Genomic DNA, 1,136,223 nt, shown 5'->3' on the forward strand with positions numbered 1-1,136,223 from the left:
AATAACCTGGCAGTGGGGAGAGAGTATTGGAGCTGGTGCTGTGGGTGTGTGAGAGGAGGCAGCTCCAGCCGGCAGGAGAGCCAGGCCCAGCCTCTGCACAGCACCTCTGGGAGGACAAGCGCTTAGTGAAGCTCATTTGAATAAGGGACGCCAGGTGAATATGCTCTCCAAGAGCTGAAACTCATAACGTTAGCCAGTCTGCCCTGGCTGCCTTGTCTCCTTCCCTTCAAAGCGCTGGTCCATGTCTATAGTGGTATTGTCTCTCGATGCCGATTATCCAGCTTACTATTTGAATTGCTCACCTTTCTACCCACACTGACTGGACTGGACTGTTTTGCCTCTCTGGAGGAAATGTGCGTATCTGTAACCCACAGCACATACAGCACAATCAACGGGGGTTTGATATTGACATCCCTGATTTTAACTGATAACACCACACTCAATTTCATGTTTGGACAGTGCATTGAATCAATAGGTCATTACATGTGGCACTCATCAACATCTTAAACAGCACACATCCATATTGTTGCCCTGGGAAACTGTGACGACATGATTGTGCCAATAATTGTCGCAAAGCCACCATTTCCTGTCATATTAAAGGATGATTTTTTTTACTCAAATCAGCCTGTGTTGTCTTCCCTGATAATAAAACCCACGAGCACAGTATACAAAATGGCCGGTTTGAGACGAGCGCAGGGTTGAATAAAGAAAATAAAAATCATAAATTATCAGAGAGCTGAATAAATGTTTGAGGTGAAACCACCTGCCCAGATCCTTGGAGAGATCCGAGCAGAGGAATCAGCAGAGAAAACTTTTTTTCTGGCAGCAAACACATTCTGAGAGAGCGGCCAAGAAATGAGATCCGCTTTTGGATGCATTTTCAGAAGGTCGGTGACAACAACAAATGTGAAGAAAAGGTTTCTTTCCAATTTCAGTTCCACAATGAGATGAATGAGTTCCTCAGTCCCAGCTGTGGTGTAAAATCCTCGGCTGTGGCTGCAGCTGACAGAGTCAATCAGTTAGTCTGAAGCACTCGGAGCTGGCGCCTCCAGCTTCCTCCCACACCTGAGGTAATCCAGCTGTGCCAGTTAGCGGCGAGCATAATTGACGGCCCCCGCTTTGAGAGAAATTGCTTCGGAAGCAAGCCACAAGAACTACACAGGGAGAAAATGATGTCTGGCTTATTAATGTGGACTATAATCGCCTCTACAAGATGTTGTGATGTTTGTAAGTGAAATTGTTTGACAATAGCAATACATTCTATTTTGACAGACACGTGCACAAAACATTACATATCCTTCAACACAGAAATAATAATTTGTACTTGATACAGTTGCGGCAAACTCCAGGATTAACTGGCAGCATTGAAGTAAGACATTGTTCTATTAACTGCGGTTCGGCATGTGGATGGAGGAATGTTTTTATTTAATGCAAGCAGCCACACGGACAACTTTTTTTCCAGAAGTTGCGGAAAAAATCTTTGTGGGCGCTGCAATGCTGCACATTTGTGAAGTGCGATGTCGGGAAAAAAAAAGGGATTATGCTGTTCTTATGTGTCCTATTGAAATTACTTTCGTGTGACTTTGTGACACCTTAATGTTCAAGGAGCCGTTGTGACAATACAATAAAAAAAGACCTCAATACTGATCCTCTCAATGCCACTTTAAGCATATCCTTGCACCAGGGATTCATTCAAAAGAAAAAATGCAATTACACCTTAAACAGCAACCCTTCCAAAAAGGTCCTGTTACACTGAGCCTCAAACAAGAATCAGATTAAAGACACTGCATGGGAATTAAGGACCATACAGCAGATGTTGAGACCAGATTACAATAACTCAGAGAAAGGAACTACTTAAATGTAGTTACAGGTTTTGTTCAGACATGCAATGTCTCCAGTGGATAAGCCGATTGTCTCTGATGATCTCCTGACTTTTTCCTCTTGTGTCACCTTCAAGATAGTTTGTAAGAAAAGTTGTTTTATAAGTCTCATTCCCAACTCGTCAAATACGCTGTTTGTCGAGTTAGAAACGGAGTCAAAAATAAACATGTCCTTATCAGGATCAACTGTAAAAATGTCCAATAAAAAACTGGGATACCTAAACCAAGTACGTTACAAAGATTTCATAGCAATACATCCACATCCAAGTGCTGTCAAGACACCTGTTGTATGGCTAAACAAAAGTGTAGAGTGGTGAAGTGGCAGAGGAAAGAGGTAGAGATCACATTTTTGGTAGATCCTTTGGTATAAATAAACCAGCGTGCACTGTGAGCGATGCGAATGCGGAGAAGAAGTAAAAAGGCAAAAATCCAGACGCCAGCTTCCTTTGTGCCCGGGTGACAGCTGGAGATATTTAGGAAGAAGAAATCTTGGAAAGCAGTGGAGGAACGCATCAGACGGAGAGATATCAGTGTTCTGCCATCAAAGGCGCAGGAAATAGTGCGTTGGTAGTTTTTTGGATGAGCAGAAACTCTTGTGCAAAAAGAAGCCAAAGTAGAATTCTGTCTGTGTTAACCTATTTCAGTAAACCACAGCCGTGCATGAGCATAACTGGCTACTGGGTCTGGCTGAATTAAAGCAAGACAAGTGGAACAAACAGAGCAGAGAGCAGAATGCACCCTTGTGGTCAGTGAGCCACGGAGCAGAACACAATTCCAGGACATTGGTGAGTTCCAGCTTATTTCCATCCTAAATTCTCGGGGAAAGGGAAAGAATAGCTTTGGCGTTGTGATGCGGAGCAGGAGTCCACCAGCCGCAGTAACAAACTTTTCTTGGCCTGAACCCTCACTTTGAGTCTGAAGCCGATGATTACACGTCAAACTCTCCCTTTCTTGACCACAAGAGAGTTACAAAGGATTCTGTGCAACAGTGCAACAAAAGGCTCCACCTGCCGCTTTTTCAAACCAATCTACCCATGATGTTATCATACGTCTCTTACCAAGCATTTGTTAGGTAAGCTTGCCCAAACACACGGACAAGTCCTTTTAACAACATAGCACACCGTAAACACTGTAAACCAGTTAGACCTGAAGGCTTTACAGAAACAACTGACATCCAGGCTCACTTTAATGTCAAGAGCACCGACAACAGCAACATATCTGTGTCCGGACACGTGTGTGCACGGTAGACGTTTGACAGCGGGAAAAGAATGGAGCAAACAGAGTCTTCAGGCGTGTAAATGATTTTGTCCAACAGAACAAAACAAAAACAAAAAAAAAGGCTCGCAGGAGATTCTGGTTGTGTGTGAACTGGATTATGTCTTTTGGAAAGCATCACATTGTTTCTCTGCTTTGTAGCTTTTTTACTGATTTGCCTCTCTGGCAGATACTGAACCCAAACTGCTCCTGATGTGCTGGTCGGCACCTTGCATGGCAGCCACCTCCATCAGTGTATGAATTACTGTCAGTTGCTTTGGACAAAAGCATCTGCTAAATGCCCTAAACGCAAACGTAGTCCACTGCCCTGAGGTTCAGGTGTACAGATTAAACCTAACACAAAACAGATGCCGGTGTTCCATAGACATCGGGTTACATTCATCAGACTACATGATCGCTCAGCCCTTGAGACATTGACATTTCATTGACAACAGGAATTTCAGGAGAGAAACCTGATTCCTGAAGTTTGTGCCAACATGTCAGAGAAAACATTTTCCCATAGACGTCTTTGTCTGCATTATCAGCTTGAATGTTATGTTATTCATGATTTGTCGCATAAGAATGTGTGAATATAGCTGATGAACACAAATATGCAGTGTCACTGACACATCTGACAAATTTCTGTGCGTCCTCTCAATGATACAGCCGCCATTAATTACTGATATGTTGGCTTTTGACGGCAAGCATTCAGTGAGTGACTGAAATTAGCGCTGCAAAACTGCATTAAGAGCATAATAGCAATAATTCAGTGAGTTGAGCTATCAATCATGCCCCCACAATGTGCAGCACTTTGTCTTTCACGCAGCCTCATAACAACAAAATGATTTTGTCTCCTCTGATCCTTTGAACATGAGTTATGTGAGGACCTTCTCTAATCAATCAAGAGCATTTCAAGTATGACCGAAGGCCGTTCTGCTGGCACACAAAGTGCTGTTTGGCAATCAGCGAGTCTCTCGGCGCGCTGCTGTTGTGTGTGTATGTGTTTGGCTCTGAGCAGCGTAACCTGCTGTGTGACGAGGAGCTCCATCCATTGTTACTGTAGGAGGCTGGTGGGGGCACAATATCCCTCAGTATCCTCTTCATTCACATGCAGCTGACAACAGTGTTACTCTGGCATAGTTTAATTGGAGTGTGAGGATACGTAAATAGTAGGATCAGATGTGACTCTCAGAACTCAGACCAACACATTTCAAGTATATACGTATACATCCGATCAATCTTCACATGTTTTCATCAAAGATTCCTCACTTTGCAGCAGTTGCAACCTCAGAATCTGCTGTTTGGCACACTAGCTGTCAAGTAGCATGAGAAGATGCAACAGATTCACACTTGTAAGGGGATATCTACATGCTGGTGAAATGAACTACTCAGGCGGTAACTGGTATGTGAGCAAAATACCCAGCATGCTTTGCACCATGATTACCCAGACTTTTAATGTTCAGATGAAATTTAATACGGCTCGGTTCCTGCAGCAAAGAAAGAATATCAGTGGGTGTTGGTTCAGGACGCTGTACTTGATGGAATTTATGATTCACTTTTCACTTGTATTACCGGCTGCATCGGCCATGCATGGAACATCACCTCATGCATCTTGCAGAGAACTGCCCCTGCTGTGCAGCAGACGGTGCAACAAGTCAGGCCCATATTGTGAAATCTGTGCATGCCACCTTGTGAATTCTAGCTTTCAGAATAAACATTGTTCTGCATGTGACTCGTGGCTTGTATTTCAACAATGGATTCATTATTTGTGCAGAAACACACCTGAGTTCACCTGGTCAGCATGAACAGTAAACACTTTGCCATCATTGGATTCACCTGTAGCTAGTAAGAAGGGCTGACTAGAGAGCTGTTCGGCCAACTCATCCACTACGAAGGAGGCTACAGACTGCTGATGTCACTGTAATTCTGTCTGAAGGGTAATCTGGTGGTGGGGGAATTTGTTTCTTGGAGCAACAGGTGACCAGATTTGATCGACAGTGTGGTGCAGGGGACGATGCGCTTATTGGATCTGACCAACACCACCAGAGCATCTCATGGAAGTACCTCACGATGTAGCCACACCCTAAAGCGTACCATCCTTTACCATCTAGTTTACTCTACATGGGACCATAACTTGGAAAAGTTGTGTAACGCTCCAAAAACCTGTTTGGAAGTTCCCTCAGGTTAACAGGTTCATAGGTAACAGGTGATGAGTATCATGAATGGATATGAAAGGGGCACCTTCCAAAGAGTCAGTTGATCACAAGCAAGGACAGGGCGAGGTCCAGCGATTTGATGAAGGAATTTGGATAAGCAGTTGGTTGTTTGCTAATGATTGTGTTTTCTCTTTATTCACTTTTTACACAGCATTCAAACTTTTTTGAGATATGGGGTTGTTGCCTCTACTGGGGTAGGAGTTCACAACTAGTCGAATCTCCTGCCAGAGAGAGCAGCAGGAGAAAGGACTCTCTCTGCGTGACCCCAGACCTTTACCATCACCAGTACAGCACTGAATTGCAGGATTTCACAGAGCTAGTCACGACCAATTAATCAAAACAGATGCCCAAAATAAATAGTGGTGTTTCACTTGATCCAGAGAAATGACAGCCACAAATGAGAACAGATTATACCATCTGTCAAACATAAACACAAAATCCAAAGCATGTTTTATTCACTGTAGCCGCGACACATCTTAGTTGGTGTCCTATAAACATTAATCTGCACTAACGGTTTCTTGATTGCACAGCAGTTTCTGACATAAATGCAGAAATTTGAAGAGAAAATAGCTCTCCTGAGCGGAACTTTCACAGCATTTTTCCCACACCAACAGAAAATTAAATAATTTATCGTTTTTGTTAATATCTATTGGTAACAGATACAACTGCCCGAGGGCTGGGACGCCTTTAAGCTCAGTTGGTAGAGCGGGTGTCCCATATACAGCTGCGTCCTCGCAGCGGTGTGTGTACTTAAAAAAAAAAAAATTTAAAAAAAAAACTGTCTAAGGGTAGATACTAGACATTGTTTCATTTTCATTAACTAATATATTATATCAGTAATGATCCATTCTCAAACCAGGAAATGAAAATGAACAATGAGCTATTGAATTTTAATTTTGCCCATAATTATAAGCATAGATATTAGACAGGAAATTAGATACTAATTTGATTAAATCATTTCAAGTGCACTAAAGGAGGTGGTGACAGGCAGTAAGCAGCTGGAGTGTTTTGTGAATGTGACAGTATTGTACAGAGACCCATCTAATATTAAACATAAAGGCTACATGAGGCAGCGGCCTCCTTAGACGCACATCTAAAAAATATGTAAATGTGTTAATAAAGCCATGTTTTAAATTAACATTTCTGACACTAAGAGTCAAGATGAGAGTTGATTTTTAGACATCTCTTTTCATCATTTCAGAAATCTAAAAAGTCTGGTCAATACGCACACACACACAACTTGAATGAATGAAATATAAGCTGTGAATGATTTTTGAAAAAAACCTCTGAGTAAAAACTTGCAGAATATTTTACTTCTAGAAAGTTTGTCTAATGTCTCTGACGCTGATACTTCTGGTTAATAAAAAATAAATAGCTCAACCAAGAAAAAGAAAAAAAAAAGAACATGTCGGTAAATGCACTCAAAATATTATCAAGAGCAAATGAATTCACCAGGCTTTATCCTCTAATGTGAAAAGCGTGGCATTACCGCTGTCTCATGTCCAGGCTTGAGGAGGTGTTAGTTTATCCACAGAGGTGCACTTAGGTCAGAGCTATTCATCATTTATCAGGTGCCTCATGATGTCAGTTCGATGAGGATAGTTATTTAGCGTCAGACATCATTAGGCGTGTATTTTCTACATCAGTGTCATTTACACTGGGGACGCCGGGTGCTTAGGGGAAAGTGAATTTTGATGGTCCATTATGCAAAATCATTTTCCTGCCACAATTATCTCCTCTGACCTCCTGATTCTCACATCACATCGCCTGGAACCACATGTCGGCAAATTTTTTTTTTTCATCCGAGCCCTTATGTCCACTTTTCCACACAAAATAAGGCCCTTGATTCTTCTCTATCCATTATTCATGCTCACTCCCCTGCAGGACAGAACTAAGCCAAGCCTGTGGAACTGAGACGTACTTCAAAACATCATGTTCATTCTTGGGATTATTCTCATTTTACCCTCATGCTAATGTGCGAACTGAGTGGGTTACTGCTGGAGAGAGGCACTTATGAGGATTAATGTTTGTCAACAGGAGGAAAACAAATCAAGGACGTGTGGCATTCCAGCTGTGTCTGCCTCGATTCAGTGCGCAGTGGTCAGTGTGGGAAGCCAGTGAGGGTTCGTGGCCTTTGTGTCTGCAGGGGCTACTCCCACTGGCTGGGTTCAGAGCCTGTATGTGCTGTGGGAGGTTTGGGTCTGCGGGGGGTAGAAGCCTCAGCATGCTTCAAACACGAACATGTCCGACAAGCCGACGAGCATTCGAGTTCGTCTTCAAACCTTTTTGTTGTTGTTTTCATTCCTCACACAAACAACAGCGTCACTTTTTGGGTGGATAACCCCACCAGGGCATCGCTGTGAGTGCTTCTGACGAGAGACTTGACACAAGTGAGTTCCCTTAATGGACTCAAAAACAAACCAACACTGGGCTGCATTATTAGAGGTCTGTTGCTAATACCATGCAGAATAAATTCAAATACCACTTCAGTACATGTACTCCAAACTTGTAATGTATGTAAGGGGCTGCAGTGCTACTGTTGGTCTGAAAGCATCCCTACAGGTTATTATTTGCATCAGTAAAGCCAGAGAGTTCTTTGAGATATAATGGAGGACATGTGATTGTGCAGGAGGCCACAGGCAGCGCTTCGTCTCTCCCTCAAGTGCAGCCACTTAAAAGAGGAGCATGTATGTTTGCCTCGAGATGTGGCAACCAACACACCATTCAACCTTGCTTATTTCAAGGCTACTGAAGCCTCTTGAATTGGCAATAACTCCAGCGCAGAAGGAACTCAGCCTTAGACGGCGACGGAACAGGATAATAATGCAAACAGAGGACTGCGGGAGTTGACGCTGCCGCACAAAGACGGACTGTCACTTTGATGTCCTGCTCTCTAGTACGTAGTCCCAGCCGGAGGACAGTGTAGCTGGAAAGCACAAGTCTAAAAGAGGAAACCTAAAGAAACCTCATCCAGATCACCAATTGTAGCTACGACCTTTGTTTTTCATGATGGTGAGGCTGTAGGGGCTCTGGATGGAACACAACCAACACAGAGGGTACTGGATAAAAATGTCTTGTTTAGCAGTTTTTTTTTAATAAAACACGTGTTGTAGCCATACAATGTAATACAGCAACAAATACATACAGTATGTTTCAGTTAATTTATGCCCCCATACATGTTTATTTCAGAGGCCATGATGGTTTGGTCTAAAATTCCATCTATTTGTTTGCTTCTGTCCATTTAAATAGACGCCAATAGGACTGTGTGATCCACCAGTTATCTTGAGGAGACCTTCACAGATTTTATCCAGACAGAACCCGGATCTGGTCTGGACCCTTCCGTAGCAGATACGCAAGGCTTCAATTTCTTCCAGATGTTGGAGCAAGGTGCATCCATTCAGCCGAATTTTAGTCATTCAACATTAATTTCCATAATAAAACACTTGCTGTTGATGCCAGCCCAAAATTTCAAAAAAGAGACAAATACAAACACGTGTTCTAATCCTTCAGTTGGCAACACTTGCCTGAGGAGAACTCTGAATTTAAAATGTTCATTGTTGGAAAAAGTCCTAAAAGTTGTTTTATATTAACATCATCTTGAGGTTTTATTGATCAAATTGATTTTCTTACTGACTATTTTTTTCTTTTTTCCCCCCACATTTTAATTTGTATTTTTTTTGGTAATTACACTTTTTACTTTTACTTGAAATGCCTTCGTCCACATCTATTAATCACGCTTCAGTGTTGTAAAGCAACTTTGAAACTCTATCAAAACTATTGATTATTAAGTGAGCATTTGTACTAATAAACTAAGCATACATAGCACCTGTCTCGCTGTGTCTTTTCTGTACAAATTTTCATCTCCCCATTGCTTCCCAGTGAAACAAGTCTTTATTAATGTCATTGTAATTTTGCCACAGTGGGTTCACATCCCTTATGTGACAAAGTGTCGACATTGATTTGCTTTCAAGTTATGTTGTGAAATGTAAGTTCTGTAGCAACGCCTGTGAGGCTTAAATGTAATGAGAAGTTAATTACATGTTTCAAATAACTTTCCCCATACCCTGCACAAACAAGCCACAGGTAGAGATAGGGACCAGCAGTAGCAGTAGGCACTGCAAGTTTATTTACCAAGCAATGCAATTCAAATTCAGTGTAGTGCTCCTATTAAAAAAAACTGATTGAATTTGCACCTTAACATATAAAGTCGTTTTTCCATTACATCTGCCAGCCTGGCTCTTCTCGGTTTGAGCCTGGGATTTTACATTTCCACTGACAAAATGGCTCTGCTCATTCAGTTACAAACACATTTCATTCACTATAATTTCTGCACTATAAAAGCCCCCTTTATTCAGCAATTTAAAAGCTTTTTTTTTTATGATTCAGCCATACATGAAATGCTGTGTTTTCACCAGCAGTGACCTAACATGACTCCTGAAACAGCGGAAAGTGAACACAACGAAACAGCACAACACCACAGATGTTTGAAAGAACAAAGAGGACGAGAGGAGCGAAAGAGATTCAGTTAGAGGCTACAAAAGCACTGAGAGCTGAAACACACTACCTTTTAAAAATTTCCTGCACAGACGCGAGTTCAGTATCAATTTGAGGAGGAGACGGATGCTTGTTACAGGTTGACTGCAGTCGCGAGTCATCAACACATCCAGCCGGGCTCGGTGCTGTTGTGGAGCAGGTCTATCACCGGCACGGCTTGGCTCAGCTCAGCACAGTAAAAATGCTGCTGGAAAAGCAGATCAGCACGGCTTGTTTTGACCTGGCACTGCCAGAAGTGCCAGCGGGAAAACAGCACAAATGTATGTATAACTCTGCTCCAACTGGGAGTTCTGGATCACCTGAAAGAACATTTCTCTACATTAGCAATGAGAGGCAGCTGCTCACCTGTACCCTGTTTGGTGACATGGGTTTATTTAATTCTATTTTGGGATGGCGAGACTAGCTGTTGTTATGACCCTGGTCATACGGGTTGCTGTCAATCTCCCTCTAATCACCTCCGTGAGTGTGTGTGTGTGTGTGTGTGTGTGTGTGTGTGTGTTGTGAATCTGTCAGTAATAAGGAGCAACCCTGTTCTGGTGGTTTGGACAGTCTGATGAAAAGGTGATTAAAGTGCATTCTGTATACTGTAACTAAACTGTCTTGGGAGTGGGTAGAGTTGGGAGCTACAGCACTGTGTTCCCCTAGAACAGGGACGTAACACTCCTGTTGGTGTTGCAGCAGTATTTGATCGCCTTTGGCTGCTCACATTTATTACCTCCGTGTTCTGCAGACCAACATCCTCATCTTGCACACACATTCTCATGTCGTAATGTGTGATAAACTGGTTAAACAACACCGCTGCCTCCTCGTGCTTTAATGTGAGCCTCGGCGGAGAGATCCGCAGTGTACTGTAACCAGTAATTTTCATCAGCTTGCACCTTTTGATCTCACCGTTTACGTGAGCATGGTTTCATGCAGGTTAGATTTTAAACACTGTCATCTCCTGGAGTGTTGATTTAATTGGCGCTTGATGAAGATGTGATATGATGAATAGGCGATGATATCAAAATTATGATTCTCTGTTTGATTATTATTTTTTTTGTTTGACTTTTTTTTTTTTGCTGTTAGGTACAAAAAGAACACAGAGTTCTGTTGACGTGATAAACGATGAAACTTTATTAAATGCCATTAATCAGCCGTTCTGAGTTCACACAGGGATCGGTGTCAAGCTGATGTTTTCCTGCTTTTAGCTTATCAGAAACGCTTCACGAGAAGACGACAACGTGGTCACCTGCTCTGACTTGCAGCAGGAGCGGAGAACAGCCCGGGGAGCTACTGATCACGATAGCTGCTCGGAGGGAGCCGGGGTTGGGTGTCACAAAAGGTGAGTCACAGCTGGGCCGCTCAAGGAAAAGAAACTCCCTGTGACTTAATGCACCCGTTACTTAATCTACACACACCCAGACTGAAGACGCACAACTCAACAATGGTGCAGATATCTTGTTCTTCAAACTACCAGAGGTGTTTTCAGTCATATTAAAGGAGCAGAGATTCTGCATGTCCGTGTTACATATCACGCAGTGTATGACAGAATAATATGATGGCTTTAATGTAGTGTCCTGTTGTTCTTTTTGGGTCATATGGAGGACGAGGCCCAAAACGGAATCATTCATTGAGCTCAAAGCAACTATCCACTTTTGCTAATTAATTACTTATCTCCTTAGAATATTTATTATTCCTCAATTATCATATCATTATTATTATTATTATTATCTTTATCATTTAATTTCCTGACATTATCTCAGTGAGACCCAGAAGAAATTACCTCTCCTGTGTTTCTGACAGTCGTTTAGTGAAGTTGCTGTGGATGGATTTAATTACCGATAAGAAAGAAGAAGAAGAGAAACACACTCAAGAGACTTCATACTAGTCATTAGTCTGTGGAGCTGAATGAAAAAGATTCTGTCCGTTCACTCTGTTGGAGACTTAAAGGAATAGTTTGACATTTTGGGAAACAGTCTTATTGGCTTCATAAGTGGAAAGGAAATAAGAGGGCGGAGACCGCCTCACACATCAACACTCATTCATGGAGCTACAGGTAGAAGCCTGTAAGCTTAGCTTAGTTTAGCACAAAGACAACAGTGGGAAACAGCAAGCCTGACTTCTCAAAGATAACAAAATCACATCTTTGTTGTTTTTACGCTTCTGTATGGATTAAACAAATGTGATATACAGTGTTAAAGGTCCCATATTTTAGAAAGGGGTATTTGCATCTCTTTTTCAATTATAAAACAGGTTGCACTTTCCTTACCTTACTATTTAGGTCATATTAATAGGACTTCCGTAAGGTTGCAGTGTCTCAACCATACAGTCACCTTCTCCAGCATGGCCACGGTTCTAAGAACTCCCGGTAGACCTTATGTGGAAACATGGTGGGTGGTGCTTGCTCAGGCCTGTGAGACTGAGGCTGAATGGAAGTGCTGCAGCAACGGACAGTATGAGAATAATACAAATAATTAGAATAAAGCATGTGAAGTTTTTTTTTGAGGAAAAAAGTAAGAACTTGTAAACAAACATGATGTGAGAACTTTAATGAATGAGTTTGATAGGTGTTTTTGTTAAGCCCTGGTTTCCAGCTGCTGGCTGCGGTGTCATATTTCCAAATGTACAGAAAGAAACTATGTCGATGTTCTCATCTAACTCCAGGCAAGAGACAGTACAGTTGTGTTTCCCAAAATGAGTGTTTTTAATGGTTAAACAAGCTGATTTAGCTCTTTGTCGACCTGGAGTGACTGACTCATAATCACATAAGCACCTGTGCAGTGTGTATTTGCATATGCAGGTATTTGGTGGTGATGTCAGTGTGTGTGTGTGTGTGTGTGTGTGTGTGTGTGTGTGTGTGTGAGCATGTATGCTGCAGCCTGTGGGCACACGTGTTTTGTCACTCAGCCAAATGTTATTTAGAGCTTCTGGATCGTTTACATGCAAACCCCGACTGACCCAGAAATGCTCTGAGGCCGATTGAGATTCACTGATGACACCCAAACACTAAAGTTTCTCTACCACTGGAAGGCAGGAACACTCCTCTTGTCACCTAGCAGTGAGCGATGGTGTCTGATGAACTCTTTCAAGTGCTGAATTGAGAAAAAACACACATGCACACACGATGAAAAAAGAGATATAAAAACTCATGTATATAAATGATTGCTTGTTGTGAATCATTTATCACGTGTACTGTATTTAATTAAAATCATTGCACGGGCAAAAATTTGGCTTTCAACCCAAACTCTCACAATGTTGCCTTGAGCAAAGACAGTCAATAGCTTAATGTGTGCATACACACTGGAGTTAACATTTTCAGTTTAAGTGCAGAAAACAAACACGTCCGGTGGAATTGTTCACTTCATGTTATTGGATGTTCCCATTTGAACACAAAAGAAAAACCAAGCAAGACACAACTTTTGCAGCTGAAATCCATAATATTATTCCTGAATGTAAAGCACTGATAAGATGCAGATTGTGTTCTTGTAGAGGGGTGTCTGAGGGGTGGCAGTCGTTACAAAGGAATGTAATTGTACACATGCATATGTGAGTGTCAGCAGTGGAGATGTTTTCTGTAAGAATATGTGTTTTTTCAACACAAGAGACTATAAAGAAAACTGTGAAAGAAGCAAAAACTGTTATAAAAAAGTTGGCTTTTTTTTGTTCACAAAGCCTTGATACAATATTTCCTGTAGATAGAAAATGAATCAGACATCGTGACACAAACTTCCATCTGTCATTTTTTCCTTAAAAGCTGTTATTAAGAGCATTTTCTACAAAAAGACATCAAACATGTCTCAACAACAAAAGACTTTTCTATGTATGAAGATGTCTTATCAGCTATTGGACAAAGCCACGCATTGTTTGGCCCTTTAGCCTTGAAGGGAATAGTTGTTAAGTCCTGTTGAGATGGTGATTGCAGCCTTTCCTCCTCGAGAATACAGAACCTGCACGACGAGGCAGTTTGTTTTCAAGATGCTTGCTGAAAGCACAGGGCGAGGGATGACAAATATCGCCACTATGAACTCAATGAGGAGGAAGAAATGGAAGAAAACTCCCTAAATCTCCACTGTTGTCCAGATTTTTCACATCTAAAGTCAAAGTTCTTTTCACCCTACAGATGCAAGGACAGCTGTGTCCCCCACCACAGTTTGGACAGTCTCAATTTCTCAATTTTGTCTCAATTCGTCTTACAGCACTTTAAACACAAGGTTCCATTCATCAACGCCTCTTCATGTGCTTCATTATCTTGATTTTCACCGGTGTGAACTTTGTTCCTGAGGGGAGGAGGAGGGGAGTGTCTACGCGTCTCAAACAGGTTTATGGCTGCCTGTGAGCAAGTTTCGAGCCGGACCATTTTGCATGTCAAAACTAGAATCCACACCCTCCATCTGCAGACTGCTGATCATGTTGAGGCACCACCTTCTGCCTTTTGTCTCTTCCAGCCGGTGGACAGAAGCTCCCACCAAATGCTGACATGAACTGACATGAACACATAAATCCAAAGAGGGATATACTGGGAGCAGTGGAGAGGATTTACACTAAATGTAAGTTGCTGAGCGCTGGTTAATGGTGTTGTGACTAGCTAGCCGTGCGTTTGAAGCCTCTGTGAAGGGAGGAGAGGAGGCTCTGCTAGAATTTCAAACACCTCAGTGGAACTTTTTAAAAGGAACTCTCTGAACAGCTGGGGGGCTCGCGATAAAACTTGTAAATAAGTATGCTGTTTGTACACTTATGTGATGATATGCAGTGAAGGTTATCAGCAATATGCAGCTCAATGTTTCTTTTACAGTTTGACATATCTATTTAAATAAGACAGTGCAGAGTCAACATTGACCTCAAAGGATTACTGACACTTAAAACTTGGTTCCGAAAGTAAATGTATGGTGATAATCATCACAGCGTAGTCCATACAAGAGCTTATCTGAAAAGAGAGAGTAAAGGCTGGCTGCCCTTGGGCTTATTTACTGGCAGGGAAAGCTACGCTTTTCACCGGTAAGTGAAGCTCACCTGAAAGTGAAACGTTCACGCAAACTTTCAAAATTTCTGTTTGTTTTTCTTCTTACCAGACATTCAGATGTTTGATAAAAGACAGACAAAAAAAAAACAAAACAGAAAAGATCTCATCTCAAAAGTGAAAGGCTCCTGTCTAAAATTCCATAAAATGTCATCTGTCTGACTTCGGTGTATGCTTGCTCGCATCCAGTGAGGTTTCAGAAGGTTTATAATATCAAGCAAAATCACTTGTATAAAGGTGTTTTTAATAGAAGTAGAGAAAACAAAATCTCAGCACTGTCGCCTGCATTCAAAAAAGTTTAGGCTGGTGGCAAAGGTTTTATTCAGGACAGTTTAAAAGTTGCGTTATGTTGTTATGATGTACTAAAAAAACATCTTGCATTAATTATGTCAAAATCTGACTTTATTCCACAGTCATGCGGTTTCTGACAATAATTAGCTCAAATGTAAGCTCCTTACCGGTTTCATTTTTTTCTCACCTTAACTCTAAAGGACAGTACAGGTGCAGCAATAGCATTCACCCTCTGGGCATCGACTGCTAGTCATCTGCAGAGCCCTGTCTGTGAACAGGTTCAGCATCAGATATTAATGAGTCAGCTTTCAAGATGTGGCTTGTTTGAAGTTATTCTCATTTGTATCACAGACGTAACAGGTTCATTTCCATATTACAAATATGAGAATAAGAATACCAGAAGATAGAGGCCTCTTTGCTGCAGTGGAGACCACAATCACAATTTAAACAAACTCTACAAATAGGAGGAAACTGTTTGGCTACTAAGAAACAACTAACAACTGAAAAATGGCCTAAAATGAGCAAACCTATTACGTTATTCAGGAACACCGTTAATACGTTTGCTTATTTTGTGCCATTTTTTAGTTGTTTCCAGAGTTAAACGCAACACCTTACTGGCTAATGCTAACATTGCTAACACTAGTTAGCTAATGTTTATTTTGCCAATAACTAGCTAAACCCAGACTCTTGGTGCTGATGAGATAAAGATACCATGCAATAACAACCACGCCAAACTATCAGCTGACAAACGCTGATAACATCTGGAGCCACTCAAATTCTTGCGCAGACATAAACAAAACAATCATTTTGGACCCAACAAGCGTTTTTAAATGACTGATTCACAGTCCTGATCACGTTTTTTAAGGAAATTCCACACCTTTCCTCAGGATCTGTAGGTATTGGTATTCTTTTTTCTGTTACACAGAAATGTTATCAGTATGACCTGATCAGACTCACAGACGTCTGAAATGACAAGAGTTTTTATCTGCTCTCATCCAACGTCTCCTTATCTGCTGTAATGTCTGTGATTCAGCGTTGCTCAGAAACCGCTGGTTGGCTGTTCAATAATCAGCATGTGGATCTGGTTTTGTTTTTTTCTCAGGAACTTGTTCATCTCAAACTTCATGCCATAGAAGTACTGCTGTATTCGAATGTATTTTTAATGCCATGTCTTGGCATTCACATATTGTTTGCTCTGTCATGCAGTGGTAATCAACATAACCTTTCCACGTGTTGTGTCACAGCTTGATCACTTGTTCCCTTTTGTAGATTAACAATATGACCTTTCCATGTACTAAAAGTGCCTCATTAGACTTAACACCAGAGCCAGTCTTACAGCATTTTCCACCCACTTGTGTTTGTTTGCTGATCCTCTTACACAATGTCGATCCTTTTTATCTCCAACAGGTACAGCCGAAACCGTCCACAGTGATGGAGTCCCCAGAGTTTTCTCTGTTGTCGTCCTTGAGGGGAGAGTTTAAATCAGAGGATTACATCCAACCTCACTACAGGGAGCCCTATCGTCTGGCCATCGATTGCCTGGTGAAAGGCGGCAGAGACAGTTACCAGGAGTTCCTGAAGGCAGAACGTTTAGGGAGCTTCCTCTCAGAGGAAGAGCTTCTCTTCATCACTAAAAATGCAGAGCAGCTCCCACCTCAAAACCATTTGGAGGAAGTCAACGGTTCAGCTGACACCCAGTCGTCCTCAGGGACGTACTGGCCCCTCCACTCGGATGTGGAGACGCCAGATTTGGACTTGGGGTGGCCGGAGGTGATGCATGATAGACTGCAGACAAACATAGATCTGCTCTTTCATCCCGCAAGACAAAACAGCCCCACCATCAAGGAAGTGGTGCGGAAGAATATTCAGGAGGCAAGAAAGGTAATTAAAACTGCAGCTCTCAGTCAAATAAAGCTTTGTTACACATCACCAAATTGGCTGAGACGTTTCTCCATTGGAAGTTAATTTATACTCTCCTGTAGTGTGTCTCAAGAAGTTTTCCCCCTCAAGGTAGCTCCAGAGGGAGTGGCTGCCGGGGGCTGTTGAGGTCAGATCTGGTTTGGCAACGTGCGGACCGCACACAGTGCCATTATGAGGCCATATCATTCCCATAATGCCTCGTTTAGCTCACCAATTGTGTCATGATGAATCATGAACTAGTTTTGTGGCTCAAAATTGTGGTTGGCAATTAGTATTCTGTTTCCTTGTTACAGCTGCACAGGCTTTTAATCGAACATAAGCACACTGGGGGAAAAAAACAAAAACAAACTCTTTTTAAAGCTCACATAGAGCGAATGAGACCCCCCGTCCCCACCCTGTGATTGCAACCTGTGCAATTAAAATGAATTGCAGTGTAAAATGTCACGGGACACAACAGATGGAATGCTGAACACATTTGTTGGGCGATGCATACGTGATTAAGACTGACTAACACTTTTCAGCCTGAGACGCAGACATCTTAAACCTTCCCCACAACACAGAGGAGGGGGAATTTTTGTCTCAATAACATGTGAATATAGTCGGAAAATTAGATCATTAGGAGCTCATTTAATGCCGCTGAAACGTGGTACAATATTTATGCTTCATAAGATATCACATCATCTTTTTTGGTTCTGACGAACTGTCATTATCCATCACTGAGCCTAGAGTGAAATGAAACAGAGAGAAAAGCCACAAATATAGCAAAAGTGTTCCAGGAGTGACAGAAATATATTCGCCCCAGATTTCTCATTTTCTTCTCCGTATTGATCTCTGTGAAAGATCATATCGGCTGCTTTCCCCATCTGGAACTTTTTTTTGTTATTTGCATCACACTGAGGTTCGTTTCTAGCTGCCAGAACAACATGACTTGTGTTTATATTATAAATTATAACGGTGAACGGGCTCTTAAATGGGCCGTCCACAGCACTCTGGTCTTTCGTCACGTTGAACTGATCTTTTTATTTATTCACCTCGTCACTGCAGGTCGTTGCCATCGTGATGGACAAGTTCACCGATGTGGATATATTCAAAGAAGTTGTCGATGCCTCTATACGAGGAGTCCCCGTCTACGTGCTTTTGGATGATTTCCATCTGCAAGGTTTCCTCTCAATGGCCGAAAATCAAGATGTAAAAATTCAGCAACTCAGAGTGAGTATGTGATTTGGATTTTGTGCTTGTTGCAGCCACAACTTATTAAGTAATGTCTGACCGTGATGAAATACACTCATTTACCGTCTTCCTTTGAGCTGAGAAGATTGCTCCGACTCTCATGACCGTGCACCAAATATGAAGCTTCAGCCAGGAGATGGGGGGGGTTAGGGGGGTCAAACCACAGCATTTCATTTTTATATGCTACATTTTTGCGTGGACTAAACAGACAATATAAAAACATGTCCATTAGTGAACTTAAGAGCTGGTGATGTGCTCTTTCAGCACAGCCAGACAAAGCTAACCAAATGTAGCTTCATATTCAATGACATGTCAGAGGGCCCTCTGACCATCTCGTGTTACTGTGGCAAATCGGGAATTACTACAAAGCCATTATGTAGACAGAGAAGCACAGACACTTAGCATTCACTCACAATTTCACGCTATCAGTCAAGTCATCAAATAAAAAAAAAAAAGAACACTGCTTCATCACCTGGCTACTAGCAGGGCTTTGTAGGCTACATAGCAGCACTTCCACCCTGCCCGACTGCACCAGTCTGCTGGACAACTTCACTGCTTCACTGCTATTTTGGCCGTAATATGCCATTAAATGGGGGAAATGCAACATTGAAGTACATCAAAATGCTGTCATGCACAAATCAGCAATAACAATGTTAGCAACACATTAGCTGGCTAGTTTGCTACCGAGACATCAGCAAACTAGCTGCGATTATTTTATGCTCGTTGGTTTGAATTTTGTGGAGTCAACTGCTCAAAGTTTTTACATCAAATATAATGAAATGTCTGTAATAATTTAAGTGATACATGTCCATAGAACAATGTTGGATTTGGCTAACTAATAAAAGCCAGCAGTGGTTCTACATGAGCCCGCTGTTATTGCTGAGCTGAGTCACATGATCTGGGTCATTAAAGGGAGTTGGGATTCCCATCACACATACAAATGCTGGGTACAGTCTTTCTAAAATACACTCTGTGAGAACTTATTTCATAACCCTGTTGCTCCTGTTTTCTAGGTGGAGTCATAATTATCAATCTGGCAGATGCTAAAGATAAAAACACACCCTTTAAATTCCTGTTACTGTCAGCAGCAGCAGCAGCAGCAGCAGCAGCAACAACAAAGCAACAACTCTGAGACTCAGCACAGTTAACGCATTCGGGATGATGTGTGATGATCTGTGCAGTACATCTGTCCTCTGATGTTTTAAGATTGCCATGCCTTCTGATCACCTTCTGCTGTGAGATTTAACAGTGACACGTCTTTTGTGACATTTCCCTTGAATCTGACCACAGAACATGAGGGTGCGCACCGTGAGGGGCCAGAGTTACCTCTGCCGATCAGGAGCTAAATTTCACGGAGCGATGGAGCAGAAGTTCCTCTTAGTCGACTGCCACACGGCAATCTATGGCTCGTACAGGTAAATAAGACCGCGGCGCAAGAGGTGCTGTGACCGCTGAGGTGCAAACCGAATGCATTCACAAAGCAAAGCACCGCATATACTGTCACTCTCCTCAGAATTGCTGTAATTGTCTCATATTGATGTCTTTCGAAGCAGTTGGTGGCTAAACTGTGTTTATGTATGTGACCGACAGGTTTCTGGAAAATGTGACAGCTGTTGAAATGTAGACACAAAACAGCTCTACACACAAAGTTTTGAATCATTGTAGTGCTTTTGCTTTGTGCCTGTGGTTCTGTGCCATTGCTGGATAACAAGTAAATTTTAAACCTTTATACTTTTAAGAGTGAGGGGACAAAACAATCTTCTGGCAACAATGCGTGGAGCAGCGACAAAGATACCTGTATTAGAGTGTATCACATATTAGTCTGTTTTCTCCACATTAAATTAATCATTCATTCTGTGTTTTTTTGCAGCTTCACTTGGTCGTATGAGAAGATCCACCTGAGCATGGTGCAGGTCATCAAAGGACATCTGGTGAAGTGCTACGACGAGGAGTTTCGAACACTCTTTGCCAGGTCGAGTGTGCCGGCTGAACTGTGCCCCCCGGAGGGTTTGTTCCAACGCAACGGGCCAAACGGGCAACAGATTTTACCAAACTCTGCACCAAAAATTGAGCGCAGTGACCAGTTGAGGCACACTCTGGACACGGTCTACAGGAAGACTTGTGAGAGGAGACTGAGCACGAGAGACCCTGAGGAGAGGCTTTTTGAGGAGGACACTCACAAGCTGGGGGCCCTGGATGGATGGAGCGTTCATAAACAGATGTCCCCCCAGTTTCAGTCCACAGAAGCGATGAACTACTTGAAAAGGCACAGCTACGCTGGAGAGAGACAAGATGGATGTCTGCCGCAGAACATCAGGCCAAGAGCGAGCAACTGGAATATCTCTAAGGAAACAGGGATAGCCCCAAACAACTACCCCAGGGACAATTACTTCCAGATGGGACAGAACAGAGGTCAGAACATACATCAGACATACAATTGCAACGACATACAGGTTCAGTCCATGCAGCCGAACATGCCAACACTGGAGAATACTTCCAAGTCATTCATGCGCTCACTGAGAATTGAGTCCTACCTCAACAACCCCGACGTCTCATTCGGAAACTCTTGTGACTATTTAGACCAGTTTGACCCGCTGGACAAAGCTAGTACCTTCATGCAGGGAAGAATGAGGTCTTCCCTTGTTCTCAGGTCCACCATCCCAGAGCAAATGGAGCCAAACAGACACGGCCTCAACTCCTCGGGAGCACCGAACGCACCTTTGCACTACTCATCCATGCAGTGGAGTCCGACTGCAGCAGCTGAAAACAGAATGGGTAACGAGGAGTTCATGTTAAAGAGGCAAAGTCTCCAGATTTTGGATGATGGTCAGAATAACACAGGTTACAGTCCAGGTAGAAACTCTTACCAAGCTATGTACACTAGCCTGGGCAGACCTAAAGGTGGACACATGATGACAAACCCTGACATCCTGACAGATAGCTGGCAGAAAAGACACAGTGTGGCAGATCCGAGATCAAACACTGAGTACGCACATGACTCCCCAGGTCAGTTATATGGAGCGTATGCAAGGATGCATGTAAACAGAAGCACAGCGGGGATCAGTGCACAGAATGGAGGATTTGGGACGAATCTGAACGAAGATCAGAGGTCTGTCTCTCATTATGACGTCAAGAGCATCACGGGCCCAAAGAGCCCGAGTAGTCCCATCTGGCAGGAGCCACCAACCAGGACTGTGTCCACTGCAGCCCTGGTTGAAAATGACAAAGACCTGACAGCTAAATCAAGTCACGGGGGCTCTCAGCATTTCCTAAAAAAGAGTACGAAGAAAATCAAATCCCTACTGAACATACCGGAGAAAAAAGAGGATTCGGTTAGTGCCATGGAAGCATCAAGTATGAAGTCAAGCACCAGTACGGACACCCTAACAGCTGAGGATGAGGAGAGGACATCAGACAGGCGAGGAAATCTCTGCCAAAGAACAGCCATCACCGTCAGGTCTTCCTCAGAGCGCCTCAGGAACCGGATAGATGAGCACTACTTTCAATCTTCAAAACCTCGTTTCGGAATTGAGGAGCACCAAATTCCATTGCAGAGAAACACTGTGAAACCCAGCGCACTTGACCAAAGCCAGAGGCCCAGCATCGAAGCGGCAAGCAGGAGCAAAGATCGAGGCGGCGACAAACGCATTTACAGCAGATACGAGTCTTTGTACTCCAGTGAAAAGAAACAGCCCATACACCCGGCACGTAGCTTTGGATCCACGCGCTCTCAGGAGAAAACCACAGTCCTTCCCAAAGGTGAGGCATCTATTGAACACAATCTCACCCGGGCTGCACGAGGGCACCATGAAAATAAGCTGGAGAAATTCTTTCATAGGATGGGAAATCTCATAACCAAGACAAAGTAGAGACATCTGCATTAGCATGCCACCGATGCTACACAGATCACTTAGCTCACTTAGCACTGGTGCACATTTGACAGGGAATGTTTATATTTGCAGAGTTGGTCTTCATTTGAGTGTTAGGTTTGTTTGTTTTTTGGCAAATACTGTTTACATTTCTACTTCGGCTTATTTCATTGTGTACAAAAAGCACTGATGAACTCTCCACTAAAAGGAGATTTATTTTCTACGAATACGAGCAGCAGACCCTCAATGACAGAATTTTGAAATACCACGTTCAAGCTGCCTTTGTGTCTGTGTTCCACGGGCGTCATCCTGAAGCGATAAATCCGGACGCTGTCAACAAATGCTGCTGTTGCGCCAGGTTGTGTTCGCGACATGTCAGAGATGTATATCATGTATTGCTGTAGGCTGTAGGTGTGTGCACATGCCAAAGTGTTGTTGCTTGTATGTTCCCTGGAAGTCGTGGTGAATTGTTTTCATATGCGAGCCAACAACCACTCAAACGTGATGAAACACACACAAATACGTCAACATGTCTTATTTATGTTTCAGGCAGAAGATTTATGAACGCTGTGCGGGTTGCAATAGTTTTGTAAATAAATGTTGTGTCTCCAGAATACATTTTTGTGCCATTTTCAATTTCAGGAGAATCCAAGAACACGTCTCGGATTAATGTAAATCTTTCGCGAGCTGTGTGACTTCTTTTGAAAGAACATACAGTGGTGACTTTCCTCGGCGAACGGCTTCATCCATCACATGATGTTATGGATAGTTTGTAGTTTGTGGACAATTATTTTTAGCCAAAATGTGATTGCTTCCTAACCCTAACCAACTGGTTTCTGTACTCACACCTAAGCAGAGAGTAAGCACAGCACTGTCACAAGATACAAGTGAAAAAATGATAACATGAAATGATGTGTTTCTATATGACATCTATCTACCGATGAACCATGTAGATACCTACTTTCTAGTGGAGTTCAGCCAAAGCTTAGGACAATTCTAACGAATGGAAGTGACAAATAGCAAAGATGCAACAGATTTAAGAGCAATTTGCCATTCTTCCACTTTCAGGTAGTAATGGCACAAGGATTAATCTACAGCTACCAATGTTTGTGCCTGTGATGCAGTATTTAAATGAGTCATGATTTAGGTGGAACTGGCCATTTTGCCATTTAATTTTTTACTGAAAAATATATTCAAATTATGATGTAATTCTTCTGGGCTCTGTACCAAACAACCCTGATCCTCTTACTTCTGGAGAAATTAAAGATCTGTAGGTTCATTGTGTATATAATCATTTATAATAGTATGTTGTGACACACCACTATTTGGATATTGCATTAAGCCACATTGTGATTTAGACAATATTTTAATTAATTGTGGCACTCTATAGGGATGTCTATTTGCACTTCACAAGATATTAACACAATGGGATTTTTGATAAATAAAAAAATGGTAAAGTGGGCAGAAGTACAAAGTTGTTAAAGGTAAGTATTACACGAGTAGAGTCTGGTATGTTCAGTAAGAAAAAAAAAGTCATGGATCCTTTAAAACCAGGAAGAGATAAGAGATAAGAAAACAATCACTTTTATGATAACTATATAATATTGATATGCAGCGCAGCCCTCAGCTCCATAAACAATTTAAATGAAGACTACAGACAGAACACATACTCAGGCACAGATTTCTTTTTAAACTGTCAAAAACACACCAGAAAGATTTACATTAAAAAAACATTGACTTACAACAGGTCCTGCTCTGTGTACGGAACCGAGCCAAGATGGGAAAACTTGACTATAGGCTTAAAGAGAAGAAATATTTTATGCCACATCATGTGTTTCTTGATTTAGTAGCATCCTGCTAGGCAATAAGCGAGCTACAACATGTCCTTGTGTATGTTCCTATAATTGCCTTTAAATGTTTTGGGGGCAGCTGTGGCTCGGCAGGTGGAGCGTCCAGTAATTATAGGTCACTGGTTCAATTCCTTGCACGTTGAAGTATCCTTCTGCAAAACACTAAAGCCCAAATTGCTCCCGATGAGCAGGTCGCCAACGTGGATGACAGCCTCTGCCATCGGTGCTTACATGTGTGTGCTGATAGGCAAATGTCATAAGTGTTGTAAAGCACTTAGAGCGGTCAGTAGACTGGACAAGGGCTAAAGAAACGCAAATCAATTTGCCATGAGTCATAACTTAAATGTTACACATGTAAACATTCAAATAAAATAATAGTTATAGGGATGTAAACGGTAATGAAATAATTATTTGATCCAGACAAGAGCACTTAGCAGACACTTTTGTCCAACGCAAATTACAGTAATTTATACACTGACCAACTGATGGCCATGCCAGGCAAGGTGCCGAACAGAACATCAGGAGCAGTTTGGGGTTCAGTATCTTGCCCAAGGTCAAATGCAGACCAGGGGAAATCGAACCAGTGACCTCCTGATAACATGACGCTGGCTCTACCCCTGAGCCACAAAAATATACGTTTTATAGCTTGATTAGCAAAAGAATCCGAAAAAGTAGAATGAACACGATTCATTAAAAAAACCCAAAGAGCATGTAATGTGTACACTTACTCAGGTCACACTGAGTCCTGAGAGCGTTGCTTGCTGTGTCCAGGTTCGGCAATTATAAATACATTCACTCTGAAGCTTGGTTACAGGGAAACAACTATTCAAACACTAAATACCTGCCATCTGCGTTTGATCACAGCATGCAGACTTAAATTGCTCTGCAAATTACAGTGATCAAAGTGTATTAGTTTGCTTGTAATTAGTTTCCCCTCCATGTGGTTAAAGACAGCTGTTCAGCATCTTTGAAAGCAAGAATGCTCCTTTTTCACACCAGTCACGAGTGTGAGCGCAGACACCCCTCTGGAGGACCTCATCGTAAGCGAATGAGTCCTCGTACCCAGATGAACTACTGGGAACTGTCATCCAGCAGAATCTGAAATGGGGCAGCACCACGCCATTTATCTTCAGGAAAGACCAGCAGCGTACGTGCTTCTTGTGACAGCTGGAAAACTTCAGGCTGCTACAGGCTGTACTGCTCATGTTCAACACTGCAATCATGGAATCCATCATCACATCCTCAATGACAGTGTTGTTTGGCTCTGCAACATTGCTCTATAAGTGGAGGCTCCAGCTATTTGCGTGATGTGCAGAGCTCGATATCGTCTGCCCACTCCCCGCTTTCACACACTCGTACTCCTCCAGAATGGAAAACAGCACAAGAAAAATCATGGCTGACTTCTCCCACCCAGGTCATCCCTTTCCCAAAGTCTCTCCTCCCCCGGATGCACCACCCGTCACCTTCGTTCCTTCTTCCCTCAGGCCATAACCACCATCAACAAAGACACTTCAACACACCCCCCTCCGCTCTGCCATAGTTAAACACCCTCTCTGTCAATCACTTGTCAGGCTTGTTCTCTAATGTTGTGTAAACACCAGCAGAATCACAACAATGTGAAACTGAGCATGAAAAGAGGCAAAATAAAAAGACATAAATAAAAGTATTGCATCCAACACGTCACGTCTTTGACATTCATTTTATTTCATAAATACATTTTCTTCCTATTGGACCCAATATCCTGCCGCACTTCTTCTCCAATTTGTTTTTCGGTGGTCAGACTCACTGAGGCTAGACGTAGTCTTCTGAAAGTCCTTTTAACATCCTACTCTGACGGCAATTCTAAGGCTTTTATCTCCACGTCTTTTGCATGATATTGTACAAAGTATCATCCTAGTCAGTCTCTGACAAATGACGAAAAAGAAAAGAAAAGATAAATGTTATAATCAGCCGAGCCCATTCTGTGACACGCTCGGCTGCAGGTCACCTGCAATACTTTTTAACCTAAATTATGATGATGGATTGCACCTGTACGTCTTTTTATACGGAACATTTTTTTTGTATTCTTCATCCATGTCTATAATACATCTGATTTGTGTGTGTGTCCCTCGGGAATGAATGAAATAGGCCATTATTAAATCTCATCTCGTCCTCTCGTATTCTGTCTGTGCCAACTACCCCCCCATGCTTTATCAAAAATATAACTTTAGTCTGTTTTCTTCTTGCTATTTGATGTCCTTGCAGCACAGAATAAACATCTAGATCTATTTTTATGCTTCCAGTAAGGGTAACTAAGCACCAATTTGCATTTCCATTTAATCTGACCATGACCTCAGCTATACCCTAAACAGCAGCACAATGGGACACACTAAAACCTTCACATCAACAGCAACACATTCATTCCAAAGTGGTTTTGTTTCATTATGTATCCACATAAGCTAACCCAGCCCAGCTGCCTCAATGTGGGTCCATATAACGTGCCTTGCATGCACTACATGCACCAAAGGCCAGAATTGCATGCAGGTGATGCGCTAGTCCTTCCTGTCAAGTTCAGTTGGAACAGATGCTTCCAGACACCACCCATAAATACTGCACTGTGACGTAGTGCAGAGGTTATAACAACAGCTGCAAAGAACATAATGAGTGCAAAACCTACCTCAGGTATAAAAACATCAGCAGCAATAAAAGAAGAAAAAGGATGCGCGTGTGTGTACACACATTATACTGTACAAATACCATTTCAGTGAGATGGATGAGCCTGTGTGGTTCACAGTCTTGATGGTATCTGAGATAACCCGGCTCCAGGGCCAGATCCTGCGGCTCAACTGCTGACTCTGACTCCACTTCAGCATCAATTCGTCTGACCTGCCAGGGCCGGCGCTGCCTCCCGACTGCTTCTCTGACTTTGTAGCCATTTCAACATTCCACTCATCCACTCTGTCTGAATCCAACTCTGTGCCGGCTAACCTTAGCTTAACTAGTCTTGTCACGTTCACTTTCAGCACAGGTGAATTGTATTTTTCTAAATGTACAATATCCAAACAAATTACACCTAGTTTTTAACATGATGTGTGTACGTGTGTATATACACACACTGTATATAACTTTTCTCTGTAATAGAATCGAATTAAATTAGTTTATGTTTGTTTACTTATATTTATGTAAACTTAAGGTGGCCAGTTGCTAAAACTGCTTAGTTGTATGGCAGGTCACACCACGCCAACAGAACGCCACTGGGTTCAAGATCTTAGCTCACAAACTTTTAATCAATATCAATTTGACATTTTGCTCCGACATTTTCTGTCACAATATAATTTCTCAGGAGGAAATACATTGTAGCAATAGTTACACTGCACAGCCCAGCGGCTACCTGCCTTCCTGCTGCAGTCATGCTGTCTGTTATCGCCTGCTCCAAAGGTTTCCCCCCGTGGCAGTCTTCAGGCGAGGTTCATGGAGGATCACATCAGGGCAGTAAAGATGTCCACATATATGAGACACAAGTCAGACTCTTTGCTGCTCCTTCAAGTGACAGAATCTCTGCAGCACTGAGGCACAGACGGAGTTACGTGGCCAGTTATTATTACCAAAATGTCACAGCGATTTGATTTATCACTAATCCACTGAATTGCCTCTTCTTTATATATCACTGCTAAATAAAGAATAACTTTACTTGTGTACGCATCTTTCAGTCATACTGTATGCATAATTCAAAGACACACTAGGCCTTTGTATCTTTTTAATAACTTTGCACAACATGGGATCCGAGGAACCGGAAGTCATTTTCTTTCAAACAAATAATCTTAAACCAGTCATACGTCACGTAACGCAATCTTTTCCAAAGCCGAACGACTGTTGCCTGACAGCGGATCTGCTATCCACACAAGAAGATAGTTAATACTGGTGTGTCAGCTTCATTCAGAATTGGCGTGTGTGCACTGCATGCGTTTTGAAAGTGTAAAGCTTTGTTCTTGTAGCCTGATGGCGACTGTTTGACTCAGGAAACACATCCCCTCACCGTGCTGACTGAGTGACAGAATTACTGCAGGTAATGATTGCTGGATATAACAGTATTAGGTAGAGGGCATCGCTGTGGAGCTGAATGTTTAAGCGCTGCAGGCTTCTGCAGCTGTACGACCCGACAGCAGCTGCAGCACTTTTACATTATGTCAAAATATTAGAATGTAGCCTGAACTCTATGACCTCTGTCTATCAATCTTAGAGCAAGAAGAGATTAATCTGAGGTATATTCACCTACAATAACCTCAATAATGTGTGATGCAACGCAGCCACAAGACACCTCTCCCTCTCCCTCCTCCTCCTCCACCTCTTGCACTCTGTTTGATACAGATGCTCTCGCTTTGATTGCAATCTTGAGCTCGGTGCAAACTGTGACTTTAAAGACACACCTGAAGCACAACTTCTAGCTCCCGACTCTGAGTGTAACAATGCTGTCTGCGTTTCAGTGAGCCTCACTGGAATGTGGCTCGCTCCCATCTGTCTGCAACAGGGTTGAATATATGTGACACCATGTTGTATCTCCGCATAAGAGCAGGGAAAGAGGCTCTGCGGCCCCTCGACAGGCTCATTGTCTCCTTAACAATGGAGCGTTTGCCTCCTTTCATATCTGCTGAAAGGTGGACAGCGTTTATTTCCCCCACGCAACGCAAAAGTATGTTTTCATATATGTAGATCAAGTACATTTACTTTCCAGGTTGTTTTTCATTATTTGTCTCCATTTAACAGAGCTATGACACTACCTTCAACTCAAAATTATTTAGTGCACTGACATTAAAGGAGCAATTTTTAACATAGGGGCCGAATCTTTGTTTAAAACATTCCAAAAAAAAATGAGCATAATCAGCAGAATGAGAGGAAGAACAAAGCACTGAAGTTATGTCAAAGATGTCTACGCGAGATGTCCACTGAAGTTAGCATGCTAACCAGCTAGCCCAGGCCTGTCATGTCTCGTAACACCGCTCTGTGCCTTAAGATGGGAGTTTCATCTGAACAAGCTCTCTAAGCTTTAAGGCCAACCAATAACCAAAATAAACTCACAAAATGCAAAGAAAGGTGATACTCTATTATTCATACCAAACAGAAAAAAAAAAAGGCACAGCCAATCCCGGCAAACTAAGACGTCGTCACATAGTAAATAAATCCTGAATTCAGTGAGTAAGATGTGAAAATCTTCTGTATAAATTACGTTATATAACATACCCGTTGTGTCAGCCTGCAGCTGTTCCCCCCACCCGGCACTGAAAGCCTCTCCCCTCGCTGCCTGCAGTGTCATCTTGTCCCTGGCATCACAATCCTGATCAGAGTCTGCTGTAAATCACTTCAGCACTATAACGGCTGTCTTCATGCTGACATCTGTGGCTCTCAGAGACTGTGTTGAGTCACTGTTAGGTTTTTCTCAGTATATGTTGACATATGTGTGTTTCTATATTGCTGTGCTCTCTCCCCGCCATCTTTCTTTCATTATCTTACATTCCAGTAACATGAATAAGTTACGCACATTAGCACAGTTTATGAGCTCCTGCAACTTATTGACAGTTTTTTCTCTCTCTCTTTTTTTTTTTTTTTTTGGCCATTCCTCCTGATCAATTCATCCAGTCTCTGTCACCTTTCGCACGCAGCGTATTTGATCATTACAGCTCCGGCTCCCGCGGAGTTGTTGGGAATAGACAAAATGTTTCGCAGCGGTGCATAAAAGGAGCTGATAAAACAACCACAGATGTGACATTATCATTTTTACTTCAAACAAAGCCCCAACCTGACGTGTTGGAAGTTGGAGCTCCAAATGTGTCAGACCACACGGGAGCGTGCGCTCGGCAGCTCCACCTCCTGGTTGAAGGCTGCTCTGTTGCTTTCCGTTCATCCCAACCAGCTTTAACACGCATCGAATTACAGCTGCTTGAGTCATGGCTCCTCGGAAAATAATTGATTCAGTGATGAAATATTAAATACGACGTGCGAAGTAAAAAAACGCAGCTCGTTCACTATATGTATGTTGGATTACAGTGGGGGAAGTTGTGCAGTGTGCATACACTCCCTGACCGCTTTATTAGGAACACCTGTACAATCTCATGCTCAGGCATTAAATCCACTCTGTTGCGCTGTCATAGAGGTCTTATTTCAGTTATGTTTCAGCACTGAGCTGGTGATGTGCCGAGCTGCATTACATTCAGCAGGTTTTCTGATATTCTGACCCATGTGTATGTCAATGGGAAAAAAAATGTAAACATCACAACACCACCTTTAACTACCGCCTCAGTGATAAAAATGTGATTGAGTTGGAAATCTGAATCGTGTTAACATGTGAGCCTCTGCAGTGGGCACGGCCCGATGATGAAGGCTCAACTGGTCGCTAATAGCTGAATGTATGATTGCTATCTGGACCAGGATGTCTATAAGTCTAGAGGTAAGTGTTAAATGTGTCATCATGTAATAAAGGATCAACCCAGCATATTCATGTGTGGGCATGATCTGCGTGGTGAGTTTGAGTTTCATATTGTATCAGGGCACAGTGTGTGTGAAACTGTCTTTAATGATGAGGCTAAACTGAGCAGCTCTGACACTTCATGTAATAAAATCAAAAGGACCAGAGGGTGCAAGATCAAGTGTATTCAGGGATCAGTGAGTTACATGCACGTCAGAGCCTGCAGTGTGACCGAGTGTGTCAGACAACGCTGTGATGACTCGGCCATGCTGCAGAATTTACACAGAGCTTAGAGCTGTAGCAGACGGACATTTTTTTAATTTCTTTTTTTTTTTTCAAGGTGTACTTTAGAAAAGAAATGGAAAGGTAAGAAAGGAAAACAAAAGAAAAACCTTTCAACCGGAACACTGAAGCGATTTCGCAGTTTTTCAAGCGTGGTACCTCCAGCATGATTTCATCTCCAGGTTTCCAGGAATACAAAATGAGTTCCCTCATATCTCTTGTCGGAGCTGCAAGAGCTATTTCCTGTCACTTTCTTCCAGAGATTTGGTGTTTCAAATGCACAGACACTGTTTATCCCGTGGGGAACCAGAGCTGTGATTGGATAACTGATATCGATTTGGTTCATTCTCTACTCTTTTGGTGTCAATAAATAAGAAGAAATAATGGTATAAATGAAAAGCTTCAGGGGATTTCTTTATTGTTCATCATAAAGTGTGTGTTTTGAAGTTTTATCGCCTTGCTTCATGGGAGCTGATTTGGGATTTGAAGCCTCAGGACATTGTTCTAGGAGGCAGAAATAGAGTGCTGCTTATTTGCAATGACCTTTTAACGCTGGACTTGAGGAGAAAAGCTGCAAAAGTATAAACACCTGACTTCAGACCAATTTCTGTTATCTCATTCCAGTCTTCCATGATACTTGAGCCATGGCAGGCACAGTGGAAAAAACAAAGGATCATGGTGCCCAGGTGACATAACGTTTGTGAAGCTCTTCCATTACAGCTATTGTTTATATTGGATAGGCTATATTTATATTATAATAAATGGGACAAACAGAACAGAAAAGTTCCAATATTGATGGCAAAGTTTAAGAAAACAACTTGAGCTTGTCAAGGTGTTCAAATGAGGATGAAACGCTAAGGTGATGAAATCAATACTGGACCTGGTCTTCTCATACAAACCTGCCTGTGGTGTCATGGCAACTACGTAGCCTAACAATAAGTTCAATAAGCCTTTGAACCGGCTGGTCATTTTAAGAGCAACCCATTCTGCCCCACAAAGGCAGTCTGCAGTCACTGTGCTCACGATGAAACTGAGCAAAATGGCTTCAAAGTTGTTTTGACAGTTCAGCTTAATGTGTTATAGGTAACTTGGCAAAAAAAAAAGGTACAATTTAAAGGTGCACTATGTAGTTTTGGGGGAAGAAAAATAATCAGAAGAGAAAGATCTTCTTCTTCTTTTTAGATCAATTATACATTGAGCATTTTTCAGGGACAGGGAGGCAGCATTATAGTTGTGAATGATTCACATGGCACACAGTGGAGCTGCCCCCACTCGTGCTGACCCGCTAGTCAATTACATGACGAATCCAACACGGATCAATGAAGAGAAAACATCTTTTCTTAATAAAAAAAGAAGAAAAAGACCCAATAAATCAAAAACTAAACAAAAACAGAAATTCAAAACTTAAAAACAATATAGATAGACAGTTGAACAGACGTATGGTTTGTATGTTTAAAAAGTTGAAATAGATGGCCAATTTAGAAAAATCCAAGCAATTCTCAATAGTTATTTTTATTTACATTTTTTTAATTGAGATGGTTTGATATATTTTGTTTAATCGTCACATTTATCGAAAATGTTTTGAGATCGTTCAGTCCTAAATGAGAAACGACAGGAATGATAAGATAAAAAACAAAACACGTCTATAACAAAAAGACATCTACAAATCAAATTTGCTGTTAATATATATAGTAATCATGTTGCGCCACAACAAGTCAACAATATCCACTTCTCTTGTATTATGATAAATACTCAGTTCAAATTGTCAAAACAGCACTGTGAGAACATTGTGCTTTAATCCATCTTGACCTCAAATCTCAGCAGCCCTGTCAATGACAAAAATGACATTGTTCAGAAATCACAGTATTCTCTGTCAGACGCTGACCCGTGTCCTGAAATATATCCAGTATGCAGATTATTCATGGCTTAACTGCATCTGTTTTACTGGAGAATCATCCTTCACCTTGTAACAGTGGACACACCAAGGAAGTGAAAATAGTGACTCTCAATGGCAAGACTGAAACTAAAGCAGACTACATCATTGCTGTATAAGCCCTTGTCTTGACATGTCTCCAAGCTTTTAGTCAATATTCAGCAGTCTGTCGATATCAACCAGTTTGCCAGCATTCTGAGGTGTATTAGCCAATTTATTTCAATCAGAGTGTCTGCAGCATGTGCAATGTCATCATAGGGGTTAATGGCATAAGTGAAATTGTCTCAAGTCAACCACTGATTATTTATGCATCAGCTCCTTGTTTAGAGGCTCCTTGTGGAGGTGTGCACTGAATTCCAAATAGAAATAGCAGCTGCGAGTCAATATCCAGTCAGGCTGACTCCATTCACTGACATCACCTTGTCCATCACATGCAATGACTCTATAAAAGGATTGAAACATCAATATAATTTGAGTTTAATATATTATGCTTTACTCATATCCCATGGTACCACACTCAAATACAGATACAGATAACGAACTGATATAGATTGTAATAAATAACTGCACAGTATCCAAACTGGCTGATGTGTCTCTTGTTCTGTAGTAACACCAACAGTTAAATGAGCCCCACTATGCCTTTTTGTGTTTTTTTTTTCTTTCCTTCAGTGTTTTATATTGGATCATGTCCATGTAAAAGCTCTTGAAAGTAAAAAAAAAAAAAAAAAAGTTCAAAGTCTGCTCCAGAAGCTCCTCTCTCCCACAGAAAATACTGTGCCTGAAATGCCTCGTCAGAAGTCCCGCCTTAATTTTCGTCACACTGCATCACCATGTCACACATTTGCATAATGTGTGCCTCGCATTATTTATTTTATTAGCAGACTGGGTATTCAAGCTAAAACAAAGTGTTTCAGAGGAGGAATACAGCTCTGCAGCACTGGACAGTGTGAGAAAACTGATGTGTTTTTTGAGAAACTATTCTAGTAGTAACGCAAAATAAAATTATGAACCTGAAAAATTCTCCTTAAATGAGAATGTGATCCAGGAAAACATTTATCAGCTAAACAATGGGAGATGAGAATACAAGATATGAATTGTGTAGTGTGCAGGTGGAAATTTTATACCGAACATAACTTCAAAGAAGCGGAATAAAATTAATCCAATGCTGGCAGGACTGTGGAGAGAGAGGATCCTTAATACATACTGTATGTTACGGCACTGCCCAGAGATCATAACATTTCGAGAAATTGTCTGAAACATGCTATATTTGACATTAAATAAGGAGGTACCACAATGCCCAGAAGGGTGTTTGTTGGGAGGTAAAGTGGACTGTGTGAAACAGAGAGAAATAATGTGTTAGCTTTCCTTTCTGTGAGGCGGATCCTCCCAATGAGGTGGAAACTAAGGAACTTAAACTGTTTTTGCATGAATCACTGGCTGAAGGACTTTCGTAGAGCTCATAATAATTGGATGTGCAGCCTCAGGGCTGGGGCTTCACAGAGGTAATAGACCGTGCACACTCAGAAAAGAATAAACAGGGGGCCTATTATTTAGTCTAAGAACTTTTTTGAATGTTATAAGGTAAGCCATTACAATGAACAGGATTCTCAACCTTTTAAGCAGAAGTAAAAAAAAAAACAGTGATGTTGGAAGTCAGTCATAGCAAATTGTGCGCAACAGTCATTTTATTTTATTGAATGGCCAGTATAACTTATATCTAACAGTTATTCACACAAAAGTTTTGCATTACAGCAGAGAGCAAATTTCCACACCAGCATACTACAGGTGACACAAGGGGGTGAAGAGGGAGAGACATTCCCCAGACTCCCTTACAAAATCTAGCAATTTGGTGAGTGGTTGAGATAAGAGGAATTTAAACTTTGTGAAATGCCTTCTCTGAGGATTCTTAATACATGTTTTTGGATCTTCTTGTAAATTCGGCGAACGTTATACATGACAGGATTTCTTTCCATGTGTAAAACACATCCATAAACACAATTACTACAATAAGAACTAGTCTAATATATAAAAAAGAGAACACTTGCAGTGGCATATGAAATAAGAGCCTGGAATTATAATAATGCACCATAGATTCAGTATTATAAATAACATATATATCAGTATGGACACAACCAGGGGCAGGACAATGAGTTTATTTCCCCCCTCATCCCTCACTCAGTCTGTCCCCATCCATCACGCCCTCCCTCCTCCGTGTTTCCCACCTCTTCAAGTAGCTCTTGCTCGCTGCAGTTATCTGTGCTGTCGGTGTCTGACCCCGCTGTGGTCGCGCATGGAGGCAGAGGAGAAACCAGCGTCACACTGACGAGGTCTTGGAAGCGCGTCGTTATCGCGCTACAGTGCCGCGTCCTCGCCGGCAGTCTGCGCAGCAACCTGCGGCCACTGCAGACGCACGGAGAGCAGCGAGGAATTGCAACAGACGCGCAGACATCTGGGAGGATGTCCGGGATCACCGGGAATCTGGACTGCGAGGACTGTTTGTCTCCTGCACATGTGGCCAACAGCACGGAGTTACACCCGCACTCCACTTGGGATGACGACGAGGAACTTCTGAGATACATCTGGAGAGAGTACTTGCACCCCAAGCAGTACGAATGGGTTCTCATCGTGGCTTACATCATAGTATTCTTCGTTTCACTCATCGGAAACTCGCTGGGTAAGTTGAGTCTTTGGTGTAAAGTCCTTGCTCATCCGTGCGTAAAAGGAATCATCCAGCGGGAGTGCACTTTGGACAACTTTCCCGAGCACGAGATGAGATTGTTGCCGAGCGCAAAAGAGAACCAAGTGCCACAGTGACGACACAAATTGTAAAATAGTCCAGTTTATCCTTTGATGTTCAGTGGAAATCGCAGTGGCGCGTCTGCGCTGTCTCTCGGTGCGGCAGCGCGCCGCTCGGATTGATCACATTTGGACTCCCACAGATGCGTTTGAAGTGACAGACTGTAGGAGATGGGATCACTTATGGCACACTGTGAGCGCAGCATGGAATGTGGGAAAACAAGATCATAATATGCAGAGATTGGATTCTTGTTTTTCCCTCGATTGTTTTTGATCTGATGCATCTGAGAAAAAAAAAAAGAAGAACACTCAGTCGAAGATAATGACAAAACATGCTGAGAAAGTGTCCCCAAAGTTCTTTTCATTTTTATCGCCACTGCTTCAAATAGAGCAGCAATGTGTTTGCTTTTTAATTTGGCCAAAGATGTCAGGGTGTCAAAAAAGTTACATTTAAAAAGAAAAGTGCTCATGTCCCATTTGTAGCTTCAGTCTCAACTCTCAGTGGTGTTTTGTGCCAATTACTGTTGCCTGAATCCTCCCTCTTTTACCATCTGATGCGATTTCTATTCACTTGAACATTCTTTTTTCCCCCCTTTTTTCGTTTTTATCATCAACAGCATCACATTTTGGTCATAACCATCTCAGCCATTCAAAGCAGACTAAACGTGTCTCCATCCACTCAGAGAACAAGGACGCTGGTTAAAAGCTGCAGATAGTTGTTTTTTGTTGTTGTTGTGTGATCTCTCAAGGTGTACTGCAGTACCGCTCCTCATCTTGTGAAACTGAGTCCTGAGTACACTGAAGTTAAACAATGCAAGAAAATACTGTTATCTCCTCTGTTCACCCAGAACAACCAACTATAATGTATTTTCCAGTGAAATATGATAAATATTGGCCTAATATTTACGTTATCAGCTATTATATAATATCGGTGAAAGCATAGCGGATAAATGGAGCCAACAATTTGAAACAAAATTGCTCCCATTGACACTCCAATCGCAGAATCTGAACAGCTCGATACCGTAGTTGTCAGCGTGCGACTCTGAAGTCTGTCTGCAATCTGTCAATGAACACGTAGCAGGAGAAGAGAAGGAGGAAGATGAAGAGGAGCCTGCTGTCGTTCTACTAACGCTGAGCCATGCTGAGTAAAGTATGCAGAGGCAAATATTGTGCTGCTCTTGTGGACATTCGACAGTTTTAGAGGCACAGAACTGGATGTCGTTGGCAATAACACTGCAGGAGGAGAAAAAGTCTACAAGTCTGAACACAACACATCGCATTAATCCTAGCCGTTACCCTCAGGTGTGCACAAGCTACCAGCCTGGAACTTTATTCCAGTGTCATCAAATGTGTCATCTCATATCTGCCATGGCAAGCATGGAATTACTTGGAAAAGAGAATCAGTTTTGTGCACCCCTGATCCCCTAATCTCATGCGCAGTCCCGTTTGATTTGATTGTACATAGCTAGTTACCTTTAATCACTGTACATGAAGTAACTGCTGTGGGCAGGTGTGAGAAAAGCTTGCAGATAAAGGTATATATAGTTGAATGTTGCAGACAAACCCTCAGCAATAATTCATTCTGCCGTACGCCTGACTGGTTCTAATGTGCAGATAGACTGGGAGCAACGTCAGGCATGCACAAGTTGTGATTGCAGTAATCAGGCGCCACCACCGACCACTGCACCGTTTCTGAATGAATCGTTGTTTTATACCAACTCTGTAAAGTCAGCAGGCGATAGGTCTGCAACGTGGCCCTTAAAAACAAATTGAGGTAGAAATAAGCAGCAAGCCCGCCAATTAGACGGCGTGAAAGCTGCGAAAAGACTGCAAACACAACAGTCTTTTCACCTCTCTTCCACAGATGAAGAAAAAAGTATGCCTCATAATGTGTTTTACTCACCATGCAGTCATGTCTGTCCCCAGGATGCTGGATTCAATTGCTCCCGCAGTGCACAAACTCTGTGTCCCAGGGACACCACATACTTTTATTATTTTCCAGATAAATTTCCATCTGTTTGTCTACAAATCCAGGGAGTATTGGTGGGAGGACTGGCATATTTCATCAGGGGAGGCATTCGTTTCAGAGCCAGAGCTGACAGGTACTCATTAAACCTTAATTATCTCCTTCAGACATGGAAGCACGGCGGATACAATTGCAAAGCAACATGCAAGACTTTTAAAATGATCTCAGCTTCTCTTTCTTTGTGTCCATTCATGCCCCAGACTTTTTTGTCTATTGATTTTTGCTGCAGCTTCCTCACCCACAATAAACAGCATTACTGTCGCTGAAAGAAAATCCACAAAACGGATTTGAACTGAGACGCTGTGAGATTTTCAAGATGACCTTCATTGAACACGGTTAAACCTTCATAAGCTTCTCTAACACAGCCAGAAATGAGGCAAGCCACTGGTCCCCTTAAATACGCACAAGTAACAATGTGAACAATTTTTTATGTTAACTGTCTGAATAAACATTGTTACCCATCGGAATTTACGACAAAGAAATGAATGTATGTTTAATGAGCTCCGATGTTGGGCGTAGGGCTCATAATGCAGTCACTACCTCTGCCCCTATACGAGGAGGAAGTGTGTGTGCTGCTTCTTGACCTGCAAAATGTCCGTCCGTCTTCACAGCTCCTAATGGATATTGGACATGTTGTTAACAATTAACAATGGATCAATCACTGTATGTGATAGGAGTCCATCATAGTACAAATCCAGATAATTCTCATCCAGCCCTGTTAGGCATTCTAGCATCTTTCAGCTCATTGTTTTGGTTTGACTGCCTACAACTTTACTGTTTTTTTCCCCACTCTCATTATTTCCAGGCGCCCTGTTTTGTGTCCATACTTACATACATATGCCCCTTGTGTTCAACGCAGGTACTCAAAACATATTCCAGACCGCAAAATACAGTAACGCAGAAGGAAGAGTTTCGCAAACACATGAGCGTTCACAGAGGCTTCCGTAAGGATGAGTGGAATTTGGGTCGACGTGCATACAGACATAGAGCTATGTGGAAAGCAAGATGTTTTAAACCCCCTCTGTACCACCTGCCCAGGGCCAAACTGCACACAAACACAGTTTTGGACTGGCTGGTCAACAGCAAATGGCAGCAAATCAGTCAAATATTTCCCTCCAGAGCTGGTGGAGACCAAAAACAGCGCCTAAAGGAGAATGAATATCAGCTTTACATTCATCAAGTGGCCAAAAATATGACTGGTGTTGAATACTAATGTTGCTTTGTATCTATGTGTCTTTGTGCAATGTATAGTCAATCACGTCACCATCCAGCAGCATGTGTCAGCATAAGATTCATGCATTTAGGTTTGCTTTAGGTTCAGATCTAAATAGCATCCATTTAATTAGGACCAAATGAACAAGGAGATCATAAAGGGATTAGACTTTGAAGTGGGTGTACATAAGTGTTGCTGTGGTGGGCACCCACAGAACGCCAACGAGAGCCTCAAGTCGATAAAATTCAATTATTTCCCCAGATTGTAATGAATTCACGCTCAGACTCTACGCCTCGGTTCATTCTGTTTGTGTGTGCCGACAGCTGAGATCCTGCTTGCTAAGGGAGAATTTCATCTCCTGTTGTGTTGAAGCAGATAAAAAAGATAACTAATTCCCAACGGACCGACATGCATAATATGCTAATGTGCATAAGTAGACTTGACTGATGTGTAATAATTCTTATTCTCTTTGTAATATGAGATTAAATGCATCCGTTCAGTAAAATGTTGTCAATTATCAACGCTTGGACACACTTCAGTTGAGAATTAAGTTATTACAGGCTTAATTTTTAGCTAGTTGAACCTAATACAATAGTTATTCAGAATGCTATATATCATATGCGACTGGACTTGTTTCAGTGTCTTGAAGATGTTTCACCTCTCATCCAAGAGGCTTCTTCAATTCTACCTAACTGGAGGGGAGTTGCAGGCTTTTTACACTCAGCGTGGGAGTGTCCTCACAGAGTTGTTAAAGACAGATGTGGACTCAGAGTTTCAGAGTTGTTAGGGCCACTTGAGGGTTGTTTACCCAACCGCCCCTCATGTGGGTTGCTAGGGTTAGGTGAGCCCAGGTGTGAATAGCTGTTAAGCTTAACAATCACTCGTCTAACAACTCTGTTACTCTCACAAAGAGCTTAAAAGCCTTCAAACTCCCCTCCAGTTAGTTAGAACTAAAGAAGCCTCTTGGATGAGAGGTGAGACCTCTTCAAGAAACTGAAATAGTTGCCTATTAGTACTACCATAACCTAGAAGATTCAGATCCTTCATCGACATATAGTAAGGTTTTTATGAAGTGATGATGCTTAAATGTAAAAGTACAAGCATTTTGAATTAAAATGCAGCATGCCAGTGCAATCTTGAACAAGAGTCACTGCCTTGGCTTGAAGACACAATCTAAAACCTGGTGGAATGTGACAGAGAACTCTCTTCGTTAACCGCCATCACTGAATCTAACACGATTTATAATAACCTGTCTCACTAGGCAGCTTATCATGATTACATTCAAGATGCAGAGACCACTGCCAATTATGGAAGTATCAAGGGTGGAGTGAGTGGAATGTTGATATGTATGTGACTTCATCCTCCTGTTTTTTTATGTGCAAATTGAAAAAGCCCTCAAGTGAGGGAAAATTACTGCCACCAGCTGTTTCAATGTCGATGAACCAGCTAATTATAATCAGGTAACAGTGATGGGTGGAATTAACATTACTTTGCATTTTGTTTGACTATTCCAGAATAAAATTGGTCAAAATTGCACTCTAATTGCATGGTTATAATAATAATAATAATAATAATAATAATAATAATAATAATAATAATAATAATGTGGTAAAAGACATTGACACAATAGGAGGACAGTAAAATAATCAATAGAGCCAAACACAATATAATGATGTTATCGTAGCTCTAATAGGAATAATAATGTCACATATACATATTTAAAAAGAGTAACTAAAGGAAACAACTTAATCAACAGATGCATTGTAAAACTCTGCAATGAGCTGGCGACTTATCCAGGGAGCACCCTGCCCTCGCCCTGAGACAAGGCTGGGATTGGCTCCAGCAGCAACACTCCGTGACCCCATGGAAAGGGATAAGCGGTTACGGACAATGACATGACATGACATGCATTGTAAAACTATAAGTAGTAAAACTATAAAAAACCATGACCTGTACACTGAGAGCAAACCTGACCAGAGTCAAATTTCCTGGCTTGTGTACACACACTTTGCCAATTTTTCTGACAAATTGTGAACAAATCATATACGCTTCACACAGGCGCGAAACAGTCAACATGCTTATATCAAAAACGTAAAAAAAGCATCATAAAAACGTACAAGGTTTAACTTGACTGCAAGTGGTGTCGTAGAAAACAGGATGTCAAGATTTAACACAACCAACATAATTGGTTTTCTGAAAACTGTCGGCTCATGCGTGTCCATAAGATGCAGTAATGGAATATGAATAAAGTATAGCAGCACTATTCAGCACTATTAATATCCAACATTATATATGGCTAATTTCCTATACTGGCAGTGCACCACCTGCTGTTTGGTACAAGCTCTATTCTATAGCCAGGCTGGGATATTAATTATATTTCCAATCTAATGAATGTAATGAAACGCACTCTAAAGCACTCTCACATACATGTAAAGTGGTGTCTACTTTTGTCCATTGTGATGCTGTTCAACAGGTGTTCTATTTGTCCCTGCAGTTGACAGGCAGTTCATTCATGTGAAGCTTGAATGTAACATGAAGGATTGGTCTGCATTAGCATAAAGTAGCATGATGCAATAGTTTGATTTTGCACTTAAGCCACCCAATTATCGGATGTATGTGGGTGGTCCTGCTTGAAATAGGTGTTTTTCACATTGCAAGGAGAAGAGCCTGCCTCGCTGCAGTTTTTTTCCTTGTGTGTCGTGGTCGTCATCGCAAAGGCACCGGAACAAGCAGGGGAACAGTAGCTTAAAAAGCAGCAGATCATAAAGTTCACCCAGAAGACATTAAACTTCTTTGAAAAATCTTACTCAATCTATCTTGCTCCGTAGATAGAGCCTTTTTTTTACTGGGGGTCCAAGGATTTCTCCCCTTAGGCTAATAGCCGGGCTCTGGTAATATCAGTGACAGTCTATACACTGGAAAGAAATACACTGACGTTGACTTTGCAGTAAATTATTCTGACTCTGCCCATATATTGCCATGTAGGTCGGCTTCTGCGCAATTTGCACTGGTGACAATGTTGCATTTGTGGCTGCTGGCCTGTGGCATAGCACACTTGTGACTATTGTAGAATTAGTTAACATGGGCTCCAAAGTGCGTTATGCACATCTCGATTCAAGACAAAATGTTAGTGTTAGTGGTGTTTTTTTTTTCCAGTGTGAAAGGAGGAAGCTATAAGTGGGACTGAAAGGCCTGAAACAGTCCCATTGTTGGCTCGTAGCGAGCGCTAGCTGCTTCATGACAAACTGTCGTGCCCAACGTAAACATCCAAAATAAACAGAGCAATGTGTATGGTCAGTTGGATTGTGTTGTCTAGTATCACTTAAACATATGGATACAATACAGTTACCTTTGTCTCCAACCTTATGGCCGTCTATTTTTACTGGTGTTTGCCTGTTGTTTTTGTGTACAGGCTAGGGAAAGTTCTGATGAGGACACATCCTTTGGCATTTTCTGGAAAAAAAAAAAAAGAAAAGAAAAAGAAAACTTATTTTTTTCAAGACTGGAGCCTTTGATGCAGCTCCTGTAGAAGTGTTTTGGGGGATGTGCTCTCTCCACGATGCTTGTCCTGGACCTGAAAACGAAATTGCTTTGAGGGTGTAATTTTCCTCAGCGGTTTGACATGATTGGAAATGGGTGGAGCAGGATGTAACATTGAGAGGGACTTGATAAAAGAAGCAGGACAAAGACTGGTCAGAGAGGATTTATCAACTCCTCCGACAGAGGCAGAGGACAAAAAGTAATGTATGGGCCGCTGGCAGCAAAAGGAGCATGACTTGTTAATCACAGCAGAGCACAAAACTTAAAGCAAAAAAATGTTTGTATATTTGTTTGGTCACCCAGAATGCAAGAGGAGTCCTTAAATTGCCTTTACACCTGAAAGGAAGAGAAAACCTTTCATGTGTATACTGTGTAAGAAGTCTTCTCGAGGTGTTGTCAATGAAATCTAAAAGTGAGAAGAAGTTGTTGTGCAATCTTCTGCACAAACACATTCATAAAGAGTTCACCCAGAGATTTCAGTAGACTGCCTCAGGCCTAACAGAAAATAGCAGAAGGTAGTGTGTGTATTTTTTTTCATTCTTATATATATCAGGCTGTTTAATGTTGAGTAATCAAGCACACAACTTCCTGATAAAACAAACTATACGAGACTTCTCTGGAGACAGACAAAACTTTCCCTGAAGTCGATTTTGATTTGGCTTTTCAGCTCAAAACTTTCAGTGTAAAAGTTTTAGCAGCATTGTAAACTATACTAAAAACTAAACCAATTACTTCTTTGGTTGATTTCACATTGCGTGTGTGTGATCAAATCATACTGTGGTCTTGGAGGCATCTTTTGTAGCTGGAAATACCACAGAATCAATTTTGACTCAGAGACACGATGACCTACGTTGAAATAGTTTATACGAACATGGCCACGGAGGGAACAAAACGACAGCACAGCTGTACACACAGCGTACTGTCAAGTCAAACCTCCTGAACCTTTCTCTTGTTCCTGGTTATATCCTCTAAGGAACATGGGAGTCAGTCTGCAACTGCAGATCTGCTGAAGGCCATCCTATGAGTTTTACCTAAACGGCAGCCTTGGTTTGTCAGAGATCCGTTTTGTTTCCCTCGCTGTAGTAATTTTTGTCATTGTGTGTCACATTTGTCACCACAAAGGCACCGGAAAAGCAGGGGAACAGTATCATAAAGATCATAGAGTTCACCCAGAAGATGTTGAACTTGTTTTGAAAAATCCTAAAAATCCTAATAGATGAAAAAAATTCTGAATAAGACACATTTTTTTCCAGAGCGAGGAAGAGGTTGACATCTGACTTCTTTCTCATCGGCGGAGAGGGTTGCACATCCTGATCAGGCAGCTCACTGCTGACTGGAAACCACTAAGACCGGTCGCCAAACTCAGCACTGAATGAACGATGTTCAAGCGCCACTTAAAGTGTTGACAAGCCCACAGACTTGACTTCAACACACGTCATATCAACACATTTTTGTAAACATATGTACAGCAGCCTCGTGTTGCTTCGTTAACAAAGACCATGAGAGATATACACTCATAGATCAGAGGTCACTATGCCCTCAGCCATGCCTAATCGGGCCTAACCTTTATACAGGGTATGTACGGAATCGTATCCTGTGGGGCCAGAAAGTTGTGGGCCATAGATTTCTCTCCCACACATAATGATAAACAAGATATAATATGCTGTATCTATTTCATCAGTGAATGCATTTATTTGACAGCAGCAATGCAAATAGCCATAGTGCCTGACTACTGGGCCCACTACTTTAAGGTGCGATGCAGCACTACCACCATTAAAACACTGTAAAACACCAAAAGCACCCTGAGCTTGTAAATCAGCTCTGAAGCAACCCTCTGAAGTTTACCAGCGTGTCACTTTTCTTGAGACACAATGTCGTTATGCTGTCGATGGTAACAACAAGACCTGCGAAAGATCTCCCTTTATTTTTCCCAGGATCGGGGCAGCAGCACCTTAAAATGTCCGTGCGTGTTAGCTGTTCCCTAACCTTTGTCACCAAAGACATTCAAACTTGTCGCAACAGGTAAAGCACAGGTGTAACTCAATACAAAAGCAGAGGACACTGGGACACCTAGATGACATACAGCCTTAGTTAAACCTGTTTGACATCATTAAATACTCACTGACTGTAAATCTTAATGCCATTGACACATTACAATAAAACTCAACAAGCTGAAACGATCAATTTTACAGCTTTGCAAACCAGGCGATGCATTCAGGTTTATATTTTGAGGATGCTCGTGTTGGCAACGTTTTCTGCTTTCCATCCCAACGTTTTTCGCGGCACATGTTCGTTCTTTCTCTCCTTTGTTGCGTTATAGTTACAGTGTAAAAGTCTGTAGGCCTTGGTAAGATTCCAGGAATCCGTAACAACCCATTCATAGTGGGAAAATAATGAGTGCAAACCACACGAACCACAAGGACCAGATAACACAAATACAAAACACAGATCAAAGCAACAAACGGAGCAGTTCACCAACCCGAGGCTTTCTCCTTCTTAACTCTGATTGAATGGTGCCTGCCCTCACTTGTATAAATGTGGATCCAGCTGTGCTCCGGGGATTTACTGTAACATACCACTCATTATGTGCGGTTGTGAAAAATGATGTGTGATCTGGTTTGTCTCTAGTTTTTCTCAATGTGCCTGTAGCGCCTCAGTTAGCGTAGCAGCGCGGGGAGCTGTGAATGAGAGACTGGGGAGGATAAGGAGCTTACTCGTATCTTTCTCCCAGCAGAGACTAAACATGCGCATCCAGCGTCAGCAGCTTACTGTCACTCTTATTGTACAAGAAGATGAATGTGCAGCCATGATTGTTTGACGCTGAGGCAGTTTATTGCCCCTTTGCACTGTAGGTGAAATGATCAAACACGGACTAATTAATTAGGACAAATGTGTTGATTGGCTAAGACATTTTTATTATGACTTTTGATCATCATTGCAGTGTCAGAATCTCCTTTGTATAAGTTTCTGTTTCTGTAAATCGTCCACAAATACAGTTGGTGCAAAGGACCAAATTGCTAAATATTCTAAACTGCCTGGTAAAAATGATGTTCACAGTGCTGAGCAACAGCTCTCAGAACCCACCAAACGCGGTCCAAGGAAGGATCATGGGCATCTAAAGCTCACTGATGAATGTGAGGAGCCAAGGCCTGGCCTTCTAGTTGGAAATCCATATAGCAAACTTTTAATTTTTAAAAAGAAATGGATGCAGGCAATAGATGAATAGCAGTCAAGAGGAATTAAATAGTAGTGCTAATGTTTTTTTATTTCCAGCTAGGCATACTGAAGACACTGTTAAATTAGTGGCAGTGGTGTTTATTTCATGCAGGCCACTGGGATGTTATTTATGTTTTCTTCGCTTAGCGTCCTCAGTTTAGGGAGCCAATCGCCTCTTTCAGCACTCTGAAAAAAATGTTCAGGAATGGTCTGATAAAGCAAAGGTAGAAGGTCTCTTTAATCTGACAGCAGTCAACACCAAAGAGAGAGCACCGCATACACGGAGGACTCCATCCCTGTCTGACTCACCTAACTGTTCACCTAGGAGTCCACTGAGCGTCACATAATAGATATGAAAGGACAGAGCTTCAGTACCCTCTGCTCCTCTGCTTCACCCACTAATATCTGGACTGGAGTGCTGAGGGCTGAACAAACAGCACACAATTCATCAAGTCCACAAGAGCCCTTAAGAGTCCACCGGAATTTGCTCCTCAATCATCTCTGAGGAACAGAGCCAGATTCATTTTGTGTTATATAGTTCGCGTATTGATTTATATTGTTCATGTCCCATTGACAAGGGTCAGTTTCAACATTGCGCGTGATCCAGAGCCTGATGGTGTGCTATGTGGATGGCTAAAGCAGATGGCTCTGTGTAACATACCATCTGGTGAGTCAGGTTAGATGGTTCCCTCTTCATTTCAGTACATCAGTAGTTGCCTAATTAAATTGATGGCGTGTAGAGCAAGTAAAACACAACATGAACCAACAGCATTGTTAAGAGTAGAGATGAAAACGCACATTTCACATGACCTGTAGCGCCTGAAACCAAATGAGAAAGGTTATGCATGCCTACAGATGTGGCTCCTTCAAATGTATACATTAATGTTTTTTTTTTAAACTGTTTTCTTTAAGATTTTGGCGTTGTTGCTGAAACATTTCTTGACTGTGTTAGAAATAAATGATCAAAAGACTTTACGATGATTATCATCCACCCTGAAGCACCTGACCACATCAGGATTGGGAGGCATGCTAATCCTGCTTGGATTTAAAGCTAATTCTTGCTAATGCTCAGATGAAGGAAAATGACATGGACAAGAACAGACTAAGGCTGGTTTAGGGTGAAGATATTTACAGAATACTGTCTCCACCACAGCATCTCATATCAAGCTTTCAGTGTGATGAGGAGAGGTGGACTCTGTTGATTGATAGTATTTGATGGACTACTGAATTATTTCCTGGGTGTACATGTGTTCATGTGTATATGTTGAAAGAAAACTAGACGTGTTCTATTTCTGTGTAGCATGAATGAGCTACAAACTTTAATTTCATAACGCAACATTTGTCAGGATGAAATTCAAGTTTACCACAGCACCTTAACCATCAGCTGCTTTTGATATACTAGTGCATTGCCTGTAGGAAGTAGGTATTCCTATAGAAAAGTGGGAGGTTAAGTATCTTTTTCATGGATGGCCAAATGAGGCTGTGTTTGAAGGTGGGACATCAGGGATATAATTGGCCGTTTTTGACTACTTTTGAGTTTACCATTATATTTCACCATGAAAACTATTTATCTTGCCTCTTTGGTGTCATTATTTTTAGCACAACCTCACATGTGTGACTGTACAGTTATTTTTACATTTTGACATAGGCCTACTGTATTAACACAACGGACCTAAAATCACAAAAAAAACCCCATAAAATCAGAGTAGGAAAAAGTTAGATTTATTACTGTGAAAACAACTGTTTAACAAACCATTTTTATTACCTGTTCCTCAGCAACCAAATCACGTGGTTTGCCATATAATTTTGTGATTGGTTGGTGTGGTGCCTTTTTCCAAACACTTCGTGCTTGCGGACGCTTTTGTGACAAAAGCCCATTTTTACCATTTCTTCCTGCACCAGACACAAAGCAAACGTGACGGCAATGTTTGCGAAAAAGCGTGGCAGACACTATTTATCGTAAGGCCAGTTTTGGATGTGCCGGCGCGTCCGTCAACTCAGGAGATGGGCCGTGGGGGTGGGCTAACAGCTAGCTACACACAAACAGCCACAGATTCTGATTCCAGTTTCCAGCAAAATCCCGGTCCAGCTCGCACCGCTGCAGGTATAACCCCGTTTGTTTCTTAAGGTGTGTTGTGGGAATGGGCTCTGCAGTGATTGGCTCTGGTGCGCACGTGACTATGGTGGCTACGGTTAACAATGCTAGCGGAATTTGTAAAGCATTTATGAAATAATTTATTAACGGTATCATTGTAGTCCAAACAAATCCAACGTTGCACACCCTTAAACCATGCAGCAGCCATGTTGAAAATCTCATGTCAGTCTGATCCTGATCTGCAGAGATATTTGAGGCACACACACACACACACAGATCACACACACAGATTTCTTGCTTTTATAGAGAGATATAGAAATATATATATATATATATATATATTTGTATATTGGTATATATATATATATATATTTCTATGCAGAAAGTAAATTTCTCTACTTGCTACTTCAAAGCAACATATGGGTGCAGTCAGATGGAGCACTGCCCTTGAAGACAGCTGGATGGGGGAGTTATATTATCTGAAGCATACATTATTCAGTATACGGGTACATGAGTGGTAGAGAAATACATTGATGTAAGGGTAGAAAGCTTTCTTCTCCCATGTCTTTTGCATGCTGCAACACCTGGGACCCACTCTGGTCTTCTACCCATCTGCCCACCCGTGGTCCTCAATGTTCCAAATCCTCCACAACTCAGCTTTAGTGACTTTTAAGGGCTGTTCGCGCTGTAAACAAATTTAGAAAAACCACCTAAAGCACTTATTCCAAAAATGAAACTTGAATCACAGTAAAAAAAAAAATAACAAAAACACACACTCGCAAAAAACATATTGGCTTGATTTTAAGTTAATTTTAAGCTGTTCATCGAATTTGGATGCAATAATCCCCTCCTTACTTAAACATTTACGTTCCACAGCGATGTCAGTGTACTACCTGATTGCATTGCCTCCTGCAGATACATGGGTCATGGTCGAAAAAGCATTCCTGCTGCTTTTCAGAATGCATATGCAAGATTTTCCCACCCACCTTCGAAACCCCTCTGGTTATTTTGCGCATTGTCATTGCAGCACAGGTTACACTACCAGGGATCAATGTAGGGTAATGTCCCTCAAATTTGCTGGCAGGCTGTGTGCTTCACAGACAAGAAAACGATTTCATGCAAGACTTGTGTATAAATGTATAAGAATCTGGAGCCTGTCTTTTTGTGCTTTAAAATTCCAAGTGGCGTTAACAACTGGCACCGACCAATCCTAGGCAGTGCTTGGTCTGTTTTCAAGCAGCTAAAAAAATGTCTCCCATGTTTCTCACATTACAGCTAAACAGAGCACTAACGTGTGAGGGTTGAAATAGGCAGCGCTGTAACGGAATCTTCCTTCATATTTGTCAGCACGCTACCAACAGTCTGAAAGTGTTCGACAATTCGACGGACGTATAATCGATCAGAGCAGCGAAATGTTGTGACTCACTGGGTGCAAACCTGCTCCATGTTGGATAAATGATTGTGATTGACTCATTATGAACCATGGCGCAGAGCAATCTGTTTGACTTCGAGGTGCAGCAGGTGTATCTGCCGGAACAAGGCACATTAGCTCACAGATCTCTGTGGTTCCCAGGCGGATGATTTTCGATGCTGAGTTATTAGCAGGAAATGATGAGTCATACTGTCATACTGTCAGCTGTAAGTTAGACATCAAGGTATTGGCTCTTACTGCAGAGATCTGAAAGACGCAATAAGGTAGCAACTGCAAAGCAATACACTGTGGCTTGTTGGTATTGTTTTGAATGGACACATTGGATGCATTTTGAAGCCTCAAAATTGGATATGAAATTAGATGAATTTAGATTTCTTTCATGACTTTTAGACCATTATGTGTATCTGCCAATTATGAATTACTTGGAATTGCCATGTGATTTGTGCACAATGAAGTTCTGCTCGGGCGGTTGTTGATTGTGCCTTTTTTTCAGTTTGTTTTGCAGTTTGGAAAAACCGGCACATGCGCACCGTGACCAACTATTTCATCGTCAATCTCTCCTTTGCTGATGTGTTGGTCACCATCATCTGCCTGCCTGCAAGCCTTGTGGTAGACATCACAGAGACGTGGTTCTTTGGAAAAACTCTTTGCAAAGTTGTGCCTTATCTGCAGGTAAGAGATTAACTTTGACCTCTGCTTTTCAATTATGACATGAGAAATCGTGACTGGCCAAGTGCTCCATCTTTGTCATTCTTGGAATCTTCTTTTCTTTTTATTCATGAGGATAAAAAAATAATGTTTTCATCATCCCACGAGATGTGCAGTGTGTGAGAGCTTTAATGTTATCCCATCGTGACTAAATGCCTTGGGCAAATCTTTTGCCCTCTCCATTATTTACATTTCATTGCAGCATCGTCCCCACCATGCCAGCCACTTCTGCCAAAAGAAGATCATTTATTTTACATCATGTTGCAGGCCACTTTGATGTAGTGAAATGAAATCAGATTAGATTAGATTAGATTAGATAGGCTTTAGCTATCCCACAATGAGGAAAGTCACTTGTTACAACAGCTCAGGTTGCATCAAGTACAGGAAAAAGAATCAGACAGATACACATGAAGTTAAATAGAATGCAAGATATTTACAGTAGTGATAGTTTATTGTCAAGGTGAACACCCAGGTAATTATAGTTTGCCTCCATCTCTTGATTTTCACTGGTGTAATCTGTGGTGTTTTAAATCAGTTTAAATCATTATTTAGAATCCAACAAATCTGATCCAAAAAAATAATAAAAAATACAATTAAAGCAAGATTATACCAATTTTATATTAAACTAAGAGCGTCACAATCATTTTGATGGTACAGTGTTTTCTAAAAGGGTAAATGGTGTCTCTGTTGTGTCTCCGCCCCTCATCACTTGTTTCTGAACTGTGTGACTTTAGTGAGAGGGGCGCAGTGGCGCTTGTAAAGGGTGAGAAGTGTGGAAATGTTTATGGAGGTGAGGCCATGTTTATTAGGAATATAGTATTATTAATAATAAATTAATACTACTATTAACAATAATACATTAATAATGATAATAATAATCCCCTCTCAGGGATTACTTAAGCATTTTTTATGTTCTCTTTGCAGCGTTACATATATAGGCTCAGGGTGATTCCCTGATACGGTATGTTGAAAACCCAAAGAAATAATTGATACTTGGACAAATCTGAGGATACTAATGACTGCTGATCAATTAAACTGCAGCAGCACAGATTAAGTTCCTCAATTTGTAGATAATTTGCAGTAAATCAATGAATGAAACATGAGTGATTTGCTCAAAGCAGCACAAGAAAATCATATTAGACGCCGTGCTTGATGCTGCTGGTGTATCTTGCATTGAAGTTCTGTACCTTTAATGGTACAGAACTCAGGTAAATTCAGGTTTGTCTGCGACTTACATTTGAGAAGGTTTCCACTGACATTTAATGAATGTACATTTAAATGTCATTAAATGTTCACATTAGCATGAGGTGCCAATTATCTTGAATACTAGACAGTATATACTCTATACGTATTAAAGTATTAGTATTAGGGAAATGCAGACTGTGTAACAAAGGTTGAGGCATTTACTGCACCCCTTCTACACAGCATGAAGATCAGATCATCTCACCAACATGACGACTGGTGACTGGAGAGAATGTCTTGATGAGAATAAGGACATTTATGTCCAAGGTCCCCCCGCTCGAGTGCTACAGTGCACAGCTGTTTTAGGAAATAACCTTTGGTAACACTTCACTACTACTGTAAAGAATCAAAATTTTAAGATAGTTTGGTTTTTGTAGTTTTTTTAAAAATTATTTCTCAATGGAATTTTTGTTACAGTTTTGATGTCATCATTGTTATGTAAAAATAATGAAACTCAAGAAAACTTGTTGCGTCACTGCACTTTGGACTGGTAGTTGAATTGTGAAGGGTTTATTTTCATGCAACACATTCTTACTCCTAACTCATCAAATATGTCTGATTGGTCAGTGGCCTTAAGTTTCACTATGGCAATGTATGATGAGGTACCTCTATAGCATCAGTTTTCACATTGAAAGCTCTGCAGTCAAGTTAGCAATGATTCAATACATCAAATACAACGTTGCGTTAGACTTTCAAAATAAAGTGTGCTGACATTTTGCATATGATGATGTATGGCAACATATGACCTTTGGAATCTCATTAGCATTATCAAATGAACGCAGTTTAGTTAGTGTTATTAAAAAAAAAAAATGTACGGTTTGGAAAAGATCATACTTTGTGTTAAAATAACTTACATAAGTAACTTAAGTGATGTGCCTTTCATGCCTAGGCTAAAATGAATGCGTATACATATGAGTATGCATGTACAATATGTGCAAGTGCTTAGTACCAGTACATTTGTATGTGCCAGTGAAGTATGCCATTTTGGCCTAGGCGGCTTCTCATACATATTTTGTGTAGTTCGCCTACTGACTGTTCGATAAATTAGAAACAAGTCCCTTCAGACTCTCAATCACAAATAGGATGTGATTCCCAGTCGCCTGAGGTAAAACCTTATGAATTACCCACTCAGCCACCCCCTGCCTCAAACTTTCTTGAGTGCACTACAGGGGCGCTTCAAGAAGTGACACTACAAGAGCACCTACAGCATCAAACTTTGAAGCAGGTTGGGGTCTGTCAATCAAAGCAGTGAAAACAAAAGAAGTGGTTTGATTACATGGTGCAGAACTGTGGAATCATGGGAGTTTTTGTCTTAATGGGTAATGCATTAAAGTCCACAGTAGTTTGACAGGTGACAGGCGACCGAATGAAAAGCACCGCTACCTTAAAAATAACAGATTTCTCTGGGCTTGAACATTGCTGGAAAAATTTGGGATTATATAAGCACATGACTCAATGCAATGTATAACCAAGGTGTAGTTGTTTTTACACATTTCAGTGTAGTCATTTTACATATTTTGTATCTTGATTTTATTAGAAAATTGTGCACCCTGAAACCTCTGAAGTCTGATCCTGCAGCCTTGCTGCTGGGGAAAACGAGAGTGAGAAAGCGCAGGTGGTACTGGAGTATTGGCACTGCAGAAAATGAATGAATCCTCCTCGGCTACATTTTTCAATTAAAATTCTGTAATGTTGTACTGAGAGTGTATCACTGAAAATATCAGTTTGGCTCCAAAACAGTTCACATTGACCGTGAGGAGTTTCTGCTAAATAGATTCCGTGTTGAAATCGCCGTCATCCGTTATCCAGTGAAACGCTTCGTCAGCAGAACGTTTTTGGCAGAAAGTGCAAAAAAAAGAAATACTTTTAATTTTCTGACCATTTTTTTCAAGGTGAGATCCATTACTCAAGAATGGGGTCTATTCATTGCAGGAGCTGTGTGATATAATGCATTAATGGAGGTGTGAAGAGGACTATTCCCATTCAGTGGTAGAGGAACAAAGTCAGCACATGTAGAAAGGTGTCCTCTATTAACATGCCACCTCAGAGATTTTCAACACTATCCTTTTAAAGTTTCATCAAGGCTGTTAACAAATGTTCTTCCTGAACCCACTGAATAATTTTAAACTGACAGAGCTCTTTGTGGTTCAAAGGATCCCGTTTCCTATTTAATATTGTTATTTCCTGGAGACGGGCTGCATTTAGCAGCCATTATCTCACACAGGGCAATGTGACCTGGATCTTTTGTAGCTTAACCTCAGTATGCTGATACTTCAGCAATCCCTTGTTGATGAAGTAATAAATGCTTCTTCACATCCTCTCTGATAGTCTTTCTCTCAGGGGTTATGTGGGTTTCACACTTCTTAGCAAAGGGCAGCAGGGTCTTCAGATGCTGGATCAAACTTCAGGCTGATGGCTTTCAAGATTTCAGGGTCCATAACTGCATTAATATAAATTAATTAATTAATATACATTTCCACATAACATGACATTATATATTTTTTTGAGTTTTGTAGTTACATTCTCCAGAGAAATCCATAATGTCACTCAAGGTAAAGTTGCATTTCATTTGGTCGCCCTTTGATATAACCTCCGGTACTCATTCAAACTCCCCCCTCAAACCTTTTCAGATCCAGCAGGACTTGGCAGGCCAGGTTAAGATAAAAATGTACAAACTATGTCCAGGTGCTGGTCGGATTCGGTCACCTTAGTTGACATTGTGCCTTCAGGCCCCGTTAGTCAGAAATAAAGTGTTAAATAGGCTAAATTAAAAGTGTGTTTTCAACTCTGTCACTATAAACTGTAGCGTAAAAATGATTTATAAGCAGTTTAGAAATAAGGGATATTAAGTGATAGCTCATAATAAGTGATGGACCTAGAGGATATAAAGCTAAACTTTGGGAAGTTTAAAACTACTAACAACCAGGCAAGCGCCAGTGGCGATCCCTCCTCTGTTTTCAGGCCAACATTCCGAGGTCAATACACCTGTCAATGTACTATTTATTTCCTGTCAGGCAGAAGACAATTATGTGAGGATTTGTCTGTCTTTGCCTACAGGGAATGCTCTCTCCCCTCTGCAAATGAATGAAATTACAGTCGTCATCAAGATGTGATCTAGGATAACACTGGCATTCTTAAGCTAAGCATTTCAAAGTGATGGAGCTGAGTGTTTATTTCCCGGAGGAAATGAGCCCACCAGAGCCCACTTGAAAGTGATGGAATCCCCAACACTGGATCTCTCTCATGCATCAGCACGCCACATCTAATGTTGTCCGAATTTGATTTAGGTGACAATGCTTTGAACTCAGTACAGAGGCTACTTGTTGCTTTTCAGGCAGCAAAAGCAAAACCCAGGCTGAACAGGCAGACAGTAACCACGACAGCAACCGTGTGACAGGGCAGTACAAAGTCAGTGCTCCAGCTAACACTGACTGCATCACACTCAAGTCGGATTTGGATGTTGACAAAACGGGATGCTTGCCGCCATCTAGTCAGAAAGTTGGGGAAAAAGTCTGCAAACATGACTAGACATAACATAAAACTGTCATACGTTACCTCGACTGTAAAGATGATTTCATGTGTAAGTTAGCAGCAATGGTGGTTGTTTAACAATACAGACAACAACAACCACATCACAAAGTCATCAAACTGCACCCTTCGTTTGAATTGTTTTCATTGAGACACCCTTAAGCGGCAGAAATTACAAGGTGACCATGTTACATTTATCATTATTAAACAACACCAGGGCTGCATTGTTAATTTTAGTTTTTTTGGGGTTTTTTTTGTTGTTGTTGTTTCCTCATCTGTGATGTGGCCAAAAAGGGCTCAGGCTGTTTTGCATGGTGGAGTGTGGAGGATGAACTGAAGAGTCCCACAGGCTGAGGAATGAAGCTGTGTGGGTGACTTCTTTATCTCTTTCCAGATGGCATTTGTGGCTGTGCGTTTAACTGAAACTAGGTAGACTACCAGTTCAAATAAAAGCTATATGAATTTTTACTATTTTTAACATTTTCCACATTTTCAAACAACAAAAACATCAAAAGTGTGAAGTAATTCCAACAGAATTGTGCAGGGACAAAAAAAGATATTAGATATTTTAAAGTCTTTTATGTGGTCATAAAGTGTTGGCAAAAGATCCTCAAGGGCAGATTAACACACATTTGGTGCACTAGTGGGTATTAACACACACTCAATAAAAGAAAAATAGGATCAATTCTTTAGCTCTGTTAACTATAAGAGGATATGTAAAAAGACTTTGTGACACGGCTGTGGTTATGTTTGCATCATCTTTATTGTATGCATTTCAAGGTCATCATACCAAGCTTAACGTATTATTGATTTCCTGTCAGGCAGAGGACAATTATGTGAGGATTCATCTTTTTGTGCCTGAAGGTCAATGTTATCTCCCCTTTTTTACACAGCTTGTAAATGAATGAAATTAGTTAACAGACATGATAGAGTATACCACCGGCATCCTTAAGCATCCTTTAGATAACGTTTCAAAGTGATGGAGCGCAGCTTTTGTTGGCCGTAGGGAATGAATCCCCAACAACACCCAAGTTTATCTCCCGCAGACGAAATGGGTGAGAATGAGCTCGGCCCCAATACGGGAAGTTTCACATGCTTCAGTGCGCAGCAGCTAATGTTGGTCCAATTTCTCAGATCAATAATTCAAATTAGGCTTTATCTGGTAGGGCTCGGTCTCACCAGAGGTCCTCTTGAGAGCATGGCGGGTGAGTGATTCAGGGAGTGATGAGAGCGGACTGCCCTCCATCAAGATAAGGGGGAAAAAAGGTGGGGAGCATTGACTTCAACTCCCAGTGTCCTTTCAGACTAACTGAACCCTGCAAATGTGAACTCACACTAACCCTCAAACATTTTGATTACCATGAGGCCATTATCATCGCCTGATGAGGAACTCTGAACTACCTTAATGTGTGCTTGACCTTCACAGCATTTTCAAAGCTACTGTAGCCACTGTATTTCGGTGAATACAAATGATTACTCTACAGTTTTTCTTTTTTAAAGAAAAAAACATGGATAAAAACACTCATTATTATGGTGGGGCATTGACTTCCCTGATGCCATCAGCCAAGGCCAATTTTAGCATGTTGTACTGCAACATAACATGATGTTCTGCCATTCAGGCTTTAAAATACAGAATAACTCCTATCTGTTGGAACATGTTCTCATTGTAGACAAGATGCTTGATGATAAATTCACCTTTGCTACCAGAGAGCACACCCATTTAATCTTTTTGAGGAAACAGTACATGTATTTGATTCTTTGGTATGCGTCCGTGTCTCTCCAAACACCTGAGAACAGATTCCTCTCTGCTGCAACTGACAGAGCTGAAGTTACAAAGGCAGGCTGTCGGCTGCAGACACGGAACATTTTAGAGATGGAAAGCACATCCCCAGCAAGTACAAATTTTGTAACACCGTTGCACATTAATAGCACTAGTGCAGTGCCTGTTCAAAACATGCTGTTTTGCACTGATTATATGGTAATGCGAGGGGTATACAGATCCAGTCTTCAACCTTCTGCACTGCTCATAGACTAAACAGTGCTGCCCTGAAAATATTTACCACTATAAATAGTGTTTGATAGGCCATTTATATTCTAAAATCTGGATGATTACATTGGTACTTCCGAAGCTGGACCACAACACTCAGTGAGAGATTCAAATCACGCTGGAGTGTATAAAACCCACGCATCCAGACTCATTAACCTTCCGCTCTTGTTTTTCTCGCGCGCCGCAACGTAGTTGTTGCGCCAAGCTAATCTCCGTTGGGTTTACGTCTGCTTTCCCATGATATCATGCATGAGCCGAGTTACCTCCTGCAGAGCCGCTGAAGCCATGCCCCTGCTGAACGGTGTTTGCTGTTTAATGTCGCGTGACTAAATTGCACGAAATGCAACACAATACTTCCTTTTTACCTCTGAATCAAACCTCCCAAGTATGAGGCACATCAGATGGACAGTTACAGAGATATGATAATAACATAAGATTAAGAGATTCCTCATTTTATAATTACATTCATGTTTACAGTAATGCTTCACTTTAACGTCCTTGTAATACTCATGAGTAAATTGGTAAGAAGGCCCCCATAACTCCTTACAAGATGCTTATTATCATAAATAAGACTATTTAAGTGTTAATGATAACATAATAAACACATTTATTGTTAGATTATAAGACATTTATAAGCAGTTTGAGAAATGTGTCAGCAGTTGATTGAAGAATGATCCTAATTATTTTTCATATTTTTTATATATATATATATATATATATATATATATATATATATATATATATATATATATATATATATATATATATATATATATATTATTACAAACACATTTACTGAGTTAAACTAACTGTACTATAATATTAAACTGTTTCAAGATTCACATCTACTTTATACATTCATGTGAATGTCTCATGTGTCACAGTTATAAACCATTATTAAAACATGAAGCTATTGGATCTGTACTCTGGTTTCTGACACTATAGTAGGAAAATACTATTCCACATTACTCAAACTGGTGTTTCTGTTCTTTTTGTCTTCCAGACCATCTCCGTCTCTGTATCGGTCCTGACACTGAGCTGCATTGCCCAAGACCGCTGGTATGCTATCTGCCACCCGCTGATGTTCAAGAGCACAGCCAAGAGGGCTCGCAAGAGTATTGTCGGCATCTGGGTTGTGTCGTGCATCATCATGATCCCTCAGGCTATTGTAATGGAGTGCAGCAGCCTGCTGCCGGAACTAACAAACAAGACCAGCCTGTTCACAGTGTGTGATGAACACTGGGGAGGTTAGTTTTCTTATGAATCCCCCTCAAACACATGAAAACAGTGTGTGTGTGTGAGACGTTGCTCACTTGATGCCCGAAAAGTTAAACCGACAACGAATGATGACCTAAAGGACGCAGGAGGATAACTTGGAGTTGTATTTGCTGTTTTAAAGGGATACGACCCTCAAAGGAACATTAGTCACTCTGTGTTCTAAAATCAGTGCACGCACCTGATTCTATTTAGCTGGTGTTTGAATTAGAATTATGAAAGCACAGCGGCGTTCACGGGGTTGATAAGGACCATTAAAGAGGGACAAATTGCTTTTGCTTGAGTTCATATAAGACAGTCAGGGTTAGCGTCTGATTAAAGTCGTCGAAGAAACATTATAATCCACCTCACTTAAAAAGGTTACAGTACTTGAAGCAGCTATTCATTTGATACCTGTGAAACACTGATTGGTTACCCTACATGAAGGTGAAGGTCATGGAACAGATTACTTAAGTGCTATGTACATAGGAACTGCATTGTCAGGCTATCTCTCTGAGCAACGTTTTTGCTTTCTTTGAAGGCCTTTAACGAGTTTTTTTTTATTTTTATTTTAACCGTTTGCTAAAGTCTATGGGACATTCATGGATAAAACCAATAAAACCCAACAAATCTACATCGCATGACTTCTGATGAAGAAATGCCTCCAGAAAATGAAGGAACACAATTCAGAGAGTAGGTTAACAACGGATCTTTTAAAGGTTCCTACTCACAGAGTAATTGCAGTCTCATCAGCGGTATTTCGTTGGGCTGGCCCAGTGTGGTTGCAACATTATTAGCCCTATCAATCATTTGGGGAAAGAAAACAGTTGATAACCTACTCTCTGAAGTGTGGTATTTCATTTCCTGGAGGCGTTTATTCATTAGAAGTCATACGACGTAGACATGTTGGTTTTAGTGTGCCTCTCCATGGACCTCTCACTGACCTCAGTACAATATCTCATCTCTCTTTCTTAGGCTGCTTGGATAGGATTGGTCTGAAAGATGCAAGGTTTTCTTGTTATCTCTCAACAGGTCTCAAGGCAAACTCTTTGGTTAACCTTATCAATGTGTTATCAAGCCTTTCAGACAGTTAATAAGCAGCTGATGTATGGTCTTCATCACGTACTGTATTGATTTGTGTCCCCACTGTGTTATGTTATCCCCTCGTATATCAGCCAAGGTAAGCTTGACTCCGCTTCACACCGCTGAGCCAAAATAGCCCAAAATGAGCTGATAAAACCATGCTTCACAGATTTCCAGAAACAACAGTAGCCAGAGGTGTGTTTTTATTCCCTGCTTAGAATTGCATCACCTCAGGAGAGGTTTCAGGTGAGATGGACAGATGAAACTCAAGAGATGGATGCATTTTTCAGCAGAGCTTTTTTTTTTTTCCCCAGGGAGGTTGTTACGTGTTTGAACTTTCTCACCATCTGTGGTTAAAACCATGTCACTCTGAGGTTTATTGAGACAAAATGTCTGTTTGCAGTATTCTGTAGCTGGTTTTCCCTTCATTTTCGTTCAGTCGCTTGTTCACCAGTTGCCTCCAGTCGCCCTTGTCTTGACTCAATCACCTGGATCAGTCCCAGTATTTACAAAAGGCAGCTCACAGCGAGTGTTGGACAGATGCCAGATGTTGCATCTGTGACTCAGCCACTCCTTGGAATCTGTCTACCTGTCTCAATTATTATGTCTGTAATGTATAGCTGCGATCTGCCACGCTACCTGCTGCCAACTTTCCACTGTCTATCTCATTAACACAATTTTCTGCGTCAGTTCCTTAAGGGACGTTATTTTGACTGCAGCAAATCCTGCTCATTGATTTTTGTAATAAGTAAATGCTTTTAACTCAGCCAGGCGTGTCACGGTGTCTATATCTGGGTCATGTTGCCTCCATAGCAGACCTGTGACAGCAGGATAGAAATGTATTCCCTGTTATCTTTGGCCAGGGAGCTGTCAGATGCATCAAATTCAAACTGTTGACAACGTTTGATTTTCTGAGTGACTGTATAGGATTGGCAGACCAGTTGAGGAAGAACACACGGAAGATGTTATCGTCAACTGGCGATAACTAATGTTTTATTCACAGTTTACATCGCACAAACAAACACTCCAAGCTGGATTTTGAAAAAAAAAAAAAAAGTTTCAAAAGAGAACGAGGACATCCATCAGTTAGCTACCGAAGATTGAGCCCGTGGCGATTGGGGCAGCCGGCAGCAAGCTTCTGAGCAGATCTGCAGCCCAGCTGAACAAACTTTCAACTGTTTTTTGTTTGGTGTTTGGAGGTGGTTTGCATCCTAAATATTGTGTTCCCACCTACTAAAGAGGAGTTCTTCCCCTCCTCTCATCCCGTTCTCTATGAGCCATCCGACTCAGTGTTGGCTCCGAGAGGGCCCCTGCACTTCCTCGCTAGTAATCCCCATGATATCCAAAAACTTTCTCGCAGCGTCCACAATTCATGTTCTCTTTCCGATTTCCTTCCCGCCTCAGCAGCACAGTTAATCACCATGGCCAGAAATGCCAGGGACCTTATCTTGTCGGAGCAAAAGCAACACCCATCACACTTCCTACCTGACATATTCTCCCTCTCCCTTTCTTTCCTTTTTGTTTTCTCTTCCATCCCTTTCCTTCTTTTGGGACAGTCTGCTTGCTACGCTTCATGTGTCCCAGTCACATGTCCAGCCAAGTCAATTTATCTCTCTCTGTCACTCTCATTATCTGTTTTCTACTCTTGCATCCCTGATTTCTTCCCCCTCCTTGTTTGACACTTGCCCAACTCAATCTTCCCCTCTGGCCACCTGACACATGATCCATCATAAACTTTTAACTCCACCACTCGCTCATTTAGACCAGTGGCTCCTCCTACAGGCAAATATGTTCATCATCAACACAAAACATTCAAATAACATTCATGTCAAGACATTTTTGACATGATATAGGTTGTTTAGAGCACTTGGTTTGTTGACACACTGTACTCTACTCAAAATGGCACAGCCTGAGTTCCCTTGGACCTTATTCACATCGTCCTTCAACATTACGCTCATGGTTGGAAGCTTGAATGCTGGGATGATGTAACGCTGCTGGGTTCCAGGTTGCAAGTTGTAGAAATGAAAATAATCAGACAAAGTGACATTTTTCAGGGAATGTGAAGCCCATTCAGCCACACAATTTGATTACCCAGTATCTAATATTAGCATTGAACAACTTCCTCACTAACATCTGTTTGATTATGATATACAGTAATGTTAGCTAGAATGTGGCTGAATGCTAATGTAAGAGGTTGGCTAATGGAGGCTAATCTGTTGTCAAACCTGTGGTTTTACCTTGGAATATGGTCCAACGTACCACCGGATCAGGCTATCCATGTCTACAGTTTCATTCAGGAAGCAGTGAAATGATAATGATTTGTCAGATCATCCACGTTTATGTGACTTGCAGCCTCAAACACAGCAGTACGACATTTGAGCTTCCCACCCTGAGTGTGATGTCAGAGGAAAATGGCCGCTGTGTTAAGTTCCTGTTTGGGAGAAAGTAGAAATCATTCTATAATAAACTAGACAGTGCAGGCTACAGATCCAACCCACGCAGTGTCTGGGAGAAAATGAAAGAACAAAAACGGTGCACAGAATAATAGCATTCTGACTCTGATGTGTCAAGGCAGAATAGTTACAAAAAAAAAAAAAAACAAGAATAAAGAAACTCTATTCAAAAATCCCTTATTCATGAAAGCAAAACAGCTTTAAAAGACAATACTGACACCATCCTAATCACACAGGCACCGGAAACCTCAAACTTCAATCTGCTCTCCCTTCTCTTCACCGCCTGCCTCAGTACTTGTCACTTCCACTTGCCCTGAGCTGGAGTCACAATGATCCACAAATCAGGCTTTCAGACTGAATCACGGACGATTCATGCTCAAGTTTTTCACTCTCCCTCGCCACCTCTTTTATTACTGAATTCTGGTGTTCCACAGGGTGCAGTCCTCGCTCCACTCCCATTTCTTTTATACGCCTGACATGTCTCACAATTTCCCTTGTTACTGGACTCACTCCAAATCATTTGCACTTGTAGCAACAACAAACAAAAACTCCCAACGTGCATCACTGTAACAGAAACCTGCTCAAACAGGAGAAAGGGACTCAACCCCATCAAATTCCGCTCATGCTATCTGCCAGAAACCCCTGATCCCTCAAACTTATTATCCACCTCACCCTCCACAACAGTGCAGAGGCACTGAGTTCTTGTGAGTCACATTTCAAAGAATAATGCGCAGGTGACCCACATAAACAACCTGGAAGAAGGAGGCACGCAACACTTCACAGTTCAAAGCACTCGGACACAGACCAGGCACATATGAGATCAGCGTTTGAAGCAGCCTGAACCACAGCCTCACCACACCAACATCAGCCAGCAGATCATCCCAAACCAGACAATACGAATGCCATAAAGCCTCCAACTGGTACATAACATTTAGATTTCTATCTTAACTTTACCTTGATTTGAATTGTACCGTATGTACACTGACTATCAGCCACACTACTAGCACCTCTCCCTCAACATCCACACGTGTGTCACACATGCATTCATTTTTTTTTTTTTTTGTTCTTTTCTGTTGTAAAAATATCCCTTGGGTCTTTAAAGCCTTCCTCCCATGTTGCCTCCCAATATATCTATGAAATCAAATCATGGTTTGCTGAGCACACTTTGTAGGACATTTTGGCTGGACTGTGAATTTTAGAAAATCACCTCAGCTATAATCATACATCACTTTGAAGATAAAATATATTCTGCTGAATAACACATTCAACCCCAACCATCACTGAGGACGCTCACTGATTGAATTCGTAACGTTACATTAATTTTTCAGAATCTTAAAATATCATTTTTAGAGCCGCATTTTAGATTAACTGTCTGGCTTACTTAAAAGTTTGCTTTTTCTCCTGGATCTAACTGAACTGAATGCCCATCAAGCAGTCGCATAAAACAAGCTGGAAATAAGCTCACTTGTCACTCTACTTCACAATACCTAGGAAACAGCTGCACACAGTCAGTGCAAATGTCCCTGCAACATTACAAATGGCATGAAACAACTAGACCTCCAACCAAACTAAAAACACAGTCATAAAATGCTACATGTAAACTCAAGTACAGATATGATATGTTCTCACTGTGGTTTCATTCATTACACCAACAGGTAATCAAAGGGCAAAGACAGCACTCTGTAAGCTGGTAAATGATGGTAACGTTTTAATATTTATTCAGAGCTAATTTACTGATTAGCTACAGCTGCACACAAGCACAAAAAGGCACGCTGATTCCCATCAAATGACTGAGTCTCTTGATCTTTAATGAAACACTGATAACTGCAAAAGTCAGATCTTTTATCATCATTAATGACCCAGATGAGGAATATTATGTTGTTTTCAAACATTTTTTTTTTCTATTTTGTAAATCATTAAAAAGTCTTGAGGTTTTCACTGTAGTTGTGTTTGCTTGACCGCAACTGGCATGCAGTTCTGAGCCCCTGCTGTGTTGCTTGGCTGGTGTTCTTAAAAACTGGATAGGGTTATGTTGTAAGGAGTAACATTTTAATGACCAGTATATTTTCATTTATAATACTACAATACACTTCAATATTATGACTATGTGCTCTATACCTTGAAGTACATGAACAATTAACCCTATTCAAACGCCGGCCATTTTTCCTCTGACGTTGTGCTCAGGTTGAATGCTGGGGTAATGTTATGATGCTGCGTCGCAGGTTGAACAAACACAGAGATTATCATGTCATCACTTGCCGGCTGAGCAGGAAAAAGTTTTGGACAATACAAATCTGGAGAGAATTTAACTTCTGTTAGCCAGCAGCGAACATTACCATTCAACCACTTCTTTGCTAACTATTTGCATCCAGTGCGTTTCACTTCCAGGCTTGAAAAAATGAAATCCATGTAGTAATGTATTCCTTTCAAACAGAAATTTTAAGTAGGAAGTGGTTGAATGCTAATGTTCGCCGCTGGCTAACAACCGCCAACAAAAGTCATCTGCGAGAAATGAGCCTGCTTGTGTTTACTTCTGTGCGAAATAAAGAATTTTGCATTTGTGTAGTATCTGATGGACGAGTCAGTTTTCAGTCAAATTATGATGATGTCTTTATTCTTTCAACAGCTGAGATCTACCCAAAGGTGTATCACACCTGCTTCTTCATTGTCACATACTTTGCACCCTTATGTCTGATGGTCCTGGCGTATATCCAGATATGTCACAAGCTGTGGTTTCAACAGGTGTGTATTTGAGTCAGACATCAGCTCTTACAGGCCCATTTTAAATCAATGATCTGATTTTCTTTTGGCGAGTTTCAGCGATAAATGCACATATTTAATCAACAGATTCCTGGAAACACATCAGTCATGCAGAGGAAGTGGCGGTCCATGCAATGCTCAGCTCAGACTCAGGGGCTGGGGGAGGCCGTGAGGGTGAGGACCAGCACGGTCTGTGCTGAGATCAAACAGATGCGAGCACGGCGCAAGACGGCTCGCATGCTGATGGTGGTCCTCTTTGTTTTCGCCCTGTGCTACCTGCCGATCAGCGTGCTCAACGTCATGAAAAGGTAATTAATCGAGCACTGCTTCAGGGATGGGTTATGAGACCAGATAATAGACACTATGATAAATCAAGGCTCACGTTTTGATCACCTTTCCTGCAGGGTCTTTGGGACGTTCAAGAACACCAATGACAGAGAGACAGTGTACGCATGGTTCACGTTCTCACACTGGCTCATATATGCCAACAGTGCAGCAAACCCCATCATCTACAACTTCCTCAGCGGTAAGTATTTAACCTGCCTCACCACTTAGACCACTTATGTGGGCTCCTTACTGCCCTCTAATGGACAGTTTCATGAACAACAACACAACTCACTGATTTAATTTCCTCATCTGATTATTTATCTGATTATGTGCATATAACAAATATTAATGTTGAAAAAAGTTGAGTTAAAAGTGTTCATCACATTTGAAAGGCACCATGTGCTGAAAAAGTAATGAAAAGTGTTATTACTCCATCCAATTATAAAGAATCCAGATTCAATCAGATCTTCAGGACATTCATTTCTTATTAAAATGTTCAGTCATAATGCGACTGCTTTGGGTTCAGGACCTACAAAGAGCTCCAACTGAAGGGTTTCTGAGTGGATCACGTTTCTGTTCCCCTCTAGGTAAATTCCGTGAGGAGTTCAAAGCAGCCTTTTCTTGCCACTGTTATGGCCAAGGACAAAACCAAACGACTAGGACGAGGACCAGAGCGAGCACGGACAGCCGGAAATCCCTGTCAACTCAAGTACACACCATGGACAATGTGTCACGCATTTCAGATCAGGTAGTGTAGATGTGGGAGTTCCTTGGACAGCTCCATGCTTCAAAGGACATGCTCACCATCAAGGTAGATGTTCCGATGTTTATATATATATATATATTTAAAAAAAACGGACATTTGAATTATTGTTGAATGCTTTTCATTATTTTCACAAGGGCACTTTATAGAAACGAGAGCTTTAGATATGTTTTTTTCTGATCACCAGAAGAACATGACAACCACGAACCGTTTACAAAGAAATGCCAGTTTATTATCACAAGACACTATTTGAATGTTTAGTATTGAGTCAACACATGTGTTTCATGATACATGTGTTTTTGATTGTATATATGGTTTTAATCGCACATATATATTGTATTTTAAATGTACTGTTTTAACTGTATAACTTTTTTGATTTTGAGTATTTATGTCTTCATTTATTTATTTATTTATTTATTTATCTATTTATTTATTTATTCTTTCTTTCTTTCTTTCTTTCTTTCTTTCTTTCTTTCTTTCTTTCTTTCTTTCTTTCATTCAATTATTCATTTAATGGACTGTTTCAATACAGGAGCAGCCATAGAGAATATAGGGAAGAGAGGGTTCTAACTGTATAAACACATCAGTATTCAGCATGGTTCCTGTATGAATGTGTCCTGTCTGAGCTCATTGTGAGACCTCTTGCTCCCTCTCATCACTCTTATTGAATTGCTGGTGTGCTGAACATCAGCAGGGTGTTGCATTCTATACATAGCTTTTTTCAGAACCATGAGTCATAAAATCTATAGGTTTTGTTTACCAGAATAGATACATAGATTTTCAGTACTGTGTAGGAGCAACATTGAATCATTTAGAGGCAGAAGATTTTTAAAGGGTTCCATTTTGAAATGCACCGATATGCTTCTGTCAGTCACCTTTACTGACAGCTCCAGAGCCCAGGGGACACTGTCCTGTCGGGAAAACAGTGCATGTCATGAAAACTAATAAAACAGTAGGATATTTTTCTAACAACACTAATGCGAACTGATGAATGAGCAAACAAGTCCTGAAATGTGCTTCAGAGATGTGTTCATCTGTCATCAAGTGTTTATGTTAACAACAGTATTCCCTAATTAGGCCCCCGTCAGTTATTCTTATTAGCAATAACACCCTGTATCCTTGGTGGAGGCTTCATATTTATCTACAACATATATTTGTATTCAATGAAACATCAGGACAAACTTGTATGCATAAATGAGAAAAGTGTGCTCATCAGACTGCCGCAAGAAGTAAGTCCAATTTGGGAAAACGTCTCTTTTGTTCACATGCGGCCCAAGACTCCCTGACCCTACTTTACCCATCTTGCTGTTTATGACTGACCGCACTTTTGAACTCACATTCATACACCCCATTACTATAAAATTACTCAATTATTAGGTTGCTAATTGTCATTTTCAATGTCCAGCCCTCCAATCATCTCACTTAATGAATATAATTTTACTGAGGTCTGGAAATAAACAACATAATTGTCTCACGTAATTGACAGGAAATCAATTGTTCCCGGATTAATTTATTAATGAAGGCTTAGCAAGGTGTAAACAAGCTGTTACACAGGCATGGAGCTCCTCTGAGAGTAACCGCTCAGGTGTGAATAACAATTCACTGCAAACGTGGCTGCCAGTGAACCCCAGCGAGGAAAATGACTTATGCATTATATGTCATCTTCTTTTACTTTGATTCCTAATTATTTCTGGTAAAAGTCAAACAAACTCTGCCAGGAAAATCCCAGTGACATACATTCACACTCAAGGGGCATCCCTTTGCTCACAGTGAGGCAGATATAAGCACTGCTCTTTCACTTTCCCCCTCACAATCGATGCTGCTGGTGAATGGACAGCTTTCCGGTCCCGCTGCTTCTCTTTTCAACCCATGATTATTTTAGGAGGGACAGTTTCTCCTGCGCTCAGATGCTGGAGGGAAACTTGGGAGCTCCCCGTGAGAGCAGCAGAAGCACAACATCGCCACGAAAAGGGATACTTTACACATTTCTATTCACATATTATTCTCTTATTATTTACAAACAGTACGTATTTCTTAAATGTGTTTGCAGTTGATAAGCATTCATATGGGTGCAATCTTAAAGTTGAGTAAACCAAAGTGGGCAAAAAGTTTGGAACATGAACTCGTGAGGAACCTGCACACTGTGGCTAATTAGTCACTTGGATTCTGAGGAGCGCATGGTGTGTGTGCTGGCACAAATCAGAGCCCAGAACAATGAGAGAAAGAATATCAAAGTGGCTCCACCACACCGTGCAAATGTGGAAACAAAAACAAGCTCTCTGCCAGGAGCTCCTTTTCAATCGGGCGATTCACATACACAGTAAATCAGACTAGCAGTCAACCACTTTGAATCTATCAGCATGGGAAATGCCGCTCAACATAATAAACATAAAATGTAGATTGAGGAACATACAGCATGTTAAATAGTCAAGGGCAAAGCACATGAAAGCAAATGCTAAGAAACACACCAAATGTCATTGTAATCAGCAGTAAAAGGCCTCTGTTAAAGCCCTCCGACATTATGTAAAGGAACATAAATACTGTGAAAATCTCTCACTGAATCAAGATAATCAGTTAAATCTGTCTACCTGGAAAAGCAATCTGGAGAAGGCAGACCGGTAATGTGAAAGTGTTGCGCAAACAAGTAAACAAACCCGTTGTGTCAGAAAACATCGGCCAACAAATGTCAGCTCTTTTCAGTGTCTAAGTGTTTTATTTATGTATGAGAGTAAATTTGTAACTGAATAAGTCGTCTGAATAAAATGTAGGCAGTTACATGTTCACATTCGTACACGTCAGAGGCTACACACATACATGTTTTATGACCTGACGTTCACACAGGGAATTGATGGAGTAATAAAGTTTTAGAAAACAATTTCAAAATTAGTAAGCTTCACACTACCGGATGTTTCCAGCTGTGTGGCGTCAAGAGAACAAACCTAAATCTCTTATGGGAAGTCAGGGCATCTCCAGCCATGAATGTGGTGACCAAAGCAGGGATTTTAAGCCGAATGTCGATCTTTTCCTAAACCTAACCAGAGCATAAGCACAGTTGATAATTGAACATAAAGAAATGTAAAGTTTCTGCATAACCTACATAAAATGTACAGTGCCAACATTTATCAGGTTGGTTTCGATATTCATACCAATTGACATTTTTCTAAACCTTAAATTGCACATTAGCATCATTCAGGGCACAAGTGTGGTCCCCATGTGACTTCTGGTCAGGATCACTTTCATTCTCGGCTTGGATATTTAGTAATGTGTTGTGTGTATGTAAATTTTACATGTTTCCTGGCACCTCATACCCTCACTCAGTTAACTTATTTCAGTGTGTATTTGACTTCATTGTGGAGTGATTTGTGCTGATTTTAAATTCAGTTTAATGAATAAACTCGGGCTTTATCAATATGAGAGTTAATCCATGCTGACTGACGCTAATGTCTCTGTTTTAATATTTTTTTATTATATATATTTATTTATTATATTATATTATATTATTATTTTTTTTTTTCAGAAGCATTCCAGTTAAACTTTTTAAATTGGTGTTGAATTTGTTGGATTTCTCTTTAGAACTGTAATTAAACCAGTAACATTTAATCAGGGAAACTTTTTTTTTTTTTTTAAGTTTCCATTTTTTAACTCTGGATGGACCAGCAGTTGTTAGGATTCCCCACGTACACACAGTCACATGAAACCTCGAATACCAGTCCAAACTACCGAAAGGTTTCCAGTGCTTTGAAACATGGCACCAAGACTACTGTGATGTAATGCTTTTATTTATTCGATTCTGCACACATTTCTTTTATTTCTTTTTTTTTTTTAACAGTGGAAATCCATAAGTTTCTCCAATAACAAGGCAACAGTTTTTTGGTTTTTTTTTGTAATTTCCTTATTTATGCATCATACAACTCAATTTAATTTTGTGTTTTAAAAATGATTTCTGGTCATTTACTCTTTGATAGTGTTTTGTGATGATTTTGGCTATTCTGTAACAGGAACCTACTTCTGTTTTGTTTCAGCTTTCCATAGTCAGTGAATGTATCAAAATGACTATGCTGAAAGCTCATTTGATTCGGTGTATTCTTGCTAGGCCTCTTAATTAATGACAACATGACATGACATGGCTTTTGTTTTTTTTTTTTTGTTTTTTTTTTTTTTCAGAGTCATGCAGTCAATAAAGCAGCTAATTATAAATCCTGCACGGAAATGTGAAGATTGATTTCTGACGTCCTTTGTTCAAAGTTTGATCATCCATGACAGCTTGAACACACAGTTCAGTTGTTTCCACTAAATAAAAGAAAAACATTTCATTTCATTTTTTCATATATTGTCATTGAAGTTTAATATAATCGCTGGCAGCAGAACTTCTGTCTGCCAGCGGAGCAGCATGAAGACGTCCTACTAGAGTCAAACATGAGATGAAATCAAAATGGAACAGAACTGAAACATGACAAGAGTCAGGATATTGTTTCTGTGATGTCAGGCTCCTATGTTTAATTGTTCATGAATTCATTTATTTTGAAAACTGTTTAAAAAAAAAAATGTGACTCAGTTTGATTTCTTGTCTTGATGTTTCTGTTCCAGTGAGCATTCAGGGTGTATTAATTGGAAGTCAGTTTGTTGTTGTGTTTCTGCACATCTTTTGTTAATAAAGTAACTGCTTATATTGATTATTTTCTGCTGCCTCTCGTCTAGACAAGACTCTCACAAAAAAAGAAAAAAAAAAAAAAATCACACACAACTATGAATATTTGTAACAGGCCACCAAAATGGCCTGGAGTTTAGAGAACAAGTCTTATTACAGGAACACTGACAGAGAAAACTAGTGTTTCTGGTTATAAAAGGAATGAACAAAAAGGTCTTTGTCCTCAGGAGTCTAACTGGGATTTTGTCAGACACTTATTATAATAATAACTTCAGCCTTTCGGAGACAAGATGCACTTTTAGTGGACATAACTCTGACAGTCGGAGTTGCCCTTAAGGATTATATTGCAACCATGACACAGCTGCCATTGAGTCAATTACACACCAAAAAATATCAACATAGCACCCACATTTAAAAAAAAATACTACAATTTTCCCATATTATACAGTTTTTCATCAATTTTACACAGCTGACAGAGGTCCAACAACACTGTACTCGATATGTATTGCCCCAAACCCATCCATGGTCCTGAATTTCAGCTGTCTATAAGTTGCTCAAGTGAGCTCTACTGAGAGCAGGCTGTTTCTGTGCCTGTACCTTTAAATGCTAATGAGCTCCGTCTGTTAACGTCTACTTTCCTGCTGAGCTTCCCTCTCAGGAAGACAGTGCCTCTTAGTGGTAGCATGCGCTAATCTTATGGTGGATCTAACTTATCACTTTGGTTTGCGGAGATGCTTTTGTTCAACCATATCAGTTTGACCCAGAATCAGACCCAGAAGGAGAGGCTCCTGAAGAAGTACAGACTCTGCAGCTGCAGCAGTACGTTTCAGAATGGTTAGTGTGTCTGAATAATGTTAGTTTCTTCTATGTGTTGTTACAATTACTACCATGTAGCTAATGGCTAACGGTTAGCAAATGCTGTGTTTGTCTCCAACACAGTCTCCAAACTCTTGGACACTGTTTGCATCATCTCTGTCTCCAGTCTGCACGTTTCCAGACTTTTTACTGTGACAACCAAGCTCCATCGTAATATTATTAACATTAAACTCACTTTAAACGCCATTGCATTGCCGACTGAAAAGGAGCTAACTATTTAGCCAATTTCCAGCTAGGCAGCTGTAAATGCTATCAAACCGCGGCGACACTTACCTGTGGCTCGGGTGCAGTTGCTGGGTCCGGTATGGTTGGGACTGATCCTTTTACGAGGGTCAGTGTTGAGGCAAAGCCAGCTTGGTACTGACCCTCGTTACTGAAGCAGTCCAATGTGAAGTGGTTAGCACACACACACAAGCTAACGTGAACCGCAGCCGGCATGTTGTTGTTAAAAATTAAGCGCAACCACTGTCTCTTCTGTTGTTCTGTAGCTGGGACTGAATATAGGCACTGATGTAGATTTTTACAACCAACAACAGAACAATTTGCGTGTCTATCTCAGAGACATTGCAAAACACTGCTATCTTACTGCTGGACACACCGAACTTCACCTCTGGGATGAATGCCCCCCTCTCTGATATCTCCTATCACTGCGCAGAGGAGGCCAGCCTATGTAAATAACTCCTTTCGTTACATAACGAAAGGAGCTGAATCTGAACAGCCTGTAGGAGCGCCGTTTTACTAGTGGGTGGGCTGCAGAGACCATGCAGGAATCGCTTGTTTTCCTTATTCTGGGAGCTGGTAGACTCAGGGAGGACCAGCTTATATATGTATATGTATATAACGTGTTTTTCATTATATAATAATTTTTAATGAGAGCCATCAGACTGAAACAGAACTGCAAAGTTGCAGCCATATACCCAAATCCCATCTACGAGGGACCCCTTTTACAAAAATTAGTCATAATTGCCCATTGTTTCTGTAAAGATACTGATTACAGCCACTTAAAATCATTGATCCAAAAAATTTTTTTTAAAAATGAAATATTCAATCAAAACCTACTGACTCATATTTTATTTTCTGATTTTAAATCAGCAGCTCAGAGGGTCAGGAGCAGCTGTTTGTGATCTCCATTACACGCTGATGATACAGGGTATTATATGATACATCACCTTCACAAATCTGATATAGCAGCAAATTCCTCCTGGAGTCCTACCAAACAATACCCTTGAAGATAAGAAAAATAAGGCCCTCAGATGCAGCAGAGCCACACGCACACTCAGATAAAAGAAAAAAAAAGATTTGTTGTTATTCTCTCTTAAGCCTGTTGCATACGTCACGCAACTTCCAGTAAATGTGTTGCATCCTGTTGGCTGTGGGTGGTGTGTCCCGGCTTAAGTGCTGACACCCACCAGAGGGACAGATCAGCTGCAGGAGAGCCTCAGTCATCCACTCACAGCTCCACAGCAGCGATCATGCAACTGGTACGCCTGGATGCCGCGGTCATGCTCGGTGAGTCATCCGTCTCAACAAAATATCGAATTCTTGGCAGGCAAACTTAAAGTTGCTGCGTGTTTTCAGAAGAAACTTGCGCTTTTAGCCAGAGCTGCATGTCTTATAGCTCATAAAGTGAGAACAGTCAGGTGAAGCGTGGCTCTCTCCGTGAAGTGAACTCAAATCAATATCTCAGTTTCTATCAAAGCTTTTCTATCAAAGCTTGAGAAAATATCTCAGCTTCTATCAAAGCTTGAGAAAAATGCTTGAAACATTTAGATGCTGTGCAGAGCTTTCAAGACTGAATAAGTGATTGGCGTGTACTTGTATTTCCAGGGGTTGTTGTTCCACAGATAATCAGCATCAGCATGTTACCTCCACCCTCTGACTGCCTGGCTCGTGTTGATATCTGCATGTCAGAATTATGCACGGCTGAACAGGCATTTAACGACGGCGTCTGCAGAGGTAAAAATCACACTTTTCTCCTGTAAATTCACTGTTTTATGCCATGAGTGATTGTAACACGGTGCTGTCATTGTGTCAAATGTCGTGATTGCATTTCCCCAGGAGGCTCAGGACATGAAGCTATGTAATCAAATTGCCCCCGTTGCGGTTTGGCTGAAATGTAATAACTAAGGCGATAGCCCTGAGCAAAGTTTGCGGAAACGAAATAAACAGATAGTACATTTGACATTAGAATCCTGTATTTAGAAGAATTTGTGGCGTCATGCGCGTGTGCAACACCTGCCGCACGAACAAACACCCCACTGGCTTACTGTAAAATCCTGTTTTTCCTGCCTCCATCTTCTGTTATCCAAGACGAAGGTTGCCAAATAAAAGGCTTGGGGGCCTGTAACATGACCATCCAAACCGCACTGGACCAATTACCCTCTCTGCGAGGGTGTGTGTGTACCTGGAAGGAGGAGGGGCTCTGTGACTCCATGCGAATGCTGGCTGAACAATGCCGCCGAAGGCCAGGTGCAGTATTCTCAGTAATCTCTTAGATAAGCATTTACACGCAAAATTGCATTTTTTGTTTACCAAAGGCGATCTGGTGTGCCGTGTGAACGAGCGCTATTGTGCCACAGAGTGATAGTCGTGAGCAGCAGAGTGGCTTTAATGAGTGTTTGTTGGAGAATCATGTTTCTGTGTACTTTTGCAGCAGCTCAGCAGAAGAGGAGCACGGCGATGGACTGGCGGTCAAGCAGTTTAATAGGCTATGGTAATTATGTTCTATGGTAAAAAAATGTTTTAAAAGTGTTTTTCTCTGCAATCTCAAACCTCACTAAAAAGACATTTCTTCTCAGTGTACGATGGCGCGGGGTCCTGCTCGGATCGAATCGCAGTCTGTCTCAGTGATGCGGTTTGCAACAGGTACCTTGCACTTGTTCTCGGGGCCTGTAACGCAGCTAAGTGCAGCCATGACAGCTGTCAGCGACTCGCTCGGCAGTTCTACAGCAGCATGCCGCACAACATCGCTGAGATGCTGGTCATGTGTGAGTGCGAGGCTTCAGATGAGGACTGCGTGGGAATGAAAACTGCCCTGCACACCGGCACCTGTGGAGATGAGCTCCGGATGTGTCAAGATACGGTCGACCACTGTGTTAAGGACGGTGACTGCAGGTACGATGCTACACTGGCGCTGCAGAAGAAACAGAACAGTCGCCAGGATAAAACACTAGAAGGCAATATCAAACCACTAATGCATTTCACAGGCCTTCACACCATGTTGAAATTGCTACATGTCTACACATATCATGTTCTGTCATACTGGGAGGTCGTGGGGATGTTGATGGAGTTGCAAGCCAGTGACCGCATCTCAAGACTGCGTTTCAGAAGCACAGCTCTGTCACATTCAGAAATAAAAAGTTCGACACGAAGAAAGTTTCTGTACATCAGTGGTTTGCAGAAATGTGCATTGTTAACATTTATTCTGGTGTTTTGGTAGGAAGAAATAACTAAAGTAGAATTTCAGAAAAACAAGTTATCATACCGTTTGGGCGTGGACATTGATTCTTACCTCAAGATTATTAGAAAACTATCATGAAATGAATGATTTTGGTAAATAGGAAAATAGGGTCCTGGGAGAAAATAGTTCAATATCAGACTTAATGTAGAATTATCATTAAATCAAAGGTCAGTCACTGGATTTTAAAGATGATGAATGTGCTGTGTGTATTCTTCCCACAAAGTAAAGCAGCTAAAACAAGTTTTCTCTCATTTATCAGAGACCTGTTGAAAACTATGGTTACCAAATGCTGGAGCTCTGAGGACGCACAGTGTGCCGACAGTGACCTCCAAAAAGATGAATGCTTTACCCAAATGGACCCTGCTCGCATTCTTGGTGCAGATTCTGAATGTAAGACAGCCTTCTTGGCCACTCTGGGCACAACACTTCATCATCCTTGTATGTGCAGCGGAGTGAGCAATGATGATCTCCTGATGTGCAACATGATTCATGATGTTCTTCATAATAGATCCCATTTCTGTGAGTAGGTGGTGATTTATGAAGCAGGCATTTTCATAATTGAATGTGTTTATCGGAAACATTTCAAAGCATGTTTCATGTGTGTTTCAGTGACTTCTTGGGAAAACAGCAGTGGTCCTTCTAAACCTCCTGAAATGAATGAATCTGAGCAAGGTCATACATGGATACATGGTAAAATTTCTCATATCTTAAGTCGTTTACTGTCTTATAACAACACATCTCACCTCTGTTCAATCTTTTGGTGAGAGTTGCACATGCACATTTCTTCAGGATGTAGCCCGTCAGAAGAGGGCGGTTGATGATCTAAAATAACGCCGCTACAGCAGTAGCTACTGTATGTCTGCTGACCGGCTGGAGTGTATAAATTTTATAATAAATATATTTAACCAATATTTATCTAACGCCTGTTACATAATGATGCACAGAAGTTATGGAAGTAAAGGTTCATCCCAAAGTTTACTTAAGATCAAAAAAGTAAACATACTTTATCCCAAAAAAGCTTTTTTAGTTAGATATTTCAGACAGTTATTATGAAACAATGAAAAAAATTCATGTTTCACCAGCCATAATGCAATGCAATAAGACTTTGAAGAAATACCTTGGCACTAATCAATAGTCTCCCTTTTAATCTAGAGATGAGCAGATTCTAAAATGATCACACAAGCAAGTGTTCTGTGAAACGTCAATGCTGAGACAGTGTTTTAACTGGCTGAAAAGAAGGCGAAGAAAAGGACTTCAGACTAATCATCACCCGGTTTACAACAAAACACTGTCCTGTCATTCGTATCCTGAAGGTGTAAAAAAAAAAAAAAAGTGTGGCATGACACACAGAATGTTCTTAAAAGTGGTGTTCAATTTACGTATACTACATCCCATGATATCCCCCTTAAGGTGAAGTGGGGACTGAATGGCCGACTGTCTCAGCTCAGTGACTGGCTGAGGACCTGTCCACGGTGTACACCACCTTTATAACCCATGTCACCCAATGATACAGTGTGGCCCCACAGTGACCCTTGAGGGTGAGATGGGTGCAGCTCATGAATGGATGGATGGATCAGATGCAGTTTTTCACGAACTGACTGTTTTTATCTTCTCAGATTATCTTCTGTATGCCTTTGCGGCTGTGTTACTCGTCGTAGTTGTCGTATTGATGCCTCTGGCTGTTGTCAGCAAAATATGGTGAGTACATCAACGTTTGGTAGGCGCCAAACATGTCAGGTCTCTTTGATGTTAGAGAATGCAAATATAATTATTTCTTGTTTTCTTGCAGGATATTGAGAAGGAGAGACAAAACAAAATATCACCATCCACAGAAAAGCAATTGTGTTGTTCTTCTCTGATGATTTTCCATGTGTTAAATGTTTATCATTGAACCGTCTGGTCCTTTTAATCTCAAAACAAGACTTTAGATGATTCCATTTATGACATGCCTTTGAGTTGTTTTTATGTAACAACAACAAAAACATCTCTTATGTATTCTGCAGTCTATTTGTATTGTACTCCTTTATAACAGACAACAATGAAGTTATCATACAAATCTGTCTGAATGTCTTCATCTAAGAAAATTGATTTAAGAGGGGTGTTTCTGCAGTTATAAATATCCCACGTGTGATGCAGGCCCTCTGTTTTGATGAGATTGATCGCATATTGAGGTTTTTTAAGAGACTTTTTAATCAAAAAAAAAGAAACCTTTCTCTCGGCAGTCTCCTCAGGAGGTCTTTTTGTCTGTTTCACACCGTGTTCCAGCGATCTGATCTGACTGGCACATCTGACAATGCCTGACGTCTTTGATAATAAACATCAGTTTGAAAACCTTGAAGTGTAATTCATTTTCAGAAAGCTCTATAGTTTCTGAGGTTGACGTGCTATACGAGTTTTTTTTTTTCGTGCAGACAAAAAGCAGCTGTTAAAAACAAAAGCCTTTAGTTTATCATTTCAACTGTCTTAAAAAGAGAAAAAAATCTCAGAATCAAACCTTTTGTCCAAAGTTATAGAAAAACACTGAAAGCCGAAGCGGTCACTGGTAATAATAATAATTATAATAATGATACATTTTATTTATAAGCACCTTTCAGGTCACCCAAGGACACTTTACAGAAACATAAAAAAAAGAAAACAGCAGTCAAACAACAAAAGGAAGTATACAAATAAAGTACACATAAAACAAACAATGAAGGCATTACAAAACATCAGGAAAAGCAAATTTAAAAAAGTGAGTCTTCAGTTGTGATTTAAACTGTGGGGGAGATTCCACAGTGTGGGGCCAGCCGCACTGAAGGCCCTGTCACCCATCATGCGTAGTCTGGAGGGGGGAATGGAGAGGAGTGGAACGTAGTGAACGGGGTGGCATTTAGGGGTGAAGAAGACAGGATAGGTAGGGAGGTGCCAGGCCATGACGACATTTAAAAACCGGGAGAAGTGCTTTAAAAGTGATCCGATACTAGAGTGTTTTGATTGGGCACAAGTGTGCAAAAACATTGAGCTGAGAGCAGCAACAATAGAGCAGTAAACCATGGATTCAGTCCTTTTTCCTAATTTGCTCAACAATTACAGTGAAGCAGTCGTTCCCTCTAACAGACAATTCATAATGTGGCGGCTGCAGGAGGAGTTGTCTAGTAACTGGAAGGTCACTGGCTCCACCAGCAGCATGTCGAAGTGCCCTTTATACTGAAGATACTGCCTCTGCCATCTGTGTATAAATGTGTGTGCGAATGGGTGAACATGACAAGTGTTGTAAAGAGCTTTGAGCGGTCAGTGGACTGGATAATGCTGAAGAAATACAAGTCCATGTGAAAAAATGTCGAAATCATGTGATTTGAATGAAGTCAAACGCGAATTTAAGACATAAAATAGTGTAGCAGCTAAAATATAGGAACCCCAATCAGTGGACTACAGTTCAAGTCCCACCACAGGATATATTCAAGGACATGGATAGAGACATTTCGAGCAGGTCTCCAACTGTGATTGCGACCAAAACCAAAAAGAAGGACTATGATGCCTTCCAAACCCAAACCAGGGGGGCAGGGGTTCTGCAGGAACATACTTCCTGGCTACTGGATTGTTGTCCCGAGGTCTCCTTAAAAATATCCGGGTGCAATTAAAGTCCAACACAAGGGTTTTTCAAGTTGAAGTATGGAGAATAGCGAGGTATAAAGGCGGCAGGGGATGGGAATCCCAATCGCTACCTGATTTATATTTTTTACCAGACTTCAATTGTGAGTTGAGGAGTTGATAAAACACCACCATGAGAAGTTATCAGGGAGGATTAATGCTGAGGCACAAATCACATAGCTTTGGTTTTATCCTCGTTCTACCGTAGAGAGATTTACGCTCTGTTAGTTCCCTGGAATTATCAGGCAGGTGTGTTGTCAGCTTAACATCTAACCATCCGCCTCTCTTTTCGAACAACAACTTCCATCACACTTGAGTTTCACTTTCATATTGACACTCGGGGCCCTGTGATGAACTGTGAAGAAGTGGTGACTCATCAAGGGTGTCATCCACCATCGCCCAGTGTCAGCTGGGCCCTGAAAAGGCATAAACGCAACCCTGAAGAGGATGAGCGGCGTCAGATAATGGATGGATGGATGGATGGATGGACTGCCATCCTGGTTCAACCGCTGATGAAGACCCAGGCGCTTTTTTTTTCCATGTTCATCACGTGAAACCAAGAGGTCCTCTTGGCTCTGCGGAGCCCTTGAATCCCCAGAGGGTGCTTTTTTTTTTTTTTTTTTTTTAAATCTTGTGCAAGGGTTGCACAGTGGCCCAGTGGCTAGCACTGCTGCCTCACAGCTAGAAGATCGCCGGTTCGCGTCCCGGTTGGGACGCCTGGGATCTTTCTGTGTGGAGTTTGTATGTTCTCCCTGTGCAAGCGTGGGTTTTCACCGGGTACTCCGGCTTCCTCCCACAGTCCAAAAACATACTGAGGTTAATTGATCATTCTAAATTGTCCGTAGGTGTGAATGAGAGTGTGCTTGTTCGTCTCTATGTGTAGCCCTGTGATAGACTGGCGACCTGTCCAGGGTGTCCCCTGCCTTCGCCCTAAGTCAGCTGGGATAGGCTCCAGCCCCCCCGCGACCCTGCAGAGGATTAAGCGGCGTACATATAATGTGTACAGATGATGGATGGATCTTGTGCAAAATATTATCTTGCTTGCACCAGATATGTCGTGAACACAAGATTAAAAAACACACAAACAGATCTTTTGGGTATTGGTGGCTCCATATGGGTTTGTGCCTACCAGCCATATTACATAGATAAAAGAACAGAAACAGCAGGAGGCAGCGCTGCAATCACAGCGATAAACAGCATCAGACATTATATGATCGTATTGTTCCTGTATAGATAAAACTGAGGATTGCGATTAAGTGTTTTTATTTGTATGCTGATGAACTGTGACGCAAGATAGAGCAGACACGGAGGGAACTGTGAAATAAAACACAGGCTAACCACACAGAGAAAGGCGCCTGTTGAACTCTCCGGCTGTGAGGATGCATTGGTAGTCTCTGAACCAAGCATGCAGATGTAGGATGTGAATATGACGAAGGAAAAGTGGAGTGCTTTTTGCCCTTCCGTTTACTCTTTTCATCTTCCTCATCTGCTCCGCACCAGGCTCGTTCTCATTCTGACAGCTTCCCTTTGCTTTTTGATCAATGGAAAATGCTCTTTGTAACCTCTTATTTCTGTTTCATCTGTTTCTCCACCTTCCATCCCTCTCCGTGAGCCCGCTCTTCTCCAAAGGTCCTCTTGTCTCACTCACAAAAGCCACTCAAAGCTTTTTCTTTCGTAAGGTGGGTTTCAAATGTGCTGTGATCTTTGTCTTGCATTCTCCTCCCACAGGACGATGCTCTGAGAGGTTATGTTGTTGTGTGCTGCTTAAGATAGAAAAACAGCTTGTCTAAGTGCCCGAATTACATCTGGAAGGCCTCTGTGATGTTTACCCTCACTGCGATGGAGCACCACTTGGTCTTGTATGATGGCTGCTGCTGTCGGCACGAGGGCTGGTTTAGTATGTTCACGTATCCAGACATTTTAAAATAATGCTGATGTTAATATTAGCTCAAAGTACAGTCATGTGAAACCACTAGCACCACTGCCTTGTTTAAAATGTTAAGATACTAATTTACATTTTGGTTTTAGTAGTTTTAACTCAGTCAAATCCACCGTGAACAGTGCACACTACACAGTAATATAGTAGTATAGTATATGTACATTTTTCACACATGTAGTGCTCTATAAAGTTTCCCTGTATATCTGACACAGCATACACAGCATATCCATACAATTACAAACAATGTACTGCTATACTAGACATCCAACTTAACATAACATGGAAATCTGAAAATGTTCAATTTAAGGTTGGTAGTGTCATTTCATTTAAGAAAGGAGCACTGTGCAGCTTTGCAGAAAATGAAATCAAACTTTGAATAACCACAATATTAACGGGGTCATAAATATTGATCTTTTCCATGACTGAATAAACAAGCTGTTCTCAGAGACAAATTGGGTCCCCAGAACACTGTTTGAAGCTAGAAAGGCGGCAGGGTCCGCCACATGAACAAAGTGAAACTATACGAAATTGTGCTTGGTCAGTTTGTTCATTCAGTCATGAAAACAGGAGAGCTGTTTATTTAGTTTGTTTAGGCATAAAAAATATCTTTAGCTTCTGACTGAAATTTGAAATACAGCATTTTTGGTGCCCCCTGCTGCAACAATATTACCATCATTTCAACAATCTCTCTCTTTTTTTTTTTTTAACACAGTGTCGCTTTTCTGTTTCAGGATCTAATTTCCCCGTCAAGTCTGAAAATAAACCCCACCGCCAGAAATATTATGTCAAATGTTAATCCCCCACACAGACCACGGGTAAAAGTTTGTGAACTTTCGAAAAACTTTCTCAGCAGAAAGTAAGCATATTTAATTAAATGACACCATACTGAACAAGAATCAAATGAGGTGAGCAAGTATGCTTATTTAAAACTGTGGCAGACTTTCACCGCAGTGCCGTAAAACCAGTTTGTCTTCCACATGATTCATGCTGTTGACTGTTTGTTGGTTCATCTCCCAAAGTTCCACTCATTAGCTCGTTTGTTATTGGATTGTTTTCGTCTCATTTCCCTCTGTCTACAAACACAGCTTTCCCAAAAGAGTGTGTCTCTCAACATGTGAGATTGTATTTTAATATGTAATTTTCATGATGGAAAAGTGTTTGCATACTAATGAAGATGGACCTCGGCGAGTACGCAATTTTCACATTTTAATACACTGATGCAAATGTATCAGTTTCCCGCCTATTTTCTATTCATCAAAGAATTTCTTAGTCCCAGTGTGCAACCTGTCAGATGTCACTCCGGCATTCTAATTACCCTGATTATCTACGGGGATATGAGGTGATAGCCACAACAATTAGCTCGCTGGATATAAAGCAGGACAGAACAGACACCGCCTAATTAAATGTTTTTGGCCTTTTTTTCTTTATTTGGGTCATTTTCATCCCTATGGTGACGGATGAAGATGACATGAATAAAGAAAGAAGATGTGGGCATTTTTCTTTTTCAAGCACAACATATACGCATCATTTATCTTTTGCTATCTTGCTTTAAATAACATTACAATCCCAATCGTCCCATTTTGAATTGTTTTATTATATTTACAGAAAGCACAGAAGGATCTCAAAAGACATGAGAAAATGCAACCACATTTGGTTTTACACACACACAGACACACACAGACAATCCTCCTGTACAGTAGCTTATGTCAGGTTAAAAGTTTTGTTTTTTTTGTTGTTGTTTTTATTCAAGGACAAAAAAATGATTGAGGGGCACTTTTGCATTGATCTTTGGCAAAACCTGAGGCCGGGAATTCTTCAGAGACTCTTTTTAAACAGCTATTTTTGTGGTAGTTTGAGATTCATCTATTTATCTATTTATTTATTGTTCCAATTGCTATTCACCCAATATCAAAAAGCTGAAGAGGTCTTTGGAGAAGTAAAGTGCATTAAAATATATTCATATTCAAAAAGCAATATTTTTAAAATCAGTTTTCTCTGCTTTTCAATGTGGGTGTTTCTGAGGTGACAATAAATTGAGTTCAGCTGGTCTAGAGGACTAAACTCACTTTTGTACAGTATTATGCTGTAAGGCCACTGGGCTACACAAAGTAATAGAAGTGGCTGACCTTCACAGAGATTCAGTGTCAAAACCAAAACTAAATACGGGAAGGTTTTAAAATTGAGTATTGTTCAATACATCCGTCTTGGCTGTTAACTGCCTCTAGTTATTTCCAGGGAATATGACCTCTCGTTTGTAATGTCCAACCATACAGAGAAAAAAATAAGCCAACCACAAAGTTACAGATCCAGTCAATCATTCAGTCAGAAACAGACTCCACAATGTAGTAACTAACTGAAAGGGATGCAACTGAGCCTGAAAGAGCTGATTTTGGACCACAAAACAACACTAAATTGATGATTCTTCAGATTATTTGGATGAGATACCTCTGACGAAAACATGTCAAAAACTATGACCGACACGTCTCAAATACGGAAGCATAGGCAACAAATCGGAAGGCAGCAACAAGAGGGGAAGCACTTTAAAGGGAACAGAGTCAGACAGGTAAGTGTATTCCTTTGCAGAAATGAATCACAGTGTCCGGCCTTTTGCTCGGGCGACCTTGGAGTTTGTCTCGCGGCATAAAGCACTGCAGATGAAGTCGCCGGCCTCTATGACTTTGGCAATGTTCACACCCTGAAAGAAAGAAAAAACAAAATAAACTTTAATTGGACCTTTGCTCCAGTGAGCACAAAGAACATTTATCGGAAAGCAGCCGTTTGGTGTCAGACTCGACACAAAAACATCGTTTTACACAGTGACGCTCAAATATTCAACTGTAAGAAGAAGAAGCACACATTTTTTGAATGTACGGAGATTAGAAAATTCAATGTCTACAAGGTGATTTTTGCAATAATGAGGGTAAGACAAACAAAAGGAGTTCACTTAAAGGGCAGCTGCTCATGAATTTAAATGTATGTGTGCAACAGGTGAAACTGAACCGCAGTGACACTTCTCCACCAGCAGGGGTAGGGATTGTTAAATAAATTGTCCCTGAGACATGCGGGCTTGTGCGAGTTGTGTAAAACCACTGATATTATAAAATAAACATTGACAGAGCGGTATGTTTGCAGAGCCGTCTGTTTATGTAAATGAGCTCTGGAAGATTGTGCGCTCTCGGCCGATCTGCTGGGATTACGCAGACATAAAATACAGCTGGCGTGTCAAAGTGCACCGTGGAGACATGCTTACGGTTTCAATATCCATGCCATGGAGCATGTAGAGAACATCCTCTGTTGAAACGTTGCCGGATGAACCCTGAGCGTACGGGCAACCTCCCAGGCCGGCCACTGCCGAATCCACCACGCAGACCCCCATCTGCAAGGACACGCACAGCAGATACATTCAGCAGCTCCTCACACAGGCTCCTTCACCACAGATAAAACACAGGAACAAAGGTCCTTGTTTTGCTGGATTGTCCTGCCCGGTGCGGCGCGCCTTGCCAACGCTGCGGTCGTGTTTTACAGCTGTGTAGGAGAACTGTGGGCTTATGTCTAAAAGATGAGTGGGCCCAGAATGTCCCGCAGTATGGCTTAGTCATCCTCTTTGTCAGCCCGAACTACCAGCAACACATAATTACGGCCTTGTTCATGTGAGAGGAACATCATAAATGCTGAACAGGACGTTTCATGTGTTTCTGATTCTCCTGGTTACTCATGTTTGTGCAGCGCTGCTCTACCCTTTAACCATGGGGATTCACTTTTTTTGCCACACTGAGAAGACATTTCTTCCTTGACTGGATGGATGGTGTCCTCTTACGCCCTGCCACAATACAGGAATTGTAACATTACTTTTTTTCAAATGTGCAGTTGCTACAAATAATCAGGAATGTCACAACTGTTTTCATTGATGACGTGACCTAACAATATCACACCTGCAAGAGATACATTGAGTTTTTGTTTGTTTGTTTTATGTTTGACTCCATGGCTGCTTACAATCCACATAATTGTTAGAATTTGTGGGAAACTTTTATCTGTTTTTGTTTTGTTTTTTTTTCACTGACTACAGTACAAAGTGTCTGGCCTCCATATGAAACTTAATGATGCGTTTTAAGTTGTTTTTCTGTATTTAAACACTTTTGTTGGACCGCTTACAAAACAGCTTTAAATGCTGCTCACAGAAGTAACAGCTTAATGCTTTTGTTTTGTTGGTGTACTCTAAGATGAGTTTATGTATATGTCTTTTTTTGTTTTTTTTTTCCCCCAAATAATATAATTGAATGTTACATAAAAACACAAAACTGCAGTTGTTGCAGTGCAAGTTTACAGCCTAAAGATGAGAAGAAACTTTGTTTTCACACCAAAGAATGATGAAGCCAGACCCTCTTCAGAGTCATTACGGACAAAGGTCTCGGGATGTTTTCCACATGTCCCTGGGATCGTCATGAGAATATTAAAGATGTTTTCCAGCTTCCGTGGCGGAGCCAGATGTCAGAGGATCCCACAGTGAAACAAAATTAACACTCTGATCCTCTCAGTGGCATTGGGTCGTGGAGGACTTTCACCCCGTGGAGCAGAACCAAAGCAAGCTAAATTAAAAGAATCTCTATTACCCTCTTTTCTTTTCTTTTCTATTTTTTTTCAAACAATGCTGCTAATTGGTCGCTTTTCCTCCAGACAAGAACCTACTTCTTTCAGTGGCCGTCTGAGCCAGCCATAATTGCTGTTTGTGTTGGCAAGCGAAGAGGAGGAGGTGGGGTAGGAGGAGGAGGAGATCTACTCCGGTGTGTGCAGTGCACGAGATTTCCAGACCTTGGTTAAAGCCAGAGCAGGATATTGTACTAGGCAGGATTTTTTTGTAGTATAAACACAGAGTTGTAATCTGCCATGCCAGATTTCAGCTGCTAACCGTGTAAGGCCAGGGGTCTTCAGCATACTGTTTCTGAGAGGAACAAAACAGAGCCTTCAGCAGCGTGCCGTGTTCCTGTGGACGCTAATCACGCAGGAATCGGTGGTCAGCAGCTCGAGCTTGCCAATGCTCAGTTCGGCTTACACTGCCCAGAAACCAGATGTGCACTCAGTGTTAAAAAGCCATATTCAGTGAGCTGTGGCCATGTAAAAACAATACATTCCTGGGTAAAGGCACAGTGCATTTTCAACCTTGCATGAGTCGGGATAAGCTTGTTGACATTCTACACTCTGAGTGGACGAAGCTGAAGATGGACATGCTCCCATTTTGGGTTTCTAACTGCGTCAGAGCGAGAGAGAGGGAGAGAGAGTGTATTCACTGAAGGATATGAAGCAGTGATGCTTTGCCCACTGCTACATAAACTGGGAAGCTGAAAGAAACTGTCATAGATCCGCTGCTGACACACAGATCATGTCCTCCCAGGAACACATAAATAAGCCTACCACTGGAGAGCAGAGCCCAGATAGTGTAGGGCAGCTAGGAGATAGACAAAACAAACATATCAAGAATAAATAAATGACATTTTTACCTCGTGATTTATTGAGGTGTAAAAAATTCAGAACGATATAATCAAGTCATTCACCTCCCGTACGAACATTCTTCACGGACAGCTGAGCCTCATGAATGCAGAACAACCACGACAATCAGTCTATTTTACGTCTTTGCGTTCAGACAGAAGCTGGGTGGTTGGCAACAGGTAAAGAACACTATTAAGTTGAACTATATTTCAACTTTATTATAACCGAAAAAGAAAAAAAGGACATTTAAATTGTTGGACCTGCTACATAATGAAAATAAGGTCAGGAAAATAAAATAGTACAAAAACTTTTTATAGTAAAAACGATTTGAAGAGATGCATGTGTGCATTATTCATGTGTCCTTAGCATTTTTTTGAAAGATGATTTGATGATGATCATTTGTTGTTCTATGTGATGTTTAGTCTAGTACATGTCTGTTCTGTGAAGGTTATTACGTACAGCGCAGTATACCCTTTAAAATAACTCTTTTTTTGCTTTTAATGTGTCATATACACCTGCCCAGGGGGAAAGTTTGCCTTAAAGCCAAATCTGTAATATTACACATCACATTTATTGATTAATTTGTGTCCCTGATAAATAATTGATTAGATTGAAGTATAACTATGAAATATAGTGCAAAACCAAGATAATACAATTATATATAATACACTATATATGTATGAACTTACTATATACATTTTCTAATGTTATGATGTATTTTCTAGGTATTTAACTTCACTAGCTGGTCTTGTAGAACAGCTTTGAGTGTCTAAAAAGGCTCTTTCAATAACAACTGTCATTTTATTATCAATTTGAAGATAACATTGACTTTACTGATCTTACATTTGATTACATCAGGTTAAAGTCTATAATTATTCAATATTGTGTGCGTTTGTAAGGGTTTTTTCCTCTGAAAAACAGCATTTCACGATGATAAAGACCATGATGGCCATGATTATTTGCTTAGCAACACTTGCCCTATTTTGGTTTTTGGCGACAATTCTTCCAATATGAAAAAATCCAGGACTTTAACTTGTATAGCTTAGAACAAGGCCATGAATGTGATGTCACAGTGGGCAAAAATCGGCACATTTACAACCAATGAGGGGCAGTGAAACAACATGTGACAATATTGTTAACATTGCTGAAATCGATCAGCTTGCACGCTGGGGGAAAAAAACAAACAAAGACCACATCTAAAATATGAAAGAGCAGAGTTGATTTGCCTTGCTTCACATTATACACATCACAATGTTGATTCTCAAGCCAGATATTGTTCATGACATAATGATGTTTTGAGGTTTACGTGAACTAACCCTAACATCTGCCCAACATCTGATAAATATGAATACATGAAATCAAAACAATGTAGTGAAGTTATCAACACACTCACAGAGGTCTCTGGATGTTGGTAAAACAGAGTTACTGACTGTGATGCTTGAACATTTCCTGGACAGAGACAAAAGAAAACACTGAAGATGAATGTTATTGTTAGTGGAGAACTCGTGTGAGCACAAACAGGTTAGACTGTATTCCCCAGCTGCAGCTGTACACAATACACCAAAATTGCAGGTAAGAATAAATACATTTCCTTGCCAAGCCTGTGAAATCTAAGTACATACGTTGTCATTGTGAGACCTGCCAGGAGTAGGTTTGTAACAAAGCCCCCCCAGACCTCCTGAAAAAAAAAAGAAAAAAGGTACAAAGACTGAGGAATGTCTTTATCAGGAACAAAAGAGGTGACTCAGGGCTGACAGCGCTGGGGGAATTCATTTCTCTCCCAGTTGGTGGTGTGGACTTCTGGCAAACAGTAATGAAAAGCTATGATAAAATCTTTCATTTCCATCTTGTTTATGGGTGAGCAAATGGTAGGCTAAATATTCCCGGCTGCTATTATTTTCTGTGGTCACAGGGCAGCTGTGATGAATCATCCTACATATGATCCACAGAGGAATTTCACCGTCCCTCTGCGCTTTTTCACTCCGCCGTCCGCGGTCACAGCTAACTTTTTAAATATTTGCCGTTTTACACGTGGACGTTGTTGAGCAGTGTTGCAGATGAACAGCACCGGAGATAATCAAGATAAAAGCATCAGTATCAGAGTAAATCCAAACATAATTTTTGGGCGGTTATGGTGTCCTGACAGAGTCCACTTTGAAGAACGTTCTGGTCCAGCGAATTTCTGTTTAACATCTGAAAACTTTTAAAAAACACACACACAGTGAATGGTGTTTTTAGTTAGAGGGAAAGTATCTGCTATCTGTACTTATAACACTGTAAACTACCGTGTATTCATCCTTCATAATTCTTATCAATAAGGTGATTTTAATTCCTAACTTAATAGCTAAATAGAAATTAATTTAAAAGCTAAATGATAGAAGTAAAGTAAAACTACAAGTGCTATTACCAAAATGAATTGAAGGGTGAAAAGTAAAAGTAAGATGTGTGTTTAAATGTTCCCTGTCAGTGTTTTTGTATTACTGCTGCATTGAAGTGTGTGTTGCATTTTTACTGCTGTAGTTACAAGAAGTTTTTCTAATCTTAACTACTTTATATACTGTCAGGCCATCAAATCTACAGCAATGCATCATGTTCTATAAGGTTACTGCGTGCTCGTAGCGTGGCTGAGAACCACATATCTGTGAAAAATCAACTTTTCATGGTGTCAGAAAAACACCCACAAACCGTGAAAGAACACTTAATCCTCCTATTTTTTTTTCTTAGAAATGTTTCAAATGACCAATTTTGGGGATAAGAAGGGAAGAGGAAGAAAACTTATAATCTGAAAAATAACTAGTAACTACAGCTGTCACACAGTTGTAGTGGAATAAAAAATAACAATATCTGCCTCTCATATGTAGTTGAGAGGAAATATAAAGTTAAAAGTTAAAATAAGTGAAGTACAAGTACCTCATATTTGTACATTAGTCAGCTCAGAAATGAAATGTCAGGAGATGAATGTGTTGAATATAAAAAGCTTCATATGTCCACAACTTCTTAGTTCACTTACCAATGTTAATATTAAAGTGTTTTGTCTTCGGTGTGTGTGGAACTCTTAGCTGAAGTGGAAACAAACATCTCTAACGTTTCCAGGTGGTATTATTGTTGGCGCTGCTGTTGCAAACAAAACAGAATAGTTTCCTTTTTCCACAGAGTCGCTACCTAACTACCAACAACACAGTACAAAACTTTAGTTCGCCCATTCATTTGGTTTAAAATAGAGATTGTCTCCTTTTTTCCTGGGAGATTTTTTTTGCCCGGTGGCAGACAGAATTGCACAGTGAAAACGAAGTTTAAAATTATGCTGATGGTGTCAATATTCTTACATTCACCTTATTATGATAAGTAAAAGAATAAAAAAACTTGCCTTTCCCAGGTCATAAAACTAAGCCTTTGGTTATTCGTGCGTGAAACAGTAAATTAATTACATTGCTGCAGCAATTTTGGAATAAACTACTGTATAAGTCACAATGCACAACTATCTTCTGCCCGCAAGATATTTACAAGTGCTACCAAAGTTTCTAGACTTTGGTCTGCAGCTGCAGCACCATTCATCACGCGTTCGGCAGCGAGCGAATGAAAGGATCATTTTCCACTGGCCTTTAAGCGCAGCATTGTCAGAGAGTTCAACAGCCAAGCGACAGATGAGTTAGGAGCCCCCCAGGGCCCTTCTATCCACCTAGCTCTCAGTTGCTTTGTCCAACAGACACTGAATAGGTGAGCCTTTGTGCTGACCCCCCTCACATCTGCTGACCCACCCAGCCCCCAATGAGCTTCCTCCTCCGCAATGACAATGTGCTCCAGAGAACTGATACAGCCATATCTGTGTTACCTCTGCTTTATGTCTGGATTTATGTCAGTTTTACACTCGCTACGGGCAAAGTAGTAAAAAACACCCCAATGAGAGCTGTTCCACAGAGGTTTACAACCTAATTACAGCTTTGCAGCATATTAGTGTAACAGTCCATGAAGTTCGCTACAATAAATGTGTGCTGTGTTGGAAGGGCCCATTGGAAATATCTCATGTTCATTAAGATTCTGGGAATTTTTTTCTCAGTGTGCGAATCATCTTGCTTTGTGGGGAGGGCTCAGATCATGTTTCTTAATGCCCCTCTTCCTCGTTGACTGACGGCTCCTGGTTTCCCTCTGTGTCCCACTGTAACCTAAACATTTGTTTTGTCGTGTTCAATACTCGTCCAACAGAGGACACATTCATAATGTCGTCAACAGGACACGTTGTCATTAAAGCTCAGGGTTGATTCAGGTGTACAGTGAGTTTCAGAAAAGGTTTGGACAGCGACACACTGTTTCACATTCCATCTGAATACTCCAAAAGAGGACATTTGTTTCAGGGTGGAGGACGACAACAGTATGTTTGAGATTTTAATTTGCTGAACACATGTATGAGATTATATTTTTGTTGGGTCTAATTTTATATGATTTCAAGCAACCTTGAATGGCAAAAATACATGGCATTCAGCCTAAATGAAAATTTAGATGAGAATTTAATTTCCTTACACCTGATTCAAGTGAAAAATAAACACAACAAACCCTTTGCTCATTTCAAAAATGAAGAAAAGATTTTTCTGAATGCACCCCCCGCCCAAAAAAAAATAAAAAAAAAATAAAAAAAATATGGGTTGGGAGCAGCTCAGCATGTGATTATCCCCAGCAGGAATAATGATTTAAAGCCTCAGAAAAGACCTGTGATCTCAACAATGTTGGCAGTTGCTAGAGGAAGCTGAAAGATATCTTGGAGCGAGAATCGCCGATTGGACCTTGCTTCCACATCTGGCTGCTCCTCTTCATGTCATCGTGAGTAACAGCATTGATTGATGTACGGGCTGGGCCTTTATCCATAATCTCCACAAGGGTGTTCGTATTCATCATAAACTGAAGGATGTGCATGTGTGGGAGATGGTGCCCAAGAAAACACACGCCAAGCCACTGTGAGAGCAGAAAGTAAAGCTGTCGGACATACTTAGCATGGTAGGATGTGCGGGATCAAGAGGATGATGCATTACTGTCTTGTACTCATGCACAGGGGAATCTAAAGTAAATGGATTTCCTCTTCTATGTGTGATAGTGTTTGTCATCCCTCTACAGACCTCTACCTATGAAGAGAGCACTGACACTTTTCACATACCTCACAGAGAGGTTGGGATGTTTTTTCTTCACATAGGCGAGGTGTGTGTGACTCACACCTGTCATTCAGGGCCATCAGAGCTCCTGTCTTACTTTTCCCGGGAGAGACGTCAGACATTTCTCCTTCCTCAGAGATCCAACATCGCTTCACCAAATTTGCAGAGATCTCAGGTCTCGCCTTCACTTTATTTTCGAGGATCTGTTTGCCGTCTGCCAGGTTTTGAGAATTTTTCGAGCTCCCTCCTCGTTGTTTCCCAGAATTCACGGGTCCCTCCACCCAACTGCTGGAGCGGTGCTGAAGCCGTTCCCCTTCATTCAAAAAAAAAAAAAAAAACTTCCAGAAATGCCAGGTTCCTTGAGTGACTCTCATCCAGAATGAGGCAGCACAGTCATGGCAGAGAGAGTTGCACCTGCAGACTTTTGCACAGTTTCTTTTTCAAAGACGGGTCGATTGTTCAAGATCTGGATTTGGAGTCAAGCTCTTTTTTTTGTAATTTTTTAAGTAGTATTTTTTTCTGAAGGGTAAAGACTTATCGTTACCAGTGTTCCACTCTTTGGCCGTCATTGTTGATGATTAAGTCTTTGTGTTGCGGGGCCCTTCCGTTAATAAGACTTTGTATCCTTGAAGCATTATATAAATGTGTTTATCTTTATTATTATTATTATTTTCATAATCATCCTTTGCATAATTAAGCTGCTTACAGGCAGGACACTGAAGATACAGAAAATCAAATTAGAATACCTTTATGGAATTATGCGAAATACAGTAAATGTTTTGATGGATATTTTGGTCTATTCTTACCTCTCTTGTCAGAACAATACAGCGAGACACAAGTCCTTTTGGTAAGTCCTAACTAAATATTAAGAGCCATTTTCAGTTCTAATCCTAATACTACAATATTACCGAAGCACAGGACTTTCCTCTTTGATGGGTTCTTACCTGAAGTGCAGTCAGGATGTTGGGCAGCGCTTGCCCGTACGTGTCATGGCAGTGAACTGCTAGGGCGCTGGTGGGCACCTCCTTCATCACACTCTGCAGCATCTTAAACATGGAACCTGGCGTACCGACCCCGATGGTATCCCCCAAGGAAATCTCATAACAGCCCATTTCATACAACCGCTTTGCCACCTAAAGGATAGTGAAAACATGAGACTGCTTTTGTTAAATAGTAAATCTTGCTCATCAACAGTCATCATTTCATGTTTGGCAATGAAATGACAGGATATGAGTTCGAACTGAAACTCTTCATTACTTGTACGCGTGTATTCGTGTTTACAGTTGGAAAACAAAGAACTCAATCAACTCTCTTAATTGAAAAACAAAAGAGCACAGATCTGTTCTGCTCTCCACATGACAAGACCAGAAAATGAAGAGACAATAGACAAGGCTGTGAGTGTTTGAGCCATTCCACACCACTTCACCACTCTCTCCCCAGTAAATTATACACACTGCAGAGATAAGGGCTTGCTCTCCAGTAGATTAATGAAATGGGCATCGTCTCATAAACTGAGTGTGAAAAAATGCACTCCGCCATGACAGATTACAAGGAACAGGCGTGATTACAAAGGTGGCAGTGGTGATTGCTTAACTAATTTAATCTTCCCGTATGTCTACAAAACCTGCATTATGTTAACTTGTACCAATGTAGGTAACACATCTCAATATGACAGTTCATTAACATTTTCTCTACTGAATACATTTAGTAGACATGGATGTATAATTAGAATATACGGGTTTATCTCACCTCAGCAACTTTGGAAGGTTCAATGTGTCCCTCGTGGGGGCACCCAAGGGCACAAGAGACATATCTGAAGACAGGACAATGCTTGTGAGATCAAACATTCGGTAGCATTTTCATGTTATTGATTAGCCATGAAAAAAACTGCCTGTGAATGAAGCAGCAATATGCTGTAGCATGTAGAACATCAAGCTGCAGACCATCCCTGATTACAGGATTATATGTAGGACATATTCACAAATCTGTTCATTTTACAGTAGTGATCTGCTGCCATCAGGTGTTTATTCTCCTTTTTATTTTGCCGGTTTAATTGATTATTCTTGAGATATACCAAAAGACTGACTTAGATTTGGTGGGTGTGACATTTTGGAAAATTTCTCAGGGAGAAATGGTCCCTTTAAGCTGGCCTGTATCTATCAAGAGGATTCAAATATGTTTTATGTTATATTAGATTGGGCTTGATTGAATTAAAAGGAATGGTTAGGTATGCGCTCTACTGAGTGCCATTCTTGTTAATCATCAAACAGTATTTGGCACACAAATCCACTGCTGATGTGTTCCCAATGTCTTAACCCCTAATGGACAGATGAGGCTCATATTATTTAAGGAAACGTGTGTCATAGTTTCATTGCCTTGTTTTTCCACATATATCAAAAGGCACAACTATACTCAGCACCTCTCCCTGTTCGGTTTGCTTTAATGTCCATCTGGACTTCAGGTAATTCTTTCGAAATTGTGTTACTTATCTGACAGCAGCAGTCTCAATTTACATTCTCAATTTTCATTTGGAGCAAAGAAAATCTAAATAACATACGACAGCGAGTAAAAAGTGAGATTTGTGTTTCCACTCATTGTAAGCGAGTGAAAGTAATACAAGAAGTACCAACCCTCGCACTGGAATCTGTCGCTCTCTGGCAGCGTTAATGACTTCCTCAAACCTCAGCATGCTTTCATCAATCGAGCAGTTAATATTTTTTTTGCTGAAGGTCTCAGACGCTGACCCAAACACCGCCACCTCGGTAGCACCAGCTGCAACCTTGAAAGGAGGAGAGAAAAATGAACTCGTGAAGCGGTTTTGAACACTGCGTCGGAGTCACACTTACGTAAGTGCTGGAATTATGTGGCAGAAAAGATTGTGGCGCCAACAATTAACTCAAATTGACAAGCGTGGGTAAACAGTTATGGTTTTACAGCAGAGATCATCGTGCTGAATTAAAAATGAGTACTTACAGCGTCCTGGAAGCCTTGCAAGTTAGGTGTCAAAACAGGGTACTGGACATGAGGTGCTCTCTGAATTCCTCTGAGCACATCACTGTGGTCTGCCATCTTAATGAAAAGGGGGGGAAAAAACATATGATGTCGAAAAATAAACCTTTAACATCATCCTGCACAAATGTTTTCACATGCTTTAAGCAGCAGAGTCACACAGAATTACTTTTTCATGTCTCACATAAGCAACACGTGGGACGTGTTTCTTGTTTGCCCGGCTTTATGAAGTAAATAATGGTGGAATTTACGACGGGGAATGCGAGGTCGACTGCATGAAGAATATCTTAAAATGCTCTTTCCAAAAGGCATGTGTTAGAGGATACTTGAAGAGCAGATTTTCCTCGGCACTTATGAAGAGAAGAAAGGGAGCCTAATAAATCACTCGGCACTCTTTTGCCGTGCACAAAGAAGAGTTATTACCTGCGGTACCCACTTTGAAGAGACAAAGCTGGTGGCCTCGATCACAGGCAGGCCGGCCCCTGAGAGCATGTCTATCAGCTGGATTTTCACCCCTGTCGGAACAATTTCCTGGGGAACAATGAAAACTGAAACAGCTCTTTTCTGGATTTGATTCCGCACAAGACAAGGGGGTGGGGGGTACGACATGCAGATATCTGGCAGGTTGTTCCTTCTGCACAACCTGTCAGTCACGTTAACATCTATATTCACATTCTGTATCGCGCACTTGCTCGGTCACTTCAGAATACCCTCGTAATACACAGTATTTCTCATAATAACAGGCTGCGGTGAATAAAATCATTGCTGCATCCAGTACAATCTGTAAAGCTACAGGCGCGCAATAGGGAACTGATCAAGCAGTTGACAGGCTAAATAGGGTAAAATAAAGCCAGAGGCCGTGTCATCTCTCCTATTCAATTTCAAAGAAAATGTGAAACACATGGTCCCGGCAATTATGGCACACGAACCATGTGTTACGGATTGTTTTATGTACAAAAAATGCGGGGGAAAAAGTGGGAGTTTCCCGGCATTAGCATGTGCAGTAATCCAAAACAAGGGTGCCTATAAATATAAATGGGATTCGTGACTGGATTGACAGTGTAAATACCTTCTCATTTTGAAGTCCATCTCTTGGCCCCACTTCAACTATTTTGACAAACTTTGGATATGCATGTCCTGTAATGGTCTGGGGAACAATATCAAAGAGAAACAGAGGAGATGAATACCACTCAAGAGAACACTGAACACAGGCAGTCAGTCATCCTCCGGGCGTGGGATGCTCCGGGACATGTTGTTTCTAACATGAGCAACTGTCTGCCTCAAAGACAGATGGAACCCGAGAACCAAAACATAAGCCTTTGTCATGGCGCTCAGATGCAAATTTCGGGAGGTGTGTGAGAGAGAGGGGGGAAGACTGGGGAGGAAGGTGAGGGTAACTCCACACAAAACCACAACGGATGTATTCTGAGGATCAGGATGTTTTTTTTCAAGAATCAGATTTTTTTTCATGAGGAAAAAAACTTGTCCACTCAGTTACTCTGCAAAACAGAGATAAAAAAAAAAATATCTGACATAAAATTATTTTTAGCTAAATCAACTCCTCAACCTGACAAAACAATGACCAAAAACTGTTTACCTATTTCATCAAGTTTTGGAAGTAAGGAGCATAAAAACATCCATGGCAGTTTATTTAGCTGCTATGGCTAACAGTTAACGGTTAGCACACAAATTGTGTTGCCAGATCTTGCAAGAGAAACAGGCAAGTGGGCCTATGACAACAAGCCCAAAACAAGTGACTTCTCTGGTCATGGTAAAAAAAAAAAAAAAAAGATGTTACACTTTGCACCCTGAATCCAGAATTGTATTGCATTATATCATTATATTCATAATTGTTTTTATATGTTGTGACCCTTTTTTGTTTTAGTTCCAAGTTTTCTAAACAATGTGACACAACACAATAGGAGGAGGAAGGCACCAAATATAAAAACATATTCAACTACATTACAATTAGTTGAAAAAGAAGTTCTTAAATATCTTTTTAAAATATCTGAAACATATGTATTTACTTATAAACGACTTTACAGAGAATCAAGCCCAAAGTCGCTTATAAAAAGCGGACCTGGCAACTATTAGCACACAATAAAATTAGCTCCTTTCATAATTAGCTGACATGGAGCGTCGTTTTTACCAGTTTACCTGGCAAACGTAGGTCCAGCTTTCACAGCCATGTTGTCTCTTTTTTGATCTCCACCGACTCCTGAGAGAAGTACCGGTGCCTTTAGGTTGCCAGACATAACAATTTCTTCGCTAGCTGTTTGTGCTGAGCTAGCTTAAAGTAACAGTTGAGCAGCTGAAGAACGAACACTAACCAATAAACTGCATTTAGCCTCTAAACTAGCTAGCTGCTAGCCATTGTTGCTAATGTAATAAGTATTCGCACTTTACTAACGTTAGTTCCATTTTGTGGTAACGTTACTGCATACTTCAAGCTATTCAGAAACAGGTTCCATGCATCCTCAAAGATGCAGTCTCATGTGAAAGCAGAGCAGCGCTTCAGCTGCGGAGGACTGTTACATAAGCAGCATGCAGCATCAGCGTTGTCATCGGTGGCTCTGTCATGGGGGAGTCATGTGGCGGAGCATGTGCAAGCGGATTAGAAACAAGAAGAAGAAGAAACGACGCCCACCTTCTCCTCCAGCAGCAGCCAGCGTCTCAGCCACGGGTAGTCCTGGATGAGTTGCTCGTAGCTCAGGCAGTGCTTCACCGTAGTGGGTACGTTACCCATCCGAGCGGCTGCCGGTCAGCCCGATCTGCGATCAGTGACCCAGAACCTGCTCAGGCTCCTGCGGGACTGAGGATCGATACGCTAAACGCAAAGGCCCCGGGACGATGCTGCGCCGGAGAGCTGGCATCACAGGACGGCTGCGGAAGGTGGAGGATGATTCAGCAGTTGCCATGGCAGCCACATCCCTGCCATGGGAGGGGATGACAGAGAGGGAGATGGTGGGGGGGGGGAATAGTGTGAAGCAAAGTAGCAAATGGGGCGACATGGGAAATTAGTGTAGCACTTCAAACTGGGGATCTCTGGTGGAAGCAATGTGAGGAAAGTCATGATATATAATCATGCAAAGAAAGGGGGATTGCAGGTGCAGGGAGAATTAGGGAAAGACGAGTTTGTGCAAGTGAAAATGAGGCATAAACTGATTAAATACTGAGAGTTCACTTTCTGACCCCCCCCCAATCCCCATCTAACGCTTTATATTGATTGAACGACAGGATCAGATACACACTTGACTCTCCTGCTCCTGCGAGAATCGAACAGCTTTGGGGGGGGGAATCACGCCGCTTCATTGGAACTCCTGTGACCTGAACAGTTGAGGGGTTTCCATTGCCAGAAGTAACAGTGCTGCCAATGTCAAATGCGTGGTGTAATGAAATCCCTTGTGAAGCCAGGGCAACATTTACCAGAGAAAGAGCCATTCTTCTGAACCCAGATGTTAACAATAGAGGGGGGCTTAATGAAGTCCCAGCATACAACCATCTCACCATGCTAAACTGCTCTGTGATGAGAGACCTCTTGCCTCTCTCCCAGGGGGCGAGGGCAACTTGTACGACCCCCCCCCCCCCTGGAAATTTCCTTTTTTTTTTAACAGACTTCAAGGTTGATATCGATCAGTTGCTGCCCCCCAAAATGAAGCATTGCCTCTGATCACTAATTAATGGTCCTCTTAGGACTCAAGTGCAGCGGCATTAATGGTCAAATTTAACAGTATTGAATTTTCCAATCTAATTAGCAGCTTTCAGCAAATTTTATTCAGCGTTTTGAATTACACGAGAACAGTGCTGGTCATCATTTTTAAGCCCTAGCTGAATGCTTTTTATTCAACTGTTGTATTTCCCCCGAAAACAAGCATTTGTTTGTTTGAGATCATTTCATGGTGTTGGTGGTTTGTGTCATGCTTTCAGTTCCTTTCAGATGTGTGTAAATCGTTGCTTTTTAAAGGCATCAGAGCCTGGAAGTAATGAAAGCGCTGCTCTGCAGGGGTCAGAATAAGTGCATTTGATTTCTATAATAGGTCTACTCTAGCACACACGTTGTTACATACATCTCTTACATTTGGAAGCTTATAAACAGATATATTATTGGGCCTTTTTTCAATGTAGCGTAAGGGTGAGAGTGAGGATGAGATGATAAAGCATTAGTGTCATTTGTCATTCCTATTTCCTGTCTGTTCCCAGAAGGAATTTAACATTTCAAGGAAAAGCTTCTTTCTCAATGTTTCTTTTCAATCAGTGATAACTGCATAAGTCGATTAACTTTAACTGGCCTTTTAACATTTCTTCTTTCAAGGAAACTCGGCAGCGAAGGTTTATCTTGACGAATACCAGCTGCAGAAGGTCATTCTAAGGAACTGGCCTTCGGGGGCTTTACTGCTTTTAAGAATCAATGTAATGCAGGTGAGTTGAACATTTAAAGAGGGAGTTGGTGTGCAAGTAGAGAGAGAGAGTATCTTTTATAAAAGATAGGTGTATATAATCTATCTATCTATCTAATATATCCATCTGATACCTTTATGAGAATAAAAGGAGCTTTTTTGTCAGATATTAAGAGAAATATTTACGGTTTGCTGTGGTTTCAAGCCAACACAGATCAGTGAAACAATGGTAATAACCCCCTTCTGTAGAACACATAGCTTAACACAAATTACTTATTAATTGGGTCTCACAAAATGATTTATAATAAGTTTCCATTGTTTCCTGATTAATTAATTTGTTGTTTGGTCTGTAGATTTCAATAAATTATCAAAATGATTAGTCATCAATTAATTAAATAATTAACGACTGATGTATCAATCAATTAATTGTAATAACTCCAAAGTAGTCGCCCTTTAGCAGCTGTGATTTAATTTCAGAGGAAGAGGTTTTTTCAGAACTCTGTGTCACGAGTTAAACATTTTTTCAATCAAGTCAAATGGATTTTTGTGTCTTACCAGCAACAACACTGACCAATAAATCACTGAGGTATGAAGTGAAATGAAGTCAAACAAGCAGTTTAATTATCAGGCTGGTAACAAATAAAACTCCACCTTAAAGATTTTGCCGACCAGGAAACTATGTAATAGAACAATTGCCTTTTTTACTTTTGTATAGATTAGCCAAACAGATATTCCCTGACAGGAAAAAGGATGTCTTTGCCTTAGTTTGTAAGATGTCTCCTGAGAACAGTATATTTTTACACATGCGATTTTGGAGCCCAAGCATGTGATGAATGCCCCCCAAAATATTAAATAATTGTGCAAACGTCAGAGCATGTTTATTGGGCTGGAAAAAAGTTGCATAAAAGAAAGGGGCCATTCTCTTCTTTTGCACTAAGAAAGAAACAGATGTGAAAAACAGCACTTTATAGAGTACAGGTTTCGGCATGGCATGAAAGGGGTTTTAAGCTCTCAGATATACACTGAAAACAAAGTGGAAGAAAGAAAACAGGAACCAGATTAAATCAATTTTCATCCTCCATCCGTCTTCAATTTCAACATCATGGATTTGACTGAACTGTAAAAACAAGAGAGTCGTGGTGCGAAGCGCAATAGCACACTCATCACCACCCTGAAAGCAACAATCATGACATAGTCCTCCATACTTGAAGAAGATGGAAGGGTTCGTTCGATGTATAGTTAGAATAATTGCACCTATTCTTACAGCAGCAGACCACTTGATGGTGTATAATTGAAACTGAATCATGCTGCACAAAAGGAGCAAAGACAGAATACATATGATAAACCACCACTTCATCTCATATCCATTATATTCAGCTACGGACCAAGAGAGAAAAAAAAAAAGAAAAATGACCACAAGCGCTTTTCTTGAAATAAAATGTAAAGCCTTTATAAAAATAGCAGCAGCCTACCTTACAGTTTCTTCAGGAAGGCAGGCCGCCCCGAGCCAACTTTCCACAGCTCCCCTTAGAGACAGCATGTGTGTTACAGATTATCCACACAGTAATCACACTGCAGAGCGCCCTGTGGCTTTTAGTCACAAAAGCCACTGACCTGTGTGTTCAGTTTGTGTCCACACACGATTGTGACTGTTGAGCAATTTTTTTTCTGTCTCTGCACACACAGTTGGACTGGTGTACCCGCCTGTCCCGAATAGTGAACTTGTAATGAGAAGTGTGATAAAAAAAAAAAAAGAAAAAAAGGCAAATATCATTTGGCTGCAATAAAACCAGTATAAACCTTTTTATTTCTTCACAAAGGCACTTGTTAACACCACTTTGTCACAGATTACATCCAGGCGGCCGTTCCTAAGCAGCCAGATATTTATTGGTCAGAATTTTATATTATACCTTGGAGGACTTCATGGCTGGATTACGGCTTCGACTGGCTCATAAAGAATGGAGATTTCCTTCAGTGTATCCATATCGCTGGCGGGAGAGAAATTGGATTTCACAGCAAAATTTACGACAGCCTGAATGCCGGGCTAAGTGGTGGCTGCTGACATCTCTATTTGCTGTCTAAATTCCGACAGTAGCATGTTTTGTTCATTATTTTTACAGTGGTGTGAGAAGATGACAGGACAGATAAACGTAAACCTGGGGAAGTCATACACTTGGTGTAGGGCTGAGTGCCACTGACCAAAGTTGTGTAATGTTCAGTACTGTCTAAACACAAGCAGCCATACAAATAAACTCGATGTAAGGGTGTCGTTTTGGTAAAAATCTGATATTTCTCTCTACAAACTCCTTTTAGTTGGTACCAAGATATACTAAGGTTCGACGTAGCCACAGACAATACTAGACTGATGAGTCTGTTGTCTGTTGTGATGAGTCTAGTCTGTTGTGTCATCCACCTAGTCCTTTCTCCCAACACGCAGAAATTGCCTGAAAGATAACCTTTAAGTGGTGACACTGATATAGGGTTAAAAATATAACTCTGAATTCTGAACAGCTCAGGATCCACTGTTGTGAGACATCCATCCAATTTAAGTACAAGAAAACAATCTGAGGTTGCATTTTTTGGACATAGTCCTGATGTAGTGAAATACAGTATGTGATATTGTTTTTCTTTAATCAGCCGGAGAAAAGTCACTACGACACAGTGGCAGCTGCAGTTCTGCTGAGTACAACCTCCAATCTACAGTGTAAACACTACTAGACTTTAAATAGTCTTGGCTGCTGAAGGGATGATGATTTACTCAGAGTCAGTGATTTAAATTGAAAGATTTGGACAAAAGGCTTTTTGGAGTGTTTTCATTTTCAAAAACATCAGACCAGAAGGTTTTAATAAGGAGAGTTTACCTTTATAGAGTCAACCGCTGCTTTTGTTCTTTATTCCTTCCCTTACTTCATAATTGTGCCCAGATATGCACAGAGTCTTCTAATGTACCTTCTTTTGGCAGGGTATTAAAACATTGGTTTGAAGGCTCTGCGATACAGTAAATCAGCACCATTAATACAAGACATAGACTTCCCTGGCCTGAGAAAGGTTAATAGCCTGCGCATCTGCTTTGGTTTGTGTTTTTCCTTTAATACTTTTTTTTTTTTTTTAAATTGTACGTGTTCTTTGACATAAATTGTACAGTAGATGGGTGACAGGAGGAAATAACTAACCCGCACAAAGAAGACAGCAGACTGTTAGCATATCACGTCAGACGCTTTTATTTCTGCGGAAACAAAAACACAATTGTCATGGAAAATGTGTTTAATATAGGCGGCATGCAATGAAGAATGGAGATGGAAAGCCTAACAAGAATTTTAAAAACAACTGCGCGTAAATGTTTTGATTATACACAATGTAAACAAAGGGTTTAAATGTATGCTTTTAGTTTCTAAGCTGAATCATCTCAGAGAAGCACTGCAACATTACTGAATAATGAATTTCAGCTGATCCTCACATTTTAGTGCACATGTTAAGAATGCTCAACATTTCAAAATATATAAAGAGTGTAATGCACAGGTGCCATCTCTAATGGTAATGAGAAGTGACAGTGGAGTTCACAAACAGTCTGTTGTAGCTCCGAGAGCCCAGAAGCCCTCTTTCTTCTCAGGCTGGGGAAGCTAATGTGCATATGTGAATAACAAGCAAACACGCCAGTGTTTTCTGCGTTGCCCTCTGCCGGGACACATTCCTCGCCGGTCCTGCTGCAGCCTTGTCATACCAAACAACATGTAAAAATGTGACCCATATGGTCCCCCTTTTCTAGAGGGACTGATTGAGCTGTATGGAAGTCGTAGCCCACCCACAGAACGCAAATAAGGAGAACCATATGTGGGGAGATGAATTAGGTAAACTGCACAACATTTTTATTAGATACAATTTCACTTGCCTTGTGGATGGACTGCAAGGTGACACTCTGAAAATAAACTCTGAGCCACAGAAAGAAAGAGACCTCTCGTTAACAGAGGGCAAGTCAGTGAAACATGGAATTACTAAACCAAATGAACAATAACTATTATGTTTTGTAGTCGTATTGGACAGGCCAAAATGTGATCAAAACAAGCATCATGTCAATCATCTACGAAGTTTTCATTAGAGTTGACTGAGCAATAATAGGGCAAATTAATGCAACATTTTACTTTAGGTTTTTTTTTTTTTTTTTTAAACTACACCTGGCATGTTAAACTCCATGAAGACTGTGAACAAATGTTTAGTTTCACAGTTTATGGATGTTTGTGTAAAATCCAACTTTTTCTTTCACAGACTGTGACCACATTTCATTTTCACCTAGAAAACGAATGTTCTCATTCAGAGGACTTGTTTACAAAATGAAAAACAACTTAAAATAATTTAAATACACCATAAATAAATAAAGGGGCGTGTTCTACAAGGCTGGGAAGCCATAACGAGGTTTCAAAGAGGTTTATGTGCCATCAGCTACACATATGTGGAAAATATGGATGTTTTGTTTTTTTTTAAATTCTTGGTTGGCACTCAAAATAAGATGAAAAAGATACCTTGAACTTTAAATGTTTCCAAACCAATTTGGTTGCATGCTTCACATAATTAAGAACTGTTGCTAATTATCTTGAGTTACTTTGAATCTTGGAAGTTAAGAGCCTGTTAATGTGGAAGACTGAGGCAGGACAGTCTGCAAAATATTACATTTTCTTTGATTTAATCTTTTAGGACATCTCTGCGTGGACTCCAGCACGAACACCTCTGTCGGTGGTCCGACCAGATCAGTGGCTCGTTACGCCTGCTTTTTGTTTTTGTTTTGGAGCATTTGTCAACGTGTTTCCTGCTTGTGATGGTTTGGATTAGATTTTTTTTTTTTTTTTTTAAATGACCTGAATCACCAGGCATTTGCCACTCTTGACGGGCAGCCAGTCCCCGCATGCTAAAAGCTTCAAGATGATCCCTCCTCACTAAATTTATCACATTTGCTGAACAAAAGGATATGATCTTAACAGCCGCCCACATGGACACATCTGTTTTCTCAATCAGGTTAAGAGAATAAACATGTTTGTGGTAGAAAAAAAAAAAACGTAATATCAGCAACTGCAAACACATCCTGACATTATTTAACAATGTTTATGTAAAGCCAACAGTATGTTGTGACATATGCTATAAACCTGAAGAGCATGATGCATGAATAATTCACAAGAAACCCTTCATGAAAAGTAAACTGCAGTGGGTTGTGACCTTTTTGCAGCATGTTTCAGAAGTGGCCGGTGGAAGTGCTGATCTGATGAATGTCAAGGCACCTCTGACTCACTGCAGCCTGTTTTTGACCACGGGGGTCTCGGAGGAGAAGGGGCCACTATATTAATCTGCCCTGAGTATGGCAATTGTTAGCGTCTCCTTTCATGTGGTCGGGAGGTTGCTGTCGAGAGGGGCTGCGTAGTTTTGGGAGAACTTAAATAGGAGCTCATTCATAGCAGCTTACAGAAAAGGAAGAAATGTAGCTGAATTGGAAAGAATCCACGATATTAAACAGTAGATGGGATTGTGAAGTGCTAGGAGTAATCATGCCAGGCAACAGGCCGCAGGAATGCAAATCACCCCTCAAGCCAAGAGTTAAGTTAGCAGGTGGCCTCTTCTATTCACTGAATGTCAACACTCCTTTTAGATGGAGCCCACATAACATCTGGACAGACCAGCCACTGCTTTTAATTAAGTGAAATACAGTCACTCAATGTTCTGCCATGTCAGAGAGAAAAAAAAATGTTATAAAAGTCGGAGGGTAGGGGGAGAAAAAGTGCAACAGTACATATCCTGTGTTCAGTGAAGGTCAACACAGTTGTGTAAATAAATATTAATCCTTAACCTAATCCCTAGATTTCCAAGACCATTAAAAATACCTGCGTAACCAGAGCACTTCTCTGGAAATGGCACGTTCTCTCGCATTTTTCTAGAAATTCTGCTTAACCCGAATGAGGAGGAAATAAGAATAAATACAAACACTTGCTGAAGTTAGTTTATGGCCTCCACTTTGTTTCCAGGGGTGAAACTCAGCTCAGAGCAGATGACGACCAGGGTTCAAGACTAATGTCTCTTCGGGGGTCATAGAAAATGTGTTTGCTTTAAAAAGAGATCTTCCCTCAGAGGCCTCTAGGATAAGAGAGATTTTTGTGTGTAAGAATATGTCTATCAGTTAGCAAATGACAAACTGAACTGAGCGCTAACTACTACAGAGTGACTCCTCTCATCTGTTACTATAGTTACTATCACTTGCTAGCTACTCAGTGGGAAACCTAAGAAAAATATTACATTAAAATCCAAAAGGTAATGTATGTCATGGTAAATTCAGTGTTGACAGGGGGCACTCCCTATTGTTCCATGATTGTACCACATTGTGAACAACGCATATGTGTTTAATGTGGCAGGAGGAGCGCTAGACGTTAGTTTTCAGAAGATGATGGGCAGCAGAGTTCTGCGGTGTGTTTTGGTGAGCTTCCGAGCTAATAGAGCTAACAGCCAAACACACAGCGGGGTGAGAGTTTCTTCTCGAGGGCAAATTAAATATTAAATGTCAGTGAACAGCTGAAAATGTGACAAGACAGCAAGTTTACAGTAAAGACATTTACTTAAGTATTCAAACTGAGCAGTTTGGATGTAAAAATACTTTGAATGCTGATACAACTACAGATTAAAATAAAGCATAGACACATTTTGATTTTGGCTTTACATTTACTGTAAAATTGTTTTAGAAGACCGCTCTGGGACGGGGGTTAAAAAAACTGATGACAACTTCTAAAACATGAGTGCAAAGAATGCAAGCAAGCAAGCAGAGATGTGCCATACACATCATGTAAATCCGATGCTGGATGCTTTCTTTCCCCACAATCAGGAAGGGATTGCTTACAAAATGATATACCTTACTCCACTGGCAGCCTCATGATAATCACCCTTCCTGGCTGTCTTTGGAGGTCACAGCACTGAATTTCTGCGAGCGCTGTACCACTAGCATTACCACTCCCCAAGAGCATGTCAACAGGCTCCGTGGGTGGACCCCTAGTTTATATCATACTTGTCAAACATTTATAAATCTGAGACGGTAGTCCAGCAACAGTGTGTAAAACATCCGCAGAAGCCCAAACAGAAATACAAAAGGGCAACTTGAATTCGAAAAAGACTGGAGGACTTGCAGCTGGAGGAGGAGGAGGAGGAGGAGGAGGAGGGGAAAAAAGCTTGCCGATGAAATGCATAGTGGGTGATAAATGGATGAAGTAAAGGCAAACGATAAGAGTTTCTCAAGTGGTACATTTATTAAAATACACAACACTCTACATGAAGATATACTTTCCCGAAACACTTGCTAGAATTAGTGCGGAGGAGTGACATTTGCAGTCCGCAGAGGAATGAGAAAACAGTGTTCATTCCAGACTGACATAATCCCCTTCTGAGGACACACTCTCTTATAAAAAAAAAAAAAAAAAAAAAAAAGCTGGCGTGTAAAAGGTGAAACAGTATCAGTGCTGAAAGACGGTGACAGCTTGAAAATAGCTTTGGGCAGTTTGGTTTAGATTAGAGAACACTCACTACGTTTTCCTCCCAGCGAGCCAATTGGATTTTCAAAAAAGCCTGTTCGTGTTGTGATATTAAAGTTAACAGCATCACCTTGAGTTCTCCTTTGTTAAAATAACTTGTGTTGCTGCATTTGTAACATTATTCTCTTTGTATCAGTCATTTATTGGTCCATCACACAGAAAAAAAAAAAAAAAAACGTACAAAATTAACATAGAGGAAAACAAATCACGTACTGCAATCTCAGAGAGCATTTATAGCACAAGTGTACCGTGAAGGAGGATAAAACAAGCAGGAGGGGAAGCGATCTTATGTATCATGATGTCTCCAGTGAATAGTTATCTCATAAAAGTTATCATACAAACGGTAACTAAGAGAGTATATGCCAACGGACACAAAAGTTAAATGATAAATGTTGCAAAGTAAAAATCAACAATTTGTCCTAATCATTCAAATATTAAAATATTCAGTGCTATTTAAAAAAAAAGAAAATAAAATAAATTAGATAATAAAACTTTATATACATAATACTGTACATCACATCACACCTGCTGCAGATGTGTTTTCCAGCGATTCCTGTCCCAGATAGTATAAATTAAAAGTTACCCCCCCGCCACCCCCCCACCCCCCTGGCCACTAATGGCAGCCACAAGACCTAACTACCATATTTCTATATTTCTTGAGGATGACGTTCGAGCTGTCGTCGAAGTAGAGCACTGATATTGCGTTGAGCTTGGTCGGGGCGCAGCATGGCTTTGGCACATTGTCAGGAAACATTAAATGGACCTATAAATGAGAGCACAAAGTAGGTTTAAAAGAGGTGCAGCAGCAGTGAGCTTCAAATGAGTTATACCTGCCAAGAACATTATGGTAGCTTATAACGCCATTTTAATGCAGTACACATATGCAGCGCACTCTAAAGGATACTTACCAGGGTTTGGACGATGGCGTGATTTGTTGCGTTCATGTGTGCGTTGAGTGGAAAAGAGCATTCGCCGTCGCAGTAGAAAGCAGCGTAGCCCTCAGGCGCAATGATCCAATCCTTAACAAACAAAGAGCTTCTATTATTTATGACACATGTTGAGCTTTTGTAGTTTCACCTTACAGTCTTGATAAAAATGCACTGTTCTTTGTGTTATTGTCACTTAATGTTACACATAAATGTTTTGTTATATCAGAGGTAGTTTTGTCTTACCTGCCAGCCCAGGTCTCGAAAGCTTACATAAAGTTCATGCTTCTTGCAGGCTTGCTTCTGTTCGCTTGTGTTGTGATCTGAAAAAATAAAAATTCAAGTTTATTAAACATAACAGACACTAATGGTTGTTTATATCTTTTTGTTTGATTACTGTTGAAAAGCTTTAGAACAAATGCACCTGACAAACACATAAGCAGTCCACAAACACAGACTTTTGAGAGTACATGAATACATCCCAGAGCCATGTTAATCACCAATAAATTGGAAATATTTCCCGTAAATCTTAAGTTATTACAAAACAATGGATGTTTCAATTTGGGGTTACAGTTGTTTTCTTTCCCACATCAGTGTGTGAGGTGTGTCATGTATTTACACAACAGGCAAATTATCCATGAGGGTTGCAATAATCCCCAAACTTTTATTGGGCCATTAATGATTCCTTAAAATAATTCATGATTGATGAGACGTTAATGTAATTATAGGGCTGTGCCACTATCCATAATCTATCTCAGTCTCTCTCCATACTTTTACTTCACTTTAATATAATTTAAATTTAAAGGTGATTTATATATAAGATTTTTTTTTTTTTATTAAAATTATCCAAAGAATGGGAAGAAAACAGTTTACACTATGCATTTGTTGCAGAGATATCTTTTGAATTTAGCATGCTGACCAGCTAGCCCCAGGTTGGCACCAAAGGAGAAGAAGGAATAAGGTTGTATTATCAGAGGGTTTTAATCTCTGGGGCACACTGAGAGAGGTGCTCAGCAAATGTATTTAATTCAATTATTAATAAACAGTCTGTCTAGTGATTGTGGACGTGCCTTGCTGCAGGAAATTAAGCTGGTTATCCTGAAAAATAAATGGACAATATGATGGAACGATGGCCGGATGGTTTCTGTCTAATTTAGAGATCTGATATGTACGGGAAAACATAAATGATTAAAAGAACCATCATCACATCTCAACTGTGTCATAAAATTGCACTTACCTCCGGGTTTCGGTGCCCTAGATGATTCTTGTTGACTGGTTGATTTATTGCGATTGTGGTTCTTCTTCTTCCCCCCAGCAGCTCTGACAGAGCGAAGCAACACCCCGCTGGCCTTGAAGAAAGCAACCAGGAACGGCTGTTTGGACTGAGGCCCATTCCTCCCAATGATTCCAGCAGACTTTATGTTGATACTTCGTCCTTTCAAAAACGGGAGGTAAATAAAAGTCTCGAAATACAGTTTAAGAAAAATGGGATATTTTGACATTTTACGACTGCTTTAAAAGTGGAGTCAAGCACGTTTACGAAGGTCAAGCCTTGAATCTTTTTTGAGGATTTATTGGTTGTAAATAATAACAATACATGGACGATCAAATACACAAGTCCCATTAGTGTGAGGTCAATGAAAATATTAGATGTTTCTCAAAGGCAGACTTTATGGAATGTCACAGAAAAATTAACCTCCTGACTTTTTCTAGTTTTAAGTGTCTGGGAATGAAAACTGTAAAACTTCACTGACCATCAACAGTCTCCACACAGAGCTGCAGGCCCAAGTTCTGCTGTGGGTTCATCACCCAGTGGTTACTGGTGGCTGTGATGTCAAACACTAGCCAGCCCCCATCGGACGCCTGGACCTTTTTGGAGTCAAGCAAGAACGTCTCTGCGTCTCTAAAGGTAAGAAAACGATATGAACCAATCAATAAACCGCAGTTAAAATGCCTGCTCAAACAGCCTGTAGAGAGAAGAGAACGGCAACTGCTACAGTGATTATTATATCTCCATCCAGTGAAAGTTATTTGGATTTTCAGACTCTGTGGTTTTTAAGATTACGACTCGGTCAACCAGATGGTGAAATGAATGTGGTCACTTTACTGCTGCATTATAAACAAATTACAAAACCTCAGCGCTAAAGTGCGTTAAGCCCTAGAACAAATAAAAACTGACTGTGCATCTTAATGCTGCATAGCTCTAATAGGACACAAAAAAGAAACCATATGCTCCGTTGAGGGAATTCAAACTGAATCCAAGAGGTCTTAACCGGTTAGACAGGAACAGATAAACAAGGTATCACTGACTGATCACAAATGGATGCTTTAGCCCAAACTCTGTTGCAGAAGCCAAACTCTGAGTGGCTTTTATTAGTTTCTTCATCTCTTTATCCTTTTAAAAACAAAACCTTCTATAAAAAGGCCTTCAGTATTGAAAGCTGGTCATTTTGTCATTTCTGTATGTCAACTTTGAGCTGGAGATAAAAAAGAAAGCGGCACTGCTTTTGTTGAAGAAGCTGTCACTTAAACATGTGCCAAGATTTCAGCTATTTGATTGGCCAAACACTTCAGGAGTTATGAATCATGTATTTCGGCCCTTGTGTATTTTTAACATGAGTCTGACATAAGGCATCAATCAACCCCAAAGTTGAAAAAGCGGTGCTTCGCAATTTGCATTGGATTCCTTTCAAGTGGCAGATCGGATAAGGCAGCGCCTGTTCAGTTTTTTGTGGTTACATTGCTGGTTGGAGGGAACCAAGATTTTCCATGTGGCCCCAATAGTTCAGGAATTATTCATGTGTTTATTACAGGTGTAATAAAACTCAGCCTCATGTGGAATTTCACATGCGGTTAATCCTTATGAGTGACATACTGCTGACCTTGAAATGCACAATATTACACTTACATCCTGTGATAATTTAGTTTGGGCTGGTGAGTATTAACTATTCCCACAGTCATATCCAAGAGGAAAATGTTTATCCCGCCCCTTCATCTGTGATTACTGGATGTACTGTTCCACAGAGAGCGAGCTAAAGTGAGTGGATACCAGCAATAGACATGACTACTCTTTCTGGACTGTTCTGCCCCCTGAAAATGATGTTCATGTGCAACTATACCCCATTAGGAATTTATGTTCAGTAGCAAAGTTCAGTACCACTGCAGGACATGGCGTGACGTTGATGTAGTGGAGTGAATGGAGGTCAGGTTGGTGTGTGGGTGTCTGACTTTAAAGGGACCCTGTGGAGTTTTTGACCAGTACCACAGAAATATGAAGCAATATGTTTTTAAGAGGTCCTCGTTGTGTTAGTATCTTCTTCCGCTCATGTGCACAAGGACAATGGTTTCCCAGATCGACAGTTAGTGGCATAAAAAATGCTGCAGAGTGCCAACAAAGGCTGTAAAAGAGAAAACTGCTCGCAAACAAACATGGCTCTGGATTTGTCCTCAACCATGAGCACAATATGTTAAAATGGTAAACGTAACTGCAGGGACCTTTAACATCAGCTTTTGAGTTCAGTCTCATTCTCATGTTAGTAGTAAGTTAAGTGAATGGTTTACTTACCTAACATTGACTGTAGTATTTACTTAACTCCAAAAAAGGGATTTTTTTAACTGACACAAGGTGAAGGGGGAGAGGGGAACAAAAGTCCCTATAAGGAGGTTGCTACTAAGACATATGTGACTATCTTAACGCCTCTAAGACACCACAACAAAGCAGTTTTCATTTTCCAATAAACTTTACCATACTTAATCTTCTTTTGTGGAACTAACCGACTCAAAACATTGGTATGTGAAGTGACCGATATTTGTGCACAGTATTAACTTTCCGTCCGATATGTTGAAAGAAGACATGAATCAGTGTGTACTGCTTTCCAAACCAAGATTTTCACAGATTTCTCACATCAGGGAAAGAATTGTTCTTCTTTGTGAACGCTGACTAAAACACACTTTTCCCCCGTAAAGACATGTGTGAAAACTAAAACTGCGCAGTCTTCCCCTTTAAGATGGCAGAGTCCATTGACTTGGACCTTTTCAAAGCCCAGGAGGGCCATATCTCCCCTTCAATCACCCACACACATTTTTGGCAAGCAAATGTGGGCCCACTTTTAAGTACACCCTTGTGTATTCAGCTATGTCATGGTTTAAACTTCCGGAATATTGTTAAGACAGGCAGGTGGTGGGCATAACAGTGACCACGGGAGCACCCGAGGGAGCCCCCTCACCCCCCTCCTGAAAACATAGGCCCTCATGGTTTCATCTGGGACACGGCCAGCTTGGCAGGCAACACAAGACGAGTGATAACTGATGGAGCTTCCAAGCTCCGTAAGTGGCCAACTTGCTAATGGAGTTCTCTTTATCCGAGAACTATATTTGTAAGGCAGACATGGTGCGAATGAAGGAGAACAGAGTTGGAGATAGAAAGGCGTTCTGTGTGAGTGGAAAGTTTCAACCGTGCAAGACAATAGCTGCCGGATTGTTTGAACTATGAAATAAGATAACTGAATGGGATAAAAATGCAACACATTTGTCTAGTTTTAACCTTTATTTTAGTGGAGTAACAGCTATTTTTATCTTGTTTCATCCATTAGCAGTTGTGTCTGCTTTGTGTTTCACAGCATTTCAAATAACTGACAACTGGTTTGAGGCAGCTCCTTAGCCCGTATTCTATTTCATTTTCAATGAGGTAATGTTTTTGCATGTGTCCATTTGTTTGTTGGTCGGTTTGTCAGCAGGATTATAAAAAAAAATACTGAACGTATTTCCATGAAACTTGGATAGAAGCTAGGTCTCAGGCTAGAATAGACTCCATTAATCTTGGGTGCAGATCTGAAAAAAAGGGATGCATCCAAGAAACTTTTCTCACATATTTTTTCACTTTCTTTAATATAATTTCTCAGGGAATAAGGCATGGATCTTGATACAAAACAATCTGATGTGTGTGGTGTCTACAGTATAAGTGAGTAGTTTGATGCAGATCCAAATCAAAATTTGGATCTTTGGATTTAAATGTTTTATGTGACACATGATTTGCGGCTTGATTGAATTAAGGGCACTGTGGGCCTTGGTGAAAAAATGCACTCTACTGAATGCTATCATGATTTTTTAGATTTTTGATTCCTCCAGGACTGGCAGGTTATATTAGGGCAGACTGATTTTCTGTCAGCCTTGATCAATCAATGGTGCAAGAACTATTGAGAGGTTTTACTTAAGCAGAAGTAATAACAAAAATACTTAATAAAACGCACTTATTCCATAAGTGGAATTATGAGCAGCAAAATGTACATAATGTTTGAAAAGGCAAATTGGCCCTATCTAAGTGTTACTGAATTAAATGACTAATTTAGAAAGCAGCCTGGTTGAGCTGATTTGAACTATTTTATATATTAGTGGTAGTTTAATCTATAACAATGCATCACTTTTAGCAAGATGTCATTGTTCTGTATGTAAAATCTAAGTTTCAAAAGCAAGACAGTCAGATAAATGTAGTTGAGTGAAAAGAAGTACCTCGAATTTGTACTTAAATACGGTAGTTATAATCCGGCACTGCCTTCAATGTTTAGTTTCTGGTTGTCTAGATACTTACTTGTTTTGATATTCCTTGATGACTTGATATATGGAAACCTTCAGAGTGATATTGTCGTAGCGGGAATGACTGCGGTCCTTGTAGATCCGAAACTCTGCAGCAGTCACCGCCTCTCCGTCCGGGATCTGAGTCAGATCAAAACGGAACTCCTTGTAGTGTCGTCGCTGATGAGAAAAATCTTTATCTTTCTCGACTGGGAAAGAAAATATTTTGTGATGAATTTCATTTTTACTGGCAGCAAAGTTGATCAAAAAATACGACCTCAACTCCTGCGTCGCTGTGTGTGCTGCTCAAAGGAGGAAATATGCCGGCATTAACGCACAGAAAAAGAGTAATTTATCACATCTTCTTTTACATTCCAGGTCCAATCCAAACATTTTGACTACCAACAAAAGCACTTTCCAGTTCATTAAATCAGTCAACTGAATACAGGTAGCGGTTCCCAGACAGGCCCTCTACTGTGTGCCTAACTGCATTCTCCAGCCATGATGAATGGGCTGTCAGTTAAGAAAAACAGGCTGATTTCAATTAAAGACACTTTCGTCTGCTCCTCAAGTGAGAGAAAAGACCAGACAGGATTCTTCAACGTCATGTCAGCGTCTACCCTGACCTCATTTCTGACCTCATACTGACCTCCTGTAGGTTTCATACAATGAGTTAAGAGACTTTAATGACCTTTAACCTGTTAAACTAAATATTTCTAATATAATGAGTAACTGAACATGTCTTTAGTTTGACCTTGATTTTTTTTAAAAATGTTTAAAAACTCAAACCCTGTAAGATTATTTCAGATTTTTTCCAGCACGTAAATAAATAAAAAATATGCGCAGCACGATTTTCAGAGTGTTGCATCAAGGTTTTTTAGATAAAATAAGTGGAACGACTCTAATAACAGCATCAAAGAGCTTTAGTGTGTCAACATTAAGGGCGGGCTTTGACGCTACTTAAAAGTGACTGTCTCACACCCCAGAAAGAGAGGCATGTGGCTGAGGTCAGTGGACTTTCTGACATACGCAGTGATAACATGCAGTACGTTTGAATAATATTTTATCAGCAGAGAAGGACTGCGGTTACTTAGCACAAACAGGTCAGAGGTCAGCTCTGACTTTTACCCACTGAGAGTGTTCCATTATATTAGCCACGGGCAGTAATCTGAAGCAGAAGTGCCAACGAGAGCGCACCGCATTTAACTTTCAAATGGCTACAGATTAAATAGCAGTGGCTTTACTCCGAAGGTGAGTCGCGTGCATGTCCTACCCCAACAATGTTTTGTTAATATCGGAATGAGTTACTTTGACTGTTGCTTGACTACATGGTTTTTCAGCAGCTGACATCTTATTCACACTCTGAAAGCTGAAAGGTTACAGTAAACATACTAAACTGCACGAAAATGCCACAGAGACATTTCTGAAAACAGTTGAGGTCAGTAGCTATATTTGACTGTACTGTAATAAAGACAGAGCCCCATTGAACACTTCACTGACAGTCCCCAGAACGCGAGCGGAGCTTTCAAGGCTGACAGTGTACATGCCCTGCTATAGTGGTAAGTGGAAACAGATGGGCTCAGGCCAAGGTGAGGGATTATACTTCAAGGCAACTCTGCACAAATTCACTTTTACATGTTTTTTGCTGTATATTTAAGAAAATTAAATCCTTAACACTGCAATACCAACTTTATCCTAAGTTCACTTCTGGTTGTTTTTAATCATCATTCATTCGGGACCCTGCGAAAAGCTGCACCATGTTTCATTTCTGAGATCCTTTCCATGTGGTTTAATATTTTAATCGTCATAAAAGAAACAGAAATTCTGCAAATGACACCAAATATCAAGAATGGAGTTTCTGCTTTCTCCCGGTGACAGAGCCTCCAGATACACAGGCATCAGTCAATATCACAACCCTTTTAACAACAGGAAATAATTCAGACCAATTTTCTCAAGGTCAGACAGTCATCTGATAAGTCTCTCTGAACTGCTGGGTTAAGGGTCGTGGCTACTGAACAAACACAGCCATTATACCGATCAGCTGCCTTTTAATGGAAAGCAGCACAAATTGAGAGGGTCAAAATGTTGGGCCTAATTCTGTTAGATGCAAATATTTCACGCAAGGCCAGAACAGCTGAACACATTGACACATTTACATGTAGAAATGAAAAGAAAAATACAGCTGCCTGGGTGAGAGAGGAAGTCAGCAACTGTTAATCCTCACTCAGATAAGATCAGATCCTTTTTATAGCTCAACATAGCTCAGATTAATTTGACAAAATCATCATATGTCAAGTCATCTTGACAATTGTGATTAATTGCATTGCACGTCAAGGGGGCCAAGAAACATATGAATGGATCAGAACAGGCCTGATTCTCGCACCACACGGATGGAGGCTACGAGCTGCAGTATATTTAATACTTCTTTGTCTGCATGAACTGCATGAAAATTGAAATTTAAAGTGCGAAATATTTTCATCGAGCAAACTGATACAGCCGATCCAAATAAAAGTAGTTCATTGATTTACTTCAAAGTGGTTGGAGACAAACACGGCTTTTTCAAATACACTGTGAGACGTAGATTTGCGCGCTGGAGAATAATGATCGAACCCGGGCTCTCCCTGCGGTCTCATTTCGATTAGTAACATCATTTTGACTCAAGGAAGCCTTGGTGATAAATGAGCCCGCCGCAACGACACTTACCTAAATTGACAAAACTCATGACCATGTCGGCGTCGTTGAGAAAGTTGGTGTCGTGCGCTGAGGTGAGCGCGGGGCTGTGGCCTAACAGAGGGGCCGCGCGGTAAGGCTGCGCCACACGCGAGTACCCGGCATGCTGGGGGCTGTAGTACCCTTTCCTGGAGTGCCCTTGAGCCTTGGCACCGAAGCTCTTGCCCGCGCCCTGCTGCTGCTGCTGCTGCTGCTGCTGCTGCTGCACCCTCGCCACCTCCTCCTCCTCCTCCACGGCCATGGCGTTGTACAGGTCGAGCATGAAGAGCGGCGCGGAGGACGCCTGCTTCCCGGGAGAGAAGGGCCTCGGCCGGTGGGGCAAGCCCAGGATGGAGAGGATCTCTCTCTGGATCTCCCTGCGCTCGTGATTGCGCAACCTCCTGTAAATAAAACTGGAGTGCACATGGTTGTCACTTAACCCGCAATGAGCGCAGGACAGAAAACTCAGGCAGCTCCAGGCGAGTCCGAGCACAGCGCGGCTCAAAGGTGTAAGCGCTGTCATCTTGACAAGTAGTTCTCTCCGGGCCGTGGAGGTGAGCTACATCGCACTCTGTGGGGAAGAAAATGTATACCTCTGCCGATATGGAATCATAGACTTCCCATATCAAACAAGAGGCACCGCAAGGTGTTTGTTTTTTTCACGCGTTTTGCCGTTGTACGCCGCTCAGCCCCTCTCCTACAGATGAGGAATCAGCTTGCAGGAAAGTCGCCGCTCCTGTCCCGTGCGCGATGCTCCTCCGGCAGTATTTACTCCTCCAGGGTACATCCAAAGTCTCCGCGCGCACCAAGTATTTATGGAGATGTGACCCCGTCCCCTCACCTTACTCCTCTGTGATGCGGGACCACGTAGGTACGCCCATAACGTCCAGGGATCACCCGGAGTTTCCAGGAGTGGATGAAACGTGTTCAACTGTGTCAAAAATGAACAGAGAGCAGCTCTCGACTCATGCTCTCATTTTTCTTTTTCTTTTTCTTTTTTCTTTTTTCCTCCTCTCCCCCTTGAGAGTGGGGCTAGTTGCCCTCCGAGTCCATCCCACACTCAACCTTTTGTGTGTGTGTGTGTGTGTGTGTGTGTGTGTGTGTGTGTGTGTGTGTGTGTGTGTGTGTGTGTGTGTGTGTGTGTGTGCGTGCTTTTGCATCCACCTTTAGCTGCTGCAGTAAAACCTCAGGCCGGTCCCATGATGAATGTGGCGGCTCGGGAGTGTAAAAGGAGACACTTGAAATCCGAGAGGGCCGGTCTTAACGAGTGAAAGAATAATGACAGAGCCTTTTAATCACCTCAAGTTATTGAAGTCCGGGGTGTTTATGGGAGAGGGCTCCAGCTGCATTGAGCACCAACAACAGGGATCCTGTTTTAATTCTCTCAAGGTTGAACATGATCCCCCTTGGATGCAAAAAAAAAAACAAAAAAAAAAAAAAAAACATACTTTATTAAATGTTGGCAAACAAGTGCGCTGCACTTAAGACCTTACTACAGTAAATAATTCCAATTTAGGGGGGAAAAAAATGAATCCTCTACAATGATTTGACATGTCTTAATTACAAAAGCTCACTTTGGGTGCATATACATTATATAGTGAATTTAAAGCAAAGAGGCTTAATACAAAAATCCCCATTCTCAGAGGAGCTTTAAGTAAACAATGTGTTGAGGTTAGTATGCTGGGGTGACTAAAAACATAAACAGTGAGAGGTTTCCATGTGATGGGTGGCTCCTGTCCAAACTGGAAATAAAAAAAAAAAAAAAAAAAGGGAAGCTCCTGCTAAGATAATGTCGCTCCTTCACATTTCGGGATGTTACCACATAGCGCCATCTAGTGTGCAAAGCGGCGACACATCAGTCGTTATTTCTGAAGTCTCACTCTCGTACGCACGCACGCACACACCGCAACACCGCCCACAGACGCTTCCCTACAGCTGTGCCTCTATCCAAGTTTCCTAATGCTGCGTCCTCAGAGTCAGAGGAGGATGCGGGAGGTGATGATCTCTTCCTTTCTTTCCACGGCCGTCGCACCTCATCCGTTTTCCTTCGCTCACAGCTCACACCCCCCCCCCCCCCCCCCAAAAAAAGTCCAAAGACATTTTTCCAGGACAACAGATGAGATTGATGATGTGATGGAGTCCTGAAATCATGGAATGGCAGGGCTGCAGGACCCCCTAAAACAAAGCATTATATATATTTAAAAAAAAAAAAAAAGTTAATTGATCGTCCACATGATATAAAAACTTTATTTGATCACACAGCCTAATGTTAACTTAACAGTTCTGTGGTTTATCAGTCAAGTGTGTGAACTATACAGCAGACTGGTGTCTCTGTGACAAACAGCGAAAAAACTGCAGATCGGTGAAATATATGCTCCTCTCCTCTATGAAACGCCTGTATCGGACACAATATTTTTTACACAAGAAAAGAAAAAGCATCATTTACTTTAATTTCTCCTAACTTGACAACTCACAAAATGGATAAATTGTGTAACAGAGTCTGGGTAATTTCACCCCACCCCCCCTTGCTGTTGTTGACTGCAGTTGTTATGGCTGCTTTGACCTACAGCATGTTCGCGTTCACGTTTGCTGCCTGCTGTAATGCAAAACATTTTCAGATTTTTGCTAATAACTATTAGATAGAGGTTATCTTGGCCATTTGAATGAATACAAAACCATTAAAGGCAGACACCATTTACTACAGCATCATTATATAAACTGCCCTCTCAGCACCTCCAGCTGTCACTGACTTCCAGCATCTCTGCCTGAAAATCACCTCAAACTTTAAGGTCTGAAGCACAGAACAAAACTGAGTTCACAAATCTTTAAGATATTTTAATTCTAGTAAAAAAAAAAAAAAAAAAAAGGAAAGATTCATAAAAACGTCACCTTAACACATAATAACCCTAACATAATAACATTACAAAAGCTGTTTACGACATGTCATTGCTGAAATACACAGTTATGACTCTCTTATAAATAACAATAAAATACCTGCTACAGTAATGAAAGGTAAGCCTCTGGAACATAATTGACATACAATCTCGACTTACAATGTCAGCATGTTCTTAGATGGTGAAACATTTTCATCAGAATGAATGTGTATTGTAAAAGAGGGGAAATACTTTATCTCAGGTAATACACAATAGTAGCTGTTGCAAAGGGATGCCGTAAAGGGTTAAGGGCTTAACAAACTGAAGACTTTAAGGAACACGGGCTTACAGCAGCTCATAATCAGCTACAGGAAATCAAACTCACAGTCTTGTGCTAAACATGCCAATTTCAGACACACTTTATGGTGAAATAATTCACTGAACATGGAACTTTATGTATTCTTTTGAACGGAACATATAGCACCCAACCAATGTGCAGTGAAAAATGAGATGCAACAAAGCAACACAGGAAAATGTACCAGCCATACTGGCCAGAGGGAGATCCAGACATACATATGCAATAGTTCTAGGTGCTCAGATAAGAGGCCTTTTATTGAGCCAGTTATTATTCCTCTTAACACTATTAGAACCTCAAAGCAAGTTCAGAGACACATAAATAATAATACCAAACACCAACGGAGAAAATGTAAAGAGATCTAGTTCTGTTGACTTTCTGAGATCGCATAAAGGGTGCTAGCAGAGGTCCGTTTTGTTTCCACGACAGAGAGAAACTGTAAAGATGAGATCTTCCTGAGAATGGCTGTTTGTTCCACATCAGCTCCAGACTGGTGCCTGTAGTGACACTGCGTTACGTCAATAGTTTGGCCCTTTGCTGTAAGGATCCCGCCTCATCATGCTACCGTAGCACATGGATGGATCACACACCCCAGGCTGACCAGGGATGCCAGGATTACCATGTTTACCCTCTGCTCCGTTTAGACCAGGGGATCCAGGCTTACCTGGAGGACCTGGCCTACTGTACCCCGGAGGACCCATTGGACCTGTGGAGATGAAAATACTACTGAACAGCTCAAAGCAACAGTACTCAGAAGTAACAGGTGGCATTAAATAATAGACATCTTCGTGCCACAGCCAATCAGCTTCCACATTGTTTTCTGAAATGGAATAATGACCACAGGTGTCAAATTTACCTGGAGGCCCAGGAGGCCCTTGGTCTCCAATGGTGGTTCGACCAGGTTTACCCTTCTCACCATCAAGACCTGGCTCTCCTGTAAAGACAAGTGGACATTCTTGAGCATCCTGAAAAACAGATTTAAGAACATACTGTTGTCTCTGAAGCTGGTATTACCTTTGAGCCCATTAATGCCAGGGTGGCCTGGCCGACCAGGATGGCCCGGCTGCCCCATCGGGCCGCTCATTCCAGGAAGACCTCTGAGTCCCTGGGGCCCAGTTTGGCCTGGAGGACCAGGAGATCCAGGCCGAGTTTGACATCTGGTGCAGCCACCCTGCTGGTTGCCCAGCATTAATAAAGGCAGCTCCGCTAGGATGATTGACAAGAAAAAGACTTAAGATGTGTTTTGAAAATACACAGAAACACGTCATCAGCCTGTCTCTACTGTTACTCACACTGTAGAACCTCTCTGCAGATTTGCCGAATGTGATTGTCCGACATTATAGCTGCCTAGAATAAAAAAGTGATGGATCATGTGGATTTTCAGTGACCGTCTGCTCCATCATGTTAGTCAATATCAGATATAACATCATAGTGAATCATCAATCATCAGCATTAAAGCTGTCAGCACAATGTGTTGCACACATACAGATCTTCCTTCAGGTCCAGGTGGGCCAGGTGAACCCGTGTCCCCCGTCAGCCCTCGGGGGCCAGGTGGGCCTGACTGACCCGGCTGTCCAGGCATTCCCATCTGACCTTGTTGACCCCTCTGTCCCTGGTCCCCTGTTGACCCTTTCTGGCAAAAAAAACATCCCAGTTAGCAATACACACAGTGGTTAAATAGAGATACAGTGATCAATGCTTTTTAGCTAAACATACCTCTCCTTTTAGTCCCATTGGACCAATGGAGCCCTGTCGATGAAAATCAGGATCAGTCAATATACAAGTAAATATTCAGAGAGAACATACTTCCAACAAGGCTACACAATCCTTAAAAGGCAATGTGTAGAAATTTTGATATTTTATGTCAAATAAGCATTCAAGAACTTAACAAGTTATATTACAGTGAGCATCCTTACAGGGGTCATATAAGTATGTGTATACCAAACAGTAATTGGATAGGGAGTAATAAAAAAATCAACAATGAAATGTGAAGCAAAATGAAAATCGTCTATATAGATAAATTACATAAGTATTGCACCAAGGGCTTCAAGAAAATTTTTGTTGCTAAGTCACAGAGTTCAGAAGTTATGAGTGATGATTCAAAAATTTTAATAAATGACCACATGGTGGTGCTATCCACATTTAAAAGGAAGCACCGGTGACAAACATGGACCATTCTTAAATGGTGATATATTGTAAATTCCAGGTTTAGCTTAATTAGCACAACAATACAATAGTCTTCATTATACAACAAGGCTGATCAATGGCACTCACATGTTCCCCTGGCCGACCATGCTCTCCTTTTTCACCTTTGATTCCCTGGGAGAAAAATAATTAAATTGATGTCATGAAAGCATACAATTAATCAATGCTGCGTGTGCAGCCTATGGTATCAAAGGTAAATCAAAACATGACTATGGATGCATTTGGAGCTGTATTTAGGGGCGCTAATGTGTTCTAAATGCAGCACATTAACACCCGTTAGGTTTGATTACATAATTATGATGATCATGCTTTCCAAAGATGACTTTGTGTTCATGACTTGAAATTGATTCAGTTCAGCGTAATGGAGAAAACTCTGTTGGAAGTCATCAGAGAAGCAAACACCCAGTTATAATTCCAAAAGACAAAATACAACTGACACGATTATTTTCCAGACCCATAGTCAATATGATACCATTATTTCCACTGGATTCATTTTTAGATAGGGACACACACACACACATATATATGTATTTTTATGTTAAATTAATTGAGGAAAGTACAATTCACCAATGATCAAGGTGCGTTAAACTAAAACTCTTGCCAAAAAGCAACCTAGGCTTTATTTGTGAATGTATATGACTATAACATTGGTGTAAAAGCAAAACTGCGACGAAAGTATCTTTGCCGCGCCGCCGTCATGGCAGACAAAAAGTGTTGATCCCCGAGTGCGACCTAACAGGAAGTTCAAAAACCTTCTTTTTAGTAAACTCTTTGTACACAAACAATGTTCTCAATACTTGTGTTCATGTGTAAAGACCCTGGTGATACTACGAGTTTCATGTTGTGTCGAGCCTTCTTAGTGTTTTAAAAGTAGCGAAAACAAAACTATGGTAAATCTTAAAAGTGCCTCTTCCGTCGTAATTATGTTTTTACACCAAGGTTTGACTCATGTCCATTCACAAATCAAGCCTAGGTTGCTTTTTGGCGAGAGTTTCACTTTAAAGACAACTGTTTAAAGAGGTCACAATATGCTCTAGGGTTTTTGACGTTCCTTAAAGTGTTATGTAGCATCTTTGTGCATGTAAAAGGTCTGCAAAGTGAAAATGCCTAAAGTCCATGCCAAAGGGAGTTACTGTCTCGCACAGAAAAACACAACTCCTGCACTGCCTGAAACGCCTGATCTGGAGTCGAGCTTTACTTCCACACTTAATGTGCATCCCTGTGTAATAGGCGTTATTAAAATATATATATTTATGTATATGTTACAAAATATTTACGGCTGTAACACAGCCAAGGTTACCAGCTGTATCAGTGTTATTTTCGATCACACTACCTTGCTCGGCATGACCCACCCTACTCTGCCTCTGATTGGCTTGCCATCTTGCCTGTTAAGTAATGCGCATGTGCAACTCTCATCAAAGACTGAAGATTGAGGAAAGATCTCTCACTCAGGGGATAAAACGGAGTGTTCCAGACACAGTGTGTAATGGGATGCTGGAGCAAAAGAAATGAATGTGTTTTCTGAAAATTAAAATATGTAAACTTATTCTACAAGGACCCCCAAATAAAATTATGAAATTGAAACTATAATAATAATATGACCTCTTTAAATGGCAACTATTTGTGCCACTGTGTTCTCTTTTTGAATCAAACAAATAGATGGGAGTGATTTCTCCAGTGTATCTGAATCAGAAAACTGATGCTAATAAGTTACGCTTATTTTTTAATCGACATCTGGTGTCGTGTTGTAAATCTCTCAAATTGAGCTGATAGTTCAGATCAGTTTAACAAAGGTGAAAACAATCACATCATCGTATGCTTGCGTAAGTAAGCATTGATGAACTTCGTCTCTAATCTTACCATCTCTCCTTTGTCTCCTGTTGTTCCTCTTTGTCCCTGATAGAAAATAAAGATGTGGATTAAGATATTTTTGTATATTCAATGACGCAAGAACAATTTCGAAACAATATTACGAAAAGTAGTGCCAGAATGCATCCTTTGTAGTTTGTATCACACTGAAAACACCCCACATCTGACTTGTTTAAGTATCTTTTGCATAAATGTTCAAAAATAACACAGGGTAAGCAAAGTGTTGCAAAAAAACATCTAAAGTTCTTGCCTAAAATAAGGGGTTTGATGTTAGTCATGTTGCTAAATGAAAATGCTAAATGAAAGTAGGAGAGATGTCACTGTTACCTTACTGGTAGAGAAAGATTATTGTAGAAATACCTTGCTGCCCTTCAGGCCCGGCATGCCCGGGTGCCCCGGCTGACCTGCACTTCCTGGTTCTCCTGCAATCCCCTTTGATAATATTCAGTTTAAAATCAATCATTTAAAAAAAAAAACACTTTGTCCACCAGAGGGATTCATATTAGATTATTCAAATGGAAACATACCGCAGGCCCTGGTTTTCCTTGTATACCTGGACTTCCACCTTCGCCTTTATTACCCTTGATTAAGAAATAAAACACATCTTAGGTTACAAAAAAAACAACATCCAAACCACATCATACTGTATCTCTGACTGGACAGCATATTTTCATGAGGTCTTACAGCTTAATATTTAATTGTGTCTAGTCGTCTGCTTTCTTTTCCAGTTGAACAGGACTCAGTAATTGCAGTCTGAAGTTCAGCCATGAAATCAAAGTATTGCCTGTCCGTCCATAAACTAGCTTTTCACTTGTGTGCCATTTACCAATACACACTGGCTTGTTAAAGACAGATCAGCTAATGAAAAGTGATTAGGAGACAGAGCGTCCAGACCAGAAAAGCAAAGACTGCTTACATTTCCAGTAAAATTCCACTGACGAAAGCAGTAAGGCCCGCTCATCGCTTAATTTAGTATCGTTGTGCGGCCAGAAGATCGTCGTTTCTTGGGGTAAAGGGTATTTTCGAAATACAGTGACCAAACAAAACATGACGTGCAGCTGACCCAAGCTGCTTTCTATTGATTCCAATAGCCTCTGTGGTTAGAAAGCTTACAAGATTTTACTTTATCCAAACTGATGACACTGTGCAGTGAAGTTTTACATAAACTGGACAATAATGGGCTTGGGAGTCTACATGATATCATGTAAGATCAAGGCATTGTGATCTGTCGTACTTGTTAGCAGCTGTATAACTGTACAACACTGTGCTTGGACTCAACTTAAATCATGACTTGGCTCGCCCTTCTGCTTTTTCGGCTGCTAATGCCAGCTCGTGTGGATTGATACGCAGTATTGACTTTACTGGGTCACAGTCTGAGCTGGTGTGCTCACAGCCCCAGGGATGTGGAGAGGGATAAACTGGCTTTGTATTTATAGCACAGTTCATCCATTTTAAAGACTGTCTTAAATCTTTTTGATGTCTGTTGGTAAGATGAAAGTCAGTCTTTACTTCTATTAGCTCCATTGTAGCTTTGCACTGCAGCTGTATGAAGAAGCTCAAAGAACATTTTGTAACAAGGACAAAAGATTACCTTGGGTCCAATTGATCCTTTTAAACCAGGTGCACCAGGTAAACCCATCTCACCCTACAGGAAGAGAAAGAAACTGTTTGGGAACTCTTCAGATTCAATATGAACTGTTTGGCGTGCAGTGAACCTTTCCACAAGTAGTCCAACAATAATTAACTCACAGGTGCTCCAGTCGAGCCTTTGACGCCCCTGAGTCCAGGCAAACCAGCATCCCCCTTAAATGAGCATCATGTCAGAATGATCACACAGTGTTACAAGACCATTGATCCATTTAGTTTGTGCTTGTTACCTATAGGCAGGAGCTCACCTTTTGTCCATCCATGCCTGCACTTCCTGGCAATCCAGGAATACCCTGGGAGAAAGGAAACAGATTATACTTTATTGTAGATCAACATGTATGATAATGCCAAAAGAGAAAAAGAATAGCATGACGTGGAGTTGTTTGTAATGGTCCTGTGTGTTTATCAGTTCAGTTCTGACTAATGTGTCAAATACGCATTGACATTATATACTGCTTGGTGTTTACAATGTTCAATAGAAATATTGAAACCACATGTTTTCATATGCAGTGTTTCTGAACTGAGAGTGGAAACAAGTTCCAGTTTACTTCCTTTGACAGTGAAATAATTACTTCATCATGTCAGTAACCACTGTAGCCAACTGCTCAATAAAACCAACTGATTGAACTGACATATTGCACCCAGAAATGTCTAACAACATGTAACACTCCCCAGTTAGGGTTTTTCTGGTTGTAAGTAGGAAACATGGAGATACATGTTTTAGGGGCTTTTTGAGCCCAAATGATTATTAATAATTTTTCTAATATTATTACTCTGAAAAAAGAATCTTTCATTTCATGTCCTTCTTTCATTTAATACGCTATGTGAAGAAAGCTCCGCCAAACTGTAGGATCCTTGCATGAATCGTATGACCTGCACTTGAACTGTGCATGTTTTATTTGCTGATAAATGCAATAATAGAAAAAGTAGTTGTTGTTCAGTTTCCACTGAAAAAAAAAAAGAATGAAAGCCGATACAAATTAATAAATAATGGTTTAAAACATTGAAATGGTATGTGGTTTAACACTACCCTGGAAAGCCTCTTTAGTTTTTTGTTTTAGTTATTTCTTTCCGAGATAAATACTTGCAGATGCCTAGTGGTTGCCTCAGACTGAAGTTTGAGTAACATATGTGCATAGTGAATAGATTAGACCACAGGCATGCAGAGAGACAGAAATATAGATAGAGCCACCCAGGCACTCACACGTAACCTATAGATGAAGAAATTCCTGTAACACTCAAGTGTTAACTTCATCTTGTTTTAACTTGAGAAAGTACAGTACTAATCCTGTCTCCTTGGAGACATTGTGAACTCTATTGTTCTGGTGGGGGAAAATGGCTTACAGCCTTGTGGAGCAACTGACTCATCTTTGTGTAGACCCGTCACAAAGTTTTGGACCACACTTACAATCATGATCAGTGGGGTGGCTTCCCAGTTGAAACACTTTCTTCCTAAAACAGATTTGCCAGAGCACCATAGCATTCCCTCGACGGGTTACTTTCACTGCCTTCGATTATAGTCCGAGCCTGCTTGTTACATAACAGGGTTATCCTGGGATGAACTACAGGGGAAATACCCCTTATTCACTGGCTGTCAGGGGTTCTCTCTGTACTGCTGACAGAATGCGAATACACTGCAGTCTTACAACTCGAACAAACGTTTTGATGCAACACTGCGTGATCCATAAAGTTAGCTCTTGTACAGAATCTGAGTCCTCTGTAAGTTACAGTATTATTTCATGTCAGCTACAATTTGTCTGAGAAGAACATCGTAAACCATAATGGAAAGCACCACATGCATAAAGTGCTTTCATGCTTTCCTGAAAAGTTTAAATCTTGAATCAGTATGACAGTATGTTGTAAATTTCATTCATGCACGATTTGCATCAAATCCTCAAAAAGATGTAAAACAATAGTAATGGCTCAAATGACCAACAAAACAACAAAAACCAAACATTTACACTCACAGGATGGCCTTCCCTCCCATCGACACCAGGAATACCACTGGCCCCAGCTTCTCCCTGCATACATCAGGGAAACAAATACATAAATCTGTTTCATTTTCATCCAGACTCCTAGTGATGAGCCAACATACACATCGTTGTCTCTTTTTACATGTCATCTTGGACTTATTAAACAGACATCTATCTAAAGGATGAAAAATACCATTGATGTTAACAAAATATGTCAGATGTGGTTTGGAAAAAGACAAGGGTGTCCCCCGCTGTATGACTCCATTTCCATGGTTCCATCAACAACACAACTTCTGGTAACAGCAAAGCCTGTTCAGAATGCGCACCCTTAGCAAGCCTCATGCCTTTATTTTACTCCTAATCCTGAATGAGATATGTAATGTACTGCTCTGCGCTGTCAAAACAAACAGACCTTTTCACCGGGTCTCCCTGGAAATCCATCTTTTCCATCTCTCCCAGGTTGGCCCTGAAATCAGAGGGAAGGATGTTACACATGAATATAATGGCACAATATCCCTGGGATTTATTCTGAATTGTTTTGATACATACAGATTCGCCTGGATAACCAGGTGGCCCAGGAGGTCCCGCACTTCCTTTTTCACCCTGGAAATACCATACCATCAAGTTAAACGGGGTACATTGCTTTTGTCGTGGTCAATGACTGAACTTGTTTTTGGTTGCCTTACCACTTGACCAGCTTTTCCCGGTAACCCTGTGATTCCTTGGGATCCAGTTGAGCCCTGACATGAGAAGATTGAAGGATGATCATTGGATGCAATCTAAAACAAGTTCCTAAAGTCTGCGGTCTGACTGGCTTTTCTGAACTTTCAGACAGCGGTTTGACAGGATCATCTTCGTCAGTCAGATCAGGAGCCTCAGCTCATACAATGTGGAACAAGATCACTTCATATACCCAATGTTAAGTCTGCACAGTAAGAAATATGCAGCCAGTGTTTGGTATTAGTCAGCAGTAATCTAGTTCAGGGGGTAGACAATACATTTCGTAACTATTTGGACTGAAACTTCAGCGGGTGACGTGTTTCACTGCATCATTCTGTCTTTTAGAATTGCACTGTTGGACCTAGAAGTAGATGTTACTTACGCATCTGTGGAATATTGCCCAAAATTGAGGGAATGATGCGTCACTGTTTCATCAGATTTTCTGAATAAGAAACAGAATTTGGAACAAGGCGGGACATTACATCATTTATTTCTCTGCTTTTGCATAAAACAATATGCAAATTAGGTCATGAAGCAACAAATGACTGAGGCCAAATTACATATTTATCACTGGTAGGTTCAGAGACTTTGGTGAGTGACAGCATTTTTGCTGTGGCTTCATTTGAAACAGCAGACATTTTAGACAAAGTGTAGTCAGTTTCTTTAGTTCAGATTTAGCTGAAGTCAATATTCAGTGAACAAACAGGTGCCAGGATCATGTTTCCATGTTCCACCAATATCAAAACATATCTCATAAAAAAATTTATCCAGCTGTGGTTGCTACAGCTCTGTTTGCTAGTAGAATTCCAGTCCAAAACAAACAGCAAAAGGGATTTAAGAGGCTTACAGTGCCACTGACTGGAAGTGCTGTGGCAGTAAAGCGACAATCCTGGAAGACAACTGATAACCTTTGTGCTGAATTTGTCTTTGCAAATGACAATGTCGCACATGAAAACACGGGCAGTTGTTTACATAGGTAGTGTGACCAGTGCCAGCACATTTGAGGTATACAGGAAAGCCCACTTTCAGTATACAGTTGCAGTAAGAGGCTTTGCTCACTCCTGAAGTCGGTCTGTATGGATCAATGGCACAGACAGTGAATGAACACGTAATTAGTAATAAAACGTTTCGCTAAAGGTGATGGATGATTGTGGTCATGAACCAGTATCACAGACTGTGAATACACAAACATAGCTAATTTTCGGTCTTTCTTCTTCTTGTGTCCTTGAATTTTGTACTTCTGACTTAATTTAGCAGACATCTAGTGTTTCTGTTCTCTAGATCCTATGCCAGGAAAATGAGACTACACCCATGGGTGATCTTACAATATGGAAACAATTTGGAAAGGTAGATGTTAATGTGTTTATATCCAAAGTAAATCTCATTCTCTACGGGATTAGGATTCCCTCCAACTTTGCCTTGCTGCTAGTCGAAGACCTCAAGATCTTCAGCCATTGTTCTGTGGTGCATGGATCTTGGACTTCAGATCAATTTTACTTGGTTCCTACAAAGAATAATTTAAAGTTGTGTGGTGAATGACTCGAGTTTGAATTGTGGAGGAGCCAAATGCATCTGAGCTCTTGACTTTTACATATACAGGGGAATGTTTTACTTATGGAACAGCTTGATTCCGTTGATGATTGACTGGCTTTGCATCAGCAATGATCAGGTGAATGTTTTATTATGTCCACTATGTTGGTTTATGACCAAATATGATGCTTTTGGGCTCACCACCAGTCTAGTGGCTCACTGAATACCAAGAGAGGGTGTTGGCTTTTGACAATATGGGAATGCGACTCAACAGTCAAGAGCATTACTTGTCCACCTTTAACATTTGGCAGCTTGTTTTGCATTCAAAGAAGAGATGGAAAATTACACGTTGTGCACCGTCTGGACGCTCATCTCGTCATTCCTGATGCCTCAAACTCTTTCCACTAATTAGATGTCTTATTATGGGATTTTAATAGACCAGTAAAAGTCATGGTTCTTTCATGTTTAGATTATAACTGGAAATGAGATAAGATTAATTGTACAAGATACAATTAATCTTCAGTGGGGCAATTTCCCATTGTGTCTTTGTGTTAAACTAATCAACAAACTAGTAAAAACTTTCATATATCCTGGACATACTTAGTGAAGCTGGAATAATGGGACATATGGCGCAGGAATATTCGCTCCAGGTGCACACATGTGTCTGCAGACAGCTGTGACAATTTTCAAACACATGACTTTAACAACTTGCATTGTTCTCCACATCAGCCAACTGGCAGAACTTCCCTGTCAGCACGCCGATTACTAAGTGGGATGTAATGACAGAGGTGATGCAACCTAGAGAGGATGAATTACCTCACTGTACCTCAAAATAACACTCAATGCAAAATGTTGTTCAAATTAACCTCAAAGCGATCAAAGCCAAGAGAAAGTTCTGGATGAAGCTGCAGGACTGTCAGGCTCATGCTTAATGCTGCTGTGACTTAGGTTCAGGTCTAAAACCCGCTGAGCACCAACTGCTGGACTGTTATCGATTGTTGTCTCAATTTGCTCTGAGGGCTCATTGTGGCAGCTGACAGATTTAATCTCACAGGTGCTTCGTCCATATGCTTTTGCTGTCTTCCAAATTGTTATTCATCCTGAAAGCTGTTACTCCATACAGCATCAACTGCATGTATGTTTTTTTCTAGTCTGTGACTGAACAGCGTGAGAGACAGTTATCAAGCTAACTAGTTTGATCATGAACCAATAGATGATTAAAGCTGGGTCAATAAATCGAATGCTCTAAGAAAGAAAAAAGAAAAATCTGGTGCCTGTAGATGTTGCAGGTTTCTATTTTTGCCTGTCCAAGCGTTCTATTGAGTTCAAAAGAAATGTATGGCTGGCCTTTCTGCCTATATACCTACATACCTGACCTCATGTGTACACTCTGCCTGGCACTCATTCCGAATGACCAAAATCTTCCATAGAGCTCGGCTTGAGACATTTCTCTTCGTCTCACGACAGAGATTGCTAAAGCTAAGCGAGCTAGTTGCACAAAATGGCAGAGAAATTGCAGCCAAAATGACTCAATATTAACATCCTGTCTTAACAAGAGTGAGCACGATCACTAGCCATGTTAGTTGTCGACAATTATTCTGATAATGTTAGGTGTTTTCTGACATGTGAATGAGACTTGAGGCAATGTCTGAAATGTGTTGCACTCACAGTAGACTAACCCTGAGCCTGTCGTTCAGCAGCTAAATCCAGTTAGAAGAAAGCGGACAGCCACGGCAAAGAGTGTTAACAGCCTTTTTGGACTAAGTACATTCTATTTTGCTTGTGACTAACATTCACCTGAGTTGTTAATTTATGTATTTATGAGACCAAAAAAAACTGAGCTTGTTGAATGTAGTGAACTAGTCATCAACACACATATCCCAACTAACCACCTAAAACTCAAGTCTTGACGAGAGGAGGTGGGAGGTTTTGGTTGGATATTTGCGAAACGCAGCTTCCTCTTGCCGGTTTCTACAGTATTACCAACCCTAGCTTTAAGCACAAAGAGATAACAGGCAATCTCATCATCTCATTTGCTAGTAATGTTATCGGTCAGTGTTGTGATGCCAGTAAGGCAGATAAGATTAGCCTGCTCATCTCTGTAACTGACTGGGGATATGCTTCCCTTGAGCTTTGTGGAGGAACAAACTGATATCGTTTGTTGAGCCAAAGTACAATCCACCATCGCAGCAAACAACAGCGACTTGCACGTGCGTGGAGATGTACAGGATGAGGAAAGCACAGTGAAATGGATGGCTGAACTGCAAAGTGGTAGGTTTTACTACTGGCAGTGATGTTTAAGCTGTGTCACTGACTCTGCCTGCATTTTCACTTGGTTGCTTATTTTCAGGTTAGAGAAAAACAAGGCAGGAAGTGAAACATTCAACAAGACACATCTCTGGCTCCCTAAAAATAGCAAAGTACAACAACTTGAGCCTTCTAAGTTGCAGAACAAAAGTTAGGAAATATGAACAGATTTAAAAGCTCTCTGGTGACCTTCATGCTCCCTCTGCAAAGAGCTCTTGTCCCACAGTATAGAAGTTGTATTTTCTCCTCTCCCAGGGGATCTTGCTTTATATTCATAACATGTGGTTTCCAGAGTGATTGATGCAACGATGTTCAAACGGCTCAAGTTGATGTGTTTAGCAGGGATTTCCTGTTAATCCTACATTTGATCTCATAAAAACAAGATTTACCTTGACGATTTAAAGTGTGCTTTGTCCTTTTTAATGACCACTTGTTTTCCTACAGAAAGCAGCTTTCTCTCAGCTTTGGTCAGTCAGCAAGTTAAATTTTAGTTTTACTGTGTTGAACATCTTGACACCGTATTATCAAGCAGAGATGAAGTAACCGTGTTTGAATAATTAATCAGCACCTTCTCTCCTGGTTTTCCAGGCAGTCCTTGTAATCCAGGCATACCCCTCTCACCCTGAAAGAACAGACAGTCAACAAAAATGGCTTGTAATGATCACAAATTAGTGCTTCGGCACAATAATAAAACAGATGGAGCTGCAAATGTGCTATTGGACATTCCTACCGAAACACCAGGCCTCCCTTGCTCGCCTTTGTACCCATCTGGCCCACGTGGACCCTAACAGAAGTAAACAAAGGTTACAAAAGAAACCAGTTTAAAATTTCAATCCCTGATGATGACTTTAATGTACAAGTATATTAGGTGAAATTGTCTTTACCTCTACTCCTGGTGGACCGGGCAGCCCTGGGCTTCCTCTACTGCCAGGAATACCCTTCAAGTTAAAACAAAAAGACAGGAGATACACACATGTGGATAAACATTTGAATATGCGCATGTCCTCTAAGTGGTCTGAGGCTGCGGGGTGGATTCTTTCTCTGCATTTTTGATCATGCTGTACAACATGTGGTTCACTTTTGGATGCTTTTCATCACAGAAAATCACCACCGTGCTGCCACCAGTGGTAAAATCAGAGATGTTTGTTATTTACCCATTGGAAAAATAAGTAAATAAGTACATTTACCACTGTGTTTAACATTCCGAAGCAGTCTTGACCACATCAAATTAACAAGCAGACATGTTCATGACCTAATAGATACATTAACTCAATTGGTTTTTTGCGTTATCTCAGATGGTTATTGTGACTGCTGCTGTGATTTTGGCATTTTATGTTCTGTATGTTTGTATATTGAACTATGTAGTACTCACAGGCTTACCATCAGCACCAGTAGGTCCAGGCTGACCAGGTTTGCCAGCATTTCCCTGTTCCCCCTAAAGAAAATGGAAGGAAGTCTCTCAATCACGTGTACGTTTTTTGTATGTGTTCAGCAATTGCACCACCCAACATAAATCCATTTAAAACATCTCTGGTAACAATGTGTTTTCTCAGGCGGTGAGTGTTGATTTAATTATCCATAAACCATGCTGAGCAAGCTGGTTCATCTAATGTAAGATGCTCTTGGGCCCTCTGTGGGGTTATAAGGAACATCTGCAAGCCAGCAATGGTCCCAGCATTTTGGATCTATTAGTAACTGTAGTAAAAGCATAGCGGTGATCTTATAAACACAAACATGCCTGAACCCATGTAGGTTTTATTAACAAAGAGTTGTGTTGCTAAGGTAATATCTCTCTGAGGTCCTCGTGTAAATGCTTTTATGACCGGAGCTATTATTTGGTTGATGCCTTATGATCAATAAAGAGGGAGACGTAGGTTTTATTCCCTACTTTGGTCATTTTCCATTCTAGCCAGTGTTTATCTTAGTCAGAGGTCTGGTTTACTTTATGAAAACAGTACAGTACAACAGGGTCTAACAAGTCTCACCATAACTTACTTACTTGGCAATCAGCCTAACCTGAGAATAGATGCCCGTTGATGCATCCGTACTTTGTGAAACTTTTCAGCTGGTGACTGTATTTAAGAGGTAAGTGTGCTAAAACCCACAAAGCAGTGTTTGTGCCATTAAGGACATTCGTGTTTACAGGCTGTAATGAGTGTAGTTGGATTTGACCTATTGGTAAAGTGCAACCTCATGTGTCAGGGTTCACATAGTTTTCCAACACAGAGAGCCACATTTAGACATCACCAGGGAATTCAACACACATTTCCCCAAGGCTAAGCTATAAGAAAAGGGAAGCTTGTGCATTATCTCACAACAGAGGCCATTTAGTCTCTGTGTCATTCCTGAGTTTACACATAAACCAAAATTGCCAAAGATTAAGCAATTTTTCTATGTTTAAAGTAAATATTTAACTGACTGAACACAGAGGAACCGTTGAGTTCTGTGCCAAACCAGGAACAGACTCTATTATCAGATATCTCACAGTCTAGTGTGTGCTTGGAGGCTTGTTTTCAGCATTAAGTGCTGTATATACAAAAAAGACCAAAGAGTGAAAGTAAAAGATAATTTCAAGAGAAAACTTTCTTTTAAATAACTGACCTTTATTCCTGGAAGTCCAGGAGGTCCAGGAGGACAAGCACAAGGTTCTTGAGTTGGTTCGATGTAATCAGCAATGCTTGAACACTGTAATGAACACAAAGAAGCTCAAACAGATATTAGACAAGCATATGTATATATGTATATATGTGTATATATATTCAAGATTCAAGATTCAAGATTCAAGAAGACTTTATTTATCCCAAGGGAAATTGTCTTGCAACAATTGTAAAACAAAGTGAGAAAGGAATACAAAAGTAATAAATAATGGTAAAGTAATAAATAAACTAGTTACTAAGTACACAGAATGCAATCCAAATGTGTATATATATGTGTATATATGTATATGTATGTATGTATATACTGTATATATATATATATATATATGTATATATATATATATATATATATATATATATATATATATATATATGTGTGTATATATATATATATATATATATATATATATATATATATATATATATATATATATATATATATAGTTAGACAAGCAAGTGGAGATGTCACCTTGGACATGTTTCACCATTCTCTGACATTTAGAAAATGAGGAACCAAAATGGTGTAATATTTGTCAGTTTCACATAATCCAATACTGAAACCTGAAATGTTTTCAGGTAACATTTACCTTATTTCAGAAGAAACTATTTAGTTAGTTAATCTTTGTTTTACATCGAATAAGCAGGTCTTTTTCAAACGTACACTTTGAGCTGGGTATCTTTCTATTTTGTAATCAAACATTGTGACATTTTTTCCCAGAAAGGCATCTGATCCGCCAAACAACTGAGATTACATTGCGACCAAGCCATTTCAAAGTATACAGAGAGGAAAGAAGCAGTGGTAAATGACAAACATGTGTAATATTAAGCTACTCATCTTGTCTCTTGGTATTTTTATTTTACAGCACCACATTAGGAAAAGTAATTTGGCGCGATCCTTCTGGTTGTAGCAAATTCTAAGCCAGCAAAACAATGAACCACCGCTTCACAAACACATTTGGAGCCAGCAGAAGATGAAAAAAATACACTGAGCGCAGAATGTTTGAATCTGAGCCATCGGTCCTCCTCCAACAAATGATTTTATGCATAAACAGATGTGACTTAAACTGAATATGCTGAGTTTACACTTTCACAGCACAGTACTACAATAGACTGTACTGATAAAAAAGAAGGCTAGAATCATTTTATGCCATGCAGTGTGAGCTGTGGAGTTAACTGATGATGAAATTGCACAGTGCGTTTCAGAGGAGAAACAGATGTAGCTGGACAAGGTGCGAAGTAGGTGAGAAGGAGATTTATCTTTGTTGCTCGCCAAGCCGACTCTTATACTTACGATTCCAGGTATTTCACATGCAGTCTCTCGGTTGTTCTGCTCAGGGTCACAGTAAATGCGAAGTTTCTGTATTTCAAACTAAACATGAAGGGGGAAAAAGAGGATAAGAACCCTTTTGGTAGAAACACAACCTCTGCTGTTGGGAGACAACAAGCTATGAAAACAAACTAATTGTAACATGGGGGTGATTTTGCAACATTTAGTTGTTTTATCAGTGCTTTGTCACCAATGAATTGAAATGGCAATTGTAGAACTATAAAAGGAAAGGGCAGCTATGTTTTGCCAGACCCCCCTCAATGTTTGGAAGTGTTCTGCAGCTACATTACACTATTCTTCCATAATATGGTATTTTGTTGATGTTGGTGGTGAAATGGCTCCAGATTGTCCCATAGATTGTTTCAATTCAGCTACTATGTGAGCAGATGTATGATCCTCACATGTGAGTTGCTGCATTATCATTATTATTTCAAGCCTTCTGAAAACACAAGTACGGCTGCACGATTGGGCACATTAATCAGACTTAAACAATATGGTTTACATTTTAGTAATGGCAACGTGGCTTTAAACATGATAAGAATGTTTGATCTGGTCTCATGGTTCGTGCCCATTCTATGTTATTCAAAAAACTGCGTTGCGGTTGTTTCTGGTGTAGAATCTGTTTCCAATTATAAGTGTGTTTGTCCCGAAATGATAGTACATCAGCACACTCACTTTGTTAAATGGCTTCAGACTACATGATCTTTATAACAATGGATCAGTGCACACAATAACATTTACTTTCAAGCTGTGGCTCATGTTAATTTCCCCAGCTATAATGATGTGGCAACATACTGGCTGGCATAAGAGATGTAAATGTCATGAATTCATTTTGTCTATTGTTTCTTTCTTTTCAAACAAAGGATTGTTTCTTCCTCTCATAGTATTTCTTATGATACATAATGCTGTTAGTGATTAAATCATGCTTTTCTTTGTAGATATAATCACACGCAGCTAGTTGTGCGAAGGGTTTTAGTTTAGAAATGGCTGCCTTATTTGATTGTAATTTATTTTGCATGTATTTTATTTCATTGACCATCACTATGGCCAAAAATGTAACTATGCCAAACCTGCTTAATTGCTTACATGTGTTAAGGTGTTTTAAAAGGTCAGTTTGTGCTATTGTTTCATAATAAAAGGGGCGATCATCATAAGAATAAAAAGCATGCATTGTGCAGCAGTTACTCTTCCTTGCCATGTCATTATCATGACATTAAAATGTTGCTTTATGTTTGCTGGGAATTATTTGCATCCATGTCCAAGAAACTGCAATCTACATGGCTTTCTGCAGAGTCAATTACAGCACAGCACAATCATGATTTATAACAAATACAATTTTGGTGCAAAATGTGCCGACTGAGACAAATAAAACAAAGATTAATAAGACCGTGTGGAGAAAAAAAGCACATTTTTGCCAAGGATTTATTATCCAAGGAGTTAAGCATGTCTCACAGGAGGCCACAATAAACTGTTCAGTACTGTGTGATCCAGTTTAAAACATATATCAGAACTGAGTTTGCTCAGCTCCTCATTAAATACAACCGTTCCCTCTTTCTATAGTCAGTTGACGCACTGCTGGATAATTTCTCTGGGAACCAAACAACATGCATTTTATTAAAATACGGTTCTTAATAAACTTACTGGCACAGTTGTTTCCTTACTGACATATTTTCCAACTTGGGTTTTTCCATTGATGAAAATGCCAACAGGGGGCTCCAGGGACAGGGTTTCCAGTACCAGGTCATCAACATAAAGAGTCACATCCTCTTCAGTGACCAGCAGCCGCAGCTGGTGCCATTTCTCATCAAACAGCTGAATTGAGCAAAGATGAATAACAGGAAATAGTCATTAGTACCATGGTACATCAATACAGTGTGCTGTATAGACATTAAAAAACAACCAATAAGATAGTCTATCATTTGGAATGTGTTGTTCAACTCAATACTGATTAGGGCGGTTTGATGTGTTATAACCTGGACAATATAATATAAACAAGCCACAGTTGTGAAGCAGCCATGTGACTATACACTGACAGATAAGATCCTCATGGTCTTAAATATAGTTGTAAGTAGTCTTTAGTTTCCCTTGAGAAACAACAGTTTATGTAAATGCACTGCAGTCTTTCGCTGCATTAGAGAGAGTCTTTAGCCTGTCTAAAGGAGTGTAATTATATCTCACTTATTCAAGGGCAAGGACATAATATGACTATCATGCGCAATGGCTTCTACTTTTGTAAAGGTTAAACAGACTTCTGGAGCTCTACAGGCTGATACACGCCGTATGATGTGAGAATGTGAGGATTAGGGTTTATTGGTTACATAACAAGTATTATGTGGTTGAAAGAAAGAAAGAACCTTAGAGGTACATTGACATAAATAGTTTCTGTAAGAGTTGCACTACATGAAAAAAATAAAAGAAGAACTTAATAGCAGGCGACTTCTACACCTCAAAATGGGTAGCTGCCCTACCAAGATGTACACAATGTACTACAAGAATTCATACTGAGAATCTAGTGTATAAATGCATTAATCAGACTAGTAAAGGTGTACTCCATCACTTAAGCACTGCACTTTATTAAGGTTAGGAGACTCACAAGAGACAGATTCAAAATCAGATCAGTAGAGGCTGAGATATCCTAACTTACTCTTTATTGCAGGCCAAGCTCTAAAAATGCTGGATCGTACATTTCCCATTAGGCAACTCAGCAGTGTCTCTTATTTGACCCTCTCATCCTACAAAACCTTTGAAACTCCCTAGCCTTCTGTTTAAAACCCTCAAGCCCAGGCAAAGATAGCGACACGACCAGGGTTGTCTCAGACAAGACAGATCTCCTACACATCAACATGTTCTCATACCTAAGTGACTGAATACATCAATTTCCAATAACTCCCAAAGCAATAAATGTGACTATTACCTAAACGACATATATACAAATATGGGTCTTAATTTTCTTTTGCTGTGGATGAGCTCTACTGGATATGTGAGATTAGGTGATCACTTTGAGAATCAGTCTTGCCAGGCTTCAAGCAATATGGCCGACCCACATTCGCTCAGACCAGTCAGAGTTCTATGAGGAAATACTTGCAGCTACTTGTGAGATTCAGATGTTACGACAAACAAGAGAATCAGCTGTTAGTTTTGAAACCAACGACCATGGCTTCTAAAGATTTCAATGTAGATGCTGCTATAGCATCTGCTATTTAAGAACTTGAGAGTAGAACATCACCCTGCAAAGCTATTGACGGCCTCAGCAAGAGTTGGATTTACCAACAGGCTCTGCTGGTAGCTACTGTTGATCTGATTAGTTGAGGTTAGCCTGTGATCAATGTTGATAGACAGATTGTCCATCTAGTCACCTGCCAAGTATTTCACCTGCTCTTTTTCAGACAGTTTCCAAGGACAATTTCCAATTTCCCAGACCAAGGCTGTAAAGATCTAGAAAGGACATCATGGGCGTAGCAGTGCTCTCTTTGTACCCTATTAGGACTATGTCAAATAGGTGATAATGATACCATACCCTTGCTGTCTGCTGTGAAAATGTAACCGTTTGAGTTCCACTTGGTGCTTTACTGGTTGTGGTGAACATGACGGTGCGGTCCTGTCCATTTAGAGTCACCGCCATCTGTGGTCTTCCATCACGAGTCTGTATTCTCCACACGTCCCACTCTTCCATCGCCACTGATCCTTTATACCTCAGTGTAGCCACAAAAACATATGAGGGAGGCAGTCCATCAGGAAAAAGGTTCCTACGTGACCACATGTAGAAATCAGTCAACTTGTAATTACAGGGATGATGATCAAGAGGGAAAAGCAAGATGATTACCGTGTAGCGTCACTCAAGTCGACACGAGATGTCACCTCATAGGCCTTAGTGCCATAAAATGCGCCTTGTGTCTTCTTTGCTTTTTTGGCCAAATTGAGATGCATCAAAATATCGAAACCCTTCTCATCACGGGAATTAATAGGAATTCTTGTCGGACAAACGGTCTCTGCAATAGACAAACACAATGAACTAGAAAAAAAGACAAACATAATGGCAAAAAGAATCACAGGAGAATAATGGAGTCGTATGAGATGAGGGACACCAGTGATCCTGCAATGAGGGTAATATTTCACCTCAGAACAACACCTTTAGATCAACAATTGCTTACCTTCACACAGTTTTTGTCGTATGACCTGTATGATCCTTGAAATTGCTTTGTAGTCCTCAACAGAGAAGACATAAGTTGAAAATGGCTTGTTTGCAATGTCCTTTAACTCGGCCTCTTCTGTCTCGGATCCAACACCAATTGCAAACAGAATTACTCCTTTTTTCCTTGCTGCCTCTGCTGCTTTCAAAACCTCATCTTGAGACTTCCCATCTGTGAGGACAACAGCAATTCTGGAGACGCCTGCGGGGCCACGCTCAGAAAGGCCAAACAGTTTGTCTGTAGCAAACTTAATGGCTGTCCCTGTGTTCGTGTTTCCCCCCATGTACTCAATGTTCTCCATTGCTTTGATGAGGTCTTTGGTGGAGGAGTGTTTCCCCAGAGGTATCTCTAAAAAGGGGTCATCGCTGTACTGGACAACTCCAACCTGGGTAAACTTCTGTCCAATGTTGAAGCTTGTTGTTATGTTGACAAGCCATCGCTTCACTATCTCAAAATTGACATCTTCAACACTCCATGAGCCGTCTAGAATAAAGACCAAATCGCATGGTGCGGTCCTACAACCTGAGGCAGACAGGAAGTAAACATCAGTGGTGTAAAAGCACTAGTTAAATGGATCACATCACATACGTTGGAATAGGTAAAATTAATTTAGACTGTAGACATCAAAATCACCTTTGCCAGTTGTATGCATTTGACAGTTTTTTTAATGTATGGACAACAAGCATAACAAAGTGTGAGAAAATGAAGACAGAAGCACTCTTACTTCTTATGTCTTCATCTTGAGCGGCACTAAACAAATGGAGAAGCATGAAGCACAGGCATCTTAAGACACAATGCATGGATGTCGCTTTGTAACCCATTATGCAGCAGTACCAAGTTCCAATTGTGCACCTACAGGGAAAGGGAAAAACATGCTTTGTATTGCAGGGAAAAAGAAAAGGACAATGCAAGCATCTGTGACATGTGGTCCTTGTGTTATTCTTGCCTTGACAGACGGTAATGCCAGAGACCATTGTTCATTATTTAGCTTAGTTTCCATTAATCGAGATGTTAAGTTCCCATTTATTCTGGCTCATACTCTCCAAACGCTTTGAGGTTATAATCTTACAGCACGACTCAACTACCTTGACGTTCACACATAACTTATTGTAAAGGGTGTTTGCTATGTTAATTAATATTATCATTAGATTTTTTTGGCAGCATTTACATTTTAGTCAAATTATATTAATCTAAAAGCACAGACATTGACTACATACATTTACAATAACAAATTATTGCAGGGGATACTTTCCAGTGTAGGTAGCCACATGTAGGTGACATAAAACCTCCGAGCAAAATAATCACACAAGGCACTAGCCATGTTGAGGCCTGTTAAAGTGACAGCACTGGTTGTTAGCCACTATACCCTGGATATCACATAGTTGTATGTCACTGGGGCTAAAAACTGAAAATCCTTGACGGATATCCCGTTGAATATCAGCAAGAACGTTAAAAACACTGACAAGTGAAGTGAATAACAATAAGTGTCCTGTCACAATGCAGCATTGTGCCTGTAAACCTTGGTTCCTGGCATTCAGTGTGGATGCCACTTGACAAAACCCCCTACTCAAACACAGTCGCAGACCAAGTATACCCCCTGATGGCTACAGTGCTCCCTGATGGCCAGTCAAAGGATCTGCCACCAATGCCCTAGTGCAGGACACCACAAGATGATCCCAGAGGTCTCGTGACCATGCCTTGACAGGTCAGAGCCTTGTCTGATCCAGGATCAGGCCACTATGGATTGGACTTGTTCAGGGACATCTCACTAATTTTTGATCGGATTGGGTTCTGGGAGTTTGGAGGCCAGGCTGACAGCTTGAGCTCATGGTCAAGCTCCCTGGGCCATTCCTGAGCAGTTTTGCTGATGTGGCAGGGAGCTTTGTCGTGCTGGGGGGCCTCTGCCACCAGGGAACCATGGTGCCATAAGGGCGGGGCATTTGGTTTGCAGTAGTGTTTGGGTAGTGCATGTCAAGTATCATCCACATGAATGCCGGTACCCAAAGATTCTGTCAGTGGTTACAATGTTGTTGTTGATCAGTGTATGAATCCCTACCTCCCTCTGCTACAGACGCTACTATCCACAAATCCCTAATTCACTTACACGTTCCATTAGTTATTACTCTGAACTCTGCATCCAATCTTCATGCTGCACACTCTATCTTTCCAGTCCTGCTGCACAGACTCTACTGCCTCTGTACACCTAAGCATTTTCCTTTCAAGCCTCATCTACCACATCCTCACATGGCACTGTCAGCTTTACAGAATAAACAAGTCTCTGAACCTCTGACCACAACTCCCCTTAAACCAGTTCTCACCATTTCCTGTGGGATTATCAGCTGTTTCCTCAAATCTGTTGCCATTTGCCAATCTCTGCCCACCCTTGGCCCGAATACAACATGCATGCCCAGAAAAGCTTCACTCCTACACTTTTCCTCTCTCATCTCAAATTGTAATACCTTCCTTCCCATCCCCGGATGAAGTAATTTTAACCAGTTACTGTCACATGCTGCTAAAGCCATTGAGTAGTTGTGTCACCAGGTGTGTTATTCCTGGATTAAGATCATTTTACACCCTGTTAAAATGTTCCAAAACATTGGCAAGTCTGAACATAAGTGAAACCAACATTTTGGGAAGATGTTAGTAAAACAATTTGTACATGTGATTAATCTCTTTTGGTGTGCTTCCATACTTTTCATTTCCCTCCGGCTCTTCTTATTTACTCTGCTGACACAGCCTTGCTCTGATGTTTTGCCCTAAAACCATGCTTTATCTGACTGTTTCACCTGACTTGACTCAAACTGTAATGATTTCGTTGTGCCCAGCCCTAAGGCTCCAAATCCTACACCTGCACCGGCTGTGTGGCTTAGTGCTTACTGACATGCCTCTGCTACACTCCAAAATAACTTCAGTGTTATGTGATTGCCAGATTAAGTGGTTTTGTTCTGAAGCTCCTGAGGTATCTATCTTGCATTTAAGAACAAGTTCTCACACCCAAATGGCACAACATTTGTCATTATCCTCCAAAATATCCCATGAGAGAGTTCTGACACCGACGTCAGAAAACAAAAATACATTAGCAACTTTTGAATATTTTTTCATTAAGTGATAAAAATAACTTTATTAAAGTTAGGGGCAAAAGTGGTTGGGGTTTTCATGAAAGGATTCTGAAACTACTGGTTAGATTGCCATGAAATTTGGTACATAAACCCGTGGTGACCATGTATCCTGATGGATTCCTCATCAGTTCACAATTTCAGTTAGTATGATACTTTGTTTTCTGACCAAATGCCTGCAAAACTAATGACATTTGCCTACTTTGTGCTAATGCTCAGGAGTTTGTTGCAAATGCTAGCATGCTAATATGCCAAAATAAGATGGTGAACAGTAAAAATTATATCTGCTAAACATCATGTTAACATTGTCATTGTAGGCATGTTAGCGTGCTGACGTGAGCGTTTAACTAAAGAGGACCATTTTTTAGTCATTTGAACAAATTATGAAATCTGTTCTCATTAAAATCCCATCAGATTTTAATGAAGCAACATCAAGGCAAGTGCAACACATGACAAAATGCAGAGTTTGTCCTTTAACATCGAATTAATGTCAAATACAAAACAATGGCATGTTGCATGGCATGTTTATTTCAGTAACAGGTGAACACTTGTATCACTGCATGTGCTGCAAACAACATGTAGCATTATAGTGGGACAGTGATGGTTATGTTCATGCTCATGGAATTAGAGATGAAAATGAGATATTAAGAACCAGGTGAAACAATGAAAAGAGACGTTTACATTTGGTGATAATCAGCTGGAGGGTTGCGTGTGAGCAAACAGTATTTATGTTGTTTCTGTGGCTGCTCTATCAAATTAACTTATGCAGTAGTTTCCAACATGTGAAAGAAAGAAACTGCTGATATCCTAAAAGGAAGAGGTTGCAAATGAAGACCAGATATGCTGCATTCAATATAAGAAACAGGACTTGTGGAAGGAATTTGATAGGAAGGAAATGATCGTGCACCCTATTATTAGCAGTTTTCTGATTGCGACACGTGAAGGTCAACGAAACAGTGGCTGGGACATAACCCTTGGCCTCCCAAATGCTGTTATTCCTGTGCAGCCAATGAAGGGTCACACTCTTTAACATGACTGCCTTTTTCCACCATGTAAACTCAGTTACACAGTCTGAGGAGGCGTTAAGCTGCCATAGTTGTGCAAGCCGTTTTCTTCAGAATTTTTCCCCACTAGAGAGCTGGAGGAGTTTGTTGGAAAACCCCCTCACTGGCAGGGTCCAGCCAGGATGACTTTCCCCCCGACTGACTTTCCCCAAACTGAGTATTTCTACACCTCTGCTCGAGCCACATGGCATTCATTTACACCATCAGACAGTGAAATTCCGCCTGTGGGCTGTGACCAAACACATGTAGTCATGATGAAGGGAAGCTACCTTCATCCAGGAATAAAAAACGCAACATTACACGTGCTAAGCTATGATGCGTAGAGCTGGAATGCACACATAATGTAGCAGGAATAACAGGTGCACCCCTGTCGCAGTATCACACTCCATTAATCCCTGCTCTCATTGGGACAGCTCGGACTCTTTGTAGCTCTACGTTTTTGGTGATGGTGATTATAAAGTAAAACATGAACAAAAAAGACTTTGAAGAAGATGTCCTAGCTTCAGATAAGTACCACATGACGTTAATTCTCAATTGGGACCGTTGTTTGTTGCAATACTTTGCAAACACAATAAAAATTTATGTGAGAGTCAAGACACAATCGCACTTTGGTTCCAGCTGGATTTGCTGTTGAGGAAGCTGCTGAACAAATTTCTTCTCACATTTCAGCAGATAATGTTTCACTTGTTCAGGGTGGGCGACACTGAGTCATAACACAGACTTTAACCACGGTATCTGACCACAGATCTTCTGCTCAACAAGTTATAACCCCCTTCAAATACAATTACAATTCTTAAATTGACGAAACTATATTAAAAGATATTTTTCTGTTTGTTCTGTGCTCCGTAGTCTATGTAATGCAACCGCAGGCTTTAACTCCACCTGACCTAAAGTTTTCTGCTGTAAATTTGGCAAAAGGAAGTTGCTCCATTCCAGGAACAACAACTGCTGTTTAGCATGAACAGTTGCCAAGACCATGGGGATTTAAAGCTGCCAAATTCTCCAAGCAACAAGGGAAAGCAAAGCCCTATCAGTTGTACTTCCTAGAAATCTGTTCAACTAATCCCAACAGTCAAGTAATGTCTTGTAAAACACTAACGTGCATGGTGTCTCATCACTTTTCAGCCAACATGTCCAAGATGTGTTAAAGGTATTTACTTTTCTGGTCACAAAGATTATTATTTCTTCTCGTACATACAGTTCTCACTTCTGTTCTTCTGTTCAGTACAATACATGCAATGCCGTGCCGCACTGGGCAGTGTGCTGCACAGATTCAAGAAATATGAAAGAAATGTCCTTTTTTTTACGAGATGTGAAAATGGCCAGGAAAAATCTAGGGATGATTCCATTCATTCTTTGCATAACGGCAGCACAAACAAGGGACTGATAACTGAGCTTAATGTCTTCAATATGTAACTGCAGCAGCACAGGCTGGAGGACACTGGAATAAACGTTGACATAGTACTAAGTTATTACTAATCTGAACTGTGTTCCCACATCATAACACATGCCACACCTGAAAATAAATGAGATACACTAAAATCAGCCCAGCAGGTTCCCTTTAAGGATCATCAACAGCCTCTGCCGGTTCTAAATTGAGCTGTCTACTAATTAAAGACAGTTGCATCCGAAATTGAATTTATGAAATTCAGAAATACAGAATTTTACCTCACAAAAATGGAACAAAAACGAAGAAAAAGTTACCAGTAAGCATCTGATCCCTTGAGTGAATTCCTGTTAATCCTCTCATCGAGAGCCGGCGATCAATACTGCTCCCAGCCCTGGGTTTACGCAAACTGAATTTCAGGAGAAGTGCACATGTTTCTCTGCTGAATGAAAGCCTGCCCTTTCCAGCAAGTCTCTCTGTCTCCTCTGTTTCTGTCCTTCTTCCTCCTCTCCACCTCCCCCCTCACTCCGGACTTTTACTGGCCTTCAGCCACCCTCAATTACCATGGGTGGAAAGAGAAGCAGATAAGGAGAGCATGAAATAGTGAAGCAGACAGCCCATCTCTGACAGTCTTAAAGGAAAATAGTAGTAATGAGAGCAGTCTCCGTCCAAGTGTTGAGGGTTTGGATCGTGTGTGGGTTGCTAGGGGCATAACCAGAGAACATGGAGTTTTCTGGATGCACGACAAGCCAACGGATCAGCCAACAAGCCTTAGGGACACATTTACTATACTGTTCATGGTACCTTCGACAGGACCTGAGGCTCCAGCAACGCGTTAAACTACTCCTTTCTGAGTTCCACTTCATCACCTAAACGGACAGCAGATTATGTTCTACAAGTCAGCAGCGAACAAGGTGTGAAGAGCTACTGCTTTGCTTTTTTTCCTGCACGAACAGCTGGAAATCGTTAGAAATGCAGAGCTGAATATGCTATCTGTAGAGCAGGCAGATCTCAGTTTGATCCACTCTAACAAGTCCTATCATGTTTGTACTCAGTGGCAGCCTGCTCTGCATCAACTAAAGACAGCCTCAGTGTTTGTAGACTTAACTGCTCTCAAAGGCTTGATAGAGTGTCAAACCCAGTACGACTGCTTTATTTAGAAAAGAAAAGAAGGCTGTGTTGCTAACTGCAGTGGTGCGGACGAGAATGTTGGGTAGATTTTCCCAATTTTGACTGACAGAATTGTTCACTTATCATTATTATACATCCTACTCATCATGATCTGAGCAAAAAAAAAAAGGTTTTTTTTGGACAACAAATTCCATTCAATAAAGGATTGAATTAAAGCTTTTTCATGGGGAGTTTTCATTAAGCTTATATCCAGGGGTAGAAAGTGCATTCACTCATGTGCCATACTTAAGTATGATTTTGAGGTACATGTTATTCTTTTATAATTCAGCCATTGTGTACCTGTACTCCACTGCGCTGTAACTCTGACTGTAACTGACTCAAATTGAAATAGCCTGCAGACCTTAATGCATCAGCAGTAATAATCTAATACTATGAAATATATAATAATATAATACAACTGTGTAACAAGAACTTTTGTTTTTTAAACTTTAAATAGATTTTGTTGCTCTTACTTCTGTAGTATTTTCAACTGCAGGACTTTTATGTCTTGCTTCTTTCAGTAGAGCATACACTGTCTCGTATTTGGGGTAAAAAGGATAATATCCTCAAAAAAACGCTGGGATGAAAATGTCAGACGTCACCTTTTGCTGACATTGAGCAGCAGCGCTTCCCTCCTGACGGCCTGGTTGACCCTGAGCCTCAGCACACTCTGGTGGATCACGCATGCAAATACTGAGTTGTGTTTGGAGCCTGGGAGTGGCCAACCTGCTGGTGAGAGTAGACTTTCCAATACCGAGTAATCCACTGTCTCTGTGAACTGGTCTGTGGTTTGTAACCAACAGGAGGTGCACATGAAGGAAACCCCGGGGCAGAAAATCTGTGTGTTTATTGTGTTCTTCCAACAACAAGGACTTTAGTTTTCTTCTGAGGCCCATACAGTGATTAATATGTCTGTGGAGGATAGGGCTGTGGTCAAACTATGTGGAAATGTGATTGATTACATTTAGCAGAGCACTGACCAAGATTACATAATAACTATGTTTGGCTACATTTGGCCTCTGCCAGGAGAACAGGACACACAGTATTAACTGCCAAGAAAACTGTAGCAAATCTGTGTCTAAATGTATTTTTAACTGTATTGTAAGCAGGCAATGTCAATTAGAAGCTTGCTTATAAGACGAAATTAAGCTAATTGTATTAATTTACTGGAATAAGTTGAATAATTTGTTTGCGTAGCTGCATTTGCTTAGTAATAAAGTCAAATATCAAATATCAAATCCTAACAAAGCCATGAGCTCTATTTAATGTGTGTGCCACCCTGAACAGCAATTGTGTTGAGAGCACTATACACCAACCTTTCTTGACTTTGACTCCCTAATGAGATGCAAGGCCTAATTTAGATATCTTGTTACATTGTGCAGGTCTTTGAGGTTCGTGCACTCATGTCAAAAAAGTGAAAAGTATTTAACAGAAACCAAGCAAAGATTTGATTTTGTGTTGCAAAATCTTATTTTCTGCTCAGGTTATTGCAAACCCTTCGGTTCATCTGTCGACCTCTTGGGACTCGACAGACCCCCGGGTTGGGGACCACTTGCCAGATTTTCTTTCATATCATCATCATCATATCAGTTTGTGCATTCCACATGCCTTGTTTTGTGAATGGTGTGTAAAACAGGCACTCCTCTGGCAGGGACTGCCCATTTGTCCAGCAGCCTGTTAACTTGAAAACAAAAGCCTGATGCTCTGAATGCCTGTTTCTATGACACTTTTCCTGGAGCATTTTTTCCCTTAATAATAAGTCAGTGGCTTTAATCGTCATGTAACAATCGTAAACATGGCTAACGCTGTGAAACAACTACATTTTGGTTAGGTCAAAACTACTTAGTTAGGTTTAGGAAAAGATTTAGTTTGGGTTGAAAATATGTAGGTCATTTAGTTAGTAAGTTTGTAATGTCAGTTAAGTTACCAATGCAAGTTGGTGAAACCAGAGTGTGTATTTTTGAACAGGCCATCAGAGCACTGGGTGTTTGTTTTCTCATCACTGGTTGTTGGACAATGGGCCTTTGGTCCAATCGGAAACTGGCTGGATTATTGAGGTTTCGGAAACATTAGGCCATCAGACCACTGGCATGGCAGCCCTGTGGCGTACAGAGCAATACAATTAATGTAAAATGTGCACATTTATGAGGTTGATGCACACAGTAAAGTCATTTCGAACAGTCTGACCCCCGTTCAGAGACGTGGTGTTAAAGATCTTTCAAATGTTGCGGGAAATCCGCAGAACAGATAAAACACGTATCATTTTTGTTTGATGACAAGTTTGCCTTCAGGCAGTCATGTGGGAAAAGATAGATCAAAGACACTCTAATATCAGTTTAAAGCCTTTCTTTTCTATTTGGCAATTCATAACTGCAAGTCATTAACTGCCCCCACTGGAAGGCCCAACAGCCTCAGACAAAAGGATTAAAGGCCTGTTAACAGATTCTTACATTGCCCTCTAACTCCACACGCTCATCAAAGGGCTTTTTCTTTAAAACTGCCAGAATATTTATAGCAGTGAAAGAATTATCTCTACAACCAGTGAAATCTGTTAATTAGCTATGGATCAAACTATGAAATCAGACAACTATGAAATTGGAATGAGGAAATTGTACATACAAATAATGTGGAAGCAAATTAACCAGAAAATGTTTCGATAACCCACACGTGTGTGAAAACTTGTGAATGTGATGTGAACAAAAACAAGCGGTTAATAAAATCTGCAGTTGGGCCCAACAGCATTAGCCGTCTGCTCACTTTCACTTCTGCAAAATACAAAATAACAAACTTGGCTTATTACTTACATGAGCGAAACATTTACAGTGTCTGGCAGCTGCTCTGAAACTTTTCAAATTAATGCCCAAGGACAACATAAAACCTGCCTCTCTCTAACAACCTCTGATTCTGTGCCATCACTTTGAAGCTTAACTGTATTGGGTCGTTTTAATCAGCTCACAATGCATTAAGCCTTATTTATCAAGATGATCATGGTGTGCCGCAGAGATAAATAGTGAGCATGTCTGAAGCAAGTGGTTAAGCCCAGAAAGAAAACTCAGAGGATAATCGTGGATTAGTAATAGTTTCCATGACAGAGGTGGCCACAGCATCCAGAGCAGCATGGCACACATGATGCTGCAGTCACAAAGGGAGTGGACGATGACGATCTGGAAGTCGATGGTCTTCTTAAAGGATAATGTGAGCCAGGAAATGCACTCAAAAGAGCCACACGAAGACTCGCCTGGGAGTTTTTCCCTTTAGAAGTGTTTCTCCGTTAAATGGAAAACAATCATTGTCTTTCTCAACTCATTAAGTCTTTTCTGGGCTGCAGGATTTCTGGAGCCTCTTCCAGCATTCACTGATCGCAAAACAAGGAAATACCCCGGAAAGGGCGCCGGCCCATTGCTAATACAGATATACGACGCATTAGTCATATCCTCATCTTTATTCCACTTGACCAGCAGGATTTTTAAGCTGGAAAGTCCACACAGGCCAGGAATCAAACCAGCTCAGTGTTGCTGTGAAGCAACGGTTTCTGCTGAGCCACCATGTGTGAAGCACGGCTGTTTGTGTCACTGTTTGTTCTCATCACTACAACAACTGCTATGAAAAAAAAAGGTTGTAGATCATTAAACTTTCCTTTTGAGAGCTAAACCCAATAAGCATAATGAAGATTTGTAAGCACTTAAATTGTAAGCAGAAAGCATCAGAGAGAGGATTTCCAAACCTTCCACTTGGGGAGAGCTTTGTGAAATATGACGACTTAAAAATAGACAGTCTGATTCAAGTGTAGCACACAACTTCACCCTCAATCTCATCTGAGTATCTAGGGATAGTAGTATGTACTGTAAAAAAACAAAAACCATTCTGCAAACTTGTTGGGAATTGAGAAATCCTCTCTGGAACACTTGTTGCTTCCTAGCCGGTAACTGGAAACTGGTCGCTAACCAGGTGGAATTCATGCACCAATTTGGTCTGAATGAGGCCTTTGGAAAATTTGACACTGTAGTCCAGTATGGCGCCCAATTCACTGTGACGGAAGTTGCTCACTGGGTGAAGACACCAAAAAAGTTTTTTGATTCCTCCACATTTTATGAGCGGACGCACGCGAGCCACGCGAGCTGACTAACAAGCTAACCTCCCATGTGAATGGCATGAAAAAACTTACTGACACAGCTCATCTAGACTTTTCCAATTTTATTGTGCTGAATGGACTCAACTCTGTTAATACAAAGAGTTATTTCAGGGCCCTTTTGGCAAAATGTATTCAGCGTATCCAATGGTCGTCACGAGTGAAATAAAGGTCTTGTTGGGCAAGAATGCATCACATGATTCTGCAATACAGAAATGTGAGCGCTAAACCAAAATCACCTGACAGACCAGAAACAGGGTGCATCTCTGTCTGCCAAAGTGATGTGTAGTGCTACTACTGGGGGGCGCCAAAGCTGCAAGTTTTCATAATTAAGTAATTAAAACATGCTTACTTACTTACAGCTGTGATCACGGACGAGAATCAGTTTTTCACACAATGGTCTAAAAAACATCAATGTGATTTTTGTGTTTTTATTATAAAGAACAGACTTTTTAAGACAACTCAGACTTGTGAAATCAGTTTAAATAAAACTATCAAATGAAGACGGTCTTTTTATACAAATATATTTTGTTACCACTCTCCTTCAAATCACACAGGTGTTGTTGTCTTTGGTAACCTTGTAGATCAAACTGTTCCCATTTTCAGTTAAGATGCATATTTACATGAAAACTTAAATTTATTTGAACAAACATATTAACAAAACTTTCGACCATGTTTTCCTCCTTAAAGCTCGATATTCAATTATATTCAGTATTCACTGTAGCTTCCTCTATGGGCGATTCCTCAACCTCCGTGGTGCCGGCTGAGGTGTCCCACTGGTGGGGTTCGGATCAGCGCACCCAGAGGTGACACAAACACCTGGAGGTCCTCTGAGACCTGCATGGCCTCTGAGTCCAGGCCGGCCGACATGGCCCCTTTCACCTTGCTTCCCTGGCTGGCCGTTAAAGGCTCTGCCGGGACGTCCACGCTGACCTGTGATTGAGGCAAAAATGTTGTTTAGTCTTCAGGGCTCCCTGTCTGCGGGGTTAGCTGAGTAAGACTGTTTTCACAGACTCCATGAAGAGAGCATATACAGGGAAAATGATTTCTTCTTTGGCAAACAACACGTCTCTTCCCTTTCTTAGGATTTTGAAAGGCAGTCTCGACCAATTATAGCTTGGAAAATGATGCACAGACCCAGATGTGGATATCCATTAATGTCTCATTTTGAACAAGACCTCAAACAATAATTATTATTAAGTAAAGATGAATTTACCCTGAGATCCCTGGTCTCCAGTGTGGCCAGGCAGGCCGTAACCCTTGGCCCCTTTATCACCCTGCTCGCCTCTGTCACCTGCAAGCCAGACACAAACACACACCCACACACACACACACACACATTTGTCTCTTAGCAGGAATGACAATAGACAGGCCAAAATGCTATTCCCCCAAGACTGAGAACACTCAAGAGCACGCCGTTCATGTTGATTAAAGACCATATGTGTTACTGAGATCATTGTTAAAGAAATGTTTAAAACACCTTGTAAATATTCTTCGATTTCATTGGCTTGGCACGAGAATGTAGCATGAGTGTGACATCATGCTCAGGCCTCTAACCATAAATTAGAGCTGAGAATATACATGTTAGCAGACAGGTTTTACAGCGCTGTACAGGATTTGATTCAGCAGTTTCATACACTGCGGTTCATGATGAAAGGTAGTAGAGTACGTTTTTTTCCAGTGGTGGAAAGAAGTATATTTATTCAGAAATTGTACGAAAGAGTGGTTTTATTTCAGGTTTTTTTCACTTCATGTTCCTTTAGTCCTCTACTTCAGGACATTTCAGAGGGAAACACTGTACTTTTGGCTTCACTACAAATACGTGACAGTTATACTAACCTAGACATTGAAATTTTCTCGTCAGACATGCTTTTAAAGATCCCATATTCACAATTTTATTTTGAGTGTCTACTAGAATCTATTTATTGCACACTGTCCATTCCTGCAGCACCTCTGTTCGTCCTCAGTTGCATCATGGGTAGGAGGTGTCCACAATGGGTCAAACAGTGTTACAGGTATGCAGTGCTATACCAGTGGACTGCTTTTGAAAACCTGGTGGATAACCTGGTATAACATCAACCAAACAATTAAACATACCTCCATTTGTAAAATTGGTGGAGTTATCCTTTAGTTTTTAAGTTTTTTTGTGTATGGTGTCAGTTGTGTTTTGTCATCCCGCCTCAGTGAAGTGAACCCAGTCAAGTTATCAGTTAATACAGGTTTAAGTAAAGGAACCAAATTCTTTTTCCTTAAAAAACACAGCTGAATTATAGTCTTGTTGATCGCCATGATTCATAAATATGATCTGTCTGGTTTGCTTTGCGCACCTGTTTCTCCTTGGCGGCCCTGTTCTCCGGCTTCTCCATAGAATCCCGGCAGGCCCACTTCTCCAACAACACCGTCATTACCAGGGTCGCCCTGACAACATCATCAATAGGAAAATACATTGTTAATCTCTTGTGTGTTTTCAGTGTCAACTTTTCTTTTTTTCAATCTTACGTCAAGTCATGAATTTAGGTTTCATATTCATCTCTGACCTGCTCTGAGTGCAAAAAGTAAAAAGATTTATTATTATTTATTCAATACTTTGTTAGGAAAACATTGTTCGGTACTGGTACATCACTATTCAAGGTTTGGCATTAAACACCACAACATGAGGCTTATTGGCCATAATCTAATATAGTGGAATATTTTTATATAGTCATGGCTTCAAGTGCATTTATCAGCGTTGTGATTAAAGAAGTTGTGGAACATGAATCGGTTCTACAGTGTAATAATGTGGAAAAGGCTTTCCAATCCAAGGACAGCCTTGATACTCTCCAAAAACCATTCAACACAGACCAAGTGTCTAGTCTGTGACTCCTTATTTGTCCTCATGGAGACGTGGAAAATCGTAATGTTTTCATTCCAAGCTTTTCTGCCAAATATTTCAGCTCTTTTAGTCCAGTCCAGACCCTCACAATGTGTTTGCATTTTACTCAGGCAGGGAGGAAAAAAAACGAACAATGTATGGAGAACATGCTATAGCAGTTAATCTCAGCTAACGTTCTAATGGAGGTGACACCTAAAGCAATGATTTTGTCAAAAAAAAAATCTACGTGGGACACGTAAACCATAAACTCACAGGAGGTCCGGGGGATCCTTTCTGTCCGGGGGGACCAGGGGCACCCATGGGCACGTCCCCGTAGAGAGGACAAACTGCAGCACACGTCCTCTTCACAGAGTTGGCAAAGGCGGACATCTGCTCCCGAAACACCGCCTTACAAACCTCAATCACGTGTTCGGCAGGGAGCGTCGGGCCCTGTGTGACAAATCATTACCACATCCATCACTGGAGGGGACCCAAGCGTGGGACATGTAATGTGGAATATTACAGGACAGGACATGATGAAGAAAATGGCTACCTCTCAGAGAAAATGCAACAAACAAATGAAGCCAACAGGCTCATTATGGATTTATAGCCACACTAAATGAGACCCCTGCTGTGAGTCACTACTAACGACAGGCTAATGTGAAACTGTTTAAATATGTTCTTGACACCAAAGTTGTTACCAAACACAGCGTGTGTGCCAGTGTAAAGACTAGTGCAAATGATTACTCGGCTGTTTCCGTGCCATCGTTCACAAGTAGAGAAATGAAGTGCTGCACTTTTCAGAGTCTTGTATTTTACTTACTGGTGGACCCGGGGGCCCCTGAAAGCCATCTGGTCCTCCTTCACCTCGAACCCCCTTGACTCCGACAGAGCCCGAGCGTCCAGGTGGGCCGGCTGGGCCGCGCTTCCCCCGTCCTCCCTGAGGACCCTGCCCACCCCTGCCTCCAACCTACAGAGCAGGTTAACAGCATCAGCAGGACTGGATTACACAATACAATACAGTGCAGCGAATCAGCGGTGCATGAGCACACATCTTATTGAAAGCAGCAACAGCTTGAAGTGCTTATCATGTCACATGAATAGTAATAATAAACTTTTATGCAGTCAAACCAAATTTCAGCGGTAAAACTAAATATTAGCAGAACATTTTGAAAATGTGACCGGAACAAAATGAAAAATTGAAACGTGAGAAAACCACAAAACCCGCAATGGAAGTATGATACGTGAACACATAAACAAACCGACAGAGAGCTGCAGGAAAATGTGCGATATTCATTTTTGTGTGTGGGTGTTGCTGCCTTCATCACATCTACAGATGCTGTAAAAATGATTGGAATGTCATTTGGCGGATTTGTATTCAATTTCGAGGCGGTTTAGTTTGCAAACAGACAATGTGACGAATGTCTGCCAGGAATATCACAGTATTGTGAAACCTAAGTCTGCATGACTGCTCTTGTCAGTGTCGCAACTCACAACAGCCAACAGGTTATGATTTCTCTTGTGATTGCATTTAGAGGATTGGACTGATCTCGAGTAGTGCCTCATGTATCTATCTGCGCCCCATGGCTGCCATTTAAAGGCTTTTTTCAGTCACAGTGTTTTCTCAATTTACTTAGCCTGTAAACGTGCAAGTGTTGTAATTATCACTGCTATTATCACCATCAAACATGATTTGTTAATGAAGCTCTAACAGCCGCATCACGCTCACCTTTCCTTTTGGGCCCTTAACTCCTTTTTCCCCCTTTAAAATAAAAAGTAAAGATAAAGTCATGTTAAGAAGGAAACACGATGAAGATGTAATGAGCAGTACGTAGAGAGGAGAAGTATAAAAGGCAGTACCTCTGCACCTCCAGCTCCTTGAATTCCCTGGATTCCTGTGTCACCCTGCACGAGGCAAACGCAAAAAATGCGCTTGTTTAGAAACTTCTCTATGAATCAGTTTAATTCACTGATACACCACTTTTCTGACTGATTTTCATTATGTTATTGTGCTGTGAATGAAGTCCAGACAAAAAAGGACTTGCCGCAGACCATGTGTTGTGTGTGTCAAGCAGAAGGTTTTGGATTTCGACCTGTGCTCATATCTAGCAGTGACCTCAGAATAAGAATTTGAAGAGTTGCTCCACCAAAGCTGGTGGGGTAACAGAAAACATCTGCAGTTCATCACTTCATGATTTCATGACATACATGATTGTATATCGCTCGTGAACCAGTATATTGTAAATCAGTCATTCCTTAAATGGAGAATTGTGACATTAAATGGTGATTTTCCAGTCATTTCTGATTTCTAATGGGTAAAGGATGAGGATGTATTACCTTGGACCCTGGTTTTCCAGGCACACCCACGTGTCCCTGTGAAGACATGACATAGTTTAATGGTTTGAAGAAAATGAACTAGCGTTTGGAAGAGTTTAGAAAAATTCATCTGGAGGACTTACAGTAGGTCCTGGTGGGCCAATAAATCCAGGTCTTCCTGGCTTCCCTGCAGAGCCCTTGTAACCTCTTGGGCCCTCGGGAATAAAACATTTATTAAACCGACCTAAAGGGACTGCTTTATTTTTTGTCATTTTCCTTTAAGATGGCAAACTACTTTACGTACAAAATGCATAACGCGCTTGTCCGCAGTGACTGAAAGAGTGACTTACAGTTCGGCCCTGGGGACCCATTTCTCCTGCGGGCCCGAGGGTGCCTTTCTCTCCCTGTTACAGACACAAAACACAACAAAGGGATGAGCCAGAAACAACTCAATTTGACATTCATTTACAAAACCGAACAAGATCAGAGGCTTGCCTTCGTTCCACTTCGTCCGAGTTTCCCACTGAGACCTTGCGGTCCTTGATAAGCCTGTGAGCAACAGATGGGACTTAAAATGATACAAGCACACTGCTACTGAAATTCACGATTAAGACATCATTGTCAACAGAATATACCTCTATATAATATAATAGAATATATAATACCTCTATTCCGAGATCACCATCTCTGCCTGGTAAGCCCGGATCTCCAATAATGCCCTAGGGATACACTACCATTATTATCCAACAGACAAATTACTATCAAGTACAAGCGAGTACTCGGCTGTGACTCACCTTCGGCCCGATGGTGCCAGCTCTGCCACCAGGCCCTGGGATCCCCTGGTGTTCACAAGTTCAGACAAAAGATGATATCCATCAAAATCCGAAACAACACACTTAAAAAAAAAAACTTGTGACATTAGTTCATGTCCTCGTAATACTCACGGGCTGCCCCTTCTCTCCGGAGGTTCCCCTCTCTCCAGGATCTCCCACGATTCCCTGTCAAATCATGTCAAGCAACGTTTGTTAAAATTGTACGCATGTCATTCGGTGAGCAGCGCGGTGAGCCAGCGAGCCTTCCTTCATATACAATAGGTCGAGGCTCTTTTCTCCCACTGACTCACCAGATTATATCGATACAGTTCAGGCCCTCAGATTCCAGCCAAAATCCCGCCGCATGAACTAACGTTGTTTATGGAGACGGCACATAAGCCAAAAACATAGCTCTCCTCCCAGTGTTTTACCACATTAAATATGATTTACTGGCCCTCCACGCTCACATGACAGGATTTTGAAAGGTGTTTAGAGTGTCTTGTTGTGGATTATGGAACAGGGAATCCCACAACAACCCACCTGCTTTCCTCTGGACCCAGCCTTCCCTTCTCCACCAGTGGCCCCTTGTGCTCCCTAAATAGAAAAGCATGATGGAATTGACACGATTTCTAAATTAAATCACAATATCCAGAAGCAAATAAGATGGAGGGAGTAGAAAATGTGAATACCTTAACTCCTTGATACCCGGGAATCCCTTCATAGCCTTGTTCGCCTTTAGCACCCTTCAAGGAGGCCGAAATGTTAGTGAAACGCTAATTAGATAATGACTTGCAAATGAGCTTACCACAGTGCGTGAAAGGTTAACTCACAACTTCTCCCGGATTCCCAGTCTCCCCGATGTCTCCAGGTGGTCCACGAACTCCCTGTAATTACCGTCAAAATGCCGACATTAAACCCTCTGCATGATCTATAAAGCTGCACAACTCTGACAGTAAAGCCGCACAGAAATCCAATAAAGGGTCTGTAACTTCATTAGCTGACTACTTCCCTAATCAAACAGATCATGTTAAAGCCTGAAACCAGCGGAAGAGTTTACCTTGAAGCCTGCCGCTCCTTGTAATCCTTTCAGCCCTTTAGGACCTCTGTCTCCCTGTTAACGCACAGTTTCATGAGTTTGGATTTGTAACATTTCAGGGTAAAGAAATTGATAAATCAGAGTGAGATTAATTACCACTTGGCCCCAGAGTCCTCTCATTCCTTTCTCTCCTTTGATTCCTTCTTCACCCTGAGGACACGTGAGCGAGGTTTCATTAAGGCGTCTTGAGAACGAGCCAAACTGAAGTGCAGGCCTGACAGGGGCGTATTAGCGTGGATCTTACCTTCGGGCCTGACTCGCCGATGTTGCCGTAGTCTCCTGTGTTTCCCCTGATCCCCTGCATTGACAAGATTAACTTTAAACACAGTCAAGACTTGTGGGAGCCAATAGTTTGCGAATGGTTTGAGAAATAGAGCGTAAAATGGGAACGTTGGCGACTGTTTCCACTCAGAGGAAGTTTTTGATTTTTCTGCACTCATTACGGCAAGACTGACGTTCAATGAAGAGGGACACTTTAAAGGAATGTTTTGACATTTTGGGAAAGACAGAACAATACACCAGTACTGGTTTTCTTGCCAAGAGTTAGATGCACTCGCATGCCTTAATGGTAGACATTAAGTGCAGGCCAGGACAGTTCAGCTTAGCTTAGCACTGAGACTGGGAGCAGGGGAAAACAGCTAGTCTGCAAGCATACTTACAGCTCACTAACACATGATTGTTTGTTTAAGCAATACAAAAACCAAGTGTAACACTAAGAAAAAACGTGATGGCAAGATTGCAGGACATCATAGTGACATGGCAGGAAATAGTCCATCACATAACAACTGTAAAATCCAGAATCGTTAATTTACACAAAAAAACTAACAAGTTAGATAAAAGGTGTTAATTAATGAGCTTTACAGCTGCGAGTGAGAGCTGATAGTGTTTTACCTCAACTTAACTGTTTTCTGTACAGCATGTTAAAAACGCTCATTACAATGTCAGCAGCATGACATGTAGGTAGAAATTATACGTTACAGACATAATAATTAAAATATTCCCATGTGGACAAAGTAGAGATGCACCTAAGAAGCAGGTTAGCTAACTCTAACTTAGTTCTCAGTTAGCAAAGATAAATTCCTGTTGGCTGTAACATCTTATTTAACAGCCACACATGAGAGTGGTGTCTATCTGGTTATCTAAGTCTCGACAGAAAAATGTCACATCATTCCTTTAAATGTAAAGTTACAGCCAAGAGACAGTTAGCTTAGAACAAACATTAAAGCTACAAAGCTAGCTCCTTCCAAAGAAAAAAAACATTTGTTCCATCAGAGCTTCTAAAACAATCCTCGAAACCTCAATAATTAAAGCATATTTTGTTTAGTTGAAACGACAGTTTGAGGTTCATACATTGTGGCTAAGTGGAGGTTGTGAACCTCCTGGAGGTCCTGGTACTGTAGCTGTATTTCTGTACTCAACAGAGCCAGGCTAGCTGTTTCCCCATGCTTTGAGTCTTCATGCTAAGCTAAGCATCTCCTGGCTGCAGCTTCATATTTACCACACAGATGTGACAGTGGCACTGAAATGGGGATAATTAAGATTCAAACGTGAACATGGTGTGAACGTCACGTTGGTCACATCAGCAGAAAGTATACACAATTCTATTCAGCAGGAGGAAACATTAGTCATAAATACAACAAAATGGAGCGGTATTGTTTGAACAGATGCTGACTTCCTACGTAGTAGGAGGAAAAGTGTTTTCCAGTTGGCTCTGTTTCTCTGAGTCAACAAGCACAAGGACGCCTTCATGTTGTCAGTTTATTTGACCGTCTCACCCAATGCTCTTTTTAAGCAACTGGGCGGAGGTTCACCTCAGAGATGGCCGACAGTACGGCGAGGAGCATGACCGTGAACTTTACAACGTTTCGAAGGCCGTATAGCTCTGACCAGCAGAGGACGAGGACCACCCACCGCCCGAGATGGACAGTCCATATATCTGTGCCAGGAAATGCCCTCCTTGGATGCCAGCAGGGGAGGAGATAAACATGTTGGGGCTCTGCGATTCACAAGCTGGCAGGAGGTCAAAACTCTAACGAGTTACACAAGACAGATGTTTACCCCAGATGAGCCCCAGCTGCAATGCAGCACATCAATATGTAGCATGTACAGCTCTGGAAATGTGCTCTTAAACGTACGTGGGCCTACAGGCGTACATGTGTCTGCTCAGGCAGCATGGGGGATTTCCTTGAGTGCAAAGGGCATGTTAAATGCCAAACCATCACATACTTATAAAAAAAAAGTCTCCTGTCTTTAAACACATGTTCTCCCGACTCTCTGATCTGCTCCTACATAACTGACTGCTAAGCATCAAAGAGATTAACAAGTCATAAATTTAAAGTGGAAACAATCACGTCGGCTGCTCCCTGAAGGACACAAATGTGAGTGTATTTATCCTTTCACTGATGCATGCGTAACTGGCTCCTGCAGCAGAAAAAGAACTCTTCATTATAATCTCTCAGACCTTCGCTCTCTTTCGCAGTGTGATCGGTCCACGGTGAATTCAATTGGCCTTATCGACAAGAAAGAAAGTATCATTTCAAACATGAGAGAGATGTAACAACAGTTGAGCACGCTAATGCCACTCATTACCAGACACTCGGAGGGTACGCTGTTGCAGAACTGCCTGGTTTTCCTGTGTGTGTGGGATTCATTACATTTGGCTCGTATCGTCCAAATGGAAAAGCAAAACCATTAGGAAGCCTCTGATCGTTCGCCAGTTTGAGTTAAATCCTGTATTCTAAACCAGCAGAGCTCATGTTTTAAGATGCAAATGGCTATTTCAGAACGACAAAAACAAATTTATTGTCACATCCGTATTGGTTCGTGTTTATCTTGGCCTCCCCCCTGAATCTTGTGCAAAGCGGACATGAGTTTTTTAAGTATGAAAGGAGCCCCTATGTTTATTATCGCTAAGTGCTTCTGCTTCCAGATCTGTTTCCATCCTGTCGTGTCTCAGATGTGCTTCTATTGCCATTTTCCACAGCTTTGCTGCTGTCTCGCGAGTGAAAGTTTTATAACGTCACTTAACTACCGCTCAGTTTAACTCGTTATTGTGCTGTAACAGGAAAAGGATGCTGCTAAGAATACACTAAGCAAGCGTTCGTCCAACATATGAACGGTTCGATGTTCGCATGACTGAGAGACATATTGCGTATTTATTCACCCAGTTTCCTTGTCTTCCTGCGTCTCCAGGACTTCCCAGAAGACCTGTGTGACCCTGCAGCAGAATAATACAAATATGTTAACTCAGATTCAACATGTTTTATTCACATTTTCACATTTACATTCTACAGGTACATTCACCTTTGGCCCCGGAGGTCCCTGGATGCCGGGTTGTCCATTCATACATTTGCAAGATGCTTTTCCAGCAGTTAGACCGATCTCAGCATACCCTCCGCACTGCCTCGGACAGAGAGGTGAGAAAAAAAAAAAACACAGTTAAAACTTCACACACACATCTCCAACAGAGGGGTGGGAAACCATGTTGACTGGAGGCTGACTCACCACACCGGAGAGCTCACAGCAGCCCTCTGAATAAGCCTGCTCTGGGTCACATGACACCTGCATCTGCTGGAGGTCCACCTGGAGAGAAACCAGAGACAACATTAGAAAACTGAAGTTGTATCCCAAATCAAAGGATAGCGAAACGTTACTCTTCTGCACGTGAAAATCCAAGCTGTCGACGTACAGACACAGAGCGATCTCGTGCCGCCCGCTTGACGATGGACGTGTACCCTCGATGGATGACCGGCCTCGGCTCGTCAATGGACTCCGCGCTGACCTCTTCACAGTCTATCAGCAGCTTCACCTGGCTGCCCTTCACACTCAGCGCCAACTTGTGCCACTCTCCGTCAAACAGCTTTGTCGCGCCGTGGAAGGTCCTCAGCATCTGGCTCCCTCGGGGGCTGGTGTAGAAGAAGTCTAAAGAGCGCGTGTCGCCCTGGAAGCGCAGGCCGACTTGCTCTCGTCCGTTGGGGTCACTGACCTGCCACAGGTCCCAGGATTTCTTTGCCGCATCCTTGGTCACCTTGAAGGTCGCAATGACGGAGTAGTCGGAGGGCAGTCCGTCTGGATACACATCACTGTGGCAGGAGAGTGAGGTTTAGAGAGCTGGATCACATCAAAGAGGAGGCAGTTCGTTTCACACACACACACAAAAAAAACACACTCAGGGCTTTTGTAGGAACTTAATTGTGTTGGACCATAACTACCAGTAAGTAGAAACAGAGCTTCTCAAACATTACGCTTAAAATAAAATACGCTTTCTCTGAAACTTTTGGTGAAATCTCTTTTGATGACGCAGTGCTATGCAGACAATGATTCTTTGTTCCCTTTGATTCAAACAAAGCATGTTCTCACTCCACTCAGAGGGCAAGCTGGACTCAAGCACTGAGAGTTTAATAAAAACAAGACCAAGTCTACAGTGACTGGGGTGACCAGACATTCTGATAAATCTGGGATGGTCCCGAATTACAAGCAGTTGTCCCAGTTCCAGAATCTGGTCCTGTTTGTCCCAGACTAAATCTGAATTTTGATTAGTTGTAGCCTAAAACAACATTAGATAGTAATAAGGCGTGAAAGATGTTTCTGGTGTTGTCCCCAGACTGCCACTGCAGACACAATCACTGTAGAGTCACACTATGCAGCTTCCAACTTCTGTGCAGCTTTATTTCTGCCGTCATTTCCAGTTGTAAGTGTAACACCGTGCATAGTGGGCCGACCTTTCTGACATTTCTGTTGTGATTATATCATGCACTGTGTTGATTCCCTAAAATGTCTTTGATAAAACAAATACCCAACGACGACATCCCACCAACGGTCAGACTACCTACCAGTTTTGGGAAATTAAAGCTCTCATTTTGAAAAAATAAAATTCAAGTTAAAATGATAATTTACACGCTGTTGCTTACAACACTGTCACTGTGTCCCCTTTTTCTTAATGACAGACATGAGACTTTCAAGAAAAACAACTCATGTCAGCATAAAGCTTTGACTTTCAATCTTTTTTTTTTTTTTACTTTTAGTGAAAAATGATGATGTAATCAAGTAATCAAGCCACACCCACCACTGCAAAGTGACCGTGCCCACCCCTAACTCTCCTGTCCTGAATTTCTGGTGTTTAGCATTTTTACCAATTTACCATGTTTGCCATATTATCTTAGCATGTTTGCATGCTAATACAACCCATATAATAGTTGTGGAGATGTTTCAGTGTGAAACAAGGTGGTACAGACTGTAATCTGGACATGGCTAGATTTAAAACCAGGCGAGTACACTCCTGAGAGAGCCATTCATTTTGGAATGAGGAATTTCCACGTTTCCGATCATGCGACCAATGATTGATTGACTTTCAAGTATCAAATACACTGTTTGCATGTGGACATGGTATCAATGCTCAAAGCTTCAAAATCAGCTGTAGGGATGCACAGGTGTACTCTGGGAACTTTCCAGCCTCAAATGAGTTACCCTTTAAAGAGTTACCAAACACCCGGGAAGTCAGTTTCATTTGCTCACTGTCACTTATATATCCCTGCAGTCAGGTGTAAAGTTACTCTTTCGGGCAGTGTTAAGTTGTATTTTTAAAATAATTTTCCAGCTTTATTGGAATTAACCCGTACAGTACTGTACCTCATGGTCTTCCGCAGATGAATAGAGGGGTTGACGCGGTAGGCCACCGCCTCAGGTTGCGAGCCGTCCACCCTCCTCACTCCTCTCGATTCAGGCACACGAAACTCTTCCAGCAGATCAAAACCTCGCAGCACAAACACCGAGTTTAGTTTGACATCCCACCGATTCGGCATCAAAGGCGCTGGACTGCTTCTAAATCTGATGTCAGCGCTGATATCACGGATTTGTTAATCAGTCGCATTACTCACCGTCATTAATAATGTCATCTCCTCACCGGCACAATGAGGTAACTTATTAAACCCATCAACACGAAGAGGGCTGTTTATTTTCATTCATGGGTGGATTTGGCTACTGAATTCTAAACACTGCATGCATTGTGCTGCAAGATGAATGAGATCAGCGCGGCTGCAGTGAATCCTGTGAGGTTAAAACGTGCAGATGAAAGCTGGTGAAGATTACTGAGTAACCAAATGGTATGGTAGAAAAAGGAACTCAAAAATCCTGCTTTACAGTGACATTAACAAGTTACCCCTTTATGTCTTTTTACAGAATAAATACGCAGAGATAACTTCACCCTCTCTCTGTGACATAAATCTGCACGGACTCATCTTATTGTACTTATGGTTCACTGCCATCTGCTACAGTCAGTGGGCCGATAGTACAGCACTGCTCGTAATATTTCTGCTGACAGAGTGTTTTATGTGTGGGCAGGACACCATAGGGAGAAAAACAATGGTGTTAATTAGTTTAATTATGGTGACAGTGAGACTCAGCTGCAGGGCTTCAAATGTCCGTGTACAGAGCTTAACCCCGGGATGACCTCTTTGACCTCTCACTGTCCACGCAGCCGCTGACAGCAGGAAATACAATACCTGGTCGACTGCTGCCAGGCCAACAATGGGCCGTGAACTGACGAACACTGACACCCGCTGGTCCTGACGCGTTAGTACAGCGTTCGTCTTGGGTCAGAGCAGATCGTTAATGATGATATATGTGGTTGCTGTCAGTCATGTTTCATGTGATACCTGCCTTTATGTTAAAAAAAACAGCTCTTTAACAGAGGTGCTCTGACAAATATAGCAGCAACATGTTCAACAAGCCCAGACCCAGAGTTATTGCAGTTACTTGGAGTTGTTTTTATGCAATGGGAAATACACTGTAGTGATCACGTTAAGTACAAATAAATTCAACTTACTTGGCAACTTTTGACACTGGCCCTGTCCCAAGAAGGCAAAGAGTGCCGCAAACACCAGAAACCCCTCGTAGGCTGGCATTCTCAAATGTTTGAAGTCAGGGGCTATAAGTGCCTGTAGTACAGCAATTAAATGCATCAGTAATTCAGATTCCGATTTTTTATTGAGTATTAGATATATATAAATATGACTGCTAAATAAAAGACTGTCACTTAAAATTAAGATAATACACGATTGTGGGTGTGCATGAATACTAAGATTTAGAAAGAGTTAAGAAAAAACAAAGAAAACATGAAGTTTTACATTTCTTGACCCAGCCTAATGTGATATCAGCAAATAAAGGGATAGATTTCTTTCTTTGGAGTTCCTTCAGATATCAAATATTTATACTTATTTGATGCGATACAACTTCTTAGGCTCTATAATCATATAATATGATAACATTTTGATCCTTTAAAAGCAATAAATAGTTGTATCTGAATTGCTTTGTGCATGCAGAAATACTGGACACAGTTACACTAATCAGTACATTATCATGCACACCTAATTTAACTACACTGACCTTCTGATAAATAAGCAGGTACAGTAGACAACCCCAATTTATGTAATTTCCCACTGCCTTCATTTAAGGTAATTACAAATAAAAAGAAAAATAACAAAGAATTACTCACATAATTTTGAAAAAACAAAGTCCCAGGGCTCCTGCTGGTGGATCTTATCCAGTTTGTGATGTGAGGATGTATCCCGCTCTAAAGTGCCATCCCCAGGCCAGTGTGTGAGCTGAACAGGAGGACCATTCAGACTAGAAGCTGTGGGTCTCAGAGGAGCCTGACCCCTGAGCTCCAGTCCACCTTTGGTCCCCAGGGGATCTGTCTCCTCTCATAGGTCGGTTACACCTACAGCACAAGTCCAGTAAACTGAGTCATCACCTTAAGGACATGTAGATGAGCATACCAGCGCCTTTATGTAGGGGAGAGCTATTGAAAGAAGAAAATCACAATAATGTCGAAGAATGAATGTTCTGTCGGACGGGTCTCTCCAAAAAAAAGGTTCTGTGCGTTTTGCTGTGCGGAGCTTTAGTGCAGCTCTTTGCTCATTCACTGGTACAGTTAGGAAGAAGAAGCTTTTTTCGGCCGTTGTAGAAACGTATACTAAATGGCTTTAAAACGCAGTCACACAGGTTTCAGTGTATGTTCATTCAAGGCGGCGTTGAGGGAAAGATGTAGTATGTCACAGCTAAACACAAGATGCTCTGCAAACATTCCAGCCAGAGTCGACAGCACCTCCAGTCTAAACCACCTCACTGCATCCAACAACCAGGCTATAGGGAACTAGTAGAAAAAGACTGCAGGTCACACACACACACACACACACACACACACACACACAAACTGCTTCAAAATGTGGTTACTAAAAAGAAAAACAAGCTGATGTTTAGCACATGGTTTCTATATTCACAATCTTTGTCAACATGCTAACATCTCCTAATTAGCACTGATCACAAAGTTTAGCTGAGGCTCATGGGAAGGTCAGTAGTTTTCAAGGTATTTGGTCATAAACCAGAAGTTTAGACTTAGACCTGGTCTTTACATCCCAGTCAGGGATCGGTATGCTGTACAGAACTTTGTGCCGATCCAAGTCCAGATATGCTATACTAACTGTGATATGACACTGGATTTACATCTATATCTGTAGATAGGTAGATGAAATCAGACTATGTATGCATGATAACCAGTGTATTTTTTGCATTCAGTTAACATAACAATAGTGTGCCCTTATCCTATCACTAACTTACTCCAATTTTGTAATAATACACTTGTCAAGAAATTCTCTTTATATTAGCAATTTGTAATTTCTGCATACTTTTCATATTTCTGATACCCAGTGACAGATGACAAATGAGCATTGACAGTAACAGATAAAGACAGCTAGAAAGCTATCCTCTAAAAAATAACCCTTACCTATTAATCCTCTGGGGACCATGAATGTAACATTTCACGGCAATCCATCCAATAGTTGTTGAGCTATTTCATTCCAAACCAAAGCGGCAGACTACCTGACCAACCCAAAGACTGACTGACATCCCTGAAGCCATGCAGCTAGCATGGCTGATGAAAGGGGCCAAAACAAGCAAAGCAGAGACAATTCTGTGGTCCACACCAGGTTCTGGTGTTTTTCTGCAAGCAGGTTTATTACAAAGTAATGTTACAGTAACAATTTCAGCTCTACCGAAATTAACCATACATTGACATATATGCACAAGAGAATGTCTACATGGAGTGGCACCTCTTAAAGGTCAATGCGCACACTGCTGTGAAGTGGTCAAACAAAACAGGGATTGCAGCTGCTCACAAACAAACAGGACTTAAAAGCTTCATGATTACGAGGTTTCTGCTACTTGCCTTAAATAGTGTTTTTCAAAGGTTTCTGCAGTGCTTACTGGGGATTCATTGTTATAATATTGCATTGCCCTTTAAATGCATGTTGGCAGTATATCATAGCACTTAAATAGATAATTGCAGTGCCTCCAATGGTACCATAATGCACCATCTACTCCAAACTTCAGCAAACATAAATTACAGTACATTCAGTAACTCTCAGAGCGCTATCCTGCGTGTTGCCCTTCATTAGTGTGTTTAGAAATGTTAGCTAACCGTACAACATAGTCATTCCCAAGTTTTTCTAGTGTTCGTCAAACCTCTACAGGTTTTGCATCAATAAAATAAAATACAATAAAAACAATTTGACATTTTTCACAAAAAATAAAATACATTAAAAACAAATACACAAGGCCATTGACATTCCATTCTCACATAATATTAAACCATATTGCCTCTCAACTGAATATTTTACATCTTCGCAACGATTTAAATAACACTCAACACATTTGCAGTCTTTTAAGTTAGATATCTCCAGTGTCCGTTACGTGTTTGGGGTGCAACTAGCTCCTGGGTTGTGTGTTTTCAAGGCCACTGACTATCGCTTAGATCCCTTGGCCAGTTTGCTCGTGGGAGTGGTTCTTCTCTGAGGAGTGGGGATCTTAGAGGGTTTTCCTCCGCGCTGACGGGACGAAGAGCGCGGCGTCACTCGGGACGAGTCACCGACTGTCTCAGACGCATCCGAGCACACAGACTGGATGTCCGAGATGTCAAAGTCAGAGGCGTCGCTTCCTCTGCGACTGCTCCCTCTGCTCCCAGCTTTACTTCCAGGTCGGCTGGAATTTTTTCGCGACTCTAGATGGATAAAATCAAGGACAGAAATCAATGACAAGCATGTGAGTTAAGTCATTCAAGTCCCAAGTCGTTTTCTCTTAGGAAAGTCAAGTCAAGCTCCAACTTCCCAGTACAAGTTGAGTCTAGACTATCATAGTTTTTGTCAAGTCGAGTTAGAAGTCATCCAAACATTGACTTGAGTCGACTCTAGTTCAGTCACAATGACATGAGTCCACATCTCTGACTAATGAACTGCTGAGATTGAGCCAAAACAGTCGAAGCATCATTCTTTTGCCTTTTTCACATTTTACTCTATTTATGTTGTGGAGTTCATGTAAATGTTTAGTAGATTGGCTGTGGAGTTCATGTAAATGTTTAGTAGACTGGCTTAAAAACTGTGTTGTACTTCAGATTGAGATTTAATTTAGACTTTTAACCAGTGATACTTGATACGGTAGTAATTGTGTTTTATTTATGCTCATTTATATATGTTACAATTTCTCCATCAAATAGGAGTGACAGTATTCAGTATATGGTACTTTTTGAGAAAGGATGATGATAATGACGGAATGTATACTCTCAGTATCTAACACAATTTATCAACAGTTCATGTACAGAAACCAGTTAAAGCCTCAGAAACCACCCTGATACAGACGTATACCAAAGAACCAAATCTATGGTCAGTGTTTTGAAATTGCTTCTTTCAAATGCTATGGTTGGTTTCCCTTATTTTGAAGTTTTTATCTTATCTCAGATGCTTTGCCCATCATTCTCTAAAGACTAGAATCCCTTAAAAATGTTTTTGCAGTCTTTACATGCTCTGTTATTTAATTCAATATTTTTATTTCATTTCATTCACACACTTTATTCGAACAGCAGCAAGTCTGCCCCAAACAACATACTTTTTTCAAAACATATTGAAATAAGTCACTAAAGTCCACTCACCACCTAGTGTCTGTGTCCGAGCTTTCAGTACGGCAGCACTGATCAAGCTTCCCTCTTCACCCGACTGAAAGCCTTTTCCTGACAAGTACCCAGGAAGTCGTAATTTGCTGCCTTGAACTGGTGTGCCCTGCAAAACACAGAACTTTACTTTCGTGTGTAATCAAACGGTAGTTAACTGCTTAAGACAGCTTTTTAGAAAACAGTCCTTATCAGCTGAGGCGAACAACACATGGAACCAGACAACACAGCAAATACCATCGGGTTAGTTCTGGAAACCCCTTGAGAAGCCGTTAGTAAATACATGTTAAACCTGTAGTTAGTGAGCTAAACAACCACACATGCATAAATGACATACAAATGTGTTCACGTTATGATAGCTTGATTTAAGACGGACATTTTTGTCAGGCAAGAATCAAGCATACAGCCGCTTAGTAATCAAAGAGCTTAAAGCTTATAGACCCAATTGAAATCACATAACACTTTCCAACATCTTCAAAATATTTCACTGTTTTATTTTTCCAATTCATAATAAAAAAAACTGGAAATCAGCAAAAAATCGAAAATATAAACCAATACCAAATATGCCTTTTACAACTAGGAGCCTGTTTCTGGGCGTCATGTCTCTGTTACAATAATTACACAGTAGATTTCAGTTGGGTCATAAATCTGAAGTGTTCCACATCATGTGCTGTATAAGACTATACCTCTGACGATGAACCTTGGCTCCCAAAGGAGTCTGATGATTTAAGAGGAGTGGAGGGTTTGCTGTTTGTAAGCCAGGGCTTATCATAATTGCGGGTTATGTGTTGGGGAGTCTGGGAAACAATGGCAAATCAAAAAAAAAAACAAAACACATGGATTCACAAATCAAAAAACTACAAGAATCACTAGATGTAAGAAACAGGAAAAATTAACAAGAAAAAAATGATCAAATAATGTCAAAAGACTAAATTAAGGCAGATAAAATGGGAGGGAAATCATGGTGAGGAATGATCAATTTGTAGGTTGACGGACGACTAGACAACAACTGGCTCTCGCAGCAGAGTCGGGCCTCTCACCTTGGCAGTACTGGCCGCTGCTTGGTGAGACGGGACCGGACAGCTCTGACTGGAGGTGGATCTGTTGGGAGAAGCTCCTCTGGACGACGGCCGAGACCTCCGTCCTCGGTAGCGGAAGCTCGCCATCACCTGAGTGGTTCCCTCCGGGAGGATGAACTTCTCCCGCAGCTCCATGTTGGTCCTGCCTTTAGCTAAGAAAAGACACTCCAAATGAGCCACACTGCGTAATGACATAACTGTTTTTTTAAAATAGGATTTTCACGTTGTTGATGATGATGTGAGTTAACACTTTATTTTCCACTTGTAGTCCCCAATTTTCCAATAAAAACCTAGAGATATCTATGTAATTTGGTACTACCGTAATTATAAGTAAAAAAAAAGAGTAAAAATAGAAATATTAGCTAATGTTCTTCCTTCAGTAATCAATTAATATTACAAACTTCAACATATGTTTAATTGTATGATTGGCTGTTGAAAAATTCACAAAATGGAATTACCTCCACCATGGAGGTTATGTTTTCACCCGTATCCATTGGTTGGTTTGTCACACAAAAAATACTGAACGGATTTCCACAAAACTTGAATAGAGGATGGGTCTCTGAATAGGCCCTGTTCATTTTTGGTGAGGATCCACATAAAGGGACAAGTCCCTTCTTTTTTTAACATTGTGGGATAAGGTGTTTTTCCACATCTTCGAGTACAATCTGATGTGGATTTTAGATCTGGAAATCTTAATTCATGGTAAAAAATTGATGAGATTAGGTTTAATTGAATTAAAGGGGACTGTTTCCTTGGCGGAGGTATCCACTCTACTCAGTGCCAATCTAGTTTTAGATTTAATTGTGAATAATTAATTGGAAATGCTTCAGTCGAATGCAGTTTCTGTCTCCCCTGAAAATAAAATTACATTACATATATATTTCTAGGCAAACCTATTACATAATTTATTGGGAAATTATGAGGGAAATATGGACCTGTAAAATAAAGTGTTAAAATGATATGGTAGTTATAAATAAATCATAATATTGAATGAAATTTAAATTACATCTAAATAAATCATGAAAACACAAGACTCATGCAGTTTCAGATCTCAACCATACTTGTCCAACAAAAGTGATTACTGCTGCGACAGTAGCAGAATACACTTTTTGTTTCCCAACCGGCAACAGTTGTCTGTTTGCTTGGACTGTTAAACAAATGGTGAAAAGATTCAAATAAATCAAAGTGCGCCGAAACACTCCCACAACAGATCGGCCAAAATCAGAGGAATTACAAAAACCGAGGAAACATAAACCACCCCGCAGTAAACCAAACAGACGTCGCTCCAGCTGTGTTAAAAACAAACTGGCTGACATGCAGTTTTATTCACTGAGCCACACTTTCAAACGAAGTGAACAGACAAATAAATACTGCGTGTATACAGACAACTTGGTCATCTTTCTCAATGTTTCAGTTTCAGCTAAGCCTCCTCTTTAACCTTTCAAGGGGTTTTAAAATGTTTGATTGACTGTTTGATTGTCAAGCGAACCAGTAAACTGCAAAAGAAGCTGCGCCCAGAAAAGCTCGTTACATGCTGAGAGAGAAAGGAAAGAGCTAATTTGGCGCCTTGGGTCCCAGAGAAGTGCCTCAGAGAAAGTGACAGCACTCAACTGCATGCATGAAAACCAGCTGGAGGTGAATGACGGTTGATTGTGAGTGGAGCCGGTGGCTCATGAGGATGCCTCTCACACACACACACACAGCTACAGTAGAACACACCAAGCGGCACACACTCGGATGTGCAGACACACATACCACTGTCGGGTTCATGGAGCAAGGTGAGAAAGTGTGAGATTTGCCAACCTATAGGAGACTGAGTAATTGAAGAGTTTGATTCCGAGCGCAACATTTTGCTCCCATGGTGGTGAACTAGAAGAAATGGTGTCATGTTCAGCAGGAGGAAACAGGAAATTGGATCATTAATACAGAGGAAAGCAGAAACAAGTAGATAACATAAAGCATTTGCAGTAGACATAGCGACAGAGAGGACGCTTTTATACTTTGTAGGCGGCAGATTGGTGATCACACATTGTATTTTTACACCATTTTATGTTCTTACTGTTGGCATTAATTCCTAATTCTTTGTTTTTACCCTGTAATTTTTTCGGAGAGCTTTCTGTTATGTTGATATAGCAGAAAACAGACTTTAAGAAGAACGTACATAAGCATAGAAAGGGTTTTAAAACATAAAACAAGGACCGTACAAAGAGCAAAAGAATGCAAGACAGTCACAGTTGTTCTTTCCACTTATGTTCTCATTGAGGATTGTACTCTCAAACTTTCCATGGATAGATCTAGAACCGAGAAAATGCTGATAATCCCTTTAAAGTCAGTTATTCTGGATTTTTATGTTAAGTAATGAAAGACTTAGAATATTGACCATTTCATTGTGTTGAAAAAAATATTATTTCAACAGATCTGAGAAATGAATCAGCAGACTTCAAGTAATGTGCAGTATCCTTATTTAATTCTCATGTTGAATACTAAACAGTTCCCATTTAATTGTGCTTGGACACTATCATTTAGCATCCAATAAGGCTATAATGGTTCACACGGTATTGTCAGGCTTTATCTGTAAAAAGATTCCAATTAAAATGATCTTTATAATACCTCACCCATGTCTCAGCTTCCCCATGAGATACGCAAACTATAATGTTCATTTGTTCATACATTTGTCAGTATTCATCGGCCCTGTCTTGTGCCTTCCTGTGGTGAACTCTTGAACTCACCTCGACAGGGGTCGTTCTTCACCAAGAACTCATCCAGGGCCATCCAGCCTCCGCCCACTCGCACCATCACAGTGCTGCGTAAAATCCGTACAAGACGAAGCTGCTGAGAGTCTCCAAACTGCCGGGGGACGGGGGAGGGAAACAGAGGGAGGTCGTGTGAAAACACTGACTGGTATGAGCGTTCACTGAAGGCTACAAGCTGTGCAACACTGGAAACCAGACTGGTTTGGAAAGTCATGTTTATTTCAATTAATTGATTCATTATTTGTTTTTTGTTTTTTTGTGGAATTAGACGCCATCGATTTAAATACAAATATACCATGCACAATTTTAACAGATTCTTTGTGATTTCCTCGATTTCTGATTTTGTTTCCGTGTTGCACAGGTTTACACAAAACATGATTTTTAAAAATAAAAAATAACAAACAAAAGAGAAAACACAAAATTTTTAGTTTTTTAGATGTCAAGACATGAATTATACAAAAGTCAATCCAACTGGTTTTTACTATGAGAATGTGCTAGAGTATGATTACTATTTTTGATTCCTAAATGAATAAATAAGTTCTTTAAAGCAACACTTTTGAGCTTTGAACACTTTTTTTTCCCTAAGACTAACTTTTTTTTTTCCTGGAACTAACAGCTTCAAAAATTGGTACACTCCAGTAATAGTGTGAATGGTGTCTCAGCCACTACACCCGGCCGCCATTTGTTTCTGCACTATAACTTCAGTGAGAGGGTAGGATCACACTTAAAATTTCTGTGTACCTTGTAAACAGACAATCATTTGATGTTGAGCCTGACTCGTTTATTATTGGGTCAAAATGATCAGCTAGTATTAGATTGTTGCACCATGTTGGTGTGTGTGTGATTATGTCCAGATTAGAAACCAAATCACTAAACAGAATGTAAAAATTGTGTAAAGTTCCTAAATCCTAGAAAACTGGCTAATATAATATAATTAGATTTTATTCTGAAACAGCAAAATCAGCCCTGAAACTATAATATCAGTCAGGCTCTTACAGATTATTTAATTTCATGTCCTGTATTATATTTTACAGACACACAGCACAGTGGATGTTTTAAATTCTAATCATTTCAATTAACTTGTTGTTTCAGGTTGTAACGGCGTCTGTCAGCAATTTGCTGTCATTTACTGCAGGTTAAGCCTGTGAAAAAAACACATCAACTGAAGGCACGTTATTACACCACCAGGGGGCACTGGTGTATAATAATTTGCCTTCGTCTCACCAACCACACATACCAAACATTAAGAACACTGAGCATGTTATGGATGTGAATGGTTTATGAGGTGACGGGGGGAGTCAGCCAGTTGGATGTGACCATGAGCATTAGCACGAAAACATCATTCACAATCACAGCCGCATGCTTTTCTGTCAACGAAAACAATTTCACATCATGATCAAGCGGGACAAACAGCAATCTCCTGCAATCCAGCACTCTGTGGCACTTTTTCTACAACTACGACTCAAAAATACTCGGGATGCATTGACACGGATGCAGATCCAATGCAGCTAGCTCCAATGACACACTGGGAACAACATGAGGAATGGTTCAGATCGGTTCTGTCTAATCCACCACAGTGTGACACGCAGACATGACCAAACACTGATGACCCTCCGCTTAAGTGCCTACTATCTTATATGACATCTCTTTAACTGGTACAGAATCTTGCACTTATATGATTTAAGAATGATTTAATGCCACTGGTGAATTTAGTGATCAAATACATTAAAGGTGATGATGATCTGGAGGAAAAAAGAGGCACAAGACACATCTTAAGAATAACCATTTACCAGAATACAGCTTTCCAAAACCGCAACGTGTAGGTGGGGGGTAAGATTTTGATTTTCCCTGTTTGCTATTGTCTCATCGCCGATTAAGGAGTCATGTAAGCAGTGAACCAGACCAAACTGTCGAAAGAATTATTTCAATTCAATTGTTGTGTGAGACATGAAAACAAACTACTTCATAAACCACCACTGCAGCCCCTATCCCCTCTTACTAACACATCCCATTCTTAATCTAAATCCAACAAGCTGCACAAAGCACATGAGGCATATGAACCCATATCAGCAATGAATTTTTAAATTGCAACATGCACTTGGTCAAGACATGTTAGCTCAGTAGGTACAATGAAAATAAAAGTATTCATTGAAATCATCAAGGCTGCCCGACTATGAAAGTAACAGTAACACATAAGTATGTCAGCCAATGTTGAGGTAAATCATTCCCATGATACTGAAGCACCAAAAGGCAAGCACACAGAAAGCATTATTTTCCAAACTGCCCAGCAGATGAATTTATGCCCATGGACCAATAAAAATATGGGCTGAAATGGTGCTAGCACTTTAAAATTGTATTGTCTGAAACTCAAAAGCAGACACTTTAACATTTAATACACTCAATATCACCTGGAATTTCAAAACAAAACAGAACAATGAGGAAAAACACTATAAAACCTAAATACATTGGGCATTTAATGATTCTTTCGTTAGTCATCTTAAATCTGCTACCATAAAATTGTAAGATTTAAAAACACATCTCAGGCCAGTGTTCCTTAATGATTAAATCAAATGGCCGTGGATTTTTATTTCTACTTCTGAGTTTCAGTGTGTAAACATCAGCCAGGAATCTGGGCAGAGAGTGTTAATTGGAAAACAAACATGGTAAATGAAAAAGGTTTGATAAGGCACTGAACAATAAGGTTAATAAACAGAAGAGGACTTTCACATGTACCTGGTTTCCAAGGTAGAACTGGTGATGAAGAACAATAAAAAACATACAAAGTTAGAGTTTTTAGCATGCATTGAACTTTTCTGACAGCACATTCAGCACCTACCTTTTTTCATTAAAGTGAGCTTATTGTATTTCAAACAGTAATATGAATCATGGCATCGCTTGTGTTTGCTAAAACGTACTTTAATAAAAATGAGTTGAAAAGGTTGAAATGTTGTTTACCCGGTATTTGTTGGCACCAATTTGCTCCACTTGGAATCGTTTTGGACATTTGCATTTTGCTACTTGACGTGTAACCTAAAGAAAGAGGACATTTTATTGCACCACAGTTCCCGAAATATGTTTCCAAGTTTAGAAATTCTGGGCTTGAGAGTTTGTGTCACCTCATCCTCAATTTTGTCAGCATCTGTTAGTGGTTTGTAAGCGTCCTTGTTGGGATGAAGAGCTGCCACAAACTCATAGTAGTCAATGTAGCCGTCACCGTCTCTGTCAAATATGTCTGCCACAGCGCTCATCTCCAGACGACTGGTGGGGAATTCTATAGAAGTGCCGGTTAGAGTTAGAAAACAAGCATTCTGTAGGCTGGCAAAATGCTGTACAGTTGTAAGTTTGTGTGTTTGACACTTACTGGAGGAGAGAATGCCTTCTATAAACTCCTGTCGGGTCACCTTGCCATCTTGATCTTTGTCAATGCGGCGGAAGAAGTCCATAACGCGAGACTTTTTATGGTTCATCCAGCGCATGTAGCGCTTCCGCCACACATCGAAGTCAAAGTTGGCAAATTCTTTCAGCTGCACAGAAAATATACATGGCTGATTTAAACAAACAGGAAAGCAAGGAAACTACAATGATGAATATAACAAATCTTTCCAATCACATGAGAAGGTATCATCCAACTATCCAGTGGACCACACATTAGTTACCAGGCAAGCTTACTTGTATTTTTTTGTAGATAAAAAATAAATGCAAAACGTTTTTTGTTTTTTTTCACCAAGATGTTATTCAATATATTTTTTGATCAAATTACTAAATGTATTCAAAACCAAGCCATGTTTGCACAGCTCAGCTTTATTTATTAGCTTTAACATAATGGCTTTATCAAGATACTCTTCAAACTGGCATCATTATCACAATACATATTCTTTAAATGTTGATACTGATCAATATGGAAAATAGATATTTTTTCACCCAGCCATACTGAGAGCAGGTTTCTGCTTGATTACCTCCTCCAGCCTGTCCATGGCATCATTGAGCTTCCTCCTTCTGTCCAGAGCCAGCAGCCACACGTGTTGCCACTTGGTGACCAGCAGGTTAACCCGAGGGTTCTTGGTCTCAATGGGAGCTTGCGTTGCTGACGCATACATGGTTTGCGTGGGAGAACGTTTTCCTGTGAGGGAAAGACAAACACCTTTACCATGCAATCAGGAGGAAGAGATTAACAATGACATCATTCCAGGTGCTAAAATGGACAAGATGAGGATGTCGCGTCACCCTGCAGTGAATCAACACTAGGCCAGATGGCTGGGGTCACGCTCCATGAGGGGTAATAATTGTGGGATACATACTTCCTGTTCTTCCTTTGCCAAGCACGGGGATCTGCGACTGGTTTGGGGGCTCCACTGCAGCTTTTCTTTTGTGTGTCTTGGTGATTTTGTCAACATCGGGTTGCTTCCTGGTCATTTCCTCCATGAATGCCTGCACGGGAAAAAAAAGCAAGTATAATTCCAGTTCAGTCAACAGCTATAATCAGACGACCAGTTTAATTTAGATCAGAGCAGAATGGTTCCTCACTTGAAGAAAAATGATATAGATTACTTTTATCTGCAGTTTTTCTTTACCTGGTGTTCTGCTATGAGGCTTTTGACCTCCTCGATCTCCTGTGGCAGCGCCTCCTTGTCCTTATCGTTGAGGTTGGTCTCAGCCCACTGCAGCCAGGTGAGCAGATTCTCCAGCAGCTCCTGAATGGCTAGCAGCTCAGTGAGGGCCGTGGCCAGTCGCTGCTGGTGCTGCCTGGCCCAAGCCTGCACCTGTAATGGTTACATGACACACATCAGTCATACTATACAGAGGCAAAGCAATTTCATTTACAAGTGTTATGCTAAAACTACAATCCAAAAAACATAATCGCTGCAGCTTGAATCATCCAAACTGTGTAGTTCAGTCATACCTGTGGCTATGACAGAGCTGAAAGGCATGTATGCAAGCATGCAGCTGTGAACTGACCTCTTCGAACCGGGCCTTAATGATGGTGTTCCAGTGTTTGATGGTCGTGATAGAGTCTGGATGGCAGATGGTCAGAATAGCCTCTCCCATACTGGTTGCTTTATTTAGAGCCACTCGCTTTTCTTCCAGTTTCTTCATGAACTCCTTAAAAGTAGCAAATGGAAAAAGAGTTCAGATATAAAATTGGACTGTTTTCAGGGAACATAAAATTGAAGCATTCAACGCTGGAGCAAGGCAGAGCAATTTCAGTTAGATGAAATCATAGTTGAAAAAAGAATCTATAATGCTGCATATTTGGCCTAGAAGAAGACAGGCTGCAATCACAGAATCAATGTCTTAACTGTTTAACATGCCGGCATGTCACTTTTTTTTGGGGGGGGGGGCAAAAACAACCAAGATTGTCAGACTATGACACTTAATTATAAATGTAAAGTTTAGCACAAGAAAAAAAAACATTATTTGTATTTCTTGCCTTGTGTTGTTCGATAAGTGCCTGCAGAGCTTCCTCATCATCAGGCAGGCTGCCATGGAAACGCAAACTCTGCTCTGCCTCGGCCAGCCACTCCAGCAGGATGTGAACAGTCGAGTGAAACTCCTCAGCCTGCAGTCAGAGGACATCAGTCAGACTCACACAGACAGTTTTTTACCCTTCTATCTAACGACCACAGCAGAAACTATGGTACCTGACACAGCGCCTGCTCCAGCCGGGCCTGTTTGGACACAGACAGGTTGCACACCGTCTCCCAGCGAGTGCTCAGCTCCTGCATCTGGACTTTGACCCAGGACGAGTCATCGTGGCTGCTCTCAATCAGCTCCTTGGCTGAACGTTTGAGGGCCTGAACGCTTACGGTCCTCTTTCCCAGCTCTTTCTGGAAAACCTGCAGGGAGCAGTCAGCAAAGGAAACAGTCAAACATCACAAAGTAAGCTATTTACTCATGACTAGAAGAAGCACAAATAGGATTAGGGTTTTCCTGGAGCATTGTGACATTGATATGCAAGATTTGAGTCAGATTTGGTAATTATCATAATGACAGGATCAGTGTAACACTTTAGATATAATTTCAATAAAACAAAGGGCAATTTTACTTGTTGATTACAAAATACAATGCTCAACTTCAACAGCGTCACAGCTGTTGGTGCAACAATAACAAGATTACTGTGTTGCTGATGCAGAGCAGTTATTATGAATAATAACACAGGAAATGAGCAAACAGGACAGCATCAGTTTCCAGACATCTCTGCTGGACAGAAAACTTCAAAGATCTCGGAGTAGAAAGGTACCACAATAGTGGTTCTTCTGTTGTTTGAACAGACAATCCAACCCTGCCGTGGTTTAAGTGTCCTTTGTTTGCTATTGTAATAAGTAACAATCAGTGCGGCAAGGAAAGGGTTGTGTTGGTGCAGCAGTGAAAGATTTATGCTTTTGGTTTTGATGCTGCCTCTAAAGACTTTTCTGAAGACCAGCACTCATTTAGCATGTCAACAGTGGATTCTTGTAGCTTTACATCATGCTGTGGTGTGGTCTTGCTTTGATTCCTACCTTGTGGTTGTCTATCAGGTTGAGAACCAGGTCTATGTCTCCATGCACGGGCTGGTCCTCAGCCAGCTGAGGTTCCACTCTGTACAGCCAGTCAATGAGAGCCTGGAGAGCGTCTGTAAACTGGCCGGAAAACAACAGGGCCTCCTCTAGCTTGTTTTGTCTGCAGGAGAACACAAATTGTTACTACTAGTACTGCAAGACTAGTAGTTGACGGGGGTTAAAAACAACAACAACTACAACAACTGTGGCGAGACGAATCCTTACCTTTCCACTGACTTGCCACAGACAGTGTCCCATCTGTCCCTCAGTTCGCTCAGCATGTCGTCCAGCTTCTGATTATCATCCTGAAGGGAGGTTTTATCTTTAAGGGCCCGTCCCGTTCGTGTTGTGGTGTCATACACTGAGTGCTTGCTGCCCACAGCTTTTTGGAACTCCTGTGGATTAAAAACATTTCATCAGGCTCATCATTCAACCACTACTGCATTTATGACGAGCTGATTACAGTCTAGTGTGGTGGATTTCTTTACAGTGAACCATTTTAGAGGATTTTCTTCCATTACTCTCAGCATCCTAATCTGTGTTTGTGTGTGTTTTTGTGATTAATAAGACATTATTCTGTGGTGGGAAACTAAAAAAAAGAGGGTCAAGAGCCAGTCCTCCACAGAGATTAAAAGTATCCAAAAGCAAGGTCACCCCTAAAACATTTGGTCCATCCCGGGATTATGATAGGATTAGCACAACATCCTAGCATAACAGTGCTGGGACAACCAGAGGGGACTGGGTAGTCGGTAACTTGAGCAAATGCACGACTAATGCGTTCAGTAGATACTGTAATTCCCATAAATAGATTTCACTGCTGGGATTTCCTCCAACATTACACATTAAACATGGTGCTGTCTCATGATTCTGACACTGAGTTGTTTTATAAATGAGACTGTGCTGTAGATGCTGTCAAAGGTCCCTCGTTATATTAACTTGTGCGATAAGATAATGCTCGGTCACCTTGTGCTGCGCCAGCTGTGTCTTGATTTTGTCCGGGTCGTTGGCAATTTCCACTTCTGAGTCCAAAGTCTTCTCAGATTCGTCCAGCCATTCCATCAGTTTGTTCCAAGTTTCGTGGAACTAATGAAGGACAAAGAAACAAACACATTGTTTCAGAAAGGTATGACTTCACTTGATTTATCGCCGAGTCCTGTTAAACGTTTACATGATTAAGTTTTCAGGCCCGTGGACACATTAATGAAAAGGCTGTAATACGCTGCAGACAGAACAAGGAACAGGCTGCATATACTATTTCCACAGTGTTCCAATGATAATAAAAAGCCCCTAACAGCAGTTAACAATGCCTATTTCAAACCCAATTTAACATTTCACAGAAGAGTACCTGTTTGGCTCTCTTCCTGGCGTCGTCCAGCAGACGGCCTCGCTCGACGGAGCGCTGCACCAGCTTCTCCCAGCGGCCCTGCACACTGAGCAGCAGGTTCTTGATGAGGACCACATCCTGTTTCTGGCTGAAGTACTTCAAGTGTGTTCCTGTCTTGTCTAGTTCGATGATGTGGTCCCTGTGGGAGTTCACCTCTGTCACAAACATCTGGTGGAGAGATTGTTAGAGTAGGTGTTACTGTATTTAAAGGCAGCGACAGCGGAGGTAATTTAGTTCATGTGACTGATGTGGTAATGAGCGATGCACTGAATGACGAAACAGACGGAGTCATTAAGTCATTGTTGGCTCGACGGCAAAGCCGAACGGGGAATTAGCAAATGCAAACTCCTCTTTTTCAAATGAAACTGATATAATTTTCCACTCGCTAAAGAAATGACACAGCAGCTGGATAAAAGCATGGAATTGTATAAAAATGCCTTCAGGGGAAAAGTAAAAGCAATCACGCAGACACACGTTAAAAAAAAAAAAAAAAAGTTCCATTTGTCATCAGCATTTAATTTCATCTCAGAGGTTGTGTAACCCTCTGGACAAACATTACCTTATGCTCATCAATCTGAAACATGATGGTCTCCAGTATGAGCGAGGCGGGAGAAACCATGTTCAGTGTCTGCTCCGCTTGGGTTAACCAGTTGATGAAGTCCTGCAGCGAGTTGTGGAAATCTGTCGCCAGCGTCAAGGCTTCTTCCAGTTTCACCTATAAGACAAAGCATCATTGGATCCGGGAGCACAAACAATCCCGCTGTCTTTGTTTACAACCCTAATAGGGCCGAAGGATATCACAATTACATCATGAGTCATGCTTTTCATCGCCACTGACAAAAATATAAAAATATGATGTGAATTTTGCTGGAGTCTTTACCAAAAATAGCAATATCAAATAGCAATGCAGCTCCTGAGATTCGAACATTGCACTTGGCCATATTGCAGTCTCGATAATATTTTGATTAACTGTCCGGGCCTGACCTGTACCACACCATACACTGCTAAAAAAACAAACCGTTCAGTTGCTACAACACTAGGCGATGAGGGAGGAAGAAAAAAAACAAAACAATTACACTCCCATTGTGCCAAACATGACCTCTATTTACACAGAGGAAGTTAACATCTCTGGAGAGGCTGATGGAGAGGCAGAGAGGGAGGTGATGAGCTTTTAATTGAATGAGCGAAACATCCATTGCTGGAAAAAGATCAATTTGTTGGCTTGTCGCATGACCGCAAAACGCTGCGTTAATGACATTGCGAACCTGATGAGAGCTGTGGGTATTAATGTGTTTCTCTCAGACGCTGTGGGTCATGTTGAGGGTTTTGCTAAATATTGAAATGCATTTTATTTCTTATTTCTGGGGCTCGGCAACATGGTCTTAAAATAATACTATGATATCTTTAGACTGTATCACGATGCACAATACAGAACTCAATATTTTAAAAATCTCATCGTATCTCTCATCTCAAAGCACATCGTATTAGCATAAACGACTGGGCAGCAAAAGCAAATATAACGATTTTTGTTATCCCATGTGAAAATTTGATGACCACTGGTGCTTTCCAGTAACGACATGCAACTTAGTATATTTACTCAAGTGCTTTAAGGTGCAATACGTAAGAATTGGTCACCTTTCAAATTCATACTCAAAACAGAAAAAGGGCAGCATATCACCAGTCAACCACTATCTATAGCCGACATAAGCTAGTTTCCAGTTTCTGCTCCTTCATACTTCCACTCCACTACTTTTTTGAGGCAAATATTGTAGTCATCAGTAGTTATCAGCAGTAAGATTTAAAAAAAAAAAAAAAAAAGAAGAATGCTTTTTATAACACTGGCACTTTCAAAAAATACTAACCTAAATGGATTTTTGACAAATAATCATCAGTAATGTGGATATAACGACTAAGCGAGTAAAGGCGAGTATTAGAACAACTACAGCAGAATTCCTTTCTTTTCTTAGATAAAAAAAAGTGTACAGGAGAGTCACACTGCTGCAGAGAGTCTCGGCTGGCAGCTGCAACCCTGTGCCGCTCTAAGGTTTAGCAGACTTTGAATTCCTGGGAACAGGACCAAAGTAAATAGGAAGCAAAACGCTACAGCAAACTCTCCAGCAGCCACAATGAGGAGCTCCATATCTGGAGTGAGAGTGGTTGGGGAGGGATGATTTATTCTTTAGCTTCGTAGAATGATGAAGTTTATTTACTGGAGCCACAAAAGTGAGAAACTGTTGTTCCAAAGGAAAGGATTTCTCAAAAAACAACAACATGACTGATGAGCCTTTGTGTTGGCTCATACATTAGCCGAAGCTCTTTTATTTATTTTACACTCCTGTCAAGTGTTCACTATGGCAACTCTTGAGACAAACCACTGTTGTTTCTCGCTGACTCATCTGCTGTGATCTACAGTGTAACCACATCCTGTGTGTCCTTGCCAGCACTCTGTAGTTGTAAGCCTCTAATCCCGGTGCCGATAATGAATGGTGTAAGGACAGAGTCACGGCTCAAGTGTCTGTCAGAGGGCTCTCACTGGGGCTCGGAGCTGGAGTTGTGAATCATTAGGAGCAGCGTTGGTTGGCTGCTCACATACCTTTCTCTCAGCGACTTTCCCCTGCACGGCTCCCCATTTGTCCTTCAGGTTGGCGAGGTCCTGCTCCGTGTTGCTGTCTGGACCCTCGGGCGACACGGCGAGCAGCTGGTGACCCTTGTTCACCAGCTCCTGATACAGCTCCTCCTTGGCCTCGAAAGCAGAACACAACTCCTGCAAGACACAATGGCACGATGAGAGCAAACAGGCTACACTCCCGTTCGCTTTAGTTTTGGATGACAGTGTGTGAGTCTGCCGTGCCTGTAGTGACTGTGATGAATCTGTCAGTGCACTTTATTTTTATGTTAGGCCCAAAAATGGTGAAAGAATGAGCAGAGTGGTGGATGGTGGGACTCGTTTATAATGTTCTGATAAAATCGCATTTGGTTCAATAAGATGTCACTGATGAAGGTTCTGCGGGGAGAGTTTGCTGTGAAAGTATCTTGAGATTCTCCATTAGAGATGGAAGGAAAACAAAGGAAAACATTCCTAAATTCATTACAGTCTGACACGGTCCAATCAATTCGAAACGCTCTAAAGGCTTCTTTTGTCTTTTTGCTGCAGTAGTGTATATCTGCAGTGTCATTTAATTTTCACACTAGAGATAAAACACAGAAAAGACACGGCCGTCTCCTCGCGAGCCTGCCATCTGTATGCGGCCTCTCATATTGTTAAACACATACCAGATGGGCGTTAAGCTGCTCCCGGGCCGTGTCTGGTAAGCCTCCCACAGCCTTTGATGCCAACAGCTGACGCTCTGTGTCTTTCAGCCATTGCTGCATATCTTCTATCTCACCATGGAAACCTTGGGCCTGCAACACAATACAACCTGGGTCAGGACAAAAGGTGTCACACACACTCATTGTTTGCAACCTATGGTTCAGAGAAGAGGATGTGTGAGTTATTAATTCTTCGCATTCATTTAGATACCAAAACTGGCTGTCGGCTGTATAGACTAAAAAGCCTGAAAGGTTCTGAATTAAAGCCTTTTTCTTCGTAAATCGTAAACTGAATTGATTAAATTTCTTTTGGCACTTTTAAAACTCCAAAATCTCATCTGTGAAAACCCTCTCATCCTCGGACAGGTTATGTGTTTTTGGAGAAACCTTTCAAACTTGTCTTCATTATTTTGGCTTCTCATATCCCTCCTCACATCAAAATGTCAAAAGTTATTAATAGAAACTCCACAGGATGCAGAAGAAGTGGGGGAGGGAGAAAAGAATCTCCAGAAACAATTTATAACTGACATATTGGCTCCCCTCGGAGAATAGAATCAATCACATCTTATTAAAAAAAGAATCAACACAATTAAATTATTTTTCATACCTGAATCAGAGCACTCTCCAGTTGTTGCTTCCTCTGCGCTGTCTTCTCCAGGATACCTTTCCACCGCTGGTCCAGGTTCTCCAGTTTGCTCTTCAGACTGGAAGCTTCTTCTCCAGCGGTGGATTCCACCAGATCATTGCCGGCTTTATTAACCGTCTCAACTGTTGCCTTGTGAGCCAACACGTCATTTTGGAGAACCTGAGGAGACAAAAGCAGCCAGGGATGTTGAGTGGATGGATCTGAAGCACAAAAGGACTAAAGTGTACAGGGTAAAGGTTCATTGTGGAATAAAAGTGTGATCAACTTATGTCTTACATGATGCTTGGCGAGCTCTATCTCGATGGCTTTGGGGTCCCCTCCAGCCTTTCTCTGCTCAGCGAGAAGCTCCTCGGTGTGGCTCATCCAGGCCAGCAGCTCGTCCAGTGCGTGCTGGAACTGGCCCAGTGCCAGGAGGCCTCCCTCCAGTTTGTGCTAGATTAATGACAGATCAAAACATCAGATATCATGGCGGGCGAAAGCACTCAACCTGTGTTCAAAACAACACATCCCACTGCCTGTTTGATCACATTGTTGAGGATGTTTTCTAGACGATTTTTTTATGTCTAGATATGTTTTGACATGAACACGTTTCCCTCTCCTGACCTGTCGGCTGATGATCTTCTCATCCAGGTTCTCCCAGAGCATCTTGAGCTCAGACATTGGCTCCTGGATGGCGCAGCGATCTGCCTCCTCCGTCACCTTCTTCAGCAGGAGGCCTGACTGGTGGTTGAGGCGCTCCATTTCTATCTGCAGCTGGTAAGCCTCTCCTTTGAACTCCTGAAACACACACAGTGATACACCCAATCAGTCAACAGAGGTACAAAAGCCTTATGGACAATACACATTTAACTACTGTCGATGGCTTTTCAACACAAGATCTGTCTTTTTGTGAATCAAATACAAAGTGACGACCTTATGGAGCTCAAGCTTTTGTAACTGTACAAAACAGGCCAACTCTCGCCTTTTGACATTAACACAGCTGGTACATGACACAGCTTCTGTAACGGTGAATTCTGCAGTAATGTTAAGGAATTGAATTTAAAACAAGAAAACAGGACTGTACCTTGAGCTCGACAATCTGCTGCTTGACAGTTTCCAGGTCTGTGCCTACAGGTGACATTGAATCCAGTTTGCTCTCCAGAATATCCACCCAGTCAAACATACCCTGTGAACAAGGTGGGAAACCATTGTTAGTGGCAGAAAGCAAAGCTTAGTGCACAGGGAGTCAGGTTTCACACTTAGCGTCCCGTTGTGAAAAACAAGCCCTGAACGTAAATACCAAAAACCATTACCATCGTCCTTAAAGTGAGTTCATGTCAAGCAGCTGTGTGGAGGACCTTTTTCTTTTTTTGAGGAACTTTGAACACATGAGTCAAAGTTTGAACCAAATATAGCAAAGTGCTGTGGTTTGTGTTTATTGTTTCAAAATTATTTGCTCTCTTGTAAAATGTTGCATCACTTCAATTATGTGCAATAAAAAAGCGCCGTAATCTGTGGTTTTCAACTCAGGGCTGCTACAACTGTGTGTGTTTAACTTTCAATCATGTAAATGTCTTGATGAGCAAGCATATTCTATTATTAGTTGTACACAATAAAGCAGGGTTGTAAAAAGTACCCCAAAGTCATACATGAGTAGGGGTAAAGATATTCTGTTAAAATGTTACTTTGGTAACAGTGAAAGTCACACATATATATAGAACTTGAGTAAAAGTCTTAAATCATCTGAGAGTAAATTTTCTCATGTATCAAAGTATTATTTATAATTAAATGTATTCATATATCACACCAGTTGATGGGTTGGATCGAGCATTTTTTCTGGTGTTTTTTAGTAAACTCAGGTAAAATACAAGTACTTCAAACTTGCTCTCAGTACTTGAGTGTATGTACTATGTTACCTTACATCATTGCAATAAAGACAAAGAAAAAATAACAGTAATTGAAAAGTATATCATGATTTGGGGTAAGTTTAGGAAGAACTTTACCACAAAGATCTCACTATGTCACAATCGAAAAACATTCATATTAAATTGTGGAACTTAACATTCATTTTAATCCAGTCGACAATGTGTGTCTTTTTGTTCCTGCAGTTGAATGTTTGAGCTTCACTGTGTAGAGTGATGTCAGTGCAGAGTTGGTCTCATTTTAAGAGGCGGACATTATTTGTGACATCACAAATTGTTTGGCTCCAATCCTGGTCGAACATTTACCATACATAAATGTGGAAGTGGAAACTTGAAGCCTCCAGTGCCCATGCACTGAGAATGGACTTTACAGCGAGTTAGGGGACAATGTGTTTATTTGCATATTCATATATTCTGGAATTTTAATGAGGGAGAAGGAAAGGGTGCTATTTTAAGCAAAAACCAAGTCACACACACACTTTCTGGGCCTCATTACACGTATGGATGAGATCTTTAAATACAAAGAGGCAGCAATCAAATTACCTGCAGGCCATCCTGAAACTGCACAGCAGCCTGCATGGCTTCATCCAGTCTCTCTACTCTCTCCTTCCAGGTCTTATTGAGATTCTCCCACGCTGAATTCACCTGGGAACAAGACACAAGTACATCAACAGGAGCAGCTGAGAAAGATCAGCACAGACACTCCAAATAATCTAAAAGACAAATATTTCTGTGTGAAGATGGTTTTAAATGTCTTTTATTACCTCATCGATACTTTTCTTTATCACAGGTTTATCAGGCTCCCCGCAGGCGGTCATGAGCTCTGCACCCTGGTTTCGAACCACATCAAGCTCTTCCTGCAGCCCGTCGATCTCCTCCTTAAATCCCTGTACGAGTACAAAAACAGTGAAGTTTAAAACAAATCGCCTAGCTTCAGGTGATGAAGATGAAGATGTAGCTTCATCTTCTGTCTGACCTCCACAAACTCCTGCTGCTGTTTGACGACCGATGGGTCGACTCCGGGCTCCTCCAGCTCTCTCAGCAGGTCCTGGCTGTCTTTGATGGTGACGATGAGCGCACAGTGGTCGCACCAGAACTTGTCTGCCAGGTCCATCACATCCAGCAGCTTTGCCTCTCGCTCTTCCAGCAAGGCCTGGATGTCACTCCAGAGGAAGACCATCTGGTCCAGTTTGTCTTGTACAGCTTGGAAAACCACAAATTACAATCAGTATACAACGAATCAATTAACAGCATTAAATATGGAATACAAACACGAACTATCAGCATGTGTTGCTGCTTGTGCCAAATGGAACACATCCCGCACATCGCAGGTTTAATGAGACACTGTTTGGTATCCGTCTCATGCTTTAATTTTTCCTTCCTTCCTTTGCCTAAAAAAAGAATGGCATTCTAATAAAAGCCACACCTGGAGGAAAGCTTTTGCAGTCCAATGAGCAAAAACTTTGCCAAAACTCTTTAAGCCAAAAAATCTGAAGAATGGTTACACATGTGTTGATAGGGGAAGAAAAAAGAAAGGCCTTTTCTTCCTATTGACCTTTTATTAAGCAATTTGCCTTATTGACTCTGAGAATGATCCCAATGCCCCATTATGGTAAAACTCTCCTAACTGGATTCAGTTCTTTCAAAATAAAAGGGAATCAAATTGATCAAAAAAGAAAACAAAGATGATTTGACATTTACCTTTGGCTGATATGTCCTTGTCTGCTCCTTCAGAGCGCGCTATCATCTCCTCGCCTCGCTGCCTCAGTGTCTCGTAAGATGGCTGCAGTTTCTCCAGATCCACAGAGACGGCCTTATTTTCAGAGATCTGCTCCTTGATCTTGTCCACCTCCACTGAGATAGACGGAGGCTGCCGCAGGCGTTCAGCGATCCTCTCCAGGGACTCCAGCATCGGGTCAATTTTGTCATGGAACTAATGGAGGAGGAGGAAACACTTTACTCTCCTGTAGGAATATCACTCAAGAAGGCTCTCTTGTTGAAAAAATGTATGTATTTATAAGAAGAAACAACCCTACAATTACATTTTAAATGTTGACTTTACTTTTACAACTTAAAATTATTAGTCTCCTTTACCAGATGATTTTGAGGTAATGGATTCTTCAAAGTCACTTCAGCAGATTTTACAGTGTGTAAAAGTAATTTATATCTTGTAGAGACTGACTGATACATGTCGGCTATTTTATTGGCCAATATTGGCCATTCACAGATATATTAGTATATATTGCTGTCAGGTTATACGTTGTCCAGTATGCACAGATATGACAATGCAAAAATAACAAAGTCGCTTGAGTTTTAACTTTTAGACATTATCTTCTGTAAATAAATGCCTCATTGAAAAGTAAAGCAATTAGTCTATTAATCAATTCATCAGTTGACTATCTTGATATTTGATAACTGTTTAAATTAATGTTCAAGCTAGAATGCTTAACTCTTAGTTAAGACAGTTGTAATCTCTATTTCAGCTATCTGATTTATAAAAAAAATAATCCATTGTTTTGTTTCTTTATTAAATAAGTAAGTAAGCAAGTAGTTTTAATTACAATCAAACAATTTTAGTAGATCTTTAAAATGTTATCAGGGATGGACAGAACAAGCAGCCATTTCTTCCTTTTAACATAAAAGTGATATATAATAATAAGAAAAAAAAATAGCTGAGAAAAAAAAACACTTTGTGAACAACTGCTCCACACCTGAGTGGATTTGGAGATGGCCTCATCCAGAGTCGCAGCTCTCTGCTTGACGTCCGCCTTGAGTTTGGTGTACAGCTGGTCTGTGGCTGTGTACTTCTCTCTGATGGGCACTCCCTCCTCTGGGCTGAGTTCAAGCAACTGAGGCCCGGTCTTATTCATCTTGTCGATGTGCGGCTTGTGCTCAGCGATCAGCTCGCGCATTTGCTGCAGAGGAAGCGACATGTTACGTTTTTTTCAACACTTTAACAAAAGCACCGCGCTGAGCATCGGCTTCTGTCGCGCTCTTACCCTGAGCTCCTCCTGCTGCTGCCTGAGTGTTTCATACTCGATGGCGGGTGGAGGCAGCTGGCTGAAGCTGCTCACGGTTTCCTGAAGCCACGGCCACATCTCCTCGTAAGTCTCCCAGAACTGACTGGCCAGAGACTGGGCTCGCTCCAGCTGCAGAGAGCGCTCCGAGTTCAGCTGACTGACGATACCGTACTTCTCCAACAGAGTTTGAGTCTTGGCCTGAGGGAAAAGCAAGAGGACACTTTAACTTATGTGCATATTCTTCATGAGTAATTGTCTGTTTCAGTTATTTTCTGTAGTAAATTCTTTTAACCTTCAGGATTTCTTTCTCCTCTGGGTTTTTGCTGTTCATGATGGCCATTCCTGTTTTCACAATTTCATCCACTGCATCTTTGTGCCTCATAATGTCCATGGAGAAGATCTGAAAAACCGGTAGGGTGAGTTTGCATGTTACAAAACAAGCCGCTGTGTTTACTGTACTTTGTTTAAATGGAGGGACACACGCACACACACACACACACACACACACACACACACACACATTATGACAGGCTAACCTTCTGTGCTTGGAGCTGGGCTGTGGTTTGGTCCTGCTCCAGCCTGATTTCGCCCATCGACATCAACTTCCTCTCGGCGTCAGTCAGCCAGGCGAGCTCAGAGTCAGCAGCCTGCTCAAACTGGAAACAGACCGAAAACATTTTCCACTGCTGAAAATGTCTCAACTCCTAATTGGAATTACCAATAATAAGAAACAGATAGAAAAGCCTGATGAGCAAAGGCTGTGTATTAATTTCTGTGGTTTACCTGCTGTGATTTGAGTATGTCGGCGTTGATCTGGTCGACCTGCTGGGTGATGGTGTCGCTGACGGCTCTGTACCGCTCATTATCTTCAGTCACTAGCTTGTCCAGAGCCTCACGCGTGTGCCAGGGGATCAGATCCAGGAGAGAACTGCTCAACTCATTCAGCTTGTCCACCACTGGCTTCTGGTCTTTGGTTTCCTTCAACAAGGCCTGGACAAGATTACATGAGACACAGAAAACACCGGCTTAGGCATAACCAATCAGCCCATTGAGTCTTAGAGGTATTTTATGTTGGACATAAAATGAGGTATTTATTTCGTTAGGGGTGAATTACCTTCTGCCTGCTCTGTGCCTGTATTAGCTGCTCGCCCACTGGCTCCTGATCAGCAAACGTGCTGGTCTCAGACTCCACTTTCTCTAGCCAGGAGCTCAGATCCTCGTGGGTATGTTGCAGCTTGGTGGAGAGACTCAAAACCTGCTCCAGCTTCTTCAGAACGGTGTCGCTCATGGAGTTGATCTCGGCGTACTTTGTTTTTATTCCGTCCAGTTTGCCTTGGATAACAATCACCTCATCACCTATAAGCAGATAACAGATTATCTCTAATTAACTAAGGGAGTTTTGCATTTCAGCTTTTGGATAGTGGTGTAGGATGTGCTGCTTCAGGGAACTAGAGCGAGATTCACTTAAAGATTAAGATAAAGATGTTGTCTGAGGTCACGCATTTCAATTCTGATGGTACTTGCACCCTGTCATAAAACCCACTGACATATAAAGAAATACTTTGGCAATTTGGTAAATACAAGCTCTTGGCTTAGCTTAGCTCACTCATTTACATGTTATATCTTGTTTGTTTGATCCGTGGAAAAGATTTTACAGCGGTTTACGTGCTTATTGTTTGCCAAGTAAGGTCATTGGTGGAACATTCTCATCATACTCACGGCAAGAGAGCAACTTTCTGATGATGACAAACTGTTTTTTTAAACTAGATTTCAACACATTTTATTATTCATGATTGTGAGAGGGATTGAGTATTGAACTGCTCCCTAAAAGAGGCAGGAAACCTTACAATGTGTATGTGTACAGAGGCAATTGTTTTCTGTATGAATTGTGACAGTCAAAAATTTAGACATGCCTGTCGTTTGCTTCAGAAGCTCCATCCCGTTAGAGATGGCTTGGTCGACATTCTTCTTCCTCAACTCAATATCCCTTTGCAGTGCCTAAAAAGGAAAACAGACCCTTAGAAAGCCAGTGAGAGTGACAAAGACCTCTACTGTGAGCAATGGACGGCACACCAATAACTAAAGTCAACTGAAACATGACTGATGCAACTTAAAATGAAAGGACAACATAATGCTTGGCCTGAGGAGGAGTGTGTACCCGTTGTTCTGCCAGCTGCTTTTCAAGAACATCTATATTGTAGTCCTCCACGGACACTTCGTTCAGCCTGGTGTGCGCCTCGTTCAGCCAGTTCATGAGAGCCACTTCGTCCTCTCCGAACAGCTGGGCGTTTGCCAGAGCTTGCTGAAGCATCTCAGCTTTCCTCCTGCACCGCTCCTGGAGCTCGATGTAACTGCCCTGGGTGGCGTCCAGCTTTGACTGAACAAACTCCTTATCGTCCACTGAGCTCACAGTTCTTAGCATCTGACCCAGACTGACGGCCTGAAACAGGTCTTTACTGTGATTCATTATCTCCTCCTCTAAGGCCTGACCACGGGGGATGGGAAACGAACCAAGGAGACATGACACAAACACAAAACACAAACATAAAACAAAAATGTGAAACGGAAATTTTAATGAAAAACGGAATGGGAAATAATGAAAAGCACAAAACTTAAAGTTACGAGCAAGATGAATGAAACTGAAATCAGCTGTGTCGTAAAAACGCGTGGCAGCGATGTAAGGCGAAGGACGTTACCTTGTGCTGAGAGATCTGATCTTCCAGCTTGGACGTCTCGGTGCCGATGGGTTCGGAGTTGACGAGGTGTTTCTCTGTGGCCGCGAGCCACTCGCTCAGCGGCTCGAGTGTCTCGTGGAACTGCTGAGTCACCACTAAGATGCTCTCTAGCTGCTTGTGCCTGACACATTTATGCAGATAATAACAACAGTGGATTAGGACCAGAGGAAAGTCATGGACAGAGTGACAGGACAGTTTATTTCAACAAGGCCTATTAAAAGTATGTGAAACTGGGAAATGTTAGAAATACATTAATAATGTTTTACAGCCCTGTTTTGAACTAATCTGCTCTTGGAGGAAAGTGAGAGTTAATATAAATTCTTTAACCCCGACCCTTAAATTAAATTATTTTTCTTTTAAAATCACAACTCCTAACACATTTAGCAAGCTTTTCATTAGCAATATTTAAAGGAAAAGTTTATGGACATTTCTGGAAATGCCTTAATTGCTTTGTTGCAAAGAGTTAGGAGAAAAAACACATATCACTCTTACAGTATGTCTGTACAGTCATGTCACCTGAAGCTACAGCCAGGAGCTGCGTAGCTTAGCTTGGCCCAAACACTGAAAAATGGGGACAATGCTAGCTAGCTTTCAGTTTACTCGTTTCCTTGGCAGAAACAATTGGAACTGGAAACAGCTAGCTAGCGGACATGCTGTTTCCCTCTAGCTCACCTGGGATTTCCAGACTTTCTTAGTACAAACACTTGAAGCTAGTAACAGGAAAACAGCAAGCTAGCTAGCTAGCCCTTATCAAACCCATAAATTCACTTCTTCCTACTGAAGCTTAAATGAATAGTTCAACATTTTAAGGAATGCACTTCTTGAGAAAACAGACAACTTTACCACTCAGGAGATGTAGAGCAGGTAGTTAGCAGTTAGCTTAGCTTAGCTTAGCTTAGCACAAACACTGGAAAAAAAGGGAAACAGGAAGCAACCTGTATCAAGTGTTTGTGTTAAAGACACAAATGCTAAGCTAACCAGCTTCCTGCTTTATATTCACCTAACAAACATTATAAAGGTTAGTCTTGTCAAATAATATTCGTTGAGAAAGCGAATACGTGCATTTCAGAAAATACTGAACTTTTCCCTTAAAGCTTCAGTAGGAGGAGGGTGAGGGTGAAATTCAGGAGGTGGACATTTGTAGAAAGTTGTGAATACTGTCAAATCAAAATCTAGGCAAAAACACAAATTCAGTCATACTGCTTTAAATCTTGAAAAATTAATTTGCATCATTTATCTGAAGCACACAGTAGCCTTCCATTTGGAGGGTTGTTTAACACTACAGGTGTATATACAGACCTGCTTTCAGCCTTTTTGAGCAGAGCGTTCCACCTCTGCCCCAGGCATTCGATCTCTTTTGCAACCTTCTCCTTATCCACAGACTCTGCCAGTTCTGCAACCTTACCGCCCTCTTTCTTTATCAGCTCCACTGTTGGCTTTCGCTCATCCAGCAGTCTCTGTAAGAGCTGTCAAAGGCGAACAAAGGGGGGGAGAGTTATTGGGCGCCTTTAACATGCTCCAACCACGAGCATTGCCTGGTGATGAAAAACAGTAAATCTAACGGGCACAAATTAAGCGTCCATTAAACTGAAAGCTTTGTGTAACGCACTCACGTCTAACAATGGATGTCAATTAAATGAGATGAATGGCAAAGTCATAACATGGATTTTCTCGTGCCGAAGTGGAAAGGATTAAAATTGCGGGTGCGTATTTGCAGAGTGTGTTCATATGTTTGTGTCACTTAATGCCAGCTTACTTTCTGCTCTTGAATCTGAGCCTTGACCACTTTAAACTCTGCAGATGGAGGTTTTTGATTGGCCATGAGCTCCTCCGTGTCAGTCAACCAGCTGAGCAGTGACTCCAGAGCATCCTGGAACCTCCCACAGTGCAGCAGTGCTTCGTGCAGCTCGGCCGAACGCTCGGCGATCTGCAGAAACATGGTAAATATAGATGTCACCTGTTCAGACTGCACCCAGTAGCTCATCATAAGACAACAGATGATAAGAATGACTCATTACACAGCTGATATCTCTTTGTATTTGACATCAACCAGTTGTACCGGCATATCTCTTTATATTTGAGATCGACCAGTCATCCTGGCATGTGAAAAGCAAATAACCTTTTTATTGAGCGTATTCCACTTTGTGTTGACTGCCTCCAGGTCATCCTCAAGCTTCTTGGTGCTGGTGCCTTTGGCAGCGGTCTGTATCAGACCCTGGCCAAGCGTGTTGATGTCTTGGAGCTGCGCCTGCAATGGATCAATGTCGTCTTTCTGGAACGCCTAAAACGAAATGGAACAATTCAGCATTATTATTTTTGTGCTCAAATTACAATTGGATCACTCTTATTTGAAAGTTTGTTAAACTTCCTGGTTTACTGTCCTAACTTTGAAAAAAAGAGAGATTTTGATGATGCAGCAGTTTTACTAGATTTTTTTTGGGAAACAGCCCAAGTTAAGTGACTAATTCTGAAAAGTGTCCCTTTTATGGTGAGTTAAGTTGCTGTATCCCTCCCTGTCATGACTTCAAAAAATGGTTCTGTTCCGACAAATCAGATGTCTCAAACATCACAAGCGCATGAATTAAAAATGTCATTATTTAGATTGAGACATTTTTTAGGGAAAAGGTCTAGCATTTTTAACAAATCTCTGCACACCAAAATGTTTGACAGATGCGTTGGATAAAGGTGCAACTTAATAACAATGAGAAGAACTCGTGCACACTGTCTCCCTTCCTGCTTAAACATTTATGAACACGGCGATTCGGACTGTCCTGTCCTGATGGAGATTGGACAAGACTGAAATGTCGGGTTAATAAATATTTAAGCCGTAAGGGAGAAAAGTGTGTAGGCGTTTCTCTTATATGAAAAAGTCAGACCGAAGTGATGCCAGGAAGCTATTCTGAATCCAGAGACACCGCTGCCACGACATCGCCTTGTGTTTAAAATCCAGCTGACGTGAACAACTCTCTAACCAGTCGGCAGCTCCTACAAAAGCAGTAAACAGTAAAAGCACAGCTGTGCACAATCCGACTTCCAGCCTGAACTAGTGAGCAACACCTATTTCACTCATCGTGTAATTAGACATGAAAGAAAAACACCAAGTCAGCAATTCATCGAAAGAGGTGTATCATCTAGTGAAAAATGTGTTGGACCGGCTAAAAAGCAAAACTCAGATATGAGAGAGGAGGATATTTTCGGGGGCACCTGTGGGGAGAAATAACCCATCGAGTCCATTTCAGGACACGAGGCGATGACGTTCAGTAAGGCTTCTATCTCGTGCGCTCCTGCGTGTTGTAAACTTTTAGGCAGACAGGCCTCCACCGACTGTAGAAACTCCTCCAGCTCCTCCATGTTGTATTTGGACGCTCCTTGTTGCACAGTACATGGTTGTGTTGGCTGGGGGCTCTCTAAGGGTAGGGTTACAGAGTTTCCGTATGTCTCAGGCTGTGTCACCACCACACTAACCAGCTCACAGTCGTCCTGAGGTGAAACATCCTCTAACAGCTCAGCAGTGGAGAGTTCGTCATAGTCTGTTAGAGTCCTGGAACGCCAACCAGAGCTTTCGTTTTGAGTCCTGGAGCCTGACCCTAAGGATGACCGTCCCGTGGAGTATCTGTACTCTCCATTACTGATGGTATCCACCACACCAGATCCTGTTTGTCCTCGCTCCTGGACCAAGCTGCTACTGTGGTAGAGGCTCCGGCTGTCCCTCGCAGGTGTGAAAGGGAACTCCTCCTGCCCTGAGCTGAGTGACCGCCCAGTTCTCAGGTCCCCGGACATGTGCATCGCCTCTGAAGATGAGAGACTCCTTGTGCCCGGTCCCGGTCTTTTGTGGGATCTGTGAGCGTGTCGCTCCCTTTCCACAGTTGGACTGTACAGACCTGAGTCCTCTTCAGATGTCAGTGAGCTGGTCATACTCTGCCCTCTCCTGCCATTGACTAACCCAGGTCTCTCAACACTCCCGGACAGCAAGGTCCCACTGCGGCTCGCATACTCGCCCAAATTAGTTGGCGCGAAAGTCCGCCACGACCGCCGATGATGAGGGTGATCCTTCTTCTCTCCTCCCTGGAGACGGGACTTGGGCAGCACTGTATCAGTCACCCTGATCATGTGACCGTTGAGTTTAAGCCCATCAAAGACGGCACGCTCATCCAGCATGGCTGGTTTGCGGGTCCGGAGTTCAAATGAACTGGAAGTAGAGAGAGCTCCATTTCCACACAAGCTGCTGAGGTCCAACGTGCGGTGAGTGTAAGGTAAGGTGCCTGTGAAGTGCCGGGAAGAAAGGCTGCCTTTAGAGCCCGAGTCTATCTGCTCATTGAGCCGCACGGTGTCATAAATGGATCTCTGGGGCACGTAGCAGTCGTCAATGTTCAGGTCCTCCTCCTCCCCCTTCCCCACACAGGAAGGGTTTTGTCTGAGGCAATCTGGTCTGCTCAGCGGCTTGCCCATGCTAAAACAATTGTCACTACTCACAACAAAGAAAAGATTAAGGATGTAGTGAAATCCTTTGAGGTATACTGTTGTTTTAGTGCACACCGAGTCATTTAGAAAGGAGCACAATGTGAGAAGCAACCGTGTGCAAAATAATCATTTTTCTCTTCTTTTCAATCTTAACAAATAAATACTAAATTTTCAAAATAAAATCTACTAAAATTGCTCTTGGTGATTTTCCTTTAAAAATCATGGACACTACCACGTTGATTAAAAAATAAAGGCTTTAGAAATACAAACATGTCAAACAATATAAAAAAACCCTGTATAGCAGCTTCATGCTCTGTAATAAGAAAGCAAAATCCAGTCCCTCATTACAGCCACCTATCCCAAAAATATTCCTCCAGGCTGTTCTCCATGCATTGCCAAAACTTAATCACTATTCCTCCGGGCCAAAGTGCTTCTTTTCCCCCTGAAATCCGCGCAGCATCCACGCAAAGCCCGAGGAAAGTCTTCAGTGCAAAAGTGTAAAAATAATCCACAGACAAATCCAGAAGGGCTCCACCAAAAAACTGTGGGGCAGTTCTGAGGAGAGCTGGTACTCCTGGATAAACAAAAAAGCCTGCCCTCTCTCTCTCATCGCTCCCTCGCAATGACAGACACCCTCCTGGCAGAGGGTTTCATGCCCCGCCCCCGCTCATTATTCAGACAACATCTGCCACAACTCCATTTGTGCTCAGAGCCGCTCCGGCACATGTTGATTGGTGGACACATGACCCGTTTTTTTTTTTTTTTTTTTTTCCTCCACTTTCTAATTCCCCCTTATGTCAGCACAGCCCACATGACTTCACTTCTAAGCCATCTTCTGCATCCTGACACAATCACTCACTTTTTTTTGTCTTTTTTCTTTCTTTTTTTTTTCTTTCAGTGACTAGGAGAACGAGGAGGGGACGGGAGGGGTGGGGAGGGGAGGCGTATACACAGCTTTTCTACTACTTCACACACACAAAAAAAAAAAACTAGACCAGCAGGCAGCTCCCACTTTGATGACATCACACTATGCTGAAATAGATACACATTTTGCCTTTTTTCTCTCCGAGCCCTCTCTCTTTTTTTTTCTTCTCGTGGACTGTTGTTGTGGACCCTGCAGATATTCTTAATTACTGTGGAATGCTGAGGGAGGCACAGGTCCCAGGTAATTTAACACCGAGGGCTCTGCCAAGTGCATGAAGGCGCTTTTTATGTCCAGTGACCGGAGTAGGAGAAGAAAGGAGGATGGAGGAGATAATGAAAGGAATGTATTTCTGTTTCCTGGACTGTCTGCACCAAGTAGCTCAGTGAGGAGCCGAACAATCCAAACTTCTTTGTCCACTCCTGCACGCATGAGAGGAGTCGGAAAGAAAGACGCTGGCCGAGACAAATAAGTGGTTAAGATCTGGTGGGATTTCAGAAAAGGGTGTTCCGCCAATGAATACCACATGATTTTAAATATTTAAGCTTTCGAACGTGTGAATGCGCATTACTCCTCATGGCTGTGACCGGTGCCTTTGTCCCCACCGTCCCGTATAACTTTGATTCTTTCTGAACTTCACATAAATTGTAGCGTTGCATTTTATTCGAGCACTTCAGATTTAAAAGCTGAAGGTTTAAAATAGGACACATTTTTTATGCAAGCAACTGAAATATGCTTTTAAAATTGCATCTTTAATCAGCCTCTCCAAACAATGAGGCACAGAGGGGATTCTATGACAACTGCAACTAAGAGCAGAACTAAGAGAGTCACACGGGGGGAGAAACATGTGCTCTGTGTGTGGAAAATGTCTGAGCATGATCAAATCGGACGAGTGACAAACATCAGCTTTATATTAGATGTTTTGCTGCTGCTCTCTTTTTTTTTTTTTTTTTTTTTTTTAATCTGTATTAAACTGTAACCTTTAATGAAATAAACTAAAGAGAGCTTCTTGGACTACTCTGCATAAACTCAAATTCTCCAGTATTGATTAAAAGTGATGATTGTACTATTTTAATTGTTTGATCTAAAAAAAATATGTATAATATAGTGATGATAGGTCATCATAATTTTCTACAACCCGAGGTAATATATTTAAATAACAATACAAATCCAAAGATACTCAGTATACTGTAGTAGAAAACAAAAAAACAGTAAACATACTTTGCTGAACAACTTCTTTGATCAATTAGATAATACTTGTTAAAGGTACAATATGTAAGAATTATCTACCTGTCAACCCTACCTAACTCTGCTAACTGTGGCAGCTCATAGCTAATTAGCTTAATTAGCTGTGCAGCTAGCCTTCCTTATAGCTGACCCTGCCTGCACTGGGAGCTCAGAGCACTGGGGGGTTTGATAATGTTTAGGCTGCTAACACTGGGGCTTTGTACCGCTGAGAGAAGACTTTAGGGCCTGGGACCGGGTGGATGACCCAGGATGAGGAGCTGCGTTGGAATGGGCAATGGAACCCGAGCCGGGCCAGCTGGCAACACAGTTGGGCTGGGCACCCTCTCAGTGCAGTATATAGTACAGGTCAAACCGAATTCCAGCTCTGGTGATGACCATCCTCTGGAGGCCTGAGCTATACTAATGGACTGAAAGTGGTAATGCAGGTTCTGAAGCTAGCTGGTTAGCATGCTAACGTACGTAGACATCTCTGCATTACAATACATAAACAACTTTGACATGATGTCAAAATGGCTATTTCTACACATGCTGATGATTTCAATCAACTCCTGAGTGTTTCAAACTCATCAAAGTCTGACATGTTGCACCTTTAAGACTCAGTTGTTAACTCTCAAACTGAGCAGTCTGATGTCATTGTGTTTAAAATAAACAAAGGTAAAGTCAGCTTATCAACTGAGGCACCAGAGATCTAAATCAACATTCAACAGCTAATTAATGGATTTTTATTCCATTGTCACCAGTGTAATGTGGGAGTGTACAGAGCATTGTTTATGTTGAGCTGAGGAGTGCCTTAACACTTCAGATGTTGATCCACAATGGAAGAAACAACGCCTGATGAACAGAAAACCCAGCATAATCGCCTTACAGCAAAACAATATGCGCTAGCTTGTTCCAGTTTCATGTTTCACTTCAAGGCGAGTGTATCATTATTGCTGTGTAGCAGTGAGTAACCAGCACTACGTAGTCACGATGACTTTTTCCCCCCATCAACCTCAGTGAACCGGGTCAGCTTCGGTGTGATTCAGTCGGCAGAAATTCCTTTATGAATTGAAAGAGCCACTGATGTAATGTCTGCACAGCGAGGAAAGACACCCACGCCAACCTCCAGCGGCGTTGAGTCACTGGAGCTGCCCTTAAAGGTACACTTAAAGATATACAGTACGCACACCAGTCGAGCTCCTCCAAATCTCATGTGGAAAAACGGGGGTAAACACATGAAGTCAGACATGTCTCTTTCAAAACCCGACCTAAAATGGTAACAGCACATGAAAGAGACGGATCCGGGCGCTTGTCTTTCTCTGTTTATTTCTTTCTCACAGGCTGCCAACAAGGCCCACTTACCTACGGTAACAAGAGCCTGATCCGCTGAATGTAAAACGAAATATGACACAATCTCTCAAAGTTTTCGTGCTGCGCCTAAATGCAGAAACACACCGAAGCTGCGATGCTGCTTTTGCGAATAAACACAAAGGGGATTTTCCACCAGCAGCTGAGGCCGTGTGCGTGCCCTCTCAGCCCAGACTGGTGACAAGCACAAAGAGGGGGGGATGAGGACACGCACCGTGACCATGCTGCTCAGCAACAATTTGAATCAATCACTTCTTTAATAGTTACCCTGCGAGGCCTTTTAAAAAAGGGACTCCACACAGCAAACTGACACCCCCACCCTCCCCGTGATATTTTAATCCATGCAGTTCAACTGGAGGTTCGGGTGCAGCCCTCCTACGTGAGCCGAGCACCCCCTTAATTGAAAAGAAATCCTCTGACCTACATCTGAGGACAGATCCGTGCCATTTGCCTATACACATCTGTTTACATTGTTTTATTGTAATGCTATCTACATGAAGAAGTGCTTCATGATTTCCCTGGTTAATATAGGTTAATCCTCTTTTGGAGGACTCCACAGGAATTTACAGGCTTTTAAAATATTTTGCATCTGTTTGCGAATCTTGCTAATGGCTGCCCCGTCTTTTATCCCTCGCTGATATCAACAAAGGCCTCCGTGATTTTATAGACAATATGGAGATTTGATCTGATTGAAAACAGACCATTAGGACAACTAGGAAGCTACTAGTGCGCACTGATTCCTTGTCATTATCATCCCCTATCAAAAGCCAAGATAGAAGCAGAAAAAGCAGGATTACAAAGCTCCTAGTTTATCTAAATCATAAGGCTCCTTTTTGCGTTTTTAATGCTATATAATCACAGTAACCAAATTAACTGGTAGGTAAAACTTAATGGACACTTGGTCTGCCACTATCTACGATCAGGTTTCATTTAAATGATCTCCAACCATCACTTTACTATCTGGTGTCGAAGTAATCGAATTAACACCAGGCTGCTCTAAGTCGAGAGGCCCCGAAGGTTCAAATGTTAAAGAGCAATATCAGTGTGAAGAGATCGGGACGCAGGCCCAGCTTCATTATTGGGACCATTGAATCAAGTGACGCCCCGCTGGCGACCACCTGTCTGTGACGGTCCATCCCTCCTGCACCATCACTGCAAATGGGCCGCGGCTCTTTTGTTAACAGCAGATGCCCTTAATGAACCAGCAGTCCCCTGAGGGTTGTCGTGCTCGGCGAAGAGGCTGCTGCTTATCTGCCCCCAAATGCAAGGTTTTTACAGATAGACAGCATCTGAATTACTGAGTATACGTTTGTGTAATGAGAGCAATGTCAACATTTTGATGTGTGAAACCCAGGGGAGGGGATAGCTTTTAGCATATAGCTTTTGTGTAATTGTGTAATTCATGTTAATAGTAACGAAAGCGTTTGTCGTTAACTGCCTGGTTTGGAAACCAAAGGGAACATTTTTCACACTGATTACTGCTGATCGGGAATGATTTGAAAATATATATTCTATTATCTTATTTTACCAGGAATGCTTTGCAAGATAGGGCATTTATCGGCATTGATGTTAATGTCTCAGGGAATAATGGAGGGCAATATGATGCAGATCCAAATCACATCTGGCAGGTTTTGAGAATGTTTTTATTTGGTATTGGATTAGGCTTGATGGAATTAAAGGGGACCGTTGGGCCTGGGTGGAGGTACAGTATGTGCTCTACTGAGTCCACCGGAGTTTGTTAATATATCCCACTCTTAATCAAATTAATTTAATATTTATATTAGCTGAAATGATTTGTCCATTAATTAATGTACAACTTTTTAACTAATTTGTAAGTAAATAACTGAAACATTCTCTTGTTTAGGACAAAGCAACAGATATTCACATTTAAGAAGTTAAATCTGAATATAGCTTTTTCAATAAATGTAATATTTTTGGACACTTTTCAGACACAAACATTTGATGAACTTGTTCTAGAAAAAAGTCAGCAGACGAATCAGTCATTAGTTGCAGCTGCAATCTATATAACAAATATAGCTTATGAAAATAATAACAAAAACAAGTGCAACATTGCAATGAATAGTCTATAAACTGCCCTGAAAATAATAAATATCCAGCTTACTGGATGCAATCTGACTATATTTTGGCACTTATAATTCTTACTACACACACACAAAATTATCAAAAATTAATGTAAGAGCTCAATTTATTAGAAGTAGCAGTTTATGACTCATTACTCTACCAGGCAAATTAAACCAAACTATGTGTGTTTATGACCGTAGCGACATGAACCAATCCCTAGAGAGCATAAAACAAACACAGTGCAAATGCACCAGGGAGCTATAACCATTAAACTCCAATAACTGCTGCTGTGATTTCACGTCTGTTTCATCTTCTGTCATCCAACTCATTCACGTATTATTTAATCAGTTTAATCCAATGAAATTCCATATTTAGGCCTTAAAAAACAAAATACATTTTAAATTGAGGACAACATACCTTAAAGGCCTCCAGCTGTTGGTTGATGACGTCTGTCTCCATGCCGACTGCCTCCTGAGACGCCTCCTTGTCGACAGCTCTGCAGAGTTTTTCATCCGCCCGGTGCAGTTCCCCGTACAACTCCTCCAGTTTACTCAGAGTACTTTGCACCTGCACTTCTCTGCCTTTAGCCCGGTCCAACAGTTTACCACACTGCTTACTCAGAGTATCCAGATCTCTCTTCAGGCCCAACAGGTCAGGAGAGGTCTCAGTCTCTAGCATCTTCTTACAGCTGTCTCCAGCGTTGGCCGTGTTGGCCATCAGCTCTTGCAGCTTCGTCACGAAGCTCTGTATGCTCTCCTGTTGTTCTTTGAGCGTGGCCAGGTCGAGATCCACAGGAGCCATGCTGTCCAGTTCATCATCCAGGTCAGTGAAACGGGCGAACATCTCACGGATGCTGTTCTGGAACTGCCCGATGCCCTGCAGTTTACCCTCCAACACTTGGCACGTGTCCTCTAGTTTCTTGTTAAGGGTGCTGTAGTCTTTTTCTACGCTGTCGGCCTGCAGTAAGAGGTCTGTCACGCCGTCAGCATCAGGGACCTCCACCACGAGGTCCTTGGCTAAGTTCTTCATGTGTTCTACTTGGTTCTGCACCCCCTCTAAGCTCTTATGTTGGGCTTTCATGTTGGTCAGGTTCTTGTTGCTGTGCGCCTGCACTCCCTGTGATTCATAGGTGTCCACCTGCTTCTTAGCCCCCTCCAGCTGACCCTTTGCCTCTTTGTAAGCATCATTAAATTCCTTAACAGTGTGCGAGATCTTCTCCAGGCACTCCCTCTTGCTCAGCAAACCTTCTGCTACATTGTCCACCCTCTTGCCGATATTAGCCATCTCCTCTTTGACGGCTTCGGTGTCCGTGTTGGCCACCTCGAGAAGGCCATCTGCAGCCGTGTTGAGCTGCTCCACCATCCCTCTGTGCTTGTCGACATCCTTCTGGAGAGCCTTCACCTGAGAAATGGAGCTCTCCACAGCAACTGGATCCACCGTGAGTTTGACTCGGCCCTCGCTGGCTTCACACTCTTGAATCCAAGAGCTGAGTTTCTCTGCACTCTCCTGATACTTCAGAGATCTCTGCAGAGCAGTCTGGAGCTTGTCAGCCTGCTCCGCAGAGCTCCTCTTCACCTCATCCCAGTTGGAAGACAGTGTGGTGAGCTGTCCTTGTAGTGCCAGCTTTTCTGCACCATCAGTGTTCTGCAGCAGCGTCTCCCCTTCCCCGATGATTGTGTTGTAAGCTTCGTCCTGTTCACTCAGAGCCTTCTGGAGCTTACTGTGCTCCTCCAGGGCTTGTTGCAGGACATCCACTTTGGCCGAGATGAGCTGGGGCTTGGACTGTTCCTGGAGCTTCTCACCTAACCACGACTGGAAGTCTTTGGAGGTCTGATGGAACTGCTGAGAGCTGGCGAAGGTCGAGTTGAGCTGTTCGATCCGTTTCGCTACAACAAAGACATTTGACAATTAGTGGCTTAAGTGCTGCAACAGCCTAATGTAAACTTTAATTCTACATTTCTGATATAATTTAGTGGCCATTATTGTTGATTATTATCTGATTATTACAGACAGACTGGGCCAATACCGAGATTTGGGGCCAGTACCGACATTAGGGAGTAAACCAATATATTTGTGAAGGCCAATATCAGCAAATTCAATGGGCCGACAATATACCAGTCAGGCTCTAAGACCAGATGCCAAATATAAACTGAGCTGTAAATAAAGTTGACAGAAAATCAACCAGAATTCTCCACATGAGCGATTATGATTACACCAATTTAGTCTTCTGGGAAGTTGTTATCATAGAATAAATATATTAACTGTGACTCAACACACATAGAATGGTTCTTTCTCTCCAAGCATTACAACATGACATTATTAGGTTAAGTTAAAAGGCCAACCTGCTTTCTCTTCCAGCTGTTTGAAAGGCTTGCTGACACTCTCCAGCTGCCTGGCTAGGTCTGCTTTGAGGTAGTCCTCGGTCACCATGGCTGTGAGCTCTGCGTTGATGGCCTCGGCCTCCTTCAGCCTCTTCCTCTCCTCTCTCAGCTGACCTGAGATGTTCTGGACGTCCTCCAGCTGCTTCTTCACAGCATCGGGCTGAGTGCTCTGGCCCTGGTGGTTGGTGAGCTGATTCTCCAGCTGACTGGCGGTCTGACTGAGACTCCTCAGTAACTCCTGAAACTGACCTGTCTTCACCGCAGCCTGGTCGATGAGGCTGTCTCGCTGGTCCAGCTGTCCCGTGAGGCCTTGCCACTTCTGGGTGACGCCGGCGAGCTGCTCTCTTACCAGCTTCCCACTTGAGAGGTCCTGGTTGCCCGAAGAACTCAGGATGGCAGAGGCGGCCTCCTCGAGTTGCTCGTACTGAGGTTTACGGCTCTTGAATTCATTCTGGAGGATCTGGAGAAAGAAAAATGGGCCAGGATGAACATCCCTTCAAAGAAAATACTGATTCTTAAGAGATGCAGAGGCTTCTACAATATGCGCTGTGCCTACCTGAACTTGTTGCTTCTGCATTTTAAGCATGTTGGGGTCTATGGAGAGGGGGCCAAGGACACTCATCATCAGCTCTTTCTCTGAAAGCCACTGACCGAGCTGCTTCTCAGTCGTTTGGAAGATGTCCAGATTCTTGTTGGACTGCTCCAGGTGCTGCTTCCTCTCCTCTACAGAGCCGCTGATGTCAGCCCAGGCAGCATCTGAGCAGGAGGGCAGAACAATCACACCAGTCTGCATTAGTCAGCACAACAGCACCTTTCTATCCACCGTCCTACTGTTCTCTCCGCAAAACCTCCTGCTGTGCAGAACTTGGCACAACGGATGTGTTAATTCCATCGGTGAGGCAGGTACTGACACAGGCTCACCTTCTGTTAACATGCATGTATGGGGTGGGTAGATGACTGGATGAGCACTAGTATTGTAGCTGGTCTACTTTAAAAAGCCATAACTCAAATCCCAGTGCCGTAATGAGACACATTTTTCGTCAGTGGGATTCAACATGCCTCTGACAGATTCAGTGACATAAATTACCCTGGGCCATCTGGAGACAACACCTTGTGCATACCTATTTCAGCCAGCATCTGCTTCCACTTTGCTGCCTCGGGGGAGTTTGGATGAGTCTTAATCAAGTTGAGGAGCTTCTCTCTGAGCTTCTGGAGCTGCTCCTGCTTTTGCTTCATGTCATCCTCGAACACCTGAGGGAATAAAAAACAAGATAAAATTGCAGAGTCCTGTGATATGCAACTCACATTCCCAGCTGAGTAAAATCAGCAAGGATTGTGTGCAGATTCAGAGCATACTGTCATTTTGAAACAGTCTATTTGGTGAGCGACAACAACACTTGAGTACCTTCTGCTGTTCAAGCTGTGTTTTCACCGAGTCTTTCTCTGTGGCAGCTTTGTTCCAGGAAGCTGCAGTCTTTTTCATGTCTTTCAGCCATGTCATCATGTCGTCTGTCTCCTTTTGGGCTTCTTTGACCTCCTGCACCGAACTGCTCAGATCTGCTGCTCGGCTCTTCAGCGTTTCCCCGAGACTCGCGTATCCCTCGTTTACGAATGACATGTTCTGCTGTATTACCATCAGCTCTGAGGACATCGAATAATTCTGTCAGGTTTACCTACCAGGGTTTTATATTGAGAGTCAAATTGAGGTCACGATAACATCTGTTGAAAACTGTTAATAAGGTAGCCTTGTGGTACAGTATGTTCAGAAAATGAGTGAGGACAGTATCACCAACTCCCTGCAAATGGAATCGACACATTTGTGAAAAATGCGTGTGTGACTGCAAGCTTTACAATAAGTCATCACAGAAAAAAATTAACTTGTACAAAAATGTACAATTAATATTTTGCTCAGTGTGTCACTGTAATGTGCACATTGATTTTTTTTTCATTCTTTTTCATTAACAAACCAAAAAACATTTGACGCAATCACTCTCACCTTACGCTTATAACTAAATGCTGGGTGCTGAATCCTTAACGTAGTGAATGATCAAAAAAGAAAACTAAGGATAGTTCTCCCATTTGACCATTATAATCATCATTGCCACACTGATGTTCGTCAACATGTATTTTGGCAACTTCCCAATCAATATACACAGGTGAGGTAATTACAGGTAATCAAAATCAGCACAACAGGTGGAGCATTAAATGATAATAAACTCCATCTGTCTTCGCGTCTTCGTCCCGCAACTGTATTATTCATAATCTGAACATACTGTCACTGTAAGTTACATTCGTTACTGTATGTCTGGCACTGAGCCCCCGGAGCTGCAGCAGCGTTTTGAAAACCAGCCGTAACACCCACACAGCCCGCCGCAAACAATGTATTCCCACAGCAGCATGAACATACAGAGTTTATTACCTTTATTTGTTAGGTAGGAATGAGTCCCTGGACCACCACCATTAGTAAGAGCTGATGCAAAGACATAAGACAAAGCTTGTGTGAGGGACAGGCAGACTTGTTTATGACTGTTGGCTAAAGATCTTTCTGTGATCTCTAATTAGGTTAGTGATTATACAGAACCCAACACCATGCTTCTAATTTAGACATACGAGGTCAAGTGTGCTGATGTTTACCTGACTTATTAGGAGTCTTTGTCTTGGCAGGGGATGTGAGGAAGGTGATGAGGCTGCAGAGTTCTGATCCTTTACTGTTGAAGTCTTGGACAGCGGGGCCTTCTGATGTCCATTCATCTAATAATCCCTAATGATAGATGAATCAGACAGATTAATGGTACAGTATAAACAAGGCAGCAATGTCAAAAAAATGGTGGTGGAAGAATTCTCCTCTCAAAGCCTTTTTTTCACTGCTGATTTTCACACTAGATTCAGGATCTACTTGTGAAGAAAGTGGTCGTTCTGCTGGACAGTACTCCCTTGTAAACACATATCATCCGTGTGTCATTAGTTGGCAGAAACAGCAGGCTGGGATAGCAGGGAGTTTAGGGAGGACAGACCTATAATCTATTAAAAAGCACTCGCATCCATCTATTGCAAAACACATAGACTTCACTACTGAGCCAGATGCACAGTATGACATCAATTGCTTCTGTCCCAGCACTTTAAGTGCAGTGTGACTTTTTATTTATCGCCTGACTCACATTGACTATCTGCAGGTCCTTCTCCAGAGTTTTCTCGCTGCTGCTCGGCTGAACCGCAGGAACCTTCTCATTGGTCTGCTCTAGCCACTTGGTGAGAGCGCTGGCTGCAGATCTGAACTCTCCCAGCTGGTCGTGACAGGATGAAACCTCCTCTTCCCTGTGGTAGACAAGAATCAGTCATATTACACATCCATTTGTACATTACCAAGATATAGATAGAAGGAAATGGATGAATGAATAATCATTACAAATAGAAATACAATCCGTTCATATTTCCTGCACAAATGTTTGGCCCAAACTAACTTGTCCTAATTTTTTATCTTGCACATAATAAAAACAAAGTTCCCCAAAAAAACAACAAGTGGAAATACAAAGATCCCTTCCCTGTCCAAACTTACTTTTCTTTGACAGTGTCTTTGAAGGTGCTGAAAATATTTGAGAGATTGTCCATCTTGCTCTGGATCTGGGCTTTGTTTCCATCAGGGCTTATTTCAGACAGCTCCTTGGACAGAGTCTGAAGCTTCTCCAAATCACTGGCGTGTTCGGCCATCTCAGCTTTGGTATCCTGCAAGGCCATCATAACAGTCAGTCAATCTTTTCAGTATAAAGTTTTCTTTTTTTAAAGCTGCTACAAGAACTTTCATTGACTCCTGCGACCCCTGTGGAGGAGAGCGGTATGAGAACCTGCTAGAGTAGAGGTAGAGGTAGAGTTCGGCCATCATCATACTACAGTTATAAATCTTTCATACCCACAAGTAGATGGCTGGTGAAATGAAGTGAACTTTTTTCTGCCTTTATGACTTTCACGTTAGCCTGCATGTAGCCTACAGCAAACAGTTTCAGTTGCTCAGTAATAGTAATTTCCTTTGAGAAAGCTAAGGTTACCAATTCCTGATTAGTGCTATGATGTCGAGGGGATTCTGACCCGGTGACAGGCATCAGGAATAACTATAATAATGACACAGAAAGTGCCAATCTTCTCACTGATGGTCTTGTTTGCCTGTGTAGACCATTCAGAGGCATCAAATCAAGACCATTTCACAACTAGCTAAAATCCCCTTATTGTATATTTAATTAAATGTTACTGAAAGTCACCAAATGCATCCATTCACGCTTGTGAAGTGTATTTACCTGCATTAGCTGAGACAGTTCATTGAAAGTTTTCCCAGGCCCGTCCGTCTCGTGCAGGTCTTGTGAACGCTTCACAACGAACTGCTGAACTTTATCTGCGACACTCTCGAACTGCTCCACCTTGTCCTTCAGATGCTCCAGTTGGGAGACTTTCTGCTTGTGCTTGTCACAGGCATCGGAGAAGCGCTGGGAGAGAGCGTCCATCTTTGACTGCAGGAGGGCAGCAGCCGAGGGATCCGCCGTCTCCACGAACTTCTTCACCTTGGCTTTCATGGCTGAGATACTGCTCTGGCGACTTGCTATGTCCTGTTCTAACGCCTTTAATACACAGAAGGGACAGCAAAGTTTTATGAGCTTCATCAACATTAATGGCATCAAATAATAGATCTGTCATTTTAGTTACTGGACTGCCAAACTGATGACAAGGAGACATACGGCTTCTCTGCTGAGGATGTCTCCAATGGAGGCCGAGTCCAGGGGGATTGGCTCTTTCTCTTTCACACTGGCCTCCACTCCCTCCATCCATCCCATCATCTCATCCAAGCCATCCTGGACACTCATGGAGCGAGTGAGGGTGATCTGCAGCTTCTCATTTCGATCACTCACAGATTTGGACAGGTTGTCATAGCGCTCAACGATGTCATCTACAGAGCATGGGAACACAACCGGGCCATGTTTAAAACTGAGCATCATCTCACCGTTTGGGACACGCTGAGAGATAAACATTTTGAACAAAAGCAAGGTCTTATTTGACTTTTATACGTTTGTTATAATAAAGGATTAAAAGCATTTTTAAGTGTAAGCCAAGAAACCAATTATTGGGGAAAAGGAAAACAAAAGAGACGCTCCAAAAGCCATATTTCACTGATAACTTGTGTTAATATAAGGAATGGTGGACACTTTGGGCAATGTTGACATTTTAGCTTGCTAGCAACGGACTGTCTGCTTACTTCACAACCCACCTACTTAAAAGTAACAACCTAAAAGCATACTTTAACTTGCATATTTAAAGGCGAATTTCTTCCAGATATTACGTAGACAGTGCAAAATCTGCTCCCTGCGTTCAAATCTTCCCTCACCTACTGTCTCCTGGATCTCATCCGTGTTGCTCAGGAGGTCTCCTTCAGATGTTATCAAAGACTCAGCTATTTTGCGTAGTGTGTCGATAGCAGTCTGATGTCCCGTCATCTGACCTTGTAGGCCCTGTGGATCAGTAAATAAGAAGAGGTCAAAGAAAAATTACCCGTGTAAGTAGCACTTTACATTTCACTGCTTAGGAATAACATGGCAATAATGGAGTAATAGTTTGATAGGAGATAATTGTTGAGTAATACCATTTAATTACCCACTTATTTGGTGTAGTATTGACTTAATATATACAATGGGTATATCTGGGATATATTAGACTGAAATTTTGCATTTAGCATAGCAACAACGAGTGTTTCCTGGTCACAGCATAATACTATAATTTGCACAGTAATTACCAATTTTAACTCCCAGTAATATTCATGTCATTTTGAATGCAGTCTATATGATAGTAGCTCATAATATTGTGAGGAAAAACATCAACCTGTATTACCCTAATTAATATCAAGTTATTACCATGTTAACCACCATAGTACAATTTTTTTAAATTCTAAATATTGCTATATTGTTACCAAACTGCTTCTATGCTTTTACTAAATAGTTTTGCCTCATTGCTCTGTGTCTCCCTATTTTTAACCCTTTTTTTTTTTTACCTTATTACCATGTTGCATACATCTTAATATCACCCATAGTTACCTATTTTGATTCCAAGCTATTATCTGATTAACACTTACTTAAAGTTACTTAAAGTATGAAGTAATTAATACATCTTTATTATCAAACCTTATACCTCGATTACCATGTTACTACCAAGCTATAATGTTAAACACTTCCAGCGTTTCCACATCAATGCATTTCAGTGGTAGTGGCGGCCCGAAGATAAAGAATAACGAGTAAAGATGTGCAAGAACATCTGGATAATATCTATGGAAAATCCTGAGTCATCCCACATTTATATTTAGAAGTACCTGTCGGCCTCGACTCATACACTTACAGTAAGGCTTAGGATTCTTTGCAGTGATTTGCAACCAAAGCCAAAAGCACAGTGTTCCTCTGTTGGCCCACAGGCGCCTCTTATCTGGGTATATCTCTGCTGTAAGTCACTACCTCCCTGCAGAGAAATGTTTGAGCTGACTGCAGCCAAAAGCTCTGACAGAGGCGGCCTACTTTCTTATCCTCCTGTAGGAGTATGTACGCTACAAATAACCAGAGTCAAACTATTCGCATGTGGGTCTGTATTTGAACACAGAGCTAAAAATAACTCTTGTTGTACTTAAGTCAGTGGAAACACTGTATATGGTAACACGGGTCTATTGTGCTGTGACCCTGTAAACCAGTCAAGTGCTCCAGGTTCTCGCATGTCTATTTTCTAAAGTTCTTCATAACCTAACATCCGCAGAGTTGATGACAGCTGTGGCAAGGGCATCCCAACTTTCTTAAACGGTAAAGACTTTTTCATATGACCCTCTTGTGGGCCTCAAGATTGTGAGAGGCCTCGCAAAAACTATGAAAAATGTACTACAAGACGAAAAAAAAAGACCACAATCTAAAATAAATCTGAGGTTTTTCAATATAAGAGTCAGAGGTTCGAAACCGAGACAAGGCTTGGTCACCACAGCAGTTTTTCTTGCCTTGGTCTCCTCTAGCTGTTTCTGTAGTGTTTGTGGGTCAGCTGCTATGGCCTCCGACTGCTGTTTTCTAGCCTCCTCCTCTGAGCCGTTGAGCCAGTTCATAAGACTGGCGCTCGTGTCGTCGTATTTCTTGTATTTGTCGACCACATCTTTCAGGTTGTTGCCAAGCTGATTGCACTGAAACAAAGGAAACACAATTATACTGTCGGTGTGACAAGATATTCAGAAACCAGATAATTAAGAGAAATACACGACGATAACAATGGATATAAGAAGTAAAACTAACATTTTCTTGATGTTGACAGAAGATAATGTGACACCTTACTGAGGTATTAAACAGCTTCAATCAATGAAGGCAAATGCTCCCACCCAGTGGCAACAATAAGACATTACAACCCCTCGATAGCCATCTGTTAACTGCATATTTAAATACCTGTGAATGTAGCGTTTTGTATCTACTGGCTGCTGAATCCAACTTATCCTTGACGGCAGAACAAGTTCCTGAAGTATCGACGTCCAGAGAAGCATTCTTGGCCGCAGGATCACCCAGTCCGCAGGCTTTAGCCACATCCAGCACCTTCTGTCCCGAAATGGTGATGAAGCGAAGGTCCCCCTTGTGCGAGATCACATCCTCCGAGTAGCTTTTCTGTCTCTGGAGTTTGTCACTGAGGATATTGAGGGAGCCGGCGGGAGCTCCCAGCTCCTCCATCTCACCCTCGGCCTGGTCCAACCAGCCCTCGAACTCCTCGCAGTCGTCCTGGAACTTCTTCAGCTCCTCCTGGACGCACTGCACCAGCTTCATCTGCTGCTCGGCCTGGGTCAGCGAGGCCTCGTAGCGCCCCTTCAGCTCCTGGATGTTCTTCTGGAGTTTCTCCTTCTCCTGTGGCGACAGCACGTCGGCTTGCTTGTCGAGCAGAGCCTGAGCCGACTGCGTGGCCATGATGAGATCCTGCTGCTGGGAGAGGATCTCCTGATGACGGGCCTGCGGGAACAACGAGGTCTTGAGAATAAAATACCAATTCAAACAGCAGTAATTATTAGTCATATTTTAATTTTTTTCTCTTACTGTTTGTCTTCATGGTTTAAGAATATGTCATCTATTTTCCATTTCTTTAATTCAACTTTAATCTGCTTGATACTAATTGACATAACATTACATAACTTGTAGCTACATTTCACAATGTAATCTATCCCTTCATCTCAATCTCATCATCTGTCTCTTCAATTTAACCATGATGATCTGCTTTGTGATTGTTATTAACTTGTCTTGAAAGAAAGTCATCCCCTGCAAAAAAAATAAAAATAAAATAAACCTCCCACATGTAAACATGGATTACTGGAACAATCTGACTATACCTTGACCCTGTCGTACTGCTTATCGAGGTCCAGGGAGGCGTCGTTCTTGCCGCTTGTCTCTCTGCCAAAATCTTTCTCAGGGGTCTGCAAAGCATTTCCATTGGCATCGTCATCGTCCCCTATCAGTCCCTTGGCTGTGGTTTCCTCTGGCAGGTTTCCATTCTCTTTGCTTATATGGTCAGTTTGATCCAGACCGCTCTCGTTTTCATTCCCTATGTTAGATATCCAGTCCAGGAGGCCTTCGATTTTGTTCTTACTTTCTTCGAGGCGCTCAACAGCTGCTGCCTGAACAGACAGATAGATTACACGATGATAAATTGGGCAATAAATTAATTATAATCTAACTAAGCGATTACATTCTGAAGCATGACATAGTTGGCCATATGGAGGTAATCTGCACACAGACCTTTTCGCTCTCCTGTTTTATGGCTGTGGTAACGACCTTCTCCAGATCTTTCCTGGACTCCTCCGCCCGCTGGTTGATGAGCTTGGCTTTGCTTTTCGCCTCTTCCAGCTTGCTCTCAATCGCGGCTATTTGATCCGGAGTCAGCTTGCTCCGGTTTTCCTCCAGAAACTTTTTAGTGCTGCTGATGACCTCATTCAAGGCACTGGCGTTTGTCAGTACGTCTTTTTGCAGAGCCTTGAGATCAGAACAGGAGGGTCATGGAACAAAATGTATCTAAACTGATGAAAACGTACTCAAGATTCGTACAATAAAAGCAAAGCGAGCTGATTCCAAACCTGATGCTCCTGCTGGTACTGCTGCAGGTCTGTGACACTCTCTGCGTTTTCAGCCTGTTGCTGGTGACCAATCAGCTGGTTTTCTGTCAGGGTGAGGTTATCACACACTTCCTCCAACTTCTCTGAAAACTCCTTGTGTTTCGCCAGCAATGACTGCAGACCGAGAATAAAGACAAAGTGAGTTCCTGTTCACATCCGCAGCAATCAACAGGCAATATCAGGGAACACAAACATTGAAGCAAAGAGAGTTGACATGCAAAATATGTTTTAGTTTGCATTTCCCTTTGAAAATCTAGTATGCTGTAAACATGCTTTTTCGCCATTCGCCACAAGGGGACATCATGTCTGACATGTTAGCGGGTTTGTTGTGGGTGAAAGTGCTCCAACAGAGGAGTCGCACTTTGTCCTCTGGTGTCTTGAAGGCCTGCAGAACACAATCAGCACACAAATGTTAGTCTGCAGAAGAGGTCAAGCACTTGAGCATGCGATGTTGTTATTATCCCTGAGCAGTTATGCATTCACAGTTGAGGCTCCCAAATCTGAATCCTGGACACAAAAGCCACTAATTCACTTCAGAATTCACATGACAAACAAAGCAAACAGATTTTTTTAAAAGGCAGACACGTCATCAGCACCCAGACGTCTGTAGCCAATACAAACACTGATCGTTTCCCTGGACGTGATCCAGTAGTTTTGTTCCCTAAACCCTCACCGAACTGCAACTGATAGCTGATAATAAGTCATCTAAGCATAAAAAAAGTCCTAACCTTTGCTCACGGGGCCTACTATTCTATACATTCCATAATGCTGCATCACTCGGCTATGGGTGTTACTACGGTGTGACGCAAATATTCCAACACAGGGATGCTGCTTAATACCCTTTTCTTGTCAAGTCTAACTCTTAATTTAAATCCTCAATAAATCAACGTAAAGGTCAATATTTGCAAAGTAATTCAAGTATTTTCTCAAAGCTGATTGATCTGAGGTTGATGAGTCTCACTGCAATTTAAATACTGTGAAGCTACATATGTAATAAGCCTTGTTATAATCATTCTAATCCACAATTTATACAACCACACCAATGGTTGAAGGCGACCACTAACATAGTTAATACGGCTTACTCTACATGCTCTGTAAGCATTCATCATCTCATTTAGCGACTCAAACATGAACACACAGCTGGAAACATGGGAGATATTTTAAAATGTATCCCCAGGCAGACCTTCTCCTGGTCTTCCCTCTCTCTGTTGGCCAGTAGGACATGTAAGGCACTCCTCTGTGCAACCAGCCTCTCAGTCTGGTCCCTGAATGCTCGCTGAGTGGTGCTGAGGAACTTGAGAAGGTAGCTGCTCTGAGCCGGGGTCAAGAACTGAGCGTGCTCGGAAATAAAGCACTGGATGTCAAAAGTGGCGTCCTCTAATTTGAGCCTGGCTTCTTTCAGCAGGTTGTTCTCCGTGTCCTGGAAGAAGAGATGAAAATATGAGTATTTTGTCTGTAGTTACTGCAGCTGGATGTTTTGAATTGGACTTTAAAGATACCTTGTTCTGCTGAATCAAATGTTTCAGTGTGTCTGCGTCACACGTGTTCAAATCCGCGTCGCTCGTCTCAGAGCTGTTCTGGATGAGGCCTGCTAGTTCTTCAAGATCACCGAGATGTTTCTGGTACGTTGATTCCAACTGTTCCTAAAAATCACATTTTTGACTTGCTGACAGCTGATGCAACTGTGACACTACTGTATTTTAATTAAAGGGAAGGGAAAACACTGACCTTTCCCGTTTCCATCGCTTGAATCAGGGAGTGACTCCTTTCTGCGCACATTTGGGAAACAGCAGTAAAGTTTGGCTCCAGGTCCAGATATGTTGCAGCCAAATCTTGGTGGATTTGTACAGGAATGCCCTCATCAACAGAATTCAGGAGCTGTTTGGCTTTTTCCATATCTGCTGTCAGAACACCAGCCAGTCGAGAGAGTTGGGACTCAATAGTCTGGATAAAAGAGCACATCAGGACGTCAGGACTTGACTTTTGAAAAACTGCTTGATGGTAGTGTATACCCCGGATGACAAATTTGCTTCCGTCTTTTATTTCTAACCTGACATTCCTCTGCTTGGATCTGCATTTCCTCCATGCTGTTGCTCACTGGTGGCTGGACTGAAAGGTCTTTTCTGACATCGTCTAAAGCATCAGCGTGATCCTGCAGCCTCCCAACACACTCTAAATAATCCTGGATGGAGAACAGCTGTGGAGAGAGACACAATGAAAGTGTAGCACATGTTATTTATGTCTAAGACTATGAGAGAAGGTGACACCGAGACATGAACATACCTGATTTTTAACCTGCTCAACTTTACAGGCATCTGACTTGTCATCATCTCCATCCTCCCCCTCCGAGCTCTCCTCCTCGATGCTCTCCAGTACGTGCCGCCGCTCCTCCTGAGGGTCTCCACCCAGAGCAGAGTTCAGAGTCTCCATCACTTCCTGCAGCACTGAGAGGTCTTGGCTGGAGGAGACAGTCTTAAGCACCTGCAGCAGCTGCAGCTGGATGTTTGGAGCATCAGACTGATCCGACTTCTCACTGACTTTCTCCTCTTCCAGTATCAGTTCTGAGCTTCCTCTGTCGTCGTCGTTCAGACTGAGGACGTTTTGCTTCAGCAGATCCATAAGAAGGTCTGGGTGGCTGCTCTCCATGAGTCTGTGAGGAGTTTCTGTCTCGTGGGAAGCTTCTCTCTCTGAAGGCTGTGGAGGACTCTGTACTACAACGATAGTGCTTTCAAGATCTTGAGGTTGTGCCTTTTGTAAATCACTGACATCAGTCCCTTCTGTGGTTTCCCCCTGGTCGTCTACACGTGTCCTCACAGCGTCAGAAAACACTGATGGAGCTGGAGAGGAAACTTCAGGTCTGATGCTGCCATCTGACAGGAAATCAGTGACTAGCCGGGGATGTTCAGAAGCACCAAGATCTAATCTTTTTTCCTCTGACTCCTCTCCCATTACAGCTTCAGACTGTCCTTCATTCATTTCGCATGCTTTTCCACAAATATCTGCATTTTGTTCATCACTTGTCCTTGCATTTCTTGATGTAGGAAACTGCTCTGTATCACTGTCGTTTAGGAATACGTCCCTGTGTTGGCTCCCTGGGGACAGAACGTCAGTGCTTAACTCATCGTCTGAAACCGTAAAATCTTTATCAGCCACTACCGGTTCTAAAGAAACTCTTGTGTTAGTCGGAGTATATCGCTCTGAATCTTCTACATCCAGACATTTCCGACTGATGGTATTTGTTGCAGCGACTTCAAGGTCTGGGTGGCTGCTCTCCATGAGTCTGTGAGGAGTTTCTGTCTCATGGGAACCGTCTTTCTCTAAAGGCTGTGGAAGATTCTGAACTACAGTGATAGTTCTTTCAAGATCTTTAAGTTTTGCCTTTTGTAAATCACTGACATCAGTCCCTTCTGTGGTTTCCCCCTGGTCGTCTACACGTGTCCTCACAGCGTCAGAAAACACTGATGGAGCTGGAGAGGAAACTTCAGGTCTGATGCTGCCATCTGACAGGAAATCAGTGACTAGCCGGGGATGTTCAGAAGCACCAAGATCTAATCTTTTTTCCTCTGACTCTTCTCCAATTTCAGCTTCAGAATGTCCTTTGTTCATTTCGGATGCTTTTCCACAAATATCTGCATTTTGTTCATCACTTGTCCTTGCATATCTTGATGTAGGAAACTGCTCTGTATCACTGTTGTTTAGGAATACGTCCCTGTGTTGACTCTCTGTGGACAGAACGTCAGTGCTTAACTCATCGTCTGCACCGGACAAATCTTTATCAGCCACTACCGGTTCTAAAGAAACTCTTGTGTTAGTCGGAGTATATCGCTCTGAATCTTCTACATCCAGACATTTCTGACTGATGGTATTTGTTGCAGTGACTTCAAGCTCTGGGTGGCTGCTCTCCATGAGTCTGTGAGGAGTTTCTGTCTCATGGAAACTTCCTTTCTCTAAATGCTGTGGAGGATTCTGAACTACAGTGATCGTGCTTTCAAGATCTTGAGGTTGCACCTTTTGTAAGAGGGAGGAAACTTCAGGTCTGATGCTGCCATCTGACAGGAAATCAGTGACTAGGTGGGGATGTTCAGAAGTACCAAGATCTAATCTTTTTTCCTCTGACTCTTCTCCAATTTCCACTTCAGAACGTCCTTCGTTCATTTCAGATGCTTTTCCACAAATATCTGCCTTTTGCTCATCACTTATCTTACTTGTCCTTGCATTTCTTGATGGAGGAAACTGTTCTGTATTACTGGTGTTTAGGAATACGTCCTTTTGTTGGCTTTCTGGGGAAAGAACGTCAGTGCTTAACTCATCATCATCTGAGCCCGACAAATGTTTATCAGCCACTACCGGTTCACGAGAAACTCTTGTGTTAGTCGGAGCATATCGCTCTGAATCTTCTACGTCCGAACACTTCTGACCGACAGTATTTGTTGCAGCGCCTTCTTCTGTAACACCAGGCGACTGTGGAGATCTCTGACCGATGCGTGAGTTCTGAGAGCATCTACGCTCGGGTTCAACACTAAAACTACTCTCTGAGCTGTCATCTGCTGTGATGCTGTTGTCATAGTTACCATCACCCCTGGAATCAGACATAATGGCACTTTCAACCAAATCCCTGGGCGATGAGTCATCTCCACTCGGAGTTGGCCCGCTGCGCAGAGGTGACGGACCCGCACTCATTAATCGCTCATTAACCGCTCCGCTTTCCTCAGATGACACACTGCCATTTGATGAGGACATTTGTAGTTCACTCTCACTAACTGTCTGATTTCCAGCTTCTGCATCATATCCCGCAACGAAAAACTCTTCATAGAGGGGTGAGCTGTCAGATTTAGAGTAATTAGCTGAAGTGGAGTACTGAGTCTGGACCTCTGGATCGGTACTGATGCCCGAGGTTCTGTCACTCCGTGCGGTTGGAGCAGCGCTTTCTATCACAACTCTAAACACATCCTCTGCATCTGTCATCCGGCTCTCGATTACACCCTGTGAGTCATCGTCTTCTGCCAGTAAAGCGTGATGCACACTCTCTGCAGTAACCTGACTCCACGGGGAGGGTGAGATCATCAGAGACTCGTGGCCACCAACCGAGGGAGAGAAATGATAGAGGTAGTTACTCATCTTCCCCACATTCTCACCCTCCATCTCCCTGTTATCAGCCTCCTCGTCAGGCAGATCGAGCACCATGACAGCTACCTTCCTTTCAGACAGCTGCTGAGAGTTTCCAGCCTCATTAATGTTAATGAAGCCCAGATTATGATCACGGGAGATGGAGTGAGTGTAGCTTTCTTCGGGGTCTGAGTAGAGGATGTGTTCGTCTTTAACCAACCCAGACTGCACTGATTCCCTGATACTGATGGCGGTGCTAGACCTTGATAGGCTCTGCTGTTCCATTAAACAAAGAGCGAAATTCGAGGCTGCCGCCGACATTTCTGACGTTTCGCCCTCCTCATCACCAACAACACTTCCTGTTCCATCCGACTGCAGGTCAAGCAGTTTCAGCACCGTTCGCTCGTCAACCAGGCCCTTACTGAGAGCTGCCTCCAGGTCGTAACGTCTCCCTGAGGTGACGTCCAAAATACCTCCTTCCTCCATCTGCGCTTTCAGAAGATGAATGGCGTAGTCTTGCTCATTCTCATCGTCCATCAAGTCGTCAGAGCACAGATACTCAGCTTGGGTCACATATGCGTCTTCTGATTCACTATAAAGTGAGTCAGTATCGTAGCGTGGTGGTGTTGGATGACAGGAGTCAAACATACTTGGTGAGCCAACGTTTGTTCTGTTTATAGAACATGAGGAGGAAAAGACTGGTGGATGTGAGACGGCTGAAATATCAAGATGGTCACCATCACCACCTCCAACATCAAACTGTAAACTACTTCCACATTTTCCCTCTGCAAATTCACCTGCTTTTGTCCAATTTGTATTGTCCTGACACGTGCTTTTCTCCACTACACCAGCATCAGTTGTATCCATGTCAGTGTCACTATCTATAAAAACTTCCACGACAGGATCCTCGTCTAGAGCCGTGTCATTCGTTCTTTCATCAAAGGTAATCCTGCCGTTGACAGAGGAAACAAAACTGTGAGGATCACAGCTGTGTTGCGTCATCAGCTCCTCTGGTTCCTCATTTATGTGCAGCGGGCTCTCTAAGTCTACCTGTTCTGAAAGGTCACCAACATTCAAAGTCAGAGAGGTTACGTTTTTCTCAGAAAAAGTTGAGTCTTCGAGAAAGATTTTAATCATTTTTCTCAGCTCGCTATCGAGTATCAGGACCCTCTGTCCTGACTGAGGATCTATGTAGCTGTTTATCATGAGGTAGGAGATGAATAACTGCCTCGCCTCTGTGCGAGTCGGGAAGTTCTCAACTTGTAAGGAAGCAGCAGCATGATAGCATCCATCAACTATGAGTTTTTTATATATAAGCCACGATGAAAACTTTTCATTCAGGCGATCAACATCTGGGAACACGTCTGGAATTTCAATAGACTTTAAAATCTCTGCTGTGTAGCTGTCAATGAATCCATCTTGAATGGCAGAGTTGATGTCGACCACCTCTGAATTTTCCGGAATGTAAAAGGCTGCAATCTTTTCCCGATTGAGGAACAGTCTGCTGGTGAACTCATCGCTGGTGATCCGTTGGTCATACTGGAACGAGGTGGACACATTTTCCTCGAGCGTGGGCAACACGAGTCCAATGAACTGCTGCTGATTTCCGATCACAGTGAGCGTGCTGCTGGAGCTCATGAGATCGCACTGGACGGCTGCATCCACCTTTAGCTTATGGCCGACGTCCTCTGACGCCTCAGCGGCCTCCTGATCACTTGGGTCACCATGACAAGACCTCAGAGTGTGAACATCCCTCCCTGATGTCAGTGATTTATTCCTGCTGAGGCACTTCAATATCAGTGTATTGACCTCACATGGTTCAACCTCCTGCACAGGCTCTAACACATCCAGACCGGTCTTTTGCCTCTGAAGAATCTCTACATAGACAGATGCAGGTATTAAACCGCACTTCAACGCCCCCTCCAGTGTCAGCGTGTCCCCCGTGTAGGACACCGTCAATCCATCACTGCCTTGTTCGACCTCTATCATCTTGATGATCGGGTCTCCACACGCAGCCCCCTCTCTTGCTGCTGCTATGTCAGAGAGCGACACGGAGGAGACATGTGAACTCTCTATGCACTTGCTTGATTCATTCCACTCCTGCAGGTGGGCCTCTGGGAGAGTGTTTCGATCGATCAGGCCACTCGTGGATCCAGTCTCGAGCCCTGCTTCACTGCAGGATTTAAAATTCTAAAGAAAATGAAAATGATAACATTTAGTGTGTTTTTAGCATCAAAATGTGTATTATGTAATGTGTGTCAAATTTGCAATTAAAGGAACAGTTCACCCATAAATTACAAATTAAGTCAGTATTTACTTGCACCCTTGCTGATTGAAAGTCAGGTACAGGCACAAAAAGAAAAGAAAAAACATGAAATTGAATAAAATTGTTCCATACAGCTCATAAAAAGCATTTTTTTTTCTCATATTTGGGGCGGTATTGTTACGTTTTAAAATGAAGTAATCTACTTCTGTTATTCAGGAGAATTCTGCAACACTGTTTTGCTGCAAAGCTCCACAAATATTTAGTTGATTCTGAAACTTCCCTAAGTTGTTCCCCTTAACCAAATGCTCATTTTGGGTTGAACTGTTCCTTTTATGTATTCAGAAAGGTGGACAAAAGGTGTACTCACCACCAGACAAATACGGGCATGTTAAAACATCATGTGCACAAGTGCAAGACTGCATCGGAAGAGTGACTGAAAACACATTTAAAGCTTTCATGCATCTGGGAATGCAGTATCCAGCGTCTTGCAAAAAGAGGGTAGTTAGTCACATCACATACTGTAGATAAAGGGTTAGGCGTCATATTAATAATGGTGACATGTCAGACCAAAGCCGGGCGCAACGAAGCATGTTTACAGCATACTTAGATCTTCTGGGCTTGACGTTTAAAAAATCATGTTCTCTGTGCCTTATGATGAGGATAAGGATAAAAAGAGTGATGCAAAAGACAACTGCTCACACTGTGCTGGGAGGAAAAAGGTTAGTCATGCAGCTGAACATCAGGTGGCACTGTTCTCTGACACATCATAAGACACAAACACAGACAGGTTTCAAACCTCTTCCACAGAGGTCGTCTGATCTGAACAATGCCTGGAGAGTTCATTGTAGGCCTGGTTGAGCGCCTTCAGCTGCTCCTGGGCATTTTCTCTTTCCTCGTCTGTCATTCTGAAAGAGAAAACACAAGGAATGAGCCTCAGACTGTAAACGGTGGACAGCGGACAGCATTCAGCGTGTTGGTGACAGCAGGTCCACTCACTTGTCACTGTGTTTGTTCAGCATCATTTGTGTGGCCCTCAGTGCTTCTGCGATCTGTTCCTTCTTCGTGACCATTTCCTCCACTGACACCTAGAACATCATATGGCAACATATTAACACCGTATATTGAGTACAGTAAACCTTCTTTTCTATTATGTATATACACATATCATTTAAGACTTCTAAAATACTGCATTAGAACAGTTAGAAAATACACTGATTAAAAGAATAAAGATATACTTTACACTACAGTGACTGGATTCAAAATAAATCCCTGCACAAATGACAATGCAGTCCAATAGCAGCTATGCCACAATAATAACTTTACTCAATCTTTGTTTATAATGTGTCAAAGAGAGTTGACTCAATTCTACAGAGGCCGTCATTTGTGGTGTTATTGTGGTTTTACTGTATTATTTGAAACTGGCTTGCTTAGAGGGACAGACTGTTAATAGATTATGTTCAGAAATTAAATCTGGCACATAATTTGACAGAACAAAAAAGGAAGTCCAAAGCTGTCATTATTATAATGTCTACATACATTTGTGTGCATCAAATATTTAAAGAGTGCAAATAAAAGCAAAACAAACATGATATGTTCTAAAATTATCATTACTGAACTTGTACTATATGTACTCAAATCATAACAATTATTAATTAGTAAAAATTCAACTTTTCATTGATATAACTGAAGTTGTGGATGCAATATTTATAACTATATCTATATCCATGGCTTAAGTTTATTGATTTATTGTTTAAATTAATTCATTGGCATTGACCGTGCAGGCCAGACCTTTTCAACAACAAACAAAAAACAAAATAAAAAACTTGTGCTGAGGAGATTTAGATTTCCTATGTCTGGCCTGTCAAGATAGGAACTTAATGTGTGAGAACAATGCACTTCCAGTAAAAAATGTGCTATGTTTTTTTGGTTTTACAAAACTAAATATCATTTTATCAAAAGTGCAGAAATTGAACTTTTGAATCTTTCATGGTCAGTTTGACACAGCTAAATTCCCTCTGCTTAATAAAACCTGGGTTAAAACCTTTTAATGAAATAAGAGTATTTATGGGCTTGATAACATAAACAACTATATTTTAATTAGCTAAATTATAAAATGCTCAAAGGGCCAGAATTAGGCTGTTAAAGGGCCACATTTGACTCTCAGGCCACCAGTTGAATTGGTCCAGTATAAACACTCTGGACGAAATCTATTAAAACTGTTTCATGTATACACAGTTCAGCTCAACTGATTCCATGTTGAACTTAACCCTCTACTTAAATAGCAATGTGTAAAAATAAGTAAATTATCTCATTTCTGGCAAATTTGCATAGTAGATGTGTAACGATATTCTTTAATGCATACATCTATTTTCTTTTCTATTCCATCACGTTAGATCGTTTGAATCCTACAAAACCATCAAAAAACCCATTCAAACTGCTTCTCAGCACTAGTCCATCACAGTTAGGATGCTACTGTGATGCACCATAGGCACACATAAGAAACCTTTTTTATGTTCTTTCATATTTTAATTAAATAATGTCAGCTTTGGACAATATCTAAAGTATAATGCATGTTTCCAAAGATAAACAGGGATACAAATCTGAAATGTACTTATTATATTTTCTAAACCTGTTGGGGTCGGGGGTGCGTTACAGTGTGGTGATGATTATTTTTGGTCACTGAGGGTGCTCTGAAATGTGAGTGCTTGTGCAACATTGGGGGTTACTGAATCAGTCAGACACATAATCACACATCATCATCAAATATACCATCAAATCCATTATATTAATGATGTTTTGGTAGGCCAAGTGAACATGGGATGTGATACAGTAAGTACAACCTCTACCTAAAGTGTAATATTTATTGATTCAATGAATCAGAAAGTAGACTGTGTGTTTTTATTGGAAATCATACACCGTGATAGCAAAAGGCTGTGATATTTTGATGAGAAAAATACTCGTCACCGATAAACCAAAGCATGCTGTCATACACAACAAATGCGTGGCATCATATGAAAACAGGACATACTAAGAACACCACAAACAATACACATCATTTACCTGGGGCTTATTAGGAGCGTCTGTGTTGGCATTGCTATCTTTCAGAGCATTCCCACCATTGTTAGAGGTCTGTTTCACATTGGACATCCAGTGCAACAGTTTGCTAACTTTATCACCATGTTCCCTCTTCTCCTCATCAACAGATCTCTAGAATTCAAACAGATGGGTTTTTGACAAGATTGTTAACTTTGTTAGGAAAATTGGAAAAAAAAAAAAAAACACTTGAAGGGGGGGAATCTGAAAAGGGAGGATACCATAATCAGGCTAAAAGCACAAAAGCTCAAGAACCACTGTGAGCTGCATTGACCACATATGTGTGAACCGAAAAAAGAACATTAAACAGTAAAGTCAAGATAAACCAAAGGAAATCCTATTTGCAGGTTTTGCTGTTATGCTACTGACCAGCATATTTAAAAATGTTTATTACTTGTACGCCGAAACATAATGAAATGTTGATTTTGCGCCATAGCCATGAATCTTTGTTGCCTCCAGTAACCTCAACCCCGTGTGGCAGTCGTACACGCTCCTTTCAAGTGCCTCCCTGAACGTGATCCTCCTCTTGGTCTTTGGACAGGTGAGGCTCTTGGTGAGGAACTTCTCGTCTTTGAGAGCAGAGGCAGTGACTTTGTCCACAAGGCCGCTCTGAATAACTTCTTCCAGCGAGACCCTGTCGTGAGTGTCAGGGTTGATCAGTCCTCCGGTCAAGAGCTGGAATTCCATGCAGCGGTAGCCGGCATCCTTTGGGAGGAGATTTTCCTGAACAGCCTGGGGAACCGACAGGCTCTTTAAAGTCTTTGGGTGGACGATGCCATCGAATGCCTGCTCGAACTGCTGGAGCTGCTGATTCAGTGCCTCATCCAAAAGATTCCTTTTGAGAGCCTCGGAGATAGTGACTTTCTCTCCTGAAGAAGGGTCGCAAATACCTCCGGTGCAGGCCTGGGCCTCCAACAGGCGTAAAGCGGTGACTCTATCAGTGAAGCCCTGCTGAAAACCCTGAAGGACTGACAGCCTCTTCCTCCGAGTGACATCCCAGAAACCAGCGATGGGGCTGTTGACGTCTTCCACAACAACCATTCTTGAAAATATGATGTCTGCAATCTCATAGATACTAAGAAGCCCACTGCGGTAGCTTTCAAGCTCGGACGTTTCAAGGAATCTCTGACTCAGAGCAGACTCTAGACAAAGCTGGCGGCCACTTTTGACATCAGTAATGATGTGAAGCGGGCTCCCTCTGGCGTCAACTAAGGTCTTTTCTTGCCATTCACTTTCCTGCTGGGACAGAAACAGATACGTCCTCTTGTCGATGTGTCTCATCTTGAAAGCTTCGTACGCCGACATTTCGATGCCACGACTGCTGATGACGACGGACGCCCTGTGGGAACTCAGGGGAGAGGTGTTGGTAAGATTTCTCTCACCGAATGGGAAGAGAAACACCCCGCCATCAATGTCATAAAGGCATTTCTTCAGGATTTCAGAGTAGTATGCTTTCTGTCCAGTGTCGGGGTTGTGGAAACCTTTGGGGTTGCTAACTGGATCATGCAGACTCTGAAGAGTGTCCTTGTTCAAAAGACCCTGATCAACAGCAGTGCTCGTCGGTACCCTGACACCAGTCTCTGGGTTGATCAATCCTCCGGTGGCTACCTGGACCTCGAGGATCTTTTTGCCTTTGTATCTGTCAAGAACCCTTTCCTCCATTGCCCGAAACACAGACAGCTTTTTGCCTGCATGGATGTATCCACTAACTGCTTTCTGAGCCTCCATCAGTTTATCTTTCAGGCCTGTCTCTATGATACCTCTCTCCAAAGCCTCACCAACCGAGTGTGACTGGCCTGTGGTCAGATCTGTGAGGCTTCCTGTCACAGCCTGAGCCTCCAGAAACTCAAGAGCGTACGTCTTCGCTAAGAAACCTTTCTCAGCAGCTTCTAGGAAGGATATCTTTTTCTTACTTGACTCCACATAAATTCCAGCAATAGTTGTTGGTTTGTCGCCGTGCAGAGCAAGTGATGCCTGCATATCTTCTGCTGGGAGGAGACCCATGGTCGACTTGCACGAAACCTCCTCATTCAAGTACTTGAGTTTGATTAAGTTTTGGATACTTGTGCTGCCTTTGAGTTCTGGGAGCTTTTGGGAAGTTGAATACATCTCACTGAGTTTTCCCTCACCGTCCGTTCTCTCTGATGTGTCTAAGGTTTCATAGGTTTCGGTGATCCTATAAGTTCTTTTCTTGATGGTGCTATCTGTGTCTGCTAGCCCACACAGAGCCAGGTATCCACGTGTTGCCACAGACACGGGCTCATCAGGGTTGGTTGCGCTCACATTTTCTAAGTCTTTTTGTAGGAGGGTAGGGGTTTGATGAGTAGAGCTATTCAAAGCTTTCTTTGATGGTGAATCATGAAGACTTTGGCTTTGAATGACTTCCATTTTATCTTGTTTGACTTGTGTAAGTCCCTCAAGGATGTTTTCCTTCCCCATTGTTGACATCTGTAGATGTGAAGTAGAACGGAAGAACTTATAAGTTACACTGTTACAGATAACTATGACTGCTAAATAAATATTAGTAAGTATTGTAAAACTATTACGTTTAAATATTTGTTATTGTTAAAGGGTAACTCCACCAATTTGACACATTAAAATGTTTTTACAGCATTGCTGCACATGTTAAACAATAGTAAAGTATAAAGCTGTTTTTTTGCCTCCAGAGGAAGCTGCCTGTTATCTATTAAGATGCCTCCAGTGATATCACACATGCTGATGCATTGTGGGTAATGTAGGAGCCAGGTTTTGAAAAATTAGTCCACTAACCTAGCATTGCGTGACTTAAACACTGTTGGATTCATTATGAAAGTTTGAAAACAATCAAAACCCGCTGCCCGCATTACCCACAATGCAACGTAGCCACTGAGTGACATAACTGGAGGCAATTTATCAGTTTACCAGTAGCTTCCTCTGGAGCCACGGAATGCGTTATACTACTTTTTTTGACATATGCAGCTGCACTCACCAAGACCTGTAAACACACCCTAACGCGTCAAATTCATGGAGTTACCCTTTAATAAATATTATATTCAATTGCAGTCAATTGCTAAACTAACTTCATCCATACCTCTGAGGACACTTTGATTTTGGGCATCGTCCTCTGTGTCACTGTATGTTCCATCTTCAGCGGACCAGGCTCGTTGTCTCTGATGTAGTGACGACTGGTCTCAGTGACTTCCTGTTTGTTTGTCGTCTGGTTGTCAGTCTTCATCCTGACTCCTAGCGTCAGAAGCTTCTCCTGGAGAGTTTTAACCTCCCTGACGTACAACTCTATTTGGTCGCGAAGAGATTTCGCCTCGCCGTCCTTTACCGTCAGTTTCCACTCGCTCTCACTCAACAGCTGTTTGAGCTTCGCCGACTCGTTTGGCTGTTCACTGCGAAGGCTTTGCAAAGCGCTTATTGTTGAAGTGAGCCTGAGTTTGTCTTCCTCAAGTTGCACGATTTGAGATCTTGCCTTTGCCAGGTCATGCCCGAGCTGCGTTCTCTCTTGCTGCAGTTTGTCCAGTTTGATCTGCAGTTGCAGCTGTTGGTCCGTTTGTTGCTTTGACTCCACAGTAGTCTGATACATTGTCTTAATCTGCCTGACATCTTGTCTGAAATTCTTGTTGAGCATCTCTGCTAATTCTGCGCTATGTTTTGACTTCTCACCTTCACTTGAGTTTTCAGACAGGAGCACGATCAACTTTTTCTCTATTTCAGTCTGCACTAGCAACAACTGCCTCTCATAGCCCTCCTTCTGAAGCTCAAGCTTATTTTTCAACTCCTCCAGCATTTTCTTGCACTTGTCAAGCTGCTCCGCCATCTGCTGGGACGTCAGCTGAAGGACTGAGTTCTCTCTTTGCTTTTGGTCTGCCTCTGTTTGGGCACGCTGGAGTTTTTCCTTCAGCGTTCTGACTTCAGATCCCGACGACATGCTCTTCTCTAGCGCCTCAATTTTCTCCCTCTTCAGGATCATGTTTTCATGTTGGAGATTGGATCGGGACCTGTCAGAATTAGACGTTACGTCTTTCAATGCTGCTTTACTTTTCTCAAGCTCGTTTTCTAGCTGCAATATTTTGGATTCTTTGGCTTTTCTGTCTCTGGTTTCTTTAAACAACTCCTCTTTAGTTCTTTGGAGGGAAATGTTGAACTCTGACAGTTTTACATTCAGATTCTCTACTTTCCTCTCTGTTGCTTTCTTGTCGCTCTGAAGAGCGTACATCTCCTGCTTGAGGGTTTCCGTAACCCTCTCCGAGCTGCTGGATAACCCTTTCATACTGGCCTTGTATTTGAAAAGCTCATCTTCCAACGCCTTCACTTTACTGAGATGTTTCTGACTCTCAGCATTTTCTTTCTGTAGTTCTGCATTTTTTGTCTTTAGCAACACGTTCAAATCGCTAATTTCGGCGTTTTGCATGTGGATCTTTTGATTTGCGGAATTCCTCTCAGCAAACACCGCCTGCAGCTCCGACTTCAGAGTTGCTATTTCTTTCTCGTAGTTGGCGATGTTTGACTTCAGCGTTTTGATTTTCTGCTCCAGCTCGGTCATATTCCTCGCCTCCTCACTGTAATCCTGCAGCCTCATCTGAAGCTCATAGTAGGTCTGCGATTTCTTATTTAGCTCTTCCTCAATAATCCTGACCTGTGATTTGGTGCCCTCGGCTTGGGACTTGAAGATTTTGATTTGCTGATCCTTGCTGTCAATCTCCACCGTCACCTGATCAAGCTTAGCTCTGACGTTCTTCAGATTCTTTTCCATCTCCATATTCACCTGCTTTAACTCGTCTACTTTTTTCTGCAGCTGAGAAGCAACTAATTCACTCTTTTGGAGTTCTGCCTCAAGGCTTTTGCATTTGAGCTGCGACGCCTGCTCTACTGTCTTCATCAAGCTGTTTTCTTCCCTCGCTCCCTGAAGCTGCTGTTTCCAGCTCTCTAACTCGCTCTTTAAAGACTTGATCTTTTGCTCGGAGAACAATCTCTCCTTCTCTAATGACTCTGTTTGGATCTGAAGACCTCTGACGTCACCCTCAGACGAGACGTTTATCCTCGTTAGCTCAGTGCATTTAAACTTCAGCTGATCTATCACTGCCTGCTTGGAAGCGACCTCTTCCTCTAAGTTGCTAATCTTGTGATTATTGTCCTGCTCCATGGAGCTTTTCTTGTGCAGCTCTCCTTGAGTGATCTTCAGCTGCTCTTTAAGACCCTCAACCTCAGTGCTTTGGAAAAATGTGTTTTGTTCCAGCGAGGACTTTGCTCTATGGAGAGCTCTCATTTCCTCTTGAAGTTGACTGACAGATCTCCTCATGTTCGCCGCTTCCTGCTGGAGATCCTCCGATTTCTGTCTCATGCTGCTCCTCTCACTTTCCATGTCCATCTGCAGCTTCTTCAGTCTGTTGTTGCTGTCGTCCAACAGCTTCTTGTAACTTTGTGCTTTCTCCTCAGCCATGTCTGCTCTCTTCTGGACCAGGATTAGCTCGTCAACTTTCTGCTGCAGGGCTTCCGCCATCATGCTCTCAGTTTCTCTCACTGTAGATGACCCAGGCTCACTGTTGACTGTCGTCTGACTGTGAGATACCAAAGGCGCCTTAGCCTGGACTTGAATTTGAAGCTGCTCCTCTGTACCTTCCTCCACGTTCATCTTTCCCTGAAGTGCGGGGCTCTGTTTTTTCAGCTCTTGGTCTTCATTTATTTTCTTTGAGAGCTCTTCTACTCTCCTCTGAGCCAGAGACAGCTTGGCCTCTGACTGCTCAATTAGCAGTTTAGTGTGGCTTAATTCCTGCTCAGAGGCATCTTTGTCTTTCATCGCTATTTCTAACTTGGTGCCATACTGATGAATGTCGTGCTCCAGCTGCGATCTCTGGAAGGTGAGATCATCAATTGTCTTCTGTTGAGTTTCTACTTTTCCCTCCAGCTCTTCCAGCTGTGCTTGTCTCTCAACCAGCAACGCCTCCTGCTCCTGGAGCCGCTGCTTGAGTTGACTAATCTCTACCTCCCCTGCAGCCCTTTGGAGCTCCACGCTCTCTGTCGTTTTTGCGCTCTCGGCCTTGTCAAGAGCCTTTCTGCTCTATAATGCAAAAAAATAAGTCATCCACTGATTCATGTTTCATCGGGAATTATCAAATCAATTGCAGGGATATTTTCTGTCTTACCAGAATGCTGCAGGGACATTAAAGAATCTCTCCAGGAATTTGAAATTTCTAAGACTCATTGATATTTTTTTTTTTTGGTGAGCCATAAGTATTTTGGGTTAAAATATGAATATTGACATTTGACGAGAAAAAATACTTTACAGATTACTGCAATGATATTTGTCACTGATTTGTTTGTTGATAACACTTTATCATAACCCTCTAATAATTGTCAATAAATGTAAAATGTATGGTTTATTCAGCTTAAATTAAACAATTTTCTAAACCTAAATTTATTAAGAAATCGTGGAGTTGCAACTGATGTAAACAAAACAGTGATCAATAGTTTATTAATAGTGAAATTACCATTGCGTAAAGTTTAACGAATTATACATTTACCATTTATAAATAATAGGTATTAAAAGTGTTACCCCTCTGTCCTCTGACCCAAACTTGATCCACTCACGGTTTCAACAAAGAGGACTGAGAATACCTCTCAGTATAAGAATTTACAAAATGCTACACAAACTCCTGGAGAGGTTTCATTTTCCCACAGAACCGGCTCTTACATGAGAGAGGATTTTTTCATATAAAAAGTATAAAAATCTCTCTCGTCCCAGCAAGCCACCGTCACCAGCGATACCCGTGCATGCAGACATGCTCTGCATTTGCACATTTCCTTTGCTTCATCGGCGCAATGAAGCAAAGATCTTCATTCATCACGAGCCGTCAAGTGAAGAACTTAGAGCAGATAAGGAGTGGAAAAACACAGGTGTATTTGTTTAGTGCATCATTTTACTGTTTACTGCTTCAAAGTAAAGAAATGAAATACCTGCAAGCATGATAGGTTAAATATCTACAGTACAGTACATAGCCTCAGCAGTCTGAAAGGTGATGCAAAAGCCACTGTAAATGTAGAAAAGCCAGGGAGGTCTTAAAATATGAATGTCTCACCTCCTCGTCTTCAGTTCTCTTCAGAGTTTCACTGGCGAACTTCACATACTGTGTCATGAGAGTCACTAGAGCAGTGTAGCGGGTTCGGAGATCCATAAACTGTGTGAAAATGACAGAGAAAAGCGAGTCCATCGTTAAGATGTACTCTGCACAGAGCAGAGCTGGACTGGAACTTCAAGTTAAATCACTGTTTTACCTCCTGCTGGATGGCATCAGACGAGCTGTTCATCCTCCGTTTCTTGAGAGGGGATTTGTGTTGGGAGTCGACCATCGCTCTGAAGGTCATCAGCTGGAGTTCATAATCCTGACAGAGATTAATGGGATGGTTTACAGGGTTGTTTCTCTCTCAATGACAGCAGTTTTCACTCAGGATCTCCAATCAGCATTCACAAGAAAAAGGTGGGAAAGACCGCTAACTTCATATATCAAAGAGAGTTTGACAAAGATAAATAAATGGGCTGACTGGAACAGAAGTGATCGGGGTTACCTTGACGGCAGATGAGTACTGCTCTGAGTACTTCTGACACTCATCAATTCTGCTCTGTTTGTGTTCAATCTCCGCAACAAGGACCTGAAAAAGACATTCTTTTAATATGAATGTGCACATCCATGAATGTATCTTCCAGTGAGGAAGTGAACTGTTCTACCTTCTGTTTGTTCAGCAGCTCGGCCAGTGCTTTGCTGTCCTCGGGTTTGTTTTCTTGGGCCTTGAGCTGTGCTGCTTCCATTTCTCTGACCCATTCATCCAGACTACTGTAGGAGTCTCTGTAGTGTTTCAGAGATTTGCTGATACCATCCAGGTCACGAAGTCTGAAATTGAACGAGTATTATTAATGAGCAGCACTCACACTTTTAATACTTCACCCAGTCATCTGAGCAGTTATTAGGACGAACCTGCTGTCAATCTGAGAGTGAATGTTCTGCCATCTCTCGCTCAGCTGATCGGCCTTCTCTTTGTGCCAGTCGAGGTCGAAGTCGCGCTCGTTGTGCGTCTTGAACATGCGGTCGCTGATGACTCGTGCTTTCTGCAGCTCGTCCTCCATGTCGTGGAACACCTCCTGCTGCTCGTCGATCTCCGACCGCCATTGCTATAAACAGAAGGAGGACCCGTCACTCAAAATGAGCTGATGATGTCGCCGATGTTTCTGAAATGTAGAATCCTGCCATTTTGAGGTTTTACCTTAAGTGTTGATATGACCGACTCAATGGACTTGACGTCAGAGTTCATGGCGTCTTCCTCGTACAGTTTGGACTCGTAGGACTTAACGAGCGCCTCTGCACTCTGGCTGTGCTTCACCACCAAGCTCACTGTTTTCAGTCTGCAAAACACAGAGAACATGTATTTAATTCAGGTACTTTCAGTTCAAATAACTAACAAGGGTAATCAGGGTGTTTACAGGTGTCAGGCACTTATATTTAATGCTTCTCAGGACCTTTTGAATATAATTTCAAATTTAACAGTGATTTCTGGATTAATCATCTTCAAGCATATTCAAGCACTGCAGGTGAGTATAAAAGGTATGCAGCATGTTTGTAGTCTCATGCAGGGATTGATTTTATGCACAGTAGGAATATGGCAATATATTTAGTTGAGGGTTTAAAGTTTGCAGCATCAGAAATGTGGACTTTTGCAGAAGAGCTTGACTCGTTTTCACCAAGAGAAGAAAACGAAAAAACTAAAAGATGGATGAATGATATTAAATACAATGTTTATGGCCATTAAGACCAACTTAAATATATGTTTATTTATTAAATGAATCTGAGATATATTAAAACATTTATGGACCTATATGAACCCTGTAAGCGCCAGTACGATTACTTCTAGAAAAAGAGGGGATTGTCTTACTTGTCCATATAAATGGAGGACATGGAGTACACTTGGCTCATGCTCTGAACGAGGACGGTGAGTTCAGAGGAGAGCGTCGGCACAGAGGGAGAACCTGCAGCCTGTCTGAGGAACAGCTCGCACTTCTCCTTCATGACGTCAAGGTCCTCCTTCAGTTTGTTCAGCTCCGCTGTCTTCTTCTGCAAGACGACAGGTAGAAACCATCATGAACATGACATCACCATTGAGTCCTTGAAACAGATCATTGATCACTGATACCCGTATGTGTACCTCATGCTCTGCGATGCGCTGCAGACTCTGCTCCAGGTCGTCTCTCTCCAGCGGTGTGCGGAGCTGCCTGATCAGGTGCTCCTCGTGGGCCTCCAGGTGCATCCGGAAGTTGCGTATTTCTGAGATGTAATGATTGTAGACTGACTCCTCGTGTTCCTCTGTTCATGAGAAAGACGTAATTAGTACAAATAATCATATAAGAGCACACTACTCGACCAACATGTAGTCCAACACGTTGACCAACAGCTACACAAGTCTGCCTCTAGGTGGCAGCATCAGCACAGTATAAGGTCCTAGGACCTATTGCAGTGCAGTCAAATGCATGTACTCTGCCAAGGTGATGTCATACACAAATACGAAAAAATGGTTAAAATAAATATAATATGTGTGTCCCTGTTTATCTACACAAACGTGTGTAACATCACAACATAATACATCAAATGCTCCACCCTGCTTAAAACCCACAAGCTCACATTAAAAACAACCCAGTGTTTTCCTTTCACTCGCAGTGAAGCCAAACATCAGCTCATAATGTCTTCTTAATTCAGTCAAAAAAACCCAACATAATTCCAGAAGGCATTAACTTAAGGCTTAACAGGCTTATGGTGCCATGTGTTTCCCTCACGATGTTGTGTTCAATGTACACCAGCAGCTCTTTGTTGGAAGGGGAGGGGGGAGACAGGAGAGGAATGTGGGCCTTGCCTCTCTCTGCAGATCTCAGCAGTTCCTGGTAGTAGTCTTTGCAGGCCACGACGTCTCTCTCCAGCTGGTTACAGTCTGCCACCGTGAACACCTCGGACTCCTCGCTGTCTTCCAGGAACTCGTCGAAGTGGGACTGCAGGTTGCTCAAGACCTGCTGGTGCTCACCGGGTAACATGGTCTTTATCTGTAGTGGTTAGAGGGACAAAAGTGGAAATGAGACAAAAATGCACTTTGTATTTTGTCCTCACGCGATTATGAGCTGGTGCTGAAGAGTCTAACAAGGGGAAACACGATGATTCAAACCCACCGAGGACACATTCCAGTTGCGGATGGCTCGTATGTCGGCCATGAGATAATGCCACGACACCACGCTCTTCATGTTGATGTGGGAGTGGTGCCACAGCGCCAGGACGTTCTGGTACAACTGCTCAGTTCTGCAGGAGAAGGAAGAGACGTAAATAATTCATCCCAACAAGCTAAATCGTGTTACGTATTTGGTAAAAGCCATCTGAACTCCAAATAACGCTTCTTTTGAACGTTTCACTAAATGAAGCCTCACCTTGTAGCCATGTCAACGGCCTCTTTGTTGGGCGGGGGCACAGTGAAACACACGGAGGGCACCATGGCCTCGTTCCCTGCCGGGTTGATGACCTTCCACTTGGCTCGGTGAGAGTTATTGGCCAACACGCACTCGTCCTCTTTATAGATGGTAATCTGTTAACAGTTGTGATGGAGACACAGATCAGATTTACGATAAATCTTGAATAAATTGAGGGTAGAAACTACTGGCAGAATTTGCCTTCATAACATGTCCGTCCAAATTACACACCCAGGTGAGTATTACCCCCACCAGGGTGGTAATATTTTCACCAGTGTTCATTTGTTTGTTGGCTGGTTTGTCAGCAGGAAACTACTAGATGGATTTCCACAAAATCTGGATGGAGCACGTGTGGCGGCCCAGAACAGACCTCATTACCTTTCAGTGCAGCTCTTGAAAAAGGGATGGATCCAGGTGTTTTTTCTCACTTTCTTTAACATCATGAGAGGGCGTTTTTCAATATTTTCAATGATTTATCAGGGGACAATGCATGTTTATGCAGAGTTCAGCACTGGATGGCTTTTTGCACATGTTCTGCTGAAAGTGTACATGGTGTTACAAATGCTGGCTTTTTGTGTATGCCATGACAGATATGTGGAGGGGGACTCAAATGTGGTGCAGCGAGGCGCAGAGAACCTCGGCGTACCTCTATCTGACGATAATCGCAGATGGCTTTCACGGGGATGGAGGATCTCAGAGGGCTGTCCGGGTTCCTGGGCTTGAGCTGCACAATATTCTTGGCCCTGCCCACTAACCCAGCCACAGTGCTGCGGTACTGAAGAAGCTGCTCCTTCTCATCCTTGATAACAAAAGAAAAAAAATTGTTTTGTTCATTCTTTTTTTACAGCATCCACACCCACACCCACACGTCATATCTTCCTATCTGTTTACCATGGACTCCTGAATGAGATCCTCCAGCCTGTGTAGGCTGCTCGTACGATCACAGCTGTATTTTCTCTGAATGGCATCTTGCAGGCTCTTAAGGTAGTCTATTGACTCTTTGGCATCGCTGAAAAACTGCACAGGGGTAGAGAGGGGGAAGTTAGATGGGACAACTTCAGAAAAAATATATAAAATGCACCTCTGAGTGAAACACGGGCAGCAGCTCACCTCAAAGTAAACAGCGTTCTCCTTGAGATGCTGTTCTACACAGGAGCAGAGCTGCAGGATCCAGCTCCACTGAGTCTGCATGGCAGCTCTGTACGCCTACAGGAGAAACACAACAACACCCAGGTATGATTCTGGAAAATTACAAGACTTACCTGATCTTTTAATCATTGTGGGAGCTGAATGCAGGGTGGAGACACCAGCACATTATTATACTGACCGCAGAGCTGAGCATACAAAAAAAAAAAGAGCTTACTTCAATGGTGAGCCGGGCTGGGTGGCTCTTGATCATGAGGCGCTCTGCCTTGTCCTGCACAGACTTGATAGCCTCCTCCTTTTCATCCAGCTCCCTCATCAGGTCCTGTGTGGAGGACATAAAGCTGAGTATCTCTGGCATCCAGCGGTGGAAAAGCGCCAGTCGCTCCATCCTCTCACACAATCTCACATCCTGTCTCACAGCGCTCAGTATGAAACTAATCACTCGGGCAACAATACACAAATCCCTCAACTAGGAGTGTTGTTCCATGAAATGACGCCGCTGTAACGCAGCCAAACCTCAGCAACCAAAAAGTGTCTGAACAAGCCCCCGTCATTCTGTCTGCACTGTGGATTTCACTGTTTACAGCTCATTGAGGGGCTCACCGCGTGGTAGTCTCGTTTCTTGGAGATGCTGCTGTTGCGATCGCTCCAGTCGAAGGCCACCTCCTCTTCCTCCTTCTCGTTCAGCCAGATGAGCTCCTGCGTCGCCTGCGACACGAAGTCGTGCAGGCTCTCCAGGTGGCTCTGTCGCTCTCGTGAACAGCTCTGAAAGGAACGGGCGCCATTCATCAACACACATCGATCACTTAGAGAGTTTACGGCGGCAAAGTTTTAGATTACGGATCACTTACCAACAGCCGCTCGTACTGCTTTTCTAGTTTGTTGAGTTTGTCTGAGTAAGTTAGCTTCAGGGGCATGTTCATCTGAATCTGAGGGAGAAAAACATGTTTTGGTTCCTTTCATCTATTCAGAGAGTGAGAATAGGGTTAAGGCTGCAAAGAGGAGTCAAGCGAAAAATGTAGTGGCCAACTATTTTGATCAACGATTCATCATTTCAGTAATTTTTTCAATAAGTAACATTTTCTACATTCAAATGTAAATTCTGTTTTTCTTTGTAATTTGTAAAAGTCTTTGTGTTTTGAAATGTTGGTAAGACAAAGAAACCAAACTGAAGATGTCACAATTTTTGATGATGATTTTTCACATTCTTTTTGACGTTTTATAGACTACAAAATTAATTGTGAAAGCAATCTGTAGATTAATCGATGAAGAAAATAATCGGCAATTGCAGCCATCATTTCAGGCCAACATTTAGGTTTTAGATTATAAAACCAAACAGAGAGGAAACTCCTAAGCGCTTACCTCACTCAGTTTGGCATCTTTAAGACTCATCTGAAATTCTTCGATGGCTCTGTGCACGCTTTTGTGGTTCTCTAAATGCATTTCCACGCTCGGCAAATCTGATCCCCACTCTGAACGATCCAGCTGCAACTTTAAAATTACAAAAAAATAAATAAATAAATAAAATCTCGTACACACTCATTCAAGGCTACAGTGGATTTTACATGAACCGATGGCGACGTCTCACCTGCATCTCTTCCACCCAGTTCAGGAGGTCCTGAACAAACTTCATGTTGACCTCCTCCTCTGTCATGTTCTGGTCTGCCAGTGAGGATTTCAGTAAGGGCTTGCGGATCTGCATGTGTTTCAGTTGCCTGAGGCTGCCCGGGTCCATGCCGCCGCCGCCACCACCCATATAGCTCTGGACTGAAGTGGGTTGCATGCCGGGCGTCAAGGCAGGGGTCAAGGACGGGGTGAGGCACGGTGTAAGGCTAGAGGTGAATGTGGACCCAGGGGTGCCTAAACCCCCTGGGGTGAGTGCAGGAGTGAGGGCTGGTGTCAGGCTTGCGTTGATGTTCTGCGAGAAGCCGGAGTTCAGGCTTTGTGTGATGCCCGAGATCATCATTTTGGTTTGTTCCGTCGTCAGGGTGCGACCTTTGCTGTACACGGAGGAGCACTCGGCTCTCAGGGCGAGGAGGTCGTCCCGGAGCTTCGATACCCTGAAATCAAACAGGAACAACAATATGAGATGGATTGCCGCAAGGGAAAAATCCAATCTGTTGTATTTTCTAAAAAAATGTTATTAAATGTTCATTTATACTTATGCACACTTGGATTAAGAAACATACAATATCAACAATTGTAACATCATGAGCATCCACATAGATAAAACTTCTCTAAATAAAGAAATTAAAGTAAATAAAATAATCCAAACTATACAATCACAGGAGCTCATCGGGTTGAAAAGTATGTTCTTTTATATGCAGTTCAGCTGTTCTTTTCTCCACTGAGAACACGCTCATTAACCTGTTTTGTAATATATAGTGGGTGGCATGGTTTTGAGCCAAGATGAAGCTCTTTTTTTTGCCAGCAGTAACAGGATTCACAGGCTCCAGACTGTCACACAGGTTGCACAGGAAAACAGGGAAAACATAATGTGCAAATACATGTTTTTCTTCATTTCGCTTACACACAACGGGAAACTGTGACACCCCCAGTTCACAACCTCAATAAGATGAAAAAAAAAAAATCAGATGCATAGGCGGCATGTGCGACATAAATAGTCACACCCTGCGGTGAGAAAGCTTTCTCTTTTTCATAGATTCAGCTGGGATTGTTCCAATGAAATTAAAAAAAAATATATACAACAGGCCCCGTGGTACATCAGGGTTCGAAATGGAAAAGATTCCTGTATGTATCCCTCTCGAAGTATTACACATCTTTGAACAATTCTAAAAATGTGTCTGACCTCCAAATTGTCTATCTATAGCACAAATTTGTTTTTATTTGGTCATAATTTGCGAAAAGTAAAAAAAGAAAGTAAAAAAAACTCCATCTTCATTCCGTGCCACTGAGTTATTCAAGAGGATATCCTCTGTACCTTTGCACGAGTTGATCTGCGAAGGGGAATTTCCCATCCAGGAGAATCTGGATGTCCACCACCTGCTGTCTGAGGATGTTCTCACACTCCAGAAGGTAGCCGGCGATCTCGGCTTCATGTAGGAACTGAATACCAGACTCGAGGCGTTTTGCGTCCTTATCGGGGGAAACACAGAGGCCCAAGCTCAAGACAAATAATGAATAGTCCGTGCTGTTTGATCACCACTTAACATCAAGTAAAAACTCACAGACTGCAGTGCGATTCTTGCCAACGCCAGCTTGTCCTCTCCGTTCACGCAGTCCCGCTGGACCCTGTTGGCGATCTGCTGCAACATCTCAAGCCTGCAAAAAAACAAAAACGGTGGAACTGTTACTTCACAGCTGTTATCACTTTAAAAGAGACAAAAACCGAGCACACTGGAACATCACCTGGATCCGTAAGCAATGCTGTTATTGAGAAAGACTGAGCTGTTGATTTGCAAAGGCTCGGTGTCATTGGAGCACAAACTGTTGAAGCTGCTGTTGCTAATAGACGACATGCCGCTCAGATAGGCCATCTTACTTCGCTGCTGCTGCTGCTGCTACCTGCAGCACGCTCAAATAATCACTGTCACATTTCTCATCCTAATGGCCCCTCTGGAAGGGTCCCGGCCTCAAGCACGCCTAACTGAGGGAGCCGCCTTCGACTCGCCCATATTTATAGCAGAGCAGCCAGGTGGAGGGGCGTTGTAAACTGAATCCCACCCCGGAATAATGTGCTGCCTTCGGGGATGAAAATCAAACAGCAGGTTGAGACAGTACACCTTTATACCAGCTGACACTGTATAAAGCGCTGCCAAAAGGGCTGGATGGCTGTCTCTGAAAGTCTTCACCACACCCAACATTAATAACGCTGTGTTTATACACTGTGAAGGCAGGGATGGAGAAGTCCAAAAAAAAAAAAAAAAAAAAAAAGAAAGACATTTGAGCTTCCATAGCAATGAGATCAACTGCAAACAAACACACAGAGCACGAGCTAAAGGAGAAAAACTTGACCTAGCTTGCCATGAGAGAACAGTCGCTCTGTAATACATCACAAAATGTCTCTACTGAAGCATACAAAAATACTACTAAAGTCTGCCGTTTTTCTCCATGCCTCCACATGACTCTGTTCGAGGCAGGATATCGGCTGGATCTACTGCAGGAGTAATGGCAAGCACTAACCCCTACTATATATGTGCATGATGTGCATGGTGAGGAGGGCTGTAGTTAGGAGAAGTCAACAAAAGGTCAGAGAAGTGAGCTGACAGAGAGCAACAAGTGTTTGTTGTCTTTGTGCCAACGGTTTGATAAAACTGCTCCTGCTTTCTGTCCTAATGTGAATATTCAAGCTCACAGCGTGTCAGCGCCTAACCTCTGAATTTGACGAGTCATGCTCATCGGTGTGGTCTGATGACGAGAGACAGTAGGGACCACAATGTGCACGTGAAAAACAACTTCTCCCACCGTACTGTCCTCGTGTGACTGGAGAGACCTGGATGTGGTTCGCTCACACCTGACCTGTGGCGGCCTGTGATGGGAACCTCTGGGGACATCTGTTTTAGCGAATCCCTCGATTGTGCGCGAAAAGCAGGAACACAGCTCAGCCTTATCAAGTGCAACAGCGCGGTAAATCTGATCAAGAAATATTGAGCACACCAGCTCGTGAGTATGTCAATGAAAGTGAAATGGTGGCGTGCGACGCGCCTGTGAGGGGGTTTCTACCTCGACATCAAGACTGATCCCCATCTCCAGTTTCAGTGGAGACATTAGTCGGCTTGTAATACGATGCATGAGCGCTCCGCCTGCACCAACCTCAGACACTGTTATGCTGAGTCATGTCGCATATTTGCTCCTTTATCTGGCTGCCTTTTTGAAAAGCTCATGACAACAAAAATTTTTGCCAACCCTCACACGTTTTTTGTCATATAAAAACACCAGCTGAGCGTCTCATCAACGCTCTTGGTTAAATGGTGACATTTGGCTGAGGAGTAACCAGTAATATCAGGCAGTAAAAACTATAAAGATTAGACCTTAAAGCCCTTTACGCCGAGCCAGGCAGGACAAAGTATTAATACGCTCAGTGGCTGCACATACCTTTCCACCTCAGGCCTCAGGCTCTTCTCCCGCTCCAGCATGGCAACAATTAATTTACCCCATTCCTTATCCACGTCGTTTGGGTGGTGACCTGGGGGCAGCTGGATACGTCCGAACTCGATCCACATCTGTCGGCCAAACAGAGACTTGTTACCACTACAGTGTGGGGGACTAAAACTATCAGACCGACGGGCTCTCGTGTTGTGCATTCGCATACCTCGAGCATTTTATACAGATCTTTGATTTTTGTCTTCTCGTTCTCTTTCTGCGGGATTTCATGCTCTTTAAACTGCAGATACTGTGTGTAAAGTGCCTGTGAAAGGAAGCAGAGGTCAAGGTGAAAGACGCAGTTTCGGGTGAGATCTCTCTCGGCACACATCCGCACCCTCTCTTCATCTTTAAAACAGCTGCATAAAAGCAACTTCACCGATAACAGCTATCGACTTAACGCAGCAAATGGATGCCGCTGCACTCTCGAGCCCGTCAATACCTCCATGAGTATCGGTTACAGCAGACAGATGCTGCACGTGAGTTATCTAAAAGCGGATAGTTATCCGTCACCTCACCGACGATTTATGCTGTCTGTACAACGAGACAGCAGAAGCTCAACTCACGCAAAACAAAGCAAATAATAAAGATTCAAATCCCAGAGTACCTTGATTTCCACAGGGTTGTTGGGGAATGATCTGTCGGACATTATGGCCACATTGTGTTTGATCCACTGGCTGAGGTATTTGATCATGTTCTGGTACTCCACCCATTTGATATCAACATCCTGTTCAGATAGAGAGAGGGATCATCAGCAATAAAGCACTTCTCTGCACTTGGACTGGGTGGACCAACGTCGTCCACTTACATTAGGGCTGATTCCATCAACGCCGTCGGGTACTTTGGGGAAGGCATCGTACAGAGTTGAGACGTACGTGATGACTGATTTCTCATCCGGAGACTGAACGTCTACGTCTGCGGAGGGAGGTAAAAGCCGAAATGGTCACGAATGCAACACATGACAACCAGCTGCACAAAACCCGAGCTTCCCCTCCGCGTGATTTATAGCACAGGGAATGGGGCTCACCCTCGGGGTCCAGGAGTCGGGCCACACCCAGCTGCTCCGCTAAACCGAACGCGTGCTCCAAGTTTGATCTGTTGGTCTGCGTCGACACACGGCTCATGTCAACCATGTCCGGCCTGCACGAGAGAGAGAAAGAGAGACTATAAAGATACAAAAAAAAAAAAAAAAAGGAGTGACAACGAAAAAACACGCAGTTCCTTCAACGTTACAGTACCTGTACTTATGAATGATGGCGTTAAATAGCCTCCCATCCCTCCAGGAGGTTGTGAAGTTGTCACATCGTACACCTACGTAGCCCTCTGTTATCTGCTTGGACCAAAGCAGCAGCCTCTCCTTGGCTGTCATGTCCTCGGACTCCCCTGTCACGTGGATCTCCGAGATCTGTCACAATAACAAAAGACATTTAAGGTGTTAAATATAAGTAGCACCGACGTTAAATGTCCAGTTGTGGAGGCCTGAAAATCTAACCCACAAAGCTGTGACCGAAAACCCTGTGAGATCAGGCGTGGTAACAGCAACATCTTGAAACAGGGCTGTGCGACGTGACAATATATTTTACAGTCATAAGAGCAAACATCTGTCGTCTTATACTTACTGTGTATTTCATGTCGCAAATCACACTCTTCACACCAATATTCTTTGTCATTTTTGATGATGCTTTGAGGTATTTGAGACATGAATGTTTGCATTGTGTCTACGAAAATAAACATCAAGGAGAGTGAGCATGACAGAACTAGGTTATTCCAAAAAGCATGACTACAACAAGCCAGAACTAAAGGAGGTGCTAATATATAGATAGTCTGTGTATGTAGGAAGTACAGTACATATGCATGCACAACTAACTCTTTTTTTATTCACTTTATTAGTGCATGTGATGTTTTGCATCCTTATAATAAAGTATAAATAAAAGAAAATTATTTTTCATTGTTTTTACGTTTTATTCACTAATATTTAAGATTGTGTTATAACATGATATATGTAGTCATCTGGATATGAAACAACTGATTGCTTCATATCCAGATGATTGAGTTTGGCCCTATCGCACAGCCCCGCCTTGAAATACAATGCAGTCAAACGTAATGACACCACAAACTAAAATCTTTGTTGAAACAAAGACATCACAAAGATACTATTGACTGTAGAAAAGAATTACAAGAGTTCTTATAATAAGTGTATAATGCAGCGTGGGAACATCCTTTAGTAAGAGTCCCCGAAACGTATTCAATGTTTCCTGAAAGTTACTAAATAACCCTTCGAAGAACTCCACATCAAAACCCTCAGGAAACATTCTGGGAACTGTTTTTTTTTTTTTGGCTGGGAAGTATTTAATCTCATAACACTGAAGTGTGAATGAGGTAAAAGTTTCCTTATCTGGTTCACTAACAGCTCTGTTCGCACTTTAAACATGTGAAGCGGCAGCAGGCCGCAAGAGTGAGATAGAGATGTGTCATAAATAGCTTTACAACATTGCATTCTGACGATGGAGATGACGCTAAACAAACAATGCCACGTCACACGTTGAGCTCCACAGTGCTGTTGTAGCACAGGTAACCCTCGTTTCCCAACCAACCATTACAGACATAATTCTGCCAGAGAGCAAATGTAACACATGTCGAAACTTTCCATATCACTCAAAATGTTCTGCCACGACACGGTTTGAACAAAGAACGAGAACAGAGAAACACAGACAGTAGATTTCATGAGAAGAGCAGCAATCAATCATCCATCAATGAATCAATCAGTCTCTATTACAGCCTAAGGGGGAATTCACAGCCAGGCGCCCTCAGTCACAAAAACAACAGTGAAGAACAGAAACAGGCATACAGAACACAACAGCTCTACCCGGATCAGCACAGACACAAACATCACCATCCTCAAGGAAACAACTTCCAACCTCCGCACAGCCACAAACATTTATACAGCCCAGTCCAGGCAAGTATGGCCCGAGTTTAATGGGCATGCAGCCACCAAAACAAAGGGTGACTTCATCCTTTTAGTCCTGCTGGGACCCGAGAGAAAAGAATGATCTGGTCTCAAAAGAACACACTTAGTGATGCAATCAAAGAGCTGAACTTTACTGCATATGTGAAACTTAGAAATGCAGAAGGATGAAACTGATTCAATAAGATCAACAGCAACATCAAAAGATTTTAGGGTTTTTAAAAGGGAAAAAAAGGGAAAAAAGGCATTGCTTTGCTTTCTTATAGACAAAATTACGATTATCTGTCAATTACTGTCCAAAGACGCTCGCAGTTATCTATCAGACTGATGTCAGAGCGCTGCTACGTGACAGCTGATCTCAAAAGGAGGAAGCGATTTCCTCACATCAACAATCAACAGGGTAGGAACCTGTTCATCACTCCAAAAACTGACACATCTCACAGAAAGCTCTGAAATCTAAGACACATTTTTTTCTGATGCTGTTAAATACAATCTCTCGAGCAAAACAAAGCTTGTCTCACTTGGTTTCTGTTGAAAAAGCTGCTTTTCCATTACACATGTGAATGATTTCCTTGTTTAACCATCGCTTGGGCAATGACACACACTGTTCCCATCCCTGCATACAGATGAGCAGCACAAAAATTCTGATGATGCTGCCAAAGTACTTTTTACATTCTTTTATGCACAGGTCATGCTTGTGCTGTAGGAATGCATTCTGTAACACATGATTATTGAGTCAGTGGCTGCATCCACATGTCCGGACTTTACAGCTCTTGCCCCTCACAGACTTGACGTGATTATGCCACAGGACGTACAACTGAAGTCCACAAGTCCACAGGGTGGACATTTGGACTCGGCCACAGCGTCTCCAAGAATGACCGTGAACACCAGCAGAATGACGCCCCGATGATAACATAACGCTCTACACACAGTGGGCCATGCTGATGAGCACTTAATAATGGGGAGCAAGTTTTTAATGCCTAATGAAGACACGACTCAGGATAATTTAATGCATGGATAGCTACAGGATGTGTCATTAACTCCTATTGATGACAATGGACAAGCTTATTTCACTTTAGTTGATTCATTCACACTTAACATATAATCAGTTAAAGAATGTTAATCACACTGCAGAAAGCTCAAGCAGAAATACTAATTATAATTATTGATATGTCACCAAATCACCTGGATTAGAGTTACATAAAACTTTATTTCAGGCCCAATTATTGATTCAGCCTCTGTGAAAGCAGAATAGTATCTCTTCTCCGAGAAATTAGGGAAACACTGTATATATCAGATCAATTTTTGGAAAATATATATCATCGGCTATTTATGTACCAGTGAAATTACAGTCGATAACAGTCAACTTTCATTGACCTAATAAGCACAGTATTTACAAACTCAAATATAGTAGGTCGGTGTCTGAACCTTGAAAGTTGGTTTGCGATTAGCCAATAAACACAGAACAAAAAGAAGAGGAAGAAGAAGAAGAGGAAGAAGACGAGGACTGAGAAGAAGACGAAGAAGAGCACAAAGAAAGGGTAGACGAAGAAGAAGATAAAGGAGTTCGTCAAGGTCTTAACCGTCCTTATCCTCAGTTGTGCATAAACTTCTTTTTAAACTATAAAAATGTTAAATTGTCAGTTATCAGTCTTAGTATCAGCCTTGAGAAGTAGGTAATTATTGGTTACTGGTATTGGATGAAAAAAAAAAACATACTGTCCAATACTAGAATCAGCCTGGGAGCATCAGATGCCAATATTTACATTCTAAATAAATGCTGTCACATAAATGAAGTTTTATGAAACTGAAATCCAGGTAGCTTGTATATGTTTTAACTGTGATCACATAAAGTCAGAGACTGGAACATTTGATCATATTCAGCAAAAGGGATTAAAATGCCATGTATTGATTCAAACAGTCAATCATCATGAGTCATGTATTAGCTAATAACTACTCAAGCGTGTGACTTGTACCCTCATTATAAAGTGTGACTGCTGAATTACACCCCCGCACCTCTATAAATAACTGGTTATAAGTTTACCTCCCGTTGGGTGGAAATACACTTGGCAGGAGCCGGAAGATGTTCTCCGTAACCAGAGCAGGTGGAGGCCCTCCGTCTCCTCCTCCTGTGTGCCTGAGAGCCCCATATAATCTTGGCAAACGTTTCCTCACTCCCGGGTCTGTCATTACCCCTCAGAGTCCTCAGCATGTGCTCCACTGCTCCAAAGCTAACAGCCCTCCTTAACTGACGTCGAAGCAGCTTCTTCGCCAGCAGACCATCCTTAGCTGGGGCGCCTCTGGAGGTTGTGCCATGAAGCTTTGCTTCTACAGCGAACCGGTTTCTGTCACCGTCTGTCGGCTCTGAAAACCTTCCCGACCTGTAAACTAACCTCTTGCTGAGTTGATTACTGGGATCTCTAAGGATTAAAACTGGTACCTCTCCGACATAGACGCCCCTGCTGAGGCTCTCATGCCTGGATAGGTGTGTCTCCACCTGTGAAGGTTTTTCCAGCAGCACTTGGGGCTTCTCAGTGTTCCCATCTGGGCCATGTTGAGGCTCTGCACCACTGCAAATGTCCTCGCATGTAACAGCCTCACTTCCAGGACTCCTGGGAGATACAACAGGTTGAAAATCCGCTGATTTCCTCTTCTTCCTCTGAAAATAGCGGCGACCTTTGAGCTCTTTAGATTCAGGCCTCAGTGGAGCTTTCTTGGGATCGACATAGCATTCCTCTTTAGGTCCTCGAACACAGCCACAGATGTTTCCCATGGCCGACAGTCGTACACTCGCTTACCCATGGACTGTGCCGAGCTCCCAACAGCGAGCCTTTTTCAGTATCCAGTGACCTCCGCTCGGTCTGCCGAGTCACACTCCCAGAGACAGAAAGTCATTTTCAGACGGTGCAGTGGCAGACGACCCGGCAGCCGGAGATAAAGCTCCACTCAGATCAGAGATTTCCTTTCATTGACTCCCAGCTGAGAACTGGTCACACTCTGGCTCTCTCCCTCGCTGCATGTCTCTCTCCTCTGACACTGGAATCCTTTCTGACCTTTGAAACATTTCTCTTGCTTTGCTAATCCAGCACAAACGCCATAAATGCACACACAGACGTGGCCCACGTGCTTATAGCTCTCAGCTGAGCACGAGAGAAAAAAGACTTGTGGACAGACCTGTTTCAGGCTCGACAGACGGCTTCGTCTACACGGTAAACATGAGCACGTCAGAGCCACCTCCTAGGTTTCCTAATATTTCTGTGTCTGTAATGAGAGGGTGAAGGGAGGACAAAGGAAGGCCGGCTATTATGCTCAGAGAATCTTTGGCTCAGCACGTTTGGCGGCGTGAACTGGAGCGGAGTACCAGCCGGTGAGAAAGGCTTTAAAAACCAGAACAGCGTGGGTCAACAAGAGCGGCAGGAGCAGAGGCAAATCCGAGCTGGACAACAAAGTGCTTTCACTTTGTCTATTAATCAAGCTACGTACAATGGCGGGAACAGAGGTGGGGCTTGGAAGTCCAATGGTTTAAACAAACACCATTATCTGAGCAGATCACCACCAGCGCAGTTCACAGGGGGGCAAACGCTCTGACCAGGAAGTGATTCACCCTATAAAACCATTACAACAACTACAAGATAACACTGGATGACGCGTGATGAGTGTGCCGCAAGGCCACCGTGGAGAAATCCGTACTGTTATTACACTGCAGAGAGAGAAATAAGTCGCGTGTGAAAGAGTAAATGCGATGCCACCACGCACACAGCTCGACTAAAAATAACAGCGGGTCACTGTGAGAGCGCACAATATTCGAACGCCAGTGAAGTTTCCCTGAAGGTCAAAGTCACCTGACAGCCAGCACAGTTCAAACTGCAGAGTGCTGATTACCCCAAAGAGCTACTTAGAGCCATCTTATCATCAAACTACCAAATACTGCTATCATTCCTTATCAGATTACATTAAATTACATTAAAATGATGTTTTATAGCATTTATACGACGTATACTGGAGATGCCTTTTCTTTTGATTGACAGCAAGTTCATGCAGTCAGTGCAATGGATCATGAAACGTGTGAACATGTGAATGTACGCACAGAGACAGCAACATTCAATCAGGGCAAAACAAAAAGCCAAGCATAGAAACACCTGTCAGCAGTGTGCTGTCACGCCGGCCACCGGCTACCGGAAAATACAAACAAAATCTAGCGTGGCAACTTCGACAAAAAGGAAGCACAGCGGCTAAGTTCAAGGCGTAGGCGCACCGAGCCAAGGGCGTAGTATAAAAAACTTCATTAGTTAGGGCATGTCAGGGTCGCAGCTGGTTTCGACCCACAGAGGCTTCCTCAGGGCAAAGATGAGTCAACCAGAGGAAGACAGAGATTATTTACACAGAGAATTAGTGGCCGCGAGGCTGAACTACACCTGCATATCACACATTAAACATACCACAAATAGAAGTACATAGTAACAGTGATAATTATAACATGTTAACAATAATAACAACAATTCAAGCCAGTTCACAGAGAAGGTCTGAAATCTGTTTCCTGGATACATCAAAGCATCACATTTAAGAATACTATAATAATAGTAATACCACCTCTAACAGACTGCTCCACAAACTTAACATATTTCACTTTAAAAAGGCTGTTGTTGCCAATTATGGCAACAATGGAAATGGTATGCCATAGGGTAATATACATTATTGTTTTTATTGCATATTTGTTTCAAACGCTGCCTATAATGCCAAATGTAAATATATTCACACTGACAAGCGAGGCGGTGCACAACATATGTCGAGTTCCAGTTACTAAAATCCATATCTTTATATATCTCTCTTAAAAACTTTTTTTTGTGTATAATATTCAAGCAACGATAAGTCGGGTTAGGGTTTGCAAACATTTAAAAGTCCAGTCACAGTGGCAGCCATGTGTTACGATGTAATCAACTTCTTATCTGCACAGACATGACCAAACAATGGATGGTGTCTGGGCACCTTGACAAAAAGTCAGCAGTGAAAGCAGATAGAGAGGGCACACACCTTGTGTCAATTCATATCATTTAATGGTAAAAAAAAGAAAAAAAAAAGCCTGCAGCAAGAAGAAAAGCCCATAAAGTCTATGGCCCCTAAACAACCTCTGTCCTTAGACGAGATCAGATCCAGGACACATGAGTCCAAATCCTTTCATATAAAACGCATTTAACATAAAAACAGAGTTCTGTTCATACATGCTGATCTGCTGTCAGCCGTCCTTACATAATAAAGCCAAAAGGTGTGTAGCACAATGTTCTCCCCATAAGTGCCCTGCTATCCTTCATAATCAAGAAGAAACAGGCCCATCGCTGGCAGAGCCACTGCTCAAGGGCTTGCGTGAGACTGACAGCAGCAGGTGCTGGCATCATCACAGACGCTACCTGTCAGCGCGTTGGAGTCCAGGCGAAATCATATTAACTACTTTCCCATCATTATTTTCAATCAGGGCGTCAGTCACACAGATGCACCCTAGATCTAAAAGACCGATTCGAAGACTATTGGAATATTCCTGAGTCATGTCGCAAGTGCCAAAGACATTAATAATGCCACGCAGGACAGTCAGAGAAAAGGGGAGAGAGGGAGACGTGTTTAACGTATGATGTTTGTGCATGCTTTTGGATTTTTTTGGGATAGATACTGTGAATACTTCAGCGGACACCTGGATTTTCTGGCATGCACAAACAGACCAACCCACTTGACATTTATTATTCCCTGAGAGAACATTTTCTTGAGAACATTCGTTTCAGGGAGAAATAAAAACTGAGCCTAGAGCGCAAAATGAAAAACCGCTACAACGCTCTTCAAAAGTTTAATCGCACACTATTGCTGAGTTGTACTGATGTTAACAAGGCTGAAAGGCTGTAGTCAAAGTAGAATCTGGCTTTAATTAAACGTATTACACAGACAAAATAGAACAACTTCCACAGCCATTCACCACCTACATTCACATCCAATGCAAATTCAACACACAGCGCGAATGCCAGGACATTTTTGCTACCAGAGCCAACCTGTTACAACTCCATCTGAATCCCACAGGGACTACAGCGCCACGTCAACAGTTACATCACACGCATCAGTAACCTTCAGTAAGTCAGACAGCGAGCATCCAGCATGATGTACGCTGCACAACTTTGACACCTTGTGGTCGAAAAGCAGAAGGATCCACTGGATGAGAGTGTGAGCTTGTTTTTAAAAGCATTAATCTGGAGGGACTTTGACGAGCTATTACACAACACAGTCCCCATACGTGCCAGCGCTCTGTAAGGAGACGCTGTTGGAAATCCTTTGCATTAAAATGCCGACAATATTCAACAGATCAGCATGGAGCAGGGTGTGAAGATGCTGAACACAGTGATTACAAATTAACAGCCCATATCAGCATGTGCATGTTACATAATGAAATAAAAGGAATAGTATTCCAGTATGTTGGTAATAAATCATCTTAATTACTTGGCTGTTAAACCATGAGGTATAAACACTGACCTGAAAGTGCAGAATTATGGTCCAGATCAATCCCAGGGTCAGTTTTGGGTTACCGTCTGTGATGTCATCATTCCTGATATTTACAAGCTTGACCTGTTGCCAGAAAAACACAAGATTAGTATACTGAATATTGATAGTGTATAGTAAATGATGGCATTCACCTTCACATTGATTTGGTATATCAATAAACTACAAAATATGAGTTTGGGCTGCAAAATTAATGGAAATGTTACCGAAACTGCAGAGAGTTGAAGTGCAACATCAAGCAAAAAGCTGCAGTTCTTTAACTATAGAGGTAAACTGTGTGACAAAACAGCATCATAATGAAGGACTGCGGTGCTCAACAAATCAGTCTCCAAATTTAAGAACACATACAGCGTTTGTTTTAAACAGACGACAACAAACTTCACACCTGCATGATGATAGTAGTTAGTGTCTTTTTGTTCTATGAAAAACTGTGATATAAAAATGACCATTCCACTAATCCTAAATCATATGGTAATATCAGTCTGAACAATTGGAATATTATATTTCTTATCACAGCAAGCAGCCCTTATATGAGTTTAACTGTGTTTCGCCTATTTTTGACTCACATGCCTGTCATTCCACAAGCACCACAAGGTGGCACAACAGTCATTGTGTTATGTCAGAGAGCCCTGTTACTGTAATCAGTGGGTCTGACACAGAGAATGGATGCTGCTACTAATTAAATGCTATAAAACTGCTACGAATGTGTTGTCTACCATGCATCAGAGGGGGAAATAATGTGTATCTAATGTGTTAAAAAAGGGAGATCGTTTTCCATTTAATGACCTCAGTGGTCGCGTGGCTGTGTCTGGTATGTTCTGCAGCCAAAACAATAGAACAACTCATTTGTGACCATCTATGATTCCTTTGTCTCAAGCCTTACGTCACATCTGGCTGAGGCTCAGCGGGGCTGAGTTCTTCATCACATCCCGACTGTGGTGGGGGAGGGGAGGGCAATCATAGCTCTATGGAACCCCCACGGATGGGATTTGGAGTCAGCGCCTCCTTAAACGCTGCTATTACTGTTTGTGGCCACTGAGCGGTAATTTTCGTCAAGAAAGCTGGAAGGTGCCATGAGTCCAATTGGAGAACAGGCAGCTTTGAATTAATCACCACTGGGGCCGTCCCAGCTCAATTATATGTGTTCCTTCGCTTGCATTTGTTTGCCTTGGTGGTTACGAGGGAACACATCTCTCTCACTATGATGCAATGCCAACCAAACAATGTAGCCGCACATAGACTGATAGATTTATAATGTTTGCAAGTGTAAAAGCTCCCATTTAATTAGGTGGGCCGATGTGATGGGACAGGCAGAAGAATGTGTTTTGCTAAAATATCACTATGTGATGGATTTTTATCTTAAAGGAACAATTCACCCAAAAATTAAAACTCAGTCATTATTAATCACCTCCATGCTGTTTGAAAGTCAGGTTAAGTGTCTTAGCCCATAAAACATTTCTGGAGCTTCACAGCAAAACAGCATTGCAGCGTTCTCCTAAAAAACTGAGGTAGATGGCGACTTGTTTTAAAATGTAAACATTAAACATACAGCTCTGACAGAATCCAGGTCTCAAAGCCCCAAATCAATTTGGAAAGATGTTGATTTTTTTTTTCATAATTTTTTTTAAGCCCAAAATCTTCAGTAGTGGGCCATGTAGTTGCTAAGCTAAAAGCGTTTTTTTTTTTTTTTTTTTTTTTGGTTGTTCTGCTACTTTTTGGAACAGGTCCCCAGTTACAACATTTGTTTAAGAGAATACTTTATTGCTGTTTTGCTATCAAGCCCCAGTTGACTACAAATGTTCACCACGCGTATATAATAAATGGATTTTCATTTTTTGGGTGAACTCTCCCTTTAACTCTGACTGCACATTGACCTCTACTAGCTTCATCTATCTACATTATGACAGTAGACCATATTTACACACCAGCCATTTTGTTGTTGAATATAGAACATAGTACTGCTGTGTTCCATGTAAATATTATCATTTCACCACCTCCTGATTGATTAGGAGCTGAAAGGAAAATGGAAAGTCAAAATTTGGTAAGGCCTGGGCCATATTTCATGGCAAACAACTTTTTTGATCACCAATTCGCAGTTAATGTTAGCATAAAACCCCTCCCTAGCTATAATTACGGTTTAACAGATTTACACAATACAATAGGAAATATGCGAATTAATCCTTAAACATCAACACATGTCTTGGACACATTTATCTAAACCTGTAAGTAAAATGTGCAGAATGTTATCCAACAGTAACGTTAGGCAGGAAGTGGTTGAATGTTAACATTCAAATATGTTGTGTAACCTTGAAATATGACGCAGGTCCATCTAGATTCTCACTTTCAATTGGCTTTTTCAGGTTCTGATTGATCAGGCAGTTGTTAAGTGATAACGACTAGCAGGATTTGCTATATTCATACGATTTGGTGGACATCTGAGCTTCCCACCCTGAGTATGATGTCAGAAGAAAATGGCCGCTATGTGAATATGGTCTAAGGTGGCCTCGAATGTTGTGTGCGGTCAGATGATCGCCGTCAGATGATCAGTCTGGAGAGTGTGTTTGCATGGGTTCATACCTGCCGCCTCTTTAAATAATCCAGTGCTATTTGTACGTTCTGGAGCCTGTGGAAGCGCATCCTCCCCCTCTCCCGAGGCTGTGGACATAAAGCGGAAAGGGAGACCGTGAATGCTAATCAGGCTTTTCTCAACATCAGAGGACAGATTAAAAAATTTGATTAGTAGCATGGAGGACACAGGACATGCTTCCAGTTTCTTACCCGCTGATCTGGTGAGATAAAAAAAAAACAAAAAAACAAAACACACACACATCCAGAGTAGCCACATCTGCAGGCCCACTCAAAATCTGTGTATGTACAGAACATTTTCCACCATTTGCATCCTAAAAATAATTAGAAAATAACTCCCTCTAACTGCTAACATAAAGCACATTAACACATTTGGTTCGCAGATGTACATATTACAAATCAGATACATCAGAATGCTGCATTTACTGAACAAGTATCTAATCTCTTGTGGCACTTTGATGGTCAGAGGCCACAGCATGAGGTAATGAAATGGAAAATGCGATGAAGCCAGGGTGCAGCAGCAGCAGCGGCAAACGACTTGTGCTGCGTTCAGCCACGATTTCTTAGTCGGTAACAGCTGAGTGAAGAAATCCCGCTCATCTCAAAAGCAAAGCGACAACATTTTATAAATTCATTCAGTGAATCTCATTCACCTGTGAAGCCCTCTCGAGGCTTCAAACAAACAAAAGAAAAACGATAAATCAGAATACCCCAAAAGCAGCAGATGAAAAATGTCCTGGGTGCTCAGGTTGGATCTGAGCGATTTGATTGGGTGGCTCAATGATTGGCGAAGCTAATGAAATGGATATAAAGACCCGAGCTCTGCGGCCAATTGCATTCGTAATGAATGCATCTTTGTAATGCCTTTCGCAAGGTCAGCGTGCCAAATGTACTGGTTTGTGAGAGAGGATGCGTGGGTCTTTAGATCATGTGCACATTTCTCCACTTCATCACGTGTCATGTAACAAGGACTCAGACATTATTTCCTCATCAAAACAAATTGCATTATTAAAGAAAGTGCTGCACAGAAATCACAAATTTTCTAAAAAAAAATTGGGAGAAGGAAAATCTCTATCATAGACGAACTACAATACGTGCGAAAGGAATCATGTGAGACTACAAGAAGTCAAATCATACAGTGGGATTGTTTCTACACTCCTGGTTAACTGGTCACAACACGCTCTTAAATTAGTTGGTTAAAAAGGGGGAGGTGGGGAGGGGGCAAGCCACACGTACCCCCTTATCATCATCCACCGTGTCGCCATGCTGCTCAACCGCACATGCTTCTGTCCCACTCACCAACCGCAATGTCTTCAGAAAATCACGCTCCCTTGGCTTATCACCGAAAAGGCAACACATGGGGGGGAAGAAAGGAAGACATGGACACACATGGCGGCCAAATCAAAAGGACGTTAGACAATGGACAGGAACCAATTAAAGAGGGGGGAACAGAAGAAAGGGGGGAAAGTAGAGGGGGGTGGGGGACAGGATGTAAACAGAAAATAGATAAAAAAGCCACTTAGAGGATGAAAGTTAGTCACAGTGGAGAGGGAGTATAACAGCTGGGGCTCCTCACAGGACCTCATGCATTTTTAATACAGTAAGGGACATCACAGCATGATAACATTACTGAAATCAGGACTGTACAGCTAACATACTTCAATATAAAGGTGAAAGAATGACATGTTAACAGAGAAATGAAATAGTAACAGCCTGCTGGACAACATGCAGCCCTCCACTGTCTGAGGCCAAAGTACTACAGCTGCACGGAGCAGTTATGTGCTCTACATGTGGCGGACTGGACATACATACATATTCAAGTATACAGAGTTTGAGCTGAAAGTGAAAAAAGCTTTACTCTGCTATAACATGGCCACAAACATGAGAAATTCCTGTTTTTGATGCAATTTTGACATTGTTTACCGACAGTATTATAAGAAAAAACATCAGTTTTGCATTAAAGTTGTCAGAAAAAATAAGGTCCATCTATTAAGCTATTGCTACTCAAATTTATTAATATATAACAACTTTTAATTTAGCTTTTTTAACATCTCTAATTGGTTTCTAGGCTTTATTCTATAAGATGTAGTAAAAATTCCACATTTCCTTTTTCTGGCTCTTAGGCTGACCAACAGCTGTAGGTTTGTATTTCTCTAGCACTCAAAGTACACTGAGTTTACACAGTACATTGTCTTATTTGTTCTGGCAGCTACTCAAACTATTTCCACACATGGAAACAATCAGCTCGTGATTCATTTAATGGTCATTCTAAGTTTTGACAGAGTGGAAATTGATCACGCAGCTGTACAGTGTCCCCATAACAGTGGAGCTTCCTGTCATCAATAGAAATACTGCTCGTGGTTGTAATATTATTCCATCACAATGTAATTTCATTGTAACAGCGTCACATTTTTGCGCTGGCTGTGTGTCAGGTGCAGTGACGTTTGCGTTGATATTCGTGAGAGAGCATTCTCGACAAGACCAATCAGAGCTGGCAGTTAAATCAGATGATTTACTGTCTAAGTTTGATCAGATTGAACACTTAATAGCAATTTCACGGAAATGTTCTGCATTTCCTCCCTCTTCCATTACGATTTTAATTCTTTGGTTACACTTTTTGTCACACCCGCTCATTTTGTCAAGTGCTGATGAAAAACATGAAAAAAAGAAAGAAAGAATAAACGTGTATTCTCTCTGTTTTTTTCTTACAACCTAGTGTTCTGTTACTAATGCAAAGTGTCATTTGGGATAAGATGATACATTTCTTATGCTAAAAACAGTTTTTTGGTCATTGGTCAACTGAGCACTCATCATCGTGTTATAGACAGACCTCAGTCGGCTTTGCATTCCAAAAAGTCACTAGAACAAAAAAATGTATGAATCTCACAATAATATTAGCGTTGAAATGTTGTTACTTTGTTTATTTGCTTTTAAACGCTATCTGTGACAGTTTTTGTTTTCATTTATTTGCTTGTAGTGACTATCTTTTCCTTTGTAGAATCATTGAACTTATTTTTTTATAATCAGTTTGTTCATACTATATGATTTTCACTGAAGCTGCTTTCTTGTGCACAACTGGTGACAAGTCTGAGGTAGCTCATGTTGAAATAAAAAAACATGGGAGGCCTTTTGCAGTTAGTGCGTTAAAAAGGCAAGTTAGCAAGTTAAACTTTGTTAATGACCTGCTGTAAACTGATCAGTAGACTAATCTTTCCTTGAAATACTTCCTTCTTATACTGACTTAAACACAACAAACTTTTGTGTCTAATCGGTGTACGTACAAAGTGCCTGATTGATGTGTATAAAGCAAAGCACACCATACCAACAGATTTCATATTGCCTATTAACCCAGAAATGATAAGGAAAAAGAAACAAAAAAAAAAGAAAAATGTTGCACTGCAACCACTCCAGCATACCATTCACAACCATGACCTGACTTTATGAGTGGGTTTTGGTGGATTCAGAATCACAGCAGATCTGATTACAGACCATCAAATCCCAGGATTCCCTCCTACTATCAGTTACATAAGTACGAGGGAGGAGAGGTAACCGAGTCAGTCATGCATAGTAGTTGCTCTACAAGAAGAAAAGTAGACTTCTCATATTCCTCAGAGGTGTCCTATGACAATCTGAATGTCTTGTGATTTCGTAAGACTGATCTGAAAGGAAACTGCTCTCTCTAAGAACTCATAAGGATCACGAAACTCCCCTTATTTCACAAGGGCAAAAACATTGTCATCATTACTTTATTCGCAGTTTCTCTTTATCTCTTTAAGATACACAGTGAAAACAAAGATAACAGAAAAACTCACCAATGTGTCTCCGGACAAGACCTCCAGCAGTGAGATCAGGTTATGTCCATCTCGTAAGTCTTCGTACAGGTCATTTATATGCTTCCGTACCTACAGACGTGTGGGAGAAAGTGAAATGTGAACGAGCTGCGCATATCAACGGTTGCATTCAGATTGCAAGCCATAGTGCTCAAATCACAAGATTTATTTTTATTTTTTCTTGGCTGTGTGATCCTGTCACAGTCCTGAAATGACCTGCATGCCAAAAGAATGTCAACAAAGATGATACACTCAGCACGGTGCGGCATATGGAAACAAACATTGGGGTTGATGTGTAGTAGAGGTCACCAAACCTGTGAGCAGAGGACAACGAGGAAAACCTGGGAAATGTGTAACCATGGCGTTTTGTGGAGCAATGGCTGCTACTTCTGGACAGAGGTGTGTGTGGATGTGAAGTCGGAGCCAGGAGTGGTGGGATTATAACACGAATGGCTTCGAAGAAACAGGTGGAATTTCGCCCCAATACTCCCAATACTCTAACATCTTACTTTTCCTCCACTGAGTCTTCCAAGTATACCAAGTCTACCAAGCGACCCCATGCCAGTGCAGGATTGTTAAGATTGTCGAGGTAAAGTGACGTAATGTTGCATGAGTTCAGATATGACTGTTCAGCTGGAGTTCATATTGCATAAAACACAGAATTGTATCTTATTAAGGACCACATACATACAAATAATCCAACTCAGAAAACAGGTATGACTTCCATATGAGCAAAAACTGGACCATTGCAGTGTGCAGTCTGACACAGCACTATTGCTATCACACAACTGTTTATTGATAGCTGTTCGTTTTCAACAAGTGCACTTTGTTTGTACTTGAAATTTCTCACCCGCTTTCATTGAACCATATTCTCATTTTCTCAGGAACTGATCTTTGAGGATGATACCAGGAAAAGTCTCCCGCATCGACTCAACCGTCACCCCTGGTATTTCTTCCTCATGCCTTTCAAACTCCAAATGCTCCTGATTAACTTAAAATGCACGTTAGCATCAAACACTCTGAATGTTAGCTCAAGCAGGACATCATTGTGACACCTTATCTAAGCACTCAAGCGAGGCACTTCACGGCTTTCTCCTTCCAGCGGGCCCATCTCTCCTTCCTGTCCTACATACCGCACCTCTGAAATCACCCCGCTGCCCGTTGACCTGCTTTCACACAGGGCTTTCAGCACCGTAATCCCAGATAGCAGCCACAGCTGTGACGCCAAAATAGACCTGCACCCTTGTGTTATTGGGTCAGCTGAGCAGGTCCCCCCCACCGTTACACAGCACCTTCTCATGGACCATGTGCTGGACCTGCTGAAATCTGGCTGTCAAAGCATGAAGTAAAATGTTCCAAACATTCCAATCAAACGATTAGCGCAAGTTCAACACGCTGAAACATCTCTGCAGCTTAATTGCTTGTGTCTTTTTTTTATTGCAGTACCGTAGAGATGACATATTTTTGCTTTCTTCTGCCAAGGTTGTGACAAGGTTTACATAAAGTGTCTCTCATGAAACACTGCTTCCTGGAGGCAGAGCTGGAACCAGCAGCTCCTCAGGGCCTGAATACATCTTTGTAATGATTTTCTTACTGGAAGTAATAAATACTTTCTTGTCGACGAACATCACACACAGGCGATCATAAAACCCATCGTTAGCACTCCAATCTACGAGAAAAGCCTCATCTCCATCAAACAGAGATTGATCTAATCAACAGGACCCTGAACCAGACGCTTCAGGGTAGGTTTATAGCCCGCATCCACCCCCACACTATGACGATGATGATCAAAGAATGACAACCCCCCCCAGGAGGGAAACAATATATATAATCATAATCGAGGAGAAAAGAGCAGCCCACCAGTCATGTAATGATATAAGTGCCTCTTAGCTAGACAGCAACCATACAGCGCTGTTACAGGTTTTGCTCAAATAATAGCAGATAAAGTGCTGACATTAGCATGCTAGCCTGTTCACAGTGATAGTGCTAACACACCACATGTAATGTTCACCACATTTACCATCTTAGTTCAGTTAGCATTCTAGCATTTGATAATCAGCACTTAACACAAAGTAGAGCTGAGGCTGATTGAAATGTCAATATCACAATTCATCAATCCAATAGCTATTTCAGTTCAAGTGAGAGGATAAAGTCTGAGACGTAATTTATTGGGCTATAAACTCTGGTTGACTCACGGAATAATATAAAGATGACATCAATTAGGATTCAAAAGTATTTTCATGACAAGCGATATAGTCCGGCACTATGGCTCTCTGCCATCTAACCACCAACTAAATGATTTAAATCCCTAATTCAAAGGTCTGAAAGTAAAAAAGGTCAAAGTTCATACAGAAGCAACATGCGCTCCTCTCTCCCACAGAAAACACTGCTCCTGAAACGCCTCGTCATCATCCTTCCCTTTGATTCCGTAACTGTGTGACATCACACTACGTCACCATGTCCCACACTTGCACAATTTATGCACAGCGACTATTTTGGCAAGTGAGAACTAAATTAGCACAGCTGCTCTGTTGTTTTTAGAGGTGCCAGCTCTGGTGTGTGTGAGTTGACCAATCAGAGGAGACTGGGGTGGGGGGGCTTAAAGAGACAGGAGGAGGGGGAACACAGAGCTGCAGCACTGGACGGTTTGAGATTTTTTGAGCGTGAAAGCATGAAAACCTATTCTAGTAGAAAACCCATAGTAAAATGATCAACCTAAAAACGAGCATAAAATGTCTGCTTTAGGTTATACATATACATATATTACAGAATTGCATGTTTAATGCCTTACGTGACAGAAACGAGCATGATTTCTGATAGCAGTGATTGATGTGTCCCTGATGCATGAGCTACAATTAAATCATTACACATGTATCTCAGGTAGTGATTCTGTTGCACAAAGACATATTGGATGAGACATGCCAGCGCTTGTCTGTCTGCTAAAGTGTTTCATTAAATTCCACAGTAACGCCTCAGTGAGCGATTCAAAAATCCTGACTCAACAAAAGTGCAGCAGTGCAACAGCAAATGTCATGCTAAGTGACTTTTAACAAGCTTTAATATTATCTGAGGAATGTCAGCGTGTTCGAACCCACCATGGCGAGTGGTAATTGTTATTACTGCCAATACTTTTTAGAAGGGATTGTTTATGTTGGAGGAAAATGGTTTCCTGATTGCTGTGCGGGAAAACGTGGGAATTTTTACCATTATTTAGGTTCCGTCTCTGTGTTGATGAATGCAGTTTCCATATGAACACACAGGACACAGACGACCGACACTTTTCGGATCGGTTCTCACATGCAAAAAATTCCAACTTTGAGAAAGTGACGAGCGGCTGTCATCGCCCGTCTTACCTTCATCAGGTGCTGATTTATCCATTTTGTAAACGTCTTCTTCTGCACTCTGTCTCTTTCATCTGAGGTAGGGAGAGGGAAAAAAGAGAAAAGGCATCTTGTGAATCACAAAGCAATCACCATACAACACAAATGGCTTTTAACAGAGGTTGTAATTAGACAGGCCTGCTTTGTATGCGCCTGTTGTTACTTTGCTTCCCAGTGTCATGTTATGTCTGTATTTATAGTTTCAGTGAAAGTCTGGTAGGAAAGTAAAGACGTATGAAGACCACAAGTCCCGGTAGTTAAAAGCAGGATGTCATTTCCCAGAGGCTGAATGACATCACTCTCTCCTGGTCACTCTGGACCACGTTATGTTCTCTGTTTTCCTGTCAGTCACCATGGCAACCATACTTCCTGCAGCCAGAGACACAAGTGTTTAGTACACATACTAAAACTAGACTAAGAACTACATCTAGGTGTAAAAAATAGAACATTTTAGTAAACTGAAAGCAGAACGTCTCTCAGTTATCTGTGACATGTGTGTTCAATCTGTCACATTGTAACTCTCACAACAGTAAAGGTCCAGCAGGCAGAGAAGTAAACATGAACAAGTGAAATACCCCAACACGTGATAAGAAAGACATTTAGAGAAATGACATGACTAATGAATAAAAACATCGGCTTCACAGCTTCCATAAGTCACTCAAAGTCAGGTAATTGACCTGAAAATGAACTTGCTGTCTCTTTGAGTGTGCCACACATATGCGTATACAATCCCAACAGACTCAGAGCACTGTCTATTTAAGATTGTGGTTGTAAGAAGAGTTTGACACACCAGAGGATCTTCTCTTTCCAAGACTGAAGTGACACTTTCTAACACACCTGCATTTGAGTCTGTGATTAGTTCGGTTTATTGAAATATGTTAAACAATACTGTGTACTTGCAAAACTAAATAAAACTATAAAGGAAGTTACTTTAGTTTTATCCTCTGTCAGCTGGGTTAAATTTATTTGTTCAACACAAGAAGTGTGAGGAGGCATATATTCATTGAGGCTAAATGTCTCGATCTAATACCTAAACTAGTAAAGACGTCACTAAAACTCAACATTTTTAAACAATAAAAACTAAACTGAATGGAGCAGTGGAAATGCCCTGTGTTGAACTGAACTGACAACCAAAAAATGAGAAGAAAATGACTACAACACAAAAACTACAGTAACTGTCCAAGACACAAAGGGACACAAGGTTGCTGACATACATTTTCTCTAAATTGATCCGTTTCTAGGCAAAGTAGCAGTATAATTAAGTACTAAACTTGCATCAAAATGGTTTGCGTTGTATTTTTCCATGCTGTGCTTTCTCTTTTGCTTGTCCTCCATCCCTCTCTGCCGAGGCAGAGCGGGATTCTGTCCAGTCACCACAACCGTGACTCATTTCTCTGCTTCCACGTCTGCCAGACACAACTCCTCCAAATGCTCCTCGACACGAAAAAACCACTCTCATGCACAATCAGTAACGTTAACAGCAGTCCACAGGCAAGGTCACGTTTACTCCGCACACCGCAAGTATTTTCCTGAACTCTGACCACAGGGCTAACAACACAGATAACCTCCTCCCCTTAATAAGCCTCGGCAAAGATTCCAAAATTAGTTTTGCTCAAGGACATGTTAGTCATGAGCGAGCACAGACACGACTGATCGTTCAAGACGAAGCAGTTAGACTAATACTGACCCATGCAGCACATCAGAGTTACCAGGTGAGCTCTGTGCTCCCTCTCGGTGTTAAGCAGGAACTCCATCCTCTGCACCAGCTCCTGAGGGCCGTCTGCGGCGTCGTGGTTCAGGTAGACGGATGCCATGTGGACAAGCGACTGAGAGAGCAGTAACAGTCTCCGTCTCCTACGCCTGCCTGCCTGCCTGCCTGCCTGCCAGCCTCTAGGGCAGCCGTGACTCCCTTTTCTCATCAAGCATCCAGAACGAGTCCTGTCAGGTTTTCCATGGCTGCTCACTATTTTGGGTTTCCACGCGGTTCAGTGTTTATCTAGCAGCGGCGCTCATAGCCACAGAAGAAATCAGTGTTTCTTCTTTTTTTTTTTTTTTTTAAAAAAAAGGAAAAAGAAAAACAAGGTCCCTGTCGAAATGTTTCCGGATGGTTCCAGTTTACTTTGGCAGTGTGCATCCAGTTTACTTAAGCTGCAATTAAATTTTCTGATGAGAGCCTGAGTCACTTTATCTTCACAGATATCTCAGCAGAAATATCTTGAGCAATATAAATATGTTCAACCAAAGACACTTTTTCATTCATGGGTGTGCAAGTTTTTCAGGCAATCGGCTCTCTATTGTGAGGCTGCCAAGACTCACCACAATGTTTACATCAGCAGAAACAACTGAGGATCAAATCCAGGCAAATAACAACTAACGCCCATCAGCATACCACATGAGAAACACAGTAAAAGGACAAACAGTCCTTCCATGGAAGTTATCTATAAGTGTTTTCCTCGTATACTGCTCATATCACTTACATAAGACACTTAGATATAAAATAAAGTGCCCCTGTTCTTAGATATGGAACTTCAGCGAAGCATAATTTCACTTTTAAATCAGGTTTTCAGGATAGAGTAATATCCTCTTCCCACTCTTTCAAAATAAAGTGCTTGACATGTACGCAAGCTGAACAGGTGGCATTATTTCAGCTCTCAATGAGATTACATTGAATGCATTTGGAGTTTGTGGCATGAAAAAGCTCACATGGACTTTTAAATAATCCCAAAGCCTGTAAGATGCATTCCCAGGATAGCAGATGTACCTTACGAGCCCTGCGACTGTCCTCTCTGCAGAATCTTACATTTAGATCAACTAAAAATAGTGCACGAGTAAAAGCCACAGAGAATTGTTATGTGGGTTGAGCTGACAATTATTTTGCACGATGGTTCCGCCATCTAGATCAAGGACAGGCAGCCAAACGTCAAATAAAGGAAGTAACACATCAGCAATATGGAAGACTGAACCTCCCAAAAGGAGATATAAATAAAGAAATATATAAATGGCTATATAATAAATAAGCATGCCATTAAATGCAACAAAAAGAGATTTATATGCAATGAATTATTTACCTTTATATTAATTCAAATATGTATTTACTTTCTCTTTTTTTATTACTTTAATGTATTATTGTTTTTTTCATGTGTTTTGTATTAATCACAGATATATTTCTGTGATATCTACATTTGCATTTCTCCTCTATTTATTGCCACAAACCTATCTATACCAAGAAATATAGGAATAAATAAGTAAACGAGTTTGTGAAAATTGATAACTTATCAAATACCTTCGTCATTTATTATTTTATTTTAAAAAATGTGTTTATTCACCTATTTATTTCTGCCACATTTTAATTGGCATTTATTAATTATGTTAAGAAATGCAAATGCTTTATAATACAAAAACTGAAAAAAGTAAATACAAATAGAAATGCATTAATAAATAAAATATAAAATGAAATGGGAAATTAAATAAATACAATCAACACAAAAGGCAAATAAATAGACAAAAACAAAAATAGGCAATATCTATAATCACAATTTATAAATAAATGAGTGCCTTTTGGCAGGTTCAGTCCTCCATACAGAAGCAGTCGGTCTTTATATAGAAAATATGCGATGCAATGAGAAACATTAAGCAGCAGTGCTGCTGCTGCTGCTGCTGCTGCTGTGTCACTGTGTCCCTTTGACTCCACAGCTAAGAAATAAAGCAGTGCAGCCTGCAGTAAGGCACCAATTTGGCTTGTAATGCCATAATCTAAGCTCTTGGCTGCATAATATATAAACCTCTCCAGAGAAACTCATTAATATAGATTGGCTGAGGAAGTATTCCAGGAAACTCCAGCTCAAAGCACATACCAGGGAGCTGAACCAGCAATCAGACATGCTGCTTCACATATACTGCTCAGATTACTGATAACAGGCATATTCAGTGGACCAACGTCGGCCACTGTCAGATGGTGTGATAACAAGTGCTTTAATACTAGCAGTATAATGTTATTTCTGTACTTGTTCTTCCCCAAAATTAAGACGTGGTTAATAGTATGGTGCCCTCTTGAGGACCTCGTGAGAATTAAAAGCAAGCATGAACTCACTGACATTGAAAACTTTAAAATAGTAGTCGTACATACTTTTGTCCCGACATGAAAGCAGTAGTAAGGATCAGATATCAAACCCTGTGTTAATAACAATGACATAATGGCAGTTCAGATTTCACCATTCACCCACTCTCTTGCACACCTTTATCAGCTTAATCAACTTTAATTCTACATATCACATCACATCTAATAAATTCTATGCTTGCATAACTTGGAATTTCAAACCTTTTGACGCTTTCAATCATATTAGGTTTTCTTATGGAAAAATGCTCCAGTACAATACTACGAACGATCACGCGGACACATTTTATTTATCACTTCAAAGCTGCACCAGTATCTTGTCTCAATGTTTGGGTGCATTTCATACTCCTAAAAAATGCATTTCAAAGGAAGTCGCTGATTTGGTTTTGCCAACAAGCCTTGACAATGCCCCTGTGAGGAGGAAGTTAACTAAAGGTGTAACTCAAAACACATAACCATTATACTAAAATGAACCTTCAAACACAAAGGACCTGAATTATTAAAAAAAAAAATTGTCATCACACATCGAGCAAGTATCAATTTGTTTGGGTTTGAGGGGAAGGTCTCCATAAAGGCGCAGAGAATAGATATGGTCCCTAAGCAGCAAACTGCTAAGGGTGCAAATGAAACAGTGACTGAGTAACCAACTTTTTTAGGCTCTGGTGTGACACTCAGGGGGGAATTTATCTAATAATAACATTAACACTTGAGCTTATGCTTGATGGCACTAAATGTCTGATGTCCATTTCATTGATTTCAAGGTTTGTTTATGCTGTGAAAAACCTCCAGGCTGTGACAACTGACATACAGCGCGTGATTTCACTGTTGCTGCTTTTGCCTCAGTCACGGCCAGCAGACGTCTTCTGTTACAGTGGGAAAGCCCAGACAAGTCATGCACCACATCTTGGATGATTCATTTAATGTTGTCTTGTCATGAGAACAGGTGAAATGTTCACTGAGAGGTTTATCTGCCAATTTCTATAAAATATGGCAGCCATATCGTCTGATTCTTAATCCATGGATTTGTTTAAGTAAGCACCATGAACATCCCTCCTACTGAATTTTCCTCCCTGATTTTACATTTTTCCATTTTTCTCACTATATATTGATTTGGTTTAGTTTATTATTTTTTTCTTGTCTCTTATGAAAATTTGGAAACAATACTGGTTTCCAATAAAAATAGGAATCAATAATTATTTGAAATAAATTCACAATTTTGCTTTAAAGGGTGCAATATGAGAGATTTGGCCACCTGTCCAATGCATACTCCAAACAAGTAGGGGGCAGCATATCAACAGAGTAACCGCTAACTGCTGCTATCTGTAGCTGCTATTAGCTAGTATGCTAAGATAACCAAGCGTGCGTGTTTGCATGTACCTTCTATACATATCTCTTCACATTGAAAAAACATCAAAATAGTTATTTCTTCACATTCTGTTAATAATTTTAGTAAATGTTCAAACTTTCGAAACTACAATTCACACCTTTTAGTATTTGGGAATAACTTGTTGATGTTTTAGTATTCTGACTTTAAATCCAGGTAGTTCAGAGGTCCGGGAACGGCTCAGACATGTGTTAACCAGCAGCTTGTGAACTTTGGCTTCAGTGGCTTGATGTTTGAAGGATCCTGAAAGCCGGAATAACCACCTCATCTCTCTCACATTTCATTAGAACTTGCTGACATTTTAAACAGTAGCGTCTGATTGGGACGCTTACGCCTCACGACTGGTTAAACTGGTCATAATTAAGTGATAATTATTATTATTTAGATTTACAGTCCTCTGCAGTTCTTTGCAGACTATATGCACACACTATTACACACGGTAGCCATGCTTGAATCTGCGTCTGTCTGTGTGTGCACCACAGCATTCAAACGGACAGCCATAGAACTCCTGAGACACTTATTTGTAGACCTCAGCAAAGCACATGTGCCTGCCTATAAATAGCAACAGCCCTAAACCATGCAGCCCCTCCAACTGCAGGCCACATAATCTGTGCCCCTGAGGTGACCATCATTTCCTTACATACAGCAAAGATGACTGACTGCTAGTGGTAGAGTTGACTTTTATGCATTTGTGGATATGAAGTCTGTTTCCTTGTCTCATTTATTTCCTTGTCGATGTGGTTTGTCTATCCTAAAAGGAAAGTTTATAAGAAGTTAGGATATTTTTAGCCAGTATTGAATTTATGTTTTGAAAAAAAAACAGCGATTCAGGACATGACACTATCGGTGTGTCTGCATTGATTATATTAAACTGTGTCCAACAACACTAAAGCAGAACTTAAAGACAGTCCACAGCACCTCACTCCCTCAAAATTCTTTGTGCAGGAGAAGGGATAAAATCGCCGTTTTTCAGAGAATGTCTGGGACACGGGGGGGCCGGTGTCACCCTTTGGCATCTTGTTATGTCACGATGCCTAAAATATCCCCGCATTCTGAGCAGAACAGAGTCAAAAAGTCCTAGCAATCAAAATCCAGACTGTGTAATCCTCTTGACCTCGTACGGGGAAGGGAATTTAAAACAGACGTGAACGCTAAACTGAAAAGCCCTCAACCTCCGCGCCTCTGATGACAAGGACTCGCTAAACATTCTTGCTCAACAGCTCTCTTTTCACATCTCTTGTGTCACAACCAGCTCAGTGGCCAAAGGCATGTTTACCCTTGCGGTTTGTTTGTGTGTCGCATAGCAGTGTCGGGTCTATGTCACTGTGCGCTTTATCTTAGTTATCATCATATACCTGGCAATGACCTAATAACAAAGCTATACAAACAACAATGTCAGGAAATGATTCATTGGAACCATCAATTAGGTGACATGTCTCATGTCACATTTCATGGCAAAAAGGCCCAGTGTGTAGAATTTAGAAGCAGAAATGGAATGTAATCTTCATGATGTTTTCATGTGCATATGATCCCCTATGAGGAATTGCAGAAAGAGCCTTTTACACCTACAGAGGGAGCAGAGGCCGCCATGCTGCACTGCCATGTTTCTACAGTAGCCCAGAACGGACACAATGAAGTCTGCCTCCAGACATGGCCCTTTCTAGTTTTTCACATTTTTTTGAAGGGGAGGGTAAAGCAAGGGGTGTTCAGCTGCCACTAAATCCTGCACACAGGACCTTTCATGTACATTATAACAGGGGCCAGCAGGGGTGATGACTCAGCACAATAATAGCAACCTTGTGCCAATGCATTTAATGACCAAATTCAGAACATGAAATAGGTGGTGAACCAAAAGACAAACGCGAGGATGCTGGGGGGGGCACTTGATGGTGCATTGTTGTGATTCTTTGGAAGTGAGAAAATTACAGTCAGTCTGCACAGAGGGGCAGGGCAGCGTCTGAAATATGTGACTGGAACAGCTCAGTAATTGAAACAGGTTGCCAAGCCTTCAAAGCTGCCCTTCCACTCCCTGATTTTTAAAGTCTCCAGGTTTAAGACAAAACAAAGAAGAAACCAAGGAAAAGGCTACAGTGTTTGAGCGTCTGTGCAGAGATTATCATCTCATACATGGCTCATTTCTGCAAAGTGGGCAGTGTAATATAGTATACAGTGCAGTCTAGAGGTGTCTCCTTAAATGATAACATTACAGACATTTGTAATGTTACATATCAGGTTGTTAAGATGTATTACTCAATATGCTCATAAGTCAGGCTGGAGGATTGTCTGACCCCTGATGAAAAGCAAATGGAGGATGGAGGTGAAGCTGGCAAAGTGCCCTCAGGCATGAGCCATCACAGCACAACAGGCACTCAACAAAGTCAAGGAGAGGGAAAGAGGAAGCATTAATGTCAGCTAATGGGACATACATACACACTTACAAACATGAACGCACACACACACGCAGACAGAGTTGCTAACACTCCAACACCAGTGCCCATATGTGCAACAGCTGCAGCTGCCACATTTGAGTGAGCATTTGTGGATGTGAGGAAATCTGTTTTCCTCTCACTGGGATTATAGAGAATCCTTATCAAGACTTACAACTTAAAGTCTTAAAGTAATCCTGTGTACATTCTCAGTTGTGCTGCATTCATACAATTGTGACTCCACATTAACAGAATTCTGTTTGGAAAAGGACACAATAACATGGATTACTGCACGGAACACATGCATTTCACAGACTTTAACACAAACGTTATATATGAAGAAAGTTACATGAACGTTCATGATATTTTTCTCAATATTATCATACAACAACATCGAGCTATACCTATCAGACATGTTGAATTAATTTGGAGGTGTGTCACTCTTGAACACGCAGAACAAAAAAAGTAAAAGTAGTAAGATGGGCTGCTATGAGAATTCACAGGTTTCAGATGTAGATTAGATCAACAGCAGTCTTACATTTAGAGCCTTATTAGTCACGAAACAATGATGACAATCATATCATGAATCAGAATCGGATTTTGTGGTGGTTTCTGTGACCATTATTGCTCTAACGGAAGGATCATTTTCTTAAATCTGAACAGAGAGGCAACAAGTCAAAGGAAAAACCCAAAATCAAGTGTGTTCATAAGGTATTAAGCCGCTATGACTCGTCGGAACAGCTCGAGTGCTCTACAAGTCTCTTTAACTTTACCAAAGAGCTAACACTATCTGTCCAAAAGCTCTTCCAAGATTTGCTGCTTTGATGAAGGGTGTAGCTCTCTGAAGGTGAAGGCCACAGCATATACAGTAAATCACATCATTTCCATACTCATCAAACCATTAAGTGACTTGTCTTGCCCCTGTGTGGAGGCATTTATAAACATAATGTCTCATCTCCTATTCATCCAGGTTCATCATATATCTCTGTCACCCATCTGTATCATATCAGTATGCTCGGGCACCAGTGTGTCGTGTTGCTCTGCGATTATGCCGCCTAATCACGAGATGATGGTGGGGTTTCTCTGCCAGTGAGGGTTTTATTTGCGTACATTAAACAGTGGGGACTGAAGCGGATCAGATGATATTGGGTTTGGAACTAATAAATACTGAACACTGAAATTACTGCTATCAGAAAAGAGATAAGACAACAGATGAAGCAGAATCCCCAAAGACGAGTCGTCCTAAGGTACATATTCACGGACTTCCTGAGTTAACCTCTCCTTAATCTGATTGAGAAGAGGGAGCAGCCGGAACTGCGTGGAAGGTCACGCAATGCCACCGATCACAGCTGTTGCCACAGGAGGTGCGCATCCGACTATGGCACAGATCACAGCAAATGGTGCACAGCCCCCTCCTCGCCGACGATGTGACAAAATCACCGTCGGACTAATGATCTTTCTTCATACCACTTACGACCGATATCAGACAGGTCATGAGAGGACAGCCGTGATTTCCAGGCAATAGCTTAGACAATCAACAGTAAAACAGATGGAACCATTCATTTCTTGGCCTCCTATGACATAGCGGGGAAAAGGAAAGCTGTTTCCTGCTGCAGCTACGGGACTGCTTCCCAGCATCTGCTGCATTCAGGAGAGAAGGGTGGTGCTGCCCGAGCGAGAGAGGAGCGGCTACAGAGCATGAGTCAGGGGCGGGACGGCGAGGCACAAGATGATCTCATGTGAGAGGAGCTAAGGAAAGCCGTGGAATGAGTTTCTGTCATGCTGGTCTTCCCATCACCATGACAGCACATGCACACAAACAGAAATACATCACTCTCGAGGATATAAAGCACGGAACTGCTCTAAAGTTAGAGCTCATATAACTGAAAATACAATATGATAATAAAAACCAACGTGTTCCAGATGCACTGTCGATGTATATCTCTAAATTATTCAAATAAAAAATAAAAATAACATATGATTAACATATGATAAAGTAAAACGCAGATATATCGCTGTAGCTGAAGATGATGGAGCAGTAAAAAGCTTTCTGAGAGCTCTGCTGGTTCAGATTACACTGCCCATTTTAAATGAAGTCTATTGATTAGATCAATGAAGGGCTTGGCCACATGAACAATATTAGGTCTTAGCATCAGTAGATATGGAGTGCTGTGTATTTACCACGGAGGGATTTATCTTTTTACACTCTATTTCCACATAAATCCTTGTGAAAGTGATGGACAATTACGGCAAAACAATCTGATTTTACATTTCTTATTTTCACCACCAATACAATGGACAAACTGATTTGAGGAAAAAAAAAAAAACGCTGTAAAATGAAACCAAAAGCAGCTGGCATGCGGGCGAAAGCACTTCATGCTAGATGTTATTGTGAAATAAGAGAGCACCAAACCTGATCCAAAAATCTGAGGCACTTAATTGGCCATTAGCACTCAGGATTCTGGCCCCAGTAGCTGTGAAATTACCCTCGATAATCAGATATCCACTGTATGTTAGTTCCAACATGTAAGGCCCAGTCGTCCAGCGATCAAAGACACGATATGCCGAGCCGAATCTTTGACTGACCAGAAAAACCATGTATGATTTAAAATATTAAGCGCATTCCTTATTGAATGTGAGTTATATATCCTGGTGGGTTCGTGCTTTTTTGGGGGACTGCGGTGGGCGACGGTGCATGCACAATATTCAGTAAGGAATGTTAATCTGAAGGCTGAGCGAGGTGGGTAGATACCCCTTTCAATCTGCGCCTTCTTAATGTTTGATCTTAATGAAAAGCCACAACAAAAAAAAAAAAAAAAGAGAGAGAGAAAGTGTCACTACCATCAACTTGACACATGAACAAGTCTCTGGAACTTGGATGCTGCTCCCACAACAACAAAGTGTCTTTTGTACGGTGGCAGACAGTCTCCATAGAGGCAGCAGGCTGTGTGTGCATGTGTGTGTGCGCGTGTGTGTGTATGTGTGTGTGTGTGTGTGTGGGCCACTGAGGCCGTTTGAATGTGATGAGTGGGCTGTCGACATAGAGCAGAGGGGTTGGGCTGGGCACGGCCCAGGAGGATGGACAAAGGCAGTGACTGTGCAAAAAACACAATGCTCTCTCACTCGTCGCTGGGTTGGATCATGCAAGACAGTACATATAAAACAGCAGATGATGATAATCACACGTTTCCTTAATGTGTCCACAGAAATTTGTCTTGCAACGAAGGATTAACTCATAATGAGGACTGCAATGACTCACAGACAGAAGCAGACACTGGCAGACCACACCCTCCTATACAATATACACAACATACAGAGCTAGCATCCGAAAGACTGGTCCTGTGCTGCATATGGCTGTCAGCTTACACGTGATCAAAAGATCAAAAAATCCAGAATTTTCAGGGAATCAGTTCACTTTCACTAAAAGACTTTACTTATATTTGATTCAAGGAAGATTTCTACTGAAAAAAAGGATCATATCAATCATATTGTCGTAATATACAGGGGTGGAACTTCTGATGGTTTTAGATCAACATACATTTTTTAATGTCCTCTTACTTCTGTTTCCAAACTTTATATCAGCTCATTGACTAACGGATTGGTGCCTCATGAACAAACCAGTAGACTGATGGCGCCAATGAGATGGCTGTGCTGACTGTCGCAATACTTCACAAGGCTCGTCCTTAGGTGGCGTAAACGATGCAACACAAGTTATTGCAAATGGAGAAATTCATAGGCTTTTTACAGGGTATCTGTACATATTGCACCTATAAATAGATGGGAGATTACGTTTTAACCAGATCCCCTAACCCTTGTATCAAATCACACTCAGGAATTGAGCTTCATGAATGTTTTGATGTTGTGTGTGACTGAAGAGAAATAGATTTTTGGGTTAATATCTAATTTGCTTAAGTGCATATAACAGATTTAGCTTTAGCTAGTACTCTGTTTCATAAATCTTATTCATCCCTAGAATGTTTCTAAAGGGCAGTTTACAAGAAAGTCCTTTTTTGTCAATCTGTGCACAAACACTAAAAGGAGGTCAAAAACTCATGAACTCAGTAGAGTGCATACCTCGGCCTAGGCTCAATATTCCCCTTTAATTCAGTCACGTCTAATACAAGATCAATCTTTACAGCACCACATCAATCTAAATATTAAACCACTCATGAGCCCAATCAGATCTAGGATCACACTGTACCCACTCATAGACACAGGCCACATTAGTACACCAATTTTTACAACAAGGTCCATGCGTCATTCCCTAGGAAATTAACAAAGACGTTAAAAAAACCTCATCTCGTAATATTAAAGAAAGAGAGTAAGCATTTCCAGGATCTGACTCTTTATCTGGATCCATACCAAAAGTAAATGGGTCGTGTTCTGGCCCGAGATCCATCATCCATACCAAGTTTCGTGGAGATCCACTGAGTATTTCTTGTGCAGTCCTGCTGACAAATCAACCATCCAACCAACAAATTGACATGGGCGAAAACATAACCTCCTTGGCAGAGGATACATAAATGTTTTGTCCAGCTTGAATTCCAATTTCTCAATAAGCAAAACATGTTTACTCGGGGTCAACTCTAAAAATACACTGTACATTCAATCTAATGAAACTATTTCCACCATATGGCATCTTAAAAACAAAATGTACTGCAAGAAGAGCTGACCGAAGTCTTCCCTAGTGTCAGAGGACGATCAACTGTTGGAAACTAATGGCCCCTTCATGCTGACAGCCTACTGAGCAGGCTCTGCAGGAACAGCGTGATTCGGCAAGGCCACTGCCCAGTGCCATTAACTGTTGTGCGCGTCTTAAGAAACCATGTCTTTAACTCACTGCTCAGGTTTACAGTCTTTTGTAAAGCCTGCATTGAATTTCAGCCCGAACCAAAGGAATTCCTCCACTTGGTGTACTATTAGCTCTAATACCTAATTAGCGTGGCATTCTTACAGCCAGGGCAGTAAGAACTACACACACGCTCCCCTGTCGACGTTGCGCTGAGTCAGCAAAAATCTGAAACCTCTCATTCTCGTCACACACAGAGATCAGGACCTTGTGCAGAATTCCATTAATCTAGATATTTGTCTTCTTTTTTTTTCTCAAAAAGTCACACTGGCGGTGAACGAGCACAATGTGGCACATCATGTGGCGGTCACTCATTACGGGGAAGCCTGTACTGTATCATTTTCCATCAGTTTAACACTCTCAGATGGAGCTCGATGCCTCTGGAATTTAGCCAGGCAACAAGTGACAAGCACCTGCATAACCTGCACAGTTACACATACCGTGTCTTGACTTTGGCTGGACAAAGACAAATCTGTTTATCTGTTTATGATGTTCTGTTTACTGGTCTGTTTGTTTGGTTACTGTTGATGTGAAAATGTCTTTCTTTGATACTCGGCGCATCACATGGAGGGAAGCCCGGGGCTCTGGGTGATCGCTTCCTATCAACTGCAAATAAAAATAAAGGCAGGGACTTTTACAAGACGTGGCCGTCGCCCTATGGAAAAATGTCCCGTCTGTTTTTATGGAAACAATAAATACAGTGTGAAGCCATTTTAGTGTTCAAAGGTGCATTGTGAAGTTTTGGAGGAAAAGATGTTAATCAGAAGAGAAAAATGCCCCCTGACTGAAACAAACTGATTTTAAAGAACAACACAGTTTCATACTGTTTTACTTTGCTTACATTTGGCGGACCCTGCCACCTCTCTAGCTTCAGTGTTCTGTGGACCTTATTTCCCTCTGAGAACAGCCTGTTTATTCAGTTATGGAAAAGATTTTGTATTGTTTGTGTTTTTTCCTTATCAATATTTCAATTATTACATTTTTGAGTCTGACTTCTTTTCCCATATTACATAGTGAACATTTCAATTTCAGATTTACATTCAGAACAAAACTGTTTAAAGAAGGTATTTGGCACTAATTTAACGATTCTCCACCTTATTATCCAGTCACATACGCTCAGTTACACTTCTGCTTACAATGGTATTGGCTCTACAAACTCATTTGTTAAGGCTTTCCTCTCACATCTATTGTTTCAAACATGTTTCTTCTCACTTCTCAGATAATAACAGTCCACAACTTGTGAGAAAAAAAATGATAAATTTGACCATGTTTATTGCCATGTATCCTTAACTGATCCCTGGTGAATAAATGTTGGGTAATTCTTTGTTCTGGTTCAGCAGTCAGAGCTTTCCTGCCATGAGGAGACAGATGTAAACAAAGCGGGTGGAAAGAGGGCTGCAGATGAGTCTGCTAGAAGTAATGATTAGCCCACCAGCTGATCTCGAGTTTCAACCAAGATCACTCAATAACCAGATGTTTGTGAGCAGGAGAGCACTGATAGGAAAAGGGAAATGCAGCCAGTTTTACATAAAGGAAACCGTAAAGTGAGCGAAAGTGCAAATTAAAATCATTCGCTTCATCTTGAGGCTGCGAAACTTAAATTTTGTCGTGGCATGATCAAGAAAACAGCAAAGTAAATGCCTTACCCTTCCTTGTTGGGTTCATTGTCCTCGCAACAACCACGAGGAGTCCAGTAGCCCCAATAATCGATATATAACATGTAAAAAAAAAAACAATCGCTGACTGGTAGTTAGTGCTTGAAGAAGTCACGAAAGATAACTGAGCTCATTGTGAGTCACAACTCCTCTCCCTGCAGACAACAGCTACAGATTCCCAATGATGCCACATCATATGATCCCATTAGAGCCCAGTCAGGGCCTTTAAGCCATACACCACAGCTGACTGGCCCTGCCGACTGCAATACCCAAACAGCTGAGAGAGAACATGCTCACGGCGAGCGCCCAGCACAATAGTGCACAGTGTACATGCTGATTGTTGCTTTACTTTGGGTCCTTGTGTGGCGAGAGGAGACACAAAGAGTTAAAAGCGCTGCTGTCAGTTTGAATTCAGGCGCCCCCTCCCTCTGCACATGCAGGGCCGGGGCCTCAGACTGCATGTGGAGCTGGCTGTCAGTGGGACGCTGGATAACATGGAGCTCATATGTGTGATGGATTTACTCCAATTAATGAGATAGACCCGAAAGGAGCAGCTATGTGGAGTGACATGGGCTATGAGCTAACGCCTCACCCTGCCATGTCATTGTCCCCTCCGCCTCCAGACACCACACAGGACACATTAGCAGCATTCAGTCGCTCATACTCCTATATTATGAATTATAGAATAAAAGCTTTCATATTATGGTGGTATGGACCAATCAGATACAGCCTTGATTTACTCAGTTTAGACCTTTCAGTATGACAATGAGTGTCATTGCCTGGCTTGGAATGTTGTTTTTGTTTTTTTTTTACACACATATTCGAAGCTAAATATTCCAGTTTCACAGCCGAACCGGAGAAACAATCCAATAATCTAATCATCAACCGGGATCATAAAGACACCATAATACATCCTTTTGTCTTTGGCCACCACAAATCAGCCCGAATGTGATGTCATGCAGGAAATATTCCCACTTTTCCACTGCGGGGATAAAGACAGTAAGGGCAGCCAGTCACCACAGAGACAGAGACAGAGAGAGAGAGAGGGCAGGCTGACATTTATTGAACTGTCAGCCAGCAGTCACACACGTTTCCTCGCCCTGCCTCAAGACCGAAAAGAAAACAACAAAAAAACCCAATCTGATTTGCCCCTACCTTTGTATTTCTCCAAAACATCCTCATAGGCTTGAAGGTATTCCTGCTCGTCCGAGAGCGCACTAGCCTGCGGTGCGTGCTGAGCCATAACCCGGGCTCCTCAAACTGGACACTCACCAGCGGCGGCGGCGGCGGACAGGGACACAGCGTGTGTGAGAGTGTGTGTGCATGCGTGTGCATGCGCGTGTGTGTGTGTGTTTGTGTGCATGTGTGAGTGTGTGTGTGCGCCGAGGACTCAAGAGTGATCGGCGCTGTTGTTGTACCGAAGGAAACGCCCTACAGCCCTCCCTTGTCTGCGCCCCGTCCAATGGGCGACACTTCCTCTCCGGAGTTCACTGGATTGATAGGAAGGACTGACGGACGGGCTGCGCTGCAAGAAGTGACCGTCTTAACCAGCCGACTGACCCGAAACTGAGGCTTAAACGTTCCGAAAATCAAAGTTAGATGAGATGTTCTCAAAACGAGAGGTGAAGCCTCCCCATCCCTCACATAATGTGCATGAATTCTCACTGGCAGGTAGAACACGGCGTCCAAACCAGACTGAATGAGCTGCCCATTTTTTACAGCGTGTAATAATAAACGCTTTTCCTCGTCAGGCGCCTGGACACCGGCTCCTAACGCTCTCCCTTTTCGTCCACCTGCCAAACACTCCCAACTTTTAATCAGATTAACGAGACTACTGCTTGAAATGACTTTTTTTGTTGTTGTTGTCCGTCAGCTGTCAGTGATCCCTCACACCAGATTCCCATCAGGCGCAGGATCACTGTGGCAACTTCCACCCCGCGACAGTCCCCGTGTCGGGATCTGCCGTGTTGCACGTCTGTCAGGGGTTTTTACGACCTAAAATAGCGTCACAGTGTCATTATAAAACACTTAGGGGCTGTAAAACTTCAGTCTTCCAAGTCTGTTATAGGGGATGATGTCATTTCCTCTGCTTGAATCTACTTTCGTTGTCAACTTTTTTTTTTGGGGGGGGGGGGCACACATTTGATGCGTCCTAGTCATTCCATCTCGCCAGAAATATGAAATCATAATATGAAACGATTCGTTCAGATTAGTATTTAAGATGCCCATGAGAAGAAATGGCTCAAAGAAGCAGCGGAATAAATATCCTATAATGACTCCCTATCCCGACTGCCCTGTGGTTACATTTAAGGGCATCATATCCAGAATAAGAGCGCACCAAAATACCATCACATGCACCACAAATCCACAGCACTACACCCCGTGAATGACCCGAAATAAAAAATCAAAGGGACACCAAGAGCCTTAACAAGTCGCTATGAGCTCATCTAGCGGACCTTAAACGCACCATATTCGCGCATTGTTTTTGTCGTGGACAACAAGGAGACCGCTGCTCACCTGCGATCCTGAGCACGGCTCTCTCCGCCGGATCCAGCACGGATCCGCCGTGGATTTTCCTCTTGGATCGCTCATGTCTGGGCAGGTTCCAGGGTAAAGTATCCCCGGGTGCAGGTGATGCCGAGCCGGATTTTACACTGTAATCATCCTCGTCTGAGAAATCCGCCGAGGAAGACATGGAGCCGTGCAGGGAAGGGTTCCCCGAACTGGAGCTCTGTGAGACAAAAGAAAGAAAAAAAAACACGGGGGATCAAGAAAAAAAGAGAAGGAACAATGCTCGTCTTGGTTTCACCTCTAACGCGCACGGATCTCGCAATTTCTCACCGTCGAGGGTCAAAGTGCGTGACGCGAGCGCCGGTTAGGTGTGAGGACGCGGCGTGACACGAGCCGGCGGCTCGCAGGGATCCATAACAATAAAAGATTGAGCCAAAATACAGCCAATGTGAAATCAATAGTATCTGGCTCCCCCGCCAGGTCGACTGTAACACTTACCACTGTATACATGGAGACCTGTCAGCTGGGAGAAGAGGAGGGGAAAAACACACACACACACAATCCTGTTTTGCGCCTTATTAGCTCCCAGCCATCAGTCACACATCCCGTGCGTCAATATCCAAAAGGTGCCACGCCCTTTGAGGGATGCTCCGGCCACGAGTTCGTCCCTTAAGCATCCGAGCGCTAGAGAAGGGGTGTGGGGTGATGTCAGATCTCCAGAGGGCTGGCGGGGATGGTACGCTGCGTGCTGTCGAGGCAGAGCTGGACCGCGATGGTGAGGAGAGAGAGAGAGAGAGAGAGAGAGAGAGAGAGAGAGCAGACTGCATGTGTCTGTGCGCGTCATACCCAGCAGCCAACGGCAGCAGGGCTCCGGCAGTGTTAGAGCGCCATCCCCGCACAAAAGGTGCTGGCTGGCGACAAAAACACCAACAAGGCAAGCGGGGGTAACGAGAGGACAAGGGCTGCCACGGAATCACAACACGACCGCTGAGAGGACTTTGGACGCGGGTTGCATAAGAGCCTGTGGACGGGGTGTTCACCACGGAGGCTACAGTTGAGCTAATTACCCGAGAGAGCCAGAGAGAGGGAGAAAGAGGGAGAGAGAGAGCCAGAGAGAGGGAGAAAGGGGGGATTGCATTTGATTTGAGGGAGGTTTAACCAGGTTTACATTTAAGCCTGTTCCACCAGAAAAAGGAAAAAAACAAAAAATCTCATCAAAATCATTTGGAGGATTATCTCTAATTTGTGTTAGCCTTTGGCAGACTTAGTAACACATCGCTCATAAAAGAAAAATGATGAATGGGTGACCTTCTGCTGCAATTTCCTGCTGCGCCCCTGACACACCTGGAGATTGAGCAAGAGAACAAAAGGAGGTAAACACATCCTGATGGAGAAGGAAGGAGGTGGGGCGTACGGACGACTGACACAGTTCGATTAATGATTTAAAGAAAGCCTGAGTTAAAGGGGCACTGTGTAGCTTCGGAGGAGACATTGGAATTCAGAATATTAATAAGGTGATAATACGAACTCAGAAATATTAGTTTTTTCCACAACTGAGCAAACTCAGAGGAAAATAATGTCCTTAGAACACCACTGGGAGCCAGGAAGGTGGCAGGGTCCGCCACATATAAACAAAGCAAAACAGAATGTTGTCCTTAAAGTTCAGTTGACTTATTCAGCTTATACATTTGTTTGGCCGTTTAGTTCGTCTCTCTCCTCTGATTAAAATGTCCTCCTGAAAAAAAACTACATAGTGCACCTTTAAGTCTGCACGCAGGAACGTGCTTCAGCCTCTGGTAGTGTTTCTCAAAAAATAATCATCCCTGTCTTTAAATAGCAGCCATAGTGAGAATCTGCTCTCAGCGCTGGGTCACCGTCAAGCCTGCGGAGCTGACAGGAGCGACGTGCTGTTAATATTAGCAGCCGTTTCATCGCTGCATCCCTTTTCATCAGGATAAATGGCTTGGTGTTGCACACTTTTACCAGCTTCTACGCTTATTCATTATTCCTACCACTGAAAGGGGGTAAAAACGGGTTAATCGGGGAAATTTGATGCTCATTATCGTGAAGTAATTATTGGTCAGGATGCTGTAGGAGTGTGTGAATGTTCTCCTGAGTCAGTGTTTCCACTTTCTTTTGTATAAGGGGCAAACTGTGCAGGGGATAAGAATAGCTGGAAGTTTAGCGGCCCTCCCCTTCAGTGTGACTGAATGTACATTTTTTGGGTGAACTCATCCATTGATACCAAATATTCTCTGTTCAGGGGCTGTTACTGTTATTCTATTTTGTTAAAAAAATGCACATTAAGGACATCATCATCACCTTTTTGATGATGTTTGTCAGTATCAGTGTAATCGAGACCCCACAGTATATTCTAAATTGCCTGTTTGCCAAATGCACACTCCCTTTTCAATGACAGTAAAAAGAGGAGCACGCAGGTCCAGACGCATTTATAAAGCATTCACTGAGCTCAGATCTTTACAAAGCGTGAAGCCAAACGCTTGTGTATTCCCATGTTAGCGATGCACATTCTGTTTTTGAAATGAAAAACAGGACTGCGACCGCTTGGCCTGCTGTTTTCAAAAAAATATGTGAGGCAGTCAGTAAGTTCCCTGAAGACGCTATCAGTTCAAAACACACACAAATATGATTTCACCGAGACAAGTCGACCATTGTGGATTATTCATTTTGCATAGTTTAGTGCAGGCTGCACATGCAAATATATCATGAATGATGCATGGTGATGGCAGATCCAGGCCTGCAGTAGTTTGTGCAGTATTAGTATATATTAAAGTCGGCTCATGAACCCATAAATCTCCATGTTGATTTTCTTGTTGTGGTTCAAGTAGTATGTGAAGCACCTCCGCCTTTTGCACTGTCAGAATATAAACACTGGCAGACACAGGACTGTTTGTCTTTGGCTTGCTGTCGGGTTCAGCATTTCACCTGCACGACAGTTTGAATTGTGAAGTGGATTTTGGCCACGACATATTTGATTTAGAGCCATCAGGACAGACTGCTACATACTGGCTCCTCATGATCGTTGTCTCTGATCAAATTCATATGAATGTTGGCCGACAGAGGCAATAAGACAAGGCACAAAACTGTGTCTGCCATCGACAGCGCGAGCGGGGAGCCGCAGCAGCTTCACGCGGATCAATAGATGCCTCTGAACATGTCGGTTCAAACATCATTGCCATGTCAAGTCTTGTACCAAATCAGAGTTTTATGCAGCAGGAACAGCTTTAACCCTTTGCAGTACGGGTACAAGCTGTGAAGGACATTTTAAAGCCTGGATACAACAAATGACAACGAACATCAGACACATTCAAAAACACCCACAGGATTCTGTGATTTTGTTGAATGTGGGATGTGAATTCTTTTCTCTGAAGCAAGAAAAAGATCCTCAGAGAAGCAGCAAAGAAAGCCAGAAACAAACCAAAAGGAGCCGATGTGGTGGGTGCACATCTCCAGCTGAGGCTGTGAGTTTCTTCAGCCGTGTTTCCTTCTATGTTCACTTCCAAGAACTCATGGATCAATATATGGGTCAGGTGTTACGGTCTCTCTCCACACCTTACCTTTTAACTTGACTGTCTGAAACTGATAAAAGTATTGAACAGTGGAGAGCACACTCACTGTTGTTCGGAAGCTGTGGAGCTACTTCACAAACACACAGAAGTGAAACAGCACGAAGCCCTAAAACCGTGTTGAGTCGACAAAGAGCTGAGCTGTTAATCCATACGAGGAGACATGTTATGTTCCCATGCCAACATGGTGAATTGCTAAGAGACTCACAATGGATTAGAGCGGATGTGTACCAGCAAGTCAGTGAAGGTCTGCACAATGAGCAGATATCACAGAATGCATTAAAAATTGGAGGATCTTCGTTTGAAATTCAAATCAGAAATCAAAATCAGTCAAGAGCCGACACAATGACACACTGTATGTCTGTGCACCCCCTCAGCTGATGGCTGACTAGTGTGAATGATTCATAGATTAATCATTTTTAAATGAGTCAGTGTTCTGTAATCTGTACAGGTTAGATATTTATCACATCCTTTTGAACAAGAGGATTCCACACCTTTAGAAAATACAGTCTAATATAAAAACAGTTGAGCAAGGCTGCCCATAAAGGGGCCCCTGGGCTGAAGAAGCCCCTCCATCAGGTTTGATTTGACCCACCAGATGTTCCTAGTGAAAATTAATAATTAAATAAAATAATAAGTTGGCAAAAAAGGTAAAAATACTATTTTAAAATGTAGAATCCTTAATTGTCACTTAACTTTTGGAATCTCTCAGAACATTGTTTTACCTCTTAACGCTTTTGTAAACACGCTAAAGACAACAACATGGATCACACTGGTAAACATGGATAACCAGGTTTTTTTTCCCCCACTTGCCTTCAGGGCTTCCAAACTGTACCATGTTGTATATAAATGATATATAATGTAATAGGTGTTTGGGCACTGCTACTCCAAAGCCTGGTAGAACAATTTGAATATTGATTGTTTTACTAAAATGATTTAATCTGATTATAAATAATAATGTATTTTAAAATCAGATTACCTATTGGAGAAATGTTCAATTGTTCATGCTAAATCAGGATATAGAGACTCTGCCTTTAAAACAAACAATGTATAACAATTTGCGCTAAAAACATGCCTATTGTGTTGCAAAGATATCTACTAAACTTGGCCCGCTAACCAGCTAGCGAGACAGCATCTTGTCTCGTAATACCACCACTCCAAGCTGCACTGCTAATATAGCTAACTAGCTATTAGCAGCAGTTAGCGGTTACTGTGGTGATATGCCACCCCGTATTTTTGGGAGTTTACCTTAGACAGGTGGCCAGTTCTTAAATACTGCACCTTTAAAGGAGTCTTAAAATTAATTCGATACCTGTATTTTCTTTTGTGTTGAACCTGTTTTCTTTCTTATGTTTGCAGAGACCGACTGCATTTGGTTACAATTGTGATTGCATGACTCAAAATGCTTCTTTAGATCCATATTTGATATCTTAGCATTAATAACTAAACAATACATACAGGAGGTACAAGTTGACAACACGCAACCACACAAATTCTTCATTTCATAGGTCATGTTCAAAACGAACACCCTTGAAACGGAGGGTTCACACCCTGTGGACAAACACTTTCCTGTGTCCTTGAGCAAGTTACTGAATCCTTACCAGGTTCAAAGGCACACTGATGTCCCTGTGGAGGGGAGCAAGCACAAAATAGTATCAGTATTAATGATGGTTACATTTAAGGGAGGTACCTACAGGTTTGCGTGTGGGGGTGACTTGTACAGACTGGTAAAATTCTGGCAGGACTCTCTTCTTCACTTTGCGTTTCCTGAGCCCAGACGATGAATCGGGCTCGCTCTCAGGGATCTCGACCAGATTGGGCTTCTCCTCTGTCACTCGAGCATGTATGCTCCGTCTTGCATGACGTGGACTGTGCCTGAAGCCCTGGGAAACATGGACAACTGTCAAGCTGGCAACAGATTACACTCGCAGCAGAGGGAAATTAAAAGCTCTCACTGGATATGAAAAACAATTGTGGTGTGATTCAGGGTTATTAAGCTAGGGAGGGGCCGGTGTGGTGTTTGGCCTAGATTTCAGAATCAGTAGTGTCACAGAAAGATGAGACAGCAGCTTCATTCACAACAGCAGAATAGTCAACTTTTGAATGTAAGACTTCTATCACTTTCTTCTTTAGGTTGTCTCTTGAGTTGTTCTCAAGAGTTGTTTATTGCTGGACTTAATATGTTTGAAGGTAATGATCAATATTGAGGCTCAGCAACTGTCCGGCTGTTACGTCCTTGAACATGATACTGAGTCCCCACCAGCTACAGCACTGAGTCAGTATGGGCTCAGTGTCCTGTGGTTCAGTAACACAAGCTGCACAGGAAGGCAGCCTTTTGAAGCTTTCACATTGGGAACTTCAAAACCATGGAGAGACAAGAAAAAGGGCTCTATTTTTAGGTATAGCAGTGTACAAAATACAATGCAAGCTAAGCTTCCAGTAGTAAAACTGATGGGCCTATGTGGCACTTTCAATAAACTGTGTTTACAAGACTAATTGTGTAATGAGATATACCATAATAACTTAGTTTTGGTATCATTTAAATTGCAGACAAATCATGTATCAATTTATCAATCACTGGGATGAAGTTTTCTAATGATGTTTTCTAAGACAACTTTTGCTGATTTTCAGATTATGGTATGGAGTTTGAAGTTATTCTAGTGTGTTTTCATCCATTTAGTACAGACTTTTTCAATTCTGCTGTTTTATTTTGAAAGCGTGAAACGTGCGTAAAACGGAAACAGGTCGACCGAGATTCTACTTGACGCATTCGGGCATCAAACCTGAAGACAAATACGCTATGTCTTCTGTGTCATACCACGGAGGGGGTTCCTATCAGCGGACATATGTGACTTTGTTCGAGAGCATCCACTGTACAAAGTTTCAGTCCTGCTGAATGAATGAAACTGCAGAATCACCGACATTATTTATTGATAGCCTAACACATGCGCATTGCGCACATCATGATCCTTAAAATAGTGATGCAGTTCTGCAAAAGTCCAAAGAAACAGGCTTTTGGGTGAAGCATCTCCCGAGATTATCCTTCAAAGGCTAAAAAAGCTTATTATAAAGGGTTTTAGACATTGACTGCTTCATGTATAGATGTTAAATATCACAGAGGGCTGAATCAAAGACGTAATGAGAAAAGTTCATCCTACCTCTGATCGAAAATGATGTGATCGGAGGCCAACTACAGGACAGATAACAAGACGTTAGTGTGACACGTTGTGATTCGACACAAGACACAATGTCTGACAAGTCAGATATCAATGCTATACATTCACTTGATCAGTGATAACTCTAAATGTTTAAAAGACACAAACTAAGAACACCCTCTGGCTCACTCACTGCTCCACACTTACAAACGCCTACGTGAGTATGTCTGATTTCTCCAAGAGCTCATATTGAACATATGGGCAGGATAACATGAGTGACTCCTCTGGCCAGAGGACCAGAAGAGACATGACATGTGTGAGTGTGAAACATGCGCTGAGCATGACGCGGGGGGGGATGCGGCCGGCCTGCGCTACTCACCGCGGCTCTTGGTGCGTCCGGAGAGCACGGATTTTATTGGATGCTTTCCATTGCGAAGCCTGCGGTGCCAGCAGCAGAAAAACAAGATTGTCGCTATAGTCCCGAGCAAAAGCAGCAACAGCAGCAGCACACATTGAATGCTGTACGGCCGTAAGAGGACCAAAAACGCCGCAGCAATCATCATAAGGCGAGATGTAGGACAGATCCCGCAGCCTCAGACAGCTGGCTCCTGTCCTCTCCTCCTCTCTCCTCCTCTCTCCTCTCCTGCCGTTATGTCGCCGAGAGCTCAGGATGAGAATAAAGACGCTGACTGACACACGTGAAGCATCGCACAGCACACCGTGGAGAGCGTCCAGGCCCAGGGTGGACTGCCCACAATATTGCTATCATTATTGCGAGGTACAACGCATGACTCAGCAGAGGCGCGAGTTGTATTTATTTATATATTTATCCAGGGGCAGGGAGAGTCAGCAGATTCATCCGAGCATCGCGGTAATCTGCTGCAGTCCGCTGCCCAAAAGGATCCAGCTGTAACACTCATAACAATGTGCAGTTGTTATTATGAGATAGTATTGTGTGAAGGTCAACAGTCTAATGAGATAGTTCACAGGGGATATACGTCTTAATGCAATCCAACGCCTTACAGTATTACTAAGAGGGCCTGTGTGTTATTATGGCAACATTCATATTTGATGTATTGTAGCTATATCTTGCTGTGTAAGGTCCAGCATCCCTGTGAAATGTAGCCTGCTTTACTGTCAGGCTCTGAAACGAGGCAGAACGCCATGTACAGACACTCTCAGGATGAGGGATAAAAAAAAGAGAGAAACCAACTCTAATCATAATCCACCCGGGGTTATGTAATTTTTGGATGATGTTATATCATTTAAAGCGTTTTTGTCTTGCTTTTTTTTAAATTATCATTATCATTTCATTTTTTAGTTCAGCCAGATTAAAAGCTCAAACAAGTGTGAAGGGAGAAAAAATACATTTTACGTCCAATGTGGAAACAAAAAGACCAGACACCTACATCACTGGTATGTTAGGATGCCTCGACATAACATGCAAAAGCCATTGTTTGTGTATTTCAAGATGTGTCCAATAGAACTAGCACATTACAAATTGTATGTGTCAATCTAAATATTGCACATGTGGGCATAAAACTAAATTGTTATATATGTTACCTTACATATAAATGATTTGAATGTTTGTATTGCTATTGTTATATGCACAAGCTTTATGTTGACTTATGTGGCCTTACTAAGTAAAACACATGCATAAATTAGTCTTTTTGTCAACGTGTAGGTTCTTAACAGGGCATATGGTCAACAGCAAGCCAGAGCATATGTTCATGGAGTTGTGTCATGCATGTTAATACACTGTATGCAAATACAATTAACTACTGTGTCAAGTTAATTGTATTTACATAGCTCAGTGTCAGAGATTTGCCTCATGGGGCTTTATTATCTGCACAGCATATGACACCCTCTATCCTTGGTGGTAGTGGTGAGTTTTTCAGTGTGTCAAGTTGTCAACATGTGTGATTTGCAACAGATGTTCACATTTGATTATACATATCTTCTGTTTGTTTAAGGGAATTATACTTTGGACATGATTATTGTAATACAGGTAAAAAAAAAAAAAAAAAAAAAAGCCTGTGGAATCATTTGGGTACTCACATTTTCATTGGACACTGTGGTATTATTCAGTCCTTCTTCTTTCAGGTTGCTGGTTAAAAGTCATTTCTGCCCTCTGAGTCATTCTTCCTATGTTCAAATTTGTCCAAGAAGACTACGACTGCAGTCATTAGTCTAGGAGTTGGCACCTGTTAAACTAAATGCCAGCTATTTTAATAATGAACATTTGGTTAATTGGTTTGAGTATTTTGTTCACAAAAAGGGTAAACATTTCTCAGATTCTGGCTTCTCATATGTGCATATTGTCTTGTTTCTTTACACCTCTATGGCAGTAAACTGAATATCTTTGCGTAGACTAAACAACTAATCAATTAACCGAGAATATAATGGACGGAATAAGCGAGAATGAAAATAACAGTTGGTTGCAGCCCTATATAAGACCAGTGTTAGGGAGACTTAAACTACATGTAGTTGAACTATAGCTTAACTACAATATGTTGTAACTTGCTGGTAGTTAAACTACATTCATATTTTGTGCTGCATCAAGTACTTTTTGGGTCAGTTTTTAACTAGTTTAACTACTCAGTTTACAAACTACAATTTTGGCCAATAACATGACATATTTTTTTATTTAAAAAGAACTATATAACATAAATTTTAATTTTTCTTTGAAAAACACATGAAACATGTCGAAATACGTATTTCTTCTGGCATGTGAATTTTTTGTAGGCTATTATATTTTGTTTCACATACACCATATGTTGCTTTATTTCACACTGAGTTATAATGAGTATAAGTGGTTGCTAAAGCTACTTTTTTGGCTGTAGTTCAGGGGCAGAAATGTAGTTTTATTCAAACTACTGCCAGGCTGAACTACATGTAGTTCAGGATGAATGCTGAAGGTGCTATGTCTGCATAATCATAATGCATTTCTGTACAAACGACATTATTAAAACCTTTGTGCACTAACATATTACTAGTATATGGGCACAGTTTTCTCTTGCATAGACGTCACACAGATTATAAAGTAAATATCACGGTGATCATCAAATTAGTGTCACACACAATATGCTGCATGTGGTTTTTATTCTGTGGTGTCCACATGAGAGAGCAGGGTCCCGGGGAGCCCCCACGCCCCTCTGTGCACATTACTGATTCTATTATTTATCGTGATGTATCTTAGCAGATACATGAGTCTTATGTGTGTGTGATTTCTAAAGTGAGCGGTGCCATTAAGTTTCAGTCTATGTATAGCTCTTCATCCGAGGGGAAGAACTGATATTTATAGATTTGCAGTTAGTGACATTTCAAACTTCGGCCCGGACTGGTAATACCAGACGGGCGGGGTTTGAGCATTGCGTCTGTTGTAATTCAACAACTGTTAACCCCGTCCGCACGGCACACTCCGTCTAGAAAAGGAGCACTTCCGCTACACATGACGTCGCAGACCAGACTAACTTCCTTTGCTTTGAATTGGGGTGTTAAACTAGCTAGCTACCGCTCTGTCAACTGAGGAGCCAACAGGAGCAGTAGGTAATGTGATGTCCAGTTTAATTCATCTGACGGTTTTCAACCATGTCGGCTGAACGCAGAACTCAAGAGCAACTTTGTCGTGCATACTTTGCAGTGATTAAGGGCGTGAGCTAACGCTACAGGCGTTGCATGCGCAAACGTCAGAGCTAACGTTAGCTTAACTACAACCACGGCAAAAACACCGTTCTAGATGTCTGCCACGGTGGGGCATTTATTTCAAGATTTTGCTTCCAGTAAAGTTGCCGAAAAGATGTTGGTTGATAATGCAAAACCAAAGACCACCGGATTAATTTACCAGCGACAGATTAGGGTACTTCAAGTCGATGTCAGGCGCGTGTAAAGTTGCATAAAAAGGACACTTTAATGGATGAAGTGCAGCTACCTGCTCTGCAAAGCTAAACTCAACACCATAAATGTAAACGGCGTATGACATTTCCTCTGTGGCGCGTAACTTCTTCCTCGTTGGAGGGTAAAGGCACCTTTCCACAGTCCGGCATTCGGTGCTGCCCCCGGTGGCGAAGCGGTGCATTACAACAACACCGTGTTTTAAGAGCATGGGTCGCTGCAATTTACTCTCCACCCATTAGTGGCAGCACTTAAGAGAAGCCCTCTAGTGGGTAGGCAGTAAAGAAATTATACCCATGATGAATTTGTGATGGGCTAAATTGGGTTTAATGGAACTGACCTGCATCACACTGGAGTATTTTGCATTTGTGTTGCTTTATGCTATCCTCACATAGACGTGGAGTCTCCTGACATGCCGTTTTCAGCCAGATCATTGCGACCATTCACTGTAACCAAGCAATATTGATGTATTTTCATTCTGTTGCTAGAGGTTAGCCTATCTAGAGAATGATTAAGCTGTTAAGAGGTGTATTGAACATATCGGCGAAGGTTCATGGCGACATTTTTATTAAACCGGGCCAGCAGGCTTGTGGTGGTGGTGTTACAGTCAGAGCTGTCAGTGACACCTGTCTGCCTGGATGAGGTCAACTAGTTCACACCCCCTTCCTGTCACATGAGTGTTCAAGGTTTCAGTTGCAGCTTCACAGGTAACATTGAGTTTATAATGTTTTCCCCCAGAGAAATGTCTTCTCCAGTGCAGTCAGATGAAGATGAGGTGGAAGAAGTGGAGTTTGTATCAGTAAGTGACGTGTACACTGTAATCTTGTTTTTTTGTTTGTTTTTTTAAATCAATGGGTTCAAAGGATCACTTTAAAAAACATATTGTGCAACATTTCGATCTAGCATGACAATCAGACTGAATTTCCATTTCACTTCGTTCACAGTTGTATCTTAGAAAAGCCACTTTGTGATATAACAGGTTGTTCTATGTGTTGTTAGACTGTCGCTGATGATTCCAACATAGATCACTTCACCTTCTTCACGGGCACTCCCAAAGTCATTCATCATTTGTAATAAAGGGAGGTGTGTTTTACAACGCTAAATGACATGGTGCCTTGTACTTGCTTCAGGAGGGCCCTCTCAGACCAGTGTTGGACTGTATTGATCTACGTAGTGACAGTGAGGATGAGGGATGTTCATCATCAGCAGTCACTGTGAGTGGATGAATAGAACAGCTTTATTACCTGGCTAGGGTTTTCTAAAGAAATGAATAATGATCACCATTTTCTTCCCTTGCAGCTGGACGATAAAATCACCTGCCATAAAGCGCGTGTCACATCAACACTGGACAGGCTGGCACACCAGGTGGCTCTAGAGAAACAGGAAAGAGCAAATAAATGTAGAGCATTCAAGGTAAGACTGCTTATATTTCAGACCATTGCCATCAGTTGCTTTTTTTGATTTAGCATTTATTCCTTTTTCTGTCTTTCTCCTTTTTTTTATTAGAAAAGACAAAATTCCACTCTATTGCATACCTTATTAGTTCCTGCTTCCTAATTTTATGGTGTCAGTAATGCGACATCTGTATTCTACTCATGTTTCCATCTACAATGGCAAAAGAAAGGAGACACCCTATGTATTAAAATTATATGAGCACACTAACCATGCTTCTACATTATCGTTATGTAATATTTTATTTATTAACTGCTCCGCAAAAATAAGTTTGTGTCCATAGCCATTGAAAGCAGAGTCCAGTTTGTAGCTTCAGCACTGTCAAAACTTCCATAGCAATTTTGTAACCAGTTTTTGTTTGTGTCTCCTTTATTCAGTAAATGTAACTTTAATGCCCAAAAGAAATTGTCTTTAGTTTGTTGAGCTGGTATATGGTGTCAAATAATAGCTACAGTGCCACCTTGTGGACTGAATGGTTAGAAAACAAGTAACGGTGGCAAGCAGTGGCAGGGTCACTCCATACAGCAATATACTGGCTAACACTTGGAGAACTCGTATTAACACCATCAGTTTCCACTGATGTCTAAGAATAGAAAAATATGATAATGTGAAACATAATATGCTCTGTCATCTATTTATGTCTCCCTTTTTCAGGAGAAGCAAATTTCACAAAGAGCTCATAGACAGCAGGAGCTGGCTTTTAATCCAACAAATGGAGCTAATCGGGAGGCAAAGCGCTGTGTAGACATGTGGTTAAAGATGCCAGGTACATTTTCAGTCTGAATCAGAACATTGTCACTTGTAATTCTGAGATGACTCAAGCCTTTAGACTAACTTCTTCTGCCATTTACTTTCCGGTCATGCCACCTATTTATGTTTCATCAGGTGTTAAACCTGGAGTGATCAGTGCTGGTTTTGGAAGAAGGCGTGGACCTGTTTCTTTTCCCATGAATAGTTCAACCAGACACACTTGTCCAGTGATTAACTGTGGTCGAGTTTATGAGAATGCCTCCCTCCTCGAAGGGCATTTAAAAAGGTAATCCTCTTCTGTTAATTTCAGTGTTAGTTCACTACCTTTACCACCATTTTCCGACCACTAACATGGCATATTTTGTGATGAAATATCTCATGCGTAGGTTCGATCACTCCCCTTGTGACCCAACCATCAATCTGAAAGGCTGTCCGAATGAGCTGTTTGCCTGTGCTGCCTGTGGTCAGCATTTTCAGACTAAAGAAGCCTGGAGGAGACACGTTGAATCTAAGGTTGTTGCACTTCAATGACTGGACTATATATACTAATTACTTTGGGAAGAAACATGTTTTGAGTGACGGTGTTTGGGTTACTAGGTGTCCTCATCCGTTCCTGATGGTCACAGCGTCACTCAGACCTATCAGAGGATTGTGTGTTTCGCCTGTCCCGCCTGCTACCTCTTCTTCAACCTGCGAGATGAGTGTCTTCAACACATGTCAGCCAGAAACCACTTCACAGAGTCACTCTGCATGACTGGTAAGGTTTATTGAACATTTGTATTTTCTATACATCATACTCAAGATATTATGGGCAACATTACCTGTATCTTTCATTTTTCTTTTCTTAAAGAAACCAAAGGAAGAGCGCTGCCAGTACCCATCCCACAATATGTGAAGAATCGTCTCATCACTTTGTGCAAGGATGCAACGTTCAATGTCCGATGCTCTTTATGTCACAAAGTGCTGATCTCTCATCAGGCAGCTCAGGCTCACTTTAAGTGAGTATATTGTGATTTATTCAGTATGCCTGCCTATATTATACCATTAATCCAATACAAGTTTTTTCAACATGGGTGAACCCAGCAGAAATAAGTGACTGACTCCATTCCTGTTGCTGGCAGACAAATTAGCCTTTCTGCTTTATTTCTAGTGTGTCACATTCCACATTGCAAATGCGCTAGAAAACAGGGGACAGTAGAAAGAAGAGGATCATATACCTCACCAGACTACATCTGAGAGATATCGCACTTCTTTTACAAAGTCTGGATAACATTGCAAATTAGACATCAGTTTTTCTGGAACTGATGAAGGAATTTGCTCAGCACTGAGACATTTCGCCTCATTCTCATCTCTGTTTAGAGTTGCACGTACGCAGATGGATAGGGCAGCTGGCAAGGACTGAGTACTGATGGTGGGGCAGGTGATAATGCTACCATGGTTACTAAATATCTTTTACCTCAGTCTCTCTTCCCAGCTTAATGCCACCTAAAAAATATTGCTTGAACAGGGATGGATGGAAGGAAGACTATCTAAATGCCTGCATCCTTAACTTGAACACTTGTGTCATATTTCCATCACAGCCTGTCGGAGCTGGAGCCAGTAAACCTGGAAATTGATGCTAATTTTATGTTTTCTCACTGACGACAAAAGTCAGACGTATTAATATCTTTTGATATTCCATTTGCATTTAAAGGACGTGATTTTTGTTCAGGTATTCTCTGTGAAACTGAATTTTACCTTCTTTTTCCTTCTTCTATAGTGTGCAGTGCAGACAGGGCTGTGCAGTGGCCAAGGCTGATAAAACCGTAGTGCAGGTAATGAAACAGCTGCAAGTCCGAGGGCAGTGCTCCCTCTGCTGTAAAATCTTCCTCAGCCAGGCTGAAATTGAGAGACACAAGGAATCGACCGAGCACGACGTGGAGGTCAACCAGACAATGGAGAAAGCAGTCCTTCAGCACTGCAGGTTTAGTGAAATTCAACACACTCGCAGGGCCGCAGAGGCACGGGGGAAACGACAGTCCCCTGGCCTTGAAACGCCTTTTCAAAAGCGAACTAAGAAGAGGAGTGATTGCGAAGAATTTCCAGCCAAACGACAGCGACTAAGCCCAAGTGTGAATGGCAACTCGACAACAGCATGGTTCTGCGAGTGTGGCGCACAGTTCTCAGAGGAGGCTGCAGCCAGTAAGCATCTCTTGGCTGTGAACCAGATTTTCCATCAGTGCGGCGTGTGTGGCAAACACATGGGAGAGTCCTCAATTACCCGCCTGCATATGAGCCGCTTCCACGGGGGAGCCCATCTCTCCAACTTCCTCTTCTACTGCCGCAAGTGCAAAGTGGAAATGCCTCGCTACGAAGATATCTTGTCACACGTGTCGGACGCCCACAGCGGACACACCTACTTCGCCGAACAGGAAGTGCCCGAGGAGCTCGCCGCTGTCATCGACGCCAAGCCGTCCACCAGCGCCCACCACTCGTCTTCCGCAAAGTCCACAATCCAGCAGAACACAGTAGGGACGTCCTCCTTAAAAGCCGAGCAAACTTGGATGTGCAGAATGTGCGAGGACGTCTTTGACTCAGAGGAGGACGTCCACAAACACTGCAGCGACATGAACAGCCACAGCTATCAGAGATACATCTGTGGACACTGCCCCCAGAAGTTCTTCAAAGAGTCAACCGTACGCAGACATTGTGCGAACGAGCACGGCGGGCAGATAAAGAGCTCCCACTTCTGCGGCCTCTGTGACAGCATGCCATTTGAATCAGAGGCCGAGTTCCTGGAGCACTACAAGAGCCTTCACAGCAGGGATTACTATTGTATGGATGACGGTGCTCAGCCCGCCGTCGCCGAGAGCACCGGTCAGCTGACGTGCAGATGCATGGGTTCAGAAAAGAGCAAAGAGGAAACGAAGGCTATATACACGCAATGTATGCGAGACCTGGCCGATAAGGGGACGTGTCATTATGTGTGTGCGCCTTGCCGTGTGTCGGTGCCGTCCTACGCACAGATGAAGACTCACGTCCACATGAAGCACCCAGCTCTGAACCTGGACAAGACCTTCGACGTAGAATGCAAAGCCTGCCAGGAGAGCTTCACAGGCGTTCCAAGCTTCCATAAACACTATCACTCCCGACACTGTACAATGGAGCCGTGCATGAGCTCCAGGACCTGCAGTAAAGAAGGAAAAGCAGCCACTGTAAAAGTACTCAATGCTGTGGAGATCAAACCAGACACTAATGGTAAATCTGTTAAAAGCATTTTTCATTCATTATCAGTTTATCTTGCAGGCAGAGCTTAATTTTGTTTTCGTCTTGGCATTTCAGAGATAGAAGATGAGACACTGGTGAAGTTTTTGAACCAGGATCAGGCCAACCAAGAGATGCATGAAGTGCATGAAGGTACGCAATAAGCAATACATAACCACTGTGTAAATGGATAAGATGCAGTGTGTACATATGCAAACAGGAGCTTTATAAGAGACTGCATTTTAGTGTTTGTGTTATGATCAACTTTTAATTTCAAAGCTATCAAATGTGTCAGACATGGAGGATCTATGATTTCATCAAAGAGGAATCTGGCTCAAGCATTGATACAATTAAGTCTTGGCATATTGTTTTACATCCACTAATAGGAAGTTATGAAACACCTTCCTTGTAAAGCCTGTGCAGTTGTAATGCCTGACTGTTTTCAAAGGAATCGTATTCTGGTGTCGTAATATTGCTTTTAAATTAAAAGTTGCTCATGTGTTGTGTTCTCAATACTTGGATGCGTCTTTGGTACCATGTGTTTAAAAGAGCAACCAAAGGCTGCGGTGATATTGATATTACAACGCGTATGTGTTGTGTATCAGAGCTGTGTGCGGGTGGTTAATTTAAAAAAGAAAAAAAAAACATACCCTATTCAGAGTGCTTGAGATTTGTATTTCTTTTTGCCGTGGTATCAAAAGAGGTGTCAAGTAACTCCCTCTTTTTTCATCGAAGTTTATAATTCTGGTATTTTCACAACCTTCCTGTTCCAGATGAATCGGACGATGAGATGTCTGTGAGTGCCGAGCAGGCAAGAGAGTCAGCAGGTATGAGTCTGAGCATTTCGTCTTTATCCAGGCTGCGACTGAATTGTGAGGATCACAGATTTATTCCATCAGCTACATCTAGATTTGCGCATGTCTCTTTGTGCACTAGTTACTGTCTGATAACATTTTAGTAAAGAGAATTTAGTCTGATAAACACTCTTCTTCTATTGGCCTTAGTTGGTCAGGGAGATAGGATGCAGTTTAAAATGTACAGATATAATAAAGCACTATAGGCTAATGTAGTTTGTTTTGACATAGTGCAAATTTGATCCTTCATCTCTACCTTTTCCTGTTTTACAGAGTTGGAAGAGGCTCTTCAGCGAAGTCTTTTGGAGTTTTAAGGACGAGATGAAACTCATTCAGTTGTCACACAGTGTTCTTCAGACATCACGTGGAGATGTTTTGTACCAGGATATTTGTGTCCAGAACATATTCAATAAATGTTAGTTGCTATTTTTCTGTGTTTTAATCATTTTAAAATCGTACAGTAAAATCATTCCCATCACAGATCATCGTGTTCTCCGAGGGTTGCTTCGTGGCTGTAGATTTACACTCTGACCTCGGCTGTGAAGATTCTGGTGTGTCGAAACATGTGCTATAGATGGCATCGATGACACTGCAAAAATGCCGTGGCTGAACTTGTGACCACGTTGAGAACTGTGTCTCCAAACGCCATCTCGGGTTTCACTGCAGACTTGAAATCCAGTGTATTGAATGCACCGTAAGGAGTAGGGCCTCCCTTTGTATGTGGGAAAAGTTTCAGTCTTTCCTGTCATGCAGGTCCTGATCTCTATGGTAGCTCCCTCATGTAGTCTTCAAAATCATTAGTGAGCAACTTACAGATTCTGACACCCTGCAGATTTGCATTCAGATGTATTTTGTGCAGCTACCTTTTTGTAATTGTGATATACATGTATATAGGTTTCATTCACTTGTTTGCTTTAGTCACTTGTCCATTGCGAAATCTATTCTCAAAGTTAAGTTATAGGTCAAAGGGATAATGAATTAAACCTTTCAATATAGTCAAATAGTTTTGAGGTCGTAACCTTGGTAGTAAACAGTGAGTGCACATCTATGCAGTCATCGTGCAAGTTAATTGGGATTGGCCTCTCCTGGATGTAGAATTTATCAGCTACCATCTAAGTGCAGCTGCAGAGGTGACGTTGCCTGTGTGAATGTGGACAGGCTTGTGTCACCCACCGGTGAGGAAACCTCGCCTGATTCACATTTACAGGAACAATTAGCGTAACCTGAAAACATGACGGAGAAACAGTAACTGGTTTATTTAACATGCATAAAATATACAATTAGTGTAATGTTCTTATATGAAATATTCTTTACAATTACATGTTTGTTTGGTTTTTTTTTTAAACATACATTTTGTGTTCATTTCTGTCTGTATGATGTTGCCCTCATGGCAAGTGTCTTTGTCCTGACATCACTTTTTGCTCTTTCTTCTTATTTGCCAGTTACTGTGTGTTACAAATTAACCAGTTCAGACAAAAAGGAACCGTCTAAAGTCCACTTTTCATCAGGGTTCGCAAAAATGGTGACAATGAGTGCTGTGATAGAACTCCTATTATGAAAGCTCGCTCAAGGGTACTTGTCAAATGTGGAATTTAAAAGTGTCATCGGTAACATTCTGCCGCTAAACGTGGCATGATATCAGATCAGATCAGTTTGACTTATATAACCCAAAGTCACAATCACATTGCCTCATTCGGCTTTACAAACTGTACAGTGTACGACATCCCCTGTCCTTAGACCCTGGAGTCGAGTGAGGTGAAACCTGCCAAGTTAAGAGGAAAAAAACTTTGTAACAGGGACAGACTTTCTGATCCAACTGATGTAGAGTGAGTGGATCCAAGAGGACGACTAAACAGCCTGAGACATCGCCAAGTAGATCCCCCGGGCCAGACGACCTCCATCCCACATCCCCACTTCTGTTGCGTTCACGTCACAACACCTCTGTTGATCCGATCCACTTTGCATTGCTAACGCCAGCTAACATTAACAGTACTAACACTGGTCAGCTATTGTTAATGTTGCTAACGCTTGCTAAGGTTAATGCTGCTCGAACTCAATCATTCAGCCCCCCCCCCACACACACACACACACACACCCCACACACACACAACCTGGCAACCACCAAGACTTTCTGCTGACAAATAGGGATACACACTGACCCCCTGTTGGCTGAAAAACCTTGTTAGAAGCTAAAAGCAGCATTTTTTACACAGAGGTAAACAAAACAATGTGATCATGCCATAATGTAAAATATGAATTCACAATCAAAATGACCATTTTTACTTTGAAGAGGTATTAATAAACGGTTGTCTGCATGAAATCGCCATCTAAACTAATGCTAAAACTGACAGCATATCTGAAACTGTATTCCTGCGGACCCCCCTCGGCTCCGGGGGGGGGGTCCGCGGACCAGAGATTGCGACCCCACCGTTCTGGTCTCCTCGGGAAACTTCTGCGAGGAGCGAGTGGAGGAAGTCGCAGCCCATGTTAGGAAATGTTCTCCCAGGGGCGCTGCTGCAGCCGCGGCACAGTGCGCCGGACAGCTCAGGGTGGTGATCGCACACGGCCAGGAGGGATCTCTCTCAGACCGCATCCATAGTAAGAAGAAGAAGAAGAAGAAGAGGAGGAAACATTCAGCGACATGGCTCAAGCGAAAATACAGTCGAAAATGACCGAACCTCAGTGCGCCAAGTTCAGCCGGACGCTGTCCATGGCAGACCGGTCCGGACGACTTCTGGAAACTTTGGATCAGCTGGAAATGAGGTACGGTGAGGTGCCAGGCCTCAGCATGTGCGGGGCGGACAGTAACATACACCTTATATACTATAATATAGTATAGTAGTGTGATGCCGATGTAATTCTAACGGGATGAGGGGAATAAATGGTGGCTGCAGCTGGCTCTGTTGTGATTGATAATAAGTTTTGGGAGTTTGGTTCTTTTACCACACCAGTGACGTGGATTGGGAGTTCTCAGCCCTCTCCACTTTGTAGCAGCGGTGATTTGTGTGGGTGTAGATGAACCTCCGCCCATGTGTTGTTGTCTCTGGCCCTCCGTCAGGGTGGAGGCTCTACGCGAGGCAGCATCGGCCATGGAGCAGGAAAGGGAGTGCATCCTGGAAACGCTCCAGTCCATTCAGAACGGACAAGAAATGCGTAACATCTGCGCTGGTGAGTCTTCAAGGGAGTGAACGGCCATTACACTGTCTGATCCACCTTGTGTGTGTGTGTGTGTGAGTGTGTCTGCTCCGATCCCTCTGTTACATAGTGATCCAGTGAGGTTAGCCTTGGGGTTGCTGGGTTTTGTCATTCAAGAAACCTCATGGGAAGGAAGGCAACGTGATAGTTTCTTGCACTCCACCCAAAGAAATATTAAAAGTTTGCATGAGCCCGTGTTCATAGTTTGTTCATGTAGTAGGATCACATGCAAATCATGAAACGGAATGTGTCGATTGCCTGAATCACAATGTCCTCATTTCCCCAAATTGTATTATATTAATAGCCTAACTGTACAGTACTTTACACACAGGGGGTTGGAAATGTAATCCAGAACAATCCAGTGTAGTAATCCTGCTGCACAGACCACAGTTTTCAGTTCTTACAGTGTATTATGAATCCACTCTGCTCTCTGTTACACGGTATTTGTGTCACAGAGCCGACTCGACACCTTTCTGACAGTTTTAAAGGCATTTCTGTTCAGGCTCCGTCGGTTTCTGTATGGAAACTCACCATTCAAAGGGGGAAGATAGTTGACCCATTTCCAGCTTAGTTAAATACCGACACTTTGGGTTGGCAAAGGTGTTCTTATTTGATTTTATACATCTGCGATCTTTCTCCAAGATCGCGGGGAAACATCCCAAACACATCAAATTACTAAGGAAATGAGAAAACGCACCAAGTGGGCAAGATGTCTGCAGATACAGACGCCGCCACACGGGTTATGGATTATGTCTGCACAAGTTTATCCTTTTTTGTCGTTGTTTGGTGTTGTTTTGTAAAACCCTGCATGCCTTTTAAAGAAATGAACTTCGTACATTTCCTCTAAGTGTAGTAGATTTGCAGGGGCCGTCCTGTTGGATTACACTGCATCAGATCTGGCCTGGATCCACCCGGCAGTAATTCAGTCACATGCACCTGAGCTGCGCGTTCTCTGGGTGCTGGGAGGACCGCGGAGCAGGAGCAGGGATCTGGAAGCTGAATCTTGATTCAACCTATTGTGTTGTTATCGCTGTATCCAGAACCCAGTGCCGTTTACTGCTCCAGTGTTTGTGGTTCTATAAAGGTGCAGCACTGATATCCTACTTGTTTTATTGTTGTTTCCTAGGTGAGAAAGAAGAGTTAGAGCTTACTGCGAACCGTCTGATGGGCCGCACGCTGTCAGTGGAGATCTCTGTCGGCACCATCAGAAGCCCCATGCAGGAGGAGGCGCTGAACAAGGCCACCGCCATCATCGACGAGCTGGTGAAGAAGCTGCTGGACGACATGGAGTGCGGCCGCCAGCGGCTCCTGGCCCTGCACGCCGCCTGCGTGACCGAGGCCCCGCCGTGCCCCATCGACCAGAAGTTCCAGGCCATCGTGATCAGCTGCGCCCTGGAGGACCAGAAGAAGATCAAGCGGCGGCTGGAGACTCTGATGCGGAACGTGGAGAACGCCGAGAAGAACATCAAGATTATGGATCACCAGAAACTGGAGCAACCCAAAGCCAATGGCTGTTAATGAGATTCGTCACCAAGACATAGAAAAAAAAAACCAAAATGTCTTTAATACCACTAACCTCACCGACAACTGTTGTGCACCTGCTCTAACTCTGACAGCGATGTAGCAGCCAGCGAGTCCTTATGGGGTGAAATCACAGTGAGGCTGAAGCTGAGGGCCAATAATCCAGTAAAGCTACAAACGATTTTCACATTGATTTCTTGGCATAATCAAGTTTTACCTTTAAATGATTGCCATTTAGGCTGCATGACGTGTTTACCCGGTACACAGTGTGTGTTCACATGTGCACTTAAATAAGAAGGGAATGACACAACAGCATGCTCGACGAAGAATCCCGCGGTGAAGTATCTTACACGTCTCACCTTTTAAAATCGGGCACCTGGGAAGGATTTTAGATGCGCGCACACACACACACACACACACACACACACACACACACACACACACACACACACACACACACACTACCTCCTTGTGTGAAGGCGACACAAACCGCATGAAGCTGTGGATTTTAGTTCATATTTGCACAAAGCTGTTTTTATGTCAAAACGTGAATAAAAAGCACAATGTTTTTTGTCAGAGGTGACGTCATGGTGTAGTACATGGGAACACGACAGCGCACAAGTGCTTGTATTGAGCTGTCAGTTTTACAGGGTACCTCGTCTATTTAAGGTGCAAGAGCCCAAATGAACATCGGTCACACCATCATTAATAAATCACCCATAGTTCATCTTGATTTCACTGCAAACAATTAAATACTTACAAACCATTTATAAGGCAACTGTTTATTGTAAACAGATTTTTTATAAAACTGTAAATGGTGAACAAACACTGTGTATTTCATTTATAAACAGTATTTGGACGACCATTATTAAGTTGGAACTGAGCTTCACAAGCCTGTACAACTTTTGAATAAATGGTTTCAGAAGAATTGAATTGTTTGTTTACAGTAAAACAACTTTTACCTCAAGTTTGACGAACCATAAATTCACCATTTATCAGTGATGGCTGTTACAAAGTGCTAAAATGAAGCCCATGTGTCGTGTTTGCATCTAAGATACAGATAATACTTTACTGTATGAGGCTATACACAATTATATGCTATAGCCACTCAGCTTTCCTGCTCTAGCAAACCCTGTAAGTAGGGTACATATCTAGTAAAAACTTATATTAAACTTGAATCAAACATGACATTTCCATCGATGCAAAATTTACAATAACCACAGAAATGGACCTAAAAACATGAATGCTGTGCTTGAACTGCAGTGTAGTTGAGTAATTGATTTCCCCCTGGTTGTTATCTGTAATCGAAAAAGATCTATTTTGATGAAATGATATTTAATTATGTGGAATAACAAAATAAAGTAAGGCAGCATCTAAGTCAACTGGTGATGGAGAAGAAAAGCTGACCTGCCGCCAGAGATTTTATTTATTAAATAATCAGTCAAAAGAGACATCAAATGAAAGCACCACACCTGTTATCTGTGGGACAGTTTGCTGCTCAGCCTGCTTTTCTCAACTCTCAAACTAAGTCTTCACTCGAGGAATACCACTTTCCACCCGACACGCGTTCTTCCTCAGTGAATGCACTTTGAGCAAACTTTCATCTGCCGAGTCAAAGTGTGACAAGGGGTTGAAACATTTGGGAAAAGCTTGGAGGTGAACCGGAAGACTTTTTGATTTAGAACTTAACTTTTGCACCAGTCTTGTTACTTATTGAACTGTTAAGACTTTCATCACCATCACCATCTTTTAGCTACATCGCTCACACTTTATTAGGGATCATTTCTAGTCCATATTGGCTTTGTAAACTCTGACCAGACAACATTTTATGTCAAGTTTTGTTTACAGGGTCGTACCGGCAGAGGAGCATCTTAGTTTGAAATCATATACAGGATGCTGAGGTCAAAAGTAGAGTTTTATTCATGTCAGATTACCATCAATCCCACCCCCCCAAAGACATACAATCAGGTGTTGCCCACCTGAAGATGTGATACACTTTTAACCGTTAAAAACTAAAATCCAACAATGAGTGTTGTTTCTGTCAGACTGAAAGCATCTATCTGTCTATCTAAATGTGTAAAATCAATGTATGAAGTTTGAAAAAGAAGAGTAACAGTAAAACATAAAGATTATTACAACACCTGAGTGACAGCACATAAGTACGGTTAGTTTAGTCTTTAAATTATGTCGGATTATATGCCATTTTAATGGTAAAGTGCTCTCAATCCATTCAGTCAAAAAAAAGCAAGAAAAGGCAAAGTAAACACAACGTTAACAATAAGAGGAAGCTTGAGAAATAATTATTTACAGATTCACTGTGCAGGCAACTTTTAAACAAACAGCAGAGTAGGGATTCAAATGCTTACCGGTGGAGCATGTAAACATGGACAAGGCAGTGTGGCATGAGTCAGACATTCACTGATGTGGAGAAAAAAAAACATATGCTTGCATGCACAGTTACACCACACTTCCTTCTTTTTTTTTCTCTTTTCAAACAGCACTGTTTACGTACAACCAAATGACAAATGTTTGAAATATGACAGTCTTTGTAACAGTGGTGTAACTGGAACATATTTTAAAGCACCTCATGGGATTTTTCACAACAGACTATAACATGAAAACATGAATGAATTCTGTCCCATCTGAACATCTGAGAACTTTCTAAAAAGACAAGAAAACGAACATGCACATCTATTCCAAGATGATGTAGAAGTGTAACTATTTATAAGGAAGTTATGATCATCTCAGACAGGGGACTTTAATTTTCCACATATTTCTTTGTGCTTGGTAAACCGCTATCTTTCATATAATAAGTTCTGAAAGAAAAAAAAAGGCATAACGCAGACTAGGCAGTAATATAAAGTTCACAGGTAGTTGTAGTTGGGGGATCTTTTGTTGGAGTACCCTCATGTAGTGAGAAGAAACTGAATTTTCTGTCATATCCAGGCACACACGAGCAGAATATCTGGTCTCGGTGGGCAGGTTTTGTACCTTCGGAGAGAAAAAATTCGTACCACAGGGACAAACACCACTTAGCAGTGAGCTGTCAGTCTTCCGGAAACTTTCTGGCCTCACTCCTTCTTCTTATTTCTCCATCAGAAAGCAGCAGATTCATATTTACAAAATAGAAATGATTCTACGAAAGCCAAATCGAAAACATAATGTACCATGCCTTTGTGTTGTCAAATGTTAGAAATATAGTGACGTCTTCACTCTGAGGCTGATCTGTTAGTCAGAGCTGTACCAAAGTTAAAGTAAAGCACAGTTAAATGTAAACAACTGCAATCAAAAACATAGTGCTATAACTCACTGTGACTTGAGGTACTATGACTCAAAGAGCAAAGGACCATTACTCAACCTCTAGAATTTGTGAGAGTCTTATGATTTGGTTAACAGAGCTGTGAATAAGAGGAGTATAAGCAGAAATTACTGTTATAGATTATTGGTTATCTATATATTTGTTTATACATAGGAGCACATTCTACTAATTCCGTGTTAAATCAATATCACTGCAGCTTTAGTATTTAACTACAGCTCAGAAAGAGCTAATTTGGCACTATGTCAACACTTCAGTGAAAATATCACCCGACACTGCAGTGATTCATACAAAAATACTTCTGCGCAGAGAAATAACTCTGGATTCGATAGTGTTTTCATCCACGATAAACAGTATAGTTTGAACCATATTCTGTTGACAGCTATAAAAATATGGTACAAAATAATTTGTGTATCTTCTACAATACATGCAAACATATTGCACAGTCAAAATGCCAAAATCCGGACTGTAAAAACCATCTTTTTTTTCTGGGGTGTAATCAAATTTCTGGCAACAAACATGCAGTGTAGCTGCAACTGTTGCTGTTACTTAAGGCAACCACAAGGGGGAACCAAGCATGTGCAGGTATTGTGTGCAGATCATTGCTGGAGGCTGAATTAAAGGAAATTCAACCATCAGTGTGCAGAAACTACTCAGGATTCAGATTAAACATTAGGTTATTAATGCAGTGTAAAGTAGCATGTCCCAGTCTGAGTGGGCTTTGGTCTCTAAATGTGATTACAGAATACAACAATAACCAATGTAGTGTCAGAAATAATAGTCAGTCACTAGAATAAGATTTCATCTAAAGTAGGCTGCAGCTTCCAAAAGGATTTTTACTCTTCTTGGTCCTCTGTTTGTTTGGTCGCAGAGTGATGACTTCTCTGCCGTTGCTGGAGTTCTGGTTGCAGACATTACTACTCGTGGTATTAAAAACACCTGTGGAAAAACAAATGTATGAGTAATGTAAAACACTTAAACTTGCAACATGATGTACAGTAAGCTATCTTACCTATTTTATTGCTTGTTATATGGACCACCTCCGTCTCCTCTGCTGTTTGCTGTTTGAGTCGCTGAAGATACTTCTCAGCTAAGTACTTAAAAACTAAAAAGAGAAAAACCAGTGTTAAAAGTGTGAAGAAGGGAATATCAAGAATGAGACTGATTTGAGTAAATTAAACCAGCTGTCTACATAATCACCTTCGTTCACATTCAGATCCTCCTTTACTGAAGCTCGATAAAATCTCAGCTTCAGCCTTTTAGCCAAGGCTTCTGCCTCCTCGCTGCAAAGAAAATACAAAATGTCACAACAGTACAATTTGTCTTAAACTTTCAATTAATTTGACATAAAATAAACTAATACAAACTTTTTTATAACAGTGTCTTCCAGCAGGTCGATCTTGTTCTGCACTAGGACTGTGGGAATGTCTCCGACCTCTGCCTCCACCTTCTCCCTCCAGCTGTCGATAGCCTGATACGACTCCCTGTCTGTGGTGGAGAAGACTAGCACACATGCTTGGGCACCTGGAATGCAAGACAGCACACCAACTGGTCGTGTTTTCAAGCTGTTTATACTTTTAGAAATCAGATACATAACTGACATTGTAAAAACACTGCGTACACTCTTAAAGGAACCCTGCTGATGAGTCACAGTGCATGTGCTCTGGTTGAATAATGCACTGCAGGTCAACCAAAAAAATGTGTGACAAATAAAAAGGTAACCTCAGCGTTCAGGGAGGTCAGTGACCTAAAGCAGCAGTGGTATATCTGTCACAGTGGGGGGGGGGTCTTACCACGGTAGTAGGCCTTGGTAATAGCGTCAAACTCCTCCTGCCCTGCTGTGTCCCAGAGCATTAGTCGGACCTCCTCGTCATTCACACTAAAACAATGAGCATGTAAGGAGGGACAATTACATAAAACATCAGTCTAGTTGAGAAATTATAGGCACACAAACGACTAAACTATGGTACCTTGGAGCTCAGCAGTAGCTTTAATAAAAGCTATAACTGATATAGGAATGAGAACTAAACAACTGCTTACAGTATTTGCCTCTCCAGGAAGTCCACTCCGATGGTCTTTTTGTAGTCCTTGGTGAAGATGCCCTTGCAGTAACGCTGGATCATACTGGACTTGCCGACAGCTCCGTTACCGACTACGACCACCTTGATGGCCACTTCCATATCCTCCTCCAACATGGCGGTGACGTCTGGCTGGTTCTCTCTGTTCCACTCTGCCTGGGTAGTTTCAATGATGTGACACGCACACAAACACAAGCTGAAAGTGTGAAATAAATAAAACATGTGTGAGTGTGACACATGTTTAGATACTGTAAGTAAACACGAGTTCTCCTGTGATTTATCACATCTGAAGCCCTCATTTCAATGAGTTACATAGATTACTTGCTGGACTGATGCTGTTCATGATTGGTTTAGAATCAACTTTCTTCCCTCTGTTGGTGATAAAATACTTAATACCTCTTATGCTGATTCTCAGTTCAGACACAGAAAACTTTGTGTCTACCCAGTAGCTATGGCTACAATTATCACTAAGCTCCCTTTCCTCAGTAAATTAACAATCACATAAACAAACTATCTTCTTGCTTCTCTTTTTTAGAAACCAATATGAAACAACCTGAGAACACAAACTGATTAATCGATGGATGAGATCTGTGCATCTGCAAGACAGCTCAGATTTGCCTATTCAAAATACAAATTCTAAGCTGTGAATAAAAAATTGTTCCTATTGTCAAGCTTCATATCTAATTTCCCCCTGAAGGTAGTTCTGATTAGACTGGTCAGATAAAGCTGATTCGGTGTAGTCAAGTAGTTAACCTTTATTACATATTAGCATATAAATCTGTTCAATCCGGCAATAACATCAGGTAACTTTATAAGTTAATAGGGTTGCAACAAATGTTATGTTCACTATTGACTCATCTTTTTTTTCACTGGTCTTTTTGTATATGTCAACAATAATGACAAAATCTCATATTAACAGAGACTAAAGCATGTGTTTGGCTGACAATCACAACTAAAAAAGAAGAATTTAAATGGCTTTTATAGCTTTCAAATTTGAATTGTCATCCCTTTCAGCACTAACATTTATCTCAAAAATGTAACTGGGTAGGGGGTGCTTCACAGTGCACACACAACGACTGGAACTGTCCTTTAAATTATTGCGTGTGCTCACGCTGAACTCACTGCTATAAATTTTACCATGAACTTGCGCGGAGTGACTGTGTAATGTGTTTATTCTTCCATTAGCACAGAGAGCAGCAGACTCCACATAGCAACTGGCAACTCTTCCACCGTTTTATGTGTGTGGCTGCTGAGTGCAACGCTAAACAACATATTGTGGGAAAGCTGTTCCCAGTGGACGCTGACAACCTACTGTGTGACTGCTGTCCAAAAGCCAGACTGGATTTGAGTCACGATTTGTGCTGCAGATCGAGATGTTATTCATCAACTATAATTGAGGCGATGACGCAGCAGTTTTTTATATCATGCAGGCCAAAAAAAAAAAAAACATGGCTTAAAATAAACAGCCTGCTCATTGTTTGAACACTCACACTTTAATGTGATGTTTTACATTAGTTAACAAGACTTATACACTTTCACTTCTGCAACCTGAACATTCTGCTTTGGAACTATCACAGCTTTGTGTAAATGTGTGCTGATCTTTAGATAACTGCTAAATTCTATTTTGCATGGGACATAAATGGAAAATGACAATGCTCTTATTCTTTAGTAGTTACTACATTACTACTTTTATCTTGTATTCTGCACTTATGCAGCTCAGTCTTCCTGCTGCTAGCTGAATCTATCAAAACAAATAAAAAGACATTTGCTGAGCGTTGTGTGTGGAGGGCTGGGTGGACTGGAAGAGGAGGCATATGGATGAGAGAGTGGGGAGCAGAGCCAGACCTTCTGGAGGAATAAACACCCAGAGTCACATGTGATTCTGCTCTGAATCAGAGTCGTTTACTGTCAGGAGAGCTCAGAGATTACCTTTTGACTTTTGGGATTCAAATGTGGATCTATCTTCGCTCTGATTTATCAAACTGACTGCAGCAGTGACCCACAGAGGTTGGATGGCTGTGTTCTCTAACACTGACTGCCACCTGGAGCAGGAGGGGAAATGTGCTTTACTTCATTGATATGTTAGTGAGAGAAGGAAAAAGAACCAAGAGTGAGTGCTGAGTTTAGTGACTGACCTGACTTCCCTCACTCTCTGCCTCTACCCAGGAACTTATAGTGGCAAGCTATGAAAGGCACCATTACCTTAAGGAAACGTGTGGATTTCTCTGGCTGTAAGCACTGTTGGAAACATTCAGATAAATGTTTGTCCAAGACTTAGCTAAATATACAACAGAGGTCTAGTCATTTTTTGACATGTTAATGCAGAATTCTTAGATATTGTATCTTTCAGGGAAGACTCGAGAACCCGTCCTTTCTTCCAGCTTTGACTCATGAGCCACGTTACACATTACCATCTTTCTCAGCCCTTACTGTGATCATCTCTAGACGGAAAATTGGGGGATTATGAGGCTGCTTATGCACGCTCATGAGTCATACTATGTTTACACAATGACCCTCATTCAAATTAATTCAAATAATGTGCAGCTATCATAAACAACATTAGCAAAGGTAGTGGACAACCGATTAGTATCAATCACATATTGTCGACCACTGTAATCGTATTCCATACCTTGAATTTTCCATGCAAAATGCAGTAAAATATAAAGATATGAGTCAATGTACCAGACTTCTCCCACGACAAAGAATGTGCCAGAAATGGAAAGTTTCAGTTTGACTCCTCATCACCATCAACTCCAAGTCATCTTCCATACAGGGTCAGGTACTTTGATAATCTTTCACTACATACTGTTACTTACATATTTTAAAGACATAAGAAAGACTGACAAACATACTTATCTTTTACATGGCGTGGTAAGAGGGTATCTTATGCATTACAATGCTCACTTAAGTAAACTAAGTATGTAATAGACAGCACAACCCCCTCTCTAGACAGTGAATCATGTTCACAGACTCACAGTTATTCTGGCCAGGACTCAAAGCGAGACAAAATTTTAGGGTACAGTTTAAATATTATGCTGCTATATAATGCTATGAGATGCAACTACATCTTTCAGAGTAATACGTTTTCTGCTTGATTCCCTCAAATCAAAGTCCCTTGCCATGGTCTTGGTGTGACCTGTTGAACAGCTGTCTGGGTGGTGGGGGGTGTTCAGGTACCGACCAGCAGCTGATACTGTTAAAGGTAAGGAAGGAAGGACGAAAACCGCTGGAAAACTCGAAATATTAGCGGGGGGCGACTTGCTTACCTGTAAAAATCGCGTTTCAGGTCATCCAGTGTCCACCGACATCAGATAAGCTAACCAGCCAGCTAACCCACAATCACATATCTCCAGCCTCCCTCTGTTCTTCTCCGTGGCAAGAAGAGACGTTGGTGACTCCGCTGCTAAGGTTACTTAGCTAATGTTAGCCACTTTCCACAGAGAAAAGCACCCTCCGCTCCGCTAGTGAATGGTACCCAGCTAATGACTGCTCAAACCGAGAGCTCACCGCTTAAGTGCGGCACATAAAGTTCATTTAACGTCTACAACTGAGTAAAATATGTGGCATTTACGGGACGAAAATGCATTGCTATCTGTCTGCGAGCCTACGTTCCTGCTAACTACGTTGCGCATGAGAGTAGCTAACCGGGCTAGCTCGCCAATGTTTGTTGCTAGGCAGCAGGATCAAAGAGTGTACAAAGCAAGAGAATACGCTGTCTTGCTCACGCTCTTCTTCGTCGCCTCGTCCTCTTCTTCTCCTCTTTTTTTTCCGCTCCTTGTGCTCCTTCTTCTTCTTGAGGTTTTTACATTTTGGTAAATGATGACGCATTATCGCCACCAACTGATAAATGTTTACACTTAGACCCAGCTCAATTCAAGGTTAATAGTGAAATCACACAAAATCAGCTGGGCTAAAATATGTAATAATACATCTATAATGGCTCTTTTATATAAACACATGACGCCAGTCTGACATTAACTTTGTATGATGCATTACCAACTGTACATAAACAGTCAAACATGCAGTAAAACGTGCCACACCACCAGTGTCCGATAAAGGGGACGGCTGTATTGCTGCTTCTGTCACCTGACTTAAGTAACAAGTCAATCACCATTAAGAATAAGATAACGGTTGGAATGGATGTTTTGCATTCATTAGCGGTAGCCTGTGTGGGGGGTCTATTTTCATCAGTGTCGACCTCCTCCTGCAAGTGACACAACTCCTAAAGACGGATTTGGAAGGCGGTGCCGAAGTGGGAAATGATTTAACCCTTTGTTTTTTCCTCCTTCAACCTTAATATTGGTGCGTACATTTCAGCCATCGTTTCAGATTGGTATGGACGCGTCCATACGCAATTCTACGCCTGTGCATAGAGGCCACCGGGAGCAACGGGAGCGATCCGACGGGGCGGGCGGAACAACTAAACGAGCGCCCCGACGCTACGACGTGCTCTGTCTTCCTGGCTCGTCAAAAATCGTCACCGTTTACCCGCGTTCATTGAACAGCCCACTTTGTTTGGCGGGACCGAGCTCAGGAGCGGCCACTCTATCAAATAATCGGTGATATAACGACACAGTAAGCGTTTAGATGCAATTCTTGACGTGTTATAAGCTGCCGAGGTCGTTTTAGCTAACGTTAGTAAGGTGCGTGTTAGCTAGCAGCTTCCAACAAGTTGCTAGCTTGTGTTCAGGATGTGTGTTGTTGACTGAGGAAAGTCTTGTCTTTTTTGTTGCGAAGCTGTCTGTTGCAGGATGAAATTAAAATCTCCTTAAGGGATACAACTGTTTTTATATAGAAGGAGCAGTAACACTTAATTTTAAAGGGCTGCTGGACCCAATGTAACATAACAAATCGCTCTCTGGCTAGTTTCTTTAGGTCCGTTGTGTTTCTGGTGAGCTAACACAGCTGCCTTTGCCTGATTTTGTATCCCTGCTGGAATAAACTGTTCAGTGAAGCTGGTGGTCTTGCCATGTTACTGCAGTGAGACTTATATTTTGACAGGTGGCAAATGCTTTCTGCTTGAATAGCTACTTTATTCTTCTCATCTACGTGATACATGACATACCTATCATAGTTATTGAAGTGTAAGATCAGTTTACTATGTTATGTTAACTTAGGTCAAGTCATTCAAGGTGCCACTTCTTGGATGGTACAGTACAACCGAGGTTAGACAGTTATTTAATGTTTATTGTTGTTTCACAGCATCCCTGGACCAAATAGGATTGGATTGCCAAATGTTGTCAGTTATTGTTCATTAAGTCCAGGAGATTCACGTCACACTTTCTCCACTATACCTGTTTTAATTCTAAAAATACACCCTGGTGAAGACAAAATAGCTGAAGCTGCTTTAAACAAAAAAATAAATAAATTGTAATTTACAATTTGTATTAAATATGCCAGACGTGTCCACCAGTGATCTGCTATATGGTGATGCATTACTGTATTGTATTGAAAATGTCTTTCTTTTCCCCTACCATCAGACACAATGCAGTTTTCTAGCAGAAGAAGGAAGCCGGTCTCCAACCCTCAGATGGAGCTCTATGAACACTCTCTGCAGTTCTACGGGGAGCCTCCCCTTGAGAACATGTCTCTCGCTGAATTCGAGACATTCGCTGTGGACAGACTGAAATGTAAGGTGACATATAAGTGTTGAAAATGTCAGAAAGCAGTGTTAATGGACGTGATAGTTACATGTCGTCTTTTAATTCCACTGCAGTGTTGAAGACCATTGAGAATTTGGGAGTGAGCTACGTGAAACTGTCGGAGCCGTACGCAAAGAAACTGGAGTCCGAGTTTAAAAACCTGAGCTTTCCCTACAGACCAGAGGCTGTGAGTATGTTAAGCATGATACACATAACAAAAACTTCAAATTAATTTATCGTGAACATAATGATTTAACATGATTTAACAATAAAAATAATTTGTAGCAGGAAAAGGATTTAAAAATGGGCTGGATTGCTGTCATTGTTGGTACAAACCAGGATAAATTGTTTCTATTTTGAGATTTTAAGACATCAAATTAGCCAAAGACAATTACAACTACTGTATTGGGTTCTCTGGAATGATAATAATCCACAAGACAACAAAAACTTTATAAAAAGTAGTGAACAATAAAAAAAGCAAATGTCTCATTTAACCCATTAAGGATGACCGGAAACCTCAGAGTGGACCAAATGAATATGACAAACGAAGAAAGGACCACATCTCCCACTTCATCCTCAGACTTGCGTACTGCCAAACGTAAGTGTGTGTGGTTTCTGTAGAATGTTTGTTGTCAAATTAAAAGTAATTAAGAAGTGCAACTGAATAAATGTTTATATCCAACTGTGTCTTTTTAAGGGAGGACCTGAGACGGTGGTTTATACAACAGGAAGTTGATCTATTCCGCTACCGCTTCAATGAACTGCCTGCAAAACAAAAGCTTGAGTTTCTCCACAGAAATAATCTGCAATATGACACAGTAAGTTCTTAATTTAAGAGTTTTGAATGCCTGTTTCATACTTTAATGTGGACAAATACCAGAACTCATGAGGCTAAAATCTTGATCTATTTTATTGATATCCAAGGCTTACATACACATCTGACATTCTTGTTAGTTTACATCTGTCTGCATCTGTAAATGCTGAGGCCCAGAGACTGAACCTGCACAGGCCACTACTACGATCATATAAGCACATTTATATATATGTTACATGACTGACCACGAAGCTGAGACAGAATCCTGTGCATAAGTGGATAGTAGGATATGAGAAGATAAAAAAAAAAAAAGAAAAAGTCAAAGGGCTGAATGTGTGGTGTCTCCATTCACAAAATGTGTGCATTATTATGTCCACTAGATGGAGCTGTTCAATCACCCTACAGGACTTATGAATGTTAAAATTTCCTGGAATGGTGATCAAACATTTTAAATGTTGTTCTCTCTTTCATTTGTAAACCAAAGATGTACATGATACATAAAATGTACATAAATGCGATCCTTATCACTTGTGAATTATAACAGTTTTGATTAGATTCTCTTTTACTTTTAAGTGTATTTTTAAACCCACCTTAAGGAAGCACTGCAGCTTGATTCATAAAACGGCGTGAATACGACTAAGTATTTAATAATTCACCAACGCTTAATGTGTCAAGCAACAATGAAAATGTTATTCATCTGATAGATGGTCTCTGGTTTCCATGAGCCTCAACTTTTAATGTATTAACACAGACAGAGTGCCCCACACACTCACACTCACAGTGTTGCTTTTGCAGCTTCTCGCTAAACCTCATCTTCCTCGTCAATAACTTTTCAGATTAGTGTCGAGGAGAAGAAGTCTCTGCTGGATAAACTTGTCAACTCCAGTTACGCCGTCAGTGGAATCACTGTGGAGGATCAGGACTTCTACAAAGTGAGTTACTCATCTCTTGCTCTCCATTGAGACCACTAACAGAGTAAAGTGCTTATGCCTCCACAAAACAGTTTTTTGTTTGTTTGTTTTTAAAATACACACAGTAGATACTTAAATCTAGACATGTTAGCATACATGTGATGTTCTGTATCCTGGATGATGGAACCTCTTCCTAATGTCGTCATCTTAACAGAAGACTAGAAAATGTTCTAATGCTAAAATTATCCTCACCACTGTAATTATCTTCAAAGTGATTCTTCCATCTACTCTCAAAGGCTCCAATGTGAGGGAGTCCATTATAAGGGTACTTTAGGCTTTTTTTGTAATTTCAAGTTGTTAATGCTTAGTTTGACAAAAAAAGTGTCCAGTGTCTAGAACAACATGAGTAATATACTGTGTTTTTTCATGCTTAATGGGCACTCACCCAGTTTTGTCATGAAGTTAAGGGTAGTTGCAAAGATAACTGTAAAAACTCTCCACACATCAAAGCTGTGACATTTACCTTTTGGAGGAAGGACCAACAAAGGATACTAATGAGATGCATAATGGGAAATGTAAGAAATGTAAAGTGGATGGTAAGAAACATTTACCAGAGTCACATATTTTATTGTTGTTGTATCTTTGCTCCTCCCTTTCAATCAAACACAGCTGTCGTTTAATCATTTTGAGCGTTTCAATGTAAAACAACTTCTTCTGGTGTCGATGTTGCTCCCACATTATGCACGGAAGTCAGAAAAACAACTTCCATGGGGGAAGTGGACCATTCTGAGGAACTGGAGATGCTCTCCCAAATGGAAACTTCCCTCTCTGCATGTGTCATTTTGCTTTACTTCTAAAGAAATTTGACATTATGCTGTTGAATCACTAAATGTTCACCTCGTTGGGGAAATCTCTCAAATCTGCATGAATGGAGAGTGCAAAAGTAACTGGCTGATTGTCAGATCGTCAGCGTGGCCTTTCACAGTAGAATGGATCCAAGTCCACAGTTTGTCTGTTCACAAATGGAAAGGGGGGAAATGTCATGGTGTGCCACTTGACTTTAAATTTACATTTTAGCTTGTTGCTGACAGTCTTACTCCCTGAGAGAATGTAAATCATCCCTTTTTTATTGAACATCTCTGGAATATGTGTGAAATTATGAAGGGAAAGTGTTATCACTATCCAGACACTCAACATGCATGCATTTTTTTAATGGATTCATTGTTTTGATTTTATTTTGAAGGTCCCATTTCAAGATGCCCTGGATCTAGTGCGAACAAGGAAGGTGTACCTCAAAGCAGGCTACGTGTACATCCCTCACCAAGACATCGTCACCATTGTTCTGAATGATTTCCGAACCAGGCTTTCTAAAGCTCTCGCAGTAAGTGTTTGCAACTCTTCACTGTTCTTGCTAGATAATCAGCATTTCCTGGCAAAATGTCCATGTAACTGCGCCAGGGGTTGGGGGGTTAGATCGGGCCCTAGCCAACACTGACCTGACGACCTAGGGATGAGACTTAATGTTCAACAATCTCTCTCAAGAATCAATGTAAAAGTCTGCTGATGTGTTGGTACACCTGGGTCAAGTAAATATTATAGAATGTTACAGAAGGCTCAGAAAGAAATGAAAATTTTTGTTTGAGAGAAACATAATAACCTCAGCTGTAGTTCGAAGCAGTTCACTGCGTACAAACATAACACAATTTTACAGTTATTTATATTCAGGTATGTGCAAGAACTATGCTTTGAATCAGTGATGTAAACATCTTACTTGAATGTCTTATTTAAAAGAACTAAAAGAAATTCCACAGGTTTTTGATCAACACCTCGGTGACTCACTCCAGCACAGCTTCACTTTGCGTTATGTTGTACATGTAGTTTATGTAAATACGTTTTGTCTATGTGGTACGTCTGGTCCCATAAGGCAAATTGCAGCTGTGGTTGTTGCTTTCAGCGCCCCAAGGGAAAGTGGAGAAACGCAGGGTTCAAATGAGGGGAATAAGTATGCACACATGACATAAATTGTCTGGAGGGAGGACTGAGGACAGCTAGTCTGAAAGTGCTTACTGTCCCTGCAGGCATGAGGTTGTTTTTTTTTTTTAAACGGCTGTGGAAGGGCAGCCTGATATCTGCACACTCGTGCATTGCATTGAATGCCCTGAGGAATGTTGAACATGATGTTTTGGGGACCAGAGGCACTGTTTATAATACATGTGAGGAGACAACCGTGGTTCATTTACATCACGGTGAGGAACCAGGGAACAAGCACGCTCACCATCCATAAGCAGTGGCACTAAGTAATTTATGAATAGATTTGTTCTATTAATGAGGTGCAAGAAATCTATACTAGAAACTCGCCAATGTTAATACTTGCACATCATTACTGTTCTGATTGGAGTCCTAACCTTTCTACTCCGACTTTCTAGATTTTATTTGCTATCAGGCAGCAATTCCATACCTGAGGTAACTGTGTAAGAATAATCATTTTTTTTTGTGATTAAGATTAGTGATTATGGTGGTAAAGAGATCATAACAAGCACATCCCTACCCCAACCAGGGAGGTCATGTTTTATTTTGATTGTGTTCACTTTCTGCTCAAATGGGTCTCATTGTGTTCGGATGTTATACAGCCTTCATTTTTATAGCTGATCATTGAAAAGATGGTTTTATATTGGCATTCTACTGCAGGTTGTCAGTCACAGAGACACAGTTGAGACAATTTTTCTAAAGTGGAGCTGTCTGCTCTCAGGAATATTTAATAGATTTTATTACAGAAGCATGCATCACAGAAGTGAAGGGTTAATTTGTCCCGGTTTTCTGATCAGAGCAGTGGTCTTCAAATCAAACTTGTCTGACTTTTATTTCCATATGTAATATGTTCTCCCACAGAAAATGTGACAGTAGACTGTATATCCTCCTTCATGTTGGTTTTGTGTATTTGCCTATTTACGTATACAGAACTATTTTGTATTTGTATTATTGTTTTGTGGTAAAGCATTCAATAGACCAATCAAGTGTCAGACTGTAACATAGCAGTAGCTATCATTGGTGCCATAACAACTACAACTTAACTTTGCGGCAATGTGGAATAGAACCATACAACCAACCGCTACTAGTCACCAACTTCCATCTCATTTGCATTTATAACATATGCAAACAAACTTCATATGGATAACTTTTATTTCATTAGATTTAAATTCTAATTATATTGTTAATATTCTGTGAAAGTACCAATAGTCATCCCTATTGATTTTTTTTTTTTTCGGTCAAAAACATTACAATTTTGTTGTCATATAGATCAGCCCTCCCTCCAAAGTAGTTTGGCATTTCTGTGCTGCAATTTTTCTGTAATTTAAATGACATACAGTAAACACAGATGGATTTATCGGCAATAAGCTAATATAGGCCAATTATATATTGATCTATCTCTAATGGCTTTCAAAAATAACAGTTTGAGTCCATTACTTTGCACTGGAAATTCTTTGGCAGTTTGAAGAAAGGTCTTTTATGTTGTGTGCTTTTAAGTGTTTGCCCTTTGTGTTTAACTGAGTTGTCAGTTTTAGTCGGTGCATTTCCGGGTAATGCCTGTACCAGCCATGAGACAGAGTTGAGCTCCGTTCAAAAGTGAAATCTAAAATGCTTCATGAGAAATGGAAAGAGACACTAATGGCCAACTGGAATGTGTTTTATTACCAGAATTACAAAATAAGGGTTTCTGAGAGTAGTTTGGATGTAGTTTGATAATGTCAGAATGCATGCAGAATATCTTGGGCACCAAACCTTGACCTGCTGCTCCTATTATGTGCTTTTTTCAATTTCTCAGAAGCAAGTTATAGTTAGGTTAGGTGAAGAATCGGCACAGGACTACACCATCTGTGGAATCCACTCTGTGTTGTTCCCAGTGTAGTAAAATCATTGCCTCTGTATTACTGTTGGCATAGTACTTGTTTAACATGAACACATGGCTCCATCATGGGACAGGCAGGACCATCTTTTCAGTGCCATCCTTCCAATTCCTAGTAATTATTTGGACCACTAACTGTTGGAATGAAATAATGCTCCAAAAACTATTATTCTTGTATCCATGCCATGGTGACTGTTTCTGTGTTACTATAATGGTTATTCTCCTCCACTGGGGACGACGAGGGGACATTGCAGAAAATGTGCCATTAAAAAGGCATGAAATTGAAAGCTGCTTCTCCATATGACTCCAGTTATTGATACAATGTTTATTTTACAGGAAATAAGATAAATAAATCATATTAAGTGTATGTTTTTATGCATGTATAAGGCAGACCTTGAAATGAGCATTCATACAGTCATGTTTAGAAACCAATTAGACTAAATGGAGTGTTTTATGAAAAAGGGATGTTGATATATTTGTACAGTTGCTCCTAAATCAAACAAATCAAGCAGACTTAAAGCTGAAATAGTTCACATTTTGCTGAACTTTGTGTTTTAGACTGAGAGAGGGTGTGACAACAAACTGATGATCCAGGTGATTCTTTAAGACCTTACGATCTACACCTGACAGTTGAATGTGGATCTGAGCCAATAGAGGTCCTGTGTCAGATCTCTGGTCCTAGGATTCAGGTGGACCTGTGAAGACCTTCAGCGTTTACTTCCTTTGTTTTAAGTACTTAATCTATAAATGAACTAACTTGATTATTGTGCTGTGTAGTCCTTGAGCTTTGTTCAACTAATCTGCAATCTCAGGCTGTTGTAGTCCTTTGACCGGCGCTATTTACCATCACTCATGGGATGTCCATCTCCTCTGCAGCTGACAGCCCGCTCGTTACCAGCAGTGCATTCTGATGAACGGCTCCAACCGCTGCTTAACCACCTCAGGTAAGCTGAGAGATTAATAACTTCACCCCCTACTTTGCCAGGACTCAGACTCAGATTTAGCAGAATTGATCTGAGGCGCCAAAAATTGGACGATTGTTGCTGGTCTCAGTGAACCCAATCTGTCCCTGCCCAGATGTTGAATGACCTTGTGCTGATTGGCTCCATGTGTGCAGAATCTTCTATTGCTTTTGGTGCCAAAATCTGGGAATAATTAGTTCTCTTAATTGTTCTGTATTGTATGACTGTTCTGGTGGGAAACATTACTTATTCAGTGGTGGAAGCCACGTTTCTCTCCCGCAGAATATGTAACCGATTAATAATAGCCTAGGTTTCCCACAAAGATTCATAGAGATGAGCCAAATTCCAAATGTTTGGAATTTGTGTAAATCAGCATGAGTTTGCATTGTCAAGTAACTTAAAAGCAGCAGACATAGTTTCAGCTTCAGTAGAAAAGCAGAGCAGCTCAGAACACACTGAGGGTGTTTATCTTATTTGAGATAAAAGTAAGAACATGAGTATAGGGGTGGAAGAAGTCATGTTGCCTGATTGTTGATGGGGATTAGTGGGCAGGTTGTTGAGATTAGTGGGCAGGCCACTAAGCTCTATGGCAACGATGAACACAATGTGGGACTCGAGGGGTTGCCAAAGTCATCGTCTTAAAAATCTACTGATAGCAGCTTAGCTGATTGGAGTTTGTTTGGCGGGAGATCACAAGGGATGCATCATATTTCCTTTTCTAAAATTTGTTATGTCCAGTTTGTGTGTCTGCTCTTCATCTTATTTTCTGTCAAGAAGACCTTTATTAGATTAAAGAGAAATGTCGTTCGAAATATAATCATTTTTCACGGCAGCCCTGATTGCTTCTATAACACTTTTATTATTATTACTAAAGAAATTCAGTCTTATTTGTCACAGTCCTGTTCTGTTTTTTTTTAAATATGTGTATATATATATATATTTTTTTTTTCTTATTTTAGTCATGCCTATGTTGGCCAGGACTACAGCATCCAGAAGAATGTCGGGAAAATCTCCCTGGAACAAATTGATTCAGTAAGTTGTTTTGACCATTTTTATTATACTTGAAATGTCAAGTTCAAGGTGCCATTTTTGTTGGGTATGAATTGTAAGAAATGGAAAAAACTTAGGTTTGTGCCTTAATTCAGGTGGTAGAGCTAGGAATGAATAGAAATTGTGTTTAATGCCATTTAAAGATCACACTGTGTTTAACATGGACTCCACAGAAAAAATGATATATAAGACTGGAAACAAGAAGAAACATTTGATGAAAATAAGAACAGATATTTAGAGGTTCATCTTACAGTCGTCCTTTTGCATGTTAGTCATCAGTTGTCATCTGCCTCCAGCTTTCAGGAAAGTCATTCCCGCTCTGTATGAGGCAACTCCACCAGAGCCTCAGAGAGAACCACCACCTCCGTCACGGCGGTCGCATGCAGTACGGCCTCTTCCTCAAAGGCATCGGCCTCTCTCTGGAGCAAGCTTTGCAGTTCTGGAGGTCCGAGTTCATAAGAGGCAAAGTGGATGCAGACAAGGTAGTGTTGACAACATAAATGCCTTGTTTATTTTGAGATACATTTTCAAATAACCTCCCTGGATTCTTTAAAACAACGAGGGAAGAAATGCAGTTATCTCTCATAAGAAGATGAAGGGGCTCACACAACTCAGACTATCAAACTAATCAGTACCTACGTGTATACCTTGCTATTGTAATTCTGAGTCTAATGAGAGGTGTGGGCAGGAGGGGAGACGTCAGCCACTGTCCCCATCTCCAAAGACTCAAAAGTGAGGGTTGACGACTGCACTCGTCACAGGCCTGTGAAATGCTCCCTCACTGGTTTTTCATGCGTGGGTTTTGAGACCAGTTTAATGCCACAAAGGAGCTTCATTTTCCGCTCTCTTTTGGCTCTCTTCCATTAAGTTGTTGCAACATCACCTCCCTCCCAATACTGATTTTGGATGTCGATTACCATGGCAACAGCAGACAATTCCAATCATTTTAATCAGCCTTCTAGTAAACAAAATTAACTACATGTTAGACAAAGTAAAACTTGATAATTATGTGATGAATCTGTCCATATTATAAAAAACGTGAGTAAATTTAGATTATACACTTAACTTTATCTATTAAACTTTATTTATTTAACATGATATTCTAAATGATAAAAATGCTCTTCATTTTCAAAGGCTTTTACATGCTGACCTGATGAAATACGCAAAAGTCTTTTTTTTTTTTTTTTTAAATCAAGTTTATCCTTGATCACCAGATTGGTGTACTATAGGACAGAGTTCTGACGCCCCTCCCTCTCCAGAGTGCTGTTCAACACTTAAATGGGTTTTGCCGTTTCATTGGCGATAGAGTGACCCCATCAAAACTGTATTGATTGAAGTAGAGTTCACTGGCATCATTATTTGCGCGCAGTGTTGTGAAGTCTAATGAAGACTGAAGTGGTCATGAGTTCAGTTATTGTGGCTTTCAACAGAAGACCAAGACATAGCCAAGACACTGATGTTGTTCTCTGTGAAGAGAACCACAGCTCTTAGTGAGAATGGTGACGCTTGACTCCACATGATGGAAAAGTTTGAATAGAACAGACAGAATATCATACTGTGCTGTTCAGCATGAATTCATTATGTTGTGCATTCTTGTTTTAATGTGTTTTTTTTTTTTTTTTTTTTTTTTTAATACAAGCCTGAGCTACACCAACACTGATTTAACAGTTCTCACACAATTTCGTTGTTTGTATTTCTGACAGCAGCAGCTACAGCATTAGGTTTCATTTCCTTAATTAGGTCCTTAGACAGTTGCAGATTTGTTGTTACACAGTGTATCTAACTTTGATCAACTTCAGTACATGGTTCAAAAGTCTGACCTTATAAATGTTAATGCATTTCCGTATTGACTATGAAGAGAATAACTGCCTGTTGGATGGATAATTTCTTGAATTGTGGTACTTTGACAGATATTACTTCACTGTACACACTTAGGGCTGTTAGAACTTCCCTGAGTGCCTGGCCTTGGCTGGCCTTTTGAGTACTTTTTTATGCTTCGGTCTCAGAGTACCCACTTGGGAATTCGCTCTGAAGATATCATGACTCCTAAAAGAAACACTTTTAAGTATGTATGAACATGAATATGAAGTTTTGATCACTTTTATTCAGCTCCACGGTCTTATCTTGAGGTTGCCATTTTATAGAAATATTGATGAGAGCCAGGAGGAAAGCCATTCCCCTAGTTAGCAAAATGACCAATGACCATCCCTCGCCATCGCCACTGAGATCAATATCTGCTGTCTGGTGCCATAGCCAGACCTCCTCCTATCTTAACCAGGACTTACACCTGATACATCATTGAGAATTATTACATTATGATGAAGCATTTATGTTTAATCGCTATATTTGCATCACTTTACTGCACATGTAACCGAGGGAACTGACAAACCAGTTGCATGTGCTGTAAATTACTCATACATTACTCATGTATGTGTACTGGTCATTGCACTTACCATTGTGATTCGAGACAGACAGATGAACACACACGAAGAGATAAGCAAGAAACAACAGTTGTCTGTGAAACAACCCAATTTTGTCCTACAAACTGAAAAAACATTCATAACATGCAAGGTCAAATCACATAATTTTTAGAATATCTGTCTGTTAAAAAAATCACAAAAAGGTTGTCCTGAGATATTTTCCACTTTCGCCAGTTCATTCTATTTTCTTTCTCTGGCAGCACCCATAAATAGCTCAATCTCATCTAACAACAAGGTTGTTTTTTATTTTTATTTTTTAATGCTCGTCAGACAATGCAGTGTTAACAGGGTGCAAGGTGAGTGCCAAGAAATCCTTTATTTATCTTTGCTGAGCTGAAGAGACACTCAGTGCACCAACCTGGCACAGTGGTGCATGTGGTGTGGGCCTTGATCCCCGAGCCATGTTATCTTTTGAATAATGATTTGTTGTAGTAGATCATCTCGCCTGCCTGGCACCCCAGGTAGTCTGCACTCTTTCCAGTCCGCGGACATGTATTGCATCAGCCACACAAAGTGTCCAGGCATGTTGTTGGAATATGCTGAGCGTCTGTTTCCTGCTGGGGCCCCAGTTTCAGTAGTAATGGGTAGACACATCAAGGGATTCCGACCGTGAGGCTCAAAGATGCACACAGTCCCTCCTGATCTTCGCTGTTTGAAAATCAGCAACTCGTAAGGTTTTTCACACCTCTTTTCTGTGTGCAGAAGAACAACGAAAGGTGAAGAAAAGTCCTAAGTGGATAGAAACATAGTCAGGGGTTTGGTATTAACACTTTAAGTGTAACTCCACCAATGTTACACATTGAAGTGTGTTTACAGGTTTTGGGAAGTACTGCTACATACTGTATGTGGAAAAAGAAGTATAACGACTTGTGGCTACAGAGGAAGCTGGATGTAATCTGGCAAACTGCCTCCAGTTATGCCTTTAAGTGGCTAAGAGGCATTGTGGTTAATTTAGTCACCAGGTTTTGAAAACAAAGGGAAAAAAAAGTGGAATTAAAGACTGTGTCTGGGTCTGCTATGTAGAAGTGTATTATTTGTTTTTTTTTAAACAGTCCATAGTGAGTCCATCATCTTTTTAGGAGTGGACTGCTTTCAGAACTTTGGCAAGCCTAATGTTGCGCTTTATTCATCATTAAGAGAAATGAAAGCGTAAAAGCCACGAAAAAAAGCTAAATTGTGTCCAAAGCATTTAACAGTTTTTCATTAATTTAGGAGGGCAGCCCAGTGTGTTTTTCTTTTTCTTTCTTTTTTATTGGACCCACTGCTGCTCTGACAAAACAATTTCCCAGTCTGGGATCAATAAAGTAATTCTATTCTATTCCACTGAATATTTGTATTGTTGTAATCATTAGTGTCGTGCTGGTTAGCTGTTGATTACAATGAGCACCTTTATTTAAGAACAGGGTACATACTGATATGGGAAAAGACAAAAAGAATTCATGATTCTAATCTGAGATCTGAGAATAAACAATCTGTTTTTGTCTTGTTACAAAAACACAATTGCTGAATAAACAGCTAGCAACTAACATGTATTAATTATTATTATTATTAATATAATATGTAACATATTTGCATTGAGATGTCTTAAAAAAAAACATATAGCGTCATATTTTGCTGAGGCATTCACTTACATTTTTATTCAAGGTAATAATGCATTTCATTGGGTTGCCTGACACTTTAACTTCTGGGAGAGAGTCAAAGAGTAAGAAAGGAAGTCTTTGAACATAACATGAACATAACGTGAAGAAAATTCTAATCTATCGTTCGTGAACATTCTGCCAGAGTCATGTAGATAGAGTATCATCAGCAATGGTGGTTGTTTCACCATGAAGACAATAACTCCCTTGATCCCAGTCTTTTGTTTTAATTGAGTAGACCCTTATTACATTCCACCTGTTTAAAGCAAGTGTTTCGACTAATAAAGCAGAGTCCTGACTCGTGTCTGTTATTTGCCCTCAGTAAGAGACCGTTTGGGACTTCATTTCTGAGGTGGCTTGGCTCCCATCTACAAGCTCTGAGAGATAGCGTGATGGGATGTGCACAAAGTCCGACACTTGTTCTGCAGCAGGATGGTGCTGACCAGATCGCAGCTCTCACAATGATGTATGTGTTAAGTCAACGACTGCACTTTGTGGCAAGCTGCACAAAAGCCTGCTCATTAGTATGCGACAGGCACAGAGAAAAAGATGGGAGGCAGCGATGCCGAAAGGAAGGCCTGGAGGAAGAGGCAGTGTAATATTAGACTAGAGGGAGAGGGAAAATTGATGAAATCGACTTGATCTGTCCATTTTTCTTGCCACGACGTTAGCCTATTCATTTGCTGAAGTGCCCGTTTGTACCACATCTTGGTGTGTTTGTGTTGCCTTGGGGTAGGACCTCTTTTGAACGGCTTGTTTTTACAGACGTTAACTTCAGGTTAATTAATTTCCTCTAACTTACACCATTTTTCACTTTATAGGTTTGGTTTCCTCTGGGATCTTTTCCAAAAGCGGAAGAGATTCATTAGACAACACTTTATAAACTGCTCTCAAAAGTTTGGTTACAAATGTACACCGTGTTGTTTTTTTTCACCACTGGTATTTTCAGTACAAATGAAAGTCGGCCCCTGCTCCTCCTCTGTTACCTTGTACAAAGTTTTTAGGTTTTTTTTTTTTTTCGTGAAGGGATTCATAAGGGACTATTTTGCCTTTGTGGATTTTTGCTCTTTTCTTCATTATTAGAAAGTCCATTAAGTACAAGACGACATTCAACTAGATAGCGTGGTCATTCTTTTGAGTTCCATAGGGACTCCTACAATTAAAACAATCTATCTTATCTTCTGTGGTGAGGTGCTTGCAAAATAGTGCAACCATTCTAACAACATGAGTTAAATAAAAAGGGATAATGCCAATCCATTGTTATCTTACATAAATGACTTGAAAAGGAAAAAAAACTAGAGAATTTCACTGAATATGGAAGATTTCAAAGAGGCATTTGCTTTCACTGAGAAATGCACAGTAGAAGCAGTCAGACACATTGCTGATGTTCGCCTATTATGTATTCCATAGTTGTATGTGATGGCTGATCAGTAATGAGACCTTGCAGTACGGAAACACCAAAGATGTGTTTGAGGGAAGTTGTCGCCATATCTTTTTTTTTTTTTGTACCTGTGAGCACCAGCGTGCTAAAACAGGTGAAAAACGGATCCTTATTAAAGGTGTTTGTTAAAAAAAGTGCTATCAATCATAAAAATCTAGTTTGGTCAGGCCCTTTTCACAGCAGACTTTTTGACTTGTCGTAGTACTGCACACATATATCCAAGCCAAAAAGGGCAGGTGTTGAGTCAAAAACTGTCTTTAAGTGTAACATTATGCATATACATACACTCAAATCATATTGCACATAGTCCCAAATAGATTCAGCAGCCGATGTATGACAGTGAGATGACATTCAAAAAGCACAAGTGTTGTGAATGACATTTATCATGGCTCATTTCTATTCCTGCGTCCCAGTAAGCCGTGACAGTGAGCCAGCATGTACAATATTAGGACCCTGAAACCGAATCAGCTGAATGGAATTCAGCCACATTCATATTATTAATTACACCTGTACTTACCCCCCCCCCTTTTTTTTTTGGAATAACATGACAACACGTGTAATACTAATACATCCCCCCCAAAAAAGTTTGATTAATTTCTAGTGAGGTTTAACTCTTTGACTGTGACATTAGGTTTTGCGGTAACCTTGTCGCAGCTTGAAGGTCTTTTGTGGTTCTAATTTGTCTCAGTTGCCTTTTAGTTTAAAATTCTCCTTGTGCATTGTATGTAAACGACCTTTTAAAAAGTGTTCCTTTCTTGTCTGCAACACCAAACTTCTTGACTCGTGTGCACTTTCAGTGTTTTATAGTCCCTCACCTTTCACTGTTTATTGGCTCTGAAAAGCCCTGTAGTGGAGATTATAAAGGGAACTATTTTAATGGTATTACATACAAGAGGAATTGGAGCTACAGGCATATCAGTCACTATGGACTGAGCCTAAGAAGCCGTGCCAAGTTTACACACATGCACGCACACACCCGTACGTAATCCCTTTGATTGTGTCCTATTTCTCTGTCTCCATCGCCGCAGGTTTTTGTGAATGTGTCCTAGAGTGTGGGGGGATGTTATAGTGATGTAGCCCCACGAGCCAAGATGTGCACTAGAAGAGCTGTGGCTCTGCTCTTTTAATGCAGCTTTTGTGCTGCTGTGTAGACGCCGATTTTCCGAATTTTTGGAGGTCAGCTGTATTAGCATATATCCAGGATTATCTGAAGTGTAGGTTGAAGTGTAGGAACGCAGTAGGTGATTAGAAGAAACACTGAAAATATCATATTTATAGGCGTTTCATTCCATATAGAGTAAAATTGGGGCAACATTTGATTGCTGAGAGGAATCTGAATACTGCCAAATCTGCGTTTGGTGAAAAGGGCCGGTGTATAATCTGTTGGGTTTATGAAGTCATATCTTTAATCACATCATTCATAAGAAAAAAGAAGTCAGACCACCTCAGTCTCACTTAGAAGAAGTGAAAGTTTAATATCATCATTCCCAAAGTCTTTGTATCACTTTTTTCAGACCACATAGGACTTTTTTTTATTTCCTAATTATTTCACATAATACATATTAAACACACTTTAGTGCCAGTGGAGTTCCAAGATTCGTTTTAATAGAGTAGGGGGGTCTTAAATCAGGACGTGGCTTCTTGAATTCTTAGAAGATCTACATAATTAATATTTGATTTATTGTACTCAAAGAAGATTTTTATGGATTTTTAAATTGCCACTGCAGCTTGTCACATTAGCAAGTTCAAGGGTTTTATTGCAACATTAATGTGTTATGATGGGTGCAGTCATTGTGATTGTGTTCTGTCACTGTCGAAGCACTCTGTGTATTTTACCATTTGATTTTTAGAGGCAGGGTACCTGTAATTCATTTTTTATGGTCGCACATAAACATTGTACATATAAAATGGGTTCACTGTGGAGATTGACCCCCATCAAAAACTATTAAGCGTTTTTAGGTTTGGATAAACCTGGACAGAAGATTGTGTGGTGGCTTGCAGAAGTCTGGCACTTAAAAGTTTATTGATACGGTTCACTCGTGTCCTTGACTTTGATGTTCTTCTTTTTGGGAGATCATATAAAGATTTCCCAAGATATCAAATCAGTGACCCACATAGTTGGATTGAAATCAAACCCTCCTGCAACGTGGTCATACATACATATTACAAGATTAGGCAAGGTTCAGTTATATCCGACCATGAATGCAGCCTGTTTCGTCACTAATAACTTGGAGCCATGCTGCCAATGGAGAAAAAAAAATTACAGTGATAATACATATAAATCCAAATGTTCATGGGTAAGATCTTTTGTTTATTCAGCTTTAAATACAATACAGATCTTGTACAGGCAATCATTATTTTTGTCATCAGTTAATCTCATTGTGTCAGTCTATAAAATGTCAGAAAATGTTGATTAATACCCATAATAATGTTGTAAAACCACGTTTTTCTTGTTCTTTCCATTGAATGTTTATACTTCACCATGACTTATACAGTACAGTAAGTGGTTAAACTTTTTGGAGGATTTTAACAACATAAATTACTTGTCAAATGTCTTTTACTTACTTGTCAAATTTCAGCTCTATAACAGTTTGTCAGATGTAATGTAGATGCTAACTACAGACAAAACTCATAACATCATAACGATGTGATGTGTTGTAAACATGTACATAACGCTGTGATCCTACCCTCTCACTGAAGTTACATAGCCACTCTGCCCCTCCATCACTTGTTTCTTCACCGAGACAGACACCATTCACTCTGTTACAACACACTGAACCTTCAGCATGAAGCTGATATTTTAAGGTCCAATAGGTACAGAATGGCCCTTTTCAATTAAAGGTAATTCCCCTGCAGAAAAGGAAAATGCATTTAAGCAAGAGGTGGTAATTAACTCCACCAGTAAACCATAAACATTGAAGTGCTACATTTTCAATTAGAATGGTCGATGGTTTATTTAAATATACTCTTCATATTGTATCAACGTGCTCCTCAGGTTAAGCGATGAGAGAAAGATGGCCATATCACAGTATCCATAATTCAGCTATCTCGAGTGTGGCGACACCTCTACAGCAGGTTCCCTCTAATAGCTCTATATTTCATTGAGGAAAACACCCTGTCAAAACTGACATGATGTATGACAATGTCTCTTTTCACCCCAACCTTGTCCCTCTTACACTCTCATCCTCACTAATGCCTTCTCTTCCTCCCTGCCCTCTTCTCTCTCCCTCTCTGTAGTTTGACAAAGCATATGCCTACGGCATCCGCCACATGTTTGGCAAAGAAGGCAAGCGAGCAGACTACACCCCCTACAGTTGCATGAAGGTGATTTTATCAAACGCACCCAGCCAAGGCGACCATCATGGTGAGTCAACGGCTGTTGGAAGAAGCCATTAACCATGTGATAAGCCACTCGGCTGTCATTATCGGGCTTTTAACTTGAAGCTCTTGGATGGAAATAGCGATGCAACTGACTGTGGGCATTACCAAAATCTTTTTCACCTGCCAAGTTGCAGTATGCCATCTTAATTGTTTATTTATATAACCAATTATTTGAATTCATTTTATGTTTGTAGGATGTCCATTTCGACACAGTGACCCAGAGCTGCTGAAGCAAAAGCTTCAGTTCTACAAGGTGTCTCCCAGTGGAATCAGTCAGGTGGGTGCCGTCAGCTCTCTCAAATGGTTAAACAGCCATCCAACCACCATTATCTGCTTTTACCATCTGCTGCATTACATTATGTAGGGGTGCACAATCGACAGTGGAAAATGTTATTTTATTGGCCACCACAGAAAAGAATATTATTGCAGATAAATTCATCTGTCAATACAAAGTCATGATGGCTTTTTTTTGACTTGACAAGTGCAGCATCTACACACTTTAGCAGTGGTGGTATGAACCTTTTTTACAGTAGTTTTACGATCCACCAATACACACTGTGAAGAAAAATAACTGCAGTACATGCACTCCAGCACCTGGAACCATAATGTTATTGGAATTGGCCATGAGAGGCAGGTAATTTTTGAATAAATCTCTATCGTGCGTCTCCAATAACATTGCTCCCCTGATCTCATGAAACTCAGCAGATGTATATTGATTTTAGTCTACGGGTTTAAAAGAATCTGATAAACCATTTCAGAAACTGGCAAATGGTGTGACTTAGCAGGCTGTGAGTTACAGGATAAAAAAAATACAAACGTTCAAATCAGTGGCAGGACAGTCTTGGCACGAGCCACTGCAGGGCAGATGGAAGACACCAACATGTGACCGACTTCCTAAGAAGAATAAACGTGTTAACAGAGAGACACTGTGCTGCTCACATTGGTTTGACAGACTGAATACGACAGACTGATGAGACTAATGATCTACTGAGGCTCTACTTGCGTCTGGCCTTTTGAGCTAAATGCTAATTTCACCATGTTTACATGTGTAACATTTACCATCTTAATTCAGTGTGTCAGCAGCTAAACATATGCTGATTAGCACTAAACACTAAGTAAACTAGGTACAGCTGAGGCTGATAGGAATTGTCATAAAGTTTCAGCTATTTTATCATGAACCAAAATTTAGAAGAGTTTTAAAAACTGACCGGATGAGGGCACCAAATGAAAAGTTAGCTGATCACCAAAGTCATTATTTGAGGGGAAATTCAAAGCAATAGTTTTTGTGATCATGTCAACATCATGCCAATGCCAGAGGAAACTGTGTTTCACAAGATAAGTGATGCAAAGTCTGGATCACCAAAGTGATTAGGAATCAACCTTCCAAAATGTAATGGAAATCCATGTGTAGACACAAAAATAATAATCACAATGTTTTGCTCCACTTCACTTGTTTTCTTTTTGTCTTCTTTTGCAAGATATTTTTATTGAAAGCAGTGTTGGCTGGTGTAACAATGAGCATTCATATATAGATTTTAGACTTTCAAAGGGAAAAAAGACCCCAAAACAAATGACAAAGAAAACAACACCACCCAAACTGTACACATACGAGAGACAAATGATTTGAGGGTTTTCACAGGATGACGTCCGGCATCATCCCCCCATAGAGGGTTACATCTGAACCGCTTGAAAAATAAAGATAAGTGAGGTTGCAATATTACTTTCAAGTGACTGGCAGATGTTTGACATGTCGTTCCTCTAATCCCCACAGAACCTCCCAGGGTGAAGCTCATAAATAGGAGGTGTGATATTCACCCCCTTTGCATGAGAGAAGATAGAAATAAAACTCACAGCAGAGCTTGTGTTTACTTTTTATTATTATCTTTTGTGAACATTTTGCAAATGTTCCTGGTACACCATTAAACAAAATCATAAAAACTGCAATATCTGGCAGAGACTAAGAACAGCTCATGACTGATCTAATAGCAGCCCTGGCATTGAGCGTGCTCGTGGCAGTATCACGCTGGAGGCAGCCTTCAGGAATATGGGGAATAATGAACGAGCCAAATACAGGCACATTCAACAGCACAGTGTCTCTCTTAGCGACTGCTGAAGACCTTGAATTTATTTTTCAGCAGGTCAGTCACCCTGAGTATACAGTCATGCTAACACTGCAGTGGTTTCAGTACAGGAATGTGAGAGGTGTTATGTGACCAAAACCAAAGCCCGGGCTTTAAAGTATCTGATCACATCCTCACTTTCAACTTTAAAGAGTTTCTGAGAGAAAAGTAAGTAGGAGATGTACCAGAACTTGAAGGTGTAATCGTAGCCAACGGTTGTTCTACAAAGACTTGACTGAGGGCATGAATATCTAAATTAGCCCTCATAAATAAGCCTATGATCTGTTTTTATTACATTTTCCAACATTTCTTGAAGGATGCCGCTGTCATTATGATTAATGAAAAATGTTTGGAAGCAGTCGACCGAAGGCCAGTTGGAACAATTTTGAAAACAAGGCAGCAACAGCACAAAATGTTGAGAATATCCTCTGCACATGAGTGTCGGTATATGTCCTGGTCTCCTTCTTCATCCTCTTCATTTTCTTGTTTGCAGATCCTGGAGCTGGTTAAAGGAATGCACTATCAGCTGGCGTGCCAGAAATACTTTGAGCTGACGCACAATGTAAGTACAGATTTAATATGAAGCTGAGAGTAACTGGGGCTGGCTACCTGTGTCAGAGGCAGCAGCTTCGGTATTGCGTTTCATGCATGAAGGCTCAGGAGAGAGCCAGAACCGTCACACCTCCATCATTAGCTGGCTGTCATAACCACTTAACTTTTATGAGTTTATTATAGCATTCAGATCTATGTTATCCCCTGTGGATACTTATTTATTTTAATCTGTTTAAGTTGGATGCTTGAGTCATCATCCCTTTCAGTCACACTCAAGGTCTGCACTTTTTAAACTCAGAACATTTGTTTGTGACATTTGCTGCATGCCATCCAGTCGAGTTTGGCACACAGTTCAGATGTTTGATCAGGTTAATTCAAACTCAACATTTTGACTTGGCGTCAGTTTTTCAGAAGCATTAAAACAACATCAAAAACCAAACTGGAACACAACAGATTGAGCAAATGTAATCGTTTTGAAAATCAGATGCAGGTGCTGTTACAACTCTGATCAACAGTCTGTCAGACACACTATCAAGGGTCACCAAATATTGAACCAAACACAAACCAACACAACTTTAGGTTTTTTGGGGAGGTGGCTGAAACTGATTTCTGGACATGATGTGATGTAACTGTAGTGTTATTTATCCATCTAGATTGTTGTGGTGTGAGTTGAAGAGTTTTGTAGATGTCCTCCATAGAGATGTCTGCCTTCTCTTGTGTATAATGGAACTAGATGGCACTGGGCTCATCTCTTAGTAATGTCTCTTTCCAGAACTCATGACCCATTACTAATATCATCTACAGACCTTGTCTTGAGGAGTTTCATGTAAGAAACATTGTCTTTTCATACCACTGCACAGAGCGAAGCTTGCAATTACTCCTGGACTAGAGGCTAACTCACCAAGCTAGCTAAGCTATCTAGTGTTACAACTCAGCCAAGGAGGACACCATTAATGTTTACGTCCCGCACTGTACAGATGATACAGCCGTCAGGTGCAGTTTGGTTGAAAGAAAATAGTTCCAATATGAAACTGCTCATAACAAGATGTGTGGAAACATTACTGTTGAGTTTTTCAAACACCTTCAGTACCAGCACCTCTGAATTACTAGATTGTGTCTCATTGGTTTGGTTCTTAGCCAAACCTAAATGTAAAAACGACAGAGTTGACACTAAGTTATTCTTTTAAAGGAAGTTAAGGAGCTAGCTTACAAGACTATCCCACTCCTGGCTCCAGCTTAAGGTGCAGAAAAGATAATGTCGGTCTGCTCATCAAGGTTTTGGCCTAGCAACTAATAGCTTTTACTGAAATGTCAAACTTTTCCTTCCATTACTTTAACCCTCCTCTGGGGAATATTTAGTTTTATCCCTCAGCTACTTGTTCTCACTGGTTATTATCTTTAATCTAATGAATCTGCTGGAAAGATGCTGGGCTGCATGTGTTTGTTTACAGTCATTACACACAATCAAATAAGGAAGAAAAACAAGTTTTCTCCAGTGATGTGGAAAATGAATTGTCTTCGCAGCACAACTTATTCACATTGAATTCACATTCTTGTGAAGCAGCCAGCTGATAAAAAAAAAAACAAAAAAAAACAAAGATCTAACAGAAAGATGTGTGTGAGTGCAGGTGTGAAATCTCAGCAGCAGGAGATGCAGTCGGTATTGTTCAGCTACCTGCAGATACGTTATGTTTCCAGGAAGCATAACTGCCCATAAAATGTGTCAGGCTTTTTTTAGAAGATGTTTTTCTTCACTCGAGGGGCTCAACAGGTAGAAATAGCAGAGTGGAGTGTCCTCTTAGAGATCTTAATTTGGCACTTGGAAGACAATGATGCTGTTGTGCACAAATCCATCACAGCAAGTTAAAGCATTTGCTTATTCGGTATGAAATGCTTTCAGAACATCAATCACAATTACCTAACTACTTGTAGATGATGGAAAAGGTCACACGGAGAGCTCAAACTTCATCTGTTAATTGATTCACAGGTTTTTACTCATCCTGATTGATTTTGACATTTTATTTCCTGAAAGGGCATTTCATCCGTTTGCTGATGGGACAGTTAGCTCGCAACTTAGCTTGCTAATTAGGCCATAAAAAACCTGCTGTCATTGTTGTTAATAAGTGGATTGTTTGAATTAGCAACCATCCCAGATGAGTTCCAATCAGGTCGCCGCTGACCTCACATCCTTCCTCTCCCGTGTCTACTCTTTGTTTTTGAGCAGATCGAGGACGCAAATTTCTCGCTCAATCACCCCAACCAGTACTTTATTGAGAGCCAGAGGGTTTTGGGCGGAGGCAAGGACATGAAGCGGGAGATGGACGCTCCGCAGAGGTTGCAGGAAATCTCCGCCGCCAAAGGAAACAACACGCCTCGAGAGGCTGCCACAAATGACCCCCAGGGTTTGGCCGAGATGACGGAGGATCTGGACTCATTCTTTCAAGATGCCTGATTTTCTTTTTTCTTTTATACTTGTAGAAATAAATATTTGTTTGTCTTTTTCTATGAGAACTTGGGGATAGGGGCATGGTTTAAGGCTGCAGCTGCCAATTATTTTCATTGTTGATTAATCTGACGCATTTTTTTTTTTCTCTGTTAATCGATTAGCTTGCTCTATAAAATAGTTGATAATTGTTGCAGCTATACGTGGACCATATTCTGATCTGAGTCATCTGTATCTGACATGTTAACTATTAAAGTTGAATATCAGTAATTTCACAATAATGTGTTAGTCTCATTCTCACTGGGATCAGACTGATTGGACTTAATTCAAAGCTAAACATCAGACCGAAGCAGATTTTTCGACATTAAAATTCCCTGTTCACATGTCAGTGACGCGGCACCATTCATTTTTCTGTTTAACCCGTGTGTTAACAGAAGCCTCACAGTTTGTTTTGCGGCCTTTGTGTTTTTTTCCACTGTGGTCTGAACTCAGGCTGCTTATAGCCAGTCTCAGTGCGCAGTGTTTTGGCAGGGACTTGGTTTTGGGGGTGATGACTAGAACATTTCCCAGCTGTCTCAGAAACAATGTCATTGTATTTGCTGGCAGGAGTGTGGATGAATGGTGGCAGGAGGATAGATGAAAATAAACAATTTCCACAGTTGTATTATGCCGCCTTGGAATATTGCCTCATAGTGCACAATACAATTTATCCAGAGCACACGTGGTCAGGAGACGTTTCCTCACGCTTCTCTGAATAATTTATGAAAAATGGTCTAGAAGTCAGGAACTTTGTGCACAACTGTGGCACAGGCTCTAATCTTGGTTCTTTGAGCTCTTACCTCCTTTCTTACTGTACGCTTCTTACAAGATTACTAACTTTAGATCCAATTAGATGCACCATACAGGCAGCCCTGAATTATATGAATACAAATGTATTTCCCAGGAGACCAAAGGAAATATTGGATGATTGAATGAAAGCCTCCTTCTGTAATTTAATCATTGTTAATTTTGAATTAAATTTGATGTGCCCTGAGGGTGTCGGATCTAAAAAAAAAAACAGAAAACTTTGCTCTGCAGGCTTTTCTGTTTCAAGACTTTGACACATTCAGACCACAGTTCGTCACTGTCTTCACTTGTATCGTCGCAGCACAAACACAGGGGCCTGCATCAGAGCTGCACATTGCCAGAATTAAATTAGGTCTTAAAATCCAGGCATGGTGCTTGACATAGAGAGGATTTATTCAGTATAATAAGGCGACTGGATAACAGTGTGCAGCCCGGCTGCTGTCAGCAAGAGACCCTTGATGTTTAATATTTGGTTGAGCATGACTCCGTTTGACAAAGCTGGCACTTTCTTAGACTGTGGGCAGGCAGTTGACTACGACGGCGTTTATCTCCTCCGAATGGATTTACAATCATTAGTCATGAACTTGCCTGCCTTCGCCCTGTGTTTTGTTTTCCTCCAGTGCTCATTACATGGGCGAGAGGTGTTCTCGGGGACGGTGCATTATCCGAAAGGGCAAGAAATTGAATCCCGGGCCCGAATGCAGCATTTGTCTCATGAGCCTCATATGGAAGCCGACGCACAGGCTGAATCTGTATGCATGGATGTGTCGCTTTTTCTCGCTGCTTTGTGAGCGTGTGGCAATCTGGAGCCTGTAAATGGTGCAAAACATCAAATCCTTGAGTTGATTTGCATTGCATCCGCAGACGTGGAGCCTCTGCTCAAATAATGCAGTGAACAAAGATGGCCAAAATTCAGACATAGGAATGTTACATAAAGTGAACTCAGTTAAATGATCAACTGCAATGTAAAGCTGCCACAGATTATTATTTTTAATTGTTGATGAGTTCATCTTTTGATTATTTTCTCAACTAATCAAAAGTCATTCGGTCTCTAAAATGTCAGACAATGGTGAAAAAGCTCCAGCTCAGAGATGATGTCCTCTAATGTCCATAACCCAAAAATGCTCAGTTCACTGTCAGAGGGAGTTAACAAACCAGAAAATATCCACAGTTAAGAAGCCAAACCAATTTATAGATCATCAAAATAACTAGCGATTCATTTAACTGCTGTCACTGATCGATAATCGATTAATTATTGCACAACGATGTTGAATAAAGCTCAAAAACAAATCCAAATGATATCCGTCGGTAATTTTGAATACTCTGCTCTGACTCCATGGTTCTATTCAGAGCATGATGTTTCTCTTTGTCCTCTGCCCAACGTAATGTCACTCAGGGGACCAAATGTGCGGCGGTTTGATTTCTTATTTATCAGTGGCAGCTCAAGTTAATTTGGCGATTTACGTGCCTTTTGTTTCCTATTTATCGTTAAGGAATGGATGACATCCCCGTAATGCGTACTCACACCTCTCGCCTACCGGCTTCACAAAATGAGCGCCGTTTATTTGATAACTGTCTCATTCCTCATTTCAGATCTCATAAAAGGTTGTGCCGTCATGATGGAGTATTAGCTTTTCAGTGGGAGGAAGAACAGATTATTTTGGGTCTTTAGTGGATTCTTGTCAAATTAGCTGCAGCGCTGTCACAAACTTTATCCTCCCTGCACTGGGGCTGCCGCTGTATTTTCTTTTTTTCCCCTCATTTCTTCCAATGTAATAAAAAGTTGGGGCAGCTCTGAAGCAAAGCCTGATGGAGGTTAAATTAGTAACTACATCTTGAGTTAAGCCAGAGTTGGGAGTACATTGCTGAAAGCCTTGGAATCGGTGGGAAGGACACACTTAAAATTGTGTCTGTGGGAAAGTCCTACATCATGTGTGTGAGTTAAGAAACTGGGGAGTTCAACAACAATCAAGTGATGAAGTGCTGAGAAAAGCTAGCGAGTGGACTCTGAGTTAAAGGTGCAATATGTAAGAACTGGCCACCTGTCGAATTTATACTCCAAACCAATAGGGGGCAGCATATCACAGAGAAACCCGCTACTTGCTGCTAACTGTAGCCGCCATTAGGTAGTTAGCTCAGTTAGCCATGAAGCTACTAATCTGGATGAGGGTCTAAGAGCAGCAGTGACACTATGCTATCTTCAGTACAGTTTAGTGTGTGTGTGTGTGTGTGTATCCTAACAGTTATTTCTTCACATTCTGTCGATAGATTTAGTTTATTTTTTGATGTAGTAAGCTGACATTGATACATATTGAACCCCCCCCCCCACAGACACAAAAAGCCCAATCTGCTCTCATTTGTCAGCTCTCACAGGCCTGAGCAGGTTGGCGCTCATCTTCTGCATCATTGGTGAAAGCAGCCCGAAGCAAAAACGTTTTACTTCCTGGATGTATAAATATTAGCACTCTGCTAACTTGAATGGGAACAGAATAATTTATGGAGGATTGCAATATATATATATATATATATATATATATATATATATATATATATATATATATATATATATATATATATATATATATATATATATATACCTGCTGGTTTGCAGATGCTTCTTTAACAATGCAAGCTAATGAGGAGAGGTGGTTTTGGGCCAGTGTGTGCTATGTGATGTAATTACACGGTGCAGCAGATATGTCAGATTGGCTTCAAGGCCCTGCACTGTTTCTGGGGCCTTGTTCTGCATCAGCTCTGCACACTCTGCTGCCAGCCGCAGCATCGCAACCTTCCACAGGTCCCGAAGGCTCGTTTTGAAGGCACAGTTTCCAAATACAGGCTGTGTGTTTTTCACAGTATTTATATAGATGGGACCCAGACATGCTTAATGTTAAAAAAAAAAAAAAAAAGGACACGGAAATCTCACTCTCGTAATATGGAACCTTTTAAACATCTTCCATAAATGACGAGGCTGAAATGTTAACTAAAACACTGGCTTTGCTGCTACTGTTTTATTCAGGCGACGGTCCTCTGCTGTCATAAATATGTGAATTAAAAATCACAGCAAATAGGCTGACATTTCATCCCTTTTCTCTCCAGATTCACTCAAATGTCATCCGTGAGTATATACCGTATATTCTGTGTCGACTCCACAACTCTAAGGTCCCACTGGGATGTATTAAACGCACACAGCTTGGATTGTTTACTCGCAGGAAAAGAAAGCAGGGAAATTGTTTTATCCGTGGAAAACATCACAAACATCACTTCTGTCTGTGTCTGCAAAGTTGTGTGAAAGGAATTACTGCCTCAACCAATGTGACTCGACAAATTCAGTTTCCCCCTGGGCACTGATAATTGTTCTATTCAGTCCGTCCGAGTCATTGTGGAGCCAAGGCGAGAGTAGGGCGGCTTTAATGTGGCAGGTTGCGAGACTGATAATTGAAATGATATTAAAAGTATATTTCTCATTGCCAAGCATTGTGCGAACAAGATTAAAAAACCTTGATCTTCATCTGAATATTTATTTTCCTCGTGACAGATGAGGGCGTTTTATTGTCACATCTCAGATCCATTACGACGATCAATCCGCGCCACGATTGCCTTGGTGCGGAACTGACCTGGCGGCGTCCCTTTTACTTCATTAATTATATGACTGGCATTGCAGTAATTGTCGTCTAACGCTGTGACTTGCTGGCATACGGAGAAAAAAAAAAAAGAACCAAATTAAAAGTTTTGCCGCACCTTCACTCTACCTGCTTATGGCTTTTTTCCATCTTGAACTGGAGGCTGGATTTAATCCCGGCGTACACAGGAGGCCGAATTTCCTTCTATTTGACTTGCATGTTTTGGGGATACGGAAGAAAAAAGCCAATACAAACAGAAGGTAAACATGCAAACCTCTCCGTGTGGCTGGGAATTGTGTTTCAGCTCTCGCTGGGAGCTGCCTTTGGCTTCGAAAATACGAGAGCAGATTTAGCAGGAAGTCAATATACAAATAGAAGTTATCAGTGGAAGCCTGTGTCCTTCCTAGGAGACAGCGTGGAGGCACCTGTTGGCGTCGTTCCACTGGTCAAAATCTGGAGATCAACGGGTGTCCCATTACTTACTCTTACTGACTCTCGATGATGTTGTTCGGCATCGATCGTGACAGCATCCGTTACGCTCCCGTCAGTGTTCTGTCAGAGCGCAGCGACATCGGCTTCTTAATGGTTAAAAACTGGGTCGTCAAACATCCAAACAGAATCAGCCACGAGGTACGACGCCGATGATTGTAAAATTACAAGGCGAACGTCCTGCGGCTGTGTGTAAACTCATCATTACTCCCCCCAGGCGTCGCCTCATTAACCTGACAGATGTGTGAGCCGCTTGCTCGTGTGATTAACTTTGCTCGCAAACTCCTCGCTCTTTTCTAAGCCTCACCTGCAGCCATGCTGTCGCTTCCTGTTAGACTTAATGTTGGACGAAACCTGTGGAAAAAAAAAAAAAAAGGAGACTTAGCTGCTAAAAACATCGCCGCTCCTGCTCTGGTTAACAGGTTTTAATCACTTGACGGCGCACGTGGCAGCTGTTTTTTTTTTGTTTGTTTTTTTCCCCTTCCTCGCAGCTTCATGCGTCAGACCGCTTGCTACACGCCAACCATCTTTTTGAACCCCCACCCCATGCAGAGTTCGCCTCGCAGAAGGGGGAACTTCCATTTTCATCTTTCCGCAATCATTTTCCCCATTTGTTACTTGAGCCTTGAAGCCAGGATTTAATGAGATTGCATCGTTGTTTACCCGCATTGTACTTGAAAATGGCCTCGCCATCTCATTTGGCTGCGTTTATCCATATTTGTGTTTACATTACTCTCCCTGTTTTATTGCATGTGTGGACACTGCAGCCGGATGATTGCCCGCCCGTGACTGTCGAAATGTTCCCGGCGCTGAGTCCGACCGCATTTGAATATCAGAAACTGTTTTGTGTACATTCTGACTGCATTAATGAGACGATTAGCCATATGCACAATCACAGCTACGGAAGGCAAATTAAATATTTATTCAGGGTTCATGTGTGGTTGGTTATTATTATCATTATAATTATTATTATTATCATCCAGCATGCAGGCCCACAGACAGTTTTCACATCATGGCTGTCTAACAGGCCACCAACATTTTGTCACTCATACAGAAGCACACGGTACCCTTTAGTTTCCATATAAGATATAAGAAGCGCGACAAAACTGGGTTGGCACACAAACTCCGTAAACCCATTACATTGTGATTTTTGCACAGACTAAGGGAGCTGTTTCCCCCAGGCCGAGAAAAGGTTTCACATTGGCACAATCCTGGCACATGCACAAGTGAGCAGGATTCGCCCTGGGTTTGTGGGGTCATCCAATCACAGTGAACTGCAACAAGAATGTACGCATTAGCTGCACGTCCCAACACACGGGGCTAGTAGAAGTACAGTGTGACTCATTTAGCCAGAGGTTTATGTTAACCCTGGGTTAATAATCTGTGTGTGAAAAAGGGGCCTGGGGCAACTGATAGCTCCGGGCTCAACATATCCAGTGTGACAAGCCCGCTTGTCATTTTTATATTTGTTAAAGATTTAGCATTCTGCATTCAGTTCTCTAAAAATGACCAGAACTATCCAGATAACAGCACGTTTCAATCAGTGGCCTGTCGCTATAACTTCCGGGGTAGAGTCAGAGAGCGAGGAGGGAAGACATTTTCAGTTACTTGTATCATCTTACGTTAGCCGTGAGCTGGCAGGCAAACGGCACGATGAGAACGTGTGAACCGGTCTGCTTGCATTCAGGTCAATGACTAAACTCAGCACTCACCAGAGACTCTGGTTCTCTCTCTCCTCTCCTCTGCTCTCCTCTGCGTAACGTTACATTTGTGAAGTGCATTTCCCTTCCAGCTCTGGATGGCCGTCAACATTACCACTTTGCGGCTCCCCGCCGCCATCAGACTGACAAACTGGAGGGAGGATAAATCCACTTCATAAGAAAGCGGTATCGATCTTCTCCTCTAACCCTCAGCAAGAAAGCCAAGTGTGTTTCTCAAAATGTTCAACCGGGTCTTTAAGTAGAAATCTGGGGTATCTATGAGGAGCCGGTGCTGTGTATTCAGACGTGTCTCTTGTGTGTGCAGCACATTGACAGAGCGGTATTAATGGCTGCCCCTGACGATGATTCCTTGTTGAATGGTTGCCGATGCTTCACGGAGAGAGAGAGAGAGAGAGAGAGAGAGAGAGAGAGAGAGAGAGAAAAGAAAGTCTCCTCACTTCCTCTCACAACCAGTTAAGTGGATTCTGTCACACATATTAAAAACAAATCTGCAGCCGAGTGTGACACATCAAAGGGGAAGTGGAAAGCAAACCCCCTTGTTAATGGTGGGAACTGTGGAAGAGGCGACTGTGGGATGTTTGGGGCGGGGTGGGGGGGCATAATGGCCCTGACAATCAACCAGCTGAGTGCCCGTCCTTTTTTTTCCCTACAGGGGGTGTCAGTGGAGACCGAGCGCCGGAGCTCGCTGATGCTTCACGAGCTGACACGGAGTTAGGTCTGTGTCAGCGCCGAACAGACGGGAGATAAGAATTATTTTTTTTTTCCGAGAGATGGGAGTGCGAGGAACCAGAGTTAAGAGCAATTCCCTGGATTTCCTCTTTGACGTTGACAGATTGATGAGCCGGAGCTCCCGGCAGTCCACCAGATTGCCCTCTTGAGATTGATTGATATAAAATAAGTGTTTTGGGTTTTTTTTTTGGTTTTTTTTTGCCCTTACATTCATAACCTCCAAATAGGGGTACATCTCGCTAAGTTCCAGCCACTTTGAAAGTGTGCGAAAAATGCATCCTGTCCCACGCCACGCGCTGCACTTTAAAGCCGACATTTAGATGAATGATGTCCCTGATATCATCTTCTGGCTAGAGCTCATAAGTTAGGAGCCACAGCCCAGCGTAGCTGCTTTTTCTTTCACAGTGTCTCCTCTGTCTAATGCAGTAACAAAGGGACGTAGTGATGGACCTCGTAGGCATGACTGTGAGACACGACATTACAAAGGAGATGTCATAAAACAAAATTTCAGTGTTTTTTTATTAAATGCATTAGTTTCTGGGCTCGTTTGCTTTCATACCATAAACACATCGTATCCTTTGGGTCCTTCAAGTTGACATAGAACGATTCGCTCCATTGAATCACGCGTCATTGAGCATTTATTAAAAAATAAATCATTTTTGGGAGATGATCCGTTTGAGAGGGAGAGCGGGCGGGAAACAGGGAGCTCACCTCTCTCTCGCTGCTGCATTGGTTAATCTCTTTCTCGTGGTTCATAGCTCCAGCGCCCCTCGGGGAGCTGGGATTTTTTTTTTTTTTTTCTCTCTACTGACATGCATTTTTCATCTTCACAGGGTCTCCAGCAGCACTCACTGTAGAGGATTGCAGTTTTCCCAAGCCCCAATAATTGTCTGTAGTCTGATGTCTTAGCTGCGGTAGGCAGGACACGTGTGCAGATTTCAGCCAGCGACTTCCCAGCAGGCAGCAGAGAAAGACTTCTTTGCTCTCAGAATTACATCACTGTGACCCCTTAGCATGATGTCAGCACCTCACAGGGCTTGGATGGTATACACACTGACTGATGACTCCATATTTTTATTATTTATTTATTTTTTGCAGTCCTGTTTCAGATTGTCCTCGAGCAGCCGGACCTATTTTGGCCTTGGCCCTTTCTGCCGGAAATGTCGACTCAAAATCGGACAACAAGAGACTTACAGAACTGACATTTTGAAATAATCTATTAAGTGACCCGCCTTGAAACACATTTTCTTTTGGCATCATATAACATTTGCCTCCCATTCACGCGACATATTTGGAAAGTACCTGGAGCGAAGGACTAACAAAAGAGTTAATTAGAAAATGTCCGAGCGGCCCCGTGCGCAGTTCTTGCATAGTTGCCGGCCTTTATTAGATTCTGGAAAAGTGACATGGACGGCTCTCAATTGAGACAATGCGCTAATACACCCCCACGGGGTTGCCACACTGATAAGGTGAGGTCAATGTAAGATGGTAATTGACTTCAGCAGCCTGCTGCAGCAACGCCTCAGGCGTTTCATCAGAGGAACAACGTAGCTGTAGAGGAGTAATGTGGCTGTGGACTGATTGTTGCTGAAATGATCAAAATTATGGTTAGCTGAATATATGGAGGCCGAAACTGACAATATGAGATGAGTTTGATACATAACTGAAGACGTACACAATTCAAATTGGTAACTGGATAACTGAAATGGAGTGTGAAAAGAAATGTAAATGCTGCTCGTGTTGCTCGTCAGCTGACACAATAGATTGATTTCACTCTTCTGTTTATCTTCACAAGCTTTATTTTTCAATTCTTTCTTTTTTTTTAATATTCTTGGTCTTGGCGCAGATTTAATATACTGTATCCAGCTATATCACTGCAGAACTGGAGAAGGTCCTCTATCATAGCTAAAGCATTTAAGCTGGCAAGCAAACGCTAACACAGTTAGCCAACTACTTAGAAGTAGGGGTGTCGCAATACTCGGTAAGCTTCAAACCTATTTTTCTTTTTGCAAATGACAGCACAAGTTATGTCTGGATTCTGGCGCCAACCTACATGTGCAGTGCATGCTTCAATAAGTGAATGTGAGCATCAACTTATCATGTACTCGCACATTGAATGTGGAAGCTGACACTTCTGATAATAACTGAAGCAATCAGTGATGATCCCGCTGTGCTCTCCTGCTCTGCACGCTGCACGGTCGCATTAGTCATTTATGTTCACGTATAGCATGTTAGCGCCGGGTTCCCGTTAGTTTGTCGACTGTCACTTGCCGTGAGAGGCCCTGGCTGTCCTTTGCAGTGCAGTGACTAATTTCCCTTGTTGTCTCTGTAAAAACTTCCCCCATAGACGGCGCAGACTCTTGTCATGAGCTCTTCATTAAAGTGAACAGGGACAAAACGACTCAAACACGACCTTGACTGACAATCAACCGCTGAATCAATACTTGGCTGTTTCCGCGTGGGCGAGATGGATCCCCTTGCCCTGTGAGCAATGCTCGCTGTAGGTACTTTTGTCATCCAGATTGGATGCAACAACTGTGTATTATTTCCTCGCTGCGAAAAAGAAAAACGATCTTGGCAAAAAAACAAAACAAAAAAGGGCTTCATCGGGGACGTCCGTGACTCTGAATCTTGACAGCTACATCACAGCCTGGACTGTCGGAGGCATTTATCCGACATGGCATCTTGCACTGTAGCTCCTGGGAGTGTGTAGAGTGGCGAACAAGCTGGAAAACAGACCTAGAGAAACCTACAGCACCATCATCCATGTTGTTTCCACTGTAATAAATTGGTTGAGACTGTGAAATAGTATGAAAGCAAATCAGCTGGTTGTAAACTGAGGCCCTGATAGGGGACGGGATGAAAAGAACGTACAAAATGTGAGCGGATCAAAGTTTATTTTCAGCCTCGAACCGGGGAAGAGTTGTGTTAATAAAGTAACGACAAATGAAAAAAAACAACACGCGTCACGTTGTCCCCCATTATTTCACTGTCACACTTAAAGGATTTCAGAGAGCGTCTGAGTTCCATCATTAGAAATTTATAAAGCTTTCTCCATCATCGTCAAACTGGAGATGTTCAAAACAAGTCAGCCGCATAAAACTTCAACAACCCAAAGTGATTTTTTGTGTTGCTCTTTAACAGAGTACTTCAAATAGACCGACAGTTATGACTCAGACGTGGTTCAAATAAAGCAAAGGCTGCTTGAGCATGCTTGACTTTTTTTTAATTTTTTTATTTCGAGAAATAAGGATTCCAATAAAGAGAATTACGCATATTCACAACGCAACGACTGTTTTGTTTTGTTTTTTTAAATCCGTGTTTGAACGCTATGAACAAAAATCCCATCAAAAACCTGTAGGTGTTAAATACACATACAGTATATTACCTGATCCTGTTTAGATTTAGTGGAAAACATATGTAATCAGTGGATTGTCGCGCATTATCAGTGAGGATATTGAGGCATTATGAACACTTGATCCTGTTTACATCAGCCTACTGTGGTTTGTGGTGGACGGAATCTCGGTCACAAAGAGAAAGTGTTATGTTTATTCATAAACAGCTAGTTGTAATCTGAATATGGAGATGTATTTAACAGCTTGTATCTGCATTATGCATGAAAACTCTCTCGTTGGAAGGCGCTGCTGTTTGTTTGAGGCCATTATTCAGAGACAATTGGTTGAGTTTCTCGTCAAACAGGTTCACACCTTGAGCTCAGAGTGTTGGGAAAAAGAATCAACATAATGGATGTCGATTTACGTAACGGGGATGAATGCTGGTGAAAATCTTGTGCGTCAATAAAGTTATTGTGATGACTTCATCAGCAGGGGGGGGAAAAAAAAAACATAGTTAGCCCAATTCAGTTGCCGCCTGGTTCATCCATACGATTCAACACAACATGTCGAAACTCATCGCCTCTCCAAAAATAGCCCTAATGAGCACGGAGAGGAAGGGGGCCTTTCGCGCGCACAAAAAAAAAAAAAAAGGGAAGCTCGGATCAGATGTGGTAGTCCGTCTACAGTTACACACAACTTCTTCAGAAATCGCAGCTCAAGCTACATCCTCACCTTCTGTCACCTGGCTTAGATCCCGGCCTGCCGACACAAGGGGAAACGACATGGAAATCATCAAAACGCATCAAGGACTCCGCGCACCATTTCATCACAAGTGCTCTCCGCCAGTGAAGAGGCCCTTTCAGACTCGGGTGATTATAAGCCCCTCGTTTTCTATTCTGGCTCATCAAGCAGCTGTCTAAACAGAGCCGAGTTTGCTCAGGTATCCGTCCCTGGCTATGGGGGGGGGGGGGGGGAATGCTGTGTGTTAGAGTTATCACCATGCACTGTTTTGCACCATCGAGCATTTTCTGGGTGCTCGCCTAGATCCTGACCCACTTTGGTGCCTTTGTGTTTCCAATATTTAGATCAAGTGATATCGAGGAAGATAAACGCCGTGCCGGTCTGACAGGCTGCGTGGAGTGGATGTCACGGAGCAAACGGAATTAAACGAATGCCAGCATCAAGGGGTGCATGTTTTGATGAAATCAGCCCAATTGAGCAGATTAATGAAATCCCTTTCCGCCCCAAAAGATCAGCAATGGATGATTCTCCGCATCAGATCTGATTCATTAGCCCCGCAAGCTGTTCAAGATGAGCTGAGATGTGCCTGATTCGAGGGGTGATCGATTTATTGTTCTGGAAATCAAATACGGGTAAACAACTTCAGAAAAAAACAAAACAAAGAAAAAACATCAACATTTATGTGCTCGAATCGCTCCTGTTAATCTCAAGCGTTAATCACCGGGTGCTATATGTAGAGCGGCAGACGGCGGCGTTCATTATGGCTGCCACTCGGAAGATGACACGAGGTGTGAGCTGCGACTGGCTGCTGAAGTGTATTCCGGCGGCAGTGGCAGGTTGGGCTCGTAAAGTAGCTGTGACAGTTGGCCAGAGCGCCAGCAGTGGGCTCGACTTGTTTAATGAACTAACATGTTCGTGTTGGCAGCACTAAGTGAACCATTTATTAGTGAGTTGGGAACAGACACGGGGCGCACTATGGGTTGGTAATGACGGCAGCTGCCAGATGACAACACGGCTATAATAAGGTGCGGTTCACATTTTCTTATATATTTCCAGTGTTAAGTGCTTTTACTTTAGGCTATGAACAGACGTGAGTTAATATATTAAAATATATTTCCAACATTGGAAGCTGGCTAAAGTGCCTTTTTTTCTGCTGCAAATATTTAATATGGGATAGACTTTCACACTTGAATGCTTTAGTACAAGTTCAACGTTTTATTGTCCACCAGGAATATGACTTGTTGTTGTCTTCATAACACAACCTGCAACACAGAGAAAAAAAGAAAGGAGAAACAAACACTTAGAGTCCAAAAGAAGCAAGGCATTAAGGAAATGAAAACATTTTAAAGGAGACATAGTAAACATATTATTTTCCTTTCCTATAGTCTTTTGTAAATGTTCTTGTGCATGTAAACCCTCTTTAGAAGTAACCTGAAATAATATCATGAAACCAAAAATGAGCATAATATGTCTCCTTTAAAGAACATCTGAACATTTTGGGACATATACACACTTGTTTTCTTGCCAAGAATTAGATGCAAAGATTGATACCATTCTCATATCTGTACACTGATTATGAGGGCTTTTTTTTTTTTTTTTTTTTTTAGATTAGCATAGAGAGTGGAAACAGATTGAAACTGCTAGCTTAGCTCTGATGAAGTGGGAAAAAATTGTAAGGAGTATTATGTTGAAGAGGCGTTCTATTGAAGTTAGCATGCATCACCAGCTAGCCCTGGCCTGGCCTGTCCTGTTGTTTTGATTATGAATTCCACAGTCGTACATATTGCACCTTTAATCCCGACATAAAAGAAGTGTAAGCACAAGTTTTATGGACTATTTATTATTTATTAATTTACTGATTATTTCAGAATGCTTACACGCTAAAAGGACTGTCTCGTGCTTAAGGGACAGATATGACGGTGAGCTTAATCCTCTGATGAAACTCAAATTTCCAAAAATATCCAACTGCTCCTGTCAGTCTATGTAATGATGTGACATGCATGTTGTTATCTATCTGAATTGATCCTGAGGATGTATGACAAATGACACTGTGTCCTTGGTGTGCTCTACTGTAGTTTGTATATGCAGCGAGCCCCGAGCCTGACATTTTGTCTTGGCGCGCATCAAATGCAGTGCGCTTATTCCCCCCGATCCACTGGCTGTCTCTTTATGAATCCCTCAGTTATAATCTGTCAACACACATCTGACATTCAGGGTGACGATCTGTATGGAGATGCGGCTTTTAGCCAGAGACAATCAGCCCGTCCTTGGGATGGAGATGGAGGGAGACAGTCCTCCTCACTCTCACCTCAACCTTTTTTCAAATGAGCTTTTATTGTCTTGTTAAGAACAAATAGGTGCAATCATTGGAGAAAACAAGGCGCTAAGCATGAGAGCTGGCACCGAAGAGCTCGCAGCCATCTTTTATTTGTTCACACAGACGCTGACTGAATTAGCGAGTACAGCGTGTTGCATATCTGAGGATGACTCTGTCTCAGCCGATCTGAACCCACAAGCAGATGGTGTCATTACATGCCTGCAGAACGTGTTGGTATCAACTCAAGTCTGCAACCTCCATATTCAATCATACATATTTATAAAGGTTTTTCTTCTTTTCTGCCTCATCACAAAGTCATTGAACACACAAAGACATTACGATGTAGGACATGACTTAGGACCAATATAATTATACGATTTGAGATGAAAAACTAGCAATGCATATTCATGTAACTCTCTTGCTGCCGGTTCAGTGAGAACATTCGGGCCACTGTGATGTTTGTACAGTACATATAAAGCTACAGACAGGCTATCAGTTTCTTCATGTATCTCTGTGCTAAGCTAAGCTAACTAGATGCTGGCTGTTGATTTACATTTACTGTAACATTTACCAATTTCACAATTAACCCCGGTTAAAAATGTCATGTTTTGTGACTGTAAACATGTTCTCACTCTCAACAAATGGACAAAATGATACATTTTGAAAGTACACAGCTACTTTGAAAAATAAATGTGATTTAAAGGGGCATTCTGTGGGGCATTCTGTGTGTGTATACATATATATATATATATATATATATATATATAGATAGATAGATAGATAGATAGATAGATAGATAGATATAGAATAAGTCAGTGCATCATAATTGCATGGCAGCATGGCCGGGATTTTGCGTTTCCACCCCAACTGAGCTACCTGCTTCAAGGTGTGTCTTAAAGCAACAACGCGGTTGTCTCGACCCCTGTAGTGCTATGGAAGAATCACCTCAAACAAAATGGCTCCACTAATTCAGTTACAAACACGTTTCCTTCACTGTAAGTTCTTCACAATAAAAGCCCCCTGTTATTTCGAAATTTAAAGGCTTTTATTACGATTAAGCAATACAGGAAATGCTGTGTTTTCACCAGCAGTAACCTAACATGACTCCTGAAACAGCTGAAAGTGAACACAGTGAAACAGCACAACATCGCAGATGTTTGAAAGATTAAAGAGGACGAGAGGAGCGAAGGAGATTAAGTTAGAGGCTACATAGTTACTAAGAGCTGGACGCACTGACTTCTTAAAATGTCTTTCCCTCGTGTCCTGCAAATCAGCATCACTCAGTCTGACTTGGCGCGGCCAAAAGTGCCAGTAGAGAAACAGCGCTAGTCACCAACTCTAATGTAGAAATAGTTAGTGCGAACTCTGCTGGAACTCTCTAAGACTCCAACGGATTCAAGGACAGATCAGTTAATAGCTTTTCCACAGTACAACTTAAAAGCTGATGTCAAATCCAGTCATTTGAGAGTCTATGACTGCCAAAATTAACAGTTTAAAAAACATCCATTAGGAGAAGCTGCCTGAAAGACCTTTGTTACAGTGGAATGTGAAACACGACCTCTCAGTAGCTATAAAGACATTTAGAAGGTCCAAACGAAGAAAATAATTTTTTTAAAAAGTCGTTTGCTCCCATTGGATTGGACGATAAAATCTGACAGAGCTCTCAAGTATATTCATAAAACACTGATCGATTAAACTGCAAATAGCAGAGAGATGCATGTGTGCTATTCTAATTGTGAAACGTAACAGCAGACACACAAGATCACGTCCTCACCTGGGAGTCATTCGTCAGTCCACGCCATCTTCATTTCTCCTCCATCATCTTTCCTCTCCAACTCCACATTCATCTCTGTGTGCCATGCAAAAAAGAAAAAAAGTAAACAGAATTTATCTTTATTTCTCCACTGGAACAGATGCATGCGCACTTTCACTAAACGGACTAATGTGGATTCTATTAAGAGTGTTGTGGCTGCATAAACAACGCTGCCAAAGGTGATCAACTTGGCACAACGCAACAAAACAAACAGCTGCCTCTTCTTTTATTGCGCTCGAGGCTGCAGCCCACCACTGCCAAATGGGCTAGAATCACTGCGGGTCCATGTGAGCACTAATGGTGCAGACATGTGGAGACGGCAGCAAAGTCTATTTAAGCATCTTAGACCCCTGTTCTTAGTGCAAAACCAGAAAAATGCACGGCGCGTGATGACTTCTTATTTTTTTTTTCTTCTGAAATCCTTTTTGTAATCTGAATGTGAGAGTCTTTATCTGCGGCATTCACTTTAAGAAATGCATCAACATCCAGCGCAGGCTCTGGGACTCCAGCTCTTGGCTGCGGCGGAGCTGGCGGCGGACTTGTTATGAAAATGGATCTGAGAGTGTTTCTGGCAAAGTGCTGCGCGAACATCACTGGCATAAACAGAGTTTTCAGCAACAGCGAGCACTTCCAACCGTTAGGTGCAAATAAACACGGGAGATGGTTTTATAGCACAAGTCACAGACCGGAACCTAGGACAGAAAAAGAGATATAAATTGGGCCCATTTACAAATATTTCTAATTACAGCTATTTAATCCTCATCGGTTTATTCTAGACAGTTCACCATGTCTCCCCTCATATTTAGACTTGGATTTAGTCAACAATCCTCCCTGAATAACACAAATCCCTCCTTTTATACATACTGTATGTCTGAGCTGCTTTATATTCCCCAGAAATGTTGTTTTGTTTTTCTTCATATTTATTTGATAAACAGCACTTTGTTGCTCATTGCTGCTCTACAATAATTTATCCTGAGACAACTGCAGTGAAAAAGTATACCGTAAGACACTGTGATCCGTTTGTCTTGTTTATTTTGTGATCGCCCAATCGCCAGGTTGTTGGCAAGGCACTTTCTGCAAAACAAATGACTTGGTTGGGGTTAGGAAGAGATCATGTTATGGTGTCATGGTTTGCCGTTTTAGTCATTTCTTGTCTTATTTTGCAGTCTGTGTCCTCATGTGTTATGTTTTCCTTTCTACTTCCTGTCTTTGTCTATTTCCCGCCCTTTTCCTAGCTCACCGGTTTTTCATTAGTTAGTCAGGCTGTGTTTGTAAGTCAGAGTTTTTTCCTTCACTCCTAGTTGATTTGTCTGCGTTTCTCAACTGTTCCCCGGCCCTGTGTCCTGTGTTGCTGCCCGTGTTCCTTCTGTCTGCTTGGTTTGTACTCTGGTTTGGTTTTTGCACTCTTGGATTCCTGTTTTGCTGCCAGATTTGCCAGGTACAGTATGAGAATAGTGAAGTGTTTTTGAGCACTACAGCAGTTAAACATATTCTAGTGGTAACCCAAAATAAAACGATGAACCGAAAAATGTGCGTAAAATGTCTCCCCCTTAAAAATATCCAGGGGCTTCACACTCGCAAATGTCGACACACAGTTCTGAACTGTGGTCACTGGATTGTCAGCCATATCGCATGTAACTCCACCCTTCAGATATATAAGTCCGATGATAAATTTGTAGTGTGAACGATGCACTTTTCCAGCTCGGTGAGGAAAAAACTCTTTTGCTTTACGGAAACCAAGTTGAAACACGTACCAAGCTATACTTCCCTGACTGATGACGGGCCCGCACATGTCTGATGGCTGAGTACAATCCTCAGTCCTCTGGGAGCGGATTCTCGTGCCTGCTGCTCTGGAAAGAAGCACAAGTATTAGTGAGTCATGTTGCAGTACTGCAGAGTTTGGCTGTCTAGTAATTGTACAATACAAGCAAACAGCACAGTGAGATATCCGCAACAATGTACGGCTGTTCGGCCACCAGTTGGGAGATAAGGCAGACGCAAATGCTCTTTTTATTTATTTATTTATTGTTGTTAGAAGTGTTCTGTATGTTGTTCAGACAGCCGGGCCATCATTATATAATGACATATGACAAAGCCCACTGGAGACGAATGGAGGCTGCCACACTTTTATCCCGGTTCAAATGCAACATTTGTTCCATTAACTCTAGATGAAAAGTTTTTTCATTAACTCCACAGTTATCTTGTTTCCAGCCAAAAAACAGATTGTTCCTCCTGAACGTGTTCCTTAATTAAATTGATGTTTCCTTCGCAGCAATTGATCTCTTTTGTCTCGCAAGCTCGGAATAACTTCAAGGCACGCGCGACTCCTTCTTGTGGTGCCCGAGACTGTAAAAAATGTTTGCGGCTGACTGTTGACCAACTCTGTGCTCTTGATGACACATTTTCCTGTCAGAGAACGAAGATTAAAAGATAGCGACGTTGGGTCTACGTTGGGAAGTAAAGTTTCTGTGCGCTGGCTTATTTCACGATCAGATGGAAGGTTGTTTCATTGTCTTAAAAGAAAGCGACTTCGCCTCGGAGTCACAGCCGATGACAGCTTCAGTCAACAGATTTGTTACATTACGGTAAACAGAATAATTCAGCGCGAGGAAATGGCGTCTTTGTGCTCGTAACAAATGAAAAAATCCTGATGTCTCGCAGTCTTCCAGGAGAAATATATATTCATAACTTCAACAGAAACAACTGTTGATGCTGTATCTCGCATTTCTGGGTCGGCTTTGTTCATAAATCTTGTTATGCATCGTCAGTGCGAGTGTGCAATTAAGCCGCTATGCCTTTGAATGCGTTTTCAAAAAACGAATTGCACCTTTGGAGAAACGGCGAGGAGAGGGGCATGAATTATGAATGGGTCAGCACGTATCTGTCCGCAGGGATTAAGTGTAGCTGCATTTGCACAGATATGAAACACAGGTTTGGGGAGGAAATACATACAAATAGGATTTATTATGGAGACGGCAGAGAGGAAAGATGCAAATAAAAGCTGGTGCGGAGGGAATAAAAAAAAAAAAAAAAAAATTACATTGTCTGACAGAAAATAAGGTCTGCAATAGTAGTTATGCATGTGTAGTCATTTTCTACCTCCTAAATGGGCTTCAGTTTGTTGTTTCTACGCTCCGAATTGTAATCATAATTGTATTTATTATATTAATCTAAACCGTATCGCACATTTTCTCTTCAAAGCCAGCCTCATAAAGTAACTACTGTGCTGTTCTACTAACCATATGATTAATGACTTCTAATAGCTTTGCAGTTTCACTAAGATTCTGTTGCCTTTATCTCTTTCCTTTCCATTATTTTAATCGCACATCTACGCTTTATTGTGTTTTTAATGAGGCGTCAGAGGTACAAAAACTGCACACAGCATTACTTGTGGCTGATGTAAATGAGCCTTAATGGGGGATTCATGGGAATGTGCCGCGAGATGGAAATTAGATTCCAATCCGTTAACAGTGTGCACACATTAAGCCACGAGGAGATACTACTCCTTATCACGACCATACACATGAACCCGCTCCCTGTCTGATTTAAGACGTTTGGTTTGAGTCAGAATGTAAAGTCTTTGCTGGTTAATTGGAAAACGAAATAAATTAAGGAGGACAAATGAGGTAAAACTGCTGACTTAATGTTAATTATAGCTCATGTAAATGTTAAGAGTTAAAGTGAAAAGTAATTAGTAGCGACCACTGGTGACTAGAAATACTGTGATTTACATGAATGCATCTACTTCTGTGTCGCCTTGTTTATATCCACTAAATTGTTGAATTGTAGTCAATTGAAGAGCCTTCACTGGAATAAGATTTTACATGTGCTGCCGAGGCACAGTCACATTTTTGAAAAACAGGGAAGGAAACTAACAAACATGTTACAGAATTATAATAAATAATAGTAGAGGGGATAGAGGAAGCAAAATAACAGCATGTTTTTCGAAGATTCAACTTGTCGCTCCAATTTTTAAGCTGATATGATCACATAATTGCCAGAAATATTATTACATTTGAAACTCCTTCGTACACAAAAGAAGTATCTGGACTTGTGGTGTCAGGTGTTTGGACCCCGCTGCATGTAGGCTCACTACAAACCGTCACAACAGTAAGAGAACTATCAGAAGGACACGGACTCACCTGTTACCTCCCTCCCCGCTCTGACCAAATCACACAACAGTGTGTCTCTTTGTCTGTGGGGAGAAAACAGAACGCTGTGATAAAGAACGTGTCATCCCTTTTGCATCACCAATAATAAAGTACAGACTGACAGACCGCATGCAATACAGAACAGTCATTACATTTCATCACTGTGAAAAAAGTAAACCAGTTTAAATATCATGAATATTTATGAGGAAGTTTTTGAGCAAAATTTTTTTTTTTTTGGAAATTTATTTATATCACTAATGTGATGTGTTTTAGTTTCCCGGTCATTATTTTAGCGTCTTTTATTAAAACGTGTTATTTCTTTTATCACAGTTTAGCTGAGTTCCTTATGGGCTATTTAGGAGAATTTTAATTCAACAGGCATTTATTTGGCGTTAAACAGGGCAGGTTTACTTTTTTTTAAGTGGAAGTTAGCAATTTGAAGATTAAACTAGCGTTATCGTTATTTGGGTTACCTGCTTAGTGTTTAGTCTTCCTTTTCAGTCCCGTGATCTACACTCTTAATGAGCGCCAGGCTTCAGGTGTACTAATCACAAAAGAGAATCCAAATCGCTTAAAATAGGCTTCAGCTTTGGGGTTTAAAGCACGGAGGGTTACAGTGCATGTACAGCTTTCCTCGGGTTAAAAATGACAGAAATGCAGAGAGAGGTTAGCAGAGACATTGATGAGACACTGCAGGTCGCTCTTATTTCATTCAGCAATAACACACTATCAGAGGGTGAATATCTACATCCTGTATGGTCCATTATGCCCTCCACGAGCCAGTGAGTGACATTATTATGATAATATACGAGGACTTCTTACCTCTTTTAACTCCATATCATTCTCAGAGTCAATCAGTGTCTGTTTAATGATGTAAAACTTCAGAAAATGGATTAAGAAAAGAAATGTATTAGTTTTTAAATAAGAAGGTGATCAAAGATTCAAGGACGATCGAGCAGGAGTATAAATTATTTAACAGACGTGTCATTTGGAGACAGGTTGGTGGGCTTTCTTTGTGAAGCAGGTTCGCTGTTACCAGATGTTAAATGGTCTCAGTGTCCAAAAAGAAAAAAAGAAAAAATTAAAAAAATGAATAAAAATCAATTTATTGCTTCATAGCCACCTATTTAGAGAGTCTTACACACTGCATTGAGGTTTATGTTGTTTTTATTAAATGCTTTATGTAAATACAGATTACACACAAAAAACAAAGCACGCATTATAAATCACACACTGTATACTGCCGACTGCTCCCAACCCAAACAAAAGAAAAATGTGTTTTGCACGATTACGATCTCACATCTTATATAATTTGATAAATCACAATGTAACTTAGGCTAACTTTAGTCTGCGGTGTCCACTCCATGTTGCCATGAAGTCGTCATGAATCAGTTTCAGCAGTCAGTTATGGGGGAGAAACTTGAGGACTGATTTTGAACATTCAACATTTTCATATATAGAATAGGAAAAAGAAAGAAAAAAGGAAAAGCTAGATCATTTAGTCACTTTGTATTCAGGTCTCCCATTCTGGAGAGGGGTTTGGTTTCCATCTGTTGCCTTTAATCCGGTTTTATCAGGTCAATTGTGTTCAGAGCGGCGTGTGCTTCTCTGTCTGTCACCACGATAATGAATTTTTGCAAGTCATGCAACCAAAAACAGCAAGCTGCTGCAGATCGACACGGGGCCTTGTTTGGATAGAGGTGTCTCATGGTCCTTTTCTTTGTAACAAGCATTAAAACAACCACTGCTAGTTTGCTGATGTGTCGATGTCTTACTAGTTAGCTAATATCGCAGTGTTATTACTGATCGGTTGCTGATTGTCCTGTATTTTGAAACAGTCCAATGCTGAATGCATATGTGGCCCGAAATATAACTTAAGTCCAGCAGCGAAGTTGCTGAAATCGGTGCAGCTCCTCTAACATCAGTACAGACTGGCAGCGTATTATTACAGGTTGCTATTATTAGCCTATAAAGAACCACTAGTGGCCAGGTAATGATACTGTGTTCTTTTACATTCGATGACTTGATTGATAACGTAAGTTTTTAATCAGTTAAATGGCAAATGGTGTTGTGATAATACCAGGAATGCCACATAAGAAACTGCCACAGCTGAAGATGAAATATTAGAAAAATGTATGAGGGTCACTGACGTATGAGAGTCTTAAAGGGGGAAGATTTCAACCACTGTCCCCTGTAACTATGGTGTGAGGGCACTCAATGTAAAAAATGGAAATAGGATTGAATTGAATGATTAAATGTAACCTTATTTGGATAGCCATTATAAAGTTACAGCTGATGTTAATGTGATGTTAACCTTTACAGTTCAAACAATTTTCCATCTATCTGTGATGCTCTTAGTAAAGTTTTTCCACATATTTGTAAAAGAAATGTGTCTTGAACGAACTAGTCTGAATCTCACGTGGCTCCTTTTTTTTTTTTCGCTACAAGGGATTAATCAGTATAAAGATCGGTCAGTGAACTTCTGAAGGGAGGGTGACGGAGGCTGAGGAGGGATTCATTCAAACGTTCAAGTGCAGCGTCACCTTTGCTCTGCAGCCGGTTAAAGACACATCCAGCCTGTAAAGTAATTTTGTCTTCATCACAACGAGCTAAATCGGGATTGTGGTGCGTATTCTGTCAACACGTTAATATCTAGAAAGCTAGGTCTACAAAGATAGAAGCCTAAAATTAGATACATATTTGACTTTTGCTTGTTTGTTTTTTTTTTCTTTTTCTTCTATGGCCTCAGAGTGGAAGACAACTGACATGGGATGTCCCCCGATGCCCCGACAGAAAGGCTTGTCAGATTGTTTTTCTCTCCCCGAGCCTGACAACTCTGACGATGTTTTCTGTGACACTGACCCACAGGGCCACGGAGTACTGTACACATAATGAAGCGAAACACAGAGGATGCTGCCAGCGCTGTCTGATCGCGAAGTTACCTGCGTAGCTTGAGTGAGTGGTGACAGCACAGATTGGCCCTAACCCCTGATAATCGCTGCATCGAAGGCAATACATGGAAACTCATTTTGTCAGAATCTTAGATGTAACTCAAGAAAGCAAAAAAATAAATAAATAAATCTGAAATACCTACAGTTTATCGGGGGTATCGAGGTGAAATGAAGGGCATTTATAAACAGCCGATTTTAATAACAACCTTCCTGTACATGAGTGAGCCTGGATGAGAGCCTCTTTTTCATTTCCTCTCCGTATTTTCAAAACGAAGGCTCCGAGTGAAATCTGAATACTGCAATAATGTTAACGTTTGTGGATTAATGTGCTTTACGGGGTTATTCTTTATTTCGATTTCTGAAGGAGACGGACAAAAAAACCAAACCAAAACAAAAAAAAAGCAAAATGTTACAACATTTTTTTTTTTTTTTTCATGAGGGATTTAAAAAATATATAAATAGTTTTGAAATCGGAGGTCACGTGTCTGGAGCACCTTCAGTATCTACCATAGGGATGTTTTCTGTAGCCCCCTCTTGTCAGCCGTAAAACTGGGGCTTTGAGGCTGGGACGGGTGGTCGGCCACTCCTCCTCTGCGGGAAAACAAAACGGTTAAAACACAAGGTTCGTGTCACAACGGCGTCCCACACTGTTCTCTTTTACGGTCCATTTAACCAAAGACAAGAAAAAAATTCAAGCAAGCAAATTCCATCCCAGGTACTATGGTGGCTTTCCTCCACGGAAAATTAATTTCATAAGCTCTCTGCCCTCTGTTGGACCAGCGCTGACTGTCAGCGGCTCCTTCCTTATGGGGCCAAATCACATAGAGATGCCCACCGCCGCCGCTGCATGCCACATTGCTCCGCTTCCAAATAAGAAAGTGTTTATGGAGCAGAAAATCAAATCATTGGCCCCTTGGTTTTGGTTTGGTCCGACCTCAACACCCCAGTGCACAATTCATCGTGCTGAAAATGAATGAGGCTGCAAACCCGCTGTGGCGACCGGCTTATCGCTACCCAGCTGCCATGTGACAACCTTGTAACTCTTTTTTGGTGCTTTTCGACCTTTTTGCTCGAATTGAAGTCGGTTTGGGAAAATGCAAGGACTGTTTTTGCTCATGCAACCTTGTAGAAAATGTGGGGAAAAAAAACAAAGCTACATTATAAACAGTCGGTGTTTCGGAGATACACACAAAATTTTGAGCAGCTCTCCTGGAATAAGCCAACGGCGGCACGCATCCAAATGGCAAAACACTCCACCTTTTACAACGGGCATCGGTTAGCCCCCTGAGCTTCCACTGGCACATTTACTGTTCCAGGCAAAAACAGCTCGTAGCCAGAAAAGGTAGGAGGGGTGATGCATGCAGGAGCGGCTCCCTGGGTGAGGATGATTAGAAGTGGGCTGAAACCACGAGGCTTTTTCCTTTGTTTCTCTGCTGTGAAACATCTTTTAAATATCAGCGAAGCAGCAGCCAGGATTATGTGGCCAAGACAAACTGTTTTTTCTTCTTCTCAGGAATTAATTCGAAGAGGGTCCATGGATGTTTCCTGAAAAAGTTTGTTTTTAGGATCCTACACTGTGTCCACAGATGTGACTAATTATCTTTAACAACAGAAGCAGGTTGCTGATGTTAATGCGAAATACTACTGGCTTGATGTCTGGCACCAGGAAACGTTTCAGGGGAGGAGTGCAGTCACTGTACACTGATGTTGCAATAGAAATAGAAACCATGCTGATGCTGCCGGACTTATGATGAATTATTTTGTTTTTTCGAATAACCCACCATTGTTTGAACTTACAAATTGAAAAAAATCACAATTTCCCTAGCCTTTGGATGCAAAAGATTCTGCATTTCCACTGAGAAAGTCAACAAATCCTGACAACAGAGACGCCAGAACCAGAGATACATTTGGTGATTTTAAATTTGTGATAATGACATCTGCACTTTTACCAAACTAAACAATTTAAAGTTATTTACACGTTACAAAGACTGCGATGTTTGAAAAACCTTTCTGCTAAACACAACACAAGCTGTGTTCTTACCGTAGTTGTTGTAGGATTCATCACTGGGTCCGTGTCCATATTCATAATATTCTGAAATGCTAAATCAGACAGAGTGGAAACATTAGTCAGAAACTATAGAACAAAACCAACAACGTGTTCATCCATCTTTCTGAACACTTTCCAACCACTTGCTGTCTGGGTCACTCAGCCTAGAGCCCATTGATTCCCGCTCAAGACACAATAATAACACAAGAATAAAAATGAATAACAAATATATATGTTTCTTGATTTACAAAAAGGCTCAGTGGTTTTCTTAAACAGCTGGGCACTGTAGTTTTTGGCAAACGTTACTCTAACAGGAGTAAATAGTGCATTTGTGGGGGATTATTTTAAGGTGTGGATTAAAACACATTTGTTGCTCTTGAGAGTATTTACTGCAGGGAGTCGGGGTAGGTGGGATTAACTACAGTGCCCACGTTGCTTACTGGTGTAAATTTAATCGCCTTTGTACAACAATGAAATTGTATGGCACAAAGAATCATGATATTCATGAAGTAAAAACAGAAAATGAATAGTTTTGTTCAAGTATTTCTCATTATCGGTAGTTATCATGAACAAAACAAAACAATGTGAGGCTCAGTAGTGTTCTAAAAACAGCTGGGCAAATGTTACTCAAACATCATGAAGATACGCCTTTATTTTGAAATCCCCCATGGCACGACTGTGTCACCGTTTCCACCCCTCCTCGACTCCTTCCCTTTGCTTTATGTTTTATTTTGTGAGCTGATATAAATATAACTTGACTGTGTTGAATTGTCCCATATCGATCACAGGTCTCTGTATCGATTCCAATCCAGATCATATCGTGGCAGATCGGCAAATATTGTATCGTCCAAAGAACCGATAGAATATTGTATCGTGATGAAAGGAAACATGATATCTCAGGCTCCAGATAAACTTTTCATGGGAATTGTTGACTATGAGACAAATATAAACATCACCAGGCTTATTACAAATATACAAGAAGCTTATTCATAGTTCAGACAAGATGTTGCGAGCAAGAAAAAAGTGAAGGTCTTGACTTATTAATAATAAACATGTGAAACGCTGAAATGTACTGTACAGCAGTGAGACAGCTGGTCCCAGTGCATCTTTCACTGGTTGTATCGTAACAGTAGACGGATGGTGACTGAACTGCTTTGCTGTATGTGCGGCGTGTGTGCATGTGTGTGTGCGCGTGCATAAACATCACCTCTTTGATTGATTGCTGTAGTTATCCTCGTAGGCTTCGTAACTCTCATCATCATATTCACCACCATACCCGTCGTCGTAGCCCTGCGAGGAAACATGCAATAAGCATTAACCTCCACTCGTCTCATGATCGCCGCCCGGTCTGACTGCTGAGAGATTAATGTACAAACAATCAATACTCAGTTCCACGGGCAAGGTCCATGTATTTGTGTCCATATTGGGATAAGGAACAGGAAAAAAAAAAATCATGTCCAACAGAGATTATTGATTAAGGTTTGCAGGGGGAGATGTCTCAGCAGGGGAGCCTATGGACACGTCTGAGTCTTAAAACTGCAATATGGATCTTTACTATTGATAGCTACTCGAGAAACAGGCATTAAAACCCATTTAGCACAAATAAAGTCGTGGTCAATAATAATAAAAATTGAAGCATGCAGCACGGTAAAGACTTCCCAAATGTATGTACAGTTTTATAGATGCCTCCGTAACCACCTTATTGAATAGAGGAGCCCCTTCTGTGAAGCTGTAAAACAGGTAACACGCACATTCATATTACTGTCTCGTACATTTTTCACACACAGACACCACACGTAACGCAGAGTGGAGATCATCCTGAGATAGCAGTGAAGCGAGGTGCCTGCACCATCAGAATAGGGAAACCAGGCAAATGTTTGTTGCCCCCCCCTCCAAAAAAAAAAAAGGAACTGGATGAACAGAGGCACCCCGATGGACACTCATATTGGCACATTTGACAGCGACCATGTTTGGGTTGCCAACTTTACACCTGGCCAGAGACTGCAAATGAATACTGGTCTCTTAGCTATTGCCATATTCACAATAATTATCATTATCATGCACTGTCCCTGAGAAATAAGCTGAATAAATGAAATCGCCCGCCTTATAATAAGTTATTTACAATCTGCCAATGTCGAAGTTGCTGTTATTAATTCAAGATGGAATTTTTCTGTTGATGAACACTGAGTTTTAGCCATGGGCCCCAACAGACTCTGGAACTGACACTTTTCTGCACAGTTCCCGAGCAATGCTAAAAGACGACTGCAACCCCAGCTGCAGTCCTTCACCCTTCCGCAGTCTGACAACAGATGCGGAAGTATCCACTGCCGTACAACCAGACTGCACCGGAACCCTGAACTCATCCTCAGCACTTCACCATAAAAACAGCTTTCCTTGCATAAAATAGAGAGATTATGATTAGCCAGGGCTGGGCAGTGTGGCCTTAAAACAGTTTCAGCTTATTTGCAGTATTTTACCTTTTTGTTGTACGACGCTGTGTTGTAGCATGACAAGTCACACATCATGCATCATAATGTTATTGAGTGGCGAAAAGTGCTGTCAACATACAGTTTAAAATTTGTTTACTAATCTTTTTTATTTTTTGGCAAATTTCTGTGTTGAGCCTCAGACTGTTTTTCCCCTCCCGGTCTGTAAATCCCGTTAGCGACTGTTTACATCTACAGAGGAGTAACATGGTTTTGGAACAATTCAAGTAAACATTGTAACTCGGTTAGAAGAAAGAAACCACGGAGGGGCTGACTAAGAAGCGTATTAGATAAAAAAAAACAAAAAAAACAAAACACTAATATCATATTGGTCACTGTGGCATCTAAATACACGTCTCATTCCTTCCACCTCACAGTTTGGTCTTTTGCAGAAAACGTCCAATGTTCGCTTAATATCATCAATTTAGGATCAAAGGTTCTTCCCCATGTGCCAGACACTGAGTGGGCCGCTGCACCTTTTCATCCTTTCTTTGCTCGTGCACTCAAAGGGTGGAATTTTCGCTGGGGTGAGGGTGGACGTGTCAAAATCCTGTTTTTTTTTTCGTCCATCTCAGATTTACAGTTTGAGTTTATTTTCTACACTGCGGCATCCTTCGACTGTCCTGCCGCCTAAACCCGGATCAGAGGGAGGAGTTGTTCAAAATGTTGGAGCGCTCATTAGCTATGACTGTGCACTCCAAGCAATTAAGTTTAATGAGCAGAAGTGAGTGCCTGCGAGACTTTTCGCCCTCAGTTTTGCCCGTCAGGCAACTTATCACGTTGGAGAAGTTTTTTTGTTTTTTTTTGCGACTGTCATTATAGACAATCAAGAATACTTGAAAAAGGATGCAGGCTAGGTAAATAATGGTGCAGCAATTTATGGAACACATCTAATTCATACTGCTGCCATTAGTATGGAAAGCACAACACAATATTGCTGTCCATGCATAGAAATGATAGAAACTCCAAGAACCTCCGACTTCACAGGGGCCTCCCTACCTATCAATCAAACCTACACCCCTGTGTGGACTGAGAACACAGCACTTCACATAATTGTCTATTAAATGGTTTATTCATGACAAATGGGATAATCAGTCTTAGCAGACCAAAGGTTCATGTAAACAGCTTAACCTGAATAACACCTTTAGTGGAGCAAGGCCGAAGTGTAACCTCAGCTTATTATCTGCTCTTGTAATTGTTGGATCTCGCTCATTTAAAGATTTAGGGGAAGTTTAAAGTGCTTATGTTTTTTTTTTCATCGGACCATAATCTCCTCTAATCCTTTTCCAAGCCCGCTTTTTTTCCAGATCAAGCTACCGACGTACACGCAAGCGCTCAGTTGCTTTTTTTAGCTGTGGAATATGTTTAGAATTAAAATGCTCTGAAAGCCTCCGCGAAGCCTGGTTTACGCCAGACGGGGTCTCAGCATCTCGCCGTCTGCCTGCAACAACCAGGCGATATCCTCCCGCTTTAGGTGTGGCTGCTTGCGGTAACGCTTTGTGACACAAAGGCAGACGCATCGTCGGTGTGAAGGACATCAAGTGCGGCAACACAAAAGACATTATATTGGAGGCACTTGTACACGCGCTCCCCTCTCCTGCTGGGTAATGCTAAATCAAACAGCTCTGATTCCTGTGTGGCTTTATTTGTCTGAACATGAAATTCACTAAATTAAAGTTGGGGGATTATGTCAGGGATTAAGTTGTTCAGGGGATCCAATACTTTTCTATTTCTTGCATGAGTCTTTCCCCCACAAAAGGCAGAGTCAGAGACCCCGCGTATCTCGGTAATTGACTGTTTCGTTTCGCAATCCCATATGGAAAAAATTTTTTTTTTTTTAAAAATCGCTCCACGCTGGACCATAAATGAAAAGCAAGTAGCGGATTAATTTCACTCAAATGTGCAATAAAAATAAACCTGCAGTTACGTAAAACTTCTCAACAGTATTAAGAGGGTTATTTTTACCGCCGAACTGTGATGTGCTGCCTTCAGACATAAAAAGGGAAAAAAGTCAGCGTTGTTTTCAGTGCATTAGACACACAAAGTAAATAACTGATAGCGACGGTGAATTTATTTGAGCACATCACAGCCCGTGTAGCTGCTGGTTCGCTGGAAAGATACTCAGCTCACCATGAGGAGGGTTTTGATAAAGGCATCTCAGTGTCATGCTGCTGTTTACACTTCCTAACACAGCAGTTATCCAGTTTATGCTGCCTCATCTGGAAAATGTTGCTTTGAAAAAATATATTTCTGAAAAAAAAACACCCAAGCTTTGGGTCAGACTGTTGACGCTTATTTCAAAACCTAAAAGCTGTTGTGTCCGAGTAAGTCTGATTGAGACTGATCTTCGGGTCAATATTGCAACGTCGGTGAAGGTTCATTGACTGTTTATCACACACCTCACTTAGCAGCGATTGTCAGGGTTGTGTCAAAACGCGAGTCTCTCTTCTCTCCCACAGAAAACATAGCTCATGAAATGCCTCGTCAGTTGTCCTGCCTTTAATTCGGTGACTTTGTGACATTGCACTTCCTCCCGTGTCACGCATTTGCACAATTTATGCCTCGCTGTTAGTTTGGCTCGCAAGAACTGATTCGCTGCAGCTGCTCTGTTGTTGTCAGCAATGCCGGCTCAGGCATGTGTGAGCAGACCAATCAGAGCAGATCGGGTATTCAGGAGGAGGGGCCTTAAAGAGACAGTTGCTAAAACATACCATATCAGGCAGAGGGGATAATGTGCTGCAGGACTGGACGGTATGATAAAACTGATGTGTTTTTTAAGCGCTAAAACATTAAAACCCCCAAATAAAACCTGACTTATGAACCTGAAAATTAGCATAATATCATTATTTAGGAGGAATCCTTGAAGAGCTCAAATTAGTTCCTCTTGCATTGTATTATATCTGATGTCGTTGGGTTTTTTTTGTCTTAATAAAGACAACAAAGCACAACCCATGTTTATCCACGTACAGTTCTAAATAACAGCATCTTGGAAATGATTACATTTGACTAATTTGTTAAGGTCTAACAGGGACAGTGCAGCCGGGCACTGTTCGGGTGAAACAATGCAACAAATGTAGTGACTAATCAAGCCTTTTAATTAAGTGTGAGCTGAAAGAAAACAGAACAAAGTGTTTATCACACTCTGACTTATCTCTCCGCTGACCTCACTGTTAGTTTGACCCCCAGCGCGGAGATGCGACAAGCTGCTACATGTAAATAGTCCGTCCCCTAATTAACGAGGGGTTTTATTCTTCTGGTTTGACACTCATCTGCGGAAAACAATTATCACTGGTCCTCTCTAACAAGTCAGAGGAAATAAATCAAATGTTAACACAAGGGTGGAGAGTCCTCGCTCGGTGTAATTAGGACAGCGAGGAACCTAAAGGCCCTTAGCACTGTGCTTCATTATCAATTGACAACCTGTATGTCCCCTGACAGTGACTGATCTTCATAGGGAGCTGCCCGTGAATGCCTCTCCACGCCGCAGAATGGGGAGGAAAATGAGATTTGCAGCCTTTTGTCTCAGTGAATAGATGCCGCTCCTCACTGCTTTTCTACCTGTGCAAATTCAATCAGCATGCACCTTTTGTTTCGTCGCTTACACACTTGAAGTATGAGTCTACTTTTTTAATATATTTACTCAGACGGTGTCACGGCGAGATTCGATTTTCACCTAAAAAATTATCACGACGAGATGGTTTTAAGAATAGTGACACTAAACAGCATGTTTTTTCACGCCGGCTAAACAAATCAGACGAGTATTTCTCAGTTCTGCGCGTGGAGTTCAGCATTAAATGTAGCTGCATCTGTCTGCCTCTTCCCTCGGCCTCGGTCCCCGGTGATACGTCTGAGGCCATTATGCATTCCACCTGAGTTATTCTTCTATTGAATAATCGAGAGGCAGTGTGTGTCATACATCTGTTTTAATAAACAGCGGGGTTCTGCATGGAGAATTGCCATAATTAATCTAACAAATGTAAACTCAGCAGTGTATCTGAACCTATTGTCACAAAGCAATTACAGCAGATGTGCATAACGGTGGCCTAAGAAACTGTTACTCCTTCCAGAAATACCCAGATAAATCTCACACATCTTTTATGTTCATGAAACAGATGATATGGAGAGAAATCCCCCCCCCCATTTCAAAAGGGTGTCCTTTTGCTTTTTCCACAGTAGATAGATTAGACTTTTTTTTTTTCTTCAAAGCCTCCCAAAGCTCTGTGTTTAATCACATTATGGCATTTCCCCGCGCTGCCTCGCTATGGTTGCAGGGCTCAGGTTTTTTTACAAAAAAAAAAAAAAAACGAGCCATGCCTTTCAATTTTTGCCCGCAATTTGTACAATTCATGGTCTGCTGTCGGGGACAGATCCCTGTATCACTCTTGGATTCCACTCTTCCATCGTTGGCCCTGACATTAAAAGATAACATTTGATCCTGGGATTTGATCTTTAGCATTAAACTGAGGCTGTGGTACCCACTCTACACAAAACGCCATCAATCACATCTTTTAATCTCCCTCTGCTCTCCCTTTTGCACTTTTCACACGAAGGAACTTTCACTGTGGAATGTCCCCCCCGCTGCTCTTTCTAGGGGGATTATGGCGCTTCATTCCTTACTGCTTGTTCAAAATCACGCTTATTAGTGGTAATTTCGCACTTTATCAGCAACTCCATCTCCTGAGGTATACCTCGGCACTACACCTAACGACACATACCGCAGAGAGGTAGCTTTCATTTTCTGATGCGCAGGAATCAGGCTGAAGTAAGAGCCCTCTCTTATGCGGTGAACCATTAAATATAAATGCAACAAAAACACATAGTCTGAAGAGTGTTGCCCCGGATCACAACAGGCACTGTAGGAGCGCAGTGGTGGAACAAGGGGAAGTTTCTGTGCCACACTTAATAATCTCATATTTCACACTGAACTCAAACTGACTGCACACAGCTAAAGACCTGCAACGACTCTAAGCGATCCGCCTGTTCAGACTTTAAAATAAAGGTAGTGCCCCATTAGATCACATACTGTACCGTCTATGCCGTGCTGCAAGAGCTGGGTAGTGGAAATAACTGCTCTCTGGGCCAGTTTTTTTTTTTTTTTTTGCAGTTTCACACAGAGGACACAATGGCTGATTGCTGACCGAGCAGATAACGCAAGACTGGAAAACAGACATCGTTCACATCTGCATCTTATCCTAGCAGAGATGGGAGAGTCACTACGCAGCTTAATGCAGACGGGTCGCTGATTGCGCAGCTCCTTCATGTAATGAAAATGACAGATGTAAAATGGTGTGAGAAAAAGCTTTGGATGGGGACGGGCTGGGGCTAGCTGGTTAGCATGCTAACACCAGCGGGTAGAAGTCATCATGTCAAAACTGTTACTGATGCAGTCTGTTGATATTTTAGTAAATTCTTTTCATGTTCGTGTTTCATGTTTCATGTTGCATGTTTAGCTGCTAGCATTTTTTGGTTGCCTGATGCAAATGTACCTGAGGCCATTTCAGGGTATTGCATAATAATCTGCCACAACATAGGAAGCATGAGGATAAAATGTGCTTTGTCAGTTTTTTAAATGATCAGATGGTCTTTATAATTAAGTAAAGCCCACTTAATGGACCGTGTTTACATCTGATTTTGTAAATTTGCTGACTGATAAGCTGATCTTTCAAGGATTACCAATCACTAGGGGGCTTGTCATATTATCTGAAACGGCGCCGAAAGCTCATTGGCGCTTAACATACGAGACACAGATAACCTACAGACACACAGCAGTTGATTTTTGTGGCACTTCTGTTGCAGTCTTAAAACTGAAGGCCTGAATGTATTTAGCTGTGTATACATGGACCCTAACATTCCACTAGTATTCAGAACAATAGCCCAATCAGGATAACAAAGCCTAGTGTAGCCACCCCACGTCGAAAGAGACCGATCTGATCCCGCATGACTTGAATGAGTATCCAGCAAATTAATAAATGAAAACATTCACTTTCTCAACAAAGAAAAAATCTTCCTCTGCTATATTTCCAGCAGATTTTGTGACTGACAGAGGTTATATTCTGATCAAAATGCTCTTTGGCATGGAAATGCTATTGGATCACTTTATCAATTTAACCACGGCTAGTGATCTCTGGACTGGGAGGACTTACAAAAGTCAACCAACCTGCGTGATGAGACCAACACAATGACGTTGATTTCAATGTTTGTAACCAAATATTTGTATTTGATTCCATGGAGGTCAGGCCTCAATGAATACAGAGTGAAAACTCCCAAACTCCCTCCGCGGCGAGAGCGCTCCCTCCACTTCACCTCCGAAGCGTTGCTATCCTTTAAGAGGGAACAATAATGGCCACTGTCACTGTATTAGTTTTACGACGCTGACAGCATGACAGAGTCCATTAATCACCGCCGTCTCCGGAGGACTCCCTGCAACATGATGACCTGCTCCACAGCAGAGACACGGCGACTGTTTAAGGGAACTTCACCCCGAATTGAGGAGAAAAACAAAAAAAAAGTCTGTCATCCATTCGCTCCTCACGATGGCTGCAAACTACAGGATGCATGCATCACTGTGACTACATATGTATGCGCTGGGCATGAATAAGCAATTGTATGCAAATGGGATTGCGCTGCAATGTTAGTAAGTTGACTGGGGATAGAATGGCTGAGGGACAAAACGACTCCAAAGGAACAAAACAGCGGCTGCATCGAGGATTTAATCATGTGACCAAGAGAAATAATCTGTCGTACTGTCCTTTAATGTTTTTATTAATTATTGATAAGAACAATCCATTCATATGTATTGCTAAATCCTCAGAGTAAAGTATTGTATGTACAGTAGTATGAAGTGATATTAATCAAACCCTGTTAGCTTTTAATAATTAACAAAAGAGCAAATGCATTTCCTGAAATATTTACATAAAACGACCGATATTTAGATACATAATTGTGGAAAGCACAATTGGAATTATTAGCTCAAAGCAAGTTTTTTTTTCTTCTTCCCCGGATGTGGAGTAATTAAAGCCATCTTGGTGCATGCATAAATTACTTGTTGTTAATGAACTGCACAGTAATGAACTGTTAACAAAGTGGCGATCAGTGTGCTGCAGCAGTGTTTTGATAAAAACCCCAATTTTCCCGATTCTTACCACACGATTATTCTCCTTCGATGCCGTTCCTGTTCGTCATTCTGTCGAGTCGAGCAGATGCTGCATTGTCACATTTAAAGGACGAAGCTGTGATTATTGCACATCTTCTCACCGGCAGGAAAAGGGAAAAATCTCTCCTGCGGCCATGAGTCCATTGGTTTTCGACGGAATTGTAGTTTTTCGCAAATGTTACTGGAACAGGAATAAACTGTGTTTTGTTTTGTTTTGTTTTGGTTGGTTTGGGGACTACATTAAGTGGTGGAGTGATACACATTTGGTGCTCCAGAGAGTTTTTCACAGAAGCGGTGGCTTGAAAATGTGCCCCCTGTTTCTTCCAATAAAGAAAATGGCACTGAGTGCAACACTCCGACTTACTGATGTGTTTTTAATAGTTTTTGGACAAGAACGGAGCTCTGTGGCGTGAGGGAACCCTTGTTAGCACGCTCAATTCTTTGTCGGTTTTGTTGTTTTCACGGGATTTAGCGTGGGAAAACACTGCACGTGACACTCTTCATTCAGATGCTGCTCTCCTTGCCATTGAAGGGAGAAGGTGTAAAAACAGACCACACAAGTAAGAGCTGTGTGCCAGAATATTTCATGTCGACTGGTTGGTGCGCTTGCTTTCGAGAAAAGAAAAGACTACGCTTTTTTTCTTTTTTCTTGTTTTTTTTTTTAGAAATGATCACGCCAGGATTTGCTGATGACGAGACAAATACAGAACACGCACAGCTGTATCCTCAGTCAGTTCGGCCTTGAAGTCCTTGAAGATAAAATAACACCAAAACGCTTTTTCCTTTTGTCTGCCTTTTTTATGGTTCCAGCGGGTGTTAGAAAAGGTGCAGTGTTGCAGCATTCAGCAACGCCTGAATGGCAAAATAATAATAAAAAAAAAAAATAAAATAACTTACGTTGCACAAAGAACTGCATTTTGGGAGGAAAATAAAGCAAGCAATCAAAGAGGAGCGCCGGCGTAAAGGATATGGCGAGGTGAGATTTGTGGGAGAATGATAAAGAGGAAACATTGGGTTCATAAATTATCGAGTGAGCGGTGATACACGATAACTACCAGCTCCCCTGTGCTTTCCTTTGAGGTTTTTTTTTAAATCGATACCACCCTCGATTAGACACAATTATGGGCATTCTTGCAGTATCACTCGTATGAGACGGACTGACAGCTCGACGCAGTCCATCAATCAGCTGTCTACATGATACCCGCGCGCTGCGACGTGCATTTCCTCAAAGACAAACACAGGATGTAGCTACAAAGAGGCGTCTGCTGTTGATTTATTGCTGTGTTTCACTAGATTGTACAGTGCAGGATTCTTGTAGGGGAATAACAACATGCTGTGCGGCACCTTGTATATGCAGTGATTGAAAAAAAAAACAAAACAAAGAGAACCCGGACCTTCATATAAAGAGGTCTCGCCACACTCTGGAAAAACACGCACAGAGAAAATTGTGTAATGTTGCGGGGGGGGGGGAGAATAGCTAAGTGAGATATGAGGGAAGAAAATGTTCAGGACAAACTCATCTTTTCCATAATCCCCTAGTCTCTGCGCTCCCACCCCTCGTCCCAACCTCCAATTACAAAGAGAAGAAATGCCTCGCTTTTTACTCCTCAGAAATACACAGGCTCCACATCAGAACTCAATTTGGTTTGGTAATGAGACTGCGCTTGTGCATTTCCCCGTGCAGACAGCCCAATCTTCAGTTGCCAGCACACATGGGGGCTTTGCTTAGCGGGAAGGCTCTGAGGAAATAGTCGTGCGAAAATAAAAAAAAAAAAGGGTTGCCTTTTTTTCTGGATGAAACTTAGAGCTCACCTTGTGTCGTCTTTTCAAGATGACCTTGAGAAATTTCCCGAGATCTGAGCACACGCAGATATTTCACAAGCACTTTGAATAGTTTTCCCACACTGATCCCAGGATGGCGTGGACTAAGTGATGTGAACAAACACTGCTGGTCAAGGCTCTGCACTTTTTCTTTTTCTTTTCTTTTTTTTTTCGCACGTTAATGGTGCAGCGATGAATAATGCAAAGACAGTAAGTGAAGTAAAGTAAATGGTGCGTGACATTCCTGTGTTTTGCATTCATTTGAATGGTCAGGATAACTTTTATCTTATGGCTCAACATAACAATTTATAAGGATTTGAGAACACTTTTGCACTTAAGCAGACTGCAAATACACGCAAATATACTGTAGGTCAAAGCAGTCATGGCAACCACACAATCAGCAACGGAGAGCAGATGAAGAGGGAGAGAAACTCCCCCAGATCGCTCAGATTTGTGAGAGGTCGAGCTCAGAGAAACATTTATAAACTCTGTGAAATGCTGCCCGTGACAAATTCTAAACTACTTGAGCCATCTTGTAAATTTGGTTATACATTAAGTGACGTCTTTCCTCATGTAAACCATCATTGCGTGCATTTGTACCAGCGATGTGAGGTCAGAAATGCATAGTGTCAGGTGCTTGTGGTCCGATCGACACAAAATGGCGGATGAATGCTGGGGATAAACAGCCTTATAGTTGTTTAATAATGCAGCACAGTGAGGAAAACAGACATTTCATAAGGAAGACAGGCTTGTGACTGTTTATCACCGTTAACACAGACTCCAGTCTGCAGTACAGTTCATTGACTCTGTAACCAGAGAGCTGTAGAGTAATTAGGTTTTACGATCAAATTAGGTTATATATACAAAAGTAGGTTTCTAATAACACTCTTACTTAAGGTGAATTATAGAGAACACGCACTGCATTTTTCCTTTTGCGGTATATGTGTTTGTTTTCTCTACAGGATCCCACCTGTGTGTGTTTTAATTAACTGCAAACCACAATTGAACTGCAGTTGCTACTCGTCCCAGGATGGCTGGAATGAAAATCTACTCGCTGCAGGCAGGCGCCGGTTTAAAGCTACTGACATCTGGTTCATTCACATTTTTGCAGCGCAGGTTTCCATCACCTGTCCTGAGTTCAGTGCCATCAGGGCGTCAACCAACTCCTCGCGCTTGAATGTTTCAGACTGTGACGAAACACACTGCTTCTCAGAAAAAACAAACAAACAAAAAAAAACCCCTTGGTTTGCCTTGAGGACAGGCCACGAGCACTACACTTGTTTACTCTACAAATCCAATAAAAATTCTCCAGGTCAACATGTGAGGCAACATTCACAGCAGCGCACAGTGTTTCTGAGAAGCAAAACAACCATGTTAAAAATGCTATTAACAGATGATGAGTGAGCTCAAGGGACAAAAGACTTCATTGTGGTGTGCTTTTGTGTGTTTTTTTTAATCCTTGAAAACCTCAAATCTGGTCTGATCTCACCCTCGAGTGGAAGGAAATGCGTTTGTTTAAGCACTTGGCTAAAATAATAGTTTCTCATTATTTAGTTTGGCGTAATACTTATCCGCAAATCTGCGCGGCAACATAAATCCAAGATGAATGGAAACCAAGGGCTGCCTAGCAGGTCCTGAATCATTATAAAAAAAAAAGTCTGGTGTGCCTTAAGAATTGAAGTTAATTAAATACAAAGATTTCTGCAGCGACTTCCTGCTTGCCCTAATTTCTCAAACACGTGTCCCCGAGTGCCCTGCCTCTCCGTGTGAGGCAACATCCATCCGGATCACATGCAAAGGGAGATCAAACCAGGTCTGAATTACACACAGTTCATGTGAAATTATTATCAGCCATACTTTTCAGCGTGTGCAAAAGGGATTGGACTTACATAGTCGTCGTATGATTCATGTGTGACGGCTAGCAGCGGGGGCCTGTACCCGGCGCTCCCCGCGGCCCCCCTGGCTCTCGGAGCCTGTACCTCCCTCGTCAGAACGGTCGTGGGGAGTTTGGTGTGGGTCGCCGTCGCCGCCGCCACCGCCGTCCCCCGAGGCGCCGCTCCGCTCCTCCCTGTGCCTCTGTGGCCCCTGCTAAAGCAAAACAAGCAGACTCACATGGCATCACTTTTTTTTTTTTTTTTTTTTCCCTGAGAATCTTACCCTGCGACGTTTTTGTGAGTAATGTGAGTCTGAGACAGTGAGGAATCTGTTAAATCCCCCTCTCATCGGGCCACCTCGGTTGGTGGTTGTCGTAAGGCGCGCTCGAGATCAACATAACCTCCGCTGGCGCCGAGGTAGATCTCGTGATGATCAGAGGGCTGAGGAGTGTCACTTTGTGTCTTCCTCGGCTCTGCAAACACGCCTGTGGGACGCGTCGCGGTTTGTTTCAATAACACGATGGAGCAGCGCCGAGCATGTGTTTGTACAGATTCACACCTCCATCTGCCCGGAGCTGCTGAAGACGCTCCGGTTTGTAGACACACTCAGACAGGTACTGCTCTCAAGAAGAGCAGTGACTTATTTAACCGGGCCCAGCAGAGCGTGAGCAGGCGTGAGTTAGTTTAGGTTGGATTGCTTTTTGTTTTTTCTAGAGGTGGCTGTCCAGTAGCAGGCCCACGCGAAAACAGCAGGGATGAAACGGGGGGATTTAGCCTCACAAAAAGAGGCCCATTGTCTGCAAACTCCACATTGTAACGACGGCATGATGTAGGTGGGCCGGGATAGCCTTTTTTTTTTTTCCCTTCCTCCAGCACACCCGGTCGCTAGGTAGCAGCCCATTGTGATCCAAAAATACAGGCACTCAAAGGGGAATTACTGGTGCATATTTTTCATGGGGGATTTACAATAATCGCTTATTGGGGCACCATAAGGAGAAAATCTGGGTAAGGAAGTGGTAGTGGTGGCGCTGGTGACTTTAAAAAGTGGTGGTGGGGGAGGAAGGGGCGGCGTCCCATGTTTCCTGCTGGATTTAGCTCATCTACATGTGCTGCCTGAATTAGGCCAAGCTGTCATGGCGAACTGTACCTGCCTGTTCCCGAGGGACTGCCACGGCTCAGGTAGATTACTGACAATTCGCTCCAAAAAAAAAAAAAAAAAAAGAAACGAACTTAAAAGGAAAGCAGGAGAGGCAGGCGTTTCAGCGGCGCACATGGCTAAGTCAATCAGGTGCTCTGGAACATTGAGGGTTTTTTTTTCTGCTACTGGTCCTGCCTGCGTTCCTTAAAATCCCCCTCAAGCTACAGCACACTGAAAACAATATAATGATATGTTGAGTTATCAGGAAGACATAACGGGAAAAAGTCAGAAAGGAAGCACTTTTTAAAGCTGTTAGCCTGAGGAGAAGAACTAAGAACGAGTTTATATGAAATATTGAAATGTTTGTCAGTGAACCCAATTACTCTGAAAATTCACCGTGAAGGTGGGAACTTCCTTTTTTTATATCATTAAAATATGTACTTTGCATTCACAGCAGTGCACACTATAACAGCCGTAGTGCAATGAATATAAACTACTTTTAGGTGACTGCGTAACTGAACTAAAGGGGCATTCCACCAGTTTTACATGAAGATTGGTTTACTAACTATGATGAATCTGACTCAATCTGTGACATCAGTTGTATAATCTATTCTTTGAAGGCAACTTTGGGATTATATTAAGGTCCATATGTGTTAGTTTATAGGGCATAAGGCTCTTACATGCCCATATAATATTCTTATTAACTTGATTGTGTTAATAAGACAAAAGAGGTGTTACGTTATTAGATTACTGGACATTTATAAGTACCTATAAGAAGCTTATTAACAGTTTATTGGCGCTTCAGAATGTAAATAAAAGCTTTATGAGTTTCTTACATCTCTCTATTTTCCACTAGTTTTAATTATAATAAATAACTAACTTCTGCTGATCATGGCATTTAAATTTAATAAAACAAACTTACATTTAGGAAAATGGCTATAAAGTTGGACAGACCCGCTGATGGTGGTTAACAAATGTAAGTACATTCACTGAACTGCAAAGGTGAGGCAGAAACTAGCTGGAAATGAAAACGCCGTGACCAGCAGAAGTTTAGCAGAAAACCAATTGAAAATTTCCCGTAATTGTTTGGAGAACAAGAGGTCCCTAAATCTTAGGGTAAGTAGGTGGTGATTACCAAGAAGTATTCACTCTTCTACTTCTAAAGAAACTGGTTGGCAGGTTCACACTGTTTTAGAGGGAGCTTTCTAAAAAATAGATAACCCTCGATGATACCATATGGTTAGTGTGGGAGGCTTGAAGTTTGAAAGATGTGGGGACTTTATCAGGACGGATCTTTCTCTGGCAGCCTGAGAGCCTCTGCAGCACCAGTTTTAAACCCACTTAGGTCCGTTGTTTCTACACTAAATGGAAGTGCAGCGCTGACTTAAAGAGAATAATGTCAGTTTTCACCATTGTGTGGACTGTAAGTTCATTTCGCAGCCGCCAGTGCTATCTAGAAGTTATATACATGACAGAGCCCCTCCTGTGATTGGTTTCTTACCTGGTGGATACTGTGGTTGCCGGTCGCGCACTCCTCCCCTGCACGCTCCTCCCTCTGCTCGACTCGTCGGAGCCATTCAACAGGGAGAGCTCTCTCAGCTGCTCCTGTCTGATCTCGTCGTTGTAGTCCTGCGGGAAACAAAATATCAGCATGTCTCGTTTAAAAAAAAAAAAAGAAAAGGAAAAAAAAGGGAAAAACAAGGACATTTGTCTTCTGACTGCAACAGATGCTCGCAACAGCAGCAAACGCCATCAAATTAAAATGATCTCGACGCGCGCAGGAAACACATGGTGCCGCTGAGCGTTGACTACCCGATGAGGGATATTTTCCTCTGGTTATATTTGGACACAAAATGTGGGAGAGAGATTAGAAAAATGTGGGAAAAGACAAATATTCCTCAAAAAGAGCCGTGGGTTCAGTATGAGTTCTGCCTGATTAGAAAAGAGACATTCTGCCAAACTATTGTAAAGTTTTCTTCTGGGTTTTTATTAATAATTTAAAAACCTGAATGTTGATAAGAAGGGGTGACAAAAAAGGTAAATTAAATTCAGAAAAAACACCCTTTCTTCTCACGTTAAAGCGACAAAAGACAACCTTTTCTAATTTCGTCGGCAAGCGCACACAACTTTGCTCGGAGTATCGTTATCTTGTGCTTCTGAACCATTTTTCCCTCAACCTGTTATCAAACATGATACGGATCATTACGCGGCAGACAACGGAGTGGACAAAGCGGCATTCATTATCTTGTCACCGCTGACAGATAAACAGGCTTACTTCTTGGGAACACACAAGCAAAGCCCGCAAGATTTGGCACCTCGGGGAAAAAAAATGTTTTTTTGTGACGACAACAAAGAGACGGAGGCGGCAGCCGATCCCACGCCCCCCTCGACGTCACCGTTCTTTGACAGCCACAATTTTGTGACTTTGTTTTGTCTTCCTTCCTGAGCAAGGAAGGGACGCAATCGTCTTACATCATCCAGAACACTTTAAAGATAAACAAAAGCTGAAACGAAGGCCAGGTTGCACGTTGAGTTCCCAGAAATACGCTGCTCTTAACATGCTTTTAAAGCACAACACAACATGGAGTGCACACCATTTTAGAGTGAACACGACTAAAACTAGTAAAACTGATGGATGAGATGTGAGTGCATCGATAAGGTTAGGACAGGAAGTGAACGGGCGTCCAGATACCAGCTGTGATCTCAGGTTGTGACACCATCTCTCTCATGAGGATATCGCAGCAGAGTAATTTCTCCCCGCTCTGTGATTTTGTATTGTTGTGACACTGACTGTGATCAGATCTTCACAAGAAGCGTATTAATAGACTTAAGTCATTCTGCGTGAAAGTCAATAATTGTGAAATCCTTTTTTTTTTTTGTCTAAACGTGTGAAAAATTAAACAAATTCTTGATTATCAACTGTGAGCTCTCACACTCTCGCAGTAGTATATCTGCATTCTCTTTAGGCATGCTTTAACACTGTTACACACACAGACACACACACACACACAAAAGCCCTCTTAGCACGGTATCTAACAAATAAACACACTTTGATCAAATATGCACAGTTCAGTTGGGTGTTTGAGCTACACTGTGTAGACATGTGACACTAGAGAGCTATTTTAGCATAAAATATTGACATATTACGCTTCTAAAGTCCACGGTTGCGCTCAACTGTATACATGACACATGTTTCATATCAGTCTTCTTCACATTACATGTATATGAGCTCACGTTCATGTCAGGAGGTAAAGGAGACGTAAAGCTACGTATTACTTCTTTGTCTCATACTCGCTGAAATTGTATAATAATTTAATATAATTTTCAACTCATGTTTGATCTGCTGTGGTTTCATTGTTTTCCTCAGGAACCACAGCACTCCGCACGAGTGGGCGTTTTTCGTAGGTGGCATTGTTTGAAGAGTCTGTGCGGCTGCAGCCGAGCGCTTCTCGAAACTTCTGAGAGGCGCCGGGACGGTTCCCAGCTTCATTTGGAGCAACAGAACCAGGTAATCCAACACATGGTACTTTCCTGGCCGAGCGTGTTTTGTGCTTAAACCTAGCCAGATCATGAGCACAATGTTGTCACCACATAACAATTTCAAATTAGACATTCAGTCTCAGCATAGCCATGATGTGGAACGTACATTGCCAGCATCATTTATTTTGCCAGCCGGGTCGGGTAAATCTGAGTTTGACGTGTACGGAGAAGATGATTTTCAGTCATGGTCCAAATATGCAATTACACAAGTGTGATGGAGAAACTTGAAGCCTCCAGCACACATAAACTTTAGAATGGACTTTTCAGTGAAGACGGAGACATCTTGTTGAAGGATCCTTGTGGAGGTTTTGATCACTATTAAAGGGCAAATCCACCAATTTCATGCATTAATGTGTGTTTACAGGTCTCGGCGGGTACTACTGCATATGTGAAAGAAGTAGTTTAAAGTCTTTTGTGGCTCCAGAGGAAGCTGATATCTCATGTGCTGTATCCACTGATGTCACTCGGTAGCAGCGTTGCATTGTGGGCACCAGGTTTTGATGTATAGAAGGATGCGCTGAATAAAAAGGGTGATGTCTCTGGTTCTGTTGTATCACTTTTGGTCATTTTTGTCCAACACTGTTATGCATCTTAGCTGTTTAGCAACATCCCTAGAGGCAATTTATCAGATTACACGCAGCTTCCTCTGGAGCCACAAAAGCTTTTATGCTGCTTTTTTTCATATTTACAGTAGGACTGCCCAAGACCTTAAATTTGTGGAGTTGCTCTTTAACAGTATTGTGCAATGCTTTGATGTGTAGGTCTCTGGAACATACGGTACATTTGCCAACAAAGGCAGTGAGAAGGAGGTCTGTAAGCAAGCAATATCAAAATGCATTTTGTTTGAACCTCCAGGATACGAGCAACGTCTCTTGGTGAGAAACACCGAATGTAAACAGAAATGTTTGTTCACAAGAAAAACTCCACAGGGCACCTTTAAACCTTGCATATTCATAGATTCTGGGTTTTTTAATGAGGAGAAGGCGCAGATGCAGTTTTTTTTCTCAAATTTCTGACTAGTTAATTTTTTTTTTTAGCAAAAAACATTTCAGGCAGATGGAAGTCACTGCACGTTTTGTCACACATAATCATAGAACCTTTTGAATATTGAGCATTTCTGCTGTTATTTGAATGTGGCACATAGCTGATCAGAGTAACTGTAATGTGGCACTTTAACATGTAACCCCAAGCTACTCAAAAAACAGCAGCAGGAAATCACATCTCATTGTCACAGCTCCTCATTTTCATTAACAGGATACGTGTCACACAAGAACCATATGACAAACAGGCCGAGACACCCACATGTCACTGGAGAAGAACGAAAAAAAGATCCTCATGGTAGATTTCCAAAACATTTGACACACTGCACACGTGGGCTCCTCTTGTTAATGAATTAATAAGGCCTACAGCGCTCTGTTGGTTTGAAGGAGACTGGCACCGCTTTTAATTGGAAAGCTGGCAGCTTATCCAAAGCACAACAAACACGCCAGAGCTTGTAAAAGTTGACTGTTGACAGAGGCGTTAACACGAGAAAACAGAGATAAACCCGATGCCGAGGCTTCTTGGGCCCGACTGTTTGCTCGCGGAGATTAATTCAGGCCATGCATGACCTTGTGCACACACGACGCCCTTCGCAGGGACTTTGAGGGGTCAGCACATGAAGCATGGCGGCCACACGACTCCGCGGCCGCCTGTGATGACTGATTTCCTGCCTTCTGCAGTTTGTCTAGCGGACTGCGGGCTGCAGAACCATTTATGAAAGCGCTCCTATATCCTTGGAAATCTTCCTGGCAGAAATACAGTCACATTTAACTTTATATAATAGATAGTGAATTTCAATTATATAATCTTTAATTAAGAGTTGTTTTCTTGCCAGATCTCCTCTGAGACCTTGACGCTCCCCTGAGTAAATACATTTTGTCCAATTCAGATAATAGTCAACATATAAACCCCAAGCTTTCTGCTACACAATGTGTCCAAAACATGGTGCGGTTCATGTGAAGTCAAGGCAGCTACAGGAACCACTTGAGCCATGTTATCGCATATGCAGATGTCAGATGGAGATGCAGAGAACTCAGTTTTCCAAGAGCAAACAAAATGCTCATCAGAATGTATCTCGTGTCAGATCAGCTGACGTGAAAGGACTCATACTCATCCTTCGACCTCGACACCCTCTCATCTGGTGAACGAAATGTTTCAAAAAAAGGCTCCCTCAAGGCGTCGCGTCTCCAACGCTGGATGGGCAGAATTGGAATGTGTGATATAAAATGTTGACATGTGGTGAGCTAACCTCGACATGCAGTTTTGGAGGGATGAATACTTCTATAAACACGCACTCATTTGGCAGAAAAAGTGCGGCAAAGTACGTTTCTGCAAGCCGCTGATCTGTTGAAACTTTACACTTCCTCACGAAAAGCCCTAGTGTACGGTTTGTTTTTTTTCTTTTAGAAGGTGGTTTGCAGTCAGAACCGACGGAACCAGACAACATCTTAAGCATTTTCAGACTTCACACTTCTTCTTTCTTCGCTTTGATGTGTTTATTTTTCAAGTGAAGAAGATCTGAAAAAAAAATCATCGTAGCACACGCCGTCCTGCATAACAACCTCGCGAATACTGTTCTCATCCCCGCAAAGCACGTCAGGCCAGTTGATCCAGAGGCACAGAGGCGGCGATGCAGCTGCGGCAGCTGTTCATCTGCATCTTGATACGATGTGTGTTCATTTTTTTCCCCCCACGGGTGGCTCATTTCGGCTCTTTTAACAAAAGAACTCAGCTGGGTGCGGCCTCGTTTTGAATGGACTTGTAATCAATTTTGATCATAGGCATGACTCAGACAACAACGCGTGAGTAGTTATTTCAGAAAAAAACTCAAAAATACTTCGACGTGGCAATTATCTCATATCCAAGCGATGCCTAAACCTGCTGTAAGGGATTTTCCTGCTAGATATGTGGAGGTATTGCAGGGTATTGCATTGAGCTCTGAGAACAATGTGCAGCAGCAACACACTCCAAACTAAGGGTTCGGCTTTGTTTGTCAACCCACCAAATAATGTGCACTGCCTGGCTTCAGTGCTACCCACCATCGCCGTTATCTAGTCTAAAAAGCTTGATTTTCTTTTTTGGTTCATGGCTACTCCTCACTAAACCCTCCTCTGTCCTTGCATCATATAATTTGGAATCCCAAGTGGAAGGGGGGCAGGTGCCATCACTTTAAATTGATTTCAGATCTATAAAGGTGTGCAAGTCACAGATGGGATTCTTAGAACCTGCTTGTGCGAGGACATGCTGCTCAGCGTCTTGAATGAATCGGATGTAGGCACGCTGCTGGTAAACAATCTCAAAACAGAGTTCAAGTGTAAATTCAAGAGCGTTTCTTTTGTAAATGAGCGCCCTTGACACGACTCGTTCTCGATGCACTTCATCACGCTGCTCCATCACGTTCACGGGCGCTTTAGTGCTCGACGCAGAAAGAGAGTCGATGCTTCCATCGAGGTCCTGATTGCAGGAGAGTAAGCGGTCCGTGGCGTGATGCCGTTACACACCAGACATCTGCATAATCTATATATCGTCGCACTATTAGAGAACAACAGCCTCCGCTAATGCAAGGTGAGAAATTGATTCTCCCTCGCCTCCTAGCTCATTTCCCGCCTGCATTGTTCAGCCTCACCTGTGCCGTCTGGATCTTTGCTGAAGATAATAATGCGGAGGACCGTGTGTGCCGCACCAGGCAAGTCTTTTCACTGCTGGTGCTCGGGGCTCGCTCTTTTAGGGTCATATGGATCAAATAGCTTAAAATTGGAACACAAATAGGCCTGAGTCTGCTTTGATAGCGTGTTTATCATTGTTTGACTTTACATTTGACTTCGTGCAAAAACTAATTACTGTCACGCGTCTTGTTCAAGCATCTGTGTCCGCCTCTCCGTGCCAAAATGCTCCGCGTGGCAGTTTGGCCCGAGATGAAGGCGGCGAGCTCATCCAGCTGAGAGCGGGATCGCCCCGTCCTTCTCCGGTTCCTGTCACTCCCAGCCTGTATATGCACACCGGCCCACTGATTAGTTTCCTGTTTGCATTTTTGCTTTCTTTTATAGGGTGCAGCACGGCTCTGAGCTGACAGCCCTGACAGCGTTTTCTGTAGTCAAATTTTTGCGTCGCAGCAGATCTGAGGGCTTTTTTTCCCCTCAGTCGCTCCAGCGGCTGATAAAAGTCGGAGTCAGACAAACTGCACTTCTTCTGTGTGCTCTAGTTCTGCTCGGTGACGCACAAATTATCTGGCTGGAAAACGGTCACACAGCTTGCTCGTGTGGTTGTGATTTTTTTTTTCAATAATTTAACAGCTGTTTAAAAGTCATATCAGAAGATTCATTTTTCCTGTTTCGCAGACGCGAGCTCGGTGGCAGCTCAGTGGGAGGCAGGGTTTGTTAAATTACAGGGGTAGGAAATTTGCAGACATCATCGGGGCGAAGCTGCATCAAAAAAGATTTTTTTCTGCGCTAGAGAAGTAGGCACATTTCAGGTCTCGTTTGGAGAAGTGAAGTCAGCCACATCAGCCCACACGCTCTGGAACATACATAGATTTTCAGCGGCGCAAATCGTTTAACTACACATGTGGCATTGTGGGAGACAGCTGCGCGTCGCCGTGATCCCGCCCGCTGCACCGCTTCGAGTCGAGTTTGGTTTCTGGAGCATAATGTCACACCGGGAGCGCTAGATTGGTCACTGGAGCAGTGGGAGTTCTCCTGGTGGGCCGGCGGAGAGAAGCAATAGTGCTGCACACCAGCTGCCTCCATTTAGGCAGCAGGGTCGTAAAATTCAATCCACATCTCTTCTCCGTGGTGTATTTTTGGTCAGATGCATCCAAAGGATAGTCATTGACTTAGAATCGCTCTACATAAGATTGGTGAACTCACAGCAGACGCTACAGAAAATGTTTTCATGCCATGGTCAATTTCAAGATTTTAGGCCATTTTTGCTTCCGTGAAATGTCTCCAACAAAACACACGTTGAGATGTTTCTGCTCTGGAAAATTTGACATCTCTTTTGCATATTTAAACTAAAATGTCAGAAAACACAAAACACAATTGTCTTCGGGTAAGTAATCAGATGCTGTTATCTATTTCACCCTGTTGAACTGTAGTTTCTTCTGCAGTACAATAAACATGCTGCCTGTTTTAAGGCTATCATTTTTTTTTTTTTTCTCATACTCAGCCAGAAATTTCCACTTCAGTTGAAGTTGAGCTGACATTAAACTTTCCTGAATATTCCTTTTGAATGTTTTGAAAGTTTGTTTTTTTTTTCCGAAGAGGCTAGTTCATTCATCATTCACAGCCTGATTTATGTAACTTTTTTTTTTCCCCCCTGAAAACAGCAAACTTGATCTCTTTTATAGTTGTTGGCAGTGTTTTCTGAATTATGGAGTAATAAAACCTTCGTCTCATGGGTGGAGTTTGGTTGAGTCTTGGCAAGAAAAGTACTTCCTTTTTGGTTTTGCTGAAATTACTTTGACTTTTGACTTTTTCTGACTTTCCTGTTACTCTTTTTCTGCCCTCTCCTTACCACGCCGGGGACATGCGGGAGGTCAGAGCTGCTTTGCCGCCCACATTCTTTTCCGGTGCCCACGTTGAACTGGGCTGCTCAGACGGAGAGCGCTGCGGCCCGGCGCAACGCTCTGTGGACAATCTGCAGCGATCCTTGCCAAGCGAATCTGGCAGGAAATCATACTGATAATATATTAGAAATCACGTCATTGCTGTTTGTAATTGTGTTTTTATGTAATGATCTATCAGAGCAAACAACCAAAAGGCATACACAGACAGGCTGCGGGCATCAAAACAGCCTCCAGGAAAAATCATCACACATCTGTCGTCATTTTAACGTTCTGCTCATCCAGGTTATCATGCTGAGTTAGAAAAGAGCGGAGGGACTGACCAGAAATGTGCTAAAGTGACATTCCTTAAATCAATATATTTGACATTCATGCAGCTCCATCTGGAGACACTAATCGCTTGCACAACTTTTTTTTACACATATCCAGTGGCACTCCCAACGCCCCGTAAACAGAATGCGATGTGTGAAACCTGTGACGTTCCCCATAAGTTTCAGCTAAACAAAAAGACAGACATTGTTCCTGTTGGAAATGTAAGAGGTACGGGGTGAGCAGGAGTCATCAATGTGAACAACCCTTTGCAGAACATTTCCCACCAAAGTGATCCCCGATAGCGAACCGCTGGAAGCCGCCCTCTGACAACGCCGCCTTGCAGCAATGAAGAAAAAGTAAACAGCAGGACACACTTGCCACTCTCCACCCGAGGCGGGGAACATCTGTCACCGTGGATAATGACAGATGCCTGTTGTGTTACATTATGCGCAGTTTATTTGCCAATCCATAAGACCCCTGAGGCAGCAAGCTTCTGCCATAAAATAGATGGTACGATCTGCATTCGTTATGTTTTTATTGACATTTATAAGTTGAATTCAGGATGAACCTAACTTGACGTGCACGCCGTGTGTTTAAAAAAAAAAAAAAAAAAAACCAACAACATGAGGGAAAGGATATGTAAGGTTTCATTAGGCAGGAAGATGTAACTTAAATTCATGATGTTTTTCCCCCAGTGTGCAGCACCCATGTTTTTAAGTTTGGATTAGCCTTTTTAAATAATAGACCAGCATTAGAGGGTTTAATTGTCCACTTCTTCCTGCCACCAACTGGTTGTGAACACCCCTGTATCCGGTAACCAGTGCTTTCTCATTCACAGTAATGATTTTCAGCCCTTTTGTTACTTAGTAAAATCTGACTTAATTGGTTCCTTCCCAGTGACTCTGCATCATTAGTTCTGCTGGCAGGTTTTCAGACGCACACACAGAAAAAAAAAAGAAGAAAATTCAAACTTCTGTTGAGCCCAAACAGTCTGCGTTTATTGAGTGTGTGCACCTATTTAAAAAGAAACGTATTACAGCCGATCCTGCGTGTACACTAATTGGAAAACTCGTCTGCACCCATAAGAATAATTTAGAATACACAAAACCTCATCTTCTCTCAAGGTGCTGCAATTAAAGCGAGAGCTGCGGCCCCGCCAGCGATTCATTCATCGCCTCGTTTTTACTTCAGATTATGCGGTGAACCTTCTCTACCCCGACAATGCATCAAGTCTCCGGCTGATCAGAGAGGAACAGCGGAGCAGGCTGGAGCAGATTTCACAGTGCAGAGTGCATCGGAGCACCAGTGAGTGAGACGCCGAGGCAGATGAGCATTTCTGAGTGTCTGTTCATGTGGTTACTTGCACCATCAGTCTCACAGAATTTTAATCTTGAAAAGCGTGCGCAACACTGTGATCCTATCCTTTAACTGAGGTTGCAAAGTCTTTGTTTACATGAGGCGGACCCTGCCACCATTCTAGCTTCAGTGTTCTGGGACCTTATTTTTTCAGACAGCTTGTTTATTCAAAAGGATAAATGTGTATGAGTTTGTTTTATTACTCATTACTCATTTATTACTTTATTACTTCTCAATATTATTGTACATATCAAAATTCTGAGTTTGAATGTATTCTCCAATACTACATAGTGGCCCTTTAAGGTAAAAAAGTTACATAATTTTGCTTCAAATTGTCCACAAGCTTCTTTAAGCAACCGAGTTAGATGGGGTAGGTCTTATTTTTAACATCACCTTACAATCATATATATAAAAATGAAATTAAGCAATTCACCACAAATCTTTGCATTGATCCCTTGAGTGGTAATGTTGTAAACTTGACTGAATCTACGGCATCAACACTGCCCCCGACCTGAACTTTACAACAAGTGCATTCAGCATGTATTCGGTTTCCCGTGTAACATTTGTCATTCTCTGTAAGCCTTTCACATTTGAAGATGGAAGAAAAACTGGCGTGGAAAAACACGTCCAGTGAGTATTTCAGCCTGTGAGCGAACACATCAGGAGCAGATGAATAACCCTGTGTTTTCCTTAGCTGTTTGTTGGCACAGTGTTAAGTCATTTGTATTGGGAAGGGTATGAACTGCTCGGCGCAGATGCAGTATCATTATCCTCCTGGCCCAGTGAGCAGGCATGCTTGTAAGAACATTGGCTCGGTGTAGGAAGAAGCATGAACTCCATAAAGTCGACTCATGCAGCACAACTCCTCTATTAGACTTGTCACATTTGGAAAGCTTGATTAATATTTACAGCTTAGACTCAGCAAGTGTACACAACATGCACATTAATTATTGCTAAGTTCTCCGGGCAATAAGTTGCTGGAGTCTTGCAAGTTGTTCCATACCGCACTTTAATTGCTGAATACATTATTTTTCATTGTGAGTAAGGGCATGCGGTGCGGAGAGAGGTGGTTGTAATGCGGGGGAAAAAGACTCCACGCTTATATCTTACTCCTCTGTAAACAAACCCTGGATTCTGAGCACTGTTTGCTTTGTGTTAATGAGCCTGGCGGAGAAATGATCCAGTCAGCAGTGGTGACTGATGCTCACACGTGGCTACAGGAATAGAAAATTAAGGAGGACAAGATGAGGTGAGGCATTAAACTTACTGGAACTAGGAATTTTTTAATTTCCTCCAAGGCGTGACTCATGCGAGAGTAGGCCTCTCCAGGTGGAGCAAAGACTTCAATTAAAACGTGAAGATCGTTACTCAGGTGGGCGTACTTGGCCTCTCCGCTGTTCCTTAATTCTTCTTCCTGTGGAGTGAAAAAAGAAAAAAAAGACAGCAAGTGATGGATTTGTGTCTATGAACGCGAGCTGAAACGATTAACAACAAAAGTGTTACGTTCATTCTAACAAACATCACATTACATACTTGTGTGGATTAAGGAATATTTAGTGAACTACTGCATAATAGCATATCAGTGAGGTATTACTTTAAGTTTTCTTTATACTGGACACTGCAATACGACAAAGCAGGTAAACTGTGTTGAAGTTGAATGAATGAGAACTGTAGAAATTTCTACATTAAAGTCTGTAATAACAAAAACTAAACATCATCATCATACGTCAGTGTATTTATGAATATCTTATGTGTATCATATAATAAGCCATGCACGTAAATTTGTATGTGTGTGAGTGTACACACATACATGTGTGCGCATGTAGGTATGTACTGTATATGTACATGTGTTCAGCACAATTGTAATTTATGCATATATGGTTGTGTACGTGAACATATTTATAGACAACATGTGATTTATTAATTGTGATTTTGCAAACCCACATGAAAGTCGGTTTGACCAACGAGCCTCAGGTGACGACTCTGAACCTCAGAGCTCACACGTGTCCTTCACGACTCCGTAAGGACACTCCCACACCGAGTCCGAAAGCCTGCAACTCCCCTCCAGTTGGTTAGAACTGAGGGAGCCTCTTAGATGAGAGTGGAAACGTCTTTAAGAAACTGAAACACGTCCAGTTGCCTGCGATACGGCACTTAGAATAACCCTGACCTGGATGAATGAGAACCCTCATCAACTAATTGTACACATAGCATATGGAATTATGTATAGTTAGACGGGAGCGTACGGAGGCGCACAGGCTCAGGAAGTAAATTGATTACAATTAATTACAGAGTTGTTGAGAAGAGGTAGGATTAAACAAATGTATACTTCTTCCTACTCCTTTTTGGGCATGGAAATGCTTGTTAATGGAAGATACTGTAACATGCTTTTCATTTCGTTATGCTTATTTGTCAAACTAATTCACCTTTTTGTTTTGTTTTCACATGTCCAAAATGCATTTGTATTTATTCAATCATTCCTCATTCAGTCATGTATTTCAATTAACTGCTTGTGTTTTGTCAAAGACTCATTTGGACTAATATTTGTTGCTGCCACTGCAGTTTTGCCTGCACTCGCTTTTAGCATTTTAGGTCGTAGAGGGAGAAATTTCAGGTTAGCTTAGTGTGAAAAGGAAGAAAATACACAAATGGGGGAGGAGAAAGCTGGGGTGGGTGGGTCAGACAAACACAAGACTCCCAGCCAGGGAGATGGGTGTTTGTGTACTGTGGAAAAACAAAAGTCAACAACTGACTTATTTAAACGCTTAGGTCTGTAAACTTCACTGTGCAGTCAAATGTCAACTTTTCATGAGCCAAGACAAACAGCCATGTTTTCAGCTTTGTGGCATTTCAGATGATTCAGTGACTTTGTAAAAGGTTTGTTTGGCTTAAGAAATAGGAGAACTGTCTCAACTCATACAGGAGAACACTTCATTATGTCAAATAACATTAACACAGTACATATTTCAACCCAAACCATGATCTTTTCCTCAACCTAACCAAGCTGTTTTGGTGCACATTGTAACCAAATAATGACCATTTCCTGACATTAACCAACTTTTTACCTTGTTAGTATAGTATAACTGAGGATAATGTTTACTATGCTTACTGCTAAAGTTTTCTATTAGCACCAAACAGTGAGTGCAGCCGAAGTAGCAGGAAGGTATTAGCCTAGTGGGTATTTGCTCATGAACCATATTACAGGAGAGCAAAAGGAACATTTAGATGAGTGCCAGAGTCAGTAGGGTTCACTCTCCAGGCACTGTCTGCACAACGTATTCCTGTTTCTGTCTGGACCACTGACATATATAAACATGGCTGGTAATAAGCATTGGTTAATGTCCTTTGGAACCACAATCTGCTCCCTAGTGATCGAGCTTTGGTGCTGCATCTCGAGTTCCCGCACGTATTCCTGCTCAGCCGTGAGGTTTCAGGGTTCAGCAGTCAATCAAGACATCACGAATTCCTACTTTAAACCGAACTCAACCTCATTTTTCGGTTGAGTTCAGTTTAAAGAAGGAATTCGTGACTTCGGGCTTCATCACTGTGATGAGAACTACTTAAAACAATAGAAACATTCTATGGGAATAATTCATTTCTCGTGTACTTTCTTTGTCCCATCGTCCAACATGGAGCGGTTGAGATCTTTTTGGCTTCAAATTTGGGGAGCTGTCATGTCGCTCATGTTTAAGGTCAATGGTCAGCACCAGCAGACACCCTGTGAACCACGATACTATCTTGGTGTAAAACCGACATTCAGCCATACGTAGCACCTCCGCACTAAGTCAGAGAATGCGACTGTGACTCACAGCTCCAACTTTTCCCCTCCGTTCATCAGAAGCGACAGTCAAGGCAGGCTATCACCCACAGAAACAGTTATGATTTAGTCCCAGACAAGAAGCCACTTGAGCAATCACTACATCGACAGGGATACGCTTGTACCGCGTATGAAAACATTTCTCAATGATATGTGGCCTTTTTCCTCACTTGCGTAAGGAACGACGCCACGAGGATAATTACTCCGCGTCTGACAACGACAGCAGAGAACGACAAGAATAACAGACCAGATAGAGCAGCTCGGTCATAGATTCTGGCAGCAGGGAGGCTGTTAGTGAATGTTTTTTTGTTTTTTTTTTTCCCCAATCGCAATTGCCTTTTTTTGATTTGTAGAGAAGAATGTCTGCTGGCTCCGCTCCAGCACAGCTCCGGGAAATGTTTAAATGGATAGACATGTTGTGACCCAGACATGGCATTCAGCTCAGATCGTGCTGATGGTCAATAAACGAGATGGTGAGGCGCTGGAGAAAATGGATGTTAGGTTCCTTAAGAAGTAAAAAAAATAAATAAATAATCAAGTAACAGAATGACAAGATAAACGCGCAGGCAGAAGTCACGAGTCGAAACTGTCAACTTTACGTGCAAAACAGACTAATGAAGCGACGCGGTGCAGCTGGGGAGGCAGCGGACTGATTCGCTGATGAGAAGCACGCAGACGACTGCCTGGTGGACAGGTGGGGCCACGACAAGTTCGATAAATGAAACGGAGAGGGGGAAACGCCGCAGGTGTCACCGCGGCAGGGGCGAGCAGCAGGTGCCGTGCCACTTCTGTCCTAACAATGAACCACATTCAAGATCGCTCTCTGGCAAAAAAAAAAAAAAAGTTTGCCAAGGTCTCCAGGTTCTCTCTCCCCCGCGTTACAAATTCCACCACAGTCAGCATAAATGGTGCTATACAAATACAAGAACAAGAACAAGCTGTAAACACAACACTGACACAAATGTTTTGTCCGTCCCTATTGTATATATATATATATATCATTTTAATTTGATTTTTTTAAATGTATTTCTATGTTTTTATAACATAATTGTTTACAGATAGTTTTTCTGTTTTCTGTTTTGGTTCGTTATTTTGCATTTGTTGTATATTCCCAAATTATGTCATAATACCTTTATTGTTTTTTTTAAATTATTATTTTATTTCCTGTAATGGAGCTGGGCTCTGTCATATAAGGCAGATGGTTTCTTGGCCTCTATTGACACATCGGTTGATTTCAATTATCTGACTGGACCAACTCTCGTGTGCGCAAAAAGAAAGGAACACACAAAAAACAATCGCTGTTAAGAATGTATTAATTTCAAATATAACAAAATACTGAAATGAGAAAATATATTCAATAAACACATAAGTCATTTGTCATTTGATATGGGTTGGACTTTTTTGGAGCAGGCATTGAATAGTGACAGACGAGAGTTCCACAATTAAAGCCAAGTCATTATCTTGTGTCACTCGGTTTAACATCTGCTCTTTGAACGCCTGATGTAGCCAACTCTGATTTTGCACTGAACATAAAAATATCAGTGGTTAAAGCTGTTGTCTGATGGGAAAAAAACATTTATCATATTTGATATCACAGTAAATATGAAGCGATAAATGACTGTCAAGGCAGCCGACTATCAATTAAAGACATAAACGTTCATTTGCAGTCATGTTTCTGTTCCTCTGACAAGCGTTCACTCTCATCGCAGCTCCGTTTTGGGGATATCTGTCAGCTCTTAAGCCGCTTAATTCTCCACTATGGTCACCAGCTTGTTGCTAACTTTGTTTGTCTGAATTTTAGTGCCGAGTGTGGAGCGCTGAGTGGGTTTATGGGAGCAGTGAGAACGAATGGAAATAACAAAGTCGAGGGCCATAAAACCAAAAGAGTGAGTTAAAACATAAAATGCTTTGAAGGGCTGAAGGGGAGAGGAGGCAGAGTCCAGTTATTGTTCCCCTCAGACATTGTCCATATAAAAATAGGATTTTGCGGATTTAAAACAACGTATAATAAAGATTGCTCATTATCAGCACTGGCTAAAAAATGTGTTTCTGACTGTAGCTACTCGTTTTAAGAGCCACACAAATGCAAGCGCCTTCACAGCAATCCTTCCAGCAGGAGAGCCTAACCCTATATTAAGTTAGGACAGGTCGCATTGAATTAAAGTCTACAAGAAGGCACTCAAGCAAACAAAAGATGCCAATCCCGGCTCTTAATGCAAACTGTTCGAAAAAGTCTGGTGATAAGAAAAACCCAATCACCTCTAAGTCTTAACCCAGGCCCCCGAGGAGCCCTGCCTGAGGCTTCACACCGGCTTTAAGGGCTTAAAAGATCTGTAATACACCTCCGGGCCGGTCCTAACTGTGGTTCAAAAGAATTAGTTAAATTGTAAAATCAATTCTGCGCTGAACAAATAATAAGAAGTGATGTCAGACCCGGAGTGGAGATGTGTTTTTTTTTTTTTCCCCCTACCTGTTAGGAATGCAGCTGCTGCATACTGAACAATGCAGGGATTAGTCTGCCACCTGTATTATCACCCCGCACTGCAACAATGGGGAAGTCGAGTGCTTTGCTCAAGGACACAATGATGGTGGCTGTTATGAGGAGCGAGAGAGCCACTCAAAACACTTCATTCGGCCAGACAATCTGCGGATTCAAACTTTTGTCCTTGCATCGCGGGGCCGCTCCTCTACCCTCTGGGAGGAATCAGCTTTAATTAAAAAAAAAAAAAAAAAAATGTTCAGCAGGCGTTCACATTCACTGTCAGGGAGCCTAGGTCAGTCTGAATCAGATCAGAACGAGCACGCAGGCAGACGATCGTGTCTTGGAGCTGTTTCACTGGAATGACGGGGGGGACTGCTACACACACACACACAGCTATACTTCAGTTACCATGACTGCGGTGTGTGTGTGTTTGTGCGTTCAATCAGTCGATATCATATGTTCAGGAGCTCAGACGTAAACTTCTCTCCAACCTCGGCGTGTTTGTGTGAACAGTCTTGAGTCAGAGGCGAAGCGAGGGCTCCCCTGCTTCAGCTGTATGACTCAGCACCGTGTTAACCAGGCTAATATCTGTGCACAGGGTGTAATACTGACCATATGGTGCATTAGGACTGGGCGGCCTGCTCTGATGCTAAATTTTCCATAAACCCGAGATGTTACCGCGCTGCTGGACTGACGCGCCCAGCCGAGGAGCCGGGTGAGGCGGCAGAGACGCGCCCGCGCTTGTCATGTTCGCGCCGCGCTGGCCCGCGACCAGCCGCCTCGAGTGGCAGCCAGCCTTTCAGTCACGACCTTTAGGTGTCAGCCTCATCTCATCACAGAGCCCTTCAGACTGTGCACGGAATCAATACTGCTAACAGAAAAGGCCGCACACTGAATCTGATCGTTTCAGCGGCCCTTCATAAGAGACAAGTACCGGGAGTCTATTATTATCCACACATCCTTCAGACGGCAGGTGAATCCACCGCGTTAGAGGCATTCAGCTATCCATTTATCAACAATAAAAGAGACTCGCATTCCGCTTTCATGTGTAATAAAACCCTTGTTTTGCTTCTAGCTGTTGTCGTTTTCCATTTTAGCACCTCTTCACTTCATTTTACACACTGAGGACACGTTAATGCAGCGCACGGGTAAACTGAATGGACTTAGTGGCAGCAGGCCAAACTTTTAAATGAACTCTCGCGCCGAGCCAAGAAAGGCACTGGCAGAGCGTTCAGACTTCGTCGGAGTGAAGACTTTCAGCCTCACAATTAGGCTTGAAAAGAAATCCAATGCTTAAAAAAAAAAAAAAAAGGTATTAATTTCTAATCACAAAGCCATCCAGTTATTGAAAAATGGCCTTCATTAAGATAACTTGTCCAACAGCTCAGTCAGGCCAAAAGATCACTGGGATGAAACTGCACTTTTTTAATGTTTAAATTAAAAAACTACCAAAGGCAAAGAATTAACTTTGCAACCTCTGCGCCTGAGCGCTAAGAGGAAAATAAAAAATGTGGTTGACATTTCCATAAAATCTCCATCTGCTGGGAAAAAAAAAGGTGTGACTCGATCTAAAGATCCTCCACAGCAGCTGAGCAGCCATCCATCTCCTGCTGCCCCACTTTCAATCTGATGCTTCTCTTGAACCTGTACAGGAATTGAAACGGCCATTTCTTACTCTTGGAAATGTTGCTATATTTAATTTCACACAGCGTCACCGCGCAGGAGAATTAAAACACACGTGCGGGCCTACCTCTGCGGCGCTGATGCGTGTTGTTAACGACCGTCGCTACAGATTTTTCTGCTGATTGAGTGTGATGTCGCCAGAAGCGGCAGAATAGCTGCTAAGTGTTCTTGAGGTGCTCTTGACTAAATATTCTCCATTAAATATTTACTCCAATCACAATGATATCTTACGAAAAACTGATTTCCGGGGGCCACTTGAAGGCAGCTGAAACAAGCTGTAAACACAACGCTGGCATATCAACAGCAACATTATCAATCATGCTGGAGCTGTGATTGTGTCCGCCTGACAAAGGGTAGTCCAATTTTTAATCCTTATCAGCTCTGTTCTTTGGACCTTGTACACAGATATTCTTATAAACACACTTTTTTTTTTAGTTTCAAAAAAGTTCCCGTCCACTCTAACAGTATGAAAACACAGACGCAGGCTGTCAAGCGCACGCCAAACAACAGCTGCCGATATAACCTCTACCATAAGGCCACGTTGGCCAACACAGGAAACACGCCGAACAACCCTGGTTTTCCTGTCTACACGTAAAACTCTAAAAACTGCGTGTCTGAATATCTTTTCCCTGGCAGGACTTCTCCATTTTCAGTGATGTGAAACAGCGTTTACGTGCACACGGAAGGCCAAAACTGTCAGAAAAATGGTCCTTTTGAAGAAACTCTGGTGTGCGTGCGTACAGGCCCTGGTCTCTACCGACGCCTGAAGGATGTATCTGCTAATTGCTGGTAAATGCTCCACTATGTTCACCAGCTTATCTCTGAATTCAGCCCTTATTATACAGAGATCCCGCAGCAGTGTAGTAGAGAGGACCCATACCATTACACCATCTTTTCACACTGAAGCAAACACTGATGCTGCCCGAGTGTGATATTCTGTTTTAAGCCAAACAGACTTGACGTGACGGCTGACATCATCTAGGCCTACATCATGATGCTTGATACAAAAGACTTTTTGACATGGCAGCATCGACCCATGATCATTCTTACTAATCTCGAACAAAGGAGGGCCTATTTCTGTTGACGTAATCATCTGATACATTCCTATGATACACATATTGATTGCAGCCGCTTTAAAATAGTTGTAACGGCCCCTGAATTACTTTTCTTGATGCGTTAAAAAGCAGCTCCGGTTTCGCCGCAGTGGCGACGGAGGCGCAGGTTCTTCAGTCACCTCTCGATGTCTGAATCGGACGCTATGGTAAGAATAGCGATGTAACCGAGACCCGTTATGTGCGTGAAGTGAACACCAGATCCAGATCCAGCAGGCCGCCTGTGAACCACGCTCGGATAAGTCTGGCCCCAGGGAGCCCGCAAGTCAGCAGGATAAATGACTTTGGTGAAGAGATTCATTACTTTGCATTTGTAATTGACTGTTACAGAATATGCCAGTAAACAACAGCACACAGAGAAACATTCCCGTTTCTCTCCTACACATGTTTGTCAACTGAGGGCTATTAATTCTACTCTGGATGTGATTCATCTCAGTTACAGCTCAGATGTTGTCAGCTTGAATATTCTCTGAGTTCAAGATGCTGTGTGTCTGTTAATATTTCCGTTCGATCGATATCTCTGACAACCACGTTTCAACACAACACATCTTCGACACATCTCTCTTCTTACCTTGTCTTTATCTCTCATGGAGCCCTTGCCGAGGATAGACATCTTCACCCCCGTTTCCTCTTGTAATCGTTTCATGGAATTTCCCCGTGGTCCCAGCAGCTTCCCGACAAAATTAAACTGTGACACGGGAGGGGGGGGGAAAAAAGCAATCAGAGACCCTATCAACGCTTTCAGCATGTGTAAGAGGGGTACAAATAATGATAAAAGCTGGCGTGTATCTGGACAAATGTTTCTGAGGCCGCCTCTCCCTTCATGGGTTGGGTGTTAAAAAGGAATTTGATCCGTTCGGAGAAAAGGTTAACCATGAAAGGTGCTCGCTGCCCATTAGTCATCTATTATCAATATAATCTCACATTCCAGTCACCATTCATCATGTGGGGAAAAAGCTGTAATGTAGCCCGCCATGAATCAATAGAATTGTGCTCTGTACGTCGCACATTAAAGGTGACTCTCATCCCACATAACTCGTGCATCCATCCGTACGTTTGAACTGTGCCCTCGCTGCTCGTGTATCTTATTGCCGTTTCGGGTCATCCATGTCACGCTGATGAAAAAAAAGAAAAAGAAAAAAGAAAAGAAAAGTGAACATGGGCTCAAACCAATAACGTTCCTGAGACTATTCCAGAGGTCAGCGCTGAGATAAAGTCAGAAATAATGAGTTTCTTCCCAGTGGGAAATTAAGTAATACTATCCCGATGACAAACTATCTGATTCAAGCCTCGGGGCTGTGACTATCATTTCCCTCTCGCTGTGCACCAGCTAGTGCTCATGTTGAGAGAAGCAGCTCTGGGTTGTTGCGGGCACAACACTGCTGAGATTAGTGGTGATTAATCTGAGGGGTGGAACTCGTAACGCGGCTGCACTCAAATTGGCAGATTTTGACGAAAATATGAACAGAAAGCGTTATTTGCCCCTCGAAACAAACCGACAACTTACACCACCTCACTGACTACTTTTTTTTTTTTCCCCCAAAAAAAACTGTAATAAACTGCTTGACCTTCAGATGTTTTGCTGTTGGATGAGACGATAAGAGGCCCCCCTCCAGAGCTGAACAGGTGGTCAGCCGCCCACCACAACACACTCTGGCCAACCCTAAAATGATATTAACCTTTCCACAAAGCAGCCTCTCCCACTGTGGCTGAGCGGCTAATAACTTCACTGCCAGCTGTGTGGCTGCTGCAGCTCAACTCTGACAACTGCACACTCAGCTTATTTTCGCCGACATCATTAACATCGTGAGCGAACGCCACATCTCAGGTTAGGGGAGGCGCCAGGGGACGCCCCAAATGAAACCCAACTTTGATAAAAAATAAATAAATAAATAAATAAAAAAAGAGCATCCCCACTGTCCTTGGCCGTCCTCTCATCTGAATGATTGAGGCACCTTTGTCGATCCCTTTCTTCACAGGGGTTGCTTTTGACAGGACTATCCTATATCTGGCAGGGAGCTTGAGAGCAGATGGTCGCGGCGGCAACGTCGAGAACGCGCTCGCCGGGCGGTAGAAGAAGGGTGGCCTGTTTTCATTAAGCTAATGAATGTCTTGAGCTACTCCGCCGCTCCATGGCGAGCAATTTGGGCTTTAGAAAAAGGGGCACGGTTCGGTGTTAAATGAGGTTTGAAATGATGCAATGTGCCCCCTGCGGTCTCAACACTGATAACTATGCAGATATCAGATGGAAGGGTGTTGTGAATGCAACGATTACGACGCGCAGCAACGTTCTCGACATTGGACAAATACCCAGCGATACAATGGGCGCCCCGATTGACTTATTTGTATTTCATGAAGGGTAACTTCTACACGAAGGACAAACATTTAATTGAGAGCTTTCATGCAGGGTGAATTCTAATATATCAATCTCCATATTCATTCCGGGACCAAAAAAAAAAGCCATTTCTGTAATATTCTGGGTCTAACAAGGCTTAAAGCAGGAGGTGAGGGATGAATCGTGTGACGCTAATGTGAATCTGCAAACCTGCTAATGCAGCTGAGCAAAGCACTTTCTCTGACAACCTCCATGACTGAGGCCTGCCTCTTAGATTACGATGAGTTCTTGAATTCCTCCTCACAGTCGTGAGCCCACTGCACTGCCACATCGGCCTACAAGTGAACCAAATACCATCAGTTCGAGAAACACGTTTTCCAATTCGACAGCAGACCGCTGTATGATGAAATACAGAAAAGTGAGAAAACACAGTCCAGTAAAAAAAATAAAATTAAAAAAAAAACCTGCACGTACAGAGACAAGACAATATTGATGAAATTGTTCTTCTGGTGATGTATTTTGTCCTCTTCTGTTGTGTGCACAGAATTCCTGTATTTGCTTTGTGCTCTCTGTATTTACAACGATTCATTAAGCTGCAGCTGTGCTTTCAAACAAACGTGCTCCTCAATTTATTTCTTAATGAGAAAGTCCCAGTGATTTTACACATCTAGGTCTTTTAACAGGTCTCAGAGGGTACGACTACATGCCTCGTGAACTTCTGTCTGCCATGGTGTGAAACTGCAAAGCTATATATATATATATATATATATATATATATATATATATATATATATATATATATATATATATATATATTGGCCACTGACTGTCAGGCTTTAAGACTATTACAATAAAACAACACACTTTGACCTCTACAGTCTATATTTCTGCATATTTCTTTATCATGGTGTGATTGAATATTATCTCTGGCATACAGTGCATGAAACTGAAATTGTTTTAACACATTAATAAAAAGTTCTACTGGCACAAGGGCCCTTGTGGAATGGAAGAACTGTGGGCTTGGACAACGTTCAGCACTCGCGCACTTCCTGGGAATGCGCCAAGCAAAGTCCAAGGGCAGCAAGAACAGTGAAGTCTGATAAGCAACGCTGGGCAAGTTACATTCACAATGCAATATATTACACATTACTAGTTACCTTCATTTTAAAGTAACATATCACATTACACTATCACTGTCTGCATAGAGTGATATATTACTTATTATGCTACTTTTTACTTACTTACAACAAAATTCCCCAAATAACATGTATAGAACAATTAAATATATATGTTATGAGATAGGAATAAATATATGCATTTACAGGGTTAGTCATATGAAACTTAATAGACCTATACCTTCTACAATGTAGTCAATTATGACATGAAAAGATGCATGCACAGGTATTCGTGATTCAACAATGTAAATTAACGCTGGGAAGACTGGTCTTGAAGATACAGTTACATGACTCAACTGCAGTAATATGCTACTGAAATATTATGAGTAATGCATCATATTACTCCATTACCAACATAAGAAATATATTTCAACACTGCTGATAAGTATCCTCGAGTGATGTCCCTTGAGTCGATTGTGGTTGGGGTGTAAATGTAAAAATGTAACAAATCTGGGTGTGGAGTAATTAAAGAGTGAGCTTAGCATGTGTGTGTAGCCAGCTCCTCCTCTCTGCAGTAGGCTAGCTGCACGAGGCTACATTAGCTGCTATGAGCATAACACACTGTAATGCCTACTCATTAGAGGGTTGTTTGAACACACTCAAATGTCGGACTGACTGGTTTTCTCGCATGAAAAGCATCCTTCACAAGTCTAACAGTGATGCAGGAGTGCAGCTAAAACTTGCGACAATGACGTGGGACTCACTGCAACATGGCCATGACACACCGACAGCGTACCGGGGTCGTTGATGACCACTTTGGCCCTATTTGGTGTTGTGTGTCCTGTACCATTGGCACTTTTTGGCCATTGTCGGCAGCTTTTTCAGCCTTTGTCAGCACTAGGTTCTTTGATGTGTGTCTGGTGCGCCTGGGCCCTTTAGTCGCACTACCCTGACCTCTCTACATCATTGTAGATAGGAGCTACTCTGAGCACTTCAAACAGAGTCCACCTGTCGCATGGTCCTCGTCATTATATCTCCACATGCTCCTACATTTTGTTATGCTGGTGCCTGCTTTTCAGTAATGGGATCAGTTTAGTGTTAACTGCAGTATAACTGGGCCAGCGTTTTAAAAATTGAGTTTCATAAGATGGCCTGTTATCCCCCAAACTTTAATATTAAGGAGGGCTTAGATTTACATTTATTTTCACGTGGTGTCAGACCGCAGTGACTGAGATTTAAAGGTAAATTATTTAAAGGTTTTAGAACTGATGAAATCCTTACATTTTTGACATGGGGCTCTTAGGTGCAACAAAGCCATGTAAACCTGGGCACGAACAACAGGAGCTGACACACACTCAGCCAAAATGTATTGTTACCTTTACACAAATGATGCTGTTTAACATAATTTTGGCCCCTTATAAAGGACAAAAGCTTCTCTCATTAACTAACCCATCACTGGTGTATGGAGAAAAATGGCAAGGAAACAGACAAAGACAGGACATGAGTAAAACCTGACAAATGAGGATAAACTTTTAACATGAAACAGGAAATCACAAAACTAAAAACCCCAAACCATGACGAAAACCCACTGCTGTCGAAAAGAGGATTTTATCAGAATAGAAATATACATAATATATTTATAGAAGCTGTTTTGGCTGCAGGCTGTAATACTTTATCTTTATTTCATACCTCTTCAGTAATGTGCCCTACGAGGCCTGAGATCTCTGTGAACGCACAGCAGCATCCCAGCTGAGTTTAATTTTCCATACACTCAAAATACTTTTGAGAATATTTTGTTCTTGAACCTGATTTTTAATGCTGCTAAATTAAAAGCAATACAATCAGTAAAATAAAAAAATAAAAAAATAAAAAAAAGATCAAAAGAAGAACACACACGAAAAAAATCAAAGAGAACCTCGGGATGATTTTATCTACCAAACAAACATGTTTGCTGTGCTCCAGTATTAGGTCAGTTCCATGGAAAGAATACAAACACTGACATTTTTTGACTTCAAGGTGCCGTTGTGCTGCAGATCCAATAACAAAAAGAAGAAGAAAAAAAATACCATTTCAGCTTTTAAGCTGGAAAATGTGCACAGTGGCGTCCCTTTAATGCAGTGCACCGGGGCCAGTCAAGATTTGCAGATGTCCTGAGGCACTTACTGCCAGGTTAGCGAGCTGTGCTATTGGGGAAGGTCCAGGTCCTGTGTGATAGGAGGATTAAAGCCTCAGGTAGAGGTTTATGCTTTAATGACAGCTGGGGATGACTGGGCTGTGAGCTTGTCAGAGGAGTGTGTCCTATCACCTCCACAGATGTTAAAGAAAGCAGATGAGTGGTTGTTTGGCGCTCGCATGACGAGCGGAGGAGATTTGCCACTGTTCACTTGGAGAGCCTTTTAGAGAGGAATCAAATCACCCAATGGAGCGTTTGAAGTCAGTGTTAATACTGATAATCTGATATTAAGGTATGACTTTCCAACTGTTGCCTTAAGTGAGGATGTTTCGCTGTCAAAACATTATTAAACAACTTTGGACATATGCGGGCAGTCTTTGTAGGATCATACACTGCACCACAAGAGTTCAAAGAGCCTAAATCGCAAGAGCGTTTCACAGAGAGATGAGTGAAACCACAAAACCAGTAGAAATCCGGGGAAAAAAAAAAAGAAAAACGCTGAGCATAAAGTTAATTTGCGCTGAGTTAAAAAATAACCCAGATCTTACTGATGCTTCATCACAACAAACTGGAGCAGAGTGTCCAAATAAAAAAAAAAAACACCCAATTCCCAATCACAAACCCTGAACAGCCTCCACACAGAGACAGAAAACACACATCATCATTACAGATCAGGCGACAAGCAACTCCGGCCAAGACCAAAGCAGATGAGAAGCTAGCAAGGCCAAAATAACGCAACACAACTAATATGATATATTTAGGCCTATGAAAGTGATCCAGATCGGTTGTGTTTTACTCCAACAGCAGCAGCAGCAGCGGTTAACTAGTTTTCCTGTTAGAGCGAAGACAAATCAATTTGTACAACCTGAGCTCCATAACAAGCTCCAGCCTCTAAATGACAAACGACTTTTCTGCATCCAATCTCCTCCACTTCTTCAGAAACTGGAGGGGCAGAACATTACAAATCCTCTTCCAAATGCAACAAAAGGAAGACAAATAATCAGCACTGTTACTGTGTCTCATTTTCACTCTTAACATAATGCTATAACGTACACATTACAGTAGGTAATATAATCGCTATACTGTTGGGAAATGAATGAATGAGAGGGGAATGTATTTTTCGATTTTGTTGTGATAAAAAGTGACACCAGGCGTGTGCTCACAGGCGTCGAACTGCAACCTTAAAGGAGCAATACGCGAGATTGTAAAAATCAAAGTAGACGTAAAAGTAGACTGAAAGGGTCAACAGAATGTGAAGGAATAAGTACAGTGACTTTATGTTAAGGAGATACTATGGATAACTATGGATAACTATGAGTAACTACCAGAATGATGTGGGGTTCAAAACCAAAACAGTGAAAGACTGAGACTGAAAGACGCTAAAACGCTCCGTGTAGCTGAGGCGATGCCGCAGACACGTTTTTGGGCGACACGTTTTTCCACGACGGGCTTCAACATTACACGCAGTAATTAGATGCACTGTTATTAATTAGAGCAGCTTTAATGAGGTATACAATGCAATTCAAAACACACATTACTTTATTTTTGTTTTCCCCGACCGTCCTGAGGCAGCCTCACCATTAGTCGCAATTAGCTTTAATTTTCTCCAGCTGAGAGCAGCTCCTTCATTTCTATTACACGCCGCACCGTGAGACAATTGTGTCAATCAACGGCGCACTCGAAAAATCAAGTGAATCTTTGCGGTGCACTGACATCCCACTCGAGTTTGTCACGTTCCCAGGGCTAAAACATACATACTAGAAAATCCTGTTAGTCTTGTTATTTGTATGGAGCATATGTGGGATGATTGTATACACCGGGGAGTGTTTTTATCTGTATTATATCTCAGCAGCATTGTGCCAGACAAAGTCATCACACAAACACCGACTCGACCGGATCCAAGGAAGAACTGCGATGCTATCAAACAAGTGCTTAATTTTAATTCACACTCCGCGCTCCCGCCACTGTATTCAGCACTTATCTAGGCAAAACACCTTTCCACATGATAGGCCTTTCTTTGGGACACTGACATCTCTGGGCAGACAAAAATGGGATTTCTCCATGGATAGAGCGCGGCTGCTGCACTATTTAAAGGTCACAATAACCCAAGACTGATAAGCTCAAAATTGTGGCACCCACAAGGACACAATACGATTTAATGTGCTGTGGGCTGTGTGTGCGTGTGTGTGTGTGCGTGTGTGCACCTGCAGGATGATTGGTTAAAGCACATACCCAGCAGAGGTAACTAGCTTGTTTTAAATGTGACAAGAGTAGAAAAATGTCCAATTTATTCAAATTAAAAGGGCAGAAATCGTTTTCTTTTTCTTTTTTTTTTTCATTCTCTCTCACACAGAGACACAGACACAGACACACACACAGACACACACACACACACACACACACACACCGAATACTCCCAACTCTGGACTACCAGACAGTATCAGCCATTGAAAATCTATTTCATGCCCCAAGGTTATGAGATGCTAATCAAGCTGTCTCATTAAACAGCAGAGGATAAATTCTAGTTAAGAGATAATGAAAATGACTATGCTGATTATCTTAATCATATTTTTTGCTGAGTAAGTAGCAATCGCTGCGCACATTCTCAAGACGTCCATTAGAAGCTGTGGGCGCATCATTTGTTTACATGTCAGACTGGGACAGGTACAGATGTACCTCCTCTCCTCCCGTTAGCAGAGATCAACCTCGTTTCCAAGGATTCATCACTTTTTCAGAGATTATAGATAGAAAGCGATGGGAAGGTCAGCGGAGGAAGGGCTCCAAGGCTGAACGTCTTTATCTTGACAGGCTGTGAAACGACAACAAAACCTAATGTACATTTTACAGGGAGCGGTGCGCAAAACGCACCAGTCACCTCCAGTCAATGATGCGTTCGGCAGGCTTTTACCAGGTCTGAAATTTCTGCTCATTTTCGTATCCTATCATGCAAATAAACAAACTAAACAAAAAAGAAAAAGAAAAAAAGAAAAAGAAAAAAACCACAAAATTAATTTAGAGATACGGTTTTACTGTGAAGTTGGAGATTTATTCTGTTTCGAGTAAATATGCCTCCCCTGTCAAGCTCTCCACCCCGCTAATGTATTTCAGATGCTGACTGCTAAAAGTGAATTTCTTATTCAGCGAGGAAGTGTAGTGTGACATGTGGAATCTACTATTAGTTTACAGACGCCTTGTGTTACATCAGGGGAGGACTTCTGGAGAAAATAAACCAATCAGGATGTTACAGATGTTATATTATTGCACAACCTGGACGCTGATGAGAATAATCCTAAAAGTAATTCCTCAGTGTAGTCACACTGCATAGAATGTATTATATCATAATTTTAGCATTATTTTAGATTTGACAGGATGATCAGTTATGCGCTGAGGTCAATGATCAGGGTTGAGGAAGTTGTGTAGTGTGCGGTTGTAGTTGTGTGCCTATCGCATTACAATGTTGAACACACTGAATCTGTCTGTTACCGCTGTTTGATCTGTCGCCGCAGCAGACCGCTGGCAGCCCTTGCCCACAGACCATGTTGAAAATTAGCTTCAATCTGTGTGTGGTGCAATAAATGTGTGTGTTGCCGTGCTAACTGAAGAGTGAAATTAAATGAAATACCCCTTTAATATGCTGTGTCGGCGCTGACTTTTGATTTTGAATGTAAGCTACTTACACACATGCTGTGCGAGAGTAGCCGCTGTCTGTCTGACTCGAAGCTCGACAAAGTTCGAGTCAATTATCTGTTGCATTGTAGCAGCCGTGAGTGACATGAGCTGCCACGGAGCGAGGGCCTCAGTTTTAGAGCAGATTCACAATCAGTTTCCAGCGCGTGTGTGTTTTCCGTTTCTGTTTTTAATCCCCTGATCCCCTGATTCATTTCTTGCCCTTTCTTCGCTCTCTCTCTTTTCAGTTTTTTCGTCCACGTCTGCTCCTGACCAGACCTCGGCTGTTTAATTGTTTATTCACTTGTACTGGCATTAAGGAGGGGCGAAATCACGAGACAGCTGCCACAAGGTTTAACCCGATTTGAGATTTACAGACCCCAGGCACGCGAGTTACAAATGGGGGTTTCTTAAAGCAAAGGGGTGTTTGTGGGGAAAATAACTGCACGCGCTGCTCCAAAACATATTTCTTCTTTATTGTGGGCATAAAAGGAGCATGTTTCAGCCAGATTAATTCCCACGAGCGCTTCCAGCTGAAACACGTTCTCTGCTAACAACAAGCAGGTCGATTTTGTTTTCTTGTGCATGGCAGCTTTATCAAATGTAAGCACGCTGCGAGAGCGTTGGTTGTTCAGGTATGAATCTCAGATCATAAATGAGGACCTAACAGACTCTTTTTCTCAGAGGACATTTTGACTCGTCAAAAGCCACAGCTGGACAGAATCAGAGAATTAATGAGAGCTTACATATGGTGTTACAGAGCCAGTGGAATGATGCCATCATCAATGTTTTTCACAGCACCTGTGTTATTCCTTCTGTGACACGTCAAAATGTCTGCAGTGAGAGCGGTCCTCGGTATCCGTCTGTCAGTGTTCCATAAAGAATGATTTCATTGAATCACTTTGCATCTAATTACGTTGCAGGAATGTGGCAGCTGTAAGCAGGAATTAGCACTATTAGACTGCTGAGGCAAGAAGAACACAAACAGACTTATGACACTGTATACTTCATTCTGCTGCCAGTGACAGATAGGCAGACTGGACGTTATTGAGAAAGTCGGTTTCCAGAGTGACATAAAATAAAGCCAATTAGTTTTGTGCCTCTCTGTGGGGGCCAAATGTTGTTAGACGAAAAATTTGAATTGATCAGTGAAAACTGGCCAGAATTCATTCATTCATTCAGTCTTTTGCAGCCACGATGTATCAACATTTTTCACAACAGTAAACCCAAGACCCAAAAACAAATTGCTTTATAAAAGCAGTAAAAGAAATCTATATAACAATTAATCCATCATGCAGCTGTTAAAAGAGTGAATTATTACACAATATCATCAAACATTCAGAAAATGTATTAGTTTTATTGTTTAAACTGCACAGTCTGAGGAGTTTTGTTTGGACATGAATATTGCATCGCTTCAAGGCCGACCTGTCTCAACTCCGTGAGAGTGACCTGTTTTGAACTCAAGGTCTCTGCTGCGTGCAGCATCATACTCATCTCTTCCACGCTCTGCTCCGCTTTTTGTCGCATCCTCTTGTGCACTTGATCAAAGAGTTCCTTCATGTGGCTAATTACAATTAACTGAAAGTGCAGTGTTACCAAGATGTTCAAGATAGTGACACTGCAGTCTCGTGTGGTGCTGACTGTGCATTTAGAAGCTGTTGTTGGACAACTGCTCCGTCCCTCTGGACTGCACTGCCCTGCTCCCTCCGCAGAGCCGCCACCGTTACACTCGCCAGACAGCAGCAGGATTTTGATCCTGTATATTTCTTTGTTATGACGAGAATGATTGACATTTTTAAAACGTATCTCAATTATCTGTCTCGGTGGTTGGTGGCTCCGCTGGTTTTCATTAACCATCTAATCGGGAGCTGACTCACACCTGGGACACCAGGTGAACGCAATTAACCAGCAGGCAGGACGGAGACCAAGCACTCTATCTTCTATCTTTTCATTTTACTCCCAATGTGCAGTCTCCGAGAGGAAATTGTTTCCCCCCGCCCATAGAATCAGTGCTGGAAACTACTGGTGAGAGAAGATATTTCCGTTTAAATTGAGTCTCGAGGTGTTGGACTGACAGGTGCCTACAGTACAGGTACGAATGCACCACTGTGGAAGTCTTTGCAAAAGTTGTTATAAAAAAAGGCTCATTCCTACCTTTTTATAGACCTTTACTGATGAACTGTAGGACCCCACCAAAAATCCAAAATACAAGCCTGTTTTGCTCTAATGTTGACGCAGATGTACAACACAATGCAAAAGGCATGTTGGCTCTTGCAATCTGCTATTCCTTATATCAAGAGCTCTGCCTCAGTTTGTTTTTAGGACTAACAAAAAGTTGCATCGTGCACCTTTAATCCCTATTTGCGTCAGACTGTTATAACCTGGGGACCTTGTAATAGTTGCCCAGGTACGTTTGTGATCTCAATTCCTGTGTTTGATCCATGTTTCATGGACGGCAGAGGTCATGTGAAAAAATGTGTCCAGTGCAAAACTGGCATGGTGGTGATCTGGGCACGTATCTCTTCTTAAACATCAGCTTTCTGTTTTCAGACAACTGAGCGAGTAAGAACTTTGATCGCTGCCCACAGAAGTCAACAGCTGTGAGATCAGCTATTTTTATGAACCTAAAAATTGATAATTTGAAAAATTGGGACCAACAAATGGTTGTCATATTCAAGTGCAGCCATAAGGAATCTATTACTTGCATTAATAAAGTGCTTTCAACAATATTTTTTAAATATCAAGATCTATGATGTTTATTGCAATATAGCCTTAAAGTATCAAGTCATGTTATTCTATTCCATCTCAGCTGGCTCTTTGCATGTGTGCCGCAAGTTTGGAGAATATTCGGTCTTCACAATTAAAAAGTACTTCCGAATGAAAAATGGTCTAACACTTGGCCAGAGAATGAGCCTAATGAGCCAGAAACACAAGGACAGAGAGATCTCTCTGAGTCACTGTGGGTCTTCTTCTCCCAAGAAACAGGCTCAATTGGCATTTTTTCATAGATTTGAAATCAATGTAATGGAGTTAGGAGTTCTTGAACACAGCTTAATTACTTTTTTTCAGAGCTGATCCTGAGGAGGAAACAGCAAATTGATTTCTACAGAGTGTCCTGAGGGGCTCACTGGACTCAAGTATGCTGCCCGAGCTCCTGAGGAGTAGTTAAATGTTCCTCTGCCCTCCACTTGTCTCGAGCCCTTCTCTAATGAGACTGGAAAATCAGTAAACTACTTTTTCAAACATCACGGGGCATGCCTCGACATAGAAATGAACTTTACTTGAGACACTGTCCATGTTTTGTTGAGGATCTATCCTCGATAACTCGTACTGAGACCCTGGCAGCGACAACAAGAGGAAAAGTGACCAGAAGAGAGCAATTTCGAATGAGTACTGGGAAACAAGAGGGGAGTCGTTCAAAGACGACGGGAGCCATGCACGTTTTATATATTAGCGCTGGTCAGGTGAGACAGAAGCGTATGATGGTAAGAAGTTTACATCTCCCAAAACAAGATGCATCGGCAAAAGCAATTAAAGGAGGAAACCTTAGAATTACTAGGGAGAGATGATTACTGATGTTGTGTTTAAACCCAACAGGAGATCCCATTAGAAGTCAATGATAACAGGCAAATATACATCTTGTCATTGACATTGACGTGTCAGGTGAGCATTTGCATGACTCTCTCTTGACACTGTGTAGTGAAAGCCTGCCACCATTTATGTTCAAACTAACGTCATGATGTTCACTTCACCAATGTGAAACTGAACATGAAAAACAATGGAAGAGACGAAAGTTATCACTAATCGTGGTTGTTTGCGGACACCCAGAGCTGTTCAATAACATGTCTACTCGTACAGAGGCAGGACAGTTAAGAAGCTGCCATAGAGGGAAGTGAGCGAGAAAGGAAGACAACCTGGTAAGTTTTGGAAAAACGTCTCAGAGCAGCATAGCTCTGATCGATCCAAACTCCATTCAGGGAACAAGCATTTTAAAAGTTGTCTGCTTGTAGGATTAGTATAGTAGTATTAAACATTCCCTCTTTCACTAGCCTACAAAATAAATGCGCTGCTGACCAGATCTGGGACTTTTACGAGAGGAGGTGGTGCTCATACAGCTCCTATAGCTGCTCTAACCATTACAAATAATTATTAACACCTTTGAATCAGTTTCATTTATCTCAAAATTAAAAATCACATGTTTTCAGATAACAAAAACGGGTTTGATTATAAACAGAATTATGGCAAAACTAAGTTGACTGATTTTATTTTTCTTGATGAATGACTTCGACATGAGAGCTGTACACAAATATGTTCTGTATTTTTAAAAAAAGAAAGGATACAGATGTTGAAGAAGAACACCCAATATATTCTGCAAATTGTATCAATAAATATCCGGTGCCCTGGGGCTGACATTAATCTGTTAGTCTACCAATATTACATATGCAGTACATATGTACACTCAGAGGGGGACAGATAATCTATACACTACATGGAAATATGCGGTGCTGAAAGCTGTGTTGCTTCACAGAGGCCATTATTCTTCAGCCTACCTGCCATATTCAGTGGAGCAGGTTTCCTTGATTACAGTGGCAGTAAAGCATCCTGGTTCTCCACACAAGCAGCTGTGTGCTGTAGCTGAGCCGCCTGACGGAGCAGCCTCATTAGGCCACATTTCAAACTCTGTCAGTACTGACATTGCATAACTCAGAATAACACGCACTGTGTCATGCAGTGATTTATGGTCATTGTTCTCCGCTGTACCCTTGAGTGCTTTACTGCGCGAAAACTTTTCTTTTTTGATGACTACATGAAAATAAACAGACACTGTCTGATGACTTTCCGTTCGTCTCTTTGAGGGTTTTTCATGGATTTTCAGCCAAAAAACGGCAGAGCAGGTGAAGCTAGAGCACCGGGACAAACTGCCAAAAACTTTTCCAGAGGAGGGCCAAAACTAAAACCTATTATGATGCTTTAATTAACTAGTATTTTAGCTTTTATATAATTAAATAACAACTTAGCATTACACGTTTTAGTCACACTAAAGCTTTATTTGAAAAAGCTGCTGCATGTTCTGGGTCGCAGTGATGAGGGATATTGTCCTCCACAGCAACAGATTGCTTGCAAATAAAACATACTGCCTCAGAATTCCCATCTGTACAGAAGAAGTCCTCTTGCCAGCTTTGTTGGAAATGTCTTCTGTCTGTGTGCCACTGTCTCTGCCTCAACATGTTTTTTCTTACCTCGCATGACCCAAACTGACTACTTTTGCAAAGTTTCCACCAAGCTCAGATTATGAGAAACATTTAATAGCACAGCATATGTAACTACTCATATTAACGAATTAAACATATTAATTGTTTTGTATATATTTACAGTGTTTTTAACTGGAAACAAGTGTTGGGCCAGATCAAACATTGTGACTCACATTTAATGATTTGCAGTAAGTAACGAAGTAACATCAGACAGTCGTTTAAAACCTCTCACCAACTCTCATAATCTTTCCTCAATCAGGTCTGCCATTTTTAAAACCTCTCCCTCTTATCCTGTGGCCTTGTCTCGCTTTAACTATTGGCTGCACTGCCCCCCATAACTACTCAAGGGGCTACTGGTTAATCCCTATCAATAAGCATTCCAAAAACGTGCAAAATATGAACAAAATGAGTGCAGAGTATGAACAGAAGGCTCCATCAATATCTGACACTGAGCCTAAAGAGACCCTGTCCTCTGACAGACGACTAGAATTAAATTTTCCTATCTTGCTTTGCAGTTTAACTGTTCTGGTCGTTTGAAAATACTGCAGATATCTGTTAATGGTCAGGTTCTTTCCACAGAAAATAATACGTGGGACCCTACAGCTGTAGGGCGTGGCCCTCATGTCTCTTACCTTGGGATACTGTTGGATCGGAATGAGAACTCTTTCGGAGAGCTTGATGTTTTTATTGCTGATGATATCTAGGTATTTCTTCATGTCGCCATCTTTTCTCAATTCATCACCCTCGCACTTTTCAATCTCTGCAGGAAGACAAAACAAAGAAATGGGATAAGAAGATAGTTAGTTCGTCATGCAACCGAAAAAAGCATCAGTCAACATCTAGAAGCGCCGACTGCGGCGTGACAGCGTGACGCGGCGACACATTAGGAGACGTTTAACTATGCATTGCACAGCACGGTGAATATTCGGCTGATTAGTACGTCTCTCAGCTGTAAATGTGCTCACATTGCAAACTTAATGATATGAGATTATCCCACTGACTCCTGATACCTCCTTTTACATCAGGCCCTGTAATCTCATGATCCAGTAATTCCAATCAAAATAACAACAGAGGCGAACAGTCGCATTCAGCTCGCTGTGGCTCACTTCACTTGCAAACTGAGCTCTAGTGGGCTGCCAGCAGTCTCTGACCCCCACACAGTACAGGAGTCGCACAGACGGGGAATTAAACATGTCAAACTGTTGATATTATCGAGTAGAAGTCAATTGGGGGGCTGAAGATTAGATCTGTGAGCTCTCATATTAAGATCATATTTGCAGATCGTTGATTTCAATCAGACTGCAGATTTGCTCCTTCAATTCTTGTGCAAATTGGCCCAGTAAGTCCTCTTGTGTGTCCCCGGCCTTAATGAAACAAGAAGAGAGCTGAGAGGGTGGTCAGCAGCCTGGTTTGGCTTCACAGTACAGCCCCCTCTCGACTGATGCACTTTATATCACTTGACCTAAAAAGCACTCGCTCCGATCTGTTGTTCACCTCTCAGGGATCCTCCTCTGTCGCTAATTAATACCCAGCGGAATTACAACTATCGGTCTGCAGCACACTTGCCGGACAACAAAAAGACGTGGCTGAACAAGACGGAGGACGAGTCAGCGACCCCTCCTGAGCAGCTTTAAAGAAACTCCAGAGGCTGTTTAGACTGGAGCACCCTTATCTGAGCTGTCAGCAGCCAGTGGACAAAGCTGTGAGGTTAAAAAAATACAGATCAGGCTTTGAATGAATGCATTTCTCTCTTTTTGCACAAAGGAAGGACAGCAATATGTCCTCAGAAGTTGCCGAACCCACCTTAAAATCAGTGTTAAACCTGTTAAATCTGACTTTCTCTATCTGTTTGTGAGGATAAAGTGTTCTAATTTAGCGAAAGGCTCCTTCTGAGACTTTTCCTTGACGTGACCTTCCTAACATCCATAACTCCAGCTTAACGACGCCTCTGTTCCAGTCGGCTCGGATATTCACTCATTACAGCTTCTTATGGTCAGTTTTACACCATGAATTAAGGTCGTTTGTTTGATACAGCAATTGTCTGTGAAATCACAAAGACCGACCCACAATGGCTTGAAATGCGCCACTTTCTTCCAGCATGACACAATCTCTCTGATTGTGCCTGATTGTTTGAGGCAAGATCATTTAAATTGGGACATGCTGTCTCCCCCCCTTTTTTTATTTTGCAGCTTCCCTCCGAGTTGACTCTCACCAAAGCCGCAAAAGTGTCTAAAAATGAAAATGGCCGCGTGCCAGTCAATATTTAAAAATGCCTTCTGGGTTATTAAGAAGCAGCACCAGATGGAAGAGCCTTAGCTGATACTTACTGGAGAAGAAGTTTGTTCGTTGCTTTATATGACCCCTTTCTGGAGGCACTGAAATCAGACTCCATCGTTTTGTCAAACTATTTAGGCTTGTGAAAGAAGTACAGAGTTTACTTGCATGTCTCACGACGAGGCTCTAATGGCAGGGACTGTGTCAAGTGAACCCGGTAAACTCACGCTGCGGCCGCCTGCCACTGGGTACAGACTGTGCCCAAAAGCCTCTAGCCGAAATCACAGGAAACAGATTTAAAGACCCCTCCAACCTTTTATTCCCATCAATGCAGCTGATTCACACCTCCTTATGTGACACTTTCACAGAAGACAGGCGCCCGCGAATAGCAGGGGATTCTAAAATGTGCCTTTTAAAAATAGTTAGGTGGCTTTCCTGAGGGTATGAATCAATCACAACCCATGGTGCGCAAACACAAAGAGGTGTGCTTCATATCCAGAACACAGGGTAGTGTATTGTGACAAACTGAAAACATGAATACAGTCTATATACATAAAGCGGTGAGGCTGACGGTGGAGCCATTTGCTCCATGACTTGGTTCAGACTCAAGCAACTATTTGATGGAGTGCCATTAATTGTTACATTCATAGTCCTAAGAGGATGACCACCTCACCTCTTTCATCATCATCAGGTCAAAGTCACTTTTTCCATTTCTTTGGTTTATGACCAAACACCTGAAAATAAAGTAAGTAAAATGCATTTTTAAAAGCACATTTATACTGGTACTGACCAAAATGCTGTACATGGTGCATTCAACAGGTAAAAATGAAAGTAAAAATAACATTGTTATGGAGCAGTTACTGCAAAGGCCCGGTCACCTTTTTGTTTGAGTCTGGAGCGGGGGATGTGGAGAAGACCCACATTAGAGGATCTTACGGACCTAGGGGCTGAGTGGGGGTGTAAAAGGTCTGAGAAGGTGGGGCCTGACTGTTGAGGGCTTCGAACACCACTGTCTTGTCAACTGTCTTGAAATGGATCCTATGTTGTTGCGCTGAAGGGATTCAAGAACAGGTGTGATATGCTCCCACTTCTTTGACCCAGTCAACAGTCATACTGCTGCATTCTGAACCATTTGGAGATGTGATATGAGGGACTGGGGGAGACCAAGGTAAAGGGAGTTGCAGTAGTCCAGCCATGATGTTATAAAAAACATGAATAACGTTTTTCCAGGTCGTGGTATGATAGGGAGTGTTTTATTTTAGAGATAACTCTGAGCTGGTAGAAGCGGTTCTTTATTACAGAGGAGATTTGCTTACTGAAGCATAGCTCAGAATCAAAAATGACACCTGGATTTCTTGCAGAAGGTTTTGAGGAGTGCTGAAATATGGACACTGAAAAGGATCTATGGGTGAGGTAGGAGGAGAACCACTGCAGAGCCATTAGATGAATGATAATTTAGATATGGGGCGGTAGTTTTTTGGACAGTTAACATCAAGGTTATGTTTTTTAAGCAATGGCTGGACAACTGCATGCTTAAAACATGAGGGAACAGTTTCAGCAACATTTATAATGACATTCCCATCAGCCTCAGTTGTACATTGTGTTTTGTGCTAATTAGCAATTGTTAGCATGCCGACCTGATGGTCAACATGATAAACATTCCATAAACATCAGACACTTTTGCCAGCATGAAGCCGATTAGCACAAACCACTAAATACAGCAACAAAGACCACAAAGTCGACATACAAGAGAGATTTAAAAAGAGTCAAATTACCGCGCCAAGTTCTTGTGAACTTTCACAGAGGAGCAATAGAAAGCATCCGGACCGGAAACATCACAAACTGCCATGGTTCATGCACGGCCCAGGACAGGAAGGCTCAACAGCAGGTGATTAACAACCGCCCAGACCATCTTTGGCATCCATCTATCGTGCATAAGTAAACACCCACCAGGCTCCGGAGCAGCTTTTCTCCACAAACTGTGAGACTCCTGAACTCATCCTCCACCATACAATAACTGTGTTTCTTGAGTAGCATAAACAGACTACAGTTTGCATTTTGTTGTGTTGTAGGATAATAAATAAAAGAACCTTGAACCTCGGAAAATGGGGTCAACAAAACAATGGACTTCAGCATAGGAGACTGCTGTTTGTTTCCTGTTACCCGAGCACAGTAGCATTTTAACCAAAACTGCAGTCTTCACTTAAACCTACTCGTTTGTGTGCCTAAACCAAACCAAACCTTAACTTCAGCACCATCACATGATACATTATAATTAATTCTAATAGTTGGTAAGACACAAACTTATGTCTTGATCCCGCTGACAGGGCTGTCAGAACAGAGAATCACACGGGTGTCGCTCTCCGGGGCGTAAGGAAAAAACATTGTGTTGTCTGATTTTGAGAATTTGCTGTAGACTCTTTGTTTTTGAGAGGGTGCATTTCCATGTGCATCAGTTACAGTCACACCATCAAATAAAGCTCATTTGGATGTAAAAGTGCTCTCCGCGCTCATTGTGAAGTCCCACTACCCGCATTTGTTCCTCGAGCCCTGCATGTGGGAGAGAATTTGTTTTGGGTTATGTCTTCAGTGCGGGGTGTTTTTTAATTTCAAACGGGCATAGTGTTCATACCATTTGAAAAAAAGTAATGATGTTTTTATAGCCAGTGAAGATGATTACACTCTGGAACAGTGCATAATGGGAAACACCTATATCCTGGTCTGCAGCCTGCCAGTGAACTCAGGAGACGATTGTGTGTGTTAGAAAGAGAGACAGAGGGGGGGAAACAGAGAGGAGAGGAGGACAGCGAGCTTACAGTTTTATAGATCTGGAGAAACGCTCACGCTGGTATCATCGTCGTCAAAAATGTGACAGCGACGGGAGCCTGGAGATCAGAGGAGCAGGAATGTGCTTTGAAGGTCACCGGCTTCAGTCCTCACACAGGATGAAAAAAAAATCTCATCGGGGGGACTGAATGAGTAAAACACTCTCAGCGACTATTCTGGTGCTCTTGATCCTCTCTGTTGCGCTGCCCAAACTGCTTCAGCGGAGCCGTTCAGCAGCCAAGAGTGGGGGGGGGAAAAAAGGTTTAGCTGGGCAGCGACCAGAAAAATGTGTGCAACTGTATGAGGTATAGGAGACAAGGCTCTGCCGCTAAAATGCCCAATCAGCCTGCCACGGTTTAAGGGTAATTAAATCTGCTTTGGTCATTGTGCAGCAACACAGAGCACTGACACCGACTGAGTAACAATTTACCTATATTCTACATCTTATATTTTGAGTTGATTTGACCGGGAAACCATTCAAATGTGAATAAATATACAAACACGTCCATATTTGTGATTAAAGTAAACTGGATTTAGAAGCACTGGATTGGGCATTTTGATTCACTGGCTATTATCAGAGATTTATTTTAATATATGGCTTTCGGTAAACCAGCTGCACCACCAGAAAACATTAGTACCAGCTGGGCAATATGGACTGAAGTCAATATTGTGATATTTTAAGGCAATATCGCAAAACACAATATAAATATATACTGGAATCTGCTCAGACACATTTAATAAATACTAGGACAGGGAGACAATTTCAAATATCACAGTGTTTTTGATGAAATACCTCACTATTGATGATGTGAGAACGTAGCTCAGGACCTTGTCCAGCATAAATCCTGATTTGTGCATTTGTTTTGTCCAGACTGGATTATTGCAATGCCCTTTTGTGGGGTCTGACACATGAGAGCACTGAAAGTCTTCAGATGGTTCAGAATGCTGCCACTGGAGTCTAAACACGTACGAGAATGGCATTGGCTCCCAAATCATATAAGATCAGATTTTTGGGATGTGGTGAAGGACGTCAAGGTGCTGCTGATGACATACAAAGATGCACACGGCCTTGCCCAGTCGAACATGTCAGATCACATTATACCATATATTCCTTGTGCGTTACGCTCTCAGAATTCAGGGCTCCTGACGGTTCTCAGGGTTAAGAAGAAGTCAGCTGGCTGCAGGGCTTTTCCCTATCGTGTCCCCCCTGTCCTCTGGAATTAACTCCAAGCTGACATATGACAATCTGGCTCTACTGACACCTTAAAAGCTAAACTCAAAACTCAAAACTCTGACTAAACATTAAATTAGTGCTTGACTTCGATTGCTAGCTTCTTCAGTGGGTCGGTCTCAATGAGTCACTTAGCCGTAGTATTAGAATTCACATTGTCCTGCTGACAAGAAACTCAAAAAAATCAGTTTATACTGACTAATGTCACATTTTTCTAACTTTGTCTTTGTTTTTCTGTTCCCACAACCCACAAGGCTGTTTCGCTCTCTCGCTGTCTACTCTCCATAGCTTCCTCCTCCTCCTCCTCCTCCTCCTACTCCTCCTCCCCTCTTTTCATTCAGCCTCCCTCCTGATGGACCACAGGCCCCGGGAACATCTCCCTCTCCTGGCTCCTGCTGCTTCACATATTGACAGATCTGGATCATCATACCCTGGGCTTGGCCTTGATTTGATTTTGATTTGATTTGATCTTAACCAACCCTCCCAATCCCGACCTTAATTTGAAACATGTTGGTGAGTTCAGTTTTTTTTGAAAGCCAGGAAGGGAACAGTTGCTACATCATACATACATGTCATGAATACACTATGTGATGGACTGCACTTTGAATTCCACCTATTTAAAAGTCACTGGAAGCTCTATACTCTGCTAAGAAGACCACCAATGAATGTCTGAGCTACTATCAGTGTAAAGAAGCATGTGTGCTGTTCAATAAGAGCAAAAGCGGACGGGAGCCTCGTCTTTTGTTGGAGATGATATGTTTACTGCTCGGCTGTTTATCCTCACATCGTGGCTTTTATTGGATTTCAGCTGGTGTTTGCCTCACAGTCCACGTGACTAAAGCATGCAGTTTGTTGTACTGCTGAAGTGGAGCTGCTTGTAAAATGTGTGTGCTTTCGACTCGAAGAAGACGGTGTTGGTGAGATCAAATTGTCTTTTGCTAAACTGCTGGCGGGGGGGGGGGGTTCTGATGGGTCAACAGAGAAACGTGGATCCAGAGAAAACTTGCACACTCAAACAGACATCCAGTGATAAAACAGTCCACTGAAATGAATCCAATCAAAATTCATTCCTTCCAACACTGGTTTGATTAATCCTCACATCATCAAGCTGTCACGCCACGCGGGGAATTTGATGAGATAAAAACAGGGCGGAAAGATGAAGCTCATCGCGCCCAACAGAGCAGACTGTCCTGGAATCTGACATGTGCTCTGTGTAGACAAATAAAGCACACAGTAAGCAACCTTCCCATCTCTCTCTTCTTTTTTTTTGACTCTGCTCACCTTTTATTTTGCAAAGCTGGCTAAAAGGCTGGAAAACCCTGAATAGCCTGCAAAGTGATGGATGAGCAGAAAAGAGGAACTGCAAATAGGAAATTGCTAGAAAGCAAACGTTTGGACTCTCAGCTTGTAATTCAGACTGTGTTATAACAGCGTTTATCCACTTGTTTGTTGTAAGCCTTCAATAAAACCCCTAAAAAGGAGAACTATCGTGTTTTTAGTTTTTTCCTCTATGTCAGTGTTTTGTATAGGTTCCTGTGCATGAAAGATATATATTGGAAGTTAAAAAGGCCAAAGTCCACACCAAAGAAGCTCCCCTTTCCCACAAAAAACGCTGCTCCTGGAACGCCTCATCAGTAGTCTCGCCTATAATTCTGTGACATTATGTGACATCACACCGTGTCACCATGTCACTTAATTGGTGCCTAGCAGCTGGTTTGGCGCATGAGAATTCATTTAGTGCAGCTGCTCTGTTGTTGTTAGCGGTGCTGGGTCAGGCGTGTGTGAGCTGACCAATCAGAGAGGCATAGTATTTGGGAGGGGGGGCAACCTTAAAGAGACAGGAGCTTAAACGAGCATTTCAGATGGATCTGGAGGCAGTGCTCATTAGCGTTTTGTGAGCACTAAAGCATGTTAACCTATCCTAGCAGTAACCCAAAACAAAATGATAGGCCTGAACATAAGCATAATAATGCCACTTGGCCCCTTTGAATTAACCGAATGCTGTGAGTTTAGAGTCACGATTTTCTTATCCCAATCGTGGTGACTCAATGCTGAATTGAGTGATTACTACTTCATCTGCTTGATTGCACTGTAGGCATTTAAAGCAATTGCAGTAAGAAGTCAAAAATACAAAGGCTTTGCTGAGTACTGCCATTAGCCTTTAGATGGCTAAATTATTCATTGATTTCTTCTACCTATTGAATTCTGCAATAACTGATTGCTTGTTCACATTGGAGAGCGGAAGAAATAGCACTCCGCCTGGCAGGGTGGATCTGCATCACGCGCTGTGCACTCAGCTTTGTCTTTTGTCACCATGGACTGATGAATCTAAAGGCACAGGGGCTGGTAATATGATTGGCCACATGATGTTTCTGTGGGATTTTCTTTCTTTTTTTTTTTTTTTTCAACTGAGCAGCGCCGAAGCAAATTGCATTTAGCCGCTGACACGTTGACAAAAGTATTAAATCTCCAAGGAAAGCGAAGTGTAAAAGTAATTACTTTTCAAGCAAATTACATATTAAAAAAGCAGGCAAATCATAGTCATTTTAATCATGATGGTTTTTCAATAATTGTGTATTTATTAGAACTACTTACAAGCCAGGAAGGACGGAAAACATCCAACAAAACCATTATTTTATTTTCATATAGGTGTGACTTCAACACACATACAGCTGCAATAGGGGTGGAAATTGATAAGTTTTTTTTTATCAATATCCATGCCATTGTCGATTCTGCCTATCAATCCAATTCCTTATCAATTCTCATATTGATTCCTGAGTAGTTCATTGAGTGGCAAAAAAGGACACAGTCTTCTGCACCAAAAGCAGCCATTTTATTTTTTCCACAAATTATGTCTGCACAAGACTGTGCAGAACATAAGCATATTCAACTCAAACATACTGAACAACACCTTGACAAGATATAGTGTAGAAAGAAAATATAGTCTAAATAAATTAGTTTGATCGCCTGCGTACGAGTGTTAATTTAGCACTCGTACGCAGGCGGTCGAACACATGACATTTTTGGTACTTAATTCCGTGCTGGGCAGACAAAGATTTTAGCATGTTACACGATATTACAGCATTGCACTGATTATACACAGCAGAATTCTCATCTTGTTCGGTGAAATGCAGCCAGACTTTAGATCGCCTCCTCCTCTCCATGATGCTGTGAGAGTGTGACGCAAATGTACCGCAACGCAAAATTTCAGGAAAACCCCAAAACCTCTTGAAGGCAGGGAAATGAGAAAATCATTAGGAAGAATTGATAACGTTGGAGGCGTACAATTTCAATGGGACTGATCAGCTGGAACCGGTTCTGAGTCGGAAGCTGCAATTTAACAAATATGCTTTATCATAGGGGTAGGTAAGTGTGTCACAGCTTGGGTCATTTCCTTGTGTGTCACGTTTTACTGTACACTTCCGGTCTTTGTCTTTTTCCCTCCTTCTTCCTGTTAATTTAGTTAATTAGAATTAGTTAATAACTTCTCATTTCTCTAAATTGCATCCTCGTTTACCTCACTTGCATCTTTTAATTGCATGTAAGTCCCTCCCACCAGGGATTCGTGGAGAGGCACGAGGGAACAAGGTAATATTTTATAAGAGAAATTAGTCATCCGTTTCTGATGACGCCTGCAGGCCATCACAGCTGGATCAGCTGACATTCGAGACATTTACATAATCAATACAGTTAAACTGATGGTGCCACGTGCGTAATTGCCCACAGCTCTGTTAGCGGAGAGATGTATTTATATCATTTCTTATCGTGCAGGTAATTTAATTTTTCCACATTAATGAGATGTTTTATCACACCCACTGGCAGCTCATCTGATATTAATCACAATGTTTATTTTCATGACCCGGTCCACCCAATCTACAGCTCCTCTGCAGTGTCCATGGAGACATCACAGCACTACGGTGATAAAAGTGAACGTGTCTTTGCACTTTATAGTGTAATCAGTGCAGACATTTACATGATTGAAGTTATAGGGAATATAGTATAGGCCTACACTTGGAAATTAGACTGATTAACTAGATTCATGGGTGGGTTCAAATAAATCTTTCGCAATTATCCTCATGTCTGCTATATTTCAGCTGCTGTCTGTGCTCTAGATTATCACCAGTTTTACAAGTTTGAATATCTTTAAAGTGGATGGCAAACACTTTTGCCGAATGATCACTTTTTTTCCCACAGGCTGATCTCTGGAAAAACTCCAACAGCTGGATCTGCATCTGCTTTGCTGTCTGGTTTTGTGGTTTGAGCGAGTTCAGTTCCTGTTCAATCTTGCAGTTTTATCACTCATCAGGCCTATTAGTCGAGGCATGATGCTTTTCGTGCAAACAAAGCTTCTGTTCTACACAAACTAAACTTCCTCAGGAGTCTTTAAGTTCAAACCGTGCCTGTGATTTTCTGTCCGTTACCTGTTTAACAAACAGCTGCGCATGAATAACAGGCTGCAGTCTGTATTTATACTGTGTACTGTGTCTGCTCAGAGGCACAGGAACCATCTCATCTGGTGGAATGCGTTTGTATGATCTATTCATCATTTGCCTCTCTATTCATTGATATTCAGATTTGTGAAATCATAATTTAATATGGAAGGATATGATTGTGGTGTCTTTTGAAATATGTTTATGGGGAAAATGAAAGGACGCAACATATCAAACCCAACATTTGAGAATAATCAATCAGCCTCCCGTGTTTCTAATAAAGAAAGTGGTTTCTAATAAATGGAGAAATGTGTTTGCGGTCCTTCTGTTCTGACACATTTTTAATTTGGTGGTGAATTAGAAAACAAACAAAATATAAAACTTGGAGTTACACTGGGAGTTTAATCGGTTGTCTGTCTTCATCCCGGTTTGAAACTTGGGTCATGGTGTGATGTATCGGATCAGTCAGATCGGCTGCAGTGTCCAATCAATAACCGATTTCCACTAAGGGGAGCGCCAGTAAAAAGACTTCCATGAAAGCTGCTCTCGTGTGTCCTCGCTCATCGCTCCTCAGAGATCGCTCCTCGATCCTCGATCATCGCAGCACAAATAAGAGCTCTGGGACGGCCTGCAAGACGGCAGACAGGATCGACTTCCAATTCTAACGACGAGGTGACAAATAAGAGGAATGAGATGCACCCCTTGTCGGTTCCATCTCGTGTCAGTTCGTCTGTTTTGTTCCTGGTGTTACTGTGTTTGCTCCTCTCTTTTTTTCCACACTGGTATTTTTGCAATCCTGCTTGAGTTCCCATTGCTTCACCTGTTTCGTTGCCTGCCTTTGCTTTTCTGCACTGCAGGCTTCATTAGAGCTCACTTTCTGATTTTTTTTTTACCTGCCTGCCTTGGTTTTTAGCGTTTGGGTCCTTTTTGTAAAAGTCCAGGGGATATAGGTGAGAATTTTTGTCAGACACTGTCTTTTAATATCCAACAGGAAAGACAGCATGGATCATCTGTTTTTAACTGAAGTCCTGTGTTCAAACCAACCTGCAGAATAAATGCTGAAAATATAGTCTTCTGTGAACCACAAACATGCTGAAACTTTTCATTTCTTTTCTTCAGGTTGAATTTTCAGTTTTATCTAGTGATAATACTGTGATTATGGTCTGGTTACAAAAACAACTTGGTATGGTTTACGAAAATATCATGTTTTGGCTTAAAATACCTGTTTTGTCATCACAAACACAGCTGGAAATCGATCCTGAGGTCTCTGTATCTCCGGTGCTTTCACACCTACAGGTGTTGAAAAACTGCCTCCTACTGCGGTTAAATGATTGGCGGCCTGCTTGCTTATAACTCCACTACAATCCCCTCTGCCTCCCTATGTGACAGTCAGGTCATAAACAAGGTATGACAGATTTTGCTGAAATGTCACTATAAACCTAGCCTGTGACATGCACAGAAGTGAATGTATCGGTGGTTCGCACTTACATTAGCTGCCAACATCACATCCTGGCATCTGGGCTGCTGCGTTAGGTGCCAATTTTCAGCAAGAATGAGACAAATCTGCGACGACTAACCATCTGATTGATCGATGTACATCTCTTTCTTTCAGTCCTGATCGTGTTCACTTTGCATCCTGCTCCCAGCGGCACTTTTGTGCAGATATAATCACTGGTATGTCGGATGAAACAGCACATTAGCCTCTATCAGCATGTGCTGATTTTAAAAAAAAATCATTCTGTGTGGAGCTGTGATGGCTGTAGTTGGCAGACACTTCAGTGCTGTCACTTACAGGTGGATTGAAAGTGATTTAGCGAACACATTCCAGTTTCGCCAAAGTATGAGGAGAGGACTTGTATCATTTGCATCATAAAGACAGTAATTCAGCTTCTGTCCTTTACACCTGATGCCACAGTTCATCTTGCGCTTTCCCCAGATTTGTGTCTCTTTTTTGCTCTATCACTTAACTCCACTGTTATATGTGAACATTCAAGAGGCGCAGTAACATAATCTGATATCTATTGTCTGAGTGCAGCGGCTCATCCACTCATTTTCTGTTGCCTGAAATGATTCGCGACCTTGGAATTTAATCTTATTCGACCCGTGCGCTCATTGTAAGTCGCTCTTGATAAGAGTGTCGGCTAAATGCCGAAAATGTAATGCAATGTCTCACTTTCCCCGAAATGTAATTTTTGTGTCCTTTTGATAGGTCATACCACACGGGGTGGTGTTTATCTGTCGCTGTGAGCCGGGTCACTGCTGGATACCGAGCCATAATGGAGACGCCGAAAAATGTGCGCAACAATTTATTAACAGGAGGGAAAGAGAGAGATTAAATGAGAATCAATTCTTTGAGAGAGAGAACTCCGCGCTGTGGTGAAGCATTACCAAAATCAATTGGAAGAATGTAACACGCGTCTTTTTAATAGAAGTTATATTTTGTGACTAAGCTGAGTCTTTGTTTTGCGCACTCCTACAACTGACTGCATTCAGCGACTCTACTTGCAATAACACTCTCATATTCAAAGTACAGAGTTAGATTTATATCTCACCAACAGTCACACATTGAGGCTCACCATCTGAGTCTGTAATAATTACCGGTCGCCATTAGCAGCCGACTGAAACTAAGGCTTAACAGTTGCACAGGTTCATGTTTTGTCTGATTAATTGTAATTAAAGTCTAAGGGTCAGTGCCCAGTATGCGGCCAGAGCCTCGCATTTCAAAGACCCGAATTGATTGAGCATTTTAATCAGCCTATAGTTTGTGCCTCTTACATATGCAGTGTTTGCAAGCAGAAACTGACCAACGCTGTTATTAACAGCTGGTTACTTTACCGCTTTCTTACCGTATCTATTTCTGCGTGCACACATGAGAACCACCGAGCAAGCCCACTGAGGCAATGTGATGGGCTTTATAAATAGAACTGATTTGATTTGAACCACAAGAAAGTGCAGCTCAGTGCTCGTGTGGAAACTTGAAACAGAAGAATGGCTAAACACAAGGAGATATTAATGGAGACCTGTTATGTTTTTTTTTCCCAATCTCCTTCAGTGTTTTATAGGTCCTTGTGCATGTGAAAAAAAAACTTGAAAGGGTGGCGCATGTTAGCTCAGTTGGTGGAGCAGGCAACCCATGTACAGAGGCCCTTTACTCGCTGCAGTGGCCCAGGGTTCGAGTCCGACCTGCTGCGTGTCACCCCCCCTCTCGCTCATCCTGTTTCCTCTGAACTGTCCTGTCAATAAAGCCATAAATACCAAAAAGTGCTTAAGAAAAAACAAAACAAAAAATTAAAGTTAAAAAGGTCAAAGTCCACACCAACAGAAGCTCCTCTCTCCCACAGAAACCACTGCTCCTGAAACCCCTCATCAGTAGTCCCACCTTTAACTGACTTGTGATGTCACAGTCACACATTTGCGTAATAAAGGTTGGCACATAAGAATTGATTCAACACAGCTGCTCTGTTGTCTTTAGCGATACTGAGTCAGGCATGTGTGAGCTGACCAATCAGAGGAGACAAAGGGGTATTCAGGAGAGGGGGCCTTAAAGAGACAGGAGCTAAAACAAAGTGTTTCAGATAGACTGCTGCAGCACTGAACAGTGTGAGGGAAATTGTGTGTTTTTTTTAGCATTAGCGCATGTAAACCTATTCTAGCAGTGACCAAAAATAAAATAATTAACCTGGAAATTAGTATAATATGTCTCCTTTAAAGTACAAAACTCAAAACCGCTGTGGATTAAAGGGTGCCGTGAGCTCAGATAACGTGCTGTTTCCCATTTTAAGACACGCCTCATACTATGTTCAACTTGTCCTGATTCATGGTGTTGGTCCTCCTCCATATCTATACTCATCTTTTATTCAGAGACAAATCTCACACAGATCTTCCTGTGTTGTCACTGTGGCAAGCAACACAGCAAGGCATTTGAGATATCATATGCCCTGTCAAAATGCTCAGTGACAATGTAAACTAGATGTGCTTTTTGTTCCCAAAAATGCGCAGAAGTGTCCCCATTATCCTAAAAATGGAAACGCAGCACATGTTCTTCTCCCTGTCCGTCAAACGTGTCACTCCTGCCTCCCCGTGTGCTTCTCTTTTATTAGGGGTCCCAGTGGTTTCCATGGCAAGATGGCGCAACATGGGGTGTAGGCGAGCCTTTGCAAAGGAAACCACAGGGTGCCACTGAAGGCTTCCATTTCTTGAATCTGAGTTCAACCCACTTAAAAAATAATGACACTGTTTTTTTCTTTTTTCTTTTTTTTGTCAAAGCAGGCAAATTTAAGAGCAAGCCATAAAGGAGCTGGCTTTTATCTGTCAATCTGCACCAACCTTAGGCTCATGCTACACTGAAATAAAATGACTTCGTTCAGGTTTTGGTGGAAACTGGGTCGACAAAGTGTAATACATGTCGTATTGATTGTACAGAATACTAAGTTATTCCATTAATCATACTCTTTTTTTTTTATTACTTCCCTCAATATTAAAGAAAACACAAAGCTCACACTCGACTCTGGGAGAGATTTATCCCCACCCACCCGCTGGAAGAGCTTTGTCCCAAACAGCTTTAAATCTGCTCAAAGAAAGACAAATTACTTCAGAGGCAACATCATTTGCACAGATAAGTAATTCATTTCATAAATACGCCGCTGTTAACTGAGACCATGGTAAATCCATGTTCTGCTGTTCATTGTGCATGATGTGAATAATGCAGGATTACATGCTTTTTTTTCTGTTTCAGTGATGAATGGCGGTGGATCTACAAATCTGTACACACACTTTATCCTGTTGTCCGCCGATATGCGCGATTCTGCATTATCCATGAGGCCGAGACTGACAAAAACGATAACAACTGGCGGGGAAATTATGAACATTATTTCACAGGCTGCCCAAGGCTGACTGTATTGGACATTTTCAGAGTTGACACCGCAAGCTGAACTGACAGTTTAATATACTGATTGTAAACAATTGCTCATGACACATTTTCTATTGACCTTGCAAACTGGATTCTTTTCAGGGTAACAGACGCTATTTTAGTACAGCCTATTGTGCATTGTTGTATATTGTGTTATTGTGTGCACTATTATGCTGCATTGTAGTGGTAATGTTGTATATTATAGGGAACTGCAAGTGCATCTGTGATTAATTCACAAACACTGCTTTAACTTAATGACGTATACATAAATTAACAAAAATTTCTCTAAGTGACTGAATCCATAACTCCATTATAACATGTTAACTGTTGTTCACTGGGGCGGACGCGATGAAGACAAGACTCCTCAGTTGTATCCCGGCTATGTGAGTCAGCCCTGAGTAAATTTGGCAAAGTGCACTGGGTGACAGATGATCCCTTCTGCATCATAGTTAGCGACAAGAGCGCGACAGTCAGGTGTCTCATCAACACATTTCAAAAGGAAAGGGAGAGCTCAAGGGGCAAGAGGCACCAAAGCACAAACACCCTGTCCAACCTGGGTTTATTAATCCTACGCACAGCCTGGCTTCACTTCTTTTAAGGAACAAGTTGAAAAACAGTTGGAGGAGGGACGGTAGCATTTAAAGTTGGCACATAATTACTGACTTAAATCGATGGGGTCAGATGTTGCCTGGTAAATGGTGAATGGTCCTGCATTTTTGTTTGCGCTTTTCCAGTCTACTGACCGCTCAAAGCCGCTTCACAACACTTGCCACATTCACCCACTTACACGCACATTCATACACAGATGGCGGAGGCTGCCGTGCAAGGCGCCGACTGCTCATCAGGAGCAGTTTGGGGTTCAGTGTCTTGCTCAAGGACACGTCGACATGCAGCTGGGGGGAGCCGGGATTCGAATCAGTGACCTTCCGATTGCTACACGACCCACTCTACCCACAATGACATGGTAATGTTGTTTAAGACTCTATAATTTGAAAATGACAGATTAATATATATATAAAATCAGTGTTTCATTGGTGGAACATCAGTGGAACGTCTGTGTTGTGCCAGAAGCTGGTCGTCAGTTTAGATCAGCAGATTTGAAGACTTCTGTACTAACGTTAGCGTCTGTTGCTCTCTGCCAACGGAGCGGAGAGATTCACTGAGACGAGGCACTCGAGAGCAAGCATAAAGTCTCAATCCTTTGGACAACCAGAGTCCTTCACTGAGAAATCCACAGTCCAGACACTTCAAACAACGTGAACAAACCTTCCAAGTGCTTGTATAGACCAACGAAAGAGACGGGGAAGGTCTAATATTTTTTGTTACGTTGTGTTACAATCCGCTCACATATGACAGATAAAAAAGAGATTAAAACATGCAGAGCCCCTTTAAGTTTCGCTGAACTGAGATTTTTCTGTACAGCCCACATAGGAAAGCACGCTTGTGTAATGTAAACAGTGTTTACATACAAGGACGCAGCGCCAAGTGTTTTCCTGTGTGTTTTCGCATGCCTCTGTAAATAATCTAAGTGAACTATAAGTCTGTGTGGGCCGAACATCTCAGGGTCTATGAAGCTAGAAGATAAATATATTGTATCATCCATTCACCACAGGGACAGACAGATTGGCCTGGCAAATAATCAGGGCTGATATTTTTTCCGATCATCTGCATCTGTGATTTTTTTGCTGCTTTGGTTCGGACGCAGCGTGCTCTTTCTGTCTTTGGTCACCCCTCTGTGGTCTTACTCTGTATCCCACATACAACACTATCTTATTAGTCACACGCGACAAGTAGGGGTGGAACGATAAATGATTTTATTGCGGATCTTGATAAAACGCAACAAGTTGATTGCGGCTCAGCCAGTCCTAACAACGTGAAGGCTGGTTGGGTCTTGGATGAGAAGTGAAACATCTTCAAGAAACTGAAGCACGTCCAGTTGCAATAATGAGCCATGAATACATACCCTCACATGAAAAAGCTATACAGCCTCCTGATGTACAGCCCTGTGTTGGTTATAATGACATTTTGATATTGGCCCATGCTTAGTCACAATGAATAACCTGATGACACGGAATAATCTGAATCTGCAAAGTTACTAAAATGATCAAATAATTGTATAGTGGCGGTAATAAGTAGCAGAAAAATTAAATCCTGAAGTAAAGCACCTCAACAGTATGTCTAAATACAATACTGCTACAAATACAAAACTGTACTTCTGGTCCATCACTGCTAATTTCACATTTTTACACTGAGATGTTTATCTTTAGTGCAAAAATGTATTTCTTTCCAGATATTGGTTAGCCATCTCATTCATTTCTAATAATCTCAATCTGTGTCAGCTGATGGTCGACCCTGATCCAGCCGCTGTATATTCTATTTTCACCAGAGCGTGAGGGAGCCCGCTGTCTCCATTTGCTCTGGCTAAATGCAAAAGTTACATCTGCGGAGCGGGTGAGCCGAGCAGAGTTCTTGTGTTTGCTTTGCGGTGATTAGTTCCTATCAAAAGTGACACATTCTCAGCAGCATGTGAATGAGACCAAGGCTACCTGCAGTATGAAGAAGTACTTGATATGCTGCCGGCTAAATCTGATTATGCTGCCCTGTTAGACAAAGCGTTACATTAAGTCAGAGGAGAGACTGTGGAACATCTGTCTCAGTGGCATCAAGTCCCTTCTGTGACCTTGATGACAGTTATCAGTTATTGTAAGTGGTGATGCGTGAAGGTACTTTACAAGCATCAGTCTGATGGGGACATTTGGTCCGTGCACGCAGGTTTTCCTCAAGGTGGATTGCAGAAGTCCTTTTCTGACAACATGCAGCTTGTTTTCTGGCCCCATGAACCCATGATCACATTGCCAAGTTTGAACATTCTCTTAATGGCAGCAGCCCAGTTTAAATCCAGTCATTACGCAATTAAGGCAACTGGGTGCCATTCAGGGTGCCCATGTGCCAGCTAACCTGACCTTGGAGGTCAGCTGGTTAGAATACAAGAGGTACAAACTCTCTGACTTCACACCTAGTTCACTTTCTGTCTCTTCTCTGGGTGGAGGAGGAAAAAAAAAAAAGTTCAGCACTGGAGCCAAACAGCAGCTTTCTCCATCTAACGCACAGCAGATTCACTGCAATCAGGCAAACACTAAAAAAAGAGCCAAGGGCAGTGTGTTCAAACAATCTCACATCGGGGGGCCACCGCGCTTCCCCCGGATGCAATGCGAAGGGTGTTCTCGTGCGCAAAGCGTAGAAGAGTAGGTTAAAAAATTAAATTAAATTAAATTAAATTAAAAATGAACAATACCTGATTTACCTTCTGCAAGCAGGCGCACCGCATGCACAAAGGAGGGGTCCAGGCTGTTTTTCTCCGCCACCAGTTCAGGTAAGTGCCTGTCTGGATGCATGGTCGCCACAGCGGACCTCTTCACCGGCCGTGCAGGTGAGGCGACGGGGAGGAGTGCTGCGCGTCGGAATGCAACTGTAAACCTATATCCCGCTCCTGCTTCTTTTCTTTCCCCCTCAGTTTACCAGTCTTTAAAAGCACCGCAAGCCACAGTAAAAAAAAAAGAAAAGAAAGAAAAAGCCCAGAAAAAAAATAAAAAAAGATAACGTCTCCGAGATGCTCGACGGTGATGGTGTAGGTGTGATTCAGAGGTGTGAGCCCATCTCCGCCACCGCTGCCTGCTGCCTCTCCTCGGCACTCCGCCAGACTCTCAGACTCGCTGGGTCTGCAGAGCGCGCTGCTCCCCGCCCCTCGGCAACATTATTGGCCATATTCAGGGACTGGCTGCTGCTGCTGCTGCTGCTGCTGCTGCTGCTGCTGCTGCTGGAAAACAAAGACGCTCCCCGCTGAGCGCATACCAATTGGGTGATGATCTCGGAGGGGGGAAACGGATGAAAGAAAAGTTTGAAGCTCGCCTGGGCTTTCGGTTATATCACTCCAACGTCCAGTCGGCGCGCCGAGAGAGGTTTTGTGCAGCTCGTGGTGCAGAAAAAGAAAGTAGGAAGATTCTAAAAAAAAAAAAAAAATAGACACATCCTGGAAACACTGACGATAACACTGCCAGTGTTGTGTGGCTGCAACCAGGCCTGTAGGAGTACATTATAAAGACGTGGGCCACTTCATTTGAAGTCAGGGATTTTTTTTTTTTAAGTGGCTATCAGTGGAGCATGAATTATAACTGACTTTGATATGATAAAGTTTCATTATAGCTAAATCACTAGTGCCATACTAGTAAGAAATAGTGCCTTATCGCCAAGAAAAAAGAAAAAAAATCCTTATCCAATTACTTCCTCGACTCAACCCAGGAAAACCATAAAGTATGGTGGCTTGCAAGCTTCTCCTGGCATTCCCAAGAGTTCACTATCTCTTGTCTGTGTTCAGATGTATGGTGTGGTCACCACCTGTAAAGACTGAGGGCCAGAAAAACACAGAAAGGCTTCATTGTCGCTGTCCATGGTGCTGAACGTGGCAGTGTTGGTGTGTGAGGACTGAGTGGAGGGCAGTGGGCATGGCATCCTCTGCAGATCTGTTGGCTCTGAGAGCATAATGCACTGGTGTTGCACATGTGGATAATGTAACGCTTTATGAAGCTGTAATTTTCATCACATCGTGTATTCTAAATCAAAGTGTGCCATGAGAATAAACAACATGAAGGGCTTTTTAAGGTGCTCCATACTTGATGTGTACAACTTAGGAGTTGTTTCCAATCCATACCAACATATTAGAGTGGTCTGAACATGATTCACTTTGAGAATATACAACCGAACGCTTCTGCTTTAAGGAAGAAAAATGTTTGTTACCACGATATCGATGATGAAACATCCTGGCGGGATGATTTTGGGTTCCACCTGGAAGACGAGATGAGGAGAAACACTCTGTTGAAGGCAAATCCAATGAGACCCAAGGTGTTTCACAGACCTCATGTGGTCACGCCCTAAAATTGCAAAAGGCCTGGCTGTCTGTCCGAAGATAGAAATAAATAAAATAGTAGATAAAATAGTATTTGGGATTGATGAAGCTTCGGGTTTACTTCATTTATATATCACTCAGTGGGGGATGTTAAATTTTATATCCATCTCACCACTGGCCAAGTCTCACATTTACCCAGAGGAACTCCAGAGGTATTTGTAGAACACTATTTTTTTTTATTTTGAACTCCACTGGTTTTGACTGATGCTACAATGCTAAAACTATTACTTTTTCTTTTAATTAAAAAAAAACTAATAATTGTATGTGTTTGTGTCTGTTCTTGTGTTATTATATATTGTCTTAATTTGTTTTGAGTCATTTTACTATTATCTGAAAATGTCATTTGTTTCAAAAGTATTGAAAAGTGTTCAGTGCTGTCAGTTCTTGTTTCCAATGGATTTCACCTAAGCTAGTTTTTCTCATTTGTTTCCACACTCTGTTACTTGATTGATTTTTGATCCCCTTCCAGTGTGATTGAGTTTAAATCTCAATAAAACATGGTCAAAGACAGGATTGCCTTTCAAATGTTTAATTTTTGCTTTGTATATAACGCTATTATAATTTATTATAAAGCTTTAGTGTAGAGACCGTTCAGAGCAGTGTCCATTGACGCAGTAAGCGGCCTACCTTGTTGACTGATATGTAGTTTAAGAGCAGAGCTGTGGTTAGAGCCATAGTAATGAAAGACTTCCACTTCCTGTCCAATAGGCAATCGAGGAGGTCAAGTCACCTGCTTGTACAGTAAATTATATATCACCACATGAAAGCAGTTTTAATGTCATGTGAATGATTCATTAAATCCTTTTGAACTGATGTATGCGGGTCAAAAATGTATTTGCATCTCATATAAATGCTTCTCTGGTCCGCCTGCTTTGATAGGACTTGAATCCTGAAGTTCTCTGCGGCGCAGCGGGCCGGCTGCTTTACTTACTCACAAATTAGTTTTGTGCACAAGAGGCTGGTGAATGACCAATTCGGGCTCCACTTGACCTTTAGAGCTCATTCTGACTGCACTGATCAGAATCATAAAGACTGTGGAGGGACTGCAGACACTGGTGTTGGCTGAATGAGTGTTCACTTGGGTGTTATTTATGTTCCTGTGCACCAATTCGGCCAAATGATTTGTTGTTCAAATCTACATTAATGAGACAAAAACATATTTGTCTGTACAAGGCTAATATTTTCTTTTATCTTTTAATATTGTTCCTCTACACATAAAAAGACTGCACATGTCTTACATGGACCATGCAAGTTCTTATCATTTTGAAGCAGTTTCCTTTCAAAATAAGATTCCCTAGAAAGTTATATTAAAGTTAGTTCCATACGTTCGAGTGAATAACTTTAAAACGGTTCAGTTTTCTTTTGTGATGAAAATGTCTTTGTTTCATTGGTACAAAAGGGGAAATATAACAACAAATTCAATTATATTTAACATTGGTGTTGCAAGAAACCAGAATGCCATTTGACCCGTCTGGCTTCTCAAAGATGACTCGTTTGGGAAACTTAGACATCGTGTCATGTGAGTTTTCAGTGGCCAGAATGTTGTTTACACACTATTTCATTGACTTGTTTTTCCTCTGTACATCTGAATAAGTACCTAGAGTGCAATAATTATTCCTATTTGATATCAGAGATCTTGTTAATTGCTACCTCCGCTCATTTCTGAAATGCCAAACAGGCCTGGAAGGGGCAGATATTGATCGTTAACCTGCATGTCTTCGCCATTTCTTTTCATTTTTTTTTTTTTATTCTTTAACGATTGATCTCTCTCTGAAAATGAGACACAGGTTTATTTTTCTGCTCGATATCCTTGAACAAGGGACCATAATGAACTCATGTTGGGCAGAGCTGTCTTTGCATTTCATGCTTGCTGATCCCTCACTGATGTATTGAGTGAAATTAATCATGACAGTGACGCTGATAATGCTGTTGATGTTACATGTTACATGTTACTAATAGTGGCCTCATGACTATGTGTGTTAAAGGATAAGTTCGCCCAATTATGAACGTTCAGTCATTTTTGCCTCACCCCCAAGCCAATGGAAAGTTGAGGGGAATTTCGTAGTCCACCAAACATTTCCGGAGCTGCACAGCAAAACCGTAATGGCCGTTTGTCAGTGCAGAGAGTTTGCTGGACTGCTGCATGTCACTTTGGACAAAGATTACTGTGACTGACTACTTAAACTGAGATGCTCTGTATCAAAACTACTCAAAGCATTTCTACTTGGATTCCATGAACTCTTGCAGCTCTCTAGTGGTCGAAGCCCAACAGTGCACATTTCACTGCTCCATTCATGTGATGCAGACAAACCCTTCATAGTGTTTTATAAAACAGAGACTGCATGGTCCAGCACAACTGCAGGTTAATTAGTCATCTTTTCTGTAACTTCTGCCACATGTTTAAGAATGGACTCTCTGTTTTCGTTAGCTGCCTCAAGGTCCAGACTCAGATCAACAATCATTAACAAAATCAACAATCTTTACCTTTATTTAACAATTCATCTCAAATCTGAGTGCCACTTGAATATGGGAGTTTACTAATTTATTTTCATAAAACTTCAAGCTGTTGATAACTTTGTAAGCTATGCTAAATTCCTTTCTCTAAGTCCATTGTGATTGCTCAGCCAATTAATAAACTCTGTCCTCATTTTGCTCCTTCTAAGCCCCGCCTTCGTCAAGCTAAGCACAATTCCATAAGTGCCTTCAAAATAAAACTATCCACAACAAACAACTCTACAAACGTTAATAAAGGGTAGGGTACATGCTACATACAACCCGAAATAACTATTTTAAAATTAGACAGGGGCATTGGTATGAAACTGAGACTGTTTCATGACCACCAAAAAGTTACTTGTTCGTGAAATCAGTTCACGCGGCTTTTACTTTGAAAGGTTTCACCGGAACCAACTTATTTTATTGTCTTACTCTTGACATCACCGTGCGGGCGCCTTTTATTTCTGGACCGAGTGGAGCCAAACTATTGACAGAGACCACGAAATCACGTGACCATGGCGGAGCGTTCGTCCCGCGTGATGAAGCGCGAAGATCCGGACAGGTGAGCTGCAGACCATGGTAGTTCACAGTAGCACCTGTTCATTCAAACAGCTGTAACACATGTGTGGCAGAGAGCTGCTTGCCGTTGAGAATAACCTGTCTGTCCGGTGAGCACGTGTTCTGCAGTCAAGTCTTGAGTCAGATCAGCACCTTAAAAACATGTTCGGATCTGCCGAAAAGTTGCATCGGATTATTGTAGAAATCATCCAGCACACGTAAACACACTCAAATGCAGATGGCAGAAGACTTAGAGGCAACAATAGTGTTGATAACTGTTGAATGGTTGATTTAATAAAAGTCTAACCTGCATGATATCACAACTGATTACTCAGTTCAGACAAATACTGCATGTCCATATTACACTGAGTTACACAGAGCAATGCACATACTCAAAGATCAAGTATGTGTTACTATTGTATTATTATGGACGGGTTTATTATGACCAGTAGATGTTTGGTAAAAGAAGTGAAGATGGGAAGATAACGACAAGTAAAATTAAGGATGATCAACTGGTTATTGACAAGAACAGAAGACAGGTAATGATCAGGGTGTTAATGTGTGAGGAACACAGTAAGACAAGTAAAATACTGCTAAAAGGAACTCAAGTATGAACATGCATGAAAAACATGCACCTAGATAAAAGTTGAATGTTCACCAATCACCTGTAAATGACTCACAGACTCAATCCCTCATCTCAAGGTCCATTCAGCAGCTTTCGGTCATATCGCACGACCTTGTGCTTGAAGTTGTGAGGGTGTTTTCAAGCGTGACATCTGAGTTTAAATGTATTTTGCACAACGTTACCATTAAAAACTAACATCCTTGTACCTAAAGCAAACGTACAAAAGGGGTAATGGTTTTCTGAGTATGGCAGAGGGGGGTTTACCTACGGAATTGTTGGGCAATGTTTCTTCCTTTGTTTATTTCTCTCAGTTGATGCAGATTCTACGCGAAATGGAGCCCTACAAATAAGTGGTAGTGGACTTGTTATCATGTGACTTGACCTCAGAGTCACAGAGAAGATGTTGTGTAGGCATTAGTGAACCAACATTGCCTCAGCTATATTATTTTTTTTTTGGTGACACTTCATGTTCTGTTTCCTGCAGGAGCTCAAAGATGTCAGCGGTCGTGGTCGTGCACGGTGGGGCTTGGGCCATACCGGACCAGCTGGCCGAGGCGTCTGTCGATGGAGTGAAGGCCGCGGCGTGTGAGGGGTCCTCGGTGCTGAAAAGAGGAGGGAGTGCGCTGGATGCCGTCGAAGCAGCTGTGAGGGCTCTGGAAGACAACCCTGTGTTTAATGCAGGTATTATCAAATCCGCTTAGAATTTTTATTCTGTGGCGCTCTGTCTCCATCTGCTGGCGGTGATGCCAACATTCATCCAGAATCCAGAGTGAGGGGGGTCAGCAGAGGTCAGGTTTCTGGCGGATTGTGGGGCCCATCTTCATAATCCACCATTAACCCTGGATTTGGTCTGCACTATAATCTAATCCACATGTTAGATTATGTCTTCAAACTGGTCTGTCCTGCCAGATATATATTGTATTCACTCCATCAACATAATCCAAGTTTTCCCTCACAAGTTGTGGGTTAAATAGTGATTAAATGCCACCTGCTGTGCCACCTGCTGTTCATTCAGTTTCTCAGCGTCAGTGAAGGGTTACAGGCCACTGTTTTTGTCTGAGCTGATGGTGACTTTTGATTGAAGGGCACGGAGCGACGCTAAATGCCGACGGAGAGGTGGAGCTGGACGCCATCATCATGGACGGAAGGACACTCGCCAGTGGTGCAGTGTCTTCGGTGAAGAACATCGCCAATCCCGTGTCACTGGCACGGGCAGTGATGGAAAAGGTCTGAGATATGTGAATTTGGAGACTGTTGAGAGGCACCGATCTGGATCCTCTTCATGAATGTTTCTGGTTGCATACAGCTTATTTTTGTTGTGCAATGAACAGATCAGTGTTAGTTATCAAAGAATCGCATTTTCTGTTGTCACTTCTTCTTGCATGTTTGCTGCCACGGAAAATGTCAGACTGCCCACGTCATGCTGACGAGCAGAGGCGCAAACCTGTTTGCAGAGAGCATCGGCGTGGTGGCCGTCCCCCCTGACGCGCTGCTGACCGAGTATGAGAGGAAAGAATGGGAGAAGCACAAGACCTACGTCACTGGAGTGGATGAAGATTTTAACACTCAGTGGTAAGTAGCTGCAGAGTTTGGCCCCTTCCTGTCTGGACTTAACGGTGCACTAAATCTTCTACACAGCATCTCTTCAGCCTGAATACACTGAAATGGAATAAATCTCTGGATCCCACTGGGAGGAAAATGTGCAGTATTTAAAAAAGCTTTTTTAAAAAAGAAAAGTTACAGAAGGAATCTGAGAAATGCTAAATAGGATGTTTCTTTTTTTGTCGTCTTCAAACCAGATGAAGTGAATTCTTTTTTTTTAATTGGATCCCAATGTGGGTCTGATCGCCATTAGACTAACTCTGATTAAATGTGATGACTCCCTTTGGGTGTCTGACTTGGATCTCAAATTCATTTGCAGTACAGAAGCTTCTGACGTTTAGCGCAGAGCTTTTAGAGCTGATGCTTCTTCCTGCAAGTTGAGAGAGCTCATTGTCTCGTTTGACTTCTGCGTGATGAGTAGAGGGCAGCGTGCACGCCACTTGCCTCGTCTCTTTTACGGCGCAGGGAATCAGATCTCCCAAAGATCCAGTTCCAAAGTACGAAGTCAGTCCGAGCACACACACACACACACACACACGTATCATACCTGCGTTAACTCATCGAGAGAAGTGTGTTATTTCATTAGAAGTTCCTTCCTCATGACAGGTACTTTTTTAAATTAATGAATGCCGTAAGTATGTGCAGGAATGGGGTTTTTCTTTGAAAATGGATTCAGCTTTTATTTCATGGTGGAAGTACTTTTCTCCCTCATTCTAGGGCTCATGATACCGTCGGGGCGGTCGCCGTGGACACCGCTGGTAATGTTGCATGTGCAACATCAACTGGAGGGATCCGGAATAAAATGGTCGGCAGGGTGGGAGACTCGCCTGTCATTGGTACGACTTCCTCCAAAAGCTCAATTTACACTGTCAGCATCAGCATGCAGAAAAAAAAATGCAGATCCTTTCTTGTGATTAAGGCGCCGGAGGATACGCAGACAACCTCAGCGGTGCCGTGTCTTGCACCGGGCATGGGGAGTCTATTCTTAAAGTCACGTTGGCCAGACTCATTCTTTCACATGTTGAACAAGGTAACACCCTTTCGAACTCTGCATTAAGACGAGGTCTCCTCTTCTGTCTGAAAAGTCTTATGGATCCAGCCAGGTTTTTCTTTCTTTCCTCCCCACGCAGGTAAATCTGTAGCAGACTCCTCCCAGCTGTCTCTGCGGTACATGGCGGATCGTGTCCGCGGTGCAGGAGGCTCTATCGTGGTGTCTCCATCGGGACAGTGGGCAGCCACGTTCACCACGGACCGGATGGCGTGGGCGGCGGTGGATCAGGATGTCCTGTGGTATGGTTTAGACCCGGATGAAAGGTTAAAAGAGCAGTTGTCGCAGTAACTGTCCAGTTTTGATATGAGTCACATCATTGAGCCTGTGTTTTCCATCTGTTTCCTATACTAACTCACTCTGGTTTAGATTGTTTGGGCTGTCTTGATGGACGTTTGCTGAAGTTGTCTCTATAGAAATGGAAATAAGGAGTGTTATACTCATTCTAATCAAAGCTATGTACTTTATATATGAACAGTGAAACATAAACTGTACCCGATGGAGAGGGTGGATGTTAGAGGATATCCATTGGTGTCTAATAACAAACATAAAGTATTTCAAAGGCTTTCTAAGTCTTGGTAGCGTACCATTTGATAGACTGTGTGCCATATGCTCGTGCTTAAATATCTGATTTATTTCACTTAAGTCTGTTTAACTCTGTGTAGGTTTTTTTCTTCACAATTACAATGCCCCAAGTGTTCCTCATCACAAATAGTTCTCTAATTTGCATGTGAACTCACACACGTCCGATCCAGTTAATGTCAAAGCGTTTCACAAGACATGTTGATCAGCTCACACGTGTAAGAGCAGAGCAATGAACTGCAGGTCTGGTTTTTGAAAGACGTGCAGAAATTGGACAATACAACTACAATGAATATTAAAGAAATTCAAGATATATTGTTTTAAATGTGTTATTTCTCAAATGTGATGGTGCTGCAATTAATGACAATCAATTCACATGAAATTCTATTAATTTTTGCTCGTTGGTTGCTGGTTTTGTGTAATTATTTTTTCATTTTTTAAAATGTTTTTCAGCTGTATTATTTATATTTGTCGTCATTGGTTTCACACACTACTGAGTGGGTGCAACTTCCGTGGTTGTCCACCTGGACTGAAATGTGCTTTATTAATACAGTTACTTTCATTGCCTTTGAATTAAGCAAGACCACTGTCTCTGATTGGTGTTTTTTTTTGACTTGGGCCCTCTACACGATGAAGTCAACTGGTCTCAGTGCTGCCGTCTTTGCTACACACCATTTGTGAGTGGCTGGGATCTGAAACCAGCTGTCACCCTCCTATTTTAATAATGCTTTCTCTGATTGGTTGGTCATTCGACAAAAACTTGCTCTTAAAGCAGCATTATGTAGAAATTGGCATTTCACGTGATTCGGCACCCCTCGCAGTGCAAAATGAGTACAAATCACCATAAATACAAAACGCAGCTCTGTCAAAGTTTTTTTAGACGTAATGTTGGTGCTATCTACAGACAAAACTCATTGAGTCATAACAGTGTTATATGTTGAAAACTTGTATGTTGAAGTAAACACGTACGTAGCGCTGTGATCCTGCCCTCTCACTGAAGTTACAAAGTGCAAAAACAAGTGACGGGGGGCAAAGTGGCTGAGACAGAGACACCATTGACCCTGTTACAACACACTGAGGCATCAACATGATTCTGAAGCTGTTATTTTGAGGTAGAAAAAGTTACATCATGTTGCTTTGATTGAAATACATAATGTATGTAGCTGACTTTTTTTTTTTTCTTTCACCAAACATTGCTGTTGTTTGGTGTTCAGTTCTCTCCCAGCACCTCAATGACAATGGGCTGTTAGGAGGTTGTTAACATGACAACGGCCTCATTCATGAGCCTCCACTTCATTTGGCCAGCTGCTTCATCTGAAACAACGGCTCGACCAGAGACTCTCGCTGATTCGGAATCAGAGTTAGATAGGACGATCATGTGCACTCGCTGCGATTAAAGATTTGTGGTGGTGCTCTGGGTGGCTGGCTGACGTGGTGTTTCTTCACTTTCATTAACTGGAGACAGAGAAGGCGACCGGTTTTAATCTTTCAAAGCACAATAACGCCCTGCTGGACTGGAATGCAACTTTGCATACCTTTCATTTAAAAAATGTTAAATTACATTTGTGTTTGTCATAACTTAAGCAACACAATGTTGACACTGCGTTTGAGTTGAAGAAGCTGAATTTAAAAGAATTAGGTACTTGCCATGGTAACTGAACTATAGATTTTAGTACATCGGTTCTCATCCCGGCGGTCGGGACCCCTAAGGGGGGGGTCAGGGTTTAACATCCAGGGGTCGCCAACTGGTTGTAAAACACAGACAAGTTTAAGGGGATAGCTTTTACATTACATTGGTTGTATGATTTGCCTTAAAATTGATTGGAGATACATGCACAAAACAACCCTTATTTATTTATTTCATTTCATTTCATTTCGGCCCTGTGGGGATGTTGTTGCTGGATGGGGATCATGAACGCCAGCCTGATTTTTCTGCCGAAGACGTGACTTGAAAAATTTGAAAACAACTGTTTAATAAGATATTTCTTGTAGTTTATAATATTAATGTGGATAAACAGACTTTTGCTTGCCTTTTTTGTTTTCATTTCACAAAGACAAAAACACCCAGTACTCAAAAGTTAAGGTGAATGAATTTATTGTACAGGTAAGAGGTGGGAGATATTTCACGTCATCACTCACTAATACGTGGAAATAGTGTTTGCATGAAAGTTGACCCAATCGACACAGTTTGAGTCCATAAGACTGTTAACCCCTGTGAACTCTCGTCCACAGATCACACAGATGTAAACGCTTGCTGTAGATGTGTGTTATTTTCGCACTACCAGCTGCTATGGTATCTGTAAACAGAAGCCACGTGACGAGCGGCGCTGCCTGTCAGGGGGCTTTGCAGCAGCAGGACGAATGACGGCTGAGTTAGAGGAAGTTGCTGGGAGCAGCTGTGCTAGTATGTAACCTTACACGAGTTGCAGACAGCACCGCGGAGATAGAGAGGTGAGACTCGCACGCATATGTGAAAATAAATGTTTCTGAATGCCCAAACTGCACGCATCGGAGCAGATGCATGTGGGCGTGATCGTCTAACGTCTGCTAGCACTCAGGCTACAAACAAACTTGGTCGCTAAGGCCCGATGCTAACGCGTCTCAGCTAGCCCGTCTGACAGATCTTGCATCGAGCTGTCTTGGCTTAATATCTGCAAAATTACTGCAACATATTTCAGCTTTGCCGGCATTTGTATTAATCGATGCAAGTGCCGTTTGTAGGAACGGCGCTAGAGATTAAAATTGTGTGTTTCCTTGGGTGGTAACTTCCTCCATAAGTTAGCGTTCACTGGTAGCTTGCTAGCATACGTGATTGCGCTCTGCAGCGGAGTGTTGTTAGCCGTCCTGTAACGTTAGCGTGCTAACTAGCCAACACCTCACTGGCAGAACCTCTTCAGAGACGCTGTATTTCATATAAACGTTAGGTTACATTAAATGATAATATATCAACATATCTAATGGGAAGTTTGACAGCAGGTTTAAGTAGCGTTTTTAGCATCTGCACTATTAATTCAGGCCCGCTCCGTGTTGTGTTGCTAACGTAACGTAAGTTGCTAAAACTTGGATGAAAAACGGTAACTCGTGGGTCATTCAGCATCGTGTTTCCCTCTTTCGGGGTTCTCCGAGTTAGCCGAAGGACAAGTTTTATTGTTTTTACAAACACATATCTCAAGCTCATGGGTGGTGCACATTTTATTTCGCAGTGTAAACAGGAATGAGCCACGGAAATGGCCAGAAACTGACATGCTAGCGTCGTTGACCCAACGTAGCAGGACAGCCAACGCTTTAGCATTTACAGCTGATGGGGGCATCCCAGAAGCAAGGTTACTGCCATTGTTTTCAACAACTGTAACTTTAATCTGACGTACAGTCATGACTCCAGTAACAGCTGTCCACCACAGACATCACACACATATTTGCTGTTAACTTTGTAAAGAATGGATGCTTGCCAAAAGTTAATCAGAAAGTGTTCTCAGACCAGTGTATGTTTGCCTGGATTTCACATTAATGCTCCCCTGAGCCCAGTTACATACACTCTGTGCTGCTGGGATGATGCATGAGAGCTCCTCAAAGCATTCTTAACATCATTTTTCTCAATCAAAACCTGTGATTTGACTCCCTCTTTGCCCGCATTCTGTCTGTCGTTGTCTTGATACAGGAAGGCAGCAGCATTCATGGATATTGTGGACACCTTTAATCAATTAATACCCAGTGACCAGTTGGACGAGTCCCTGATAGTAGGCCAGAATTTGGAATGTGAAGCCAGTAATGAGTTAGGTACAGGACCCCGACTGGAAGATTCACTGAAGAATATGCTCAGTGACAAGGATCCCATGTTTGGTTGTGCAGGCTCTCAGTTCAATCTGCTGGACAATGAGGACCCCGCTTTTCAGATCGCTGGCACAACAGGTATGTGAAAAGACAAACTGGAGGGTTTTGCTAAGTGTTGAGTGTACAGTGGCACTCAGATGGATTTCTTTAGAATTGGACATGCAGGGAAATCCGCGGCTATCTACACAGGCATTTCATTGTCACTATTGGCGCTATCAGATGTTACATTCGCACCGCTTTATTTTATATGTTAGGGATCGATTATCACGACACAGAGTGGTTTTCAGAATATGTTTTGAAATACTGCAGAGATTCAGCAACTGATGGAAACTCAGTAATGATTCAGTGTTTTTTTTTTTTTTTTTTCCATTTCTCTATATTTTATTTTTCTTGCAAATGTGTTTCGGTTGCCCAAAAGGCTATTTTTTAACGTATCTGATTGCCTTTTGTCTTTGACTACAAGTATTTATGTAGAATCGGAGTAAAGTCAATCAGGTTTTCACGTACGAGGAATCTGCCTTTGTGCTATTATTATGACAATACATACAGTTTGTGATTTAAGTGAAAGACGTGTACAATCTAAAAATATTTGAAATGTGCACGATAAGGTTTGCTTTTTTTAGATGTTTATTGGCCCCTCACATCGTTACACTGACATATCAAAATGTTTTTTTTCTGTTGTCTGTCGCAGCTCTCGAGGAAGGTTCAGCATCCACAGGCCTCAGCAGTGAACCGACAGTTGCAGAGCCCACAAAAGTGAAGCGACCTGTCGGCAGGCCGAAGAAACGTCCACGTAATTTAGAAGACAGTAAGTTTGAAGCCCTTTTAGTTTTCTTTTTAGTTTTAGGGTGTTACCACACAACACCCTTAAATTAAAGACGATCTCACATATTTTCCCATGTGTTTCTGTTTTGTTTTTGTTTTTTAAACAGAGCCTAGCAGCGGTCCACAGCCTGCCAACACATCGTCCAACACTGCTGCCCGAGGACGACCGGGAAGGAAACCACTGAACAGGCTACAGAAGTCGTTTCGTATTGACAAAGGAGTGAAAGGCGCCCAGCTGAAAAAAGAATTAACTCTGGGAGGGCGTGTTAATGTCAAACATCTTGATGGTGGAGTGTGGCTGAATCCTTCAGTTGTGTTGAGAAGGTTGACTGTTACAATTGGAGGTTTTAAGATTGAGCTACTTCCTGGACCCTCTTATACACATAATGTGGACATGAGCCAGTCGGCAGTCCTTGACGATGGTCTATCTTATGGCAGGGGCGTTGAGGTGGCTGTGCTGCCAGACAATGCTGTTAGTGCACAGAATCCCACAGCTGTCAACACGGCAGAGGTGGCTGTAACGGAGAAGAGCTCTGCTGGTGATGCAGCCCAAGCGCTCGGCCCGTATGTGAATCCTAACGACGTGCAGACATCCAACGGGACATTAGTGGAGAGTGCCTGCACGCAGGAGACAAAACTTGACAATCAGATTGTTCCAGAAAAACAGAAGCAAGTCAGTAAAGGCAAAGAAGACATGAAACAGCCACAAAGCAATGAGAATAATACAACTGCTGTTAGTAATAAGAATGACGGTAAGGAAAAACAGCAGAGTGTGGCCAAAACACTACTCAAGTCCAAACAAGGACCAATCTCGAACAAGAGCAAGGACTTGGTTTTAGCTAAACCAAACAACACGATTAAGGGACAAAAATTATCGCCAAGCACGCCATCCGCGATCATCCAGAGAGAAGACCTGCACAAAATGAAATCTCTGAAGGAAAAGAAAGACATCGCACCTTTGAAAAGGCCTGCAGAAAACACCCAAAGTGAGCATGCGACTAAAATGCAAAAGGTGCAGGGTTCGGGAGACGGTAAAACGAAGCCAAAATCGCCAATTTCACCCAGCTCCGCAGTGAAGAAGATCCCATCATTAGGTACTCGGATCGATCAGCAGGGACCGACCAAACCTAATCATCCTCAAAATAGCTCCAAAGTTGAGACCACTCACCCGGCACAAAGTCGTCCAGTCTATCCAGTAAAGACACCCGATGAGGGAGGTCAGGAGAAGGCCAAACTGAAGAAGCCAGAAAAGATTCTTCAAAGGCAGAAAAGCAAAACTGCGAGGAGCATCTCTGTGGACGAGCCGCAGCTGTTTATTCCAGATAACGCGCCCGTTGTGAAGAAGGAGACTGCTGAGGAGCAGCCTGCTAACAGTGAGACCGCATGGGATGGAAACAACTGTTGTGGCCTGTGTAAAAAGCACCACAATAACATGTAAGAGTTGCTCTTCAGTGCTGTAACTGTTGCTTCTGTTCACACTCAGACTAGGCAATCTGTACCCTGCCATAGCACATTTGACCCCCAATCCAAGTCTAGTTTGTTTGACAAATGTGAGTGCTCTGTACCATGCTCAAGCACGGCACACTTTCGTAACCCTGACACGGGTATGTTCGAGAGGTATTCATGCTCAGGTGCAATTGGGGCCGGTGCAGTGTGGGTACAGACCAGTGAGGGGACATGGGAGGAGGGACAATTGTGCTTCGGTATGGTAAACAATTAATTGTTACACTTGCACAGAATGCAATATTCTATTTGATTTAATCTTGGTCACATTTGGTGCTCTGGTACTCAAAGCCCTTATTTGCAAACATTCTTAATAACCCCCGTGCTCTGTTCAGGTTCATGGTGGGCTGTGGTCGCTGTGACGACTGGTTCCACGGCGACTGCGTTGGCCTCGATCTGACGAAAGTGCGAGAAATGGAGGAGGAGGACCAGATGTACGTCTGCTTGAAGTGCTGCGAGGAGGAAAGCAAAAAGGTGGAGCCTGAGCCCCCGAGTGCAGCCAAGCCTGAAGTACCAGCAAAGACTGAAGTACAGGATCTTAAGTCACCTTCCAAACCCCGACCAGGACCCTCCCAGACACTCGCACCAGGGGGGGTCAGACCAGTAAGAAAGGTAAGCAGTGTCACCATGACTTCTTATAATAATAAAGCTGTTTGAACATGCATTTAAGAGAAATCTTTTTATTATATATTTTTATTATATTTTATTATACCAAAGAATATTTTATTTGTTCCCACAGCTAATTCCTCCTCTGTTAATCATAGCCAGTGTTACCACTGCACAATGGTTTGTTGTCTTTTCAATTTTACATTACCTCTACAGAAGGCTTACACATGGGTGTGTGGTTAAGATGGTGCTGTGTGGTTAACATTTTTCCGCACTTAAAACTCACCCCTTGTTCTTTTTGATCTCTGGCCAGGGGCTTATAATCGTCCATGTGTTAGTGTTTTCACTGTTTTATTTTTGGTTTATATTTTCATTGTTAAACATCAATATTTATATCAAAACCAATGTGCTTTTTGTTTTTTTACTTCTTTCCAATAATAGGAACCTGATAGAAGGCCGACCACAGATGTCAGAGAAGCGGCTCATAAAACAGGTATTTATTTCAGGGCTGTGAATGTAAAAATAAGCCGTTGTTGATTTTTTGGCTTATTCTGTTTTGAACACCACACTGGGTTCAAGGCCAGGCTGGGTTTAATGTTACTGCAATGTTTCAACAAGACTGAATGTGGATGATCACAGCACATGAATACATTTACATTCAAGTTTATATACAGTACGAAGATAAATTATACAGATTTTTGTCATTTAAATTGAAACTTATTACACTTTTACACTGCCTGTTCAGTGACCACTCAAGACAAGATAAGATGCTGTTAATTTTATACATAACCCCAAGAAGTGTATGAAATACACTTTAAAACCTTTCAGAAACCAGATATAATACTGGAATGCTACAACATGCTGGTGAGATGTGATTGTGGTGTAGTGATATAATCTATGTGGGTGTCAAGTGGTAATATGTATAAGTGCCCCCCCCAGCTTGCAGTGTATATTAAAAAGTCCACAAAGTTTCCAGTTTCAGAACATCCAGTGAGCGGGGAGGACATCTTGGGAGTCGCAGATCCTTTTGGGCATTATAAAACACAACAAATAGAAGGGAGTGTATCTGTAATGTAAGGGTGTCTTAATATAGCTGCAAACAGTTTTGTTGTTTTGTCCCGGTTTGCTTCCTTTTTAGGAACCCCAAACAACCTAACAAAGTAAAATGCTCAATGTCATCTTGCTGCCAAATACAGTTTTTCTGGTCCACATACTGTTGTGGCCAAGGTCATCCGCCTCAGTTAAAGTCAGAAACAGTTTTCATTTTGGTGCGTGTCACTTTTATTGTTTCACAGCCGTGTGTTGACTCTTTGATACTTTGTAATCCTCGTGGTCACAGATTTCCTCTGCCTGCACAGTACATATTGTCATTCTGTCCTCGTAGGCATTCAGTTCAAACAAGAGACAAAAAGTAAGACTCCTTCTTCAGCATCAAAGAAACCCGTGTCTGTTGAGGCAATCAGGCGAAGTGTGCGCGATTCTCTGAAAGAAATCCTAATACAGAGGTAAGTATTTCCTGAGGAAAATGTAACCAGTAGAACCATGTAAATACTGACATTTACATTGCATTCAAAGTTTTATGTTTATGAAAAACTCTATGAACAGTTACCCAAGTTCACCAAATATAACGCTTTGTGCATTTCAGGTTGAAGGACTCTGATTTGAACATCTCAGTGGAGACGGCCTCTGAAGTTGCCAAGAAGACAGAGAGGGAGCTGTTTCATCTGTATAAAGACACTGACAACAAATACAAGAACAAGTACAGGAGCTTAATGTTCAACCTCAAAGATACTAAAAATAATGTAAGTAAAAGCATTTCAGATATCATCCTTCTGCAAAGTTTCTTGGTGTCATGTTTCAGTTTAAATAAAATGTAGTTACATTTGCTTCATTGTAATTGTATTGTTTAGGTGCTGTTCAAGAGGGTCCTCAAAGGGGAAATATCTCCCGCTAACCTGATTCGAATGAGCCCGGAGGAGCTGGCCTCGAAAGAATTGGCTGCTTGGCGAAAAAGGGAGAACCGGCATGTAAGTAATGCACAAGTCTGTTAAGTTTCATTTCATGAATTCCCCAGTGATGGACCCAGTAACTCTGCTGTCTTTCCGCTGATGGATTTCTAACTATTATGTTCAAATAGGTTGATGGAAAGAGTGTAGTTTAAAAAAAATAACGTTAATTCTTGTAAAAATTGAGGAACCAACTTCTGACAGAACTACACTTCACAGTTTATTTGCTCCAGACCAGCTGATAGAAAAATGCCTAATAAAGTGTTTTCCCTTTGGCAAAATTGTGTAAGAAATTGGCTACAATTTGCTTGACGATGTGATGGAAACACAGCTACAAAATCCAATATGAAAGTTAGGCTTAACAGATATTAACATGTCCGCTTTTATCTTTTTTTGGTGCAAAACCTTCAGAAGTCTTCTAAAAATCTATAAATATCTCTGTCCATAGACTATTGAGATGATTGAAAAAGAGCAAAGAGAGGCCGAGAGACGACCCATCACCAAAATCACACACAAAGGTGAAATTGAAATTGAGAGCCAAGAACCAGCAAAGGCACCTGAGCCTGTTGAGGTAAGAAACACGTCTAATTTCAATATTGTAACTGTATTTTTACCATTTAGAGAATGTCTGCTTCAATTTTTTTTTTTTCCCCTATGTTGTTAGGTTGAGTCTCCTCCCAAAGTGACTGAAGTCTCAGCAGAACCTCCAAAAACCCCCGAGAAGAAAGAAGATAAAACCAAGGAAGAGAAAGACACCACCAATCAACACAAGTCTCACTTATTTGACCTGCACTGCAAAATCTGCACAGGTAAACCCTGAGAATCATCTCAGCCACTGAGACATTTTGATGTATAATGTGTCACCATCCTGTGACTAACGTCATTTTGTTTTTTTTTTCATTTCAATAAGGTCGTATGGCGCCCCCTGTGGAAGAGGCATCAACCAAAGTGGTGAAAGTTGCTACCACAGTGGTGAGGAGGCAGTCCACCAAAGCAGAAGAGACGAAGAGCACGACACCACCTGCGATGGATGATGACCTGCACCTCACCGTTTTAGAGGAGAGCTTCAGAAGCGCCAAGTCAGGCTACGAAGGAAGGTAAGCAGCTATATTCGGACAATCTTTGTGGTTCTTCTCTGCACAACCTTCTTTTTTAGAGCTTGCGTCATTGCTGTCGTATTGGCCACAGGTCGGAGCATACTGCTGGAAGAGAGGAAGAGGTTGCTTTCCTGGCTAACCTGAAGTTCCTGTGGCGCGGATTCATTCATATGCCCGCCGTGGCAAAGTTGGTGACAAAAGCTTTCCCCGTCTCAGGCACTGTGGACCACTTGACCGAGGTAAAGAGGACACAGTTGGACACAGTTAGAGTTCATTATTAAGTATTAAGTACAGCCAGTAAGAGTCTTTTTTCCCCCACCAGGACCTTCCAGACAGCATTCAAGTTGGCGGAAGGATAAGTCCACAGATAGTGTGGGACTACTTGGAGAAGATTCGGGCAACTGGAACAAAAGTGAGTATTTGGCAGCTTTCCTTTTTTAAATAATATAGTAAAATCCAGTTTGCTTACAAGCATCAGCCAATATGGAAGCCACGTGTATACAGTCTGCCTTATCGACATTTATCTATTGAAACGGTTAATCTCACCTCCAAAACACTTTGTCTGAAAATAAACTCATTCTCACTCAGCAGAACACACTGACCTAAAGTCATTAACAACAGAGAGTGATTTACATAAATGAACTTTTATCTTAATTTAAATAAATAAAACCCCCTTTTCATCCCTTTTCCCCCTCTATATCTTTCCATTCTGCAATTTTCATGTGAAAAATAAAAAGTGGAAACAAAAAACACAAACAACAAATGAATAGTATAATCTCTTTTAATGTACATCCTCCCTACAACTAAAAACAAGATACCTGGGTTCAGCTGTTTGAAAGGTACAAGGGTAATTTCTTTTAGGTCATTTTTACCATGCCATGGTATCAAAAACAAAACTAGGTTTGAGTTCTTGTATGCTACATTCACAGAAAACAAAATCAAAACAAGCTATTATATAAAACACAGTGTGGGTGATGAATTAAGGAAGGATGTTTAACAGTTTTGATGCTGCATGTTAGCACTGAAAAAAAAAAATGTAGAGCAAATATATAAAGTGTTTTGCAGGAAGGTGGAGTGCAGATAAGGAAACAGTTGACGGTCACTGAATGCATTTTATTTATAAGCCATGAGAACTGTTTCTAAGTTTGGTCCACACAGACATGACAATGTGACTTCCCTTTTTTAAGAATGTATGTTAGCGGTTGTATAAAAACTATTACACACATGGTTCATTGTGATTAAGAGCCGTTCTAGTAGCTGAAGTCCAAAAATTTAACATCCACATTGTTAATGTGGTGATGTGTTATAGAGCTGCTGCACCAAAGAGTTCTGGTCAAACTTGAAGATTTCCCTGACGCATGCTTTTTTCTGTAATTAAAGGAGGTGTGCCTGATTCGCTTCTCCCCTGAGACGGAGGAAGATGAGATCTCCTATACTCTTCTCTATGCCTACTTCAGCAGTCGTAGGCGTTTCGGGGTTGTGTCCAATAACCTCAAACAAGTGAAGGACATGTATCTCATTCCTTTGGGTGCCACTGAGAAAGTTCCTCATCAGCTTGTTCCCTTTGATGGGCCAGGTAACCTGAACACTGAACCTATTTCCCCTTGGATAATTGTTTTCTCTCAGTAAACTCGCAAACATTTCTGATCTTTTAATTTGACAGGTTTAGAAAACAACCGTGCCAACCTTCTCCTTGGACTCATAATTCGCCAGAGACCGAAAAGGGATTTTCTACCTGTGGATGTGAACGAAACCGCGAGGATCGTCCCAGAGGTCAAGCCTATCGCCGTAGCCACGAAAGAAACACGAGCAACAGAGGAGGATGAGAAACTCTTCCTCTCTTCTTTGACTGCGCCACATAATAAAGAGAAGGACAAACCACTTAACACTACTGAAGATGTTGATGAGCCAGTCACGGAGTCTTTTGAAGAACCATCTGCATCAGAGGAGCCGAACAGTCAGGAAGCCCAGAAACCGCTGCGCTTTCTGCCAGGTGTGTTAGTAGGCTGGGGTGGGGAATTGCCACCTCTGCCAGATTTTGGAGGTAAACCTGCCGTAGCAACAGATGACACCCAGAAGACCCAACCAGCTCCGAAAACAGACGCCTCAACTGGAAGCACAAAAAGTCCAACAGCAGCTGCGCCGCGAGAGCGCTTTGTCATCAAGAAGAGAGAAGCTAAACCTGCCAAAGCTGAACAGGAGCTATCCAGCCCGACTGATGCATCTGCTGTTAACAACTCATCAGGAAAGGTTGCCGCAGTGGTGACCCATGGTGCTTCATTGTCTCTGAAAGATAAGCCTCCAGATGTATCGACTGAAGCCTTCCTGGCAGGCTTGTCAACAGCTCCGAGCGGGGCTGAAACTAACAGCTCAGCAAACCAAAGCGACGCTGGCCTTTTGTCTGAATCTGAAAAAGGAACATCTGAAGGGAATCCTTTGTCGCAGTCCCAGGCTGCTTCAACTCACACAAACAGCTCCAAACCTCTAATAAGTGGAATATTGAAAAAATCTTCAGCCTACGCCAGTGTGAATGAAGACAAAACACCGGTGCTACAGAAGGATAAAGCCAGCCTCCCCGCTCCTTTGAGTCCTAAACCTGTTCCTGTGTTGAGCAGCACTAGAAATGATCCGGTTACACCTTTTCACCAAGGATTTTTACAGGTTTCTCAGCTCAAGAACAAACCCGAGAAAGAAAACCAAACAACTGCTCGATCATTCCCTTGTGAAACGGAGGGTCCTTGCACGTCCCAGGCTGGTGCTACAGTTACTCAGACAGAAGTTCCTCCAACAGTCCAAGGACCACAAGCAGAACCAGAAGCCTCTGACTCCACAAATGCACCAGCTCCCCCAGTACAGAACAGCGCTGCACCTGTTCCATCACAGCAGCAACAGCCTCAGGTAACCGGTAGCCTCGACTACCCAGCTGGCCCACACAGCCAGGACCAGAACCACAGCACACCGTGGGCTCAGGAGGGCACTGTGCACGCCATACCAGGACTTGAGTCACAGCTGCCAGAGAACATCTCGGACCCACCTGGCAGAGCCCCTTCCCTGTCCAAAGACCAGAGGCGCGCAGATGAGCGACGCAGCGACTCGGGGGAGAGGCAGCGAAGCACCGAGGACAGAGACCACCACGGCAGGCACGGCCACTACAGGGACTCTTACCACGGGAAGAAGAGCAGACACCACGACCGGGAGCGGGAGAAAAAGCACGATCGCGACGACAAGTACAGGGAGAGGAGCAGGCACCACGGACACTCAGACGACCGCTATAGCGAGAAGAGGAAAGAGAGGCAGCACAGTGACGACTACAGCAGCCGACATAAAGACAGACACAGACACAGACGGGACTCTGACTATGAGAACGGACGGAGAAGTTCCAAAGACAGCTACTCATAATTGTGTTCCATTTGCCCTGCGAGCGAGTGTTCAGGGCTCTGAGAATGACTGTGGAGTTTTTCATTTTTACACAGCTGTCTGAAGCTTATATGCCATTTCCTTAGAAGTTCAGTTTTATGTTATTGACCGTACAGCCAAAATGAAATATCATTTCAGTTGGATTATAAAGACCTTTATACAGCTGTTCTCTTAACACAGAGAATCCACACGAATTCACAATGATATCAGAAAATGTTTCATGTTTTTAACCTTTTATCGTATATATTCTGTTCATACTGAGCTGCTGTACTGACTGCAAATGATCGGCCAATATTTTCAGTCAAACGTGGAAAAAAAGTGTGGACCATTTGGTTAAAGGTTGGCATGAATGTAACAGAGAAAAACATTTAACTGAAGACAGCGATTCCTAAACAGCAGCTTTGCTTTTTTCCAGCCTAATTTCTTTTAAATTGCTTAAATATTTTATAAAACTTAGTTTCTATTGAAAAAGTATGTACATTTTGGCTTGTAATATACATTAGAGATTACGTGTGCCTTTGCACTGAGTGTTTATGTACAGTTCGTAATAAAGCTAATCCTTTTTTTATGATTGATTATAAAAAGAATTCTCATATTTCTTTCTAAATGTATTAAAGGTTGAACCTGGATACTGATTTACATTGTGCTGTTACTATAAAATTTGTTGTGCCTTGACAAGTAGGGCTGCAACTACAATTATTTTCATCATCGATTAATCCATTAATCAATAATCTATTAAAAATGCTCATCACAATTTCCCAGAGCCCAAAGTCTAAACCCAAAGACTTCATTTACTATTACTGCTAAAGAGAAACAGCAAATCAAAACATTTAAGAAGCTGAAACCAGCAAATGTTTGACATTTTTGTTCATAAAATGATGGAAGTGATTAATCGATTATCAAAATAGTTGGTGATTCCTTTTCTTTCAATTATTGCAGCTCTACACTGATCCATAAAACAGATGAAATCCATCTGTACAGTGTTAAAAAAAATTAAAACCAGAATAGAGTTAAATTTGAACTTTTCTTCATAAAATTGTAAACTAACTGCTGCCGAGTGTGAAACACATCAGGCACTATAACACAACTATCAAGTTTAAGATGGTTTTGACTATTTTCACTACTACTCTTTGCCCTCAAAAACATTAAAACCCTCACTATCACTGAGAAACAGCAGCGGCTTGGTATCTTTAAACAAAAATACATTTCTGAGATTCCCTTCAAACGCTTTTGAAAACAATCCAGAAGTGACGATTGAGACATTTCTGCTCAACTCAAATCCTCCAAAATAAATGTGACCGCCGTAGTTTAAGGCCACGTAACGCTCAAATGGGTCCACATCTTGGGAAAGGACTCTCTTACCGTTTAGGAACGCCTGAATGACTGTGCCGTTTAAAGATATGGAGACATTCTGCCATTTGTTACAGCAAAGAGTGAGATTTCTGACAGTCATCGGGAGGGAAAGTCTCTCCCCGAGGTTGACCGCGATCTTGAGGTGGCCGTTCTCCAGTCCGACGGCGAGGTAGTCGTCGTCTTCCTGTTCAGCCTTTCCCATCCACATGATCAAACTGTCGTTGGAGCTTGTGTGGAAGCTGAAAGAAACCTGCGTGTTTTTAAAATTTCTTGTGTTGTATCTCAGGTCCTGGTATTTAACGTAGGAGTCTCCCACAAACTTGAGGGTGTCAGTGGTGATTTGTGCGTCGCAGTACCTGCCCCCCCATCCTAACGGGCATATGCAGCGGTACGAGGTGACAATAGATGGAGCACATAAGGAGCCGTGTCTGCAGGTGTTGTTTACACAGCTTACGGACTGGTTGCACACTGAGCCGGTCCATGATGGTGGGCATATGCATGTGAATGAGTCACTTCCTGTTGCCAAGCAGCGGCCTCCATTTTGGCACACCTTGTACCCGCAGGCGGTCCCATCCCAGTCTCCTACGTTTGCTCCGCTCACTGCTCCCGTCTCTGTTAACTCCAGCTCTTCACCGTTGACTATAAGTTCTCTCAAACCACCGGTGAAGCCCATCGGCTCCCCTTCTGTTGCATCCGGGGAGACGAAGCTTAGAGTGGACACGCCCCCGACAAAGAGGTCTGTAGCGACCTCCAGGGTGGCCATCCCTTCAGTCCCGTTCTCTCTAACCTCCTTGTCATCCAGACTGAGGAAGCCTTGGTGACCAAAGCGGCCAGCCTTCACCGTGTGCCAGGTCCTACCACTCGAGTCCACCCGCTCTGTGGACTTCAGGACGTGGACACCGTCCCCGAGGTTGAACCGCAGCAGCACGAACCGAGAGGTCAAGGAGATGCAGAAGAAATCTCCTGAAGGAAGTAAATAAAACAAGGGTACAGCTTCTGTTTCTGAGCTCATAGTTCATAGAAGTGTCTGTCAATTAAAAGGATCGATACATTCATGTTTAGTGGACGTCATTTTTAAATGCTCTGAGCAACATAAACATTCCACTGTGTTTAGGGGTGGAACCAGAAGACCCCCTTTTACAAAGCCAAACAATCTGCATGTCTGAGTTCTGAATATGGGTTGTAAGCAGCTGAGCCAAGGATTTACTCTCCTCCATAAGCCTCTCAGAACAGTGCCGATTGATATTTCATTACCTAAAAGCAAACACATGTTATCTGGTATTTGCATAACTAGTAAAACCTACAAAAACTCAACCTGAATGTCACAACATAAAGGGTAAATCCACATAAAAGTGTCTTGGTGGTGTACTACAGTATGTGTGACAAAAGTAGTACAAAGCCTTTTCGTGGCTCCGGAGGAAGCTGCATGTAATCTAATAAACTGCCTCCAGTGATGTCACTCAGCAGCTAATTTGCATTGTGGATAACTTAACCTTTAATTTGACTGCTTTGGGGGAGGTCTGTCAGTAGAATACTGCTACTTAAATAAAATTGTTAAATAGAGCCATGCCAGGGACTGAAGTATTGATTTTAAAACACTTTTATATCAAACACATGAATGTTTACCTCACGTATTGGTGGTATCACTGCACAATATGATGCCAGTGTGACACAATAATGTTTTTCAGATGATACAAGCAGAATATTTTTTCTATATGTGCACTGAATTATGGGAGGTGCAAAGCTTCAACTAATAAATCCTGATCATATCCTAACATGCGTCAACACACACAATTTAAAAGCAGGCCTTAAGTAGGGAATCGTGCATCCTCACCAGCTCTGGCGCTGAGATGCTGTGCAGTGTAGAAAAGGATGCCATCAGGTGATAAAGGCTGGAACTGCAGCTGCACGACGGTCCTGTGTCTGATACTCATAGGTGGGAATGACATCCATGATGACTGGTTACCGCTGAAGAATGGATCAGTGATGGTCACGGCTGAACGGGCGAAACAACGGAGCAGTTAGGACAGCAAAGCTCTTGTCTAAATAAAATCATATATAAGGACACGGCTAGGTGACTCAAGGGTGCAACCTTTCTCGCAGTGGAGCCCCGCCGTCCCCAGGGGGCACTGGCAGGTATATCCGTCGGGGAGAGGGATGCAGGTGGAGCCGTGGGCACACAGAGGAGGGGGACTGTGCTCGACATCACACACAGACAGGGTCTCAGAGCAGAGCGCTCCCTTCCATCCTAATGGGCACTGGCAACTGCAGACGGACACAGTCAGACACTGTGGAAGGCTTGTAAACACTGTCATTTCCCCGTCGCTATACTTGCATGGTGTGAACTGGGTTTTCTATAAATTATTGATGTCTAGTCACAGCACATATGGGAATAATGTAAAGTTGTTGGTGTGCATTCAACTCCAGTATAACGCCTCCATGTGTTATTCATGAGCCATCTCATTATAAATAATCAGAAAAGTGAGCCCAAACACTGCTGTTTTGTTTCCCCCCCCCACACGTACTACACAGAGGAGCCGGAGTCCACGCACGTCCCTCCGTTTCTGCAGCGGACGTGAGCGCACGGGGTGACGCCGCACTGACCCACGCTGCGCCCGAAGGCTGGATGTCCCGCAGGCTGTCCCAGCGCTTGGAACTTTCCGTCTCTCCTTGTGCTAAACTGCACATCAAAAATGCACCCTTTAAAAGAGAAGAAGAAGAAGGAAAAAAAAAGAACAGAGGGACACTTTCATTTCTCTGAGCAACAACAACATTCCTCGGTAAAAAAGCGACTGATCTGAATTGTGCTTCCCAACAGAAGAAGACCAATGAAAAAAAAAAATGAAATGCCTCTGAAAATGCGTTTGAAATGAATGTGTTTGATGGATGTTTGGTTTGTCGTGTGACAATAGAGGATTTTATATCAACTGATGGGCGCATTCTGTGGTTTGGGGGAAGAAATTTGGGCAATAAACAAACTGATCTTAAAGGACAACACAATTTCGCAACGTTTCACTTTGTTTATATGTGGCGGACCACGCCACCTTTTTTTTTTCGTTCTTGTGCTCTGGGCACCTTATTTTCCTCTGAGGTGTGGTAGAGATCCTTCCTTCTAAAGATCTTGCTTATGCAGTTACAGAAGACAACTTATATTTCCTCATTAACATTCTGAAAGTTAAAATTCGTAGTACCCGTTTAAATCTGTCTTTATTGGAGTCTATACTACAGTTCAGGCATTCAAGATGTCTGATTCCCCCGCCCCAACGTCATCACGCACATCATCATGATTCAATTCTATCAAGACAATATTTGCTTTGGCCTGTACCTGCCGAGGACAGGGCCTTCTATAAATACGAGGCCCGGGCACAAGCCTCGCAGTCATCCGCACATGCAGGCTCCCTTCTCTCTGCTGCATTAGTCACTGGCATAAACAGGATGCAGGGGAAATGTCATGCTCATTCATGAATATTCATGGCATGATGCTGTCTACTTGGCAGACTCAAGTGATGGCTGCGGCGGCGCTGCAAACATAGGCGGTCGTGGAGCGAGTCAGATTCATAGGGAAGATTATAAAAGCCGGTTTATTTTTGTTTCAGCTGCGCACGCCGCCTCTTGTAAGAGAACCAAGAAAAACCCGGGGAGCCGAGTCTAGCAATTAGACCCGTCAGGAAAAATACTGAAAGTGAGAAAAATAAATGCGCTGTAATAAATAATCTTAAAAAAAAACTAGTCAAAACTACATATTTCCATAGCAATCGTTAAAAAAAAAAACACACACATACTAAATGACTGATGTGTAAAATAAATGAAATGACCCTCGAGATCTTTTAGAGAGCCTGATAATAAATATCTGCATCAAAGCAGGAGGCAGTGGGAGCTTTTTAATCCACAAACTTCCCCGTTTATGCGATTTGAGCAAAAGCTTAAATTGAGTCAAATGATTTTATTTTATTTTCTTCCCCCCAGCAGCCACAGTACCTTCCCTCCGCCACCTTTCCACAGGGGAGTGTGGATCTGTTGATAACTGGGAGTGAAGTGCATTATCAGTGTGTTCACTGCCAGCCATCATGATTAGGGCTCGAGGAAGGTCACACAGATCTGATTAGACGCTCATGAGTTCTCATTACATTGCGAGCAAAAAGGTTACGGTTCCACCAGAGTCGCCTGGCTCAGGTAGTAGTGCTCGCCAGTACGACGGGGTGGCCGTGCTGCGACAGCCACGCCGACGGCTCCGCCATGGCTGATTTGATTTTTGGAGGTTTATTTGGCGAGCGGCAAAAAAATGAATTATATGATGATAAATAAGCGAAACGCTCAGAATCGCTCCAGTCCTTAGACATAGAAAGCTCTTGTTCACCTCAAATGGATGCGCCATGACATTTCATAATAACAAGCTTCATTGCTGTGGTGCAGAGACTGCTGAATATGGTTATGATGATATTCATAGCTGTTGTCATCATTATGGTTATGGCAATTTTGCTCCACAGCTCTGCACATTAGCGAGCACGATGGATGCTCTCCAGAATACATTCATTCCAAAGGGGGGGGGGGGTCACTTGAGAGAAAGCATAAAAGATGTTGATGATGACAAAGATTATTGGTATGGCACCCTTGTTGAGGTGACTTATCAGCAGAGGAATGGATTTGCACACGACGTAAGACTGTACAGGGAGTGATTAAAGGTTGCAGATACAATCAGCCTCAAAGCTCCGCTCTGGCCTCACACACAGTCCGGGCCTGTAACTCTCCTTTCATTACACACCTTCCGCTCTGTTTACAAAGACGCGGAGATCCTGGGAGAAACTCCAAGCCCCAGTGCTCTCACTCCATACGGCCAGAGCTGTTTGGATGTAATCAAGCCGTAGCGGTCTTACCCTGAAAGCCATGACGGAACCTGGAGCCAAGTGGCAGCAGTTCGGGGGTGTACTCATTATATCCACCCACAAAGAGCTGGTTGAAAACATTGAGGCCGACCAGGGGTCCTGGAGACGAGCCCGTCCTGTTGCGTTGACCGTCAACCTTTAGAAAGACGTAAAATGTCACCATTAAAAGCTCTGACATCTGTAGGCGTCAGCGTGGGAGCGCCATTGATTTGGACATCTGCCCATGTTGACAAAGCACAACCTTGGACTGATCACAGTTATTCAGGCGGCATCCACGTATCAGCCACAGTAGTAACGGAGCTCAACTCTCACGCTTCTTGTCCTCTGAACAGTCCAAATTCTTCGAGGCACTGATTCCCCGGGGAGGTGTCTCACGGTTCCTGCTGATTTTTCAGCCACACTTTAAATGATGTGAACATCCTGCTCTGTCTGATCACTGGACCAGAATGTTTTTTTTTTCTTTTTTCCAGTACAAAGAAACCTGATGTTTTCCAAGAAAATCACCTTGCTAACAAACCATTTATCAGCCCGCACCGCAAACAATGGATAAATCAGCAGTGTCTTTGCGTTTAACTACACAGTCTAATACCTACAAGCTGTACCTTAAACAGCAAGGTGACAGCTTAAAGGGAAAGTGTGAGTATTTGATTTGGGAGAGGGGGTCAATGAGTGCGCTGATGAGATCAAACGAGGGATCATCTTTTAGAACAGTGGTTTACACCCTCGTTGGCTCGTATTCATTGTATGACCTTACTTATTCGTTGGTCTGTGATTGATTCTGTCCATCAGTTATCTTTTTTTTTATCTCTTGTGCACTGTTAACACTGTGTGCAGTTCAACTGAAGAGTTCATCTTCCTCCTCCTTTCACCCGAAGGGATTTCTTAAAAACGTGAAGACCTTGTGTGATTCATTTCTTCACAATGAAAAGATGCAAAGTCAGAAAAATAACAAAATACATTTTACATGAACACGTTCTCTTTCTTATCTCTTTAATTTTACAGAGATTTACCCTTGAATTGAGGGACCTTGAATGATAAAAGTGGTTGAATTTGCTAAAATCTGACACCACTGCGACGTCACCCATTGATCTGTGGATTTATTTGAATGAGAGGGTGGAGCTGGGAGCTGGGAAGGGTATCCTGATTTGATCTGACTGAGAAGATAAGGACATGCCAATTACATGGCAATTACAAGTTAACCAACCTACCATCCTACCAAGGTATACTGTTTACTCGGGTAATAAATCAAGTGAGAAGAAGGGTGATTTTGTTCATACATTCACTTAAATCGATGGAAAACCACTGAGGTAGAATGAAAGTTTAAGACACCTCAACATTGGCTTTACTTTCCAAACTCTGTAGCTCCCTCAATATTTTATGCAGACAATGAAAAGACGGTACATACTGCACCTGCTCTCTGTACTTATGATTGGCCACTTATCCATCCTGTACATCAGTTAAGCTTCACATGTCTCTGAATGCTGTTTTTGCACCATCAGCAGCTCAACTACAGATTAAATGTTCCCTGTCCTTCCAGAGGAGAGAGAGATTGGACTTTAAGAAGCCTGGCGACTCATTCATTATTCCACAAGAAAAAAATAATCATTTTGTCACAAAAAGGTTTTGTTAAGCAGGAAATGCTTATAATTGCTTTCTTGTTCTTTTTGTTTTCTGGTGGGCCCTTAAGATCTAGCCTTGAAAGCTGCTGACCCCCTGGCTGGTGGCCAAAACTTTACTACTTAAGAAAACATATCTATCTATATATTAACACAGTATGTATGCATGCAGGTACAGCAACTACCAACTAATAAAAAAATCACCTTCAGCCATCCCGTTTTCTTTGACCTTCCAAACGTAACGGTGTGAATGTCGATCCGGTGGTTCAGTCGATCGCTGACGATGGCTGCCACTCCTGACCCGAGGTTGAATCTGTGCACGACTCTGCCGTTTCGCAACCCCAGGACGAGGAAGTCATCGCCGTCGTTGCCTGGAACACACACACACACACACACACACACACACACACACACACACACACACACACACGCGCACACGCGCACACACACACACCTCAAAAGTTTTCCACGAGTGCATCAGACAGCTATAATAACACGGTTCCAACAGAGCACGCTCAAAAACTCATCCTCGGCAAGTGATCTGCTTATTCATTACAACATAACATAACAAATATTTAGTATAATGAAACATCTGTTTGCTTAAAGATTAGTTTCAGTTGTCCTTGTGTTTCATGCGTTGTTGTACACTCTGCCTCTCTTCACTGTAACTGGATCACAGCAATAAGATAATGAACTCATTCCTTGGTGGTGGCGATCAAAAGAAGCCACATCATTAAACCAATTATCACGCGAGCTATTCGCATTTCATCTATTCTTGTGTTGTGCCTTTGAAACTGCACCGTTTCCGACTGCGCCACTCACGCCGCCGACAAGCATCTCATTATCCATATTGCTCTTGTTTTGCTTTGCCTCCACCTTGATGAATCGTACTCCCGAGAGAAAACAGGAGTGCAGGGGATCCACAAGATCTCGTGTGTTTCCCTTCTTCTCCTCATCTTCTGACGAAACACGCCGGTGACAGTGACTCTGCCTTTACCTGCTGCCGGATCTGACCCCGCGGAGACGAGATCTTAATTCAAAGCGAGGGGCCGCTGACAGCGTCACATGGCACCTGCGCCTCAAAGCCCGTTTAATGCAATTAACATCGATACTTTTGAGATGCTCGGTTCACGTGCCTATTTCATGCTCGCACTTCCAACACGCTCCCTTTTGAGAGTCAGGAGCAATAATGGTTGAGCTGGAAATCAACTAGTTGCCCAACTGCAGGAAGACTCATTAATAATGTCTCAAAATCTGCCAAGAAAGACAATCCTTGTGGGGATCCTCCTTGATTAAAGGACCTCAGAGGAGAGTGGATATCCATTAGATAGCGCATTACCATACACAGCGGGATGAAGCCTCTTAAAATGGCAATAGCATGTCTTTTTAAAATCCTTAATGAAGTTTGACAACTCAAATCCAACTGAGGAGACGCCCCGAGGCTCGTCTCCCTCTTTTCCATTCCAATGATTTTCATATTGGCGCGCAGGTGTCTAGATAGGAGCTCACCTCGTCCTTTATGGCCGGCGAACAGCATCAGGTTGTCTCTCACAGCGGAGGAGTTGTCGGCAAGCGTGAACTTCAGCTTGAACTCGTAGAAGAGGCTGAGGCTGGGGACGGAGGGATAGGCCACAAAGGACGTGTAACCAAACTCATCGCTGCCGCCGAATCTGGGACGGGTGATGTTGATGGCTGCAGGAGAAGGGAAGAAACACATTTATTCCACGCGCGTGTTGAAAATGGGACTTTCTGCTGTGCTGATTCTGTGGCGGGGGATAATCTTGTCTGAATGTGAGTGGAATCAGGTCTGATTCCTCATCCCTCCAACCTCGCAGGTTACCAAAAGATGGCACTATTGCTGCACATTACACGCCGGCGGGGGGGGGGTTAGTGAAACATTCTTCTTTTTTCTGAATGCTATTACATGGTGACCTGTTTTTCAAATACTATCACCTCTTCAGTCCCATTCTATTTTCATTAATAGCTGTTTAGGACGGGTTTCTGGCAAGCAAGCAATCGCTTCACACTCAATGTTCACAAGGGTGGCACAATAATCCCAGTGATATTCAATTACAATTCCGAATGCATGGTTGATTCAATAATGCTCCTCTCTTGTACTTCCTCTCAGCGCACCCCATCGACTTGATTTAACACCGAGGACTCAATGTAAATTTCCACGCGCTCATTCAAAATTACACGCTGCTGCGTATTTATTTTCATTCATTCATTCATTCATTCATTCATTCATTCATTCATTTATTTATTTATTTATAATACAGCAGTGAGGACTCAAGCACAAGCCTGCACTTCTTTGTCTCGACTGGAAACACCTTGTAATTCTTCTGCAGCCGCAGGCGATGGCTAAGAGGAGGTTGAGCGCTCCCCCTCTGTGACTGCCCCTCAGCTCTGTTTGGCCGCTAAATTATTAATAAAGCTGCAAACGCTTGCGTTATCATCTGTAGTCCGCCCAAGCTTTATTTGCCTATTGTCTCACTGAATGGCCTGAGTGAGTGTTACAGCTTATTCTATTATTATTTTTTAAGCTTTGCTGAGTGTGTGTGTGTGTGTGTGTGCGTGTGCGAGTTCTTCCCACCTGTTCGGAGCACATGCAAACACGTCAACCGTTATTACTAAATCAAATGACCTTGAGCTATTTACCCCGTTTATCGATGGATTACCCCCTGAGCCCTCTCCTGCGCAAATTAATTACTCATCTGAACTGATCCAGATTGATGTACGCACATTGGAGATGACCAGGAAATAATAACAAACGTGATGTCATGAAAACCCAAACTGAGTTGGGTTTTTTTTTGCCTTTTTAGCTGAGGGACAGGGAGTTAAATCGAACACCTCTGGAGAATATGGGGTCCAGGAAAACTAAGCATCAGGAGTTCCGCAAACATGAGCGCTTGCTGAATTTGCTTTTCAGTTTGCAACGTCTAAAATAAAACTCCCCCCGGAACCGTCTCAGAGACGTACTCCATCGAGTTGTATGCGCTTCCGACATAAATTCGTGATTACTCGAGTTCATGAGGCCATTAAAAAAAGTAATTAAAAGTGTGATAAATCATCTGATTAACAACGTGTCTAAAATCTAAGGCCTCACAGTTCTGCTTCAGATATGAACGGCTCGTTTTTTCGAGTTTTGTTTAGGGGCATTGCGGGACATGTTAAGGGCCATGTGGTGATGTCATGCCTCAGTAGCATTGTGGGTCAGAACCAACATGGCTGCAGAGGAAGAACACAGTACCCCTGTGTTTCAGATGATGTACAGTGTTCATGAACACGGCTCTTCAGTGGCGATGCATTACTAAAGTTGAGCAGATGCTTGTCGTACTAACGTCTTCGGGGACCGCCCATCAACGGACGCTAGCTTGACAGGCTTCATCAGTGTATGCATGTGTTGAAGCTTTTCTTGCAGTTTTCGCAGTGTTTGGAGACAAAGAGAGACGGAGCTAAAATAAAACTGAAAATTAGACATCTCTGAGATACTGGGCCATCACTTTGTTGGGCCCGTCTACATCTCATTCAAACGGACAGTAAAAGAGATTAGTGATACACATTTGAGAACGCTCCTGCAGGCGGGTTTAATCTCATACAGCAGCTTTAAGCCTCAGAAAAGGTTGACTTTACCGTCAATTACCTTTTTTTTATGTGCTAAACAGCATTCATATGAGATCACAAAAGGAGAAATAACATGTCTGATGCTGCAGGATGTGGTAGGAGTGTAGCAGGAAGTCATTTATTCTCCTCATTCAACCATTAAGCGAACAGATAATTTACAGTATGTTTGATGTAGAAACGCAAGATCAACAGAAATCACTTCAGTGGCTCAATGGTTTACAGTTACGTACTCCTACGCAGGGTTTCTGTTGGCCAACTCGTCGCTGCACAACACGCTCTAACTTGCGCTCTCAGTACATATATTATCAAAGCCGCTTATGAAAATGCACCCATCTATGGATTATAACGCCGCACTCTGTCACATAATGTAACACAGCACTTCCACTTTGCTGGGTATTTGTGTAATACGGTGCAAACCAGGCAGGAGTGGCAGAAGAAATACAGGATGACACCCGGCGCCAGATTGTGAAACGCATTCCGACATAAAGTGTGCATCTTATAGCTGCCGTGCAGCAGCTGGGGTGAGAAAAAAAAAACAAAAAACAAAAAAACAGCACTCGTCCTGAGTGAGAGATACTGTATAGAGTATGTTATCATTTTCTTTTCGATCTCAGAACGATGCAAGGGCAACAGAAACTTCGCTAAATCAATACCAAACAGAAGTGCTGATGCAGAATAACGCTGCACGGTTGAGACCACTGAAAACGGATCGTGTAAAATGTATCTGTAAAAAAAACTATGATGGGCTAATAAAAGATCGCATTACATAACGGCATGCCGACACGCGGCTGTTTGTTTATTGTGTGGCTGTGTTGAAATGACTGCTGCACTGACACCTGTCACTTAACGTATAATTCCTTGAATGGAAAATGACTAGAAATCTGCATGTGCAGCCACTATATATATTGGCTGCATTTACAGCCACTATATATATATATATATATATATATATAGCAGGGATACCCAACCACCAGTCCGTGTACCTGACTGTGGCGATGTAGTTGTCATTTATGTACTGCATTGTGTTGTGCTATTTATTGTCTGGAAACGGCAACCTTTTTATTATGTCGAACAAGGCAAAATATTCTCATTTGACATTCAAATATTCAAAAAGATGTATTTTATTTGCGTAAAAATGTCAACATGTCTCCTGGGCTGCTAGAAAAACTACTCATGTCTGGCATACAAACAGTATAACGAGATATATATTTACAAAACTACCACAATCTCAAAATAATATCATGTCTATTGAAGCCTCATCATCTCAGCTAGGCATTTATTATGTACTTCTAAACGGGCACTTAAAGGAAAAGTTGAGCTCTCGTCACCCTCATGACTACGGAAAGTATGGTGAGTTTTCATAGTCCTCAAGAGGTAAAACGCATTTTCAAATCAATTGAGACGACGCCGAAGGAGCTATGGAGTTTATGGTTTTGAACAAGTCCCCATCTTCCTCACTTGTTTAGCAGAACACTGCACTCGCTGCTTTGCTGTGAAGCTCCGGAAATGTACAACAGACGACGGAACTTCACCTGACTTGACACCAATGTGGGGGCTGAGTTGATAATGACTGAAAATCGTGCCAGTAGTTTTAACCTTTCATCCTTCTGAAAAACAGAGAAACAAACCGAACCTTGGCGGAAGGCAATTAAAATGATAATTGCAGTCAGCCAACATCACATTTGCGAACAAAGCTGATGCTCAAAACAGACAGGACGCAAGATGAATGAGTAACAGGAAGTGGTAGTACTGTACTCGTATTACTGTATATTTCACGCGAGGCGTATTGTCTTCAGTGTTTTTTTTTTCTTTCTTTATTAATTCTAAACATTAATCTTTAACAGGAGGTGGGTGCATCTTGTATACAAAGATAGATCATTAATAATTCTGAGTGAAGTCATCTCCAGTGTCCATGAATGTTTCATGAACTCAACTCTTGAGGCACTCCAGCATCATTCCCACTTCCTAGTCTTCCCTTTCCTCCATTTCCTGCTCGTTCACAGACCAACCTTGTGTTTTTGAAGTGCACATGCGAACTCCGAACGGAGAATAAAAAAAACATTCTGCTCTTTCGTGTTTCCTGCTGGACAAACAGCTTTGGCCTTTTCTCAAACAGAGAGCCGGGGCACTGCGACTGACAGTATTTTACGAGTACAAACAGAGCCCGGAGAGGCAGGGGAGTGATCAGTTTGAGAGTCTGATCTTATCTGATGTTATCGGGATTTAAATTCAAATGTCAGCCGTATAGTTAGCGTGACAATGGGAGGTTAGGTTACTCTGTTTGGCATGTGGGTGCAGGGAGACCGTCAGGGGATGCGACATGGCTGAGCGACTTATATGCCAGGCACCCCGCTGCTCCTGCCCTCAGTTTAGTCAAGCAAAACCCTTTGTTTGTGAGAACCACTGTCTATGAAGCCTCCTTCTTACGGTTCAACTGTTCGGAATTATAACACAGCCCACGATGGAGCAGATAATCCCGTTTTCTATAACTTCTTTGTCTTCCAGAATTGACTCCAAAAAGCTCTGTGTGACTAAAATGTTGAGTTGACAAGACAATAAACAAGAATCTACAGCTGTGCGTGAGGTCGTGTGAAGCTGTGCCACAGTAGTGCTCTGAGCTAAATGCTAATGTTGGCATGCTAGCACTAGCCACGATGAAGCTAACACGCGCATGTTTTAGCTCGTATAAATGTGTAAGCGAACACACCAACTGATTGATTATTAAATTGTTTTTTTTCAGTCGTCGTAGTAGTAGTTTGGATTATAGTGTATCATCTATTTTGTAAAATTGTTTTGGGGATTTACACACTGAAAAGTGCCAAATTAAATTCAATTTGAAATGATGAAATGATGAAATGTTTACAATTTTTACATTAACACTTGCTAATGAGCATTGACCACAAACAGAAATGTGGGAAGTGTCTGGTCATTAATGTGCTTGATGTTTTCTGTCAATCAGTTGCTCCACTGATCAACTCAACAACTGCAGCTTGTAGTTACACACTCTTTCAAGTATTTCAGGGTCTCAGCTTCAATGTCTCACATGGTGACTACATATAACACCTGTTTTTATGTCTTAATATCGAATATAACATGGTACAGAGCCTGTCACTGATATGTCGTTTTTTTTCTCTGATTTTATTGTTAACCTTCATTTAGACAGGTGATCTCGCAGAGGGTCTCATTAGACAGACCTGGTCAAGATGACAGCAGCAGCACGACACAAAGTTACAGACGGTGTGTTCAGTGTGGCGACAACAGAGAACAAAAGTGATATGCGCGGACAGCTGCACGACCATTATTAACTGATCTGAGCAAAGGTCAAAAGCGCTCAGAAATAATCATTACCCTCGCAGAGACACTCGGCCTAGATCAGATGATTATGGCTGCGGAGCTGTGTGACGGTAAAAGAAAGTTCTTATTTACCTGGGTTTTGTGTTACAGCCTATAATGAAATGGAAAATATGTGTCCGCAGACAGCGAGAAGTGACAGCAAGCTAGCTTCGCTGGTAATGTGAGAGAACATCAACGCCCCTCTGTACAGCGTGAGCCTGACATTTTTAGAGAAAAGTTCTTAAGAGAACTGCTGAAATTCAGTTGTTGGGGAAATAAGATCTCATGAACTGAGAGGAGCCTTTTGGAATATTCAGCAAAGCCGGCGTGAGTTTTGCCTCTATTATCCAACTCTTTTGCTGGAGGAAGACGTTTCTGCCTTTTCAGCACAATTTAGTTTCATTAATCCCTTTACTTAACAACAGGCTCCCATTCTACCGACTGCTCAGGGCTCTCATTCACCAACTGTTTGCAGATCATCTTAATAAAGCCGCTAAATCTACGCCGCGCTGATCTGAGCGGGCGCTTTTGCACTTACGTTCGTCACACAGTAGACCCTGTCTCCCGTAGGGGCAGAGGCACACGGCTTCCAGCGGCGACTTGGGGATGCATGTGGCTCCGTGACCGCAGGGGTCGCGCTCGCAGGCGCTGAACTGGCACAGCCGGCCTGTGTAGAGCGGGGGGCACTCACAGAACCAGTCCTCCGCATCGCTGAATGTGTAGACATACAGAGGAAGACATCATTAAGGCCGGAGGTGAAAATGGGCCGTGACATTACTGCAATATGTCCAGACGCTTTACAACAGGGGGGCCCAAACTCTCTCCCTTGGAGGGCCAAAACTGAAACCTGACGGCAGGGTCTGGGCCGAAAGCAAACACCTATGCTATAGTTCTATAGGATTTTCAGACAGTAAATGGTACTAGAGACCACTGCTACAAATTTCAAGAGCATTTTTCTCACACAAAAATAAAACAGCACAGAGATTCATATCATAACTATGCAAAAGTGAGAATTTGCAACCATAATTAGAACAAATAGGGGGCAACATTTCACCAGAAGCAGCGCTAATCGTGCTAACAGTAGCTCCTATTAGCTAATTAGCTCAAGTAGCAATGGAGCCTGTGGTCTGAACTGTGATCTTGGAGGACCAGGTGGGTGCAGGTGCCCACACCACTAGCTTGGGGAGCTTTGGCCCAGGACAGGCCAGGGCTAGCAGGTTAGCATGCCAACTTCAGCAGATGTCACTTAAACAAAAAAACATCATAGTCCATCTGTAATTTTTTTTTTTAACATTTCCAACTAAAATTCTTTCATGTTGCAACTTTATATATATATTTTTTTTCACTAGAAACATGCAGTGGGCTGATTTAAACCTTATGGAGATCCACTTTGAGCAGCCCGGCTTCATGAGCTAACACAAGGAGACAGTAGAAGATAAAAACAGACCACCCTGTGATGCAAAAATAATGTGTAAAATAAACTCTTGATACGCGAGGCCTACTGAAACTCCAGCATTTCAATGAATGTGCCGAAAGCTTTGAAGAATAATACGATCAACACAACAGCTCTCGCAGAGGACGAAACAAGTTCACATACGTCTCCCGGTAAAGGTAAACACGCGCAGCCTAAGAAATTACAGCACATGATTAGTAGCGCGTCAGAAAAAAAACCTACAACCAGAAACCGCACAGGATTTTTCTGTCTCCTCTCCTCGATTCATATGCACGCACTTCCTCTCCTGGCAAGAGGAGGAGGGATGATCTAGCATGCAAAGTAATATGCAGACAGGGACTTTATAAAATGCTCTGAGATGTGCACAACTTTGAAAGGTATAATATCAGATGGAGGAAGCATTGGTGGGGTTTCAAATCTATAAATTAATAATGTGTTTTGAGCAGCGGCACTGCAGGATGTAGTTTGCTCCTCGAGAAACGGGCTCCTCCAAATGAAATATTTACATTCTGTCACCGGAGTTACGTACGACTGTATCGAAGAACAAAAGGATGCTGTATAATGTAGTGGAAAAAAACAACAACAAAAAAACAGTGTATGATTATTTAACAGGCTGCTAATGTTATTTGGAGACATTCAAGCACAGTGATACACAGCTACACTGTCGCTGCCAGTTATGTGAGCGTTATTTTTCAAAATATTAGTCACAGATAAAAATTGTCGTGCGTGGAACAGAACAGGCATTGTTTCTTGTATAATCTTTGACAACCTGAATCAAATATTTAATGGAGCCCCTTCTGGTGCAGTCTTCACGTTACAGTGCTAATTTGTCCCTCGCGTTGCCAGTCAGTTGTTGCGCTTAAATGCCGGCGACACAAAAAAACTGCGTGGGTTTTCCTCCAGATGCTCCAGTTTCCTCCTGCAGTCGAAAGACAGGCAGGTGAATTGGACACTTCATATTGATGGCAGGTGTGAATGTGAGTGCGAATATGTTTTTCTGTCTGCTTGTGCTGAGAGGCTGCCATCAAGAGCGCCAGTAATCCGCCCTGCACAGGATGAGTGGGACAAGAGTGTTTCTATTTGACAGAAATGTAGAATATAAATATTGGTGAAATCAGATACGACAAATACTGTATCGTTAGATAATGTTCACGGTTTTTAAACTGCCGTCCACATTCGAGAGAAAACATGGTCATGTAGTCACTGGTCGAGTCTCAACTAGTGGACAAATGCTTGTAATTACCACCTACTTAGCATAATATTTCTGGACCTATAACATTAAATGTTCTCCAAATTTATACTGGCTTTGTTGGGGATAACCAATGTTTATAAACCTTTACAGTTACAAGTGGTTTATTAAGCATTTCACACGTTGTTGACTGTGAAATAACCAGTAACTGCATTTTAATCAAAGGAAACATATTATGCTTTTTAGTTTTTCGTGTTCCTTCAGTGTGTTATATAAGTTCTTGTGCATGTAAAAGAGCCTATATATTAAAATGGTCACAGTCCACACCAACAGAAGCTCCTCTCTCCCACAGAAAACACCACCCCTGAAATGCCTCGTCAATCGTCCCGCCTTTAATTACATGACTCTGTGACATCACAAGACGTCACAGAGATACATGTTTGCATAATTTACGCCTAGCGTGCCTGTTTAAATTGTAAGAATGAATTTAACAGCTGCCTCCAGCTGTTAACGGTGCTGGCTCAGGCATGTGTGAGCTGACCAATCAGAGGAGGGAGTGTATTTGAGAGGTGTTTCAGACAAACACATATAAAAGCCCAACTTTTAGTAAAGGTATCACACAAGATGACACAACAATACCAACCCTGGAACCATTCACCACAGTTAACTCTCTTCACTACTTTCATTAGGGGGAAAAAAATCAATTCTGTTCAGAAGTGCTGAATCTGAATTAACAGAGAAGAATCATGTGGGCTTGAAGTTTTGGCTGACATACGTTTGTCTTTGCAACAGAAAGAAATACCTTTGTGTCCTCTGAACAAAATGAAAATAACCAGTACAAAAAAAACACATAAAAACTTATCAAACTAATGTAAATGAATTGTAAAATGACTTGATTACAAGCACTCGATTCAGGCAGCAGGCATCACTGGCTCCAAGAAGGCAAAGTGCAGATAGAAGAGAGGAAGGTTGAAAACACTCGAGTTTTAATTGGCCTAATCAAAAACTTGGGATGTGTGGGGCGACAAAAAGGTTATTTTAATTTGGCTGAGGTAATTGTTTTGATTATGAAATTGTGCCAATGCTTCCAAAATAATCTGAATGTTAACCGCGAACGCCGGTGCTCGCCACGTCTCACGCCGCTCAGAGAGGTCCACACGGCGAGAGCGCACTGTAGGCCGCATAAATTATGAAGAAAGACTACATTTTTAATGTAACGAGCACCAGATAAAACGATGAATTATTGACCGCTCAGCCTATGATATCCCTGTCAGCTGGAACAATAAGCCACATGCATTTCCTCAAATTTCATCCCGTGTAAGTTATTTACAGAACGCTTCTTTTCAAGTGCTTGTTGGTATGCAAATACAGTGCTACAGTAAGGCACTGATGAGGCTCCGCTGGCATGGCAGTCCCTCAGTTCTCCGGATGAAAGCATTTAGCCTGCTTTATCCTTTGTTAAAATAAAAAAAGAGGACCACTGGGTTTAGCAGATATTATTTATAGAGGAGGACTGCTTTGTGTACTAAGACGCCATTTGCTTTCCAGTATTGCAAACAGCCAGTTGGACGCCGTTACACTCCAGACACTATGATTCTGCTCAGTGGGTGAGAGGCAAAATCATCCGAAAGACGACTAGTTCGCCCCCCCCCCATCCCTCAATTATTTGTCTCCTGAATTGGAGCAAAGGGATGTGGCGGAATTTCCGCGTGGCACTAACCTGCGGGTTCCCTTTTTAGCAGACGGCTGTTCGATACTTTTCCCCTGACCTCTTCCCGGCACCCTTACAAACATTTTCTTGGCGATTGAAGGCGATCTGAGTCCTCTGAAACATACTGCCGCCGAGAAGCTGGTTTAGATGATACTTGAAATGAAATCCTTATAGAAAGGAGGCATAAAGGCGTGAGGGAACTTTTTTCTCAGCAGATCAGACAGTATTTCTACGGACCAACCTAGAACACTGTGCACACTGCAGAGAGCTGTGCCTCTCTGTCGCTCCTTTTAAAACGCATCCGCACGTCTAAACTCGACCCTTTTCTGAAAAATGTGCCGGCGTATTTGTCCAAGTCTTCTTTTCCACACTTCTAAATTTCTGAGACACGGACTGAAAAGGGAGAAGACCCTCAGTGTAACTTTCATGGAGCTGTCCTTGAATAAACAAAGTGTTGTCTCCATGTCAACGAAGTTGTGTGACGGCGAATTAACATTTCTTCACTCGCTCGGGGTTCAAACCGAGGAACTGGCACAAGAATGTGCTTGGCCTGAATAACAAACAGCTGTCAGGTCAACCAGTCCTTTATTAATAGGAGAGATTTTTCTGCACGCAAAACTTGTCCACTGCATGCTGTAATGCCGAGCCATCACTGGTCGCCTCTCTCACCGAGCTCACAAGCTGTCGTCGGGCCAGATGAAGTGAAGCTCTACCTACTTCTGAGAGCAGACGTAAGCGTTTGCCAGAAGGAAAGGAAAAAAAAAAAAAGAAAAAGGCAAACTGTTGAGCTGTAATGTTTCTTGGAACCAAAACCGAAACAGCTTTTGTTTAAGAGCAGGAAGGAGACGAAAAACGTAACAGCTCAGACAAAGGGGTAAAAAGTCTGCGAGAAGAAAAACACAGCCATTAAGTGAAAAATGATGTGCACACTGAAGACCGGCTCGAGCTGGATGACTAAAATAATGAATCAAAGGACGTGTGTGTGTGTGTGTGTGGAACACTGTGGTCGATGCCGAACACCCCACTGCAGAGAACAGATTCCTTCAACTGGAGATCATGATGGTTCCCACAAAAGCCATCTGCAGATAATGGCTTCAAGGATACACACACACATACACACACACACCACACGCACTTATTTAATTTCCTTCAGTCTTTGACACGAAACCAACCACAGCAGGTTCAGTCGAGGTCACTTGTATTTCTTGTTTTCTAGTTTGGTCTCTTACATCGAAGTGAGGAAATATTTGATACCCGCAGATGGCTGTGCTTTATTTCTTCTGACGATATATAAATCATTAGTTTTGCATGTTTTTTTTTTAATAACAAAGCGACCCTTTTGTTTGTAGCAGGGTCACAGAACAATATCACAAAGTCTGACTCTTGGTCGTTAATACAGTGTGAAATTAAATTTGACAATCTTCAATTCGCAACTTCAAATAAACAAGGAGATGTAGACAAAGGAGACGTCTGGTCGCTTTATGTATTATAATGCAGATAAAAGCTGCGCCAGGTGCTCTTAGAAAAAAGGGAAAAAAGAGTACCTAAAAAAACAAAAAACAAAACAGGCAATCCAGGCACTGCAAAAAGAAAAAGAACCAAAGAGGAAGGAAACATAACAAAGATTAGTTTACAGTTTAGGAGCCCATAGGAGACTTTATCCAAATGATTATGTAAACTTAAAAACTCAAATGTAAATTTACCATAGCACTGCAGTTTCATTCCACACAGGTATGTGTTATATGAGTATAAATGAAAGGGAAAATGCAATTTTTCAATTTGTATTATCATATACCCGTATAGTGACTAAATCTCCGAACAACAAAAAAAAATCATGTGGCCCATATCGTAGCAACAATACATGAGCTGGATGATAAAATACCAGGTGAAGCTATTAAAAAGTGTCCTGGTTTATTGAACATAACTACTGATATTCATATATATGAATATTAAATCATTTATAAATATTCATATTTTGGGAAAAAAATACAGACACATTTCAAATCTATATCCACATTAAGATGGTGTCAGCGGTAGCCTACGTCATTATCTGGGTTGTGGGATTGCTTCCTATCAGCTGTTGGCACTAACACAGAGCCTGGATGAAGACATGTGGTGGAAACATCTAATAAAGGCTTTTCTGTCTGGAGTGCATTGCCTGCCTTTGGTTTTTGAAACAGCCGGATGCGCTGTCTTTTTACCTATTGACAACAAAATTGAATTATCAAAATCAAACTGACCCGACTTAAGCATCATCTGTGTATCAAAGAACTTATGCAGCTCACTCCTCTGCGCTGCAGGCGTCCATTGTTGTCCAAAAAACTAGTATGATGCATCAATGAGCCACATCATTGCACTGGGTCACACACCCCTTCATTACCACAAACACAGGCACTGAGTCGATCTCATACACAGAACACCGTCCTGCTGCTGTGAATGCTCACTGCAGCACCGAATGTGTATCAGTCTGTAGCTGAAAATAGTCTTCAACTTATTAAATCCATTTACTCACTGACCCCTTCTCCTTCTGTTGTGCTTCGTTTAACTTCATTTATGAGGAGACAGAGGTCTGCTCCTCTCTTAAAGACAAATCAGAGGCACTGCCTGCTCCTGCATGTTTTCACTCTGACTCAGGTGAAACTTGTCCCCAAGTCGTTTTAATACTTACATAATCATTATCAGTTACTCCTAAGTATGTCAAGGTTATCCACAAACTCTTTTAAAAAAAGGAAAAGGTGCATAAAAATAACCAATCTGGCCAAAAAAACCCCCCCAAAAAAAACAGTTGCACAGTTGTTTTGAAAGCACTCGTCCTCCAAAATTCAAAGACACAAATACAATAAACTCCGTAATGAGCAAGTTTTCTCTGGAAATATTCTTCAGGGAACGCAACTGCACATGGGATGATAGCTATGTTTGTTTCTAATGGCGAATTTAAATAATTGTTTCTTGGACCTTGAGTTATTTTATAGGTACTTTGAAACATGCTGGAAGGAGCTGGAAGTCTGATTAAGATAAAATTGGTTTTGCTTTCTTTTGCAGGCGGTGGAATGAAGCACTGGGAGAATTCACTGTTAAGTGGGGGATTGCGTGCCACCCAAGCTGGACTATCACAGAATGAGCAAGGCACCGTCTCTCCTGCAGCCAATTAGCAAGAAGTAATTCTGTCTGCATAAATTCCCTTCTGTATGTGTGTGTGTGTGTGTGTGTGTGTGTGAGTTAGTCCATACTCGACTCCGTAATAAACGCATCTATTTATGTTATCTGTGTTTATCCATTTTCTTTTACTTCAGAGGAGCTCACAATCTGATGAAAAAACTTTAAAGCAGCTACAATCAATACTTGTATATAAGTGCTGAATCTAGGCTACATGCATGTGAAAGAATCGTGGTGGCAGACCCGTGGAGAATTGTTATCCGATTGTGCGGTTCTCCTCAAAGATTCAGTGTTTTTCATAGAGGGGCATTTAGCGGCTAAAGAGCAGCGTATTTTTCTCCTGGCAGTCCAACAGCAGAGATAAAAGGAAAGTAAATATTGGACTTGTGCCACCAGGTAATCAGAGACATCAATCCAATTGAATGCTAATGTTGCTCAGTGTCTGCTTGATGTGTACATAAACTAAAAAGGGGCTGTTAGAAAGTTTGCAGTATGAAGTTAAAGAAATGCGCTTGTTCGATTTCTTGCCCAGAGTCTGATGAGAAGTTTGATTTACTCCATCGCAACTTCTACCACAGTGGGAGCAGCCAGTCTGTGGTTCTGTTTAAAGTATCACAGTTAAACTCAGACACAATACTTTCAATTAACTACCTGTGCACAGTGTTGCTACATAAAAGTCACTGAACACATACTAACACATTTGTACAATATTAATATCTGTGCAGCCTTGGGTTGAAAATCTGACTCTAGAGCTGTCATTCCAATGAGAAAAATGACCGTAAAGATCCACTGGGATGGCAGGTCCACTGGGAAAACAGCTTACGATGATAAATGTTTTTGTTTCTTGTTAAACAACGACCTCTAGAGGGTGTAGTAGGTATTACTGCAGCAAAGGAGGAAGTCAGACATATTTATAAGTAGTATAAAGAGCGACATAGCAGGTGGTCAGATAGGGATTGATGGGTCAAATCAACAAAAGACTTTTCGCCAGGAGGACGCTGCTTGTGTTCAGTCTGAAAGGAAGTCGACAGTCAGTATGTTTACATGATGTTAGAAAAAAAATCAGACTATTGTGACAATTCTGCTCTTGTTTGGTATGTGATTTATAGTTCTACTGAATGAAGGTCCAGTAGCAACTAGCTGAAACGGTGCATATCGCCACCTACTTGGGTGAAGTCTGACATACATCCATCAATAAATCGAATCTCCCCTGGTGCTTGTATACTGGGACAACAAGTAGTCCAATTAAAATGACCTGATCGAGCCCTGACTGGCTGCAGTAACTTGCTGAAGTCCTGAGATGTTCCTGTGAGTGAGGTTGTCAGAGAGGCTGCAAAGTGACCAACTGTAAACATTAAAAAAATATAAATGATGAAATGCTGATTTCTGTGCTATTCATATTTCATCAATCTCACTAATCTGAAAATCTGAATATAGTACATATGAAGCATACTACGGTGTCTTGTTACTGTTACGAAACGCTTGAAACAAAAGTTGCTGTATGCATCAATCAAGAATCAAGGTCTTAATTTTTTTGTATGCAATCGTTATGTAACACGTGGATGTTACATGTTACACAGGAGGTCTAATTGTCTAATCGGAGGATGATGACATGTTGCATTTCATAACCAAGTGCCAGACTCTCTACACAGGCAACAGATGTTCACATTTAGCTCTGACGAGAGACTCTTTTCTTATTTCTAGTGGTCTTGTTTGAGACAGAGCAATTATTAAGTACTTCCAGCGCAAATGTGTGTGTGTGAAGAATCTTTCCATTTTAACGTCTCCATCTGCTGTATTCACAGTCAGTCTAATGACACGGTTCCTGCGACCTGCAGCCGTGGTGTATAAAAGACACAGATATCAGAGGCATAAAAAAGGCTGGAGTCCTTGGGTGCCGCCAGCCTAGCTTTTCACATCGGTGTCACTTTAACACCTCATATGTATGTATCACCCACCGTCCACAAGCCGTTACCCTCGCAGGTTTAATATTGATATTTCCACATGCCTAAGTGAACAGGAGACCACATAAAAAGGGGACGGCGCCGGAATCACCCCAACTGAACCCACTATCAAAATCCCCTTTTCGTTTCTATTATACTGCGGCAATCCAGGTCAACTAGCGGAATGAAGAGAGCTCTGAGAACTCTCTGTGACCCCCACATGATGTGTGGTTCAAGGGGATCCCGCATAAACGTGTATTCATCACACGGGTAATTGCAAGGCCCAACCTAACACACACGACAGGCCCGTGTGACCACGACGCCACCAGCTCTTAATTGGTATTCTTGGAGCCATTCATGTTCCAATATTCATGGTGCCCCCTTTCCATTGCCTGTTTTAATAAAAGCAACTGCTAATTTACAGTGTCATAACACAATGAAGACGGCATTTAGAGCGGCTTCGCTCTGGATTACCTGAGGTGAAAGGGCATCATGTGTGGTTAATGCACACTTTAAAAGACAGGCGAAACTGCTGGTAAGTGGGGTGTGATGGCTGTAAGATGAGCTGTGCTGCAGATGGAGATGAAGGAAGTACAGATCCCCATGTGTCTGGTCCAGGGATTACCTTACTAGGCCATACATACTGTACATTCTGTAGATTTATACAAAGGAGCGGGGAGGAACAGCTTTGTTGTATAGCTACTCAGAGAATCTTCTGTCTTACCCCTCTTTCAGTAAAGCATCTCATCATTTAAAGAGGTCATATTATGAAAAAAAAAACATATCCAGTCTTTGTGCACACACATTTCGTTATGACTGAATGCTTGCCGACCAATTAAGACCACCCAGTCTGTTTTTTTTGTGGGCTGCTGAGGTCAAAGAACATATGACGGGCTCAGCTACAGTTAGCTTTGTTATATGAAGCCTGTCGTTCTCCAGCATCCTTGCCGTTAGGCTGTGTGTGTGGGAATGTGTGCATTGCTGCTGTGCATGATTAACTTGATAGACATGCCCTGAGGATGACAACATAGCTAAGTGTGAAAAACAAATGACCAATCCGCAAGACTTTATTCTCTTGGCAACTGTGTTCGACTAACTTTAACTGGCCTGCTGGGCAGTGAGGTCGAGGCTGGTTCAGGTTATTGTGAGCTGACTAATCACAGCAGACCGTGTATTTAGGGAGGTGGGCCTCAAAGAGGCAGGTGCTAAAACAAAGGGTAAATAGGGTCTATAGTCTATCTGGGTCGATATATCGATTCAATTATCAAAATCCTGTAGCACTGATGCAAAGTGAAAACATTGATTCATATCATATGCCTTTATTTTGAAATTCTCATTCTATTTTTATCAAAAATAATATACTGTTTTCCATTGAAATGTCTGGAACCACCACTAAACTAATAAAAGAGCTCAGTAATGAAATTGACAAAACACATTTTAGCTGCTTTCTGTGAGCTGATATAAATGTAACTGGACGATGTTAAATTGGCATGATATCATCTCATATCGATCGCAGGCCCCTGTATCAAATTGAATTTAAGTTGTATTGTGGCAGACTTTGTGATATCTGCAAAAATTGTACCGTTGTCCAAAGAATCAATACAATATGGTATTGTGATGAAACTTGCAATTTACACCCCTCGCATATATAGCCCTGCAACAGTGGACAGTATGTAAAACAAAATGTATATTTTGAGCATTCAGGCACGTAAACGTATTCTAGCAGTAACCCAAAATAAAAATATTAACTTGAAAATGAGCATAATATGTCTCCTTTAAGTTACTGACTGTGCAATTATATATTTCTCTGTATAATCACAATAATGACACTCTTGTCGATTTGATATCAAATTGTTTATCATTTCAGCTTTGAAAATTTAGATTAAACAAAGTTCCTCACTGATAATATTGGCAATATCGGTGCTGTTTAGTGTTGTATACGGTTTTCCTCTGCCAGATAACAGTATTTCCGTCTTAAATGTCATATCATGTCAAATCCAGGACCAGAGCTCATCAGCAGGAGGTGGGCTGAAAAAATGTTGAGCTGAGTCAAAGAAAACCAAGAGCTTTAAAGAGTAGCTGACCTCTGTTATTGCGCTGGCTCCTCCAAGGGTGCTGCTGAACTGAGGGAGAGCAGGCGCCTTCACACTGAAGTTATGTCCCATTTATTTTCTGTTGCTTATTTATTTAATTGCCACAGTGTTACAGACTCTCAGAAAGCTGGAACTCTCGACAACACTGAAAAATTAATCAACTTGCAAAGCTGCAGCCCTTGTAACAGCCTGTTGTTGTCAAACTGAAAATATCTGGAAATGTAGTTCGGTACAATTGACTTGCTTCTCCCTCTAAGTTGCTGCAAAAACGTCAGAAAATTGTTAAAATTATGGAATCAAGTCACCTAGTCATAAAAATGGCTACATCTTGTGACGACAATTATCCAATTAAATGATTCGCAGTTTGACGCTATTCATCAATTTGTATTGATTTTCTGCTGATACCGAGTCCCAGTCCAATGTCTCACAGCGAGCCTAAACTGAAATTAGTCCGAAGTTGATAAGATAAGAATTAGTTGGTGCTGGGAAGAGGAGCCATTGCAAAAACTGTCATTTCATTCGCTCGCTGGCTGACTGACTGGGTGACTGTGTGCTCAAAGCTCCCAATGCACAGTCACAGCTCCATTCATGTTCTCAGAGATTGGGAAAACAATTTAAACGGGAATATATATTCCCACAACAGAAACACTGGCTGTGACAGTCCCTTCTCAAGCCGAGTCACACGGGCATGAAGAAACAGCCGGTCAAACACGGAGGTGAAATGGCTCTGTCACTCAAATTAGTTTCTCCTTCACCACTTTTGTTGTTTGTAAGAAAATCCAGTTAACACTCCTTTTTTTCCTTCACTTTGAGTGAAGGATTTTGCCTCATTTCTGGGGTAATATCTTTCACGTCCTTCCTAAATTAGGAGGAAATTCAATTGCAACAACTGTATTCTTTTTTTCTTTCAAAAGGCAGTTTAGTGATTTTTCTTTTCTGTGAAAGGTGACCTCGTACCTGACGCAAGTCCCTCCGTTCCGACAGGGAAGGTGCTGGCAGACAGGCGGGTCGCAGTTCTTGATGTTCCTCCCTCTCACCGCCTCACCCGCCAGGTAAATCTCCTTCGAGTTGACCTGAAGTTCCCTGATACATCCAATGAATCTCCGCACTCCCTTTGCGCTCCCGTCATGCATCTCCCAGTGGGACGAAACATCCCCAAGAAATATGGGTCCAAAGGTTCCCTGCAGAGAAAAAACAAAAAAGAGCCGGAAAGCCAGTGATCAGTGTGATCGTTTAGTAAATCACAGTGCATCATAATATATATGTAATACATATATACAGGCTCTCAATAACAGTGTTGGGGTGAATGTATTAATATCATTATTGCATTTACAGGACAGCATATTAAAATCAACAAAAAAGATGAACACTATCAGCCACTGTTGCTCTCCAGATCCACATAATCCATGTAATCATGGAGTTAAAGTCTTTTTCTTTTTTCCTTCCTGCCGACATCACACAGTAATACACATCCTGACGCAGCGAGAGAGAGGTGCAATATCTCCAAAATGCTGCGAGCTTTCTTTGATGCGCAAGGTAATTGGGTAGAATTAATGTAGATAAATTTCTGTGAACTTGCTGCTTATCGTACCGTAACGGTCAATTTAACAAGTGAGGCATAATTGTGTCTGCAACCAAAGTGGAGCCGCATTGGAAAAAAAGAAAAAAAGAAATAAAAAAAAAAAAAGAAAAAAAGTAGCACGAGACCGTCTCACATAAGCACTAAATTACATATATTTCATTCAGAGAGGTGACCCCCGGTTGTGCAAATGAATATTGAATACTACTTTCTATCTGGAAGGTTTACATAACACTTTCATACCCACTCTGTGCGCGATGATTAATTTATGAAAGACAAATCAGCATTTAATCACAGCTTCATTACGCATTTCTTTTTCAAATTATGTAAGGGGGTGACAGTGGATTCAAAAAAGACTCCCTTGAGTCAGTGTGGGTTTCTGCTCAGTGAGTGGATAGTTATATACTGCAGATTAAAGCAGTGGCTCTCCCAAGTTTTCCCCACCAAGGACCACTTAACTGACACCTATTAGACCACTGAACTCCCTTTTTGTGAGATGTAGTCCCAGCCGACCGTCTGATTAGAATCTTGCTAATAGATGCCTTTTTTAGCGTATAAAACCCATGACCGAAAACAGGTATACATTCTGTGGTTGTGTTGCATACGGATGAAATGAGTGAAAATGAATTATTCCCCTTTTCGCTGGGGATCCCCTGAAACCCCCTCGAGGACCCCTGGAGGTCCCGAGATCCCACATTGAAAGCCACTGGTTCGCAGTATTCAGCAGGCCTATTCAATTCTGGCCCAAAAGCAACCCCTGAGGGGCCCGGCATAAATCTATCATCAATCTGATATACATGTCAAAATATGTGAACGACATTTATAAGACACAATTTTTCTTGATGTTTCACACACATATGATGTCATAGATGTGATGTGTATATAACCTGCCATTTATTAACGTTTGGATAAAGGTTCTCAGTTGTCCTGGTTATTCTAAGTGCTGTATCTTAGGCAACTGAAGGTGTTTCGCCTCTGATCCAAAAGGCTTGTTGAGTTCTAACTAACTCGAGGGGAGCCGGCCTACTTAGACATAACTTATCACCCACTTACAATGCTGTACCGAGATCCCTCCCAAGACAGCTGAACAACCATTCACACCCAGGCTCAGATAGCCTTAGAAACCCACACGAAGGTCAGTTTGACCAACAACCCATAAGTGGCCCAAACAGCCCTGAAACTCAGAGCTCACACATGTTCTAAATGACTCTGTAAGCACACTCCCACACAGAGTTTAAAAGCCTGCAACTCCCCTCCAACTAGTCAGAACTTTAGAAGCCTCTTGGATGAGAGGTGAAATGTCTTCAAGCAACTGAAACAAGTCCAGCTGACTACAATACAGCACCTGGGTATTTTAACATCGTTGTCTGGCATTTGGCAATACCAAAAGTCTAGGACAAGACCTGAATGCTATAAATATCTTACTTGAACATTAAAATCTTAAATTATGACATTTATAATTTAATGAAGTTCATTAAAAACCATGTTTGGGGTAAGATTACAGTATTACATCACTTTAAGCAGTAACTTACTAATAAAATGTGTCTCAAACAGGATTTCAGAGATACTGTTACAGCTACTGTAACATATGTTATCACCAGAAGTTCAGCATCATCCACACCACGTTACTTCTGCCACCACGCCACCAGAAACATATCCCCTGCAAAAGAATTTTGTAGGCTAAATTGCAGAAGAGCTGCTGTCAGACTGTTTTGGGGACATACTTACTGCAATTTGAATTTATCACAAAAAAGGACACAACGAAATAGTCAAGTGCAATCTTTGTATGGTGAACAAACTCTGTCCAGTGAGAAAGAGTAATGAACTGCAATAAACCTGATCTTCAGTGCTCTGATTAGTCATTATGAAATAACATTATTCTCTTCCATTTCATCATGCCTGGCCATGCTTCTGCACTCATTTTGGGGAAAGTAACACAAAAGTAGCATAATCAGTAACACAACGCTCTACACAGACATTGATATTGTAGAGTAACTCATTCCTAACAATACATCTCACTTAATATGTCTACATATACAAGTCAAATCTGGTAGCTATGCAGATGATACCCAAATTCAGCGGGAACCCAACACAGGATGAACATCGTTCCTGCAGAACGTAGCAGTGACATGATTGTGAACATATTCAGAGTATTTACGCTGATCTCACTTCACATTTTCAATCTCCTATCAGAGGTTATGAAATCCTAGCAGTCATATCAGAATTTATATGGCTTTGATACCCTTCAAATGTTACATTCATCATGACAGCTGGCTGGCACTCGTGTAAAGGTGTTGGGCAGCTGCAGGCGGAGGTGTTCAGTGGTCAGGATCATGAAGAAGTGTTACGCCACATAATCATATGGAAGCTGGCTTTAAATCACGTAACCACTGCACACTCAAGAGCTCCCAAAAAGCCACGCATGACAGCGTTCACGGGGACGTGATGCCACTGCAAAGGTAAGAGACCTTAAAAAATACCTTTAACAAAGCCGAAAACTCGGATAAAAATAAAGTGGCCGTGGCTGGATACTTTTACAATGAGCTAAACTGTATTTTATGTGATACCACCAGCTATGAGCCACCGGAGCGGCATGATGACGATGGGCTGATACGGGAGCGACTTTACGACACCTTCAAGTGTGTTTACCATGTTTATGAGATGAGTCTATTTGAGAGACCCGCTGATGCAATATTCATGACTGATGTAAGTGGACTCACAGAGTGGGTTCACGAGAACCCTATGCTGATTCCTGAGGTCTATTTGAAGGCAGTCAACACCGCCTCCATTTCATTATTATATTTCCAGATAGCCTTCTGAAGCACATGCAGGGAAGTTTAGATAAGGAAGCCGGTCACACTGATACAACATCCGCCAGACAACAAACTGCTGTGAAGCAAGCCATATTTCAGTACTAGAAGCTTACTTTTTGAACATGACCTTGGTTAAAAATGAAGCAGTAAGACTTTCAAATTCAAACTGAGGTCTTGCACCCTGACTCAGGCAGGAATCAACAAATATTCTGTATAAAGAAATCTCCTCTCTCTGCTGTGTATCGGCTTCCGGTCTAACCTGCCAAAGGTAACAGTGGCTACGACGTGTTTATCACTCACAGAGGGCTCCAGGGTGCATCTGTTCTCTCCCGGATACGACCAAACCTCTTTAATCGGCCGTTTGATTTCAGCAAATGCTACTTAATTTCGGTAGAATTTGTGTGTAGCGCCGCGCTGACATCTGCTAAACTGCCCGGTGAGACTCAGCAGTCAAGACTGCGAACGGTTAGCAGCTAACTTCAGCGAGGTCTGCAGCTGGGGCGTGCATGTGTGCGGAGTGTGGGCTGCAACCCATCACGAGCTCCTCTGTGGGTTCACAATGTCGAGTCGCATCAACTTTATTCATGTAGCCTAAAAATCACTCACTCGATTTTGCCTCAAAGGGTTTTACAGTCTGCACTTCAGACAACCCTTGACAACCGTAGACAGCCGGCTACAATGAGAACTTTACATAATAGCATGCTGCTGGCTTGTGTGAGTTTTCTGCCTTTCCTGCTATATATAATTAATTCGCGGGGCCCCGTGCAGTTTTGGGGCTTACATCTGAGTCAGAATAGAAAGATCTTCACTGACAGATTTGTTTTATGCTTAAACAACTAAATAAACAACGCAACTGCACTCTGTTTTACTTCGTTTATACGCAGCGGACCCTGCTACCTTTTCTAGTGCCAAACCTTGTTTTCAGCAAGTATGGAAGAAATAAATATGTCTAAGTTTCTTTTATTACCTCATTAATATTGTGTTCGTTTAAATTAGCCAAACACCAGTAAACACAATCCTTTGTCTAATCTGTGTACAAATCTAATTTTGTTTAATCTGACCGGTGCTGGGTGCAAACTCACACCAAATCACATTCATCCACTGTATCTTTTTAAAATCTAATTAATAATAATAGATAATAGATTAGTCTTTCCTAAAGGTTGGCAAATGGTCACTGGCAACTGTCGTGCAATATAACCACAGCAAAGATACCTGGGTAATAAATGTGTAACCGAGAGGGAAAAAAAAAAAAACAACAAAGAAAAAGAGAAACATCTTGGCATCTCAAATTAGAAGACCATAAATCACGCTGAGGGAGGGGGTGGCGTGTTGAGCCTGTGGGAAGGTTGAGCCCCTCTCTGCGTTGTTGGAAGTGAAAAACAAAATTATTAATTTAATAACAAATATAGGTGTTGTTAATCAAATTAATGAGCCAGAGTGAAAAGACCAGCCTGTGATTAACAAGTGAAAACTAGCTTGGTGCTACTTACCCGCCTGCCATTAAGGAAATTATTCGCCAAGTGTGATCATCTTGGCAAATAATGTAACAGGTGTGCCTGTTTTTAATGGGAGCGCCTGCTCTTCATTCATAAAGCAACTGCTGCTACTTAAACACGTGTTAGGCCAGCTTTAAAAGCATTTGGTTATTCTTCTCATGATGGCATTGTCACAACTTCTGTAAGTGATTAAAAGCACCAATAAACACACTGAAAAGTCACACAGGCCATGATTTAGCTGTATATCGACAGGCGGAAGCTAAGGGTATTTGGCACATATGAACCAACAAAATCTGGAACTAGTGCTGGTATACCTGGTTGATAGCATCAGTACCAATACACAAATTAGAATAGCATTCAATAAGGCTTAGACCTCCGCCAAGGCCCAACTGTCCACTTTAATTCAATCAACCCTAAACCCATATCACAGTCGTCAGTCCTGTACCACCCATAACTGCTTAAAGTGAAACTCTCGCCAAAATGCAACTTATGCTTTTTTTTGTGAATGTATATGAGTCAAACCTTCGTGTAAAAGCATAATTAAGCACTTTTAAGATTTACCGTATTTTCGTTTTCGTGTCAAGCTTATTTTCATTTGGAGTGCGTGGGGCAATTTAGCGATAGCATCAAAATTGCTATTTTTAAAACGCTAAAAAACAACAAATTATCTTATTATATTATTAAGCTTTAGGAGCGGTCCACCCTAACTGTCCTACAGGTTACCTCACATTCGGAGATCAATATTTCTGGCTGGCTGTCTTTTTAGTAAACTCTGTGTACACAAACAATGTTTTCAATGCTTGTGTTCATGTGTAGAGAACCTGGTGATACTACAAGCAAAGTTTTATGTTGTGTCGAGCCTTCTTAGTGTATGCTATTGCTAATTTGCCCCAAGCACTCCCATTGAAAATGCATAATGTATATTCAACCATAATTTAAGCTACTCAATGAGTTACCTGAGATCCATGCATGAATTCTTTTCTTTTTTATTTTTTTATACTATTATAATCCCACATTGGGAATTTCCTTAAGATTATTGTCCTTGCTCGCATTCATAAATTTTTTTTAAAAAAAAACTAATATTCCATGGGGTCTATTCTTGACTGAGTCCCACCCAAGCTTCATGGAAATGCGTTTAAGCAGTTTTAACTAATCAACTAAAGCCAGCCAACCGACCCCACCTTACTCCACCCACTAAAAGCTTTATTAACAGTTTATTAAGCAACTGTAAATGTTCATAACCATTTATTGCAACTTTATAATCGCAATCTGAGTAACATTTAGAGATTTACTACACAGTATTCATTAACCATTTACAGTAGTATAATCATCAGCTGCAAATTTAAAAAACAGTGAAATGACCATCAACAAATGTTTAATTAACTCTTAATCATCACCATCACCATCACCATCAATTAATGGTAATTATAAAGTGCTCCCAGAACATGTCTTAGCATAAGCAGCCTACAGACAGAAGGCATAATTAAGATTTAAGTCAGAAACCATCTAATCAACACAGGCACTGAAGTAAGAAAGCGTAATAATGAGCTCAGGGTTGTTCTACAATGGCAGGGCCAAAGCAGAGAGCTCCAGAAAAATAATGTCAAGTTTAACCCGGATCAGCTCATGCTGGAACGACTCACCCATGGTGGCTAATCAAACATGTGCGAGCGCACACTCCTGTTAGTACTTTGTAACACGAACGCCACATTAATTAGTGTTTACCCCGCGATCAAGGCGATGAAAGATAAAATGACTGCGGCCGTGATAACTTTCTCCCCCACAATGTTATTAACTGCTGTGCCGTGTTGTGGCACCCGCTCACCCTTCAGACTGAGAGACCTATTATTCAAAAGTGGAATTCCTGGACTATTTTTCATGTCATTGTCTTTATTTCATGTCTCACCAGCTCCTGAAGCAACATCCCACCAACGCAGAGCCCTGGGTTGTTTTTTTTTTTTTTTTTCCCCAGTCTGAACGCCCACTTAATTGACACCGAAAAGAACAATATTGCACGAGTAGGTTAAGCCTCGAATCCACTTGATTCCGGAAAAGTTAGAAATAACATTGTTACTCTTACATAAAGTGAACAGATTTACCAATACGACTAAGATCAAATAAATGATGGTTTTTGCACATTTCAAACTCATTGACATTCATGAACAGAGCAGTGTATAACTAGTTGTTATGGATCTCTATGAAAACAAGTGAATGGAAGATATCTGATGCATTTCCTTTGATTGTTTGCTCATGGATGCTGAAGTCAGGCATGCCAAATTGTACTGCTTTAATTAACATTTTAATATGTCCAAGGAGAAGGAGATAAAAAAAAGACACACGATAATGAGTTAGACATGCTAATTTAAGAAAATGGCTGCACTAAGGGTTGATTTGACTGCAGGCAGGTCAGGTTACCTCCGACACGGGGTGCGACACGTACTCCTCCAGACGCTGAGCTGTGCCATTATCTGCAGCTATTTCAATCATACATGACCCTCCTTGTTTGCCGACAGGCAGATTGTATCTGTCAAGAGAGAGAACAGAGAGACGCCGGGGTCAGTCGGAGGGGCTGCGATATCTGATTCTCACTATAAATCCAGCAAAGCATGAAAAACATTGTGATGGAGAGACAGACAGAGCAGTCACAGTAGTGGAGCCACTAATGCGACCATTGAGACCATACTATAAACTGACAATCCATGACTTCTTATGCATATTTTCTGAGAAGCTTTGTGCATTGGTAGATTGGGTTGGAAGCAATGGTGCATTTGTATCCTGCGCTAACGCCCAAAACCCAGGAGAGACAAGAAAAATAGAGAACAGCTTCCACAGCTGGATTTAAATAATAAGTCCAGAAATAGGGGTTTTGGCTTCTGTGCTGCCATGATATTCTTTAAGCAGATAGGAAATTCACATAATAATGGCTTTAAATAGCATACAGATAAACCGCAGACCCCGAAACAGTCACAAGCAGGTTAAAGGATCAGTTCGCCCAAAAAGGAAAATTCTGTCATTTTATGCTCCACCCCCCTCTGCTGATGGAAAGCTGGGTGGATTTTCGCAGTCCACAAAACTTTCCTGGTTCTCAACAGCAAATCATCGCGGCAGAATTCTCCTAAACATCTGAAGTAGATGGGGACTTGTTTCAAAATGACAAAGAACAGCCAAAAATAAACATGAAAAGGCTCCATACAGCTCGGCCAGTTCATCCATCCACCTCTCTGAAGCTCTGAGATCCCAAGTTGACTGGAAATGACGTTATTTACACCTCTGACACGTCAAGCTCATGGCCCCTCTTCAGATGGGGTGTGTGCTAACATTCTTAGCTTAGCAGCTACAGATAAGATTATATCCTTAAACATGGTTGCAAATAACGTCTTTTCAAATTAATTTGGGATTTCAGCACTTCAAAAGAATGGGGTGAGGCCAGGCAAGCTGTATGGAGCCATGCTTTGTTTTTTAGTTGTTTTTTAAAAATATTTCTTTAAAACAAGTCCCCATGTTTTTCAGTTGTTTAGGGGAATGCAGCACCGTCTTTTGGAGATGAGGCTACGGCTTCCATCAGCATGGGGCCGAGAAGGATAAGGAAATAATGACTGAATTAACATAGTACATGTTATGCATAACTAGTTCACACACACACATAATAACAATAACAACAATAATACAAGTAATAAAAATAAAATCATAGTAATAATAATAATGATTAATAATAATAATAATAATACAAGCAAACAAATCTGCCTGCACAAATATTAGCATGAGTGCTCATTATGTCATTCAGGATTAATTAATTATAAAAATGAGGGCACATACCAGATATACATTATAAACCTAATGAGTAGGAAGACAATTTTATCATTTGACCCCCTGTGTCTCTCTGGGGAAATACTCGGTTGCACTAGTCATTAATGTTGCAGCCATAATGTTAAGTAGCTGGTCTACTTGTGTCATATTCCAGCTTTGGCAAAGTCAAGTGATTCCCTCTCTCCAATTCATCACTGGCATTTACACTGGCAATGTGCAATCGCAGCCTCTTTACAAGGGCTGCACATTATGCAAAGTGTCCACCCTGTGCACATAAACGCGTTTCTGCTGGAGAGTAATCCATATGATACACCTCGTTTCTTGTTCCACTGGTTTATTCATCGTTGGCCCGTAAACATGTAACAAAGCTAATGCATCTGTGATCTGTGAAATCTGATTCTGTGGAATGAATTCACCTGCTCTTTGCAGTCGCACCGCGCCTGATGAGGTAAGAACCCTCAAAAGCCTGCTTTAATGGCCAGATGGAAACAATCAGGGCAATCGCCCTCCTGCTAATTTGAAACAGCCTTCCAGGACGCCTCCCTGAGGCAATCACATGCCTACAACTTCAGGTAGGACTAATTACAGGTATGTAAATCACCAGAGTTCTGTTTCGTACACAGACACGCGCGCACACACACACACACACACACACACACACACACACACACACACACACTTATGAATGATGGATTATGAGACATTTATGTGCAATACAATCTGATGTCCAGAGAAAACATCCATCTCTCTCCTCGGGGTGCGTTTCAGAGGTCATTTCTAAAATAAACCGCCCGGCCACATTGTTTATTTTCAAGTCCCACGACTGCAGCACGGTCCCGATGAAAGGACTGATATAATCCAACACTGCAATTGTTGTTGAAGCATGAAACATCACAACACTGTTACGAAAATCCCTCTTGCAGAGAGAGAGAGATATACAGTTTTTTGGTGCTTACAACAGTAGCTTTCTGATTCGGCCTGCTAATGTTGCAGAGGCTGTCCTTTGAGACAGGGAGAGCATGCTCACTAAGCAAACAGGATGATGTTACTTGATGAGCTCTCGTGAGCACATTGAATGCTCCACCGGGCTAATTTACATTGGTCTTGCTCTGAGGCAGAAATGACTATTTATAAAGATGACTATGACTACTTTACTTGGTCTAGTAGCTGGAATAGGGAGGAATACGCCCCACAGCTCCACATCGTCATTCCAAAAACACACACACACACAGACATACAAATTCAAAACCACAATGGATTACACCACACAAACAAACATATGAGAGGCCGGGGTTTTGTCTAACGCTGAGATGAGGCGCGATGTAATTTCTTATTGGGCTCCCCGTGCACCATTCAGCGCCGGGTCTCGCAGGACCAACACGAGCAAATTCCCAACTTGAGGAAAACAAACAAAAACGTATGAATATTTCATATTTGCTCCACACACACACACACAGACAGAACCGCGATATGGCTGTGATCATTCCTCCTTACTCCGTCATCATTTATGCATTTCTTCATCTGGCTAATGCGCTAATCATAAGTGATTTGTCATCTCTAACGTGCTCATTTAGATTGCGTTGTGTGTGTGACTAATTCAGTGCAGCTGCATCGCCACAACTTTCACTGAAACGTTGCCTCCACGTGTTGTGTGGGCCCTGCACATGTTTTTCAGCCCAGCACCTTCACGCAAAGGTGTTTGTGGGCACTTGCCTTTACAATCTTACTCTGAACGTGTCTCCTTCACGGTCCCCCCTGCAGGAAAATTAATAATGAGGGAGGATCATCATTAAAATATCACTATTGCATAAAACATCTGAAAGTATTGGCAACAGATGGCAGTAAAACATCATGCACTGCACCGGTGCCCTTGCAACAGTTTTCACTCTGGCTGATCGGGAATGTGTATTTTCCTTTGTGTCTTATTATTCTCATCATATTTCAGAATCTTACAAAAAGCTGATGATAATGTGGAATAAGTTGGTGATTTTATAATTTGCTGGTCTTTCAGTGATTGAAAGTCAAGAGTGTATTAGTTCTGCACGTAGAGACAGTGCTCAGCAGTGTTTCATACCTGAAGAGCAGACAGTAAATGGATCAATCATATCACATATGTGAGGAAGGCGAGTGAGGACCAACTGTTAGTTTCTCTTTGGCACGACAGGGAATAGAGTGACGTATCAGACACGACTGAAAAGAGAGAAAATGGCCCCCCTTTACTGTATGTTTAATAATCACGTGAAGGCAGATTTTCACCCACTGCACAAGGTGTATGGACGGATGCATTTGTTGGTTTTTCTGTAAGAGCAACTAGCCCTGTATCAGACATTAATCTACACCTACACTGACTGTAATGCCTGCTCTGGCTCTGGTGCAGTGACTTCCTCACACGCAGCACTGCAGCATTTGCTGCATAATTTGTGCTGTGACTGGCAAGCCTCAATTAATTTGGGTAGCCTGTGTTCTATCATTATATCTCCGGCAATACAATTAGACGGCACACAGTGAGCCTCTTGGCATTGTGGGGCTTCACAAAGGAAATTCCCAGTAAGCAGGCAGGGCGGCTGGTTGCTTCTTCAATGAATCTTTTATGGGGGTACTTGTCAATACAACACCGAACACTGGGTGACTGATGAAACATACGCTACCTCAGATTTGGCACTGTGTCAAGACGATATGGATGCAAAAACAAAACGCTTCACATTAAGAGCTCACTTCTCACCCACGTGCACATATGGCATGGCCCGTATCCAAATAAATGTTGCATCTTTTGTCACTCTTCCAGCAATTGGAACCCAGTGGAGAAAGTGTAAGGACCGGCTCTGTCCTCTGTTGGTTCTGAAAAAGTAATCGATGGCTGTTTACTAATTGCTCTTGCAAATTGCAAGGGGATTACTTCATCCATTACTCTGATAAACACTAATTACAGCAGCGATTATTTTACTTTTGAGTTACCTATAACCCGGCACACATGAAAACAAAATGCAAAGCAGGTCGATGGACACAGTCCTCTTAGTTCTTGTTATTTTCCTATTATGTTATCAGCAGGTAAGGCGAGTTACAGATGTGAACAGGTGTTTTTGACCTGAACAGAACTTAAACTCTTAAACTTTTCTTCCTCCTCTGACATTAATTCAAAGAGCTCTGATATATTCCCCTCTAGTTTAATTTTTTCAGCATTTCTTCCAACAGCACTTACTTCATTCCCCCCTCTTACAGCAACTGTTGCTAGGCAACATTTCACACATGCATTTTTACATCAATGGTCAGTGAACAGACTATTAAAAATAAGCTTTTAAAGAGTCATGAAACTGAAAGAGTGCACTCAGTAGAGTGCAGAACTCCAGCAGGTGTGTCTGAGGACACAGAGCATGTGTGGGAAGCAGGGAGTGCAGGGCAGGCTGGGTGTCCAGCCTGTGCATGTCGATGATTGATGATGTCGATGATGATGAGAAGACATTATGCAAGATCCGAAACACCAGTGATGTGTAAATGTCCATTCCAAAGTAAAAAATCCCCAAAAAAGAATACACAAACAGTCACATGACACCAAAATATGTTGTCTGTAGCAGAAACAAGATTTCAAACTGCAGCAGTTGTTGATCAGCTGCAGCTCCTACTAGAGAGTCAACGGATAACTTCACCAAAGAGTTAAAATTCAGTCATTATCTGCTCACCCCAGTGTCAATGAAAAGTCAGGTTTCATAGTCTACAAAACATTCCTGGAGCTACTGAAGTAATTTTCATATCAATTTGGGATCTTGGGGCTTCTAAAAACAAGCTGTATACACACAGTTTATGTGCTATTTTGGTTATTTTTCATATTCTAAGTTCTGTCTCTCCATCTACTTCATTTGCTTAGGAGAATGCTTCAGCGCTCTTCTGCTGTGAAGCTCCAGGAATGCGTCATGGACTACAAAACTTCACCCAGCTTTCCCTCAGCATGGGGGTGAGTAGATAACAACTGAATTCTTATTGCTGGGTGGCAGTCAATGGCAGTATAAAAACTGAGCAGTCAGTAAAAAAAAGAGGTTTTCCAAAAATGTGATTACATACACTCGCCAACACGGCCAAACGCTCGTTCCCCCTTCTGGCAATTGTCAGGATTCAATGTGTAATTAAATGTGTAATGTAAATACTAGAATTTCCACTGGTTCAATAACTGATCACTGAAATTTAAGCAAAAACATGTTTCATTAAATTGAAGTTAAAAGTAACAGCGACAGCAACATTCCACTAATTTATTAATGCATTACCCACAGCACAGTGGTTTCAATATTTTAGATGTGCTGCGCTGTGTTGTGTGTGGACTTTTAAAGCAACAACACATCATTGCTCCGGGACGTATGAGACTTGAGGCAGAGGAGGCTGAGTGATTCAGAAATGTATAACCGATGGAGAAAACATCAGTAACAAACGTTTTAAAGAGACAGATTCCACCGTAGGAGAGGAACGGCAGGAATCTGTGATGGAACACTGAATTTCTACTTAAGCCTATAGTATCTGTGCTTAATACATACATCTACAAATATACAGAAAGACCTGGGGTGGTACTGCTTGCTCGTTGCAGGGAGTTTTACTCAGCCTGTAAAAACTGTTTGTCCAATGTCTTCTGTGGCTCTGGAGGAGCTGTGAAAAAAAAACGTGACAAAGTAAATGGGGAGCGGGGGATCTCGGATTCCTCATCAGCACACCAGTGCTACAAACATCAACATCAGATATAAATCATCCATTAGTTAGTGGATTGATCCCTGGCTCACCCTGTCCACAAGTCAATGTGTCCTCGAGCAAGACACTGAAACCTTCCTAAAAGAAATACATTCAGCAAAAAGTTGCATTAAGCATTTTAAATCAAATTCAAAGGTAGACCAGAAGCAATTTAAGAGAACGATGAAAAGACATGCGACAATATTCTTTCCCAATCACGCTCTGTGATCAAGCGTAACATTGACATGTTGCCAGCATCCATTGAAGAAGTTCAGAAAACTGCAAGGAAATTGCAGACGTAATGGCCAGGTATTGATGCACAACTCCTACAGACACAAAATGTCTAGTGCATTTTTAAGTAGAAATCATATGACAGTCTACAAAGACATCAGCATGAACATCAAAACCCACGAGACGCCAGACACAAAATCCTCTGTCATAAAAAAGAATATTCCCCGTAAGTCAGAGCCATACTTGAGACACTACTTCTATTCCTTTGACTGAAGGGAAAAAAAAAAAAAAAAAGTACCCACAAAAGTGGCATAAATTTGAATAATTGTATCTGCCAGGGACTCACTGAGTTCACCTGTGACAAGGGAAGAAATGTGATGCCGCAGAATTGCTGTGTGTCATCCTTGTTAATCTTTGAATGTGTGTGAATGGAAATGGCTCCTAACAGTGAATGCTAAGCACGACAGGATTCAACCAGTAATGTCAACACCCTCACAAATGACCGGGGGAACATTTGGAGTCTGCCACTCTGGAACTTGCTCCCAACGTCCCCCAAGGAACACTCACCGACATGAAAAAACCACAAAAAAAAAACCCAAAAAACAAGCCAACAACAAACATGTCCTACCTAATGAAAAATGACACAGCCTCCCCTCCGTGCACACTCCCCTTTGTGAAATTAGACAGCAGCACAGTTGTGGCCTTTTGTCTTGCCAACTTTTACAGCCAATGTCAAAGTGTTACAGATGGGTTGTTGATTTTATTGTAAAAGAATGTTTCCAGCAACAGAAGTAATACTTTAAACTGGAAATATGTTAGAATCGTAGTCGAAAAACATTCAAAACTCAACTGCAGTGTGAATCAACAGCAGTGTTGACATCATGATGTCTACAATACATGTTGTGTTGCAAATATGCCCTCTGAAGTTAGCATGCTAACCAGCTAGCCCAGCTGGTCCTGGTCCAAAGCCCCTATGCTAGCAGTATGTCCTGACACCAACACTCCCTCAGTCAATAAGAATCCCAGTTCAAACCGCTAGCTGCACGGCTAACTGAGCTAAGGGTAGCTATAGTTAGCAGCAGTTAGCAGTTAATCGGTGATATGCTGCCCCCTAATTGTTTTTGTTAGGAATGTGACAGGTGGCGATTCTTACATATTGCACCTTTAAAGTTGCTGCAATGATAATGTCTTGTCTGCCTGTCTGTTAGGCATTCTTTTACTAGACTACACAATGCACAATAGGACCATTAGCATCAGAATATAACTATTGTCAGCATGCCTATATACATAGGCGATAATATCCTACATTCCTCTATCAAAACATGCTGTCTCTATGCAGGCCACAGAGTGTAAACTAAAACCTAATCAAAGTTCTTTTCTGCTCTTTTTAAAGAAAGGTCTGCCAAGGTTTTAGGTATTTCAGTCTTTGATCGAATTAGTTCTGTCTTTCTCCACAAAAGCTGCTACAAAAAAGGAAAAAAAAAAATGTGATTCATTCAATTACGTTAACTGTCTGAGCAGGCTGCTAAATTCTTGATTAAATATTCTGAACGCCTTTCATCCGTTTGTTGGTTGATGATGAGCAACGGAGTGTTGTAAGTGGCTTTGATGGAATGCAGATACGGATGGGTCAAGGCGACCTGAAATTCTTGCACAGTGTTGAATTCTGTGGAGGTTTGAAATATACATATTTTCTGATGTGTTGACATTTATTACCTAAATGGTGTTGATACTGGAGCTGCCTGAGCTGGAGCAACAGCTGTTTAGACCACCCACTAGAGGGCTTTTAACGTCGTTTAAATAAACCCTCCACATTGTTTAATGTGTTGTTTTGTGCTCATCATCACAACCACTTGTGGCAGCAATTATGTCATTATCAAAACTACAGTGCATAACAGCCCAGCGTGGATAAACACCAAGAAATTGAGGCCCCACTGTTTGTCATAGCACGGTGCTGTATGCTTAACCGAGGTGTCATATCACTTTTTCATGTGCACAAGGGCAAAAGTCAGTCATCTATGTGTATCATAAGAATGAGAATGTTTGCGAATGGTGAAAGAGGTTAAAAAAAAACAGAAAAAGAAAGAGGATGGGTCCGTGCTGCAGAGAGATTTGGCAATTTGTGTTTCCCCCGTTTGTAACTCGGATTACTACCAGTTAAATAAAACCACTGCCCCGCACTGCACACATGCTGACAGCGAGCTGAAGCAGCTGTATTCGGTGTTGCCAACTATCATCCAAGGAAAGGTATTCACTGCTTAAACATGACTAGATGATGTCACGCATTTATTTGCATATGAATAAAATTGCTGAAGCGATCAGGAATAAATAGAGGCACAGCTCGGCATCGGGGCCTCTCTCATTTCTTCCCACAACCCCCCCGGCTCACTCTGCCCCACGGTGCCTGAGCTGGAAGCCTGTGCGTGCACTACAGAGACAGAAGATCAGCTGTGCATGAGGAAGCATTGTGATCACACCTATTTGGATTAGACGAATGTGTAGTGCGAATGCATGTGGATCAGGTTCAACATTTGGTGACGGATCTGTTGCCAAATGCCTCAGAGTGAACTGTGTTTTCGCTGATAATCCAAAAGAGTAGCTACGTTCGTTGCTTGTGGCTTTTTAAGAAATAGCTGCACCCGAGGAGGTGTCGAAAATACTTTGCTAAATCTAGTGACAAGTGTGGGAAGTTGGCAGAAGTAATTGCTTTTGATTATTGCATTATTATCTAACTACTACCATCTGACTCCAGCTGAGATGCGGAGATTGCAGTGAGATGCAGTTCAATGACTATACACCATGTTACCGCTGCACAGCGTAGAAGCATTTAAATACTATTTAATTCCTTTGTTGTACCGTGATATATTAATTGATCATGTTATGCATTTAATCTGAAGGTTTCTTAAGAAGAAATAAATTGAGAGTCATGTTTCTTTTTAATGCCAAGAAAAAAATCATCTTTCTCATAAAATGTAAAGTTATTCTCAGCAAAAGCAGCCCTCTGTAGCAGTAGTCTCAATTAGCTCAAATCTTCACTTGCGCTTGGACACCCACAATTTTCAAACAACCTCAACCTTACACACATTATTGAGACTCAATCCAACAAGGTAACAATGCTGCAACAATATTCATCTGCATACATATAAGAAACAGAAATTTGAAAAAAAAAAAAAAAAAAAATGAACTAATGGAAGTACGTAAATACTGAAGGGCAGAGGTCCAAGCAGGAAGTTTTAGTATCATATGATCAGAATTAGACTGACATGGAGTGGCTAGACAGCCAGGTTTGACAATAAATAGGAAGATGAGTGAAACCTTTCCCAGATCACATCAATTTCTGAAGTATAAGAGGCAGAAAATCACAGTCATTCAGCAGGTGTAGGGTTTTCTACTGTATGTGGTTGCCAATAGAGGATATCAGGCACTTACAGAAAAACGCTACACAACAATCTACTAAAATGGCTAATTATATCAGCAGAGTGCATGTCAGAGGTTAATGAACGTAGATCTCACTGTGAGCCATCTGTAAGTGATCTACAAGATGCCCACATGGTAACAGACACTGAATAATTTATTAAAATTTCTCAAAAATAAGTGACCTTATACAAAAAGAAGCAAAATATCTGTGTAGAGTTTTCAGATAGTCTGTCAATGCACTTTGTAAATTGGGATTTTGTTGCTCTGTTCTGTACATGCGACATCTATTGAATGTCTGTCAGTCCCCGGAGAGGGATCCCTCCTGTGTGGCTCTTCCATCTTTTTTACCCCCCTTTTTTTTTCTTAAGATGGCAATTAACTTGAGGGTCTAAGGACAGAGGATGTCGCTCCCTGTACAGACTGTAAAGCCCACTGAGACAATGTGATTGTGATTTTGGCCTATATAAATAAAATTGATTTTAATTGGATTGAATTACATTTTCTGAAGAAAAGGTGACTTTTAGTTATCACCATGGCAAAACGGCACATTGGACAGATTTCTTTGTTTATGTGACTTTGACATTTTCACACATGTGCGCTTTGTAGGCATTAAAGATTAGGATTTGCCTGAAGTGGTGAGCTTTCATAGAAGTTCTGTATTGTACAAAGGATTTAACAAAAAGACCATGAGGTGCAACCTTGCGTAAAATCTCTTTTTTGATTTCGTGTTTTATATTTTCTCCATTCCATTTTTAGGCTTTTGAAAAACTGAGTGAAGAAACTTGCAATTTACTTCTGTAAAATTGCAGTTTCTGTGAGGGAACAAAATTGTTGAAGTTGATTGACTTGAATTCTTTCCTCGTTAAAGACACGAGTTCTGAACACTGCGGATGTAACGATGCCAAAAACTCGTGTTATGATATCATCATGATATATTGTCCTTGGTGCAATATTTATAACGAAGAAAACAGGAGAGACATACCTGACCGTGATCGTCATCCATCTGTTATTATTGATGTTCTGTCGTGCAGCTGCATTCAAAACATGGCTGCCACCGCACCCAAGTTGAGCAACAGGGCCTCCATCTTGAAGGAACACGTGAAGAAACTGATCCCCAAAGTTCTGCTCCTGAGCTGAAAAGGTAAGAAAATATGGTTAGTCATGAGTCTCTTTTTCTGTATGACTAAATTCAGTACATTATGTAAGCTACATTATTTATGACATTACTTCAGGCTTAACTCTCCAGATACTGAATACAGAAAACGAGTTCCCTTGGTGTGTGTCAAGTGTAATGAAAATGTTTAAACAAGACGATGACGGAGACGCAGTTGGAAAAAGGTCTGACGTGAGCATAGTGGTGAGGAATTAAATTATTGTCAAGGAGGTGGATGGACAAACAAGACATCTTATAACTGCCTTTAACTGACTTTATGAGCTGTAAATCCATCGGTCCTTCTAAGCAACGCTTGCTGGACAGTAGTTCCAATTTTTGTGCACTCCACATCACATGCCATTACAGGCACTGCTCCATTTTCTTCTTAAGCATTCAGCTTGGATGGACCAAAAGTCAGTCACTCTTAGCCAGGTCAAAACTAGCCAGATAACAAAAGACACAATAAAAAGAGAGAAATCTACCCAAAGGGCCTGGACAGCTCTTTTGGAGGGAGCTGAAGAACCGAAATCGATTCTTACAGAGCGACAAAAGGAACTTCCACCTGCAGGTGCTTGTAGAAAATGAGACAAGAAGTGCCTGTTCTAGTAGCACCTGCAAGAAAGTAAATACAGGGCTCCTTTTTCCCCCACATCACCTATAGAAACCAAAATGATGTACCACAAAGCCCCTCTTGGACCTCAGTGTCAGCACCAACCTAGTTAGACAGAGGAGCTATCTCTGACTGGGCGTCATTATCAAGCACTGTCCACCTGTGATAATGATCATAGTGTGTACCAGGGGCTATTCTAAGATAACCTTCAGCTTTGCTTGATGCCTCAGTAAAGGAAAGGTTTTTTTTTTTGTTTGATAACTGTGGCATCTGTGCAAATATCTCTGATTGTGGACTGTCAAGGGTTCACAGAGGGCATGGAGTTTTCTGCCTCAAGAGGAAAAGATCCACTTCTACCGCAAACATTGTCAAGAGAGTTTCTTGTATCCCATAACAGAGGTGAAAGGTAACAGGAGGAAGCAACCCTCCACATAGAGGTTTTTTTCCCCCTTGGATCTGATCCTGGCTGGCTAGCAGGAGGATGTTCCTCAGGGGCAAAGCCCTGCATCCTTCCAGCATTAAAGTCAGTGTGGTGTGCCTTTTCTCCCCTCGAACAACACAGTTCTCGTTGCAATGTAGGAGTATGAGCTCAGCCTGTCGATGAAGGCCAGTAACGGCGTCTGTGTATTTCCTCATGTAATAAAGGTCATGAGACGGGACGTCATATGCCAAAACCCAGACTCCTGTACATTATCACACCGGGCTCGCACCGAGTCTCTTGCAAGTGAGACAGTACGACGGGGGAATGAGAGACAGCAGCAGCATTAATCCTCTCACACAGGCTACTAGGGTCTTCAGGAGGGGCAGATGGGGGAAACAGAACTCACCAGTCTCGCACCACTGTCTAAGAAAACATGAGCAGAGGGCAGGTAACGTAACAATGGCAATCTGTAAAATAGACAGTGATGGAGAGAGAGAGCCCGCCACTCTCGCACCACTGTCAGTGAAGACATGGCTGCAGGGCAGAAGACAGAACAGAAATACTTCCCTGTGAGGGACCTAAAATGTTTCACTGTTTTTAACAAGGTATATATCAGCTGAATTAGACAGAGTGAAAGCAAATCCAAAAAATCCAGAGGGAGCTACTCAGCAGGAGCAACACAAGCACGGATGACCCCTTGAATTGTTGAAAGGACTCTGTCAGAGGAGCGTGCAGCTTTGCGGGCTGCAGAGAAAGGCTTGGGTCTTCACTAAATGCGTGTCAGCTCTCATGAAGTAATGGCATTGGTGGCGGATTTGAACACAAAATGAAAAGTGTACAAAGGCTGGAGTTGTTGTTGTTTCAAGGCTGCATGGCAACTGATATGAAAGCTCTTAACATTTCCTCCAAGGTAAAAAGAGCATCTAGGAAATCCAACTCTTTGTCTGAAAGAGGCTGCACTTAGACCAATATACCGAACTCGGATACATAATGCATTTTCTACAAGGACTTGGGGTTTCTTTCGTATCGTAAGACTCAACAGGGATTTGTTTAACAGTGCAATAATACTAATGATTGTAACTGAATGGACCACAAGAGGAATATAAGAGCATCCACCGTTTACTCATCCTTTGTCTGAGGAAGACCCCTACTCTCCCCGCAAAGACAAAGATGAGAGCAAAGTATCATTATTGGGGCAAAATATTCTTTTATATGCTTTTATTTCCCTGCAGCATTAATTAGTTTACATTTTACCTGATGGGACGGATCTGTTTGTTATCAGCAACTGTATGTCTGTAAAGGTTCACTTCATGGATCATTGGTCTCATACTGTTCAGTTAAACCATGCCGCCAACAGGCTGTGTCATCCAAACACGTTTGTTATTATAGTTATCCTACTGATAATTACACATCCTGTTTTCTGTCCCACTGTGACATAAAATGTATATCATTCATTGAACACTGACACATTCATGAAACTGAACATCTACGTCATCTGCATTCCTTTCTCAAGTACCACTCAGGTCTGAAACCTGGATATGATCGTTAATAATGCGTCATATACAGAACAATAAAAACTGCTTTATCAGAAAAAAAAAAACACTTCTTCTGTAGGAGGTTTGTTGCGACAGGTCGCTTGAAAAGAAAAAAAAATGTGTTGTTGGCTAACTATTTTCATTGCTCTACCAAAAATGTCCTTGAGCTGACTCCAGCCTTTTAAAAATGCTGGGCTGTTTCAACATGAAAGAGGCGTTTTAATCCCATCTCACCGGTCACAGGTTTTCTGCTTTTGCTTCAAGTTACAGTTTACAAATGATCATGATGTTTAACCTTTTGTCAGCAAAAACCCTGCAAGTCTTCATAGTGCATCACTGACATGCACGTCATTACAAGGCCATCAGGACCCTTAGTCTATCTGGCACAGGTTGAGTAGTTTTTCCAAGGGTTCTAATTTCTATGCAACCAGCTGCTAGAATTCTGACATTGTATCTAATATGGTCAAATGGTTTAAATCACACAAAAATTTCCCTCCAATACAATAATACAATCGAGTTAACACCTCTGAGTCTCAGAAATAATAAGAACACCTGGGCATTATATCTATTGTAGCAGAACAGTGTGTAAAGTGTATAAATCAAGCCTTGCTTAAATGTCCTGACTCGTTTGTGAGGCAGAGCTAAGGAGATCAGAGATTTAAACTGTTGAGCAGAACCACACTTGTTATTTGATAATTCAATATTTGCTGGATAGAGACGCAATTACTTCTTTGCGTTCATCTATATCTCTGTTTGGAGGTAACAGTTAACTGTCATAATGTATTTGACTTGAAAATACGTGGAAAGTCGTAGGAGAAATGGTCTACAGTAATGTTCCTACATTCTTTTTTTCGATGAAAGACTTTCAGTTTGTGGCTCAAAATGAAAACATCTATTAACATAGTGATTCCTGCTTATTTCGAAGACACAAAGCCATGTAACCCAACCTTGACTCTTCGGCTTCACGCTGTAATATTTGGCAAAATAATTTTGATAGGGTGTGGCTAAGAGAGTTCTTTGTCCCTTTTCATTTGCGATGAGAGCGTTTTGAGGAAACCTTGAAAAATGAAATGAAAACATGCATCAAACATTGTGTTACGAAAAATATGACTGTCGCAGACTGTTTTTAGCAGCGGTGAGAGGTGGCTGAGAAAAGGCACAGCCAGGAATGTGAGGTAACAAACAAGCCAAGAGGCAATACTTTCAGGAGGATTGTGACTCTCAAGCAAGTTGTTAGTGACACACTGACGAATAAAGTCACCTTGAACAGTGGGGAGAGGTTTAAATGTGGAATTTTTATTTTTTATTTTTTTCTTGCATTTTATAGCTGTTATATCACAGATTTACATAAATGGTAAAGAAATGAGGGCATTTTAGTTTATGTGGCAGGAAAATATGCCTGGAAATGTTGTATATTTAGTATTCTAAAATACCTGACATTAATAGTAAGTGATAAAAAATGAGTGGGTTTGCGTGGACAGGTAAAAACATAATTATGTGCGGCTCATAGACGTCTACATCACTGCCAAACTACAGACTCAGTAGAGACTGTCTAGAGTTAATGAATGCGGCGTCAAAGACAACGAAAATCTCGGATGCAACTTCCTCCCGCGACAATGAGCCTTTTGTCTCCTTTTTCAAAGCAGTTGTTTCCTCTTAGCACCATAACTCATTTGTTGACAAATATTATTTACTATAGATGTCAATGCTGCCCCATCTTTTTTTTTTTTTTTTCAATTTTTTCTTTTGTATGAGATATTGTTCCCCATTGTCCCCATGGTCCTGTTACTCTTCGCCGAGCCTAACAGAGCGTTCGTCCTTTTGTCAGCGCCTGTCACCTGTTCTCTCGCTGGCTCTCTCACTCTTTATCTCTCTCTCTCTCTCTCTCCCTCCCTCTCCCTCCCTCTCCCCACCTCCCCGTATTTTTCTCTTCTCAAGCTGACAATTGGAGTCCAGGGGGAGACTCACATGTTTGCTTCGGGGAGAGGTGTAAAAAGGGGGGAGCGGAGACTAAGGAGCAGGTCTGGCGGAGAGATTCGCCGCATCTCAATGCATGTCTTTTGGTTGTCTTCTGATTAACTTTGTCTGTTTGATCTCTGGAGTTTTCTTTTCAGTTCCTATCCTCTGATGTGAGAAAGATGGTGCACTGTAAGCCAGGAAGCATTACTAGATAAAAGACACTGTGCCCTCTATATATGCTTTCTGAACATTCATCTCTCTTCATGACAGGGCTTCACAGTCTGCTATCTGGCTTCCATATGCTGCAGCAGAGAAATATCATAAATACGATTTGGAATTAAAGATAGATTAGGTATGGATTTAATTAAAACATGAAAGTAGGAACGTAGGAACATGTGATTTACACTCGCTTTCACATCCAATCCTGAGAGTGTGTGAGCTCCTTCAAAGTGATAGTGGCGTCAAGTTGTCACAGTTTCTCAAACTACAGAAGAAATCGGTGACTTGTGATCAACACGGGCAGATGAATGGTGGCAGCGGATATTCGAGGCAACTCTTAAGGCAGGGCGGAGGTGTGCAGTTTTGCTAGCTTGACTCCAAGCAATATCCAATTCACTTGATTCATATCGAATCTAGAAATTTACATCAGGCACTTTCCAATATGAAGTTCCTCGAGCTATCCCTGCTGAGATGTTCTTCATCTGTCTCTGGTGTGGCTGCACATAAAACAAAAACTGCATATGCCAGAAAAATAATCCTGAATCCTGAAAATAATGACCTTTTATTTTGTCTTTACTTCAAATAAATGAACATATTGAATAATATAGATATATATTATTAGTATTCATATCTTTATCTGAACAGATCTGAAAATCAAACCAATTTTCTGTTCTTGTTTTGTTGTTATTTACGTCAATCGCACTTAAGGGATATGACTTATCACTGAATACTAATTAGAATACTAAGGGAACAAATGTATTATTTATTTATCCTATCTATATATATATATATACATACACACAGTTATATAACAGTTTTTCATATAAAATACTTGTCTTTTTGTATTTGTGAAGGTATTCTCTCTGGGAAAAACTGACTGAAAATATGCACCACTTCCCTACAGCTATATTCTTTTTGTTTATGTAATGTTCTGTTTTCCCACAAAACGTCCCAAAACAAACATTAAGCTTGTCTGCTTGCATGAAGCATACTAAAAGCTTTGCTTTGCAATTATTCTGCTGCTTTTGTCCTCAAACCTATCATTTGACATAGTCAAGTACATCCTAAAAACATCTCTCCTTCACTTTTCAAACACAAACAACTGAACAACAGTACATGCTTAATAGGCCAGGCCATAGCAAACATATAGATGATACGGGGACAGTTTTATCAGAATGGAAAAATGCTTGTGTTTTTTATGTTATTGAGACCTCCTACATCTTACACTCTAATTAGGCACCTGTGTCACACAGCACTGTGTATTTGTCTTAAAATCGACACTACCATTGTCTCTGTGTGTTTAAAACTCAGCTGGTTGACCTTTCAAGTGCACCAACCTTAAACTGTATAAAGCACTAATTTAGAGTCCTATTAGGCTCCGAGAGCTGCCTAATTAATAGCTCCTTAAACACAAAGATTTAAGTCTTTGGTGAACACTAAGGCACTCAGCAGCCATCACGGGAGGCCAATGTCAGCTAACAAAGAGAAAAGTCAATGTATTATTACTCTAAGGAACACAAGACTGTTTCACGGTTTAACAACCAAAAACTTTGTAGTATCTTTGCAGACTTTACTTAGACCGCTAGAAGAATCTAAAAACAGGAACAATTCATTCCTGGCATACTGTAATATGAAACCGTCTGAGAAAAAGTTGATTGTTGAATCTCATCCCCAGGTCACCAAATACTGACAAGGACGAGACTCAACAGTCAACTATCTCTAGAATTGCCTTAAAAGTTACATAGCGTTGCTTTAAAAGGTCTATAAATGTAAATGAGAGGCCATGAACCAGCAGACGATGTGACAGATAAGGGGGTTGATCTAGGTTACACCAGCAGGATGAATGTAGGGATGTCTTCGCCTGCTTAGTGCAGAATAAATCACCTGTGATCGCCACACAATGCATGCTGGTTTTCACTTCTGTTGGCGCTCCATCTGACTTCGCTGTGGCGTCACACGTGGACAGCGTGAGTCACAACATCAAGGTGGCTGCAGTTTTTTTCAGCGAGGAGCTGTAATTTCAGTCCACTGTGACGCACAGTTGGATGTTTCTGGGAGTCATTTGAGGTGCCACAGCTCGAGGCATTCATACGGTGGCTTAACCTCGAAGCTGGCTCCTATTTAACGGAGAAATACGCAAGAATGTTCAGCAATTTATACATATGAATCCCTTTGTATTGCCTATCTGGTATTGTCTGCTTTGTAGACAGTCACGAACGGTAACATCATTCCAAATGTGGTCGTATTGTATTTTCCACTTATTGGTCGTCATTTCAGCATTTCAGTCTCTTGTATGTTTTGGCCGATGATGATACTCACTTGCGCCTATGGAGCTCTAATGTGAGCAACAGGATGCTGGCTGAAGTTCACATAACGGCCTTCAGTGTCAATCCCAAATATTCACAGTACCACATTGCACCTTTAATATGCACCCATGCTTTGAGCCGAAGTGTAATATAATATAAATGGAATTTCTCATGGCTCAGCTTTCTCAAGCCCTAAAAAATAATGAAATAAAATACCACAAATCTACCGACTCCTCTCTTCCCAAAACAATGCTCTATTGTTTTGAGGGGTCTACTCGGTGGCAGTCGGGCCCACCTATCCAAATCTGTAACAAAAGAGAGCACGCGTGTGAGCAGGTGTGGGAACAAAAGGAGCAGGGCAGGAGGTGCACGTACAAAGTGGAGCGCACAGATGATGTAAAGGGTCAGCCCAAACCTTGCTTCTCAGCGTGACAGACCGGCCTCTTCCTTCTTATGTGGATCCCTTTGTTCGCTATTAGGTTACAGCTCGGATCATCAGCACTGACTCAACAAAACAGATGGCTCACAGCCGTCAACAAAAACCAAGGCTATCTGTTGTCCTTCACCGGAACCGCATGTACTTCCTCCCTCTCTCCCACTCTTTCTGAATCATGACGCGTGCTTGGCGTGTTTGCGTGAGAAGGTCCTGTGATGTTGCGGTTGAAAGCGTTCGCGAAGAAGCGGGTTACGAACGGGAAAAAAATCTGGTTGAATTCTCTTAAAGATAAGGAAATGACTCTCTCACTGCTTCCTCGTCTTTCGCCTGTAGCCTTGGAAACACGGCACCCATCTTTTTGTCCCCACGTTTTCCTGCAATGGTAAAAGATGACTCATGCTGCTGGTGTCACTGAATGACTACTTTCCATCAGTCCAGTGATGTTAAATATTAATATTTGGGATTGATGGCTACATGTGTTTTATAAAAACGATATTGAAACACCACAGGCAGCCGCTTTAATCCACTCTTTTACTCATCTCTAGTATGCTTCTCCTCCACACTGTGAATATGTTATTAAAGTTAGATAAATTCAGATTTCATTCAGTCGTTTCTTGTTTTTTTTGTTTTTTCTGTTGGTAAGCATCCTCTTTGCTGGTACTGAGAAATATTACCCTATTTCCAATGTCTCTATATAATCAGAGACTGATAAACACAGCCTGGAATGTCCTTTCTGTATTATCAGTGATTCAAAAAGAAAGAGGTTCAGAGCAACAACAGCGGTGAGCACCAGCATGACGGTAACAAAAGGTTTTCAGCGATGAAAAACGTCTCCCGTTCATGAAATGACTAGACAGTATTATGCAGGACAGACAAGTGCTTCTCTTTGGAGTGGCTTTTTCTTCACAACTGAAGTAATGTTTTCTAGGGCACTTCATTTGTTTTTCTGCAAGGTAAATTTGTCTGTAGCTGCACCTGAAAACATCTGGATGCCGTATCAAAGGATCTGTTTGTTGAACAGATAATATCAAGTATTTTGTTCAAAAGTTTGACATATTTGGAAAGGTGTTTTCTTGCCAAGAGTTAGATAAGAATATTGATACTACTGCGACTTTCCTGTCTGTGCAGTAAATATGAAGCTGCGGCCAGATGTCAGTTAGCTTCACTTATCATAAAGGCTAAAAAACAAACAAAAACAAGGGATATGGAACTGTAAAAGTTGTGATATGCAGGTGTGGTATTGTTTATAACCTTTGGACCAGAGCCAGGAGATGCTGTTCCCCCAGACGTGTGACTCATGTCATTCAGTCGAAGTTCCAAGTCGAGTAAAATTGCTGGTTGTTTCCATTCAAGTCAAGCTGACTCTTTCGTTGAAAGGTGCAACATGTAAGACCTGGCCAACTGCCAAATTCATACTCAGGATTCACACAGAGGGCAGCAAAACACCAGAGGAACTTCTAACTGCTACTGACTGTAGCTGCTGTTAGGTATTTAGCTCATTCAGCAGCACAGCTAGCAGTCTGGACTGTGCGCTTAGAGCAACAGGGGAGTACTGGACTAGCCTCGATAGACAGTAAGCATACCAACTTCATTAGCAGTCTCTGCAACAAACCAAGTTAAAACTATTATTTCTTCACATTGTCCAATTATTTGTACTACCCCTTTAAATAAATACACTTGGTGAGAGAGAACGTGATGCATCCTGTCACTGCAAATGTTAACAAATGTCAAGAGAAAACTCTGCCGTGACCTGAAGCAGATCACATCGCATTCCCACTTTGTCAATATCCACAATAAGGCGCGGATTACTTTCTTATTAAATAGGGGGGCTCGGGTGTTTTGCGATAAGATGCATGAAAGTGACATTGCCAGCTAAGATTTTATTAAATATTTTGTATCCAAGAGAAGTTCTGAATCGGTCTATATACTCAAGCTAGCACATAAAAGCATATTTATTCCCTAGATACAGTACAGCAGCAGCAACACATTAGCCAATATAAACATTATTATGTGAAGCACTGGTGGATGATTGCTCGCACTGCAGGCCTTTTTTTCCCCCCACAGGCACATATGTCAGGAACGAAGCAAATGAGGAGGTCTTCGGCATAATTTTCCGACCTTATGTTCACTTGCGGTTGTGGTGCTTTTTTTAAAAAAAATGTTTGGGATCAGAAGGGACTGTACTCACTGTAGAGGATGGTGCCCTGCGTCGATCCTGTTTTCATTGTCAGGTAGAGAATAACGGTGGTGTCCTTGACGGCAGTAGGCAGATTATTGCCGGCACCAGAAGGCTGCAGAAGGGATGCAAGAGGCTGCAGCTCCAAGTAAGATGTGCCATCGAATGAGGGGATGTATACTGTGGTGTCTAGGGAAAAACAAATGAATACACATTGATGAAATGTTTTTTAAATGAAGTGAGACTTGCAGAATCGTATTATTCATTTTGTACACATTTGTACTAATTACACACAAGTCTCAATGAAGAATGACCGTCCTAGGAAATACAGTGTCCTACAGTGCCTTTCTCCGGCCACAGAACAGCAGAAAATGGCCGGTGTGTGTCTTCACAGCGCTGATAGCCTGCCTGTAAGCAGAGTCAGCAGGGCCCGGTGTGTTATTTCCCACTGGATGAAAAAGGGGTATGACTTTAAGGAGAGGTGGAGGAGGTACCAGCTCAGGTCATCAGCGCCACAATCCAGCGATGATCTGTTGGCTTTTACACAAAGGACACTGCGCACCTGGTGGATAGCCTGCCGTTCTGGTACATGACAGTCCAATTCAAAATAGGCCACCCCGGCCCCAGCTCGGGGGACTCTCCCTTCAGAGTCCAGCTCGCAAGGAAAACTGCAGTTTATTCTCTGCTGAGAGCTCATAAAATACAGTATGTGTGAAGGCTTCAAAAAACTTTTTCTTTTTTTTTTTTTTTTTTACTGTGAAAGCAATATGAAAATCCTCTCATGAGTCTTGTGTTCGCTTTTTTGGTTGAGACTTTGCTGTTGGATCAAATGGATTTTTAGAGCAGACCAGTGAATGACTGACGACATTTAGAGCAGACTAGACAGCACACGAAAAGCAACGCGGAGACAAATGAACGATTTGATGAACCACGTAACATATAGCAGTGGTCTTAAAAGTTGGAATTGTTCGTGAGTGGCGACAGGACTAGAGATGCAAGTTCAATCAGTGTCAAATGCTGGAAGCGCTCGCTCACGTAATGTGTTTTTGGCTTTTCTGATCATTTTTCTGCGACGTATTGGCACTGTGCCTATTGGATTGTCATAAAAAAGAGAGGACTGTGTGGATGCTGCTTTTTCGTGTAATTTACTGTTGGACAGCCTGAGCCTTGAGTCAGACACACTGGTGGACTGGGGTGCAACCGGTTTATTAATGGCAGCAGGGATCATGCAATGCCAGTGTATCGTTCATTTATGTCATTTATGTCGACAGCCTGTTCAGAAATGTCCTTAACGAGGCTATGAAAGCAGCAGAGTGAACTGGTAAGCGAAAATATAAGCAAGGTAAATTGCTGGGTTTGACAATAAGGACTGCAGAGTGGCCTCGGGCCCAGCATGATGCAGACTCGGTCGAGTTTAATGATCAGTTACCAGACCGACACCTGAGAAGAGTTTCTGGTGGTAGCATTTCTCAAATTGTCAAAAATGTCATCTTTGCCTCTGTGCTTTCTGCCGCCCTCCGACTCTCGCTCTTTTCCCCACCAATCATGGTGGAGGACTCCTCCGAGTTGCGTGGAAAATTATGTGGCGCGGAGATGAAAGCCAACACTTAAAATAACAAAGCCAAAACTACAAAACTGTTTCTTTTGTCGAGGAAGGAGGAGCGTCTTTTTCTTGGGCTGAGAATGATGAATCAATCCTGTAATGTTTGCTGGCAATTTCTGAGTAAGGCAGATTGAGCTGGCACATTTTTAAAGGCACCGGCAATTACAACAAACACACTCTCAATGCCCACAAAAAGAGCTGGCAGCACCTAGCCAGTGTGTTGGCAAAGCAGGAAGTGGACAACCCCTCATCAGGTCCCATTATGTGTCAAACACAGAAACAGAGAGGCTCAACACCCCGAAGAAAGCTCTTTTTCTTTGCTTGTAAAGAAAGATTTTGGATAAGTCTCCTCACTACGTTTGGAGAAAAGATTCTCTCTTGTCCTGTAATATAAAAACATTACCTGCACCATGGGACAATTCGTATCTTATAATTAGATTCTTGTAAAAAAAAAAAACAAGCAAACAAAAAATAAACCCACACACATCAAATGTAATCACAGCCAATTAAGTACCTCCTGTTTCTTGAAAATTGTTATATTGCTATAAATCACAATACTGTATTATACTGTTTACGGCCAAGATTCAATTGGAGAAAGTAAAGGCAAAATATCAGAAGCGGCCCATTTTTGGAAAATCCTTTTCTAAAATTCTTCACACCAAAACAAAACAGCACTTTCAATGAAAAACAAGTGCACTATCTTATTGGGTCTGATGTTGTGGTGAGGTTAAGGTTGCTGATAAGACATAAATGGGACAAAACTGTGCTCCCAACTCCCACTTTACTATGATTCCTCTTGAGCCAACATCCTACACCAAAGCTTTAAATGTGCGAGGAATAAGGACATAAGGTAATGAGCCGTAGAAGGAGGTCATGATCAATACAGACCAAGTCTGAATAATTTCCTGCTTCACTGGTTCGGTCTTTTTTGGCTACCTTCTTACCTCGCAGCCTTTTACCCCGTAACTAATTTTTGTGATCACTTAGCTTTCAATTGAATACTTACATACCTGACAGAATGTCTTTGTCAAGGTCTACGACCTACTGTGTCGTCTCTTGGAGAGACAATTTATCATAGCTTAAAGTGCTGACGTACTTAGATGAACTGGCTTTATCTTGACAAAACCTGTCTTATGGTTGGCTACATGATATCAAATGCCCACTCAACCACTGGGTGCTGGCCTGGAGTGCGGCACACACTACCGGAGGTGCAGCCCCAGGGTCCAAACGTAAGAGGGCAAGACTGACAGCTCGCACATTTCAAGATACGTATGCAGAGGCCGCACATAAGTTAAGCTTCTAAATCTGAGTAGGTCTGAAAGCTGCTTTGGACTGAAATTCTTCATGTGCTAAATAAAGCAAAAATGAAACACACAATTGTAGTGGCTCAGCTTACATGGTGATATTAAATGTGAGCAGGCAGAACAGTTTGTAGTTAGAAAGCCAGATGTCTTACAGGATATACTACCAAGGGGAGTTTGGAGCTTTACTGGGCATTAGCACTGACAAGTGAATTAAGGATCCGCTGGTCACATATAAAACACTGATTTCATAAAAGCTACAGCTCTGTCTAAGAAGCGAAGACAATCAGAATTGAAGAAACTGCAAACAAACTGTTTGCCAACAACACCTTTATGAAGTGTCTCCAAAACTTGGGTGGAAGATTGCTCTCTGCCCGGAATAGACCCCATTTTTGTTTTGGTGCCAGCTGGGATAAAGGGACTGATCCATGAATATTTTCTCCCTTTCCGTAGCATTGCTTGATGGGCTGTATTCGGTATTTTTGTTACTTTCTCAGGAAATACTACATAGATACTGATAAAAATAACAGCTGATTTAGGTGGCTGATGCCAATCTAAATTTAAATCTGGATGTAGCAGATTTACTCTTAAATATGTTTACTCTAACATACTGGATGAGCCTTGATTGAATTAAAACCAGTCACTGGTAGAAAATATAGCAGTACATTATATTTCATCATAATATGTAATAATAAATGTATGTTTTCTATTAAAATCTTCAATCTGCAAAGCAACTGTAGCGCAGTAAAAAGTGTATTTGCCCAGATGGAGTGAAGGTAAGTGGCAAAATAAACTATGAAACTGAGTACAGTACTTGTGTAAAAGTAACTAATAAATAGACAATGCATATATTACACAGTCTATTTTATCATCTCTTCTGCTTTAATTTTTGATCTGATGTTGTTTAAACCTGTTTATGAAAACCTAAGCAGGTGCTGGGGCTACAAATTAGCCCCCAGCTGAACCCTCTCTGTACATGACATCTGTTGCAGATCCCCTTTCGATGTATGTTCATCTGTATCCACGTTAAAAAAACAGAAGGTGCACTTTTTTAATACTGGCATTTCAAATGCTGGGAATCTTGTGTATCAGTGGGAGGTACAGTACTGTATGTGGGAGTGCTTGCTCATCTGATCAAAGGCACTGAAGATGGAGGGTGTTTTGGGAGATTACTTTGCCTTTAAGGCAAATTTCTGATCTGTGGTTTTGGGCCATGTTAAAAAAATTGACTTGACTATGTTCCTAATTTTCTTTTATGTATAGCCTGGGAGAGTGCTAATCAATCTATGTTTTTCATCAGATAGCAAGCCAAATGATCTACTACTAGCCTCTATTTCATACATGTATTATTAACATTGATCACACCAGTAGCAGATCAGACCTTCTTGAAAAGTAAAATAAGGGGCTGCAAAGACTGGTGCAACGTGATATTTCTCTTAGATGCACAGTGTGCGACATGTCAGCATTTCATCTAGGACACAAACAAGTCGACATCGTTAGTCACCGGGAGCAATGACATATCTATAATTAACCGAGAGCAGGGGTGACTTGTTACATTCTCGTGTCTATTCTTAATTCAACTCGATGTGAGGACAAGGTTGTCGCCCAGCGAAGTTGCCGCGGCGATACACACTCGCGGACCCTGTCAGCATATAAACAGCCTGTGGACTCCGTCTGTGGGCTATCAAGAACTACTGTTGCAAAGCACATCGCTGGATGAGTGCTCATATGAGATTGCACTCTGTTAAAACCTGAGAGACTGAACTGCTTGTGAGGAGGAGCGATTCCTCAAACTCAGCAGAAATGAGTCTAAAAGGCCACCGCTGGTATTTAAGGGAAAAGTTTATGTGTGACAAGTTGAGGGATAAGCAGGAACTTACTTTATGGTCATGGAGGGGGGAAATCTGAGGGTAAATCCCATTACTTTTTTAAATGACTGATGAGAATGAAGTATGAAATGAGATTACACAATTGTGAGAATATATCAAATCAAGCATAACATCTGATTCATTTCACAGGTATGGGAATTTACTGCGGGCCTTGTTACGCACCATTACATCAAATAGTCAGGTTTTAATGCATCTTTGGGTTATCAAGGTTAATTTCCAATTAGTAAGGTTACCCTTACGCCCGCACATTGTCACACTGGCAATATATCCACGCACTCGGTCATCGTGCGATGATATTAGTTATTACCCTCCTCTGAACCTGGTGAGGAGCAAATGAATGAATAAATGAGTGAATGGATCAATGAATGATTCATATTTCCTATTACGTACAGTCTGTTCAGAAGTTGGCTAAGCCTCTTTAATAGCTGGCGTCTCTGTCATGCAGGGGGGGGGGGGGGTTGCACCGCTTTCCTCGACGTAGGCGTCTCCCACGGGAAAAGCAAATGAGAGTGAAGTCACAAAAATAGCATCGTTTTTGTTACAGTGCCTGGAGACACAAATAACATTTCAGTCGGTTACTTAAACACCTGCAAATTAGCATTTTCAGAACACATGGCAAAAGGTGTCAAGTAAAGGTGTCAGGTGCACGCAGGCAGCTCAAGCCACGTTAACGACTGTTAACATTAACTCCGAGCAGCATTTCCGTCAAACTTCCTTGTATTCTGTAAATACAAGGTTAAGCTATCAGCATAAATCATGTTCAGGGATGGTGGAGCTGAAGATCAATCCAGTGTTCATTATTGGGTTCTCTTTGAAATGCAAATTCCTGCCGCTTAAAACATTCCCTGGGCTTAAAAATGTACAGCACATATGACATTTGGTAGCTTCTGTTATCCAGAGCTCCTTATTCAAAAGCCGTGAGTGAGAGCATTGTTGGTGCGACACTCTTTGACCTGCCGAGAAAAAAAAAAGAAAGAGATATAGGCTCGATAAAGCTGTCTGTTCTCACACAGACACGTTTACAGTGATAACGGCGACTAAGTTGTCACCCAGAAATCACTCGGCATTTCACTTCATTACTTTGTTCTAGACAGGAGTGACAGAACGGGGATTTATTTTCCGGATTTTTGCTGCGGCCTCATTTTAAAGCACTTCTTTCCATAATATAGAAAATATGGAGAAATGGAAGGTCAGACGGTTATGTCATTCTGACATAAACCTATTAGCTGCTTTGCTTAAATACTTTGCTCAAATTTGATTCACTTTACAAGAGGAAAAAAGCCTTTAGGATGAGGACTAAGTGGTGCAGATATACAGTATAAAGTAGATGCTGCTTTTTATGGCTTGCGAGATGCATCTCTGCGGCAGCCATCTCGCTTCAGTGTTCTGACCCGCTCAACGAGTAGAAAATGCCAGACTCTTATACTGCTTTTGGATGTTCTAATGAAAGAAGTGCCAAAATCATGAAACAGGGGATGACATTTCACAGCTACGAAGTTATTTTACAATATTTCACTTGGTTGAACGTACTGAATTTGATATATTGCAATAAGCAATCCTTAGTTTAAGCTCACATGAGGTTAAGTGACTGTTCTGACTCCAAGTTAAACTCATTTATGTCAGGCAGGGAAAAAAACAATGATAATTTTTAATGAGGTGATACTAACAATATGTCTAAGAAAAACAAATAAATACAACAACCCTGATCGATCGTCACTTGCAGTATTACATACATGACATACAATATATAATATATATATATATATATATATATATATATATATATATATATATATATATATATATATATATATATATATATAATATATATATATATATATATATATATATATATATATATATAATATAATATATATATATATATATATATATATATATATATATATGCAACATTACAGTGCAGGACCACAGTAAACAACTGTAGAACTGTTCGTATTTTACAGTGAGGTAGCATGTTAGCTTTAAGTTTACATGTAGGTCCCTGTGCAGTGGTAGTGAAGTATCAGTAGAGATGCAATGAATAGATTATTACAGAAATAATCACATATTGTGATATAGCAAAAGATTATAATATAGTCAGAACAAATCAATACTTTTCATGATTGAATGTAATAATGTAATATAGTAAAAAACAGTGTGAGTGGACCCGGGGATGGCAGACCGTCGATGGTGAGTAGACGTCTCAGTGTCCAGTGTTCAGTCGTGTGTTGATAAGCCGCAGACAGCTCTGGACAGAAGCTATTTCTTCCGTCTGGATGTGAGCGTCTATATAGTCAAACACATCCCTCTTGATAGTAAAGGGACGAACGGGTTGTGACTCATGTTTGTGGGGTCACCGATGAAGCCGCAGGGCATTATACATTTACATGAGATTGGAGGGCCAAATTTATTCATCTCTCTCATAAAAACAAGCAGCCCCGAGTCATTCCCTGGTGCTTTTATTTTCACTTATGCTAAACTGTAAGATTGGTTCATCGCCGTTGCACTTCAACACTGCACAGCCATGCTGACGCACTGGAAATGAGTACTTGTTTGGTCATAATGTGTGACCTGAAAAAGTCCCCTTAAGTCCATTACTCTTAATCCAAAACCCACATTTTCCGTACGTATTTCTTCCATAGGGCTACATTTTCTCGCAGGTTTTTTGGAAACAAAGCCGATAAAAAAGATTACAAAAAATGCAGCACAGCTTGACAGAGCTACCAGCTGCTGCATATATGCTGTAAAAAAATGAGCTTACAACCTAATTACGTAGGGTACATTCATCCTATATATTATTCTAGAGAACTGTAACTGTTTCTATCCAAGTATTTTAGTATGACAAGAATGAATCATGAATGTATCAAAAATACATGTCTGGCATATGTAACATACCAAACAGCTTGAAAATAATAAAGTAAGTTATGATTAACTTTAAGTCTGGGAGGGATTTTTTGTATTTTTGAATGCAACCTGTAACCACCACAAACGACTGACAAATGATATGCTCCTTGACCTGGAGAGAAGCAATCAATTAGTTAGCTAAACATGCTAACGATTGCTACTCAAGCTTGAGCAGATAAATGTTGTTAAATCCAGTCCTCACACTTCTGCTCTGGTTTTGTTTTGCAAAGGCAACAAAAAAAGAGGGCGCCGTCCTCCAAACCCAATAAATGTCAAGTAGCCCAACATGTGGAGAAGCCTGATAGACATGCCGCGCATGTCTCAATCGGAGACAATTTGCATTCCAGTCATAATTCCCTTCCACCTGAATCCACCTACGTAGCGACAGAAAAGTCAAACAAATGCACGCACCAAGCTGACTAAACTCGTGCGACTGTCTCATCAACATATTTACTCTCTATCACAGTGGGGTGTTTTTTAATCTGCGGTGGAGGATTTACCACATACTATAGCTCTTGCAGGGGAGTGCAGCTATCACAACACCATCCGACATGTCTCTCACTTTTGAGCGGCTCGCCTGGCCTTATCAAGCACACAGGCAATTAATTCACACTTCTGGTGTCACTGCTGTTGTCAGAGACAGAGAGTGGCCACAATAGCAAAATACACGAGGCTGTTGTCTACACTGCCAGAGCACATCACGCATGGCGAGAAACCCAGAAAAGGGTGTCGGAAGCCACATCTAAGTGCACTGAAAAGAAATCTGAGAAGGAAAAGAAAACTCCTCAGTGTGTGTGTGTGTGTGTGTGTGTGTGTGTGTGTGTGTGTGTGTGTGGTACTGCTGTCTCCCTTAGAATGAAATAAATATTTCTTGATGTGGACAAGGGTCAGCGCTCGAGCTGAATGTAGAAAGTGCTCGCAAGGTCGCCTTCTCGTTCTCGACTAGCGCTGGCGGTGAACATGGACACGGCGACGGTTCAAGCAGCTTATACGGATCTTTCATTTCATTAATCACATCCTGAATAATTCACATCACTCAAAAATTCCTATTGCAGCCGACTCCATTCTCCCTCGTAGTGAAACCTATTAGCCAAAGAGGCTCAGCATATATTAACAAACATAATTTGTTGGCTGGCTCTTGGTGATACTATAGTGGAGGTCACAGTACAGTAGTTTTTTAAGCTTTTTTTTTCTTTTTACAGCTCTTATGTGTGTGTGTGTGTGTGTGTGTGTGTGTGTGTGTGTGTGTGTGTGTGTGTGTGTGTGTGTGTGTGTGTGTGATTGTGTATAAATCACAATTGCACACAGGAGCTGGGAGAAAAAAACAAAAACTGTCAGCTAAAAAAGAACGGCAAAAAAATTTCCAAGCTTACCTTTCTCACAAAAAGTTCCAGTAAAGTGAAGCGGGCAGTGACAGGAAGGCTGAGCTCTGCCAGGCGGCTGATGACACGTCCCTCCGTTGCGGCAGAGACCGTCGCGGCAAAGTTGAGGTTCACGCGGAGGTTGTTTTGGTGCTTGCGTGGAAGCTTCCGCCGCCGCAGCCATCGTTACGTTCACTCTGTCAGAGGTGGTTGATTGAATTGTCAAACTTGAGGAAGTTGCTGTCGAAGCTTCCACGGCATACAATGTGTGTCTGTAAAAATTGGACAAAAGTTGGAGCCGTCTGAGTGGACAAAAATCCAATTAGACGTTGTTATTAGTTGCTTTTAGGGTCTGTTGTGCAGCGAATCTGCCTGCCTTAATTGTGAGGTAAATGCAGTCATTCACCAGGCAGACAGACTAAAATCCAAGAGAGAAAGGGAAACTGAAGCGCTGCTTATTAAGATAAGTGGTCAGATTTCCTCCACTGCATCGGATAAAGAAAAATGTGACCAGTGGCGCTTGTTAAAACCGTTTGATCCAACTTTAACGATATAAACACACTTTTGTTAACGTGTTTGAGTGATTTTCCTTCGGGGACTTTTTGTTGCTCGAGCCTGGAAACCGACCAACTAAAACAAACCCTGATTCATGAGCGAGAAACAAAACATGCCGGGTGAAAATTAAATCAAATAGAGGAGTTCATGATGAGGCAATTGATTTCTGAATCCAGAGAGTTTACCTGCACTGTTCTACGTTGCTGCTGGCGATGGCGTCGGATGTGTAAAAGCTCCTCAGTTTATTCATTTCAATTATTTCAATGCAGCCAGTGTAGTTGTGGAAAGGCTTCGCTCTCTACAGGCAGAAAAAAACAAAAACAATGTTCATTTGGACAATTCACATCTTTTTATAGTTTATATATGCAGTTTTAATGATATAGTGTGTTATATACATGATGCTTTTAAAGAATGCATCTCGTTTAGGATCTCATGCTGGTTGAGAAATCCAACAGCGCTGTCAGAGCCTCACCTGATTGGGTAGATATTGTTGTGGCAGACCGCCTGTAAAGATGTGGTTCGTTTTCTGGATCATGTGTCCCAACCAATAATTACTGGCTGTGCTTCTGATTTTCTCGTGACCAGAGAGAGTGAGCTCTGCTTCACAGGGGGTCAAGCGTTGCCTATAAAAAAGAAAGTATGAGCCGCTATTAATTTCACATCAGCACATGTGTTTTTCTCTCATTGGATGATTTCAATGACGAAAGTCTCCAAAATGTAAATGCATTCTTTCAAATTAAAATGGAAATATCTTTCAAGGCCTTGATAAGAAAAATCGCTCATCCCCTTTTTAAAATACAAGGTTTGGCTGACACTAACATGACAAGAGTTCTTCTGCATGTGGTTAATAATAAAGAGACATGTTTTCTACGGCTTCATAATAAAAAGGATTTTCACAGTATTAGGGGATAATATGAACATATATGCCTTCAATTATAACATTCTGTTGTCGCACTCGAGCTTTGCAATGTAGAAAACGAAGATCCAAAAACTGAGGTAATTGACGTGCAATTGTTCTGTTTACTCTGTTGATACATTCCTTTATCACAATCCTGTTCCGAGGTGCGACAGCTGAACCCCATTGTGTTTTCTCTAGGTGTCTTACTATTTTGGACCCACCCCACAGCAATTCATAGATTTCTAAAAACCAATTCTCCACTTTGAGACAACGGGGGAAAGCAGATAATTACCTAAGTGCAGATTCTGGACTAACCATCTGCAGCTCGAGGGTACTCGGGCCACAGATGCACATTCTCCTCTCCGGTGTCTCCCGATACCCCTTGTTCCCCGAGTGGAAGTTAGGAGGCCCGCGAAGCAATCTAGTCTGATTTGTTAAGCCTGTGCTTTGCAGGCTGTTGCATATGCCGGCTAAACACTCGGGGCACTAACTCCGAGCTGCATAAGTCCTTCCTCTAGAGCCGGCGTGGAGAAGCGGTTAATTTAGAAGCAGTCTGCCAGAGCGGCCTGGCCAGCAGCCAGAGGGCACTGTGCTCACTGTCCTTGAGAAGTCAGCCCCACTGGGTTTCTATTTAACATATTGAAAAGCGTCTTTGACGGGAAGATATATTAAAAGTCTATAATGAGTTAGGCAGCGACGTTGAGGATGGCCGTGGCGTTGTAGCTCTGGGTCAAACCAGACAAAGATGGACGGACTCGGCCATCAGACAATTACAAAGAATTTGCTTTGTGACACCAGGAACCATTTTTCCATACTCCCAACCCTCTAGTTATGACAGCTCTCTTTCTCGCAAATGTCTCCAAGGGGTTGGTACAGAACATTATGATTGATTCATACGGCTGTTGTATTTTTCTTGCAGGGGAAAAAAAAAAAAAAAAACACACACACACAGACACACACACAAAAAAGGGGTGGAGCCTTGTATCCCTTAAACCTGATAGGCTTTTCTGGATGCTTTTGCATATTTAGGCCAGTGCAGTTTTCTGCCAAGAAACATGAGGCAACCTTCACACTCGGCTTTGCTTCGACAGGATATAATTTGCTCACCTTTGGCACAGCGTGCTCATAATGACCTTCACTGCTTTATCTTCTCTCTGTTTATGAATTTCATCATCAGAAAACCTTGATTCAGTTCTTTCTCTCAATCTCAGCATCTCAGTGTTTACCAAAAAAAAAAAGAAAAAAGATCAGTGCAGAAAATCATTATCCCTGCCCAAACAGAACTTCTGCTAAAAGTGATGAAATGGCCTCTTTGCACTTAAGGAGAGACCATCGGGACTTTATTTAACATTCAAAAGTAAACTGATTTGATACGAGTTGAACATTACCCGCTTTGTTTCAGCTTCCAGCTCATACATAATAAACTTTGGGTTTCGAAAACGAAACCACAATCTTTCTCATGTCAGGGTATAATGGAGAGGGCTGGCAGCGAGATTGCACATGGGCTTAGGAACAATATAACTAAAGGGGCCACTGCCTCACTTTAAATCATTTAAACATTGATTTTGTGCTCGGCTCCTGCTTGTTAATCTTTTCGTAATGAAAAACTGCAAATGAAGACTTTAGAACAGCCAATAAAACATGGTCAGTGATCACTAATGCATTTTAATAGGCACATTCTGACGTTTGTTTTAGTTCTTTAAATTGTAAGCCCTTTTGCCCATTCGCAATAAAATCTGAATTCTCAGTCTGGTGATTCCTGCCAATTAAACATCTTCCCCTGGTATTAGTTACAGTCCTTCTCTGAAGAGAAAGACTGCCACACTTGAAATGAGTGGATAACCACGGATCAAGTTAATACCACCTGAGGTGCTAACACTATTTGAGCAAAATTTGTATATTACTAAGTAGCTTATCCTGAACGCGCCTTCATTTTTTTTCTCTTAACAGAAAATACAAAAAAATATGATCGCATGAAACAGACACATACCACGCTGCAGCTAGGCTTGACATCTTTGTTCATACATCCGGCAAATTAAAAGCTGGAAAAATGAAATTCTAACTACTCACTTTTTTTAACATGTTTTTTCTCACATATGAACTGACCACAACACACAGTGTCGCGGAAAGAACAAAAAAGAACACACCTGATATTAACAATGTGAACCTCGCCGTCATCGACATGAACCACAGTGCCGATCCGTCTCACATCTTCCTCTTCATTGCAGCAAAAGGCGTACTGAAACATTTGAGAGAGAGTCTAAAGTTAACTTAGTCCTTGTAGAAGGCAGCTAATAAGGCTTATAAGCCATTACAAGATGCTTTCTAACATTATTATGTGTTACGACTTTATAAGTGTTATTAACAGCATCATAAACATGTTTAGTGTCAGATTATAAGACACATGCAAGCACTTCATACATTTTTTACAATTTATTTAGGTTAATACATTTTATTTTTATTCATTTATCTTTATTATGCACTTATCAAGAGTTATTGTAAAGATTTTTTTTTTAGGTTTCGCCTTATTGGTTGGTAGACCAGAAGATAGAGAGGAGAGAGGGCAGGGTAGTACATATGTACAATAAGTACATAATAATAGGATTTATTAACTCTAACATGACATCGTCCTCGATTTAGATTTGGTCGCTGCAAAGAAGCATAGTTGCCTGGTAATAAGAGCATAATTGCTGCTAATTGACACGTAATGGCTGCTAATTGACACGTAATGGCTGTTAAGTGCAGAGCAAATGTACATTTTTTATGAAGCTAGAAACATGCTGGGTAAAAGTTTAACAATGACACAATAAGTAAGTTAATTAAACTCAATTATTGTGTCTATTATGCTTTTATAAACAATCATAAGAAACTCATAAGACTTTATTTACATTCTATAGCAGCCTATAAACTGCTGCTTATAAATGTCTTATAATTTATCAATAAATTGTTAAAGATGCTATTAACACATAACACATAATAATGTCATATGAGGACATTAACTATGAATTCATGCTTATTACAAGAATCTTTGTATAAAGCATCACATATTATTCTGTGGAATGAGAAAAATGAATGCAGTGATTTAATGATGAGCATAATAATCACGCAGGATAAATAATAGTCTTTACCTGCAAGCGTCCCTCCCTGATGTAGAGTTTCATGAAGAAGAAATCGCCGTTGGCAGGCCCTTGGTCCACGTAGAGCAAAGTTCCCTGAGCCGCTCGAGTCTGAAATCTCACAGTGATGTTGTTGAGCGCGTCAAGGTCGATACCCTCAAACTCCAGGTACGAATCCCCAAAGTAGTGAGTGTAGCTTGAATCTGGCAAAATCACAAAATACAGAAGGCAGACATGGTGAGGTGGTGGGGTAAACAAAAGAAAGGATGGACTGCAGTTTATGCATCTTTACTGAAAATTTTACTGAGATACTCTATTGATCCCTGACAGAGGCATTCAACAATTCACTCATTTCATCCCCTGGGAGGTCAGAGCGCAGGGTGAGACAGAGAACGGCAGCCTCAGAATTATTTAAGATACAGAGTCTGGGTGAAGGAGACCTCGGCAGGGCAGAAGCTTGTTGTCGCCGAGGCTCGAACATGAACTTTCTGGCTTATGCGGTCGCACACACGCTGCTGTGTGTTGCTGCAGAAAAATGCAAATACATCCATCAAATAAATGGATGGAATATAGCTTTTAAAGAATAGTTCAGGCAATCTGTTGTGGGAAGTAGAGGCAGAGAGTAGATAATTATTCTTTTGAAAGCAGAAGAAAAGGTATGCAGGGCTCCGGGTAACATCACAGCCTTTTTCTCCCACTGTACAGGCATACTGTAAATAGTCTTATTTGCCAAAAAGCTGCGAAGCATGCAAATGGCACTATATTAGCCGAGAGAGGAGCCTTGGCTGCAATGAACGTATTCGCACAAGTTTATTACATGCCTCATTTTATAGTGGAATAACTTGGCTTATATCATCCATGAGAATGGGCAATTACTGGATATTTCAGTAAAAGTTCCACTGCCCGCGAGCTTATTGAGGGTAGTGACGCAGACAAACTTAAAAGACTGACTCAGACTGCAATTGGATGGAAGCATTATCGGCGCTCATGCTCAATATATTTCTCATTTGAAGGAAGCAGTGCAATTTGTTGCCGAAAAGTCGGACCGGAGAGGCTCTTAAAACGAGAAGCGTGGCTGGATGCACCTGTCTCATGCTCTGTCTGTTCATAAAAAAAAAAAAAAAGAAAGAAAAAAAAAATCATTACACTAGAGAAATCAGCAGTGCTCCTTTAAAGTTGTTGCCGTGATTAATCGTGCAGCTGCAAAGTGAGACCTTTATCAATATTTGTTACACGTCAGCTGCTAATAGGCCGGGCCCCCTTTGATCTGACAGCGGGGGCCCCTCAGGGCAGTTGGCAAACAAGCTAACCTAAATACTCACATTTCTCTGGGGAGCTATATGACCAACACCCCCAGGAAAATCCCCCTAACACAAAAAAATAAATAAATAAAAAAGTGAGAATTATCGAGAGCAGTCCTACTGTGATCTGGGAATTAATGAGGATGAATGCAAACAGCAACAATGCTACGCTGTCTTGCGCTTCACTCCTGACAATGGGGTTTGCCAATGCTGATGATGGAAAATTACCCCTCAGAGACAAAGCTATTCATTAATTTTAAAGCCTTGTTTAGCCTGTTGTAGTCTTTGATGCAGTTTGAGGCTGCTGCCAGGAGGCAGCATCACACCTCATTAGCAGTTAGCTTCAGTCCTCTCCTTCAAAGGTCTCCTGTTTTAACCATTACCTGACGTTCTCACACCAGATTAACCTTCCAAGTAACTAGTCGGGCGGAATCTAAATTGCAAATGTGCACGATTTAAACTTTCACTTTCAATATCTTGTTATGCACAGAATGAGTATTTTCATTGTAGCAGGAAAAAGAGGGCTGAAATACTGCTGAGAAGGGGTTTTGTCACTACTGTACTCTGTTCAAAAAGCTTTTCTGCTTTCAGTAGTGGGGGGGGGAAGTCAGTCTCAGAGGGAATATTCCTTGACATAAATCTTTCAGATCAGATTTAATTAGGGCCGGTCTTAATACATGTCCATAAAAGAGGTGAGAAAATTGAAATGAGTCATTTAATGTAACTTAGGAATGAATGCGGCGGCGCAGACTGCTTGCAGATGTCAGTCGGGTTAAAGCACGAGTTACTCCAGCAGAAAAAATAAATTTGGAGAAACACGTTGGGATCAATTAACACGAGGACAGACTTTGGACGGGGGGGGGGGGATGTAATTGATATGGACGTAATGTCCCATTTATTTTTAAAAAGCCGGGATGTGACTCCTGTTTGGTCCCTGATTTATTGGGGGAGGTAATAGACTGACTGATTGAACTTGTCACAGGACAGAGATAAAATACTGCTGAGGATCATTCCTGGACCCCTTGCAATTTCAGAGCCCTGAGGGAAGGCAAAAGGTCATTCTGTACTTCTACTGGCAGAAAAATGTCTTACATTCAAGATATGCAATGTAGGAAGATTTAGCTGAATACTATTATCCTGCTGGGACACACATAGGAACGAAATCCTAAATATAATATGTCTATTTTGTTTTTTCAAAACCCTGTCTAATTATATCTGCATCTGGTTTTAAAAATAACTGACGAAATCACTGCGCTGTCAGTTACCGTACAGGATCACTCGGGCCACAAACTGCAGCTCAAACGACACATTTAGACACTGCTTTCTTCTTCATCTCTCCTCATGAATATTCATAACTGTGCACATAAAGCACATGTCATTATGACTCACTGGCAAAGTTGTGTCACTGAATATATCAGAATGGTTATGGGCACATTAATCAGCCACTGCCAACTCAATTATAAACAAACTACGATAAAAACATGCTAACACCAACGAGCTCTGCGCACGAACGCGTGCACGTGAATCTGAAAAAAATCTGAAGGTTAGCGAGGTGACTGCCCCCCGGGGACTGGCGGTGCATGTTTGAAAAGGACCCTCCGGGCTAACCTCTTACTCATCACGTTGATTTTTCGAGGAGCTTAAGTAATTTCCGTTTCTGCCGCGGAAGATAACGGCTTCACCTGCTCCGGTGTGATCACTCCCAGGAAAGTCAACCAAAGCGTGGCTTAGCCGCGGTAAGCCTCCCTCCACCTGCAGTGTCCTCTCCCAGATTCTCATCAGCTCTCACATTGTGGAGCTAAAATTACTGTGGAGCTCAGCATCGCGCGTACAGTGATGGAGGGGAAAAGGAGACCCGGGAGACAAAAAAAAAAACAAAGAAAAAAAGTTTTTGTTGTCACTGGTTTGCTTCTGAAACTCAACTGATTTCCCTTTTTTATAAGATACAGAAACAAATTTCCATGTAATTTTGTTGTTAACAGGAAATGTCATCCTCTAATGTGAGTGTGCTGTATAAACTACCCTCTCTATGTTTAAATTCCCATTGACTTGCCATGTTTCAAAGGTTGTGGAGCAGTCTTAGGTTTAAAGGAGCCCTGTCTGAGTCTATTTCAAGCAGCACCAAGGGCACTGCATGCGTTTAGATGGTGACCTAGTTAGATGAAGTCATGAGTTTCTGGGCCCCCTCGCTTTTAAACTTATTTACTTTGATTATGCACTTACATGTAAGAGAGTAAAGGGATGTTTCGGTGTGCGGCTGCTCGGGTTTGTTTCTCTTTACCACCACCTTGTGTGTAAGTTTAACCCTCTCTGAGCTGGTGCGGTGGGAGCGCATTGGATGAGAGGCTGGATCAGGTGCAACCGGGGAGGACTCCATTACGTTTGTCACGGAGTGATTTTCAGAGTGTCGCACAGAATTGGCTCAAGCTCGTCTGTGTTCAATAGGTCTGTTTTACAGCTCTGTGAGCAGTTTCAAAGGTAGACAGACCTCATCTGTCAAGGACAGAACAATCTGCCCAGCGCTCCCAATTCCTCCTCTCACACAGATGACTGAATCCAATACCAATAATGTGCAACATATTGTGTTCTGTGTCTATCATTTGAGTGCTAAAGGATATAGAACCAAATAATGATTGGACTTATCACTCTTAGAAATTATTTTCCTGAAATAGAAATGGAAAAATGCACCTTAGTGGCCAATACAAAACTAGCCTTTAACAGGATTTTTTCCCCACCGCAAACTGTGACATTCACTCAATCAAACCTAATATATCATTTCCTGCCATGTTCCAAAGGCTCTAAAAATCACATTTGGACTACAGGCTCAGTGGGACCCCTCTCTTATTCGCTACTGGCAAACCTTGTGCAGCAAAAAATGTTTGGTGGGAAGGACAAGGGAAGGATAGCTTTGTAATTTGTAAAAAAAAAAAAAAAGGAAAAAAAATCCCTGGACCACCGTCAGCACAAATTGATTGGTGTAATGGCTTAACAATTGAAATAATTTAGTGTCACTTTCTTGCACACACAATGTTAATGGAAGTAATAGCATAGTAATGGGAGCTGTGACTTGATTAAGAAACATTCATTTAAGTTGATACACTGCCATATTGCGGCTGATCTATCATTAAGCTAATAGGTGCTATTCTTGGTGGTGGGGAAATGATTCTCCATCACAATGATTCCCTCTCAGCAAGCCTTGAGTCTGGGCTTTACGATACATAAATAGAACTCATAATGATATTGACTCAAAGTTCTTCCTCATAGAAGAGAGTTAATATTAAAAAAAAATATACTTTAAACTCCTTAATTATATGCAGCCTTTGAAGCTTCACACATGTCTTTAACAATTGGAAACCTAAAACTGAATACCTTTTTAAAAGATGACTGTGCAGCATAGACTGTATACCCAGTGGTGGAAGAAAAACAATACAACAATGACAAAATACTTGGCAACTAAAAGTCAAGGTCTGTGAGGGGTGCTATTAGCGAGCAGTTGTCATGGCTGGCTTTTTTTTAGTTTTAGTTATTATTCAGTAGATTATATTATGATTACCTTATGCGTCTTGTGACTTTTCCACTTCCTGTCTTTGTCTTTTTTCCACACTTTTTTTTTTTGTGGACACGTGTGTTTATTTCCCCCCATCGTGGAGAGGTATCGAAGGTCCTTCCTTCCTGCTGCTGTCAGACTGTACAACCAGCACTGCTCCCGACAGACCTCACCCTGTACTGTGCACTGTGCAATATGTCTGTACAAAACTCATTTCTGTTTTTGATGGTCAATTTCCTTAACACCCATATTTATTATTTGTATTTAAAATCTGTGTATAAAAATGTGCTGTTAAATTTGCACTATATCTTGTAAATATGCATATACGTCTATTCTATTTTATTTCTTCTCTTTCTAATTATATTGTTTATTTTTGATATCGGTTTTTGTTCTGTAATATTCTGTCACTGCTGGGACAAACAAATTTCCCCATCTGCAGGACATTAAAGGGTTTCAGATTCTGATTGTGTTTTTTTGCAGTCCTGCCTGTCTTCTCCAAGCTTCATCCTTAATTGTATCTCACTTAATTTGGTATTTCTCCAGCCTGTTTTGTCAGTTGCTTGCCCTTTTGTTTCCAGCCTTTGATTTTTTGGGGGGGACTTCAGCTCACCTTTTGTTTTTTCATCCATCTGTCTTGGTGCCTGGTGCTTTACTTTTTAGTTTTTTTTTTATAAACCACAAAACAGCAGTCAACTATAAATGGAAAGTAAAAGGACTTAGTCCACAGACAGATGGACCCTCTGAGAGCTATATCAGATTGTTTTTACAGATACTAAAATGTGTACGCATCAGGATGGGAATTAAAAACCTGTTCCCAAATTGTCTGATCCATCAGAATCCTGTGCCTCCAAGCTTTCTGACAACACAACTGCACATGACAAAACACTCACAAACTCATATGTCTATGCTGCTGGAAACTCTCTTCAAGAATGAGTCAGAAATGCCTATAAATGACCATTTGTGTGAAAAGACCAGCGATATGCTTAAATTTCAGTAATGTCACGTACAGTATGCAACTCTCCGCATACAAGTGCAACTGTGTTTAACACTTTATCTGCACAAGAAATGTATCAGGAATCAGCAAGGGAATCAATAAAGAATCAGACCAGTTAGAGAAATGGCTTTAGTGTAAATAAAATCTTAGAATCCTATGCCATGTGAAGAGAAATGTGTCCTAGTTATCTAAAACGGGACAAAGGGCCACAAGTAGACAATGCTTTTCATTAGGAGTCACATACTAAAGAGGGTGGGAACCACTGACTCAAAAATGAAATGAAAATACAAAGCACAAGATTCACCTCTGAAGTGTGGTGTAGCAAAAGTATAACAGATCATATAATAGATAACTGCGTCTGCTTGTCTGTATATGCCTGCCCAGTGCGATCTGTACCTGTGGATTGATCAGCTGCTGGTGCCGGGCTGAGTGTTGGCGTCGGCGCTCTGGGTGTGGGGCCGCGAGTGATGTTCTTGACTACAGTCGCCAAGGGAACAGAATCTGTAACAGGAGGCAGGCAGCTGACCTTGTTGATGCCATCTACACAGGAAAATGCTTCCGGACATGGATCCAACAGGCAGTCGTCATAGTTGTGCTCACAGTTCCTCCCCTGTGTAGGGAAACAAACAAACAACTAAATGTGCGGCGCAATTCCGCCGGTGAGATGCTAAACAGCAGATAATGTCCACAGTTTGAATGAAAGAGCTTGCATTAAGTAGGGAACATGAGATTATGTAACAGTTGCCAGGATTAAAAAAAAAAAACAAAACATGTGAGTGAATATAGGATCTGATGCTGAAAACTGAGATTATTTTTATTATTATGTGCAACATTAAAGGAGCAGTATGTAGTTTTGGGAAGGGAATTTGATTATTTTTTTATGGCTAAACAAACCAAAAAATAAAACTCTCTTTGTTTGCTTGACCTCAAAGAAAAGCACAGTTTCATACTGTTTTCCTTTGTTCATTTTTGGTGGACCCTGACACATTTCTAGCTTTGAACTGGGTTCTCCTTATTTTACCTTAGTTTATTAACTAAATCTATATATACCCCTAACCCTAGATGTGTTTGTATTATTACCTCATAATATTTGAATATCCTCTCCAAAACAACATGGTGCCCCTTTAAATATTTCAAATACTTAATATTATCTTCCTGTATGGCATGTAACAATAAAGAAAAAAGGCAATCACACTTGAGAGGGGGTGGGGGGGGGGTGACGAGATATAAGGTAAGGGAGCCTCACCACAAATCCAGGACGGCAGAAACAGGTGTAGCCATAGCCCGGTTCATTCTGAATGCATATCCCCTGGTTGCAGGGTTGTGGAAGGCACTCATTAATGTCATCCTCACAGTGAAGGCCTGTCCAACCTGCCAGGAACAAAAGCCCACAGAGTGCCGTGGTGAGCCCAGGCTCTCCCACTTCCACCCTCTGAAGTGAATATCAATCAGACTCTCCTACATTGATTTGCTTCTTTTTGGGTTCACACACACACACACAAAGACAAGAAAAGGCTTTCACTAAAGAGCGTGCCACATACATTTTAATGAGCCCGGGCTGTACCGTCTTTTTATCACCGTCTTTTTTTTTTCACTACTGTACGGCTACAAATTTCTCCCTGGAGGAAAAGACGGTGACTTTAGCGCGGCTTTGATGCGCAGGAGTTAGGCAGGCATTATGGTAACCTTTAGTGACTCTTTATACGGCCCCCTTTCAATCCAATATGGGCCTTCTATAAGCATTAGCATGGTTTACATACGACGTGCTTCAACACATCTGGGGCGCAGTAAAACATCCATCTGAGCTACGACTGAGTAATCGTGCTCATGAGCCACAAAGGTTTCCTGTAAAGGCAAATAAACTGCTTTCGGTTCCCCCATTTCAAAGTAAATTGAGAGACTCGCTGGATGCCTGAGTGACTCACCTGACCTGCAGTGGCAGACGTAGCTATTAATAAGATCTTGGCAAATGGCACCGTTGTGGCAGGGCGCTGAGCAACATTCGTTAACTTCCACTTCACAGAAGTCCCCCATGAAACCCGGCGGACAGCTGAGGAAACAGATCATACTTTCAAACTGTGAGGCTGTCTCGCCGCGCCGCTGCTTTTTTTTTTTTTTCCTTTTCCCGTGGGTCTGACGCACTGTATCTGCAAGAGCTGCTTGTTTTCTTTATTTATCGCAAACTTTCCTCCAGTCAGTTGTGGCTTCTTACGTCAGAGTGTGTTATTAAAAACAGACAACACATTTTTAGAATCCTGGGGGACACAGAAGTAGAATTAGTAAAGGAGGCGATAAGATAAAGAGTGGGGTCATTTCAAAGTGGCAGACACACATTCATCTGAGTGCGCTGCTCACATCAATACACTGTATACAGCATATCAAAGTCACAACAACATACCTCATTGACACCAGCTCATACATTACAAAATATTATTAGTTGTGCAATTTCCTTTCATTACATCCAGTCAAATAAAATCAACTTATTCCACCTCTTTTTTGTAAGGGCAGCGTGGCATGTGTTCCATAACAGAGCCCGACAGAAACAGTTTCCCATCAGTTATACCTTAACAGATGCTAACGTAACGTTAACAGATGCATTTTCCTTCCAGAGATGTAAGAGTTTGTTTTTTTGCTTTTTTTGAAAAACAGAAACCCAAAAAATAAATTCTTTATATGCAGCTGGTTCACTGGGAGCGAGCAATACACTAAGGTTAAACATTCACATCATTGTTGGATTTTAAAAAAAGCACTACTCTTAAATAATTTATCATTCAAGCTCCTCTGTAACGTTCTTATACTGGATTTGTGGGGCCTCTGAAAGTATCTGTCAGTGTACAGTCACAGCCCACCGATGTCATCTATGTATCTGTATTATTTCACAACACTACAGTATACGGTCACAGTCAAAAGTTTCCATACACTTGTAAAGAAAATGTCATACACGGCAGTCTTCGCTTCCAGGGACTCCTACAGCTCTCATTTTTTTTTTGCGATGGAATAAGCGGAACACCATGTCACAAAAAACCTTCAAGAAGTTTGTTAAAATTTGAATTTTTACGCTTATGTAAATTCACTTACCCCAACTTGCACACTTATACCAAGTGACTTTATTTGACCTTCATTAAGTTCTTCAGCATACGTCAAATTACAGCTACATCATGGCAACCTACTTTCTGTTAAGCTCAAATAGATTTACAATTCTAGATTCAAGTGATAATCTCAGTTTTTTCTGTTGGCTAAATCTATAAGCGAATGAGGTAACACAGTGGGGACTGACCCTGTGACCCAGTGGCTAAAGTGTTTCAATACCTCTATATGTGCAGGATTACAAACTGGATATTAGTCTCTACTTTCCCTGAAAAACAGGAAGACTGTATCAAGTTACTTTGCAAACCAAACATGTTGTACTTAAATAAACAGATGACTAAAAACAGACATAAGTTTTCAGGACCCCAGTACCCACGTTTGGAGATTTGATAACAACATAAATCTTAAATTTATATACTGCTGCTTTAAAAATGAATAAACACATTTATAAACACTGGAAAATAAAATTTGGAACCAGGGGTTCATTTAGAGTTTCAAAATATTTTTTCGATGTTTAACACTAATAAAAGCTGGCAGTTCTTTTCTCATCTGGGCCCCCTGGTGACGATAAGGCCCTTAAGGCACGTGTCTTGAATGCCTATGCGTGGATCCGGCCCAGCAGAGTGCTTTCACTCATCAGAAGTTTGTCTTTAAAACAAGACAACAGTCACTTTTTGGCATTTGTTGACTTTGAAATCTTGCAGGGAGTAATGAAACAAGGAGCGGCCACAGTGAGGTGTCAGATGAGGAGCTGCAGGCGACAGGCTGCAAAACTCCAATGTCCCACCAAGGTAACCAACTCTTTTCACTGTGACCTGCTGTTCGCAGTGTGCAGCATAAGATCAGATCGCAGAATGAGGGCCAACAGCCTGACTTCTTTATTATTACAAAAACAGATTTCGTTACAGAACTCTGTGGCCTGCAGTATTTAAGGGGCAGCATGTGAAATTTGGTGATCGGTTGAATTCATACTCCAACTGAGCAAGGGGCAGCATATCCCCATAACAAACGCCGACTGCTGCTAACTGCTGCTAATCATGAGTACTGTTAATACTCATGATTGTCATTTCCTAAATTTCTGTTGTCAATTTCATTTAATTTTTGAACATTTTTAACCTAAGTGCTTATATATTGAGCCTTTAAACTGCATGTGCTGTTACCACAAGTTCCTACAGTTGAACTAAGACCAAATACTTTTGAGATTGTTACTTTAACATTTATGCTTTATGCAGTGTATACAACTCAAGTCTTCACATCCACATGCTCTCCATAAAAAAGCTTAGGATCGTTTACATTGTGTTTTGTCAGCTATATGTTCCTAAAAAATCCTCAAACAGCAGTGACACTTCCAGCACCTGAAGCGAGTTTAGAGAAAACACCGTTCTGCGTATTTAACAGATGATGTTGCCAATGCGCCGCTCTCGAGCTAAAGGCCTGGCTGTTTCGTCCATGGTTGGACCAAATCAATACGGCCCTCCATGTGCTGTCATTACTGCTAATTCCTTCCTTTGACGAAACCTGGTCCAGCATGTCAAACAAAACCAAAAAAACTCCCTGTTGAAAAACTCAACTTCAGTTCACAGATCCCAAACTTCAAATTAAGGACCTTATTTGACGGGGGAGATAAAACAGAATTGATTAATTCAGCAGTGCATAAAATCCACAGGCAAACAAAGTGGAAATATTTAGGTGTGGTAATAGCTTTCTGTTGTGGGGTTGGTGATTTGCACAGGATAAGCTACAGCTTGAGCAAAGAGAGGTGCCACCCGATTCTGCAGATGTCATCCCCACTGGCTTAAAGTTTTGAAGAGGCGCAGTCATTTTCCAGATGGACAATGCGCCTGATCATGCATCAAAGCTACCCGAGGCCAAGGAAGACCAAGGTCTGCTGGCTCGCATGGATTTCCAATTCAGAGTCACCAGACCTCAAACCCACCGAACATCTTTTGGAATATTTGACATCAGAAAAGCCGACAGGTGCAGATGATAGGAAAAAAGCAGCAAAATAGATTCTCAAATCTACCAAAAGAAATAACAATCTTCCTCTTCCAGAATGTGTCTCTTTGCTGTAAACCTACATTTGTTAGGCACGGTTGCTTTACTCATGCAACAATTGAGCATGGGCAAAGGGGTTTCATGCATAACCTCTTTGCTGACCACTATAATAGAGAGCAAATCGAGTGTTTTTGAGGCCATTTGCTGAACAGGTGCAGAATTGAGTAAGTACCACTTCAGAGGCGCATGCAGATAAAACAACACTGTATTTCCAGTTTTGTAGACGGTCTGGAAGCTACCGCAGGACTGATTTTATATTTCAGACCATTAGTCAGTGTACTAGCCTGACCAAATCCTCCTCATTGAAGTGGAAACAAATATGTGGATTTGAAAACATGGTCGCCTCTCAAAATATCTTCAAACGTGAAGCCTCCTCCACCAAAAACAAAAGTCCGTACAGTGAGCTGATGCTCAGAAATTGGATGACAAATCTTTTCACCAATACCACATAAACTACTATGACAGCTACACTGTTTTTAAAGGAGACCTATTATTCTGACTTTCAGGTTTGTGATTAAATGTTGGGTTACTGAAATAGGTTTACATGCTTTTACTGTCCAGTGCTGCAACTCTGTCTTCCATCTCCATCTTAAACACTCTAATCGTCTCCAAGCCAGCACTGCTAACAACAACAACAAGGCAGCTGTGCTAACTTAATTATTACATGTCATGCTAGCCCCCAGGCATAAATTACACAAAAGTGCGACATGGTGATGTTTTGTGATGTCATAAAGTCACGGAGGCGGGACTACTGACGAGGTGTTTCAGGAGCAGTGTTTACTGCCTTTTTAAACTTTCAAGATCTTTTACATGCAAGAGAACATATATAAAACACTGAAGGAAGGGAAAAAAAAAAAACATCAAATGTCTAACAGGTTCTTTAATCGCTCTTAAATGTCTCTATGTCTGCAAATAAAATCCAAAATCGTTCAACTGCTACGATTACTGCATCTAAATACGGCCAACAACCAGTTAATAAAGCACTAATCCCACACCGCATTTAGATGTCCAACTTCTGCAAAAGAATCCTCTGTTCTGGAAAGAGCACACGAGGCACATTTATCATACTGCAGATCAGCAGGACTCTAAAGGACACTGTTAGCCATAAAATGTGTGCGTTCACCAAGTTTGTCCTTGAACACATTTATCTTTATCTAAATGCACAATATACACTGCAGCGCATCCCCGTAATATATGCACGACTGCCGTACGCATACAATGAAGCAAAAAAGACAGTAGGCGACAGTAGCAATCCACCGTGTTCACACTGTACTGCGCCCCAACCTATTTGGAGTCACGGCAGTCCAGGATACATTAAATCATGACACTGAGCAGCGGCACATCAGCACAAGGTTAGACAATGTAATTAACTGTAAGGCGTCCGGGGAGCTGCTGTGTCAAATCCGCACACTCTTACTACATACACCTTGTATCCAGATACACTTCATCACTCAAGGGAGAGCGTGTCAGCAATTAAAAAGTAATGTTTCACTCGCGACCAACCTGGAGGATGCACTGAGTGCACAGGCTGCAGCACTGTTCTCAGAAGACAGGATGTGCGTTAAGTTAGAGACAAGCAATTTGGAATAGAATAGAACAGCACAGCATAGCACAGAATAGAATAGAATTTCATAGAATAGAATAGGGAAGGACACAAATATTCCACCATATTTGTTTACTGACCTTTTCCTAAACCCTGTCCTTTTAATCACTGTTGCTACATTTATCAATCCTTCCAGTCTCACATGGCACATGTGCAGTTTACAGTTTAATCAACAGATGCTTGACTGAGATAGACAAAAAGCAGGCTTCTTAATGCTAGCCAGCACCTGTAGCTGTAGCCGTAGTCCTAATTAAGCATTAACATTAGTGCTGATAAGAGGGTTTTTCAATGCAACCTGCAGCCCCTCAAAATAATCTACCTCTGTTATTGGATGACACGCCTTTTGGCCAATGAGGTTACCCTCAGGTACGACCAGTAATCTAGTTCGCAGGACACGTTATTTATCAAAGTTCACTTAAGCATCATTTACATTGTTTGCTGTGGTAATTTTGCAGTGGTTAAAGAAAAAAAAAAAGGACAACTAAAACTGAAAATTCTCTGAAACTGAAAACTGTGCTGGAAGCAGAGTCCAGTTTATGTCAATGAAAAGCTGCTCAGTGGCGCACTTGAATAAGGCTGAAATGATTTAATGGCGCGGCTCTTGTGGACTTTCCAAAATGTTATCAGACTGAGTGGAGCAAATTATGATAGTGAAGTAAGTCATTTCGATGGGGTTATGACGCTCCCAAATAAATTGATTTGCCGTTTCACAGCTGCTTCTTTTCACAACGTACGCTTGTGTGGAAAGGCTATTTTTGGGCCCTGGTGCGTTGCCGCACATTTGACCTATGTCAGTGTCAAATTGGCTACAAAGTGCTGGTGCTCATCTTTGGGGCTCGGTCTCACCTTGTTACGGTCGTGAAGCTGTGATTGGACGAATGCAGTTAAGCTGAGCTAATGGTAAAATATAAAAGAAAAAAATCTGTGTCTATGTTTCGTTTAGCTATGTCAAGCCGATTTAAATGTCCTGTGCATAAAGACAAATTTTAATTATCTGTGCAGGCTCCGCTCAAGGCTCCAATCAAAGTGTAATGCACCAGAGGGTACACAGCCTGCATAGGCGTAGACCATGACTTAAACACATCACACATTAAGTGCCCTGCTACACTGTAGGCACTGAAACACTTAAAACAGGCACCAAAGTTTCCATTCATTGGGCACAGAAAACGGATCAAGACATTCTGCTGACAATAAAAAGACTTTCAACAGTGGACCAACTCACCTGCACGTGAAGTTTGATCCCTCACCGTCAAGACAGGAGGCTCCGTTGAAACACAGCGAGACGTTAGATGCCTTGCAGACATCGACATCAATCTCGCAAGTTTTCCCCGCGTATCCATCCTGACAGAAGCACGCGTATTTATCAATGAGATCCACACACGAGCCTCCATTCAAGCAGGGACGGGGAGCGCAGTCCTGTGAATGAAGAGGCATCAAAGGCTTACAGGAGTGAGGCACTGTACCGATAATGCTGAATAATTGAGCAGATGCAACCTTAAAATGGCATGATTTGCCACCTGCAAAAAACAACAATTTTGGCTCGGGATGAATTTTTCATGGTTAAAAAGCGGATGATCAGATTATCCACTGAACTTAACGCTCACAGAGACTCCGTAAGCAACTCAAAGTTTTATCTCTGGGGTTTCAGCACGAGCTGTGGCTTGGATCGATTAGGCATTAGCAATTTTCTTTTAATCAGGTATTTGTACAATGCGTACATGATCCTGGTAGTTCAATTGACTTGGAAAAAAAAAAAAAAAAAATCAATGGAGTTAGTGATACCAAAGGCCGCACAAAGACTATGAAACCTCTCCAGACATTGCTCTTGAGCAGGCAGGTTTGTTAATTAAGCTCAACTCACGTCAATATTTATTTCACATCTGCTGCCGGTCCATCCAGAATCACAAAGGCAGGAGTATGAATATACCCCATCTTGACAGCTGAGAACACCAACAAAAGGACAAGGTCAGAACTGATTCTCCACAATGAAATCAACTAAAGATCACTCATTTATTCATAAAACTCTTTTACTGTACAATTCTTGCAGAATCTCTGATGAGTAAAAGACAGTCCTCTGGGCGAACAAGTATTTCCCCTTCAAGAGAATTAATGACTATAATTTAAAGACCAGTGAGACAAACCTGTAAGCGCGTCACATTAGCTCCTTACAACATGTGACATATGTCTCCACTCACAGCGCTGGCAAGAAGTGTAATTAAAAATAATTCCGCATAATTTACGGTGTTTTCTGCTCTCAGGGGCGGCGAGGAGTCCGTACCTCCCGTGAAGACAGGGCACTGCCGTGCATTCATCAACGTTGGTCTCGCAGTGGAGCCCGGTGAAGCCATCAGGACACAAGCAGCGGTATCGATTAGCAGCGTCGATACACCGCCCGTTATTTTGGCATGGGTTTGAGACGCACTCGTCGATGTTACCTTCACACCGTGGCCCTGGGAAAGGAAGCATATTATGGTAAGGCATTAAATATTCAACAATGTAATAAAAGAGAGCTTCTTCTAGCGCTTCTGTACTCAGACCGTTTACACAAACACAGATAAAGCAAACATTACAAAAGCATGTGTAGTCTGGTCACCACAACAGACAACTGGCTCTAGACGCAGTGAAGCAGTTGTGATCCCTCTGTCAAGTCCGGGTTCAATTTCAGTTTCTTCTCTGCAAGGCCGTTATAGAACTAAACAAACAATCTACTCATTAAAAGGCTGACTCAGTTTTGATTTTTTTTTTCTGCAAAAACTCCGCGACTGCATTTTAGATCTCTGGAGATGTCACTGCACAGTGCACACGCTCCCGGACATAGTCCCATTTTCAAACAGTTTTGTTGGTTTGACAAAGGGATTCACTGGGTTTGTTTAGTGCAATGTGGAACGACGCTGACAAAATGCATCAGTGTGGCTCCTCCATGTGAATGCTGCTGAAGTGTACAGCAAAGTTAATCTACTGTATATCAGGCCGTGTCTACAACGACCTGTATGGATTAATTAATTGCTGGTTTCAGTCTTTTCATGGGATTTATTGACAATTCAAAACATCAGCTTTGTCCTTCAGTGATCTGAGTCCGCAGTCAACAACTCTCAATCCATTCAAACTCAGATTGTATACATGAATGTCAGGCTCGTACATTTCAGCTGACACTGACAGAGAGTGATGAATGAAAACCTACTGATTACATTTCTATTGTTAATGCCTAAATAAACAAACTCTTCATTTTCATGACTGAATAGACACAATTTCATACTTTTTCCCATATTTTTTCCCCTTATTTTTGGGGGAACAATGTTCTGGGGAGCTTTTTTTGCTCTGAGAGCAACTTAGAACTTAGTATTTTATTTTTTTGAGTTTGTGTTATTACCTCATTGATATTGTAAATTTAATTAAAATTCTGTCTTTGAATTTCTTTTCCAAATTACAAAGCGCCCCTTTAGAGTTCCTTTATGTGATACAGTGTTGAAGGTGCATTATGTTAGAACTGGCCACCTGTCGAATTCATACACAAAACAAACAGGAGGCAGCATGTCACCAAAGTAATCACTAACTGCTGCAAACCATAGCTAGCTAGTTAGCTCAGTTAGCTGTGCAGCCAACATTCTGGGCTGGGAGGGATCAGGGAAATGTTGGTGTTTACAACACTAGCACAGACATTTTGGACTGGGATGGGCCAGGGCAGGCTGGTTAGCATGCTAGATATCTCTGCAACACACACATATAATCATCAAAACATTCAAATGATGTGGTTGATTTTACTTAAATACTAAACGTTTTGGACTAATAATCGGCGCACATTTTATCCAATCAGGACAGAGAACTCTTACTCTTTTTAGTCGACACAATCAAACGTCGCTGTGAAAATCATTTGCAGCAATCTAGCACCTAAACTTTACACATTAAAAAATATAAGTTGACAAATTGAAAGATGCAAAACAACCAGAACGGTCCTCCAGCAGTGAGCCTGCTGTCCAGAAAAATAATCCACCTGCCTCACCAAAATGACATGTTTTTCCTCTCTGGTCTTTTCAGTAACCGTTGATACAAGTTGATCACAGACTGACAGGGCTGGTAGACATGAGTTTGTTGTTCGTAGCCAACCGGCATTGCATTAGGGGACTTCTTGGTTCCCTTTTTCTTTCTTTTTTCTTCCCTTTTTCTTTTCACCTCGTGTTGCCTCTCGCTCACATACTGTTATTATCGTACTGACAACACACCTTGAATGCTTTTAATGAAAACCACGCGCTATGAGATGCATAATTCAAAGTGGCTTTAACTCATGTCTCATAATGCCCTTTGACATTTCACTTAATTATCACACGCGGAAAAACATCCTTTAGTTTCTCGCCCAGCATTAAATTTAATTATCAGTTTGCGGTTTCCACTAAGTAGAAACTGAATCAAAGCATTAAGTCATTGTATTATCTCCGTCTGCAAGTTTTCAGCCGTGTCAGTTTGAGAAAACATGAACTCGAATTTCAAAAGGACTGACAAGGTTATGTGACGTGCTGAGAGCGGGACCAATGAATGAGAACAGAATTGGTTAGTTATATGCAGTGTAAATACTGCCACGGACCTCTAATAACATGTGAGCTCTGACACCTGATCCGCGTAGTTCAGGCCTGTGCTCATGGAAAAACATAAGAATTGACCCTTAAAGAAAACATATATAGGTATATTCATGAAAACTATTTTAAAAGAGAAATGTGCAAAGTGATAATAGCACGATAAGCATGACCTGAGCTGACTAAAAGAACAGCGAGCGTAAGAACAATAGATGGCCCCTTTAATGTCCCGGAGAAAACTCAGTCAAGTGCAGCACTGAACTAATGGAAAAGTGTGTCACACACTCTCAGCGCTGTATATCCTGTATATAATAACAGCTATGACTACGCAGTGCCACGTCTATGAAGGCACAATCCTCCGAACATGCTGACTATAATGAAACGCCCAGAATTATCCTGCAAACTATTTTTTAAGTCTTCACTGTCTTCACTGTCCGTCGTTTGCATTTAAGTCAGCTTCATACAGAGGGTTGATGACATCCATTATTTATACAGGCCTCGTAAAAATAGCAACAAGATCACAGAAGAAATTGACGAGGGCGGAGAGGGTTCATCACGCTGCGAAGGAAACACCAGATAACGGAGGCTGTCAAAATTAACCTCCATCCTGCCGACAAATCAGAACACAAGCGACTGTTTAAAGCATCTACATTACGGCAAGAACAGCTTCAAACGCATCCACACAAGTGACTAGTCTGCTGAGGAAATAAAAATTAATAAACAGGTCGCAGGAAATGCGTTCTTGAGTTGTTTTGTTGCTTAAGTGGTCAAAAGGTTACCTACTCTCCCCCCCATTGAGCAATCTGGGACTTCCGAGAATCGAGAGATGAGAAATTATGACTGATTGTCGTTAATCATTTCGGTTTGCTTTTCATCTGTGGCGCCGGGACAGATGTAAATAAACATGATGACAACAGGAGCAGGAATCTATTTATTGCCCGCCACGTTTTACCATGAAAGAGAATAAATGAACTGCTTTAAGTGCACACCAAATCTAACACTTTCCCTCGTTACAGGGTGTGAAACGGCTCCCTTCTAGTGCCAAACTGATGACTTCTTTCTCTTAGCCGAGGAGGGGGAGATATACTGCAACTGGAAAAATTCACACTTCTTCGAGCGCAAAGGTTAAAAACAATCCCCGAGCCCAAAATATTAATAGAGAGCTGTGACAGAAAAATGAACTATGGGGACTGTAATACACAAGTGTGACAAAGGAAATGAAGCAATAAGTGAAAAATGATCCGAGGAAAATCTCTTTTTTATTTTACACACATATTTTATGACGCCTCTTATTCACATTTTCCACAGACTGATGCTTCCATTATGTATCTTTTAATGTTTTTATTTAGGTTAAAAGTCATAAAATCCTTTAGGATTCTGGGCTGGCATTTTACACCATGTCTAAAAGTGAACTACAAATGAGACATGGAATTACACACTGATTATGTAAAGGCTGCAGACTGGCCAACAAAGGCTTTAAAATCTCTAATACTAATTTGAACAAATACTAGAAATTACAACTGGGCTGAAAAGAGACTTGCTTGTCCGATATCGCATGACAGATTAGATAGAGAGGGATAATCTGAAATCAAAAGAGCTGGATTTAATTGTGATAAGCCCTTAAAATTAAATTGGCTGTCTTGAGACATTGTACTACTAATGCTTCTGTTTTCTAAGACAATAACTCGAAAACGTTGAAATCCGAAGCCCGAAACCCCCACGTATAAATCACGTACCAGCACAAGAACTGTCTCGATCTTCAATTGACACTATTAGTAAATTTGACTGTTTGCATGGGCAGAGGGCTCCATTTTCATTCACATCAAATGTGCACTACATCTCCAAAGCAACAGATCCCTGCCGAGAACAAACATTATTCATCAAGTTCAGCCCGGCAAACGACTGAATTTACTGAAGCCAAACAACACTGCGAGGGCCAGAACATCATCATCCAACAATGTGCTGACGGAGGAGGCTGCAACAATGTGCTGATTGCACTGTACCATCACTCAGGGGAACGCGCTCCTTAATGATGGGTGAAGAAGAGAAAAGAGAAGGTGACGAATAGTGTGCTTAAAGTGTGATTTATATAAACGAGATTACCCATTAATCATGTCTCTGTAATGACTTCTGACCCCCAGTACACAACGCAAACGCCCATGTACAGTTGAATAATACATTATTGGGATTGCAGCGTCTTTTAGACAAAAACATCCTAAATAAAGATCAGACAGCTCAGATCCGAGCAGCTGCCAAGACCGCCGCGGTATAAAATACGACATCCTTTATAGTGTTTGTCAACACAAAACGACACTGCATACAAAAATCAAGCATAAAATCACACGATTAGGTTAGAGCCATAACTAAAAACTGCTATTGGACAAGTGATTCATATTGACGCCTGACTAGCTGAGAAGAAAAAAAAAAAAAAAAAAAGGCAATACAAGATAAAAAAAAAAAAAAGGCGACAGATTAATCTCAATGTCTTCTGTCTAAGTGCAGCAAGCTGACTTTAGGAGAGGTAAACCATGATGACAGAAGCTGCAAAAGAGTCAGAAATGTGAATAAAACATTTTGTCGGCTTCTTGCTTCAATTATTTTTCAAAGCTTGAGCACAGGAACGGCCCCAGGATTTCGGTCGCCATGAAAAGGATTCTGTTTAAGGCCACCAAATAGAGATGACAGATGAATTAGGCTTGAGACAACAAATAAGGAGATGAATGGTCCTGGTGCAGCAGATAATACAAAATCCCAAATATTGAATTAAAGCCCATTAAAGGTTTTAAAGTAGTAGACTTGAAGACATTACAAAGTTGTGCTAATCATATCTTCCATATCTGTTAATTAATCATGCAACAAATGCAATCGTACACAAATTTGAATAAAATAACAACCACAAAGGCATCCAGGAGTACCTGACAGTGCTGCCAAGCAATGGTAGACATTGTAGTTATTGAGGCTATTGTTAGCATACCCCTGTTGACAGAAACTGAAACACTCACATCCAGCTCTCAATGAAGAATAGAAATGCCATGTTCACTGCACCTGCCCATGCATCCAGACTTCATTTTCTGCTTCTTACTGCAACAACTCACTACAGCAAGTGTCACGCCAATCTCACTTTGTTTACGTCTGCTTCCCCATGAGATCACGTGAGAGGGATCACGTTTAAACTCAGCTTTAGTCGGCAGAGCCCCGAAGCCATTCTCCTGCTAGTGATGTGTGCTGTTTATTCAAAACACATAAATGCTGAACGTGTTGTGTCTCCAAACTGCACCAAATTGGACACTGCACTTCTGCCGAACCTCAGCAACAGTCCTGCCAAGTGTGACGTAGATCAGATGAACGGTTGCCAAGATGTGCAAGTCACACACTGACAGACAGAAAAAGATTGCTTGCTTTATGGGTTAGATGCTTGCAACGCTTACTTATTTAAGCTAATAAGCAAATAGCAGTAAATCAAGTTTGTTCTAATCAAAGGCGTTACAGCTGTATTTACATTCATGTATAACTTTCTAGCCAGCTTGCCAGGCTAAAATTATTGTGGCTGTTGGTTTATTCATTCCAAATCAGAACACAGCTTTAATGTTGCGAGAACGTAGCATCACTGGAGGTAATCAGCTGTTGGAACCAGATGATTTAATGAAAGAGCAGACGCGCTAACTGACTGACTCACTCACTGACCAACCACTGAGAAAAATTCAATATGGACAGTGACGCAGGCGGGAATGAAGTGTCATTACAGCTTAATCACATCCATGGAAGTGAGTAGATATAGCACCAGGCCGGTGTATTAGTAAGCAGCTTCAGCTGTTCAAGTCAAAATGAATGTTGGCATTCGAGATGCAAAAAAAACACCCCTTGACTCCTCTGATGGCTGAAGCAAATAATATGATGATGCTATCAAGTGACACACCAAGTTATGCTGCTTTAAAAGGTAGGAGAGATGACACATGATGCCATCAAGGCGGAATTACATTTAAGTCGATTCCAATCAGGATGCAAAAACATGATGCAATTAATCACCCTGAAAAGATGATGGAAAATTTTACTATTTAACTCAAAAAGTAAGCAATAAGGAGCTACAGCAGCACCCCTGGATCTCTTAGTGAAAAGTTGCAGCGCTGTTACACATGTTACTGGAGCAAATATTTTGTATGAGTTCTAGTTGGTTTGAGCCAATCCAAACTGTATCCTCTGGCCGCTCGCTCTCTTGGGGAACCCTGTTTCCTCAGATGAGCTTAGAGCAACAGAAAAAGTAATGACTTGTACTACGCTGTGCCTAGGCCTAATAATAAAAGCTGCTTCTGTGGGAATTGGGCCATGCGTGTCAGGTTCGGCTCTCCAGAGTAGCAATGCCTCAGAGACTTCCCCCTCTCTCAACTGGGGAAGGATAAATTGATGATACAGTGTTGAAGACAAATGAAATTAATCTTCCCGGTACCTGACAGGAATCGGCTTTAGATGGTGCGCGCGCACACACACACACACGCACACACGCACGCACGCACACACACACACACACACACACACACACACACACACACACACACACACACACACACACACACACACACACACACACTAAAATAGCTTGATAGTCGTCTGAGTGGAAAATAAGACAAATGGACTGAGGTAAAACAACAATGGCGTTCTGATACTAAAGAGCATGATGGAGTGAAATAAAGGCAACCAACAGACACTGAGACGCTCCCATCAGATAAAGCAGGTGACATGAATTTATCTCTTGTTAGCTTTACTGAAGAGCAGCCATTGTATCTTCCAGAGGCAGGCCAGGCTAATTAAAAGCAAGCATTGGGGAGCATTTTTTTTTTTTTTACACTAAGCCAGATCTGTGTCAAGGGGTGCCTCAGTGGCGTGCGGCCGCAGGAGTCACAGTAAGCTTTTTAGACTCTCATATTGATCTTCGTGTCACCTGAGGGCAGGAGAGCTACCTGAGTATCCAGGGCGACAGACGCACTTGAAGCCCCCGGGCGTGTTGATACAGATGCCCTCGTGTAGGCAAGGTGAAACTTCACACTCGTTCACATCCAGGTCACACAGCGTTCCAAAATAACCAGGAGGGCAAATGCAGTGGAACCTGAGGAAGACGTGATAACACTCAATCAGTAGGAAATAAAGTGTGGTGAGGAACAGACGGAGGACAGTAACGACAGCATACGCCTACATTCAGCTCTTACTGTAACTTTATAACTAATACATAATCTCAATGGAGAATACACACAATGATTTTGAGAAAAATGTGTGTGTGTGTGTGTGTGTGTGTGTGTGTGTGTGTGTGTGTGTGTGTGGTCACGGCGTGTATGTGTGCATATCAGACACAGGTGCCCTTTGGATAGGGATAAATTTAGACATAAAAATCACAAAAAAACCCTCTTTCTTTTAAACTTTTAAAATGTATTTATTTTATTTTCACAGCAATCCTAACAGTGGATTACCACTATATACAGCCTTTTGTTCCTTAAAATCTGTTTGTCTCAGTGATGAAGTCTTGACACCTAAATGCGCCGTTTGTTTTAAAAGGTTAACCCTAACCCTAACCCTAACCCTTAATTAACTATTTTTTATTTTCATAGGGCCACCATGTAGTTTTGGAGAAGAAATTCAAACTCAGAATTTGCAATTTTAATGAGTTATTAATACTAACTCCATAACTGAATAAACAAGCTGTTCTCAGAGGAACATAAGGTCCCCAGAACACTGTTTGAAGCTAGAAAGGTGGCGGGGGCCGCCAAATACAAACAACGTAAAACAGAAATTGTGTTGTCAGTTTGTGTATTCAGTTTATTCAGTCATGAAAACAAACAGAGTTTGTCTATTTGTTTAGGCAGAACAAATTATAAGCCAATGAAGATCTTTCTCTGCTCATCAACATTTCTGTTAATGCAATGCATTATTCCCTGAGACACTGAGGAAAATGTAAACACCTTTTATCCAAATGTAAAACGGAATTCTGGACAAGTAGAGTTTGTATTATTCAAGAAGTGCAGGTGGACATACAGGTGGGCTATATGTATGGTCTTGTCAAAGGGAGGTTTTATGTTGGAATATGGTTATTTTAGTTAGACAGGTTAAACTACATTTTGCCAACAGATAGATGCAAGTATGAAGTAAAAGGAGTGTAGTTGGTTCAGTTGTAGGTTTAAAGATTTGTGTCAGAAATAAGACTTTCATGCTAAAGAGCTGGACTCATTTTAACAATAAAGAAATTAGATGAGATGTTACATTAAATTAGATCAAATGTTTGCAGCATTTGACAGCTCACAAATTCAAATGTTAAACTATTCAATGTAGTCACATTTATTTGTAAAAATAAATTAAAGACAATTTAAGCCTCTAAGGGCTGTCACAGCGTGGTTTTCCATTCTCAAACTGACCAGGCAGCTCCTCACACAAAAACCAACAGTATGACAGTAATTAAGCCTCGCTGCGTGTTACTTAATTTAAACTGTGTTTGAAGACTTATTACTGACGGGAAGAGCTTAACCTGTCCAATAATGTGGTTTACTCAATTCAAATTCCTCTCTGTTGCTGTCGATGGGGTCTAATATCCCCTGACCACACGCCTCAGAGGAGATTGTTATCCTGCTTGTCAGCGAGATAATAACAAAACATGCCATTAGGCACCTCTGTGCTCAAATTTAAACTACATCATCTGATTAATCAAATGTAATTTTTCATCTGTAAATCAGTTACATCACATTAAATATCTGTAATATGCTAAACAGTTTTCACTGTCATGTTTTCTGTTATGTAAATTCCAAAGGCTAGACTGGTGTGAGACATGATAAGTAACACATACAGAACATGTATTTTCTATTTATCTTCAAAGTTTTTTAGAAAAAATAAGGGTAAATATAAGACAGCGGGGGCATACAGATTCCTCGTCACGGTAGAGATGGACTTCCTGGGTCATGGCGACGGAGATAGCAGCGTAGGAGATAGCAGCGCGGAATTGTTTGCGGTGGGCAGCGGGGTTAAAGCACACCTGATGTGAACTCCCTGGACTGTGCAATCAGGGAGAGCGCTCTGAGCGGGGGCCAGGTCACATGGGAGCGAAATCATGACGGGAGACAAACTGGAGACAAACCATTTAGGACTCAAATTGGCCCTGGGACTTCTCTACCCATCTGTCCGACTAAGCCTGGAAGCCCCGGGGCTCCCATTAAGCACAGCAGAGAGAAGCACCAGTGGAGTAAAGCCCAATCTAGATACATGATGTGCTCCTGCTGAATTCGCTCTCTTGTCTTTAGACTTGCAGCTTATGTGTGTCAAGGATGAAGACGGGCTAGTTATATAAACCAGAACACTTTGAAGCGGAGCCCCGCCGCCTCCCGTGTTTTTCTTTGAATGTGCTTTGTTGATTTGGCTTTCAAATCAGACTCAGAAAATTAATTCTGCCCGGCCATTACGGCAAATGTGTTTGTTTTTTTTGTGTTTTTTTTATTTTAATGCGCACAATGAAAAAAGGAATAAAAGGAGTATACATTTACACTTACTTGTTCACAAGGTCTTGACAAACGCCGGTGTTGCGGCAAGGGCTCGAGGCGCACTCATTGATGTCTTCCTCACAGCGAAGGCCAGAAAATCCCATCTTACAATCACAGCTGGAAGAGAGAAATCATTAATATTGATATTTTGTCTCAGATGGGAAAAAGAAGATCTATCTGTTTCCCAGTGGCATATTGCACGGAATGAGCAAAAATCATTACGAGTTTAATGATATTAATTACACATCATATTTAGCGTGATTGCACATACAGGCATTTAACATGAAGGCCCTGGGTTTGGGCTCCTTAACTAAAAACCAAAGCCGGCATGACAATTCGACCTAATTTCAACCTGAAATGCTACAGCACTAAATCCATTAAAAATACATTTAAAAAAGGGCAGGAGCTCAGAACAAATCTATTAACTCAGGGTAATCGACATCAAAATGAAAGCATAATGGTCTGAAACCTGCACCGGGATGACGCTTACTGGTTCTGACACTCCGGATTTGCTAATGTTTAAAGTCCATCAGCGCAACTGACATTTTCGTGACTCTCTGGAAATGAAAAAGCTGGTTATGGATGGCGCTCTTTTTACCTGTAGCTGTTGACCCGGTCCACACAGTCGCCCTGGTTCTGGCACGGATTTGAACTACACTCATTGGTGTCAATTTCACACCGACTTCCCTCAAATCCTGAAAGACAGATGAGATGGTCATGGATCGGCGAGCCCCACTACATCCTGAAAACGTCAGGGCCGATGATAACAAAGGCCCCAGTGAATGCCATTTTAATGGAACTAGTAGCCCCTGTAGCATATCTCATCTTCCAGCTCTCAGCACTCACTGTTTCCCCTTTGAGAGTGTGTAAGTCTAATAATACTTTAGTGCCACAGACAGATTGGTCTGAGGGTTAGTGGTTTGGGGGTTTGGGAGGTGTGTGCTTGTGTGTGCATATCGCGTGTGTGTGTGAGAGAGAGAGAAAGCGAGCGAGTAGGGGGACATCTTGTTAAGTTAGGGTAAGAGGGAGAGCCTAAGCCCAGGAGCTCTTTTGCCCTTTTACATTAGGGGGTTGAGGGGCAGGATGGCTAAGCAGATCAGCATGGATGTTTTGTTGTACTTTTGAAGGCAGCCTGGGAGCTCGCAGTGTTCCGCCTGTCAGAGGTAATTCTCTTGCGCTTCCTCCGGTCCATAGGACGGGGTTTCTGCTGACCATGTCCAACTGAACGACTTGGTTTGATGAAGTTCAAAGGAACAAATGGATAAAGAAAAAAGAATAAATCAACCCTTAATGCACATTTGTGTGGAGGAAAAAACTGGTCATGGTGATTTGAGTTTCTACAAGAAACTGAAACTTGGTGGTGAAATTGAATCACTACGGTCTATATCAGGGGTTCTCAACCTTTTCAAGCCAAAAAGCCCCAGATCAATGGTCCCAGATGAGTTTGTTCTTGACTCACACTAACTTGAAAGTGCAAAAATAAGACCGCAATGATAACATTTTTAAGTAGACAAATCTTTTTTTTTTTTTAAATAATTCATCTACAGAGCATGTAGAAAAGTTTAAAAAAAAAAGGTCTCTATTCCTTAAAAAACATGATTATGATTGTGAGTTAATTATTTTAAAAAATGTTGCTGGGTCCTAAATGATTGCTTTGTTGACCTCCATGCTAGAATTCTGACATTTGATTTCAGCTTCCAACAAGGTTTGAGAGCAAATAGTATAACCCCGATGGTATCACTTGGTATCTGTGTTTCGTCAGCAATCGGGAGTCTTTTCAGTTGCCATTTAAAAAAAAAAAAAAAAAGTAATATGTCTGAGTTCTACAGCAGGTGCCCTGCATACAGTACTGCCCTAACATAAACTTGCCAGTGTCAGTAATGGAAATGTTAACTACATTAAGGTTAGCCATCTACCTTAATGTTTGCTCACTTGCATTAGCAGTGTTAGCTGGTGCAACAAACTGGCAACCACTTAAGGGGGCAGAGGACTCCATGTGCACGCACACTTTGACTCTTACAAACACTCATGGACATCAATTTTGAATCGTCACTGTGACAGGCAATGTCCATAATATGTTAATCTATCTTATTCTCCACAAGGACCACAGTTTGAGAACCTGTGCTCTCTGTTATATGTATACATGTAAACGGAACTAACGTCATAGCGCTGGAATATTCCGCTCTGAAAAGTGTCTGTATCAGTTCATGTGGTCTGAATTTCCCTCTTTAAAATTACAACTGTATATTTCAGAGAAACAAATCTTCAATATAAAAGAGCTCTGATTCAGTTGCTGACATTCAGACCTGAACATCCATGATAAACAGCATAATAAATGAAACCTCGATGAGTGATTCTTTACGTCTATCCTTTGCCTCCATACCACTGATCTCCTTGCTTTCTCCAACTGTTTTCTGCACTGCATTTACACGGTGGTGATGTGAGCGATAATACAAACACACCATTCTCTGTGAAAACTCTGCTATCAGACTCCAAGCGCAGACGTCCAAAGACTAGTATTGTCTTTTCCCCGCAGAGCACCATCTGCCACGCATAATTAAAGGCGATACAAGCATATAACAAAGTGTTTATAAAACTAGCTTATAATGAGTTCTGTTATTGTCTCCTTGTCTCATTATGTTCACTCCCACTGCTTCAAGTTGGAGTTAAATATATATTTCAACTATAATGGTTTTGGGCTCGTGTCAGTATAAATCTCAGAGAAGTGCCCGCATTAACAATGATGAGCGTTGAAAGTTATTCAGAACATGAAGACAAGAACATGAAGAAAAAAGAAAATGATAAAAAAGATATGTCCTCTATCATATCGTACTAAAGTAACATGGATGAACGTGTAATAATGTAATGTATGTATGTATACGAACCTTTTAACTACTTCATGATCAATACCATGTACATTTCTCAAGGTCTAAATGTATACAATAGCCTGTGATGGCAACAACAATTTCTCTACTTCCATTGCTTTAAAAATTAACTGTGAACCAGATGGCAGAACGTTAAATAGATCAGACATTTCTCAGTGCAGATAGATGCAGCAATTGTAATCAATTATTTGTGGGTTCTGCTTTTCAGCCAGATGAGGCTGAGTTGTGTTGATTATTAAGTGTTGTTCAATAAAAAATGCTCTCTGAGCAAACCCTCACTGCGCATCTTTAATCAGCCGGATGAAACTGAAGTGTATATCATCTATGTTTTTTAAAGAAAGACATGTTTTCAGTCAGACTCGGGTGATGCTAATGAAAAATGGCGACGGCCAACCAGCCCCACGCATCCTGGGACGATCGAGAATGAGAGGGAATCCGCGAGACCACAGAGAGCACCGAGCGCCCGGTGAATTATGGGACGGCACAGGTTTCCCAAGCTGGTCTGTCAGTCAAAGCAATGGCGAAGCTCCTCAGGGACTATTTCGAATGTCACCACAATGTAATGCATCTTCTGCCACTAGCAGTGACTGGAGGCTTCTCTTTGACAGAGCACAGAGAGGGATACCCAAGGCGCATCCTCACGTATTCATTCCATCATCTGGCTGGGGCTTGCGGTGTGCGATCACTGCTCCTGCCAGTGTATGTCTCCGAGGAGAAGAAATTGCGGGTAATCCCGCGTGGATAGTGAGCTAACTTTGATGGACGTCTCAATTGAAATATAAGTGATGTCTTCATTTTAACAGTATGAATTTGGTTCGGACTGATACAGTTGCGACTGCAGTGTTCTTATCAAAGCTGCTGTCAGACTGATGTAAGAATTTCTCAGAGGCAGCTCAGTAAAAAATGATCCACAGCTTGTGCAATATAGATTATGGTCTTTGTCTGTGGAGTCTGTGTCGCAGTAGATCAAATGTCAGTCCTAACTGGTGACATAACTTGAGCTGTGTGCGATTTCCATGATGAAACTACAAGCTTAAATGCAAGTTTCCTTTCACTTGAACTGTGTTGAGTTGTTGTCAAATGGTTGTTCAACTGTTCTATTCTGAGTTAGTGTCTTAAATTGTTCTGTTATGATTACTTTCCAATTACTTTCACTATTAAACATAGCCTTGAGTTCTACTCTTGATTTTTTTTTATGATTTGATTTCACCAAACATTTGAGAGGTCACAGTAATCACGGTGATCAAGATGATGGTTCACCACTATCCCTCCAGGTCTTAGATGTGGTGGACAGTTCCTAACCCAATTTTTGATCATGCAAAGATGTGTTTCTTTTTATGTCCTTGTGTGTACACACACAGCACCAGTGTTCGTTTTGATGTCAATGTGTCAATGTGTTTTATTGTGTCCTGTTTTTGACTGTTATATGTGATGTATACACATTTTTGCCTTTTGCACACAAAAAGGCACAGATCTAGCCTTACTGATCAAATTTTGCTCAAATTGGACTGTTTTATGACTCACTTTTCCTGACTTTAAGTTAGTCTAAGATATATCAATGACGCTTTTGCACAATAGCAATGCGCAATTTACAACATGTTCCACACATAAACTGGTGTACATAATGCAAGAAGTCCTCATGCATAGTTGAAACCATGCCCACAATTGTTCTATTGAGAGCCAAGAGTAATATCACAAGGTGGAGATGAGATATAAGATATAAGACACAGAGGTTGTTCGCCAGTTTCACTGATTCATTTTGTTAAACTAAATATATTCTCTTGATGATTGTGACGTAGATGTCACTGCCGACGTCGGTTTTAAAAGTGTTGAATTAATCCTACAGGCAATGTCATTAGCATGGTTATGGTCATGCAAAATGACAGCTGAAGTTGTGCTGATTTGCACTTGCATGCAGTGTGTTTCTGTCAAAATGTAACAGAGCAGGGTTGCTATGAAATGTAGTGAGCACATCTAAGATGCCGGGAGGTGAAATATTTTCTATTTTCAACTCCTTTTTATCTTGTGATGCCCACACACCAATTTGTCAACCTGGCACTAAGATAACTCATAATCTGAGACCAAATCTAAAAAAACTCTACAACTTGACTACCTTAAATAACTACAGTACATCAATAAAAAAAAAGTAAATTAACACTAGAACCAAGAGAGATTTCATATCTGTGATGCCTTTGTTTTGCGGTCCCCAAGAGGCCTGTCAGCAAAAACCATACGCCCCTGTCTGCGACTGAGCACGAACTTTTCTCATAATACAAGGGGAAATTGATGATACTCTTAAGGCTTACAGTAGTGTATGTGCTTGCCATGAATTTTTGTTGAAATGAAAAATGTGCCAGCACTGTGGCAGTCTGAAATCGCACGGAAAGCGAAAAAGGGCAAAAGGAAAAGGAATGTGGCAACGCCGATGAATCACTGCACGGAGAGAGATTTGATGGAGTGTCGCTATACGTTTTGCTTTGTTTTGGGATTTTCCGTTTCATAATTCACGTGCAGTTTATTCTAAAAAAATTCTGGTAAGATAACTTTGTAAGAACAGACACATCTCACACAGGTAGACACATCGTCAGTCCCGTGCAACAAATGACTAATGCCAGACAATTAAACACAAATATAAATGGGCAGACAAAACAGATATCGTGTTAGTTATCGACCCATGTACAGAGAATTTGTCCTCACTGCAGCGGACTAAGGTTCGAGTCCCATCCCCTCTCTCTAATACCATTTCCTGTCATATCTCCAAATTCCCTGTCAACAGGGCCGAAAAACAAAAAGGATTACAGCACTCTTGTGAGTCCTTCAGATGCACTGACCAAAAAAAACTGGGTTACATGAATAAGTGGGTTAAGAATAGAAATCTGTCTTACACTGTAAACACCAGCCGCTGCAGCCAGTCTAGCTCGCCGCCTCACACCTGGACCACCTCTTCAACACCGCTAATGAAGTCACAAAATGATTAAACACCGAGTTTATTTAAAATTTGTTTACTGCACAGCTGTGACAGAGCCGGGCCTATTTTTATACGCTACGTGTAAATGCGGACGCTTTACTCTTACAGCGGCGCGCAAGTGACTAAACACAGCCGTTCTCTGGTTTACAAGATGCCTACGGTAAACACCTGACCTTAGCTGGATTACAAATGGTACACTATGGCTTACTACACTTCACACTGTGTTGAATAACTACACTGCCTAATGAACGGTCTTTTGTTGATTTAGCTTCTAGAAAGTTTGGTCTCGGATGTTAAGAACGTAGTATTTCTTTTTTTTTATTATTTTTTTGGCCTTTTTCGGCTTTATTGACAGTATAGCTGAAGAGTTTGGACAGGAAACAGGGTAAGAGATGGGGAGTGACACGCAGCAAAGGGACCCGGGCCGGGAGTCGAACCCGGGTCCGCTGCAGAGCCTCGGCACATGGGTCGCGCGCGCTACCGACTGAGCTATGCGGCGCCCAGAACGTAGTATTTCTTATTCCAACTTTGACGTTCTAAGTGTTTTCTTCTAGTTAAAGTATGTATACTATAAAACTGGAAATCTGCACAATGTTCAAAAGAGTTAGTGTTACATCAGAGGTCTGAGATAAAGACACCTCCGCTATATGACCTAAAATAATGGAAATACTTGAGTTGGCTCCAGCTGCGTCCATCTCATATATCATTCACACTTAATAACCTTGTCTCTATAGCTCTGCAATTACAATCTGTACTCTGTAGGATGAAAGAAAGATCTGACTGTGCAGTGAATCTAAAAGATTCACTAAGAAATGTTTTTCTTAGCAAATTAATTAAGGGCAATTAGCAATATGAAAGGGTCGCAAGTACCGCTGATCCCACTGTGAATCAGCAGCAGCCGCCCCAGCTTGCTGTTTGGTATTTTGGTTTGCTGGTCCGTATGTCTGAGTATGAAGGCTATCACCTCGTCTGCCACATGACAAAACAAAGTCTAAGATGCCGTTTTAGCAGTTGGCAGAACAAACGAGGGACAAAATGTGAGCAAACAGTGGTCTTGCCCCCGACAGATGACACACAAAAAAAAAATAAGGACTCCGGAAAAAGCTGCCAATATTGCTCTGCTTCTGCGCATTCGCCTGCTTACATTTTCACCAGAAGAACAAGACAGTTCTGCCAATAACAAAATCCGGGTAAATCACTATGTCCTTACTTAACTGTGTCCTCTACTGCCCCGCTGTCATAATCAAAGTGAAAGCAGCACTCCGACTTGATACAAATGCAGATGCACTCATCTAGGTCGCCCTCGGCTGTTGCCCCGTGCTTACAGCAAGAAGCTTCATGAGACATAGTGAGCACTTTGATGGCTGTTTTTTTTTTTTTTTTTTTGCTGCGAGTCTGACCTGTCAGGCGTCACACAGACTGCCTTTAGCCGTTTGATTGGTAGAGCCTGCCGGAGCTCTACATTTCCTGGCACCTTTGCCAACAGCAATCACCAATAGGTTGCAGAAAAATAAAGAAAAACAAGCTTATTTAAAAGAACAACCCTATAACACCCTATTACCATACAGTCATATACAGTACATTCAGCTCCTCGACTTCATCTTGTCCCTCCACTTTTAAGAACTAAAACCTAAGCATCATAAAATGAGGCTATCCTGGTGGCAGTAGTGTGTTCTGTCTCCACAGAGTTACATAGAGACCATTTGGGTATTTTTTTTTTTCCTGCTGGGATGCATTCGGGGGTTAAACGCCAATATGTTGGAAGCTACTGATGACTGAGAGTTTTTATGAAGAACACAACTGATAGCACTATGTGCTCATTAACGCCTGTTTCTGCCCTTTTTTCGCATGCAGCTGTTGTTCGGGCTTGAAAAAGAGGTCTCAAAGGGAAAATGGAAGAAAAGAAGCACCTCTTGCCCTCAGCAATAGAATATCAGTAGCATGCCGAGACCTTTGCTCACTGAAGGGGCGAGCTCTCACACTGAGACTGAACACCTGCTACATTTTAATATTTTGTTGACTCACTTTCAGAATAATAGACCAGATACTCCATTGCTTCCAGAAATGGAGCTGCTGTTTACACAATGAGCTTAAATTTGCTTAAATTACAACACAGTCATTGACTGCCTCATGTCATTACTCATGTTTACCTGGAGATTGTTCTTTGTAATATCTTTAATTTCAGCAGTTAAAGACGTTATTCTGGATTCTGGAACTGTCTAATTAAATTAACGAGTCAAGACACATACACCACATTGTCTTTGTTATATATAATCTCTATGTTTTACATGCTGCTGCTGTCTGAGCGTGGACACTATTGTAAAAACATGTCGGCCCAGACGTCAGAATAAAAATGTCAGCATTTAACATTTCTACAAACCAAAGATACATTAAAATGAAACCGCTGCACATTTTAAATCAAGATACTGCAGCATTTTCAGGCCATGTTACTATCAACAAAGCTGGATAATCTAGACGAGACGCTGGAGGAATTTGCAGCCAAAATCTTTTTCCAGTTGGTGAAACAAACATGTGGCGTTACATGATTTTTTTCCTAACCCTAACACATTGGTTTTGTTTCTAAACCAAACCAGATTATAACAGCAGAGCAATGTCAAAACATAAAATTGACATTAAACCTAAAGCAATATTATTTGCAACATAAAGGAAATGTAAACTTTCAACATATCCACAGTTGACAAAAAACATAATTTTCTCGCATTTATTTTGACGTTTGGGGTTAGAAAAATGTTATCTCTGTGACACTATCCTATAACTTTGGGATAGGATGGCACATCATAAAACCCCCTCGAAATAAAGTTAAGTTGATTGGGGGCATATATCTAGCAGTGATGGCCCAAAAGTGCATTATGTTTAATAACACCATACAGTGCTGAGTGCTGTGTGATATTCACATACATCTGCCCGGGCATCTGGTTAATAAATTGAGACACACATCCACTATAAGTCATATTGTCTCGCTCCTCCATAAAAAAAAGAATAATCACTTAAAATGAGTGCAGCGAGGATGGACTTTTTCAACACATCTTTGGCAACACATGTTCTCAACACATCTTTTTCAATATCATATTAAGTATGTGTCAGTTCTCTTGTTGGCACAGCTTCACAGAAGCTCATTAACCAACTGTTTGGTAGGACACAATCTCAATCTTGTGGAAGGTGAAGGCTAGTGTAGCATGCCATGCAAATAAAGGGGTTTGTTCTCCATCTGGCCAGGAACACCTCTGGGGATATTCCGAGCCATGGAGACCAAATGGTTTTTGCATGTAAAGGGACCACACAATGCCTCTGAATTAATTCGCTGCACTGCAAGAATCATAGCTCTCCACTCAGCGCGACAGACCAGAGGCGATCACACTGTCCCATTCTCATATAGCTCACTTTTAACTCTTAAATATGCCAACCCATGAGGAGGTGGTAATGGGCAAAGGCACATTCTAATGAAAATACATAGCATATCATTAAGTCTACACTAGACACAGACACAGAGACACAGACACAGAGTGTTCTATTATGGAAATACAAATATCTAATCTAGCTATCCAGCCATCTATCTATCTCTCATACTGTTTTCATCTGTTTGGCTTTCATGTTTCAATTGAATTACCATATTTTTTGGATTCAGTTTCACGGTAACCTCAGTTCTGACCATATAAGAATATTTTACCACTGCTCAGATAAAACCCTGCAGTAGTTTTGTAGTGTTTTGTAGCGCTGCATTGTAAAAACCCTCAGACAGTCCTTTGTGTTTCCAGGACTAGTGGTAGCTGCAGTTGAAACAGCACAGCCTTGACGTTGATTTTATCTATTTTGTTATTTTTTTGTACTAGCGAAACAAACGCTTCAGCAAACGGAGCAAGGACACCCGAGCCTGGCGCATTGTGTACAAGTCGGAGAATCTGATGTAACTCTGCCTTGTGCCGTAATCCATGTTGAGTGATGCTATGTGTGTTTGTTTCATTTGTTGTGGTTGTCGGCCAGTAACCCTCACCCCAACCTCTACCCTAACTCTCCCATTTTCAGGTTGCTCTTCTATCAGGTTTGGCACTCCCTGCTGAGGCCCCTCATTAAGAGGAAAGTGGAACATCTGTGCCGGTCAGGCAAGATGACTTAGGCCTCCTGGCCAGAGCCTCGGCGGAGAGAAACTGCTCGGAAGAACAAAAACTTCCTACAGGAGCCCTCTACAATCAGGAGAGGATAACTACCTCAGCCTTATGTTTCGCTTTCAAGAAGATTCTTTCAGCTGGCTCTGGTTTTATTCTGGCCTGCAGGTTCTCACAGCGTACCTTTGTAGACAAAACTCATTTCCATTGTGTCTGTGTTTTACAAATCCCTTTAATGCTTCTCCCAGTAGGCACCTCCTAATGGCTGCCTTTTAGCTCCCGTATAGCTGTTGAATAGAAAAGCTTCCACATCGCCCTTTTTGTGAGACTGATACAGTCTAGAGCTCTGTCTTGGGAAAACCCCTGTATGACCACACACTTAGCTATGTAACGAATTTAGCATAGCAGGCTTAAGTTGAGAAAAATGATCATTAAACCAACCTTAAAAGAGCGTAGCTTTGCTTAAAAAAAACATTGCCATCAGGTAGATTTACTTATGTATAAGACTGGTCACAATAGTTTGACAGTGACTATCAACCATCAGCCTGTTACTGTTGTCTCCCAGGTATCCTGGCAGCAGATGGCACAACCTCTTCGTTTAACGACAACAAAAAGCTAGAAAGTATCATGTAGCTTGAATCTAAACACAAGACATGAACTACAAATAAAATCCTATTCAAACAGAAATAGAAACAGTGAAGCTTCTGAGAATTAGAAAAATCCATGAATGATGTAACAGCACATAATAAATGTGCTTTGGGCTGCTGGTTTAGCTACAGAGCACAGCACAGAGGCTGTGTACTGTCAGCGGAGCACATTGTTGTCATTGCTAACCATATCCAACCACATCAAGTCTCACTCACATGTAAGCAGCTTTAACTTAACATTATCGTGATGAACGTAAACAACATAGCTCTTAAAGGCGATCACCGCTGGCAAGCTAGCGTTTTAGTATTGGTCCATTTTTGGCTTCCTTTCCAATATGGTGCAACTATCTCGCAGGTAACCTGTCCAGTCATTACATATGCGCCGCATGATGCGACTGGATGGGCTTTTTAGAGGCCTGCAACAGCCAAATACACAGGATTTCTTTTTTCTGGTTTTGGCAAAGGTGTTCGATTTATTGATTCCTGTCCAGATGTTAGCAGTTTTCTGCAAATAATTACAACAATAATTTACTTACAAAACAGACAAAGATTTGTGGATTCAGACATTTGCACTGGTGGATGCCTAAATAACACTACATTATCTCCAACATTTATGTTCTTATATACGTTGTTGTGTGCGTGTGTGTGTGTGTGTGTGTGTGTGTGTGTGTGTGTGTGTGTGTGTGTGTGTGTGTATATATATATATATATATATATATATATATATACCTCAACATGTTACCTCAACATGTTAACCTCAAAATGTTAATTGTTCAAATGATCCAATGATCCATGACGTCATCATGTCAAGGAGAATGAGCTCTAACCTTGGACTGCCCTTCAATAACCCCCTCTAACTGCACATACACCCCACAAGTCTAGACAACCGATTCCTTAATACATCCTCGTTAACAGCACAAGCGTTCATGTCTACCCTGAGGCATGTTTTGCCACGGTGCAGCTGCCATGATTTCAAACTGTGCCCACGTACAAGAGCACACGCTGTCTCTGTTTGAATGTGGACCGTGCTGACACAAGTGAGCTGCAGTTCAGTTGGAAGGTATTTGGGCCTGTACAACAATTGAGGGTGGGAGCTGCGATGTTTCCACTTCATTTCTCAAGGTTTGGTTTCCAAATGTAAATGAGAGGTTTTTCATTTTGAATGCAGTTTTTTGTGCACATGAGCTTGTGCAGTACATACTGTAAGCCATACTTTGTTTTAGGCCAATTACTCCCCAGGTCTTTACCATCTCGTGTCATATTAAGGCATCCCTATAACTTCACTTCAGTTCATTTTCCCACCCTCCCCATCAAGCATACAGCATGCAAGACAGCACATCTAAAAGCCATGGACAAAATGGCTAATTGCTGTTGACTTCCTAACAAGTTAACCTTGATAATGTTTACTGTGAGTTGTCCATCTCGAGTGTGTGGGATGAGATTTGTTTATGGCAGTAACTCTGGCAGGCACCAGCAGACACATTCCAATTTAATTAGGCCCGGGGAATAAAGTGAGGCCTACACAATTTCCTTGACAAATAACCTACACTGAATGGTAAATAACAAGTCTGTAATATTGCTGCACTGGAATCAAACCACAGATTGTATAACAGCTCATGGTTTGTTGTGTAGTAGCTATGTAGGATGGATTTATGGTGAATAATAATGACAGTAGTGAGTCACAATGCTTGTGTGAAGTGAAAACGACCAAGCCCACGCAAAGCTCTTGGTGTAATGTATGCAGCCAGCACCTAATTTCCTATTCCTCTCCAAGGAAGCCTTCTGAAACTAACCCAGTCGCTCTATTTATATCTGGCAACATCTTTTCATCTCTGCACTGATAAAGCCATTAGGTACAGCACAACCCTATAGCATCTGAACCTGCAAGTTTGAATGTTTAACATTATAGCATCTATAATTGCTAAGTTTCTGATTTGTTATTCCAACAGGTGGTCATTTTCATTGCTCACTGTTATTTTCTTTCCTTATAGAACTGAATATAATCAGACAGTGGGTAAGTGATGCATAATATACTGCGGTCTCTTTCACTGTGATCTGTAGGCTTGCTGTTAGTGGAGATAAATCCACTGAATTCATATAGGTTGGAATAATGATACTGTGCAATTGTATCAGCAGTTATGTACATAATTAATAGACTTTAAAGCAATGGCAGACATTTTTTGTCCTCTATTGTCTTTTAATTTGTTAATCGATCAGGAAGCTGTGAAATAACGATTGATATTTTCCAACATTTACATGACTTGACCCTTGAACACTGCTGTATGGCATTTGAGCACCCTACCCTGAGTGTGATGTCAGATGAAATTGGCACCCACCAGAGAGCATACCTCTGCCAAGGCCCAGCAGGCCATCTCTAAGTCAATCAAACCTGATCACGGTCGTTTTTTTTATATTTCCACATTATCTCGACCGCACATTGTTGGTAGTTGCAAGGTTCTGTTATATATATATATATATATATATATATATATATATTAAAAGAAGGGCAAAGTTAAAGAAAGTGGAAACCATCCCTTTATTGACATCCACAAACCGAGTTAATGGGGTTTATTCTGGGCCGAGAACCTTCCTCCATCCAAGTTTGGCGGAAATCTTTGAGCAGTTTTTGTGTAATCCAGCTGACAAACTCACCAACCACCGAACAAACAAAAGTAACATGGGTGAAAACATATCCTCCGTGCTGGAGGTAAATACCAGTTAAAAATCATATGTTTAATGTTTTGGTAACATCAGATTATATCCTGCTTATTCCCATTTACATCCTTTAACACAGCGCTCACTGGTATTGATGTTTTATTTTTTTTTTGCTCAACACAGTGCATGGTGATGGGAGCCAATGGATTCACACGGATGAATCGGTTGGACAAAGGGAAATATGGAACAGTGTTATGCAAAGGAGAAAGAACTATTTAATCAGGAATTGATTGCAATGACAAAGAGCTGATACATACGCATGAGGCTGATAGGAAGCACTCTGGGTCTTAGCCCAGTCCTGCAAGTTACTGTTTCTATAAATAATCATCATATGATATCGGGGCAGCGCTGTGTGTAATGCATGCACACTGCAGGCATACAGCCAAGTATGTGGTACAGCAGCAGCTGATTCACCGTGGATTTGACTAGTTTGGGTTATTGTAAGTCACCAGGAGAAGTCCAACTGAGATAAAGCAGCGGGCAAGTGCTTCTTACAAACACTGAAAAGGCCAAAAGTCACCCTCATCTGCCTTAGTAAGAAGTCATGAAATATATTACAATCAATACGAGAAAACTTTTTGGCGAGCAGGATTTTAACATTATGCTGAAAACCCCCTTTAAACCACAGCCAGTCAATGACCAATTTCCAGCTACACGGACCGTTCAGTCTTCTCCTGATGGAAGCAGAAAATAGTAGCGTTGCTTTTTAGAATGAGTCAATCAGGTAGGACTGCTAGGAAGAAAAATAAAAAAAGCAAAGATTTTTGCACACTTTAAATCATCCATGTGGGAAAACATTTATCGATGTTCTTCTTTCCAGAGGTGTCAGGAGCACAGTTGATTCATGCATATGAAAACATTGCTCATTGTCTCCGTTGTTATGATAACCTTTTTTGAAAACCTTGTGCATTTCAGAGAGGAGATGCTTAAACTGTGGCAGGACTATTTTTCATCTTCTTTGCTCAAACCTTTTGATCTGTGATGTGCATGTTGGAGTTCTGAATTTTTTTTTGCGATTTTGTTCAGTTCTCGTCTACGTACATTAACCGATTGAACAAAACGCAGTAGATACACTCAAAAAATGGCTCAAAAAGAGCAAAAAAAAAAAAAAAAAGAAAAAAGATAAAGAAAAGAAAGAAGCACCGTTAGTATGAGGCTGTGGCGGTATGTTCACTCACCAGCTGGGCATCTGCAGAAGGCTGTTCCATTGGAGCGTGTCAGGCAGGTGGAGTTGTTCAGGCAGGGATTGTGGAGGGGGTCGCAGGGGTCATAAGGCTGGTTGCACAAGGGGCCGCTGAAGAAGGGTGGACAGGTGCAGGAGAACTCCCCGGGTACGTCTGACTCCTGACACTGAGCTCCATTTAGACAGGGCCCGGAATCACACTCATTCACATCCTCTGCACAGTCCACACCTGTCCAGCCCGGTGAGCACAAACACCTTGGATACAGTGGGAGAGGAGATACGGGCGCCGTCATTGTGGGATTCATTAAAAAACGCTTCCTAAATAAATAAACCGTTTTCTGAGGGGCAAGGAGTGTCACTCTCTCTGGGACAATGCACTAAAAACAGATATGGCAGCATCACTGTGGCGTGTGCTGCAAATAGAGCACCACATGGCATACGCTTTTTTAAATTTTTTTTTTTTTTATCCAAATGATCCACGGGACACATCTCTCAGCAAACAGGTACACAGTGTTAGAGCGCCACAGCGTCTTATTGGCACTGCACCGCTGGATCTCTGTGCGCAGGGAATTTACAGGTTAATTGAACCGCTGGTCAGAGCAGCTTTTCATTCTGGACAGCTGAATGTAGGACACAAGAGGTTGGAGCGCTGAGTGGGGATTAAATGGAAATGTATGCGTGCGACACAGACAGAGAAACAGAGAGGGAAGCAGAGTGTGCGTAGAGCCTGAAGTGTCTGCTCTTAAGGCAGGTGAATATTCCACTTGGTGGCAGTGAGTACCCAAGCACTACGAACCACTCCACCTTGCTTTGCTGTTCACCCTCCAACTTTTCCACCTGAAGCAGTTTTACGTCTCCCCAGCGAGCAGGAGGAGGAGGAGGAGGAGGAGGAGGAGGAGGAGGGTGTGGGGGACATTAGCTGAAGCAGATACACCAGCTTTTTCCTCCAATGATTCACAGATCCCCTGAAACCTTTTCATGCTGTGAGCCATTGATTGACTCATTTGTTTTACCTGCCATCTGCAATTCATTATCTCCACTGCCGGTGGAAGGACATATTGCTGTCTCTGAGCGGCTTCCCTTTTCTGCATTTATTAAGTGACTGATGCACCTCGTGAGGACGGCGCCCTCGAGCCGGCGTGCACACCTACTTGTAGCTGTTGAGAAGGTCTGTGCAGGTGGCGTTGTTTTTGCAGGGCTGCGATAAACATTCATCAATTTCTCGTTGGCAGAACTCCCCCTCCCAGCCGGAGTGACACACACACTCATAACTCTGCAACACAAAGAAAAGGAAACGCTACTGGATGAGGCTGAGATATGGTGACACCTTACATCTTGGTGAAGTCCTTTTGGCAGTTAGTATTTATAGGAGACATCCGGATTGGGTAGTAAAGGAATAACATGTACTGTGAACTGAAATTTGACAGTTATCTGAATATCTTTGGTGCTGTGGACAAAACAAGACATCTGTGGACGTCATCTCGGGGCTTTTGGAAAAGCAGATTCGCCATTCTGTGACAATTTATAGACCAAACTGAATAAATGAATGCAAAAAATAACTAACAGATTAACTGAAAAAGAAAGTAATGGTTAGATGGCTTTATAACACCTTTGATGAAATCTTTCAAGTAGATAGATTGTGAAACTTTCCTACTCCAAACAAAAAGGGAGCAGCGCACCACCAGTGTTACCACGTTGTGCTTCTTACTGTAGCCACTGTTTGCTAGTTAGCTCAGTTTATGTTACCTGTTGTGTTGATAGTGAATGAACTTTTCTTTCTTTTAACTGGTGATGATGAGTGTTTATTCCTTTCCAATTACACCGAAAATGCAAAATGAACCTTTTGAGTAGGTGCTTCTCTTGCACATTAGCTGATGGAAAGGAAAATCAGTTGCCAGCTTTTTTGATAATAGTTCAATCTTAGCAAAAATCTTTAACATTTACAAGTTATTTTCCTTTGTAATTTATGACAGCGAATGAAGAGTTTGGGGGGCTTTGGACTGATAAAATGAACCACATTGGGAAATTGTAATGAGCGTTTTCACTATTGTTTGACATTCTATAGACCAAACAATTAATCACAAAAATAATAAGCAGATTAATCAAAAACGACAATAAGTTTTAGCTGCAGCCTCGCCTCCTGCATTACAAGAACAAAGTCTTCCAGATCTAACACAAAAGAAACAGCATCAAACATGTTCACAGAGAACAACTGTAGTTTTCAATGTAGAGGTAAACTGAATTAAAGAGAATTTTTATTTAATGTAAACATACATATTTTAATGTTGATTCAAATGTATTCAGATTACATGACAATTTCAGAATATGTTTTAGTAATCCGATGGCTAGTGTACCTAATTACAAACACTGACATGTAATTTGTATGCAGTAACAGATTCAAGTATTCTGATCCAACTCTGATATCAATACACCCAGAAATTACAACAAAATACAGCCTTTCCTGTTAAAGCTGTTGGTGGTGAGCAGTCAGAGAGCATCCTGCCTTATTTATACCTGTTACATTTTAGGTAAATGAACACAGCGGCACTTAACATACTTAATTAAATACATCTCACTTTTCGCAAAAATCTCACAGAATAAAAACCTCCCACTCACGAAAAATATCTTTCCTGCCGAAATCTGTTTCAACTGTGGAAGAGTCACGCTTGTCTCGAATTTCCACATTACTGCTGTGCAGATGTATTCCTTCTACCACCCACCCACCCGCAGGATAATATGCAAGCCTGGTTTTTTCATGCCATTCAAGGTATATGGCACAAGCCTTTATTGAGCATACAATACCAACGGCTGCATACTCTGTGTGGAAAGGATTTTTCACAGACATTCAAACATCTAAAATATGCCTGATATAGATTATTTCTTTTCACCACCAATGAATATGCTGTTCCTACTGTACATGAAGAAAGAGATCCATAAATACATCCAACCCTTGTACTTTTCAGATGGTGGACCACTCGTCCTTTCATCAGTGCAATCTGCATTATGATAATTAATCATGGCATGGGAGATTAATGGTTTGTTGTCCATTACCTTCCAAGGTAGCAGTGTAATTTAAATCCTTTATTTGCATCCAGGATGAAGGTAGTCATATGGTCAAGGGTTTCTCAGCATTCCTCATTGCCAACATCCTGTCTAAAGGTCTTGGGCACTGCTGCTCGAATGCATGCTAATCTGTATTTCATACACTGGAGGGGAGCCGTTAAACTTTGTCTGATATAATTTGTACACCATGCGCCCGAAAAAATGCCGTCATCTCATGATAAATTAGATACCTCCAGGAGACTCCAATTCCTTACCCCTGGCAATAGAGCATAATCTCATTTTTGCTGCTAAGTCACCTTCAGGGACCGCAATTCTCCAAAATAAGCGAAAGCTCTGTGGGACACAGTGTTCAGAAGAGAGGAATGGCTGCTCTGTAAACAAGACTGTGAATGGGGTTCCAAAAACTGTCCCTATTTGAATAATGAGTCGAGGAAAAAAAATATATAACAGTGAACCCGGGAACAGTGGGACTAGAAAAATATTGGTTGAATTTGATTATATCCCTTATTATCATACCATACTCTATTCTTAAGCAGTGTCCTTTTGTCTTTGAAAATCGGAGTATTTAGTTCCCGGAAAACAACACTGACATTTTTTTAGCCTGGATTCTCTGCTGGGGATAAATTTGAAACCCTAATCAGAGAATCCCTGAAAAATGAACATCAAGGTCTTGATAACAACATGCTATTTTGCTTTAGATGGTGCCTGTGAATACAAAGTGGAGGAAAACAATTTTCTTTTACACATTAAAGGTCGTACTGATAACATTTTTATGTAGACAAATCATACACCCACAGATGTCATAGAAAGGTGTAGAGGTAAAATGTTTATTCGGGTTCAAATTTTTTGTTTTGTTTATCTCCGTTTAAGAATTCTGACCATTGGTTTCAGCTTCTCTCTGAACCAAGAGTATTATGCTGTGATACTGTGGTATCTGTGATTCGTCAGTAATCAAGAGACGTGGTAGTTGACAGTTTGTTGAGAAAAACATGAAAATGGCCGAGTTCTACAGTACTGTCCCAGTTTAGCTCAGTAGCAATGTTTGCGTCAGCTGGCATTAGCAACGTAAACACAAGCTAGCTAGCATGAGCATCGTTCCGATCGTTAGTGCTGGCGTTGTTAGGAATAGCGTCGTCAGCGTTGCTGGAATGGAATGCCACATTTTGTGACAAAATGTTGTCAATAACACCTTTAGAGGTACAATTATGGTAGTCTAATTTTGTATAATCTGAACACAGCCACTAAAACGGCAGATGCCAGATTGAAACAGCGTGTGGAGCGAGAACAATTTTATTCAGTTCATGTCGCGTTTGCATAATGTGCTTTTTACAAGGTAACCAAACTGGATTTAGATCTGTTAAAAAGGAGGGAGGGGTTGTTTATTTGTTCAGTACTGGAATCTTTTTTCACATTTTGTGGGTTTATTTCCTTTTACACTTTATAGCTCCAAACTATGAGGCTATCAGACTATTGCCTCTTGTGGTACAATGTGGCATCAGGTCAGCATGCGATTTTCAGTAAACATCTCTGCAACATCATACATATATGTCCTATTTGACAAAATGTCAACACATGTCAATGTTTTTTCACATTGCTGATCATGTTAGTTTTTGAACATTTTAAACCAAAATTCTGACCATGCCTTAACAACTGCTTCTTCAAAAATGAGAAAACTACACAATGTTGTCTAGATGTCAGGCTTAAGACTTGTTTTGCAATCAATAGTCTATCTGAGTTCATTTTTGACAACAGGTGATTAATTGGGGAGAGAACAGCCTTGACCACTGTGTAGTTTCTATGGAGGAAAAAGTTGAGAAGCTTGAAGATTGGTTCAATTTCAAAAGGTTGAAGTTTGGTATTGAAACTTTTTAGATATGAATTTGTGTTTGTGACAAAAAACTAGCTGAAAGGTTCTGAATTGCTTTCTCTCCTGCTTTCTCCGTGTGGCTCCTCCGGGACTCCATTGGCTCCCAACCGAAACATGCTGTTTTTGTTAAATAGATCTCATCTTTCTTCGATACATTATGCGCTCATTTTCAAGAGCACAGACTTATTTTAAAACTCTAGGTGTGGACTATACACACAAAGATATATGTCTTTGTCCAATGGTAAAAAAAACAACAACAAAAAACCCACAAACCCAAAGACTTTATCTATGACACATCTGCTTCACTACTGCAATCTGTTAGCAAATAAGCAGCTGTTGGAAAAAGGCCCCTGGTACTCATTGCACAGTTTGTAAGCAGCAGTCAGCTCCCAGGGCATTTTGCAGCTGCAACAGATCAATGTTATTGGCTTAAAAAAAAAAAAAAAACACTTGAATAACTACAGAAGTAGAGCTCTTCCCTGCAAAAAAGAAAGTCTTTAAAGAGGCCTTTAAACCCAAGCCAGGCCTCTGTAGAAACAGCCATCGGTGGAGAAGCACAAGCACATTTGGTATAAAATGTACCGGGAAGAAGTCGTTTACAAAATCAGACCTTTGATGTACAATTTACAGCCTAGATTTCACAAACTCTGTTTTTTTTATTCGTCATTTCAACAAGGATTTGCAGAAAATCAACTGAGCCCTTCAGCTACAGGACAAGCCCATCTTGTTTAGCCTTGATACCCTACCCCTGTGGTTCAATTCACACTCTGCTGCATTAGCTTAGCTATAACTATTTGAGATGTGGTTATGAGGCTTTTTCAACAATAGAACTGATATATGCAAAAGTCTTCGGTATAGAGGCATCAATCATGGTGCTTTCTATAAGTTTAATTATATGTTAGTCCTAAAGATTAATGTCGATTTACTGATCCAAAGGAGTTATAAAGGTTTTTGGGAGGGATCTCTAATTACAAAAAACTGTGGATGGATGTCTTTAAAGATGGTCTTCTGGGGAGTTCTAGGGAAGTAATTTCATCTGGGGGAGAAAGATCATGAGTGAACAAATTGACCTGGAACTAGTCACTCACACGATTTCATACCGGTTTACATGTGGCGGACCCTGCCATCCTTCTAGCTTCAAACCGTGCTCTGCGAACAACTTGTTTATTCAGAAAAACAACATTTTTCTGAATTTGCATTCTTACCTTATTAAAATTCTGAGTTTGAATTTCTTTTCCAACACTATTAAGTGCCACTTCAATGTGATTTTCCCCAGGTACATTTTGGTCATTTTCGTACATTGAAAGTTCAGCTAAAAAGGCATTCATACTGTAATTGGCATGGCTTTCTGAAAGTAATTACACTAATGTGGCGACACTTTTAGACTATTCTTGCTGCTCTCTTGTTTCACCCAAACACTTAAAACTTGAAGCATACTTGTATCTCTGCTGAACAGATTTCACAATACGACCAATAAAGTGCCAGACATGCCTACATTATATGGAACCCCAAGCCATGTAGCCGTGTATGTTATTATTCTTTATTAATCCCCCACTGTTCATGTTATTGCACAGTTGTTTATGTCTTGTGCTTCTGTACAATAACTGCATGGATATATTAAACAGGATATGTGTCCCAGGTTCTGTCAATATTTCCTGATAAACTGTGGTATTTCAAATGAGTCACAAACTGTAGCGATTAACAGCACATTGGGCCATTTTAAAGCCTTTTAAAGGCCATTATGTGAGTGCATTACCCTTCCCTTCAAAAAAAATATATACTTACCAGATGGAGGTCCTTACATATTGAGTTGGCGCTGCACAAACTGTTCACACAGTCATCAATGTCTTGCTCACATCTCAGCCCGGCGTAGCCAGGATTGCAAAGGCAGTAAAAGCCGTCTACAACTGAAACAGAATCAGTGGAACAGTTACAGCGCCTTGCATCATAAATTAATTCTCCCTTTTCTCTCTAGGACCTACTAATGTCGCACAGATCCACACAGGTAAGTGCTGATTACGAGCATAAAACACAATCGCCCGGCCGCGATTTCATTTTTCTTAATGGACGTGACCGATAAAATAAACGCCTTTCTGCCGTGTCGTTCTGACCTGTTGTTGCTAAATCTTCGTGACAGGTTCCCTCCCTCCGCATCAGTCTGATGGAGTTTGACACTCTAACCATCTTTAAATGAACCTGTCTGCAACGGCCATTCAGCTCCCCCCTATTTTTTTCCTCCCCCTACTACTTTCCTCGTCTGCACTTATCCCACTCGTTCTCAATGAGAGCCTAAAAGCCGGGGCCATTTGTTTTCACACTCTCAGCGCGCCGAATGAGGGGGAAAGAGGCGGAACAGAGGGAGAGAGCCCATTTCAGGACCATCCTTTATTCAGATGTTACAAATGTGCCAATTTCTTCCATCACAAGTAAGAATCTCCCACGTCTAATAATCCATTCCTTCCTCTCTTTAACTATTAATGACGCTGAGGCGGGATGCATCACTCTGTTTCTCCAGCACAACACTGGTGTACAGGCAAGCCAGTGACAGAGGTAATTGCAGTTCTTACAGGAGTGAATTTATTACTTCCCCAGTCAGGGTCCCAGGATTCTTCATTATCCCAAAGATTTACCACGTAATCTATGCTGTCACTCTGTCTTGGTGCGTGTAGCTGCTATTACTCTCATTAAATGCTTTAGGTCCTGGGTGGCAGCAGCATTACTCATCTCAGCCACTGTAGCTATGCAGTGCTCTCCCTGGTGGCTGGCTGGCTGCTGCCGAGCGCCGGCCAATAGGTCCTCGAGGCCTGCCTCACTAACCTAAGGTGAACTGGCTGCGCTCGAGATTAGTCGAGACAGCTGGCCGAGGTCCACTGTCGCACAGTGAAGGATAGGATACTCTTAGGTAGTGATCCACTGCCATCACTGTTTTTGCTCCGGCGCGAGCCAGTTGAAACAACACTGGCTGGGTTTGTTGAGATTGCGCGAGGGCTGGAAAGTCATGCCAAGGCATAAATAATTTGTTGCTGAGAGAAATTTAATTTTAGACACGGCTGTTCGAGTTTTTCAAAAGGTGTTTTTTTTGGAGCTTTGAGCGCAGGAAGCTGGGTGGCTTATGGTCAAGAAAAAAGGCAGACATCTAAAAGACAGTTTAGATGGATGAACAGCACCACGCAGATGAGAGGAGAATGTGGGATTCTGGTGAACCTTTACATTTTTGCCCTCCACAGTAAACGTGTGCAGTGCAGTCAGGCTACAGATGGAATATATTGGGTCAAATCTTAATAGATAGCTGAGGGAAGAAAAACAATATTTTGCCCTGAGCTTTGATTGCATTAATTTTGTAATTTATCATCCATTATTCAAATTGCTCCACAATATTGATGCCTAATTGATTTCCTTTTACGGTTACGTTAAGGAGCTAATCAAGCCTACCGCAGCAGGTAATGTCCTAGATCCTCACATCAGATGGAATAACTCCACTCTCATAACACCCTTATTAGTTGCGATGGTGACCCAATTGAAAACCGCCTGTCAGGCTCTTAAGTGAGCAAAACGAAATTTGACATAGTCGCTACACGTGTGTGTGTGTGCGGCTCGCTTCCATCTTGAGGGCCCCGCTATTAAGCATGTTGGCGAGATAGGCTGTTTCTTACCATCATAGCAGAAGCCGTGAAAACAGGGGCTGGAGCTGCACTCATCCACATTGATTTCACAGCGGGGGCCAGTGAAGCCCCGGCGACAGTGACAGCGGAAACCCAAGGGGAAATGGTCCTGATCCAACTCCTCCACACACACTGCGCCATTCTCGCACGGATTACTGGCCTCACAGGGTAAGAACTCACAATTATGACCTGGGGTGAGGCAAAGAAACACACATTGGAGGGCCGCGCAGCAGACAGCAATCTGTGTGGAAATAGCTGTGTAGAGGTGGCTGGCGAATTTCAACCTGGGGATCATCTTTTCTCATCCACGATAAATCATCTTACAATGGTTGCCTATTATATTTCATATCATTAACCTGAATCTGCAAAGGTTTTATATAGCACAACTTACATAGTGGAGTGAAAAATAGCATAGCAGAGGAAATGTCAATACAATAAGTACCTCGACATCGTAGTCAAGGACATACATGTGTATATATGTATCAACTATCAACAGAATGTGGATAAATAACAATTGTGAATCTATGATGAATATGTCGTATCTTGACAAGATAGTGACTGAAGTTAGCATGTTAAAAGGGGACTGAAGGGATTCCTCCAGCACCTTTAAGGTAATGTAAAGGTACTAAGGTACTTTCCACCAACTAGACAGACATACAGGAAGTCCTAAACATTGTTTGAACAATAGCCAACCTATTCACTTTCTGCAAACCTTCGTATTAATCACTTTTTTGGTCATTTTAAAAATTATTTCTCACAAATCCCGCCCCTTTCCCATGCTGGAGTTTCCTCTTTAAAACAGATGTTACCAAAGTGATAAACACATATAAGTAGATATTTACAATTACTGATTTTTCCCAAACGTCCAGTTTTAAATGCATTTTCGAACCACTGAAGCACTCACTGTTTATATTTCCTCCATTTCAATGACCAGACATAAGAAATGGCTGAATTTATCGCAGTCCCTAAAATATATATACAAACATAAAAAACGCTTTCTGCACATGACAAAATAAGCACAATAGTCTCAGTCCTGATGATGAATAGGCTCAGTCCTCAGTTCTGATTGGCAGTCATTTTCCATGCTGATTTAGAACAATGGATAAAAGCACACCTGTGGCTATGCAGCACTCAATTTAATTACTAATGTGCTGATTGAAAGTTACCATTTGCAATTTTCTGATTTTTTTGTGACACTTTGAGCAAACTCCGGACAAATTAAAGTGCCAGACGTCATTGTAATCAGGTCCTGCATGAGACAAACGTCGCTTGAGGAGAATCACTTTAGCCAAGCACACATACAAAAATCATGAAGTACAAACAAGGGGAAGAAATGAAGAGCATGCATATGAAAAAAATGATCTTCACAAAGCAAAAGCAGAACTCAAATCAGACCAGGCATAGAACATTAAATAGCAAATAGTAACAACATTGCAAAGCACGCAAAACAAGACACAACACCATGGTTAAATGTCCTACCTCTGACAATTTCTGTGAAAACATGAAGAAAGATGCATTTCCTGTCAATATAAAATGATTAGGACTTTCTTAAAGCAAAAAACTTTTGTAAAACAAGTCATTTATCTGTAGAGGAAGTCAAATCCAAATGTTCTGCATGCTCTTGTCAAATTTTACACGGCACAACACTGCTTTTGTCTGAGCCAGCAGGGTTAAGTAGCCACAGCTGATTACTAATGCAATGTAATTTTGAGAATTGGACAAGTTCAGAGAGATTAGTTTTGTCTAGGCTTCTTATCACACAGAAATTCTGTGGAAATAATCAAATTTGGTACTTCAAAACTGGTATTACAAAATGGCGTGACCCTCATACGGTGCACAATACAATACAATTCTCCAGTCTTTATTTCTTAGTTCAATAATGTATAATTAATGATCAGGCAATTACTTTCTATTATACAAGAAGTACAGTTATTATATATTATAGTAATTATTCTAAAAGCATTTAGAAAATCATAGCCATTGTGCATGACTGAGTCTCCCTCAAGGCTAGGTGGATATGGTGCTAAAGCTATAAGCAAGCTAGTCACACAAGACTGGCCGAGAAAGCGCGGAGGAAATCTCCCGATGATCACATGCCAGCTTGACAGCGGAGTGCCTACGTTAATCTTCAAGTTTCCTCTGATAACGTTCGGTGTTTCTTAGATGTCAAACATGAGGTAACACGATTTGATTATGTTTAGTGTTGACAACGCTGTGCTCAGAGTACACAGCCTCTGAAGCCAGCTATCTCAGTAGCATAAAGCAAACACCCCCTGAGTAAGAGTAAAGTGGCATAAGCATTAGCACAAAGCACACAGTCCCCAAACCACAGAATGAGCTGCTGTCGGCAACAGACTTGTTCAGTGGCTAATGTTAGCACAAATGTTATGCAGTGTGAAAGTTTTGCCATACCAGCCTCATGGAGAATTAACAGCTACTTTTTCAATACTGCAGTGCAGCAACATTTCTACTGCCAAGACCTACATTTCACTATCATCGCACTTGAATTGTAGCTACCCACCATTTGGAGACTCTGAGGAACAAAGCATCCAGCATGTATGTACAGACTTGGGGAAAGCGTGAAAGCTGGTTTGTGCATAAAATCGAAGAAGACAAAAGAATTTCCTTTTGCTTTAGACACACTTTGTTCCACAGATGTGTGATCTCTAACGAGGAAGATGAATGAGGTGCAGATTGAGTCGAACAACAATCTGGTACAAAGCAAGGCTTCGGCTTTTGTAGAGTGCAGCACTGACAACACAGGTGAATACTTCAGCTACAAAGCAAAATTCATTACCGTCAGGCATTCCGACTTTCTCTTCTACTGCATGGCACACATATGCATGAAAAGTGCATACTGTCCTCGTGGATAGACTGTTATAAAATTGTATGGGTCTAGAGTATAGTTGGATTGGGTTTTATTTACAATTACCAAAGTCTTTGTCTATGAAATACAACCGCACTGTGATATGTCCACTAACATGCCTTATAGCAAGAGTGCTGCTCTATGTGCTATCAAACGTGGCTCGTATCTGCAGCAATTTCTAAATCCCTTTGAATTACAGCGGAAGACTTCTTTTTTCTCATTTTCATCAGAGATCTGAATCTTCCCCCTTACACCGTCAGTGCCTTTGAAGTGCCTTTTTGTAAATTCTATGTGCCTTTTTTCAGGAGTCATTTCCTCCTGGCCACTTCGCTGTAAAGCCTAGATTTGTGAAGTGCTGCCCTGACTGTTGTCCTTCCAGGAAGATCTCACAGCCAACGAGCTCATTATATCTGTCAAGAGTGGGTCCTTGGGTTTTGACCAAGGTCTTTCTTGACTGGTCACGGGACTTGTTAGGATGAGTGTGTCTACGACGATTCCTGGCTAGAATGGGTGTTTTTTTCACATTTATTAATGATTGAACCTTTGCTGCTCCTGTGAAATCCCACTATAGGAAATCAATCAAATCTATCTATCGATCTGTCAGTCTATCTATCTATCTATCTATCTATCTATCTATCTATCTATCTATCGATCTGTCAGTCTATCTATCTATCTATCTGTCTGTCCGTCTGTCTGTCTGTCTGTCTGTCTTCACGGCAGAGTCTCCACTCCAACATGCACAGTCAAACAGTGGGTGTCTCAAAATGAAAAAAACAGCTTGTGTTTTGCTGGAGAACATATTCAGAAAATTGCAGTCATTACCAATATGGGACATAAACAAGCTGCTCCAACGAATCAACATCATAATAAATCTGGTAAATTAGGATTTTTTATGTTTGATTATTCGTGTCTGCTGATACGAGTTGTGTAGTACCAGCTAAATCCTAAATCTAATTTTCACCACCGTGTAAATCAACAACGACGCCTGATTAAATCCTAAATTACATTTTTTCAGTCCTATTAAAGATGGATAACCAAATTTGCCAATTTCTTTTTAATTTATAACAATACATAAATGTTTAGTTAATTTTTTTAAAGTGTATTACAATCTACAGATCATTATACAGTTCATTAAATGATACACACTGTGACATAATATTGTCATTGTGTACAAACATACAAAATTAAGCATATACATTAGTGGTAACACACACTTTTGATGAAAAATATGAATATTTTAACTGATTAACTAGCGATTAACTAGCGTCAATAATAAACTGTCATCATATAATGATCATTCAATTAATCATCATCATCTCCTTATCTTTTGCAAGATTAGGAAGATGGGTGTCTGAATCTTCACCACTGTTGGTATAATCATCCACTATCTCCTTATCTAATAACTTGTCAATTATCAAAGCAACAATTCCCTGTCATGTTAAAGGTGGATAAATAAACTCGGCAATTTATTTTTCAGGCACTCATAGATTAGAGTTTTATTGATATCTTACAGTAAAACAATATCAATAGAAAATTAAATAATGCACACTGTATTATGCTGTCATTGCTGTAATCAAACATAGTAAATCAGATGCATAACTTTGTGGTTTTAACCGAACGAGTTAATGATGAAAAATAGACAATCTTTACTTTGGTCAATGAGCGACCGCCATTATGAAACATCATTATATGAAACCAGCTCCGTGTTTTGGCTTCAGACATTGATCATTTATTAAAATCCACTCCTAGCTTTTCACCATCTCCTTTTCACTTGTAAAATCGAAAAAAAAGTGTAAGAGTGTAATGTCTTTCACTGCTGGCATAGTAATCCATTACTTCTACTACCTTGTTCAATCATTGTTCTGTTATAAAAAGAACAAATTCCTGTCATCTAAACGACAGGCAACCAAACAAGACAATTTTTATTTATGTATATCTAGTTTTATCTGTTAATTTTCAAGCACTTACATATAATCTTAACATATATCTATATATAAATATATAATCTATTTCTTACAGTAAAGTATAATTAACAAGTGACAGGGACCTATCAATGTTTTTCCTTTTCTTTTCAGTGTTTATATTCAGATCTTGACAGTTAAAAAGCCCCAAGTCTGCAACAACTTGAAACACCTCATCATCAGCCCCACCTGTGACATTGTGAAATCATATGACATGACACAGTCACACATTTGTATTATTGATGCATACTATAGTGGCTAGTTTGGCACACGAAAATTGAATCGCGCCTATCTACTCTGTTGCTGCTAGTGTTGCTGGCACGTGCACGTGTGTGAGCTGACCAATCAGAGGGGACTGGGTATTCAGGAGGGGGGCCTTAAAGAGACAGGTGCTAAAAAAAAAAAACTGTAGACAGTATTGTATGGGAAAATGGGCAAGTTTTTTGAGCATTAAAGCATGCAAGCAATATCATTGTGTTCAAAGATTGTCACTTAAATACACACAGTACATGTGTGGTAAGACAAGAATTCAATGATGAGAAATAGAGCTTTTTAACTTTGATTAACTCACACTGGCCGGTGTAAAATGTCATTAGAAAAGCATATCCATGCTTGGGATGCCATCATTCATTAAATCTGGTCTCAGCTTTTGCACCATCTCCTTCTCTCATGTAAACTGAGGGGAAAAGAGTGAGCCTGACATCATCCATTACCTCAAATCACTCATCAGCATGTTTTTACCCCCATTGATACACAATGATAATGCCAAATGATGAAAATTGTCACTCATGTGGCAGAGGCACCTACCATATCTTACATCTCCCTAATTACTTACGTTTTCTTTATTTAATCACAGGTAGCGGATGAAGATGTACTCATTTTGTTGAGACATGTGGAGTGAGTTCAGACAGGTGAAAATAATACTTTGTGAAGTTAATTAACTTTGCTTTTTGTCCCCATTCCCTCAGTGCTCATTACCTTTAAATGGAGCCACACATTGGCAGAAGTAATTACCGGGCCGGTCAATGCAAGTGGCTCCATTCTTGCAGGGAGATGAAGCACACTCGTCAATGTCAAGTTCACACTCTGTACCTTTGACGGAAAAAAACACAGTTTGATACATTTGTCATGTGGAAGGTCATCAACATACAGTTTGGCAGCTTTAAAACGGTTAAAATTACAAAACACAGTACCGTAGGCTTGTTAATGTCACATCAGAACAGGGGTTGTGTGTATTAGAAAAATCATGAAACCTTTTTCTTTTGAGGCAATTATGATCTTAACGCCATACATACAGATGATGTGAAAGCTGCATAGCAGTGCTGAATACCACCATAAAACCTGAGAGAGCTCCCTATGGTGCTATTAAAAGGTATAAAACAACAATGATTGTCCCCACAGCAAGACCTCCATTTCTAATACAATTTCCCAACATTCAAAAGAGTTTTCTTGCATAACATATATAGGCATTTAAAAAAAAAAAGGATTAAGCACTGCAGCCGTTTTTATTGCTGTGAATCCTGCTCTGTGGGATTAACAATTAAAAAGGAAAACCATTACTGTGTTTGATCTTTACAGGTGGAAAATACATAATCCTTGTTTTAGAGTCATTATTCATGTTTGTATTTTTAATGGTTGGCATCACGGCTGCACATAATAATAGCGAATCACTTGGAAATACTTGTACAAGACTTCAGAATGTCGCCATACCATCAAGAGGAGCCGCTGATGGCTGCCGACTTCACTTAACACGAAACGTACCCATTTTAACAGTGATGAATAATTTATGAACGGTGATGCTGCAACTGTCTGAATGTGCTGTATTAATTGGCGACAAACAAAAATACGCAAGTGAGGCAAACATTTTCCCAAATGTAGGTCGGCGTATCTATAGCTTAAAACAACATGACAGATGACACACGGCCAACAGTATTCAGTAGGTAGCTGCTGGGCCCCGAGCATGGACTCAGAGAGCTGCTACATATGAGCTGCCATACACTGTGCAGTGTGTTTCGTTCATGTGGCAATACACAAAAATGTGGCAAATCACTACAGTCGCTTACCTGTAAAGCCAGGCTTACAGACACATCCATAGCCGTGAACGAGGTCGACGCATGTGGCGTTGTGCAGGCAGGGTGAAGACATGCACTCATCTACGTTGACCTCACAGTGTTCCCCTGTAAAAGGCATGACATTTTAAAAAAGGGTCAGTCTTCACAAATGGCCTTGGTTGCAGCATACTGTACGGACCATTTTCATGCGGCGGCTATTTTCCTCTGACATCACACTCAAGGTGGGAAGCTACGAATGCTGGGACAACATCACGCCACTGTATTCCTGTGTGTTGTAAGCTGTGCAAAAGGTAAAGAACCTGACAAACTGATATCGTTTCAACATTTCCTGATTGATCAAGAGCAAAGAAGATCAGACGGCTGGTGAAAGTCTGGCCATGTTAATGAACACGATGAACCCATTAACTAGGGTTAGCATTCAACCACTTTCTAGCTAATATTGCTGTGTGATTAAGTCCAGTGTGTTTCACTGCCAGGCTTAAATAAATGTGTCCAAGATGTGTGTTAATACATTCAGAATCAATGTATGCCTTCCCTGTCGTATTGTGCAACACTGTCACACAATACCTTTCGCTAGGAAGAGATAGAATGCTAAATTAGTTCTGTCTAAAACGGGTTATCAAATATGTTGCTTTACCTCGAAATACTACCCAGCACCTCTCTGGATTTTCGCTATGGAAACCAGAACACAGCGGTATGATATGTGAGCTTCCCATCCTGAGCTCGAAGATAGAAGAAAATGGCTGCAGTGAATATGATCATTTAAAGTAAGAGAACTGTCACAAAAATGAACACAGCCAGATATTTTGGGTAATATTATATAAAAAAATAACTTTGTAATAAGTAAATGTTTACCGTTATGCTAGCAAAATTCATTTAGCACAATAATTTTTTTACCAGCAAAACAACAACAAACACAGCAACATTGCGCGTGTGCGTGTAGCTGATGTATATATTCATTTTAAATGATACAAAGAAGTGTTCACGTAATGCAACTTATAGACCATCCCCTTCATGTTTACCTCCTAGTTTGTTCTCCTCTGAAAATACAAAGCAGGTCCACAGCACACAAACTGAAAAAGCATGATTTTGTTGCATCAGTATTTTACACATTCACAGTCTGTGTTCGCTTTGGAGGAGGCAGTTACATGGTGTGAAATGCTGCGATGAAAAGAGCAACATCCCATGCACCACAGTGCGCTGTTTGTGCTGCCCTTGTAACGGTACACAGGATAGAGCTTGTTTTATAACCTAATCGCCATTTGGCCTGAAGGTTAGCATGAGGTAAGTGTTGACACACCGAGCTCAGCTTAGAGGTGTTGGCAAAACCCATGCTCAGCTCAGCCAGAAACATTTGGATTTTTCTGAAAGACTTTGGGGATGTGCAAAGATCAATACTGGTAGAACAACCGGGCTCAGGCAAAAAAACTAAAACTGCTGTAATGTTTCTGTCCAACAATCATATGAAGGGCAATGAACACCGCAGCAATTAGTGGCAGGTAAGGGGTGCTATTCTATTAAGAAATACAGCACAATTTCTTTAGTGATACATTTAAAAAAATGAATACTACTGTGAAGTCTATTTGTTTTTGTTTAGGTGCTAGGCTCAAAAAAAAAAAAAAATTAAGTTTACCTATAGAGTTTGCAGTAGATGCACAAAATGTCTGTTTAATCTAACATCCTACACGTTTCAGTACATCACCTGCCACTCACTGTGAGCAGAGACAGCTGTTTCCTGCTCACATCAAAAAACAAAAAACAAAAAAAACATCGCTCTGATGGGATTTCTGTGACTCCGTAACTGTACGTCTATAAAGAGTTTCCATTATTGAGAGGCATCAAGGCTGAAAGGAATCAAAGATTGTCTGTTGCCGTAAATCCTAAAAGCACTCAGACTGACAGCTGGAGTGTAGTTTACCTTTCCATCCATACATTTTATTCATAGTGCCACCTGTAGTTCAATGGGAAGTGGCACAAGAGCCACAACAAAAACCTCTTTGATTGCAGGGCTGCATTTTAAAATAATTAATTTGCAAATATGTGGGAGTTGAAGTGAAGTCTGACACCATATTATGTAATAATGCTTATTCTGTAAATTCTGTTTGTCATGTGGTGTGAAAATAAAAACAAAGATTGATCCAAGGCTGATAATCAGTCGACCCATGGGATACAGTATATAGATACATGTAAATATGTGTAGTTTCCCTGTGCTATGGATACTTCAGCACATTCAATATCAGATACTTTCAGACTTTAACCTTTTACTTATACAAGAATAATGTTATAACATAACATCTTTACTTTCACTCAAGTATGTAACTCAAATATAACATAAAACAATGCTTTTATTATGCAAACCAAAAATGTATTTTATGGATAATAACTTGTTTTAAATTATCTATTTGAAGTTAATTAAAAAAGATTAGAAAAATAAAGGTTTTTCTACTTAATTCAAGCTTTATTCACTACTTCAATAGTCTTTAGGGGTATTATTCAACCACTCCATGTCTAAACTGACGTTCGCTACTGCTGCTCTCTGCAAGTGGAGCGGAGAGTGACACTGAGAAGAGGCACTTGGAGAACGTGTATGAAGTCATTTCCTTTGAACTGCGGCGGGAAAATCCGTCATTCACAAAGAGATCCGGGGTCAGCAGCATTAAACAACAAATAGTCCACAGTCTTGTATGGGCCAACTGAGAGAGACGGGGAAGGTCTCATTCATCACACCATGTTGCAATCGTTACAGCAGTTACAGTGTTTGCCTAACCATATGCTTCCAGCCTGTGTAACACAGTAGGGGTGAAAAGTGTTTGAAATACCTGTGATCCCAAGAGGACACCAGCAGCTGAACGAGTCGAGCTCGTCGATGCATGAGCCTCCGTTTTGACAAGGCTGGCTCAGGCATTCATTCACTTCGATCTCGCAGTTATTTCCTAAGAAAGGAAGAAAAGGCGGGCGACACGTTGACACATCGCAGCAGTGGATAAATAGCCACTTTGACTCACAGAGAATCCTCGCTCACCAATAAACCCAGGCGCACAGAAGCAAGTGTAGCCGCCGAGTGTGTCTTCACAAATGCTCAGGACTCCGCACGGCTTTACCTCACAGTCGTCAATGTTTATCTCGCAAAAGCGGCCCGTTAAACCTGCAGTGAGAGGGTGAGATGATCTATAGGATTTTTTTGTTACAGAGGAGTTATGACTGTATTGAATCACTTAGAGTTCTTCCCGTCTTCTCTTCTTTTTTCATGCATAAATTAAAGAAAAAGTGCTTAGTTATCGTGCTGTTATACAAATGTTCAGAAGCCACTCTCAAACTTGTGAAACATACAGGAAGCATTTAATTATCTAGGCTAAAAATTTCTGAACAATCAGTAATTAAAAGTAATTAGATGTGATGTCAGCCGATTCCTCTGCACAGCAATTAATGAACAAACTATTTTAATAACCATTATGTAGTAGATGACCACTGGCATGGAAGGTGGAAGCTATGTTTGGAAGAGTATGACCAGATGCTTCCTTTTATAACACTTGGTGAATAACTGGTAAGTACTTACTTTGTAATTAGGCAGTGATTATTCCTTTACGTATCATCTACACTGTATAGTTGCCTGCGTACCTGTACCTAGTGATATGAATGACTGCAATACAAGTAAATAAAGTGATTTACCTTCTGTAACGGACATAATCTCATTCTAACTCCTGGCCACATGAGGGTAAAATGTCATGCAATGACACTATGTTCCTTTGACACCAACCCTTTGATAAAATAGCAACAGAAGTCTTTTGGCTCCTAAGTAGGCAAATTGGTACTCCCAGCATCCTCGCTGCTTTGAAGTCAGCGCACGACCTGATGAATGGAGCCCCCTGACTTACACATTTCGTAGGGCTGTTACGTGTTGTTGCTTAAGGCCAAAGAGATTAGACTCCAACAGAGAAGATAGTTGAACAAGGGAAAGCATCAAACCGGGAGTGTGTGTGCGCGCTATACATGATTCATTTGAGGAACTGCCTCCATTTGAAAACACCCCCTGCTGGATGGTGAACCTACCGGGTAAACAATCGCACTTGAACCCTCCTGATAGATCAACACACGTGGCGCCGTGTTGACACAGGCCGTCGACGCAGTGGTTTATAGGCGTTTTGCAGTGCGGCCCGGTGTGCCCGTGTTGACACACACACCTATAAGTATTTGCCAGCTCTTCACAGAGGAGCGTCCCCTCAGGGTCGCAAGGATTTGACACACATTGGTTCACAGATGCAGAGCAGTCGTTGCCACGGTATCCTGTAAGAGGTGGGATCAAAGAGGTGATTGATGTGCCGTGCTGTGTACAGTATCCTCCCCGCCTTCGTCTGGCACACACCACGGATCAGGATTTCACGTCATGCCGTCATTGCCAGTGTTTTCCTCCCTTGCTGATTTACATATTTTATCCAGCCGTAGCCTAAAGCCATAAAAAAACACAACTAAACAGTACAAAACCTACAGACAAAAAATGGTGCATGAGGTTTTTTTTTTTTTTTTACCACTTGTAACTAATTTGCTGATTTGTACATGTGCTTTCTAACAATATTCACTTGGAGGCTGAAGCTGTTTTGGTGATACCGCAGTAATCAACAGCACGAATATGTTTTCACAGGTTTCAAGGGTGCACCACACGATACTCAGCAGTCACAATGATTGTATAGCTAAGTATTAGTTTTCAGAGTTAGGACGGATTTGATATCATTACAGCACACTGATACTGACGTAACTCACCCATCGGATACCGTGCTGACGCCACCAAAACACATACAGGTAAATCCATAAACTGATTTGACAGTGAAGTTCTTGTGTATAGAAATCTACCTACTAGAAGTTGATAATGCGTTATTGTGCACTTGATTTGAAGTAGCTGCCATGCCTGTTCACATGTGAAGTCTATGTAAAGGACCAGTATGTGGAATTTAGTGGCATCTAGCTGTGAGAAAACAAACAATATAATCTTCGCCTCACACACCCCTTTGCATGGCTGCGTAAAAAAATGCGAAAGGATCTCTAGAGCCAGTGTTCGATTTGTCCTTTTTGGGCTACTGTAGAATCGTGGCAATGCAAAACAAGGCAGATTCTGTCAATGTATGTGGCTCATTCTAAGGTGACACAACACAACAATGTTTGTGTTCAGGTGATTATACACGAATCAAACATAATTCTGAAAAACATATTCCATTTCTGCCAATAGATCCCCCTAAATCCACACATGGACAGTGGGCCTTTGACCTACAGCTCAAATTAATAGCTTTGGAATACACTTAAACTTAATGCACTTTTACAAAGAAGTGCTGGCTGGTTTACATGAGCCTCCTTCAACCTTACCCATTATTTAAACAACAGCAACATTCCATCATAACACCAATCACATTCTTGTACTTGGGTTAGCGGTGGCTAAGTGGGTTAAAGCAACTAAATGTAACTTAGTCATCCAGGAGACCCAATATGTATGTCACCTGGAACTTATATTTACACTAACCTCACTTATATATTCAATGTTTTCTGTCAGTTTGGTTAGGTTTAGGGCAACCTAAACAATCTGTAAGGAAAAGATGACTGGGTTCAAATAGACTCTTCGTAAGGTTAACCACATGTTACAAAGGATAACTTCTCCAAGGATTTTGTGGCAAAGCTATGACCAAAAGACGCGTCTGTTTCATTGATTGTCCTGGAGGAACATTAAATAGAATGTTCCAGGAACAACACTGACATGCCAATTGTCAGATCACACGTCTGTAGATATTCCACTGTATGCATGTGCCTGTTTGCTACCTGGAGGGCAAATACAGTACATTTCCCCAGCTGTGTTGTGGGAGCAGCTTCCTCCATTTTTGCAGAACTCAACATCTGACGCACACGCCGAGACAGGTGTGGAGCAATTCTTCCCTAAAAAATACATAAAGGGTGTTAATTGAGCCAAATAAAAAAACAAAAAAAAAAACAACAAAAGAAATGAATGAGAACACAGCACCGACACCGACATAATGACGCAATTCACACAAATGAGTCCGACCGCAGAGAGTGACAGCCATCATGAGCCGGCGTGATGTGAGGGAGCGTGTGTGTTCTGTCATGGAGCCAGTAGGGGTGATAGTGCAGTGTGACTGCCATTTATTTGCACTTTCAGTTTCTATTACAGTTTCCTCCCACAGCCGAAGGCACATGTAATTGATTTATTCTAATTTTCTTTCTTGCAGCGTCACACTATAAATATGAATAAAGCTCCTTTGTTACTACTGCTCAACAAAACACATAGGAGCCTACAATGACTGTGTGGTCGTCAACTTGGATGACTGTGAGCATTCCTGTAATGGCTTTAATAAAAACAATATACAGTATGTTGCTGAGATTTTTATGACCAACACATAATCTTCAGGAAGAGGAGCAATGATATCTTCACACCAAATCAGCTGTAGTCAGTCTGATCTTGTTGAATGAGCTCTTACATTAGACAACAGGGCCGCTTTGACAGCTATCATGGCTGGAGACTCATCAATCTGCACTATTTTTCATTAACCGCTAAACTATGAAAATGATTACATAGATAACTCACCAGCGAAGCCCGAAGGACAGATGCACTCATAGTCTGCAACCAGGTCAATACATGTGGAATTATTGGCGCAGTGTCCATGGGCACATTCATCATAGTTGATTTCACAGTTAAACCCCCCGAACCCTGGTGGAAAGAGAGAGAGAGAAAGCCTCATCAGAGATGGCGTGTGAATGTCAGTAAACACCCAGAGTTGAAAAGATACTAATTAGTATCAACTTGCACCCGAGAGCAATGCATTGCTGTCGTGAAATTTTAACATGATTTTTTTTTTTTTTTTTTTTTCCCCACTGCAAGCTCATCACAAGTAACAACAGGCACATGATGTGGAGTCTGCACCACAGTCTGTATCTGTGAAAATAAATTAGATTTTGTTGTGACGTCTTGATTAACTTTTTTTTTTTTTTTTGCATGGCGAGTTCTGTCAGCACACGTGATGTTTTCATATTTAAAAGGTTAAAGTCATGAAGTGAAAGTGAGTGCTGCCAATTTCTGACATTTTAGTCCCCCATAAATATATTCCACCGCATGGTCACGCTACAAAATGACTATCATTAGCACTGTCACACACCGCGGCTACAGGAGGCCCATGACTAATGCTCGGCTATCAGCACCATCGGTGCAGGTCAAATTCTCATCATTTCTCAAACTGACCATGGAACCAATTTCCACCTCTCTCCATGTCATAAAATTTGACAATTATCCTGACTTCATTAAAAATGCATAACAGGCTTCACCCGCAATCAAGGTTTAATCAGAGGTACGTCTCACAGGTAAGATGTCAACTGGACCAAGAAATTATTGGAAAAATAGTTGAGATTTATTCTGTCTTACTCTAATGACGCGGGTGACAATTTGTGATGGAGCGATTTCATGTGAGATTTTAAAGCAAACATTTGTAAACATGAAGCTGCGGAATATGACAAAATGTGTCACTGGCAATCATCATGATTTAAAAAAAAAGAAAAAGAAATAAAGGTTGCTTTTGTTTTTTTGTGAGAATGCAGGTTTTCATTCGGAGCAAACAGGACAACAACCAAGTTCTCTGATTAGTTCAGTTCTTTGGTTCAACGTGCTAATCAGCGAAATCACCGGCCGTGTCGGGTCAAAACTCTGAAAATAATCAAGAGCAGAAATTAAGATAAACATGTCGGTGTTGGGCGTATAATACAAGGACCAAGAGACTCCTCCACACAAACATAGCTGAATTCTTGTGCATTCCTCAATCGCATTATGGGCACTTGTCCATGTTTTTGTTCTGGACATATTGCATTGTAGTCGCCCCTTCATTAAGAGCAATAATCATTAATACTGAAGCCAGAGATTCAAATCTATGTTCTGCATTAATGGGTTCCCCAAGTTCATAAAGTTGGTTTGAGGATGATCTAATTTATTCTATTGTAATTACTGAAATGATTAAACACATTTCATTATCTCATTACATCTGGGAGGCAAGATGTTCTTCTTTTGATTCCAAAAAAATGCGAATAATCTCATAATAAGGCAACTGGCACAACTTCTCTAACTCACTGGGACAGAGTTCACAGTATTGAAAAAAAATACACGCTGTGAAGATTAGCCCCATCGGAAAAAAAACAAAACTGAAATTAATCTCACTGCAACAGATACTTAATAAGAAGAGGTTCTCCGTGTATGGCTGTTGGACATCAGCACACAGTGGGAGAATTCCTTGCTTGGTTAGTGGAAATAACTCACTGCCTTGTAATTTGTTTGCCTTTGTGTCTACACGAAAGGGAAAAAGACCTCCAAAAAGACAGAACTGAGAAAAGAATTTGTGTCGAGCTATTTCTGAATGGCCTCCTCATTCACACTGGGGTCGTCACTGCAAGGCTGAAAAAAAAAACAAAAAAAAACGGCTGGCTGCACACTTAAGCACCATCGAAAGGCCTGAATTAGCCACATAATCTTATCATCTCGACAACTGGGGGGGAACCTAATTGCATTGCAACTTACCCTCCGAGCAGAAGCACTGATACAGGTCAATGCCATCCACACAACTACCGCCGTTCTGGCATGGCTCGGACTCGCACTCATCGAGACTTACTTCACAGAATGACCCTCCAAACCCTGCAGCATATAGAAAAAAAAAAAGAAAAAAAAAGACAGAGTTATTGGAATCCTTTCGTCTGTTTTCATTCCTCGGCCAATTAGGATCAGCGTGACTTTGTTTTCACAAACAAAAGCCAGTTTTCAAAGCTCCCATTGATTCAAAGAGCTTGCTGGGCACATGCAGACTCAGCTCACTGGATCATTTAATCATGTTTAATAAGAACCAGTCGTTGCCCTCCTGATTTATTACATTAAACAAGCCCAATCCAGTGATTTTTAAGATCAAAGTCAATCTATACACAAAGAGAACCTGCATGAAACAAATAACACGCATCGGTGCACACGTGTAAACGCGCTCACACAGACACACAAACACACACCCACGCAGGCCATTGAAGACTTGAAACATGTCAGTGTTTAAGGCCCATTATTGCTGGTGCTACAAAGGCGGTGTGTGGGTTAAACTCGCACTTATACAGCAAAGAGCATTTGTGTGTACGATGGGAGTTTTTTTTTTCCCACAGTCAGCCGAGGACTAAACCGAGCATAAGGGACGCATCTTGAGATGCTCCTCGCAGTTAGGAATGTGGGAAAAAAAAAAAAAACGAATATAAAAAGAAACAGTGAGAATAAGCAGTTTTTCTCTCCAGAACAACAACACGGCAGCGAAATCCCCCCCACCCCCCACACATACAAAAACAAGAACAACAGCTGAACAAAAACAACTGCTGCACTGCGAAAATCGCTGCGTGACAAAAAAAAAAAAAAAAAAATTGTCTCGTGCCAAGCGGGAGCTTTGGAACGAAAAAGCTTTTTGGAGCTCAAATAATGGCAAAAAAAGTATGGCAATGCAAAGTTGTTCCTTTGAAATGGATGCAAATGTGAGCCTAAATGATGCTGCTTCCAAAAAACTGTTTATTGGTTCTGAAAACTCAATGATTGCGAAACATGGTATGTCCTTCAAGGCAGTTTAATTACTTCATAACTTAAGATAACTTCCGTACCATGTCCTCTCTTCTCACAAAACATAAAGCAGGCAAGAATTCCATGTCTTTTCTTTAATTATAAAACTAGCTCTAGAGAAATGCCACACGCCTTTATAATGCTTTGTTGTGACCCATTTTACATTTACACATTTTTTAACTAAAAATAAGAGTGTGCAGGCACATCCAAAACAAAAAAAGGGCAGGTAGCGAGGTGAGAATGAGCAAAACATTACCCATGTTCCTCAAAACTTTATAGTGAATACTGGAGCTGAGCTCTGTAGAGTCTCTCTTTCATATTGTGGTTTCAAAAATACTTTGATTAAAGGTCCCATTTTTTTTTGATGATCATTCTATCTTTGTGTGTGTGTGTGTGTGTGTGTGTGTGTGTGTGTGTGTGTACCCATCCTGTATATAAAGCAGGTCTAAGTGCTTTATAAAGATTGTGAGTGTATCAAAATGCTGAATCCACAGGAAGATGCACACAGCCTGCAGTCAGAAACTGTGCCTTCAGGACTTCCTTAAGGTTGCGATTTCCCAACTACACAGTCGCAGCCAACCTGATGTTGTTGCAAAAAAAAAAAAAACACTAGCAGAGCTGAAACACCTGCTCATGCCTGTGCGAGCTGACCATTCAGTGCAGACTGGGCTTTTCTGAGAAGGCCCTTAAAGACACAGGTACTAAAACAGAGCATGCAGACAGGGTGAGTAGTGGGGCTGCAGCAATGGACATTAGGAAAAAATGTGTTTTTGAGCATTAAAGCATGTTAACACCCAAATTAACAACTGTAAACAAAAAAATTGTATTGACCATATGTGAGATGATTGCAACATGCCACAAATGAAATTCTCCCCGTCTCTCTCGTTGCTTTTTCAAGCGTGGGGGCGATTTGTTTGAATTTTTCCATGACAGTCCAAAGGATGACAGCAACAGTAGCTAACGTTAGTTCATATTAGCAGACTCCGTTCTTCGACTAAGTACCCGCGTCCAACACAACACCAAGGGTTCATGAGGGTGAAATGCTCAAAATCATACAAGCAACATCCAGCATTCTGAGTTCAACCATCATTCTCAGTTCAAGTACATGATTTAGTGTGAGTAGCAAACAACAGGTCGAAAGGTTACCAGTGTTGGATAAAGAATATAGTGAGAGGAGGGGATGAGTAAAATGTTTTGGAAGCCAAGACCGCCGACCGGAAACATGGAGACAAGACAGAAGCTTGCAGTTTGCCCTTGAGAAGTGATCTGGGGAGAGCAGCTCTCCGCAGGTTGCATCCATTTACATAAGAAATCACTCACAATCCTTCACTTTGACATCTGCCGAGCATAAGTGCAACAGGAGTAATGGAGTTACGGTTATTGATTGGCTTACATGAACTTCTATGTAATAGCCATTCATTGGAAAAGAGATAGCCGGGCCGGTGCGGAGCAGCGTCGACTGAATTATGATTGGCTTGGCAGGAAAAAATGTTCCTTATTTAAAATACCAGAACTGTGTCCAGGAATAAGCTGCACAATTTCCTCTGCCTGTACACACAGTACTACCCTGGCACTCTGTCACTTACTATATATCCTTGACTCTGAAGCTTGGTTACCTCTGGTAAGCCTCAGAGTATCTACAGTTCAGGCCTCTTCTGCTTACTCCTGTGTCATCCTTGTCACTGCTGGCAGCTACTGCAGTGATAACACTGTCATCCGCATGGAGGGGAATCAGAGGGACTCGAGTGACACACGAACAGTTATGTTTTTTTTTTTTGCAGGAGTTGCGAAATTAATCAGCAGAAGTACAAGATTATTTGACAGTTATGAATGTCTGAAAACATTAAGCAGGGAATATGGCACATGGGAAGAACTCTTGCACAATCTTGATCTGATAAATACATTAAAAAAAAATGGATACAGTTAGATCTACAGACAGTTTAACATTTACACTATATTGTCAGTATACTATAGAAACTGTTCTCTGTCTCACCATGTGCTCATTTATTTCCCACCTGTTATTACACCCCTACAATAAACGCAGCACCGGTGGAAAGTCTCCTCACCTCTTTCACATGTGCAAGACACATCCTGTCCACCCTTGGTCTCGGCGCATATTAATGTGTGCTCGCTGCACATTCCAAATGAGCAAAGGTCAATATCCACAGAGCAGTCTTTCCCCTTGAATCCTGCAATGGAAAATTAAGTTAACAACAGGGAGGACAAAAAACACAGCGGGGAAATAACAGCGATAAACACTGAATTCATACAACGGTAGCACGGATTACGCAAAACATTATTCCGTCGCTGTGTGTTTTATTGGGTAAAGACACCTTTTCTTTAGCGGATTAATGGGTGTATTGATTCTCACCCTCACAATCTACCTGCTATGCAGTATGCTAATTGAGTGAATCATTGAGAGAGAGGCCCACCCCAACAAACTGATCCATATCACATTTATCTGCCCCACCAAACGCATGTCTGCATGTCACTGATAGATACCTGTGTCAATATCTATTGTTGTAAATAAAGGCCAGACAGATGGTGTGACTGATACTCATTACTCGCACAAATAAAGATGACTTTAAGGGAGAGTCCTGAAATAGATCACTGTGTTTTTTGTCGCTGACATCACACTGCTCAGACTGTGCCTATTAGGTAACGCAATAAAAAGAAAAAAGAGAAAAAAAAAGATGACATTTTGGATTTGACTGATAAAGGCTGGGAGATTCACTTTACCGAGTCACAGATTATTTGAGTTTTTAAGGGCGAAATGTTCCAAAAATGTATCCTCACGCTAACCAAAAACCTCTTTAAAACCAGAAGCCTCTAAACAGGAGGAATGTTCCCCATATCCCCGTCGCATTAATCTGTGTGCAGCCGCCGTCTGCAAAGTGGGTCTCACTCACAGGCAAAGGAATGAAATATTTCAAACATCACATCCTAATGCAAATCCCTTTTATCAAGACTTGAATGTACATACAGAGGACAGCAGTCAGGGTGGATGATGTAGCTCCTGCTCCAAGCAGTCCCCACCTTCTTTACATTTTAACATGTATCCTGAGCGGCGCGCTTTACATCAACACATCTATCTAGATGTTTGATGACCTTCCAACTACCCTTTTCTCGTCATATTATGTATTGCCTTGACTGGTTAATGGACAGCTATTGCCTCCAACAGAGTGTTTCAGAAGTGTTTAATAACCAATTGTGCATGCAATTCACTCTGAAGTTAATGTTGCATGAAGGAATGTCACATTTACAGTGTCACCATCTCCAAATGGGACTCCCTGTTCTGTCTGACAGCTACCAGTGGCACAGCCCAACTCTGCTGCAGAATGAAAAGGCAGACAGCGGAACTATTTTCACTTTATCTCAACATGATCAAAAGTAGCAGGACACACACTATGATGTTTTTGTTGGGGAAAAAAAAAAGAAAAAAAAGAAAACGTCCTCATGCGCCCATGTTCAGTGGTTAATGATGGATTAGTGATGGCTCGGAAAACTGCTGTTCATCAGCATATTTAATTAAACATTCTGGTTGCTTCATCAAGCTGAAAAACTGAGAATCATGTTCTTGGAAAGAAATCATCGACAGCCATGTGCAAATATGAAACCTGCATCTCCACCAAGGAGCCCATGTTTCTGGCCTTCTTTGTTGGTCTGCATGCAAGTTAGCTGGGTAGATGTAACACAGACTTCAATCAAATTTGGTGTTAAGCAGTCCTGTCCAATATTTCGCATGTTTCGTCATGTGAGGCTAATATAATATAATCCTAGTCTTTGGATATCATTATGTTTTAAAATGGCAAAAGTGTTGCCTTTTTCCTGGTTTGACAATAAAGTGATGTCATTTTTCTCTATGCATACTTCATTATATCCAGTCATGATATCCACATTATCCATCAGCAATGAAAGTTATTACAAACAACAACAATTTCATGCATTGACATACGTGTCCAGTCTAAACAAATGTACGTATGATAGTTACATATTACATACAATTAGATATATTTCACATACAGTTTATCATTATCCATATATATGATGTATATGTTTTTGGATAAATGCGTAATATACAAACTACACAAAATTATGCATAAAATAGCTTGTACACATAAATGAAAAATGTATCATATATATTCTTTCAATATAAGTATGCACACATTTTACTATGAGTGTTTCTTTTATGTAACAAACTAACTGTAAGCGTAAGTGAATATGAATTACATTTATTCATAACATTTTTTGTCACAACATACCTAGACTATATAATTTGAACATGTATATATTTTTCATATCTATATATATTATACAATGGATATTTCATAAATGTTTAAAGCCTTTATCTCCACATCTCCAAGGATGGATGTAATCATATATTGCCTTTTAGGTAACATATGGCAGCATCACTTTTCATATAGGCACATTAATGTCATATATTACATACAGGTATAAGTACCAACAATATTTTTGTTTATCTAATTGTGCTAATATTTTGTGAGAGTACCAGAGCAACACAAATTTAACTTGGATTTATCAATTTGGTTCATGTCCATGTGCACCTGAGCAGATTATTCAGCATTTCACATGTTTTCTGAACTCTGCCCCAGCCATGACTTCTACACGTCAACGTATCTTTCGCTAAATTTGGTACATAAATTACCACTGTGCCATTCCATTTTCCCAGTTACGCTTCCAAACCACTTGTACCTGTAGGCTTGAATAAAATGTCACAGCTGCACTTGTAACCAAATGTATACGACATGCACATTGTAAGTCAAAGTGAAACATGGTGCCACAAATTACCATTATGTGTTTAAATGGTACTCAGTTCATGGTTTAGAGTGTGTCGTGACAGCACTGAGGGGTTCTCAGAAAAAAACATGGCCGCAATCGACTGATTAGCATGTTTGCGAATCACAATGTGTGTTTTGAGGCAGATCCAGAATAGAAATCTGTATATCCACCTTGGCTTGAGAATCCCTCTTCCAGTGCATTCACAGTCATTATAATACTTTTAAAAAATGCTACAATAATTAATTGTAACTGGAATACACAGGTGGGTGGCAGCCTGAACATCGGGCTGAAACATAGTCATAGTCTTTTGTTCTTCTTGGTGTGTTTTTATGTACAGGAGAGGAGAACGAACCTGACAGCCATTTATCTAATTGAATTTCTGAGGAGATAAAGTGATCAAAAACACCTGTCTATAAATCTGTCAGTGAAATCAAAGCAGTAATGGAAGCTTCACCGACACATCTGTGCTCTGGTTTCGCCCAAATCTAATTTGCGCAAAAGGCAGAAAAACAATAAGTGCAGATTATTTACTGTGATGCACTTGCCGAGTCGCTGCATCCATGATGTCATATAAACACACAGTGTAACAGGTGCTGTACATGTTTCATGGCAGTAAAAATTTTTAATGACTTCACCCACTTTTGTTTGATTTATCATGCAGTAAAACGGAGGCATGTCTGGCCAAGGGACAGGAACAAAGAACTGAGATTCACAGTGACAACCAAATAGTGGCGATATTGTTTCACTGAATCAAATTCAAACAGCCTGAACATAAGGGACAACTTTCAAAAGAGTTCAAAAGTAAAACCATCCAGCATAACCCATGATGTTCTTCTTGCCTTTGTGGAACATATTAAGAATATAACTCACAAAAAAACAGACCCATCGTCTACCTTGTGCCAAACCATGGCTTGTGTTTGATTGATCAAATATTATGTCTGTAAATGCTGTTCTGTGGATTGTGGCTGTTTACTACTAAATGTGACATTGGGCTCGTAATGCCAAGTGGGCCGACTGCGCCATTCTGACTTGTGCAATCAAGCAGTGATTAAGTATTTTATTACCGGAGGGCATAGTAAAAAATCAGCCGCCCTCTATTACGGACTGATTATGGATCCTTTTCCTGGAACATGTGTTATGAAATGTCCAACGTATAGTAATGAGTAAAACACGGCGTCGCAATTACAATGACAAGGGTGAAAACTACATCTCAGAAGTAGTGTTAACATTCAGCAGTGTTGTTCTCCTTAAAAGGTCTACTCGATTTGAACCGTGATCCGGGAAAATAAAATGCAAAGACTAATTATTTTCTCTAACCGTACCAATTATACAGATTTATTACTTCTATTTGCTCGTGTAGAACTTTTAAGATGCCGTTTTTATCTTGTTGTCTAAACTTTCGGAGGACTATGGCGACTGATGAATCCTATCTTTGCCATCTTTGGAAGCACGCTGAGAAATGATCGGAATAAACTACTTTGCATTCAATGAGAAATAATCTTTTTATTTTAGAAAATTAATGGCGTGATATTTTTTCGTAAACATGTACCAACTACTTGGTACTTACCAAAAGGACAATGACAAATGTAGTCATTTATCAGATCCACACACGAGCCTCCATTTAGACAGGGCTGCGACCAGCAGTCGTTTACGTTCTCCGAGCAGGTCCTTCCTGTGGGAAAAAGAGAGAGAAACAAATACACTTGATTTAACGTCACAGGGAATACAGTTTAAAATATGTCTTAACAAATCCATTTTCGCTGTCACCACAGACGTTTAATAACTATTGGGGGTTGTAAAGCTCTAATGCATGAATAATAATTCAAACCACAACAACGTTCAGAGCAGATGCGGCGACAATTTGTGTTTATTTCCTCAACAATGAGTTGCACCTGGTTTATTGAAGCTGGGGTTTTATTTCATGAGGCTCCTGATTACCTCTAATTCTGCCGGCTCGAAATGTGACTGAATGATTATGTGTTCAGCATGTTTGCAGCCCATACGTATGCACTAATGGTTTAACCTCAACTTTTAGTATCCTCTAGGCGAGAGTTAGGTATGCAGTTGATTTAAGATATAACTGGCAAATTTAAAGCTCCACTAGGTCCGGTCCTGGCAGTATTTCAGACCCCTCAGTCGGCTATGAGCTGGAGAGCTCATAGACGACTAACAGCCTGAAGTCCTCAGGCGCTGCTCTTCTATCTGCACCTCTGTCCGCACCAGAGGTAATTGTACTTTTGCCATCATGACCCCATTGCACCAGTACGAAGAGCGCTCTTAATCATTATGTCAAACAATTGTGAATTCAACTGCTTACACATCACTGCACCACTGTTCAATGAGGACATACCTTCACCAGACAGGGGTGCCAATGGCGACACTCAATACTACGGCAAATGTCCAAGAAACAGACAGACATCTAAGGGGTTGTAACTAATCTGAACTATCTGCATTTGACAAAATAAGATAGCTTAAATGAGATACAGTATTGAATCTGCGAGTTTTAACAGAAACGTAATATTAAAAGGTACACAAGATGTTATGAGGAAGACATTTTAATAAAAGAGAATCTTTTCATGACTGACATAAACAAACTGTGCTCAAATGACAACACAGTTTTATACCATTTCACTTTGTTTATGTTAGCCGGACCCTTCTTAGTAGCTACCTTTCTAGGGTCGAACAGTGTTCTGGGGAGCATGTTCCCCTCGAGGACGGCTTTTAGTATACAGAAATGCATATATTACAAAAAAAAAAAACTATTTCTGACTTCGTATTATCAGCTCACTGATGTTAAGATTTCTCTTGCAAGAACTACACAGTGCATCTTTAAAGTGGAAACAGATTTCCTCCCCGTTGCATTTCCAAATGGTAGCTAAGACAACCGGATAGTTTCCAAAGCGCAAGTTTGTTCCGTCATGTAGTCTATAATGGAGACGTGACAGCTGATAGAAATGGTGCCAGGCTGCCAGCCTGACTGGATTGCCTGTCAGCCTCCGTTTTCCCCCGAGACTTCCACCCCATTGGCAGACACCACGGCAGGAGGTTTATAGGGAACCAATCTAAATACAGATGGTCCCATAATTCTATAGTCGTTACATTGTACAGCAACGTTCACTTCATTATGATATGTGAAAGCGTGTCTACTGCCAGTTCACACTGATCGCGACGGACGGCTCCAACTGAGCCAGATTAGCCATAAACACATTTGGCTATCATCTCACAGGTAAGAACTAAAACTGATGATGAAATTAATTACATACATTCTACGGCATTAAGCATTGCAGTTAAATGTCACAATAAATCTAGTTCTAATGCACAATGGATATCACCTATCACAGCATCATGACATCTGAGGAACAGTTTGTCATTAGTATTTTGAATTTCATTCATTTCAGGGTAGTAATTCCAATTTTTTATCTACATCCATTAGATTTATCTCTACCCCCATATTTGCCCTGACCAGTGACACATACCTTCGACAACGATGGCTTGACTGTTATGCATCTTGTTACATCATCATGCTGAGTGTCCTGCTTTTGTTCTGTCAGAACACTTAACCTTCACTCTGCTTTTAAAGGTGCTTTTGAAATGAAGTTATTATTACTGTTATTATACCAAATTTCAATATGAAAAAAGCACCTAATGTTAAATAATAAAGAGAAAATTCTGATGAACTTTCTGTGTGAAAGCTGATAATGTCAAGCATCTCAACATTCAAACAGTGGAAAGCTGCTCTCAAACCTGATATTCCTGTGGCTGGCCATACTAATGGCTGTAAATAGGCTCACACTCGCATCAGATGGTCTCATACCCTCAAACCCTCGGGGACAGTGGCACCGATAATCACTGATTAGGTCCACACAGGTGGCTCCGCTCGCACAGGGGAAGCTGCTGCACTCATTTGTTTCCAGTTCGCAGAGCGACCCTTCGAATCCGAGTGTGCAGCGGCAGGTGAAGTTGTACTTCTGGTCCAGGCAAACACCATGTTCAGAGCAGAGATGGCCAGCACAGTAATCAATGTCCTCTTCACAGTAGATGCCTGTGTATCCTCTGGGACAAAGGCAGCTAGCAACGGATTAAAGAGAATTCCTTAACACTGTATAGAGTAATTCTTTCAACCCCTGAAGGAAGTGAACAGTAAATGTCACGGCTTTTACAATCATTGACATTCTGGGGCCAGAATGGCCCGGGGACAATCGAGATTTGAACACTCACCTGTAACCATCAATCTCATCCACACAAGTGGCTCCATTTTGACACCAGTGTCGAACACAATCATTGACATTTACACGGCAGTTCTGACCAGACCAGCCAGGTGTGCAAATACAGGTGTAGCTGCTGGCATTGTTCAGCACACAGCGTCCTCCATTGGCACATGGCTGTCGATAGAAGACAGAGACATTAGATACGAATGACACAAAGTAATTACGCCACATGTCTAGAGATAATCATTTGTAGGCTGGGGCTTCTGTTTGGAACCACAGTGCTTCATTTATAATAGTATGTTGACAAATTTTACATTTACCTAAAAACTTTAGCTCCTGTGGTTTGAATATTGCACTTAACCATATTGTGATTTCAATAATATTGCGATTAAGTGCCGTAAAGACTTTCCACAAAGGTTGTGATGTCACAACTATACAGTCACAGCCCTCAACCATGCCCTCAGAACAGTGTTTGCAAAAATAAAGACGGAGGTGGTCCTAGAAGATGCTGGGCGTTGCCTTCTCAGGCATGGCACAGCCGACCAATCAGAGCAGACCGGGCTTTTTAGGAGGAGGGCTTTAAAGAGGCAGGCATTAAAACTGAGAAAATAATGTGTTTCTTTGTTTTACACTAGAAGGCACCTGACAATCACCATCATATGTGCCAGAAGTAAAAGACATGCTGCTTCATGTGCCAAAATGAAAATCGATAAAAAACATTTGTATAACAATGATACTGCATTTGACTGAGCCAATTCTGGTCCAAAATTTAACCATCATTTTACAATGCAACCCCTCATCATTTCTTGCTCCCGGCTGCCAGAAAATGAGCTTCATTACAGCAACATGACACTCTCATGAATACTGATTGATGCTTTTTTCTTGGGTTCACTCAGTATTCCGTGTGGCATCCACATCATGTCTTACAAGACAAGATCAATGGTCATTCAGGGCTAAACATCCCCAGTGTTCCGTGTAACAAAACAGATACGCCTGCTAGCTGGTACACGTGTATATATAGTCGAGGGGAAACTGGCAGAGGATGAGCTGGCTTGGGCGAAGGTGTATAATGCAGACATCATGGCATTCCTGTAAGACGGCCAACACAAGCCTCTCTCCGCAGTGAGTGATCATCTCCATCTGTCATCCGTGGATGCTCCTCTTTTCAGGTTTGGTGGTTGCTTTTTTTAAAAACACAGAGGGCGGATTCATCTACATGTAAAGGAAAAAACCTGCGCTTTCAAAAATACAGATATTCATGCGAATCTTCGGCAGCGCTCATCTGTGGCGGCAGAGGTGGCAGCGGCCTTTTCAGTCCTGTAAATGCGCTCCCCTCGTGCATGCCAAGAGCGAAAAAACCCTGACAAACAATCACACAGTTCCCAGCTTTATCTCCTTCCACTGTGACCACTTATGAAATCTCGAAGATGTGCAGCCACATTGAAACTAAAAAAGGACATAAAACTGTGCTTTAGTGATTTTAAACGTGCAGTACACTGAATATACGCTCCGGTTCAGTGTCGGGTTATGGGTGAGATCTGTTGCTAACCACATTTATTGGAGCCTCTGTGGTCCAACTGTATCAATAAAAAGGAAAGTAGAAAATTCCCCATTAGACAACAATTTAATACAGGTTTTTTTTTTTTTTCTCCTCGGGTAAACCAGAGTACTCTGCAGCTTCAGCACCAGCTGATTGCTGTGTTTATGGATTATTGCATTTACTGTCAATCTTCCTGTGGGACTCGCGCTTATTTTTATCCGTGTGTAAAACAAAGGATTATCCCACATTTTTTAAATAAGATACTGAAGTCATATTTGATGCCTTCTCACTTAAGTCCCCAATGTTGTAATTCACTTTGGGGCGGCGACTCTTTTGCATTAAGTAACTGTGAATATCCCCACTTTCTTACTTCACATAGGCAAGTTGAAGTGTTTTATCATCGAAGAATATGCAGAATTATGTGTGCTCATATGACAAGAATAATTTGAAATGCGTATTGAACACCCTTTTATTACATAAAGTCCTGGAGAAATTACCTGGAGACAAGGAGCGTTCTAATCATATGGAGACAGAACAACAGACAAGGACAAATGCTTCACTGAGTTGGTTCAACCCACTTGAAGGTTCTGAGGGCAGGGTACACGGCAGGTGTATTCAAGGCCGCCTGGGAGATCCAAACATTGAGTCTTCGGTGGACACGTGTTGTTGGGGAGAGCACAAGCGTCCATGTCAACTTCACAATTCTTCCCTTGAAAACCTGAAAGAAAAGATTGAATACATGTTTAAGTGGCTGCATTCTTTTTTTTTTTTTTTTGGCTCAATGAGCCACAGTGCAACGGACATTTATTTAAATCTGCAGTGCAGGGCTTTTTTATCCTCATTCTGGCAGAGTGGGTACTTACAAAAACACTGTCAACATGCTTATGACGCCATTGGCTTCTAAATGCTCCTAGCTGCTATAGCCTCCAGTTGCTCATCCCCTCGGCTCTGGCAAACCAATCGTTGCTTCCTGTCTGCCAGCATGGGATAGTCACCAAAGATTCCAGATTTATAAACTGTGGTATACTACAGTGAGATTTAATTCGCCGTGATGGGCTTAATTGTGAGCATCGTGTGAGCTGCAGGTTCAGGCCTGATCTTACTTCTATGATAACTAAGAGGGGACAATAATTTCAGAATGATGGTTCTCTTAATCAGCTGTGTAAGTGATCCTAATTAGAGCTCGACTGATACTCGTTTATTGTTGTGCAGATACCGATATCAGAGAGTTAAAGAGGTAGATATTAGTACATTGGCTGGATGTTTTGCAGTTTAAAAATAAACTGTATTTTCTATAATGACATCAGTACACTGAGAATAATAATAATAATAATATATTACTACATGCACCCAAAAATCTGTCCAGCGAGACAAAACATTTTCATCGGTTGCACTGGTGCCGGTCAGATTTTTAGACACTAAAAATATTCCTAACAAACACCATCTGGGTGCACAGATCATTGCCTTTGAACATATGTATTCCTGTTTACAATCATTTACATATTTTTTTTTAAAACATGACAGTTAAATGTATCGCTTGCACGAGCACATAATTTAGGTGCACCCAATACATTTGACTGCCATGTTTTTCAAAAAAATGATGTAAATGATTGTAAACAGGAATACATATGTTCAAAGGCAACGGTCTGTGCATGAAAAAGCACCAGTGCACCAGAGCTCTGCCAGTCATATTTTTCTGCATTATAATCACACATCTATGGTAATCAAAAATAGGTTTTCATATAACAGCATGTCGGACAATGCACGCACCGACACCTCCGTCCCTGCAATAGGTCAATATCCACCTATAATATAGATGAACTGATATATCGATCAAGCTCTAGTCCTAGTTGTTGATCCTTTTTTGTATAAAAGAAAAGGGCAAATGTCAGTGTTCTGACATTCAGTATCTACATTCAGCAAATCATTTTGCAACACACCTGATCTGAAGTGACTGTCCCTCTTGCGTGGTGGGTGAGCGTCTACGTGGAGATCGTGCTGTGACAGAGGAATGAGGACGTGGGCTGATGTCTATGTCAGTGGGGTTATAGAGCGGGAGCCTCCCATCACAGACGTCAAGTTAAATTAGACCCATGACAACCCCCAGCAGGCTCAACAGTTATTGTAACTGCACCTACTACACCTGCTCAGAGGCCAGTCAGTACATTCAGAAAACATGCGTGTTTTACGAATCAGCCTATGATGTCTGTATTCACCCTCTTAGTATTAATATAAACTGTAAGCCTAAATTGGACGCTGTGAAGCAAAGCTAAAAAGCTCTTCAACATGTTAAGATGATTATATAGTGAGCATGGAGTGTTGTTTGACCACTGCTCTATCTCCCATCTGAATCACAGGATAGATTTCCACCGTTTGCACACAAGCTGGTGCCTTTTCTTTTCAGCCGGAGCCACAGTTTGCTCTTCTCAGCTGCCTCAGAAGCTGCCGTTACAGCCGGCCTTAATCCCTGATCATGAATCTCTAACTCCCTGAGTAAACTGGTGCTAGATGTGGCCACAGATCCATGGTAACGGAATTCCACAGGGCGTACCCCTGGCTTTCCAGCCTTTGCTACCAAATCTCATCTGTTATCACAGTAAAGCTAAGCCTCTTCTGCTCATGTGCCTCATCTGCTGCATCTTCTCACAGCAAAGTGACTTTCGCAACGTAAGAAAATAGTCCGCAGAGTGCCGGACCACAGGACAAAAGCAAAGTCTTGAGACAAGGATGGAATAATAATTTGGCAGCCTGCTTTATCGCCCCAAGCCCTTACCTGCCAATGCATACATTATATTGCACCGACTCAATAACACGTTTCCTCAACAACAGAACATGTGTACAGCTAGATCTGCTTCACACCTGTAAAGCTTACAGATTACATTGTTATTTCATCGTCCATTACGCTCTGGGGATGCATCAAACATCACATGTACACCATCTCAATAAGGGGTTTCCCTTTTCATACTTACCAACCGGTGTTTTGTTATCAACAAAACTGATAGTGGCTGTAATTCAGTGCTGCAGGATTGAGTCATAAATCAGTTAGCGTTTTTGCACATTTAGTTTCATCATCTCAAAAGTCAATGGGTTTTATGAAAAAGGCTTTTGGTTGAATGTCTTAAATGGGGTCGATGGTGAGCAGAAGTTTCAGATATTTTCACGTTTTGTCCAACAACATAGAACAGTTATTAAATACACCACATTTTAATCATTGCATCCCTTTAAACAGAAAAAGGTAGATGCTAACAAGTGGCTAAATGAGACTAATGGGGTTGTCTGGGACAGTAAACGTCACCACGCCGAACATGGACACTCATTTACTCAGTAGTCCATCCGTACAGGTTTAAGATGCCTCGGAACGACGTCACGCAACTGCGATGTTCTTCATTGGCTTTTAACTTCCAGTAGTTTTATTTAAACTTCAAAAATCATACAAGTGGTGTTCATCTGTGAAGATCACCTTGCTGAAAGAAACATTTGTTTGCTACAGTGTTTATTTTAGTAAGTAAGTAGTAAGTAATCCAAAGAGCCGGTCCTTTACATTTCCTATGTCTCTGCCTTGTTTTAGTTTTCACAATTATATATGCAAAAGTATGGGGTGGGGGCGAAACAATGAGGCTTTTTATTCTAGTAGTCTTGTAAATTCCCTCTTAAACAGCCTGGGATAATACGTTTAATGAAAAATAGAATTAAAGACTAATGAAAGACTATTTTGTGCTTAGCAACAGACAACGTTAATGAATGGGCTAATTAGTCTTCTTCCAAAATGATCGAAGGGCTCAAATGTAGTTTAAGGTTTAAGGGCTGGATTTGGTACATGGGACACCATGTTGAATAGGTCTGCTCTTTTTAAACGATTCTGAAAATAATTCAATTGAAGCTCGAGTTAATAGATAATAAAAAAAAACATTAGATGTAGCCCAGCAACTTATTATTATCATTATTCAGAAAGTTGTGGGTTCAAACCTGGACCTAGGATTTAAAATAGTTTGCAAGTTCTTCTGGAGTCTGCAAAGGTTTCCTGCAGTCTTCTCCCTAAGTTCAAAGACATGCCAGTTAAGTGAAGTGGAAACTCTATATTCCCTGTAGGTATGACTTTGTTTTTCTGTCTGTGTCTTAGCTCTGTGATCGACTGGCAGCCTGTCCAGGGTTTGCCCCACGTCTCACCCAATTCACGCTGGAAGAGTCTCCAGCTCCCCCACAAACCCTGAGCAGGATGGGTCGTATATACAAAATGGTGAAATATGAAACAGGATGATGTACACTCACCATCTATCTGCACCTTAGACACCCCAAGGGCTGACATAGCTCATCAGCTGATGAATATATAATGCCACCTCTGGATGCCACCTAAAATAGTGACTCTAATGTGCACTGATGAGGAGACAACACCAATGTGTTAGTAACACTGGAATTGTGTTTTAAGGTTTAATTGAACAACAATTGAATGAAATCACAGTGTTTCATTACCATCAATTGTACATTTTGCAAAAGGAGCCCCAAGCTAGGAAAAAGCAGCTAAAAATAAAACATCACCTGGCCACTAAGATGCTCTGAGCACAGTGTCTCTGGTCTGAATGTGTGGTAAACCATTCCAGTAGATCGGGAATGAGCTGTTGCCAGAAACACTTAGCCTGCCAACATCATGAAGCTCCCACGAGCGGTCCATCAGTTTACGTTTGGCGAATGTAAATTCAGCTTCAGCCCGTCAGGCAAAATAAGCAATTAGAGGGAAACGATATTAATGGCAGTTTCATAATGTGATATTGTGAAACTCTCATTAATATATTTGCACAATTTGGTTGCATTAAAGTGCTCTCGCAGTGGGCTTGGTGATTTTTTTTTTCTCAGCTGTCAATCTCAGGCCGAGGCTGTAAACCTATACTGTGAATAATGTGACCAAGCTGTGCCATGTTGCCTCCATACTACATGTTGTGATCGATAGCATACTGGGAAGCAGCCATTTATACTATGGTTACTTTAAACAATTTGTAATTTCATAATAACAGTGCTTCCTTTAAACACGCTGGAAATGCTGTAGTAAAACATCATTTTGAACATATTCAAAAAAAAAGATGGAAAACTAACCAAAGCACAGAAAAATATTTTTAGCATAGAAATATGATTCATGTGATGAATGAAGTCAGGCTGACTTCCCTGGCCCAACCTCCTCGGGCAGGATGTGTCACAGTCTAGGGACCCCGCTGGCAAAGGCTAATCACCTTTGGTTTTCAGCGTACACTGAGATGGCCAGAGGGGCCCTGGCTGAGGATCTTAGGCCACATTCACTGAATACAAATTTTAAAAGGTCTGCAGTGCCGCCTGTTTCCACAGCTAATACAGCTATCACTGAAAATGTTATTACAAAGCTTGAGCTCTGGCCACAGCCCAACATACCTGTAGGACATTGGCATTCGTAGTGTCCTGGCAGGTCGGAGCACGTGCCATTGTGCCGACAGGGGCTGGAGTCACACTTTCTGATCCGAGTCTCACATTTTGCTCCTGAGAAAGAGGGAAAAAATATATAAATTGTCACAAAATGTTGCAATTAGGCTTATTGCATACAAACACCTAAAACTCTATATTAAGTTTCCTCATTTGCATATTGCACATTTGCCAAAAAAAGTTCCCAGAGTAAATAATTTTTTTCAGTACTTATTACATGGATGGTCTGTCAGGGTTCCCAATCAGAATGCTACAGAATTGTAATTAAATATCTGTGGTCTTATTGATGTTTCAGGATAAAGGGCGCAGAAACTACGAGAAATATCCCTTTCATGACTGTATGCTAAACCCAGCAGCCAATTAGCTTAGCTTAGCATAATGACTGGAAACTGGGACTGTAGTGCAGTTTACTGCTTTGGTCTGTTCGCTGCTAACTTTAGCAGGTGCTGTGGACTCATCAAGTGGTCACTAGAGCTCATGCTCGGTTCACTGTCTGTAATACTTCAGTTTCAACACGGCTGCTCAAAATATTCTACTTCCGCTCACTCTCATTCTACGTCCACTTGCTATCCTGCCATCACAGTTTGAGTTTAGCTTGTGACCGAGCTAAAACAAAAATATGACAAAAAAAGACAAAACCTAGTTCAATTACGTTTCAGTTCACAAATCTACATTTGAAATTTTGCAGTATTTTGACAGTATATTAGATGTTTTTCATTAAAGGGGCACTATTTAGTTTCGGAGAAGAAATCAGACCTCAGAAGTTTAATATTTACAATATCAATGATGACACAATGACACAAACTCAGATATATACATTTGAGAGCCGTTCATTTAAAAAAAAAAAAAAAAATCAGTCAATATAGTACTTTCACTTCTGATTAAATTGTCTCAACCAAAACTACACAGTACGCATATAACGAGTGAGATATAAGGAGTTCCTACTCCCTACTTTCCCTGCCCTGCTCTGATCACACCCATTCTTAACTTCAGCCTTCATTTGGATCTCAACCACACACCTGTTAGTTTTCACAACTGCATCTTACACAGTTGTTTTCGCTATCACAGTTACAAAAAACTGCTTCTGCGGTAGTTCCCGCAGCAATTTGTGACTCCAGGCCCATATTTTTGCCATTATGACACACAAAAACACAGACACAGTGAAATCAATACCAGCCGGGCTGTCGCATCTGGTAATAAGCATTTCCCATCATGTTTTCCTGTAAGAGTTTTCTCCTGAAACAATAATTAACCACAAATGAGCTTTTAATGCTGCACGATTTCAGGTCCTGAGCCCCTGGAAAACACAAAGAGGGATGTAAGAGAAGACAAACCCCTGCCTGGACAGGCTCACTTCCTTTTTAAGAAAATGGGTCCCCTAATAATGAGCTCCATCCAGGCTGAAGAGAGGGCATACGAGGTGGGGGATGCATGCTGCTTGACGGGAGATTTGTTTGGTGCTCAGCTGCCTCAGCAGCTGCTAGTTGCACTGCTGTGGACGGGGGTGGGTGTCTTCCATTGCAGGTTATTAATTTAGAATGTCTCATCATCAATAACGGAGCAGCAATGACATGCAGTGAAAGTCCCTTCTTGACAGCGGCACCCTCATACTGCAGCACAAACACCATGATTGATATCATCTGCACGGTACCTGCTACAGGTCATTATATACAAAATATGCCAAGCTGTGCGGCAGCAAATTATACAAATCTGTCCCACTAAAACCCAAGAGACTCCTACGCTCATTCATGGTGTCGAATTCAATCTGTAATGAAGGACATCAGCTATTTATTATGATTTTCTTAAGATCTTTAAATTTGGTGATTTAAGTTATAATGTGTAAACACTTCTATGTCTCACAAGTTTTGAAATGATTGGGTATATTAAATGATGGTGAAAGTCAAACAAAATGCCAATTGATAAGTATTTACAAGATTGAGGTTCAAATGCAAAGACCTTTCAGATCATTTAAGGTGAAGATGATAGATGCACTACTGGATCTTTGCTTGGCTCTAAACTCGCAAACTGCATGCCCCCGTTTTGTGTGTGTTGCCCTGTCATCCACTCCACACAATTAAAAAAAAATGAATATGAATGAGAGCAGGAAAACATATGCCAGCCAATTGTTGTTCTGTGAAAAAGCAAAGCCCTAAAAAATGAAACCCGAAAGCCGGGGCTCGCATAACGTATCCTGAGTTATGATCTGTGATAGAGTACGGAGGGGTTTCTGGGCAAAGCTCAAAATTAAATTGGCCTTTCTATGCTGCATGGCTGTTGAAATTCCACAGCAGAAAAAAAAAAAAAAAAAGAAAGAAAGAAAATCCCAATATGCCGGAAAATGATGAATTCTATCAGTCACTAAGACCTTCCATGGTGTAAGAGACAATTTTCCATTACTGAAGTGGCAACAGATTTCAGCTTTGAACAGAAGGAAAGAATCTTGTTCATGTAGTGCTATGTAAGGGCTTATCTGACTGACAGGTGAGTGTGTCAGGACTTAAAGCTAGATTGGGAAATGCGCTGAAGGCCAAAACCAGAGCGCACTGGGGAAAGGAGGAAAATAACATCTGGTGGGTTAGCAATAAAACAATAGAGGAACAATACTGTGCTGTAACATCATAAACCCTTAGAACGTCTATAGGGTGCTCGGCAAGGATCATAATCCGTGTTCTTGTCAATCAAGTCAGCATAGAGTCGGTTTACATATTGTTTTCTCTCAGTGAGACACAGAGTCACACTAGCAAGTGGCTTATCTATAGGTATGGATTGATCTTACCATGCAGACTACACACTGGTCTTTAGATTAACCTTTCATTAAAATATCATGAGTGGTCTCAACCCAGGAAGGTCTCAAAGCAACAACGCCTTAATGAAAAGAAAACCTTACTTTGTCTGTTTTCTATTACTTTGTTCGACTGTTAAAGAGCAAAGTAAACAAAAAGGGTTAGGCTCCCCCCCCTTTAAATCTCAAACTCTGTAACAACCCTCTTTTCTCTTCCTTTTCATCTCCCTTGTTCCCATGCTTTTTTAGAACAGTTGTCATTGATAGCTTAACAAGTTCCGGCCATGTTTTCCAAGCTGGCAGCTAATTAGGAAGCCGTTTGCCAGAGTACTTGGATTAAATGCAATCAGCAGCGGGCCTTAGAAATGTCAAGCAGGCAAGGGTACTGGTAAATAAGCTTCAAGGTTAGAAAATCGCTTCATCAACAGAACTGGCCTTTGCTTGAAACTCTGTCGCTGGCTTGTCTGACATAAATCACAAGCCAACCACTGATTTCTGGCCTGAAAACGTCATTTTTCCACTTAATTTGCACTTCAAAAGACATCCAGTTATGTTCTACATTGTGGATACTAGTTGCACTGGATGTGTGATGGGATTTCGACTAAACAAAAGTGTTTTGCATCAGGTACTGTTATTCCTGGGCAATGTCGATGCAGAGAAGAAACCAGCTAATACCACTTATAATAAAACAATGTAATGATCACTATAGGCAGCTTCTGTTTCCACCTCCTCAGGATGGTCAGAGGTCAGAGGTCAGGTATGGAACAGCAGCACTTGAGGTGGCTGTGATGCAGACATTAATCAGAGAGGATGCTTGCAAACATGAACGTAAAACTGACAGGTAAAGAGTGGCCTCTGTTCTTGTTACGTTGCCCCGCTGACCTTTGCACGATCAATGCACAGCTTTAGAGGTCTTTAGGTGAACTGAAAAGTGACCCCCCTCTCCCCAAACAAGCTAATCTCAGATGTGGTACGGTGTTTCTCAGGAAAAGTCCGAACGTCAGTCCAAGTCAGCATTATATGGAAATTGGCTAAATGCAGGAAATGAACCCACCTTCCACCACATTTACGTTACAACACCACTGTTGCGATGTTCCGCAAGCTCTGTACTGTAGGTGGATTATGTTTCTAAATTATTTTTCTACACAAAAACCTTTTAAATGTTTAAGGATTAGAACAGTGACTAAGTTATGCTACACAAAGCTATAAACATATGTCATATTGTCAGAATTAAGAGAATAGTTTTCATAAAATCGAAGCTTAAAGCTAACCTGCTTAAACCAGGTTAAAGGTAATGCTAACAATCCCAATAAAAGTCAACCATTCATTATAATAGTGCTAACATTATACACTTAGCTAGGCTGTCAAAACAGTGTCAGGTCAAATTCAAAAGCAGGTGCTCCCAGGAGCTAACATGAGCTAATGGTAAGCTAGCTTACCCACCCGGGACAAAATGGAGGCAAAAAGTAAAAGGGTGCAAGAAAGAAAGAAAATGAAAAATGTCGAAAGGGGAACAACTAGAGCTGAAACACCAAGATGTTACTTACATTCACAACATTGCTTTTTTAGTCCCTGGTGGATGCAAGGACTTTGATATTAACACCTTCATAAGAGTGTTGGAGGCGGGGAGCCCCGTTCATCCCCATGAAAGCTGCTCAGCTGCCAAAAAGCCAGACTTCCCTGCTATAGAATTGCTTGGCTCCTGCGCCTTGCTGGGCCCACAGAGTGTGTGCACTAGAGACTTCCGCCTAGCGAGCTGGCAAACTTGATCAGAGATTCAATTATTCAATCTTGTAGCTCTTCTCGACGTTTTGAATTTTATTCAACTAAAGCTCAAATTATGATAGTCACCGTTTTTCAGCCACGTTTTCAAATGGAAGCTCATTGGAAAAAGATCTTTTGGGGGTCCAGCGCATCAAGTAATGGTAATTACACGGATCGGCCTCTATGAAAGTTGGCTTCAAAGCCCGCCACACTCCCCTGGGGCTTGGTTAAACATGTAGAGGCTTTTTAGCCATACCAAGTCAAGGCTCATGGTGACCTTAAAATGGCTTATAAGTCTGTTTGTGGTCAGTTTGATTCATGGTTAGTTCAACAAGTGAATTCACTTGAAATGCAGCCTGAGTCATGGCGTTACTATTTTTATGTTATCTAATCAATAACGCTCAGTGGGGTTAGCTGACATTCAAAGTTAATAAGAGGTAGTAGGTTTTGATTTGGCATCTGGTTGCGTTAAACTTAATATAATCCACCTACTTTTTTTTGCAGCAGGAACTCCTCATTCAAATTAAACAGCTGTGTCTTTGCCAGGAGTGTCTCATAATGAGGAGGGCGGCAGCTATTAGAGGTAAGATCGGGCCTAAAAAAATCCAGCCCGACCCGACCCAGGCCCGCAGGCATTAAAGCCCGACCCAGCCCGAGCCCGACCAATTAACTTGATTTGCAGGCCCGAGCCCGAAGCAAACCCGAAATTTCAATTTATCCCATAGTATTTTTGGCAGAAAAAAACGCAAGATTTTTCCACACGTCACTCTTACCGGCGGTGCGTGTTTGCCTTTTCAGTTCCCCTGTCTTAAGTTTATCTTTGATTTCTTGGTGCTCCATATCGGGGATATCTGGTCAAAATAGATGTGGACTCGCGGAGGGAAGATTACGTTCACGAAATGTCCGCAAAGCCGTGCGCAAAGCGTGCTCTTGCTCTGCGCCTCCTGTTTAGTAGTAGTTATATAGCAATTACCTTACAGCGCCGCCTTCTCTGTTTTATCCAAATTATTTATTTACAACAAGTATTCCTTAGTTTAGTATCCACACATCGTTTTAGTATACATTTTTATAAACATATATTTATTTTAAAAAAAGTCAGCGAGAGAGAAGCCCGAGCCCGACCCGACCTGAACGTAATGATTGACATTTTAGGCCGAGCCCGAGCCCGACCCGGCCCGAAATTCGGGTCGGGCTCGGGCTCGGGCTCGGGCTCGGGCTCGGGCTCGGGCTAAAGATCTTACCTCTAGCAGCTATGGACGGATATTCCACACAAAGCTTTTTATATGGCATAAAACCTTAATGGAAACCAATATTTAACCAAAATAACTAATATTTGCTGTAATCACAGTGGACGTGCAGTTATTTTAGCATGATACAAATTGTGCACTTTGATGGAATACACAAGTTTCTCATGATTTGTTTATAAGTTTTAAGCCATTTTATGCCATCTGCCTTAAAAACAGCAACAAAAAGCAAAATGGACTCATTCATAATTCATGGCCTGCTCTCAGCGCGAAGTCTCTCTGTGTCAAATGTTGTACATGGGACTGTAGGCTGTCTGCACACCGTCTGGGAGGAGTCACGTATTCAGAAAACGACTGCCTTGTCACATTGTCACGTAGCTTTGTACATATGTTGCGTACCCAGGATGTAAACATAGCAGCATAATAAATGTCAAACGAAGAACACAAATCTGTGTCAACAGCGTGTCACTGTCAAGCTGTACCAGTTCAGCGTCAGATTCTCCCCGAACATCAATCAGTCACTTCATGCCCCACGACCAACCTTCCCACAAGGGTTTGTGCAAAACGATCCATATTTGAGATATGCTGCCAACGGACAGACAGATGGAAAGGGGCAGAAACAGATAATGGAGCAAAGATATCTCACCTGTGAAGCCGAGGGGACATTTGCAGGTGTACTGAGGGGGGGATGATGGCTGACTTGTTGTAATGCACGTGGCTCCATTCAAACAGCTGTTTGGTTTTATCAGGCAGGCGTCGCCTACATATTGACAGAACTCTCCGATCCATCCCGGGGCACAAACACACTGCAGAAAACAATAATTGTAACATTACAGAACAGCGCACTATTCTGAATAAATGTATTAGCCCATACCAACAAAAGGTTTTACACAGAGGACTATGTTCAAGAGCCACAACATGTATCCATCATTGTAATGGTAGGGCTGACTTTCGATTGTAACAATAAGGGTTGAATGAACACTATGTTATTTCCGCAATTAGAGGACTCGTAATCAGAACAAAAGAAAGGACATAAGTAGTGTGGGATCATGGGAGTTGTCTTCGATATAAACGTTTCAAACTTTTATTACAGTTACACAACGCCACCTGGACTAAAATTATGGATTTCTCTTGGTCGTTTTTCAGACATCTGAAAGACAGAAATTTAAATATAATACCTTTAAGTAGTTGGATTTAAGTTTTAAGGGTGTTTGGTGACGTGTCACTGCCCTATTGGATCAACAGTAAATTCATTTATCTAACATTATCATCATCATCATCATCATTATTATTATGTGGGTCAGACGGTCACTTTATTTTGATGTTTTCTTACGTATGCCCAACATAAAGCACTTTCTGACTTCTGTCTGTGAAAAGCCCATTATCATGTGTTATCATTGTCATCATCATTATTATCATTATCATATAAACCTTTATAAAAATGGGCTGTTTCGCACATTATCCATCTGATCTGGCTGTAAACATCCTCAAATGACTGTTCACCCAAATCACAGGAAGCCCTGCCTCAGCCGATGCCTTGCCCGCACAGATGGTTTTGGTTTAATTTCCTGAGTTTTGACATATGCTCTGTTGAGGTTTCTGCCACTTTATCACAAGGATGGAGGTGAACGGAGTATGTAACACTTGAATGAAAAATGACTCTGAATAAATTTGGCTGTATCTTTTATTATCAGAAAGAGTTATATAGTCATCCGGGGACTGTTTCTTCCTGGCAGTTGTTGACACTGAGGTTACCAGTCATTCTTTCTGGATATACAAGGTCGCCACAGATTTCTTTTTTTTCCTAAATGCAGAGATCACTGGCAACAAATTTAAAATGTGCTGAAAGCGACTACTGAGAAACAAGGTTGCATAAATTCAAATGTATGTGCATGGATTGATACCACTATGGGTTTTGTAAGCGAAATGTTGTCATTATTTTAAGGTCATACGACCCTCTTAAGCTAAAAACGAGGCACTTCAACTTCAGCCATTTTTTTTTTTTTAAATCACAAATCCAATGTAAAAATATTCCTCTCTAAAAGGACCGCTCTGTTTACCAAACGGTAAAATCATTTTCACATGACCTCTAGTTTCGCTCTCTCTGCTAAGAGCATCTTCACGGCAGAGGGAATGAAATGATAGGGTTACTTTTACCGTAATAAACACAATAGCTTTTTCGTACTCAAAGGAGCCCTTCATCAAATACATAAATGAAAATAAAAAAAACATAAAAACAAGAAATGGCCCATTTTCAGCGAGCAGAGGTTTTTGATTATGTCTGACCCCCACTGGCACGGAGCATCTAAAAGTGGATTTTAGATGAAGAAACACTCTCAGTGGTCTAATGGAACAAGACTGATGGAGAATAATTAGGAGCTATGGGGTATTACGGAGCAGTCTCAGGTGTTGTAAAAATACAGACATTTGAGGACACTGAGCAATAGGGAGGCAAATTAGACCAGAACCTGTCCGTCTGATCAATGTGTCCACATACTCACAATGATTAATGGGTTTGAATTGGATTACCTTTGTCTGTAGAAATCTTCTATCAGTGACGCTCCTTATTCTCTTTATTTTTTTTTTTTTTACTTCTCTTAAGTATTGAACTGAAGAGAAGTAGCCTAATTTATTTTGAATAGCAGCTGTTTGTTATAGACCTTATCTATCTGTTTGCACCCTGATGGCTCAATTTTTATTGACTGAGGCAATGTATAGAGTACTTTTAGTATTGTTTGGATATTTGCCCTTTATATTTTCATGGTATTTGTACTTGAATGTACCCGCTGCAATGATAACTTTATTAATCCCCAAAGTTAAATCTGTCTGTCTGTCTGTCTGTCTGTCTGTCTGTCTATCTATCCATCCATCCAATGAAATAGTAATTGTTAGTAATGTCTGTTGTCCAATATGGTCCTTGTCATTCAGGAATAATGATCAAGTGACTGATTAATTCCTTACTTGCCTCACAATGTCTTTAACCTTAATGTGAAGTGTTACTGTAAACTATGCAACTAACAGTTTCATGCTAATCATGATTTTAAAGGGAAAAGGTTGCTGTTAAACACAATGTATCAAATATATATATAATATCTAAAGTCCAATAATTAAAAGTTCAGCCATTGCAAACAAGATGCATGTAGTTATTATACTATATATGTACTGCAGCTCTGCCTGTGATGTGTTCCCTTTATTGTTTATACTGTAATAGGTGCAGGTGCATGAGTCATATTTTGCGGGCTTACGAGTATGTCATTAAGACGGAAACATTGAATTACTTACCTGATATCCGCCTATTATGTTGAAGCACAATCCCTCATTGAGGCAGCTGATATTGAGCAGCCTGCAGTAGTCAATTACTTCTTCACAATTCTTCCCGGAAAACCCTCTCAGACATCTGTTAAGAGGAGGTCAGTGTCATCAAAATCAATTCACCCTGAGCCTTAAGCACTAACAAGCCATATTTTTTATTTCTATTACAAGATGCACGGGGTCATAATTTTGTTTCCACATGACCAATTTGTGATCCAGATATGGTGAGATGGTGCTCACTAATTATTTGTCCTTTTTTTAAAAAAACATTTTTTACACAGATTGCCAAATGGGTGCAGTCCGGGTCAGGACAAATTAAGATACGTTATAAATCACTGATTATGCTTCCATACAAGCGTCAAAATCCCACATCACTGATTATAACTGTCTAATTTAGATACACATTTTGTTTGATTGACTTCTCTTCTAATTTTCATTTGGCGTGCTTTGGATTTTGATTTAATTAAAGTGTCTTAAGAGTAGAAGAGCTGTCATTGTGACAAAAAAAAAACATGCCAGGACTGTTTGTCCAATTATCAAACAAAAAGTCAACCCAGTTTTTCACATTTACAACATGAGTTCTTGTAGCCAAGATCCAAATCAATGTGTTTAGCGCCAATGTGGTATAAAAAATACTAATCTAAAAGTCATATTTGAGTAAAATCAAAGATGACATGTTAAATATGACTTTGGTAGAAGTGAAAGTAACCCATACAAACAGTACTTGAGTACAAGTAAGTATAGTAAGTATCAAAAGTAGCTTTCTGGCAATAACTGTACTTAAGTACCAAACATACAAATAAGAATTAAAAGTAAATGATTATATGTATTTACATGTTTGTATATAGTATGACGTATACTGTGAGTTGACGATTATTGATCTGGCTGATAAGTGGATCTGATATTCAGCCCGTTTCCGATTTTAAGAATGCAGGTTCTAACTAAGCAGAAAAAATAAGCTTCCATAATGCAACAGATAAAAGATGTTCTTATCTTATCTTATCTTATCTTATCTTATCTTATCTTATCTCTAATCAGTAATTAATCAGCACTAATAATTCTTCTGTTCTGGCGCGTCACTGTAGAATAGCTGTGATCTAAAAGACCCCAGGCGTAAGGTAAAGTGGAGACTTCCAGAGCCGAGTCTAATAAATATTTCCATTTCTCATCAAACCGGTAGACCTGAAAACACATTCATACAAATCCCAACAGTGAGATGCCAAAAAAACAAAACACTTCTGTCTTGTCTATTACAAAGGTGTTTCACATGGGTGTTTGGTTAACAAAACATTAGACAGACACATTTCAGAAAGTGCCATGGAAGCGCGGCACGAGGTATTTCAAGGTGTTTCTACGTCTTCTCAGTTTGGATAAAGGTTCAGATGAGGTAAAAGACCGGCAGCAGACGCACTAACAGGAGTTTTTTTGTCTGTGTTAAAAACAGGTTTCAGCGTGATAATAAGTACCTAGAGAGCATCAAAGGCAAATTGTGATCCGCTGGAAGCCCGTATCCTCCGAGAAGCTTTGTGCAGCAAACTGTTCTAACTTTAAATGGCAAGTCAGGTTTTCGAGTGGAGCCAAAACGATGCAGGGCGGTTGACAACGCTTTGTGAAAAACAACTGTCTTTGTGGTGGCATTATAAGTTTTTCATGTCAAAAAAACCAAAAAAAAACCATGAAAAGACCTTAACTAACAATGTGTTAGTCTGTCTCTCAAAACTTTTAGATGACAGTGGACAGGCATTGTTCTACACAGAGACATAAAAAAACAGTTAAAAATATAATTACATAAATATGTATAGCTCATATATCTATGGGTAAGCGCATACTTGTATAGAACTGGAGCTTCATACTCGCAGTTACTTGTACAGACATGACCGATCTATTGGCAAACCTAGACATAATTCCCTTATTTTGGTGGCTCATCGATGTATTTAATAGTTGTTTTGCTGTGTTGATCTTTGTTTTTTGTTTTTTTTTAAAAATACTTTCTGGACAATAATAGTGTCTATGACACAGAGGAAGAAGCTACAATACGATCAGTTCATTGTTGCTTTTGGTCTTTACATGGGGATTTGTTTTACAATGAGAGAAATACAGAATATCACCAGCCAACAATAGGGCTTTAGTCCTGCCAGAAAGGTATTTATTAGTCTTGGAGCTTTTAAGCAAAACGTAAACCCTAATCACATTAAATGGATGGAAATCCAAAAAAAATAAATAAATAAGGGAAAAAAAAAGAGAGAGACCCATCTTTATTCCCTCTCAGTGGGAGGCACAGTCCCGAGACATTCCAATCATCTAGAAAAAAAGCGACCGCGAGAGTGGCCTCTATTAGCCGCCTGCACGCGTCTCACCTGCAGACATAATCATTTCCCCTGGACACACAGGTGGCATTGTTGAGACACGCTGATGGGCTGCACGGGTTCTGCTGCCTCCTGCACGCTGAGACCACATTACCATCTGCGCAGACACATTCGGAGTCCTGCAACAGCGAGGCGAAAAAAAACAAACAAACCATGTCATCTGTCAGTTTGTGGAAAACAGGGTGAGATTACACGAGGGTGCGCGAGATCACCGACCATAGGAAAAAATTATCAATAACAAAGCAATTCCGCTGTGTGTGTGTGTGTGTGGGGGGGGGGAGTGTGCCCCGCTGACGTAATTATTTGTTACTGATCACTCCAATCAAACCTTATCATATCCGAGTAGTAAATGATAGGTATTATATAAGTTTTAATATGAGTTTTAGAAAACCACGAGCAGCCATTAATGCGCTAATGGTCGTGTAAATCAAAGTTAAAGAGATGTGAATTTTCAGATTAAGCCTGTGGAAAAAAAATATCTATGTCAAGCAGCCGCAGCATCAGGCGTCGTTATTGATACATATCCCTTTTAGCTCGCTGCACTCTGGTATTCTTCGGCGAGGCTGTGAAAATATGCAGCTCGCCTGGCAAACTGTAATGAACAAAAACAAAAAGGTCAGGGAAAGACAATTAGACCATTACAGTGTTTTCCTCCGGCGAATCCTCGAGAACATTAAGAAACACAAGTCTCTTTGCAAAAATGTTTGCCCACAAATGGCATTTCCAGCGAAAGGTGGAAAATTGCAGCAGGCGTCCAATTACAAAAGGCTTTTTGACGAGAGCCATCTCAAACCGGCACTTAAGTACGCGCCGGGTCATTCAATCAAAATTCTGGAGGACGCGAATCCTCTTTCCCCCATAGCTCATCTTAAGGAAGAAATATTAATTGCTCACTTCAGCCCTCAGCGCGGAGCCATTTGATCTCATTTCTCATTTCAAATGTGCCATTTCTTGTTTACGTCCCACTGAGATAAAACAAACAAGGCAAATTAAGTGCTCACGTGCTCCCCCGCGCCGCAAATTTGCTCCTCCTGACACGAGTACAGCAGGCAATCCGAGTCGAATCGGAAGTCGCAGGTGAGGCCCCCGAACCCCTCCGGACAGCGACAGACAAATCCTCCGGGGCTCTCCTCCTCGCACTCGCCGCCATTGCTGCACGGGTTTGGATCGCAGGGGGCTTTCCTCCGCTCACACGGTGGGCCTGCAAAACAAAACTACCATTAGCAAAAACTATTTAACCCCCACGAGTGGCGAACATGGGAGCAACGCGGGACGGCGATAAAAATAGCTTCAAAGCAGTCCGACCAAGTTTACGCCTGAAAACACTTGACTGACGTGACTGAGAATCCACGGAGGAAGGGGCTGACTGACGTGTAAGCAAATATTCTCATAATTAAATCAAAAGGCGAGGCTAACTGTGTGCGGCATCCAAAAGCTGTCAAACTGTGTGCCGGCCTCCGATCCGGCAAACACCGCAGAGCAAAACACCACCAACTGCAAAAATAATTGAAACCGCTGAGATGTTATCCGGCACAAATAAGTAATGTTGACGGTATATCAAGAAGTGGGGAAAAAGCCTAAATCATTTACGGGAGTTCTTGGGGACTGCAGAGTATTGTCGTGCCTCGTGGAGTAACATCATTCATTTTTACCCGCTTAGCTTCGGGGGAAACCAACGTCTGGAAATAAATGACTGGCTTGGTTCGCCTAAAAATGTATGTTTTTTCCCTTAACGTTATACACAGAATTGAGTCACTGCTGTTTTGTTTCGACTGCTCAGGAGAAATGCCTCCATCTCAAGGCGTTTTCATGCTGCGTGTGTGTGTATACTGAAGTCCATGCTTGTGCGACAGAGGACTGTATCTGGTCGGTCCGCGGCATCCTGTGAAGTCGGGTCTTCGAGGAGCTCTCGGTTCAGCGCCACGTTCAGGACTGTAAGCTGTTTGATTGGTCGTGTAAAAAAAAAAAATGGCTAACACACGTCCAAGGTCACGAAGTCACAGGCAGCTCCAGTGTCAGTCACCTTCATACTGCTGCGTCCGCAATGAAAAGGAATGGTTCCTTCACATCTGAGTGAGGGGGGAGACATGGTGACATTTTCGAAAGGGGAATACTTCTCTTGATGAGCGGTGCATGCACTGTATATACTTACATTTATGAAATGCTTCATAAACAAGTTATTACCTATGGTTTAATGAAGAGGAGCAGAAGAAGCAAACTGATGGTCACAGTACTTTGAAAAACTGTTGAAAATATTATCTCAATGGCCCATATTAAATGTTAAATGTTTCTATACATTTATAATTGCTTAATACATTGTTTGCAAAGCATTTCACTGTTTGTTAGATGTGAAGTAACTATTGACTTCCATTTAATCAACTGTACATTAACTATGAACCATTTTCTCAGTTATTATGGTGTCGCTCTTTATATTAACTGAGCGGCAGCTTATTAGCACCATCACTGTTGTATAATACACTTTAACCGTAACTAGACTTTTTAAAAAATGACATCTGTAATATTATAATGTTTTCTAATAACATAAATCCATTCTAACTGATTTAATGTTTATTGAAGATGTTGTTTTTATACAGTTCAGCGCCGTACTGTGTGTCCTGGGTGCTAAAGAGAACTGCCCTGGCATGCACACAGTCTTGTCCCTGAACATACAGCTGCGTGAACATATAGCAGGATGTATCATGTCTGAAGATGTACAACCTACGTTTTCCCCAAAGTAGGCCCCTTTTATTCATAATTCACGCTTTAATGTATTATTAAATGTTTTTCTGCTAGATACACAGAAGAAAGAACAATTCATCTTGTTTATTCTTTTTTCAAATCACTACAAGTTCCAAATGACTAAATGATGCAGCCTTTGTTATTGCGGTTTTCACCTTTATGGTCATTACTTCTACGATAACACTATAATCGCATTCAAGTGCTTTTTGTAAAATATCATATATGCAACAGCTTGGTTTGCATGCATCATTTAAAGTATGGACCGAAAGAGTTACGATAAAAGAGATTATACAACAAGAGTTCCCAACTTGGAAAGCGCGATATCCTGATCCTATATGAGCGCAAAAAAAATAAGTCAACACCTCTGCATCAAACACACTGATAAACAGGAAAGTCGTCATTAAGATGTTTAAATGATTTTCACGGCGGATTTTTCATGCAACAAACCAAGCGGTCGGCGCCGCGGCCCGGCTCGTAAGCACTTTCCGAGATAAACTCTGAACTGAGCTGTGGCCAGTGGGGTTTTATTTTTCTAAATGCTGCAGTGCCTCAACACTTTTCACCGCTGGCAGCTTAACCAGAGGCAGGGTAATGCCACAGTGACATTGTATGCAAAGGGATAAAATTAGACTGAATCCACTGGAGGTTCAAGGTGAAGAAAAAAAAAAAAAAACCCCTGATGTTATTCCCCGGTGAGGGTTTTCATTTTTGTGTTTCTTCACAAGGTGCCTACACATTTATCTTTCCTGCGACTCTTTCTGTGCATATTTTCTTTAATCCCCCTGCTGATACAAGTGCTCATGTCCCAGGGGCTCCTCGTAGCCTCCTCTGTGGGCATCAATCTTACAGCGCACAACTTCGGGGGCTCGCTTTCTCCTCAACTCATTTTCTACCCAGAAATTGAGTTTCCGTGGCCGGCCCGCTACGACTTGTGCCAATACAAACTACTGTATTTTCAGGAAGGGGGCCTCCATCCGTCGCATGCATTTATGACACAGATAAAGACTGCAGCGCTCGCTTCTCTCTGCACTCAGGGCAGAATTTCCTAATGCATGACCATTTTTAGTTCGGGTCACGCATGGCACAACACCACTATTTCTTGTTTTACGACCGTTTGCGTTCGCGCTGACATTTATGCCCGCCACAGAGCCGCTCGTCTCCAACACCCGTATCATCGCAGTGATTATGAACTGCGGCTAATCTAATATACATAAAGAAGCAACGTTGTGTCAGTATGCAATTAAATTGCTCAACAAGGGTAATGACTGCGTGGTCCAAATTAAACTTTAAAATTTTGATATAACTACCAACAGCACTGGAAAAAAAAACAATTAACACCTTATCACAAATGGAAAATGGCCCCATAAAGATGGTAATACCTCGCAACAAATACCCTAGAGGTAGCACAGAGGAGAGTCAAATCAAAAGAAAATCTCATTTGAAACGTCCCATGAGTTTGGCTCATTATTCTGTGCGCATAGACTTTGGCCTATGAGGGCAGCCGGCGCTGGAGCAGCCACTAACTTCCAGTTGATTAATGAGGCGACTGCAGCAGGGAGGTAGAGGGAGCACAAGCTCCACAGAACTCCCAGGAAGCTGATCCGACAGCAGGACACCATGACTATGCGAAAGCACCCGGTGGGGTCCACTTACTTGAGAGGAAAGCACAATTAAAACAAATTAGACAAAAGCAGCGAAGGCAGAGAATGCATGTAGCTCACCAATTTGATTCCAATGTGAATTACATTAATTATACGTTTAAAAAAACGAAAGGCCAGGGCCACGCGCCTTCTGAAGTTTTACCCCATGTCTTGTTGTATGTATATACATTCATCAGACAGGCAAATGAGCAGAGCTGACAATTCTTCGACTTTCATGTGTGTTTTAGGCAGCGAAGTCGAACACCAAAGCGTGTAACACATCTGAAGCTCCAGCGAAGGACAGCTTGTGATGGTTTGCCTCGCCGCGCCACGGAAATGACATGCGTGTATGGCCGTGCAGCACCAGCAGGGGCAAGCATAGTTTAAAGGGCCAGAAAAAATGGACATCAGAAAGAGGTCAGGATTGGTCGGTTGGTTGAGAAAGTCGCAGTTTGTTCTGAAATTAATCAAGTATCCAACCCAACAGTCATCTTGCTTAACACTCACCAAAACCCAATGGAAACCTTAAAGAACCAATACTATATATTAGCCTGGTAACTTTCACATAACTGCAGTTGTCAGTATGGCCGGTTTTATTGTGATTTTCAACTCTTTTCTATATACAGGGTTAATAACCCATTAAGATTCTATTGAATTGTTTTATATTTCTTCATGTTTTTGGTGAAAGGATGTAATTTCACAGAAAACCACTTGGTATTTTACTATTTTTACATCAAAGCGCAACTGTGTTTTGAACTGACATTTAACATCTGGTGATTTAATGCTACCCTATCCAAAAAACACAAACATGTTGTTAATCTGATTATAACCAAAAGATAATTGCCAACTATCATGACCACTGAATCATCTTCTCTGGTTCTGGCTTCTTATATGTAAGGAGTCGCTGATCGTCCAGCATTCGGTTCAGCTGGCCGTCTCCCATTCACTGTTATGTATGAGAGGATCAATGCAAAGCGCTACTGTGCCCATCTTGCACACGTCTCTTTTAAAATGTAAAGTAAGTTCAGAGTTCCTGCGCGACACTCCCAGCACTGTACTTTCTTCTTTTACTGTATAAACTTAATCTGCTCTCACAAAACCTGATGCCAGACAGCACTGGAAGTAACCTTGAGACCACTTCTCCAAAATAATAAGCTGAAAGCATGGGCTGGACTCGAAAAGGCAAAGCTATGACACTTCAAGAATGCTGCCAGGACAAATTGTGCTCCAAATAAAACAATGAATCAATGTGAAGAGCCACCTGGAGTTTTTACTCCAGAAAGTTCATCGCAGGCTCGGATTTACAGCACACAGAGCTATCCAGGGCAAGCGGGGAAGTATCCAGGTCTTGTAACCCATTTGTGTGTGATACCCATTAACCTAACTGTACGTTACTGGAGCAAATGAGACTCATTACCTAAATAATGGGGGAAGCTGTAATGTCTCATTAGCAAGCTCACCAGATCTCGAGTGCCACCCAACGCTTGTACATGCGCCTCGAGTAACTCGTCTAAATTACACAGGAACACTATTTGGCCACCATTGAAAAATATGTTACAATTGTGTCTCACTCACATGAATAAATTATTCATGAGGGGAGATATTAGCATACTTTATAATCGACTTGGCTAAAAGTGGAGACTGTAAGCCTGACCGACCACCGAAACCATGAGCATGAAACACTCAGGAGTATGGTCAAATATTAGGAAGAACAGAGATCTAATGTTGAACACTAACATAAATTATACATCATATGTCTTTTTTTTAAGACCAGGGTACAATAACTGATCTTTTTTATGTATTTAAAGGGTAACTCCATCAATTTTACACATTAAAACGTGTTTACAGGTCTTGGGGAGTGCTTCTGCATATGTGAAAACGGTTGTATAAAACCTTTTGTGGCTGCAGGGAAAGCTCCATGTAATCTGATTAATTGCGCCCAGTGACGTCACAAAGTGGCTAAGGTGCATTGTGGGTACTGTAGGCACCCGAGTTTGCAATCCTTTTAGACTCTCTATGGACATTTGAAAAACAAATGATCTTTTTTATTCCATTCATTCTTCTTCTTTTTCAAAACATGGCACCTACATTACCCACAATGCAATTTAGCTACTGAGTAACATCAGTGGAGGCAGCTGATCAGATTACATGCTGCTTCCTCTGGAGCCACAAGAGGTTTTAAACTCTTTTTCACATACTCAGTATTACTCCCCGAGATCTGTAAACACACTTGAATGTTTAAAGTTGCCCTTTAAGCCATGCCATTCTTTTTTTTTCTCTAGCAGTCTCACAGAAGTTGGCCAGTATCAAAGTGGGGATTTAATAAGCTCAGCAGAAACAATACACAATAAATCCTGTTTTAATTGATTGCTGTAAACCTTCGTTTTATCAACCGCGACACGCTCAGTTAGGCGGCAGTTTATCCCTGACTCTTTTACAGCGGCATGTCACTGGTCGTAACATGAGGTATTTGATTTGAAGTGGCCCGCTTCGTATATTACGATGACAAGTGGGCTCCAGGTTTAAAGCCCACAAGGAAACGCTGATCTTTAAAAGATATATGGTTTTTGTAGTTTTCCGCTTTGACCTTTTCCAAAGATAGTTGCCCCTCCGAGGCAAATGACACGCTCGTGCATACGGAACTGGGATGCGGCCACATCTTTTCCCACTGCCTCCATGAAGAACTGTTTGCTTGTCTATGATTTGCCTGTCGGGGATGGACTCTGAAAAGCGAGATCCAAGATGGTGTTTCTACTGTCATACTGTAGTGACGGACGCTCCATCTGTCTTACATCAGCCAGCTGAGTGAGAGCTGCTTACCGGAGAATCCTGTGTCACAGCTGCATTTGAAGGAGGCGGGCGACACTTGAACGCATGTCCCATATTCACATATCCTGTCACAGTTTTCCTTCCCGACCACCTCGGAGCAGTTAACCCCTAGAACAGACGGCAAAGTCGGTAAACCACACAGACCAAACACAAACAAAAGGAAGACGTCTAAATTATGAATTGTGTGTGCATGCACAGAGCGAAAGCTGATGCTATTTATTTGAATTTCTACTTTGGAAGAGATGAAACTGAGATCTGCCGGATAACATTGGAGAGGAGACTACATGACGGCTGCAAAGGGATTAAGAAAGAAAGTCATTTGGAATGCAAGCACTTTTAATATTAATTCTGTTTGCATTACACGCAAGTGTCGGAGTTAATGCTGAATAACATTAACGTGATGTGCCCAATAAATGTATAATTGAGAAGGTGGCGTGCATTAAAATTTGAAGCAACTTTTACACTTTTATATCCGGCTGCTCTCGGCTAATCAGAGGGGGGAATTCTGTTAAATACGTCAATCAAAATGCACGGACATGACTGGATTCTTCAGAGAGATATGTTCTTTATGGAGCTCGAATCATCAAATTATGTGTGACTCAAAGAGGCTTCATTGTACAACAGCGGTAGAAAAGAAAGAAAATCAATCAATGAGGTGTAGCGACTTTTTCTCCCCAAACGGGATCGGCGGGTTTCGTCCTTACCTGTGAAATGTGGAGGACACAGACACTTATACGTTCTGTGGTTCGGATCTGCCGATCCATTGCTCAAACAGACTCCCTTGTTTTCGCACGGGTTATCCAAACAGGCATCGGACTTTTCACAGAACCTCCCCGAGTGGCGGTGGTGGCATCGACAGTGGTATGCGCCTTCCCACGGGCCTGTCTGACAAACACCGTTCCCCGAACAAAGCCGCAGCAGAGGGGAGGCCTGACAAAGCTGCGCTCTGACAGACACATTGAGCCGCAAGCCGAGCCTGCACAGCTGCGCGTCTCCCTCGTGCAGAGCGATGAAGTAGTGATGACCCGGGATGAGCCACTTGGCCTCGACCGGCTCCCTTTCTTTTATAATGCCGGGGAAAAGAAACTGATCTTTCATCTGTTCACCCGTGGAACAGCTTTCAAAGTCCTCTCTTGACACATTGAGGAGTGTGATGCCATACGACTTCAGCGTTTCATCAGCGGACATCAGCAGTTTGTCTCCATGCTGCAGCTGAAGTGGACATATCTGTGGGAAGTTGAAAGGGTGCCCGGCCGAAATGTCCCCCCCGGGAAAATCCCAACACTCAGAGACGCTGCCGCAGACGTTTCCCACGAGAGTCCAGTTCATTTGGACCGTGCGCTGCTTGACATGCCACTCGAGTGAGGCTTGCCTGTTGCAACTCGCTTTGCAGTGGATCACCTGGGCAGCCACAAACACGGCAATCAGGTGAAACGACAACGTGCACATGGCTCCGCTCTCTCGCCACTTGATTTGAATCAATCCGGCAGTTTAAAAACTCGCGTCACCTGGAGAATAGATGAGGTGAAGGAGTTGTATCGTATCCTTCATGAGATGCTGCTCCATGTACTCCAAGAGGTCCGCATGAATACCAGTCACCTGAAAAACGAAGAAGATTGCAATTAGGGTTGTTGTCTATAAAACCTATAATGCCTTGCCAATTGACCCTATTCACACAACGGGCGTTCCTCTCTAACATCACACTCAGGGTGGGAGGCTCAAATTCTTGGATTATGTTATGCTGTGTTGTCTTACATCTGGATTGTAATTGTCCACTGTCATTTTAGAAATCATAACACCTTTGTCAGATTTTTCCTTCATTCACACAACTAGAAACCTTGAGCACAGCACTAGGGCGTCTGAGCTCCTCGCACAGGCCGCGCCGTCAGCGGGGAAAAAAGAAAAAAGAAAAAAACGCCGCCGTGTGAAAGCTGTCGATATCATCTTGCACACGCGGCATTAAAACTTGATTGAAAGCAGGACAACAGACGTGAGGACCGCACCGCTATCGACAACACGCCCGTCTCCTTGCAACACGTGGACCAGTCTAGCAAGAGCTGTCATAATCATATGCAGTGCTGCTGACCACCAAGTGTGTCACAGCAGCCTCGGCCTCCCTGAGGTTCCTACAGAGAGTGACAATGTCAGATAAAATATTCTCTCTCCCCTGCCGGTGCCTCGGTGTCTAGCAGTGAGATGAGTTAGAGCAGACAGCATTGTCTTTTTCCCTCAGGCCCTTTTCATACGTGTGCACGAGATAAAACAACAAAGTAGAGAAGCCTCCCCGCCAGAGAGAAACTCAGCTCCTTGATCAGCTTGCCAGGGCTGATATGAATAACTGCATGGCGATAAGTAATAAAACACTGAATATGGAACACCAATATCAACAGAAGGGGGAGTGATAGAGTGAAGGAGATTGGAAGTATTGTCACGGGGGCCGTGCCTGCGCCCGGAAGATCTCGTATGACATGACACGAGGTTGACTATTGTGTTTCGCTGAACAAATTAGAAAAACTGTCACCTGATTTCTGAGGGAGAAAAATGTAATTCACATAAAGGGGACAGAACATAATTGGTTTGTGTGCTTAGTTTTAGCAGGATAGTACAACATTAGCAGCAGCAGAAAAAGACATTGCACCAGTAGTTTATCTATTTTAATGCAGTGCTTAACAATGACTCTAATTACTACGTCTAATGTCTATTGGGATGGCAAACCTGTACCGAGAGCTGTCCATTCTGCGTGTCAAACATTTCTCGCTTTTATGGTTTCAACCTTAACTTTTTGTTCACCGTCAGCACTCTCTGCAGCATGACAGCTGTTTGCAGTGGAAAAGTTCCAAAAGCCCAGTGTACCTCCCGACCCCAAGAGGAAACAGGAGGGGCAACTGACGAATCGCTACGATCAGCTTGGCGCGGGTGACGTGAACAACAAACACCACCAAAGGCCGGTGTGAAAGTTTTCAGTATCCTTGACAGCCTGTTTACTATTACTGCAGGGGTCGATCTTCAAATGACACAACTGTACGTGAACAATGTGTAAGACTGAGCGCATCAAAACGAGCTGATCGACCTGTTACATTTCTATACTCTTACACCACTTCATTTCTGAGAAAATGGAATGCAAAAATGCTGGTAACTCTATTCAAAGATTATAATTATGACATTACTACAGTATTACATTGGAAGGCAATTTGTCATTCCTATATAATTACATAAGTAGGCCTACTCAGTAGCCATTACTTCATTATAAGAGTACTCAGACATCATTACTATATTATTAACGAGTACTCAGGTGTCCACATTATTAATAAGTACTTGGGTGTCATTACTACATTATTAATGAGTAGTCTGCAGTCATTTTTACACTATCTGGACACTCAGTAGTCATTACTACAATATTAATGAGTACTTGAAAGCCATTATTACATTAATGATAACTCAAAAGTAATTACTTCAATATCAAGTAGCATTCTGTAGTCATTACTACGATATTATGCAAGTTCTCAGTAGTACTCACTTCATAATCACATTAGTTCTCAAGAGGCAATATAGCCATATTAACTGAGTACTCTGCAGTCATTACTACATTATAGCATGCGTTCTGAGTCATTACTGTATTAATATCAGTACTCAAATTGGCCCTTCATTTTGATCTCAGCTACACACCTGTTGAACTTCTTGGCAGCCTGCACAGTCATGACATTATAATGCTGACCGAAGTCTGTCAACAGGCAAACACAGAACACCTGTCACAGTACACAGAACTGCCTTTGCAGTAGTTCCCTCTACCTCTACCACATGTCCACATGATGACACACAGAGAGACTCACCAAGTGAAAACTCTATCAGCCAACACCATCGTGGCTGGTGAAAAAGCCAACCTCATTAATACGGCCTCACAGCCTTCAGGAACACACGGATGAAAAGTAATTTATATCCAACCCCGTTTTGAAAACACACCAGTGACTCCTGCAATATTAGGTTAACGCATACAGGTTATGTGAGGTGCCACATTTCTCTGCTGCTTTCAAGTGCGAGTCTGTTGCCTAGCAAAAAGCATCTAGCAGCTCTGTCCACTGCAGTCAGGAAGAAATTACAGATCGGGGGGAGAAGGCAGCTCCGAGCCCAGCAATAACGAGACAGCAGAGTTATTTTGCAATGCAATGTGTCTATTGTAACACGAATTAAATTACAACTTAAAAAGCTTAATCACACCCGCACCAGTGAGGCTTATTAGGAAAATGGATTAACAGGTAGCATGCTGGCAGGTGGGAATCTCTGCGAGGGCTACAGTTGGATTACAAAATGATTATCGATGCATCTGGATGCTGCATAAAAAGAAAAGAAGAGGGAATAAAGTAATTCAACGTCTGTTACTGTATGTTACAGCATCCCACTGGCTCTACCATTATAGGTAGTACTGTAGTAGCACAAGTTCTGACTTACATCGGTTGCCAGCACCAGTCACACAATTTTGAGGTCATGCAAGGTCGTGACTGGTCCCACAGATGGTTATTGGACTCTCGTAGCAGCCGCCACAAGTCAATAACACGCTGCATAGCAACACACATGATAACACAATGCACCTATTTTCACCTCGTGTACCAAACCGTAACGAGACCTTGGTCGCCACGGCAGTGTTCCTGTCTCGCCGTGATCTGTAATCCAAAGTTGGAGCAGAGAGGACAGCTGGGATAGAAAGGCAGTCTTATATCACCACGCGCTTGACAGCAAACTGGCAACGCCAACGAGCAGCATGAGCAATAGATCGATGCCGAAGGAAATACTGTGTCCTGGGGAAAAGAGAGCAAGTTCTGCCATTTTTGTCCAATTTCCACAGGTGAGCAGCAGGGAGGCGAAGAGCATGCAACACTCAGTGATTTACATTTTAGTCAGTACATTTGAATGCAATGCTGATTTTTTTGTTTTGTTTTTTTTGTTTTGTTTTTTTACCCTAAGCTCTAATAAACTGCTGTTTATTTGCTTTAGTGAAATCTAAAGTGAGAGATCAAGAGGCGGTTTCAATCCTACACAGTTTGCATGATGAATATAATTTAAACCCTTAATCACAGTCATCCTTCTTAATTATGCAGCGGTTCAAATTCATTCAATCTGAATTACGTTCAATACTAATTCATACTATTACAGCTATCTACACCTCTTGGTCTCCACTTAAATAAACAGACCAAAAGGTTTTCTGTGGATATCAAGGCGCCTCCGAGGTATTGATCAGTCGGGATTAAACTGCGGGCCGACCACAAGTGGTCCAAGTAATAAGGGCCACGGGTTCAGAAACAAGGTCATGTATGTGGGGGTCAACTAATTGTCTCCCGCAGCCTCCCGGTTTTCATTACAGCTCGGTTCAAGCCGCATTTTAGGATGCCAACCACGCAGGTGTGCAGAGGGCGACGGATCAAGGGAGCCGGTGCAAATCCTCGCTTGACTGATGACCGGGAGAGACACAGCGAGGACACAACTAATTATCACATCGCACTGGCGGGGCCGTAAGTCACACACACGTTGACCGTCATACGACAAAGCACAGATTACAACTGCTGAAACGCTTACTCCATTAACTGATTAGGTTATAGACAGGAAAGTAATCTGTTACATTGTGAGAAAGAAAAATAAGGTTTTATAGCAAAAAAAAAAAAAAAAAAAAAAGGTTTTGTGTCTGACAGTCTTTTTTCCATAGTAAACTAAATTGCTTTCCATTATCAAACATGCGATTCAAGTACAGTATGTCATATGCAAGTGTTAAGGTAACCCAGTGGGATTGTGGACCACGATTTAGAAGCCTCCAGTTTGGCATTCCAGCTGTCCACATCTCGGTTTACCCGGTTTACTTTCATTTCTATTTCACCGCATATGGGATCATCATTGACTGAATAAACATCATGCTGTAATGATGAGGAATTGAAACGCTCAGCTGAGGCCATCAACTCATTAGGAAACTGTTTACAGAGGTAGAAATTCGAGTTAAAAGTAGGGTCATTTTCTCATAAGCTTCCATGCAATCGGACTTCTTTTTGAAACCAGTGGATTGAATGCAGATTGAAAAGGCACACCAGCACTCCCTTAACCTTTCAGAGCCAGAAGAATCTTCAATATTTTTTACAGTCGATGGACATGTGTCAATTTTGGTCCTGGGAAGTCGTGAAGGTTTAAACTATTTTATGCAGTACAGAATTAATCGATTAATCTTCAGAATGATTGGCAGCTTAAACAATAATTAGAATAATCATTTGTTGCAGCCAGGTAGGCTATATTTCATGAATAATGAAAACTAGATGGGCCATTCCACGTGACGAGGCTCACAGAAAAAAACAGTTTCTGGCCATAAACTAGGCCAACTTGCCATCTAATGAGAAAAAAAAATCACCCCCCCCCAGTTTTCTGCACAAGTAGCAAACTTTGGCTCATTAAGCCGTCAGCGAGATGCACAGACGGTGATGAAGATGCCGGCTAGTGAGTGAGGCACAACTGCTAGTTACAGTGTAATGACACTCACGCAGGAATGAGGACGCACAGGTGTAAGTTGAAGCAAACATTGTTGAGATAAACGGCGCGGGCCTCCTTGTCGTATGGTAATTTCTCATTATGATTTCCTTGATTCAGAACTTCTCAGGCCCTGACAGCTGCCTGACTGAACGCTGCTGGTGTTCGCTGTTGTGCTGCATTGTGAGCGCACTGTGCTTTTGTTTGCCTGCCCGGGGATAGGGGGGTTGACTCACTGAGGGACCATATTTGTATTGCATGTCAAGTAAAGTGGAATAAAAATATCAATTGAAAGTTGTAAGCCTCGTACACTGATGAAATCTGCTGCTTTCCTGCCATTACATATTCCTTAGGCACATCAACAAACAAAGGAGCCCTGTACAAATCGCTTCACCTCAGTGAAGCCGCTGAAATGATTAAATCAGAAGGCAAATCATCACTCCGTGCGCTTTTACCGTGGTCTTTTTTTAATCTCACCAATATTTGGCAGAGCAGGAGTATCATTTGTCACCAGCGTGCCAATTCAATCTAAAAGCCTTTCTGTCTGAAAAATAAAAACAAAATCCTTTGGAAAGTTATTTCACCTGAAAAAACTCTCACTGCAAAGCAAGCACGCAGGCTTTCAATCAACTGGCGGGGAACTCATTTCTCTGTCCATTCACTGTTTAACAGTCTGTTTCTGACAACGCTGTGGTGATGGATTTGGTCGCTGATGTCCCACTTCAGAGTGGGTTTGCGCCGAAGGAGGTCAACTGCCATCGTCGCTGCTCGTGTTGGACTGCAGATGCGTTTCTAAAACACATTTACAAATCAGTACCGGGACTTGTGATGAAGGACCAGAAAACATAATCATCACTGGACCATGTGAAACGTAATAACTCTCATATCTTGCGGGCTAAGCGTCAGAACTGTAAAAGAAAAAAAAAAAAATCTTCCTTTTGCGACGCTCCATCACCAGCAGGACACCGCTGAAACAGCGCTGAGCCGCTGATGTCACCGCGGAGCCACTGGAGGACTGATTAGCTGAGCACCAGCAGGCAAGCTGGCCGCAGATGCTGCCGGACTGATCACTCGTGCTCCCCGAGTGGCTATCTGGATCGCCGCTAATCAGTTATAACACTGATGAGCATCCGGGGCCTCGGAAAAGAAAAAAAAAAAAAAAAAAAAAAATACCCTGGAAAAAACAAGCCCCCACATCAATTTCCTTACTCTAAACGCAGTAATTGATGCCAATGGAAAAACCAATCTCGGCTCAGATTTCGTTTTGCGAACCGCTAACATTAATTTGCCAGGTGACGGAGAAGAGGAAAGTTAAACCATTTTCGAATCATATCTCAGAATGGAAAGGTACAGTTTGCGTTCACCTGCGCCAGTAAAGCTTCCTTTCCAGCTCCTTCTTCATTCTCTATAACCTCGAGGAACACTTTAAAGAGCTGCAGCCGTAACACCTCAAAGAAGGTATAACCACGGTTTAAGTAAGGCCAGAGCCAGCAGCCGCACTGTTCCGCCAGCATGACACCTCTATGAATTGCTAATTTTTGTTAGAGGCAATGCCTTCATCAGTCACCAACCCCCCTCCATAGTATGGTCCTGTTTATTCGCCACTCCAGAGGAGAACCTCAATAAGGCACAGTTGTGCGTCTTTTTGTTTTGTTTGTGCCACTTGTGCCCTGCATGGGGAGATTGCTGTATCTACTCCTTCAGCCCTAAAGAGCCCTGCGTACAGGAAAGCGCTGCAGCTCTATAGGCAGCGCGGTCACAAAAACCATTATCCAGAGGCAGGTCAGTGAGTATTACATCTGCAGAACGGGAAATTGCTTTATGATTTTTTTTTTCTCAATTTAGCGCACAGGTCAATGTGATAATTAAAAAGTTTTGTTTAATGATTTTGTCAACAGGTGTAAGTGTCGCAGGAGTAGTAATAGTTCAGCTCTCTTCAATCAGGCACAACACAACTCGAGACCGCCACCCCCCCGCCCCCCCTCGTCTCCAAGAAAGCTCTAGTGCACTTACTGGAAAAAATAATCAGCCCCTCTTTTGTAAAGCTCTTTTTATTTTTTTCCTTTGGCTCTGATGCGAAACAGAAGCCGAAAACAAACAGAGCGACACAAAAGCAAAACCAACACGAGGCTCACACCCGCTGTATACGATATTTTGTATATGTGTAAAAAAGTGTCTCTAGAGCCGTTCATGAAAACGCAACAATATGTTATTAAGGTTCACATCTGGACGTGTTTCACAGCTTCTTATGGTTTAAAAAAAGTGAATTAAAGATGGTTGTATGGTCCAAGGGAATAACATATAAGGCAATCCAGCATGTAAGGGTACAATATGTCACAGTAAATGGTTTAATAAAAATAAAATAGGTATAGTATTCTCTTGTCCTTTGCAAAAAAGGTTAAACGTATGTTTTATATCGTATGGCGGAGGTTTGGCCATCGACCAAGAAACAAGTGATTCACTTTTAATGCAGATCTGGTTTGCACATGTTGATCCATTCTTTTTTTTTTTAAATTTTTAAATTTTTTTTTTTTTTTGGTGTTAAACATTGCGGCTCTTTACATTTGTAAATTATTTTCATAACTGCTGCACCGTCTTGCCGGAGATATTTGCTCTGCCGTGTGCTTCCTTGTTTCACCTTCTGGTTTTCATCCGCAGAATATAAATCCTCCGAATTATATGAACGCTCTCTGCTGTGGAAATGCAGAAGACAAATAGGTCATGTCTCCCTGGTCCCACTGTTGAGCCCTATTAGCATCATGGATCGTGTAATATGAATATACAGCGTATGATTTTGATCACCTTTGGCAGGACCGGATGAGGCAGCCTCATTCACTCAGGCCCCTTACATGCGCCTCGTCACCTGTCTGCAGAGTGATCCAGTAGCAGTGTTTGCATGCAACAATTTACATTGTAAATTGTACATTGTAATTCATTACATAATGAATGTTTCTGTGATCTGTCCCTTTCTGAGCAAAAAGCTATGTAAATAAACTGGCAATGGAGGATTCCTGTTTGCTTCAATGATCATTAGAGACTGCACAGTGTAATTGCCATTGAAACCCTTCATGTATAGAGGGGGCCCCTGTAGGACTCGCCGGCACAGTGCTATTTTTCTGGCAAAAAAAATAAGGTCGCATTATGGCACAAAGGAATAGAGTGAGCCGTTGTGCAACCTAAATAGGAAGTTCTCTGTAGTCACCATCTGCAGATAACCGTGGAACAACTGCAGGGGAGTGATAGAAACCGAGGTAAAACAAGAGCGCGCGGGTGGGAATTCACTCGACGGAGAGCGATCCAGTGACGTGCTCCCCTTCATCACTGGGACTCGAGATGGTTCAAAACCAACAGTAGAGCAGCGGGTAACAAAACATTCCTTCTTATTAATACAACTGGGTGTTCAACCCTTTTCATAGCACTGAGATCAAATCTTACTAAAGCTTTCTTCCCAGAGGCACTGGCAACAGTTACACGACAGAGAAACACCGGGAGCTCCTCTCTCCCACAGAGATCACCGCTCCTGAAACGCCTCGTCAGTAGTCCCGCCTCTAATTGTGTCACTACTTCTTGCCTATATCCACAGTAAGACTTGAAGCCGAGTGGAAGCTGGAAACACATCCCAGCCGACGGGAGACACGGTGAGCGGTGCTGACTCAGGTGTGTGTGAGCTGCTGACCAATCAGAGCAGACTGGGTGTTTGGGAGGAGGGCCCTAAAAACACAGGAAGGGGGGAATACAGCACGGCAGCATCAGACAGTGTGTACCCAAAATAAGATTATGAACCTGAGAATGAGCAAAACAGGTCTCCTTTAAAGTCCAGTTCATCATCATAGTGTTGATAATTATAAAGGGGTTTGCATCCATCATCCATCAGTTATCTTCTTTAAGAAGAAAGCCTCAACTGTTTTGTCTCGTCTCTTTCTTCTTCTTCAGGCAGCATATGGCCCACAAGGAGCCGGATGCGTCTTGACAGGCTCCATCCAAATGGGGGACAGTAAGCACTCCAATTTTCAGTGCCGTTTTTAAAAAAAAATGTATGGCCTCTTGACATTCAAGACCTGATTGAGCTCGATATTTCCATCCGGGATGCTACATATTTATGTTTTATCTTGCTATATCTTTGATATATCTCTATATCTTGTTATCTTGTTATATCTTGCCCAAGGACACTTTGACATGCAGACCATGTCAAAGTGGGCCGCCGCTGGATTTGGAGATGATCAAAAAAACACTCAAATATCATGAGTTATATTACTTTGATGTAGAATATAGGTTTTTTCTTTGTTCAGCACTGAGGTCCTGGTGGTGCACCTGTGTCAGCACACACCAGCAGCAGCAGCCTCTCCTGTATGATCTGAGCGGTGTGAGCAGGTGAGTCTGTCCCACAGTCTGAGAGGGTCCACCTGCTCTCTGGGGCCCGTGTCAGCTGACCGAGACCCGGTCCGGTCCGCTGCTTCTTCACAAAAAAATAATTGATTAAAAGCTTGAAGCAGGCCCTGCAAGCCAGTGAGGGTGTGCGCGCTAGGCAACGGCTTAGCGTTCAAGTCTCTCTGCCCCCACTTCCCCAGACGCGAGGCCCGGGATTTACCTCGGCCGGGTAATCTGGGCTATAGGAGGGCGCACACATGGGACCATCTGCCGCCGTGTGGACTCGCCACGTCCCCGCTGACTGTTAACCGCGCTGCTGTAAAAGGTCGACATCGGTAAGATGCATGCTCACCGTCAGGTCGAGGAGGTGGTCCGCCCCGGCGTGCTCACTCGTGACATCATTGCTTTGGAGAGTCGTGTTTCCTCGCTCCGAGCGGAGACGCGTCACCCTCTCCGGAGAGCACGGCGGCCTGAGACGTGTCGCCGAGGAAGTGCGATCGCACGCCGAGGGCTCGAAGGCGTGCCCGCCTGCACGGGAGATGGCCCTCCGGGGCAGGGCAGGGCGGGGTGTACAGCGCGCCTGATTGATTATTTAATTAGGCTTAACTAAATATTCATTAGCCAAGCCGAGTCATTATCTTGTGTAAACAACTGGAGCCCTCCGAGTGAGTGAAAATGATTTTATGTGGTACCTGTGGGGCTGGAAACGAAATTAAAAACAACACTGACTGGATTGTCTAATAAATATAATTGGACTATGGCAGATCTGGATTAGAAATCACATTTAATATATATATATATATATATATATATATATATATATATATATATATATATATAGCAAAACAATCTAAGACCCAAAAACTATTAAACCCATTCATTCAGTGAATTGATGGCTATTTCATGCATTACCTAGCAAATAAATACACGTCGCTGTAATACCTCGCCACGCATGGGCCCCCTCGACCGCCGGGGCCCATAATTAGAGGAAGGTTCACCAATACAGCCGTTTGGAAGCTGCAGTAGTGGAGGGCGCCGGTCGTTAAACATCGCAATGGATTCAGTGAATCAAGGAATTGTTTTAGCTTTCTCTTCATAATGGGCAGAGGGCAGGATCTGTGCAGCGTTTGCATGCTCTCCCCAGGCCAAAGTCATGAAGAAAATGTGGTTAATCGGTCACTCTCAATTGTCCATGTTGTGTGACTGTGAGTGTGAATGGTTGTTTGTTCCTATATGTCAGCCCTGTGATTAACTGATCTGAACTGTACCCCGCCGTCGCCCAGTATCAGCTGGGATCGGCTACAGCCCCCACCCCCATCCCCAGCCCGTGACCCTGAAAAGGATAAGCAGTTCCAGATGACGGATGGATGTTTTATGATATGAAGTTCGTTGGCAATACCAGCTCAAGTTAACCATCCTTCTATGTGGTGGTTCAGCGCTCCAGTCGGCTTGCTGGTTGTGAAAGAATACCCAAGAAGTGAACTTGGAGAAAAAGTTAAGGGTTCATCTCAGAGGGTCGGAGGGGTCGGCAGACAGGTTGGATCCTTCAAGGAATATTTGTTGCTTCTGCACAGGCTGAGCTTTGATTTGAAAAGTGAGCTATGTCAGCAGCACAGCCGCGCTGCTTCCTCTACACTGTGTTTGAAAATGAAGTTGTAGCCGTGTGGACGCGTCCCTTTCATCTGTGGCTTTACCCGCTCTGCCCTCTATATCGAATGTCATGGCGAACACAGTCGTTTCATGTGAATTCACACCCCTGACAAAAAGTTTGGGGGAAAGAGGACATGTTTTAGCTTTTTATTTTTCTGAGAAAAGTGGCAGTAGTGTAGAAGCTAGTGTAAAAATTAAGATATATGATCCATCCATCCATCCATAAAGTTGGAGAATACAAGCTACAAATTGTTTTAGTTTTTTAAATATTGTTGAATTGAATCATTATTTTATTTTTTTATGGTAAAGGCCCCCCCCCCCCCCCCCCCCGTGACCTCAGCTCTTATTGTGCCCCTCAAGGATTCTGGCCTACATGAGGCTCCCGCATACTCTCGCCTCTAAAGCGCACCGATCAATAACACATAATATCTAATTAACTGAAATCTGCACATACACCGGAGTGTCAAAATCAATCGTCTGTCTCCTGAGAGGTTATGTGCCAGATCTTTCTTGAGTAAGCCGAGAGAAACTTCCTGGATTTGTCATCACGGTTATGTTGCAGACTGTTTTTAGTCTGAGGCGAAGAAAGGGGGGGATATAAGATGGTTCTTAGTGAGCTTTAGAGTCGTAGGCTGATCTTGTTTCTACCAGACAGAACCGGGCTGATTCCCCTTGTTTCTTGTCTAGGCTGAGCTATCCGACCGTTGGCTGCTTCAAATCCACATTTAGGCTAATCTCGAGCAAGAACTCTGATTAAAGTGTTTCCCCAGATGTAGACCCATTCCTTTAGAGTCTCTCTCCATTAAAAACATGTTTTTTTTTCAGCTTTAGCTGTGTACAGTGATGTAATTTGAAGCTTCCATTGCACACATATGCGACACGGCCATTTTTAAGGATTTCAATGGGATAATTATACGTCTGCAAAAAATCATGTCAGACACACATTAGATAATTTTTTATGTATCTTTTATGGCTTATTGCATGTTTGGAGGGGATGTTTAAATGTTGCTTTCTGACCCAAACTGCATTAATTTAGATATCATTTCACACTTCACTTCTTATTTCATCCCCCAGCCCCCTCCCTCTGCACACGCACACACACACACACACACACACACACACACACACACACACACACAGGCAGCCACTGACTGATTCCATAGCGGTATTGTATTTATATCACACTTAATGTTTATTTGCTCGGGGAGTGTTGTGACAGCCCGCGTACGATGTTTGTTGCGGTGACCTACATCCCCGTTCACCGTCAAGCCACAGCCACACTGGGGAGCTGCACCGCAATCAGTCTTGGCGGTTGCCGGGCCGCTCGACGGCATAAGCAAGAGGGTTAAGTGCCTTGCTCCAGGGCGATTCGGTGGTAGCTGCAGAGGGAGAGGAGAGCGCGGGCCATTTACTTTCCGGGGGGCCAGATTCCTCCAGCTGGCCGAGGATCCTTGGCTGGAGAGCGTTCATTGGTAAGCCTGCTACTGGACCGCTACCAGTGTCCGTCCAGGGAGCGTACCAGGGTCCTTAAGAATATCAGCTCCTTTTTTTTTTCAGAGAGGGATGATTCACAGCGGCATCAGGGTTTGGATTCGCGGTTCTCACACGTGCAGGAGAAACAATCCGGGTTCCAAAATTGTATTTGAACTAGTTCCTCACGTGGTTTATTGAAACGAGGCACACATTTTTCACAGACGCATGTCCAGAGCTCTGACACGATTCCTTGACCCACTTTTCAAAGTCCCGCCAGTTGAGAGACACAGAGCGAGACGACAGATGTCTTCGCAAAGGTCACTGGCTTCTGTTACACCTCACTCCCTTTGATTTTTTTATTTTTTTGGTTCACAGTGGGATTCATCCACGAGTGTCATTTCTCACAAGTGCCCTCCTCGTGCTCAACACTCTTTCTGACCTCCACGAAGCACTACAAATAACAATAGTCTTGCCGGTAGTCGGTTTCCAGTAATTTCAGGATCAATTTTAAGATGGCTGTTCTTATCAAAATACATCAGCGTGAAGCACCCGCCTGACCTTAAGACTTGACATATTCTATCTCCTATGCTTATCCCGGTGAAAGACATTTAAGCTCTGAAATTCGGTTTGCTTCCCTGCTGCGACTAGATTAACGAGCTGCCCTTTTGCTTGTAGCGTCGGCCATATTTCCTGCAGCTTTAGGTATCTTCATTAGATGTAGAAATATTGACCTTCAGTGCTTTTTATGAGAATGTACAACACAGGAAAAGCAAAGCATTTATCTATATAGCTCTGCAAACTATTCTCATCATTCCAGATCTTCTCTTGGCGCACTGCGAGCAGGTCCGGGCTGCCGATTTTTGTATCGCGCCGCTCTTGATGTCGGATCGTCCCTTTCGTGTCGGATTCCTACGTCGACATTTGGCCCGTTTCCAGCAATTACAATAATTAACAACCGGCGAAGTCAATCTCTGTCTTTTAAAATCTCATTATCATCAACCAGGACATAAAAAAAAAAATACAATCAGAGGACTTTATTGTAGTGCAATAAAATTAATGATTTAGATTATACAAGTGGCATTAAAATCAGAACTGAAATGGAGATCAGCTATCTGGTCCAAACTACAATGTGTTAATTATTTCAGCATACAAGGAAATCTGTATGGCTTCATCATATTTTATCGACTGCAAATGTTTGCATGTCAGGTGCACATAGGGCCAGAAAACTCCACACACAGCCACTGAATTTAAGGTGCATTGTGCAAGAACCGGCCACTGGTCAAGCTGAAACAAACGGGGGGCAGCATATCGTCAAGGTTACCTGTTACCTGCTGCTAACTGTAGCCGCCATTAGCCGTGCAGCTATGCAGTGGCGATGTGTGACTCTGCCCCGGACTGGGAGCCTCAAGGCATCAGGGGATGGTCGGCGTTGTTTTTGCGATCACCTCCTGAGTTGTGATGTGGCTTATGGGCTAGCTCGTTAGCATGCAAACTCCAACAGGGCATCCCTGCAACACGACACATCTGCCTTCGGGACAACGTCAAAACTGTTACCTCTTCACACTCTGCTGGTAATTTTAGTCAAATTTTCTACCCTTCGAATCGTCTAAAAGCGTTGGTCACAATTAAGTTCAACGTGAGTCGACGGTAATTGATGAGCAGAAATTTCTGGTACTTTTTAAGCACCTTGCTGTAGGTTAGAGAGTCTGTGGGCACGAGGCTCTCTTTTACCACAGGATGTGCTGACTCAACAACTTGTTAATCATGCCCACAGTTATGCACACACAGTCAGCTGCATGGAGCCCGCCGAGAAATCCTCAGATCCCTCTTGAATATAGATATAATTAGACTGTTGCACAAGATCTCGCTGGCTGAAATATGAACTCAGGCGAACGCTGTGTATGTGCACTAGACAAAATGTTGTGAGTGATGCTGCAGGATGCAGTCCAAACAATATCTCCCCCGGGGTGCATGAAGAGTTAAGGTTTTTTGGCTCACACGTTTGTACCTATGGCTTGTTTGCAATATGCAAAAAGTGTCTACAAATATAAAACTTGCTTTCTTTTTACTTGTTAACGTGTTTTACATAATCTTTTTTTCGGCAATATTGTCAGTTATTGGCTTTAATAAGGAGCACAAATGTTAAAATGTAGCCCCCCACGAAGCAACATTTTAAGAACTCAACTCAAATACGAGAAGAGGCATCAGAGGTGACAGACAGACATTACTGAAATGTCGCAGAGAAAAACATTCATAAATTAACATTGATTCAGAGGCCAAATGCCCTGCCGTAATTTGCTGCAAACCTAAACATTTAAGGTGATAAAAATTAAAATGCTATACCTCGTACATTTCTGTGAGTTAGGGATTAGTCAACATTTACATGTGGCAGCGCTTCCTCTGCCCCTGAGTTATGTGACCTTTCCCCACGTTCCTAATTGCATACAGCCGAGCTCTGGGGTAAATGCCGGCACACTGTATGTAGCGTATGCTCACTTAACACAAATGCAATATATTATCCTGCCGTTTCCAAAATTGACCCACAAAGAACGCGGCACACCACGTTCCCATCAGGTTTGGAGGAAGAAAACGTGTACAAAATGAGTAATTGTCGCAGACGGAGGGAGAGGGTATCTGTGTGTGCACAGTTGAGGAAATCCACGCAAGATAATCAGAAATACTCACGGGCGACGCGTGCACCATATACTGCAGAATTGCATATAATACTGCAATTAATAATTAATTTGATATCAAATAAGACAAAAAAAAAACCAGCCCAGTCACCAGGATATAATGTCATCAGTTCTGCAAACCACTGATATGTCCAAGCATGTCATAGGCTGTGTACCATATTGACATTCGTACAAAATGTGGCATTTCACAGGGGAGGTCGTGGGGAGGGTTGTGGAGGTGACAGGTGAAGAAGCTGCCAAACGGGCGGCCGTGAGTCGAGCCTGCATTTCGACATTCGTTCAAAATTTTTAAGGAGAATACAGGACAATATCCAGCCAGAACCAACTGTTTTTAATGAGAACATGGGACTTCTGACACAGCCATGTTTGTGGCAACCATAACTGGGTGTTTTTCCTCGGGAAGGCGGGCCCTCTCAAGCTGTGATTGTAGTGACAAAACTGAGCGTTTTTAAGAAAACCTTGGGACATTTCCAGAAGTGTTTGTGTTATTATTTTGAGCCAAACCATAATGATTTCCTAACACATAACCAATTCTTTTGTGTGCCTAAACCTTGGCAGAGCATTAGCACAGCAGCATGAGAAGAACCCAAAACAAATGTGTAGTTGCAACACAACGGAGGGTGAAGAATTCACTTATCTGTGGTTTTGCAGATAACAATTATTCTGGCAACTGGGTTGAAACAGCAACAAACAAATGACAGCAATCTGGCAATTCCGCATGGAAACTGCATTGAAATGTCAGCGTACTGTAATGTTACCCTTTTTCGAATTCCCATATTTGACAGTAATCAATCATAGTTGTGTTGGATAACATGAATTGTGATTGCAGATTGTGCTTTGCTGTTTGATCGATTGCTCTGGACCGAGTTGATAGAGTGGAGAGGGCACTTGAAACAAGGACGCCGCCATCTCTCTCTCTCCCTCACCTCTGGGATTTAAATATTAAACATAAAGGATGGCAGATTATTATCCCTGTCACCTTGCCTTAAGCAATGATATTCTGCTTTAACAGTGCCATCAAGTCCCTGCTGTGTCACATATTAGTGTGATTTCAGGTTCTCTTAAAAAGAAAAAAAAAAGAAAGGCTGTTTATGAGGCGGGTGGGTTAAAAATCTCCATAGAGAGAGGTTTGGTCAGGCTCGTAATCAGTGGTCACAGTCGGTAATAGTGTGTTTAAACTTAAAAACCTCAGTGAATGAGGTTGATCTGGTAAACATGCAACATGGAGTATAAATCTATTGTTCACACAGATTACAAGAAAGTCTTTGTGCCCGTTCATTGAAATTCATTCAGATGTTTAAAGGTAAAAGGGCTCTTGAAACCCTCGCTTCCATAATGTCCGATTGCATCTAGATAATGATCCCTTCCCAGCCCAAAGGAAACAACGTGGAAATCTCAGAACCTTGTTTGCAACTTATCTTTCTGCGGCAAAAGCTTTGTGTAACGACGCTCTCTCAGAGTTCACAGCACAAAGTTAAATCGCGGCAACGAAGAAACAAAGCAAGCACACGACGAAAACCCTTTCAGCTCTGATGTTAAACAGTTTTTATTTTTTCCCCCCCTCAGCTCAAACGCTCATTACGTTCAACACAAAGATATGATTCTGTCACCTCGACCTGTCATGTGTGCTTACAACTAAGTCTGAAGTCAGTTTGAAAAAAACAAACTCTTTATGTTTGTGTGACTTTATGTACAAGGTCTCCATCTGTGTCTATAGATACATAACCAAATGCAGCATGATCAATGCATGACGAGGGGCCACTCAAACACAGAGGAATATGTTTCCAGCAGCTCTGCCACGTAGCTGGGAGAAAGTGACAATAAAAAATCAATTGCTCAGAGGTCAATCTACTTAGAGCCAGTAAAAAAAAAAAAAAATTGCTAGTGAGCACTGGGAATAAGGAGCGAATGTCACTCATGGTAATAGTGACTGCGCGGTGGAGGGAAGGTTGGAGCGTTTGCACGGAGCCGAGTTACAAAAGTTCAGTCTGTCCTGAAACCTGCCAGGGAGAGAGGCGTCACGTAGCTGCATTTCATACATTTTTTAAAGGCGGCATCTTTATTTCCCTCCACATTTGTGCATTTCACATTGTGCATTTTTTTTTTGTGGGGGGGGGCGGCATGCCGACGCAGTTCACATCCACCAGAAAGAGCTCAGACTTGTTTTCAACAGCCCGTTTCCATGACAACATTATCAAAATTCTGTTTCTGCCATCGCTCTGCATCACAGCGGAGACCGACATGACATGCCGGGGTTTCGCTCAGTCCACTCGACGTTTGAATTGAATTCATTTCTCTACACTGAGTTGCACAACAGCATTCATGAATTCACAGCTGTTGTACAGAACAGTGAAATGCTTCTTTGGATTTTGTTATTTATTTATTTATTTTTTTATTGTGCGTGCTTGAATTTAACTCTAAAGCAGTTTTAAGGCAGAGGGGCTGAGTTTTTTTAAAAACTAAGAACTCGGGGTTACCGCCAATTCCACAAAAAGACAGGAGAGATGCGGTTAGAGGCTCGACTGCTGTTACCATAAATAGACTAAGACGCGTAATAATCTTAACGGCTTCGGCGAAAAAACTCGTCCTCGCAAACTTTTATTCAGCGAGCTGGCTGATGGATTTCACGCTAGTTTAAGGGAAGCCACAGATCCAGAGGCATCATATTACATGTATCATCAAACTTTGTAGTGTCCTGAGAGAGCTATGTGAAAATCCTCAAAGCTGGCAAAACATAAATCATCAGAGAAAGCACTAGACATATCAGTTACTGAGCCCTGCACTAGCATGAAAGTCTCAGTCCAATGCCGGGGAAAAAAAAAAAAAAATCAGCCAAATAAAAATGTCACTACCTGTCTGCACTGGTGTGCTTTCTGGCTGCATCCTCAAAGCCTCTCCCCGGTTTCATCCGCCCGATCATTTGGATCCAACTCACGCAGAAGATGCCCTATCCCAGTTTCCTCGACACTGCGTCTTATCTCATAAGATCCATCCTGAAGGAAGGGTATACTGCATTATTAAGTAGGAAATAGGATAAAAAATAAAAAAAGAATCAAATATTCGCATCAAAGTGAAGATCCATAAATGGGCAAAGGCCGCGCAGAGACTTGTTCTGAAACGTAGGGCGTGAAAATGGGCCCTTTTCTTCACTCCCACCTCTATTTAACTCCATCTAGATGTACCATTAGCTGCTCACATTACAGTCGGATTACATTTCCACGAGACGTTCCTCCTTTTCAGGGTTTTAATTAGACAAAATCATTAAGAAACACACTCCTTTCTACTGCGTGTTAGCCAATTCCACCTCCTGTTACAATAACTTTTGCAAAACTTTTCTTTCTTTTTTTTTTTTCCCTCAGGCCTGAGCTCGAGCCAAAAACACTTTCCTTTAATGGAATTCAGTGCAACAAAAGAAGCGACGCCAGCCCTCAACCGTAACCCCCAAGCCAGCTCTGGGACTCAATTTACATTGCTACAGTAGCTCTTTGCCGCGTTGCTGTAGGGGCTGTTCGCTCCGCCGTGTGCCCTTGCTTTGCCACGTTTCCTGCCGCGTTGCAAACGTAAGCGCAGAGTTTTCAAATGCCAAAAAAATTACAAAATACGCAGTCATCCATGAAAGCCTTGACGCCGTTATCATGAGATGCAATGTTTGCTATTGGCTGTGCCATCATTGTTTATTCATTTCTATTGAGTGGTATTTTGCAGCGTGTGATGCTCTGAGATCATCATTTATTCAGCTGTATGAAGTTCTGTGGATCTGCACATCGAACGACCTACTGGTTCACAGCCTTTTGAATGGAACTTCTAAATGGAAGAACGCATGCTTGTAGGGTTGTGATACTAGTCAGGGGGCACTGCATTACAGCAGAGGGCAGTTTGGCAGCGATGGAATGAAGCATTACATTTATTCAAGTGATGTCGTCAAGCAGAACTTTTAGGATTCGCCTGTTCTGTACTTGAGTATTTCCATTTTCTGCTACTTTGGACTTCCACTCCACTACATTTCAAAGGCAAAAATTTCTTTTCTTTTTAATCCACCATATTTGAAAACTTGAGTTACAAGTTATTCAGATTTAATAATAGAAAAAATAACGAATACAAATGAATTACGATGTAATATTATAGATTAAGATGAAACTTTATTGTTTAAGAAGCTTCCCAGCAGATAAACAGATAAGAACAGAACAGAAAAGCAGGCGTAGACCTATACAGCCGTTGCTGTAGCTATTGTTTAAAAATGTTTAATAACTTTTGAACCTCTTATCCATGTGCTTCATACAATACAATACTATACCGTACAAAACAGTACAATATGATCTGAACCGGAACGATTATGATTCCAAACAGTACAACATGATACAATGCAATTCGATTCAATTCACAGCATAATACAATATAATAACCCTAACCCTAACCCTAAATAAGGTACAATACAATTTGGTCTGATACGATACAATAGGATACGATACGATAAGCTACAATATGATACAGTTCAATACAACAAGATACAATGCAGTACAATGCAGCATGGTCCTATACAATACAATACAGTTTGATACGATACAATACAACATGATACATTTCAATGTGGGATGATACAATAAAATATACTTTATTGCCCCTATAGAGATTTTTGTCCTGGACTCAAGCTAGTACAGAATAGTGTCTTCCTCTGGACTGACAGGCAATGGATGAAGCCAATCTACTTTTGTCGTTCATATGCAATGGATAATATATTGCTCTGAAAAAAGTCACTTTTCCTTCAGTGATCTCTGCCTTAAAACTTCACATCTATATGGTCCAAAAATGAAATACAATATGATTCCTGTTTTTTTTTTTTTTCACAGAGAAAACACCTTGGGTATTATGACAATAAATGGCTGCAACTTGCTTAAGAAAGATCAGATGTATGTAGACAAAAAAAAAAATCATATGAAAGTCTAAACCATATAAATAAATCCTTTTAAATAATGACAAAAAAAACTTGACTTCCTCAGGCTTTGTCTGTGTTCACACATACCAAATTTTGACTGGCGGTTAAAATCAGCCATTCTCAGACAAAGTGAATGCAAAATTGTGGTTTTAAATGAGCCTGACTGAAACTCAAATGATGCACTTGATGTCGACTGCCTGCTAGGCAGGATAGAGTAGGAAACACAAATATATATACAAGAGAGTCTGGGGCCCAGGGGGTGTTAAACCACCTTCACCAGCCTCAACATTAAAGTGATAAACACATTAATGCATTATTAACTGTAATCCAGTAATAAAATATACATTATTCTGAAACGCTTTTTTGCATCATGAGTACTTTTACTTTAGAGACTCTTATTTTTCACAGAGTTTTTCTACACAGTGGTATATACTTTGAGAACACACATGCTATGATCCCCAAAGTGGTTTCTTTTCAATGGGCCCCAGGTTTTGACAGATCTGGGAAAAACTACATTTTCAGACTATGCACCGAGATATCAAATTAGACAGATTTATTTGTTCCGATTAATTTAAGGGCATCATTTGGAACATTGTCTCCAGAGGCCACCGTGTTGAACGACTGTTCAACTTTTACAGTTTTACATGTTGCGTTTGACCATGTTGTGCTTTTGTGTGGCTGCTACCTTGGCCAGGTCTTTCTGGTAAAGAGATGTAGATGCCAACGACACTTACTGACAAAATAAAGGTGAAATAAAATAAATAAAGAACAAGACCAGCTCCGCAGGTTTGCAAAATCTCACTCAAGGGGACCAAATGAGTCTCCACTGGCATGATGTTGTTATGCCGATTACATCAAGGTGACAGTCAAGTATTAGCTCCTGGGTAAATGGTACAGTTTCACCTGAATGTACCCTGAGTAAAGTTTTCTGTTTCAAGTTTGCGCTTGGAAAAATGGAGAGCTGTGGAGATATTAAACTTTGCGTAATGTGCCACTTTTTTTTTTTTTTTTTTCATAGCAGGGTGGATAAATGTTGGAAATGGCAGTTAATTCTGGCAGTGAGGTGAGTGAAACCTCTGCTTCAAACGCCCCGCAGGTGGCCTTCACATCTTCACAATTCACCCTGAGATCTCCGCAAACCATAACCCAACATATAAAATGAGTCTTATATGCCACTGGATTCCATTTTGATCGAGCTTTCTGCAGCTCAGCGTGGACACTTTTTGCAGATCTGTCAAGAAAAATCACACCTACTCATCAGAACATGACAGTAATGTCTGTATTAGACGTACAAGACTAAATGTACTCCAGCTGAAGTGTTATGTATTATTGAATACCACCACTAAGCAATCATCAGTGACACATTTGCCTTGACCTTCACATCCAATATACCAACTTCAGTTCAGATTCCTCTATGAATATTCATTCATGTCACCCATTAGCAGAGAGTGCAGTCTCTGATAGCCTTGAGTGGATCAACTGGCTTTTTTTTTTCCTATTAAAGGGAAAATAAAAAAGGAATCCAAGCTGTAGCCATTGGATCAGGGCAGAAAAAGGATCAAGCACATCCGCCTTTTGACCTACTTATCAGCAGCTCTGGCCTCCCTCTAACCGAACCCCTACGTCTGCGGTGTGATCCAAAAACCACAACGCCACTACTGTCCATTACCCACAGGTGTCTTCACATCACTCCTGACTTTGCTTGGTCTGGCTCTAATTCCCTTGATATATTATGGGATGGTAATTGGATGGGGAGTAGCCATGACTCAGAGTGGCCGGAGCATGAATCACTTTGGACAGAGCGTATCTCTGTACCCAATGACACCTGAGAGGTCATCGCTCTCAGAGTCCATAAGCAGGGTTTTCTTTTTGATGGGCAACGGCGGCACTAAAATTTTTACTGTGATGCTATTATGACAGCTCCTTTGATTTCCTGCGCTGCGTCCTCATCCCGCTGCCGGCTGCAAGATGAACCGCGAGACAAAAAAATTTGCGCGAAATGACAGAGAGAGGGAGAGACGCGTCAACAATATTTATTAAGTGACGTGATTTGAAATGGCAGTCCCTGGTCCCCTTTATTAAAGAATTCATTGCTGAGCACACAGACAATGATGCTGGTCATCTCGGGGAAATATGCTTATTTGCTTTCTGGCAGAAAGAAGATCGATACCAAGCTTGTGTGTGTGTGAGTGTGTGCGTGTGTGTGTGTGTGTGTGTGTGTGTGTGTGTGTGTGTGTGGTAATGGCCAAATAATAGTCTGGCACATGAGCCCCCACATTGTTTAACCATGACATGTGTTTTTCACACTTCAGTTTTGGTTTGGATATTTATGGCATTCATTACTGATCTTCTGCTAGATGGATTTTATTACCTTTGGACAGAACCCGGCTGTTTCCTCCTGTGTCAAGCCTTTATGATAGGTTAAAATTGCCAGCTGCTGGCAGGAGCTCGGTATTAACCCTGCTGTTCTGTTTGGGGTGAACCTTCTTTATCAGCTCGGAACTTTGTTTTACTGCCTCGACACCTTGTGACTTTTTTTTGTAATTTCACGAGCTTATTGCTTATAATCATGATGTCAAATGACGCACTGTTCTGACTGAGTCTTCTGCAGAAAATGCCGCATTACATCCGTTTGGCGTCACAGAGACCACAGATGTTAGTGTTTAAGAATAGCAAGATCATTACAGATTGCACGCCATGCATTGACAGAAACACCAGAAGGAAGTGGAAATGTGTTCACCACAAGCCCCTGCAACACTTGCTATGAAGCCCATGTCTAAAATGCATTATAAGGCATCATTGATACAAGCGCTCGTAAAAATTCAGAATGCTTTACAATGATAATCACAACTCATTATTACACTGATGCCCACAACGCTTTCAAAACATACTTACAATGCGCTACAGTGTGCCTCTTGCATATCATTTTGTAGGTCAAGTTTCAATACTTCATCATTGCTGGTCACATGCTGTGTTTGCAAAGGTGTATAAAAAATACTTAGTTGTAATACACTGTAATCATTTCAAACACATAATAGTGACTATTGTAATGAATTATAATGTGATTATAGGTTACTTGTGGCAATTGGGTGCTAGAGGTTGGGTAGCTAATTTAATGAAATATCTTTGTTATAGGCAGATGTAACATATCACAAGTTGGTTATAAGTCACTATAAGTGGTCACTGTTTGCTTCCAGTAAAGTGAAAAAAACAAGACTAATTGCTAGCATACAATGAGCGAATTACTCAGATGACACACAACTTTGTATTATAATTGTAAACATTGGTGCAATATGTATCGTCATGAGTGCTGATGACGATCATTACACTGTGTGATAGGTGTATTATAATGCACTATGAGTATTTTCTCAGAGACTTTTGTAGACGTCAAGTCACTGGATTTTTTTTTTTTTTTTTTAATGAGACATCCAGCAGCGTTTGCGGAACCGAGTCAGCCGAAACATGATCTCTTTGGAACCCTAAACAAGTGTTTTTTTTCTGCCTAAACCTATCCATTAGCCACAACTTAGAGTAGAAAATTGAACCTCAAGAATCGTACAGTCACAAAAAACTAAAGCAAAATTTTAACATGTCTTTATTTGCAGAAACATCCATTGCCAAAAATTCATTCATTCCGGTGCTGGGATTGCATTTCCACTGCGAGGTCTCTGGGACCCTGAACAATGAGGACGGAAGGCCAGAGTCAACAAAATCGCCACGCACAGAAAAAAAATCCTAATATATCCGTTTGTGTTTGCAAATGAACGTGATAATCAGAATAAAAGCAAAGCGGTGATTAATCCTGCAGACAATACTGGCTGGTGAGGGAGCTCGCGATGATACGTCTGAAGAGGCTCTGAATCGGAGGCGGACTGCATTGTCCTCGCAGCAAACCGGCTCCCAGCCTTTGGTTAATCAACCAGGTGCTCGGGCCCGATCAATTGTGCCTTTGTGAGGCATGAGAGGGCCGGCCGCCTTGGAGGTTCCCTGAGTCAGCAGGCTGGTTCCTTTTTCGATGTAATATCCTGTTTCTATACGGTGCACTGCTGGTTCATTTGTTATATTTCCCCCGGTGCCTCATATGCCATGTCGTTCAGATGGAGTCGTGTCCGTGCAGTGAAAATAACCGTTCGCATATTTTGAATTTGTGGGAAAAATGTGTTGTATCAGATTAAACGTTAAGGGCTCAGAGATGATGGCGCCGCGTCGATGTTTGTCTGCATAATCAGTTCAGAGGGGTTTCTTCATAATTTGTCTGAGGCATGTGCAGCACTGTGGGTGCTGGGATCCTTTTCCACACCACTGCACTTTGAGTACTCCTGTCTTTCATTTTCCAAAAGAGCCGTCCCAAATTAAGCTTGAAAAAAACAAAAACAACACATTTTCTCCTCTTGGCCTGCAACATATTTTTCTGCTACATTGTGCTGTGTTTTGTGCAAAGTAATGTAACTCCCTGAAGACATGTGCTATATCATCAAAGGCATGAGTCAACCTTGCAGCCGAGAAGCAGCCGAGTTATGTAAAGCGTGCCGTCATTTCCATATGCAACATACCATCTACACTGCGATCAATAACAATATCAATAACATGGTTTAACTAGTTTACATGCCCTTGAGATTTAATATGGTTAATCAAGAGGCATGAATCTCAATGTCAATATTTTGCCCCGCTCGGTATTCATTCCGGAGCGGTGGGGATAGAGGAAAAGATGATAATTTTCGTAATGTTTTGAAACGCCGTCATTTTGACCGATTTACCCATCAGACTTTATTTGCACAGACAGCAACATTCTCTGCATCTGCGCTCGGAGGAAGAGATTTAGCCCCGCTCATTGCATAATCATTTCTTTCTCTTTTTGCTTGCTATACTTAGCAGGGAAACCTGACATGCCTCACCAACAAGGCCCACAGACACCTCCATCCTCATGTACTCTTTTTCTAACCACTTTTATTTTTTTTGCGGTTTGATGTGCGCAGACCTGGCATTGTTAACATCGGGAAGGTGTGCCTGGCATGCAAATTCAGCAGATATTTTGTTATTTGTACAGTGCGTCTCCTTGCAGCCTGCACTGACGGTTAGCTTCTGGATGTGTTTATGTTTTCTTGTACCACTAAAAAAAAAAAAAAAAAAAGTAGTGTTTTCCACCCAATGTGTGCTCCATCTCAAACAGATTCCTCCCCCACAATATTTACCATATGTATTCTGCATTAGAATCATTACTTAGAGCCTGAGCCCCTGGGAAAATATTGTTTTGGGGAATTCTGACAGGCTATTTATACAGTGCATGGATTTGATAATATTTGTCTTCATTTGATGTCTATTTCTGTGTTCAACGTGCAGGAATTATAATGAGTATACTCTCATGTGATGTAAAAAAAGCACAAATCTATTCTATTAGAACTGACTGATTGAATGGATTTATTGGCGAGATGTACTGCCATTAAGGGGCTCTCCATCAAAAAAAAACAAAACAAAAGATGTCTGTCATGTGGAGGGCCAAGCAAGAGCTGCTGCTCAGCTGCTAGGAGCTGGCTAGAGAGTCTGAATTAGGGCCAGACCCTGTGGAGAATAAACGCCTGGTGTCGCTTTGATTTCTGCTCTGACACAGAACCGACGGGAGGAGAGCTCAGAGATGACTTTTTACCTTTTGTGATTCAAAACTGGATTTATATTCACTCCTATTTACCGGCCTGCAGCAGTGATCTCTTCTTAGGTGTTGTTGTTCTGTAATAATGACTTGCAGCTGGCTGGTGCTGGAGGGGAACCCACACAGGCTCGCACACCGTCGCTGCGTGCTGTTGCTCGCTAGTGTAAGCTTACAAGCTAGCTCGTGTACAGTAAAATAAACTGTTTGTCTGTTGTGGGCAGCTGAATACTGCATGAGTAACGCAAATAAGCACAAATGTTCCTTCCGTCAAACTCACTTCACCGTTGATTTCTACGCCATTCAACAACTGCCACTGCTGATGAAAATCTATCTGATGTGACTCGACTCTACAAATGTCAGTGATGAGTAATTTCTAAGTTTCGTTCTGGCCTTTCTTTGCCATCCTCCCCATCACAGAATTGGCGACGGTCGACCACATGACGCGCGCGGTTACATTGGTTAAACTTGAGGATTTTGCTCCATGGAACATTGTTGGAATCATTTGGTATAATGTAAGTCAAACAAACAAATCAACACAATATATAACAAAGGTCTGGTAGTTTTGAAACATGTTAAATGAAGAACTGCTACATGTCATAAATCCCTGATATGAGGAGGATGAAGGATAACAGTCAGACATATTTTAATCAACAAATCAACACTTCTCTTTGCTTATTTCCTGCATAAGGAATAAAAGGGCAGAGGTTACACATAACCCATTTCACCGAAAATGTTTTAAGCTTACATGTAAAAATGTCACATCCACTACATGTTCATTTTCATCCCCGGTGAATTGCAGTGACTGACCGGCAACTCTAATGATATCATGTAACAGCCCACAAGCCGCCGGTAGAGTTTCCTAACAGCCTCAGACCACAGAGGCTGAATAATGAAGCACTCTCACACCAAAACAGGGTGTCATGACAAATCACAGATAGGCAGCAAACAACTAAGAGGAATAAATAGCCTGAGGCTGCTTTATTATTATTATTTTTTTCATTTTCGCAGGCTATCTGCTGCTGTGTTTTTTTCTTTTCAATCATGACGTGCACATTTACGTGTAAAAATAAAAAATGGATGCAAATTGTGCATTAAGGCAGTCAAAGTCGATACTGACGATCACAAAGGTGGAGAAAACAGACTCTGGGGAATCTGAGCTCAACATCAAATGATATTAATTAAGCATCAGGCTGGCTTACAATCAGAGATCAATTTTGCACCGTTTGATTTGAAAAATGCTTAAAACACAAGACCTTCAATGCTGCTGTGATGGCAGCGAATGCACCTTTGGGCCATCAATTCCCCCTCCCTGCAAGACAAATGTTCCCACAAAAGCTGCGGATCAATTGACGATTGCTTTATATCACTTATAAATGGAGCATGAGCAATCAAGGGAGTACAAGATGTGAAGCGGTGCTGCCGGAATGGCTCCAGCAGGGGGACTTGCAAACAGACAGGATGGACGCCACCTTTGCCAGGTACGGATGTGGCGACAATGCCAGCAGACCCTGACGCGAGCCGATGATACACAGCTCAGACTATACGCATTAAACTCCAGCACATTCTGTCTCGGTTGGACTCGGGCAGGTGGAGTGGAGGGACTGTCGGATGAGCTAAGTTCCAGATGAAATATTGAGCACTTGCGTAAGTAATTGATAGAGTGTCCATGAAACTGCGGAAAAGGCACCCTTGATCCGTCACATTCTTTTTTTTCCTTTTTTTTCCTGCTGATAACAGTGGAAAATGTAATGGTATAAAAATAATGGTGCCTTTTAAAGTCCCACAATGAGTTCTGGCCCCGTTTAGTGAGCAGGTTCAAATGATGTCAGGAAATTGCAAGGTGAGAAATAATCACAGAGTTTTAATGGAGCGGAGGGGCCCTCCTCGATAGATGCAACAGCGCCTTACACCTGAGCTTTTAAGGGTCCCCTGGTGACAAAGATGGGGCTGCTGGCGGTTATGACGATCAATTATAATGAAAAAATAATTGACACATTCCCTTTCATGCCATTGCTTATTTTAGCTAAATGCGCCACAGAAGTTTGGGCCAAAAAGGTAACATGTCTCGCGTTGTGTTGAGGCCCCGCTCTAATGCTCTCAGATTGCTGTGCTTCAACCATCATAAGGGTGTGTTTTGAAAGCTTTATAACCCTCCGCACTAATGACAGAATGAGCACTCAGACGCAGCCACCATCTTATGAAATGCACAGACAGCCTGCTCCCACTCAATCTGCTCCCGGAGCCTGCGCCCTGCAGAAAATATCTCCTGCTCCGCGCTGCCGGTTTTGAACTGCTCCCACTGGGTGCCTGTCTTTGCCATGCCGGGTGGACAGCGGATAGACATCGAGCCTCCTCCGCCGCCTCGGGCCATCCAGTTACTAAACTAAACAGGACAACAACAACAAAGGGCCCATGCATCTAACGTACAAACGGCTGCCTGCGAAACAGTGGCTAAATAAACACACTCACGACCCGTGACCGCAGTTCAGTCGCTAAAATACATACCCAGATATAGATTCAACCCGCGCTGAATTGAATCACGCTGAAGTTCACGGATTGAAGTGAACCAGACGTGAAACAAGCTGCCCTCCCCTGAACTGAGTTGGCGGTCGGCGGTGGGATGAAATGCTATCCCAGAAGTGCTAAATGACGTGTTAACTTAAAATCTGAACACAAGCAATTAACAGCTTCACCCCGGCTTACCTTTACTTACCTTCCAGGTGCTGTGGAAATGCAGTCGGCCTCTGGTTTTGAAGGTTACCGCTGCAGAAAAAAAAAAAGCCTGCTACACAAGGGTATTTGACAGATTGGCGGTGCGCTGCCGCCGCAGACACAAAGGTCCTTGTCGGGTGTCATTCTACGTGGTCTGTGGCCAAACAAACATATAAATAAATGCACAGTTTTACATTTTTAGGCACACTAGCCGGCACAGCTGTGGAGATGGCACTATCTCCACCACTCTGGTCTAGACAGAAAGGATTTCCATTCAATTTGGATGGAACCCGCTGACTTTGGTACTCCCCAGACCTGTGGCACCACAATGAGGCTGACATTTGTGTTTGTTTGGTGAAATACCTCGAGAATTATTAATACGGATTGCCACGGCTTTTTTCGTACTCTTTGGCAACCCCCTGACTTTTCAAAGTGGCACCAACAAGTTAGGGCACACTTTTTAGGGTTAGTCTTCAGCTAATCCCGATTGGACTAATCCCCCAGAAAACGTGAACATCTGTTAATTGCATGTGACATCACATATTAAACGATTGTTTTGACAAATGTCTATTCAGCAACTACAAAGATATTGTCCACCCACTGCTGTTAGAAGGCAATCTCAGAGCATCTGAATGGTCTACCATGATGCATTATGATGTCACTTTTTACTGCAGCCTGCTAAAACCCCCAGATAAAACATTTAGTCTGCAGCACTGCACAGTGTCAACAAGCGGTTCAGATAGTAGACTGTAATTCTGTGGAACGCCTACAGCCGGTCACCGAGACGTCTTTACATCTACCACATGACCTGACTCAAATTTCTGGGTCGACGTTGTCGCTTTCCAGATGATGAATCCTACTAACATGTTTCATAAAGCGGTCGAAAGACTCACAGCGCTGTCTGCACTCTTTTACAAATATTCTCTCTTTCTCAGGCTAGCTTTTAGAGTGAGTGCAATGTTTCAGGGCCAAATAGTTTCTTTGTCACGTACAGAAACGTCAAACTGACTCAGGTGTGTGAGCAGATGAGTCACAACTGCCAAATTATAACTACCTCTCCAAGACAGACTCCAACAAATATGTGCAGCACCTCGCAAAACCAGCACATGCTTCATCACAAAAGGAACAAATTGGGTTATTTTCTAGAAATACTGAAAGGATTAACACAAAATCTGCTACCACTCTGACTAAGTAGAAGTATGAACTCTTGCATAAATATGATAGCAGCAGAAGGCACGTAAAAAAAAAAAAAAAAAGGCAATCAATCAGGAGAAGGGGATTCAAATGGGAATGTAAGATGAAACTTGTCAGCGTGAGCTACGTTTTGGAAGGGCCACGCTATTTAAATCAACCTAAACAAACATCATCCCTGACAAGTCTCTATTAACAACCAGGGAGACGGTGTCAAACAAGAGCTATTAAAATAGATGAAAGAATCCGCTGTAGCAGAAAAAAAAAGAAAAAACCAATATTAAAAATACGACTACTAGATTCATCTCACAAGGGTTAAATGATGAAACAGAGCCTATATCTACATATGCATTTTAAGTCAGCACCTGGGCTAAAGATGTGTATTTTGCATACTGAGTGCTCCACATTCGCCAGGAAGAACTGCAATCACTTTGCTGATAACTTGGCACCATCATCAGGTCAGGATTTTAAAAATGCCAGTGGAGTACTCAGGATGGTTGAAGGGCGAGGGCGGGGAATAAAAAGGGCACCACAACACATTTTGTCTGCTGGAAGTGCACCCTAGTGCACGCTATCATGTTTTAGCTACCATTCCAAGAGGGCACATGGGAGCACCTAACCCTAACTCTAACCCTGCTGACTCTCAGTCTTCTTTCATATTCATATGTTAAACCAAAGTAAAGCGATTCTCTGATTTAAAATGTCAAAATAGCAGCGTTTGGTTTGTAGCTGTTCAAAAGTCACATTCAAAATTTGATATTCTGCTTGTTTTGCCTTGATTTGGCTTTTGTACATGTTAATCTGCGTCCAATGATGCAGGCTGAAAATCACAGCGCTGCATCAGGAACAAAAAGATATTTAACCTCTGCTGTCTCGCACGTTGCTCACAGTGACACGACGCAGTTCGGTGTCACAACATTAAAAGCTAAGTGCCTGGTTCACACAAAGGCATGATAATGTGTGTCTGTTCGCGGGGAGCGGAGAGAGCAAAGAGCACGAAGGGGGGGAAGACAAGGCCGAGTCTGAATTATACACCCTGTAATAAAGATGTTGAACGGTAAATTCACGATGCGCGCTGATTAGTTTTGTTAGGTTGTCGACCGGCCTCTGATCGCGTTTTCTCCACGAGCATATAGGTGAAATCTAATCATGAATGCATGTGAAATTGCTGTGAATGGTCTTTGTCATAAAAAAAAAAAAAAAAAACTCTCTCAAAATGTTCCTTTATTTCATGGTAATGTACTAACTTGATGCATTTTAATTTCAATGGTCCAGAATTTAGGACGACTTCACCCGCCGACTAATTATTATGAGGACTGCAACTATGACTACTTGACAAATATGTGCAAGAATCGGAACAATGTGACCTTTCGCAAATATAAATGTCTCTCACAAGACAATATAATTGGCCGCCCCGAATACCGCGGGGAGATCAATTAACGGTAACAAGCAAATATCTGCATCCCCAAACAGTGATGCGATGGAGTTGAAAAATAAATGATTCAAAGCCTGTAGCCTGCAGGCATTTACTGTAACTTAGCATGTGATCACAATGCGGCTACACGTTAACCGTAAATGTACACGCTCTGCTAATTACAAGTCATTCTCTTGAAATACATTAGACAGGCGGCGCGCTGCAGAGGTTGAGCAGAACGCCACACGTGCGGGAAATGACAGTGTAATTACCGAGACGACTGCAGCTTCCCAGAGACCTGCTTTAGCTTAGTGCGCAGCTGACAACAAACAAAGCCTTTGTTGGAGAACCTGCAACACACAGCCTTACATGCAAACAAGTCAGACTGAATCATGATCTCACGACACCGCACAGACAAAGGGAGGGACGTGAAGCGTGAGTTTAAACCCACGACTGCAAGGACGTTCTGAGCATTGTGTTGGATGCTCTACATTCATGGTGTGCAACATTCATAAGATAGGAATAAGAACACTATAATGCGCATTCATAAATGAGTTTTGTCTGCTTACTTCTGAGTTTGTGGAGCCCTGTGTAGCACTGCTGCTGCAGTAAAGCTGTGCTTCAGGAGTCTGTTTTTTTGTTGTCAGCAGGATTTTTTTCTTTTTTTTCCCCCCACTCCTACATAATTCATAACTCTGTCCTTCACTTTCATATAGTTCTACTTGAATGCAAGTCAACCCCTCCACACAGACACAAAAATAGATTTTAGTTCTGAGCATCCTTTTTCCTGCCACGGTAACCCCCCGCCCCAACTCACATGGACCTGAAAACTAAGATCTGTGGTCTGGTTGCAATGGAGACTGTAATCAATCTCCATTGTACACTGGCACAATGTGTCACTCATCCTCTCACATGTGGCATGCTGACGGTATTTGAGCATGCGGAGCTTCTTATCAAAGCTCTCACACAATGAACTTTCTTCGGAACAACCTTTGTTATAAGTAACCAAGATGTCTACAGTCATCCCAAACTTGTGCTGATATGTTAGCCTTCTCATTAACACTGCTTGCATCAACAAGGTACGATGCCACCTAATGGCAGACACGACAGAATCCTTGATAAATACCAGCGACTATCCTCAGATCAGGGCTTGAAAATTCTTTCTATTTTTTTCCTCTTTGACTATATTGATGGTGAGAATCAGAATCAGAATACTTTCACTATCATTGCACAAGTGTACAATGAAATTCTAGCAGCATCCAAGTATTCATGTAACATAAAATAGAGTAAAACATAAATTAGAGTAAAAAAGTATAAAAAAAATAAATACATATGTACAGTGGTGCTGACCTTTTTTGGTTTCTTTCTTGTGACCAATGTACTAATTGTACGTCGCTTTGGACAAAAGCAAAATGTAATGTTATTTTGTCATACTGTCATAAGAGTTTGAAATTTTGGCCAGTGAACATATTTGCTTTCTTGCTGAGAGTAAGACGAGAGGTTTGATACCACTCCCATGTGAGCGCTAAGCTGACGTTAGCAGCCAGTTAGCTTAAATGTACAAAGACAGCAAACTAGTCAAGCACATTACCTCATGTAATAAGCTAAATGTTTTAAACAGATATAACTAATATACACTGTAATGTGGTTCATTCCTGCATAATGTAGCTGTTTCATTATGCTTAACCAAATTCACTTGCTGTGTGTGGTAGCTTTATAGTTCAAAATCCTGAGAGTAACTGTTGACCGCTGCAAACTGTAGCTGCTGATAGCTAGTTAGCTCAGTTAGCTACACAGTTAGGGACTCAGCAGTTGGAATCCCACGGATTCCGAAGGTGGCAACACAACTGGGTTAAGTGAATATAAGTGATATTAAACTTGTCCTTTAAATATGCAATATGGAATAATTTTACTTAAGGAATTTTTAAAAAATAGCTAAAATGATGAACAGAATGCAAAAAAACCAGGAGTTTTTGGCTGTGTATTGTGTTGCAGAAATATCTACTGAAGTTAGCATGCTCCCCAGCTAGCCTACCACTCTGACCTCCCAGTCTAAAACATTTACTGAGCTAAGCTACAGCCTGAGCTAATTAGCTAACAGCAGCTGCAATCAGTAGCAGTTAGCAGTTATTCTGGTGATATACTGCCCCCTACATCATTTTTTTTTGTATTTTGTATGATTTTGAGAGGTGGTTAGTTGTTACATATTGCACCTTTAAGGTGAACCGTGAACAATCTCCAGAACTCTTCCTTTAAAAACAACACGTGAAGCAATAATAATGCAATTTAGAGGGAAGTTTAGCTGTAGATGTTGTTTATGATAAAGCCTGCATATGTTTCCTATTCCAGGTTTCAGAATTTTTACCATCAGACACCTGCAACTGTTGGCTGTCAGTAACTCTTGATGAGAGAAATGTTTTTGAGTTTGTGAAAAATAGTTTACTACTGTAGAATTATTCAGAGGCTGGATACACTGATAGATACAGTGCATCATTTCATAAAGATACCCTTGCGTTCTCCAGAAATAGCATCAACTATCGAGTATTGTTATGAAGACTTTCCCATTTTTCTGTTTTGTGATTATCTTATGCCACATGGGGACCGCATTAAAGTCAAAGGTTCTGTCTGTCTTAATGTGCTGCCGCTGTCATTGCCCGGGATGTGTTTCCAGAATAGGTCAAATCAGGTTGCCATTAATATTTCAAACATGCTAAATGGAAACAGATGTTCATATGGTCGCAGTGTCCAAATAGCTGTCCCTTCTTCTAATAGGACAATATATATGAGAGACAATTTCCTACATCAGATCAGGAAGATGGCCCTATCTATTTCTTGTTGAGCCATTTATCTTACCAGCATTGATGAATTCATTATGGTGACAATTCCTGCCGCTATAATGAAATGCCACCCAAAGATTGGCCCCTGCTTGGACTGGAGAGCAGAGATATCTACCCCAATAATTTTAAATTTCACTCCTTGGGAGATCCATCTTTCTTCTGCGGGGCTCATATTATTCAACACGCTATTGTGTCTGGAGTACTCTTTGATATCTAGATGAGATGAGAACGTCCCCCTTCAGCAAACTCTTTTTTTCTTTAATTTCACCCCTTACAGGTTTAGACAAGAACAGAAAACTCTGATCAAAACTAGTGATGGACCGAACCTGTATCATAAGTACCAATTAGGGTTTTTGTTACAGTTTATTATCAGGCTAAAATAACTGTTCTTAGAAACACGGGCTATTTTGGGGGAGGGGGGGCAAGGAATTAATGACAGTCAAGCAAATCTCCGATGGTGCCAATGATTTACTTTTATTTATATTTCAGTCAATTCAAAAAAGGTTTGGGTATGAAACCATGCAGGACACAAGAATAGAGTTAAACTCAAACCCAGGCCTTGGGGTATAAACTTTATGGTATTTAAGTATTTTGATTGTGATACTTTTGAAATTAAGTATTTCTAAATTGTATACTGATGCATCTGTATAATCTACACATATTTGTCTATTTCTTAATTGTCATTACATTTGTTCTCAATCTTTGTCACATGGTCCATTCCAACCTATCCAGGTTGAATAAACCATACAACAATTTTTGCGGTGGTGTGCAGAGGGTAGAAGCTGCTGTGTAATCTGGTGGTACAATACGGGACTAAAACAACTTTATTTAGCTTTTTTTCCCCCCTACAGCCAGATTCAACCACAAAAAAGAAAAGAAATGAAAGCAGCTTTTAGCACAAGATCTGAGTGCCTCTTTCAAATCTGCTCCTGAGTAGGAATAATAAGACTACATGATAACAATGTGTCCTCCAAACACAAGACAGACACAAGATCCATTTGGCAGGCCACTTCAGTCTGCTTTTTCTTTAGAAAGGAAAAAAAAAAAGGCGGTCTAAATGCGCTGTCCTCACAAGCTGTTGTCACTCTCCGCTGCCCAGTGCTGTAAAAGTTTTGATGAGATGTGTGTCACTGGATTATCTCGCCTACATTCCCCCCAGGCTTTCATTGTAGGTCTGTGACATGGGCACAGGCATTTAGTGCAACTCCCAAGTGTCACTGGCAGCACAGCAGGACACCGCATGGCTCCAGGAAACACCATCTATCATTGTCATAAGACCAATCATCCACATCAGCAGGGCCTTTCTTTCAGCAGGAACCATGACACCCATTAAGCGGTCTCGCTGACCCTATTCTGGTATATATTATATCCCTTCTATGGTATTGTATTTTTTCTCCTTTTTTCTATGGTTATTATAATCTAAATATCATCACGCTGTGTAAAAATCACTTCTGATTTTGTTTAGCTTCTCTGCTTCAGGAAAATACCATGTTGAAATCATCTTTTTATGAAATTGCTTCTGACCTCGGTGCACAGGTTAAGTCAAGTGGTAATTGCCTGCAAGATATCAAATTGGATTTGTGGACTTTATCGTCCAGATAAAAGTTCAAAATCTCCATTGTCTGATCATCGTACTTTGTTCCTTAGGAAGATAAAGAACTGTTGGTGTGATAAGAGTTATTGGATACTGGAACTTCAATATTTGCCACCAATTGAGGGGTCTGGCTGTAATGAACTCTATGTAACCAGAATCACGACGGGAAATGGAACCCCTGGGGAGGGAAAAAGAAGTTAATTTCTTCATTGAAGAGAGAGAGAGAGCAGACAGGAATATATCTGACATTTATGAACAGTTAAGAGAGTAGATATGAGGAAGGTGAGGTGGAAAAGTGTCTCAAGTTATCATTGAAGCTCGTAAAACAAAATGAAAAGCTACCTTTCCAAAAAAACATCCAAACTGTCCAGCAGTGCCTACATTGACGTTTGCTTATTGTGCTAGTGTTTCTTGGAGTACATTCATATGGTTTGCATCCATATAATCTGCAAAAGCTGATCAACAGGGTTATATAGTCACTTAAACATGATAACTGGCCCTAAACTTGATACTCGGATGAACCTCTGTCAACTCTCTTGTTTCTTGTTAAACTTCTATGTGCTAAATGCTAAGCTGATCTGCATTGAAAAGGAAAAAAAACACAAACCAAGATAACAATGTGGTTAAAAGATGTTGCTGGGTGCATGTAGGTTGTCCTGAAATTTTGTCTAATGTAAAGAGTGGATAAGGCCATGTGGTAGGCCCTACACCATCACCGAAGCTGAGGTTCGCCCAGGGCGTCGTGCAAGCCAGAACCGCCACTGCTTTGGGGGATTGGTCAGTGGATAAATGTATTACGTTTGTGTCATAACTGTTGTCATTTTTAAATCAAATCTGACCAAAGAAATGTGCAAAAAACTTTATGTAACATGACGTGGCACAGTGAAATGTAAAGTAATGTAACAACTTTATTACTGTACGAAATGAGGCCTTAGCTTTCCACTGCAAAAAACAATGAATGCTCTATCTAGCTACTATGTTTTTAGGTTTGTTTTTTTTTAATCATCAGTTTAAATGTAGAATATGCAATTTATGCCGCTGATCCAAAACTGTTTTACTGATGGGTGGAGAGCTCAGAGAGTCAAACTTTTGGGATTTAATAGTGGATTTATCTTACTCCTGTTTATCAACTTGACTGCAGTAGCAATCCATGGAGCTGACTTCCATTGTCGGTTGTTTATGTCCTGTAATGTTGACTGCTGACTGGAGCTGGAGGGGAAATGTACTTTTAATCCATGAACGCTGCGTTACAGAGAGAGTACCCGACACCGTGGTGAGGACTGATCACCAAGAGCTGTCCTGAATGTAACTGCCGACACACGCAGCCTTTGCGTGTTGCTCGCTAGCGTTAGCTTACTAGCCAGCTAGTGTATAATAAAGTAAACTGGCTGTTTGGGGCAGTTAAACTCTGCATGAGTAATACCAATAAACACAAATGTTCTCAAGAACCCACTACTGCTGATAAAAATAAAACCTGACGTGACTCAGGCACAAATGTACAAAGATGAGGTAATGTTTTAAAGTTTAATAACCTTAAATTGAGTCCCTCTCACCAAATCTCCCATCTTGGAACTAGCAACAGGCGACCACATGAATCGCACCGTTACCTTGAGTAAACTTGTTGATTTCTCTGGGTTTGGACATTGTTGGTAACGTTTGGGATAATGTTTTCAGAGATCTTAATGCAGAATTCCTACATGATATATCTGTGAACAGGACGATGCAAACAGCACCTGGACGAGGTCCATTTTCACGGGGTTGATCTTAATTTTGTGCAGTCAGCACCGATACACTCCCCTGCACCCATCGTGTGATGTGACTACACAGACTGGGAGATAGTCTAAATAAATAACTACAATTCTGATAGCACCATCAATTTTTCAGATGTCTACTTCAGCGCCAAAGAGTGCTTTAGCCTCAGGTGTATGCAATTCTAAGGAAGTACACGTGCTTGTTGGCAGACAAATTGGAGCTTTTTCACATATGTTGCCGTCAGACAGATGTGGGTCATGAGACTTGTCTGTTTGAATCGCACATTGAACCATTTATTTCATTGGCGCAAACTTAATACGGAGAAACTGGGACAACCTGTGCAGGCTGCTCTGTCCATGTGTTGTACTGAGGGAAAAAAATGCAATTCACTAGCTATAGTGCCTAGTGAGCCAAGAAGTTAATTTCAAGCCATGCTGGCAGTACACAAATGAAATGCAGTTTATTTTGGTCAGTTAAAAAGTTTTCACGAGCCTATATTCCTCGCACGCTTGTATTTCACTTCACACAGCCCGAAGCTCAGCCATGAAATCCGGCCACGAAATGTAAAAATTAGTGGTCAATCAAAACAGCACATCCTGATCTCCATGCACTGACGCTTCTTACAAGACATTCACGAGCTGTATAGCACATACTGAGCTCTCTGCCCACACTGCTCCCACGTTCCCGCAGCTTGTTAATGCAGATTCCAACAAGGAGAACCTCGGGCTTTATCCTCCCAGTGCAGATCATGAAAAAGGATGTTAGCTCATTCAGTTTGATGGGGCTTCCTGCTCGAGCACAGCAAGCAAGATAGCGTCTTGGTCGACGTCCGTGCAAAGAATGAGCCCCAGCTGCACACATCTGGAGTAATCCACCACGCACCTCTGGAGAGCGGTTCAGCTCAGGCCGCGTTTCAGATGACCCGTGTCAGAATAGCTTACAAGCAGGATCGTGCATCATTTTCTTTGGTTGTCCGAGCAGCAAATGGACATTGTCATCATCTCTGTCAGTCAGTGCGAGGAGCCCGGTTGCATCAGGATTTTATTTCAGAAATAATGACAGCAGACATCTCTTAATCCCGGGATTAGGAAATGTAAGAATTATGCTCTGCGCAAACATTTACCATTCCACGTTTGTCTATTATTTCAAAACACATTATCGTCATTTAGCTGCGTATTTAACTATGGTATACGCCGAGTAACATTTACTTGGACGGATTGTGTACATCAATCATAAATGAGCGCATGACTGCAGAAGACAGCTGTATTGCCCCGAGCTGGAGAATAACAGTTCTCGTGCTGTCCTTTTCCGAAGCATTCGCTGTGAGGGGCTGTGTTGAACAGCAGAGCAAGAAAACATCCTCCAGCCTAACAGCCATAAACAGGATTGATGTCTGCAACCAAGACGTTTGACTTTATCCAGCCGAGCTTGAGAGGGATCATTCGGCTTCATTGAGCTGAATGGAGGTTTTGATGGAATTGTTTTTCCCCACAATATTTTCTTTACCTGTTCCCAGGCATTATCACTGGATGCTATGTAATACAAGGATGGGCTGAAGGCGAGTACTGTTAGCTCAAAAGCTACATTATGAGATGCCCTCTAGCTCGGGGCAACAGTATTTCTTATTAGAATTATCATGATGCAATTGGTCTTTCCAGTGGAACTATGACTCCATCAACATCCCAAAGTATACCGAGCTTCTGAAACAAGAGGTTTGAAAATGATGCATTCAATTAAAGCAGATGTAATATCCGAGATTGGTTTAGTCATCTCTTAACAGCCGATCTGACAGACAAAATGGTGAAAACACCAAATAATACATGAATCAAATATGTAAGAAAGACTGGGATAGCCCTTAGCTGTGTGTTGGGACATTCCACAAATCCTCAAGGCTGAAAGATAATATATATTTTCAGATCAGGACGTTGGATGATGTAGATCTGCTTCAAGCTCTGAACGCACATAAAAGCTAAATGATATTTACCTTATCAGAGGCCTTAAAATTGGACTTTATCCTAGTGTGGTCATATTTTGTTTAGCAGCGTGCAGGGACATATTAGCATTCTGCAACACTGAATTCTAATGAGGTGACATTGTTTGCACCGCAGGATGCATCGGTTCCTGTGAGATATCTCTCGATGGTTTCTACTCATAATGCATTGCAATCATGCCACCTATTGTCTCTCACCATTCTGCATTTTGAATGCTTTATTATTTTTTTTCTCCATAATCATAACCAACCTGTCTTGCGGTGCAGGTTTTTTGTGTTTGTTACAGTAACTTGTGTTTGTACAGTAGCTTTGTTTACAAGTGGTTTCTGCTTAGTCTGTCCAACTTATCTGTACAGATGCAACCAGTATAACAATATGTTAACTTTAAACTTTGCATTTCCGTACTGTTAACCGTCTCTGTACATCTCCATATCTGCTATCTTCAATTTCACTGTTACATGTTTGTTTTATGTCTTCGACTGTTATGCGCTGCTGCCTACCTTGGCCACGACTCACTTGAAAAAGAGAATTTTTTGTAATCTCAGTGACACTGGTTGAACAAAGGTTAAATGAATAAAATCTATCAATTTCAAAAGACATATTTACTTTGGCGTACATGTTTTGTTGCAATAAATGGTAAAAATGTAATTAGAAGATTCCTGAATGAACTCATCCGTTATTTAAATGATTCATTCACTGAATGTCTTGGATAGCGGTTATTATAAGTGGTTTTAATAAAGAGAGTGATTATATGAACAGTTTTATTTGATTATTTAATTAAATGCCAGAATCCCAGTTTTTGGCTGGTGTAACAACGGAAGTAATGAAATCTTTTGTCGCAGAAAAAAAGATTTACAAGTAAGCACATTCTCATATGTGCTTTCTGGTCTTTTATCTTTTACTTAGTTCAAACAAATTGTTTTAAACGGTCAACTCTTAACTACTAATAACTACTTTGTTATTCCTTAGCTCATGCCTGAAAGGGTTAATACAGCGATGAGATAAAGGTTGTTCTTTGACTGAATTTTTCATTTTCAATGCCCCAAAATAATCTTTTTACTGGTGTTTAGCATTTAGTAACGGTGGAAGAACAAAATCCATAGCCGTTTGTTATGGCCCTGCTACATTATATAATTTAACAGATGCAGCCCCATAAATGCATACTCATTCATGTATGTTCCCTTTATGACAAAAAAATTAAAGCACAGAAATGAAGGAAATATACAGTAGCACAGACCGTAATGCCTGGAAGGTGAACATATGCTAGTACGTCAGTTAAGAAAGTCAAGACTTTCGTGTGTTTAATAGTCAGTACTCATTGATCATTGTCCAGGAAACTCTGGTTAATGCGTCGCACAAATCATGTAGTTGCCGGTGCGCGGAAACATCTAGAGAAGGGGACTTGCTATTACAATATTTTGCCTGTGCCAACCGAAATGTGTTTGGTGTTCGAGGTGAGGCAGGTGCAAAGGTTTGGCTGCAGTCCCAGATGATTCCTATCTTTGTATGCAACATTTATGCAGAGCGTCTTCTAATGCGCAAGCCTCAGTCTGGCTCGGTTTCCTCACTGCTGGGAAGGCTGCGCTCCTGGAGTGTGCATGGAAATGAGCTTGTGGTATAATCCGAGCGAGTATCGGCACACATCCTACACCCAGACGTCTCCCCAGCCTCTGCTCTGCTCATCCTGAGATGCTGGTTAAGTGCAACCTGCCGCACTTACTCAACACCCATTCAGGCCACTGAGAAATGGAACCGGGATGAGCTATTTATCCTCAAAACGGAATTTTAAATACACAATTAACCTACATACAGTCGTTTCACTTCATTGTGTTACTCCCAGAAACTGGATGTAACAGAGAGGTATTAATAAGAACTCCCCCCCCACCAACCCCCCTTACTTCCCCTCATTCATTTTCTGTGCCGCGAGTGCATGGATTTGTCGAATTGCAAATATCATAAAGGTTCCGTTCAAATTTGATTCCGCGTGAAGCATTACTGGCAGATTTTTTTTTTCTGCAAGAACGAGGGCACAAAAACTTCCACCACTTGAAAGCAGGGAGTGAAGGAGGAAGCAAATTAGAATGCAGGACCCCGTTTCCCCAGATCTCTCCCAGCACCATTTGCACGATATGAAAAGTCTGCTGGGGTAACGCACCTTTAGTGACTGCAGCGATTGCCAGAGCCTTTGCTCCTCACATGTTTAACACCTCCAATGAAGTTTTGACACCTACGGTCTCACCAACTGTCTCTCTCCCCCCGCCTCTCTGTCTCATTACCTCTGGTCTAATCTCACACAGGACCTCGCAAACAAAGGATAACGCCTTTCCCTGTCATTTAATTGCCATTAGCGCGAGAGATAAATGGATCCTGGAGGACGCAAGGCTAAAAAGCCGCTGTATATAACGAGGTAAAAATTTTATCAATTTCTGTAGGAGCAATTCAACATTGTCTGATTCCATGTCCTGGGTGAATACTTGATTGTAATCAAAACAGCCTTATCTAATTAGACCAAACGACGGCAAATTAGGCTTCGAGGAGGGAAGGTTTTTGAAAGAGCGAGCCCTGCGCCCAGCAGTGCGTATCGCGTTAAGTGTAGCGAAAACACAATCGATGTGAGACTTGACATGCAAATTTGAAAAGATGATCAATGGAAAATCCGCGGCCTAATGAGGCCAGCGCTTCTCAGGGTGGTTTTTTGGGGGAGATTTTCCCAATATCTTGCTGAGATAAAACCTTTCACTTACAGCAATTTATGCTTATAAATAATTAAAACTTAATGGGACGAGTCAGACGTTGGGAGTCGGCGTACAGATGGCTTTTTTTTTATGGTAATGTACGAAGAAAATCCACTGCTGCAGAGCTTTGTGTTTGGGCAGGTTTAGTGAGTGATGGCAGCAAGTAGATTAACTGATCATGCAGATCATGCAGAAGCAATCATACGTCTAACCCACAGTGACATGTTTATTCTGAACCTCTGAAGAATCACAGGCACCAGCGTGCTGCAGCAGCAGTCCCGATCATTAATGCACCATGTGATGAAAGGGAATCCTGTTTTGGGGGGGAAAAAAACAGCCCGAATGGTAAAAAGAAATATTTTCGTTTCCAGCATGGTGGCTCCGTTCGTAATTCACCACAAATTACCAAGCATATTTGTGAATAGCTTGATACTTAAACATAATCAGGGCCGGAATAGATAAAGCGGAAAACAAAAAAAAAAAAAAAAAAAACTGAGTCAGCATTTTCTGTTGCGCATCAATTTGTAAAAGGATGATGAATAATTAAGAAGAGCTCCATTAAATGCTAGAAGAATGCTGATGAAATGCCTACCCACACACACCTAAAGAAATTTATACCCTACATTAATATATATTGGAAAATGGAGTAGAACACATTAATATAGATTGGTATTTTCTATATGGGTCAGTTTAACTGGTCAAATGTCATTAATGTAACCCGGGCTTATGAACATCGCCGTCCAGTTTCCAGACGGCTCCCTGAGTTTTAGCTGGGTCATTTACACGAGAGCTACAGGGACTCCAGACACCTGGTGCTGACATGAGATGCAGATCACTGAAAACAACCAGTCGCACTCTGTAGAGAATGAATCACAATTGATTTTAGCTAAATATATGACCACTCTACTATAGATGAAAGCTGACAGATCATCACAGTACAACCCTGACTACCCAAAATTATGCATTACATCTAACAAATAAACCTGAATTATGGTTAAAATGCTGTAAATACACATCGTCAGCTATTGGAAATAGAATTGAAGACATCACCTCTGTGTCCTTCAAGATTTCGTCTGCGCTCTTACACACTGGTCTCCAAAGCTTTTCAATGGTACAGAGGGACCAACAATTGTCAGAGCTGTTAAAAGATTGTAAGGATTGTACTCTTCGCATAAGCGGCGCTATGGTAGGGCTTGGTGGGGCTATTGTGTTAGCTCTACCATTAGCCCTACCATAAAACAACCAAGAGAAGAGCGGAGTACTACTGTCTCTCTATGTCTATTAGCCCCACCGCAGTTGAACCAGGAAAAATACTCTGGCGCCGCCACTGACTCTTCGTCTTTGTGATTATTTATCTCCGGCGAAGCAGTTGCTGAAAATCGCTCCTGTTTAGGCATCGGAAGAGTAGTTTTTTTTCCCTGATCCTGTATTGTACTTGAACTGGTAACTCTTTTGGAGTGTGCTGAAAGTTTCATGTGACCCGCGAGTCTGTATTGTGTTGTGTTCAGAGTACAATGTTTCTGCTGCCCTCTTAGTCTGCCCACTCTTGAAAATAGTTTTAAATCTCGAAGGGACTTGTATCTGCTTCAAGAAAGGATATATATGTGATTAATTAAAAGAGGACGTAACACATTCTTAAAATGTAACCTTGTTCAAGTCTATACATTATTTATTACTTACTGATGTATTTGAAACCATGGTGATGCACTGTATGCCCAGTAGCTAATGGCGGCTATTGTTAGCTAGACAGATAGATAAAAAGGTTTACATCCCATATCTCACCAGGAGAAATGTTTGTTTTCTGCTTGCCGTCTGATTCCTCTCAGTCAGATTGTGTAATGTGGCTGATATAATACCAGTTTTCATTCATATAATGCTTAATGTGTTCTGTGCATTCACTACCAATTTCTGTTGAGCAATAATATGAGTTCAATTTACACTGAACAGAAATGTAAACGCAACACTCTTGTTTTTGCTCCCATTTTTCATGAGCTGAACTCAAAGATTTTCAGACATTTTCTCTGTACACAAAAGAACCATTCCTCTCAAATAATGTTCACAGCGTGTTCCACCTCCTACCAACATCCAGCAACTTCAACTTCCATTGAAGAGGAGTGGACCAACATTCCACAGGCCACAATCAACAACCTGATCAACTCTATGTGAAGGAAATGTGAGGCAAATGGTGGTCTGACCTCCCCCAATAAAGCAGAACTGCACATTTCAGAGTGGCCTTTTATTGTGGCCAGCCTAAGGCACACCTGTGCAACATTCATGCTGTCTAATCAGCATCTTGATATGCTACACCTGTTAGGTGGGATGGATTATCTCTGCAAAGGAGAAGTGCTCACTAACAGAGATTTACACAGATTTGTGAACAATATTTGAGAGAAGTGGTTCTTTTGTGTATATAGAAAATGTTTCAGATCTTTGAGCTCAGCTCATGAAAAATGGGAGCAAAAACAAGAGTGTTGCATATACATTTTTGTTCAGTGTATAAAAGGCTCTCTCTTGAACATCACTGGTTAACATTTAGACATGCAAAGTGGAGATAAACAAATCTGGTAAGGTTTAAGACCATCTCCTGTGATGTCCTGCACTTTACTATGGACGTACTGCAAGAGGACAGAGAGAGGGAGTACAATGGAAATGTGTCCATCATAATAAAGTTACTTCAAAGAGCGGCCTCTGTCAGCACTGTGGGCTCTCTGGCGCTGACAGCTTCTGTGGAAACTCACATTGTTTTTTTGTGTGTGTGTGTGTCAATGCTGTGTGCTTTTAAATTGCGCTCGGCACACTAAAGGAGAAGCTCGGAGCAGGCACGCGCGGCCCTTGTCATCACCTCAGCAGGAATTCCAAAAACGTACGCAGGCAAAGCAAAGAAACGCTTGAAAGACTTTGCATTTTCACTAAAGCTTTGAAATAAAGGTACAATTGAAGGTTCTAATGTAGTACTGTAGCTCTACATGGTGTTTCAGCACTTTCATGAAACTTGCTGCCGGTGAAATCACCACATCTCTGCCGGAATTTACGTTTGTATACTATTAAAACAAACATGCTGAACAATATAATTACTGCCTGAATGTTTTTTTTAGAGGCAACTTTTATTGTCAAGATGTTTTTTATTGGAATCTGTTGATACAAATATTAATATGTGAATGTATGTCGAAGATTAGGAGCTAATATTCTCTTTTCCTGCTTTGAATATACAGTATGTGTATGAAATAACATAACAATACAACATGTTAAGTGGAGCAGGAAATAAAACAGAGGATGCAAAGGAAAGAGAGGATAATATACATTATGTGTCGTCACAATGCTGTGCTTATGATCTGGTTAGGTTGAGGCACAAAAATCACTCGAGGGTTAGAATAACATCATGTTTTGTCTCACCTGGTCACACACACGTTTGCATCGTATTCATGTGGTTTCACTTCCTGTCTCAAAAGGGAACACAACTCAGTGTAATGTTGTGTACAGAGGGATGAAAATATGGAACAGTTTACCAGCAGACATTACACATTTAACAAGTTGAACAGTTTTCAATAAGTTCTAATGGAACAAAACACCAGCCACTCCCCATTTTGCTAAGTAATGTCTGACTATAGGATCATTAACCCTCAAACATCTCGGATCATTTTTGGGGCGTCTGACTCTCCTGTATTTCCTTCTCCTGCAAACCTCAAGTTTCAGCTGGGCTCATATTTATTCCCGATTTACATTTGCTTAGTCAGAGAATGGATGAAGTGACCAGAATTTTTCACACCAGTAAATATTTGGCGTTGACTGTGAAGAATGTTTTTTCCTTCTTTATTATTTTTTTGTCTTTAACTTTTTAGATGTACGTAGATGTTTCAGTCTACAGCTGACCATTCCAAAGCAAGTTACAGCCATTTATTGTAATAATGAACTCTCCTGGTCTGATTCCATTGAGCTTTTCTTTGCTTTACAAGAAATGTCACATATCTGGCTGATTACAGATACAGGTATATGTGGGTACTGTTGTTATTGTCATTGCCGTTAGTAGTTTTATTGTTCTCGGTTTATTGTGTTTAGTTTTAGTAGTCTATTATAGTCTGTTTTGTTTCCAACTGTCTTTGATTTTCGTTTTTTTTACAATATGAATTTGCCAGTGTTGACCACGGGAAGACTGGCCTCTCCCTCGGGAGAACGGGGAACCAGACAAAAAAATAAACACATCAAACTGGTACGTCGATGATGACTTTATCGTTTTTCATATCTGTGCACGTCAGACAGAAAAAAACATAAAATTATAGTATTGACAACTATTTAACTCTCATGCAATAAAAAAAAGGAAGCCTGTGAACCACAAATTGTCCCCATTCTGACTTTGTGCTTTTTATCCTCCACCAACAGGTATTATCTGTTTACTGCTCTCACTCCAGGGACCAGGTAAATATTGTTACTTTGGCACTCTGCAGCCTCTGAGCTGTTCAACAAGCTTCCGTTTTCATTGGATAAAAGCTAAATGTGTTTTTTTTTTTTTTTCCTCCCCACCATCGCTAGAATTCAGGAATGAATTATAAACAAGGAAGACAAACTGACCGGCTACACCACAACGTTTACATGACTGCATGTGCTGTAGAGTCAAGTACACTGCTCATCACCTCTGGCCCACGACTAGAGATGGGTTAGTTTACATTAAAAATTAATGTCCCATTATGCCCCCGGGGCTGCTGTTGCTATCCTTGGTGCAGAGACAGGCAGCGCTGTGACCTCGGGGAAGGACCCGTGCCACCTGGAGCTACTTGGCTGACCTAAATCTTGGCTAACAGTGGTAGCGCCTGCTGTGACTCACCTTCTGTCTTTTGATACATATAGCAATGGACGACCCACTATTGTGTATGCTCTTTGAGTCCTTGTGTGTAGCCTACTGTAGCCATAGCATCAAAAGTAATGAGATGTATGATGACCTAGATTTATGTTTCACCTTCTGAAAGTCTATTTTCTGAAGTGAACAGAGGAAAGTGGGCACTGTGAAATGTCTCCACAAATGCTGCTGATGAAAGGCTCCTTGAAGGAGCTGCCCTCACTGAAGAACTGATTGCTATGTTCCTCAAAGAACAAGGAGCATCTGATGTATGTATCCCGTAAGGTCCAACAGATGCAATTTACTGACATCAATGGGCACACACGAGTCTTTTAAATGAACAAAGAAATAAAGAAATATCTGTAATGACCTGTAAAGAACATTGGAAAGAAAAAAACAAAAACAAAAAAAAAACATGTTGCATACATTCTGTGAACTGCTTTGTTTTCTAATAAATCATCCATATCTACGTGCATATGAATCTACATGTTAAAACCCACTGAATGCATGCTTCTTATTTGTATTTTCAAGTGGCTGTCTATTGCATGATACTGTTTAGGACGGATGACAAACTGACATGAATCAACAGAACTGGGGAGCATTTACAGATGCAGGTAAATGACGCGGAGGAAATGGGAATGCTTTTAAAAAAACGCTGTTCATAAATGGTAGATGGACAGTAAACTAAACTTTAGTCAGTAGCTACTGCATGGTAAACAAACAATGAAATGCTTTAACATTTATTAAGTAATTGAAAAGGTTAGTAAAAAGCAGTTGCAACTTTTTAATACCAATCCCAACTATGTTTATAAATGAACTACACAGTATTCATTTAGCATTTACAAAGTATTTCAATCAAAGGTTGCAACTTTATAAAGCATTTTATTGTGTGTTAACGGTGAAATCATTATTAACTGACACGTACCATTAATATACCACTAATGACGGTTGTTAAAAAGTGTTACTGAGTAGAAAAATTTAACTTCCGACGCTTTGTTTTTATACAGTCATCATGTGTTTTCTCTGGACTTTTGGAATCTGCAAAGTTGATGGTAACTATTTGTGTTAAATACATTTAGTGGCGAACAAAGTTGATATTTCCCTCTGAAACGAAGTGCAGCTGAAGCACCATTAAATACAAGCAACTCAAGTTTAAAATTTGACCATAAAATTATACTTGAGTAAATGTATTCCACTCCGGCACTTACATGGCAGACTGTTGTCAAACAAGCTGAATGTCATCTGTATTATAAAAAAAAAAAATGTAAAAAGTGATATTATTCAGCTAATACATTTCCAGGATTAAATAGGACCTATAATGACACATAACATTTCTACACACTTGTGCTAGACACAATGGGGTCTATTCGCTCACAGATCACTACCTCCAATGCCAAACATCCTCAGAGCCAAGGGCATCACTTTGTGTCGGGAAGTGGTGGGGACATGAGGGCTCAGATTTTAGGGCGATGTAATGGGGGGATCAAATGAGGTCAGGGTAGATGATTGCATAGTGCCACTTGAAAATTCATTTAATCTCCTTTGTTATTTCCTATTTCTAGGTGAAAGCTAATTTCTGCAGCTAATGAGCTACATCAGCTATAATTTTGATAGGCATTGATCAGGACTCCTGGGGAGAGGCACAAAAGAAGAGCTACGTGGAGGTGGCCTTATTGCCATAAAACCTGGTTCACGTTTTAAAAAGTCGCCACTGCTCAATTAGTTTCAATTTGACTTTTAAAACTGTACAGAAAAGAAAGGAACAGCGAGCAACCTACAAAGTCCAGAGTTCTACTGAGGTTGTGCCGAGATCCATCAGACACGTTTGCACATACTGAAAAAGGGCAGACAATGTGTCCAACCTGTGATATTGTGATATAATCAAATTTCCTGCGGGGGACAAAATGCAGCGTTCACATGTGTCGCGAAGACCATGGATTATCTGTGCTCACGTCATGAACCTCTACGACATAAAGATGAGTTTAACAACATAAAAAAAAATGATACATTGCTCAATACGATCGGCTTATTAATCCTGCGAACATCAGTCCTCTGATATCTGTCACGGTGGCCAACAACAACTATGAATGTGCTCTTTTCTGCAAGCACTGCCAGCTGCAACTCCAAGGAAACGAGACAGTATTCTCCCATCTGGCAGACAAATGCTCACGATTTATCACCATCCAACAAGTTCACCACTAGACTTCATGTACTCTAACTAACTTAAAATACTTAAAATATTAATGTCATTCTTCACCATCTAGACACCAAATGGCAACAATCACATCCAGTCAATTAGAAACTAGTGAAGATTGTGTGAAAAAGGAGAGTACTTCCAAAAGATAATGTACTTTCCCCATTTCTGTACTTCTTCACAGAGGTGAGCATTGAAGTGGATAATTAAATGTAAACTGCCCAGTGTAATTTGTCATGTCATGTGAAGGACCCAAGGCATTTTCACAGCGAGCAGATGCTACTCAGCACTTCTCCGGCAAAATCTTTCATATGGGTCACAGTTTCCTTTGCTGTTGTTCGTGCCAGATGGCTAAGTTAGAGGGCTTTGCCTTTCAAAACCACCTTTGTGCGCATTTTAATAGCTTCTAAGTGTAACATTAATGAGAGCCCGGGATGTACAGTTGTTGTGCAGGTGCCTTTGAGCAAAGCGCTTGACCCCCAGCTGCTCAGTGATCAGCGATGAGGTCATACCAGATAGATAATGGGTGGAAAATACATCGGGAAAAAAATAGGGTTTTGTTGGAGAGAGACAGCACAAGTGAGCTCTCCACGAACCTACTGAAAAAAAAAAAGAAAAAAAAAAAAGGCAAATATTGAATGAACCATTAGCAGTGGCATGACCTTTATTTCTGTGTTATTCAAAGGACACCGGATTTTGAATCTGCATTCGGACATAATATGAGCAGTGGGCGTTCAGCTTGTTCATCTCATCATAAATTACCCTGAAAGAAAAAAAACAACATGAGAGTCGGAACGTGCGCAAATGCAGGTCATTATGTTTTTCCATTGGAAAAGGAGTGTCAGCACATTTGTGATCCTGGTACATGAACAATAGATTACACAGTTTGCAGACAACCTGAGTCTTATGGCAGTAAGTTGAAATAGTAACGACAATTACTTCTTGTTTTATTATTATTATTTTCTTCCTTTTGAAGATGCTTTGGACAAATTTAATCAATTACAAGGGTAGAAGAGGAGAGTTTTTTGACAGATAAAAGTATGAAAAAGCATCCATGATTGCAGTATCTTTGTCATTTTGTAACCACTTGATCATGGAATACTGTGTTTTGGAGTAAATATGTTCCATTGTAATTCCTGTAATTGGTTCAAGGACGATCTGTCTCATATACAACAAAGTGTGTCTGTAGGAAATGATCGTAACGTGTGTTTACCACTGTCTGAAGGAGTTCCGCAAGGTTCAATACTGGGTCCCGTGTTGTTCACAATCTATATAAACAACATTAGATCCTGGCGACAGGATGCATAAACAGTGACACTTATTCCACTCATCACTGTATTCTATATGAACAAGTTGGCTGGGCACCTTTAACAGTAAGACGTGATAGCCATTGGGTTCTGTTTCTTTTTAAAGCCTAAACTTGATACTGTTGTAGCTATAGGTTGATGTAAGACTTTAGAATTTAACTTTTTTTTTTAACTACATGCTGTCTTGTGGGGTTGTCTGCCATTTATCTTTTATACACCTGTTTAATTTGTGTTTTGTAATGCTTGCTTGCAGTTTCTTATAATTTTCAAGCACTTTTTGTTCCATTTTATTGGTATTCTGTCATATTGCTTCTTATCTGTTATCATTTTTATGTCCCCATTCTGTTTATTCACTCTGTGATCATGTTCGTTGTTTCTGTTGTTTTCATTTTTGCACCTACTATCTTTTTTTTTATTTGTGCTCTCGACATCATTGATGACAAATGTAACAACTCTACTCTCAACTAAAATCAAATCATTTTTTAAATTTACCATTAATTAATGATGTTTCTTTATAAAGTGGTACCTCAATTTATAATGCCAGAACAAATGAGTGTTTCGTCAGGAATAACAAAGGACCAAAAGTCATTAGCGGGATATCTGGCCTGGACACACAATCATCCCAAACTGCAGTATCCCTACATGCCTAACCAAGAGGCAACTCAAGTCAAAGGCACCTGCTTTCACGTCAGAGCAGGGCTTTATACATAACTACTTAAACACGATTTAAGGTTTTAAAAATGAGGTTCCAGGTGCCTTGGACAAATTTTTGCAATTATTTACAAAAAAAAAGCCCTTAATTGCTCCAATAGACTAATGAGCAAATTAAGTGTAAACCAGGTGAAATATTTGAATGTCTTATTTGCATGTCTTATAAATGGGATGTCTAAATATCCCCGTATCTCGTTGAGAGCAGAATAAAGTCAGTTAGTGAATATCATTGGAAAAACACTTTTGGGACACTTGTATGTATATACTTGAATGTACAATTACTGGTGACTTTTAACCCAACTGAGACTGCAAATCATTAAGCCTAGCGTACATACGCTTTCCCCAATTGCCTGACGATGGGCACAACTTAAATCTGTGAAATGAGCTTCACTGATAGTTCTACATAATACAGCTGACATTCACAGAAATCCCAGACTGGGTTTCTGTGTGCGAAACCAGAACTTTTATATAAAGTTTTTCATTCAAATGGATTTAAAAGCAAGCAAAACAAGCCTAAACCTTCATAGCTTTAACCTTAACCTGAAGGCTTTTTGGTTTAGCCCACAGTGTGACCGATACATATTGGGGTATATTCTTTTGAATGTCTCCTGAATGAGACCCCGAGAGCAAAAGACGGAGCCCACTGTGCAACTTCTTTTGTTGCATTTTGCATCAGCATGTGATCGCGTTTTGATCGCTTTTTCCTCTTACAAATCGGCAGGAAATGTGGAAACTAAAAATAATCCGAGCACAGCCTGACTCTTGTGCAAACACTCCGACGCTGTGATTGTTCCAGTAATCAGTCATTTTCATACACACACTCATGACTGGCAGAGTAAAGTGTGCAACCGTAATGTGCCCCCCCACACACACACCTCTAATTCGGTTCTGATTTTTCACATTGCTGTTGAGAAACAAACAACTGTGAAGCTCAAGGTTGAAATGTTTTTTTTTGTTGTTGTGCAATTTGTCAGAGACTATGACTGACATCCATGCATTGAAAGGACTTCTTGCTTGACCTTGAGCTCATTGGCGGCTATAATAGGTGTTGTCTGCAATCACAAAGGACTGAAAAAGAAACACTGAACAGAACGATACACCTGCCCACGTGTACTTACACATGGCCGCAAATACTCCATCTTAGACACTTTACTTTTTTATTGATTTACATTCTTATTGATTTACACAACCTGAGGCACCTGAGGGGTGTCTATTTTTTCCAGTAGAAAATGATTCCATTGACTCAGTGAATGATTCAGATCAGCTATAAGACCCGTTCTTGAGGGACATGTCGCTGTTGAGTCATTTTTCAATTTGTCAGCACCACAGACAAAGTTCCATTTACCTCCATCATACATGCAAACAGTCAGCTAGCATTGAAAAGACGGCTTTTTGTTTGTTTGATTGTTTGTTTGTTTGGGCACGAAATAAGCCTTTTCAGATTACTTCTATCAAAACACTGCCATTATGAGGAATGTGCATATTTGGTGGAGGACAAGTAGCAAAACCTTCCTGTTTAGATTCAAGGAAGGCCAAGTCATCAGGAAAAAATGTGAGCAGTTAATGTTTCTGCAACCCACAGATACATTCATATCCATACATGTCACAGACTGTTCATTGACATTTCAACAAATGTTCACATACACCTGACTTTGTTGTTGTTGCAATTCCCAGCATTTGTGAAACCACTGGAAATGTTTGACAAGGGACAGCGGCGTTGTCAGCCATGTTTGAAATGACAAAAAACTGCCATGTTTTACAGAGAGTCCGCCATGTTTGTGCCAGTAAAACTGGGTGTTTTTAATGTGACCAAGTTTGTGGCAACCATGGCAACATGATATTTTCCTGACCCTAACCATGTGGTTTTTGTGCCTCAACTTACCCATAGCACAAGCACAGCATTATGACAAAAGAAAGATGGAAAATTGATCCTTACAAAGCATAACCAAGTTTTAAGTTATCTGTGGTTAGGCAGACACATACTTTGCCAACCTTCAGAAACAATAATAGCTGGTTAAATAAGAAGTTTCTATTAATTTAGCACTGATGAGACTGATTTTGTCCCTCCCCATCTCAGCACAACATATTCACAATGATGATGAGTTCATTCAAATGTAATGAAGATGATTTGCATAATTAATCTCTGACCAATAACACTCAATAGCACAATATGTTGTGAGGAATATGACAGTCTGACAGCAGCAAACAAAACTTATTTTGTGCAAACTGTCTGCTATTCATATGTCATCTTCATTTGAGTTTTGCAGTGAAGGAGAATGTCCAGTGGCCAAAATGTATTTTGGTCCACTGTTTTTCATATGATTGTTGCAAAATAGATGCAGTAGAAAGAAGCCACTGGACCTGTGAGAATCTGACACTGATAATTTCAATCAGTGAAACAATTCCTGAATTCAACCTGGCCGTGCCAGAACTTTATGAATATGACACCTCATTGACCACGAACGCAGGAATTCAAACCACCAAGCAGCCTTTTAAAGTGTTCGTTTTCCTTAAGGTTGAGAATTTCTCAGCCAATAATAAATGCTCTAAATCCAGATTAAGAAAGCCCGCGGCCATCTTTTATCCTGTTATCTTTTAGTCATTAGGTCCTCCAGACCTAATTTGTCAATCGTGCCATAGTAAGCCCCCTTCTTAAAGATTGGTGGTTTTGTGCAGGCAGAACATCTGCCGTTATTGATCCACGAGACTCTAATGCCCTTCTGATCCATATCACTGTAAGGCCTTATCAGTGACATACAGGGATTCTCTCTGATGGTTATAGTCTCCACTGAAGTTTCATGCATGGATGTCTGAATATGCAGCCTCTCGTTAAGGCAGCAGCTATGGAATAATGAGATATTAAGTAAAACCGATGGAAATGTGTTTGATACGTCACATGGTTTCTATACATTATGTTGCTTTCAGCGGACAGTCTAGCTCTTTGTAGATTAAAGCACTTTGGGTGCATAAAGTAAATACATATCATTTTAAATGTACTCGATTTTTGCTTAAAGATCTGAGGAGCTCACAGTGCTGAGGGGGATTAGCATATGCAATGTGAGGGCAGTGTAGAGCTCCACTTGAGGATAATAATGCATGTTCCCATACTCCACTCAGTATCAGGACCCAACTCTTTGCATCTTATCAGGAGAAAATGAACAGTCACTGATGTGTGACCACTGGTGGCCTCACCCACCTATCCCTTCGTCTGAGGAGCTAACTCCTGTTAAACTTCTTTTCCTCTAAAACAACCCAGTTTAAGTGCTAGCTCTCCTCTGGAATACAGATTTCCTTTTCCAGCATTTTCTCTCTGCAGGCAGAGTTGGGTCAGGAGCCTGTTAGAAATATTATAAAATCTCTGTGGTCAGATGCCCTGCTCCTTTCCACTGCAGCTCCCTCTTTGAATGCACAAGATGCAGCCGTTCCCATGGCAATGTCAACTTTCATTTTTTCCTCTTTATATTTCTGTTTTTAGGGCCCCGTCTTCATTCTCTTTCCATCTCTGTTGCTCCCGTCAGAGCAAAAATCTTTCCATTGATTAGCCGGAGAATTTCATTAGGATCTTTTTAATGCAGAAACGTGAGACACCTCATAAGATGCATAGAAAGAGTCCAGAAACCGTTAAACATCAATCCAACCTAATGACCCCATTAAAACGAAGTTCATGGGGCAAAAGAGGCCTCTGAGGAAAACTGCATAAATACCAATTTTTCAGTTTAAAAATTGTAAAAAATATCATTTACAAGAAGTTGTCGATGTTAATCCTTTCACTTGTGCTGATACCAGGTAGATTGAATATAGGAGGTGAACATATCCATGTGGTTGGTTTTGTTTACTTATAAGGTAGCACTTCACATCATGTTTTTTATCTCGATAAACCAGAAATACTGATAAAGCATCTAATATTTAAAAAAGGAGACTTCCCTTTTGAAAAATACAACAGGATTGTCCTTAAATGGAACTTGTATTTGTTGTTATTCTTCTTATTTGTGCAGTTTAACAACAACAACAAAAAAGCAGAAACTGTTCAATGTTTATTAAAACAAAACAGGGTTATATGCATCACATCTTCAAACCTTAAATGTCAGAATAGTTACTTAGGTATTTGACGTGGACTAAGTTATGAACTTGCACATAATACTAAATCAGATGACTTCCTCCTTTGCTCCTGTGACAACCAAAATGACCACTAGAGGTCACTGCCAACATAAACATTAGCCCTTTAAACCCCCTTAACCCAGCCTCACTATTTTGGTATTTATTGTGATAACCTCAACTTTTATGCACCAGTTTCCTTATAAATAATGCAGTTTGATATGTTACTATGTAAAAATGTAATTTGAACATAATTGCAAGGATAATATTAGTAAACTATGGGCTGTAATAACATACAAGCTTTAAAATAATTGAAGATCAATGTAATTATAAGGTATTTTAGAGACTGGTACATATATCTGAAGATGTGAAAACAAAACTGTACAGTTGTAAGAGCTAAATCACATCATTAATACTGACATTTTGTTTTTCAAATGCACATATTTTTTTTACTAGATATTTCTGTTTATCACCACATTACCACACTTTCCATGATTTCCCTAAAATTATGCATGTTTAAAATACTTCTGAGCAGACTTCAAACTTTAAATGTCATGTTTGAAGTGCAGAACTAATACTTCTGCAGCTGTCTAAGCGATTTAACCCAAATGCCACTTTGAAAGTGTGTGCTCCTCCTTTGTTGTAATAAAAAAGGAAGTTCATAATTGTATAATTTTTCACATTTTTAAAAATCATTATATTTGTTTACATTTGATCAACGGTATTTATCAGACAGTGTCAGATGACCAAACGCATCCGCGACTGTGAGACATCTGCCATTTTTTCAGCTTTAACGGGACAATAATTCTTGGACTATTAGTAGCTTACAAGCCACAGTCTCCAGTGTCAAAGTCAAACAGGTTGGATAGCCAAACATCATAGAGGTAGTTTAATACATCACGCAGAGGGCAGTTGCCATCCATGTCTACAAGAGGGTGGCCGCTGTGTCTCAGGAGGTAGAATGGGTTGTCCACTAATCACAGGGGTGGCCGTTCGATCCCTAGCCACATGTCGGAGTGTCCTTGGGCAAGGTACTGACCCAACATTGCTCCCAGTGGGCGGTCCAACACCTCGCAAGGCAGCTCTGTTGCCATCTGCTTTGTCTAGTGCTAGTCCATTCACAGGAGACCGCGATAGACCGTCTTAAGCATTTAAAAAATTATACTTACACGTGTGGTACTGTACCTTAAGGCACATTGGCAATAGCATTAAGTTTTGGCCGAGGCTGCGGCCACATGGCCAGCTGCCTTCTGTTGGAATTCAGGCCGAGCATAACTTATGGCCTCCATCACAATGAAGCTCTCATCATTGGTGGATTTTTTATCCCTGTGACACTATTGGTCAGGCTGAATCTATCACTTGGGAGTTTAACATGAATTGGACCCAATAATATCAAGAAAAACATATGGGAACATAAATCCATATGTACCTACAGCTGCAGTGAGTCATGAATTGTATATGTTATCCTTACTTGATAATGATGTTCCAGTTTATTTTGGTCTCATGTTGACACCTGCACTAATGATTCAGAAAAACATTTCATCACTTTCCTGCAAGGAAACACTGACGTTGTAGTCCCACATAATCATCACATATTATAATGTTCTCCTTTTTTCTAAGGCCAGTGACTCATTGGCATCATGGTCTGCAGTTTCATATAAAATATTAATGTGTCTGTGTGAGTCTTTTAAGTCTGGCCAAGTTAACACTTACAGCACACCTAAACCCCATATCAAACAGCAGCAGCTGCAGAGAAGCCCCAAGCCACCTCAGCTTAATCCAATTTGACTGGCCATCACTGTGGGCGATGCTGGATGGAACATTATGTGAGGTGGATAGAGCTTTTTACCCTGCATTAGTGGAAGGGGATTTATCAGTCCACTTTTGACTTTGCAGTGAGAAAAAAAAAAAATTGGTCAAACGCTCATGTTTGTGCCATTGTGTCCCACTGCGCGGGCGTTTGAGTAATAAAATGAATAATCTGCCATTCATCGATATCAGTGACACCCAAAGACGAGACCGGGGGGAAATCATTGGTCTCTGTTGGTGGGTTTTTAGCAAATGCTTAAGAAATATGTCACATAAATGCAAATCGTTTGTATTTACACTCTTTGACCTTGAAATGATCAGCCGACTCTATTTTTTTCTTTCTTGAGATGCACGAGTTGGACAGCCTCCATCTCTGCCCCTCTTGGATGCTTTGCGGCCTGCACCTAATTTGGAAACTGGTGAATTGTCTGAGGAGTCTGAGCCGCAGTGACAGAGAGGGTGCAGAAATAAGCTTTTAGCTAATCCATGCCAAACATATCAGACATCTGTCACTTGCGGTGCCGGCCAGCCTTCTGCCTCGCGAGCTCATTTGGCCGCTCGGAACTAAAGATTTCCGAGACAATCTTTTGGATTATGCTGCTATATATCTGTCTCTGTACTTTCATGCCGCATGCACTCTCTTCTTGCTGCCAGCCTATCAGGGGGGTGCTCCCCGCGGTTTAAATGTCAGAAAGACGCTCATTCCAACCGACAGAATTAACTTACAGTCAGCTCGGCACGCCGGGGCTCCAAATGATAGGATGCACCATCGGGAGATAATGTTACTCACCTGAGCCGCGGCACCGTGAGAACAAATAAGATGTGAGGCAGACGCAGAGAGACTGTGGCATTGCGATGACCTCAAAACAAACAATTAGCTTCACAGAATTCTCATCCGAGGGAGTAGACGGCACGATCTCGCAACCTTTTCTTTGAGAAACCGTCGATAACGGAAAAAAAAAAAACACAAAAAAACAACAAAAGGAACGAGCAGGTTTTGCTCATTTGTTTTCACACACTCCAAACACATTTCATATTCTGTCACATCCTTTCTGCTCTCTGTGTTTCTCCCTCTCTCATAACAGATGGTGAGAGGGATTTCACTCCTGGGTCAGATGCACACACAGAATACAGGTAGCGCAGTGTGGTAGTAGCTCAATGCACTTCACTGCAGTGTCATGGAAGAGTGTTTTTTTGTTTTTTTTCCCCTGCAAAACGGCTCAATTTGAAAAGAACAAAAAGTTTGCTTAATGGAGTCACCTGCAAATTTCAACAGCACTTGACGCAGTTGTGCTGGCTCGGTGACTGCCTCTTCCTGATCGAGCTCCTGTTATCAGAAAACAGATGCTGCGTGAGGGCGGCTGCGTTACAGGTGCCTCTGTGCGTGTAACCCTGGGCTTTTGCTCATGAAAACATCCCTGTGTAATTAGCTGGGATGGCAAAGAAACAAAGGGAAAAATGTGAGACAGAGAGCAATGCGGTAACACCTAAGCATCTCTATCTGTGTTTCCATTTTCATCCAGATTGGACATGTCAGCTCCCGAAGAACAAAAGGCTCCCACAGAGGAGACTGAGTCAAAAAACAAACACCTGGGAGTGAAACTAGTGAAAATATGCTGATAGAGAGCAGCTCACAGGGATTATGTAATGTCGTGTTGACGCTTCATCCGACAGCAATGTGCTCAGGAGGGCCACTGTGGGTTTATGCCTTTACATGAGGTCCACCCCTGTGAAGTCACGTCAGCTGGTTTGATTGAGCAAATTACATTTCTTTAAATTGTGAAATGGGTACATAACGTTGTCGCCTAAATATGGAGGTTTAAAGGCAGTCGAGATTCAGCGAGGCCGGGAAACATAAAACTGAAAAGCTTTGGCACCCTCTGCTGTTAAAGGGGTTTTCCAGATGGCAGCTATTTACACAGACCTGCTGTAGTGATGCAGGCATGGCAGAGGGCAGGAGAAAAAGGAAAATGGAAAAAAAAAAAAAAGGCTTTTGTGTGAGGTTTAAGGCCACCATTTTGCTCTAATCCACCTTCAGCTCTCTATATGAAACCTATGTTGAAAAGTGTTTCTCTAGCTTTGTTTTTTTTTTTTGTTCTTCTCCCAGGTGACGATTCCCAAAGGAACGCCAGACTAATTGTTGCTGTTGCTTGTTTCATACTCTCCTAATACCTTGCAGCTTCTCTCCCGCTCCCAGGAGTATCGCACTTTTGCTCGGCTGCTATTTGTCGGGGGGCCAGTGCTATGCCCCGCGTGCTGTACAGTCTGCTCTGGTTATCTGGGGTGAACTAAGACAAACATTAATTGGTGGCACTGGAGTCTGTGCTCCGTACCCGCTGTGAGCCCACACCACGCGTCGGTGTGGCAACCCCATCATCCCTCCCATCCGAAATCTCCTCTGACAGGGCCAGCAGCACCGAGCTCCTGGTTATCATTTATCATCCCAGCAGATTGGCTCGTGCAACACACGCCAGACTGATGGGTCATCCTCATGCTGGGGACCTGGCTGGAGTAAAGCCGTGGTGAGTTGTCTGCATGATTGGAGACCTGAGAAATGAAGGGGAGGGCTTGTCATTAAAGAGAGAAGGGGTGGTGGTGGCGATGGTGGGGGGGGACACTTCTAATTCATCTCTCTAGTCATCGCTCTGCAGTGTAAGTGCTCCAGACAGCGCCGATATCGTATTAGCACACCTGCGCCAGCCCCAAGAGGAAAGAAGAGGGCTTCTTAGTGGTGTTCCTAAACAACTCCCTCGGAGATGTACGCCAGAGATTACCCCGTTAATACATCCCACTACTCACTGGGGGTGTGGGAGGTGGAGCTCTCTTCCAATGCACATCTGTAGGATACCACAGGTGGCACCAGGAGGTATACCCTTGGGCACATCCACTGAGTAGATGTCACGCTCAAGGTGGGACACTTGATTGCTGGGATAATGTAATGCTGCCGTGTTCCAGGTTGCAAGGCGTATAAATGCAGCTAATTTGACGAACTGTCATCGTATGGCTTCCTAATTGATCAGCAACTGAAAAGATGGTGGATAGTGAAAATCTGGAGGCACATTCAACCATATTTTAAGATAAAACAACATAGTTGGTACCTAACGTTATCATTCAACAACTACCTAGCTAACATTACTCTTTGACTACATCCTGTGTATTTCACCTCCAAGTGTCTCCAAGATGTGTGCTGATATTTCCGATGGTATCATATTCAACAGTAACACCAGCTAGAATGTGGCCTAATGCTAGGGTTAGCTGGTGCCTAATGGAAGCTAATCTGTTATCAAACCGGTTGTTTTACCTCAAAAATATGTTCTGATGTCCCATCCGGAGTGGCCAAACCACTGACTTTGTGGTTCCTAAGCAATGAAACAACAACGATTTCTCATAATTGCCTCTGCTTACATGACTTGAACCCTTGAACACAGCCATAGGACATCTGAGCCTCCCACCCTGAGTGTGATGTCAGGAGAAGATGGCCACCGCTACTGCTGAGAACATTAGGTGGGCCGCTGATGCGCTCTTTACAAGCCATCAAACCACTCCTTCAGCGCTAGGCCACGCAGTGTTAACACAAACACTTTTCATCTCGCCTCCGCTTCATTTATTGTGAATGCCTCAAGCTGATCAAAGGATGGCGGTTGACAGGTCATCATTAAGTCATAATCTGCCCAAAACTCCTTTGTTATTCTTAAGATCTCGGGCAAAGCAAATACATAGTTATGAGCGCGGACTGCCGTCTTGAAAAGGTCAGCCCTGACCTGCTGATCAATGAAGTCACGAAGAGCTGCTCCATCAACCGGGAGGTGACTTTGTTGACTCGGGGGGATATTTCCTGGAGCCTCAACACATTAATGAGCTTAATTTCATAGCAATGCTCGACCAGGGGATCTCTCTCTCTCTCTCTCTCTCCCTCGCTCTCTCCCTCTGCTGAACGTCACCTCTTAGTGTTAATGGGCCAGACATGGACAGTTTTGCTTTCATGACAAATTGAAGTATTGGCCGGCTTTCATCTGTTCCAGAAGAAATATGGTCTCAGACACAGGGCTGGATTTCACTGTCCAAGTTTATAGAGGTAATATAAACTATGTTTTAAAGTGGATTTTTACTTTAATGGAAATTACTTTTGCATTTCACTTTTTGGCATCCTGCAGCTAGCTGTCTCCCTGTTCCTATCTCCCAGGATGGACAGACTCTGACAGGTCCTTTTCAATATTGCGAGGTACGTTAATCGCGGCGGATATTATTACCAATTTATTAAACTAAGCTAGCACACGAACAATAATTCAAACGGCTGTAGGCTTGTAAAAAAAATATAATTCGGAGGGTTCCATTATTACATTTCGCATTAGAAAGGGTGTGTTAATACATACCGGATCTAATTCAATCCTGAGAAGTAAATCTGTCAAAATTCACCCACCCACTCTGGAACAGCATGTACACATTCAACTAGTTGTACCAGAAGTGAAAAGCTGGTGCAGGGAATTCTCTGAGAAGTTGTGTGGTCTGATTTAAATGGGCTGTCTAGTTGTGATGACAGAGGCACAGTTTACCATGACCATTCATGCTGTTGAAAGCAGCTCTCTGGGCAGATGTGATCAGCGGAGGCAGTGTCTCCCTCCAGCCCAGATTGACAAGCCAGACCAGACTCAGGAGATGGATATCACAAGGGACAGCTGAGCTGCAGGAAACCAGTGGTGCAGGCAGTTTTCAGCCAGCCTCATTACAGTGGACAGGTTGATCCAGGCAATTGCTCCTCGGCGAAGGTTGACATCCAAAGCACTAATTGTGTAATGCAGTATAGGATGACAATTATGATACAGTTCCCTGGTGTAAAAAAAAAAACAAAAAACGACTGTAAACAATTATGGTGTTTGATTTGACTGGAGCACAACAAAGGAACGCGTGAGCTGTGCACGTGTGTGGGGAGATACACCGTTTGATGCACTTGCAAACCAATTTCCCTCATGCATAATTTAAGACAGGCCGCATTTGTCAGAAGTGAAACTGTGAAAGACCAAATGGAGAAATTATTTGAACTGTGCACTACAATTGTAATCACAATTAGCGTAATGAAGGAAACAGCTCGCGTGCAACTCGCCCATTCACCTCATCTCGCCGAAGTACGCTGTTTAATGCTCGTCTCCCTCTTAACATGAAAGCGTCGGATCAGTTATCGCTTATGCACGCTCGGCCTGCATTTTCGGTATTCTCTCATGTGTCTCACTCGCCACGGCAAGAGCATAATCTCTGAGCATTAATCTTTATTATTCAGCGGAGTCGCAGCAGAATTCAAATCACCGACCATATAGTCAAGGTCACGGGGGAAAAAAAAAAACATTTTACACAGATTAATAAATCAAAGTATATGCCCCCAATCAAAATGTAAGTGGAACACTCAGTATTGATTGAGGTGTCCTTATTTTGCTCAGTAAAACCATACTGGATACATATTTCATCACACATCCAAAGACACTAAATGGATTCAAATGGAGGATGTTTGCTTTTCACTCGCTACTTTTTCTCTGAAATTGGGCGATTAAGCATTCTGACGCCGTAGTTACCATCCGCTGTGCTCCGAGAATGCCAAACTGCCGAAGACAAGCAGTCGTCCCCGAACCCGCTGTGAGAGCAGACAGATCACTGGTCAATTTACTGATTGGACACTAATTGTGCATGCACTGAGAAGCAGCCGATACTGCCCGCGAACAGTACACAATACATTTCTCAAAGTCAAATTGTGAACATTAAAGATGCGCCAAAGAAATGTCAGGGGGAAAAAAGGAAGAAGTCACAATTCTTTCACTTGCTGTAACATTAAATGGACAACATTATCTTTCTGACATCTTTTTTTCTTCCTTTTCTATAGACATTCTGTTTTGCTGTATTTGACCATCTGACAAACCCCGCCGACGAACAATGACTGTCAAATCACAGCTTTGCAAATGTAACTAGGCATGGTAGGTCTTAATGGTGCGCTACAGTGAGGCAGTAGTCTAAATTTAAAGGAGTTTGGAGGGTGACGTCTTTCATTTTATTACATTTTTTTATTTTGCTTTTCCAAAACCCAAATGAGCAAAAGTATAAGGAATGGATTAAACAGCTTCTTTAACAGGTGCACTACTGTAAGTATTGCTGTCTTGAATTCATACTTTGAAAAGATTGGGGCATATCACCAGAATAACAGCAAACTGCTGCTAACTGGAGCTACTGTTTGCTACTTTAGATATCTCTGCAACACAATATGGAGATGTCTAAACTGCTGTTTTTAATGTTTTCAACTAAAATGCTAAAATATTCTACCTTTAACTGCTCTCACATAAGCTATTGTCGCGATTACATCTCGCTAACTAGATTACACTTACAGTCTTGCATTACTTCCAAGGCCAAGTGCCAACTTGTATCATGTAGCAAATTTCTGACACTATGGCATCTCTCAATCAAAACAAAAGACAAAAGTACTGCGGGATCATGGGAGCTGGTGTCTTCACTGTTAAAATAACCACCACTCCTGATGAAAACCGGCAGATATGTTCATGGATGATGTTAACGTTATACATTATAGCAACAGGTGACCAAATGAACCCTAACCCTTGAGTAAAATGATTGGTTGAACACTGTTGGAAACATTAAGGATAAGCACAACTCACCAAATATACACAAATGTCTAGTCGCTTGTAGACACATTAATGCTGAAATGCTGTAAATTTAAGATGGAAAATTAAGACTGCTTTGACAGGGTTCTCTTTTCCTTTTTTTTTTTTTTTTTGGCCTAATTAGCTAAATGAAATGTTGCCAACTAGAAATAACAAGTCTGGTTTCACCACTGTCATCTCAAGTCAAGGACTCACTATTTGAAAGAATTACATGTAGTCTTCATCACTATATATTTCCTATAAGCCATGCAAGATGAGAAAACAAATGACAGGTGACGCAGTAGGAACTACAGAGTTTGGTTTGCGCTATTGATAAAATGTATTCACACCATGTCCCTGTTTAAAAAAGTACAAGCCTGCCACTTTAACTTTATGTAACTTGCAGACTGGTGCACTCCTTTCTCAAATGTTGACCTGCATTCATAAAACACAAGTCTTACAGCATGTTTTGATCTGCTCCAGCACATCCACTCAGTGGCATACAGGCACCCATCCAGGTAAAGAACCTTGAACTGAAACATATAAAAGCATGTCTGCCAGTGAAAATGAGTCACCGGGTTGTGGTTTGTCCTGTCGACAGCAAATTGTTGGATGCTTGAAAAGTTCCTTATCAGTTCATTCGAGAGATTATGAAAGAATTTCACTATCCATTGTCTGCCAGGGAGGCTAATTATTTTATCACAGGCTTTTTAATTAGCTGTATCTCAGAGTTGTCCACAGAGCTACAAAGGCTGCAATAGACGGAGCAAATAGTGTCCGTGAGGCTTTTCACGGGAAGACATATGTTTCACATAGAACAGCACAAAGGATGTATGGACTGTGCAGGATGTACAGGAGACACTTTGCATTCAGAGTCCGTGTGAATGTTAGAATCATTGTAGTGCATCTCACTAGGAGTGTTTCAGTTGTAAAAGCCTCATCCCCATCTGATGTCGACATACAGTAACATCAGTGGAAAGATGAATGTGATGAAAGGATCGTGCAAACACAGTAAGATCATCAATAAATCCAGCTGGGCCTTGTCTACATCGCTGAGGAACGGCGAGATATGAAGCTGTATTCATTTTTTAATGGTAGCGGAGCCGAAATTGGGGGGTTAAAAGTGAAGGTGACGCAGATTGATTAGCGGCTCGTGACTGATTAGCGAGCCGACAGCTGCACGGAAGACAATGGAGCAGGCTGATGGCCAATGACAAAATTATGTGGTTAACTCATATTCATCTCTTTTATTAATGACTAAGCAGCTCCTTTCCAGGCATCTTCTAGATTGTCGTTTTTTTTTTTTTTTTTTCCTTCCATCCCGCCCCCTCGCTTTCCTCATTGCCTGGTAAAATAAATTATAGACAGGAAAATGAAAATGTGGCAGGTGATTTGTTGGAGAGAGAGTTTGTTATTGTGTGCATTTGGAATTGATAATTGCCAAGGTGACCTATGATCTCCTTGATTAACAAGGACACAGCTCTATATCCTGGCTGCTGCGGTGCTGATTTGCAGAGCTCTTTGTCAGCATGATTCCTTAGCCTTTTCACACCGACACACTATCAGTCATATATATATATATATATATATATATATATATATATATATATATATATATATATATATATATATATATATATATATATATAGTTGTATTGATTTTTCTCTTATTCTCTTGGAACTTTTACACCTGTATTACGCAAGGTTGTGGGGTTGCTCCACATTAACCGACACATGCGAGGATAAAGCCAATTTGTAAAAATTAAGCACAGCTACTGTAGGTTTAAGTCTACCATCCAGCAACACACTGTTAAAGATGGAGTTTGTCATGAATGCTTGTCAATCCACAGTGTGGGGGTAGCTGCTCATGGAATATTTACACAGCTAGAGACGGGGGTTTGCTGGAGTCTGAGGCCCGGTGGTTGGAACCACATTCAAAGGAAACGGATAAAGGCCCTGAGGATTCATGCGGTGCAGCATTGTCTCTGACATTAAAAAAACAAAAAAAAAAAAAACAGGAACAATGCTGGGAAAAAATACCTTTATTTAAAATTCAGTTCTAAACCCAGGCATGGAAAAGCCAAATAGGAGTGTGAGTGGAATGTAAAGCAGATTCGCAAGCACCACACTGGCATAGTTTAGGTCACACATGCATGACAGGCGCTACATATTTTTCTATTTTTTTTTTCCCCTTTCGCTGAATGATAAATTCCAGTTAGGGAAAGTGTGTTTGTTGAAGCTTAGTGGCATCTCCTCCCGATAAGGGCAGCCCCGGCAAGCATTTTCTTCCAAAGTGAACTCAAAAAAGGCTTCCTCACATTTGATTTCAACTCATACATTCATTCTCTCAAGAATTGTCCACACCGTGCCCAGTTTCTTACACATGTATTAAAAATGAAAGTGAATTGATTAATATTCATTGCGAGCCATATGGTAAACAAGCAACTCCGTAGCGGGGATATTTGGCCCGGTTTGGTGGTGTCAGCATCCTGCTTTTTTGAAAAAGGAGAAAATTTGAAAAGCGAACTCCTCTGAGTAGACAGAGGACTGGTATATTTAACATCAAAAGGACCTGCGAGGGAAAGTAATGAAAGATGCTGATAGAAACCACACTCGTCATCACGGGGATTATACAGTTCTGTTGATGTCTGATTGCCTTTTTTGTAACTGTGCGAGCAGCAGCCGATGATACAAAAGGTTGCTCTTTAAATACAATAAAGTGCTGAAACGGGGGGGATTTTTTACTTTCTTAATAATAATCATCTGTATTATGATGCGCATTTTTCATCAATAAATCCCGCAAATATGATCAAAATGACCCAAAATCCATTACTCACCGGTGCCAGTGTGTGTACATAAAAATTAGAGCCAATGACACCATTACAGACGCCAGTTTCCTACCTCCCATTATATAAAACCTGCAAAGTGGCAATTTTCAGAGTCATTTTTTTATGGCGCTGCATGTGCTGCAAGTCTAGTTTTTCATGGTTGTGTCCAAGTGGCTGGGGTGCATTTATTTTCCAGGAGCCAGGATTAGTGATTATTTCCATCTGAACTATCCTGCTTCTTGTGAAAATGTTTCAAACCGCTGCAGCAAGACGTTGTCAGTTTCTTTGTGATTGTGAGCCTTACTTCATTTGAGGTTTAAACAAGCTTTGCTAATTCAAATAGTGACCACACGGTGTGCAGGGCTCAGCTCCGCCCTCGCGTACAACCGAGTAATCAAAGACCACATCCACACAGTTGGAGCCTCATCATCTTTCCTCGACACGCTCCGCTGTCGGCCGACTGTTATCCATAAACACATTGTTTGTGACCGTCCATTCTAACCATTAATGAGGAGAAACACAGTTACGTCCCGTCCTCGTCCTCAAATAAAGCCAAATACAGAGAAGGACTGGGTTTATTTGTCCGCTGTAATATCGAATCGCTTTGATTTTAATTTCCCATACAGGCCAGTCTGCGTTATCGGAGGTCAAGGATCGTCTGTGCTTTCAGCTCTTCTGCCTGACAACAAACAGCAGCGAGGGTTGAAAGCACATGAGATCATTTCACCCCTATGAAGCATTTTTACACTGTTGACTAACTGACTTTCAGATTTCCCTGATTACGGTGAAGACACTGCAGGGTCAGAGGTGCAGTTACGTTTAGAGTGCATACACCATATTAGACAGACCTTGGCCTAATGTCTCCGTGCAGAGACGGTTCAAGACTCTGTTCTTTCTCGGGCGCAGCGGGTGTCAGAGTGCAGCGTGTCAGCACGCACGTACAATTCACCTCATTAATCAAGCAAGGTTATTCTAACTTTACATTTAAAGTGGGGTTGAAGTTGAAAGGGCATGTCTCAGCAAACGGGGTGAGTAGAGGGACTGCGAAAACATTTGGAATACATTTTCACTTTCACTAAAATAATGAAGCGTATTTAAATTTTAACACTTCAGCTGTGTTAAATGTTTCATTCACATTAAAACTTTGATAAAAGTGGACCTCTGAAACCTTCACTCACTGATAAATGACAAGTGAATAAGTTATCCAGTTGCTTAAAAGATCATCTCCCAGTGACAAATTTCCGATAATAAAGGACTCTTTGATGGCATTTTTCCTTCCCCGAGGGCCTCAGAGACAGAATTTATCACTCGATGTGACAATAATGCAAATTTGTGTTGTGTCATTTACACTTTTGCTGACGCTCATGAGGAAAAATCCAATGAAAGACGGTATTAATGTCTCTCCTCAGCGTTGTTTCTGAGTGAACTCTTTCATTACGCTAAAATTCAAATTGGCTTGCGACGAAAATGAATGTGGTTAATAACGCATCGGTAACGACTAGCGAGGATCATGTGTGCTCGGGAGTCAAAAGGCTCATATCGCGCACACGTGAAGTCATTCTGATGCATCGACAGCGTGCACAGTATATCTCCAAAGAGCCTCAACCATGCATCTTTTTGACAGACATTGATTATCTCACACGGTTAACATACATTTCCCTTTGCACTCACTTGAAGTGTTTATGATTGCCATACAAGAGGAAGTGCAAGAACTGCCCTCAGCACTTAACCTCGCCTGCATCAACTGCACGCCACGCTCTGCAACAGTTTTTAATTAAATATGAAGAAAAATGGGAAAACAGCCCTTGAACGGATGCAAGCAAAGTGCCCATGCTTTAATTTGTTAATAGAGCTGTACATCATTAGTGTAATGATCCCATCGAACCTTAAGACACAGGCCCGTATGCACTGATGGTGACATCCAATAGACGCATGCAAGCGCTTTACTGTAAGCATGAATCCATAATGCAAATAAGTCTCTGTGTGTTAATAAAAAGAGACAAACTCACAGCGCGTCTAGACTCCTTCACAAGTTTATTTGGCTTCACCACGTCTGTGAATGTGAAGTTAATCACTTCTATTCATGTCCCAGGGTGGGTTACTGCTTCCTTAAATCATGTTGCTCTAAATAGTGTGAGATCTGGGAGTCCTTCCTGTGAGATAACTGTATTTATTACACAAAACCTGCAAGACAAAGAGACCCTTAACAAAGGTTCACGAGAAATATTTAACAACACAGAGAGTCTTCAGCCATGCCAGCTGCTCTGCGAAGATGTAACTTGGCACAGTACTGATTTGAGATGAGTGCTAAAATAAGAATGCTAACGAGAAGATACCAACATGCTGATGTGTAGCAGGTATAATGTCTACCAAGTTCACCATCGGTAACACTTAAACATCATAAATAAAGGGCTAATGTATAGTTAAACTTGAGTGAAAAGTTATTTTACTGTTATAAAACGATGAAATGCTTCATAAAACATGTATTAAACAATTGTAAACTTCATTAACATCAGCTGTAACTTTACAATTAGTAATTGTTTCATAAATGATTCATAAAGCATTTGTTGTTTGTTAAAAGTGAACTATCAACTCAAGTTTAACATAAAAATGTGCCATTTTATAATGATAGCTATTGGAAAGTGCTACATTACCTTCTTAGTTTAGCCTGTTAGCGTGGTTACGTTTGCTGCTTACCAGTAAACATTGAGTACAGCTGCTGCTAATGGCAGTATAATTAGTTTTGTTGGTATTTGGTCACATGTCAGTGTTGAGTGATTCAAAATTTTGTACAGATGATGGCGCTATGTGAAAAGTGAAAGGGTTCACCAAAGTAATTACGAAATTACGAGTGTTTGTACCAAATTGCATGGTAATCCCTCTGACAGTTGTAGAAACGTGTCACTCAAAACAACAGACGTCTACACCTCCTGGTGGTGCCAGAATGAAAGCCAGAGGACCCCAAATTCATTTGGAGTCGCTGTCTAGGGAACATGGATGTAGATATAAATGTTTTGCCAATCTATCAGGAAGTTTTCAAATTTTTGACTGAGGAGTGAAAACTTCGACCTTTGGTTGCACAAGATGAAAAGTGAATTCAAAGTCAAAAAGTCCAAAGGTCAGGGGATCATTTAAAGGAGGGTTGTTATGCTTTTTTGTCTTTTCCTTTCGTTCAGTGTTTCATAGATGGTCTTGTGCATGAGAACGGTCTTGAAAGTTAAAAAGGTCAAAGTCTGCACCAATCAAAGCTCCTCTCTCCCACAGAAAACACTGCTCCTAAAGATGCCTCCTCAGTAGTCCCAGTTTAACTCTGTGACTTTGTGACATCACATTACATCATCACTTGCACAATTTATGGCTCAGGGCTAATTGGGCATACTGATTTAGCACAGTGGCTTCGTAGTTATGTGGTGCTGGTTCAGGCATGTGTGAGCTGACCAATCAGAGGAGAGTGCGTTTCAGGAGTGGGGCCTCAAACAGACAGGCGTTTAAACATAGTATTTCTGACAAGAGCTGGACATTAAAGCTCATAGACCTATTCTAGTAGTGACCCAAAATAAAATTAAGAACCTGATAATGTGCATAAAATGTCTTCTTTAAGTGAATAGGATTCATTCTCTCCAAATCTGGTCGAAATATTTTATTCAGAGCCTAAAACTTTGACATCTTGGTGGTGCTAGATGAAAAAGTCAGTAGATTTATCCTCTAGGGAGCACCAACGTATGTACAACACGTGATGGCAATCTATCCAAATTCATAGAGACAGATGTTGCCATCTCTAGAGTCGCGCTTACTTTGTACCAACAACAGGAACGGTGACTTGTCTCAGTGCACAAGCATCATCAAAACAAACTATCCAAGTAGATAATACTACCCTCACATACTGTAGTGGGGGAAGGCAGACGCACCACTTCTGCACGGTCATTTGCTGGAGAAAAAGCAGCGGTGCAGTTGTAAAGAGGCGAACAAATACTCCCAGATCCGACCATTAAAGACGTATCCAGTACAACACCCGCGATGACAAATGGCGTAACAGCTTTTTCCACAACAACGCAGGAAAAAGCAAAAATGATTCAGCACTTCAAGAAAAACTTCTTTCAGACAAGCTCATTTGGGGTTTGCCAATAAGTCACCCAGCTGAGATGCCAACAGGGAGGAGCCCATTATCACTGCGCTCAGACAAATGTAACATATGGACTACCTGGTGGTGACGGAGCTGAGCCCAAAGTCTGAATACATTTGACTGCTGCCTGGAGAATTCACCCTTATCTGCCTGCGTGTGTGTGTGTGTGTGTGTGTGTGTGTGTGTGCGCGCGCGCACGGGTGGGTACAAAGAAAATCCATAATCTTTCAATGAGATTGAGAGTTCATATATTCTTAAAGCAGTCAAACTATAATGATTCATAATAGTTGGTAAACATCAATAGACCGATGTTTATCACATGATCAATAGACTGATGTTTATCGCATGAGATGTTGTAATGGACATGAACGCTCTGAAAGAGCCATTATATCAAACAGACGTACTATCCTGCACACACACACACACACACACACACACACACACACACACACACACACACACACACACACACACACGCCTGAGTGCAGGCTGAGTCGCACAAACAGGAGCAGGTGATAATAGGGCTATTCTTTATGCGGGGTCATGAATAATTCAGAATCCATGTGCTCAAACAGATTCTTGAGTTGACAGAATAATATGACAGATTCTGCAACTGCTATTAGACGAGAAATATCACAACTGTTTTTTAGAGATCCTAGCAGGGAATAAATTGATCTGTTCACTGCGTAACCAGATTCAGTATCAGGGACATTTCAGGAAATCCTAAAAGGCTCTACGAGTGTGTGTATATGTTTATAAATATGGCTCCTGCCTCTGCTTTTCAATCTGCTGCCTGCTTCAACGTTTGACACCAACATAAGGCAAATGACGCTCTCTTCTGCAAAAATAATTTCAAACCACATGATGTCATTTATGTTGTTTATTCGTTTCGAGGGGTGAATCTTTTTACAGGAGGCGTCCCACTGTCACTGTTATTGTGCAAATACGCAACACTGTTCCATCCCTCGGGCTGGCTTAGTAGTCAGGACATTACTCCCCGTTCAACTTTGACTACATGAAACCACATTTCCTCGTGAATTGCATCTTCTCTCCTGGTTCGCGAAATGACCAAGCGCGCAGGGTGCCATTTGGGCTCCGGAAAACCGTCGTTGCAGGGGAGAGCGATGGCAGCGTTTCCTCCTCAGGCTTGGCAATTGGCCTCCCCATGAGTCAGTGGAGAGATACTTATTGTGTTCTCATTGTTCAATAAGGCTTTGCATGAATTTCTTCCACCTCTTAGCTTGCTGAGCCAAAAGCTCCCTCAACGCCAAAGTCTTCATTATGGCCGTGGAAAGTGGGCTGGCTCGAGGTCACCCCTGATGTTCCACCGGCTGCCTGGGGAAGACTGGAATTAGAAAAGCTACCACGCTAACAGGCCGCGGCAACCAACTGCGCTGAATGACTCCAATCTCCTTTATAAGTTTGGCAACAGATTAACAACGCTGTAAACGCCGCTTGGTACAGGATGCTGGGGATATAAACAAGTTCTTTCAGATTCTCGCACTGCTGCTGACGACACTCTCTGTGTGGTTCTGGAGCGTTCTCTGGAAGGGCTGGCTCGCAAAACACTTCACACTGAAAAACTTCCTGGAAATAAATAAACAAATGGGCTCTTCATGCAGCATCTGCTCAGATGGAACGCATTCAGTCAAGGCCTGAAAGAGACGGCCAGGCTAATGAGAGTTAACTGAGCACAGCAAAATGATTAGAGCGGCTGACCCAACCCTCCAAAATTAAAAAAAAAAAAAAAAGAAAAAAAAAAAAGAAGAAAGAAAAGAGGAAAGATACACGATCACATTCTAACCAGGGGAACAATCGCCTCTATCTGCACTGGCCAATCTCCCTTTTAGAATATGCAAATAACTCTAAATATGCAAATGGACTGAGCTCTTGCACATGTGAAGGTCACACACATTCATTTCTCATTCTAGACCGAAGGCCGATAATTATGAATCTGATGCTTTATTGGCACCTGATAAAAAAAAAGAAAAAAATAAGAGCCAACGATGTGAACAAAAAGCCTTCATCTTCAGCGGCTCAATGGGAAGGCGGCGTGATCAGCGGGCGACGCGGATGACTGTAACTCCCCATCCTCCTGTCCATCACGGTCCCATTCTCCCTGTGAATTCGGCCAGTGGGTAATGAATGCTGTTGTGGAGCCATTGATGCCACATTGTCAGTGACCAAGTGCCGGAGCCTGGAGGTTACAGTGGATTTAATTGACTGTTGATTGTTGAATGAATGCCGCTCTGAACGTCAGGGCAAGGCATTGAAAAAAAAGAAAAAAAAAGGGGGGGGGGGGTGAAATTTGTAATGGGGAGGGTTTCTTTTTCTGTTTATTCTTACCTTGAAAACACAGATCATATTATGTCCCACTGAGAGAACACGTGATGGGAGAAACAGACAAACAAACAGACCAAAAAAAAAAAGGAAAAAAAACCCAAAACAAAACAGCAGTTTGAGGTGCACCTGTAAGGGTGCAGAACCACCCAGAACAACTTTCCAAAAGAGGAGCACAAGTTGGCCCCCAGAAGTGTTTGTTCCTCCAGCAGCGTGAGGGCGGCGAACAGGAGGACGTGCAGCCTGCCGCTAACCGGGGGCGAAAGGAATCAACCCGACAGCGGCTGCCACCCCTCAGGAAGATGAGGGAAGGATCACCCAACACACCACAGAGCGCACGGGGTCCCACTGATATACTCCCACTTGGCACTTCATCTCCTCTCTCCCACACCCCCTCCTCTCAAAAAATAAAAAATAAATAAAAAATCCCAAATCCATGAAATAATTCCTGATTTTTGGGAGGACAGCAGCAGCCGACAAAAAAATAAGAAGTAAAAAAATGCACAGAGCACAAAGTGAGAGGGGTCCAGTTGAGAGGAGGGGGGAAACCCTTTTGACTCGAATTAAAGGGGGGGAGGCATACATGAGAGAGAGAGAGAGAGAGAGAGAGAGAGAGAGAGAGAGAGAGAAAAGAAAAAGAAAAAGCGGGAAGGAAGGAGGAGGGCAGAGAGGGAAGAAAGTATTGGCGGTGCCAGACGCAGCGGCAGTGAGGGAGCGTACGTACGTGCTTTATCTTAGCGGCTGAGTGTGTGACGTGATATTGCAGCCTGCTCCCGGAGCCCTGCGAGCAGCACCAGGCGGAAAAAAGCGCGTCTGTTTTCCTCTCTCTCTCTCTCTCTCTCTCTCTCTCTCCCTCTCTGTTGTAACTCACCGGGCCCCCCCAACATTTTCACATCCACCCACTACGGATCTCTCTCTCTCTCTCTGTCTCTGTCTTTTTTTTTTTGTCCTCCCCCCGTTTTTTAAATTTTTTATTTTTGTGTTTTTTACTCCGGAGGAGGAGGAGGAGGAGGAGGAGGAGGAGGAGGGGGTCTGCGCGTCTTGCCGGAGAAGAAGTGGGGGGAATAGAGACGTGGAGTCTGGCGAATTAATTTATGGTAATACTGTAAGAATCTCCTCTCTTTCTTTTCCACCACTCCAAGAATTCTTCTTTTCTCTTTCTCTCTCTCTCTCTCGTCTTTCCCAGCCTCTGCCTCTCTCGCTCTCTCCCTCCCTCTCGCTCTCTCCCCCTCTCTCTCTCCCTCTCCCTCTCTCTCGCTCTCTCTCTCTCTCTCTCTCTTCCTCGGTGGCTGGCGTGTGTGTTGTTGCGCTCGCGTTTTTTGATGGGAAAAACCCAGAAGAAGAAGAAGAAGGAGACGGGGGGGATGTGAGCGGACTAACAGGATCGGAGTGTTAACCGCAATTTTATTTTTTCGAACCATCTTGTTGCGCACTCTCGGACGGACTTCTAATATATATATATATTTTTTGTCTCGGGGATGGGGAGTATCGATTCACCGGAGGGCTGCAGAATTTATTTATAAAAAAAAAAAAAAGAAAAAAAAAGAGAAGGATGTGGTCAAGTATGTTGGGAAAATAGCCATAGCTTCCGCAGTGTAAGGTAAGACCGATTTCTTTCTTTCTTTTCTTTTTTTTTTTTTTTCCTATTTGCCTGTGGATTATTTTTTGCAGCGGAGCTCATTTTCATATGTCATCTGTCAGTTAAAGTTTCGCCTCCTCTCCTCTCCTCTCTTCTTCTCTGCCCCCCTCCCCCCACCCTCACCACCTCCTCCGTTAAATATTTGTCCTGTCTGTTCAACATGAGGGCTTTTCATCCCGATCGTATTAGTCCAAGGTGCCTAAAAGATGATCTCCAAAAAAAAGAAGGAATTAAAAAAAATAGCCGATCTCTCTCTTAAGCGGCCAAAAAAAGAAAAGAAAAAAAATCACTTGGGGGGGGCTCGGCGTGCGTCGAAAGTGACTCCGCATGAGATGTGGTCTCTATATTCAGATGTCCTCTCTCTTGAGAGAGACGAAGCCCCGGCTATAAAATCAGCGTCTCCTGACGAGCCGATCCTCGTCTCCAGAATACTGATCTCTCTCTCTCTCCCCTCCCCTCCTCTCCACCTCCATAACCACCACCAACACCATCACCACCTCCTCCCCAACCACCCCGTCCTGTAGCCTTGGCCATGAATCTTGCGGAATCATATGGATTTATCGCGACTTAAAAAAAACAAAAAAACTAAAAAAAAAGCTGATCTCGCTCCGCTTCCACAGATCTTTATGTAACACGTTTATTATCCTAACGTGGTGTGACGCGCGGCTCTGAGCGCAGCGAGGAGGAGGAGGGGGGCTGAAAAAAGAAAGAAAAGGCGAGAAGTTGGAGACATGAGTGCGAAATGTATCCATCAAATCTCCAGTGTCTCTCTCAGATAGCCTACTTCGTATTTTTCGACGCCCACACGCACACACACACACACACACACACACACACACACACACACACACACGGGCATGTACGCGCGCACACGCGCGTTCCGCTGTGACACTGCTCACAGCTGCATTGCCTGTAGGATTAAAGCAATCAGGACATCGCATTGCATTCTCTCTCTCTCTCTCTCTCTCTCTCTCTCTCACGCACACACACGCTTAGGGCGCACACGCATGAGCTGAAGCACAGACACACAGACACACACACACACGCTGGCTCTTTATCAAATTGCATTGTCAAATATGTCGAGCCCCGAATTTTCGGAAAAATTTTCGGCAGGTCGTGTTAGTGGAGCGAAAGCGCGCAGAGAGAGGGGGAAGAGAGGAGAGGAGAGGAGGAGAGGAGGCATGGTGACCAGGCAGGACGCAGAGAGACAGAGACAGAGATGAGTCCATTGTGAATTTTGCCTTCCCTCATACTCTCAAGCGTGCGGTGTGAGGACGCAGCCTCACCAGGCAGAGAGCAGCCAGTTCTCACAGAGATCCTGGTTACTGCGTAAAAATGAGCAGCCGCGTCCCCTCACAGGCTCGTGAGCGCCGACTTGGACAGCTCCTCTCACCCACTTCGTCTCCCTGATTTCCAGATATTCCAATCGGCTACGCGCGAAGTTCTCTCAAAAAGTATTGTGCCATTTGCCCAAATACGACCCAATTATGAATGTCTAAATGACTCACATTATTGCACCCAACCAACCAGCACCCCCCCTCAACATTCACCCCCCTCAGAATAAATAAAAAAATAAATAGACGGGTGAGGCAGCCACAAGGTGGCAATGTTTGCACAAAATATAGTAATGAAGGAGGCAGGATGGGGATGCAAAAGACGTGTTGCTGAGGTCAATGTGTCTTTTTTCCTTCTTCTCTCCTTCCATTTTCGTGCGAGGACCCTGGCTAGAAAACGTGTGAATGGCGCCGATCGAGCCCCGACAGAAATCACCTGACGTGCTCCCTGTGTGCTCTTGCTTTTAAAACTCCCTTTGTGTAATTCTCTCCCATCTCTCCCTGCAGGCCAAATGACATAGGATGAAGGCTGTTCGAAACCTGTTGATTTATATATTTTCCACCTATCTTCTGGTTATGTTTGGATTAACTGGTGCCCAAGATTATTGGTGTTCCACTCTGGTCAAGGGGGTCATTTATGGATCGTACTCGGTGACTGAAATGTTTCCTAAGAACTATACAAACTGTACATGGACGCTGGAGAACCCAGACCCTACCAAATACAGCATCTACCTGAAGCTATACAAGCGAGACTTGAGCTGCTCTGAATATTCTTTGCTTGCTTATCAGTTTGACCATTACTCGCACGAAAAGATCAATGAGTTGCTGAAAGTCAACGAGTCTATAGTGTACCTGTGCGATTCGAAGAATATTTATGTATTTTTGCTGTATGACAAGAATTTCGTTCAGCTACGGAGAGTTTTCCCTTATGATTATAACGGATTGACGCCGCAGAAGCTGGATGAGGAGGAGAAGTCCATTGTGGAGTTCTTGGTGTTGAATAAGGCGAGCCCCAGCCAGTTTGGGTGTCAAGTGCTTTGTACGTGGCTGGAAAACTGCCTGAAGTTAGAGAAAGGGACGGTGGAGACGTGTGGGATCGTGTACACGAAATGCACGTGTCCCCAGCATTTAGGCGATGGAGAATCAGAGAGCATGCTCATGCTCAACAACGTGGTTTTACCCTTGAATCCACAAACGGAGGGTTGCTTGTCGCCCCAACTACAAGCTGGGCAGACCTGCAACCTGAGCGCGGAAGTGAAAAGGCCTCCTAAAGAAGGTGAGTATCCTGTCCTCTTCCTCCCTTTATGCTGAAATAGACTGTAGACTTAATGGACTACTGTATACCTAGATAAGATAGCAATCATGTATGCAGTCAAATGTGCACGTCAATCACTCCCTTCTCTGCCCTTACTGCATGTTTTGAAAGTGTGATGGCCCATGAAACAAAGAGCACACATAGATTTAGGCCGCAGTTGGCTCAGAAATGTGTCAACTTCAAGAAACAAAAGCTGCCAGAGGAGTTGGGTGCAGCAAAAAATAATAATAATAATAAAAATAATAATAATCTCAAAAAAAGACCACAGCAGCACAAACCAAAGCACCTAAAGGGGGTCTTTCATTTGGCTGGACTGCATTTAAAAATGCACTATCATTGCTGTGAATTTTTTTAAAATGGCTGTTTTTTTTTTTCCCTACACATTGGCACAGAGCTAAAATGGCTGCAAATCCAAAGAAAATTTTGTATGTTGTACATTTATGTCAGCGTCATCCTGACAAAGACCAGCAGTGGCCAACATGGACACGTCCTTTTTGGAATCATGGATGCAGCAGTGTCGGATTGGACTGGGGTTCAAACTCGTGCGCATGGTTTCAGTGCTCAGTCAGATCTGCAGCGACTGATAATTAAACATGTTTACATTGAGAGGACCGAATAAAAAAAAAAAAAAAAGACCTCTGTTACGTAGGGGGTGCCACTTTATCCAGTGTTGCCATAGAGCAATGCAACGTGTTTCACTGTATGTTGGAATGGAGCATTAATCAACACGTAGTCAAAAGAAGAAAATGGCATCGTCGGCATGCCTGCCTGCAGTCGTGCTTCAGCACACGTGCATAAATGCATACTAATGATGCACAGCACACATCCACCCACTCACACAGGTAGTTAGCGGTACGAACATTTAACAGTAAATGTTTATAATAAGGTCACGGCGGTTCTGTTCATTAGTGTCACCAGGTAGCGGGGGGGGGATCTTCCAGTTAACACACTTGTGTAGCCTTTTTGAATTACAAAGGGGAGCCCGTCTTGGCACATTGCTGCTTGCATTTTATGCCACATAGCAGGAGATAGAGAATAAAACCCCTGAGGAATTCGCTGCAGACTTCAGAGGTGAGGTGCGTTTACCGTGACACACAAAGGAGGGGCATTCATCACGACACACTGAACCAAAAATAATGAGTCAACCTTTAGGTTTTTTGGGGGGGTGGGGTGGGGGGGTTTAATGATAGCAGGGAATGTTATGGAGCTTTTTTCCCCCTGTGGCACTTCCTCAAATATAACAGCTGCTATTTTAGCACCGTGGAGAACAGGTAGCAGTTTGCTAATCAAGACGAACAGGTGAATATCGATTGTGGCCGTTCAGCTGTTTGGTTGACTCCTTCTGCTAGATCACATGTTCCTGAAACGCACCGATTCAGGTTTTTTTTTTTTTTTTTTACCCCAGAAACATTCCACCACTACACCTAAGGTATTTTTAATGCTTCTGTGAGAGTTACTCTCCCTTCAAAACTCACCGGATGAGTGGATGATGAACTCGTTTTTGAGTATCGTTCACCTACCCTTTCACTAGAGCCCTCAGGCAATAATGCATGCGGTTTCTGATGCAAATTACCATTACAACTCACTCTGCAGTCAAGTAGCATGTGCAGCAACACCAGGAGGCATGACTCAGCTGTGTGTTTTTTGGTCTGGCGATTTCGTCATTTTAATGAATCTCCTGTTCAAAAACCAACAAATACAACCGGGAAAGAGTTCAGCTTAATTTCCATAGAAAAAAAAAAAAAAACTCTCTCCCCCCCAGAACAACATTTGACATTTTTCTATCAGCATGTTAATAACAGCTTAAGAGCAGAGCTTATTTTTTTTTTCCCCCTCTCAGAAGATTTTCCACAAGCTTCTATTTATAGGGCCGGTTGATGGGAGGTTTGAATAAATCCGTTTTCATCTGGATAACGGGGGAGATCACCGCTGGGTTTTTTAAAGAGCACTGTGTCTCCAGTGGCATCGTGGTGACAGAGTGGGTGTTCCTGATGAAGAATAAAGCATTACAAACAGTCGACAAGGGCTCCATTTGATAAAATCGCTCGTCTTTGATCTTCTCAGTTCCTGGTAGAGGATGGCTTTGGAGCACATCAAAGAAGAGCAGGGCTGGAGGTTGTGTACCGCCGCCATGCCAGTGTTTCACACACATACGGAGGATAACAACATTTTTAAAGGTTAAGCTTAACTATCTGATGATGCACAGAGATAGACCTCACTCCTTCATTTTGTGGCCGCGGAGACACAATGAAATCCTTAACCGATGTACGACCCAGATGAGTCATTTATGCAGTTTTATTTTTATCACATTAAAAAAAGTTGTAAATAAAAAAAAAAAAGATTCAATTTAAGATTCAATTGGCGCTCACAGCAAGACAGATTTTCACTCTCTGTCTATTTCCTTTCCGTCTGTTTGTGTGGGTTTCCCTCCCACAGCCCACACACACACACACACACACACACACACACACACACACACACACACACGAGTCAAGTAGGCCGATGACTCCGAGCTGCCCATAGGTGAATGAGTGACTGTGTCAGCTCTGAGATGGGTGACGTGTCCTGGCTGTTTTCTTGCTTCAATCCAGTGAATGCTCAGATTGGCTGTGGCCGGAGTGATTCAGAGCTTTTTGAGTAGACAAAAGAAAAAAAAGAACAGCTAGTAGAAAATGTTTTACAGGTTCCCTACGTTGTAACTGCTGCAATTTCATTTTGAAAAGATGAATCAAGCGCATAAAGAGGCCTTCGTTCTACAGACAGCAGACATTTTAGAGCACGCTCTCACCCAGATATCTGCCCTCTCCTCATCCAATCCCGTGCAAACGCTGGTGTTTGCGTGTGTGCAAGTTTATAATCCTTAAATTCGCAACGCAAATTGCTATTGGCTCAAGGAAATTAGCGACATCATGAGGCATTGTCTTGTTTCGTGGCTCAGTCTAACAAGTCTGCCCTTGCCTGATGAATTGTGTCTCATCTTTTGTCTCGTTTGGTTGGAACTTGCCAGTTTTCAAGGATCAGGGTCAAAGAGTTTCATTGTTTGAGAGGGTTGTGCTTTGTTGCTTGTCTTCCAAGGTGTTCACTCTTAATGAAACCTTGAATGGTGACATGTCATGTCACTATCACTCTCTATTATGGGAGAAAGACTTGTGACTTTCTGTGTCCTGAAATATTGCCAGTGGAGAGGCTGTTTTGCATAGTAATTCCTTTAAAATGAAAAGGGGAAATCTGAGATTTTTCCTTGCAAACATCATTTTGATTCTGTCAGATATTTCAGTTCATCTCTGGCTCCACTTCCTGTTTCCGTGCTGGTTATTGGCCCGTGGAGAGAGATGACAAACGTGGCAGCGACAGTGAGATGCTTTGTGGTGATACGGGTTCGTAATTTGTTTCAAACCCGATGACGCTATGCAGATCTGAAGCTCATATGCAATGCAGAATATTCAAGTTAATATTTTATGAGCCCAAAAAGTGGGCTTCTAAATTCATTGTTGGTACAAGAAGTAGGTTAGAAATGACTGTGACATCACAGATTTGAGTCCCAGTCCTCTTGTTTTCCACTTGAGAGAAAATTGTCACAGATTGATTTGATTCTAACATGCAATATTTAATACTGTATATTAAAATAAATCAGTTCGTTCTTTTGGATTTTCTTGCTTTGTGTAACAAGAGTGACAAAGAGGGGAAGAGATGTCATTCCTTTCCTGCTAAAGTTTTTCATACTATCTAAGAAACCTATCCACCTTCAGACCGAATGCAGATGCTTCTTTGTGCGGCTGCGTATTTGATCATTACACTTTCTGACGACACAGACAGTGTGCCATGTGGAAAATGGCAATAGGATTTTATTGGCAAATCAAAAGTGTGTGAAGCGTTCTAATGCACTGTCACCCGCCAAAGTCCTGAGCACTGCAGCAGCTCAGCCTCGCTGCCTCACATAGTGAGGCCTTTTATTCACTTTGGATCTCAGTCAAGTCACTCAGTAGTCACACTGCATTATGCTCACCCCCATTGTTCAGTACACTTGGAGGCCATTTTAGTTCCAATTCAGTGAAGGAGAGAGCTCAGCCCAACAGCACAGAATCTGTTTGTTTTATCGACATGCATTATTTGTCTTTAGCGATAGTAAATACCTTGACTATCCCATGTCCCAATTCTCTCTAAAATCCTGAGCGGAATTATTCCACCTTGAAGCCTACTGTAAATACTGTCCCTGGGTTCAGCTCATGGATTTTCAGATGCTTGGTTTAGTGGATGCTTCTTCTGTGTTCATCCTTCTGTACTCAACCTCCCGAGGCAGCTGTGTAGAGAAATGCCGAAGAAAGTTGTAGAGAAATGACAAGGTCAACCCAAAAAAGCATGATAGACTGCAGGACCCTGAAGAATCAGCGTGAAAGTGCCAGCCATCTTTTCTTTTTTTTTTTTTGTCCATTAGCTGCGCATTAGATTTTTGCCCATTTAAAAAAAAAAAAAAAAAAAAAAAGCATGCCGCAGAGTGGGGAACGATTAAGTTTTATGCTGTAATCAATTACACAGCTTCGGTTTTGTGAAACACACAGAAATGAGGTCAAAAATTACTTCTGGATCTGCAAGACTGTGATTATTAGAAAAAAGATAATGGAGTCTAGACGTGAGTGAGCATGCAGTCCTTTGCTGCACGAGGCTAAAGAATGTACATATATAAACGGTATATTCTTCAAGCGGGCGAGATTGCTGTTTCCGGCTATAAAAATTCATGAGGCTCTGAGGTGACTCCTAAGTCGTGTTACACAAAGACATAAAACCGCAAAAACTGTTGCCATGTTTAAAGTTCTGCTTAAGCCACTCACGCTGTCACACATGGATGCAAATGGGCTCTCTGGGACCACAAAAGTCTCAGTTTTCCAGCTATTACAAATTTATGATAAAATAAAGTATTGGGTCCACCACATGAGGCCTGGCATGGTTTTTATTTTGTACAGCAAGATGAAGGATTAAAAAGATAAAACTTGTACTTGTGCAGTTATCGATATTATTTAATAGCACTTGTGGATAATTGCTTTATTAAAAGGGCCTGAAAACCTATTTTCCCAATTAGCTGCTTAAAAGAAGAGATGGGGTCTGATACGAACAATAAAATTTTATGCTGGAGTTAAATTAGTCTTAGTTATTTCACAGGGCTCAATTAGCAAAGGGCAATGTCATGTATTTATGCAATTGTTCTGGGTATTTTGTTAAATTTCAGTTGTAAAACTTAACTTTTCGTCGAGAGTTCATTATTTTTAATAATCAACACAGACTAATTTGACATTTTCTTCATTTTTAATTAGAGGTACTGTGCTTCGACTCTCCAGAACGTAGATCCAGCCCCGATGCTAATGATGATAACCTGACAGTGGGGTGGATGCAGATCAGCTGTGAATTCTGCGGTTCATTTGACATGGATTTGTGATCTCAGTCTTGAGGCTCTGTTTCAGCAGCATGGCAATTGGAAGTCAGAGTGATAACTCTCTGCTATACCCAGACTGTGTACTGCAAACTGCCTTAAAGTAAATTAAAGCCTTGTGTTGGCACAGCTGAACTGCAGACAGGATGCAATGAAATGCAGAAAGCCTGGAAGGAGGTAAAAACCTGAAATACAATTTAAAAAGTGTGGACATGATTTATGGTTTGCAGGCATCTAGAAAGCATTTCACCGAGAGAATCGTTGCATGCATAGCAATACTGCATGAATAGATGTTACAGTTAACATGCCCCCAGAATGCTGATTAAAAAAAATAAATGTTGAAACTACCTTAAATGAAAACACTTTTTTTTAAAAATCTTCCGTACCATAAAATCACATTTTACAACCCTGGTGTTGTTGTTCAAATGCAGAAATAGAATACACAAGGGGAAATATGAATTGGCAACACCCTAATCCACAATAATAATAGCTTATTTAGAGTTAAGGCAACTTATATTTATAAATGTTAAAATTGCTTTATACATGTTTATAAAGCAGTAAATAGCATCACCTAAAGTTTAATTAACTACATATTTACCATTTAGTCATGATGGTTATTATAAATACATAAATCATCAATGCAATAATGTGCTGTAGTTTATTGAGTTGGAGCTCATTTTATAAAACCAGAGATAGTAGTTATATTATATTCATCATACATATAGATAAGGTGGAGTTCAAAGAACAACATTTCTATCTAAACTGTAGTGAAGAATAAAGGAGCATGGCATTGAAATAAATAAAAAAGAGTGCTCAAGAGTACTCAAGTGAATGTACTTAGTTACAGTTCAACACTGACGGTTACATATCAAGTCAAAGTAACTATGAATTGTCCAGAATATCTCAAATCTACATTTCTTAAATCACTGCATCAGCCCATCTCCATCACTTCTGCAGTGTCACAGAGGTGACAGGTCCTCCTTTTTAACTTAACAGCCTACAGTAAAAACAAATGTGATAAACAGTGTGAGTAGCAGTTGTGGCCTATAACAACGTCACATTACAGCAGGAATCGTAATCAGAGTAATGGCTTACGTAATGCGATGTCTAATTCTCTGATGCGAGGCGGCCACACCTCTTCGTGGCGCCTCACCAGCAAAAAACCCTGAATAAGCAATGCGGAAAAACGTGCGGGTCTGATTTATTAGTGTTTGCATCCCACCTGTTTGCATGTTTCTTGTTATGAATTCCAAAACGGCGGTAGATTTGTGTGCCTGTATATCCACGCAGCACACCAGCTCCCACAACTACTCATAAATTCTTCTTGAAATGCCACAGATTCGCCTGTTTAGCATTCGAGCTCTCATTCAGCTCGGCTTTGCCCATTAAATAAAAATAACACGGAGCAACAAATCTAAGCCTCCACCGCCTTGTAGACAGTGAAAACGCTGAATTGAGGCTGGTTTGATGGACTGTTTGATGGTTTCCCAGTACAAATGAAGAGAAGTAAATGTGGGTAGTAGCTTTTTTTTTTTTTTTTTTTTTTAACGTATCAGTGTCTCTGCTGCTTGATTCATCATGTTAATGCTGAACAATTCACAAAAATTATGGGAGGAATAGTGAAGAAATGTCAATGTGAAAGACTTGGTAGTGACCATCATCAATAAATGCTTAATTTATAGTTAGACTTAAATTAATAGTTATTTTACCAACACTGTGTATTTCATCTATAGACATTATTTGGATGGCCATTATGAAAATGCAATAGATGTTTATAAAGCTTTACAACTGCTTAATAAATAGTAAGCATTTCATTATTGTTAACAGTTCTAAAAAAAAATACTTTTACTAATTCTGGTTTATATCAAGTGTTACCAAAGACTGTTTCGCACATTTCTTTTAAATGACTATGTTTGAGGTTAAACACTTTATATATCAAGGACCTTCTGGGTTTTCGAATCACTTGTTTAACATCTTATCATGCAGCACCCTGGTGCTGCATCAATTGTGCCGTTGCAGCATATGCACGGTCGAGCTGATTCTGTTCTTTGTACAAGGCTCCATGCAGTATGCCACAGTGCCGTTTCCTCGCCACAGCAGCAATGCATACTTATCATGGAAACATTTCCATTCATAATTGCGCATCTTGCTTTGACATCACAGCATCCAGCCTCTATTTTGCAATTTATGAGTAACAGATAAGTGAACCTTGCAAATCAAAGGAGTACCCACCGTTGTTTTGCTCTTGTTTCCTTCAAAAAGGTTTTCTATATGAATGCAAACATGACAATAATGAGTCTCTGTAGATGAAGACCGTCTCATGTTCTTATTATACACGTTTTTCTTTGCTAGCATCATATGCATAATTCAGTAGTAACCATCATGTTTGATTTCCTGCCCTTAAAAAAATAAAAGAAAAAAAGAAAAAGAAAGAATATTCCAGCAGCCTCATTCAGGAGGAAAAGAAGGAACACTATGAACTCGCTTCAACTGAATTCAACTAGTACTCGGTGTGTAATGAAGGTCGGGTTTCTTTGCTTCACAGCATTAAAGTAACAATTTAGCTCATTGTACAAACAACACTGGACGGCAACAATTGTGATTCTCATATGACAAATTTCATTTTGAACGCAAAACCCTTCAGAGTGGGTCTCCACAATCGTGCTATTCATCCTTTTAAGAAAACATGAACATTCACATGAGTGTTTTGCGGCTTTGCTCCACAGTTCTCAAGTGAGGGCGAGGCTTTGAAGCTCTTAGTGTGAATAAACACTGTCAGATGTCTCGAACATTTCTTGTCATTTTTTAAATAGGCAAAAAAAATTAAATTAAAAAAATAATAACAATTCTAACTTTTGTGTGGGCTGATTTAATGTGGTAATTTTTTATCAAGCCCTTGTTGTGCGGTGCCAGAGATGTTAATGTAAATTATGCACTGCTTTCAGCCTCTCGGTTGCATGTTCCTGCATTTCAACCCAGTTAGTTTTGGCCTGTCACTGGATGGCTATTTCAGCCCACAGAGGAGAGACATTTGCATAAACATCCACCCACAAAAACCTGGCAAATGAGTCTGTCACTCAAAGACACTGTCTGTGGTAAAGTGGAGGCAAAATCCATTTTTTTCTCAAGGGGGTTCTGTAACTGCTGCTACTGTAACAGCTTCAGTAGCTGTAATGGATGCTGCTTTTAAACTTACATGTTATACTATGATCTAGGGCAGCGTACACACTTACATAATCAGTGTGGCAAGATAACATCATCTATTCTCCATATTCCCCAAGTAGATTTTTAAATGTAACATCTATCAGACCTATTTTAGGAATTCACTTTTAAATATAGTTTTATGGTCAAGGGCATGAACTGAAAGGTAAAAGCCACTCAATAATTCACAGTTTTTCCTTTAAAGCCAGATTTAGAATGTAAAAACTTTCTTCTCACGCTAGAAATAAGTGAATCTAGACTGATTTGTCAGGAACAGAAAATCTAGACCTAACTCCTGACCTTTCCTTTTTTTTTTCACCGACCACACACAATGTTTATTGAGCGCCCTCTTTTCCATCCGCTCTAAGCTACATACAATACATACAATAAGCATGGGCAAGTAATGAGGATGAAAAAAATCATATTTGAACCTCCTTTGTAGCGGAGCCTTCAATTCAATGTGAAAACAACACAACTGAACAAAACTGAACAGAAATGAATATGTATTCATCAGAATATGACAGTACTCAGCCGAATGTCTTTGTCTTAAGAAGGGTGCACTATGCATATTGTGTATGAAGCTAGTCAAAGTGCAGAACAACTGTAGTGGAGTGACAAGGCTGTGTTTTGTTGGATGCAAATGTATGAAAAGAGGACTGAACATAAGTTTAACAGTGAATAGCTTCAGAAAACAGTGACAGTAGACACTAGAATACATCTCACACAACTAACTGTATATAACATATTTATGATCAATAAATTAAACAATATTACATTTATTACATGATGTTTGTTGTTGTTTGTTGTTACATGGTCAAAGCTTTGTCTTTTTCAGGTTTTGAAGACTTTCCTACAGTAAAGTGATATCATTTTCTGAAATGACCAGATGGTTCTTCTTGTTCCAATACCTGCCAAATTTACTGACTTGGTCTTTATATCATCATTACTGATGATTATTACGTATGTATGTAAGTAAGTATGTATGTATGTCAGTATATTGACATAATAAAGTATGGTTGTAACAAAATCCCTTGGCACACCCCACACATTTGGGAACCACTGTTCCACTTGGCCCAGTATATATGTTCTCAGGTGTTTTTGAGGGGTACTACAGGCCAAAACAACAATAGCACAAATGCCACCATCGCATGGCGTATTTAGGCACTGTTGAAATCAAACGCGGAACTGTTTATAGGCTTACAATCAATTGTAAATTCATAATTTTGAAGGAACACCTCTCTGAAATGGCAGCACTAATGCTATGCAGGTGCATGATGGGATATTTCAGTAATGGCCATCGCTAACTGAGACAGATGACATTTATTGATGACTTCCTAACCCACTGGTGAACAGTGGAATCAAATTCTATGGCAATTACATTTTTAAATCCAAGTAACTTCAGCATGTTTTGTGCTGCTGTTAAGTTCATGACCAAAATAGGAAACCGAACTTGACTGCAGGTGCTTGGGCCCCCAGATCTTGATTACCTGAGTGAAACAACAAGGGCCCAAGTGCAACTACAAAATGGTTCTGTTTGGGAAAGCCGATGTTTGGCACATCCAGATAGGAGTCAGACTAATTCATCAAGTCTGGACACAGGGGAACTTAATTTGAAAATCAGATTAAAACCACATTCCTGGCGGCGTTGAAATCAAATTAGAGTAGAATTTCTGGATACTGTGTGTGCCACATTCTGCCTGTTTCAATCAGATTTCAAACTGTTTCTTACACCACTGGCAACCAGCACACCACACTGATGTCACGGTCAGAGCATGGTAAGCCTGCCAGCATTACTGCAAATCTTAAACTCATCTGTCAGTGATGCTGTCTGGTGTGGTGGCAGGGATCTGCACCGCAACTAGATATTGCTGTGGTATGAAGAGAGGGACGATTTATCTTGATGCATTCACCTGGCCTGCAGCATACTGGTCAGTGTGTGGTCACATACCTACACAGGTCCTTATTGTAGCAACCAAGGCAGATGGGGTAACAATGCATGGACATAATACCTAATCGATCACTTACAAATATGAGCATGGACAGTTGTTACCGAAATTGAATTGGAAACACAAATGTGATTTTCTAGCAGTCTGGATATTGTCTTTCTGCAAGATAGCTTGTATCCACTGTCTTTGCTGTTAAACGAAATGCATACCAACTTATCTATGAAGATCAATATCAGGGCCTATCAACACCATTGCACATATGAGCATTTAACTCGCCCCCTTTTTTTGACTCTCAAGGACCCAGAACAATTTTGGCCAACTGACTCTAATGCATTTATTATGTTTTTCCTACCCTATTCTAGCATTCAGCATCAATTGTATACATAGTTTGACTCTGGAGAACCTTAAGTTTCAGTCTGGCTCTTAATCTAAAGTAAACAAACTGACACAGATAGGTAACCGCTGTATGTTAATGTTACATACACCTATGGTCGGGAATGTGATGGTGTTATAATGTTCATGAAGGAGGACCTGAAAGCCTAGCTGACATTCACATTAGCCCAGCTGGGACTGATGTGAATGTCACTGCAGGTTTTTTGATTGTTAAAGTACTGCCTAACAGTTTATCCTCTTGAAGATCTGAAGATAATTTTACAGCAATCCATCCAATAATGTTCCAAATGTCAACCTCATGGTGGCACTACAGAAAAGATGAGGGTATCGTGTCGGAAGTCGTAAGGTCTCGTCGTGAGGATTTACGTTGAGATGGTGGACCAACCAATCGACAGATTCTAACGTTGTCATCTGCAGAGCTATTGACAGTTTACATAGAGTTTTAGTATCGAGGACTACTTGGTTCTCCAGGTACAAAAAAAAAAAAAAAATTGGTTGAGGGAAACCAACACTGGCCTCTTGTATCAGAGTCATGTGCGCTCGTTAGGCTTGATTATAAAGCTCATTTTCACCTGCTTTCACAAACGACCCACGCTGTCACAGTCATGCTGTTTTCCAGCATTAATTTAGCAACAACCGACTAAGTACACACAAAGATTATTTTTTTTTTCCTGCCAGTCTGTAACATAGAGAAGATAACTGCTCCACTAGAGTATTATTATTAGAAACAGGCTCTTTACTTAAATAATCCTTGATTGTCGATTTAGTAACACTCTCCTCGTCATGTCTCAATGGCAGTCTCAGTGTGAGGTCTCTAAACACAGTAAAATGAGCAAATCACACTCCACCAAATTAGTGAAAGTCTGCTGTGGGGGGACCTATCAGTTCGGCCAATACAGACGACACATCAGATGGTTAGTTGCTCTCTGTAGTATTGTATTAAAGAGAAAGAGCTTCAGAGCGCAGGAGTCATAATGAAATGTGACAGATAAATCAGAAGCACTTGGGAGATGGCTTTGGATTACTGAATCAATACTGTACCACCACAGCTAGTCCAGACTTCCCAGACTTGCTCTGTTTAAGCAGAGCGTCCAGTAAAAGCCTGCATTTCGGTTTTAGATTTTTTTCTCCTCTGACATCACTAGTTTGTAAATCCAGTTTGAGTGCAGAGGTCCAATGGCAAAACAAGCTACAGTATATCTGAAAAATAAATGCAAATATGCAAATTGAGTTCTGAGAACATCACTCACGTGTCACCTGGGATCAGTTAATTACTTCTCAGGAAGTCTGCAGAGGCACAGATTTCTGTCACTTAATTTCTTCACTTTGCTGCAATGAAGCAAATGTCCTTGGGGTGCACTGAGTACATTGTTACATTACTTCCAGGGGCGGTTACAGGTGTAACAGTGCATAGCTCTGATCAGGTTCTGATGAAACCATCATTTTCTGCATTTTGGAAAATGATGTGGAAGAGCTGACTGGCATGTAAATAGAGTCAACATTTTGTCATTGCTGTATCAATGGGCACGTTAATGCTGCACTCAGTTGTGGAAGCCAAGTGCTGGATTTATAAAACAGACTTCCTCTGTTATTCTGTAGTCCTATACAATACAAACCCATTATTGGATTATGCAAGAGGTCAACAAAGCATAATGTGTCAGTATCTGCGTTCCTCCCTCAGATGATGGAGGCGTCTAGTCCATTGCTGGTAACTGTAACCATGCTGTTACCTTAGTAACCATCCTCCCAGTCATCTTTGGACTGTCTGGTTATTTGAATTCCATGTACGACATCTCACAAAGCTGACATAGATTAAATTTTTTCCTCAGGTTTTTAGCAGCAGTCAAATGACATGTTTGGCAAATGTCATTCATGTTACAGTGCGCTCAGTTTTTTTTTTAATGCATGTTGGTCCAATGTTTAATATAATCAGGATGCAAAAAGGGATTTGAGCGGATGAAGAAATAGTGGTAGATGACCAACTTTTAGATTTAATATTAGAAAATAATACGCTTTGCAGTCATTACTGCATGTCCTGTAACAAATTATTTATATCAGCAATCACTGTTAGCTACATAAGTCTAAATTAGTTAGTAATTTAAATTATTATTGGTGGCCTCGCTGTGGGCAAGATAACCAGATCATTTCTGTTTTCCTCAGAGTAGAAACTAACAACTACACAGGAATAAATATAACATTGTGCATGTAACTTTTGGTTCATAATGATAAGTTAAAGAGAAAAACTTTTCATTTCCACTTTAAGATAGTGACTGTTACCTGCTGATATTATGGATTTGACATCTCTTGTTGTGATATCTTTAATTCATTTTTTCACTAATGATGCATCCTTTTGATCATGTTGTGACAGAATCAAAGACAAATGTGGTTTAATTTGACATATTTCTTCAAACATCTGTTCAATTTGTTTGTATTTTTCATTTGTTTTACTGTCTTCTGGGTGGCGTCTGAGTGTCTGCCACTAGGATCATCTATGATATAAATCAAATATGACTGCCATGTAAAGGCTGCCTTCTCTATAATCTGTTAAGTCTTTGATTTGGTGCATTCAAAGACACCTTTGTTTCCAAAGGAAACATTAATAGACCATTTCTATGTGTGAAGCAGTTGTACAGGCCTTTGATTCTGTCTCTTTGATACTTACATCTATGAAAGACGGTCATGTACACAGCTGCTGCTGCTGTGTGTGTGTGTGTGTGTGTGTGTGTGTGTGTGTGTCTATGTGTGTATCATTTCAAGCTAATGAATAAAGAGCAAATGGCACCGATATGATAATGTAGAAAATAAAACATGATTCTTACCCCGCCTCTGAGCTGCATTTGGTTTCTGTCAGTATAAAGAAACATTTCCTGCACTTCTGTTTCATGACCACTCAGTTCATTAGAGAATTCTCTAATTATGCCATGCATTTGTACCTGATCTAAGATTTAAATCCAAATGCAGAGCATATAGAATATCGAAACATATGTGGGGTCTATTGTGTGCAAGCGTCTATGAGATCTGCAACAGATCTGTAACAGTGACAGACATTTAAATAAATAAAACTGCATTTGCATAGTTACAAACAATTACACATGCAGTTATAAAAAAAATGCAGGCAAGTAATTAACTTGTCAGTATTTTCATTTTAATAATTCATTGCATCATCTCAAATCATTTATTCATATGTGTTAGTGTTGATGTGTTCATGCTGATCTATCATGGCACATATCATGTGATTTTTCAGATCGTAAAATATATTGTGTTTCCTATTATGTAGTGAGGCTTAGATCCCAGTAAACATCTAACCCCTACAGTTGTTGAGAGTTTGACTGCGTAACCTTTCAGATGCAAAATCTGGTGCAGGTCATTGTAATAGCTGAAAGCCTAACCTTCATCACCAGGCTTACTCTGAATTCTGAAGGATTCACCAGCATCAGAATTCCTTGATCAGAGGCTGCCTCACTCCTTTGCTCTGGAATGTATCAATGCGGGGATGATGGCTGGGGGCCATTACTTCATGGTCATCCTTGTGCGTCATTGAATCACGCGGTCACAGTCATACACAAAACCCTTCCTTATCATTGTGCCAATTGGAATGTGCCTTAATATGTTTGTGGCAAACATGTAACAAAGGAAAACTTTAATGTGCTTGATGAAATATATAAATGGTTTTGGCTTTTGAGCAAAATGTTTTGAATCATAGGTTTATAAATGTATTTATTCAGGCATCTATATTTGATGCTGCCCTATTTGAGATGCTGGCACAGAATGGATGCCACAGCAGAGGGGAAATAATAAAGTTAAATTATAATGGTTTATTGATTTTTTTTCCATTCCAAACCCTGTTTTTGCATGGAAGAATGGATAATTACTGCAGCAACAGAGATGAAAAATTTTCAGTAATTTACTGTCTAAAAATGTGATTTACTGGAGTCGTGGTCATGTAATGGTGAAAGGTAAAGCATTGGTTTCATTTGTAAGGCACATTCAAGTATAAAGTTCAAATCTCACAAATGAATGATAGCCTTTTTTGTACACACACACACACACACAGAAGGAAAAAAAAGGTTTGCCTAATGTTGCTATTTGAAACGTCTAAAAAACACTGGTATCCATGGAAACCATTGCAGCAGATGGATCATGCATTCAGAAGAATGTGGTGACATACTGCAAAGCCTCTTAAATCACTGTTCAATCTGAGGGATACACAGTTGCTATACATCCACCAGTACGCTCTTAATAAAGCAAATGCAGCCTCTATAATGAATCGTAAAGGTGACCCATGCAATGTTGTCGAAACCTGCTGAAATGAAACCTGCACTGAGTTCGCACAGGTCTTTCCTCCAAGAGACCAGACTCACAAAAGGTTAATGCATAATGTCAGTGTGACAATACAAACATAAAACTTCTTTTTGACCTAGTCAGGCCCTGACAAATATGCATGGTATGTGTTGGACTTTTTCAATTCACCTGCCTAGAAAAAGCTTTTTGTTAGTATCCTCTGGGTCATTCTGTGAGCTGATTCTCAGTTGTTTTGATTTCTCTGGTATTTCTACATGTCATGAAGAAAACATTGTTGAAGCAAATTGCATGTACGCTTGTGATAGTATTGATAATGAAGTTGTCAGAAGTTCTCCTTTGACCAGATTTAATTATACAGCAAAAGTCCAAGTAGTAGCCAAAGTCTTTGTTTGCACGAGCAACCAAACTGATTGGTGACATAATTTATGTGATGCAGCCTTATTTGGGAACTATTAGTGATTAAAACACAGGTTATGATTGTCTGCTGTTGACACAACCTAAGGTAAAAAATGTTATCATGAAAAAATACGTATGACGAATGAATTATGACAATTGCCATTAAATTAGCAATTTCCTCACTTAAGTTTCACATGATAGATGTCACATGCATTCCATTTTAAACAAGAACACAATGTGCTGAATGTGACGTTAGTTCGCCGTTGGACACACAGAAAACAAAGCATCGGTTTTTACAACAAAGTGCCCATTCACTTTCAAAGCATAAGCCAGAAAAATGCGTGACATTACAGCAAACTACTGCTGCAGGGCTGCTGAGCAGTGATGGGAGGCATTTCAGGTGTCTTTAGGCACCAACACCTGGAACTGCTCTGTGGGCTTACCCTTCAATGGGCACATTTATATGAAAATGTCTATACCCTCCAGTACTCTCCCGCAGTGATCTAAAGCTATCATTTAGCAGGTGCTTGGAGCTCAGAGATCCTCCAGTTTAAAAGCTCTGCTTCTCAGACCATCTTGCCAAACCATCAGCTCAGCGGTGTCCAAAGCTCCACTGTTGCGATGTTGTCTCAACAGTTACTGAAGTGCAATAATTGCAGCTTTCTTCTCTGACGCGAGGTGACAATTAGAGAAAAGGGGGCGAAAGAAAAGGATGAGCAGCGAGAGCGAGAGAATACTTTGCCATTTGGCAGAGTGAACGTACACATACTGATAAATCAAAGGATTTTGTAAACATTGTTCTATGTGGGTGTCAAGAGATGCAGCGCTGACATTTTTTTTTTTTTTTTTTCCAAGTGGCTCCAGATAAGTGATAAGGCCCTGAATATATTTTCACAATAACACACAGCCTTATTGTGCCACCTTTTGTCTTCCACTTTCACTTTGGAAATTACAGAGTTCACCTTAGCTTTGTGACTGTAAAGTGTAATCAGCAGCTTTAAGGTCAGCCTTGCCTCATATCACTGACCTGAGAGACAAATGAAAAATAGTGTCTGATTTTGTTATCTGTGTTCGGAGCAGACAGAGGCATTACAATAAGCCTCAGATGTTAGGGTCAGTGGGCGTCTGCAGAGATTGCTCATGCCAGTGTCAGCGCTTATCACAGCGGCTTGCTCTGGAGTGTCCGTGTCTGCGTGACCCTATTATGGTAAGTCTCCAACCGTGAGGCTGTACTGTTTAGTCCATAAGGTGAATTTCACCATCCGTTTGCCATTCCGGTCTCTGCCCTCCAGTCTGCTGTGTGCACTTCTTATAATTTGCACAGCCTACAGATTGCTGATTGGGAGTGTCTTACTTAGAGCTATATTAGCTGTGACATGTGTTGCTGGCACAGCAGTAAAGCGTGGGCAAGAGATGTTAATGAGTTACAGATTATCGGAGGTTGCATCCCCACGGCAATATCGCTGGTTAACAGAAGAAAGAGAACTGAATCGATAGAACATTTTTAAGGTACTGAAACCCTATTTTCTCCATCAGCTTCTTACTCAATAAGATGGCTACAGACATGATAATTTTCTGCTTAAGTTGCGATAGTTTTGGTTACATGGTATGTTAAATGAAAGCTTTATGTCTGTACTGCTATGTCTTAGATATTTTCATTCGTTTTAAGTGGGCAGAGCTCCTATTGGAATTGGTGATACCACGTACTTCAATGCACCAATCAGAATATAGCAATAGCCGAATCGGTTAACATTTTTGGTTTACTCATTATAACATTGATCATTACCTATTCATTCATTAATATTCAAGGTTGTGGAGAAAGTTTTGAGGGAATTTAGGATCTATTTTAATTGTGCCACAATTGCAATGAATAGTGTAATATAATGTATGTCTTGCTGTGATTCACTAATCAGTAAATCCACAGTTCAATTAATCAATAGTAAAGCCAAAATCATTAACATCTGCTAATGCAGTCTTCTAAAACATGATGATTCACTACTTTTCTCTGCTTCACATCACTGCTAACTGAATATTTGGGAGTTTTTGATTGCTGGTTGGACAAAACAAGCTAAATTTGGACTTCACTTGAGGGCTTCAAGACATGGTCAAAAAAATGATACTGCAAATATTTTGACAGATCTGTGACTGTAATATGATTCACTATTAGTGGGGATGGTCATCTGTGCCACAATTTTAATTTTATGGATCACAACTAGCAAAAGATCCAACCAACAGCTTACACAACACTAGGGACTTGCACAGAACAACGAATGATGAGGACTAAGGCTTCAGTCACCAAGTGTGAATCAACTCTTCAATCTTCTCACTTTAGGTTTAATGTAGCTCTTGCACTGACAGACTTCAACATGTGCCATCGAGGTCCAACTAAGCACTGCAACGGCGATGCGGTGTTAGTGATGAGACATTTCATGCAGACACCTGTAGCCTTATTAATGAACTCATGTTAGCTACACCACACCAAGTTAAAAACAACTGCGATGAGCAAACAGCTGGCTATAATCCACCACAGCCTCCATGAGCCAGATATTCCCCACACTTGCCTCTCCACTGCTTGCACTTGCTGAGGTTATACTGTGATTAAATTACATCAGAAATTTTCCTTAGGGTCTCGCTGAGCTCAGCGAACCATTCTCAAATGTATTTGACAATCCAGATATCGAGCCAGGAGTTATTTTGACAAAACGGGCAAGTAGAAGTGTGGATGTCATAGGGTGGAATATTATCAAAGTGGTGAACACATAAACACATGATCATGTCAGCAGAGAGGTGTAGACACTGCAGTCAGCTGTTACAAGTACAAGTACACCAGTGTTTTGAATCAAATGTCCTATATACACACAACAATATTGCATCATAACAATTTTGGCTGTGGCTGAGAGTGGAAGCATCTCAGGGATTTGTTTAATGAAGCAACTGATTTGATGCCACCAATTAAAAGTGATACAAGTCATTAGTTTCTTAAAATGATTTTTTGGGACGACCAAAAGTAAAATTACATAATCATGCAAGAATAGGCATACTAACAGATTTGTTTCATAATAGGTAGAATGACAGAAATATGTAGTTCCTCGACAAATCTCTAGCACTTCATGCAAGAGCTTCTCTTACCATACTTTCTGTTGACTGTCCTCAAAATGGTAATGATCGATTGCATTTTTTCCCACAATGATCACATTCTGTTTTGCCGAAGACGCTGCAGTAATCTCAGCTTCCTCTGAGCAACCATTGAGCTGAACTAGTTTTGTGTTTCCGTCTCACCGCTATGTGAGAATGCAGGATGCATTTCTCTGTGTTCTTTTTGATCAATTTGCAGTTTTCCCAACCATGTTATGGGACTGCTAAAAGGGCTCTCATGAGGTTTACTTTATATATGAGCAAAACACACCGAACAAATGTCTGTGTATGCTTTCCGCCCTAAGGCCACCCTTGTTCACACAGAAAATCATGGCACATTATTTTTGTCCTTGAGGGAAGAACATATTTGGATGTTTGGCCAGTACTTTATTTGTGCCTGTCCTACAGATGCCCTCCATCAATTTCTTCTAACGTTTGTCTGAAAAAAAGCATTGATTTATTGAACTTGCAGCGTTTTTGGACATTAACAGTGAAAAAAACAAATTTCATCTCAGAGGGAGTGTTGGTTTGTGTCCATTCTTGCAGCATGTCAGGTGTGTAAGTCCAAGCCTGACTGAATTCCCAGATGGACTGAAGCCATCAGCGCTGGGCCAGACAGATGAATCTAAAGCAAGCAATGAGACTTCTGCTGGAGTCTGCCTTTCAGGACAGAACGGCATTGGCGAACTTAGTGGGAAAGAGGTATTTGGTCTAGACAGTGTCTCTTTGCTTTTAATGCACAAAGCCGGAGCTTTGTTTAGAAGGCCCCTCACGTCCTTGGGCAGGGCAAAGCCTGTCAAACAGGGACTGTCAGAATACCTCCCGTCTTTAACAAAAAGAGGAGCACGCTGATCCTGTTTAATTATTCAAGACCTCGGACTGGCAAGAAAAAATAAACGCCACCCATCAGATAATGTCAGTGTTGGCTTCGACAGAGTAAACACCCACACAAATCTGTTGCTACCTTGGTATGTTATCACTCCATTTTCTCATGAGAGTTTAAAATGTAAATTGAATGTCTACGGAGAGGTGCTGCATTTAATTATTTTTATAAACCGTGAAAGTCATGTAGAAACTATTTGCATTAAGCACAGTAGAGAACTGAATACAACCTGTTCTCTTGACTTCAGGCCAAAATCTCAAGCAAGTATGTTTACATTGGGGCAATAAAGGGACCAGTTTTCACTGAAAAGTCAGTAATAGTTTGTGCTGTAATTTACCCCACAAAAAGCTACAGCACACATGCAAAAAGTTGTAAATTTGTTTGTCAAATCAATCCAAATCCAACACATTTTCAGTCCATTTCATGCTGCTATGCATCAGATTATTAACCAATTTGCTTTAGAATAAGATTGTGCTGTGTTATTCTCTCGTCTCATACTTCAGGGTCCTCAAAATCACCTTAAGAAATGTTAACACGGTCTTTTCAGCATGATGTGAAGTTAAATAGTTAAGCCTGTCAGATCCATTTTATTGTTTTTCACTGCAATAAATTACATAAAGCCTAGAAACTATAACTTGGCAATCAGTGAAATATTTTTGCATTTAGAGGTAGACAAAAGCACCAGGGCCAGGTTTTCATGAAAGGTTTAAAACTGTAAAATTAAAGTAAATTGCCTCGTGGGCATTGGCGCATTACATTATGTCCCCATTTGAGTTAAACATACCCCCCATCAGAGCTGGATTTCAGGGTCTATTATGCCAGCGTTGTACTAGTTCTGATCATCCCCTGGCTCGCTCTGTTAGAAATTGCTAAAATCGGCTCGGATAGACAGAGGGAAGTTTGCCCTTCAAAGTCTGTGCAGAAACACTGTGGGAGAGGGAGAGAAAACCAGATCAAAGACCCAAAACTAGTTCCCAAAACAAATTAATGATGTAAAATTACAAGCATCAGTGCTCTTGGTAAAACATGCACCTCAAACACTGCTGCATTTTTTGTCTTAAAAGACATATTCTGTTTCTGAGCGTGACAATACAACTGCTCAGACACGGTGCTGCTGATGCTTCATCAGATGTTATTTCCTTTCCCATCTATTTCCGATGCTATTCATTGGATTACCGTTTGCTGGCTCATAATAGCGTAGATGTTGTCTGAGTTGATTAATTGGCCTATAATTGTGGAAACAAACATGTGTGAAGCCTGTGTGCTGTACCACATTACTCGATACAGAACTGCAGACATTTCAATTTTGCTTTAGCCGTAGAGCATAACCTACTGTAAATATATCATCTGTTTCCAGCTGTTTCATTTCACATTTCACATAATTATCTGTATGAATTCCTTGATGGGAAAGGCTACAAAAGACCTCCACTAAAAAAAGGCAGACGTAACATGAAACATCTGTTGCCATCTTAGTCCATTATATTACATCCACTGATCAGCTTAACAAGCATCTGTCTGTGTGTGATGAACAGTATATCATATGAAGGTTATATGTATGGCTTGTGTGGCTCATAGATATCATGGAAAAGACAGGAAAAATGCGAAAGGGTGCAAAAAAAAAAAAATGGTTGTGAGCAAAATACAATGCATGTCCCCCGCTTGCTGAGCAACCAGAACACCCCATGGCATGTTATATTTTGATATTTTCATAAACATGTCCTATTATTAGCTTGTCCTCCAGCATTTGTGACATCAGTCTGACTGCAGCGGTCTCCTTTCATGTCTTGGTTTTGCCTATTAAACTTCGTCTGACTCACCAGTGGACTGTGCCTCCCAGCTGGCCATAGGCTGACACTCTCTTCCACCTCATTACCAGGAAGGCCAGTGAATGAAGTGAGCGTGCCTCCCAGTCTAGTTAGAGGTCGACACCTGGGGCTGTACAATACCTTATGTCATTTACCTTGCAAGACTACTGAGAAAACAGATATAATGAACCGAGTTAAGCGGTTAAGTGTTGTGCGGCCTTAAGATTTCTTTTGAAATTTTATAGTTGCATGCACGGGATTGAAATTCAAACTGCACGCATTTCAATTCCTTCCACATGCCTCTCGCAGAATACTTGTGTTGTCAGTTGCCGGCAAGAGTGGCAATATTTATCCACACAATGCTGGAAGAATTCTTGTCTCACTGAAAAGTGTCAGACCCAATTCATATTCTCATATCCATGTCCCTCCTGAACAACAATGCAAAGTCACTTTTTCCTCCGTGCATTTTGCCCAAAAACACATTTTAAATGTATTTAAAGCAGAAATGACTTTTGCCAAATAAGCATCCATCCTCTCCTTGGATTTAAATCTGTTACTCTTGCAACATTAAACCAGTGATTTGTTGACATAATGATTTAGGCATGGTAATACATCCTGCTGTTTGCTTTTGCCTCTTCTGTGTACAGTAAATATAGTCATAGCTCATTTATTACTTAATAGAAAACACAATATATTATTTTTTTTCCTCTTAGGTATTGGAACATTAATCGTGTTTAGATATGATGATACTTTTATTCTGTTTTAATGAGCTATGCAGGAAATGTACATTGAGACCATGGATTCAGGTCAGACATGCATGTGGCTCCAATTATTATTATCGGCTGCACTGTACTATATTTCACCTGTCAAATCTTTTTAAAGGGCAATCTCCATTATTAGTAGGTTGTTTAGAGTAAAAGCATAAGGTCACCTTTGTTGCTTTTAGCAGTCACGCCAGCTCTGCAATTTGAAATTTTGCCATTTCACTAAAGACACTTAATTATGGATGGGCTGAAGTGAGCATTTATCATATTTCACGCCCAATATTATGACATATTTGTCAGAGCATTAATTTAGATTAATGGCATGGGGAGGGTTTTGGGTGATCTGTAAAGCCTTTGACAGCTCATCCCTTTAAAGTAAGATGGTTTTAATGAAGGTGGTCTGAACAGTAGGCAAATGTATAATAAAAACTTGAGCCAGTAAAATGTATTATAGCTGCTGTGTGCAGCCAGACAGCAGCGGCGTTCAATATGCAGTAATTGCCCCACTAGGTGTGTGTGCAGAATTAAGAGGAGGCAGGTGCTCGCCAAAAATAAATAAATGAAACAGTGAGGGAGCAAGGGAGAAAACTGTTCTTTAGATAAGAACAGATAAAAAGGAAAAAGAAATGGGTTACTTAACAAGGGAACAGTCACCTCAGACAGCTTCACTGACCTTGGTGCTCATCCTAATTTTAAATAATCTCACGTTTAAAATCAGCTCTTTCCATCTGCTCTATTGCCAGCAAAGAGCATTGCAGACACTCACAGGTGATAACAGGAGCTTCCATTCAAAGCTGAGTCTATTGAGAGGTAGTTCAGCAGGTGCACTAGTTGTACTCTGTCCATGTGCCTTTTCGACCATCACCTCAGCTCTGGCATCGCAGAGAACAGCTGCATTATTCAAATGCATTTTGTGTCTCGGCTATCTGTCACGCAGAGGGGCTGTCAAGTGCCATAAAAAGGTGGGTGGTACTGTCATATGCTTCCTGCCCGCTGCTGAACTGAAATGAACCTGACACATAGGCTGAAGCACATAAACATAGGATGGATATTTGTCGTGAGGGTGGGTGGCTGGGACAGGGCGGACGCATTCTGGATGTTTACATCCTCTCCTGTCCACTTTCATACGTATAATGGGACAGCTGTGGACTTTAAAACACTGCGCTTACAACACTGCATGAGTCAGGGTTTTTTAGGCTCTGCAGCCCAGCAGAGACATACTGTGTCACATAATATTAATTCACTGTTGTATCGATGTAAACATGATAGATAGAGATGACAGGCTTTGAGAAGATATTTTTGCAGCTTCAAGAGCCCTTGGACAGCCTGTTTTGTTTACATGAATTAGAACCTTTAAAACAATTGCATTAAGTAGTATTCATTATTATTTAACCGAGGATCTCACCTGTCTTTCCATCTGTGATGCCTTGATTCCTGATTTCAGAAAATAAGCTGTTTCTACTATAATTCGGGTCTTATCCACTTGGCTTTGTCCTCACTACAGACAAAGGAAATGCTAACAAAGACCAACTCTTTGCCCCCGTTTGCCTCTCACTCCCTCCCTTAATTCTACTTGTTTCAAAACCCTACAGAGAATTTATTGCCCTTACCATTGCCACTGGCCAAACTACTTTCGATTCAAGTCACATCAACTTGGGAGTCTCAATAATGCCTCTAAACGAGCCAAGTTCTCATTAAAGGAATTTCAAACACCCCACTTCGACTTGATCTGTTGTCTCACATTCCTATCGCTTTGTCCTTTAACGTGTTAAAAAGAGAGCTGGGAAACGGACAGGGAGCCCAGTTCCCCTCATTCTGCCTTTAATATGGACAGAGTGGTATGCACATTGGTTGACTTGGTTGCTTGGTAACAAGAAGCTAGGCATGTGATTCCCCTCTCTCTTCTCTGTTTTAGATTTAATTATGAAGTCGTTTTATAAGCGATATGCGGGTTAGCTCATTTTGGACCTGTACCCATCTGATACATTGGAGAGAATCCAAACTGACCCAGCTCAATATCACACAAACAAACCAGACATCTGCCTCATCCTTGACCCAGAGGATTGGAATGAGTGCAGTGTTGAAGTGGCAGTGTTTTTAATCCTTCATGCAATTCACTCAGTTAGATTCCAAGTGGAAGTAAAAGTGGCAACAGTATTGCTGGTTTCCGTAGCTGACATTAATAAACATAGTCATTTTCTGGGACAGAAGCTAAATCTAGCAGACATCAGAGCACTGAACCCCACTGAGTTACCAAACAAAAGTCTTCTTGTTCTAACTCCAGAAGCCGCACTTTGTGCTGCTTGTGGCATTGCGGTCTCCTTTGCCCTCCCTTTGCGTTCACTTAGAGATGCTGCTGAATAGATAGAAGGCGTGACTCTGGTGGGTTAGAGGCAGGAGGGGGAGGATGAAAAGCATCGTGTAAGTAGAAAGGTCTGAGAGTTTTGGGAAACAGCTATTCATAGCAATAGGTCTTTGGTGTTTTTGATTATTTGTATGAATATACTTGCTGAAGCTGAATCCAACTATAGCAATCACAGACTGCCGTCTAAATATGGAAGTGGCTTTGCACGGCTGTAGGTACAGTGCTGCTTGAGCAAACTGTAAAGTCAGCATGCTGAAGTGCTCACAGTGACAATGTTAACATGTTGACGTTTAGCAGGAAAATTATTTACTAAGTTCACCATCTTAGTTTGCAACCTTATTACTGTGTGCTTTGGTTGTCAATACCTAAAAACTGTTGTCAGATTTGTGAGTCAAAAGTTTACAAGTCATCCACAAACAGGACTCAAGCAAAAAGCAGGAAAAAAAAAAATACACTGTACTGTATCTTGAACCCTCGTGAAGACATGCCCAAAGATTAAAGATTAAACATAGGTTGACCAATAACAAAATTACTTTGGGAACAAAGAATGCATGTACAAAATTTTGTGCCAATCCATCTTGTAGATGTGGCGGACCAACTGAACAACCAGCCCTGCCATTCCCAGAGTCATCCCAACAGAACTGTTTGTTATCACCACACCATTCCTCCATACCTATGGCTATTTAAAGTACAGTATTTTATCAATGATGGTAATGTTTTCCTTCATTCACAAATTTGTCAACAGAGAATTGATTGATACTTTCAGCTCAGGTTTCAAGTGGAAATCCCCTTGGTATTTTTCCAATCCTGCTATGACCAAATACTTGCATATGTAACAAATGACTGAATTCAGGAATATAGCAGTAAATAGTAATTACTATGTCTTCAAACTAATTTCTCATTTAATTAATCATTCAATTCAATAGTACCAGAGTTGACAGTTGCATTGTGTGTTCAATGTCATATACAGTTCATGCAATCAGTTCTTGTCAATTTTGACATATTCCAAGGTCTTTCATTTATCACAAATGTGCTACTGTTTAGTACAAACTATGACAAAAGAGAAACGTTCTATTATCATTTTAATCGAAGTTAGGATGATGTTTGGAAGCTGTATTTAATCCAAAATGTTCAAGACAGTGAACTGTGAGCATTAAATACTGCACATAAAGCTCTCTCAGTTGTTTCAGTATAATTGGATATAACCGTAGGTTGACCCTGAATAGAAGCACTTTATAGATGTAGTGATATATATTGCTTTTTGAAATGAGTTGTGCATCGACTGAGCTTCGGAGGCTGTCTCTGAGGTTTATGGAAGTCCTCTGTTATTCACAGTACCTTACAATTCAAAAGTTTACTGTACTTTTTTAAGAGGGGGTTGGGTAAGTCATTTATTGTCTAGATCTCCAAAGCAACAGAAAGAACAAGCACAGAGTAAGTGAGAAGAGAAAGTGAGGGATGAAGCTGAAGCTTTGAATAACTGCAGCTCACAACCGGGATGAGCAGATAATGACCGACAATCTCCAACTGATTCATCCTCTTGTGAGATTCCCCTCGGAAGTCAATTCCACTGCATGTGTGACATGCTTAAGATGTTGAAGAACGCAGAAAAGGAATCTGTAATGTTGGCAAAGAATGTAGTTTATCGCTAAGTGATCTGTAGCTCATCATAGGTTGATCATGGTGGAGGTCACTTAATGCAAGCTGCCAAGCCAAGGTGGACCGAGAAGTTAAAACAAGGAGAAACAGGAAGGGCTCATTTGTAATGAATTATTGAGAATGTCATATAATGAATGCTGTCTCCTGTCTCTGTAGGGTGCCTAGAGACACCGGAATTGCTGATTGCTCTAACTTCAAATGAATGTATTGCATTTTGCATTATCTTATAAATAAAATCATGGAGAAAGTGTCGGGCCTCATTAGTTTTAACTATTTACATGTCAGTGTTTGTTACATGGAAAGCTACGTATACAGTGTATATTTACAAATAATTATCCTCACTGCAGAAAGGGGCAGTATTAATCGAAGATAGTTATGTTATCAATCTCATAACATAAGTAGCTTGTTGTCTGTTCCAAGACAGAGACAGAAATTGTGGTCATGTATTAAGGGAAACTAACCTTTCACTTCATATTAATCCTTCTGGGTTAGATTAATGCATATTTTATGCCCAACCCAACTTGTACTCATGAAAAGTATCTGTCTTCTTTCAATTCTGACCTGCATGTCCAAGTAATTGATTTTTCCTATAAAATGTTTTGACATCAATGTTAAGGTGTTAAAAAAGACCATCAGCAAATCTGTGTTCCTAAATATCATGACCATCTGCCTCAGGAGTGCCACTGGAAATAAACAACATGGAATGCTAATTGTTGCTGTGAAAAATGGCTATGGAGACACTAGGGGGAAATTTGTCACTTGCTAAATAAAGAAACCACAATAAGCATTTAAAAAATGCCTTGTAGGAATAGACAAATGAATATTGCAATAAAGGCTGTCTTATTATGACGTTGGGTGGCTCTTTTATGTTCATTCTACACAGTCTGGTAAAAGTGATTGAGTTTAGTATCTGTGGCTGCATTTTTTTTCATCGAGGGTAAACCTGAGTTAAGCTATTCTGTAATGTAGTGTATATCCAATATACAGTGGTTCTTGGGTACAGAAATGTCAGTAACCAGTCACTGACTTACAGGAATGCTGTTGTATTTGGGTATGGGTAGGTTAGCGATGCATTTAGCTAAAGGGAGATAAGTCTGTCACTTGTAACAAATGCCTAGCAAGTGAAGATCCTTTCCCACTGAGCTCATGTTTCTTGTGGTGGGTAGCTGGCTCGTAAGGAAAGTGGGACTTATGATTTGGTCTTCAAATGAAGGCTGTTTGGAGAACATGAGCTGTGTGGGTGCTGTTGGACTACTTCTACTAAGCATCCGAGAAAAAGCCAACTGAGATAGGCCAGCATAGCATCTCTCTATTTTAGAGTATGCTACAGTCCTCAGGAGTCTGTGCATTTCTTTATTAATATTACAATCAGCATTTTTGTCAGTATTAAACAACTACAGCTCCCGTGAGTCTCGGCCATATGGCGTGCTGTCGAAACTTCATCTGGAGTGTTAAATGCTAACAAAGTAATCTTGATATCTTGTTAAAATGACAAGGTGCTTTCATTGGACTCTCCAGTTGTATCATTAGTATCATCCTTCTGAAAGATGATTGTCTGCCCTCGATGCCAACCCACTTTACTTGGATGAGACTTCTGTCAATCTGGCTCTTTGATTTCAAGACCATCAGTACAGCATCCTGACTGCTGATGTTCTAAGCACAGGGAAATATCCTGTGTTGCCTGCAACCAATAAATGTGAGGTATGAACCCATTGATTGGTTGGACAGTCAGTCAATCAGTCTGTCCTGTCTGTAATCTGACACTTTACCCATAACCTCAAATGGTACTTGCTCATACTGTATTGAGCGATGCTTACTTGCCCACATTACAATCTTACAAGTGTGTGTGAGATTGATTTTTCACTGCAGTGCAAACTGTGTATAACACCGTCTAACACTTTACTTAAACCCATGCGGGATTGTCTCATCTACTGCGTGGGAGACAGTCCCAGAAGGTCCTAAAGAAAAGCTCTGGGAAGCATCTGTGACTGGGGGTGTGGTAGATAACCACAAAATGCGTTAGTCGTCATTCATGAAGTCTTTTCTCTTGCACAACCAAGTGTTGAAAAAACAGTTCATATAATGCATTAATCTCACTTTAATGAACTTTCTCAACATTTGTTTGTGGCTGTTGTTGTACCAAAGTGTTCAGATTGTCTCCAATGTATTAGATGGGTACTGGTCCAAAATGAGCTAACCCGCACATCGCTTATAAAACAACTTCAAGTGCTGCTGTGGTTTGCACATTCCATCGAATGACAGTGAGTCTCCAGCCTTAGAGGGCAGTAATGAGCCCATTGTGGTGTGGTGTAGTGCATCGTAATGTGGCGAGAAAGAGGCAGCGTTAGAAAACACACTTGACGTAGAGACAGTATTTTTGGTTTTGCAAGATAAAAGTAAGGATAAAAATTATATGGTTGGTTTTGCAAATGTACATCCGCTTAAATGGGATGTTCCATCATGATTTCCTAATGTCCAGAGTAATGTCTTTGGATTTCTTATTTGTCCATCCAACAACCCAAATCCCAAAAGGTATTCAGTTTACTAGACTGCAACAAAAGGCAAAGTCCCGACATTTGCACAGCTGGAGCCAATGAAAGTTTGGCATTTGGCCTAAATTACTGAAATTAAAGTGTAAATATCAAAATAGGCGTAAAATTATTTAAATGTCAACTTATCAGTTAATTGACCAGTTGTTCAGCTCTGCTAAGAAGCACAGCGGCATAGCAGGGTAGATGTAGATCTGCTCTTCAATGGGAGGCTGATGTGATTACCTTGATTATTCCAGGATGGCAGTGTCATCAACTAGAGCAGCAGCTGATGTTGTTAATGTTAAATATGCTATTAAATGAAAAACCCATATTGATGAAATAGAAGATGTTTAAATCACCATTAATTACACATATTTACTCTAGATTCCCACACAAGGCTGAGGGATTTATTCCTAAAAATCCAAACACATGACACCCTTGTCTTTTGCTAATAAAATATTCTTGTGATGCAATTTTGTATCCTCATTTTCTGGTTTTCAGATCTATGTTTTTATATTGACACTCATGGTAAAACATGATTAGTATATAAAGAGCCATCTCCTGATGCTGGATTACAGGTAATCGACTTTAAAAATGTTCTCTGCTTCAACGTTTTGTGTTTTTGAAAAAAGAAACAAGTAGTACAGCAACAGCAGAAGGCAGCTGCAGGGCAAAATCCCAGATAAATGAAAATATCATGTGTGTTAACACTTTCTAGTTTTTGAGAAGAAATTTAAACTCAGAATGTTCATATTTGCAATATTATTGAGGTAATGATACAAACGCCCCTCTGAATAAAGTTGCTGTTCTCAGGGGAAAATAAGGTCCCAGGAATACTGTTTGAAGCTAGAGAGGTGGCAGGGTCCGCCAGATATAAATAAAGTAAAACATTATGAAACTGTGCAGTCCTTTAAGGTCAGTTTGTTTACTCATTCATGACAATGAGGAACGTTTGTCTATTTAGTTGTTTTTTTTTTTTTTACTGGGCATAAAAATAATCTGTCAATGAAATTCTTTCTCCTCTGATTAAAATGCCTAGCCCAAAACTACATAGTGCTCCTTAAAAAGCAGTTAAAAGCATTTTATTTATAATGCTCCTTTTTGATTATTTATGCAGCACACTGTGAGACAATTCACAAAACTTGGCATTGTATTCAGGATGCTGGTGCTGAACTTCTGGTTGTCCCACTGGATAGTTTCAAGCAAAAATAGATACAGTAAGATATACATAATGCACACACCAGACTCTGTAGATTTCATGTGAATCACGTGTATATTTATCCACTTCTGCAGCTGCAGAACATATCCATGTTTTTTGTCACATTTTTTTCCATTGTAGACTCCAGTATATTTGCAAAAACAGATATCACTTTAATTTTTACACTTTCTGTATTTTAGGTGAGCATGCAATAACCATGTAAGACTAACCTCTGTGACTGTGAGAATGTTAAATCTATGACTGTCTGAAATATATTTTTCGGCGAGCAGTGCACTAGCATTTCTTTTCTATATAATATATACAATTTAAGAAAATAACTTAATTATTTTATTTTTTTTAATGTTCTGTTCTGCAATTGCAGGTTTAATTTTTCAAATACTGTTGCATTTCATATGTAGACAGTTTATGGAGGACAATCATCCAGCCATAACCCTGCTCTATTATATCTTGTCTGCATACTACTCATGGTGCATTGTGTCCTCTGATTACCCTCTATTTTTATATCATCTTATGTCCATGGAGATTCAATTACTGGCTGAATATAGCTGATTTATGTAGCCATTCAGTGCCCCCTGTTTTAAAATCAGGAGGAAATACAGAAAATGTGCATTCATCAGTGCCTCTAAATGCCATAATGAGGTGAAAGGATAGTTAGGACTAAAATGGTTCCTTTGCCCATTTGGTGTACCATCCCTTTCTACTGTCTGAGTAGCTAACTCTGACTGTGGAGGAAAATGTAGCTATTGATGTCCTTGAATTTCTGCGTAGTTTAATAAATTCTAATTAGATTAGAGCAAGAGAGTGCATGCAGAGACGGCTTTTTTGTCTTTGCTGATTAGAGTGGAAAAAAAATATATGCATGGGGATACATTTTTTGAATTGAAAAGCTCATTAAGGGTGCTCTCACACAAGTGCAGGAGGAAGAGGAAGGAAATGGTTTTATCATTCAGGCTCACGAGCAGATCACACATTGTTTGTTGTGAGAGAAACTCACAATGAACAACTGGTTGCCTTCATATGAGGAAATGTTGGAAGCTATATTTTGAATGCTAAATACGTATTGATTATCAAATGCGTGTACACAGCTGTATTTATTCAAGTGTGTCACAAAATTGATACTAAAAGATAAGCTACTCCAAGCTCTTTGAGGAATTTAAACACTGTGAGTAATTTTGTCTTACCCATTCAGGCAAAATCTGAATAAACTGAGACATTATGTGGAAAACTTGCCAGAGCCACGACAGACCATTCTCTGCAAATTAACCGCTTCACCTGGAATTGAATTGCAGAAAAGGATATGTTTTAAATCATCTCTTTTTTTTTTTCAATCCTGATGGCACTTTGCTGAGAGGCAGACGACCTCAGAGCTTTGACTGCGTATCAGACAGGTACATCAATGTGAACTCGCCGACAATGGGTCAGACAGGCTATTCAGCTAAAGCTATTGGAGGGCTTTGGTGTCATGCGCCTTTAAAACTCCACGTTCCTCTGCAGTGAGTGTGTCTCCCGCTCCCTATTTCAGTGCTCTGCAGAGCACAGCTGAATGGACAGCAGCCATTGTGTGCCCAGATAATACGCTTCAATCATCCTTAATGTCATCACAGCCAAAAAGGCTCAGAAGCTCGGTTGAAGGCGCTTTACTTCCTTTCATATTCAAGAACAGAAACTGAAGTTTTGGCTATAAGATTTCAGCTGCGTTTGTTTTGCACAGTAATTATAGTAACCAGCTGTAATAAGGCATATGAGATATTGTTGAGGCTTTTTTTTGATGCACATTCGGTGGTGGCCTCTGGGTGGGAAATGATTAAGCAGTCATGTGAAGGCTGAAGCTGATTTAATTCACTTTGTTGAGTTTAACTCTTTTTTTTCCCTTTCTTTTACATAACACTTAATATTCTAGACATGGTAGGCTGCGGGGAAAGCTTGTGGTGTGGTAATCAATTCCATACATTGGCCACCGGTAAGATGTTGAATGGCTAATTGACCACAGTAATGGTCCATGTCTGTGTGCTGGTGGACGATGGAGACGTGCACATTAAAAAACAATTAATTTCCAATACTAATGTCACTCTTGGCTGCCTCTGCTTCTGCATATAACAAGGGGCTGTCACTGATAAGTCACTCCATACTCCATCTAGGATTTGATCCAGGCTTTGGAAAGTTAGAGGAGCCCTTTTGTTGGATTGAGATACATACTTTTCCTCCTAAAAGCCACTTGATGAGAATTTAAGCATCACATTTGGTTTATGAGTTTATTTAAAATTGTTTCCCTCCTTCCCTGCAAAGCTTAAAGGGTCATGTTCTGGTCATGTACTGATTACATTTGCTGCTTCGAGCCAGTGAGTCAAATTTTTCTCTTACTCTTGTTTACAGTATATTTTAAGCTGCAGTGGGCAACTCTGCACTTTGGCAGCCCCACGTGGCAGCGAGATACATTTTTGACAGTTGTAACAAGTTCACCATCCAGAAATCATGAGATGACTTCAATAAACTGCAAACTCTATGCTCTAATTTCACTGTGGTAGAGGCTGGGCGATGTTGGAAATGATCTGAAAGCAGAGCCAGGAGGTTCAGCCATCTCTGATAAATACTTTCTGGTTGTGGAGTGGTTGCTGGCGACTGCGTAGTTTCTTTCATTCCATTTTGGATTTTTCTATTTATCTTTTTACATGCACATGGATAATAGCTTTGGTAACACTGCACGACAAACATATCAAAGCAAATTTCCCACACTGAGGCAATGTTTTGATTGCATTATCAGCATAACCTCATTTTCCTGTAAACGATGCCTTTGATAACCAGGTTAATGGTTAAGTACGTGACGAATCACAGATTTTTTTTTTTTATATAAATATATTAATGAATGAATACGACTTTCACTCACAACAGCAACCTTTGTTTCCCTCCACCACTGACAACACAGCTGTTTGTACACAGACAAACCACACTGCATCTGGTTGACGCCACTTCCTTTTTAAAATTAAGGAAAAAGCCCCAAAAGTGACAAACATGGAAAATGAATGGACATGCATTTCCTACTTGTTTACAATGCACTCTTTTATCAGTTCTTTTATGGATGATTCCAAAAGGCTTGGAGAGGATAATAACCCGAGACCTTTTTCAGGAGACAAAAATAAAAACACCACAAATTAATTATTCTGTTTTTAATGCGCCCTTCCTTTTCTTATTTCACACAATTAGTTTGCCCTCCTGAAATTACAATTATCCCCAACCAACACTCAGCATAATTCCAACAGCACTGCTCAGCATAATTTAAAATGAAGATAATGCTTCTTTGCTCAACTAATTTAACAGTACTTTGCATCTCTTTGATATAGGGTTGCAGAAGTTTGAGAAGTAAGACTGTGAATACATACATTACACTTGAAACATGTACTGTAGCCAGATGGGACACCTCATTTCAATATTTTATTATTGAAATATTCCTGTGTGTTTTTGTGAGGAAAAAGGCAGCTGTCTATTAATTTGCCTCTTTTTTTTTTACAATCACTTGACTAGAATAGACATTTTACAGAATGTAAAGTGGGCCAGATTTCGACCCAGTGCAAGAACACTGCAACACGTTGAGTTTTTCCCGGGAATATTCTGGGCTTCCACAGATCATCATGTGCTTAAATCCCCTGCCTCTTGAACTAAATGGCCCCCTTGTCCTGGGACTGAATCCCTGTAGAGTGTTCTCTCCCATGTTTCCAATTCTCACTCTCCCTCAACACTTTACAACTATCTAAATAAAGAACCAAAAACACCACAGGTGAGAGGACTACAGACCTTACATTAGACTAAAAACAGGTTGTGGGTTCAGCCATTGTTCAGAGTAAAGACAAAGATTTGATTGATGTAGGTCTGGTAATAAAACAACAATGTAAAGCACAGTGTAGATGAGCACAAGTTTTTTAAGGTGGATCTTTACTCTGTTAATTTACACAAAAGCAAGAAATATTGTATTTGGTTATTTGACAGTAAACTGTAGCTGTTGGTCATCTGGTTATGTTTGATTAAAGAGCTTCATTACAAACCTGACAAGATAAACAAATTGTCATTTTGCGCGAATGGCCAATCAGAGCAGGCTGCTCTAAAATTCAACAAAATTAAAATATAAAATTCTCTTAAAAAAAGGGAATAATCTAGTTAGGTTCATGTAGCCCAAATAGTCTATGTGCTTGGTTATAAATATACAAACAATAATTACCAGCAAGTGTCGCCATGCATGTCCTGAAAACTTGCAATAACTGTGATGGTTCTCGTGTTCCCAGACTTGGCATCAGAATCCATTAAATTAAAAATCCTATTGCGCTGCTGTTGTGCTCTTGTCTGAGGACATTTCAGCATAGCCACAGTGTCCTTGTAATTATTTTGGAGCGTGTGTTTGCGTTAACATGAGCTTAGCCAATGAGCAAAGACAGGGCATGTTGCAGGCATCTTCCTCATGACTAACTTGCATATGACACAATGTTCCCTGTGCTGATAGATGCAGGGTGGCAGTCTGAAGCAGTGGGTTTTACCACTGCAAAAGGATCAGACGTGATTGGTGCTGTGGAAAAGCTGACAGCATGAATTATGGAGGTCTCATTAGGGGCTGTTGGAAATGATTTATCTTGCTCTGAAATATGGTCATCCAACCACATTTGCCTCCATGGTTACAGAGTCCATATTGTGATTTGCTCTTTTAATTTCTTCTTGGTGTATCATTTTCAGTGTATTAGTGAGGAATTTCCATGGATGCCAAACCATGACTCTATTAAATCTAAGGTCACTGCTTGGTATGCCAAGCAAAATGGCTCAGAAAAGGACAAGGTATGCTCTTTGAAAATTGGCTGCTGTCGCAAAGGTGCTAAAAAATGTGTCATGTTTCTCACTTGACAGATGCATTGCTTGGCATGGTGGCATTGAGCTTGGCAGTGTGTGCGACTGCCAGGTCATCTACTGGGGTTGTGCGTTTCTATACTGATGCCAAGAGCTGCCTCCATAGTTTTCCAATATCCCTCAGCAGGAGCATTGTAGTAGGGATGCCTAAAAGGATAATTATGCACAATTTACAACCGTATATTAGGATCATATCCTGCTGGTCAAAAGAAAATCTCTCGTTTTTGCGGCAATTGGCTAGAACTTACAAAAGAATATTTCATGAAACGCTTAAAGCTCGAGCCGAGTGTCCCAGATTTGAGGAAGCCTCAGTATTTTATTCAGCGTATAATGTGTAGTTTCTATACTATTCATGTAACCTGACTTCTCTTTTCTGAAATGGTTTCATTAGTAATCCGCTTCCATCCTTGTTTCCGTCGGTGCACAGTAGTCCTTTCACTTGTGTCCCTGCAGCAGCCCCACTTTTAGTCACGGGTGGTTCAGCAGTGTCGCCTTTTGAAAAGGACTGGTGATTTTGGAAGTTATAAGCTGCAATCTTGGCACTGCTCTCATTTTAAAATGCACTATAGGCGGATCCAATTTCAGATAGTATCATGCAGCTGAACTGAAAGCACGACACACTGCTCGCATTATCATGCAGAGGGTACATCTTTGTGAAAATCCGGAATAGATGGAAATGAGTATCTTCATTTGTTGTTGTTTTCATTTTCCCCTTCTCTTTTATTTAAATCAAAATGAAGGCTGCTTTCTGGAGATTGATAAGCAAGCATTTGTTTACAGCCACAGTGATGTGGATGATTCCTGTGATTCCTGTGGTTGCAGTTTATTACTGAACTGTGCAGCTTTTGACAGAGTAGAGATTCAATTTATACACGTTTGGATGCCATGAAACCAGACTGCTGAAGCCTGTTCCCTGAAGTGTATGGAAAAAAGGAGGAATGATCTGCTCACGGCACCCAGCAACAGGGCTTCTTGATGCAGTGCTTTGATAACGTCAGAGCTCCATCTAGGTTGCTTTGTGAGGTACTGCTCGATAACCTTGTGATTTAGCACTGTGCTGTAAATTATCAATGCAATCTCCAGTAGCCGCTCATTTGCCTACAAATCAGTACTACAAATCACATCCTCTCTTCTTGTATCTGACTGTAGGCTGAGGGTTCATCTCACCACGCTGGCGCCATTTTTAGGCACGTTCACATGACTTTCCAATGAGGTGCAGTGGCAGTTGCACAGAATTCTAATTTGGCTTCAATCTAAGTCATTAGGAGAGTCAACAGGAAGCAAACAGATGGCAGAAAGAATATGATGGATAATTGTATGTCTCAGAGGACAATTGATAATTTGTATCTGATTCCATGCAACCCCCTCATTTTCCTAATGAAGGACTAATTGAGTTTTTTAGATTGGCTCAAGCATATGGTCCCACCAATAGTGAAGGGTTTGTATTATGGCTGTAAGGAGATACAGTGATGACATTTGGGTAGATTGATGAGATTGTCTCTGAGTGGCAGTCTGATTTTAAGGTCAGAGTAACATTTAAGACCTGGTTTGGATGTGGAAGTGTCTTCATAACATCATAATCATCATCAATGTCATCATCACTGTCAAATTTCCTATTATTTTTTACATTGAATAGCAGTTTCTAAAATGTTGGATTGAAGGAAAACATCACAAAAGAATCTAAACTTTATTTATGAATGAATGTATATGTGGCTGTTTTTTGTTTGTTCTTCCACCGTAACACATAATGAACGATATTCTTTATGCCTCCCTCTGGAATGTGTTTTTGTTATTCTAACATTTTATTTTCCCTCTCACTGTTATAATATACTTCTTCAAAGTTGTAATTATGTTTATTTTTTCTATCAAAATTCCAAAATAAACTATAAACAGGCTTTGATGATCTTTCTGCATTGATATTTGAGCTTTAATAAGTCCAGCGAATGAGCAAGTGAACAGGTGTTGTACGAACAAACAAGAATTTGTGGACCATTGAATCATTATTTACCTGTATTAGCATATGGTCATTCTCACCTTCTCAAAAGGTTAATGTCTTTTATTTTGGTTTGGCATCTTTTTATATTTAAATACTATATCTGCATTGTAACTCTTTACTAAAAGATGGTTAGGGTTAGATACCAAATAGATCTTAAAATGAACTTTAAGCATCGTACAACCCAGAAATATCTGTAGATTTTACCAAAATTGGCCAGCCTTAGTAGCTCAGCTGTAGAGAAATGGATCAAAGACATGCTTGGGTACAGGGAGGTATCCCTCTTCCTGGTCTGCATGGACTGTACGCTTGTCTCTATTTTGGGAACTTACACTCTTCAAAGTGCTGTGGTAATGAAGTGCTTCTCATTAAGAGCTACATTTGTGACAGTCAGTCAGTCAGTCAGGCAGGAATGCATGGAGGGCAGTAAGCGGAGCGCCCCTGATAGAAGCTACTCATAGGGGCCTCTGAGTAAAGGCTCATTTCATGCAAGGTTAGACACATCAGTCATTGGACATGGGGCTGGCTTTTACTGCCTTTCAATAAAATTACACATGGAACGTGTCCACACAGTGAAGATGAACCTGGAAATGAAATGTCTTCCATTGGACTCTCTGTGGCTGGCATGATCACTGCCGGTGTGAAAGCTTAAAATTCCCTGCATGCAGAGGATCAAAGCCTCAATGATGACAAAGGTCATGGACCCAGGGAACTTGTCTTTGATTGCGCGCTGAGTCTTTCTTTGTCTGTAATGTGTACTGCATGTGCTTGGTAGGTGGACATTAATTAGATCAAGCTTGAATATCTCTGTAAATATGGCGATTAAGCTTGAAAGCATCAGTGTGCTGTGATGGGTCAGAGAAGCTTTGAGCCCACCAAATCATACTTGCATAAATAGTTTGGACTGGGCAGGATAAATACTGTCCAGCACTATCCGTGTTTGCACACCTTTGACACACTGATGAAGGCCTGTTTGGGCCGAGGCACATGCAGTTACACTGTTGTCTCAAAATCTGAGCCCCGGTATGCTTCTGTTCTAACCCTCATTTACTGTCACCTGCTGAGGTCAGAGCCCAGTGGTGACTCGGTCGCTGTGCCTGCACAGCCTGCAATTTGAGCAGACATTTTGTAACATTCTGGCCAAAGATTCTCATTGTTTTGGCTGTTGCTGCATGCAGTGCTGGCTTCGCTAACAGATGCACCTCTGGAGATCATCCTCCAAAGATGATTGGAACAAAAGAGTTGTTTTCCTTTTTTACATTTTTCGAGCAGCCAGTTGTATATCTCATGGTAAGATCAACTTGCAAAATAGCTTGACTAACAAGGCTATAGCTACCAAATCATTTCAGTTTATTAAAGTTGAGAGGCAGGAATTTTTTTGCTCAAAATAGCATAATCTCATTCCCCACCTCTTTATTGCTCACCTGATTTGTTGGTAATCCTTGCAAAGCAGGCAAAATGGCAGCCATTATAAACTGATGGCACAGCATGGTGGCAGTAAGCAATCTTTGCATGCACCTTTTAACGGATCCATTTTTGCACTTACTGGAGGTAATTGCAGGTTTGATTTTGCAAAGTGTTACTGAATGTAGTGCTAATTCTGCTACTTCCTTTCACAAATTAGGAGCTTTAAAAAACATATAAAACGTGAGAAATGGGAAAAGGATGTGTGTTGTGTATAGGTAAATGAATTTATTCTTAATTAGATATTACAGAAATAGATCTACTTTGTAGATTATTTTTTTCTGTGAGAGTGATTACTACATGAGAGGTTTCCAAAATATCAGGTCTATAATTTTGTCAGTCAAAAGTCAAATTTCACCGCATCGTATCAACATTTTGGCCACCTTAGTTCTAACCTGCTTGTAAACTGTCAACAGACACTGCTAATTCTAACAATCACTGAGAGATTTGTTATTGACTGTAGCTGAGACTGACAAGGAGTCATCTTGGTTCTTGTGTATCCATAGTGAGTCACAAAAATCATCAGTGGATCTGCTGACGATAACACTTCTCAGAAGTTCTGCTATTATAACCTCTGGGACCCAGTTAAGTAATTTCCTGATGCTACATAACACTTTTGTTTGATGGAGTTGGTAATTTTATCTAAAGGGAAATGCATGGCGCAGAGGACATAATGTAGACATTCATAGTATAACACTACTTTTAGTGTACTAGTTTTAACATGAGGCATTGAAATGAGCATAAGTATTTAGTGTATACATATATATATATATATATATATATATATATATATATATATATATATATATATATATATATATATGTATATATATGTATATATATATATATATATATATATATATTTTAACAACACACACTGTATATTGACTGCATTTCCATTGCAGTATTTGCACAAGCTACTAGATAGAATAGCTTAGAATATATGACTGCTCTCTACAAATAACTACAATCCACAATATATAAACTAGGGATGCACGATATTGGATTATTGCTGATATTCGTAAAGACGATATTTTCCAACTCATCTTGGGCAATTGCCGATGGCTGACATGTGCAGAGATTTTTTCCACTTAATTGCAGATAGCATCATTTCTTCTCTAGTGGAATTAACATATTATGCATACTCTTATCACGGTGGCCCACTGGCAGAGGCATACATACGATGCTTTATAAACGTATAGATAAATGAACACATAAAGATGTTACACTATCTAGTCAACGTTTCATAATTTAATTGTAATTTTATCAACCACTCTTATCAGCAGAAATGTTCATTTCTGGCCAATGCCAACATTTACTTTTAAAGCTTATATTGCTGTGCAGTGCTGTGTATATATTATCATGTATAACTAACACAAACTAACTGAGATCTACTTGTAGGAACTATTTGCAAATCTATTCGTCTGAAAATCCTTGCTGTCTGGTACATCTGATCCAGCATGTTGAAGATTATTTGGGTTTCTGGTGGGACAAGCTGCGTGGCCTTGACCTTGTGTTAAATTGTGTTTGAAGTAAAAGTGGTTACTGCTGATCCGTCTACCAAGGTCATTTTAGTAATTCATGCCTCTATTTTAGGCAAATGTATTCAATGCTCCACAAATAGCCTATGTTGACTATTTCAGGAAAGCAATGCCACTGCTATTCCTCAATCCAGCTAAATCATTGTCATTATAACACCTTGTAGTTTTTAATTCTTAGACTCAAGGTGCATGTTCTATCAGCGAGGCATGCCACTGTTATGTGCATGCAGAAGTGAATTAATCCCTGACAAAAAGGAAAAGAACGCTAACAGTGATTGATTTCTTTGAATGGAATTGTCTCTCCTTTGTTGTTGGAAGCACGATGGTTGATTGATATCAATAATAAGTTATTCTCTTTAGTCCAGACTGAAAGACATCTCATAAATCTTAGACTTCATTTCCTCTAAAGCACACAGTTAAAAAAAAAGTTTTGAATACAGGCCAAAACTTGAAAATGATGCTGTCTCAAACAGAAGAAATGTTTCTGAGTAATGACACGCTGAATGCATCATCTGCGCTTTCTGCCTCGTAATATACAGTGAAGACACATTGTTTTGGGCTTCTTTGACAAATGACAACAGCCTGCCCCTCCAGTTATTAAAATTCTGGTTTGTCTCTCATGTTTACTGTCATATAGCCACAGGCTTGAATACAATCCTCGTAGTTCAATTAAACCGCTGTGCTTGTTTCTCAGTACTTTTCTGGTGTCATGTTTCGACATCCTGCTCTTTTCCCTTCTACCTCGGGCACTCAACGTTAGGAAGAAAATCTCAGCTTTGTGGCATCAAAAGACACTCCAGTCTCATTCACATAAAATGAGTTTCCTTGTGCTCTAAATTAATTTATTTATCATCTGTGTACCAACAGGTTGAGCTGTTTTAATAGCTTCCTGCCCAGGTCAATGTGGATAGAATTACCCAAACATCAGCCATGAAATGATGATGATGATGAAACACTTCTATTTAAAAATGTGTGAAGTTTGATTCATGCAGTGTGCTCCGCAGTCACTGTTTGCCATTCAAGTATCTCACTGACATCAGACTTAATGACATTTTCATTATCTATTTCATGTTGCAATGCTTTTGTTGTATTGTTCATCATGAGCTGCTGAGAGCTAGATTAGATTAGGTGAGACTGGCTCCAGGGCTAATATCACTATCTAATAGGCTTAGTTGATCAATGTTGTGCAGAGGCAAATTATTTTCAAAGGTGCAACGGAGTTATGATCAATGAATTGGACAATTTATAAAGGCCAATATATAGAATATAAAAGCCTAAAACTCCATATAGAGTGTGTTTCTTTTATTCACATTACTTCTAAATACAACCTCAGTACTTAATATATTGATATCCATGAATACTTTTTAAGCACTGCTGCTTTTGTACTTGCTAAAACTGTTGCGTTGTAATAGAATACAGGACAGCAGGGTGTATATAATAATGTCTTTCATATTAATTTTTCATTCTGAAAATTAAATATTGGGCCAACAATGCATGTTATTGGCTATCAGCCTGAAAAACTGAATCACAGCTTACTTAATTTGACTTATCTGCACACTCTGATACAGTAGGTAGCGCTCTGCACTTTTAAGTTGGTTTGCGTACACTGTAAACAGAGGCAGACGAGAAGGAGACTAACAAGTGTAACAACTTGTCGCATTCATTACGTCACACTGTTGCACATTGGTAGAGCAAGGCAGTGTAGATAAGACAGCTGAACATGTTGTTACTGTTGCTGATGTTTTTTACAGTGTCAGAGGAAGACAACACAAATGCAATTTGAAATGTGTGTTCCACAAGCGTTCACAGAGGAGGGGAAAAGTTGAGTCAGGTTTTAACCTCCCACATCTTACATGCTGTGGAAATTTTAATCAGCAATCTTTGCTCACAACATCTTAGCCTTTTATACCCTCAGGTGTGCATAAACCCACAGGTTAATAACTTCTCTTAAAAACAGAAAAATGTCAAAATACTGGCCATGAGAAGCAGGGACAGTAATTGTCAGATAACAATAACCATTAAAAATAATCCAAATCTTGCATTCACTAAAGACTGAATTAAAAAACTAGCATAAGCATAAGAAAGAGCCAAGTTGCTCTGTATGAATTGTCTGAACCCCATCAGCAGATGTATGTTTTTGCAAACCACAGATATGCTGCAAATTTATGTTTTTTTTAATTTAGTTTCATGTTGTGACAATGCCATGCTTATGGTTTAATTTGGCACAAAAAACACTTGGTTTAATGTTAGTAAAACAGCACACTTGCGTGTGTATCCACAAAGACAGTGATACTGCTGCAGGACTGCTACTGAAAGCTTTATTTTTCTACACAGTTTTCCTTTGATAATGATCAATAAAGATGATGACATGATTATACTTTGCGATGAAAGCGATGGAGAGCGAGAGAGACGGAGAGAGAGAAAGCACACCAGTAAAAAAAAAAAAACAAACTGCCTTTCGCCTGTTGTGTATATAATTTTTCATGTCAGTGACACTCTACAGATGTAGATGTTGAAATTGTGGGGAAACGCTTGTGTACCGTCAATATAATTAATCGTAAATCGTTTTCAGATCCATTATTGCAGAAAACCACAGATGTAACTCAGAAAAATCAGGCCTTACCCCAAATATCTAGATGATGCAGGTGAACACTGGTGATAAAAATGAAAAGCAAGATGTTCTGCCACGTACACGTGCCACTCTCGGAAACTATGTGGACCTGGAAGTAACTCCAACCTCATCCTCTTTACCTCCTGAAATGAGAGCGAGGCCATAAACATGTAATGTTAATGTGACATGACATATTTTCTACGAATGTTGTGGTTTGAGGAAATGATAGTGTAGAGCAGAATTAGAGTCTTCAGTTTTCTAACACTTTCTAATACTTTATTTTTTGGATAGGGACAGTGCACACTGATGAACATCGAAATGTCTCTGTAAATATGCCGGATTATAGGACAGCGGCTAATTTGCCTCTGTAGTTCCTAAAAAAAAAAAAAAATAAAAAAAAAAAAATACAATTCATTTGCATGAATTCATTAAAAAGCAGTGCTATTTGTATGGTTCTCTGCAAGGAAGCACACATTCAGGCAGACTAAACCAGACAGCTCTTTTTATCTTCTAAATAGGAGAGGTTCACGATCCGAGACACCACAGGGTAGAGCACAAAAACACAAAAAAAAGATAACATGTCAAAGTTTCTACAGTAGTTAGCCTCACATAACTGAACATTGGATGAACTACCCGCTGTTTGTCCAACCATCAGTGTACCTGCACAATCTTTGTCCAGCACAGAATTCACACTGTGCTTTCTGTTTAATTTTGCTGTGGACACAGGATCAAATCAGACTGAAAGACCTTTGAACATGCTTCTGAAGCTTGTTACTTTGTGCAGTCATGGTTCTGAAGATCCCAATCAGCATCAAAAGCGATGCGATGTTTGTTTCTACCTGGCGGCTTTACTCTCCTTTCATTATACCCTTCTTAATATTCAAATTTTTTATGCAAACATGAACACAGTTCTCCTGATGCTATACTGGGAAGGGATGCTTTTTTTTTTCTTTTTGGTCTTGATTAATTTATTTATTTTTCTTAATCCAATCATGGAACATGTTTGTTGATATGATTTGCTTAATGCCAACAGTCTGATGCGTGGATCAGACAACAGTTTTTTTCTAGCCAAGAGATTTACCGTATAATTAGTCATAAAATCTTTCAGTGGAACATGATCAGATGAGATAGCAGATTTCCTCCTCGAGGCCCCACTGTGAGTGAGGTCAGTCTATCTAAGCTGACAGTTAGCTGTAGTGAAAAACAGTAAACTACATTCGAAGAGATGACTTAAACATCCTCCCTATCAATGGCTGATGCATTGTATTGTCTAATGTACTAACATAAGCTATGTGTGAATTTGTTGTTGATGCATCACTTGCATTGCCTATTTGCAAATGATATAATCACCTCATTAGGACCACACTGCCAAAAGTAATGTGATTTTTAATCAAAACAGGTGTTCAGAAACATTTGCATGAGCTATTAAGTAAAATAAATGTGCTTCGGTGTGTCGTACTTACTTAAAGGAGCTGATGCAAAATTCTTAACTAAATGCAAGATTGCAAGCATCGCTTTTCTCAGTGTGGCATCAGAACATTGTACTCATTGTCTCTTTGTCCCGTTATGGGAAACAAAGAGGGCACGCATTGTAATGAATACAGCTCAGAATACATTTGTCTGACTTTACAAAGGCTCACAATATTTTGGTATGGGTAAACTAAAAAGAAATCCTACAAAGATGACAAACTTTTGAGGAAACTGTGGATCAATAGCATGTTATGTCCATGACCCCCCTCCTCTGTGGCTTTCCGATGGCTTACACATTTTTACTTTCATTTTGTTTTCTTTTTCTTTTCTGGGTGTACAGGAGGGTGGGAGGGAGGGAGCTGGTCTGATGACGTGTTAGAGTATTCAATAATATAAAACGAATGTGAGTTTATTTGCATGTTTGCTATGTGTCTACGCTGTGCTTTCAAGCTCAATTAATACTTCCAACTCACCCTTATAAATTCGTTGCATTGTTCTATGCCCTAGAGTAATGGAGAAATTAAATACAAACTTGTGTGGTCTTTGTTTCTAGCCATGTACTGCAGTTGCTTCGAACTTCCTGAAAAACAGTATGAAATAATAAGCTGTTGTTCTCAAGCATAGCTTTCATATGAACCTCTTATCTGTCCCATAGAATATGGAATGATCGGAGAGCATACAGTAAAAAGTCAGCGGCCAAGATCAGTTCATGACACAAAGGCCCTGCAGGAGCAAGCTGAATCTGCTAAATTTATGGCACAAACTGGTAATACAATAGTTATGTTTCTTTACTTTATTTTGTTAACTAAACTTAATTTCATCATGCATGCTCTCTCTTGTACTGCACCTTTTTAAGTGGAAATGTTTTGCATTATTATTTTTTCCATTCTCTACTGCTACATATGAGCTAGGAAGATAAATTTCCCATTTCTCTATGAGTATTTACTTTGAATATGGAACATAATTGGGTTTTGTGGGTCTGTTTGTTTTATTGTCACATAGTGAGTTGGCAAGTGGATTACTCATACAGTATAATCATAGAACATTAATTAAACAGCAGTTTAAAATCTAAGGCCCTGATGTAGTTAATCATTTCCTCCAAGGCATGATAAATTAAATGTCATTCAATGAAAAACCCACCCCTTCAGCCAAATATGAAACACATACTTGGCAAAAGTTAAACTGATAGTTGCTGCCCTAAGAGATAAAATGAAGATGTGTGGCTTAATCATGTGTAGCATCCAATAAATTAAAAAATTAAATTACCTACATTCATAATGACTTCTATAGCTTACCACCTTAGCATTTTGTATCAAATCAGATAGTACTGAAATGACAAAACCTTAATTTTGGTTTCATTATCAGTTCTTTTTGCTTTAATCTATCTTGAAAACAATGTAAGTTTCAGTTTCAATGGGTGGGTCTAGATCTAGCTGCTGCTGAGATTTTTTTTTTTTTTTTCCAATTCTTTATTTTGATTTCTGGGAAATGTTTTGTTTTTTTCCATGTGTTGTTCCACTTAAATTGCTGCCATTGTTTAAGAACTCCTTTCATGACCATTTTAATTTGCAACACCGTACAAAAAATACTAACATACACTCATTAACACCTCCTCATTTTACACACGCTGTAGGTTTGTTGTTTCCCTGTCAAGTCGCATCGTTGTGCTTTTCTGTTTCTCATTCTCACACAATTTACTCTCCCTGTACTGCCTCATTTAACAAATTGATCCACCTTTCAGTCTATTTTATGATCTGCAAAATTAAGAGCAGGGTTTAGATCCCTATTTGGCTGAATCTGTGTGTCCTTGATACTAAACTCTGAGACTACTTTAGAGCATATTGTACTTCAAATTCTAGCATGATTTGATGACTTCCAATGACATAAATGTATTCAGAGCTGCAATTGAAACTATTCCTCTTTGTAATAAATTATTTCTCTAATGCATAAAGGCTTGAAGAAAATGAATACTTCATCTGAGGGTTTAACATAATCAAACATCAATTATTTGGTGACTACTGACGCAGGAATTTGACTGTTCATTCACTTGTCACCAAATAATTTATTCTTTTTTCATTAAGGATACCATGGCTTTGGAAATCACCCCACTGCCTCATCATAATATACAGCTTTATTTAGCATTTCATGGCTTCTTGATATTTGACCATCTTTTGGACCATGAAGACTGAAATTTTCTTATTATCATTAATAATTGTTTTTCAAACAAGATCTTAAAATAATTAAACAACCATGGCTCTAATCTTTACTAATCTATTAGAAAATACTATGTATAAATATTCAGTGACAATATGTTTGCATGCAGAGTTAAATTACTTCAAAGTCTGCTTGCCCAACCTTCATGTAGGGGCAATTGCCTCGACACAGAATCCATTCTGATTCTGTGGCTTGAATGCTACCTGTTAGGTCTCCCTCTGTGAACTCACAATTGAATTTTGAATATATTGAAAGCAGATGGACCACATGGAACCAGCTGTGATCTGCTGAATAAACTAGCTAACTTTCTCATTTTCCTCCACCCCTGGGAGTTAACAGGCTAAGATGGATCTGAAAATTATTTGAAAAACCATCGTCTCAAACACAGAATTTGCTCCACGGTTGTCAAGGAAACTAGCTAGTTTTGCTGCAGTGCAAGGGATGTCCATATCTCAGAACTCTCTCTAAACTAACACCCATTAAATTCCATTTTATTTTCTCAGATGTTGTCTTTCTTGCATGTCACCATGTTCTTATGGAGTTTTTGTTTGCATATGGTGATTTTCTCCGTTTGTTTCAACACATTATTGGGTTCCATTGAAATGCATGGATTACTTTTTTCAAAGACAAAACAGTTAGATGTAACTCCAATGTCTACTGTCCATTTTTTTTTATAGTCACAGCTATGCCCTCTTTGTGATCTTTGCATAAATACACATCTAAATTAGTTGTTAAAAGGCTGATTCATTTGCACATGCACCACAGAGACCATTGTTATCGCAAATACTCACTATGATTCTGAACACAAAGCTCTTTATTGTGTCGAATACACATTAAATTAGTAAGTATTTAGTATTTATCAAAGGTCACATAAAGGTTGTATGGACTGTACAATAGTCTTCTTGTAAATCTTGGAGACCCCACTTCACCCAAACGTGACTCATGTTGGCCCCTCCCCACATTTGACTAAACCCTGCCCGCCTTGCTCAACCCTGCCCCGTAAGCCCTGCCCCAGGACCATATTGCTGCATTTAACTAGTGTCACCCTTCTCCCACACAGGTGAATCAGGTGCAGAGGAGTGGTCCCAGTGGAGCTCATGCTCTGTAACATGCGGTCAAGGGTCGCAGGTGCGAACAAGAACATGTGTCTCACCATACGGAACACACTGCAGCGGCCCTTTAAGAGAATCAAGGGTTTGCAATAACACTGCCCCTTGTCCAGGTAGTGTTAGCCGCAGATTCTTGAATATAAATGTTTTTTTCTCATTTGTTGTTGATGGGAGGAAATGTGTTGTTGTGTTTTAACGAACTTTTCAATGTGTATATTTAAGACTGTATTACTATCATCATTGCAGGTATTACTACATTAATCTAATGCTTTTATTTTCTTTGATGTTATTTTGTGAACGTGTTTTCTTTCTCATTATCACTTTTGCGTTTTCCATTTCATATAAGTGTGAAGGCAATTCATCAGCACTGAACTGGTTTTACTGACATGTGGTTCTGCACGGAGCTCGGGGAGCAGTAGATACTGATGTGGTGTCAGCTTCATTTCCTTGAAGGTCAGCCGTGCATTTTAAAATAGCTTGGCGGAGTTTCTTCAAACACAGTGTAAGGCATTTCTTCCTCAATCCATGATGGCAGGGCAGATGAGTCACTGGCAGTCAGGTATCAGCATCAGATGGGTTTTTCCCCCCTTTTTTTTTACTAGTGATTGCAGCGCACCAATTTCGTACTTAACCAGGCACCTGGTCTTTTTGGGGGGATTGTTTATGCAGATAAATATGTTGATTTAATAATGAGATTCTGAACTCATGTTTAGTCAAGATATTTGATGGCGCTGATGAGCGTAGTGCATCAAAAACTCTTAACTGGTAATTATTGCCGATCAAAAATAGCGCTAGCTGCATCCTCTGACATACTGATTGATGATGTACTGTATTCAATTTTAGCTCTGGCATGTGCGAGTGGAAAGTTGGCAGATTTCAAAAGGGCCATTCTCTTACTGTGCGTGGACACTTAGAGCTAGAAAAAGAATGAGTCATTTAAAAAGAGCAGTTTCCCATATACCAGTCTTGGTGCCACTCCTCTACTGCCATTTATATTTAGCTCAGACAGCGTTTAAGCTCCTAATTCTCAAGAAATAAGAAGCTACACAGCCCAATTCCAGGTACATGCATCAATTTCCATAAAGATTATAATTACTCATTCAGAAGCAGACCATACAGAGCTGTCCATGTGAATTCATTATTGTCCGTGATTTATCTCGAGACCTGCAGACATCCGGCGTTTGCTCATGGCTAATTGCGGATCCCGAATTTTCTTCCAAGTAATAATGCAGAAACACTCTTCACCAAACTAAGCCATACATTCCTGAGACAAGAATTCTGACGTTTCTCACAAGAGTGTGTCAAATTGTTAGAGAAAATAAGAGAGGGAAAGTTAGTCTTTTTCAATTTTGGAAACTGTCACCATACTTAATTAATTATGTTATTTCATGGAGTTTTAGTCAGACTTTCAAACGTACAGTAGTCCTGCAGGGTTGTGAAATTGCATTGCCTGTCATATCCGATGGATTGTTTTTTTTCTCTTCACTTATATTAAAAACCTTTCACTGAGATCATAAAATTTCTGTTTCCAAGTCATCCTCAAAAAGCAGCTGATATAGCACTAACCTAAAAGGAGAACTGTTGCAAAAAGAAAATCCCACCTGGCGTGGTGCCACATGAAACAGAGTCTATATCTAATATTCTGTAAGGAAGACAGATCGATTCGCTTCCTTCAAACTGTCTGTAGTATGCCAAGGTGGAAGGATGCCTTAGAAAAAAAATAAGGGTATGCTTAAATTATAGCCATATCACTTTCAGTTGGAAGGAACCCTACCTGATGGGCACCTTTGCTGAGAACACCAGCATCGTCCGTGACCAACGATTCAGGGGCTGCAGGTTGACATCAAACATGTCTCCATACAAGCTAAGACACCGCAAATCCAACACAATGCATCTGTCGAACACAATAACACTACTGCTTTACACAATATTACTTTCACCTGAGAAGTTCCCCTTTTCAACCCAACCAACAGCACTCATACCTTTATCTTCCTTTCTCTTTCTTTGAAAGTCTGGTGCAGTTATTCTGCAGGAAGAAGGGAGTCTATACATATATATATATATATATATATAGACTCCCTTCTTCCTACTTTATGTCCAGTTCTAACATTCAGAGCCAACAGTAATAGTTGTTTTTTGTTTGTTTGTTTGTTTTTTTACTGTAGCACAGAATACAGTGAGGTGAAGCTGCTCTCAGCATTCTGTTTGCGGAGTAATTATGCTCACTCAGTTTATCACAACAACACTCCCCGTCCTCTTTAAAACATCACTACAAAACGGCCAGCCTCATTTTATTTGATTTGTGTTAGTATGTATTATTTATTTCAACACAATATTTTCACAATGCGCGGTTAAATTGGGCTGCGGGTACAGAGTTTATAGATATTTTTCAACTTGGCTCAGGGCATCAGTCAAATTGAAAATGCTTGGCTGCCAGGAGAAGGTGCTCTAGAGAGGTGTTTGCCACTCAAACCCACTGCCATGAGGAAATGGTCAAAAAACACAGAAAAGAGCCTTACCTTTGAACTTCAGTGAGACATGTCCTCTTTTCAGTGGGCACGGCTAGCTCATATTTGATTTTATATTAAGTCGCTGAGCTAGCAAAGCGATGACGTTAGTAATTAACGGGCCACTTCGCCGAGCATGCGCAGATACGTCTGTCCGACCTGTCGTCAACATGACGTCAATTCAGCCGCCGGTACCTTGCAGAGTAAATTAACTACGCCAGTGCCCGCTGTAGTATTTATGTCACCCAAGTTTAAAGGTATGTTTCAGTGTTTTTAATGTGTTGTGACGACAGTAACCTGAATGATCTGGTGGTTTTGGTCACGTCATGGCATTTGTTGACTAGCTAAATTACCTAACACAACACCACTGTAAGGTTATCTGTTTATTTCGAAAGGGTAGCTCTGTATTGTCAATTGGTATACAATTATCGACTATATTGACACAAACTAATGAAAGTTTCCATTTTAGCTGCACCAAACACATGCCACCAATAAGCTAGCATGGTTGTATGCAGGATGTGGTATGTTAGAGTATCACCAGCAGTAGCACTGCTTGTCGCACATTAAACAGGATAAACTAAAGTATTTGCATAATCTTTAGCTTAATTTACTAGCACAAGCAGAACTAGCCCCCATTGAAAACAATAGGTAGGGTTTGGTCAGTATATATTTTTTGAAACATTAAATCAAAGACAAATCCAAAATTAAAGACCTGGAGAAGTTCTCGCTTCTGTTATTAACCAGTAAGGAAACAAAATAGAGACATCACAATGTTTGTACAATTTAGAGCAACATTAACGTAACATTACAGTTTGACTGAGAATTTGAGAATTTAGGAGAATATTACATTTTCTATATAAAAACTTATTTTGGTAAAAGAAGGTAAGACAATTATTATTTCACAGGATGAGCAAATGCAAAGTGATAGGTGGGTCTTCGTTGTCTATTGATATTTGAATGACCCTGGAACCACTTCTGATAACTGTACCTGAGAGGCAGACCAATAGTATCTAATAGCATTTCAAGGCACTATTTGCATTGTGCAAATGTATGAGCCAAGATCAATATTGTGCAAAGCAACCTTGTACTACTGCTCAAGGATTGTAAGTGCGGATTTGATTGTGTTTCAGTCAAAACTAACTTAAACAGCTCCATAGCAGTAAAGAGATTGGAACTTTGCAGCAAAATAGTAAATACAGTGTGGTGTAAACATACTGCTGAAGAGGCAGGCTGACAAGTTACAAAGGTAAATCCTTACTGGAATGTTATGAGAAGATGAACAAATCCCAGTTTACCACAAATTAATGAAAACATTCTTGGCAAATGCATTGGCTTTGTCCACCATCTCGTGCTGGTCCAGCAACTGCACCTCTAACACCACAATACAGTTACTCATGGCTGTCCCTCCAAATCAGGGCTGCAGTTCAGAGAAAATACACACAAAGACGTGGAATCCTATTCCATCATCGCTAACTGTGGTGACTGGCTGCTTTGAACTCGAAATTTTCAAAGTAAATGCTTTTGCCACCACGGGACACTTAGCTAAGAGCATCAAAGCAGCGCCTGGAGGCAGGGTCTGGGACAGACGGTACTGTAGCTCGCCTCGTGGCAGACCATCGGCTTGATCCCAAGGTCCAACTACTCTACAACTGATCCTAAGATCTAACCGTTTACTACTGGAACTGTAAGCCACCGCACAAACATTGGATAGTGACCCCTCTGAAGACGAACCCCCAATTCCCTGCTGACAATGTAGTAAGACTTCCAAGGTCTAAAATCCCATGTGCAATCAACAGATGATGAAAGGCCACAGCACATGTCGGTTTACCCGCCTATCTCCATTAATTCTGCCTTTTATTTGTGCCTTAGTCTCAGTCCAGCTTTAAATGTAAAGGCATGGCTGCAGCCCACACATCAGCCTGTTATTCCCATTGTAGTTCCTTGTGTCATTGCAGCTAATTAGAAAAACAAGGATTTTGCAGCTATAATGTGTTTTGTCCTTGGCATACAATACATCCGTAGCAGACACATACACTTCTGGTGCTAAAGAATAGCTCCAGTGGGATTTGGGTTTGACACAGTTTCCATCGGCTTCAATTCTGCCACTTTATCGCTGGGATTAAGATGCCAGCAGCTGCCTCAGAAACTAATATCAGAGGTTAAACTTTTACATTTTTTAAAAGAGTGTGTTCACCATGTCATATCACTGTGTACATTCAGGAACGCTGTGAGTGCCAAGACAAGAGGTGTCTTACTTCTGTCAGCCTCTCAGATTTACATATCTCCCTCTGCAAAGTAAAACTTTGAGCCAATAGCAAACATTCTCTGCAGTTCTAAGAAGACTCACCATCTGTCATCCCGAACCCTGTTAAGCTTACACACAAACCAGGATGCGAGATGTGAGAGGTGTGATGCTTTTGCCAAGTATTGTTTGAAATTAAATTGAAAATAACAATTTTAGTTAGGGTTGCAAGACTATCTGAAATATGTTGAAAACTACAGTATAGAGGTGAAATGTGTCATGCTACAGAGATGCTGCTCTCATTAGGGGATGTAAAGTAACATGCTTGTTTACACTTTCAGTTCACACTTCAGTGAAAAAGGAAAAAAAGTAAATAAAAAATAAAATTGTGACACATACAACATCACAATATATGTCGAAATAACCACAGTATGATTTATTTTTGCGTTCAAAACAACAACATGCACAATGAGATTTAGAACCAGCATTTTATTGATTGATAAGGCACATTTATCTTAAAGAACATGCTAGTGAATGCATTGCCTTTTGGATTTGGGCTGTCTAGCAGGATATTTAGTCTGAACAGCTGTTTTATCGCTCGACAAAAAGCAAAAACATGGGTGTTGACTCAGAAGTCTGGAACCAGGTTACGGGCTGTCTTGCTTTGTGTATAAGCATGATTAGTATGTTGGTGTAACAGCAGATTTGCAGAACCATTGTCAGCCCACACTGACCTGAAGGTCCACTGCTATTAGTCTCCCAGTCAACCAAGAAGACTCACCGAACTAACACTGTGCAGACCTGCTGCTCCTCACCCACACCTTGAAATCCACCAGTCTTACTGTTACTCTGTTCAGATGTTGTACCTTTTTCTACCGTATGCAGCATCGTTAGTGGGCAGCTTTGTATGTCTTATCATTGTGTACATGATAAACAGATGTGCAGAGGTGACTGAAGCCTGATGCAAGGTCCCACAGTGTCTGTGTGCTCAGTGTTTCATTTACATTTGTTTTGTTGCTAATTATTTCTGATTGATTTCATTTCATTTATGGCTCACCTCAGTTTGTTATGGGTGTGTTTATGCTGTAGCAGCGGACATAGACATTGATCAGGCCTGACGCCCTTTCTGTGCCCGCAGTACATGGTGTATGGGAGGAGTGGTCACCGTGGAGCCTGTGCTCATTCACGTGTGGCCGAGGTCACCGCACTAGGACTAGGATGTGTGCCCCTCCCCAGCACGGAGGCAGGGCCTGTGATGGACCTGAGACCCAGACTAAGCTTTGCAACATAGCCCTATGCCCAGGTATCACCTGTCTGCACTCTAAGCATATTAACAATTATCCCTTAAAGCATGGTGATGAGAAGGATATCAGAGGTAACATCATGAACAAAGATCTGTTCTTCACAAGGGCAGCAGTTTTCCTTACACACAGCTATGGCTGCACCTAATGATTAATTTTTATCATCGATTAATCTGCCAATTATTTTCACAATCAGTCATTTAGTATTTAAAATGTCAACAAGGTTTGAAATATGCTCATTACAATTTCCCAAAGCCAGAAGGATGTATACAAATTGCTTATTTTAGCCAGCCAACACAACAACACAATCCATAGACTCTTCATCACTATCATAATTGACAAAGAGAAGCAGTTTTTCTTGACATTTAAGAAGCTGGACAAGCCAATGTTTAACATTTTGTTTGAAAAAGGACTGAGACAATTCAATAATCAAAAATTGTTGACCGCTAATTTTCTTTTGATTGACCCATTGATTAATAGACTTATCGTTGCAGCTGCACATGCAGCTATATAACAGTTATTCAACACAGTATTGCAAAGGTGAGTAAGAAACTGGATGAATGCAGGCTTGTATAGATATAGTGCTTACTGCTCACACTATGATGCAGTTTAGGAAACCCTGTAGAGAGTCAGTACTGTAATACTGACGTCAAAATCACTTACCCGCAATTGCCTGTGAATGGTAAGCAGATTAGTGATGATGAGTTTTTTTTCCACACAGTAAACGTTAGCTTTGCTCTGGTAAGAGACTCAGTGAAAATCACTCAATCCCAGATGCTTTCCCTCTGCCCCGACAGGGAAAATGGAAGGCAGCTAACAAAACTGTTTCTGCCGTTTGATATTTGAATAATCTAAATCATAACATGAAGACCAAAGAAATACTTTTTATGAGATGTTCTGCTCTTGCCTTTGGCTGAATTTGAAGCTGTGAAAAAAGCAGGACAGTCCACAAAAATTTAGTAGCCATGTATTTTTTTTGCTTTTCCACTTAATGTCTGTTTTATTGGCTTTCACCCTAAGAGAGAATAGTGATCTGAATATCTCCTCCCATTTCTGTCTGCCGTCTCTCCCTCCTTCACATGGGACATGCTTGTTGGGTTGTGGTTGGTGCCTCAGTGGACGGACAGTGGCAGGAGTGGAGCTCTTGGAGCGATTGCTCGGTGACCTGTGCCAATGGCACTCAGCAGAGGACCAGGCAGTGCTCAGCGGCCGCCCATGGGGGATCTGAGTGTCGCGGTCACTGGGCAGAAAGCAGAGAGTGCCATAATCCTGACTGCACAGGTAAAATCCTGAGCCTCTTAATACTATATCCGCTTTGATGTCTAAATTCGAGAAAACATTAATTCACACAGGGAAAAGAAGAGACAAAAAACAGTGCGTTCCATATTGTCATCAAACCCTAATCAGTACTATCAACTATGGATAAAACATGCAGTCTGATTTTACTGAGCTGCTACCCTTTTTCTTTGTGTACCGAAAAGCTCTGCAGCAAGATTCAAAGCTGTGTTGTAAGAATCAAGAATAATGTCTAAGACCATGCTCTATCAATTGGATTTGCAAAATCCAGTTAGATATACTGTATGCCTTTCACATAATTCAGGGTTAGCCGTCCAAACTGCCTGTCAACATCATAGATGTATTAGAGGCTCAAAGATGTCAGCTTAGTGGTCTCCATCAGGCTTTGAATTGTCTGATCATATGAAGGGCCTGAGCACTCTCATAATCTCCTGATGCAATTTTCACTGCAGCAGCATAAAACAGCTGGGGTTTTATTCTGTATTTCTCTGGTATGTGTGTGGCAAAGATGGCAAATGTTTGGGAGTCAGTGTAAATGTTGTGTAACCAGCCCTCCAACTCTATGATCTCTTGGACCATGGAACGATTGGTAAATGCTTGTGGATGTGTATTTTTAATTTGTTTTTTATGATAATGAAGTGGGAGATGCTGTTGTTTGCCTCACAGTAAGAGGATGCATTATACAATTTATCCATTTAATGAGACCCACCTATTTAGCAATTCTAATTTGTTTCCAAGGTGAGAGATCAAACGTTAGTGAGACAGCACAGTCTGAGCCATCATTTAACAAGTCAGCACCATGTCCATGTCCCTGACTGCTGGAGCGCTTTGTCTTGCTTTGTAGAACAAGCAAAAAGAGTTCAAGGCAGACCCATTATGTTTTTCAGAAATATATTGTTGAGTTATGCCGTGTGCTAAAAAGCAACATGTGTTCTTTTGAAATGCCAACAAAACAGAGTCAAGAAAAAGAATCTAATAAGTTCAATAGCTGCCTGTGCAAGATTCAAAATCAATGTTATGTGTTTCAAAATTGGAAGAATCTCTCCAGGACTGCTGACACAATGAGCTCTTTGAAACTCATGAGCCTGCATCTGTCTGAGGAATCAGCCACTCTGATGCGGAGCAGAGGCTTCACTATCAACTGGGATTTGATCAATGTCTCACAGATAGTTTTAGCCGACAGGTCACACGCTGGTTTCTGTTCTTTTCTTTCCTCCGGAAGCAATCCTGACAGAGGTTAGTTGTAGGAAACGAAATAGCCCTGCACGTGCGAAGGAGGGGGTAAGTGGAGGTTAAAACGAGAGTGGAGAGTCTTTCCTGCTCACAGGGTGTTGTACCTTTCTGTTCAGACAAGGGCGGGTGATTTACTACATCGCTGAAGGGGAGCATCTGTTTTTTTTGTCTAATGCACAATTTAACAATTCGTTACAAGGGCATAAAACATGCTGCTGGGTTTGGAAACTTCAGCATAAATGCCTTTTTAATATTGGCAAAGTGAGGCAAATAATCACTGCTCACAGAGCAGCTTCTGTAGCCATAAACCACACACACTCCTGATTAGTAATTTTGTTCAATTTTGTTACCAATAAAAATGCATCATGAATGCATGGGAGGCAAAATAGATAAATGTAATCAAAAATGATATTGTAGATGTCACACACTAATTAAATGCTTAAATCATGACGCATATACTGTAGATGTCCTATTTTGTAGATATTTTGGAATTTATTTGGTTATTTTTATGCCTCTCATAGTATCTGTTCCTAACCGATAATGATTCTGTTTTAGCTAACGGCCAGTGGAATCCTTGGGGTCCATGGAGTGGCTGCTCCAAGTCCTGCGACGGCGGATGGCAGAGGCGAGCCCGGGTGTGTCAGGGGGCAGCGGTGACTGGGCAGCAGTGTGATGGCACCGGAGAGGAAGTCAGAAAGTGCAGCGACCAACGCTGTCCAGGTGAGCCACAGGCTAATAGGACTCGCATCTGAATGAAAACGGGGAGATAATTATCTGCGTGGGGTGAACGACACGTCTCGTTACACGAGATCAGTTAAAACAGGAAGCAACGAGGAGATGCAGATGAGCAGATACAGAGGAGGGATGAATGAGGATATTCCAGAGTCGCTTAGATACTGGTGATATACACGTGAAATAATTTCTTTTTTTAGTAAAGTCTTAAACACAGTGTCACTTAATACTTTTCTCATCGAAAGTAAAGAAAGGAGTGTTGGATTCAACTTTTTTTTATTATCATTTAAATACAGTAATGCCTGAAAAAGTTATGATTAAAGCAGAGGGAACATTTTGTCATAATCCTTAAATGCAGTGCTCATATTCACCAACATCATACAGCTTTGATCCCCTATATTTTCATACGTGCTGCTTGTAATGTGAAGAAATTGTTGCATCACATTGGAAATGCTGAAAAGCTCCTTTGCATTGACACTCGTGCTGCTTTGCTTTTCAGCACCGTATGAGATTTGTCCCGAGGACTACGCAGTGTCAATGGTGTGGAGACGGACGCCTTCAGGAGAACTGGCCTTTAATCGATGTCCCCCTAATGCCACAGGTAAGGATATCAGCACTACCTTAATTTCTTTTGTTAGTATCTTAATTGGTATTTTGTTCAATGAGAGGTCCGCTGTGGGCTAGTCTCCTGATTCCTCTCTTGAGGAAATAAAAAAATCTTTGACCCATGCTGTTAGTGTAAAATAGTCCTCCGAAAAGGCAACAAAATGGTGGAATGTATTTGAATACGTATGATAAGGATTCAGCTTTTTGCTAAACTTTCCAATTATACAACGTGATTGATCAACCTTAATCTCAGTCTGCCTTAATTTCAGCGAGTGGCTTTTTAAATCACACTGATCTGCCTGTCACTTTGCAATGTTTGAATTAAACTGCAGTTTTAATAAACAAGTGCCACGATATTATTGTTTGAACACATATCACATAGGTAGTAATTTGGTTGGATTATGATTAATAACAGATTTCTCACCATAGTAAGTCATCTTTTTTTCTGGAAGTTATCGAGCCTTTTTAAGTCTGTCTAATCTTTGCATGGTGTATAAAATCTCCAAAACACCGCAAAGATAAAACTGCACCTGGTGCCAAAAATTGTGTCTCTCTGTGTGAGGAGAAAGCACTTTTCTTTCCATCCCATTTCCACATGCAGTGATGTAACTGACTACACCCGCCAGTGCACAGCATGTGCAGTGGATGGAGGTAAAAAAAAAAAAAAATGGTTACTGTGATTTTGAGAGCATTGTTGAAGGAAAGCACACTGAAGGCTGTTTTCAGACAGTAAGCAGAGGCTTTTATATGTGCAAGCAGAGAAGAGCATTAGAGCGGAGGATGCGAGTCCTCTAACGGGGCGAGGCTAACACTCAGCTCTTCAAAAGAAGAGAAAGGAGTGCAGGGGGGTGGGGGTAAAAAAATAATGCAACCTCTGATAATGCTGTTATGATTCTTTTGTTTTTCGCTAAAGGTCAGTTTGCTAACAAAGCAGGACAATGTAGCGCCATCTGTTGCTTAAGTTACGTGTTAGTTGGACATGGTAAGCTGTTGTTGAACTTTAAACAGTCTGAGGTGTTCTAATCAATATTTCTTCCGCAACTATAAAAAAGCAACCTGGCAAAGTAGCTTAAGCAGCAAACCCTCTGTCATTCACAGATGGCTTACCCGCGGCAAAGTTACCCAGAGTAAGATTTACTAGCATGACATTAGCTTTCCAGCATGACATTAGTTTTATGGCTAATAACTGTTTGGCACTTTGAAGCTATTCCCAGCTCGCAGTGAGGCTTTTTTGTGTTATCTACTCTGATAGAATGTTGTTGAAAAATATAATACCTTTATTAATTAAGAATTTCATCTGCACCAAGAGGTGTCTTTACATGCCTTAATTCAGGTGAGTCAGCTCAGGCGAGAGAGTCACCTCTCTTATACAAACTAATTTGGGTTCTTTAGAAGCAGTGTCACATTAATTAATGACATTTGTTTTTGTTTGTATTATAAGTATTAAATTGCAGTATTGTGAACCCTGGACATTTAAGATTTTATTCTACATGTGTTTCTTATATGCAGCTACATTTACTAATAACTGCAGTCTATGTATTATTTACAATTAATGATAATACAGTAGGTCAACACATTCTGACATTTTGCAATATATCAGAGCTAAGTTCTTTGTTCAGTGTTGGTGCACATTTGTATGCACGGCAGTACCCACACAAAGATAATATGATGGTGCCATGAGGACCAGTGTCATGATGAAAGGGTAAAATAACAAATAACAGACAAAGATCATGTTTAATCACAGTGCATTCGCCTGTCAAAGCTGGCGCTGACCACTGGAAAAAGAGAACATGATGGACAACAGTTTAGGTCAGGTCAAGTTTATTTGTAAAGCCATTAATCACAGCTCAATTGTCAACAGGTTTCACAAAGCACACTGTAAATGAAAACAACACCTCCCAACCTTTGACCACTAATTAGATCAAGGTCAACCCTTAATGAGAAAAATTTGAAAAGAATGAAACGCCTCTCAAACAGACCTCCTCGTTTCTGAGACAGTCAGACGCATAATTGCTGCTGAGAGTGACTAAACAAAGATGAAATATTGATCGGCAAGACAAGACAACAAAATGTGCGACATGAATGCAGTAAGGCTGCTCGGATGAAGAGTCCAAATGTGTTAGGGGGCATCTGCGCCTACTCAGCCGTTGTCACTGTCGTCATCAAGGTCATCATAGGAAACAGCACCCAGTGCAGGGGCGTCAGCGCCGCCACGGTCATCACAGATGACAACTGCCACCAGAGGCGAGAGGAGAGGAAAAATGGAGAGGATACATACACACAGCAGATGAATTTGTTCGTTTTGTATCACTCAACAAAAGGTTCATACACAAAGCAGCCTTTCCATCTTACTTACTACTCTTACTGTTCCTGAAGAGACTGGGTGACTTCCAGGCATGGTGCATGGCTGAAGCAAAAGATAAAAAGACAGAGAAAAATGTTGTGTTAGAAAAAGGTACTGGATACTGCACAGAATTCTTAAGAGCAAAAAAACAGTATGTTTAATGTATTTTAACTAACTGTCAAATATTGTAAAAAGCTTTGTGGGGGAAAAAAAAAGCTTTTACATGCATTTTATGTTTTACCCTACTGGTAAGAGATTCTCTTATTTATGTGCCTGTCTAATGAGAGCCCCAAATCTCAATTAAAGTTCGAGTCAGCCAACTGAAAGAGGGAGCAATTAAAGCAGGAGAATCACACGCTGATAAACAAATCCTGGGAAAAATGATCATCATTGAACATGTGCGATGCCATCCTTTAGAATAAATGAGGTCACTTTAGTGAGTGCATTCATTGTCTCAATGGCAGATAGCTTCTAGCAAGGTATTTTTTTAATTGTTTCTACTTCTGAATGATATTTAACACACTAAGTCACGTCTTATCTCTGCCAACTGCTGTTTATGCCTTCTGTACTGGGGAGGACTGTTTGAATGAAAATCTTGGTTTTTAACGACAGCTGAGTTGAGGATGTTGTAAAACCGGACAGTGACAGGTTAGTGCCTTGGTGGAGGGCTGCCTTGGTTTTGATTGAGTGCCTCGCCACTGACCTATATTTCATACCCAACCTACTCTACCTCACTAATGATGCAAGCAGAGACGACAGATTGATGCAGAATCAAAGCAAAAACCTTATGTGCCATCATTGACCTTGTTTGATCCCACCATCGACATGGATCAAAGCCTTAATCACTGAAAAATGTAGGTTTTTACCACATGCACACATAAAAGGGAAATGTTATGGTACAAAAATGTAAATGTGTTTAATAAACATTTGATGATAGATCCTGATAAACACGGTCTCTCTCCACTGACTGTAGCTTTACTGTTGCTTGTGCCCACCTCATTAATGCATATGAGCACTTAAGAAGTGCTTATGGACATTTTTTATTATGAAATGTCAGTAAGTGTGCTTTCAGGGTTTTTTTTTATTTATTTATTTCTATAACACAGCTAATAAACCACAACGAAGATTTTTCACAGCAAAACTGTTGTGTAAACACAAAAAAGAGCTCTGGTCGAGGCTTTCTACATTAAAATGATTTTGGCCTTGGGCAGTTTGCAACTTCCAGTGCAGCTGAAATCACATTAGAATTGCAGCATCATACAGTGTAGCACTAAAATGAGTCAGTCTTAATGTCGTCAAGCATCCTCTGAAAACTTCTCTCCGTAGCTCTTGATTTAAAGTCATCTTTGAAAAAACTACAAAATCGAGATTTGCATCTGTCATTCGAAGAACTCTTCAAAGATGCTTATCATTTTTTCCTGAACATTAGCTCTTTTCAATGCTTTGTGTCTTTTTGACTATTCCCACTTAAAGCACAAAGTCTTTCTGAGTTTACAATGACCTTTAGGAATGTCAGAGCCAAAACACTGATGTGAATCTCTAATTACTCAATACAGAGCCATCAGGAAATACACAATTTGCCAACTATTCTATGAGTGTGAGGGCCCCGAAAGATGATCGAATAAGAATAAAGTGATGGTATTCTTTGAGTGCTGGTGTCCTCAAAAATAGGATTATGAAAGAGAATCAAACCACCCAGGTGAAGCCGGTTAGGAGGAGACGGATGCTCAGTGTGGTGTAAAGCAGTGGGCCTCTCCCGCTGCCCTCTGGGCTGTCTCATGGTGCTGCATGGGCGCTCTCGGCATATAGCGATGTTTTGTGTGCACTCACGGCTTCAGTGCATATCACCAGGTAGTAGCTGTTGAGAAGGTGGGCGTAGGAGGTGTGGTTTTGATCTGTCTGAGTGTGTAGAGAGAGAGAGAACAAGAGCTAGCGAAGGGTTTATGTGAAGCACGGATGCCAGGGGAAATGTTTTGTGCTGTGGGAGTTTTCTTCAGGATGTCAAGCACCTGTGTTGGAGCGGTGGGGTGACGTGTGAAGTGCACTCCACTAGGTCGACAGCTGGGAAGGTGTGATGTTGGACCCCTATGTGGGATGTGTACGGCAATGTGGGTGGATATTGGGTGGTTCTGCTATTTCGGGATCACTGTTTAAATGCCTGACAGCTATCGCAGCTGAGCTGCTGCATGCTTGAACAACTGTAAGTTGTATTAACATGGCACACAGTGCATATATTAAAAGCCAAGGGACTGTGTTTCTAGCTCATAATGTGAAACCACTTCTGTTCAAATACTGCAGCACTATCCCTCAAGAAACCTTCCTCCCTCTCTCTGTATATAATGTGCCTCAGCTCCTCTGCAAAATTTAATGGCCGACATCAAATTTTGATGATGAGTGATGGGCAACAGAAATGGACAAAAGGGAAAAAGATAAGTCTCTGTTGAAAAGAATTAATATTTCTGTCTTCCTTCTCCTTTTTTGTCCTTCTGCTTCTCCTGTATCTCTCCTCTCCACCACTTCCATCTGCCTTTCTTTTGCCTCCCCTTTGGTCTTAATCCCACACACACTCCCCCTCCCTCCCCCTCTATGCTCTCTACGCCTCCATCCTCATCTCCCCTCTCATCCCTCCCTCGCCCCCCACCCCCCTCTCCAAATCTGTCGCTGTCTCTTTCCCCTCTACAGGCACCACTAGTCGACGCTGCTCTTTGGATCACCGCGGTATGGCCTTCTGGGAGCAGCCCAGCTATGCTCGATGCATAACAAATGAATTCAGATACTTGCAGCAATCAGTAGGTGCAAAGTCAGCTCCCTCTCACAGCCTCTGTTTCCAATGCATCATAAATTACCTCCCCTGTGTTTTCCCCCACCACCCCCCTCATTCTCATCACACTGTAGCCAAAGATTAACCACTTTCAATAGAGGAGCAAATTAAAACACAGCTTTTGCCATTTTTCTCAGTGTAATGAATGGTCATTGTCAAGTCCTTAAATTATTTGATTTAGAGCATGTTCTCGTCTGTGTTTGTCGTGTTGCTTAAGCTTGTTGTACTTTTTGTACCTTTATGAGTACTGAAACAAGTATCTCACTTTCACTTTACTACATTGTAAATACCATACACTCTGATACATTACTATACATGTCTGTATTGGACTAGAATAAGAAAGTTAGGGAAAAATGTTTCTTTTGCTCCTAATCAGGTAAAAAAAAAAATCATACCAAATCCTTTAGTTGCATAGATGTACAGTGGACATCATGCATGAATGGCAAACAAAGTAATTCAGGAAAAATGTTCTTCAACTAATGAAGATTTTAGAAATGCCTCTATCCAGAGTGATCTCCTCATCTTTTTTTCTGTGACTGAAAACAAGTCTGCCCCCTGCATTGGAAGTTGTGTGCCAAAGGGTTTATTCTTCCTGGCCATATACTGGACAATTTCACATAGCTGTTTAATAAAAGTGTAAATTACAACATAATCTTAAGTAACATCTAGGGCAGGATTTTAAATACCCTTTGGTGAATAACGTCCTCTGGAGGGAACAGATGTATTTTCAGTCACAGAAAAAAAAAAAAACTGAAATTGTGGGCAAAACTTTAGGGTCCCCAACTTGGTGACTAAAATATGCTTCCAAAATGGCTTCCAAATGTCTGTCTGATGTGGTGCATCATTGCCTGGTGTGAGCGCTGTCTGTCTTTCATCCTTTTTCATCTCATGTATGATGTGACACCTAGATCACAAAAAAATGGAGTCTGTTTTTATTAAAGTGTGGGTCCATTTTAGAGAGCTTTATTAAATATGTTTTGCTTTAGTGTGTTTGCCTTTAGTCTGGAACCACTAGACCAAGCAAACTTGGTAACCCCTCCATCACCGTTGAAAATGAAATAAATCAGAAGAGCTGAGGAAGCAGATACAGCGCTGCACCTGTGAACGTGTATTTATGGACATAAGCCCTGTGCAATGATGTGAAATGTCATTTCGCTGCGCAATTTCTCCCTAAATGTGTGTCTTCTGCTCCAGTTAACTCTTTTATTCATATTGGCTCATTTCAAAACATCCGTGAGGCAGAATACATTTTGGGCCTGGCTTAGATATAAGTGTCACATAAAGGGGCCCTCAGAGAGTCGAGTCTTTCTTCCTGATTTTCTGCAGTCCATTTACTCCAAAATGTGTCGCTTAGTGCATATCTTGAGGACACCGATGCCCCAAGTTCTGTCCTTTCCTGTTATTGGAGGTTCAGGGGCACCTTGCGAAGGGCCAGAGGATGTTGGCGGGGGATGGGATGTCGCAGGTCACGAAAAACCTGCTGGACCTCACTCAGAGGAGGAACTTCTATGCTGGTGACCTGCTATCTTCTGTGGAGATCCTTCGCAACGTGACAGAGACATTCAAGAGAGCCAGCTATGAGCCGTCTTCAGACGATGTGCAAGTAAGTTTACAGTGGGTTTCATTTGACACATAGGCATGGATGTTTGTAAAATACATTAATCTCCTACTGTGTAGTGGTTTCAAATGTATCTGTCGTGACAAATTAATCAGTTGGATCCGGGTAATGTCTGACATGTTTTACTACCAACAGTATAATATACGCGAAAACATGTCTGAAGTAGCACGAAGGCTGAAAAACAACACCCCACGGCTCTATTGTATCAATAGATCTCCTGCACGTCCTAAGCTGTTTCATCTCATCATGCTGGGCTCGACTGCAGTCTTGATCCTCTTTATGTCAATAGGATGATGGAGATTATAGCTAAAGCTCCGCCTCCATCGCCAATAAGATAATTTATGTCCTCGGAGCAGTGTCATTTTCAAAGACAACCTTCTCGTGGCTCTCTGTGGGCTTGTGTGGCTGTCACAATTTGTGTGTATTTTAGTTTATTTTGATAATGAAGCTCAATTATAAGGAAACAAATGTTACAATTTGATGATTACAGCGAATCAAGTCTGAGTGAATATTCCAATTATCCATCATTGTTCTATTGCGAATCTCAACTCTGTATGTATCAAGCATGTTTTTGTTGTCCTCCATCGGCACTGAGATGCAGTTGATAGTGCCAGAAAAATAGAAAAATATTATCTTGCCCTTCAGCCATATCATCTATGGAAGTAGACAGTATTTCTGCTGTAACAGTGTTGTGTCTACACAGTAATGTTTTAATTCACTAGGGAGTTTTTGTTTCAGTACACTGGATATGAGAATGTTTTGGATCATTTTCACGTGACAAAATTCTGATAATTTTAGTTGTGTACTGTCTTCCAGCATTGAAATGAATACAATTGTATGCAGAAAGGAAAAAAAAAAATCTATCGTAAGTGATGCAACATACCAGTATTTGAGATTTGGAATATTTTGAAATCTGATTCATCTTGATTGGCCTACAGTTCGTACTTCAGGAAGGCATTTAAATCACCAACATGTTTAAAATGAGACACTCTTTTCCTAAGTTTTCCACTGGATGAAATGTGTTTGGTCTGCTGAAAATATTCCAGCAAAAATAAAACCTAAATGTTGTGTCGATGGATGGGCGATCCAGGGCCCATTCAGCCATTTTCCCACCGTAGAAAATCTATGAGATGAGGAAAGCATCCTGTCTCTGGTTATTATGAGAGCTCTATAGTGTGTGTGGGCAGACAGGAGAGCAGTCAGCCAGCCCGCCCCCTCCGTGTGTCTCTGCGCTAATGCAGTGTTAAAGTGGGCACATTACCACCAGAGGGAGCATAAGCATTCAAGTAGAAAACAAGATAGCCTGTGTCAAGAGAGAGAGCCACTCCCTCAGGCACATTGTAGACCAGACGAAATAACAAGGCTAAAGATCAGACAGGGGGTCCTATTGCTACTGCAGGCATGCACCCCCAAGCAGCCCCTGCTCCTCGCTGCAGAAGAAGACAATCCACACAGCTGCTCACACAGTCCCTTTCATCTTTTTCTTCTGATTGCAGCTTGTGCTTCTCTCCTCTAGCATTAAGTGTTTGCTAGGAGCTGCTGGGGGGCTGGGGGGGGTTCAAGGTGTATTTTTGTCAGAGCTGGTCCACAAAGTCCATCTCTTCTCTCATGGTTCACCATCATCGTGTCAGTGGAAAAAAAATTCCCTGCAGAGACTTTCATTATTCCATGTCGAAATCCTTCCAAATGTCAGTATATTATCCATAACAGTCCTTTTGGAGTGCATGATGTTTATGTGTCATGCTTTTCAAAAGCATCTTGCTGCAGTGCCTGTAATACTTGTGTGTGGGTGTGTTACGTATTTTCCCTTTCCTTTCATCATCTCCGCAGAACTTCTTTCAAATCATCAGTAACCTCTTGGAGGAGGAAAATAAGGAGAAATGGGAAGATGCGCAAAAGGTAAGCATGTTGCTGCACACTTAGTAAATAATTCACTTTGCTGCATGAGTGCTGTGCCTCTCAAGAATCGACTCCAGGCATGTTTGCAGTTGCTCCATCTGGAGAGCAGAGAGAAAGAAAAGTCAGGTTAGTGTTGAGACAGTGTTGTACATGCACGTATCAGTGTGAGAGGTCTTTGGGCAGGCGAGACATCTGGCCTCATTTACAGAGCTAGTTCCTCAGTGCACCACTTGGTGGCAGCAGCACTGCCACAGAGACTGTCCACGTATTAACACTGCAGGACTCACCCAGCTCATACAGATCATGGCAACCAGTGTGATGAGACCATTAGTTCAGCTGAATTTTATAACAGAAACGAACACATTGGACTTGTCCTTGCTGGTACCACAGGAGTCTCTTTGTGTTTCTCTCCGACATTGCAAGGAGGCTCAATCAAATGGCGAAGCAATATAGTAGTCTCAATATCCATCACAAACAGACTGCATTACTGCTGTTTGAATACAGAACAGTACACATTTTCAACAGTGTGTTCATCCACGGTGAATTGCTTCGGGCCATGTCCTCTGTCGAACACATCTCTCAGCTCAAGAGGGGGTAACTATCGTTTTCAAAACCACCAGTGGTGTCTGAGACAACCTGAACCCTGAAATCACGTACATCCAGACTCTGACTGAGATACCATCTGTGATGACTGCGCATCTGCAGAGGGCATCTGCTCCGTTGTCACCTTCACTGGTGATATGACTTAAATTAGGTATCACCAATGCTGACACTCGACTGACATGGCATCTTAAAATCAGTCGGATCTGTTTTGTTTTTTTTTTGTCCCCGTTACTCCGCGCCTGGCTTCAGGTAAAAGAGAAAGGAGAACGCAGGCAATTCAAACAATGCCATGAGTGCCAGTCCTGAGCGTCTCCACGGGCAGTAATTAGGTGTTTACTCACTGCAGCTTTGGTTTGACAGGCCCCAAAGGTAGGTTGTCTGTGAGAGGCGCTCACAAATAAGCAGTTTCGTCAGTATGGATGCGTCAGAGATGGAGACAGGCAGATAGAGGATGTATAGGAATAGGAAAAGTTGTCTCTGTGATTGAACACCCAGAAGAGATATGTGTTAATTATTTCTGTAGTTATTAATGTGCCTGTCTAAGAAGGGCTGCTTCGCCACCGTGAGCACATTGGCTAAGCGACGTTGCCTGATTTCAGCGGACGATGCTTGGACTTCACAGTTATCATTTTTTCTCACTTGCGTTTCTCTTGCATTAATGAGCTCAGATTTTTACACAGCACCCACACACTGCGTGCTGTGGACATTGAAAACACTCACATGAAACACCTCACTATGAGGTTTTTTCGCTGGCTGCAGAGTTGGCTCTGTGCGGAGATCACTATATATTCACCTCCTGTCACTGTTACCATGGCAAGCAAAGGAAGGGCTCTGTCTACAGAAGCTCCACTGCAGCCATTTCCCTGCGCTGCCTTCACATCTCATGGTTGCCATGGAGACCGGCCGAATGAGCATGACTGCACTGTGCGTCAGACATGCCGGAAGGGGCGACGTGATGTGCTTTTCTCCCCCACTATGGCTTTCACTCTGCTGTGTCAGAGGCTCTCGACTTCAGCATCACTGATCCGCTTGCCGCGCTTAGCGGCGGCACATGTAGGGGCATGTGCAAACACGCAGAGCCACAAGGTGTTACCGAGGAGGGAAATACCTGCCTCAGGTGTTTGTTGAATATCAAGAGTGAGGTGCTAATTGCCCAATGCCATTCAAAAGGCCGTTCTAATTGCCTGACATCATCGCTTTGTGCTCACACTTTTGTCTAAGCCCCGCAATAATATTTGTGTAATTTGACACATTTCGCGAGCAATGTGACATTTTCAAATGTTACAGCATTGTTCTGTGGCAACTGTGTGAGAGTCTGGCACAAATGTCACCATGTATGGCACAGCTACACAGTCCTACAAACTGTATTCACTATAGCCCAGTCAAAGGACAAAACTGCTGGACCCCAAATCAAAGCCTCTTATTAGATCTGACCCATCACCACTCAATTGGCAGCCAGGACCTCGGTCCAATCTTTTGAAGGTCATTTATTGGATTAGCGTGCCTTTGATTTATAGACTTGGGGGAAAAGAGCTGACCTGACCAGCAGCATTACTGGTCAGACCACGGAGCTGTCCGCGGTGCTGAATTCCTGGCTCTGCGTTTTCTCACTGAGCGCTGATGTCCGTGAAGCATCGCATGAACCCAGACGATCACCCTTGACTTGGCAGAGCCTTTTAGAGGAGAAGCCATCCAACAACTGTGTGTGTAAACTGGGTTGTTATAGCTCTGATGCTCATGTCACATGAATGGTTCAATTAGGGCTGCCACTATACATCCATCATTCTCAGGATAAATCAACTCATCATTTGAGCCATAAAGTTGAAATCCCACTGAAATTAGCAGGAGTCGAGGTTCAATTTGCAACATGCATTGCTTATTTTGTTCAGTCAATCCAAAAAAACTGATTTTTACGTCTTCTATATTTAAAAAAATGAAACTAATCATTTCTTTAGCCAGTTTTGCTTTTAAAATTACTTTCACAATTAATCGGTCATTAAAATGGTTTCAGATTTTCATTTCAGTTAATCAATTATTTGACCAATTATTTCAGCTCAAGAAGGTTCAGTCACAGTTATAAGGAAGTAATGAGTTATATGTCAGACATGTCAGAATTTCATGCAAAACACAAGACATTTTCAAATGAATCTTAAGGTCTTTAACTTTCGTAAACTTTCTTCTCATGCATATCTCTTTTTCCCTATTTTGTCATTTTTTCTTTATCATTGCTTTACTGTTTGTTAAATTTTGTAATATTTTTCACAGCTTTCATATTTAACTATGTAACCAAAGCATATTTCCTTATATGTATTTGTGATCTGCTCTTTTTATTTGCTGTCTCTTTCTACTTTTATATTATGCTCCACAAACACTCTGTCCAGCCATAGTGACTCCTGCTTCAATTGTGAAAAATCGAATGTCTCTTCTCGTCTGTTTTTATCTTGTCCAGATCTATCCTGGAGCAGTGGAGCTCATGCAGGTCATTGAGGAATTCATCCACATCGTCGGATTGGGCATGAAGGATTTCCACAATGCCTATTTGATGACGGGGAACTTGGGTAAGAATCAGCCCACTTTTTCTCCCCAGCCCCGCAGCTGCTGAGGTCGTTTCGCCATTTATTTCTGCTTGACATGGACACATAATCCCTGAGCTCTGCTGACTCCTTGTGTCAATTTCCCCACCATCATTAATTTAGGATAAATGGCGCGTGGTAAGGGTGGGCGAGTAAAATTACTGCAAATCAATAATGTTAATTAAAAACCGAGCTTGTGGTCTTAATGTGCTAAATTCCTATGAAAACACTTAACACCCAATCTAAAATCAAGAGCGTGCAGTGAAGGAACCCCCGCAAGAGGAGAGCACTTCTTTAACTGGAGCTATAAAGAAAATATGCACATAGCACCTCTGTAACATAATATATTTTTATACTTTGCTGACATTTTATTTCAGGGAACACAAGCTGCCTAAATGGTTTTGAAGTAGTAGTATTAAAATAACAGCAGTTTTTACTTTATTGTTTTCTTAACACGATATACATTTTCTGTCCCTCCACCGTTTTAAAGATCTGGCTGCAGTTATTATATAAAGTATTCGTGGCATATTTGAAGTCACTCTGTCTGATGTTGCAATGTACTGCAGTCCTTTGAGAAAGACATGATTAGCCAAGCATACCCTAAAGCATGTTGGGCAGACGTGCAGCAGCATGAAAAAAGATTGTTTGTCAGTTCCATGCGAGATTAGCAGTTATTTAAAAAATATGTTGTGGGAGTGTCTGATAAAAGGCTATAAAATTGGAAGCGAAAATACTAGTTATTCTTCGCAGCTGTAATGAGCTTGCTAACATTTTTCTTTCTGCACCACTGATCATGGTCCAGATTATAACTCCCCCTCTCTGGATAAAAAATAAAAGGTCTCTGGATATGAGTGTTGTGCAGTATTTCTCCTCCATAATGTCCTGGTGGGTTCTTCTTGCTCTTGTCGCGCAGCCTCTCGAATGATCTGAAGTCTCTGTGGCATTTCATTTCTTACTCAGCCATAAATGGTGTCTTACTGCAATGGAATAATAGAATTGCGGTTGTGATTTATTCATGGTAGTGAATGTGAGCATGTGTGGCTATGCTGGTAGGCGATTCCTCTGGAGGAGTGAGGCTTCTTCCTTGTATTCTTTACAATAGCTAACATTTGACCCACTTCGCAGCAAACACTCACACTCAGTGGCTTTTTATGGTCAATGATTTCCATAATGATGAATAGGTAGCCCCCAAGACTAGCATACCAAACATGGTACAATGAATGCACCCATCAAAATGCCATTATAAAACACCATGAGAGGCAAATTAAGTAATGGACACTTGGAAATAAGGCTTGAATGCATCTCATAATGCCAAGCATTAATGACTTCTTCCATAGACATTAGAATATCTGTGTGCCCTCCTCCTATTTTATACTTCTTCCAATTTGGCTTAATGGTTGTCTTCCAATATCAGTGCCATTGCCTCCGCTTTATGCTCGAAAAAGCATTAACACATGACCCCTGCTTCACACACAATGTGCAATCAATTCTGTGAGACTGACTCAAAATTGACCGTCCAGTCTTTATCCTGATTCATACAAATTCCTTGAGCAGCAGTGTGTATAGCATGGTGAAACTTGAATAAGAAAGACTTGACACTTATTATATTAGTAAGCCCTTTGACTGCCTGGCCCCCGCTCAAATTGGTGGGAATATGGATTAAAGCGTGTCCATCCGTCAGACATGATGTGACAGGAAATCTCTTTGTAGACACGGAGTGATGATGCAACTCAGCACTGTGTTTTAAGGGGTTAAAGGGAGCATGGACTGGCATAATCAGGGCTCATTATTGAAGGACTATACTGGAGTATTCCTGTACATTTCATTCAGAACAAATTGCATATATTTTACCTCTATTTTCCAAGCGTGCCATCTTTTTCTTAGTTCCACTGGTTTCTGTTAAGTTCATATAACATAAAAATGAAATCACACAATTTTAGAAATCTGAAAGAAAATGTCTTTATGCCTATTTTTTTAATCAAAATTAGGATGTATGTGTTGCTATGCATTTAACTGATACCTCATACAAAAATCATAAAGACTGTGATATTATGTTTGACAGTAATACAGTATATATTTTACAGGGTTTCCGGGGGGGTCTTAAAAGTCATAAAAAGTCTAAAATTTGACAATCTTGGTTTTAGGCCTTAAAAAGTCTTAAATACGTCCATATTTTGCATATAGGTCTTAATTTACACTTAGTTAGGTCGTAAATTTACCGCTTCTGTCGTCGCCTTTTTTGTTTTTGTTTTGGGAAATGAGTAAGTGAGATTTGTACTTCTTTCTGAAGTATTCAGGAACGTAAGTGACATTTTTCCAACAACGTGGTCGGAATCCATCGCCGTACACTTCGCCAGTTCCGGAAAGTCTTTGACTGCAGAATCTGCTGCAACCATGGGAAAGTGTAAATTTAACAAGTGTTAAATTTGAAGCACAGTCTACCAGGGTTAATTGTTAATTACATTAATTTGCGAGATAAGAACTAAACTAAAACTCTTAATCACTTGTTAAACTAATTAAAAGTAAACTTGTGTAGGTCTCAAATTGTGTTCAAAAAGATCTTAAAAATGTCTTAAATAGTCTTAAATTTGACTTGTTGAAACCTGCAAATTTTTCAAACTTACAGAAGAGAACATCCGGTAAGCATTCACAAAGGCTGTGCCTGTCACAAATTTCTCTTATGGCAGTAATGAGGAAACTACACTGTAATCAATGTTAATTTATTAAAAAATAAGTCTTAACTGTGCTGTTTTGTCATGACCTGCAGGTACTGGAATATATTAAAAACAGTGACATTTAATTTTGAAATTGTAATTAAAGACTTAGGCTCTGGAAGTGCTAAATTAAGTGTGAAGGATGACACATCTGCACAGACTGGATCACAACATTGAGGGCACAACTTATATCGATTTTAAATTAGCGGTTTAAATTAAACCTAAGAGGTGGGGGTGAAAACAACACAAGTTTTTTCACTCATCAATGCCTAAATGAAGATGTGAATGTAAGGCCCATTTAAAGAACTATGAATTAATCATGTGTTACATTTGATCAAATGATGTACTTCATAACAAATATAAATATGTCTTTTAAACTGAATGCATTTGAAAGGTGTCGAGAATTTTTTGAAGGAATGTGTCTTCCAGTTGTTGTTTTTGCCTGTCAGAGTTCCTCAGGTGTGACTGAAGTCCTCCTGGTTAATGCATGCATGTCCTTAATGAGTTGCAGCTGTGTACTGATGTGTGCTCATCAGTTTTATTAATAGGGCAGACAGACCCTCCTTTGTTTCCGACTAATTCATAGAAATATATAAACCTGACAAAATCCTTAGTTCCAAGAGATTTTATTGCTGAAAGTTATTTGTTTTTTGTTTTTTTTCTGGGGATCCAAGAATGAGTATTCATTGATTGGTATATTGGTGATCAATTTGTTTATTTGACCATTTTGGTTTTATGCCAAACTGTTTTATGAGCGTTTTTCTCAAGTTTTTTTTTTTTTTTTGGTTGCATAGTTCAGATTAGATACTGTTGTGGAGTTTGGTTTTTTTAGCATTTGTCCCCAGCTGTTGCTCATGCTTAGGTTGGTTTTGTTAGCATTGCTGCAGGTTCGTTTCCAGCTTCAGAGGACTTGGTTGGCTACTGACCCTTTTGTAGGGCAACCTTTTGGGTATGCTTCTTTGGTTTGGCACTGACATTAATTTCAGGTTTACGTGCATTTGGTAGCTGGAATTTTGTAAGGACAGCATTGTAAGTTTGCTTTGTGTAGCTGCAGTTGGGGGAAAGTATCAAAGCGTGCCTGATGTCAAATAGTTCAGGATGGCAGAAGTAGCGTTAGCGCTCTTTGGTGCTGATAAAGTGGGTGCAGTAGAAATGCCACTATTGTGTTGAGGTGGAGATGAACATTAATACATCAAAATTGGCATACATGTAAAAGTATGATACAATTTCCTGACTGACTACTTTGCTTCACAGATAACTTAAATTTAGAAAAGAAACATGTGACAGTTGTTTCTCTCTCCAGTAATGGCATAGGAAGGCATAGAAAACAAAAAAGATAAAGCACTGAAGCTGTGATAAATAAAACGATATGCTAAAACTGAAATCAAGAAAAGATAAACAGCAGCAGTGTGTCCACAACAACAAAACAACAAACAATGTCATATAGATGATTCCAAGGCTGACAGAAACACTGGCCTGCTGGCTTGGTAGATAGAGGCAAATTCTTCAGCAGTCTCTTTATTACAGGATATATGATATCTAAGGACATGAGTGTAAACATAAATGTATCTTTCAACAAAAACAAACAGCAAATTACAATTCCTCGACCATTTGTAATAAGTGCTTGTAATGATTTGTTTTAGCCTTAAGGGTGCACAAGAATTACAAGAACAACTCACTTCAAATTAATTGAATGTTTCAACAAAGTAGCAGGGGGGTTTGAATACTGCATGTCAAAAGCACGTTTTACTTTTTCAATCAATTTGGGTCAGTGGGTCTTGGAGTCACTGGACTTATTATATTTATGGAGACTGCACAAATGCGATAAATTCTTAACAGTGGAAATGTGCTCATTAAATAGATTTGGTATTGATTTACATAGAAAAACTTTATGGAATAATTAAATATTGTCAAGTGTCATCAGTTGTGAGTTGTGATGTAAAACTTATGCAGAGCCAATGATAGAGTTCAGTTAATAGCACTGGCAGGCGCTCCTTTCCTGTTGCGTTTTTCTAGTGTTTTTTAGAGGGAGAAATATGTTCAACTCTTCAGGACAAGGCTCGGGTTCGCTCAGCTTTTCCTGGTAATAACATATGATGGCTGGGTGCACTCGCAGCCCAGCTCAGTGGGTGTGCCACACTGTTCTGTCCAAAAAAGGCTTTTCAAAGGTGTCTTTGAAGCAAACACGACCGTAGTGAGTCTCTGTGTGATTGGGGCCTAAGTCTTCCCCATCAAGCGTTTCACTTCTGCAGCTTGTAGAGAGAAACAGTCGCTCCCAGCTCTCTTTGTCCCGCAAGATTTCTGTCTCGCATAGTCGACCCTCCAGAGGAAGTCAGACAAAATCACTAACCATCATGCAATGCACTCAGCAAGAGAGCGATTGAAATTGTACGGTTCTGGCTTGTCTAAAAAGAAACTTATTGTTCTTTGGTTTGTCTAGTGGTTGGTGTTGATCTTAGTTTTTATGCTCTTGTTTTTCAGTAAATCTTTTGTGTGCACTCCCTCCTTGTCACATTCCCTGAGCCAGTTATGTGACAAACACCTCCTAATAAGACCATGTGAATGTTGAAAGTCCGGTAGTATTGCGATTATTTTGGTGATGCAGGAGCAATGCAGGCAGACTCCTGAAGCATCTTTTTGTCAAATCCTAGCACTGTAGGGGCTTTTAGCTTTTGAGCAATTATCTGAAGATGTGGCAGTAATGAGCGGCCTCTGGCTATAATCAAGCAGAACCTTACTGGCTGCTGGTGGAGAAATATAAAGGTCTTGAAGGGAGACATTTTTAGTGAAAGTACTGACTACATGCTTTACCTGTTTGTTGCAAATACCAAGAAAAAAATACTGCTTTTTGTTTGTGTTTTCAAATTCCAAGGATATGACTAACAGACATCAGGTTTTTACACAAAAGGTGCATTTATGTAGACATATTTTATTGTTTATTTGGTAAATAGTCAAAACATCAAACCCTGTTTTGACTAGACATGACTAGAACATGGACACAGGGTTTTCAGGGTAATTATTTCTCCCCTGGACACAGCACAGGCTTTGGTAGCTGGCCATGCAGTAATTTGAGCTCTCACCACAGTGGCCCTTTTGATTAAAGGAATGGAAAGTTTTGTGGATCCATCGGTGGAAGCCAAGTGGAGAGCATCTGGCTGAGTAAGATATTGCGGCATCATTTCGTCACTAATTTATGGCAGCCTCTTGACACCTAGATAAATACTGGCTGTCACCGGTGCATCGTCCTCTGTCCTCCTACTTTTAGTCAAATAACCTTGATTGCAAAAGGCTCTCCATGCCGGCAACTTATCCTCCCTCCTTACAAGCAAACACTTGGAGGACAAAGTGAAGCATGGGACATGTTAGAAAATTAAAGAACGCTTTGAAGGTGAAATACATCATGTGGGTTTGACATTTTTGTTCTGGCTGTCTATTGTGAGGCTGTACTTCACGGTCGGGAGGATATTTTGACATTAATAGTGATTAATTGCAATTACACACACACACACAATGGCTCCAAATGCGCCTTAATTTATTTTCCATGCAAAATGTTTGTGTTGTCTGACTTCAACAGTTTACTTAATACTGAACCTCTCATGAGCACATTCAGATGTAATGAGCAATGCTATAATTCCCTCTTATGAAAATGAGCCATGCAGAATGCACTGAATCGCTGTTCAGAGGCATCACAATCCTAAGTGATCACTTTATTTATGCTGTCTGGCTCCATCAGGCAAGTGCAAAGCCCCATTTACCTGCAGAATTACCCAGAACTCTGAAAGACGATCTTCCTAGCACCCTGTTGTGTTTCACAGTGCGCCCTACGACTGAAATCACACACACACACACACACACACACACACACACACACACACACACACACACACACACGCACATGCATGCACGCGCACCCGCACCCGCACCCGCACCCACACACACTCTTACCACTCCTGCTCCCAACATCTGGTGCTGTGAACAGGCCTCTTTGCAAATTCCGGGTCTCGTGGCGCTCTGTGATTTCATGCCCACTGCTGGATCATCCGAATCGCACAGACACACCTTCTGTCACAGATTTCACTCAAACATGGCGTCGTGCCAGCATTCAAATTGTATTATTGGCAGAGCACGAGGAACAATAGAGCTTTTTTGCATCAATGGTAGGATTAGCCTCAGATTCCCCCTCGCTGAAGCACCACCTGACCGGGACTGGATGTGATACCAGGTAGAGAACAGTGCAGCTTTATTTTCCCCTTGTAATGCTGAGGCCTTTTCAGCTGATCCTGGGAATTTTCCTTGTCGTCGCCTTAGTGCACGGACCAGCCCTTTTATGGCACCTCACTGGGGAGGCAAGAGAAGAATAGAGTGATTAAAGTGATTACCTGTCTACCAGTTGTCAGGTGCCAGTTCTTTGATTGTGCATTCTTTGGTAAATGTGTACACGAAAGCACTAACAACCTATTATTGGTTTCCTTTGACGGTTAAATTGTCTGCGTATTCAAAAATATAATCCAGTTTGTAAATAAAATAGGTATTCTTGGATTTTACACTTTATCAATATTAAAAAATACTGACCTGTCATCCTCAAACATTATTGATGCAAACAGCTCTTTAACAGCATCTAGAGTAACTGGTAACATTGGCAATTGGCAATATCACTGTGGTGCGGTTTTACAGAGTATTTGAATATGTGCCTCTCAATTTGCGGATGATTGCAGGCTTCAGTCTGTGTTTTGACTCGTTTGGTTTATATTTGGAATACAGATTTGCCTTTGAAAAGAAGATGTTTTATTGCACAATCTCTAAAAGATGAAAGTTCCAGCTCTGTTGTGCTCACCTGATGTGAAGTGTGCAAGATTTAGCAGGTGAACACAGGTAACGAGATATGCTCTGCCCAGAGTGATGTAATATTGCACTAAGAGTGCAATGTTGCATCATTTTTAGGACGCAAACTAGATGTGGAAAGCAGAGTGAAACTTCTCAGCTGCTACACACCTGGAAAGTCAGGCTTTGATTTACATTAATAGGTTGTGAAGATGGAAAATTCACTCATATGGAATCTTTGAAAACTCCTTCCGTCAATACAATGTTACGGAATGTTTGTTGTATTTATTATTTGAAGCTACAGCGAGCATCTGGTTAGCTTAGCATAGCATTAGGTTATTTTTTAAGTTTTCATTTTTAAGATACAGTTAAAATAAATAAAGATTTGACATGGTCACTATTGACTTTTGAAAGTTGTGTAACATTCTAGCAGATCCAAACTAGCTGTTTCCAGTCCTCATGAAAACTAACTAACTGCTGGCATCAGGTCTCCATCTTAAATGGTATTCACAATTCAACCACAAAGAATACCAATGAAATGGCTCAGTAGACCAAAAGATAGACACAGCTCTGAAAGCACACAAACCTCTAGAAAGAGAGTTTGTTATTGACCTGTTTGATGTCAATACTTATTTGTCCAGACAACAGATTAGCACAATTAAAAAAAAAAAAAATATATATATATATACTATATATATATATATATATATATATATATATATATATATATATATATATATATACATATATATATATATATATATATATATATATAAACAATTACAGAACAATACAAATCAGTCTGAAATTATGCTAATTTGCTGTATCTATGCAGCAAAAATAAATGCATTGCTTGAAAACGCATAAATACAGAAGTACAAAAAACCAAACATTTGTCTGTGTTCCATACTTACGGTGTGTACAAGACACAAAAAACATGTGACAGAGAATTTTTCATCACAGGACAACTTCTTGATAAATGGAACAAGGTTAATTCTCTATGAGACAAACTCATAAATACTCTAAAGTCTATTGATCATCAGTATATCTCCACTGCTCTGTGTGTTTGAATTCTGCAGTGGCCAGCATCCAGAGGCTCCCCGCAGTGTCTGTGATGACTGACATCAACTTCCCCATGAAGGGTCGTAAAGGCATGGTTGACTGGGCCAGGAACTCTGAAGATAAAGTGGTCATCCCAAAGGGCCTCTTTGTTTCCCAGTCAGCAGGTATGTGACTGATTATATCACACAGAGCTACTTCCAGTTCGAGTCCTATGCATCTTTCTTTAGGACTCCAACATACACTGTCTTCATGTACAAACTTTATGTTTATTCCAGTATAAGACAATAAAGAAAGCGAAGAAGAATTGTAGGATAAATGCACAGTGAGGAGACAATGATGGATTCACGGTCACTGCTGAGAATGGAAAAACAAGTATCTTAACATCTCAGCAAAAGCAGAATGACTTTAGTTGAATTGCTTTGTCGGAAAACTCACAACAGGCTTTCACACAGATGCATCAGTCATCTGCCAAAGGTATTTCCTTTATGTTTTATGTTATATCACCCCTTGTTTTGGGAAGTAATACTACAAGCCTTCGCACAAAGCCAGTCTGCTTGCCTGCGCTTGTTCAGTCAATGAGTTTTCCATTGACGCAGCATTTTCAGCATCCTTTCAAACACTGCCAGTCGCTACTGTATATCCAGAGCCAGACAATTTGGTTAATTGGTGTAATCAGTCTTATCTGGAATATATCAAAGATAACAAAACAAGGGATTGATTGGAAATCTGTGCCTAATCCCAGCCACTCTTATTTGGACGGTGTAAGAAGCTGATTCGACTGGAGACTTTAGCACTTCTCTTACTGGAGTCTACAAAGTCTGTCGGAAAAAGTTGCGAAAAGTGCTCCTTGTAAAAAAAGAAAGAAAAGAAATCATTCTCTTTTAAAGTGTTATTGGCAGAAGCTGCTTTGGCACTGCAAACTTGCAGGTTTGCTTGAGCCAAGTGTTACTCCAAATCAAGACTTTCCTTTAAATTAAGTATATTCACCATGTTATTGGATGGCAGAACTCACTGTATTTTATATAATATACTCTACAGACATTTTGAATGTCTGGCAAAATGTTCCAGTTGCATAATGAGGTCTGCTGATACTGTGAAAAAGAAAGTCTATCACTATAAAAACCAGACAGTGGTGTGAATTGTTCATTTCTCCCTTCAGATATGGAAGGATCGCCAGTCTTCATATTGGGAACTGTTCTCTACAAGACTCTTGGACTCATGCTACCTTCACCAAAGTAAGTGCAGCGTATCTCCCTGTCTGTATTTTCTGGTCTGCTGGCAACAGGAAATATGAGGCAGATTTAATCCTTTGGAAGCAGCCGAGGTGTCCATTTTTATTCAGAGTAGTAGATCAAGTCTTAAAAACAGGCGGCGCCTGACTCCAATGTCCCTGAATTAATCCTCTTCAAAGACATGGAATTCAAAGTTTCAACAGGAGAAAGAGAATACCAGATACTCCCCCTGTACTGATTTGAATGTACTTGCTATTTTAAGTCAAAGTTGATGACTTTTAAAGATACTTATTATAATAAGGTCATTCCATGCCAGCTCAACCAGAACTGAGAACATTTTCCAGTTCCGGTTGACTATCTCACAAAAAAAATCATGTAAAAACGGTGGATAAATGAATAGGACCTCACAGAATTCTTTGACGGTACTCTTTTATTTATAATCTTTTTTTTTATGTTTGGTCCTCAGAGCTACATTTTGTCATTTGTGCGATTCTTTTTATATACGTTTTAAGCTTCACACACTACTTATTTTTCACTAGATTGGGTTTGAATTTGTAGAAGAAAACCCTACGATAATTTGCAACATGTATTCATTTAGATAGCTTTTGCTAAATGTTCTTTCATTTTCTGAAAATAAATTGGACAGTGTTTGCATGACTTTTTTTAAGTCCATATCATAAGCCTCTGTGAGTTAGGATCGAATAACCAAATTCTTCTCATTTTATGATAACAAACTCTATATTTATATCCAAAACTCTGAGAAATTAGTGTGTTTTGTGTTCACTCTAATTTAGCAAATGAAACACATTCACTGTAGCATGGAATATGGAGTTAATTAAGGATGACATTAGTGTCTGGAAAAGCAGTGGGTTGTCCCACACAAACACCTGGTGTCAGACCCCAATCAACAAGTCCCTGGCACCAACGTCCCAAGGACAGAGCGGTCATACCATGACCGGCCAGGCCAGCTGTCACAGGTGGAGCAGCAGCCCTCTGTGCACATGTGGAGACAAGCTCATATTGGGACACTGAAGCTCGCCGTCTCCATACTCACAGGAGGATAAGCAGATCAAGAGGCAACTGTTTAAAGCTGAATCCAATTGCTGGGACTTCACTGCACTTGCAGAATTTTGCAGACGTTTTCCAGGGAAGTGTGTGAGTGCCGAGGGCTATCCAAACCCACAATTCAACCGGTCCGCTGGGGCCCTCAATGGGACTTTAGGCAGACTTCTAGAGATTTTGCTTAGAGGCAAGACTTGAGATTTGATTACTCAACAAAACGCATCCAACAAAAAGAAATTCTTATAAATGTGTAGAACAATTTAGTTCTTAAATGTTACATGAATTGTGTAGGTCAAAAATAATATCCAGGCACAACACAATACAGAAATGTGTAGCAGCAGAGGCTTTATATTGAATCAAAATGATTATTATTATTGTGGCATTAAGGCCCGTCAGCTTATATATCCTTGCAGTCTTGCACCCTGGCAGACTTCATGTGATGATGGTAGAACACGTCACAGTACATGTGACTGAAGTCCACAATGGCAAAGTTGCCTTGAGGAAACTTTCCATTTGCCAAATTTTAAGCTTGTGAAGTTCCAAACAGGTAAATTACTTTTTTGTCACCAAAAGTCAAAAGTCGACAGCTGACAAACGAATCCATTTACTCCATTGAATTCCATTTTAAAATAACTGACTTGTACCGTACCAAAGTCGTATAAAAGTATTCTCCGCTTGAGTGGTGCCGATGAAACGGTGGGCTGCTGCAGTATCACCTCTACTTTCCTTTGTGAAGTTGTCATTTTTTTTCCTAGTGGGAGGCGCTCATGGATTTCAGCTTCTAATAAAACGAATATTCTGTCAGCTGTACAATAGCTGGAGATGGTTTTTGAGACAGAACTATAGTGCCAGATTTTAAAAGCGTAGGATACAAAGAAACATCTGGTTCTGTTAGGCCGAGCCTTTGATTTGTGCTCTGTTTGCTGGTCTGCTTGGATGTTTTGAACACCATTACTGGCAAACATCCTGTATGGCTGCTTTGACATCTAATGGGCAGCTTTTTCTATCATCCTGTTATGGAGTGTTTGATATATGTGTTCAATACAAGCTGCACTAGAGAAAAAAAAATGGACTAATACACAAGTAGTTTAGAAATTCACTCAAAGAACATGTAGTATAAATTCAAAATGGTTATTTTAGCTAGCAATTTAAATTCAAAATATATGCACAAAATCTACTCAGAAACCTTAAATAATGTTTTCATACCAGCCCTCCTTATAGATCCGACATAAATCTCACCGACTCTGCACTTAAACCTAATCCTTAAGTGTTAATGCTCCTTCACGGAGCATAAAAAAAAAGAGACCTCAGGTGTTTGAAGTAAAACCAAAGTTAAGGCTTTCTACACTGCAAATGTTGTCTGATATTCATCCTTTATACCCATAAGCTCCACGTAACATTTAAAGGGATGTACAATATGCTAACACAGTTAAGCTCACTTATTAAATGTGAGCTTCTGCCATAGATTATGTAAAAGAATGAGTTAGATTGCATTGTACCCTTAATTTAACTAATTGCAAATCCAGGTAATTGTTTTCATCTTATAACATTTGTGTGACTGTGTTTGACTCAGGAACCACACAGTCGTGAACTCAAAGGTCATCGCTGTGACTGTGAGACCTGAGCCCAAGGCAACCGAGTCCCACCTGGAGATTGAACTGGCCCACCTGGCAAATGTAAGAAAAATTTATTCTATAGATCAACCGATAAACATTTTGTTTTAGACCTATAAGAGATTAAAGGTTCCCTCTTTTCTCAAACTCTTGAAAGAGTTCTTTGTCTGTTGTCTGAATGTTCAACCACAGCACATATCAGCGCCCATTAGCCAACACACAATGGCGGTTAATTGGCTCCATAATTAATTTGCAAGCATCCCGTGTCAGGAGAGTGCGCCGCAGTCAGATAATTACATGGACAATCCTTTTTATGATTCAGCCCTTTTATTCATCGTGGAGATAAAGTGCATCTCGGTCTGAACGTGTCTGCCTGTGTGTGTGTCTAAAGTAACACATGTTCAAAAGATTAACATAGAAGGACTGATATGCAGTTAATTTATAATGATATGATGATGATGATAATGATCAGTTATCATCATAATTTTCCTGATAAACATTTTGACCTTTTCTCTTCCTTCCAGGGAACGATGAACCCTTACTGTGCACTGTGGGACAACACCATCATGTAAGTGGGCATGCATTTTCACTTTTCTAACTCTGTTTCTGTGTTGTCTTGATTCCTGGGTCTTGTTGTCAGTTGCTGTAGTCAATATTAAGGTAATAGTGTGTTTTGTTTAGGGGAACACACTCCCTAAATAACTTCTCTGTTACGTCTCTGAAAATGGGTTAGTTTGCATCATTCCTTCATCTCCAAAAATCAGGAATTTCGCTTTTGCACACCTTTGCAAAGAAGCATGAAAACCCCAAAGCAAGAGAGCTGATGAAAAAACCTGCAATGCTAAATTATGCATTGAAGTCTTATCAAGGGGTGACAAAATAAAAGAATGCCTTTTGATATCAAATAGCCAAAAAAAAGAAAGGAAGCAAAAAAGAAAGAAAAACATGGTTATTGGTGAAACGTGTTGGTGTTTATAGTTAAGCCAGTTGTTGTTCAGTTTGTAGAGGTTTTCGAGTGTCTTCAGTTTCTGACTCAATGTTTGCCTTTGTCACAGCTGCAGTCGTTGAGCATATGCCGTCATGATTCCGTCAAGACTCCAATGCGGACACAATATGAGTCACTCATGAGTCATAAGTTCACTTCTGTAAATTGTAGAGATATTCGTATAACTGAGTGGCACTGCACAGAATGTTTAATTAAAAAGCAATTAGTAGCGCGGGGCGTCTTCAACTGACGTTTTAAAAAAATACTAATTTTTCAAGTGAGCGCTGATAAGGAAACTTGCAGTCGGGCCAGATAGTGACTGCCTGAAGTGCTGGAGCATCAGCCGCAAGTACTGCAGAATTATGTAACGTAGCGAGGTGAAAACTCTTAAAAATCATGAGGACATTTGCAAAACACAGCTGCGAAAAAGAAACACAAACAGCAGAGACTAAAGCCTTGAAACATCAAAACTTAGGCATTAGAAGCATCACAAATAAAGTTATTGAATTAGGTTGCATTAGGCTATGTTGTAATGTGTTGTCATTATTCTGTCCACATCCTAGTCACAATTAATGTGAGGCACAATTAATTAATGCTTTTCTGAAATGTTTATCGTCTGCTATATATCCCCTCTATCGTTGCGGTTGTTTTGCCTGAGTCTGATGTTTTGATGCTGTTGAAGGAGATTTAATATCACCTTGTTTGCAGTGCAGTGATTTTTGGTTTTGACAGCAGTGTTCTTGTCTGTGTCACTTGATAAACACCAGAGTTACTGGCGCATTTCCGCTTGGAGAAGGTCAACGTGCCTTGCTCCATTGCAGTGAGGCCTGTTTGCCGCTTAAGCTGAGAGGCAGCTCTTCACCAATTACACCAAAATAGGAAGCTGTAGCTGTTGAATTATTAACAGTCGCAAGCCTTAAAGTTTTCATTAGAGCAAACCCTATTTTTTTATTGCTATTTCTGGTCAACATTTCTTGAGAGATTGTCTTTGCATGCTGTAATTGTCTTCCTATTTATAGCAGTTGCAGTTTAAATTGTCACTGGGCTGCTTTTCCTGTTTGGGGTTCAAATTGCACTCACACGCACACACGGCAACGATGCATGCACACATTAGAGGTGAAACAGATGACAAGTACTGTTGAATGCGGGGAGTCCTCTCAGCCCATGTTTTGTTTGGGTGAGCGGTAAGCAAACACAATAATCCCTCTCCTTCTGCTGCCTTCCTGATAAAGTACAGTAGCTGCTCGATGATAGTTTGCCTACCCAGTGGTCGGCAAGTGTCTCTTTCATGTGCAACTCAGGGATCGGTGTCCAAATCAACCACAATTTAAATTTTGATTTTTCTCATTTCAAGTTTAATTACTGATTGGTTACTGAATCAGTATATTTGATCTTTTTCTAAAACAGGCTAGCATGGTACACAATAGCCCTCCAGTATATAGAGACTAATATTTGATGTATTTTCATGTGTAATGATCAAAATCATCAACATGTTTGATGAGCACTTACCAAAAGAATTTGGACCTTCGTCTTGTTTTATTTATGGAACCATGACAGCAGCTGTGGGTTACCCAGCTTAGGTGAAAGCTTACATGAGGTTATTTTAGCATGTGAATTGTGCGTGGTCTGTCCTCTATCATGGTATTTGAGGGCAACTGGTCTATTTTTGAAACAGCAATGATACAACTGGGACAACTCTGCTCCATTCTCTCTCTCTGACTTTTACAAACCACGTGTTTCCTATCAGTTTTTATTTTTCGGACCCACACCAAGTCATTTCAATCAGAGCCCCACAGAATGGCTCCATGGTGCAATTATCGTGTTCATTTCAAACAGTTGGCTCATGCTATTACACAGTAGCGGCCACTCTCAGCACTGATCAAGGGGGTCATACTCCATCTGTCAGCCATGTTGGTTGAAACTGAATTAGAGTGCTCACTGTAACAATGAGCAGAATGAAAATGTTGTCCACAAGTGGAGAACTGTCCTCTGTGCTGCCCGTCGCACCAACTCATTGTGGTCCAGATACAGAAGTGTGAACACTGAGCTGAACAGTGAAGGCAGCGGCAGTGACAGCCGCGGGGCTGAGACAGCTGTCACACCTGAGTCTCTGCTGCTTTTGTGACAACAAGAAGAAAAAACTGCTGTGATTTGTCTTTTTATGTAAGCCACTGGGCGGACCAAAGATGCTGGAAATCACAACAAAGCTGTAGCTTGATATTGTGATAGACTCTGCACTTTCTTGAGTTACTTTCTGTCTCTCTGTGTTTGTCCTTTTGCCCGTATTTTTGCTGCAAAAAGTGAACCGACTGGGTGCATTTTTAATGAGGGGCTGTTAAATCTTAATAACTGCAAAACTAGAGAAATGTATTGTTCTGTTTTGGAGAAAGGGAGAGGGGAAGTAATGAGAGGCAGCGAGCATCTGTTCTGTTTTTATTTGTGAATCAAAGCACTGGTTTAATGAGAATAATCTGATATATTATTATGTGTTAAATTAGGGGAAGTACGCCAGCATAATAATTCTGAGAAACAATGAAATGGCACAAAATTCTTCCTCACCAGTATATTAACACTTGTGAAGACTACAAGATCCCCTTAAATTTCTGTACAATTTTAAGGTACATGCACTTGTAGTTCACATGTGTAGGTCAATCTCATGCTAAGTTATACTTCTTCTTCATTGCATTTCAGAAGAAAATACAATACTTTTAACCATTTATTTTATTACATCTATCAGACAACTATAATCTTTCTAAACCTTTACTTTAACAGCAATATGCCCGTTGACATTCATAATATTATTATGTGGGAGTCCTGGCCAAGACAAGCAGCAGAAGGAGCAACAAAAAATTTAAAATCGACAATATGAAATTTCTCTAAGTGGCTGACTAAAAAAAAAAAAAAAAACGCAAAACTTTAAAAGTAATTTCACCAACGACAGTGCAAGTTCAAGGAAAGACGTATATATTTGTCCACATGACCGAAGGTTGCAGCTGCTGAGGATTTTAAGTGTCATGAGAAAACACCAATAAGGGAGCAGTTCATGTAATATGGCATTATAAAAAAAGGTGTATTCCAACATGATGAATGAATGAATGAATGTAACATTTTCAAAGGGGATAAAAAAAAATTTTCCTTGCCCTTGAAGAAAAAAATAGCATTTGTTCTGTAATAAACTTGACCCTGAGCTTTTATATAAAGACACTCAATGTGATGTTTTAAAGGTTTTCTCATAAGAAAAAAAGGCTGGGTATGTAAGTTGTGACTTGTTGAAACACCTCATCATTTTAAGTAATGATCTGCTGAGCACTGTGCATTCTTCGACCTTGAGGAGCACATCCTTTTAGTTTGGTCAGCATAGAGTACTCAGTCTACAATCTCAGTTTACAAAGATTCCTTTAGACAAGATGAAAATAAAAACTAAAGGCAGGCTATTTTACAGAATCATATTGTACCTTAAAAACACAAGTCAGTCCTCAGTTTAGGATGCAGATGTAAGATTGCTGAGAACATTAAGCAGCATCATATTGTATAAATAGGTTGAAATGAGCTCCAATTACATGATTAAAATGCTACATTAATGTTATGCATCACTAATAATAATTGAATTGTACATTTAAATGCTGTTTTAATTGGAAATGAAGAGTTTTCAGGCTCGGTATTAGAACTTTAACATAAGTGAAGTATCCAAGTGAGTCTTTCATCACTATGTTAAGAACATCAACTTCAGTTTATTTAAAGTGTACATCACCTAGACAGCCTCTGTACATGTTACAAGTTAGAAAAATCAACAAAAAATAATATTACATGTCAAAGAAAATACATAATATTACGTATAAAAACAATTATAACAAATTATAATACACTTGAATATGAACAATGTGCAATACATAAGGATTTGCCAATTGTTGAATTAATACGCCAAACAAATAGGGTGCAGCATATCACCACAATAACTGCTTACTGCTGCTATCTGTTGCTACTGTTAGCGAGATTGCACTGTTAGCAGGGCAATTAGCGATGACATTAGCTGACTCTGCCCGGACTGGGAGCTCTGAGAAGTGGGAAAGTATTGGCATTGTTTCCTATCTGATCAGCGCCTCTTGCAGGACACAGTTGTAATACAAGTCAGGAGAAGCAGGGGCTAGCTGGTTAGCATGCTAACTTCAGCAGATATCACTGCAACACAATACATGTCTTTGTAATGATGCAAAACTCTCTTCACATTCTGTGATACATTTAGTTTATTTCTCAGTGACGTAGATCTTACATTCTTACATATTGCATCTTTAAATAAAAATGTTTTTTGGTAGAGTTTGTGGGTAATAAATACAGCTGTGTTCCAGAAAATGGTTTGTAACATCGGCTGTAATATGGCAAATTTTGGTCAAATCTATCACTACCCTCCAACATTTACATATTACAGCTTTAAGATAATTAGTTTCCATTTTAACATCATGTAATTCCTTGCAAGTAGAGTAAGCAAAACTATTTACCTGCCAGAACTATCGTTGCAGGGTTCAAGTGGGGCAGAGTGAGCCATGCTTCATGGGTTTGTCATGTTTTGACAAGTTTTATAACCAAGATAACTGGAGCAAAATGTAGCACCTGGCTGCCACAGTGATTACATTTTAATGTCCTGAGGAAAATAAATGAAATGAAGAATAAAGCAAAGATAAGTCATTGTGCTTGTATGCCTTACTCCACATGCTGTGAAAAACAAAAACAAAAACAAAAAAAAACGTAAGAGCATTCAGGGAACCAATATCCTTTTTTCATTGACTCTCAAGTCTGCAGCTCCACAGCACCAAGTGTAAACAGGTCAGATGCATAGACTTTTATTACTCTTTCAAATGTCAATATTTTCGGCTATCAAACAAGCCTGAAATTACCAATATCCCACCACTGTACCAAGGGAGAAATATGAAATGCAGCCCAGTGATTTCAGATGCGCTAACGTCCCTGTTGTGTTCAAAGATAAATATTTTGGAGGAATAATGTACCAATAAAATCAAGAGATATTACACTATCTCACACTATCTCACACTGTCTTGCACTATCTTTGAAATTTTGCATCATTGCATCATGAGTTTGAATGAGATTGCTTTTCAGCCCGTCTAAGCTCTCAACTCATCGCTCTTTAAATGGGTTTGTGAAGATGAATTAATCTCATTTCGAGTATTGTAATCACTCGCATAAATTCTAGCTCTTTTGTTGTTCCAGACTGCCACTAAACTCGCAGAAAAAAAGGAAATTACAGAATGACATTACCAGCTCGTTCTAGCCTTTTGGCTCTCCCCTGCAATTAAAATCCTCTGAATCCTTGTAAAGCAGAGCACGGAAAGCCATATGAGTGTCTCTCAGACTTTTTAATCGCAGATGTTCGAGCATCCCCTCTGAGAATATCCAGCAGAGTCTTATAGAGGCCAAGCCTTAAACTGAAAAGGACAACCTTCATCATTAAAAGCATGTAGATCCTGTAACAACGTGCCACATCAGGATTAACAGCAGCCTGCCCCTTCTTTAAACCATCTTCTTACAACACACACCTGTTTCTCACTTTTAAAGATTTATTTCCCTTTTTATAATCTGTTTGTGTCCTCCCTAAAGCAGTCAAAATATAATACATTACACTATTACTCGTTGCTATTGGAAGTATTAAATGTAGTTCCCTTTTATGGTGCAGTGTAACCACAAAGATTGTAATCTTTATGGCCAAACATGTATGATAGATTTGCCAGAACTCCAGTGCTGAACCTGGTTGAGAACGGTTGAGATGATTTACACTGCAGAATGTACAAGGCTATATACTAAAAAGCTGTAGGATACACCTGTAATAACAAGACTGAGCAGAAACAAGCACTTTATTAGTAGATTTATCTGCAATGTTTTAAACAGTATCAGTGCTAAACATTGAATGAATTCATCTTAAAATATAAGATAGTAGAAAAGCAAGAACAAATCTGAGACAGATGTGAAAACAAATTTGGGTTTACTTATGAGTCATCTCAGTAGCTACATCTTAAATTACTGCCACACAGTTCGTACCATGAACATTACCAGGAATACTCTTGTGGAGTCAAAGCTTATGAATCATTAACGCATCAAGGTGTGGCAGCTTCAGGTTCAACAAACATCTGGAGATGCTGGATTTGAGCCAAACAAGACACGCCACTGGCAGCTGCAGTAAATCTAAAGAACCAAGAGAAACCTTTTCTGTAAGGTGTGGTTCTTGAGCACCGTCTTAAACAATTATACATCATAGACACCAGTAGATACATGAGTGCCTTTTGATACTCTTGAATTTCCCCTTTGCTTTGTCGATGTTCTGTGACAGACAGACAGAAAAAAACCTGTCCCTCCAGACCCAGCATCCAGAAACCGACATCTAGAAACCATGCTGTTTATAGTAAAGGCACAGCATACAGTTAAAGATGGAGATAATTATATTATACCAATATACTTCTGGTAACCAAACTTCTTCTCGTTGTGTGTGTGCAAGGCTTGATTAATTCTGTAATTGTAGTATGCCTCTGCCTCTGATCATTTTAATCTACATTACTTAGAGCTTCTTTAGGAATTCAACAGTACATACAACTACTGCAGCTGACACATATTAAGAGCAGCCTATGCACATATCTAGCTGTAATCTTTAAATCTAAATACACAATATGAAATGTATTAAAGTGGGTGACTCTTGTCAAAATGATGACTACCAAAAAAATGGAGAGGTAGAGAGGTATAGTGGGAGTTGTAGTCTTCATTGTTAATCACCATTGTCAAATCAAAGTAGCCCGGGCAGGACGAAAATAACTCAAGGAAAAAGTAATGTCTTAAAGTTGTATTCATATGTTCGCCATATGGGTTTGAATATTTATGGAGGGATTAAGGATATGTCAATACACAACAAAACACAACATAAATCAAAGGGGATTTTTGGCAGTGTATTAGACATTTCATTGTGGAGATGTTACATTTTAAATGTCTAAGTTGTCTTTGATTTTTGGTTCCATCCGTCTCTCAAACTACTGTCAATAGGCTCCCCAATGGTTTTCCCTCTTTGACAAGCTTGTTTGACATTTTCATATCTGAGATCAGCAGCTGTCAAACCTTTTCACATCATCGACCCTCAAATAAAAAACATTCTCTCCAAAGACATGCACATGATTGGATGCAGGAAGATTTTTTTGGTTGTTTTACATCTGTATTTTGTGAATAGGCATCGTCTATGCAGACAGTGTTGCATTCTTTATTTCTGGTGAATTTAGATGAAATTTAAATGATCTTTGGATTTGCTCGGAACCACTAGCTTGTCCACTTTGAAGTGATCTCTGTGAAAGGACGTTGGCAGGCAGTAGAAGTAACAATGTGGGCGATGTTTACAGTAATTGTAAGCTTTGTTCCAGCAAGGACTCGTGATGGACTGATAAGGACACTAACCATGCATTAGTTGACAGCAGGAGGTAGTTCTGTATTTGCGTGTGTGACAGCACAGGATGTGAGTTGGGGCAAATCACATGTACACCCTGAGGTAGCGCATGAAGTAAAAGTACAGCTGCAGCGTAATGGTGCTGTGATGACTCAGTGGAGCTACATGCAACGAACAAATGAACAGATGTGATTGATTTGATTGTGTTGCTTTACTCTCAAACCTAATGGGTTTGATGGTTGATTCATTCATGACAGACATAATAACAGCCTGCCTTCCTTGTAGAGTTAAAACAGATTCATACGAGCTGTGTTAAACTGAACACAACTGAGCTGGACAGGCACAGTTATAGGTCAGCGTAAGGTCACCTAGCTGCAGTGATAATAGGCATAATGGAGCTATTAGCAGGTGCATGACACCTTCACTTTGTATGCACCTGTGGAGTCTTTCATGTCCTCACTTTAAAACTAAAACAGCAGGCTCCCTTGCTTGTCTATCTCCTTTTGTCCCATTCAGGATTAATGCAATTTTTTCCATGCTACATAAACATATGCACTTGTTTTTCTTTCATCTTTACTCAGTTAGCACATGCAGCGCGGCCCACAGGCTGATATAAATTGCCCGTCATCAAGTGAGCCGCAATGGATGTAACAGTTTTTTTTCCCAGCCCTGCCCCCACCGTCTCTCTGCCTGACACTGTGTGTCAGTCTCTCCAGACTTAATAAAATTGCCTAAAGTGCATTGCCTAAGGAACTCTTTAAGCCCCCAGCCCAGTAACTGGCTAATCTGATGTGGGCATGTGATGCATTAAGAGAGGTTTTTTGGATTGTCTTCCCCAAGCTACTGTAGAAATAGCATATTATGTGCATGGTAACCTCATGTGCATAGTTGACTGACATGCATAAGAACAACACAGGTGCTAAAAAAATGCAGCTAAATCTGGTCAATTAGTCGATACGGCTGCTTGTTTAGATGGACAACCATGAGGAAGCACAGCTTCACTCTTTGGCTCCTGAGTGCACCACTTGGACATCTGGAAATGTGATGGGTTTAGTAATAAGATTTCTATGCCTAGAGGAACTCAATCTGTCAAAGTTCAGCGAGGAACATAAACCTAATTGGAGTTTTGAGAAACTGTCTATCCCTCTGTTTCAGCAAGACGCAAGGGTTTAAATATTGAATGTGTCTAAAACTTTGTCGACTTTTTATGTCACTCTGCTGTCACTTATCTTGCATCTTGACACCTAAATGTGTTCAAGTTGGAGCAGGATCAAATTCTGTCACATTTTTCAATCGTGGAAGTTGTAGCACAGAGTTGTCAATACATCACCGCACGGATGAAAGTGGTCAACAAAGGGTATATGATGAATGTCACGTCATCAGTCTCACTGTGGTTAACATCAACACTGTCACTCTCTCTTGGGGACGCTTTATATTCGAAGGCCACCGAGCCCAGATAAGGTCAGACGACACATCAGACGTTGCATACATAAATCCCCAGTCAGGGATGTTCTCCTGTCAGCTTCTCTCACTGGCACAAAAGAGAAGAAAAACATCTAGCGAGTCAAAAGTTAGGAACAGATCATGTCAAGGATTGAGTCCTCACCGGGGGGGAGAGGTGGATTCATCGCAAAGTTTTCAAGAACTAAAGGCATCACACATGCTATCAATCTTATCGCAAGAGAGCATGCATTGGAAAATGGGTTTGCTCCTGAATCTGACAATCATGTTTTGAGAGTGGAACAGCTCTGTATGCAAAAGGCGATCTCATGTGGGCAGCTGTGTAGAAGGTTGTAATGCTTGTTGGTCACACAGCAACACGGCCTATTTCTCTGTCCTACAGGGATTACCTCAAACAATAAAAGGGCTAAACTTCTACTTAAAGGCGTGCTCAAAATGTTGGTCTCAATCATGTATGACAATGCACAGAACAACCTTCCCAATAGTAATAACATTTTTAAAGAACTTGCCACTCGTCAACTTCTCATAGGTTCATAGGCTGGCAGAAACCAACGCTCACATGTGTTTTAAACCTGAAAGCTCACAAACAATTAGGGGAAAGGCTGCAACAAATAATGCTTTCACTAAGGCTTAATTTAGCATTCATCTGTGTCCTTAGGTTACCATCAGCAACACGTTTTTTGTCAATGACTAGCATCTACTTTGGTTTAAAGAACTCTTCAAATATACATTTCATATAACATTTCTAGTGTCCAAACCCAGAAGAGAAGTGGAAGGGTAGTGGTAATAACACTGAAGTCCTCCACACATGCCCTTGACCAAATTCCAGCCTCCTTTTGAACAAAAAAAAAAAAGTTTCACAGTGTTTAAGGAGGTTGTTAAATTCTTTTACCACTCCATGAAATGAGGAATGCTTGCTACTTCTGATGACTCTAAGAAGGATGCCGTGTCATACCCACAACAGATCAATTTGCAATCTTTAATGTTTAAGTCAAATTTTAGAAAAACTGTTGTAAATTAAATAAGACAATTTTATTGGTTCAAACAATATGCTGGAAGTGTTTCAATATGGTCTTTGGGATAAGCATAGTGCTTAACAAACCCGGATAAAAGCACTCAGTGACATCAGGATAGTTCCTTGCTGCCATTGATAACCTCTCTAAAATAACCTGCAGAGTTCCCCAGGGATCAATTTTGGGCCCACTGCTTTTCACTCTATATATATTACTGCTCAGTAATGTCATCTCTTTCCATTGTTACGCCAAAGACACACATATTTGAATGTCACCAGGTATCTTGATAATGCCACAGTACCAGTTCATTACTCTTTTTAAATGTATTTAAGACATTCGTATCTCTGTCACACAATGTTTTTTTAGCTTCACCAGGATAAAACTGAACTTTAAGTCATAGGTTCTAGAGCTCAGAGAGAGAAACTGGTAAGAAGATTAAGTTCCCTTGGACTTACCATAAGGCAACGAGTAATAAAACCTTGGTGTGGAATTTGAATTGGATCTGAACTTTTAGGGTCATGTGGGCTTTTTCACCAAATCTGCTTTTTATCACCTCAAGGAACACAGAACGCATTACACTATTAAAGTCTTTACATTAGTTGCCTGTCAGAGTTGCATTGATTTTCATATTCTTTTACTTGTCTTTGTGTTTTCACTTGCTCACAGTGTGTTAACCAGCGTAGCCCCTCAGGTCCTCTTGAATGACTCAGTTGTTTCTAAAGTACAGGACTAAAACCTTTGATGAGGCAGCTTTTAGCTTTTCTGCTCCGAGACACTGAGGATCTGAGAGCAGCTGTAAGTGTTGTAATCTTTAAACGTAAACTTAGAACCCACCCCTTCAGCCTGTCTTTTGATTAGGCACTGTTTAAAGAGACGTTTAAACAGTATTATTAAAAAACGTTTTAATTCACTTTTTCTTCTGTGGTATCTTAAATTTTATTTCAACATTATTATAGTCCACACCTGTTCTGTCTTGCTACCAGCTTGTCAGTCGCCTGTGAAGCACCTTGAACCGCACTAACCTGTACAAACGCTGCTATACAAATAAAGTTTGATTGATTTATATTGTTCAGTGCGGCTCAATAGAGATAAGTTTATAAAAGCCTCACAAAACAGTTTTATCTGTTATCATGAAATGCCAGTGTTTGAACCTTCCTTTATGAAGCCACCAAAGAAATCCTTGAGAATTAAAATCAGCAGAGTGCATGTACCATGGAACCTCTAAGGTGATTTGGGGCTCTTTAAGCCTAATTTGTTCACAGCCTGTATAGAATGTAGGCATACACTACTTATTCTGGTACTGCTGTCTTTTGAAAAAAGTCAGAGTTGTTTGAAATAGCAACAGGGGTGGTGGCACAATGAAAACATGCAAGTAGTTGCATGCCAAGTGGTAGTGGTCAGCCTTGGTTGGATTTTTGAAATGGGCTCCCCGGGCCCCTTCCAGGAACAATAAATATTGCTGCCATATTGATCAAATGGCAAAGCAGGATTGCTTCACACAGCAGAGGCCACTGGATGCACAAATCAACTGCAAGTATGCTGCGTAGGGATGTAAATCAGCGGCATGAATCTTGTTTTATCTCGGAAAACAAGTGGGATGTTGTAAAGTGAAAAGACAGCAATGTGTCTTGGAGGGACAACAGGTGTTTTGCCCGACACGATTCTTAATATGAGGTTACGTGTTGCGGCAAAAAAAAAAAAAAAAAGGCTGATCCGAACGCCGCCATGACTAAAGTTTGCACATGGGGCATTTCATCAAACGAGGATGATTTTTTTTTTTCCTTTGTGCGTGTGTGTGCGGAGATAGAAAATGAGTGGGGGCGAATGACAAATGGAAGAGAAGCGCTCCTTTCATTTCACCTGCTAGTGGTGTGAAGTGGGGGACCGGCTGCAACCATTCGCGCTGCTTCCGCGGGGTGGTATTAGTTCTGCAGTGTTTCTTTTTGCAAAGCGCCTCGCGTCGAGGAGCGACGACGTTCGTGTGAAAACGGTTTTCAGGAATAATCCAAAAACATCATTTATTCCAGTCATATCACTTAGACCCGCAGCCGAATAAACAGATCCTGCGACAGCGTGCGTTTCTTTTTCTCATTGTATCAGCCCCCCCCCCTCCCTCTCACGCTAGCAGAGGAACAGAGTATCAATCTGATGCTGTCCACCGTTTCCAGGGTGAAAATCCCCCTAAGGAAGCATTCAAAAAGCTGCTAATTAAAACAGTTGAGAGAGGGGGGGCGGCAAAAAAAAAATCAACCGAAAAGGGGGGAGAGAGAAAAAAAAAAAAAGACGGGATAACAGGGTGCACTGAGAGGAGGAAAAACAAGGAATATACAGTCGTTTGGAAAGCATCTAGAGGAATAGCGAATCACGCAGAAAAGCGACACAGGTAAATGCGAACGATCTTATCTGTTGAGCGTTAAGAGGGAGTGATGCTGTTTTGATACCAGTTGTTTTGCTATTTATCTGCGTATAGCGAATCAATCAGCACCGGTCTGCTTGGACAGCTCCGTGCGTCCTCCCCCTCCTCCGTGCCTCTGCCTCTCTATCTGCTTCCAGCTGAAATGCTGCTCGTAGCCACACAAGAGCCGTGTCGATGTGTCTGTTCGCTTTTTTTTCCCTTCCTTCTTCTTCTTCTTCTTCGTCTCCTTTATTTACGTAACGGTCCATACGGCTATATAGCTCTCTCTCTCTCCCTTTCACTCTCTCTCTCTCTCTCGCTGTCTCGCTCTCGATTCAAATAAATAATTAAGTCAGAAAAGAAAAAGGAAAGAAAAAAAAAAGAAAGAAAACGCACGAAGCGATGTCGATAAGTCCCGGGAAGTCGTGCCACCGCTGGAATTAAAACCTCTAAATTGCCTCTTTTGCCTTCTTCCTTTGCAGGAACGATTCTTGGGGAGCCTGGTCCACAAAAGGATGTAAAACGGTGCTCACAGATGCATCCCATACAAAATGCTTATGTGATCGTGTATCTACCTTCGCCATTTTGGCTCAGCAACCAAGAGAAATAGTAAGTAGGCTATTGATTTGTTATTCAGTGTGGGTTTTATAGGCCAATGTAAAGGAGAAAACGTTGCCCGTGTGTGTGCGTGCGTGTGTGCGTGCGTGTATGCTGGTGCGAATGTAAATTGAATCTTTGGTGTGCTAATCCCGTTAAATAGTAATTCAGCGGTAACGGGAGATTGTGGGGGGATATTTCTAGTTTGCACATAGATTTAGATAACTCTGTGTGCGCGCGTGCACGCGGGAGGGTGTGTGCATGCTGATGCTTGTGTGTCCACCCCCACCCCCTTCTCATCAGTCACATTTGGGGATTGAGAGGGATAGAAGTTGTCGGATTGACAAAAAAAAAAAAAATTGTGTGGCTGGTGTCAGAGAACCTGTAGGTGAGCGAAATCATGTCTTTGTGCTCGCCATACTGTAATCTGATTACTGTAAAGGAGCCGGAAGCCTGTCATTATGAGAAGATGGAGTAATTAACATTGAGAACAGAGGGTACTTACATTGTGGCCTCCGCATTAGTACACAGCAGGAATAGAGATGGCACAAAGAAATCTGTTACCTTCGGCTGCATCAGGCCTGAAACATTCAGTGATCTTAATTAAGACGTAAAATAGATTTTCATTCTGGAAAGACTCAATCATGACGACTGTATGCTATGTATGAGGCCACACGAATGTATAGTGTGCTCCAAATCGCAGGCCTGTGATTGGCTGGCTCACATGATTTCAAAATGTGACTGTTAACAACAAATGACAGAAGTCAAACAAAACAATAGATTTCTTTGCTTCAGCCCCCCACTGTCCTCTATCAGCACAAATAGGTGGAAAGTTTTGGCCATGTACCTAAACAACCTTCAAGCCCACGCACGCACTTAGAAACCTCACAGTATATTAAAGAACCCACGGTGGACTGTTCAGATTGGCGGTGGTTTTGTTCTGATTGGTTCCATCTCCGGGCAACAATAAAAGCTTTACTGTCCTGCGTGAACCACATCCAACCTCCCACTGACTGCCTCGTCTTGCTCCGTCTCCTCCACAGACCATGGAGTACTCAGGGGTCCCATCTGTGACATTGATAGTTGGCTGTGGTCTCTCCTGCCTCGCCTTGATCACATTGGCAGTGATCTATGCCGTGCTATGGAGGTAATTGCAAACACTTTAGAAGCATTATGCAACCACGTGATGATGAATGATCTCATGAAGATACAAAGTGAAGAAATATACTGATTTATTTTTCTTTTTATTCTTCTTTAGATATATTCGATCTGAACGATCCATCATACTGCTCAACTTCTGCTTATCAATAATCTGCTCCAACATATTGATCCTTGTCGGGCAAACGCAGACCCACAACGTGGTAAGTGACATTTTACAGATTTATTCTGCTCAGTTTAAACACGTGGGGCTCTAGTGGTTGTTTTATAAATCAAAAGATTTAACTTGGAATAATGGCAGTGTAAACATTCAAGTGGTTCCTCTCTGTGGCCACAGATGGGCTTAATAAAGCTCGATGATTGTTGCTATCGTAATGGCCACTGTGAGTGTTTCTTTGAGATCTTCAGTTTTCTGTTGCAACACATGATCGTGTGCGCTGACAGCTCGCAGAATATTGTGAGGTCCATCATTATTCACCTGTTGCTAATCAATTGATTTGTTTTACTCCACCATACTCTTATTTTGAAAAGGAGAGTCGCTTACTCTCATTCTTCTTCTTCTTTACCAGAAGTTTAATCTGCAGGACAGCCCCTTTTTGTATACCAGATGTTGTCTTTGTCATTCAGAGTACAAAACAAGAATATAACAGTTAGGTTATGGCCTCTTTCAGGCAACACGCTCATTTTCTCTTACGTCTTGTGCATACAAGCTTTCCATATTTCATCCAGATGGAAAATTAAGCGTTTCTAATGCCTCTATAAGATGTAGATCTACTTAGTGTTGGCTCAGGACCATTGGTCTTCACTCAGGTGTTACATTGTCCTCTGGTAAACTTGAGACAACCCCAATCTGTTGGCGCTGAGACAGCAATGATCTTTAATTGCAATTAAAAGCGCAAGGCTATGAAGAAAACAAAAAAGGGAGACCTTCGGTTTCACTTAAAATACGCATACTAGTTTTATCACCACGGTTCAAACGTGAAGCGCTGCAGTTCTTAACAAGTCAGAATAGTTTTGCTGTCGAGGATATTCAACAGTGTAGGAGAAGAAAGGCGGGCATGATGCACAGCAGGAAACATGGCATACCGGTCAATCAAAGACTAATGAAATTATTGTGATGTCGCCCCTGAAAGGATCCTATAATGGTGACAGTAAAGCAGATGCCTGATAAAAGCGGCTCTCATACTTTCACTATTCCGTGCAGTGTGCATTACTGAAATGACTTGAAGCCATCACAGAGGCATATGAAACTGTTTTTTGTTCAGATGTCAATGAAAGTTCAAATCGAGTCAGCAGGATTCAAAAGGACAACTGTGATAGTTAAAGAAGGACTGTGTCCAATAAATATGTATCACTCCCTCTCCCCCGGCTTCATGACTGGCCAGTAAACAAGTGGCTAATGTAAAAGATTGTTTGGCAAACAGTAGTTGGGATTTACAAGCTGCCCACACAGATGCCCTTCTCAGTCATTTGGCAGCACTACAGAATGACACATTGTCCATTTTATTGTATAACCATATTCTCAGCTTACCTGCACCTTTTGCAAGGAACACACTGTTGTTTTCCCTCATCTAATTATGCCCTACTGTTTCTCCTCATTAATGCATTGTCCTTAGTTTTTCGGCTCATTAACAAGCCAGTGTTTCAGTATTTGGACGCTCTTGGAGAGGAGAGGAGAGTTTATGAGTTCAACATGCAAACCAGAGCCAAATATCTTTTAAAACGCTTGCAAAAATACATATCTGTGGGGGTACTCCATCATTAGAGATGCATTTGCTTGTGCTGTGCAACATGTCCACTTATGCTGTGCTTACATGTATGACTTATTCTCGGAGCAGATGGGCCTACCAGCAGTTGGGGGCTCACATTGGACCAGACTCTGCTCATAAATCAAAATGCTTCCTCCCATTAATTTCCCCGTGTTCTATGAAAATTGAATCATGAATAATGAATGAACGAGCCAAAAGAAAAATAGTCTAAAGTGTGTTTTGTAAAGCTAAAAATTCCTTTGCTTGGTGACACTATATATGAGAAAATGTATTAACTGTTACCATTCACCAGAAAGTAAATTGATTAACACTGTGATCTCACAGAATAACAAAAACAGCAACCACACATGATAAGTTCATCTGTTTCCTCGATGGCCCTTGCATCCGGCACACGGTAGTAGCTGAGACTATGAATGCACGACGCTTTAGGGCATTTTAAAAGCTGAGCTGATTTGAAGCCTTGTCAGATTTAATCAGGGCTCCGGTCATCTCCTGTCTTGATTACAAGGACCACCACTTAACATGGAATATTCACCCGGCATGCTCCTAATAAGATATCTGTCTCTGAAATCTGCCGACAGATTAGGTGGTTTTTCGGAAAATCCACTGACATACTGAAGATGTCAATTCGGCTTCTCCCAGAGTGATTTGACAAACCTTGGCTGACTCACAGGGTGCTAAACTAAAGCAGCACTGGCTAATATAGCTGCAATTGTCCCAGTATTGTTATTTATGCTGAACATTAATGCTTATACTTCAATCATATATATACTACTATCAATAAAGGCATCTTAATGAATGAAATGACCATGTAATGTGAGAGAGGTTGCTTCTAATGATGAAACAACAGAGAATAATCACATGATTCAGGAGCTCTCTTCTGCTCGCTTGAGTGTTTTAGCCTCTTTCAGTTCATTGCTTTGGTTGTACAGCTTTTAACTTTAACTTTTAACAGCTGTTTTCAGTAACTGCATCTAATATATCTGTTACCTGCCCAGCATCAAATGACAAAGTTAGCAACCAGCTTGTGATTAGAATGGAGTATTTAGCTGCTTAAGAGGCAGATATTTCCCTCTGGAGTCAGTGGAAACCAATACAGGGAATAAGGGAGAAGGAGTATTAGACGTAGATTCATCTGGTGGCCAGAATGTACTCCAACTAAATGCTTATGTTGCCTTGCATCTTTTGGATACATAATTAGGCTACAACCTATGCTAATACATTTGCTATCACCTTTTTTATATGGCCATATTATTTTTGTAGCTTGTTGCTCTGCTCACAAGTGAAAACTTGATTAATTCAAGCTTTAAGATGAAATTCTGCAGTTCCAAATACCGTATGGCAATCCTCCATCAAGGCCCAACAGTTCCCTTTTGTTCTTACGCATAAATACTCTCCGACTACATATGCCTGATTTTTTCCATCAAGATCCATGCATTATTCCCTGGGAAATTAATCAAATGTTGAAAAACAGCCAGAGACATCTCTCGATATTAAAGAAAGTGAGAAAATAATTCAGATTCTGTCCCTTTATCTGGATCCTCACCAAAAGTTAACTGGGTCTATTCTGGGCCGAGATCCATCCTCCATCCAAGTTTCGCAGAAATCTGTTCAGTGGTTTTTGTGTAATCCTGCTGACAATCCAACCAACAAACCGACATTCAGGGGTGAAAACAGAACTTCACTGGTGAAGAAAACAAATGCTGCTTCTGTATGATTACAATTTGATAATAATACAAAAAGCTTCATAGGCATTTGATTGATTAAATATGAATCAGAATTCATAAAAAATGTTATGATAAATCCGAATTTCTCATATTTGTCTCTCACAGCCTCAAGAACCTGATTTGTAAGCTTTAATTAGACACCTCGAAACCAAACCAGCTCTTCTGAGGCCCATCATCAACTGTAGTGAAATGTTGTTGGTTCAGTCAAGTTAGAAAGCCATCTCTACAATGTTGTTGATAAAAGTTCCAGGACAATTTATTACTATTGCCCCTCTGTTTCGTCTCGACTGTGACTCTCCTGCTGTAATAATATTTGAGAAATATTTCATTTGTTTGATCAGAGGTACTGTAGAAGCCAGTGTTTGAGGAGTAGGCTAGCAAGAGGAGAAAACATAGCCCCTGTGTGGGTTTAATTGCCATGCTGCCTGACACTGCCTCACTTGTTTTTCCTCCATCTCTTGTAAGAAGTGCATATAATTGGCTCCGGTGTTTGTGGATTCAGACTTGCTCATCGTCTAATAGAAATCATCTCTTTGGTGTGGAGGTGTCCTCTGGGAGCAAGAAGTCAGTGAGTCACCTTTGTCTGCCTGTGCTTTCCTTTTGTCCCGTGTCGTTGTTCGTCTTGGGTTTATGGAGAGAAGACACAGAGGAGCAGACACTGTTGGTTTTGCGAGCAAAGGTAGAATTAGAAGGTGTTAGAAATATGGAGGATGTTCCAGTAAAATGAGCATCCTGTAATGAGTGAAAATGTATTATACATTAGGTGGCTGGCGGTCAAGGTCTGTCGCGCGTCAGCCTGTGCTTTAACTACCAAGAGAAGACAATGAAGACATCACCAGGAAATAGTTGGCTAATGATAAGACGCCAGCTCTTAACATGCCAGAAAGTCACATCTGGTGAGCATTTTGAGCTGACACAGTTTTTCTGTAGTCAGCCGGCTTTAAAGAACTTCTCTGCTTTTGATATTTCGGGTGTCTAAACCTCCTGATGCGTCAGGAGATTAACAATTATCACCTTTTGTTTAAACGCTGCATGTCGTGTATCCACACAGATGGCTTATCAGAGCTGGTAGCTTGTCAAAAATTGTTATCCTTAGAGATATTAGGAGCTTGGAAATTTCTCAGTTTGGATTAAATATGCTATATGATTCCAATGACGGTAAATTGTTGGCAGCATTATTTGGTGATAGTAGTCGAAATGGAAAAACTGGAGCGCCATGGTAGCATGAATGGTTACAGTGAATGCTGCATGGCCACAGCAAAATCTGTCCAATAAAGATAAAAAGAAATGTTCTAGAAAGTCATCTTTTGGCAAACAAACTGAAAATGAGAAAATGAGTTCTGAGCTTTTAGATGTTTTTTAAGAAAACGAGGAATTACATCTATTTTTCAATTAAGATTTCTATACATGGAAACACGAGAGATCAACCATAAAAAAAATCCATCATGCTTGGGCTCATGTATGTGCTGTATATTACACATGCAGTAACAACAGTGTGCACAGTTGAACTATAGTATATTTTTAGTACACCAAGCTTGACCTCCCTTATAGCGTTGTATGGGAAAGAGAGATTTTATCTATCCCTGCCTTCCAGTCAAATGGTAAACTAAATGATTTATGAATAGAAGCAGTCATGACCAACATGCAGCTCATTCCTGCATGTGTAAAAGCAGCTTAATAACTCTAGGGATCCTCTGAAGGGTAATTGCGTGCATCGTTTTTCAACATTACGAGTGTTACATATTGAAACAAAATGGGCAGAAGTGTCCTAAGTGTGAGCTCGCTCCAGGTTGTCGGGAGGTACATCCACAGAAAGAGGAAGTAGGAGTAGCCATTTTCTTACTGAAGTGGCAAAGTCGGTGCATTTTTGCTCAGAGTTTCACTGCGGTTCAACAACACTTTGCCTCCACCACCACCACTTTGTTGTTTGAAGCTTTTGAATGTCCTCCACCCAAGCACCTACTGTTTAAAGCACTGGGGCACTTGTTGCTTGATTCAAACGGAGGGTGCTTCAGTCAAAATAACAACCGGCCTCCTCCTCCCACACTGATTCACAACAGTTGGGAAGATGAAAGTAGTGTTATGAGGTCTGGTTCAGATTCTTCTGCAGCATTTTGAACAACGTTGTAGATCTTTGCAGAACTAAATTACACATACTGCACAATTAATGTCATCTCCCAGAGCAAACTATTCTTACTTCTCTTGCTTATTGTGATGATAGAGAAAATAGGTATTAAAAGTTAGTGTATGCTGAACTTAAAGTTACCTTGAATAAAGAATTATTGTGATTGGCAGATAAAATAGAAAGGAGGGTTTTCTTAGCTTTACTATAAGTAGAACTAAAATCTCCTTTTTTATATGTTTCACTTTAACAGTATGCCACTGCTCCCTTCTTCCATTCAATTCATTGCCTTATAAAGCAGTGTGCAACAGTTCATGACCACAAGGCTTTCAGTTCTTAACATTTGAGAGGGCACCGAGGCTCAGCCCAGATGCTTTCAGTCAAAGTTTAGTCTGGCCACATAAAGAAATTCTTTAAAATTCCTGTCCTGACCTTAAACGGACACTATTGAACCAGCTTGAAGTATTCGCCGACAGCCTCTACTCTTACCTCCATGTCTATCAGCTCTGCAATGTTTTAATGTGGTCCCTTCCTCAGTTTCCATGGATACTGACACAGTGCGCTCAACATCTCCCGGCATTTGCCTTTCTAGAGGGCAGTGTGAACTCCAGGTTTCAACCTGGTTTTGTATGACTGCCTTTGTCCAACCAGTGCCATCCTCGTTTCTGTACCTTTCTCTCTTTTCGAATGCACAGTTTTTTATTTTTGAGGACTAATGAGGCCGCATGGTACAGGCCTCCGAGTGAACCGCAAAACATAGCGGGCGCATGTGACCTGTTTCCAGGAAACAAGGCAAACTCTATTTTCAGCACCCTGGACAGCACATGAGCAACACTAGATTTAGCCTTGAATGCAACTACAGGCAATATAGTTTCTGTACTGTAAACATACTGGTGGCAGTGGGGCATCAGTAAAGATGAAGGAACACATATTTACCATCACCTAGCTGATTATTAGCATGCATATTAGTAGCACAATGGTGGTTGCTAATGCTAATAAGCAGCTATCCGATGCTGATTATAGTGTGTGCCATAAAGAGTGTTGCCGGTGGTTCCTCCCTCCCCCTGCTGTCTCCTTCATTTCAAAATCAGCATGCAAAGATATACAAGATTAATATAAGATGTTCCCTCATTTATTTGTCAGGTTTATCCAGTGGCAATCACATACAGCACAGCAGTATACTGTATGCAGGACACTGAATTCATAGGACCATATAAAAAGGAAACACTGCATAAATAGATGCTATGTGGCTATGATGCAACACAGCAAATGTTAATTCTAACTCAAACTTTTTTGTAACAGGATGTGCGTGCCATTTTTCCAGTTTTCCTGTTCATGTACATTTGTATATATATATATATATATATATCTTTGAACATTATTCTTGAACCTAAGACTATAAAGCTGTACTGATGTTCTCTCCATTTCAATTGAGAATGTACTGGTAAAATACAAAAATGTCTCTCACGGTGCAACTTAAACATTTGGGCAGATACAGGTACATTTGAAGTGGCTATAAGTTTCAACATTTAAGTATCAGTAAAAATATGTGTGTGTTCACTGAAAGAGCCCACTGCTGACCCTGTATACCACCCGGGAGCTGCCAGTACTGACTCATGTTTGCTTAGGTAACGCTCACCATTTACAGGACAGCATCATATCTTTTCCCAGCAGATCTTTACTGCATCCAGATTGGCGAAGGGTGAAGTTTAGTGAATGCTGAACTGACCAAGCAGAATTCACCATGACTCACGTGTTACAGAAAGTAAAGATTTATGGAATTATAGATTAAACTGTAAGTTTGACATTGCTGCCTGTGCACCACACTGTTGCCACTCTGCAGCAGAAAAATGATTGTATATAGTATATTTAATGTATCCTATCAATGTTAGCGGGGTGATTCTTTTTTTATAGGCCATTCATAGTCCGATGTTCTTTCAAGTCGGCCATTAAAAAACCACAACCCTGACAATTACATTTAAGGGTCAGACTCAGACATCAGGCATATGGCATTATACAGCAACATACCTGCTGTACCTGAATGCATCCTCAATGAATTTTGATGAAATTTCTTTTTACCTGAACCCACAGTTACATAACTTACATCCCTCGCAAGTGTAGGTAAACACAATTTACCACCCTTCGTGCTGGATCATTATCCCGTATGAACCCCACGAACACTACAGGCGATGGATGGATTTAGTGTGGTTTTTCTCAGTGGGTGATGTAAAGTGTATGGGAGATCTCACAGTGTGGTGTGGACGCCCTGGGACGAGATGATACACTTCAATCTTCCCCTCTTTGCGCGGCGTCGCTCAGATTACTGCAGCTTCACTCTGCAAACAATCTGAACTGACAAAAAAATAAACCTAATCTCTTCTCACTCACGAATGTCAGTGTGCCATGACAGGATTCCTAAGGATAGTTCTTTATTTTTTAATCCTCTCCTAAACAATCCCATTTGGTGATTCGTCTCCGTGGAACAAAGATGGACAAGCTATTGAAGCTGAAAAGTGGTGCTGCGTTGTCAGCCCTGAATGCAATCTGCTGCCTCCGTCGCGTGCGTTCTGTATCGTTTAGGCGGTGTTGTGGTTTGTTCCCCTCCTGTCTGTGTAAAACAGTTGACCTTGGCTCACATGCCTCTAGGTGGGATCCCCAGCATACTAATGAGGGTTAGTGCAGAAGAATGCTACGCAATGGCTTTCTGTGTCAGCTAGCCTGGCTCTGATCTTTACTACAACTGCCACTTCTGTTGCTGCAGTTTTAAACAGACGCTTTGTTCCATTTGATGCACATGGTGGCGTTTCAATGGATGGTCTAGACGGGCAAATGCTGTCTGTGCTTCAAGAATAGTTCAAGGGAATAAAGAAATATCAATATAATCAATGTGTATCCGCAGGGTGCACTTGTTGTAGTTGTGTTACAGCTGCATTTCCATTTTTATATTAGCTGTTGTCCTGTAAGCTAATATCTCTTTCTGACCCTTCTTTCTCAAATCAATAGGGTGTCTGCATCATGACGACAGCCTTTCTGCACTTCTTCTTCTTGGCATCGTTCTGCTGGGTCCTCACAGAGGCCTGGCAGTCCTACATGGCGGTGACAGGAAAAGTCCGGACCAGGCTCATCCGCAAGCGCTTTCTGTGTTTGGGCTGGGGTAAGTAAGCAAGCGGACATGTTTTCCTCTGAACCTCTTCATTACCTCCCTTCATACCTCGCCGCCGCCGCCATTTCTCTCCCAAGGTCTCTGGCCAAGGTGTCTTTTCAAGCAACTGGACGTCTTTTTCTCGTCCGCCGCTCTCATCCCCTCAGTGGGGCAGCCAGATCTTCATCCTATCACGTTCTTTGTTGTGATGCTTTTGTGCTCCAGTCAAGCTCTCTGAGGGCTGGGTAAATGGACTGGCATTGAGCAGTGGGGGGAGACAGACTGGTGCGGCTCTCCCGTAGCAGGCTGCAATGACCTTATGTCTGATAAAGAGGGCGTGAGCCAAGCTTTTACACTGCAGCAGAATATATTTTATCTTAGAAATAGAGTTCGGGAGAATGAAAGGTGTTTGCAAAGGTAAAATACATTGAATTTATACACTCCAGCTGGTTTTAGTGTGGGCTGTGTGGTTATACATATTCTGACATATCTGTAACAAATATCACAAATGAAATGCAGGCAGCAGTGATCAACCAGTATAATGTACTTATGATCGATATTGTGACAGATTTTAATCAGTGTGAGTCTCAGATGATTAAGTTTCTCCTTCCTCCCACACTGCTCTCCCTGCGCTTGCATGTCACATTCCAAAAAAAAAAAAATATATATATATATATATAATAATGACAATTATATATATGTTGGTAAACACAGGCAGTCTGAAATATCTGCATCAAAATCTGAAAGATTTCGATTTTCACTTCATTTGATATATGTCAGTATGAATACTCATCTAAAGGGTTCTTTCTTACAGACTACTAGAAATCTCTGCTTTAAAAAAAAAATCAATTTGATTATGAAAGAGCCCACACTCATTCTTCTTGTTACCTAGCAACAAACAGGGCTCTCTTAGTCATTGCAGTGCCACTGCTTGCTGCAAAAAAATGGACAAAGGCTGTTCTACAGTCACATAGATTCTCCCCCAAAAACGCCATAAGACACAATCTGATGATAAAATAAGACAACGGGGTATTGTTGTATGACAATCAAAGTGCCTCACATAATCTGGATGCCATTTATTACATGTAAGGATTTGAGAATGAAATTAAACTAATCCTCTACAGATTACCGCCTGCATTCAAACAGAACAATTTTCGAAAACTGATTTCTGAAAGGCAGCACACAGTACCTGTTGTCTCTTAATTCAGCCTGTTTGAAGTGCTGCGTCGCCGCCAGACTGTTGAACGCGCGGTGATTCATGACATGCTTGTATACACTCGGCACTCTTTACCTCTTCAGCACTGCGGAGAGGCACTGGATGGCCACGGGGTCCTCGCCTCGTGCCTCCAGGAAACTGATTACATCAATAGCACCTGCCTGCGCCGTTCCAAGAGGAAAAGGGCGTTAATATTCTGAGCACACAGTAGTAAGGAGCTGAATCCATTACACCAATCTATAATGAGGAGCCATACAGCAAAATAAGAAAAAAAAAAGAAGAAGAAGAAAAAAAATCATAGAAGAGGTGTGGAGGTGGTGGGGGGGGATTTCTTACAGTACAGTGATGAGATTTCACGACATGATTTTCTGGACTGGATGCACTGCTGCCATTTTGTCAAAGCACAGTACAGTCTGTTCTCCTCCGCCTCTTAATGGAATACTGCACAGTATGTTGACTGAAATACTGAAATGCATACACTGTAGTTGATCATATACTCTCGGATGATTGTATAGTCTCATTCTGTAGCTTCTAATGGAGTGACTGTAGCTGCACTTTGTTTAATGACTGCGAGGCACAGAGGCCGACTTCTTCTTCTGCACTGAAGTGGGATCATACTCTCCGTTCTGACAGGAACTGCTCGGATAACTATTGATTGTTTCTCTCTTTTCAAGGATTACCGGCCTTAGTGGTTGCTGTTTCTATGGGATTCACCAAAACAAAGGGCTATGGGACACCCTTATAGTGAGTTTGACTTCTTTTATTTAAAAAAAAAAAATCTGTATTCATTATTCAGTACACACACATGCAGTGGGTCCGTTGTAACACTTAAAAGTAATGATTAAGTGCTTCTGCAGTGGCTTACTTATCCTAAACAGTGCCATAAACACAGTCCCCTGAACCCAATCAAATTTCAAAATAGCACAGCAAGACCCCAATTTTATGTGAGTTGTATCCCTGCTGGATACCAGACGCATAAACACTGCTTAAAATCTCTTTAGCATTTTATTATCCTGTGAAACTTTGGAAATAGAGTCACAGCATATGGCACTTCTCCCCTGACAATTGGGGGAAATACAATTGTATGCCGGTGTGCGCCATTAACTTGGATGTTAATGTCTTTGGTGGGAGTTAACTGTGTTTTGCTGTTTTTTCCCCTGCAGCTGTTGGCTGTCTTTGGAGGGTGGGCTCCTGTACGCCTTTGTTGGACCCGCAGCTGCTGTTGTTCTGGTACGTTTCAGGAATCAGATGTCTGCCTTTAACTTTTATATGCCGAGAAAATGAGGGAAATGTAGATTTACAACAGCAAAGCCAGTGTTTGAAAAAAATGTGCAGGTGTTTGTATTGTCTTTACTTGTAGTGCTACGTATCCACCTAGATTGGTTTGATGTGGTTTGCAGAGTTTCTGAAATATTGACTGCAGAGATGACCATCTTCTTTAAATACAATGCAACTAGATGTCACTCGGTTTGTGGCGCTCAAAGCACCAAGAAATACATTTGAAAGACTTAACAGCAGCGTCTCTTCCCAGAAATCATGACCCAGATACTCATGACAATCCACAGACCTTGTTGTGAGCAGTTTCATCTGTAGGAACTATTTTCTTTCTTCCGAACTACACCCGCCAACTGTATCACCACACGGAGGGGAGTGTGCATCGTTCACGGGTGACAGCATGCGATGATTTTTGGCAAAAGACATTGCTGTTGATATTTTCAAATGGATTTTGGGCACTTTGAGCTACCCCAGGAGTGACAACTGGTTCCATTATATTTGAGGGTAAGCAGACATCTCTATAGACGTTATCTCAAAAATTCACACCAACACAGTCTAGATGGATGTATATATATATATATATATATATATATATACATGCATGCGTATAAATAATTATTATAATAACAAAAATCTACATTTTGAGGCTTGTTTCTAAATAAAAGACAAACCACAACTGAGTGTTACTGATGGCATGGTACTGATGTGGGACAACTGCACTGTGCTGAAACTCAACAAAACGTTGCTGTGAAAACGCCTAACAGGAGGAACACTCTGGTTTCAAAGTCAAACTAATGAGCGTCCCATCAGGCAATGTGCTCAAGTAATTCCCTTTCGTTTACCATAATGGTGCTCCGTGTAGCTTTGAGGTTATAAAGTATTCATGCGTTAGAGTTGTTCAAAAATCTAATATACTGGGGTATTTTAATCATCTTGTATTTACACTGCTGTACAGAGAAAATTACACAAAGAATGTGATTATGCAAATCATTCTGAGTGTGTGTCAGAGGGACAGAGGACAGCGACTTCTGAGTCACAGTCTGCATTGACAAACCTCTGTTCTGTGGTGGGATTTGAAATAAAGCGATTTTCAGATATTTCTTCTTTTAAAAAGTGACTAAACGCCTTAGCTTGACTTGACGTCTCGCTGTTCTGCGGTTTTCACTTTGTGATGAAACTCCGAGGAACACCCGCTAATCTCTTCAAAGAGTGGCAGAGAAAAGAACGCCACACTGCCTTTATCACTGTATTGATACTGTAGAATCTGAATTAAATGTTTCCCGGTAACAAAGCTTATTGGATTTAAAAAAAAAAAAAAAAAAAAGTTCCCAAATGAATTGGTGTGAATTACTGATGAGCTCTTTATCTCAGCAAGGGGGATTTAAAATAGCAGCAGTTGAAATGTTTTAAAGAATTTGCATCCCAGCTCCTGTAAATCTCCCTCTGTTTTCTATTAGGCGCTGCTAATAATAGGAGAAGGTGCCTTTGAGGAGACAAGTGTTTCTTGTCAAGCAGATCTTTTCTTGAGGCTGTTGTGCCGGGTGAAGTATCCAGGGCATGCCTCATCCACTGGCTGAAATGTCAAAGAGATGAGCAAACAATAGAAGCTAGAGGTCAAAGCTCAGCATAGATGGAAAAAAGGGGGGGTGGGGGGAGAAAAACGCCTGCAGGATAATGACATTAAATTATCTACTACCTATGTATCTATTCAAGAAGATGCCTCTGTATGACGAAACACATTCAAATAGAATCATCAGCGAGAAGACTGGCTGTTTTAATCGTCATTTTACAGTTATTAATCATATACGGCCACAAATGGATACATTACTTCATTGCTATGCATCGTACAACCAGCTGTGCTTCAAAATGAAATGTGGTCACTTGTTCCCTAAACAAGTGCACACACTGGTCAGATCAAGACTGGTGCTCGTACCTGTCTTGTCCAAAGGGGCCGCCACAATCAACAACAGAGGAAAGCTCCTTGTGTCTGCTTTGACGGTGGTTTTGAAATAATATTGTTGCAGCCGATTTTAAAACGATAACTAATATCCCTATTTCCTTTCCCGTCGACAGGTGAACATGGTGATCGGTATCTTGGTCTTTAATAAGTTAGTGTCCAGAGATGGCATACTGGACAAGAAGCTGAAGCATCGAGCAGGGTATGACAGCACGTCCTTGTTAGTACCTCCATTTTCTATTTCCTAACATTTCTTCTTCTTAACTTCTTGCAAAAGTATAAACATGCTTTGATTTTCGTATACATATGGAGATTCAGACCTCCTTTTTTTCCCCCCTCACTGTTGAAAAGGAAAATTAGAGGCATAAACATAAAGAGGTCAGATCTCTCTCGGGAGCGACGTGGCTCAGTACTTTCTTTGGCAGAATCAGTCCAAGATGAAAATCATTTTTAAACGCCCACGCGCTGGCTGCCTCTGCTGCTGCTAATATGACTGGGGGGGGGGGGGGGGGAATTTAAAGTCGGACTAGTGGCTGTTAGCGTTGTTTGTCATGCTGTTGTCTCTGTGTCCCACAGACAGATGAGTGAGCCGCATACAGGATTAACTCTCAAGTGTGCCAAATGTGGTGTTGTATCAACAACTGCTTTATCAGCAACTACAGCTAGCAATGCAATGTAAGTGCTTGTCAGTGTCTTTGAATCAATAAGTCGGTGCTACGGGGAGTCTCTGCATGTACAGCGTGTCCACCTCCACAGTATAGACCGTAGCGCAGTCCACTGCAGTGTAAACTGATGTCCCAATCACACCCACAGAGCATCAGATCAGTACAGGGGTCTTTTACTGTAGACTTACATTACTACTAGCAAGAACATGAAATCCCTGCTGTTACTTCAGGGGTGACAAATAAAGCTCCTGATGTAGATGTTACCCTATTGAAGTGTTACTTATCTACAACGATTTGCTTGCTTTTATTTCCGCTACACGACCCTTCCTTCCTCCCTCCTCTCAGGGCGTCCCTGTGGAGTTCCTGTGTCGTCCTACCTCTGCTGGCTTTGACCTGGATGTCTGCAGTGCTCGCCATGACGGACAAGCGCTCCATCCTCTTTCAGATCCTCTTTGCCGTCTTCGACTCACTGCAGGGTTTCGTCATTGTGATGGTGCACTGTGTCCTACGGAGAGAGGTAGGGGGTGATTCGAAGTCACCTTTCTTTATTCATTCCTTTATTATTATTTTTTTTTAATTTCAGAGATGCGGGGAGTAGATTTGCCCGAAACAAATTAAGTCACTTCCCAATTGTATTCAGAGGTTGTTTGGAATTAGAGAAAGACGGTATGAACTTGAAGGGAAGGGAAAACAGGCCAAGGACATAACTTTTGGAACAGTTGTGACAGAGGAATGTGTTGTTTACTCTGCAATAGTGTTCATTTTGAATATGAAACATTTGGTTTTGTCTTATTTTTGTATGGGTTGAACCTGGTAGTGAAAGGGTTGCCTATTAGAATATGCTATGTAAAAAGGGTAGCTATAACAAGGTAAAATATCAGCCCACAGTTTTTTGGTCAGTTTTTGTTTTCTTCTCATTCATTCATTCATTCATTCATTCATTTACTTTCATGCATACCTCTGCCAAGGCCGAACCGTCCCTTTTAATTAATCCAATATCAAATTAAACATATTTAAATGTATATCTTTTTGTGGATCTACATCATAATGTACACACTCAGAAATCCCAGGCACCCAAATACATGAATGTTTTCATCAAGATCCGTGTATGATCTCCTGAGAAATTAACAAAAATGTCAAAATCCCTATCTGGCAATCTTAAAGAAAGTGAGACATTCTTGGATCCATCCCTTTATCTGGATCAACACCAAATGTTAATGGGGTCTATTTTGGGCCGAGACCCATCTTTCAACCAAGTTTCATGGAAATCTGCTCAGTAGTTTTTGTGTAGTCGTCTTGCCAAACCAACCAACCAACAAACAGACACCCTGGGCGGAGGTTTTAATCTTTACAGACTTGACAGGGGCCGTGACATAATAACAAAAGCAAACTTTATTTAAAAAACATGCAATGTCATTATTATTGTGTTGTGGACATGATGGAAACCAGACGGCCTCTGTCTCCAGGTCCAAGACGCCTTCAGATGCCGGCTCAGAAACTGCCAAGACCCGATCAGCGGTGATGCAACAGGAACCTTCCCGAATGGGCACGCTCAGATAATGGTAGGTGCAGTTTAACCCCCCCCCCCAATTATCTGTGAGCATTAGATGCTCTATAATTTAAGCAGACAGTGTTCGCTGGTTATTTATAATACATATGCAAACCTCTGTGTTCTCCATTGACCTTAATTTAACTTGCGCTCCTCTCGCTGTTTTATTTTCATTTTCCATATTATTCGGTTTAATTTGGCATCTAAAACATAAGGCATTGTTTCCCATAGGTTAATAATTTTCCACGCGACGCTTTTTTCGGGAGGCTGCAATTACATGCAGCGTGGACACTTGGCCCTCTGACAAATTGCATTGGTTCCCTTTGGTTCTCTTAGGCTCCAAGCGCAATCCTTTATTTCCGTTTGATTGAACTTACTGTTTGCCATGCAGCCCCTTTCTCATTTCCTCTCACATGGTAATAGAAGACTGTTCCCCCGCCTGACCTCTTTGAATGGGAAACCAGTCTCTTCATCCAATGCGACCCCGCCACTGGCACATCATGGCAATGATCTGCCATTAGTACTCTAACACCCCTCCGACGGATATACTTTTCACGATAGTAGAATGGTGTCATGGGCGTCCTGGTTCGATAACAGTCATTAGAAGAGAGCGCAGAAGACTTCCCAGCTGCTGCAGTTGCATTTTTTTTTTCCTACATAGGTGTTTTATTGATGTATTGTTAGGGTGAAAATGAGCGCTCTGCAGTTTTCTAAAGAATCGGGTATAAAAGATAAAAAATACTATTGATCCTAATGTTGCAGCTAGCTTTTTTACAGATGAGAATAGCTCTAGATCTTTTTTTTTTTCCTCTTTTTTTTTAAAGACCGGAAATGGCCTCATTATTTTTAACAGCTTTTATTTTTTTTAGCAACACTGACCATTTGTCTGTCCTCCTTCCGTAGACTGACTTCGAGAAAGACGTGGACATCGCCTGCCGATCAGGTAAAGAACAGATGGTCGCTCTCTCTCGTTAACTAGATTCTCCTTGCCTGGCATGTTAAAAAAAAAAAAAACAACAACAAAAAAAAACCCAAAAGAGGTTAGACAGTAAAAAATAGCTGAGGTTACATAACAACCAACAATCCCCACAGGAGGTTTTTCACAGTTACCAAAACACTGACTTAAATCTGAGAACAAAACAGTACAAAGAGAGCTGTTGGATATTCGTTCAATTTTTTTCGGATTTACAGCAATAAATGTGAATAATGGCAGCTTTTCCCCGTCTTCTGCCAGTTGCACTTTGTAATTATGTTTTTCATTAACATGTCGAGACTGTCATGGAATAAGTGTGTAGGTGCTATGGGTCTCATTTTGAGAGCATTTTTCTCCCGCAGCTAAGTGGGGAGGTAATATCCCATCTTGATTCCTGCATCTTCACTGCTTTTGAGCCACAGTAATTGCTGCCAGACGAGTGTATGATTTAATAAAACAATAGTGAATAAATGTCCCTCGGAGATGGTGCAATTCATCCTGCATGTAACTAGTGGTGGCATCCAGCGTGAGCCTCGCCTCTCTCCAGCTCCTTCCAAACCAATGGAGAGCACGAGTTAAATGGATCTGCTGGGAATAACCACGCTGACCATTATTCAGAGCTCCCCGAAACACAGCTTGTTAAGAGACAAAAAGAGGGCTGTCTGGCTCTTGTGACCCAAGTCGCTTCATTCTGTGCGGTTTTGTAAAGCTAAAGTGGACATACCCGATACAAAAAGGGCCGAGCACAGGTGTCATTCATAAATCATGACCGGATCCAGTCTGAAGGAGACGTGCAGTCGGGGAGAAGTGCACTTTACAGATAATTCTCGGGGCTCGCAGAGTTTGAGTTTACAAACAGGGATTATTCTTGGCCGTTGAAGTTGGATTGTGCTGTGTCATCCCCTCAGTATATGAGAGTGCACTGTGATCTGAGAAGTTCTTCAGTGTGAATACCACACTAGGACAGTTTCAGACAGAAAGGCGAGCATTAGATGTCTTTGTGATCTCCTTGCAGGCATTTTGTGAACACAACTCACGATGAAAAGATAAAAATGCTCAGTGGGGACGGCAGGGTGTTCACATTCACTCTGTCTACATTAAAGCTGCAACAATACATGGATTATGAAATAGTTGATCGATAGACAATTAAAAGCCCGATTCAAAAGTATTTTGATAACTAATTAATCGTTTCAGTTTTTCATACAAAAATGTCAAACGCTTTCTTGTTCGAGCGTCGTAAATGTCAGGATTTGCTATTCTTTGTCATTTTTGGTAATTAATTTTGAGTCTGAGATTTTGGACTGTTATTCTGACAAAAGAATCAATTTGAGGTTGTCACTTTAAACTGTAGATAATATTGAAAAGCTTTTTTTGTCATTTTATAGACTAAATAATCGATGAATCATGTAAACGATCACAGACTCATTGATAATGAAAATAACAGTAGATTTTAGTCTATTTTAATAGGTACCGTCTGTTTCTCAGAACATGTGACATATTACAAAGTAATACCTGTTAGTACACTTTCTCCTCCGCAGCACAAAACCCCCTGTGAATTGACTCACATTGATTTGATTTCTCTTGTTCTTCTGCTCATACGTTGGATAATCTCAAACTGTGACACCACTTTCATTACTGAGAAATTCCACCTAATCCTTGTATCACTTTGCCCTGCAGCACTCCACAAAGACATGGGCTCTTGTCGCGCTGCCACCATAACAGGCACCCTCTCCCGCATTTCCCTCAATGACGAGGAGGATGAGAAGGCCCCCGAGGGCCTCAACTACTCCACGCTGCCTGGCAACATCATCTCCAAAGTGATTATCCAGCAGCCTTCGGCTCTGCACATGACGATGGGTGTGGGTGACCTGAAGGAGCAGTGCATGGCTGACAGCACCGTGGACATGCGCCGCACTGTTTACCTGTGCACCGACGACGCCATGCGCCAGAGCGACCACGACATGGCCGGCCACGACATGGAGGGCCACCCGGGGCAGGGCCAGATGATGGAGACAGACTACATAGTCATGCCCCGTGCCTCCGCGGCAGCAGGGTCGTGTAACACGTCCACCCTCCTGAAAGAGGACAAGATGAACATCACTATGGATACGCTGCCGCATGAGAGGCTGATGCATTACAAGATGAGTCCGGACTTCAACATCAGCCCGTCAGGCATGGACCACATGAATGTGAACCTGGAGCAGCAATATCCGAGTGCTCCGGAGCAGATGCAAAACCTGCCCTTTGAACCTCGCACGGCTGTTAAGAACTTCCTCGCCGAGATGGAGGAATCCGCGGGGCTTTCTAGGAGTGAGACAGGGTCGACAATATCTATGAGCTCCTTAGAGGTACTTATCCTCCTGTGGAGAAGCACCGAGGACACAGAGCTGAAATAAACCATACATGTTGTTGTGTACGGATCTTCTTAGTAACCCCTTCGTGTTTTATTTTCACAGAGACGAAAGTCGCGATATTCTGATCTGGACTTCGAGGTACGTACAAACTCGTCTCCGTCCACAGAACATGCATCTAGCTTTTTTTATGCAGAAAAAAAGCCATTTTTTGCGGTTGTGTTTGTCATTTGATTTATTAGTACTTGTTGTGCCTCTTAAGCTTATTAGAGTTACACAGCCTTGACTCAATGAGATTTATTGACTTGCTGTGTCGTTAAGGTAAAAGCAAGGCTGTCAACTGACAAACAGGGCAACAGTCCTCATCTACATTCTGTCCTCCTCCATCTCCTCCATCCATTAGCTATACGCTGATTTTCCAAAATGTATGCTTTTAAAGTCATTTGCACATTTCACATCTGATTTTTTTACCACTGGTTTCAACTATGATTATATTGGCTTGCAAAACCCCCTTCGGCAGGTTTTAGCATTTCCTTTGCATTGTTAAATCCGGCTTTGCTGCATATATATTGTACACGCTTTCGAAGTAAAGGAAACACGAGGCTCCTGGCAGCTGTTTTAGCGTGGCGTGCATTTTGTTTGATGCGCACCAACTCTTAAAATGGAGGATTGGTGCCAAGGTTTGATTATAAGGATTTCCCCTTGCGCCAGCAAAACTCTAAACGAGGCAATTTGTCACTTAAGAATTATGTTTAATCCAGATACTCCAACTGCTACAAATCTAAATAGTGTTGTATCACCCAAACTTTAATTATCTTGGTGTTTCCTTTATTTTGGCAGTCACTTATGTGTATATATGCAGGGACGAGTAGATTTGTTTCAGACCTGGCCTTTAAGTCAACTACCATGACACTAACAAATTGATCAGAGTTGGAGGGGGTGGAGAAGAAGATGCATTTCCATTATTGGCTGTCAATACCAAAGAAAAAACCCTTGCCATTGCAGAAAGTCATGCACACCAGGAAAAGACACATGGAGCTGTTCCAGGAACTGAATCAGAAATTTCAAACCCTGGACCGATTTCGAGACATACCAAATATGGGCAGCATGGTGAGTAACAGGAAACCAGGGGGGTGGCGGTTAGCCAATTAAAAGAGAGCAACATCCAAATAACCCTATTCAGACATCCGGGTGCAGGGCACATAATGTGTGATTGTGCAAATGAGCAGCTACGTAGCTGAGGTATTCATGTGGAAGTGAGCCTCCCTATACATAGAGTGGCCTGCCAGCAGCTGGCGGGGGGGCGAGTGAGGGTGCTGCCCCTTTAAAAGCACGGAAGCATTTTCTCCACAAGGCCAGTCTCAGGGAAGAAAGACCTTTGGTAACGCAACAGAGTGCATCCATTCCAATGCAAGGCCATGAATGCACTTTTATTTACATGCACATTTATCTACTTAGCAACCCCATCATTTTTTCCATTAATGCATGGCAGATTTTTTAATCTATCAACATCTATACAAGTATTCCCTTAAGTTCGCTCTCTTCTCTCACTGCACCTGTGTCGGGGAGGGGGGGGGCGTCTCTCCCTTTCGGGAGAGTCGTGAGCATTCCTCTCGACCTCGCCACAAATCCGAAGTCCCAGCGTCTTGTCTCCACACCCGGCTGGAGCTGTTAGACAATGGGGGGATGTCGAGCTTTTATCCATCTCTCTCAGACAAGCAGCGATGTTTACCGTGTTGAATGCAGCAAACAGAAAATTGGGCTGGTGACCAAACACAGCCAGACTATTAGACAATGTCAGCCAAAGAAGGCTGTTTGGCTGCATGTTAGCCTTTTTTTTTCACTCACATTTCAGTCACCCCTACAGCACGATGTAATTTGAGGCCCGTTGCTTAGTTACCAGTGCAAGTTCTTGTGTATAGAAACGATATTACAGTACATTCTCACTCCCCCTCCCCCCCTTTTCTTTTTTGTTTTTTTTTTCCTTTTTCTTTCTCCCAAATGAATCTGCTGCAGATCTAGCTGCAGACATTAGTATCCATTTTAATAGTCCCTGAATGGGAGCGGCTTCTTCGCCTTGCGTGCGATAGTGTCTTGGGGACTGTCGATGAGAGCGCATTCAGATGAATGGCTCGCACGTGAAGCCTATGTAATGCACCAGTTTCTGAGCTTGGGGAAACAAAAAAAAAAAAAAAACAGTTCTGCTACGACTCCATGATAATAGTGTAAGCATGGTCACATTTAATACACTACCATTACCCTTTTGTTATTTGATGCTTTCCACAGCATTAATCCATTATTTTCAATTAGCGATGGGTAGGAATTCATATAATGCCCTTTCTGACATGAACTGAGTGTTTTTATTCTTTGCAAATATAACAAGTTTAGCCGCAGAGGATGTCATGCCATTAATATCGCGCCCTGCTGGCAATGTTCACAGGACAAGACAATGCCAACCAAGAACCCATGGGAGAGCTACAATCCAGCCTGTGAGTACCAGAATTACGCCACTATGAATGTACTAGAATCTGACACCAAGGACTCACTGGAGATGACGCCCGCAGAGTGGGAAAAGTGTGTCAACTTACCCTTAGATGTCCAGGAGGGAGACTTCCAGACGGAGGTCTAGGAGGGTGAAGAAGGAGAGAAAATGCAAACTAGGAAAAAAAGGAGGAGCAGGAGGAGGAGGCGGAGGGGGATGTATTTTGCACTGAATAAAGCAACAGACTTTTCTAACAGCCTTGGCATACATATCTGGATAATACGAGTGTGGCAGGGACATTATGTGCCAATACAATATAAGGACTGAGGAGAGAGGAAAAAAAGAAAAAAAAAAAAAGGGAAAAAAACATCAGTGTTACTTTTTGTATTCTCACTAGTGTACTTAGTGTGGGGCAGCCTGGTGTACAATATTTACCATCATGTGTTTCAAATTATCTGTTGGAATTGGCTAAAAAAGGTGATCTCTCTAGATGAAACCTCACAAAGCAAAATGACATGCCATGTCGTCCCAGCTTCATTGGGTCCAGTTTTGATTTCCTAAAACTGGACCCGGGAGCACAATGTATATATTTATGCAGGTTTTTAAAAAGTTTATAACAGTCTGTTTGGCCATTACTACACTTTTTACTTTATAATATAAAACATGGGAGGCAAAGAGGATTTTTTCTGTCATATTAAAATGAATGTTTGTCAAGCTACATTCTTCATTGCTTTAAATGCAATAAAGATAATACTCACTTTTATATAAATAATATATTTCACAACTTTAATACTGCAGAATCTGCTTGAAGGATCCCAGCAAGCTCTCTCATCTGCAGCTCTGTATAAAATATTTAAAAACAAAAATGTTGTATGGTGTAAATAAACTTTTGTCTACATATGTTTTACTTGTGCCAATTTATTTTAATGAGAACAAATGCCAACCTGATCAAAAAGTTATAGCGAAAAATGTTAACATTTGAAAAGGAATGTAAATAAAAGAGGAAATATGTTCGTACTGCTTCAGAGGTTGTGTCAAGTTTATGTGGTTTTGTTGGTTGTGGAGTCTGTGAAGAGAACATGTGAATGTGTGAAATTTAGATGATGGACATGTGACTGAGTATAAACAAACAGCCATCCCCGCCAGAGTGTTAGCCAGGTAATTCAGAAAAAAATTGTGCTCGTCCCACTTCTCTTAAAACCAGAGAAAAATAATTGCATGGACTCTGGTTTGACATCCAATCTCCGGTTGAGCTCAGTGCAGACTGGATTACCCAAACAGTTCCGTTCAGAAACTGATGATTCATAGCTCAGATTAGTCATTCCCTTTTTGTGATTTAAACCTTCCATTTAACTGGAGGTGAGCACCAGAGAGTCTCCTGACTCACCTCATAAATCCACCCCCTGTATCTGATTTCTGAATTTGGATAGGAAACATTCAAACTCGTAATAGGTTTTCTGTGCCTCCAGAAGGTTCACCTGATAAGATCAGGGAAGATTTTCCGGGGCCCGGCCAGAGCACAAATGGGAAGAGGGTGCGAGGGCTTAGAGGGAGAATCTTGTTTGTCCTGTCCGGTGGTCTGCGGCACGGCTGACACTTCTGGCGATGAGTGCATCGGTATGAGAGCCTCCTCTGGGAAGCTGGGGAAGAGACGGACGAAGAGGAGGAGGAGGAGGAGTGACTTGGATCTGCAGCATCAGTGAAGAGTGATGACGAGGGGGGAAAAAAAAGGAGGAAGCTGACAATAAAGGCAGGCTCGCATTAATGAGGTTTCTCAGCTGTGCTCTGATGTCCTCACAACATAAATTAAGTTGATTACGCGTAGTGCTCGGTCTAGACGGGAATGTTTGAAATTAACAGTGCATTTCAATTTGGACTACCATGCATAATCAGGTTAATTATATACTGTACCGCTGCTGCCTGTTAGAGATTTATTTTTTTTCATTAATGTGCCGACGTCAGTGAGCCGCCTCTCATCCTGCTGCAGCATCCGTCTTTAAACAAAAACCCCACAGCTTGTAACAGATGAGACAAATTAACTTTATGGTAGACATTTTCAGGGAGTGATGGGAAACTGCACGTCCAAGTGTGCAATATGTAACAACTAGCCACCCGTTAAAGGTCATCCAAACAAATAGGGGGCAGCATATCGCCAGAAAGATCGCTAACTGCTGCTAACTGTAGCCATCAAGAGACCTGGGTTCAGTTTTGGAGACGGCGTCCTGTTCACTCCTATAAAAGATGCTCAGAATTCTTTTTGGGCCACAGCGCGTGACGTGACCACGATAATTACACCGCTTGGCTCCTTTAAAAACTGTCTCCAAAGCCTGGATCTCATTCTGAGGGCTCAACTATAGCTGCTGTTAGCTAGTTAGCTCGGTTAGCCGTGCAGCCAGCGGTCCAGACTGGGAGCTCGGGGTGGTGTTACCAGACAGGAAATGCAAAGGTTTGTTGGTTAACATGCCAAGTTCAGTGGATATCTCTGCAACACAACACGAATGTAAATGTCATATTTTGTACACTTTTGAATGTTTTAATCTAAAATGCATACACATTGCACCTTTGAGGTGTAAGGGCTCACAATAGGGTACACAATAGTATTTGTATCGATGTCAGGATTTCAAAACTGTTCAAAGGTAATGTCCTCTTTTAACGGCAGTGGATTATTGTTACCTCATCGTGTCTGAACGCTTGGAGAAGAGCCTGTTAGGCTCTTCAAGATGCACTTCTGCCATCACCGTTCTTTAAATAGCCATGGTCACCTCACGAAAAGCTGCATGACGCGAGCTACCCCAAAACAGTCTTTCATGTATTCACGAGTCGTGCAGCTGTTCCAGCACGTTTTCCCTCTCGCAAAACTCGTTGACTCGATGGCGCGCAGCGGCTGTCAGGCGGATTTTCTTTCTTTTTTTTTTACCGGTGAGAGCGATGAGAACGGATTGGTTTCGTTGCCTCTGGAGGTAATTTATGTGCCCCATATGACCTAATGGTATTCAAATGTGGGGATCTGGGTTCAGAGTTGTTCATCAGCTCGACCGGGTGAATTATGTCAGTGTCAGACGAGCGCGCCGAGCACGTAGTGACTCAGCAGCAGCAGCGGCATGATACACTTTAACCGCTCAAACTAACTGCGAGGGCCCTGTTTTAATATTTGTCTTAATATACTGTTTGTGATCATTCCTCTGTTCTACATGTGTCAAAAGATCCTCAGAGAAGAGGCTTTCTGAGTGTCTGTTCTCTAAATTCTGCTGGCGTCATGCAGCACAGTTCAGGTTTTTTTTTGTTTTGTTTTGTTTTGTTTGTTGGTTTCCTCTAACAAAACTGAGCAGTGTGCTGAGGTGAAAAACATTCCCACCTTTAACTCTGCTGGCCTGCGGATAAGTCTCCAGACGAAAAATGACTAATGTTCCATCAGACTCTGCCTGCGTCAACACCCTCCTGCCATCCTTTAATGGGGCTGAAATATAAAAAAAACGTTTGGGCATCATTCAGCACACAGATGCTTCACTTTCCTTCCAATAATCACATCTTACTGCTATTTCATGAGAATGTTTAAGATTTGAATCCCAGATCATGCTGTAAAACATGTCTATATGTCTGACGCCGTTACTGAGTGAAAGCTGGGACGTGTCTTCCGTTTGGGAGTGAGTGGCAACTCCCGCGGGCACCAGGAGAGCAGGGAGGTTAACCTGCCGAGGGGCTGCAAACACTGAATCAACATAATCACATTGATCCTGCGTCACTTTCCTCCCCAGAGGGGTGAGGCAAACTGTTGATCTATCAAGGGCCTGTCAGAGGAGTTAAAGCCCCGGGGGGGAAAAGATTCAAAAATCACAAGAGGCACTCCGGCAGATATTGTAGACTGTGGAGGGCATCATGACGAGAGGAAAAGTGCTGGCAAAACGATAAATGCCGCGAGTTTTTCAATCCTACTTTTGTTGTAACTTTGGCTGATCCTGACTTCTTCGTCCCAGGGAATCATCACTTCGGTTGGTATGAAAGTCAAGAGCTGCTGTGTAACGGAAGCTTTATGGAACAGATGTACTGTATGAAGGGTTAGGGTTAGAGATCAATGATTCATTTCTGTTGACCACTGTAAGTAAGCCCTTACAGTAAGTGGCTTGAAAGTAAGTACCCTCATGTGGAGTCGCTAGATTCCCGAAGCGTCAGGCTCAGGATGCTGGGATATTGTTGCACAGCTGTGTTCCAGGTGGTAAGTTGTTTAAATTCTGGGAATCTGAAAAAATGTCAGCATTTCATCGCTTCCTGACTGATCAGCAAGTAAACAGAAGATGGGGAGCAGAAATCTGGAGGTAAAAACGACATTTTTGACAACCCACGAGCTAACGTTTCTGTTTGAGTCACCCAACGCGTTTCACCTCAACGCTTAAACAAACATTTCTTAGATGTTCGTTGACATTTGAGAATCCATACTTACGCTTTTCCTATCGCATTATGTAACAATATCAAACAATGCCGTTAGCAAGGAAGTGCCTGAATGCTAATGTTAGCTGTTAGCTAATTGGTCATCAAAAGTGTTGTTTTACTTTGAGATGTGGTCCCATGTCCCTCCAGATTTCACCTTTCCGCTGTCTCTATTGCAATAATGTGTCAGATTCCCTACTTTCTTATGACTTGCAACCTGGCTGGAGAGGAGGGAGAGGAAAATGGCTGCCACGTGAATGTGGTCGACCGGGGAAGAACAACCTCGGCAGAAGTTCTTTAATAGTTAACATGGTTTGATTTGAAACTCCCAAACTGATCCCACGGAGCAGAGCATGAGGTCAGCTTTTGGTTCACTGAGATAACGGGATCCGTTATCACAAGAAAACACAATGATTAACGTGAATCCATAAAATGACAGCTAGCATAGGTTTAAGACTAAATAACTACAGGCTAATGACGTCTGAGCTGTACATTTGAATGGGATCTAAATATTTCTGTGGAGCTAAGCAAAAAAATATCAAGCAACTCGGAGACGACCAGCAGGGAGTTTGATGAAATAAGTTAAAGAAACTGTAATGAACTGTAAAACTGTACTTTTCAAGGTAGCTGAGCTGGAAAAGGAGGGGGAAAAAAGTTCCTCCACGAAAACTTTGCGAGGCTCCTCACAGCAGGTACTTACCATGCACTGTATAATACAGTGTGGTCTTTCATCCTGTGGAGCAGGAAGATAGATGATGGGTACAGAGGCCCCTGACACTGTTGTGTAATTCCTCTTGGTATCTGGAGTAGTCCACACCATCATCTCTGCCTTATTTCAAAACAGTCCTTTTATCTACAGCGGGCAGTTCCTTCAATACATTTTTTAATTTTTTTTTAAAATGCCACCTCAAGTTGCATTATAAATAACCAGATGGAATGAAGGACAGGGAATTATTTTTTTTCTCTTTTGTTGACTGATAATTGGCAGAATGGTCTGGTGCGATGCGACGTTGGGAGACAATGAGACCTGGACATGTTGCGGGGTCACACATCGGTCGGAGTCTGGCTTCACTACATCCCTGTATGTTTCATCCGTGTAAACACAAGACAATCAAATCAATATTAAAAGGTCCAGTCTGTAGGTTTCAATGTTGTAGAAAGTACCCAAAAATTATACTTGAGTAAAAGCAAAAACCTTGCATTGAATGAATAACTAGTAATTGAGACTTAAAAGAGATGTATTATCCTTTTTTTTCTGGTTCATAACTTTATTTGTATTTTGTTCTATTACTACTAAAATATGTTTACATGCTTTAATCTTCAGAAAAAAAAACAAAAACATAATCTTCTCATACTGTCCAGTGCTGCAGCGCTGTATTCCCCTCGGTCTGAAACCGAAATCAGTTTTAACCCCCAAATACCCACTCTACTCTGATTGGTTGGCTCGCACACGCCTGAGCCAGCAGCGCTGATAACAACAGAGCAGCTGTGTTAAATTAATTATTGAGTACCAAACAAGCTGCTAGGCATTCATTTATGCAACTGTGCAACTTTGCAATATAACGTGATGTCACAAATTCAGAAAAATTAAAGGTGGCGCCACCGACGAGGCATTTTAGGAGCAGTGTTTTCTGTGGGAGAGGTACTCAGTTACATTCTATCACTGCAAGGATTTAGTGGCTTCAAACGGCAAAGCTGCAGACTGGAAATAACTTGTCCCTCCCTTATGGTGGCTGCTCACAACGTCTCTAAAGCCTGTATTTATTTTGGCCATTCTGGGCTACTGTAGAAACACAGCAGAGCGTCATGGCGGACTCTTTCTGGAGGAGGCCCCGCTCCCTCTGTAGATATAAAAGGCTCATTCAAAGGTGAACACAACGATTCTTCGTTTTAGGCGATTATGCACCACAATTGTGAAAATTAGATTCCACTTCTTTCAGCAGGGCCTTCCCCCTAAATCCTACACACTGAACCTTCTTCATACGGGTACAAACTGACTTTGCATAAACATTTCAGTTCTAGGATGTAGTAGGATCAAATTTGATCATGTTCACCAATACAGATGAAACAGTTCTGCATAAACTGCGTCCAAATCAAATTCATGTTATGAACGGCCCTTGGGCTGATCTTACTATAATGTGGCTCCCTGCAAAAAATATTTGTTTTATTTTTTCCCCCCCAAACTTATGTCGTTTTTTTCATTAAAAGTGCCTTCATTGTTCCCAAACAAACTTGCAAGAGACGACCTAAAAAGCGATGCCCGAAGGAGCAGGAAAATGAGACAAGACTGGCTTTTGAATAAGGGCCGTGACAAGACGAAGTTGCTCTCTGAGCAGTGAGAAACCCTCTGATCTGACATGTTGATCATCCTCTCCGCTGCAGTTTCCGGGGCTCCATGATTTTTGGCTCAAGGCTCATATGGTTTATTAGTGCATGTGGGGGTGGCACATCACATAATGGCTTTTACTCAAAGCAGGCTCGCACAATGGTTGTGACAAGGTATGCACACCACAAACTCTTAATTGGACACGCACTCAAAATTTCATGCAAATCCATCCGAGGCGGGCGCCGAGTGGTAATATGCTAATCCAGGAGCGGATGTATTTGACTGTCACTTTCATTTGATACGTGTCCTTATTGCTCTAAAACTTGTTTAAGTGTCAAAACCTGAGCCTTAAACGGCATAATACACTTGCTCGCGCACAGAATTACAGATGGAGGTTATGTGCTTTGCGGCTCCTTAATAGATTTTGCCAAATCTGACCACAGTGCGGTAATAGTTTGTCAAAGCGCTCATTACAGTCAGGGATTAATGAAGATAAATACGGTAAGGAACACAGAATTAAAGGCTGGTTCATTGAGTTTGTGTCTTCATCACAAAGCGTGTTTTCGAGAGAGTGACTTCATGAGAAAAGACTCAATAGCAACCACATTTTATAGACAGCAGGAAGAGAAACGATCAGATGTTTAGGAAGGGAACTGACAGGAGGAAGGGACAGGTCATGAAAAATGGCTGCAAACTGTCCAGAACTGCAGAAACACAGACTCAAACACTGGGCACGATGAAGCAGAACTGCTGAACTGACTCACTTCAAACAGTGTGAATGACATGTCATCATCGTGTTGTTTTATTTCTTTGAATACAGGCATAATGAAATATAGACACAACGTCCACAACAGCTGCTGGTTCGTGATCACTAATTAGATCTCAAAGAAAAAAAACGAGATTCAGGCTGATTTTCAAAATTTAGGGGAGCGCATATATATCTATATATATATATATATAAATATATATAAATATATATAAATATATATAAATATATATATAGATATATATAGAGTACCATGTGCCCATCGTGTCACTGTGCATTCATGAAGCACAAACATTTAGTCTCCAAATTAAAAAAAAGTAGTCATCCATCATAATATTGTGTCGGGTTGTTAATTAAATCAACAGTGTGTATTTATTTTGACACTTAATACACTGACAGCAAATCAAACACAGCAGAGAAAGTCATTAATAGTTCTATGTAACACGCCTGCTGTTGATCAACTCCGCAGCACTGCAAAACAACAAGTACTGCTTAATTAAAAGAAAAGTCACATCCATTTCTTTGATTAATATAGTTTTCTCATGCTCTTCCGACACAGAGAGCAAAAAGCGGCTGAACCCATTTCATTTAAAACCAAGAATAACTGAGAACACCAGCCGCAGTTGGTCCTTTACATTTCAAACACAGTGCAGGTACGCCGATACAGTAACGTTTGCTTAAATAATGATGGTCTGAAACTGCAGGTACCTAAACATAGGGGGGGAAGCAGCAATGCCCCTAGAACTAGTTAACCTCAGACAAAAACAAGCTAAAAAAAATAACTTTGAAAATGTTAGCGCTGTCAGCGCTCAGAAATCATTATTTTTTTATACCAATTACCTTTTTCAGAAAACAAGCAAGCAGAACAGTTTGTGTAGGCTCAACTGTCTTAATAGCGTTTCACTTAAAAGGTAAATGAAGGTCAACCAGCTCTCGATTCTGTCACAAAATAACCTTTAAAGGGTCTAGAAAGTGCTTAGAGGGTTTCAAAAACAAAAAAAAACAAACTAAGTTTGTGTCCAAACTTCCTCTCATAATAAAGCTTAAAGTTGGGGAGCAGCACATGACTCTGTCTCCTCCAGCAGAAAAATGACCAATTTGTGTCAGTTTCAAACTGTTGATAAGTGAATTCTCAAGGTAGGATTGAGTTGGAGGACGCTCCCAGAATCCCAAAGTCATCAATAACATTGACTGGAGGAAAAGACACGACAATCAGTCTGAGCGGTCTCATTAAGGGGGAGGCATGTGTCAACCCGAAACAAGGCAGGAATTCACCGCAATTACTCCTTAAAAGCAATAAATTAAATGAGGACAAATTACTCACATTCATTATTTCTATTTCTCTTATGAAATTGTACTTTCTAGTCCCTTAAAGTTATGGTTGGAAAATCCATCGTCTCAGTGCACATATTCATCATCGCTCAAGTCTGAGTCATCGGCCTCCACCTCTCCTTCAATCACAGACTTCTTCCCCCTGCAGCAGGACACCGCCAGCCCAATGAGGAAAGCCTAAGAAAAAAAAATGAAAATAATAAGCAAAGCTCGCATTAGAAAATATTTCGTAAGGTCCATTTGATCGATAAAATGCATCCACAGCACCGGGAAGGAGGCTATTAAATGTGTTTTTTTCCGCTGAGGAGATTAGCTGTGCATTCTTGGAAAATCATTTTCCAGTAACCTTTTTCTGAGTAGAAATTAAATTATGTGCTTCTGCTCTTGCACTCGTCCCGGGTGCAAACACTCTTGAACTGCTTTTGAACTAAATTAAATGTTTTATAGATGTTGTTTCTGTGAATGTTTTGTTGCTCCAAAGATACAAAATAACAATTTACACAGTTTCGTTGTTCATCGCCGCCAAAAGAATGAGAGGAATCTCAAGCCTGTGTGAGCTGTTTTTACAGCCCGAACACATAAAAAAGAACGTTCTACTGGGATTTTGACTCTACTTATCGGGACGATGACACTTTCTCTCCGCATCCTCAGACTCACCCCGATGAAGGCCCAGTTACCAAAGTAGTAGATTGTGCTGAAGAACCAGAACTTGTGGAGGAAAAGATAGGATCTTGTCACGATGCACTGGTCTGGAAGGGATAGAGAGAAACACAAAAACATCCCGATAAAGCTTTCTGTTCATAAAAAGTACACAAGTTAACACAAAAATACAGGCAAGTATCGTTTTTCTTTTGATTGTGACATCCATCATGTCTTTGAAAGGAGAAAACATTGAATTGATCTGCAGCCGAGTGGAATTTACAAAGTTTAAAGCGTAGCAAAATGTGTTGTTACTGAGAAAAACAGAAAAAAAAGTAAACTGGTCTTTAAAACACAGTGGAAAAAATGAGAGGCCGTTTGCCTTCGCAGTGCGGAGGACGCTCCTCTGCACTGTACGTACGTTGCCTATGTCTATGTTTGTTGAGCACCACTTTGGATTCCAGCCTCAAGTCGAGATCTCTTGCTGTCTGAGAAGTGGTGTTAAAGGTCAGTCCTTACCCAAAAAGCAGATTTCAAATTATTGTTGTGGAGGCTCATTCTTGGCCTTGGCAAAACATATCAGCCCAAAATATTATCAAGGTTCACTTTCTGAGCTATTCCTTAAGAGGAATGCGTTCTTATAAAACTTATTTCAGTTTCTGTATTAATCGATACAGAATCACTAAAAGGAATAGTCATAGGAAACACATTTCTCCTCCAAAATGATTAATAAGGCCGGAAGCTACAAGAAGAATATTGTGGCCTGGGAAGAGGAGGACTTGAGAGAGGGGAAAAGACAGATATGTAGCCTGAGGAGACAGCAGTTTTTGGTCTTTAGAGAAGTATGAGAGGTAACCTCTCTGTGAAGTGAACTATCATCAGGCGTCGGTCAAGGACACCGGAGACTTAACCTAAAATATGCTTGTGATGGTAGGGGAAAGCAGAGCACTCGCAGAAAACCCCCTACAAGCTTTGAGTAAAACCCACGGAAACACAGGAAGAACATGAAAACTTCATACAGACTCGGGCCCCAGACGGGAATCGACAACTGAACTTTCTTCCTGTGAGGAAACAGCGCTGGCTCCCAGGCCCGCGTGCCGCCCTGATGTTCATATTCACGCAGAAGGAGCGCTTGCTATAACATCATTGTTATTAAGGGGCTTTTGCTCACTTAAGAGCCAAAAAGCAGGCTGCTATTACTACACGGAGCAGTCCCTGAGGCAATTTTGTCACCGTAACCAGAAAAGACAACCGGTCTTCTGAAAAGAGGAAAGCCATGTCACTGTCAGTGTGAATACGGCTTAACCAACGGATAAAACTGCCGTGATGCAACATTTAATAGAGTCTTGCGCCAAATATACCAAGTGTTACACATCGGAAAGGCAAAAGGTAAAGTACTGACACGCAACAAGACACCAACAAATTGTGAAGACAGTCGACCGTGGGTTATGGGTTATGCATGTAACCCCGATTCCCTGATGAGGTACGGAGTACGCAACTCCGTTCGGGACCCTCCGGTGGCTCTCCGGATTGTTATTGGAAGTGAGCAAGTAGAAAATGATGATCTTATCATCAAAGGGGATCTGAGGAAGAACTTGTATGTATATGTTTGACTCAACTTCAAATATGAGGAAGATATCTCATTGTTGCTTTTACTTAATGTCAGTGGTCGTATTCTGATTGATGTCTTGCTGAAGTCTCTCCGTCTGTCTTTGTATGAGCCTTTGATATCCTACAACTAAGTGCAGCCACAGTCATGAATAAACCAGCCAAGAGAACATGTCTGTTTACCTGCGATGTGCTCGCCATACCGAGGATGGAAAAGCCCACTCGCGAAATGTCCGAAGAGTATTCCTTGCAAGCGAACCTGATCCACCAGGCAGCCGCGTACTTACTAATTTACCAAAAACACGTTTGGAATTTTGGTTCTTTTTTTTCTTTTTGTTGTTGTTGTTGATGATATCAAAGCACTGCTACTGAACATGTGAGGCCTGAGAGCATATTAGGAAAAGAGCTTCTTCAAAAGAGTAAAAAAAAAATAAAATAATGTAATGTTACACGGTATGCAGTAATCTACTTCAGGCTCAAATTTACTTTACCTTTTACCTTGCTAAAGGTAAGCATAACTCGATTCTGTTATGTTCTCAAAATGATATTTAGTTGCTGTGACCAAGGACAGCTCAATTGGTATTGACGTAGCAAACACAAACACATCAAAACCTAAAACTTGAAGAATTGAACGCATTTATTGCTGATGAAGCCCAAATGCTTTCTGCACTTTATGCCGGTGACATCACCTTTTGAGTCTGAGCTCTCCAGCTCCTGACAGAACTGATACTGCTATTGATCTGACTGGTGGAGACGGCAGGAATAATAAAAAGAATTCTTAGGCTGAGTCATTCCCCTTTATGTGCTTGAATGGGTATTGGCAGGCATGGGAAACGCTGGTGACGTCGATTGTGGAAAGTGCCAATGATATGCGTGCAGTGTCTGGGTCTCTCCTCGGTGCTCTGATTGTTTTTTTTTGTTTTGTTTTTTTTTAAAGGGGGGAAGGGAAGGGGGGGGAAAGCTTCCCTTCAGATCACATGTATTAATTAGCTCAGCCATGCACACTGAAGCAAAAAAAGGAAAAACAGTTCAATATAATCCTAATAATAATTGCTTAATTCCAAAAAGCAAGACAAGAAAGGAAGTCCACAAAGCTTAAGTGAAGACGAAGCGCACTGTCTGGCTATGTTAGAGAGCCATCTGGAGCATTGACGCTAACCCCGCTGCGCTGCTCCTATCACACTGTTTCTTACACAGCTCTTCACACTGACTTGAACCCCATGAACAGTGCAATCAGAGTTTTACTGAGCGGCGTGACATCGAGGTCCAATGCAATAACTCAGTCTGGTTCAGAATTTATTCAATAAAAGACAGTCTTTTTGAAAACTTTCTCCTCCAGAGTGCTGAAATTTGAAATCTTAAAAAAAAAAAAAAAAAACAGGCAGATGCAGGTCTGTTTCATGTATCATCAAGATTAGATAGGAAGGGCTCACGGGGCTCTGAGGGTATACCAACAATCGGCTTGCACTTAGCTGGGATCAACAGATAATAGCAGAAGCAAGTCTATCTACATCCCCACGACCCCGCTCTATTCCTGCAGCGCCTCAGCCATCTGTAGCTCTCCAGCTGCTCACCTGAATTGTGGGGCTCCGAGTGGGACCTGCAGATGGTTCACAACAGTGGTCTGCCTAAATACATTATCATGTACACCACTGACCCACTTCACCTTGAAATCATTACCGTGCTCCGATAAGAGCACAGGGGCAGCGTGCGAGTGCAGGTAATTTCACCTTGACTCATGATACCTGGGTGAGTGGTGCCCCGTGTAGCGTGATGCATAATGTATAACTTTCATCTCTGCGTTCAGACACAAACACATGCAGGAACCCCCGAACACATAAACACACGCAGAGACACACAAACACACACACACAGTTCTTTGTGAAAGCCTCTCTATTGGTAAGCACTCACGTTCCTACACTGTACACTTTTTACTTTCAACAGAGCACTTTCATCGCAATGTCCTTAGAGGATGCTGCTGTTCCTTCAACAGGGCTATTTTCAAAACTCTGGCTCCTCATATAAGTGTTCACCAAATGCATCTTTTTTGCAAAATCTTTTCTTCTTCTTCTTGTTTTTACTTGCAGACAAGATCCATTTGAGAAACAGTCAAGACCTTCAGATGCAGACAGACATAAAGTCAAAGTGACCTTGCCTTACTCGACCCATCCTAAACCACTCCTTTTACCAGCTGAGAGCGAAGAAACAAAGTTCCTGCTATTTACAATGCAGGTCTTGTTCCTAGACAGCTCATCAAAACCATTTTGGTAATGACAGGAATTAGTGAATTGTATGCTCCAATATGCGTGTTTGCAAGATGTGTATGTTATCATATTGAAATATAGATTGATTCATCAGCCTGGTGGATATTCAGCATTTTTACAGTTATCAGCATCTTTTTTTTTTCTTATGTCTGATTGGTGATGAGATAAAAATAAAAATGTATATCCATTCCAATTACTGGTCTCCTGGATTACTAAAAATCATCATCAGTATCGGCCCTGAAAAAGAAACATATCAGACAACCCCCTACGGTAGACCAGAGTTACAAATAAATGGCTGACCAGAACCTCCCATGTACTGCAAGGTAAATTTACAATAAGTGGATGTAAAGGCTCCACTTGCCCATTGGTAAAGTCCCGCATATACAGTAGTCTGTCTGTGCAGAGACACCTTCATTCAGGTTGCAAACCTCAGAAAAATGCACCTCGTCCCAATAAAACAAGATGATTTGTCGCGCCTTTATATTTACTTTCTGTGCATGAATGAAATGAAAATGACTTTACTCAACAGGGTCATTATTGAGACCTGTGGGTGCAGCTACATCACCAGTCTATTTTAACAGCATAACATTTCAGCATTGAAATGTCTAAAAACAATTAGACCTTTACTGTATATTCTGTTGATTTGAGTTGTGTTCGATGTTTAAACCCAGAGAATTAGGTAATCACATTCTCGAGGTAGTGGTGCGTTTCATTTGGTTGCCTGACAGATATTCATCAGCAGTGGTTGTTTAACAACCATGACGACAATCCCCACGATCCCACAGTACTTCTGTTTTTTGTTTTTCCTTTGTTTGAAAGACCCCCAGTGGCAGGAATTACATATGGTGAATTTAACAGACGGATGTACATCTCTTTTTTTATCCCCTTTTTTTGTCTCAACCACCTCCTGAGGGAAATAGCTGTCTCTATAGTTGCTTTCGATAGCTTAAAAAAATGGTACCAGCTGCAGCAGGAAACAAAGATGAAAAATAATAATTGGAGCAGCTTTAAGCAAAAAGAGCCATTTTTATTAGACTCATCTAATTACTGATCTTGATCAGAAAGAGTTTTTAATTCTATTAATTAATAGGAAGTCTATTCAATACCAAACAAACCAATTCTATCTATCCATCTATCTATCCATCTTTCTATCTACAAAAGGTAAGAGGTGTCTTTGAATTACAAGATGGACGTCTTTCTTCCAGGAGAATAGGTTTTGATTGACATGTTCCATTGTTACACAAATTGACGATGATCCCCTTGATGCAAAGACAATTACTATTAATTTGTGAAGGGGTTGAGGGAGCCTCCTGTTGAAAATTGCCTGGGCACCTGACATCTCAGAGGCAACACATAAAAATTAGGACCGTCTTCCACCCTGAAGCTCTTTAAAACAATGCTGTGGGAACTGGTAAGTTGCTAGGAAACAAGACAGCGGTCCGCAGTGTAAAGTTTCATCTGTGGGATTCAAACAAGAAAAATTGTGAAATGTCTTCCGAGGTGGCTCATGGTTGGAATTCAGCTTACACAATGAGACGGGCATCGGGGGTCTAACACCATAACGTTTTTAATTTCATCTCTGACAGTTTCGACCTTAAATGTGGAAAAAAGAGAGAGAGAGAGAGAGAGAGAGGAAAGAGACCCAGAGGGCATGTTGTGGTAAATTGAGCAACTGTGTCAAAAACAAAACCTGGGGTTGGATTTATTGATGTTAAGTGTAAAATAACCTTTCCTCGCTGCAAAGGTGCACTTTTATATGTTTTTGACCTGCCTTTTAATAAGAAGTGATGTTGAGATAGCAGAGAGATTTGTAATATGCCTGTCATGTATGCACAGGGTTTCTCAGGAAATCTGACATACATTATCTCTTAAAGAATCTTTTAGTTTGGGAAATGAAATTGAGTCAGGTTCGCTATGGACAGAATGTCATTACAAATCATTGGTCAGACTGTCAGGAGAGACTAATGTAACCGATAGTGGGAGTTACAGATGTGATGATGGAGGCGTTAACCTGACAGCAGTGAACAACAGAGGAGACAGTTAATTACTAGAGCAAAGGAGTGATCATTAGAAATGGACATGAAGACAGATAAATCTGTGATGGGACGCGTCACAATTAAGAAAAATCCAATGCAACAAAAAAGTGAGTTGAAGGCCTTTTCAAATGGGTCTGATGAATCATTAACATCTGAGATCCTCAACAATTAGACAATTAGTCAGACAAAAAAAAACATAAAATACAGATCATCATGTCATCATAGAGCGTGGTGTACGAAGACTACCATTTTTTACTGACAAGGGCAGATGGGGGATGTGGATGAACTTGTATGAGAGTCAGAGATTCTGATCAAATTGACTCGCCCACCATCAGCTGCAGCATGACGGTGGTTAAAATAATTGGAAACGGCAGCCTCAACTAACGCTCAGAATTCATCAGGTTTCAGTTCTCTGAGCCATAAAGGTTTTAACACGAAACACATTTATACCACTGGACATACTAAAATCTGCCACTTAGAGGAATTGGAGCTCTTTTCTCTCTAAGTTCGAACGTTTATTTGAACATCTCTTAACAATGAACACCGAAGCTTGAAATACTAGTTGTTACTGAGCAAAATAAAAACACAGACAAAGTGAAACCAAACTTGAGAGATTTAGTGCTACAGGCATTCACGCTCGTGTGTCAGTGAGAACAGAAATACAGTGGGGTCCAAAAGTCTGAGACCACTTGTTAGAAAACTATTTTGTTCAGACTGTAATACAGTTCACTTCATTACGAATGATTATATCAGTTTAAGGTTGAAACGTTGACTATTTGATAAATGTCCATTCATTTCAGAACATCTCAGTATTTATTATGTTATTATTTGTTACGTTCTTTAATGACAGCATGCACTGGAGCCTGCATGGACTCCACAAGCTTGTGTAAAACCTGATGACACGTTATCCCAGCATGACTTGGACACAGGGATCGACAAACTTTCTTTTGATGACAAGACGGCCTGTTTTTCTCACTCTTCGAGCGCCCCCAGAAATGTTCGGTGGGGCTGAGGTCAGGTGACTGTGAAAGGAAAGTCCGTGACAGTCAGGACTCCTCATTCTTTACTGTTCTTCAGCTTACAAAGTTCTGAGGTGTGTTTGAGCTCTTTATGTTGCTTCAGTATGAATCCTTCTCCATAGAAATATGAACCACAGGGTGCAGCATATCTCTGTGGAATGGAGTGGTAAAGTAGTTCTCCTGGGTCCAAGTGGAGTCAGCTCTGTGCAGGTATCAGTGTGCCACCACCTTGTTTAATTGTTGGTTTGAGACACTACGTTATCGTTCTCTTTTCTGTTTGTCTCCTTATCGCTCCTTCGGTTACTGACATAAATCTCAAACTTGGATTCATCCACCATGAAATTCTGGTCATCCTTCGCCCACCTCAAGTGCTTGATTCCTCTCCTGAGAAGTGGTTTAGAAAGTACTACTCGTTAACCTTTTGCATTTTGCTAATTGGAGTTTTGTGTTCCATTTTAGAAAAGACAAGTCTGTATCTGTGATGAGGCTGCATTTCTATCTCTCAATGAACTAAGCTTGATGTACTGATCCTCTGACAGTGCGGTCACTTCGGGTCTGCTTGGCCGTGCTTTGGATACAACTGATCCTGTTTCTTTCCTTCTTCTGATTATTTCCAGGTATGCGTGAAGTTATTTGATATTTTCAACGTGGTCTCAGACTACTGGACCCCATGGTAAAATGAAATATAAGACAAAACCTTACCCATGCTAAAATGAACAGCTGCTAAAATGAAGAGGAAAACAGCATCACTGCTAGTTGGAGGTCCAGATAACAGAAGCTCATGTAACAATAATTCCTGTCCTGAAAATACCTGCATGCACCGCATTAAATTGCATACTGAAGAGAGGGTGCAAGGTGTGTGAGGCCATGGCATCTAATTCCTGAAGATCCATTTCCATTATGCTGAATAATTGAGTAACGGTGTGGTAATGACCTCGGAGTAGATAATGGAGAGCTCGACACTGAGTACCTGCTTACCAAGATGTTAGTGTCATTACACCACTGTGACCAACTGATCAAATCAGTCACCGGCTTGACTTCTACACTCGTTTTGCCTTTGCTGTCTTTTCACCCCGTGTCACACTCGGAGTTATTACAGAGAGATGCCCTTGCAGATGCCCTGTTCATTTTCTTTCTGCTCCTGTTTTTTTTTTTTTCTGCTTCAGTATATCACCATTGTTATTCTTCACATCCACAGCATGGGGCCTTGTCAATTCATATTCATGTTTCTGAATCTCTTGGTCATGCTCCGGTAAAGTTTTTCTTCTCCCAGGAAACATGGCATGAGGAATACTCTTTCCATGTTGACAAAGATACAGATATAGCACGCTGTCTGCTTTAATGCTGTAGAGCTGGATTTGATTTTTTTTTTTTAAATTAAGAGAGCTTACAAGAATGCAACCAATATCTAAATATTTAAATACCATAATATATAATTCATGCCAATATAATGTCACAGATGTCAACAACATAAGGTTTAGGCTTGCAGTGAATACGGATGTAATATAATGCAGCAGGTGTACATGAGATACACATTCTCCTGTGTAGGGTGGTACTGAATTAGTTTTAACAATATTGATTTATCACCACACACCAATTCTGAATGTTATTAAACAGTTTCAATGCTCAGTTTTTAAAGCTGTATTGATACGCAGGTACCAGATGTACTTTCTCACTGTCTCCTGTCTTCGAATCCAAGGTTCTACATTATTTTTTAATAAAAAAAAAAAAAAAGTGAATGTAGTACAGTCATTCTGCTGTTCTCTACTACAAAAAAAGCCAAAATTATAGTGAAACTCTGGCGAAAAAGCAACCTAGACTTTATTTGTGAATGTATGAGTCAAACCTTCATGTAAAAGCATAATTACGATAATAGAGGCACTTTTAAGATTTACCGTAGTTTTGTTTTCGGGCAAGCAAATTTTCAATGGAGTGCTGGGGCTATTTCGTCTTTCGTTGTAATTACGCTTTTACATGAAGGTTTGACTGATATACATTCACAACCAAAGCCTTGGTTGCTTTTTGGCGCGAGTTTCACTTTAAGATTGAAGCAGAATATTTTGTTAGGTAAAAACATAATGTGACTTGTGAGCATCTTATATTATATCTCAAATTTTGAGTTTTTGTAGTAATTTGAAATGTTAGGATCGTAGTTGCAAACAATGTTACGTTGTCAACACTGAAATCTAATTGTACCAAATAGTATAATATGAATAATATTTTAATATTCATTATCTTAATTTGTGCATAAATCCTGGGTTTGCCCATAATGAATAGACATGTATATAAATACAAAATAATTAAATGATAATAATAAAAGCACGCGCAGCATTCAAAGGTTGATTTAGATTTTGAATGTCAGTGTTATGAATGAAGCTCCAAACCTGATACAGGCCTAGGAATTGCATATTTTATGTGAATGCCATAACAATGCTTTCCAATTTACATTTAATCATCATGACTTTCCAGATTGAGGCTGCTCATATTGACACAAACAAACAACAGAAATTGCTGTATGAATGATCTGGCAGCACATTTAGATGAGTTTACTAACTGACACGTAGCCACTTAGTACTCTACACTCATACCTCTCTCCAACCTTTTCACGGCTTCAGACATTATAAAATAAAACAAACCACCTCATACCAATGGCTGCTGCTATGAGGTGCTCTCTTCTTTATATAAATATGATTTATGTGAATTAGGAAAGAAAGCGTTATACTCTTCCACCACACAAAAGAAATCCTTCACCTGTTACTTTCTACAGTATATCATTCGATAAGCTTTTGATCACGTTCCCTCTCAGTCGCATGTGTTGTCTCGGCTTGACACTTCCTCCTCCTCATGGTAGGTGGTACAACGGCTGTTATGAAAGCAGGAGCTGTTTCCAAGAAGGCCAAAATAGGATCAGTCTTCCTGAGCTTGTGCAAGGAGAGAGTAGAAATACTGCTGGCCATTGTCCTAGTGACTCCACGACTCCTTTAATGTAACACCACTGAAGTGTGCCAAAAAGTCTGCCTAAATGAACAGATCCAATAATCCTTTGACACGTGCCCTTTGTAATTAACAGTAGTTGAACATATATAAAAACAGGCTGTGACACTCACAAAATGCGGGTCTTGTGGTGCCAGGGACACATTATTTTGCTTACTTAATTCCGTTCAGCTTCAACCGCTATCTACAACTTCTCTTCTGGTCAGATAGGAAACAGCTTCCAGGCTGCGATAAAACAACATGACAAGGTGGTGAAGAATCATGGCTGAATCTGTTCGGGTTGTGATTGTTGTGGGACAGGAACCAAATTACTTGTTTGAGAAAAACAAACAACCAAACAAAGAAAAGCCAATTAATTTCCCCAATTCTGTCTGGGCAGTCATGTAAACAAGAGTATTATAGAGGATTGTCAGTTTATGTAATTGCTCAGTGTTGGCAGTATTGGTATTATTATCACATGTAAACATTGCTGGATTAATATTCCATTTTCTTGAGTTCTGGAGTACTTACGTTTTGTTTTTCTAAATTATCACTTATTATAATTGTTATGAACCTAAATACCTGGCATGAATTGAATGCAACGTTAACAATTGTTTAGCTAAATGTTATTAAAGCTGTCAAAAAAATACATCATATTTATTGTATCTTGTTTGGTATATATACTGTATTTTCCGGACTATGCACCTCCATAAACTTTCCAGTTTCACCATAAGCGTCACTACAATTAATGTATTCATACCAGTTTCTAATTATGCCTCTCTTTGACCATGGACCTCTAAAGAAAGAAAACAGCAACCACTGGCTGCTTTCAGTGCAAGGTGCCACTGATTCAGCATCAGCACCTACAAACTGTATAGCCCTGATGAGGTCACAATCATGAACTAAATCTGCTGCCCAACCACTCCAAATCCCAACCAAATACAATAATCACTTATGGTTCCTTAGGCCCAAAGTGACATCTTCAGATTGCTTCTTTTGGACAACAGACTGTCCAAAACCTGAATTCTCTTCATTTACTATCCTAAATGGCAAAGAAAAGTAGCAAATCCTTTTATTTATGAAGCTCGAAGGAGCAAACGTTTGACATTAAAATAACTCAAACAATAATATGATTATCATAGCAGCTGATGATTCATTTTCTCTCAATTGACTACTGTTGCACCTCTAAATGACTCTCAAGCTATTCCTATTTAGTTGAGTGAGGAATTAGCAAGTGTTCGCCAAAGTTGTTTCTGTTTACACAGTATGAATCTAATATTTTACAAATAAAAGCTCAACAACACATCATTTATCACACCATAACTATCTGCCCATAAATTATATCACAATGTTCCTTTGCAGGTTCGAGGAGATACTTATATGAGAAGTTACTACTTTATCAACAGTATATAGCACCACATTTTCAGAGGGAAATACCTTGTGGCTCATGACAAATGGTGTGTCATCGAATATGGCTTTGAATATGCACTGCAGTGCTCTGAATCAAGTCATGTGGTCGACACTGCGCAATCAATTCCTATCTTGTACACACCTACCAACAGTATGCCACCTCATTCTATACTGTAACAGCAACATAATAAAAAAAAGAACAACAGGGACAGTGATTCAACAGAAACTTTTTATGTTATTCTAGACAGCTATCAGCCAAATGATTTACGCACAGCCTTTTTGCTGCAATGTGTTTAAAAAAAAAAAGTCTCTCGTCCCTGCAGGTAGGAGAGGACCTGAATGTATATGACTGCACATCAGATTATTGTAAACAAATCATATCATGTCTTTGATCTCTGCAGTTACTCGTCTGTCTCCACTTAGATTTTTATTTTCTGCCTGTCTTACTCCGTCTCAACATAATTTTCACTACTGTTGAATAAAGTGAAAATTATTCATGAAGACCGAGTCAGTAATGGCTATCTGTAACATCTTTGCCGTATTCAGGCATACACCTCATTGTCATTCCAAACTTTGCTGCCACAACAGGTCCAGGCTCATGTGTTTCTCAATGGCAATGGGAGTCACTTAAGAAAATGTCTTCATGGTAACTTATACAGGAGAGGGGACCCAGTGACAATATAGCTAAAGACATAGTGTAAATAAAACAAGACAGTTACCATGCCTACAGTTGCTATCAGCAGTCTACTTCACAGCATGCATACATGCATGCTACCTACACATGCTTCATTGGGAATTTGACTCTATATACAATATTTATTATCACATATGACTATAACATTTTCTTAAAAGGTCAGCCTTGTTTGCAAAATTTTGTTTTTAATCTATTTGTGACCCTTGTAGAAATGACAACCAACGTGATGCAGTAAAAAAAAACCCAGCTATAATCAACCAAATTAAAACAAAACATACAACCTAATATACCTGTATTCCAACATATAGTCAACTAAACAATATCGCAATGGTTTCAGACTCACACAGTCAAATGACAAATGAACATCAAACATCATTTACATTTTATTGGAATGTAAAAATAATTACTCCTACCTCCTTGTTTTCACAGGAACTCTGTTTCTTATTACAAACTTGACATTTAAACCCATCCTCACTCATTAGCCAGTAGTTTCACTAATTGTGATGCAATTCTCTGTCTTCAGGAGAAGCTGTTCTGGCCCGACACCTTGATTCATTTGAATAAATAAATTATTATCCCCAAGACTAATACACCTCCGCTAATACAAATAAACATGCACAAGAGCCCACACAGTCCAACGGGTTGAGGACAGACCCTGTGGAATGACTTCACTAGTGTAAAAGTGAGTCTGTGTATGTTGTACTGTAGAGGAAAACAAGGGCAGGGATCTAAGATATGACAGGTATATCAAAGAATAAAGTCTGTTTGTGATCTTGATTTCTTTCTTTAAGCCTTTACGTGAATGATACATATGAGAATTGCATCATATCTGCTCAACCACCAACAACAGCTGTCCTTCAGCACTCAGCAAATGAATAAATTAACACGATAAAGCCCACTGGTGTGATGTACATTTCCATGTTTGTTTTTTCATGGCTGGTTTATTGTAATAAGCACTGGCATGGATACAGCAAGAGGCCATGTACTGCATTACTAAATGTTTGTCCTTGGTATTATTCCCTCTAATGAATAATGAATGGTGATAAAGATTACTGAACAGTGTTCTACACGATATGGCCGGGTTGTACGATGTCCTTCCTTTCTTCTAGTATAGACTCGACTTGTGAGGAATAAATCTTTGATGATGTTTTGTAAGTTCTTCCAACATCTCACTCAAAACCAGCGCTACCTTACTGTGCTCGCCGAAACAACAGACTTACCCTCAGGCGCGTCAGCATCACAGATCCTCGTTGTGCCAAAAGTAGCATTCCCAGACGAAGGACCTGCTGAGGGCATCTGACTCTGATCACAAAACAGAAGAGGCATGTATCTATTCAGCAAAGGAGCAGTACAAGCTTCTTCATGCGATACAAACAGTTTATGGCTCCAGAAAATGAAAATCTAAGATGCCGAACAGCATTTGGCTTTTTCCTATGAATTATGGAACTACCTTGTTGTGTTGTGCTCTGAGTTTTAAATCAGATACTAACAGAGCAAAACAGGCTTTTATTAATTGGAAGTTAACCCAAACACCAAGTAAATACACTGATATTTACAGTAACACATGAGGAATTTAAAAGGTTACCACATTGATATAAGGAATTTACTGTGCATAGCACTTAATATGCACTGCAGACACCACTGAATGTGCTAGGTTGGTATAAATGCTGCGAGACAATGCATTCAAATGCTGGCGGTGAAAGCAGAGAAGAACAAGCCATGTTTACCCTGTGAGTCATATGGAGCTGGTTTTAAAAAGGTTATTTTCGCTCATTTAAAAAAGAGGATGTTTCAGCAAAAACAACACTGTGGTTCATTTTAATTATGTTGTTTAAAAGATTTTTCTAGACGAAGCGTAGACATGAGGGTGCATCTAAACTACATGCATACACCCACACGGCAAGCGCGCGCGAGAGAGGAGCTGCATCAGATCACACAGAGGGTAGACTGTCAAACAACAGATCCACACAGTAATAGCCACATAGTCTAATACCGACGGACAGAATCCAAAAAGAACAAGCATCTAAAAGCTACGCTGCCAGTCCGTGGAGACCATGCTGCTGCCTACACCCAGCTGGACCGAAATGGTCTGAACCAACTGACTGACCGACAGTGGCATCGTTAGAGCCCCATCCACGGCAAGATGTACAGATACATTTCCTCACCTGCACAAGATACTTCTGGCTGCCATACATGACATATTGCGGGGCGAGGCTGTAGATCATGTAGCTGGTGTGAAGGACAATCAGTAGTAGAATCATACAGAGGAAGAGGAGAGCCTGGGGGCGAGTCCTCTTAGGTCTTATTTTGTACAGCTGAAAACGAGAAAATGGTAATGTGTAATTCAAAATAAACAAATCATACATTTTAAGGCAACACAGCAGTACATCCTTTGCTCACCCGTATCCAGAAGAACCAGATGCCCATGTTGCGAATGCCAGCCATGGATGTGACAACAAAGTACATGGTGATGACCGTAATCAGGATATAATCCAATGGGAAGACCTGCGATATACCAAGGACACAAGTCAGCTACGTATATCACATCCAAGTCCCACATATAAAGTCAATATTGACAGTGAAGGAAAGTAACTAAAAACATCAACTCAAGTACTTGATTACTACTACACAATGTCTCAGAGGCAAATATTGAACTTTTTGTAAATTAAGCATATTAATACTTATGTAGCTTAATTGAAAGCAACATTATGTAGAAATCCCAGTACTGTAACAATTTATCAGATGAAAAGCAGGTGTGAAATACAGACAAAACTTATTACGTCATAACAATGTTAAGTCTTAAAAACTTGGATGCTGAAGTAAACCTGTCTGTAACGCTGTGATCTGACCCTCTCACTGAAATTACATAGTGCAGAAACAAGTAATGGGGGGGCAGAGTGGCTGAGACAGAGACAACATTCACCCTATTACAAGACCTTGTACAATCAAAATGATTTGTGTGCTGTTATTTAAAAAAAAATGTTGCTTTAAGTAAAGTTCTGAATGCATGACTTTAACGTGCAACGTAGTACTTTGTGGTATAACTATTCTTACTCAAATGAAAGACCTGAGTACTTGTTCCACCACTGATTATTGCTTTCAGAGCCAAACATTCAGGCTGGCTGCCTCTGAAAGATGCTTGGAGCTGTCAATGAGTTCCTATCATCAATACCACTTGTTTAAGCCCAGTCACCTGAAGCACATCTGAGCTGGTCACTGAAGAATGTTGAACTCTAAAATATGCACTCCTGTCCTCTTCCTATTAATCTGCAAATACTTTATTTACAGATATAGTGTTGACAAAATCACAGTGCCTGTAACGTAAATATCTATTTTGTTCTGTGACCTGAAATGATCTGCTATAACCTCAAACCTGATCCTTATAGAGCACTGTATCCCATTCCTGATTTGGTACACTTAATTCTTTAAATACCAAGGTCATACTTCTAAACACTGGCCTTAGACATTTAATCAATGCCGGTATCTATGAGGCAATTCTTTAATGGTCTGAGCTGTCAGTCATTTTTTTCCTCTAAACTCAGCAGTAGAATACTAAGTTTAAGAGAGGTGGTTCTTTTCAGTATCCATACCCATGGCAACGACTTGGAGGAAAGAAGCAATGGTAGGGATTTAATAATCTGTCAATCTCAAAAGTTCACATTTTAAAATCTCAAAATGAAGCTCCAGACTTTTAACCACATTGCTAATACTGCTTTACAGAATCCACAGGTTTATTCATGTCATACAAATGCTTGAACATGATATAGATTAATTATTTGGCAACTTGAAAGCTCACAGTTTTGCACAATTTCACATGAAAAAATATGTTAAATGACAAGCAAAGAATGTGATAATGGTTGCATTTTCCATTTCAAATCTGATTCTGAGATTGATAAATACCCTGATTCGATGAGCTCTAAGTGTACTATCAAGCTTCCAGTAACAAACTGTGAATTGAAATTTTAGAGCGATAGGACTCACTTAGTGAATGTCACTGCTTTTGTAGATGAGATTCTGTTATTCCAAAGTTCACCTGCACTAAACTGATGCACATAAACTTCAAGTTTTTAACAGTATTACAAGTGCATTTAAAGGATGAAGCTTTCAAATTAAGCTTCATTTAGTTTAATGATGATGGAGACAAGCAAATATGGCTTTAAGCATATCTTAACTAAGGATAATCATCTTTTCACCATGAGAGAAGAGGGGATACTCACCGGTTGCAAGGCTAATAGAAGTTCATTCAGAGGATTGGTGAGGTTGGTGCCAAAGATTATGAATCCCGAGCTGATGCCAGCAGAGTGGAGAGCTTTATCCAAACTGAAACACAAAGAAAATACTTCAATATAGTGTATATCATAAGTGTGTATATCTCCTTGAAAACAAAACAATTAATAGAAATAACTACATAGTCCAGTTTTGTGTTGCACTGTCCAACTTGATGACACATAGTTGTAAAGTTTATTGTTTTAAAATCATGTTGTTACAGGACATATCATGACTTACTTTGAAATGAACAGGGCGACAGTGAACAGCAGAGCAACCAGGATGAAGAAAATCCCCAGCAATATCTGAAAAAAACAACAACAATGCCTTAAACCAAACACCAAACCATGATATGAATCCACAACCAAAGGCAGGATCGGCTCTTATGGTGAACCCCATGCCTGAAGCCTAAATAAAGCGGTATAAATGTTTTCAAATGCTTCCAATGGGTCAGAAAATATAACCTTTCTGCCATTTTGACAAGGACAGACCATATGGCTTGGCCAGCCTCAGTTTGGCACTGTTGCATAAGGTGACGGGGGGGGAGCAATGGCACAGCCCTGACAGAGGGGGAGGTTGCAACCAGGGGGGCAAAATGTGGGTGGCAGCCAAAAAGGCAATAAACCTTATCAACTGTCCGCCTTCAAGAGGGCGTTAGCTAACATCTCTTTTAACAGCCATTGTGATGAAAAAATCATGTGAACATGTGATGTTTGAGCAATATATGACACGAAGTAAAACAGGAGTGTGTTAATTTCTTCACTCTAGCATGCTAGGACCTCTGACACATCAATGTCATTGGCAAGATACAAACAATTATGAAGTACTTTACTTTTTAAAAACACAATTATTCATCCAAATTAGCTTTGAAAAAAATATTCTTCATGTTGTTTCTCAATGATTGCCGTAAAAGCATCAATTACAATCAAGAAACTGATAATCACCACACTTTTTGTCATTATTGTTTGACAACTTGATATGTTAGACGGCCAGATGGAGGAAAAACACAGTCATTCAAATGTACTGATTAAACTGCCATCTCCTAATCCAACCAAGCAAAAGCAAAAAGCAGACATTTCCTAACTGTGGCTTCTGAAAATTAAATACTGTACTCAAGGCTAAAAAAGTTTAAAAAGTATTTAAATCTTGTAAGATGGAATTTATTTTCAATATCTTAAATGAAAAGGTGGCACTGTTTTTCTAACAAAGAGAATGGCATTGTATTATAATTTATTCTGCTCTGCTTGAAAACTCATTTTCTTTCTCACCTTTGTTTTATGATCCCATCAAAACATAGTAATTATTTTTGTGAGGTCCAAGCACTACAGTATGTGACCATAGCTGTTCGACATGTTCAATGAGTCATTCTCACTCACCCATGGTTGATATAAAAAAGACAGCATGTGTTTGAGAAACAGTGGCACAACTGCTCTGGAGACATCACAATCATTTGGCTTATCACTCTGCACCAGTGCCTAAGTATACAGTAAATAAATCTCCCAACTCATTACTGTTTAAATTTGAGTCTGGGGACTATCATTAGCAGCAACCCCCATTGGTTAAAGACAAACTGTTACAGGCACTGGTTTAAATTGTTTGTGCATGCCTGCAGTGCAGCAAAATACTGGAAAATGAATGGCAGTGCAGATGTAAAATGTGAACTATGAGAATAAGGTTGGAACTTGTCCGGTCAGTCAAGATAGAAAATGTCATGTGAAAACAGTGGGACCTTCAGATGGGTGGCAATTCAAAGAACAAACCAACACACATCTCCCTGTCTTAGCAACCCTCTCTTCTCTTTAATTGGTATTCAATTGATTTATATTATATCATACATCAATATTATGTTCATCAAACCATTCAATCATTCCTGCCTGTATAAAAGCATCTGCATTTTTGTGATTTGCTCCACTCATTAATCTTTTGCTTCACTTTGTCGCCCATAAGTTATTTGATTGCTGTGCTGTCAGGTACAACAGACGATAAGGGCATGTCAAGCATGCATGCTATTATGTGCACTATGCACTAACTGTAGTTGTGGGCAAAAGGTGTGGAGATTTTTGCAGTGAAACATTTAAAAGCATGTTGGCCAGGTTCATTAGTCTTATTCCTGTTCAACATCTAAAGCAAGAAGTGTGTGAGTAGAAAAAGCACCCTGTTGAATGCAGGTCTCTTGGTATTTCCACTGACCACTCATTATTCTGTCAATCACCTCTGAAATCTATTCAGAAGGGTTAGCGTTGTAAAACTGAGTCAGTGTGGAATGTGTGATATTTCATGAAACATTAATCCCGACTACTTTTAACTTAAGGATTTCATTTTTAAAGTATTGTTTCACAATATTCAAATAAGCTTTCCTGGTGACAGGTGACCTCAAATTTTTACCTGCCACAGCCAACATTTAACCTGTATCTGGCAGGCAGGAGGTGTTGATATCATTCGTTGGTTGTCTTTCAGGTGTAAAGAAGTAGCATACAAATATAGGACTTCACAAATATGTTTCCAGAGAATGATAATATGCCTTTGAAGTAGAATTTACATCTTAGAGAAAATGAGCAAAGGTAAATTATTTTTTACTGTGATAGGTTTCAGGAAAATTTTGGAAAAAAAATACTTTCCTCACCCACCACTATCACATTGACCCAGAATAATTACAGTTGATGATTCTGTTATTCTAATATTGGTCAAGACAGCCTCTGGGCTTTGCGCAATTCAAATTAGGATTTTTTTTTGAAAATAGAAATTGCAGTGCTGTTTATATGCCAAACTTACTACAAAGATGCTAATGATCACAGCTGCTGCTCCCTGGTAACTGAGTGGTTTGGTTTGAGTAGGATGCAGAAAGTAGTTAGGATGAGTGGGAATAGGCAACCTTGAGGGATTTTGGTAGTGATGAACATTTTTTTATAGGAACTTTGGTAAGTTGTTGTTTTCAACTTGACCCAAGTACTTTTCTTTCTACAATCTAGATGATTTAAGCTGCACAAACTATTGTACGAAACTGTGTAGCTCATGACTGAAAAAATGGATCAGTTATATCAGAATATAATTAGATGTGGTTATTCTGTGCTGGTGCTTCAGTGAAGGTATCCACTGAGGATCCAGGCAGCAGTCTCCGGATGTTTGTCTGGAATGGGCCACTTGAAGTGTAATGTTTTTGGGTTTTTTTCCGAAAGGGCACTATGTAGTTTTGGAGAAGAAATTCAAACTTAGAATTTTATTATTTACTATTTTAATGAGGTAAAATACAAATTTTACTGGTATTTTCTTGCATAACTGAATAAACAAGCAGTTCTCAGAGGAAAATAAGGTCCTCAAAACACTGTTTGAAGAAAGAGAAGTGGCAGGGTCCAGCAAATATAAACAAAGTAAAACAGTGCAAAATCGTATTGTCCTTTAAGGTCAGATTGTTTATGTAGTTTCATCAGCCATGAAAACAAAGACATTGTTTATTCCGTTTATTTGGACAGCCAATTCAGTAAATGAAATCTTTCGAAAAGATAAAACTACATAACACACCTTTGAGTCCTAAACAATTTGTGGTATAACCCCTTTTCTTTCCCAAGGGCGAATTTGAATATGGGAACAAGAATACTGAAAATGCATAGACGAGGTCCAGGTGCTCGGCGCCCAACCCCAAAAAAAGTAAAATCAAAGATAAGTTTGTGGTTGCTTTGGTGAGTCCCTGGGGCACCATGAGATCCTGCTTGAGAAATGTGAGTCTCCCTGAGAGACTTCAGAGTAAATTAGGTGAAGAGACTACCCATGGGAATTGTGTAAATATGCTGTTGTGTGAAGTAGAACTAAAAGTAAATCTAGAGCAGTCCAGATTAGAACTTGAGCACAAAGAAACATTTTTTTGGGGGTGGCAGGAGGAGATGAGCAAAAGCGGTATCCTTCGCCAAATAAGAATTTTTAAATTACATAACTATTAAGTGAAAATACATCAAATTAGCTGTGGTACATTGTGGAGCCCTAACCAGCGCTACTTGGAAACCAATTAAAACAAGGCCTGAACACATGAAGTAAAATAATGTTGTTTGTAAGATCACATCCAATACACAGACATTACAACGATTTGTGTTTGTATACAATACACTCCATATTAAGACACTAGAGCCAATTCCATTATCACAAGACTCACCTTGATAGGCCTGAGAGCAGAGCCCACTTTAGTGCAGCAGTTTCTTTCGGCAATTTCCAGGTGTCTCCCCCTGCGCTGGAGGACCTGCAGTTTGCTCTCTAGCTCCTGCAGGTTGTGTCTGTCCCTCGACGAAAGGGGACGTCCATCATTGCACTGGCGAGAGGACAAACAGCCATATAAGGGTATTTAAAGAAGACAGCATGCAAAACTGATAATTGAGGTTTTTAACCTACCCTGAGATTCCCAAAATATTCATTAAGAAAACCAGGATTGCATTTAAAAATATATTTAACATTCTCTTTGGATATAGTTATTATGTCAGCAGGGGATTTTTGAAGCATTAAACAGTGCGGTCTAATGATTTGGGTATAATTTAGCTGCCAGTTATAATTAGTGCTATTACAAATTATGTTATAAAAGTTGCTATTTCTCTACCTTCAGTCCCTGAATAAATTATTCACGGTTAAGTATTCTGGCTATTGCCATTCACCTATTAAAGCAAACTGTTTCGTGGGTGTTCTGTGTTGCACTTTAGATCCTACTGTATGTAATCTTTCATACAGCCATAACTGATTTTCAATTATTATATCTACGTAGGGGGACAGAGGAGGAATGATGAATGCTCATTCCTTCATGTTGACACTGGCAACTAATAGCAACTAACAGATATGTCTACTTTGTTTGCTTGTTTGTGCTGATGGCATTCAAGGGTTTCATCAATAAGGACAACACTAACCATAAAAAATTGCATTCTAAGACAGAGGAACACGGCAGAAAGATAAGGAAGACCGGGCAACAGGAGGCTAAGCATGTGTACCTTTCAAAGAATGCATTATTAAACAGAAGACTGTATTGAAATATGTAAAAACAAAACAGTCTAATATTTTAAATTGATACCACTGTTGTTGATGTAATGATCTACATCCTCTAGGTCATGTTCTACGAAGTTATACCATGACTTGGATATAATTTGCACTTTGTCTTGTCTTTATGTCACCTAAAGCACTACTACTTTGTGTCATTTGGTGAGACCAACCTTGGATTTCAGCTTCTCTATCTGATGCTCAACATCATCAATGTCCTCTGTGTTCTCCAGGCGTTCGTACACCACACTGCGGGTGCCTTTTATCAGATTCAAAGGCAGCACAGACATACCGTATGCCTGAAAGACAGTGCAAACCCACCATTATAATCACACATTATTGTCATAGGGGGATGGCACATATGGCACGTGCATCCACCCACACATACCCACGGCTGCCTGATGACAGACCCATCACTATGTGGAACCTGCCAACAGTCAAATGAGGGTAAGTAAACACACACACTGCAAATCATATAGTCCCTGGCCTCCCGGGCTATGTCATTTTTGATAGAGGAAAGAATATTAAAATGGTGGAATCTATAATTGTGCTGAGGTTTATTGGTGAACTTGCTGCAACCATTTTGTGTGGATATCACTGCCTTATATCACTCTGATGCAATTTACAGCTTAACAGTGCCCCCATGTGACAGCACCATCCTCTATCCAGGATTTGGTGAAATTTTTATAGGCAGAATTTTAGGGAGGAAAATCTGGGTTAGAGGAGTGGGCATCAAGGTTCCATCAATACTGAATGACATGAATTTAAATGAATAAACATCAACTTTTCTTCTCTATCAAGCGGCACATACAATGTATAAATAATTTACAATGATAGCCATACATACAGAAGGAGATGCACATACATATAGTGACAGCATGGAGAAGCAGAGAGAGAATATGTACACCAAGTTCAAAAGACAATTTTCAGCTGATAGTGGGCTTCAACCTCCTGAAGGGGTGCTTGAACTTTAATTAAAAATGATGGAAATCTCTAATACCAGGAAATAGACTAATCAATACAGATGAAAATTACACCAACAGCCAAATGCTTTCTTGCTCTCCCTGTATCGTCTCACTCTAAGCAGCTTGGAGGAGTGCCGTTTTATGGGCTCATAATAAAACAAAGGGGCCCTCTGTGCAAAGACACTTTCAGCCCTGTCAAAAGATGCTGCCCTCTTTCTTCTATTTTTCAAGTGGAGAAACGTCAGAGCCTATATTTTTCTCAACCAACTTTTACTAGTTTCTGAGTGTTAGGTAGCGGTACGAGAGTCGCATGGGATACTAAGTCAGGCTAGACTATTATTAGTCTCTGCTGTGGATCTCTGCTATGGGCGAATGTCGCCTCCTGCAATGAATCATGGAGCTCTTAAGGCCGGAGCATGTCCCGAATATCAAACACACTCATAAAAGGAAAACCTGTCCCAGATCCCAAGAGAAACATTTCCCTTCCCTTCAAATGTGCAACTACATGGGAGAAATATAAAAGGAGGGAAAAAACACAGGTGTCCCTCTGCTGGAGCACACATGTATAGTTCACACATTATCATGCTTGCTCATTAAAGTTATTTCAAAACCCAGCGTGGTCAATGATAACCAGAAATAGCTTGGAGCAGGGCGGATGGGAGTGTGTGTGTGTGTGTGTGTCCCATTTGATGGGGGAGTTACTGGCTGAAATCATTCAGAGAGTCATGTGACTGCTGAGTGGGAAGAGGGAGAACTAAGTGGACATGGGTCTCCTACACAAGCCTCCTCTTTGTTGCTCTTTCTACTTGGGATGATGGAGCCAGAAGGGAGGAGGCAAAGGAGGTCCCCCTCTGCATTCTTCATACCTTTTGATAAAGAGGTCAATCCAGTGTAATGCAGCTAATTGGAAGGACTCAAACTGCTAGGTGGCTTTAAAATAATTCAACTAATGTAAAATCACCAAGCTCACTCATTCAAAGTTATTAAAATTAGCACATACACATTTCATAATTCTATTTGATTAATAGGACAATTCGGCTGGTTGGAGCATTAAGAAAGAAAAGCTCCAAAAACGTAATGCAGAACAGCCTTGTTAATGCGTATGTGTGTCTGCTAGAAATGAGATGTTGATTAGAGGTCATAAAGATCATGAAATCCAGCTTTCTCCACAAAGACATCACTTATAAAGCTATATTTTTTTTCATTTTCTTAATTATGTGCCTCCTATATTTTCATTTAATCGAAAACTTTCAAAGTCTGTACACAAGTTGGGCCAAATGACAATCACATCAGCTGACTGACAGTTAAAGAGATGATCACTAGTTGTTGCCCCTGCCATTTTTAAGGCATTTTTTCAGGCCGTGGAGCAAAAATGTTCTGATGAATAATTAAAAACATTGAATCAGTCTGCTGTGGTATTTCACAAGTAATTTCCTCCACATAAGTGTTTTGCATTATGACCCAAAATGTGACAGAAAAAAATCCTGGCACAGTGCCCACTCCAGCACATTTTCTGTATGTTTGTACATTTGCACATCTTAAGAAATGTTCTCTAAATACCAGATGCCCCTGAGCTCTTTGTGGTCACTGTTTTCACACACCAAGGTCAAGTCACATTTTAGAACATCTTGGCTGAAGCATATGATGAATGTGATAAAAAATGAATATAAGCCATACTTCTCGTGATTTTGTTTAGTTCATTAAATCAGCAATCACAGAGACGCTTTACAGTCTATTATGGACTTATTTGATTCCCGTCTCACAGAGATTGGAACTGAACTCCAAAATATTGCCTGCATGTTGCCATGTTTGTTACAAAAGTGTGAAGCACTGGATAAAAACAAGACAGGAGCAGATGCCAAAACTGGAGGAGCATTTGGGATCACTAAGAATATTGAGGGTCTAGGTGTATGACTGCTTGCTTGTTAAAAAGTACCTGTTGCCAGAGCTAGCACACTGTTTTCTTGTTCCCAAGGTGAAACATGAACTACTCCACAGCAGCCAACCCGGATTGTCAACATACATGAGTTTTAGGTTGAGCAACCTACGGACCATCCACAGAGATAAATGATCCAATGATTCAATAATTGACTAGTTAGTGTTTTTAAGGTCTTATCATGTTTAGTTGAGTGATATTAGGGACATTTCAATAGATGTTTTTGTCTCTCTACCAATTCAAGACAATGGCTGATCATTTAAGTTTGTCAAACTGAAGACAGTGCAAAATCTTGAAAAAGGAATATTTTAAAATTCAAGGGTGACTGGGTCGGTCAGGTTTTTCGCCCATCTTTACATCCAGGAGTAGAACAGACACCTTCTTATTTCTAAACGGCTTGACTATTATGATAATGGGGTCAGGACTGACAAAGAAGTGTGATCAAGTGGCAACACACTTGCATTTAAATATTTAAGTTTTATTCAAATATATTTGATTATTTAGATTGGTCAAATCACAAAATGGGACACAGTGACAGAGACATGGTTCATGGCTTTGTCAGCTTTTACTAAGCCTCTGCTCAATGTTCGACCTTATAAAAATATTACATATCCATGAGTAGGACTGTAAATTTATTCCATGACCACAAATTAGCCTTGAGAACTTGTTGGTTTTCACAAAGAACATGCCCTCCATGGATCAACCTGTGCTGCATTGTTAATCTGTTCACCAATAGTTGAAGTCAAAAGCAGCAAAGAGCAATGTCCGCAGTGACTGTTTTGAAATTACCCTCAGAACGCAGAGTCCATTCAATATTTAACAAAAATAGTTTGCTGTAATCGGAATGCTAAGGTTATAACCCACGTCTTCACAATGAAATGTTCAAAAATGTAAACACTAAAACCATGAACAACAATTAAATATGCTACAGAGCCCTTTGGACACTTTAAATGATTATCTTTCTATCTCAAAGACCGATAAAAGTGTATTTATCAAATACATACAGGCACTTTAGTTGAATTGGGTATTATAGTAAAAACATTAATAGATTGTTTCAAATGTTTATTAATATTTGTTTAAAAAATGAGTCAATCTTTCAATGTAATTCTTGAATACAAATATTCTAATATGTCTATCTCCACAAGCATTTCAGGAACAGATTAATTCAACAAACATTTGGTGCAAGAACACATAAGAGTACGATCGGGAAAAGTAATAGGGTCAATTGCTGCCTGATTTCTTTCAATAGTTTCAGAGCTGTCTAACTTACCCTTTATGCAACATTGTTGACTTCTTTGGAATCTGGGTTTCCAATGGTTACCAAAGTTCAACCAGAACAGATCAACAGATGTTTTCTTGACAGAGACTGAAAACTAACATCAAAGTTTTGAGCTACAAGGTTAGAGCATGTTCTTCTTGATTGTCATCTTAGTAGATAGACCCTTTCACATCAAACATTTTGACTTGTCGAAGCAGGAAAATACAAACATTAACAATGGCTCAATGCCTGTTCAAACTCCCTGACACTGCGACATCATATCAGTTTTGCGAGGATGTTTGTGCAGACTAAAACCTTCAGCAAATACAGCAACAAGAATCCCTGGTTCACAGCTAAAGTCAGGATGCTTTGTCAAACCAAGGAGGAGGCCTGCAGAAGTGGTGAGAGAATCTTGTACAACCAGGCTAAGGCCAGAATCACACTGACAAAGGTGATCAGAGAAACTACACTGAAAAGCTGAAAAACAAGTTTTCAGCCAACAACCCTCCATTAGTGTGGAGAGGCCTGCAGGACATCAGAAAATCATCCCCTCACCCTATGAAGAGCCATCAACTGGCCTAAAGACCTGGATGTGTTTTACCATAGATTTATCACCCACTTTGACTCAGACGTCACACAACCAACTGCACCACTGTTTTGGCTCTTTCAGAGGTAGATGACCAGGAAGTCACCAAGCCTAGATGGCATGTCATTCTCCTGTCTGAGAGTCCCTGCTGATCAGCTGGCCCCTATGTGAATCCCCTCCTGCTTTAGAGGCTTAACGATCATCCCAAGGAACCCTTTATTTCAGAGTTCAATGACTACAGGCCTGTTGTCCTGATGTCTGTGATCATGAAATCCTGTAAGGGCCTGGTTTTGCCCCACCTGATGGATGTCACTGACCCTGTGCTGGACCCCCAGCAGTTTGCCTACCAGACAAACAGATCAGTGGACATTGTAGTAAACATGGGACTACATCTAACATGCTGAGTACCTTGAGGCAAGTCTCCTTTTTGTTAACTTCAGCTTTGCAGCAAACATCATCATCTCAGAAATCCTTCACAGTGACCTCACAGAACTAAATGTATTAGCTCCAACCTGTCAGTGGATCACCAACTTTCCTGACAGACAGGAGGCATCAGGTGAGGCTGGGGGTATCACATGCAGCAACCGGACAGTCAGGAATAGGTGTCCCCTAGAGATGTGTATTGTCCCCATGGCTCTTCTCCCTCCACACAAACGACTGCACCTCAGGAGACCCATCTGTTAAACTCTGGCATTATCCAGGATGGTGATGAGTTGCATACAGAAGGGAGGATGAACAGCTGGTACTCTGGTGCATACATAACAACCTCGGGCATGCTCAAAACTGTGGCAATAACAGATGACTTCAGGAGGAGCCCCTCCAACACCAACCCCCATCAACATACTCTATTGCACTGTGTCTGAAAACCTACAGGTTTCTGGATTCCACAATCTCCCATGATCTGAAGCTGGCATCCAACACTGACAAAATAACCAAAAAGGCCCTGCAAAGGATGTACTTTCTAAACCAGCTCAGGAAGTTCCACAGGGGCTGGCAATCCAGGTCTAAACTGCAATCATCTGTTTTCTGTAGCCCCATCACCGTCTGGTATGGATTGCCCACCAAATAAAACAGAAACAGACTACAACAGACAGCCAGGACTGCAGACATGGGACTTGGATAGGAACCCCTCACACCTTGGACAACCTCTCCCCTCTGGTGGTGCACTGTATGTGAAAGTAACCGGCCACAGGAACAGTTTCCATGCACCATCACTACTGTCCCTGTCACACATGCTTATGCTGCAACACTTACAATTTCCGGACACTGCCCCTAGGTGTTGGCTGGGACACTGAACAGACTTGTTGTACAAAGTTAAATGTTGAAGCTGTTAATGTTTATTAAGTGATATTTTTCTTGTATTTTTTCCTGTATGACTCAGGTCTCAGAAAGGACATGGAGATTCTAATAACCACATTGGAGATTTGGTGTGGCCCTCTGGTGAGTGGTATTAAGGCTGGTTTCCAGCAATTAAAAATGTCCCTTTATGCGAATGGCATCATGAATTTTTTAGATAAAAACTAATACAATGGGTATTCCTGCTGGATGTCTGGTATAAATATATTTCAGTGCAGGCCTACTCAATAACTGAACATCAAGAGCCTCAATGAGAAACAGTCCTAATTTACAAACCAACATGTCACCCAGGTTACGCTGCAGCTGTGCACCACAGCTCAGCTTGTTCTGTGTTTTGATTTGTCTAGGAGCTGCTTTATCATGAGGACTGTAATTTGCTGCTATTACATTTCAAGACAAAAGCTTATAGTGTAGTCAATTCAGTGACAAAAAAGTTGGGACACAGTTGAAATTTAACTAAAACAAGAATGCAATGATTTACAAATCCTTCTAACCCATAATCCACTGAATTCAGTATGAAAACAAGACAGATTTTTGTGAATATACACTTATGCCTGCAACATATTACAAAAAAGGCCTGTCTACCACTGTGTTGTCACCTTTACTTTTAGTAACATGAAGTTCAGCAAATCCACAAACCCGTCCACCCTCAGTGACTAAATTCAGGCCCTCACCTGCAGCCAAAATAGTTTTCAAGTATTACACACTTAATGGTCAAGGTCAATTTGTAGTAACGATAATGCTTTGTAAGGCTTTGTCCTTATGAGCAGCTACATTTGGTGTCACCATCAGTTTGCTGAAACAGTATATACATGTTAACAGAAAGACAACTTAATGATCCTGATTGTCCTGTCCTAATTTCTTTGTTACTTTTATATAGTATATATAGTCATAGTACTATATATATAGTGCTTAGTTAATAGTATTTTGCTTTTAAAATGGGTTATGAAAATATGGACTTAGCACTTATGCATGAATGTTACATGCCGTGTTTGAAAAATCCATTAGCAGAGTTCTACACTTCAAAAAGTTTGAGGGTCGGAAAGGAATATAAATTGTATATATGAAATTTAAATATCTGAGACCCCATCTTCCCAGATCAATCTCAAGGCCTGTGATTAGATCAACAGACATTAATCTTCCCAACTTTAGTTCAGCATCAGCATCTTATGGCTGGCAATTTAAGAGCAAAAGAAAGGTAGGTCCATGGGAGACAGAGCCATGAGAGTCATAAGTCAATATGCAAGGCAAGCTGTTAAATGATACCAAGGACTTCACATGATGCATGAGCTTTGATGTGGGTCCAATCAGTTTCATGTCATCACAGCTAGGTACAATCAAACAAATGGGAAATAATAAAGAGGGGCTATGCAAGTGCAAACAATCCAGAGCAGGTGGAAGACATTTACTTTAATTATAGATTTGCATTATTGAATAAGGTCCTCACCTTTAAAAAGTGACTGCTTGAGTTTAAAATGGCTATAACTCTCAGCTCAAATCCAATGCAAAGCTGGTTAACCATTCAAATAAACTTGATGAGTTTTTTTCACACAATATTCATTTTTATGCACTTAATTTTTTTTCATCTCTTCTTTACTTTAGTTAATAGTGAAGAGATGAAAGTAGAGAGCCTTAAATAGTTGACATTTGGGTAGGTTTCTATCATGATGAATACATCTACAATGTGGTACCATTATAACATGCTGCTTTCAAGTGATGTTTAGTATGTCATATACTACATATGTGATGTCGTATATGACCTTGTTGCCGACAAGGTGGGCTGGCAAAGTTTTTCTTGACAGGTAATAATTTTACCAAAAGCCTTTTAGTAATGCATTATTATGACATCTTTTTAATGCAAAAAATCGATATACTGCTGTACTGCCTTACTGTTAAAAAATCATAGCCCAACCCCAACAGAATTGGATGCTAGGGCTGGATGGGTAATAGGCTGTATTGAAGACAAACAGAAAAAAAAAGTTTATTTTTGGACAATGAAAAATAGTAAATTCCAAATTATGAACTCTGAACATGAACTAGTTTTGAATCTGTGTGAATTGAACTTTGTTCTAGTTCTTGTGAAGTGTGAATGTGCACAGCAGTGAAGACTGCGCTCAGTTTGATATACTGCAGTTGTAGGACTGTCACTGTGCCAGAGCAACATAAACTACTTTAACTACTTTAATATAACTTTAAGACCACAAGACAAAGGGCTGACGGAAAAGCCAAAAAACGCTGGAAAAGCTATAATTTGCTTCAATTTGTGTTAGTTTTAAGTGCACGAGCTAGCAATGTTACACACTGTTTACATTACAGAGTTGGTTGCATTATGGGTAGATGGCGAGTTCTGTACCATAGTAAAAAATTAGCACACAAGTCATGGGCAATATTTCCGCTGCTTATGGAACCCTGTCACTTACATGCCATTGAGTTAATCAGGCTTTATTGTAACATACACAGAGTAAAGAATGCTAAATCACACAGCTCTTTGCACATATGGGAGGATTGCCACCATGAAGTATTTGGCTGCTTGTAGATAGAAGAGGCAGGAGAGTGCAAATTAAGTCGATGAAGGGATTTAAAGAGCTTCTGCATTTGTGTCTGTGAGAATAAAACAGGGAGGGCAGCTGCTGTTGTTGCCTTAAGGCCTGATTTCTTTGATTGACTTCATCAAAACAAGAAACATCAAAAACAAAAACACACTGGGAGTTTTGATTTCCACAGGGCATTCACTAACAACATGGGGTCAGTGCACACTTCTATCCCCAAAATGTACTGGGTAATTATCCACTCTTTAGAGGACTGTGAGAAGCAAAGTGAGAGAGCACTGGATACAATTCCAGCTGAGACGGATTACATGTCCTTAAGGGAGATTGGTTCTACAATTTACTTGACTAGGTTGTGTATTATTCATTAAGAGCTCCACATTCAATTATTGTGTAATTTGTCAAATATGACTCTTTGAGCTCAACAGAAACTGGATAGATTGGGGTTGCCTGATACCTGAGTAGTTTTCTTTGCATTTTTATCCCCTAGAAGGCACTATTCTATGTTATTCCCACCCTGACACCAGTGCCACCACCTCAGGGGAATATTCACAGTCTAGTTAGCAAGATAACGGCTATGAAAAATGGACAGTATTAACAAGTGTTACAGCACAGTCCATTTTTCCAATCCAGGAAAAAATGAAATAGTGTAGAATGCTGAGGGAATCAAAACATAGGCATATATTAATGGACACTGAGGTAGATCCATATATATAAATAGGCAGCAGATAAGTGGTTGATAAGCCAGTGAAGGTAGAACATACATCATGCAATAGTCTGGGGGTGAAAGACAGCAGCCTGGGCAATTTGAGCAATTGAATGCCAGAGCTTTAAAATCACAAAGCATTACTAATACTGAAAGGCCACTCCATCACCAGGTACATTTCAACCAAGAGGATGGGAAACCATTTGTACACAAAAAAAAAACTTTAAGAAACTGCACAGCAGCTCAAGTAATATTTTTCAAAAACATGCTTTATCAACAAAGACAAGAAAAATCTTGTTGGATATATCTGACAAAAGACATTTTAGTTAGTCTTCGTACCTCAAAACATTTTCATCATGTCAGATGTCTCAACAGGCAGACCAGAGGTCCTACAGGGCTGGCTAGATTTGGAAATCACCCCATTGGATGATTTGCCTTAATTAATGCAGATATAGCTTCAATGAACTCAAGAAACAACATTAACCACTGGTCTCAAGCCCCAACTCACCGTATAAGTGATCACTGCCAACATGCCAATCAAGGTCAAGGAGCTGATGGAGAAAGACAGAGCAGGTAGACCATCTGCAGGCGGAAAGACAAAACAAACATTAGGGTTTTGACTGTGGCCTCGGACAGAAATATCCATGGACTCCTGGCCACATGTGCCAACCATCAAGTCTAGTGTCTTACGTGCACTTTGATTTTTTTTTTTTTCCAGCATGCAAACGATCCTGCAGGGACTGTGTAAAATGAGAAACGCTGCATATAAATGTTTCTGAATATCCTAAAGATGCTTCTAAAATTTCATTGCAGCACTCCTGCAGACAATCCAATGGAAACATTTCCTAAAGACTGCTCGACGTAATGTAGTTTGCTCTAAATCCCTCGGCTGTGCAGTGCATATAATTCAAAAGGAACAGGACTGCTGTGTTTCTTGGCGAAACACAACATGACTTTAATGCACAGAGCCAAAACTGCTGCTACCAATCTGAAGCTGGTGCATCGAGAGGAACTGGATGGAAAACATAGATTAGCAAGCAAATGTCAGCTACTCTCACTCAGCCAGCTAACATCTAGGATGGGAAACAATCGCACTCTACAGTGGGTGTGAGAAATAGAGTTTGATGCACAACTTTCTTAGGGGAAACTGGTGGAAACTGTAATGGAGACAGATGAATACTAAGGATGGTGAAAGTGTTAAAAATTGTAAAAGTAAGTAAATAATAAGTAAAAAATAATGTCTAAATAACTATTTGAATTATCCTGAGTGACTGGGACATTGCTTCTGAAAATAAATACTGTTTGTGAGGTTTAAGGGGGCACTCGCTGACTCTGCAAATAGGGTTGGTTTACTTTTCATGTGGAGTACTACTTAGTGAAAACAGTTGTGTAATGTCTAGTCTGGAGAGATAACCGGATATATTAACTTGTGTTATTAGGGCTATCCCAGCTTGGGTTCAACTTTTCGATATGAAGCCTGAAGGTTGAAACACAATATTACTGAAAACATGACAAAATGTAAGGAAACACAACAGAATTTTAGTTGTGTTTTGTGAAACATTGCAGTTTCTATATCATTGCAGTGTTTTGTGAAATTTGCCGTTTTGACCTTCAGAGCCACTGTAGTTTTCGTATCTATTGGATATCACTTTGTTTTTGTGAATGGTATGGTAAATGGTATTTGTTTTTATTATTATTATTATCTTTTTAAATCACTATTATTTTCCAGCCTACTGACTGCTCAAAGCGCTTTACAAAACTTGCCACATTCACCCAATAATACACTGGTGGCGAAGGTTGCCATGCACGGTGCCAACTACTCATCGGGAGCAATTTGGGGTTCAGTATCTTGCTCAAGGACACTTCGATATGCAGCTGGGGGGGGGGGCGGGGCAGGATTCGTACCAGTGACCTTCTGAGCTACAGCTGCCCATGTCCTTATGGACATGGCATCTATCTTTGTGCTAATATTCTTAAGGGAAAAATTCAAGGAATCAAATTCTTTGAATGTTATTCACAAGGACAGGAAAAAAGTATCATGTTCATATACAGTTATCTACCTTTAATGAATGCACTACAGCAAGTCTTACTCTTAAAAGACACATCTGGTCACCACTTTTTGCCTTCATTGACTTTTCATACATTGATCACAATCAGCTTTTAAACAGCTGGGTCTTTCAATGTATGTAGCTTGAGTTGATGAGTGTCACCTTTGATTGAGGCATAAAGGGGACCACCCATCAGGCAAGGGCAACAGTGGGTGTCATACCAGCTGTCAGAGCTGGAGTTAGAAGACAGGGATTGATGATGAGACTGATTGCCTCACTCCCCTGTCAAGATCCCACCTGTTAAAGGGTTCCATGTAAAAAGCTACACAGTTGTTCTGCATCGTCTCAGTAGGAGCTTCATGGTGCCCAGCCCACCTGTCAGCTCGGGCATAGGTGGCTCTCTGCTTGCCTTTCTCCTTGACGGTGGCATTTGATAGGGAATATTAAGTCAGTATTCAGGGCATGTATAATTTGTCCTGTTTATAACATTTATCACTTTCTTTTAGAGGCATTTCACAACCAGCAGGACAAAGGGGTGGAAAATGGAGATAAATTATATGCCTGCTCCCCATTGTATTGTATGCAAAAAGAAAACTTTGAAGTCTGACAGCTGGGTTGAACATTAACATTTGAATACATGTTTCCTATTCCCGAGTGTTTCATTGCGATTTTTGCTGCCTTTGTTTAGTGGTGAGCTTGGTAAAACAGACAATAGCTCAATGTTCTGCATGGAGAACATTCTGTTCATGAACTCCACACAAAGCAAAGGATAGATGTTTCCTGCCACTCTTCTGGGTTTCTTGAGCAGATTTTCTGGGGATTAAACAGAGGGAATATTGTCCATTATCGGTAGTGCTTCCACATCTGTACAGCTTTGATTTCAATAGCAATGGAATGAGGTAGCTTTTATCTCATCCTGCATATAGCCCTTCAGGCTAGTGTGCATGCATGAGACTTATACAGAGAGGTGTTTATTAAGGAGCTCCTTTAGTCCTACGAACCCTACTTATGTGGAATGACAGAATCATCAAAAGCCAGTATGAAGCAGCTGTATGCTCCAGGGATGGGATATTGTGTACTGTATGATGGCAACAATAATCTGTTACTGCCACAATGCAATATGACAGCATGCTGTTAAAGCAAGTTTGGTCATGTTACCAGACACCCGCAGTTGTAAAAGTCTTAGGGTATGATCTGGGAAATGGGATTAGATCATAATTTGTGTTTAAAACGATATTTTGGGCATGTTGTAACTTTACACTCACAGTTGAGGGACACCATGCAAATACAGATAAAGCACGATCACAAACTCGAGGGCCAGCAAAAAATTTACTTCAACCCCCTTAGCATGAATCTGTCAAGTGAAGCCTCAAATGTATTTTAAATAATGTGTTACCCTTGCTATTTTATAATTCAGTCAGCCAAACCATTGAAAATGTACTGTGTATGTGCAGAGATCATCTAACTGCATGGTTTATTTACACAAATAATAAAGCCTGAATGTAAAATGCTTGCAATTGACTTGAGGGTTTTACAAATGCACCTCAGAGTTAAAAGGCTCTCAAGACACATTGAAAACTTGACCAACGCATAGGTCTGCAAATGTATTCATATACAGTAAGTGGTGTCTCATTTAGACTAGCATTACATTTTATTGCAACAAAATGTTTCCAACCTTATTCTGTCAGATTGGATAACTGAAAGGTCTAAAAGCACAATAATAAGATTTTGCACAAAGTGCTTCCTGGTCTGTGAATCTTTGAAATCACATACAGATTTTAGTTGCAGTTACATCTGTAGTGGTATTCCATAAAGTCGAAAAGTTAGTACAACAACTACAGTAACTGCATAGTGGTTTTATGCATCAGGGCGCCATGAGGTCACAGTGAACTTGACCACCAAATTGAGTCAAGTGAACATTTGTACTAAATTTGGAGAAATTCCCTAAAGTGTCATGACATCTGGTGTAGACCACAAGATGGGATGGACAACCCATAAAACATAATAAAAAAAAGCTCTCAAGACACAGTAAAAAATTTGCAATTGCACAGTGCTGCAAATGTATTCATAGGGCTGGGCGATATAGCCAAAAGTGTTATCAAACACTGAATAAATACAATGATAAATATGTATAGCAAATTGCTTCATTCAAATGTGTCTCAAAGACTTTAGAGGTAGTATACTGAACTGAACATTGATCAAAGAAAATAATAGAAAGTTAAATGCTGGATGATTATGCTACTGTAGCCTGTAAATACCGCTCATTCTTGAGCTTGCAGGTAGTTGTTCAGTTCAGTTTCATCAGCCTCCTGTTCTGTAAAACCTGATGTGGTAGGAACATGCAACCAGACCACATATCATCTCTGAGCTGTTCCTCCACCTTTACCCTCCATTCTGGCTACAGCTGAGGGACTGATGTTTGGTAGCGTGTACTTAGCATCCATGACCGTCTTCAGCTTTTTGAAGCTGTTTTTAAACTGTGCTTAAAGGCATCATATCTTTAGTGGTACAGTAAGTAATTGCACTTGTTATGACTTTGTATCTCCACTGTTTCCTCTCATATGGGGCAACGGCTGAAAAGCAGCTGCAATTGTTGGCTATCGAAGTGAAGTTTGCCAAGTAGAAGCAGTTGGGCTTGTCTGTTGGCTACTTGCGGGGAGGCCGACGCTAGCATGATACCGCAAACTGATGCTCTCAGAGTTCTGCTTGGGACCGGTACCTGTTGAGATGATGGAAGAGGGTGGGGGCTGACACATTTTGCACCTAATGCTGGACTATCATTTGTCAGACTTCAGGTAGGAGAACCATTTCCAAATAAGCAAAGTGGCGTGACCGTTCTTCAGTTCAATTTCTTTATCTTTGTCAGTTCCCTCACACTCAGTTTCACTAGTCAGACTGCATTTTCTTGTGTCGGCTCGACAGCGTCATTCTGAGTTGTTGTGAGTGGGAGGGGCCAGAAACATGCACCCACACGCATTTGTTTCTCTGTGTGATTGGCTGTTGGTGTAGTGTTTTCTAGGAGGAGGAGAATGGACTCAAAAAAAGAAATAAATAAAGGTGATAAATGTATCATCGTTATCGTGAAAAATGTTATCATGAAAACGTTCGCAATCATTTTATCGCCCAGCCCTATGTATTCACATAGTATATATAAATAGTGTCTCATTTAGACTAGAGTAACACTTTATCAAAATGAAATGTTTCAACCCCAGTTCTCTCAGATTGGATTACTGACTGTGTAAAAACACAAAATTCTGATATCGCACAAAATGCTGTCTGGTCTGTGAGACTTTGACATCAGGTACAGATTTTAGTCAGGATTGCATTAGTATTAGTATTCCCTGAAGTCACAATGTCAATACAACAAAAATAAAGAGACATCGCCAGCATGGAATCCTAAAGTGGTGACCTCTCGAAAACCCCACCCAGTGACTCAGACAGGGTTTGGTACTCTGAACTGCTGTTTGGTGCACAGGATAATTTAACAGTCCAGTGAACATCCCATCAACTTTTAGCTTCCAAAACTTAAATTATTGTGCATTATGCTGTTTTCAAAAGCACAGACTGCTATGCGATATATATATATATTTTTTAAATATCCATAATGATGTAATTATACCCTACGGAGGTTACAAGTCTTATCAAGTTAATTTCCAAATTATAGTGAAATGAATGAATACCAGTGGCTGCTTTGGAGATAGAAAAAAAAATAACGGAAAACACATGGTGTGCTTTTGTCGCCGCTCAAAAAGAATGTCAGTTATACTAGACATGACAATATGGTTATATTGTACACGCACTAAAACGAGCAGAAACACTTGTTTGATCAATCATCTAACATGTACTCATTTTAATGTTTTGTCATGCATTAGTATCTTTAGAGCCCTAGGATTCAGGGTGAAATATGAACAGTCAATTCCCTTATAGGAAAACACAGAATAACTTAAAACTATACTGAATTAAGGTAAGTAATAAGGTCTGAAGAGAGTCAAATACAATAGTAAAAATAATTTCGATACCAATAATATTGGTTCAGTTCTACGGTTCAGTTGCTCACACATGTATGTGTATGTCAGGGTCAGTATGAGGTTATTTGTTCTTTTCTCAGTAATAATGGGTATAGGCAGGAAAAGATAAAGAGTCGAGAAATATTTTTGCTACTTAAAGATGGATTCCCACCCATTCCACTTCTCCTTGAGTCATGGCCAGAAAAACAAGGGTGCACTGTATGGTCTTGCATACCAACATTAATAGCTACTGATCTGAAGTACATTCAGGCATCACTGGAAGATTGGAACATGTGTAATGTTGGACCTATTAAGGATGTAGTGGCCTTAATGAACAGTCTTTGCAAAGCAGTCAGCAGGTTATGTGGCAAAAGTGCCTTTCCTTTCCACAATTAACCTCCCATCTGGAGACAGATGAGATGGGTATTAGAAAAGAGATGATCCTTGCATTTCCTCAGCCGACGAGCAACTTCCCCCTGTGCCAAGGAAGGAAGGTTAGGGAGAGCGTGTAGGGGTCCACTATTGTCAAGCGAGGCAGATGGCTCAACCTCCTTCTTGATCCCCAGATGGCAAAAGGCCAGAGGACTGCTAGGAGTCCACATTTGGAAATGCTTCTCAGGAACTCAGGAGCGCTTCTTCACAGAGTTAGGATCACAAAGTCAACCATCAATACTATATTACTTTAACTGGTACATTTAATTGCATGTACATTGAAATTCAAAATGTTAAAGGAAGTAGTGAATCCACAATGAAGGGTGGGCACAAACATCTGGGAGGATCATGTTATGTAATTTTTTGTCCATCTAAGAACTTTCAGTGACATCATTACAGAGGTGGATCCACTAGTAGTAAGTAGATTGACTCACTGTGGTTCAAGACCGACCCAATCAAGGAAGATGTAGGCTGCTGTTCATTCGATTACCTTGGCCAATAAAGGCGTGATGAAATTTCTACTATCTTTCATGTAGCTACATGCACAGAAAAATACGCTACTGTGTTTCAGAAGGGCTCAATTATCAGCCTGCATCAAGCAAATAAAACAATGACTGCTGAAACTACTAAAATTGGTTTAAGAAATGTACACCACATTATCTAAAACCCGGAAGGATAGTGGTGAACCATCATCTTCGTTAAAGAAAGGCGGTCGGCAAAAATCTTGAATGATCAGTATTGGAGGTCATGTGTGGTTATTGCAGCGCATTCTAGTAATTGTTTTTTATTGTATTTGCAGCATGTTTTTGTATTTGCAGTGTGTTTACTTAATGTGTATTTGAAAACCGATTTCCTTGTATTTTGTCCTTTTGTGCTGAGTTGCAGTACATTTGCTAACCACTGTCGACTGGCAGCACATCGGTCTCAATGCTTTGGTGCGCATCACACTTTGTCCCACTGGCTAGCAGCAACGTGATCTTTGACTGCAAGCCGTCCTCTTGCAGCAGTTTACCCATTAATGGTTAGCCGCTGACATCCCTACTTAGAATTGACCGTATTAAGCATTATCTTCATGTTAAACATTCTAACCTGTATTACCTGGACTTCCAGAGCAATAAAACATACACACAACCTGTGTCTTTTTGGTCTTACCTGCAAAATTTGCTTACCATGCTGTCTAAACAGCCATTAAACTTCAAACTGATCAATGTGGATAGATGACAAATGGATATTAGAGAGAAGATACCAGGAAGAAGCAGGAAAGAATAATCAACGTAGCAGTGGACATGGGAGAAAGGGAGTAATGAATGTGACTAATGATGGAGAAGGGTGGAATGACTGAAGTAGTCTGATGTAAAAAGAGATAAAGGAAATAAAATATGATGGTCAGCTGTAACACACAAATTGAATATAACAGGAAGCTTCTCCTTGAGAGGATATACTTACGACTACTGCCAAGCTCCTCAAAGAGGTACTGTACTTTCTCCCATTGAGTGGAATTCTGACTGGGTGGGGGCTCAAGTGGAACGAAGGCTCTGAAAACAATGACACAACAATCTATTAGAAGTAGGGACAATGCATTAAGAAACGTCTGTACTCCTAGGTTGTCACTGCCCCAACTACACGATATGCTCAATCTTAGTTTGTAGAGGAGGTGATGGTTTCAGCAACAGGTGTAGTTTTTCTACGAGCCCCTTATAAAGGAAAACAAAGAAACATTACCTTTTATGTATTTCAAATCATTCCACCACAGTCAAATATGTAAAGCTACCAATGTCCTGTGTTTCTACAGTATGGCAAGAGAGCCAGAGGAAAACAGACAGATAATCTGCTGCTAGTTCAGCTGAAAAACAGTGAGAATACATCTTGTATTCTTACATACAGTATATAAAGGGAACTTGCAATTGACCTTTTGGTTATCTATCTTAGTACTACACCCTTGATAATTGGATTAATTGCTATTTGTAACACAATGGACAGTCTTCTGAGCTGTGCATCCCCTCCAATCCCTTTCAATTTATTTTGGTAAGGAACAAACAAAAAACATAAGCTGCTTAAGATCTCAAATGTTATAGCCTTACATATCCAGTGCTATTAACCATGACTGTCATAACCTCCAGAGTGACTTCAGCACTTTTGTGCAAGTGTTGATTTGCATATTTGTGCCCCATAACATTATAAGATAACTTCCAATCAACCGGATGTTTAACCCTTTATACATATGTTTCCTTGAATGGGCAAGTGTTTATGGTAATATGTTCAGTTACATCCTGTAAGCTCAATTTTCCTAAATACATGTAGCCATATAGACACTGCCCTCACATAGACAGACCGACTGTATATTGTTGCCAAGGTTTCCTTTTAAATATAACTTAAGTTATTTAGGAACGAATATTTAAGTTGTATTTAAACAACTCCTTGATGTTGAGGGGGGAAAAGACGAAACGTATTTGGTCAACACTTGGGACTACCAGTATACACGACCAGTCAAAAGTTTGGACACACTTCTCATTTAATGTTTTTTCTTTTTTTTCATGACTATTCATATTGTAGACTCTCACTGAAGGCAAAACTATGAATGAAGACATATGGAATTATGTAGTAAACGAAAAAGTGTGAAACTACTCTAAACATGTTTTATATTTTAGACACAACAGAAAAATAGGCTAGAATGCTTCTTAGTATTAAGCCTAAAAACCCAATGAAGTAGTGCTCTGAGAATCTACAGGGATTCTTTTTCAAAAGTAAAAAAAAAAAAAACAAAAAAAAAAACTGTTGGTCCAAAAAAAAATAAGTTTTAAAAAAAACGAATTCAAGTCTCAATAGGATTCATCTGCCCAGCTATCATATGGATAACCCCAATGGCACACACTTGCACTTAATATTTTACATGCACTTCCCTTCAGTCATGTTATTTATTTGTCATTTGCCATTTTTCATTTCCAGAAAAAAAAAAAAAACCTGATCAAAGTGACCTTGACCCTTGTCCAACTCTTCACAGATGTGTCTGCAGTAAGAATGTTACTCTCACAAATACAAATATTTTCTTTTTAAATGAGACACAGAAACATATAGACTTAGCACTTGAAATTCTGCTTAATCTTTAACAAAATGTGTGCTATGACATTGTTTCGTAAGGACAGTTTTAAAATACTACAAGTAGTCACATACTCCAAACCTCTGACAGAACTCAGCTTGTATTGCTGTAGTCTTAAATAAAAATTAACTTGGGAAATTCTCTTTGAAGGCACCTTTTCAGAGCTGCCATCCAGGCTTTCTCAAAGCATCAATCAATTTTCTTTAGATCATAACAAAAAACACTGAAAACTGAATTTGAGACTAAGTGACATGTTGAGGTATTTTAGGTATTGGGTTTTTTTTAGGTATATGTATTTTAGTTTGAGGTATGTTATTTGCACTTGCCAAAAAAACCTAAAAGAAACCTGTAGCAGTGAAAGATCAGGGGTCATTTAAGAAGTTTAAGACCTCGCCAGTTTAAAGACAACAAACAAAAGCCATCAAACAAAGACTCGCTCAGTGAGCAGTCACAAGTGAACAAAGCCATTATGTCTCCTGGCATCAGAAAAGCAGCCCAGGATAAAAGCTATCATGTTGTTGAAAATCAAAGGACCAAAGCAACAATTGCCAGAACAAAGCGGCAATAGTTCCAGTTCATGAGGTAAAAAGAGGGGCTAAATTGCTTCTGTCTATAAAACTTTCTAACTTCAAGCTGTAAGAAAGTATAGTCATGTGTCCTTTATTTTCCCAAACTAGATAAGCTGTCCAGACACGCACCATTTAATGGTCCAGAGAGCACATCAAATCGTATAGGTTGAACTCTAAGCATGTTGCTGTCACAGTTGCGAAGGAAATCTATTATGTAGTGCAGGCGCTACTGAGCAGAACCAGTATAAAACTGGCGGATAAATGGGACACGGCTGAGAATGTGAGTCACTATAGATTTGTTAATAGAATGTCACAAAAAGACTCAATGTTCTCTCCACATTGACAGAATGCAAGGAATTTAGTTTAGAATCAGACAGACAAGAATAAAATCTATATTTAGACGGACGAATATGGCTTTTTTTTGCCTTGAATGGCTTATCATGACCAGACAAATTGTACTGTAGCTGTTTGAAGGGGTCCTCCTCTCATTAACTGAACACAATGACATATCCACACCCCCTTCCACCTATCGTGTACTGAAGCAGAAGAAGCCATCCGTGTCTCCAGCTTACCCAATTAAAAGGAGCACCACGCAGACAATGGCAAATCCAATTGTGTACTTCAGAGCGTTTTTCACTTGCTGTAATAAAAGAAAAAATTAAACCAGTCAATCGTGGGCATGAAGTGAAATATTATTATTCATTGTGAGTGAGGGAAGGGGTCATCCTCCATTTAGCTGACGACTATGGTGAGTGAGAGGTATATAGAGTGAGTGTACATCCAGTTTGACCTGGCAGAGATAACATGTCACTCCCAGTGCTATTCAAGGAGCTTTTAAAGTAACAATACAAAAGACCTCACTGTCTGAAAGAAAGTGCCTCTGTCAGCTCAAAACTGACACAAAGATGGAAGAAAAGACACTGTGAGATAGCTGGGGTTTGGTACATCACTCACTAAAAAGACTTCTGAAGATAGGGATTAAAATATCTTTTAAATTCCAGGTGAAAAGATGAGACCTATAATTTATAATATGGATGCAAGGGTTTGACAACGTGACCATTTTAGTGCCACAAACTATTACATACATAATAAATAATTCTAACCCTTTTTCATCATACTTTACAGCAAAGATCTTTTCATCTTTTGTAGATATAATCTCAAATTACTGTTGATATGCCCTCTGCAGAGTTAATGTGCATCGTATCACCTCTGTTCTTATGGTATACATGGGTGACCTTTTTGAGATGTGTGTGTGTGTCCTGTGACCTCATGATGGCAGAATACAAAAATACAAAACATTGCTCTACAGCATAAGGAGTGGCTTAAAATCTAAACCGTTTTTTTCAGTAGCTAAATGATTTTCAAGGACATACTTGTTCATTTTGAGTATGAATAGAACTGCAAAAAAAGAAAAGAAAATGCCTTTATTTTACATGGCATTATGTATTTAAAATGACCAGCATAGGCTTTGATCAAAGTCACTGTCAGCAGAAGCATGATTGTATATGAAAGAGACTTGCATTTTATTTTATTTTTATTTTTTCATCAACATTATATAAAACCTATGCAATCAAAACACAAGATGGAATAAGCTATGTCTTTGTCCTGTCTGAACAGTTGAGAGGAATAATAGCTACTAGATAAACAGCACAGGCAGGGAAACAAATCGCATTATGAAAATACAGATGAAATGAGTTGTTATTTCTTCAGTGCCAGGGCACAAAAAGCTCAAAAAGACATCAGATGAATCAATGAAAGCAAAAATATTGAGGAAACATATCATCTATCTTGTACTTGCTGATAAAATGCAGATTCATATTAATGTTCAGACAGAATTCAAAGCAGTTTATGGGAAAAAAATAAAATTGGAAGGAAAGACTTTCATTGCTTTCATTGCTTGTCAAGTAAAATGTGGACAAATGGATTCAGGCTGGAAGTTCACCTAAAAATTACTTCAGGGCATTTTAGCATTAACATATTGGTCAGCTTCACCTAAATCATTTGAATGAAATTCGAATTCCTCATTATCACATTCAAGAATGGCACTTGTGTGCAGAATAAGAGGGGTGCATTCTTACCGAGCATTTGTTCACATTGTCATCATCCCTTTCTTCATAGTAGAAATAAACAAAGGGAATCCATAGGAAGACACAGAAGAGGATGATGGAGTAGAGTGCTATATAGACACAAAAGATATACAGAAATGCAAGAATTAATGATTTTGAGACAAAAAGTACCAAAACTGAAAAATCATTCACCCTTCCTTGTGTACAGTATGGCAAACATCCTAAATCACATGTATATATTACAAGATTGCAGTGCACTATATAAAAAAAGAAGAAATCTAATGTTTTTGATTCAGATTCGAAATTTTGCTTATTATTTTTGTGCCTGAATGGTTCAGCAAACATTATTTATCTTATGCAGGTTTGATATTACTGTAGGATGTGCTCTGTTTATCCACTTGGAATGATGCTGAATTTCCCTTGACAGGCTAAAGGCAATGTAAAGTAAACATCAAAACTGATTTCTTTGAAGCATATGCTATAATTTCTATAATCAGGTTGTACCACACTGTAAGCTATAATTCTTCCTTTCAGTCCTCACTTACGAATGATAATAGCCGTTGTGAAAATTCAAAAATGTCAGTGAGATGTTGAATTTTTGCGAGGCATGTCAGAAAAAAAGTTTTAACATATCCTTCATTATCATCCTTTCAGCACAGTATAAAGCCATTAACCTCATTCCTTAAAAAAGGTTTTATGATAAAGTTTAGGCCTGGATCATTTATTACGGTAATTCATCAAGAAACATTGATACCAAATAATTACTTTCAGTCAACCATAAAAGCATGTTTGTAATTATTAACCTCAAATTTAAGTTGTTTTACTTTTTAACCACAGACTCAAATGTATCATATTCCATCCTTAAAAACAACAATGTATAACTTTACTCTTTTTGTTTGTTACTTGACAAAATACTACAGCTTCTGTGGTTGTCTGTTTCATATGACACTGTTCAATAGGCACCATATGGGTGATAATTAGGCATTCTCTTAAATTGTCAGTTTGGCCCTTTAGGTTGTTGCATTCAATTGTGTTCAATTGAGATGAATAAATGGGCAAAGTACAAAAAACACTTCCAGGCAACCACACCCTGCTACTTTATAAGGAAAACAAAGACATATGGGGCTTCTGTTACATTGAAGTGCACCTAAAAAAACGGATGCAATTCCCATTAGCTGCAAAGAAGCCAACACTGAGGGTAGTTAAAGCAAAAAAGCCTTTAATATAACACAGCAATGTCTGATATATAAAAATAACTTGAGGTCCCAAGACATGAGAGAATTTCAAGTGATGTTAAAGCTTCCATCACATCCTATTGGAAGGTGTGTTGCTTTCTTTTTGTGCTTATTGTGTTTAAAAATTCCTCTCTTTTACTTGGAGTGAAGCGATCCAGATAATTCATTCTTTATGACAGTGACCCATGAGTTTGAGGTACAATGTTTCTAATCATTGGAAACAAATAACACTTGTTAGAGGTATGCTTGTGGGTTTGTGAAAAGCAGCAGGTTGAGGAAGCATTTTAAATAATTTATCTTCAGTGCATTCATATCAACCCAAAGGTTAAATATCTATTTTTGAATAGAAACGTTTACAGTCCATATATTATCATATATAATATTGATAGCAATCTTAAAACAGGTATGGTCTATATTATATAGACCAAGCCAGTTAATACAATAATATTACTTGGTGTGTTCTGAGTAAACTAGGAATGCTGTTGTCTCAAAGTACTTGCATTTGAACACAGTATCCATCTTCCACTGAATTCTTAAACATTGCTTTTGCAAAACTAACAAAGCAGGCAATCATCACTCCCATTTTAATGCTGACCACTGGAAGAGGAAATGGCAATCTGCATCAGAAATCAATTAAATTCACCTAAGTGGGTGAGCCTCTGTATGAAGAGGATGCAACACCCCTGCCCTTGGTGGAAAAGACTTTATATTCTCTGATCCAAGCCTTTTTTGTTTGTTTGGGTCTCCCTGTACAAGCAGCTTTTATAGAGAAAAGACCAACACTCAAATACATTAGAAATTCATAGAATGGAGGTGAGGCAAAAACACTTAAATAGAGAGATGCTATTTCAAGCTTGGGGCTTTTCTTTCCGCAGTAAATGGATGTCAGTGAAGACAGCCCAGACAACCCCAAAATAACTCAAAGAAAAGCATGTCGCAAAGATGTGCTCAGCATCATGGTTGGCATAGCTCAATAGCCCCTTGAGGTGATAATGTGAATCATTAGCACCAGTCACATTGTGATGCCAACTCAAAAAAAATGTGCAGGAAGGCAAACAGCTCACCACAGACACATCAATTTCACTTTTTTTCCTAGGAGAGAGGTTTGATCTGACAGCAGCTGTTTTTAAATATGAATCAGGCCTCAATTTAAAAATTACACTAAATGAAAGGGTTTAAACCATTAACCGATTAGAGATTTAGGCCTTTACATGGGAAAAAACTAACTACTAAAAACATGCCCGAAGCACTGTGATGATAGCGTGATAAACTACACAGCAAATTTAAATCGAAAACATGCTGCTGATAACCACTTAATCCATAACACCAGCGCCGCACTTCGACTTCAATGTACATGTGGAAAACAACTGCTCTGTATCAGTCAACACTGCATTGCCTCAAGCAAGTACAAACATGTACCCTGTGAAATAGACTACGTTTCAAAAAACACTCTCTCTGCTGCAGACAAATGAATGTCACTGTTATAGTGGCTTGCTTTTTGCCAGCTGTGATTGTGACAGGGCATTACTTTCAATAAACACATGCTCATTGCTCCACTAAGGTATCCATTTACACTCATTTAGAGGCAGACAAACTGAGTTTAGGATGATGCCAGGAGCCAATAAATGCAAGCCATGCACAGTATGCAGCCGCTGGCATATGCTTGTGGGTTAAGGCAATGGGTAAAATTAATCATAACACCATGAATATTAACATACTGAGAGAATAGGTCATACTGCATTACCATGTATCATCCATTACTCTCTAAGCAGATCTTCTACTGGGAGAAACGCCTGACCAGGGATAAGAGTTTAGCACATTTATTCCCCTGACAGAGAGTAGAGGACTAAATAATTAATTGTCCTTGCTTAACCCTTTAAAGTTATTGTGATTATATATATAGCATATACTCCAACCTACTCATTGTGGAAGCAAAAAAAAAAGAAATCTTTTGTAACATTTTTGAGGATTGGTGGGAGAAGTGGCGATAAAAGCCTACAGCCTACCAATGGAGTGCCAGCTGGGTAAACAAAGTAAGAATAGTAATACCTTGTTATGTCTTAATACTTACTTGTGCAAATCTATAACAATCATAACTATGGATGTGCACAATGAGTCAGCCAGTCAGTTAAATGTTGCTAACATTGGTTATCAGAAGTTCAACTTCTGATTATTACTATCTTATTAATATATTCAAAATTTACACAGAAAGTGCTTTAAATGAAGTTTTAAAAAAAAAAAAAAAAAAAAGATGTCATGACTTCCTAGTAAAATATTGTTTTAAAAAAACAGAACATCCATTCCAAACTAACAATAATGGTTAACTGCTGTGTCTAGGATTTATTTATGTATTTGCTATGCAATTACGGTGACAAAATAAAGAAGTTGTAATAATCTGAAATCTTTTAAAAGACATTGTTACCTTTAATACCGTTTTATGTGAGAGAGTCATTTGTTACCTTTCATCAGTGAGTTGTCATTTTCTGTAGGATAAAGTACAAGGTGCTAAAATCAACACACTCAGAACATCTAACACACGCACTATTTTAGCGGGCGATGTTTAACCTTGTGGATTAAATTTAGCCCAATTTGATTGTATTTGAGTGTTTTAATGCTTTTAGACTAGTCGACCAACCTAGGGTTAAACATGACCAAAACATCAGGGAAATTAGTTGTCAAGAGCAGCCCTAATTGTAACTATTATTAACTCTGAATCAGAGCAGTACCAATAGTTTCACTTCCAGCACAATGTATGGCTTAATGAGAAACATTAGACCCCTGTCCTCACCTTACTGTGACCCTCCACAGAGGGATTAGCACCTGGACTCTTGTCCCTTGCAGACTGGCAAAATGTATTACATTTTTGTGAGAATTAAATGCCAGGGGAGATATCTCACAGAAACACTGTCTCTGACAAAGGACTCCAGAGACTGAAGAAACTATCTGTCTGTACAGACACTTGCTGAAAGGTATGACACTACAAGTTTGCACTCTCATTTTCTGTAAACATCAGGGGAGACACCATTTTTGGAGGGCCAAACCTGGGATGAAACACAAGTGGATATTAGATCTAAATTTGACAGGTAGCATGAAGGACATGCTGCCTGTGTTGCTTTTATGTGTGAGTAAACAAATGTTGGCTAATATGCGAGACAAAAGAACATGATAGTCTCACAGAATATGAAGACTCCCAGCTGTTAGTTGTTAAGCCATTTAATGCCTCTTATAGGTTTAACAAAGGTTTGATGAGATAGAAGATAAAACAATTTCAGTATCAAATAATATTTTCTTAAAGTGAAAATTTTAAAATCACAAAACCTACCATAGAATATTTTTATTTGTATTTATATGTAACTATATTTTCATTTATTTATGATCATGAAAGCCGAAACAACACATTCACTTCCCTTGTTGCCCATGCACTTGTATAAGTAGGTTAAAGGATTGCTATTCTCAAATCAAATAAAAATGTATTTGTGAAAAAGCAAAAACGTGGTCAATCCAAGTTCTAAAATTATGTTTCTAATATTTTAAAGACAAAGAGTGTCTGTACATAATCCAAAAGAAAAGACATTTGCTTTACCTTGCCAACAGACTCTGGAAGGATCAGTTTTTTGTTTGTTTTTTACCATTAAGAATCATTACAATCATAACGAAAAAGCATATTCCTCAAAATAGAAGATCCAAAAACAATTTTCATATCATATCAGGAGATGCTGACTCCCATTTCTTACAGTATGTTAGCAGCATGTTTGCACTCACAGTTTCTTTGGCTATCATGCTCAACTGTTTTGATTTACTCTTCTTGGCCCACCTCTCCCACACCCACATTTCACACTATCACCCATTTTTTTTATTTAATGACTCCAACCTGACAAGATGGCAAAGAGTAGTAAACAAACTCTCTGGATACCTAAAGGTTTTTTGCAGATGCTAATTCTGCATGTAGAATCTTTATCCGAATGTTTTTTTGTAGTTTGTTGCCATGTGCTTGATGACAAACTGTTGCAAAATGAAAACAGTCTGCTGTCAATAGCAAGATTTTTTGGGATAAAAAAAAGCTACAAATTGACTCCACAGGTCACCTTGTCAGTGTAATTTCTAAGGATATGAGAAGTGAGCTCGTATGGAAGAACCTCTTAATACGAACACTATCTTTGTCTTCGCAAAATACATAAGGCACCTTGCCACTAAGGTACATTACAGGAAGACAATAATAACATCCTTATATCAAAGCGAAGAAATATTTAAAAATGTTGACCATTAAAGACATGCACATGCAAGATTTGCACAGCTCCCTCAGCATTGGACATCAGGGCTGACATCCACATTGAAGAAAATTTGAAGAAATCAGGTACCAGGGTAATATGAAATTGAGTACATATAAGAAAAAAAATGCCTGCATTTAGAGTTACTTTTCATCAATCTTGTCCTCATATTGGATCCATGTAATCCAGTAATAGGGACGTTCATCATGAAGTGATGACATTTATGCATTATTTGTAAACAAGATCATTGGAAAGTTAGACATAGAAATGTTATTTTTAGCTTTCTGGCAGGCTAACAGTCAATGACACATCCATCAATGTAACATATATCATATTTACTGTCACGGTGAGAAAACTGTTTTAAAATTGATTATTAATGACTTTCTCTTTTGGCTTGTTACCTACACCAAGGTGGTTACATTTTTTCTGCGCCCATTTGATTGTTGGTTAGTTGGCTGGTTGGTTGGTCAGGAGAGGATTTCACAAAAAAACACTGAACAGTTCTCCTCAAAACTTGGATGGGTCCTCAGCCCACAATACCCAGAATTAGCTTTTGGTGTGGATCTGGTGGAAAGTTCTCAGAGAATAATGCTGCTGATTATAGATAAATTGTTACAAGCATAACTATCTATAAGCTGCATTATATTTTGTTTTAACAGAGGCTTCTATCATTAAGAGGTAACTGCATGCTAGAGTTGGGCAAACTCTATTTGCATGTTTTAGCTGCGCAGTTCTGCAAATCAATGAGTTTATGTGAAGTTTTGAAAACATAATATAGGACAACATAATATATATTTCCATCAATTAAAAGTATATGGTGGGTGGCTTCAAAAATCATGAGATCACCCAACCCTACTGAATGCTAACAATTTTGTCTATAGTCTAAATGTCAACATTTGGAGGCAGACAAAAGGTAGAGCTATGGGTTGTGATTTTTGCACATAGTGGCAGGAAAAATGCTCTTTTCTTCTTCTGCACACTGGGCAATGTTCTTATCATTGAAGGCCCTTTGAATCACACAAACTGTCCTGCAAAATAAAACTGTTATTTGCCATTGTTATCAGGATGCTCTTAAAAGAAGTACTAGGCTACCACTTTCTAATAAAATTCAGTCAGCACATGTAAGAGGACAAGAATCACAGTCAAAAAGAAAGTACTTGCAGTATATTTACAAGAGGGTTGCATCCTCTCTTTCTTCCTTTCTACAAATGGCGTTAAAAAAGGCCCAGAGAAAGGCAATGATTTATTCAAAGGGCCCAGGGGTATTTTGCCCTGTTGCTTAAGGGTCTTATGCACGACTGCTTTGAAGTACTGAGCAGTCCAAGGAAATGTATAAATGGACAGAGGCTGGAGATTGAAAGGCTAGGCTTTCAAACTTAGGGTTCATCAAAGATCACAAAAAGCTATTTTGGCTCTAAAAGGAAGTGGGCATTCAAGTTACAGAGATGCGTGCCCTCCGTAGAGGTAAAAGTACATTTTATCAAATACTACACTATGTAGCATATGTGAATAACTGGAGGGTATATGCTCTACAGACAGTAAGTAACAATCACTTTGACAGAATATTTTCACTCTCTCTTATTGCCATTATAACATTCTCATTAGCTATTAACTCTTCATTACGGCTGTTCTGGTTTTTGCTCAACCTTAAAATGCATCTTCATGCAAATAACTGCAGTATACCCATCATGGTCATAAATGCATGCTTTTATCTAAGATGTAACATGAGTGGTATGCATTTACTTGATCTACTCATGATGTTACTGTTAGTGTGTACTGCAGCCATCGAACTGATTCTGTATAACTGCAGGGGTTTCTTAAAAATAAATAAATAAATAAAAAATAGAACCTGGTAAAATAGTGGAAAAAAAGAAGAAGAAGAGGAAGAAAACATTAAAATAACAATGGAACTGTCCTATAAATACCTCCAATAACTACCACACCATGACAGTGCTGTGCTTCTAAAAATCCTCAGGGTAATTATACAGCAGGAAACTGGATTCAAAGGTGCTGCAGAAATGCTGACAATATTAATTATAGGTTTGATGAAACACATGTACAATGTACACATTTCTGAACCAGAAACTGACAGAAATTCACCACATGACAGCTATGTAAGGCCATCAAGTGATTTCAGATATTAAGTAAATAGTGTGCTATAAAAACACTGGACATACACATGCTTATTAACTGTGATCACCACTGAATACAAATCAGTCTGCCTTGCAAAAAACATGCTCCAGTGGAGGAAATAGGTAATTTATGTCAACCCTGTAATTATTCTATTTGTGAAGAGAAAAATGGACAGTACTGTCAAATATGGCCTTAAAGAAAATTCCACTTTAAAGGTTAGATTTAAGCTTGTAAGGAAGCTGTGCAAACAAAACTCATGGAGCTAGGTCTCCACCTGCTGGCAAATAAAAAAGGAATGTCCCTCCAAACAGAGAGGAAAGAGTCTCTGGTTATGCATAAACATAATCTGCAAATAGTAACATAGACTATGCAGCCAAAATAAGATATCATATTTTCATATTTAGCCTACTGCTGTAGTCTTCAACAAAGTATGACTTTGTCTCAGCACACAGTCCTCTTATACTGTCATCACAACAAACAGATATTTGCTGCAGAGACGTGTTGCTACATAGAAATGCATCATGAATCCCATTTGACTTTCAAAAATAATCAATGGTAAGCCATTATCTGAACAAATGACTATTTATCTTGAAATATCTGAGGCAACGGGTCAAATTCACAATCACAACACAATCTTTAACAATCTCACAATATATTGCTATAACTCTTACATTAACTCCTACTTAACTTTTTTTACTTTAAGAAAACAACTACATATCTTACCATAACAACAAGTGCAATGACCTGAAGAGCATTTCATAATAATAAATAAAAGGCACCCCTAAGCTTGGAATACGTTTGCCATATTTAAAATGCACTGTAACTCTATTCCAAAAATATGCTCAGAGGAACTCACAATATCAATCAAAACTGCAAGGCTCTGATTTTTGTATTTCAGGTGGTGTTACAAGCACTCAACCTTCCTTATCTACAGCCAAAGGTTACAACAGCACAACAAATTTGCAAGCAGATCATTCCTCAGCACACACTCCTCGATCTATGATCACATGTATACATGCCTGAGGCAAGCAGCAAAATCTTTTCAGCTTCACTCTTATCCCTCACCTAGCTCCTAGAATGCATACTGTTGGTATGTCTCAGATTTTTCTGCTGGATAAGAAAATGTATATGTTAGAAACACATTTCTTTTTTTCTCTGTGAAAAGCATGAACAATCTATAAAAAACAACGTATGTAATCAAAGTATTTATGTGGAACAGAATAGAAACGACATAGCATGAATCCCTCAATATGAAGAGCCTTTTGATGCAAAGGAAGTCTAACTGTCAAACAAAACAACAATAAAATTTTTGACTGTGACTTAAGGTTCATTCTCAAACTACGTAATACACAAACGTTTGAAGTGTGACAAAGTGTCATCGCTGCATCATTAACATGGTTTTCATGCAGTTTGTCCATTAAATAATTGAAATTACTGATGGGACAAAGTCTTGCATTCAAGTCTAAATTGACAGAATGATTCATTTGTTTAAGTGTGTTTTAAGCAAAGTTTCCATTTAAGAAGGTAACTAACCCCAAGTATAGATAGCAACAGAGGAAATCAATCTTGTGTATGAAATTGTACTTCTGTACTGTGTCCAGAGGACCTTATTCTGTTGTTGCCCCAATGGCTGGATTCACATTGAGTCTTCTGTGGTCTGTGAAAGCCAATTTTCTGATGTCACCACACCAGTGGAAGTGGTTTCTTTGATTGGGCTGTCTGGGCAAGGAGACAGCTTGTCTTCCTTGCATTTGGCATTTCTGAACAGACGGTACATAACAGTGTTGCTGACAGGCACTTTAAGCCAGCATCTGTTCGAAAACGTGTGATCTAGTGTATCTGGCATGACTGAATTTGCTATCGTCAAAGACAACGCACTCATGTTATCCATTAATATGACAATCAGTAGAAGAAGAAATAAATAAAATGGCACTAATAGCTTTGAGTTAGGAATTTATCAGCCAAACAGCCTGGATACTGTCCCCATGAATTGCAACTACAGAAAAATACTAGAATTATGGAGCGATCCATTGGGACTGGACCTGCCCTCTCTCATAGCAAAATAATTTGTCAAGATAAGTCCAAACCTCCTAATAATACAATACAGCATGTCACAAGCCAAAACCATATTGCCAGTGCCAGTGAAATGGTATCGTTTTACTGAATACAAGCCAAACACAACAATTAGGACAAGTGAAACAAGTGAGGACTAGCTTGGTGAAAATACCAGAACAGTTGTAGCTGTTGGTTTTCTTGGAAAGTAATACTGCCCACTGTGTTTTCTGCTGTTGTTGTTTTGTTTTGCCAAGAAGAATAGGGCAAGGGACATAAGCAAAGAGATGATACAAAGGTTGTAAATACATTCTTGGCGAAAATAAAGCAAAAGAAAAGAGTAATCAATTTACTAAGTCCTATCACAGGCTGTATAGTTGACATATAATTTTTTATCCTTTAAAATATGACAAAAGACAACAACCAGACAGCATTCTTCTCATTACGCTAGGGTTATGGTTAATCTCCATCACTACAGGAAGCATCAACATTAACCTTCAAGCTACCAACCTATACGTGGAAAATGGAAAGTTACCCTTGAACATAGATTTGTAATACAGCTAGATATGACCTGAGAGATGGTGTCTATTTAGTCGAAGGATACTTGTTGCCTTGTGAATGCACCCAAAAAGGTATCTTGCTTCTGGGATTTTGTCCGGGGTATGCGGCCCACTGACAAACACATTAGCGAGAGCATCGTCAAGAGAGAGACAAGCTCGCCCTGACACTATTTTGCAGGGGGCACTGTCACAGCATCCTGGGCTAAGTGCCACCCAATTTTGAGACTTTTTACCTCTACCAGAATGAGAATGGTTGCAGTCCTACCGTTTTTCTGGCTCTGCAGAGATGGGTCTGGCTATGCAAGACTAGCCTCAGCTATAATAAAATTACCATTCATGAGATCACTGAATTTTACAAGCCAATAAAAATAACTAAGTTGTAATGCAAAACTAATAGGGTCAGACGTGTGTCAATCAAGCAATGTCTGAACACACAGCTACTGCCAGTCACATGTATCCACAATGAAAAACCAGTGCTAAACACTGATGACACCAAAGTGTTACATGACCTAAAACAAACTGACAAGAATCGTCAGGAGTATTTTTGTGACAGGCGTTTTCACAACTAAACACTAAACAGAGCTAAACCTGACTAACAGGTCTAATAAACATAGACTTCCCTCACATGAAGGAAGAAGAGATAGTAGCCAACCAGATGATTCAATATATGCAAAGCAGCATCTTTAACATACAAACATAATATAAATTGCTGTTACCCATTAAGAAATGAAGTTATAAGTACATCGTAGCAGGGTGCAGCAAAGAAAATACATGAATACACAAAAATTGATGTTATATAAATACATACCATTAGAAAATGATAAATTATGCTAAATCACACATAAAAACAAGAATTGCAAGGTTACATAAACACGAGACAAGAAAGGAATTAAGTATTTGCATTAATGGACGTACCGTGTATGGGACCAATAAAGAAAGACTATAAAAGCAAACTGTTGACAAGGCAGAGACAGCAGGGAATGTGTATTGTGAACTGCAAATAGTGTAAAGATGTGAGTAAATATGATCATCACTGTCCGTCATTAAGACACAGTTGGAAAATTATAAATTACACTAAAATGTTTCTCCATGTGAAGGTCATAAAAACTATTCACTCTGTTCATTTGTAACATAGTGATGGGAAAATTTGATGTGCTCCATCCAATGCATAAGTCAAATCTAAACCATTTCAGCACACTTAATATGCATGCTAAATCTAATTTATTATTGACAGCTATAGTTGACTAATGTAGGCTGTCTGCTATCTGACAGATTCCATTCATTTTAATGGTCATAGTGGGCTTTTTGCCAGAAAACACTGTAAATGTTTTAATATCTCTGAGATATTTCATCATCATGGAAAACAAACTAATCTGTCCATCCATTAACATCAACCTGTGAAAAGGGATTTGCACTGTGTGTCATTTCAGCAGTACTGCCCATTATAGTTTATTACTGTATTAGTGCAATTCACCTGAAGGCCATGTTCATGTTTAAATCAGGTTTTGTGGATAATTTTTTTTTCCTTTTTAAAGGCCAGAGAATTCTTTTAAACCACTGAGCTATTGTATGGGCATTCAATACTTGCTAAAGTGACAGTCTGAACAAAACTGCTCAAGAGCAGGAAGATGCGAGTTACTATAGAGATGCTGCGTGTGGAAATGAGTCACCATTGTGACGATGAGCCAGTGTGAATCCAAAAGTTAGACTACTAAATCATAAGATGGTTGTGTGGGTGAGTCAGGCAGGCCCCAGGTGTTTTTCAACTGAAAAGTATGGCTATCAATTGAAATGAGAGATAGGGTTGATATTGTGGGACAATGACAAAGCAGACATATTAATACACTGAAAAACAGATTAATTCAATAGAAATAGTTAAAGAAATGGGCTGACTAAAAGAAGATTAATTATTTCATCATTATTCATTCATTCATTCATCTGTAGTAATTCTCTCTAGTTAATATTTTGTCCACACATGTGTGCACCTAGATAGGTACTCAGATAATGCACTTACTGTAATATCCATACAGCACAGTGTCTTCAATTTGTCCCCTCGTCTCATTGTTTGCTGCCCATTCCTGGATGTAACCCAATGAAAAGTCCATGGTGAAAATAACATTCAAGTTCAACAGCAATAATACAAGTAAGAAAAATTAATAAAAACAGGCATCGGTTCCAATAAACCTAATAAAAAGTCAAAAATGTATATAGAACACACTAAAGTGTGAGAAATAACAACAAAACAAAGGTGAGTATGGTGTATTTTTTTACCATACTCTACTAGAATTCAAAATAGATGTAATAAACAAAAAACACATTGCTCTAATTACAAAATGAATCCAAGGCCCTGGAAATGTCAAAGCCACACCAAATCAGCAGCCATGTGGGCTACAGCGCAGAAGAGTGTTCTGACATCTTTGTTCATCTAGTTTCATATACTGAATATATACAAAAACAGAACATAATGCAAAACTGACAGGCCCGAGGAGTTATAACTCAGAGCTGTCAGACCTTAAAATCTATTTTTATTCATGCAGGTAGCATAGGTGTAGGAATTTGTCCATTTCCTGCATTTAAGAATGAAACCTCCAATTGGAAATGAAAACTGCGAAAAGGTTCTGAAAGATTAAAAACCAGGTATTGCTTTTGAAGAGTAACAGCCTTAAGGGAAATGTCTGCATCATTCCTGTCAATTTCTGCATTGTCATGATCCTCACTGCTCTGAGCCATGCTTATATGATCTTTTCCCTCATCAGAAGGTTCACAGTTTTTTACTCTTACATTTTTCAGTTTCCACTTGACAAATTTCAGCAAACAAGCCACTCGCTGTGACACCAAGGAGGTTATGTTTGAGCCCATGTGAGTTTGCCTTGTCGGTTGGTTGGTTGGTTAGCAGGTTGGTAAGCAGGATTGCACAAAAACTGCTTAACAGATATCCACGCTACTTGGATTGAGGATGTGCCTCGGCCCAGAATAAGCCACATTAACTTTGGATGTGGATCTGGATAAAAGGATGGATCCAGGCCTTTTTTTTCATTTTCTTTCACGTTGCAAGATAGGGTGTTTTGATAGGGTGAATTTTCAATTTCTCAGGGAGCAATCCATGGATCTTGATGAAAGAATCAGGTGTGTTTGGGTGACTACAATTTGATGCAAATCCAAATAAAAGACCCAATTAATATATGTTTCATTTTTTATTGGATTAGACTTGATTGCATGAAGGGAGCTGTTGGGCCTTGGTTGACATATGCACTTTACTGAGCGCCATTCTAGCTGCAAAGAATAACCACTGAGAGTTCATCAAGAAATTTTATTTGATGAAGTAAGTGAGGGATTATGTTATGAGGAGTAAGTTAGGTGGCCATGACAAAAGGACACAAAAAACCCTTTAAGTAATCAAAGAAGCTCTCAGCCCACAGATAGCAACTAATTACCTGCAGCTCAAATTTAAATATCATTACACACTTTGCTAAATCTTCAAATAGAACCAAACAGATTAAATGACTTGGCAAAAAATTTATGAGCCAAGAAATACATTCAGCTTTTAGATTGGACAAAAACAATAACCACTTTGTCTAATTCTAAGAGAATTACAAAGCAAAGTTAAAAGCTGCCTCAGGAAAAGTCGTTAACATTTCTCAGATTGAGTTTACTGCCGCTGTTAGAAGAACAGATACTAACCTTATAGGTGCCATTGGGATATTTCATGAATGACACAAGGAATATATCCACTGGTAGAAGTGCCGACGTTATCAAAGCAATGGCCAGCGCACATATTGCTGTGATGGTTGAAACAACTTCACTCTCCTGTCGGCTTTGGAATTTGCGAATGTAGACCCAACAGAAAGCCAGAATTACCTAAACAGCAAGAGCAAGCATTTAAATATTAAATTAAAACACATGGAGAATTATGCCTTTATGCAGACAAGCAAAAATGAGAAATACAATGAGTTGAAAATTGTTTGGCCTAGAGCGATCTCTCAAATCTACAGGCAGAAATGTTACCATTAAATATGAGAGACTATATGCAGTTAAAGAGATTAAAATGAAATGTTAACTTGGCATCTGGATGTATTATCAGAAGGAGTTTCTTAATAAAATTCAATAGGAGGACATGATGAAGTTATAATGAAATAATGAGACAATTCGACACAATACCCTGCAATAAATTCTACCAATGGTGAGCTTATGCCGATCGGTGATGTTCTGCTATATTTAGTTGAGCTTTATAATACTGCATTAACAATTTTGTCTCCTCGACTATGCTTGAGTGATCAAAAATGCTTGAAAAACAAGTTACTGCATGTCTGTGCGTGTGTGTGTTGCTACGTTAAAAAAAGGTAAATACTCAAGCTAAAGTATTAACACATCAGGTAGTGAATTATATACCGAGAACAGCCTCTCTGCAGGCGCTGTGGAAACAGCTGATGTGATTATATCATACTCTCTCCTCTTATCCTCTTACCGCATAGGAGTGAACACTGCTGACTAACACTATTAAGTATTGACAAGTAATAACGCAAAGTTGACCCTTCATAAGTAGCGTGAATTAAAAGACAATTATAATTACAAATCTTGGAACAAGTTCATGAATGTAAACATTTGGTTGCTGTTTAAGTAGAGAAGATTACAAAGATGGGGACTGTCATGTAACAGGCAAGTAATTAGAAAGAGAAAAAAAGGAAGCTCCAAAATGACAAGGTCATATTCCTGGCACACAAGCAGTAAGAAGTGAGGACACTGCTAAAACTAGTCCCTTCAGATCAAGGGCTGCCATTCACAGACAGGATCAATTAAAGGCCCGCAGCCTTAAGCCTCTTGCTGCTTGTTTTGCCAGGTAATGACGCAGGCTTTGCATCTAAATAAGATCCATTGAAAGGTTTGCTCAAATAGAGGGGTGCTAGAGGCGGGTAGAAAAGCAGAGCAATTTACTGGCATCCAGACATTCTTCTGGCAGGCTTCTGATCTAGCCATGTGACTGACAGAGGTAATGAGTGCTAAATTGGGCAGCATATTACCTAGCTGTATTAATTTAGGTATTACTACAGCTAGAACATAAAATATATGCCTGGCAGGAAAGAAAAGGTTGCATGTGTTTGAATATGTGGTGAAAAGCAGCATTTGCTTTCGAACAGCAGCGAATGACTCCTTCCGGAGAACACATTTTTTGTAAACTTCCCTTTAAAGCCTTGTTGTGAAAGCTAACTGGGTGGACATAAAAGACCTAACCGGAAGTGTTAGTTTTCTGTACGATAAATAATACTCTTTTCCCCAGTTCCCACCGCTGTTCTTACCAACATAAAAATATAAATGCATGTTAATAACCACAACTAGCGCTTCTGACAAAACAACAGCCTGTAAGTGTGTCACGGCTAATGTTAGCTAAACCCAGTCCAAAGCCAATATTGACGTTAATACACCGGAGCCATGTCGCGCCAGGTTAACACGTTAACCAAAGCGCTCCGTCCGCCCGCTAAAACAACCAGAACCAATTACATGATGCTCTACTACTTGTTGAGGCGACTAGGCAACTTCGTGTGCGCTTACCAAAAGTATAAAGGTGAAAATAGACCATCCGAGCATAGACTCGGATAGCAACGACTGCGCCGCCATCTTCACTTCCTGCAATAACAAAACCACGTGCTCCCCTTGACGTCACCGCGGTGGAGGGCGAGCAGCAGCTGTGACGTCTCTCCAGAAAGTCCATCTGTCTGATGATAAGTCCATATGTGTGCTGATTAATACAGGAGATTCAGTGAACTGTAGAATTGAACAGCTTCATTTGTGTTGGGACAGAACGTAAGTGTAAAGTGAGGCGGCATTCTCAGTGTCCTACCTTTCTACCAAAAGCTCTAACAATACAATAAGGCATTGAAATTCAGGGTCAGCTGTTAGGAGATTGAAACTATTTAAACACTTATTAAAAATGTTGTTATTATTATTATTATTATTATTATTATTATTATTATTATTATTATTATTATTACAAAATAGCATTACTCAAGTTACAGTAAGTACCAGAACCTCAAAGGTGCAGGATGTAAGTCACCTGTTCATATTCCAAACAAATGGGGGGCAGCATAATAATGCTAATTGCAAATGGTGGATATGTGTTTTTGAGTGTCACAATCCCTTACTGCTGCCATTGGGTCTGATATAGTCTGTCTAGTCTAGAAGAGCTGCATGATTAACTTATTTTATCCCCATTCGAGTAAGCTAGGCGCTAAACCAGAAATAAACCGGCTCCATTGGTGGAAATCTCAAGTGCCCATGATCAATGGGCCGCACAACACGGAAGATAAAGGTATTTCCATTCCTGGTAAGTCAGGCTTCAACATGCCACTAAGATGTCTGTAAAACTGTTGGCAGGACATCAAGAACTGCAAATAAGGTCTTTCTTTAATTCATTTTTGATCCCTGGAGGTTTTAGATTTTTAAAACTTCTAACAAGCTGAGAAAAGCAATTTAAAAGTATATGACATCATCACAATGGTGGGAGTGGGAGCTCACAAGCAGGGCCAGAGGGGGAAACTGTACTGCACATATTTATATGGTTCACAAAACCAGGAAGTAAACAGGCGAGCCTGAAAACTTTTTTGGCAAAGGCGAGGCCAGGCGAGGAATTCTCATTGGTTTGAACAGGCACCATCTTTGCATCTGGTATTTAGTTCCTCTATAAATCTATGCCATTAGCTAGTTTGCTCACTCTGCCGTGCATCTTAGCTGACTCTTCCCAGAATGGAGAGGCAATGGAATGTGCACCAGAAATGGAGCCGTGCGACAGGGTAACGGAAACAGGTGCAGCAGCCTCCAAGTGAACGTGGCCAGAGCGGGACAGACACAGCCTCCCAGACTGTGAGAGGCCAGTTTGATCACAGAAAATACAGTGCCAAGGCGATTTGCAGTGGCTTCAATCAGGAGTCTGACACTTGGGACAACAAACACACAGCGAGTGCGTGCAGGGACAGGACAGACATGAAGCAGGAGAGGAGTGAGAAGGGAGGTTGGGCATCAATCAGCACACACCTCCAGAGGCTGAGGGTTACAGCAGGGTCAGCTCTGGGGTGCCAAAGGTGAAACCCAGCAAGAATACCTCTTTGGTGTTGTTGGACTGAGGGCTCGATGGACGCCACAGAGACTCACTATCACCTCCTAATGTACAAAGTGGTTTCATGAAACTGGATGCAGGATGTTAGCACGTTTACTCCCGCAGTTGAAATCTGCAACACACTAAAGGGACGTTTTTTTAAATAAACATCAAAATGGCTATTTTACTAAGTGATCTTAATAGTGAAAAAACACAGAATGTGTGTAGTTTCTTGCCTCTGCTGCACACAGTTAACTTGGACTGACATCTGTGGTCTAAAGAGGGCAGGTGAAACACATTTATGTCCACAGGGCCAGGGTTATATTGAGGATTCATTCGTTTAAGTCCATTTTTGCCCGAAGGACAGCAAGGTGGCACCTGTGCTCAGAAATGGGGCATTTCTGCCAGCCAAAGGGAAACGTGCACGGGCCAACCAGACAGGCACTTTGGCTTACCTAAGGGGAACTTCTGGGGCAATATCCATTAGGCATGTGGCGTCTGCAGGGAGAACTTAAGATGACCTTGGATGCATTTAGACCACCATTTAAACACATTTATGTAATATCATAGTGTTATCTTTCTCCTGCCTCTTTGTATCCTGTTATCTGTGTCAGGCTCTGAATTTTTCTCCCTTTCAGTACGCTTCTTTTTAAAATACACGAGCGTCAGTTTCACACAAAGGGGCATAAACATATGCAGTGGCACTGATATAAAGTTGGTGCATTTTCAAAGTCATACATGCACCATACTCACATTCAGTAGTCATCCAGATTAGGAAAACTAATCTGGTTCATTAAGCTTTGAATTTGCTGAAAAGTAGAAGTAGGTCACTGTAAATCAGGGTGCAGTGCACCTGTAGCTGTGTTCCCATGTGTATGCCAGATCATCGGGGTAATACTTGCTATTAATTATCCACCACAGTGGCCCACAACAGAAAACAGCCACTGTCTGTGGTATTGCAGGTAGTCCCTCAGCTGATATGATGGTGTATTACTTGGAAATTCATATTGTTAATGAGCCAAAAGCAAAACCCCAATCTTAGCACAGCTGTCTGACCAGTGGCTCACTGAAAGAGTGTCTGTGGCTTTCGTCACATTACAAAGCTTTTTCCTCAGTTGTCTTTCTTGGTGTCTTTCTCTTTACTCCAAACATTTCCTTTGTTGCACATTCTCTCTTCTGGCACTCTTTTTTGGCTACAAACCAAAAATAGGTGGGAGAGCAGAGATTTGCTCCAACACTATGGGCAATAATCAGTATGTTTTCTGTCTTTTGATTTGCATTTGTCATTTCCACCCGGGCCTAAGGAATATATTAAACCAGTATTCATTTTACCACCTGTTAGGTAATGGCCAATGTTGAGTCACTGTCAGTGTCGATTTCACAGTATAACAAAAATCAGCGCTGTCAGATATTTCTGCCGCAACTCGAGAAACTTGTCCAGGTGTTTTCATCTTTTATATTCTTCGGGTTCAATAACTAGAGGGGCCTTGAATCCCTGAAAGCCACTGTATGTATTTATTTGAAGTAAGTAAAATGCATCCAAAGCAATAGTGCTCAAATTTCTTCCCAAAAAAAGTTGACTCTTTAGAGGTATGAGCTTCTCTTTCATTCAGCTGGGGAGCCAAACTTGTGCAGCAATGGGATTATATAACTTTCCCAGAATCTATGTGAAGTGTAACAATCAGCATGGATGTTTTTTTTGTGCTCCCATATGCCAGGCACACTCTCTCATTTCTTCCCATTCGTATCCAGTTTACCTCACCTAAAGTTCCCATGGCATCTCAATCTAAAGAAATTGCTGTCTTTTCATTCTAGCACTTTTTTTCACAGTTTTGAGTGCACAGCATCAGGAGAGGTCCTCTCCATTTATATGGAGTATATTGTCTCTTAAATTACAACAGTCTGAGAGTGTGCAGTCATGCTTCACCATGTCTGGAATTATTGAGACAAAATTAAATTATTACTTGAGTAATTACATTTGCAAAGGGGTAGGCTATAACAGTCCACGGTGACATTGAGGCTACAAAGTTTCTCAAAGTGAAAATAAGACTTCTTCTGTATTGTGTTGGAGGAAATTAGCCCGCTGCTAATTGGAAGCAAGAACATTCCCACCAGTTAATTAGTTGGTCACTATTGGTTTGGACACCTTTTGCATTCAACTCACTACAATCAGTAACCATATTTCTAAACTTCATAGCCCTGACTCTCCGATTTTTAATTAAACTAATGTAATTTGTTCAAAAGCCATTATTCACTTGCACAGGGAGGGTAGGTCTGCTTAATTCATGCAACCTTTCAAAACTGCAAGTGCCTTCATCATGCAGCCTGGCAGCATTGCCCTAATAAACCATGTACTTACCAAAATCTATTAAAAGGGGCTCGCTGGGAAGAAAGGCAGGAAATTGTCAAGATTTCCTGTCAATCAGCGAGTGATTTGAGCATTAGCGGACTTGCATTAAATCCTTTTCATTTCATAGCGATACCAGTCAGCTGCCAAGGTTTCCTGCAGTGAGCAGATCACAAAACCCATGTTGCCTATTACACATTTCTCTAGTGGATGATAGCTCTGTCAGAGCAAAATTATGGATATCGCATCCACCTCTCATCCACTTTTCCTTTTTATTTTCTGATATCCAAAAGCAGTTTTATCATCTGAAGTGCAAAAGAGATGGTGCAAAAATGGAACCCAAACATGTCCAATAGCGGTGGCCCTGAAGCGCTGGCTCCCCTTATTAAATTTGTCCTTTAATTCTGAAAATGAAAATGCACTCTCACCATTTAATGTGACCTCTCACTGATTGGGAGAGAAAATAAATGGAGCCCGGGCAGCTAAAGCAGACAGTGATAAAGCACAGGAATCTTGGTCGGGTGTCAGGTGGGTGTATGCTGTTGTCAGCGTGATGTGTGATGTGGTGATGTGGGGTCAGTCTCGGAATATATATATATATACATACGCACATATTTCTAATTTGGCATGACGGAAGCTGCACTGTAACCTCCCCTACGTCATAGTAATGTTCAGTGGCCTCACCTTACTCTAACCTTGACTATAGAATTGACTTAGGGTGTGTATCATTTATGTAGCGTTATGCTTCGGCAATTATAGGTTAATTTATGAAAAACTTTGCGCGAACAGTTCAACAGGGTTGTGCAAGCTAAATGTATTTGTTATAATGAAATAATGACTAACAATGTCTTCCATGGCTGCACTTTGGATTCTAGCTTGCAACTCAGCAGGGAATAGTGAAAAGAGAGAGGGAATGACAACCAGCAAAGGGCCGTTGACCTAAACCAAACCTGAGCCGCTACCAATCAGCAAACTATATTGATAATTAATTGTTTAAGTCATTGTATATGGTGCAAATGCAGAACATTTCAAACGTGCAGCTTCTCAAATGCGAAACTTCGCTGTATTTTCTCATCTTATACATCCTTACGCGAGAACAAACATGACATTTGATAATGTTTGATCATTTGGGGCTGTAATTCATAATTTTACACTGTTTTCCAAGGTTCTGAAAACCTAACAAGTAATCGAGAACCTAACTGACAGACAGCGGTGGTGATATTAGCATTCCCCAATGGCACTGCTGTAAGAAACAATATCAGAAGAGCAACAAATACATATATACTACTATATATTCTATAGACTTGACATACACAACATAGAAATCGCTTTTAAGATGTGCGTTAACTTCAAATTGACTCTTATTTAGTATCATTTTAATCAGAGTAATCATGTCTACAGTGCTACCAGCACTTGCGCCTCTTATATCTCGGCTGATATCAAAGAGAGCCGGTATCACACAGCGATCCCGATGAGGTTGCTACCAAATAATTTTTCTTTCATTGGCTTTCAATAGATGGGTCAGATATACGATCATATTTCAAGAGTACCCCACAGAAGTATCGCTGCAGGCCAACCTGACGTGTTATTGTATCTTTTTAATTCTTCTGCTTTTTTTTTTTCATCCCCACACTGAAAGCCTTCATGCCCAGGTGAGCCCTCAGAAATGATGAATGAGACTACTTAATGGCTTTTGTGATTTTTATGAGCACATGAAAGGTACACATCAATGGTTATGTCTGCATACAGATTAGTGACACACAGTTGGCTGCCTTTGTCTAGTGTTTCACCATATGTCAATTTAGTAAATGATCCTGTAAAACGGGCAGGTGTTTTGCCTCTAAACCCTCTCCGACAATAGACACTTGGCTGGCGAAATGAAGAATCAGAGTGCAGTGATTAGTCTGTTTGCATTCAAGGCAATGACCGAACAAAACAATGGTGTTTGCTGAGGCTGTGCATGTACCCGGTACAAAAAATATGATACTACACGTACACACACATGCGCCAAAAGAGGAGAGTTCTGTATGTACATGTTCATTATAGGGTTTAGAGAGCATTGATGCGTCCAGGGAAGCAGAACACAGTTATTCAACAGTAGATTGTTGTTTTATGCTCTTTAGTTGAAGGAACATATTTGTCTCATTGTGTGTGTGTACTACAAATAATGAAACATCATTAGCCTCACGATCAAGAGGTAGAGTGTCAAAAGAGCAAGTTTTCCAACTACTGATGTTACAGTGTGATCAGCAAAATGCACTGAAGCGTTTCATGTTGGTCACAGCGCACTGAAACCTGATGGTTTGTCTGCCACCTAAGCTCAACATGTCGCCTCGAACGCTTTTGAGCACTGAAACATCATTTACATCTCGAGTCAACACTGTGCAAACGGTGACTCAAAAACAGATGATACGGTGGCACGCCGGAGCTCTGGGAGTCGAGGCGCTGTTGCTGTCCTGCGGCCGTCACTTTGTTCCAGCGCTGTGTCCAGGTCATGAATACTATCACCGAGAGCAGTCCCAGGCAGATCGATAGACTGTAAATGTGTCTCGTGTATCAAACCACTGCCTTCAAATCATCTGAAGAAGCAACCTCAGAATAACGGCGCAATGTTCTGTTCAGCGTCTCGCTGCCGGGCTATATTTATACATATACTCTCTCTCAATGTATATATAGACACACATTTTTAGTGGCCATTGTGAGCACAATGAGCATACAATAAAGCCACCATGTGTAAATGATGATTCTACATACAGTGATTTTATGATCCACAGTGAAATCTGAAGAAGAATATCCACAGCATTGACTTCATTGGTGGAAGTTCTAACGACTGAGAACTAGAATGCAGAATGGAGGTCATTTACTGATCCCGGTCCAGCACTTATTGTTCGTGTATATTACGTGCATGCAACAGCCACTAGAGGGCAGACAAGCTAAGAATGAATAAATAAACCCTGATAAGTGTCAACAATTTGGGTTCCTGTCCCGATGATGGAGTGTATAGCTACAGTTAATCCTGTGCTTGCTGAGGTAGGATTAAGAGGTGAGCATGATTTTATTGTAGACTGCCCTGCGTCCGAGGGACAGCCAAGATAGTTTGATGAAAAATTGTTTTCCCCTGTCTTTGGAAAAATTGTTGAACCTCGTAAGTTGTTGGTAAGTTGTGTGTCGTTAAGTCAATAGTTAAGGAATTAAATTGTTGTCACACTTTCCTCAAGAGGCCATGCTGCTCTTGGTTGCTCTGGTAACAGTTTGTTAGCGTTTGCTAGCTGTTGCTTAGCTTCTTGCTAACTTAGCTAGCTTGAGGTCAAGGTAATGAGTCATATGCTATGTGAATGTTTTGACCGAGACATTCATGGAAGTAATACAACAGGTTTTCTGTTTAGAAGGAATAGTTACATTATTAACAAGGTAGTTTAAAATGCACTATATAGCAAAAAAACAAACAAAAAAACAAACAAACAAAAACAGCAAACCTTTAATTGTGGCTCTTTTCAGTCAAAGAAGGTCAGTTAGCTAAGAGATATTCTTTCACAAATTGCATGACAAATAAAATAAAAGTGTAAGTTTTATTATCAGGTAGCAATATTACCATGTTATTTTTCCATTCATTCATTCATTCATTTATTTATTTATATTTTTGTTGTAGACTGTTAGCTGTCACTTCCAGCTGCCATCTTCACTTGGTTCATAAAACAGTTGCAAACACTAGTTGTAACTCAACTCAACTAAAGTTAGCATAAGTTAAATGTGCAGCAGACTTTTTTTTTTTAGTTTTTTTTTTTTTTTAGTTTTTTCCTCGCTCCAGCTGGAGGGAAGAAACTTCAAATATCTTCAAAACACCAGTAACTGTTGTCAAAGGTCAAGCAGGCTATCTGAAATTTTGGCATTTGACAACGCAAAAGCTCCAAAATGAAAAACAATAATTGAGAGCACAAGCTAACAGCTAAACCTGTTAGAAAAAGCACTGAATTAAACATGTAATGCTTTAAGTGCACTGACTCTAAAAGGGCAATTTCTGACAGTATGACTTGGAATATTTTTTGAGTCATGTTGAGGGGCGCCAAACATGTTAATACAATGGCTTGGGGTCAGAAACAGCAAGACCATCTGTTGTCCCCCCCCCCTTTAACCGACTTTTCACCGATGTGTAAACTGTCTGTTGAAGCTGAAATGTCATGAAAATACTATTTCAAAGGGCAATTCCCCAGAGTTGCTGCAAGGGTCCAGAGGCATGCGTCTATCCTTAGAGAGAATGTGAGAAAATTCTGCTCCTCAAGTAAAATTAAAGTTTTAATTTGAATTAATTTTTTACCTCTGGCATCTGGTATAGTTTGTACCCCTGTGCTCCTGCGTGTAAGACACAAGTCGAGAATCTCATGGCCTTTAAGGGAAATGTTGGATATGTTGCTTGCATTCACCTCTTTGTTACTGCAAAATGAAATGACAACACAAAATGTGAAAGACATAATGGCATACAGTTGTCCAGTTGTACACAGTCCAGCAACACTTAAACCCCCAAAGCAACACATTTTTTATGATGCAAAATTTGGGTGAGCTGGTGAGCTGGTGAGGATTTAAGCTGTTCACACTATTAAAATCATCAACGGCAATGTCTGTTTTCCAAACAGTGTCCCGGTCACGGTCCTGGATAATGCACAGACCTCACTGAAAAGTTTTCACTGGAACTGCCGAATAAGTACCCTGCAAACTTTTGACAGCTGGTGATTAAGTGAGGAGTTTAGTGCAGGGCAGCAACCCCAAATTCAAGCTAACAAATGACTGAATTTCACCCTTTTTTTTCATACAGGTTTGGCACAAAACACCCACACACTCTGTCTTCGCCCGGAAGAGCGGCTTTTCACAGCACTGTGAGTAGAAGACATCCAAACAGAGATGGAATATGTTGAACTTTTAATCTCAAATTGCCGGTCTCTTTCTCCACAAATAAAAGGTTTGTAATATCTGGTGAAGCTAGTAATGAACTCCAGTCAGAAATCCGGAATAACACCTCAGCAGATGAACACCCTTCGTCTGCATTTATCAGGAAAACAATCCTTTCTGACCCATTTGCATTCCATTAAAACTGAATTCCCTGATTTTGTATTTTTCTCAGCGATGTGCACTCTTGTGTAAATACTTGCACGGAGAATTCTCTCAAACTCCAATAATCTCCAGGGTGTTTGAGAGCCTCCTGTTGCGCCGGGGGACCTTGAAGCTCGTAATATGTCACACCAGTTTGGTGTGCTTGGAACCTTGATGCAGCAATTGGTGGGCCGTGTTTGTCGCCCGTTTTACGTCGACACGCACTCGATCTGTTTGTTGACAGCCAGGGCACACGAGTTTCAGGTGATTTAAGTGTTTGGGGTGACATCGGGCTGTGGATGACGCAGTGTCTCGAGCATTTGCTCCGTGGTTTCTCTAAATTGCAACTTTCTTACTACAAAAAGTAATTCTTTGAAGCCGCTGATGGAAATCTTGCTCTGTTTTGATTAAAAACCCACCTCGTTTGATTTTCATAAGTTTCTGCATCAAATTGGACCGGGTGTTGACAGATACAGCTTCGGCACACATTGGATATGAGATGGTAGGAGTTTGTCTTACAGTTAAAAACATTAAAAACACAGATCTGTAAAGGCGCGCCAGCATAAAGTCTTTTAAGGACACAGGGGAAGCTGCTGTAAAAATGATACACACTGTAGCCTGCTGGCCCATCAGGCGCCATACCATTTTCATTAATTCACCATGGCCCCAATCTCGCCCTAACCTTAAAGGGTCGATTCACACAAATGGAAAAAAAAAGCATGTTCCTTGAGGTACCGAGCCATTCACATAGTTCTCTTGCCACCCCAATACAGTAGAGGTGAAGAAAACCAAAACATTGCTTATTTTCAGAACTAACCATCCACAAACTCCAAAGTAAATCATTTTTTTTTATATGAAGTATTAGAGTTGTAGAAGTACAAGAAGAAAAAGATGCCATGTTTAAGAGAGGCTGGCACTCAAACCCTTGGCGAGGGTGTTCTTTTTTTGTTAAAAACTGTGCCTCTAAATGCTCGTGCACAACAACCTTGTTATCGAGCCATTGTTAGTCGAAAAAGACATTCCTGGACTGCCAGTAAAGCGAGAGTGAGGGCTTGAATTGACCGGAGAGCGCTGGGGCTTTTAGGGATTTCGTGACTGAGTGTAAATGAATACAACAGCATCGCAGCTGAAAAAGACAGCCAATTTGCTCCAAAATGGTTTGCTTGCCTTATTATGTTTGAATTAGAATTACTCCCATCACCGCCACTTTTATGCAAAGCGTTAACTTTTTTTCAAAAGTAAAACGATGGAATTCCAATAACAGAAAAAGCCACAAAAGATAAAAGTTATTTCCCGTTGTTACTGTTAACTACAGACGGCACATCTTAACGAGGTTGTGGTGTGAATGCTGAACCTTGAAGCGCTGAAACTGCATCACTGGCTTTAAAAAGTTGAATAAAACCAATAATATGAAAGATGTGGAATATTTGAAGGTTTTTTTATTCATTTCAAAATGCTTGCTTTAATTTGTTTGAAGTAACAGCTGAAGGAGTATAATTGGTAAAAGCTGGGAGATGTTGAAGGATGAAAAGTACACTATAAGCTGGGAGCTAAACATCATTTGTGGCTTGATCAGTTGCCAGTGATTCGAATAATTCAGTCCTCACTTCAGACAAAAAAAAGAATTACAGAGAAGACCGAATAAAATAATGCGAGGACTTAAAAGTAAAAAAGGTTGTGTTTGCATAATGTCCAACAAAGACACATAGCCACCTGCTTCGTTTTTATCCTCACTTGTTCTTAAAACCATTTTCTCTTTGTTTCTCTTTTCTTTCATCACACCCCTGAAAAGCATGTGTGAGTGTGTGTGTGTGTCTGCGTGTGTGTGTGTGTGTGTGTGTGTGTGTGTGTGTGTGTGTGTGTGTGTGTGTGTGTGTGTGTGTCCCTGTGGCGAAAGGGGAGGGTGTGCTGAAATCATCTGTCTAAACAGTGATGTGTGTGGTGCCTGAACACCTGTTTCTGTGTGGTGACTTGAAGTGTTTCAACAGAAACTTCAGGGAACAAAGTACCTGCACTTCAACTTTAATGAAGTTTTCACCAACGGATTCATGTTCTTTCAAACATGGTTATACAACTAGTAGGGTTGCAACGGTACGGGAGTTTCACAGTATGACAACCATCTGAGAAAATATCAGTGTTTGATAGTATAAGGTATAACACATTTTAATTTCAGTTACAGTAACCCTTAAAGGGGGGGAAATCAGAAGGGTTTTTTTTAAGTTGATTTAAGGCCTTATTATAATAAGATTTGACCACAAACTTAAGATATTCATGTTCATTCTGTCATAGAGGAGTACAGAAAGCAGAAAGAAGCTGGAATCACAGGATTTTGACATTTTCCATTAAAAAACAAAAAAAAAAATTCTGACAATTGTCAGTGATTAATATGATAGTGGACAACTAATCGATTAACTGTTGCACCTCTGAACACACAGCCAGCAGAAACTCCACACAGCAGCACAGTATTGCGACACGGGTGTCTTCTGACTAAAATAGTATATGTATGGAGTGTGCTGCTGTTGCAGCAGGCCTGCTTATACAGCTGAGAGCTGTCACTCCATTATGTGTGATCACCTATTATGCTCATAATACACGTCCAATAGGAGCAGGAGGGTGTTTTGTGATGAGTAGACAGGTAGGATTGTTTTTCTGACTCCTCTGAAGATGAGTGATGTGTTGAGACTTTTCTCTTTTTGCATTGTTCCCACATTTACTTTTAAGCTCGACTTACACAGCTAAGTGAGTAATAATAACACACTGGAAGCCACCTGAAAAGGCGAGTGAATCCAAACGGATCAGGCCTTGTATTCGAAAGAGTTTGATAAGATGAGAATACATCAAACGGGGTTTTTAATTCGCGCACCTGGCTCGGTTCAATGAGAGAGTTTGTCTGAGCGCCCGGTGGGCATTTATTCCCCCCGGTGTGAAAGCTTTTCGGCGTGTGTTCCTCTTGTTTGCTCAAGTCTCTCTGTCAGTGCGCTTCAGTAATAATGACAGAGTGGGAGGGCCACTCGGTGCAACTAATAAGGACCGCGATCTAGCAGCAGGCGAGATCCCACTGTGACTTTTTATTTTCCAAGTCCTGGAATCCCGGAATCGAGACTGATCGTAATCACACATGGATTATGCTTTTGTCGCTGTTTCGCGTCTCTTTTTGCTTTAGAGGAAACTTTCTCAGCAACTGTGAGTACTTCAGGAGCACGTTAATTTCATTACAAATTAGAAAAAAAACAACAACAGCAACGCATGTATATATGTAAATATCAGCGTGTTGATTTCACGGGATTCCCTTCTTGGCGGACCAATGTTGCATCTTTATGTCGCGTGTTATTGTTTTTATTTCAATAATCCGCAGGCATGTCTTGGTCCGTCCAACTTGCCTGTTAACCGGGACGCATGCCTCATGAGGGGGAGGTTATTTCTGATTTATGAACGCACTGCAGCGGCAGTAAACGCATCACTTGTGAGCAGCAAAGTGCTAAAACGTGCAGGACGCCAAGCTTTGAAATCGTCTTGTAATTATTAATTTTTAAAAAATAAAATACAATCAGCCAATCAGCGGTCGCGACGAGAAAAAACACGCTCCTTTGAATATTGAGCGAAGTTATTGCCGCTGAATGAATGATGGAGAGACGTGATGGAGTTTAGCTCCACTTTTTTTTTTTTTTTTTTTTTTTTTTTTTTTGACCGTGAGTGATAAAAGCCTGCAAAAATAAATAGACCGTGTCAGTTTTTAGGTGATAAATCCACGCAGGTTTACAGCAGATGGTGCACTACATGAGGCAAAACAACGTGTGGTCTTAAAGTACCGATTTAACTCCCACGCAGCCCCTCAATGATCAGAATCGGTCGTGTGGAGATGTGGTGTGACTGTGGCTGCTCGGCTCGCATGCGTTTGCAGAAACGAAGGGGGAATAACATGACGCCTTCACACAGTCGAGGCATGTGATACCTCTGTAGTGCTGCTTGTCTGCGGCCCATGCATGGTTGCAGTTGTAAGTGGCTGGTCACCTCATCTCCAAGCGCCATGATGAGCCTACCGTAGGCCCTGCATGCAAAAAAAAAAAAACCCAAAAACTTTAGGATCCACTGGGGAGAAGTGCTGATATGGTGGCATGCGTGGGGATTAATCACGTGGAGGGGAGAATTAATTTGGATAAGACACCAGAGAACAGGCAGTTAAAGAAGGAGAGTATCAGGGAAAATATACTGCTAGTCACACTTTGTGAGAGTGTGCATATAAATTCAGTTAATGTGCTGTGGGTGTATTATGGTCCGTGGAGGTCAAGTTCATTACTCGGCTCAGGCTTTAGCCCTTTTCTTCCCCAGTGGAAATAGATAAATTGTGCAGCAGGAAGGAAGGATTACAGTGTTGGTGAAGGGATTACGGCTGTGTTGTCAAAAAAAAACAACAAAAAAAAGCTAAACTACAGGTAGGGCAGATGCTTTAATAACAGTATGACTTAATATTGTTAAATCTCCTTGAAAGCACTTGGCAAAATTGAATCAAATCAAATATTTCTGACCAAATACTTCAACATCAATATTGCAACAATGTTGTAGGGAAGGCTATTGGTACTTTGACAAATATTAAAGGTGCACCATGTAGTTTCGTGGAAGACATTTTAATCAGAAGAGAATGATTCCCACTGACTGATTCTTTAAACAATCTAAATAAATAAAGTCTCTTAATTTTCATGACCGAATAAACAAAGTGAACTTAAAGGACAGAACAATTTCATATTGTTTTCCTTGTTTGTGGTGGACCCTGCCACCGTCCTAGCGTCAAACAGTGTTCTCAAGAGCTCATTTAATCAGTTATGGAAAATACTGATATTTCGGAATTCAAATTTCTTCTCCAAAACTACATAATGCCCCTTTAATTCAAGGAGATGTTGTGTAATGTGGATATGATGACAGTTAAACAGTCTGGAAAGTTCATGCAATTACACCTCTTCAGCGTAGCCTCGAAAACCAGGAAGAAGTATCACCTATGCCACATAACAGTTTCCAAAATCTAAGACACTGTATAATCTCATATCACGATAACAATATAATGTTGATTCACTGCCAAACCCTAATTACAGGTTCTACGAAAACATTGTGAGTTATAATTTGCCACTTCGTTTTCTGTAGGACTGACAGACTGGTCACACCTGTGCTGTTGTTTAAAGAGAATAACCACAAAACCGAACAGATTTTACAGTCATCTATTCGGTGCCACACACGTGTGAAGCTGTTTGCAGGCTTCTGTTGAGTTTCTTCTTTTCTTTTTTTTTTTTTGAAGTCCTTGAAAGTCCAAGAAAAAAAAAAAACTACTTGAAATGTTTTTTTTTTCTTTTTGAGCTCAGTCACTATTGAAGTCATCACTGTTCTGGCGCTGCGCCGGCTTTACAGGCAAAAATACTGAAGAAGTTTTTTTGCTTGAGTTGGAGCTGGCCACGGAAATAACTTCACTGACTTAACCTCAGAGCAGACTCTCACCATCAAGGGTGACTCTGCCCTAAAAAATGTGTGCCGTCTTTGCAATGGCATGAGAGTAATGCTGAAGATTTGGTTTGGCACCATCGTCAAATTGTTTAAGAGACTTACTTGTAACTGGAGGTTTTCCCAGGTTTGATCCTTGTATGAGACGTCCTTGAGCGAGACGCTGCTGACAGCTTACTCATCAAAACTCAACAGTGTTAATAGAGTAGAAACAAAGATTAAGGCCTTGGCATTAGGACTTAAACTGGACAGTCTAGCACACGCACAGCCGCTGGTCATGTATTGTTGATGTCTGTAACTTCTCATATAAGTACTTTGTAACACATAGTGTAAACTTGTAAACTATAACATTGTATGTAATATAAACACATGTATTTTGGGGACAGCGAACACCCAGCAATAAGACGCTCACATTGTAAAGAAAGTAAAATAACGCTGAATAACTGCTTACCCCTGCTAGCTTTTTTTTAACATGCATCCTATAGATCAACATCAGACACGGTAATACCTCCCTGTTGTGCTGTCTTTACGCTGTTGTAGATTGCTTTCTGAACAGATTAAGTGCATTGGCGCAGTTCCACATCTAATTTGTGGCGATGACACACAGGCCTAATGAATTGCAAACTGTCCACGGAGAACAAGAAGCAGCCTGGCTCACTAGTTAACAACCGAAACCTTAACACAAACATAGCTTAGAGTATAATGATTTAGCTGCGGTGTAGACATCTCCATTCATCACCGCATGACAGGTGTTCATGAAAACTAATGAATGAAAGGCATTGCAAGTGCTTTCCCAGTTTGGGAAACTTTACATAAATACATAGAGGGGCTTTAGGGACAGTAGAGTGGGCCTGCGGGTGTGGGTGTAAGGGAGAGTCATGTGTGAATCCAGGGTAAAATTGAATTTCACAATAACACCACTTGCACGTAATCTTATTGAGCGGCTGAATTTCAACAGAAAAATGAAAAGACCTGCTTTGAAGACAATTGACAGAACGCTGTGCAATATAATTGCAGCCAGATATAAAAGAAAGAAAAACTTTGGAGGCACACAGACAAACAGATTGTTTCAGTGCCAGGCTGGCAGATTGATTCCAACTAAAGTTGCTGTTGCACCCAGCAGAATAACAAGTTCAAAATACAAAACCAGCAGAGTCTCATTGTTTGCTTGTGTCTGCAATTAATCTCAGTCCATTAGCTTTTCCGTGTGTTTACACTTGCACACAGATAAACATTCAGTTAAGATTAGCTTTTGGCACATGTTTTTGGTTGTTGGTTTCACTTTTACCAGGTACGATGACTGAACTTAACTGAATTTTAAAATGATTCTGTTTGCATCCAGGTTTTCAGGTGGACCGCTTTCTCTCGTCAGAGCCATGATTTACTCGTTGAGATGGGCTGCTTTCCTTTGGATTATAAATTCCATTCCTTGCACTTTTGGAATGGCAGTGAATGAGCGATCAGGTGTGTGTTGCCCTCAACTCTGTGTCTTGTGTCTTTGGGGGGTCAGCTGGAAAACTGGCTATATTTTAGTATAACTGCATCAGTTACTCTTAAATATAACGGTGTCCCCATAAAATGGGCAAGTTTTATCACTGTCATGTGGAGTCCTGTATTGGTTGGTCAGAATTATTGGCCTGTATTGAACAGTCACAGATATATCGGGTTTAGTGGATATGTTGTCGGGTAGTTTGTTGTTGAACTGCAATGTATCCTGCCTCCATTACAGTACATAACTCTATCACAAAGGCTTGCTAAACACATTTGAGGGATCGCTGCAAATAATAAGCATTCATCAGCATATATACTATATATCGATGTAAACATTTCTGTGGAGGTCAAGGTAAAAAAACAGTAATTTTGCTTTACATCCCAAACCCACGTGTAGAGGATGAACATATCCACACCCTTGCGACACTCAACATAACTTTTTTAAACAGGTCTTTGTTATACAATCATGCCATAAATATTTTACAAAACATTTAATTTTCTTTGCCTTTTCTATGTAGTTTGGAAGAGACTGACTGTAACATTCTGACAAAAATCTATAGAATTGGGACTGTGGGACTATCAGTATTCATGACGTGAATCTGCATTTAAATGTCTGTAAAGTGGATCTATGCTCGCCTTTAATTTTCAACCCTGAGTCTTCTCTCATTCTGCTATTTTTCAGTGTTGAAACTAAAGTTTTAAAGATTAATGGAAAAAAAACTATGAATTGATTTTCTGCTCTGATGTGGAGGAAGTTTGTTTTCAGAAAGAAAGTAAATGCGCTGTGGAAATGATTTAATGATTCAATTTATCATTTGCTTTGCTATAATACGCAGCAAAACCAACTTCTTTTTGTGTTTTTTTTCCCTTAGATGGCTCATGTCCCCGTCTGACTGTGGAGGATCACAGGTTTTCTGATGTTTTAGATCGTCCCCTGGAACTCACAGGTGTGTTCTGAGTGGACGCAACCGCTTTGCATAAATCAGCATGAGGTCTTTTAAATCTAAAGACGCTCTAATATCCTGTTCACAGGGTTCGATCTCACAGAAAAGTTTCTCCTGCGAAAGGGAACAATCACAGAAGACCTGCCGTCGTTTCGATTAGGAAGCAGTCCCCTCATTAAGCCAACAAAGTGAGTAGCATCCTTATGTATATTTCGCTTGCATGCATGTTTATTTTCTGCATCGTTTGGACTCAGATGTTCCACCCTGGCTCCTTATGACATTTGAGGATAACCCAGACAGACAGCCTGAATGTCAGCCACAACCCAGTAAATAATCTCCCAATATGCTGCTTCCTTTCAACCACCCTCTTGCTCTTGCTGTGGAACCATGGCACAATACAATTCTACTATAGGATGCAGTCACTCATGTGTGGTCAAGGCTATCAACAGTATTAAACCAGAGTGTTTGTTTTGATTAGCACCCTCACTATTACTCTTTTGCTCCCTGATTTAAATGTTGTGGAATTGCAGACATTTCTTAGAACTCAAATACACTGACACATAGGTTAAATGTTTTTATGGAGTGCGGTTGTGCAGACCATGATGAGGATTTATGCTTGCTTTCCTGCAGATTCCGTGCAGTCTAAGAAAAAAGAATCTGCATAGCCATAACTGGATGTCGTGAAAGGGTTGACTTGAGGCAACCCAGATATACCCTGCTCAGAGCAATAGTTCCATTTGCCTTGGCTAATAAGGGCAAGCAGCGAGGTGAGCTGTTAGACAGGGAATAATTTGAACAGAATTAATATATATTGCGTTTATTCTAGAAATCTCCTAAGGGCAAGAAGTGGGACATAAAGGAATGAAAAAAGAATGTCTGAGCATGTGTAATAAGATAGGAATATTAAAATAACTACATATATGACACACTGAGGTGCCATTTACTGAAGACCTTTATTCCCCTGGTCAACTGGTCGGACCGCTCTGTGGTTTCACCTTGATGCTGATATGATTATATAGTGGGGATTTGAATTTGATACAATATTTATAAAGACCTTTCGGCTCTTTTACATTCAGCACCTTCAGCTATATCAAGTAAGACCAGTGGCCCATATTGACCTGTAATGGTTGCCAAAAAGCTTTACAGTGATGTTCTGGATTGTAAAAAATGTACTTTGAGACATTTGTTGCTTTGTGTCCTTAGGTCGTAACAGTGAAAGAGAACACTTTGTCATTCTTCTGGGAGGGGCAGGATATTTTTAGCATTTTTACATGACATGCAAACTGTAAACATTTACTGCCACTCTCTCTCTGGGGAGGTGAAAGAATCTTTGAGCCAGGTGATTTGTGATCTCCCTTCCCGTTCAGTCAGCCGGCTGAAAATACATTTACTTCAGCCCTTCCCTCGGTCTGGGCCCATAGTGCAAGAAGATGCTGGCGCTCAATGACACTGCTGACAGTGTCATTGGTTATAGTGGCGAGACCGCGATCCCTCTCATATCCAATTATCTAAGTACTTTGACAGGTGATACTGCATGTCAGCTGAGGAGGGAAAGCCAGGGCAATTGCACAAAGCAGGAGGCCCCTCTGCCCCTGCCACAGCCACTAAAACATTGCTCACTTAACTCGGAGGATATGCAGCAATAGATGCTCGACTCTCTGGATCTGCCTAATGTTCTGCCAGCTCCTTGGCACAATACACGTTATGGTGCATAAATCGGAGCTGACACACTCAAGGAACATTTGTGCAAGGTGACAAATTGCCCTACAAAATGCAACTCATATTCATAACATGCTTCCGCACAGCAATAAAGCAGAATGCTGAAGTTACTGTCCGTCTTTAGAAGAATATCTACGTTTAGCCTTTACATCACATGTGAACTTCTGTCTCATATTTATATCTGATTCACTGTGTGCATGTTAGCTAATCACTTTGCACATTTTCTTTCTTTTAAATGCATAAATAAATGGTTTCCTTTTCTTTACTTGCCATTTGAGATAAAGGTAGCACTCAGCCCCATTAGACTGTGTTGTTTTGACTGAGATTACAATCCTAGTTTTGCTAAACAAAACCCACCGGAGTGTAAAGGTAGAAAGCACACTCGTCTTTATACCTTTTATATGTTTTCAGATGTGTTTGTTCTTTTTCGTCAGCTGTACCTTGAGAGAATTCGCGGGCCCGCTTGTTCTTTGTTCCTGTCTGAAAGATCAAATCAAATGCAATTTTTGCATTCTCTCTGAAATGGGACAGGAATCAACATTTCTTTTGAATGCGACCGCGATGTCTCATTATTTGTTTTTTGTTTGATTGAATGCCAACTATCATTGAAACAGCTCGTAACAAGTAAAATGTTTAATGGGATTCAGTAAGGTGTTTTCATATTATGTGTAGATGCCTCATTTGAAATACAGACACAAAAGAGTCGTTCAGACTGAGAAAAAGTGTCATCATATCACCAGGGTTTGGTTTGTTTATCAGTCTGTGGCTTCAGGGGTTTGCGACTGTCTTGTCAGCTAATTAATCATGAGGGCTTACTGCAATCAATACTGTAAACCTGGTTCAATCTTTTTCAAGTCATACGCATCTGTATTATTTCTGGAAAACACAGTGTGTGTCTGTGCTTGTTCAATTTTATGTTTAGAAACATTATCGTAACCATATATGTATACGTTTAGGCCAGTGGTCTTTCAGCCTACAGCCTCATAAATACCAGCAGTACTTACTGACAAATATACATCCATGGATTGTAACTTCGGTTACAGGGTATATATATGAGGAAGTAAGGAAAAAGGACCTCAGTGTATAAAACAGGGCAGACTGATTTTAACCGTAAAAATATAATACAGAGGTTTACATGTACAGGCAGCCGAGAATCCACACAGTAACAGGAAAAGGGCAGATGCAAGAGTCAGAGGCAAAGGTTGAATTGGCTAGGAAGAAAAAGTGTAAAGCAACACAGACTATCTGCATGTGTCTGGGGTAGGTGAGAAGTGGCTGGGGACAAGGATGGAGCAAAGTGAACACAACTGAGGCAGCCGTTGTGACAACTTGTTTAATAGTCATAGCGTTAGCACTCTGTGAAAACAGTTCAAGGTTGACTGGAGGTAATAAATGACTCTAAATGAATGTACTTCTCTTGGCAGATTACTTATTTTTGTAAATGTTTTCCTGTTATAAGTGGCCTCTATCAAGAGTTGGTTAGTGTTCATATTTGAACAGAAGCCAGAACTGGAACGAGTACCCAGCGGTACCTGGTTCCAGGTTCTGGTATAAGAATTTGGTATCGCTGGCTTGGGGATCAGAATTGGTTCCATATAAAGGTTTGGGGCATATTAAACACACACTGTTTTAGCTTACCAAGTAGCACGTTTTTGAGGCATTTAAGATGCAGTCAGTGGCTTGAAGCTAGTAAAATGCTAAGATAACGTCAGAGCCAGTGAACAAAGCCTGTTATCTCCATAAACAACTTAACCAATTAGCTGATTAATTACACGAAGAGGTTGATGAAGTAGTCAACGCTTCACTTAAAGTTTATGACCAAGGACGGTTTAGCTTTTTGCTGCAGGTTGAAGGTGTACTGATATCAGCTTCGACCCCTGTGAGGGACACCAAACATGGTACACTCTTAAGCTGTTCGATGTATTTTCTGTTAGACCACTTGTTTCACTGTATCAGCGTTGCCCTGGCCTGCTTTGACTTTGGCACTGCAGAGATTGCAGCAAGTGTTGGCTGTGTTGAGTTTGGTATAGTCTTATAGTCTATAGTCTATATAGGGTATAGTCTTGTATAGTCTTGATCTCTCTGTCTATACCTCGAAAAAGTCGCACTCCGGTTCTGCATTTTGGCACAGCTTGCAGCTTGATTTTCATGTGAATCTGTACTTGGTAGTCCAGACGTAATTCAGTGGATACTTTTGAACCTTACCCTCTTGCAGTAAGATCTCTACATTTACACTAACTGATGATAACATAGAAGTCTTACACATCTCAGCTACAGACATGTACACTCTGTTGTATAAATTATACTTCCTTCAGATCACAGGCATGCATTAGATTTAATTCGATCAGTGGCAGTCTGCTTTCATGCTGGCAAGAACAGCATTTCCACATTTAAACAGGAAAGGGAACTCATGCTGAGAGGAAGTCCTAGCAAGCATGAATGATGCATTTACTGTGTAAACCAACATGGTCGAGCCCCACTTTGATCTACTGGAGGATTGAGTGTCAGTGATAGGGATGTGAGCCAACTAGGCTAACATTTGTGGTTTGATTGTTTCAGTTACAGCGATCTGACTCCTCTGACTCGTTTAAAAGAACCCTCCTGGATAGGATTTCTGACAAGCCAGGACACTAAAGCCGCTTCCGGGAGATTCTCTACCAGGCCGGGAGTGTTGCTGTGACATTCTGTCAAACCATTGTCTCTGATTATACAAGGGGTAGCGGCAGCCAAGCAATATACATGGTCAAAGAGATTTTCCAAGAGTGGTGATAGTTTCCAGAAAGCACTTGGTGGATCCTTTTAAAAATGGAATTAGTTCTGATTATAACTCTGGTGGCAGCCAGGGTGTTACGCTGTGATGTTTTCGTTCTTCCGCTGATTACGGTTGTGCACTAACAACATACAGCACAACTCGCTCCTCTCTGAAAGACATGTTACTCAAGAGGAAGGTTTTTTTCCCCCCATCTTTATTGCTGTGGCTACTTCAGTAGTTTGGCTCTGGACCAGGCCCCACTACAGCACTTTGCATTGTAGAATCCGGCCCTGTAGTAAACAAACGTCACTGCACTTACACTGGAGCAAAACATTCTCATTAAATCCAGGAGGTGGTTACATATCTTCAAAAACCTATTTGAGAGAGTTATTATATATACAAGTAAATGGACCTTGGAGAGAAAATGAATTATTTCTTCTCACTCATTACTTACCAAAACATTTTTCCAAAGACTCAGAAATGCGGTGTTCAAACCAACTTACACAGGGTTTCGGGTTTTGCCACTTAGCAACAGATGACAGTCAACACAAGGTCGGGAACTTTAACCCTCTGGGCCCTCAGAGATCAAGTGTGCCGCACTGTAGACGGCCCGTGTTTTGAAATCAGAGCACTTAGTTGGAGACTTTGAGAAGAAGGGTGTGAAGTCCAGGGCCCTAACGGAAAACAACCCTGCAAAGTCACTCAGTTATATTAAACCCGCTAATATGTATTATTTTCTATAAGTTGCAGTGTAGTGCATACAGAGTTCTCTTTTATATTTTTCTCTCATGTTATTCCCTGCCGCTTGTGATAATGTGTAATAGGTTTGGTACAGGCAGTTAGTGTATGTGCAGCATGGTAATATTCTGTGTTGAGTTTATTTCATAAATTCCCATTTTTATAAATTGCCCTGCCACTTTTCATATTGATTTGCAGCTGAAATAGTCCTTTAGCCCTCGGGCAACAAATAACCTTCCCAGTCCTTGGCCTCTCAGAGACATGTTTGATTTTTCGAGGGCTTTAACTTGGTGTATTTATCATTTTAGTCATGTACCGTTTACACTGAAATCTCAAAGAATTCAAGGGACACAATAGAAGAGGGTATGAAGCTCTGAGAGAATAGGAGATGATATATTGGAGTGAAAACTAATTTCCAACCTGTCTGAAGAAACTCTCTCTCTCTCCCTCCCCCAGGCTGTGCTCTGCCTTCTCAATGACCTTATCATTGCATTATTATTATTTTTGCTGATCTTGATTTATTATGTTTATGCTCTTCCACTGTTAATCTGAGTCTGGAGTTAGGGCTAGGGTTAGGGCATTTTGAAGGGTACAATGTTTTGCTGCTCTTATGTATAAAATTAGGGAGGTAAGGGGGGCTGTGAGCTGAGGGATGAGTTACTGAATAAGCTGTAATTCATACGAGGGTGGGTGTGATTTGAAAAATGATATTGTTTTTCCTATATATCCCCTATTTTCTCTGCATATTTTGCCTCTGCTGCAACACATTTTCAGCTGTGCGCACAGAATTGTTATTTGACTTTACAGAGCAGCTGAGGTCACACACATAAACCTATAGCTGCATTGCATGAGGCATCCATAACCCTGTAACTGTGGCACATGAGGTAAAAGATTGTGTTCCGTGACTTTGGATCAATAAATGACAGGGAGGCCAGTATAAAATTCATCAAGCTAAATGGAACCAAGTTTGTCAGGTTTATTTATGTGAATGGCTCTGCAGTAAGAAGATATTTAAATGCTTTATTGATCATTGCGCTTGATTGACTGGTTCATTGTTCAGCCTCTGAAAGCCTTTAGAGTTGTCATTCAGCGTTGAGAAATGAAAGATGACACGATTATCTTTCAGTGTTTGGATGTTCTAATATTAAATTTAGTATTCATATTCTGTTAGGTAAATCTTTAATGTAATCTGAGTGTGTTATATTGTTGTTGTTTTTTTTTTAGAGATATATTTCCAACTGGGCTTTCAAGTGAATACTCCCTCGTCACACTCTTCCGGGTGAGAAGAACGACAAAAAAAGACCGCTGGTATCTTTGGCAGATATTCGACGAGTCCGGAGGCAGTCAGGTGGGCCCACACTGTATGTTTTAATGTCACATATCAGTACAGTGGGGCAATATATGCCCATTCTTTAATGTTATTGGGATATGAGACTAAATAACATCCCTTTGTGTGACTATACTGTGATTGTCTTTTCGTGGTTTTGATAAGATTTCTTTTTTAATTACCAGACTGTTCTACTTGGTCCAATACTTGTCTTTTCCCACTGAGTAATTATATACACATTACTGGTAATTATTTATCAATAATCTCATAGTGGGAATGTTTTGGAAATAGTGCCAGTAGTCATATGTGTGATGTAGCCTTCAAATATTAATATGATTAAAAATTTTAATGGTGGCATGGAAAAGAACCCTGTTTTCAAACTCTCCTCTGCTCCTCAGGTGTCCATTGTGGTTGACGGTGGCAAGAAGGCGGTGGAGTTTTCTTCTCAGGGCCGGATAAAAAACACTCTGCGCTACACGTTTAAGAGCCGTGACCTACATGCCCTCTTTGATCGCCAGTGGCACAAGCTGAGCATTTCTGTACAGAGCAACATAGTCTCCATTTACATGGACTGCAAGCTAATAGAAAGGAGACTGACCGACGAGAAGGACAGCATTGACCCCAGTGGGCGCACTCTCATTACTACACGAGTGGAAGATGGACGACCTGTAGATGTATGTCACAGGCAAACTCTTTTTTTTGTCTTAAGATACATCTGTTTTAGTTGTTTTGTTGCCTGCCTCCAGTATCAATCAAAAGCGTTCCGTGAAATCTTGAGAATGCTTTTCAAAGCACACTTCAGGGGTGTATTTTAAATCTGTGTAAATCTTCTATTGTGTCATGTGTGTTGCGCTCATTCTCAGAGGCTCCCCGAAGTGCTGAAAAATCATCAGGTCAGCTATGCAATTTGGTCACCCGATGCCGCTGGGAAAAACTCAAGTACCATTAACAGCCAACTGTTGAGTCCATGTGATTTGTAAAGTTGAAAGCCAGTAAATCCAAGAAAATGCTCAGGTTCAAGTTCTTCTGCAACTCATAAAGAGTTTTCTACAATTCATATCATGAATCAGGTTTAGTTGTGATGTTTTAAAACAGTTTTGCTTGCAAGGACATTGTCGGGACAACTTCAAGTTAGAACTGCTGACAGTTTAACAGAGTGTATCACAGTGATGAGCAGACATGTGTCAGTCAAAAGAGAAGCATAATGTGATGATGAAACTGTTACTGAATGCTAGAATGGACCTTTAATGGGAGTTCTTTTTCCACAGGTTGAAATGAAGCAATTTCTGATCTACTGTGACCCTTACATGGCTGAAATGGAAAACTGCTGTGAGCTGCTGGAGCCTAAGGTAACGTCCTATGATGTGTCACCACAGAAGTTAAGCCTACTACTAAAATGAAGTGGTAGCTGCTTATAGTGATCACAGTTTCAGTTGTCAACCACTCAAAAGGATCAAAACGCTTTGTACAGAATCATTCTTAGCATTATCATACTGTTTAAATAATTTAGGTATAGTAATCAAATGCTCATTTGGTGTCTTTTCATACAACACGCGGGAAAAACAAAGTTACAGTAATTCTGTCGTGGTAACCTGTCTGTTTCCATCTAGTTATCCGAGACTGGTGTTGCATGAACACTGAGATCTTAATGGGGAAAAAGAAAGTCATTTTCTCTCAATGAAAAACGTAGCCTCCTCCAAAATCTTATGACAAACTGCCAAAAACAAGCCAGCGAGAAGCAGCAGCGACATTCTGCGTTCCTCAGGCTATCTTGTGTAGTCTGCTCAAACAACAGGAAATAATCATGGCTGCTAGCGATGGGGACAGAAACAAATGTGCACGGGGAGAGCCCCTGTGGTTGTAATGAATTGATAATGCCCAGTCGCATAATTCCCCCTTCAGCTTTCCCTTGTTGATGGAAAGGCTCTACTGACACTACAGTTGAATTCACTGAATTGCTAAAAAGTCTGCTTCATTGTTTTGTATTGTGAAATAAGGAGCAAATTTATGTTCCAGTAAACATCCACCATAGTGATCAAATAAACCCAGACTGTTACTGTTTTTAATGTTAGCAAACAATGTAATGTCTTATAAACCATTTAAACCATCAGTTGCGGTTTTACCAGAAACAATTGTTTGACAAATGGTGTATAAAGCATTTCATTGTTTGTTAACAGTGAAAAAACTATTAACTGAAGTTTAATTAATCATACGTTTAGCATTTATCAATGAGAGTTATCATAAAGTGTTACCCAAGATGCACTATATAGGTTAAGAATATAGAGAGGGAGAGTTGAGCTTCAGTAGGTCAGTGTTTAATTACTGATAACCTACACAGCATTCTCAGAGAATAAAAGCATTCGAAAGGTTTTGGTCTCATCCATTAGGGCATGCATCCCTGCATAGAAACTTAATAACAGACATCTCCCATCAACATAAATCAATAAGAGCTAGTGTTACAGTGATTCCAAATGGAGAGATGACCTTTGACCCCTTGCCATTACATGTCTCCATAAGCATGCTGTCATGTCAGTGTAAAGTTACTCTGAGGGAATTGTCACAACCTTGAGAAGGACTTATCGCTGTGAGTCTGCTTAGTACTTTCTAAGTTTCACTGCACAGGATGCGCTTGCAGCATGACATTTTGTAACTATAATCCAGCTAAAACCCAGGTTACCTCGGGTTAAGTGTGCTGAATTAAATGGGATTTTTGAGTTTCTTTTTTTTGCCATGAAGAAAACATGACATGGGATGGTGTCTAAATGGTGAAATTTCTGTATTGATCCAGTGTGAAGCCAAGGAGAGGTTTAATGGGACTTCCCCTCCCCTGGTTACAGCCAATCTGCCCCAGATGCTGTCTCAACCGGCTATACAGTCAATTGACAGATGTCACTGTCCAGCGGAAAAGGTACAATCAATTCAGCCCCACAAGGGCCTCTAATTGAGTAAGTGTAATGGCTATTTGAAACTGACCCAGCACTTATTTACACTGTGTTTACTCAATGCTTCCAGGCACTAAGCAACTAGTTAAAGGACATGTATACAAAAAAGAATTTCCTTTGGATGTCTGCCTAAAACAGTATAGTCATAATATATACCTAAACACAGGTTTGACTCCTAAACTTTCAAGGATGGTAATTCTGCACACCACTGTAAATTTGTGAAAATGCAAAAGTATGCTTTCAACTGCAAATATTAAAGTTAGATCGAAATGCAAATTGAGACCTGAAAGCTTTGAGCTGTCTTTGAAGGGAGCAGATGGTACAGCTCCAAGGTGATGTCCAATTCCACACTGCGTCTTTTCTGATTTTTACATTTTGCCTGTAAGTTACAAACAGAATGAACTGTTCTAATCAACATCAGAGCACACTATTTCCTACAGAATAAATACAATTTAGATCAAAGAATGGGGTCATGTAGTAAAGATTATACATTTTCATACTTCTCAGGCAAATGATACTGTGCAGTATTTTCTGTGGATTGACTTTAAAACTTTATTTATTTGTAAATGTACAGCAGTTTAATCTACAGCATTGAAGAGCTATAGGACCATTATATATATGTAGCATTACTGTCCTGTGAGGATCTTATATCTCTAAAAAGTCAATTTTTCATGCGCTCAGAAAAACAGCCTTATCAGAAAGGGATTTACAGTTTATTTAGACTAAGAATAAAACACTTTTCTGTTTCCTTGAATAAATCCTTCAGTTTATCAGATAAATGTGGACACAGTATCACCAAATTTTGGTGATATGTGGTTTTTAACTGAATAGCAAAGGTATGTACAGTAGCAATCAGTTGAGATGAAGCATAGCGAAAGGATAAAGTTGCACGTTATGAAAAAACTAAATTTAAGTACCTCAACTTTGTTTTTATGTTCAGTACTCAGTTACATTCTACCACTAGAGGACCAAATCAAATGAGTTGCTCACACAGAGTCAGTAGTCAGAATTCATAAATCATGAATGTTAAGTCTTTTAATGTCACGGACAGTGTGTTGAAGAGAGATCCAGTAGCAACAGCCACATTCTCTCTTTGATTATGAGAAATCTTTTAATCCCACTAATGTAAACTGTGTGCACAGGGAGAGTCTGGTCTTCCAGGTGTGTTTGGACTGCCAGGACAAAAGGGGGATAAAGGAGACAAGGTATGGTCCATATTGTTATGATGTTGATATATGCACTTATTTATCTCTGTATTTTTTCTTACAAGGAAACATGTGGGGTTAAGTGAATGTTAGAGATGCAATATTTTCACGGCAGTCGAGACATCAGTAAGTGGGCAGCATTGCGTTCAGTGTCCACAATTCATTGTAAGTCATGCATAATGCAGAAACATTGATTTAATCATGGAGAGTATCATCAATGGGCCACCGGGTTTTGTTCCCTCTTGCAAGTCACTGTAGTCTTGTTCTCGAATGCGACTATCAACTGATGCCTTTGTCTGCGGCCATCACCACTGGTTCTTCAAGAAGTCAAAAAAGCGAGCATCCAAGTCCCTTTAGGACAGGACACTTGAAAGTCATAGTCAGATGCAGTGAGATTCATCTCTCCGAGTCAGCAAGCAAATATCTCTGCTGGAGTGTCTGACAAAGTTCCATGTTCAGTCTTTAGATGTGATACCATACAATTATCTTGACAAGGTGACTTTTCTCCCAAATCTCCCAAGGTGTGTGAATTGGGAAATCATACATTTGTCCGATCCCTAGAAAAACAGCTGGTTCAAAAAGAGAAGAACAATTTCTCAATGATAGCGCAATAGACAGGTGGATTTGTAAATGCTAAATGCCCAGGCACTGACAAGAGTGAGTGTTGTGTTGGTCGGAGGTCAACAAAAAATTGTTCTCCTGACAAATCACAGTATGCCTTTTTAGCCGACGATGCAAGGTTAAAAAAGAACCAGAAGAGAATGTGTTCGGCTATGAATGGAATTCATAGGGGTGAACAGGTGGTGGTACTGTAAGTCTGATAAGACCAGATGTCTTTTGGGGTCAGTGTCCTAATTACCATTATGTGGCTATTGGCTTAGGATATATGCTGGATGACTGTTTTCCTTCAAGAGAAGTACTCCTCCCTCAAAGCAGATTTGCATGTTTGTAAGATCATTATACCTATAGAGCTCAGCACTGGAATTTGGAACTGGGGTATTTTATTGTGCTGTCTACATAATAATATGTTGTGACTGTTCAACTGACATAGTCCTTAATAGTGTTTAGATTAGCCTCACAATTAAGTTGCTGTTCTTCCATAAATTGTGTAAAATTAATCACAAATGACAAAGATTTTTGGATTATTGAGAGAACAATTTGGGTTTTGCATTTAGCTGCCATGTTTTAAGGCAGTTATTGCATTTTAAAGCAGGAGAGACTTTATTCTGAGTGAGCAAATACATTTTTATTGCCCTGAGCACATAAAATGAGAATGTAAAAGTCTTTGGCTGCTAGACCCCATCGTGAATTCATCATGAATTCATATTTGGGGGTTGTTGAAGCTGTGAGTAGTAAAGGAAACCCCACTGGTGGAGTCTAGACACTGTTGGTGACGGTTATGGGATGTAGAGAATGGCTGAAGATCTGAATAAGATGGGGAGCGGATTCTTGTGAGCTTGACCCAGGTACTGGATGAAAATGACTGCAGGCAAAAGGGGTGGAACAGTTTGTACTAAAATGACAGCTGACAAAAGCAGAGTGGAGAACAGATGTAAAGTTTAGGCTGGTGGTGATCGTGCCAAAATCTGGTTGGTTGAAATGAAAGAAAGAAATAAATGGCCCCTAGTCAGCTCACTAAGAAGAAGTTGGCGGAGAGAAAGAAATATGAATTCCTGGATGAACCTGAGCTGACATGAAGCTGAGGTTTATGTCAGTGAGAAATTGGGAATAATGAGCTTCTGTCATTATATTCCTATTATGTAATTATATAATGAATGTAAGTATAGATTTGAAGCATTAAAGCTTATAGTTTTTATTATTTTTATCATACATGCTGAGGTGACAACCCCTCATCAATTGTAGATCTTTGTATGTGAGACACCCTATGTGGGAGCCCATTTTCTTGTATTTTTTAAGTATAATATATAAGAGTTTTGAATATTACATTTAAAACTCTGTGTGTATAGCAACAGATTGTCTCAATCAGATTTGTAAATGTGTTATAATTGGCCTCTAATGACTCTTAATTGACCTAGCAGGGATCAGCTCTTGAGCTGTAATGTGTCCGTGTACGAGCACTTGGAGTGTGTTGGTGGTGCTGCTGATTAATTACTTGCTGCTAATTGTTATGTCTACATTCAGTGGGTAAGAATGAGTCGGGCAATTTCACATTTCACAAAAGGCAGCTTGTATAGTTTAGCAGGCAATGTGACAAACAGTTTTATTGCCCAAGTTTGTTTTGAACCGAAGCACAACCAGACAGATGCTAACATCTCTTATCTGTCTGTGTACAACAAAGCAAAAGCATGTTCGCAGTGCATGTAGCTGTAAATCACATAGCTGTTATGTTACAATACTTGACAGTTATTTAAACACAATTTTCAGGAGCACAGGTCATTCCGTGTTTTTCTATTAATTCTGCGGGGCCATGTTTTGTGCTGGGAGTCAGTGACTCATACTGTTAACATCTGAAATCTAATTCCAGGTCTTCAACAAATCAATACTTGGCACCATTTGTTTGCTTACCGAACAACAAAATTCAAAACAAATCCCATTACATGCTCGGGCACTCTATCAACGAAGTTGAGGTAAAAACTTGATCAGAGCCTACTTGTTCCAGACCGAGCTCTTTAGTTTGTGTTCGGTGACCTAGCACACTGAGCTGATAACAACTGTCGCTTTTTAGAATATTTTTAAAATTCTATCTTGACATTGTATCAGTTGATCTGCTTTGGATTACTAGTATGATCAGGTAAAGTTATTTGTTTTTCATCAGGCTGATAAATCTCAATGAGAGCCCAAGCAACATGTTTATTGTGATTGTTCTATCACATGTTCTGTATATCTGTATTTGCATATATGTTTCCCAATATGAAATATGATTATTGTTATTATTAATATTATTATTATTTTTTTAATGCAGAAAACAATTCCCAGTATGTTAACTGTTTCCACGCACTGTAATAAAGTGTATTTCTAACTGTTAAATATCCTGCCTTTGGTAGGTATCTTTGTCACAAATGTTTGAAACCCACTTTTGTGGGAACCAACCCCCAAAAAATTAGTGTATAACAGCTGATATCAATATTAGAATATTTCTCTTGCTAATAATGGTATTAGCGTCAGCCCCAAAAATCAAGTTTCAGTTGGGCTCTGCTCTCAACACTGAACTAAAACTTAACCAAACTCAAGAATAATGTCATGTTTAATGCTGATAAAGGTTTGTGTTACAAGTAAAATGTGTGACTGGCACACTAGTCTTTATTTTAGATTATTTTTCAGGCTGTTGAGCCTTTATTTGACAGGACAGTTTAGAGAATGAGAGGAAATGGAGGAGAGTGAGGGAGGACATTCGGCAACCAAGGCCGCTGCCTCTGTTACATGAGTCGTCAACTCCACCAGTTGAGTGATACAAGTGCCTCAGCTTTTTTCTTTCTAATTAACACCAATTATACCGACACAGCCAGTCTAAAGCTATTTTTTTAATGTAGCATTATTAAATCGTTAATTGAAAAAGGCATATCTAAGTTAAGATATTATTGTAATTACTACAACGTTATTTTTCTCTATCACCAACGCCTATTGTAAGGATTCAGTTACTGATGTCAAGTGGCTTGAACAAGTGTTTCGAACATGTTCGCACATAAAATGAAACTGCAGCATCAAAAAGCAATATGCTGAGTCTGAAGTAGCCCTTTTCTTGCTTTTTCTACAGAATACTTTAATTAAATGATTAAATGCTCTAATTGATCTGAAAACTAGGTATTCTGTTCCTGACATTTCATTTCATTGTTGAGACAAAGTGATTATGGTTTAAAGTTACGACCTACTTCTACCCATGTGTTCCTCCCACCTCGGGTCTTGAGAGGTTCATCATCTTTCTCAATTCAGCCTCCTTCTCCTCTTAATCCCCTTGTTCATCTCCTTCATCTCCTTATACGTGCATAGTGTAATGAATTGTTTTTGCTGCATGAGAGGTGGAGGCTTTCTCAGTGTGTAAAAATACCATGTAATCTTAGGTTAAATATTGACTTAATAAATCTCGGGCACTGAGACATTTGTTTAAATGCTGAGTCAAATCAATACCTTTACAGGCATAGAAGCTTTAGTGCCACTGCAGCACCTCATACACTGACAATGGGGCTTTGAGATAATTTAATTTGCACAGTAACTATAGTTGCTATGTTTGATAGACTGATGTTGAATAGTTAAATGAAGTAGTAGAGATCAGTTATGTTGGTGACATGGTTAAAAGTGACAGAGGTTAAAGGTGCAATGTTTGATATTTATACTTTAGAATTCAAACATTCAGTAATTAACTTAAATGGTCAACAGAATGGTAAGCGCTAACAGTTTTGACATTATGGGAAAGACATCTATATCTATGTTAAAGGTATGTCCTCTAAAGTTAGCCAGCTAGCCCAGGCCTGTCCTATGTGTCTTTTGCAGCTTACAAGGCAGTAGTCCCAGTTTCAGCTAGGAGATGTTTGCGAGTGACATGGTTAGTATGTTTAGCAAGTGTTTGTAAGTTTACTGCTTGATTCCACTGGACACATTTCAATGAATTACCTCATTATACAATACACATCTTAAAAATTCATCAGAAACCCCCCAAATTCTCATGGTTTACCTTTCCACTGTCAAAGATCCACCAGAATCCTTGGCCATATCTTACATATTGCACCTTTAAGCTATATAGGATTTGATAGTACAGGCAGAGCTGCATACAATATGATGTCAGAGCAGTATATACAGTGTGCCATTGATGTGACGTTAGCTGAGTTTAAGTAAAGTAAGCAGCTGGAACAGAATCATAATTCTGAGTGAGAGCAGCAGGTACTCGAAGATGACAAAATGTCACTGATCATTCAGCGAAAATGTTTCTCACGTCTCGTGGGATCTGCAGATGTTCCCATGCCACTACCAGTAAGAGAAAGAAAGTAGAGAAGTGGTTTATTTTGAGGCATCTGTCACGCTATGACACTGTCGTGCGTAGTAATTGCTTTTCTCTCATTCACTCTGACCTTGTTGCACATTAATCTGTCTGATGAATTATGGTAGCAGTGCACTTCTGCTGAAACACATTTAATTCATATTGATCTCTAAATTTCCAAGGGAGTTCATGTGACTGTTAAACGGTGCTGCACTCTTTTAGATTTACATTATAATACATTGGGGGTGGGGGGGCAACAAAGTCGCAGCAAATACTGTTAATAAGGCAAGCTCACGAGACTTTCAATTACTAACATGAGAATCTCAATCTACTAAGATTAAGAAGTAGTCAGAGAGTGCCTATTAAGAAATGTAGCTTTACTCTGTAGAGATTAATCAAAGACATCTGGGCAATTTAGAGCATTTAAAACACCCATAATAAGGACTGCAGGCCAATCATCGTGACCTACACTGAGGGTTTCTTGGGAAAGTGTGTGTGGATTACTTAGGCTGTGTTACTCCAACAGAAAGTACTATCCCGCATTACAGTCAGAGTTTGATGGAGGATTCCAATGCACTGCAAAGGGATTAAACTGTGATGATTAATCCAGAATCCCCCAGGAAATTAAACAGATAAGGATTGGGTTATAAGAATGCAGCTTACTTGAAAGGAAATCCATTTTCTATGGCCCTGCACATAAACCCTGGTATTACTAGATTTACAGCTCCTGCATGTACATGCAAAAGGGGAAGAAAAAAAAACACAGGCATAATGGTGAAATTAAAACTTCTTCTCCTGTTACAATACCCTTAATTTGTTTTGCACCATTTACGACTCTCCTTGCCCCTATGGCTTGTATTTTCAATTAGAGCCTTCTAATTCAATTTACACTCATTGTACCTCCAAAGTGAATAATTCCAGGAGTTTTATTCAAGGCGGTTTATTGTTGTGCTGACACTGAATTTTGATTGGCTGTCAAAACCTTGCATTGTTCCCATTATATTCATCAGTGTGAAAATATAATAGGGGTTTCTGAAAGGGTTTGTGCCAGTGGTTGAATAGCTCATTTGATTAAATGTAGGCTGAATTTAAAGCACTGTGGGATGTGTACATTCCTATATGCGCTGTATGGGGTTTCATCTGTTCATAATGTATATAAGCAGCTGTGAACTTCTTTTTTCTTTTTCACAAACTGAAAAAAAAAGTTTAATTTCTGAGTCTAGGGAAAATATTACATTGGCCATGTGATATTTGTAACAGCAAGTCTTTTATTGGCTTATTTCAAATCAAATGGTTCCAATGTATTAAAGGTTGACTTGGCATGTTGTGTACAATAATGGGACCTAAGGGACTGAGATGACATTCTCAGTTATTAGGTTTAGCCACATTTTCTCGTTCGTCCTAAACAAGCTTATTGAGTTCAGACACACAGGGCTTGAAATGAGGATGTGACTGTGAATGGGCATCATGTTTAATTAGATTCTTAGCTTGCAGCGAGTTCTGTATTAGCTTAATTTGTTGAGTGCCTATCTACCTCCATCGTCTCTCTATAAACAATATAATGGAGAATTTGTTCCCTTATCTTTCCACTCTCATCCTTGTTTTATCCTGCCTTGTAAAGTGAGGCTGACCAACTTTACTTCTATTCTCGCCCTGCCTCTCCCTTCCCTGTCATGCCCTCTTTTTTTTGAAAATATTATAATAATTATAAAATGATACAATGAACCTTAACAAGGTTCAGATTTGTGCTTTCCAGTTGTTGGGAAATAGTATCCCAGTCTGCAGCTGCTGGGCCACTGTGTCAGTAAGAACTTGGGTAACAGCTGTCGGAGCAAGATCGCCGACAAAATGACAAGCGTTCATAAAGCTATTCACTAATGTGTGAACGAGAGACCTTTCACTAACTGTGCTGTGTGTTGTTCCCGTCACAGGGGGACAGAGGGGAGGCCGGCTCTCAAGGGAACCCAGGACATAAGGTAGGCCGCTCACTGATGAAACAACTTCAAACCGTTAATTCCTCAAAAGTCCCTTGTGCTGTTTTGACCTTGGAGCTTCATTTTAAGCTGTGATTTACACAAACTCTGCTTCTTTTAATTAATAGATTGAACTATAGTTTTTGAATTGATTTTAGCTTTTTACTGCATGTTTTTTTTTTTAGCTCCAGTGAATAGCAGGTGGCATTTCTTGTTCAGTGATTTATGGAATCTGTCACTGCCTCTCTGAGATGATTTTCTAACATCATTGGATTGAATCACTGGCTTGCTTTGTGTTGACCCCATCACAGCAATACAGAAAACAAAGCAATCTCAAAATCAAATCAAACCAGAAAGTGGGTGCCGGCTTGGCGCGGGCTGAATGGTGCTGCTAGAGACACACAAGTTCAGTTCCAGGCGGCGGTGCTGCTGGTTTGGCCAGCCGCCCCATTTGAAACTGTTGCCAGTATTTCTGGGTGGGAAGCCAGTGTCCTTGTTGCTGCACTAGCAACTTCTACTAGATGTCCATTCTGTCTGGACAGAGGGGGCTGAGATCTCAAAGTGAGCATAAGTGTCACAACACATCAGCTCTAGTTTTTGTACCTGTTCAAGATGATTTGAACCAAGGTGCTATTTAGCAAAACCAGCCTACACATTTCTGCATGTTTGAGCTTTTTAATCAAGGCTGTGTCTTTGCAAAGTGCACAAAAACCCATAGATTATGACATGTTTTCTTTGCAAGGCACCTCAGGTCAATATATTTTTTGGTTCCAGCTGGAAACCAACTTTTCAAGGTTCTGAATCAGTTTAATTTGGGTCGAAATGCTCAGAACACTTAAAATGTAGGTGTGCAAACCGGAATGCAGCCAGTTCCACGTAGGTGTAAAGGGGATATCAGTGAATCTCTACGCTGTTGGGTGAAAGACAAAGGGCTTGTATAACTTTTTGCATATTTGAATCAATATCTAACTGACTAAACCCTCCCGAGGATGATAGTGGGCGTCAACAGTCGCAGAATTTGCTGTGGAGTCGGACATTTAAATTGGGAGAAAAGTGCATACTTGAAGCTGTGAGACGTGATTGTTCTTGTTTTGTAATTTACTGTTGCTGTTACAGTCCAGAAGAGCTGAGAAAATTGCCAGAATTTGAATCCCCCCAGTAAAATTACATTCAGCTGGCATCACTATTCTGTTGCTTGCTCTCTTTCTCTATTAAATTGCCATCAGTAAGATTGCTGACCATCAAATACGGTAAAACTCATTCAGTGAAGGAGGGTGTGTCCAGTCATCAGAAACCACCACTTACTTTGCTGCCAGTGCATGGGTGTTGTTTTTACTTGTCTTAAGCTGATATTGTCCTGTATCATTTTCATGTTTTGGAAGGGGAGAGTTGAAATGAAGAAAATATTCGAGTCAACTAGATATTACAATGCACTGAAGTGATCAATTGTACTGTAGATTGTTGTGGAAGCAGTTTATGCATCAGCAGTAGATCAAATCACTCCTGGATGTGGAAGATGACTTAATCCTGGACCTATATCCACTGAAGACGTTAAGCTCACTGTGGGGTGACAGTTTTGCCAATGGACCTTGATACATGGAGAATGGGGTTCAGGAGCCAGCTACAGCTGTTTCGTTACACAACAGTACGCAAGAAAAGCCTATGTTAGTTGCAGCACCAGTAGAAGTATTGATATTGATGCTAATGCACACTACTGCACCTTGGCTTGTAGTACTTTATACCTAAGCTCAAGTCCCTGTCAGAGAGTTTCATGAACATGCTTATAGTGCAGATCAGAGGCCGTTTCGCAATATTGTTGATGAGTGAATGGGTGTTTTTGCATTTATAGATGTATGGACACGTGTTCTGCACAGATGGCACAAGGCACTTCTGTCTTAAATGGCGCCCCTGGAAAACAAAAACAAAAACAAAATCTCACACACACACACATCTTAATGCTCCTTTGGAAGCCATATCATGAGAACAACCATTTCATGCAGCTGTCGATACCATAAGAATAATGAAATGGTTGCCCTTGGACACTATAATATGGCAGTTTGCTTGAGTTTTATGGGCCAGCTGAGGTCATGAAACTGTATAGGTTACACTCTCAGAAGAGAGCCAACAAGTTCCCAGACATCTCACACATTTCTGGCAGAGTGTGTGGAAAGTCGGGGCTGGGCAGCTTGAGAAGAATCGGCGATCAGGAAGATATTAGTGGAAATAAGCCTCTAACAGCTTATTCCCTGACAACATATAATCTTACGCATGCTATAGACTTCTCTGAAGCTGAAACGATGCAGTGAGGTCGCTAAGCTAACAGTATTGCAAGGAATTTGGTATCTGGTTCCCAAGTGTGTTTTTGTGTTGGTGTTGCTCGGGTGCAAGTGCGTGGTTCTTCGCTAAGCTCAATTGGGAGGAGCTGTGAGTACATTTTAGAGTTTGGGATTGAACTTTATGGCACAAACGAGCACAGGACATAAAAATATAGATACTCTCACCCCCTTTAGCACTGTTTTGTTTAGATAGATAGTTGTACAGTATTTAGACAGGATTTCTTTTTTATGGTCTGCCACTTTGGCACATGGTAGTGCATGTGCGACACAATGAGGCATCTGTGCATTTGTCTGTGTGTAGATCAGGGCTGCCCAAAGCGGGGCCTGTGGGCTAAAGTTGGCCAGCCATAAGGTTCAGTTTAGCCCGACAGATGTTTGTCGAGGGAAAAACAAAGTTGTGTTTGTGTTGTTTTATTTTTTTGTGAGGTAAAAATGCTTTTTAAATATGGCACTTTGGCATGAAGTAGTCAATAAAGGGAATTTGGGATCTGAGTACCATTTTGCATTTTAACAGTGGTGTTTGGATTGGCCCATGGCACACCATTAAAGAAAACGTAAAAAAGCAAGCTAGGGTCACATGCCAACCCTAACCGTCAGTATTTGATGAGCTGTGGATGAGACTCAAGAATTAGCAATTTTTCTCCAGGAGGTTACATTTTGTTGCTTGTTGGAGCCATTTTTGCCCTGTAGGAGAACAAGTCTTGGCACCTCTGGTGTTAACACATTTCTCTGAACCCCAGTATCTTAAGAAATAATAGACAATGATAACGTGATGAGGATAGAACTAACACACCAACATCACACAATGCATCTGTGCAATGTTGCGATTTGATTATCCTGGTTAAATAAAAGATATTGATGAATTGATTGTCCCTTGATGCTTGAATTTGCATGTGGATGATGAAAATGGTTTTCTTGACACCACTTACACGCTTTTTTGTTATGTCATCGTGATTGTCGATACAGTCACACTTCCATTTTTTCACTGTCTTTTTTATGGGGTTGTAATCTGTGTCATATGTAATCTGTGTCATATGTAATCTGTCATGTCACATCATATGTAAATTTGTGATGTTGTTCTAAATGAACAGCATTTCCCTGACTTGACTTGAATGAGAAGAGCTGTGTGGATATTTAGTAGATGTATTAGTGGATGAATGTATTCTTTAGCTTCTGTGATTAATACCTCATCATCGAATAAGCAGCGAATCTTTCATTTTTGAGTAACTGTTCCCTCCTTAATTTAGAGAGCGGTCGGTTCCCTTAATGCTGACAGGAATGTGACATCAAGGAATTGTGCCAAATTGTTCAGACCTACTGAGAGTTAAAGAAAAAAAAGATTAAAGTATGAACTTTTCAGGGGTCCTTTCTTTGCCTTTTAACTTTCAATCTTGTGATTGCAGGGGGAACTTGGATCAGAAGGGCAAAAAGGAATCGATGGGGAGAAGGTAAGTACCACTATCTCCAGCCGACATATATTCCATACATAGCACATCAGCCAGATCTAGTTTCGTCAGGGAATCAATTCTTATAGGCTTTTCATTTTCTGCGTGATGCCCTGGGGGTAGGAGCCAAGCACAGTTTCTGTGTGGCTGTTTTCAGGTGCCTGTCATATCTGAAGTAGATCTTAGTGTGTTCAAGCCCTCAATGTCCTTCTGCAGTGAAATAAATTGATATGTATGCTACCGGCGGCTTGGCATACTAATGGACTAAACTAATTTTTCAAATTACTCGAAGCCCCTTCCATGCCGTTTCAGGTCAAACTTTATTGCATGCTTTTAAATCTGGCTGCAGTGATGAAACTAATGTATTAATGTGAACCACAACAAGAACAACAAGTAAATGATGATTTTCTTCTTTTTTTTTCTTTAAAAAATCCAATTGCATTAGGACTATTCAGTGTAGTTTTTGGACCAATGTAGTGCACATTCCTCAAATCAAAGCCTTTTTTTATTTGATACAGCATTTGTTTGCCCACAATGGCAACATCTCAAGAGATGGTAGCTGTGCAGATGGTCAGTTTAAAGTGGCTTAATAAAGAGAGTTCTTTTCATCACCATCACCCCCTTGAGTAGAAAAACAGCTGCCACAGAAATCAGCCTCCCTGCTGGACCTGCACTCTGCCCTAACAGTCACTCGGAGAGAAATCGGAAACGAAAAGCAGGGATAAACAAGTATGTGAAGCTGAGAGAGTGCCGAGCTTCAGTATAACAAAAGTGCCTGGGATTGTCACGTTGGGGTAAAAGGGAAAACTATGGAAGGGAATGGTAGACCCAACGCAGTGAACTCAGGAGGCAAAGATAAGGGAACAAACAAAGGGCGAGCTTTATTAAAAAGCTGAATACAAAAACAAATGGCAGACAAAAAAGAGCAAAGGCAAAGTAGCAAACAAAAATCAGACCAAGTAACAAACAAGCATCAGACAAAGTAGCAAAAGAAAACAGCGAGACAAAGTACAAACCAAAGATTCAAAGTTCAACTTAAACATGGCAAATTCAAAATCAAAACATACCAAAACGGGACTGAAGACTGGAGCATGGAGCATGGAGCATGGAGCATGGAGCATGGAGCAAAACACACAAGACAGAATCCAAAAAAGCACAAGACAAAATCCACAAGACAGAATCCAACAAACAGAATACAATGACTGGGCGAGGAGTGAAGGAAACACAGAGACTAAATACACACACTAATGACATGACGAGGCACAGGTGAGGAGAGAGGAGGAAGGAAACCAGGTGAGATAACGAGGGGGAGGAGCACAGAGGAACAGACCAGGAGGGAACAAGACAACAGACAGAGGGAGCCAGAGGGGAGAACTTAAAGGACACATGAGGGCATGGAAGATCAAAACAAGAGACACCAGACATGGAGAAGGCAAAACGAGACACAAGACATGGAGAAAGCAAAACATAACACAAGACAAGATACAAGGATGTAAATCAAATACAAGGAACCAAAAACCAGAAACAAGAACAAAACAAACAGGAGACATGACAGAACCCCCCCCTTAAGGGACAGCTCCCAGATGTCCCTCAATACTAGGGTTCAAAGTCCAAATGAAGCCGGGAGGGTGGAGGGGGTCAGGAGGAGGGCCAGAGTCAAAGCCGGGAGGGTGGAGGGGGTCAAGGGGAGGGCCAAGGTCCAAACAAACATGAGGGTGGAGGCGAGGACTGGAGCCCACTGGAGTCCAGGGACCAAGGCAAAGGCGCAGGCTTGAACCTGCTGGAGGGCGACGACGAAGACGTAGGCGCGGTCTTGAACTCGCCGGAGGGCGACGACGAAGGCGTAGGCGCGGCCTGGAACTCGCCGGAGGGCGGCGACGAAGGCGTAGGCGCGGCCTGGAACTCGCCGGAGGGCGGCGACGAAGGCGTAGGCGCGGCCTGGAACTCGCCGGAGGGCGGCGACGAAGGCGTAGGCGCGGCCTGGAACTCGCCGGAGGGCGGCGACGAAGGCGTAGGCGCGGCCTGGAACTCGCCGGAGGGCGGCGACGAAGACATAGGAGTGGCCTGGAACTCACTGGAATCCGGCGACGACGGCGAAGGCGAAGGTGCGGGCTGGAACCCGCTGGAGGCTGGCGACGTAGACGAAGGCGAAGGCGAAGGCGTAGGTGCGGGCTGGAACCCGCTGGAGGCTGGCGACGTAGACGAAGGTAAAGGCGTAGGTGCGGGCTGGAACCCCCTGGAGGCTGGTAACGAAGGCGAAGATGCGGGCTGGAACCCGCTGGAGGCTGGCGACCTAGACGAAGGCGAAGGCGTAGGTGCGGGCTGGGTTCCCCTGGAGGCTGACGACGAAGGCGAAGGCGAAGGCGTGGACGGAGACCCACTGGCGACCAGGCCACTGGCTGGGAAACCCTCAAGGTTCTTGGCCGGACCACCGACGGAGTTTTGCCGGGAGCTGGTGGTCTGAGAACCGATGAAGGGTCTCTGGCAACAAACGACCTTGGCCGGACCCCTAACCGAGGAGCAGGCACTGGACTCGGCTGGGTCTCCGACCGAGGACCTGACACTGGATTTGGCGTGAGACTCGTTCGGACCTCCGACCGAGGAGCAGGCACAGGGCTTGGCGTGGGGCTCGGCCGGGCCTCCGACCGAGGAGCAGGCACAGGGCTTGGCGTGGGACTCGGCCGGGCCTCCGACCGAGGTGCAGGCACAGGGCTTGGCGTGGGACTCGGCCGGGCCTCCGACCGAGGTGCAGGAGCAGGCGCAGGACCTGGCGTGGGACTCGGCCGGGCCTCCGACCGAGGTGCAGGAGCAGGCGCAGGACCTGGCGTGGGACTCGGCCGGGCCTCCGACCGAGGTGCAGGAGCTGGCGCTGGACCTGACGTGGGCCTCGGCCGGTCCTCCGACCGAGGAGCAGGAGCAGGCGCTGGACCTGGCGTGGGCCTCGGCCGGTCCTCCGACCGAGGAGCAGGAGCAGGCGCTGGACCTGGCGTGGGCCTCGGCCGGTCCTCCGACCGAGGAGCAGGAGCAGGCGCTGGACCTGGCGTGGGCCTCGGCCGGTCCTCCGACCGAGGAGCAGGAGCAGGCGCTGGACCTGGCGTGGGCCTCGGCCGGTCCTCCGACCGAGGAGCAGGAGCAGGCGGTGGACCTGGCGTGGGCCTCGGCCGGTCCTCCGACCGAGGAGCAGGAACAGGCTCTGGACCTGGCGTGGGCCTCGGCCGGTCCTCCGACCGAGGAGCAGGAACAGGCTCTGGACCTGGCGTGGGCCTCGGCCGGTCCTCCGACCGAGGAGCAGGAACAGGCGCTGGACCTGGCGTGGGCCTCGGCCGGTCCTCCGACCGAGGAGCAGGAACAGGCGCTGGACCTGGCGTGGGCCTCGGCCGGTCCTCCGACCGAGGTGCAGGAACAGGCGCTGGACCTGGCGTGGGCCTCGGCCGGTCCTCCGACCGAGGTGCATGAACAAGACGTGGCGTGGGCCTCGGCCGGTCCTCCGACCGAGGTGCATGAACAAGACGTGGCGTGGGCCTCGGCCGGTCCTCCGACCGAGGTGCAGGAACAAGACGTGGCGTGGGCCTCGGCCGGTCCTCCGACCGAGGTGCAGGAACAAGACGTGGCGTGGGCCTCGGCCGGTCCTCCGACCGAGGTGCAGGTACAGGCCTCGGCCGGTCCTCCGACCGAGGTGCAGGTACAGGCCTCATCTGGACTGCCGACTGGGGACCACTGGCAGGTGTCGACCGGACCGCCGACTGGGGGCCACTGGCAGGTGTCGACCGGACCGCCGACTGGGGGCCACTGGCAGGTGTCGACCGGACCGCCGACTGGGGGCCACTGGCAGGTGTCGACCGGACCGCCGACTGGGGGCCACTGGCAGGTGTCGATGGGGTTGAGACTGAGGCCTGGACTGGGAGCTCGGCTGTGGCTGAGGCCTGGGCTGAGAGCTCGGCTGTGGCTGAAGCTGAGAGCTCGGCTGTGGCTGAAGCTGTGGCCTGGGCTGGAAGCTCGACTGTGGCTGCGGCTGTGGCCTGGGCTTGGAGCTCGGCTGTGGCTGTGGCTGAAGCGGCGGCCTGTGCTGGGAGCTCGGCTGTGGCTGAAGCAGCGGCCTGGGCTGGGAGCTCGGCTGTGGCTGAGGCCTGGGCTGAGAGCTCGGCTGTGGCTGAGGCCTGGGCTGAGAGCTCGGCTGTGGCTGAGGCCTGGGCTGAGAGCTCGGCTGTGGCTGAAGCTGCGGCCTGGGCAGGAAGCTCGGCTGTGGCTGCGGCCTGGGCTGGAAGCTCGGCTGTGGCTGCGGCCTGGGCCGGAAGCTCGGCTGTGGCTGCGGCCTGGGCCGGAAGCTCGGCTGTGGCTGCGGCTGTGGCCTGGGCTGGAAGCTCGGCTGTGGCTGCGGCTGTGGCCTGGGCTGGAAGCTCGGCTGTGGCTGAGGCCTGGGCTGGAAGCTTGGCTGTGGCTGTGGCTGTGGCCTGGACTGGAGCTGTGGCATGGGCTGATAGCTTGGCAGTGGCTGTAGCCACCAAGGCCTTTCTGAGGTTATCTAGGTCCACTATAACCTGTGCGACCCAAGGGAGTTCTTTTAACCAAGGCCTGATATCCAGTTCATGGTTATAGTCTGCTATGGCCTTTAGCTTCTCCCCTGTGTTAGCCTTGCCGCTCAATATCTCCATCATCTTGTTCCCTAGCCTACAAATAAGTACACTGTCTGGTGGGTCCATTTCTGGCCCAGTCATTCTGTCACGTTGGGGTAAAAGGGAAAACTATGGAAGGGAATGGTAGACCCAACGCAGTGAACTCAGGAGGCAAAGATAAGGGAACAAACAAAGGGCGAGCTTTATTAAAAAGCTGAATACAAAAACAAATGGCAGACAAAAAAGAGCAAAGGCAAAGTAGCAAACAAAAATCAGACCAAGTAACAAACAAGCATCAGACAAAGTAGCAAAAGAAAACAGCGAGACAAAGTACAAACCAAAGATTCAAAGTTCAACTTAAACATGGCAAATTCAAAATCAAAACATACCAAAACGGGACTGAAGACTGGAGCATGGAGCATGGAGCATGGAGCATGGAGCATGGAGCAAAACACACAAGACAGAATCCAAAAAAGCACAAGACAAAATCCACAAGACAGAATCCAACAAACAGAATACAATGACTGGGCGAGGAGTGAAGGAAACACAGAGACTAAATACACACACTAATGACATGACGAGGCACAGGTGAGGAGAGAGGAGGAAGGAAACCAGGTGAGATAACGAGGGGGAGGAGCACAGAGGAACAGACCAGGAGGGAACAAGACAACAGACAGAGGGAGCCAGAGGGGAGAACTTAAAGGACACATGAGGGCATGGAAGATCAAAACAAGAGACACCAGACATGGAGAAGGCAAAACGAGACACAAGACATGGAGAAAGCAAAACATAACACAAGACAAGATACAAGGATGTAAATCAAATACAAGGAACCAAAAACCAGAAACAAGAACAAAACAAACAGGAGACATGACAGGGATTAAAAAACAATTTAGCGTGAGTGGGAAGGTAGTTAATTTAAAATGCACTAAAAGTGCTTTTACAAGCGTGCATAGCGTTTATAGAAAAATCTGTTAATAAAAACTATGATACCTTGAAAAGTAGAGATGTCCTCGGTTGGGCATTGTCTCATTGATAAGACGCAGTAGAGTTAATAAATAATTTGCTAGATACCTTCAAACGGCTTTGATAACATTCTTTTTTTCATAAAACATCTACAAAGCTATACAGTGACATACAAATAATCCTTCTTTTGTTTAGGAGACACAAACTGTGGCTAAAAAAAAAACATTTTGTCACAGTTTCTATCTTGGTTTATATCTTACAACAAAGTAATTCTTATTTTATAAGAATGGTGCAGCTGCTGGCAATAACTAGGAAGGAAAGGTAGCTCACTGTGACTGTACTCTTCATTCAAGAGAATAAGGAAGGATCAGTTCAGACACGATATATTCTGCTGCCTTGTCTCTGCCATGATATCTGGTTAGTATTTCCCTGAATTATTCTGAGACAGTTACCATGGACAAATGTTATTGTGCTGTTTAAATTCAATCGTACAAAAGTCAAATTTCGGCTGAAGACAGATTAAGAAACAGCATTGGCAGGTTATATGCAAACTAAAGAATTAGTTTGTCTTCCCACAACCAGCGTGGCTCGCTTTGTTCTGAGGTAAGTAGCTACTGGCAGCTTGAAAAGCCAGTTGACGTCATGTGGATATTTGCATATGAATGACACGATCAAGTTTATTTACATAGCAATTTGGAGAGAGAGAGACCACCTAACTGGAAATTAACTCCATCCACATCACAGAGTTGTAGTCATAATATTTTCTGAGCTATAATGGAAGTGTTCATGATTCTAGGATCAGGCTTTGTACGTTTTTGTCATTGATTGGTAGCGGTGCTACAGCAATCAAGAGGAAAGAGTGACAGAGCTTCTGAGCAGCCCTTCTTTCTTTGCTCACTGGTTCACCCTGGGCTTCAGTTGACTGGACATCAGTGCTACATAAACTGCAAACAGCTGGAAGCTTGTTCACTATGTAGAGAATGAGACTGTGTTGATAACCCTTTTCCAAGAAAAGCAGCTGCTTAAAACTTTTCTGGGAGTCACCAGTTGATGTCATTTGCATATCAGCACTTTGAGTCTGGGTCTGTGTGGAAAGGGAGGGATTATGATTGACAATGAGGCTCATCAGGCTGCAGCACGAGTCAGAAGTTGCCACAAGTTTCTAGATTTGTCACTTCTGTGACAGAACATCCCCAGGCAGTGTCTCTAAATTGGCAGCGTTGGACCAAGACGCATGGTCAAAAAGCCGTCCTATTCTATGTGTGTCATTGTTAGTGCTGCTTAGTTAGAAACTTTGTCAGCAAAAATAAGATTCTCGTTCCTACGTCCATATTAAGTAAGCGATTAGAAATAGAGAAACTTACTATTCCATTTTTCACCAATATCCTGTCATCAATCAAAGATATTCATGCATCCATGTGCTGTTAAAGGGACCTTCCAATATTTTGAGAGGCACACTTTGATGCCATTAAGCCCACAGTCAGATGGCAAGATCAATATCAATTACACCTCTATGTGTCCAGTACAAGGGTGGGTCTATAACACAAATCTCTTTGCTTAGCAGGGTAACAGGAGACCTGACTTGTTTTTGATCTTTGTGCACCACAAATGGGCAGTTCGGCATCCTCCGGTCATGCTCAGCATGCACTACGCCCTAGGGATTTATTATACACTGCCCCACTTCCTTGAGCAATTTGAAACATAGAAAATTTGAGAAATCGGAGCTGCATTTATGAGGCTCTGCCTCTAGCATCCTTGTTTGTCCAGCCTTGCGAACACCCATGGTCGATATGAAAGCATAGCTGTGGCACAGGTATAGCCTAGGTTAACATGAAAACAGGCATTCTAGTTACATCAGAATCACCTAGTGTATCTAGAATTCCCTGGGCTTTGCCATATTGCTAGTAGATTGTGTACCTGTCTTTATACTGGAAGCGTATAATATGACATGAACAACTCTGGTGTGTGGAGGAATCAAAACTAACATGCACAGAATGACATCACAATAGCCAGGCACTACTAGTTGTCTACCAGTCAGCCGGGAATCATGGATGGCATTAGAATAAAGTGGTAAAATAGGTCAACAGATATGTTTGGGTGGCTGTGAATATTCCTGAGCGGCCCACCCAAGCTAAGTCTATCTGTGGGAAATATTGATTCTATTCTCAAGATTTCATAATTCACAACAGTTTTATATTGTTATCCATTGTTATCATTAAATTATTGATTGTAGTTCTGTTCAAGTTAAGAGATTAATCAGAATTTGCCAATTTTACACTGTGTGGGTTTTTAAAAGAAAATAATCTCCAACACAAGTTTGTCACAATTTGTACATTACAGTTTCCTTATATGCACCCTTTTGGAAATTCTGTGGAAACAAATTCTAGATTTAACACGCTCTACTTACATGTGACATTAAGGCGTAAATCAAGCAGTGATGGGATGTTCATTATGAGTCTTTTTCCGCAGTTGTGCTGTTTTCTGTGATTTATTAGATTTCTTGACCTAACACTTGTATTTGATTTAGATTAATATGGAGGCACCACATGGGATAAAAGATAGGAGGTCATCTAGCCCCATGTGTCATTGGCAAGCATCAAGCAGTGCAGGATTAATGGGTTAAAACCGGTCTCCCCAGTGCCTCTGTTAGTGAGTGGAGGAAGTTGAGCCTAATCAGCTAAATAAGACTGCCCATTCTTAACCAGTTAATCACACTAGACTGCAGATGATCTGTAGAACTGTAATGAGGATATCCCACAGACCTTTCGGCTATTGGATAGTTTGCACTATTGGCTAATTACGGGGCTCCAATAAGAGGTCTTAATCAACACAATCTCCTTTAGAAAAAAACAAAACACAGCATTTAAGTATAGATTTGGCTGTCCATATGCCATGTGGAAGCTTCTGTGCTTGAAATATTCAAGTGGTAGTAGTACAGTGGTACAGTCACTTCTGTATCTGCAGTGGTTGACTTATTTGGTTCAGTCTGATTTCGTCTCAGACGCTTCAATACTGAGAGAAAAGGTAAAGATAGTAAAAACAGCAGAGAAGATGCAGGTAGCTTTCTTTGATCAACAAATTGACAAATTATAAACACCCGCATTGCGCAAATAATTTGGCTTGATGATTTCAGTCAACCTATTTACTGTGACTACCAGACTCTATTACCCAATCTGTCCCTTTACTGCAATTAGCTCATATTCCATTTTTAAAGCTAGTGTGTTATTTAAGGCTCGAGTAGACACCGGAGAAGACCGAATTCTGCGTATGAGCATGTGATCTAGTATCGTTTTGCAGATACACGTCCTATGGGACAGGAGGAGTGCACAACGTGTTATCGTGTGGGTAATCCAAGTTACATTTGTGGATACATGATGTTCACTTGAAGAGTGAAGTGTCATAGGAAAAGGAGTCAAGCACCACTGATAGAACATGATATCCTGTGCACTAGAGGATCTTTGACAGCATACTGTACTCTGACACCCTCAGACAACAGCCCTTTGTTTAGGTTGCCTTAGTCATTTGTATTAATTCATAAAGTGTAGTCGACATGCGAATAAGATACCTATTCCAGCACCCAATGTCAGTGTGATTAGTGGTATACCACACTGTATGTGGTGTACCGCTGAGCAAATGGAAAGTCACAAAAGGCATTTCCTGCTGTAACCTCCCTGGCATTTGTAGGCCGGCACTCAAGATATCTATGTTACTTAGAGATCCTGTTCCACGTAGCTCTAAAGGCCTGTCATTCAGTATTACAACATTTCCCCACTGGAATAACTTAATACCACACCTGATTACCTAATACATCTGCAATTTTAATTTAGCCTCTCCCCAATAGGCCAAACCCAGTTTGCAATGATTAAATTGTGCTCAGTAACTAAAACTTGCAATTATTCTACCTCTTGTCAGACAAGGGCAGTGACCTGCAGCTGCTACGGTTAGTGAAAGGTATAAGTAAACGTAATTAGGCAGCATTTGTACATCCCCGCTTCTCTGGCTCTGTTTATTTTGCTCGCTATAGTTGTCTTGTGCTGGGGAGTTGCCAGATTGTCTTGTGGCCCCACCGCTACAGGAGTGACGGGACACAGTGGTGTGTGTAATTAGCAGGCAAGTGTACACAGCTCCCCACAGTGTTCTGACCTCGTGCTGCAGGAACGACTGCTACACAGCCGGCACCAGCCTATTCCCTGCCCCGTCTCCCTCCTTTGTCCTTGCCTGTAAATGCAACAAAGCCCATGGCTTGCAAAAAAAGCTGACAGTATATCCTGCATGATCTCCTTCCATGTCACTGTGCACCTGAATTGGGCCTGGGGGCTCACGGCTGAGTCCATGAGACTGAAAGGTAGCATCTTAACTAGGCTGTGGTGTGGAAGGTAGGATGATAAAACAAAGAAAAAGAAGAAAAAGGGGTCCCTGAAGGGGTCATTAGATGTTTCCTACATTAGAGATAGGACCCACTTGACAATCATCAACATACATCATAATTGATTAATTTAGTGGTGGTCAGTTGAGACTATTTAAAGCAGCATAGTTTAGAGATAATGCTTATTATTTTCTTCCTTGGTGTATTTGACAATTACATTGCATTGTCTAGATTTTGATAATTAAATCATCACTGTACAAAATGTAAATGATGATATTCCTTGGTAACTATTGCATGTGTGGTTAAATTGGTTCTGGCTTTAAAACAGCTAGTCAGTATATGCAGTCTTATATAGGTAAGCAAAAAAAAAACAAAACGTTCAAATATTTGACATAACTCAAATATAATTACATTATATCTTTCCCCTTTCTACTCCAGCTAATGTAGACATTTAGTTTTGCTATTTAACTGATAACATGCTTTTACCAATAATTTTCCAACAAATTTCACTTGAGGTCCATTAGAAAGACTTTTAAAAGCCCCCATAGCTGGAGGTTTTGAAGAATAAAGAGAAGCAGATAGAGTTCTGGCACAATTTCCAGCAGTGACAGTAAAAAAAAAAAAAAAAAAAAAAAAAAAAAATCAGTTTACAGTTGGCTGACTTTTCAGTGCTTTTGGACTAAACTTGTCATGTATTCATTTATGTTAGATGCAGTTCTTTTTTATTGTCTGTAACTACTGTTCCATTGGAGGGGGTCAGTTATTATGTTGAAACCTAGTGAGAACAAAATTAATTATTACTGAGGATTATTGTTGATGAAGGTTCTCAGTCACACAGCTCTGTCGTAGATAACTGTACTTGTTTCAGTTTCATGAAGATGTTTCACCTCTCATCCAAGAGGCTCCCTCAGTTCTAACTGACTGGAGGGGCGCTGCAGGCTTCGAACTCTGTGTGGGAGTGTCCTTACAGAGTCGTTAAGGACACATGTGAGCTCTGAGTTTCAAAGTCGTTAGGGCCACTTCTGGGTTGTTGACCAGCCAGCCCTCACGTGGGTAACTAGGGCTAGGTGAACCCAGGTATGAATAGTTGTTAAGCTGTATGGGGAGAGAACACAGTCCTGCATTGTACAAGGGTGACAGGTAGTGTCATAGGCCACCTCCTCTGTTCAAAACCGGTCGTTCCAGTTTGACAAAGATGGATCCTTTTACTCCTCTTTCAAACAATCTGTCTTCTGTGGCCAAGATGATTACACCGCTGTCCTCAAAGGAATGATTTTTCTCCTTCAGATGGAAGTGGACAGCAGAGTCTTGACCTGAGGAGAATCACCTGAAAAAGCTTTCCTTCTTTCTTTCTTTCTTTCTTTCTTTCTTTCTTTCTTTCTTTCTTTCTTTCTTTCTTTTGCAACAATGATTTAAAAACTAAAAGATAATTTAGATTTCAAAATTAAACTATGATATGTAGTCTTTATTATAACAAGAAATTGTTCATGCCTTAATACCGAATACTAAAAACTGTAGTGAAAATAATAAAAACACCGACTCTGAAACGACTTTGGCAAATTATACAATTAGAGAAAAGTGGTTAATTGTGTTCATTTTGTGTGTGCCTGAGGAAGATTTAATGCAAAGTTTGCAAGAATGCCAAAAGACTCTGCCAAAAAAAGTTAGAGCTGAGTCTAACTGCCCTCGTTGCTGTTATGTACGTTGCTACAGACAAGTCCAGATGCTGTGCAGTTCCACAGATCATGTAACTGACAACGCTGCGTTCCGGGAATCATCTGAATAATCCCACAATTAAGTTTTTTATCAAAAGTCCTTTTTCTGCCAAAATACCTTATGTCATACTAAATTAACAACCACAAGGACTCATGGGAAAGTGAGCATCACTGAGCAGGAACCGAGAGAGTGCACGGTTAGCATTTGGCAAACTTGATACATTCTGAATCTTTTATGGAAAAACTCGCTTTGTTGACTGTAATTAAAATATTTACCAGCTGGGAACATTTCTTGTGGCACACAGATGATCTGCAAAGCTCGCTGTAAGACAGGCTGTGCAACTCAATATATGGGGATATAGTGACTTTTTGATTGACCGAGCTTCTGACTGACCTGAATTTGGTTTCTGATAAGGACACGTGCCACGGGAAAGAAATAACTCACCACCTTGCAGAGTTCCAGTTGCATTATTCAGTTTGAATTATGGCTGCTCCCTGTCAACCCTTCTGTAAACATATTGTCTTGTTTGTCTGCAGCCTGCAGTGGAGGAAGCTGGGGAGGGTAATTTTGTAACAGTGATATAAAACATTACCATAAATATTGATGATTCATAACAAAATCCTACATAGTAACAATATTATTTAGCCATTTTTATGTAGATATGAGAGACTTAGGCAGAACATGTTGTCTAGGATGTACAATGTCGTTGTTTTAATTTCATGTGTTTTTCTGGTCCATGTCAGGTAAATTACAAGCATATGCATTCAGACAACACCGAAAAGAGATATGAGACTTAGTCATGACCCATGCCAATATACAACATATACTGAGTTTAGATAGTATTCCTGTAACTGGCGAAGGCAGATGCTCGCTTATGGTCTAGAATTCAGATGACTTTGTGTTGCAACGTGAATAATCAGGCATCAGGAATTAACAGAACATCACAGGAAGGGCTCAAGAGTTTCATGACATTTAACAGGGGTACATGTTGATATTTGGAAATCTTGCGTGAGAGTCTAAGTGTTGGATTGACAAAAATTGTCCTGCTCAGCCCTGAACCTGAACTGGGCAGATGACACAACAATTGATCCTTAAACCCAATTACTTGTGCTCTTGGTTACAGGCTTGTATCATGGCACCAACAAGACATGTCTTGAGTTTTTGAACAGATACTATATCAAATATAGAAAATTAATGACTAGAATTATTTAGATTTCATGCTGTTCTGGACAGCCTAATTTCTATTTCTCGTATTTGCAAATATGCAGTCAAACTCAGGACCTCTCCAAAAGTACACGATGTTTCTGAAATGAAAGTTTTTCTTCATGCGTTCTGGCCTCTTGTACACATGTACACGCTGTGTCAGGTCACTGAAAATTGACTTTTTGGAAAACATCTTCCAAGGGGTAGATGTTCAGAATCCGTTGTCAGTGTCTACATTTGGATGGGCAGAAACTGAGACTTTTGGAAAAATGTTCTCAGACACATGTGTTGACCAGTGTATCAGCCATCACTGAGTGCATGATTCCTAGACCTATTCTATATGGCTGAAGTGAGCGATAAGTAGTAGTGTGGTTTAAGAAAATAATTGCTTAAATTTGTTCTTAAATCACGACCACAAAGCTGTGAATGGAAGCAAACATGAGCTTTGTGTTCTGAAAAAGCACATATTAACATAAGGATCACAGTAAGAAAACATGTTTATATAATAGGACCCTTCTCATCGTAACAACCAGACAAAATGTCCTTATTTCAAAAAAAAAAAAAAAAAAAAAAAAGGTGGATAAAACCTCACAAGATTAATCAAATACTCTTCCGCAATCGGCAGAAGCTGAAGTTGTTTACGTCCTTGTTATCACATGAGCCTTGCACTCTGGTGCTACTTCATTTCTGCCGCAGCGCTGGTAATAACTGCTTCTAGATCCCCTTGTGTCAGATTGCCCCAGTAAAGTGGTTAGGCTGTCGATTTAAATAAAGAATTGGGCTCTCGTGTTCAGATATGAGACAGCTGCCCTATTATTGACGGTGTGCGTGGGCTGAGGGGCCCACATAAAGTGAAACAATCTGATAAAATCATGTCACAATCATGTCAGTCTGAGTGCAACTTATAGGCGAGCTGTATTATCCGGTGTCACCATAGGGGTAATTATTTTACACCAGTATTACTGTGGCTTCTGTTTTCTGAATGGTGGTGTTTAACACGAGGCTTACAGGGAATATGCGATGAATTAGTCACGTCTCTGGTGGAGCCAGACTTAATGTGATAAAGGTAGGTAATCATCTTCTGCAGATATATAATTCACTATTAATAGCCTTTCTAACTCTAAATTTAACCATGACAAATTATTGTGTTTCTGAGTCATTTTACAGACCGCTCACGCTACCCATCTTTCCTGTTCCCCCCCTCTAACCTATTTCAAAGAGATGCTGCTACTGGCCCAAATGTGTCACACCTAACAAGGCTTGCTGCAAATTTAGTCTGTCAATATGTGTCAAGCCTCATTCATCAGCTATCACTCCTCATCTCAGCTGTCCTTCTTCTTTCACCGCTGACAGGCTTGACTTTGCCCCTAGCTTGAGTAGTTCAATTCCATCCCCAGGTCATTTGCTTCAAGGTGTTAAAGCAATGACAATCACAGTCCTTGCTGAGACGCAAGTGCAGTGAGGGAAAACAGAGGAGAGGCTGGGGGTAGAGACTGTGTAACCAGCTGATTGTTAATCTCTCAGCACTGCGGCGCATGCAGCGTCTAATGATTGACATTATCTGCTCCTTTCTCATCGACTGGTTGTGACAGGCATGAGAATCTCACACCTGCATGAGATACTTGTCTACTGAGTGTCAACACACTGACATACAGTAACACATGCTGGTTAATTCATTTAACATTTGAATCCGTCATTCCTCAATGAAAAGAAATATACTCAAATGTATTGTATATTTTTGTTCCCAGGGTCTGAAAGGTGACCAAGGGCCAGTCGGTCCAGTTGGTCCTAAAGGAAACAAAGTGAGTGAGTCTGCCATTCATGCTGGCCCAGACAAACTGACACTGTAATTGTTTTGGTTTCTTCTCTCTTTTTTAATGAGAATAGATACTTCTATTTCTGCTTGACCCTCATGAGCTGTAATCCCAGTCTCTATAACGGGTTTGCTCATCTGTTTGAAGTGTTTCTATGATTGCTGGTCTAAACATGGCCAGCCAAAGAATACTGTTATTGCCGTCATAACTTAGCAAGACCGTACTGATGGTCATATAGAGTAGTTTTTATCCTAGCTTAGAGAAAATGTCCCACTCACTGTCTTCGTAGAGTATTTGTATATTCATAGGAGAGCTGTTTGTAATAGACATACCCGACAAAATCCCTTTATCTTGCCCTCTCTAAACAGTTCTTTTTTTTTTTTAAACTAAAGCCTGCAGCAAAAAAAGTGGATTGCATTCTGTTGCCATCTTGTTTGGGGACCCTGCAGGCACTCTTGCTTTAGACTATATTTGACTTTTGGTCTTAACTGTAACAAACAAAACAGTTATGTGTCCTATGCAGCAAGATGACTGGTTTCATAAGCTTGGGATTTAAGACAAGATCGAAGTGCTGCAGAGGAGCTTGATGTAAAACCTTGTTCTTATCCACAGCCCCCTTTAAAGTCTATTCATTGACATGAATTAAATTAACTCTTGTTGCAGAGCAGAAAATATTGGTCTTTTTTGAAGTTTTTTTTTCTCTCCCATTCACCCCACAGTGGGATTATTTTCCATGTATGCAATGAAACATTTCCTCCCCCCCCGTAATTAGTTGCTATATCTCACACTCTTTTTTTATTATTTATTTTCCCTCCCGTGCTGGGGCCTTCTTCGTTGTTGTTGTTGTCTTTTGGAAGAACTCACCACATAATTGTAGGTGCAACGCTCTGTCTGCCAGCCTTGAAGTTATAATGAGGTCTGTGTGTTTCTGTGAAGACAACAGAGAATCACAGGGTATTTCATCCTATTTTCCGGATGGGAGGGTGGGGGTGGGGGTGGAGAGAAGGTTTGTTTGTATTGAAACTGACAGAGGGAGGCAGATTTGGAAGAATAAAGTAATGAGTCCCACTGAATATCCCATAGCAGGCATATTTTAGCTGTGACATTCATTTAGACAACAAAATGGATATGAACTACGCATATCCCCCTCCCGTCTCTTTTTTTCTCCTTTCATCCACATCTGATATAAGGGTACTGCCCATTGTAAAGTCCACTGATTCTCAACTCAGTGCTTTATGAAGTACTGTTGGGTTCGTGGTGAAAACTGCAAAAATATTAGACATTGATGCATGAGTTTTATCTGAAAAGACCAAAAACAAGAGCGGCAGTAAAAAAGCATGTGAGATCATTGCTTACACTTGGCTAAGCTGGCGTCAAAAGACATCAGCCTCTTCCCTTATATGACTTTTGCCGGCTGCCTGTATGTCACAGTCACCAAACAATGTTATCATACCTGTCCATTGTTAATACTGCAGAGCTTTTACATGATATAGTACGGCTGTGTTTATTTTAAGGCCTGTCACATTTAATAGCACCGGCCCACCTGCCAGTTGTCGGACCGCATTAAAGTCATCAGTCAGGCTTCATTTCAAGACATATTGTAAATACCGGTTAATGGCCTTCTATAGTGCATATGTCGGAATATTGCTGCTATGCATAGTAAATCTTATATTACCTGACCTTCAGTTTTTTATGTCAAACACAATGGCTGGCCTTTAGGGCTAAATGTTTAAAAGTCAAGAATATATTGTATTGATTTAGCCTTAGCCAAGATGTTATCGACTAAGGTTTTGGGAGCTTCTGCTAATTATAATCTTCTTTCATAGGGGGATGTGGGTGTGCCTGGAGCTCCGGGGCTGCCTGTAAGTTCACACTATTTGATTTACATCTAATTATGCTATCTGTATATGTGAGGACATTCAGAAGCGCTTGGAGTGTTGAAATGTACCCACACAGGTGTGACCTGAAATGGCTGGACTTGGCTTTTGTAAATATCACAGCCTTTTTGGCCCGCCAGGCGCTGCACACACACAGTGTTAAAACGTGGCCCACAGAGATGGAAAGTGAGGCACTCAGGTGAGCAGCCTCTGTGTCACATTACCATCGCCTGGGAATGGGTCAAACAAGGAGCAGATAGACAGGGCTCAGTGGGTATCCTCACTTTGCCCAGAAAGGATAGGGATGGGCAGCCAGGCAGAGAAGAATGGCGCTCAGAGCCTCGTGGTGGGGGTGGAGGTTGACAAGTAGTCGCCGGCTGTATCCTACATGGACGAGACATGCACTTATTGGGTTGGTGGATGTCCCAGCAGACCTCCTTGTATTTACACCCTGGAAGAGCTACACAATGCTTTAGGTTTTTCGATCGTATAATTGGACTGGCTGCGCTGGTGTTGCTTCCTGTGAAATACAGAGGACAGCGAACATAACCCACAATTGTTCCAGTGCGCACACAATTTGAAGGTACATATGTCAGCAGACTGCAGATGCATGTACTCGCACATGCATGCATATCAACACATTCAATTTTTAGATGCAAACACACATACTCTCACTGCATTGTAGGCCGGGAGCTGACGGCTACTGGAGATTAAAGGTATACTGCGGGCGGATGGCTAATTATGAACACATCATGAGAGTATCAGCCTGCCAGATTTAATCAGCTCTGGAGTGATACAAAAAATGTGCCCCCGTTGCTTCTGGCTCGTCCCTTTTTATGTCACCAAAGTGCCCATGATACCCACACAACATGCGGCCAACCATTACTATTCTGTAATGCTAATGTTACATTTTGTAAGGACAAGTGAAATAACAATCTCTCCCTGACCAGGGAACAATAGTTTTAGCAAACTTTCTCAAAACATGCCAGTAAATTGGTTGGTGCGTGTGAGCGGAAAAAGTTGGGAGGAAACTATTAAAGCAGTGTGGACCTGCTGCTCTTGGATTTGCATTGCATTGCTTGTTACTCAAGGTCAAAACTCTGTGCTCAGAAGCTGACAAAAGATGTATGGTTGTACATGAATAATTGATTTATTAGCAGGGACACTAAGGCATGTTTTATTTAGAGTGTCACAGGTCAGAGATGTCACTCTTTTATAGATACAGCTGCAAATATCTGAGGGTTGTCAGCCTGCTTGTTAATGGTTTTGTGTTGTTTATTCTTTGCATGAGGCCTCTGACGGATGTGTAAGACATTTGCTGTGAATGTCCATTTCTGCAGCTGCTTCCAAGAAAAGTCTGCAGCATTTGACTTTCGGATGCCAGTTGTAATGGGACACCAATTATTCTGCTTGTATTTGAAAGCCGAGATGTTTCATGTGGCCTTCTGTCCGGTCTGTTGGCCTGGTGGACAGACGACTCTGTCTGCCCTTTCCTGACAGTGACCAGCAGGGTGTCTGGGGAGTTGTAACAGCCATGCCCTAACTTCTCTCCAGGTCATGGCTGCCAAGGATAATTACCTCATGACCAATTGTGTTGCTTGCCTATAACTGGCAGTGTATTGTATTGTACTGGCAACTGTATTGTTATACCATGTATGATTCATAGGAGACATGTTCTCATGCTGACTGACCTGTCTTGTTTCTTTGTTTGATTCCTAGGCTGACAAGGACTGTATCAAAGGGGATCAGGTATTTTAAGAGCTATTGTGTACACTAAAGATAATAAACAATCTATATTCTTGAGATTCTGCTTGTGTTTTTTTATAAACATTATTTTTTCTTCATCACATACAGGGCCCTCGAGGTGACAAAGGAGAGAAGGTAACATATTAATCCCCACTTCTTAGTAAAGTATCTCATATTTTCATCTGTTTTCTTGTCAGACAAAATGTACGTAACGTGTTTGCAGGCAATCAGGGACAACTCTTAGGTTCAGCAAGCAATTACCGAAGCACCATAAGCATATCCCCGCACAAGAACTTGAAAACAAAACCTGGACTCAGCATATTTCCTTGATTAGATTAAGATACTGTGCAGGATAATGGAATGAAGCTCCGATCAACCAAGGCTGCAAATTGCCTATTAAGGGGGTTGTGGAGAAGTCACCTAGAAACTGTTCATGAGTGAGAATACTCCTTTCCATCTATTCATGAAATTTTAACTAAGCTAATGCTGTGTTTCCCATCAGTGTGAATAAGCCCGCTAGTTATCCACTGGTCTGCTGAGAACATGTGGCACAAACATCTGTGTGCAACATGTTCTTGACAAGCAGCAAGCCATAATCTCTTCCTGCAATGCACATGAATGTAGCACCCAATTCAGTATGATACATGTCCTTTCCGCAGGGATTGGCCGGGGTGCCAGGTCAGCCAGGGGAACCAGGCAAAGAGGGCAAAAGGGTGAGTAAACACAAACAGTCCACCAACAGTTGTGAGGCCTGGCTCGTGGTCTTACTGACTGCGAGGACCTGGCCTAGGGAAAGGCCAAACAGCAGCTGAGCGGCTGTTGTTGTTTTGGGGGGAGGCGGAGATGATCTGTGGACCCCCAGAGAGAGGATGGGAGGTGTGGGCTTGTTATGTGACAATTAATGAATGGGCTTCATGGTCAAGGGGTCATACACACTCAGTGTGACTGGCAGCACACATGATTAAGTCCGGCTGGGTGACTGAGGTGGACAGTATTCAGTTTCCTACAAGGCCAGCTTGATTTGGGATCAGAACAATGTCTGTGACTGAATCAACTGAAACATAACTCCACATTTATTTATATGTCACGTCTGGCTGTAATAACTGTGGTCAAGAGTACATGTGGCAGGATTTGTAATGTAGTGGTGGTGACACTTTCTATGAAGGTCATGTCTATAATGTGTCTAATTTTTTTTTTTCATGTTACACTCTTGTTGCTGCCAGCAAATACTGCTCATGTCTCTGCTTAACTGCATTAGTGTAGCATACAATTACTAATACCCCTAAACAGTGCTGTCACTTTATTCATAGCTCACAAAGTCAGCTATAGCATATTTTTTCTTATCTTATCCTTATAACACATTTTCCATTACGCAGAGTCAGAATATAAAATCTGTTATGATATGTTACAGAGTCTGACTGATATGGGATGTGAGAGGTGAAAAATCTACCAATTGCTGATATGGTAGCTGATGTACTGATTTTCTCTAGCCAAAGGGAAAACAGACCTTGTCTACGTGGTTTGTGCGTCAATTTTTACTAAAAAGAAATGGGTTCGTTTTTACCAATTTTAACTGTTTATGTACTGTACCTATAGAATATTGATCTGAAATGTAACTGGCAGGTATAGCAGTGAAATAATAAATGCAGTGTATAAAAAGTACAGTATTTCCCTCTGAAATGGAGAGTGGAGTGGAAAAACTGCAGAAAATTACATTGAAATGCTCAAGTAATGTACAAATATCAAGTTGTGCTAAACTGCAGAACTTCAGTAAATGTACTCGTTACATTCCACTATTTCTCTTTACTTAAGCACTCATCCTCTATCAAGTTAGATATGAGAGTCATACTACAGCTTCTGAACCCTTATTTTAATGAATTTAACACTGATCAGAAAAACCTTTTTTCTTGCTTATCAATACATATCATATTTCGCAATATTCCACATAATAGTGGCAGGGTCCACCAAATATAAACAAATAAAAGCAGTATGAAGCTGTGTTGTCCGTCAGCTGGTTTATCCGGTCATGAAAACAAAGAGGGTTTGTTTGTTTTGTTCGTTCAGGCACAAAAGATCTTTTTTCTTCTGATTAGAATTTCCTCCCTAAAACCATATAGTGCACTTTAATAAACGCTTAAGTTATGGTTAATTAAACTATGGTTAATGATTATTCCACTCTTAACAATCAGTGACATGTTTTAAAAACCCATTTCTTAAAGCATTTCATTGTTTAATAAAAGTAAGATAACTCTTACCTACAGTTTATTAACTATTAATTAACTACATATTAATGATGGCTACTGGAAAGATAATAATGCAAAATAATAATAATGATTAAGATAAAGTATCACCTCAGGTACTTCTAATTCATTGTGGTTGGCTGTGGATTTGCCATCAGCGAGAATGTTATTGTTCCTTGACATCACAGCTGAGAGGCAGCGTTCAAGGACAGGTGGAGAGAGTGTCCTTTTGTGTCCTGCTTAATTGACTTGGTGTGAATACCTTCGCCTGCGACGCTGCGATCCAAAATAGGCTCTTCAGGCGGCCGAGCAGTCCCGTTTGTCTCACAGAGAATGGTCATAAAACAGCAAGAAAACATTTGGCTCTGCTGCGGTGAAGTATAAAATATATAGCAGGTTGAGCAGCCATAAGTAGGTCAGGCAAATGTTCTTTTCAGAGAAAGCAAGAGCCGCGATGATGCACAATACCCGAGACATCTGGACACAAGTATCTCAAAAATTCCGCCCTTCTGTGTGCGAATACATTCAAACTCAAAACTTGTTCCAATAGCATTAACAATTTATGACCTATCATCGGTTCTATCTCTCAGTGGATCATTTCTCACAATGCAGTGAAGTCGGAGAATCTATTTTCAGGGAATGTATTCATGGTCAACAAGAGGGAGCTCAGTGGCTCCTGCAGAGGTTTTTTGAAAAAAAAATGTTATGATGTTTTGTCTCTACCTCATTAGTCGAATTATACCTAACCTGTCTTAAGCAGGGATAGAGTGTCAGAGTGAGTGAGAGTCAGAGGCATCAATTATGGTGTGCACTCTTCTTCTGGAAGTTTTATGATGAATCTTTCAATCATAATTGGTTTTGAGGAAATAGAAAGTCGCTCTGCGTTTGATGTTTTGGCTTCTCGGTTTCCTATATATCATTATATTTCTTCCACTGTAGTTCTTTGAAGACTTTGTAGGTAAAACCACCTTAGGGCTTCAAACTGGTCACTCCAGACTTTCTGCTGTTGTTGTTGCTGAAGACACAGTGCTGATCTATTAATACTCTTGTCTTTGATGACTGGCTGACTTCATGGTGACTGTTAATGTGCTAAGGTTTCTGCTTATTCTTAGCTCGAGGAGTCACATGTAGCCTCCAAGTTGTTGACCGACCTGTGTTTCTGCAGTTTGACGGCCTATTTTAGGGCCGTGGACACGTATCATTATCAGGGGCTAGCTAGTGGCCAGCTGATACAGCAAGAGACTCTCACCCAATTAGCAACTCTTGTCCATGCTTGCAACTCATTTGTTATACATCTGCTGTACCAATGATGTGGGGTATCTTGACGTGGACTGACCACTCCGCAACCTTCATACGATAGCCGGGAGTGGAAAGCTTTCACAAGGCCTTAGATTCAAGCTAGAGCATCTTTCACACTGTCTACTTCAATTTATTGTTAAGCAAAATACAACCACTCTAAGCTATTTAGATTTACTTCAAGGAGACGTGGAGGACATTGTAGTCGGGAGAGGAGGAATGATGCCTTTTGCACTGATCATTCTCTGGAGCTTAAAGCAACATATGCAAGAGAGGATATCAAGGGCAGGCACCCAACCCCCTTCTGTGACCCCATGTCTAACATTCATAGAATCTTGATTTGATCTTATTACCTTGATGGATGACTAGTTCACTTCATCAGGGTGGAAGATAAGGGCCAGTCCAGCCATGTCCAGGAATTTATGGCACTGTATTGCCCCCACATTACACATTGCCATTAATAGTAATGTGAATGGCTTGGTTTTATCTATTATGGATGGCATGGACACAGAATGGCAGGCAGAGAGTAGGACTTTGGGATTCAGAGGTACATTACGACCGATAAGGAAAGAATATGGGGAGCACTAGTAAAAGCAACAACGTGCTAAAATTTTCACCAGGTGCTGTAACAATGTGTGAAGCTCTGTGTTGTCAATGCAGTACACAGGTCGAGGAGGCGAAAGATATGAATGCTGAAGGGGAACAACCTTGGAATTTTCAGTTTTCAGTGTAGTCATTTGTAAGCCGAGTATTAGGTATGCAGTGCAGAGAAGTGACTGCCCGACAGCCGTCTACAAATATGAGGGACTGTATAATAAAAAGTCCTGCATGCATACGAAAATGATGTGGGGATTTGGTGGCAGAAAGCAATGCAGAAAGTACCAAATGTAAACGTAATTGTGTGTGCTGAAAATAGGACTGTATACCCACCTTGGTCAATGCACATTGCCTCTTTACAGCCAAAATATACAGGAACACCGCGGCAAGCTCGGTTTATTCATGTTGTGCCAAGTCTTCCCAGCACACTCTGCTTCTGTAGTTGGCACAGGGCTGTGAGTGGGTTCAGTGCAGACATGGGTTCATCCCTTCTATAGTAGTAGGTTCCTGTGGATTAATAAATAATCACCTTAAGAAATCCCCCATTACAAGGTGGGTCTTGGAGTTTTAATCCACCACATTAAGCCTTATTAGCTGTATAAATGTACCTGTATAGGAAAATAAGTCCCTGCTAAATATAAGTCACTGACAAATGTTGATCCACTTGGTTTGCCATTGAAGTTATGCAATGGCATCATTCATAAAGGACAGACATTTGCTTTAATTGTACACTTAAGGAACATTGCATAATCATTCTGAATATATTTCTCTCTCGATAAACGATGCACTTTCTCTTTGATGCATTTTTCAGAGTGCAAATAGTGCAAACGCAAAGCATTTGAAATCCCCTTTAGCAAGCTACGGGCCTCCACTTTGTGTCAAGGACTCCTTGTGTCCCGCTTTAGAAAGTGCACATGTATGACAGATGTGCTGCACAATGTTTGTTCTTATTAGACATAGCTGTGCAAGTACAGAGATGATGAAACTCCAGCAAGCCCTAGAGGAAGCACAACATTGCAACTGCTCAGTCTACGGATGTGTTCTCTTCAAATGAATTATGCAGTGTAGATCCTCTTACTGATTTATTCATTTATTTATTTAAATCTGGTTAGTTGGTTGTTTATTTATTCATTTAGTTAGTTTGCTTGGAGAGTGAAGTAGTTGGCACAGTTGGCAAATTATATAGATTGGTAGCGGAAAGGTAGCTCAGCTCTGTAATCTTTGATGCTACACCATATTTACAATCAGGCAGAAGGTGACATTCTCCATTGACTGCCTTCTCATTGTCTCCAGTATCTTTCACTTGTAAAATGACTCATAGAGAGATATTCGTTCACATACCTCAGCTGGGGATGTGGGTGGATGACACCGTGCCACATGAGATGCCTGCCTCATATGTCAAGGAGATAAGGGAGGACAAAAGTCACGATAAAGGTGTAAAGGCCCAGAGACCGTTGCTTGAGATGACCTCGTGGAGGGGAAAAGGCATTCAAAGAGAGACTTTTAATTATTTTCTCACTAAATACTATTCCGTGCACCCAGATTATTAGCAGTATTATTGAGGAAACATTACAGAGTACAGCTCTGACATATGGCAGGACTTTGATTTCACTAATAGGTTATTCCTCCTCTGCTGAATCAGCTCCCCTCTCAGCATTTACAGCAGACCCGCCATGGTTACTAATTGCAGTGTCCAGGAAATTGTTAATTATTCATTTCCAAGTCATTATGTTCATAAATCTATTTTTGAAAACTTTTGTTGTTTAACTACAGTTATTAGATTGTAATGAAATTAGTTTTCTTCACAGAGATGTGTTGGTAGATGCACGCGAGTTTCCTCTCAAAGTGGCTTTAATGCATTTGTGTCCTGCAGCAGCATGGAGCCTTATATCAGTTTACTTTTTATTTTGAAGTGCATATGAGTAAAGTCATGAGACTGGTTAGGCATGAAATACTTCTGCCTGGATCCTGAATGAAACCAGAGACAGCTTAGGTATAAACATCATGTTCACTCGTTGGTTGTTAAGTAGAAGACAGGATCGATTAAACAGGAAAGGTTGTTATTTGTAAAAAGCTACAAGTTTGCATCTCAGAACGTTCACTGCAGTCACATCACGTTTGTCAGCTGTCATCACTTCAGATCATGTGATAGTTCCAGATCAATTGCATGTCAGTAATTGCAGTGCAGACGCACTCTCAGTTCCTCACTTGTGTCAAAAAATTTCAAACAATGAAACTAACGTCTACAACAGCTGCCCAGGCACTTAGAAGTGGCACAGATATTATCTGTCAAAACAGTTGAAAAGATCATCTGTCTTTTCTTGGACTGGTCTCCCTGGACTGGTCCACATTTCCAGAGAAGAAAGAGGTAATTGCTGTCTTTTGGAAGTGATAGTGGTGTTTACATTTTCCATTCCATCTCTGTGCTGAAGGACTGAGACAGCTGTCTTTAAGTCCTCACCAGCGGCACAGCAGGAATATTTTCCTCCATATCTGCCTCCTTCACCCTTGAGCTAACACATGACTTAAAGGTTGTCTGTCCATTGGCAGCCCAGTCGCCAGAAAAAAACATAAATGCGTTCAATTTGTACTAAAAACAATTGTACAATATGTATCATATTGCGTTCCAATTACATGTATTTGAGCTGACTAAGCTGAGTGAGACCACCGTTCAAGACAGCCATTCACCTCTTGTTTCAACTGACAAAACCAAGTAATTTTGGCGTCCTTTGGGACATTCTGCAGCTGTCAAAACCTGGATATTTTCCACACGTTTCTCAGTAACAAAACCAGGTATTTTGATCAAAAACATGATCTTTTTCCAACCATAACCAAGTGTTTTTTGTGGCACAACAAAACTGGACCATAAACACAGTGTTGTCACACCAGAAAATGGGAAAGTGAAAGTAAAGCAACATAACGTTTTAGCAGATCGATCGTTTGTAACACACAATACCAACACTTCGGCTATTGAGTTGCCGCTGGATGTTATTTTCTCTCAGCAAGACATGTGTGTGCGCTTGACTTGGCCATTTCAAAAATGTACTGTACATGTGTGTGGACCACACAGGGCGAGGAATCCTTTTAGTGAGGCACCAATATCCTACTGGTACAATCTACTGGAAGGCATAATGCAAGGGCAGGTCAAAACATTAGTGTCGGTTCAGATACAATAACATTCATCTACTTTAAAACTCAATCTATGTAAACTCATCACACAGTTAATAGCTTTTGTCATTTAACCCAATTTGGTCGCAAAAAAGTATGCCGTTTCTGAAAGCCAAATGCATGCTGTAACTGGAATTTAGAGGCCTCTTCTCTACAGGGCCCAGCAAATGTTGTTTTGAGATAATTGAGCCACCACAGTATATATAATATTCATATTATATCTGATGGGCTTGGCTCAGGATCATTTGGATCAGTCTGTGTGTCTGCAGAGACCAAAGCAGCCAGTGACAGTGATAGGGGAAGGAGTTATGGTTGGGTTTTGCGGGGACTGGAACATTTGGCAGCAGCTCCCCGCTCCATAGGTGGAGGCAGCCATGAACAGCGATGCAAGTGTAACAGACTGTTGACCTCTACCAGAGCACCTGCAGGGCGAGATTATTAAGTAACGAGTCCCTGGTGAGAATACCAGCCTTCCTGCCAGAAGTTCTCCACGGGAGGCTGCCGCTGATTTGGGTGATACAGCAAATGCATAAAATTGCAGCAGCTATCTAATTAGAGCTTTTTGTCGTCCAGCTCAGCACACAGCTATATTGATAAATTAATTTCTCCCAAAAAGCTTTTTTAACAGGAACCAGTGTACAAGATACATCGCTGTATTGGACTTTGATCTGATATGCGACTGATCTGTTTAATATACCCAATATATATATTAATATATTTTACATTGAAGATATAAAAATGATTGATCATGGTTGTTCAATTGATTAAGGCTTTCTTGTTTGGCAGTGATGTGTCATCTTTAAGCATTTGGCGTCTGTTCATTCATTTCACAAATCAGTTTAAGCATATTTGGACTGGAACTGGAATGAAACACAGTAACTCATCTGAACATACAGTATATTGCTGTACATGTACACATACACGTAGCACCTATGTTTAACCATTGAGACACAGTTGGTGGTCATCGTCGATGGTCTGTATCTTTAAAGCAGCTTTTAAATACAGTAGCGTGATGCAGATATGTAGTTACAGTTCTGGCCCAACCCCAGCAAAGCTCAATGGCAGAGTAGCACGGAGAGAAGAATTTACAGGTCAGCAGGGCTCACAGCTGAGATTTTATGGCTAGATTTACACCCTGTGCGATTTTTACAAGCAGGGGGGAGGATTTGTTAACCCTTTGTCGAACAGAACGGGATAGGTTATTCTCCTCCCTCCCTCCCTCCCACCTTTTCCCTCGCTCTCTGTCCAAATTCATATTGAGGGAATCCAGAGAGCCACGCTTTTGACACCTGTATTACACCAGGAGGTAACACTTTTGCCCAGTGCACAAGGCAATTAATCTTGTCAATGTCAAGTGCATTGGGAGGAGGGATGGAACAAAGATTTGACCTGATTGGCTCTGAAAAGGTCTCACATTTGGGCCCAGTTGGGAAAGAGGAGGGTTACAGGGGGAAGTGTTTGGCACGTGCAAGGACAGATGCACAGAGCTTTGATTTATCTGTCTGACTCTCGTCTTTCCCAGAGAGCCTCCAGTATGGCTACATCCATGGGTGTCCAGAATAAACACACATTAATTGGCCAATTAATTACAGGGACGAATACAGGGGGCAAGACTTTGAGAGGGCCAATTTGATTGCACATTGTTCACTGGCTTTTATAGTGACTGTGTGTGCGTGTCGGTAAGTCTGTGTGTTTGTACGTGTAGAAAGCTGACGTTCAACAAGGGGTAATGTAGGTCAACACATCCTCTGAGTATTAGATAGGCTTGATATAGTTGGCCGGGGCGCGGCCCCTCGTTCGCACATCTACAACCTTGCGACTTTCTCAGGAGATGATGCTGTACAACGCAGCAGGGACACTGTGAGTAGTAGACGTGTCTGTGTCGCCCTAGTGTCAGAATTCATCAGGGCCTGGCATCCCCTTGGCCTGTGTCTAATACCTCTCCAACATTTTCAAATGTTGTTTCAGTGTCTGCCAGGTCATAGCAACACTAATGGAGTGTCGTGTGTCAGATAGGGTCAGCTGAACTGAATTCACTCGACTCCTTGAGTTATGTCAGTGGACAGGAGGTGAGTGGCCTCGATGACTGTCCTAGGTATCGTGGTCTACACCGTTGGCTTCAGTCATCCAAACAATGGGATTTTCTCTGGCTCCAAACAGTCTAGTAATTTACAAAGACACACTCTCCTGGGCATTTTAGGTCAGGTTAAAGGGACAGTCCAGCCCTAAACCCAAAATACATATTTTTCTCCTTGCACGTAGTGCTATTTATCCGTCTAGATTGTTTTGGTGTGAGTTGCAGAGGCTTAGTGATAGCAGATGTAGATGGTCTTCTATCAAATATAATTTAACTAGATGACCCTCAGCTTCTGGTACTCAATCAAAGAAAAAAAGAAAAGTGTTTCCAGAAATTATTTTCAGGTTATTCAAGAAAATCAACAGACCGCAGTTTTATATAGAAACTATCTTCTTTCAACCAAACTATCACCACAAAGTAAGCTAGCATCTACGCATGGAAGAAAGGATAACAAAGCTAGATAAATCAGCTGAGGACACCATCACTGTTTGCATCCAGCGCCTCTCATCCATGAGTAGGACACTCCCTTCTGTGCGTGGTACGGTTGGCACAACATCTATATATAACACACATAAGAAAGTATGTATTTTTGATTTTGGGGGTGACCTGTCCCTTTAAGGACGGGATAGAGTTTCTGAGAATGTCAATACCATCAAAATGGCATTTTGGATCCAAGATGCTTGGATTGAAGCGTCTCCTCCCCCTCCCCGAGTAAGCTCTGTCTGTGTGTGTCGTTTCCTCGGCCAGGGGGAGGGAGGAGGACAGAGAGAGCTCAGAGTGCAGGGGGAAAGGAGGCTGGACGGGGAGGGGGCGGCATAGCCCTGAATGCTGCAGAACACAGAGGCGCGGTAGTGGGAGGCTGCATCACTTACAGCACACTGCTACAGCCTGCCATCTATATTCTGATTCTTCACACTCTCATCCTGCCCGCGACCAATTTAGATACATTCATCTGTGTCCACTTTAATGGCGTGCCAGGGTGCAGCCCATTGACAGTGGCCTGATATTATACAGATGGGAGTGTGTGAGAACTTAGTGTAATCTGTTATGCGTGGTGAGTGATATGAAGCATAAGACTCGCCAAGGGCTACAGTACCCGGAGTGAGCGCCCTGTGGATCTTTGCACAGTGTATTCTCTCTGAACCTCAAATATTTGGTTTGTAAAATGAACCAGGGTTTTATTGAAAGTAGATGTTCAGCCTCTCCCATTCACTTGTTGGATAATGCATTAATGAAACACTCTGTATCTGTAAACATAGGACGGGAGCAATCTGCTCCGGATGAATAATACGGCCAAAAAGTCCAGATGAGACTGTGAAATTTCTAAGAGCCAAGACTAATAACAGCATCCATTAGGAGATGAGAACATTCAGGAGGCAGCGCCGGGCCTTGTGAGGAGCCAGTGCACCAGGCACCCAGCTTGCATGGGAACACTGCAAAGATATTCGGCTGATAGGTGTGGATTGAGCTCATGGTTTAATATAGATTTATCGTCTTCACCACATAAAAATGCAAATTCCGATAATATCATCAGCCCTCTTTCCTCTCCTTAGGAGTTGTTAAAGTCAATGAGCTCTTAAAACTCATCGCTGAAGATGTGGTAGAGACGTGGCTGTTGTAAAGAGCTCTTCTCAGGCTCCCTTGGGACTTCCTTGGCTTAGTTTCCATAGACATCGGCTGTCTGCATTTCCTGTGTTTGCCTTTGCCTCTAGTGTTTGCATACTGTGTGGTAGTGGGATTTTAATGTTGGTGGAAATAGCTCTATAATGGTTATTCCACACAATGATATGCTGCGTTCTGTGACTGGGTACCCTTGTAATGCCACCTGTGTCCTTTTTGTATTGTGTGGCGGTTGAAAAGAGGCATAATGCAGTATGAAAACGATTGTCTCTAACTCTCACACAGCTTCTTGCTCTCGTCTATTACCTTCTTCTCTCATTCGTTGTAAGCCCTCTACAAAAAAAACTCCTATACGGTATTCTGTGCCTAATTGCCAGACTGCCTAATTAGGGATGTTACCCAACACACATCATACATTCATGCATTGAGGACATCCATCCACTCTCATAGAGAGCTTACAGTCGCCTCATTGGCTCTGTCGCCTGCCATGTGCAAAATCTGTGATGAAGCTAGTTTGCCATCTAGTGGTACATGCACAAATCACCGTTTAGTCACATGGGATCTATGATTGAGTCTCTGTGAGGAAAGCCTTCATGGAATGCTTCAGCCAAGAGACTATAGGTGCAATCTTGGCCAGCTGAGCTGTGTCTTAAGTCGGCTGCAGTGTCAGCCATCTCTTTATACGTCCCTGAATATTTAGATGGCTGGGAGTTAAAGAGAGCATTGTGTGCCAGTCAGAATGGTGAAAAATGCTAAGCTGCATTTGAGCCCCTGCCAGGCAGCTGTCGGCTTTGCCGTTCTCTTCCTGCCCCGGCCGCTCCTCTTAACCCTCAGTAAACAACTGGAACAAATCCTATTTTATTGAGGCTTTTACCAAGTGCAAGGGATCTCAGCAAGCTCCAGTGCCCAGGCATTTTCTAAGCTTGTGCAGTGTCCTAAGATGGCAACCGACGAGGGCAGTCAGAAGTAGGGTGTTTGCACTGTCTGTCTCTAATTGGATCCTTAATCAGAGGCAGGTGAGGCTGCGGTCCGTGTTTTGTGACATTTCAAGCGAGCAGTATAATCGATATATCCCTCAGACGCGTAGATGGTTGATTTGACACAGTGAAAACAGGTTTGGTGAGAAATATGTCAACTGCAGCATATCGAGCAGCATAGTTGATGTGAGTTCACTGAATATTTGTCCCCCTCCCCAGCTGATTCTCAGCTGGTAGTTTGACGCTAACGCCCAGAAGCAGCTGGGGTGATGTAGTATACATGTGAGAAAATATTATTAAAGCAGGTGAAGCTGAGAATGTGCCTATTGGATAGTTACTTTTTTCTCATAAAATCACAGTGAAGAACTACACTGTTGACTTTTCCTGACTTCTCTGCTCTTTATTTTGGATACAGCAACCTTTTGTTCTAAGACACTGATATTGTAGAGTTCATACGCTCATCACATCACTAAATAATTAGATACATGCAACAGCTACAAACATGGTAAGAGGGTTCAAGAGGTCACCACAAAACTCTTGATATTTATGGGATCCTTTGTGCAATTTTTATGCTGTTCTTTATGCTCGTTATGCAAATTTTTAAATGAGAAATTGGAAAATATTTGCAAGGGGAAAGGATGACATTTCAGAATTAATTACAGAATAAATTAGCTTGTGGTGGCAGTTTGCCGAACTGTCTGCATCTTGTTTGAATGTGGATGCCATAAATGATCCCAGGGGACAGCAGGTTTGACCGAAGGACTCAGGGCATCATATGCGTCTGGTTGCAATGTCCTTCTTTCCATCTTTCAAAAGGCCAGGAGTGGACAAGCATTTTCACAAGGGAACAAATATTGTGACAGGCTGTGCTATGGCAACCTCTGTCACTTGTGTGCATGCAGCATCTGTCTGTGTTTGTGAGTTCACACTTCTGGATGTCCATGTGTATTTTTCAGTGTCCAAATCATCCTTTCACAACTGGTGTGATTTTTTTTTCTTGTCTTTGTTCCCTCACTGCACGGCTAAAGTACACCGTGCGCACAGTCAGAAATAACAGAGAAACTCCATACCGCCTTCTCTTTTGATCTGTGCGTTGTTAAATGACACAAGGTTAATATTATGAGGGTTTATCATCTTCATGGTTTTTACACATTTGTTTACCAAGCAAATACAGCTGCCGCTCACAAGCTACACAGTCAGTTCCAGTTAAACGCAGTATAGCAGTTAGACAAAAGGCTCAGGTGGCCTGAGTACATGTCCCCAAAGGGAGACAGGACTCAGCTCAGGCAGAAAGAGTGGGAGTGGCATGTGAGTTTTTCAGTCAAGAAAAGGTCATCTCTCCCATGAGCTACATAACATTGTCGCAGACCAACTTGGCTTGGTAATGTCAGATAGTTTCCCCTTCAGGACATTAAACTTTGGTGTCACACATGAGACAGGCTGAGGAAAGAAAAGCGCCACACCAAAGACTTCCTGCGATGAGCCTTTGTTGTAAGCAGGCTACGTTTGGTTAATAGTGAAGGTTTATTGAGCATCCGTATGCAAGCTTTGACTACTAGCTCTTCTCCGTGAGAATTTCAATAGTTCAGTGCACCAACCTTCAACTATTAAAATTAAATGCCGACTACTTTGATAACCAAATAATAATTTTCATTCATTTTACAACAAGTCAAAATCCTTTGATTCCAGCTTCTTAACTGTGAATATTTTCTAGTTCCTTCACTCCTTTATGACACTAAACTGCATATCTTTAAGGTATGTGCAAAACGAGACACATGAGGACATCTTCCTGGGCTTGATCTGACATTTTTCATGATTTTCTGACATTTAATAGGACAAAGAACTAATCGGTCAAACTTGAAAAATAATCAACAGATTAATCAACAATCAAAACAAATGGCAGTTGCTGCCCTATTTGTGTTATTTCTGTGTCATTACTCATATTACTTGTATTAATATTCTTTCTGTGATTATTTATTTTAATTCCTCCTGAAACGCCTTGTTAGTAGTTCAGCCTTTAACTGCAGAGTATTTTAGACAGAGGTGACAGTCAATGCTGCAGCACTGGACAGTATGAGAAAACCAATGTGTTGCCTATATATACAGCCCACTATATAAACCTATTGTAGTGATAACCAAAATAAAAACGTGAACCTAAAAATGAGCTTAATATATCTCCTTTAAGAAAATATTAAAGGGCTGCGTTTGGTCCTTCTCCTAAACCTGAGGACCCAAAACCTCACTATTTGGTCATATTGGCTCAAATACAGTAAATGAATTATTGTTTGAATTTGGATTTCAAGATAAGCAAATGGCTTCATGATTTTAGTTGAGAGTTAATGTTAACATAGAATAGACATAGTGATGACTGGAAGCTCTTGTGGACTTTGTGTATAATGATATAAAATCAAAGATGAAATATTGTGTTTGAAATATGAGGAAACTTCAAATGTTACAATGAGTTGAAATTGATTCACTGACTGAAGGCATCTCTGCATATAAAAGGGTAAATAGCCCCTCTGTTCCGTGTCTCAGGTTGGAGTTGGGTCCTGTGGTGTACATTTCAGAGGGCTTCTCTGGCTTATCTTCTGACCCCTCATGACAGGGACATTTGTCAGGTGGATTATGTGGCTTTTTGATGGTATATCCGCTTTATTGCCAAAACCGCGTCACGTTCTGGCCTCTGCGTTTTATACCGCTGTGTTATCCCGGTTCTGGGGTTGGACATGGAACGTCTCAGGGAAGATGTTGACATTTGGGATAAGGATTATGGAGTCATCATAAACGAGTGCCTCTGCTGTGTGTCGCTGTCACTGTTGACTTTGCTCTCAGATTGGGGCTTGTGTTGTAGGACTGAGCCGGGCCCCATGTCTGTGCTTCACTTCTACACTTTGCAGCTCGTAGCAGAGTTGACACCAGTCGCGGCTGGGATCCATATGGATTAAGTTGGGAGTTCAGAATGCGCTGTCAGTCTGCTGAGGCCTCCTCCTTACCCCAGCTCAACTCACTCTAGCTTCAGTAGCCCCATTATTGAATTAATGCAGAGTGCTTTTCACATTTCGGTTATATGATTTTGCAGGTTTTTAGAGCGGTACAGAATAGATGAATAGTACTGTTGAATATGTGTTTGGTCTTGCCGCCCCATCTTTCATTTACCTGAGAAGCTAATCATTTTACTCCTACTCTCACTGTCATGATCCTTTCATCTTTCTCTTCCTCCTTCCCCTCCCTCACATCCCTCATTTCTTTCCTCGCCTTCCTCCTTTTCTCTCACCCCCCCATCCTCTAATCTACCGCAATGACCTGAAGGAGGGCTTCACACTGCAGCGCTCAAATAATAATCAAGCACTAGGATGTTGTCAAATTTATAGGACACTGAGCGTTGCATAGCAACAGAGATTGCAGGGGTGATCCAACAGGAGCTGGAAGTTGGGTGAGGGAGAAACAGGGCGAGTGACAGGAGACAGGAGAAGGAAGGCGAGATGACAGGAAAAACAGGAGACAGTAGAGAGGGATGAGATGAGAGTAACAGTGGAGTGCGATATTATACACAAAGGAAGAGATTAATGGGAAACTGAAAAGGAAATGAGAAAGTTAAGGTTGGCTTAATGAAAAAAAAAAAAGATTCATAGACGCTGCTGGCTGGGCTCGCAGTCCAAGCTATAATTATCATCATGTTGACAGATTTTACTATGGCACTTTGGCAAACTCAGGTGGTGTTAAGTTTAGAATAAAGACTTGAATATAGCAGAGCAAAATAGCCATTTACCTAATGGTCCAAATCCAACTGCAGGTTGTTCTTTACATCACTGAGAAACTTTTTTTTTGGCTTTTGTAACACTTTTCTCAAGTTTTAGATTGTCTCTCACTTGTTTGTCTTTCTATGTTTCTTTCTATGTTTCTTTCTATGTTTCTTTCTATCTTTCTTTCTATCTTTGTTTGTTTGTTTGTTTGTTTTTTCTTTCTTTCTTTCTTTCTTTCTTTCTTTCTTTCTTTCTTTCTTTCTTTCTTTCTTTCTTTCTTTCTTTCTTTCTTTCTTTCTTTCTTATTTGCTGTTGAAGTCCGCAGTTTCAGTCTACTGTTCATCCTTGTTGCCTAGAGACTGCTTTGGATTGCATGTCACCTCTGACTCTCCCCGTCTTTCTTCATGTGTTGTGTCTACCTCCTTCACCAGAAACACTGTAAATCACCAAGACAGATAAAGAGAGTGAGTGGAATTTGCTTGGATTCTGGGAACATGAGCAGTTTAGGTAGTACAAAGAAGCATTTATTCCCTGCAATGACATTAAGCCAACAAACACTTTTCAAATAAGTGAAGAGAAAACATGAATTAATGGCATCAATTAAAAAATGTCAGAGTATCCCTTTAGTGACACTTTTCAAAAGTCTTGGAGGTCATAACATGACATTTCAAACTCATCAAATCATTGAAAATGGCATTAACACAGAATTAAACTTTGAACCCTGTGTTAATACTCTAAAGCACTTCACAAACTTGTGATAACAGTTGTTGTAATATCAGAGTGCTCATGGGCACTACGGTAGCTGCAGGCATCTTGATTAGTATGTCCAGCATGTCCCTTCAGAGGCAGTTATCTCACTGTGTCACTGGCAGGTGTTTCAGTTTGGAGAGTCAACTGAGTGCAAACGGTGATGACAGCTGCGCTCTGGACTAATTATTTCTTGTCACTGTGTACAGATTTGTTGGGGACAGTGTGCTAAGTGTCAGTCTAACCCCAAGGTCATTTGGTGTAGTCGTTGGATGGATTGCCATGGAATGTTTTATTACAGACAAAATGACTGTCTGAGCAGTTGATTCTCTTAAATATTGAATTGATATGATATCAAAGAAGAAAAACGTACCTCTAACAAAGTTTATCTACAGTGTAGATTCTACATTCGGCTACTCAGCTAACAGACTAAATGCTAGTCAAGTCACCATAAGGTGCATTAGCACGAGCGTAAACATGTACGTTAAACATAGACTAGGTGAGTAGTCTAAATGGAAGAAAATGCTCACAGACACATTTGAGCACGATATTCCTCAATATACGAATCATATTTTGAATGCTTCAGAATCAGAAACACTTTGTTGATTCCCAAGGGGGAAAATTGGAATGTTACATATATACATACATATATTTTATCTATTTATTTATAAGTGAAACAATGTGTGGCACCTTGAACAGCACTAGTAACTTTTTCCCTTATCAGACAAAAGATGACAAGCTTCTTATTAGCATTTACTGAATACAGTATCCAGCGTGACAAAAAAAAGCATTCAGAAACGTGCTTGATTGTTAAGCTTGCATTTTAATCTGGTGAACACAATCACATAGTGAATACATAAATTCATCTTAGATGCAGCATGCAGCATGCAGTTAACGCTGGCAATGGTCGCTCATTTTTAATCAACTAACAGTTGACAATAGGAAGACATAACATTTCAGAGCAAATAATGTCAATAAGTAATTTAAATGGGTACATTAAAGGTGCAATATAAGAAATGGCTGCCTGTTCAATTAATACTCAAAAGAAACATGGGATAGTACATCACCAGAGTGACCATTAACTGTAGCATTTTCTAGTTAGTTTGGTTAGCCATGTTAGTGCTGTTTTTTATAATGTTGGACCAAAATGAGTCAGGGCTAGCTGTTTGCATGCCAACTTCAGACACTTCATACCATAAAAAAAAAACCTGTTTTTATTTTACATGTATTATTTTAAGATTTCACCATAAAATATTTACATATTGCAAAAATAGAAACTAAGATAAGTTAAGTTTATAAGAAAATAACAAGTTGAAAATGACTATTTATAGTACCGACTGCTCTCCACATCTCAGTCAACAAACACTGAATATTATTATGATAATCATACAGGTGGGATTTATTGCAGGGCCATCAGGTTACAATGCACTCATTTTAGGGTAGGTGCATAAACTGTGAGCACAGTGTACAGCAGAAAAAAAATGTTTTGTCACCAGCAGAAAAGTTCAATCATACAACCTTGTTGAGTGCAACTAAACCTTAGGCCTATATATAATAATTCAGACTTAACCCCAGATTGACATTTAGTTGTTCTGACCCTGTTTATTGAAAGCTGAGCTCTACAGTACCACTGTTTATTTTGATGATAATATGCAAATACATGGGCATAAAACTTGCATGTGCTGTGCTGTTAAACGAGATTTAAGGGCAAATGTGGAGAAATAATTTTAAAAACTGCATAATTCATGACCTGCTTGGAATAATAGTGTATGAAATATTCATTAGCTAAATTACTTATCTGTGTAATCTGCTTTTGTTGTGGAGTTCAGGGGAGATAGGGCAGTGTCAGGAGCCAAGGCCAAAACAAACAGTCTGCTCTTTTTGCAAATGTAGGAATGATTCAGTGTCAGGCTCATCACTGTCAGTTTTTGAGAAAAAAGATCCTTTACTGTACTTAAAACTGGTGTTTTTTTACACTTGATGTAGCACCCATTGAATAGACAGATTGAATACTTTGGCTGCTACTCTGACTGCTCTCCGCTTTCCACAGAGGTAACCAACCTCAAGTTCATTTCAAAGAGGTAATTCCCCCGTGTACCTTAACATCAGTCATTTGAAGCAAAGGACATCAACGCATTTCGACATCCTCCACCTCTTCTCGACGAAGCGCTTTCACGCGCTCGTGATAAAGCACGTGTAGCCTCAGAGCCACATTAACACAGATGATGAAAAGAGGCTAGCCGGGGCAGCGTTGGTACATCAAACAGCGGCGTGCAACTCCCATGAGTCGGCACACACTGGTTCTACTGTGTCATTATTAAAGTTAATATTTACTGTACTACACCTTGGCTTCCCCTGTTTTCATAATGCTGTAGTCTGTGGACTACAAACAGAGAAAGGCGCATAAGCACGAGTGCACGTGAAAGCAGATGATTAAAAGCAGTGGCTCTCAGTGAAGTTCCTCCCTTTGTCTTTGTTGCAGGCAAACGCACATGTCAAATTCGACCCAGTTAATCAAAGTCTGCGTACATGGAGTGTCAGAGGGAAGAATCGGGGGCGTCGCTTTGTGATTTTCTGCTTTTCTTTAGGCAGCCACTGATCCTTCCCTCTCCACAGATCTACACCACCACTAACTCAGTCGAGGGAAGAAGTGTTTTTGTCACCCACACTGACACATACAGTAGAAGAGAAATGCTCCAATGTGGCAATTGTGTCAAATGATGAAACTCCCATTAGAAAGAGGTAATCATATTTAGCCGTGATGCAGATATCTGCATTGTCTCGCGCTTCTGCCGCTGATTACGGTGGCTGTACAGTGAATTGATATCGGCAAGAGTATTACCATCTCCTAATTGAGCTGATTTTTATATCTGTCGCGTGTGTGTGTGAAAGCCAGCTAATTCCAGGCACTCCTCATAAGACACAGCCAGTGATGCTCTGCCAGTTTATAGGATAGCTGTAAGGATATCCGCAGAGCTCTATCCTCTTTTCTCGTGGGGACATAAACCCCTCTTGATGTAAATTATACCAACTTTGGTTTGGTTCAGATTGCATTACATCTCATTAAGATGTCAGCTTTTCAGGACTCGCAGAATCTCAAGCACTGGGGCCTTTTGCAATTCACAAACTGGCAAAAAAAACAGAAATCAAAATAGTCGCTTTCGTTCTGACCTCGTTTCTTGCGGTTCTGGACAGCACTGGCTGTCTTGGCCTGTTTGCTGCTGTTACTGCTCCTCCGGTTGATTAATGCACCGAGGGACTCACACAGCTGGAATGGAGGCAGTAAACCAGAGGAGGGAACAAAGACTAGTGGGCCACACGGGGTGCGGCAATTAAGCTGTTTTCTTGTTGTTAATTAAAAGCAAATTAGAGAGTGCGACAGGAGTTGCTGTCTAGCCTTAATTGCTGGCAGCATGTATGCCCAGCTACACCTGTTGTTGCATCTCACTCATCTTATTCTTTTTTGCTTTTTTTCCCTTCTCTCTATGCCTTCCTTAGGGACGGAGAGGAAAGGCTGGGGAGCCTGGACCCAGAGGCCCACCTGTAAGTGATACATATACAGCAGTAATTCAGACATTAACACACATTTGTACAGGCATCTGATTGGAGGTAAAGAGACTGACGCCTTAAAGATCTGCAATGCTGCTAAATAAAAACAGCTACACACTTTTAGTTTCATGTTTCAGCGTCAAGGTAAAGAATAATTACTTAATAGTGTCTGCAAATGAAGCCAAAAGATTAACACTGACAGCTAGGTACAGACAGTACGAAATAGCATCACCTCATTTTCCAGCTTTTCTGCCATTCAAAATCAATTTCAATTTGGCTTCATTTCACCAAGAATTTCCCTGAGATTACCGACGTCTCTTTCAGTCGAGAACCTGGTTAAAATTGGACACATTACGATAAGTTGATATAATAATACAAGCAAACGAAATCAAACTTTTTTCACAGCAGACATGCAATATAGCTTAAAAAGAGCAATCACCCAGGCTGTATCGATCTCCTTAAAATCGTCTCCCATTGCCCAATACTGCTGCCAGCAGGCTGTATTATTAGCACAAAACCACGAGGGGTATATTAAGGTAGCACTTGAGAATGCTCTGTATTGATGAGTAGGCCAAGTCTGCCTGTAAGGCCAGTTGACTCCTTGAATTATGGTCTTTTCCTGAGGCGTCCAAACCAATCCCAGACGCCGTTTGTGTAGTGACCCACACACTAAAGGGCACAAACTCTGCGATGCGTTAAAGGAGACAGCTTGTCAGGCTCTTAACTGCTTTGATGTCAGGACAAACACGACTGTTTAGGCATCATGTAGCTTCGATGCTTTGGGTGTCCAATTATTTTCATGCCCTATTGCCCTGATTACGCTCTCAATCGGGACGAAGGGTTTGTCTTATTTTACTTCATCCAGAAATCCAGAAAGACTCTGCTCTGCTTCTGTCACTGTTATGCTCAATAGGTTCAATTATCTCTAGTATAATCGAGCTGCTCACTGTTAAACCTCTCCCGCGTGACTCAAAGAATCCCCTGCCTCCTTAATAACTCGTAAAGTTGTAGGACACAAAGTCATAGGACAAAAGAAAAGACAGGATGTAGAAGGTGTGACATTTCTAAATGGCAGTGTCCTGATGATACCCTTAGCATGTGCCAGCTTTGCCTCCATCCCCTGGTATTGGCATTTATGAGTCACCTGCTTTGCTGAGGTAGATCTCAGGGGCAAAATCATCTATTCAAAACACACACCAGAGCATCACTCTCTCTTGTCCATTGGCAGCAGGACAGTGCTCACAGTTGAGGGGGGCAGCGGTTATTTTTCAAAGTCAAATTACCATCGCGCGACAACAGGAGAGTCTGTGAAAGGCACACAACAAAGACATGCTTGCAGATGATCTATAGACTGCTGGGGGCAAGCCATATCTTTATGACAGCTAGTATAAGAGCAAAGGTAAAAAAATGTAATCCGGAAGTATTAAATAGACATATTTTTCAAGTAAACGCAGCGTTATGACAAGGGGTTAGAATGGTTAAAGAGTGATGATGAAAAATAAATAACATACTGCTCACCAGCGTTCATATAATCGCCCTGTGACATGGAATCCTTTTTATCCTCCCTCTGTGTGAAAAGACTGTTTCGTCGCTTGTAATTGCAGGGTCCCTCTGGAACCTCTGAAGGAGCAGGTGTCAAGGTATAACTCAAAACATTATTCATCACAAAACAAAGTACTGGCATGTGGCATTTAAAGTCGATTTGAGCTGTCTCCGCGTTTGATAAACTGGTCCTTACCTGCACTTCCAGCAAGGGTGACTTGTCAAGATGACGGAGCAGTTTTCACTGTAGCAGTCCTCCAAATAGGCGAGGACTTTAATCATCTGCACTGTGTTGTCTGTATAAAGATGTAATTCGTGTAAGTAGTTGTCCCAGAGAAGGCCACCAGACACATGTGCAACCAGACCTCCCGTCCTTGACTGACATTTTTGTATTTCGTAGTCAGGGGCAGAGCTCTCTCGCCGCAAATGGCACCTTTCAGTCAATTGTATCGGCTGTGCAAGTTAAATAGCTGTTCCCACCATGCGCCTCCTGCAGCGCGGCACAGCGTGACTCGCGGCTCACATTCCAAACAGACAGATGGCCATTACGTACAGTGCTTTTGCAAAAAGGATCTGCAATCATTTTCATGAAGCCCAGGGGTGCTGTAGCTCACCAGAGGCACATGAGATATGCGGTGTAAAAAACTCTCAGACATGAACCTCTACCAGCCCTCCTGCTGTCTCCGCTGCTACCTGCTGCCTTCACAAACCCAACCCCACCCACCAAGCCTCCAGTGGCCCACTTGTGATCACACTGAGAGTGAAAGCTATTGTGTAGTGGACAACCTCCTGACCGCAGCTGTTCATTTGATGTATAGGTGCATCGTTTGCTGGGATGTCAGCTCGGGCTGCAGAATTCCTCCTGCTCCCTCTGCCCAGAGGAAGGAGAAGTGTCAACTGGCCAACCTTGAAAAATAAAGTTGCCTGTATGAGGACACTTTTATTATACCTCAAAACAAATGGAATTGTAGTCAGGAGGAAGGAGGAAGAAACACATGCATAGCATATGTTTTCCTTCCCACTGTATGTTGAATCAACCTCAGAAACAGTTGAGATGGAAATGATTTTATTAGGAACGACACACCTAAACATATTCATTTATATTTTAAATGAAGTCTGGCCCTTGAAGTGTCTGCTTAGAAAAAAAATCAAGCCCTTGGACAATTGTAGTTGAGGACCACTGCCAAAGACATCTACATATTTTACTGAAGTAAGCATGCTAAACATCTAGCCCCGGCCTCTCTATGCTCAAAAATATCTCTCTGAACTTCCAGTCTGGACCAATAGCTGCACAGCTAACTGATCTAGAAAGCTAATGGCAGATATAAGTGGCAGCGGTTGGCTGACACTCTGGTTATGTAACAGACCCAAACCTGTCTGTTTGAAGTGTGAATTCAAGTGGCGGTTAAATCTTACATATTGCACCTTTAAGAATAAAAAGACGAACAGAGGTTAGCTTCATTAAGGTTTTTATTATCTCACTTGAAGCAAAATGAGGCCATTAAACTTAAATCTCCACACGGCAGAAAAGAAAACAGCTCTGAGATTGTTGATTCAACATAATTATCTCTTCCTTTGCAAAGGTCACATAAAGCTAAATCCATGTAACATTGTAATTATTCTTTACCAGCTTGTATTAAAGTTTACAAGTGTATTAAAAAGAAAAACCTGTAGGCTCTTACACCATTCAACTGAATAAAGGGTGACGAAAGTATCACCTGCAGGAGACCGAAGCTTGCCATTTGAAATTAGATAAAAGGTTTAGAATATGATTAAAGAATCCGTTTTCAGACCATTGACTCATACTCATGTTACCCAGAGATGTGGTGCTGAGAAACATTGTTTCCGTGCTCAATGCTTACATAAAATGTGCATGCCAGCCTTGCCCTTGCCATGAATCAGTCATGCCCTTACATTACGGATACACTCTTAGCCTCGTCATTATAAATTCATGCTAACTGTGGATGACAAGAAAACTCGCTTGTCTCAGAGAATCGCCTCACATTCGAATCTGCTAAAGTAAGGCTGTGCATTTAAAGGAATTTACACAATCCGACATGATACGTGTGAGGAGCTAAACCGTCACACCTCGGAGAGGAATGGGAAGTAACAGATTCCCTGAGCAGAAATAATTGAGCGGCATCGGGGATTCGCCACTTCTTCTCAGAGGCCGTCCTTGTGCATTTTTTAGCTCGGACAAAACAGACGTGAGCCAGACTAAACTGCAGCTTGAGTAACATCTGTGTGAGTTGAGCCCCCTCTCGCTCACTCAGCAGAGTGTGAATGTTTTAAAGTGGGAGGGAAAAAAAAGAAAGAGGGTCTGCTCGGCGAATGATGTGCCGGGAAGACAGTGTTCTCATGAATCACATCTCCATAACTGTATCTCCCACTGACAGTCTCAAATGGGCTCTGACAGAACGCTGCAGATATTGATGGAGAGACTTGAGAGGGACGCAGACAGGCTTAATTGCAGTTTGATGACTCAAGGTGTCTGAAAGTCAACATCACCCACCAGCTTCCACAGGTGGTCCAGTTCCCCGTCCTATACACGCTGGGCTTTCTCGTTGTGTAAATACAGTGATAATCTGAATAAATACTGGCCGTGCTGCAGTTAATCTCATTTGAAAGGTTTATTAACTTGTTACATACCCCTCTGCCAAATAAATTGACTTTGATGGATTTTCAATGGAGATCTAACAGTGATAAAGACAGAAATATCTTGCCATGAGTCTATCGCAGAATACAATGTGCACTGAATGACAGTCATAACTCTGCAAACTGCCTCAACAGTGGGAGAGCAGTGTCCTATGTGGATACTGTATAGGTACAGCCTTTGCTAAGAAACAGGCTAAAAATAATAACAGGCTCTGACTAATAACATGAAAACAGCGATGTGATTGGTAGGATTATACTGGTAAACTCACAAGATCCCATGTGGTTGACAAAGCCGCACAGAATTCAATTAGTGCTCAAAGTCAATTTTGTCACCAGTACATCGTCCCCGCCTAAAATATTAATAGGACAATCCATCTGTTCATACATGGTAGCAGTCTGCTGACTTTATAACAGCTCATAATTTGGACGGGGAAACAGTGTCTATATCTTATTAAATAAATGGTATCAGGGCAGCTGTCATGAGGAGTGGGGGAGGGGCCACAAGTGAATGGCAATTATTGTCTGATAAAGTCCAGGCAGCGCTGAAGGAGTGTGCAAATACAGAGCAACCTTTCTCAGACGTCCCCCTGTCTCCTCAGATTGATAAACAGATGCTCCATGATATCAGAGCACAGAGCCTCGGAAGCGTTTCCCAAAAAATCGCTGTACATGTCGCACCAAACAACAATAATCTTTGATGAACAACCTTTTTTTTCTCTCTCTTGTGTGTGTTACTGTTTGGAAAAGAACCAAATATAATTTGAAGAGTTTTATTGAGCATGTCAGGAGGTGTAAAAGCATGCATTTCTCCTACTCCAAATGCACTCGGCTGATGCTTCAACTTACTTCTGCTGAACTGCTTAAATAATAACTGGCATTAAGAATGTGGGAAATGTTGGAGCATGGAGTATGATGGGTCTCCTGCATATCGTTTTAAAAAATGCTAGAGAACTATCACGGATTTTGCTGATTATTCATTCACACTGTGTCTTGACCGAGGTGCAAGTACATTTGCTTTTCAGTTATGTTTACTTAGAGTACTCTGCACATAACTGACAGGAAGAAATCCTATTAAAAATACTCCAAGGAGAGCTTACATGCAGTCATAAAGTGCCATCTATTGGCAGACAGGGGAAGGATGTTAACATGGAAACGAGGAAAAGTGCTGCAGTGCAACAGGGAGTTTTTCATTATCCTGCTGGACATAGTGCACCACAGACTCATAGCCTCTTTGTTTTTTCTACAATAATTAAAATCATTTGTTTCTGATTGCTTATTCATAAAATATGTGCATGCCTTAGTTCCATTCTCTGAGCTCTCTGTCTTTTTGGCCTGCCTTTGATGTCAGTCACTGTTAGTGATCTGCTCTGTTCACATACAGGGGGAGAACGGCGTGTCTGGAGTCCCAGTGGGAAAAGGGGAGAAAGGAGACCGAGGCGACCCTGTATGTATTTTCCCGCAGTGACATTTACAATGCCGTGGTGTTACAGAGTCATTAACCAAGGCCTCCTCCCACAGGGTCAGCCAGGTGCTGAGGGGGGCGACGGGATGAAAGGACAAAAAGTAAGTCGCGTCAATGTCATGTGTCATATGTGATGATTCCCTCTGTTTGTGCTCCCTGAGACTCAGTAAGTGATGTGGACAGGGAGGGTGAAGCAAAGCTGAGGAAAAGCAGAGATAGAGGTGTTGGAGGCAAGGTAGTTCAAACGATATAATTGGTATGATATACCAGAATTCAGAGTTAGTCATCTTCTCCTCTTTCCTCTGAAACCCACAGTGGGAGGCATAGAATAGAGGCAGGGGTTTTCGGTTTTGCCCTGATGTCTTTTATTTAATTACCTCAGTTTCTTTGTTTATCTGAAACGTAGCAGAATACTGCAACTTCTTTAGGAAAGTTGGGCTATGTGTTAAAAAAGAACGCTTTATTTGTTTATATAATCACTTATCATATTAATGATAATGTTTTAATTAGTGGATAATTGCCTGAATCTAAGAATTGTTGTGGTTTCATTTTCAAAGAATGAGCCTTTTATAGATCTACAGAGGGTACAGGTCCTCCTCCACAGAGTCTGCCATGTTGCACCACCGCTTCACTACAGTAGTAGTGTTTCTACAAACCAAATGCTGGCTCTGGAGAGGTTTTTTTCTCAAGTTTTTCGTGTTTTTGGCAGCCACCCTAGGGTAGAGTGGGAAATGGGGGAACAGCTGGTGGTTATCTGCAATCTCGCCGCACACTTTATCCTGCATGCTTGATCTTTAAACCTGGGGGTGATGATGCTTGATGAGATGTCTTTAAGTCACTAATGTGATTGTATTTCCTCCTTTTGGACAAATGTAAATGTTTGAAGGAAACTTCACGACAATCCATGAATTCAGTGAATGTCAATTGTGCACGAGAGGACAAGCTAGAGGCTCACTAAAGTCCTTGGGATAAGTTGCTGGACGTTATGACTTTATGTGTATTCCACAGGTCAAGTGACCCTCTAGTTCAGAAGTCAGGGGGTCACTAAAGTCAGTAGGATTCATCATCTGTGAACAAAGATTGTCCTCTTAAAATGTCAAAGCAAGTAGCCAAACAGTGACAATACAGCCTTTACAATGCAGAGAAGGACCAACCGACATTATTAAGCCTGATGCGATGCTGCTAGAAGATACTGTTAAAAACATGTAGAATAAGAACAAGCATGGTATATTGGAGGTGAGTTGTATTTTAAAGTGTAAAGGGTAGTTTTTTACAGGCTACAGTGTGTTTACAGGACATGGGGAGCAATATTGCATATGTGGAAAAAAGTAGTATAAAGCCATCTGTGACTCTATAGGAATCAACATGTAGTCGGCTGTGGGTAGAGGGGTAGAGCCAGTTATACTCATGTTATCCAAAGGATGCTGGTTTGATTCCCCTGGTTTGCACATCTAAGTGTACCTGGGCAAGATACTGAACCCCAAACTGCTCCTGATGTGCTGGTTGGCACCTTGCATGGCAGCCAACCACCATCAGTGTATGAATATATGTATGAATTACTGTAAGACGCTTTGGACAAAAAGCATCTGCTAAATGTAAATGTCTGGTAAATTGCCTCCTGTTATGTCACTCAGTGGCTTAGTTTCATCGTGGGTAAAGTTGGCACCAAGCTTTGAAAAAAAATTCCACCGGTCTAACATTGCCCTGCTGGGTACATCATGAAATAAAAATCATTCTTCTTCCTTCACGAAACTTGCCGCCTACATTACCCACAATGCCACTGAGTGACATCACTGGAGGCTGTTTGTCAGGTAACGTGCAGCCCTCGCTAATATTTTTTTGCATAATGCAGTATTCACTTAGATCTGTAACCACGCTTTAATCTGTATAATTGGTGGAGTTACCCTTGAAGCCCTTGATTTTCATTCTGTTATCATCATGTGTATTTTGATCCAGAAACTTAAAAACCTCTAAATCTCCTCTGTTATGAAAATGTAAGAGATTGTATAGGTTTGGTAAGGTACAGAGTGCCTTTCAGCTGTTCATTGTACTGTGCATACGCAGATGTTGTGCTGTATGTTCTTGTTTTATTAAGCAGGGAAGTTAAAGCTTGTAAATTATGAATGGAGAGAGGGAAGCTCCTAAATGCAATGCATCACAATTAAGAACCCTGTTCAGTTCCCTGGAGCACCCAGTGCACCCATTACAAGGGGTAATGCATGGTGTAAGTGTATATAGACACACGAGATAAGTGCAGCATGATGCACATGAAATGCACACCATCACAATATGCTTTGAAACAAGATTCAATGAATGAATGTTTTCTTTCTTGTGAAGCCTGATCATATTATTGGCTCTTTTCTTGTTGCTGCAAAAACTATTGATGTAGCTGTTTGAGGTCACCAGTGGCAACTTGCTTTCAGAATTATTTTCTCAAGTGCATGTATTTTTTCTAGGTGTTTTTTTTTTCCTTCATTTTTTTTCCATTTTCTCCTCCCTTTGTCACTGTATGTCTGTCCTACTCCATCAGTCTGTGGTGACTGATATTTTTACTCTGCTGTATTTTCAGGGTGATGCTGGCCCCCCTGGTCCTCCTGGTCCTGTAAGTACGATAACATACCGTACAGAGTATCGCTCATTGCCAATTAATAATTAATTTTGTCATTAGAGACCACACACAGTGTTGGATGAGTAGCAACAAAATAAATCATTACAGTATCATTGCTCTGTTCTTTATGATATAACTTGGAGGTGAAAATGTCACACTTGTGTTCATCAGTAAGCTGTTCACATCCGATTATGAGCAGTGCGGGGACCAGGAAAGGCAGCAGCAGCAGTGTTCATTTGCTGTCACACCTCCAACATGATGGCATGTCATCTTGTAACCAATTTCCATTCTTTGACAAGCCTGGAGATTTGTTCTATCTTTAGAAAAAATACCAATTTCTTCTGTACAAACAGTGGATCATTGTTTATAAAGGGCACAAAACATGGACAGCCTTTTCCAGGCAGTGTGGAATGATTTGTTAGAGGAAGAGCTTTCTTGTATTTTTCAGGTAATGAACTCACTGTTATTTGTCAGTAAGTGATTTTCAGCTCTTCCCACAGCAGAGACACATGCACAGAATAGCTTGCACAGCCATCGAAAGCTGTGAACTGTGATTTCCTGTGTCTAGGATCAAATTAAAGCATTTGCGCCAGCCATCATCCACTGATGTTGTACTGTTTCACCCGGCACAGAAAATATTCTTTATGGCGTGAATTGATGTGGGCCAAGCAGTGCATGACCTGTTCATAATGTTCATAATTATAAATTACAGAAAAATGTTGTTGGAAGACATAAGTGCTGCTTTTAGTGGAGACAGATTAAAAACAGCGGAGCCCTGACGTCATGGTGGTTGTCTGATGTACGCTGAAGGTGACACAGAGTGGGTGGCGCTGGGATGATAGAACTCATTGCTTAGACATTAAGTTAAAAGTTAAGTTAAAAATGCACAGTCACAAATCAGATAAAGATCTGTGAGGGGGCAGTAAAGATATGCTGCAACTATGAGAACCCATTAAGAAAATAAAAATTGAAGTATAGAATGTCAAATGAAAACATAATGTTGGAGCCAATATGTCACAAAGTGAGGGGTTTGACATTTAGATGACTCCGTCCTAATGGGTTTTGTTCCAAATACCTGCTGCCTATTGAGCCTATGAAGGCCTCAGACCTAAGCTTGGGTACAAAGTTTGATAGCTTTCATTCTTATTCTCATTCTCATTGCTTGTTAGTGAGTGTTTCATATGGAAATTAGACAACTTAATTACATAGCGTGCAAATATCACTCACTCTCCGCTGGTTCCTCTGGTTTCTGTCTAACCAACAAAAAGTCTACTCCTTTATTAAGAATAGATATCAATGTAGGCGGTTAATAGCTGTTCAAAACATTGGTCTTGCTTGGTCTTGCTTTGCAATTATTTTTGGAAAGCTACCCTTTTTCCTCAAAGTTTCATCAAAACTGAGATACACAGTTGTTGCGAGTGAGCTATGGACCACACAGCATATAGGAGATGTGTACTATAGCACGCAGCACACGGGAAAACATTAGTCATTTGATGAATGAGGCTGTTTGAATATTTAGTACCAGACTCTGTCTGTGCTCTCTGCTTTCCCGTGGCAGATAATTTTGGCAGTTAAGCATTGATTTCCCTTACACAGCAGAAGCAAGGGTTCAGATCATTACCCTCCCTTCATAAACCTCCTTGTGCCTCTGTTTATTAGTGACTGGGAGGAGCAGTGGGCTTCCAGGCATGCATGGCCATCACTTCCCCCACCACCCTTAATGTGGCAAAACAGTCTTTCCAGCTTGGAGACTGTTCTGGTTTTATTGCCTACGGTTTGTCTTCACAGTAGAGTTTTATAACATATTAAACTGAATCTGTTATTCTAAGTTATGTTGAGTTAAAGGCTCTTTGTGGTATTTCACTGCTTTTGAGAAGATTTCTGGCAGAAATGTCTGATCGGGTCACTTACTGATGGAACTGAGACACAGTTTAACATCTGAGCGAAGGAAATTGATTACAGCTGCTTCGGTGAGTGACTGCAGGTGAAGGTTGAATGATTATGCAGACACTCCACTGGGACAGTAGGCGATCCAGTGCCTCACTGAAGGTTATCTTGACCATGTTGCTAAAAGAGAGCTTGTTTGTACTGTACAAGCCTTTAATCACAGTAACACTCTGAACGGGCTCACAGTCACACATTAGTCAGGAGACAAAAACAATACAGTTAGACTTCAAAATCTAAGAAAGTCCTTAAAGTGGGAACAAAAAAGTGGAGAAACCTATGGCAGAATGCTACTTTCCTGACCTGGATATGCTGTAAGATGCTTGATTGCTTTTACTGTCTCTTCCTTCTTTTATCATTATGCTAAAACCACTGAACTGGTTATAGTTGCATAAAAGGGTGAAACGTGTGATTGAAAAGCTCTGAATAGCTTTGCTTGGTTTTCAATCGATCGGGTCTTAAACACTGACCTTATGTTTAAAACTTTTTGTGCAGTTGACAGCAACATTTACTGGTGCCTCTCGTATTAAGATTGTGTCTAGATGTGCCTCTGCTGCCTGCTAATGATACATGTTTCCAGCACTCAAATGTGAGCAGACCGTTTGAAACAACATATTGTATCATCAGTTACTGTTCCACTGTTTCCTTTTGTGTGCCTCAGTTGTGGCCATTCTTAAAGCTGTATTTTAAGAGACAACTTCTTATTTTCAGGTTGTAGGAAAAGCCATTAGACAACCAGAACCTTTTGTATCCTGTGCAAAGAATAACACGAGTATCAGGAAGCTCTGTAGAAACACAGTCCTAGCAATTGCTGCTTCAATTGGGATTTTGTACAGACATTTCTCCTTTTCACCCGTAGCAGTTCAAGGCATTGGTCCATCTTAGCTGGTTGGTCTTGACCTTTCCCCTTCCATTTCACTCACTTTTATTGTAGAAGACTTTGCCCAGTGACCTTGTCAACCTGCCTCTGAGCTTCACTGAAAGTATAAAAGGAATGGAAAAACCTTGTATCATAATAGTGATATATTTCTTTTCTAATCAAGGTTCAGACAGTGTACAAATGTTTATGAATCAAGAATTGTTACTTCTTTATTGGCTTTAAAGCAGCAATATGCAAGGGGTGAGACGTATGTAAGAAGCAAGTTTACTTATTCTAAAAAATAAACAAAATACACTGAAAAATGTCAAGAAAGGAAATATTTAGCCACCTATTATCCCAAACAGATCTGTCTAAATAAATTCTCATTTCACTGAGTAAGATATAAAAATATTCTGGCTCTACATGCCATTTTTCACCCTCTGCTGATGCCCGACTCTTCAGTCTCTGTCTGCCGTGTCTTCCTGTCCCTGAAGTAATAGTCTTGGTCAGAGCCACTGTAAATCATCTCCTCACTGAGCAGCAGTTACCGTTTATGCCTCCTGTAGTTTTGAAGTGGCCTCTGAAAATGGGCTATTTGTAACAAATTACACTTTAAAAAAAAAAACAACAAAAAAAAAAAACGATGAAGCTCAGAAGATTGTATTCTGATTTTCCCTTGCAGTGATTGTGAGATCAGTAGAGACTGTTCAGAGAACACTGTATCTTTTTCATTATTTCTAGGTGATGACAGCTCAAGGATTGAGACAGCTCTCAGGAACTGTAAGCAGCTGTTTATGTCTTAGAACTTGTAATGTTTATGTATGCTAACTCATTTTCTGTGGTTCAAACTTCAAACTGTGCACAAGGTACACTTCAATAAGATTTTGATGTTTTGTTTTTTCTTCTGTCTTTGAGGATGAAATAAAGGAGCGGACCCAAAAAGGAGAAAAGGGAGATCAGGTAACATCTCTCATTACTATGTTAAGATAAGTCAGCCAGAAGAAACTATAAACATCCAGCATTTCACACTGCAGCAAGAAGAATGTTTCCATCACTTATGTAACATCAACAAATCCAGTGCTGACATTTGCTGTTAGAAAAGAACAATTGAGCATCACCTGCTCTTCAGAGTTCGATTTCATCTTGTGGCTCTGCAGAGGTGGAGCACAGAATATAATTTTGCATAATTATTGTTTGGACAACAAGCATTTGGTAGAGGAAAGCCGTTCACAGAGAGACCACTGATGCAGCTTTTGACCAAACGTCATAAGACTGTCAGCTAAATGAAGATAAATGTATGCATCCGGGAGTCTGTCAATGCAAGATATACTGAATAACAGCAGGACTCACAGGACACTGAACATGACCATGATTAGTTGTTAGAGAGCAAATATGTTATATGCTATCTCAAAGTTTTTTTGTTGTTTTACAGTTCTATTCACAAAGAAATTCTCCATGTTCTTAACCTTCACTCAATGTGAAAGCTAACTTGAAGAAGGTCCTTGAGGAAACACCTACTACAGGCTGCAAGAGAAATGGCTTACTTTACTTTATTCTTTTAGGCACATCTTGAAAAATGATTGCTGTCTATCTCCTTTACTTCCTACAGGGGGAGAGAGGAGCTCAAGGGCCGCAGGGCCTCAAGGTAACTTGTTGAAGATTTAGCTCTAAAACTTGAGCATCAGTAGCCACTGCCAACAAGATAAGGCTCAAATGTCCTTAACGTCAATTGAGTACCACTCAGTGTGGCCCTCCACTGTGTCTGTTTGACAGCATTCACAACAGGGCAGCACTGTATGGTGCATTCAAGTTGTTTGTCAGAGCTATTTTTATTGTAAAAACGATTATTTCAATGACATACCGTACAGTCTGATCCAGACAGTGGCCCCGCAACATTGCAGAGATGACATTGAGCTGTTGTCAGAGGGCATAAAATTTCTAGCAGCGCACCAAAGTGATTTTCTTTCAGTGGAGACTAAAGTGGACCTTTCTGTTGTCGACTTGTATGCCTCCAAACCCTCCAAACATTTGGTGTGCAACGGTCCTGCTGTATTTTGAATTGGAGAGGAAGCAAAATACATACTACGGGCTACCTGTCAGTCGTATATATTGTAGAGTTATTGTGACAAAAGCAGAAAATGGCAAGTTAAAAGTCTGATGTTTTTATCCTGTGTATTTTCCTTCCTCCCCCTTACCTCTTACCCACTTCTTTTGGTGACGTAACAGGGAAACATAGGGCCGCCAGGACTAAAGGGAGATCAAGGACCAGAGGTGAGTCTTTACAATATTTATGTCATGTCTGCTGTCATGTCTGCTGTTGATTTCAATATTTAAGAACTTGCTGGTTCATTGCGATAAAATCCTTCATCCTCTGAGGTGAACATCTTGTTATATTCACTGTTTCTTCAGCTGGTATGGTCAAAGTTCTTTTGGTTATAATTGTAATAGTGCCAGAGTAACAGTACATTTGTTCATAGAATATGGAGATTAATGTTAACAAATAATTGCATAATGCACATTTAACAAGGTAATGCTCAGTTTACATATTCATTTTAAATGCATTAACTGTTAACACACTCATTGAGATGAATTAAACCGAGGAAACCTAAAGTATTTATTAAGAGCTAGGTTTGAGAAAAATATTATAAAAAATGTCATAGTAATACACCTTTTTTACCCCAGCCACTGACAGGCATATATATAGATATAGCAGCAAGAGTACTAATGTTTTTTTCTTAAGTTGTTATCATTGAACATAAGCTCAGTTTCCATGGTAATATGTGGCTCGTTCACTTCATCCATGTATGCAAAGACAATAATGAGTCAAAACAGGGGAAGCATATAAACAGCTGATCGAGAGTATCAGCGTAACTAGGATAGGGGCTTATTTGAAATTACACATGCGTGCAAAGCTGCTGTAATTGTCGTGAAACTAACCATGGTTTATTAAAAAAGCAGCACTTAACACCGCTATTTGAAATTCTCTCGAAAGTCTACAGTTTAGCTGGCTGGGCAATAGCATTTGAAAGCCCAGACAGTTCAGTCACCATACAAAAGCAGAAAATAGCCCAAAGTATTGGATTTCCTTTCTGTTTTGCCAGGGGAAGCAAGGCCTGCCTGGACTCCCAGGACTCTCAGGCGAGCCAGTAAGTATATTGGCACCAGACACTCACACTTGATGTCAAGCCTTCCTCTCTCTCATTGCTTTTTCTATCACCTTGCCATATCTTCCACTCGATGACTCAGTCTGCCAGAATGAAAGAGAGAGATAAACAGATAAAGGTCAACAGGCAGAGACAGAGAGGAAGTGGAAAGAAAAGTCCACAATTTTTACACAGACGATCAGTAATCAAATTTAAGAATTAATTAGTGGAAAGAGGCAAATCTAAGCGCTTTATGCCAGGAATGGCAGCAGAGGCCCAATCTGTTCTCCACACCTGCTTCGGTAATGAGCATCTGTCTTTACTCAAAAGCAGGGAGGGAAAGAGGCATTTCATAAATCCTGGCTAAGGGAAATTATGTTGGAACACGGCAGCCCGCTGAAGCAGTGAGGAGGAGGAGATAAATGTGTGTGAGGAGATGAAGGCCTGGTGATAGATGTGTCTCTTTCACCACTATTTACAGGGCTCACCAGGGGAGGGAGGGGCGCCTGGGAGAGATGGCCTGAAAGGAGAAAAGGTAGGGAAACTTCAAATCAAGTCCTAGCCTCAAAGAAAACTATGAAGCTATGATGTTTTATCACAGGTGGTGGAACATGCTAGACAACTTGTGAAGACACCTTTCAGATTACTCGTCCTGCATGCCATCCTCAATCATGTTCTAACTTTGTGTTCTCGCCTTTGATGCCCCTGACTAGACTGTTATTTGCACGTATTTTTTTCCTTGCAGTAGGACTTGTTCCAAATGCTGTGCTGAAAGTGGAAAAGAGCGCAGTTGACATGCATATTTGATGGGGTTTGTCACTTGTCAGAATAAACGAAGCTGCACTCAAGTCTCCCCACCCACTGCAGTCACTCTGTTACACTCGAGGGCAGAGAAATAAACTTAAAGTGCTGAAGCCTCCTACATCCATTCATATTTATAATCCTCCTTTGTCATCTTTGCTATACTGATGCAAGAGGCAGTTCTGGTTGTACATTCATGTGGTAGTCTATGAATAAATACATGTGGAAAAACAGGCGACGTCTGTATGGGGAATATCAAGCTGCAGCCAGGAGACAATTATCTTAGCTTAGCATGAAGACTGCGACAAGGGATCTTAGCTCTAGACTAGCTCTGTTAAAGTTCACTTAAATGTACTCATTAACTACTCATCCCTGTGGCAATGGAAAGTCAAGTCATCTTTTGTGGTCCACAAAACATTTCTGGAAAATAATTGATGTAGATGGGGACATGTTTTAAAGTGTAAAAAAAATGTTTTAAAAGAAAAATATTAAATTGCTCTATACTGCTTGACTGGTGTAATCTAATTCCACCAAATCCCAAATTGCTTTGAGAAGACGTATTTACACTCTTTGTGAGCTGAAAATCTACATTTTAGCTGCTAATCTAGGATCATGTCCACACGCACCAAAACATTCTTTTTTTCCCCCGTCTTCCTTGGCATCATTTCAAGAATATTTGCATCCAAACGGATCCATTGAAAATGACTCAGCACACTGTAGTTCATATTCCAACCTATAGGTGGCGCTTAAAATTAACCAAAAATGGAGAAGAAGAGATGGAGTATGCGCACATATATACACACACATACACACACACTCACACACACTCATATATACACACACTAACACACATATAAACACACACACACACATATATATATACATATATAATGTTGAACAAACAAATCGTGTGACTATAACGCTAAAATAAAGCAAACATTCGAACAAAACTAAGAGCCTTTGAGGTACATGCTCATTTCAGTATGCTAACATGCTCGCACTGACAATGCTGACATGATGATGATTTTTATCAGATTGTCCTGCATGATAATGATACCATGTTTACCATCTTAGTATAGCTTGTCACCATGTCAGCATTTTTTGATCCTGATGGGAATGTCATTAACTTTGCAGGTATTTAGTTATATTTATATTTACAATTTTGTGGCAATCCATCGAAAAGGTTTTGAGTTTCTTCAGTCTAGACAAAAGTAGTAGACGTGTCAACCAATAGAGACATGGTGTGCCGCGAAAAGACAAGGAACTGTCAGTAAATAGTGCATGTTTATTTTATACATTCAAATCCAAGTGAATAAAATGTTCCTCTCGTGGCTGGACATCAAAACATTTGAATGAAACAGCATCCCTAACAATAGTCACTGAATATACTTGAGGCAGCAAACAAAAAGCACACACTGCTGTTCTGTTTCTGCCTTGTAGACAGAGAGCAATTTCCCTCCTACACACTTGATGGTTTTATAAGGGTCCGTGCAGTACCAAAAGCTGTCCCCTCAAACAAACAACGTTTATACAAATTGATGTGCAAAATGATCCTGGTAAATGGTTCCTGCCTTTCCTTTACCCTCCAGAGTCTCCCTCATTTACCTCCCAGTGTATAATGCAGCACAGCCTTACATTGTTGAGATGACAGAGTCAGTCTGACATTTAGCTTCTTTCATTTAGCGTCTGAATACCGTCTGTCTTTCTGTCTCTAGGGAGACTCTGGTGGAGTGATTGGGCCTCAGGGACTTCCAGGTCCGAAGGGCGAGCCTGGAGAGCCTGGAGGGGGATCTACGGTGGGTACCATATTGGGTTGAAATAGTCACCGTAGTCTGACCATGTTGGCCTCGGCCCTTGAGTTAAAGGACACTAAAGTAAAAACTGTTATCTTTTTTTGAAGTATACAGAGAATATCAACTTCAAACAGCTGATAAGTTAAAAGGAAACTAGCTCCTCCAGCTGTGTAGCTGCCATGACATTATTCAGATGCAATACCATTAGGTAATCCACCATTGGACAAGCCGAGCACTGGGTAATCACCTATCCTCCCATTTTGGAGCTTATAGCTGTTGAAGCACTCTCCTTTATGGACATGGCTTTGCATATAGAAATGTTCATTACAGCTCCACAAAAAAAGGCGGTGCATGTACAGCCAAGGCCTCGGTCCTGCATGAGGGCACTTGCACTCCTCAATCACCAGCAAGTGCTCTGCGGCTTTAAACAATCATGTTTGTTTGTGTGCGGGAACGCTGAGCTGAACATTAAGCTCGACAGCAGGCCTGCTCATCAAGCAAGGGGTACTGTGTTCAGTTGAGCAGAGTAATAAGGGAAAGATTGCGTTCATGCAGAAGTATTTAAAGCTCTCTAATGTACTCCAGCACTGTGAAAATTGGAGCGGGATTGGAAAAGAGGGCTATATGTGTGTAAGTGTCAAGAGGATATGTTTACAGCAGGCCTTTGACAAATGGTTGCATAGTTGAAAAGCTAAACAAAGAGAGATGTTCATCGTACCCTACGGCCTTTTGCATAGATCCTGATAGTCTTTTACGAACGTCATTTCTGTGCGGAGGCATCGCTGGAGAATGTATTCTAAACTTTGTATGCTCTTTGTTATGTAAGACAAAGAAAAGAAAGGGAAAGGGCAATAAACAGAATCCAATGCAGATGGTCTGAGCATCCTCAGTGAGTCAGCCTGCTCCAGTTGTTAATGTCACTTTATTGATTTTGCCTTGAAATGAATAATGAGCAATTTGCTCTTTGTTTCTTGTAAGTTTTGTTATTTGCTTAGATTAGCAATCTCCCTCTACCTTGAAGCACTGATGTAAGGTTTTCTTACAGTACAGATTGCCCATGCATAATGTCTAATGTAACTAATTCAATATCAAAATGTAGTTATAGGATCTTATTAGTTAACTGACAACATGCTGTTCCTCACAAACTTTTCTTTGTTTTAATGTTTGAGTGAATCAGCACATTTCTCCCTAAAACTGTGGAATTGCTATGTCATTCGAATCCAGGTCCTCTACAGCTCATTTACATTTGTAACTTGTAACACTAATACATGCTGACCACTGAAATCAATGTCTCATCTGAGATGTACAGTAAATATGCTTACTGTAGTCCTCGATTACAGTCAAGGTTTTTCTCTGCGGTATGGCATTATCAATCTGCTTCTAGAAGCTGTTCAGAATGTTGTAAACAGTACTGAGCAGGAACCCAGAATGCAATGCTGTGTTCGGAGCGTTTGCACTGTAGAGTACCAGCACTTTAAGAGCTTTTTTGGGTTGCACCTCTGGTCTTGAAGTGAATTGCTGATGAATGTGCCATGAACCCCTGTTCTGATGTCTTCTTCCTGTTGTTTTGTAGGGCGATGGGTTGTCTCTAACTAGAGGATCACGTGGACCCAAGGTAAGAAGGACTGTGGTGGTGGTGGAGCTTCACCAACGCAACAGTTTATACAGGCATTAACCCCTGCAGGTAGATCATTAATATGTATTGTAACTTTGTTTTTACTTTAGTTACATTAAAATAATATTTTCAGGTATAGTATGCATTTTTTCCCCTGCATGACCCACCATACTCTTCTTCTGATTGGCTAGCATTGCCTTTGTTTGTTGAGATTGGTTAGTGAGATTGTCGACAAGAATGGCGTAAGCCAATCAGAGACAGGGTAGGGCGGTTCATGCTTTTGCCGTCACCACCTCCTTTCATGTTCCATATGTGTTGATTTGAATTGATTAGAGTGGATATCCTTTGCCTACAATGATATTTTCATACAGTTTGACTGTCCGTGTTAAAGAAGCCGGCTTTAGTTTCCATTTCTACAACCACACTGAGTGGTTGAAGATCAATGTTTTAACCATTTATACAAAACATTAAGCTAACTATCTCAACTGTTAATCCATTACTGTTAGTCAACCATTAAAACTGTTAATTCACAGTTTTTTAACCCTAACCATAACCCAAACCCTTAAGACATGCAGAGCAACCACAGAGCCACTACTGCACTAATTATGAAAGAATATAGTCATATTTTATATCAAATTAAATAGCAGAAGCTGGGCTACAATGTGTAAAAAAAAACATGTTTATATGACCCAAACACAGCCCAAACACTACTCAAATAAACAACTAAACACCAAACTTTGTGAATCACCCTAACCCTAACACCTAACCCTAGAAAATTGGCTTGGGGCTTAAAGGGTTAAAACTGTCCATTACTTTTAGCTAACTTTTTCCACTTATTATTCATTTGTGGCCTTTTATCTCAATCATTTATCTTAAAGCCTAGTTTTAGCTAACCTTTTCAACTGTTCATCCATTACAAAAGCTAAATACTTTAAATCTTTATTCATAACTCTAAGCAAACATTTTCAGCTGTTAGTTGTTAGTTTGATTATCTATCTTAACATTAATTTATTACATTACATTACATGCGCCTGGTTGGGAACACCTTGATATAGGTGATAATATTATGATTCTACCAAATAATCCTCACAAACCATATGCTGGCCTGCTTAATTTGGAACTGTAGCAGGGATTTCAAGGTTTTGTGATGATATCATGCTGAGTTTGGTAGCAGGATTGGAACATAAGGCTCTAAAGATATGGCCCAATTATCAGAGGTTTTCTCATTGTAGAACTAACAATGCATTTGAATGTACTGTGTATCACAATTCATGCACGAGTTCAAATGAAAAAGATAATGAATATGTGTATGCCATTGGCCTTGAACATAGCTGTGTTTCTTACCCTTGAAGCTACTAAAGGGAAAACATTAAGGGAAATGAGTTCCGGCAGAGTGTGAATACTTAATGATCATGCAGTGCAGCAGCTCTCCATGACTTCTGGATTCATCCTCTCACTGCTCCTTTGTCTTTTTATCAGGGGGAGAGAGGTGTCCCAGGATTGCCAGGCGACCATGGTGAAAAAGGCGAACCTGGAGAGACTATCATAGGCTCACCGGTGAGTATGATGATGTATTGATTGGTCTGTGTCTCCCAGACTCATTATTTAGTTCAAACTGTGATACCTTAAGATCTTTGGCTATTGGAAGAACCAGATCCTCTTTGAATATCAAGATCAGTGTCCAGTAAATACACTCTCAAAAGAAAACTGTGGCCATTAGTGTGAGGGTCTGTCATATAGCACTCCGCCCTCATCAATATGCTCTGCACCTATAGTTTGAAGCTCACAGATTTGATTGCCAGCGAGTCTGCTTTCATTTTTGAAAAACAGGATTGTTGGAGACAGAGAATCAATAGAGCAAAAGGTGTCTAACACAATTCCTTTATTGGATCCTGGGTGCTAGAGGGCAGATGGTGTTAACAAGATGTGTGATGTGTTCTTAGGGCCCCATGGGACCCCCAGGAAAGCCAGGAATTGAGGTGTGTGGAAAATTTCTGAATCCAACACACACAAACAGCATGATCAAGTTTATTTTTCTGGCTTTACAGCTCATCAGTGCTATGGTCTTTCAATTATTTTACAATACAAATAACAGTCTGCAGTGTTTGCCCGTTGTTAGTTGGTTGTATAAGGCAAGATTGTTAAAATCATAGGAGAGAGTGCTTGTTTTTCAGGGCCCTCGTGGACCTCCAGGTTTATCTGGCCCTCCTGGACCTGCAGGAAGAGAGGTGAGCGAGATCAGTGTGCCCTTCCACTCGTATTCACTCCCTCACACATCTGCAGATAAAAGATGGCTAGAGGCATAAAAGAATATCAGCTACCCACTGTGCATGATCAAGTATGATGTATCAAAGCTCCTGGACACAAATCCCCACCAACTGAGATGGGTGTGACAGCAGAGCCTTGCTTGTCTGCTTGATGTCATAGCCAGGAGGCTTTTTAACTCCTTTCTTTGTCTCAATTAAAGGGCTCCCCTGGTAGACCAGGCCTCCCAGGCCCTGCTGGACCTCCAGGTGAACCAGTAAGTAAGAAAGATTGAATTTTTGACTTCTGTAGTTCAGCATCACTGATCCTCAATGAGACCTACTGAGCTCACCTTACATTCGAAGTCACTCCAGTCAACCCCGGTTCTAAGATAATTAGCAAACATCAATTACCAACATCAGAGAATGGTGCAGTTTACGACAAATTTGGAGAACCCTGTTGTCAGAAAATGTTTCATGTCTGTCTTGCTTCTCCATGTGTTCTCCATGTGATAGCTCTCGTGTGAGAGAGCACCATATGGCTTCTGCTGCTGCTGCTGCTTTTGCATCAAAGCCTTGTAAATTAAGCGTTTTAACCTATTTATATTCATGCTCTGTAAAGACCCGGAAAACCCATTTATTGTCCATTTTATTTATTTATTTTTTTAATACATGGGCTGCATTTCAAACTGTATTTCTCAACTCTGAAGAACAACAATATTTTGAAGATGTGAGGAATCTGTCTTCCAGCAACAAAATTATTAAACTATTTGCTCAAGCGTTGCAGATAAAAAACTGAAAATGAAGCACTGACATAGAAATTTGTTAAAGCGTGTTCGGGGCAAAGTGACATTCCTTAAAGGCTTATGAGATGGTCTTCTAAATTGATGTTTTGAGCAATTCAGACGATGCAGTGCATAAAACAACAACGGCATAATATTTCCAGAACGTGAAAGACTTGTTGTATTGCATGACATTGATTTTCTTTCTTCTCTTCATACAGACTGCCCTGCCAATTGTTGGAGACATGGGCGCTTTACTTAAGGTATTTCATCTTCGTAGTTCATGAGAATTACAGCTTTCACAAACAGTAACATGCAAAGGAGTGCTTGGGTTAGGTTAGGGTTCATAAATTATTCATATTGGTTCATTTGAAGGGGTGCTATTCCATGAATACATGGATGCTACCAGTTTAGAGACGTAGCCAAAACCCCTTCCGTGCCTCCATCAGGATGACTGGGAGAAATGTCTGGAGAAGAGACATTCAAATAATCTCACAAGAAATCCAAGCTTGGTCATTCAACACAGGTACGCAGTCAAGCCATACTGTGTGGCGACAAGTTCAACCAAGCATCCCAATTAGGATAATGGAATTTAGAATGATCACACCCACCAGTGCATTGTAGGTAATCAGTGCAACACTTAAATACAGAAATGACTTTATGACATCATTTCACATTAGTGTATTTCACAGCAGTCATCCCGACTGTTAAACGAGCTTTCAGGTTTTGGTAAATGTGAATTTGCTGCATACCAGACTCTCCTGTTTTTGTTTTTTTTTTTATGTAAAGGGACAATTCACCCAAAACACACCAAAATCAAAAATCCATATTTTTCCTTTTACCTTTAGTTCTCTTTATCCAGCTAAATTGTTCTGGTGTGAGTCGCTGAGTTTTATAGATGTCAGCCCTAGAGATGTCTGCCCCCTCCTGAATATGATGGAACTAGATGGCACTTTTCTCCCCCCAAAAGATACATTTGAAAAACACAACAGTAATGTCTCTCTTCTAGAAATCATTGCCCGGTTACTTAAAATAATCCACGGACCTTGTTGTGAGCAGTTTCATGTAGAAACAATTTTCTTTGTACTTGCTTTTATTGAAAAGCCAGCTGGCTAAGCTCGAACATCACGACACAGCCAAGGAGGACACTATTAATGTTTACATCCCACACTGTCATGAGTACAGCCCTGAGTAAATGGGACAGTGACATTTCTGTTGAGTTCTTCAATTTTTATTTTTTTTTATTTATTTTTTTTGCACTTGCTGCACCACAAGCCTAATGTCATCGAGTCCCATTATATTCGAAAGCAGCACATCTTTATGATATCTCCCACCAAAACAATCTAGATGGATCAATTGTACTACGGATAAGAGAAAAAAAAAGGGATTTTGTGGTGAACAGTCTCTTTTATTATAATCAAATAGACTTTACAAGCTTTAGATATGTGAGATACAGATATATCATTAACAAGAGGATAGCTCTGTGAATTTATACAAATGCTGTGTTATCATGATGATATGTTTAAATCAAGTGAATATAGGAGGCATAACAAATGCTTAAAATGTGTGTATCTAAATTTGGCAGCACAGCATCCACCTGAAATACTGCTTGATAGTAAGGGAGTTTCATCAACCTCTGGTATGCACCACAGTTTCAACATACTCTTCTGTGTATTTTAGATCCCATGCAAAACAGCATGAGATGAATAAGGAACACTTTTGAGAATAGCTCACACAAAAGACAGTGTTGAAATTTATAATGCATGTCAGCTCTGACAATGAATATAATGCCTTCACATTACTGATGATTAACAGATAAAGCCAGATGCCAGATGTGTTGTAATTTTCTGTCACCCTCTTTCTTTAGTGTCAACTTATTTTATCCATTAAGTGCCCTGTTAGATTCAGCTACTGGTTACAGCCTTCATCATAGTTGCATAGTGACACTGTAATTAGTGCTTTCAACACCCTGCTGACACCTAAAAAAGAAAAGACTAAACATATTAAACACTTTTCTTTCATTCATAGCCTGAGTAATAACCTGCTCTTCTTACTTTGTTGTACTGATAACATTTCCTTGGATGCACGGTAGATAATTAGATGACAAGGACACACAGGCTATTTTCCATTTTGTGCTTCAGACTCAGTTCCTGATTTAATGCGGCTTTTTAATGGTGCACTATACCTGTTTCTACTGCCTCGCTCCAACTTAGACCTCCTACTTATTTCCTGAAAGGCACAGTACCTATATTGAGACTGGTTTAGGGACAATGATATTTAAGTTTCTCACCTAAATGTCACAGTCAATGAGTTTGACAAAGTTCACCACTCACCTAGATGAGAGACACTCTCAGAGACACTCATGGTGGGTTCACATTATTTCTGCTCTGCAGACATTTAGAGAACACGTTGTGTCAGTTGGGGTCTTGTCCTCCACCCAGGGGATGTGACATAATAAAGGGCGAAATGCAGTGCACCAGCTCAGCTTGATGAAATCTTATCTGTGCCACCACTTTTTGCTTCCTGTCGTGTCTTGTGCTGGCAGAATGCCTGCAGTGTGTGCCAGACGAGAGTCCCAGGTCTTCCTGGGCAGAAGGGAGAGAAGGGGTACCCCGGGGCTCAAGGAGTAGAAGGCATGGTGGGAGAAAAGGTACTCATCAGCATGGCAGGATATTTGGCACAGACACTGTAAACATGTTTACCGACCGTCATTTTGCATTTGCATTACATGACACTTCTGGGTTGCTTATTAGATGTTTTGAATACTTCTATCTTGAACAGGGGGATCCAGGTGTGAGAGGTCCTATGGGTAATCCTGGGAAAGAAGGCCCAAAGGTAGGCAGGAAATATCAGGCCTAAATATGCTCTGTAAGTAAAGCTGTCATGAATTGTTCAGCTTCTCAGCATGACAAAAGAATGTGTTAAATGAATAGCCTTGTCTTAAGTTACAGTTTATTGAACCGCGTTGATTCCAGTAGATAGTGATTTATGCTGACAAACACTTCTCATAAATAGCCTTTTGTATTATTTCCAGAAGCTGAACCAGCTGTTGTACAACTCGTAGTACACTCTTACTATATGTGCTTGCAGTGGATGTTGTTGCTATGGATACAGGGTTGCACCATAATGAACGGGGCTAGGCGATTTCAAGTCGTGTGCTGTGAGAGTGGAAGAGACATTTTGAAGTTTATACCCGTCAGCCTTTACATTTTCATGTTTGGTGAAAGAACATTCAGTTTTACCTCCCTCACTGGTTCCTGCAGGGAGTGAAAGGCGAGAGAGGGTTCCCAGGCCCTTCGGGAGATAAAGGCGATGAGGTGAGTGGAAAACAAAGTTTAATCTTCACAAATGTATCCAGTAGTTATCCAACCGTGCAGAAGTTACTGTGACATTGAGAGGGACGTCTTTCAAAAGAATGTAAATATATTGTAATGTCGGCCTCATCTTATCTCTCAAACTCTGTTTTCAAAAGAAGCTATCAAAAGCTATCCGCAGTGCTTTGTGCGCACTATGCCCTGTCTCTGCACTCAGAGGAGCTGCTTTATAAAGAACGTGGCCTGCCCTGCATGTTTGTGTGTGCTAATTAAAAAACGAGCCACTCTTAAGAGAGGCTGAGAAGCTTTTCACAGGTCAGCTTTCAGCACTAGACTGCAATGGCAGGAGCTTCTCACTAACTTGTTTGTATTCGATTTTATGGGCTCAATAAAAACATGTTTTATAGCCCTGTTGAAGGTTGGTTTTTTTCACTGATACTAGGAATAATTGAGAGAAACACATGAAGTGCCACCTCTGAAACACAACAAACAGGACGAAAACACCCTAACGAAACAAGTTAATAAAGATGTTACATGTACATGAAATGTTTCACAGCCTCTGCATATTCAAAGGTGCTATGAAGACAAGAAAGAATTTACATAATCCTAGCAGTCATTGGTATAAATAGAAACGTTTTCTAATGTATGCTCTGCCGTATACCTGCAAGCTTTATGTGTTGTATTATTTCATCCGAGTACTTGTTGTGATTGGATTTCTGGGAAGCCATTTCAGGCCTGAAGAAAACGGGTTTGATGGAACTTGGATCAATAAATTACACCTTGCTCTTTAGGTTAAGAGTATCTGCCTGTCCGCATCACCCTTTTCCATCTCTGCCATAAATGGAAGCAGTACAGATGGACTGAGTATAATACATGCTTTTAAATTTGCGTGATCCATTGTTCTACCAGGGGCCTGCAGGAGTACCAGGACTTCCAGGTGTGACAGGTCGTACAGGAGCCCCAGTAAGTGGCCTGGTTTGATATTTTACAGAATCTCTTTCATTTTTTACATAACTGAAACAAAAAACTCCCGCACACTATTCACCTCGCTTGCAACAGGAATACATTTTTTATTCACAACGTTTCTGTAGGAAGACCTTTATCATGTAATTTAGCTTGAGGTGAACAGTGAGCATGAGCTTTTTTTTCTGATTTTGCCGACCCTCGGTCTTCTCCTACGCGCTTGTCAATTGTGAATTATTTCATGACACAAAGTACCCTTTTATGGTTAATGCCCTTACTGCTTTTATCATGAAATGTGCACTACATTGTAAGTATGCTGTTCTGTTTGCAGGGGCTTATGGGTAGACCAGGGCCAATGGGCCAGCTGGGAGGAAAAGGAGAAAAGGTAAGGGGTTTAACCACTCAAGCAGTTTTCTATATAATGTTGATAGTGGGTCTGCATTTGTGGGTCTTATATATAGTTTACAGTGGATGAATATGTACTCAAACTCTGTAATAAATAAATGGGTTTGAGTAGGAGTATGAATAATTTTTTCTGCTTTTTTTCAATTGAAATGTAGTTTTATCATACATTTGGAAGACAGATACAGTGTGAAAATGTGAGAAGACCCCCAGTTCCTATAATAAAAATGATTGAGTGCATAAAAATGAAGGAAATCTCTTAAAGGAATCTTGATTTTTTTTTTTTTTTTTTGACACAGCTGGTGAATGAGGTTCCATATCATTGGATTACATTAGCATGTGACTGTGCTTGATAAACATTTCCATTTTCACAGACATGTTTGAGAATTTCTCTGGTTTGTGTTTGGCAGGGAAATGAAGGACCGCCGGGCAGACCAGGGCTTCCAGGACCTCCGGTAAGTTCCTCGTGCCTCAACAAGAGCCAGGTGCTGAAAACAACACTGAAAACCCCTGTGAGGGTAGTACGTTCTTCATGCACACTAAATGTATTTAAATGTTATGATTCCAAAAGTTTTCTTGCACAAACAGCATTTCTTTATTTTGCTCAAAAAATTTCAAAGTTACATTTACATTTACATTTAACATGACATTTTTCTTGCTCTTATCAGCACTATCCAAAGACCTAGTTCTGCCAGGATCAAGTAACATTTAGAGGAAAAAGATCTGTCTCTGGACGCTCTTCCTGTACAGATGACCATCAGTGTACCTGATGTATATTTCAGTCTAACAGTCTTTAGTGTAACAAGAGAAACATAACTGACAAACAGGTACAAATATGATGAAATTGTGGCGACCTGCTCACTGGCATTGAATCATGTTTCCTCCCTTTAAAAGGCCAGTGAGTAAGCACTTCCAAAGGCAAATCTATAATTCATCAGCCGTCCCCTTGAACCTGGCGTGCCTCCCCCCCCCCTCACAAGCACACAGACGCACTCACACACGCACGCTGGTCTCATAAACTGCGGTCTGGGAGGACAGGGGATGGCTCAGTGGCCTGAAAAGGGCACACACGTCCGCTTGCTTCTAAATGAGAACCTTGACTCCTTCTACATTAACAATAGCTGCCCTCTACCAATCTATCATGGGAAAAACATTCTTTTTATGTTCTAATACTACCCAAGAAGCCAAGATTACCTAGTTTCTCATACCCGAATCTCCTTTAATCAGTGTGCCCTTTTGTATTTCTGAGACACTCTGAGACTTTTTTCCATTTTCTGCTGCCTCAAGGATTATTAAGTCTACTTTTCTCTGTTTTTCTTGTTCCTTTCACTTCTCACTCTCCCGCACTCTCTTCCCCTCTCTTTGTGTAATCACCAAATGAGCTATTGATCTCTCTCATGTAGCTTTTAAGGGCTTACCAGTGTATAAAAGCTTGAGATCTACTGTACAGTTTTTTGTAAAGACTCTTGGTGCCTGAAACTCACAGAAGAGTGATTTACTGTTGGATTGTGTTTTAGGGTGTACCCTATGTGGAGGGCAACGGGATGAGCAGCCTGTACAAGCTGCAGGTAAAGACTTTAACTCAATGATAATGTCATTATGATCCACTGAATGTACGATACAAGGCTGTCAGTCATAATGTCAGGCAAGAATCGATGCTTGTGGTTAAAATGTGTTTGACCCATATTGTCAAATATAAAGTCATAACATTAAAAAATGTCTTCTCAGAGTGGTGGAGCTATTTTAGGACCCCCTGGAGCTCCTGGTGAGCCGGTAAGCATAATCACTGGTATGCCTGAAGCAAATCCTTTACAGTGTACTGTGGAGAAACTCCACGAGCATGTTGATACTGTATGAGCGGCAGAACCTGGGAGAGCCAAATAACAAATAACCTGAACAGCCCTCCAGTGTTATCTCGACTTCTGAGGCCCCATCATAGTCAATCATGCTCATTGAGAGTTGGTGTTTGGTGAGGGCCAAGAGGCTTCCTGACTCTCAAACAGGTGTCTCTGGCCTGCCCCAGGACACACAACATCATTGATATGCAAAATGGACTTCTAGAGGTTCAGTTGCTCCGCACGGTGCCAAGCTGAAGTGACCTGATTCTCTTATCAGCTCCCCCTGCTCCCCCTTATCAGACAGTCTGTAATCTGGTCCAGTCCTGGGAGACATTCACTCACAGGCCTCGCAGGGATCTATCCACCACAGTGAACACTAAAGGTTGTGACATAAAATAGACACTCCAATATCCCCACTGCACAATGCAGAAGAAGCACAGCTAAATCTTGTGGATGCTTCTCCCTGTACTGCATCCATCAGAGCCCAACAGCTCCTCTGGAACAATCAATGAAAGAGCATCTTCATCAGTGTGAAGAGGAACAGGGGAACAATTTATCAATTATTCCTCATTTGTTTAGCGTGGAAAAAATGCTGAAATGCTTACTGAGAATTTGCACATGCATGGCCAGTGTTTGTGAAGCATGTTTGATAACAAGAGTGCCTTTTATGCAGTGTTGTATAAAGTACCCACATTTCTTACTGCTTTAAAAATAATATATTTTGTAGAAAATGCTACTTTGATAGAAGCCAGGTCACCCAGGTGATTGGTGCTCAAGTAAAAGGGACTCAAAATATTGTGCTGGGTGCCAAATTACCTGAAATGGTTATTACCTCATAATGTTGCTTTAAATGTTCTCAAGTATCAAAAGTAGAAAATAAAATTATCCATATATTTACATTTATTTACTATGGTTCAGCTGATAACTGGTCAGGCTGATCATTCTACCCGATATTCAGCATTTTTCAGATTAATAGCATCAGTGGGTTTATTTTTTTTTTTTTTACTTCATCTGATATCCAGTGGAATAAATGTATTTAAATGTACTGCTTTGGCAGTGCTAGTTGTTACAAAAGCTGACAAACAATTGTAATGGAAATACTCAAGGGGCAAACACCCCAAATCGTACTTAAGTACAAATTAATAAAAGTTAATAAATAGTAAAAGTAGATTAACTCAGTTGCATTTCATCACTGACCATATGATCTTGATCGTTTTTAATCTTGCTTAAAGGACCACAGTTACACTTAACACAAGCCTAGCATGATTTACTGACAGAAATTGCGGAAAAGAGAAGGAATAACGACTACTATTAATTTTAATGGCAATAACATACAGTAGCCATGTGTCATTTCAGACTTTATTTATGACTTTTATAGCAGCATTTGTCACATTCATGAAAGTAATCGGTCCTTTCTGTTCTCTCTTTAAAGGGTCCCAAAGGAGATGAAGGACCCTCGGTGAGCTGAAGCCTTTCATTCTGGAACATAATGAAATATTTGTCTATTTTCTGTGCTGCCCAAAAAATAGAGAAGCCAGAGTTACTAGCTGCTTTTCATCATCGTCTCTGTGGTTCCCTACAACATAAGTCAATACACCCTCAAGCCTGAGCACTTAACCACTCTCAGTAGAACTCCAACACACAGCAAAAAAACGATCACTTCTCCTGCAGAACCTTGTACCATATTGTCTATTGCACCACATTGTCTTGCCAGTGGGAGCCTATGAACTCTTTCTGCACTTCAAATGTCCCCCCCCCCAGCACCATCACCATACTGACACCTGAAAACAATCCCCACAGACGTGGAAACAATTCCACGCTCCTGCCATCAACTTGAATTCTTTATTCTCACAGGGCCAATTGCATTTTTTATTGTTTTGTTGCACAGTGATTTTTCACCAGGATGTTAATTTGACATTTTAATAAATTGTGTGAGCGGCTTCAGTGCTGTGGCGGAATTGCCCCAATCCGTCTCACAGCTGATCCTCTGGCTGGCCCTCTCTCCACCTTAGCCGCACTCGCTTATTCATGACAATCTACATGTGTGACAATTACCTGCACAATCCGTCTATGTCAGCACCGGTTGCCCCTTCATTCTGTGTAATGGCATTTCTCCATGGCAGCTAGAGCAAGATGAGGTAGATAGAGGCCATCACTTGCTCGAGCGCTGGGAATGGGTCTCTATTTTTAGTGCGGAAAGCAAAGTCTGATTGTGATTTCCAAATGGGGCCCTTTTTCCATCCCATCTGTAGCCTACAAGGTGTGACAGCAGGTGTCATAGATCGTATAGTACAATACGCTCAGGCTGAAGCATTGTCCTCTTAGGATTATCTTTGTATTGACACATGAAGGCTTGTTCTAATGCCTGACCGAGAATATCAAGACGTGTGAAATCTTTGCTCCTGCAGAATTTAATTTACCAGCCTCCACACAGCTTTGATCTATATTTGCTTGTTTGTGCGTAATATTTACTGGCAGCCTTGGAATGATACCGTTTACCTTCCGCTAGCTCATCACCAAACTCATCTTCCCATTGAGGATCTTGAGACAAAAATAGCATCACTCTTAGTTGAAAAACAGGTGAAGTTACACCCCTTTGCTTTATCAGTGGTGACTTTTTTTTTTTTGTCTTGACACAGCATGTGGGTTGTTTCTCTCACAGGGGGAGACGGGGGCCATGGGATTACCAGGGCTTGAAGGGCTACCTGGTGCCAAGGTAAGCATGAGAGAAAGCATCTTATCTGCCCCGACCTAACCTGATTACAAAGTGAGGGAAAGTGCTTTCTCTGTACTTCATTTTCATTACAAAACATTTAAAGAGTTTAAATCTGGTAAGCGATATCCAGCTAAAAGCATGCTCGCCAATGTGAAAGTGAAAAACATTATCTGTTCCAGCTGGAGCTATGAGTAAGGTAAACTAATTATCTTTAGGAGAATTCAGTCGCTTGAAATATTGTGTGAATTTGAGATAGGAATCTCTTGAGGTGCAAGCACATAGTCAGCATGTAAAAGATGACAAAGACAATTGAATGGCTGCTAATGGATACATTTTCCTTAAAGCCAAATTATGTAGAAATCAGCATTTCTACATAACATGCTGTGATCCTACCCTTTCACTGAAGTTACATAGTGCAGAGAAGCAAGTGGTAGGGGAGCGGAGTGGCTGAGACAGAGACACCGTTCACCCTGTTACAACACACAGTACCATCCAAAATGATTCTGACGCTGTTACTTTAAGGTATAATGTTTCATAATGTTGCATTACACTTGAAAACTGCATAACATTTGCATATTCATACATGTATATTCTGGGAATTTTGACAAGGAGAAGGAATAGGTGCCATTTCAAGGATAAAAAAAATAGAATCTTCTACATCTACTTCTATATGGAAATTGTGTGTGTGCTTGTGTGCGCGCATGTCTGTGCATGTTTGTGTGTGTGCGTGTGTGCTTGCGTGCGTGAGTTTAGGGGTGGAACGTTTCACTTTCCGTGACATCAGGAGTCATTTATCCTTTAGGGGCATACTGTCAAAGGTGTGACATATGCAAAAGTCTTAGCTGCTGAAATATGGAGAAGACTTAAATTCTTAAGGAGGCTGTTAATCATAACTCCTTAGCTGGTTTTTTTTTTTGTTTGTTTTTTTTACATAGCTGTTGTCCAAACAGTGAGGAGCACAGAACATTTATTATAATCACGTTCAGGCAGTTTCTCATATCAGCGTCTGCATGTCTGCCTGACATGACAGTGATTTATGTATATTCTTTGTGTAATGTGCATGTCATCTGTCTGACACGTCTGCAATGTTTCCTTCAGGGGGATATTGGTTTGACTGGTCCTCCTGGAATGCCAGGTGCTCCAGTAAGTAAGATATCTAATTTATTTAACTATTTATTTTTCGATTCCTAGTCATTGATTCATAGTCCTCCTTGATCAGTCATCTGTGTTGTTTAACTCCGCTGCTGGCAACAAGTCAATGGTGTTTCATAAAGTACACAGAATAGCAGCTATCAAAACAGGAGTCTCGCAACACAACGCTCCTTCAATCAAGGACTCGGATACAAACCTGTGGTCTGTTCAGGGGATTTTCTCTGCAGCTATTGTGGGCTTGTTGGTATATTATAAATGGGAGGCTGCAGAGGTGCTGTAGATACGACACCATTGAGGACCTGTCAAACACGGTCTGATCTCTTCCTGTGTTTGTGATTGACAGGGGAAGCCCGGCGCTCGTGGAGAGCCAGGGATCCCAGGAGAGTCGGTGAGCCGCAGCCTCTAACTCTCTTTGAGCTGTCAATCCACGTGTCATTCCTTTGTCACTGCCGACTGACACATCGGCTGTCTCTGTTCTCTGACAGGGTGAGAGGGGGCCGCTCGGAGAGACAGGATTCCCAGGGCCCGAGGGACCCCAAGGTGTTGCTGTAAGGATGCTACATGAATTGTGTTGCTCTTTCCTATATAATCACAACTAGATGTTGTTAAAGCAGCTTCAAATAATGTCCAGGCTTTGAATGTTATACTACATTATTGGGAAAAACACAACCTGATTCAAGGACAATATGGACAAAATATGTATGTTAGCGATCACTTGTCCTGTAGATGATTACATTTTTCTATGTAATTACCATCAGAGATGGTTTCTGTAATTTTCGCTGTAAGCGCACAATGGAACAGTGTTCGCAGAGCAATCAGGATCATTATCCCTTGGTTGAGATATCTCATTAACTGTGGAGATTACTAGGAGTGCAACAGTGCTGATCCAATTGAAGGCGGGAGCTGATACAAAATGTCTTTGTTTGTGCTGCACTCCTTGAGCAGGGGAGACCTGGTAAAGATGGAACTCCTGGAATCAAGGTGAGTCGAGCGAACGCGCCGCAAATCCCCTTATAGAAAGTGCTTTACATCAGCCCAGCTACAGAAAGATGGCACAGCAGATTTTTATCCCCCTCCCCTCAAGCTACAGCATCCTGAGTGCATTAAAGCCATTTGCATATTTGAGATTTTAACGATAAAAACTAAATGAAATCCAGCAGATTTAAGGCTTTGTTGACTTTTAGTCTTTTTACCCTAATTATGCAGTTAATGCATTCAGGCAATGATAAAATGTTTGTAATAGAGGGCAGCAGACACTCAGATTAAATATTCATTTTCCTGCCTGATGAACCTGGCTAAAATTGAAACAAATACTGCAGCAAACTCTGCTTTTAGGTGACTGATCAAAAACATTACACATTATTTACTACATAATCGTGCAAAATGGGTTCACAGCATGCAGAACAGATCTGCTACGAATACCCATCCCTAACAAATTATACGCTCTAATACAAAACTGGTTCAACTATGAGTCTGTTTTGCTTTGTGATTTACAAGATTTTTGTCACCCAACACCTTAATGACAGCCCCTGCAGTTTATTGTTTTCTTATTATTGTTAGTTAATGTCCCCTCCACAAAAATCTCAGCATTGCGTGGAGCCTTTCCACAGTCTTCTCCTAATTCCTTTCTGCTGTTGGTAGCTGACGTTTTTGGTGTAGCAACAGTGCCATCTAGCAGGTGGCTTTCCTCCTCCGCCCTGACTCCTTCCACACTGCTTTGAGGTTTAATGTAATGCTCAGGGAAGCACATTTCAGTGGGCAAGATGATAGATTTAAGCCTCCCATCAGGCATTGGGGAATACAGAGTACTGCAGATTAAAGCAGGCAGGGGAGAGCAGCATCACAAAGAGATGCCCGTTTTAAAACCACATCATGCCAGATTGTCTTTTGCATGGCTCCTGTAATCCAGCAGGAAATTGATACAAAGATGCTCCCAGAGGTATTGCTGTGAGCGCAGTAAAGGGAAGCAATGAGGAGTGACAGGGAGGGATTGGAAGACACAAGATGTTGTGACATGAAGTCACAGACAGGTATTTTCTCTCGAAGCTCCACAGTACAGTAGAGACAGCTGGTGGGAAAGCATCTCAAATGAAAGCAGGAGTGATGCAGAGAAGCCGTGACATTGCAGAAGGTGAAACACTATATGGGGGAGATATTATACAAGCAGTACACCTGAGCTGAGAGAGAAGCAATCAATGCACAGTCATCTGAAAAGTGTACGTTTCTCAAAGTCAAGTAATTCGGAAAAAAAGCGTGCTCCGTTTTTTTGGGGGGGGGTTGTGTTTTTGGTTTTTTTTCCCATTTTGCTTCTTCAGGCCACAGAACAGAAAGTTCAGCAAACATGAGCAATATGCCAATATTGCTCATATTGCTGTTATTTAAGGTGGTTCTTATAAATAGAAATCTGTGCTTCGTATGTCTGGATCAGAATACTAGATCATTGTGCGTGCCCCTGCATGTTATTTAACATCAATACTTTGCCTGCACTGGGTGACAAGCACAGGGGTCAGCATGATTTCTTTTTCCAGTTGTTTCTCTTTTACCTTTTTTCTCCGCCAACAAGCCCTAAAACACATTTTTCTGCTTTTTTTATTTGAAGGGAGCTACAGGTAGACCAGGGGACAGAGGATCGAAAGGAGAGCGCGTAAGTAGCACCATTCTGGTTTTCCTAAAAAGAAAGCAGTTTTTATAACTCAGGCTCTAATGCACAAACAAGGTTTTGATGAATAGTAATGGAAGTCTTCACTTCAGCACAAATATGACTAATCCCCACAAGGACATAAGCACCAGACAAAGGCATTTGAAGCGATGTGCAGTTTCCTGTTGTATTTGCAAGTCAACACTGTCACACTTTTGCTATAATCAATTGCAAAAAGAGGATGCAAAATGAGGCTTTTAGCTTTGTAGTTGGTCAAAAGAACCTGAAGACAGGTGACTGACTGGACACATTAGGAGAAATAGGTCAGTGCACAGCATCTTAAGCGATTCATGAGTCACTGAAGGTAGTGTTGTGGAAACTGTGCCAGCCAGGAACTCTAGCTCTGATCGCTTGACTGTCAAACTCAGATCTAAACAGTCTGGTCAGTACTGCGTCATACAGAGCTGAGACATGTTTGGGCTTCTTTACCACAGGGTGATCCAGGGATTCCTGGAGAGAGAGGTGTTCAAGGCGAGCGGGGTCGCATAGGAGATCCTGGCCCTATTGGACCGCTTGGACCAATCGGGCAAAAGGGCGACCCCGGCCCTCCAGGACAGCTGGGGAGTACAAACCTCTTGGTGAGCTATAAATTCACAGATACCCTCCGAGCAAACAAAGACTATCCTCCCCAATGACTGTAACCTCAACCGTACCGCTTCCCTCCTCAGCTTGTGTAACTAGCTCAGTTCTCATATGGAACATGGTGCAGCAACAGATTTGTGCATGAAACATCAAACAAGGCTGTGCAAGGGAGGCTGCTGTTCTCTCTCTGCTCAACGCTTCCCACTCCTCATCCAGGCACCACAGAAGGTCAGAGAGGGAGAGAGATGGAGACAGAGAGAAAGACTGAGATATGTGGGCGTGCCTGGAGCTCTGCAGAGCAGCAAAAACACCTCCGTGTGTCACAGACATTTTACACATACTGTACGCAGTCACAACAGTTATACAACATTCCCAGCAGAGATGAAAAGCTGTTTTGAATGCAACGAGGTCCAAGGCTACTCTTGTTGGAAAGCTCTGACAGTGTTTGTGTGAAAGGCTGACATGACTGACACAAGGTGCACCGTCTTCTTTTGAACATGGTATTTTTAAGTTTCTGGATCCTTTTAGTGTCAGAACATATATTGTTATATATTTGCCTTGATAATACAGACATTTCGAAGCATACCGAACTGGTACACTACACTTTTCCTCGTCAGCACATTGCATTGCTACAAATTCAGACATAAAGTTACAGAGAGAAGTCTCTTTATTGGGTTATAATGTGTAGTTTAATATTCCTGGCTGAATCTGTTTTATTTCTGACTGGGTTTAAAGCGCAGATGTTATATTATAATGCAAAGTGGGATTTCACAGAATAGTTAGAAAAGCAGAAGATGTGAATTTCGGCACTAATCTCTCCTCCCTGCCGTTATTTTCAGCGCAGATGGTTTCCACAAACTCTGTGTTGAGGTACAACATGTCAGGCATCCATTTGATTTTCATGCGGTGATAACTGCCTTATCTCCACTGCTGCCAATTCACTATGAATGAAAGATGACTTGCTGTTGTTCTTTTTTTGTTCAAAAAGTTTCAGTGAAGTTTCCCTTTTCTTTATCCACCACACACACAGGGTGATCCAGGCTTCTTGGAGGATCTCAGAGTCCTTATTAGAAATGAAGTTTTGAAGGCTTTCGAAGGTACAAATAAATCCAAATTTATTTTACATAGTTTCTCGTCATCTTTAAGCCATGGCTTTTCTGTCAGATGAATTTGAATTTTTCTTTTAGAGAGGCAATCAGGTGCTGCCATGCCGCAGAAGACACATGCAGGAATCGTAGCTTCACAATACCAAGGGCCTCCAGGACCTCCTGGCAACAACGGCTTACCAGGCCCTCCAGGAGAGCCCGGACCTCCTGGTCCTCAAGGTAAGAGCACAGCTGCCAGACTGAACTGCTGGATGTTAACCACCACCTCAGGAAAATAACCGTCTCTGTTAAAGTACAAGCTAGATGTAACACCCTTAACCTTTAATTGCTCAAAACTATTGGTGAGACTTAATTAACCCCTCATTACCTGATTTAATTGTAATCTACAGTATACAGTGTGTGTAGCCACGCAATATGTGTTCACCTCACTGGTGTTTGAATAAACCAGTTAGTCCAACTGACATAATGCTGTACCACAAAAGCCTTCAGTTAAAGGGACAGATTTCTCCAAAATCAGAAGTACAGATTCCTCTTACTTGTAGTGCTTTTTATCAGTCTAGATCATTTTGGTGCGAGTTGTTGAGTTTTGGAGATAAAAGCCATAGAGATGTCTGCCTTGTCTGGAATGTAATGGAACTAAAAGGCACTCGGCATGGGGTGCTCAAAGTGCCAGTTTAATGTCTCTTTCCAGTAATCATGAACCGCTTACTCATAATAATCCACAAACTGTTGTGCGCAGTTTCATGCAGGGACTGTTTTCCTTTTTTTCCCAAACTACATCCGACAATCTTATCAACACACTGAAGGAAACACGCATCCGGGCAGCACAGCTGATGTAGTCACATCGCAGAATGTGCAACATGCAGTAAAGCAAATTAACTTGTCCTGCTACGTTTTTGTGTTGTTGTTTTTTACGCTGGAAAAAGTGACAACTTGCAAGGTTCTCATTTTCCATGATTCATTTCTAAAAGTAGTCTGTCTTTTATTACATGATTTAGTCCGATTGGGTTATTGGATAAATGGAAGTTTGTTGCCTGAGAGTGACATTCAGGTTCTGCATGCAAGGCGAACAATCATTGATCATTCTTTATCAGTTTATCAAACAAAGCATAATTAACCATTTCAAAATAGAACTTCTCAATTCGAGGTTGAAAATTCCTGAATTTTTAAATATCCAATTATATTATATGTGTGTGTGTGTGTGTGTGTGTGTGTGTGTGTGTGTGTGTGTGTGTGTGTGTGTGTGTGTGTGTGTGTGTGTGTGTGTGTGTGTATCCCAAAGAACCACAGTATCGTCATGTCAGTTTTTTCCAATATTGGGCGTCCATAATGTTAATCTACTTGTGGACTAAAGGCTTGTGCTTATGACAGCACAGGATGTTAACATACATGCTGCAAAGTAGGCTTGCTTATAGCAGTAGTAGTACTAGGGGGAGGGGTAGGAGCTAGCAGCTTGGTGGGTACACCCTCTGTGCAGTGATACAGTTGGGGTTTGTAGCTCAGTGGATGGAAAATAGTTCCTGTATGAAACTGCTCACAACAGGGTCTGTGGATTATCTTGAAACACTGAAGAGAAATGTCTCTTTCCAAACGTCACGACTTGGTTTTTCAAGATAATCATATGTACCTGTGCTTTGAACACCACAAGCGGAGTACAAATATAGTTCCATTATATTCCAGAAAAGGAAGACATCACAATGGTCGATATCTCTAAAGCTCAGCAGCTCTCAACACCAGAGCAGTCTAGATGAATAAATAGCCAAAGCGGTGGGAGGGAAAATATATATATTTTTGATTTGGAGGGTGAACTGTCCCTTTTTAAGATTTGTCTTTGACATGTAAAGAGTTGGGATGGATTTTGAGACTGGCTGGACTGGGGTGGGGGCACCAATGTCGGTTGCATTTTGTAGGGATTCATGGGTATTTCTCTCTTGCTTACACCCATATATCAATGCAGACTGAGGGGCGGCCAGGAGTGTGGTGCGCAGCGGCTCTCTGGGAAATATGAAGACAAACGGAAGAATTGGCTGTGAATAAGAGAAAGTGTTATCAATGTGGACAGGAAAGAGCCCCAGTATTGATACCTCACTCCAGGAAAGAAAGCTTCTAAAGTACAAAAGGAGCATAGTCAGTAAAGAGGGTGGACGTTCTTTATCAGACTGATACAACCTCCTGACTGCTCGTACAACACTAATGGTTTGCTGGTCAGGCTTTATACCTCAAACTTGCTTAGATTTGTGTTGTGTTCGCATCTGAACCATGGAATCTTAACTTTTTTGAAGAGGAGTGTGTTACGTGTTGGTGCAGATCAAAGCACCACTGCATTGGCCTTTCTCTTTGAGCTTTTGTATCTACCTCACATTATTCAAGACCATTTACACTTTAACCCACTGCCATAATATAAAATGCTGTTTTCATTCATGAATAATGTAGTTAAAGTAGGCAACTACTCGCCTATGAATATTTGTGCTGTGTTAATGCCACTCGCATTACCACATGTCTTGAACTTTGTGTAGCTTGTTTTATTTTTTTATGCTTCAAAAGAGTGTTTTATAGGTGATTCTTAATGCAGCTTTGCAATAAATATTTATTGAAGACAAAGAGGAAAGTTATTTCCCTTGATAAATCAAGAATTCAACAACTTCTTAATTTTTTTTCTTTGTTGACTCGTGCCTCCACTCAGCTGGAGAGAGAGTTTGGGGTAATATTTCCTCATTATTTCTCGTCATCCTCTGCTGGAGACCGTGCTCCTCTGGAATATCCAATTTGACTTCTTCTCCAATATGCCAAAATGAATTGTTTATGGAGAAAAATAACCCCTCTGTTGAATATGCAGGGGTTTTTTTTTCTTTTTTTTTTTTACTCACGGTTTGATTTCACATGGGTGAAAGTCTCAAGCTGTGCGAGAATACCCGCAAGGACGCATGCTGAAGAGCATCATTTCATCTTTCTTTCTTTTCTTTTGTTCCCCCCCCCCCCTTGTTGTAATTGAGTGCTCATTTATCTCTCTATTCATCCTTTACATTTGAGATCGTAATGAAAATACTCACTGATGTAAGTTATGATGTTCCATAAATTCTACATCTTGTTGTTTTAACATTCATTTTTAATTTTGTATCTCAGTGCATTCTGTATATTTATTAACACTGACTGAAACAAATTGTCTTTTATTATATCAGGCTGTAAACTGCTCTGCTTTGTGCTGTACAATATGGAAATATCAGTAAATATCTCACAGTAATTGGTCTTTGATGGAGCACCTGTTCCAAAAAAAAAAAGGTGTTATTTTGTCTTTTGTAAGGCCTAGCATGACTGAATAGGTGTTGCTGTTAATACTTTTTTTGTGACAGTGTTACAACAGGTGCAGGGCTACAGTCCAATCAATCACGCATGAACAAACCGCTTTGTGGCACTGTTATTTTTTTATTTACGTATTTTATCCATTAGTGCCCCTAGAAACAATTTGTTTTCAACCGAGTACAGACGCACTATGGCTTTTTTCTATTTATCAGAGTGCACCAATCCAGTGTGCCACCTAAGCTTATTGCCATGTGTGCTATTCAGTATTTTTTTGCTCAAGGTACAGCGCTCTTTTCTCCATGGAACGTCTCCTCCCTGAATGAATGCCCCAGGCTCTGTGAGTGTTGAAAGAAGTCTCATTATTGCGGCAATGTGTGGATAGCCCCCGTCTCTCTTTGAGACTCACTTTTGGAGCATTCATAAGCCTTTTTTTTTCTGAGATTTCCCTCTGACATGTAAGCGTTGGAGCGTTTCCCCTTTGGGCCAGGCGGCGCAATGCTTGATACTCCTGTCAATGTCTCTGATGCACTCCATGCAACCGCCGGTCCTGAGACTCCATTACTTTAAGTGCCTCATGGGGAAATATTTTTGCAGCGGCTCATATTCGTACTCGGTATGCTGCTGTTTCAAACCGTAGAAACTTACCGGCTTACTCTGCATGGAGTTAGAACGCCTTTGTGTGCATGTGGTTCCAAGCGAAGCGCTTGCTGGCCTGCCAAGAAGATTTGTCCAAATGCTTTGATTTTGTTTTACTCATCAGCCGTTTATCTGACAGACTGAGCATGTCCCCGTGTTCATACTGCTTGTTTTTAATGTTCATCTTAAGGAGGTCATGCAGTCAGCTGATCACTAGTGCAGAGAAAGACTGGACGTAATTTTATCATGAGACGATCTGTTTTTTCTCTCTCTGGCAAGTGTTTTATGCACTAGCTTTTATTTCATTTTATGATCCTGTTTATGTTCTCTCAGTGTATTACATCTCCCAGTCTAGCTGTCATGACTAGACATGATTGTTTTCTGCATCTGTTGCATTTGACATCGTTTACTAGCTCTTCACTCTCTGAATGCCTTTAGTGACCTACATGTCTGACCTCTGAATGAAAACGCCTCTTTGCTCTGCTTTGAAATCTTCAAAAACATGTGCTTGTTGCCTTGTTGCTGACAGAAAACCCACAAACTCCTCTTCCTCCTCCTTCGAACACTAACGCACAGATGGCTTGCTTGAAGTTTTCTGTTTTGACAGGATGTCGGTACTTTTTATTATTAAAAGGTTTGGGGATTGAAACAGGGGACTCCAGAGAAGCCTGTCTGTAATCGACTACCAAATCTGCTTTTCTCCGAATAAGTTGATGATATTTGTATCATCTACAAAGCTAATTTGTATGGGTCCCTGGACAGATATGAAGGCTACAAAAGTGGATCCTGGTGTTATGGCACTTGTACTAATCCTACTAACTGTGCTGCTCCCTGAACGTGATGCCACACAGTTGCACCTTATCTTTACAGTATTTGTACTCAGCCAGAGTGTTGTGTCTGTCCTCAGGATACAGGGGTCAGAAAGGAGAACGAGGCCAGCTTGGTCTGGGGTTACCAGGAGATCCAGGACACATGGGGCCACCAGGTAAGAGTGGCACACGGCTCTAAGAGGCATGTTTATGAAAGATTAACAAATGCTGCATTCTTTTTGTATTAACAATGGATCAAATGAGTGTGTATAAAGAGAGAAGGTTCATTCATAACGTTGGACCCACAGGATTTATCATTGGACTCTGCAGTTCCTCCTTTACCGTCTTTATGCTCATTGTTTTGGTCTTATGGGCTGGAACATCACTTTTCTGAATCACCCTTACCGCTTTTTAATCAGCAAAATCTCCAGCCACAGCAGTCAACCATTTTTAGCATTAAAGTTACGATTTCACACTACCTGCCCGGCATCAAACAGCTGACAAAGTCAGTGACTGGCAGACATTTCTCTCAGGTGTTGATAGAGAACAGAACAAAGCTAAAGGAAGAGTTCATATTGGACTTAGATTCACCGGGTGGAAACACGGCTCCAAGTGAATGCCAGCGTTGCCCCCGATCTGCTATGATAGCTCAAAGTTGTGTTTGCAGATTGTTGTGCTGCCCCCAGTGGAAAACAACAAATGAATTCTGCTTTACATCTTTCCTCTAACCTTCAAAATAAACTAAGGTATTTTTTAACAATCAGACATGTAGACCAGTGAAAATGGACCCAAATGCAAGACACAGAGGCAGGCAGATAAAAAACAAAAACTAAACAAAGTGCAAACCAATGAAGCACTGTGACCACAGAGAGAACATGAGGAGCCAGGGGGACAGACTCGGGAGATCACAGACGAGCCAACAAAGAGTGAGGGGAAAACACAGGCTTAAAGACAAAGGAATGATTTACTAATGGGACACAGGTGAGCAGGAAAAAGGCAATCAAACAGACAAAGGCAATAAGTGAGGAGTAAAACATGACATCCGAGTTCCCATTCTGCACTCTCAGCTGGAACGTCAGACTCAAAAAGACGGACATCCCTCACCAACTACTCACAAATATCCAAGATGGCTGCTTCACAAATCAGCAGCCGTGAAAGCTAGAGCTGCTGTCCCGACTTGTTGTATTGGAACACAGTCAGCTCGGGTTTGACATCATTCCCAGCTCTGACCTCTAATTTCCGAGGTAAACGGAACACACCATTACCTACAGAATAAAACAAGAAATGACTAAACCAAAAACCCAAACCATGACACCAGTGAAACACAAGGACGTATTTGTGTCCCTGTACTACAACCCAGCCTCCAAAAACGTTTGGATTCTGTGTTAAATGTAAAACAAAACATGATGCAGTCATTATCAAATGAACCTGGTTAACCAACTGCAGTTTCACGTGTTTCAAGTGTTCCCGAAGCTATGTAGTAAAATCTGGTGCGTAATCATGTGTTTCACAAAGTGGCGAACTGGCTCCATCCTTGCTTGTAAACGACTGACCCGATCATGATGCTATCACCTGTTAACAATGAACCTGTTTACCTGTGAAGAGTTCCAGACAGTCTTTTGTAGCCTCTCTCCGAGCCTTTCTGAAATGTGTTGCTGGCATCAAATTCAGAACAGGCACAAATTTACAAAAAAACGAACAAAGTTGATGAAGAACAACAGTGAATATATCACCGTTGGACTGTTTCTAATTGCGCATATGTCAAAAAGGATAAGCAAGGTATCACATTCATGTTTGACACAGCAATCCAAATTCTTACGGAACAGGGGTTGTATAAGGACACCTCTGGCTCATGCTTCAGTTACACCACTTTTTCACAGATTGACCAGACACGGCCCTGCCTCCCTCCACATCTGCAAAAGTTACCAGGCTTTTCTTAACTTTCCGCTGAATAGAGCAAAGTGTAGCGTATCTCACTGTGATATCAGACAACTGGGATTCACAAACCTTAAATCCTATTTCAGCCTTCATTTGGTATCCCAGCATGTTAGAGATAAACACGGCTCCCAGATGGCAGTTTGTTTTCTAAAACTCAGTCGCTGCCGTGACATAAATGGGACCCTGATAAAGGACAAAATGCTGCAGTGACTGAGCAATGATGTCCGGCCTGCAAAAAAGTACAGTGTTGTCCTGAACAAAAGTTTCACTACGCACAACCTAACATGTCAGCTTGTCCCCTGCTCCTTTGAACTAAATAATAACTCCCCATGCCCTGATGGAGCGATGAGAAGTGGGATTGCCTCTCTGACTTCCAGCCTGTGACAGCAGGAGTTTATCACTGAACCTAAAGTCACTCATCCTATCTATGTATGTGCATAATTCATGTGTTGGGCAAAGGGAGCTTGGCTGTAGCTCCTTTCGGAGAGGACAAATCGTGGCTGGTAAAAGACATCATCTCTAGGGGTTCTCAGTGTTAGGAAGCACCTTCGGCACAACTGGTGGCTGTATTCACATCTCGGACAGAGTTAGGAGCGTGCTGGGCCTCTGTGTTAGTTTTCCCTGTGCACTTATTGTCCTTGTGCGCCCGAAGATGATTTCCACCGACCAAAATCGCTCGGCCATCATAATGAGGGTCTGCCCATAGCTCATGAATTCCACATAGGGCAGGTCACTGCTGGACCACCGACAGGTTCATGGACACTGGGACATGTGAGTCACATTTAGAAGATTCTCACAAATCAGTTTTACCAGTTGGCGTCACAATAAGATCACAAAGAAATTAGAAAATTATTACTCTTATAAGTATCATAATACTGGAAAACAAGTGTTAAAAATAATGATTTGGAAGAGACTCTCCTTGGTCGACACTAGACTTTGATTGATGGCTTTCAAACCATACCCATGGGGTATTGGTGCGTTTCAGTCTCTTGTGGCCAAAGTGAGTTTTATGAAAACAAATCAAAATCTTTTTCAGCTGCCAAAACCTTCACGGATGAAAAAAATGAATTTAAGTATGGTAATAAAATTATTTTCACCAGCCTAAACTATTTTTCAAGCTGTTTTCATGGATTAATTTGTGAATGCGCAATTGTCAGTTTTGTGCACCTTTTGTTGTGTTGTTGGTATAAAGCACCACCGAACTGCGGACGGCTTGTGTGTGAGCAGTTAAGCAGGAGATGGATGTGACAGTGATGAAAAGGGCAAGTTGTGTTTTCAGAGGGAGGAAAAGGACACAGCGGTACCTGTGATTTCTTTTGTACGAAGTTGTGGAGGAGCTGTGACTGGACTGACTGATGTTACTGTCTCCTATGGAGGGTTTTTATAAGCTTCTGGAACTATTTTTGAAAAAATGTCATCGGTGGTTCTTGTTTGTGTGTTATATGGACAGTATATTAGAGACGAGTAGGGAATGTGACTGCTTGTTGTTGCTAAGTAACATGAGATATGAACAGTCTGATGACCTCACCATATGAGAGACTGAGGAAATGTATTTTCTATGTCCTTCATTCTCATCACAGTCAACTTAAAGACTTCTCTAACTGTAAATGAGATCTACAGATACTGTGAAAACAAAGGAACCTTCCCTTCAGAGTCCTTGCTGGTGTCAAAGTGAAACACATAATGGGTTGCTATTAAAGTTAAGCCTTAGTGACGGAAATTAAATAGGAAGGAAGGAATAGGAAGATAAAATCACAATACATTATACACATAATGATATATACATATAGTTATGAGAGCCCAAGGGGCCTAATTAAGATTAAACACAGAAAAAGTGCAAATCTTAACATTTGAAAAGCTTTAAGCAGCACATATTTGTCATTTATGTGTCATATAATGTCTTCAACGATAAATACGTTTCCTAAATTGTTGTTGATAACTCATTTATTAATCACTGAATACCTCTAAACTATACTTAAATACAGGGATGTACTGGAAGTAGACGGGTTGCCACTTAATTTTTTTGCCACTTGCCTTAATTATAGCATTGGTATCTCACTACAATATCCCTGCAGTCCTACAAAGCAAACAATTTTAATTTTGATAAAAAGATTGCAATCCATAGACATCCATTCAATTTTATGAATTTTTTTGTTATTCATTTATTTCTTTTTAATGAAGAAGACAGCGTATTACGGTGTTTTAAGGTGTAAACTCTGACAGACAAAGAGCGTTTCTGCCCATATATGAAAATGAATTAGCTGTATCAAAAATATCCTCAGTTGAAATAAAGTAAATTCTAGCATTTTGGATGCAAACCAGTCATATGTTACTGCAGTATATATTGCCATACAGTGTACTCTTTTTTGTGTTGCCATCTCTACAAGAAAACTTATGCTGCATGCAGCTTTTCCCAACTTCCATTTCTCTGAACACCCAATCTGCCTGGACGGTGTCTGTGTGTGTGTTTTTGTGAGGGAACGCGTGCCAGCTTTGACTTTTATCGCTAATTGGAAGCTCTACTGAACGATGATAAAGTGCAGCCTGCCGCAGGAATTAATAATGTCTAATTTCCTGTCAAGGCCCTCCTGGGATCACTTCTCCGGGCCCCCCTGGCTCTCCGGGGCCCCGTGGACCTCCCGGGACATGCGACCCCAGTGACTGTCTCCTCCCATCCCGATGAAACCCAGCAAAGCGGTTCAGGCCGGTTCGAGGACAGATGTCCCGTTCAGTGCTGCAGAAGACGGGACGTCCTCGCCGTTTCTGACAGCTTCCTCGGCTGTGGTTTATTGGACAGACTCCACTGACTGCTTCTGTTCACTTTACCATAACATTTGAGTCAGTCAGGTTGTTCTTTTTTTTTCCTTGTTGTTGGTGTCGGGTTTGTTTTGAATGCAACAGAAAGCCTTTTTCTTTTGCGATGCAGTACTTAAGTTATTTCTTGTTTTCACATCCCCTACTGTGATGTAATGCATTCCTTGTCAACTCTCATTATGTCATTCAAGACCATGAAATGACATTGTTTCATTGTGTTCAGTCCTGTCTGATAACGTGATCTTAATTATTTGTTTGCCTCCTTAATGGGCATGCCTGTTCTCTCTTCTGTTCTTGTTCAGATAAGCCAATGGGCTGGCAGAAGGTACATCTCCTGTGTGTGTGTGTGTGTGTGTGTGTGTGTGTGTGTGTGTGTGTGTGTGTGTGTGTGAGAGCGAGAGATTAGCTGAGTGAATGGACTTGTTTTATGTGTAGGTGTGAGAATATAACAGATTGCTGAAACTCCTTATGCAACCAAAGTGCAGCAGATGTGTCTGATACGGGAATTATTTATTTTTCTTGAAGAATGTATTTAAAGGATGGTACTAATGACTGTAGAAAATGTAGCACAGATATCATCACTGGCAGGTGGATTAATGCATTTCTGTATCACTGAGAGTTTTGCTATATGAAATTATCATTCATGACACATTTGCATTTTGCATGATAATCATGTTTTAAAGAATCTGCAGCGTAATCACTGATAAAGAATGTCTTCCCATTTTCTGTGGGTTATGTGCTCATTAGTGAGGTTTGCCATATCTTTTGTAACACAAAAAAGCCACAACTCATCCTGTTTAAAGGAGACATATTAGGCTTTTTTTCTTTTTTTTGTCTTTTCCCTCAGTGTTTTATATCGGCTCTTGTACCTGTAAAAGATCTTGAAGTCCGCACTAACAGAAGCTCCTCTCTCCGACAGAAATCACTGCTCCTGAAACGCCTCCTCAGTAGTCCCGCCTTTAATTTTGGGACTATGTGACATCACACTACGTCACCTTGTCAAACGTTTGGATAATTTATGGTTAGCAGCAAGGTTGGCCAATAAGAGTTTCTTTAGCACAGCTGCTCTGCTGTTGTTAGCGGAGCTGTCTCAGGCGTGTGTGAGCCGACCAATCAGAGCAGACTGGGTGTTCAGGAGGGAGGGCCTTAAAGAGACAGGAGCCAATGCAGAGCAGTGGACAGTTTGAGGAAACTGGTGGGTTTTTTTGAGCATTAAAGCATGTAAACCTGTTCTAGTAGAAACCCAAAACTTATGAACCTAAAATGAGCATAATATGTCTCCTTTAAGACATACATCAAGGGCAGATATTTTTTCCATATGAAAAGAATGTACTAAATGTTGTCACCTCACATGCCGCTCTACTGTTGATTTTAATCTGTAAATAAGTTAAAGAATTGATTGTGTTTTGTTCTTTTTTTCCTATCTAAAGGGGCTTGTGATGGGACCTGACAATATAATTACATGAGCAAGTTGTCGTTGTAATGGTGCATTAAGGTTCTCACTTTTTTTTATCAACCATATATTGCTGCAAATGTCGACGATTTGTGTTTGTGCGTACGAGATGATTATGATTATTGATAACATCTCTTGTTTACAAAGTGTTGTGTGTGATGTGTATGTTGTGTACGTGATGATTCCTCTGGTTTTATTTGTATATTTTTGATGGAAATCGGACTACTACACTACAACTCGTTCTTCTGGTGCAACCTTTAAATGAACTTGAACTTTCTTGTCTTTTGTTTTAACGGCCTTTTGGTGTACATCCTGGTTTTTCACTCGCGTGCCAGCGCTGTGTGTCACTTTGTATTGTCAGGTTGTTGTTTTTTTTGGTGGTGTCTTAAGACTGGACTTTTGATTTATTTATTTGCTGTAACAGGTGTCAGAGTTGTAATGTTCTCAACTAATTATAGAAAGTTTTGAGTCAATTCTGCTTAAACAGGCCATATCATGTAAATGTGTTATTCAGAAACTCGTGTTTGGAACGACGAAACTGCCCGCAAAAAGTTTCCAGGATTCAAAATTTTTAGTAAATGCGCAAGTTGCTCCCCCAAAAAGTGAACCTAAACTTTATAATCAGGCTAAATACTGAGAATGTATGTATCAGAAAAGAGATAATTAGCATGTATATGACTTTCCTCGAGCTTTCATTTTGAGCGCTGTTTAATGAGAGTTAGACTCAAAGGCTTTAATTTTGCTTTTAACTGTCCTGCTGTGATCAATGTATGAAAAGTTCTGTGGGTGTATCTGAAAAATTTGTGACATTAAGAACTCAGTTCTTTCTGTATTTCATCCTTTAAGATCTGTTTGACACTCTCACCCCCCCCCCCCCCCCCCATTTCTTGATGTCTCACATCATCATGCTTCTCTTATACATGTGAATTTTAGTTCACATTTTACTTTGAAGCTCCACAGCATAATTTTTTTATATATATTATTCTCTCAGCATGCAGGCTTGGTTTTTTTATCTCTGCTAAATTTTTATCAGTGTGAGCGGGACTAATTTTAGATGGGTATTGAATCAGGCGTGTGGCTTCATTTGTGAGTTGAAGGAGCCCCCTGGTGGACATGTATTTATTATCCCACTGCTTGTAATGTGAAAGGAAAACAATCTTTCTTTGGGTTATAGGCTGCATAAAAAGTCCCCTCCCTCCATTGGCTTCTGTCCTTTCATCGCGCTAATTTTCATATTCGGTTTTAATGGGTTCCCCCTCGGAGACAATAACGCCGACCTTGACCAAATTCAAATGAGACAGCATCGGCAAACTAATGTGATCCAAACTTTTGTGGCGCGCTGATGAGAGCGACTCTCTGCTTATATTGAATTTAGCTCGAATTGATATTAATGTGCACCGGTTTGTGACTTCAATTTAGCTAAACAGTACGATAACAGGGGAGGACACAAAATGGCTGCGGATGTCACAGCCCGCTTCACAGGCAATTTTTGCCACCAGCCGTTTTGCATCGCCCCGAGTTAAAATCCATTTATTCTAAGTGGGAAAAGTGTCAGACGAAAGCAAACTCAAAGGATGGAGGTGTTGCAGGTTGAAGCGCGTGTCATGTTTCTGTCGAACTAATCTAAATTGACTTAAAACAATAACGTCAGTTTCGTTCATCGCCGTATTTCATTACACTTTACAATAATGTAAGTTGATCCCGTTGCCACATATAATCTAATCTTGTAAATAAGCTTGTAATGAGAAGGAAATATGGATCAGCCTCTCAGCATGCTCCCTCGGATTAAAAATGTCTGCCCGCTGCTCTCACTGTAGCTCCCCTCTGCTGCCTCATAAGCTCGACTCATGCTGAGTGACTTCCACCTGTTTCCCTAAAGTCTTTTGTTGAATATCTACCTCAGTCTTGGTTTACCACACGTCTACATCATGAGCTAGTTTGCAAAAAAAACAAAAAAACAAACATATATATATATACATATGTGTATATCCCAACACTGACGGTTGCCTTTTACTTTTACTAAAAAATAAAGCAATTGAGACCTCACTGAGCAGATTTATAGCTGTCCTGGATGTGGACGTCTGTGTCGCCTCTGAACAGCGATGCTCTTCCTGTTGTGGAGGACGACCCAGTGTGTGTGTGGTGACCGGGTGGCAGAGGTTATATTTTACACTTTTGTCTTTGCAGCATCTTTTATTTACACTGATTAATGGCACCTGCCTTACACGTGTGCAATAAATGTTATTCAGTGCTTTATTTCCTGCCTCCTCGTGTTGTATTTTTCGAGCGCTCACACGGCCTGGCTCCTTGTTTTATGATGTGTTTCTGTGTGGTCAACGGCGGTGATAATAACTCCTTTGAGAAGCTGAATCACGTGTTATGTTGTGGGAAAAAAGCTCACAACCAGGGTTTCTTTGTCTAACCAGACAAGTGAGACAGCATTTCAGCTGTTTTTAAAATGGAATGTAAGAAGTACATGACATACTTATATCTTACCTAGGTATTTCCGTTTGTACAACTTTATACTTAACACTACTACATCTCAGAGGCACATATTGTACTTCTTACTCCCACATTTGCCTGACAGCTTTAGTTACCACTTCATTTTCATATCCTAATGTGGTGCTTGTCATCGTGAAAGACCGAGTGTCCCTTTATGGGGTGAGAAACTATTTGAAAACCTCCCCTGGATTAGCTCTTGTTTTTCTGAGCTCCTGCAGAATTGGCTTTCTTTTAGAGATTTGTGGTTCTCACGGGACAGCAGCACAGCAAACATAGTGATTTTATCGAATGTGACACATTGCTGTAGATTAAGCCTTCTAAGCACCTGCCAGTGTATAAAAGTAGTGAAGATTAGATCAAACTTAAACTTAGAAATAAACTTTAATGGAGCTGTTATATCGGCAGTAAAACACAGACAGGGGCAAATCGAGGGCTCAATGAATACTTTTACGCTTTAAGTACATTTCACTGATTATGCTCACATACATTTATTTAATAAGGTTTTGATTTTAGTGTACTTGTAGTGGAATGTTTTCAAAGTTTTGTATTGGTACTTTAACTTAAAGCAACATTATGTCACTTTTTCACCTTAAAATAACGGCTTCAGAATCAACTTGACATTAGTTTATTGTAATAGCGTGAATGGCAAAGCTCTACATAATGTTGCTTTAATACTTTTCTCAAGACTGCAAAAAACAGCTCACCTCAAGATCCAGAATAGTTTCAGAGCTGTTCTGGAAGCCTTCCATCACGTCACATGATCTTCATGAGCACATGAAGTGTGTCGGATTTCATGAAAATGTAGACAATTAAATTAAATCTGAGCATTTACATTTGGGACTGTGACAGGATGTTCATCAAAAGGTGCAGAACAGCTACTAAACTGGCCTTGAGATCGCACTGTTTTTGTCAACTGTCACTTTATTTTTTTATTTTTTTAGAAGTAACAGTTTCGATTATATTGGGAACATCGATTTTTCACTCCTCATGTTGGTCACAAACATTACATCATCACAGACTGATACCAGTATCCAGAATAAATAAAACACTGTGTGTGTTGTTCTCTTTATTCGTGACCTTACCGAGGGTCACCCTCACCCCTAAAATATATTTCCACTCGTGCACGACCGAACTCTGTCGTCATTCTGTACAGTATGAGACAAAATCTCACATCAGGTTATTTTTGTAGGAAATATAATTAACCAAAATTCAAACATCATTTTTTTTTCTTTACAGATTTACAACATGTACTGAAGTCAGTGTGACTTGATGACATTTTCATCCTCTCTCCTTTTTTATTTTGCGCTGAAGGAACTGTATTAAAGAAGGGGGTTTCAGTAGGTTTATCTTTGGTACATTAGCACATACAGTAAAAAAAAATGAAAAAGTCACTTAAAGCAAAAAAAAAAAAAGAAAGAAAAGAAAATCCTGATCATGACTTACTTTGGATGATTATTAGAAAAGTGGATCTTTTTTATTACAGCAAACAGTGTAAATGGAAAAAAAGAGGAGGATAATATAGCCGGAGGTACAAGGAGAGTGGGATAAACAAACATTGTGTTCATTTCATGTCTTCTGAGAAATACAAGCACATTGTCCTGAAAAATAATCGAAACATCTCTCGGGTAGAAAAGCACCATAACGAGCTAGGTTTTTCGCAGCACATAAAAAATGTTTTGTGTTTCGAGATGACTTGCAAGAGGCTGGCTCCTTCTGATGGAGACGTGGCTGGCACAAAGCGTGCTCGCAAGACTAGAGGTTAATGGATCGGCGGCAGCACACCAGCCGCAGCCCCTTAGGAAGACAGTGTGAAAAATGCTGTGTGCTCGGGGGAGCTAATCCAACAGTCTTTCTGTCTCCGCCAGAGTGGCTCTTTAGTTCCCTGCAGGTCCCTTCACATCCAGAGACTGGTGGGCGGCCCCTGCCTGGAGGTTGCATGCTGACGGGTCGCAGTAACCGTTAGGACCGGCTGAACCGGGAGGCCCAGGAACACCGGGCTGTCCTGGAGTGCCGGGACGTCCTCTCTGCCCATCCCGACCATCCTGACCATAGCCGGGTTTGCCTGGCTCACCTGTTAACACAAAAGAAAACATATTGTCGGGGATGGAATGTGATCGAGTACATTTACTCAAGTAGTAAACTTAAGTACACTTTTGAGGAACTTGTACTTTACTTGGGTATTACCATTTTGGGGTACTTTAGAATCCCCTTCCACTTCATCTCAGAGGGAAATATTATACTTTTTTATGTTTTTCAGTTTTCTGTCAGTTTGATTTGTGGTGTGGGTTTAAATAGTCTCAACAATAACAACACATTAGAAAGGAAAACTTCTCTCGTGCGTATTCCTCCGGTCTCTTTACCGAGTCACAAACGCTATGACATTTCAAAAATCGAGACTGTCGGTGGCGACGATGGTCGACATTAATTATGATGTGGTAGGACCAACACCAACACCCACATAGCCTTGTCAGATCGTGTTTTTGGTTATTGTGTTCGCATTTCCTGTTTACACTGGCCTTCAACTGAGAGTGTACACATAAGAATATGAGTATCGATTTGACACAGACATGAGCAGATTTCAAAGGCAAAATTGACTCACCAGGAAGTCCAGGAGGTCCTTGCTGACCTTTAGGTCCTCGTACAGTGGGCCCTCTGGAGCCTTTGTCTCCCATCTCACCTGTAACACACATCATGTAATGAAGACATCTGTGCACAATAAAAAGGCAAACATGTTCAATCTGATGCCTAGTTCTCTCACGTCACCTGCCAGCACATTCATTACCTTTGGCTCCTTTCTTTCCCAAATGTCCCGGCGGCCCTTTGAGTCCCGGAAGGCCTCTCGCTCCACTCTGCCCCGGGAAGCCATTGTCTCCGGGAGTCCCAGGAGGCCCTGGAGGTCCAGGTTTTCCAGGTAAACCAGCTACGCCAGACTCTGGCCTCCTTAAACTAGCGGCTAACTGGGCTAGCTGTTCTGTTGGCGCACGACAGAAAGACAACAATGAACCCGAGTGAACCGCCAGAAACAAACATGGCTGCAAGACACATTTCAAACAGCTGTGGTTGATAGTTATCAAGGGAACTTTCTGAGACAAAACACTTGGTAATAAATCATGCCGTAGCATATGAAGGCTCATTTCTGTAAGGCCCAAAGCAACTCTCATCGACGAGATGGTTCAACAGCTCTCGCACTCGAGTTCAGAGTGAAGCAGAGCGAGGTGAAACTCTGGTCACGATATCCCCCGAGCTTCTCCTGTTTTTCAACCTTTATCTGAAGAAACTCAGTAAATTGGGCGGAAAGGAGATTATACTCTTTATTTCAAGCAATCAGCGACAGAAAATGTATGCTCATGGTTTAAAGGGTCTGATATTAATCTCCTGTGGCTCCTTCCTGCATGGTGTTTTGCACTTAAGATTCCAGTTTTCTGTGTCCTGATGAAAATTCATGCAGCCGCTGCTTGACTGCTCTTTTTTTTTTTTCTTTTTTTTTTTTTCAGATTTTTTTCTGTTTTTTTTTTTTGTTTTTTTTCAGATTCCCTTTCCAGGCAGGCTCTTTGCTCCGAGCGGAGAAGAGTGCAGGTCTGCTGGAGGTGAAATTAATTTTTCATCACATCGGGTATAAAAAAATCATGAGTGTAGGAGATGAGTTGTGAAGACGTAAGAGCAACAGAATGAAGAGAGAACAGAGGTTGCGCCTTCAGTGAGACATTTTCGAAAAAAGCTCGGAGGAAGAATCTTTCATCCATCAAATAAACAAAGACTGAAGCTTATTTCATGTTTGGGCTATGAGACCTTCCCATTTTAAAAAAACCAAAAAACTTCAGGGTATTCGGCAGCCGCCCAGATCAATGAGACAACGGAGGGGGCGGCTCCGTATGTGGTTGCGTAATGAGGCATCCTGTGAAAGATGAGAGTCATGAAATGAGGCACAAGGGGATGATAAATGGGGGTCAAAGGCCTATCAGTCCTTACCTTGCATGACTCGCATGCAAACTTGTCTGATGTGCTGATCGCTCGGCTCTTTACCCTGGAAGGAGAAGGATGACTTAATAGATTTCACAACAATGACGACAACACCGATGTGAGGGCGCCGCTATCGAGTGAAAACAGCCCTCGTCGCATGCGACTGACTTCCTCTCACTGTAGTTAAAAGATGACTCACTTCTCTCGCACTGCTCCGGGGCTCATAAAAAAAAACTGTTCAATAAACTCAAAGTGCACCGTTGTGAAGCTAAAAATGAGCCTTCCTTTCTCCTCTCTGGAGAAGTTGACATTTTGGAGGTGCAGTGGTTTCCCCCTTACATCACCACAGGTGTTGAATTTGACTGTACCAATCTTGATAAGGGCGTCAGAGTGAGCCTTTAGTGGGTGCAAAGATATTTAAATTTTCACAGCATCGTGCTCAGGCGGTTTGATGTGCTCCCTGCTGCTGCCTCACCATGCTGGGGTTTATACGCACGAGTTAGAGTTACAAGAAAGGGATCAGAATAACATAGATAAGAGTGTGCAGGGACAGGTGTTCAACCCAGAGGGACTCATTAATGAAATCAACATAAGTTGTGTTTTAAAAAATCTTACACCTGTACGTGGCTCAGGAGAAACTGAAGATAAGTGACGTATCATTGATGGAAAGAAATAATTTGACAGAATAGGTTCAAGATTCAAAACGATTAAACAAGTAGAAGTCATGCATTTGTACTGTACGGAAGTCAAAGTACTGAAGCATTGGCATCAAAATAAACTAGAAACACCAAAGTGAAAGTACTCATCACACCGAATAGCATATTACTGAATAATCCCTAGCATTATTGGATTATTATAACGGGTGCATTAAAGTCCAACCGGACATGAACATTCAGTCATCATCTACTCACCTCCCCATCGTTGACAAGTCTGGCACTTCACAAAACATTTCTGGAGATTAACAGCAAAAACCAAAACAAATAACAAGCGCAGTAGATGGGGACTCATTTTAAATTTCTGAAAGCATCTGCAAATAAAGAGGAAATGGCTCCATACAGCTGGTGTAGCACAGTCCAAGCCTAAATTCAACTCTGAAGCTCCAGAAATGTGTTGTGGCTCGAGGGTGAGAAGATGATGACAGAATGCTCCTTTTTGGGTGAACTTACCCTTTAGTGTATTCACCGCTTCACTGTCGGCACTGCGAAATGTGGCTTAACTGCTTTATACAGTTCATCTGCGTGAGGAGCTCGGAAATGTCCCCGCAGGGATCAATAAAGTTTTATCTTGATCTATAATGTAACATCATTGTTGATCATATTATTAACTCTGCAGAATAGCTGATGACTGAAACGTCAAATAAACATGGTGGTGTAGAGAGGACAAGATTAGCCTGTGAACTGTAGTGAGGTGGAAGTATAAAGTGGCAGAAAATGGACATACTCAAAACTGGACGTAAGTAAAATATTAATACTATATTGGAGAGAACTGTGCAGACGAGACATAATGTAACTTAAGGATGGGATTTAATGTCAGCTGGAAGTATCGGTGCTGAAGCGAAACTTTTAGCCCTCAGAGTTTTGCTTTTCAACACTTTTCATCCCTCTCCACCCTTCCAGTGTTCTCCCTTGGCACTTACAGCAGGACCCTGAGACCCTCTGACTCCGGGTGCACCCCTGTTCCCCTGCATGCCCCGTGGCCCAGGTGTGCCGGGCGGCCCCTCGATGCCGGGCTGACCTCTGCCTCCCTCGGGACCTCTTCTGCCGGGCTCGCCGATGTTACCGTCCTTAGCGGGAAAATCAGAGCAGGAAAATATATTTTTTCTTAAAATCTGCAGCACCTTTCTCAGTGGAAAACACGGAGGAAGCTGGTTTTAAATAATCACTCTGCACTCACCTCTCCTTTAGCTCCGGGATCTCCTGCCTCACCCTATGACACCGTTCATGAAAAAAACATAGGATGGAAACGTGGATAATTGTACTCTGGTGAGACGGTGAATAGAGATGATGAATAGTTTCATTTGCGGCGTCAGTGTTGGTGAAACAACTTACAACATCCCCTTTGTCTCCGGGGTTACCCTCGTCACCTTGTGTTCCCTATGAAAACACGCTCCCGTTAATAATTCATATAATAAAGCAGCCCGCTTGTTATTTGAACACTGAGCGAGAATTAATATTTACTGTCGAGGATTTCATACCTGTTCTCCTTTGGGTCCCGGTTCTCCACGTCCTCCCTGTCATGCACAAGACAAAAGCATCAACTGACTAAACAGCTGCTGCAGAACAAAGAAAGCTCGGGACATTTTGTTTGTCCACACTAGAGGGAGCCGATCAGCTGTTTGCTGCTGAGCTTTAATCTCTCTCCAACCGTTAAAGACGATAAATCTGAAAAGGGATCTGAAAGGTCATGTGGCGTTTTTTTCTTACCCTCTCTCCTTTCTCCCCGGGCAGGCCAGGAGGACCGGGGAGACCGGGGAGACCGGGGTCACCTTTGGGTCCCTGTGACAAACAAACATGCACATCTGATGAGTAGCAGCGGGGTTATGACACCTGTTTTTCAATGGCTCAAATATCAGTAGCTAGAGTAAACACATATATACATAATATATAATCTGTGCCTGTAATGAAAGTTGCGGCGCAGCTTAGCATCGCTCCTTATTCTTCTCGGGCGTGTTTGTGTGCCTTCGCCCCCCTTTGATCGCTGGCCGACTGTCTGAGGAATGCCAGGAGAACAGAGGGCTCATTCAGCCTGCTTGCTTACAGCTCTCCCCTTACTGTGAAAATAGACCTCATGTGAGATCCAGCCTGGGCCTATTCTCTGAGACATTCCAGTGGAACAACAGCCAGGACTGACCGCTCTGAGGCTTCCCCGCTTTTTCAGCTTCTCTTATTTGAAAGCGACAAAAATGCAAGGAGCTGAACACTGTCTGATGCCTCTGCTCCTGTGTGCACCCATTAAAGTTTTGCTATATGTTGCTGCTAATTGGTGCTGGATGTACACTTGCTACTAAGGTTTTCATAAGTCATCTAGGTATTGTTTTATATTAAGTTGTTTGTATTAAGCATTTTTAGCTTTCAGTTCTGAGTGTATTTAGCCTGTCCATGCATTAATTTTGAAAAACAATGCTGGTAACTGTTTATTTTAAGGTCTTTGTAATGCAGTCTTATTAACTGGTAATAATGCCCTTACAAACATTAACAAGTTCTATAAAAAGTTAATAATAATATCATAAACACATTCATTTTTAGATTATAAAACATTTCTAAGGAATTATGGGAACAATAATAATAAATGTGTATTTCTCTTAATAAAATCACAAATAATCAGTTTCCTCTGATTGGTCAGCTCCGACACGCCTGACCCAGCACTGCTAACAACAGCAGTGCAGTTGTGCTAGATTAATTCTTATGAGCTCGACCAGACATTGGGCATAAATTATGCAAATGTGTGACATGGTGATGCAGTGTGATGTCACAAAGTCACAAAGAAAATAAAGGCACGGATAAACTAAATATGAATTTGAAATCAAAATCACTCTTAATGTATTTTAATTGTGTGCTACAACTTGTGTTTTTAACTTACCCTGGCACCTGGCTTGCCGGCTGGACCTGTAGGGCCTTGCTCTCCTACGGCTCCCTGTAAGTGAAAGGGTCAAGAAGTTAAGAAAAGTGGAAGGGCTGAGTTTAAAATAAACATACCGACAAAATACAGACAAAAGAAATTCAAGCAGGCAGGAAAAATACTCACAGGTTCACCAATAGGTCCGACTGGTCCCACCTCCCCCTGTTCTCCACGCTCACCCTGAGGTGTGACAGGAAAATGTCACGGTGACACATCAGAGGTGGCAAAAATCCTGATGGTGTTTCAACACGTGTTGTTCTTACTTACCGCTTTGCCAGCAGGTCCCAGTGTTCCAGGAAGGCCTGGCTGACCAGAGTCTCCCTGTGAAGACAAAAACAGCTGCTTTCAGATTCTGATGATTTGAAAAGAAAAAAAAACATCAAGAAAACAACTAATGATATTTGATAAATGATAAGGAGGAGAACCTTAGGGCCGCTCAAGCCTTTTGGTCCAGGTGAACCAGGCAAACCCTTAAAAGACAGAGAAGAGATTAAACAGTTACAAGCAGAGCAGTTTCCAGCCGCAAGGGTCGTTCAGGAAAGAAAACAGACACTGGAGCTTAAAGACAGAAGGCTTAGTGGGGAAAAAACATATTTGTTTGAGCCTTTGACCTGAATAAGCTTAAAAGTGCTCTGGATGTTTAATTCAGGTGGCGACTTTTACACTCACAAAATGTTTCTTAATGCCACCACAGGCAGGCAGCTCATGCTTGCTAACTGATTCTCATTAGTGCTCTTCATTAGACTAATCACAGATTAGAGCGCTGGAGAAACTTTGCTCTCACTTTGCTGCCTGGGGAAGACATTGATTACCGTCTCGTGCTGCAGCCTCTCACAGAGGGATGGAGCTCTGCAGATTTCCCTTGAAAATAGGTCCGCTTCATCATATTTAATCCAATAAAAGATGCGACAAAAACATTCTTCTAACTCCCGTTATAACTCCGACACCGACGTGATGTGTAGATATTGCACAGCAGCATGGGGGGGCGCTTTCAGCCGTTCCCTGTGGGTTTACTCAGGTGCATCCGATCAGAGTCAGTCTTGACAGCTCAGGTTAAAGGTCATACTCACAGGAAGCCCCTGAAGTCCGACCTCTCCAGGCACGCCTGCCTTGCCAACGCTTCCCTGCGGGGAGGCAGACAGTGAAAAACAGAACCTCCTCGCAGCCAAATGCATTCGATTAAACTGTTAAAGTTTTCTAAATAAAAAAAAAGTGGATCTGACGCTCTACCTTTGATCCCGGCATCCCGGGAATACCCTCCCGTCCGTCCACGCCCGGTAAGCCCTGGTGATAAAAAGCACAAACAAGGATGAGTTCTTTGCTGGCAACACGTCCAAACATTAAAGCTTTATTTGTGATCATGGATCAGACACTCACAGCCCCTCCTTTGGGACCTGGGAGACCTGTGATTCCTCTCGGCCCTTGAGCGCCCTGAAGAACAAAGCGACAGTACGTTTGTTAGAACTGTACGCATTGATTCCAGTCATTACCCTTATTTCCCTCCATCTGAAAGCATCTGTGCTGTTGATGTGGCTACTTACTGTTTCACCCTTAGGCCCAAGCTCGCCCATCACGCCCCTCTGGCCTCGATCGCCCTGAAATAATACATTCGATCACGTTCTACTCATGTAAGCCACAGAAAAATAAAAGCATTTAACTTTGGGGGAGAAAAAAACAACTCACAGTCGCTCCTGCAACACCCTGGGGACCTGGATCTCCATCAAGACCTCGAGCTCCCTGCGAGAGAGGAATAACAGTATAAATTTGACAGACAAATATTAACGGAATTAACCTTGATTTGCAAATAATTCAGGAGGAATGTAATGTATATGAGAGGTGCCATGGAGGTACCAACCATCTCTCCCTTGGAGCCCATCATTCCCATGGCTCCACGAATTCCCTGAGGGCCCTAAAATAACAAATAGATCCAACAGGCGCCTTGGTGAGCAGAGGAAAGAGAACCTGACACAATAAAGAGCAAACTTTAACTTGTAAGACGAATTCTGTATCTTACCGTTGGTCCTTGGGATCCGACCTCCCCGGGGCTTCCCTGGTCTCCCTCCTCGCCCTGAGTGAATAACAGAGGAGGAACGTCAGCAGCAACACAGCATGAAGTCAATCAGACGAGCGGCAAATGTAAGTACAATTTAAGAGGACAAATGGAAGCTGCTCCTATCAGCAGTGTGCTAATTAGAAAATGAGGCGGCCACTCTGAACTGTGTTTAATACCCACTTTTGTAATGGATTGCAAGAGGGCAAAAAGCAGACGATTTAACTCCAAATTACCGCTCTCCTGCTTCGCAAATTAGTAATAATTTATACGCTGACTCCGGTGGACCTGAGGAGGCACATCCATTAAGACAGATAGTGGTCCGGGGTCTGAGGCTGCGCATATTTCCTGCTGTTAAAGAGGCAATTTCTTCTTTTAATTATTAACATTGGCTATCAAGACATGCAAACAATACGTGGCCAGTAATGAAATATTACAGAAGCGAGCACAATTTGCATCCCATGGAGAAATGCGAGCTGATGTTTCATTCTGCCCGACTGTCTGAGTCATATTCTGCTAACGGAGGCACAGTTTTTGTTGAGAGGCAAAGTGTGAGAAAGCCAAAGTGTTGAGCCATTAAAAGAACGTTTTCAACTCTCAGTGGTTTGCTTGATTTAAAAAAAAAAAAAAAACAACTCCAAACATTTTCCTGTCTTTGTTTACTGTCATATATTTTTACTGTCATTATAGACGTGAGCGGAACATATTGCTTCTAGTGCTGCAATTATTAGCTGCTTGATCAATTAGTTGACAACGATTAAATGTATCACCAACCTTCGAGGCCCTCACTGACTTTTCTTTTTTATGCTTGAACAAACAAATAAGCACTCATGGCTGAATGCACAAACTGACCTTACCCAGTTTCATAAAGTTTCACCTTGTTTATGTGTGGCGGACCCTGCCACCTTTCTAGCTTCAAACAGTGTTCTTGGGACCACACTTTTCACCATTTTCCGACTCTCACTAGACAAAACAACTCAGATAATTCTACAATAAAAAACAGTCACCGGATGCAAGTTTCTGTTCATCTAGAATAAGAGGTGAAGAGCTGCATGTTGTTGTAGGTAACAGGGTCGAGCACTCTTTTCTCTTTAGGCCTCGTGCCAAGGGGCCATCTCTCAAACACAAACTTTCTTTTCACATTTCCATAGTCTCCTTCAACATCACAACATTACACACTTTCGACTCGAGCACAACATCTGCTTGTGCTATCGTTAACTTTGGTTCAAATTTATATTTGTGAATTTTTGAGTGGAAAACAGGGAAGGGGGGGAAAGACCCCTCGAATGAAACTTCCAGTGAAGGAGAAAATCAGTCTCAGGGATGGCGCGCAGACTGACAGTAAATCATATCCTGGCATGGGGTGATAAAGGGAGATGGGCCCAGACTCATTTCCATTTATATAGTGCATAGACACATTACAGGGAGAGGGTAGTTGTGCTTGAACATCATTTCAAATAAATCATCCCCCGTGCATTACAAAGAGTCAGAGGCATTACACACAGGCTTGTATCACTTCCTCTTGAAAAAGAGCGTCTCGCAGGCAGCGAGAATTCCTTTTTCACATTTAGGTCGTGCATAATTGTTTCCCGATGTGGAACGCCATGGCACGTGGAGGCAAATTTATGTTATTCATGAGGTTTTATGCGAGTGTAAATTCACTTTGTGGACGTTTATAACGTTTGGCGCTACTAGTAATTCTCGGCTGTGTTTACAAACAAGCGTTTCCCCTTAAACCGAACATATTTTACCTTGTGGCCTTGTTTCCCAGGTTCTCCTGATTCACCTTTGACGCCTTTGTGGCCCTTGAAACACACAAAGAATAACCCATTAATCGCACTTTATTTTGGGACATTGACATTCATTTTTAGTTCAACACAACTCTGCTGCTCACCTTCATGCCAGGGAGGCCGGGATGTCCGGGCATCCCAGGTGGACAAGAGTTTGGACACTAAGCGGCAAAATGAAAGACAGAAAATGTTCATGACATTTGATGCCAAAAAAAAACAAAAACCCCTCACTCATAATCTCCAGAAAAGTAACTTTACCAGGTCGGCACTGCCTAGCATTCCAGCTGCACCCTGAAATTCAGAGAAAAATACACGTTAACACTTAAATGCTGCAATTCATCAACATCATGATGAATCTAAGGAGCCTGTAAATCACCAGAGGAAGGACAGCGGTGTGCAGCGGCGCGTTGGCGGCATCGCTAACAAGGCCAAATGAAATTCATGGCTTCTCTTGTGAAATGTACAGTCAAATGTTGCCGTTGTCGCAAATCATGTGGGGTGTCAGATGAAGCTGTGTCACTTACTCTGGGCCCTGTCGGTCCACGAGGTCCCCCGGGCCCTCTCACACCCATGGCCCCCTGCGGAAAAAGGCATGAAATGTGTCAATAAAAAACGCTACTGAAGGTTTACTATGTATCATTAACTCCTCTATAATAGAAAAAAGTAGTAGTATGTATATTAATGCTGCTTTTTTAGTGTTAGAATTGATGCTCTGAAATTTCATTATTAATTGGCGATTTCTAAATTAAAGTATTGTGTTGCATCAGTGTCCTTAGAGCTCCAATGCATTTAGTGTTTTAAGAGGAATTGTACAAAAAGCGTACAACAAATGTACCTCGAGCTGGTTCCAACTACTGTAAAGTCTGCAGTGAAATGCTCACTTTGAGAGTCCATAATTTCATATATAATAAGAGGTAATGCTGCTAATTTAAATGTACTGTTGCAAACCTAGCTGTTTATCTCTGATCACTGCTTTGAGATCCAATGCAAGCTGATGCTGACATGTGGCCAAGGGGCAAAATTAAACTTAAAATAAATCAAGAAATAAGTCTGATATATATATACACCTATGAGGTGAAGTTAAATTCTGGGATATGAAGCTCCAGTAAAAAAAAACAAAAAAAACAAAAAAACACCCAGAGGCACTTCAGTCAGATGAAGGGGCTGAATAATTGATATCTCGTGTTGATTTTACGGCCATGAATGAATTTCTGAAACGTCCTAAAATGTGCGAAAACGATCTCTGATTGGACGAGAAAAGTTTGAAACTTCGATACAGCACGTACTGATGATATAACCAGTATATACTGCAGAGTGGGTGTATATGTTTCATGGTTCAGAAGCAGCACGTCTTCCAGCACACAGATCTGTGCAGTATAGATGTAAGGCTTCACCTCCATACAGTGTTTTTTGCCTCAGCTTAGATTGACCTTCACTTTTTTTGGTCATTCCTTTTGTTCTGTCATTGGCCGGAGGCAGCGTAGCAGCACCTCAGAGCTCACGCTGGCAGTATTCGAAGCTGCGGTGTGTTTTCTAGCCCGTGGCCCTAATTTAAAATAAAGGCAACAGTCCATTGATCCGTCTCTACTCACAGGTGGTCCAACTTTTCCCACTTCACCCAGAAGTCCTCCGGGCCCGGGCGGTCCCTGTTTAAAATCACATTTCAGGTTTTCAGTATTAAAGACATCTTACCAAGATTCGTATTAATTCTGTGACTAAAAAATGTACTTACAGGAGCACCATCTGGCCCAACGCCCTGAGGACAGACATGCACAGTGTGACTCAGTGTGGTATAGAGAATTGGGTGTATACAAGACAAGAGAGAAGGTCTGAACTTATCTGAGGAGAAGAAATGCTACTCACAGGTGATCCACGAGGCCCAGCGCTTCCAGGTTCACCCTGAAGGACGAAGGTAAATGCATAAAAAGGCAGTGTTGAATAAAATACCCCAAAGTTGTACTCGAGTGAAAGTAAAGATGACAAAAACTCTTATTTCTTCACATTCTGCTGAAAGTTTTAGTTGTATTTTAAACATTTTGAAACTAAAAAGCTTACATATTGCACATTTAAAGTATCTGATATTAAACATACTCTACTGACCATAAAAATAATGCATGTAAAAGTAAATCAGATCCCATATTCCGATATCAGAATCGGTGTTTTAAGTTTTGAATCTGATTGCGCATAAAGTGAATATATTTAATGAAGCTGCTTCTAATAAATGGAGTAAAAGGTCGTAGTATGAGGCAGCAGTACTTGAGTGCATTTGCTCAGTTACACTCTATCTCTGGACATTAGGTAGATGCAAATATACTGAAATGCTGTTTTCAGGTAAAAAGATTGAGCCGTGCGAGCCTGCAGACAGTCCGAGTTAACATTCCTCCGGCTCATCACATGACTGCGCCCGGCACACTTGACCCAGCAATGTTTAGCCTAATGAGTACCGATGTTGGGCCCTTCATTCCCCACGGAGATTACACAGAACACTTGCAGGATTAAGTCTCATTTGTCATGAGGAATTGGTTTATGCACTGCGGCTCTCGCTGCCATGCCAAAAAGGCTGGAAAGCAGCTTGGCACCGTTTCACTGACGGTCTTTCGGAAAGCAGGAAAAAGCAAAAAAAAAAAAAAAAAAAAGGCTCATTAGTCACTCACTTTCTGCCCGGGGGGACCGTCAGGCCCGGGATCTCCAATAGGGCCAGTCAAACCCTGCAGAGAAGAGACATCATGCTTAACTAACACATCAGAATAAACCCTGGAGATCTTCGGCATCCGTGTGTTTTTGCCTTGTATTTGAAGACCAACATGTTCAAATCAAATGTAGCCTCTAACATCAGCCGGCAGCACTTCTTTCCTTTCTAACTCGGATGGTCGTTACATCATCATAACACAATCATACACGAGTGGGAGGAGTCTTGTGTGGGATTAACTTGAGTAAACCCCCCTCCTCTTAAGTGTTTCCATATAAACTGCACCGTGGCTTCAGTCACTTTGAGATTAAACATCCGTTTCTGAAGTCCACAGACACACTGGAAAAAAGTCAGGACCGGGGCAGAGGGCAAAGGTGTCAGACTGCAAACCAAGCAGAGGGCGGCATTCCTCTGGCTCATTTCAAACAAACGCGCTGAAAGAAATCATTCCACACTGATTCGAGGATTCTCAACAGGAGATACCAACAGAGGCCGGTCAACAAAGCTGCCATTGTTTTCAGAACCCTGGCAGATGTATGAAACAGGCTCTTAATGACTCATCATGCATAATTATGCAGTTTTATAAAGAAAAGTGTACTAAATCCACCTACAGCCTCTTTAAGCACCGGTCATATGTTCTGGTGTTTTTCTAACCCTCCTTTGAACTCTGAAGGGAGCAAAGTTAATTGCAGCCGGCTCCTGGTGTACCCTGGCACAAAGGAAATTTGGATTTGTTCATCCTGTTTCATGAATTCCTCAAATTTTTGCCCCCGTTTCCCCAAGATCCCCTGCAAAATCTGACATATCACTGCTCACCCAACAGGACTACTAAGTGCAAAACAAAACCCATACAGTGGAGGGATCACACTTTGCCTCCCCACCGCTCTGCAGGCAAATACATAAAACACAAAATACTGAACATACTCACATCATTTCCAGGAATTCCAGGTAATCCAGTAGAGCCGGGTTTACCTGCGTCTCCATCGGGTCCCTAAGGACAAAGGTCCCGCGTGCACAAACACATCAGTGAGCCAAACAGCCAAACAGTGAACACATTATTTAAATGTTGTATTAGATGTTATAGTTACAGGAAGTCCCTCCTCGCCATCTGCTCCCCTTTCCCCCTGAAACAAAAGAAGAGCAATGGGTGATCTATTAGTGATCTGTTCTCCAGTACTTGGCACCGTTATACGTGCAGTGTTGCAGAACCGGCAGGACTTACATCAATGCCATCAACTCCTGGAACACCTGCAGGTCCAGGAGGGCCGGCGGGTCCTTGAGTCCTCTGAGTAAAATGACAATAATATGATGAGAAAATGTCAGCTTAAATTGCTGAAAACAAACCACACCAACGGTTGCTATTCCTCATACTGACATACCGCTACAGAGGCGATATGGAAAAAAAAAACGAGAGAACAGGTGCACCCACTTATTGCTTGCTTATAGAAGACATTAATACTAACAGCAAACAGTCTGTAGAGCTGATTTCTGACTGCAGAATGCATCAGCTATAGACAAAAGTGTGCAAAAGTTTTGAAAGGAGACTTAAGACAGAAGTCTCCTCACTGGCTTTTTTTTTTTTCTCCCTCCACTCCTGGAACAAATGTCCAATAAATTTACCAGATGAAACAATCTCAGCAACAATCTCGACCCAATTTGTAGGCAAAATGGATCTTGTTATTCCGCAGGAGCTCGGGGAGAACACTCACCTGCAGCACCCCTGTCACGTCAGGCTGTGGAGACAAATAGAGAGAGCAGACGCAGAGGGAAACATAGTTAGTCTTACTTGAGCGGAGCAGATGAGGACAAGCTGCAGAAGGAGCAGAGCCAGAACAGGCCCTCTAACGCTGGGGGCCCGAGCCATGATGTCCCCGAGGGCAGGAAAGGTAAAACAGTTGTAAGTCCTTTCGCTGGGATTCGTCGGGCTGAAGGATCCCCCCCGACAAAACAACCCAACTGAATCCCTTTCGGCTATCTAGACCGCCCGAGGTCCCATAGCCATCAGCGGGCTCATGTATATTCATGCCACGCTTGGCTAGAGGCGGCGATTGGAGGGGACACCCAGGGGAGGGACCACGGCGCCGACGCCACCAATAGGCAGGGTCAGCGCGTTATTTAACCTCTGCTACGACCCACAAATTAATTCAATAGAACTTGTATTCTTTTTTTGTCTTTCTTTTTTAGGTGTGCCAACTTTACGCGTGTTCTGCTCAACGAACTGCTTTTACGCACATTCATATGATGGCCGTTTGATTTGATTTCACAATTAGGCACATCCAAATGATCAAGGATTATAATAGCCTGATAACTGATGGTCGGACCTGTCATACCACACACACACACACACACACACACACACACACTCAGACTGGTGCTGGTGATGTTATCTGAAGTCTTCTCACCGATGTCCTGGCCGGGAGGTCGTGGCACGCCTCGGTCCGGTCTCGCGTCACGTCGCAGTGAATCAGCATCGACTGGAGTTCAAACTTGAAAGAGGAAAAACACAAATTGAAGCGATGTAACAGATGAGAACAGCGTCACCACAAAAGATACACGGTGAATAAGCTGTATTTTAAAGCACCACAGCCTGTTATCGTCCCCGTGTCACAAGAACAAGAGGCTGTTTCCATCAACGATTAAGGCCCGAGTCTGGGGTTTCCTGCAGCGCCCGATAAGAGGCAGGGAGCAGGAAATGTGTAGTACTATTAATAAGTTTCATATTTTGAGATCCCTTATCGTATCATTCAGTGGGGTTCAAACGCTTATACGGGCGTTATAATGTGGCTAAAGATGGTAAATGTGAGTTCATTTTAGGTGCGTAATTGTGCACAATTGCGCCCGACTCATCGGAGATCCCTCCAGCACCTGCAGGGACGGTTCAGCCTGTGCACGGCTCGTGTTCTTCACCGCGACCTGCGACAAGTTCCACATATTTGTCGTTCAAGCCTTGAATGGAGAGACAGCGAGCTTAAACTACCGCCCAGTGTCTCAGACAATCCAAACAGGAGGATGAGAAAACACTGGGATGCCCCAACTTCTCCATGCCAAAGACCCCTGATGTAAGCAAACACAGGGATCATTGTGCAGGGAAAAGAAGAGCGTGTCAGAATAAATGAGATCGTTGCATTCATGTGCTTATCACTTGGATGTTGAAGCCGCTTAAACCACTTTATATAGGCTGTATCTGCTGGGTAGATCCCTTGGGGAAAATTCATGATGTAATATTGCAGAACCAGAGGTATCACCTTTTACATTCCACACATTCTGCTTCCTTTTCAAAACCTGGTACCTACATTACCCACAATGCAACTTAGCAACTAAGTGGCATCACTGGGGGGAATTTGTTAAATCTCATACAGCTTCCTCTGGAGCCACAAATGGCTTTAATCTACTTTTTTCACATATGCAGTAGTACTCTCCAAGACCTGTAAACACACTCTGTGTAAAATTGATTTAGGTACATTACTTGAGTAAATGTACTTAGCTGTTTCCCACCACTGATTATTGCTGTGATAGCCTGTAAGCATTTTAACATTGTATATTTTTTTTAATGATAAATAATTATTATTATTAGAATATTTGTCAAAAACTGTAACAATTCATTACATCCTGCCTTAGAGGATGAGGTGCTGGGATGTTCAGGGACCTCTGAAAGTGGCTGAACTCACAGTACTCTTGTAAAAATTTCAGAAACTCAAAGGTCTTCCTGTTTTATTGCAGAATTCAGTGCCGTCATAAACGTACCGGAACTGCCATCACCGGGTTGTCCTTGAGCTTTCCTATTAGCGTGAAGCCGTCCAGAGTAACTTTCTGTCGGGGCGGTATTCTCTGGGAGCCCACCATGACGCAGTCCACGGAGAGGGTCGCGGTGCGCCTGCTGACCTCCAGCAGGACTCTGTGCCACTGCTCGTTGAAAAGAAAAGCCAAGGGGCCGAAAACAACGGTCTGCCTCCCGGCCTCCAGCGACACGAAGGTGAACTCCACAGACTCCGACTCCCCGTTGAGTCTGACGGACAGCTGCTCGTTGCCGTTCACGTCCTGCATTTGCCAGATATTCCAGCTTTTATGGATGGTGCTGCCACTCATGCGCAGCACGGCCACAAACGTGAACTCCTCTGGGAGTCCCAGGGGATAAGCTGATCTGAAACACAAGGGATGGATTTTTTTAAAAAAAATCAATATCATGATGAGGATTCATGATAATAGTTGAGAGAGCCATCTTCAAAATAATATGTGTCATCATATAAAATGTCACATGTGTTGGATCTTTGTAAGCAGTGTGACAGAAGGAATGTGATGGTGCAGATAAGGCCCGTCTTTGATATTCAGCACCATGGACAGGGTTAAATGGTGCTATACGAGCTCAACCACAAGGGGTCAGTGTTCACTCACACATCTCCGTTTGCAGCCTACCTTGTATTGATTCTGAAGTTGAATGCTGGGCCTATCTGATAGGCAACATGCTGAGGCGATGATCCGGTAACCTTTTTAACGGTGCCCCTCCTCGCCAGCTCAGCAATATGGAACTGGGACATGATGTAAAAACCTATACGAGGACAGAAGAGGTATTGTTATTGGGATCCTTTGGAGACAAGGTGTTTGTAGTCATGTGTCAAACAACAGACTGTATTTTTTTTCCCAATCTATAGTATTATGAGATGACAGTTTGATTATTTATTTGATTTAACCTTTATTATTACCAGGGAATATTCCCACTGAGATTCAATATGTATTTTACAAGGAAGCCCAAGCACTAGACAGCAGCAAGAGAAAGGATCTGCATATTTGTAGGTTTTACAGGAATATATATTCGAACATAAGAGATAAGATATAATATACGTTTTTTTTTCTTGTGTTGGCAGGGTAACTGTCAAGCAAATACAAAAAGAGTGCTTAGTGTTTGTGACTCCACCTGGGAAATAATCCTCCCCGACGCTGATCTGAGGGCACACGGACTGCTGCTCCCGATGAATACCAACTTGAGATGAAAATCTCACAGCTGCAAGATGGAAACAGAGAGCAGCCCCGTTAGTAGTCGAAGTGTGTTTTTTGTGTGTGTGTGTGTGTGTGTGTGTGTGTGTGTGTGTGTGTGTGTGTGTGTGTGTGTGTGTGTGTGTGTGTGTGTGTGTGTGTGTGTGTGTGTGTGTGTGTGTTGTGAGGGAAGGGAGGGAGGGAATAAAAAGCTCAGTGTTTGGAAAGCTGCACCACTGCCTTGAATAAATATTAGGCTATCTCTAACTGTTTGTGGTTTCCCCTTTAACACTCAAGCACTAGATTTTCCTGTTTTGACACATCTGGACAGGAAGTGAAAGGTCTTTATCAAGTCTGAATGAATAGCTCGTACACAACAGATCTCGTCCGCCCTCCGCTTCCTGAAGTCGTCTACTGTACCAAACATCTGACACAGTTCAAATGCATGACCCAGCGTTAACACTGTAACGCTATATTTAGATGCACTGTCTGTTGTCACTATCAGGGCATTTTATTTCGGGTTTTTGGTGCACAGTTAAACTCTGTCAACACCGCTGAGACTCCTTGACACAGCAGTGTTAGTGCTGCTACACAGACCCACTAAGGATACATGTCATAAATTATAGATAAGAGCAGCAGTGTGTACAGCGGCTGGGCAAAATGATGTGAACGCTTCATGGAAAAGCAAGCAATGTCAGAGTCTCCAACAATAACTGGCTTAAATGAATGAATAAAAGACGTCTGCATATTGAAACAGCCAGCAGAGCTTCACGGGCCTTGTCGTGTATATATATTACACATTATGCAATATCACACACACCACAACACACGCCAAGAGCAGAGAAACAAACAGCAGGTCACAAGTACAAACTAAACCAGTGGAGATAGGATTTAGAGTATGGTGGGTTGAGAGATGTTGATAATTGGTATGCAAGTGGATGTGACTCACCCTTGCAGCAGTGTGCTGCACTGGCAATTTTGTTATGTCAATGATCAAGTGTTTTTTTTTTTCTTTCTTTCCTCTATTAAATGTTCTCACCAATTGCACCTTACAGTGCAGAGGACTACTTACTCTGAGAATGAAGTCCAGTGCAGAGATACTGTGGGATCACATAGCAGCAGCACAGCGAGTACAGAAGGATATTTCTGGAATGTTATCAGAGGGAAAAAAAAACAAACTTAACATACAGTATCGAGCGAGAGATGTATTTGTGTATCTATGGCTGTCACTGTAGAATCAAAACACGACTTACCTTTTGACCCCGTCCATTTCATAGCTTGATAATGAAATGGATAAAGTGCACCTGCAGCAGGGTGTTTCGACAGATCCTGGACAGTCGCCTCCTCAGCAGCAGTGAAAAGCTTCAGGTCACAGTGAGGGGTCTCTTATAGGCTTGACCGTTGTCATTTATTTGGGGGAGTGAGTCAACACTGTCCACAGTGTCAACTTCACATTCCAGTGGTGTTCTCCTGCACCCACCTTGGGTTTAACGTTAATGTTTCTTCAAGCACAAAATTACCCCATTGTTTCCCATTTGTAGTTATATTTCCTTGCTAATGCCAAATAAATATGATCTGGGGGGGAAAAAAAGATGTTATCCTGGGGTCACTTGCTTTATTTGCCCAGCACATTCTCTGTGAGCTCTATGACTGCACGGTATTCAGACAGCATTGTTTCCTGTGCAGCCCAAACTGAAATCAAGAGACGCTGACTAAGAAAGCAATTCAAGCTGTGTTTGCTCTCCCAGACCAAGAAGTGGCAAAAAAGGTTGCACTTCCTGAAACGTAACATTAAAATACTTTATATCCTTTTCAGACTCAGTGGGAATGCTTTGTGTTTATTAGCAGGGAGGCCCAGCTCTCATGATGTTTTCACAATGAACTCAAAGATGTTAGCGCAGAGAACTTTGAAATGAAACTGCTGATTGCACATTAATGTCGCTCCCACACATTTCCTCCACACATCTGTCTATTTTTCGCTTGTTTCAAAGTGATCACTTGATTTGCCTTCAACTGTGGCTGGTTGCACTTGTCACAAACAAACAACACCACAGGCCTCTTGGGTTGCCAGGTTGCGCCGATTCACAGTAAAAGTCAGGCACAGAAACAGGAGAGAAGATTGAAGAACAAAACACAGAAAAGCATTTCAACCTACATAAGTATATCCCTATTAATAACACAAAACTATCATTGTGAGAATTATGATGATGGTGATGATTAGTATTATTATCAATAGTAGTAGTAATTATGTGTTATATGAATAATAATAATAACACCTTTTTCAATAAAAATTGTAATCATGACAGTAATCATAATCATAATAACGTGTTTCAAATGTTAATAAACAATTTTATGTATTCCACTTCTCTATGTTCCATTTACAGGTAGCGATTGTGCATGTGGCGTCAACTGCGCCTCTGGTATGTGCAGTAACGCGCAGTTAAATGTTCGTCAGCGTGCAGCTGGAGCAGCGCCTGCTGTCAGCTCTTCAGATTGAGCACAGTTAGCTCGACGGCTAGCAAACAGCACTCTTTGGAGTGATAGACGTCCAGTTTACTACGTGTATCATTTTAAGCGCGTTTCTCCCGTAACGTTTGCCAGACTAGGAACTAAAGTAGTCCGCACAGCGGTCTTTTCTGTCAGAGCCTCACAGTGAAAGGACGGCGAGAGGACTGGAATCGGAGCTAACGTTGGTTAGCTAGCTAATGTTAGCTTGCCAACGCAATGGTGAGTAGCGCTCGCTCGCCTGTGCGGCTAATGTTAGAGCCGGGGACAACAGTTCGGTGGGTGGCTAACGTTACGCTAACGGTTACCATTAGCTAGCTACACGACTATCAAGTGAGACTTTTTCTTTTTTCATTGGTGTCTTCGGGCATGTTATGATATGCCTCTCCCGATCTTTTGTTGGCCTTTAGCAAAATGTTCTTTTGATTGCTTCCCACCTGTAACCCTAAAGGATACCCTTGCCGAGATTCTGCCCACCAGATCTGGGACCTTTACAGCGCACTTACTGTAGTCATAGCATCAAACCGTGTCGCTAAGTTAAAACTCAAACAGCTGTTTCTAAACTGGTCTGTATCGGTTTTGGGTTTTCGCGGTCGACTGAATTGTTCCTCTTTTTTAAAAAAAGAAGATACCATCTGCTGATGTCTGTTAAGGCCTTTGCCATATATGCTATAATTTTAATGCGACTGTTGCGGGTGGTGTTATTTTACTTTCGCCGACCTGCGTTTGTTGACTATCGACAATTGTCCTAAGTGCTAGTTCATTTACCTATCAGCTGTTGCCGGAGTTTAGACAGGGAAATTTGGCAATTTGCCTTGTTGTGACTTTATCCAAATGACTCTGTTGTATGATGTGTACAGTTAGGAGTAGAGGTTTCAGAGGATGTGCGTCTGCTGCAGCCAGCTCGCACTGACCGCAACATTACAGCACTGAGAACAGTCTGTGGCTCACTTCTCCTTTTACATTTTCTAGACTAATTGCTGTTGCATAAGTGTAGTGTGACCTCTCCAGACAATGGTGTTGGTTTAAGACTAAACCTGAAACCAGGTACTCCGACAGACCTTGAACTCAACATCAAACCCTTTTAGGATCACAAATCTGTAATGGAAAGCCTGAATATAAACGTAATCTTTTGGATTACTTGGTAGCACATTTGACTGTGTAAACATTTGCACATCTCTACATTAGTAACTGGGAAACTGTGTACTGCTGCAAACGTATCATTTTTGTCCACCTTCGTAAAACAAGGATGTTTCTAGGTGTATAATGAATTAAGTTAATAGACAAATGCACCAGGGACAGCCAAATAATGCATGTAACTACTCACGCCCTTGTATGTCCTCTGTGTCGTGCCCAGTGTAATTTTGTTTTTAATCATTTGAAGCCTTATGAAACACTACTTCCAGGAATGGATATTTTGATATTAACACAACCTGAGTCTATTTGTTCTGCATCAGGCATCCATCTGTGTCAACCAGGTCAAATTCACGGAGGCCGTTTATGTCTCATATTGGTTTTCACTGGCTTGGACACAAAGACATGTTGTCTCCCCGCAGATGATTTATTCATTTCATACATGACTAATTTAGGGAGCGTCTGTGTGATTGTTTATGCCAGTTTTATTTTGCCCCTACTACAGCCAAAATTGACTACATGGCCTTTACTTACTTAGAAGTCTTGAGCTAATAATGTCAGCATTGAAAGACAACCATGTCTGTGTTTATTTCTAACACAAGTTATCGGTGATATTGCATTTCAGATTTATTTTTGCAATGTTATACATAGTATTTTATCTCGTCCTGTTATACTACTGCTATAATTGTCTGGGCTGTTAACCAATTATTCCTAGAGGAGAGGATGTCTTCCATGCCAAATGTAGATCTCATCACGTCCTACTAATATTCCCCTAAATATTTGACCATCACACAAGTTGTCGTATTCTTATACTTGTTCCCTTGACTGTATGACTGCTGCTGGTGTTTTATTCCAAGTGTTGGCTTTGGGTTTTTGAAGATAATAGGGATTGGTCTTGGCTTGGAGTGACTTGGGAGATCATTTTTAGCCCACATTCTTGTCTGGTTTCAACCAGTATTTAAAATAAGTTTTACAAAAACCTATTTGATTTATCCCTTTGTGAAGTCCTGGAGCTGTGATGACTCATTTGATTAACTTTACCTGTAGGCCAACAGGTGTATCCCACATGATGTAAGGCATCTTTGCCTGTAGAGACCAAGATGACTGAAGTCCAGGCCACAGTGGAGTTCTCTGTGGAGCTCCACAAGTTCTACAATGTGGACCTGTTCCAAAGAGGGTAAGTGTTGTCTTCAGACACTTAATATTCTTTTCCTTTTTTTTTGGAATGGGTTTCCAGCAGGTGGAAGTTCAGTCATGTTTTGAATTAAAATTAGATAGATGTCTTTCCCTAGCATACGTAAGACACAAGTTTACCTTGATTAAAGTAGGTCAGCATTGATGCTTTACTTTTAAGGGACTTGAGCAAGCTTTGTTTTGCAGGTTGTTGTAGAATGAGATCAGCACTTATACTGTGAGTGTCCCGACCAATCTGGGACAGTTGGCAACCTTGTTTAGACCTTCAGGGGGTTTAAAAAATGCCCTTTATTCAGACCTTGTAGAGTATACTTTAACAATGTTTGAGTTTTCACTTTACTCTGTTTCTATGTGTCAATGAGGATTGGTTCTCTTATATGACCGATCGACATCAGAGGTAAAGATCCGCGGTTAATGTTAACAGTAACTTGCAAATGTTTAAAAAGTGGCCACTGAAACTGCATATTTTTGCATGTCATTGTAGTTCTAAACGTGTGCCAACATAATGGAAAGAATACCTGAAATGGTAGACATTTTTGTGAAACAAGATCCTTCTTGTTTAAGCGGAAACAGCTACTATGTCGCCCTTTCCAAATCCACCAGATGGTCATTTTTGTATTTTGAAACACATTTAGAGTTAACAAAGCAAAATCATCTTAATTTGTCTTTCCACTTTTCTAACAATCATCCTCTCTTTCTCGGTCAAAATAAACCCAGTTAGATGTGAAAATGCACTGGTTTCCCTTGCTGTCTCTCTGATGTCCGACCTCCCCCTTGATCCTCTCCTGATATTATCACATCTAACAGCACTAAATAAAGGGTTTATTTTTAGTCCAAACAGAGTTGATCATTACAGCCTTCAGCACCTGCTGGATTTCCAAAAACATTTGTTTCTGTTAGATATTTACAAAACAATTAGTTATTGTAGATTTCAGGCTTGAAAATGCAAGAATTCCCCTTTAAGAAAAAATGTCAGAACTGGAATTAAGTGTACCGCACAGACACAGGTATGGAGGAGCTTTCTCTTTCTGTATCTCTTATCTTGATCGCCATAGTGTTGCAAGGATAGTAAAAACTATATGGGCTTGATAAAAATGTAAAAATAAAAAGTAAACTCTTAGGAAGCCTAATATAGTAAACTGTACATGATATTTATTGGAACAAAATATGAATAATCAGACAACTAATGCTGTCATTGCTATTGTTATAAGAAAATTAAACGACTAAAGTACAACAAATAAGGTTTGTTGTTTAAATATTTATTGTAGAGCAAACACTGAGTAATACAATACAGACAGAGCTTGAAATAATCATGTCACACTATTGTTGTTTGATGGCACTGATCTCACATTCCAGTGTTGCATAACATATTACACAAAATAAACCATATAGCTTTCTCTTAGTGACTCTATGCTCTTCCAAAACACATGTAATACAGCTGCTCAGACTTGCTGCTCCTTGATACTCTCCTGGCTGTGGTTCTGTGTTGTATGGTGTCCTGTGCTTCCTTGTCATACTGTCAGTTAGGTATAATGCTCCCTATCAATATGTGCAACTGCCCCCCCGCCCCCTTTTTACCAAACATGGTGTGGAACAAAAAACAATTTGTTTGCAATGTTTCATGGAACAAACCAAGGAGGTAAAATGACTCACAGCTGTTTTTTTTATGTCTTCAGCATCTGGAAATTCTATTTTATAGCAGCAGTATAATGATACTTCACTTTGCTGAGATAAAACTCCCAGCAACCAGCTCATCAGTGCTTTAAGAGTTCAAGTTAACCACACGAGTGACTACAAAAGAAAGTGCTCATTATTCATTAATGAAAGGTGTAGTGTCATTTTACAAGCAGAGGCACTTGTAGCTAACCTTTTGTGGTGTGTGCCTCTAATGGTAATGCAGGCTAAGGTAGTAGTCACTTAAAACTTTGGCTGCATTTTCAGGTTCTACCAGATTCGTGCCAATCTGAAGGTGCCACCCCGGGTCCCACACAAAGTTGAGACCAGTCTACTTCACCCAGGAGGTAAAGGTACTCATGTTTGTAAAGCGATATCTCAGTAACCTGCAGTATGCATAAATCAACACAATGCCAGTTGCTTCCCTGTAAATGCAGGCGATAAAAATTAAATCATAATAATACCTCAGGTAGCCATTTTTTTCTTGAATTTCATGAAGCACTCAGATATTTCCTCTGTTCCATTGGAAATGGATTTGGTTGACTTAATGTTGTGTTGGCAGGCCACTCACATGCCACTCCTTGTTCTCAGTATTTCAAAGCGTTTCTCTGTGGCTTTGCGCCTGTTTCTCACGCCCTCATTTAGAGACTTGTATTGCTCCTTTCACACAAAGCACTGTTTTTTGTTTCAATTATAAACAGGGTCATCAAGAGAGTGTGTTTTCCAATGCCTTAATTAATAATTTCCATTTTAATGTCTAATGAACCTTGGAATAGATGGGAAATGGCTACACTTTCATTTTCATTGCAGACCCAATTAGATGTACAGCACTTTGTCAGATAATCCCTAGCACAGGTTACAAGAAAATCATTACCTGTGGGCTTATTTATAATCGTAATTTATGTTTACATCTGAAAAATCCATCTTTGAACTGTGAGCCATCTATAGCAGCACCTGATGCATCAATGGCCCCCCTGCCTGGTCAAGTACAAGATCATGTGTTATTTTGTTTTTAACATAGTGAATCACAGTTTGTTTGTTTTTATTCTAGGCTCCGATCTGGCATTTCCTGCTTCAGTCCAAGATGATGTCATCTGCAGCAAAACCTTCCAAATCCTGTACAAGAATGAAGAGGTTGTGGTCAATGATGTCCTCCTCTTCAAAGTGATGATGCTGCTAGATGAGAAGAAGGTAAATCTAACAAACAGAGTTGATTCTTTTGCTTGCTATTTGCTGTTTTGCCCTTGGTTCTAATCCAGATTATTTATTTGTTGTGTATATGCTAGTCCCAATCTTATGGTTTGCTATGTGATGCCTCTACTTTCTGTCCACAGGGCCAAAAGTGGATTTACATTTAAAGCAAATCCAATTGGGAAAGTTTGTTTGATAGGTGATTATAGCCTGGATCACAGTTTATGTGCAGTGATGTTCTCTTTCCTCTCTCCTGTGGTGTTTTGTGTAAAATCAATTCAGAAAGCAGTTTGGCTTCTATCTGGCAGAAATACTGGGACAGTCTTTCTTGAGCAACCACATGAAAACAATTTGGAAGTTCAGATTTTTCAACTAAGCACATTAGAGGCACAGTGCACCTGAAAAATGAAGCTGAAATGGAGACAAAGGCATTTTTTATGAACTCAAATCAGCACAGCTGTCATGATGATTATCCTCTTCCATAATGACTTCTACTGTATTTGCCATTCCATAGTTCACTCGCTTGAGAAGCCTTGTGTTATGAGTGCGGAGGTTCAGCTGTTCTGTTGGAGTGTTTTTGACAGCTGGTGCATCCTTTGGGCTACAGATTAAAACAGTCAAAGGTTTCAAAATGCCATTAGGTTTATTAGAGCTGATGCATCAAACAAAAAAATACCTTGATTGGTGTAATACAGCTTGTGCAGATTGACTCAGAACATCACTTTCTTTTACACACATGCTAAAAATTTGACAGTTCTTCTTGTTTTTTATCAGGTGGAAGAGTCCCTTAATGACATGGATTTCCAGCTCTTCTTGGATTTATACTTCACAGATGGCGATTACACGTAGGTGTTGCGTCATTTTTTACCAATGTAGTGTTCCAGAATTGGATGTTTGCATCTCTAATGCAAACAAGGCACTAATGGGGTCCTCTGTATCTTATTTAATTTCCACAGGCCAGATGATCCAAGCTCTCTACAGAATATCAGTGGGCGCACACTACGTTTGCACTTTAGCCTTCAGCAAGGCATCCACCAACACGTCAATGTCATGTTTGACTACTTCCACCTGTCTGTCATCTCTGTAGCTATCCATGCCTCACTAGTGGCACTACATCAGCCCCTGATCAGGTCAGTCTGCTACATGACCCAGGGAAACATGTGGACACTCTCAGAAGATCACGATTTCCTGCACTGAATATAGTTACACATTCCATCATGTGATATGGTTGTTGGCAGTAAATTCCAACACAAGCCTTTTTAGATACTCCGCACAACATATTGAACATCATCACTGTTTGAGTAAACATCATCGCTGTACGTGGATGTCAAACTACAAGTCAGCAGCTGTAAATGCGCAGGGGAGAACACCTTATTAGAAGTGGCCAGTGTAATTCTTGTGCTGATTAGCTGAGTTTTATTTGACTCCTTCTGTTTGTCTAGTTTGCCTCGACCGGTGAAAACCACATGGCTGAACCGCAATGCTCCAGCACAGAGCAAAGATTCAGTCATCCCACCTCTGGAGAATGTGGTGTTCGGCAACAGTTACGTCAAGCAAGTATCACCTGATGTAAGTTAACCCTCTTCATAGCAAGGATAATGTCTTTTAAAATCCCTTTTTTATTTGTAGATGCTACAAAACCTTTGAGTTTTTGAAAAAGTGTGAAATATTTGACCATCGTATTTAGTTACAAGTTTTGCTGTATTATAGTAGGCTAAAATATACACGTAAAAAGTGAATGACTGTCATTAACCTGATAATGACTAAATATGTGCTGTGGACCTGGTTGTTTTGCCTTTATGAGGGAAAAATCAAGCTTCAAGGATTAAAAAAAGAGCTTGGCATGTATTTATGAAGTAAGGCTGCCTGCCACTTCTACATGATTATTGATTATTATACAGACTCAAAGCATTAATTTATAAATGTTTACTTCATTTCCTAAGTTAGGGGAATTGCATCAGGCTATTGGCAGATAGGGCTGATGAAGAGGAAACTTTCAGAACACTGTCACATTTGGCCAGGAGTAATTGGCCTCTCCTGTCAGAGAAAGGTGGTCAGCAAAAGCTGTGAATGTACCACAGTCATCCAGGCAGAACAGAGGCAGTGCCCCTCATCACTCCTTGGATGCATTACTAATGCACAGTTTGGAAATAACAACACATTGACCACTATTCATTTCACTGCAGGGATATGTGCTATAAAACATTGCCACGTGGACATTGCACACAAAATGGATATGGCTGTTGTGGTTACTTTAATAGCAAGTAATGAGGCACACAGGGTGCAGTGACGAACAGGTTTTGGCATGCTCTGCATTTTCTGTCAATAAACAACAAAAAATAGTTTTCCACCAGATTCTGTTTGTGACCCATTTGTGTGTATTTGATGCAGAACATGTTATTAAAGAAATATTAACTTAAGCTGGCAATTTTTTTTTTATATTTGGGTACAAACAATATCTTAACTACCTTCAGTGTTCAATGTTTACAGACTTCATCTAATGCCTCTTCGCTGTGTCCCTCATGATCTTCAGGGCAGGACGTTCCTGGTGTCAGACCACTGTCTGCAGCATGCCTTTAGTCTGCACCATAGCCTTTGCTCCAGCCTCCTACTAGCCTACCAGGGCCTTTTTGGGTACTTCACCTCGATTACTAAGGACCTGCCCTCCTCTCATCGTATGGAACTAGGTATGCTGCACTGTGTCTACACATCAGTTCATATGAGAGTGGGGTTTCAGCAGGTTGTAAACCAATCTTAATGCCCTGACTTATTGAAGTAATAAGCACTGAGACAAATTCAGACATTTTCAAAATTATATTATACTTTCTGATTCATTTTTTTGCTTTGGATGGATTTTCATTGTTTTGTCTTTTCAGCATTGGCGTTTGTTGCATATTGCAAGTTTGTTGTATTCTCATTTCATTTCACCTGATACCTCCACATAAGCACATTCTACCCTTTAAATAGACTACACAACCAGTGACCCACTAAGTTGATTTAGGGCTCTAACTGTAATTAACTAATCTTAGTTTATGTTACATACAAAATCATACTTGTATTCAGTAGATAATTCTGTTCACCAGTGGACAAAATCCAAGTTGTAACAGCTCCCAAACACAACTCATCATTCTAACTATGGCTCACCAAACCTACTCCACATAAGTGGACAAATATTAACCCATCCAAGAGGACCAAATAACAAAAAGGTTAAATATCCCTATATGTGCAATCTTACTAGCCAAGCCCAGCATGCAAGTCCTATATGAGAGAGTACTCAGAAGACCCTATCCCCGAAGTCAAAGGCACGTCTACATAGGTATGTCCCGACCCTTACAGTACCTCAAATCAGCCTGCCTTTCTCTCCCTTTTTCTCTTCACTTCAGTTTCCTTCTTGTAGAAAACATCATGTCCTCTCTGTGTTCCACTTTCCAGAGACAATATAATTGCTGCTGTTATCTTTTCACCACTCAGTCTTTCTCTCCATCTTTATGACTCGGCCTTGGCCAGAGAGTCTTGTAACACAGTGGTTCTGTAAAATTGTTGGCTATCTCTGGTAGTGTCTAATGTACAATGCATTCAGAAAGTATTCAGACCCCTTGATGGTTTTCACATTTTGTTATGTTGCAGACGGGCTAAAATCATTTCAATATTTTTTTCCCCTCATCAAACAGAATTTTAGAATTTTTTTCCAGAGTGCTCAGGAGCTCAGACTGCTGAAGGTTCACCTTCCAACAGGACAGGACCCTAAGCACCCAGACAAGAAAATGCAGTAGTGGCTTAAGGACAGTCATGTGAGTGTCCTTGAGTGGCCCAGCCAGAGCCCTGACTTGAACTCAATAGAATATCTCAGGAGAGACCTAAAAATGAAATCCGCCATGGCAAAAATCTAAAATTCTGTGTCCGCTTTGTCATCATGGTTTATTGAGTGTACATTGATGAGGTGAAAAAAATAATTAAAACGATTTCAGCGTAAGGCTGTAACATAACACAATGTGAAAAAGTGTTCTGAATACTTTTTGAATGCACTGTACATATATAAGTACTTTCTGACACCACTTATTAATTCAGCCTGTTTTGCAGGTCCTTCTAAAAACTGTCTGTATAATTAAATAGATGAATTATAAAAGTGAATCTTAGTAATACCTTTCCTCTGCCTCCTCAGAGCAACTTGACTTAGAGGCTCGTCTAGCTGATTTATGTGAACAAGTCAAGGTAAGTCGAATGCTGCAATAGTCTGTCTTCCATAATTTTTCTCCAGGTGACAATGATGCAAAACATTTAGAGGAAGCAACAAGCCTGCCACATTATCAAGTTGGCAGTTAGTTTATGGAGCACAAGGGGTTATTTGAAATATGGCAGAAGGCCAACGAGGGTTAGTTGCTGAAAAATATTTTATTAGAATGGCACTAGAGGGCATAAGCGTCCAGTCCGTATTTATTGGAAGTGTACAACCATTCTGAGGTCTATTAATGATTGAAGTAGACATAAGGTAAGCAAGGATGTGTGTGGGCATAACATTAATCCTTGGTACTATTTGTTTGATTCTGAGTAGTTTGTTTCAGGTAGGTAATAGTGAACTAAAGGCAGCGGCAAATGTTACCATACATGCAAACTGATGCAGTGTTGCTGCCTGTAAGAGGAGCAAAGGATAACCAGGCGGAGTGTGTTCAGAGTTCACTATGATTAGTTGTTGTTTTATGCATCAAAGGATGTAGTATTAGTGAATATTAAAGTTGGAAGTATTCTGATTTCCAAGTGATGCAACATTGCACAGAAAACTTTGCCAGAGTTGGTTGTGAGAATCCTATATAGTTGCCAGGTGACTCAAGGTGTGTCAGCAAATTATAGAGAAGAGATGCCACTAGCTGATATCATTCAGGTACTGCCTAACAGTTGGTAGAATGGCATTGAAAACTAGTCTCTGAAAGCATTTACATATTTGTGTAGGTGAGATAACCAGTCTTTAGTGGTTGGGTGCTCGAGTCCTGATAAGTTGGCCCTCTTTAGATCAGGAGTGATAGAGAGTGTGCAGAACACTGGAATGATAGAAATTGATGCGGATGATGGTACAACATTATGCAGCAGGTCAAGTGCCTCTTGTATGTTTCAGCGTATTGCGCTTTCCAATTATAGTATTTCGTATTATATATTCAATGACATGGGGTTAGACTGACACAAGAACGGAAATAGATCTACTTCATTTTGAGACTTCATATAGAAATCATACAGCTTTATATGATTACAAGTTTTTACGATTGTCAGTTTTTTTTTAACAGCAGTGCAGAGAAGTGGCTTAATTTATTATGGTCCTCTATCATTGCTGAACAATTTACAAAAAAATACCTGGAGGAAATGAAGGATAATGAAGGTCTCTTTGGAGTTTGGGATTTTTTTTTTTGCTGGATTCAGCCCAGTCACAGCACTGCTGCACCCAGTGTACAACCTGGTTGAATTTCAGGTGCAAGCTTGTGTGTACACCGCTTTGCTCAAAACAGTGAAAAGCTGCCATGGCATGGCACAAAGCATTGTAAACTATCCATTTCAGAGCAAAGTGGTACTGATATCTTGTTGTGCATGGAAGGCCTATGCATGACAACTAAACTCTAGAGTTGACCTTCAAAATAAGTTAGATCTATTTACGGTATTTTACTTATCGTAAAGCAAAAACATATTGCAGAGCTGCATGCCATTAGTCTTTATAGAAATGATGCTCACTTGAGTCCTCTGGTGGTTGATCGGTGTCTCTATTCTTTTAGCAGAAAGCTGAATCCCCTGATGAACTGGCAGAACTGGTAAATATGAACCTGGCTCAACTCTGCTCTCTGCTCATGGCACTCTGGGGACAGTTCCTAGAGATAGTCTCCCTGCAGGAGCACGTAGCTGCCCTACTAGCTATGGAGCACCATACACTAAGAGTGAGTCCCAACTTCTTTAACTGTCTACAAATTTAAATACCTGAAAAATGATCCTTCTTTGTTATGATAACAAGTCCAAAAGTATACTCACAACTCCAAACAGTCCTATAGACTAAATCCTGACTGCATATGCTGTGTTGTTATTAAAGGTTAGGCGGTTTGCTGAGGCTTTCTTTTGTCTCGAACATCCAAGACAATCTGCTCTGGCCTATCAGGAACTCCAGTAAGTTGCAGTGACATGTTGGTCGTGATTGTGAAATATCATGTTGCTGTTATCAAGCCTTTGCCAGTACAAACATGTTTGAAATGCTATAGCCCAGGTGCGGAAAACCCTGATTCTTTTTTTTTTTCCATCCATCTCCATCTCCTTTCATCCCTCCCCCTCCATCAGTGCTCACAGTCACCAGCAGATGACTAATGCCATCAAAAGCTCCAGCTACTTCCTGTCTTTGCCTCCACTTCCAGTGGAATGTGCAGACCTGGATGGTGATGTAAGCTCCCTGCCGATCATCTTTGAGGATAGATATTTGGATTCCATCACTGAAGGTCAGTAATACAGTATCATTGCTCAAAAAGACATACATTAAGTGAGCATATTGGCTTATTTTATAATCCTTGTACTTTTTTTTTCTGACTTTCTCTATGTGTTCCCTGGTTTGATTCCAAAGATCGTGATGGACCTTGGCTGGGCATGCAGAATACAAGGACTGGCTCAGTGTCCAGCAAAACAGACAAGCCTAACTCCAAGGACTGCAGCGCAGCAGCCAGCCCCATACCTGACTCTAGGTTTACCCCTTTTGAAAACACATGGCCAGACAGCTTTGATCCACCACCTAAATCCAAAGGCAAATCAGTCAAACTGAAGAAAAATTCAAAGACTGAGAACTCCAAGAAGTTGACCAGACAAGGCTCCAAGGACTCTGTAGTTCTGGTAGGCTATAAGAACCTCAAAGCTCCTTATAGTGACACAAGTACCAAGAACAAGGAAGCTGAAGCTCCCCTAAACCAAGAGGAGGAACGAGATACCTTGAAGGGGAGCTCAAGTAGTTATTTAAGGACTAGTGCCAATTCTGTTTTGGACTCTGGTGCCACATCAGCACATTCTAGTGCTGTTGATTCTGTCGCAGATGACAATATAACTACTGCTGCTTGTCAAAAAGGTTTTTTCAAACTTTCCACAAACTCGGACGCACAGAGTAATCCTCAGGCAGGTACTGGGGCTATTGCTACATGCAACCAACCACTTCACAAAAATGAACAAGCTGACCATGGTGGACAAAAGCTGCAACAGTGGTCTGCTGGGTTGAAACAAATTGAGGTGAAACCAAGTAACAAGGACCCATACCAAGGGGAAAAAGTTACGGTTCTTCTGCCATGTCGGACTGATGGACCTCTAAGCAGTAATATTCCTGAGATCACCCAGACAGACCTCAGTGACTCAAAACAGTCTGTGGTGGACTCTGTGTTTGAAAGGCCAGGTAAAGAGCCAACACAGCGTGTCCAGCCTTGTCTGGTCTCAGTTCAAGTAAAGAACGATTGTATCAGGCTGCCAGATGGTGGAGCTCCCAGTGCCTCGTCTCGCCTCTCTGACTCGGGCATCGAGAGCGAGCCCAGCTCGTTTGCCACTCAGCTTGTTCCAGGACTGCAGACTTATGCAGGGCCAGGTGTCGCTGACTCAGGTGTTGCTGCCCCGCAGCCTGAGCGGCCCCTCCTGAGCACTGCACCACGGCCTGTTCAGCAATGCTCTGTGCAAAAGCCCAGTGGCACAGGAGATATTCTCTACCCAGAGAATACCAGTGTTGTCAGCGGAGTCCAGTCCTCTCTTACTTCCATCAACTCCCTGCCTTCAGACGATGAAGGCGAAGGTTCCTCCAGGGGTTCCAGTGGAGCAGAAGTCCGAGGCAGGAAGTCTAGTGTCTTGGTGCAAGAACAGAGTGTAGTCTTCTCTGGGGATGTCACTGGCAGGCCTTCCATAGACGTGGCCTGCACATCTGACCGTACTGCAGGTGATTCTCGGCTTATAAAACCTGCCTTTGACTTGGAAGCAGACCCCAAAGTAGTCGGTATTTCCGAACTGGGACTAGAGGGAGCAGGTGGTTCTGGCGTGGTTAAAGAGTCCCGCAGTGAGCCTCATACTGCCTGCCCCTCCAGTAACTCTGCCACTAGTAGCACAGATCTGGTAAAACGTGGGATGGTAGAGAACTACTTTGGCTCATGCTCGAGCACAGATGTGTCCGAGATCAGCCCTGTAGAAACATCAGCTATCACGCTGGGAATCCAGAGTGGACCACAGGTCGAGGAGGACGAGGATGAGACAGAGCACGAGATGATCGAGAACGGATACTACGAGGAAGGGGATGGCTATGCTTTTGTGAACGGTGTCGCTGACGAGGAGCAAAGCGGAGTTGGGGATGCAGCAGCTCAAGAGACAAGTCTTCTGTTTGAACAGCTTAGCATCGGCTACCTCCACGAAACAAAGGATTTATCAAAAGCTCCCATCTGTTCCAACCTAGCATCCAGCAGTGCTGGACATAGCTCGGGAAGACCTCCCTGTCCCTCCACCTCCTTCTCCTTTAACCTGCGCTGGTATGAATGTGCACCCACACCACAGATGAAAGCGTGAGTCATCTTGCAGTTTTTCTTACATCCCACTATATGTTATACTTTATGCAGATAATTCTCACACATCATAAATTAATATTCATCAAGATTTTTTTTTTTAATAATTATACAGGTTCATCAAGGCAAAGGATGAAATGAAACAGCTAAAGCTGCCTGGCTTCTTGTATAGTGAGGTACCTGAGCTGGCATCCACTGTGCCCTACTTCAGTTTAGAGGAAGATGAAAGCTGTGAAGAAGGCATCCATCTCATAGTCTGCGTCCATGGCCTGGATGGTAGGAAACCTTATCTTACAGTGTAAATTACTTCCCTCAGAGTCTTTCTATTAATCGAAGAACATATTGATGTGTTCCCTTTATTGCTGCAGGTAACAGTGCAGACCTGAGGCTTGTGAAGACTTACCTGGAGCTTGGACTGCCTGGTGCTCGTATAGACTTCCTAATGTCTGAGAGGAATCAAGTGAGTGGATAAGTCCACAGACATTATTCTCATTTGATAACAGCTTTATTGAACTGCTCTAAACACTAAATTTGTACTCTTTCCGTCGACAGAATGACACTTTTGCTGACTTTGAGCAGATGACAGATCGATTACTGGATGAAATAGTGCAGTACATTCAGATATACAACCTCACAGTCTCAAAGATAAGGTAAAATCTTGTCTACTACGCAAATGTAATAGAGTATTTTAAAAAAAGATATAGTCAAGTAGCAGCATGGTATATGAAATGACTTCAAAGACATGCAGATATTTATGTAAAAAGTTTTGAAAAAAATAATGAAAATCTGTTGTTACCATAGCAACCAGTTCCAGTTTCTAACCCCACTTTATTCCTCAGATGGCTGAGGCAAAAAATACTGTGATTCAAATTCTATTTCACTCAGTCAGCGTGTGGCCGAAGTGCGTGTAAATGTTTGGTGTCTTTATGATCTCTAAGTTTTCTTTTTCTGCAGCTTTGTAGGTCATTCCTTGGGGAACCTCATAGTCCGCTCAGTGCTAACTCGGCCTCGGTTTAAATGTTACCTGAGCAGGTTGCACACTTTCCTTTCCCTCTCTGGACCTCACCTGGGCACATTGTACAACAGCTCTGCTCTGGTCAACACAGGTAAAATGCAAAACATTTGGCTGATGGTGTAAGATTATACAATTATAAGTTACCTTCAGTCCGTTAATTGCTTGTCTCTGTCTCTGTCTCTGTCAGTGTGGTGAAGCCTGCTGGATAACTTTTCACTCTTTGTTTCCAGGCCTTTGGTTCATGCAGAAGTGGAAAAAGTCAGGCTCACTCCTGCAGCTGACGTGCCGCGATCACTCTGATCCTCGCCAAACTTTCCTCTACAAGCTCAGCAAGAAATCGGGTTAGCTTTGCTGTTTTTTCTTCTTCGCTGAAGACATTCTGGGCTGTGTGTGTGGAATATGAGAATGTTGACATAATTTCTCGATTGATCTGCTTTTGAAGGTCTGCAATTTTTCAAGAATGTGGTTCTTGTCGGGTCACTGCAGGATCGCTATGTCCCCTATCATTCTGCTCGGATAGAAATGTGCAAAACTGCATTAAAGGACAAACAAACAGGTGAGTTGGAGCGGGAGTCTATGTGGGCACACTGCTGTAACAATTTATCAGGACAAGATGTGTTGGTAAATGTCAATCTTGTAAAATTGGAGACAATGAACCAAGTGGCAGATCGAATGCAGTTTCTTATTTGCAGTGCAGTTTGTAAGTGTTTGGAGCATAACTATTTTTTTTAAGGGTGAGGCATTTGGATTCTATGACTTCTCTATGTATTCCTCTCTTCGGGTCTTTCTTTCCTTTCTTTCTCTGATATGTAAAAAAATGACACAACAGGACTGGCTAATTTAGAACACAATCCATTTTGTTGACCTTTGTACAGTTCAATACATTGTGTTCTAACTGGACTAAAGAACATCCAAGAGGCCTGTTCAGCCTGTTTAACTTTTGTCTATTTCAGGTCCTGTGTACGCTGAGATGATCGAGAATCTGCTGCTGCCAGTACTTCAGAACAAAGACTGTAATTTAGTGCGATTTGATGTCATTCATGCCCTGCCCAACACAGCTAACTCCCTCATCGGCCGGGCAGCCCATATTGCCGTCCTCGATTCTGAGATCTTCCTGGAGAAGTTCTTTCTTGTTGCAGGCCTCAAGTTCTTTCAGTAGAGCGGTGACGGAAACAAACACGTGGCTGGACAAGAGGAATGTGGAGCTAATACCTCACTGCATCTAAACCTTATTCTGATTACGGTATCTGGATTATCTCTTGTTTTGAATACCTTCATGTAAACTCACTTTTCAAAGACAAACGAGCGAAATCACAGTTTCTTTAATTTCACATTGTTCATCTTGGAATCACGGTGGATACGAACTTCACCATTTTTATTTTTCTACTGCCATTTTTAACACCTTGTTTTGTTTTTGTGTTTGGGAATGATTTCCCCCATTGTATGCTCTATTTTCAGTGTTATTTATGTGTTTATGTTTTTACATTTAGTTACTATTTTTCTCCAAGTTATTCACTTCATTTTAGATGCTGAACTGGAAATGTAGCTGCTACGAAAATTAAACGGCTGTTTTGGTGAGCTGGCCCAAGTCAAGTCTGCACATACTGTCCTCACCATTGCTAATGTTTTTCCACCAATTTTAAGAGACACTGCATTTATTTGCACCACAACTACATTTTACAAGCTTTTGTACTGAAAATGGTCATTTGTACAAGTTACTTTTTTATCAACACTTTTCCATCATTTTTAAGGGCAAAGATTGCATTTGAAATAGGATTGTTGCTCAGACTTTGCAGCCTTGGCTTTGGTCTTAATACTTTACGCTGTTCCTCAACATTGGAGCATCCTGCACAACATTTGCCCAACCTGGTGTTGGGAGAGAAAAGCTTTGCCTACTACATAACAACATTTTATTACAGGGGTTTTAAGCAATGATCATGATTCAGCACAAGCACATGTTGGTAGTATGAACTTGTTTTATCAAAAGTATTTGGTTAGTATCATTTGGTGATTATTTATGTGTTTGAACTGGAAGGTATTGGTTGGAATTAAAAAATGTTTCTTGGAAATTGTTTATATATCATCATACTATACCATTAAATATGCATATTATGAAGTTTGTTATATGACTTTTCTTTCTTTCTTGAGGTTTATTCAGGATCTGAAAGGTTGTGTCACCTCTGGTTTCAGAATAGATCTAATGCGATTTTGTATTTCCTGCAAATGCAATCTCAACGGACTAATGATTGAAATTGAGGCACCTGCAGTTTATAAAGAAAAAAAATGTCCAGCCATCTTTTGTAACAAGTTTGTGTTGTTGCTGTGCTGGCTTTCTTTTCTGTTTGTTGTGGCGTTCCTCTCTTTAATTTGTTCTTGTTTTGCAATGGGTCTAATGACCCTGCAGGTGGCAGTGTCGTCACGCTAAGATGTGTTCTTTTAAAAGCCTATGAAAAAATGTAAATTTGAATAATTATCAATGCACCTTAATTATAATACTGACAGTATTACACAAACTTTGTAAAAAAGCACTTGGTATCATTCTAGGATGGAAGAAAGGAATGAGGGATGTTCTATGTGGGTTTCACTTGTCATTTCCACTAAGGCACTGTATATATATTATCCTTATCCTATAAAGAGAGTCTGAAAGCCCAAACCCAACTACTGTATCCTGCTAATGTGGTAATTCTTGGTAAAGGGGGACCATTTCATTGACTGATAGATGGAGGGCGTAAGGTAAGGATGGCAGACATTTGGTTAGTGTGTAGGGACATGTGATTTATCTTCACATCATGATGGAAGATAAAATAATTTACCCTAGTCTCCACAGAAGCACAGCTTAGATTTAAACAATAATGAAAAAAATAAACAGTCATAAGTTTAAGAGAAGCAATTTTATTGTTTTTATCACAACATGAAAGGAGAAAAGACAGTTGGTTTCATTAGGTTCCCACTGGATGAAAAGCATCTTGAAACAGATTAAATTTGAAACTGATTTAGCATACTGGTTACAATGCAAAAACATACTAATTTAACACTAGGCTAAATTGTCTTTAATGAACTTTATTTAAAAGCAAGCAAATACACAAACACATCAGATATGTACTACATAGAATGAAACAGAAAAAACAAGACATAATAATGACTGCATATTGAATATGTTTGGGGCTGTAAAGGTAAAAAAAAAGAAAAGACAGAAAGGGAAGAAATAAAAGGTACCTTTAATTCTTCCCTCTTTCTTTATACCTTTACAACCCCAAGCATATTCATCTTTGACAAGATCTTTTTATAGCTTTATTTTTTATTTCTATAGCTTTACAGTTTTTAGCGAAAATGTGAGCCAGAGTAAAATTATGGGACATTTTGGTGACAGTTTTGCACTCAATTTTGATACCCTCATTGATTTTTACACAATAAATAATTTACAAGTAAATAGAAAAGTAAAACACGTGTTTAAAATTCTGGTTCATCCATACAACAGCTACATTTGTTGGGCTAATTGATTTCCAGAAAGCCCTGACGGTTCCCGTCACCTAACAGCAAGGGGCCCAAACGGTCTGCACGATCCCTGTTTTGGACCTGTAATTAGCACGAGATCGTTATACCAACACAATACACGGGGAGGCATGTGAGTTTAGAACTGTATTGAAATACATTATAATGTGTATATTCCGGTCTGTATGGCGAGACGTGTTATTTCTTAGTTAACACAAATGTGCTGAACCTCAAATAATGTTTGAATAGAAGAACAAAATAGAGCGAACATTTCCGACAAGAATCCGATCCCTCCAGAACACCCCCGCAAGTATCTCGCATGGTACAGCTCAGTCGTTAGGCGCTCCAACTCTGGCTGAAGAAGTTACAACACGCAGTGGGGAGGGCGACGTGCGAGAGACTATCATCTACATTTCCATCATATTCGAACCGGATAAATAAGAAGATTGTTTGTCTGTACAAGCTTTGAAGAAAGTTGAGACAAAAAAATTGAGCTTCTGGGCCTCGTATAACGTCACGGTAAGTAACTCGTTGCTTCATACCTAAGCTGCATGAGTAGCCAAAGTTAGTGATGCACTTGTTGCGTGAGTTCGTTAATGCTACCATCCCATCCCACCCAACGCACTTTACCCAAGAAACTGTTCGTGTTACTATGTTTGGGAGTGAACTTTCAACGTTGCAGTTATTGTGTACAGGTTCTAAAAAACCTCCTGCTTCGTCTCTGAAAGTTGGTGTCTCACTCATAAATATGTATTAATTAACACATTGACACAATTAGGTTAGCAGCTACTAGCTTAAAGTTATATGGTGACATAAAAAACACACCAGGCGACCATGAGCAGAGACAAAAAATTAAGTTTAACGTTAAATACACCTTTTAAATCTCCCACAGCCTGTGGCTTTTCTCTAGTCCAGTGCCAAAGATTATGTTCTCTAAATGAGTCATTGATTTAAATAGGCCTGTCAGGGCTCTGAGTCAAACCTTAAGAAACGCACAGCTCCCCCAGTCACTGAAAGGCTGGCTATTGTTTTCAAGTGAGATGAGTGTAAATGGGTTTCCCCTGTTTATTCACATGCCCCCCTCTCAGTTTATTCCTTGATGGTTTTAGCGGGCAGTGAGGATCCCAGGCAGTGCAGAGGGATGTTTTTCCAACAGCCAGCAGTGTGCTCAGAAGTGGGGATTATGACAGCCTTGGAGGGGGAATTAAGGCATACAGATGGCTGCTCTCATGTGATGCCAGGTTCCACCTTGGTCAGCAACAAGGGGGTAGTCTGCAGAGGTCTGTCGACACTGTTTGGGCTGATCGTGAACTTGTTTTTGAGGGAGGGTGCAGGGAAGACTAGTATAATTTATATACGCCTGATAATACTCTGGGATTGTGGCTGAGGAAGGTTGGTATGGTTTCACCTCATACACTAGTTACCACGGACTTTCTCAGTTGTTTTTTGTTTTTTCAGCCATATCTTGGTGTAATATAGCAGCAATGAAAACTCCTACTGCTTATGAAAGTATTTGTGTGTTTGCAAGTTTGTGTGCATTGCAAGTATAGTTCAAATGTCCAAGCAACTTATTTCCTAAACGAGTATTTTAGTTATTGATATGTCTAGTATGAAACAATTCTCAGATTCAGGGCAAATCCAAAAACAAACAAACAAGAAAACACCAATAGGACCATCCATGTTCCTGCGCAAAACATTTTTCTCTTTAAATCTGTCTCTGTTTTCAGTGTTATTGCTACACATGTGCTACACAGTGCCTAGGTGCAGTACACAGACCAACTAGGATAAAGATGTACAACACTCACAGGCATTTATTTTATTTAAGAGGAACTTGGAGACACTCAAAGTAGACATAAGATTGAAGAGAATGGTGTAAGAATTGTTTATAAGTTGTAACATGAAAGTGTCAGTCAGCGTAAACCTACAGTATAGCTTGACTCCGTCAAAAACAAGTCAGATGTTGAAGCTACTGGAATTTCAGGTTCTTTGAACTGACTGTTTGCACTGACACACAGATGTGAGTGAGGCTGTGTTTGAACATGTTCATAAATCATATTTGGTGAGACAAATGTTTTTCTCTCTCAGTCAAGATCATTCACTTATCTGCAGTTGCCACAACTTTTTTTTCTAGCTGGTGGCAACACCTATACAATATATGATATTCTCAGCCCGCTGTATCTGATGCTTTTAAACAACATATAGATCTATTTCAGCAATATGTTAAAGACAAAGGTATGACGCAAGAAACAGCAGGTTCTTTTCTCCGCACAACAGTGTAATTTTTTGCAGGCTGCTTCAGTTGGGGATCACTTGTTTTTGTTCGCTGATTTTTTTTTTTCTTACGGGGTAGTGCAGGATTATAGGGGATCACAGTCGGCGCGAGGCAGTAATTAACCTGATTAATTGATCCTGAGACGTTAATCAGATGAACCTTGTACTAGTTGGGGCTTGAGGTCAGACTTCAGGTGAGCCTGGGTTGCAAACAGACTGTCCTCTTCCACTATGGACCATTTGTTTTTGTAATTTAGGCAGACTCTAATAAGACACTTCTTTTTTTATAACCTTATTGCTGTGGTTATGATTGCAAAAGAAAACTGTTTTCACAAGGATTATCTGGTTGATTGTTTCCAGTTAATGACTGTTGTTAGGATTAGAGTATCTAAGCTCATTTTATTTAGTTTTTAAATTTTACACTTTTGCATTTGCTGCAGCGTTTGCTGATGATTTGGTTCAAGATGCTTTTAGGGTACACCAGCTTATGTCTTTGCTTGAGTCATTCCATTTCATTTTTTTGGGGGGGTGATCAATCCAGAAGATAATTGTGATGATGCTAAAGCATTTGTCCTTTAACCCCTCAGAGGGGACAAGCCTTATTGAGCTAATCTTGTTTATGGGATAATGGGAGACATCCATGCACTTATGTCTGAGTATAGGATTGTTTTTGCTTTGATTGGCAGTGTGCTGATAGCAGTCTACATTGTTATATTTCTTTCAAAGCAGTTCTTTGAACATTTACTGGAAGAGTTTGTCTTATTTGTGGAATAACTTTCAGTTTGGTATCAGTTTACACTTCACACAAGATTACTGTGATCATCTGTTTTAAATTCTGTTCTGCGGCATTCATCATTCACATTGAACTGTTGCTGGATCATGTGTTTTTAATTTCTTTGCTTATCTCACTCCTATATTGTCTATCTTTTTAGATGCAATATGGACAAGTTGCCCTGGAACAGATAAAAAAGTGACAGATAGAAGCAAAAGAAAACTGAAGGAGTTTCACTGTGAGTAAGTAATTATCACAGGCATACACAAAACATCATGACCACCTCGATAAAGCAGGAGAGAACCATTTGTGTTCTCCTCCCCAACAAAGACCAGCTGGACATCACCATCGGGGTGAGTGTTTATGTAACTCTAGCTGTTCTCTTGGTCTTTACAAATGGTCAAAATTCTGATTATCATGTCAGTATTTATAGTTTAGGCACATTGTGAATGCATATTGAACTCCGACTTCTTTGTCTTTCCACCTGCCCCAGCTGAAGTCCACAGGGCAAGATGTTTTTAATCGTGTGGCAGAGCTTCTTGGAATCAAAGAGCTGCACTTCTTTGGCCTCACAGTGGTGAAGGGTAAGTCCACTCACTGACTCCTCAACCTCCCAACCTGAAAATGTTCACACCAGAGCGCACAGCTGTATTGTCAGAAGACTGACACTGACAAACATGCAGTGCTCTTACCACAGTTCAGCAGTCAATCAGTTAGTTTGTAAACAGGAACGTCATGTTTGGATTATGATTTACGGCAGGTTTTTGTGGTGCTACTTTTTGGTAGCACTTGTTTATGTTGTATTGAGGAAAATGTTTTCAGCCAAAAGAAAAAAAAAAGTGTTTCTGCCCGCCCAGTCTGCATAATTGAATGGTGTAATCCACTTCAGCTACTGAACAAAGTTCTGAACTTTCTATTTCCTTGCATTCCTATTCTCTTTCTTTGTACAAATATGTTGAAATGCCTCAGTAATCTTCTGTGGCTCACCACTTGAACAAGCAGCCTTTTGTTTTTGTGGTGTTGGTTCAGCGATCACTTAGGCCTGGATTCCTGCAATATTAACTTCATTAAGCCTGGAATGCACCCTTGCATTCCTCCTCTTCACTGAGGGGAGGGATGGATTGATGATGGGAAGAGCAGGGTGGGAGTGTGGAGGGAAAAGAGGTAGGGGGACTCGTCATGATGACACAAGCCGCCTTACTCAACCCTTCAATGAAGGATGAGAGGTGAAGGAGTTGGAATGAGTCAGACAGAGAACATGACAGGCTGAAAGGAGGGATGGATGGTTAAAGGAGCGAGTTGTGAAAGAGCTTGTAGAGCCTGATTAGGCTGCACAAAGTTGAACCAAAGCGATAAGGTGGATCAAATAGAGAATGCCCATGTTATGACTCATAGGACCAGGCTGCGAAACATTCATCATCCTCTTTTTCAGCACAGGTTGCAAACAGCTGTTTAAGCCCCTTTATGTGAACGAATTCCACCTGTTTTCAATAAATCAACATTACATTTTGTTGAGGTTTATATTTGGGGGATTGCATGATAACTAAATAGACACATGTTAAGATACACGTTATCACATGCCAAATGCAACTACCTTTCACTAAGGCTGCAACTAATGATTAATTTATGACTAAACAGTCATTTAGGCAGTTAAAAGTATAAAATGCTCATCACAATTATCCTTAAACTCAAAGTGGCATCCTCAAATGACTTCTTTTCTCCATGCTACAGTCCAGAACCGAAAGACTGATTTTTGCTGGAAAAATCAATGGATTACGAAAATTTATGGCAACTGATTTTTATTTTTATTTTGATCAACTTGTAAGTGAATAGACTAATTGTTGTGGCTCTAATCTTCACACTTTTAAAGAATGTTAAACCAACAAAGCTCCTGCCAGCAGTGTTTGTTTAGTGCTGTCATGCTACCACATGAATTAAAGAATGGATAGATTAACATTAGCATTGTTGGCATTAGCTTCCAACTAGCCCCATTCACAAATGGAAGAACAAGAGCTTTTTTCTCTCCCCTAATGAATCCCATTGTTGGGTGAATTTTGCGCTTGGTTGCATCAGTGTTTTGTTTGCTTGCAAACTGTCTGCTTGTTTCCTGATTGTGTTTCTCCTTCCCAGACAATGAGCACATATTTTTAGACATGGAGGAGAAACTGACCAAGTACTTTCCTAAGGAGTGGAAGCAAGATTCAGTAAAGGTAAAGCAGCATGTTGAAAAGGGCAACACATCTTTAAATGAAGTAAAGTAAAAGCATTATGCTGTGACCCCACCAAACTGATTTGTCAGTTAATTGGGAGGCACAGTTCAGTGGCCTACATGCCAAAACGTTTCATTTAGCATGACAAAAGATGCTGACACACACAATATTTCTAACCTGTCTCTTTGTATGTAAAGGGACTACAGAAGAGACCGCTGCCTCTAGTGCTCTTCCTCAAAGTGCAGTACTACATAGAAAATGGCAGACTCCTTTGGTATGTTCTTCTTTGTATGTTCTATAAGCATTTCACTTTGCATCCATCTTTGTCCTCCTTTCTGACATGTTTTTGTGTACATCCCTCTCTTTTTTTTCTTTTGGTTTGTGGTACCAGTGAACGAAAGGCACGGAATCTCTACTACTCTGACGTGCGGGAACGGGTGCTTCACTCTGAATGTCGTCAGCAGGAGGAGGTGTACTTCCAGCTGGCAGGTTACGCCATGCAGGCTGACCTCGGTGACCATCCCCCGCCCAGGGAAGATATGGAGATCACTCCTTATTTTGAACCCAAGCTGTACTTTCCCCCCTGGGTAGGTGCAACTGTGTAGAGACTACTAATTTAAATCTTTTCTTGATGAGCAGTTGAAAAGCTTTTGATCTTCATATGTTATATTTCCTTTATTTCTTCTATAGATTATAGCTAAACGTGGCGTAAACTATCTCCTCTGCCATGGGCCCAAGGTGCATCAGGAGCTGTGGGGCATGTCTACTCGTGATGCCATCCTGCTCTTTATCAGGGAGTCATGTCGGCTGGAGGATGTACCCGTCACGTTTTACAGACTGCAAAAGGTCACAAGTCAATTTAGTATTTCTGTGTCATTAATTGAAACAAGTTGGTTGAATTAAACTTTGTAAATATAAAATAAGGAATTATTATTTAGACTGGTGGGTAAAGGAATTTGTTATCAGCTATTTTTGAACCCACAGCCTTCCCTATGACTGGAACACTGTCTTTCCCAACACAAATGCTGTTAATTTGGCTTCATTTGAGCTGTGCTGAACAAATGACTGTGGGGCCATTACGTAACTCATCCATCTATTCCAGTTTATTGTCCTCCCATTGCAAAATCACTCCTCTGCTGAGTGATATTTTGAAGGCTGGCTGATCCATTGCGTAATATGCTCCCTAAGCAACCCAATTTTTCCCAGTGAACTGGGCGAGGGGCTCAACAGTGGAGTAGCTATCTTATCTGAAGCGCTCAGATGCCTCTCTGACATCTCATCATTCATTTGTCCAGGACAAAAAGGCAGAGAGAGGAACGGCGTTGCTCGGTCTGACCCTGCGAGGAATGCAGGTTTATCAGGTGGGTGCATGTGTGAGTGTGTTATTAATGCAGAGTGTTGTATGCGTCAACACATACGCACATGAGAGTGAATCTGCGTTTGCTCAAAGATTCAGTCTTTGTATCTGTGGCTCTATAAAACCTCTGACTAGACGTGTGAGGAATGTGTGGGATTGCCACCAGCAGCAGTGCAGCAGGAGATAGGAGCTGTCTGCCATGCCCGTCAGTTGTTTGATCTGTCCATCAGGGGCCATCTGGGGGGGATTAGGCCTGCAGGCCTGGCTGATTAAAGAGCCAACAGACCGTGAGATACCTCGAGAAGCTCTTGGCCTCTTCGCCAAGTCCAGATGGTTCCTGTGAACAAAAAGACAAATGATTATTGATCATTAAGTTAAAAAAGTCCAAGTAGAGTGCACATCCAGAAGGCTATGATGCTTTTATAAAAAACAAAAGCACACAAACATCTGAGGTATTTCTTCAGATTAAATGTGTTTTGTTTTCACAGGAGGTGAACAACATTCGACAGATGCTGTACGACTTCCCCTGGACAAATGTGGGACGTCTCACCTTCCTGGTATGCACACTGCACATTTCCATTCTCTGTTAAGATCAGGTGGAATCATTAGCTATGTACACTAAATATAATATGTCGTCCTATTCAGGGGAAGAAATTCGAGATCCAGCCAGATGGCTTGCCGTCAGCCAGAAAGCTAGTTTACTACACCGGCTCTTCATTTCGCTCTCGCCACCTCCTGCTGCACCTGAGCAACAGCCATCGCATCTACAGGAGCCTCCAACCTGCCCTCAAACACCTACGCCAGCTGGAGGAGAGCGAAGGTAGGGGAGGGGGAAGTTAATACAAGGACAAGATTAGTATCAGTGATAGTTACAGTTTGGTTTGGGGCCACTTGTACTCGGCAGAGAACTTTAGTTCAATGCGTAACTGAAAAACGTCTTTTTCCCGCAGCAAAGAATCAAAGAGTTGCTGCTCAATAAACAAGTCTTTAACACAGTAGGTGTTTATATATGTGATATTTTCTAGTCCTGTGGTACTTCTTAAAGAATACTAATAGATCTCTGCTGGATACACTTAATAAAATACATCCTAAAAGATAAAAACATAATTCATACTCCTTAGTTGAAAATAAGTATTTTGGCATGTTTAAAGGTCTAAATTTAATAGTATAAATTAATAAATAAGCTATGAGAATCGATAGGTCCTCATCGATCTATAAGCCAGTAACCCTTCATGGGTGACACTGAGGATAGCTCTGTAGTGCAGTGTCTAGATTACCCATGACAACTAGTTTTCTTTGTATATTTTCAGTATTTTCTACCAAATGTTCAACAAACACAGGTGAAACTAGTTTCTTTAGATGATTTATTGTACCCTTTTTTCTTTTTCAGAGAAAAAGCGCTACAGAGAGTCATACATCAGTGATGACTTGGACTTGGACCCACCAGGCAGTGAGAGCAGCCCCGGCCTGTCCCGACACTCCACCAGCAGCTCTGGAATTGAAGCTGACACACGCCAACACAGCATTTCCACAGAGATGGCCTCCATGGAGGAAGAAGGTCAGCGGCGAGCAGAGAAGTGTTTTAGCTCAGCAGCCAGCCGTGGAAGCTCTTGCACCTCCGGGTTTGATGCAGGCAGTAAAGCTCGAATGGAAGATGAAGGGTGGCAAGAGGAAGGTGAGAGGATTTTTATACGCTAACTTCTGTACATTTGGACATTTTTAACGATCCATCTGTATATTTGATGGAGACAACCAGGGCTTTATTTGTTGATGTGCTGGTTAGGTATTAGACATGAAAGCAGACATGTGCCCATGCTGATTTTGTGATGAATGTGCTGTCTAATTCTGTACTTCCTCAGGCAATACTCTATGCAAAACATGCTGCTCGTGAAGCTAATGAGATGTAATTTTTCCAAATGTTTTATGCCTAATCTTCTTGTTGTTCTGTTGCTCTCTTAAATCCATATATCCATAAAATCCATTTTCTCAGATTTTTATTAATCAGAATCTTTCTTTTTTTCTTTCTTTCTTTTTTACAGAGATCAAGGCTGATATTGTAAATCCAAAGGGGGGTATTGTGGATGATACTGATGAGATGTTCCAGCTGGCTGATCTTCTTGAAGGAGTGTCAGTGGATTGTGCAGAACTCCCCTCTGAGACTAACTCATCAGGTATTAATAACTGTTGTGACATGCATACTGATATTGTGCAAATAAGATTTTACTTTTTCTCGACCCACCAGCAAAAATATATATATATTTATTAATTTGTTTTCTGAAACCCTGTCTTTTTGGCTGTACAGAAAGCAAAGTGTGCCCCGCAGACAGTGATGAAAATCTCAGATTACGTAATAAGGATATGTTAAAACAGGTCGGTTGTCTGACTTCCTCTGCCTTCTATTTGTTAGTCTCCTGTAGTTTCCCTGTGGAACTTGCTCACCTTGTTTACCTCATGTCTTTACTTCCTGTCTCTGTTTTAGGTTATGAAAGCTAGGGCACAAGTTTGCGTGGATCGACATAGCCACAGTCTAGATGACGTACGTCTGTTTCCACCTCCGGCACCCCTGGGGACGACGCTGCCACCTGATTCCTCCCACAGTTATACGTTTGGGCTCCCAGATGCCTCAGCAAACACAAAGACCCCTGTTGATCACAGTCTTTACCCCCCTTTGCACAGCCAAAACAAACCTTCCTTCTATGGCCGCAGGTCTACCAACTGCCTCTCACTGGACATGTTAGGTGACGAACAGTTCCTGGAATTCATACTTTGAGCCTGTCAGGTGCTGATGTCCACAGATACGCTTGTACTCTTCCTCTACTTACAGTGCAACTTAACTTGTCAGTTGCCTACACATGAATGTCTTGGTGTTTTCTGTGTGTTGATGATGAAATTGAGGAATGTGTGTGCGTAAAATTGCAGAGACATTATTGAAAATGACAGGACAGTTCATTCCTCTTAGAAAAGCTGCAGATTAGATGACAGAGATCTAATTCTGCAACATTTCATCAGTACACAGAGCATATTTATTAATGTTGTATATTCTGTACATACTACTTGCACTATTTTTTTATGACATTTCATTTACTCTAAGCAAAAACATTTTGAATCGTATTTGTTTCTCTTTTGTAGCGTTCACGCTGTTAAACATTCTCTGAAAAGTCTGAATGTCGATAACATTTTACTGTAAGAGATCTTTTTACATTTTTATGGTGTTCATAAGATGGGACTTCCTTTCCTTGCCATTAGCCTATTTGCTAATGTAGCCACTAAGATTTCCTTGTTTTATTCAGGAAAATCTTCAGAAGCCATGGTGCTCATGTCGGTATATCCTAGTCCTCTTTTTAAATCATATTTTATCATATACTCTATTTTTGCATAGTGTGTTCTGCCATGCTTTTTCTATTAGTCTGCCTCAGCAATATAGCTGCCGAGGTGCAAAATCGAATCTTTACAGCTGGTAATGCATTCATCCAAAGCTACCCCGTCTATACTCCTCCCACTGTCACAAGTACAACAGAAAAGTATTATTTGTAAAGCACTATTTTTGTAACCAGTTTATACTGAATCTGCAGTATTTTTGTATTTTGTAACCCCCAAACAAAGATTTTTTTCTTTTTTTTTCCTCAAACATTATCACTGTATTAATTGGTATGCAAAAGAACCCATGTTTTCAGCCAGTATGAACTCCCTTGGAAAGATCGTCAGTCATTAAACACAGAAAACCTTTACTCAATGCCTATAATGTATAAACAATTGTCAGTGATAACTGACAATATGAACATTTATTTTTATCTAAAGCAATGTTTGTTTTTATAATAGTGAAAATAAATTCTTAATGCCACTAAATGAAACCATGTCTCTTTATCTTTGCACTGTCGCACCAATATAATGTAAATGATCGGTTTACATTTTAAACCTATTTAATATTTTTGATGTATTTACTTATTTAAACAACATGCACATTACAAATATGCACAACAAAACTGTTTTTTTTTTTCAATCTGTGCGCCATTACCTTACTCACTGTCACTTCTCGCGAGAGTTTTGGGATGACGTTTACGGAAGTTTACATTCCGCTAGGAAAACGTGCTGCTCATGGCAGCCTGAGTAAAGCCGGTTAGCTTCCCAGCAGCGAAGCAGCTTCAACATGAACTCTGTTTTAATAAACGCGGTGTTGTCCAGCTCTCCTGATTACGGCCTTTTGTTCGAGTCTCTGTCCTGGCCGAGTGACTCATGGCCGGGGACGGAGCGGGTGGAGGCGCTGACAGCTTTCATTGGAGGACTCGGACCACTTCTCTCCGACTCGGACTCGACTCATCTGTCAGCAACGAATAGAAAATCTATTAAAAGTAAGATTGAGTCGGTGATTTTTACTCGGTGTCTACCTCTTCTTTCTAAAATATCAGCCGAGGCCGGAGACATGCGGTGCAGGGAGAGCACCGCTGCTGCCTGCCGACTTGTGAGCGTCTGTGTCCCGCTGTGTGACGAGGCTGTTCCGGGGCGGGTAGCTCTGTCTGTCCTGCCGGCCCTCCAGCTGTCAGAGGAGGAGGTGTCCGGTCCTGGACGATTCAGCGTGGAGGTTGCCAGTGAAGTCATGGCTGCTCTCATACCCTCACTGTCAGATGAACGGATCAGGCTCACCATCCTGACATCTGCCCTGTCCTGCATCAAAACGCTGCCTGATGCTCTGGTCTCCAAAATCACAGTCAGGCTTCTCTTGACCCTCCTGAGCTGCTGCAGCGGTGAGAGGTTGGGAAGCTTCCTCAAGTTGATGTTGGATGATCTGTGCGCCTGGCACTGCACTGAGCGCACAGCTGTGGTCACAGAGCGGACACTGCTGTGTCTGACCGCCCTGTCAGACCACCTGCTGAGGCCTCACAGCCTCCCCTCCTCCTCCTCCTCCTCCTGTGATCCTCGTCCATACCTGCAGTTCTGGATGATGGTTCAGGATGGACTGACGCACAGAGACGGTGTGTCACGCAAGAGGGCGTTGTACCTGCTTAAGAAGTGCGTGGCCCTGTCAGAAGAGGAGGGATTGGACTGTCCAATCTCTCCATCAGTTGTTGCAGACGAGATCTTGTTCAGATGGGCCCCTAACAGGAGCAAGCTGCTCAGAGAGTTCTGGGAGGATTACGCACTGGTGATGGAGACACTGGAGGAAAACCAGGTAGAACACCTCGACTGTAGGTTTGCTGTTCAAGCAGACCGATAAATCAGTTGGCCGAGATTGGCCTACAGTAGATTCATCAGAGATATATGTCAGAAACATCTGTGTAAAAGGTCAATAGGTCCAGCATATTAGTTCCTGTTTCCCCATGATAACCAAGTGGAATTCTATTTGTTTTCTTGTAATGTTGCTTCTTTCTTTCTCTTAAGGTTCATGTCGTCCGGCCCGTTCTCAACAGAATAGACACGTTGATCCAGACAACAGTGAATGACAGTCAAGGTAACACCAGAAATAGGCAAATTATTAGTTTCTTATTTATTTATTTATTTATTTTAGTAAATGTTTGGAAAGACATGTTTCTGCTTTACCCATTATCAACACATTAGGTATGCATTTCAGACATTTCTGGCTCACCTCCTTTATCTTTCCATGAATCAAAGTGGCTAAAGTGATCATGTGGACTATTTCCTCAACACACTTTGCTTAACCAGTCACTTGCATGGAAAGTTTTCAGTTAACTTTCCAAAAAAAAAAAAAAAAAAAAAGTCAAAGTCATCCAGCCATCGCAAACTTTACTCCCTTGAAAACAGAGTCTCTTCCCTGTCTGTGCTGCAGCTTCAGATCAAGACCTCTTCCACCCCTCCTGGCTGCTGTGTGTGTACCAGCGGATGTTCCACAGTGAGAATAAATCCTTAATGAGAGAGGGAGTGTGTCATCTACTGGAGCTGCAGGTCCTGCAGCAGCCGGAGTTTGCGGTGGCCTTTTCTCAGGTGCGGGCTCGGACACGGGGGAACTCGGCGCTATTTTGGCAAAACCTCGGATAACTTGTGCATTAAAGTTTGCTCTCCTCTTCCTTGGCTCCTCAGTTTATCGTCGGCCCTTTTATGGATGTTCTGTCTGAAACGTCGCTCTTCTACAGGTGAGGGTTTAAGGTCAACAAGCACATAAATTGCGCACTTAAGGAAAGTGTCTTTTTACGCCGGTCCCCATTAACCCATCGTCTGTCCACACGTAGGTCAGTTGGACAGAGTGTAGGAGACTGTCCTGAGCTCGGGGCGAAACTCCAAGTCTTCATGGCCACCTTCTTCAGCAGCCTGCCATCGGAGCACAGAGGTGCACAAGCCACAGAGAATGTCATGCTGACAAAGCTCAAAGCCTAAAAATACCCGAGCATCTCTGACTCCGCTGTTATGATTGTTCTCAGGTCGCATGCTGCTGCAGATGATCCAGCAGCTGTGCTCTCAGCACTGGTGTGCGGTGCCCCTCCTCTTCCTCTCCATGGCCCTCTCCAAACTCCCCACAGGTCCGTTGCTGGGAGTCGAGGGGCTCACCGCTCTCAGGTACCTCTTCATGCTCGCTGCCGGACAGACTGTTGTTGTAGCTGGCGGTGCTTAATGTGGCAGCTCGTTTGAATGTGTGTTGTGTCGCAGGGAGGTGCTGCGCTCCACCATGATCACACATCAAGTCCTGCTGAGAGGTGCGTCTCAGTGCTTCCTGCTTGATAGCTCGCTCCGCCTCACAGATGTGGTAAGAACGCAAATCATTTACATGATATTTAAATAACACCTTACAATAACATATGATTGATGATGAGTTGAAAGTATTTAGAAAGAATCACCATTTTGATATTGAAGGACTTGTGAAAATGAAATAACCAAATAATTAACCTCAACCACAAATGACTGAATGAGGCTTAGTGGGATATTTGCTCAACAACACCACAAATAACAGCATCAACACTGGACTGCAAATTAAAATCATGCCACGCAGGATTGTTTTTGTTGCTGTTTGTCAACACGCCATCCAAATCTGGCCCCACCTTCCCTTGCTCAACGGCCAAGAGGCAGAGAGAATGACAGAGGGAGCAGCAGTGGTGGGGTCAGCTGGAGAGTGAATGAAGAGAGGGAGCGGCGCTGGCGAGAACAAAGATGTGAATCAGAGAAATAAAAGGGCACTTCCGATGGTTTCAAGGCGGTTGCTCAGCCCCGCCCTCAGTCAAACGGACGCACAGATCAGCAGATAAAGGGTGCAGAGTGTGAGACAGTGATGTAACTTGGTCACGTTTCTCACACCCTGCGTGTTGTTGTTGACTGTGGGCTACATACCATACTACAGAGGGAAGGATCTGTGCATATGCAGACACTGCCACACACTTCTTGCGGGTTATCAGTGATGATCAAGAGATGCACCACATGTGTCTGTACATTATTTTTGGGGGTAAAATCCTGCATAGTATACCTGTTTAAATGAAAACCTCTGACAGTCTCAACCATAACCAAACACTGAAATCTCTCTGGTGATGTGTACGTAAAATATATCATTGCAGAGTGCAGTGACCCTGGATGATGTTTTCAGTTTCCTGATGGATTTTCGTGCAGACGAGTCACTGTGTCGAGGCACACAGATCTGGAATCAGGTACGCTGTATTAAGTGCTTTGGAAGAAACCTAAAAATGCAGGTTAAATTGACATATTTGGGGAGTTGTACAACTGATTAATTTCTGCCTTACATCTATGTGATAACATCGCAGACGTGCTCCTGGCTACTGGACAATGAGGGCAGTTTCAAGCCGATGATTCTGGATGCAGATCCCACAAAGAAGGAAACTGTAAGAGGCTATGTTCAAAGCGAGATCCACAACTATCTTCGAGTACCAGCTAGCACAGGTAAGGCTGATGAGACCGTGAGACAGTCATTGTTAAATCTACACTGTCATTCAGGTTACACTTGTAGGAGACTGAGTCGGTGTCCCTGCTCCTCAGGTCACACTGAGAGGTTACCTGACCCGAAAGAGGCTGATAAGTTAGCCAGGGCCATTCTGCTGTGCGTGGACATGGAGGGGAGTCAGCCCGGGGCAGAGATCGGTAACACTCTGGAGACATTACTGTCTCCGCTGCTGGACACCCTGAGCAGAGTCAGCACCAATATCTACCTGCCTGTGCGCAAGAGTGACAAGAGCCTGCAGCTCATGCTCCGACTGTTCCAGCTCGGGAGGACGCCAAGCTGTCAGCATGCTGGAAAGCAGCAAGGTTTGTAAAGATAACACTGATTCATTGTTATAGCTGTCGAGTCCACCTTTGTGCTTCTGCAGTAGGTGGACTCATGCCCTGTTTTTTTTTGTTTACCTTTAGATTAGCCTTAGATTGAGATCTGCTTATTGAGTGTGATCTAATATTAAAGAACATATTTATGTTCCATGTTTATTGTTTTATTTAGGATTTTTTCTACAAATCGTTTACAAGCTTTGATGTAGAAAGAAACATTTCAATGCTCCATTTTAGTTCCTGTCTTTTTAATGTCCTCCTTTGCTTTGATTGGTCAGCTGTCACAGGCTAGAGCAGGCACCGCCCACTGTGTTTCCACAACTGCTCCTGCCTGTGTTTTTGTACCCACGGCTGTGTTGGGGTCGTGGCTGAGGGCCGTGACTGTATCATTGTGACATCACAACCTTAGAATACAGATTTAGTGGCAGCTTTAGTCTTTTTTCATTTCAGAAAAGTTTGCAAATTTAAGCCAAGATACCTTCATAACATCATTTGGTTTAGCTAGCCTTCAGAAATTCTGATTGTTATAATTTAGTCATAGAACAAATCCTGGCTCTCATTAAAACTTAATTCCCTCAGTGCTGTGCTTATTAGCTGTCATGCCTAAACGGCTCAGGGGTGTGTGACATTACTACTTTTTTGTTGCAGCGGATAACTTGATGGTGGCCATGGAGACGCTAATTTTCAAACTCGTCGATCCGATCCAGGAATTTATCCTGAGGCGGCTCTTCGGGGAGCTGCAGGAGGTAAACTGCAAATGCGAGCAAGTCGCCGCCGCTCCAATTAACAGAGATGCCTCTCGTGGTTCAGCTCTGATTTGTGCATGTGCTTTTCTTTTTATTCATACAAGTTGTTTGACGTGGAGCGGGCAGAGCTGTATCTGTGTGTCTTGAGGCAGCTGGCCGTCATGTACAGTTCGTTACCACAGCACCGCAGTAAAATGCAGCAGATCTATTTCCCAAAACTCGTCAAGTACAGCCTCAAGGTCCTGCAAGAGCCGAGCCAGCAGGTACAAACATTCAAGCCCCACAATTTTGCGGGATTTAAAAAAAAAACAAAAAACTGTTTGTTCCTTGGCTATTCAACACTGACTTTTTTTTTTGTTTTTATTTTTCATTGCCAGATTCTCTCTGTGGCAAATCAGGTGGCTCGAGCAGTTGCTATGGCATCCCTGGCTATGGTATGTGGTCTTGTGGAGCAGGACGTGATCAGCATGGGATCAGAAACCATTTCTGCCCTGAAATCACTGAATGACTACTTTTACTGTCCAGTATCATCTTCCTCGTTAGGAAACTTCAATAAACGGCTGCAAAGACCACAGACAGTAGATGGTTCGGGGTCAGTACTCAGTAAGCCTTGCAATGTATGGCAAATAAATAAAACTGCATTGATTTAGGAGAAATCAAGCTTCAAAGACATGTTCACAATTAAATCTTTGCCTGATGAGCTGCGATCCTTTCTATATTTAGTGACGTAGGAGTGCAGGGTCCTCTGCTGCAGGAGTGGGGATGCATTGCTGCCAATTTCATGCGGGACCAGTGGATTTGTCTGAGCTTCCTAATTAAGGCTGTTGGGATTCCCGAGTCCGCAGAGGCTTCCAGATCACCCGAGACTCTCAAGGCTGCTCTCGGCTGCAGCGTGGAGGCCCTGGCACTGCTGCCCAGTGACCTCGTGCTGCCTGTGCTCACCTTCATGGAGACAGTGCTGCCACAAGTGAGTCCAAATCTATTCATGTCAACAGTTAAACATTTGAACCGAGGTGTCTTTGTAGGCATAACATGAGGGATTTGTCACAAATACTAATCCGAGTCTGGTTTGGTGATGTTTCGATCCCAGCTGCTACTTATTGAGGAAGCCCTCTGTGTGGAGGCCGTGACTCTGGGCTGGGAGCTGGTGCAGGAGCTGACCACTAATGCCCATGACTTCTGGCTGGCCCTGAAAGGATTCATCTGCATGGCCTTCCACCATGAACTGCTCCAGCTGACAGAATCGCAGGCTCCGACACTTGTTGCCACCCTGAAACAGGTGATTAAAATCAGACTGGTTGACCTGAAAAGGAGGGAGATTTTTTTTAACTTTCAACATGCATTGTCTATAATGTCTGATTTTATATATATATATATATATATATATATATATATATATATATATATATATATATATATATAATATATAATATATAATATATATATATATATATATATATATATATATATATATATATATATATATATATATATATAATATAATATATATATATATATATATATATATATATATATATATATATATATATATATATAATATATATATATATATATATAATATATGTGTATATGTATGTGTGTGGTGGTGTTGTGTGATTGTTTTTAGATTGCCACTGAGCTGTTGGAGCTGTCTCAGTCGAAGAGTGGAGTGTTTGGTGTGCTGCTTCAGCACTGCTGTCACACGTGGCTGCCAACAGACGGAGGTGGCGGGGACACGGCTGACACCGTGTTTGCCGGTGTTTTCAGCCACGTCAGCATCCTCACCGAGGCCTGCGTCTACGGACCAGTGTTCAGGAGAGATCAGCGGTAACTCTCGGCAGCATTCCTCAGATTTGTGCGGGCGTTTCTCACGGTTATCTTAACTTTTTTTATGATCTCCTTTCAAAGGCTCATCCTGGATGTCCAAACATACGTGGAGCAACTCGGTGAGGTGTGTGCCGCCAACGTTGCAGTGACAAGGTGAGCAGCTGCTTTACGGTTTAATAAATGTGATATAACACAGCGCCACTAGAGGTCTCTGTCGCCGTTCAGATGTTTTCACAGTTGTCTGCGTCTGCTGCTTTTATTTTGCAGCGATAACAGGGACGACCAGTTGCCACGCACATGTGTACTGGCTTTCCTCAGCCGCCTGGATTCATCTAATCCGCAGCATCAAAGACTGATGGAGGAAATAGTTGTGGATTTGTTGAAAAAGGTAGGAGATCTAACTAAAAGCAACGTGTTTTACGGTCAGCTCAACACACGACTCTCCAAACAAAACAAACCTCAAATCTTTTAGATTTAATGACATTTCACCTTGACTCCTAAAAGTTATTGGAAATGCTCCTTTAATGTTCTGATCCCCGGGTTTAAAGACAAGATCCCAGGCTCTGATTTGAAAGCAGTATATGATTTGTTTGTACCGTGTTCATGTGTGGCAACAGATGCTTGTTTTGCTTTGTGACGTTCTCAATTACACCGAGCACAGTGATGCGTTTTTCATCAAAATAATTAGCAGAGCATCAGTTGCAGCTATTTAAGCAATGTTCAACAACATTTTTCATTATCTCCCCAGGATAATGACATATCAAAGTCAAAAGTGCGTTACTATAGCAACTCCCTGCAACATCGCATCAAAAACAGAGTGTGGCAGACGCTGCTGCTGCTGCTGCCCAAACTCAGAGAGGTAAGAAAATCGCTTCACGATCACACAGGAGATAAACACCCAGAGAGCAACTGTGTGTGTTCTTCCGTGCGTGCAGGAGTTTGTCACCTCGCTGGTGAGCCGTGTGTTTGAAGCTGGGTTCTGCAGCAACCAGGCCTCTGTCAAGTACCTGATCGAGTGGATGATGATTCTGATCCTGGTCCGCTACCCGCGGCACATGGACGCCTTCTGGGCCTGTTTCAGCATGGTGGGCTCCCGCTCAGGACACCTGTCGATTAGAAAATACTGTTGTATGAGTGAAACAGTTCAGTTATTGAGCAGCTTTTATGTTTTCTGTCCAGGATCATGAAAAGACAAAGACAAGCAGCTGCACCTTCCTGTCAGTCCTGGTACATTTCAGCGTCATCCTTCCCAATCTTCAGGATGAGGTGAAGCCTCTGATGTTTTTTCTCTCTTCAGACACTCTCTCTTTGATCGTCTCTCGGTACCAACAAGTCCCTTTTTTCCTCCCTGTGTGTGTGATTTTTTTTTTTTTTTAAAGGCATCGCAGCTGCGTAAAGCGCTGGACATCATCCTGCAGTGGTGTTTCAACCACAACTTCAGTGTGCGGTTGTACGCCTTGCTGGCCCTGAAGAGGGTGTGGAGCCTGGCTGAGGTGCGGGCAGGCGAAGGGGCCGCTGGTCTGGGAGAGCTGTCCACTGTCATCAAGGCCTGTCTGAACCAGGCGGAGGCCATGCAGAGCACAGGGTGAGAGCAGAACAGCTACAAGAATTGTAAATTGGGCTATGATTTATGCATTTATTTGACGTGTTCTGCTGTTCTCACTGTTCAGAAATGCCAATAAGAACTGGATGAGGATCCAGGAGCACTTTTTCTTCGGCGCCTTTCATCCCATCAGCGACTACAGCGTTGAGGTCTGTTAGTATGTTTCTACTGAACAGATAAAACCTTCAGAAATCCAGCACCACTGTGTGATAACATACTAATGATAGCATTTTTATTCCCCAGACCATATTCTACACTTTCCCCAGCCTGTCAGAGGTGGCTGATGATGAGTGGATTCCAGCCTGGAAGTTTAAGAGACTGTCGTGTTTCTCCGAGAATCCGTCTTTTCCTCTGAGGAATCTGTCTCCAGACCTGAGGCAGCTCCAGCCCGGAGACTGGATCCAGCAAGACAAAGGTAGAGTGACGCCTCTCACCTGCAGCAGGACAGTTGAACACAACATAACTGTAATATTACCTCGTCTCCGATTGGGTGGTTATGGTGCCGTGTCTTCCAGGTGAGCAGAATAAGGAGGACCGCTGGGCCGAGGTGCAGAAGAAGATCACTCCCTGGAGGCTGGGGATCCAGGAGCAGGAGCCCGAACTCCAGCTGGCTCCGCAGCAGAGGGCCGCTCGACTGGGCAAACTGCACGGCGCCCTGCTGGTGGTGGCATCGCTTATCGACAAGCCCACCAATTTAGGAGGTGGGGAGCAGCACGACAAACGACATGACTTGACAAGTTATTTGACATTTTTAACGGCACCTCTTCGGCCATGTTCAGACCAAATCAGGCGGTGCGGCAATTAGCGCAGTGTGGGAGGACACAGCTGAGGGAGTTCTGTCAGTTCCCTCTCCCTGGATAGCGCCCAGGTTCCAGCTACCGGCTTGAGAGCAGCAACTCTTCCAAACATCCTTTTTTCCACGAGGAACAGTTTGGCTGAGTATTTCTCTTCCCCTGCTGTTGGGGTCACCTGGCAGCATGATGTTGTTTGAAACACCAAGCCAGAGAATAGAAACTGGTAGCAATTATGCAGACCTCTGGAAGCTTGAAGTTTCTTTTTTGGCATTGCCGCCGACGCCCGAATGAGCCCTCAGTCAGTAAATAATCGCGAAATGTCAATGAATCATTCCTCGATTTATGTAACCGACACTACAGGTTATTGTTTGGTTTCACAATGATTCTCTGGGCAAAGAGGTCAAACACAGCTGCCACTGAAACAAATCACTTGAGGCCTGTTATCAGAGTTCAGCGAGGGAAGGCCCAGCTCTCACCGCAGACACTCCTCCTCTGTGTGCGCCGGTGCTTTTGTCTCAAATGATAAGAGGCGGAATCAATCCGAATTTGTTTATGCAGGAAAATATCCATTTTGAAAACCAATATTGAAACTGGATGATGTAAGAAGAGAGCATTAACCGTTCTGTAAATGTTTTATTTGAAATCGCCTGCTAAATTGCATTTACAGGTTTAGCTTTTTATATCTGTCCGTGCCCGTGATAATAGACATGGAGACATGGTGGACATTTCAGGCTGAGTCACGACAGCTGCTGGTTGTGTTTTTGATGTCATGGAGCTTTCTTTTTTTTTTAAACCACACTTTGACATCAGGCCAACTCAGAGGTCATATTTAGACTGATTTTACCTTTAGGCTTTGTCTTCATTGGTTTGTTTATTTCGTTGTTGCAGGTCTGTGCAGGACCTGTGAGATCTTCGGTGCCAGCGCTCTGGTTCTGGACAGCCTCCGCCACGTCAGCGACAAACACTTTCAGTCCCTGAGCGTCTCGTCTGAGCTGTGGCTCCCTCTGTTAGAGGTAAAAGGAAGCTATCCATAAAATCGAAAGGATGTCCACTCTGTCACGAAGAGAGCTATTTCCATTGGGCGAGTGCCCTGAGAAATGTGGGATTTGTGACTTGGCCAGCCTCAGATTAAAATGAGCTCAGTCGAGAGCAGCAGACGTAACGGTTGGATACCGAAGCCAGCGCAGCACCACGCTGTTATTCTGCTAATGGCTTTCTGTTCCGCTGCGGCCAAGAAAACTTTCAAGAGAGTTGTCAACGTCTGTCCTTGAATTCTGAGAAAAAAACTTTTCTATTTAATGATTTCCTTAACTAAATTCACTTAGTGGGAAGCGCGCCTTGGTGGTGATTAAAATAAATTCTCATTGATTGGAAAGTGGTGCACTTGTGGAGCAGACTCGTTGACTCATTCCACTTGAGCTTCATGCAAGGCCCCTCTCTTTGTTCCTCTGTTTAGAGATTTCTGGCTCTAGTAAAGTAACTGTAGAGATGGAAAAGGGCAGTACACAAAGCCCAAGGTTAGAAAATGAATCAGAATCTTTTTAAAAAATGCCAAATTTAAGGGAAACAACTGAAGGTTTTTAACTGGGCTCTTTGAAACCTGCTGATATCCTGGTGTCACTCCAAGTCTGTAGCATCTTCTTGTCCACCATTTGATGATGTTACGATGTGACAGCCTGTGGCAGATTTCCACACTGGAAGAATTAAGAAATTACAGCTGTTATGTTTCATAGTTTTCATCTTGATGCATCAAAATGTGTGATTAATGTCTTGAATTGGGTTTTTAAATGTCTGTTTATTGACTTTTCTGCAATGAATTATTCCAGGAGAGAATCATGAAGTATCTGAGAACCCATTTTTTTTTTATCCCCCCACCCTCAGGTGAAGCCAATGGAGCTGACTGACTTCCTGCAGCTGAAGAAGAGTGAAGGCTACTGTATTGTTGGAGTGGAGCAGACAGCCAACAGTCAGAGCCTCCAGGACTTCAAGTTCCCCGAGAAGACGCTGCTTCTTCTGGGGTATGACAGCATTTGAAAACTCTGTCTTGCAGTCAAAGCACAGAAACGTCCTTTTTCAGCCAGTTGTGCATAAATGGACGCGATCTGTTGTCCTCCCCTGAGCTTCTCACCTAAATAAAGGCGTGAGCTGACGAGGATATTAAATGTTATGGCACCGGTTTAGTGTGTTACCCTGCGGGGCCTCCGCCTCTCCTCTCCACGGTGTACCTGTCGGGGCATGCTGGCCTGTAATTGGCTCTCCCTGAGGAGGAACGCGCTGGAAATGAATTACACGGGCAGCGTGATGACAGCAGCAGAAAAAAAAAAAGCTCCAACCTTCATCGAGCGGAGTTTGAGTCCTGACATCGCCCCGTGGCTTCCAGCGGGAAACAGAACGTCCTTCTGTCGAACCGGCTGTAGCGGCTCAGAGCTGAATTTCTAAGAATGTGCAGTTTACAGCAGCAGTTGTGTGACTCACCCGCCTCACTGAGCTGCAATTGTGCGGCCAGATGAATATTTATCGTTTTGTCTGTGTAGGTGTCCTGTTTTGTTGCAGCCCGTTCTGTCACAGAGGTGTGAGCTGAATCCTGAGCGCTTTCACAGCTGCGCTCTCTCCCGCAGCATGGCCCGGCCCGGCCCGGCCCGGCCCGGCCCGGCCCGGCTCTAACCTCTCATCAGGTCGCTATTATCTCACCCAGATGCACTCAGGATAAGTGTAGCTCATCAAATCATGCTTCCTGGCTGCGCCGCCGCCCCCCGTGGACCCATTGACTGCCGAGCTCATTACCTCTTTATGGTCGCTTAGCATGGCCCATATTGCTGGATCTCACCATACACTCACTTGATTACAGTGTGAATCGCTCTTGGATTTAAGATTATGAGTCAACCGCGTAAAAGAGCGCCTTCCACATAATGGTGGGGACTTGAGAGAATGAAGGATGAACTTGGCTGCTCGTGGTGAGGGTCTCTGAAATTAAATCAGCTGGATAGCATCATTAAGATTAATGAAAGCGGAAATTAAAATCAACCAGGAACAAAAATGTTAATTGTGGTGTATTTTTCTGACACTTTAAATACATTTCAATAATGGTTTCTATAAATTAACATATTTACAGTATTATACCCCAAATCTAATGGCTGATTTTTATGTGGATAAAATATGTTTATTTTTAAAATATGCTGCTTGCATCCTCACTCAGTGTCCCAACCACAAAACTATCTGCTTGGTCACACGTTTCAAATAACAGCTCATTTAAAATGAATAATCTGAATATGTAAAGTAGTGAAGAATGTAGCAGCAAATGGAAATAATCGGAAAAAGTTACTCAGAAAAAACTTAAATACAGACATTGTGTGCAATGCACAGCCTACGTTTTCGCACAAAAATGTACATTTTTTTCTGCAAATATAAATCTCCTCCACATATCGGTTATCAGTCTACTTGATCATTAATAACCAGTATCGGTCCTGGGAAAAAAGGCATTGGGTAAAAAAACAACAACAATAGAAATAAATGTATTATCATTAAGTATTCTCTTGCTTAGCACAAAGGCTGCAGATGGGGGGGAAACTCTCTGTCCAAAGTACACTCACTGGGACTTCTAACGCTCTTTAATTAAAGTGCTATATCTTGTTTATTTAATCTGTATACACACCAAAGTATAAAAATGAAGGTTTTACTGCTAAGCCAAGCACAGCCAACAAGCTGCTGACTCTGGCTCCTGAGAAAGGGTATCAAGATCCCCATCTAAATCCAAACAACAAAGCATTTTTTATTGATTTATTTATTTTTAATCTGCAATTATTCCTTTAAAGGCATCTGTCAGCACCATATGACTTAGTTCTCAGTGGCTTTATTAACACGAATGAAAAATGAAAAAAACAGACATGAATGTGTACTTGATGCTAAATATTACTTTCCCCCTTCCTCTTTTACAGCAATGAGCGAGAAGGAATTCCTGCCAACCTGCTCCAGATGTTCGATGTGTGTGTGGAGATCCCCCAGCAGGGGGTCATCCGGTCACTCAACGTGCACGTGAGCGCCGCCCTGCTGATCTGGGAGTACACACGTCAGCATCTGGCCTCGGGGTCGTCCGAGGCCGACCCGAGGCGCAGCTGAGGCGCAGGCCGGGTGATGTTGCGGCCCCTTTCAGGACGAGACCACTGACGCTCCTGTCCGGCGGCAGGTGTGAAAAGCATCTTTCGGGGGGACTGAATATAAAATATCAGCGACCGATCGTGGAGACGATGCTCCATCCTGTGGACGCCAGGGGCCGTCTGAGGATGTTCGTGCTCCGTATGCTCGGGTCAGCAGTCGTCAGCGGCTGCTCTTGTGCCTTAGTGAGAGTCATGAATAGAGATGGGCTGTGGATATTCCACTGGGCATGCTGTTATATCAGTGGAGGCAGTGTCTGTGTTGGCAGAGCAGAAGCATACATGGAAATGTTCCCCCCTTGTTTATGTGAGCAGTTAGTTTTTGTCTCGGCTCACCAGGGCTGGACCATAATACCCATAACCATAATACTATTACACATGATGTGGCATTCTCACTGTTTTTATGGCAGTTTGGCCTTTTGAATTTTATTTTTTATATATATATTGTTGATAAATAAATAAAACTTTCCGATATGCATTTTACTTACACATGGTTGTTTTTATTTGTTGTGGTTGCACGGAGGGTGCTGAAGGGGTTAAACAAGGTGCACTAGGTGCTCTTGCATCCTCCTCCCTCCCATTAAAAGAGTTTGGGAGGCGGTTCACCTGGAGACCGTCGGACCAGAGAGGGAGCAGATGGAGCGCGTTTAATCACGCTCGTTTTCTTTTTTTTTTCCTCCCTCCGTGTCCCATCATGTGAGCATCGCGCTTTGTCTGAGGTGGGGAGATGGATGACCAGGGCGGCTCCTGGTCGTCTCTGCAGGCGCCGGCGGCGGTCAACGCGAGCTGGACGCAGGGCGCAGGGCCGAGGCTGTCTCGGCGGACTCAGCTGGTCCTGGAGACCCTCATGGTGCTGATGTGTCTGGGCGCAGTGACAGGTACACACTCCAACGACGCCAATCTGCCTTCATCTAATATTTAGTCCTGCTGTTTTCAACCGATAAAACTTCTGTGATAAGGAGCGTGTGTCCGCACAGCGAGGCAATAAACACATAAATTCTGGACATTTTATTTCCTTGTTCCTCCACCTCAGTGATATCACACCATTAAAATAGTCATGCATTTTTTTTTATAGCTGCACGAATGGAAAATTCTTAATTTGTCCTCATAAAAACATGCTTTATAAAAGATTTGTAACCAGTGGCTTCGTTGTTTGTTGATGAATCATTCAGTAATGCTGAGCCATAATCCGCTGATAAGAACAAATTTAACCAGTGAGTTATCCCTATGTCCGGAGACAGCTGTAGAGAAAAAGTGAAATGTAACTTTTATTTATTTATTTATTTATTTATTTATTTTTACCTGACTTTATTTGACATTTGGGGGTACATGGTTATCCGAAAGTCAGACCAATTTCTCTCTATTCCTGCCATCAGACTTGATGAGTAATTACGAAGTCAGAATGTCATGACATTTTATTATTGACTTTGTTAACAGCTGTAAATGCCAAACTTACGACGTGTATAACCGTGGACCCTTATTAATTATTAGAAGAAAAACGCTCAAGGTCTTTTTCCTCAATGCTGGCAGTGACACCCTGTTATCAGACTGACTTAAACCACGCTCGTACAGTGTGTATTAAACAAGAACTATCATGCAGGTGAAGTAGGACTGAGAGAGAGAATGGAGAGAGAGGTTTTTCAGTAATGCAATGTAGGCTGAATGTGAGGCAGTTATCATCAGGGACGGACAGGATGTTAACAGGCAGGAAAGACAGCTGTTAAATAATACACATGTATGCTTTGATTATCAGCAGCAGAATTCCAGTCACATCTAGTGATTTCTGGACATGTCTGCATTATGTTTTGGATGATCTGACCCTCTGTTTCTATTAAGTTAACAAAATATTGCCACGTTACACATGGAAAGCACTGTTGTGATCTGTAATGCAACCTGTCGTGTGTGTGTGTGTGTGTGTGTGTGTGTCTGCGTAGGTAATATCCTCGTCATTGTCATCGTGGCTGCCACCAAGACTTTCCACTCGGTGACGTCGGTGCTGATCATGAACCTGGCCATCAGCGACCTCCTGGTGGGTGTCGGCGTGATGCCTTTTGTCGCTCTCTCCGTCATGAACCGTGGATGGGTGGACTTCACCGTAGGTCGCCTCTCCCCACGTGACATCTGAGTAGGCCGCAGAGTCGTCCTCTTATGTGATCACGCTTATTTTCCGTTGAGATTGTGTCTCTCTGCTGTCTCGCAGGACCTCTGCTTGTACGTGGGCTACACCTCCTCCGTGTACTGCACAGCCTCTGTCCTGACATTAGCTGCGATCGCCCTCGACCGCTACCACTCCATCATGGACTGCCTGCGCTACAGCTCCCGCTGCACCCTGTGGAGGACCTGCGCCGTGGTCCTGTGGATCTGGCTGCAGGCTCTGGTCACCAGTTGCCCTCCCCTCCTGGGCTGGAGCTCCGTCAGCTACGTGTCTCCCATGTACAGCTGTGCGGTGAACTGGGCCAGCAGTCCCAGCTACACCGCCTTCATGGCTGCTCTCTCCTACGCCATCCCGGCAGTGGTCATCCTCTTCTGCTACGTGAACATTGTGAAGGTGGCCCGCAGCCACGCCAGGAGGATCCACACCTTGGAGGACTCTGTCCAGCGCAGCAGGAGTTCAGACTCGTCCCTGGCTCAGAGCGATTCCTCTCATCAGAACTGTGGGAGCCCGCAGGGCCCGTCGAGGCTCATCTACCATGTAAGTGGACGGTTTGTGTCCGAGGTCAGCGGAGAGGAGGGGGGTTACATCAGCCCCGCTCTCCCTGACCCGACCACAGAGCAGAATAGTTCTTCATCCAGGCGCTTGCTGTCCTTCCTGGCCCAGAGCGCCTCCCAGCCTCCCCTGCAGAACTCCCAGCAGCACAATCACGGAGTGGTGCGTCTCTTCCTGGTCATCGCAGCCTTTTTCCTCTGCTGGACCCCTTACATAGGCGTGGCGCTGCTTCAGGCCACAGAGACCGCAATCTCAGGCCAGTCCAACCTCGTCCCGTCCTCTGCGGTCACCTTCTCGTACTGGCTGGTGCTGCTGAACTCTGACATCAACCCGCTGCTGTACGCGCTGCTCAGCAAGCGTTTCCAGGGCGCCCTGCAGGGCCTGAGGCAGAAAATAAGAGCGCGCCTGGGGAGCGTGGTGGGCAGGGGGGAGGAGGCGAGGGCCGAGGGGGAGGACGGCAGGACCAGCGACCCCTGCACCCTGACCACCACCCATCCGAGTCCACCCTCCAGCTCTGAGACTTTACCCTGCGATGACAACAGGTATGCACCCTCCATTTTCACCGTGAGCACCGACTTCCAACGCAACTCAGAGGAGCACCTGTGCAAAGTGTGTCGCCGCGAGAGTAACTCGGTGTGGCCAGATGCTGGTGGCGACAGGAGGGTGGACTGCCTGCACGTCCCCTCTCGGGCACCAGAGGGCAGCAGACTACCTTTCTCCGCCCTCACCAAGGAGCGCCAGGCCACGTTCTTCTACGGCCAGATAACAGTGACAGTGGAGCACGACGTTTGTTAGTCTGATTTCTGCGGGGAAAAACTCTCACCCGTGGCCAGTCAGACTTAGACTTCAGCCAACAATAATCTTCATGATCAGTTTGTATCTTAATTGCTTACTTGAGTGATTGGTGAATGACTCATTTGGTCCATAAAATGTCAGAAAATAGTTAAAAAACACACACACACACACACACACACACACACACACACACGCACAAAAAAAAACAACAAACAAAAAAAACATTATGCATTGCTTTGGTTTGTCCAACAGTCGAAAACTCAGAAATACATTGGTGGTAGAGAAGAAGTACTTTACTTCAATTCAAATATGAGGTACCTTACTGGAGGTTTTATTCATTTTATCATTCTTCATTTAATTGTTCTCCTCTGCTACATCTAGAGGAAACTGTAGCACTTTTGACTCAACTACATTTGTCTAACAGCCTTAGTTGCTAGTTTCTTTGCAGATTACAATACTCATACCCTTCCTATCCGGTACAAAAACACCTATCTCCCAAACTTCATCATTAAAGGAGTTGAGGAATTTCTCCTGCTTCTTATGCTAAACAAACTGTTTTCAAATCCTCGTGGATTAGCTGGAAAATGCAGTGTCACCAAGCTGAAATCAGGCGGTTTAGCTCACAAAAAAGTTTAATTTTTAGAGATACGCTGTTCTCAGGAAGGCGATGCTTCAGCCATATGAAAATATACAGCAGTAACACTGACAAGGATCATCATTTTGAATAGTAAGTACTTTGATACATTTAAGTATATTTTGCTGATAAAACTTGCTTTTCCTTAAGTGAGCTTTTGAATGACTTTTACTTGTAGTGCAGTGTGTTGTGGTATTGTCATTTTACTGAAGTAAAGGATCTGAATATGTCTTCCATCACTGTATAAAGCTTTACTTTGGCATCATAGAAGACTAGCAACTATTCAGATTTGCGATGATTGAGAGAAAAACCTTTGCACAGCAGTGGATCGGCCGACAAAATCACTAGAGATAATCTTTGTACCAGAACGTTTTCAAAATTCTTGATTGTAAGTGAGAGGGACAGTGTGCAGGAGTTGTCATGCTTGGCATTTTTGCTAATAGAAATAGCTTAAATTGTTAACGGATTATAAAAATAATCAATGATGAATTTTCTGTTGATTGATTAATTTATCAATCATTTCAGCTTAACAAATAGCATGGCATATACAAATGTGTTGTGTTGTCAGTCTAAAATGTTCAGTTTACTCTCATGTAAGACAAAGAAAAGCTGTAGATTGTCATATCTAAGATGCTGAAACCAGCATTCTTCTTCAAATCTGACTAAGAAGACTCAAAGATGATCCAAACAGCAAATTAATTACATATCGATTGATCACTCGAAATAATGCTGTCTGTTACCATTCCATAAGTAAAGCGAAGCAACAAAGGACAAAACAAACCTGGACAAAAGAACTGTATTGAAAAGAAATCTTTTATATAGTACATGTGATTACACTCAAAGACACCCAACAGTAGATCTAACAAAGCCATTGTTTATTCACGCTCTAAATATGTTTCCGCCTCAGTTGTGATAATCATATGTTGCATCTCAGTGTAAAAATCATCATTCCTTACAAAGGTTTACATTTATGTCTAGCAATAATTCCAGAGGAATACAATATTATTATTTATTGTCATAGAGAATGACAATGGGAAACAGTGCTATTGTACTCTATTGCAAAACAAAGAAAAGGCAGTGAAGTGGACTTTGTCAGCTGTATCTGCTCGTACAGTATGTGCATGCTCGTCCTGCAGAAGTCACTCACTGTCCCCTCGAGGTTAGTAAGCAACAAAATGCAAAAATATTAAAAAAAACAAAAGTCCTGTACGGTGTGTCAAGAGCTTGTTCCGAAAAAATGCAACTCGGTCAGATGAGTACAAGAACGGATAGTATTAAAGAGTCTCTCTGCAGCAGTCTGTGGTGGCGCTGTAAAAAACAGATAGCGAGCGTGTGTGGTCGAGTGATGTTCATACATTCGCAGCAAGGCAGAGTTTCCACCAGTCGCTTCACCAAGGCGTGCGCCTCTTTTTGCTCTCGGGTTCGTCTCGGCTGTTAACTTGCCTCAGAAATGTGATTCATGAAAAACAGACATAGAAAGACTTGTGTTTTTTTTTTTTTCTTTTTTTTTGGACAAATGTGGCAGAGGTGGAAAAAAAAAAAAGTGAGCCATTCTTATGTGTCGACACACCGCTCCCCAAGCCACAGTGAGACAGGTTTTCCATCCACTGTCCGTTATTTTCTCCGGGAAAAAAATGATTAGTTTAGATTAGTGTGCATACGAGTCTAGAACGTTAAATGTGAGAAGAATTCAAAGGGAGGCTCAGCAATAGCTATGGGTAATGTTCAACGATATTAAAGGGGTAGTTCAAAGTTTTTCACAAAGCCTGTCTGTCATATTATAAGCTGTTCGTTCTTTTAGCCTGAAGCGGTCATTGTTAAAAAAAAAAAAGAAAGAATAGGTTACGTCATAGTTTGAACAGCCAATCTGATACATAATGACAACAGCTGTAAATACATGTTTTTCCTGTATTGCTCGGTTAATAACATTTTTTTTTTTCACTTTTTGTTGCCAGGCAACAGAAAATGTGAGGCAAGTGCACAGTAGATACACTGAAAGCACTCACTCACACTGTTTTACTCACATATCTCATGCATTGAAAACACCCCATTTACACCTGGTATTAAAATGTTAGTTTATGCGGACTGAAAACAATCAGATCTTTCCTTTGTGTTTACACCTGCTACTTTAAATCGGTTCTTGTAGTCCTCACTCAAATCAGCACCAGATCCCCTTAAAAAAAAACACAGCTTTTTGTGAGTTTTCGAGTCAGGGGAAACTTCTTAACCTTTGTGGATCGCTCTGAACAACAAGCTCTTCATTACGTATCCCCTCTTGTAAATTCGGCGGATGTAATACTCCTAACCGTGTCAGCACAGGCCTGTAGGCTACTCTGTCATTTGATAAATGATATGCCTCAGAACCGGCAGATCAGCTGCACAGATGAGTACATCACACACTATTAAACGCGAGGGCATGTCATTCATTTCACACTAGTATTGCTTTCATTTTTACACACAGTTCCATTGAATAATGCATCTTCCATGCCACAGAATAGATGTCTAATCAGTAGTTCCTGCTTAGCCACACTCTGAATTTGAGAAAAACAAAACCTATTTTTTGAACATAATGCGAGCCACTTGGATAACATATCTGGAAATCTGGAGATCATTTTAATACCACTTGTAAATGGGGTCAGAGATACTGGTTTTAGATCTGCCGTGACTAAACTTTGGGCCTGAGCAATGGGTTTCAGCATCGAAAGAGTGGGAGCTCAGCCCCGAGGAAAGCACATAACCACAGGGGGGCCAGGATGAACACAGTGAGGCGTTGTGAAAGCTTCTCCAGCTCAGATTGATCCTCAGATGTCCAGACAGGTCCCCTCACACCAGATGAGCCTACTGGGTCCACAGCTCGAGGACATCCAAGGTGTGAAACACAGCTATGTACAGTGCATGAAAGGCAGGTATTTGTCATTAAGTCTACACCTGAGGGACGCCGCTGCGGGCCTCCCTTTTTTGTTTTCAGGCATTCAGCATTTTAGGCATTCTTCTTTGGATCTTAAAGGTGTGTAAATGTGTACATGTTAGAGACAAAGTCCACAGCGTGTTTTGACCTGCCTCGAAAAGTGTTTGTCTTGTTTCTCAGAGCTGAAAAATATCAGGCAAGTTGGCAAGTCGCTCCCAGGCGCAAGGATGTCGTGAAATGGAATGATTAAGAGGTACAGCAAAAAACAAAACATAACGCAATCAGTTATACCTGATCATTTTTTGGGGGGTAAGAAGGATTACAATTGATATGAGTCCATGCACCACGCCAAATGGATGGTGCACAGTCTTCGCCTCCTATATCCCCCCCAGGTCGAAATGTTACTGATCCGAGGGCAGGTCACATGTCCTGACATAAACACTAACAGGTGTTAGTATGTCTCCCTCCCTGTGTCTATCTGTCTGTGTGTGTGTGTTTGCATGGTCATATTTCATGGAGTCAATGTGCAAATGTTGACATGGAGGTCCTGGCTCTCCCTCTCCAGTTGAGCCCCGTGGTGGCGCCCGCCTCGGCGCCGCTCTCCGCTGGCTCGTCACGTTTGCGCAGCCTCGTGCTGAGCTGGATAATGCACTGGTCCCAGTCCTCAGGTAACAGCAGCATGAGGAACCCCAGGCAGATGATGAACACAGCGATGAGGCGCACTGTGTTGAAGTGGATTTCGCACGTGTAGAGGTCCACCACTGGAAAAATTATGAAAATACATCAGTGGGAGTTGAGAAACACAGTTTTTTGGGTTATTTTTTAAACGGGATTAACGAAAACAATCAGCATTCAAAGTGGCAGGTAAATCACAGCGAGTCATCACAAGTTATACAATGAGATGGAAGCCAATTTTGAAATTTGAATTCCGCACTCCATCAAATATAGATGGCAACTTCGGGGGAGATGTCATTGTCATCAAATATTAATTGACCAAATCAAAAAAAAAAAAAAAGTTAGTTCTGGGAGGAAAGCCAAGAAAACTTACTGGCATTGACAGGAACACTTAGGACGATTCCGAGGGAGATTAATGTAGGGTATGTTATTGCGATGCCAAAGTTCACCAGCACGTTGAAAGCTGTTGGAAGAAGCAAAATGAGAGCAGCTGCAGACGACACAATGAGGCTGCCGAACCTCAAAAACTTGCAAAAATGATATTCATGGTTACATAATTAAAGTTAAAGGGTAGCTCCACCAATTTTATGATTGGAAGTGCGTTTGCAGGTCGAGAAGTACTACCGCATATGTAGTCTTTCAGAGGAAATCTAATTGAATGCTTCCAGTGATGTAACTTGGTGGCTAAGTTGCATTATGGGTAAAGTAGGCGCTTGGTATTGAAAAGGAAGAAGAACTCATGGAATAAAAAACGCGATATCGCGGGTTTTGCGGTCTTTCGTGTGGACAGACCAAACTTAACCAAACTCCATTCTAAAAGCGGGTTCGTTACACCATCACAAACATTCTTTTCTAATCTTATTTGCTCTACAGGTACAATCGGCACACACTTAATCTACTAAGCAACATCATAAATTAACTGGTTATCAGGGGTGTGTCCAGACTTCTTAGACTGGGTTGGTCAAAGCGGGCCACTGACGTATGCAGGGGTGACATGAAGGATTTACTCCCACACACACACACACACAGATTGGAATAGCATTAATGTGCAATTTTTTTCATGTAGTTTAGCTTCAGTGTCTTACAGTTTATTACATTCCTGTTTTATATTGCATTTGATCCGCTGACACTTTCATCCAAAGCGCCCTCCATTTTAGTCCCGCCAATCACAACACACCAGAGACAGATTTAACAAACAAAAAATAAAGCTTGCATAGTTGAATAGCAATTTTTTAGGTCATCAAAAACAAACTGTGTCTCCCAAAAGTAGGCAACACACAAAATAAAACTAAGCACATTTAAACATTTCTCATCAAACCGTTGGTTTGAGTTAAGTTCTTACCTCCCACTGGGCACATAGCCAATCAAACTTTCCAAAAATGGATGGCTCTTCGGGTGGCCAATTATTTTGTCAGGCCCCCCTACGGGAGCCGCCCCTTCCTGTGATGAAATTTGCCACAGTCTGACACATGGGCCTATTAGCTGGTTAATATTATCATTTGGCCTGAAACCATAGAGCTCTTCTTTTACTGTATTTTGTTCTTTGGGGAGATACAGAAAATCGTTAACTGTGGTATTTCTTTCTATAGCTTGATGTAAAATGCAAAACAACAGCTTTTAGGCAAGGTGCTACTAGCCTTTTCAACCTTCCGCTATTTTACAGGAAAGTGATGTATGCCTGCTCTCATCTACACTACTTTTTCCCCCCTGCATATGCAGCAGTACTCACAGTACCTGTAAATGCACTTTAATGTGTAAAATGTGGTGGAGATACCCTTTAATGCACAGCATTGTTTCACATGTCATCTTTCCATACCGAACAGCAGGCCTGCAACCCCACAGAGGTAGGCCCAGGGGATGTCTGCAGGCGAGCCAATGTACTCCACGCGTGTAAAATACAAGATGACCGGCACGAAACTGATGAAAACAAAGTTGGCGCTGCCGACGATGCTCAGAAAGAGTGCCGCCTCTCCGAATTTGGCACTGCCGAGGACCATCTTAAAGAGCACCTGAGGACAAACAGCGAGAGAAGGGTTGTCAGCGCACAAACTCTTCCCCCTAGAGGAGCAGAGGGGTGCTGCAAGAGGGTGCACCTGCCAAGCACCTGTCATGTGTCTGGCACAGGGCCGCTCCTGTCTGTTTATCACATTAGGTATTGCAGACAGCAGGGCGGAGGAGGCCAGAGCCCCCGTCAAAATATAGCTCTCTGCCCCGTAACCTCCTTGATCAGGACATCACAGCCTGGGGGCCAGCTACCAAAACCTCACATATCACAGGCTGCTGTCAGCCGAGTCTCACATTTCATACTCTGCTTCTCTGCTTCAGCCACCTGGTTACATAAGGAGGCGGGAACTAGTCCAGGATTTATTATGTAAGCCCAGTCTATTCATGCATATGTTTTAGCTATTTTTACATTTTTTTTTTTTTTGTTCGAGGCTCCAAATTAAGGCGTCCCACTGAGGCAGGCGAGGTGAATGGATACCTTGTAGAGCGCTGACATCGAAGCGGAGGCCACCACGAACGTAATGCCGATGACCGAGTGGCTGTGGAACCCATCGGCGTAGGTCATCATCACAATGCCTGCTATGGCCAAGATAGCAGCAACGATCTGTGGAGGAGAGGGATGGAGGAGACGTCAGAGTGTGACGGATGGACAACACGCTGCTCGCAGCGTGGAGGTAACGCCGTGCAGGGACACCAGCAGGCGCACGCTGCCTCCACTTGGTTATTCACCGCAGAAATCACAAGCCTCGCAGGACAGGGCTTGTAATGGCATAATTAACACGTTAGTTTTGTTTTATTGTGAACAGACGGCTCATTTGGCCGCCGTGTTTCCCCCCTCACATGCACAAATGTCCTTGGATTCACAGCAAGTGCTCCCAACACGGGACAGGCGGCTTCGACGGTGTTGGCTTCATTGTCTGACATTGATTTTCTTTACACTACTCTTCATGTTTACAAACCAATCCCACCACCACCACCACCACCCTCCCACCGATCCCCACCTCTGACACTCACTCCCACTGCATGCCTCTGCGATTATCGCAGCATCAAAAAACACACACCATCTGTTTCATCCCGCTCACAACTTCAAGGAACTCTGTCATCCGTGCATCATGACATTTGCCTTTGCTACATCTTGAAGTGCATGTGCCCATAACAGTGCCCGTGAGTGCTCCGAGCCGAAGAACAGCGATGGGGGACAGGGTGCAGTCCAGCTGAGTGGATTAGCTCTGCATTAAGGAGGTGTCAGGAAGATAAATGAGCCGTGTGTTTTTGCTGGGCCAAAGCCCTTGGGCACCTTTGGCAAAACGACTCTTTCTGCACTGCAGGCCAACTGTCAGTCACACACACACACACACACACACACACACACACACACACACACACACACACACACCTTGCATTTCTGGTGACGGACCGTTCGCCTTGCAAGGTCGGCGACCCTGCGTGTGTCGGTGCTTCAGCTTCTCGAGACGTTTCAGCACAATGCAGCGAGGGGTCAGAGGCACCTGCGCATGGAGCAGCTCATGCGATTTACTGTGTTATTACCGCAATGTGTGGGCGTGGATTAAAACTGTGCCCGACTCCCCATCACGGCTCAAAAAAAACCCAAACTCTCGTCACACATAAACCGAAAAAAAAAGGGCTCTTCAGATTTAATAAGCTGCTGATTTGCGCTGCCCGTTAACACCAATAAAACCTGAGCCGTCCTTTTTCATGTACATCTCTGTACAACAAGGATGATTTAGCATCCTCCATCTTTTCTCCCCCCCCTTCACATTCATGACAAACTCGTCCAAGATCCCCTGCATTGCTGCAGACATCCAAACACTGCAATCCCCACCACCAGGCGAGAGAGAGAGAGAGAGAGAGAGAGAGAGAGAGAGAGGAAAGAGAGAAGGGCTGTGGGTGTAGTAGAGAGAGAGAGAGAGAGAGAGAGAGAGAGAGAGAGAGAGAGAGAAGCAGGATTATTACAGTATTTGTCTCTTACTGAGGCCTTTCATCGCACATAATGGGGGTGGGGAGCGGGGGTATTCGCAAGGGAGCGATGGGCTGCACGGGAGCATGTGAGAGGAAGAAAAAAGAGGGGGAAATCCATCGTGCAGAGTGCAGGACAGGCTGCAGATATGAGAGCATCTGAGGAGGTGCAGCGGGGGGTGGGGGGAATACCTCAATTCACAAAGCTAAAGCCCAGCTGCTCCTCTACTCGTCTCCCTCTCATGCGGGGTAAACCGGCAGCAAAAGACACACACCAGGAGGCACATATGAACGACACTTTACTGCTTCCACACAGGTGACACGCGCGCTACTCGACTGTGCCGTGCGTGTGCGGATCACACATTAGGTGGGAGCCGTTTGGGGGAGGGGGGCGGGTGTCAGACACCGGCTTATTTTGTCATCGTGAGCGAACTCCTGCACAACAGAGGAGAGACACACAGTCCCCGACTCTGAGAGGAAACAGCAGACTTTTTTTCTCTCCATCAAAGCAAAGAGAGAGACAATAAAAAGCCCGAGGGCAAGTGAAGGTCATCTTGTTATCTCTCTGTTTGGGAGCCCTTTGCAGCGGCAGTGTATCTCAGACACACTAAAGAATGACACTTTGGTGAGTCAATATTAGTAGATGATACCGACTTGTCACGGATGATGTAAATAATGAAAATAGCAAAGCAAACATTTGGTCTTTGCCGATGGCTCCAAACCGTCGTGACCCCTCCAAGGGCTTGCAAGATAAACTGAGATGATGAGATGTTTTACAGGACAGAAAAGAGGAGAGAACATCCTGCTGCTGCACAAAATCAGGTACATTTCTTGACTTGAGCACGTGAAAATGAATACTTTTGCCTCTGAACATGGTCAAATTTAATCAGTCTGTAAAGGAAAAAAATCCCTCATGAATCAGATAATCAACATGTTACAAGATCTTCAGTCTATAATAATAAGTCTATAATATAGATATTAAAATCGGCCTCAGAAGTCCAGTAATGGTCAAGCTCCCATAACTGAATGTAGTCAATCAGAGACTGTTGTATTTGAGATAAAGGGGGTGATCAAACATTCAATTAAAAGATAAAATCATCTCATTTTATAGTTTCCAAAAAACCAAAAGCTGCACTGAAGATACGTTACCTTACACATGCAGACGTAATGACACAGGGACGATTGGTGCAAAATGTCAGTCAAGTCAATCAGTCAAAGTCTCAAGAGAGTCCCGAGTCATTTTTTCTTGGACAAGTCAAGTCCCAAATCAAATCATGTTAACCCTAAATGTTTTTCAATCGAGAAACTATATTCAGCAAGATCTGTGGCACTCTTTTGTTTTATGCAGGTCCAAATGATTTCTAGATGTAACAGAACTACACTAATATCGTGCAGAACTGTTCTTATTGAAACTGTGGAAGTTAGCTGTTCATTATCAAAATTACTCTCTTTTAATTGTTGCTTACTTTGTTATTTTGGTGTTAATTAAGCTGAACGTTTCCACAGGTGTGTAGCCTGAAGGATAAATCATTGTGTCACTAGCCACCTTACTGTCTGTGGCCTGTGGTCGACCTCTCAGGAAGTTAAAAACTGTACATAACAAGGCGCCCAGCCATTCTTGTGAGGACTTTACACTGACTTCCATTGACTTGACATTGACTTGACCCTAACCCTAACCAATATGTGCCTGACCCCAACCTTAACCTAACCTAAACTCTTACCTTCCCTCTAAACTTAACCAGGACCTCAGAAATCATGTTGCTGCATTAGGACCGGTCTTTGATCCCCATAGGGAGTATCAGTCCTGACATGGTCGTGTGCCAGACAAGGTCCAAAAAAGGTTAGAAAAATGTATGCATGCACACACACACACACACAAACACACACACAAACACACAGGCAGATGGACTCACCCTGACCCCCATGAAGCGGTCTCTGAGTACAATCCAAGACAGCAGGAAGACGAAGGCCTTGTTACAACAGAAGAGCGCTGACACGTCTGTTGTGTTGATCTTCCTGAGGGCCTGCAGGTACAGGTAGTTGGTGAGGATCCACAGCAGGCCAAACGGAGCCACCTTGGTGAAAAACACCTTGGGCGTCAGCCCATCGTCCCCAAAAAACCTACAGCACTCCCTGTACAGAGACACAATGCAGAGCAGAGTGTTATCATATTGAAAATGTGGTGTGACTCATTTCAGATTTGATAACAAATGATACGGTCTGGTAATTCAATCAATACTCATAAACATGAGCAGCTGCATCTGAACAAATAAGACCAGAGAGATCACGGAGCAATACTTGTGAAAAGAAAATCCTATATTAACACTTACATCTCAGTAAACTTTGCATCGCACTACCTGTGGGGCCAACTCTACTCTACTGGAGAAAATAACTAATTACTTACCCAGTGAGACCACCAAGATGCATTAAGTTAAATGAGCTAGTTTTACAGTTAATGAAACTCAAAGTATTTACCTCCTCCTCAGGTGTTTTATTGACTTGTCTGCCTATTTGTGGTTATGCTCTAGAGCACAAGCATATATGTCTAAGCAGATGTGTAGAAATAATGGAACTGAAGCAACATATCAAACCATCTCCAAAAGATCTGCGATTTTATAGTTTTACAGTGACTAAAGAAAAAAGTTTGTTTCGTCTTCTTCCCTTGACTCTCAGAGTTCAGTCTCTGGGTGAGTTCCATATGCGTGCAATGCTGGAGGCTCCAACATGTCAATATTTTATAAATATGCGAGGGTAGCAAAGACTCATTATATAAGGAATTGTAGCCAGCTCAGTTATACTTTGTAGAGAAAAAACAGAAACTGTTTGACATTTTACTTAATTTATTCAATTAGTATAAAGGTTAGTCATGGGTGTGTTTCATCTTCCCAAATTCTGGTTTAAAGGTGACCTTTTATGCCCCCCCTGTTTTTTTTCCTTTCCTTTAGTTCCTGGGCATGTAAAAGATCTCCACACCAACAGAAGCTCCTCTCTCCAACAGAAAACACTGCACCTGAAACGCCTCATCAGGAGTCCCACCTTTCGTGACATCACACTTTGTCACAATGTCAAACATTTGCATAATCTATATCTAGCAGCTAGTTTAGCATGTAAGAATTGATTTTGCTCTGTTGTTGTTAGCATTGCTGGGTCAGGCATGCGTGAGCTGACCAATCAGAGGAGACTGGGGGACTCAGGGGGCCTTAAAGAGAAAGGAGCTAAATCAGAGGGGGAATGCAGCACTGGACGATAAGAGGAAGCTGATGTGTTTTGGAGCACTGAAGCAGGTAAACCCACAATAAAATGATGAACCTGAAAAATAAGCATCATATGTCTCCTGTATGTCCGCGCTTTATCTCCGTCTTGAAGAGGTTTAACCCCACACATATTACAAATAGCTGAAACTGCTCTTAAATAAATGCAGACGGTCTAACACTACTGGCCTGACAGTCGATTTGTCACACTCGATGTAATGTGAGAGAGAAACTGAAACCGTAACATTATGCATCAGTATCAAAATAAGTGATTGTGATCCTGTCCATTCTTCTATTTGAAGTGTTCTTCCCCGAGTGAAAAAACAGCAACTCTGCATTTTTTGAGGCACTCTGACTGCTGCCGTTCATGTTGTTCTTTGAGTTACACAGTTTATCCCAAAAGCATCTGGCCCTCGCGAAAGTGATGAAGCAGCAATAAATGAGGAGTGACAGGTAGCACATTGGTCCTGCTGGATACTGAGGAGCGGCGGGGGGGAGCTAAGTCTGCACTAAAATAAACACACTGCTCACACTGCCTTTATAAAAACGACACCGACGCACTGACAATCACACGAAAAAGTCGATCATCACTTCATTACAGATTCCTGATATGCCACCCTCAAATCCAACTCAGTGACAGCTTGTGGTTTGTCTCTGCTTTGTTGTTGAACTTGAGGGATGTGCGATTTTGGAACGATCCCAACGTCCACAGTCACACACTCAGACTTTGATGAGCGCTTCCCGGTGAGTCAGCGAGGGGTTAGGACTGACCCAGTGGTAAAACGTGAAGAGCATGCAGGCTCTCTCGCGGACATTTTGAGCCCTTTATGGGCACTTTTTTGTGAGTTTGCATCCCTGCAGACTTTGCCTGGGGGAATCACCCACAGTTCTTAGTGTTGTGAAGTTATATACAGGGTTATCAGAGGAAAAACAATGATATCTAGATGATGGCTCTCTTGAACACCCACATTTCATTCACAAACAGATTTTTGTATTTCTACCTAAGATCTGGCCTTTTCTCTAAAAACTGATTCTCTACCTCAGTCCCTCATTTTATCAAAAAATGCCCCTAGTCCACAACATTAAGTGAAATTTTGCAAAGTGTTGTCCCTTTTCTATTTATACCATTCCCACCCCCTTGTAGCCTCTCTCGTTCGAACACTTGCCAGGTGACGTCAGCTAAGTCTGAGAGGTTTTTAGCGAGAACATTCTTTGGGTTGGGCCCCGCACTGAGGTTTTGAAAGACTTCCAGCTGCAGAGGCAGGTGTTATGGAAGCAGATCTTAAAAGAACCTTGCTCTAGCACCTCCTGAAGGCAGACCCCTAGGAACTGCATTTCAAGCCAAAGTGTGTCAGTTTAGGAGGTTGGTCTCCGGTGCTAGACATTTTTAAGAACCCCGCCATCGATTTGATTTAGTGATAAATGACAAATTCACTTATGAAGGTTTTACAACTCAGGGTCAACTTTTTAACCGTTATCCAAGCTTTTGACCACATCTGCTGTATTTCTTTCATGGATTGTGCAATTAAAGGTGCCATATGTAAGCATTTTAGTTAAAAACACTCTAAAATCGACAAAACTACCAACAGAATGAGAAGAAATAACAGTTGTACGCATTGTGACGTATCGTGTTGCAGAGATATCTAGGGAAGTTAGCATGCAAACCAGCTCACCCGTCCCATCCCGGTCCCATCCCTAGCTGCACATCCAACTGAGCTAACATGCTAATGTCAGCTATAGTTAGTAGCAGTCATGTGGTAGTCTGGTGATATGCACTATATTTGTTTTACATTTTGCCCCTTTAAGCAACTCAACTGAGCAATCTCCAAGCCTATAAGATAAAAGGCTAGGCACGAGAATAAAATTCAATGCTTGATTCATGAGGTCAACAAAAAAGTTCTGGATTATCATTAAGTTTCTTTTGAGTGCCTTTAAATGCATCATGATGATAGTATGTTATGAGAACAGGTATGAGGCACATCTCAACACAGCGGGCTCTGTGATGAACAGATAAAGCGCCCCTCTTACAGTATGAATCATCTTTCCTACCTGCGAGGAGAGAAGTCAGCTATTACCATTAACATGTCAGGTCCTCTGCCTCTACTTTGGCCACTGTTTTATAAGTAGAGACAGGACAGCTATTACAAATGTCAACTGGCCTCCATTTCTCCGCATTGTCTGAGATCCAGCAGCAGGATGCAATTTAAATAAACACAAAGGAAACAGAGCGTTTGATATTCGGAGCACATCGGCTCCGGGCCGAGGAGAGGGAGCCCCAGATCCTCATGTAAGCCCTCAAAAAAAGGAAGAATTACATCACAGATGTGCAGCAGGAATACAGCGCCTTCCCCACCGCACTTCCACACCACCACCCTCTTTGTCTCTCTGTGCTAGAGTAGCACAGCAGGTAGCAGAGATAAGACTTTTGTCTAAGGACCGTTTCCACTGTGAAAGCACTTCTACCACACTTTGGATTACAGTTCCTCTGTTTGCTGCGGCAGCACAACAAAAGACATGGCATGGGAGCGTGATATTCAAAAATGAAGGGCTATTTCTGGAAATCAAATACGAACACAGAGTGAATGTGCATAACCAACCAGCAAACACGGATAGATAAACAACTTCACTTCTCAGAGTGCTGCTATTCTAATTTTTAAGCAGTTGGCCAAACAGATCAAACCTGCGGTGTGTGTGTTCCTCATACAGATAGAGTGTGGTCAAGGTAAGAAAGTATGTCAGCTACGGGCATGGTTTAGGTGCGATGACAAGCGAGGGTTGGCGTTTGAAAATGGCAGTGAGCACCTGTTGTATTTCACAGAGGGACAAGCAAAGAATGGCACTGCAGGCGTTTCTCAATAGGAAAGACGTATTTGCCATTCGTTTGAATGACCGACTGGCTCTGCCGGTGGGAGCGGCTCCTACTGCTGACCTGACCTGTTGAAGTTACCCCCCGATAGACGGTGATAGACCAATGATTCATCCAATCACCTGCCAGGCATTTTCTCAAAGTGCCTGTCCTTTTCCAAGCACTTTCTAGCAGCACCTTCCCAGATGGTTCAGTGTAACGAACCATCTGCTGCATCAAGGGAAAATACCCCTGAGGGCAAACAGCTTAATATCTTACATCTCTGCTGTTTAATGTTGCTTTGTGGCCTCTTTATTGTCGTGATTTGAGCTTTTCCTGTTTTATCTTTTAGCTTATATCCTCATATGTCATGTTTTCTGTTCCACTTCCTGTCTTTGGCTGTTTTCCTGCCTTTTTCTCTGTGTACACCAGAGTTTCATTTGTTTACTAGCTGTTGTGCACTTAGGTCTGTCTTTTTTCCTCTCTCTTTGTCCCACGTCATTCCTGTTTTGTTCCTGGTATTTCTTTGTTTGCTCCTCATATTCTCTGGCCTTGTTTTTTTTTTTTTTTTTGCTCTCCTGTCTGTGATTTCTTTGTTCCTTTCAGGTTTGTTGTCAGTTTTGTATGTCTCTTTCTGCCTGCCCTCAGTTATTTGCATCATGGATTGTGAATGCTTTTTGTTTATTGTCTGCCTCTGTGTCTGCTTTTTGGTCTTTTTTTCTTTAAGAAGTGAGAAAACTTCAGCCAAAGAGTGATAATGTGTAAAGGGCCTGAAGAAGTTAGAGAAAAACAACATCTACATGTGAAAAAGACAAGGATAAAACTATAAGATTTCGAGTAGAAGAAACATCTAAACCGGACCTAAGGCTTGACTTGCAATCCTTTTGGATAATCTTCACCCAGGTTGGGAACCACTGTATTCCACTGAGACTTTCCAACAGTCCTTACAATATGTGGCTATGTATTTCAGCTGTGGGTTTTATCTATATAGAGAAGAACAGTGAGACTATTTGTTATCAGTGGGAAAAAAGGACCTTCCCCAAAATGATTTCTGCATTCTGGTCCACTGAGTCTGCTGCTGATGGAAAAAAAATTGCTTTCTTTTCTCTGATGTGAAATGGCATGATTGTTTATTTCTGTGCATCATCAGTGAGTGTAGACAGATAACAATTCTATGTGACTGTCGTTGACTTGACATTTACTGTTAATGTTTTTCTCTAATTGTTTCTGTTCACATTGTGCCATGCGTATTTGGCTTGTAAGCCGTGACATTACGGAAAAAAAAAACAATTCTAGGAAACACTTTAAGCAATTAAATAAACCAAAGTATTACAGTGACTGAACACTGACAGGTTCTTCTTGAAGGTTTGGACACAGTGTGCTGTTAAGTTGACCCCTACGCATTGAAATTCTTCTCCTCTCCCTGTGGCCCTCTCTAACTTTTGTCTGTTTTTTTTTAAAAAAGTGCTTTATAAACATTGTTTACTTGCTTGCTTTGGGTGCAGTGACAGTCTCCTCACCTGAATCTCTGTCTGGGCGTCTGCCTCTCTGGACTCTTGCACAGGTGGCCGATGTAATAGAGGGGGAAGAAGAGGCAGTTCCAGGTGGTGGCGAACCAGGTGAGGGTGAAGGGGGCGTCAAACTGCTTGAAGGTCAGCTTGGCCAGCTGGGTGGACCCAGCCCAGGACGAGCACACGCACATCACCATGGCGACTCCCCACAGGGCCTTGCGTACCTGCACAGTTGTTACTCTGATGCAGCAGTGGAGCCTCCGTCTGCTGGAGCCGGCCTCTGCTCCTGCCGCGCCGCCGGTCGACTGTGGGTCTGTGGTGCCCACCACATTCTCCCTGGTGCGCTCTTCTCCTGTAGACAGACAGAATAATACTGACAGCTGATCTTTCGTTATGATCTGGAATAATTTTTCCAATCTTGCATCAACTGAGTGTTATTGTCAATTGTTCAGATTTCTTTTCCATTCCAGTGGACATAACCATCCGTCTCCACCCACAAGTGGACAGCAGTAGAGTCACAGTCCCTTTTTCTTTTTCGTGAGAAACTGAGGAAGTGTAAGGCACATTTTAATCTATTAATCATATTGCTATAGTACATAATTTAGTTTCAACTATGTTTGAAGTAAACATGAGATGTTAAAGAGAGACAAGTTTGAAATTTTGAATCTTGAAAAGATTTTACTCAGGATGTCAATGTCAACGGACTGCTCTGGATCAGTTTTCTAGAGTTAAAAGCAGCTTATAATGCATCCCTTTGCTTATGTACACATAATATTCAACTAAGGGGACTTGTTTCTTGAAAAAGGTCTTGATATTTGCACTATGAGGTGGTGTCTTTTGTTCAGATTCGCCATCCATTGGAATGGGCAGACAAAATAAAATAAATTACCCATAAGACAGAAATTAATATCTTTTTTAATTGCCAGTGAGTTATGAGTATATTTAGAGCAGAAATAAACCCATTACAGCCATATTGAATTTGTGTTCGGAACATAATTGGCTTGAATGATTCTGATTCAAGCTAATTTTTCATTTGGAGAAAGGAAAATATATATATTTTTTCTATGTTGGATATCTTTGTTAGTGGGGTTCTTTTCTGAGTAAGTGACAGCGTATATGGGACAATCTTCTATCTGTGTGATGGACCTCAGGTCACCCGCGTCTTGACATCCTTTTCCAGATAAAAATAGACACTTTCCCAGTTTAATTGAACTTGAAGGTAATCAATCAGACATCTGAGTTAAAAATGTGGTGATCAAGTGTGACAGGCTGCAGCCTAACAGAGGACGAAAGAGGGCAGATCTGATATCCAATCCAAGACGACCTCTTCTCCACCTCACGAGTTACAATGACATGCCTGTGTGTGTGTGTGTGTGTGTGTGTGTGTGTGTGTGTGTGTGTGTGTTTGTGCTCATCCGAGCACACAGAGGTGCACGCACAGCAACACTTAACTTTCTATTGCTCCTGTCACAACCTGATAGCCGCCATACTTCTTCAATAACGTGTGAATTGAAGCAAAGTGTTGACGTGCTGTTTTGTGTCCCACTCACTCCCACTCCGTGCTTCAAAACTGATTCCCTCACCAAGGTCATTTAGTTCTCTTAAATCATTGAACTTTCTTTATGGATTTACTGTCTACTCCATGAGACGAGTCAGTTAAAGCTGAACAATCACGTGTGAATATATAAAAGCTAATAAGTGTACAAGTTGAGGTCCTCTGTGGGGACCTTTATTCTGCAGACAACAATAGATACATAAATCACGCTGCAGATTTTCATTCAGACAGGTTATCTGCATTAGATAACAAAGGACATCCGGCACTATCATCAGTAAAGCCCTAATAAATCAGAGCCAAACCTCATGACCACAACGAGGTCCCTGGATCAACCGTTTCATAATGCTTGTATAACATGCGCCATGCATCTTCTGCAGCTCCCAGCAAGTTAAAAAATGAGGGCTCTCCCTAATGGTGCCCCCAGAGGTAATGATGTGCCGCAGGGAGCATTTCGTTGATTCATCTGCACTGTACACCGCTGACTGGAATACAGAAGGCACTTCTAAAAGGCTTCAGAGAGACAAGAATAAATCTAAAGTCGGACTTACACTGTGGAGATTATTGTCAGACAGCCTCAACAGGAAAACTGGAATGCACTGTTGGCACTATGCTCATGTGATTTGTGTGATCAGAAGGACACATACTGTCTGATAAACCGGCTTGCTACATATTTTACAAACGAGCGGCATAAGAGGGTGTCCATCATGCCCAATGAGGCGACTCATTCTTCCTGGGAGAGCTGCCACTGACCTTGCCGAGTGGCCCCATCATATCACAGATTAACTTCCTGATGACTATCGGCTCCTATGCTAATGCCCCCGGCTTCCCCAGGCCCTCGTCCTGTGAGCGCACGTAAGACTATTATCTCTGTTTATCTACTGCCTAAACAACAAACACGTGATGCAATTAAGATGAAATTATGCTGCATTATTTGGACATCCTGAAGAACGCTCCCTGCTGCTGCTGCGCAAGCACCTGACAGCTCTGAGAGTCCCGCAGCAATGAAAGATGATTCAAGATCATTTTCTAGTTATCGCGATGAAGTGATGAATCAGCAAAGGCCAGGAAAAGAGACGGACACAAGTGGATGTCTGTCAAAAGTCTCGTGCGCAAGGGTGAGAATTAAGTTTCTCTATTCTGAGCCCCGGGCCTCTTTGTCTTGTGCTGAAGGTCATCTCTTGTTTACGATGTTCAGTGGTTTTTTTTTGTCCTTTCTGGGCCTCCGTCCCACATCCCGTGTTCCTGGCCACAGCTCTGTACTGCAGCACAGTTTAATCTTCTGAATGCAGCGACGGGCCAAGCCAATCAGCCCCCAGAGAGCCACCAGGGCCCAGCTAAGCATTTCCAGCTCTGGCACATGTGAACACACTTAGTGAAGTGTCATGACAACATTAAGTGATTTCATATTCCTGTCACACAGCCCGCACCCGTCAATGGAGCTGTTACTAGCCTCGGATTATAATACATTCTCTCTCTCACTGAATTTGATAAATTATTAATTAAAAGGGTCTTTGATTAAATGCTTGGACTTCAATGTAGATTCATGTGATAACCACTGAAGCACTTACTCAATTATTCAAACGTAAAGCACATTTGTTTCTTTTTTACAGTAGCCCTGACGCTGACTAATGATACTGTATCAACCTTGACTGCCGGGGATGAACAGTTTGGAGCACCACTGGACTCATCAGTGTGAGAGAGCTGGGTCAGTAGAGTGGCTCCTCCGCTAATGACATTTGAAGCCATTACTACCACGACTCACCAAGAAAGAGTATCCTTTCCTTAACTGCTTAATGATTAACTGGAAGCTTTTAACCTTATCAGATTATAATCCACCGTCAACCCTCAAGGTCAGGCGTGACACAACGATGACTGCGGTAATAAGCCTCAATGCAACATTTTCTTTATTTTTGCTGTTGTTGTTTCTTTACTCAATACGTCATGAATGTAGATTACTGTGTTAGCACAAGGGCTGCTTAATTAATAAAAGTGCTGGAATCGCAATGTGGCAAAGACATGTAAACAACAACAACATGTAAATCAAATGATTTTTTGATAAAGGTCAAACAGCATTTTAATGAAGTGCTCAAATCGTGTTCTCCACATGTGCTACATGATGCTACAACTTGCTGCTGTCATGCATTGCAGTGAGAAAAACAAAACAAAAGCAGGAAGTTAAACGAGTCGGGATGAGCGAAGAAATGTGGTCAACACAGGTTTTCTATTGGAGGAGAGATTTTAAGTTTCTCTCAGAGGTAGAATGCTAGCTAACAAGCACCGTCAGATGCTCCAAGATGCCTCTCTTGGTTGCTGATTTCAGGCTGGTGAAGCATGGATGTAATCATCCAGATTTTGAATCATGAATATCCAACATGTTTGATTTTATCGGGGCGGCCCTGTTGAGTCTGTGAGCAGTTTGGGAGGCTGGATCTGTAATCCTCTCACATTACCAGACAATCTGTGCCTAACAGCATGTTTTGAATGGGCACTGCACTAGTCATCATGATTGTGAAAATTCAAATTGGGATGCTCAAATAATCAATCACACTCGTTGCGAATCATATAACAATCTGAATATCTTTTTTTAACCGTATCATGCAGCCCTAATTAGCTTATTGTGGATTGTTTTAGTCTAGATCAGCACTAATTCACCACATTCACTGTCAAAATGCACTAAAATCACCCGAACAGGCATCTGTGAAATCACTGGCGACAGCAGGAAAGTGTTTGGCATCCTCGTGGGACCAGCTTCGGATCCACTCTGACAGCCGTGTATTGCTTCTCCTTGTTGCCTGCTCAAACCTATTCATCCCAAACACTCAGCTAAAATAAGGCCTTCTAACGCCATGGAATTCATTATGAAAGCTAACGGTGGTCTTAAGATGATTTTTCTCTGCGCAACAGTATCAATGAGATTTTAAACCTGCTGGGTCGCTATCGCTGCAAACTTTATAACACTTTCCTTCTTAACTGAACTCTGGGGAGAAAAATGCACTTGTTTTGGGGGACACTTCTCCACCTGTGTAAAAAATCTATAGATGAATCAGTCTTGTAAACACCAGTGAATCAATCTTTATTTTATATGCTCATTTGTCTCCCTCTGGTCTTTAAGTACGCTGAGCACCTCATGGGCCGGGCATTGAGTATACGTCCTGTTCCCAGCAGGGTCAAACCCCCCCGTCCCCCCACTGGTGTTGAGATTTATCTGGCCATTAACTAGCCAGTATTCCAGTTTTTCCTCCATTTCCGCCATGCTTCCCTGCTCATTCCCACTCCCGCTCCCGCTCTACTCCCTCCCCCTGCAAACTCTGCAGTGCAGATCTCTCCTGCTGATAGCTGCAAATCCCAAACGTGCCAGCAGAGCCCTGCCTGACTGCTCGCTCTTGCACTTCACAGAACCCGGCCGCGACATGACAGGCCCAGAAACCCTGCTATGTAGCTCCCTGAACAGGCCGCCGCCCACACCAACCACCGCTCTCTCTGCCGCCCTGCCACTTCCCGGGACAAAGATCCTAGAAGGCAACAGCGACGATGACATCAGACTAGGGTTGGTTTGCCGGGGTGGTCGTACAACTGTCGGGGGACTGTTTCACCGGGACTCAGTTTGAGACGCCGAGGTAAGAGAGGTCTGTCTGTTTGGCAACACCTCTGTGGGAGTCTGAGAGCACTGCAGCGCTCTGCCTCAGTGGTTCAAGAGGGTAAACAGATCAATCAACGACACACACTTCAGTTCAGAGCAAGTCTTCTCCTTGTTTTACTGTCTGCTGGGCCTCGGCACGGTGACGAATATAAATTGACTGGTGACTCATTCTGTCATGCACATAATCAAACATTATAGTGTGAAGTCTTTGATACAGTTTATATTAAGGACTTCTAGGGGTAAGTCCAATTCTACACATTAAAGTGTGTTTACAAGATTCGGGAATACTGCTGTGTTATGTGAAAAAAGGAGTAAAAAGTATTTTGTGGCATTTTTTTAAGATGTGTGTAATCAAACAGATTGCCTCCAGTGATGTCACTCCGTGCCTAAATTGCATTATGGGTAATGTGGGCGTCAGGTTCGCCAAAGGAAAAAGAGTGAGCAGAATAAAAAAGGCATCTGGCTCTGCTGTATCGCTTCCGTGCAACAACCTGGTGCCTACATTCCCCACAATGCAACTTGAGTGACATCCCTGGAGGCAATTCATCAGATTACATGCAGCTTCTTCTGGAGCCAAAAATACTTCATACTTCTTCTTCACATATGCAGCGGTACTTGCTGAGACCTATAAAAACACTTTAATGTGCAAAATTGCTGGCATTACCCTTGAAATGTACATCTGGCTGGAATAATATAGATTTTTTTCAAACGCAGAAAGAGATTCATTGTGCAAATGCAAGATAAAAACACTTGCTCATCTTTAAATGTATCTTTGGCTGTCACACAACATCAATCACTGCATCAGTTCTGTTCATAAAAATAAATCCTTCAGTCTCATGTTGGCTTATGCAGTTTGTCACTTCTGACATGCAAGTCAAAGTCGGAGCCTTGCAGTTTGTATTTGCTTAAAAAGACATTTTCAAGGTATTGGCTTCGAACTATGAACTACAAATGTCACATTAGACATTGGACAGGGGGATGGTAGTTCGGTCAGACAGACAGGCGGCACACAGACAGGCAGCAGTCACTGTCTCTGTAATCTCTCTCTCTGACGGACAGTGGGAGTCCGTGATACTTGCCTGTGACAGTTTGGTCAGGCCAAGCTGTCAGTCAGAGGCCTTTCAACACACCACAGCAGGCTCCTCTGACAAGCCTGTCTTGCTCAATAACAATACAGAGAGACGGGCGGAAAACACACCCTGCTGCGCCAAACCAGCTGATAGGTGGGACCACAAGGGCTGAGGGGACAAAGGCCCAGGAGGGCAGACAAGGGCGGGACGACTGTTACTGATCCCGTTCTCCTTAGTTCCAGACCGGTTTCTCCTTCAACCTCAGAGGACAACGGGGCGACTTCCTCTCGGATTGGCAAACTTTTTTGTCACCGCCCTCGCCCGCCCAGCTGGTTCAACAGATGCTGGCGATGCAGGTCACTGCCGCGGCCCTCCGATGCCTCATCGGTTGGTGACACGACAAAACGCCGGTGCATGCCGGCCAGAGATGATTGCTGTTGTTGTTGTTGTTGTTGTTGTTATTTGTGTGCGTCTGTGCAATACCAATTACTCATATTTGGCAGCGGGTGCACTGCCCAACAGATTCGAAACATCCCTCCCTCTCTCTTGCAGTGAATATAGCGCGATGGACCTGCAGTTTAACAAACTGGCAAGAGTCCCAGCACTTTCCGCGACAAATCAATATTTAAAAGATTGGCCACAGCGTCCCTGTTGAAGTAATGGATAGGCAACCAGCGCAGGTGTGCACTCTGAGTGTCTGCCCAAACAGTGGTTTCACTCGCTCCCTGCACCTTTAAACCACTGCTAATGCAGGGACTCTATCAAACTCACGTGAACCTGACTCAGGACTTCACTATTTTTAGATACATCTCAATCTTTCCTGTATGTATAAAAGCCCCCTCACAGTTTGATGGCTGATTCGTTTTTCAATGCATTAGAAAGAAATAGGGAGTTTATTAAATGGGACTTAGATGGAGCGAAGTGCCAGCTAAGTCATTTTCACAGATGAAATGCTGCGAGGCACGCAGGACGCATTTCTGCTGACGCTAACTGGTCACAGTTACTACAACTGCCGTAGGGAGGCTAAAAATATTTTTGTTATTTCAGCTTTGTAATAATTAGCCTTCTAGGCACACCACAACTCGAATCTGGTCAGCTGGCTGTGTTATACATTTGCAGAGGACCGGCAGCATTCCTGCATCCTGAAGGAAGCTGTTGGATCAACTCCTTCAATTTAGGATTAGAGCTTAGAGTTCGGTCTTTACTCCTTTTGCAGAGGACTGCGCTCAGAGATGAAAACACTACTACGCTGCTACAGAGGGCATTTTCTGATACAAAAATAAGAATGAGATTCTGAGCCATGGCAGCAAACCTCAAATGAACCAATTTAGCTCCTCACATCAATCCGTCTATTCAAATCTCATTAATTACAACGAAACTGAGCTTTTTCTCCGCCTCTTAATAAAATAAAAGCCCTGTAATTGAGTATTCATTGCACGCTTATCGAGCAAGAAAGGCCTGTTTCACTTGCTTTGAAAACGAATCTAGACGTTACTCCTCGGACCGCCATCGAGGTTGATCACTGTCAAAGGATGAAAGTAAGACATTTTAAAGGCGCCTCCCAAGGAAGTCGTCACAGCTCCCGTTGATCTGCTAGCGCCATGGACGCAGGTGAAACACACATATGCTTGACCTTTCTTTTGGCAAGGTGGAGGCTTATCTCCATACTGAGGCTGTTGCTGTTCACACACGCCTGGACTTACATTTACATACAAATAAGACAACGAGCACGAGATGCAGGATTCTATTCATGTGCTTTCCCGAGCGCACTTGAAGTAAACACGCCGTGTTATTTTCTCGTTTAACAGCGCCGACCGTTCAGGTTTTTTTGTTGTGTTCTTCGCCCTCTTCAATTGACAAAACGAGTCATGTGTTAAAAGTTTTAATCTCACTACCTTGTGGCTCACTCGCTCGGTGGTGAACGCTGCTGCACCGCTGCTTAATGCACCTTCAGTTGAGACGGAGACGACAGCGTGCGCAAAGAGCGAAGGCACACGGGCCAAATTAACCAACTTTCATCCGTCGCTTGAAACAACATCCACACAAAGCATCCGTGTGACACTTTGCCTCTGCTGCGTCTCTTAAAACATCTCTGAAATCATGAAGCAGACGGAATAAAAGCAAATCTAATGATCGTCTTCCTCATTATCCACCTCGCAGGGAAGCGCTGGAGATCAAACACTGTGTTAAATGAGTTCATCAACCGTGCGCGAGCATTCTTAGTTCTCCATCCTTTGGCTGACACACTGTGGTTGAGTTGCATGGAGCCTTGGGGAAATGTTTAGTGAGCCCATAACAGCGGCTGGTGAAATATGACTGGCTGCTTCCTGGGGGACGCATGCACCCTGAATCACTTTTAACACGCGGCTGCTCTGTTTCAAAGCGTGTATTGACATTTCAGAGATTAAAAGGGGCTTTTATGAACTTCTTACACCCTGGCGACACAGGAGCAACACAGACATTCCCCAACAGACATCATCACCAGAACCAAACTTGAGGTGAAATCAATAGTTATCATCCATGGGCTGCTGGCCGGCTGAATTTGTCACAGGAACAGATCGAGGAAGAGGTAAATACAGCAGATGAAAAACGTACAGCTGTAGGCAGTAGAGAGGCCTAGAAATTGGCTTTTGTGACAAACTAAATTCAGCAGCAGAGGTGCAGTGTGTAGGAGGAACAGGGAGCTAGTGGGGTAAATGCAATATAATGTTCGTAATTGTGTTTTTCATCCATGTGTAACGACATGGACCTCAGAATCGGTGTGTTTTTGTCACCTTAGAGGAGGGTTTCTCAGTCCTGCATGTTGGTAAATGTTTCCCTGCGGCCGATTCAAATGAATGGGTCATTCTGCTGTTCGAATCAGTCGTGTTTGAGCAGGGAAACATCGAGACACATCCAGAAACAGGATTAGAACATTGGCCATGTTGCACCACCACGTTTCTACAGTAGCCCAGATTAGACAAAGCAAACACATGCGCATTCAGGGGAGGGCTGAGGAGGAGGGTGGTTCATTTGGCTGCATTTTAATCTGACTGTTAGTGCAACTGGAAAAGAAAGTGGGAGACATGTTGCCAAGTTGATCATATGACGCTGAAACTGGCGGACGAAGGTCAACGTTGAGTTGATGGTAAAAAGAACTTGAACTAAGCCAAGTTTTAAAGTTTGGCCCACATGTAATCTGTCATACAGTATTTTAGGTTGTACCCAATAAATGATCTGAGCGTTAAAATGCAAAACAACCTCTTTTTGGTGTCCACGCTGCTCCCACATTCTGACTTGAAGCACATGAACACGCCGAAGTTGGAATATTGACCTCCTACTAAGGAAGTGGGAACATGAATGCAGCATAAGCTTGTCGTTTAGCGCTTATTTCAGGTGGCATCCACCCCTTTCTTCCATTACTATACTACTACTAACTATCCTAACCTCATCTGACATTACATTGGATAATATTGTTAGGAACCTGGGATTTCTTTTTTTTTGACAGTGGGGTTCCACTCATGAAACTCTGGGGGCGCCAAATTGCACAAAATACCTACATAATGCTGCTTTAATGCCAGGGCTCGCCTCCCAACATGCAAAACAAGCTCCTGTGACACTGTTTTGCAAGCAGGGGCACCATTGCTGCTTCGTGGGTTATCACATTGTGATTAGTTTGAAGACATACACCGGCGTTTACCCCCCAGAATGAGAATTAGTTCAGCCAGACACAGGGTGAACCCTGGATGTGCTGCACCGTGATCGATTGTGTTACTGGCCTCAAGGTGACGACTGTACCACCAACTCTGATGTCAAAAGTGATTGGCGGCGGTCCCACCTGTCCTCAGTGCGACTGCATCTGACTCAACAGCTCCTGAAGAAACGCTGGCGATTCCGTGACAACACTAAATGACGGAAAACTCAAATTTCCCGTTCAAATCCAAGACAGTCCGTTGGTGTGAATATGTCACAACATGTCCTCTGAATGGTACTTGCCATTTCACGACTCTGCCAGACTTATTCTGTGTGCAACTGTGGCTGTTAGCTGGACGCAAAAAAAAAAAAGAAAAAAGAAGAAAAAAGAAGATCTGAGGCTGAGAAAGAATTACTCTTTTGACAGCCGGGCACAGGTTGTTAGTGGGGAGAACAGAGGTTTTTGGCGCTGGCGTTACATAAGCAGCAGAGTCTCTGAGAAGCTGTGTGTTGATCCGCTGTGGACCCCTGTGATTCCCTCCTCCTTCAAAGCAGCTGCTGAAACGGGGGAGCCGAGCATCATAAACTCTACAGCTCCGACTCCCTTCGACAATTTACAATGCCCTGTCACTTTCGACACAAACACACACACACACTCGCGCACGTCCACAATCCTTTTCTCCATCTCCGTCGTCACGCCGCGGCTTTTGTTAATTCCGCATACAGAAGCTTGTCAAATAACAGCCCCGCTGTCTCACTTATTCTTGAAATAAACTATTTTGAGCCGACGTGCACGCTAATAAGCTTAAAAGTCTCTGGTAATCCAGCAGCTGTGGTTATTCTGAGGTTATCCAGGATGCCTTGCAGTGGCTGAATATATGCAGCGCGGTTTAAACAGCTCGAGCATCTTAATTTCACAGTTTTCTGCAGTGTGTCCGTATAAATCCCTCATTCATATTCCAGCAGCTGGTCCGGTCATTAATTATGAATCGTGAAGCATTTCCAGAAATTTTCCCATTTGTTTTAACCCCCAGACTGTTGTGAACCCCCGAACACCAGAGTATAGAGAGTTGAGCTGCCCGGGCAACTCTGACTCTTAGACCGCAAGCTCTGTAGCGCCAATTTTGACTCCCAACAATAGTTAACAACTTCATTTGACTTGTGTTGTTGTCTTTGTAAGTAACTTTTGTACTGAAAAGCAGCTTGTTCTCAGAGGCTCCACTTATATTTTGGCAAAATGATATGACAAGTTGCATCGTCTGCGTTCATTTAAGCACTACTTTACCGCACTGCACAAAGGTACCAGCAAAGCTTCTCCTCTTATAAGCTGATCAAACAGTACCTGTAAGTCATCAACAACCTCTTAGGGCTAGTTCCATGTGCCATGACAGCTGTGTGTATGTTTTAATCATGCAAGCGTGAATACAAAAAAATTTTAAAAAGAGGCTCTAGAGATGTGCGCACGCTACAAATGCACATTTGTACTCGCAGATCATCGATGGATTCAGTGTAATCGTCACTCTTTCTTTAGGTTGCTCTGCCTGGGATTACCGCTGTGAAATCAGCAGCCAATCCAGTGTTTCTCAGCCCGACACTGAAGACAGTCAGTGCTCTGTGCTGAGAGGTGGATTAAAACATGCATAACATCCCCGCTTTGCACAAGCACGAAGCTGAGGGGCACGTCAGGGGAGGCTCCCTGTACAGTCAGAAGACAGTGGTGGCACCATGCTGGGTCAAGGCATCAGGACAGATGTGTCCAGCCACGCAGCAACACACACTTAAAGGAGGCAGAGGGTCCCTTAGATGATGTCAGCAGGAATTGTCAGTTTCCTAAATGTGCTCCTGCAGATCAGGGAGACCCATCTTTTCATGACAGTCTGCATGAGCTTTTACTGGGATCTCTAACATGTTCCCTGACTGCCGGGGTTCACGTCCCAGCAGCCCCTTCCCGATGCTCTGGTATTTGAGCGGTGACTCTGTGATGGGTGGAGGATGGAGAGTGAGAGAGGGGGGAATCCCTGCTGCAATAACAACTTAAGATCCTCCCTAGGGACCAGTACATTTAGCACAGTGTTCATCTGAGCAGAATGGGTCGCGCATTCCCCCAGTCCCACTCCACCCTCCAAAAAAAAAAAGAAAGAAAGAAAGAAAGAAAGAAAAGCAACGCGTCGATACCAGAGTGATCTGGACAATGGAAGTCGATTCTGGGCTTCATTATTTTTGGGGGGTATTCCAGGAGCATTACACGATAAAGGAAAGATAATAAATACATAACGCGATTACATGCTGGCTGGATTTGGTGGCACGGCTCTGAAAACGGGACGCTGCCTGTTTGCGTAAAAACGTTGCGTCTCTGGCGCTAAGTTGCGCGCCTGGCTGATTCCCTCGAGCTCGGTGAGGTTTTCTAAAGTTGATCCGCGTCTTGAATGAGATGCGTGAGTAGCGCTGAGAGAAATGGCACAGCCGAAATCATCCCTCCCTCCTACCTCTATCAGGAATACACAGGGATGCTTCTAAATTTAGGGCTAAAAGAGCGAGAGAAAAAAAAAAAACAAAAAAAAAAACCCGACAGCTCCAGTTTGGGCTGCAGACGGTCTCCCTACCTTCCACTTTGGTGAGGGTGAGCACCGGACTGTTGCAGGCGGACAGCGGGGCAACCCTTGCGGAGTGTTTCTTCATGATGATGAGCTCGGATGGGCAGAGCTCTACACCGCTTCGACTACATCCCTGAAGCTGATTTGGTGCAGACACCAGACCTCTGGATGGGACCCTTGATGTTTCTAGAGCCGCTGTCCTCCTGCTCTCTGTCCCCTCGCATCCATCCAACTCCCTGTTGATGGGCTCTCTCTCTCCCTCTCTCTCTCTCTCTCTCTCTCTCTCTCTCTCTCTCTCTCTCTCGTATCCCCCCCACCCCCTTCCTTCCTCCCTTCCTTCCTTCCTTCCTCCACTTGCCTCCCCCTCCTTAAAAACCTGCTGTATCCAGTGCGTCCTGGCTGGTCTCTCCTCACGTACAGTTTGGCAATTGCTGCAATTCGCCAACGTCACGCATCCATCAGCCGATCACAGCCGCCTCCCACCCATCCACCCACCCACCATCACCCCCCTGTCCCGAAGCACTTGTGCCCGGCTGCTCCCTGCGTGAGACAAACCGGACCACAACCGGACTATGTGACAGATATGATGGGACCAGTGCAGTGAGGGTTGGAGGGTGGTGTGCGGCTGCTTAGCCCATAAACACTCTAATTACAGCTGTTTCTGGTGAATCGAATTACAGGCTAATGAAATGAACTAATCCTTATTTTTATCTGGGGACCACGTGGATTCAATTAAGTCTGACTGAAAGTCCCCAGACCCCCACTGTGTAACACAGCCTTTTCATTGGCTTCAGGAGCTGCTTTTCCTGCTCATGCCTTCTGGGTGTCGCTTCAAAGCTTCAATGAGAAAGCATTTTAGTTTTAGTTTTTAAAAAAATCTGAAATAAGCACAGACAGAGGCTACAGACAGGAATAGCCAAAGGTTTAGTTGTGGAAAATCTCTGAAAATTTGGTATGTATAGCGGGTTAAAGGATAAGTTCTCCCAAAACTGAAAAAATGAGTCGTTAACTACTCAAGATGGATGGGTCCACAAAACATTTCTGGAGCAAAACAGTGTTGGTGCATCCTCCTGAACAACTTAAGTAGATGGGGACTTGTTTTAAAATGTCTAAAAAGAAAAAAATAAAACTACTAAAAATATATACAAAATGACTCCACACAGCTCATCCAACCCAAATTTAATTGAGAAGGTGCTACTTTCCCTGTTTTAGTAGCCAAAATCTCCACTGTAGCTGCTAAACTATAAGCGTTAGCACGTACCGACAAGTCGAGATCCTGTGTAATATCTTTTTTAAAATACATTTCGGAAATTTGGAGCTGTTTGGAGTCATCTTTATTTTTTTTGTTTTGTTTTATTTCCCCCCATAGTTTCTAAAAAAGTTCCCATCTACTTCAGTTGCAACGCTATTGTGCTGTAACACTCCAGAAATGTTTTGTGGACTACGAAACTTCAGTCGACTTTCCGTCAGCGTGAGGGTGAGTACAGAATGACTGCATTTTCATTTTTAGGTGAGCCTTCCCTTGCCGTATAAAGTTATTGAATTTCAAATATATTACAGTATTAATAATGGATTTTTTTTTAACCTTAATTCCTGGTTTTCTGTGACTGCAGTGACATGATAATATGTGCCATTTACTATACTCTTCATAAATACATTTATGGCAAATGATTCTTCCTATTTGAGCAGTAAATCTTTAATGTTTCTCGCTCTCCCTTTTCTAATCCCCTTCTGTTGTGTCCAGCTGGGTGTGGTTGATAAAGAGGATGTAGTAACATTAGGTATTTGCAGATTTACCTTGAACATTAGATATTTAATATTTAGTTACTTTATAACTTCACTCTTATTTACTTCAGTATCATAACATATGCCAGATGGGCTGCATCTCAGAGAGTTTTGTTCTGAATCGACACAGAAAGATATGAGACACACCCTTCCAGCTTTATGTCCTGATACAGATTCCAATAAGGCTCGGTGTATTCATCCATGACTGCTGTCTGTTCCTGTATTTAAGAACTGCGCTGTGTAGAACTCATTGGAGAAATGCTTTGATGGAAGGTAACTTGACTTGGGGCTGGCTGCCAACCATGACTGAATTAATGCAAATGATCGCAGCGACACAGAGTTTAATGCATTTTGGTTTTGTCATGGCCGGTACATGATTTATTCAATATGTTTAGTATTGGCACTGATGTTGATCTGGAGAACCACTGCCATTAACAGACTACTGACTCAGCTATGAGCTTATCAGAACCTCCTGTCAGCTATGTTGTGTAAGCAACTGAGACCTGACTCCCAGCTGACTGATTGATGGGCTGATCCGGGCCGGAGCCCTGATAGCTTTCAGTTTCACAAATCATGATTTTACCAAAGTCATCTAAGTTCAAACTCTACTGATGGCGGGAGTGAAGTGGGTCACTTCTGCAGGCTCATCCACGAAGCGAGGAAGAAGTGCTCTCGTGTCTCCTGTCTTTCTACCTAGCGCAGAAATTGGTTTTGAAGCCTGAAGTGACGGAGCTTCACAAAACACTTCACAAAACACAAAACCAAGAGCGGTCCGTCTGTGAAAACATCTGGTCAGCTGAGAGCGTGCCCGGCGCCCTCTCTGCATAATATCATGTCATTTTACGTGTCACTCGTATTTTACTTGTGAGAAGCCATTCACGCGGAGACAGATAATACATCAGAGGGAAGCAGATAGCTGCCAGTGGCACGCGTCGAACTGCTAGGTATTGATCCGACGATGTCCCCGTGACCCTGCGTTTAATATCTTCAAAGACATACGTGTGTCTGCATTGGTTCTTGCATGTGTGTTTAAAAGCCGCTGAGCACGCCTAAAGGAAGCTGCCCTGAATTATTCACCGCTTATACTCCACCTCACACTCGAGCGAGAATCCCCTGCCCTGCCTAACTAGGACAGGGAGCTCTCAAAACACTCTGCCCAGACCCATTCTGTCATCCCCCAGCAACCAAAACCCACTGGATCCTCCACTGTAGTTTTTTTTTTTTCACTACTTTCCCAGTCCCTTGTGTTTGGGTTTGAAAATGGGAAAATGTCAGGAAAGGTGGATGGGAGCTAATGGATGAAGTGCAAGAGCTCAACGTGAACAAACTAAAAGCACAGGATGTCTGACGGATAAACATCATGTCACCTATGAGTTATATTGTTTTGTGTGACGGTGAAATATCCCACATCACTTCTTTTTTTATTTCCTCATTTGGGCTCTGCAGCTGCCAGCTGTCTTTGGGGAACCAATGTTGTCAATTTCCATTAACTTGCGTGGTGAGAATGAGACGATTTAGTCGCTGTTCACATGCTATTATTGACAGAAAAGACAGGGAGGTGGAAATAGGTGGAGCGGGTGAGATCATTAAAAGATCCCAGCCAGTGACTCATAGGCTTTTATCTGCGAACATGGAGGAGGATCAAACCGGTCCGTGCTCTGAGACGCCACATGACAACTCTCTCGCTCTCTAACGCACATTCACATTCTGTATGTGAATAGGGGGGTAAGTGTGTGTGAGGAATGAAGAAGTGTAAAAGGGCTGCTGCACCAGCTCAGCCTTTTGAAATTCCTCATTTTCTTCCGAGAGACTGACAGAAGCCGATCCGGGGACGAGAGGCGATTATTCCTCCGTGTACAGTGGGATGTACTCGTAGGAGATGCTTGCACTTCTCTTAAATGTTTATTCATGCTGAATAATGAGGGATGCTGCACTAGCCATTTTCCAGGTCAAACAACCTTTAACTGCACTAATCAGTGTTTCTATAATGTTCCCACTGAAGGTCAAATCAATCAGGCATGAAAATGGTTCACATAAAGTCTAAGAAACTATTAAAGCTGTTGTATATAGGTGTTAAATAGCTCTACATTCCAACAGTAATCATTGGTATAGAGTCTCTGGTCTCTCCTCCCCCAGCTCATGCAGTAAAAGAGAAAATACATTTTCTGGTATCCCTGCCCACTTTGTCCAATCAGGGCAGAGAACTCTATTAAGAGGTGGTCCTGTAGAAGGATCCTCCTGTTTGCTGATATGTCGGGTGATCAACGCTGCACATTCATCTGATGACGGAGTGCTAACTGCAAAACGAACAGGAAGGTAGCTCAAATGACAACAAGCCTTACAGCAGTTTTATTTAAATTATTCCCTATTTTAATTTAAAAAATTAAAAATTGAGTCAGCGATACAAGAGATGTAGAGATACCTGATGAAGGTTTACCCTGTAGCCATAGAAAAAGCGGAAAGAAGGTACTGTGAAGCTGATCCTCCAGTGACTGAATATTGGCTTGTATTGCTCTGAATAAAAAGACTTTAATGAAAAAGTTGACCTTTTCTGCGAGATAAACGAAACATGTTTAAAAGAAATTGCGAAACAAGACACAAAATAAGCATCGATTTTAATATGGTATATTACAAAATGTGAACGTGTGTGAGTACTAAGTGGGAGTATGAATTTTAATGAATATCATGGTCCATCCCTGACAACAGTTCCCCCTAAATTTCACACACTGGACCTTGAAGAGTAAGAATTTGAGCTGTAATTCACTCACTAATAATGCCCAGCTAATTAGACATTAACAATCTGTATCTACTTAATCCATCGTGTATTCAACACTTTCACAAATCAGCTGTTTACTGTAATCCTACAGAGCAGGATGGGAAGAAGGAAAACAAGGTGGTCTGAAATCTATTCTATTGATTTTGCATAAAAGTGCTTCAGCTGCAAATCAGACTGCCCAGGGCACTTGATAGTGGATGATGATTGACTTAGACTGTTCAAAGGTGTGTGTGTAAGAGTAAATGATTTCTTGCTGTGTGATCTAAATGAACCAATAGTGTAAATGTGAAGACGGGCGCCGGGCTTCATTTGTGTACAGCAGCTGTTTGGTGGAGACTGTTGGAGCTGTTGTAGCTGCCGCTTTGCCAAAACATTAACAGACTTGTTATTGGCATTTCCGATCCAATTACACAGCTAATCCTGATTTAAGATAAATCAATTCCTTTGTCCAACGCCAACAACAACTCAGCTGGTATTAAGAAAGCCTGAAGACGGTTGCGCTCTTGTTGCTCACAGTATAAGTATAAGTATATATGCATCATGAATTAGATTTATTTACCTCATATTTGCGTTTAAAACAAGTAAATTAATCACACAAGCAAAAAATTAACATTAGAACAGATGGTCTGACTAGAGAGGAAACAAAAGCTTCATCTGATGTTAGATAAATGAAAATGAGCACAATCACAGCTGTCAAACAGGTTATTAACAGTTAGATTAGATGATAGATGTTCACTGCGAGTCTGGTTAAGAAAATGTTGAAGTGCTGCTTTGCTATTAGCCATGCTAGCAGTGTAACTCCAGGCGAGGTAGCGTTGATCAGCTGTCCACCGCTTGGTTAAAACTTACATTTCTCAACAACTATGGAATGGATTCTACAGATTCTTTACTGTTGGTTCCCATCAGGATGACTTGTATGTCACTAACCCCTACACTTTTCATTTAATGCCATCATAAAGTCATCACTGATAAGCGAATATTAGCATACTAACATGATAAATGCAGATGATGAGCATACCTGCTAAATCTCAGCATGTACTCGTCAGTATGGGAATATTAGCATGCCAAAGTTAGCATTCCACTCAAAGCGCTGCACGCAGAGATGCTATTGTGGTATCGTACAATGAAACTTTCGATAATGAACCATTGAACTGTTTGATTCTTTTGAAGACTTTCTGCAAACTTTTCCTGGCTTCAAAATGATCCAATAAAATCAAGTTTTGCAGTGTGAGCACAGCAGATGATTATGTACACAAAAATTAAATGGTTCAATTCCTTTTAATTTCACCATTAATATTGATGGGGCAGTTATTAATATTCATACCAAATATTGGCAGTGTTCTCTAACTAAAGAGACGACTGCAATGTTTTCATTTCTCTGGAAGAATTAGGTGGAGGATCTTTTCTTTTTTTTTTTTTATCTCTGAACTATCTCTCCCTCCACGGTTCCAGTCTGGGGCCACTTCTGGCTCCTGCTCCGCATGGAGAACAGGTACTGATGCTGTAAACATGATAGCTGAGGGTTCATTACTGAAGAGAAGACTGTCTCGCTGCCCTCGCACTTAATAAACAACTCCCAAGGCGTGAGAAAGGAGTGGGGTGGTGGTGGTGGGCAGTTGTAGCGCGGAGTCCTAAATAACAGCTCGTTTCAAGTACCAGAAAGGTCAAGTCAAATTAACTTAGCCTCTTCCTGGGCGCAATACATCTTCAGAGCAGACACAGCTCATCTGAGGAGGCAAGCGGCTGTCAAGGTACTGCAACCAACAGCAGTTTATTGGATTAATGGCCTCAGCGGGGTCCCCTGGGGTGCAGGAGGCAGAGAACTGTTGCCAAAACACCGTCTCCATTTTAGCTACATTACAGAGCCACATGGCGGCCAACGCTTGCATTGACCTTTCATACCAAACCTTAAACTGAAAAGAAAAAAGGCTTTGTCACAAACCATAGGCGGCTGTTTTCGGGAGAGACATACCACATGGGATATACTCAGGCATGATTTTCAATTGGTACTTTTGCAAATCAACCCCATGTGGACTGGGGATGAATCAACGCCTCTGCGTATCACTGTAACATATCTTCTCTCCGTGACAAGAGCAGCATGAAACTGTAATGTGATGATTGATAATCTGCTCCATGGGACTTGCTCGCCTCTCCGGTGATGCTATTGCTGGCAGTAGTCTATACTGCCGACCCTTCCAAAAAAAACCCCAAAACACTGCATTAAAGAAACAGCGTTAACTTCTCATACACTCAGTGATTTTTCTCTGCAGTCTGAAGATATGCTGAGAACAAGATCAGCCTCCAGTAGTTAAGCTTAACTGCTGGATATTTAAAGGATCAGTGGCAGCTCCAAGCTGTACGCTCTCTATAGATAGATGTGGGTATAAAATACTGAGAAGATGCATGCATGTCGCACTTTTAGTGTTTCAACTATAAAGGTGGAATTTTCCTTATTTAGCTTTCATAGACCAAACCATGGATACGTTCTGTGTTCCTTTCAAGTGATGAAGAGTGCAGAAGTCGATCAATTTAAATGTCTTCTTTTGTCCAACCAGCAGTCGAAGAGCCAAAGATATTCAGTTAAGGACAAACAAAACCAGCCAAATATTCACATTTGAGAAGCTGGTACCAGTGAGCTTTGGACGGTTTTGCTTAAATTTCATTGTCATGATAAATTTATTGTCACTACTTCAGCTCTAGATTACATACACTTCCGCATATGCTCCGAATCACAAACTCTAGATCACATACACCCCTCCACATATGTTCCCTTACACAAAACAGATAAATAGTCTGACAGTGTGAGCTTGCGTAAGAGAAGGGAACATGGGTCAGAGAGCCTGTAACCCCCCACTCAGAACACAGAGCTGTCTTGGAGAAACACTGAGAGCCACTCTGGCCGCCACTTGAAATCAAGTGATATAGGACTTCATCTTAATTACAACCACAGCTAATAAAGTCCAGCAGCATCTATTAAAATGCCATCAAGTTGTAATACCTTGTGAAAGCCCTTATAATCACACTCTACCCCGGTGGCCCACGCTTAATCAGGAGAAGAAAGAGAGTCTACATTAAATTTATATCCCGCAAGAGGAATCAGCCCACGACAGCACAATTCTCCTTTCCAATTAACGTTTTTTCCAGAGTTACAACATGTGATGTGTTAAAGGTTTATTTGTGGTGCAGATGTGCAGGCAGGTCCAGAGGCTGTGGGTCTGCAGGACATGTGGGCAGAGATGCTTTAACTGGTGATACAATGAGCACAAACAGGCCAAACAGCAGAGGAATAAAGCTGGACTCGACACATCGGCAGGCAAATTGGATACAGCTGGTTAACCTTTTCTGTATGAAATGTCCCAGGAGCCCTTCTTAAAAAGAAACAGATCACCTATCATTTGCCCATAGATCACAATATACAACGCAGCCAAACATGAACATGCTCTGATTTTGTATGAATAGAAAAATCTTAGTGTCTTTATTTATGGCAGCTTAAGCCACACAGACTGTGTTTGAGCTGAGGCCAAGAAAAAGGCTTGAAGAGACGCAGCAGCACATATGAGTCCTATGCCAACATCCTACTCTTATTGCTTCAGGTTGTCACGGTATATGACCACACTTGAGCAACATCTTAAGAAAAAAACATATGTGTGTGTGTGTGTATATTATATATATATATATATATATATATATATATATATATATATAAAAAAGAAAAGAAAAGAAAAGAAAAGATATATATATATATATATATATATATATATATATATATATATATATATATATATATATATATATATATATATATATATAACCTAACCCTAACCCTAACCCTAACAGGGTAAATATAACGCTTCTTTGCAGATGCACCTTGATCAAAATTACACACAGCATCGCCTGGAACCTGCCCTGTAAATCCACTTTCTATGCCTTGTTTTTACCTTCCAGTCACAAGCCTCTCTTGCTAACATCTAATCAGAGTGGTGGTTCCATGTGTAACAGGGCTGCGCTTGTCACATTATCCTTGAAGACGCTATTTAACTCCTACTCACTCCAGCAACAGAGAAACCGACCCTTGCACCCCGACTGCTGGCTAAAGAGAGAAGCTTCACTTAAGAGATATTCTCTCCAGTACATGCTGCTAGCTCCCTCTGTTGTCGAGCTACAGCATGACTATGTAATTGCTGATTTTTATATCCACTGGGGAGGCAGTGTAGCCCAAATCAGTTTCTGATCAAGGTTTTTTATAATCAGGGTTTTTTTTAATAAGTGTGAAACTGTTGGCGTCCCCTCGGGCAAAGCCTGGAGAAAGGCACCCCCTCCTTAGTTTATTTGTTAAGTTTCACTCAATGTAATGCCCATGGGATCATGAAATCATGACAAAAATTGTCATTTAATATTACATCAAATACATAACAGAGGTCTATCCTAAGGTATTTATTAGTATCTGACTTTGAGAAAGTGGGAAAAACAATAAAAACTTCATCAAATCATACACATTTAGGCTTTTTTACACAATCTTCTAATGTAAGAATGTTGTATTTTTTTCCACTTCCATACATTGAAGCTCCCCTGAAACCACTTTTAAACCCCCTGGTCTAAATAACTTCAAACTGAGGATAAACGTATCGTAGTCCTCCTCACTGAAACTGATTTTAATTCTGCACCTGCTCAGTGGATAACTTTGCATTCAATGTGTTTGTTTTCAGCATTCAGAGTCGGCCGTGGTCCTGAAACCGAAAAAAAAAGGACTCCCGTCTGTTTTTGCCAGAGTGGCTCCTCTTTAAGCTGCTATCTCGCTGAGTTTAACATTATTCAAATTGTTCTAAATTGCCTGTAATTACGGGGCACTGTTTCCAAAAAAGCTTCTCTGCAGCATTTGCATTTACATCAGGTAATTACCTGAGCCAGAAAAGTGCAGTCATGACATTCTAACATATCATCTTTTGCCATCCTGGTATGAAACAAAGAAATTACACTGTTGAGTTTTGCTCCAGTTATGAGAAGCAGAAAACAACTGTTTTATGCATACAACTCCAGAACAAACAGCACATTTTATATGTCATGTTGCTGTTTTTTGACACGAGTCTATGACACAAACTAAAAAGGAAACAATAGGAATAGTCAAGGAGTCACACATAACAAATATGCTTCATTTAGCACACCTGTTAGGTACACCCTGACACTGCAGAGCATCCATTGTGGCTGTAGGGGGCACTGTGACCACATGCACTCACGGGTAAAAAAAAAATAAATAAATAAATAAATCCCCACATAATGACACCCACTCATGGTTTGGATGGGAGAAGCTGAACCCAAGAAATCAAACTGCAGCCCAGCAGCGCAGCAAAAAAAGTGGAACAGCGGTAATGAAAGGTGACAATGTGACCCACTTACACACCTGTCCAGGACACTCAAATGAAAGCAAACACACATTTAGGAGCACACGACCATAATGAAAGATTTTAGATGAGCACACTGCTAGAGTGCGTGCACACACACACACACACACAGGTGGATAACACTATAGAGCAGCAGCCCATTGTGATCACGTCTCACTTTCTCCTCTCTTTCTAAGGACATTGTTAGAGCTCGGTCACACTGTGAGGCACTGACTCCCATATTTGATTTAAGGTCTTTTTCCCAAGGGACATCCTTCATAGTGAGGTGCCAGAATGGAACAGCGAGTCCAGGGTGACCTGGAAAAGCACTGACGGTTCTACTGGCAGCCGTGTTGGGTTTCTAAAACTTTGATATGCAAGTTTTAAAAGCAGCGTCTGACAGCTAGCAGAGCCCCAAAGACACCAAATCGTTTGTAAAAACTGCAGGTTGAAAGTAAATTATTTAAATGGTGAGGCTGGTGTTATTGCATAGACTAAATCCAACGATGCATTCGCGCATCTCTTAATGCTTTCTGACTTCCCCCCCTTCTTCGGTTCCTTTGTTCTTCCTGAAAATGTATGTATTTCAATTATTACGAAAGGCCAAATAATTCCCTGAAACAGCTGTCTCCGTGGCTTTCTATCAAATGTTACATCAACAGGAGTAAATAGTGCATTTGCTGCCGACTACTTTCAGCCACGGTTCGATACGCATTTGGTTCTCTGGTGAGTATTTACAGCGGCTGGAAGGTGAATGTGAGTACCCATAAAAAACAACAAAAACAACAGTGCCCGTGTTCATCATAATTCAGTTTTTAATGTTCTTTTGAGGAGGGCAATGAAGCTCAGTGGCACAGAGGAAGCTTTACTAAGCAGCTGAACATTGCTGGTTTTGCTCTTTTATAGGTAAGTTTGAACGAAAACATAACCAAAACACAAGCTCAGATTTAAACAAAAGAACATAATGCACCTACAGTGTATGATATATAATGGTTACAACCTTCGCTCTTTGTGTCTGAGACATACACAGGTATTTGTCTGATAGTCAAGACCGCCTAAACCAAGACCCAGTATCGACACCGAGGCAAGACCAAGACTCTGAGGGGTTGAGACCAGTGTGAGTACCACAACAAAATAAAACACAACATAACGTGGAAACTGCAAATCATAGTCACTCCTAAAATTGATCTGAGAGGTCCACATTCCCATGAGACACCCACAGAAACCAAATGAAAATTAATCTTCATAAAAACCCAGCAGATGTATTGGTACCTGATATTGGCCTGTCACAGATATAATAGTGTATATGTTAATACCATCTGATATGAAACTTCTGGTTTTTCAGACCTTGGTGTAGAAAAATTGGCCACAAAAATGGCTTATCAGTTGGGTTCTAAACATATATGTACGTGAGAAGTGTACCGTTAGATACATACTGATAAAATAATCAAAAGTTACTGTAGAGATGAATTTTAAATGAGGGAATTTGACGTTGTTTTGTGTGTGCAACAAATACCAACAAGCCCTGAAGAGCTGAAATTAATCAAACTATTCAACACTCCTCTGAGAGACTCTTTTTTGTCTCGTAACACACAAACGTATCAAATATTTGTATAATGGAGTGGTATCCCTGACGTCTTGACTGGTCTCAAAAGAGTCCTCCTTGTCTGACACTCAATCAAGAGCTTCAAGAAGTGGTCCAAGACGGATCTGATCTCGGGTAATACAACACTACTATGAGGCAGTTATAATATACTTGTGCGCTGCAGTTCATTTTATATCCAGGCAGTTAAAAAAGATTAAGTAACAATAACAGCGACTGGAAACATGGACTTCAACGAGGTGCCACAGTAATTCTTATACCCTGAATTTTTGATACACTTTTATTCATCCCTCCAGCGGGAAATCCTCTGTCCCTCCTGTCTAATTGGAATGCGGCACTGGAGACATACCAGTTTACTGCTGATTAAAAAAAAGCCCTGCGGACGGAGTGAGGAGTTATTAATGCTGCTGAGCGATGCTTCCACACGTGTGGACACACGGGGGACCAAACCTCTAACATGCAGTTTGGAGACAACCTTTGCTTTCTGCCTGACCAATCCCACAGCTCCACTTAAATCACCTCGCCAACAAACGAGAAGAACATCATCTGAGCCTGAGCAGTGACCGAGCCCAGGATCCTGCTGCGGCGGGACCTGTTAGCACTTTTCATTGGATCCTCTCCTGCTGAAACCCTCTCCCTGTTGTTGGTGACACGGGACCTGAAACGAGGGATTCAGTCAATCTCCATCTTTGCTGCCGATTGCCATGGAGACTGCTCGCAGAGCCGAGAACATCTTGTGCACAAACGAGAGCGGTGAATAACAGTAAAATATTACACCTGAGGCTCTAAACCTCAATTATGCAGAGATTTGGTCATATGAATCAATTTGCTTGAATATAATTGAGCCTGGCAGACTGACAGAAATTAGACTCTGCCTTTTGTGGAGAATAATTCAGAGCTGGGGAATAGGTTCAAACTGAAAACTCGGAGCTAAGTACAGTTGGCAGTTCCAGCCGTAACAATATGAAAGTCTTTTTTTCACGAGGGGGGAAGGATATCTACTGATTCCCAAGTAGAAGGAAAGAGGTTCACTCAACCCTGTATAATCACGCTGGCATCCAGCTTCAGATCTGTTAGTTTTTCATCTTTGAAGCGTTCGGACTGGGAGCCAAATGCAGCCAGGTTGCTTTCAACGCTGATCAAACCGGCTCCTGATCACTTGCGACCCCCCGTCTCTCCATCCACAGCATCAGCAGCAGCAGCAGGTGTTTGGAGGCCCTTCAAAAGGGCCAGCAGCAGGTGTGTGCGCTGTCAGTAGTGCAAAACTCCACACTCCTACTCTCCATCCTCCATCTCCGCTCCTCACGCCAGCCTCGAACTGCGAGAGCGACCGGGCAAACAGTGAGCCGCCAGTGTCGGACAAAAATAGAACTTGATGTCCTTGCGTTCCCGAAGCTGTAAATGCCCAGCTTCTGTGCGCTTGTTATGGGCTCTGTGGAAGAGCTGTTAGTCTTTATTGTCTGGTGATGGGATCGCCAAAAAATGAGGCAATTCATCATCCCAACGAGACCGGTTCTCATTACAGGGAAGTCTCCTCATTAGAAGTGTGGTGTAAGAAACATGGGCGACAAATGCCACCTGAATTCATGCTCCATTCTCCACGGTAATTACCCCGAGGAGAGCGAGCGAGGTGCTCCACATCTGAAGGCTGCATTGTCTCCGTTACAGACCATTTGCACCATTCAGACAGGATATAAAATCAGCCTTTCTAAAAGTTGTCTGAACAGTTAATGAACTCAATACCCCGCTATAAACAACAGGCTCTTCCCTAATAAATTACACTAATATCCAATGTAGTACATTCCCACTGTGACCATATTTATTCTTGGTCAAAAAGGCAGCGAAAGGACTTTTAAAAGCTGCGTATTTCTGTCAGCGCCCGGAGACGAAACGCAGTAATCAAAGCTTTTAAACGCTTGATATCATTTCCAGTCGTAAACAGTTCTGTCAGAGTACTGTCCTTAAAAAAGCGTGGAGTGATTGTGCATAGTAAGTGCTTGGGCAAATGGAGGCCCGGGCATTGGCTTGATTTGAATAAGCATTGTGATTAAGTGGTTGCTCCGTACATGTAGTGGGCTGAGGGATGTGGACCAGTCAGCTCCCTGAGGGGGAGAGGAGGTTCAAGCCTTCCTGGCTCCTTCTGCACTCCCCCATTGGCTGTCGGCTCTCATCCATGTCCACAGCTCCCTTAATTGCCTGATTTCCTGACCCCACGTTGAATAGTTTGTACGCTGGGGGCTGGGGGGTTATAATAATGACTTGTAGTGACATGCTTGGGGAAGAGTCGCTCCCTCGACTATCGCAGCTCTCACCGACTGACTGTCGCCCCGACACAGGGCCCTTGATTTAATACTTGAATTAAATCCGCGTTTGAGGCCACGCAACAGTGTTTCTCACAGATAATGTGGCACCGGCGCTTTCAGATGGTAACGGTGCAAAACGAACTGTGTTGGGGGACTGTATTACTCCTCCTCCATTCAGATGGATTAAGTAATGCAGCTGGAAAACAAAACTCTGCCTTAAACTAAGAAATGCTGAAGAACAGAGAGAAAACCAATATTTAAGTTTTATTTAAACATCAGCTAAACTGTATTACAGCTACTGAATGGTTTGCTTGGAAAATGTTTCATCTCCTGACATCTAGTTCAATTATCAGCAGGGATTTAATTCTGTCCAATACTTTGGTTTAATACCTGCAAAACTGTCAGCTGTACATATTTGAGGCTAAACACAACACGTCAACATGCCATAATTATTAAGCATTTCTCTGACACTTTATGGACTAAGCAACTTATTAATCAATCAAGAAAAGGACTGAGAATAAGAGCAATCATTAAAGCCAGCCTGCTGTTTCTCCTACAGTAAAATGTCTGAGCTACACTGACGGAAAAATACAATTTGTGAGCTCTACAGATTAAATGCTCACTATCACTTTGGAGATGTGGTCGATGAAATCATCAGATCATGATGAAACATCAAATTTCCGTGCAGCTCTCCTTTCAAGTCAAATAAAACCACAAAAGCCTACAATAGACTCCTGTGTTGATGGTCACAGAGGCAAAGTAAGCAACAGCCTGCTCAGCAATGTATTCCTGACATCTGCTGGGCTTTGAAATAGAAACATGAGAGACGGGGGGGGATGAAAAATCATTTAAGTCATGTCCTACTCATCACGACAAACAGTTTAATATGCTGCACGGAGGCTTTCAAGCAGATCAATGACGGACACATGAAGACCGGGGAGTTGTCTGCGCGCTCACTGCGCTGTTGTTCAATGTTTATGAAAGCTCCGAGCAGCGAGGAAACCAGAGAGATGGTCGGATGCGCTTGCTCATTGCTTTTGGACTCCTAAGGAAATCAACTGCTTAGACTCACACGGTCATTAGTGATACTCCTGCGAGCACACCAATAATCTGTGAGGTGGAATCAGAGACCGAGAGACAACAGTGTACGAACGTGATTCTGATTCCCATGAGACGTAATTCTAGTAAATCTCTAAAACCTTATCCATTTCAATTGATTACCTCGTTCCTCATTACTTGAACTGCGGACATTAATCAAATTTCTATCTACGTTAATTAAATATCAGTTCAAGCAACATATGAAAGCAAAGGAGAACTTTCCTAAAAGATTAAAGTCAGAGTGCACAATGAGGAATATTGGCCTTTGAACAGTTCCAGACAAAAGGAACGAGCTGTCACACACTCACCAAAGCTAATTTTTCTAATGCAGAAGCCTATCACAGCCAATACACACTACAAAGGCGGCATGGGGGTCTCTATCATCTAAAAATAGATTCATCCACTTCATCGTCTTTGTTGTTCTTCCGAGCTCCATCCTCTTTATTTGACACGTCTCTTAAGACTCAGAGAGCAAATCGCTCTCAGACGTTTACAGTAGCATCAGCATCCTGTCAGGAAACACATCACCTGCTTTGAGGAGTAGACTGAATTAAAAAAAAAAAAATGTTTTCTTGCCGTTGTTGTTGTTGCTGCTGTTGCGGTTTTAATCGGCTGATGAGTAAGCTCACACGCTCACTGTCTCCCCGGAGTCTCCACTTCCCTGGCAACCAATTAAGAAATCATCTGACACGCTGCTCAAGTGAAATCGAACTTAAACCAGCAGGATGTAATGAGTGCATTAGCTTTACAGGCACCGGCAGTCAGAGTTTGGTACTTATGGATGGAGCCGGGCTGGGTGTTTCCGTTGGTTTCAAGTTGTCGTGCTTGGCCAACAGTTTGCTTCATATTCACAGACATGAAACTGGTGTCAACCCTGTCATCCCGCGAGAAAGTGTCTTTCCCAAAACGTAGAGCTATGTCTTTAATCCCAGGCTTTAGAGAAACAGAGGGAAGATGTTTTTCCATGCAGAGTGAAGGGAGGGAAGCTTGCTGAGAGAATACATCTGCCGCCAGTGGTAACACCAAGCACTGTATCCTGCAGGCTTAATTGTGCTCCTCCCTGTCCCCCCCGCCGGTTTGCCCCAGGCTGCACCATCACAACCCCCACCCCTCCTCCACCACAGGCTCTTCTCCATCTTTAAAACAAGAGAAGGGGAAAACAGTGCTGCTCTTACACAGCGTGACTAACGTACCTAAAGCGCTGCAATAAATAACGGGCTGAAAATAAGCTCAGGGTTGCAGTGCCCTCCAAATGTACACAATTAATTGTTGGTGCAGACTTTTTAAGCAAGCAAATATTGTGTAAAATGTGTCTGTTAATCAGAACTGTGCTTCACACGCCATGCATGGCCGCTCCCGTTTTGTTCCTCCTTTGCCTGAGACAACAGAAACCCTCTCAAAATTAATCTCAAGCGTCACATGCTCAGCTAACTTGATTTTTTTTTCTCTCGCTGCAGTGGTAACAGAAACGGCTGTGACATGTTTCCCTCCAACATGTCTCTTCCCACTTTTACCTTGGAAACAGAAAGAGGACAGAGAGGCCGTGAAAAGAAGTTCAGGAGACTGTGGAGGTTTGAGAGGGCGGGTTGCACACATTCAGTCACACTTGTGTTACGTAACAAATGTCTGTCAGGGATATCAAAACAGGCAAACAATAAGACAGTGAACAAAATAAGACAGTGGCGTGAACAGATGCTGCTAGACTGTGCAAGCGGAAGGAAGGAGGATAATAATAGAGCGTAGCACAGAGGATCCTTGGAGGGAATCAAACTACACTTTCACATGTTTCCTTTTCATCTACATTCCTTTTTACATATCCGATTTGTGGAAAATCATGCATTTGAGACACCTCAAAAAGTAAACAGTGGAGCTGCTGATGGCTAAAATATTTGCGAGTGTGGCTTTGTGCATCTTTGCTACCAGCAAAGTCTCGTATCTGGACCATGTGTGATCGTGGTGAAGCACTGTAACGCCCGCTGGTACAGTGACACAACGCTGCGTGGTGCGACACCGCAGTCAACGTCAGTGGGTCGGTGGTTACACTGTTTGTCATTTTGAAGTGGTTTGTTATTATAAAAGCTACACCATAAAATCCCACTTGAATCTCTGCATGAGAGGCAAACATGGAAACAGCTTTAATGCAAATAAGGGCCAGCAAATCTCTCTGCACAGGCTTCTATCCAACAAATCACATATTCCATTCATGCGCGCTGAACACAGTTTGTTTGCAAATGATTGTATTCTGTTTTGTTTTTTATTCATGTTTCCCACAGCATTGCAACCTTTCTTTTGAAAAGGGGGAGGGCAGTCATAAAAAATGTTTATCCCATTGAAACATGACATTTTGTGGAACGCTGGAGCTTTTGTTCCAGGGATGATTTATCTTGGGGTCGGAGCAACAGGTTTAAAACGAGCGTAATCGAACAAGAATTAGTCATCGTCTCTCCTCGCCATCAGCCTCTGGACAACATGAGTCACTGATGCTGATGAGAAGTGTGTTGGCCCTGGACCCACTCACAGGTTAGTCTACAATATGTTTACTACCCTGTGTTATGATCTGTGAGTAAGTGAGCCATTTTGGTCTCAAGTGAGTGATAAATGCTTGTTTCTGTTTTCTCTCATTATGTGACTGACTGTATGATGATTTATGTCTTGTGCAATGAATGTGATACAATATTTGGATTTGTCTGCTGCCTTTCAGGCTTTTACATCTATTTTTTTGGTAAGAGAAACAGTATATTAACATAACTCTGTTATTTGTTTCACACTGGTATATCATTATCAGGGTCATGTGATTGCCTCCTGTTGGCTTTTGCTCCTTTATAAGTGAGGTTTCATCATGTTGTTTGTTGTTTGGAGCCCTGATGAAGACTAAGTGGGCGAAACATGTTGGTTGTTTTTTTAATGACTGGCCTTTTTTCACTGATTTGGCCCTTGTGATGCAGCCCTGTTGATAGCTTCTCCCTCATTTCACTTTGTGATCCCATTTCACTTTGTGAAAATGGAAGCAGCATTCATTATCGCAACACATATTTGAAACACACAGCTGCGTACAGTCACTTAGTTAGCCAGTCAAAGTGGAAAATGTGATCAGTTCCATGAAATAAATCTCAACAAATAAAGCAGCACTAAATGACAGTTTCTGGCCAATTAGACGTAAAAGAAACAGGCTGTAAACAGAAAACTGAAAATGTATCGCCATGTATAGCTGTCATAATGAGGGTATTAGCAACATTGTTCCTATTTACAGACACTGAGCAACATTATCTTCAATTTGGAGTTGTGGTTCTGGCTTCCAGACAAATTTAAGTCTAATGTTTGCCTACCTCTTGGCTCTGTTTTGGTCTCCACCAATTCCTGAATGAAATTATATCAAGTTACTAGTTAGGCGATACAGTGGTTATAAATCAGATATGACTGTAGTATGACTCCATATTGGGAAGTTAAAAACAACATTGATATGCTTTCTAACTTGTCTGTATGTTTTCTTGTTGCCTCTTACACCCGTAATTATAACGGGTTAGGGTCACTGCAGGAGCTTAAAGTGGTGATAGGATGTACACAGGGGCCAGAAGCTTGTACAGGAAGCTTAGATTTTTCTGGGAACCCATCACGATCGAATATAAATGTAAATGGAGAGGAGTGAATGAGAGGAGGCACGGGGATACCACAGCAGTGCTCAACTTTTTCAAACTAGGTCAGCTGATACACTTTTTCTCCCAAATCACTGCTTAAACTACAGGCCTGAGATATAGATAGAGCTGACTTTCTTTTTTTATTCCTCCACACTTACACTCTTGACACTTGGCACAAATGCAAGTGTCAAGAACAAAGTCTCATCTCTCTTTTCTTGAGATTCTTTCTGTTACATTAACGACGACTGCACTCTCTTCAGACCGCAGAAAATCCCCCACCCGAAATAATGCTTTGCAAGATTTACAGTACTTAATAGCAGTCACCGGAGTCCTGCGTCTGTGTGAATCAGTACCGCAAGCTGCCATCTGCCCATCCTCCCCTATCACGGTGCCCATAAAAGCCTAATTACTTGCACACCCCCCATTTACACTTTGCTCTCCCTGTTCCTGAGCACCGCTCTTCTGTGGCCACACAGACAATGATGTGCTGCGCATGGCCACAGCAGAGCTTGGATTAATTACGCGGATGTAGGAGTCATCACTTCACAACTTCTAATTAACAGCAGATAAAAGGAGTGAGGAGGAGAAAGGGATGACGGCAGGACAGGATCTGGCATGAAACTAGCAGGATTTCCATTACAAGGAAGAGTGAGCACCGTGGACAGAGCAGTACAGCTATAATTCAGTTAACGTTTCTCTCTGTTATTTATTCTGAGTAACACAAGCAATGACAGTTTCGAGCTGAGACAACCAATATTACATAAGAGACACAGATGTGCCACATGTACCAATGTTAACGTTTCTGCAAGTCTACAAGACAGTTGTACGTGTCATAGGATACGTATTGTACTGACATTTATGCAAAGAGTGTCAGATCACGTACACGTTCATGACCTGGCTTTCACATCAGTGGGTTGAGGGGATGGTGGAGGAGTTACAGGAGAGAGGGATAAGGATGGGTAAATATAAATCAACTAGGGATGGGTACAAATAAATCTGTGGCACATCTTGGTAAATTAAGTCACATTTTTAGATTAAAGTTAAAGAGAAAGATTGAGACATCCACCCTGCAACGAGTCACAGCGGGTCAGGGCAACAAAGATTTTTAATGCAAAATACAAAGCTGACAGGGCAACACAGGGCTCTCTCGCTCACGGAGGAGTTGAACCTTCCTACATAACTGGTGAGGCATTAACATCTTCTGCACCTTCATGTAATTAATCAGCTAGCTGTTGGGGATAACTGGGCCATCCTCACTGTCTTGAATGATGTTCCTAGTACTTTTAGGTTAAAGTCAGCAACTGGCTTTAAATGAAATACCTTATCATCTGTCTGTTTGTTATTGAAGTTTCTTTTGACAGTTTTATATAGTTTTGATATAGTCTGATCATTTTTAATTTTAGTCCAGTTGTGCAGATCTCCGAACAGCTTCCTCCTGAAGCAATGCTGGTCACATCTGGTGATTTTTTACGGGTGAAATTACATTTTTGTCGCTACAGCGTGCCAAACAATGTAGCATTGGGAACAAATACAGAATTCTACGTATTGGTTCAATTGTGAACAGTACCCAATGTGTTAATATCCCAAGACCTGCGGAAAATTTCCTGCTGTATTTGCGGTGACAAGAACAGGTATTGTAAGCCAGAAAATGTTTTCCCTGCCTTAACCAAGTGTTTTTTTTGTGCCTTAACCTAAACAGACAATAATCACAGCGCTGTCACAAAATAAAATAGAAAATTTAACCGCATTGTTTTTTATGTTGTGACATTATGAAATGTAAAGTTCCAAGATATCTGTGGTTTTCAGAAACACACATTTACTCTGCCAAATATTTACGCTTTCCATCAAGTTAAGTGTCCCTGTGCGAGATGTACAGAAGTGGTCTTGTAAGAATTATCCTGAATCTTCCTGTAGCCACTGAACTGACGGTCTCAGTTGCTCCTCTCTTCTCCCCGTGGCACTGAGCTCCACCACTTCTGACGACGCTGAGAGCAAAGACGAGCAGCTGATAGAGACGAGACTGGAGGTTTTCATAAAAGTGCGATAGCTGATTTGCAGCTCCTCCAGTCCACTGGGCACAAGCGGGATGTCAGGAGCAGGTGTGTGTGATGATCTATGCATCCCTCTCAATTATAGATGTGATGTTACGCAACAGAAGCTGCTCCTACTGTACTGGAGACAGCAAAAAAAAAACACTTGTTCAGAGGAGCCTTGCTTGCACCACTTGGATGGAACATGAAACTTGAATTGTTGAGCTCAAACAGTGTTTTGTTGAACAAATTATATTAGGGATGGTTGGACTACGATTAAGGCGACGATTCACTTGTAACCTTTCTGACATGACAACACTCAAAGCCACAACAAAGCCCTAAATTAATCTAATTAATGTTAATCATTTTTAACCAAATTAAAAGGGGATTCCTGTCAAATCTCTGCTGATATTTCAGCGAATCTGTATTTACTTTTTTAAAACCCAAAAGACAGCATTAGAAATGCCTCTCGCACTGGATTGTGTGTTTGTTTCTCTCCACAGTCCCTTTGGTTGACTGAGACTGAGGGCTGTAGCAGGATAATTTGATAATTTGCGGTTTAGCGCTCGTTTCCCTGCAGAGATGATGCCTCAGTTACTCTGGTGATGGGTACGACTCCACAGTCATTGATACAAAAATACCCGCAAGTGGAAAATAACTGTTTTTCTCTGAATTATCCCAACCAGACATGTGCGTTCTTGACAGGACTACCATAAGGATTTGGCATGCAAGCCTACCCGCAAACTCATAAATAAGTGTCCCAGTACCGTATAACCCCATTTCCATAAAATATTTAGCTCATCATGATGATCAAGTCCTCTGGGCATTTGTTTTTCTTGTATGTTATGCATATCACTAAAACATGTGCCATGGTTTTAAAAATGGATGCATAAAGAAAGAGGAACATTAAAGATGAAACTCTGCAGGGGAGTATATTGCTCGCCTAAACACTGCACTGTTGTTATCTCTGTTTCGTTTGGACTTTTTGTGCTGACTGTGTATGGGAGTATGTGCAAATATGAGTGAAAGCAGACCTGCGTGATCGTGCCCCTTCGACTGAACACCGGATTATGTGGTAAGACTTGAGCCTGATCTGTGCTTGCAGACACCTGGCTTGAATAAGGGCTACAGATGTGGAAGTTGATCAAGCGATTTCCGCACCATCAGGTACATAATTTATAGATTTTTAAGAACTTAAGTACCGACTACTGGTTGACTACATTTCCCAGAGTGCCTTTCTCAAACCTCAGACAACAAGCTCAAACTTGTGAAACTCTGCTGCGGATGATGCTTCACAGAGCGCGAATAACAGCTCTTCTATTTGAGAACAAGTTTGAGCTATACCCTTCTCTCACAATGGCTGCAATGCATTCTGGTCTTGTGCAACTTGTTCTGTTCTCTTATTAATGGCTCAACTGTAGCTTGTAGTCTGTTTGTAGTCTGTGTGCGGGCTGGATCTAACCATAAGGACCCGAGCAAGCGGGAGCGTGTATCTGCATAACTATCCCCGTACTTCTCCCCAGCTCCAGCTGAGTTGAAAGGAGGCGTTCTATTCATCACTCGCAGCCGGCCCACACCTCACCCATCCCTTCCAGCTGTCCTGCAAGCCAGCAATGAGCGTGTACATAGGCCCTCTACAAGATGCTCCACTGTTGCATCTCACCATGTCCAACCGTGAGCTCAAAATAGAATCCGACCTCATTTCATGCCTCGTGAAGCTCTAAATTTGCACCAGAGGGGACGTTACATTTGTGATAGATAGTGCGAGTAAATTAGGAAAAAGAACAAAGTCTGTTTGTCTGACAAATATTGCACTTGTCAGCGGGAATACAACAGACCTAAAGGGACTATTTTTATAGGCAAACAGCAGGCCTAATCTTAGAGAGCACCATTTCTTACTATGGGGTCCTGGAGTGAAACAAACTTTTCTGATTGTACTTGTGACCAGCAGGCAAAATGTAGCGTGAAATACCACAGAAGAAGTTTTGGCCACCTGCCTTGTGTTTATGTCTGTCTGTCTGTCTGTGGATAATTTTTTTTGTAATGTACCATGTTTAATGATCTTTCATTCTGTCATTGCATTACTAATGTATGGAATGAAAGTGGACCTAAAATGCTGAGGACCTCCTCCTGGAACCTCCTCGGGTCCCCAAACCTAACTTAAACCTAACCGAACCACTGTGTGATTTAATGAATGCAGAAGAACAAGATAAGCAATCAAAAACATTAATCAGCAAGATAACTGAAGAGAAAATGAACTATAACAAGATCAAATAAATGTCCAAAAACATTTGATTCAAGACGATGTTAAGTGGTATCATTTTAGCAAAAAATGGTTCTTCGGTCTGTCTGGGGAAAACACTCCTAATTTAAAAAGACATGTTTTAACTTCCATTTTTCCTGCATGTAGAAAGAGCTCCCTGGTATCTTTAAGGCTTAACCTGCAGCAGCAATATCAAACTCAATTTCTGTTCAGGCTAAGCCTGAAAAAGGATATTCATTCATGTTTTATTAATCATGATGTGGCTCGGTCTTATAAGATAGCATTTTGTTCGAATTCAGCAGAAGATATCCCCTGTGGTAGGTGGACATGAATGAGATGTCAGAGTTTCTGCAGCACTGATAGTATCAATGCTCTGCTGCTTCATATCAAAGCTGAGCAGTCTCAGGGATTCTGCTCTAAGTTGTCAAACATCTGCTTTTTTGACTGACTGTTACCTATCACTGATGATTCAAAATCTGTGTCAGTATTTTGTTAAAATACCAATAGTCATCCCTACAATCATGTCACAATATTGATAGTCGAGGTTTATGGTCAAAAATAATTTGACTTTTGATTTTGTTGGGCAGTCCTAACATTTATGAATTTCAAAGTATTGAGATGATACAGTAGGATCAGGACAATATCAGCTTAACAATCTGAGTGAACAGTTAAATCTTTGCAAAATGTATGCACATCTCACAGTACCAGATACTAAGAGTCTTAGTATCTGTAATGTCCCCCACCCCCCTGGCATGGACTCCACAAGTTTGTGTGAACCCCAAATACATGATAATATAATACTAAAAAAACACATAATGACCCCAAACACACTTCAGAGCTTTGCAAGAACGTATTTCCAGCACAGTCACCTGACCTCAGCCCTTGTTAAACATTCATGAAGGGCACTTAAAGACTGAAAAAACCAAGCAAGAACCTCTGTGGAACACTGTAAAATCATGCTGGGATAACACGAGTCATCACATTTTGCACAGACTTATGGAGTCCATGCCAGCGCAAAGTGCATGCTGTCATTCAAACAAAAGTGGGACATACCACATCCTGCCATGGTTTTGGTTTTGGTCAATTACCTCCTGTTTCATTTTGTAGTTGTATCATCCAGTGTCTTGCTGTCGCTTCCTGCTTCCTGCTCCCTGCTCACCTGTGTTCCCAGTGTTCTGTTTCCCTCCTGTGTTCCTGGTGCTCCTCTCCAGTGTGATCCCCCCCCACCGAAACACACACGTCTCACATCAGCCTCGTTAGCACTGACCTGTTCCCCGTGTCTCTCCACCTGCACCTCATCCCCTCGTTAGTTTGGTGTGTGTTTAAGCCTGTGTTGTTCCCCCACTCTTTGTCGGTTTGTCTGTTCACATCCACACGACTGCTGTGGTTCCTGTATTTTCCTTTTCCTGCTTTTTTTATTGTTTGCACTGGGATTTAGGGATTTTTGGACTTTGGCTGATTAAAAGGTTGTTTTTTTTGTTTACTACCTGCCTGCCTGTGTGTGTTTAGCATTTGGGTCCTTTCTGTGAAACTGTGACACCTACTATATCATTAATTGTGACATTTACCACCCAGCCATACTAGAACCAATCATTAGCCAGAAGTTTCTGTGCAAAAAGAGAAGAAGAATGCTCAAAGAAAAACTGAGTGAAAGGTTTTTCTACTATTTAGATATTGAAGCTCAATATACTCTCTAAAGTAACCTTTCTCCACTCACCAGTGACCTTTTCTTTGATAGAGACATCAATCCCTCCATCTATGGCCATTTTCAAACTGTGGTAAGAGTGTTTTTTTTATTTTTTCTCAGACAGAATATGTGTGCTGATCTTCACTGAGAGGAGGATTGATCACTGGCAAATGCTGTATCTCTGCATTTATCAATCTTATTCTGCAGAGAGAGAGTGCTGCCTGAGAGAAGTCTTAGACAAGAATTAGACCAAAGACACTGCACATGCGCGCAGTCAGCTGTGCACATAGAGAGCTTGGTCCAAACACAGCCTGGATGTAAAGCTGTGACAACGTGTGATTAAAGGGACAGACCCTCCATATAATCCACTTACATCTATATCCATCAAAAGCAAAAATCTTGCCTCATGCTGCTTTGAGTTTGCACCTCTCAGGGGAGAGCGGCTCGGATGCAGGTTTGATACACAAGACAGGTTTTCATGTCATATCTGGCTGTGTTTCACATGCAGACAGTTACACTCGGGGGGCTATTACAGCATCCTGCATGTGAGCATCTCATATTCATGATACTAAGATGATGTATCAAGTTGCACGGAGCAACTGAGTCACACGGCCACCTCTCGTCCACAGCCCAAATCGTGGCTCACTACCAGCTCCTGTTTCCCTCTCGCTCTGGTAAATCCCGTGTGTGAGAACACAAGTGTGCCAGCGTGGAAAGGCTGGTGGCAAATGAAATAAACCTGCATCTCTTTGCACTCCACTGAGAAGTACTCAGCCTCCCACCTCTCCTGAAATTGGCTGCCCTCAGCATCAGCCCGCCGCTCTCCGGCCATTAACCACTGCTGTCTAGTTGCCAGTGGGTCCTGAGTAGTCATGTTGTGTGTGCTGGTGTGGCCTCGTGGGCTGATTCCGTTCAACACATGGCATGCAATCGTGTGCAATGTATGACGATTTTTCCCTACGTTAGCTGGCAGCCGCTACTACTGTAGGTGGTCCAGAAGGAACTGAGAACTAGGTGGACGCGGAACATTTCTGTTCATTATCTTATTTTTCGGTTTAATCGAAACAGAAACAAGGCGACAACTTTTATTGGAAAACACAACAGCGATTGTGACACTTCCACTGATTGCCCTGCACGCAGAGAAATGTCTGATGCAACAGCGCAAATCATCATGAAATATTTTATTCCCAATATGACTGCGCTCTGCAAAGCACTATTGTGGGGGATAATTCGAGATGTGACTCAACACGGATGTTGTGTGACGTTTCGGTGTGCTTTGGGGCAAAATGGACACTCATGTCTCATGCAGTTCAATCAAAACACCACCGCTCTGACAAAGCTACACTTCCACAACAGCGATTACAATTCAGTGATAATGGAAAATGGACTGTTATGTAGAAGCTGGTGAGCTGCTTGACTCATTCTGACTGAGTCTTTCATGAAGTGTATGAATAACCTGCACACAGAACCACCCATTCTTAGGCAGCGGTTTATGTATACTTAACACATAGGCATCATTTACACTGGAAACATGGCTTTTTGAAACTTTTTAAAAGCATAGTTAGTTAAAACTGTGCAACAAAAGTAACTTGCACCAAGAAATGTTACTCGGAAATGATTTGAAATTAATTTAATTTGATTCAATTGAATGAATAATGAACGATTATGCATTTTTTCCAGCCATAATAATCTACTCTGGTCTCATACGATCTCATTACATTGCCTTAAAACTATTGATTTTTTTTTTTTTTTTCATCTGAGCCCCCGTGTCAGCCACAAATAACACCCCTGACTAAACAAACAAGGTGGAAACTCCATGTATTAATGTTTACATTAATAAATATCAGCAACTTTTTTGATTCATGTGGTATTTTAGCGGTTATCATGACCAAAACTAACTAACCTGGTGCTCTTTGAAGTCAGACTTGTCTTTGCTGAAAAGTTTCTCAGTACACTGCACATTTTAAAGTTTACTTTACTTTCAAAACTTGAGATTGAGAATTATCAACTAAAGTAGTAATACAGCTGTATAAATGTATCAAATTACAGTCAAATCAAAAGGTGCTGTGTTGTGCTAATTTTTAGAAATTGAAAACGTTTACATGCTCTTATGTCATTTTTCTTAAACTGCCCATCGCTGCAGCCCTTCTATTCACCCTCTGTCTGGTTGTCTGCTTCATCTACTGTCTCTTTAAGGTCCCCCCTCCCAATAAAGCCCAGTCTGCTCTGATTGGTCAGCTCACACAGGTCAGAGCAGGCGACACCCACTGTGTTTCCACATCAGTTGTGCTGTTTTGTTTCAAGCCACAGCTGTGCTGAAGGCTTAGCTGAGAGCGGCAACTGTTTAGACCTTGTTTGATGGCACAGTTTGTGTGCTGACTGTGTGCTTTTACACGAGGGTAGAATAGTTTGATTTGTATAGCAGCTACACCTGCTCTATAATAATACAAAGAAATGGAAATCTTACTTTCTACTATATTGGACCTGAGAATACCTGTTTATTTCTCCTGTTCGACATTCTAGTCTTGTGTCATGGTCACCACCACCACCCCATTCAGTCAGGCTTTAATGGAATATTCCTCTGTATACTATCCCTTCCCTTGTCACGGCAACACTAGTGGAACAAAAAGAAGCAGGGACAGATTCAGCTCTAAACAGCAACTGTCCTGTGATGTCTGCAGTGTTCAGATGTTACGTATAGGTCCATGAATTTTGAAGCACCCTCGCAGCTGTTTAATATTGCAGTCACCACATCATATGAAATTTGCAAAGTTTTCCACCAGCTACCAGCCAAAGGCCATCCGCCGGCAAAATCCCACTCAATGTGTCTCCACCAGAGCGGCAATAACAAACAAATGAACAAAGGATTGACAGTTATTAGATCTGCGGGTTTGTCCTGACACCACCGCAGCAAGACAGAGCTCCAACACGAAGCCACGGAGATAGCAATGCAATCCATCACCCGGCCAGGTTCAGGAGCAGCCACATGCCCAGGCAGCCAACGCCGTGCAAATGAATTGAAGAAGTGATGGAGGGAAATAAAATGAAGGAGGGAAATAAAAGCTGCGTCGCCAACTTTTTTTTTTCCTCTTCAAAGAATCAACCGCTCCGAGCACTGTCTGACTCCAAACTCGAGCTCCAGTGAAGCAAACACTAGCTCCTCTGTCTGCTGCAACCAACAGCAACACTGACGCCTAAGCAGCTAATTATCAGAGAGAAGGGTGCAAATTTAGATTCAACAAGAATAATAATTACGATGAGTGAGTGACAGCGAGCATGTTGAGCTCTTTTATTGTTCTGCATGTGGAGTGCCAGCGCTTTATAATATTACAATAAATGGATGTAACTTGCTAAGAACAGCCCCCCAAAAATCATGTGGAAGTCTAAAACATCAAAGTGCATCTTTTAAAAAACAAAGAAGTTAAACTTCTTGAGGTTCTGCCTGAGTTGACAGAGACCTAATCATCAAATTTTGACTGCCATTTTTCTTTTCCTTTTAAATTCTGACTTACTCATCCGTTCTCCGACAAAGCAAGACTTTGAATAAGCCAGACTGGATCTTAAAGGAAGACATAAATCTGCATTCATTGGTTCTCGGCACTGAACAAACTGAAATATGAGGGGTTATTATTAAAGGATATTTAATTTACTGCAGGAAAACTTCTCCGTCACCAGCTTTCTCACTTCACACAGCATCACAGGGACCCTATCACACTCAGAGGACCGCCTGGTTATTCACTTGTGGAAAATATAAGAAAATAAACATCTAAAACATTTATTTCTGAGTTTTTATTGTTACCTCATTAACAGTGTAAATATCAAAATTCTGAGTTGGACTTTTACTTACAAAACTACATAGTGCTCCTTTAAGGTTCTCCCGAATCAAATGATGTGTACAGCAGAGTTCCAGGTCTCTGATGGTCAATCCATCAATAATTCTAATTCAATAATATAACAGATGTTGTTCTGAAAATTGACATTTTTTCATAATTCAGCCTTCACTATTTGTACTTTTGATGCAGATAGTTTCATGCATGGCTCTTTCTGCTGACAAAGTATTTCTACACTCTATTGTTACTACTTTTACGCACTCCTTCCACCACCGTCCATCCAGGTTGGTATGCACATTATTCTCTCCCATGCAGTTATCTGACCTGTCTTCACACTCCTCACACTCCAGTCCTCCCACACACGCAGCCCGACCATGTCAGCTGGAGCACGGCACCCAGCTGCAGTGTGTGTGTGTGTGTGTATGTGTGTGTGTGTTTACTCACTCTTGTAGCTCGCACTCCAGGGCTGGTATCCATAATACCCGGTGATCCTCAGTATCCGCTCCTCTATGGACGCGCTGTTGATGTCCTCGACTGAGCGGGAGGACTTGAGGTCCTCCTTGATGGCCTCGTCCACCACCAGGTACTTGAGCTGTCTGAGCTGAGGGCTGATGTCCGAAAGCCTTCTGGGGCTCACGTCGGGCGACTTGCGCATCCCGCTGTAAGAAGAGGGAACAAGAGGAGGGGGGGTGAGGGGTGTGGGGGTTGGCTGCGTTAGAAGACAAATTGAGACCACCTGGGTAAGGAGAAAGGTATAGCGTGTGGACCTTGTGTGTGCCTGGGTGAGACAAGAGTCCTTCTCGGCTACACCAGGAGGGTCAGTGCCGTGTGTCCCACAGAGACAAGCGTTAGGGGCCCCTGCAGCGCCTCGCTTGTACAGTACAGAAATCATCATCCTTCACTGGCCCTGCGCCGGCACAACAACAGTGTGGGAGACACTAAGCCAAAGTGACTGCTCCTGCAACTGCTGTATACTACGCCCTGTGTAACTCCCAGTATAGGCTTATAGGAATCTGAAAGTAATGAATCGACGAGTGATTTGTGGAGACGGAGGAGGAACTCGTGTGACAGATCCAGGCTTCATGCATGAAACTGCGCGCAGCCTCCCATCTCATTTCCAGTGCAGAGGCGATAAACACTGGTGGTTCGAGTCCAGCAGGTGAGATAAAACTCAAACTATATCGCTTCATGCGGCGCAAACGAAGCTGTTGTGTTGTGGGAAGTACCTGGCAAAGTAGCGCGGTGACCTGACATTCTCTGAGCTGTTATGAAACCGCCAACATGTGGTGGTGGGAAAAAAAAAAGATGATTTACTGACCCCACTCTCTGCGTAAAATCTCCCCCTGTGCAGCCAGACCCTAAACAGGGCCGCGTAATGATTTCTAATCTGGCACACGGGAATAACAATTACCCTCAGTTGCGTTTAAAACATGAAACGCATTGACAGAAAACAACATTCCCCAGCTTAAATCAATAATTTCACACTTCTGCCCAATTAAGTTCATCAACTCCATCGATGCGCACGTCAAACCAAGTGCGCAACAGGTGTGGCCTGCCTCCTGTCCTGCGGCTGCGCTGCATTTGTCAAAAAAGTTTAAATGGCTTACATCGGCATTAAAGAAGTAGGCGGTCCAAGGTAGCACATACAGTCCCGATGGGGCCGTCCGACCCGGTCCCACACGGTGCCCTCTCCATCACCGTACATCCTCAAGGCCACTAACAGGGCAGCGACTGGGAATCTAAATCCTCATCAAGGCGGAGCCAAGTACCATCGTCCTGCTCCTTCTCACCCCCATGAACATATGCCTGCCTGCCTGGCTGCCTGGCTGCCTGGACACTACAGCGAGCGAAGGGTGCGCTCTGCTCTGGATGCTGCTGCGTCCGGGAGGCACTGCAACAGCGCCATCTACCGGATTCACTGGAAATATCATCATCTGTAAGTCTTTAATACGGAGGATGGGTTGAAGCAGTTCTGACCTGACATGTAGCAAAGGGTCAGGCACATGAGACTTCCGATAGTTATTGTGTTTTCTTTCGAGGAATATAAGATAAAACTGAGTTTGCTGTCCAGCAGGACCGCATGGTGGCAACTGAAAGGAGCTCTACACATGCATCTGCACATCTGCTGACCACAGCTGCAACAGTGAGTCCATGAATCACTGAAAGAAAACAAAACATTTTTGACAAACCATTAAAGGTGCATTATGTAGATTTGGGGAGAACATTTTAATCTGAAGAGAATAATCTGAATCGATGTATTTCTTTTATATCTAAACAAACTAAACAAATAAACTCTTTTTTTTTACATTCTATAGACAAAGAATTAATCGATTATTCAAAAAACATGTAATCAGTAGATGAACTGATCATGAAAATCATCCTTAGCTGCAGTCCTGCTACTGACTCAGCTCTCTCTCTCTCGCAGCTAATCTAAAATGTTTGAAAACATGCTTTTCTGTGGCTCGAAAGGTCAAATCAGTGAGCGCATGCCAATCAGCAGCAGTCATACTTTACAAATGAGATCCTTCTGGTCCTCTTGCCTCGAGCTGTCACATTCAGACAGGCGCAGCGAGTCTCCCTGACCTAAGATGAAGAAAAAAAAAAAAACGTACTTTGAAGTGAAGTAGGTGTTTTGTTTTTAATCCGACCGTGCCAATTATTTGTGGCTCAAAACTGTATTGAGTTTTTCTCAGCGGCGTTCAAGGGACTGTCAAGCGGATGGGTTGGGAATGTGTGGCGGAGGCTAGCAGGATTGTCTTAATGGTGTTGGCATAAAACAACAAAAAACTCCTGCGCACGTCACGATACATGAGGGAGAGATGTAAGTGCTGTTTGACTGGTATGTTGCTCACTTTTCATTGAAGATAACTGTGCTGCAGTGGGTCGTGAAAGAATGGTCTCTCCCTCATTTATCACAAAAAAACTATCGCAGGATGTTCTTCAGCACAAAATGCACATCAGCGCTGTTACCAGACAACTTTTTGCCAGGACTATCACTATAGATCCTTCAACAATTCATGGGCCACTGGGGTCTCCTGCGCTCTATTATTCATAGTCTACTTTACCACCAGCAGTTCTGGCCTGTATTTCAAGTGTCTGGCTGAGCAGGGGTAGAAATGAAACGGTAGAAAGTGTTGTTTCTGTTCAAAGCCCGCAGAATCGAAAGGCACTCACAGGGATTTGATTGCATCCAATCAGAGCTGTGCCTCCAGTGATGGGGTAATTATGTTCACTGGTGGTGATTAGATCTGCTTGAAAATTAAAATCATTTGATTGTCTCTGTCTCTCGTGATCAGAAGTGTGAAATGTGCAACAGTGGCAGTACAAGTGGACGTTTTTTTCACACACTGATGTAGTTTTAAATATGTGAATCCTGACCATTAAACAAGGCATTCAAATGTTTTAAACTGTCCAAGCTTTAGACAAAACAATTCATGCTGATTTTGCAGTCGGTTTGGCAAAGTTCAGCCGATACATCCTCCGTCCCTAGATAAGCCCGTGCAGCACATGCAGTTCAAGCAATGAGGATGAGTGGAGCTCTACCTTGTATGATGGTCCTGCCCGCAGGTCCCAGGTCTGTGGTCCCCTCGCTGCATTGCGTCTGCATTCTGTGAGCTCCTGACTGCGGACAGCAGCACAAGTACGCCGGCTGTTTTTTTTTGAAGACAGCTTTTGCATCGATCAATGACCGGCAACAGCTCCAAAGTCCTCACACCGAGGGTTGGGACCTGTGCTTACCCGAGCAAAAAAAAAAAAGTGGAGTGTGGTCATCAATAAGCGGGTCAACACCCCCCATCGACAGTCTCAGGGAGCGGAGGATCGGGTTCATCTTGCATAATGCACCTCTCAACTTCACAGCACAGCCAAAGCCCAATCAATTCTCACTGTTCGACCTTCTGCTTTGCCAAAACCAAAATAATGTGCACGCCTCTCCTGTGAGACACAGCCCATAAATATCTGAACAGCTGATATAAAAGGACTGCTGACATATTCAAGTCATTCACTGCCATCCAGAGCACCATCTTCCACTCCAGCAGTCCTCTAATAGCGATTTAATTGGCGCCCAATCTACAGGGCACTGCGCTCCTTTCTAAATATGGATCAGAGTTGGAGAGGGAGCCAAAGCTCAAGGCCCAGAAAGATAAGATGAACGGTGTGAGAGTGATCCAAATGTTGCTTCACACGCACATGCAGTGGAGCTTGATTATGGGCCATGGGCCAAAAGCAAACACATTTTGTCCCGCATTGTATTGCATTATTAAGATGTAAAAATGTTAGTGCTTTTGACTGAGTCACTGATTGATAAATGTCAATCTCATATCAAAAAACAATGGCGATTTTCCCCCAAGAAACATTAGCCAGGCCAGTGAACTTTGTGCAGCCCTGCTCGAATCCAAACTTATGTTTAGCAATTTTACAAGAACTGTATTGCATATTTTGGTTATTCAAAGGTGCAGTATGTAAGAATATGAACTGGCCAGATGTTGAATTCACACTCAAAACAAACAGGGGGCAGCGAATCCCCGGAGTAACTGCCAACAGGAGGTCCTGTTAGCTTGGTTAGCCGTGAACCTAGAGGTCCAGACTGGGAGCTCGGAGCAGTAAGGGAGAGTTTATGCCATTGTTTCACCAACCGGTGCAGAAATGTTGGACTGGGATGCTTCGGGTCGGGGCTAGTTGGTTAGCACGCTAACTTCCGTAGGACAGATATGTCTGCAACACATTTCATAGACGTCCCACTGTCCAAAGTGATATTTCTTTACTCCCTGTTGATCATTTCAAATCTTTCTGGAATGTTTTTATTTCACCTTTAATCTCCATTATCATCCACAATGTTTTTAATACAAAAACTTTTTTTATTCTGTCATTTATAAGATATCTAAAATATTTTTTTTCTCTATATATGGAGGAATTGCGTTCGAAAATAACTATAGAGAAATGACTTGTCCTGGTAGGAAAAATCTCAAGTGCGCCAATAAAAACAATGGCAGTGTGATCAGGACGCCGAAACTGGATCTGTATAACTGAATTCACCCATTGTTAATTTATGTATTTTGCACCCATGCTTTTTTCCCACTGTGACGTGATGAAATGTCATCTGGAAAACAAAGCATGCTTCTCAAGGGAGCGTGACCTTTAGTACTGGGAAACGAAATGAAAAGAATGTAATCAAAATGTATTCAGCTTCTCTCTCAACATACAGTGAGACAGCCCATATACATCCAGGACATAGAGGGATTTCAAAGTGAGAGGCCTCCAGGCTGATACTATCTGACAGACCCAGATCAAGATTTCACTCTCCTTCATCATAACCTCCCCTTTAGCTCTCCTCTGCTACATCGAAAACTCGAACCCCTCAGTCGGAAAAAACAAAAGCCGACATGTTGCAAACCCTCATCCAATCTCTCAGTCATTTCCATTATCTCCCTCATCCTCCTGTGTCCAGTTTTTATACAATTTAGAGAAGCATGATGGAAATCCTCTCGCTTCGCACCATCAATATTTAACGCATCTCTCAGCCTGGAAACAGTGTGACAGACCCCTGCTGATTGGCCGGTGCGGGAAGAGAAGCGAAACTCTGAACCAGTGATAAAACGTGACATTCATGCAAACTGTGCAAACTTCAAGGTTTTTCTAAACATTTAATTTGTCATTAGTCAACATTTAATTGGCGCAGTTAGTATTTTCATGTGCCAAAATGAGGAGCATTTCATTGTTAGGGTCCACAGAATCACATCTGTTCCCCTGTCGCAGAAGAAGACGTTATTTTGTTGAAATGTTATTTCAGCCAGGGGGAAACATAACCTTCATGGAACCGGCTCCCTGTAGTCTCAGAGGCCTCCGAGATTTCTTTAGGGTGTATTTGTTATTCAGCTGCCATTATTGGTAAGGTTGACACACAGCTGGAGAGTGTCCAGACTCTCTGTGGATGAGAGGGCCCGCTGATGCTATTATGTGTCAGCATGGAGAGCCAGTGAGCTGCAGAGGCGAGCAGCTCCAGTGGGGGGGAGAAGACTGACATCTTCTGCCTCTTTCTCTGGTCAGCCGTGACTGCCCCGATTTCCATACTTAGATAATCCTTTTTTTGTTTTGTTCACTTTTTTGATGACAAATGAAAACAAGATTAAAAAAACATATGAATAAAGCACTTTGTGTCCATGCATAGTTCCTTCTCTGTTGTGCTACTATTAATATCAAAAGACACCTCTGAAATAGCAGGGAGAAAAAAAAAATGGCACTTCAGAGGATCTTCTCAGCTGAAGTCTTCACACAGAATGTGTCATTGAAAATGTTTTTCATTAAAGGTGCACTACGTAGTTTTGGGGAAGATGTTTTGATCAGAATAGACGGATCTTTATTGACTGACTCTGTATGCCTAAACAGACTCTCTTTGTTTTACATGTCTGAATAAACAAACTGACCTTAAAGCACAACACATTTTCATGCTGTTTTACTTTGTTTATATGTGGCGGACCCTGCCTCCTTTCTAGCCTCAACAAGTGTTCTCGGGACCTTATTTCTGATTCATTATTTCATATTATTTACTCATTTATATTGTCAATAGTGAAATTCTGACTTTGAATTTCTCCTCCAAAACTACGTAGCGCCCCTTTAACACAGACGATACACTCCACTCTGCCATCAAATAAATGTAATCAGTGACTGAAGTGGAGTCCCTCTCTCCTCTTCTGACCATTAGACATTCACAGTCTTGTTGTAATTATGAACAGAAGGTACAGTGCGCAATGTGCAGCTGTTTATTGCAAGCTATTCATTCTTTATGAAGAGGTAAAGTGAACACTCCACTGCTCTTCACACGTAAATCCTCCCACTCTTTGTGTCTCAGACAACATGCACCTCTCCCGCCGCAAATGTCTGCTTTGCATTTTAGTTGCACGTCCTGGCCAAAGGGGATTTGGAGTAATTGGTCACCCCATGTTGGCACGGGAGAACTCCATGAGTCCTGAAGGAAGAAACAAGTGTTTGCTTCTTTTGAATATTTATAACCAATTATTTTCCGTTGAGTTGTGGGGTGTGAAGGCTCGTCGACGACGGGATCTTCCCAAATCAGACCACTTAGCTGACCTGGCAGTTACACCTGTCAGTATTGTTCTTTCACATGCTTGTGTGAAAGGTGCATTTATATTTGCCTTTTGATGTCCAATTAGTGGGACACGGCATTTCCACATTCTCGCTCAGCTGGGTATCATACTCGGGTCTGATTAACCCAGACGTCAAGATCAGCTTCTACATTTCCCGAGAGCTGCTTCATGACTGACGATGTTTCCACCAGTTATGGGTCTTGTCAGAACAGAAGTATGAGTTCTTGGTGAAACGACAGCACAACACAGTTTGGTTTTGTTTTCCTGTTGCTCTTTTTGTGCATCCGTGTTTGTTATCCAAGCACCTTTAAAAATGTGCATGTGCCCTCTGTGCGTGAAACACTAGAACACACTGCGGAGACGGAGGTTTTCACTGCAGGATGGCCATGCCAATGGCTGCGGCATTCCATTCGCCCCTCCTTTTCCTCCCGTCCTGTCAGTTTGTCTCACCTCTTACACGTTCTAGACAAGGATAACTGGGGCAGTGTGTGTGTCCTGCTGTTTGCTCTGTGAGTGTCTGTATATATATACATTTATGTAAAGGAAGCAGGCACAAACAAGACCTAAAATGCATGATTCTACATCTCATTTTTAGTCAATTGTTGGGCGCATTAATAAAAGAAAATCCACATTGTCATTTTCAAAATACAATCAACACTCCCTATACTCCGGCAAAAAGAACGCATCGTGTTTGCTGTAGCAAATGAGCGCAGTTAGGAGAGTTGGCAGTGGGGAATGTTTGTGCTCGAGGCCTCCCGCATTCCCATAGTCCCAGTGTGTGTGTGTGTGTTTCAGGATATAAATAGAGCAGCTCCACCACCAGAAAGCGGTGCTATAGGGTAGATGTCAGTCGTCACCTCAGCTCAGCCCGACCCACCCCCCCTGTCCCGGATGACCCCAGAGTCTCCGGACCACTGGTGCATGAGGAGCCGAAGTTGCAGCGATGGACTTGCTTGTAAAACCTGACAGATGAAATGTCGAGCATTACACAATCGTCCCCTGGGCCACTCTGCAGTGTGTGGTGCTCCTGGGGGTTAGCTGGAAGTGAGTGTCTTGCATTATTTGTACACCGGTGCAAGTATCCAGTTACCTTAAAGAAGAGCCTTCAGGTTCATTTGTAATCATGGATTCTCACTTTGAACATGAAGAAAAAGAATAATTCCTGTTGCAGGATTAAGACCGTGTTTTTTTTTTTATCTTCACAGCTCAGGCTCAGGTAGTTTCCTGTTTGCATATGAATGAAGCTGAAAGATCAAACAGCAATATTAATGACGAGGAGCGGTGAGTACATTTCAGTATGGTTTGTAGAGGCGGGCCTTTAGGGGATCATCCTGTTCTGCCCAGATGCACTGCTGACTGACAGCCTCTGACAATTGCGCTGTATGTATGAGTATGTAAGTGAGTAAAAAATGAAAAGTAAATAAAGCAGAAGAACTGTGGGGATTAGATATGACATCCCAATGTGAAGCTGTGCTTTAGCTGGTTTGTGGAAGGAATCTGCTGGGGTCTCTGGAGATGTAAAGTCATTATGTTACCGGTGCATGCAAAACCTCCAATGATTTTTTTGTTTGTTTGTTTGTTTTGTGCTTTTTTTTTTTTTTTTTTTGGGGTGACAGAGCCTGGATGTAACAAACTCGCAGGGGCGGCAGATTCACCAGAGGGGGTCACTGTCAGACCAAATCCACACATGCCAACCTGCGCCACCTGCTGCAAAGGAAAGCAAGCAGCAGCAGACTGAACATGAGAATGTAAAAAAAAAAGAAAATGCCACCTTAAGCAGGGCAAAAAGTAATTCCTGTAATTTTTTTTTGACGCTGCCACCTGCAGGCAAACAAAATTAAAGCTTAGTTTTCTTCAATAGCTACGGCTTGTAGTTTCGGTTATATCCAGATTTTAAAGAAATTATACAATTTGCTCAGAGGCTGGGAACCACTGCTATGAATGAATAATGTGAGTGTGAATAAGTGATAAGTGTACTTAAGTACGTGCTCGAGCCTTTTGAATACACCAAAAGTGCTGTCGTGTTGCTTTTGCGAGTTTCTCATCGC

The 1,136,223-nt window shown here is 41.4% G+C and overlaps 25 protein-coding genes and 1 long non-coding RNA gene across 104 annotated transcripts; 15 read left to right on the forward strand and 11 right to left on the reverse strand.

Annotated features, from left to right (window-relative positions):
• The first annotated feature begins 14,272 nt into the window (after window positions 1-14,272).
• fam83b (family with sequence similarity 83 member B) lies at window positions 14,273-23,806 on the forward strand. The gene is made up of 5 exons (XM_037122591.1): window positions 14,273-14,433; window positions 16,602-17,075; window positions 18,159-18,323; window positions 19,635-19,759; window positions 20,215-23,806. The coding sequence occupies exons 2-5, from the start codon at window positions 16,626-16,628 to the stop codon at window positions 22,211-22,213; spliced, it is 2,739 nt and encodes a 912-aa protein (XP_036978486.1). The 5' UTR covers window positions 14,273-14,433; window positions 16,602-16,625; the 3' UTR covers window positions 22,214-23,806.
• An 11,185-nt stretch (window positions 23,807-34,991) lies between these two features.
• On the forward strand, window positions 34,992-65,194 carry hcrtr2 (hypocretin (orexin) receptor 2). The gene is made up of 7 exons (XM_037122662.1): window positions 34,992-35,391; window positions 49,529-49,707; window positions 57,564-57,807; window positions 63,977-64,092; window positions 64,198-64,418; window positions 64,515-64,636; window positions 65,025-65,194. Exons 1-7 carry the CDS (start codon window positions 35,175-35,177, stop codon window positions 65,192-65,194), a joined length of 1,269 nt encoding a protein of 422 aa, XP_036978557.1. The 5' UTR covers window positions 34,992-35,174.
• Window positions 65,195-70,525: 5,331 nt separating this feature from the next.
• On the forward strand, window positions 70,526-76,518 carry gfral (GDNF family receptor alpha like). Of its 8 annotated transcripts, none has more exons than XM_037122654.1 (10): window positions 70,526-70,682; window positions 72,045-72,233; window positions 72,552-72,680; window positions 73,035-73,193; window positions 73,378-73,437; window positions 73,523-73,838; window positions 74,444-74,703; window positions 74,794-74,874; window positions 75,801-75,882; window positions 75,974-76,518. In XM_037122654.1, exons 1-10 carry the CDS (start codon window positions 70,580-70,582, stop codon window positions 76,041-76,043), a joined length of 1,449 nt encoding a protein of 482 aa, XP_036978549.1. In that variant the 5' UTR covers window positions 70,526-70,579; the 3' UTR covers window positions 76,044-76,518. The 8 variants fall into 8 exon arrangements, with proteins under 8 accessions (XP_036978549.1, XP_036978552.1, XP_036978550.1 ...); XM_037122657.1 differs by having other exon boundaries at window positions 74,444-74,574; XM_037122655.1 differs by having other exon boundaries at window positions 73,381-73,437.
• A 4,808-nt stretch (window positions 76,519-81,326) lies between these two features.
• hmgcll1 (3-hydroxymethyl-3-methylglutaryl-CoA lyase-like 1) lies at window positions 81,327-96,324 on the reverse strand. 9 transcript variants are annotated; one of them, XM_037123996.1, is made up of 11 exons: window positions 96,035-96,322; window positions 94,457-94,534; window positions 93,811-93,918; window positions 93,352-93,447; window positions 93,009-93,157; window positions 92,128-92,191; window positions 91,323-91,511; window positions 86,860-86,915; window positions 86,631-86,686; window positions 83,004-83,129; window positions 81,327-82,448 (listed from the first exon to the last, which is right to left on the reverse strand). In XM_037123996.1, exons 1-10 carry the CDS (start codon window positions 96,131-96,133, stop codon window positions 83,008-83,010), a joined length of 1,017 nt encoding a protein of 338 aa, XP_036979891.1. In that variant the 5' UTR covers window positions 96,134-96,322; the 3' UTR covers window positions 81,327-82,448; window positions 83,004-83,007. The 9 variants fall into 9 exon arrangements, 7 of the variants coding, with proteins under 7 accessions (XP_036979891.1, XP_036979890.1, XP_036979897.1 ...); XM_037123995.1 differs by having other exon boundaries at window positions 86,631-86,709; XM_037124002.1 differs by lacking the exon at window positions 96,035-96,322 and adding an exon at window positions 95,545-95,981 and having other exon boundaries at window positions 86,631-86,709; window positions 93,824-93,918.
• On the forward strand, window positions 94,541-159,556 carry LOC119033639. Its single transcript, XR_005079332.1, has 5 exons — window positions 94,541-95,553; window positions 97,700-97,806; window positions 107,579-107,714; window positions 108,038-108,172; window positions 159,431-159,556. It is a non-coding gene; the product is annotated as an uncharacterized LOC119033639 (long non-coding RNA).
• bmp5 (bone morphogenetic protein 5) lies at window positions 105,046-115,477 on the reverse strand. The gene is made up of 7 exons (XM_037123994.1): window positions 114,538-115,477; window positions 111,851-112,043; window positions 108,018-108,166; window positions 107,501-107,698; window positions 106,510-106,586; window positions 106,246-106,356; window positions 105,046-106,100 (listed from the first exon to the last, which is right to left on the reverse strand). Exons 1-7 carry the CDS (start codon window positions 115,064-115,066, stop codon window positions 105,951-105,953), a joined length of 1,407 nt encoding a protein of 468 aa, XP_036979889.1. The 5' UTR covers window positions 115,067-115,477; the 3' UTR covers window positions 105,046-105,950.
• Window positions 116,795-144,786, reverse strand: col21a1 (collagen, type XXI, alpha 1). Of its 3 annotated transcripts, XM_037123990.1 has the most exons (29): window positions 144,081-144,782; window positions 138,921-139,048; window positions 138,158-138,718; window positions 137,830-137,995; window positions 137,524-137,752; window positions 135,648-135,818; window positions 133,971-134,048; window positions 132,624-132,707; window positions 131,395-131,457; window positions 130,907-130,960; window positions 130,753-130,806; window positions 130,591-130,644; window positions 126,152-126,205; window positions 126,015-126,068; window positions 125,878-125,931; window positions 125,460-125,513; window positions 123,741-123,785; window positions 123,595-123,648; window positions 123,437-123,490; window positions 122,373-122,426; window positions 122,206-122,277; window positions 121,837-121,872; window positions 120,046-120,090; window positions 119,488-119,520; window positions 119,258-119,404; window positions 119,064-119,118; window positions 118,786-118,977; window positions 118,628-118,705; window positions 116,795-118,477 (listed from the first exon to the last, which is right to left on the reverse strand). In XM_037123990.1, the coding sequence occupies exons 2-29, from the start codon at window positions 139,015-139,017 to the stop codon at window positions 118,290-118,292; spliced, it is 2,880 nt and encodes a 959-aa protein (XP_036979885.1). In that variant the 5' UTR covers window positions 139,018-139,048; window positions 144,081-144,782; the 3' UTR covers window positions 116,795-118,289. The 3 variants fall into 3 exon arrangements, 2 of the variants coding, with proteins under 2 accessions (XP_036979885.1, XP_036979886.1); XM_037123991.1 differs by lacking the exon at window positions 138,921-139,048; XR_005079329.1 differs by lacking the exons at window positions 116,795-118,477; window positions 118,628-118,705 and having other exon boundaries at window positions 118,892-118,977; window positions 119,258-119,400; window positions 144,081-144,786.
• zmp:0000000760 (collagen alpha-1(IX) chain) lies at window positions 149,478-163,045 on the reverse strand. 2 transcript variants are annotated; one of them, XM_037123992.1, is made up of 26 exons: window positions 162,961-163,045; window positions 161,766-161,889; window positions 159,826-160,219; window positions 159,642-159,719; window positions 159,441-159,536; window positions 159,301-159,354; window positions 156,382-156,435; window positions 156,234-156,287; window positions 156,099-156,152; window positions 155,872-155,925; window positions 155,731-155,784; window positions 155,582-155,635; window positions 155,174-155,227; window positions 155,024-155,068; window positions 154,895-154,948; window positions 154,725-154,778; window positions 154,580-154,633; window positions 154,373-154,444; window positions 154,251-154,286; window positions 153,774-153,818; window positions 153,643-153,675; window positions 152,737-152,883; window positions 152,187-152,363; window positions 151,390-151,480; window positions 150,279-150,356; window positions 149,478-149,995 (listed from the first exon to the last, which is right to left on the reverse strand). In XM_037123992.1, the coding sequence occupies exons 1-26, from the start codon at window positions 163,037-163,039 to the stop codon at window positions 149,793-149,795; spliced, it is 2,292 nt and encodes a 763-aa protein (XP_036979887.1). In that variant the 5' UTR covers window positions 163,040-163,045; the 3' UTR covers window positions 149,478-149,792. The 2 variants fall into 2 exon arrangements, with proteins under 2 accessions (XP_036979887.1, XP_036979888.1); XM_037123993.1 differs by lacking the exon at window positions 162,961-163,045 and adding an exon at window positions 162,014-162,616.
• Window positions 163,046-165,109: 2,064 nt separating this feature from the next.
• dst (dystonin) lies at window positions 165,110-284,001 on the reverse strand. 16 transcript variants are annotated; one of them, XM_037123988.1, is made up of 102 exons: window positions 282,629-284,001; window positions 282,253-282,284; window positions 280,789-280,977; window positions 275,514-275,727; window positions 258,542-258,603; window positions 255,171-255,260; window positions 251,350-251,427; window positions 248,746-248,838; window positions 240,512-240,678; window positions 240,301-240,413; window positions 240,082-240,188; window positions 239,881-240,000; window positions 239,443-239,538; window positions 239,226-239,353; window positions 237,359-237,452; window positions 237,112-237,266; window positions 235,759-236,230; window positions 235,533-235,661; window positions 235,022-235,099; window positions 234,774-234,935; window positions 234,388-234,492; window positions 234,135-234,230; window positions 233,916-234,041; window positions 233,671-233,823; window positions 232,986-233,140; window positions 232,734-232,860; window positions 232,427-232,610; window positions 231,725-231,882; window positions 231,455-231,633; window positions 230,789-230,927; window positions 230,503-230,696; window positions 230,256-230,418; window positions 230,096-230,179; window positions 229,805-229,912; window positions 229,609-229,707; window positions 222,512-222,658; window positions 220,448-220,536; window positions 220,248-220,356; window positions 214,363-219,375; window positions 214,130-214,276; window positions 213,808-214,023; window positions 213,579-213,722; window positions 213,263-213,499; window positions 212,041-212,193; window positions 211,706-211,939; window positions 211,300-211,584; window positions 210,377-210,925; window positions 209,944-210,120; window positions 208,306-208,429; window positions 207,662-207,870; window positions 207,227-207,544; window positions 206,494-206,660; window positions 206,096-206,252; window positions 205,572-205,698; window positions 205,357-205,407; window positions 204,343-204,578; window positions 204,059-204,188; window positions 203,494-203,693; window positions 202,899-203,397; window positions 200,974-202,442; window positions 192,616-192,777; window positions 192,253-192,423; window positions 191,796-191,962; window positions 190,458-190,617; window positions 189,920-190,246; window positions 189,675-189,759; window positions 188,876-189,117; window positions 188,545-188,751; window positions 188,298-188,417; window positions 188,054-188,161; window positions 187,741-187,959; window positions 187,453-187,656; window positions 186,443-186,674; window positions 185,718-185,944; window positions 185,506-185,628; window positions 185,285-185,386; window positions 183,904-184,005; window positions 183,444-183,617; window positions 183,117-183,272; window positions 182,802-182,999; window positions 182,159-182,287; window positions 181,479-181,649; window positions 179,445-179,600; window positions 178,847-179,053; window positions 178,465-178,584; window positions 177,727-177,896; window positions 177,463-177,622; window positions 176,605-176,799; window positions 176,394-176,522; window positions 175,922-176,065; window positions 175,537-175,725; window positions 175,264-175,393; window positions 174,922-175,085; window positions 174,327-174,489; window positions 174,082-174,236; window positions 173,921-173,995; window positions 173,699-173,716; window positions 170,942-171,059; window positions 168,174-168,364; window positions 167,820-167,930; window positions 167,116-167,242; window positions 165,110-166,191 (listed from the first exon to the last, which is right to left on the reverse strand). In XM_037123988.1, the coding sequence occupies exons 1-102, from the start codon at window positions 282,810-282,812 to the stop codon at window positions 165,935-165,937; spliced, it is 22,785 nt and encodes a 7,594-aa protein (XP_036979883.1). In that variant the 5' UTR covers window positions 282,813-284,001; the 3' UTR covers window positions 165,110-165,934. The 16 variants fall into 16 exon arrangements, 15 of the variants coding, with proteins under 15 accessions (XP_036979883.1, XP_036979871.1, XP_036979868.1 ...); XM_037123976.1 differs by lacking the exons at window positions 213,263-213,499; window positions 213,579-213,722; window positions 213,808-214,023; window positions 214,130-214,276; window positions 214,363-219,375 and adding exons at window positions 170,016-170,081; window positions 172,756-172,872; window positions 252,658-252,693 and having other exon boundaries at window positions 282,629-283,984; XM_037123973.1 differs by lacking the exons at window positions 213,263-213,499; window positions 213,579-213,722; window positions 213,808-214,023; window positions 214,130-214,276; window positions 214,363-219,375 and adding exons at window positions 170,016-170,081; window positions 172,756-172,872; window positions 252,595-252,693 and having other exon boundaries at window positions 282,629-283,984.
• A 1,695-nt stretch (window positions 284,002-285,696) lies between these two features.
• Window positions 285,697-292,870, forward strand: znf451 (zinc finger protein 451). Its single transcript, XM_037124791.1, has 13 exons — window positions 285,697-285,798; window positions 286,882-286,942; window positions 287,274-287,357; window positions 287,443-287,556; window positions 288,250-288,361; window positions 288,481-288,631; window positions 288,732-288,858; window positions 288,943-289,102; window positions 289,196-289,343; window positions 290,105-291,582; window positions 291,667-291,741; window positions 292,362-292,415; window positions 292,716-292,870. Exons 2-13 carry the CDS (start codon window positions 286,886-286,888, stop codon window positions 292,754-292,756), a joined length of 2,601 nt encoding a protein of 866 aa, XP_036980686.1. The 5' UTR covers window positions 285,697-285,798; window positions 286,882-286,885; the 3' UTR covers window positions 292,757-292,870.
• A 2,044-nt stretch (window positions 292,871-294,914) lies between these two features.
• bag2 (BCL2 associated athanogene 2) lies at window positions 294,915-297,736 on the forward strand. The gene is made up of 3 exons (XM_037123468.1): window positions 294,915-295,205; window positions 295,501-295,610; window positions 296,764-297,736. The coding sequence occupies exons 1-3, from the start codon at window positions 295,084-295,086 to the stop codon at window positions 297,153-297,155; spliced, it is 624 nt and encodes a 207-aa protein (XP_036979363.1). The 5' UTR covers window positions 294,915-295,083; the 3' UTR covers window positions 297,156-297,736.
• A 1,319-nt stretch (window positions 297,737-299,055) lies between these two features.
• On the reverse strand, window positions 299,056-306,822 carry rab23 (RAB23, member RAS oncogene family). Of its 5 annotated transcripts, none has more exons than XM_037123464.1 (9): window positions 305,819-306,822; window positions 304,688-304,790; window positions 304,482-304,594; window positions 302,515-302,708; window positions 302,268-302,353; window positions 301,842-301,998; window positions 301,675-301,757; window positions 301,487-301,579; window positions 299,056-301,413 (listed from the first exon to the last, which is right to left on the reverse strand). In XM_037123464.1, the coding sequence occupies exons 4-9, from the start codon at window positions 302,667-302,669 to the stop codon at window positions 301,280-301,282; spliced, it is 708 nt and encodes a 235-aa protein (XP_036979359.1). In that variant the 5' UTR covers window positions 302,670-302,708; window positions 304,482-304,594; window positions 304,688-304,790; window positions 305,819-306,822; the 3' UTR covers window positions 299,056-301,279. The 5 variants fall into 5 exon arrangements, with proteins under 5 accessions (XP_036979359.1, XP_036979361.1, XP_036979362.1 ...); XM_037123466.1 differs by having other exon boundaries at window positions 302,515-302,748; XM_037123467.1 differs by lacking the exons at window positions 304,482-304,594; window positions 304,688-304,790 and having other exon boundaries at window positions 302,515-302,704.
• Window positions 305,633-330,553, forward strand: prim2 (DNA primase subunit 2). 4 transcript variants are annotated; one of them, XM_037123462.1, is made up of 14 exons: window positions 305,633-305,754; window positions 308,033-308,182; window positions 308,269-308,381; window positions 308,698-308,792; window positions 308,892-309,012; window positions 309,845-309,940; window positions 311,163-311,300; window positions 314,700-314,767; window positions 315,745-315,817; window positions 316,132-316,317; window positions 324,631-324,757; window positions 324,969-325,051; window positions 327,388-327,456; window positions 329,671-330,553. In XM_037123462.1, the coding sequence occupies exons 2-14, from the start codon at window positions 308,038-308,040 to the stop codon at window positions 329,896-329,898; spliced, it is 1,542 nt and encodes a 513-aa protein (XP_036979357.1). In that variant the 5' UTR covers window positions 305,633-305,754; window positions 308,033-308,037; the 3' UTR covers window positions 329,899-330,553. The 4 variants fall into 4 exon arrangements, with proteins under 4 accessions (XP_036979357.1, XP_036979353.1, XP_036979356.1 ...); XM_037123458.1 differs by lacking the exon at window positions 305,633-305,754 and adding an exon at window positions 306,889-307,127; XM_037123461.1 differs by lacking the exon at window positions 305,633-305,754 and adding an exon at window positions 306,895-307,195.
• A 12,020-nt stretch (window positions 330,554-342,573) lies between these two features.
• khdrbs2 (KH domain containing, RNA binding, signal transduction associated 2) lies at window positions 342,574-423,277 on the reverse strand. 8 transcript variants are annotated; one of them, XR_005079140.1, is made up of 13 exons: window positions 422,544-423,277; window positions 404,202-404,329; window positions 389,600-389,716; window positions 381,202-381,348; window positions 370,626-370,753; window positions 368,002-368,200; window positions 355,860-355,942; window positions 354,647-354,705; window positions 353,113-353,196; window positions 349,646-349,698; window positions 347,258-347,353; window positions 345,465-345,539; window positions 342,574-342,635 (listed from the first exon to the last, which is right to left on the reverse strand). XR_005079140.1 is itself a non-coding variant. In XM_037122702.1 (9 exons), exons 1-9 carry the CDS (start codon window positions 422,632-422,634, stop codon window positions 353,102-353,104), a joined length of 1,056 nt encoding a protein of 351 aa, XP_036978597.1. In that variant the 5' UTR covers window positions 422,635-423,277; the 3' UTR covers window positions 350,688-353,101. The 8 variants fall into 8 exon arrangements, 2 of the variants coding, with proteins under 2 accessions (XP_036978597.1, XP_036978599.1); XR_005079139.1 differs by having other exon boundaries at window positions 368,002-368,197; window positions 422,535-423,277; XR_005079138.1 differs by having other exon boundaries at window positions 347,258-347,348; window positions 422,535-423,277.
• Window positions 423,278-427,128: 3,851 nt separating this feature from the next.
• On the forward strand, window positions 427,129-431,423 carry si:dkey-103j14.5 (isoaspartyl peptidase/L-asparaginase). 2 transcript variants are annotated; one of them, XM_037122629.1, is made up of 7 exons: window positions 427,129-427,257; window positions 428,363-428,559; window positions 428,963-429,105; window positions 429,287-429,450; window positions 430,198-430,316; window positions 430,400-430,510; window positions 430,611-431,423. In XM_037122629.1, exons 1-7 carry the CDS (start codon window positions 427,211-427,213, stop codon window positions 430,817-430,819), a joined length of 990 nt encoding a protein of 329 aa, XP_036978524.1. In that variant the 5' UTR covers window positions 427,129-427,210; the 3' UTR covers window positions 430,820-431,423. The 2 variants fall into 2 exon arrangements, with proteins under 2 accessions (XP_036978524.1, XP_036978525.1); XM_037122630.1 differs by lacking the exon at window positions 427,129-427,257 and adding an exon at window positions 427,302-427,363.
• Window positions 431,424-433,338: 1,915 nt separating this feature from the next.
• Window positions 433,339-445,030, forward strand: phf3 (PHD finger protein 3). 3 transcript variants are annotated; one of them, XM_037124910.1, is made up of 16 exons: window positions 433,339-433,561; window positions 434,769-435,019; window positions 435,633-435,749; window positions 435,874-437,200; window positions 437,605-437,881; window positions 438,317-438,368; window positions 439,260-439,380; window positions 439,521-439,677; window positions 439,786-439,902; window positions 440,330-440,452; window positions 440,546-440,690; window positions 440,792-440,978; window positions 441,070-441,217; window positions 441,301-441,390; window positions 442,359-442,554; window positions 442,642-445,030. In XM_037124910.1, exons 2-16 carry the CDS (start codon window positions 434,785-434,787, stop codon window positions 444,375-444,377), a joined length of 5,028 nt encoding a protein of 1,675 aa, XP_036980805.1. In that variant the 5' UTR covers window positions 433,339-433,561; window positions 434,769-434,784; the 3' UTR covers window positions 444,378-445,030. The 3 variants fall into 3 exon arrangements, with proteins under 3 accessions (XP_036980805.1, XP_036980804.1, XP_036980803.1); XM_037124909.1 differs by lacking the exon at window positions 433,339-433,561 and adding an exon at window positions 433,700-434,433 and having other exon boundaries at window positions 437,605-437,872; XM_037124908.1 differs by lacking the exon at window positions 433,339-433,561 and adding an exon at window positions 433,701-434,433.
• A 115-nt stretch (window positions 445,031-445,145) lies between these two features.
• On the reverse strand, window positions 445,146-740,803 carry eys (eyes shut homolog). 2 transcript variants are annotated; one of them, XM_037124907.1, is made up of 55 exons: window positions 740,681-740,803; window positions 739,936-740,055; window positions 733,381-733,511; window positions 631,737-631,877; window positions 612,907-613,801; window positions 612,194-612,310; window positions 605,996-606,195; window positions 604,986-605,113; window positions 602,599-602,713; window positions 599,963-600,122; window positions 593,479-593,583; window positions 588,660-588,799; window positions 586,552-586,715; window positions 586,148-586,401; window positions 583,901-584,005; window positions 579,600-579,722; window positions 576,475-576,588; window positions 574,504-574,626; window positions 573,723-573,836; window positions 571,971-572,204; window positions 570,943-571,065; window positions 570,740-570,853; window positions 567,912-568,025; window positions 566,827-566,940; window positions 562,501-562,512; window positions 561,013-561,210; window positions 559,145-559,266; window positions 553,581-553,702; window positions 552,425-552,684; window positions 538,506-538,602; window positions 537,917-538,024; window positions 535,352-535,497; window positions 528,107-528,278; window positions 527,690-527,768; window positions 527,051-527,244; window positions 521,009-521,133; window positions 520,330-520,454; window positions 519,480-519,693; window positions 513,254-513,444; window positions 512,273-512,364; window positions 509,700-509,850; window positions 509,413-509,525; window positions 508,685-508,869; window positions 499,627-499,803; window positions 489,782-489,932; window positions 479,053-479,161; window positions 471,707-471,930; window positions 459,743-459,915; window positions 453,757-453,939; window positions 452,452-452,618; window positions 450,623-450,767; window positions 448,274-448,448; window positions 447,841-448,013; window positions 447,583-447,744; window positions 445,146-446,711 (listed from the first exon to the last, which is right to left on the reverse strand). In XM_037124907.1, the coding sequence occupies exons 5-55, from the start codon at window positions 613,649-613,651 to the stop codon at window positions 445,519-445,521; spliced, it is 9,144 nt and encodes a 3,047-aa protein (XP_036980802.1). In that variant the 5' UTR covers window positions 613,652-613,801; window positions 631,737-631,877; window positions 733,381-733,511; window positions 739,936-740,055; window positions 740,681-740,803; the 3' UTR covers window positions 445,146-445,518. The 2 variants fall into 2 exon arrangements, with proteins under 2 accessions (XP_036980802.1, XP_036980801.1); XM_037124906.1 differs by lacking the exon at window positions 562,501-562,512 and having other exon boundaries at window positions 508,685-508,944.
• adgrb3 (adhesion G protein-coupled receptor B3) lies at window positions 687,729-809,731 on the forward strand. 7 transcript variants are annotated; one of them, XM_037124911.1, is made up of 31 exons: window positions 687,729-688,163; window positions 690,044-690,812; window positions 735,494-735,604; window positions 738,113-738,274; window positions 744,049-744,213; window positions 745,328-745,492; window positions 747,296-747,460; window positions 747,972-748,073; window positions 753,105-753,211; window positions 754,649-754,846; window positions 756,692-756,760; window positions 759,813-759,921; window positions 768,551-768,697; window positions 769,693-769,768; window positions 772,401-772,503; window positions 772,965-773,008; window positions 786,206-786,332; window positions 787,364-787,467; window positions 787,579-787,681; window positions 796,100-796,250; window positions 798,129-798,198; window positions 798,618-798,684; window positions 800,803-800,906; window positions 801,263-801,361; window positions 801,697-801,868; window positions 802,818-802,913; window positions 803,804-803,843; window positions 805,551-806,221; window positions 806,330-806,365; window positions 807,230-807,334; window positions 808,665-809,731. In XM_037124911.1, the coding sequence occupies exons 2-31, from the start codon at window positions 690,059-690,061 to the stop codon at window positions 808,851-808,853; spliced, it is 4,611 nt and encodes a 1,536-aa protein (XP_036980806.1). In that variant the 5' UTR covers window positions 687,729-688,163; window positions 690,044-690,058; the 3' UTR covers window positions 808,854-809,731. The 7 variants fall into 7 exon arrangements, with proteins under 7 accessions (XP_036980806.1, XP_036980808.1, XP_036980807.1 ...); XM_037124913.1 differs by having other exon boundaries at window positions 800,803-800,888; XM_037124912.1 differs by having other exon boundaries at window positions 754,652-754,846.
• A 6,501-nt stretch (window positions 809,732-816,232) lies between these two features.
• Window positions 816,233-876,993, reverse strand: lmbrd1 (LMBR1 domain containing 1). Its single transcript, XM_037123728.1, has 16 exons — window positions 876,839-876,993; window positions 874,973-875,149; window positions 873,306-873,369; window positions 861,056-861,153; window positions 859,550-859,617; window positions 856,758-856,846; window positions 849,333-849,406; window positions 839,645-839,770; window positions 838,609-838,761; window positions 834,705-834,769; window positions 834,416-834,518; window positions 832,599-832,703; window positions 832,364-832,513; window positions 831,419-831,500; window positions 818,213-818,304; window positions 816,233-817,732 (listed from the first exon to the last, which is right to left on the reverse strand). Exons 1-16 carry the CDS (start codon window positions 876,902-876,904, stop codon window positions 817,622-817,624), a joined length of 1,623 nt encoding a protein of 540 aa, XP_036979623.1. The 5' UTR covers window positions 876,905-876,993; the 3' UTR covers window positions 816,233-817,621.
• A 6,687-nt stretch (window positions 876,994-883,680) lies between these two features.
• On the forward strand, window positions 883,681-1,002,841 carry LOC119033515 (collagen alpha-1(XIX) chain). 9 transcript variants are annotated; one of them, XM_037123719.1, is made up of 55 exons: window positions 883,682-883,768; window positions 885,536-885,596; window positions 892,640-892,761; window positions 893,661-893,735; window positions 893,821-893,920; window positions 900,166-900,289; window positions 900,667-900,942; window positions 901,537-901,617; window positions 903,057-903,176; window positions 904,353-904,415; window positions 911,280-911,324; window positions 915,061-915,105; window positions 929,715-929,768; window positions 931,607-931,642; window positions 933,377-933,406; window positions 933,512-933,538; window positions 934,063-934,116; window positions 953,367-953,411; window positions 955,022-955,057; window positions 958,996-959,058; window positions 959,133-959,177; window positions 961,646-961,678; window positions 965,229-965,267; window positions 965,403-965,447; window positions 966,097-966,132; window positions 966,714-966,758; window positions 967,589-967,633; window positions 968,112-968,165; window positions 970,147-970,227; window positions 971,798-971,839; window positions 973,319-973,396; window positions 973,783-973,818; window positions 974,014-974,067; window positions 974,307-974,360; window positions 975,086-975,127; window positions 977,410-977,514; window positions 977,646-977,699; window positions 978,128-978,181; window positions 979,088-979,141; window positions 979,473-979,526; window positions 979,954-979,998; window positions 981,061-981,111; window positions 981,272-981,316; window positions 982,814-982,840; window positions 984,044-984,097; window positions 985,196-985,240; window positions 985,593-985,637; window positions 985,735-985,797; window positions 986,195-986,230; window positions 987,849-987,893; window positions 988,382-988,525; window positions 989,560-989,626; window positions 989,717-989,854; window positions 994,479-994,556; window positions 998,901-1,002,841. In XM_037123719.1, exons 1-55 carry the CDS (start codon window positions 883,714-883,716, stop codon window positions 998,999-999,001), a joined length of 3,546 nt encoding a protein of 1,181 aa, XP_036979614.1. In that variant the 5' UTR covers window positions 883,682-883,713; the 3' UTR covers window positions 999,002-1,002,841. The 9 variants fall into 9 exon arrangements, with proteins under 9 accessions (XP_036979621.1, XP_036979622.1, XP_036979614.1 ...); XM_037123724.1 differs by lacking the exon at window positions 883,682-883,768 and adding an exon at window positions 883,802-883,881; XM_037123726.1 differs by lacking the exons at window positions 994,479-994,556; window positions 998,901-1,002,841 and adding an exon at window positions 991,593-992,580 and having other exon boundaries at window positions 883,681-883,768.
• A 696-nt stretch (window positions 1,002,842-1,003,537) lies between these two features.
• Window positions 1,003,538-1,026,816, reverse strand: LOC119033439 (collagen alpha-1(IX) chain-like). 3 transcript variants are annotated; one of them, XM_037123543.1, is made up of 39 exons: window positions 1,025,439-1,026,816; window positions 1,023,419-1,023,740; window positions 1,023,238-1,023,311; window positions 1,022,107-1,022,193; window positions 1,021,608-1,021,740; window positions 1,020,939-1,021,335; window positions 1,019,597-1,019,680; window positions 1,018,904-1,018,927; window positions 1,018,417-1,018,479; window positions 1,018,283-1,018,318; window positions 1,018,123-1,018,185; window positions 1,017,160-1,017,213; window positions 1,016,369-1,016,404; window positions 1,016,238-1,016,261; window positions 1,016,098-1,016,151; window positions 1,015,030-1,015,083; window positions 1,014,764-1,014,796; window positions 1,014,610-1,014,666; window positions 1,014,467-1,014,520; window positions 1,012,680-1,012,733; window positions 1,012,521-1,012,574; window positions 1,012,349-1,012,402; window positions 1,012,207-1,012,260; window positions 1,012,043-1,012,096; window positions 1,011,896-1,011,949; window positions 1,011,736-1,011,789; window positions 1,011,091-1,011,135; window positions 1,010,933-1,010,986; window positions 1,010,792-1,010,845; window positions 1,010,627-1,010,680; window positions 1,009,471-1,009,542; window positions 1,009,242-1,009,277; window positions 1,009,096-1,009,140; window positions 1,008,941-1,008,973; window positions 1,008,684-1,008,830; window positions 1,007,057-1,007,111; window positions 1,005,870-1,006,058; window positions 1,005,687-1,005,764; window positions 1,003,538-1,005,158 (listed from the first exon to the last, which is right to left on the reverse strand). In XM_037123543.1, exons 2-39 carry the CDS (start codon window positions 1,023,433-1,023,435, stop codon window positions 1,004,962-1,004,964), a joined length of 2,781 nt encoding a protein of 926 aa, XP_036979438.1. In that variant the 5' UTR covers window positions 1,023,436-1,023,740; window positions 1,025,439-1,026,816; the 3' UTR covers window positions 1,003,538-1,004,961. The 3 variants fall into 3 exon arrangements, with proteins under 3 accessions (XP_036979438.1, XP_036979436.1, XP_036979439.1); XM_037123541.1 differs by lacking the exon at window positions 1,025,439-1,026,816 and having other exon boundaries at window positions 1,023,419-1,024,402; XM_037123544.1 differs by lacking the exons at window positions 1,018,904-1,018,927; window positions 1,019,597-1,019,680; window positions 1,020,939-1,021,335; ... (3 more) ...; window positions 1,023,419-1,023,740; window positions 1,025,439-1,026,816 and adding an exon at window positions 1,018,981-1,019,522 and having other exon boundaries at window positions 1,004,962-1,005,158.
• Window positions 1,024,636-1,041,536, forward strand: fam135a (family with sequence similarity 135 member A). 7 transcript variants are annotated; one of them, XM_037123534.1, is made up of 21 exons: window positions 1,024,636-1,024,892; window positions 1,026,852-1,026,981; window positions 1,028,940-1,029,025; window positions 1,029,724-1,029,863; window positions 1,030,638-1,030,708; window positions 1,030,820-1,030,993; window positions 1,031,306-1,031,432; window positions 1,032,397-1,032,550; window positions 1,033,102-1,033,179; window positions 1,034,026-1,034,075; window positions 1,035,620-1,035,778; window positions 1,035,928-1,036,001; window positions 1,036,170-1,036,324; window positions 1,036,447-1,038,397; window positions 1,038,513-1,038,673; window positions 1,038,766-1,038,857; window positions 1,038,950-1,039,047; window positions 1,039,352-1,039,503; window positions 1,039,643-1,039,753; window positions 1,039,855-1,039,968; window positions 1,040,366-1,041,536. In XM_037123534.1, exons 2-21 carry the CDS (start codon window positions 1,026,905-1,026,907, stop codon window positions 1,040,569-1,040,571), a joined length of 4,230 nt encoding a protein of 1,409 aa, XP_036979429.1. In that variant the 5' UTR covers window positions 1,024,636-1,024,892; window positions 1,026,852-1,026,904; the 3' UTR covers window positions 1,040,572-1,041,536. The 7 variants fall into 7 exon arrangements, with proteins under 7 accessions (XP_036979429.1, XP_036979430.1, XP_036979431.1 ...); XM_037123535.1 differs by having other exon boundaries at window positions 1,035,623-1,035,778; XM_037123536.1 differs by having other exon boundaries at window positions 1,028,940-1,029,019.
• A 1,697-nt stretch (window positions 1,041,537-1,043,233) lies between these two features.
• On the forward strand, window positions 1,043,234-1,053,365 carry zgc:172136 (uncharacterized protein LOC566376 homolog). 2 transcript variants are annotated; one of them, XM_037123380.1, is made up of 14 exons: window positions 1,043,234-1,043,423; window positions 1,046,108-1,046,300; window positions 1,046,441-1,046,531; window positions 1,048,078-1,048,157; window positions 1,048,355-1,048,431; window positions 1,048,549-1,048,744; window positions 1,048,848-1,049,003; window positions 1,049,453-1,049,518; window positions 1,050,003-1,050,071; window positions 1,050,160-1,050,334; window positions 1,050,905-1,051,189; window positions 1,051,554-1,051,685; window positions 1,051,817-1,051,884; window positions 1,051,994-1,053,365. In XM_037123380.1, exons 2-14 carry the CDS (start codon window positions 1,046,223-1,046,225, stop codon window positions 1,052,282-1,052,284), a joined length of 1,764 nt encoding a protein of 587 aa, XP_036979275.1. In that variant the 5' UTR covers window positions 1,043,234-1,043,423; window positions 1,046,108-1,046,222; the 3' UTR covers window positions 1,052,285-1,053,365. The 2 variants fall into 2 exon arrangements, with proteins under 2 accessions (XP_036979275.1, XP_036979276.1); XM_037123381.1 differs by lacking the exon at window positions 1,043,234-1,043,423 and adding an exon at window positions 1,045,512-1,045,650.
• A 191-nt stretch (window positions 1,053,366-1,053,556) lies between these two features.
• tarbp1 (TAR (HIV-1) RNA binding protein 1) lies at window positions 1,053,557-1,067,333 on the forward strand. Its single transcript, XM_037123379.1, has 28 exons — window positions 1,053,557-1,054,681; window positions 1,054,891-1,054,960; window positions 1,055,297-1,055,451; window positions 1,055,548-1,055,600; window positions 1,055,697-1,055,794; window positions 1,055,886-1,056,021; window positions 1,056,112-1,056,208; window positions 1,057,008-1,057,097; window positions 1,057,212-1,057,347; window positions 1,057,444-1,057,710; window positions 1,058,374-1,058,471; window positions 1,058,576-1,058,734; window positions 1,058,849-1,059,063; window positions 1,059,195-1,059,438; window positions 1,059,562-1,059,750; window positions 1,060,099-1,060,298; window positions 1,060,380-1,060,451; window positions 1,060,566-1,060,686; window positions 1,061,047-1,061,157; window positions 1,061,234-1,061,383; window positions 1,061,478-1,061,564; window positions 1,061,678-1,061,883; window positions 1,061,969-1,062,050; window positions 1,062,145-1,062,316; window positions 1,062,417-1,062,602; window positions 1,063,584-1,063,708; window positions 1,064,577-1,064,713; window positions 1,066,631-1,067,333. The coding sequence occupies exons 1-28, from the start codon at window positions 1,053,662-1,053,664 to the stop codon at window positions 1,066,809-1,066,811; spliced, it is 4,857 nt and encodes a 1,618-aa protein (XP_036979274.1). The 5' UTR covers window positions 1,053,557-1,053,661; the 3' UTR covers window positions 1,066,812-1,067,333.
• A 140-nt stretch (window positions 1,067,334-1,067,473) lies between these two features.
• LOC119033380 (5-hydroxytryptamine receptor 1A-alpha) lies at window positions 1,067,474-1,072,800 on the forward strand. Its single transcript, XM_037123387.1, has 3 exons — window positions 1,067,474-1,067,724; window positions 1,068,781-1,068,941; window positions 1,069,047-1,072,800. Exons 1-3 carry the CDS (start codon window positions 1,067,574-1,067,576, stop codon window positions 1,070,346-1,070,348), a joined length of 1,614 nt encoding a protein of 537 aa, XP_036979282.1. The 5' UTR covers window positions 1,067,474-1,067,573; the 3' UTR covers window positions 1,070,349-1,072,800.
• Window positions 1,071,778-1,130,949, reverse strand: slc35f3b (solute carrier family 35 member F3b). 5 transcript variants are annotated; one of them, XM_037123382.1, is made up of 9 exons: window positions 1,130,616-1,130,949; window positions 1,129,582-1,129,655; window positions 1,127,517-1,127,731; window positions 1,086,163-1,086,505; window positions 1,080,460-1,080,679; window positions 1,077,048-1,077,173; window positions 1,076,382-1,076,574; window positions 1,074,939-1,075,028; window positions 1,071,778-1,074,651 (listed from the first exon to the last, which is right to left on the reverse strand). In XM_037123382.1, the coding sequence occupies exons 1-9, from the start codon at window positions 1,130,748-1,130,750 to the stop codon at window positions 1,074,410-1,074,412; spliced, it is 1,638 nt and encodes a 545-aa protein (XP_036979277.1). In that variant the 5' UTR covers window positions 1,130,751-1,130,949; the 3' UTR covers window positions 1,071,778-1,074,409. The 5 variants fall into 5 exon arrangements, with proteins under 5 accessions (XP_036979277.1, XP_036979280.1, XP_036979278.1 ...); XM_037123385.1 differs by lacking the exon at window positions 1,129,582-1,129,655 and having other exon boundaries at window positions 1,130,616-1,130,948; XM_037123383.1 differs by lacking the exons at window positions 1,129,582-1,129,655; window positions 1,130,616-1,130,949 and adding an exon at window positions 1,127,840-1,128,420.
• Window positions 1,130,950-1,136,223: the final 5,274 nt, after the last annotated feature.

Source organism: Acanthopagrus latus, chromosome 15, assembly GCF_904848185.1.
Source record: "Acanthopagrus latus isolate v.2019 chromosome 15, fAcaLat1.1, whole genome shotgun sequence".
Lineage (NCBI taxonomy): Eukaryota > Metazoa > Chordata > Actinopteri > Spariformes > Sparidae > Acanthopagrus > Acanthopagrus latus.

Coding starts and splice junctions, on each gene's coding strand:
- si:dkey-103j14.5 (XM_037122629.1), top strand. CDS start 427,211: ATGGCGGAGCGTTCGTCCCGCGTGATGAAGCGCGAAGATCCGGACAG. Junction 427,258..428,362: donor AAGCGCGAAGATCCGGACAG/GTGAGCTGCAGA, acceptor TGTTTCCTGCAG/GAGCTCAAAGATGTCAGCGG. Junction 429,106..429,286: donor CACGGGCAGTGATGGAAAAG/GTCTGAGATATG, acceptor GGAAAATGTCAG/ACTGCCCACGTCATGCTGAC.
- fam83b (XM_037122591.1), top strand. CDS start 16,626: ATGGAGTCCCCAGAGTTTTCTCTGTTGTCGTCCTTGAGGGGAGAGTTT. Junction 17,076..18,158: donor ATATTCAGGAGGCAAGAAAG/GTAATTAAAACT, acceptor TCGTCACTGCAG/GTCGTTGCCATCGTGATGGA. Junction 19,760..20,214: donor GCAATCTATGGCTCGTACAG/GTAAATAAGACC, acceptor GTTTTTTTGCAG/CTTCACTTGGTCGTATGAGA.
- phf3 (XM_037124908.1), top strand. CDS start 434,354: ATGCTAGCGTCGTTGACCCAACGTAGCAGGACAGCCAACGCTTTAGCA. Junction 438,369..439,259: donor AGAAGCGGCTCATAAAACAG/GTATTTATTTCA, acceptor CTGTCCTCGTAG/GCATTCAGTTCAAACAAGAG. Junction 441,218..441,300: donor CTGTGGACCACTTGACCGAG/GTAAAGAGGACA, acceptor TTCCCCCACCAG/GACCTTCCAGACAGCATTCA.
- prim2 (XM_037123462.1), top strand. CDS start 308,038: ATGCAGTTTTCTAGCAGAAGAAGGAAGCCGGTCTCCAACCCTCAGATG. Junction 315,818..316,131: donor CCCTGGAACAAATTGATTCA/GTAAGTTGTTTT, acceptor ATCTGCCTCCAG/CTTTCAGGAAAGTCATTCCC. Junction 325,052..327,387: donor CTCCCAGTGGAATCAGTCAG/GTGGGTGCCGTC, acceptor TCTTGTTTGCAG/ATCCTGGAGCTGGTTAAAGG.
- hmgcll1 (XM_037123995.1), bottom strand. CDS start 96,133: ATGGGTAACGTACCCACTACGGTGAAGCACTGCCTGAGCTACGAGCAA. Junction 92,192..93,008: donor CGACAGATTCCAGTGCGAGG/GTTGGTACTTCT, acceptor TCCTGTCTTCAG/ATATGTCTCTTGTGCCCTTG. Junction 91,512..92,127: donor AACCTTCCAAAGTTGCTGAG/GTGAGATAAACC, acceptor ACTATCCTTTAG/GTGGCAAAGCGGTTGTATGA.
- lmbrd1 (XM_037123728.1), bottom strand. CDS start 876,904: ATGGCGGCGCAGTCGTTGCTATCCGAGTCTATGCTCGGATGGTCTATT. Junction 832,704..834,415: donor TTCTATTAGCCTTGCAACCG/GTGAGTATCCCC, acceptor GGTATATCGCAG/GTCTTCCCATTGGATTATAT. Junction 831,501..832,363: donor GCCAGAAGTATCTTGTGCAG/GTGAGGAAATGT, acceptor TTTTGTGATCAG/AGTCAGATGCCCTCAGCAGG.
- LOC119033515 (XM_037123719.1), top strand. CDS start 883,714: ATGATGGAGTGTATAGCTACAGTTAATCCTGTGCTTGCTGAGGTAGGA. Junction 911,325..915,060: donor AAGGGAACCCAGGACATAAG/GTAGGCCGCTCA, acceptor TTGTGATTGCAG/GGGGAACTTGGATCAGAAGG. Junction 959,059..959,132: donor AAGGAGACCGAGGCGACCCT/GTATGTATTTTC, acceptor CTCCTCCCACAG/GGTCAGCCAGGTGCTGAGGG.
- rab23 (XM_037123467.1), bottom strand. CDS start 302,669: ATGTTGGAGGAGGATATGGAAGTGGCCATCAAGGTGGTCGTAGTCGGT. Junction 301,758..301,841: donor GAAGACACTGTTATAAAAAA/GTTTGTATTAGT, acceptor TTTTCTTTGCAG/CGAGGAGGCAGAAGCCTTGG. Junction 301,414..301,486: donor TATAACAAGCAATAAAATAG/GTAAGATAGCTT, acceptor GTTTTTCCACAG/GTGTTTTTAATACCACGAGT.
- adgrb3 (XM_037124911.1), top strand. CDS start 690,059: ATGAAGGCTGTTCGAAACCTGTTGATTTATATATTTTCCACCTATCTT. Junction 744,214..745,327: donor CAACATAGCCCTATGCCCAG/GTATCACCTGTC, acceptor TTGGTGCCTCAG/TGGACGGACAGTGGCAGGAG. Junction 806,222..806,329: donor TATCTATGAGCTCCTTAGAG/GTACTTATCCTC, acceptor TTATTTTCACAG/AGACGAAAGTCGCGATATTC.
- gfral (XM_037122654.1), top strand. CDS start 70,580: ATGCTTTTGTTCAACCATATCAGTTTGACCCAGAATCAGACCCAGAAG. Junction 72,234..72,551: donor GGATGCCGCGGTCATGCTCG/GTGAGTCATCCG, acceptor TTGTATTTCCAG/GGGTTGTTGTTCCACAGATA. Junction 73,438..73,522: donor AAGCAGTTTAATAGGCTATG/GTAATTATGTTC, acceptor ATTTCTTCTCAG/TGTACGATGGCGCGGGGTCC.
- bag2 (XM_037123468.1), top strand. CDS start 295,084: ATGGCTCAAGCGAAAATACAGTCGAAAATGACCGAACCTCAGTGCGCC. Junction 295,206..295,500: donor TTGGATCAGCTGGAAATGAG/GTACGGTGAGGT, acceptor GCCCTCCGTCAG/GGTGGAGGCTCTACGCGAGG. Junction 295,611..296,763: donor AATGCGTAACATCTGCGCTG/GTGAGTCTTCAA, acceptor GTTGTTTCCTAG/GTGAGAAAGAAGAGTTAGAG.
- hcrtr2 (XM_037122662.1), top strand. CDS start 35,175: ATGTCCGGGATCACCGGGAATCTGGACTGCGAGGACTGTTTGTCTCCT. Junction 35,392..49,528: donor ACTCATCGGAAACTCGCTGG/GTAAGTTGAGTC, acceptor CCTTTTTTTCAG/TTTGTTTTGCAGTTTGGAAA. Junction 64,637..65,024: donor CATCTACAACTTCCTCAGCG/GTAAGTATTTAA, acceptor GTTCCCCTCTAG/GTAAATTCCGTGAGGAGTTC.
- bmp5 (XM_037123994.1), bottom strand. CDS start 115,066: ATGACAGCGCTTACACCTTTGAGCCGCGCTGTGCTCGGACTCGCCTGG. Junction 112,044..114,537: donor CATGAGTTTTGTCAATTTAG/GTAAGTGTCGTT, acceptor TTTCTTTCCCAG/TCGAGAAAGATAAAGATTTT. Junction 106,357..106,509: donor TTCGAGACCTGGGCTGGCAG/GTAAGACAAAAC, acceptor TTGTTTGTTAAG/GATTGGATCATTGCGCCTGA.
- znf451 (XM_037124791.1), top strand. CDS start 286,886: ATGTCTTCTCCAGTGCAGTCAGATGAAGATGAGGTGGAAGAAGTGGAG. Junction 291,583..291,666: donor GATCAAACCAGACACTAATG/GTAAATCTGTTA, acceptor TTGGCATTTCAG/AGATAGAAGATGAGACACTG. Junction 291,742..292,361: donor GATGCATGAAGTGCATGAAG/GTACGCAATAAG, acceptor TTCCTGTTCCAG/ATGAATCGGACGATGAGATG.
- zmp:0000000760 (XM_037123992.1), bottom strand. CDS start 163,039: ATGCCAGCCTACGAGGGGTTTCTGGTGTTTGCGGCACTCTTTGCCTTC. Junction 152,884..153,642: donor TTAAGGGCCCAAAAGGAAAG/GTGAGCGTGATG, acceptor CCTGCTCTGTAG/GTTGGAGGCAGGGGTGGGCA. Junction 149,996..150,278: donor TGGAGACCAGGGATCTCAGG/GTAAATTCATCT, acceptor CCTCAATCACAG/GTCAGCGTGGACGTCCCGGC.
- khdrbs2 (XM_037122702.1), bottom strand. CDS start 422,634: ATGCATCCAGACAGGCACTTACCTGAACTGGTGGCGGAGAAAAACAGC. Junction 355,943..368,001: donor ATGAATCATACGACGACTAT/GTAAGTCCAATC, acceptor GTTTCCTCGCAG/GGCTACGACGACGGGTATGG. Junction 354,706..355,859: donor TACAGCAATCAATCAAAGAG/GTGATGTTTATG, acceptor TGTCTGATTTAG/CATTTCAGAATATTATGAAT.
- LOC119033439 (XM_037123543.1), bottom strand. Junction 1,019,681..1,020,938: donor ACCCGGTGATGGCAGTTCCG/GTACGTTTATGA, acceptor TCCTCTTTCAAG/TTTGAACTCCAGTCGATGCT. Junction 1,018,928..1,019,596: donor ACCTCCCGGCCAGGACATCG/GTGAGAAGACTT, acceptor TTGTCTCCACAG/CCTGACGTGACAGGGGTGCT.
- slc35f3b (XM_037123382.1), bottom strand. CDS start 1,130,750: ATGCAAAAGCTGTCTTCAAAAAAAAACAGCCGGCGTACTTGTGCTGCT. Junction 1,127,732..1,129,581: donor AGAAGGATCTCATTTGTAAA/GTATGACTGCTG, acceptor CTCTTCTTACAG/CGGGATGCGCAAGTCGCCCG. Junction 1,075,029..1,076,381: donor GGTTGCAGGCCTGCTGTTCG/GTATGGAAAGAT, acceptor TTCTTCCAACAG/CTTTCAACGTGCTGGTGAAC.
- LOC119033380 (XM_037123387.1), top strand. CDS start 1,067,574: ATGGATGACCAGGGCGGCTCCTGGTCGTCTCTGCAGGCGCCGGCGGCG. Junction 1,067,725..1,068,780: donor GTGTCTGGGCGCAGTGACAG/GTACACACTCCA, acceptor GTGTCTGCGTAG/GTAATATCCTCGTCATTGTC. Junction 1,068,942..1,069,046: donor GTGGATGGGTGGACTTCACC/GTAGGTCGCCTC, acceptor GCTGTCTCGCAG/GACCTCTGCTTGTACGTGGG.
- col21a1 (XM_037123990.1), bottom strand. CDS start 139,017: ATGGGTTACAAAGCGACATCCATGCATTGTGTCTTAAGATGCCTGTGC. Junction 130,807..130,906: donor CCGGTCCACCAGGAGTAGAG/GTAAAGACAATT, acceptor TACTTCTGTTAG/GGTCCACGTGGGCCAGATGG. Junction 125,932..126,014: donor CTGGTTATCCAGGCGAATCT/GTATGTATCAAA, acceptor CTCTGATTTCAG/GGCCAACCTGGGAGAGATGG.
- zgc:172136 (XM_037123380.1), top strand. CDS start 1,046,223: ATGACCACCTCGATAAAGCAGGAGAGAACCATTTGTGTTCTCCTCCCC. Junction 1,049,004..1,049,452: donor CGTTTTACAGACTGCAAAAG/GTCACAAGTCAA, acceptor TCATTTGTCCAG/GACAAAAAGGCAGAGAGAGG. Junction 1,051,190..1,051,553: donor TGAAGGGTGGCAAGAGGAAG/GTGAGAGGATTT, acceptor TCTTTTTTACAG/AGATCAAGGCTGATATTGTA.
- fam135a (XM_037123534.1), top strand. CDS start 1,026,905: ATGACTGAAGTCCAGGCCACAGTGGAGTTCTCTGTGGAGCTCCACAAG. Junction 1,026,982..1,028,939: donor GTGGACCTGTTCCAAAGAGG/GTAAGTGTTGTC, acceptor CTGCATTTTCAG/GTTCTACCAGATTCGTGCCA. Junction 1,039,969..1,040,365: donor ATTAAAGGACAAACAAACAG/GTGAGTTGGAGC, acceptor TGTCTATTTCAG/GTCCTGTGTACGCTGAGATG.
- eys (XM_037124906.1), bottom strand. CDS start 613,651: ATGTGCACGTTGTCGTTTCACCTGATTGCCGTGTTTGTGGCTGCCCAG. Junction 600,123..602,598: donor ACATAATAGGCGGATATCAG/GTAAGTAATTCA, acceptor TGTTTTCTGCAG/TGTGTTTGTGCCCCGGGATG. Junction 573,837..574,503: donor CTGTCCTTCGGGCTTCGCTG/GTGAGTTATCTA, acceptor TGTATTTTTTAG/GGAAGAATTGCTCCACACCT.
- tarbp1 (XM_037123379.1), top strand. CDS start 1,053,662: ATGAACTCTGTTTTAATAAACGCGGTGTTGTCCAGCTCTCCTGATTAC. Junction 1,057,098..1,057,211: donor GCACACAGATCTGGAATCAG/GTACGCTGTATT, acceptor ATAACATCGCAG/ACGTGCTCCTGGCTACTGGA. Junction 1,061,384..1,061,477: donor TCTGGGCCTGTTTCAGCATG/GTGGGCTCCCGC, acceptor TTTTCTGTCCAG/GATCATGAAAAGACAAAGAC.
- dst (XM_037123988.1), bottom strand. CDS start 282,812: ATGATGATTGCTGCGGCGTTTTTGGTCCTCTTACGGCCGTACAGCATT. Junction 207,545..207,661: donor ACATCCTCAGCAGAGAAGCC/GTATGTCTCCTT, acceptor TGTGTATTAAAG/GCGTTAGAACAGGACATAGC. Junction 183,273..183,443: donor AGAAGATCATCAGCCGACAG/GTCAGGAGAGGG, acceptor TCATTAATCTAG/CACAAACTGGAGGGAGGCCT.